The 975,274-nt window shown below is 54.1% G+C and overlaps 426 protein-coding genes and 5 non-coding genes across 431 annotated transcripts in view; 226 read left to right on the forward strand and 205 right to left on the reverse strand.

Moving 5' to 3' along the window:
• V1518DRAFT_424959 (uncharacterized protein) overlaps positions 1 to 180 on the reverse strand; it is a gene marked incomplete at both ends in the record, with an annotated part of 1,521 nt that extends 1,341 nt beyond the window's left edge. The window contains one exon of the mRNA XM_066905892.1: positions 1 to 180. This exon is cut by the window's left edge and continues 747 nt beyond it. Within this exon, the coding sequence (XP_066762397.1) occupies positions 1 to 180 (180 nt within the window).
• Positions 181 to 240: 60 nt separating this feature from the next.
• On the reverse strand, positions 241 to 3,157 carry V1518DRAFT_410104 (N-acetyltransferase B complex non catalytic subunit-domain-containing protein). The gene is made up of 3 exons (XM_066902522.1): positions 2,764 to 3,157; positions 577 to 2,705; positions 241 to 522 (listed from the first exon to the last, which is right to left on the reverse strand). The coding sequence occupies exons 2-3, from the start codon at positions 2,686 to 2,688 to the stop codon at positions 433 to 435; spliced, it is 2,202 nt and encodes a 733-aa protein (XP_066762398.1). The 5' UTR covers positions 2,689 to 2,705; positions 2,764 to 3,157; the 3' UTR covers positions 241 to 432.
• Positions 3,158 to 3,294: 137 nt separating this feature from the next.
• On the reverse strand, positions 3,295 to 4,823 carry V1518DRAFT_379918 (Acetamidase/Formamidase). Its single transcript, XM_066901639.1, has 3 exons — positions 4,754 to 4,823; positions 4,583 to 4,677; positions 3,295 to 4,530 (listed from the first exon to the last, which is right to left on the reverse strand). Exons 1-3 carry the CDS (start codon positions 4,761 to 4,763, stop codon positions 3,388 to 3,390), a joined length of 1,248 nt encoding a protein of 415 aa, XP_066762399.1. The 5' UTR covers positions 4,764 to 4,823; the 3' UTR covers positions 3,295 to 3,387.
• A 177-nt stretch (positions 4,824 to 5,000) lies between these two features.
• V1518DRAFT_410111 (Acetamidase/Formamidase) lies at positions 5,001 to 6,733 on the forward strand. The gene is made up of 2 exons (XM_066902523.1): positions 5,001 to 5,179; positions 5,234 to 6,733. The coding sequence occupies exons 1-2, from the start codon at positions 5,170 to 5,172 to the stop codon at positions 6,472 to 6,474; spliced, it is 1,251 nt and encodes a 416-aa protein (XP_066762400.1). The 5' UTR covers positions 5,001 to 5,169; the 3' UTR covers positions 6,475 to 6,733.
• Positions 6,475 to 7,513, reverse strand: V1518DRAFT_410112 (uncharacterized protein). Its single transcript, XM_066902524.1, has 2 exons — positions 7,401 to 7,513; positions 6,475 to 7,349 (listed from the first exon to the last, which is right to left on the reverse strand). The coding sequence occupies exons 1-2, from the start codon at positions 7,471 to 7,473 to the stop codon at positions 6,610 to 6,612; spliced, it is 813 nt and encodes a 270-aa protein (XP_066762401.1). The 5' UTR covers positions 7,474 to 7,513; the 3' UTR covers positions 6,475 to 6,609.
• A 121-nt stretch (positions 7,514 to 7,634) lies between these two features.
• V1518DRAFT_410115 (adaptin N terminal region-domain-containing protein) lies at positions 7,635 to 11,080 on the reverse strand. The gene is made up of 3 exons (XM_066902525.1): positions 10,855 to 11,080; positions 10,085 to 10,784; positions 7,635 to 10,035 (listed from the first exon to the last, which is right to left on the reverse strand). Exons 1-3 carry the CDS (start codon positions 10,881 to 10,883, stop codon positions 7,855 to 7,857), a joined length of 2,910 nt encoding a protein of 969 aa, XP_066762402.1. The 5' UTR covers positions 10,884 to 11,080; the 3' UTR covers positions 7,635 to 7,854.
• A 149-nt stretch (positions 11,081 to 11,229) lies between these two features.
• Positions 11,230 to 12,304, reverse strand: V1518DRAFT_410116 (trimeric LpxA-like protein). Its single transcript, XM_066902526.1, has 3 exons — positions 11,981 to 12,304; positions 11,678 to 11,911; positions 11,230 to 11,619 (listed from the first exon to the last, which is right to left on the reverse strand). Exons 1-3 carry the CDS (start codon positions 12,079 to 12,081, stop codon positions 11,304 to 11,306), a joined length of 651 nt encoding a protein of 216 aa, XP_066762403.1. The 5' UTR covers positions 12,082 to 12,304; the 3' UTR covers positions 11,230 to 11,303.
• A 361-nt stretch (positions 12,305 to 12,665) lies between these two features.
• On the reverse strand, positions 12,666 to 15,578 carry V1518DRAFT_410119 (uncharacterized protein). Its single transcript, XM_066902527.1, has 2 exons — positions 14,896 to 15,578; positions 12,666 to 14,831 (listed from the first exon to the last, which is right to left on the reverse strand). The coding sequence occupies exons 1-2, from the start codon at positions 15,541 to 15,543 to the stop codon at positions 12,792 to 12,794; spliced, it is 2,688 nt and encodes an 895-aa protein (XP_066762404.1). The 5' UTR covers positions 15,544 to 15,578; the 3' UTR covers positions 12,666 to 12,791.
• A 233-nt stretch (positions 15,579 to 15,811) lies between these two features.
• V1518DRAFT_410121 (glycosyl hydrolase family 76-domain-containing protein) lies at positions 15,812 to 17,910 on the reverse strand. Its single transcript, XM_066902528.1, has 2 exons — positions 17,377 to 17,910; positions 15,812 to 17,309 (listed from the first exon to the last, which is right to left on the reverse strand). The coding sequence occupies exons 1-2, from the start codon at positions 17,480 to 17,482 to the stop codon at positions 16,039 to 16,041; spliced, it is 1,377 nt and encodes a 458-aa protein (XP_066762405.1). The 5' UTR covers positions 17,483 to 17,910; the 3' UTR covers positions 15,812 to 16,038.
• A 1,180-nt stretch (positions 17,911 to 19,090) lies between these two features.
• Positions 19,091 to 20,976, reverse strand: V1518DRAFT_410123 (major facilitator superfamily domain-containing protein). The gene is made up of 2 exons (XM_066902529.1): positions 20,649 to 20,976; positions 19,091 to 20,594 (listed from the first exon to the last, which is right to left on the reverse strand). The coding sequence occupies exons 1-2, from the start codon at positions 20,809 to 20,811 to the stop codon at positions 19,255 to 19,257; spliced, it is 1,503 nt and encodes a 500-aa protein (XP_066762406.1). The 5' UTR covers positions 20,812 to 20,976; the 3' UTR covers positions 19,091 to 19,254.
• Positions 20,977 to 27,678: 6,702 nt separating this feature from the next.
• Positions 27,679 to 29,595, forward strand: V1518DRAFT_410138 (bacterial low temperature requirement A protein-domain-containing protein). The gene is made up of 4 exons (XM_066902530.1): positions 27,679 to 28,113; positions 28,165 to 28,268; positions 28,334 to 29,212; positions 29,268 to 29,595. Exons 1-4 carry the CDS (start codon positions 27,984 to 27,986, stop codon positions 29,478 to 29,480), a joined length of 1,326 nt encoding a protein of 441 aa, XP_066762407.1. The 5' UTR covers positions 27,679 to 27,983; the 3' UTR covers positions 29,481 to 29,595.
• A 188-nt stretch (positions 29,596 to 29,783) lies between these two features.
• On the forward strand, positions 29,784 to 31,458 carry V1518DRAFT_410140 (uncharacterized protein). The gene is made up of 3 exons (XM_066902531.1): positions 29,784 to 30,235; positions 30,301 to 30,378; positions 30,442 to 31,458. Exons 1-3 carry the CDS (start codon positions 29,905 to 29,907, stop codon positions 30,990 to 30,992), a joined length of 960 nt encoding a protein of 319 aa, XP_066762408.1. The 5' UTR covers positions 29,784 to 29,904; the 3' UTR covers positions 30,993 to 31,458.
• A 3,878-nt stretch (positions 31,459 to 35,336) lies between these two features.
• V1518DRAFT_410148 (OPT oligopeptide transporter protein-domain-containing protein) lies at positions 35,337 to 38,324 on the forward strand. Its single transcript, XM_066902532.1, has one exon. It carries the CDS (start codon positions 35,555 to 35,557, stop codon positions 38,177 to 38,179), a length of 2,625 nt encoding a protein of 874 aa, XP_066762409.1. The 5' UTR covers positions 35,337 to 35,554; the 3' UTR covers positions 38,180 to 38,324.
• V1518DRAFT_379940 (uncharacterized protein) lies at positions 38,293 to 40,509 on the forward strand. Its single transcript, XM_066901640.1, has 2 exons — positions 38,293 to 38,715; positions 38,771 to 40,509. The coding sequence occupies exons 1-2, from the start codon at positions 38,650 to 38,652 to the stop codon at positions 40,298 to 40,300; spliced, it is 1,596 nt and encodes a 531-aa protein (XP_066762410.1). The 5' UTR covers positions 38,293 to 38,649; the 3' UTR covers positions 40,301 to 40,509.
• Positions 40,369 to 42,986, reverse strand: V1518DRAFT_410151 (glycoside hydrolase superfamily). Its single transcript, XM_066902533.1, has 5 exons — positions 42,163 to 42,986; positions 41,985 to 42,114; positions 41,515 to 41,932; positions 41,118 to 41,459; positions 40,369 to 41,061 (listed from the first exon to the last, which is right to left on the reverse strand). Exons 1-5 carry the CDS (start codon positions 42,505 to 42,507, stop codon positions 40,557 to 40,559), a joined length of 1,740 nt encoding a protein of 579 aa, XP_066762411.1. The 5' UTR covers positions 42,508 to 42,986; the 3' UTR covers positions 40,369 to 40,556.
• A 440-nt stretch (positions 42,987 to 43,426) lies between these two features.
• On the forward strand, positions 43,427 to 45,034 carry V1518DRAFT_369340 (general substrate transporter; the record flags this gene model as incomplete). The annotated part of the gene is made up of 1 exon (XM_066901271.1): positions 43,427 to 45,034. The coding sequence occupies one exon, from the start codon at positions 43,427 to 43,429 to the stop codon at positions 45,032 to 45,034; it is 1,608 nt and encodes a 535-aa protein (XP_066762412.1).
• A 582-nt stretch (positions 45,035 to 45,616) lies between these two features.
• On the reverse strand, positions 45,617 to 46,597 carry V1518DRAFT_46812 (uncharacterized protein). The gene has a single exon (XM_066906588.1). It carries the CDS (start codon positions 46,445 to 46,447, stop codon positions 45,761 to 45,763), a length of 687 nt encoding a protein of 228 aa, XP_066762413.1. The 5' UTR covers positions 46,448 to 46,597; the 3' UTR covers positions 45,617 to 45,760.
• A 1,547-nt stretch (positions 46,598 to 48,144) lies between these two features.
• Positions 48,145 to 49,020, forward strand: V1518DRAFT_361697 (Isoprenylcysteine carboxyl methyltransferase family-domain-containing protein; the record flags this gene model as incomplete). Its single annotated transcript, XM_066901214.1, has 4 exons — positions 48,145 to 48,361; positions 48,413 to 48,680; positions 48,743 to 48,873; positions 48,932 to 49,020. Coding segments are annotated over 4 exons (705 nt in total), but the record flags the coding sequence as incomplete, so codon positions are not given.
• A 753-nt stretch (positions 49,021 to 49,773) lies between these two features.
• Positions 49,774 to 51,312, reverse strand: V1518DRAFT_363836 (uncharacterized protein; the record flags this gene model as incomplete). The annotated part of the gene is made up of 2 exons (XM_066901222.1): positions 49,774 to 50,487; positions 50,710 to 51,312. Coding segments are annotated over 2 exons (1,317 nt in total), but the record flags the coding sequence as incomplete, so codon positions are not given.
• On the reverse strand, positions 51,280 to 54,003 carry V1518DRAFT_46940 (uncharacterized protein). The gene is made up of 3 exons (XM_066906589.1): positions 53,851 to 54,003; positions 53,595 to 53,773; positions 51,280 to 53,546 (listed from the first exon to the last, which is right to left on the reverse strand). The coding sequence occupies exon 3, from the start codon at positions 53,535 to 53,537 to the stop codon at positions 51,729 to 51,731; it is 1,809 nt and encodes a 602-aa protein (XP_066762416.1). The 5' UTR covers positions 53,538 to 53,546; positions 53,595 to 53,773; positions 53,851 to 54,003; the 3' UTR covers positions 51,280 to 51,728.
• Positions 53,974 to 55,299, forward strand: V1518DRAFT_410162 (nucleophile aminohydrolase). Its single transcript, XM_066902534.1, has 7 exons — positions 53,974 to 54,147; positions 54,283 to 54,445; positions 54,500 to 54,607; positions 54,663 to 54,749; positions 54,807 to 54,897; positions 54,960 to 55,054; positions 55,108 to 55,299. The coding sequence occupies exons 1-7, from the start codon at positions 54,123 to 54,125 to the stop codon at positions 55,154 to 55,156; spliced, it is 618 nt and encodes a 205-aa protein (XP_066762417.1). The 5' UTR covers positions 53,974 to 54,122; the 3' UTR covers positions 55,157 to 55,299.
• A 96-nt stretch (positions 55,300 to 55,395) lies between these two features.
• On the forward strand, positions 55,396 to 55,478 carry V1518DRAFT_t4. The gene has a single exon. It is a non-coding gene; the product is annotated as a tRNA-Leu (tRNA).
• Positions 55,479 to 55,642: 164 nt separating this feature from the next.
• On the forward strand, positions 55,643 to 58,966 carry V1518DRAFT_410168 (uncharacterized protein). The gene is made up of 2 exons (XM_066902535.1): positions 55,643 to 55,957; positions 56,025 to 58,966. The coding sequence occupies exons 1-2, from the start codon at positions 55,840 to 55,842 to the stop codon at positions 58,838 to 58,840; spliced, it is 2,934 nt and encodes a 977-aa protein (XP_066762418.1). The 5' UTR covers positions 55,643 to 55,839; the 3' UTR covers positions 58,841 to 58,966.
• A 27-nt stretch (positions 58,967 to 58,993) lies between these two features.
• Positions 58,994 to 60,418, forward strand: V1518DRAFT_410169 (uncharacterized protein). The gene is made up of 4 exons (XM_066902536.1): positions 58,994 to 59,421; positions 59,506 to 59,928; positions 60,003 to 60,113; positions 60,185 to 60,418. The coding sequence occupies exons 1-4, from the start codon at positions 59,163 to 59,165 to the stop codon at positions 60,241 to 60,243; spliced, it is 852 nt and encodes a 283-aa protein (XP_066762419.1). The 5' UTR covers positions 58,994 to 59,162; the 3' UTR covers positions 60,244 to 60,418.
• A 191-nt stretch (positions 60,419 to 60,609) lies between these two features.
• Positions 60,610 to 61,945, forward strand: V1518DRAFT_410172 (PRELI-like family-domain-containing protein). The gene is made up of 2 exons (XM_066902537.1): positions 60,610 to 60,888; positions 60,995 to 61,945. The coding sequence occupies exons 1-2, from the start codon at positions 60,841 to 60,843 to the stop codon at positions 61,505 to 61,507; spliced, it is 561 nt and encodes a 186-aa protein (XP_066762420.1). The 5' UTR covers positions 60,610 to 60,840; the 3' UTR covers positions 61,508 to 61,945.
• A 225-nt stretch (positions 61,946 to 62,170) lies between these two features.
• V1518DRAFT_410174 (uncharacterized protein) lies at positions 62,171 to 63,713 on the forward strand. The gene is made up of 2 exons (XM_066902538.1): positions 62,171 to 63,464; positions 63,526 to 63,713. Exons 1-2 carry the CDS (start codon positions 62,512 to 62,514, stop codon positions 63,548 to 63,550), a joined length of 978 nt encoding a protein of 325 aa, XP_066762421.1. The 5' UTR covers positions 62,171 to 62,511; the 3' UTR covers positions 63,551 to 63,713.
• Positions 63,714 to 63,926: 213 nt separating this feature from the next.
• Positions 63,927 to 67,141, forward strand: V1518DRAFT_410176 (uncharacterized protein). The gene is made up of 2 exons (XM_066902539.1): positions 63,927 to 65,073; positions 65,150 to 67,141. The coding sequence occupies exons 1-2, from the start codon at positions 64,052 to 64,054 to the stop codon at positions 66,783 to 66,785; spliced, it is 2,658 nt and encodes an 885-aa protein (XP_066762422.1). The 5' UTR covers positions 63,927 to 64,051; the 3' UTR covers positions 66,786 to 67,141.
• A 400-nt stretch (positions 67,142 to 67,541) lies between these two features.
• V1518DRAFT_424981 (FAD dependent oxidoreductase) lies at positions 67,542 to 69,095 on the forward strand (the record flags this gene model as incomplete). Its single annotated transcript, XM_066905893.1, has 2 exons — positions 67,542 to 68,113; positions 68,168 to 69,095. The coding sequence occupies 2 exons, from the start codon at positions 67,542 to 67,544 to the stop codon at positions 69,093 to 69,095; spliced, it is 1,500 nt and encodes a 499-aa protein (XP_066762423.1).
• Positions 69,096 to 70,453: 1,358 nt separating this feature from the next.
• Positions 70,454 to 71,833, forward strand: V1518DRAFT_47752 (uncharacterized protein). Its single transcript, XM_066906590.1, has 3 exons — positions 70,454 to 70,762; positions 70,916 to 70,932; positions 70,994 to 71,833. The coding sequence occupies exons 1-3, from the start codon at positions 70,652 to 70,654 to the stop codon at positions 71,676 to 71,678; spliced, it is 813 nt and encodes a 270-aa protein (XP_066762424.1). The 5' UTR covers positions 70,454 to 70,651; the 3' UTR covers positions 71,679 to 71,833.
• A 134-nt stretch (positions 71,834 to 71,967) lies between these two features.
• V1518DRAFT_410184 (uncharacterized protein) lies at positions 71,968 to 73,350 on the forward strand. Its single transcript, XM_066902540.1, has 3 exons — positions 71,968 to 72,550; positions 72,605 to 72,948; positions 73,040 to 73,350. The coding sequence occupies exons 1-3, from the start codon at positions 72,302 to 72,304 to the stop codon at positions 73,170 to 73,172; spliced, it is 726 nt and encodes a 241-aa protein (XP_066762425.1). The 5' UTR covers positions 71,968 to 72,301; the 3' UTR covers positions 73,173 to 73,350.
• On the reverse strand, positions 73,205 to 77,418 carry V1518DRAFT_410189 (armadillo-type protein). The gene is made up of 14 exons (XM_066902541.1): positions 76,766 to 77,418; positions 76,626 to 76,717; positions 76,355 to 76,570; positions 75,982 to 76,302; positions 75,833 to 75,931; positions 75,692 to 75,774; positions 75,515 to 75,642; positions 74,916 to 75,460; positions 74,729 to 74,857; positions 74,492 to 74,677; positions 74,352 to 74,441; positions 73,770 to 74,298; positions 73,589 to 73,698; positions 73,205 to 73,521 (listed from the first exon to the last, which is right to left on the reverse strand). Exons 1-14 carry the CDS (start codon positions 77,223 to 77,225, stop codon positions 73,390 to 73,392), a joined length of 3,120 nt encoding a protein of 1,039 aa, XP_066762426.1. The 5' UTR covers positions 77,226 to 77,418; the 3' UTR covers positions 73,205 to 73,389.
• V1518DRAFT_430921 (DNA-binding protein) lies at positions 77,415 to 78,426 on the forward strand. Its single transcript, XM_066906184.1, has 3 exons — positions 77,415 to 77,808; positions 77,865 to 77,980; positions 78,031 to 78,426. The coding sequence occupies exons 1-3, from the start codon at positions 77,578 to 77,580 to the stop codon at positions 78,347 to 78,349; spliced, it is 666 nt and encodes a 221-aa protein (XP_066762427.1). The 5' UTR covers positions 77,415 to 77,577; the 3' UTR covers positions 78,350 to 78,426.
• Positions 78,334 to 80,598, reverse strand: V1518DRAFT_410200 (mitochondrial carrier domain-containing protein). Its single transcript, XM_066902542.1, has 8 exons — positions 80,225 to 80,598; positions 80,087 to 80,157; positions 79,813 to 80,005; positions 79,533 to 79,746; positions 79,306 to 79,479; positions 79,068 to 79,256; positions 78,639 to 79,017; positions 78,334 to 78,584 (listed from the first exon to the last, which is right to left on the reverse strand). Exons 1-8 carry the CDS (start codon positions 80,355 to 80,357, stop codon positions 78,444 to 78,446), a joined length of 1,494 nt encoding a protein of 497 aa, XP_066762428.1. The 5' UTR covers positions 80,358 to 80,598; the 3' UTR covers positions 78,334 to 78,443.
• A 321-nt stretch (positions 80,599 to 80,919) lies between these two features.
• On the forward strand, positions 80,920 to 83,083 carry V1518DRAFT_410201 (uncharacterized protein). Its single transcript, XM_066902543.1, has 2 exons — positions 80,920 to 81,183; positions 81,240 to 83,083. Exons 1-2 carry the CDS (start codon positions 81,087 to 81,089, stop codon positions 82,643 to 82,645), a joined length of 1,503 nt encoding a protein of 500 aa, XP_066762429.1. The 5' UTR covers positions 80,920 to 81,086; the 3' UTR covers positions 82,646 to 83,083.
• V1518DRAFT_410204 (P-loop containing nucleoside triphosphate hydrolase protein) lies at positions 83,084 to 85,874 on the forward strand. The gene is made up of 2 exons (XM_066902544.1): positions 83,084 to 84,702; positions 84,760 to 85,874. Exons 1-2 carry the CDS (start codon positions 83,149 to 83,151, stop codon positions 85,708 to 85,710), a joined length of 2,505 nt encoding a protein of 834 aa, XP_066762430.1. The 5' UTR covers positions 83,084 to 83,148; the 3' UTR covers positions 85,711 to 85,874.
• On the reverse strand, positions 85,632 to 87,735 carry V1518DRAFT_48231 (major facilitator superfamily domain-containing protein). The gene is made up of 2 exons (XM_066906592.1): positions 87,177 to 87,735; positions 85,632 to 87,126 (listed from the first exon to the last, which is right to left on the reverse strand). Exons 1-2 carry the CDS (start codon positions 87,416 to 87,418, stop codon positions 85,863 to 85,865), a joined length of 1,506 nt encoding a protein of 501 aa, XP_066762431.1. The 5' UTR covers positions 87,419 to 87,735; the 3' UTR covers positions 85,632 to 85,862.
• Positions 87,736 to 89,792: 2,057 nt separating this feature from the next.
• Positions 89,793 to 93,611, forward strand: V1518DRAFT_410210 (armadillo-type protein). Its single transcript, XM_066902545.1, has 2 exons — positions 89,793 to 92,162; positions 92,342 to 93,611. The coding sequence occupies exons 1-2, from the start codon at positions 89,914 to 89,916 to the stop codon at positions 93,279 to 93,281; spliced, it is 3,189 nt and encodes a 1,062-aa protein (XP_066762432.1). The 5' UTR covers positions 89,793 to 89,913; the 3' UTR covers positions 93,282 to 93,611.
• A 137-nt stretch (positions 93,612 to 93,748) lies between these two features.
• On the forward strand, positions 93,749 to 95,084 carry V1518DRAFT_410213 (uncharacterized protein). The gene has a single exon (XM_066902546.1). It carries the CDS (start codon positions 93,800 to 93,802, stop codon positions 94,922 to 94,924), a length of 1,125 nt encoding a protein of 374 aa, XP_066762433.1. The 5' UTR covers positions 93,749 to 93,799; the 3' UTR covers positions 94,925 to 95,084.
• Positions 95,085 to 95,657: 573 nt separating this feature from the next.
• On the forward strand, positions 95,658 to 99,041 carry V1518DRAFT_47911 (uncharacterized protein). The gene is made up of 2 exons (XM_066906591.1): positions 95,658 to 95,958; positions 96,017 to 99,041. The coding sequence occupies exons 1-2, from the start codon at positions 95,827 to 95,829 to the stop codon at positions 98,918 to 98,920; spliced, it is 3,036 nt and encodes a 1,011-aa protein (XP_066762434.1). The 5' UTR covers positions 95,658 to 95,826; the 3' UTR covers positions 98,921 to 99,041.
• Positions 98,948 to 101,113, reverse strand: V1518DRAFT_410216 (uncharacterized protein). The gene is made up of 4 exons (XM_066902547.1): positions 100,883 to 101,113; positions 100,362 to 100,818; positions 99,577 to 100,312; positions 98,948 to 99,518 (listed from the first exon to the last, which is right to left on the reverse strand). Exons 1-4 carry the CDS (start codon positions 100,905 to 100,907, stop codon positions 99,162 to 99,164), a joined length of 1,575 nt encoding a protein of 524 aa, XP_066762435.1. The 5' UTR covers positions 100,908 to 101,113; the 3' UTR covers positions 98,948 to 99,161.
• V1518DRAFT_410221 (40S ribosomal protein eS24) lies at positions 101,114 to 101,935 on the reverse strand. Its single transcript, XM_066902548.1, has 4 exons — positions 101,852 to 101,935; positions 101,739 to 101,767; positions 101,323 to 101,630; positions 101,114 to 101,267 (listed from the first exon to the last, which is right to left on the reverse strand). The coding sequence occupies exons 1-4, from the start codon at positions 101,852 to 101,854 to the stop codon at positions 101,215 to 101,217; spliced, it is 393 nt and encodes a 130-aa protein (XP_066762436.1). The 5' UTR covers positions 101,855 to 101,935; the 3' UTR covers positions 101,114 to 101,214.
• Positions 101,936 to 102,624: 689 nt separating this feature from the next.
• On the forward strand, positions 102,625 to 104,504 carry V1518DRAFT_410224 (hydroxymethylglutaryl-coenzyme A synthase C terminal-domain-containing protein). Its single transcript, XM_066902549.1, has 3 exons — positions 102,625 to 102,952; positions 103,009 to 103,111; positions 103,162 to 104,504. The coding sequence occupies exons 1-3, from the start codon at positions 102,896 to 102,898 to the stop codon at positions 104,346 to 104,348; spliced, it is 1,347 nt and encodes a 448-aa protein (XP_066762437.1). The 5' UTR covers positions 102,625 to 102,895; the 3' UTR covers positions 104,349 to 104,504.
• Positions 104,473 to 105,748, reverse strand: V1518DRAFT_410226 (uncharacterized protein). The gene has a single exon (XM_066902550.1). The coding sequence runs from the start codon at positions 105,463 to 105,465 to the stop codon at positions 104,506 to 104,508; it is 960 nt and encodes a 319-aa protein (XP_066762438.1). The 5' UTR covers positions 105,466 to 105,748; the 3' UTR covers positions 104,473 to 104,505.
• V1518DRAFT_410227 (homoserine dehydrogenase-domain-containing protein) lies at positions 105,495 to 107,045 on the forward strand. The gene is made up of 2 exons (XM_066902551.1): positions 105,495 to 105,650; positions 105,704 to 107,045. Exons 1-2 carry the CDS (start codon positions 105,620 to 105,622, stop codon positions 106,804 to 106,806), a joined length of 1,134 nt encoding a protein of 377 aa, XP_066762439.1. The 5' UTR covers positions 105,495 to 105,619; the 3' UTR covers positions 106,807 to 107,045.
• V1518DRAFT_410228 (uncharacterized protein) lies at positions 106,824 to 108,639 on the reverse strand. Its single transcript, XM_066902552.1, has one exon. It carries the CDS (start codon positions 108,451 to 108,453, stop codon positions 106,891 to 106,893), a length of 1,563 nt encoding a protein of 520 aa, XP_066762440.1. The 5' UTR covers positions 108,454 to 108,639; the 3' UTR covers positions 106,824 to 106,890.
• Positions 108,640 to 108,797: 158 nt separating this feature from the next.
• V1518DRAFT_48431 (uncharacterized protein) lies at positions 108,798 to 111,034 on the reverse strand (the record flags this gene model as incomplete). The annotated part of the gene is made up of 2 exons (XM_066906593.1): positions 108,798 to 110,576; positions 110,695 to 111,034. Coding segments are annotated over 2 exons (1,845 nt in total), but the record flags the coding sequence as incomplete, so codon positions are not given.
• Positions 111,035 to 111,353: 319 nt separating this feature from the next.
• V1518DRAFT_379977 (uncharacterized protein) lies at positions 111,354 to 113,757 on the forward strand (the record flags this gene model as incomplete). The annotated part of the gene is made up of 2 exons (XM_066901641.1): positions 111,354 to 112,502; positions 112,608 to 113,757. Coding segments are annotated over exons 1-2 (2,277 nt in total), but the record flags the coding sequence as incomplete, so codon positions are not given.
• Positions 113,758 to 115,210: 1,453 nt separating this feature from the next.
• On the reverse strand, positions 115,211 to 115,894 carry V1518DRAFT_425001 (uncharacterized protein; the record flags this gene model as incomplete). The annotated part of the gene is made up of 2 exons (XM_066905894.1): positions 115,211 to 115,774; positions 115,832 to 115,894. The coding sequence occupies 2 exons, from the start codon at positions 115,892 to 115,894 to the stop codon at positions 115,211 to 115,213; spliced, it is 627 nt and encodes a 208-aa protein (XP_066762443.1).
• A 178-nt stretch (positions 115,895 to 116,072) lies between these two features.
• On the forward strand, positions 116,073 to 116,853 carry V1518DRAFT_436468 (dihydrofolate reductase-like domain-containing protein; the record flags this gene model as incomplete). Its single annotated transcript, XM_066906295.1, has 2 exons — positions 116,073 to 116,323; positions 116,376 to 116,853. The coding sequence occupies 2 exons, from the start codon at positions 116,073 to 116,075 to the stop codon at positions 116,851 to 116,853; spliced, it is 729 nt and encodes a 242-aa protein (XP_066762444.1).
• Positions 116,854 to 117,534: 681 nt separating this feature from the next.
• V1518DRAFT_410237 (uncharacterized protein) lies at positions 117,535 to 121,504 on the forward strand. The gene is made up of 7 exons (XM_066902553.1): positions 117,535 to 118,516; positions 118,567 to 118,625; positions 118,680 to 118,708; positions 118,758 to 118,882; positions 118,933 to 119,154; positions 119,206 to 119,847; positions 119,898 to 121,504. Exons 1-7 carry the CDS (start codon positions 117,712 to 117,714, stop codon positions 121,328 to 121,330), a joined length of 3,315 nt encoding a protein of 1,104 aa, XP_066762445.1. The 5' UTR covers positions 117,535 to 117,711; the 3' UTR covers positions 121,331 to 121,504.
• Positions 121,424 to 123,486, reverse strand: V1518DRAFT_410239 (uncharacterized protein). Its single transcript, XM_066902554.1, has 3 exons — positions 123,392 to 123,486; positions 123,095 to 123,167; positions 121,424 to 123,024 (listed from the first exon to the last, which is right to left on the reverse strand). The coding sequence occupies exons 2-3, from the start codon at positions 123,141 to 123,143 to the stop codon at positions 121,805 to 121,807; spliced, it is 1,269 nt and encodes a 422-aa protein (XP_066762446.1). The 5' UTR covers positions 123,144 to 123,167; positions 123,392 to 123,486; the 3' UTR covers positions 121,424 to 121,804.
• Positions 123,487 to 123,634: 148 nt separating this feature from the next.
• On the forward strand, positions 123,635 to 124,837 carry V1518DRAFT_403380 (uncharacterized protein; the record flags this gene model as incomplete). The annotated part of the gene is made up of 1 exon (XM_066901867.1): positions 123,635 to 124,837. One exon carries the CDS (start codon positions 123,635 to 123,637, stop codon positions 124,835 to 124,837), a length of 1,203 nt encoding a protein of 400 aa, XP_066762447.1.
• Positions 124,838 to 125,882: 1,045 nt separating this feature from the next.
• V1518DRAFT_48630 (histidinol dehydrogenase-domain-containing protein) lies at positions 125,883 to 128,788 on the forward strand. Its single transcript, XM_066906594.1, has one exon. The coding sequence runs from the start codon at positions 126,150 to 126,152 to the stop codon at positions 128,739 to 128,741; it is 2,592 nt and encodes an 863-aa protein (XP_066762448.1). The 5' UTR covers positions 125,883 to 126,149; the 3' UTR covers positions 128,742 to 128,788.
• On the reverse strand, positions 128,788 to 129,708 carry V1518DRAFT_48633 (EAP30/Vps36 family-domain-containing protein). The gene has a single exon (XM_066906595.1). It carries the CDS (start codon positions 129,600 to 129,602, stop codon positions 128,835 to 128,837), a length of 768 nt encoding a protein of 255 aa, XP_066762449.1. The 5' UTR covers positions 129,603 to 129,708; the 3' UTR covers positions 128,788 to 128,834.
• A 65-nt stretch (positions 129,709 to 129,773) lies between these two features.
• V1518DRAFT_410245 (chaperonin 10-like protein) lies at positions 129,774 to 131,452 on the forward strand. Its single transcript, XM_066902555.1, has 2 exons — positions 129,774 to 130,073; positions 130,129 to 131,452. The coding sequence occupies exons 1-2, from the start codon at positions 129,876 to 129,878 to the stop codon at positions 131,185 to 131,187; spliced, it is 1,257 nt and encodes a 418-aa protein (XP_066762450.1). The 5' UTR covers positions 129,774 to 129,875; the 3' UTR covers positions 131,188 to 131,452.
• A 2,615-nt stretch (positions 131,453 to 134,067) lies between these two features.
• Positions 134,068 to 135,416, forward strand: V1518DRAFT_410251 (uncharacterized protein). Its single transcript, XM_066902556.1, has 3 exons — positions 134,068 to 134,165; positions 134,235 to 134,735; positions 134,789 to 135,416. Exons 1-3 carry the CDS (start codon positions 134,114 to 134,116, stop codon positions 135,163 to 135,165), a joined length of 930 nt encoding a protein of 309 aa, XP_066762451.1. The 5' UTR covers positions 134,068 to 134,113; the 3' UTR covers positions 135,166 to 135,416.
• V1518DRAFT_410257 (uncharacterized protein) lies at positions 135,174 to 136,750 on the reverse strand. The gene is made up of 6 exons (XM_066902557.1): positions 136,628 to 136,750; positions 136,487 to 136,514; positions 136,368 to 136,393; positions 136,118 to 136,277; positions 135,265 to 136,052; positions 135,174 to 135,210 (listed from the first exon to the last, which is right to left on the reverse strand). The coding sequence occupies exons 1-5, from the start codon at positions 136,688 to 136,690 to the stop codon at positions 135,433 to 135,435; spliced, it is 897 nt and encodes a 298-aa protein (XP_066762452.1). The 5' UTR covers positions 136,691 to 136,750; the 3' UTR covers positions 135,174 to 135,210; positions 135,265 to 135,432.
• A 53-nt stretch (positions 136,751 to 136,803) lies between these two features.
• On the forward strand, positions 136,804 to 137,954 carry V1518DRAFT_410259 (uncharacterized protein). Its single transcript, XM_066902558.1, has one exon. It carries the CDS (start codon positions 137,139 to 137,141, stop codon positions 137,826 to 137,828), a length of 690 nt encoding a protein of 229 aa, XP_066762453.1. The 5' UTR covers positions 136,804 to 137,138; the 3' UTR covers positions 137,829 to 137,954.
• Positions 137,923 to 140,241, reverse strand: V1518DRAFT_453722 (major facilitator superfamily domain-containing protein; the record flags this gene model as incomplete). The annotated part of the gene is made up of 7 exons (XM_066906533.1): positions 137,923 to 138,313; positions 138,365 to 138,650; positions 138,710 to 139,017; positions 139,072 to 139,262; positions 139,314 to 139,428; positions 139,477 to 139,970; positions 140,031 to 140,241. 7 exons carry the CDS (start codon positions 140,239 to 140,241, stop codon positions 137,969 to 137,971), a joined length of 1,950 nt encoding a protein of 649 aa, XP_066762454.1. The 3' UTR covers positions 137,923 to 137,968.
• Positions 140,242 to 140,649: 408 nt separating this feature from the next.
• On the forward strand, positions 140,650 to 143,232 carry V1518DRAFT_49370 (uncharacterized protein). The gene has a single exon (XM_066906598.1). It carries the CDS (start codon positions 141,059 to 141,061, stop codon positions 143,036 to 143,038), a length of 1,980 nt encoding a protein of 659 aa, XP_066762455.1. The 5' UTR covers positions 140,650 to 141,058; the 3' UTR covers positions 143,039 to 143,232.
• Positions 143,084 to 145,259, reverse strand: V1518DRAFT_410267 (histidine phosphatase superfamily). Its single transcript, XM_066902559.1, has one exon. The coding sequence runs from the start codon at positions 145,198 to 145,200 to the stop codon at positions 143,428 to 143,430; it is 1,773 nt and encodes a 590-aa protein (XP_066762456.1). The 5' UTR covers positions 145,201 to 145,259; the 3' UTR covers positions 143,084 to 143,427.
• Positions 145,260 to 145,394: 135 nt separating this feature from the next.
• On the reverse strand, positions 145,395 to 146,570 carry V1518DRAFT_369759 (uncharacterized protein; the record flags this gene model as incomplete). The annotated part of the gene is made up of 1 exon (XM_066901294.1): positions 145,395 to 146,570. The coding sequence occupies one exon, from the start codon at positions 146,568 to 146,570 to the stop codon at positions 145,395 to 145,397; it is 1,176 nt and encodes a 391-aa protein (XP_066762457.1).
• Positions 146,571 to 146,991: 421 nt separating this feature from the next.
• Positions 146,992 to 149,148, reverse strand: V1518DRAFT_369932 (uncharacterized protein; the record flags this gene model as incomplete). The annotated part of the gene is made up of 2 exons (XM_066901302.1): positions 146,992 to 148,095; positions 148,240 to 149,148. 2 exons carry the CDS (start codon positions 149,146 to 149,148, stop codon positions 146,992 to 146,994), a joined length of 2,013 nt encoding a protein of 670 aa, XP_066762458.1.
• Positions 149,149 to 149,309: 161 nt separating this feature from the next.
• V1518DRAFT_444541 (glutathione S-transferase) lies at positions 149,310 to 150,825 on the reverse strand (the record flags this gene model as incomplete). Its single annotated transcript, XM_066906449.1, has 5 exons — positions 149,310 to 150,331; positions 150,385 to 150,444; positions 150,497 to 150,591; positions 150,648 to 150,719; positions 150,787 to 150,825. 5 exons carry the CDS (start codon positions 150,823 to 150,825, stop codon positions 149,596 to 149,598), a joined length of 1,002 nt encoding a protein of 333 aa, XP_066762459.1. The 3' UTR covers positions 149,310 to 149,595.
• A 1,633-nt stretch (positions 150,826 to 152,458) lies between these two features.
• On the reverse strand, positions 152,459 to 155,455 carry V1518DRAFT_403393 (uncharacterized protein; the record flags this gene model as incomplete). Its single annotated transcript, XM_066901868.1, has 1 exon — positions 152,459 to 155,455. The coding sequence occupies one exon, from the start codon at positions 155,453 to 155,455 to the stop codon at positions 152,459 to 152,461; it is 2,997 nt and encodes a 998-aa protein (XP_066762460.1).
• A 111-nt stretch (positions 155,456 to 155,566) lies between these two features.
• Positions 155,567 to 156,858, reverse strand: V1518DRAFT_48904 (ribonuclease H-like domain-containing protein). The gene is made up of 2 exons (XM_066906596.1): positions 156,098 to 156,858; positions 155,567 to 156,033 (listed from the first exon to the last, which is right to left on the reverse strand). The coding sequence occupies exons 1-2, from the start codon at positions 156,714 to 156,716 to the stop codon at positions 155,678 to 155,680; spliced, it is 975 nt and encodes a 324-aa protein (XP_066762461.1). The 5' UTR covers positions 156,717 to 156,858; the 3' UTR covers positions 155,567 to 155,677.
• Positions 156,859 to 156,966: 108 nt separating this feature from the next.
• On the reverse strand, positions 156,967 to 158,144 carry V1518DRAFT_49204 (uncharacterized protein). Its single transcript, XM_066906597.1, has 4 exons — positions 158,004 to 158,144; positions 157,726 to 157,945; positions 157,571 to 157,670; positions 156,967 to 157,508 (listed from the first exon to the last, which is right to left on the reverse strand). Exons 1-4 carry the CDS (start codon positions 158,048 to 158,050, stop codon positions 157,165 to 157,167), a joined length of 711 nt encoding a protein of 236 aa, XP_066762462.1. The 5' UTR covers positions 158,051 to 158,144; the 3' UTR covers positions 156,967 to 157,164.
• Positions 157,872 to 159,275, forward strand: V1518DRAFT_410281 (putative tyrosine protein phosphatase). Its single transcript, XM_066902560.1, has 4 exons — positions 157,872 to 157,944; positions 158,004 to 158,892; positions 158,942 to 159,008; positions 159,069 to 159,275. The coding sequence occupies exons 2-4, from the start codon at positions 158,234 to 158,236 to the stop codon at positions 159,126 to 159,128; spliced, it is 786 nt and encodes a 261-aa protein (XP_066762463.1). The 5' UTR covers positions 157,872 to 157,944; positions 158,004 to 158,233; the 3' UTR covers positions 159,129 to 159,275.
• V1518DRAFT_410283 (P-loop containing nucleoside triphosphate hydrolase protein) lies at positions 159,263 to 161,775 on the reverse strand. The gene is made up of 3 exons (XM_066902561.1): positions 161,602 to 161,775; positions 161,361 to 161,549; positions 159,263 to 161,312 (listed from the first exon to the last, which is right to left on the reverse strand). The coding sequence occupies exons 1-3, from the start codon at positions 161,710 to 161,712 to the stop codon at positions 159,303 to 159,305; spliced, it is 2,310 nt and encodes a 769-aa protein (XP_066762464.1). The 5' UTR covers positions 161,713 to 161,775; the 3' UTR covers positions 159,263 to 159,302.
• A 3,082-nt stretch (positions 161,776 to 164,857) lies between these two features.
• Positions 164,858 to 166,335, forward strand: V1518DRAFT_410291 (uncharacterized protein). The gene has a single exon (XM_066902562.1). It carries the CDS (start codon positions 164,871 to 164,873, stop codon positions 166,266 to 166,268), a length of 1,398 nt encoding a protein of 465 aa, XP_066762465.1. The 5' UTR covers positions 164,858 to 164,870; the 3' UTR covers positions 166,269 to 166,335.
• V1518DRAFT_410292 (ubiquinone biosynthesis protein COQ7-domain-containing protein) lies at positions 166,292 to 167,433 on the reverse strand. Its single transcript, XM_066902563.1, has one exon. The coding sequence runs from the start codon at positions 167,075 to 167,077 to the stop codon at positions 166,343 to 166,345; it is 735 nt and encodes a 244-aa protein (XP_066762466.1). The 5' UTR covers positions 167,078 to 167,433; the 3' UTR covers positions 166,292 to 166,342.
• V1518DRAFT_410293 (uncharacterized protein) lies at positions 167,203 to 169,191 on the forward strand. The gene has a single exon (XM_066902564.1). It carries the CDS (start codon positions 167,261 to 167,263, stop codon positions 169,163 to 169,165), a length of 1,905 nt encoding a protein of 634 aa, XP_066762467.1. The 5' UTR covers positions 167,203 to 167,260; the 3' UTR covers positions 169,166 to 169,191.
• Positions 168,996 to 171,995, reverse strand: V1518DRAFT_49779 (uncharacterized protein). The gene has a single exon (XM_066906599.1). It carries the CDS (start codon positions 171,828 to 171,830, stop codon positions 169,215 to 169,217), a length of 2,616 nt encoding a protein of 871 aa, XP_066762468.1. The 5' UTR covers positions 171,831 to 171,995; the 3' UTR covers positions 168,996 to 169,214.
• Positions 171,996 to 176,918: 4,923 nt separating this feature from the next.
• Positions 176,919 to 177,458, forward strand: V1518DRAFT_403403 (uncharacterized protein; the record flags this gene model as incomplete). Its single annotated transcript, XM_066901869.1, has 1 exon — positions 176,919 to 177,458. The coding sequence occupies one exon, from the start codon at positions 176,919 to 176,921 to the stop codon at positions 177,456 to 177,458; it is 540 nt and encodes a 179-aa protein (XP_066762469.1).
• Positions 177,459 to 178,645: 1,187 nt separating this feature from the next.
• Positions 178,646 to 181,624, reverse strand: V1518DRAFT_410306 (fungal-specific transcription factor domain-containing protein). Its single transcript, XM_066902565.1, has 2 exons — positions 179,024 to 181,624; positions 178,646 to 178,970 (listed from the first exon to the last, which is right to left on the reverse strand). The coding sequence occupies exons 1-2, from the start codon at positions 181,567 to 181,569 to the stop codon at positions 178,733 to 178,735; spliced, it is 2,784 nt and encodes a 927-aa protein (XP_066762470.1). The 5' UTR covers positions 181,570 to 181,624; the 3' UTR covers positions 178,646 to 178,732.
• Positions 181,625 to 181,720: 96 nt separating this feature from the next.
• V1518DRAFT_49842 (uncharacterized protein) lies at positions 181,721 to 182,976 on the forward strand. The gene has a single exon (XM_066906600.1). It carries the CDS (start codon positions 181,797 to 181,799, stop codon positions 182,748 to 182,750), a length of 954 nt encoding a protein of 317 aa, XP_066762471.1. The 5' UTR covers positions 181,721 to 181,796; the 3' UTR covers positions 182,751 to 182,976.
• Positions 182,977 to 184,135: 1,159 nt separating this feature from the next.
• Positions 184,136 to 186,538, reverse strand: V1518DRAFT_410310 (uncharacterized protein). The gene is made up of 3 exons (XM_066902566.1): positions 186,211 to 186,538; positions 186,108 to 186,155; positions 184,136 to 186,050 (listed from the first exon to the last, which is right to left on the reverse strand). Exons 1-3 carry the CDS (start codon positions 186,352 to 186,354, stop codon positions 184,260 to 184,262), a joined length of 1,983 nt encoding a protein of 660 aa, XP_066762472.1. The 5' UTR covers positions 186,355 to 186,538; the 3' UTR covers positions 184,136 to 184,259.
• Positions 186,539 to 186,571: 33 nt separating this feature from the next.
• Positions 186,572 to 191,571, reverse strand: V1518DRAFT_410312 (uncharacterized protein). Its single transcript, XM_066902567.1, has one exon. The coding sequence runs from the start codon at positions 191,381 to 191,383 to the stop codon at positions 186,683 to 186,685; it is 4,701 nt and encodes a 1,566-aa protein (XP_066762473.1). The 5' UTR covers positions 191,384 to 191,571; the 3' UTR covers positions 186,572 to 186,682.
• A 687-nt stretch (positions 191,572 to 192,258) lies between these two features.
• On the reverse strand, positions 192,259 to 193,871 carry V1518DRAFT_410314 (mitochondrial carrier domain-containing protein). The gene is made up of 5 exons (XM_066902568.1): positions 193,306 to 193,871; positions 193,096 to 193,251; positions 192,823 to 193,045; positions 192,436 to 192,776; positions 192,259 to 192,373 (listed from the first exon to the last, which is right to left on the reverse strand). Exons 1-5 carry the CDS (start codon positions 193,416 to 193,418, stop codon positions 192,307 to 192,309), a joined length of 900 nt encoding a protein of 299 aa, XP_066762474.1. The 5' UTR covers positions 193,419 to 193,871; the 3' UTR covers positions 192,259 to 192,306.
• On the forward strand, positions 193,429 to 195,670 carry V1518DRAFT_410316 (major facilitator superfamily domain-containing protein). Its single transcript, XM_066902569.1, has 5 exons — positions 193,429 to 193,687; positions 193,734 to 193,845; positions 193,898 to 194,046; positions 194,099 to 194,214; positions 194,265 to 195,670. The coding sequence occupies exons 1-5, from the start codon at positions 193,630 to 193,632 to the stop codon at positions 195,483 to 195,485; spliced, it is 1,656 nt and encodes a 551-aa protein (XP_066762475.1). The 5' UTR covers positions 193,429 to 193,629; the 3' UTR covers positions 195,486 to 195,670.
• Positions 195,671 to 195,724: 54 nt separating this feature from the next.
• Positions 195,725 to 197,946, forward strand: V1518DRAFT_380019 (Metallo-dependent phosphatase-like protein). Its single transcript, XM_066901642.1, has 2 exons — positions 195,725 to 196,606; positions 196,653 to 197,946. The coding sequence occupies exons 1-2, from the start codon at positions 196,054 to 196,056 to the stop codon at positions 197,762 to 197,764; spliced, it is 1,665 nt and encodes a 554-aa protein (XP_066762476.1). The 5' UTR covers positions 195,725 to 196,053; the 3' UTR covers positions 197,765 to 197,946.
• Positions 197,658 to 203,063, reverse strand: V1518DRAFT_410318 (uncharacterized protein). Its single transcript, XM_066902570.1, has 5 exons — positions 202,731 to 203,063; positions 202,163 to 202,635; positions 201,899 to 202,114; positions 201,746 to 201,846; positions 197,658 to 201,693 (listed from the first exon to the last, which is right to left on the reverse strand). The coding sequence occupies exons 2-5, from the start codon at positions 202,629 to 202,631 to the stop codon at positions 198,076 to 198,078; spliced, it is 4,404 nt and encodes a 1,467-aa protein (XP_066762477.1). The 5' UTR covers positions 202,632 to 202,635; positions 202,731 to 203,063; the 3' UTR covers positions 197,658 to 198,075.
• Positions 203,064 to 203,226: 163 nt separating this feature from the next.
• V1518DRAFT_410322 (ATP synthase subunit F, mitochondrial) lies at positions 203,227 to 204,104 on the reverse strand. The gene is made up of 7 exons (XM_066902571.1): positions 203,955 to 204,104; positions 203,933 to 203,934; positions 203,791 to 203,895; positions 203,679 to 203,730; positions 203,596 to 203,622; positions 203,482 to 203,512; positions 203,227 to 203,418 (listed from the first exon to the last, which is right to left on the reverse strand). The coding sequence occupies exons 1-7, from the start codon at positions 204,015 to 204,017 to the stop codon at positions 203,381 to 203,383; spliced, it is 318 nt and encodes a 105-aa protein (XP_066762478.1). The 5' UTR covers positions 204,018 to 204,104; the 3' UTR covers positions 203,227 to 203,380.
• Positions 204,105 to 204,237: 133 nt separating this feature from the next.
• V1518DRAFT_410324 (ETC complex I subunit conserved region-domain-containing protein) lies at positions 204,238 to 204,888 on the forward strand. Its single transcript, XM_066902572.1, has one exon. The coding sequence runs from the start codon at positions 204,276 to 204,278 to the stop codon at positions 204,798 to 204,800; it is 525 nt and encodes a 174-aa protein (XP_066762479.1). The 5' UTR covers positions 204,238 to 204,275; the 3' UTR covers positions 204,801 to 204,888.
• On the reverse strand, positions 204,679 to 206,399 carry V1518DRAFT_410326 (uridine kinase family-domain-containing protein). The gene is made up of 3 exons (XM_066902573.1): positions 206,165 to 206,399; positions 206,035 to 206,114; positions 204,679 to 205,987 (listed from the first exon to the last, which is right to left on the reverse strand). Exons 1-3 carry the CDS (start codon positions 206,306 to 206,308, stop codon positions 204,829 to 204,831), a joined length of 1,383 nt encoding a protein of 460 aa, XP_066762480.1. The 5' UTR covers positions 206,309 to 206,399; the 3' UTR covers positions 204,679 to 204,828.
• Positions 206,165 to 207,266, reverse strand: V1518DRAFT_444565 (mitochondrial 54S ribosomal protein uL23m). Its single transcript, XM_066906450.1, has 2 exons — positions 206,742 to 207,266; positions 206,165 to 206,692 (listed from the first exon to the last, which is right to left on the reverse strand). The coding sequence occupies exons 1-2, from the start codon at positions 207,197 to 207,199 to the stop codon at positions 206,464 to 206,466; spliced, it is 687 nt and encodes a 228-aa protein (XP_066762481.1). The 5' UTR covers positions 207,200 to 207,266; the 3' UTR covers positions 206,165 to 206,463.
• Positions 207,267 to 207,466: 200 nt separating this feature from the next.
• Positions 207,467 to 207,996, forward strand: V1518DRAFT_410329 (dehydroquinase class II). The gene has a single exon (XM_066902574.1). It carries the CDS (start codon positions 207,503 to 207,505, stop codon positions 207,950 to 207,952), a length of 450 nt encoding a protein of 149 aa, XP_066762482.1. The 5' UTR covers positions 207,467 to 207,502; the 3' UTR covers positions 207,953 to 207,996.
• On the reverse strand, positions 207,961 to 209,174 carry V1518DRAFT_410330 (oxidoreductase). The gene has a single exon (XM_066902576.1). It carries the CDS (start codon positions 209,085 to 209,087, stop codon positions 208,017 to 208,019), a length of 1,071 nt encoding a protein of 356 aa, XP_066762483.1. The 5' UTR covers positions 209,088 to 209,174; the 3' UTR covers positions 207,961 to 208,016.
• On the forward strand, positions 209,117 to 211,797 carry V1518DRAFT_410332 (uncharacterized protein). Its single transcript, XM_066902577.1, has 3 exons — positions 209,117 to 209,425; positions 209,478 to 209,532; positions 209,584 to 211,797. The coding sequence occupies exons 1-3, from the start codon at positions 209,314 to 209,316 to the stop codon at positions 211,613 to 211,615; spliced, it is 2,199 nt and encodes a 732-aa protein (XP_066762484.1). The 5' UTR covers positions 209,117 to 209,313; the 3' UTR covers positions 211,616 to 211,797.
• A 585-nt stretch (positions 211,798 to 212,382) lies between these two features.
• V1518DRAFT_50348 (uncharacterized protein) lies at positions 212,383 to 212,970 on the forward strand. The gene is made up of 4 exons (XM_066906604.1): positions 212,383 to 212,526; positions 212,579 to 212,614; positions 212,684 to 212,895; positions 212,951 to 212,970. Exons 1-3 carry the CDS (start codon positions 212,485 to 212,487, stop codon positions 212,822 to 212,824), a joined length of 219 nt encoding a protein of 72 aa, XP_066762485.1. The 5' UTR covers positions 212,383 to 212,484; the 3' UTR covers positions 212,825 to 212,895; positions 212,951 to 212,970.
• V1518DRAFT_50140 (uncharacterized protein) lies at positions 212,751 to 214,755 on the forward strand. The gene is made up of 2 exons (XM_066906602.1): positions 212,751 to 212,788; positions 212,848 to 214,755. Exon 2 carries the CDS (start codon positions 213,062 to 213,064, stop codon positions 214,538 to 214,540), a length of 1,479 nt encoding a protein of 492 aa, XP_066762486.1. The 5' UTR covers positions 212,751 to 212,788; positions 212,848 to 213,061; the 3' UTR covers positions 214,541 to 214,755.
• A 2,273-nt stretch (positions 214,756 to 217,028) lies between these two features.
• Positions 217,029 to 220,088, reverse strand: V1518DRAFT_369661 (Cse1-domain-containing protein; the record flags this gene model as incomplete). Its single annotated transcript, XM_066901287.1, has 3 exons — positions 217,029 to 219,755; positions 219,816 to 219,958; positions 220,016 to 220,088. The coding sequence occupies 3 exons, from the start codon at positions 220,086 to 220,088 to the stop codon at positions 217,029 to 217,031; spliced, it is 2,943 nt and encodes a 980-aa protein (XP_066762487.1).
• Positions 220,089 to 220,211: 123 nt separating this feature from the next.
• On the reverse strand, positions 220,212 to 221,606 carry V1518DRAFT_50181 (eukaryotic porin-domain-containing protein). The gene has a single exon (XM_066906603.1). The coding sequence runs from the start codon at positions 221,499 to 221,501 to the stop codon at positions 220,335 to 220,337; it is 1,167 nt and encodes a 388-aa protein (XP_066762488.1). The 5' UTR covers positions 221,502 to 221,606; the 3' UTR covers positions 220,212 to 220,334.
• Positions 221,607 to 221,648: 42 nt separating this feature from the next.
• V1518DRAFT_410344 (uncharacterized protein) lies at positions 221,649 to 223,247 on the reverse strand. Its single transcript, XM_066902578.1, has one exon. It carries the CDS (start codon positions 222,963 to 222,965, stop codon positions 222,000 to 222,002), a length of 966 nt encoding a protein of 321 aa, XP_066762489.1. The 5' UTR covers positions 222,966 to 223,247; the 3' UTR covers positions 221,649 to 221,999.
• Positions 223,248 to 223,309: 62 nt separating this feature from the next.
• On the reverse strand, positions 223,310 to 224,537 carry V1518DRAFT_390131 (uncharacterized protein). The gene is made up of 2 exons (XM_066901746.1): positions 223,969 to 224,537; positions 223,310 to 223,924 (listed from the first exon to the last, which is right to left on the reverse strand). The coding sequence occupies exons 1-2, from the start codon at positions 224,468 to 224,470 to the stop codon at positions 223,506 to 223,508; spliced, it is 921 nt and encodes a 306-aa protein (XP_066762490.1). The 5' UTR covers positions 224,471 to 224,537; the 3' UTR covers positions 223,310 to 223,505.
• Positions 224,538 to 224,600: 63 nt separating this feature from the next.
• Positions 224,601 to 225,560, forward strand: V1518DRAFT_368893 (uncharacterized protein; the record flags this gene model as incomplete). Its single annotated transcript, XM_066901249.1, has 2 exons — positions 224,601 to 224,810; positions 224,889 to 225,560. The coding sequence occupies 2 exons, from the start codon at positions 224,601 to 224,603 to the stop codon at positions 225,558 to 225,560; spliced, it is 882 nt and encodes a 293-aa protein (XP_066762491.1).
• A 55-nt stretch (positions 225,561 to 225,615) lies between these two features.
• V1518DRAFT_366046 (P-loop containing nucleoside triphosphate hydrolase protein) lies at positions 225,616 to 227,622 on the reverse strand (the record flags this gene model as incomplete). Its single annotated transcript, XM_066901229.1, has 1 exon — positions 225,616 to 227,622. A coding segment is annotated over one exon (2,007 nt), but the record flags the coding sequence as incomplete, so codon positions are not given.
• Positions 227,526 to 230,229, reverse strand: V1518DRAFT_50488 (uncharacterized protein). The gene is made up of 4 exons (XM_066906605.1): positions 230,041 to 230,229; positions 229,881 to 229,951; positions 227,773 to 229,823; positions 227,526 to 227,692 (listed from the first exon to the last, which is right to left on the reverse strand). The coding sequence occupies exons 1-4, from the start codon at positions 230,122 to 230,124 to the stop codon at positions 227,658 to 227,660; spliced, it is 2,241 nt and encodes a 746-aa protein (XP_066762493.1). The 5' UTR covers positions 230,125 to 230,229; the 3' UTR covers positions 227,526 to 227,657.
• Positions 230,230 to 230,245: 16 nt separating this feature from the next.
• On the reverse strand, positions 230,246 to 231,480 carry V1518DRAFT_410353 (beta-lactamase-like protein). Its single transcript, XM_066902579.1, has 2 exons — positions 231,392 to 231,480; positions 230,246 to 231,322 (listed from the first exon to the last, which is right to left on the reverse strand). Exon 2 carries the CDS (start codon positions 231,304 to 231,306, stop codon positions 230,353 to 230,355), a length of 954 nt encoding a protein of 317 aa, XP_066762494.1. The 5' UTR covers positions 231,307 to 231,322; positions 231,392 to 231,480; the 3' UTR covers positions 230,246 to 230,352.
• Positions 231,481 to 231,641: 161 nt separating this feature from the next.
• On the reverse strand, positions 231,642 to 234,253 carry V1518DRAFT_410356 (6-phosphofructo-2-kinase-domain-containing protein). The gene has a single exon (XM_066902580.1). It carries the CDS (start codon positions 233,947 to 233,949, stop codon positions 231,733 to 231,735), a length of 2,217 nt encoding a protein of 738 aa, XP_066762495.1. The 5' UTR covers positions 233,950 to 234,253; the 3' UTR covers positions 231,642 to 231,732.
• Positions 234,254 to 234,329: 76 nt separating this feature from the next.
• On the reverse strand, positions 234,330 to 236,487 carry V1518DRAFT_410359 (uncharacterized protein). Its single transcript, XM_066902581.1, has 4 exons — positions 236,319 to 236,487; positions 236,032 to 236,269; positions 235,897 to 235,980; positions 234,330 to 235,842 (listed from the first exon to the last, which is right to left on the reverse strand). The coding sequence occupies exons 1-4, from the start codon at positions 236,337 to 236,339 to the stop codon at positions 234,392 to 234,394; spliced, it is 1,794 nt and encodes a 597-aa protein (XP_066762496.1). The 5' UTR covers positions 236,340 to 236,487; the 3' UTR covers positions 234,330 to 234,391.
• Positions 236,488 to 237,636, reverse strand: V1518DRAFT_410363 (uncharacterized protein). Its single transcript, XM_066902582.1, has 3 exons — positions 237,199 to 237,636; positions 237,047 to 237,143; positions 236,488 to 236,992 (listed from the first exon to the last, which is right to left on the reverse strand). Exons 1-3 carry the CDS (start codon positions 237,548 to 237,550, stop codon positions 236,833 to 236,835), a joined length of 609 nt encoding a protein of 202 aa, XP_066762497.1. The 5' UTR covers positions 237,551 to 237,636; the 3' UTR covers positions 236,488 to 236,832.
• A 515-nt stretch (positions 237,637 to 238,151) lies between these two features.
• Positions 238,152 to 240,538, reverse strand: V1518DRAFT_410367 (P-loop containing nucleoside triphosphate hydrolase protein). The gene is made up of 2 exons (XM_066902583.1): positions 240,222 to 240,538; positions 238,152 to 240,153 (listed from the first exon to the last, which is right to left on the reverse strand). The coding sequence occupies exon 2, from the start codon at positions 240,133 to 240,135 to the stop codon at positions 238,522 to 238,524; it is 1,614 nt and encodes a 537-aa protein (XP_066762498.1). The 5' UTR covers positions 240,136 to 240,153; positions 240,222 to 240,538; the 3' UTR covers positions 238,152 to 238,521.
• A 37-nt stretch (positions 240,539 to 240,575) lies between these two features.
• Positions 240,576 to 242,290, forward strand: V1518DRAFT_410369 (uncharacterized protein). Its single transcript, XM_066902584.1, has 4 exons — positions 240,576 to 241,026; positions 241,076 to 241,144; positions 241,199 to 241,539; positions 241,589 to 242,290. Exons 1-4 carry the CDS (start codon positions 240,661 to 240,663, stop codon positions 242,145 to 242,147), a joined length of 1,335 nt encoding a protein of 444 aa, XP_066762499.1. The 5' UTR covers positions 240,576 to 240,660; the 3' UTR covers positions 242,148 to 242,290.
• V1518DRAFT_410372 (uncharacterized protein) lies at positions 242,175 to 243,138 on the reverse strand. Its single transcript, XM_066902585.1, has 3 exons — positions 242,825 to 243,138; positions 242,471 to 242,750; positions 242,175 to 242,412 (listed from the first exon to the last, which is right to left on the reverse strand). Exons 1-3 carry the CDS (start codon positions 242,965 to 242,967, stop codon positions 242,290 to 242,292), a joined length of 546 nt encoding a protein of 181 aa, XP_066762500.1. The 5' UTR covers positions 242,968 to 243,138; the 3' UTR covers positions 242,175 to 242,289.
• Positions 243,011 to 244,969, forward strand: V1518DRAFT_410374 (tRNA pseudouridine synthase). Its single transcript, XM_066902586.1, has 2 exons — positions 243,011 to 243,393; positions 243,471 to 244,969. The coding sequence occupies exons 1-2, from the start codon at positions 243,194 to 243,196 to the stop codon at positions 244,927 to 244,929; spliced, it is 1,659 nt and encodes a 552-aa protein (XP_066762501.1). The 5' UTR covers positions 243,011 to 243,193; the 3' UTR covers positions 244,930 to 244,969.
• V1518DRAFT_440057 (PQ loop repeat-domain-containing protein) lies at positions 244,927 to 246,516 on the reverse strand (the record flags this gene model as incomplete). The annotated part of the gene is made up of 3 exons (XM_066906408.1): positions 244,927 to 246,122; positions 246,173 to 246,335; positions 246,377 to 246,516. 3 exons carry the CDS (start codon positions 246,514 to 246,516, stop codon positions 245,259 to 245,261), a joined length of 1,167 nt encoding a protein of 388 aa, XP_066762502.1. The 3' UTR covers positions 244,927 to 245,258.
• Positions 246,517 to 246,838: 322 nt separating this feature from the next.
• Positions 246,839 to 248,389, reverse strand: V1518DRAFT_410381 (uncharacterized protein). The gene is made up of 2 exons (XM_066902587.1): positions 248,069 to 248,389; positions 246,839 to 248,004 (listed from the first exon to the last, which is right to left on the reverse strand). The coding sequence occupies exons 1-2, from the start codon at positions 248,120 to 248,122 to the stop codon at positions 247,003 to 247,005; spliced, it is 1,056 nt and encodes a 351-aa protein (XP_066762503.1). The 5' UTR covers positions 248,123 to 248,389; the 3' UTR covers positions 246,839 to 247,002.
• A 1,312-nt stretch (positions 248,390 to 249,701) lies between these two features.
• Positions 249,702 to 251,855, forward strand: V1518DRAFT_50916 (velvet factor-domain-containing protein). Its single transcript, XM_066906606.1, has one exon. The coding sequence runs from the start codon at positions 249,796 to 249,798 to the stop codon at positions 251,647 to 251,649; it is 1,854 nt and encodes a 617-aa protein (XP_066762504.1). The 5' UTR covers positions 249,702 to 249,795; the 3' UTR covers positions 251,650 to 251,855.
• A 6,659-nt stretch (positions 251,856 to 258,514) lies between these two features.
• Positions 258,515 to 261,141, forward strand: V1518DRAFT_369090 (OPT oligopeptide transporter protein-domain-containing protein; the record flags this gene model as incomplete). Its single annotated transcript, XM_066901261.1, has 2 exons — positions 258,515 to 259,687; positions 259,744 to 261,141. 2 exons carry the CDS (start codon positions 258,515 to 258,517, stop codon positions 261,139 to 261,141), a joined length of 2,571 nt encoding a protein of 856 aa, XP_066762505.1.
• A 1,624-nt stretch (positions 261,142 to 262,765) lies between these two features.
• V1518DRAFT_410395 (OPT oligopeptide transporter protein-domain-containing protein) lies at positions 262,766 to 266,009 on the forward strand. Its single transcript, XM_066902588.1, has one exon. It carries the CDS (start codon positions 263,070 to 263,072, stop codon positions 265,638 to 265,640), a length of 2,571 nt encoding a protein of 856 aa, XP_066762506.1. The 5' UTR covers positions 262,766 to 263,069; the 3' UTR covers positions 265,641 to 266,009.
• Positions 266,010 to 267,845: 1,836 nt separating this feature from the next.
• V1518DRAFT_50969 (OPT oligopeptide transporter protein-domain-containing protein) lies at positions 267,846 to 271,088 on the forward strand. The gene has a single exon (XM_066906607.1). It carries the CDS (start codon positions 268,061 to 268,063, stop codon positions 270,632 to 270,634), a length of 2,574 nt encoding a protein of 857 aa, XP_066762507.1. The 5' UTR covers positions 267,846 to 268,060; the 3' UTR covers positions 270,635 to 271,088.
• A 135-nt stretch (positions 271,089 to 271,223) lies between these two features.
• Positions 271,224 to 272,802, reverse strand: V1518DRAFT_360155 (general substrate transporter; the record flags this gene model as incomplete). The annotated part of the gene is made up of 3 exons (XM_066901205.1): positions 271,224 to 271,515; positions 271,566 to 272,376; positions 272,436 to 272,802. Coding segments are annotated over 3 exons (1,470 nt in total), but the record flags the coding sequence as incomplete, so codon positions are not given.
• Positions 272,803 to 273,671: 869 nt separating this feature from the next.
• V1518DRAFT_390159 (uncharacterized protein) lies at positions 273,672 to 276,649 on the reverse strand (the record flags this gene model as incomplete). Its single annotated transcript, XM_066901747.1, has 5 exons — positions 276,237 to 276,649; positions 276,000 to 276,163; positions 275,886 to 275,938; positions 274,652 to 275,830; positions 273,672 to 274,483 (listed from the first exon to the last, which is right to left on the reverse strand). The coding sequence occupies exons 1-5, from the start codon at positions 276,399 to 276,401 to the stop codon at positions 273,672 to 273,674; spliced, it is 2,373 nt and encodes a 790-aa protein (XP_066762509.1). The 5' UTR covers positions 276,402 to 276,649.
• A 2,028-nt stretch (positions 276,650 to 278,677) lies between these two features.
• V1518DRAFT_367874 (uncharacterized protein) lies at positions 278,678 to 279,409 on the reverse strand (the record flags this gene model as incomplete). The annotated part of the gene is made up of 1 exon (XM_066901241.1): positions 278,678 to 279,409. A coding segment is annotated over one exon (732 nt), but the record flags the coding sequence as incomplete, so codon positions are not given.
• A 776-nt stretch (positions 279,410 to 280,185) lies between these two features.
• Positions 280,186 to 281,311, forward strand: V1518DRAFT_410404 (type 2A phosphatase). The gene is made up of 2 exons (XM_066902589.1): positions 280,186 to 280,648; positions 280,697 to 281,311. The coding sequence occupies exons 1-2, from the start codon at positions 280,233 to 280,235 to the stop codon at positions 281,211 to 281,213; spliced, it is 933 nt and encodes a 310-aa protein (XP_066762511.1). The 5' UTR covers positions 280,186 to 280,232; the 3' UTR covers positions 281,214 to 281,311.
• Positions 281,207 to 282,268, reverse strand: V1518DRAFT_410406 (uncharacterized protein). Its single transcript, XM_066902590.1, has one exon. It carries the CDS (start codon positions 282,145 to 282,147, stop codon positions 281,248 to 281,250), a length of 900 nt encoding a protein of 299 aa, XP_066762512.1. The 5' UTR covers positions 282,148 to 282,268; the 3' UTR covers positions 281,207 to 281,247.
• Positions 282,269 to 282,290: 22 nt separating this feature from the next.
• On the forward strand, positions 282,291 to 283,349 carry V1518DRAFT_410407 (uncharacterized protein). The gene has a single exon (XM_066902591.1). The coding sequence runs from the start codon at positions 282,341 to 282,343 to the stop codon at positions 283,238 to 283,240; it is 900 nt and encodes a 299-aa protein (XP_066762513.1). The 5' UTR covers positions 282,291 to 282,340; the 3' UTR covers positions 283,241 to 283,349.
• V1518DRAFT_410408 (uncharacterized protein) lies at positions 283,301 to 284,067 on the reverse strand. The gene has a single exon (XM_066902592.1). It carries the CDS (start codon positions 283,977 to 283,979, stop codon positions 283,332 to 283,334), a length of 648 nt encoding a protein of 215 aa, XP_066762514.1. The 5' UTR covers positions 283,980 to 284,067; the 3' UTR covers positions 283,301 to 283,331.
• On the forward strand, positions 284,018 to 285,031 carry V1518DRAFT_410409 (uncharacterized protein). The gene is made up of 2 exons (XM_066902593.1): positions 284,018 to 284,584; positions 284,635 to 285,031. The coding sequence occupies exons 1-2, from the start codon at positions 284,023 to 284,025 to the stop codon at positions 284,778 to 284,780; spliced, it is 708 nt and encodes a 235-aa protein (XP_066762515.1). The 5' UTR covers positions 284,018 to 284,022; the 3' UTR covers positions 284,781 to 285,031.
• On the reverse strand, positions 284,740 to 286,561 carry V1518DRAFT_410411 (uncharacterized protein). Its single transcript, XM_066902594.1, has 2 exons — positions 286,006 to 286,561; positions 284,740 to 285,956 (listed from the first exon to the last, which is right to left on the reverse strand). The coding sequence occupies exons 1-2, from the start codon at positions 286,137 to 286,139 to the stop codon at positions 284,822 to 284,824; spliced, it is 1,269 nt and encodes a 422-aa protein (XP_066762516.1). The 5' UTR covers positions 286,140 to 286,561; the 3' UTR covers positions 284,740 to 284,821.
• Positions 286,562 to 286,676: 115 nt separating this feature from the next.
• Positions 286,677 to 288,536, forward strand: V1518DRAFT_410413 (WD40-repeat-containing domain protein). The gene has a single exon (XM_066902595.1). It carries the CDS (start codon positions 286,702 to 286,704, stop codon positions 288,361 to 288,363), a length of 1,662 nt encoding a protein of 553 aa, XP_066762517.1. The 5' UTR covers positions 286,677 to 286,701; the 3' UTR covers positions 288,364 to 288,536.
• V1518DRAFT_410414 (Alpha/Beta hydrolase protein) lies at positions 288,197 to 290,182 on the reverse strand. The gene is made up of 2 exons (XM_066902596.1): positions 289,951 to 290,182; positions 288,197 to 289,892 (listed from the first exon to the last, which is right to left on the reverse strand). Exons 1-2 carry the CDS (start codon positions 290,127 to 290,129, stop codon positions 288,533 to 288,535), a joined length of 1,539 nt encoding a protein of 512 aa, XP_066762518.1. The 5' UTR covers positions 290,130 to 290,182; the 3' UTR covers positions 288,197 to 288,532.
• A 1,373-nt stretch (positions 290,183 to 291,555) lies between these two features.
• Positions 291,556 to 293,272, forward strand: V1518DRAFT_369654 (uncharacterized protein; the record flags this gene model as incomplete). The annotated part of the gene is made up of 2 exons (XM_066901284.1): positions 291,556 to 291,900; positions 291,953 to 293,272. 2 exons carry the CDS (start codon positions 291,556 to 291,558, stop codon positions 293,270 to 293,272), a joined length of 1,665 nt encoding a protein of 554 aa, XP_066762519.1.
• Positions 293,273 to 293,481: 209 nt separating this feature from the next.
• Positions 293,482 to 295,132, forward strand: V1518DRAFT_410418 (GRASP55/65 PDZ-like domain-containing protein). The gene is made up of 2 exons (XM_066902597.1): positions 293,482 to 293,908; positions 293,969 to 295,132. Exons 1-2 carry the CDS (start codon positions 293,726 to 293,728, stop codon positions 295,064 to 295,066), a joined length of 1,281 nt encoding a protein of 426 aa, XP_066762520.1. The 5' UTR covers positions 293,482 to 293,725; the 3' UTR covers positions 295,067 to 295,132.
• On the forward strand, positions 295,133 to 296,699 carry V1518DRAFT_410421 (RNA cap guanine-N2 methyltransferase-domain-containing protein). Its single transcript, XM_066902598.1, has 5 exons — positions 295,133 to 295,626; positions 295,682 to 295,780; positions 295,837 to 296,166; positions 296,228 to 296,390; positions 296,443 to 296,699. The coding sequence occupies exons 1-5, from the start codon at positions 295,592 to 295,594 to the stop codon at positions 296,515 to 296,517; spliced, it is 702 nt and encodes a 233-aa protein (XP_066762521.1). The 5' UTR covers positions 295,133 to 295,591; the 3' UTR covers positions 296,518 to 296,699.
• V1518DRAFT_410424 (Alpha/Beta hydrolase protein) lies at positions 296,579 to 298,626 on the reverse strand. Its single transcript, XM_066902599.1, has one exon. The coding sequence runs from the start codon at positions 298,399 to 298,401 to the stop codon at positions 296,710 to 296,712; it is 1,692 nt and encodes a 563-aa protein (XP_066762522.1). The 5' UTR covers positions 298,402 to 298,626; the 3' UTR covers positions 296,579 to 296,709.
• On the forward strand, positions 298,545 to 300,658 carry V1518DRAFT_410425 (uncharacterized protein). The gene has a single exon (XM_066902600.1). It carries the CDS (start codon positions 298,873 to 298,875, stop codon positions 300,394 to 300,396), a length of 1,524 nt encoding a protein of 507 aa, XP_066762523.1. The 5' UTR covers positions 298,545 to 298,872; the 3' UTR covers positions 300,397 to 300,658.
• Positions 300,659 to 300,787: 129 nt separating this feature from the next.
• V1518DRAFT_425079 (cation efflux protein) lies at positions 300,788 to 302,185 on the reverse strand (the record flags this gene model as incomplete). The annotated part of the gene is made up of 2 exons (XM_066905895.1): positions 300,788 to 301,029; positions 301,108 to 302,185. The coding sequence occupies 2 exons, from the start codon at positions 302,183 to 302,185 to the stop codon at positions 300,788 to 300,790; spliced, it is 1,320 nt and encodes a 439-aa protein (XP_066762524.1).
• A 1,144-nt stretch (positions 302,186 to 303,329) lies between these two features.
• Positions 303,330 to 303,768, reverse strand: V1518DRAFT_425080 (uncharacterized protein; the record flags this gene model as incomplete). The annotated part of the gene is made up of 2 exons (XM_066905896.1): positions 303,330 to 303,484; positions 303,540 to 303,768. 2 exons carry the CDS (start codon positions 303,766 to 303,768, stop codon positions 303,330 to 303,332), a joined length of 384 nt encoding a protein of 127 aa, XP_066762525.1.
• Positions 303,769 to 304,299: 531 nt separating this feature from the next.
• On the reverse strand, positions 304,300 to 306,520 carry V1518DRAFT_410433 (major facilitator superfamily domain-containing protein). Its single transcript, XM_066902601.1, has 2 exons — positions 305,339 to 306,520; positions 304,300 to 305,287 (listed from the first exon to the last, which is right to left on the reverse strand). The coding sequence occupies exons 1-2, from the start codon at positions 306,183 to 306,185 to the stop codon at positions 304,365 to 304,367; spliced, it is 1,770 nt and encodes a 589-aa protein (XP_066762526.1). The 5' UTR covers positions 306,186 to 306,520; the 3' UTR covers positions 304,300 to 304,364.
• A 208-nt stretch (positions 306,521 to 306,728) lies between these two features.
• On the forward strand, positions 306,729 to 308,547 carry V1518DRAFT_410434 (WD40-repeat-containing domain protein). Its single transcript, XM_066902602.1, has 3 exons — positions 306,729 to 307,103; positions 307,161 to 307,248; positions 307,301 to 308,547. The coding sequence occupies exons 1-3, from the start codon at positions 306,794 to 306,796 to the stop codon at positions 308,214 to 308,216; spliced, it is 1,314 nt and encodes a 437-aa protein (XP_066762527.1). The 5' UTR covers positions 306,729 to 306,793; the 3' UTR covers positions 308,217 to 308,547.
• Positions 308,548 to 311,153: 2,606 nt separating this feature from the next.
• V1518DRAFT_51318 (phosphate transporter) lies at positions 311,154 to 313,350 on the forward strand. Its single transcript, XM_066906609.1, has 2 exons — positions 311,154 to 311,530; positions 311,585 to 313,350. The coding sequence occupies exons 1-2, from the start codon at positions 311,436 to 311,438 to the stop codon at positions 313,236 to 313,238; spliced, it is 1,749 nt and encodes a 582-aa protein (XP_066762528.1). The 5' UTR covers positions 311,154 to 311,435; the 3' UTR covers positions 313,239 to 313,350.
• Positions 313,351 to 314,015: 665 nt separating this feature from the next.
• Positions 314,016 to 315,314, forward strand: V1518DRAFT_410443 (uncharacterized protein). Its single transcript, XM_066902603.1, has 3 exons — positions 314,016 to 314,584; positions 314,640 to 314,901; positions 314,970 to 315,314. Exons 1-3 carry the CDS (start codon positions 314,250 to 314,252, stop codon positions 315,135 to 315,137), a joined length of 765 nt encoding a protein of 254 aa, XP_066762529.1. The 5' UTR covers positions 314,016 to 314,249; the 3' UTR covers positions 315,138 to 315,314.
• Positions 315,315 to 315,944: 630 nt separating this feature from the next.
• V1518DRAFT_51421 (fungal-specific transcription factor domain-containing protein) lies at positions 315,945 to 319,173 on the forward strand. Its single transcript, XM_066906612.1, has 3 exons — positions 315,945 to 316,117; positions 316,174 to 316,359; positions 316,414 to 319,173. Exons 2-3 carry the CDS (start codon positions 316,223 to 316,225, stop codon positions 319,055 to 319,057), a joined length of 2,781 nt encoding a protein of 926 aa, XP_066762530.1. The 5' UTR covers positions 315,945 to 316,117; positions 316,174 to 316,222; the 3' UTR covers positions 319,058 to 319,173.
• A 579-nt stretch (positions 319,174 to 319,752) lies between these two features.
• On the forward strand, positions 319,753 to 321,821 carry V1518DRAFT_51336 (cytochrome P450). The gene is made up of 2 exons (XM_066906610.1): positions 319,753 to 320,383; positions 320,440 to 321,821. Exons 1-2 carry the CDS (start codon positions 320,015 to 320,017, stop codon positions 321,640 to 321,642), a joined length of 1,572 nt encoding a protein of 523 aa, XP_066762531.1. The 5' UTR covers positions 319,753 to 320,014; the 3' UTR covers positions 321,643 to 321,821.
• A 447-nt stretch (positions 321,822 to 322,268) lies between these two features.
• On the forward strand, positions 322,269 to 324,334 carry V1518DRAFT_51378 (Homogentisate 1,2-dioxygenase). Its single transcript, XM_066906611.1, has 3 exons — positions 322,269 to 322,638; positions 322,697 to 322,822; positions 322,877 to 324,334. Exons 1-3 carry the CDS (start codon positions 322,571 to 322,573, stop codon positions 324,090 to 324,092), a joined length of 1,410 nt encoding a protein of 469 aa, XP_066762532.1. The 5' UTR covers positions 322,269 to 322,570; the 3' UTR covers positions 324,093 to 324,334.
• A 116-nt stretch (positions 324,335 to 324,450) lies between these two features.
• Positions 324,451 to 326,072, forward strand: V1518DRAFT_410452 (uncharacterized protein). The gene is made up of 3 exons (XM_066902604.1): positions 324,451 to 325,318; positions 325,375 to 325,593; positions 325,646 to 326,072. The coding sequence occupies exons 1-3, from the start codon at positions 324,577 to 324,579 to the stop codon at positions 325,984 to 325,986; spliced, it is 1,302 nt and encodes a 433-aa protein (XP_066762533.1). The 5' UTR covers positions 324,451 to 324,576; the 3' UTR covers positions 325,987 to 326,072.
• An 837-nt stretch (positions 326,073 to 326,909) lies between these two features.
• On the forward strand, positions 326,910 to 330,874 carry V1518DRAFT_410455 (uncharacterized protein). The gene has a single exon (XM_066902605.1). The coding sequence runs from the start codon at positions 327,048 to 327,050 to the stop codon at positions 330,720 to 330,722; it is 3,675 nt and encodes a 1,224-aa protein (XP_066762534.1). The 5' UTR covers positions 326,910 to 327,047; the 3' UTR covers positions 330,723 to 330,874.
• A 2-nt stretch (positions 330,875 to 330,876) lies between these two features.
• On the reverse strand, positions 330,877 to 331,848 carry V1518DRAFT_369819 (uncharacterized protein; the record flags this gene model as incomplete). Its single annotated transcript, XM_066901297.1, has 3 exons — positions 330,877 to 331,206; positions 331,243 to 331,453; positions 331,526 to 331,848. The coding sequence occupies 3 exons, from the start codon at positions 331,846 to 331,848 to the stop codon at positions 330,877 to 330,879; spliced, it is 864 nt and encodes a 287-aa protein (XP_066762535.1).
• Positions 331,849 to 333,265: 1,417 nt separating this feature from the next.
• Positions 333,266 to 334,219, reverse strand: V1518DRAFT_436519 (nucleotide-diphospho-sugar transferase; the record flags this gene model as incomplete). Its single annotated transcript, XM_066906296.1, has 1 exon — positions 333,266 to 334,219. The coding sequence occupies one exon, from the start codon at positions 334,217 to 334,219 to the stop codon at positions 333,266 to 333,268; it is 954 nt and encodes a 317-aa protein (XP_066762536.1).
• Positions 334,220 to 334,471: 252 nt separating this feature from the next.
• On the reverse strand, positions 334,472 to 335,362 carry V1518DRAFT_370235 (Triosephosphate isomerase; the record flags this gene model as incomplete). The annotated part of the gene is made up of 2 exons (XM_066901316.1): positions 334,472 to 334,828; positions 334,889 to 335,362. 2 exons carry the CDS (start codon positions 335,360 to 335,362, stop codon positions 334,472 to 334,474), a joined length of 831 nt encoding a protein of 276 aa, XP_066762537.1.
• A 145-nt stretch (positions 335,363 to 335,507) lies between these two features.
• Positions 335,508 to 337,556, reverse strand: V1518DRAFT_410461 (uncharacterized protein). The gene has a single exon (XM_066902606.1). The coding sequence runs from the start codon at positions 337,374 to 337,376 to the stop codon at positions 335,775 to 335,777; it is 1,602 nt and encodes a 533-aa protein (XP_066762538.1). The 5' UTR covers positions 337,377 to 337,556; the 3' UTR covers positions 335,508 to 335,774.
• A 1,847-nt stretch (positions 337,557 to 339,403) lies between these two features.
• Positions 339,404 to 340,312, forward strand: V1518DRAFT_410465 (Rox3 mediator complex subunit-domain-containing protein). Its single transcript, XM_066902607.1, has one exon. The coding sequence runs from the start codon at positions 339,531 to 339,533 to the stop codon at positions 340,227 to 340,229; it is 699 nt and encodes a 232-aa protein (XP_066762539.1). The 5' UTR covers positions 339,404 to 339,530; the 3' UTR covers positions 340,230 to 340,312.
• Positions 340,313 to 340,424: 112 nt separating this feature from the next.
• V1518DRAFT_425095 (60S ribosomal protein eL32) lies at positions 340,425 to 340,881 on the reverse strand (the record flags this gene model as incomplete). The annotated part of the gene is made up of 2 exons (XM_066905897.1): positions 340,425 to 340,683; positions 340,745 to 340,881. The coding sequence occupies 2 exons, from the start codon at positions 340,879 to 340,881 to the stop codon at positions 340,425 to 340,427; spliced, it is 396 nt and encodes a 131-aa protein (XP_066762540.1).
• Positions 340,882 to 341,134: 253 nt separating this feature from the next.
• V1518DRAFT_410469 (class I glutamine amidotransferase-like protein) lies at positions 341,135 to 342,181 on the forward strand. The gene is made up of 2 exons (XM_066902608.1): positions 341,135 to 341,500; positions 341,558 to 342,181. Exons 1-2 carry the CDS (start codon positions 341,212 to 341,214, stop codon positions 342,094 to 342,096), a joined length of 828 nt encoding a protein of 275 aa, XP_066762541.1. The 5' UTR covers positions 341,135 to 341,211; the 3' UTR covers positions 342,097 to 342,181.
• Positions 342,182 to 342,213: 32 nt separating this feature from the next.
• V1518DRAFT_410471 (uncharacterized protein) lies at positions 342,214 to 343,218 on the forward strand. The gene is made up of 2 exons (XM_066902609.1): positions 342,214 to 342,684; positions 342,742 to 343,218. Exons 1-2 carry the CDS (start codon positions 342,266 to 342,268, stop codon positions 343,004 to 343,006), a joined length of 684 nt encoding a protein of 227 aa, XP_066762542.1. The 5' UTR covers positions 342,214 to 342,265; the 3' UTR covers positions 343,007 to 343,218.
• On the reverse strand, positions 342,672 to 344,349 carry V1518DRAFT_410473 (uncharacterized protein). Its single transcript, XM_066902610.1, has 2 exons — positions 344,208 to 344,349; positions 342,672 to 344,155 (listed from the first exon to the last, which is right to left on the reverse strand). Exons 1-2 carry the CDS (start codon positions 344,286 to 344,288, stop codon positions 343,034 to 343,036), a joined length of 1,203 nt encoding a protein of 400 aa, XP_066762543.1. The 5' UTR covers positions 344,289 to 344,349; the 3' UTR covers positions 342,672 to 343,033.
• A 138-nt stretch (positions 344,350 to 344,487) lies between these two features.
• On the reverse strand, positions 344,488 to 345,862 carry V1518DRAFT_51641 (S-adenosyl-L-methionine-dependent methyltransferase). Its single transcript, XM_066906614.1, has one exon. It carries the CDS (start codon positions 345,550 to 345,552, stop codon positions 344,626 to 344,628), a length of 927 nt encoding a protein of 308 aa, XP_066762544.1. The 5' UTR covers positions 345,553 to 345,862; the 3' UTR covers positions 344,488 to 344,625.
• Positions 345,863 to 347,021: 1,159 nt separating this feature from the next.
• On the forward strand, positions 347,022 to 354,131 carry V1518DRAFT_410478 (transcription factor/nuclear export subunit protein 2-domain-containing protein). The gene is made up of 4 exons (XM_066902611.1): positions 347,022 to 347,389; positions 347,458 to 349,475; positions 349,523 to 350,682; positions 350,736 to 354,131. The coding sequence occupies exons 1-4, from the start codon at positions 347,130 to 347,132 to the stop codon at positions 353,874 to 353,876; spliced, it is 6,579 nt and encodes a 2,192-aa protein (XP_066762545.1). The 5' UTR covers positions 347,022 to 347,129; the 3' UTR covers positions 353,877 to 354,131.
• A 3,782-nt stretch (positions 354,132 to 357,913) lies between these two features.
• Positions 357,914 to 359,480, reverse strand: V1518DRAFT_410483 (isoflavone reductase). Its single transcript, XM_066902612.1, has 2 exons — positions 359,227 to 359,480; positions 357,914 to 359,172 (listed from the first exon to the last, which is right to left on the reverse strand). Exons 1-2 carry the CDS (start codon positions 359,293 to 359,295, stop codon positions 358,228 to 358,230), a joined length of 1,014 nt encoding a protein of 337 aa, XP_066762546.1. The 5' UTR covers positions 359,296 to 359,480; the 3' UTR covers positions 357,914 to 358,227.
• A 664-nt stretch (positions 359,481 to 360,144) lies between these two features.
• On the forward strand, positions 360,145 to 361,365 carry V1518DRAFT_444630 (uncharacterized protein; the record flags this gene model as incomplete). Its single annotated transcript, XM_066906451.1, has 2 exons — positions 360,145 to 360,506; positions 360,562 to 361,365. 2 exons carry the CDS (start codon positions 360,145 to 360,147, stop codon positions 361,022 to 361,024), a joined length of 825 nt encoding a protein of 274 aa, XP_066762547.1. The 3' UTR covers positions 361,025 to 361,365.
• V1518DRAFT_51587 (zn 2cys6 transcription factor) lies at positions 361,145 to 363,384 on the reverse strand. The gene is made up of 2 exons (XM_066906613.1): positions 363,354 to 363,384; positions 361,145 to 363,239 (listed from the first exon to the last, which is right to left on the reverse strand). The coding sequence occupies exon 2, from the start codon at positions 363,180 to 363,182 to the stop codon at positions 361,308 to 361,310; it is 1,875 nt and encodes a 624-aa protein (XP_066762548.1). The 5' UTR covers positions 363,183 to 363,239; positions 363,354 to 363,384; the 3' UTR covers positions 361,145 to 361,307.
• Positions 363,385 to 363,847: 463 nt separating this feature from the next.
• V1518DRAFT_368916 (golgi-body localization protein domain-containing protein) lies at positions 363,848 to 373,129 on the reverse strand (the record flags this gene model as incomplete). Its single annotated transcript, XM_066901250.1, has 6 exons — positions 363,848 to 364,086; positions 364,140 to 365,442; positions 366,322 to 367,128; positions 367,184 to 367,323; positions 367,378 to 370,117; positions 370,181 to 373,129. The coding sequence occupies 6 exons, from the start codon at positions 373,127 to 373,129 to the stop codon at positions 363,848 to 363,850; spliced, it is 8,178 nt and encodes a 2,725-aa protein (XP_066762549.1).
• Positions 373,130 to 374,077: 948 nt separating this feature from the next.
• On the reverse strand, positions 374,078 to 376,475 carry V1518DRAFT_410495 (uncharacterized protein). The gene is made up of 3 exons (XM_066902613.1): positions 376,123 to 376,475; positions 375,789 to 376,024; positions 374,078 to 375,729 (listed from the first exon to the last, which is right to left on the reverse strand). The coding sequence occupies exons 1-3, from the start codon at positions 376,303 to 376,305 to the stop codon at positions 374,151 to 374,153; spliced, it is 1,998 nt and encodes a 665-aa protein (XP_066762550.1). The 5' UTR covers positions 376,306 to 376,475; the 3' UTR covers positions 374,078 to 374,150.
• Positions 376,476 to 377,083: 608 nt separating this feature from the next.
• On the forward strand, positions 377,084 to 378,399 carry V1518DRAFT_52313 (tyrosine phosphatase family-domain-containing protein). Its single transcript, XM_066906616.1, has 4 exons — positions 377,084 to 377,219; positions 377,275 to 377,408; positions 377,469 to 377,596; positions 377,656 to 378,399. Exons 1-4 carry the CDS (start codon positions 377,174 to 377,176, stop codon positions 378,110 to 378,112), a joined length of 765 nt encoding a protein of 254 aa, XP_066762551.1. The 5' UTR covers positions 377,084 to 377,173; the 3' UTR covers positions 378,113 to 378,399.
• A 1,562-nt stretch (positions 378,400 to 379,961) lies between these two features.
• Positions 379,962 to 381,910, forward strand: V1518DRAFT_52244 (phytase B precursor). Its single transcript, XM_066906615.1, has 2 exons — positions 379,962 to 380,535; positions 380,597 to 381,910. Exons 1-2 carry the CDS (start codon positions 380,181 to 380,183, stop codon positions 381,655 to 381,657), a joined length of 1,416 nt encoding a protein of 471 aa, XP_066762552.1. The 5' UTR covers positions 379,962 to 380,180; the 3' UTR covers positions 381,658 to 381,910.
• A 21-nt stretch (positions 381,911 to 381,931) lies between these two features.
• V1518DRAFT_410504 (uncharacterized protein) lies at positions 381,932 to 383,398 on the forward strand. The gene is made up of 3 exons (XM_066902614.1): positions 381,932 to 382,712; positions 382,769 to 382,888; positions 382,945 to 383,398. The coding sequence occupies exons 1-3, from the start codon at positions 382,163 to 382,165 to the stop codon at positions 383,289 to 383,291; spliced, it is 1,017 nt and encodes a 338-aa protein (XP_066762553.1). The 5' UTR covers positions 381,932 to 382,162; the 3' UTR covers positions 383,292 to 383,398.
• Positions 383,399 to 383,428: 30 nt separating this feature from the next.
• On the forward strand, positions 383,429 to 385,187 carry V1518DRAFT_410506 (cyclophilin-like domain-containing protein). The gene has a single exon (XM_066902615.1). It carries the CDS (start codon positions 383,553 to 383,555, stop codon positions 385,017 to 385,019), a length of 1,467 nt encoding a protein of 488 aa, XP_066762554.1. The 5' UTR covers positions 383,429 to 383,552; the 3' UTR covers positions 385,020 to 385,187.
• Positions 384,699 to 385,839, reverse strand: V1518DRAFT_410507 (inorganic phosphate transporter Pho88). Its single transcript, XM_066902616.1, has one exon. It carries the CDS (start codon positions 385,755 to 385,757, stop codon positions 385,185 to 385,187), a length of 573 nt encoding a protein of 190 aa, XP_066762555.1. The 5' UTR covers positions 385,758 to 385,839; the 3' UTR covers positions 384,699 to 385,184.
• Positions 385,840 to 385,904: 65 nt separating this feature from the next.
• On the forward strand, positions 385,905 to 387,509 carry V1518DRAFT_410510 (Striatin family-domain-containing protein). Its single transcript, XM_066902617.1, has 6 exons — positions 385,905 to 386,114; positions 386,177 to 386,363; positions 386,423 to 386,487; positions 386,546 to 386,812; positions 386,866 to 387,317; positions 387,381 to 387,509. The coding sequence occupies exons 1-5, from the start codon at positions 385,952 to 385,954 to the stop codon at positions 387,126 to 387,128; spliced, it is 945 nt and encodes a 314-aa protein (XP_066762556.1). The 5' UTR covers positions 385,905 to 385,951; the 3' UTR covers positions 387,129 to 387,317; positions 387,381 to 387,509.
• Positions 387,179 to 388,045, reverse strand: V1518DRAFT_403483 (PIG-P-domain-containing protein; the record flags this gene model as incomplete). The annotated part of the gene is made up of 2 exons (XM_066901870.1): positions 387,179 to 387,901; positions 387,968 to 388,045. 2 exons carry the CDS (start codon positions 388,043 to 388,045, stop codon positions 387,179 to 387,181), a joined length of 801 nt encoding a protein of 266 aa, XP_066762557.1.
• A 150-nt stretch (positions 388,046 to 388,195) lies between these two features.
• V1518DRAFT_410514 (uncharacterized protein) lies at positions 388,196 to 390,383 on the forward strand. Its single transcript, XM_066902618.1, has one exon. The coding sequence runs from the start codon at positions 388,257 to 388,259 to the stop codon at positions 390,198 to 390,200; it is 1,944 nt and encodes a 647-aa protein (XP_066762558.1). The 5' UTR covers positions 388,196 to 388,256; the 3' UTR covers positions 390,201 to 390,383.
• V1518DRAFT_410516 (P-loop containing nucleoside triphosphate hydrolase protein) lies at positions 390,296 to 391,782 on the reverse strand. Its single transcript, XM_066902619.1, has 4 exons — positions 391,516 to 391,782; positions 391,390 to 391,454; positions 391,049 to 391,336; positions 390,296 to 390,998 (listed from the first exon to the last, which is right to left on the reverse strand). Exons 1-4 carry the CDS (start codon positions 391,770 to 391,772, stop codon positions 390,343 to 390,345), a joined length of 1,266 nt encoding a protein of 421 aa, XP_066762559.1. The 5' UTR covers positions 391,773 to 391,782; the 3' UTR covers positions 390,296 to 390,342.
• On the forward strand, positions 391,626 to 393,193 carry V1518DRAFT_410517 (FMN-dependent alpha-hydroxy acid dehydrogenase). Its single transcript, XM_066902620.1, has one exon. It carries the CDS (start codon positions 391,779 to 391,781, stop codon positions 393,123 to 393,125), a length of 1,347 nt encoding a protein of 448 aa, XP_066762560.1. The 5' UTR covers positions 391,626 to 391,778; the 3' UTR covers positions 393,126 to 393,193.
• Positions 393,191 to 394,646, forward strand: V1518DRAFT_410518 (P-loop containing nucleoside triphosphate hydrolase protein). The gene has a single exon (XM_066902621.1). The coding sequence runs from the start codon at positions 393,251 to 393,253 to the stop codon at positions 394,622 to 394,624; it is 1,374 nt and encodes a 457-aa protein (XP_066762561.1). The 5' UTR covers positions 393,191 to 393,250; the 3' UTR covers positions 394,625 to 394,646.
• V1518DRAFT_52831 (uncharacterized protein) lies at positions 394,206 to 396,941 on the forward strand. Its single transcript, XM_066906618.1, has 2 exons — positions 394,206 to 394,920; positions 394,975 to 396,941. The coding sequence occupies exons 1-2, from the start codon at positions 394,699 to 394,701 to the stop codon at positions 396,709 to 396,711; spliced, it is 1,959 nt and encodes a 652-aa protein (XP_066762562.1). The 5' UTR covers positions 394,206 to 394,698; the 3' UTR covers positions 396,712 to 396,941.
• On the reverse strand, positions 396,757 to 397,586 carry V1518DRAFT_410521 (uncharacterized protein). The gene has a single exon (XM_066902622.1). It carries the CDS (start codon positions 397,527 to 397,529, stop codon positions 396,822 to 396,824), a length of 708 nt encoding a protein of 235 aa, XP_066762563.1. The 5' UTR covers positions 397,530 to 397,586; the 3' UTR covers positions 396,757 to 396,821.
• Positions 397,587 to 397,781: 195 nt separating this feature from the next.
• On the forward strand, positions 397,782 to 403,702 carry V1518DRAFT_431053 (uncharacterized protein). Its single transcript, XM_066906185.1, has 2 exons — positions 397,782 to 401,763; positions 401,815 to 403,702. Exons 1-2 carry the CDS (start codon positions 397,804 to 397,806, stop codon positions 403,468 to 403,470), a joined length of 5,616 nt encoding a protein of 1,871 aa, XP_066762564.1. The 5' UTR covers positions 397,782 to 397,803; the 3' UTR covers positions 403,471 to 403,702.
• V1518DRAFT_410523 (Flavinator of succinate dehydrogenase-domain-containing protein) lies at positions 403,703 to 404,400 on the forward strand. The gene has a single exon (XM_066902623.1). The coding sequence runs from the start codon at positions 403,780 to 403,782 to the stop codon at positions 404,278 to 404,280; it is 501 nt and encodes a 166-aa protein (XP_066762565.1). The 5' UTR covers positions 403,703 to 403,779; the 3' UTR covers positions 404,281 to 404,400.
• Positions 404,278 to 405,036, reverse strand: V1518DRAFT_410524 (chaperonin 10-like protein). Its single transcript, XM_066902624.1, has 2 exons — positions 404,868 to 405,036; positions 404,278 to 404,809 (listed from the first exon to the last, which is right to left on the reverse strand). The coding sequence occupies exons 1-2, from the start codon at positions 404,868 to 404,870 to the stop codon at positions 404,495 to 404,497; spliced, it is 318 nt and encodes a 105-aa protein (XP_066762566.1). The 5' UTR covers positions 404,871 to 405,036; the 3' UTR covers positions 404,278 to 404,494.
• Positions 405,037 to 405,101: 65 nt separating this feature from the next.
• Positions 405,102 to 406,330, forward strand: V1518DRAFT_410527 (emp24/gp25L/p24 family/GOLD-domain-containing protein). Its single transcript, XM_066902625.1, has 5 exons — positions 405,102 to 405,384; positions 405,470 to 405,508; positions 405,575 to 405,659; positions 405,729 to 406,029; positions 406,086 to 406,330. Exons 1-5 carry the CDS (start codon positions 405,160 to 405,162, stop codon positions 406,102 to 406,104), a joined length of 669 nt encoding a protein of 222 aa, XP_066762567.1. The 5' UTR covers positions 405,102 to 405,159; the 3' UTR covers positions 406,105 to 406,330.
• V1518DRAFT_410532 (uncharacterized protein) lies at positions 406,331 to 408,982 on the forward strand. Its single transcript, XM_066902626.1, has 5 exons — positions 406,331 to 406,559; positions 406,620 to 406,862; positions 406,922 to 407,007; positions 407,065 to 407,205; positions 407,261 to 408,982. The coding sequence occupies exons 1-5, from the start codon at positions 406,364 to 406,366 to the stop codon at positions 408,635 to 408,637; spliced, it is 2,043 nt and encodes a 680-aa protein (XP_066762568.1). The 5' UTR covers positions 406,331 to 406,363; the 3' UTR covers positions 408,638 to 408,982.
• On the reverse strand, positions 408,920 to 409,798 carry V1518DRAFT_369589 (uncharacterized protein; the record flags this gene model as incomplete). The annotated part of the gene is made up of 1 exon (XM_066901281.1): positions 408,920 to 409,798. The coding sequence occupies one exon, from the start codon at positions 409,796 to 409,798 to the stop codon at positions 408,920 to 408,922; it is 879 nt and encodes a 292-aa protein (XP_066762569.1).
• A 1,734-nt stretch (positions 409,799 to 411,532) lies between these two features.
• On the forward strand, positions 411,533 to 413,100 carry V1518DRAFT_444663 (uncharacterized protein; the record flags this gene model as incomplete). The annotated part of the gene is made up of 7 exons (XM_066906452.1): positions 411,533 to 411,582; positions 411,651 to 411,852; positions 411,914 to 411,999; positions 412,059 to 412,314; positions 412,364 to 412,554; positions 412,620 to 412,666; positions 412,723 to 413,100. 7 exons carry the CDS (start codon positions 411,533 to 411,535, stop codon positions 413,031 to 413,033), a joined length of 1,143 nt encoding a protein of 380 aa, XP_066762570.1. The 3' UTR covers positions 413,034 to 413,100.
• V1518DRAFT_53046 (PIG-X) lies at positions 413,101 to 415,273 on the reverse strand. Its single transcript, XM_066906619.1, has 4 exons — positions 414,822 to 415,273; positions 414,621 to 414,760; positions 414,143 to 414,558; positions 413,101 to 414,078 (listed from the first exon to the last, which is right to left on the reverse strand). The coding sequence occupies exons 1-4, from the start codon at positions 414,978 to 414,980 to the stop codon at positions 413,168 to 413,170; spliced, it is 1,626 nt and encodes a 541-aa protein (XP_066762571.1). The 5' UTR covers positions 414,981 to 415,273; the 3' UTR covers positions 413,101 to 413,167.
• On the forward strand, positions 415,274 to 418,530 carry V1518DRAFT_444673 (uncharacterized protein; the record flags this gene model as incomplete). The annotated part of the gene is made up of 2 exons (XM_066906453.1): positions 415,274 to 415,897; positions 415,950 to 418,530. The coding sequence occupies exons 1-2, from the start codon at positions 415,761 to 415,763 to the stop codon at positions 418,528 to 418,530; spliced, it is 2,718 nt and encodes a 905-aa protein (XP_066762572.1). The 5' UTR covers positions 415,274 to 415,760.
• Positions 418,531 to 419,661: 1,131 nt separating this feature from the next.
• On the forward strand, positions 419,662 to 420,730 carry V1518DRAFT_410545 (zinc-finger of the MIZ type in Nse subunit-domain-containing protein). Its single transcript, XM_066902627.1, has one exon. The coding sequence runs from the start codon at positions 419,722 to 419,724 to the stop codon at positions 420,652 to 420,654; it is 933 nt and encodes a 310-aa protein (XP_066762573.1). The 5' UTR covers positions 419,662 to 419,721; the 3' UTR covers positions 420,655 to 420,730.
• A 184-nt stretch (positions 420,731 to 420,914) lies between these two features.
• V1518DRAFT_t5 lies at positions 420,915 to 420,988 on the forward strand. Its single transcript has one exon. It is a non-coding gene; the product is annotated as a tRNA-Asn (tRNA).
• Positions 420,989 to 421,477: 489 nt separating this feature from the next.
• V1518DRAFT_410547 (ribosomal protein S5 domain 2-type protein) lies at positions 421,478 to 423,159 on the forward strand. Its single transcript, XM_066902628.1, has one exon. It carries the CDS (start codon positions 421,622 to 421,624, stop codon positions 422,939 to 422,941), a length of 1,320 nt encoding a protein of 439 aa, XP_066762574.1. The 5' UTR covers positions 421,478 to 421,621; the 3' UTR covers positions 422,942 to 423,159.
• On the reverse strand, positions 423,101 to 424,499 carry V1518DRAFT_444677 (Tricarboxylate/iron carrier; the record flags this gene model as incomplete). Its single annotated transcript, XM_066906454.1, has 4 exons — positions 423,101 to 423,968; positions 424,032 to 424,126; positions 424,204 to 424,337; positions 424,396 to 424,499. The coding sequence occupies 4 exons, from the start codon at positions 424,497 to 424,499 to the stop codon at positions 423,318 to 423,320; spliced, it is 984 nt and encodes a 327-aa protein (XP_066762575.1). The 3' UTR covers positions 423,101 to 423,317.
• Positions 424,500 to 424,691: 192 nt separating this feature from the next.
• On the forward strand, positions 424,692 to 426,035 carry V1518DRAFT_410556 (uncharacterized protein). The gene is made up of 5 exons (XM_066902629.1): positions 424,692 to 424,993; positions 425,066 to 425,170; positions 425,220 to 425,495; positions 425,546 to 425,608; positions 425,661 to 426,035. Exons 1-5 carry the CDS (start codon positions 424,776 to 424,778, stop codon positions 425,926 to 425,928), a joined length of 930 nt encoding a protein of 309 aa, XP_066762576.1. The 5' UTR covers positions 424,692 to 424,775; the 3' UTR covers positions 425,929 to 426,035.
• Positions 425,979 to 427,563, reverse strand: V1518DRAFT_53338 (tryptophan synthase beta subunit-like PLP-dependent enzyme). Its single transcript, XM_066906620.1, has 4 exons — positions 427,238 to 427,563; positions 427,090 to 427,143; positions 426,145 to 427,028; positions 425,979 to 426,085 (listed from the first exon to the last, which is right to left on the reverse strand). Exons 1-4 carry the CDS (start codon positions 427,399 to 427,401, stop codon positions 426,030 to 426,032), a joined length of 1,158 nt encoding a protein of 385 aa, XP_066762577.1. The 5' UTR covers positions 427,402 to 427,563; the 3' UTR covers positions 425,979 to 426,029.
• A 2,532-nt stretch (positions 427,564 to 430,095) lies between these two features.
• Positions 430,096 to 435,707, reverse strand: V1518DRAFT_410563 (Golgi CORVET complex core vacuolar protein 8-domain-containing protein). The gene is made up of 4 exons (XM_066902630.1): positions 435,063 to 435,707; positions 434,151 to 435,010; positions 433,866 to 434,099; positions 430,096 to 433,812 (listed from the first exon to the last, which is right to left on the reverse strand). The coding sequence occupies exons 1-4, from the start codon at positions 435,463 to 435,465 to the stop codon at positions 430,525 to 430,527; spliced, it is 4,785 nt and encodes a 1,594-aa protein (XP_066762578.1). The 5' UTR covers positions 435,466 to 435,707; the 3' UTR covers positions 430,096 to 430,524.
• Positions 435,708 to 435,980: 273 nt separating this feature from the next.
• On the forward strand, positions 435,981 to 437,233 carry V1518DRAFT_410564 (uncharacterized protein). The gene is made up of 4 exons (XM_066902631.1): positions 435,981 to 436,144; positions 436,198 to 436,472; positions 436,526 to 436,897; positions 436,951 to 437,233. The coding sequence occupies exons 1-4, from the start codon at positions 436,138 to 436,140 to the stop codon at positions 437,167 to 437,169; spliced, it is 873 nt and encodes a 290-aa protein (XP_066762579.1). The 5' UTR covers positions 435,981 to 436,137; the 3' UTR covers positions 437,170 to 437,233.
• A 154-nt stretch (positions 437,234 to 437,387) lies between these two features.
• On the forward strand, positions 437,388 to 438,639 carry V1518DRAFT_410567 (uncharacterized protein). Its single transcript, XM_066902632.1, has 5 exons — positions 437,388 to 437,496; positions 437,569 to 437,607; positions 437,668 to 437,773; positions 437,824 to 437,961; positions 438,011 to 438,639. Exons 1-5 carry the CDS (start codon positions 437,468 to 437,470, stop codon positions 438,338 to 438,340), a joined length of 642 nt encoding a protein of 213 aa, XP_066762580.1. The 5' UTR covers positions 437,388 to 437,467; the 3' UTR covers positions 438,341 to 438,639.
• A 22-nt stretch (positions 438,640 to 438,661) lies between these two features.
• V1518DRAFT_436543 (uncharacterized protein) lies at positions 438,662 to 439,433 on the reverse strand (the record flags this gene model as incomplete). The annotated part of the gene is made up of 2 exons (XM_066906297.1): positions 438,662 to 439,242; positions 439,295 to 439,433. 2 exons carry the CDS (start codon positions 439,431 to 439,433, stop codon positions 438,662 to 438,664), a joined length of 720 nt encoding a protein of 239 aa, XP_066762581.1.
• A 679-nt stretch (positions 439,434 to 440,112) lies between these two features.
• Positions 440,113 to 443,515, forward strand: V1518DRAFT_410573 (tRNA synthetases class II (A)-domain-containing protein). Its single transcript, XM_066902633.1, has 5 exons — positions 440,113 to 440,431; positions 440,493 to 440,581; positions 440,637 to 440,664; positions 440,721 to 440,774; positions 440,830 to 443,515. The coding sequence occupies exons 1-5, from the start codon at positions 440,269 to 440,271 to the stop codon at positions 443,397 to 443,399; spliced, it is 2,904 nt and encodes a 967-aa protein (XP_066762582.1). The 5' UTR covers positions 440,113 to 440,268; the 3' UTR covers positions 443,400 to 443,515.
• Positions 443,516 to 447,486: 3,971 nt separating this feature from the next.
• V1518DRAFT_410580 (uncharacterized protein) lies at positions 447,487 to 449,852 on the forward strand. The gene has a single exon (XM_066902634.1). It carries the CDS (start codon positions 447,513 to 447,515, stop codon positions 449,613 to 449,615), a length of 2,103 nt encoding a protein of 700 aa, XP_066762583.1. The 5' UTR covers positions 447,487 to 447,512; the 3' UTR covers positions 449,616 to 449,852.
• Positions 449,853 to 449,996: 144 nt separating this feature from the next.
• V1518DRAFT_410581 (rab-GTPase-TBC domain-containing protein) lies at positions 449,997 to 451,642 on the forward strand. Its single transcript, XM_066902635.1, has one exon. It carries the CDS (start codon positions 450,141 to 450,143, stop codon positions 451,593 to 451,595), a length of 1,455 nt encoding a protein of 484 aa, XP_066762584.1. The 5' UTR covers positions 449,997 to 450,140; the 3' UTR covers positions 451,596 to 451,642.
• On the reverse strand, positions 451,554 to 453,114 carry V1518DRAFT_410582 (proteasome regulatory particle base subunit RPT3). Its single transcript, XM_066902636.1, has one exon. The coding sequence runs from the start codon at positions 452,962 to 452,964 to the stop codon at positions 451,690 to 451,692; it is 1,275 nt and encodes a 424-aa protein (XP_066762585.1). The 5' UTR covers positions 452,965 to 453,114; the 3' UTR covers positions 451,554 to 451,689.
• Positions 453,115 to 455,863, reverse strand: V1518DRAFT_410584 (kinase-like domain-containing protein). The gene is made up of 2 exons (XM_066902637.1): positions 455,412 to 455,863; positions 453,115 to 455,360 (listed from the first exon to the last, which is right to left on the reverse strand). The coding sequence occupies exons 1-2, from the start codon at positions 455,688 to 455,690 to the stop codon at positions 453,180 to 453,182; spliced, it is 2,460 nt and encodes an 819-aa protein (XP_066762586.1). The 5' UTR covers positions 455,691 to 455,863; the 3' UTR covers positions 453,115 to 453,179.
• On the forward strand, positions 455,851 to 457,741 carry V1518DRAFT_410587 (actin-domain-containing protein). Its single transcript, XM_066902638.1, has 3 exons — positions 455,851 to 456,405; positions 456,459 to 456,566; positions 456,619 to 457,741. Exons 1-3 carry the CDS (start codon positions 455,887 to 455,889, stop codon positions 457,477 to 457,479), a joined length of 1,488 nt encoding a protein of 495 aa, XP_066762587.1. The 5' UTR covers positions 455,851 to 455,886; the 3' UTR covers positions 457,480 to 457,741.
• Positions 457,742 to 458,097: 356 nt separating this feature from the next.
• On the reverse strand, positions 458,098 to 461,730 carry V1518DRAFT_53889 (uncharacterized protein). Its single transcript, XM_066906621.1, has one exon. It carries the CDS (start codon positions 461,378 to 461,380, stop codon positions 458,195 to 458,197), a length of 3,186 nt encoding a protein of 1,061 aa, XP_066762588.1. The 5' UTR covers positions 461,381 to 461,730; the 3' UTR covers positions 458,098 to 458,194.
• Positions 461,731 to 461,946: 216 nt separating this feature from the next.
• On the forward strand, positions 461,947 to 462,417 carry V1518DRAFT_425142 (40S ribosomal protein eS30; the record flags this gene model as incomplete). The annotated part of the gene is made up of 4 exons (XM_066905898.1): positions 461,947 to 461,949; positions 462,013 to 462,070; positions 462,221 to 462,283; positions 462,350 to 462,417. The coding sequence occupies 4 exons, from the start codon at positions 461,947 to 461,949 to the stop codon at positions 462,415 to 462,417; spliced, it is 192 nt and encodes a 63-aa protein (XP_066762589.1).
• Positions 462,418 to 462,771: 354 nt separating this feature from the next.
• V1518DRAFT_410591 (uncharacterized protein) lies at positions 462,772 to 464,206 on the forward strand. The gene is made up of 3 exons (XM_066902639.1): positions 462,772 to 463,644; positions 463,702 to 463,759; positions 463,812 to 464,206. Exons 1-3 carry the CDS (start codon positions 463,039 to 463,041, stop codon positions 463,859 to 463,861), a joined length of 714 nt encoding a protein of 237 aa, XP_066762590.1. The 5' UTR covers positions 462,772 to 463,038; the 3' UTR covers positions 463,862 to 464,206.
• On the reverse strand, positions 463,947 to 466,862 carry V1518DRAFT_410596 (ribonucleases P/MRP protein subunit POP1-domain-containing protein). The gene is made up of 5 exons (XM_066902640.1): positions 466,589 to 466,862; positions 466,431 to 466,521; positions 465,418 to 466,378; positions 465,268 to 465,356; positions 463,947 to 465,215 (listed from the first exon to the last, which is right to left on the reverse strand). Exons 1-5 carry the CDS (start codon positions 466,767 to 466,769, stop codon positions 464,054 to 464,056), a joined length of 2,484 nt encoding a protein of 827 aa, XP_066762591.1. The 5' UTR covers positions 466,770 to 466,862; the 3' UTR covers positions 463,947 to 464,053.
• A 30-nt stretch (positions 466,863 to 466,892) lies between these two features.
• Positions 466,893 to 469,700, reverse strand: V1518DRAFT_410597 (uncharacterized protein). Its single transcript, XM_066902641.1, has 2 exons — positions 469,245 to 469,700; positions 466,893 to 469,183 (listed from the first exon to the last, which is right to left on the reverse strand). The coding sequence occupies exons 1-2, from the start codon at positions 469,452 to 469,454 to the stop codon at positions 467,126 to 467,128; spliced, it is 2,268 nt and encodes a 755-aa protein (XP_066762592.1). The 5' UTR covers positions 469,455 to 469,700; the 3' UTR covers positions 466,893 to 467,125.
• A 1,942-nt stretch (positions 469,701 to 471,642) lies between these two features.
• Positions 471,643 to 474,747, reverse strand: V1518DRAFT_410605 (uncharacterized protein). Its single transcript, XM_066902642.1, has 5 exons — positions 474,703 to 474,747; positions 474,038 to 474,528; positions 473,898 to 473,980; positions 472,448 to 473,844; positions 471,643 to 472,393 (listed from the first exon to the last, which is right to left on the reverse strand). Exons 1-5 carry the CDS (start codon positions 474,703 to 474,705, stop codon positions 471,779 to 471,781), a joined length of 2,589 nt encoding a protein of 862 aa, XP_066762593.1. The 5' UTR covers positions 474,706 to 474,747; the 3' UTR covers positions 471,643 to 471,778.
• Positions 474,748 to 474,867: 120 nt separating this feature from the next.
• On the forward strand, positions 474,868 to 476,296 carry V1518DRAFT_410608 (uncharacterized protein). Its single transcript, XM_066902643.1, has one exon. The coding sequence runs from the start codon at positions 474,985 to 474,987 to the stop codon at positions 476,050 to 476,052; it is 1,068 nt and encodes a 355-aa protein (XP_066762594.1). The 5' UTR covers positions 474,868 to 474,984; the 3' UTR covers positions 476,053 to 476,296.
• A 139-nt stretch (positions 476,297 to 476,435) lies between these two features.
• On the forward strand, positions 476,436 to 478,895 carry V1518DRAFT_410610 (Nup53/35/40-type RNA recognition motif-domain-containing protein). The gene is made up of 2 exons (XM_066902644.1): positions 476,436 to 476,516; positions 476,569 to 478,895. The coding sequence occupies exon 2, from the start codon at positions 476,579 to 476,581 to the stop codon at positions 478,697 to 478,699; it is 2,121 nt and encodes a 706-aa protein (XP_066762595.1). The 5' UTR covers positions 476,436 to 476,516; positions 476,569 to 476,578; the 3' UTR covers positions 478,700 to 478,895.
• A 3,093-nt stretch (positions 478,896 to 481,988) lies between these two features.
• On the reverse strand, positions 481,989 to 483,894 carry V1518DRAFT_410615 (uncharacterized protein). The gene has a single exon (XM_066902645.1). It carries the CDS (start codon positions 483,565 to 483,567, stop codon positions 482,365 to 482,367), a length of 1,203 nt encoding a protein of 400 aa, XP_066762596.1. The 5' UTR covers positions 483,568 to 483,894; the 3' UTR covers positions 481,989 to 482,364.
• A 3,452-nt stretch (positions 483,895 to 487,346) lies between these two features.
• V1518DRAFT_425150 (uncharacterized protein) lies at positions 487,347 to 487,757 on the reverse strand (the record flags this gene model as incomplete). Its single annotated transcript, XM_066905899.1, has 1 exon — positions 487,347 to 487,757. The coding sequence occupies one exon, from the start codon at positions 487,755 to 487,757 to the stop codon at positions 487,347 to 487,349; it is 411 nt and encodes a 136-aa protein (XP_066762597.1).
• Positions 487,758 to 488,736: 979 nt separating this feature from the next.
• Positions 488,737 to 490,044, forward strand: V1518DRAFT_410621 (uncharacterized protein; the record flags this gene model as incomplete). The annotated part of the gene is made up of 1 exon (XM_066902646.1): positions 488,737 to 490,044. A coding segment is annotated over exon 1 (725 nt), but the record flags the coding sequence as incomplete, so codon positions are not given.
• Positions 490,045 to 492,944: 2,900 nt separating this feature from the next.
• On the forward strand, positions 492,945 to 496,718 carry V1518DRAFT_410625 (SNF2 family N-terminal domain-containing protein). The gene is made up of 8 exons (XM_066902647.1): positions 492,945 to 493,707; positions 493,764 to 494,754; positions 494,814 to 494,897; positions 494,955 to 495,027; positions 495,088 to 495,266; positions 495,322 to 495,626; positions 495,682 to 495,819; positions 495,883 to 496,718. The coding sequence occupies exons 1-8, from the start codon at positions 493,061 to 493,063 to the stop codon at positions 496,487 to 496,489; spliced, it is 3,024 nt and encodes a 1,007-aa protein (XP_066762599.1). The 5' UTR covers positions 492,945 to 493,060; the 3' UTR covers positions 496,490 to 496,718.
• Positions 496,719 to 496,817: 99 nt separating this feature from the next.
• On the forward strand, positions 496,818 to 499,187 carry V1518DRAFT_410630 (uncharacterized protein). The gene is made up of 2 exons (XM_066902648.1): positions 496,818 to 498,575; positions 498,627 to 499,187. The coding sequence occupies exons 1-2, from the start codon at positions 496,953 to 496,955 to the stop codon at positions 499,056 to 499,058; spliced, it is 2,055 nt and encodes a 684-aa protein (XP_066762600.1). The 5' UTR covers positions 496,818 to 496,952; the 3' UTR covers positions 499,059 to 499,187.
• Positions 499,008 to 500,664, reverse strand: V1518DRAFT_54918 (uncharacterized protein). The gene is made up of 2 exons (XM_066906623.1): positions 500,226 to 500,664; positions 499,008 to 500,125 (listed from the first exon to the last, which is right to left on the reverse strand). Exons 1-2 carry the CDS (start codon positions 500,396 to 500,398, stop codon positions 499,390 to 499,392), a joined length of 909 nt encoding a protein of 302 aa, XP_066762601.1. The 5' UTR covers positions 500,399 to 500,664; the 3' UTR covers positions 499,008 to 499,389.
• Positions 500,661 to 502,230, reverse strand: V1518DRAFT_444757 (uncharacterized protein; the record flags this gene model as incomplete). Its single annotated transcript, XM_066906455.1, has 4 exons — positions 500,661 to 501,137; positions 501,187 to 501,315; positions 501,387 to 501,491; positions 501,589 to 502,230. 4 exons carry the CDS (start codon positions 502,228 to 502,230, stop codon positions 500,895 to 500,897), a joined length of 1,119 nt encoding a protein of 372 aa, XP_066762602.1. The 3' UTR covers positions 500,661 to 500,894.
• Positions 502,154 to 504,599, reverse strand: V1518DRAFT_54915 (uncharacterized protein). The gene is made up of 4 exons (XM_066906622.1): positions 504,405 to 504,599; positions 504,068 to 504,355; positions 503,904 to 504,013; positions 502,154 to 503,851 (listed from the first exon to the last, which is right to left on the reverse strand). Exons 1-4 carry the CDS (start codon positions 504,555 to 504,557, stop codon positions 502,411 to 502,413), a joined length of 1,992 nt encoding a protein of 663 aa, XP_066762603.1. The 5' UTR covers positions 504,558 to 504,599; the 3' UTR covers positions 502,154 to 502,410.
• Positions 504,600 to 504,742: 143 nt separating this feature from the next.
• On the forward strand, positions 504,743 to 508,088 carry V1518DRAFT_55100 (rab-GTPase-TBC domain-containing protein). The gene is made up of 3 exons (XM_066906624.1): positions 504,743 to 505,496; positions 505,547 to 505,807; positions 505,863 to 508,088. Exons 1-3 carry the CDS (start codon positions 505,221 to 505,223, stop codon positions 507,969 to 507,971), a joined length of 2,646 nt encoding a protein of 881 aa, XP_066762604.1. The 5' UTR covers positions 504,743 to 505,220; the 3' UTR covers positions 507,972 to 508,088.
• Positions 508,089 to 510,362: 2,274 nt separating this feature from the next.
• Positions 510,363 to 511,879, forward strand: V1518DRAFT_410642 (RIO1 family-domain-containing protein; the record flags this gene model as incomplete). Its single annotated transcript, XM_066902649.1, has 2 exons — positions 510,363 to 510,734; positions 510,797 to 511,879. Coding segments are annotated over exons 1-2 (1,409 nt in total), but the record flags the coding sequence as incomplete, so codon positions are not given.
• A 64-nt stretch (positions 511,880 to 511,943) lies between these two features.
• Positions 511,944 to 513,644, reverse strand: V1518DRAFT_390258 (autophagy-related protein 17; the record flags this gene model as incomplete). Its single annotated transcript, XM_066901748.1, has 2 exons — positions 511,944 to 513,089; positions 513,210 to 513,644. 2 exons carry the CDS (start codon positions 513,642 to 513,644, stop codon positions 512,160 to 512,162), a joined length of 1,365 nt encoding a protein of 454 aa, XP_066762606.1. The 3' UTR covers positions 511,944 to 512,159.
• Positions 513,645 to 514,038: 394 nt separating this feature from the next.
• On the forward strand, positions 514,039 to 516,472 carry V1518DRAFT_410646 (quinon protein alcohol dehydrogenase-like superfamily). Its single transcript, XM_066902650.1, has 2 exons — positions 514,039 to 514,318; positions 514,400 to 516,472. The coding sequence occupies exons 1-2, from the start codon at positions 514,076 to 514,078 to the stop codon at positions 516,296 to 516,298; spliced, it is 2,142 nt and encodes a 713-aa protein (XP_066762607.1). The 5' UTR covers positions 514,039 to 514,075; the 3' UTR covers positions 516,299 to 516,472.
• Positions 516,473 to 516,861: 389 nt separating this feature from the next.
• On the forward strand, positions 516,862 to 518,536 carry V1518DRAFT_369209 (inhibitor of growth proteins N-terminal histone-binding-domain-containing protein; the record flags this gene model as incomplete). The annotated part of the gene is made up of 5 exons (XM_066901263.1): positions 516,862 to 516,907; positions 517,001 to 517,248; positions 517,307 to 517,528; positions 517,682 to 517,934; positions 518,085 to 518,536. The coding sequence occupies 5 exons, from the start codon at positions 516,862 to 516,864 to the stop codon at positions 518,534 to 518,536; spliced, it is 1,221 nt and encodes a 406-aa protein (XP_066762608.1).
• A 64-nt stretch (positions 518,537 to 518,600) lies between these two features.
• On the forward strand, positions 518,601 to 520,737 carry V1518DRAFT_410649 (pyridoxal phosphate-dependent transferase). Its single transcript, XM_066902651.1, has one exon. It carries the CDS (start codon positions 518,717 to 518,719, stop codon positions 520,484 to 520,486), a length of 1,770 nt encoding a protein of 589 aa, XP_066762609.1. The 5' UTR covers positions 518,601 to 518,716; the 3' UTR covers positions 520,487 to 520,737.
• A 111-nt stretch (positions 520,738 to 520,848) lies between these two features.
• V1518DRAFT_369720 (major facilitator superfamily domain-containing protein) lies at positions 520,849 to 522,596 on the reverse strand (the record flags this gene model as incomplete). The annotated part of the gene is made up of 3 exons (XM_066901291.1): positions 520,849 to 521,640; positions 521,677 to 522,426; positions 522,504 to 522,596. 3 exons carry the CDS (start codon positions 522,594 to 522,596, stop codon positions 520,849 to 520,851), a joined length of 1,635 nt encoding a protein of 544 aa, XP_066762610.1.
• Positions 522,597 to 522,660: 64 nt separating this feature from the next.
• V1518DRAFT_55245 (uncharacterized protein) lies at positions 522,661 to 524,696 on the reverse strand. Its single transcript, XM_066906625.1, has 3 exons — positions 523,918 to 524,696; positions 523,493 to 523,868; positions 522,661 to 523,445 (listed from the first exon to the last, which is right to left on the reverse strand). The coding sequence occupies exons 1-3, from the start codon at positions 524,611 to 524,613 to the stop codon at positions 522,766 to 522,768; spliced, it is 1,752 nt and encodes a 583-aa protein (XP_066762611.1). The 5' UTR covers positions 524,614 to 524,696; the 3' UTR covers positions 522,661 to 522,765.
• A 172-nt stretch (positions 524,697 to 524,868) lies between these two features.
• Positions 524,869 to 526,033, forward strand: V1518DRAFT_410654 (RPAP1-like protein). The gene has a single exon (XM_066902652.1). The coding sequence runs from the start codon at positions 524,880 to 524,882 to the stop codon at positions 525,954 to 525,956; it is 1,077 nt and encodes a 358-aa protein (XP_066762612.1). The 5' UTR covers positions 524,869 to 524,879; the 3' UTR covers positions 525,957 to 526,033.
• Positions 525,956 to 526,438, reverse strand: V1518DRAFT_410656 (uncharacterized protein). Its single transcript, XM_066902653.1, has 2 exons — positions 526,177 to 526,438; positions 525,956 to 526,128 (listed from the first exon to the last, which is right to left on the reverse strand). The coding sequence occupies exons 1-2, from the start codon at positions 526,399 to 526,401 to the stop codon at positions 525,997 to 525,999; spliced, it is 357 nt and encodes a 118-aa protein (XP_066762613.1). The 5' UTR covers positions 526,402 to 526,438; the 3' UTR covers positions 525,956 to 525,996.
• Positions 526,439 to 526,468: 30 nt separating this feature from the next.
• On the forward strand, positions 526,469 to 528,004 carry V1518DRAFT_410657 (uncharacterized protein). Its single transcript, XM_066902654.1, has one exon. It carries the CDS (start codon positions 526,576 to 526,578, stop codon positions 527,815 to 527,817), a length of 1,242 nt encoding a protein of 413 aa, XP_066762614.1. The 5' UTR covers positions 526,469 to 526,575; the 3' UTR covers positions 527,818 to 528,004.
• V1518DRAFT_410659 (uncharacterized protein) lies at positions 527,907 to 529,325 on the reverse strand (the record flags this gene model as incomplete). The annotated part of the gene is made up of 3 exons (XM_066902655.1): positions 529,205 to 529,325; positions 528,371 to 529,137; positions 527,907 to 528,321 (listed from the first exon to the last, which is right to left on the reverse strand). Coding segments are annotated over exons 1-3 (1,079 nt in total), but the record flags the coding sequence as incomplete, so codon positions are not given.
• Positions 529,326 to 529,408: 83 nt separating this feature from the next.
• On the reverse strand, positions 529,409 to 530,374 carry V1518DRAFT_410660 (uncharacterized protein). Its single transcript, XM_066902656.1, has 3 exons — positions 529,940 to 530,374; positions 529,763 to 529,882; positions 529,409 to 529,711 (listed from the first exon to the last, which is right to left on the reverse strand). The coding sequence occupies exons 1-3, from the start codon at positions 530,142 to 530,144 to the stop codon at positions 529,467 to 529,469; spliced, it is 570 nt and encodes a 189-aa protein (XP_066762616.1). The 5' UTR covers positions 530,145 to 530,374; the 3' UTR covers positions 529,409 to 529,466.
• Positions 530,375 to 530,602: 228 nt separating this feature from the next.
• Positions 530,603 to 535,226, forward strand: V1518DRAFT_410664 (uncharacterized protein). The gene is made up of 5 exons (XM_066902657.1): positions 530,603 to 531,724; positions 531,773 to 531,887; positions 531,934 to 532,066; positions 532,116 to 532,903; positions 532,958 to 535,226. Exons 1-5 carry the CDS (start codon positions 530,864 to 530,866, stop codon positions 534,970 to 534,972), a joined length of 3,912 nt encoding a protein of 1,303 aa, XP_066762617.1. The 5' UTR covers positions 530,603 to 530,863; the 3' UTR covers positions 534,973 to 535,226.
• On the reverse strand, positions 535,008 to 536,667 carry V1518DRAFT_410665 (Golgi phosphoprotein 3-domain-containing protein). The gene has a single exon (XM_066902658.1). The coding sequence runs from the start codon at positions 536,497 to 536,499 to the stop codon at positions 535,387 to 535,389; it is 1,113 nt and encodes a 370-aa protein (XP_066762618.1). The 5' UTR covers positions 536,500 to 536,667; the 3' UTR covers positions 535,008 to 535,386.
• Positions 536,655 to 538,510, reverse strand: V1518DRAFT_410669 (uncharacterized protein). The gene is made up of 3 exons (XM_066902659.1): positions 538,156 to 538,510; positions 538,017 to 538,088; positions 536,655 to 537,955 (listed from the first exon to the last, which is right to left on the reverse strand). Exons 1-3 carry the CDS (start codon positions 538,475 to 538,477, stop codon positions 536,868 to 536,870), a joined length of 1,482 nt encoding a protein of 493 aa, XP_066762619.1. The 5' UTR covers positions 538,478 to 538,510; the 3' UTR covers positions 536,655 to 536,867.
• A 24-nt stretch (positions 538,511 to 538,534) lies between these two features.
• V1518DRAFT_436564 (uncharacterized protein) lies at positions 538,535 to 539,264 on the forward strand (the record flags this gene model as incomplete). Its single annotated transcript, XM_066906298.1, has 5 exons — positions 538,535 to 538,539; positions 538,788 to 538,953; positions 539,010 to 539,088; positions 539,144 to 539,185; positions 539,245 to 539,264. The coding sequence occupies 5 exons, from the start codon at positions 538,535 to 538,537 to the stop codon at positions 539,262 to 539,264; spliced, it is 312 nt and encodes a 103-aa protein (XP_066762620.1).
• Positions 539,265 to 539,572: 308 nt separating this feature from the next.
• V1518DRAFT_444775 (uncharacterized protein) lies at positions 539,573 to 540,743 on the forward strand (the record flags this gene model as incomplete). The annotated part of the gene is made up of 5 exons (XM_066906456.1): positions 539,573 to 539,700; positions 539,751 to 539,768; positions 539,815 to 539,908; positions 539,951 to 540,587; positions 540,673 to 540,743. The coding sequence occupies 5 exons, from the start codon at positions 539,573 to 539,575 to the stop codon at positions 540,702 to 540,704; spliced, it is 909 nt and encodes a 302-aa protein (XP_066762621.1). The 3' UTR covers positions 540,705 to 540,743.
• Positions 540,322 to 541,564, reverse strand: V1518DRAFT_410676 (DUF2407 C-terminal domain-containing protein). Its single transcript, XM_066902660.1, has one exon. It carries the CDS (start codon positions 541,541 to 541,543, stop codon positions 540,782 to 540,784), a length of 762 nt encoding a protein of 253 aa, XP_066762622.1. The 5' UTR covers positions 541,544 to 541,564; the 3' UTR covers positions 540,322 to 540,781.
• Positions 541,565 to 541,984: 420 nt separating this feature from the next.
• V1518DRAFT_410678 (pyruvate dehydrogenase kinase) lies at positions 541,985 to 543,769 on the forward strand. The gene is made up of 3 exons (XM_066902661.1): positions 541,985 to 542,254; positions 542,457 to 542,484; positions 542,537 to 543,769. Exons 1-3 carry the CDS (start codon positions 542,168 to 542,170, stop codon positions 543,721 to 543,723), a joined length of 1,302 nt encoding a protein of 433 aa, XP_066762623.1. The 5' UTR covers positions 541,985 to 542,167; the 3' UTR covers positions 543,724 to 543,769.
• Positions 543,770 to 544,263: 494 nt separating this feature from the next.
• On the forward strand, positions 544,264 to 548,337 carry V1518DRAFT_453867 (RecF/RecN/SMC). Its single transcript, XM_066906534.1, has 7 exons — positions 544,264 to 544,346; positions 544,406 to 544,481; positions 544,530 to 544,568; positions 544,622 to 544,761; positions 544,810 to 544,889; positions 544,948 to 545,026; positions 545,078 to 548,337. The coding sequence occupies exons 1-7, from the start codon at positions 544,332 to 544,334 to the stop codon at positions 548,261 to 548,263; spliced, it is 3,615 nt and encodes a 1,204-aa protein (XP_066762624.1). The 5' UTR covers positions 544,264 to 544,331; the 3' UTR covers positions 548,264 to 548,337.
• A 128-nt stretch (positions 548,338 to 548,465) lies between these two features.
• V1518DRAFT_410681 (Uroporphyrinogen decarboxylase) lies at positions 548,466 to 550,029 on the forward strand. Its single transcript, XM_066902662.1, has 4 exons — positions 548,466 to 548,679; positions 548,742 to 548,776; positions 548,830 to 548,854; positions 548,917 to 550,029. Exons 1-4 carry the CDS (start codon positions 548,628 to 548,630, stop codon positions 549,891 to 549,893), a joined length of 1,089 nt encoding a protein of 362 aa, XP_066762625.1. The 5' UTR covers positions 548,466 to 548,627; the 3' UTR covers positions 549,894 to 550,029.
• On the reverse strand, positions 549,862 to 551,540 carry V1518DRAFT_410683 (uncharacterized protein). The gene is made up of 4 exons (XM_066902663.1): positions 551,090 to 551,540; positions 550,699 to 551,034; positions 550,393 to 550,641; positions 549,862 to 550,341 (listed from the first exon to the last, which is right to left on the reverse strand). Exons 1-4 carry the CDS (start codon positions 551,398 to 551,400, stop codon positions 550,029 to 550,031), a joined length of 1,209 nt encoding a protein of 402 aa, XP_066762626.1. The 5' UTR covers positions 551,401 to 551,540; the 3' UTR covers positions 549,862 to 550,028.
• On the forward strand, positions 551,452 to 554,110 carry V1518DRAFT_410687 (uncharacterized protein). The gene is made up of 8 exons (XM_066902664.1): positions 551,452 to 551,606; positions 551,658 to 551,914; positions 551,971 to 552,372; positions 552,430 to 553,188; positions 553,239 to 553,390; positions 553,439 to 553,702; positions 553,752 to 553,837; positions 553,893 to 554,110. Exons 1-8 carry the CDS (start codon positions 551,536 to 551,538, stop codon positions 554,047 to 554,049), a joined length of 2,148 nt encoding a protein of 715 aa, XP_066762627.1. The 5' UTR covers positions 551,452 to 551,535; the 3' UTR covers positions 554,050 to 554,110.
• A 205-nt stretch (positions 554,111 to 554,315) lies between these two features.
• On the forward strand, positions 554,316 to 557,594 carry V1518DRAFT_369966 (uncharacterized protein; the record flags this gene model as incomplete). Its single annotated transcript, XM_066901304.1, has 5 exons — positions 554,316 to 554,928; positions 554,985 to 555,453; positions 555,515 to 555,592; positions 555,650 to 555,877; positions 555,935 to 557,594. The coding sequence occupies 5 exons, from the start codon at positions 554,316 to 554,318 to the stop codon at positions 557,592 to 557,594; spliced, it is 3,048 nt and encodes a 1,015-aa protein (XP_066762628.1).
• Positions 557,595 to 558,156: 562 nt separating this feature from the next.
• Positions 558,157 to 561,925, forward strand: V1518DRAFT_55793 (glycosyl hydrolases family 38 N-terminal domain-containing protein). The gene is made up of 3 exons (XM_066906626.1): positions 558,157 to 558,428; positions 558,486 to 559,213; positions 559,269 to 561,925. The coding sequence occupies exons 1-3, from the start codon at positions 558,307 to 558,309 to the stop codon at positions 561,743 to 561,745; spliced, it is 3,327 nt and encodes a 1,108-aa protein (XP_066762629.1). The 5' UTR covers positions 558,157 to 558,306; the 3' UTR covers positions 561,746 to 561,925.
• Positions 561,926 to 561,966: 41 nt separating this feature from the next.
• Positions 561,967 to 562,967, reverse strand: V1518DRAFT_410692 (Fcf1-domain-containing protein). Its single transcript, XM_066902665.1, has 3 exons — positions 562,742 to 562,967; positions 562,592 to 562,681; positions 561,967 to 562,530 (listed from the first exon to the last, which is right to left on the reverse strand). Exons 1-3 carry the CDS (start codon positions 562,827 to 562,829, stop codon positions 562,169 to 562,171), a joined length of 540 nt encoding a protein of 179 aa, XP_066762630.1. The 5' UTR covers positions 562,830 to 562,967; the 3' UTR covers positions 561,967 to 562,168.
• Positions 562,968 to 562,982: 15 nt separating this feature from the next.
• Positions 562,983 to 565,776, forward strand: V1518DRAFT_440131 (nucleolar protein 14). The gene is made up of 2 exons (XM_066906409.1): positions 562,983 to 564,441; positions 564,500 to 565,776. The coding sequence occupies exons 1-2, from the start codon at positions 563,014 to 563,016 to the stop codon at positions 565,658 to 565,660; spliced, it is 2,589 nt and encodes an 862-aa protein (XP_066762631.1). The 5' UTR covers positions 562,983 to 563,013; the 3' UTR covers positions 565,661 to 565,776.
• A 104-nt stretch (positions 565,777 to 565,880) lies between these two features.
• On the reverse strand, positions 565,881 to 566,253 carry V1518DRAFT_369021 (bola protein; the record flags this gene model as incomplete). Its single annotated transcript, XM_066901255.1, has 3 exons — positions 565,881 to 565,925; positions 565,989 to 566,119; positions 566,172 to 566,253. 3 exons carry the CDS (start codon positions 566,251 to 566,253, stop codon positions 565,881 to 565,883), a joined length of 258 nt encoding a protein of 85 aa, XP_066762632.1.
• A 197-nt stretch (positions 566,254 to 566,450) lies between these two features.
• On the forward strand, positions 566,451 to 567,814 carry V1518DRAFT_410699 (GTP cyclohydrolase 1 type 2/Nif3). The gene is made up of 5 exons (XM_066902666.1): positions 566,451 to 566,652; positions 566,721 to 566,903; positions 566,981 to 567,313; positions 567,366 to 567,548; positions 567,600 to 567,814. Exons 1-5 carry the CDS (start codon positions 566,523 to 566,525, stop codon positions 567,764 to 567,766), a joined length of 996 nt encoding a protein of 331 aa, XP_066762633.1. The 5' UTR covers positions 566,451 to 566,522; the 3' UTR covers positions 567,767 to 567,814.
• V1518DRAFT_410702 (uncharacterized protein) lies at positions 567,684 to 570,016 on the reverse strand. Its single transcript, XM_066902667.1, has one exon. It carries the CDS (start codon positions 569,649 to 569,651, stop codon positions 567,996 to 567,998), a length of 1,656 nt encoding a protein of 551 aa, XP_066762634.1. The 5' UTR covers positions 569,652 to 570,016; the 3' UTR covers positions 567,684 to 567,995.
• A 434-nt stretch (positions 570,017 to 570,450) lies between these two features.
• On the forward strand, positions 570,451 to 571,603 carry V1518DRAFT_410703 (Ser-Thr-rich glycosyl-phosphatidyl-inositol-anchored membrane family-domain-containing protein). The gene is made up of 4 exons (XM_066902668.1): positions 570,451 to 570,626; positions 570,676 to 570,800; positions 570,856 to 570,955; positions 571,031 to 571,603. The coding sequence occupies exons 1-4, from the start codon at positions 570,517 to 570,519 to the stop codon at positions 571,419 to 571,421; spliced, it is 726 nt and encodes a 241-aa protein (XP_066762635.1). The 5' UTR covers positions 570,451 to 570,516; the 3' UTR covers positions 571,422 to 571,603.
• V1518DRAFT_410707 (uncharacterized protein) lies at positions 571,282 to 572,949 on the reverse strand. Its single transcript, XM_066902669.1, has 3 exons — positions 572,743 to 572,949; positions 572,319 to 572,690; positions 571,282 to 572,262 (listed from the first exon to the last, which is right to left on the reverse strand). Exons 1-3 carry the CDS (start codon positions 572,896 to 572,898, stop codon positions 571,609 to 571,611), a joined length of 1,182 nt encoding a protein of 393 aa, XP_066762636.1. The 5' UTR covers positions 572,899 to 572,949; the 3' UTR covers positions 571,282 to 571,608.
• Positions 572,950 to 573,011: 62 nt separating this feature from the next.
• Positions 573,012 to 574,387, forward strand: V1518DRAFT_410709 (nuclear fragile X mental retardation-interacting protein 1-domain-containing protein). Its single transcript, XM_066902670.1, has one exon. It carries the CDS (start codon positions 573,087 to 573,089, stop codon positions 574,248 to 574,250), a length of 1,164 nt encoding a protein of 387 aa, XP_066762637.1. The 5' UTR covers positions 573,012 to 573,086; the 3' UTR covers positions 574,251 to 574,387.
• V1518DRAFT_410710 (uncharacterized protein) lies at positions 574,205 to 576,097 on the reverse strand. The gene is made up of 2 exons (XM_066902671.1): positions 575,773 to 576,097; positions 574,205 to 575,721 (listed from the first exon to the last, which is right to left on the reverse strand). The coding sequence occupies exons 1-2, from the start codon at positions 575,957 to 575,959 to the stop codon at positions 574,349 to 574,351; spliced, it is 1,560 nt and encodes a 519-aa protein (XP_066762638.1). The 5' UTR covers positions 575,960 to 576,097; the 3' UTR covers positions 574,205 to 574,348.
• Positions 576,098 to 577,452: 1,355 nt separating this feature from the next.
• On the reverse strand, positions 577,453 to 579,199 carry V1518DRAFT_444819 (NADP-dependent oxidoreductase domain-containing protein; the record flags this gene model as incomplete). Its single annotated transcript, XM_066906457.1, has 4 exons — positions 577,453 to 578,803; positions 578,858 to 578,940; positions 579,004 to 579,062; positions 579,177 to 579,199. The coding sequence occupies 4 exons, from the start codon at positions 579,197 to 579,199 to the stop codon at positions 577,937 to 577,939; spliced, it is 1,032 nt and encodes a 343-aa protein (XP_066762639.1). The 3' UTR covers positions 577,453 to 577,936.
• A 585-nt stretch (positions 579,200 to 579,784) lies between these two features.
• On the forward strand, positions 579,785 to 581,153 carry V1518DRAFT_410719 (NADP-dependent oxidoreductase domain-containing protein). The gene is made up of 4 exons (XM_066902672.1): positions 579,785 to 579,898; positions 579,960 to 580,018; positions 580,075 to 580,157; positions 580,210 to 581,153. Exons 1-4 carry the CDS (start codon positions 579,879 to 579,881, stop codon positions 581,071 to 581,073), a joined length of 1,026 nt encoding a protein of 341 aa, XP_066762640.1. The 5' UTR covers positions 579,785 to 579,878; the 3' UTR covers positions 581,074 to 581,153.
• V1518DRAFT_410720 (NADP-dependent oxidoreductase domain-containing protein) lies at positions 581,024 to 582,480 on the reverse strand. The gene is made up of 4 exons (XM_066902673.1): positions 582,359 to 582,480; positions 582,232 to 582,290; positions 582,093 to 582,175; positions 581,024 to 582,039 (listed from the first exon to the last, which is right to left on the reverse strand). The coding sequence occupies exons 1-4, from the start codon at positions 582,385 to 582,387 to the stop codon at positions 581,173 to 581,175; spliced, it is 1,038 nt and encodes a 345-aa protein (XP_066762641.1). The 5' UTR covers positions 582,388 to 582,480; the 3' UTR covers positions 581,024 to 581,172.
• A 463-nt stretch (positions 582,481 to 582,943) lies between these two features.
• On the forward strand, positions 582,944 to 584,843 carry V1518DRAFT_431127 (uncharacterized protein). The gene is made up of 3 exons (XM_066906186.1): positions 582,944 to 583,994; positions 584,048 to 584,176; positions 584,221 to 584,843. Exons 1-3 carry the CDS (start codon positions 583,226 to 583,228, stop codon positions 584,799 to 584,801), a joined length of 1,479 nt encoding a protein of 492 aa, XP_066762642.1. The 5' UTR covers positions 582,944 to 583,225; the 3' UTR covers positions 584,802 to 584,843.
• A 91-nt stretch (positions 584,844 to 584,934) lies between these two features.
• On the forward strand, positions 584,935 to 586,248 carry V1518DRAFT_410728 (ubiquitin-conjugating enzyme/RWD-like protein). Its single transcript, XM_066902674.1, has 6 exons — positions 584,935 to 585,360; positions 585,410 to 585,416; positions 585,472 to 585,559; positions 585,611 to 585,763; positions 585,813 to 585,850; positions 585,906 to 586,248. The coding sequence occupies exons 1-6, from the start codon at positions 585,184 to 585,186 to the stop codon at positions 586,103 to 586,105; spliced, it is 663 nt and encodes a 220-aa protein (XP_066762643.1). The 5' UTR covers positions 584,935 to 585,183; the 3' UTR covers positions 586,106 to 586,248.
• A 111-nt stretch (positions 586,249 to 586,359) lies between these two features.
• V1518DRAFT_410736 (P-loop containing nucleoside triphosphate hydrolase protein) lies at positions 586,360 to 588,006 on the forward strand. The gene is made up of 4 exons (XM_066902675.1): positions 586,360 to 586,463; positions 586,522 to 586,587; positions 586,639 to 586,648; positions 586,705 to 588,006. Exons 1-4 carry the CDS (start codon positions 586,461 to 586,463, stop codon positions 587,955 to 587,957), a joined length of 1,332 nt encoding a protein of 443 aa, XP_066762644.1. The 5' UTR covers positions 586,360 to 586,460; the 3' UTR covers positions 587,958 to 588,006.
• Positions 588,007 to 588,229: 223 nt separating this feature from the next.
• On the forward strand, positions 588,230 to 590,016 carry V1518DRAFT_410738 (citrate synthase-like protein). The gene is made up of 2 exons (XM_066902676.1): positions 588,230 to 588,395; positions 588,450 to 590,016. Exons 1-2 carry the CDS (start codon positions 588,373 to 588,375, stop codon positions 589,873 to 589,875), a joined length of 1,449 nt encoding a protein of 482 aa, XP_066762645.1. The 5' UTR covers positions 588,230 to 588,372; the 3' UTR covers positions 589,876 to 590,016.
• Positions 590,017 to 590,217: 201 nt separating this feature from the next.
• V1518DRAFT_410740 (uncharacterized protein) lies at positions 590,218 to 591,356 on the reverse strand. The gene has a single exon (XM_066902677.1). It carries the CDS (start codon positions 591,236 to 591,238, stop codon positions 590,405 to 590,407), a length of 834 nt encoding a protein of 277 aa, XP_066762646.1. The 5' UTR covers positions 591,239 to 591,356; the 3' UTR covers positions 590,218 to 590,404.
• Positions 591,357 to 591,363: 7 nt separating this feature from the next.
• Positions 591,364 to 593,185, reverse strand: V1518DRAFT_57109 (glutathione synthase). The gene is made up of 2 exons (XM_066906628.1): positions 592,760 to 593,185; positions 591,364 to 592,704 (listed from the first exon to the last, which is right to left on the reverse strand). Exons 1-2 carry the CDS (start codon positions 593,053 to 593,055, stop codon positions 591,489 to 591,491), a joined length of 1,512 nt encoding a protein of 503 aa, XP_066762647.1. The 5' UTR covers positions 593,056 to 593,185; the 3' UTR covers positions 591,364 to 591,488.
• On the reverse strand, positions 593,134 to 595,883 carry V1518DRAFT_410742 (copper amine oxidase). Its single transcript, XM_066902678.1, has one exon. The coding sequence runs from the start codon at positions 595,422 to 595,424 to the stop codon at positions 593,316 to 593,318; it is 2,109 nt and encodes a 702-aa protein (XP_066762648.1). The 5' UTR covers positions 595,425 to 595,883; the 3' UTR covers positions 593,134 to 593,315.
• Positions 595,884 to 596,039: 156 nt separating this feature from the next.
• On the reverse strand, positions 596,040 to 599,805 carry V1518DRAFT_410745 (uncharacterized protein). The gene is made up of 4 exons (XM_066902679.1): positions 599,376 to 599,805; positions 599,187 to 599,313; positions 597,766 to 599,132; positions 596,040 to 597,717 (listed from the first exon to the last, which is right to left on the reverse strand). Exons 1-4 carry the CDS (start codon positions 599,455 to 599,457, stop codon positions 596,345 to 596,347), a joined length of 2,949 nt encoding a protein of 982 aa, XP_066762649.1. The 5' UTR covers positions 599,458 to 599,805; the 3' UTR covers positions 596,040 to 596,344.
• Positions 599,806 to 599,880: 75 nt separating this feature from the next.
• V1518DRAFT_410747 (Butirosin biosynthesis, BtrG-like protein) lies at positions 599,881 to 600,674 on the forward strand. The gene is made up of 3 exons (XM_066902680.1): positions 599,881 to 599,982; positions 600,039 to 600,407; positions 600,464 to 600,674. The coding sequence occupies exons 1-3, from the start codon at positions 599,957 to 599,959 to the stop codon at positions 600,507 to 600,509; spliced, it is 441 nt and encodes a 146-aa protein (XP_066762650.1). The 5' UTR covers positions 599,881 to 599,956; the 3' UTR covers positions 600,510 to 600,674.
• On the reverse strand, positions 600,503 to 603,705 carry V1518DRAFT_410750 (uncharacterized protein). The gene is made up of 4 exons (XM_066902681.1): positions 603,146 to 603,705; positions 602,935 to 603,088; positions 602,471 to 602,879; positions 600,503 to 602,411 (listed from the first exon to the last, which is right to left on the reverse strand). The coding sequence occupies exons 1-4, from the start codon at positions 603,573 to 603,575 to the stop codon at positions 600,675 to 600,677; spliced, it is 2,730 nt and encodes a 909-aa protein (XP_066762651.1). The 5' UTR covers positions 603,576 to 603,705; the 3' UTR covers positions 600,503 to 600,674.
• A 1,855-nt stretch (positions 603,706 to 605,560) lies between these two features.
• On the forward strand, positions 605,561 to 606,391 carry V1518DRAFT_403562 (uncharacterized protein; the record flags this gene model as incomplete). Its single annotated transcript, XM_066901871.1, has 1 exon — positions 605,561 to 606,391. One exon carries the CDS (start codon positions 605,561 to 605,563, stop codon positions 606,389 to 606,391), a length of 831 nt encoding a protein of 276 aa, XP_066762652.1.
• A 7-nt stretch (positions 606,392 to 606,398) lies between these two features.
• V1518DRAFT_410755 (branched-chain alpha-ketoacid dehydrogenase kinase) lies at positions 606,399 to 607,937 on the reverse strand. Its single transcript, XM_066902682.1, has one exon. It carries the CDS (start codon positions 607,870 to 607,872, stop codon positions 606,553 to 606,555), a length of 1,320 nt encoding a protein of 439 aa, XP_066762653.1. The 5' UTR covers positions 607,873 to 607,937; the 3' UTR covers positions 606,399 to 606,552.
• Positions 607,938 to 608,079: 142 nt separating this feature from the next.
• Positions 608,080 to 608,871, reverse strand: V1518DRAFT_410756 (uncharacterized protein). Its single transcript, XM_066902683.1, has 2 exons — positions 608,521 to 608,871; positions 608,080 to 608,471 (listed from the first exon to the last, which is right to left on the reverse strand). Exons 1-2 carry the CDS (start codon positions 608,785 to 608,787, stop codon positions 608,163 to 608,165), a joined length of 576 nt encoding a protein of 191 aa, XP_066762654.1. The 5' UTR covers positions 608,788 to 608,871; the 3' UTR covers positions 608,080 to 608,162.
• Positions 608,872 to 609,746, reverse strand: V1518DRAFT_410758 (Oxo-4-hydroxy-4-carboxy-5-ureidoimidazoline decarboxylase). The gene is made up of 2 exons (XM_066902684.1): positions 609,169 to 609,746; positions 608,872 to 609,109 (listed from the first exon to the last, which is right to left on the reverse strand). The coding sequence occupies exons 1-2, from the start codon at positions 609,646 to 609,648 to the stop codon at positions 609,056 to 609,058; spliced, it is 534 nt and encodes a 177-aa protein (XP_066762655.1). The 5' UTR covers positions 609,649 to 609,746; the 3' UTR covers positions 608,872 to 609,055.
• A 116-nt stretch (positions 609,747 to 609,862) lies between these two features.
• Positions 609,863 to 611,415, forward strand: V1518DRAFT_410760 (DNA/pantothenate metabolism flavoprotein). Its single transcript, XM_066902685.1, has 3 exons — positions 609,863 to 610,111; positions 610,161 to 610,383; positions 610,436 to 611,415. Exons 1-3 carry the CDS (start codon positions 609,890 to 609,892, stop codon positions 611,038 to 611,040), a joined length of 1,050 nt encoding a protein of 349 aa, XP_066762656.1. The 5' UTR covers positions 609,863 to 609,889; the 3' UTR covers positions 611,041 to 611,415.
• V1518DRAFT_431140 (ubiquitin-conjugating enzyme and catalytic subunit of SCF ubiquitin-protein ligase) lies at positions 611,107 to 612,876 on the reverse strand. The gene is made up of 6 exons (XM_066906187.1): positions 612,468 to 612,876; positions 612,375 to 612,400; positions 612,257 to 612,314; positions 612,041 to 612,193; positions 611,829 to 611,976; positions 611,107 to 611,773 (listed from the first exon to the last, which is right to left on the reverse strand). Exons 1-6 carry the CDS (start codon positions 612,555 to 612,557, stop codon positions 611,532 to 611,534), a joined length of 717 nt encoding a protein of 238 aa, XP_066762657.1. The 5' UTR covers positions 612,558 to 612,876; the 3' UTR covers positions 611,107 to 611,531.
• On the forward strand, positions 612,864 to 614,015 carry V1518DRAFT_410766 (U1 zinc finger-domain-containing protein). The gene is made up of 4 exons (XM_066902686.1): positions 612,864 to 612,901; positions 612,968 to 612,987; positions 613,040 to 613,128; positions 613,188 to 614,015. The coding sequence occupies exons 1-4, from the start codon at positions 612,893 to 612,895 to the stop codon at positions 613,868 to 613,870; spliced, it is 801 nt and encodes a 266-aa protein (XP_066762658.1). The 5' UTR covers positions 612,864 to 612,892; the 3' UTR covers positions 613,871 to 614,015.
• On the reverse strand, positions 613,920 to 617,446 carry V1518DRAFT_431142 (uncharacterized protein). Its single transcript, XM_066906188.1, has 2 exons — positions 615,098 to 617,446; positions 613,920 to 615,042 (listed from the first exon to the last, which is right to left on the reverse strand). The coding sequence occupies exons 1-2, from the start codon at positions 617,219 to 617,221 to the stop codon at positions 614,167 to 614,169; spliced, it is 3,000 nt and encodes a 999-aa protein (XP_066762659.1). The 5' UTR covers positions 617,222 to 617,446; the 3' UTR covers positions 613,920 to 614,166.
• A 126-nt stretch (positions 617,447 to 617,572) lies between these two features.
• V1518DRAFT_410769 (uncharacterized protein) lies at positions 617,573 to 619,464 on the forward strand. The gene is made up of 2 exons (XM_066902687.1): positions 617,573 to 617,727; positions 617,792 to 619,464. The coding sequence occupies exons 1-2, from the start codon at positions 617,712 to 617,714 to the stop codon at positions 619,198 to 619,200; spliced, it is 1,425 nt and encodes a 474-aa protein (XP_066762660.1). The 5' UTR covers positions 617,573 to 617,711; the 3' UTR covers positions 619,201 to 619,464.
• V1518DRAFT_410770 (N2227-like protein-domain-containing protein) lies at positions 619,352 to 621,066 on the reverse strand. The gene is made up of 5 exons (XM_066902688.1): positions 620,872 to 621,066; positions 620,443 to 620,817; positions 620,321 to 620,388; positions 620,197 to 620,263; positions 619,352 to 620,143 (listed from the first exon to the last, which is right to left on the reverse strand). Exons 1-5 carry the CDS (start codon positions 620,958 to 620,960, stop codon positions 619,531 to 619,533), a joined length of 1,212 nt encoding a protein of 403 aa, XP_066762661.1. The 5' UTR covers positions 620,961 to 621,066; the 3' UTR covers positions 619,352 to 619,530.
• Positions 621,027 to 623,275, forward strand: V1518DRAFT_410774 (P-loop containing nucleoside triphosphate hydrolase protein). The gene is made up of 5 exons (XM_066902689.1): positions 621,027 to 621,886; positions 621,941 to 622,107; positions 622,158 to 622,533; positions 622,586 to 622,854; positions 622,902 to 623,275. The coding sequence occupies exons 1-5, from the start codon at positions 621,194 to 621,196 to the stop codon at positions 623,218 to 623,220; spliced, it is 1,824 nt and encodes a 607-aa protein (XP_066762662.1). The 5' UTR covers positions 621,027 to 621,193; the 3' UTR covers positions 623,221 to 623,275.
• Positions 623,276 to 623,766: 491 nt separating this feature from the next.
• V1518DRAFT_436589 (60S ribosomal protein uL30) lies at positions 623,767 to 625,131 on the forward strand (the record flags this gene model as incomplete). The annotated part of the gene is made up of 3 exons (XM_066906299.1): positions 623,767 to 623,777; positions 624,222 to 624,333; positions 624,502 to 625,131. The coding sequence occupies 3 exons, from the start codon at positions 623,767 to 623,769 to the stop codon at positions 625,129 to 625,131; spliced, it is 753 nt and encodes a 250-aa protein (XP_066762663.1).
• A 300-nt stretch (positions 625,132 to 625,431) lies between these two features.
• Positions 625,432 to 628,295, forward strand: V1518DRAFT_425215 (uncharacterized protein; the record flags this gene model as incomplete). The annotated part of the gene is made up of 4 exons (XM_066905900.1): positions 625,432 to 626,387; positions 626,442 to 626,944; positions 626,998 to 627,188; positions 627,243 to 628,295. 4 exons carry the CDS (start codon positions 625,432 to 625,434, stop codon positions 628,293 to 628,295), a joined length of 2,703 nt encoding a protein of 900 aa, XP_066762664.1.
• A 1,415-nt stretch (positions 628,296 to 629,710) lies between these two features.
• On the forward strand, positions 629,711 to 631,500 carry V1518DRAFT_410783 (tRNA A64-2'-O-ribosylphosphate transferase). Its single transcript, XM_066902690.1, has 4 exons — positions 629,711 to 630,020; positions 630,078 to 630,228; positions 630,301 to 630,505; positions 630,558 to 631,500. Exons 1-4 carry the CDS (start codon positions 629,855 to 629,857, stop codon positions 631,392 to 631,394), a joined length of 1,359 nt encoding a protein of 452 aa, XP_066762665.1. The 5' UTR covers positions 629,711 to 629,854; the 3' UTR covers positions 631,395 to 631,500.
• On the reverse strand, positions 631,397 to 632,464 carry V1518DRAFT_410786 (uncharacterized protein). Its single transcript, XM_066902691.1, has 4 exons — positions 632,345 to 632,464; positions 632,000 to 632,130; positions 631,899 to 631,938; positions 631,397 to 631,847 (listed from the first exon to the last, which is right to left on the reverse strand). Exons 1-4 carry the CDS (start codon positions 632,360 to 632,362, stop codon positions 631,779 to 631,781), a joined length of 258 nt encoding a protein of 85 aa, XP_066762666.1. The 5' UTR covers positions 632,363 to 632,464; the 3' UTR covers positions 631,397 to 631,778.
• A 1,537-nt stretch (positions 632,465 to 634,001) lies between these two features.
• V1518DRAFT_58052 (STE like transcription factor-domain-containing protein) lies at positions 634,002 to 636,812 on the forward strand. The gene is made up of 4 exons (XM_066906629.1): positions 634,002 to 634,307; positions 634,361 to 634,460; positions 634,520 to 636,549; positions 636,618 to 636,812. The coding sequence occupies exons 1-4, from the start codon at positions 634,124 to 634,126 to the stop codon at positions 636,638 to 636,640; spliced, it is 2,337 nt and encodes a 778-aa protein (XP_066762667.1). The 5' UTR covers positions 634,002 to 634,123; the 3' UTR covers positions 636,641 to 636,812.
• A 172-nt stretch (positions 636,813 to 636,984) lies between these two features.
• Positions 636,985 to 638,009, reverse strand: V1518DRAFT_369474 (transcriptional regulator TACO1-like protein; the record flags this gene model as incomplete). The annotated part of the gene is made up of 2 exons (XM_066901274.1): positions 636,985 to 637,679; positions 637,751 to 638,009. The coding sequence occupies 2 exons, from the start codon at positions 638,007 to 638,009 to the stop codon at positions 636,985 to 636,987; spliced, it is 954 nt and encodes a 317-aa protein (XP_066762668.1).
• Positions 638,010 to 638,246: 237 nt separating this feature from the next.
• V1518DRAFT_410794 (uncharacterized protein) lies at positions 638,247 to 638,984 on the forward strand. The gene has a single exon (XM_066902692.1). The coding sequence runs from the start codon at positions 638,425 to 638,427 to the stop codon at positions 638,638 to 638,640; it is 216 nt and encodes a 71-aa protein (XP_066762669.1). The 5' UTR covers positions 638,247 to 638,424; the 3' UTR covers positions 638,641 to 638,984.
• Positions 638,777 to 640,634, reverse strand: V1518DRAFT_369075 (P-loop containing nucleoside triphosphate hydrolase protein; the record flags this gene model as incomplete). The annotated part of the gene is made up of 6 exons (XM_066901260.1): positions 638,777 to 638,980; positions 639,027 to 639,470; positions 639,531 to 639,578; positions 639,634 to 639,752; positions 639,808 to 640,046; positions 640,096 to 640,634. 6 exons carry the CDS (start codon positions 640,632 to 640,634, stop codon positions 638,777 to 638,779), a joined length of 1,593 nt encoding a protein of 530 aa, XP_066762670.1.
• Positions 640,635 to 641,043: 409 nt separating this feature from the next.
• Positions 641,044 to 643,814, forward strand: V1518DRAFT_410803 (uncharacterized protein). Its single transcript, XM_066902693.1, has one exon. It carries the CDS (start codon positions 641,217 to 641,219, stop codon positions 643,587 to 643,589), a length of 2,373 nt encoding a protein of 790 aa, XP_066762671.1. The 5' UTR covers positions 641,044 to 641,216; the 3' UTR covers positions 643,590 to 643,814.
• A 1,004-nt stretch (positions 643,815 to 644,818) lies between these two features.
• V1518DRAFT_410805 (uncharacterized protein) lies at positions 644,819 to 647,921 on the forward strand. Its single transcript, XM_066902694.1, has one exon. The coding sequence runs from the start codon at positions 645,288 to 645,290 to the stop codon at positions 647,577 to 647,579; it is 2,292 nt and encodes a 763-aa protein (XP_066762672.1). The 5' UTR covers positions 644,819 to 645,287; the 3' UTR covers positions 647,580 to 647,921.
• A 1,342-nt stretch (positions 647,922 to 649,263) lies between these two features.
• Positions 649,264 to 651,267, forward strand: V1518DRAFT_425222 (uncharacterized protein; the record flags this gene model as incomplete). The annotated part of the gene is made up of 1 exon (XM_066905901.1): positions 649,264 to 651,267. The coding sequence occupies one exon, from the start codon at positions 649,264 to 649,266 to the stop codon at positions 651,265 to 651,267; it is 2,004 nt and encodes a 667-aa protein (XP_066762673.1).
• Positions 651,268 to 651,444: 177 nt separating this feature from the next.
• V1518DRAFT_410808 (uncharacterized protein) lies at positions 651,445 to 653,249 on the forward strand. The gene is made up of 2 exons (XM_066902695.1): positions 651,445 to 651,898; positions 651,954 to 653,249. Exons 1-2 carry the CDS (start codon positions 651,875 to 651,877, stop codon positions 652,974 to 652,976), a joined length of 1,047 nt encoding a protein of 348 aa, XP_066762674.1. The 5' UTR covers positions 651,445 to 651,874; the 3' UTR covers positions 652,977 to 653,249.
• A 732-nt stretch (positions 653,250 to 653,981) lies between these two features.
• V1518DRAFT_58186 (major facilitator superfamily domain-containing protein) lies at positions 653,982 to 656,075 on the forward strand. Its single transcript, XM_066906630.1, has 4 exons — positions 653,982 to 654,221; positions 654,282 to 654,343; positions 654,398 to 654,448; positions 654,501 to 656,075. Exons 1-4 carry the CDS (start codon positions 654,076 to 654,078, stop codon positions 655,799 to 655,801), a joined length of 1,560 nt encoding a protein of 519 aa, XP_066762675.1. The 5' UTR covers positions 653,982 to 654,075; the 3' UTR covers positions 655,802 to 656,075.
• A 9-nt stretch (positions 656,076 to 656,084) lies between these two features.
• On the forward strand, positions 656,085 to 657,703 carry V1518DRAFT_410817 (uncharacterized protein). The gene is made up of 2 exons (XM_066902696.1): positions 656,085 to 656,483; positions 656,538 to 657,703. Exons 1-2 carry the CDS (start codon positions 656,125 to 656,127, stop codon positions 657,562 to 657,564), a joined length of 1,386 nt encoding a protein of 461 aa, XP_066762676.1. The 5' UTR covers positions 656,085 to 656,124; the 3' UTR covers positions 657,565 to 657,703.
• V1518DRAFT_410818 (ATPase) lies at positions 657,593 to 658,499 on the reverse strand. The gene is made up of 4 exons (XM_066902697.1): positions 658,226 to 658,499; positions 658,104 to 658,133; positions 657,944 to 658,032; positions 657,593 to 657,889 (listed from the first exon to the last, which is right to left on the reverse strand). Exons 1-4 carry the CDS (start codon positions 658,355 to 658,357, stop codon positions 657,865 to 657,867), a joined length of 276 nt encoding a protein of 91 aa, XP_066762677.1. The 5' UTR covers positions 658,358 to 658,499; the 3' UTR covers positions 657,593 to 657,864.
• Positions 658,500 to 659,446: 947 nt separating this feature from the next.
• On the forward strand, positions 659,447 to 660,282 carry V1518DRAFT_436597 (14-3-3 protein; the record flags this gene model as incomplete). Its single annotated transcript, XM_066906300.1, has 2 exons — positions 659,447 to 659,510; positions 659,564 to 660,282. 2 exons carry the CDS (start codon positions 659,447 to 659,449, stop codon positions 660,280 to 660,282), a joined length of 783 nt encoding a protein of 260 aa, XP_066762678.1.
• Positions 660,283 to 660,964: 682 nt separating this feature from the next.
• On the forward strand, positions 660,965 to 661,308 carry V1518DRAFT_425228 (CTAG/Pcc1 family; the record flags this gene model as incomplete). The annotated part of the gene is made up of 2 exons (XM_066905902.1): positions 660,965 to 660,990; positions 661,050 to 661,308. The coding sequence occupies 2 exons, from the start codon at positions 660,965 to 660,967 to the stop codon at positions 661,306 to 661,308; spliced, it is 285 nt and encodes a 94-aa protein (XP_066762679.1).
• A 4,196-nt stretch (positions 661,309 to 665,504) lies between these two features.
• V1518DRAFT_58642 (zinc knuckle protein) lies at positions 665,505 to 666,907 on the forward strand. The gene is made up of 6 exons (XM_066906631.1): positions 665,505 to 665,673; positions 665,737 to 665,810; positions 665,863 to 665,904; positions 665,955 to 666,403; positions 666,468 to 666,551; positions 666,610 to 666,907. The coding sequence occupies exons 1-6, from the start codon at positions 665,642 to 665,644 to the stop codon at positions 666,778 to 666,780; spliced, it is 852 nt and encodes a 283-aa protein (XP_066762680.1). The 5' UTR covers positions 665,505 to 665,641; the 3' UTR covers positions 666,781 to 666,907.
• Positions 666,908 to 667,243: 336 nt separating this feature from the next.
• Positions 667,244 to 670,874, reverse strand: V1518DRAFT_410832 (Metalloenzyme, LuxS/M16 peptidase-like protein). Its single transcript, XM_066902698.1, has one exon. It carries the CDS (start codon positions 670,592 to 670,594, stop codon positions 667,415 to 667,417), a length of 3,180 nt encoding a protein of 1,059 aa, XP_066762681.1. The 5' UTR covers positions 670,595 to 670,874; the 3' UTR covers positions 667,244 to 667,414.
• On the forward strand, positions 670,837 to 672,360 carry V1518DRAFT_390347 (transcriptional activator of glycolytic enzymes-domain-containing protein; the record flags this gene model as incomplete). The annotated part of the gene is made up of 2 exons (XM_066901749.1): positions 670,837 to 671,676; positions 671,956 to 672,360. Exons 1-2 carry the CDS (start codon positions 670,927 to 670,929, stop codon positions 672,358 to 672,360), a joined length of 1,155 nt encoding a protein of 384 aa, XP_066762682.1. The 5' UTR covers positions 670,837 to 670,926.
• A 55-nt stretch (positions 672,361 to 672,415) lies between these two features.
• On the reverse strand, positions 672,416 to 674,346 carry V1518DRAFT_410834 (uncharacterized protein). Its single transcript, XM_066902699.1, has one exon. It carries the CDS (start codon positions 674,292 to 674,294, stop codon positions 672,669 to 672,671), a length of 1,626 nt encoding a protein of 541 aa, XP_066762683.1. The 5' UTR covers positions 674,295 to 674,346; the 3' UTR covers positions 672,416 to 672,668.
• A 106-nt stretch (positions 674,347 to 674,452) lies between these two features.
• On the forward strand, positions 674,453 to 675,590 carry V1518DRAFT_369409 (HAD-like domain-containing protein; the record flags this gene model as incomplete). The annotated part of the gene is made up of 10 exons (XM_066901273.1): positions 674,453 to 674,492; positions 674,543 to 674,664; positions 674,722 to 674,749; positions 674,800 to 674,817; positions 674,879 to 674,941; positions 674,989 to 675,076; positions 675,129 to 675,169; positions 675,220 to 675,288; positions 675,335 to 675,394; positions 675,442 to 675,590. 10 exons carry the CDS (start codon positions 674,453 to 674,455, stop codon positions 675,588 to 675,590), a joined length of 678 nt encoding a protein of 225 aa, XP_066762684.1.
• On the reverse strand, positions 675,588 to 676,535 carry V1518DRAFT_410840 (60S ribosomal protein uL2). Its single transcript, XM_066902700.1, has 2 exons — positions 676,481 to 676,535; positions 675,588 to 676,428 (listed from the first exon to the last, which is right to left on the reverse strand). The coding sequence occupies exons 1-2, from the start codon at positions 676,482 to 676,484 to the stop codon at positions 675,668 to 675,670; spliced, it is 765 nt and encodes a 254-aa protein (XP_066762685.1). The 5' UTR covers positions 676,485 to 676,535; the 3' UTR covers positions 675,588 to 675,667.
• Positions 676,536 to 676,752: 217 nt separating this feature from the next.
• On the forward strand, positions 676,753 to 678,121 carry V1518DRAFT_410843 (HotDog domain-containing protein). The gene has a single exon (XM_066902701.1). It carries the CDS (start codon positions 677,037 to 677,039, stop codon positions 678,012 to 678,014), a length of 978 nt encoding a protein of 325 aa, XP_066762686.1. The 5' UTR covers positions 676,753 to 677,036; the 3' UTR covers positions 678,015 to 678,121.
• Positions 678,000 to 681,082, reverse strand: V1518DRAFT_410844 (CBF/Mak21 family-domain-containing protein). Its single transcript, XM_066902702.1, has one exon. The coding sequence runs from the start codon at positions 680,993 to 680,995 to the stop codon at positions 678,101 to 678,103; it is 2,895 nt and encodes a 964-aa protein (XP_066762687.1). The 5' UTR covers positions 680,996 to 681,082; the 3' UTR covers positions 678,000 to 678,100.
• Positions 681,083 to 681,210: 128 nt separating this feature from the next.
• Positions 681,211 to 682,674, forward strand: V1518DRAFT_410845 (WD40-repeat-containing domain protein). Its single transcript, XM_066902703.1, has 2 exons — positions 681,211 to 682,288; positions 682,338 to 682,674. The coding sequence occupies exons 1-2, from the start codon at positions 681,273 to 681,275 to the stop codon at positions 682,426 to 682,428; spliced, it is 1,107 nt and encodes a 368-aa protein (XP_066762688.1). The 5' UTR covers positions 681,211 to 681,272; the 3' UTR covers positions 682,429 to 682,674.
• V1518DRAFT_410847 (uncharacterized protein) lies at positions 682,315 to 683,947 on the reverse strand. Its single transcript, XM_066902704.1, has one exon. It carries the CDS (start codon positions 683,635 to 683,637, stop codon positions 682,513 to 682,515), a length of 1,125 nt encoding a protein of 374 aa, XP_066762689.1. The 5' UTR covers positions 683,638 to 683,947; the 3' UTR covers positions 682,315 to 682,512.
• A 69-nt stretch (positions 683,948 to 684,016) lies between these two features.
• V1518DRAFT_410850 (RNA polymerase II-associated) lies at positions 684,017 to 685,367 on the forward strand. Its single transcript, XM_066902705.1, has 3 exons — positions 684,017 to 684,308; positions 684,360 to 684,772; positions 684,823 to 685,367. Exons 1-3 carry the CDS (start codon positions 684,068 to 684,070, stop codon positions 685,297 to 685,299), a joined length of 1,131 nt encoding a protein of 376 aa, XP_066762690.1. The 5' UTR covers positions 684,017 to 684,067; the 3' UTR covers positions 685,300 to 685,367.
• On the reverse strand, positions 685,322 to 685,961 carry V1518DRAFT_410852 (mitochondrial 54S ribosomal protein bL34m). The gene is made up of 2 exons (XM_066902706.1): positions 685,814 to 685,961; positions 685,322 to 685,741 (listed from the first exon to the last, which is right to left on the reverse strand). The coding sequence occupies exons 1-2, from the start codon at positions 685,915 to 685,917 to the stop codon at positions 685,384 to 685,386; spliced, it is 462 nt and encodes a 153-aa protein (XP_066762691.1). The 5' UTR covers positions 685,918 to 685,961; the 3' UTR covers positions 685,322 to 685,383.
• Positions 685,962 to 686,032: 71 nt separating this feature from the next.
• Positions 686,033 to 687,047, forward strand: V1518DRAFT_410854 (uncharacterized protein). The gene has a single exon (XM_066902707.1). It carries the CDS (start codon positions 686,142 to 686,144, stop codon positions 686,676 to 686,678), a length of 537 nt encoding a protein of 178 aa, XP_066762692.1. The 5' UTR covers positions 686,033 to 686,141; the 3' UTR covers positions 686,679 to 687,047.
• Positions 687,048 to 687,903: 856 nt separating this feature from the next.
• On the reverse strand, positions 687,904 to 688,984 carry V1518DRAFT_369707 (G protein-coupled glucose receptor regulating Gpa2-domain-containing protein; the record flags this gene model as incomplete). The annotated part of the gene is made up of 2 exons (XM_066901289.1): positions 687,904 to 688,786; positions 688,842 to 688,984. Coding segments are annotated over 2 exons (1,026 nt in total), but the record flags the coding sequence as incomplete, so codon positions are not given.
• An 806-nt stretch (positions 688,985 to 689,790) lies between these two features.
• Positions 689,791 to 692,412, forward strand: V1518DRAFT_58907 (uncharacterized protein). Its single transcript, XM_066906632.1, has 2 exons — positions 689,791 to 690,255; positions 690,301 to 692,412. Exons 1-2 carry the CDS (start codon positions 689,965 to 689,967, stop codon positions 692,230 to 692,232), a joined length of 2,223 nt encoding a protein of 740 aa, XP_066762694.1. The 5' UTR covers positions 689,791 to 689,964; the 3' UTR covers positions 692,233 to 692,412.
• A 26-nt stretch (positions 692,413 to 692,438) lies between these two features.
• On the reverse strand, positions 692,439 to 694,683 carry V1518DRAFT_410861 (uncharacterized protein). Its single transcript, XM_066902708.1, has one exon. The coding sequence runs from the start codon at positions 694,306 to 694,308 to the stop codon at positions 692,593 to 692,595; it is 1,716 nt and encodes a 571-aa protein (XP_066762695.1). The 5' UTR covers positions 694,309 to 694,683; the 3' UTR covers positions 692,439 to 692,592.
• A 289-nt stretch (positions 694,684 to 694,972) lies between these two features.
• Positions 694,973 to 696,389, forward strand: V1518DRAFT_369568 (CrcB-like protein-domain-containing protein; the record flags this gene model as incomplete). Its single annotated transcript, XM_066901280.1, has 2 exons — positions 694,973 to 695,541; positions 695,594 to 696,389. 2 exons carry the CDS (start codon positions 694,973 to 694,975, stop codon positions 696,387 to 696,389), a joined length of 1,365 nt encoding a protein of 454 aa, XP_066762696.1.
• Positions 696,390 to 696,810: 421 nt separating this feature from the next.
• On the forward strand, positions 696,811 to 699,386 carry V1518DRAFT_425246 (uncharacterized protein; the record flags this gene model as incomplete). Its single annotated transcript, XM_066905903.1, has 6 exons — positions 696,811 to 697,335; positions 697,393 to 697,462; positions 697,516 to 697,682; positions 697,733 to 697,793; positions 697,843 to 698,600; positions 698,646 to 699,386. 6 exons carry the CDS (start codon positions 696,811 to 696,813, stop codon positions 699,384 to 699,386), a joined length of 2,322 nt encoding a protein of 773 aa, XP_066762697.1.
• On the reverse strand, positions 699,383 to 700,759 carry V1518DRAFT_390368 (60S ribosomal protein uL3). The gene is made up of 2 exons (XM_066901750.1): positions 700,533 to 700,759; positions 699,383 to 700,472 (listed from the first exon to the last, which is right to left on the reverse strand). The coding sequence occupies exons 1-2, from the start codon at positions 700,680 to 700,682 to the stop codon at positions 699,456 to 699,458; spliced, it is 1,167 nt and encodes a 388-aa protein (XP_066762698.1). The 5' UTR covers positions 700,683 to 700,759; the 3' UTR covers positions 699,383 to 699,455.
• A 143-nt stretch (positions 700,760 to 700,902) lies between these two features.
• On the forward strand, positions 700,903 to 703,710 carry V1518DRAFT_410868 (uncharacterized protein). Its single transcript, XM_066902709.1, has 2 exons — positions 700,903 to 701,317; positions 701,365 to 703,710. Exons 1-2 carry the CDS (start codon positions 701,040 to 701,042, stop codon positions 703,580 to 703,582), a joined length of 2,496 nt encoding a protein of 831 aa, XP_066762699.1. The 5' UTR covers positions 700,903 to 701,039; the 3' UTR covers positions 703,583 to 703,710.
• V1518DRAFT_410872 (GDPD-domain-containing protein) lies at positions 703,661 to 707,695 on the reverse strand. The gene is made up of 5 exons (XM_066902710.1): positions 707,396 to 707,695; positions 707,316 to 707,345; positions 707,124 to 707,233; positions 706,823 to 707,025; positions 703,661 to 706,773 (listed from the first exon to the last, which is right to left on the reverse strand). The coding sequence occupies exons 1-5, from the start codon at positions 707,410 to 707,412 to the stop codon at positions 703,711 to 703,713; spliced, it is 3,423 nt and encodes a 1,140-aa protein (XP_066762700.1). The 5' UTR covers positions 707,413 to 707,695; the 3' UTR covers positions 703,661 to 703,710.
• A 478-nt stretch (positions 707,696 to 708,173) lies between these two features.
• V1518DRAFT_410873 (trypsin-like cysteine/serine peptidase domain-containing protein) lies at positions 708,174 to 709,307 on the reverse strand. The gene is made up of 2 exons (XM_066902711.1): positions 708,290 to 709,307; positions 708,174 to 708,237 (listed from the first exon to the last, which is right to left on the reverse strand). Exon 1 carries the CDS (start codon positions 709,218 to 709,220, stop codon positions 708,591 to 708,593), a length of 630 nt encoding a protein of 209 aa, XP_066762701.1. The 5' UTR covers positions 709,221 to 709,307; the 3' UTR covers positions 708,174 to 708,237; positions 708,290 to 708,590.
• Positions 709,308 to 713,021: 3,714 nt separating this feature from the next.
• Positions 713,022 to 713,934, forward strand: V1518DRAFT_410883 (uncharacterized protein). The gene has a single exon (XM_066902712.1). The coding sequence runs from the start codon at positions 713,114 to 713,116 to the stop codon at positions 713,828 to 713,830; it is 717 nt and encodes a 238-aa protein (XP_066762702.1). The 5' UTR covers positions 713,022 to 713,113; the 3' UTR covers positions 713,831 to 713,934.
• On the reverse strand, positions 713,859 to 715,749 carry V1518DRAFT_410886 (Alpha/Beta hydrolase protein). The gene is made up of 4 exons (XM_066902713.1): positions 715,522 to 715,749; positions 715,252 to 715,459; positions 715,026 to 715,199; positions 713,859 to 714,975 (listed from the first exon to the last, which is right to left on the reverse strand). Exons 1-4 carry the CDS (start codon positions 715,541 to 715,543, stop codon positions 713,928 to 713,930), a joined length of 1,452 nt encoding a protein of 483 aa, XP_066762703.1. The 5' UTR covers positions 715,544 to 715,749; the 3' UTR covers positions 713,859 to 713,927.
• A 61-nt stretch (positions 715,750 to 715,810) lies between these two features.
• On the reverse strand, positions 715,811 to 717,233 carry V1518DRAFT_410888 (chitin deacetylase 2). The gene is made up of 4 exons (XM_066902714.1): positions 716,882 to 717,233; positions 716,762 to 716,816; positions 716,662 to 716,699; positions 715,811 to 716,603 (listed from the first exon to the last, which is right to left on the reverse strand). The coding sequence occupies exons 1-4, from the start codon at positions 717,174 to 717,176 to the stop codon at positions 716,017 to 716,019; spliced, it is 975 nt and encodes a 324-aa protein (XP_066762704.1). The 5' UTR covers positions 717,177 to 717,233; the 3' UTR covers positions 715,811 to 716,016.
• Positions 717,234 to 717,441: 208 nt separating this feature from the next.
• On the reverse strand, positions 717,442 to 721,873 carry V1518DRAFT_410891 (P-loop containing nucleoside triphosphate hydrolase protein). Its single transcript, XM_066902715.1, has 5 exons — positions 721,788 to 721,873; positions 721,718 to 721,733; positions 721,563 to 721,667; positions 718,367 to 721,504; positions 717,442 to 718,309 (listed from the first exon to the last, which is right to left on the reverse strand). Coding segments are annotated over exons 1-5 (3,966 nt in total). The 5' UTR covers positions 721,790 to 721,873; the 3' UTR covers positions 717,442 to 717,604.
• An 807-nt stretch (positions 721,874 to 722,680) lies between these two features.
• V1518DRAFT_436611 (uncharacterized protein) lies at positions 722,681 to 723,661 on the reverse strand (the record flags this gene model as incomplete). Its single annotated transcript, XM_066906301.1, has 1 exon — positions 722,681 to 723,661. The coding sequence occupies one exon, from the start codon at positions 723,659 to 723,661 to the stop codon at positions 722,681 to 722,683; it is 981 nt and encodes a 326-aa protein (XP_066762706.1).
• An 892-nt stretch (positions 723,662 to 724,553) lies between these two features.
• On the reverse strand, positions 724,554 to 725,757 carry V1518DRAFT_390383 (Krr1p). The gene has a single exon (XM_066901751.1). The coding sequence runs from the start codon at positions 725,623 to 725,625 to the stop codon at positions 724,654 to 724,656; it is 972 nt and encodes a 323-aa protein (XP_066762707.1). The 5' UTR covers positions 725,626 to 725,757; the 3' UTR covers positions 724,554 to 724,653.
• A 278-nt stretch (positions 725,758 to 726,035) lies between these two features.
• Positions 726,036 to 727,241, forward strand: V1518DRAFT_403611 (uncharacterized protein; the record flags this gene model as incomplete). The annotated part of the gene is made up of 1 exon (XM_066901872.1): positions 726,036 to 727,241. The coding sequence occupies one exon, from the start codon at positions 726,036 to 726,038 to the stop codon at positions 727,239 to 727,241; it is 1,206 nt and encodes a 401-aa protein (XP_066762708.1).
• Positions 727,242 to 727,787: 546 nt separating this feature from the next.
• V1518DRAFT_410897 (uncharacterized protein) lies at positions 727,788 to 730,284 on the reverse strand. The gene has a single exon (XM_066902716.1). The coding sequence runs from the start codon at positions 730,271 to 730,273 to the stop codon at positions 728,039 to 728,041; it is 2,235 nt and encodes a 744-aa protein (XP_066762709.1). The 5' UTR covers positions 730,274 to 730,284; the 3' UTR covers positions 727,788 to 728,038.
• Positions 730,285 to 730,426: 142 nt separating this feature from the next.
• V1518DRAFT_410898 (INO80 complex subunit Ies4-domain-containing protein) lies at positions 730,427 to 731,516 on the forward strand. Its single transcript, XM_066902717.1, has one exon. The coding sequence runs from the start codon at positions 730,456 to 730,458 to the stop codon at positions 731,317 to 731,319; it is 864 nt and encodes a 287-aa protein (XP_066762710.1). The 5' UTR covers positions 730,427 to 730,455; the 3' UTR covers positions 731,320 to 731,516.
• Positions 731,345 to 732,672, reverse strand: V1518DRAFT_410900 (ubiquitin-conjugating enzyme/RWD-like protein). Its single transcript, XM_066902718.1, has 4 exons — positions 732,263 to 732,672; positions 732,120 to 732,209; positions 731,832 to 732,067; positions 731,345 to 731,779 (listed from the first exon to the last, which is right to left on the reverse strand). The coding sequence occupies exons 1-4, from the start codon at positions 732,389 to 732,391 to the stop codon at positions 731,689 to 731,691; spliced, it is 546 nt and encodes a 181-aa protein (XP_066762711.1). The 5' UTR covers positions 732,392 to 732,672; the 3' UTR covers positions 731,345 to 731,688.
• V1518DRAFT_410901 (uncharacterized protein) lies at positions 732,673 to 734,864 on the reverse strand. Its single transcript, XM_066902719.1, has 3 exons — positions 734,310 to 734,864; positions 733,738 to 734,262; positions 732,673 to 733,687 (listed from the first exon to the last, which is right to left on the reverse strand). The coding sequence occupies exons 1-3, from the start codon at positions 734,833 to 734,835 to the stop codon at positions 732,792 to 732,794; spliced, it is 1,947 nt and encodes a 648-aa protein (XP_066762712.1). The 5' UTR covers positions 734,836 to 734,864; the 3' UTR covers positions 732,673 to 732,791.
• A 159-nt stretch (positions 734,865 to 735,023) lies between these two features.
• On the forward strand, positions 735,024 to 736,985 carry V1518DRAFT_410903 (elongation factor Tu GTP binding domain-containing protein). The gene is made up of 4 exons (XM_066902720.1): positions 735,024 to 735,290; positions 735,349 to 735,397; positions 735,448 to 735,501; positions 735,555 to 736,985. Exons 1-4 carry the CDS (start codon positions 735,049 to 735,051, stop codon positions 736,749 to 736,751), a joined length of 1,542 nt encoding a protein of 513 aa, XP_066762713.1. The 5' UTR covers positions 735,024 to 735,048; the 3' UTR covers positions 736,752 to 736,985.
• A 499-nt stretch (positions 736,986 to 737,484) lies between these two features.
• On the reverse strand, positions 737,485 to 739,564 carry V1518DRAFT_410907 (pre-mRNA splicing factor component-domain-containing protein). Its single transcript, XM_066902721.1, has 5 exons — positions 739,476 to 739,564; positions 739,409 to 739,427; positions 738,988 to 739,356; positions 738,741 to 738,926; positions 737,485 to 738,686 (listed from the first exon to the last, which is right to left on the reverse strand). The coding sequence occupies exons 1-5, from the start codon at positions 739,516 to 739,518 to the stop codon at positions 737,636 to 737,638; spliced, it is 1,668 nt and encodes a 555-aa protein (XP_066762714.1). The 5' UTR covers positions 739,519 to 739,564; the 3' UTR covers positions 737,485 to 737,635.
• A 1,719-nt stretch (positions 739,565 to 741,283) lies between these two features.
• V1518DRAFT_410914 (uncharacterized protein) lies at positions 741,284 to 742,493 on the forward strand. The gene is made up of 3 exons (XM_066902722.1): positions 741,284 to 741,857; positions 741,921 to 742,093; positions 742,158 to 742,493. Exons 1-3 carry the CDS (start codon positions 741,485 to 741,487, stop codon positions 742,323 to 742,325), a joined length of 714 nt encoding a protein of 237 aa, XP_066762715.1. The 5' UTR covers positions 741,284 to 741,484; the 3' UTR covers positions 742,326 to 742,493.
• V1518DRAFT_410915 (uncharacterized protein) lies at positions 742,352 to 743,142 on the reverse strand. The gene has a single exon (XM_066902723.1). It carries the CDS (start codon positions 743,081 to 743,083, stop codon positions 742,511 to 742,513), a length of 573 nt encoding a protein of 190 aa, XP_066762716.1. The 5' UTR covers positions 743,084 to 743,142; the 3' UTR covers positions 742,352 to 742,510.
• Positions 743,118 to 744,837, forward strand: V1518DRAFT_410917 (nucleophile aminohydrolase). Its single transcript, XM_066902724.1, has 3 exons — positions 743,118 to 743,326; positions 743,378 to 743,524; positions 743,594 to 744,837. Exons 1-3 carry the CDS (start codon positions 743,324 to 743,326, stop codon positions 744,338 to 744,340), a joined length of 897 nt encoding a protein of 298 aa, XP_066762717.1. The 5' UTR covers positions 743,118 to 743,323; the 3' UTR covers positions 744,341 to 744,837.
• V1518DRAFT_410918 (tRNA synthetases class I (M)-domain-containing protein) lies at positions 744,369 to 746,607 on the reverse strand. The gene is made up of 4 exons (XM_066902725.1): positions 746,102 to 746,607; positions 745,892 to 746,050; positions 744,787 to 745,833; positions 744,369 to 744,734 (listed from the first exon to the last, which is right to left on the reverse strand). The coding sequence occupies exons 1-4, from the start codon at positions 746,381 to 746,383 to the stop codon at positions 744,474 to 744,476; spliced, it is 1,749 nt and encodes a 582-aa protein (XP_066762718.1). The 5' UTR covers positions 746,384 to 746,607; the 3' UTR covers positions 744,369 to 744,473.
• V1518DRAFT_410920 (putative methyltransferase-domain-containing protein) lies at positions 746,145 to 747,883 on the forward strand. Its single transcript, XM_066902726.1, has 2 exons — positions 746,145 to 747,231; positions 747,288 to 747,883. The coding sequence occupies exons 1-2, from the start codon at positions 746,579 to 746,581 to the stop codon at positions 747,859 to 747,861; spliced, it is 1,227 nt and encodes a 408-aa protein (XP_066762719.1). The 5' UTR covers positions 746,145 to 746,578; the 3' UTR covers positions 747,862 to 747,883.
• Positions 747,884 to 748,293: 410 nt separating this feature from the next.
• V1518DRAFT_425270 (myosin-like coiled-coil protein-domain-containing protein) lies at positions 748,294 to 750,185 on the forward strand (the record flags this gene model as incomplete). The annotated part of the gene is made up of 4 exons (XM_066905904.1): positions 748,294 to 748,425; positions 748,487 to 748,568; positions 748,630 to 748,904; positions 748,956 to 750,185. 4 exons carry the CDS (start codon positions 748,294 to 748,296, stop codon positions 750,183 to 750,185), a joined length of 1,719 nt encoding a protein of 572 aa, XP_066762720.1.
• Positions 750,186 to 750,569: 384 nt separating this feature from the next.
• On the forward strand, positions 750,570 to 751,911 carry V1518DRAFT_369318 (pyridoxal phosphate-dependent transferase; the record flags this gene model as incomplete). Its single annotated transcript, XM_066901266.1, has 2 exons — positions 750,570 to 750,698; positions 750,757 to 751,911. 2 exons carry the CDS (start codon positions 750,570 to 750,572, stop codon positions 751,909 to 751,911), a joined length of 1,284 nt encoding a protein of 427 aa, XP_066762721.1.
• A 257-nt stretch (positions 751,912 to 752,168) lies between these two features.
• On the reverse strand, positions 752,169 to 754,874 carry V1518DRAFT_410926 (P-loop containing nucleoside triphosphate hydrolase protein). Its single transcript, XM_066902727.1, has 3 exons — positions 753,497 to 754,874; positions 753,277 to 753,443; positions 752,169 to 753,222 (listed from the first exon to the last, which is right to left on the reverse strand). Exons 1-3 carry the CDS (start codon positions 754,645 to 754,647, stop codon positions 752,345 to 752,347), a joined length of 2,196 nt encoding a protein of 731 aa, XP_066762722.1. The 5' UTR covers positions 754,648 to 754,874; the 3' UTR covers positions 752,169 to 752,344.
• A 257-nt stretch (positions 754,875 to 755,131) lies between these two features.
• Positions 755,132 to 759,819, reverse strand: V1518DRAFT_369870 (SNF2 family N-terminal domain-containing protein; the record flags this gene model as incomplete). Its single annotated transcript, XM_066901298.1, has 3 exons — positions 755,132 to 755,723; positions 755,782 to 756,204; positions 756,257 to 759,819. 3 exons carry the CDS (start codon positions 759,817 to 759,819, stop codon positions 755,132 to 755,134), a joined length of 4,578 nt encoding a protein of 1,525 aa, XP_066762723.1.
• A 655-nt stretch (positions 759,820 to 760,474) lies between these two features.
• On the forward strand, positions 760,475 to 761,423 carry V1518DRAFT_425274 (3-oxo-5-alpha-steroid 4-dehydrogenase-domain-containing protein; the record flags this gene model as incomplete). Its single annotated transcript, XM_066905905.1, has 2 exons — positions 760,475 to 760,715; positions 760,768 to 761,423. 2 exons carry the CDS (start codon positions 760,475 to 760,477, stop codon positions 761,421 to 761,423), a joined length of 897 nt encoding a protein of 298 aa, XP_066762724.1.
• A 799-nt stretch (positions 761,424 to 762,222) lies between these two features.
• V1518DRAFT_369201 (Fms-interacting protein-domain-containing protein) lies at positions 762,223 to 763,431 on the forward strand (the record flags this gene model as incomplete). The annotated part of the gene is made up of 4 exons (XM_066901262.1): positions 762,223 to 762,704; positions 762,763 to 762,895; positions 763,163 to 763,339; positions 763,393 to 763,431. The coding sequence occupies 4 exons, from the start codon at positions 762,223 to 762,225 to the stop codon at positions 763,429 to 763,431; spliced, it is 831 nt and encodes a 276-aa protein (XP_066762725.1).
• Positions 763,432 to 763,742: 311 nt separating this feature from the next.
• On the forward strand, positions 763,743 to 764,288 carry V1518DRAFT_410937 (uncharacterized protein). The gene is made up of 3 exons (XM_066902728.1): positions 763,743 to 763,830; positions 763,892 to 764,015; positions 764,094 to 764,288. The coding sequence occupies exons 1-3, from the start codon at positions 763,828 to 763,830 to the stop codon at positions 764,159 to 764,161; spliced, it is 195 nt and encodes a 64-aa protein (XP_066762726.1). The 5' UTR covers positions 763,743 to 763,827; the 3' UTR covers positions 764,162 to 764,288.
• An 800-nt stretch (positions 764,289 to 765,088) lies between these two features.
• V1518DRAFT_410942 (cohesin loading factor) lies at positions 765,089 to 767,638 on the reverse strand. The gene is made up of 9 exons (XM_066902729.1): positions 767,297 to 767,638; positions 767,134 to 767,244; positions 767,062 to 767,079; positions 766,888 to 767,003; positions 766,238 to 766,839; positions 766,013 to 766,173; positions 765,620 to 765,960; positions 765,374 to 765,567; positions 765,089 to 765,316 (listed from the first exon to the last, which is right to left on the reverse strand). The coding sequence occupies exons 1-9, from the start codon at positions 767,531 to 767,533 to the stop codon at positions 765,216 to 765,218; spliced, it is 1,881 nt and encodes a 626-aa protein (XP_066762727.1). The 5' UTR covers positions 767,534 to 767,638; the 3' UTR covers positions 765,089 to 765,215.
• A 52-nt stretch (positions 767,639 to 767,690) lies between these two features.
• V1518DRAFT_390413 (DASH complex subunit Ask1-domain-containing protein) lies at positions 767,691 to 769,634 on the forward strand (the record flags this gene model as incomplete). The annotated part of the gene is made up of 5 exons (XM_066901752.1): positions 767,691 to 767,915; positions 768,006 to 768,260; positions 768,342 to 768,478; positions 768,545 to 769,030; positions 769,169 to 769,634. The coding sequence occupies exons 1-5, from the start codon at positions 767,736 to 767,738 to the stop codon at positions 769,632 to 769,634; spliced, it is 1,524 nt and encodes a 507-aa protein (XP_066762728.1). The 5' UTR covers positions 767,691 to 767,735.
• Positions 769,635 to 769,728: 94 nt separating this feature from the next.
• V1518DRAFT_410951 (transport protein Avl9-domain-containing protein) lies at positions 769,729 to 772,650 on the reverse strand. The gene is made up of 6 exons (XM_066902730.1): positions 772,297 to 772,650; positions 772,142 to 772,241; positions 771,200 to 772,091; positions 770,983 to 771,147; positions 770,755 to 770,926; positions 769,729 to 770,698 (listed from the first exon to the last, which is right to left on the reverse strand). Exons 1-6 carry the CDS (start codon positions 772,365 to 772,367, stop codon positions 769,957 to 769,959), a joined length of 2,142 nt encoding a protein of 713 aa, XP_066762729.1. The 5' UTR covers positions 772,368 to 772,650; the 3' UTR covers positions 769,729 to 769,956.
• A 1,140-nt stretch (positions 772,651 to 773,790) lies between these two features.
• V1518DRAFT_410962 (mitogen-activated protein kinase) lies at positions 773,791 to 775,751 on the forward strand. The gene is made up of 7 exons (XM_066902731.1): positions 773,791 to 774,012; positions 774,073 to 774,246; positions 774,299 to 774,488; positions 774,546 to 774,660; positions 774,712 to 774,863; positions 774,918 to 775,143; positions 775,197 to 775,751. Exons 1-7 carry the CDS (start codon positions 773,990 to 773,992, stop codon positions 775,307 to 775,309), a joined length of 993 nt encoding a protein of 330 aa, XP_066762730.1. The 5' UTR covers positions 773,791 to 773,989; the 3' UTR covers positions 775,310 to 775,751.
• On the forward strand, positions 775,747 to 778,343 carry V1518DRAFT_410966 (Centromere/kinetochore Zw10-domain-containing protein). Its single transcript, XM_066902732.1, has 4 exons — positions 775,747 to 775,967; positions 776,024 to 776,161; positions 776,217 to 777,814; positions 777,874 to 778,343. Exons 1-4 carry the CDS (start codon positions 775,803 to 775,805, stop codon positions 778,121 to 778,123), a joined length of 2,151 nt encoding a protein of 716 aa, XP_066762731.1. The 5' UTR covers positions 775,747 to 775,802; the 3' UTR covers positions 778,124 to 778,343.
• On the reverse strand, positions 778,205 to 779,978 carry V1518DRAFT_410970 (S-adenosyl-L-methionine-dependent methyltransferase). The gene is made up of 3 exons (XM_066902733.1): positions 779,485 to 779,978; positions 779,230 to 779,428; positions 778,205 to 779,175 (listed from the first exon to the last, which is right to left on the reverse strand). The coding sequence occupies exons 1-3, from the start codon at positions 779,920 to 779,922 to the stop codon at positions 778,385 to 778,387; spliced, it is 1,428 nt and encodes a 475-aa protein (XP_066762732.1). The 5' UTR covers positions 779,923 to 779,978; the 3' UTR covers positions 778,205 to 778,384.
• An 88-nt stretch (positions 779,979 to 780,066) lies between these two features.
• Positions 780,067 to 782,129, forward strand: V1518DRAFT_390422 (kinase-like domain-containing protein). The gene is made up of 4 exons (XM_066901753.1): positions 780,067 to 780,663; positions 780,715 to 781,171; positions 781,226 to 781,323; positions 781,380 to 782,129. Exons 1-4 carry the CDS (start codon positions 780,107 to 780,109, stop codon positions 781,786 to 781,788), a joined length of 1,521 nt encoding a protein of 506 aa, XP_066762733.1. The 5' UTR covers positions 780,067 to 780,106; the 3' UTR covers positions 781,789 to 782,129.
• A 1,269-nt stretch (positions 782,130 to 783,398) lies between these two features.
• V1518DRAFT_410977 (uncharacterized protein) lies at positions 783,399 to 784,819 on the reverse strand. Its single transcript, XM_066902734.1, has 5 exons — positions 784,645 to 784,819; positions 784,507 to 784,588; positions 784,284 to 784,440; positions 783,862 to 784,227; positions 783,399 to 783,809 (listed from the first exon to the last, which is right to left on the reverse strand). Exons 1-5 carry the CDS (start codon positions 784,805 to 784,807, stop codon positions 783,660 to 783,662), a joined length of 918 nt encoding a protein of 305 aa, XP_066762734.1. The 5' UTR covers positions 784,808 to 784,819; the 3' UTR covers positions 783,399 to 783,659.
• A 597-nt stretch (positions 784,820 to 785,416) lies between these two features.
• V1518DRAFT_425286 (uncharacterized protein) lies at positions 785,417 to 787,419 on the forward strand (the record flags this gene model as incomplete). The annotated part of the gene is made up of 6 exons (XM_066905906.1): positions 785,417 to 785,446; positions 785,471 to 785,577; positions 785,633 to 786,419; positions 786,470 to 786,574; positions 786,629 to 786,790; positions 786,841 to 787,419. The coding sequence occupies 6 exons, from the start codon at positions 785,417 to 785,419 to the stop codon at positions 787,417 to 787,419; spliced, it is 1,770 nt and encodes a 589-aa protein (XP_066762735.1).
• A 1,220-nt stretch (positions 787,420 to 788,639) lies between these two features.
• V1518DRAFT_410984 (uncharacterized protein) lies at positions 788,640 to 790,782 on the forward strand. Its single transcript, XM_066902735.1, has 3 exons — positions 788,640 to 788,814; positions 789,045 to 789,137; positions 789,631 to 790,782. The coding sequence occupies exons 1-3, from the start codon at positions 788,782 to 788,784 to the stop codon at positions 790,612 to 790,614; spliced, it is 1,110 nt and encodes a 369-aa protein (XP_066762736.1). The 5' UTR covers positions 788,640 to 788,781; the 3' UTR covers positions 790,615 to 790,782.
• Positions 790,783 to 790,877: 95 nt separating this feature from the next.
• On the forward strand, positions 790,878 to 792,281 carry V1518DRAFT_410987 (ubiquitin-conjugating enzyme/RWD-like protein). The gene is made up of 6 exons (XM_066902736.1): positions 790,878 to 791,008; positions 791,148 to 791,262; positions 791,330 to 791,514; positions 791,574 to 791,653; positions 791,706 to 791,773; positions 791,840 to 792,281. The coding sequence occupies exons 1-6, from the start codon at positions 791,006 to 791,008 to the stop codon at positions 791,947 to 791,949; spliced, it is 561 nt and encodes a 186-aa protein (XP_066762737.1). The 5' UTR covers positions 790,878 to 791,005; the 3' UTR covers positions 791,950 to 792,281.
• On the reverse strand, positions 792,227 to 793,748 carry V1518DRAFT_410989 (6-phosphogluconate dehydrogenase). The gene is made up of 2 exons (XM_066902737.1): positions 793,507 to 793,748; positions 792,227 to 793,456 (listed from the first exon to the last, which is right to left on the reverse strand). Exons 1-2 carry the CDS (start codon positions 793,706 to 793,708, stop codon positions 792,450 to 792,452), a joined length of 1,209 nt encoding a protein of 402 aa, XP_066762738.1. The 5' UTR covers positions 793,709 to 793,748; the 3' UTR covers positions 792,227 to 792,449.
• On the reverse strand, positions 793,729 to 795,358 carry V1518DRAFT_410996 (NUDIX hydrolase domain-like protein). The gene is made up of 9 exons (XM_066902738.1): positions 794,932 to 795,358; positions 794,828 to 794,873; positions 794,740 to 794,766; positions 794,638 to 794,674; positions 794,523 to 794,579; positions 794,392 to 794,474; positions 794,200 to 794,335; positions 794,029 to 794,142; positions 793,729 to 793,967 (listed from the first exon to the last, which is right to left on the reverse strand). The coding sequence occupies exons 2-9, from the start codon at positions 794,867 to 794,869 to the stop codon at positions 793,849 to 793,851; spliced, it is 615 nt and encodes a 204-aa protein (XP_066762739.1). The 5' UTR covers positions 794,870 to 794,873; positions 794,932 to 795,358; the 3' UTR covers positions 793,729 to 793,848.
• Positions 795,328 to 797,313, forward strand: V1518DRAFT_411000 (Saccharopine dehydrogenase). The gene is made up of 5 exons (XM_066902739.1): positions 795,328 to 795,494; positions 795,554 to 795,639; positions 795,761 to 795,887; positions 795,940 to 796,053; positions 796,127 to 797,313. Exons 1-5 carry the CDS (start codon positions 795,487 to 795,489, stop codon positions 797,136 to 797,138), a joined length of 1,347 nt encoding a protein of 448 aa, XP_066762740.1. The 5' UTR covers positions 795,328 to 795,486; the 3' UTR covers positions 797,139 to 797,313.
• On the reverse strand, positions 797,205 to 799,216 carry V1518DRAFT_453969 (mediator of RNA polymerase II transcription subunit 1-domain-containing protein). The gene is made up of 3 exons (XM_066906535.1): positions 798,701 to 799,216; positions 798,075 to 798,653; positions 797,205 to 798,027 (listed from the first exon to the last, which is right to left on the reverse strand). Exons 1-3 carry the CDS (start codon positions 799,168 to 799,170, stop codon positions 797,253 to 797,255), a joined length of 1,824 nt encoding a protein of 607 aa, XP_066762741.1. The 5' UTR covers positions 799,171 to 799,216; the 3' UTR covers positions 797,205 to 797,252.
• A 419-nt stretch (positions 799,217 to 799,635) lies between these two features.
• Positions 799,636 to 800,659, forward strand: V1518DRAFT_369883 (ORMDL family-domain-containing protein; the record flags this gene model as incomplete). Its single annotated transcript, XM_066901299.1, has 5 exons — positions 799,636 to 799,771; positions 800,076 to 800,188; positions 800,257 to 800,405; positions 800,457 to 800,553; positions 800,609 to 800,659. The coding sequence occupies 5 exons, from the start codon at positions 799,636 to 799,638 to the stop codon at positions 800,657 to 800,659; spliced, it is 546 nt and encodes a 181-aa protein (XP_066762742.1).
• Positions 800,660 to 801,052: 393 nt separating this feature from the next.
• V1518DRAFT_411011 (armadillo-type protein) lies at positions 801,053 to 802,534 on the reverse strand. Its single transcript, XM_066902740.1, has 3 exons — positions 802,287 to 802,534; positions 802,098 to 802,229; positions 801,053 to 802,041 (listed from the first exon to the last, which is right to left on the reverse strand). Exons 1-3 carry the CDS (start codon positions 802,368 to 802,370, stop codon positions 801,304 to 801,306), a joined length of 954 nt encoding a protein of 317 aa, XP_066762743.1. The 5' UTR covers positions 802,371 to 802,534; the 3' UTR covers positions 801,053 to 801,303.
• Positions 802,535 to 802,916: 382 nt separating this feature from the next.
• Positions 802,917 to 804,345, reverse strand: V1518DRAFT_411013 (thioredoxin-like protein). Its single transcript, XM_066902741.1, has 5 exons — positions 803,984 to 804,345; positions 803,839 to 803,925; positions 803,711 to 803,786; positions 803,444 to 803,654; positions 802,917 to 803,382 (listed from the first exon to the last, which is right to left on the reverse strand). Exons 1-5 carry the CDS (start codon positions 804,169 to 804,171, stop codon positions 803,273 to 803,275), a joined length of 672 nt encoding a protein of 223 aa, XP_066762744.1. The 5' UTR covers positions 804,172 to 804,345; the 3' UTR covers positions 802,917 to 803,272.
• Positions 804,346 to 805,047: 702 nt separating this feature from the next.
• V1518DRAFT_63813 (uncharacterized protein) lies at positions 805,048 to 811,003 on the forward strand. The gene is made up of 8 exons (XM_066906637.1): positions 805,048 to 805,568; positions 805,630 to 807,358; positions 807,412 to 807,631; positions 807,689 to 808,742; positions 808,800 to 808,917; positions 808,978 to 809,115; positions 809,169 to 809,614; positions 809,661 to 811,003. The coding sequence occupies exons 1-8, from the start codon at positions 805,260 to 805,262 to the stop codon at positions 810,963 to 810,965; spliced, it is 5,319 nt and encodes a 1,772-aa protein (XP_066762745.1). The 5' UTR covers positions 805,048 to 805,259; the 3' UTR covers positions 810,966 to 811,003.
• Positions 811,004 to 819,992: 8,989 nt separating this feature from the next.
• V1518DRAFT_411028 (uncharacterized protein) lies at positions 819,993 to 821,008 on the forward strand. The gene has a single exon (XM_066902742.1). It carries the CDS (start codon positions 820,140 to 820,142, stop codon positions 820,839 to 820,841), a length of 702 nt encoding a protein of 233 aa, XP_066762746.1. The 5' UTR covers positions 819,993 to 820,139; the 3' UTR covers positions 820,842 to 821,008.
• Positions 821,009 to 824,157: 3,149 nt separating this feature from the next.
• On the forward strand, positions 824,158 to 826,130 carry V1518DRAFT_63951 (uncharacterized protein). Its single transcript, XM_066906638.1, has 2 exons — positions 824,158 to 824,236; positions 824,302 to 826,130. Exon 2 carries the CDS (start codon positions 824,417 to 824,419, stop codon positions 825,971 to 825,973), a length of 1,557 nt encoding a protein of 518 aa, XP_066762747.1. The 5' UTR covers positions 824,158 to 824,236; positions 824,302 to 824,416; the 3' UTR covers positions 825,974 to 826,130.
• On the reverse strand, positions 826,130 to 828,591 carry V1518DRAFT_63960 (vacuole effluxer Atg22 like-domain-containing protein). Its single transcript, XM_066906639.1, has 3 exons — positions 827,818 to 828,591; positions 827,644 to 827,765; positions 826,130 to 827,594 (listed from the first exon to the last, which is right to left on the reverse strand). The coding sequence occupies exons 1-3, from the start codon at positions 828,494 to 828,496 to the stop codon at positions 826,287 to 826,289; spliced, it is 2,109 nt and encodes a 702-aa protein (XP_066762748.1). The 5' UTR covers positions 828,497 to 828,591; the 3' UTR covers positions 826,130 to 826,286.
• A 741-nt stretch (positions 828,592 to 829,332) lies between these two features.
• V1518DRAFT_411037 (oligosaccharide biosynthesis protein Alg14 like-domain-containing protein) lies at positions 829,333 to 830,413 on the reverse strand. The gene is made up of 4 exons (XM_066902743.1): positions 830,167 to 830,413; positions 829,827 to 830,122; positions 829,719 to 829,778; positions 829,333 to 829,666 (listed from the first exon to the last, which is right to left on the reverse strand). The coding sequence occupies exons 1-4, from the start codon at positions 830,366 to 830,368 to the stop codon at positions 829,496 to 829,498; spliced, it is 729 nt and encodes a 242-aa protein (XP_066762749.1). The 5' UTR covers positions 830,369 to 830,413; the 3' UTR covers positions 829,333 to 829,495.
• A 1,190-nt stretch (positions 830,414 to 831,603) lies between these two features.
• On the forward strand, positions 831,604 to 833,087 carry V1518DRAFT_425301 (uncharacterized protein; the record flags this gene model as incomplete). The annotated part of the gene is made up of 2 exons (XM_066905907.1): positions 831,604 to 831,691; positions 831,745 to 833,087. 2 exons carry the CDS (start codon positions 831,604 to 831,606, stop codon positions 833,085 to 833,087), a joined length of 1,431 nt encoding a protein of 476 aa, XP_066762750.1.
• Positions 833,088 to 833,612: 525 nt separating this feature from the next.
• Positions 833,613 to 835,033, forward strand: V1518DRAFT_425302 (P-loop containing nucleoside triphosphate hydrolase protein; the record flags this gene model as incomplete). Its single annotated transcript, XM_066905908.1, has 6 exons — positions 833,613 to 833,623; positions 833,716 to 833,785; positions 833,845 to 833,950; positions 834,006 to 834,124; positions 834,172 to 834,761; positions 834,826 to 835,033. The coding sequence occupies 6 exons, from the start codon at positions 833,613 to 833,615 to the stop codon at positions 835,031 to 835,033; spliced, it is 1,104 nt and encodes a 367-aa protein (XP_066762751.1).
• Positions 835,034 to 835,084: 51 nt separating this feature from the next.
• V1518DRAFT_411046 (uncharacterized protein) lies at positions 835,085 to 836,252 on the forward strand. Its single transcript, XM_066902744.1, has 2 exons — positions 835,085 to 835,495; positions 835,547 to 836,252. Exons 1-2 carry the CDS (start codon positions 835,164 to 835,166, stop codon positions 835,941 to 835,943), a joined length of 729 nt encoding a protein of 242 aa, XP_066762752.1. The 5' UTR covers positions 835,085 to 835,163; the 3' UTR covers positions 835,944 to 836,252.
• V1518DRAFT_411048 (uncharacterized protein) lies at positions 835,946 to 837,820 on the reverse strand. The gene has a single exon (XM_066902745.1). The coding sequence runs from the start codon at positions 837,623 to 837,625 to the stop codon at positions 836,192 to 836,194; it is 1,434 nt and encodes a 477-aa protein (XP_066762753.1). The 5' UTR covers positions 837,626 to 837,820; the 3' UTR covers positions 835,946 to 836,191.
• A 541-nt stretch (positions 837,821 to 838,361) lies between these two features.
• On the forward strand, positions 838,362 to 843,389 carry V1518DRAFT_64296 (putative death-receptor fusion protein-domain-containing protein). The gene is made up of 2 exons (XM_066906641.1): positions 838,362 to 838,723; positions 838,772 to 843,389. The coding sequence occupies exons 1-2, from the start codon at positions 838,593 to 838,595 to the stop codon at positions 843,357 to 843,359; spliced, it is 4,719 nt and encodes a 1,572-aa protein (XP_066762754.1). The 5' UTR covers positions 838,362 to 838,592; the 3' UTR covers positions 843,360 to 843,389.
• V1518DRAFT_411051 (uncharacterized protein) lies at positions 843,361 to 845,507 on the reverse strand. The gene has a single exon (XM_066902746.1). The coding sequence runs from the start codon at positions 845,501 to 845,503 to the stop codon at positions 843,419 to 843,421; it is 2,085 nt and encodes a 694-aa protein (XP_066762755.1). The 5' UTR covers positions 845,504 to 845,507; the 3' UTR covers positions 843,361 to 843,418.
• A 372-nt stretch (positions 845,508 to 845,879) lies between these two features.
• Positions 845,880 to 847,020, forward strand: V1518DRAFT_411052 (velvet factor-domain-containing protein). Its single transcript, XM_066902747.1, has one exon. The coding sequence runs from the start codon at positions 846,074 to 846,076 to the stop codon at positions 846,866 to 846,868; it is 795 nt and encodes a 264-aa protein (XP_066762756.1). The 5' UTR covers positions 845,880 to 846,073; the 3' UTR covers positions 846,869 to 847,020.
• On the reverse strand, positions 846,905 to 848,665 carry V1518DRAFT_411053 (ELMO/CED-12 family-domain-containing protein). Its single transcript, XM_066902748.1, has one exon. It carries the CDS (start codon positions 848,520 to 848,522, stop codon positions 846,999 to 847,001), a length of 1,524 nt encoding a protein of 507 aa, XP_066762757.1. The 5' UTR covers positions 848,523 to 848,665; the 3' UTR covers positions 846,905 to 846,998.
• V1518DRAFT_411054 (uncharacterized protein) lies at positions 848,607 to 849,830 on the forward strand. Its single transcript, XM_066902749.1, has 2 exons — positions 848,607 to 849,178; positions 849,228 to 849,830. Exons 1-2 carry the CDS (start codon positions 848,646 to 848,648, stop codon positions 849,805 to 849,807), a joined length of 1,113 nt encoding a protein of 370 aa, XP_066762758.1. The 5' UTR covers positions 848,607 to 848,645; the 3' UTR covers positions 849,808 to 849,830.
• A 120-nt stretch (positions 849,831 to 849,950) lies between these two features.
• V1518DRAFT_411057 (hemolysin-III related-domain-containing protein) lies at positions 849,951 to 851,750 on the forward strand. Its single transcript, XM_066902750.1, has 2 exons — positions 849,951 to 850,301; positions 850,359 to 851,750. Exons 1-2 carry the CDS (start codon positions 850,056 to 850,058, stop codon positions 851,592 to 851,594), a joined length of 1,482 nt encoding a protein of 493 aa, XP_066762759.1. The 5' UTR covers positions 849,951 to 850,055; the 3' UTR covers positions 851,595 to 851,750.
• Positions 851,751 to 853,466, forward strand: V1518DRAFT_411058 (pyridoxal-dependent decarboxylase). Its single transcript, XM_066902751.1, has one exon. The coding sequence runs from the start codon at positions 851,896 to 851,898 to the stop codon at positions 853,267 to 853,269; it is 1,374 nt and encodes a 457-aa protein (XP_066762760.1). The 5' UTR covers positions 851,751 to 851,895; the 3' UTR covers positions 853,270 to 853,466.
• Positions 853,294 to 853,925, reverse strand: V1518DRAFT_411060 (60S ribosomal protein eL38). Its single transcript, XM_066902752.1, has 3 exons — positions 853,852 to 853,925; positions 853,606 to 853,789; positions 853,294 to 853,545 (listed from the first exon to the last, which is right to left on the reverse strand). The coding sequence occupies exons 1-3, from the start codon at positions 853,855 to 853,857 to the stop codon at positions 853,511 to 853,513; spliced, it is 225 nt and encodes a 74-aa protein (XP_066762761.1). The 5' UTR covers positions 853,858 to 853,925; the 3' UTR covers positions 853,294 to 853,510.
• A 210-nt stretch (positions 853,926 to 854,135) lies between these two features.
• Positions 854,136 to 857,362, forward strand: V1518DRAFT_411063 (SNF2 family N-terminal domain-containing protein). The gene is made up of 6 exons (XM_066902753.1): positions 854,136 to 854,493; positions 854,551 to 854,577; positions 854,638 to 854,757; positions 854,806 to 856,954; positions 857,002 to 857,206; positions 857,257 to 857,362. The coding sequence occupies exons 1-6, from the start codon at positions 854,193 to 854,195 to the stop codon at positions 857,260 to 857,262; spliced, it is 2,808 nt and encodes a 935-aa protein (XP_066762762.1). The 5' UTR covers positions 854,136 to 854,192; the 3' UTR covers positions 857,263 to 857,362.
• Positions 856,878 to 858,957, reverse strand: V1518DRAFT_431244 (ribonuclease III domain-containing protein). Its single transcript, XM_066906189.1, has 3 exons — positions 858,751 to 858,957; positions 858,330 to 858,698; positions 856,878 to 858,271 (listed from the first exon to the last, which is right to left on the reverse strand). The coding sequence occupies exons 1-3, from the start codon at positions 858,856 to 858,858 to the stop codon at positions 857,354 to 857,356; spliced, it is 1,395 nt and encodes a 464-aa protein (XP_066762763.1). The 5' UTR covers positions 858,859 to 858,957; the 3' UTR covers positions 856,878 to 857,353.
• A 50-nt stretch (positions 858,958 to 859,007) lies between these two features.
• Positions 859,008 to 859,823, forward strand: V1518DRAFT_425315 (uncharacterized protein; the record flags this gene model as incomplete). The annotated part of the gene is made up of 3 exons (XM_066905909.1): positions 859,008 to 859,421; positions 859,476 to 859,584; positions 859,642 to 859,823. The coding sequence occupies 3 exons, from the start codon at positions 859,008 to 859,010 to the stop codon at positions 859,821 to 859,823; spliced, it is 705 nt and encodes a 234-aa protein (XP_066762764.1).
• A 1,223-nt stretch (positions 859,824 to 861,046) lies between these two features.
• On the forward strand, positions 861,047 to 861,120 carry V1518DRAFT_t6. Its single transcript has one exon. It is a non-coding gene; the product is annotated as a tRNA-Met (tRNA).
• Positions 861,121 to 862,115: 995 nt separating this feature from the next.
• Positions 862,116 to 863,634, forward strand: V1518DRAFT_411069 (uncharacterized protein). Its single transcript, XM_066902754.1, has one exon. The coding sequence runs from the start codon at positions 862,352 to 862,354 to the stop codon at positions 863,489 to 863,491; it is 1,140 nt and encodes a 379-aa protein (XP_066762765.1). The 5' UTR covers positions 862,116 to 862,351; the 3' UTR covers positions 863,492 to 863,634.
• On the reverse strand, positions 863,551 to 865,334 carry V1518DRAFT_411071 (uncharacterized protein). The gene is made up of 3 exons (XM_066902755.1): positions 865,110 to 865,334; positions 864,225 to 865,058; positions 863,551 to 863,964 (listed from the first exon to the last, which is right to left on the reverse strand). The coding sequence occupies exons 1-3, from the start codon at positions 865,275 to 865,277 to the stop codon at positions 863,665 to 863,667; spliced, it is 1,302 nt and encodes a 433-aa protein (XP_066762766.1). The 5' UTR covers positions 865,278 to 865,334; the 3' UTR covers positions 863,551 to 863,664.
• A 230-nt stretch (positions 865,335 to 865,564) lies between these two features.
• Positions 865,565 to 867,925, forward strand: V1518DRAFT_64562 (uncharacterized protein). The gene has a single exon (XM_066906642.1). It carries the CDS (start codon positions 865,712 to 865,714, stop codon positions 867,599 to 867,601), a length of 1,890 nt encoding a protein of 629 aa, XP_066762767.1. The 5' UTR covers positions 865,565 to 865,711; the 3' UTR covers positions 867,602 to 867,925.
• Positions 867,926 to 867,936: 11 nt separating this feature from the next.
• V1518DRAFT_411073 (Alpha/Beta hydrolase protein) lies at positions 867,937 to 869,879 on the forward strand. The gene has a single exon (XM_066902756.1). It carries the CDS (start codon positions 867,995 to 867,997, stop codon positions 869,471 to 869,473), a length of 1,479 nt encoding a protein of 492 aa, XP_066762768.1. The 5' UTR covers positions 867,937 to 867,994; the 3' UTR covers positions 869,474 to 869,879.
• On the reverse strand, positions 869,716 to 870,981 carry V1518DRAFT_411074 (Alpha/Beta hydrolase protein). Its single transcript, XM_066902757.1, has 2 exons — positions 870,110 to 870,981; positions 869,716 to 870,056 (listed from the first exon to the last, which is right to left on the reverse strand). Exons 1-2 carry the CDS (start codon positions 870,952 to 870,954, stop codon positions 869,969 to 869,971), a joined length of 933 nt encoding a protein of 310 aa, XP_066762769.1. The 5' UTR covers positions 870,955 to 870,981; the 3' UTR covers positions 869,716 to 869,968.
• A 111-nt stretch (positions 870,982 to 871,092) lies between these two features.
• Positions 871,093 to 872,357, forward strand: V1518DRAFT_411079 (nucleophile aminohydrolase). Its single transcript, XM_066902758.1, has 8 exons — positions 871,093 to 871,174; positions 871,237 to 871,251; positions 871,308 to 871,352; positions 871,412 to 871,444; positions 871,500 to 871,547; positions 871,605 to 871,751; positions 871,808 to 871,998; positions 872,053 to 872,357. Exons 1-8 carry the CDS (start codon positions 871,125 to 871,127, stop codon positions 872,172 to 872,174), a joined length of 651 nt encoding a protein of 216 aa, XP_066762770.1. The 5' UTR covers positions 871,093 to 871,124; the 3' UTR covers positions 872,175 to 872,357.
• Positions 872,358 to 872,445: 88 nt separating this feature from the next.
• Positions 872,446 to 875,515, reverse strand: V1518DRAFT_425323 (P-loop containing nucleoside triphosphate hydrolase protein; the record flags this gene model as incomplete). Its single annotated transcript, XM_066905910.1, has 3 exons — positions 872,446 to 874,173; positions 874,225 to 874,794; positions 874,850 to 875,515. 3 exons carry the CDS (start codon positions 875,513 to 875,515, stop codon positions 872,446 to 872,448), a joined length of 2,964 nt encoding a protein of 987 aa, XP_066762771.1.
• Positions 875,516 to 876,168: 653 nt separating this feature from the next.
• Positions 876,169 to 876,259, reverse strand: V1518DRAFT_t8. The gene has a single exon. It is a non-coding gene; the product is annotated as a tRNA-Phe (tRNA).
• A 933-nt stretch (positions 876,260 to 877,192) lies between these two features.
• On the forward strand, positions 877,193 to 881,281 carry V1518DRAFT_411086 (uncharacterized protein). Its single transcript, XM_066902759.1, has 7 exons — positions 877,193 to 877,709; positions 877,764 to 878,057; positions 878,115 to 878,227; positions 878,279 to 878,374; positions 878,425 to 879,588; positions 879,638 to 880,546; positions 880,603 to 881,281. Exons 1-7 carry the CDS (start codon positions 877,346 to 877,348, stop codon positions 881,140 to 881,142), a joined length of 3,480 nt encoding a protein of 1,159 aa, XP_066762772.1. The 5' UTR covers positions 877,193 to 877,345; the 3' UTR covers positions 881,143 to 881,281.
• V1518DRAFT_425325 (uncharacterized protein) lies at positions 881,275 to 882,346 on the reverse strand (the record flags this gene model as incomplete). Its single annotated transcript, XM_066905911.1, has 2 exons — positions 881,275 to 882,259; positions 882,312 to 882,346. The coding sequence occupies 2 exons, from the start codon at positions 882,344 to 882,346 to the stop codon at positions 881,275 to 881,277; spliced, it is 1,020 nt and encodes a 339-aa protein (XP_066762773.1).
• A 323-nt stretch (positions 882,347 to 882,669) lies between these two features.
• On the forward strand, positions 882,670 to 882,741 carry V1518DRAFT_t7. The gene has a single exon. It is a non-coding gene; the product is annotated as a tRNA-Pro (tRNA).
• Positions 882,742 to 882,817: 76 nt separating this feature from the next.
• Positions 882,818 to 884,903, reverse strand: V1518DRAFT_411088 (uncharacterized protein). The gene has a single exon (XM_066902760.1). The coding sequence runs from the start codon at positions 884,580 to 884,582 to the stop codon at positions 883,296 to 883,298; it is 1,287 nt and encodes a 428-aa protein (XP_066762774.1). The 5' UTR covers positions 884,583 to 884,903; the 3' UTR covers positions 882,818 to 883,295.
• Positions 884,904 to 885,034: 131 nt separating this feature from the next.
• Positions 885,035 to 885,631, forward strand: V1518DRAFT_403671 (RNA polymerase II subunit A; the record flags this gene model as incomplete). Its single annotated transcript, XM_066901873.1, has 1 exon — positions 885,035 to 885,631. One exon carries the CDS (start codon positions 885,035 to 885,037, stop codon positions 885,629 to 885,631), a length of 597 nt encoding a protein of 198 aa, XP_066762775.1.
• A 691-nt stretch (positions 885,632 to 886,322) lies between these two features.
• Positions 886,323 to 887,788, forward strand: V1518DRAFT_411090 (ammonium transporter AmtB-like domain-containing protein). The gene has a single exon (XM_066902761.1). It carries the CDS (start codon positions 886,386 to 886,388, stop codon positions 887,394 to 887,396), a length of 1,011 nt encoding a protein of 336 aa, XP_066762776.1. The 5' UTR covers positions 886,323 to 886,385; the 3' UTR covers positions 887,397 to 887,788.
• V1518DRAFT_411091 (uncharacterized protein) lies at positions 887,539 to 888,489 on the forward strand. Its single transcript, XM_066902762.1, has one exon. The coding sequence runs from the start codon at positions 887,601 to 887,603 to the stop codon at positions 888,438 to 888,440; it is 840 nt and encodes a 279-aa protein (XP_066762777.1). The 5' UTR covers positions 887,539 to 887,600; the 3' UTR covers positions 888,441 to 888,489.
• V1518DRAFT_411093 (ketopantoate reductase PanE/ApbA C terminal-domain-containing protein) lies at positions 888,468 to 889,948 on the forward strand. The gene is made up of 2 exons (XM_066902763.1): positions 888,468 to 888,650; positions 888,708 to 889,948. Exons 1-2 carry the CDS (start codon positions 888,629 to 888,631, stop codon positions 889,832 to 889,834), a joined length of 1,149 nt encoding a protein of 382 aa, XP_066762778.1. The 5' UTR covers positions 888,468 to 888,628; the 3' UTR covers positions 889,835 to 889,948.
• A 7-nt stretch (positions 889,949 to 889,955) lies between these two features.
• On the forward strand, positions 889,956 to 891,915 carry V1518DRAFT_411096 (uncharacterized protein). The gene is made up of 2 exons (XM_066902764.1): positions 889,956 to 890,558; positions 890,610 to 891,915. The coding sequence occupies exons 1-2, from the start codon at positions 890,048 to 890,050 to the stop codon at positions 891,833 to 891,835; spliced, it is 1,737 nt and encodes a 578-aa protein (XP_066762779.1). The 5' UTR covers positions 889,956 to 890,047; the 3' UTR covers positions 891,836 to 891,915.
• V1518DRAFT_411097 (PDCD5-related protein) lies at positions 891,680 to 892,582 on the reverse strand. Its single transcript, XM_066902765.1, has 5 exons — positions 892,439 to 892,582; positions 892,355 to 892,385; positions 892,211 to 892,287; positions 892,022 to 892,151; positions 891,680 to 891,966 (listed from the first exon to the last, which is right to left on the reverse strand). Exons 1-5 carry the CDS (start codon positions 892,561 to 892,563, stop codon positions 891,910 to 891,912), a joined length of 420 nt encoding a protein of 139 aa, XP_066762780.1. The 5' UTR covers positions 892,564 to 892,582; the 3' UTR covers positions 891,680 to 891,909.
• Positions 892,583 to 892,704: 122 nt separating this feature from the next.
• V1518DRAFT_411101 (uncharacterized protein) lies at positions 892,705 to 894,152 on the forward strand. The gene has a single exon (XM_066902766.1). It carries the CDS (start codon positions 892,784 to 892,786, stop codon positions 893,936 to 893,938), a length of 1,155 nt encoding a protein of 384 aa, XP_066762781.1. The 5' UTR covers positions 892,705 to 892,783; the 3' UTR covers positions 893,939 to 894,152.
• Positions 893,995 to 895,039, reverse strand: V1518DRAFT_411103 (ubiquinone biosynthesis protein Coq4). Its single transcript, XM_066902767.1, has 2 exons — positions 894,820 to 895,039; positions 893,995 to 894,770 (listed from the first exon to the last, which is right to left on the reverse strand). The coding sequence occupies exons 1-2, from the start codon at positions 894,995 to 894,997 to the stop codon at positions 894,154 to 894,156; spliced, it is 795 nt and encodes a 264-aa protein (XP_066762782.1). The 5' UTR covers positions 894,998 to 895,039; the 3' UTR covers positions 893,995 to 894,153.
• Positions 894,918 to 896,514, forward strand: V1518DRAFT_411105 (RAVE subunit 2/Rogdi). Its single transcript, XM_066902768.1, has 4 exons — positions 894,918 to 895,200; positions 895,256 to 895,441; positions 895,498 to 895,668; positions 895,720 to 896,514. The coding sequence occupies exons 1-4, from the start codon at positions 895,042 to 895,044 to the stop codon at positions 896,470 to 896,472; spliced, it is 1,269 nt and encodes a 422-aa protein (XP_066762783.1). The 5' UTR covers positions 894,918 to 895,041; the 3' UTR covers positions 896,473 to 896,514.
• Positions 896,438 to 897,055, reverse strand: V1518DRAFT_411109 (DASH complex subunit Spc19). Its single transcript, XM_066902769.1, has 4 exons — positions 896,958 to 897,055; positions 896,824 to 896,901; positions 896,629 to 896,775; positions 896,438 to 896,578 (listed from the first exon to the last, which is right to left on the reverse strand). The coding sequence occupies exons 1-4, from the start codon at positions 897,021 to 897,023 to the stop codon at positions 896,519 to 896,521; spliced, it is 351 nt and encodes a 116-aa protein (XP_066762784.1). The 5' UTR covers positions 897,024 to 897,055; the 3' UTR covers positions 896,438 to 896,518.
• Positions 897,056 to 897,421: 366 nt separating this feature from the next.
• V1518DRAFT_411111 (PCI domain-containing protein) lies at positions 897,422 to 899,177 on the forward strand. The gene is made up of 3 exons (XM_066902770.1): positions 897,422 to 897,584; positions 897,634 to 898,245; positions 898,297 to 899,177. Exons 1-3 carry the CDS (start codon positions 897,540 to 897,542, stop codon positions 899,062 to 899,064), a joined length of 1,425 nt encoding a protein of 474 aa, XP_066762785.1. The 5' UTR covers positions 897,422 to 897,539; the 3' UTR covers positions 899,065 to 899,177.
• A 123-nt stretch (positions 899,178 to 899,300) lies between these two features.
• V1518DRAFT_411115 (glutamate-cysteine ligase-domain-containing protein) lies at positions 899,301 to 902,145 on the forward strand. Its single transcript, XM_066902771.1, has 5 exons — positions 899,301 to 899,698; positions 899,800 to 899,872; positions 899,924 to 899,989; positions 900,039 to 900,172; positions 900,222 to 902,145. Exons 1-5 carry the CDS (start codon positions 899,688 to 899,690, stop codon positions 901,999 to 902,001), a joined length of 2,064 nt encoding a protein of 687 aa, XP_066762786.1. The 5' UTR covers positions 899,301 to 899,687; the 3' UTR covers positions 902,002 to 902,145.
• Positions 902,040 to 902,784, reverse strand: V1518DRAFT_411116 (NADH-ubiquinone oxidoreductase B18 subunit-domain-containing protein). The gene is made up of 3 exons (XM_066902772.1): positions 902,685 to 902,784; positions 902,494 to 902,615; positions 902,040 to 902,440 (listed from the first exon to the last, which is right to left on the reverse strand). The coding sequence occupies exons 1-3, from the start codon at positions 902,725 to 902,727 to the stop codon at positions 902,303 to 902,305; spliced, it is 303 nt and encodes a 100-aa protein (XP_066762787.1). The 5' UTR covers positions 902,728 to 902,784; the 3' UTR covers positions 902,040 to 902,302.
• Positions 902,785 to 903,618: 834 nt separating this feature from the next.
• On the forward strand, positions 903,619 to 906,120 carry V1518DRAFT_370016 (uncharacterized protein; the record flags this gene model as incomplete). Its single annotated transcript, XM_066901307.1, has 3 exons — positions 903,619 to 903,766; positions 903,812 to 904,267; positions 904,334 to 906,120. The coding sequence occupies 3 exons, from the start codon at positions 903,619 to 903,621 to the stop codon at positions 906,118 to 906,120; spliced, it is 2,391 nt and encodes a 796-aa protein (XP_066762788.1).
• V1518DRAFT_65550 (uncharacterized protein) lies at positions 905,974 to 907,655 on the reverse strand. The gene has a single exon (XM_066906643.1). It carries the CDS (start codon positions 907,544 to 907,546, stop codon positions 906,257 to 906,259), a length of 1,290 nt encoding a protein of 429 aa, XP_066762789.1. The 5' UTR covers positions 907,547 to 907,655; the 3' UTR covers positions 905,974 to 906,256.
• Positions 907,656 to 907,765: 110 nt separating this feature from the next.
• V1518DRAFT_425341 (uncharacterized protein) lies at positions 907,766 to 909,214 on the reverse strand (the record flags this gene model as incomplete). The annotated part of the gene is made up of 1 exon (XM_066905912.1): positions 907,766 to 909,214. One exon carries the CDS (start codon positions 909,212 to 909,214, stop codon positions 907,766 to 907,768), a length of 1,449 nt encoding a protein of 482 aa, XP_066762790.1.
• V1518DRAFT_411122 (uncharacterized protein) lies at positions 909,214 to 910,202 on the forward strand. The gene has a single exon (XM_066902773.1). The coding sequence runs from the start codon at positions 909,366 to 909,368 to the stop codon at positions 910,158 to 910,160; it is 795 nt and encodes a 264-aa protein (XP_066762791.1). The 5' UTR covers positions 909,214 to 909,365; the 3' UTR covers positions 910,161 to 910,202.
• V1518DRAFT_431272 (uncharacterized protein) lies at positions 910,186 to 913,080 on the reverse strand. Its single transcript, XM_066906190.1, has 3 exons — positions 912,447 to 913,080; positions 912,345 to 912,398; positions 910,186 to 912,293 (listed from the first exon to the last, which is right to left on the reverse strand). The coding sequence occupies exons 1-3, from the start codon at positions 912,838 to 912,840 to the stop codon at positions 910,270 to 910,272; spliced, it is 2,472 nt and encodes an 823-aa protein (XP_066762792.1). The 5' UTR covers positions 912,841 to 913,080; the 3' UTR covers positions 910,186 to 910,269.
• Positions 913,067 to 914,036, reverse strand: V1518DRAFT_411129 (reactive mitochondrial oxygen species modulator 1-domain-containing protein). Its single transcript, XM_066902774.1, has 5 exons — positions 913,813 to 914,036; positions 913,708 to 913,741; positions 913,549 to 913,639; positions 913,472 to 913,494; positions 913,067 to 913,413 (listed from the first exon to the last, which is right to left on the reverse strand). Exons 1-5 carry the CDS (start codon positions 914,002 to 914,004, stop codon positions 913,286 to 913,288), a joined length of 468 nt encoding a protein of 155 aa, XP_066762793.1. The 5' UTR covers positions 914,005 to 914,036; the 3' UTR covers positions 913,067 to 913,285.
• A 1,700-nt stretch (positions 914,037 to 915,736) lies between these two features.
• Positions 915,737 to 917,098, forward strand: V1518DRAFT_369655 (uncharacterized protein; the record flags this gene model as incomplete). Its single annotated transcript, XM_066901285.1, has 2 exons — positions 915,737 to 916,233; positions 916,297 to 917,098. 2 exons carry the CDS (start codon positions 915,737 to 915,739, stop codon positions 917,096 to 917,098), a joined length of 1,299 nt encoding a protein of 432 aa, XP_066762794.1.
• A 1,437-nt stretch (positions 917,099 to 918,535) lies between these two features.
• On the forward strand, positions 918,536 to 920,592 carry V1518DRAFT_370161 (uncharacterized protein; the record flags this gene model as incomplete). The annotated part of the gene is made up of 2 exons (XM_066901309.1): positions 918,536 to 919,856; positions 919,904 to 920,592. 2 exons carry the CDS (start codon positions 918,536 to 918,538, stop codon positions 920,590 to 920,592), a joined length of 2,010 nt encoding a protein of 669 aa, XP_066762795.1.
• A 228-nt stretch (positions 920,593 to 920,820) lies between these two features.
• Positions 920,821 to 922,190, forward strand: V1518DRAFT_411134 (guanine nucleotide binding protein, alpha subunit). Its single transcript, XM_066902775.1, has one exon. It carries the CDS (start codon positions 920,985 to 920,987, stop codon positions 922,047 to 922,049), a length of 1,065 nt encoding a protein of 354 aa, XP_066762796.1. The 5' UTR covers positions 920,821 to 920,984; the 3' UTR covers positions 922,050 to 922,190.
• Positions 922,159 to 922,708, reverse strand: V1518DRAFT_411137 (uncharacterized protein). Its single transcript, XM_066902776.1, has 3 exons — positions 922,538 to 922,708; positions 922,365 to 922,483; positions 922,159 to 922,308 (listed from the first exon to the last, which is right to left on the reverse strand). Exons 1-3 carry the CDS (start codon positions 922,575 to 922,577, stop codon positions 922,294 to 922,296), a joined length of 174 nt encoding a protein of 57 aa, XP_066762797.1. The 5' UTR covers positions 922,578 to 922,708; the 3' UTR covers positions 922,159 to 922,293.
• Positions 922,709 to 922,814: 106 nt separating this feature from the next.
• Positions 922,815 to 924,502, reverse strand: V1518DRAFT_411139 (uncharacterized protein). Its single transcript, XM_066902777.1, has one exon. The coding sequence runs from the start codon at positions 924,256 to 924,258 to the stop codon at positions 922,891 to 922,893; it is 1,368 nt and encodes a 455-aa protein (XP_066762798.1). The 5' UTR covers positions 924,259 to 924,502; the 3' UTR covers positions 922,815 to 922,890.
• Positions 924,503 to 925,268: 766 nt separating this feature from the next.
• V1518DRAFT_411144 (amino acid permease/ SLC12A domain-containing protein) lies at positions 925,269 to 927,577 on the reverse strand. Its single transcript, XM_066902778.1, has 2 exons — positions 926,808 to 927,577; positions 925,269 to 926,757 (listed from the first exon to the last, which is right to left on the reverse strand). The coding sequence occupies exons 1-2, from the start codon at positions 927,135 to 927,137 to the stop codon at positions 925,378 to 925,380; spliced, it is 1,710 nt and encodes a 569-aa protein (XP_066762799.1). The 5' UTR covers positions 927,138 to 927,577; the 3' UTR covers positions 925,269 to 925,377.
• A 422-nt stretch (positions 927,578 to 927,999) lies between these two features.
• V1518DRAFT_411146 (uncharacterized protein) lies at positions 928,000 to 931,288 on the reverse strand. The gene is made up of 3 exons (XM_066902779.1): positions 930,948 to 931,288; positions 928,950 to 930,890; positions 928,000 to 928,897 (listed from the first exon to the last, which is right to left on the reverse strand). The coding sequence occupies exons 1-3, from the start codon at positions 931,000 to 931,002 to the stop codon at positions 928,302 to 928,304; spliced, it is 2,592 nt and encodes an 863-aa protein (XP_066762800.1). The 5' UTR covers positions 931,003 to 931,288; the 3' UTR covers positions 928,000 to 928,301.
• Positions 931,289 to 933,259: 1,971 nt separating this feature from the next.
• Positions 933,260 to 936,510, forward strand: V1518DRAFT_411151 (uncharacterized protein). The gene is made up of 3 exons (XM_066902780.1): positions 933,260 to 933,603; positions 933,667 to 935,643; positions 935,698 to 936,510. Exons 1-3 carry the CDS (start codon positions 933,549 to 933,551, stop codon positions 936,357 to 936,359), a joined length of 2,694 nt encoding a protein of 897 aa, XP_066762801.1. The 5' UTR covers positions 933,260 to 933,548; the 3' UTR covers positions 936,360 to 936,510.
• V1518DRAFT_411152 (DNA polymerase alpha/epsilon subunit B-domain-containing protein) lies at positions 936,427 to 938,545 on the reverse strand. The gene is made up of 5 exons (XM_066902781.1): positions 938,198 to 938,545; positions 937,894 to 938,146; positions 937,296 to 937,832; positions 936,908 to 937,242; positions 936,427 to 936,852 (listed from the first exon to the last, which is right to left on the reverse strand). Exons 1-5 carry the CDS (start codon positions 938,257 to 938,259, stop codon positions 936,501 to 936,503), a joined length of 1,539 nt encoding a protein of 512 aa, XP_066762802.1. The 5' UTR covers positions 938,260 to 938,545; the 3' UTR covers positions 936,427 to 936,500.
• Positions 938,367 to 939,381, forward strand: V1518DRAFT_411156 (dehydrase and lipid transport-domain-containing protein). Its single transcript, XM_066902782.1, has 3 exons — positions 938,367 to 938,439; positions 938,490 to 938,926; positions 938,977 to 939,381. The coding sequence occupies exons 2-3, from the start codon at positions 938,585 to 938,587 to the stop codon at positions 939,241 to 939,243; spliced, it is 609 nt and encodes a 202-aa protein (XP_066762803.1). The 5' UTR covers positions 938,367 to 938,439; positions 938,490 to 938,584; the 3' UTR covers positions 939,244 to 939,381.
• Positions 938,950 to 942,035, reverse strand: V1518DRAFT_411160 (WD40-repeat-containing domain protein). Its single transcript, XM_066902783.1, has 3 exons — positions 941,734 to 942,035; positions 941,145 to 941,678; positions 938,950 to 941,098 (listed from the first exon to the last, which is right to left on the reverse strand). The coding sequence occupies exons 1-3, from the start codon at positions 941,914 to 941,916 to the stop codon at positions 939,350 to 939,352; spliced, it is 2,466 nt and encodes an 821-aa protein (XP_066762804.1). The 5' UTR covers positions 941,917 to 942,035; the 3' UTR covers positions 938,950 to 939,349.
• Positions 942,036 to 942,041: 6 nt separating this feature from the next.
• Positions 942,042 to 942,967, forward strand: V1518DRAFT_436662 (carbon-nitrogen hydrolase; the record flags this gene model as incomplete). Its single annotated transcript, XM_066906302.1, has 2 exons — positions 942,042 to 942,180; positions 942,237 to 942,967. The coding sequence occupies 2 exons, from the start codon at positions 942,042 to 942,044 to the stop codon at positions 942,965 to 942,967; spliced, it is 870 nt and encodes a 289-aa protein (XP_066762805.1).
• Positions 942,963 to 943,758, reverse strand: V1518DRAFT_411162 (40S ribosomal protein uS13). Its single transcript, XM_066902784.1, has 4 exons — positions 943,693 to 943,758; positions 943,594 to 943,634; positions 943,478 to 943,538; positions 942,963 to 943,425 (listed from the first exon to the last, which is right to left on the reverse strand). Exons 1-4 carry the CDS (start codon positions 943,693 to 943,695, stop codon positions 943,069 to 943,071), a joined length of 462 nt encoding a protein of 153 aa, XP_066762806.1. The 5' UTR covers positions 943,696 to 943,758; the 3' UTR covers positions 942,963 to 943,068.
• A 184-nt stretch (positions 943,759 to 943,942) lies between these two features.
• V1518DRAFT_411164 (uncharacterized protein) lies at positions 943,943 to 945,193 on the forward strand. The gene has a single exon (XM_066902785.1). The coding sequence runs from the start codon at positions 944,004 to 944,006 to the stop codon at positions 945,009 to 945,011; it is 1,008 nt and encodes a 335-aa protein (XP_066762807.1). The 5' UTR covers positions 943,943 to 944,003; the 3' UTR covers positions 945,012 to 945,193.
• On the reverse strand, positions 945,105 to 945,896 carry V1518DRAFT_411165 (Prefoldin subunit-domain-containing protein; the record flags this gene model as incomplete). The annotated part of the gene is made up of 3 exons (XM_066902786.1): positions 945,105 to 945,262; positions 945,325 to 945,608; positions 945,688 to 945,896. Coding segments are annotated over 3 exons (529 nt in total), but the record flags the coding sequence as incomplete, so codon positions are not given.
• V1518DRAFT_411169 (uncharacterized protein) lies at positions 945,670 to 946,490 on the forward strand. Its single transcript, XM_066902787.1, has one exon. The coding sequence runs from the start codon at positions 945,981 to 945,983 to the stop codon at positions 946,344 to 946,346; it is 366 nt and encodes a 121-aa protein (XP_066762809.1). The 5' UTR covers positions 945,670 to 945,980; the 3' UTR covers positions 946,347 to 946,490.
• Positions 946,335 to 949,342, reverse strand: V1518DRAFT_411171 (uncharacterized protein). Its single transcript, XM_066902788.1, has 2 exons — positions 946,642 to 949,342; positions 946,335 to 946,593 (listed from the first exon to the last, which is right to left on the reverse strand). The coding sequence occupies exons 1-2, from the start codon at positions 949,103 to 949,105 to the stop codon at positions 946,400 to 946,402; spliced, it is 2,658 nt and encodes an 885-aa protein (XP_066762810.1). The 5' UTR covers positions 949,106 to 949,342; the 3' UTR covers positions 946,335 to 946,399.
• On the reverse strand, positions 949,343 to 950,535 carry V1518DRAFT_411175 (HRDC-like protein). The gene is made up of 5 exons (XM_066902789.1): positions 949,957 to 950,535; positions 949,762 to 949,895; positions 949,667 to 949,715; positions 949,573 to 949,621; positions 949,343 to 949,525 (listed from the first exon to the last, which is right to left on the reverse strand). Exons 1-5 carry the CDS (start codon positions 950,244 to 950,246, stop codon positions 949,508 to 949,510), a joined length of 540 nt encoding a protein of 179 aa, XP_066762811.1. The 5' UTR covers positions 950,247 to 950,535; the 3' UTR covers positions 949,343 to 949,507.
• Positions 950,536 to 951,012: 477 nt separating this feature from the next.
• V1518DRAFT_67797 (ceramidase) lies at positions 951,013 to 952,433 on the forward strand. Its single transcript, XM_066906647.1, has 3 exons — positions 951,013 to 951,302; positions 951,433 to 951,521; positions 951,583 to 952,433. Exons 1-3 carry the CDS (start codon positions 951,238 to 951,240, stop codon positions 952,299 to 952,301), a joined length of 873 nt encoding a protein of 290 aa, XP_066762812.1. The 5' UTR covers positions 951,013 to 951,237; the 3' UTR covers positions 952,302 to 952,433.
• Positions 952,434 to 953,139: 706 nt separating this feature from the next.
• V1518DRAFT_411179 (uncharacterized protein) lies at positions 953,140 to 956,375 on the reverse strand. The gene is made up of 5 exons (XM_066902790.1): positions 955,554 to 956,375; positions 955,235 to 955,504; positions 954,939 to 955,181; positions 954,435 to 954,887; positions 953,140 to 954,386 (listed from the first exon to the last, which is right to left on the reverse strand). The coding sequence occupies exons 1-5, from the start codon at positions 955,995 to 955,997 to the stop codon at positions 953,631 to 953,633; spliced, it is 2,166 nt and encodes a 721-aa protein (XP_066762813.1). The 5' UTR covers positions 955,998 to 956,375; the 3' UTR covers positions 953,140 to 953,630.
• Positions 956,233 to 957,903, forward strand: V1518DRAFT_411182 (uncharacterized protein). The gene is made up of 2 exons (XM_066902791.1): positions 956,233 to 956,847; positions 956,906 to 957,903. Exons 1-2 carry the CDS (start codon positions 956,686 to 956,688, stop codon positions 957,785 to 957,787), a joined length of 1,044 nt encoding a protein of 347 aa, XP_066762814.1. The 5' UTR covers positions 956,233 to 956,685; the 3' UTR covers positions 957,788 to 957,903.
• On the reverse strand, positions 957,833 to 960,173 carry V1518DRAFT_411184 (uncharacterized protein). The gene is made up of 6 exons (XM_066902792.1): positions 959,968 to 960,173; positions 959,810 to 959,860; positions 959,695 to 959,742; positions 959,631 to 959,639; positions 959,434 to 959,562; positions 957,833 to 959,380 (listed from the first exon to the last, which is right to left on the reverse strand). Exons 1-6 carry the CDS (start codon positions 959,969 to 959,971, stop codon positions 958,005 to 958,007), a joined length of 1,617 nt encoding a protein of 538 aa, XP_066762815.1. The 5' UTR covers positions 959,972 to 960,173; the 3' UTR covers positions 957,833 to 958,004.
• Positions 959,799 to 962,233, reverse strand: V1518DRAFT_67552 (P-loop containing nucleoside triphosphate hydrolase protein). The gene is made up of 2 exons (XM_066906646.1): positions 961,323 to 962,233; positions 959,799 to 961,269 (listed from the first exon to the last, which is right to left on the reverse strand). The coding sequence occupies exons 1-2, from the start codon at positions 961,864 to 961,866 to the stop codon at positions 960,281 to 960,283; spliced, it is 1,533 nt and encodes a 510-aa protein (XP_066762816.1). The 5' UTR covers positions 961,867 to 962,233; the 3' UTR covers positions 959,799 to 960,280.
• Positions 962,234 to 963,476: 1,243 nt separating this feature from the next.
• Positions 963,477 to 963,958, forward strand: V1518DRAFT_68076 (uncharacterized protein). Its single transcript, XM_066906648.1, has one exon. It carries the CDS (start codon positions 963,606 to 963,608, stop codon positions 963,924 to 963,926), a length of 321 nt encoding a protein of 106 aa, XP_066762817.1. The 5' UTR covers positions 963,477 to 963,605; the 3' UTR covers positions 963,927 to 963,958.
• Positions 963,959 to 965,171: 1,213 nt separating this feature from the next.
• V1518DRAFT_369385 (cytochrome P450) lies at positions 965,172 to 966,786 on the reverse strand (the record flags this gene model as incomplete). Its single annotated transcript, XM_066901272.1, has 2 exons — positions 965,172 to 965,231; positions 965,287 to 966,786. 2 exons carry the CDS (start codon positions 966,784 to 966,786, stop codon positions 965,172 to 965,174), a joined length of 1,560 nt encoding a protein of 519 aa, XP_066762818.1.
• Positions 966,787 to 966,918: 132 nt separating this feature from the next.
• V1518DRAFT_411196 (uncharacterized protein) lies at positions 966,919 to 967,953 on the reverse strand. Its single transcript, XM_066902793.1, has 3 exons — positions 967,900 to 967,953; positions 967,655 to 967,798; positions 966,919 to 967,604 (listed from the first exon to the last, which is right to left on the reverse strand). The coding sequence occupies exons 2-3, from the start codon at positions 967,658 to 967,660 to the stop codon at positions 967,176 to 967,178; spliced, it is 435 nt and encodes a 144-aa protein (XP_066762819.1). The 5' UTR covers positions 967,661 to 967,798; positions 967,900 to 967,953; the 3' UTR covers positions 966,919 to 967,175.
• A 99-nt stretch (positions 967,954 to 968,052) lies between these two features.
• On the forward strand, positions 968,053 to 968,972 carry V1518DRAFT_411198 (uncharacterized protein). Its single transcript, XM_066902794.1, has one exon. It carries the CDS (start codon positions 968,068 to 968,070, stop codon positions 968,875 to 968,877), a length of 810 nt encoding a protein of 269 aa, XP_066762820.1. The 5' UTR covers positions 968,053 to 968,067; the 3' UTR covers positions 968,878 to 968,972.
• V1518DRAFT_411200 (histone-fold-containing protein) lies at positions 968,839 to 969,870 on the reverse strand. Its single transcript, XM_066902795.1, has 2 exons — positions 969,460 to 969,870; positions 968,839 to 969,397 (listed from the first exon to the last, which is right to left on the reverse strand). Exons 1-2 carry the CDS (start codon positions 969,548 to 969,550, stop codon positions 969,045 to 969,047), a joined length of 444 nt encoding a protein of 147 aa, XP_066762821.1. The 5' UTR covers positions 969,551 to 969,870; the 3' UTR covers positions 968,839 to 969,044.
• A 1,236-nt stretch (positions 969,871 to 971,106) lies between these two features.
• Positions 971,107 to 973,597, forward strand: V1518DRAFT_411202 (cleft lip and palate transmembrane protein 1-domain-containing protein). Its single transcript, XM_066902796.1, has 6 exons — positions 971,107 to 971,351; positions 971,413 to 971,753; positions 971,806 to 971,920; positions 971,972 to 972,223; positions 972,274 to 972,343; positions 972,396 to 973,597. Exons 1-6 carry the CDS (start codon positions 971,240 to 971,242, stop codon positions 973,465 to 973,467), a joined length of 1,962 nt encoding a protein of 653 aa, XP_066762822.1. The 5' UTR covers positions 971,107 to 971,239; the 3' UTR covers positions 973,468 to 973,597.
• The last annotated feature ends 1,677 nt before the right edge of the window (positions 973,598 to 975,274 follow it).

Consider the following 975,274-nt stretch of genomic DNA (forward strand, 5'->3'; position numbering starts at 1 on the left):
TGCCGTCACACTGGCTGCACCGGACGTGGAAGCACCGCCGAGCGACGCGCCACCAGACTCGAGGAAGAGGTTCACTGCGCGGTCCATATCGCCATCACACACAGCCAGGTACTGGGCCGCACGCTCCACATCTGAATCGGTGATTGCGCAAAAGCTCGCGATCTTCTCTTGGTCATCCATGATAGCGTCGGAATAGGCCCGTATTAAGTCGCTCTCTATGTTCACGAGTCGCGACGATGGTCAACGGCACGGCTACTAATCACGTGACTGGGTTTGCAGTGTACCGACCTGTACGCAAACACATAAGACGTGCTGTTAACGATGACATGAAATTAAGACAAGCGCCGCAGTACAAATATGTGGCTTCATAAATGGCAGCCCAACTAGTTATGCTATGATGAATTTTGCTCTCAAATGCAACATTGTCGTCCGCTACAACTTGACCGCCCGAAGAAGCGTTAGCGCATCATCTTGACTCTTTCCGATGCCCTCCATCAGAGACTCGATATTAATTGTAGATGTCTGTCGATGATCATTAGAACTCACTCCCTTATAGAATACAGAAGTAAGACTTACGTCGAGAGACTTGATAAAGTCGTAAGACTCTATAAGCGTAGAAGCTTCTCGCGCCCATTTATCTCTGCCGAGTTTCAGCTTCTTCGCGTCCTCCTTCGTCGCATCCAAAGCAATCAACAAAATTTTCTTCATTCCTGCACTCAGTGCGGCAATTTTGCCTCCCTTTCCACCAAAAAGAAGATCCAACGAAGTGACAACCGTCTTTGCAGTCTCGAACACTGTAAAACGGTTGTGGAACCACTCCCATGTGACAATCTGTTCTGGCGATGACGTGGGTGTAGTGAATTTTTTGAACCCATCTTCTAGTAGTTCCTGGAGTCGCGCAAAGGCGGTCTGCGTTGTTGTTAACGAGACAGTTGAGGCCAAGTCCGCTAACGCAAGCACGGTCGCAAGCAGCCATCTCTCTGCAGCTGTTGTCTCTTCGTCAATACCGGCTTCCAACAGACTAGTAAGCTCAGACACATATGTGGTCCGTTCATGCTTTGATGCGATAGAATCCAAAATAGCCTCCCGTAGAATAAACGCATTGGTCCACTTCGTGCGTTGAACTGGGCCAATTCTAAACTTCGATTCTAAAGGATCACCGCCTGCTAAATCGTTCTCAACCTTTAAAACTGAAAAGTTGCGGTTGTCGCGCCATGCTGTTTTCCGTAGAGATGGCGAAAATTTCACTTCCTCCATCCTCATATCTAACAGACGCGCTGTCCGCTTTGCCTCAACGCACAAAATACCTTTGCCAACACTGTGTGTCAGCCGCGCAGCAAACTCCGCAATGCCATGAATTTGTGAAAATGCCCCGTTCTCGTATGCAGCTCGAACAAATTTGGGGGTCTGCGTGGCATTCATATCATAGATATCCCGCGTCGCAATCAGTGGCTTCCATGTCGGGAACAAGCTTGCGCAGCGTACCAACAGATGGTGGGAGAGCACATCGAGCTGGATATTTTTGATGGACAAAATGCTGTAATGACCGAAAGCCTGTTGAAAACATCCAAGATTGAGATACAGTCTTACCAGCCACATCCGTATATAGAACTGATGCGTATCGCGACTTGCTGCGGCTTCGAGTAGTACGATGACGGCAAGTATCAGATCGGAAGAAGCAACTGTAGTTGTAGACTTTCTGCCAGACATCATCCATTGCGCCGCTAAAACTAGCAAGTCATCGCCAATGTAATAGTCGGTAGTAGCTTTTGATATCACGGTGTGGAGAAGATCGTTGTAAAGTTGCACGGCTTCCAGAACAAAGTTGGGAGACTCTGGACGCATGACATAGTAGAACTTCTGGCTGTTGACGAGAGTCACAACATCGGCGGGCGTCGCTCTTTTCCTGTCGATAGACTCGGTCTTGGAGTCAAGATATTTCAGCCAAGCATCAGCGTCGAGAAGCTGCACAAAATCTTGCAGATCCTCGTACGCACACTGCTTTGCTCCGAAGCGATCAAAGTACGCCTTTGCAGCGTCAAAAATGAGTGTTCTGTCCTTCACGGAGGCGTAAAATAACTTAGCTAAAGCTCCGTTGCGCGTGTCCATCTTTTTGGTTAGGAGCGCTTCGAACGCAGTCGTCTTGGCGTCGTCGGCTAGCTTGACTACAGCTTCGGCAGCGCGTTTCCAGCTTTCATAGTCATCCTTGTTCTCATCAACAAGAGTATGAACTGCGACAGAATACACGGTGCTCGCGTCGCCCGAAGCAACAGCGGACTCCAGCCGCATCACCGCAAGTTCGAGGTTGTTCCACTTTGCAGTTTCGTCGGCCATGAGAAATATCAATAGGTCTTCGTTGGTCGCACTGCTGGCTTCAGCTACTAACTTCAGTACTCTAGCTTTCAGAACAGCCTCCTCCGCGGTTGCGAGTGGCTCGACCTGCACCATAAATCTCTTCGCCAGACTTGCAAATATCATCTTTTCCTGTGCTGTCGCCGCTGGGGACGAAGCAAGTAAGTAGCAGCTTGCAACGCACCACAATGTATACGGTCGTCGGGCAAATTCCTTGTGCAGCGCCATTGCGGCGCGTTGCTGGCTTCGGACGTCCAAGCCAGTCGCGGTAGCCCAGAACCAGCTCAAAATCAGATCCTCGTCTTTGGGGCGCTTTTTAGCCGCTGTCTCGTACATTGCCGACGCTTCGACGGCTGCGTGTCATAAATTAGACAAGTCCTCATTGTATCGGTGTAATTAGACTGCACTTACGGCCTGAGATGTCGAGAAAGACGCCGTAGAGAATGTCGAGGGTTTCGGAGCTAGATGGCCCAGCCTCGGCTAACTGTCGTGCAATGACCAAAGCTTCATCCTGCTTTCGTTGGAGAGAGAGTGTATACGCCTTCAATGCCTTCAAGGTATTAGTAGGCTTCGAGCGGGCATAAGAATCACGTCACGGTGGTGGACAAACCAGAACGTATTCGTTCTTCGGGTGTCGCTTGAGCTCCTTCGCAATTTGCAAATTCGCCTGCTTGTAGTTCTGGCTCACGATGGCCTCCCAAATGACGTTCGCCCTGCTCATTACCACTGATTTTAACACGAGTAGTGCCGGTAGGTGGTAGTTATTAACGAGCGTGCGAGGGAGGTACTTGTCGAAGTCGGCTGCGGCTTGGTCGAGTCTACCAAGGGCGCGAGGCTCACATCGCACAGCACATTCTACACGACTTTCCTACCAGCATTACCCTCTCTACTTTAAAAAGTTTGGATTAGATAATAATATGAAGCGATAATAGCTTCAAGTTGCACGGATAAAATCATTACGGATTCATTCAATTTACGTGGTCATGGACCAGCTAACCAAAACGAACTAGGTGACAAAACAATCGGAGTATAGATCTACTTTCCAGAGGTGAGAGCGCAGTCAGACTCGATGACCTTTGCGAAGCCACCCTCCTTGGGGAGGACGTCAAACTCGAAGATATCGACAGGGACACCGAGAGTGGTGCAGGCATTGGGGATATCGACGATTGCGGCGAGGTGACCCTGGACGGGAGCGGAGGAGAGGAGGATGTAGAGCTGCTCGCCGGTGTAGCCGAATTTCTTGAAGTACTCGATGAACTGCAGGCAGGTCTGCTTGTAGGCGACGTTGACGTCGAGGTAGTGCTGGGTGCCGTGCTCGTCGACGGAGAGACCTTCGAAGGTGAGGTAGCGCGAGGGGCCATAATGGGGTTCGACAGGGCCGGGAATATACATGGGGTTCTTCATCTTCATGTCGGCAACGCCGTTCTTGATGATGTCGAGCTTGATGGTGATAATGCCGGCCATCTCGATGGCGCCGCAGAAGGAGATCTCGCCATCGCCCTGGGAGAAGTGAAGGTCGCCGATGGAAAGACCAGCGCCCTTGCAGTAGACGGGAAGGTAGGACTTGGAGCCACGGGACAGGTTCTTAATGTCGCAGTTGCCGCCGTGCTCGCGGGGGGGGATAGTGCGGGCACCCTCCTTGGCGACGGTGGCAGCAATGGCGGCGTCAGCGGCGCCGGCGTGGGCGTACTTCTCATTAGGGAGGTTCGCAACGACACCCTTGGTGCCGATGGAGGCGTGGTAGTCGACCAGCTCAGCCTCGCGCTTGTTCCACATGTCGAGCATCTCCTGTGATGGCTTGCAGGCCATGATGCCGGGGTGAATCAGGCCGGGGAAGCGGACGCCGGGGACATGGCGGGAGGAGCAGAAGATACCCTCAAAGTCCCAGATAGCCTTGGCGGCATTGGGGTAATGGGAGTCGAGGAAACCACCGCCGTTGTTCTTGTCGAAGATGGCGCAGTACCCCCACGGTTGCTCGGGGAAGGGCTGAACGTCCTGGATCTCGACGACGAGGACATCACCGGGTTCGGTACCGGGGACCTCAATCGGGCCGGAGAGGTAGTGGATGCGGGAGAGATCGCAGTACTTGATGTCGTCGGCGGAGTCGTTGTTGCCGATCTGGCCACCGGTCCAGTCAAGGCACTCGACCTTGACGACCTCACCAGGTTGGACTGTGCACTGGAGGCTGTTAACGGAGACCGGTCGGTAACAGCAGACAGGGGAGACGCACGGAGAAGGGGATATCGGGGTGCCATCTGTTGTGGAGCTGGGGCTGTTCCCAGGCGGGCTTATGGAGGTCGGCGTGGACGGCGGTGCGGATGGCCTCTGGAGGCAATTAGCGGGTGCGCTAGAGCTGTGCAACGAGCAATTGCCCTCGCAGAGACAGAGAATAATAACATACGCTTGGGCATGGTGAATTGAGAAGGAGACGGGGGTGGCGGGGTGGGTGGTGAAGACGGGGTCGGCGGAGACGAAGAAGGCGGACGCCAGACGAAATCCACCAGACTTAGCCAAAGGGTCTGACCCGTGCGCGCCGCTATCAGCGCCTGACTCGCGTGGGCCCTTGCGCACCGGCGGGTCTGCTCTGAGAGCTGCTATCGGAGCCACATCGCACTTGCGATTGGCCGGACAGCGCTGGAGGGACATACGAATGACCCGCATGTGGACCGCGGGCCAGGTGGCAGCGGGTCAGCGGTCGGAGTCGCGCGGCGCGTCGGGGAACATGGCTTAATCTTCACAACTCCACTCCTCTCACCACCCCGTCCACCCTCACCACCACCTCCTTCCACAGGCTTCTCCGTAATATCCGCAGTCACAATGGGCAAAGGTAAGCCAATTGACTCGTCAGTTCCCTTTCCCTCCCCCCGTTAATTCCCTCCAGAGGCTGTCCGCACCGCCATTCAGATCGACTTCTCCAAGAAGCCCTACGAGCAGCCCGGCGTCCACAACCGATGGCACCCCGACATCCCGTTCGCCGCCTCCGTCAAGCAAGGCGAGGCCTTCCACGTCCAGTGCTTTGACTGGACCGGAAACCAGATCAAGAACGACGACTCGGCCGACGACATCCGCGCTCTAGAGCTTGACGGTGTTCACTTCCTCTCGGGCCCCATCGGCGTCGAAGGCGCCGAGCCAGGCGACGTCCTCGTCGTCGAAATTCAGGACATCCAGCCCTTTGACGACAAGCCATGGGGCTACACCGGCGTTCTCGACATCGCTCAGGGACCCTCCCTCCTCGATGATCTTTATCCTGAGGCCATCAAGGCCGTCTGGGACTTCGAGGGCGTATTCTGCTCCTCCCGCCACATTCCCCACGTCCGCTTTCCCGGTCTCATCCACCCCGGCATCCTCGGCACCATGCCCTCTCCCGAGCTCCTTGCCAAGTGGACTGAGCGTGAGACCAAGCTCTTCGATTACCATGCGTCGATCAACTCCCCACTGCAGATCGCCCGTCTTCCCCAGGAGAAGGGCACCTATGCCGGCTCTTCCATCGAGCCCGAGGCCTATGCAAAGGTCGCCAAGGAGGGTGCCCGCACTATTCCCCCCCGCGAGCACGGCGGCAACTGCGACATTAAGAACCTGTCCCGTGGCTCCAAGGCCTACCTTCCCGTCTACGTCAAGGGCGCTGGTCTTTCTGTCGGTGACCTTCACTTCTCCCAGGGCGATGGTGAGATCTCCTTCTGCGGCGCCATCGAGATGGCCGGCATCATTACTCTCAAGTGCTCCGTCATCAAGAATGGTGTCAAAGATTTCGGCATGAACACCCCCATGTATCTTCCTGGCGCCGTCGAGGCCCACTACGGTCCCTCCCGGTACCTCACGTTTGAGGGCATCTCCGTCGACGAGCACGGCAAGCAGCATTTCCTCGATGCCAAGGTCGCCTTTAAGCAGGCCGTCCTCAATCTCATCGAATACTTCAAGCAGTTTGGCTACACCGGCGAGCAGATCTACCTTCTCCTCTCCGCCGCTCCAGTCCAGGCCCACATCTCCTCAATCGTCGACGTGCCTAACTCCTGCATGTCTCTCAGCATCCCAGCTGATATCTTTGACTTTGACATCATGCCCAAGGAAGGCAAGATGGTCAAGATGGACATGGGTTCCTGCGCTTACCTTACCAAGAAGTAGTTTTTGGTTACTATGATAATTATTCCTGAATCTATTTTGAAGAAAGTATCTCCAGTCTTCACTACCGTAAGCTGACCCAGTGTCCTCACTGCTACTCTATAATTGCCAAACACCTCCCATGAAACACAATGCCGTCTATTCCTTTGACCGTTTTTCCTTTCTTGACGTCTTGACGTCTTTGCTCTTGGACTTGTGTCGTTTGTACTTCTCCGCCGCGATTTCCGCAATGTTGTCTTCGTCCTGATTACTCTCGTTCTCGATAGCGAGCGATTTTTCTTCCTGTTTTCGCTTTTTCTCTTTCTTCTTGTCTCTCTTGAGCCGCTTTGCTTCGTCTTCGGCCTTATCCTTGTCCTCGTCCTCATCGACTTGTTGCTTCCGCTTCCGCCTCTTCTTGTTCTTCTTGTCCTTCGCCTCAGCCTCAATTGCTGCGTCAGCCTCAGCTTGAATCTCCCTCTCCACCTCCTGGACAACTATTTCCACCGCTTCCTCAATCGTCGGCCCAAGACACTCCCCAAACACAAACTTCACCCGAGCACCCCACTTCCCCATCCGCGTATACTCCCGCGCAATCTCCGTTTCCTGCTCCCACATCGACTTTTCCGCCTTTTCCTGCGGCTCCTTCGGAGCCTCCGTCGCAGGCGCGGTGTTGAGTCTGTTTAGCAGCGCCTCAAATGAATCAAGCCCAGGTGCAAACTCCCCGCCGCCCCGTTTCGCAGCAGCGGCACGCGCGGCGGCGGCACCGAGGCCCTCGAAATCGTCTTTCATTGCCACCCGCACGTGTGCGGTGATACTGCTACTTGCGGCACTTAAACCGAGGCCGGTACCGGGCTTCCAACCCATCTTCTCCAGGTGCCGGTGTCCGAAGCGTTCCGTATCTGCACAACCTGGTTAGCACTTGCGAGCAGCTGAAGTCCTCTCCCACGTACCATTCGACCACGCAGTGTTTCGAGGATCTACCGCCATCTTAGTGCGTTTTCGCGGGCCTGCGAGTCCAACCATTTATGTTCGTATCCTTGCGCTTGTTATCGGATTTTGTAATAAAGGTATACAGGCAACCTGGAAAAAATTGAAAATTGGGCCTAAGCTGACTTCATTCCCTAACCCGATGCACCAGGGCAAGGGCTGTCGCTTCCGCCTCAGCCCCTCCAAACTTACAGCGCTGTAGGCGGGAAGGTGACATTACGGATGAAAAGCTAGCACAACCCAGATCCTACAAGCATCCCATACTTAACTTTTCAACTCAATCGCTTCTTCCTTCAGTCACATGTCATACAAAATGCTTGATGTAATAATTACCACTTGATTAACCTTTCATCATCTATGCCAATGAAGAATGCAACTATATTCGTCAACAAAAAAATAAGAACACAAGGGTCATCATCACTCTTCCTTCTTCTCGTCCTCCTCCGTCGTCGCTGGCGGAATGGGTTCAGCAACAGGTTCCACGGCGGGCTCCTTCTCTGACTCCTTTTCGGTCGCGGGCTCAGCTGGGGCGGTGTCAGCTACAACCGTCGATGAAGCGGGCGTCACCGTCTGCGCCTCCTCCTCCTTCTTTTTCGACGACTTCTTCACCTTCTTCACAACCTTGGCTTTCTTCCGCTTTTTGACTGTAATATGCGTCGCCGCGACCGCTTCTTCCGCAGCCTTCTCAGCCAACTTCCGCGCCTGTAAAATATCGGCCTTAAATTTCTCAACCTCAAGCCTGCCCGCCTCATCATCGTCCGGCGTTGCCAGGTCAAGTTCTTCCAGGCCACGTGCGTTTACCCGAAGAATACCCGGACCTTTGGATTGCGCCGTCGCCGCCCGCAGTGCTTTTCGAGCCAGCACCTCGGAATCGACAGCCTTGCCATCCGCGCGCGTCGCCTCGTCGTCCTCGTCACCGAATGTCTCTTCCCTTGCGATCTCGACATGCGCCGGCGCTGATTTCTTCTTCTTGGATTTCTTCGAATCAACCGGCGCCGCTACCGACGCAATCTCAAGTTTCATTATGGGAATAGAGTCGATATCAAGCTCCTCGTTTTTCATTGGGTCGTCGTCATCGGAATCCGATTCGTCCGAGTCCGAAGTAGCCTTTGATTTTTTCTTTCGCGACTTTGACGTAAACTTGTCCGACTCCAAAAGATAAAACGGATCATCTTGTTGGCGTCGCCGCCGCTCTCTCTTCCGGCGCTCTCGCTCTTCCTTTTCTTCCTCATCCTCCGATTCCGATGAAGCAACCGCATCCTTGCTCGCTTTCTTGGCTCTCGACTTCACAACCGACGACTTCACAGCAGAAGCATTGATCGATTTCGCCGACATGAGCTCCTGTTGCTTGAGAACCTGCTGTCGCAACAGCACTTCCTCTTCGTCTTCAGACTCGGAATAATAAACCGGATTGTTGAACTCCTCGTCAAGATCAAGACCATCCGGGATCGGAACCTTCTTCTGAGCCTTGGCTGAAACCGGATTGAGGTCCCACAGCGTAAACATCGATGGTATCGCCTGTGATATTAGTAGCGGCGCGCTAATCACAGAATCATCGGTCGGCCGCTCCTTGATCGCCTCAACAACGACTCTAAACAGCTCAAGAAATTCAACAGCACGTTCCTGAACTTCAACATCCATCGACGTAGAATGCTTCTCCAAAAATGTACAGATGTTTTGAGTAAGAAGCAAAATTTCCTGAGTTCGGAAGCCAGTCCATGGAATTCTCTCATCGCCTGCATAATGGCTGTACACTTTCGGCAGTGCCTGTATGTACACCGCAAGAGTATCACTGCTGACGAGTGACACTTCGGTACTGATCAAAGCTTGGATCAACGGCTCGGTGTTTTCCAAAAAGAGAGAGTACTCGCCAACAACCCAGCCAGCGTACTTGAGAACACCAGGATTTTTCAGCATCACGTCCTTGTCAGTCACCAATCTCGCTGCGGCGCTCACAGCGTAATCACGAACAGCGCGTACACGAACAGCGACGTTCTGCAGCTCCATGCCAATCTCCTGACTGATCTCCTTCATACCTTCTGTGATCTTGACAAGGTCGACCAATACGGCGATGTACCACTCAAAATTTGTAACATTCGCATATGTGTTGTTCGAGCACATGTCGAGAATTCGCCGAACTACAGTCACGCGGTACTGCTCCGGCAAGACACTCTCGCGAGACTGTGCGATCAGCTGAAGCATCAGTCGTTTAACAACTTCAAACAAAGTTTCTGGGTTGACCAAGTATACGACAAGATCCACAGCGCGCTCGCGGATCGATAGGTCGGGGTCGTCCATGCAGTCCATGATGACATCAGCATTCTGAGCAACCAAAATCGGATGACTCAAGACAATCTTATTGTACGCAAGAAGACCAACAAACTTCAAGTTTTGATCTGTCTCCTCGAAGAAAACACGAAGCTTGCTAACGCACATCGCTGCCAACTGATCGTCGTCCTTAGCAAGCATCCCTCCACTGACAATGCAGTTGATGCATTCGTAGAGAAGTGAAAGTGCAGTCGTGGTCTGAATGATATTCGTAATTGGCGGAATCAGCTTTGCCTTAAGCCGGGGCTCGATTGGCGCCAGAGACGCGAACTATCGAGGTTAGTATATAACATCATAGAACCATCTGAAATGAACTCACCAGCTTAATGATTTTGATAAGCATCCAGTTATTTGACGATGAAGTGAGAATATTAAACAGCGGGGGTGCAAGAGGAAGGTAATTTTTGGGATGTTTCTTAGCCAGTTCACAGATGACGTTGACAGTTGCTGAGACGACGCTGACTTCCGGGTCTTCGAGCTTTTCGCGCAGACGAGGAAACGACGTCCTCAAAGCCTCAGGAAACTGCAGAAATATTTTGTACATGACAAGGACAGCTTTCTTCCGCACATATGGCTTCGAATGGTTCATCATCTTGATGAGATCCTCTGACAAGTCACGCGCTAGACCCGGGGACACTATGTTTGCAATGCCGCTAATTGCCAATGCAACGTCAAGGTGATTAGCAGACGCGAGATCCTTCTTTAGCATGTTGGTCGTGAGCATAAGCACGTCCGTATCAGCACCAAAGCTCTGCATTGCCGCCAAATACCCAATCCGCTTCTGCGCGAACTTGGGCGATGACATAACCTCCACAACGTTGAATGACGCCCAACTCATATCATAGCCAAGCATTGTGAGGTATGCGAGCTTCATTATAGCGTTTGACTTAACGTCCATATCCTGGTTTAGCACCTCCTGGCGGCATTCCGAGATGGCATTGCGAATATAGACATCGATGGCCTCTGGATCCTTGCAAGACCGGATGCCTTGGATGAGGTCTTTGAGCGACTTTCTGAATCTGTACAAGACAATGATTAGCTCGAGTAGGGCGACAGTGGTAGCTCTGGAACGACGAAAGAGGACCGTACAGAGTCGTAGTTTTGACTCTCGTAGCCATTGCGGAGCGGGCACCACTCTATAACGCCGAACAGCCGGGACAATGAGGGTATTGGACCAGTCTGGGCGGAATCCAGTACGACGCACGCCGACGCAGGACAAATAGATAGTGGCGAGGGCTGCGAAATGCGAACAAAGTAGTCGAGGCGCGCAATTTAGCAGCAGCAGCAGCTTACTCTCAGAGTGCTTTCTCGAGATCGCGCGGGCTGCGCTTTGGGACGGTCTCGCTCAGTGTGGCCTGTCCACCGTGCGCGCGCATGTCACTCACTTGGAACCATACCTGCCACGCGCATCGACGCTCACGCAATCTGATAATGACGGCTACTCCATCGCGCTGCACTGAGAGGTCTAGTCATGATGTTCTCATTCATAAATCTAGTATCTAAGTGTGTATGTACAAGTACGCACATCCCTCCCCGGCTTATATCTCCGGCACCTCATCCAGCTTTTTCACGACCTTGGCGGGCACTCCCACAGCAACCGAGAACGGGGGAATGTCCCGCGCGACAACAGAGCCGGCACCAATCGTGCAACCCCGGCCAATTGTCACTCCAGGCAACACCGTCACATTGCCGCCCAGCCAGCAGTCGCTTCCAATTGTAATTGGGAGCGCATACTCCACGCCATTGCGTCTGGCTTGCACGTCAGTATCGTGAGTAGCTGACAGAATGCTGACATTGGGCCCAAACAGAACGCGGTCACCGATTGTAACAAGACTGCAATCTAGAATTGTCGCGCTATCATCGTCGTCGCCGTTAGCTCTCCTGCTATACTCATCTCAAAGTAAGCACATACTTGAAGTTCGAGTAGAAGTCGTCCCCGATTGAAATATTGCATCCGTAATCAACAAAAAATGGAGGCTCGACATAAACGTTCTTGCCCGCTTTCCCAAGTATGCCCCTTACTAGTGTTTCTCGCTCAGCTAGGACCGCATCTGCGTCTCCTTCAGGGTAGTAGGTGTTGTAATGTGTAACCAGTCTTCGCGCTCGATTTCGGTCTTCCAGTAAAGGTGCCACAAAGGAATTATATCTAATTGTTTCCGGGATACAATTAACAGCCAGTCGCGATAGCGTATAAAACAACCACATGCACTCTTACCTCATTCCAGAGATCATCTTCTCGTAGTCGTCGCACAGTGGAACATTGTTCAGCGTTTTCGCATATGCAATCAGCTTCTCGTCCTTCTCCAGTCTAGCCATCTTGATCTCCGTTATCTCAGCGACTGTACGGAATACAGGGTAGCCAGTCTAGCCAACACTGACAGCCGCGCGTGCTTGAGAACTAGGGTTCTTTATAGTTTGCCGATCAGGTACGCGTGGTCTTAAAGACGCGGCATTTTCGTGTCGCGACTCGCAACGCCACAGTGTGTGGCGCCTTTGTTTGGAGATTTACACTAAATGAAATCGGCCGGCTAGTGGTTCTGGAGAAAGTTTTAGATTGCCCAGTTGTTTTGGTGGCTTAAGCGTTCTTTTAAGCGTTGACTTGTGTCAATTCGGTCAAATCCTCCGAGCTCTTCTTACCGCAGATGAGAGCTACCGCAAGATGACACGAATCATCTTCATCAGCACATTTGAGGTTGCGAATGCGAGATTCACGGTATCATTCTAATTGCTAATTGCCTTGCCAACGTCCATCTGTTACACCACCTTGACAATTAGAAATTGTTTTCATCGCCGGGACTCGCCAGGATGGAATTGTGAAGCAAGACTTGAACTTTTTTGTCTCTCGTAAAACTTCGAAATTTGGGGTTGCGGAATAAGCTCTAACAAGCTCGACTTGCTCAGTGTAACTACAGATAACAACTTCTGTTTCTATATTCCCGCCAGTTTTTGACAGCGACAAATAAAATACTCAAACTTTGCTTGCACACTCCGTGTTCTGTATGAAGAGAACTTTGAAGCACAATACATTAGTTCCCGGGATTCCCGCGCAACAGAGAATCCCACTTATTGTCCCATCCCTCGACATTCTCCATTTGCGCCGCAAAGTTGAAGAAATCATCGTACTGCTCGGTTCTTGGAAGCTCTGTCACGTTTGCTGTTTCCACGGCAGGAAGACCAGCTCCTTCCGGAAGAGCTTCGACGTTCGATGTAAATGTATTGGCCGTCGTAACATCAACGCCTGTAGGCCGTGGTATGGGTGATAGCGACGAATATGGCGACGATATATGAGACATCAATGTGCCACCGTTCGGTAGGGTCAGCGAAGCAGAGAAGTTCGAGAAAGAAGCCGAATGCGTAGGTGGTGGCGAAAACTGAAAACCTGAGACGTAATCCAGAGGAATGTTCAAGTCCTCTTGTAACGCCGACGCTGACTTAGCACCGTAGTCCTGGGAAACCACCATACTCATATTCATAGTTGTACCTCGCGGAGCCTGTCCAACAAGATTCATATATTCCGGAGCCAATTTCGAAGATACCAGTGGTAAACCGATTGGATTGTTATATCCGATTTTCAAAAACGTACCAGTCCGCAACTTGTTCAGCATCTGCCACATATTACGAACTGCTTCCGAAGTATCCATGATCTTCAAAAAGTGCATTACTTGAAATGTTTGCTCGATGACACGCAGCCTCTCATCTTCAATATTCGCCGCAGCAGGTTTCGGAAGCACAGGCGGATTTATGTACAAGTCCTGTAGTAATATAATGATCGCATGATATGGCTGAATTGTCCTAAAGTACCAGACAAACGGAAGAAAGTCTGGCATTCTCGTAAATCCAAGATAGTAATATAATGTATTTGTTGCTGAGCGAACGACTTTCTCTCGTAATGTTGGCTCGTTAGAAGCCGCCTGTCCCGCCGCTGCATGTGAGTCAACCAGGTCATGGGGATGGTGCAAGTAGGTATATGATTTTTCGTTCACAAGGTGAATGAAGTAAAAAACCCATTCGTTGAATAAAGTATCAGGTGAATCTGGATTTGCATATCTCATTTCCACGATCCTGCGCCACCGTCGTTCCATTTTTGGACGGATTTTCACAATTTCTTCGTCCAGCTTGTTGATTTGTGCCGTGGTGCATTTTTGAATACCATACACAGATAAAAGAATTGTGCAGTTCAGCATCGCCGCCTCGGAAACCGCGTTCATCGCCATAACAGCTGCATCATCCTGATCTTCGTATTCGTGCCCGTCGACTATCACATGCTCTGATGGTAGCTTTACATCGCTTTCCATACTGTGCACAACTGGAGGAAGACCTTGCGACATTGAGATAATGTAATCGAGCTGAATCAATTGCCACCAGACAAGTCGCCGAGTTTGAGCAAGTTCGACATCCATCTGCACTTTGAAATTCAAAGGATCGCGGTGCATGCCCATCATCTGTGCCACGCGAATAAGTCGTGCCACAGTCCCGGTTCCCGCATCACTCGAATGTGCAGCGTTGCAGCTATACAAAAGCGTGCTAGCTAAGAGTCCTTGCAGTGAAGGTTGAGACGGAAACCGGCAAGCTGCCAGTGAAATCTCAACCGCGATCCTGTACTTGTTCTGCTGCGCTCTCTGTTCTGTGATTTTCTGCTCTTGTAAATTTTGCCGCTCCATTGCCTCAACGGCCGTAATGTGTTCATTCGGCGAGCGAAAGATGTCGAACAACACAGTTTCGCAGATTGACAAAGTCGCGGTAAAGTAAACCACAAAGAGCAACGGCAAAAACAATGTATCAACGTCCGACTGAGTACGAGCATTCATCCAAAAGGAGTCGTAAGCCTTGCGAAACCAACACTTGTTCAGCAGCGGAATAGACTGATGCACGGCAGCAAAGTAGCGCTCTACCAAATCATCCGAAATTGATTTTTCTGGCAGTAACGTCAACAGAACAGCCACAGCATCAGATGGAGAAGACGAGTAATAGCTGATCATCATCGCGGTGGCTGATTCATCTTGAGCTATCACGTCTAAGTTGAATGCCTTACTGCGCGAGCTGAGGATGCTGCTCACATCGGCCAACTATGCAATGCCAAGAACACATTAGAAACACACGGGAGAGGGAATTAAGAAAACAGACACGTACCTCCTTAAAGTAAGCTCCCCAAAATACGCCATTAGCGTATCGTGATGCGCCCGTTACGGGATCAATCGCTAAATATCCAGCGTCGACTGGCCGTTCGCTCGAGTCATCCGTACCTGACGATTCAGTATTTATGCGCCGAGTGAGACGACGGTTCGAAGATGACACGCCCACAGAAGAGTTCGTTATGGACACGTTCAAGCTGATGTCGACGGTGTTATTGTTGACAGTCGTTGAGCCGCTGGCGCTAATGCTTCCAAGATCGCCAGCTGCGGCAGGTGCTTTCTCTAACTTCGGTTCTGCTAGTGTTGAAGTTGATGACAAGCTTCGCACTGACTGAACGCTCGTAATATTGCCGTCGTCACTCTGCGTGATATTCTCGTCGGCCGCAGTCGCATCGTAATACTGACAGTCTAGGTCTACTTTCTGGCAATTGGTGCATGAAGGTGTTAACTTGTCGCACTTAACTTTCCGACGTTGGCAGTTCACACATGATTTGATCACTCGCCGCCGTCGCACCATGTGCGGATGGCGCCGTTTCGTCGTAGTTTGCGACGGTGGTATGCGAGGCTCACCGCTCATGTCCTGTCCTGTGGTTGCAGGAACGGTAAACTTGTAAGATGCGCGTTGGGACCGATCATCCCAGCTCATGACGGCGGGAACAGAGAAGTTATCTCGAAGACACGCAAAGAAACCATGGGATCATGAGCTCTCTACAGCGACAAGAAAATCTACGACGCGCAATCAATCAACAGCCGCGCAGATGCAGTAAACGAAGAGTCCATCCGGCCGAAAAACGGCGGTGAAACCGGCGGCTGGAGGTTTCTACTCTGCAGTTCTGCATATCAAAGCGCCACGGCCGTTGCCGATGCACACACTTTCCACAGCTCACTGCACTAAAATGTGAGCGAAAGGACGGATCTCCGCAAAATTAATTACATTAGTTGGTTAGTTAATGACTTTTATAGCAAACTGTCAACCACGTAAGAGCCGATTCTCCTTGTTTGCAACAAGAAGAGCTAACTAGTGGACTTAAAATTTATGTAAGCCATTTGAACCACAACAGCACGACCCAGCCGTAAACCTACGTCTGCGATGACACAACAAAATCAATCAAGAGAAATCCAATCCTGCGCCTAGTTTCCCCTATTGTAACATGAACCATGTAAAGGACACCAACAGCATTAAAATACCCGCTGTAAGAAAGCCTGCAGCGACACGGCCCCCGGTTGTAGCCACAACAGCTCCACCGCCGTCGCCCCCGTACCTTCCACCATTATCTGACGCCGTCTTGTTGGGTGACGATCCGCCAGCGCCTTGAGTATAAGGAGCCGGCACTTGGCTGACAAGAAGATTCTGTACAACCTCCAGAGCAGACATTTCTTGGCCCAGACCCCACGTGCCATCCCATCCCTGCACCAGCCATGTTGTACCGCAAGTCACACCATCGCTTCCTCCAACACAGGACTGTGCTAGTCCATTTGTGACGGTTGTCTGTAGATATCCCATCAGCCTATCGTATGTGAATGGTGCAAGAATAGCTGTTAGTCCCATAAAGCGAGCAAAATAAGCCTTGAACGACCTCTCGTCGGTGTTGCACTGATTATTTCGTTCGCAAGCCACTTCAGTCATGACTCCGTTTGAGAAAAATATGTCCAAACTACTCATGAGTCCCTCTATCCGCTGCTGCCAGATGCTGTCTTCTGTGTGATTGTACATGTAAGCCGATCCGGCCAGAAACATAGCCGCGTTATATGTCCACTGGTAGCCGACTATATCAGTACAATCCGTCACAGTCATGCCATCGTAGACGTAGTAATTCTCCAGATCTAAGAGATTCGTGTCGACAACCCAGTCCCAGACCTTCTCTGCCCAGTCGCCATATGTGGAATTAGCGTCGCCTGTATATCTGGCCAGTCTCGCAGCCAAGAGAAAGAGACCGCCATTAGACACAGTGTTTTTGTAGTTATAGCCATTATTCAGTTCAAAAATTTGCCATCGCAGACCGCCGCCACAGGTGCTGTTATCCCATCGTGCTATCATGCTGTCAAACACCGCCTGAGATAACGCCAGCCATTGTGGCTTGTCAGACGGGGGATTCGTGAAATTTCGTTCAGCTGCGGCCATCGACACAAAGCCCCAGAATGCCTGATCGTCGTTGCCTTCCGTCGTTGTTTCGGTGGTAGGCATGAAATTCCACGATGGCCCAACGTTAGCAAGAACAGCCTCAGACAGCTGCTTGTTGTATGTTTCGTCGCCCGTATACACGTAATAGTCCAAAATGCTACCCCAGGCAGCTCCCGCTTGCCACCAATAATACGGCGAGACAAATTTGCCAATCGTACCGCCCGATGTATTACCATTGTAATAGGACATTACTCCGTGAGAAAACACAAACGCTGCATGCTTGATTGACGCTAAAACAGTGAGTTTTAGTCAGCTTATGTTCTTGTAAATGTAAATGTATGTTCGGAGTATATATACCTGCGTCTGTGATGTCAATATTGATGGCATTAACCTGACTGGTAGACCAAGACAAAATGAGGAAGACAGCAAGGAAGAAATATTCAAGCATTTTTTTGCCTTCCATGTGCGATCAGCAGGAAAGGCTGGCGAGACTGTAACCGAGCAGCAACGAAAAATCGACCAAACCGCGTATCATAAGACAAAGGGCATTAGTCGTAACGAAGCCAATGACGAACCAAGTCTAGGTGGACCAGAAGAGTAGGAAGCTGCAAAACAACGAAGACATGGAAGCAAGAGGTGCGCGGTATACATGGTGGTTGTCATATCGAGATCGATAGTTTAGGCGGCAGCCAGAGCTGGATGAAAACTAGATCTGCCCAGCAAGGGCCGATGAGGGTTGCATGTGACACCTGCCAATCAACCACGCCGCACGCTACGTCATACTTCGATGGAGAGTATACACAGCCCGTAGCCCACCGGCTTAGGGGTCCGAGACTCGGGAGCACGGTGGAGCCGCCTGCCGAGCTCAATATAGATCTTGGCCACATGCCCACCAACGAGATCGACAGATGAGATCAACGGATGACACGGCTGTGAAAATATATTTTATGATCATTGAGTCCGCTAATAATCGGCAATTAAGCTGCCGTAAGATTTGCAGTTCCGCATGTTGCTCGGGGGCCGCGGAGAACAAGCCGCCCTAGCGACGATCTCGATTATGGGACAGCCTAGGCTGCGTCGCAACCACTTGTGACTCTCGGATTTCTGCAATATCACCGTCTGGCTAATTGCAGATAAATCGAAATCGTGAAATACACGTGCCGAAATTCATATGGAAGGTTTAAACCTGTAACAAGACAGTATTATAAATTGAACCAAATAAATTGAAACCAAACAAATAAATGAATTTCTCTAACCTATCGGTAATTATTTCAATAAATAATTGATAGTTAAGTAATAAACGTCATATGTTTGGAAGATCTAGCTCCGTGTTTAGGTAGCTGCCTCGGATCTGTGTGATTTTAATGTCATAAGAGTGAACTGGTCAGAGGATCTGTCGCGAAGTTGCCACCATCAGTCTCACAATTTCGTGTGTCCACTTGTCGCTCGCTTCAAAATGTCCAAAGGCAAGAGGCTCTACCTCCCCAAAGGCTTCATCTTAGAGTGTTGCGTAGAAGAAACTAGAAGCTGGGATTATGCTAGATGAGAGCCACGGTGACTATGGGTCGCCGTCGGGGTCGTTATTTCTCACTAGCTACACTTTTAGTGCCCATAATTTTGTGGATTTGGCGCCGCTACACTCTCGTGCCGTCGCCGGTTCAATTACTGAGCGTTATGTGAAATTACAGTTTCTACTCCTTGCAACACAGCCAGCAGTTGTCATATCTGCTACTTATATGATATCTAAATTCATGGTCAAACAATAATCGTATTGCTTCATCGGCGAGGTAACGCTAAACTTGCACTCAGGGATCTACTCCATGAGTTTCTTACAAGCAGAAGATAAAGAAATAGTAGAAGCAGCAATCTGATGATTTTCGGCGGTCTCCGCGAGTCAGCCCGCTTGCATGACGATGCTCGTGGGCGCGTCAGACACCGCAGTCAAAAAAGTCTACATCGCCACTCGAGGTGCACTTAGCCAAACGCCGCACCTGATTTTCTGGCGCTTACTGACGAAGGTTATCTGAAAATTGGAGAGAAGTAAAAGAACACCGGACTACATATACTGTTTGCCTCCAAAACATTGAAATTGTTCAATAGTAACTTTACAAGATCTTTTTTAAATGTCATAATCAGAAAATTGTATTTTGGTGTACAGAACATGTTTGCAGATATTTCTTCAAACCAAACTCCAAAAAAAATGAAAACAGAAACTCTAAAAATTCATAATGCAGTCTAGACGGACTTAACATTGACAAAGACATCCTCGCCGCCCTTCTTCTCCAAGTCGTAGTCAATAGAGCCATTCTCGCCAATCTCAGCCGCTATTTCCTCGAGACCAACATCGGTAACACTTTCGATAGCTTCCACGCCATACTTTCCGAGACGTCTGTCACGACGCTCCAAGTACAAAGGAAGAGGAATCATTAGAAGTTCAAGAACCGAGATAGTAACCGCAAAAATGTAACCCGCAAAATATCTCGGTGCATCCTTCGTCTGCCACGCGCAAAGAGGAAGCACGAGAGCCAAGATACAGTAGCCTCCGTTAATGACGCCTATGGAAATAGAACGAGCCTCAAGATCGTAAGCAAGAGTCTCTGCCCACCATGCGATAATCAAATTAATTGGCCCATTACAAAAACCAATCGAAATAAAGGCGTAATATTTGGCAGCATTGGATACATCCCACTTCAACAGGATGATATTGCCAACCAAAACAACGAAACCGGCAAACACCATTGAGTCCCAACGCTTCTGTCGCCAGTCAGAGTAGAAAGCGAAAAACATAGCCGAAATAATCGAAATAGCATACGACACCGTAGACATATTGTTGACAAAGGCGTCATCGTTCGGATACTCGACGCCCAGCCACAAAAGGTATGGAGTAGTGGAAGGGTAAGGAGTCTGCCAGAACAAATTTGCCAGAATAGTAAACACCCACGTCTGCCACGCCAAACAAGCACGCTTAAAGGTGGCAAAAGTGAGAGGCTTGGCCTCGGCGAAACCCTCGTTCGTCAAACGAACACGAGCAAGCTCCTTCTCGGCTGGGGTAAGAAAACGTGAATGGATATCCGAAGGAATGTTAGGGTAAAATATGAAGCCGCAAAAAGATATGGGGATGGTAATAACGGTGCACATGATGAACAGCCATCTCCAGCCAGCCAAACCACCTGTGCCATCAAGGTTGATGCACGCGGTCTGCAGGTAGCCCGAGAACATTGAGCCGAGCGGGTAAGTGTTGTAGTAAACAGCATTACGCTTACCGAGCTCACGCTTGCGATACCAAGTGTTGATAACGTGAACGTTTCCAATCCAGCACGGGGTAGAAGTCAATCCAACGAAAAACCGCATGATGATAAGCTGGTTGTAGTTCTGAGCGAAAGCAGTACCAAGAGTGAAGCAACCCCACATAATTTCGCAGATTGGAATATAATAATGTGCGGGAATTTTCATAAGAAGAAGCTGCGACGGAACCTGAAAAGCGGTGGTGGCAGCCCAATAAACTGCGTTGATGTAGGACAGCCGGTTACCAGTGAGACCCAAATCTGTCTCAAGACCAGACTCGTAGGCGTTGTCTGTATGTTGTTAGAAAAATATCAGTAATCTAACCGGGTAGAGACAAGACGCACAAATAGCGTTCACATCGAGATTGCAAGCAAAAGTAGACAAGCAAGCGAACGTCAAAATCAAGAAATCAAGCTTATTGACAAGGACGCGCTCCTCGCGGCTGTACTCTTTCGGGTACCATCCGATCCACTCCGCGAACGGATTCATATAGTAGTCGAACTTCATAGTGACAGACGTGGAGTTCTATACAAATGTCGTACAGGAAAACCAGACAAAGGATCGAAACAGGGACGGCGACGCCGAAGGGAGGAACTGGCGATGAGAAAAGGAAACAGGGGAGGCAAGCCAACTTATATAGAAAGGCGCCGAGGAAGGTACGACGCGAGCTCGAGGAGTGACTAACTCGCTATCGCGGCGTGCGCGGAAAAAAAACACCAGCTGAGTGTGCGCCACAGCGCCACAGACCATGGCTCGAGGAGAGCACGATGCGTGGCGCTAAGGGCGGCGGTGCTGCGATAGGCTATCTAAGACAGCGCTAGTCTAATAAGAGATTAGTGGACTAAGACAAGATATGCGGGCCCCAGGTGACTCGTTCGCGGCGTCCCCAGTCTCCCGACCAAAACTCATCCTGCTGGGAGCCGAAGTGGGACGTGGAGCGCTCCGCCCCTCTGGCTTTTCTGGGGCGATTCACACCGCGCACTTCGCCGTCTGCAAGACGCGGTGAGCGATATAATTTCGCTTGCACCGCTCCTCGCCCGGTCGCAGTCTGCAGAAGACGTGAACGAGGATCACAACACCACAGCAGCGGCGATATTCCGCCACTCTTCGGCACTCAAGACCGACGATCCATTGTTTGCTAGCAGCCAGCGATCGCCAAGTTCGCGTAGATGACAAGAGCGCTCGGAGTGAACTCCCCGGATAATTCATTCATACAAAGTCGCCCTGCCAAGTAGATGCCCTACAAAGTAGAGATGCCCTACACTCTTGGCAGAGAGCCAGAGCACGGCCAGGGATTGCGGCCTGAGGGTCATGAAGCATGGACGGCCAAGCGACGAGGGCAGCAAGCGTGTGCTCGTCGATTGTCGATCACCAATCGCGCTTGCCCTCTCATGATTCCTCCGAGAGACAATACGTTCAGACGTTTATTGTGGCGATAAGAGCGAATAAATTATCAAATCGCTGGTCCTAGTCACTGTCCTAGTCGTCTAGAGTTAGTGAGCAGGAGGCTCGTGAGTAGCGCGTGGAGCTCGATCCTGTTATCTCGCAGCCTCGCCGGCCTGTTCTTCTGACCAAGGCCTATCATCATCTTGTCCCGCACGAGCAGCACTCTGGCCGGCCTCGGCAGCCGTCCAAGGGCCCCTCTTGAATTTGTGCAACGCATAGACCTGCTGCACGCCTGTGCTTCAGTTTCCTGCAGTGATTACAGCAATTTCGACTTCGGTGCTGTGTCTGTGCCTCTAAGGCTAACAACATCTGCGTGCTTATCGCCTACGCAGTATAGCAACGAGGGCGGGCGGCGAGCGACCTACTGCATAAGCGCGGTATCAGGGCAGCGAAAATGGTCTAGCGCTGATTGCATCGGGCATTCTGTGCGCTATGCTCTTTGCGTCGTTGCGGGATTCTCTCAGACGCCCTACGTTTCTTGCGAGTTGCGCGCGCACGGAGGCAGGCAGACTGCTGTTGCATAGAAGACTTCCTGGGGCCTAGCGGTGTTCTCCGATGTCTGACTGACAGGTGCGGCCTGCTAACATCCTTCGCAGCCTTGCGGCGCATCGAGTTCCCCTAGGCACGCCACAAGGGCTCACCTTATTGTGTATGGGGATTTTATGGCTTGTTTACGTTAGGCTAGATGTCTCATGAGGCGTTCAAGAAGAGTAGAACTTGGGGAAGGCTGGAGGAGGAGTCAGTCAAGGTCGCCGCCACTATGGCACGCGCGACCATAGCCGTTTGGCTCAAAGGTAGCAGAGGTCCGGCCGGCAGGCGGCGTTGATATCGCGCGCACACCGGCTCTGCCGTGGCTTGCGCGGATGCGAGCCAGCCACATGTGGCGCATAGTCCAAAGTCTATTATTGCGAGACCTCATTCGATTTCCTGCTGCATGCGATGGGGAGCGGTGCCTGGCTGCTCGAGCGCGGCGAAAGCTTGTCGGCCGGCCAAACTGTTGGGTGCGCGCGCAGGGAACTGGCCATGTGGCTGAGCAGCACTCGCTGCTAGTACCTGCATTCCAAGTCGTATTCGTGACGTTCGCTCATTAATCGCGAAATGGCCGCTCTGCCACTGGCTGCCTATCGGTTGCGCGTCTTGAGTCTCGGCGCGCATCGCCGGCCTCCAAACGCCCCCTAGTTATTCGTGAATCATCCATCCAGCCCTCCCGCAGCTCACGCGGCAGCCCGAGGGCGACTCGCTGAAGGCCGCTGAGCTGCAGCCTCAGCGTTTTCTTCGTCGTCGGCTCGCCAACTAGCAGAAGGCTTCAGCGTCTGCAAAGTCCAGGAAGGAAGTTGCCCTGACACCCCGGCCAAGCCCAAGCACCTGGTGCGTGTGAGGTATGACGATACTTTCCACGTCTGAAGTCTTCCGTGCGCAAATATCTATCTCGAGCTCTGTTATCGAGATTACGCACAGCTGTCACCGTGTGAGGAGCTGTGTGTGTGGAGCAGCTATACGTGTTGGCTGCTGCTCACGCTCGGGGCAGAGCTGCCCTGATTAATTTTGGCTGTAGTCATGCGCCTCGCCACCGCGCTCGGCGGCTCGACCACGAGCTGGACCCCGGGTTCTCAAATCTCTACCGTCCCTCGTTCTAGTGCGAACTTTATGTTCGTTTATCCTGAGCCTGGAGAGTTGAGACTAGGCAGGTAGAGCTGTATGCTGTCTGCGCCTTGAACTGGCAAATACGAACTTGCGAGTCCGGAGATCTCTCTGACGCAAGTGTCAGGTATCCCTTCTACAATTTTGCCGTCCCCTCCGGAGTCCCGACAACAAAGATTTGGGAGTTCGACGAACAAGGCCTGCTATAACTTCTGCATGAAGGGGCGGGTCCCGTGGGTTGGATCAGCAGCACGTTTGAGTACCGGAGCAGAGGCATATCGATTTGTCTGGGCGCTTGTGCAGGTGCGTATCGACTTGAATCATGTTTCGAAACACGTTATTAAAGTTGGCGTGAGTCTGATTCGCCGCCCAAACCTAGAAGCATCGCAAATCTATCTCAGCTCTCTTGAGGTGCGATACGTGTACATATCAAAGTTGTGGCTGAGTGCTGACACGACGCTATCTGTGTGATGTCAGCGGTTGTGTACTCCTACAAGGCTCCTAGCCCAATTTACTGATGGCTTCATCTCTTCTGGAATCTGTTGCATCGTGGTGTAAAATCTCGGTGTCGCCTTACAGCTGCATATTGTCCATTTAGCTGTCACTCTTGCAGAAGAGACTAGTTAGATTCTGCGTACTTTTGGAGGCGGTATCAACGTAGATGTACAAACTCCTTCGCCATTTTTCAACATTTTTGACCAACTTTTTCTGCCTGAGAAGAGAATACTAGTTCACTATTATTGCAACAGGAGGGCATAGGAAAGCATTTAAAATCGTCATTATATTTTTGGAATGCCAAATAAAACTGTGTTCTAAAATCGCTAACTAGTGGACCCGTACTTATGAGTTGGATGACAACCAACTAGCCACATTTCTGCACTTGAACCTAAATATACCACTATAATCTATCTATCAGAAGATACTTATGTTAGTGGTCCGTTAGCGAAACATGAGTGAGTCTACTGCTGAAGATCCGTCGTGCTTATCCGCTGTTCTTGTCGGTCCATGACCACATATATACCGCGCCTGCCGGTGTGCACGTGCAATGGCTACGAGCAAAGATATCTTAAAACTTTTTAGACAGACTCTGTAGAATCGGTCCACGTATAGTGCGCAGTTATATACGATCTTTCGCCGAAGCATGAGCAAGTGTCGTTAAGCCGGGATATAACTCATAGGGCTGTTGCTTGACACCAGAAATGGTACTTGATCGATCATATTGCGTATATGCAGCGCGTGACGGTAAGCTCATGATGTCTCGCGGAAGGCCTTGCCGTGATTCCTCTCTTCAATATCTTATCAATTTCGAGAACGCCACGACAAATGACAGCTTCTGTGTTCGCGAATGGAGACAGCTTTGGAGAGCGAGAGTCATTACCGAATGACAGGTAAAATGCGGGGGAGCCGTAATATCGCCAAGCGCTTCTCCAAGCAAGCTTGTGTCGAGTACGGAATACTCCATGAGGGTTCCTTTAAAGGCTCATCGCTTCAATATAACCTACGCCCACCGGGCCACGAGGGCACGACCGAAGACGATAAGGAAGACTCCGCCAAGCGGCGGTCGTCCGCATAGAAATTATAAGGCCCTAACCCCATGCATGGACGCCCTGGTTGGCGAAGCCTGTTGAATTTTGATTCCTGATTGCAGGCAACTGCGAATTGGCAAATTAAATTGCCCAATTGACGACCGCTGACCGGCCAAGCTCGGCACGAAGTTCGCCACTGTAGCTGACAAGACCACGGTCAGGAGCATTCCCACCGCCAAGACCTACCTGGATTTCATTTGCAAGGTAAAAAAAATTGCCGCAGTGGGTTGCGTGACTATAAGCAATCTGCAAATGTGGGCTGCCAGACGGTGCACGTTAGCCGAGACTCCAGAGCAGTTGCTACTTCGAAGGAGAGTGCCATTACTCGAGAAATGTTCAAATCGCATTAATCTGCAAGTCATGTGTTGCGGCTAAACAAGAAAATTCTTCATATGCAAAGTCTGCACAGTTCAAGGTCGGTCTCGTGGAAGGCCCAATTTGCCGGACTATAATGTCACGCTCGCCTCTTTCCCAATGCCGCTCAGAGAAAAACTATTAGACAACGACATGTTCCTTGTGCGATCGTATAGGCTAATTCATTCGAGTTCCATTTTTGATTAGTATCAGCTGTCTATTACACGCTCAGCAGTGAACTTCAATGTTTCAGAGTAAATTGCACTGACCGCGCAGCCTCGCCCGATAAGAACATAGACTGAAGATTACCATGCCATTACCAAATTAAACACCAGCCGACACTTAGCTTTAGATGAAATTAACCAGAAGTGCTCTTGGTGTATGGGGAATTTTCATCTCAAATCGCTAACAAGGACTGGGGATAGCTTTTGGACCTTGGGACGCTAGACGCTGATAGGAGTATTGTTGTGGCCGATTCCACAATGTACCAGGCTGATTAGCCAGTCGTCATGCATAATCGCCGAGAACTGGTCGTGATAGCGGTATTGATATATTTCCAGACTAGGGATTAATTTTGTACAACACCGGTGCTTGTGAAGACGTGTTGTTGAATCACAGGAGAGAGGCAGCTATATGCGTGCCGTGAATATGGGACAAGGAGACAATTCACTTCCAACTTTTATAAAGGCGACAGGCAATGATATCAAGGATATTAAGACTTTGATAATCAGTTATTCGCATCTTCATCACGCTGGCAGATTCAAGTATTTCGTCGATGCAAATGTCGCAGTCTGCGTACATGAGCTCGAACTGAACATGGCATGTTAGGTGGCTTCAAAAAAGTTTGACGCTGAATCGTACTTGAAAAACTACATGGTTGTCGAAATATTCAATTAGAAGATTTCCATTTCACCGCAGTATAACCTCTTCTTGGGTTCGTTCTTCGCCTATTTCGAGAACATACCGAAGGACCTGTGATTATGCAGCTCAAACTTGCACAAGCTTGAACCCCTATAGGCACGGCGTATATGTTTCACGTTACTGAAAATTTTTGCGTAGACCAACCACAGGGATTGTCAATAAGAAACTTTTTTGAGTGGCATTGCAAATGCGATTTTATCTGCGATCTCATGACGAACACTTCCGCGAAGGTGGTGTTTGACCACCACAGAATCTTGTTTGACTCAGTTCCCCAAGAGTACTCTATACTTGAAAAACTTCATCTTGAATTTAAGAGTTGCTATATGCCCTTCATTGTATATGTCTTTGGTGATAGATAATAGAGGATAGTTCGATTTCAGTTGTGATGATCAAATGCGTGTCCACAGTTGGTCCATTTGGGTATCTCTGAACAGAGCAGAATTAATACTCCATGCTTAATGTAGAATTCGGAATTCAAGTTACTCTCTGAGTTGTCTTTCAAAGGATCATAACTTGCGACTCTACAGAATTGAAGCTGTTGGTCCTCTTATTCAATTAGTTCACCCTCAAGGTCTAAAGGCGCGCAACACACAGGAATATATCTTGTATCCGCCTTGGCGGAATACTTTCAGTGTAATTTGAAATCCCGCTCAATAGTTCTGGCTTTGTCATAAGATTATATGAGCACTGGAACTTTGTAGCCTAAGGAACATCTTGTGACTCCAGAGCCGAGCCGAACTTCCCTTAAATCTCTGAACTTTACATCCCATTGTGCACGTATTCGTCAGTAAGCTTCACCGGACTAACTTTGCTGATCAAAGAAACTATTTCATTAATTGGTGTCGATAAGAGCCTTGGGGACTCCAGTCATCCGGCTTGCATATGACCATGGGGTCCCTGACAACCTCTAATTCTGTCGAACTATGCCACAGGCCTGTGCCATTCTAGCTGATCAAGTTCTATTTCAGCTTCGGGTTCTGAATTATTTATGCTCCAAATCAAAAGTTTGAAACGATACTAGGAATATTCATTGCACGACGATGAGCAGGTTTATGTAATATCCACTGGAATTTTCTCATGCATACATTAAATTACTGCTCTTCAGAAGCAAGAGCTTGGACACTCCGTTGATGGATTTGTGTGTTTGTCGCTGATCCAGTGGAGTCGCTTCGACGAGCCCGACTCGGCGGTTCCGAAGAAGCAGAGAATATGCACAAGCCTATCAGATCTATCAGAAAAACGCTCCTTTACCCGTCATCAAGCTGGCATGCTCTGGTAGGCCGGGTCATCAATTGCAGCGCGATATTTCATGACAAATTTTCCCCTCTCGCAAACTGTTGTCCGCCGCGAGCTAGCCCAAATCAGGTGCGTCTCATGACGCACGGGACACCCCCGCGATGAGGTGCCATCGTAGAATAACGCAAAAAATGAATCCACCGCCAACAGATCAGCGTCCAGGGCAGCGATAACGATCATCTAAAGGACGTGTCTGTCTGTCGTGCAAGCAGGAGAGAACTTTGTGGATTCACGAGAGCAAGCAAAAGTCAGCATTCAGTTTGCCAAGCTTGTCGTTGATTGATCTCGGCCGAGAATGCTGGCTACAATACCCACTGTATCGAACAATATTTTGAGCGGCAGCGTAATTCACCATACTAGTTGTCGTTGTCTTGAAGACTTTTGTTTCTATGATTCCACAGTCGGTCATAAAGCTCTTTCCTCTATAACAACAGTATGAGCGGCGCAGCTGAGTTTGAAACGCTCGAGAAGAAGCATAATCGGTCACTTTTCCGCCAGCCTCTTGCGCTGCAATGGATCGAGAGTGGGCGAGTCGTCAAGCGAAGCGAAGAAGAGAGACAAGCAGGTTAGTGAGAATAGACTCGGCCATATGTGATTCGATATTTATATTATTTAGGACGATTTGAGCTTTTCCTTGATTTGTTATTTGTTGCGATTCTGGCAAATTTTGCAGAAGATCTGGCCGAGGATGTTAGAGGTGCTAATCTCGTCAAGTATATAGTAAGATACTGTGGTCTTGTGACATACTACTTGGAATTTTGCTTAACTATTTTCAATTGCAATAGCTCATTTTCGCACCGACATGGCACATATGGAGCGATCTCAGGGAGTTGATGAATTCATTCTACAACGATGATTTAACTCAGCGATTTCTGATCCTCTGGATTATGGCGCTTCTAGTAATGTATGCTAATAATGCGACACTCGTGGCTGAAGAAATTGGAGCTATGCGAGCAGCTGTCGGTTCTTATCTAGCAGCCAGAGCATCCACGAATTTGATGCACTTATTCTATTCGTTTGCCAGCTACCACCACAGACCGCAGCAGAGACTATGGTGCATTCTTTCTAGCATATGTCTCTGCGTGTATATTCCGTTATTTACAGAATCAGTGTCTTTGAGGGCCAAAATCGCTGTTGCAGCCATCGGTATATCTATGGAAGAAATATGCTGGGTGTTTTGCTATTCGCCAGCTGCAAAGAAGATGTTGAAGGCGAAATATGTCACAGCTGTGGACATATCACACGAAGTCGACAGATTTGCGGCGTTCTATATTATCGTTCTTGGCGAATATTTATATGCTATTGTTGTCGGCTCACCTGCGGCAGTCGGATTTAATCTCAGACTGCTGAGGGCTGTGTGGACTTTGATAATCGCATTCTGTCTCAATTGGTTATATGTCAACAATGACGGTTCAGAAATGTGCACCCATCCTATGAGACATTCAGTAAACGCTGCATTTGCTTGGATCGTTATTCACTTGCCGCTGGCCGCGAGTTTATTGGCGGGAGGCCACGTTGCTGCTCAGAGCTCGACAGAAGACGAGCTATCTAGAGCCGAAACATGGCTACTCTGCGGTGGTATTGGTACCGGTGTTTTCTGTCTCTATTTTCTTGCCTTGTTGAACAAGTCGGAGGATGCAGTTGGCAAATTTATTCTCTCAAAGGTTAGTTTCATTGGACTTTTACTGCTAATCTAGCATGTCTAACATACGTTCGCAGCCTGCTCGACTCGTGGTACGGCCAATTTCCGCTATTATTATCATATTGATTCCATTGGCTCACAGCCTTGAGGTAACTTCTGTTGTGTCTATCATCATGGCTCTGTTAGTATTCTGTGTACTTTGGGAAAGTGTTACTAGTCTTACTCATGATGGACAAATATGGGAGAAGTGGCAGAATACGGATGTACAAAACTCTTGTTATCTTGGTTAAATTCGTGTTGACCTAATATGGCGTGCATGGCGATGCTTTGGTACATTATTTGTCTTTGGATTTGGTCTACTGATTATAATTTTGTCGAGTAATTATAAGATAGCGTGAGTGCCAATTGGAGCGTAAGCTGGAGTCGTCAAGACCTTGTCGCCGTCAACGCGCGCAGGCTGCAATGCCAGAAGACTGAACGCCTGCGGGCTGCACGACCTCGGAGACATGACGAGCGTGAGAAATTAGGGTTAGGCCTATGCGCGCGGAAATGCCACAAGACTAGTTATCGGAAAACGCACAGTCAAGCCCTAAGGAAGTTTCATATAGATAGCAGCCAGTCCCGAAGCCGTCTACTCTTCACGCCGACCAACAGTTCAACAGTATCTCACCGCAAATCGCAATTAATCATCTTGGCGGATTCGAAATCGTCGTGATGTCGAAATTGCCAAGCACTCCGCCATTTGAATCTCTTCCCCTGAAAAGGGATGGCCCTCCCGGAAACGCGTGGGGTCTGTATGGCGAGAACAATCAGCTGGGCATGCTAATTCGACTCACACCGGAAAACACCATCGAAGCAGCAAAATCGATAACCCATGGAATACGCATTTCGTTGGATCTGGCAATGGATCAGCCAAAGTTTCCATACTTTCAGCGGGCCATATTTCACCAAGAGATCAACAGCAAGGCTCCTCGAACGGTGAACGACGATATTTTGACTTTCAATACACAGTCTAGTACGCAATGGGATGGATTCAGACATTACGGTGAGGCAACGCGAATGCCAATACGATAATTATTGCGTTAAATACTGATTGCTCTCTGTCATTAGGATATCAGGAGGAGAAGGTATTCTTCAACGGTGTAACCCAAGAGCAAGTTCACAACACACTGACCCACGGAATTGACGGTAAGTTCATGCTAGTCAGTCTGCTGGAAGTCGAAAGTGCGCTGAACTAATCTCATATGGCAGTGTGGGCTGAGAATGGTGGAATTGTCGGTCGCGGAGTTTTGTTGGATTATGGAGCATGGGCACAATCTCAAGGACTTAGTCTGGATATGTTCAGTTCGACAAAGATCCCATTAAGCGATATATTGAAGGTCGCGGAGGCTCAACATGTGACTTTCAAGCCTGGTGATATTCTATTTATTCGAAGCGGCTATACAAAAGCTCTTACTGGCCTGACGACAGCAGAAGCCGAAGAACTATCAAAGCGCCCTCTGCCTATCCAGGCAATTGGCGTCGAAGCATGCAAAGAAACGTTGAAGTGGATGTGGGATACCGAATTTGCGGCGGTTGCAGGGGACATGTTGTCATTTGAGTCGTATCCGCTAAGCGGACCGTATATGATGCACCAGTGGGCGCTCGCTGGATGGGGCTTACCGCTTGGGGAGCTCTTCGATCTAGAACGACTTGCGTCAGAGTGCAAGAGACTAGACAAGTGGGATTTTTTCTTCTCCAGCGTGCCATTGAAGGTTCCTGGCGGAGTTGCCAGTCCACCATGCAGTGTTGCGATCTTGTAGCATCGCTAAGTTGCACGCGAAGCGTATTTGCCATATGTCGGATGTCCCACAATAACATCTTTGGTCGAATAAAAGTCCCGCTAGAAATTTATTTTATGTGAGACGCGACGATTTCTGACCGACTTCAGTTATGACGCCGACTTATTAGCTAGCTGCTAAATCAGGACATCAACATCCAACCAACTGCATCAGGAAATTCGCTGACAAAGGCCAAACACTTTCATTGAAGAAGTAAACATCAGTTGATTCCAGGGCTGCTTCTATTTGAGACAGGTGTACGATAGGCCCACGACGAGAAAGTGCACCGCGGAGGGGGTATACGTATGCGCGCAGCTGCTAGCTGCTAAGCCACTAGCAGCTCCTATTCTGCGATACTGCGCTATCCCTATTCCGCTACGGCTTTCCTCGACTTATTCTGTCTCGTCCTGGACTTCGTCCTCAATAAAAGCTAGCTAAATACTACTTGTTTCCAATTTGACAGCGGAAGTTAGGGGGCGCAGTGTTAGTGGAGAGACATCTTAGACGGCCGCGACCGAGTGAGTTCTGGATTCCGCCAAAATTTTCACGGACACGGCACCGAAAAACTTCTGGACTGCGATCGAAAGACGTTGTCGAAACGTCGACTTCGTAACTATCACAGAGGAGTTGAAGTTGCGCCAAGCTCGTTCGCCGACCAGTGCTCAGTGCCATCGAAGACAGCTTGCGTGTGTGCGGTGGCCAGTGTGTGCTTTGCGTCACGGACAGACCTCAAACTCTGGACCTCGGGCCGGTTTCGAGTCTGTGCATCTCCACGGCCCCACAGCTTGTGCCTATCGATTTCAAACAGGTGATCAGTGCTGACCTGCTGATAATGCATCTAAGGGGCACAGTCCTCTTGAGGCAATCCACGAGAAAGTTGTTCCACGAGAACTGGCTGCGAAATCGCAGTGTGCGTGCTTGCAGCCTACTGTGGTGTCATCGATTTCTTCAAGCACTGATGAGCTACGGAATCAAAACCAGATTACACCGCAGACATATGATTTCTACAAACAGACACTTCTTGCCTAACTTGAAAACCACCGTACACAGATTTTGCTGGCGGCTCGTAGTCGTGTAAAGGCTTGCGTGTTGTCATTTAGTTTTGACATGAGCTGCCGCAGTGCCGTGCAAGCTGACTGCGAGACAGCGGCCACACGAAGACTGAGAGACTGCGCTCCTGCACAGCGATTGCCGTCTTGGCGCGGAATGTCAGCGTTTCTAAGCCCGAGAACGAAATTGACGGGATTTGCACACGAAAGTCGCGCCAAGGCTCCAAGCTCTATATCTAAAATGCAATTACGGTTTTGTGACTCCTCGCTGCAGGAAATCCATCCGTTCTGCCAAAACTTCCAAGGCTCAGCATCAACTTCAGGGCAGCTCCATGATGGGCTCGGCAGCATACACATAAGCCTCCAAGCAACGCAAGGGCATCGCCTAAGTTATTTAAGGTGCTACTGCACAAGACGATGAATGCCATTTCATTTGCTGTCTGCTCAGGTGGAAGTATAGAGATAGAGGCGCATTGCGCTGCGATATGAGCGCGCTAAATTTTCAACTTAAAACTATATTCCGGAATCTTGTGCTAATCTGTGATCCATTAAATGGCATCCGGGGGCTTGCCGTGTCCGCGGCCCGAGCCGTCGAGACTCACACGACTCAAGACACACTTTCTACCCGGCCACTTTCAAGGGCCAATGGGCGGACGGTATTCTTGGCCTTGACGTGGCAAGGCCATTTATGGCCGCATAACGGTGCGCGTACCTGCTGTTCGCACCATGCTACGAATACGACATGAGCAGAGATGCAGCCTTCTCTCGCCGTCTTTCAGAGGAAGAGCTTCCGGCATGAAAAATTGTCTACTGGCGGAAGACTGACTCGTTTAGCTAGTTCAAATTAACACAACGACATCCCTCTGACTTTCAGGACCCGCTCAAAGCTAATTCAGACGCGTGTCTTTCGGATATGCAGAACATACGCAGGAGCAATGCCGCAAACAAAGAGAGAGACCGAAAGTACATGTGGGGCTGAATAAATTGCATCACAACAGAAGTGCGTGGTCGTGAAAGTATCGTGCCTGCAAGAGCAGAATATGATGAAATTGACACATAGCACAAGTATGATACGGCTCGTCTCATTTCCACCACCAACAATGAATATAAAGGACACACTGTTTAGCACTGCTAGCTTATGCTTATATTTATGGAGTTATGTGTCCGGCTATAGGTGGATTCTTAACACATATTCTTTCGAAGGCGCACCAAGAAGTAGTCAACTTGTAGAAGCAGTCGTCCGTGGTTGGAAAGGTATCATGAAGCTGGTGGCTGGACGTGAGGAGGTTTAGGCTGTCGCCTCGCTCGCGTAGACAGTCTTATGGTTTCCCCTGGTGACCTGAGCTTGCTGCTAGTCGTCTAAAACCGGCCTAGCTTCTACGATAATAACATGCATCAATCATTGCATCATATCTCCTTATCTAACGACGGGAGCTGGGGCCTGACTTCACAAAGAGAGTGTGCACTGCGAGCAAATATGCAAAAACCAAGTTCCGGCTCCGAGCACGAGCTGTGTACTCGGATGTCCGCGAGTCGGGCCTTCGCGGCTCTAAGTCGCGATGAATACTGTTTGGCCATAGCCCCAACGCCGTGGCCGATGGGCAGGCTTGTCCCACGCTAGCGTCAAATTAAATCTCTAGAACGCAAGCCTCCTTTCATCGCGTGGCCGCCTTACGCCAGCAGTTTATCGCATGTCGTTCCTGCCTGCAGTAATTTCGTCGAGCATATGGCGAGGGGGAGAGCCCAACACGGTCTAACTGGATATGGGGTCGCGCTTCAAGTACGCCTGCCCGGTCACGGAGATCCAACAGAACCCAGCTAGAACGAGCTCGAGCTCAAGCGGTTCAAGCTCGTGCTTCAACGCAGGCGCTCAACAAGAGGCAAGGAAGATCAAGCCGAGCACGAGCGCGAGCACAGCACTCCGCAGCCAAATTTCCTAGTCTCATATCCAGACATATAAGATTGGAGTCATCGTGCGGCCAAGCACAAAACTCCACTTACACTTTACTGTTTGTGACCCACGCCACCGACCGTTGAAGACGTGATCAAGGGACCCGGCAGCCGCAGAGTAGTGGGGACTGCAAGACATCTCCCGGCTCTCGCAGGACACAGCCCACTTCCACATTCACTGCTATTTTTGCTTCTGCGCAGCTTCGCAGTCCTTTTGAGCATAAATTTGCGCCGTATTGCGGATACCCGTTAGTTGTCGCCCATTTTTAATATGGCGGAAACCATAAGCAACTGTAAAAGCTGTAGAGCTGACAAGACAAGCGAAGCGCCCCTAACTTTGACCGCTTCCGGGAGAGAATCAATCAGAACTCGGCCCTGATATGACAGGCCTCCAATACGGCCCCCTACACGGAGCAAATATATGCGAATATAGCCAAGCAGAGATAATAATCACTGCTCGAATTTGCATGTGGCAGACCACCACGAATCGCTTGGCTAGTTGCGATGTGCTCGATGAATGCTCCGGATTCGGAATCCGCCGGACCCGGAACCGGGAAGGACTCACGTGCGTGCCTGATATGAAGCACTAGTTACAATAGTTTCTCGCCGCTCACGATCAGTATTGGCAGCTAGCAGTGGCTCAAGAGGCGGGCCGCGCGTAGATCAACGGAAGACGCATAACGCAGCTTGGATAATTTTGCAAGGACCGAGTGCCCTGGCCCTGCTACGTTCTCGGCTATCGGCCAGCAGCTTGGCCCTCTGAACACGGGCAGCGCCAATGCGGACTCCGGATGCCATGACTCTCCTCTCCCGCCGACCCTAGAGAGTCAAGAGACTTAGTCGCCCTCGCCACCGAGGACAGCGCTGCCATGCGAGAGAGTCCGGAGATGAGACGTCTCCGTGGTGTCGCAAAGTTCGTGGAGTCAGCTGCTCTTCGAAAGGCATCATCCTTAATTGGCCGTCTCTCTCCGGCCATGTCAGCTCGAAAGAAGCTAGAGCCAGGGCGCTAGGTCTGTATCTTCCGATACCGTCAGCACTCAGCAGCTGGCCCCGCGCATATCTTCCCATAGCTCACGTCTAAACGCGCGCGGTCTCCCGTGCCCGCTGCATCGTGCTTATCGTTCGAGCTTTGACCCGCTCTCTGATGCATGTATGAATTTTTGTCACAGTATACACATATGATAGCGCTTGACACGTTCTGTTATCTGCTTGTTTGGTACTCGTTTGCGTGTACTTGCATTCGACGTCGGCTGCAGTGAATTTGCCGTAGTTTCAGAAGTGCGCGCCACCTGATAGCGCTCTCTCCTCAACATCTGCGGCTTGCCTGGCCACGGACCGCTCCTGTCATGTCTATATGTTCCCCCATCAGTCCGCCTGTTCTCTGCTTCACCATGCGAAGTTGTGTCGGCTCAGTTGCTGGAACCTTTGACTCGCTTCGCTTTTCCCTCGGTGAGCCTCTTGTTCAAGGCTCGACATACCCCACGACGCGTACGTATATACACTTGAAGTGGAACCGGCCTACCCTTCTGACACTGGTTCAGAGCCATGTCGTCTGATGAAAAGTTCAACAACTTGGTCGCCACAGAGACCGAGAAGGAATACTCTCTCGGAGAAGTTACTTCTGAGAAGGTTATCGACCGGAGCAAGCATGATGCAGATATCACCATCTCCGAGTTAGACGTCCCGGATCTTCGTCGCCGAGCACTTGACCGGTTTAACAGCGAGGTCCACTTGGATCTTAGTGATATTTTGGAGGATACTCACGTTTTGGACTACCTGCTGGATATGCTGCCTACTGTGACTACCAGTGAGGCTATTCAAACTATCACCAGCGCTGCTGAGTATCACTCAGACGATGCCAACTTCCCTGCCGCGTCGCTAGCGAAGGTTCGCCGTCTGTTAGCCGGCGAGGAAGCGTACGGTCAAGACCATGAGACTTACATCCTCGACTTGCTTGTTATGGCTACGGTTCTCAAGTTTCATTCGCCCTATCCGGAAGTACGAGGTGTTTGCGATCCTACTGACGATCCCAGCATTCCAGTTGAGACGTTCCGTGCCTACGTTCTCGGATCTATCTGGGTCGCTATAGGTGCTTTCATTAATCAGCTTTTCACTTTCCGTCAGCCTTCTCTTACCATTGGTGCTACTGCTATTCAAATCCTATTGTTCCCGTGTGGCGAGTTTGCGCAGAGAGTTCTACCTGACTGGGGTATCACAGTCTTTGGCACTCGCCACTCCTTGAATCCTGGACCATGGAACGCCAAGGAGCAGATGCTTGCTACGCTTATGGTTACTCTTGGTTCTTCGGCGTCTAATTTCATGAGTTACGTCGTCGTTATGAAACTGGACATGTTCTTCGCACAGTCGTGGGTCAGCTTCGGTTTCATTTTCTTGATGAACTTCTCTACGCAGTTTTTTGGTTTCGGTTTAGCCGGCTTGTTGCGACGATGGGTTGTTTACCCTTCCAAGGCTATTTGGCCATCTTTGCTTCCCACTCTCATGCTTAACCGAACCCTGCTCGTTCCGGAGTCGAAGCACAGCATTAACGGATGGACCTTGACCCGTTACAGATTTTTCTTCACTGTTCTTGGTTGTATGATGATTTACTACTGGCTTCCTGGTTTCGTCTTCACTGCTTTGAGTACCTTCAACTGGATGACTTGGATTGCGCCTAAGAACAGAGATCTTGCCGTCGTTACTGGTTCTGGTGTTGGTGTTGGTTTCAACCCGATTCCCACGTTCGATTGGGGTGTGATCAGTTACTCCGCGCCTCTTGCTATTCCGTTCTTTTCTCAGGCGAACCAGTATTCTGGCATGTTTGTTGCTGGTCTCATTATGCTCGGTATGTTCTACTCGAACTACAAGTGGATGGGTTATATTCCAATTAACTCGACGTCTTCTTTCGACAATACTGGTGCCAAGTACAATGCTAGTCGCATTATCAACGACGATTTGACGCTGAACCTTGAATCCTACCAGGCTTACTCACCGCCTTTCTTGTCCGCTGGCTACGTTATGATTTACGGATCTGAGTTCGTGATGTTCACTATGGCCGTTGTGTATACCGGTATTGCGGAGTGGAGTCATCTCAAGACCGCTACGATTGGTTTCTACCGAAGTCTGCGTTACAGGAAGTCTAACTTCGAAGCGTACGACGATCCTTTGTGCCGACTGATGGCGAAGTATCCCGAGGTTCCTGATTGGTGGTATGCCATTATCATTTGCATTTCGCTCGCTTTCGTTATCGCTGCTTGCGAGGCTTTCCCAACCAACACGCCTTGGTGGTCTGTCGTCGTTATTGTTATCGTCTGTATCTTCTTGATTCTTCCCAGTGCCATCGTTTACTCCGTAACCGGTTATGAATTGGGCTTCAACGATATTGCTATTATCATCGCTGGCTACATGGTTCCAGAGCACGCTATTTCCAACATGATTTGTCGTGTGTTTGGATGGAACGTCGATGCTCAGGCAGACAGTTTGATCGGTGCTCAGAAGCTGGGCCATTACGCTAAGATCCCCCCGCGTGCTTTCTTGCGATGCCAGTTACTTGCTTCTGTTATTCAGACTTTTGTCACTATTTCGGCGTACAACGTCTTGACTTCCTCGTTTTCCGATCTTTGCTCTTCGACTCAGTCCAACAAGTTCACCTGCCCGTTCCCCAACGCCCTCTACACAGCGACTTTGGTATGGGGTGTTGTTGGTCCCAAGCGCATTTTCACCACGTTGTACCCGGCCGTTAAGTGGGCATTCTTCGTCGGTACTATGATTGGTGCACCGGTTTATTACATTCGCTACTTTGCCATGAAGAAGTTCCCGTTCGTTAAGCACTTCAATCCCGTTATGTTCGTTGCTGGCATGAGTTGGTACAACTCTGGTTATAACCTGTCGTACTTCACGACTGGAATGCAGGTGTCGTTTGTCTTCATGTACTACATTCGTCGTCACTACCTCGCTTGGTGGACTAAGTACAACTTCGTGCTTTCTGCTGCGCTAAGTGCCGGTGTTGCTCTTTGCGCTATCTTGGTGTTCGTTTCGCTCCAGGTTACCAATGTTTCGATCGATTGGTGGGGTAGAAACGTTTCAAGTGCCGGTGTTGATGGTGGCACCTATTCTAGCGTTTTGTACACTGTTGCCGATGGCGAGACATTTGGCCCCGAGAGTTGGGAGTAAAAATGTTTTGCTTTTAGCGTGTTTAGTTTGCAGCTGTCGATTTGATGGCTTGTTTGGTTTTAGAAATCTTTCGCGATTTATATATTGCTTGAAGGTAATCAATATAGTTTTTGGACTAAATCTCTTTTCATATCTTTAAGATAAAGATCGTTACTTTTTTTTTCTGTAGAGGTTTCAATGGGTTGAGTTTTTGCGTTGCGAAGCAAATTCACGCAGTGTGGTGACTTACACGAGCCACGATGACCTCCGATCCTCGCACCAGCTTGCTTCGCCGAAGCGCACAGTAAATTTAAAGCTATACGCCGGGCAGACAGGCACCGACTTTGCACGGTAGAGCCATAACAGAAAATCCGTTTGTATTTTGGGACCGGTTGGGAGCAAAAAGCGGAGGGCACGCTTGTACACTCTCTCCAGATCCCCCGTACAAAGACTCGTGAAATGATACTTTATGACACATAATCGATGTCGCCATGTCAGAGACTCCGCCTACCAGGTATTCAAAGTCATGCGATCAATGCGCGTTCAGAAAGATAAAGGTAAGTACCGCGATGATGATGTTCAGACCTTCGGGGCTGACGTATCGCAACACAGTGTAACAGAGAGCTGCCATGCAAGCGTTGTTCTCAAGCGGAGCTCAGCTGTTCCTATATTAAGCCAGCAAAGCGAAGAGGACCAAAAGGAAAACGCATACAAGCACTTCAGCAGATTTTGCAAACAGAGCACTCGGGCTTGCAGCTTGTTCCTTCTGGGGGTCAGTCTCAATTACCTCCAGTCGTCAAGGACGATTCACCGGTCATTCTGGATGTATTTCAACAAGAACTCCCGCCGACTGAAGCGGACCTTCTAGCCTGCGACGAGATCTTAATTTCGCAATGCTTGCCACCTGAACACGTTAATCTCTCGACGGAAATGTCAATATCCATTCACGCAACAAATCCAAGTAGTTTGTTGACGACCTACGGTCCAGCACAGCCGCTAGTCCAAGCATATATGACGCGAATGGCCAAATTCTACCCACTTCTGGAATCGATCAACTTTCCTTTTCGGTTACAGGCGAACGAGTATAAGTATAATCCGCAGTTTAAGGCTCTCTGCCTTGCAATTGCCGCTCATACCTTAGTTGAGCCTGGGCTCCATCGCGAAAGAGCTTTAGTATTTCAGGCATCAATACCATCCCGACACGAGCTACAGGAACTGTCAAAGAGCTATATAACAGAATCGATTCAATCAAGGGCCAATAATCTCTATTTTTTGGAGCAGCCTACATTCGACACCATGCTCATATCATTCTACATCTTTGCGTCCTTCGAAAATATGGGAATGAGAAACGCGGCATGGTTAAATCTTCGTGAGGCCTCCAGTTTTGCTCAGATTATGGCGGCATTTTCAGGCAAATTGTCTGACCCGGAGAGACATCGGCTTGCATTAGTCTGCCGAATGCTGATGATCACAGAGCGTGGATTTTTAATACAGAGATCGCAACTTGGCGTTTTTAAAGGCGAGCTAACCAGCTGGACGCAGCCATTACGCGAGATTGACAAGGAGCTACAAACTATGGGAGTACACAAATTATGGCGTTTGTTTGATTCGGTACAAGCCGACACTTTGAGCTGTTGGAACAACTCTTGCAATAATGCTCAAGGCGGTTGCAATCGGATGACGAGTCTGAAAGCGATCAGCTTACATTATGAAATTCGGATGTCTTTTGATTTTGAAACCAGAACACAGGGTATTTCTGATCAACAGCTTCCTGACATAGCAATCACCCAGCTCTGGCTACATCTTCGCCTATGGAATATCTGCTACTCTCACGGTCTGCTAAATGAACTAGATTACGATGAGAGCAACGAAATGGGACTTCTCTTTTCCCTAGAACTGGCTAGGAGGGCCATAGGCTATACCAGAATGTTTTCACTGGAATCTATGGAAATTCACGGTTCTGGGTTTGCTGGCAAGCTGCACGACTTTGCTATGACTATCTGCCGCGTCGCAAGTGCAAATCCAACTATTGTTCACATATTACGCCCTGTTGTTAATCAGTATGTTGCTGTATTGTCCTCTCTGTTCAACGGAGAACATGAATATCTTGTGCCAGTAATGCTGGCCGTGTCCAATATATGATTTTCTTGGAGTTGCTAAGCTTGTTTTATGTCCGCGAACTTTGCGATGTATGAGTATATTGTACTGGTCTCGAATTTTTGAATATTTTGTTGGATACACAGGAGTTAGGACATATGGAAACGGTGCGGACAGTTTATTGATGAGTCAAAGTTTGTGTTGATAAGCATATGTAATAACAAATCAGCTGAAATGAAATAGTGTTATTTAGCATCCAGTGCCTATAATGATCTATGATTAAGCGAGAGCTAGCGTGATCTTAGTCCAGCTTGTATACAATAGCCTCAAACGGACGGATCTCAATCTTAGATACCAGAGGTGAGCAGTCGTCATAGTTTGCTAACAACACGTCCGACTTTTCGCCGATATCATAGTGTTTGGGCAATGACCATGAGACGCTCTTAGCGGAGAAGGAAAGAACAACAAGCGCGCGCTGTTCGCGATAAGTACGCTCATACGCAAATATTTCTTCATTCGTCGGATCAATCAACGAAAATGCGCCATACACGAACAAGTCCTTGTGACTCTTCCTGAGCTTGAATACAGAACTCCAATAATTATACACGCTCTTAGGATCTTCGTATTGCGCAGCGGCATTAACAGTGGTGTAATCATCAATAACGCTGATCCATGGCTGTACGGCACTGAATCCAGCGTAATCGGAGGAATTCCACTGAACAGGAGTACGCGAATTGTCTCGTCCTTTTTTGTGCAGCTCGGTTTTGAAAACCTTCAAAGTAGTAAGATCTTGCGCCTTCACGAGCCTATTAATTGCAGTGAGTACTTGTCATCAGGGAGAGAATCGCAAATGTCAACGTACTCATTGTAGACATTGAAAACCCAGAGGTCTCGGAACTGAGAGATATCCCACGTAGTCGGAATGTTGGCCATTCCCAGCTCTTGGCCTTGGTAAACAAACACAGTTCCGCTTTGCAATCCTAAAAACGTTGCGAGCATCTTTGCAGAGATTGATCTGAATTCCGGAAGATCAGAGCCGAACCGGGAAACCGATCGTCCCTGGTCATGATTTTCTAGAAAAAGTGCGTTCCACCCATCATTTTCGTACATGGATGTCTGCCATTTCGTTACTATCTGTTTTAGTTGTGGAAGATTCCAATTCTGCGGAAAGTAGCGGCCCGACGTTCCACAGTCAATATCGACACTGTACTGAGATAGATTAGGCCATGAAAACATAGAAACCAAACAGGGGTACTGACATTTCAAACTGGAATACCATGTTCAGTTCAACGCGACTTTCTGCCACGACATCCAATACGTCTTTGGGATCTTTGAAAGCGCCCATTTCTCCGACACTGAAAGCATTGTAAGACTTCAAAATCTTGCCAATCCCTTGAAGAAATTCATGCATTCTCGGTCCATTGGAATAAAATTGTTTTCCGTCATAATATAATTGATCTGAATCAGTTGCAGCGACATCGGGATATGTAGTGTCCTTGCTGATGTAATTAATGGCATCCAGTCGGAATCCGTCAACTCCCTTGTCGAGCCAATATCGTACAATGCTGTGAACTTCCTCAACAACCTTCGGATTCTCCCAGTTAAGATCCGGCTGCTCGACGGCAAACAGGTGAAGATAATATTCATCGCTAGCAGCATCGTACTCCCACACGGAACCTATTTACTTGTTTAGACGCAACCTGTAATTCGCTGTAGAACTTGACCTTACCAGAAAACTCGCTCATCCAGTTATTGGGAGGCAGCCGTTCCCCGTTGGGTCCAGTCTTGGGTTTCTTCCACACATAATAGTCTCTATATGGGCTGTCTTTCGAAGTCAAGGCAGACTGAAACCACATATGCTGGAATAGGTTAGTGACACTCTTCAGCGCTGGCAAAGTAGGTTGTACCTGATCGGAGGTGTGGTTCACAACCAAGTCCATGAGTAGCTTCATACCACGCTCGTGAAGCTTCTCAATAAGTTCATCAATGTCGGCCAGAGTCCCATAGCGCGGATCAATGTCACGATAGTCTGATATGTCATAACCCATATCAACTTGCGGTGATCTGTAGCAAGGACAGATCCAAATAATGTCGGCTCCTAAACCCTTAATGTGATCCAGTTCGGATATGATGCCTTGAATATCGCCAATTCCGTCACCATTGGTATCCTTAAACGATGATGGATAAATCTGGTAGACGTTCGACTCCTTCCACCAGCTGCGCGTAGGCTCCTTCGCCGCGAAACTTGGCATATTCGAAGTAGGTTCACAGAACTCGTGATGCGTCTGCTGTCCGTGACAGTCCAGGCATGCATAGTGTTATATAAAGGTGATAGGATGCTGTTCAGAGTCAGCAGACGTGTCGATCGCGGCGAGCTCAGACCCGGAGATTTGTCGGAGTAAATAAAATGATTCCGCGATATATTCACGACGTTTCTCCATCGAGAGGGGGCTCGTGAATCCGATAGCCAAAAAAATCTTCCAATTATGATTCGCCCAGTGTATTCCTGTGTTCTATTACCCCACAGCGAAGTTCGGGAAAATTTCGTGAAAGTCTTGGGGACATACGCACTAGAGACAGGGACGCGCGCGGCATCTGATAGAATTTCGGAATAACTATAGTACGACTCGGCTAATTCGCGGCAGCCACTTGTCTATATCCGGCTAGTGTAGCGGGGTTTGGGGTAGCAAGGGCCACCTTTGCGCTCTCCTGACTCTCCACCGAACTTCTGCCCAACAGGCGACGGAGACCGAGATTTTCGCGCACTCTGTGGAGTAGCGAGCTACCCCAGAGTTTCCCCGCAATTCATATCGTCGCGTGATTGGCTTATTCTCAGCTCGTAACGGACATTCTTCGGCATGCCGCGCTGTAGCTTTGAACTTCTCACCCTGTGTTTTCTCCGCTACGAATAGCCAGAACAGACTCGACGCCTACACCGCAAGTATTTACGGAGAAATACCCCACATTCATAATTTCTAGATATCAGCAGATTCATACCCCACGTTCAAATCTTCCGATAGCTAAAAGCTATGACGCCGTATGCTTGATTTAATTAAAAGCACCGCGATTAATGAGGTCTTGGTAGAATTGTTATAAAATCAATCTCGTCCTCGTCCCGTCAGGTTGGCCATCTCGACAGTTAACCCGTTTACACCGTTGAAATTCATGATCATGGAGAAGACGTACGTCGAAAATGAAGGTGACCTCTTTAAGGAGACCAGAGCTGTGCTGGATCAGGCAGCCGAGGCCGTTGAGCGCGAGCATCGAATGTCGTTGCTCGATGCGGTCAGGCTTTACCCCAAGGCAATCATGTGGTCCGTTCTTCTGTCGCTAGCCTTGGTCATGGAAGGTTACGACATTGTTCTTCTCAGTTCATTTTATGCATTTCCGTCGTTTTTAGAGAAGTTTGGAGTCGAGCAAGCTGATGGCACGTTTGTCATTTCTGCCGCCTGGCAATCTGGATTATCCAACGGAGCACTTGTCGGCGAAATAGGAGGTCTTATTATTGGCGGATACGCAGTCGAACGTTTTGGATATCGAAAGACAATGCTTGGCTCTCTGGTAGCGATTTCAGCTTTCATTTTTGTGCAATTTTTCGCATCAGGCATTATTGTTCTTCAAGTAGCTTATATTCTGGTTGGATTTCCTTGGGGAGTTTTTCAGTCTATTACCACCTCTTATGCCGCCGATGTTTGCCCGGTCGCGTTGCGGTGCTATCTTACTACATACGTTAATCTTTGTTGGGTTCTCGGTCAATTTATCGCTTCCGGAGTTTTGAAAGGCATGCTGTCGTGGGAGTCAAAGTGGTCTTGGAGAGTTCCTTATGCGATCCAGTGGTTTTGGCCGATTCCAATCTTTGTATCAGTTTCTCTCGCGCCAGAGTCTCCTTGGTGGCTGGTGAGACACAACAAGATTGATGAAGCGAAGGCCGCCATTCGTCGCTTGGTATCAGATCCGGATTTTGATGTGGACATGCAAGTTGCCATGATAACTCAGACCAACGCCATGGAGGCTCGAGTGTCAGAGGGAACTTCATTTATCGATTGCTTTAAGGGCACGGATCTTCGTCGTACTGAGATTGTTTCAGTCGTCTACTGCGTTCAGTCACTATGCGGATGCTCTTTGATGGGCTATTCCACTTACTTCTATGAGCAAGCTGGTCTTGCAACATCTATGTCATTCACGATGTCGCTGATTCAATATGCAATTGGCGCGGTTGGTACGATATCGTCTTGGTTCCTTCTCCTTCGGTTTGGTCGTCGAACACTGTATCTCTTTGGAATCGGAACGGCATTAGTCCTCATGTTGATCATTGGTATTATCGGTTCCGTTCCGCAAACGACTGGCACTAGTTGGGCTATAGGTTCGATGCTGTTGGTGTTTACAGCTATATATGACTGTACAATTGGACCTCTTTGCTACAGTATCGTCGCCGAAATTCCGTCTACCCGTCTTCGTCCTAAGTCAATTGTCGTTGCGCGAACAGCCTACAACATCGTCAATCTCGTGACTAACATCATCACTCCTTACATGCTCAATCCGACGGCGTGGAATTGGAAGGCCAAGGCTGGTTACTTCTGGGCCGGATACGATATTCTTTTGTTCGCGTGGGCATTTTTTAAACTTCCGGAACCGAAAGGCCTGGCGTACAACGAGATCGATATTTTGTTTGAGAAGGGTGTTAGCGCGCGCAGGTTTCAGTCCGTGCATGTACAAGGATTTGCTGCGGAAGACGACTTATCGGATAAGGCGACAGCTGAATTGGCAGAGCACGCTTGAGCTTGACGATTGTGCTTTGTGGTCGTGCACTCATGATGTATGAATAAGTTATTTGATACGAGATGGTCAGTTGCACCTATTTTTTCACCGAGTAAGAGACTTTAAATGATTGATCTAGTCGTGGGCTTGTAGTGTCGTGAAAATGCCCTTCTTCCATTCAAGTGATCAAGAATGGAGAATAAAGATTCAAGATGGCGTTGGAGGTCGGTGGCGTGTACGTACTGGGCGTTGGGAGTTCAGTAGATTCAGCGTTTCAAGTGTTGCGTACGACAGGGGCACAAGAAGTCGCGTACGCTAATAATGCTGCAGGTTGCGCCCAGCGATCCATATATTATGAGTCAGTTGAATGTAAACCACGTAAGTCAATTATCTAGATCGTTGTTGATTTCCGTCTGCTGTGTTTCTTCAATTGGATCAACAACAAACTGGTGTTTACGCCTGTTTGGACGTGTTGTGACGACGAAAAAATTTGCAGCTAAGCCTCCTGATTCGCCAGCCATTAGCTATAGGATACACTCAGAATTTGCAGCAATGCAAAATTCGCCATACTACTTGTTAAACTGTTTAGAAAACCTTGTTAAAAGTATATAGAATAGCGTAGCTACGTATAGGGCTCATCGGCAGTGTCGCGAGTATCAGCCATATACAACATATATTAGCACATGAGCCCTGCCATAAGCATACAACACCATAATACCTATACAAAGTCCCAACTTCAAACAATGATTACGCGCTTGAATTTTTGACTTGCTCTTTCTTCAGAGGAACATCGCGCTCTGACGAGATTTTTGCATGGTGGATATGAAATGTACGTTCACTAGAAAGCTTGGCATAACCAGGCGGATCACAAGGTAAAATTTCGTCTCGAACAGATGATTCGGGATGTGTAAATGTGCTGTGTGTGGAACTGATATGTTCAACGTTTGAATGTGGTATACTCTGGCTGACAGTGACGGAGGCAGCAGCTGGCGTCGCAGCAGCTGAATCTGAATCTGTGGCCTGAACTGTGGTGATACTCCGCGCCAAACCAGCCAGCCTCGACGCGCCTTCTTTCAATATGCTCTGTTCCTGTATCATGTCTCGTTCTAGCAGCGCGCTATCGTATAAGGAATGATCGATTGCTATGCTGTCCTTCGTCTCCGGCATCTCCCGACCGTCAATCGATTCCGTGCTGTTATCTGACATTGCTCGGCCATTGCCTCCGTCTTGCCGTTTTGACCATCGCAGAGTTCTCAATCGGTTTCTCTCAGCGCATCGAAATCTTTCGACAATTAAAAGCTCCTGGGCAGTGAGCTTCATGCCGCACTTCTGCTTCTGCACCAGTCGTCTCCCCCCTGGCCGTCCATATTTGTTATTGTTTGAAGTTTCAGACGGTGTGCAGTATGCCGATTCTGTAGTTGCTTCCGCGAGCATGATTTCGAAAACGAAAATTGCGGCTGTGAGTGTCGATGGCAGTGGTGGCCGGAGCGTTTGCGATGTGACGTGACGGAGCGGCAGTAATTTATACGGTGTCCTGTACGCACGCGAAGCAAGAGGGCGTACACCACCACCACAAGGCGGAGAGCGGTACTAAACTCAGTTTTACAGCAGATATTTCGTTAAGGTTTCAGGCTAAACGTCTAGCATATGTCGATAAGCCGGAAATATGCAAGCAGTCCCACACCGCCACGACGAGCTGGTCAATCTGCGACTGTATGTCCGGAGACCCAAGCAGCTACTACAGCAGTCAGGGCAGCATCGCAGCACATCACTAGCTCTGTGAGTGCCAGAGAGCCTAATCAGACGAGGAGCATTGTGCTGCCGTTTGTAGAGGGTGCGCCGATCGCCAGCATGTATGCACAAGCGCGCGACAGATATGCCATATGCATGTCGTCATCGTGCCGCCGCTGGCGTCCCACTCCAAGCATTCCCCGTTCCGGTCTGAATCATAGGTCTCAAAGGCCGAAAGTTTCGACGCGCCACGGCCCAACCAGCTAAGAGAGGATACGTAAGATAGCTTCAGCTAGCTGGCAACTTTGAACTGGCTGTTGTTGAAGTCACTGGCACCACAGCAACAGCCATCTTATGTGTAGAATTGCCACAGATATGGAAAGGACAATCCAGTCGACTTACTAAATATATATATACAGTCGTGTCTAACGCAGGGCAGCGAAGTGGCCGTATGATCAGTGTGCGCGTTGAGCTGGCGCCTACATTATCATCATGCTATGCAGCAACCGGTGTATGCCCCAACATGCATATTTAGCGGTCGCAGCCCCGAAACATCTGAACTATTTTGTTGATCGTAGCAATATATACAAATGGAGTGCGAGCACAAGGATATAAGGACCGTTAGAGTGATACCATAGTAATGATACCGTTGCTGAGTACGCCGGGACCACAAGGTAAGCCCAACGATGCTGACCGGACAAAGGTCATCAAAGACTTTCTACGCTATCTTGCAAGCATTCTCTCAGAACTATACAAACATCTTTGTATCTATAAAGTGTGTGATCAATGGCATGCAACATGGTGGCTGTCAGAAAACCGCCCGACGGTAAAAGTGCATGGTTCAAGGGTTGATACGTGGTGTACGTAGTTGCGTACAGCCGCAATCAGCACTACTTCCCCAGATTTATCAGCGTCTGCTTCCGGTGATTTGTCGGTTTACATGTGACAGCTGGTTATATAAGGGTATACAGGGAGAAATTTACAGAAAATGCGTACTTATGTGACAGCCAACTATAAATTCAGACGATCTAACAATACTAAACGGCTACCTCGCTGTCCGGACAGTCGCTAAAATAGGCCGTGGTCGCCGCACGATTCTGCTCACCCGAACAATGATCCCTCATCTTAATATTGTTCCCCTCCGTTTATATCAGAGGCAATAGCGGCCGAAACACGTGAGAGTTCATCTCTCTACATCCTTATTCAAGAATTGTTTTGATCAAGTCCGGCATCACTGGCTCTCTGCGACGCAAGTGTCTAGCAAGATGAACTACACCGCGAGAAGCTCCGCCGCAACCGTATCCGCGCAGACGACGCAACAGCGCGACATGCGTACTCCGGGCGAAATCGCGCCACCATTCACAGCAACGACTTCAAGGCCATCTAGTGCGCACATACCATATCTCTACAATTCGGTGAATCATAATCCCGCGCAGGTCGCTGTTAACTCATTTTGTCTCGGAGCCGCCGCAGTCGCGGCAGCAGTTACGATGGGTGTTTGCATGCACGCAGGACTATTCTGGCAGCTACCGGCGTATATTTTGTCTCTCAGCATATTCCACATGCTCGAGTATACCATCACGGCTGCGTACAATCCTCAGAAGGTTACCATTGACTGTACGTTGTGCTCATGATCTCGACGCATAACCATACTGATCTGTCTAATAGCTTTCTTATTCCGGAATGGGAAGTCATACTTGTATGCACATACTTTCGCAATTGCGGAAGCTATCATCGATTTGGTGCTATTTCCAGTCGGACGCAATCCTATGACACAAAGTGGCACGCCAATTATATCGTGTATCGGTCTCTTCTTTGTTGTCATTGGACAAGTGCTGCGCTCGGCAGCCATGATTGAGGCGTCTTCCAATTTTTCACACATCGTCGCACATCGCAAGGCCGACGCACATGTTCTCGTCAAATCTGGGGTTTATAGGTATGATTCATAGTTACTGCTCGCTTTATAAAGACACAGCAACGTTAACAGGATTGGAATAGCGTGTCTAGACACCCATCATACCTAGGTTACTTTTGGTGGGCTATTGGTACTCAACTCCTCCTTCTCAACCCTCTGTCTACTCTCGTGTTTGCTTGTGTATTGCAACGTTTTTTCAATTCTCGCATCGCAGGTATATTCTCCTTCGTGTTCTGTTCACACCATCGTACACAACTAACAGAAATCATTAGGCGAAGAGAAGTATCTTCAGCAGTTTTTTGGTGCCGAGTACATAGACTACAAGAAAAGCACACCAACTTGGATTCCATTCATTAAATGAGATAGTTAGACAAGCTAATCAACTATTATTAATCAAAAGTAACTTATCCACAGCGCCTTAAAAATTAAAACCTGTCCTGCATCGCGTCAACTAATGTACTGCACTGTACTACCTTACAATAAGTTCAACAAGAGTTAAAGAACAAAAACAACACAAACGAACACACAGCGACACTTGAGCCTGGATAAATTAGACCAAAGCAACCGAAGCCTTCATGGGAGCAGCCAGCGGCTCGGGTGTCACAACAGCCGATCCCACAGTTCGTTGCGCCACACCCCGCGCCTGCACTGTATCAACGTACACATCCAAAGGCGATTCATCTTTGTCGGCAGATTCCGCCTTGTGACGAATAGACGACGTCTCCGATCGCGTCGCGGGCAAGATAGGAACGATCTCTTGCACTGACCGCGACGGCGATGAAAGTTCCGGCTTGTTGATTGTCGAGGCCGACCGACTTACCGAAGGGCGAGTCGAAATACTGGAGGACCTCATCGCTGCCGGCCGTATTTCCTGAATCATTCCCGGCGCCGCAGGCACAATCGGTGCAGTCACGTTAACAGCGCCGACAGGCGCAGGCGGCACGGACGGCGCAGCAGCAGCAGTCGTCGATGGCACCGCGCTGCCCCCAGACGATCCTGAGAGATGTAATGCTCGCTTTCGCGACGCACTGCTCTTAATTCGAGTCAAAAGCCCGGAAAATCCCTCGTCGTCTTGCTCAAGCTCGCGCATATCCTTGGCATGGACCAGCTCTCCCTTCAGGCGCATCTTGTCATCCTGCTTTCGTGCCTTCTCCGCTTCCTTCCGCATCTTCTTGTCCGCCTTCTCTTCCTTTTTCCGCGCTTTCTCATCCATCTTGATAGCATGCAAACGTGCTTTTTCTTCCGCTTTTTCGGCCAGCTTTCTTTCCTTTTCAATTCGCGCGTTCTCATCCTTTTCGCGCTGCTCCATAGCCTTCTCGTGGAGTTCGTCAAGAACAGGTTGCACGTGCTTCTTTGCAATTTCCTGCACTTCTTCGGCAGTCATAAAGCGACCACCGCCGATGTCAATCTTTCCGGAATTCTGCGAGCGGGCTCCATGAATTTCTTGTTCAGCGATAGCGAGCGCAATTGCATTGTATTCCTTGTTTCCCCAAACGGTATTCTCGCGAATATTCTTGTCGATCTTACCCATCTCTTTGTTCACGTTATTCTGGGCCGCCGCAAGCAATATCTCATAACGAGAGACTGCATCATAGCGACTCTCCTTGTTATGAACAAGTCTTTCATGTTCGAGCTGCATATCGTGCATAATCTGCAAGCGCCTTGACGCTGATTCAGCACCACTCTGGGCAGTCACAGAATCCGATGCAACACGCCTAGATCCAGTAGACACTAAAGTAGGTGAAACAGCGTAGATTTGCGAGGTACGCTTGCCCGTAGTGCGCTTGGGCGTCTCCTCGAGTGCGGGAAGACTTCCGAGATTGCTTTCCTTAACCGACAATGAACGTGTAGACTGCACAGCCGATGGAGCAATGATCTTGGAGCTGCGTCGGCTCGCAGTGCGTCCTGCGGAGTCTTCAAGAGCGGCCGGGTTGGCAACCTGAGTCTCTGCTTGTGCCGCATTTATTGCGTGTGTAGAAAGACCGATCTGGGAGATGCGCTTGCTTGCATTACGTTGCGCAGCATCTTGGAGCGCCGCCATACTGATGACCTTGGTCTCTGGTAAGCCCGTCGAACCGGCAAAAGGCTGCCTTGATGGCTTTGTCTGTGACGAAGATGCGAGGGACGGAGACTCAAGCTCAGACGGCGGGGTTGGCGGTGCCCCATGTTTGCGTCGGTGAGCCTGCGGTGGCGCAAGAAAATCTCCAGAAACGGCAGCAGCACGAGGAGAGAGAGGCGGTGTAGCAGCCCTCGCCTGACGGCTGTGTTGAATAGACACAGACCTAGGCTTTGCGCCAGTCGCAGAAACTTTGATCGATGGCGGCCGAGAATGAGTCGAAGCGGTAGAAGAGGAAATACAATTGTATTTCGGGTCCTTGGAAAGAATAGCAGAGAGCTCAGCGGAAGTGGACGGATCTGGACGCCAGAACTCCTTGTACTGAGGTCCGTTCGCGGCAGCAAGAGTAGCAGCCGACGATGCGGTATGACTGATACCAGAAGGCTGCCACATGGGCTTCACGTTCTCAGGCGCATTGCGCGCGAGCAGCGCGGCCGAGTTCGACTCGCTCATGGCGATGCCGACTGAGGGGTGGCTGGGTAGATCAGTTGCATTGGCGTAGCGAAACGGCCTCGACGTAGTGGTTGAGGCAGACGAGTGGCGCACATGAGCCGACGCACGACCAGCAGAGACGACTGACGGAGCCGGGGACGCAGAAGTGGACGAAAAGCCAGCCGACGAGGAGCAGGTCGAAGCCGCGGCGAGGGCCGCCGTGTGCGCGCTAGCGTGGGCGTCCCAGGCAGCACGGTGCTGCTGGGAGGATGACAGGTTCGAAGACACGATCATCGCAGACGAGCCAAGGAGAGTGCGAGGATGCTGAGAATGGAAGACTGCGAGGAGGAAAAGGAGGTGGGGGTGACCTCGACGAAGGAGGGGGGACAGGGATGGCGCTGCGAGGGCGCGATGACAACGGGACAACGGGACCGCTGGGACTTTTGGAGTGCGAGCGACGGCGGCAAGAGGCCGGAGACTCGGAGTATATATGCGGCGCGTCACGCGCCGCTCAGATGACGTCAGTGCCGAGGATCGGCGCCAGCCGCCGCCCGCGGCCTTCCATTCTCCCAACTGCATCCTTCGACGGTCCTCGCGACCCCGACGACCACGTCGTCGCCGTCGGCGCCCTCGACTGCACAGATGCCTGTGTCCTCGTAGTCTCCCGCGTGTCCGTCCACTCCGTCACCACGCGTCGAAATTCCTTGCGTCCGTAATCGCGCCAGCCCGCGTGCGCTCACGTCGGGGCACGTATCCGCGACCACAATCCGCACGCGCCGTCCCATTCGCGAGAGCATGCGCAGCCCGCGATCCGACACGCTCGTGCCCGATACGTCCACGTGCTCCAGCCACTCCAGCTCTGCGAGTGCCACAAGATCTCCGTCGCTCACCGATCTGTTCTTGCTTACCTTAAGACATCGCAGCCCTGGACATGCCTGAACGACTCGCTCCATTAGTTCGGACCAATACTTGCCAAACTCGAGGCGTAGACACGACTGTAGCACTAATGTATGGAGGCGCCTTGGATTGCACAGTCCCAATATCCCCAAAAGCGCATTATTTGTCAAAACAGCCCCTAAATTCGACAGATCAAGCATCTCAAGACCCTGGTATTGTTCCTGCACGCTTGATAGACTTGCGATGGGACGCGGACCAAGGCCCAAGCCAATATGGATCTCAGAACCCAGCCGTAGCCCCGCCACAGCAGCATTAGGTAGATCGTCAGTACCGTTAAGCATGCTGTTCGACAAGTCAACTGCACCAATTCCCGCACCACGCAAGATCAATCGGCGGCAGTTTGGATTCACAAACGGCATAATCCAGGCTTTGGTATAGGATAAGTCAAGCTCCACTATATGCTTCGCCTGTCTCATGTCAATCCGATGCACGTATTCTCGTCGTCGTGGATATCTGCATGGTCGTATATTCACACCCCGGCATTGCAATATCTTCAGCTTCGGCATCCACTGAGGCACAATGTCAAGGCAGTCTTGATCCAAATCTTGCTCTCGCTCTCTCCCCATCGGAATGCCGCCTATAGAAAATTCCTGGAGCTCCGGAAATGCCACGAGATCAGGAGCAAGAGCTTCACCATCGAGCCAGTGTGGCACACCTAATCGGCTGCGAGCTTCATAGTCCTCGGTACAGCGTAGAATACGCAATTGTGGTAGTAAAGGGTCCTTCCTCTTCGTACGAATAAATGCAAATAACATCGGTAGTGCATGTGCAGAAATGTGCAGCTCTTCAAGTCGGTACAGGGCAGAAGTGTCGTTGATGCCAGACTCATTCCATTGCCGGATGACGAAATAAAGATTGTCAATTGCCAGACCTGTTAGAAACGATAAGTTTCCCGCTTGTGATGCCACTAATGCACTTTGATAAGACGTTCCGATTACCGATGGCATAGGTAGGTCGCCAGTTTCCGCAAGTCGTTGAAGCTGCCGACGGAGCATAAGTGTCTTCAACCGTATGTATGACCGCTCGGACAGTGTATTATGAAGAAATATCATGGCCCTCAATGTACCATAGTGCGCATTCTTCGTTGAATGACAGGCATACAGCACTGACGTTGTCATGCCTCGTGATTTTTGAATGCACCTCAGTAGCACTTCCGGCGTCACTAAGTCCAAGTCATACTGTCGAAAGTCGAGATGCGTATACGCACACGGATTTGTCTCCACAAACTCCGTAACATAGTTCCTCCAATCTCGAGACACCGACGTTAAGCTCAAAACAGTCGGATATGTTACAAATTCCAAGATCATATCGAATATTTCTCGCGGGAGGTAGTTCGCGGGGTCAAGCCGACGCTGCCTGTCCGCTGTAGTCATGATCGAAATCTATAAAACCATCAGCACTGCTGGCTTCATTCCACAAGGAATACTAACAATATGCCTCTGTTGAAAATAAGTTTGATTTTGAGATCATAGAGCTCCGAGCACAAAGGAGAGACCCTGCCAGTGGGTGTACGCGTGCTTACTCCCAGCCTTCACCGGATTCAAGTCTGGCGCGAGCTTTGGGAGGGCGAGACCCCGCAATGTTCCACACACGTGACGGTCTAAATCTCCTTACGACGCAGGCAAAATTATAGTTATAACTCCATCTCTCAAAAACAGGGTCTAGTTTCAATATTTCTTGACTTACAGATAGAGCGCAGATACCTGATGTTCATTTTAATTCCGGTGGAGGTGGTTAGACTGTTCCGCTCCGTTAGCTAGTTTGAAACCCTCATTTTGTCATTTAAGCTCACATTGGGCTGTGCGGCTGAGCCATCGGCATAATCGTGAACGACCATGTGCGCTTATGCGACTCTGTCGATTCCTTCCATCACGGTCTACCTTCCACACAGACGATAGAACTCGCTGCTTATCGTCACCGATCTTGCTTCGAAATTCATACCACAGTCTGTCTATATCATGTCTAATCCATCAGAAATCAATGGTATGTGCACTTGTGTTTAGTGCGCTCTGTCGATGTCGGGAGTTCCACCTGTTCGTCGTCGCGTCGTCCCCCCTCATCGTCAGCATGTCGCATTGGTATCTCATGTGATCCTGCATCTAACTGTACTATACATAGGCGGCTCCGTAGTTGCCATGGTGGGCAAGGATTGCGTTGCTATTGGCTGCGATCTTCGTCTAGGCATGCAGTCTCTTACGATTTCCTACGACTTCCCGAAAGTCTTTCAATTCAACAACACATTTCTCGGCCTCACTGGACTCGCGACCGACGTCGTCACTTTGTATGCTAATCATACGTGATGTTGCCACATGGGATCATCGTTAATTTTATCTAGGTCGGAAGTGTTTCGATACAAGGTGAACCTGTACAACCTGCGAGAGGAACGAGACATTCAGCCGGAGACCTTTGCCAATCTAGTGTCCTCCACACTGTACGAGAAAAGGTAAGATTAACGGTGCAATTCATGTGTCTTTCAATACTCATATTTCCTTACCCAGATTCGGCCCTTACTTCGTGGGTCCAGTGGTCGCAGGAATCAACGCGAACACAGGCGTTCCATTTATCGCTGGATTCGACTTGATTGGGTAAGATAATACGTAACTTCCCATAACTGTTGGATAGTTCTAATATTTGCTATATAGCTGCATAAATTATGCCAAGGATTTTGTTGTTGGCGGTACATCAAGTGATCAGCTGTTTGGAATGTGCGAGAGTCTATGGGAACCGAATTTGGTACGTTGACCCTAAGCCCACTAATTATGGTCCGACACTGTGCTTATCAATTGATTTATAAGGAACCTGATGATCTATTTGAAACAATATCGCAGGCCCTGCTTAACGCTCAGGACCGAGATGCGATCAGTGGTTGTGGCGCCTTGATCTATATCATGTACGTACTATGTATGCATATCCTTGGTGACCAACAAATCTAACTTTTCTCAGAACGAAGGACAAAATAGTAAAGAGACTATTGAAGACTCGACAGGATTAAACTTGCATTGTATCATAGCCTTTATTGAATAGAGGAGTCTGTTCACAACTATTTCATAACATACACATGACGTTTGGCATAATTCACCGACCAGCTGTACGGAAAAAAGAAAATATGATAGGACTAGATACACAATATACTACTACTAATTGTAATTTTACAACTTCAAGATTACCCGGCTTTATACTCATTTGAACTTTCGAAGATGAGCCCCAGTGCCAATTAATGAGATATCGAAAGGCAATCTGGCCGAGTTGGTCTAAGGCGTAAGATTAAGGTTCTTATCTCTTCGGAGGCCTGGGTTCGAATCCCAGGGTTGTCAATATTTTTTAACTTGTCTACCACTTCTAAAGTTTGGCTTAAGGTTTTTAGAAAATTTTAGTGAAATCCTCCAAATTCTTGCGAGTTCTTTGGTATACGTTTCCTCGAGCAAGCCGGGTAATCTAATTTTTAAGCTAACCAGGACTTCTGCTAACCATTTCAGAATGCTAGTATGGCGGCTGCTGAGGCTTTATTACATTGAACTGGCAATTTCTTTCTGACCGTTATATCCTTTTGCTACTCTTGTTTGGGATATACTGTCCTCGTGGACTACACGGAATAGCTTTAAGGACACAATTCGCTTCTCCATTCTTGATAGGTCCCGATAGAGCTACTACTCTTCCCTGCAAATTTCGGAGAACATGGAGGACGCATATGTGCGGTCGGTCGAGGATGTTACCAAGATACTGGGTACTGATCTCGAGAGTGGTCTTAACGACAATCAGGTAGCTAGTTTAAGGAGCAAGTACGGAGATAATTGTGAGCTACATGTAAATGCGTTGTTATCGGATAAGATCATTGACTGACTGATTGTTCGACTAAATAGCACTTCCAGAAGATCCACCAACTCCGTTATGGAAGCTTGTTCTCGAGCAGTTTAAAGACCAACTTGTTATAATATTATTAGGGTCGGCAGCTATCTCTCTAGTCCTGGCTTTCCTTGACGAAAGCGACGACTACACAGCCTTCGTTGATCCGGCCGTTATTCTTATCATTCTCATTCTCAATTCGGTGGTTGGCGTTCAGCAGGAGACAAGCGCCGAGAAAGCTATTGCTGCTTTGAGCGAATATTCCCCCGAGGAAGCCAAGGTTGTTCGCAATGGCAAACTGATTCGTATTCGCGCCGAGGAATTGGTTCCCGGTGATATCGTCGACGTATCTATTGGAGATCGTGTTCCGGCTGATTGTCGCGTTGTAACAATTTACAGCAATGCCTTCCGTGTCGACCAGGCATTGCTTACCGGTGAAAGTGAGAGCGTTGGCAAGGAAGTGACTCCAATTTCAGATCCTCGGGCGGTTAAGCAGGATCAGGTGAACATGCTCTTTAGTGGAACAACTATTACCGTTGGACACGGTCGTGCAGTCGTTGCCCTGACCGGCTCTAGCACTGCAATTGGCGACATTCACACCAGTATTGTTTCTCAGATTAGCGAGCCGACACCTCTGAAGCAAAAACTTGACGACTTCGGTGAGGTTCTTGCCAAGGTTATTATGGTAATTTGTATTCTGGTCTGGGCTATCAACATCCGCAATTTCAACGATCCTGCGCACAAGGGCTGGCTGAAGGGGGCCATCTATTATTTTAAGATTGCGGTCGCGCTCGCTGTCGCTGCAATTCCGGAAGGTCTGGCTGTTGTTATTACTACATGTTTGGCACTCGGAACTCGGAAGATGGCTCAGAAAAATGCGATTGTTCGGAGCTTGCCTAGTGTCGAGACGCTTGGCTCTACGAGTGTGATTTGCTCCGACAAGACAGGCACTTTGACTACCAACCAGATGAGCGTTCAGAAAGCTGTTTACTTTGGAATGTCACTTAGCGAGCTATCAATTGAAGGCACAAGCTTTTCGCCTATTGGTGCCGTCCGTGATGAGGCAGGGACGCTCCTTACGACTCCAGTGGATTCCTCGCCCGCTCTTTTGCGCATGGCGGAGGTTGCGAGCATGTGCAACGACTCATCTCTAGCTTTTGACGAAAAGACGGGTGGATACTCTCATATTGGCGAGCCTACCGAAGCTGCGCTGAAAGTTCTGGCGCGAAAGTTTGGATTCCAAGAGAATATCTACTGTGAGACGCATTCGCGAACTGCGACCTATGAATTCTCGCGTGATCGCAAGAGTATGTCCGTTTTGGTCAAGGACAAGACATCAGGTAGCGCGGACCTTCTTGTTAAGGGAGCTCCGGAGTCTATCATCGATAGATGCGCGAATGTCTATTCGGAAAGCGGCAAGATTCCTATGACCGACGTCGTTGTTGCTCAATTGCGAGACAAAGTCGATGCCTATGGCAAGCTTGGACTCCGCGTTATTGCGCTTGCTGTCAAGGAAGATGTGGGCAATAACCCTCTCCTTGCGAGCGCAAAGTCTTCGACTGATTATATTACGCTGGAGCAAGGGATGACGTTTATCGGTCTTGCTGGCATGCTTGATCCACCACGGCCTGAGGTGCGACGAGCAATCCAGCAGTGCTACGATGCTGGTATTCGCGTTGTAGTTATTACCGGAGACAACAAGCAGACGGCAGAGACCATTTGCAGACAGATTGGAGTTTTTGGCGCTGATGAAGATCTCACGGGAAAGAGCTATACAGGACGTCAGTTTGATGAGTTGTCGGATGTGGATAAGCTTAAGGCGGCAACGACAGCGAGCTTGTTCTCGCGCGCAGAGCCGTCGCACAAAATTCAGCTCGTGGATTTGCTGCAGAGCACTGGTGCGGTTGTCGCGATGACAGGAGACGGCGTTAATGATGCGCCGGCGCTGAAGAAAGCGGATATCGGTATCGCTATGGGATCTGGTACTGATGTGGCCAAGCTTGCGGCTGACATGGTTCTTGCGGATGATAACTTTGCTACAATTGAGATTGCAATTGAGGAGGGCCGCTCGATTTACAATAACACGCAACAATTTATTCGATACTTGATTTCGTCCAATATCGGTGAAGTTGTGTCAATTTTCTTGACCGTGCTGTTGAGCATGCCGGAAGCACTAATTCCTGTTCAGCTGTTATGGGTTAATCTCGTGACGGATGGCTTGCCTGCGACTGCTCTTGGATTTAACCCACCAGACAACGACGTGATGAAGCGGACTCCGCGTGCAAGAGACGAGCCTCTCGTTGGAAAGTGGCTGTTTTTTCGATACATGGTCGTGGGCACATACGTCGGCTGTGCTACTGTATTTGGATACGCCTGGTGGTTTATGTTCAGCACAGAAGGACCGCAGATTTCGTTTTCGCATCTGTCACACTTTCATAGCTGCCCGGTGGACTTCCCGGAGATCGGCTGCGACATGTTCACGAACAATATGGCAGTCCGAGCGACAACCGTGTCGTTATCGATTCTTGTCGTGATTGAGATGTTCAACGCCATGAACGGTTTGTCATCGACCGACAGTTTGCTAACGCGGCCATTATGGAAAAACATGACGCTGGTGCAAGCAATCGTGCTTTCGATGATTCTTCATGTCATGATTCTCTATGTTCCGTTTTTCCAGACGCTGTTTTCGGTATCCGCGCTGTCGATGAACGAATGGACTGCGGTTTTTGCAATAAGTTTCCCCGTGATCATTATCGACGAGATACTGAAGTGGGCGGAAAGGACGTTTGTTGCGGCTAAGCCTGGCAGCAGAAACGCAAAGAAGGATGTGTAACAGTGGAGAGAATAGAATTACTAAGGCGACTAGAGAGCGCTTAGAGATATGGTATTCGTTTGCACGGAGTCGTATACGCAAACATGTAGAATAGTGTTTTATACAGTTTAGTGATTTCGGAACAAATGAGCTGTTGATTAAGGCGGAGATGTGGTGTGGCACGGCTTTGGCTGATTCTTTGGACCCGGGTCACATGATGACGCCCCGTCAGCGAACACGCCGAAGGTGAGAGCCGAGTCGGAAGCACCATAGGGAACTTAGGCGTCGAGCAATTATTGACACGGTCTAAACGAAGGCTGCTGCACAGAATACGACGAAGACTATGAGTATCAGATCCATCATTCTGCCGCGGATAATGAAGAGCAGCGGAGCTGCAATGTCGTGGATGCTGGTGGCGCGTCCACGAAGCGCCGCTACAACGAGGCCGACGACGACAGTGTTACGTACGTTCGCATCAAAGCCGGCAGGACTGCCACAGCATTTCACGAATCCAGATTCTCCACCTCCAGAGCAATATAATGCTGCATCGCCGCGATCATCAGCATCATCATTGTCGTCGTCGACTGGATCGACCAATGCTGGTGAGTTTTACAGACTACTGTGAGGCGAAGTGGCCAGACTTGAAAGGAGCGGTGTACTAACGAGTGTAAATTTATTTGTGGCAGGTACGACGGCATCATTTTATCCGTCTCTACCGAAAACGAATTTCCTGACTTCGCCGTCGACAGTGCCTGAAGCGAGATCGAACGGCGCAGGCACAGGGTTCATGAACAACAGCAGTAACACAGTTTCGTCGTCATCGGGCTCGATACGCGATGCGGCGCTGTTGATGGCAGTTGCGGCGATGCTAGTTCTGGGCTACCAGTCAGTTCAGGAACGGAAGGCCTATGAGCAGAAGATCAAGACAATATTCAACTGGGGTCGTGCAAACCAGCAAAAGGTGCAACAGGAGCTGGACGCCAAGATACAGTCATTGGAGTCGGCTGTTAATGATCACGTTTCTATTGAGAACCGCAACTATGTGCTGCTATGGACCCACATCGCAATGCTGCGACAACAGCTCGTGGAGCAGGCGGGTGTGGAGCCGGGTAAGCGGAGAGCACTTCTGCATATTGAAGCTGTTGATTTCGCGCCATGAGCTACAGCTAACGGGAGGATGCAGCCTCGGTGGATGAAGTTCTTGAGAAGTTTGAGGAACTAGCGCAGACACGGTATGTCAAGACGGGAAAGGACCATAAGCAGTCGGTGCGATCGTACGTCGTGAAGGAGTCAGGTATGTTTGGCCGCTTAGTGAAAGTAGACGAGAGGAGAGCCTGTAGTTAGTGTTGACCGTTGTTCTTGCAGAACTTGACCCGTACTGGCCGGACATGGACGAGTACACGCGCAACTTCACAAAGAAGTAGTTGCTCAGTAGGATCGCGAATGCAGAAGATGCGGGCACGCGGAGACGAAGGTCACTGCTATAGGCGGCGGATGCAAATAGAAGCTGCGGATTGCATGCATGTGTTGTACCACAGAGACCTAATAGAGAGAGCGCGCTTCGCGCCGAGCAAGACGATGAAGCGCGCGTGGCTTTCACATGCGCGCGTGCGCCGCACGCAGGCGCGCCGGCCGGCGTGCGGCGTGGCTGGAGAGGGTCAGGGCGCGGGGGGGCCCGGAAGCGCTAGGCCGGAACGAGCAGCAAGCCGCGTGATCTGTGGCACAAGTGCGACGCGGCGTGCGCAGTTGTGGCGGCAAGCGCGGCGAAGTGGCGACGTGCGCCACCGGGCGGAAGGGCGCGTCCCGGCGTCGGGAAACGGCCAATAACCAGTCGCGCGGGAGCAAAACTCTGCTGCGTCGGTTGTTATCTTTGTTCGCCTTCACGCGCCTCTTTGCCTCTCCCATCCGCCCTTATACAGCTGTGTCTGCTGCCGACTCCGCGTCCGTCTTGCTTCGCATAGATTCGCCGGCTCCGCCTTAATTGTCGCATCGATTCTCAACATCACACTCCGTCGCGCATCATGAAGGTTTTCTCGTCTCAGCACTCGTTCGACTACCCGTGGCAGCATGTATGTCTCCAACGGTGTCCGGCCGGCCCGCGTCAGGTTCTTGTAGAGCCAATGCGCGTGTCGCGTTTTGCGACTGCCTGCCGTCAAGTACTAAAGAGTCTCTTAGGTGTCATCGTCCGCGTGGCAAAAGTACCCCAACGAGATGTCGTCGCACGTCGTCGCCGTCGACGTCTTGCGGAGGGAATTCAATCACGAGACCGGCATTCTGACGACAGAGCGCCTTATCACCGTCAAGCAGCCCGTGCCGCGCTGGCTGCTCGCTATCGTTGGCGGTCGTGACACCTCCTACGTGCGCGAGGTCTCTGAGGTCGACCCAATCCAGAAGACCTTCACACTGCGGTCTCAGAACCTAACAATGAACAACCTCCTCTCCGTTCAGGAAACCGTGTCCTACTTCCCGGACCCCAACAACACGAACAAGACCGTCTTTGATCAGACCGCCCGCATTGAGGCCTATGCATCTATCCAGCGCCTGTGCAATAAGATAGAGGACTGGTCTGTGGAGCGCTTCCGACAGAATGCCGCGCTCGGTCGCCAGGGGTTTGAATCCGTGCTCAAGAAACTAGCAAGCACGGTTCCTGATGGCATGTTTGCAAAGGATCTCGCCGCGGCGCAGTAGACGCGCCTTTGGTTTGTTTGTCAGCATCGCGACTGCTGACTATTGTTAAACTCCGTTTACACGTTCGGGTCAATTGCGGTGTATTCTATACATTCACTCAGCGCAGCGTGTTCGGCTGCACACCTCTTTGACTGTCTTCTCCATTCCACCTCTCATATTTGGCATTTTCGTTCACCTGGCGCTCGACGGTTTCTAAAAATTTTCCTTTTTCTCATATGACGACTGTTTCCGTGCTTATCTGTCCTGCTTCATGCAAGTGCTACTTAACTGTCCTATAGGGTTTTTTTGTGTATGATATGAGTTACATCGGTCTCGGACTGCAAAAATCGCTCCTCATTTTCGACAATATATCAGATATTCCGCTTTGTTGCATAGTTTCGTTTGCATCCCCTGCTCTATAGACCTCGCTCTTTTCAATAGATACACTATGATTCAAAAGTTTTTTCTAATCTTGTAGCCTGAACATTTGCTCGCAGGTTTCCAATCTGTTACGTTGCGACTTGCCAATGACGGTTTACATTCCAGGGGCTCTTCAGGTACCGGGTCTTCCATCCAAGGGCGTTCTAGAAATCGTCCTATGCACATATTTTGTGCCGAGACTGAGAGCCTGTTTTACGGTCTTGTAGAGTAATCCACCGCATCCAGTTGATGGTGTCCCTGCAAGGCTCACTGACCTGGATCCTTCTGTTGCCGACCAAGAGACTGAACTTCTGCGGCGACGCGTAGAGGACGGAAGAATTGTGGCTTTGACCGGCGCTTTTCTCCCAACCGCAGGTTGTTGAAACTTTATCCAACCAAGGATTTCACTGCCGCAGTACACACTCACGCGCGCGTTTCAGTCAGCGTCTTCTCGTCTACTATCTTTTCTACGACCGACTCTATTATATTCCTGTGACCGCGGCTACATTTTTCTGATGCTGATCGGTGTCATAGCTTAACGGAAGGACAATCGGTGGAAAACAACATAACCCTCGGGACGACGCGTGGTATACTCAGCAGGTGCGATGGACGTGCTATCCTTGGAGCTACCAGCTACAGAAACTACATTACCGTCAGACGAAAGTCTAATCGAGAATGATTCTATTTCCGAAGAGGTGCGCATTGACGAGACGGAGGAGCAGGATCATGTTGCGGTTCTGGAGTCAATACTTCGCTCCGGAGAGCTAGACAAGCTGGAATTCAACGGCGCCATGCTTGATGAACTACTTCCCGGGCTGATGACTGGATCGACTGCTAAACGGAAGCATGATGCTGTGGATGCGGAAGATAGCGGTACTACGCACGAGGATGCGCGGTACCGACCTGAGTACGATGGACCTGACGCCGGCGAGATTGCAGCCAGCGGCGCGTTAGCAGACATTGAGAAAGACGTGGAAGATCTATTTGCGGACGAGAAGTGCATCGAGAAAGATATCATACCCCAGAAAGATTTGGACGAGTCTTCAATGCCTTTACAGGATGAGTCTATCGCAGAAGCTGCGGTTAGCAATATGCTGTCTCCATCTCCTAGACACAATTTTCGCGTACTCCACGCGGCCAACTATCCTCTTGTTTTTGCTTTGGAACCAATGCTTCCCACGCCTTCCCCGAGTCCGAGTATAGAGTCCGATACGCAGTCAGTGGAGTTGACTAAAGTTTTGAAAAACATTACCGAGCTGAAGTCGCGCATTCTGTCGACACATTCTGCCGTAACTACATATGCGGCTATAAAGTCTGCATATGCACAAGTATGCGATTACAGTGCAAGTCAGGCGCAGTTGCTGGCGCAGGAACGCCAGAAAGTTGCCGAACTGGAGCACCGAAATGGCATACTGGCACATAAGCTGCGTGCCGCAAATATCAAAGTAACCCAGCTACAGAAAGTTACTCAACTGATCCCGAATCCTGGGGTAATTCTTCGAAAGATTGCATCATTGCAGGACGAGCTTGCTGCCAAGAACCGATTAATTGAGCAGTTGTAAGTGTCGCCGGGCTTTTTTTGCCCATTTACAGCAATATATACTGACTATGATTTACAGGCAAAAGGGAGTTAATTGCGAGTAAAACGCCACTATGGTTACGAAGTTTTTGGCATTATGTATTCTGCGACGAGCTTGTTGAATGGTGACGACTGACAGTGTAGAATGAGGATCAAAAGTACCGGTTTTTGTTTGTGTATCATTATGCATTAGTGGCTATGTATATATTTATATATTTTATGCGTCCGTAAATCAGTCTGCCGGTTGTTCTTCTCTGTGGTTTGGATGCTCTCTCTGTGGCTCTGGCTGCTGCAGCTGCTAGACGCAGTTGGGAGTGAAGTTGGGAGTTTCAGGAGGAAGGTGGAACCCCGCGCCAGAGGTGGCGTGCTGAGATTTACTGCGGTGGTTCCAAATATGCGCTGCCGCGCATCGAAATTTTTATGGCCAACTTCCCATTGCCTCCTCCCGCTGCCCTCCCCTCGTCGCGTACCTCCCGACTCGCGTACATGAGTATTTTACTCCATACGCTCCACGCGCACTTCCGGCAGACATTTCCCTCGTCTCCTGGCACAGCAGCTGGCAGTAGATGACGTCATCGCCGGGTGCATATCGCTCGGCACTGGCGTCGTTGTCGCTGCATTCCGGGTTTTCTGAATTTGGCGAGGACGGCGTTGGACCGACGACGTACGATAGCAACAACAACAACAATAGCGGCAGCAAAGATCTCGAAGGCGAACACAATGATGCGCTCGTACTCGGCAAACGCAGCGATGGTCAATTAGACGCAAATTTTGCATTTGCTGCTGTGGCTTCCGGCGACATCATTGCGTCTCCGACCGCCATCATCCCGTCTGGGCTAGAAGAGGTAATTTCCTCGAGCGACGCTGCGTCAATCTCCCTACTGGCGTCGGCGAACTCAACGATGTCACCGCACCTCTCAATGCCGACGGCGCCTATAGATCACGAATTCCACCAAGACATAGAGCATATTGCTCACCACAATAGTCTCACTTCTGAGCCTTTGCGGCCGGCTGGGTCCTTCTTCAGCGACCATGACGATGAAATGATGCACGACATCAAGTTTGAGAACATGCCATCTGGCTCATTTGCAGACGACTATTCTGTCCCGGCTATCGAGCCTACAAGTCCCGGCTCTCTTCCGCCTGAGCCTCTACACCGCATGCACCAAGAGATCCACCTCCAGGAGCAGACAACGGCGAACACAGAATCGCGGATATCCGCGTACGCCCGTCTCGACTTCACCTCATTCACATTCTACGTTCAGACGCTGCAAGTGGTCATGGGTCGGCGCGTCGAAAGTCTGCACGGTGGCCCAGGCATGTCATCCGGCGCTGCTACTCCCGCGCGAGCACATACGCCATCGTCAAAGCCTCATGATGGTTCCGTAAAGCCCGGTGCGGGTGGTGGTGGCGGTAACGGTTCTATTGATGTGCATCTCGGTACTGCAAAGGCCATATCGCGGAGGCATGCAAAGATCTTTTATAACTTTGCAAACCAGCGATTCGAGTTTTCGGTGCTTGGTCGAAATGGCGCGTTCGTTGACGACGTGTTTGTGGAGAAAGGCGCGACCGTGTCGTTGACACATGGGTAAGTAGTCCTGTTGATTTCTTGATAATTGTGCTGCACCAGTTTTTTGACACTGCCGCTCGCCGGCGTGCTACAGAAGTCGAGTTCAGATTGGGCAAATCGGGTTCACGTTCCTACTGCCGAGCTCGTCGAATTTTGAGTCCGGATCTACAACGCCGACGCAGACGATCAAGCCGGCAGATGCCATCTCTATGAGAGACTCCAATAGTTTGCTGGAGTCGGTGCGAATACCCGCCGAATTGATGCCTCGAAAGGGAAAATTACCTTTGCCGGTCGCGGAGCACAATGTCCTGCAAGAAATGCCGGAGCAGAGAGCGTTTGAGCAGATCTTTGAGGACTCTAATTTTCCAGGTGTGCTGCCAGAGGAAGTTGTGCATGCAGAGGCCGTCGGCGATCGTCACCTCCATCAACAGCCACGGCCACAGCATGAAGAACAGCACTCCGAGGAAAGTTTGCATAATCAGCCATTACACGAGTCTGATCTGCGGATGATTGAGGCACTCACTGGGAGCTCCGTTATGGCAAGGAGTGACTCCATATCTGGCGTTACTGATCCTGCGCTACTTTCGCCTGCACATGAGATACCTCAGTCGAAAAAGCTTGGTTCGTCCAAACGATCAGACAAGCGGTATCCAGATCCGCCGTCACCGTCGTCGATCCCACCCGAATATCGCGAGAAGCCAGCAAATTCGTACTCCAGTCTGATTGAAATCTCTCTGAGGACATCAATGACGGATCGCGGGATGTCACTGTCCGACATTTATCAGTCTATTCAGGATCTGTTTCCTTACTATCGGTTCGCGCCATATGGCTGGCAGAACTCCGTACGGCATAACTTGTCTTTGAACAAGCTGTTCGTGAAAATTGCCAAGGAAGGTAAGGGATGGCTGTGGGGATTGGACGAAGAGCTTTACAAAGAAAAGGAAGCGAAGAAAAATCGGCCTCTGGCGCGCGAGCGCAAGGAACAAGAACGCAAGGAGAGGCGAGAGCGTGAGAGAAAGGAGAAGGAGGAGCGTGATCGCAAGGCCCGTGAAGAAAAGGAACGGCTAGAGCGCGAGAAGAAGGAGCGCGAGCGGCTGGAGAAGGAGCGCAAGGAGAAGGAGCTCGCAGAGAAGAAGAAGGCGCTGGCATCGCTTGCGCAAGCTGCCGCCGCCAAGAACATGTCGGCGACGCCATCACGGCCACCGTCGACACCTGTGCGCCCTGCGACGAAGACTGCCAAGCCGGCAGCACTTAGCGCTGTCATTGACTCTGCGTCTGTTTCGAAGCCGCACACGCCAAAGCCGCCGATCAATCGGGAGACACTGAAGGCGCTGCAGCTACTACAGCAGACAATCTCGGCGCAGCTACAAAGCGGAGGAAGCAGTACGCCAGCTAAGAGCGCGGCAACGCCGTCAATTTCAAGACCAGGAACGCCGATGTCTACAAGTCTGGCTGCATCGTCACCGACGCCGAGCGGTCTCGGCACGCCATCGTCTCTGGCTACGCCGACGAGGCGACCTGGCGCAGTCTCTGGAGCACAGCAGAATGCCAAAGCCGCGGCACTCGCAAAGGCGCTGGTGATGTCTCTCGCGCAGACAATGGCGAAGCCAGGCAGCGCCGCCGGTGGGAATGCCGGCGCCGGTAACAAGCCGGAAAGCAATACCGGAAACAACAATACTAGCAACAGTGCGGGACGCAGTACTGGGAGCAACAACAGTAAAGGAGTTTAGCAACCTCCGCACGTTTGCATATATATCACCTTCTTGACGAAGGTGGGTGTGCGGGGATGGGGTTTTAAACAAAAAGTTTTTTCTCTGTTCTTGATGCGTTCTTTTTTATATTATCTTCAATCTTTGGGTCGGTGTTCGCTGGACAATTGGTTTATTTGTGTATCTGTTTGCTTGGCATCGCGTGTGGCTTGAGGGAGGAGTGGCGAGCGGTTGTAGTGCGGGATTATACGCGGCATGCTCTGTTAATGGCGTGGTCCTTCCGCGAGTCAGACGTTGCAGCCGCTCACGGCGGGATCTGTATGAATAGGAGACGGCGGAGGGTAGCTAGAAGTAGCATAGAACCATCTCCGATGCGATCTAACTGGGAGAGGGACGACCGACACTGGGCAGGTGCGCGCAAGGAGGCTGTGCGGCTCAGGTGACGCTTGCCGGCCGGCGCTGGCCCTGTCCGAGTGCCCGATACTCCGGCATAAGCGAAACGCTAAAACGCGGGGGCCGGACCCGGATCAGCCTACACAAATTAATGCGCTACCGCCTCGACAGCTTTTTACCCACCGGCCCGCCCCAGGAAAACCACGATTGCCGCACCGTTCTCCACTCGCTTGCGCCCTGCCCCCCCTGTTCTCGCTGTCTTTGCGCCGTGGCCCCCCCTCCCTCCCCGATCTTCGCTCCGCCTCCGCTCCCGCGTAGTCTGTATCCACATGCTCGTCGCTTAGCTCGTATCTCCACTCTCGACTTCTGCTGGAGAGCACCGCCATGTCTGATAGACCCACCGCCACCGCGCCGCCGTCGACACCGTCAACCACCACCATCATTGTCGGTGGTGGCATCATTGGCCTCTCGACCGCGTTCTACCTCGCCACCACCACGCGCATGCTCGGCGACCCCGACCCCGCGCGCCATCGCATCATCGTCGTCGACACGTCCCGCCGGCTCTTCACCTGCGCCTCCGGTCGCGCGGCCGGTTTTATCAGTCGCTCCTGGTTCTCGAGCGCGACCGCAAGTCTCGCGGAGCTCTCGTTCGTGTTGCACACCGAGCTTGCCGAGATTTTCGACGGCGCGACAAAGTGGGGGTATCGGCCGTCGCAGGCCTGGAGCGTGGCCATGACAGGCGACAGGCTCACCGACGACGACTATTTCCGGCTCAAGGAGGAGCGCCTGCGGTCACGGCAAACCATGGCTGACGATACCGGAACGCATAGAGAGACGTACGACTCGCTGAATGAGGAGCAGAAGGTGTTTGCAAAGGAGCCGGATCCGCCTGATTGGCTCTTCTGCGACAGAGAAGACACCTTCCAGATCTCAGATTCTGGCGACTGTGCACAAATGTGGGTGTCATCCTTTGTGACTTGCGCGCACCGCTGCTGACACTTCGTTTCCAGAAATCCATACTCGCTGTGCCACTTCCTACTCGACCAATGCAAGGAACATGGCGTGGAAATCTACAATCCGTTTCAGCTACAGAAAGTTAATATCGAGCGTGACGGCAAAATATCCACCGCAGTCTTGTGCGACATGTACACGGATGATCTCCACGTCATCCCCAACGTCGACAACATCGTCATCGCCGCGGGTGCGTGGTCGCCAAATGTATTCCGCACTGTATTTCCTGGCACGAAATACCTTCCTGCCATCACCTCGCTAGCGGGGTTTTCCATGACGCTTGCGTCCCCGCTGTCGCCGTACAACGGGCCGGCATATGGCGAAGTCGCGGTGCTGGATTCACCCGGTTCGAGCAATTCGGATATCAATGTTGACATGTACGGCAACGGAAACACGACGAACCCGTTTGTTGCACAGCAAAACTACAGTAGAACCAGAGACGCGTTATTTGTGCGGTCATCTATCACGAATAGGTGGTCGCCGGAAATCTTCTCCCGGAGCAATGGAGAGATATACATCGCCGGTCTGAACGAGCAAGGATATCACCCATCGCTTTCTAGCATGGCACCAAAATCATACGCCAACGACTCCTCATCTACAGACGACAGCGACACTGAAGGCCAACCGCAGACTCGGCCCTACATGGACAACTTTGCCGTGCTCAAGAACATGGCCATGTCGGTTCTTGGCCCTGAGCTGAAAGTCATTCGCAAATCCGTCTGTCTACGGCCCGTCACTCCGCGCGGCGATCCTATCATCGGCCATGTCCCTCCCGAAGCAATTTGCGGCGCAAGAGGCGTCTACATCTCCTCAGGACATGGGCCATGGGGTATCAGCTTGTGCTTGGGAAGCGGAAAGGTCATCGCGGAGCTTCTGTCTGAAGGGTCGGTTCGCAGCGCGGATATATCACGACTTGCACCGCTATGAACCTACATATGTCTATTCACGCCAAAGCTTATGATCAGGCACGCATTTTCAATAGTCCGCCACTCAGCGAGGTAGAATCATTGTCTCAAGTAATTGTATCCCTGGGCTTACTCGGAGACTTCGATATACCCCATCTATAAAGTTCCGATAAGTGCATTGGACCGTCTTATTTTATCATATCATCCTCGGAGTTGTGTACTTGTGAACAAAGTGCATTTTTGGGTAGTTTTTAGTTCTCATGCGTGCTTTACACGTAACATGGAAACGGTTAGAAACGGTTACTTATCTACGATTAATTTGAGAAGGTCACCAGAGATATACGATAGCGTCGGCATTTTAAATGTGTATGTGTGTAAGTAGGTTAGATAGGTTATTCGCAATCCTGCAGCGGCTTGTTTTACTGTAATTCATACGCTTCATCTTTCGAGTATCCAGCCAAATGCGTAGCAGCGCAAATTGCTCGCATGAATTCATGCAAAATCTCGTTCAATGGCTCAATGCCAGCATTCTATGTTGATTCTTAGTCTGGGCCTCAGTGAGACACTTCGTGCACACAGAATTCGGTGCAGCACCGAAAGTCCGATTCGCCGGTCATGACGTACGCTTCTGTTCACATCTGGTTAGGGCAGCAAATTCAATGAATGTCGAAGCAAAAAGTCACATCGCTGACCCAGCGTGATCCCACGTTCGAGGAGATTTGCTGTCCTAATTACAAAGCTGCCAAGAAATTATCTTTTGAAGTCGGCATATACGGGACCATAGGTGCATGATCTGGATAGCCGGTATTTCACGGTATTCTGCGTCGGGAAATGTCCGGAATGCCCAAGAAGACGACGGTTACAGATAGACAAATTACGTGACTAGCAAGTGAATTCGAAACTGTCAGGCAAGGATCCACTTGTCATGAAGTTTGGAAATTGGTACAAGACATCGACTTGTGCACGCTTCGCCAAACGATTTTATTGGGTGCCGTGAAATGTATGTAGGTGTTGATCACCTTGGTCGAGTCGAAGTGCAAATCAGGGTAAGGGTAACTATGTTAGGTCGCGTCAACGCGAGATATCCCAGCGGTTATCTGTTGGTGTATGCTTCTCAGAGTGAATGCTTGATTATTTTGCGAAGAGTCTCTGCATATCCACACTATCTACCTTGTGGATGAACTACGATGAATTGGATAGGTGGAAGATTGTCAACTACTGCAGCAACTGCGGGCTTCGCGTCAAATCATTGGTCGGCCACGTCTGCTGGCTCTAAACGATTTTCGAATTTGTCCGGCAATGCTGGTATATCTTTACGCAACGACCGAACTTTTGAGAAGTCGAGATGCCGGCGGCAGCAGCGCAATCATTTTGAGAAGGTCGCCAGGTTGAGGAGCAGTGATACGATCGGCACGCCAACAGAAAATTATAAGAAGCGCAGCAATCGCTCTTCACAGTTTGAAGACACTACTTCGAGAAGCTTTAATACGAACAAACGCCAGAGATCTATTGCTTCTGCACAATTTAGCATCAACCAGGACCGGAAAGCTCAATTTGGAGAGACGAACAGTCTGACCGATGACAATCCGCAAAAGCGTGCTGACAACGATGAGGAGGACAACGAGGCATCAGCTTTCGCAGATGCTGATGTTTCGTTTATTCAATCGACGCGCAAGAACACAGAGAATGGTACTGCCAAGTTAGATCGGCCAACAATATCGCCTACGAGGAGGCAGGAACTACTGGAGGAGAGCGACTGGCTTGGTCTCAAACATGTCTTCGTTGCTGTATGAAATTTTTTCTTGATTTATCAAACTGGTACTAATCATATTTATTGTGTAGGAAGCCATATCAGAGAAGTACTACTAAATTCCGGTTACTCCAAATTCTTCTCGACTAATCGCTCTACCGTTGCAGCAGTCAGTTGCGAGGTGCACATGATGCATGCACAGAAACAAGCGAAATCTCAGATACAATCGTTGTTGAAAGAGTAGCGCCGGAAACCCCATTCAGAATGCATTATAGGGCACCGCCGGATTTAGTTTCGCCACACGTAACGCCGTCTAAATCTTTCATCTACTCTGGACGGAGAGCATGTATGCCAGGTCCATCATTTCCTTCAATCGGTCAGAAGAGACATAAAAATGAGAAGGAGGAATCATCTGATACCGACGACAATTTATTTCAAAGTTTGAACGAATTTAATGAATTGGAGTTAGAATGTAATCTAGCATCGGGAAGTCGTTCTTGTCTAGCAAAAGATGAAGCAAGTCGAGTAGGCGCTGACAACATCGCGCCTGTTGACTTGAATTTCATTGCTCAGGATTCGTCTCCATATAGACGTGAGCGCACAGCGTCAGGCGAAATCACCAACGAAGACTTGCTGGACTGGGAAGAATACTTGTACGGTGCTGCAGGACTCGATGATGGCATTAGCTGCGATGACGCTCTGAATAGTACGGATAATCGCCCGGTGTCGTCTCAACATATCAGGCCGCTTTTGCGCGAAACCTCCGCTAACATGTACAACACCCTGTCGTCATCTTCCTGGGATGCATTGCACTCGCCTTGTTTGAAAAAAGTTTCACCAAATCAGAGCTATTGACGATTTTGCAGAAATACTATTCGATTTAGATGGCTGCGAGACTAGCTGTAGTAGCGTCCTTGCGACATTAGCCATATTTTGCATGTTTTTGTTAACTTTATTTTCTAACAGTGAAATATGAAGTTTTTAAGATGTGTTATTGAAATGTAGCAAATAAAGGGTTGCGTTGATGCAGGTGGGCAAGTGGATTGATCGAGCTAGTTGTCGTGACAACCAAAATTGTGAACGGTTGCGTCATTCGTCTCACTCACGAGTGTCGCGCATCTTTAAATCGCGCCACGCACTCTCTGCATTCTCGTCTCCGTCTCACCGCCATCCACCGTGATCCTGATCGCAGCGTGGCAAGATGGAAGGATTCATTGAGAAGACTTACATGTTCCTGGGCAAGGTCAACAATAAGCTGCTTAGCATGATGGAGCAAGCAACATATTTCCTGTTCACAGGAATCACGTACCGCCTGCTTCTCGTGTTCATCTTCCCGTATACCGCCATTCGCACATTTGCGGTGCAATATCCAATTTCGGTGCCTATCCTCTTCTTCTATCTTTATTATACGCCTCGGAGAATCGTTTGAAGAGTTCACGAAGTGCTAACTTGAATGGTTATAGGGTTTCTTGTATTTTATGTTCCACCCAGTGCTCTGGCCATCGTTTTTGAAGATCGTGCTTCCTCTGGTTATTATTTTCGTTATCACTTTCTCGGGATGGTACGTGTTTGTCTATCCGCCGCTGCTGTGCCTGTTTCTGTTCCTGAACGGTCCGATGGGAATTGTGTCGTCGTTCGTCCTGGCCTTTCAGCAGGCTTGCACTATCTATATGCTCGTCGCGCGTACTTTCTTTCTCAAAACTGCTCTCCGTAACACGTTTGACACGGTTTGTTCAGAAACTCCGAATACTTCTTTTGTCGAAACGTACTGACGATCATAGGTTCTGAAAATGCAAGGCTTAGATGATCTCTTGACGGGTGCAAGCGGCGACAATAAAGAGAGTTTTACCGGCGGCGTTTTTCAAAAACTTCTTGATCTCGTTTTATACAAGCTCTTCACTCAATGGCGAAAGTTTACGATCCGCATGACATCCCCATATATGTTCCTTAAACAACTGCTTCTGTTCCCTATTCAATTCATTCCCATTGTTGGCCCGTTCGTTCTGGCGATCCTGAAGAGTGTTGACACTGGAAAAATGGAGCAAGCCCGCTATTTTCAGCTAAAGGGCTTCAATGCTAAGCAGATTCGACACTTCGTTCGGCGCCGCTATGGTGGATATTTCACGTTAGTACATTTTTGTTCCTTGCTTCAAACAGAAGTGGCATTGTTACAGAATTTGTCTGCTTTGTCTTACCTACTGACTCGCGCATTTTAGATTCGGCTTTTGCGCTGGTATCCTTGAAATGATTCCTCTGATTGGCATTTTCTTTAACTTTACAAACACGACAGGAGCCGCGTTGTGGGCTGCTAAGATGGAGAATAAGCTGCGCAAGAAAGCGACCGACTAAACTACACCTGGTTGATGGCGAAAGTAAAATTTGCTTAATTGAGGGCGTTGAATTTGCCGATCAGACCTGTACAGTACATATTTACTTGCTCTAAGATGAGCTGAGTTCGTGCAAGCACGTAACTTTTACAAGTGATTAAATCGTATATAATACAATCGAAATATATGCTATACAGAAACATTTTTACAAGTGCGACCTGATTGAATGAAATGTGCAGTTACGATAAGATTGTCGATTGCCACTTCAACAGCACATCTCTGTCCGAGTCTCTGCAGTAGTTTGTCACAATTCCTTGAAAGGACTCGCGCTCATGTGTGCAAAGTGTCTTGAAGAAATTAATAATCGTGGCCTATGACGATTTTTGGTACGTTAGGTTGAGAAAAGACATCGTAAACAACAATGTGCACGACACATACATTTGCTTCTTCGTCACCGCCTTTCTCTTCAAACAATCCGAGGTCATCAATGTCGTCATCGCTGGCATCACCGTTCCGATGTGATTCCGAACGTGCCATTTTTTTCAATTCTGTCAGTCCAATAAATGGATCATGTCAGCAATGTGATCAACTCGGAAGCATACTTAGATAGAACACTGACCATCCATGGTTAATCCAAATGCAGCGGGATCAAATTCGTCTTCCCATTCATTATCATCTTCACCCATCGTGTCATCATGATCACCGGTCTCGCCGATCTCATTAGATTTCGTTGTTGCTAACGCCGTGTTGCCGCGACTCAAATCCGACTCGTCGGACTCGGCCGAAACTGCGCTGAGTTCCTTGATAAACAGCTTCACTATTTTCACGTTCGCAGGTTCGCTCGTGTACTGAAGGGGCCTGCTTTTCGCTCGCTGGCGCGTGACGATGACGCCAGCAGTTTCGTCCACGATGAGGTCGCCTTGCACTATAACCGACTCTACGCGCGAGTCGTGCAGCATGTATATCTTCGCGAGAGCACCAATGTTCAATCGGATCTCCTTGTAGCCCTTGAACACCTCAAAATTTGCCAGCCACGCCCGCATGACAGTCTCAAGCCCGCTGCCGGAATCGAGCTCTACATCGGCGAGAAAGCCGACGACGCCTTCAGCGTCAACACTTACCATGTGAGCAAACACGAGAAGTAGGTTCTTCACAAAGGGTCAGTTAAATTTGGGCAAGGCGATCAACACTGTCTGCTTACTTGGACAAAGAGCGGGTTCGTGGCCAATGAAAGACGTTGTGCAGTCGCAGTCAGGAGCTGTCCTAACAAATCACCAAGATCACGACCGAACTAAATTTATTAGCCACTAGGCAATATCAACCGACAGCACTGGTACTTGCTTTGTCGACCACGACACTGACAATGTTGCCGACAAACATAGCCGACGACTCGTCCACGCTCGGACTCAACAGCTTCGCTGTCAAGTTCAGCACGACTTCGACTCCGGACTGGCCTTGGACGTTTTGCCAATTGCGTAGTTGATCTGGATCGTGCTCGGTGATGTGTGCAACAAATTCACATCCATACTTGAAAAGTTAGGTAAGCCAGCTAATGATACACAGTCGCACTGAGCATACCTGAAGTAGTTGATTGTCGTCGGTGGCTAGAAGGAGGTTCACAACCTTGGGAAACACGTAGCCAACTACGCCTTGAGGAAGAGGTGATGGAGCGTTATCGATCAGCGTAGATAAGAAACTGACCAGTAGCTGTGTCGCAGTTAGTTTGGTGGTTCTCGAAAGTTGCGATGTCAATAGTTGTACTGACTGTAATATTTGGCAAGGTATCATCTGTCAGAGTGTCATTCAAGTTTTGCATTAGCGACGGTAATGAATCCTCCAGCAGTAAAGAGTAATTTGCTGGACTAATAGTCGTGGCAAGAGTTTCCAATGCTTCAAGGCCATCTGACGTCAGTTGAATGTTTGACGCATCTTTAGTTGTACAATTGAATAGTAATGAAAGAATCTTTGATTCCTTCGCCACAGCCAGATCGGGGCTGATCTTGATCGCAGCTTGGAGTGAATCCACTAACAGAGACGGCGTCTCATCGGCAGCCTCAGACACCATAGACTCTACCACATCAGCGATGGCTTTTTGTGTAGCGCTGTTGCCCTGCCGTGGATACGCAGACAAAAATCTTTGAATGGACAGTAGACAGCATGCGCGAACGATAGAGCTTGTCTCGGACTTCGCAAGTTGCAGGACTGCGTCGAAAGAAGTAGTTGCTAGTTTGGCATTTGGTAGTTCATCCCGCAAGTTGCGGCACAGCGTCGCTAATAGAATGACTGCTCGTGAGCGTAAAAATATACTCTCTAGTCGATAAATGATCAGCTGTGAATACTTGCACAATATCAAGAACACCATACCGGAAGAGATATTCTTGAACACAATTGTCCAAAGACTTTCCATCTTAGGACCCCGAAGCAATCCAACACCAAAGGAACGATCTTGTACTAAGATGGTCTCCAACAAAAACATACTCGACTCGAGCGTTCTAGTAGTCGTTACAATCATAACTGGAAATCTAACTTCGCGATACTTACCGCCAAGATGATTGACCCGCCAGTTGTAAAACCGAGTTTGACAGTTCATTGATAACGTTGTCGAGCATATGTTCACCCAAGTCCTGAGAGTCAAGTCCGATTAGATATATTTTGTGAGTTTAAAATGGTGGCCACTCATACCACTAATAATTCCGATGACGCTGTCCGACACGTGTATTCTGATGATAATGAAAGTTCTTCCGCCACGAATGAATTCTCGTCATCCAGATAGTCTTCCTCCTGCGATCGGTGTTAGTGCGGGCAGCATAAGATCGAGAATAGTAACATACACTTTGGAGAGAAATTTGAGCCATTGCAATGCACAGAGCTACTATCTTCTTCAAATTAATGGCCGAGCCTGAAAAAAACAGTTGAATCTGATGCTTTGATATCGCGGTCCGTAAAAATTCCATTTCTTCCAAAGGCAGCAGCCAAACAAATCTCATTTGACTGTCTGGGTCAACCAAGTCATTGTCGACTCCAGCTTTGGCGCATACTGAAACATAAAGCGTCGAACTAGCTTCGAAGTCGGACCATACCGCTGGAAATAGCTGGCTAACCAAGTAGGGCTGAGTCTCAGACGGAAATACCGAATTCAGCTGTTGCATTGCCTGTAGACGAATAAGTTATATCAACCCGATCACGGACAACAACGCTACATGCCTTCACTGTGTTATGCTTCAGCAGAACAAGATCATATAATCGAAAGGTATCCGGAAACGCAGTAGCCATGATAGACTGGAACACGCTCGACCAGATGTCGACTGCATGGTGTGCAAATCCAGAGAGGTCCTTAGAGTCATCGGCGTCGACTTGGTTGAAAAATGATAGAGCAGCACGAACTGTATCAACTGTTTCCGCCTTCGTGTCCAGACTAATCTGAATCGCAGGAATTAGTGGCGTGAATATGAAAACAGATGCGGATGTGCAATACCTGGTCTGAAACCGAGATGTTATATAGAGCATCGAACACTGGGCTTGCTATTGATGCGAATTGAAGAAATGTGAACCCATCGGCAAGAAGCTCTGCAAGTCGTTAAAACTATCCAGCACACATTTGTCAGGTATATGTACCTTTCAATATAGATAGAGCACCCAAGATACTATCCGCGTGCCCGGCCTGCAGCAAGCCCATCAAGTCTCCGAATAACTCCGGCCACTCGTCTGGAAAATCAGCAGTCGAGATCTTGGATATCAAATTTGCCGCTAGTGACCGTAGTTTTCGTTCTTTTGACTGTAGTATGCGGAATAGCTCGGTTCTAATGACGACCTTGACGTCAAGCGCCAGCGCAGTTCCCGTGAACTCGTCGAACTGCAGACTCCATGTTCGTAATATCATGAATCTCAGAATTACTAATGCTGATTGTCGCACAGCAACGTTGTAGCCATCCGATGCACCAATCCGAATCAACGAAGTTGCCAATGGATTTGGCTGCGCTTTCTCAAGAACGCTGATCTGGTTTTCTGCCGACGTGCGCACGATCTGACTTGAAGACTGGACAGCCTCCAGCAAGCCTAACAGCTCTGATTCCATTCTTAGCTAGTTGCATGAACCAAAAAACAACTGCTATATCCGATTCTACCAGGTGGAAGTGTAAAGCTGTAGGCAATGCTAGTCCTGTCGCATCTCGAGATGAGCTTCACGTGCAAAGCACGCGACGCGTCGGGTGCCCGTGTTAAGGTTCAGGGAGCTACTCGAAGTGGCCGTCGTCACGCGTCGCGTGCGCGCTCGCAGGTCTCGAAGACGAAGACATAAATGGGCATCGCCTACTGGCATGCTCCGTGCATCCACTGACTTTGCTCTGCACTGCCTCAGTTGACAGCAGAGTAAATTCTATGAGAGCAGAGTTCTACTCGACAAGATACCGCGGGGAGATGAACGAACAATGTCTAGATCATCGCCCAGCACGACTTGGTCGTTTTCAGAGTTGCTATCCGCATACGCGGACTTTCTTATAGTGACCATCCACACGATTCTCTATGAACGAGAAATTTATCCCAAGGAATCGTTTATGCTGGCGCGTAAGTATAGCTATCCTGTTCGGCAGTGCCGGCATCCCGAGGTTTGCGAGTGGATTCGAAATGCCATTTCTGCATGTATTGAGCAACTTCGATCGGTAAGGACGTTGCTTCCTAATCAATTCAAGCATGAATCTCACAAATATTTTTGCAGGGAGGTGTTGCGAAAATCTCAGTCGTTATATTGTCTGCACTGAGCGTGCCACTGGAGCGAGTCGTGTTCGACGTTATCTCATTCCCGCGAATATCTTCCCAAGATCATGACTCAGAGTAAGAGATCTTTCACGCATTTCCACATACATGCTGCTGACATATATAAGGGAGAAGATCAATCTCGTACTTAGTGATGTGGAAGAGCAATTCCGTGCGTGTGTTGTGAAACTTACGTACGTCTCGTCAACGTTGGAGAAACTGCCAGAGGGCTGCACATATACGGTCGCAATCGAACTCGTGGATGACGCTGATGCTCCAAATAGCACGGATTCACTATGGGAGCCTGCTGCTAGTCAGTCTCTAGAGCTTGTGAACCGCAACGTACTCCAAGACGAGCCAACAGTTCCAGCAGTGAGGCCGCTGCGAAATATTCAAATGGGACCAGTTACGTTTGACATATGGATCGAGCAAGCATCAGGAAATTGAATAAATTCGAGTAGTTGTTCTATGTATGCAAATGTATTGCAATCATGCGGTTCTATAATACAAAAAATCTAAATGGATTACAATGGGACTGTCCTTAATGCAAACCGAAGAGAGCCTTGCAGTTCTCGTAAACGACGTAGCTGATACTGACGGCGGGAGCCACTTTAGCCAAATTTGGAACCAGTCCACGGAACAGTGCTCTATAGCCTTCGTTCTTGATCGTCTTCGAGAACGCCTGAGATTAGTTAGCATCAGCGAGACTCGTTGCATATCAGCAAAAAATACTTGCATCACGCATTCCAGTGTATGTCTGGGGATGAGCGGTAGTGCCTTGTGCTTGCAATCGCGTTCTGATGAGGTTAATGGGATATACCACCGATGCGCCGACACTGCCGCTGAGAGCCCCCATTGTAAGCACTACCATATTTCCAATTTTAACTTCGCTCTCATCAATATGTTCTCTTGTCGCTGTGGCCTTGATATATGTACGTTTCATCGCCTCGAACGTGCCAAGATCGAGAGCGGCATACGGAAATATACCGCCTATGCCCAATATCAAGCCTCGATAGTACAGTTTGAGGCCACCAGTATTCCACATGTCCTTAGCAACTTTGGCCATAAGAGCATTTCCTCGGAGAGCGCTGGATTCTGCTTCACACTGTATCCGGCTAGAGGATACATTAGCACCAAGGCAGGGAGGCACAGAACAATTACTTACAATTTCAGCGTATCGATAGGATACACGCAGAATTGCGACACTGAACCGCCAATGCCGCCGGCGACAAACGCAGATATACCGGACATCTCGTTAACAGTAGTGCCCTCCAATTGCGCTAGCAGACGCTTCGATGCCTCAAACGCGCTGAATTTCATCGCGGACTCGGGAAACACTTTCAAGACGTTTAGCCTACGACTGTTAGCAACGATCAACGACAGATGACCGCCTGATAAAATACCCGTTTCCAACAAAGAAATTCTTCATGCCTCCATGACGCCAGATCGTTACCGCGGCATCGAGCATGGGATTCTTTATCCGCTGCGCAGCAGTTTTCAGCTCGCCACCAATTTCAGAAGCAACTGCAGTAGGGAGAGACGCAGTGCCAGTCTGAGCAATGAGGAACACCTTTAATCTGAGACAGGAATTAGAACCGGTTTGTGTAATATAAACTGACTTGACTCGTACCTGTCGAAGGGAGCAGTGGCTGTTCGAGATATCGTTCCGGCCAGGCCACCAGAGATGAAGTAGCCTATACCAGCGAGCTGGTCGTCGCTGATAATAACGTCGCCATCGGAGGTGATGGGGAATGTGTCGATAAAGTATCTGTACAGAGCGCGTATGCTCATGTTGTCCACCGGCAGGAACAGGAGGAAGTCTCGCCATTCTTCAAACGATATCACTATTAGAAGTGTCAACGTCAGTCCTGAGGGACCGAGAACAGATCCGCAGGTCGTAGAACATATACCTCCGTCGTTGTCCTTGTCAATGGACTCGAAAAACTGGTCTAGTCTGCCGCTTGGCACGGAGAGGCCCGAGGTCTCGAGAGCTGCGGCCAGCTCAGCTCGGTCGAGATGCCCATTGTGATCCTTATCGACTGACTGAAAGAGCCTCCACAGATGGACTTCCGTGCGCTCGACAAACTCCTTAAATTCTTCAAACTTTGGCACAGCGACAGAAAAGATATTAATAATGGCTTCGTTCCAATTCGGCAACTGCGGCTAGAATTACATAGCACGTACCTCGATTTTGTCGTTGCCCCTACCCATCAGCTCGATCACTTCGGCCGTGATCTTATCCGCGTTCGCCAACGCTGCCGGCTGTAAGCTCCACTGTTCATATGCGGGGTCTTCTGCAGAAGCGCAGGCGATAAGACATACGGTGGTGAGACCGCTGAAAGCCCTCTTGCAAGGACTCTTTGTCGAGATAGCCGGAGCCTTTCGTGTCCAGACTTTCAAACAGACGCCGTATCCGCAGCTCGCGGGCGATGTTCGGCTCCTTCCGATACGGCATGCTTGCCGTGGTGACGCGGGACGGGCGGGGTCAGGGTGAGGGGAGGGCCGCGGGTGAGTAGCTAGTGGGATCGCAGCGCGATGAGCGGCGCGTTAGCCCTGCGCTATGCGGCGGCCCTGAGCCCGCGCTTCAGCGCACGCTTCTACAGGCCCTCCGCCGTGGGGCATATCAGAGCCACAAGTCCCTGCGGCGCTCTGGATCTACGCGTCTCCTCGTGCGTTCCTACCCAAGATGAGGCTCCGCACGGCGCCCGCGACAGATGCTGAAACCGCGGCGCGCTGTCACGCCTTTGGTGCGTCCAAGGGTTTGGGTCTGACATGTGCACGTGCCCGAGCAGCGTGTGCGCCGTTGCCAGGACAACGCACTCGGCGCCGGGCGTCCAGCGCATTCCGCGAGCACGCGTCAGAGTCCACCATGGCGGTAGGCAGGCATGATGCGCGACACCGCGGTAAGTACACAGTGCGTCACGCGGCGAGCGGCGCAGTATTGCATGCTCCGCGGCGACAACGGCGGGGCTGAGAAGAGGCCGTGACGGCCGCGGGCGGAGAGCCACCTGTGACGGCCCCTGAGTGGACAGCTTGTCCGCTTTCGGCATATACTAAACACCGGTTCTCGCTTCGCTGTTCGTCTGTTCTTCGTCCCTTATTTGCCGACCGTTTCCCAAGTCCTCATTCTTGGTCTCCTTTCCTGCATCGCTGGTCCTGGCTGTGCTGGTCCTTGCCCTCACTCATGCCGACCCCACGGTCTGCTGCAGATCTGGCCACCAGGCGCAGCACCAGCGCCTTTATGGACGTCGGCGCGACTGCGGACGCAGCACGATCTATGGGTACTTGCGACCACGACTAGTTGCTGGCGTTCATGCAGCGCTAACATTGTTCTTAGGGAGCTTCCAGCGGACTTCCAGGGCTTTCCGCCACTCCTTGACCGAGAACCGCTTCATCACGAACCATCCCATTCCTCCAAATGTATCAGCCGCCGTAAAGAAGGCGTCGTCCGGTCCACATCACAGCAAGGTTCCTACCCCCACAAAGGTCAAGAGAGGAGGAGCTGGTGCCCAAACAGACGACAGGCACAAGTTCTCTCTTGACAAACCGCACCATTGGCAGGCACCCAAGGACAGGAAGTTGAAGCCACAAGCACGCGATGCCTCAGTTGGACCACAGCCGATACCAGCAAAGCCGGCTGCTAGCAAGACTGTCACGTATTCACCGGTACTTGCGTCGATTCTTGCAGAGGGTCTCGTTGCCGAGAAAGCAGATATTGGCTCGTCTGACACACCCAACGGTGTGATTCTGTCAAGAACCTCTACTACTGTGCTTGAGACGTCTCCAACACTTTCGACTTGCGTGGCCTACGACGATCTGGAGACGGAAGAGCTGCAACACTCTATGACATCTTATCATTCAGCAAGGGATCCGGTTTCGAGGCCACACGTTCTGGGGAGACACAGCAAGGCGATCAGCAGATTATCGCGAATTTCATCCGCATCGTCGGGATCTCGAAGCGATGGCCAAACTCTCTCCGCTACTGAGCCGAATTCTTCGCGAAATGTGGCAATTTCCACGGTTGATGTGAACAGAGCTGCAAGTGCGAGCTTGAAATCTTCGTTTAGTCTTCGATCGTCGAGGAGTGCGATGAAATTCCCCGCTCCATCGTTTTATGAAGGGAAAGAATCGAAGCTTCGCGGTATGAACGAGAATACGAATACTAAGGATGCGTCGACAGCGGGAGTCCATACGCTTGTGAAGAAAAGAAGCGCTCTATTCGAACGAGAGCAACTTCTTCGAAAGTCGCTAAGCAATCTTACGTTACGCAACGTATATCATGCTCCAGCTACAGTCACCCCCGCTCCTGATAGCGTGATTCCAGGAGGGATCGGCCAGAGCAGTTTTGCTCTTACTACCACGCCGGTGTTAGACCGAACGAAGCGGACGATGTTGTCGGCTCTACCATTTCGTCGATCCAAGTCCGAGCAGGGCTCTGGGCTTTCATTGAGGTCTATGGATGGGGATAGTCAGAGCTACACGAAAAGCGCTTCGCGAGGAAGATCAGCAAAGCAATCATCGCTTCCGGACAAGAAGCAAACTCAAGTAACGACGATTGAAGCAAGGGTAAGTATTGACGATATTGGTAAACGTCAGGAAGCCCAAGTACAGGCATTACGCGAGAGCGCGCTGTATCAAACTGAAATTCAAGAGCTTGATCAGCTTTTGCATTCTACTTCTTGCTGCAAGGAAAGTGTTGTTACATGTCGGCGTCAGTCCGCTATGCTTCAGGCCCAGCGATAAGGGGATTTTACAGCGTGATTCATATTTTTTAAGAGACTAGGTGTTTCATTTAGAACTTGGATAACTGTGTGCATTGTATTTTAGTTTGGTGTTCACTAGGCAAGTTATACGTACAATTGATGACTAAGTTGAAATTGACCGTGATGGTTGGGAGTTGAGAGATCTCGTCCGCCACATCCTTAAACCATCCATTGTACACCGAAACGCCAAGTGATCAAACGAAACAGTTTCGTATCGTCGAATGACTTGAATGGCGTCCTCCGGAGCACAGACGAAGCAGATAGATCGAAAGTGCCTGTGCTAGTGCTATCGATCAGCTCATGCACGACCGATCCTGTGCTTGGGACGTTTCAAATGCAGTCTCGGGTTGCTCTGCGGATTAGGGCTGACCCTGAATTTTTTTTGCGGCCGGGCGATATTTGGAAGTTCTCTCTCCCTGCGCAGCTGTGCAGAACCACGAACGCGTACGGTTTCAGCTCTGGGCGACTGCAGGAATATTCAAGATGCTTGCTAGCAAGCTTATCACATCTCTGGCGGCTAAGATGAAGTTACCGAATGCTGGATCCGATGAGCCGAAATCTGCAACGGATGCCAGTCTTCGATCGAACAAGCGTCGACGAAAGACCGTCCCGACAACGGAGCACGACCAGCCACGCAAACAGCAAAAGAAGAACAGCGACGACAGCAAGATCGAAGAGGAGAATAACGGCACACTTGATCCGAGCAAGTTGAAGTGGAAGTCGGTGACATTTCCGGAGCGTGTTGGCGACTTGGAAGGCTTGTTTGGGTTCGAGGAAATCGAAGGTGTGGATGTCGAGTACACGAATGTCGGAGGTGGCGAGAGAATCGTGAAGTTCAAGAAGGCGAAGACGACTGAAGTGACTTCAAACACTACTACGGACGACGCGGACACAGATAGCGATGCTGACGGTGGTACTACGTTGTCCAGGAAAGAACGCAAGAAAGCTGCGGCTAAGCAGTACAAACGAGACAAGCAGAAGGAGCGGAAAAAGGCAAGGGCCGCCGCCGCAAGACTTGCGAAAGCTGAAGCAGTTGGTAACAAATTTGCCGCATTGGATGTTGAAGACAAAGAGATTTCGCTTCCGGGCTGGACTAGTGTGTATCCGCTGTCAGAGCCACTGCTTCATGCTCTTAGCGAGCTTGGATTCTCTAGTCCGACGGAGATCCAGGCTCAAGCGATTCCGCTAATCATGGAGGGCAGTGATATCATTGGAAAGGCTTCTACAGGCTCTGGAAAGACTCTTGCCTTTGGACTGCCGATCCTGGAGAAGAGTTTGTCGTCTGCGATTGCTAGCGATGCTACGAGAACATCTCTCACATTCGCCACGGCACCAGCACCTACTGCGCTAATATTTGCGCCAACACGAGAGCTAGTCCATCAAATCAGCGAACACATCACGAAAGCGTCAAAATTCACCTCTGTCAACATCGTGTCCATCACAGGTGGCTTGGCTATTCAGAAGCAGAAACGGCAGCTCGGCTATTTTCCCAACGTTATCGTGGCCACCCCTGGACGAATGCATGAGCTGCTTACCATGGATACTGACGGCTTGTTGAGCTGGATGGCGAAGACGGAAGTTCTCGTGCTTGACGAGGCGGATCGACTGTTGCAGGACGGGCATTTTAAAGAGTTAAATGAGATTTTGGATATGATCGGGTCTTCAGATGCTGCTTCCGGCGACGAGGAAGACGACGACGATGGCGACGTCGAGGAAAGTGACAAGAAGACTAAAGCAACCACTAAGCAGACGAAGCGGAAAGCGCAGCGACAGACGCTTGTGTTCTCGGCTACGTTTGAAAGAGATCTCACAAGGAAACTAGTCACTGCGAACTTACATGCAAAGAGCAGTTCCAAGGGCAAAAAACGACGCGTTTTCACGAACGCCAATATCGAGGGAGAACAAGATACTATGGCGTATTTACTGACGAAGCTCAAGTTCCACGAGCAGAGTCTGAAATATATTGACGCGAATCCCGACGACGCTGTCAAGCGAGAGGTTGTGGAGGCGATGATCATGTGCGAAACGTTTGACAAGGTACGGCCCTTGCGATTTACATTTTCTTTCGTTGATTGGTATGCTCACTTGTTATAGGACGTATATCTCTACCACTTTCTACTAAAATACCCGGGCCGCACTATTGTTTTCGTCAACAGCATAGATACCGTTAAACGTCTTGCACGACTATTGCAAGAACTCGAACTTCCCGCTATCGCGTTCCACTCGCATATGATCCAGAAGCAGCGCCTGCGAACAATCGAGCGTTTCAAATCCAATACGTCGTCGATATTAATCAGCACCGACGTCGCCGCTCGCGGTCTGGATATCCCAAGCGTGCAACATGTCATCCATTACCATCTGCCACGGTCCGCAGATATGTATATCCACAGATCAGGTCGCACAGCGCGCGGTGCGAGCGAGCGCGGCGTGGCACTGACGCTACTTGCGAGAGGCGACTTTTCGCAGCTCAAGACGATGACGCAGAAACTCGGCAAAAACGTCAAAGATCTGAAAAAGTTCGAGGTTAGTCTGAGTGTGATGAAGCAGCTCACGGACCGGGTGGAACTCGCGCGGGAGATTATCAGCGATGAGACACAAGCGCAACAGAGCAGCAAGAGCGGCGACGGCGGTGGCAAGCGCCAGCGCACAGCGAAGAGCGGCGGCGGAGGCGATTCGCTACTGTTGCGCCAGGGCGCGGAAGATCTGGGACTTGATACGGCGGACGTCGACGACATCCTTGCTGGCTCGGATAGCGACAATAACGATGATGCGAGCACCAAGAAGAACACGACGGCCGCGCAAAATGATAAACGCAAGGACGATTCAAAGCTGAATATCCAGGAAATGCGACGAGATTTGCGCGTGATGATATCAAGACCGGTTATTGGCGGTTCTGTTGGGTCACAGAACTACATCACCAGCGGGGTCGTCAATCTTGCACAGCAGATCGTCGACGGAAATAGTCATGCGTCAATTTTGGGCGATAAGAAGTCTACCGCTCTTGATGATATGTCAAAGAGCCGGAAACACACAAGAGTATTGTAACTTTTTATTGACAAAAGATATTTCATCAATTTCATCTGGTGACATATCTCTATAACACATACGCGATGCCTGATTACCCCATGCACAAGAAAACTCCAAGATAGAAAGCAAAGTAGATGACAGACAGCAATAGATCATTCGCCTAGTCTGGTCTAGGGCTTATTGTATCGCGACATTGCACGCAGTCTTGCGCCGTAGATACCGATTAGCCAAGGAACCGGCATGAGTGCGAGAGAAACAAAGGCGTAAAAGCTGGTCGCCCAGTCGATTCCCATCTTTTCGTACATCTGGATCGTGAACAGAGGGAACGCGGCAGCCATAATATAACGCATCATGTTGTTTGCCGCGAGCGCAGATGCGGTGACGAGTGCTGGGTAGCACAGCGCAAAGTACTGCACGACTGTGAAAAACAGCAAAATCAGGCCAAAGCCAAAAGGGATACCGGCACAGACGGGCGCGATCCAGAGTACGCTGGTACGGGACGTCCAGGCGAGCCAGAACAGTCCGATGGGCAACGAAACGGCGCCGACCTTGGCTGGCAGCAGGCGGGACTCCGGCAATGGCGGGGGGGTCCGGAAGATCGCCGGGGTGTACACTAGGCGGTCCATAATGACATAAAAAATCGCACCAAACACAAGGCCAACTCCGATGCCGATAAAGGTAAGACCTATTTCGCCGTTGTTGAAAAGATAGACGTACGTAAACACATAGGGAAATGCCTCGAAGAAGCCGAACAGCACTGCAAAGACAAACGCCATATAAATTGACAGGGAGAGTACGATAGGCTCGGTGAAGAGCATCTCGAACGGCCGAATAAGAGTCACGGTGAAGACTAGTTTCAAAGCCTGAGCCGGTGGCATTTTCGGAGGCAGCTCGATACCTCGCTTGATTGCGCGCTTCTTGAGAATAATTGGCTTATAGGTCTCGTTCAAAGTGAGCATGAGCGGAATGGCAACTCCAGAGAACATGAGCAGGACATACATGGTCCAGTTCCATGGCTTCTTCTCGCTGAGAAAGCCGCCAATGATTGGACCAAGCACCGGGCCAGCGAACGGCGCCAGGCAGAAGCCACACATTGCCAGGCCGAGCATGTGCATATCCCACACATCTTGGATTGTTCCACCTGCAATGGCAAGCACGGGGGATGCAAACAGGCCGGAGAAGAAGCGGCACACGAAAATGGTGCCGATGTTCTTTGCTTGTGATACGCCGACCGTGAAGAGCATGGAGATTGGGATGGAGACGTAGTAGACGGGAAGGCGACCGGAGGATTCGGAGATTGGCGCGCCCATCATGGGGCCGAACGCAAGTCCGATCATATACAGAGAAAGCCCGATAAGTGCGACAGTCCGCGATACGCCCATAGCAAGAGCAATATCCTCGGATCCAGACACGTAGATGGAAGAGCCAAAGGTCCTATAGTCACGTTAGCAACAGAAGACCTCTCCAGAATTGGCTTGGCATACACCACCAAGCACATATAGGCGACGACAAGAGTGCTGTGCCACTTTTTCCACGTTGGCCAATTCTTGGGATTATCTGGGTCTGACGGCCCGTCCCAGTCTAGAACCTGGTATGTCTTCTCGGGGATGATGTCGAGCTGCGAATCAGAAGGAAGCATGCCCTTCTCTTTGTCGTCGTCGCGCAAGGGCTGGCCGCTTTCGATATCGATGATATCGTGCTCATTGTCGGACGAGAACGTAGACATGGTGTGGATAGGATACTAGTGGTCGTAGATAGCAACAGGAAGGGACGACTATCAGAGAGAACGAGACAAGACAGTGCAGACCGCGCGAGACGGCGCGAGGCGGCGCGAGACGGCGACCAAGTGGTTAAGTAGAGGGAGCAGGACAGAACAGAAACAGCAGAGCCGGCAACAGCGAGCATGCCGAGGTTGCGGCGACAGACGTACTGTACACGCATTGCGCGCAAGGGACACCCAAAGTGCGCCAGATGGCGTTAGTGGGACCCGATGGACGGCAGGATGCGGACGATATGCCGTATCGCGGAGGCAAGTACCTAGGCGCGCGTCACTGCTGGACCGCGCCGCCAATGCGTGAGACCCTGCACACCGCAGAGACGCGTTTGCGGCGCAGCCGCAACCCTTATGGCCCTGACAGCGGCACCCAAAGGCGTACCCGGTCGAACCGTGGGCCTCGGTAAGGACTCTGGCGGCTGCAGCCCCTGACGGTACGGCTGCGGCGGTGCTCTGCCGCTGCCAGCTGGCGCGCTGCGCACCTCTCCGCCCTTGCGGCGGCGCCAGCAGAATATTCCCTTGACCAACTGGACCCGGACGGCCTGGCGCAGCACCTGTGGACTGAGGCGAGGCGGACCGCAGGAGAATGGGGACTGTGGATCGCAGGGATAATCACATGCCGGCGGAAGCCCCCGGACGCCAAAATAATTATCACATGCGGCGCCGCTCGCAAACTCCGACGAAACGAGGCACAGGCCAGGCAAGTCGTGCTGCTAATCTGCGCGGCCGACGCGTCGCGCGCTCGCTGCTGCCATACTTAGCTGCCAAGAATAATGCCTTTCAAGGCCGGCAGGCAGAAGCCGGAGGGAGATATATATGCGCCCTGTATTCCACTTCCCTCGTCTGCAATTGCTGCGAGGACCAGACGAGGATCGCGAGATGCTGCGCCGGCTGTGGCTTATATGCCGTACGTACGCAGTTTCGCTGCAGGCAGTCAGCCGCTGGCCCCATAGTCCACATCCCATTTCGTGTTGTACTGGGCCAAAAATTATCTTCTTATTCTCCAGGTGCTTCAGCTGTCGTTGAGTCGATTGGCTAACTCTGAGCAGAAGGGAATGCGAGGTCCTTGTGCTGAATGGCGTCAATATCCCACCGCATATGAGCTAAGTGTATGCTGAACGAGAAGCAGCTGGGGTTCCTGTAAGCGCATCTCAATAGCAATCGCCCGGCTTCTTGAGGCACTATGCCGAAGATCGCGCCGCAAGTCGGATTCAACAAGATAGGTCAGCAGTACGTCGTGTATAAAGTGGTGGCTGCGGCCTTGTTTCAGTAACCTGTGCTTCTGAGCTGGAGATTAACAACGGCAGGCCGACAAAATAATTAACTGCAAGGTTGCGAAGTGGACAAATCGATAATCTCCTGGCAAGTCCTCCGCTTGACGTCTGAAGCAGAATATGCGACTGCGAGACACTATGCCGATATCTCAAAACCACAGTTGTTTTGACAAATGGCAAATGGCCATTGCTGCATTTAACTTAACATCACTGTAGTAGCACGTCCATGTATGTCAACGTGCTCAGCCTGTACTCGTACGAGCTGGTCTCAGTTCTCGCGCAGTCCCGTTCAGGTTTACTTGCCCGAAGATACTCTAAACTTGTCGTCGCGAGTCCAGTCTCGCAGATCCCGCTCATCGGTGCAAGTAACAATAGCTTGACTTCCCATGAATGGACCAGTTGCCGTCTCAGTAATATAACAGTCTCCAGAAAATTCACATATGTAACTACTGCTCCCGTCTTCAGCAGCACTGGAAGACCAGTCACTTTGACCGCTTATATGCATGTCAGTGATACAGTCAATCCGTTGGATATATTGAAACTTTTTCGAAGGTGGCAGCAGTATGAGAATCAAAACTTAGAGTTGCGGGCGTACGTACTTAAGCCGATTTGCTAGGGAAAGCCACAGTATTTGCAATTGCAGGCCCCGCCTCTCTGAAAGATATCATATTTGATGATCGAATCCTGGCGACTAGAGATCAAGCAACATGAATGTTAATCCAAAGTCTGAACGCGCTATCTTTGTGTTAGACACCGGATGGAGTGAAGCAGATGTGGTGGCTGAAAATAATACCATTATTAGATGGGAAGTTACTTGCAAGATGAACACTTTCACGCCATTATAATGTTACGGCAGTGATGGCGCGTATATTACAGACATTGAACAACAGCAGTTGCAACTAGTGGTGACCAGGGACTACTACAACGCGTGCTATTACACGCGCCGGGCTCGCTCAACTCTATCAATCTTAACTGTAGAAAACTGCCCACGCGCTATTTAAGGTTTCAACGTCCCAAGTCGGACTCGAAATATTTTCCCTGAATTTTTGCCCTAACATTTTTCTTTCACTCGTGCATCACCGACGGCAGAGCAGCGAGCTCTCCTACTGCACCCACGCGCATCTAGGTTTGCAACATCAAGACTACGGCCGATTTAGTCTGATCAACACAATCATGGCGGATCCGAAGTTCACGACGGAGCTGGCTAGTCTTCTTGAACAGGTCACCGCGCCGAACAGCGAAATTATCAAGGCCGCCTCGTCGAAGCTGCAAAAGGAATACTATACGGAAGAACAATGCGTGCCAGCTCTGATATCAATTCTCCAACAGAGCCCCTCTCAGCAGATTAGGCAGCTGGCTGCTGTCGAGGTGCGAAAGCGGATTCTTCCTTACTGGGAAACTCTTGATGGCGCTCTACGTTCTCAAATTCGGAGCTCCATTGTTCAGTCTACGCTGAACGAACCTGCAGCTATCGTGCGCCACGCGTCTTCTCGTGTTATATCGGAGATTGCTAAGCTGGATATGCCTAATAACGAGTGGCCAGAACTTCCGGCTTACGTCCATAAGGCTGCCACCTCGACTTCTGCGAACGAACGTGAAATCGGCGTGTACATCCTTTACTCTCTGCTCGAAAATATGGACGCGGCATTTTCCAGCAGGCTGGGCGAACTATTCGCTATCTTTTCTCAGACTATTTCTGATCCCGACAGCCAGGCTGTACGAACCGACACTATGCTGGCTCTCGGCAAAGTAGCTGAAATACTTGACAGTGATGGCGATAGCGACTCGGAGTACATTACAATGTTCCGACAATTTTTACCCGGAATGGTTAATGTGTTGAAACAGCTGATTGAAAATGGCGACTCAAAGGCCCTGGACCAGGCATTCGAGGCTTTTCAATCCCTGCTTTGGGTGAACTCGTCGATTATTGGAAAGAGTCTCGGTGATCTCATGCAATTCATGCTTGAAATTGCGCAAAACTCAAATTTCGACGATTCTGTTCGATCCTTAGCGTTGCAGTTTCTCACGAACGCCGTCCGGTACAAGCGCATGAAAGTCCAGGGGCTTAAGATTGGTCCGTTGCTTACTAGCACAGCCCTTCAACTTGCAGGCGACACTATGGAGGCCATTGACGACGAAGAGGACGAGGATAGCGTGCCTCGCTTGGCTCTCCGTTTTGTTGAGACTCTATCGTCGACATTACCTCCGTCTCAGGTCATGAACACACTTATTGTCGAAATTCCTAAATACCTGTCATCGCCGAATTCAAACTATCGCCGCGCCGGCTTATTGAGTATGAGCGTCGCTGTCGAAGGTGCTCCCGAATACGTGTCGACCCAGATCAAGCTAGTCTTGCCTGTGATCGTTCAGGGTCTGCAGGACCCTGTTCTGGAAGTTCGGGTTGCGGCTCTGCATGCCCTTTCGCAGCTTGCAGACCATTTAGATGATGCTATCAGCAAAGAGCACGAAATACTTCTTCCTCTCGTTTTCAACATGATGGATACTTCAGATTCAAAGGTCGCAAAGGCTTCGTGTACCGCACTGGACGCTATGGTTCAGAACATGGAAGAAGGTGTTATGGCCCAATATCTGCCTACGCTTATGAGCCGATTGCTTAGTCTACTGGCTCAACCAGTTTCCGACGTCTCGGTGAAAGGTCCTATTATCACAGCAATTGGGGCGACTGCTCATTCATCGAAGAAGCAGTTCTTGACCTACTTCAACACGGCGGTTCACTCATTTGAACCGTTTCTGGCCTTTACAGAAGGAGACAAGGAGCTTGACGTAAAGGCTATGGCGTTTGATGCTCTAGGGGCTATGGCTAGTTCCGTTGGTGAGCAGGCATTCACCCCATTTGCTCAGCCGCTGGTTGAAGCCGCCTATGGTTGCTTCCAGATTACTCATAGCCGTCTTCGTGAATCGGTTTACTACTTCTTCGGAATTTTGGCGAAAGTTTATGGCCGCCAATTTGCTCCCTTTTTGCCCAGACTGATGCCTGAGATTTGCAAGTCATTGGAGCAGGATGAAACTGGTTTTGATCAACATGACGACGTGGAAATTGGGGACGTTGATGATGTAGATCCGTGGGAGAATATTCAAGTCAACAGTGCGCTTGCGATCGAAAAGGAGATCGCGACCGATGTGGTTGGCGATCTTGCCGCCGGCACGAAAGAGGATTTTATCCCATACCTGGATGAAGTTTCAAAGATCTTAATTGGTCTGGTTTCGCACTTTTACGAGGACATCCGGAGAGCTGCTGTCGGATCGCTATGGCAGACTGTTGGCGTTGTGTATGAAGCTGCTCATCTTGAGAAGTGGCAGCCAGGATTACCCGTCAAGGTTCCTTTGCCTGACGCTGTCTTACAATATGCTCATTTGGTGCGCTCCGCCACTTTGGAGGCATTTGATGAAGAAGATGATAGGTACGTTTGTTTCCGATTTGATGCTGGTCCAGATCACTACCATGATGAAAAAAAACTCTTTTTAAACTCAGCTCACTCAGAGACACAAGTTGTCAGTGCTGTTATGGTTATTTTCTGAAACGTTGGCTGGACTAGCATTTCGATGACAATGAATTGGAACTGACTTTTCTTTATTACAGGATAGTTGCAATGACGATTTGCGACAACTTGGCCGAGATTATTCGCCTCTGTGGACCTGCTATTATCGCCGATGATACAGAGCCTATTGCTACGCAGGTTCTTGCAATTCTCAAGAAGTCGCATCGATCACAGACTATGGATGACGAGCCCGAGGAAGAAGAGGCTGAGGATGCGGCAGAGTCCGATGTCCAGCTTATTGACTCTGCTATGGACGTCGTTGTGTCGCTGGCAGCCGCGCTGGGACCGGATTTCACAAATTATTTCAAGACTTTCTGCCCGATATTTTTGAAATACTGCTCGAGTTCATCTGACGGAGAGCGGAAGTCCGGTGTTGGGGCGCTGGCAGAAATCGTGAATGGTCTGAAGGGTTCTATCACACCGTGGTCGTCGCAACTACTCAAGTCATTCCTGCACAGACTGCCTGACGAGTCGGTCGAAGTTCGCAGCAATGCGGTTTATGGATTGGGACTCTTGTCCGAGTTCAGTCAGTCTGCCGACGAGATAGTGGCTGTGTACCCAAAAATTTTCCAAAAGCTGCAACAGCTGTTAGTTTCCGACGTTGAAAATTTTAGAAGCGTGGGAAATATCTGCGGCTGCGTGGCGAGAATGACTTATTCACATCCTGAGCGTGTTCCTCTGAGTGACGTTTTACCTCCGCTTGTGTACAGTCTTCCTCTCAAAGACGCGTTTGAGGAGAACGATCCGATCTACCGTCTCATTGTTCAACTCTACAAGAATCAGGACCCGACAGTGCAGGGCCTCACGGAGAGGATTTTGCAAGCGCTGGAGACTGTGTTTGGAAACGAGTCAACGGATAACAAGCAGTTTGAATCGGACGAGATTCGAACGTCAGTTATTGAGTTGCTTCGGTATATCAACCAGAGCAATCCCGGCATGATTCCAGCAGACTCCTCAATTGCTCGCGCTATCAGCGCATAAGGACGAACATATTAACGACTCTCTTTTGCTTAACTTATAGGTCGTCTTAGTTGTGGGCGAAAAAATTGCATTTTTTATTTCCAATACTATTGCGTGGTTTAGTTTGATTCATTGGGTTTGTTGTTTGATAAGTAGTTATGTTCTTGTTAGCTCCGGTGTTTTGCATGCAGTTCTATGCACCTTAATTGGATATATTTCATCGTATCGGCACTTGAGCAGGAAGCCTGGCGAAGTGTGCCGTTTCAGTGGGCTATATAATCTGTAATATACAATCAAGACTTATTCACGCAGCTAGTAATAAAATTAAAAAAGGGTGGTCAGATCCAGAAATGTGTATTTGCTTACAACAGTTCAGGCTCTGATGACGTCGCTGTTGCTGTGCTGGAGGGAGCGTCTGTAATTCTCAAAGATGAACGTACACGCTTCGCGCCGCACGTCTTCTTGAATTGAAATCACGTGTTTCGAGAGTGGCACCAGAAAGCTTGCACTGTGCACAGTTTGTACGGTCCAAGAACGCAATGCGAATACCTGTAAGGAAGTTCCACTGTCGTGCTAATTGGCAGGCGAATGTGCGACCTAGACTTTCCGAGTGCATAATTACACAGAGTCGCAGCTTGAGCGTCACTGCCGCAAGAGATGTACTTCCTAGTCAACGATTTACCGACCATTTAGGCAAGCAGTTTTATCCACAGCTGGGCCACCGCAATCTCGAGCAAGATGTTACTAAGCTTTGCAGAAGTCCCGAGGCTGATAGGAGTGAATTAGAAAAAATGTTTGGCGACGGCCGGAAGCTCATCGCGTATCTTCGAATCCTTGAGAGGGCGAGATTAGAAGACGGGTCGCACAAGCGACAGCTCACGGAGAGCGATGTGGTCGCCGGCACGGAGTTATACAAGTCTATTTATCAAGCAGCCATCAAGTTGCGGAATCAGCTTGCGCTTGCACGGTCATGCGTGCTGGATGTTATGGACAAAGACATGGCACGGCAGACGCGTGGACGCAAGTTGCTGCTACGGCTGCGCGATACGAATTTGCCGGCTGCGTACTACATCTGCGGAAACATGCACGCGAGCGCGAAGCAGTATGACAAGGCGATAGAGCAGTTTATGAATTGCATCCGCGCTGCAAAATCACACGTTGAAGCAAAGCCCAAGGACGACCAGGCGTATTACGACTACGACCGAGAGGTGGACTACAGCTACATGATTCGGAGCCACTTCATGATCGGCGTCGCAGGCGAGCATATGGAAGACATTTTGCTTGCGCGAAAGCACTATATCGAAGCAATCGATCTGCGCGAGATATCGGGTGAATCTCTTCCTCAGCTCGAAATCATGGCGTACAACTTCTTGTCGGTGCTCGCAGAATGGGAACACAATCCACTCGCCATGGAATATTTTGGGCTCAAGAGTGCTCAAGCGGGCAACGTGTACGGCCTTCTTAGCGTCATGCGCGTTGGCAGGCGATACGACGAAGATCCCAAGTGGAGCCAGAAGTGGCAAGAGGTGTTCAGGATTCAGTCGTTGATCGACTCAAATATGCACGTCACTATTCAGTCTCCCAAGTTCGAGCCTGTGTTCATCACGAAAAATACGTCAGAACAGCAGAAGAACATGCTTTCGACACCAATTAGCATGTCTTAAACTTGGCGCACTACTTCGGGTAACTACGGCTAGCCCAGGACAAACGGTTGGCTCCGACTCATTTTAGCGTCCCACTTACCGGTATTAAACCAGTAGGTTGTAAATAGAAAGTGTGATGAGTCGACTTCTACACCATCCGATGTATATAATATGTGGCCCGATTCTTGCCTGAAAAGCCCTAAGTCCCCGGCGGCGGCGCGCTACAAAGATCACAGCAACGCCGAATTTCGCTGCGCGCGAGGCGGGTCGGCAAGCATTGTTGCAAACCTTACTTTGTTGACATGCCGGGTAATTTCTCGCTCAGGGCGCGCTTGAAATCACCGAGAAGAGGTCGGTGCGGTGCGGCGCTGGTGGGGCGCAACCAGATTAGGCGACTCGTCAACAAAAAAAAGCTCATACGGTGCCGGCGCGTGCCCCAGCCAACAACAACAACAGCACGAATCCGGAATAGACGCTTAAGGACTGCAGCAGCTAGCGCAAATTTCCACATATCCCGAGCAGGAGAAAAGAGGCGTTTGCAGAACTTTATTGCCCGTTTCGTCTACGCCGGACCCTGTGCGTAGTTTCTGGTGGTCTGCAAACCGATCCTCGGCGTTCACGCCCGTCGTCTAGTCTGGTTTTTGCTCTGCTCCTGCTTCACCTTTCCGTCGAAGACGAACTGCCTTCTCGGCCCTTCCCCACTGGCAGCATTCGCGGATCACAGAGAGCTGCAGCAGCAACAAGCGCGCACTAGGCCAGCATTCTCTCTTCGTTTGCATCTGGGAGATGTTTCTTGCGGCGGATCATCGTTCTTGAGATTCACCACAACAAATAGTCACTCCACGGACACTTGCTTTTTCTCCTCTGCCTCTGCTCCTTCCTCTCAGTTGCGGCCCACTTGGTAGGTTGCTGTCCCGGGAACAATGTCTGCGACGTCGACGCACGACGAGTATGCGCAGGCCATGATCGACCGTATCAGTCTGCTGGAAAAGAGGGCATCGTTGTTACAGGCAGAGAATGCTGCTGCGTACGAGACGAACCGAGCTCTGTTCAAGGTATGACACTGCTGCGCTACCTTGGAAAACCAAGAACTAATCATGAGTTTCTGCACAGCGTATACAAGAGCTGAATTCCTGCTTGATCGCCTCGGAAAGTCTTGTCACAAAGCTACTCGGCAGCGAGGCATGCGCGAAGACGTTTCATGATTCTCCGACTAAATCTTCGGCCCCAAAGCTGCAGTTCGCGCAAGGTCTCCAGATTTCAACGGACTGTCCGGAAGGACGCATATTGTCCGAAATCAGCAACAACATAGACCACACGCCGCCGTCGTTCTCGCTTCTTTCTACTTCATACTCGTCGACCTCGCGACCTAGTACAGCGGACAGTACTACCTCGATTTCCACCACTTCCACGCGCTTAAGTCGATTCGAGATCTTGTTGGACGAAGTATGTTCAGAGCTTGATGCGTCTGAGGCGGAGTCAGAAGCACGCAGTACGCCTTTCCTGGGAATACCAGTTCTACGGAAAGGTAGTGTTACTAGCAGACCTCGGCGCAGCCAGAGCCATGTCGGAGACGTTACGAAGGACACTCTACCGGTGCATTCTACTGCTGGCGAGGTCGTATCTCCCCAGGCTACAAAACGGACCGTACACAATGTCATCCAACCTACGCTGCCATCACTGTCGACATCATCTTCCTCCTTGCGAGTTTCTCCAAGCAAATCTTGCCGGAAGCTATCACTTCTATCTGCGATCGAGGACAAGAAGAACGTGTCACGGCCTGGCGCACTACCACAGTCTAGCGGGCGGAGACTAAGACTCGATCGTACTCGGTCGCAAATTGATCGCAAGCTATTGCCTTTAGCATTGGTATCTCCAACAACTTTGAACACTAGCGCGTTTCAGTTTCCGATTTGTTCACGCGGTCACCACACAGACGATGACGACGATGATATTCATTCAGGTATCTCTGAAACGGCTTCCGAGGCTGGATCGGTGATTCATCATCACCAGTACCATAACAGCGAAGTGCTGGTAGCCCCTACATGGCGGAAGCAGCACACAAGGCAGGCGTCTTCGTTAGCATCATCGCTCACGGTCGAGGGATTTACCAATGGGTGTAGCAATCATCGGCATGAGCTGTGGAGAAGACCGTCAATCGATGGATATGCTACAGACGCGGACCAGTCAGCGTCGCATCCAACCGAAGAAATACGACATTTCACGCAAAAGACATATCAGGCGCTCAACAACAATTCGTTATCTATTCCCCGGCGAAGTAGCACGACGGCTACGCCTCCGATCTCCACGTCACTACCCACACACCGCAATCTGAGCCACGCGAAATCGACACCGAATCTTCAGAGGAAATCCTCAGCGCTGTCGCTTTTGTCATCACCCGCTGCAGCGGGAACAGAAATTATGAGCAGCGGTACTTGCTTGAGCCCAGTCCATGTGCGTGCAAAATTGGATTTCCAGTACACCTCGCCGCCACCGGATTTCAAGCTTTCAAGCCGTGTCCACAAGGATACAGTTGACAATTCCGTAGTAAGCACTGTGACGTCGACTACGCTATTACGAAATGCGATCAAGCAAGATATTGAGAGTCAGCCCTCGACAACTGAAAGGACTTCCATGGACTGCAACGGCGCTTCTTCCGACACTTCAGCCACTTGCGAAAGTTTGCCGGAGAATACGGAAAACATGAACGAAGGGTCTACAGCAAAGGCGGCTGCTTTGCGGAAACAGAAGTCGACTCCCATTCTAAGATCATCGCCATCACTTCTATGGGGGGCGCTTTGGGGGACTCATTATGAGAAGAAGAAGCGCGTTCGTACTCCAAAAGTACCAGCTTGTGACATACCTGTGGAGGCTGAGTTGGAATCTGCGCAGCTGTTGCCTGGAAGCCAGCAAGCAGAGAGCCAAGCTTCAGAAATCAGCAACAATTCACCGGTTGAAGTATCCAGCGAAGACACATATGAAGTGTGCAAGCATGAAGTCGAATTTTTCCAAGACACAACGGAATCTGCCGATATGGAAGCGGCGGATATGGACCCTAGCACTAGTGGCTATGCTGAGGCAAAATCAGTTGGGCGTACAGTTGGGCAGATCGCGGAAACTGTCGAGCCACAGCAAGAGGAAGATGGTACTATCGCAGAACAAGACACCGAGGAGACAGTGATATCGATGCTGACGCTGGAGGCTACGGAAGAGAGCAGTTTCGCTGACGATGACAGTGGCAGCAGTACTATTTCAGTTTCCGCAGACACAGCGTCACCGCCAGACGAAGTAGAACATAAGGTCTTATTGAGCGATACGACTACAAATCCGATAGAGGAAGCAGTCTGTGCTCCTCCCCACAGACCATCAATCACGAAGCGTGCATCCTGGATTTTCTTGTCGGCGACGTCCTTGACGCCGTCGACGCCAGCAAGCGATGAACCTCAATCCCCGGTCATCGCGTTGACCCCGACAACCTCGACTTCTCTAATGCCCCGGAGCATCAGTTTATCGTGGATGATGAATCCGTTCAAGAAACGTCCCACTTCCGATCTCTATGTCTCGTTTCCCACATTTCTGTCGTCCCGCCATACTGCGTCCACGGGTACTGGCAGTGGCACACAACAGGCCAGTGAGAAGGAGACGCAGCAACAGCACCGCCGCGGCTGGAACTCGTCTATGTCGAGCAACTGGAAAGCTAGCGCGACGAGCTTAGGTAGTACTTTTGGTGGTATTACCGACGAGGCTGCAGAGGGCGGTAAAGCATCGCGACAGCATCGCGTGCCGTCGTCAATACAGCAGGAAGTTGAGGCATACACAACAAACCGGCAGGGAACCGCAGAGACGGCAGCCGTTCCACGCGCTCAACCAATCACTGTTGCACAACGGAAACGGTTCAGCGGGGTGCCGGTGTACCACTCGCCACATCCGGACGACATTATCATCGAAACGAACGTGAGCCGGTCGCTAGTCGACGTTGACTCGTTGCATGAGGCATTGTCATTGGGGTTTAGCTGACCGGTTTTGGCATTCACATACATTCACTTATACATCGATCCGCTATTTATACTATTGATCTAATTTCTTGCTTATACATTGGTTTGGCATGCATATTAGGTGAGGCATATTCTTGTTTGTTTGTTTTGGCATTCACTGGTTATGGCATTATCTTGTTTTATTAAGTGGTGCCCAATACAACACATGCTTTCTGCAATTACAAATACATAATTATGCCGAGAGAAAGGAACTGCACAGCAGTTTACTTTTCGCTGTCGAGGTTATTCGCGTTGGCGTAGTAATTCGGGTTCTGCTGGAACGCAGGTCGCGGGCCGCTGAGAGGCTGTAGTTCGCTTGACATGACCTCGTCGTATGTAGGTAACGCACCGCCGCCAACTGCCGGTGTAGTCGACGAGGATCCTGTCGCGGACGGCGCTATTGAAGGTCCTCCGGGCTTCTGCGTGGGATACTGTGGTGGGGGTGCGGAGGAGCTGTTGGCGAGCTCGGCGGCCGCGGCCGCGGCGTAAGGGTTTGCTCGCTGATTCGCGGCGGCTCGGACGAGACTTTCGGGTGCTTTGATGCCGGATAGCACCGCAATGTCGAAGCCAACGGCGATGGACTGGGGAGAGCGGATTAGTATTGGCACGGAATGAAGAACGAATGAAGAAAAAACATACGTCAGCATCACCGCCTAGGCCGTGCGAGATATCTGCGAATATCTCGAGCGCGTAGGTTCGTGCGATGTTGCACGTCTTAAAGGTCGGCGTGATAGTATTCGGAAGAAGTAGCGATCCGCGCCAGGCAGCGGGATCAAACTCGGCCTCGAACAAACCGTTCTGGCCCTCGACCGGGGTCATCTGGACACACGGCACTTTCAAGTTTGTTAGATTTGCAATCTGTGCCGCATGCGCGTACTTCTGAGAATGTATTTCGGCGGACACGATGGTGATGCAAACGAGGTTGACTTTTAGGGCAAGGAGGTAGACGGGTGGCATCGGGGATGTGAAGCTGTTTGGCGAGGACGTGGTGATGAAGAGGCGCAGCGGCAGCACCTCCGAAATCACCGCGAGCCTGGGTTCTCGAAACCGCGCTTCAAAGTAGAACTGCGGACCTGTCTGTCGCAAGATCGACCACTTGGAATTACGGGAGTTGCTGATGCCGCCATCCATACTCGAACCCAGACGGCGCAGTGACGAAAAGAACCCATGGTTCTTCTGGGGCGCGCGCGTGCTTCCTGATGCGGATCTGCTTGTAACGACAGGTACGTAGTTAAAAGTATGCTTTCGCCGCGAAAAGTAAACTTGGTATTGTTCTGGTCGCGGCGGCTCAATCGGAAGGAATACGAAAAGCCGGGTTTCGCGCATGTTGACTTTCAAGAAGGACGCCTTTCGAACGGTCACCTTGAAGAAGTACCTATGACCGTTAGAAAGATCATGCAGAATCACGCACAACGAGCACATACTTGATTGAGGCTGTCTCGAGATCCGAAAGCGACGGTGGGAGAGTCTCCACGATATGGTGCGTAGTATACGAACTCGTATCCTCGCGCAAGCTCGCTATGATGCCCGTCGGCTTCTGGCACATCGTATTCATGGGGATCCGGAATTCGAACGGGTAGAAGTACTGTCCTGGCTTGAGCGTGTACCCTTTTGTGCTGATCTTTGCGCCATTCACGTTCTGGATATCCTCGGGTGGAAAAACGGTGTTCACTAGATATAGGATCTTGTGGGTTTCTCTTGCAACACCCCGCGAGGTGCGCTCCCGCTTCGCATCGGCTGTGGTTACTTGCACCATCGACTCTGTGATGCCTTCCATTTTGATCTGGATCGTGACAATGGTCTCCTCGGACTGCAGCCTCAAGTTCACCTGTCCGCGGACAATGTCGAGGTTCGTGAACGTGTCGCCGTGTCGCCGGTCCACTAGAAGTTGCGTCGTCCGTCAGCTGCTGGTGGTCGATGATGTCATTAGCACGTGAACACTCACAGTCAATGGCCACAGAACTCGGCATCCTGTCGGTGTAAGTATAGTCTATTAGAGTCTAGATATGAGTGCTCGACGCTGCATCTGGTGAGGGTGACTGCTACAATGACATTGCTGGCGGCCTGCTCAGCCACCCTAGAGTTAGTTACGCGTGTAACGCATCTGGCGATGGGACTCCAGAGTCACGTGTTCGAGGAAGATGAGCACAGAATTCAGATGGACGTTAGGAAGAGATAGGGCGGATCATAAAAATGATACATAACAATTACACGTATGTACTAAATAAATACACCATTTTACTGAAACAGTCCGGAAGAATACACAATGCTTTTTTTCTACTTTTCGCGCTTGGAAACCTTCTTGCCGGTGCCCCGAGTCTTCTTGTCCCCTATGAAGTGTCAGCATACTTTCGATGTAATAACTGAAGTAAAAAGAGTACATACTGTTCTTTCGCTGTTTTCTCTGCTGTCGGCTAGCCCGCTCAGGCTTGGTGCCCTTGCCGATTCTGATAAGGCGATAGAGCGGCTCGAACTTGGCGAGGTCCTCCGCGCTGTCGTAGATCAAAGCGAAGCCAGTGGAACGGCCGCCACCAAACTGGGTACGGAAGCCGAAAACGGAGATGAAGTCTTTCTCGGTCTTATAGAGGGTGGCGAGCTTTTCCCGGATCTCCTCCTTAGACAGGTTGGCCTTGGTCGGGTGCAGCACGTCGACGACCATCTGGCGACGGGCCAGGAGGGCATTTCGAAGGAACCTGGAAGGTAAGGTTAGTACTCTGTTGGTGTCAAGCGCCATGCCGATGGGTATCTCGTGATAGCGCGAAGCGGCAGTCAAGGAGACGTCATCTGGGATGGATGCATACTTTCTGGTGCGAATGGTGACGGAGTCGCTCTGCGCAGTAAGTGTTAGAAATTACTCAACAATACTTGAAAATGACGCTGAATTCGTTCAATATCGAGGACAGTGAAGACATACCATGATTGCGGTGGGTGTAGGTGTTGAACGGACAACGATCAAGAACGTGAAGTCGTCGCGTTGAGCCTGACGGAATTCGAGAGGCCTTTCGGGCAGCACGCTGCGTAAGGTTTGGCGCTCGGGGAGGGTACTAAGCGTGACTGCGTTCTGAGCCCTAACTTCTACTTTCAGCCCTAAATACACAACACCCTTGGACGCTCGCAGTATGTACGAGTACGGGCGAATACGAGATAACTTGTGCTGATCTCGGACTCGTACCGAGCCAGGTCCGCCAAGCGCAGAGCTGTTTCGGAACCCCTGAGCAGCCCACGTTGTCCGGAGAGGGTCCTCGTGCCTGTTTCTAGAATCCGGCGGCGCAGCTCCACTCTGCGGTCGCCAGCTTCTCCACTTGGAGCCGTGCTCGGTCTTATACTGTAGGTGTCCCCAAGCAGCAAATACGCTCGCAAATAGCAGATGATAAATTCGAGTAATGCAGCCGCCAAAGAGTGCTAAACGCGTGTCGTCGTGTATCTGCGAAGTAAACAAATATCCGGGACCAGGCGTCGGTTAAGGGACGCGAGTCGCTACATTGCGGGCGACAGGCAGGCCCTGAGTGGCGGTACTGGGGACTACGCGTGTGGTCTGGGGACTGCGCGTGCTCAACAGTCTGAGAGCTGCGGGTGCCGTAGTTAGCAGCACGGTATGTGCGGCGCGACCCGAACACGGGAAATCCTGCATCACATCGAGCACGCGCTCACTGTGCACGCCTTTCGCACTGTGCAGAACAGCCAGCGAGAGTCAGTCTGCAATGCGTATATGCTGTTCGGCCAATTAATGGAGTCAACTGTTGCGGTTGTAGGAATGGCGGCCGGGCAAGTGGCGGACGCGAACGCGAGGCGGGAGGTTTAGACGCGCCGCACGCGCAGAACCCGAGCGCAGGCGTGTGTCCCTCGCGCCCTCGCTGGCTTAAAACACCGCGAACCCGCCGCCTCGTTCTTCTACGCAACCCTGCTTTCTTACGCCTCTTCCCGTTCTCAGTCTACCACTCCCTCATCCTCTCCAGCAATGTCGCGCCCTACTAACGTCGGCATCAAGGCCATCGAGATCTACTTCCCCGCTCAGGTACGTGCGGCGCCCTTGGGAGTCGGCGATAGCCCGTGCTAACAACACACATCCAGTATGTGGAGCAGTCCGAGATGGAGACTTACGACGGCGTCTCGGCTGGAAAGTACACCATTGGTCTCGGTCAGACAAAGATGGCGTTTCCCAATGACCGCGAAGGTAAGCGACGTGTGGGAGTGTTTGCGCATGGCATGAGTTAACAAGAGCAGACATCTATTCTATGACGCTCACCGTTCTCTCGTCGCTTATTAAGAAGTACAACATTGACACAGCGAACATTGGCCGTCTCGAGGTTGGCACGGAGACGCTGCTTGACAAATCTAAGTCTGTCAAGTCTGTGCTCATGCAGCTGTTCGGCGACAACGCCGACATTGAGGGTATCGACACCGTGAACGCTTGCTACGGTGGCACTAACGCCCTTTTCAACTCTGTCAACTGGATTGAGTCATCGTCCTGGGATGGCCGCGACGCGATTGTCGTCGCCGGTGATATCGCCATCTACGCCAAGGGCTCTGCGCGGCCCACCGGAGGTGCAGGCGCGGTTGCCATGCTGATTGGCCCCGACGCGCCTCTTGTTCTCGACCCTGTCCATGGCAGCTACATGCAGCACGCCTATGACTTCTACAAGCCCGACTTCAACAGCGAATACCCCTACGTCGACGGCCACTTTTCGCTCACGTGCTATTCGCGCGCGCTTGACAGCGCGTACCAGACATACTCGAAGAAAGCGCAGAAGAAGACGTTGTCACAGCTAAACGGCCACGTCCCCACCGGCATCGATCGCTTCTCGTACGCCGTATTCCACTCGCCCACGTGCAAGCTGGTGTCCAAATCTTACGCGCGTCTGTTGTACAATGACTACCTGCTGAACCCGGAGTCTGTAGACTACGAGCTGCCCGAGGAGCTTAAGAGTCTCACGTACGAGCAGTCGCTTACCGACAAGGCGCTGGAGAAGTTCATTCTGACGCAGGCCAAGAAGCGATCCCAAGAGCGTCTGCAGCCATCGATCACCGGCCCGACTATGCTCGGCAACCTTTACACCGGCAGTGTATACTCATCGCTGGTGTCGCTGCTGTCAAACGTTGCGCCCGAGGACCTGCTCAACAAGCGCGTCGCCGCGTTCTCTTACGGTTCCGGTCTCGCGTCGTCGTTCTTTAGCTTTGTGGTTGCTGGCGACACCACCGAGATTAAGGACAAGCTCGACTTTATTGCGAGGCTGGAGGCGCGGAAGAAGCTGTCGCCCAAGCAGTACGAGGAGTACATCGAGCTGCGCGAGAAGGCGCATCTGGCGAAGGGCTTCAAGCCTGAGGGCACGATCGAAGATCTTGTCGCCGGTACGTACTACTTAACCAACGTTGACGACCGATATCGTCGCGAGTATGCTGTGAAGGAGTAAAATGGGTCGGTGTTTTGTGAAAATGTTTACTGCCTGCGCATTTGATTTTCTGTTGCGAGTTTGCACGGCTTCGGTTGGTGTTTGTGTTTCTGCTTGTTGTATAGACGTAGCTTAATTATTTGGCGGTGTGTATGTTAATGTATCATTTGCATTTGAGCTATCTGGTTGAACGTGAAGAAGACCGTCTAGCCTTGCTCGCGGCTTCGGAGGCGCGTTTGCGGTTGGTCGCTGTGCGCCAGGCGTTCTGGAGCCCGGAGACGGACTGGGAGAAGTCTACGTGGACTCTGGAGTCATCAATCAGAGCGTCTTGCATCTTGAAATACGCACGCTCACAGTCGTCTCTGTTCTCGTACTCGATGAAGGCGTACTGAAGGGACTTTCCGGAAACGCGGTCGCGAATGACTTCGCACGAGAGAATAGGCCCGCACTGGGAAAAGAAGGTCTGCAGGTCCTCGGACTCGGTGACGGGGTTAAGTTTCGCGACGAAGAGCACATTCTCCGGCGGTTTGACTTCGGCGTAGGGCAGATCACCGAGGATCTCGAGTGTCAGTGCTTGTGAGCGTGCGTCGCGCTCGCGGCGTTCGCGCTCGGTGCGATCCGCACGCTTGGCATCATTGTCCTCGGCGGCGGCGGCGGCGGCGGCATCCTCGGCGGCTTCGATGTCGTCGTCGGGAACGAGGATTTGGCGCTCAAGTTGAGCGATGTAGGATTTGGGGAGTGACCTGTGGGATGTGGACGTAGAAGAAGAGGTGGACGGTCGGTCGCGTTTGGTGATTCTGCTGGAGGTGGAGTGCCGTGAGTTCGTGTCGTAGTCGTCGATGCGGTGGCGGCGCTCGCGATCTCTGTCACGGTCGCGATCTCGACCGCTTCTGTGCCGGTCGCTGTCTCTACTCCGTCGCTCGCTGTCTCTGCGCTGATCTCTTTCCCTGTCTCGGTCTCTGTCACGATCCCGGCCCTTGTCGCGATCACTAGAATGCCGATGCCTCGAGGACGAGGGTGACGAATGATGCGACGACGGTCGTCGCTCGTATTCACTCCGTCTGTCCTCGCGTCTGTCCTCTTCTCGGCCGTCCTCGCGCCTGCTGCTTGCTCTATATCTATTCGTACTGCTGCTCATCAGCGTGTGTGAGCGGGGTTGGAAAGGCGGGGATGTCGAAGTAGAGCGGGTTAGGGACGCCTTTCTCGACACAAGTTCCACAAATTTTTAGACAACATCGTGAACTCCAACAGCGACTCCCCCGCACTTTCAAGTCTCTGCACACCCCACCACCATGCCTCGTGCAGTCAATGTCGCTATCATCGGTAAGTCACCACGCTCGGATTCCATGTTGCTGCGCCGCTCACACCCAAACCAGGCGCTGGCCTTGTCGGCTCGGCCTTCATCTCGGCGCTCCAAACCGTTCGCTCGCCCGCCATCACCTACAACGTGATCCTCATTGCGCGCTCCACGCGCGCGCTGATCTCAAAGTCGTACGCGCCATTGCCACTCTCCAGCTGGGCAGCCGACGTGGCCGCCGCGCCCGCGGCGCTCTCGCCCGGCGACATTGCCGCGTACCTCGAGAAGAGCCCGTTGCCGGTTATCCTGGTTGACAACACCTCCGACGAGGCGCTCGCGCGCGTGTACCCGCTGTTCCTGCGGCAAGGCGTGTCGATCGCGACGCCGAGCAAGAAGGCGTTTTCGGCGGAGTTGGGCCTGTGGAATGCGATTTTCAACGCGGCGGCGAACGGCCCGCATGCAGAGACAACCGCCAGCACCGCCGGCCTGGTGTACCACGAAGCCAGCTGCGGCGCGGGACTGCCTGTAATCTCGACGCTCAAGGACCTCGTGGCGACCGGCGACGAGGTCGTGAAGATCGAAGGCATCATGTCTGGCACCCTCTCCTACATCTTCAACGAATACTCCTCCACCTCTCCGTCCGCGGCCACGGACTCAAAGTTCTCCGACGTCGTGCTCAAGGCCAAGCAGCTCGGCTACACCGAGCCCGACCCGCGCGACGACCTTAACGGTCTTGATGTCGCGCGCAAGCTTACTATTCTCGCACGCCTTGCCGGTCTGGACGTCGCGTCCGCGACCTCGTTCCCGGTGCGCTCGCTGATCCCTCGCGCGCTGCTCGAGGTCGAGACCGCAGCCGAGTTCCTCGACAAGCTGCCGGCCCACGACGACGAGCCCGCAAAGCTCCGCGCCGAGGCTGCGGCCGAAGGCAAGGTCCTCCGCTACGTCGGCAAGGTAGACTTGACCACGAACGTCAAGAAGGACCAGGTCTCGGTCGATATCCAAAAGTACGACGCTTCGCACGCGTTCGCCGGCTTGTCTGGCTCGGACAATGTGTTTGCGTTCTACACCCGGCGGTACGGCGCGAACCCGCTTATCGTGCAGGGCGCCGGCGCTGGCGCTGAAGTCACTGCGATGGGCGTGCTGGCGGACGTTATTAAGATCGCGGAGCGCGTGGCAAAGTGACTCGACGGACCAAAGAGTAGATTATAATCACATGTAGGACATGACACCCAAGTTCTATTGGATCTAAACAACACGAGAACACACCTACCACGACTCTATTCTCATGGTGCCCTTCTCCTGGAAGTTGATGTGCATCTTGAACGCGTCCTTCAGAATGTGAGGCTCGTGTCCGGAGCCAGTCCGGAGCGCCCAGCTCTCGGCGCGGTCGAGGTACTCAGTAAGAATTGGCTTGTACACGGGGTGCGCGCACTTGTCAATCATAACGCGGGCACGCTCACGCGGAGCCAGACCGCGCAAGTCAGCGAGACCCTGCTCGGTCACGACGACGTCGAGATCATGCTCGGTCTGGTCGATGTGGGTCGCGAAGGGGACGATGCAAGACAGACCATGCGAGTCGACCTTGGTGGGGCGTGCAGAAGGAGTGTGCATGACGGAGAGCTTGGCGTTGCGCAGGAAGTCGGCGGAGCCACCGAGACCGTGCAGCATGCGCGAGCCCATGACATTGGTCGAGTTGGCGTGGGCATAGATGTCGACCTCAACCGGAGTGTTCATGGCGATAACACCGAGACGACGGATAATCTCGGGAGAGTTCGAGACCTGCTGCGAGCGCAGAAGCAGCTTCTTGGAGTAGGAGTCCCAGTTCTTGAAGAAGCGCTCGAAACCCTCTGGGCTGAGGCGGATAGAGGTCGCGGTCGCAAAGTCGAGGTTTCCGGAGTCGAAGAAGTCAAGGAACGAGTCCTGGAGCACCTCAGTCCACACAGTGAGGTTCTTGAAGGACGCATCGGCGAGACCGCCGACGACGGCGTTGGCGATGTTGCCGATGCCGGACTGCAGAGGATGCAGATTCTCGGGGATGCGACCCATCTTGACCTCGTGCTCCAGGAACTCGACGAGGTGGTCGGCGATGGCCTTGGACATGTCGTCCTCGGGGGAGTTGGCGCCGGTCATCTCACTGTAGTCGGACTCGACAATAGCGACGACCTTCTCGGGGTCGATGGGGATGTAGGGCAGACCGTTGCGCTGGTCGACTGTCTCGACAGCGAGGGCCTTGCGGTAAGGGGGAGCGTCGGGAATCATGATGTCGTGCAGGCCCTCGAAGTTGGGGAGCTTGGTGTTCACCTCGATGATGACCTTGTCGGAGCACGCGATGAGCTCCGGGGTCGCGCCGACGGAAGCGCCGGGAACGATGCCACCGTCCTCGGTGATGGCGGAGGCCTCAACCATGGTGATGTCGAGTGTGGGCTTAGTCTCGTTGAGGGTGTAGTAGCCGTACATAAGGTCCTGGGGCCACATGGACAGGTGCTTGTCGAAGAAGAGCATGTGGCCCTTGTTGATGGAGTTGGAGATGCGCTTGCCGACCTGATGCGGCGAGCGCTTGATGATCATGTCGAGCTCCGCCCACTTGCCTTCAATTGGGTCTGGCGCGGACGCGCCGACGTACAGGTTGAACCGCAGCTGGCCCTGCAGGTTGTTCTTCTCGACGTACTCCTGGAGCGCGACGGGGACCGCCTTGGGACCGCCGACGCCGGTGAAGCCGGACATACCGATGTGGTAGCCGGTCTTGAAGAGCGGGATGAGCTCCTCGGGCGTGCGCAGCTTCTCGAGGAACTTCGCATTGCGCACGCGAGACTTGAGGATGGCAGACATGGTGGCGACGACGGCGGGGGATGGGAACGACGACTGCGGTGAGGGACACGCTTCCCCATTTAAGGCGGTCTCCGGTGCGCCCGCGTAGTGCACGTGACCGGATGCCAGCCTGCCCCGCACTTTCTGCTGAGCCCTGCTCACCGCGCTCGCTGGTTGGCTGCCGCCGTTTCTGCTCCGGGTGCCCGGCGCGCCGGCTCCGGTGCGGCGCCGCGCCACCGCGGCGCTGATTGGCCGCCCGGTGTCGGCTCTGTGGCGCGCGCCGGCTCTCTGCAATACGGCGCGCCCGGTCTGCGCTCGTCCGCAGGGCGCACCGCCACAGCGCGCGGTTGCGCTGGCCACTCGCGGCGCGCGGCACTCTACCTCGACGACTGCGCCACAGCTGCCTCGCGCGGCCCCTGCTGCTGCCAAATCGGCGACTCGCCTGCAGCAACCCCGCACAGCCCCTGAAAAATCACGTGGGTGCCGCCGGAGAGTTCGCGCCGGCCCTGCCTTCTGTGGTGCCAGAAGGACCCTCTCGGTGTAGCAGTAGACTGCAAGACGAATTACGGATGACATACGCGCATGAACGCCGAAAAAGCAAAACAACCCGCGCCAACCAATCCTGCCTTGCCGTACGCGTCACGGCGGCAGCGGCACAATTATTTGCATGCTGCGCGGCAACTCCTTCAGCCGTCGCCTCTGCGTCCGCACCTCGTGCCGCCGCCGCCGCTTCTTTTCTGCCACCTCTATCTCGTCCAGCCCGTCCTCCCGCGGAATCCCAAACTCGTCCTCCTGCTCGGACGCCACGCTAAATTCCGAGTCCCGCGACGGCTCCATGAGCGATTGCTTCGGTCGCCCTTCGCAGTGTGCGCGCACGCCCACCTTGCCGTCCACGGCCGGCATGACGCCCTCGACATCCTTCTCGCGCCTCCTGTGTTGGGTCTCCATTGCAGCCAAGAACGCCCATCCCACGACCCCGATGCTCGCGTCGTGAGGCGAGGACCGCACAGGCGGCCGCAAGACAAACGGCGTACTCGGGACCTGATGGAGTAGTCCGACGCGCTCGCGCTCGTTCCGGCTCTGCTGCCGCCGTCGCTTCTGTCCCTCGGACCTGTTGAAGTATTTTGGCGGCGCGGTGTCCGCCAGCTGAAGAGCAGAAGTTATCGGCCGGTGGCATGAGCTCGCGAGTGATAGTGGCGATGGTGTGGTTGGATCGCGCGGCGACGGGCGGGACGCGTTCTTGACGATCGCATTGGCGGTCATCTCTGACCGCTGAACCACGCTCGTGCCGCGTTTCACAACCCTCTGCTTGCACTGTTGCGGTTTTGATGGCAGCTTGATGCGTAGAACGACCGGCTGGGCCTGCGGCGAAGGCTGTGACAGCAGCAGTGGAGAGATTGTGTCGCCCGCGACTGGTTGGCTTCCCGCTGCACTCGGCCGCCGTGACATAAGCAATGATTCGGTGCGCTGCTCCACAGGTGGCCGCACCACGACGCGGAGACGAGGCGCAAGCCCCCGCGAGCCCTCGCGCTCACTGCGGGCGTCGGCGCAGTGGTCGACAGTGTCCACGTCGTCAGCAACGCAGTCGTCTTCCGTCATGTCCATGGCCGACTCGGGCTCGTACAGAAACACGCAGCTGTCGCTGCCCGGCATGAGCGCGCCGAAGTTGGACGAGTCTGCTGTTTTCTTTGCGGCGGCGGCTGCTGCGGCCGAGAGCCGTATCAGTTCTGGATCAACCATGACGTCGCATGCACGTGGTCGTTGCTGTGTATGTTTGTAGTTTGTGGTGTAGGAGTCTGTGAATGCGGAGGCGGTGTACGCAGCGCCGTCGGCGAGGTACGAGCCGGAACGGTATACATCGTAATCAGCCAGAATGTCACTTGCGTGGTCGTCCAGCAGTGATTGCGCCTCGATGTCGGACCCCGGGGTGGCGTATGGTGACGACGAGGGACATAGCGACGGCGTGGCGGTGGTGGACGCGGCCTCGGCTGATCCAGCGGGCGAAGGAAACGGGAACTCGGGGACGGTGTACGCAGCCGAAGAGTAGTAGTAGTCGCTGATGCTGTCGCGCTGCACAACTGATGAGCAGTACATTCTCCACCGGCCGCTGCCGTCATCGGCATCGTCGTCTGGCGGAGTCTCTGCTGCAGACCGGCGTCAGTGAGGGGGGAACGGGGGGGCTGAGCGAGCGCAGACGCGCCGCGTCGCTGGCACATCATGCGCGAACGAATCGCGCGTGCAGGCGGGGGACGGGCTACTAACCTGAATCAAGCTGCATTGCAGGAGACGCGCGCGAGTATGCGACGGATTGCGATGTGCAGCGGCGCGGACGCGAGGTAGGGGAGCTGTGGAGGTGGTGCGATGATGGACAAGAAGAGAGGCCGCCGGCGCGCTTGTGTCGCGGGGCTTTGGGCTGCCGCTCCAGGGCTCGACGTGAGTGCGAACGCCTGTCGCCGCTGTTCGCGCCGCCGCGGCCCATCGCTGCCCGCGACGTTCTCGTGCTTGCAACGCTCTTGCACCCTCTTACGCCCCCCACTACTTCGTGCTCCGTCCTCTGCCCCAGTTTGCGTGCGCACGGGGAAGAGTTCGCGGCGTGGTCCCCGTCGTTGTCAATGGCGGGCAGAGACAGCAAGGGTCGCCAAGGCACGGCGCGCAGCCGCTCGCGCGCAGCTGCGCAGTTGTGGAATAAGTGCGCCGCGGCGTGCGCGATCGCGCCGCAGGGGCAGCGCGGGGGCCGCGATACCGAGTACGGCCTAGCGTGATGGGGCCTGCGCGGGGGCAGCCTGTGCGCCCAAGCGGCAGCGCACATCGCAGGCTGGCCCAGGCGCGCACGCGTCTCGCGCCGCCTCGCGCCTAACCTCCCGCGCCTCCTCATCGCGCCCGCCCCCCGCCCCCCAGCTCGCCCAGCTCCCCCCGCTCCCCGCCACGCCCGCCCGCCCCACCATGGCGTTGGCCCTGTCAGCCCCGCTGGCCCAAGAAGACTCTCCCGTCACCGTCGCCGCGCCCGCCTCCGCAGTGTCCGCCGCCTCTGCTGCCGCTGCCGCTGCCGCCGCCGCTGCTGCCGCGTCCCAGGACCATCGCCGCGCTGATACCCACTTCACCCTCGCGTCCCGCGACTACGACTACGACACGGCAGACCAGCTTCCGCGCCAGCAGCCGGCCCTGGCCGCGGAGTTCCAGCACCTGCTCGAACTCCACCGCGCCTCGTCTCCAGCCGCATCATCGCACTCCCCCAGCAGCACGACCAGCCCCCGTTCGCCGTCATCGCTGCTCTCTCCCCCTGACGCGTACCCTCTCGTGTCTTCTGATCCGCCAGTGTACTCGATCACCGCCGCGCAACTCGCAGCCGCCGTCGCCCATCAAGCGCAGCAGCCTCTTCCCCCCGCAAACCACGTCTTCCCGTGGCTCCACGGCCTCAACCCCCGCAATTCATACCAACTCGCATTTCTCGACCCGTCGGGCGAACATACCCGTGTTGTACCCCGCCTGCTCCGCGCCATCACCCTCGTCAAGCTCGGATCAGGCTCGTCCTGTCGTCTCCATGGCACCGTCTCCCCTCACGAATTCCTTCACGATCCCTCCAAACACGACACAGATACAGACACAGAATCCTCATGCTCTTCCCCCCGCTTCCGTGTTCTCGACCCCAAGCAGGGCGTCGGTCTGCGCAACTTCCACATCCAGGTCGCCAAGATTGCAACAGTCTCCGACTTTGTAGTCTACTCGCGCTCCGGCGTGCTCACCGACGGCCTGCTCAACCTCGCAAAGCGCATCTCTGCCGCGCAGCTCCACCACCGCATGAAGCACCCCGACCTGCCGCACTTTTCTACTTTTGTCGTGCGTGACCCCTTTGAGGTTTTTGAGCATCACTATCCAATGCTGGTCGCCGTCACCTCAACGAACAAGCAGCGAGAGTTTGCACGCGACTTTCTCTACCACGAGCGCCGCGAGATGTGCGCTATGTCGGCTGCAACTCAGATCCTGCCAAACTTCTATCTCGGCAATACCGCGGACGCGCTGCTGGATTCTGACGCTGCCAACGATGACGAGGACTCGGACGACGATACAGAGTCAGACGACGACGAATCCAGTGACAACCGTTCCCGCCGGGACACATCTCGCTCTGCGTCAATCGCACCCACCAGGCCCAGCGTGCAGCACACCGGGAGCACAAGCGAGTCGCGCTGGAACATATTCGTTGACTGCGTCGGCGCGGCGTCGATCCCGACGATCGACTACCTCCAGCGCGTCGACAGCGAGATCTTCGAGGCCGAGGACTCAAACACGACCATGCGACCGCGGCCCTGCATCACACGACTCGAATTCCCCGCGTCTGGCAATATCGCCCTTGGAAACCTGTTCGACGCCGACATCGACGCGATCGTTGACTTTTGCGCATGGCTCCACCGCCACGCGACAGCCGAGGGTCGCCGCGTGCTGTTGTTCTGCCAGGACGGATACACTGAGACTAGCCTGCTTGCGCTAGCATACCTCATCTACGCGACTGGCGTCCCCGCTTCGCAGGCCTACATCGATCTGCACGTGAAGTACCGCCGCGCCTTCTTCACATTCCCTGCCGACGTTTCGCTGCTCAACCATCTCCAAGCGCGGTTGCTCGCGCGCTCACCCGCGCCTGGACCGCACCACATTGGCGTGCCGATCACCACGCCGGCGTGGTTTTCGGCGATCGATGGTAGCTTACCGTCCCGGATTTTTCCGCACATGTACCTCGGAAATCTAGGGCACGCGAATAACCACGGGCTGCTCAAGCAGCTCGGGATCAAGCGCATTCTCAGCGTCGGCGAGGCAATCCAGTGGTACCCCGTTGATGAGGAGCCTGTGGACGAGTTCATGCACTCGGAGTCGAGCAGCGGCGTGGACTCATGGCATCACGACATGGACGACGACGAGCAGCACTCGCTGCAGCCCGTCGCCGGGTTTTCAAAGATCATGTATGTCGACCAGATCCAGGACGATGGGATCGACTCGCTCAGCAAGAGCATCGAGAGCTGCCTCGCGTTCCTCGACGAAGGCTACCGGAAAAACGAGCCAACGCTCGTGCACTGCCGCGTTGGCGTCTCGCGCTCCGCAACAATATGCATTGCCGAGGTCATGCGCCGGGAGCGCATGTCCCTCCCGCGCGCATACTTGTACGTCCGCGCGCGCCGGCTGAATGTTATCATCCAGCCGAACCTGCGGTTCATGTACGAGCTTATGGAGTGGGAGGAGGCCGAGGCGCGCCGGCGCGGCGTGCAATACCACCGCCGCGATATGGAGTGGGCGCAGCTCTGCCGCGAGATCTCGAGCATGAATCTCGTGTATATTGGGTGAAAGCGTGTGGTTTGTGTGTTTTTGTTTATCGCACTTTGCAGGCGTTTGTTCTGTACAACATCCGGGGAAGGGCGCAGCGCAGGTGCGCCGCGGGCAAGGGAGGACAGGGTACGTATTGACGGAGTACTGCGGAAACAAATGATTTGGAGAACATGGCGTCATTTTGCTTGCGGTTTAGTTACATGTTCGTTGCTAATTTTTTTACTTTACGTGTTATGTATGACGACATCTGTTTGTGTGTTTGGAAAACGTGCATTACGTGGGTTTGTTCTCTGTCGTCTTTACTTGTTTGCTTATTGCTCTCTTTGTGTTTGTTTTCCTGGTGTTGTCTATTCGGTTATAACAGAGGCCGGTCACCACGACTTTGTTTTGTACAGCTATTTTGCTCACTCATTTACTTCGGCTTGCTTTGTGTTTGCGCTGCTTGAGAACAGAGACAGCGGTACATATGCATCCAGTACATATATCTACAGATATTCACATAATAATAACACCGACAATAAGTACGCAGAATCAGCTAGTCCGTCACATGACCGCACATAGAATGCGCAGCTTGGCCGATAAGCGAGCGGGCTGTACGGAGATATATGTCTTGGCCCGGTGGAGACGGCGGTGACGAGCGGGAGTTTTGAAGCGAGCGCGCAAAAAGTCAAATCGATGAAGGCGGCGCCGGCGGGGCCCGCATAAAGGGGCCAAGCCGGCATCGAGCGGCGGCGCTATGATCACGCCAGATCGGCGAGCCCGCCCGTATACGATACGCACAGCAGGTCGTAGTGGACTGGAGGTTGGAACCCGAGTGGTGATGGACCTGGACCACCGCTGAGACAGTTCACTTGTAACAACAGACGCATACAATGGCGGGATTTTTCTACAACAATGCCATTGCTAGCGTCGCCGCCGCGCTGGCTCTTGGCAAGATATTCAGATAAACACAGTCTATCTAATTGTAGTCAATTACCGCCATATCATAAGCTATATTCTATCCCGAAGGTTGTTTTAACATAAACTTGCGCCAGAAGAAACCCACAGTGTACCCGAAGAGAAACACACACACAGTACTCTTGGCCATTCCCGTTTCACAGCTGATCGGCATCCCGATATCCAAACGAGACAACCATAAAACATAAACCGGGAGCACCGCGACGTATAATACGTTGTACAAGAACACATCACACAACATAACAAAAGCCAGGCCAAAGCACGCAAATACCGCAAAGACACGCATTAATAGTAATCACACTACGCCGTTGCCGCTGTTTCGTTCGGTTTGAAACTGCATCGTACGACAAGAAAAAGAAGTAACAGCGAAGCACACGCAATACGCCAGAATTGTAATGTTACATGCCGAAAATCACAGTTATGTGAAGTAGAACCGGCCCAGTCGCGACATAAGCCGTGTAAAAAAATATGACAACAAAAAGCAAAGTACAGGAAAAGGTGCAGCGAGTTAGGACGGCGTCGTTACGAGTGTCTGTGTCTCTATATCTGGTACGGTTCTGCTGTGTAGCGCGGGTGCGAAGAGTGTTCGCGCAGCGCCAGATGTAACCGCCGAAGACACTGCTGAAGGCTGCTGCTGAGTAGACAGCGCTTGCGGCTGTGGTGGCGGTATGTGACGACGGAGAAGCAGCAGTCGTTCACAAAATAGCGCAAGCCGCGACGGCATACTTGTGCGTCTACTCTCCTGCTGTTGTTGGGATGGGAGTGCGACGTCAGCGGGAGAAGACGTAGACGCAGTGGTGCTATTGGACGCTATAGCGATGGCTCCGGTTTCTGGAAGCGCCGGCAGTGCGGAATCAGTTAGCGAGGCTGGTTCCGCTGGCGTGCATGGCGGCGACGCCAGCGGTGACGGTGATGGCGACGGACGAGATGACGACGCAGGGGACGGCGAGAGGAGGACAACAGAGCCAGCACCATGGCGCGCGCTGCTGGCAAGCACGCGGACGATATACACCGCAAGATCGTACGCTATCAGCACGAGCGAGGGCCCGATGCAGATGGCGGCGAGCGTGAGCTGGAGCGAGTGTGAGTGTGAGAGATCTGCGGGTGGAGAGAGAGAGCAGGAACGTACGAAAATGCGGGAGATCCAGAGCTCAACGACGCTTAAGATGTCGAGGAGGACTGAGGGCGCCATTGTGAGCAGCGGGAGTCGAAGGGAACGGCGGGGGGGGGCTCCTAAGGAGGAAGGAGTTGTGGGGATTTTCTTGGAGGCGAGGTTCAGCGTCGCACGCGGCGCACAATTTATCAACCAGCATCGAATGCACCCACGCCGACTCGATCTGTCTCGGCCGCCGTCAACGCCAACACGCACAATGACGGATCTCCCGTTCCCACCGCTCACTCTTGTCGTCGCTGCCACGCACGTCTCCCTCGGCATCGGCCGCGCCGGCAGGCTGCCGTGGCGCTTGCCCACCGACATGGCTTTCTTCCGCCTACTCACCTCCGCAGGCACGAAGCCCGCCGTCGTCATGGGCCGCAAGTCCTGGGAGAGCATTCCCACCCGGTTTCGCCCGCTCAAGGATCGCGTCAACATCGTGCTGTCGCGGAATACAGCCGACTTTGGGTACGTCTGCTCTGCCACTTGCTGCGTCCTTGGTGCTGATTTTTGCACGCAGTCCTGGCACACTCACGTTCGCGTCGCTGCCACACGCGCTCACGGCGCTGAGCACTCCAGCCTCGACCCCCGATAGCACACCACCGGTATCAGCAGTCTACATCATCGGTGGCGCCGAGATCTACCGCGACGCGCTCGCGCACCCCGCCACGACCCGCGTCATCCTTACCACCATCTACCCGCCCTCAGCTCCTACTTCCAACGCCACACCGTCCGTCGACCCATCAAATGACAACTGCACACACTGTGATCAACTCGCGACGACCCTCGGCTGCGACACATTCCTCCCCGACTTCCGCACTGATTCAGAATGGCACCGACAGCCGCCGACGCGCCTGCGCGCACTGCTCACGGAAATGAACTGTCTTGAAGCGCTCGCGCTGGTGCCGCCAGACGGCGAACGGGTGGCCGAAAACGGGTTCGAGTACGAGTTTGCGTTATGGGAGCGTAGCAGGCCGACCGGCAGCGACCGGTCTTGACGCGTCGTATATTAAATGCCAACACTGTCCTTATAAGACTCCGTGTCCAAACACAAGAGTCGCCGTTAACAAGTTCACGAGCGCCGCACGCGCACAGACCGCACCTGCACGCTCAGGGGAACTTTCCCTGGCTCTGGGAATTCAGAACCTCATCGAGCACCGCTTGAACACACACGCACAGAGAGCTGATACTGCGTCGATGTGCCGTGAATGCAACGACGTGCGATGAGAGAGTGCGGTAAGAGTGCATGTGCGCGAGAGAAGTGCGGCCTGTTGCGGCACGGTTAGGCGACTCGTCTAGGCCAGTTTGACCGGATATTCACTCTCGGCGAGGAGATACTTGATCACACGCAGAGCTCCATCTATCGAGAAAAGGTATGCTCAACATAGTGGCTGAGAGCCGAGAAAGAAGTAATCCAGGAACTGGCCCTGAAGCCAGGCACGTTCTGCGCTCTTCGCACGTACACTTCGACATCAGTCCGGCAGCTTCTCCAGTCGTAGCACCGCACAGTATACAGACCAGTTTATGACCTGACAACCATCGCTGCCACTGCTGCTGCTGCTGCTGCTGCTGCTGCTACTGTGGAGGCCCGAGAAGTCCGTACTTGCGTCGTGTCGCGTTTCACCTATTCAAACCTGAAAAACTACACGCGCAAGCCGCAGCTCCCACGTGCATCGCCAGCCTCACCGTCGCTCCTCACGGTTCCCGGTCCTGTTGATCACTACTCCCTCCCATTCCTCCTCCGTTGACTCCATGCGCCCCGGCGTCTCTCGCTTTGCATCTACTCCCGCCCTCATGGCATAGCTCTGCGCAGGAATAGCACAACTTGCCGGTTTTGAATCACAGTCCTCGAACAAATGCCGGCCTCCCCGGTCGCCGCTACCGCGCACTGCGACGACGATGACGAGGAGAAACAGCAGCACCAACACACTTTCTCGACCACTACCGTGGCAGCAGAAATGGATACCCACCCTGATGCCATGCAAGCCACGGCGCCGCTGCAGAGGTCCATCTCCCCGCACTCGGTTCCTGTCGTCTACGACTCGGTCGCGCACCCGGAGCCGCCGCGCGTCGATGTGCCGTTTTGGCAACAGATGGCGTATATCACACCTATGCAGACGCGTGTTGGCGGGGTGGGCGACAATGCAGCGTCGTTATACAGCGCGAACTCAGAGTCGCGGACGAGTTTGCTCACCGCGGTCTTGCAACAGCAGCAGCTGCAACAGCAAGCCGCTCAAAATCAGCAGTACCGAGAACCTAGTGACAGGACGACTACGCCGTCGCATAGCATTCCCACCATAACTCAGAGCGCGCCAACAATGGTCGTCGGTCCAAGTCCAAGTCCCATCCCTCGCTCGTCTACACCTACCCCCTCCATTACTGGGGTACGCCCGCCTTCCCCCAACATCGATCCCGCCGCACCTAACGGTCATGCAACTGCCGGCACGACCACGGCGACAGCAGCAGCTACGTCGCGCTCGCGGCTGCGAAACCGCAACCAGTTGCTTCGCCGCGAATGGCGTGACTGGGGCCGCAAGCGAAACTACAAGCAGCCCGCGACGGAGCACGGCGAGGTAGGCTGGGAACCTGGCATCGATGTACGGAATACAGAGGTTGTGCTTGGGGATACGTCGACCGTTACAATTGTCGACTACAACTCGGGTGGGTCATTGTTGATGCATTGAAACGTGGAGTGCTAACTAGCGTGATAGACCGGTATCGCGTGGTTAACAAGATCGACAAGCACTCAATTGACGCATTTTTGAAAGATGTAGGTTAAGCCGCTCTTTTACTAATCGGCACACCAGAACTGACACAGCTACAGAAACAAGATTGGGCTACAGTTCGGTGGATGTAATTATTCCTTCATTTTCCCAGTTCTGGTCCATACTGACCCTGACAGCAATGTCAACGGCCTGTCATGGGAAGTTCTTCGCAGTATTTCCGCGTTTTACAATCTGCATCCACTTGCCGTCGAAGATATGGTGGATATACCGAAGCGCGCGAAAGCCGATCACTACAAAAATCGTCAGTATATTACCCCGTTGAAGTCACACATTTGCTGATGTTATGTACAGAAACCTTCTGCACGCTTCCGTTGCATAAGCTCGTCAACACCTCGCTTGTAGACTCGTACTTTGAGAACCTGTCACATCATTCGGAGTTGCTAAGACTGTTTACGTCGAAGAAGCGGAAAGATCCGCGGCTGTCGAATATCAATCTCGCAAAAGCTATGGCTGAGCAGAAGATGATGACTATGCAGGAGTGGAATAATCCAACCCTGGGCGCCGAGTTTCTAGGTACGTCTCTCCCACGCTCCGACGTGTGTGTTGCTAACGATATTATGACAGGTCGCAAACGAAGCTTACAACGATATCACGAAGTCGTTGCGGTGGAGCAAGTTTCCATTTTCCTAATCGAGGACAACACAGTGATATCCTTTTTTGAGAACTCTGCCGAAGACGTTGAAGGCCCGCTGCTCGCGCGCATTACGAGTCCAAGCACGTTACTGCGGGAGTATCCCGAGCCGTCCCTACTCCTGCAAGCCATTCTAGACGGCATCGTTGACATTGCTCTGCGTATTATTTCGGAGTATCAAAAGTACATCGTCGAATTGCAGAACGAGGTGCTCACGAATCCAAAGGTGTCGCACACACGCGATCTGCATATCCTCTCCGAAGAGCTATCGATGCTACGAAGCACGCTAATGCCGATCTATGGACTCGTGCAAGCACTGCGGGATCATGCGAGCATGACGACGAATTATCTTACTGCGGCCGCGGCAGCGGCTGCTGGGCCGTCAGTGGCAGGGCCAGCGGGGATCGGAAGGACTACCACTGCGGCGGCTCCGCCGGGGCAGGCTGGGGCGGGAAATGGAACTAGCGGGAGTCGGGCGGTATATCATACGCCGGGATCGATTGTACTTGCCGGCGGGCAGATATCAGAGTTTGCAAAGCTGTACCTGTCTGACGTTGCTGACCATGTCATGGCATGTAAGTATTATTTCCTGTGGAGTGTGCGGATGGATACTTATATGTTGCAGTCACCGATAACATTGATCTCATGAGACACACGACCGAAAACATGATCAACCTGATCTTCAATACCATGTCTGTTCAAGAAAACGAAGCTATGCGGCAACTCACTCTCGTCACGATCCTCTTCCTCCCGCTCACCTTCTTGACTGGTTTCTTCGGCATGAACTTCACCAAATTCAAGGCGCTTGAGCACACGACAGTATATTTCTGGGTGATCGCGATTCCCGTCACCGTGTTCATGTGTCTGCTTATCCTGTGGCCATGGACCAAAACCCAATTCGCCCGCGTGCGGCGGTACTACGCGAAGCGCGCGGCGCAGCGCAAGCACGAGGAGCACAGGAATATCCTGCATCAGCTGCAGGAGGAGCAGAAGCGGAATCTGGCGATGGCGGATGCGGTGGCGGACATGCAGCAGCAGCAGCAGCAGCCATTGGCGCCGCCGCCACAGTATCGTGCAGGCCCATCGCCGTCGTCGTTGGACGCGAGCGACTCAAGTGGGTTGAGTTCCGGACAGACGATGGTGGATAAGTTGCCGGTCGCACAAGCAGCGCTGCCTTCTTCTGCTCCTACTCCACAGCAGCAACAGCAGCCGCAACAGCTACAACCAGTCGCCCTCCCCAATGCACAGTACTTCGGTGCTCCACTCCTCCGCTCATCTACGCCTCTCCGTCAACACGTCCTCCAACCAACCAACCCTCTTCCACCCCCTACCGGCATGGCATACGCATCTAGTTCGCCGTCAATCGAACACCTAGCATCCCCACAATCTCCACCGCTGCAACAACAGCAACTCGGCCTTACAGTCGTCCAATCCGAGCCCCTGGCCCCGACATCCACATATACCCACCACCACCTCTTGCAGCATCACCTTGAGTACTTCCACAACCACCACAGCGGCAGCGGTTTCGTCGTCTCCGCACCATCAGCCGCCACCGCATCAACAGCCTCGCTGCCTTCGCCCACAGCGTCATTTTTCGACGCAAACGCAACCCACCACTACACGCCATTTCACAGCCCTCCAGCATCAGCCGCGGTTGCTCGAGACAGCGCTGCCGCCCTCGCGCCTGCAGCTCGTGCACGTGCGCGCTCGCCCTCGCCGACGCAATTCAGGGTACAAAACCTCCCCCCGCCTTCGCCAGCGACCACCACCGGCGGCGGCAGCGCCACCATCGCTTATGCTCCTCCAATGTCCGGTTCCGCATCAACACCGACTCTCACTGCGTCTTCGACATCAGCCGCGCCGCCACCCGCCACAGCTACTGTCATCTCACCGTCGCCGCTGCACGTCGTCTCACCCGCTATCTATAACGGCCACCAAGAGAACAATAGCATTAACGACAACGACGACGCGCGTACTATCAGGAGCGGGCGCACTGGGCGGAGTGCTAGTAGTAGTCCGCGGCATATTGATCTCGAGAAGTACGCCGGGAGGAACTGATCTTCACTGGACGCATAAACTACGCGGATGTAGCTTGGCAGTAGAATGTCAAGACAGCCGTGGTTTACTCATCCGCTTCTGTATAGACAGTAGTTAACGTGAATTAAACTTGATTACTGCGATAGTTACATGGAAAGGAGAGAATAGGTGTGAACAAGAGCAAAAAAACCAAAGGCTTCAGTGACAAAATCTACAAGCGTCGTAAGAGGACAAAAAATACAAGTGTAATCATAAGAATGCTTGAGTTCCGCGATTACAATTCACGCGCAAAAAGAGTGAGACAATACATGAGCCAAGCTATCTGATTTGCGATGCCAATTAATAATAATACTAGTAGTAACAACCAACAACCCCGTCAACTCTAATAATTTTTATATTTTAAGAGCCAGCTCACTTCTCGCACGTGAACACCAGAGCACCAAAAACGTACAAATAACCATACCATAATTATCTAAGAATCCTCTAGTCAATGACTTAGAAGATACCGAAGAACAGGGCGGTAAGGAAACCGGTGAAAACATAGCCGGACGTGCTGATGGCAATGTTGGCGGCGCCAGCCGTGGAGGTGGAAGTAGCAGTAGACGCAGACGAACCAGAAGTAGAGGAAGCGCTGGAGGAGGTGGTGGTCTTGGAGGCCTTGGTGGTCGTGGCCTCAGCAGAGGAACCGGAGGTGGAGGTAGCAACAGCGGTGTTCGCCACAGAGGTGGAGGAAGAAGCAGCATCGCACTTGTAGTCGTTACCACGGATGCCGTTGTCCTCGTCAAGGGCGTTGAAGTCGCTGCAGTCGAAGTCCTCGTCAGACTCGATAGTGACAGCGCCACGGACGAGGGTAAGCTCGGGGAAGGTGGCGTTGGTGAACGAGCCCTCGAGAATGATGGCACCGCTGACAGTGGTGAGCTTGGGGAAGCCGCTCAAGTTTTCGAGGTCTGTGTTGTTGGCGATGTCAAGACCGGCGGTACCGATGGTCACGAGCTCAGGGAAGGAGATGCTGGTAACGTCATCGTTATCGGTGATGGTAAGACCGCCGACAGAGGTGAGGTTGCTCGCGGTGAGCGACGTGAAGACGTTGCTGATGAGCAGGTAGGAGCCGTTGACGGTAGTAAGAGACGGGGTGCTGACAGAAGCAACATCCTGGAAGGTCAGGTTGTTGGACCACTTGAGATCGGGGAACGAGACATCGGTGTTGCCGTTGTAGGAAACATCGATCTGGTCAGTGGCGTACTCGAGGGGAATGTCGACAGTATCGAGATTCAAGTTGTTGTTGATCTCGAACTTAGTCGCAACAGTGGGGGAAATGCCATCCAAACTGGTGAGATCAGTGTCGGAGATGTAGATGGACGGGCAATCAGTGACACCGGTCGTGAAGGTTAGGGTAGACAGAGCCGGGAGAGTGACCCAGTAAATGCTGCCCACGCTGGCCAGACGGGGGAAGTTGAGGCTGGTCAACAAGGTGAGCTCGGACAGCGTGAAAGCACCGCCAATGGAGTCGAGCGCCGGCGCAGAGATGGTGTTGATCTGCGAGTTGTTCGACACGGTGAGGGAGCCACCAATGGAAGAGATACCGTCGATGGCGGCGGAGGTGAGGGTGTCGCTGATAACGAGCGAGCCAGAGAGGCTGCCGCAGCTGGCAATGGCATCGAGATCAGACTGCGAGGTCGCAGTGTAGGTAGTCTGGTTGCAGACCGAGGTCGCAGCTGAAGGAACGGTGTCAGCAGAAATACCTCAACACCGCTCGGCGGTCGGAAAAGTGGGATGATTACGCACCCTGGGCAGCAGCGACGAGAGCCGCGAGCGAGAGAACGGATCGGAACATTGCGAGTAGCGAGAGGACGGAGGGCTGGGGCGAAGGTGTTAGCAGAAGAAAGAGATGAGAAGGCGGCCTGCAGGGCGAACGCAGGTTTGCGGTTGTTGCCAGTGGGCGCGGGGGGGGGGGCCAGGCCGATTTACAATCGGAACACGGAAAAAAAAAAGTTGCAGGTCTCGAACCGCAGTGAACAGAACCAGGCACCCGCAGACGCCGCCGGCAACAACAGCTAAGGACGCAGAACAGGCAGCACACACCTTGGAGAAGCGAGCAGTGGACAGGGCGAGAGACGACGGAGGAGCAGAGCTGGGGAAGAAAAGAGAGAAGAGAGAGGGAGACGGGCGAGGCAAGGGGATAAATTAGTGAGGGAAAGGGGCGGCGGACTCGGCGGGTGCAGAGTTCGAGCTTGGCCGCGCCCCGGGTCCGACTCCCGCTGCGCCCTGTTGACGCCCTGCCCCTCCGGGCCTAGCGCCGCCGACCCGCGCGATCAGACGGGGCTCATGCGGCACGTGCACACCCCGCGCCGCACTGCACTCAGGGCCCCTTGCGGCTGGTTACCCGGCCGGGGCCGCGCGCCGGCGCGGAAACAGCCCGCTTGCGGTGCGCGCTACGACTGCGGCCGCAGGCTGCGCGGACGGCGCTGCAGAGCGCGCTGGAGGCCTGCCGGCCGGGAAGATCGAGCGGCGCGTGGCGGTTGGCGCGGCGGAGCGCGTCTGCGCGCCCCGAGTCGTGCAGCGCCGTCGTGCTCGACGCCGCCCTGCAGCCACGACGACCGCGCTGCCCGCGACCGCGACGGCGGCGGCGGCGACGAGACGCACCTCTGTGGTCGGCCAGGCAACCGCGCAGCGGTGCGCCCGGCACGCGACTCCGCAGCAGCCTTCACCAAACAGCGCGCCATCCGCGCTTTCCGCGTACTCACAACACGGGCGCGTACTGGCGTGTGCTGCAGGCAGATTGCCAAGGCAACCCGGCACCGTGTTTGGCTCTTGCCGGATCGACGCTCGTCGTGCTTGTTTACACACGCACCGCCCGAGCGAGACGGCGTGCGCGCTGTGTTTGTCGCCATCACCGCTGCCGTCGCCAGCGCAACGGTGCCCCAAAAGCCGTGTCAGCATCGCCCAACGCCTGTCCCGTCTCCACGCTACCAGCCCGGTCCCCGCAGGCTGAAGTCCTGCCAGTGCCATGCCAGACGCGCCGCGCCCTTGGCTCGCGTTCGTCGCCCCTCGCCTCCTTTTCCACGTCCTCAAAGCGTAGCGACATTCCGCGCGCCCGCTCCGGTCGCGGCCACGCACTGCGCCGGGTGCCAATTCGTCGCTGCGCACTCAGCGCGGCAGGCGGCGCATGGCGTGGAGTCAGTCGCAAGGGTGCTACACAAATTAGAGCCCAAACGGACCGCGCAACCCGCCCCTCACGCTCGAGCCTGCGGAGCATTCAGAGACCCGGTCGCACGCGCCGACCCAGCGCGGGCGATTGCGCGTCGCGACTTGCTCTGGCGTTCCTCGCGCATTGCGGTCGCATTTATCGCCAGGCCGCGAGCCGGCCACGGCGTCTGCCCTGCCCGTGCCCACAGCTGGCGTGGTCCTCTCGCTGCGCCCTTGTGCTCACTCGCCACGGCGCCAGTCGCCACTCGCGCGCCGACGTCAACAGTAACGCCGGGGCTGGTCTGCATTGACTGTGCGGCGCGTGCGACCCGGAGCCCCTGACTCGCGCTGTCGTTACTAAAATTAACCACAGTTCGACTCCGCGCGCCAAGGGCGCCCGGCCTGCGGGACGCGCTTTCTCCCGCGCTGCCTCGCTCGCTCGCTCGTCCGATCACCAGCACCGTCCCCCACGCGCGCCCGACGTGCTGCCTGCTCGCCGCACCGTCGAGCTGCGAGCACGCCGTCCGTGTCCGGCGCGTCGGCCGGCGCGCGCAGACAAAAGCCCGCGCGTCTCGCGTGCTCAAAATTCCCGCGCCTGCAGGTCTATAATTTCCGCTTCCGGCACACCACGTCCTCGTGCGCCCGCCGCGCGCCAATCAGCAGCAGCGCACGCGTCGCCAGTGTAAATTGCCCTCTCCGCGCATTTATGGTTTGCACTTGTCGTCCGGCCACGCCGCCCGACATGTCGACACTCGGACTCACGGGACCCTTCAAACCTTCCCCTACGCGCCTACGAAAGCCAGTGCGGCAGTCCGGGGTTAGGTCATGCACGTACTGCGCTGATTTCAGCCTTGCAGGCGTCGAGAGTGCGGAGTCCCTTGTGTGGCGTCGCAGGCAGGGATTAGGGTAGCATCCGTGGGGAGGCAGCATCGCAGCTCGCACATCAGCATGGCATGCTCGCCGGAGACACGACAGCAGCGTGAGCTCTGTCTGTAGGACGATGTCGTCAACACGCCTCCGGGGACATGTGCCCCGACGCAGGAGCACGCGATTCGCATGTGCCGGGCCAGCGCGACGCGACTGTTCGATCGCGATCGCGATCGCGACACGACGCGACATGGATCATCATATCGTCAACAGAACGGCAGTAGCGTCAGACTATTTAATTTCCCGGCATTATGAAGGGCAGAGGAAAGTCGCCCTGGCGCCAAAGGGGCTGCCGCCTGCTGCGGTCGTGCGTTGGCTGGCTGCTATGTCCCCGACGCGTTCCAGGTATGGAACGATCGCAGCAGTGCATTCTTCGCACTGCGTTCGACACGCCGCGCGCGCCGACTCGTCCGCCACAGGCTCTACTCTCCGCAGAAGTCGCCACGGCGACCTTCATATAGGACGCGCCTTGCGCGCCCATTCCGCATCGTCTTGGGTGTGTAGACGCGTCGCTCGCTCTGCTTGCATGCCTCGGCGGCTGCCCAACACGAACGAAACCCTTGCTGCCTGTGCCTGTCCTATACCCTTACCCCATGTTCGTGCTTGCTCCGAAAAAAATCAACGTGATAACCTCCACGGTGGAGTCTCTCCAAGAGTCATCTAGCTGCCGTGCTGGCTTTCACCTAGAATCTGTTCTCTGTACATTTTCGCGAGCACAGCTCTCATCATGACCTTTCCTCTGCTGCCACTGTACAGCTCGGCTGCGCTTCCTGCGATTTTGGAGTCGCCTCTCGCGGTCCTCGGGTCGGTCCTCGTCACGGTCGTTCCAGCGACCGCCGGCGCCGTCGCTGCATTCGTCTCGGAATACTTTGGCTTGGTGGACTTCAACGCCAAGGTGGACGAGTCGGTCTCAGTCGACAGCGCCATCGCACTTCTCGATGCCGGCGTGGACTTGCTTTTCCTCGACAGCGAGAGTCTCGCCGCCGCGCTCGTCGCCGCCGGCGTGCCTCCTGCTAGAATCGTCCTCACCACCGACGACGGCAAGACGAGCGGCGTGATGGTGCACTACGCCGGCAGCACCGCCGCGCTTTCAAAGGCCGCGCTCGATCTCGCGCAGACCGTTCTTCCCGACGGCGGCAACCGCACTCTGTACGTCGCGTTCGACAGCATACCCTCGCTCGAGACTGTCTCTGAGATCGTCCGTCTGCCCGCAGTCCCTGTGATGTCGTCTACCTGGCTTTCCACCTCTGTCGAGCCTACTCCGGGAACTGTTCCCGTTGCTGGCGTTCTGGTGTCATCCCTGACGAGCGATCGGGCCGACGGCCTCTTCACTACTCTCGTCGTCAACACCCACGATTCCGCTCTCGGCTTGGTGTATTCTTCCGCCGAGTCTCTGGCCCATGCCATCGCGACCCAGTCCGGCGTCTACCAGTCTCGCAAGCGCGGGCTGTGGTTCAAGGGCGCCACTTCTGGCGCCGTGCAGGCGCTGAAGCGGATATCCGTTGACTGCGACGGCGACTGCCTTCGCTTCGTCGTCTCGCAGACCGGTCCCGGGTTCTGCCACAACAATACCGCCTCGTGCTTTGGTGTGGCCAACGGGTTGGCCGGACTCGAGCGCACGCTCAAGTCGCGACTCGAGACCGCGCCGGAAGGATCTTATACGCGGAGATTGTTCACCGACGAGAAGCTGCTTGCCGCGAAGATTCTGGAGGAAGCCGAGGAACTTACCACCGCAAAGACCAAGAAGGACGTTGCGTGGGAGGCCGCCGATCTCGCGTATTTTGCGCTCGCAAAGGTCGTCCAGAGCGGTCTGTCCTTGTCCGATGTCGAGATCCAGCTCGACCAGAAGGCGCGGAAAATCTCGAGACGAAAGGGCGACGCAAAGCCCAAGTTCACAGCTATGGTTGACAAGCAAGTGGAGGAGCCGACCAAGCCTGCCCCTGCCCCCGCTCCTGCAGCAGCAGCGGCTAAGAACGGCGGCTCCGAGAGAATTGCGCTCACGCGCGTCAACATCGAGAACGCGACCGAGGCAGAGCTTCGTGAGGTGCTCAAACGCCCCGCGCAGCGCAACGCCAACATCAACAATCTCGTGACTCCGATCGTCGAGGCCGTGCGCCAGCGCGGCGATGCCGCGCTGCTCGAGCTCACCGCGAAGTTCGACAAGGCCAAGCTCTCATCGCCCGTGTTGAAGGCGCCGTTTCCGCCGGAGCTGATGAAGCTCGACCAGGCCACAATTGACGCTATCGACATGTCGTTTGAGAACGTGCGACGATTCCATGCCGGCCAGCTCGAGGAAAAGCCTCTTGTGGTTGAAACCCGGCCCGGTGTCGTGTGCTCGCGTTTTGCGCGACCAATCGAGAGTGTTGGACTGTACGTTCCCGGCGGTACCGCGATCTTACCATCCACGGCCATGATGCTTGGTGTTCCTGCGATGGTTGCCGGATGCAAGAACATCATCTTTGCGTCGCCGCCGCTGCCTGACGGTACTCTGACGCCGGAGGTAGTGTACGTTGCGCACAAGGTCGGCGCGCAGGCTATCGTTCTTGCCGGCGGCGCTCAGGCCGTCGCAGCCATGGCGTACGGTACCGAGAGTGTGCCGAAGGTCAACAAGATCTTGGGCCCGGGCAATCAGTTCGTTACTGCCGCGAAAATGTTGGTGCAGAACGACACGTCAGCGCTGATCAGCATCGACATGCCCGCTGGCCCGTCTGAGGTTCTCGTAATTGCTGACAAGACGTCGAACCCCGCATTCGTCGCGTCGGATTTGCTGTCGCAGGCCGAACACGGCGTGGACTCGCAGGTCATTCTGATTGGTGTTGACCTTTCGTCAGAGGAGCTGCAAGCGATCGAGGACGAGGTCCACCAGCAGGCGATGAGACTGCCCCGTGTCGATATTGTTCGTGGCGCCATCAAGTCATCCCGTACGTTCGAGGTGAAGACCATTGAAGATGCCGTCGCGTTGAGCAACAAGTACGCTCCAGAGCACTTGATCATGCAGGTCGCGGACGCTGCCAAGTACGTCGACCTCGTGCAGCACGCGGGTTCAGTCTTTGTCGGCCCGTGGAGTCCCGAGTCGTGCGGCGACTACTCCAGTGGCACGAACCACACGCTGCCGACCTACGGCTATGCGACAGTGTACTCCGGTGTCAATACCGGCAGTTTCATGAAGCACTTGACAAGCCAGGAGCTCACGCCTGAGGGCCTGAAGATTATTGGACCCGCTGTGGTGCAGCTGGCGGATGTTGAGGGCCTGGATGCGCACGGAAATGCGGTCAGAGTCCGCTTGGATTACTTGAAGAAGACTGCTACTGCGTCGTAAGACGATGTTCCTGAAGTTTGGACAATTTATGAAACAATAACCTAGAGAACCATAGACACAAAGAAACGCCCATACATGCACAAAACAACCCAACTACCTAATCCAAGCTGGCGTCCAATACTCCCTCGGCCGGGCCTGTTCATCCACCCAGACCAGCCCTGCAGCGACCATGTCATCGAGCAAGGCAATACACCGCGCGGTCTCCCAGTTCAGGTTATCTCTCAAGATGGGCACGGTGATGTATCCCAGCGCCTGCATGGCCTCGATCGCGACGGCCTGGTCGCGCGATAGCTCTTGGGGAACGCTGCGGATATATTCCTTGTTTGCAAGGCGTACGATGCCGAAGCCCTCACCCAGCGGCGCAAGCGTGTTCACGGCGCGGACAATGTCTTCGTGCGAAACCGACGGCGCGCGCTGGCCCTGCGTAGCGCCCGTGCCGGCAGCGGTGTTAATCCGATCGCGGACGTCCTCGACCAGCATCAGCCCGCCATTCTCGTCCCGCGTGCGTCGACAAATCTCAATAATCCGCACGGCAAGGTCAAAGAAGAAGTCATTCACATCCGACCCCAACAGCTCCGCCCAAAACGACCCGCCCTTCCTACTTCCCGCCGAGCTTGCAAGCGGGTCCACACCAATGGTTGAGCACATCTTGACAAACTCGGAGCGGAACACAGGGTCCGACCGGATCTCGTCTGCATGAGACTCGGCGAACTTGCGCAGGGCGGCTTGGAACACGCGTAATTGCTCGGTCAGCTCGGCGATGTGGGTCGACAGGATGGTCGAGCCGAGGTCGGAGTACTGCTGTGCAGTACGCTGACGGTTGTCAAAGGCGGCGAGGCCGACGCCGCGACGCATGGACATCGTGGGCGGTGTATGTGTGGGCGTGTGTGAGGGACGGACTGGGCGTGGGCGTGGGAGCAGGGCTGTCAGGAAGCTTATGATTTTCGCAGAAACTGTTTATCCGATCATCACGTGCTGCGGCTGCGCCGCGTTTGCTTCCGGCTTTGGCAGCAGGACTACCCTTCGGCGTGCGGACGGAGGCAGGGTTGACCGAGAAAAATACGCAGAGTTTGTAGAGTGGAGATTCTCATGCGGACGGCGTAGCATTTTGCACGATGTCTGGCACAGTAATGCATGCTTCCGCGGGAGGACGGGTGGTTTGTGGGGGCAGCCCGCTCTGGCCGCTGTCTGCGTTTGTGTGGGGGAGCCCTCTCGCCGCCGGATTCAACGTATATATATTCTCTCCGCCTTCCGCGCCTCGCCTCTTTTGATCCCGCGATATTCCCAACCTATCAACCGGTCACGACACTCACAATGAGTCTATCTGGAATTGTATGTTCGCCACGTTCTCTTCCCACCAGAGATCCGCCGCTAATGCACGACGCAGAACACTTCGTTCGTCCTGCAGAAGGTAAACGAAGTCAGCTTCGAAGAGCGGCCGATCCCGGCGCTCACCTCCCCGCGCGATGTGCGCATCGAGATCAAGCAGACCGGCATCTGCGGCTCGGACGTGCACTACTATACCCACGGTAGCATTGGATCCTTTGTCGTCAAGGCGCCGATGGTGCTCGGTCACGAGTCTGCCGGCGTCGTTGTCGAGACCGGCAGCGACGTCACCACGCTCGCTGTCGGCGACCGCGTTGCGCTCGAGCCGGGTATCCCGTGCAGATATTGTGACAACTGCAAAGCCGGCGCCTATAACCTCTGCCCCGATATGAAGTTTGCCGCCACCCCGCCCTACGACGGCACACTCTGCCGATACTATGTTCTCCCCGAAGATTTCTGCGTCAAGCTACCCGACTCTGTCTCCTTTGAGGAAGGCGCGCTCGTCGAGCCCCTTTCCGTCGCCGTCCACGTCTCCCGCCTTGCCCAAATCACACCAGGCTCCTCTGTCATCGTCTTCGGCGCAGGTCCCATTGGCCTCCTCTGCTGCGCCGTCGCCAGTGCTTTCGGTGCAACCACGATCACCGCCGTCGACCTCGTCCAGTCCCGCCTCGACCTCGCTCTCGAGGTCGGCGCAACCAACACGTTCATCCCCACAAAGGGCGACTCAGCTGCAGAGTCCGCAAGCAAAATCAAAGCTATGCTAGGCGGCGTCGCACCAAAGTTCGCCCTCGAGTGCTCCGGCGCCGGCGCATCCATCAACACTGCGATCCACGTTCTCGCCCAGGGCAGCCGCTACGTCCAGGTCGGCATGGGCGCCTCCGACATCATGTTTCCCATATCGGAGTTCACTGTTAAGGAGACGACAGCCTTTGGTAGCTTCCGCTACGGCCCCGGCGACTATAAGCTTGCTGTGGAGATGATTGCCAGTGGTAAGGTTGACGTCAAGAAGCTCATCACCCACCGCGTCAAGTTTGAGGAGGCTGAGGCTGCGTTCAAGCTCGTCATGGGGGGTAAGGGTGTCAAGATCCTCATCGAGGGCCCTCCACCACTTGCCGCCTGATTTGACTCGCCGTATTCCTCGCTGTGTTGAAACATGTATATGCTATATGAAATGGCGTTTGTAATCTTCACTTTCTGTACCTAATGCTCTGGAAAAATCTCGCATGTGATTTTGGTAGCTCTGTTAAATGAAACCTTATTCGATGATCATCACACCTGCGCAATTGTCTTCTGGTCTCGCTCTATGCTAAGACATGTGTACCATGCTGGCTGTTTGTTATCAATACTCATTGTATGGTCTCGGCGCTCATCTTAAGGGCATGAGAAAAGATCATGATTGGATGGAAGTGAGGCACGGACTGAAATTCACACAGCCCGACGCGCAGCCGGACCAAATATTCGAAATTGCAACTACCTTCAGAAATATGAATTATGATACCATGTCTGTCTAGTCATTAACAGTGTCAAAATATGATACAAGTAGTGATCTCATCCAAATTCCATCATATCTCGTTCATTCCCCCTGTTATGTTTCTCAGCTCATGTACACAAGTTGTTCTCCTTGATCGTCGCTACTTTCCCAATCCATCACAACAAATAGCATTTGAAAACAAACGGGTATCCGCATCAGAATTCCAAAGGCTAATTGGGTATCATCAGTCAAATAATTATCATGTCATCCGCTCTTCTGATTGTGCCTGCTTCAAGGGTCCAGCGGGCGTCGCATGCGTCATTGTCATGTACATTACGCTATGCCATATGCCACTAGGTGCGTGAACCAATGCGCTAGGTGATGTGCCAGTGTAATAGTTCGCATAATAGTTGATGTCATATGATGTAACTGACACATAGCAAAGGCTGTGGATAGATACAAGGTGATGTAGTATCGATGGTCTAGCGTGATCCATATAGGAAGGCGGGCAGGAAAGCACAGGCAAGCGAGCAGAGGTGTCATCGGCCTGCAACGTTAGCATCCAGAATAAGTGCCAACAAAAGGGAACATACAGCAGAGCGGGGATGAAAGCTAACGCCGCGTGTCGAACCGTGACGCGCGTGTCCGTTTCAAGCACTGGGACGAATCGTGTCAAGCCGTCAGGTATAAGGGGCCGATAGACTGGGAGCAGATATGATCCATGTAGGTGTATAGAGCATTCCATGTGCCATCAGATGTAAATATTCATCGATGTGGTGAAGCGCGTGGTGAAACGCGGTGCCCCAAGTGAAGTCATGCGCGGAGCTTGCTGTGTGGTGCTCAGAGACAGGGCAAGTGAAGCGATGGCAAGTGCAGAGAGAGGGGGGGGGGGACGGCTATTTATGTTGTTGGTCTGCGGGCAAGATCTGTCCACTTCCGCGGTTGGCCGCGCGGAGGAAGGGGGAAGGAAGAGGAGCAAAAAAGCGGGGTTAAGAAGTTTGAAACCAGCCTGAGACGCTCGCTGCCCCACGCAGAGCGCACTGCCTTGCACTTCTAGCAACCATTTCTAGGCGAGTCCCGCTGTAAAACCCATCCCCTGTCCTCACAATTGAATAGCGAGTGATGAGCAGTCCAAATAGATACCAATAAGTCCACCGAACAAGCAAAAATTGAGAGCAAAAAGCGTGATTTGCAAGCAGCCCGGTCTGACGCGTGTTTCGAGTAAAGCGCGCCAACGTCGTACAAGCGCAGCGGGGCTGCCCAGCGCCTCATTCTGCGTGCATTGCCGCTTGCGCAGTTCGGTGTACGATTTCAGCAGTACGACTTCGCAGTGCTTGCACATCTGATCACGGTGCATGCAGAGTCACGCTCGCGACATGCACGGCACCTCTTGACTGCCAACTGCCTATTAATGCGCACTCGACATCAGCCATGGAGCGTCACCTGTGTGCGTGCTGGTCGATTGCATTATCGCGAGCTGAGGGATAGACAATCGAAGATGTAGAGCGAAGAGTGCAGGATATGAATGTCCTAAGGTGACATTGCAGCAAGGCATCTACACTAACGCATTGTTTCTTCCTTTCCTTGCAGTCACTCGTCAGTCGCACACAGCGGTACTTATATCGAGCCCTGCGCCGATGCGATGCCACGGCGTGCATGTCGCAAGCTGCAGAATAGAGCAATGCCTCCTAGAGTAAACCAGCCAAAGCTCTCACACAGTGCGACACATGCTCCTCCGACAGTATGACTGTACCACGCGAAGACAGCCCCTCAGCATCAAGTAATCAAACCAGTGGTCTATCAGCAAGTACTCAGCAAGCCAGCAAAAGGGCTCTAGTGACGCACTATCAGTAGTGACGCACTATCAGTATGGCATCGCAAATGGCAGCCCGTGAACAAGATTAGTACAGTAACACTTCAAGAAAGGTCATCTCTAACGAGACGATGTGAAATAGAAACACACTCATAGCCGGAGAACAGCGACAAGCAGAGTAGTCACGTCGGCGGTCAAATGATTGATGCTGTTCTGTCGACCGACCGTGAGTATAATTGAAACGAATCTTCTTTCAGGGCGCGTAAACGTGCGCGCACTCAGGGGGCACTCGCGCAATTTGGCCCTGAAGATGACGCGACGCTGTTTGCAGGCGGCACAGAAGAGCATAGCAGCACCATGGTCGTACTTGCAACCTCCAGCGATGGAACGACTCGGCAACGAAAAGCTGGACGCCACAGCGCCGCGTCGAGGCGTTCAGGCCGGGCCGGGGAAGGCAAGAAACCTTAAACGTGTTGTGCGACTGCGAAATGGGAATAGACTGGGCAGGAGGAACCGCGCGAGAACAGCGGGCATGGTGTCGTTCTCGCCATGAATCAGAGAGTCTAGACGCAGATGCACAGAGGGCGTTGTAGATGAGTCGGCGGAATTAGTCAGAGTAGAGAGGCTGACGATGGCCGCTAGAGACCCTCGACCGAGCACGTTGGGCTTGTCGGGGCTTGTGAGGCTCGGTGTGCCTTCCCATAAATTTTCAAGAACGCCGTGAGTCAACCATTCCTCCCCAACACACTCCCTACCCCAGCAATGGACCTCGTCAATCACCTGAATAACCGCCTGCTGTTCGCCGTGCCCAAGAGTGAGTTTGGTTGTTGAGAGAGTGACTGGAGGTGGAGGCGGCGACAGCGAGCTGACGACGATGCGACAGAGGGCCGGCTCAACCAGCAGTGCCTTGACCTGCTCAAGGGCGCAGATATCCAGTTTAACCGGCAAAGTCGTCTTGACCTTGCGCTGTGCACAAACCTGCCCATCGTTCTTGTGTTTCTTCCCGCTGCTGACATTCCCCGGTTCGTGGGCGAGGGCCGCGTCGCCCTGGGCATCACTGGCCAAGACCAAGTCGCGGAGGCGCGCATCGACGTCGACGAAGTCTTGGACCTCGGCTTTGGCAACTGTAAGCTGCAAGTTGAGGTGCCTGCCGACGGTGAGTATACCGACCCGCGGCAGCTGATCGGCAAACACATCGTGACGTCGTTTACGAACCTAACTACGGACTATTTCCGGAGGCTCGAGAGCGAGCAGGACGGTGCGGTTGTGAACGGAAACGGAAACTCGGTGACAAAGCCGCTCAAGACGACCATCAAGTACGTCGGCGGTAGCGTGGAGGCGTCGTGTGCGCTTGGCGTGGGCGACGGCGTGGTTGACCTTGTGGGTAAGTCTGCTCTGCATTCTCACCACGTTGCAGCCACTGACGAATCTTTACAGAATCCGGCGAGACGATGCGCGCAGCTGGCCTGACTGCTATCGACACCATTTTCACTACCACCGCTGTTTTAATCGCCAACAAGCAATATACCCAGCACGAAGAGCTGCGCGACAAAATCGTGAGCCGCATTCGCGGTGTCATCGCGGCATCAAAGTACGTCCTGTGCAACTACAACTGTCCACGGGAGCGCCTCGTCGAGGCCATCAAAGTCTCGCCAGGTCGCCGCGCACCCACAATCTCCGCGCTTGAGGAGGAAGGCTGGGTTTCCGTCAGCTCAATGGTGGAGAAGAAGGTGATTGCGCAGACCATGGACGAGCTTAGAGCTTGCGGCGCGGAGGACATTTTGGTGTTTAATATCTCGAATTCTCGGGTCTGAGTTATTGGGACGGATATTGTTTAATAGTACAGATTTAGGTATGATCTCAAAAGTTGGCAGTTAGTTGTGTGAAGGTGTTTGAATGTGCCATGTACTTACTGCTGGAGGAGGGAAAATTGGACTGGGGATGAATATATATTAGACGATGAACCGAATTCCTCGCTGCAACAGCGCTCATTAGGAGTCTAGTTAATTACTATTAGAGCATGATACGCCAAGTAATAGAAGCAAAACGCCGTTGTTATTGATACGAAAAGTCATCAGGATTTATGGGGCATGCTTGCGGATATGTAACAAAAAGTGGTGGCCGTGGTCCGTCGCGATGGAATTGTCTGAGGCACTCGCGTTTGCAGGGGGTGGCAGTTCTTTGGGCGGCGCAACACTAGTCTCGGCAATTTTGCGGCCGTACTTAGAGATGAGGTCGACGATTGTGTATGATATGAGCTGTCGGCCGTAGACGGGGTCGACGGTGCAGTCCGAGAGTGTCCAGGTCATATCTGGCGGCGCAGGGGTGGCGGCGACATCGGATGCGTTGGTGACGAACGCAGAGGAGCGAACAAGCTTCGCAAGAAGTGCAGACGTGATCATGCATACCATGACGCCGCAGTCTGAACCGTTCGACTGCTGCGGCGTCAATACCGAATATAGCTCGAACCGTAAGATGCCGACGAGTTCCGCTAGCTTATGCGCTACGCGCTCGCCGTTGTGAATATTGCAGTCGTCAAGAGTGTCGTAGTAGTACCCGGCGCGATGCGGCATGTCGATCACAAGCAGCGACCAGTGGCTGCCACCTTCGGCGAAGTCCACATCCTTGTTGTTGTTTATCGGTAGGAAGATGTACTTTGCATGCGCAAGGTCGGGTAGCACGTCGCGGAGATCCCGGGGGTCTAATGAGGTTAATGGGAGTCAGCGTTGTGACGGGATGGCGTGTGACAACAAAAGACGAGCGTACGAGGCGTCTGTGCGAGGAGAAATACCATAGACGGCCGCAGGAGCACGATATCTTCGGTTCGTGGGACCGCAGGTAACACTTCGCAGTGTTCGAGGTACTCATACCAGAACGTGAGGTTGTTGTCGTTGAACCATTCGTCGCGCCGGAGGTTGTCAAAGTCCTGACACCTGTGAGTTAGTAACAGAAATGGCGGGATAGACCGGAGGCGAGGAGTATGGGGCCTGGTCTGCGAGGGACGGGCACTGCGAACCGCTTTGTATACTGAGACGTCGTAGTCTGCACATCATGATGACCCGGTGTCAGTCAGCGCGTCGGAACAGGGGGCAAATCACGCTTGCTGGTGCGGCGTGACGCGTGAAAAAGACGTACACTCGAGGATGATGTCTTGAGAGCGCATCTGCAACTCGGCAATGGGTCAGTCAGTAAAGTGCAGCGACTGCGCTGGTGGCGGGCGGCGCATCGAGTTGTGAACCTGCGCGTGCACGAGGACGGGAAGCGACAAGAACGTACCCGAAGAAGATTAACAAGGGCCCGGAAAGGCTTGAATGTGCGCCTGCTTGCTTGGCGTGTCATGAGAACACATGCGCGGTGCGCAGAGCTGGTGTACGGAGTTTGAGGAAGACGGAGTCGCGGTGAAGCGGCGGGTTCGCGGGACGGGGCTGTTGGGAGTTTTTCCATTTCGGATCACACCCCTTCAGGATGCCCGGCCCTGCCTCACCACCACCCGCAACCGCGCTCTTCTCGCCGCTGCCCGACCATTTCGTGCCACCCCACGATGCAACCTCAACTACTGCCATTCCGTTTACAACTCTGTTGCTTGTCAGTGTGCACGCCGTGACTGGCTGTTGAATGATATCTATATATCCCTAACGCTGTCCTGACTGGCCGTCTCCGGCAAATCTCATTCTCTGCGATCTGACTTACCCATAGCTCTGTGTTTTGGTCTTGCTCTCGCTTGCTGGTTGTTGTGTTGCCCATATCTGCACTCTGTCGTCCGTCTACGTTCTTCCTCTAGATAGCGATGTACGCCGACATGTACTATGTCCCTCACGATATACGTTGCCAGTACGCTCCCCAGCTGCCACCGTATGGCATGCCTTACTACGCCTACGCTTCTGCCTCCGCCTCCATTGGCGCTGTACACACATATCCATTTCCACCTTCGCCTCCAGCACCCGTACCCGTACCCGCACCCGCACCTGCACCGGCACCGGTGCCCGGCCCCGCCGTCCCACCACCCGCGAGTCACATAGGCTCGGTACCACCGTTCTTCGAAACTTCCGACCCCACCGGCGACTTATTTGTCTCTTTCCGTAGGGCCTGGCCCGTCGCGCCTTCATTTGACGTGATCAACGCCGACAAGCAGATCACCGTCCGCGTTAAGCTTCCCGGCGTGCGCAAGGATCACGTCAGCGTCACTTGTCCCGACACTAAGACTGTCAGGATCGCAGGCCATGTAGCGCGAAAGGCCGAATTTTCGAATTGCGGGAACCGTGGTGACAAGGATGAGAAGGATCCGGCGACTGTGGAGACATATTGTTCGTGGGCGCAGCGATTCGACGAGAAGTTCGAGCGCACACTGAAGCTCGCCGAGCCGATCGTCAAGGACTCGGTCTCAACGACAATCACTGACGGAGATCTGGTGGTCACACTCAAAAAGGTAGTCAAAGAAAAATGCATGGCAAAATTCTGCAAGTGGTTTTTCTCATAAATTTTGACTCTTCGTTATAGAACTGGGTTGCGCTTCATAATAATGTGGTCTTTGCATCAGTCTGCGCTTGGATGTATCAGTGTAATATACGGTTTTGGAGGTAGTTAATACATTTACGTCTTAATATGCTACTACATGCTCTATGAAACATCTTCACCCATTTTCGCGCGCCACTCCGGGCCTTTCTTCTTCACGTATACTTGCAACGCGACAAAGAACAGGCCGGTGGCCGTCAAGATGGAGAACAGCACGCCCGCGCCAATCGCATTGAGTAGTGGTACAGTGATAAACGAGGCAACCGCAGCAGTCATGCATCGTATAACTTTGAGTGTTAGCTTTCGAAGAGACGGACAATAGAAGAAATACGTACACGTGTTGATGGAGACAGCTGCACTGCGTCGTTTAGGCATCGAATCCACAAGGAAAGTGAGTGTCGACGTGAATATGATGAGCGAGCCAAATCCAAACATGAAGGAGCCGATGATCTAATGGCTCATTAGCTCAAGAGTTCAACCGCTGTACAGCGAAGCACATACTGGCACTATCCAGATCAGCTTCTTCCATGCGGTCCATCCGAACATGAGCATGCCGCCGCAGACGACTGCGCCCGCAACAAGCGTATTTTCGGCTAACCGAGCCTCCGGTACGAGTACGCCGTTATTCCGCTTGAGCGCGCTCTTCACAATGCGGTCGCTCCACCGGCCACCGACAAGACTGCCAATGAGGTATCCGAAGCCATTTGGTAGGTACAATAATCCAGTGATCAGAGAGGAGTAGTCGTACGGTGCATCTTCAAAGATCTCTGGAAACGTATTGTTCATACTAAAGGAGGGTCAGTATGCTGTATCACCGCTGGGAACAGGTGCTCTAGTTTCTCGTACATGTACAAGCATCCGTAACCAAAGCTGTTATACGTAATGGCGAAAAGAAAGCTGGGGTACTTGAGCAGCCTGAACGAGTAGAACGGTCCCACAAAGAACTCGACTGTCTCGCGTGCGTAGTACGTCTTCACACCGCGCTGCTTGCGTTCCTCGCGCTCCTGTTGCACCTCAGGCAGCACAACCTGCGGCCGCAGTGTTTCAGGCAAAATGAACAACAGCATAAGGAACGTCGAGCCGCCTGTAATTATCAACAAGTACTGCGTCGAACGCCAACCCCACTTGTCCGTCAGCGCGCCGGAGAAGATGGGCTGTAGGAAATGACAGTCAGTTGTTGCTCAATACAGCGCTACGACGACACATACAGCTAACATAGGTCCGCACAAGGGACCAAGGTAAAAATACCCATTAGCGCGACCGCGCTCGGTGGGAACAAAGATGTCGCCAATGGCGCCGGCTCCGACAGTTTGAGAGGACGCGGCCGCGGCGCCGGTCAAAATGCGAAATATGATAAGCATAGTAATACTTTTAGCAAGTGCGCATCCAATGTTAAATACTGCTTAAATTAGTAGATAGTAGGTAGAAGAAATAATACAGTTATACGCACGAGTGAACAGCAAGAAGGACACGACGTAGACACCGCGACGACCGCCAATTTCAGAGAAGTAACTCCACCACAGTGGAAATAAGCCAAGGGAAAACATATAAAAACCAACCGATAACTGACTGAATGTTAGCAAAATTAACAATACATCATGGTGCAGACATACGTTGATAACGCTGAGAGATGTATCAAACTCATCTGCAATGTCGTGCACGGCGGGATAAAACACAGCAGACCCCATGGCAGGCACCATTGCTGCGAACGCGAGAACAAACACGACTAGCCCCTTGACCAGCGAAGGATACTCGTACGGGTTCTCAAGCTCCCGCACAAAGCAAACGCGATGCAGGAACCCTATCGGTACGCGACGCGCAGGTCGCGTGCCTGACGTGGAGTCAGTAGCCGCGCCTTTCTCAACAACATCTGCCTTTTCATCGTCGGCATCGTATATCTTTGAGTCGACGGCGTCGAGAACAAACGACGCAGCGGGCTCAAGGGCAAGTGCGGGTGGCGCGCCGGTTTCGGCGTCGAGCACGGCGTCGCCGGCGTCGCAGCGGAGCGGGGGGGCAAGTTCAGGCGTCGTGTAGTGTGCGCGGTGCGGCGGAGAGATAGCTGGCAATATTTGATTTGCGCGAAGTGGACATGCGCGAGCAGAAGCCACTGAGGTAGATAAGAGCAGGAGAAAAATCTGCTAGAGGGAGGCGGGGTGAATCATCATACCTTGCGAGCAGTTTGCGGGGAGAAGGACTAAGGCAATGGCGGCTCGCCGATATCGGTGCCAGTCAGAATTAGCCATCTTCCAGCCGCACGCACGTGACGCGGCTTGGGACCGATTTCGCAGGACCCCCACCTGCCCCATCCGGAGGTGCTTATCCGACACGACCTTGTGAGTTGTGACTGTGAGTTGTGACTGGGCCTGTGAGGCCGCCATGATGTCATCGCGCACTTTCTTCGCTGATTGCCTGTTTCACGGTCTGCCCGTGCTCCGCCGCTCGGTGGGCCTGCTTCACCGGAGGGCTACTCACGGCCAGCCATTTTGTAATTTGGTTGCCTTGCACTATTTTGCCTGTGTTCCGTTTCCTCGTTCAAAGACGTGTTGTCGTGCGAACGCAGTCGGTTGCGCGAGAGATGGACGCGTCCCGATGCACACGCGCCGATCGATGCTGTGATCATTTTCCTTATACGCCGCGACGGCGCTCAGCTCGCGTTCTGCCACCCGCGATCTTCATCTGACTTTGGAGGAGCCGCGCCTATGATGTAATTGCTCTGGCTCTGACCATTCCCGCCGCGCCGTCCCTGCAGCGCGGACGCTTCGTTTCCCGCCATTCCTCAGTTGCACTGTGAATCCGTCGTCGCGCTCGCGCACCGTACGCCACCGCTGTCATACCATCCCCTGCAATTTGTGTGCGATCTGCATTTGTGATCTAGCACAAGCGCGTGCTCATGTAGATAGCCTCGTTGTCGCGCTGTTCTGGGAGCGATGTGCACCTTTTCGCCGCCCGTCCGATTGCCAATTCTGTTGCCTGCGAACGCCCATTTCATTCGGTGCGTGCCCGCTCGGACACACTACGGCAAATCGAGTTTCATCTCTCATTCTTCTTGCACTTCTCCGACGCTTGGCCACGCAATATATATTCTCAGGTGGCACCCCTCTGGCGATGTTCTGATCTCCTCATCATTTCCGGATAGAATCTGTTCGAACGAACCCTTGCTTGTCATACACTACCCCGCCATTATCTGACTTCACGATGTCGAAGAAGGAGTCCTTCACCCCCACGGCTGCGACCTTTGAAGAACGTCGCTCTATATCCTCATCGCTGTCGACTGGCGAGGAAAACTATGCTGCCATCCCGCTGAAGAACGTGTCGACCACGCCGGGATTGGGAGCGGGCCAGCCGAGCCTGTACCGTCGACGCAGCACACAGACGACACTGCGACCAAAGTCGACTCACGATAAGGACACTGAGGCGAACAACCCACTCAAGCAGCTGTCGCAGGACGAGGTCATCAACGCTGCCACACAATACGCGACCGAACACGGTCTTGCAGAGCATATCGATCTTTTTTGCAAAGGTGCGCTGGTCGCGCGAGATCCGGAGTCGCTCGGCGAGGGGTTGCCGCTGCTGACCGACGCCGACAGGGACGCACTTGAGCATGCGAGCCTGCACAAATGGGCTCAGCCTACTACATTATATGTCCTAGTCATTGCGTGCTCGCTCGCAGCCGCGGTGCAGGGTATGGATGAGACTGTAATCAACGGCGCAAATCTCTTCTTCCCTTCTCAGTTTGGTATTGGCAGTGACTCTGGCCGCGACACATGGCTCGTCGGACTCGTCAACTCTGCACCGTATCTATGCTGCGCTGTGGCTGGCTGCTGGGTATCTGATCCGTTGAATCGATTTTTTGGCCGGCGTGGTACGATCTTCATCTCCTGCTTCATAGCCGCCGCGACCTGTATCTGGAGCGCATGTACAGACACCTGGTGGCACCTCTTCATCGCTCGGTTTTTCCTCGGCTTCGGTATTGGCGCCAAATCTGCTACCGTCCCGGTATACGCTGCCGAGTGCACGCCAGCGCGTATCCGCGGTGCGCTCGTTATGATGTGGCAGATGTGGACTGCCTTCGGTATCATGCTCGGCTATGTCGCCGATGTGGCATTCTACAACGTCCCGGATACTACGCACATCACCGGCATGAATTGGCGGCTGATGCTCGGCTCCGCGATGGCGCCGGCGGTGATCGTGTGCGCGCAGGTGTTCTTCTGTCCCGAGTCGCCGCGGTGGTGCATGTCGCGTGGACGTCACGTCGAAGCGTTCGAAGCGATGTGCAGACTCCGCCAGACTCGTCTCGAAGCCGCGCGGGATTTGTTCTACATGCACGCGTTGCTGGTCGAAGAAGAGGCCGCTAAGCGCGCGCGTACACGAAGCACCGTGATCGAGTTATTCGCTGTTGCACGAAATCGCCGCGCCGCGCTCGCGTCTTGGATCGTCATGTTCATGCAGCAATTCTGCGGCGTCAATGTAATTGCATACTACTCCTCCGTGATATTCACCGATTCCGGATTTAGCGAGATTTCGGCATTGCTGGCGTCGATGGGTTTCGGTATAGTCAACTTCGTGTTTGCCATCCCGGCGGTATATACTATTGATACATTTGGCCGCCGCTTCTTGCTCCTCACGACCTTCCCGCTGATGGCTCTCTTCCTACTTTTCACCGGTTTTTCGTTCTTTATCAGCGCCGACACCGCGCGGATAGCATGCGTCGCGCTCGGCATCTACCTCTTCGGCATAGTCTACTCCCCGGGCGAAGGCCCAGTGCCGTTCACCTATTCTGCCGAGGCATTCCCTCTGTACGTGCGCGATGTCGGTATGTCCTTCGCGACCGCAACAACGTGGTTCTTTAACTTCGTGCTGTCGCTCACCTGGCCCGCGCTCAAGACCGCGTTCACCGTCACCGGCGCGTTTGGCTGGTACGCCGCGTGGAACGTGGCGGGCTTCTTCCTCGTGCTGTTTTTCGTGCCGGAAACGAAGGCGCTCACGCTTGAAGAGTTGGATTCCGTGTTTGGCGTGTCGACTATCACGCACATGAAGTACCAGTACGCCTGTGCGCAGTGGTGGACGCGGAGACATGTGCTGCGCGATGCTGACGCGGTTGAGCCCGTACCACTGTACGCGCATGATATAGTCGCTGAAGCGAAGACAGCACCGGATTCGACAGAGGTTGTATAAATATTGGGATTTGGCATTTTTAGGATTATTTTGTTGCATGATTAGTGCATCAACAAACTAGACGAGTTGGCTTGCTGCAAGAGAAACAGTTAATGCAGTAAATTGATTATTAAATCAACTAGATTTCTTTGCTGGTTTTGAACACCCAAAACACAAATCACGAATATAGAATGTAACACATCACACACAAGACATAGTATAGATAAAAACAAGGCCTAAAGAAACACAGTTGGAGAAGTAGAAAATCGCGAGTTTGTCGCTCACGTGCTGCTGCTGCTGCCACCACTGTAGCTAAATATGTATCACCAGCGCCGTCTATGATAGTCCGTGGCGCTCGTGGATGAGATGCATAGGGAGGGAAGGAGGAGGAATTGGAAAGAGCAGAGCAATTACTCGTCGATGGGATGATGGAACTCAGGCGCATTCTCCCAACCGTAGGGCACGCCGAAGCACGCGTTATCGTAGTCGACGCGCTCGGTCGCGATCTTTAGTGCGTCGATGAAGGTTGTGATCGAGCAGAAACCCTCCTCGTCGGCAGGACAAGCGCCGACGCCAGTGAGCGGGAGCACGCGGTTGTTGAGCTTCAGTCGGATCATTGTCTCCGAGAATTCGGGGCAGTCGATGAGCTCAACGTATAGACGCGCGCCGAAGGGAGTGAGACGCGATGCGACGAAAAGACGCGGCTGTAGAAGCGTCGTTGATGGCAGTTGGCCAAAAGGCAGGCCCAGCGCGGTGAGGATGGCAAGGATAACGGTGTCGTGCGTCATGTCCATGTAGAACGGCTGGTCAAGCGGGAATGTGGACTCGTCGCTGGTGATGGTGGTGTTGATGCTACCGTACGCCTCGGTGAGGAGGTGTCCCTCAAGACGCGCCTTGAGCTCCATGAGCCAGCCCACGCCCTGCGCCGGGCCGACGGCGGAGCCGAGCGAGGCATCGCCCCAGAACTCGAGCGCGTCGCGGTACTCGTAGCCATACCACTCCTTCTCGGTGAACAGCTCACAGAAGCGCGACGAACCGTATGCGGCGGTCTCAAATGCGCACAGCGCCATGATTGAGTAGCAGTCCATGGGCGTGATGGTGATGGACGGCAACAGCTTCGTCAGACGCACCGAAGCGTCCTGCAAAAATACAGCAACCCATTCGCGGTAGATGCGTGAGCCGATGGTGAACCGCTTCGACTGCGAGTTCGGGCAAGAGTAGTACGACGCCAGCGTGTTGTTGACGTACATGGCCTCCTCCATCGCGACCATGGTGTACAGCGTGTCGTTGTCCATCGGCGCGTTGGGCTCGCCCGAGTAGATGCCGAAAAATCCCGCAGCCCATGCGCGCGCTGAGGTCATAATGCGCGACTGATCGGTCGTGCGGAGCACCGGCTTGGGCCGCGCGGTACCGTTCGGGTACACGTTCAGCGAGGGATGGTAGAACATCTCGCCCTTCTTGGTGGCGTTGAAAAGCAATCGGCCGTGCGTCTCCCAGAACATCGAGCCCGAGGTGAACTCAGTCGCGACGCCGGAGGCAAGAAGCAGTTCGTCGTTGAGTGTCATACGCCAGTCTTTCATCCAAGCGACCGACGGCGCGGGATCCTCGGTCATCGAGTACAGCTTCTGCGTGAACTGGTTGATCTTGTCGAACGCACCCCCGGTCGGGTATCGCTCCGCATGGCGGTGCAGCACATGCACTTGGCGGAATGCGCACTGCGCGTTGGGAAGCCCGTAGCTGCCCTTGCCGGCGGTCTCAGAGATACCAGGCCACGCCTTGCCGGTGTCGTAGTACGGCGACAGCGAACCCCAGGACTGCTTCATGTTGAATCCGGACGCGAAGCTGATGCCGGTCGGAGCAGCAATTGGCGACGCATCGCGCGATGGCTTCGACGACAGCGACGACACGAAGAAGAAGATGATTAGCAGCACGACCGCGGGCACGACAAGTAGCACGATTAATCGCTTCAGCGCTGGCTCGGTTCCAGAGCGCGCGCGTCGGAAGTGCGTCGGCGGGACGGTGTTATCGAGTGCAGCGGCAGCCGCGGCCTCGATATCCACTGTGCTGCTATCCTCAGCCGGGGTGGTCGTCTCCGCGCCGGTCGCAGAGGGCTCCTCGGACGAAGGACGCGGGCGAGCGGGCTGGCCGTCGTGCAGCAGCGGGTCGTACACGGCGGACGACATTTTGGGAGAGGGAGGTTGAGGGAGGGCGCGGGGTTACAGCGGGGTGAATTAGGGAGAGGGAAAAAGCCGCGATAACGATTGCGTCGCGGCGGAGTGCTCATCGACACACGTGCGTGCTGCAATCTGCGCACCGCGGTGCCCACATTTACTCACCTATAAACTCCGTCCAGTCGGCAAAAAAAATACAAAGCCGTCTACTCCGTCGTCCGCACACCCCAAAACGCCAGTCTGAACTCCTCCTTGTCACTAGGCATACCAGCCATGTCTCCAACCCTCGCCGCCGCAACGAGATCCGGCACCTTCCCTACACTCACGCCGCCGAGCAACCCGCCCATCTCCCACGCGGCAAGACAGCACGCACGCGCACCCGTCGGCAGCGCCGTCGCTTTAACAACCGCACGCACCGCTGTCGCGCCGCCAACCGCGTAGCATAGGTACCGCGGCACATCACCTGCGTCCTCGAACGTCGCCAGGAACCCCAGCACCGCGCATGCCAGTCCAGAGGCACCACATATCGGCCGCAGCACCATCAAACTGCCCCCCGAGCTGCCGTTCGCCATGCGTGCAAGCACGCGCGGCAGCACTGCCGTCGTAGTCGTCGCGAACACCATGCCCGTGCCTAGCACCGGCATCAGAGCGGCCGGCGAGATGAGATACTCGGTCTCGCGTGCGAGCCACACCAACGCCAGCGTGCTCGCAAGAAAACTGGTCAGCGTGCGGTGCGAGAAATGCGAGAGCAGCACTGATAACCGCGGCGACAGCGTCGACGCGCACGCACGCTGGCTAAACACCGGCAGATTCAGGTACCCGAAGCGCACGAGGGCGGGTCGCACACTGGGAATCATCACCTTTGCCGCGAACAGCGCTGTGCAAACCACTCCGATCGTAGTCGACACCGTGTAGGAATGGCGCTGTCGTCTCGCTCCGCCACTCTGCTCATCGACCGTATCTTCTATCGCCACACGCACCTGCATATGCTCGTCTGCCCACTTGAGAAAAAAAAAGCCCGGCACGGCGATCGCAGCACTGAATCCTGTTGCCACAAGCCCAAGATACGCCGCGTAGCCGTACTTGTATTGCGAAAAGAACCCACGTGCATTCGTGTTGCCTCCATTGCTGCTGCCAGTACCATTGTTCGACGAAGGCGACGGTTTGAGAAAATCAGGCCTATCTGCCTTCTGTCGTGAAATCATGGCGTCGTCCGGCGAAGGATATGTCGCCGGAATGCCTAGATAACTCGGATACCGCCCATCGGCCACCGTGCCAGCGCCTCGGATTGCCAGAACATGAGACCTATTGCGCGCCTGTTGTACTACTGGCTGCACCAGTACTCGCTGACTCACCACTCCCGCAGACGCGGCCGCAGTCATCGCGGCCTCGGTGTTTTTCCGCGTCATATGCACTGGTGGGATAATGTTCGGCTGGAACGTGCCCATGCGTGGCATACGCGGCTGGCGCGCAGACTGCGCTGCGAAAGATCGCAGCACCTGGATCTGCTGTTGCGCGGCAGCAACCGCCGCAGCCGCGCGCGCAGTCGAACGCACGCCGCCGTAGCAGTAGGAGTAGTAGCGGTCCATCTGGAGTGCCTCCACGCGCCGCGAGCGATGGAAGAGGGGCGTGGGATGATGGCCGGCCGGACGCGTTGGGAGTTCTGATTATGCGCCGCTTATCGCTGGGAGTTTGCAAACTCCCAATTGGCGTCCTCCTCTTCTCTGTCCGTCCCATTCTAATTATTCTGCCTTGTATTCAAATGCCTGCTGCATCGTTAAAAGACTAGGTCTCCACGTCTGCTCACTTCTCCTCATCCGGTGCGTCCTCCACTACTACGTGTCGAACAGGACTAGGGGTCCGCGCTTCCTCGACTTTCGGCCGTTCCAGTAGCGCAGACCGAACCTTCTGCTCGTTCTTCTCCTCCTCGTCCAGGAACTCATCCTTCTCCTCCCCAGCATTCCGTTCCAACGTCACATGCCCCGCTGCGTCTTTAACCTCCGGCACAAACGTCTCGTCGCCTTCGCGGTCCGCCGCACGAGAAATCGGACGAGATGACTCGACGATCACAGAGGTGTCATCGCCATCTTCCGCGGTTGCCTCAGGATGCTCCAACACGTCGTAATCCGCATCTTCAGCAGCCGGTGCGGGTGTCTTCTGCGGCGTGGGAATCTCCGACGCAAAAACCGATGTAGATTCGCTGCTGGATGAAGACGATGACGGGCCTCCGCTCGACTCAAACGTAGGAAATGGCTCTGCGATCTTAGATGATCCGCCAAGGTTGGCTTCTGGCTCTGTCGCAAGCTTGTGTTTCGCGTCAATCACTTCATAATCCTCATCGTCCGATTCCGATGGGCTCACCGGCGAGAGGATCTTGTCAATGCGGTCCGCGGCATCCACCGCCAGTGTCGTGAGCTCGTGCTTCTCCACTCTCAGTTCCTGTCGTCTGGCCTGGTCCGTCTCGTCTTCGGTAACGCCGTCCTCAGTCTGCGGCGTCACAAGAATATCATCGAGATCAGAATAGTACTTCTCTAGCTCAAGCTGGATCTCAAGCAGGTCCCGCCGCTTTTTGCTTTCCTCGGCATCGGTAGAAGTTGCCTGCTCAGAGATCATATCGATCTTGGACGACGCGGCCACAATCTTCTCGCGCAGAGTGTCGATCTGAGAGGCAATTGCATCCAACGGCGAAAGCGGAGCTTCGAATGCAGATGCGTCTGGTTGAGACAGCGTGTAATGAAACGGCGGCCGTTGTGACGAACCTGATGGTGGTACAGGCTGGAAATATTGCTCAGCAACCTCAGGCTCCTCATCCACATCACTATCCTGGCCAAATAGTAGCTTCGCGAGTTCGTTATATGTCAGTCCTCTCTCCGAATCAAATGGCGATTTCGTTTCAGTTGTCTTGTCCTTCTCGGGCGCGCTTGCTTCCGGAAGCACTTCAGGCACAGTGTCTTCCGCGACTTCCTTGGCCTTCTCTTCTTCATCGAGCTCTTCCTCAAGTTCCTTCTCGAATTCTACTTGCTCCTCGGACTCCTGCGGCGTCTCGCTCACCGGGGCAAGCTCCTTGGCCTCTTCGTCAGCACCCTCGGATCCGCCGAACAGCGCACTCAGAAAATCCTGCGCAGAGGCATAGTTGACGTCCGGAACAAGCTTTGCACTGGGTGCCGGGCCTTTGGCGTTGTCAGTTGCCGTGACAGTGGGACCTCCAACACGGTAAACTCCGGACGGTACTGATCCTCGGCGTGATCCGCGCTTGCGCGAGTTCGATTCGACAGTGCCGTATGGAGTACCGAATAGTGCATGCGGCTTAAGTCCTTGCTGGCGCAAAAATGCAGTAATTGCTCCGGGACGGAACGGCGTCTCCTCGAGCTCGGAAGCTTCGGAAGGCACGCTGGTTTCCTCGGCAATGCGACTCTGCGCAGATGTGGGGGCAGTATCATCGCGCGACAAGTACTCCTCCAACGCAGAACGCTGCCGAGTCTTCGCTGGTGCCTGCTGCTGTTCCTCCTGCGAAACGGCTTGCACGTACCTGAGCATGCGCTGCAGATCAGCGTCCTGGCGCGCTTGCTCCTCCTGCTGCTTGCGATACACGGCGTATCTCAATCGCTGCCGTCTCGCGATCTGCGCCTCGCGCTCCGCAAGAGCAGCACGCACGGACTCCGCTTCGGCATGCGCCTGTGCCTCAGCGCGCAGTCGTTCCTGCCGACGCTGCTGCTGTACAGCGCGCAGCACGATGTCTTGTTCCTCCGCGATCAGATACGTAAGTTGATCCCGCTTAGCGGCGAGTTGGGCTAGACGGCGCTGAAGAAGCTGCTGCTCTAGCGCGACCTGCTGCTGCTCGCGCTCCAAAGCGGTGAGCTGCGAGACGTAGTGCGAAAGGTGAGCGCGGTGTGCTGCGATCGAGGGCGCGGCCTGCTGCTGGAGCTGTTCCTGGCGCTGCTGCTCCTGCCTTTGCAGCATGGCAGATCGGACGGCGGCGACGTCGGTGGTAGGGAAGTAAAAGACCTGGGACATTGACGTAGATCCAAGACTGGGCGGGTGTTGCAGAGAGAAGATAATGCCAATGGACACGGGACTGGCGGCGCGTCTTTATAGCTGCCGGTGCGCATTGTCCGGTTGCGTGGCTGGGGCGTGGCTGGTGACGGCCGTCGTGGGTTTTTAGGCTCCGCAACGCCGCGCTGCACTGCCCGCTGCGTTAATGCCCCACAGAGCCGCGCCACAGGACTAGCGAGGGTTTTCCAGAACACGCCAGGCGCCGCGAGGCGTCGACAACGTCACTACATTTCACTTCCCACGCAAAGTTCATGACGCGAACCGCGGCGGCGCGCAGACGCCACGAACTCCGAGTCCTCCACCTAATCACAGAAAAAAACTGCATATTCACTCGTAAGCATCTCTCCAACCACCCTACTTCGGCTCAATGTTTGGCAGAGGCCCCACCGGCGTGATCGAGAACGGGTTGATCTGCTTGTGGCTCTTGGTGTAGTGGAACTTGATGTGGTCAAAGTTCGTCGTGTCCTTGAACTCTGGGAAGTCCCAGTACAGGTGCTTGAGCCAGGCGTTCAACTCGGGATAATTGTGCCGGATCGTGCCAATGTTGCACTTGAAGTGCTGCACATACACCGGATCAAACCGGATGATCGTCGTGAACAAGCGAATATCCGCCTCCGTCAGCGTGTTACCAAACAAGTACGGCCCATTTGACTCCTTCAAGATCTTCTCAAGACGGTCGAGCGACGAAAAAACCTTGACCACATTATTCTCGTATGCCTCCTGCGTCGTCGCGAACCCCGACTTGTAGACGCCATTGTTTACGGTGTCGTATACCCACTCATTCAGCGAGTCAATCTCAGCCCTCATGCTCTCCGGGTAATACGTCACGCCCTTGTACTTGTCCGCGACAAACTCGTCAAACTCCTCGTTGAACATGCGGATGATCTCCGACGACTCGTTGTTCACAAGCGTGTCGGTCTTCTTGTCCCATAGCACCGGCACTGTGAAACGCCCTTCGTAGTCAGGGTTCATGCGGAAATAAAGCTCTCGAATATGGGACACGTTGTGCAGATGGTCAATAGTAGCGCCCGGCGTCTCCTCTGGCGGCGAAAACTTCCAACCAAGCGGGCCTAAGAACCAATCTACAACACTGCAAGCGCGTCAGACAAATTGCCACGACATATCATAAACACCACCGCTCACCTCATGCTGATGACACCTTCCAATCCCTTAAGCTGTCTCACGATCGCGGTTCTGTGCGCCCTGTGCACTTAGTTAGTCTAAGCGTGATGAATCCATTCTAGCGTGCACATACCACGGACACGCCCACGAGATATACAAATGATATCTCCCCTTCTCAGGAGGGTAGATTGCACCGACTTCGCGGGAGATAATATTCCGGAACACGGACTGGTTTTCACTTTAGAATCAAGACCGCAACTTATCAAGACAATCAGATCTCATACAGGCTTCCGTCGAAACTCGCCATCCTTGCTTGCCCAAGCCAAGATATCGTCTGTGCGATTCTGATTGCTAGGCTGTACCGTAATCGTCAGCCTATACTCCTCGCACCCTCATATCTAGCTCCGTCCTGATCGCACTCACCGTGGCAGCGGTCAGGGTAACCGTAGTAGTCGAAGACATGGTGCGCGCAAGACAATGCCAATTGAGTAACGGTTTGAATTTGATGATAGACGGAGATCGAGTAGCTGTGATTCTTATATAGCCCCGGTACTGCATTCGTTGGCGAGATCGCGGTTGCAATTGATCGTGGACGGTTTCTCAGAAATTATCAGTACCGAGGATAAGCGACGTTGGAAGCTTGTTCGAAATTTACGTCATCATTTGTCACGCCGGCGTGGTTTGTGGTTCGCCGCCCACCAGTCAAACATCACCAACAGCTTTGTGATTCTGAATAATATTCTAAGGTTTTCGTGTAAATTTCAATCACGCATGGTTCAACATTTCAGACGCTTGGCTAGATGTTCGCAAAATCTTGCCGGTGAGTGCGTGGATGATAGTACACATCTCTTCGGTCGAAGATAACAGTTGAGCATTGGACGTGCTCGATCACGGCCGACTCTCTCGTCTTCCTGTTCTCTTCTATCAACCAAAACCTGGCTAATACTACATCGTTTTCTATGCTCTGGCAACTTGTTACAGATATATGTAGCATTTTTGCGAACTGCGACGACTTTGTGGATTCTCATTTGCAATTTTCTGATCTATGTCTTACTGAGGTAACGAAGTGCACTTCCTGTTATTGCTGTGCCATAGGTCACGTGGCAAATATGTTCCTCTACTGGGATCGTGCTGCTTTCACATTTTGGTCTTCAATTTCTTTCAAGTGGAGTTGCTTTCGATTTGATGGACTTCAGCACTGTCGATTTTGGCGAGACAGTCGAACATTGCGCTGTACGATAGTACGGTGCCCATGAATGGAGACGATTACAGGTTTGCATTCTCTTTGACTATGTATGAGTTGGTTTCAATTTACTATTTAGGCTATGAAATAATAGTACTGTGTATAGCTGAAGTAGAAGTCGTCCTCCTGCTTGGTCAAGGCGTATGCCACGGAATACGGAACTGAACGAACAGTTATATTTTAGTTGTACGCGATGTTTCACAGTCTAGATAAACATGAAAACTTGCGCGCGCATAGTCAAAGAGACTGCTAACGCGGTGCCGTTCCCTAATTACCAACAAGGCACCGTTGTTCGGCCGTTACCTCCGATGAGTTTGCTAAATTCACCAGCGATTAAATCAATTATGGCTGCATGGAGAAGTAGAGTAGAATAAGTGTAGAATCAAACGTGAAAGTAGCTAGCAGAATACCATCAATGTAATGCATCATTGGTCACGGAGAGGAGATTCGCAAGATATTTCAAAAGGTAAAGAAAGGAATTCCCAAAGTGCTAGCCTGATCCAGCATCCACAAATCAGTTTGAAAATAGTAGTGGACTCGCCGCAGTGCAGTGGAAGGGTAGACGATAGCTGGCAGACCAGCAATGGAAGGAAGAGGCCGACCTGATAGACACGCAGTTCAACTGACGTCAACTTCTACTGTGACGGACTTGTATTAGTACTGCATATCCACCTGGCGCGTTTACGCAAACGTATGGCTGCTTGCAGATTTAAATTTACCCACAAGTTTTGCTAGAAGTCATCTAAAATCATTTTTAGCGGTTGTATTACTTAGCAATAGAAAGTTAGATTTTGCTGATGTTCTGCTACTGCCAAATTACGAATTTTCAACGAGTTTCCCTTATCTATTATCTCATGCTTCATCGAATGCAATCATTTTGCAAGCAATCCACAGCCCATCAATTATCATTTGGGTCGTAGACTTTCCATATAATTCATCGTTTGGCGTGCTCAATAGCTCCCGATAACACCTGACATCATTGGTCGCGTATGGCGCGTCAGGCTTCCGGAAGTCATCGCTAACAAACTCTCCATCGTCGTCGTTACGGCTCAAGGACTTGTCGTTATCGAAAATCATATTTCCGACACAATCATTTGACGTAATTACTCCCTGCAACCGGCAATTTGCAAACGTTGGAGATACCAGCCATTGCTTCAAGCGACCCATCAGTACCGCATCATCTGCACATGTCCCAGCAACAACTAAAATAGCTGGCTCTTCAATAGAGGTATTTCCAGATACACGCGGTAAATTCCGCAATGCCGTCATTGCAGCATCGCGCATGATATCCGCGACCGTCTGCATCGGAATTGACACAACATCGTCGATGAGCTGAAGCGCCTGCGTCGTATTATGTGGAGGAACAAGTCCAATTTCGCTTCCTGAGCTCGCCAGATTCGTCCGGTCGCGTAACAAAATATTCACAGTCTTTGGCCTCACGTAAATATGTAATTTATCCTCGTGGTACAAATCGTCAAAATTATACTGGCGCTTTGTATATAGGCTATTGGGAACCTTTGGAGCTGCGAGTTTCGATACCGGAAAAGTACTAAAATAGCTATCATGTCGGCGTCGAGATCTCATTGCTTGCCGAAGCTCTTCAACTGCCGTATGTCTCTGTGCCACACTCAGTCCATTGTCAGATACGTCAGTAAACTTCTGAAATCGGAGCTCGATCTGTCGTGCCAAATCCACTTCCTCTGTCCTGGAAATCGTCTGCGATACCTCAAAGATCCCAAACCGATCTTCTGGACAAAGAGCATACATCCGCTGCGATGCACTGTAATAATTCCATGCAACAGTATGAATCAAGTATTGCTTGTTGTTCATTGCTGCAGAGTCGGAGTTCACAGCAAACAGAGCCTCGCACTTTGTCTCAGGGATAACTTCGACCGCGGAAGTAGTCCATTCTGCAGCATTCAAAGCGTCCAGAAACACTCCGGTCGGTTCGTTCTGATCTGCAACTTCCATTCGCGAAAATAGGCCGTCAGGAAGGCTGAACAAATATCTGATCTTATTGTCTGGATAGTCAGGACGTTTCATGTGAAGGCATATTGCCTTGTAGATCAACGCACGCAATCCTCTCAGGAAATGTGCAATAAAATCCGATGAATAACGCTCCACACCAGAGGAACATTCAGCGAGAAAGTGAACTGCAGTTATTCGACCTCTTCTGAGCGCTATCTCGAGCTTTTGGGTTTCCGATCCAGGCCAAGCTAAAGGCTGGTTGTGACTACCGACGTAAACAATAGATGGTATAGCAAACCGCGTATCTGAAGCCCAGTCGGCATATAACGTCATCTCAGAATCGCCGGGGTATAATATTCCGATCACCGTTGATTCGATGCCCAAGTGTATACCAACAGTTATATCTCCCTCGGGAACAGTCGGTAAGAGATCGTCGACGAGGAGAGTACGCTCGGCTGTTTTGATGATGTCGTTCAAAGATATAGCCCACATTGCGCGACTGTGAATAGTAACGTTCTTGCCTTTGCAGAGCGGACACTCGTTCTTCATGCGCAAACAGGCATTGATTCCTTGCCTTGAAAAATGATGACCGCACGAGAGAGAGACCATATCGTCGGTCTCTTCGAAAGTCACTGGACATACCAAGAGCTGACGCAAATCTTCTAGAAGTGACTTGTTCGTTGCGCTAACTCGCTGTTTGAGAGAATCGTACGCCATTTGCATGTCGCCGTTGGTATTTCCGAGTGCAGATGTGCTGTTAGAAGCGCATGCGCTGTCGGTATGGGCTCGCTCCAATGGGGGCGGCCACATATCATATGCTGTTAAAGTCGAATCGTAAGTCAGTGAATCTGCGTCGAAGGAAAGAGCAGCAATCTCATCGTGGACTCCGTTGGCTGCCAAAACGCGATTGAGTTTCATCACCTCTTCGCGCGCAGCAGCAGGATACGCTCTGGAAGCTGTCTTGATCAAGGCATCGATAATAGCGTACACAAACACCTGGCGTTTGCTGTTGAGAGAAAGAGGCGATCCATCAATAATGTCGGTACTGACGTCGCGCCCTCGCATTGACCGGCTCTTGCCACCTGATTCCCGAATCTCGCCAATCAACGAGATAGTAATTTTGACAAGACCAGTCACAAAGTGATTTGTCGGTGTTCGCAAGGCCTCAGTGACGACAACAAGTTTCTCGGCCCACCTGTCGAGTGTGTATGGCGACTGAAGGTCGCGCAGGAGAGCATCATGATCAAACCCATGCGTGGGATCGCCGACCGCGCCCATAGCTCGTGTGATATAATTCTTGTTTCCGACGCCGCGAGGCCTTGTGGCAATGACAAGTTCGCGAACAACAGCAATTTCAAGCGAATTGAGAAATCTGCTTTCTCCAAACGTGCCAAGTTCTGTATATATTGTCATGCGATCTGATTTTTCTGGCCAGACAGTCACTCCACGGATCAGGGCGAGAGCAAGGATGTCATGCATAGCAACAAAAAACTCGTGGACGGACGCCGAGAATTGATTGCGTGATCTACTGACAAGCTTGAAGAGTGTATCAGCAACATTCTTGATCTGCGATGGTGAGAGCGTATCGCGTGGCTTGTTCTCGGCACGCCAGATGTCGCGAATGTCGCGTGCACTCGCATCGTCAATGATGCTCTGCAGGCGGGCGAGTGCAGCCAAAGAAGACGAATCTGTCGCAATGTTCTCAAGTATAGCAGCCACTCGATGGTCAAGCGTGTCGCGTCCAGATGGTGGAGGTACGAATGCGAATGCCTCAGCAGCAGCGGCGGCCTCGCCGTGAGCAGTGAAGTGCAGCGCGGTCCCTGGCCGCGAGAGCGTAGCAGATCTCCGCAAGAGTGATTGCGGGGCGGCTTCAAAGTTCATTGGAACGACATGTGCTCGCACTCCTGTTCTATCGATAGCAAGAGCGGAGGCGACATGGCGAGTTATAAGGGTGGTGCCTGAAAAGGGTCTTCTGTTTCGTGTGAGCGGCGCAGCAATTCAGGGCGCACAGCCACGCGTTGCTGCGGCGGCGCCGCACACGCTGTGGATAGTGCGGCGCATAGGCATCATTTAGCCTTTTATTGAACCTAGTCCACATCCGGCCTAGCTGTCCACCACAGGGTCTGCTGCGCGTCCTACGCCACTTCGCCGCGCACTGTCCTGCTCAAACGCGTCCTTGTCGCTTCGAAAGAGGAGAATGCATGCGCGCGCATCCTCAACCGATGAGTGCTCTGCACCCTGAATATCCAGGTTCAGTACTGCAGACGCCAGCTTCTTCAGCGATGGCGACCCGCCCTTCACAAGCTTGCGGAATGCCGGATGGCGCGCAGTATCCCGCATCATCTTGCGCGGATGCGATACCTGCAGCACCTTCATGTCGTTTCTCAGCGCATGGCCGACTAGTACGCGACCGTCAATGATCTCGGCAACCCGCGTTTGCACCTCTTTGAATGTCAAAGCTGCAAAGTAGTGTCAGTCACGCTTCTCCTCTCCTCCTCAGTCTCAACGAACAAAAAAACGTACCATTCTTCATGTCAGATGGCCGCACTCCACTAACCCATGTTCTCCAATCCGTAACTTTCTCTTCCGGCCTCACAAATTCGTCCAAAACAGTTGCGCCGTGGTAGTTTACGATCGAAACTCGTGCCAGCGCAGATCGCTTGCCGTCCGGTCCAATACCGACAAATTCACAGTCAAGCGAGACGTACTTGCCGATCTCAGTCTTGCTCTCGTCGATCGTTACCGGCCGTCGAAGACGCTTCATGGCCGCCCGCTCCTCTGCTGCGAGCTTTGCAAAAATTTCCGCAGACCGCGTGCTCGTACTGCTCTCTGACTTGGCGCTGGCCAGCACAGCATCCTTACCGTACGCCTTCTCTAGATCTTCGACTGTGATGTCGTTGTCATCCGCCCACTCTAGTAACCCTTCTTGCTTCCGCTTGTCATTTTTCAAAACCGCCTGTGCTATACCCTCGTCGCTGGGTTGCCCGCTCAGCTGAGCTTGCCGATGCTGGCGAGCGCTGCGGTCCTTCTTGCTCTTCTTTGTGGTGTGCGCGCTCTTCGACACGCTGCTCGCGTCACTGCGCTTTCGCTTTTGCTGTGCTTTTTGAAGCTGCGCCCAGTTCGACGAAAGTACTGCCGCCATCTGGTTCGTAGACTTGCCCGTGCTGTGGTGTTCTGGCTGCTGTGGAAGACTGCGCAGAATTAAGGGAGCAAACTTTTGACTCACGTGCAGCAAGAAAGGTGCATCGCACGTCCAACGCGTTCTCTCTAGCTGGCGCACTGCCTGCAACCGTAGCTCTGACCAGGTTCTCGCATCCGCAATTTTTGTAGCGCTCAAGCTCTTATCTCGGTGAATTGTTGTTCAGCTATTGCTTGTGCCAGCGTCGTGCGTGTGAAGTCAAACGACAAACGCCACAACTCGTCGCAGTCAATTCTCCCAATCACCAGCAACAGGACTCGGGGCAGACTGAAGATCGCACAGCTCTAATATCTTCCGAACAGTCTTTTGTGACCTTCTAAAGAACATACAGTACCGGTACACAAACACACTATAATACAAATAACTACGCAACGAACAACATATAGCACACTTATTTGCGAGCAAATGTGATCCTTGTCTTCTTGTCGCTAAACTCCAGTTCATGTGTTCCTTCCTTCGCAACGACGGCCTCGTCGTCTGCAAAGTATTCCACGAAGGCAATACCTTTCCGACCGGGTACAAGCCGCACTTCAAAAAATCCAGGGAACTTGTCGAATACAGCAGTAAGCTGATCGGATGTGATGTCGTCAGGTAGGTTTTGTAAAAATAGGATCTTGTTGGGAGGGAGAAGCTCGTCGGCTAGAGAAGTAGCCATGCGTTTGGCGTTGCGGCCAGCGACAGCACCAATGCGTTTGCGCTTTTTAGCAAGCGCTTCAAGTTCCAATTTCTTCCGTTCTACGATTTTAGATATTAGTCGTCTAAAAACCAGTGAAGAAAGTCGAGAGTGCTTGACATACCCTTTTCCTCAAGCCTATGCTGCTTGTGATTTTCTAGAGCCGCCTCATCGCCGGTCTGTTTTATAGTAGCGTCGCTCGCTGATTTTGCGTAATGTATTTCCTAGACCACATGTCAGTATATGCGATCTCCGAATACTCCGGAATCTGGTAGTTACCATCGGCTTCTCCTTCTCAAAGAGATCAAACCCTTGCACTTCTTCCATGGCAAGCTCCGACGATTTGAGATTGTCGAAAACGACAAACGCTTGCCCACGCATCCGCAGATTCTTGTGTGCGACAATGTCGAGAATTTTGCCATACTGGCTAAACACAGCTTCTAGCGAGTCCTTTAGAATAGGGATCTTAACAGACTCGTCCAGGTTCCGAATGTAAAGACTATTAGGGCCCGGTCAGATGCGATCCACGTAAAACAATCCCCACAAAGCAAACTCACGATGCCGATGGAGGATTCTCTGGAGCTGTACTCGACTCGGCCGCCATAGTGGAAACTTGTACTAGGTGCTTAGGAGACAAACACACTTGGAGATTGCGGACAGGCGAAATGTGGAGCGGAGCAGATTTCGCTGCGCCAAACTCTAACGCTCATCGCGACGATTCAACTCAGCTGCAAAGCTGGCCGTATCAACGAGTACGCTCGACGCACGATTCTCCTTTACGGCAGCCATGGCGGACGACTTGAACGATGACGACTTTGACTCGAACTCGCCGTCGTCGACCAATTCGTCCACAGCTTCGGAAATGGCTACGCTTCACTACGCACCATTCCAGAAGCTCGTCCCGCCGTTGAACTTCTGCCCGGTTGAGGACCAGCTTTACCGCTCCGGTCAACCCACGCCAATAAATTTTCCATTTCTCAAGGACTTGGCATTGAATTCAGTTGTTTGGCTTGAGATGGAAGACCCGTCCGAGGCATTTGTGCGGTATGCCCGTGAGACCGGCATCAAGATCTTTCACCTTGGCCTTGAAAACGGCGCTGGCGTCGAGGATCAGGATGACGACGATGACGACGGCGCTCCGAAACTTGGATCCACACCTCGCGCGAACGATGGTGCTCTGTCTACAGCAACCTTTTCAAGCCAGGGGACCTTCTTTTCTTCCGCGGCAACCCCTCCACCGGCTGTCGGAGGCGCTGGCAGCGCTCGTCACTCAAAAACCTCTACCAACCCATGGGACCAGCTTCCGGAAGCTGCAATAGTACGTGCTTTGGATATTATCGCGCACAAAGAAAACTATCCCCTTCTTGTGTGCGGTGGCATGGGAAGACACAGAACTGGTACTGTGATTGGATGCCTTCGGCGTGTCCAGCACTGGAATCTTGCGAGGTGAGCTTTTTTCGACTGACAGTTAGTTAGGATGTGCTAATTAGTATAGCGTTTCTGAGGAATATAGACGATTTGCAGGATCGCGTAAGCGGGTGCTGATCGAGCTTCACATAGAGGTATGAAACCTGTCTCCTTCCACCCTGTTTTGTTTTCGTCACTGATTAATCACTGCTTAGGCGTTCAACGTCTATTCAGTACATATCGATCCGACCGCTGCGCCGCCTTTTCTTTTGTGATAGTGCCGTTTATGTCATGTTATATTATGGGATATTGTCTACGGGTTCGGAGTTTCATTTTGGGATAGCGCTATGGCGAGTGGCGGTGCTGCGATTTGCCTATGCAAAAGCATAAATAATAGTTAATTGACGAGTTTTTGAAAATTATATTACATTTTTCTATCACTGCATCAATCAATGATTTGCTGACAGAAGTCTCATAGACAGCGCCTCCAGATCCTCCAAAGTTTTAGGTTGTGCGACTTCGACCACGTTCTGGGTTTTTGCGCGTTTCTGCTTGGCCATACTTTCCGTATCTACTTCGAACCACTTTCTAGCACGCTTGCTCTGTGTCTGTTGTCGCAGTTCATCGTCCTGGCTTTCCTGCTCGTCACTACCAGAATCGTCCTCATCCTGCTCGGCAAACTCTCTCTCCTTCCGCCGCCGGCGCTTTTCCTGTCGCTTGCTTTTTGCAACTTGCTTATCCAGTACGTCTTCATCCTGCATCTTGTCACTCTCCTTGAGTACAAACTCTGCCTTCTGCTCTTCTGGTGCGCCCTGCTGGTGGAAGTCTTCTTCGTTCTGAAATTCGTAAATGGCGTGCGGCTTGCCTTCATCATCGAAAACAAGCTTAGACGAATTCGGCTTGTACTTGAGCATCGACTTTTTAGATAACGCAGCCTTCAGCTGTCGCTTTGACACCGGCGCATTGGGATCAAAGTAAGTATCGTCTGTCTTTGCTTCAAGACCGGCATCGTCTTCATTATCATATAGAGCGTGGTCGCGACGCTTGACAGCCATGAAATCCTCCTCGTCATCATTTGCGGATTGCAATTTCGCAGGCTCTTCATTAATCAAATTCTGATAGTGCGCCGACAAGACGTTCTGATTCTGGCGCTCGAACATCCGATCGTACTTCGTCCGAACAGCTGGTTCTTGCTTAGCACGCGACTTGTCTTCCTGATCTGATTCGCTTTCATCTGAACTATCCTCCTTCTTGACTGCATTTTTGAGCTGATTAGCACGACGAGCGCTGATAAATTTGATGCGAGGAGCGCCAGGAAGACCCAAACTCTCTGCAAATTCTTCCGTAGGGAGTTCGTCAAACTTGAACACTTCTCTGTCTTTCTGAATAAAAATTGACTTGCAGTACGAGACGAACGCTTTCTGCCCAAGGTACTTAATTTCAGGATTCTTGAAGCAAAGTGCTTGCAAATCACTTCGAATGCTTCTCTTTTTTGTTTCCTTTATTGTGATTTTCTCGATCGGCACCTTCTTGCTTTCCAGTCGAGAAAGCATTTCAGTCTCCTCGGATGGAGTAAGAAAGAGAAGAGCACGACCTGCAGCGTCAAAGCGTGCCGTTCGACCAACACGATGAATGTAAGTATCTGCGTCTTCCGGTGCATCAACTTGAATCACCCAGTCCACAGCTGGGAAATCCAAACCACGGGCAACCACATCTGTGCAAAACAAACAAGCATATTTAGACTCGGAAAACCGCTCGGTAACGTCGATTCTCGCAGCTTGTTTTTGCCGACCGTGAATATGCATGAGCGGAATACCGGGGTGAAGCGTCTTAAACGTCTCGAACATGAACCGAACCTGCTTCGACGAGGACACGAAAACCAGGATTTTCGCTTTGAGATGCGTCTTCAAGAAGCTGAATAGCGTATCCAATTTTTCTGGCAGCGGTGTGAGGACATAGTACTGCTGTAAATTTTTCGGCGTGCTCGTGTCGGCCGATTCATGAGCGGAAATATACTCGGACTTAGTTGGCGAGAGACTGAGACGAGCGAGATCGGCGACGGACTTCGTTTGAGTTGCAGAGAACAGCAGAGTCTGGCGCTGCTTTGGTAAGTGTTCGATAATGGCGTCCAGCGTCTTACGAAAACCCATATCCAGAATTCTGTCCGCTTCGTCGAGGATGATCAGCTTGATATTGCCGGTATCAAATCCTGCTGCCTGGTCCATGTGTTGTAGAATGCGGCCTGGTGTACCGACGAGAATGTTTAGTCGAGATATGCGGTCCTGTTCCACTTTCACGTCCTTTCCTCCAATGACGAGACCGGCAGAAAACGAATGCTCGCGGCCTATCTTGCGCAAGACATCAAAGATTTGGATTGCGAGCTCACGAGTCGGGGAAATAATAAGCGCACCAAGACCATCATACTGTGTCCACCGGTTACGGTATAGGCACTCCAGCATCTGTAACTTATTAGTCCATTACACAAGTGTGCACATCGAGTAACGTACGGGAATCAAGAATGCCAAAGTCTTGCCGCTTCCGGTCTTCGCTGCCCCAAGCACATCTCTGCCTTGCAGCGCAGCGGGAATTGACCGTTTTTGAATTTCAGTCAGAGTCGTGAAATGTGACCGCTTCAATCCAAGAGCTGTCTGCTTCGATATAGGCAGGTCGTCAAAAGTCTTCAGATTGTCAGGCGTCTTTTAGTCTTGTCAGCCTAGAACAAGTTCTCCCACAAACGTAAGTACTCACAACACCGCTGATGCGAGTCTCTAGCAGAGCCAGCTCTTCGGCATCGTGAGACCGGCGCGCTTCTTTTTCAGACTTGCGCTTAACCAGTGGCTTTTTGCCCTTGCGAGACATTCTAAAGTCGCGAAATGAGTCCTCACTTGTGCCTGTGCTGCGCGACGCTGTACGCCGACCAATTTTTAAAGCGCTGTTGGGAGGAATCAAATTTGCCGTTAGAGTTTCAACGCGGCGCCTCCTGTTGTGGCAAAGCGGTTTGTACCGGCATTCACAACGACAGCGCTCGCCCATCGTGATGTTCACCATTGTGGGCCGCTAAGTATCCGTAAGTCGCTACTGCCTATAAGCACGACTAACCCAATTTTAGTCGTGTTGTTAAGATAACTGCATAACACTACTCGCTGGCTAGAAATCTCGCTTACATGCTAATCTTGTAGCTGAACAGCTCAGTAGCTTCGCTTCAGCAGCCAATCCCAGTTGCTCTAACATCGCATGGCTAACTGGAGCTTGGCTTCTGCATATCTATGCGATAGGATAGTCTCATGTAGATTCCGCATAGTATGCTGTAGGCGTTTTAGAACGCCGAACGAGTAACGCAAACTGCTTGTAAACTCATATACAGAATGCATCTGCCACCTATAGTATTTAACTAATGAGTATACTGATTGATCTTAAAGAATTTCAATAAAATAAAGTAAAATTGATAGAAGCGATATGGAAGCACTGCAAAGTGCTGACGTCATTTAGCACCAAGGCTCCTTAACGTTTAATTTACGTTTTATCTCCCGACGTGACGGTAGGTAGTGCGGCGTCCTTCGTTCGCGCCACGCTGCGTAGTGAATTAAGGCTGCAAAGTAATTAGGCAATGATTTTGCGCACGCTTGTCGACGTGCACACGTACACTATTTGTGAGTGCTATATGTCTGACATTGTACGTTTGCAGGCCACCGTACTGTATGAATCAGGCGTCGGTGCTTGCCATCTTCCGCAACTGGCATTACCAACGAACGTTGGAAGCTCTCTGCGCTCAGGTAATCTGGCTTCTCACGAAATGGTGTCGATTGACGCTTCACAGCTATCGGCGGAAACGTGAACGTCACGAGATTTGCATTTTATGTCCTCTTATGGTGTCCGATACGCTTGATTTCCATGCTGCTGTGCTGCTCTACAAGCGTGCTGACTACTTTGTAGTCGATATGGATCAAGTCGACCAACTAGTTCCCGATGACTCGAATTCCGCTTCGACTAACGTATCAGTTATAACGCTGATTCACCTGAAGCAGACGTTCAATTCCTTGAGTTTACATAATATCCGCGACAGCTCGCGCGCTGAAAGCGCACTGCGACATGTGCTTTAATGCCGCTTCACAAATTCCTCTTAGGACGCTGCTGGACCTAGCAAAATGGAACCCTACTTAAATATTAGCACCTGTCTTTGACATATTATCTATATTACACGATGTTTTGGCTCACTTACTCATTTACAGACTCCTTATCTGGCCGGAAATAGTGACCGCATGTCGATATTTGTATCCCTGGACGGACTCGAAGACAGCTCTCTCTTGGATTACTTTGGAAACTGCTGTCGTTCGTGAATTAGTCATTGCTACACAATCCGACGCTTTTGGAGACAAGAGCTACGTCACACGTGTAAGCAGAGCTGTTCAAGATTTTGCACAAGTTTTCAATCACGAGACTATCTCGGAAGATTTGGAAGCATGCGCTCGATCGCTAGCAGAAAGTTATTATTGCTACAGAAGCTTTGAGCACTCCTACAGACGCGTTTGTGACTGGGATTATCAAACTTCTCACTACCTTGATTACCTTCCTCCGCGATGTAAAGCTCTTGGGTCGGCCTAGCGAAATATCTAGAGCACTGCTGAATGGGTCTGCGCTCTCTGCCAACAGAAAACATCAGATGTTTACCTATGCTATGCTAGATGCTTTTGTTGATACAGTTTCCGCTGCTTATACCACCCCGCGCGCACAGAAATGTTGAGGCTGATTTTTGTGCTTGAATCTAACGAATTTCATGAAGGCATTACTACAGGTCTGACTGATGCTCTAGAGTCTCTACCGTACGGCATTATACAATGTGGCCTCCTGAATATCAGCAGGCTACTATGGACCACTTGTCTCGACTTCACAACTACCTTGTTGTGCCATTGATCAAGAGACAGAACATGCTTATAAAGCACTTAAGAAAGGAGTTGAAGAACACAAAGAGAATTTTCTGGCTAAACTACGCGATATCTCCAGGTGTCTTATGCTTTATGGAGAGACGCCGGATATGGTGACTATGACCTGCGGCCATTACTTATCAAGAAATGCCACCACTAAATGCCTCAAACAGGAGCAACCGTTGTCCTATGTGCAGAGCAACTCCGCAGAACATAGCGAGAATAGAGAAATTAGACATTACGGCTAGCTTTGCGCTGCACCTGCGAAGTTGTCCGGAGAATCCGAAACAAGCCGAATTCACAATGCTTAAGGAATTGTGACATGCTATAGTATCTAGGCGGAGATATGATCACTAAGCAAACAAGCTTGTAACTTCCAGAGCTTCTTCACGGTCTTCACAAAGGCCATACATTGATAACCAGCCATACCTTGAAGATTTAGACTCTGAAGCCAAATTGCGAGTACGTTTGTGTCCGAAAATCGTGAGGACTCCACGTCAGCAGGTGAATAACCAGTGAGGGGGCCAAACGACAAGACGGCAATGAAACTGTCAGCCAATCGTCTGCACTTTTGGTGCAATATAATACGGAATCTATCATTTCAGATTTGGCGATATGCCAAGCAATTTACAAAGTTGCCTTTAAATCAGCGACAAACTTACATACAGTACTTTAGATGGGCAAGCTTCCAGTGTTGCTACTTGCAGTTGGTACTTTTGCTGATGATACGATCATACATGATATATTGCTTGACTTTGTTGACTCGACCAAACTATCGAGACTGTAGCTGCTCTTTTGCGGATGTGTCAGTGAACAGCGACCTCGAATTCGTGAACGCCCTCAGCAAGAAGTCTAAAACGAACAGTTTTGAGACTGCAAGGGGTGGTCCTTGATCTGGAATCGTGCCTACCAGTATAAATTACTAAAACATATCAGCCGCTGGGAACAGACGCTAAATCCTGATCAGGGCCTTCATTCAGACCGTGATCGACGGACTGTACATGAGTACAACGATGAAGGGTTTTGTAGTTGTAGAAGCTGGGAGACAAGTTGCCGCATCGTAGCTGTACGCTGATTTGATTATCAACTGCCACAATGTCAGATCCGTACACACTTCTCGCAGGATACCTCGAATCTGCGAGATCTGAATCGTTGGATATCCGCGTGTTGCAGCGGTACGTTTCTGCAGTACGGTCTGCCGGCCCTCCAAGCCCTGGGTCGCTGGCCAGGATATGGCCAGGCGTGGTCATTTGCCTCAGTATACCCACGCTTTCGAGCGATATCATCGCGCTGCTGGTAGACGATGTAATATCTCCGCTCATTTCAGCACCGGGAGCGACATCGTGGCAAGAGATCAAGACGGTCGTAGGCGACGCGGAGGCGTTGCTTACGACGGTGATGACGGAGACACACGACAAGATCCGCCAGACTGCGGTCGAGTTTCTCTCTCTGTACGACTTCTCAGCCGGTGGCAACGGCGAACAAGTGATTCGAAACGTTGTGGGACTGGTTCAGAACGAAAAGTTATCCGAAGGCATCATCTCGCGCGTGGAGACCGCTGTTGCGAGGTTCCTGGTTTCCGGCGCACCATTTGCGCGGAGCGTGGTAATCACTAATGCGCTCGAGATCAAGCGGGAAACCCCGGAGACAGCCACCACGACAATGGCGCGTGTGCAGGAACTTGTTCTTCTGATACTACGGCAGAAGAGCAACAGCACCGGCGTCGACGACATTCCACCAGAACTCGTGGTGTTCGCAGTTGCGTCGGACGACATGCTTGCGGAGTTGGTTACGATGCAATTCTACGAGGCACTACTACAATTATATCTGCCACCGTCGATCTTCATGGTCGCAAAGCCCGCATACGTTGAGATAGCGCGGATATACAGTTCCTCATTCGCATCGTCTATATCGCGGGGCGCGGCCGGACGAACACTTGGCCGACTAGGCCAGTTACGGGGCGACGTGTTTGCCCTTATCGATGCGGAGTTCAGTATCGTGAAAAATCTGACGCTGCGCGACGAGGTGGATAGGACCTTGCTTGCGCTGATACCTGGTGACTATGTCGCGCTGCATAACCCGGCAATTGTGCGGAATTATCCGATTAGTAGTGCAAGCCTTGTGGAGGTCCTGTGCAATTGGGTACACTCCAGCGACGCGCGGTCCTTGCTCGCGCTAGACTCCCAGCATCTACTACGACTTCCCGTGCCGGAACTGTTGCGAGTATGCAAGGAGCTAGCTACGACGAGCGACGGTGCATTAGTGCTTGTGTCGATGCCAGCGGTCATGGATGTGATCTTGACGAAGAAAGATAGTTTCGGATATCAAATTGCGCGGTTGCGGGGAGATGTGATTGACGCGCTACAGGAGATTCGGGAGGATGTAATCGGGCCGTATTGGGCTGGGCGGATACGGGAGGCGAAGCTCGAGGGTCCGTGGGGACACGCCGGAAGTAACGAGGCCAGGGTGGATGTCATGGACCGCGCTGCATAGGCTGTGTCCCAACAGCGGCATACTAGCTAGTTGATTGGTGTATTATATGTATATCGATATGCACAGCAGTCTGCTCATACGCGCTCTGCAACCCAAACTGCAGCGCGACAGCCGCCCTTGATGGTCTCCGTGAGAAGCCAATATGGCCGAGCGCCGGCCGCGTCGTTCTGCACAGCGGTATCAAGATGCTCAAGCTCGTCGTCCCGGAACTGGCTAACAGTCTGCGCGAGCTTCTGTAGTTCAGGACTCACATGTCCGCCCGCAACCGTTGCTTCTTGCTCAAGCATACCCGCAAGAGTGCGCAGCTGGTTATTGTAATGCGCACCGATCACGGTCTCCACTGCCTCTGTGCACGCCATCGCGGCCTCCTTTCCCATCGCAGCCGTGCCAACACCAAGCCCGTACGCAGCCACTTTCCACAGGGGAGTGAGAAAGCTCGGACGTATGCGGTGGCGCGTCTGCAGGTGGTCAAAGGTGGCGTGGTGGTGCACTTCCTGTTCCCACATGTGCTTGATCAGAGGTTCGATGGAGGGCATCGTGCGCTTGAGCACTGCGTGCTGCCCTGAGTAAATAAGGTCGGCGGCAAGTTCGCCGGCTTGATCAACGCGAATAAGGCGCGCTAGAAAGGCGCGTGATTCTGCAGAGAGCGGGGGAAGCGAGGTCGAGGATGTTGCTGGAACGACGGTCTCGGGGATGATCGGCTGATGTGCCTGTTCTCCGTGGCTGTGTTTGTCGTGGGCGGAGTATGGTCGGTAACCCGCAGGAACACGTAGCCTAGCGGTACGAACCCGAGCGGCGACGCAAACCATTGCTGAGGATCGCAAGAACGGTGATTGAGGTCTTCAAAACGTGCGAACCTGGAATTGTGAGCTGATGGCGGAGCCACAAGGTGCGCCGCACGTCTCACGGCGCAGCGATGTCGCTCATTAGCCCATGTAGGCCTAAAAAAGCAATTCTCTTCCTCGTCTTTCGCCGCCCACTTCGTCTCTGCCATGCCATCTGTCGTGTTAGACCACCGTGGTCCACCTATCGCTGTTGTTTACCTCTCCGAAACCGGTACCTCCCAGTCCCTCGCTGAGCGCCTCGGCCGACGCCTGCGCCGTCTGCGCTTCCGTGCGGCCGTTCTCGGCGCCGACGACCTCGCCCGCGTCGCTGCCGTATTGTTCGCCGCAAGCAATACGCATCCCAAAACTGCCAACGACGAAGTTCCGATTGTGATTCTCCTATGCGCGACTACCGGCAACGGCGAAATGCCACGGCACGCACGCCGCCTGTGGCGTTTCCTCCTCCGCCGCGCTCTGCCGGCGACCGCCCTAGCCGGTCTGCCGTTCACGACGTTCGGTCTTGGCGATACCTCATATGCGCATTTCAACTTTGCTGCACGGAAAATGCACAAGCGGCTGCTCCAGCTTGGCGCGCACGAGCTGTGTCCACGCGGCGAGGGCGACGAGAGTGCATCCGGCGGAGTTGAGGCTGCGTATGCCGTGTGGGAGCAGGTGCTTGCGAATAGGTTGCAAGACTTGTACGCATGTCCACCCGGGGTTAATGTTTTGTCTGATGATGTGTTGTTAAAGCCCGAGATGCCGGTTACGGTGGAAGACGGGAGCACAGCGATGAAGCAAACAACGAGGGACGACGTAGTGCAGTCGCGTGTTTGTGGCCCTGTGCGTGCTGCGGTCGTCGTCCGCAACGAACGCATTACGCCACCCACGCATTTCCAAGATACGCGCGCGTTCCACATCAAGCTCTCCGCAGACACGCCGGGCATAGTCCCCGGTGCGACGATATTAGTATACCCCGAGAACGATAGCGACGACGTGTCGACACTTATCACGGCGCAAGACTGGACCGCCGTGGCGGATGTGCCGCTGGCGGTGCCTGCCACGGTGCGGAAATGGGCGACCACAACTCCATTAACCCTGCGCACCCTGCTAACATACCACCTTGACATCGGCTGCGTGCCGCGCGCGAGCTTTTTCGAAGTCGCGAGTTTTTTTTCCAGTGGCAACGAACAACAGCGTGAGAAGCTTCGCGAGCTTGGGGATGCGGGGAATGAAGAGTTCACGCAGGACAGATATGACTACGCCGACAGACCTCGGCGGTCGGCCTTGGAATGTCTTCTCGAATTCGATTCAGTAAAGCTACCACTTGAATACATCCTCGATGTGTTCCAGCCGCTACGACCGCGACAATTCTCTGTGGCGCAATACGACGCGGCCACTGCGGAGGTAGGGTTACTCGTTGCGATTGTCAAGTACCGCACGATACTGCGCCGTATTCGACAAGGCGTGGTCACGCGGTTCATGGCACGGCTTGCCGTGGGGAATGCGATTCTCGTCGAGGTTTCCGCACCGCAGACTCCGCCACCGCCGGCGGATAAACCAGTCTTGCTAGTAGGGCCTGGCACAGGTGTTGCGCCATTACATTTCCTGATGGCACAGCGGTTATCGCTGCCTCGAGATGCGGAATCGCCGTCGACACTATTGGTGTTTGGAAACCGTTTGCATGACTCAGATTTCTACTATCACAAAGAATGGCTGCAGCACCCTTCCGCATCCGAATCCCGATCCACAGCAAGCGGAATCAGCGTGCTCACGATCACCCCATCCACGAAGATCCTCGCCTGTTTCTCCCGCGACCACACCGACGACGACACTGCTCCGAGACTCAAATACGTGCAAAGCGCGCTGAAGATAACCTCGGTTGCCCGCGAAGTTGGCGACATGCTTGCACACAACGGCGGGTACGTATGGGTTTGCGGCAGCAAAGGGAAGATGCCGAAAGCAGTGCGCGCGGCCATCCATGACGCGCTTGAGGCCACGCTCGGAAAGGGCGAAGGAATGGCGGCGATCTCTGTGCTGGAGAAGCAGGGACGTTATATCGAGGAAACCTGGTGAGGCAATGTATAATACAAAAGTAAAACAATAACTACGGTGCATCGCGCTGTTATATATGGTCTTCGTAGTACCTCGTGACGCTCTGAGCCACAATACCACGCGCTGCCGGTTTGTTCGTCCACAGCTCGAACTGGAGACATAGCAGCTCGGGAAGGACCATTAATCCGTCAACCGCGATCCACCCGCGATCCTGCACCGCGCGCACGCGTCGGAGGATCGGGCTGTTCAGGTCCGAGTAAAATAACTCAAGCACGACGCCTCCGGTCGGCGATTGCAGCCATGCAGATGGGAAATCGACGTGGACAGGCACGGCAGAGACGATGATAGTCGGCATTTCCAAGCCGGATTCTTTCAGTTGCTCCGGTGCATCGTCGAGGGTGCGCAGAACATGGATGTGAAATCTGCGGGATTTGATAGAACCTTCGGCTGTAGGCGACTGTCGGTGCTGTTGTGGCGGTGAAGGGCTATGCTGCCTTGAGTTGCTCGCTCTGCCAGCAAACGTGCCGGTGTTGACCATACTCAGCAAATCCTGGGACGAGTATGGTCGCATGATCAACGATTGCTTATTAAAATACTCCGCGACCGCGACAGCATGTTCGAGAGTGCGGTTGTAAATTATGATGTTCTCCACACCAAGCTGCACGAGTGCGTACACCGTCGCGCGCGCTGACGCCCCCGCACCAATTACAAGCGCAGTTGTGCGATGTGACACCGCATTCACAGGCGACAGATGTGCGGCTATGCTCTTGTACACGGCGACCCAGTCAGTATTCTCGCCTCGCACTTTCTGCGTCGCGTTCACGCTGTGCTCGGCCACAATCGTGTTGACGGCCCCAATGATCTGCGCCTCGACTGAGAGCGAGTCCACAAGCATTGCCGCCCGTTGCTTATGTGGTGTGGTCACAGCAATGCCACCAAGTCCAATGCTGCGTGCGAGCTGCGCGATGTTGCCAGGGTTGTCGGTTTGGTAGTACATCTGTGCATGCGGAAGGCCCATCGCTTGGAATGCGGAGTTGTGGACGAGGGGCGATATACTCTTTGCGATGTCGTTGCCGAAGATGTAAAACCGCAATGTCGGTAAAGCAAACGCGCTGTGAAGTACCTTTTGCGCACCGTATGCAGAAACTTCGCGCGGTAGGCCAGACAAGGGGACATTTAGCGGATCGAGTAATGTCGAGTCAGCAGCGTAGTGCGCAACAACTGGCGTAAGTATCGGGTTGAAAATTTGTGACAGCCGGCCCGCATGTCCAGTATTGAATGCGCTGAGATGGCACCCGTGTTCTGCGGCGTGGCGAGTGTAGTTCTCGACGAATGCGAGAGCTTGAGAATTGTCTTCGCTGCTTGTGGCTTCCTTGCTGATGCGAGCCACACGGCATTGCAAGCGGATCGCATTCTCGAGAATATGCTTCGGCTCCGTCGACGACCACCACATGTCGGGCTCAATTCCGGGATGCGCGTCTTGATGCCACGAGCCAACTATTTTCGAAACCAGCGAGTGTTCACCATGCCCGTGTATGGCCTCGACTAATCGAGAAGCAAGTGTCGTATCACGAAAACCGTCTTCTCCTTTGGTGAAAAGATGGTTCAAGCTGATGTTGAAGTACTCCGGGGCCAGTCTCCGACCGTAATCGAGCAAAGTTAGATACAAGCTAAAATTACTCTCATCGAGCAGTTCCGTGAGGGGACCGGTGGCGATGGAGTACATGATAGGTAATGTCGTGTACCGGCGCACTGTGCTATAGTACTGCGCAATAGATTCAAGCAGTAGACCACTGTCGCGAAATCGCGGCATGCTGACAACGATCTCGACGCAGTCCGCTCCGAGAACGAGGTCCTCCATGCGAGACTGCGAGTGCACGGTGATGTCCAGCGGGAATCTGAACGAAACCGAGTATGTATACTTGCGCAGCTCTGGTGGCGGTACACGAGAAAGCAAAGTACCGGTCGTATCAAGGCCAAGTACGGTGCGAAGAAAGTGCACAAAATCCCGTTCAGAGTTCTTGAGTAGCAGAAACGGCCTCGGCGCGCGCGCCGATAGCGCACGGCTACTAAGACCAGAGAGCTGCTTGGTCGAGTCTCCAGAGCTCAGTGTTGTCGAAGTAGTTGTGGATCGAGGCTGTGAGTGTTTGCTATAAGGAGACACGGTCGAGACGCGGCCTTCGGACAGTAAATTGAAGAACTCGTAGTTGGCGCAACGTCGAAACACCGCGATGGCGGCTGCGCACATCTGCAGCACCATAGCAACATCGGTCGCGCCACTGTAGTACTCCACGATCCGATTGATGTCGCAGACGACATGCACGACGGGATTCGGTCCAGCGTCGCGGAACTCGCAGATGAGTTGCTGGTTCGGCTTGTGTTCGAGCACGGCTGCACCGACAGCGACAACGCACCGGTTGGCGGGATCCGACGCCTGCGCAAGCAGCGCACGCAGAACTTCATGCTCGCAAGCGCGGTACTCCTGAAGTGAGTGCTCACGGATGTAAGCGAGTGGGCTGGTGCCGAGGGCGGCGTGGACGTGGGCGTCGGTGTCGACGAAACGAGCGGCTAGACATTGTGCGGCGATGAGAGCGAGGGTGGACTTTCCAACACCACGGATGCCAATGAGTAGCACCGATGCAGGCAGTAGCGGCGGTGGCGGTGGGTCGTCGGGCGCGGAGGCCATGGGGAAGCGGGGCAATGGGGCATGGAAAGACCTATGAACGCGGGGAGCGAAAACGCGGAGGGGCAACAAACAGCCGCGCCGCACCCCGCACGCCGCACCGGCAGTGCGTTTATCCGAAGTCTGAGCGAGTCCGCTGTTCGAACAGCACGCATGCAACGATTTTCGAATGTGCGAGACAGTGTGTTGTCGAAGCGGGCAGAAGATTAAGACCAAGGAGATAGAATAAATAGAATAAAAGGGCGCAGGGGGAATGGACAACTCTGCAAAGTTTCAGAAGAGTTGCTACGCCGCGTGTGTTCTAGTGCAGTGGCCGCACGATTCCTCTTTCCCCTCAACTTACTGCAGGCAGCTCACGTCGCCGTTGTTTTGACTCAAAGCGGAAATTCTGTCTCTATACTGCTTGGTTGTAGCTAATAGGATGAAGATTCATAGTGCTACAGTGAGCACAGGGAATAGGGTAAGTAGCCCGAATATGAGGGTCGCGCGATCCGTGAAGACGATCTGGAGACTCAATTTTCGCACCCACTCCCCCGGCCAAATCGACACGCACTGCGCCCATCTCCCAGATGCCTCTCGCTTGTTGACTGTCTCCATGTACCGCTAATTCACAGCTTCTCCTACTAGTCTGTCGCGACTCTGCAATCATGTCGTAAGTCGTCTGGCACGTCGCTTCGCACGCTCTCTATCTTCAAGTCAATTCGCAATCTCTAGACTAGCGAATACTCTAATATCTGTCTCAGGATGACCTTGCAAGAGTGAGTCTTTGTAGCGGCAATGACGACAAGAATAATGAATTCGATTATAACTACATCGACGATGAAAGCTGTGTAATTGACGACTACATAATAACTATCTCTGTAGCCGGGGATCACGAACAACGATGTGCTTTCGAATCGCAAGGACACAAATGGCTTAATACTACTGTCGCGGTCAATAATTCCTGTGCATTTCGGTAGGCACATCCTCAGTCTACAGCCTGAAGTCGCGGAGCTTCAGTTGTGCGTCGAACTGCGGGATCGGCTTCATGAGCTCCAGAACAAGCAGCGTTCCGATTTAAAAACCAATCGTGAGTTCATGAAGGCGGCGATTGAATTTCACGAGACACGAGAAAATATATTAAAGAACCTGGTATCACTGTTCGGCAAAGTTGTAGTGTGCCTGCCAGATCAAGATTCCATCTCGAGCTTGTCTGGCTGCGTTAATGGAAAAGTACCCGATGAAGTTGTGGGACTTAGATATATCACGACATATCTGTGTTAGTCTGCAAAAAAAGTCACACATGTGTGTTGGCCGCTTGGTCTGATACACAGTCATCTTCCATTGATCTTTTGTGCTACCAGAGTGGCAGATATCGTCAGTTTCCAAGATGCTGTACAATTTATGGAAGAGCTTTCCGTCTCAATTTGCTATCTACAAGAACATACGTGATTGGCGCGTGATTTGCCTGTAGTACACTGCTAGTAGTGCGCACGGGCGAGTTGCCGCTTGCCGAGACGCTTCTCCAACTTCTTCAATTTGCAACTAAAGTCATCGGCACAGAGCCCTGCCGCCGCTGGATTTATTTCTTTGTCTTCATTTGGATATGCCGTTAGCTATATCCACGACAGTGAGGGCGGTGAATTACGGCGATAATTTCGTCCGCTACACCTCCAGTGATCGTAGAAGACATCCAGGCAATAGAAACACACACAAATGTCGAACTGGGCAGATGTGCTTGAGTGCACACAGAGAGCTAATTCTGCGTCCCAGGACGATGATTACGCAGAAGAATTAATCAAGACTCATTATAATCCAATTATAAATCCATTTCAAATCTGCCAGCGTGCAATATAGGGTCTCTCTGTACATTGCTGTAGCTGTGGAGACAAGTGAGGAGCGAGATTTATTTCCTTCACTCGTATTGGACACAACGTACGTGCCACTACTCCCTAAAGACTTACTAGGAACTCCAGTTCCCTTGCGGCATCTATCCTGCGCCGCGGCACGCAAACCAGACTTGCTAGAATAGGAATTGGGAAAGCTAACGCAGGCAGGCTCTGGTGCCCGCTAAGCGGTTCGCACGAATAACCAGACCGGGCACAAAGGCAGGGACCATCACCCACTCCTTTACCCCGATCCCCACGGTGTCGAGCTGACACAAGACGACACGAGACATAATGTAGATCATTCACCTTTTGCCGAATCCCTGGGCGCGAGTAAAGACTCGAGCGTCCACCTGGAGATAGGCGTATAAGAAGACCGGGACCCACACTTGGTAAAAAGAGATGAGGGAAAGAAGGAAGAGAGGCGTGAGGCGCAAACTTATGCTTGTGGCGAGAGTTGGCGTTGTTGCTGGAATGATTGTTTACCCTCTGTCCCGTTGCGGGGCAGTGTACCATATCCTCGCCTCAGCTTAATTTCCAAGACATAAAAGAAATCAAAGAGAGTGTCAAGCGAGCGACAGATCTAATAATGTGAGTATGAACACTGGCAGTACACGTACAAGGCCATATGCGCATCTCCTCCAACACACATCACATCGCTCTTCAGACGCAGCACAGTAACTTAAAGTATGTATAAAGTAACTTCCTCAGCTGAAATATCGAATGTGCAATGTACAAATCGCAAGATCTCATTCCACATTATTCCATTAGTTAATTACGCTTGCGTTCTATGTCAGTAATAGCGAATGCTCCATGCCGATGGAAACTTCCGGCGGAGCAAGGTGCGCAAATCAGTTGCTTGCATGGAAGTTGCTGAGTTCAATACCGTAGTGTCGCTGTCTAGCGCGCTGGATATCAAATCAACAGTAGACAAACTTAACAGAGTTTCCAATCTCGCCAAAGAAATCGGGATCGTAATGCCACTTGCTACACCATCGAGGACAAACAAGCCAGAGTTGACCGTAGCAAAGTTAATGTCGGCATTTATTTTGAGTATACCGACAAATGGAACGATCTCAAGTAGAAAGACTGTATGGCACTTGATCAGGCATGGATGATCGAGGGTGCAGCGGGCTTGAAGCACAGATGTCGCAGTTGGCGATTAAAGTCGTGATATGCATGTGAGCGGCGTAGGATTAAACTCCGAGTTGAACATCAAAACGTAACTGCACCAACCGTCCACTATCCTTCCACGCGCCAAGTTTTACTTGCTCATCAGACAAACTTGCACGCGAATGAGTTTGTCAATGCTGGATTAACTGCCAATGAAAAACAAGGTCGTTCTAGAATATCTTGGATCGCTACCAATTCTTGCCATTTCGTGATACATTCATTCTGACATTTTTTGACGTATTAGCTTGTTAATGTGTTAGCCTATTGTCTCTGTCACACAGAGAAGATGTAATCATTTACGACGAGGCCATGCTGATTTTCGCGATCTCGGCTCCACGCACGCGGTTATGACAGACAGCCTTTGATGTGGAAGACTGCAGTGCAGTGGCTATAGATCAAATGCAAAACAAAACAAGATCAGCGTGTTAGAGGATAGTATGACTGGCGTGCGAGAATTATGAGATCTATCTCGTAACCAGTTCGTGAACAGTCGTTAGTAGCTGCAATATCAACAATGATCCTGCTGGTGTGAGTTTGCCAATTCTTATTGACCTGAGTGCTGCCTCCGGATAACCCGACTATTCAGGAAGATCATATGATTGCTTCAACATATCATCAGTTTTAGCAAAGCGAGTCTCAAAGCGTGACCGTAATATGACAGGTGAAACGAGAGAACATGTATCTCGCTTATGAGGAAGGTTTATCTCGAGAATGCGGAGACTACCGACGAGAGGGACGCAAGGCTGCGACAGAATTACGGGCGAAGGCTGGATAATGAACAGTGGCTCATATACTTATCAGAATGACGACAACAAGCGCGCGCACTACTTGCGCGAAGCACGTAACAAGGTAGCAACCGCGAGGTTGTGCAGTGCCATAGTTTCGGCAAGGACCATGGCGTAATAGATTGGCTGTGTTACTAGCTTTCGACTGCGACCGCGCCGCTAACTCTCGCACAAAGCGCTGAAGCGACCAACAGAGAGGAGTCGTAGGGGAGGTGAGCGGGCGGGAAGAGGCCGCTCGCATCCAAAATGCCGAGACTCATCATTTAGCAAACGCTTCGACACACCCACGCCCGCGCTCGCGGTCAGAGTAACTCCCCACACACGTGCCTCAGCACCGTCATATGCTGCGCCGTTATGGCGCCGTCCGTGCTGGCCGCAGCAATGGCATAGTGCGGATATTTGTGCACACATGGCTTCGGCTGCCCGAGGAGGACAATCCCTCGCATCCCCTTGCACCGCGAGCTCCTGCAAGTCATATAATGGAACTGAAAAATCTTGTTCCCTTCCGAGACGCGTTTTCCGTTGACGTCGCGCAGCTCGCGAGCAGCTACCGATGCTGTCGACAGGGACAATGTACGAGCCTGTTAATACGAAACATGTCACAAGATAGGCGGCCGGATTCATTTGAAACATCTCCCAGACGAGATCGACATCAAACAGTAGTGCCAGGGAACGTAACGAGTTTGCGCACGATACATACACTGAATGAGCCGGTACCGCGAACGCTTGATGGTCGCGGATTGAAATGCCGACGCCGGATTAAAGCGTGTTCATCGCCTACACAACGTTGAACTGCCGCAAAACAGCAGCCTGCATCTCGACTGAGAATTGGCTTGTATTGTCGTGGTACGCCGCCAGCATGCGCCTGAATGTGAATGTAATCTGTTAGTTGCGGTGCAGAGTCAAAGTCGCGATGTCGACGATCGTCTGGGCTAAGCGCGCCGCACGAAACGCGGCTGCTCTTGCTAGTCCTTTGCCTCATTGGGCAGAGATGTCCCAAACTTCTCCGGCATCACCATCGTCGCCCTCAGCTTCTACTAGAGAACGGCGTCATGTTCTCCTGCTCCATCTTTAATTCCGACCCCCCCGAGACTAGTCTGGAGGAAAGAGCTGCCCGGCTCATCCCACAGCTCGATGTCGCCGACGCGTATTTCCGTCGCAGTCTCATCACTGTCGTCTGTCTGACCATAGCCCTGCCTCTATTGGCTTTATTTGGTGCTAGCTATGCTCCCATATTTGGATACAGCACGGTCAGTACTTTGCTGACCATGGCAAGCCCCTGCTATGTCGTGGGCTTTCTCTTCCTCGAGGCTGGCGTCATCTGCGGCCTCCTGGGCTTGAGCAAACTTGTCGCCAGCGTCTTGCCTTACTTCTGGGTTTTCATCGGCGCCGGAATGATCGTATATAAGGCGGAATCCGATGTGGGCTACTATATTCGCACCTTTGGCTTCAGGAATCTCGTAACCGAGAGCATCGCTACCACTCTCGCGCGCTATTTTTGCGAGACGTCAGGATTTGATGCCGTGTTTGGTGCACCTAAAATATTTGTGGATATCTTTCCGCGTCTTCTGTTCCTTGCATGCTACGCGGCTCTATTTGTCGTCTCGCTTGCCGTCTGTGTGTACTGCAGTAGAGTGTGTATTTGGAGACTCCGGCTATACCGGATCCAGCGTTTACAGGCTGCTGCAACCGTCATTTCCGCTGAAGAGGGATCGGCTACTGCTTATAGGAACGAAGAGCTTTCCACTAGAGTGGAAAGTGCTCCTGTTTTCGAAGTCAAGGAGCTTTCTGTGAAGACGGCGATCTAGACTGCATCTGCTCTATGCAGCATCCATGGTCGCTCGGTGTGTAGCTATTATCGCAAGCTGGGGCTCTGAGTCGGAGACAGGCTCTTTGGGGTTTTGAGTAGGGATTCGGCGTATACATCTGATTTTGATTTCATGAATACAAGTTTGTTTGCTTTATCCTGACGATTTGCTGTTGACCTCGCCATTAAAATCGCGCAGGCTCATTTGCCGCATCACCTAAATCGGGCTCATTTAGTCGAGAATATGTACCATGATTGGCTCATAATGTTTGACTTGATTTGCTTTTGCTTGTTGTGATCCCATCTACGCTGCGTGAATTTGTTGACAGCATAGCGAGGAAGATGGATATTGGCTGCATTGGACTCGTGAGACATGACCTATGAACACACCATGCCATCAGGAATTATGAACAATTCACAATAGATCGTAGAAGAACATTGGGGCCACCATTGGCAATTGCAAGAAGGAGACTAACGGGAATTACGGGAAGCAAGGGAAGACTATCGTAGATATTTGGAATCAGAAACTTATGAGAAAGAAAGTAATATTTGGGTTCATAAACGTCATCATACTTGTACTATTATCAATTCGCATTTCGAAGTTCTCCTTTAGTCTATTATGAACTGAAATTTTTGAAGTTGAGCCCCATCAAATCTCTGCCATACCACAACTAGAAGTCTGCAGCGAGCACGTGCCTCCTGAATATTGCGCAAGAGCGCAATATTCAAGCTCTACTGCGATCCATAATGAAAGTGCAGCCTAAATTGGTGATAACTATAGATGATAAGATATAGATAAAGTCGGTATTCGCCATCGGCTACCGAACTCGCTATCAGCTATCTGCTCTAGAAAACCCCTTGATCTACCCAGTCGCTATCTCATTGACCTTCATCATTTATTCTATTCGATTAACTCCAGGACCAACTTCGGGCCACTAACTATACCAACACCGCTTCCCCGATATAGTTTCATTCTAGGTCCCACCTAATTAACTAAATTCCTATAACTATTGAATATTGTCCGTGTATCTTGTCTCGGCTTGAGCTTGCGCACCGTTAGTTCAGATATTTCCGGTGCCATGGGAACACCAAGGCCCGGTGCTTCCACACGGAGCGAAGGCTGCCACCAGATGCTGTTGTTGCAGCAGCCATAAGATTGCATATTGGCCATCATACCCAGGTATAATTTCTCGCGTGTTAATCAATATTCAATTATCTAAACTCCACGACTTACTAATGACAGATAACCCAACATTATTCCAAGTAAACTAAACACTAGACTGAAGAACCAACGGCATGCCCTCCACTTGCACCATTTCCATTAAATGAAGTCGTTATCACCCCTGCTGCCGTCGCAGCAACAGCAGAAGAAGCAGCCGCAGCCATGGACGTCGCATCGCGCTGCGGATGTGACACGATGAGAGGGGTCAACGGTAGCGTTCCGTCCGCGTTGACGTCGTTGAAGTAGCCTAGGTTCTGCATAAACTGCTCTAACCGTAGATCATCATCGTCACTGCACCTGTGTTAGTCTCCATAGATGCATGTACAGTATAGATCAACACGTACCCAAACTCTCCCAAATTTAGCATGGAATACGCGCCAAACTCATCACCAAGCTCGCTTGTTTCGGCAGAAGTCGTCATTTTCGTGGGAGCAGTCATCGCAGGAATCGCCTGCGGTGGGACTGCATGAGATCGAGGTAGTGGCAGTTGTCGTGGTAACGTCGACATGGACACGGGGTCGGCGGAACCGCTCATACTGAGGAGGATTGAACTTATGTCGTCGCTGTCGCTGATCAAGGTTGTCGATGCCGGAGCGGGCACTTGAGTGATGGCAGAGCTGAGCGGAGGAAGTATAGTTTTTGAAGCCGTATGGGGTTGAAAGTGTGGTTGCTGTGTGTGAGGCTGTATAAGGAGTCGTGATAGCTGCTGTGGCGGACGAGCCGGCACTGGGAATGTGATTTTTTCAGGTTGTGAATCAACCATCATGCGCACAACTATAGCGGCGCCAGGCCATACTTTTGCGATATTCTGCAATACAGCACAAGTCATCGCGATATCGTTAGAGAAATCATCCGGCACGTTGTCACTGTTGTCGTCACTGCTGGAGATCTGCGACGCAAAAGCGACAGCGCTGCAGACTAAATATTCGCCCATGGGCGGAAGGAGCCATAACAAATGCGATCCGTTTGTGTTCATGATAATTGAGAGGATGTCTTTTGTGCATGCAAAGTAGCGGTCTTGGCGTGTGAGTGCGGATGAAGGGGATGATGTGGATATTTGGAGCAGACAGAGCGCCAGTTGGTAGGACAGGTGCAAGTTGAGCATGTGCGGGCATGGCGGCGTGTCACGAATTGTCGAGACCTGGCAATAGGATGGCAGAGACTTCTCCCAGAATTTCAGCTCTGAGGAAAATGCAGCGTATGTAGCTTCCTCTGATGCAAAGTCTGGCGACTCTGAGACGAGAGGTCGAAACGCGGACGACGAATGTATGAGTCGATTGATGATGCAGACAAGCTTGAGGAGTTGATCGAATACTGAAAGGGAGTGTGCCGGATCACCAGAAGAAGGATAAACAGGCTCGACTATCTCTTCCGGCGGTCGATAGGATTCCCACTCCTCCCATCCACCTTGGTCAACAAGACCCGGCATATTCCAGTAATAGTCCTCGATATTGAGTGTAGGCATCTTGCCGACACGAGCGGCAACGATCGTGTCAACAATGACGCAAGCGCACCATGTTCTGCGCCGTTGTTTTATATCCGCGAGGCTACTTAGAATGTTGGCTTGTGAAACTGCAGCGGAGACAGGCAGGTTTTCGGTGGATATGTATAGATTCATGGCAAGAGCGGACCGGCAGGCTGCGGAGACAAGGTTGTACGCGGATGACCACTTTCCTATGCCAAGATAGTACAGCGCAAGTAGAATCTGCGCCTGCACGGTCGCGGTGTGCGGCGTTGGTGACAACTGCGCGATCGCGGCGTGCGCGTACGCGGCATAGTCCTGTACATGCTGCCCGGCTGAATTGTCAGGAGATGCCTGCTTTGCTGCGATGGTCAGTATGGCCCAAAGCAAGCAGCGCAGAGCAGCGGAGTCCGTTGTCGAAGGCTGCGGAGCAGTGGCTGACGGAAGCGGCGGGGGCTGTGGTTCTAGTAGAGGCTGCAACGGCATAGCGGAGTATGTGTGTACGAACTTGACGAGTAAGTACCTGTCAACAACGGGAAGCCATGAATGCATGGTAGTGAAATAAAAATTAATGAGGCGCATTGTATCCGGCGGGAGAACTGCAGCGGAAGGAAGATCTGGAATATGGGACGACAGAGTGGCCTCGAAGGGATCGTCGGACGCGTGCAGAGACGCAATGACGGATTGCGCGCGGTTAGCAGAGATACCGGTGGAACGACCAATGTAAGCAAGTGCGCCAGTTGCGGGGTGCACGAAGAAGCAGTCGGGGTTAAGTAGCTTTGCTACCTCAGACAAAGATGAGCCTGTAGAAGTGCTGATTGTCGGAGCAGTAACCGGGATACGTGCCGAGGCGATTGACATAGACGGAGCTGGATTCATACTGCGGGCTATGGCAACAGATTCGGCCCTCAGCTGAGCAAAAGAGGTGCCTCTCCGACGAAACGATCCGGACGTAAGATGGGTCTTCACTTTACCGACGACTTCGTCGAATATCGAGGCGACGGAGCTCCCATACCATGGCGCAAAAAAAGACGGCGCCGGGAAGTCAGCGAGGTCGACCTTAGTAACAGAACGTGAATGGAGGATCTCGATAATGGAGTGCTCCAGCGCAGGATTGCCTGCGACTAGCGTACCGAGGACGTGCTCGAATAGCGTCGTGCGCAGCTCCATCTCCTGAGAATGGCCGGTTGGCAGGCCGCGCTTCCGACTGGAATCATAGGGATACGAGCAAGACTGCCCAGCAACAAGACAGGCGGAGCAGGTAGGCATGCGGCCGTCGCACTTTGCCTTGCGGACACGACATGGCGAGCATGCCAGCGTGACGCGGCGGCGCTTTGCGGGTGAGGCAGCTGAGGCAGCTGCGGCACTTGGTACGACGGCAGTAGAGATGATCGATTGTGAGACGGTTGCCGGGGATCTCGAGCCCATTGTGCCGTTCGGAGGTCCGCGTTCGGCGGGGACGCTGTTGGGGACACGGTTGGCGATGGTTCTGGCGTCGCGTTTGTGTTCTGCCGGCAGCGCAGACAGCAGCATGGTTCACGCGCAGCGCTGAGCACGCTGCCCCGCCTTACCCCGCTCGCGCGCTCGCTTCATCACTCCGTCTTCTTCCTTCTGCACCTACAATCTCCTCCCCTTCGCGGCACCCGCAGTCCATCATGCCGGCGCACGCCGTCCGCGCCGCCTCCGCTCTTACGCGCTCCCCGATCGCCTGTACTCGCTGTCACGCTTCTAAGGCCCGCTGCGATTTCGCCGCCCACGGCAGCCCCTGCTCCCGTTGCCAGTCCCGCGGCGAGCACAGCTGCGAGGCCATCGCCTCCCGCCGTGGCAAGTACGACCGCGCCGAGTGGCTTCGGAAGCGCCAGCTCGCGAAGCATCTCAAGCAGACGTCGCAGTTCGTCGCTCCGGTGCAGGTCACCACCGCCACGGCCCCCGCGCAGCCGCAGGACGAGCTGCATGGACGGCTTTTTTCTGGCGCCTACGCGATGTGTGGGAATGCGACTGCTGAGAGTGCTGTTACTGCTACCACCACCACCACCACCACCACCGCTGGCGATGGTGCTGAAGATCTATTCAACCATCGCGACGCGGACCAGCTGGCTGCGTTCTATGACGACTCGCTCGCGAATCCCCCCGTTAAGGATGAGAAAGAGGACGAAGACGGGGATTTTCCCTGCATCATGATTCCTAGTGAACTGCGCGACTCGGACGGCATGCTGGCGTGCCTCCACGACCATTCCCGCTCGCACTCGCTATATCTCGACCTAGACCTCGCTCTCGACGCGACGACCTATGACTCTGATTCCGTCGTACCATTTTCCAATGACATCATCATCCCGTCATCCTCTGACGCCATATCCCCTCTCCTCGCGGCTGGTCCGCACGCAGGATTGACAGGTTTCAATAATGATAATGACCCGTTCTCAATCCCACCACCGCCGTTGACTCCCGCCTGGTCAATGTCCGCCTCCTCCACCGCGTCGTCCTCCGAGTTCTCCTCCGCCTCCTCGTCGCCCACATCTTCCGCGTCCTTGTTTTCGTTCCTTGATGTCGAGCGCTATCTTGCCGACCTTTTCCAGGGTCGCAAGCTCATTGCCGCTGTTGACAAGTGATGCATTACGACCGTCATGGCCGACCTCCGCGCTGTGCGCTCGGGTTTTGCTGCTCACCTATCTCCTATGCATATTATACATAGACACATTATATTGCGGGCGATATCGTATATCTCTGGCTGCTGGTTGGCTGACACTGGTGTTAATGCCATGTAGATTTGTTTGTGGTATTTATAGAGAATGATGAATTATACACTAGAAGAGTTTTGTATGTTCTGTAAAGTGGTGAGAATTAAGTCGAACCATTCCTTTCACGATAGCGGAGATCTTTTAATCTCCCACGTCAAGGTGTAAAGCAAGCCTCATGTGAGGCTGTGACTGATCTCATATGGTCAATATGCTGGTTGCTTGGATTATCAGGGACCACGCGGTCAGTATTCTACAACCGACCAGTTGTTCCGGAGCCATGTATTCTGTGTAAAGTTTTTGTGCCGTGCTCGCATTGGGTAGTATGCCGCCTTTCAATCAGTACGGTCACAGCACCACTACTGCTAGCTTTTTTTGCAGTGTTGCTTCGGCATTGCCGCCCACTGTTTCTTACGCGGGGTTCCCGTCCCAGACTTCCTCATCAGGAGGACTCATTCGTCGACGGCAATATTGTCGAGCCCGCTGTGCACGTGCTCATCTCATCTGATCTCACCGGCCGCCCCTGAGACCCCCTATTATTGTCTTCTTCAAATCAATATACCGTAGCGTTGACCGCTGCACCAGCTGCACATCCTACAAGGCAGCCAACATAACAACACCTGAACCACAAAACCAGCAATAACTGCCTAGGAAATTCACCAAAGTAATATTCTCTAATTGAAGGTCTTGGGAGCCATGCATAGTCTGACAGCGCGGCAAACTGTCAAAACCCAGCGGAGGAGGGGGATTGGTAGTAAATTAATATATAGTAAAGTAAGTAACCAATTTGACAGAAAAAATATCGCAGATCAGTGCGCAATATCTATTCAAAAGTCTCAAACCCTGGCAAAACGTAGGGTATGGGTGTTGGGAATTATTTAGGAGCCCATACATAACAATGTCGCCGCGCTCTACTATTGGTGCTCTTAATTTGGGGTCAAAGCACTTGACAAAACTTGATAATTGGCACATTTGTTAGGGAGCCCTGCTGTCACGCACGTGATTAATGGCTAACTTCACGTCACTTACAAAACACGATTTTGAGACAGGAAAAATATATTCTACAAATTCCCTTACACTCTTGCTTTTTCCTTGCGCCCATCGTGTTCAGTCTGCACTTTTGCAACAAGGCCATTCAGCTCAAGTGCGTTTTTTTACAAGATTGCCCCTACAAGATTGCGCGCTCAATGGCACTGTCGAACGATCTAAGAACGCTGCAGACTGCTTATGAGTCGTGCTCCACCCAGTCTGCGATGTTATTCATGTAGCGAGTACTCTATTGATATATATCATCTAACACCGGTCGTGACTCCGTAATCCAACTTTTCCCCGCAAAACCTGTAACTCCAAAACACAACGACGAAATGCCGACGACTTCCAACCTCAAAATGTATGTTCATCGTCCGGAAAATCTGGAAGCGGCGCAAACGAATGCGAAGTCAACCGCGCAACGTGTCCACTGTACTCGTACCGCCACGCACGGCGTCCCGCGGTCCCATGCCTGTGCCCGTGGCCGCAGTCTAACATACGCCAGTTTTCTTCGCATACAAGAGCTTGATATCTCTCGTATACAGAGCGGACGTACTCCCACATGAAGAAGCAGGTTTGACATCCTTTGTTCCCCGCCGCCAGGTGCGGCGGTAGCTTGTCCGCATGCTCGGTCGTCGTTGTCGTGTGTGCGGTGGGGAACATATATGTGTTGTTCAAATCTGCAAGCAGCACCTGAAACAACCGTGGCGGCAGCATGCGCAAGTATCCATCGATCTCTGCACGATAATGGTCGTGGGGAGCCCACGGTCCGAAAGTGCACTCGAGCCAGCCTTGTTTGGTGAACGCCCGGTCAGGTAGGTATTCCATCGGTTCGCCTGGAGGTAGATAGTGCCCGTGGACCATGAAGTATTCCTCCGACATGATCTCTTCTCGCGTACTGTCGTTCATCCACAGCGCGCCCGTGAAATCTGTTGGCCTAGCTGAAGCGGTGAATTGATCCTGCGACCGGGAAGACGCGGTCACTTGCTTACGAATCTCTTTGGTTGCAGACTCCGTAGTACTCTCGCCATCAATAACAATATCACATTCAGTCGTGTCGCCATCAGAATCAGAGAGTTGTTCGTCATCGCAGATCCCTAACCATTCATCGTCTTCATTATCTGAAAACCACGACCGATTCGACAGACAATCTCTCGGCACCACGATCAGCTCGGCGCGCATAGATGTGTCTTCGTTGTCAGCGTCGTACTCAGCGTCGTACTCTGTGATCTCCGTTGAACGGCTATCTCCAGACTCTGTAGGCGACACTTCAAGCAGATCGTCAGTGACAGCGGCATCGTGCCCAGCTGTAGCGACAACAGGCGCGTTCTTATCAGAATTTGTAGCTGTTAAATCTAGTACCACCACGGTGTTCATCCAACTATCAACATCTTCCTTTGTCTCCCCATTGTCGCATTTAACTTCCAACTTCTCTGTGCCGGCATTGGCAAGCATACCTTCAATAGTGTGTTCTCTTGTGCAGCCCTCGCCATCCAAAACTGTCGCAGAAGCAGCCAAGGAAAATACAGACGATGGTACAGCAGTTATTTCTCTTTCAATCGTTGCATCGCACTCAGATATCAAATCTTCGATAGTATCAGACGAAGACTCCGTTGAGGTAGAGATAACTTCAACAGCAGTATTGCTCAGAGCTGTGGTATTATCCCCGCAATTTTCTTTAATAGCGCCGATGAGACCTGCAGTGGTATTTGCGGCGGCCAATTGTACATCAGAATGCGACTTTGTGCCAGCACCACGCTCTTCAATTGCAGTTGTTGTTATGCCATCGTCACTTGCGTTTACTGTTGTAAACTCAATTTGATCAGCCGAAGCAGTGGCACCAATATCTGCGTCAACTGCTTCAGCATCTGCGGGTCCAGAATCAGTTTTATTCGCCAGCGTGGTGGTGACTTCTGTTGTCCGATCGGCATCAGCATCACCCGGTGGTGATCTGGACAGTCTCCCCTCGGATCCGCACTCGACTTGGTTATTCATGTCGTTGTCCTGCAAAACTTCTTTTTTAGTGTGACATATAGTAACCTGTGTGTTTTCAAGGTGCTGGTCGACGGAGGTTATATCGGTGCCGGTCTGTGTAGCAGTGTCGGCTGCCTTCTCCTCGTCGATGACATCTCCGTTTTTTTGTGTCTAAAACCGCGTACAGAGTTAGATGCGCTCGTCATATCATCATGAATGAAGACATACACTTCCTCGACGGATGAGCTTGGCATATGCAAGTGCAATAAGTCGGCCCTAATTTCTGTCAGTTCTCTATTCTGCGTCTGTCAACAGATCTCCAAATACACACAATGTAAAGTAAGGGCACAAGAAGACTGTCAAAAAGATTGCTCCGTTTCTCGATCTCAATGGCGGCTCCGGCATGTTTCACATCCTCGTTTCTCTGCTCTTCATGTAGAGCGAAAGGTACGAAGCAAGTCTTCGGCGCACGCATCGTCAAATTGCAAAGGCGTATCAGAGCTCAGCAGACTGAGCAGGAGAAAAAATCAGGCTTTACACAAGCACTCTCTGAAGAGATAATAGAATAGATCGTGCGTAATGTGCACATATATCCACATAGTTGTCAGTGCGAGGAGCGGGCTGAATGTAAATATTCTGTTAGAGTGCGATTACCGGCGTCTACATGTTGCTAATGCGACCCCAGCGCGCGGTCATCCCATGAAACTTATGCTTGTGTTTATTTGCGCCAACACATAGAATGCTATATATACAAGTATGCAAAAACGATTCCCCTTCTCTCTCAATCTCTCCATAATAGCTCTTCATACGTCCTCCGACCCAGCGCCATGTTTTGCTCTCGCCTGCTCCGCAAGCTGGTTAACCTTGTCCGCCAACTGCCTGATCTGCCGAATCCGAAATTGCCAGTTTGACATGTACTCTCCTTGCGACTCGTTATTCCAGGTGTATGCAAAAATGTCTGCGTTGAATGCGAGATTACGGACAAACTGCGGGAGAGATTTTTTGCCGATGAGCTTGAGATGCGCGGCAACGGAGAACATAGTGAATTTATTGCTGTCGGGCTTGACGAGTACGCGGACTTTGAAGAATTCGAATCCCGGCGGCGCGATGGACGTCAACGTGGTAGCTTGTGAGTTCTCCAGCAGAATCGACGAAAATGACGACGCTGCACGGGTGTGCGGTGAGATGACGATGTTGACGAAATTGAACTGCGACGGGATCATATCGAATCGGAACGGATGGCCAGACTCGTTCCAATAGATATTTACAAAGTTATTTCCGATATGCCGCTTTTTGTTCGATAAACTCTCGTCATCATACTCTTCCGCCGAACCCGGCTCTGCGTCAGCGCGACGTCTGCTCGGCATTAAGGTCGTGCAGTGGAATATTGCCTGCGTGATTTTGTCAGACCACGCATACGCGTACTCGCCATCCGAGTCGCTTTGGATGTCCAACCCGCCGGTGTAGATCTGCTTGTTGTCTTTCAGCCGTACAAGCTCGCCCATGCCGTCTAGAAATTCAAGATACGGCTTCGATCCGATCGTGTTCGCAAGAACCTCTCGTTCCGTTGTCTGACTCAAGCCCATGTAGATAATGCCAATTCGATGATTCTCAATGACCGGAGCTCTGTCGAAATACTGAATTGCACGCAGAACGGACAGCTCGCGAATGTTTGCAATCAACAGCGGATTCACGACGCCTTGAAACTCGGAAGACACCATCAACTGTGACAACAAATACGGCGGCAAAAACGAAAGCTGCGTCTCCGCAACCGATCGTGGATCGCGCGACGACGCCAGTTCCTTGCTAAAATCTAGAAAATTAAGCTCCGCGCTCCCGGAAATCATCAGCGGGTTACTCCAGTTTGTGAGCATACTGCTGTCGGGAAACACGTTGAACGAGACCGTGCCAGTAGGCCGTCGGATAACAATATGGGACGCGCCGGTCTTTACATGGGTTTCGATCGTGATGATGCTTAGCCCCGCTATCCATGCGTTACTCACGACTTGATCCTTCAGCGCACTATGGTCGGAGGCGAAGCCTGAAAACACGGGATACATTTTCAATGGGATATCCGAGTACTTGAATCGCGTGATTAGATCAACCAGTGCCCAAGTTTGCTCGTCGTGAGGTCCGCAGTCGGGTTCCCATGGATTTCGCGTTCCCTTGCCACCGCCAGTAGACTTTAATAGCCGTTCGATAATGAACGGCGCGAGATCATGTCGATCGTTCATACGCATGATTAAGAACCAAGTTGACAGCACGCCATGAGCAAGAGTGATCAAATACCGCGACAGAATGTTCTGCTGCGCGCTCAGCACCGACGAGGCCGCAGCCATGCTGTTTGCGTGCTCAATGTACACGAACGTCATGGCAAAGATCCGCTTGAACTCATCCTGTGTAAAGTTTGACGTCATCTCCGGAATTCGCGCCAACGCCGACAAAAACTCGAGAACGTGCACACTGTACCCCGGTGTCGTGATTTTTGTCTGCATATGCGAAAACACCTGCGTCAGAACGCGCTTCATGGAATTTGGGAACTCATAGCAACAGATCAGCAAGCAATGAATCGCAGCAGCCGCAACCCGTTCACGTCCGTTCAACTTCTTGACCATCGACACAACGATCGCGTCTTCACTCACACGATCGAAAAAAGCGTGGTACGCAAGGACCGAAGACATAGACCGGATCATGCAGATTTGGATGTCGCTTTTGGTAACGTGGCTTGGCATGTCGTTCTGCGTCACGTTTCTGTCCAGCTGATCACAGAGCAGAGCGCGGAGTTGCTGAACTTCGGTGCGTGACTCCATGAATAGCCGGATGTTCGATGCTTGGGGAGCAATATGAGCGAGAACGTACGAGTACACATCCCAATCAGCGCCCTCTTTGATAATGTCAATGATAATCGCAAGTAGCGCCGATAAGTTCAGATAGGCGATATTCCTTTCCTTGTCCAGGACGTACTCCTCGTACACGTAATCTTCCTTTGTGTTAAATTGCTGTTCCAATCCAGTCTTCGTATCGCTGCCACATATCATTACAACGTAACTCGACCGCTGCGGCGGCACCTTCGAAAAAACCTCAAGTGTCTCCGGGCATGTCCACCACGCAGCCTCAATCTCCTCGGGACTCATCGACGGCTTATGCCGGCCCAACGAATCTGCCAAACCCTCCATGTCGGTCGGATTCAAAATCACAACTCTGCCAGCAGAGTTGACGCGTATCCGAACAAGCAAGCGAAAGATGATGATCAATGTGTATGCGTCCCAGAGTTGCGGAGTGCGGGCCATATTGAGCATCGCCTTATACACCACGGCAGTCTTCTCGCCCGTGTGCTCAAGCCCACTGATGAACATGGTGACGAACGCCTGTGCAATGATGTGTGAGGCACGCACTGTCTTGTCGCGCGGAGGCCGAGATTGCGGAGGATTGGGTGGCGTGATGGGTGGCGAAGTGGTGGATTTCCGATTTGCCTTGATCAATGACGATCGTCGAGACAGCGACGCTTTGGTTACGATAGTTTCCAAGGCATCCTGTTGTCGGGGTATTGGCGACTCGATTTGGCCGCTGCTGACCGACGTCCGCAGAGCTGCTGTCGTTTGCGCCTCGGTAAGGATGCAGGCCATGAAAGTATCGATAAGCTTGTTGAAACTCGGAATTCCAATTAAACGTTCAACACTAACACCAAGGTTAACAATATGTTGGAGCATTTCCATATTTCCCTCTTCGCCAATGGTGTTGAACAGAGCGCTCAGATTGTAATAAATCTTCGGACGATCATAGGTATCGGCCATCCAGTACACTGCTTCCATGTGCTTCAGCACACGTAGACGAAGAGCGTATGGTCGAGACTGATTTTGGAAAAAGCATTTCAACAATGCGTCTGAGTTGCTGCGCCAGAAGTCGTTCGTCGGATGGCATAGCCGTTCCTGTTCGTAATAGTCGATGACAGCAGATGCGGTGTCGTCGTCGATCAGAGCTTCCAGCTTAAGCAGTAGACGTATAAGTTCGCCAGGCGGACCGGTAAATGACTTATCCCTATAAGATGTATACAACTTTGCGATAATTTCGCGTAGTTCCTTGGATATCAGGCCAATATAGACGACGTCGCCTGCGTCCAGATCCACCTGCGGCGTTATAACACGGCGCGCGCACAGAGTGATTGCATCTAGTGGTGACTCTGATGGCAAATAATCCTCGCGTGAAATCGTGGCGTAAGACTCCTCTGTGAGTAGAATCGCAGCCAAGCTCTGGCAGACGGCGAGGTCGAGACTAGGGTTATCGCGCAGAGTCATGACGGCAATGTAAGAAACCATAATGGAAGGTGTCGTCAACACGTAACTGCGGTCGGGATGATTCGAATCAATTAATAGCTTGCGCAAAAAATACACTGCGCCGCGGAGACAGTTGATGGAGGTTGTTGGACCCGAGCTGCTGAGGATACTGTGGAGATTTTGCACCATAGGGTTTCCGAGATGGCCACTTGCGAGTCGCGACATAATGTCATTACATGTGTCGGCGAGATCGTCAAATGATGCATAGGTGCAGCAGACAAACGGGATACTCGGACTGAGGACCGGAAGTGGGAGACCACCATAGGAGATGAGCGCGATGAGCACGTTGCAAACGAGCGCGGCGCCATCGCGGCCCTTGCAAGTGTCAAGAATGATGTTGAAGTAGTCGACTATGCGTTTCTCATCAAAGGCGAAGCGGTTGAACTTGATAAAGTCGACGATGTAGTCACAGAGCGCAGTGAATTGGCGGTCTTTCGTGCGCAGCAGCTCCTGAGCGGTATCTGTAGCAGAGATTTCGCTGCTGTTAGAAACAACTTCACGCGCGGCCTTGACTCCGTCGGAAGCAAGCTCAAGCCATAGATGGAGCCTGCGGGAGAGCTCGCTGTCGAGGATCTCCATGCCTGGCATCTCGCGTGCATCCTTTGTGAGAGCCTTGAGAGCACGGAGCTGGTGATCAAAGTCATCTCCATTTGTAGCTCCGGAGAATAAGATCGCACGGTAGTAGACCTCGCTGTTCAGAGATGGCGAGTCGCCGCTGGCATCGTAGAGGATACAGGCAATGAGCAAATCCCAGGCCGCATGACGGACAGCGGCGGGGTTACCGGGGCTGAGTAGATCGGCTGCAGCGTACCAGATCTTGACAACGGAGAGGGGCACTTGGGAGAGGCGAAGGGCCCCTGCGAGGCGAGAGGCCGCATCTCCGCGGTCCTGAAGGGAGGCGGTTGTGTTCTTGAGGCGCAGGAGCTCGCGGTTGACGGAGGCGCCGGCAGCCTGGCGGGGTGCGACCAGAGAGACTAAGACAGAGGAGGAAGATGCATTCGCGGGCGCGGACATGGCGGCATAGTCGGTGATGGCGGAGGCAGCTTTGAGGCCCTTTGCCCATTTGAAGACGGTGCCAATGCGGGAAGCGGGCGCGACGGCAGAGGGGCTCGTCGCGACATCAGCGCTGGGGCTGGCGCGCTGGCTGGGCAACTGCGGACCCTGGGACATGCCTCATGAAGCAAGGAGCCACAAGAGGGCTGTGGGGGTGCTGCTGTGGACGGTGCGAGACGGCGTGGTGGAGCTATTGGCGGTGAGCGTCATGATACTGGCGTACAGAGCTTGTGACTTGCGTGAATCAGTGACTCGCTGTGACCTGCTCGAGTTGCGGATCCGCCGCAAACCACCTTCACTGCATCTTCACAACAGACACATCTCCCGCCAAAGCCGGCTCCCGTTTGTGGCCGCCGGGGCCGTATATCTCCCGTGCGGCACCGCTGTGGGCTGCTGTGCGCCAGCCCCTCGCGTGCGCCGTCCCTGTCCGCCCTACATCCTCCACTATGTGTAGTGATCTCGTTATAGTCTGCGCCAGCTGCCGTCAGCAGTGCAAGCTCTCGACCGTGCCTTGTGCGAATATTCCGTTCTGTCGCCGCGTAGAACGCGTGCTGGTACGTGATGTCCGCGGTGCGGCCGGTGCGAATCCCTCCCGCCTGCGGCATCTGCATCACTGGCTCGACGCGACGGCCAGTTGTCCGAGTCGTCGCGCTCCCCCCCTCGCCGTGTGCTCGCCGTTCTACTGCTGCGACACCGCCACCTCTTTCGCCGGTCCACGACGGCGCAGGAGCAGTGCCACCACCGAGGACAAATCGAATGCCACCCCACTGCCGCCCTCGCCGACAGTTACAGGCAAAGCTGAGAACATTCAGGACTTCCTCGGTGACGTGCAGTCCTCCAAAGCACTGCAAGTCCTCGGTGTCTCCCCCCGTCGTATCTTACAAGTCGCCGACATGAACGCACGCATCTCGTCGCTCACACGGACCTCGCCGACAAAGCGGTCCACATTTCGACGACGCGCGTCTCACGGACGGTTCCACCAGACTCTTTGAACATTCTATACCTTCTTCCTTCTATGCCATGCTATGCTTTTGACGACATTATATATCCAACGTTCGCAACACGCCCTCGAATACAACAAGTGCCATCGCATTCGTCGGAAATGCACTGCGGTTGTTAGCCTATGGCTCGACGACTGCACATAAGTACATAATGATAATATTGCTTACCGAATCATGCAAGGCGTCAAACCTCTGAAAAAGCCCTTCCACCCGCGCTGATCGTACACGAATCGCGCGGCGCTCATCCATGTCTTGAAGCGCGGATTGGCAACGTTGTCGGTCATGATTACCTGTTTGACGACATCTGGAGGCAGGCCAAAGAGCCAGCCGAACTGCGAACACAGTCCGCCAGCCCAGAAGTTGATTGCAGGAGCACTCAGTGGAGTGTACTTCTGTCCCCACTTTGTCAGAACGTCGTAGCAACCCCAGTAGAAGAAGAAGTGCGTGCGGAACACGAGTGAGGAGACAAAGCCGTGGTACAGTCCGTTGAACAAGCCAGCTTGGCGAATCTGCTCGTTTTAGTAGACGAGCTCAAGCAACAATCCCGTTACTTACTAGTTGAGCACCACAGTCAAGTGGCCCGCTGTATAGTTTGACTGTTGAGTTGTACTGAATTTGAAGCCGACTCTTGACATGTTCAATCGGAGTAGCGACGAGACACACCGTTAGGCCACCCAGGAGACCAGCAGTCGCATGCCCGAGCGTCGGCAGCTCTGCTTCTCCTTCGTAAACATTGTTCTTGAGCAACTTCCTGTATAATTGCAACGACCCGAGTTGTCTGTCAAGCTGTTAGTCCAAGCGCCGACCTCAACGAAGAATTCCGCTTACACCGAGTCCATCATTGACCATCCCACAAGCGGCGCTGCGGCGCCCTTATATAGTGCCAATGGGCCCTCGAGCTTCACTGTTTTTGAGAAACAGTCCCATGTGCCTTTGAATTGATCGGTCGTCGACGTTTGTAATCGCACTTTGATCGTATCGAACCTGCAATGGAGTCGGCGATATGCAGCACAATAAGGGAATAACGAGCGCACTTACGGGTGCCCGACAAGAATCTTCGTCACACCAGAACACATGCCGGCAAGAAAGCCAACATATCCATGCTTCTCCACCGTCGTAGACGCGTGGGCGGCCGTCGTATGTGCATCCATTGTGCGGGGCGTAAATGCAATGATGATCCATGTCGGCGTAAATTATGGCGAATAAGGTTATCAAATACACCGCTATCAAGGTTGGGGGACCGGAACTCCCCGTCAGACTCGCCGCGGTTCCGAGTCGATCTAAGTAGGCGCGGTCTGCGCATACATAGATCGGCATCTCGAGATGTCCCGGCGACATCAGCGTTCTAGAGCATGAACTATCATGAGTCAGGATAGGGTGGTATCGCCAGCGTTGTCGTCTGAAGACGAAGGCGTCGAAGGTATGTTTTGCAATCCGAGGGGACAGACCAGTTGTTGACCAAACAGAACATCAGCGGGCGCCGTCAACAGAGTACGAACCGCTACTCCACAGTCCAAATCTTGGAGACCTAAAATATCAAGACTATGGCGATCTGCAGAGTATACTCAGCGCCGGACCGTACGTTTTTCGTCGCGTGAGGTGTGTATTGTGAATACTAATCTCGACAAAGATCGTCATGGCTTCCTGCGGAGGACCGCCGCGTCGTCATGAAGACAGATCTGCGGATCATGTCATGGGGATGCGTTCTATTTTTTTCTATGCAAATCAACAGGATCAGTATCGAGAATGTGTTGACGACCGATTTTATAAACGACATGGGTTAGCTTCAGGCATAGGGACTACATCAGCGAAGACTACTAACGAGCAATAGGAATGCAACAAAGGGATTATAATCTTGGACAGACAGCGTACTTAATATGCTTCCTATTGTTTGAAATCCCGATTCAGATTATTACGGTAGTGCTTGGTCCGCACCGTGTCATTCCGGTGCGTATCTACCCGTCCTTCGTCTACCACACATCTAACCAACACGACAGACAACAGCAGTGCTTTGGGCTATTGTCGGTTTTTCACAGACATTCATGAAATCCCGCACGACATTTCTGATAACTCGCTCGCTTTTAGGCGCATGCGAAGGCGGCTTTACGTCAGGTCTCGTGTTGTACCTCACCAGCTTCTACAAGTCCTACGAGATGTCGTCGCGCCTCGCGATGGTCTGGGCGACGTTGTATCTCACAAATGTCGTATCCGCTGTGCTGGCGCCGGCGGTCTTTGCGTTGTTTAGGAATACCGCCGGCGGCAACGCGGCGCAGGAGTGGCGAGGGTTATTCTTCGTCGAGGGGATACTTACGATAGTCATAGGGACGGTATCGTTCTATCTACTGCCGGCCATCGACGCGGTGCCGAGGATCTCGCGGGTCTACACTCCGCGCGAAGAGGCAATCCTGCGCGCACGAGTGATCCTTGACGACCCGTCGAAAGCTGTCGCGCTGGCAGGCCGACGCACGAGCACCAGCGCTGCCGGTCGCAGAAACCGTGCGATGCAGAACTTCTCACTACGCCAGATTCTCGAAACACTGTTCAATCCGTATCTATGTGTAGTGTTTGTGCTGGGGTTTACGGGGTTCATTCCCAGCATCGCGAGCTACCACTTTTTCACACTGATACTGCACGGGATGGGGTTCTCTACGACACTGTCGAACGTGCTAGTGATTCCCGGGAACATCATGCTTGTGGTCGGCATGATCATTGTCGCACGGATGTCGGACGCGCGCAAGGTTCACTGGCCGGCGCCGATATTCGCTATGCTGTGGGTGCTACCCTTTCTCATCATTCTTATCGTGCTGCCCGACAACAGCCCCACGTGGCTTCGTGTCGTGGCGCTTACATTCGTAGTCGGCTTTCCGTACTACACACCGGTGCTGGCGTCGTGGGTATCTGCGAACGCGAACGACCAGGGCGTGCGCGGCGTGGCGATCGCCTTGTACAACGTGGCCGTGCAACTAGGCAACATCGCGGCGGTGAATGTGTACCGGACAGCTGACGCGCCGTACTACCGGCGGGGCAACAGCGTGCTGGTTGCGGTAGCCGTTGGCAACATTGCGCTGGCAGCTGCGACCCGGTGGTGGTTTGCGCGCACGAACAGGCGCAGGGAACGCAGGCTGGCGGCGATGACGGACACCGCGGGGACGATGGCAACGACGGCGGCGGGAGTGGTATGTCCGAAGCCGCCAGACACATACTGCCTGTGCCTATAGCTGGTGACGGCGCGCGCACGAGTAGACTCAGCAATGCTGGCGCAGATAAGCGGAGATGAGCGCTGACGGTGCGCAGTTGACATGTCCCGAAGAAGACAGCTTAGCGTAGTTAAAAGATCAGAAACAGAACAGAGAGCGCGATTGGGTGTCATCAGTACCAGGGATGGCGACCAGTGCGGACACGTGTATTGAGAACGCGTTCCTGACGCCTGCGACTTCACGACTTCCCCGGGGAGCGTGCTCCGGCCCCGCCTTTCATACTTCATCGCCCACCGCCCACGTGCAATCTGCTTTTCAAACTCGCGCGTGCCTATTGGCTGATACCCGCTTTCGGCTCCGAATACCTGCTTCTTGGCTTGTGCTTGTTTTGTCTTGGGGCCTTGGTACCTGCACTGGCCATGCTGCCGTCGCCGCGCCGTGCACCGTCGGAGCTCCCAGCATCACCGCCTGCACGCGCCCTCCTCCACCACCACGGCATCTGCTGCCTGCTCTTAAATACCCACCATGTCTGGCCTCCTATAGTGCTGCTCGTCCATCTCTCGCACTCCGAACTGATACCCGGCCCGTCATGCTCTTCCTTCTCCGCCCCTCCCTCGCGGTCGCCGCGTTCGTCGCCGGTATTGCCGCGCAGATCGACATTCCCGGCTCCATTCCCGTCAATAAAGTTGAGCCACTGCAGCACCGTCTCGCCTATGCTGGCACCACCGGCATGACCGTCTCCTGGAGTACCTACGAGGAGATCTCGGACCCTAAGGTTTACTATGGCACCGACATCTGGGACCTTTCTTCCTACGCCGTCGGCTCCTCTGAGACGTACTCTTCCTCCCTCACCTGGGCCAACCACGTCAAGATCACCGGCCTTGAGCCGGCGACCACTTATTACTACGTCGTCTCCAACACCAATTGCTACAACTGCTCCGAGGTTGTTCCCTATACCTTCACCACTGCCCGTCCCGCTGGCGACATTACGCCATATACCGCCGCCGTCGTCATCGACATGGGTGTTATGGGCCCCTATGGCGAGTCCGTTGCTAGCGACTCTCCTCACATCACAGCGCAGGACAGCAACACCATGCAGTCCCTCTCTCGCTACGTCGAGGGATTCGACCTTCTCCTCCACCGTATGTTTTTAATTTTCTGCTCTTGTGAACCTGCTAACCTGTACAGCCGGTGATCTCGCTTATGCCGACACATGGCTGACCGAAGCCCTCAACGGCTACATCGACGTCAACATCTCTATTGATGATTCGTACAAGATCTACAACTTCCTGCTCAACTCCTACTACGACGAGTTGCAGCCTGTCACTTCTCTCAAGCCATACATGGTCGCTCCCGGCAACCACGAGTCCAATTGCGACGAGGGCGGCCAGACCAAGGATAACGTCACCTACACACTTGACCTCTGCGTTGAGGGCCAGCGCAACTTCACCGGCTATATCAACCACTTCCGCATGCCATCTACCGAGTCCGGCGGCGTCGGCAACTTCTGGTACTCTTTCGATCATGGCATGGTCCACTACGTTGCCATCAACACCGAGACCGATCTCGGCAACGGCCTTATCGGCGAGGACGACATCGACGGTCCTGAGGACATGGACTCCGGCCCATTCGGCTCCTACCAGAACGAGCAGATCGACTGGCTCGAGAAGGATCTCGCCGCCGTCAACCGCAGCTTGACGCCTTGGATTATCGTCATGGGCCACCGACCCTGGTATGCCTCAGCGTCCAACGTCTCCAGCACCATCTGCTGGAACTGCAAGAAGGCCTTCGAGCCACTCCTTCTCAAGTACAATGTCGACATGGTCTTCTACGGCCACATCCACATGTACGAACGCAACGCACCGGTCGCCAACGGAATCGCTGACCCTAACGAGCTCAACAACCCCTCTGCTCCCTGGTACATCCTTAACGGCTGCGGTGGCCACTACCACGGCCTCTCCTCCTACACTCTCCCCCTCAACCCCTACTCCCGCTACCTGCAGAACGACACCTTCGGCTGGAGTAAGCTCACCTTCCACAACTGCACCCACGTCACCCACGAGTTCATCGCCTCCGCCAACGGCTCCGTCCTTGACTCCGCCACCCTCTACAAGGACCATCAATGCGGCGTCATCTACCCCAGTTTAAACTCCTCGTCTTTGTCCTCCTCCAACACCAGCTTCGATGCCAACTCCACCGCACCTGTCCAGACTGATCACAACGCTGCTGGCGTTCTGCAGATGCCTACTGCCCTGTTTATGGTTGCCCTAATGGTCTTCGGTCTCGCCATCATGTTGTAGGCTTGAGTGTCAAAAACATTTGCTAGTTAAACTAATATCGCTCTCAGAGCCCATGAATTGCGCCTGAAGACTGGTAGGTATCATTCATTTTACCCTATAGTACTAACAATTGTATGGAAACTCGTCATCTGTCCCTTGTAGTTAACTAGCTCAAAGTATTGTCACGCCGTCGCGTTCTGTTGTCTGTCTTGTCCTGTCCTGTCCTCACTGTCTGTATGGATATGTCTCTGCATATATCTGTGGCTCCTCTTGCTCACGGGTACATCTGTTAAACAAACTCGCGTTCATTCCCCATCCACTGTCCTGTGTCCTCAGTGTCGCGGCGCAACACTTCGCTCCACGCGTCGGGCTTCGCTTCCAGCGCCACCCCGTCTTCGCTCGTGATGATGACTATGGTGATGATGATGCGGGTGTCCATGGTGACTCGCGCCGCCGATCCCATTCTGTCCATCAGCACTCCCACCTCCAATATCACCTGACGCGGCCGCGACCATTGCAGCGACGTTTACAGGCACCAGAATATGCTCTCGCAACCCCGGCACCATGATCTTGTATGCGTTGCTGCCGCCGCCCCTCCGCTGCGGGTTGAACGGATTCGACGCTGGCGACGCCGAAGACACCGCCGACGCGACCGCACCGACAAAGTTTCCAGGAACCTTCTTTGTGAGATGGAATGCATCCAGAATCGAGCGTTTGGATGGCGGCGATGTTAAGACGGAAGTTGGCGAGTGGTGCGATACCAGTGACGACGGACCAGTCGGGATCGAAGTAGCTACTGTAGCGGTGCTCACTGGGGACAGACTGTAGAGCGTGACGTTGGAGTAGTCCGGGAAACTGATCTTGACATCTGTGTCCTTCGGCATTTCAAACAACTCCGCAGTGACCGTCTCCAACATCGATGGCACCGCCGTGGCCGGTGGCAGCGACACCAGCGGCGATCCCGGCGCCGGCCGTCCGATAGGGGCGGGCAGGTTATGTACAAGCTGTGGCTCCGACGGCATCATAGTCATCGTCGCCGTTGATGCCGTTCCCGGATGATGGTGATGGTGCCAGGCGAACGGACTATTTGTCGTTTGCAGTAGTGACGGCGGCAGTTGTTGCTGCTCTGTCGCGCTTGCAGTTTTTAGCGGACTTGTAACAGACGAAGTTGTCACGATGGGAGCACTATTCTCCATGGTCGCCTGATGTTGCTGCGCGCTCATTGACTTGGCAATGCGATTCTGCACGACCTCAATCGAGCCAATGGACGGCAGAAGAGCCTTGCCTCCTCCAATGATCCCGAGATGATTAGCCGTATCATTCACAAACTCATTGCCACCTAGCCTTGAAAGCTTAAACGATTGCGGCGAAAAGCCGCCTGTAACTGGATGCTCGCCTGATACTGTGTAACCGTAACCCAAAACGTTATCATATCGGTCGCCCGCGTCCGGCGACAGCTTTGAGGCATTAGACGCAGCCGCCGTCGATGGCAGATGCACCTTCGGCTTGAGGCTCTTTGATGAATCCTCTGCCAAACTGTGCACAGACTGTGACAGCAAGTAGTTGTCATCCTCGGAAAGAAGAACATCGCCACCAGTATCGTCAATGAACGCTCCAACCATGCTAGTTGTGGCAGACGGCGATCCAACTAGCCCACTACCACCGGATAATCGCGCGACCAGAGCCGTGTCCATGCTGTGCAGCGGGAAAAACCGCGACAATGAGCGCGTCGATGGTGATGGTCCATTTCCAGATAACGACGACGGAACAACTTCCTCAAGCACCGATTTGCTGCCTTCAAACGGTCCGGACCCGGTACCCTTCATAGGTGACGATATCGGCGTGCCTGCCGCATGATGAATGACAGGCTTATTCGCAGAAGTCGTCGTCGCCGTCGTGCTTGTAGTGGCAGTAGGACCTTCAGGCGCGGCCTCAGATGCCACTTCTGCCTGTGACGCGCCCGACGACGTGCCTGCCGCCGTCGATGTCAATGGCTTCTGTGAACTCCCTCCGGTCGCCGCGCTCGCAAACGGCCGCCGCCAGTTATCTGAAAGCTGCGCAGGCGTATTCCCCTGCTTGCGTCCCCAATCCGGGGCACCTCCCTGAGGCGCCCCTTGAGCGGGAGTGGAAGCGGCAGTTGCACCGCCTGTGCTGGCAACAACCATACTCGAGCTCGTTGGATGCCCGGACAAAAATGGATGCCCATCAAGCCCCGTTGAACTGGCTCCGGGAGCGGCCTCGAATGACGCCGAATATCGGCCCTTGCTCCCAACCGGTCCCCAGACGTTGTCACTCGTGTTCATCAGTCCACGGAATTGATTTTGTTGCTGACGCGCAACTTGATGCATGTCCTCAGAGTGACTCCACGGCGCATTGTGTCGCTGTATCGATTCACGCGAACTCTCCCACGCGTTCGTCTGTGCTGGTGGCGACTGCTGCTGTTGCTGTTGCTGCGTCTGTGGCGTCGTCGCCACCTGTCCACCATGCGTGGTGGGTGGCTTTGCCATTTTCGCACGCGTCAGAGGTGGTGACTGGCCCGAAGGCGACTCCGATATGAGAAACTCAATCGCGGCGGTCACGGATGGATTCATGCCCTCAGAGCTGTCAAGCGAAGCAACAGACCCTTTTCGCTTCTTCGCCTGCATCGACACGCTGCTGCTGAGTTTGTGACCACGTTGTGCGGGCATCGAATGTTCCGTCTCTGGCGAGTGTGCAATCTTGCTCTCCGATTTGTCGGTCTGCTGATTCTCAGCTTGCGCGCGAGTTGCCGGTGTAGTCACCACACTCTGTTGCTGCTGCTTCTCTGCTTCTTGCGTCTCCCGCTCCTTGCGCGTCTCGATCTGCTTTTTTCGTACAATCTCCTCCGCACGTTTCCGCGCAGCCTCGAGCCGCTCCTGCTCCTTGCGCTGCTCTTCCTCCTTTCGCTTGCGCGCATTTTCAATCGAGTGCTTCATGACGAGCTCCTGTTGCGCAGTGATGTGTGCGGGTCGCTCGAAGAGCGCGGCCGGATCCGGATTGATTGGTGGTGCCGGAATTGGAGATGGTCGGAAGCCAAGTGGCTTTGGCTCGTGTACATCCCCACCCGCGCCGCCTTCAAGAGCTGACCGCTGCTCTTCGGTGCCGGTTGGACGTGACACCGATAGTCGACGACGGCCGATAGCTGTAGCCGGGGACGCCGATCTTACCCCCTGTTGCCGTTCGGCGACATCATCGATCGTGCTCTCCGACTCGGATTTTCGTGACGACGAACGCGGAATGATCGACGTGACTTTCGGCGACTGTGGAGCACCCGCTGCCGCTGACTGCGGTGGCAGGGGACGCCGCGAATTGAATGATCTCCGCCGCACAGGTTCAAGTTGGCCTGACCGGTCATTAAACAGCTCATTCACGCTACCGGAAGGCCGTAGCCCGTATGATCTGTCAAAATCATCTGAGAACCTGTCGCGGGAAACTACTAGCGGGGGCTGAGATCCACCGTAGGGAGGCATCTCGTGTTGATCGGACGAGAAATGCGAAAATCGATGTGCTTGATCTCCAAACGCTCCGACTGCGCCTCCAAATCTATCATGAGGATGTGTATGATGATTGCCATGGTCTTGCGGGTGTTGGTGAAGCGCCGGGCCATCGGAAGATACATCGGATAACAGCGACGCGGGTTGGACGTGAGGAATTTGCGCCCATGGCGACTGTGTCGGCGCGCGTGCAGGGAACACATTCGGAGCCGCGGCAATCGCGGGATGTGGATCTGCTGAGCTAGGAGCTGGGTGGTGCATTAGCCTCGATGCCGAGGATTGTGTCTCTGGCTCAAGAACTGAAGCCGTAGCTTGCTCTCGCTGTTCATGCGCATCTTTCGATTGTGTCGGTGGAGCCTCAGCTTCGTGAGAAATGACAACTTTTGTGCCGTCGCCAAACTCGATGGTATCACCCCAGTCATCGTCATCATCGTCGTCCTGGAAAGCGCGTGAGAAACCATTTCGAGACACGAGAGAACATGAAACTTACATCGGCCCATTTCGAATCCTTGTGGTCGACAATGCTCTCGGCAAGATGAATGCCGAGCTTCTTGAGTTCCTCCTCGGATAAATCCTTTGGCGCTTTCGGAACTGGTCCATGGGTCAACAATATTCGTGCAGCACATAGACACTCTACACATACCTTGCCGCTTATTCCATACCGGTTGTGCAGCACCACGACCACCGGCGGAGGATGACGATGAATTCGCGCCGTTGCTCCCTGGACGCGGTGATAGTGACATATCCCGCCGCAGCGGCGCGAGAGTGAAGGCACCGGCCGGGGTAGTCATTCGCATGGGAATGCGCAGTTTCGACGCGATAAGACTGCCACGGGAAGCCTGTGGTGTCGGCGAAGTTGCTGTGTGGAGCGGTTAGTGAAGCAGCATAGGGTGAGCACAATACATACGCTTCTCGGTGCTGGGCTTGGCGGTCGCCGTGAGGGACGGGGTCTGGAGCTGCCTGAACTTGCTGTTCAGCGACTGTGGTTTGAATGTCTTTTTGAGGAATAGTTTCGCGGAGGTAGAGGTGGTTGTGGAGGCGGTGTCTGCTGCGTTCGAGGGGGTGGGTGCTGATGTTGGCGGCGGTTCTACCGGAACCACGACGTCGTCGGGAGTAGGTGCGGTGGTTGTCGACGAGTCCGCAGTCGGCGAGGCGGAGTGCGACGCGTCCGCGCCGTCATATTCCATAGCGGGAACGGAAGCGGCAGCTATACCCTGGACGATATTTTGAAACTCGGTGCTGGCGGCGGCGGCGGCGGCGGCAGCATCGAATGATGGCGACCGCTGCTTCGCCGCAGCCTGCTTCGGCTCGGTCTGTGATGACGCATGCTGCTGCTCGTCGACGGTGTGAGTTTCAGAAAACTCATTGCCGTCCATAGTCCTGCGATGGTGTTAGCGATCAGATCCCGCAAGAGCTGAAGCGGGGTTGGGCACTCGGCGCCAATCCGCGCGGACGCCCTAGGGCAGTGCACTCACTGCAGGCGATATGTAGAATACAGCAAGCAGACGGAGCCACGAAGGCGGAAGAGAAGGAGTAGCGCGAGGAGAGACGGCGGCGGTGATCGTGGTGAAGGCTGTGACGCTGCCTTGGAGAGCGAGGACGGCGGTGCTGCGGGTTGCGTGGGTCCAGCGCGCGCCTGCAGAGACCAGAAAAAAGCCTACGGAGCAGCAGCGCACAAGGCGAGTGCTGAATAGGATGCGAGGATCTGTAGGACGACCGCGCGGGAGGGGGACAACAGAGAGCGGAGGTGTGGGAGGGGGGACTTAACGACAGAAGCAAACCTGCGTGGGTTTGGAAAAAACCTTGCGCCTGGCAGCGGAGCCCCGCCGCGACTTGAAAAGAACTCGCGCAATATGGTCAAACAGCAGCTTTTCAGAATACGACTTGTGTGTTGACGAGCTGCTATGTGATACTACGCAGAGGAGGCACGGCGCATGGGCTGAGGGAGGGCGGCGGCGGCGAGGCAAGGTTAGAGGGGAGCAAGCAGCGCTCTACATGTCACTATACACAGTCCATTATATCTCTCTATGCTCCGATGCGTATCTGCCATCCCCTAGCAATCAACACGAGTCCTATCGTCATCGAATCAATACACGCTCCGTGGTGATCGTATAGTGGTGATCGTTTAGTGGTGCTCCTCGGCGCCGGCCTTGTGGTGCTTGACTATAATTCGCGTTGAGTAAGTCATCTTCTGTTAACACACAAATCAAGCTCGTCAAAACGTACGGTGGAACTGGTAGTCGAGGGTGTAGCCGATCTAATGGTTGAAAAGACACGAGTTAGTACAGTAGACGTTGTCGCTTACTCGGACGCAGATGGAACCAGGGGAGCGGGTCATACGAGGAAAGCACCGATGATTAGGTGGACCTAGAGAGTGTAAACATATGTACTCGGCACAATTACAATCACAAAGCAAGACATACCAGAGGCGCGCCGGAAGCGTTTCCGCCTTCGAAGTACTTAGCGGAGTAACGGCTGTTTATGGTCACTTATTAGCAACCCACTCAGCACTTCGCACTCGACACACAAACGCACCCAAAGAACGAGGTCGGCTGGGAGACGGGAGCGGGGCCCCGGGGAAGCGCCTTGTAGAAGTCGACCACGGACGCGAGCCGCTTAGCGCCGGGGGTGGCACCGAGGTTCTGGAGCGGTTGTCAGCAATTGCACGCTGCGGAGGGTTTAGCAACGACAGGACGCACCGCTGCAGAGGCGATTTTCGGGGGGATGAGGGTAGAGAGCTGGCGCTTTACGATGTAGGACATGGCGGTGGTGGAAACGACGGTGAACTTGGTGGAGGAGCGTGACAGGCATTACAAAACTCGGGGCGACGCGGGTTTGCACGGCAGTGCGCCGTGCGCGAAGGTTTTAGGGATTAATCGTCACAGTGGAACTGTATTTACAACACAAACATCACATTCAAGCGCACTTGCGTCAGCCAACCACGTCGCGCTGCGCTTCTCCCAAACGAACACTTCGCGGCCACCATCACCAGTCTTCTCACGAGAGACCCTAACAGCACAATGCCGCTGCCGCCGTTCATCATGGCCCTCTCTGCGACCGCTAGACGTCCGTCAATGGCCACCGCATCCACCATACTTCGCATCGCCACGCGCGCAAACTCCACTGGCGCTCCCGTCCCCTCCGCCGTTCCCGAGACACGCTCCACGCCTGCCGTGCAGCGCTTCGACATCATCAACGGCGCGCCCGCGGAGCTCTCCACCAAGCGCATAGTGCGCATCTATCAGCGCTCCAAGACTGCTATGCAGAGCGGCAACCGCGAGACCAAGGCGTGGCGGCTGGACTGGGACATCGAGGGCAAGTCGCACCGGTGGGAGAACGACGTGATGGGCTGGCACTCCTCCGGCGACTACATGCAGGCCACCGAGGTCAAGTTCAAGTCCAAGGACGACGCTATCCGTTTTGCCACCAACCAGGGCTGGGATTACTACATCCAGGAACCACACAAGCGCGACTTCCGCCCCAAACAGTACGCCACCAACTTCCTCCACAGCTACGGGCCCCTCAAGCACATCCGGACAAAGTAGTCATGTAATAGATCAATGCTCTCTCTAGCTAGGTTCCGAAGTACCGCTTGTCCACAAACCGCCGTCTGATCTGGTCGTCCACCTTGCCCACCACAATTTTTACTGCCGGATACGCCGCGCGTATCCGGCGCAGTGCGACTGCTCGATCCGCGAGATACGTCACGAATGTAATGCTTGCGATAGACACCCCGTGGTCCAGGAGCACGCGGATCGCCATGATAGCCGCCGCGCCTGTTGTCGCCTGCGCGTCCACCAGTAGCACCTGCATATCTGCCACACCTGGCGGCAGCTTCAGATAGTGCAGGTACGGCTCGCCCGTGCGTGCGTCTGACTGGATCAGCAGCTTGCCGATCGCGATTGCGGGCAGGATCCGCCGCAGCGAGGTCTCAAAACACCCTCCCGCACGCATGATCTCCACTGCAGCCGTGGTCGCCGCGCTCTGCAGCGGCGATAGACCCGCGTAGAGCAACCCCGTTGGCGTCGTGACCGTCTTTGGGGCATACGGAACCCCGTTCATGGCGCACTCGATCAGCAAAGTCGCGAGACGGTCAAAGTAGAACACAAAGTCGTCGCGCGTGGTCGCGCGGTTGAGAAGAATCGTATGGATCCCGCGCACCTGGTTCGTCTCCGGCAGCACCACGAGCTTCTCCGAATCCTCCATGATCTCGACTTCTTTCTCAGTTTTGCCGTCGCACAGCTGCCCGAGCTGGACAAGGTGTGCCCGGCTCTTGGCCACCAATGTGCGCTGCACGTGTCGGATCAGCATGTCAATCGCCACTACGTTGTCCAGACCCCGCGGCACGACTATATCCGCCGCGCGCATAGTGGGGCGCACGTAGTACTCAAAATTCGGCTTCACGAACGAAAACCACTGCTTCATGGCGCCGTGCATGTCACGGCCACGGTGCACAATGTCTCGCCGCAATCGTCGCGCCATGCAGATATCGAGATCTGTGTCGACAAACACCTTCAAGTCTAGCAGCTCCACGATGCGCGGGTCGTACAGCGCAAATATGCCTTCCAAAATCACCACATTCGCGCCGTAGATTGTCGTTGTCACGTTCGTGCGATTGTGTTCGCTGAACGAGTACACAGGAATATCGACCTTCTTTCCCTGGTGCAGGTCGCGTAGCACCGACACCAGCAGATCCAAATCAAGAGCCCCAGGTGCATCGAAGTCGTATTCACTACTAGTGTTAGCTCGGTCTCATACGCCCCATCGCAGTGCACGCACTTTCGAAACGCCGTTTCCCTCTGCGCCTCGCTTAAAGGCCGGTAGAAATTGTCAAACGCAAGAATCACCGCCCAGGGTACCTATAATTGTCAGTACTCTTCTGCTCATTGTGTTCCCTTCAGGAGCTCACATTCAGCGCCTTGATGATCTGCGAGGCGACACTGGTCTTGCCGCTACCACTGCTGCCCGCCACGCCGATGACATGCGGCCGGCTCCATGGAGGCAAATATGCGCCGCTGTCCCTTAGGCTCACAAATGACTGCTTTGCCTCCATGAAGACAAAGCGGGTGAATCAGGGGAAGTCAGAGAAAGGACGAAGAACTGCTGCTCGCTGGCGTTTCTATTCGCCGCGCCGCACGCGATAAGCACTGGCCTCAGATCATCTCTATGCGATCCGTTCTAATTACAAACACTAATACTATATACAGGCTACTCTTTCAACTTGAGCGAAGCGTCAGCAAACGCGTCGACCTGCTTGGCCTGCCGAAGCAGCAACTTCGCGGTCTTCCTAGGAACATATGGTTTGATAGTGGGGAATCGTTTCTGCGCGACTCCCTCAAATGCCTTCATAACCTTGTTGTCGATAGTGGACGCACCGTATCTGCGCGCAGTTTCTGCCAGGAAGTTGACGGTCTCGCGAATCTGATCCACGCGCCATCTGCAATTGTTAGTGTTGAACGAGGTAGTGAGAAGTAGCTGCAACTCACGGATACAGGGACTCCGGGTATTTTGGGTACATAAATGGCTCGTCCATCTCGACGGTCATGAACTTTGTCATGGTCCTACTGGCCCTGTCTTCGACAAGGGAGGAGTACACCTTCTTGACAGTGAGTCCGTAGATGTTGTGCAAGTAATCGCGCAGATCAAACTTGTTGAAGTTTGACGGCACGCGGAAGCGCGCGCGGTAAGGATTGTAGTCGCTGGAAAAAGGACGCAAAAGCGTAATGGACGCGGAGGGGAAGTGGATCTCGTTGTGGCCGAGCCGAAAGTACTTTGTGTAGATAGGGTCGAGCTTCGGTCGCTCGGCGAGCTTGCGCAGATTGTATTCATGGTCGAGCTGACGCTTCGCGGGCGCGTGCACAGAGGGACGCTTCGCCTGCTGCTTGTACAGCGTCCGCAGCACCGGTACGGAGGGGATGGGGAGCGGCGGGCCTCTGCGCGGCATGATTGTGGTTGCGGAGGTCGTGCGAGGAGTTCGCGATGTCGAGGTCGACAATTTCTTCACAGCCGGTGTGCCGACACTACGCGGGGCTTGTACCACTGGCTAAAGCATCTGCCGCCGGCAAAGCCGTTCTGGCTTCTTCTAGACGTCTTATTGAGTTCGCCTTGTAAGCGGAAAATGTGTTAGCTATGGTAGAATCCACTGCTCAGACTGGTATATAATCAGGAGCGTGGCGGGGGTGCCGACCGGCGCTGTGTCGTCTACTCCGCCCCCTTCTTCTCCCGCTTCTCCACATCCACCTCAGCAATGGCGCACAACATCCTCCTCATTAACGGTCCCAACCTGAACCTCCTCGGCACGCGCGAGCCGCAGATATACGGGTCCACCACGCTCGCGGACGTTGAGTCTCTTGCACGCGCGCAGGCCGCCGCCGCAGATGGCGTCACTCTGGATACCTTCCAGAGCAACTGGGAGGGTGCTATCGTCGACCGTATCCACCAAGCGCGCCTTGACGGCGTCGAGGTCATCGTGATCAACCCCGGCGCACTGACGCACACGAGCGTGGCGCTGCGCGACGCGCTTCTCGGCGTCGGGATTTCGTTCATTGAGGTGCATATCACGAACGTGCACGCGCGCGAGCCGTTCCGGCACCACTCGTACCTCTCCGACAAGGCCTGGACGACCATCGTCGGCATGGGCACGTACGGATACACCGCGGCAATCAACCATGCTATTTTAAACTATAAGCCAAAGTAACGTGTGTGTTTATAGTATTCAAAATTAAGTATATTCTACTACTACTCTTCTACTACTACTACTACTACTGCTTCTCCTCGCCCATATCTACAGGCACGCCAGTATCCATACTGCGCTGCACGGCGTTTGCCACGACGAGCGCAGACAGACCGTCTCGCACAGTGCATGCCGGCTTCTCCTCTCTGCGCACGACCTTCACAAAGTGCTCAATCTGCAGATCAAACGGGGGAGTATCCAGATCCACTCCCTCTACTTTGCGCACCTGCAGTTGCTCCGTCCACCCTTCTTTGCCTTCTTCATAGCTATGTCGTGTGAGTTCCGGAACGGCAAGTGCCGCGGAGGTGCCGAGGATGCGGTAAAAATTCGCGCCAGTGCGAGGGATCATGGGGTTCTCACCCGTGCCTGCCTCGAAACTGTACGGCGCCGGCACGTTGTCGCAGCACAAAAAAGTGCCGACCGCGCCGTTTGCAAAGCGAAACGTAATGGCCGCGCCTTCGTTCACTGCGAACCCGCGCCTGCTGCGCACTGGCTCCGCGAACACACGTGTGATGGGTCCGACAAGGTAGTGCAGCAAGTCGATGTCGTGGATGAGGTTAATCAGAATCGGTCCGCCACCAGTTGCACTGTCGCGACGCCACATGGCGGGAGAGTCAAAGTACTCTACCGGCTTTTGCAGCGTCCAGATACCGTCAATGGCGACGACCTCGCCGAGTCCGCCGCGCGTGATCTCAGTTTTTGCCGCCACGACATATGGATTGAAACGACGATGGTGTCCGACAAGCACGGGAACTCCTGCAGCATCAGCGTATGCGAGAAGCTCTCGTGCGGCGGACAGAGTGGTCGCGACAGGCTTCTCGACGAGCGGAACGACGCCAGCGTCAATGAGCTCCTTTGCGACGGCAACATGCGTGTGGTTCGGAGTTGCGACAATAGCCCCATCAGGACGCACAATCTTTATAAGCTCAGACACAGAGGAGAAGTGCGGGATGTCCAAATTCGCGGCGACCTCTGCGCCATGGGGAGCAGGATCCACGAGGCCGACAAGGACAATGTCGGGGTGCTTCTTGCAGTGCGCGGCGTGGCGCGGGCCGATGAGTCCACCACCGATGACGGCGATCTTGACGGTAGATGCCATTGAGTATCTGATCAGGCGAAGGCAGTACCGGGGTATTTACGGAGGGAGGGCATGGGAGCGGAAACGGGGAAGAAGACTGGGCCGGCCACGGGCTCTAAAGCGGGGCGGGCAAGGATTTACCCGGACGCTTCCCCGCGCTTCCCCACATTTCCGCCGGCGCCGCTCCGGGATCTTCCTCACCGCAAAACAGCCCATCCGCTCCATCTTCACCACCTTCAACACCGCCATGAAGTCCCTTCCCGCCTCCGCGCGCTCGCGCAAGCTCCGCACCTTTGCCTGCTCCTTCTGCTCGATGGCCTTCAAGCGTGGCGAACACCTCGCCCGCCATGAGCGCTCTCGTCAGTGCTCCGCTGAAACCCCTGGCCGCAAGGTCCTCTAACGTGTCCACAGACAGGGCCGAACGTCCCTTCGATTGCCCGCACTGCGACAACACCTTCGGCCGGAAGTGCGTCCCTATTTGCTTTGCTCTTTGTTTTCCTGTTGCTAATAGCAGCAGGGATATCCTTATCCGCCACACCAGAAACTGTCTCGCCGCCAAAGCCGCCGCTGCTGCTACCGCCGCGGCCGCCGCGGCCGATCCAGCTCTCACCGCGAAGCAACTCCGTGGCCGCGGCGCTCGCAGCAACAAACATACCACCATCCGCCCGGTCCTTGCCGCCGCCAGCACCTGCTCGTCCTCGACCTCCACCGCATTCGCGGCCGCGTTTGCTTCCTTCCCTGCACCTGCCACAGCCACATGCGCTGCAGCAGTACCCTCTATCGCATCCGTCCCCTCCATTGTCATCCCCCACGCCACAAACAGCGAGACTGAAGACGAGTCCGACGGCGAGAGTTGGAGCTCGTTCACTGCCGACTGGTCGCCCACTGCCCTCTGCGGCGCTTACTCCAACCGCTCTGAGTCGGTCTCCTGCTTCTCCTCCCTCTCCTCCTCGTCCTCCACCTACTCATCCGATGGCCACTCCCCCGGCGCCGACTGGACCAGTCTCATTAACGACATCCCTGCCGCGATCATAACATCCGCGACCGTTTCCTCTCGACAAACCCCGTCCGCCCCCCCTGCCCCTGTCGCTATCTTCGAGGATCACCACCGCACCACCCTCGTTTCCGTCCTGATCTGCCTTGGCCAGTCCGACGCAGACTCCCTGCTCCCCAGCACTTCCGTACTGCAATCCTTCCTCAACGCCTACGCCACATCCTTCGCTTGCCGCCACCCTATCCTGCATTCCACCTTCTTCGCCTTCGAGTTCCTCCACGACATCGGTCCCTTTGCATACAGTCCCCCAATCGACTCCATGTCCCAGTCCGTGCTACTTCTCGCCGTGTTCGCTATTGGTGCAATGCAGTGCTCCACCAGTCAAGTTCCCGCACCGACAGTGGTCGCCACGGCGCATATCCTCCGCGGTACGGCCCACCGCTTCGCGCGCTCGCTCGCGCTAGACGGAAACATCAAGTTCATGGAACGCGATTACCTTGCCTTTCTACAGTGCCGCTTTTTATGTGCACTTTTCGATCTCTGGAGCGGCAACAGTCTGCTCTTTAACTCGTTGCTCACCGACCTGCCTTTCTGGCACCGCGTATGCGTCTCTGGCTGTCGCAAGCGCAAGCTTCGCGATGTCTCGTCCTGGCGTAATTGGATCACCCGGCAATCCTACCAGCGGCTGTACTGGGCGTGTTTTAACTTCCTGTCTACCCTCGATATGATCTACGCAGGCGGCGCCGTCGAAGCCGGCGTCGATGTCGTACCAGTATACACACTCGGTCTGGCACTCCCCGACGCAAACGCTCTATGGGCGGCTCCGTCAGAACCACATTGGCGCGACGAACTCGCCGCTATTGGCACCACAGTTCCCACTGATTCCTCCTCGCCATTCGTCGTGTCCATCCTCCTGCACATCGTCGCCGACTATCTTCGCCACCTCCCCGACCGCCGCAGCGGCGCACAGCTCGCACGCACTATCGATGTACTTACCGCAAAGCTCGCACACTTCCCACGCGATGCTATCCCCCGCCGCGCCTGCGACGCGCTCATCGTCACCTGCAAATTCATGCTGCATGGTGTTGTGACACCCCCGGAGCTCGCCGCCGCTATCCATAATCGCTCCATCGTCTCCACCGCTGCATTCGACAGCGCATCGGTAGTTGCGAAATCGACAAATAGCGCTGCGATTGCGGTCGCCCTTGACTATCTCCTCCCCTTCATCGTCAGCAGTCAGCGCCAGGTCGCGAGCATGGCCCAAGTGCATGCGTTGTGGTCCTCCACCATATTCACTGTGCTTTGGATCACTCACACCCGTCACGACATTGCCTCGGGAAAGCTCTCATCAGCGTGTCGCACAGTTCTGGACCGCATCGAAACATCTGTCGTCTCAACTACCACGCCACCAGAAGCTGAAATCATCATCCGCGTTGCTAACTTGTTACAATCGCTGCACACTTGGCCGGTGTGTGAAAAAATGGCCGTCTCATTACTGCAGATGGGCTTAGATATGCAACTCACTCGCATTCATTCTTCAAAAGGACCACTATAACATCATATAATAGAATATAATACGAAATTATGATCCCACTAACGTGATCTTGTCTTCTAAATGCCCTGTACGACGCCGAATGCGGGGCTGAGCAGGAAACTGGCTGGGGACTTGCGCGAATCGATCGTTGGTGGTTAGGGTTTTCACGGCTTCCGCGTCGTCGTATGCCCCAGCTCTGAGTGAAAACGCGACGAACCCGAAGATCTGCAGACTTTTCAAGCAAGAGCATCGTATTTCATTCACTGATTGATTGAAATGCTACGCAGGAAATCAATCGAGCAATTTTGGGGAACGAAGGGAGTCTCTGCGCACGCGGAGCCTGTACAATTCCCGGTACACTGTTTATGCTGCTTGATTTACTGATTCTCCGATTTACGGCTATGAGTATTGAAATTACTACTGCTGATCATCAAATACTTTTGATTCTGCTAGCTGAAAGTCTGGTTGCTGCTTTATTCTGCTGTTGCATCGACTTGTCAGTGCAACTGGTGATATGACGCGGTGCTGTGCATCGCGCTATGTCTCCATGGTGCACTCATCAGCACTCTGCCTGTGCGCACAGCCGTCGCATGAGAGCGGTTGCGAGCAAGCGTTTGTCGAAGGTGGGACTGGAAAACTTTTCGTTAAGGCGGCAGTCTATGTCTCTTCTGTCACTACTGACTGAAGCTGCTTGAACCGGAAATACCACAACAACGTTGATCTGTAAGTTACCCTAGGAACCAAAACGTGCAGAGTTTTCCCGCCACCCAGTTTTCCCTCGTTCTTTGTTTGTTCTATAGCAAGTGCATAGTTGTACAGAGCTGTCACAGCCCTGCAGAGCGCAGCCTTTCTTGCTCTGGAGCTTGATCTTAGCATTTACCAACCATACCATGCGAGCCCAAGAGCTATTGTTTGCGTCATTTCGATTTATGGTATGCATCTTGACCGAAGAAATCAGCGACGTACGTGGCTAACATGCTCCAGGCTCGCGCTTTTGCGCTCGTCTTCACCAGACTCAAGGTATGTCTGATAGTGTATCCAGGCTCAAGGAGATCTGTAAAGGTCTGACTTTCATGCTCCACGATACAGCGTGCCGACGGGAACGTTGCAGACCTAGAGCGAAATGCCGAGGCCGTCGAGATGTCTGCAACCGCACGCGTGTTTGGCCTGATCTGCGCACCTCTGCTTCATATCGTGAGTTTCGTTAAGCGTTGGCTGCCAGTATTTTGAGTAGAATATTAACAGCTAAGTAGGGCCTTTCCTTCGCATACATCTGTGGCAAGATTCGTCATCGGACAGAGGTACGTCTCAGTGGCGCCATGATAGCGAGCAGGTCTCACTTGTTAATGCTTGCAGACTCATGCCGAGAATTGTACACTGGACGAGGAACATATTTGCCAAGCTCCCAGTGCCAGCACTTCAATTGTCGAGCACCAGGTGGATGCCACCGCTGTCATAACACTGCACATGGAGACATCAGTCGTGAACCAGCGCCGGTCTGTCGCAGCGTCCCACGTCGATAGTGAATCCGAGTACTCACATTCTCGCATCACGTCGTCCGACTACGAGACAGATGCTACAACAATGTCGGAGTTCACAGAACCCACCATCGCGGATCAAACACAGTCAAGCGGGGCTACTCAGCACATCGAGAGCGTCGATGATTCTCAGTTTATCAGTGCTCAGGTTAGCGTTGCGACTACTGGCCTTGATGTCATCACGATTCCTATTGAGCACTCCACATACTCCGCTTCAGAGAACGATGTTGTCGAGATTGCTTGCACAGAGCAGAACCATTCACACGTTCGCGCTGTTGATGTCGCGACTGAGAACATCGAAACCCGCGCTCCTGGCTCAGCGGATTTGTACTATCCCGTTGGCGTGGATAATAAGCCAAAGGTCGTCCAAAAGGCCGCCACCATCTTCGGCAACCGCGCTGCCGTGAAGTCTGTGGCAGATGTCAATACCGTCTACACTTCTGCGGATAATCGCATGAATTGGACTACATATGCCAAGTCAACTAATACTGGCGTGACCAACTCTTCCGAAGTGTCGCCGACAGAGTCCGCGAATAGTTGCTCGACTGGGTTGATGGACTACGACAATATCGATCGCGACGACGCCAACCACAGCTCGTCAATTATTGTGCCCAAGGATTGCATACGAAACAGATCGTGGTTTTCGGATAATGAGAAAGATGAATGGGAGGTCGGCGTCACAGACGACGACCCTCATTCTAATTCCATGGCTCAAATATGCAAATATACTAGTGACGCCGATGGTTTGCCAGATACTGAAAGTGAAATCAAGTCTGGAGCGGAGGAGGGTGTTAACGAACAGATCTACGCGCCTGTGATTGTGTCGTCTCCAACATCGGAACCGGACCCCGTGCCCTCCCAAACGGAGCAGGCAAGTCTCCCACTTCTGATGACCGCTGAGACGCGGGATATTATCAAGTCAAAAGCATATTTTATGTGCCATGGTCACTACGTGCCCGTCCATGAGTGGATGGAATACGTGCCCGAGCGCGCGCTCACAGAGCAAGGCTGGACCGAATGCTACTTTGGCCCATGGGCCCCACATGATCGCGACTACTCATGCATCAATCGGCACTTGCGCATGCTTCCGCCGGGACTCGCAAGCGTGATACTCCTGGACTTGAACAACCGGTACATATTCCCCTACGCACACACACCATCAGACATAAATACTGCTAAGTCCGCAACTCCGCAAACGAGAATAGGCTGCCAGACCTGCTTCTACATGACCGAGTACGTCTACTTGGTGTATACTCGGTACCGGCAGTTTTTGTGTGCGGACAGGTGGAGCCTACTCGATGAGGAGGGACCAATTAGAGGACGTGCGCTTCGGTACGAGCATTGCGGACATCTTGCGAGACTTGCAACGCACTCATTTGAGCCATCTCGGCAATTTCCAGATAGTTAAAAACATTATTGAATGATGACTGATGATACTGAGGGATAAATTGTTCAGTTGGTATTTTGGTGCTGGGCTGGTGTTATTGGATTTTGGAGAATTTGTGATTTTCAGAAACTTTGCTGAGGTATCAGCAGAATGGGCAGACGTCAGGGTGATTGATGTTTATGATTATTGATTGCGGTATTCATTATGGTAGACAAAAGTATTCATTGACTTGACAACAAAGTGTAACATCCTGTAGGTGATCAGTACTAAACTTGCAGGGCTGTGCTGAAGTTGAGTGATTTTCGTAGTTCGCAGATGCGTTTGGACGAGTTATTACGTACAACGAGCTTAAGCAAGCCGACTTAACCACTGCAGGACAACAAAATGTAGCTGGGTCCCCATACTTGTTCTTGTACTGTTTCAGACCTTGCAAACATGGAAGATATCGCGCCAAATCAATTTCCAGCAATGAATTGACCATGCCTCCATGAGCCAGCCGCTATCCGCCGGCCGCTATCTATGTGATGCAGCCGTATACTCGTGTACGCTCGTATCTCTGCCTTTGAAAAATCAAGACGCAGGCATCTGAACACAGCACAGATATCAGAGCCTTACATCTTTACCGTGCGAGTAATTATCTTCTGAACGTCTGTTCGCATCAGAACTCGGCCTTGTTCACTTCTGCATTCCCGTACAACGGAATAATAGAAAATAAAATTAAACAATACAAATGAAGCAAATAGAATGCACATGTTCACAGTTACAGCAATGAAAAAGTCATATACCTATCGTTGATTGGCCAGCTACCATACCACTGCTAATCGTAGTTGAAGAGGCTATCGGATTAGTCTACGTGGATAGTCATTACGCCGACGCCAAAAACCGGAAAATAGTGATATTAGGACATAATCAGAAAATATATTACAAACGACAAATCAACCAGAACGAGAAAAAAAAGAGAACGAGAACGGCAAGAGGACAAGAACGCATACAGATCGAGAGAGGACTGAACTTAAATAGAGCAGCAGAACAAGAACTCAAACAGAATCAGAAACATTAGAAACAGCAACGGAAACAGAACGCAACAAGAACAGAACCAAAAACAGAACCAAAGCAAGACAGAAAAAGAAACAGAACAAGTCAAGTTAGAAGAAGCAACAGGACCAACAACAGATACGGTAAAACCGGACACAAAAAAAAAGAACGGAGAGGACAAAACAACAGAACAGGGAACAACAGAAGTCGACCATAGAACCTTCAACAAACACAGAACGCGAGCGCTACAGTAACCAAGACGCAAAGCAAACAACAAAGCAACATATTCGATCAAAATCTCGTGGGAATGGGCGCGGGCGAGTTCTTCCGCCGTGATACCGCCTTGAACACGTTGCTGATGTCGCGTCTCGCCATCGATCCTCACAAGTGTTCGCAATTTTCCAAAGAATACAACGCAAATCATATACTTGCTAACCGGTCTAGAATAGCAGGCCCATCGGTACTGCCGGTGAAACGGGTGACGGATACTATATTGTGCTATGTATGGCTCGCCAGTCCGCTGGGGTTTCTATCCGTCAGCCCGTATACAAATCAGTGATCAGATCCATGAGTACTGCATACGTGATAAGACTGCATCGTTGTGCTATTGATGTACTACCTTAACGATATGATGGATGCAGACCGGGGAAGGTAGAACATTCGGGAAGGGGTGTGCGGGAGCTAATGCGTCGTGATGACTGCTGCTGTTCTGCGCTACGATCTGTCGAGAATCAATGCCTGCACCGCTGTGCATCTAATGCACAAGCGGTACTGAGATTCAACCCTAAAATCAGGGATTGGAACATTTAGAACACGTCGCGTTCCTCAAAACTTAATGACGGGTCTGTCCTCTGCGCCTTCATTTCTTCCATATAGGGGACAAAATTTACCCGCACTCTTGTAGAGAGTCCGTTATAACTGTACTGCGAGTCTCGTAACATTCACTGGAATATTCCGATTTGTTTACCGGTTCTCAGAGCGTTGTTCTGCGGCTGCGCTGGCGTCATACATTATCGGCGCATCCTGCGCCTCGATTTCCCTTTTGCCAATCAGCTCAGCGTCGTCTTCTTTGCTGCTGCGCCAGAGATGTTTGAAATTTGGAGCAACCTCCATGTGCCTGCGATCATGTTCTATCAGTTGTTCGGCAGTCTGGCAAGTCTCGAACAGTGATGACGTCATTTGCCTAAACTTGGTGCGCTCATACAGGGGTGCTTGTTGTCATCGACCGGCGGATCTCAGCCCAGCAGACTACAAAGAACGGGCGTTTGCCATCGATGATATCGCCGCCAGATAATCGTATTACATAATTCATTAATCGTTAGTCATTTCGATGTAGCTAGCTAGACTTATGGTATTAATGCATAATCAGATCTTTACATGCTCATAAACTTTTCTTGTGTGCAACAGTACATTGCTCTAACTTGTTCACCGTGCCTCTTTACAACGCGCCCCAATGCCAATGAGATTGTAAAGTTTATAGCTGCGTATATCCTATCAAGGTACTCCTGACTTCATCTGACAGTTGTGCCTCAAATCCGCTCAGACTGTCTCCGAACCGTTTCACCTCTGCGCCGACGTACTGCTTCAATGTTGTAATTTCGCCAGAACCACCTGCAGCTAGCTCCGGTGCAGGATCCAGCGGCTTGGCCGTGACGGTGCTAAGCCGGGCAAATGTCGCGCCAAACGACACTTCATCTTCAAGATCCATAATTTCGGCAAATACGGCAGACGCGTTCGTTGTGCCATTAGAGTACACATCGACGAGCGAGTCTGATTGCAGCGCCGTCACGAGTGCTGTCGCACCGATGCACCACCGGTTCGAGTACTGACTGCCGAACTTTGCACTTTCGAATAGGATTCGTGCCAGACCAACAACCAGGAGCTTCCTATCGGCCGCGTTCGCGTGGAATTTCGCAGAGCACGGGATCATAAATGTAGAGAAAACCTCGCCGAAGATTCCGGGTTGTGCCTGATCGAGCAGATTGACGGCATAATCTGGTCCCAGATTCTTTTGTGTGTCGGTGATCGCGGAAAGGAAGTAAAGAAGCCTGGTGACGTTAACAATCAGCTTATCCGTTCGCGAAGCTTGCAGCCGCTGCAGAATCAAGAGCGCAATCTGCCGCTTATACGTCTCGAGTTGCTGCATTGGCATGTAGTAGAAAATGCACTCTAACAGTGCAAACCCATGCACGTCACTAACTCTGGATGCCAGCAACTTCTGAAACACACCAAGGACTGCCTCCACTAGGCCCTGATTGACAAACACGAGTGCGTCGCGCGCGAGGATTGATTGCAGCAGGCGAGTGAGCGCGGGCGCATTGCCCTTTGTCTCCCACAACGTCGGCGCAAGAAGCGGGCGCACGAGCTGCAGATACGCAGCTGGGAGGGGGGTTCCCGGAGTCGCGACGTCGAGAAGGACCGACAAAAGCTGGAACACGTATGGGACGAATTCGGTGACATCTTGACCGAGAATCGCAAGAAGACCCGGCATGAGGGTCTCGTCGAAGGTGCCTGGTGGCTTTGAAGGTCCTGCAAAACGAATGACAACGCCAACAGATTCGAAAGTGTAGTGCGTGAATTTCGGATTTGAGGGATTCTTGCTAGTCTCGGAGATTATCCCCGCAAGGTGCTGAATGATTGTGTCGGCGTACGGAACAATCGATTCCTTCGCAGTGATGATGACGCGCATGACGCATTTCATGAGAAACTCGTTCTCCGCAAGCTTCTCGGGCGTCGTACCCTTTTCGATCAGTCGTAAAAGATTCCCAAGTAACTGTTCGGCAACGGGTGCGATATCGTCCTTGTCGAACAGAAGTGCATTCTTCTGGGACGCCTGACGGATGGATAATATCCGCTCAATCGTGATGGCTGCGTAGGTATAGACTACGTATTCCGGAGCCATCAGTAACCCAGAGAGCACCGGGAATGCCTCAGTGAGCTGTTGCTTGGTGAGCTGGTTACGAAAAGTGTGAATGAACTTAATCGCATCGACACGTAATATAGCGTGAGTGTCGTCGCGTAGCAAATCCGGTGCAATGTTCTGAGAGAAGAAACCGACGACGTCGAGAAGTAAGTTAGTAGCCGAGACTCCAGATGCAGTAACCGTTCCCTTGACCGCAACCGACGAAAACAAGTACACCGCAGTATCCTTCGCACTCCAGTTTGCATTTCTGTCGGCAGCGTATTGCTCGAGATAGTGCTGGACATAACTCATAACTACCTCAGTAACCAGCCCCTCAAAGCGTTCCTTCAATTCACGCAGGAAATCCGTAGCAGCGCGGCGCCGTGTATCGCTGTCAGAGCCATCGAGATCTCGGCGTGTGTACTCGATCGGATCGTCCTCAAAAAGCTCTTCGTCGCTTGTGCGCAAAGACATGTTTGGCAGTACGATCTTCTCGACAATCTGCTGCAGGATCTCGCGAGAGCTGAAGACTTGCGCACGATCGGGGGACTTTGCAACTGTGGTCAAGAACGCGAGCGCGCGACTCATAAGCATGTCGTATTTCGGCTCGGTGCCCGTTGTTGTAAGCAGATTCCACGTAGTCTCGACGAAGGACGGGAGCAATGATCCCCACACATCCTCGTAGCGCTGAGAATACAGCTGGATGAGCTCACAGATGGAGGTCTTGACCTCCTCCAGCGGGCCTGCCTCGTCGTCGAAGCCGGTCTCAAGTAGTGGATTGGTGTACTGCAGGTACTTGAGGATCCAACCCATGAGTTCAGTCATGTTATCCTCGAAGAACTCTGGGATGTCTTGACAGTTGAGATCGTAGTAGATCTTGATGATCAACTGAAGATTTTTGAAATTTGCCACGAGGATGTCCTTGTTTTTTGCATTAGCGGCAATTGCGGCGTCAGTTTCGCGGAATACCGCGAGGAACGGCACGCAGAACTTGTCGAGCACAAACTTGATCTCGACAAAGAGCTCGTCAGATCGGTACAGCGGGCGCCAGCGCTTAAAGATGGAATGCGCGACCTGAAGCACGCCGTTGGTGACTGTGGGATTGTGAAAACCGAGACGAGAGATGAGATCATCGAGGAGGCGCTGCCAGCGATCGGGGAAATCACTGTCGGCCATAATACTGATCGCCTCGCCGAGCTGGACCTGCAGCGAGGGGGGCACAGTGATCATGAGGCCGACAATATCGGCTTTAAGCGAGACGACGTCAGACTCGCTGATGAGGTAGTTTCCATCCTCGTTCTAGCGGATCAAGGTTAGTATGATGACTGGTGATGCGCACGGAGTAGCGCAGCCACATACTGTCCATTTTCGGCGGATGAAATTTTTGAAGAAGAGCGCGCTAGCAAGTCGAATGGTCTGAGGGAAGGCGTCTGACGCAACTATCTGCAAAAGTAGAACGGAGAAACCTGGAATTGCCTCTGTAGAGCGCAAGGACTGCTCAGCTGAGCGAAGTGACAGTAAGTAAGGTGTATGATGTTTTGCGCTCTCATTAAACGTACCTTGCTTCGCGGTGGATGGATGTAGCGATGCCTCGAGTAGCGAGGCGATGCTCTGAATATCAACAAGCGACATTCTTCTCTGGATCCGGCACCAGTAAGCTGGTACAGCTGTTGGCGTTGTGGGGATGGTGCTTGCGAAAGTCAAGAATGTGTTTACAGTCGCGAGCGTCGCGGTACGAACGCCTCGCTGTTCCCAGGACAACCAGATTCAACGACGTAGATTCGGTCATACACGAGGAGTGAATACATACAGAGAATAAAACAAAATGTGATGACTCTACCGGGTTTTGTGCAAAAGGCGCTCAATTGGACTCAGCTACTACTGCGGGGAGTTGGCCATGTACTTGCGGGCCTCCTTAGGATCCATCATCTGCAGCGACCGCATCGCGGTCTCCGCGGACTCGCTCGTGCTCTCGATCTGCAGGCCAAAACCAAGTCGGCAGGAGCCAGTCGCCTGGTCGAGCTCGCTGGAGAGGGTGAACTTCATGGTCTCGGCGAGTATCCGCTCCAGCACCAGCATCAGCTTGCCGGTGGAGTCAACCTTTGTGCGGATGACAGAGCCGTCGGGGTAGTCGACCTTAACGCCAACAGTCGTGGTGGTGGCGGAGCCGACGGGCTCGCCGTTCATGCGGGCGGCCATGCCGTAGACGTCGAGGTTGGTGGACACGGCGGCAGTAATCTTGTCGGTCAGCGACTGCGCGAAGGATAGCCCGACAACGCCGAGCGCACTGAGGCTGCCGGAGCCGATGAAGTTCGGGCCAGCGTAGCGTGCGGCCATGTCAAAGCTGGCAGATGCGGGCTGGACAGCGTTTGCGCGCTGCCACATGCCGGCTAGACCGAGGGTGAGTCGGGTGGTGACGCTCTGGGAGAAGTTGAAGCCGAAGACGCCTGTGAGTTTGGTGTCGAGCACGGATGGCGACACCGCGCGCAGACAGAGAAAGGAGTCGGCGAGGGGGATGTCGGTCTCGAGGACGACCTGTGATTGGCGCGCCGAGGCGTGGATCAGGGCCCGCGAGACGGCGGCGGCGCCTAGGGGAGTGACGCGCGCAGCCATGTGTGCGGACACTGTGAGATCGGAGTCGACGGAGCCGCGGAAAAATAACGAGTCCGAGCCCCAGACTGTCGAGAAGTTGTAGCTGCTGTCACGACCGCTGCCGGCGAGGAACGACTGCATGACGTTGAACATGGGCTTGATGTTGAGCGTCTGGTTAACGTCCGCACGCAGGCCTGGTGCGAAGTATAGCGTGGGGAGCACCTCCTTCTCGACCTCCTTTGCAAAGTCCTCGAACTTCACTGGCGTCACAAGCCCGTACGCCGCCCGGCGCTGCGCGACCGCATCATAGAAGCCCAAGACATGCTTCACGCCCGGAGCACTCGAGAGCGTGGCAGCCGCCTTGGCCGCAGATGGCCGCAGGTCCTTGGGAATGCCGAGTGCGGACAGCGAATTTTGCACGTACTCGAGACGGAGTTCTTCGGGCGTCGCCATTGCTGCTGCCTCGTGATGATTGGTGCGTGCGGGGCGTTCTGGACGCGCACAGCATTTGAAAATTATTTCGTCTTCCGCTGTGCCACGTGACCGTGATGGCCAGGCAGTCGCCCTACGAAGAGATCAATGAGATCCGTTTTGCAACGCTTTTTCTTGCGGCGGTGCGAGGAGGTTCGTAAAACCCTCCCTGCGCTGCCAATTTTTTTTTATATTTCTTAAAAACACGAAAACCCACAGAAACGCCCCCAGACGCCACCCGTTCCATCTCGTCCGAAAACACGACAAAACGAACGCTCGCATAGGTCCAGAATAGTCTTTCTCGATATGAATGGACGTAGCAGTACAGACACACCGGAAATACGGAGACCATAACCAACGCATGTACATAGTAAGCAAACCCACCATGGTGTTATGAGAAGAAAGGGGAGGGAGGGACAGGAAACAGTCTTGCAGGACACGAAAGACAACGAAAAAAGCAAATACGTGGTCAAATGAATATCAAACGCGAATCTGCGATGTAGCCGGCACCGCGGATGTTGGAGATCGAGGGGTCGGCGATCGATTCAGGAGTCGATCAAAGTCTCGTGGCTTGCGCGTTGGTGTACGCGGCAACGACGACGAAGAGGCCGCCGCGAAGAGGAAGTCGAAGTCCGCAGGCGCACGGCGCTGCGATGCCGGCGCGGACGATGGCATGTTAGCAGCATGCTCCGCGGGGCTTGATGCCGCTGTCAGTGTAGTTGATGGCTGATTGACAATGTTGGCGCTAAGTGCTTTGCGCCTGGGCCGAAATACAACACTGTCGCCAAATCGGCTGCTGCGCTGCTTCAGTTCCGGATGCGCAGTAGCAGCCTCCAGCCCCAGCGACGACATGGCAGTCTTGTTCTCCGGGAACACAGCCACAGTTGCGCTCTCGATCGGACTCGCCTCCAACATCGGCCCCGCAGTCGGAGTCTCAGTCTCAACGTCATCAACAACGGCAAGAGCTTCATCATCGGGTTCGTCCGAAAGCGATAAACTCGAAATATCCGCGCTACCGCTGACTCGCGCCATGAACTTTGGCATCGGCAATTGCGTAGGCGCCGGCGACGAGTGGAACGTCGGGCCGGCATATCTGTCTGCGCCCATCACGGAGCGCGTGGGGGTCGCAGGCATCATTGCTCCCAGTATGAGCGGTGACGACATCGACATCGTCGGCCAGCTGCGAGGCGACGAGTCGGGGAAAGACTGTGGCTGCAGTGGCGGCTGGCGGTAGTTGTTCTTATTGTTCAGGATCGGGATAGGCGCCGTATTTTCCGATCCCACTGAAAATTGGGGGGTGGCAACGGACGCCACCTTTGCTCCATTGTTACTGTGTTGGCGGCGGCGAGACGACTTGGAAGTGGTGGTTTCATCCCCCGCGGTGGGGTTTCGGCGTCGAGGCGGTGGCTCCACTGTGGAATTTGCGGCGTGAAGATCGCTGGCCATGAGAGATAAAAATATAGTATGGCGTAAAAGATCGAATAAATAGAAATGGCTAAAATTCAACTCCAGAACAATATATGGTGGTGGTGTTGTTTATTTCACGGTGGCGATAGAGGTAGTTAGAGATCTCGAGTAGTGTCAGATATGCGACTCAAAATTCTACCACGATAACCACAAACCTGGGAATAACGAAAGATAAGTAATCGACATATGTAACCGTGATCTATTTGTCATTTCGAGTAGAAGTATTGAAGGATGAGTTGTGTGCACAAAGAAGCGGGAATGCGGAAGCACGGGAAAGTGATAGAAGTGGAGTGGGTGATGTTTATCTCTGGGTTAGGGTAAATTTCACGTATGATCTATTACTAGTTCCTGTATCACATGACTAAATCAGGTTCATTACATGTAGCGCACATAGACTTGCACTGGCAGGTTCATGTGAGAAGATGAGTCCAGAAGAGCCTAATGAGCTAGGCTCAGTAATGATCGTCAGTGAATAACCGCATGAATCGCATCAATCTTGCTCTATATGCAATATCCATTCTATTCACCACCACCACAATCTAGACCAGCCATCTCGATATGCCCTCGCACACACAGCCCTTTGTTCTGCGCAATCCATATACGCAGCACTCCCTTCCGCTTTGTCCGCGAAAATCCCATTGTCGCAGGCCGATTTAGCACAACCACATTCACGCAGTCATACGTGATCTCCTTAATCCTGCCGCCCTCTTTACCAAGCAATACCGCCACACAAGCGTCAAACTGAAGCCAACTCAGAAGTAATATAATCGACAGTGCGCCGGGCAGGACGGCACTGGGAAGCAGCTCCACTTCGCGCGCGTACGTAGAGTCGTAGTGGATCTTATGTGCATTGAAGGTGAGCGCGCAGAAGCGGAAGGACAGCGCTGGTGTCGGCGTGAACGTGTGTTCCAGTTCCGGCTTATACGGAACTAAATAATCTCAGAGTCAGTTGGATGTAGATTAGAACTAGGCAAGAACGTACAGTGCACGGTGCGGATAGATGCAAAGTCTTCAGGCTTGGCGGGCGGGAGATATACGAGCCTGCGCATTTCCTCAACGCAGACTACATCGGGATATATTGAGCTCTTAATCTGTCGTATCGACTCCACGGTCACCTTGCTGATGCGTGCACTATCACGCTCCTTCACTCTCTCCGCGCGATTGTGATACTGAATCTCATTCGTGGCCGGTACCTCAGACATCAACTCTGCCGCCACATCCCCGCGCGGCACCCGTACAGATCCCGCCGTCCACCGCCGCCGCATCCCGCTGACATCAATTCCCGGAACCGCAGCATAGCCGTCGGGAAGGAGCGAAGACTCCAGCGGTGCGGGCGGGAAGAAAACAAAGTGCCAGCCGAATGGCACTGCTGCTCGCGAGCGGGTGAGAAACTCGGGAAGAATGCAGGTCGCAGGTAGATGAGTGCGTAGAGTCTGAGTAAGTAGATAGAGCTGCGTGCGCGCAATCACGTCATGACGCAGCATAATTCGGCGGTGTGATGGTGATAGTTGTGGAGGTTATGTGGACCAGATGTCCCAAAGGGCCGTTCCTGCTTCGAATTAGATTTCGCGATATCGCCCACTACATACTTCCATCCGCATGCTCCACTACCACATGCCGCAATCAACACTCTCTCCCGCGACTGTCACCGCCTGGCGCGAACGCCTGTTCTCTCTCCCCCAAGACACCGAGCTCATCATGACGCCCGCGGAGTACACAGCGTACTTTCCGTTCATGGAAAATGTGTACAAGATCCACGGACGCAGCGCGAACTCGAAAGACGCGGTACGCACGCGGACGATGTATTTCCAGTGCCGCATTGATGTGCATGCGACACGAAGAAGGGGATGTCGCAAGCGGCGCCGTGTAGATGGTCGCTCCGAGGAGCAGGGGGAGCAGAAGGAGCGGATGGAGACACTAGAGCAGAACACACCTATCACCGACACGACTGAACCGACCACCACTGCTGACATCCCGCTCACCGTTGACCCCGCCGTGATCGCAGCCGATGCCTACGTCGCCGCGCTTCTCGTCTCATCTACATCCTCGCCGTCACCTATCCCAGCCGCCACGCCACCACGTACTCGCAAACCGCGCCAGACACACGCATGCCCAGTTAAGATCAAAATCATCTGCTCTCTGGATGCGGCATGGGAACCTACACGATACAGTATCATCCGCACATCTGCTGCAGCTCACTCGCACGACCTTGAGCTATCGGACAAGATTGTCAAGAATCCGCGCCTACTCGAACTTAGCGCTGCGACATCTGTATCCCCGCTGTTCCTCGTCCGCGGCGGCACACAACAGCCAGTAGTTCCCACAGCTATAGCGTCTGTTTCAGCGATTGCCGTTCCACGAGTGCCTGCCCGTGCGCGCCGGAAACTCGACGTCGATCACGTCCTCGACCTCGCGAGGCGACGCTATGAAGAACTCGAGGAGCACCTCCCCTCACAACTACTGGACGACAGAAAACGCGTTGACGCCGCCATGCGGAAGTGGGTCGCCGAGCTCCAGCACACCATCAGCGGCTTTCTCACTATTCCCATCGAGCCACAACAGTACTTTAAATAACTAACATGCATATCATTTTGTTACATTATCACCTAAACTCGTTGATTTATTTGCCATACCCTTCTTCGAGGATGTTATGCTTTGTGACGATATTCAAAAACACCTGCTCCAGGCTCGCCTGTGCGACAGAGTAATGCGATATGCCAATGCGCTCCTTCTCTTCCTCAACCGCTTGCAAAATATTCACGATCGTCAACACCGCGCCGTCCTCTCCACGAGACTCCACCGACACCTTCACGTTACCATGGTACATCTTATCCTCCACCTGCACCGTATGGCCTACGAACCGCTCGCGAGACCACGTCACGACTGCCTGCATCGACTCCTCGGACGCACCAATGCCATCGCGGCACATAAAGTGCACATAAAACGCGTGCCCGTGCCGTTCGCGTAGCCGATCACTTGTACCGACGGCCAGTAACACCTTTGCAAGAATGCCAGCACGCAGGCATAGCGCATCGGCCTCTTCCATCGAGTGTGTGGTCAAAATAATACTCCGGTTGCCCGCCGCGGCGACGCGCTTAATCATTCGCCACATCACGCGCTTGCTCGCCGCGTCCATGCCGGAACTGGGCTCATCGAGGAGCAGCACCGACGGATCCGCCATGAGCGCGATGCCGAGTGACAGCTTGCGCCGATTACCGCCAGACAGGTCACCTGCCAGGCGCGTGCGGAAGCGGGACAATCCCACGCCGGTGATGATGGACTCGACATTATGACCGAGGTCCTCTTTTGGCAACCCGCGCAGTCGCGCATAGAACGATAGCGTCTCGTACACGGTCATTCGATCGATGGCATCAAACTGCGGACATACGCCCAAATGCGTGCGCGCGTGTGCACGATTTTTGGCCACATCAACGTCTTCAACGTAGACGGCGCCGCCAGATGGCACAAGCTCACCGCGCATCATGTTGAACAGCGTGGACTTACCCGCGCCGTTTGGACCAAGTAACGCAAAGCACTCGCCGCGCGCAACGCCGAACGAGACGTCCTCAACTGCCACCATACGCCCGAACCGCTTCGACACGTGCACCGCCCGCAATCCATCGCCACCATCCGGATTCTCAACTCGCGTTACTTCGGCCGTAAGATCTTCGTCTTCTGCTTCAAGCTCACGCTCCGCATCAGATACATGGAATTTCCGCCGCATGCGAATCCGATATTTTCCTGAATCCCACCAGATGAGGCCCCCAAAGAGCAACATGATCTGAATTGAGAGATACAGAATTGGTGCGCCATACGCTCTCATCTCGCCGTAGTATGACACCTCGACAGTGTCCTCGCACAGCGCGTTAAACAAGTTCAAGACCAGGAACATGCTGCGGATCAGATTCGCGATTGGCGCAAACGGTGCAAAGCCGTAGTTGAAGTTGATGAGAACCTGGTCTACTTTTGTCGCGGACACAAATGTATCAATAGACAAGTACGCGAGCAAATAGATCAAGAAGTAGCACGCGTTGAAAGCGGCGGTGAACGCGAAGGCGGCGAGCTGCGACTTCACAATGAGAGAAAACACGTATGACAACAAGATTGAAGCCAAGCCGTATAGCGCGAACACGACGAACAAGTACCCAAGTCCAAACCACTCTGAGTTGATGCCCGAGAAAATGGCGATCGTGATGCCTGATGCGAAAAGAACAACCGAGAAATCAAAACAAATGTGCGAGATCCAGAGAGGCAGCACGCGCAGGCCGTTGGAGTAGTGGAGAGCGCGCACAAGCCGGAGTCGCTCCATTGTGGGATACAGTGAGCACAGGGCAGGGAACACACTCATGGCGAGACAGAAGTAGACGATAAATTGTAGAGAATTGCCTGAAGAAGAGTTAAAGGCGTACTGGAACGGCGAGTAGTACGCAGAGATGGTCACCGACCCGTTGGCTATGAAGTTGTTGTACATGTTCATCATCATAGGTCCGTCGTAAACGTTGGCCTCACCGATATCATCGGGGTCGTCGGCGCGGTAGGCGATTGTGTTCGGCGAGTCCATATAAAGTGCGCCGGGGACGATCGTGGAGTAGTTCGACTCGATGATGCCAGTGAACGCGTCGTAAGAGTTGTCGTATGTGATGTTGGGCAGATGCTCAAACGATTCCAGTGTCAGCTCATCGTACAATCCAATCGCGGCAATGTAGCTCTCAACTCCGGCTGAGTATGTTGTCAACGCTTCATCAGGCGAGAAGACAACGTCGTAGGTTGTCAAAAACACGCGTACCTGCCCCTTCGCCACCAATATACGAGCCCATGCCGTCGCTGTCGTCGAACGTCAAACTTGGTAACAAAAACTCGTCCATGTTCGTCATCTGGTCCAGGAAACTTGTCGGATTCGGCAGGTCAGAAAACATGTCCAGGATCTGGTACTCGTACGGAATCGCGGATACTGGAAGCAGCGCGGGCAGCGACGCGAACTCGAAACCAGTACTGCTAGATGGAGGCGCTTCAAGCGAGCCAGTCGGCAACGTTGTGAGATTGCTGAACGAGACAGGCATTTCAGTGAGACGACTTGCTGGCTCGGAAACTACAGTGTCGGAAGACACAACTGCGCTCGGTAAATTAGGAGCCGTAAGCCGTTCCTCTTTCACAGTTCTGGTTGGCCCATTTGCGACTGCAGTACGAGAATCTCTCTTCTTCTTGTCAGCACTGCTCTTCGTCCGCGTGGCTGCACTCCTCCTCGCTGCGATCGTACCGGTAGGCATCTCCGTCGCCTTCGCCGCCACAGCCTGCGAGACCGCAGCTTCCTGAATAATCCGTACGGCGAAGTCCTCTTCCAGCTTCTTGAACACAGAACGCGCGATCTTGACCATTGCCTCTGCGACCCACCAGGTCTTGGCAAGCTCGCTAAGCACTTGACAGCTCTCCTGCCACCCCAATTTCGCTTCAGGTGAGGGGAAGAGACGAAGATAGACTGTCAAAGTGAGCGATACAGCATATGGAACTGCCGGTAGTGGATGCAGATTTGGCGTTGTCCGCACGATCTTCAATATCTGTGCAGTCGCATGCAACAGCACCGCGGCGTTGACCTCGGGCGATTCCGGTGCGCGTTTATGTGCAAGGATACACGCAACATGTTGCAGCATATGCAATAACTTCGCAAAGGGCGTGTTCTCTTCGCTTCCGTACGTGATTTCAACATCCACCGCCGATGGCAGCGTCGATCCCATTGGCCGATACATCGCAATGACACTGTCCAGTCTGCTGCACACCTCAACTAACCTGCCGAGCCAGCCTTCTTCTTCGATATCTGGTTTGCGAGCTCCGACGTCATCGAGCCGCGAGATCACAGGACGTGCGCAGACGCACGCCGACATGCGATCGAGACACCATAGACACCACCACAGCCGGCGAATCGGAGCTTGCTCAGGCGCATTGTGTCTCTCGTGATGGATTCCCAAAAAATGAGCGTAGTGAAAAGCCAGTTCAAGATCTGCACAAGATTTATCAAGTCCGTCTGCGCCTTCAGAGTGCAGTGACAACAGTGCAAGCACGCGGATCAACGTCATTTTGTCCTTCTCAATGTCAGCAAAGATTAACGCACGTAGTTTGGTGGCCGTCATAGATGCAAAGTGCCGCGGTGAAGAATTCAAAAACGCCTTGGCAGACGGATGCCGACACGCGACAAGAAGCACGGCGTGCAAAAGCAATGTCGGGCACTCATCCCTTGCCTCAGCTTCGCGAAACGTGTCCTCATCGAAAAGCGGTAGCAGCGGCTGAATATACTTGAAGTACACATTCATAAGCCCCTTCCGGTCAAAACGCGAGGGATGCTCGAACGCTCTAAGCGACTCGAGATATGCAAGCAGGAACTTGTTCAGCGACCGTGGCGCGCACTTCACCCACACGCCGCCGTTCGCATCCTTGTGAGCGCTGCGAAATGGCGCAGCAGCATCAGGGGCCGGAAGCGGCGCCGGCGCGATGACGGCCGCGATGGCCGCATCCGTGGTCATCTCGACCGGGGGCTCCGCGAGCACAGTCGCGAGCTCCTCGGACGAAGTCTCATGGGCTGCAGGGGTTGCGTGGTCAAGCAGCGTTGCGGCGGTTGATACGGCAAACTTTGCCACTGCAGCAGCTGCAGCAGCCGCTGCGGACGCGTTGGTGGGCGGAGATGATGAGGTCGAGGACACGGACGAGGTGGAGACGTGGCGTGCGGGTTGCTTGGTCGTACGCTTGCGCAGAGGCGGTACTGGTGCACTGAGTGACACGTCATCAGGTTCTACGCTGGTGCCACTTGGCGGTTGTGACGGTGCTCCCTGAACCGGCGGCGTGAGACTAGAGGGCGTTGCGGAGGTTAGCTCGAGAACCAGGTCTTGACGCGATAAGACGTACCTGCACGCGATGTCTTCTTTCATGCAAGGCAAGCATCGTTCCTGGTTTTTCAGAGGAGGCTCACAGCGTTTCTATAGGCAATAACATGTTCAGTATAAAACTTTTCCTGCAGTCGTGCGCGCATTTCAGAACGCGTCCGAGCGGGGTAGTCTGGACTCACACGACGGCGTTTACACTGCTCGCAGGCCTTGTGTGCGCGCTTGCGCTTGCGATAGCCCTCATCGTTTGCGGGAAACACAAACATGGTGCTAGAGAGACGCGGCAGCGGTCGGGCGGAATCGGAAGAAGCGTACGGGCGACGGGGGGTGGTGAAGCGAAGGGAGCGCGGCTAGCCAGCAGAACGGCGCCGTGGCCGCGCACTCTGGGCCTGTCCCCACACTCTCGCCCAGCCCCGCCGGCTGCGGCGTCTCGCGCTCTCCGCACCACCGTACTCTATCTTGTCATCGCTCTCTATATACACACTCTACTCAAACTACACCTTCGGCGCGGTCGCTGGCAGCGCCGGTACATCCCACTCGAAACCGTAGAATGCCATTGCGGCCCGTAGCTTCGACTCGACACACATAAACCCGACGTTCTTCGTCTCGTTCATATACGTCAGCACATTCAGCCCGCGCATCTCCACCTGGTTCGTCAGCACAGACTTGCCCGCTATTGTGTCCCAGAAGCACTTGATGTGCTCTTGAATCAGTAGTTCGCTGTCCCGGTCATGCGTCATGTGGCCAGCCGCGGTGACGACACGCGGCCCGAATTCGTTCTTCTTGATCACATAGCCGAGGACCTCGTTCATACTCTTGATGTAGTCCATCATGTCCGAAGTCTCGATGATGTAGATCGGCAGCTGCTCATACAGAGAGTCGCCAGCAAACAGAACCTTCTCTTCCGAGTCGTACAACGCAATCTCATCAGGGGTGTGACCCGGAGTGAGCAGAGCCTCCAGCTTCAAGTCCACACCGCGGAACGTGAGGTGTTCGCGGTGCTGCAGCCAGTGGCCAACGTTGAACTTCGGCGTGGGGATGTTAAACGCACAGCACAGGGAGTTGCAACCGAGGTCCTTGAGAATGTACTCCTGCGAGTAACCAGAGATGAAGATCGTCGAGTCGTCGGCAAACTCGAATAACCCGCCGATATGGTCATAGTGTGTATGCGTGATGAACACAAGCCAATGCTTGTTCACGGTCTCACCAGTCCCCGGATCCTTATAGGTAAGCTGGCCGGCCTTGTCGAGGTTCGACTCGAGCCATTTGCGAATCGACGTCTCCTCCACGGCCTCCTCGCGGAAGTGGTTCGGGCCGCAGCCAGTGTCGATCAGCGCAAGCAACGTCGGGTACACCTTCACATAGATGAATGGAAGTTCCCGCAGAATATCATCCTGCACAATCTTGTATGTGCTCTTGTTGAGCGTCTCAAAAGTGAAGCCGACCATCGTGTTCGTGTATAGCCTGCTCATCACACGTTAGTCCATCGTTCCCGTATCTTCCTGCATGGTGCTCTGCTAGATGTTCCCCTACGTTTGATTCAGACTGCAGCCTACACCTACAAACGTAATCAAAACACAAACTGGACCCAGCGCTCTTTTATATCTTGCTCTTCGGCAGCCAGACGGAGCTGAGCAGAGGCCATCTCGCTCGGCGTCGCTGATATCTAGAGCCGCACGCCAACCACTATAGGCAGTTTATTGCGAGGCGCTGCTGCACTCAGGTGTGTCCCCGCTCTCACTTATCCTACGTCCTCACAATCACATTGCTGTATCGCTCATCATTCGTAGTTATATATCTCCTCAACCATTAGTCTATCAACTAATTAATATCTCGTTACTTGCGTCGTAGTTACACAAGTCACAAAAGCGCAATTATTTGTTCCCGTCATCGTCTTCGTCGTCATCGGCCCGCGACAACGACGACGAGGAGGAAGAGGTCATTGCTGCCTTCCGAGCCGGCACCGTAGCAGGCGGCGGCATGATCTCAACCTCGTACTGCAGAAGCGACGACGGTGATGACGGCTGATATCCCTTATTCCGACCGAGCATTACGTTGTGGCTCGCAGCAGCCGCAGCCGCGTTGAGCTGAGATGGCTTTACATCGTCAAGCGATAAATCAGACATGCGCGCCGTGAAGTCATGGACCGGCGACACCGTAATTTGCGGTTGCGGCTGCTGCGAGTGGTGATGGTGGTGTGAGTTGTGGTGTCCAAGATTACGCAGATGATGCTGTGCTGTCCGTGCCGCAGGGTTGCCACCAGTAGCATGCGACTCCGAGTTCTCGACCTTGAAAAACCAATCCCGCGCCTCATCGTATTGATACACCGCCCAGTAGACACCATACGGCTTTGGCTCAAGCACCCACAATGAGTTTAGCGGGACATCAAGATCACTTATCGCCTGCCGACCGAGATTCATAAAGTATGCTAACAGCACACGCGACACGACCCGGTGCCCAATGATCAGCACATGGTCGTGCATTCGCTCGACCTCCACAATCACCGGTCGCAGTCTATTAATCACATCCAAATAGCTCTCGCCGCCAAGTCCAGGGTACCTGTACCCAATCTTGTTGGCCATTCGCGCACCGTATTCCTCCGGGTGCTCCTTGCGGATTTGTTCGTACGTCAGACCGTCATACGCACCAGATCCGAGCTCGTTCAGCATGCGCATCTGCTTGATGTCGTACGTATCCTCGTCGAAGTACTTTGCAGTCTCAATACTCCGCTTCAGCATACTTGTCCAGACGCAAAAGTGCGGGTCTACAGGCTCGCCCTCTGGCGTGGTCGGCTGCGACGTGCGTGACAATCGCGGTTCGAAAGTATGCCTTTCCAGCTGCCGTCGTCGAAACTCCACACGTTGATAATCGATAAATCGCGCAAGTGCGTCTGCATACTTCTTGCCCTTTGGGCTAAGCGATGCGTCGCCGCCGATTTTTCCTTTGAGATTATCCTCACTCTCGCCGTGACGCGTGATCCAGATCTGCCGCTCAGCGAGGTTAAAGTTCAGCAAAAAGAACACTGCTTGACCAGTAAGAAATCCTTGCGTGTTGTACGCGACCAGTTTCCTTCCGACATTGATCATTTTGACGTACTGGAACCCATCGATTTTCTCCTCCTCATCACCGATGGTTTCATAAGTCTTCTCGTAATTCTTCACACGCATGCGGAAATCCTGTAGCGCGACCTCGGGATCCTGCCCGCGATAGTCCGGTCCCGACAGTTTGAGTCTGATGTTCTGTTCAAGAAGTTCCTTGTCGTCGCAGCAACTCTCCAAAAACAGCACTTTTAGCTCCCCGTTCGAGCGCTCGTTCACGCGATTCAGCACTGTCCGGCGGCGCTTGATCGTCGAGTTTGTCGCGTCCAAAATCCCAATACTGCCATTATCCTGCAGCACCCAGTCAAGCAACTCGTCCAGAGTCTGCAGAGCCCAGCTCTCACGCAGCGCTGCTGTCTCGGGGTTGTCAGGCGCGAAGAAGGTGGCGGGATGGCTTGTATTGAGGCCGCCGTCGTTATCCTCATCATGAGGGTGGATGTCGTAATCGGGATCGTCAAAACTGTGAACGACCGACGCGGGACGCGGGCTTAAAACTGGAGAGTCTGGCAGTGGATGGCTTGCGGGCCCAACACGGTGATTCGACGAGCGTCGCGTGTTTCCAACGTTGAAGATTCGTGTCTCGTGCTGTAGCCAGTTCATATAACGCGCAAGCTTTTTCGTAATGTAACTCTTTCCTCGCGCAGGCAAGCCAACCATGACGATTACCAGCTTCGACCCAACGTCCCTCGCCGCGATCGTACCGTCAGGAGACACTCTGCTGCTAGTGAGCCCCGGCACGTCGAGCGTCGTGGCATGGCGCGGGAGTTCCAAATACGATGGTACTCCAATACCACTGCCTACGCCGTCATACGCCTGAAATCGCGGCGAGCTAGCTGTGGAAGCAAGTGGGGTGTCGGTGAGCGCCGAACGGCGGCGGGTAGTGGGGTACGAGTGCGGCGTAGAGGAGGTTGACCGCGCGAGAATCGGGGTTGCCGAAAGCTGCAACGGATGGATGGAGGATGAGGACGAGCTGTTGCTATTTGAGGTGGACATTGCTGCTGTCTATGGTGGAGATGAGGTGGCTTCTAGAAGAATATGTCCTCAGAGGGCGGTACCAGCAAGCAAGATCGTCGACGTGGTTGCGACCACCGCAGGGTAGCAGTCAAGTCGTCGTCGCACAGACAAAAGAGTACCACGAACAAGCAAAGAGATCAGCCGACTCGCAAGCTACCGCCAGCAGAGAGGGAATCAGTAGAGAAGAGAAGGCGTGAACGCAGTGGAGCTGGGCGAGGAGGAGCAGGGCCAGTTCATTGCTCATTGAGGCACGTCCGCACGCGGTGCGGCGCGTGGCGTAGCCAATCACGGCCACACCATCTCGCGTCCACCACAGCGGCTATATCTTCACGGAGGCAGTCCTAGGCCGCCGCCGGTGATGTCATGGTCCGTCACAAGACCGTTAGTGCATTCACTTGCGACATGTAACTGTTTAGCACGCCTATTTCGTCTTCCCGCCGTCCTTTACGTCGATCCACCCCTTCTTCATCCCCCGCCGCTCCAGCAACTCCACCACACTCTTACTATGCTGTCCCTGTATCAGAATCTCCAGCTTTGGCACACCGCCGGCCGCGGCTGACACTCCCTCCGTAGCCTTCGCTACCGCTGTCGAGCTCGCACACTCGCTCCGTAACTCGTTCGCAAGCTCGTGCGTGTCGATCTTGTACGCCTCGAGATGCGAAATCCGTGTCATCTTGTGTCCCTGCTTCATGATCACCTGCACCAGCACTTTTGGTGGGGCGCCTTTCGAAATCTTCGGCTTACCCGTGCCAACCTCGTTCGCGCTGCTATTAGTGATCGTGTAGTACGTCCCGCAGCTTTGCCGCAGGTTGTCGATCAATGTCTCCCGTGTCAGCGTTCGCGATCGCGTCGTCGCGGTGCTGTGTAGTCCTGCGAGCACAGGGTCGATTCTTACTTCGCGCGGGTTGGCTTTGTCGACCAGCTCCTCCTTGTCGATGTACGCAAGTAGCAGTGTGCGAAGCTCCGCCATCGTATAGTACTCGTCCGTACGTTTACCGAGCGCTACAGCAATCAATTTGCTCTTCTCACTTAGTCTATAGAACTCATGTACCTGTACTGTACCGCCGGTCCTTTCCCCCGCGTCCGAGTTATTCCCATTTCGTGATGGCTTCTTCGATCCAACAGTCGTGAATGGCTTGAAGCCCTTTATGTCAACATGATCAAGGCCTGCGATGTTGGTAATCGTAACTTCGCCGCCTTTCTCCTTGACGGTCACCAGCCCTTCCTTCTCCATAGCCTTTAAAAATCGTACGGCCTTCTTCCACGACGTCTGCTTTAATTGGACAGAAGCAAAATATGCGGGAAGGTGCGTCTGCAGGTGTGCGGAGATGAATGTAGATGCCGGTTGTGGTAGTTGTAGTGGCATGGAACTTGTGCGAGAGTGGAAAATGGCGGAAAGAAGGGCTCGTCGGAACGCGTCATCCACTTCTGCTGTCGTGAAGGTGGATTGGTCGTTAGAAAGACGAGGTACAGGAGCCATCTGTGCTGTTTCAAGTTCAGGTTGTGTTGGTGGCTCGCTGGAGACATCTGGTGGCACTTCCCCAATATCAGCCCTTGACGCCTTGGCTTCCATTAGCGTATCACGTTCAGCAGGGGCGCTCTGGACAGCGTCACGCACGACTCTTGAAATCGTAACATCCAGTTGCAACGGCACCGTGACCTTCTCCTTAATCGGCAGCTCGTCTCCGTAGCATTGAACGATCATCACCGCTTTGCCATGAGATCCTTGTACTCTCGACACGGATGCCAGGTTCATATTGCACACGCCAACAGCCAGTGGAACTGTAGGACGCTCACTACTCGCGATTGCAACGACCGATCCAACACTGACTGTAGATGGGAATGGAGGAATCAGCCCAGGAAGCATCATGTCTGCGTGATATTAGTTGGTGCGACTGCGAGCTGAGGTGCTGGGAAGTCACGAACCTGCGCCGTTTCGAAGCTTTTCGATGACTGGGCTCCATGTGCAAAGTATAGGCACAAGATATGGACACTTCCATAATGTAAATACTAAAGTCATCCGTTAAGAAGTCCCTAGCTTCTAGAGGATGGAACTCGTACCTGTTGGAACTATATGCCCGTCATTGAGCTTCAACCACAGCGGCCGATTTCCGCCGACATAAATCGTTCCCGTCTCGCCGGTCGAGTGCGCAATGAACTTGGCGACCTGAATATCGGACGGCACTAACAACTCTTTTTCTTCGAGAGGAAGAGTCTCGCTGTCCACGCTGAACGCCTCGAACACCGCGACGAGCAGTTTACGGCGGTCGGAGCTACGCACCGGCGCGTATGGCTTGATCTGAAGCAAAAATTAGCAAACACAACCAAAACTCGGATATTTATCATACATTCGGCTTCTTTTTGAACATATCTCCAAAGAGTCCAATCACACAGCGCCACACCTGAAGCTACGGAATATCATTAAGCGGCTGCGATGGCCGAGATACGAATTCAAGCTGCACGAATATTCAAGCCGCACGAGTCCCAAAGGGGTCTCAATGACATGTTTCACGTTATCTAGGTCGATCTCTTCAATCACTTGTTCTATATCTATTAACTAGTAGACTGACCAAGAAGTGCGAGGGGAGTAGTTGAAACCGTATTTGTACAAGTCGCTGAGATAAAGACAGCGAGAGAAAATGAGAAAACGTACACGCCCCAAACCGAAAACCCAAACTCTAGCCGCCATACATTAGAGAATTCATTATTACACCGGGCAAACAATGCAAAGAAGGAACACGCAGGTAGGGAGAGTTGTCATGTGTGCTTTTTGGGGGAGAGCAAGAAGAGAGAAGTAAAGGAAGCGAGCGAGAACGTGGAGGGAGACATAGAGAGAGTGTGATTGCTGTAAGGACGTCTACTCTACTTGGACTCCTTGGTGACGGTGTCGCCGTTGATGATCTTTTTCCAGGTGTCGTCCTGGAATCTGTGGGTGGGGGCATCGGATTTCTGCTTGCCGTCGAGCATGGCGAGACCAGCGGAGCCAACGATCAGAAGCAGGGTGAAGCCTTGAGCGTACATTCTGCACAATTGTTAATTATGAAGAGAAACAGTTTAAAAGAGCAGGAATACTGACCGTGCCTGAACGAGCTTCTGGGTAGCGGACATGTACTTGTCACGCGAGACCATATAGCCCGCAGCACTGAGAGAACCGAGCCACGCGCCGAGGAAGACTACAGAGGGAATTAGCAACAAGATCCGTGCCAGCAATGAAAGTATGTGGCGCACCTTTGAATCTGTTCTCGTTCATGTACTCGAGGGCCTCGTCCGTGATGGTCTTAGGCAGCTCCGGCGACGCCTTCATATTCTCGTCGGTAATGTTGTTCACCTTGTTGAAGACCTGACGCTCATACTTCAGCGAGTAAATCTCAGTGGTGGTGACAAACCCCATGAGGAAAGTGCCAATCATCATGAATGTTCGTGCGGAGGTGTTACGGACTGCGGCCTTGGGGAAGCGAGTCTTAAGGTAGTGGTTGGCAAAGACGCCGACGGAGCCGGTAGCGATACCGACGGGAACGGCACGCTTGAGCACATACGGCCAATGACCTTCCTTGAGATCCTCGTGAACGGCGACGGACATGGCAGACTAGAGAATATAACCTAAATAAACAATAGGAAGCACGGGGAGTAGCGGAAAGGCCTAAGGGAGTACCCGCCAACGAAGGATGGCGTTGTCTTCCTTTTAACTGCGCCTCGTTCTTCCGCGCCACGCAATCTGACGTCACGCATTTGCCACATTGATATATTTGACGCGACGGTTGTGCCATATACGCCACGCTGATTGAGCTCCGGATGTTCCCGGGTGGATCCGGAATATCGGCATGCGCCACTGCGGCGTGGGCGTTGTCGTGCGCCACTTTTGTTTGAATTTTGCTCGTTCGAACTTCTTTTCTTCTTGGCCGCTCTCTCCTTTGTTTGCATTTCCCACTCTTCGACAACGTTCTCCTGACCGTCGCACTTGGACAGTAATCGTATCATGCTCGCGCCGAGAACACACCGCCAATTATACCCTCCATAGCTAATTATACTTCGCGATTAGATCTGCAATACATACATCCGCCCCCTTCCTATCACCCAGCACACTTGTCAAATTCCACTTGCTAGCTTCTCCTACTGCCAAGTGAGCCGATGTCAGTGCTGATATCAACCAACCATCGCGCTCCCGTCTAGACCTCGTCTAGGTGGGGATTGCTGCGTGCAGTGTTCACCGTGTATAATTTTCTTATACCATGCGAGGGGTACTCCCTTCATGCGGGGTCCGAATGCTTCTACAACTGTTGTAGAATCTACATGTGTGAGAGTGTCGGAGCAGTCGTAGGACTGACGAACAGGAGTGCACTGAATGCGGATCTGTCAGTTGAACTTGACTTGCCTCATGACCGCGTCCCACTAGAGGACGCGGCGAAGATATACTTGATATGCCGACTTTGTAAAATCCAACAGATATTGCACGTAGTCATCTGCAGATGAAAGTAACATCGGATGAAGGTGTATGCACAAGTTGTGTAGATATATGTACAAGTTTGCTGGAGTGCCATACCCAAAATGTTTCTAAACCAATGCCTGACCGCCGTTAATCGTTGTGCTCAATCCGCGCAACCACGGCTTCAACTCGTTCTTCGCTGCCAATAGAATTACGCGGCCCTTCTTGCCCATCCGCCCTGTTCGCCCCGCGCGGTGGATCAGGTCGATCGAGGAGTACGGCACGTCGTAGAGAATGATTGTGCGCACCTGCTGCATGTCAATACCTCGTGAAAATACGTCCGTGGTAACTAGCACGCGCAGCGTGTGCAGCTCGCCGGTGATGAGGTCGACGACTGGCGCGCTAGCGGCCGCCTTCAATGATGGCGAGGGCCGCACAAACTCGTGCATAACCTCCGCGCGGTCGTCCAGCGTTGAATCCCGCGTCAGACCCGTTGCGGTAATCTTCTGAGTCCGCAAGTATTCAACCACTTCGTTCACGCTCTCGCGCTGGTTCACAAACACAACAATCCGCTTGACCTTTCCCGGTTCGGTTTCGCTGCGGTCAAGGTTGTACAGGGTCTGCACAAGCGCCTTGCGCTTGTCGTTGTAAAACGGCATCGCGGAGGTATCAACTGTCGAAAACCGGATTTGTCGCGGGATCTGATGCAGACGAGGTGCGAGAATGCGCTCCATGTCCGGGTAGGCCAGACGCAGTGTGCGGTCGAACGACCGCGCTATCGTCGCAGTACAAAACACCAACTGTTCGAGTCTCCCTGCCGCATTGATGACTTTCTCAGTCTCGTCCTTGAACGAACGGTCCATAAGACTGTCGGCCTCGTCGACGACGACTCTGCGGCAGTGGTGCAGGAGATCGTCGTTGCCGTTTCGCCCGATCAGTTTCAGAAGCGGCACAGGCGTGCACACGAGAATGTCAACTCGCTTATTCGCAATTTTGTCTGCAGTTCCGCGTGTCGTCTCCTGGGAAAGACCAGCCGACGACAGCTTGATGACATGGCACAGGTCCTTAATAGTCTCTAGCACCTGCCGCACGAGCTCGGCCGTAGGGACCAGCACAACAGCACGAACATAAGGTATGGTTTCAATATTCCATACTGCAGGTGCATTGTGGATCTCCTCCTCCTTGAGCTGGCTCAGTAACGGGATCAGGTACGCCAGCGTCTTGCCCGAGCCGGTCTCGGCAGCAATCAAGTACGTCTTGAGTGGGTTCTTCATCTTTGCCAGATTCTTTCGTAGCTGCCTGCGCTTGTAGTAATCCTCGTCGCTCTCGAGCTCCTCCTCCTCTTTGGTAGCCAGTAACCCGCTCTGCACTAGTCGCACGCTCGGCGGCGGCAGTCGCATTAGCCGCTGTATTGCAAGCGACTGAATTGGGGTCGGTTTTTTCTGCTCCACACCTCCCAGTGAACGCTCATACACCGCATCGCGCACGAGAGCAGGAATGCGCAGCACCTCAAACGTGTCGAGTCTGCTCGCCGTCGCGTTGAGCGGGTTACGTGCCTCAAACGGCACTTGCTTGAGAACGCCGAACTCGCCCGCGTTAGGCGGGCCGAGTAGCGCGGGCGTATTTTGCTGCTGCTGCCGGAAGTTATATACGCGCTGCTTGTGTTGGCGGAAGTCGTCGTGGGAGAAGCGTGAGCGCTGCGCCGGAGAAGGGTCGATCGCCGAGCGCGGAATCAGCTGCATGCGCGCGGGGAGCGCGCTCTTGGTCTTTTTGAGCACCTTGTTCGGAATGTGTAGTTTGCCTTTGCCACCAGCGGCATAGAACTTACGAATTATGCTCTTGCGACTGAGTTGCTTGCCGAAGAACTGCTTGCGCTTCGTGTTCTCGTATTGCGTACGCGGACGTTTCATCTTCTTCGACGGCGCGACGTAGTAGCGACATGGTTGCCGGAATTGGGTAAACGCTGATAACCGTACCAGCGGCACGCCTCCATGAATGTGCTGCCAGGAAACGGGAAGACACTGCGGTAGCAGCCGGAATCGAGGCAGCCAGGACATGTTGGTCTGGCTGCGGTGAAAATGGAATGCCTCGAAAATATTTCAGGGTCGAGTGCTAGTGTGGGTGTCAGGGTACAGCGATGGCGGGAATGTCGGTGTGGCGCCGCTCGTGTACTGACCCCAATACATTCACGCACCGAGACAACCGAGCAGACCTTGACCGAGCACTATCGAACTCAACTAACTTCGAACCCCCACCACACCACCACCATGCCATCTAAAAAAGGGGCCTCGCTCACTGAGCTACTCGACATGCTTTCCGTGAACGTGCAGAATGAAGAGCACGCGAATGTGCTTGACCTCGCCAACAAGATCCTGCGCCAGAATCCCGCGGACAAGAAGGCCATTAGAGCCAAGACCATCGCGCTGATCAAGCTCGAGCGGTACGTGGATGCTCTTGCGGCTGCAACTGGGGGTGGTGCTACTCATGCGACTGAGCTTGCACTGGAGAGGGGATATTGCCACTACCGTGTCGGTCAGCTCGAGGTCGCGAGCGATGTTGTTGCAACCGCACTTGCAAGCAAGGAGTTGGGCGCTATAGAGAGGAGGGGACTTATCCATCTGCAGGCCCAGATTGTGGGTACAATTGTTGCTCCAATTGTGACAGCAAGACTAATTATTTTAGGCATACCGTTTGGAAAACTTCTCTCAGGCGAAAGACCTCTACTCTGCCCTCGGCAATGAATCCGCTCTTGTAAGTCAGCTCACCGCCCATACTCCCTCTGCCTCCTCCTCACACTACCTGCAGGTCGAAGGCGAAACCCATGACATTCTCGTGAACTCTCTTGCAATTGACGCCCAACAAAGTTTTAACACCCCCGGCAGCACCGACTCCGCGCGGCCTGTCACCGCGTTATCCCATGAAGCCGCTTACAACCTCGCGTCGCTACACATCGGCGAGCACAGATACCGCGACGCGCTTGCGCTACTACAGCAGGCAAAGTCCCTTGCTCAGTCAGTCGAGGGATTGTCCGAAGAGGAACTCGAAGATGAACTTAGTCCGATTTTGATACAAGCGGCGTACGTGCATATTCTTCTCGGCGAGAAAGAGGAGGCGACCAACATCCTATGCGGAATCAAGTCAGACGAGTAAGATGTCTCACTTTTTTTGATTTGTGACTGAAGCTAACGATTGTAGCATTGCGCAACCCCTCATTAAAGACCTCATTATCCACAACCTCCTCGCAATTGGCGACGTGCCTGGCTATATCAACGACAACCCACACGTGACCCTTCGCCTCCTCGACTCAGTTGTGCACACCAAGACGTCAAAATCCTCATACGTGCGCTTCCAAAAAAGGCTCCTGCAAAAGAACCGTCTCACGATCGAGTACCAAGCAGGCAAGGAAAAAGCTGTCAAGTCCGGCATTAAACGCCACCTCGCCGAGTATCCCGACGACGAGAGCGTGCGTTTGCTGCAATTTCGGCCTGCAGTCATGGATCCATTTAGCACCGGCGGCAAATATCATGACAAAACTGTGCTCAAGCGCGCGCTGAAGCGATTTGAGAGCGACCCTGGCAACGTCAGTATGGGTTTCGCCATTATTCAACTTCTTGTTCAGCAAAAGAACATCGACCATGCTGCGGAGATCGCGGAAAAGTTGCTGCAGAACGCAAAGACCAAGTCTCCTGGCCTCGTCGCTGTCGTGTCTGAAATTTTCGAGCAGCAGGGCCGCAAGGACAAGTTGGTGGTCTAGGGCTATATCCGCTTTCAATCGCGCATGCTATGCATAATTATTTTGTATTATATATTATGATAATAGAAGCAAAAAGAAACCAAGACGACCTAGAAAAACTTTTCCATTTCTCCCTTCCCCTCTCCTCGAGTTGTGCCCCAGATCATGTAAACAAAGTGTCTTCCTCTCGCAGATATTCGCCAACATCGCTCTGTCTAAATGCAACGATACCCGTCGGATCTAGCCGTCTCGCCTCGGTCGTAGACTTTGCAGTAACTCCAAATCCCTACACCTTGTCAGCATGTTTACATTCTCAAACCACCACTAAGCAAACACAAACTAACCAGTGGAATATCATTCATAGCGAAAACAATGACACCACTATGCTCGGGAATATCGTCACTCATTTTTCCGACATGCGCCTTGAGCACGTTGTTGCCATATAGGTACGACATCTCGCCGTTCGGTTTAATCCACAGCTTGTACCGTGCATGCTGCGCGAGGATGTCGACGGCTGTGACGTGCAGTCTGAACTTGCCGGTCTTCGTGAACTTTCCCAGGCAGACACCGACCGACATGAGTTCGGCCCTACCAACCGATGTGGCAAAGCGCATTACACTCTCACTATTGGGCGGTAGCGTTAGCAGGGAATGCAAACACTAACAATCAGGCGGGGTCGCGGTGATGTGGAGCCATACCTGATATAGTAAACTCTGTCCTTCTGAAGGCGGAAGCAGTGCGGATCGTCAGGCCTGTTAATCAGGTGTGTAATATTCCGCCCAATATAAGTCGCCAGTTTCTCAAACAGCGTCTTCGTCTCTTCTTCTGTTAAAGGCCGCATTTTGTTGTGGTGTTGAGCAGGTTGGTGTACTAAGCCTGCAAAACTTAAAACGGGCAGTTCGTCGTGATAATTTTCGGTGCGGCTCAGGTGCGGCGGCTCAGTGGAATATCAGGTTCTCACGAATTTTTTCAGCGGCGCGGGACATTCAGGCTGTCCACCTTGCCAATTCCTGCTGCCAGACCGTTTACCGTCCTCGAGCACGCCTGTCGACAATCTGCAAGTGCAAATGACAGACGGAAACACCAAAGTGCAAGACAGAGCACCCGCGTGTGATGACACCGCCACTGTTACAGCTGCTGCGCCAGCAGCTCCTGCAGATGTCGACGCAGCTGCGCCAGGTCCTGCTGAGCAAAAACATCCCACTGCCACTCCCGGAAGCAAAAAGCGTGGGCATGAAGGATGGGACGGTAATGAGAAGGTGCGAAGGTGTGACATGCCCACTGTATTGCACGAGCTGAGGAGGAGACTCCAGGACATGTCTGACTAACATCGCCCAACTACAGTGATGTGAAGCGTCAACGACCTCCGGGTCGCGGACGCCGAGAACCTCGAGAAGGAGGTACGGACAGCGACGGCGACGATAAGGAAGCGCGACGCCCAAAACGTAAGGCCGCGTGCCTGATAGGCTACTGCGGTACAGGCTACTACGGTATGCAAATGAACCCACCATTCAAGACCATCGAAGGTGATCTCTTTGCGGCGCTGGTCGGCGCGGGCGCAATCTCGAAAGACAACTCGAATGATCCAAAAAAGACGTCGTTTATGCGCGCCGCACGTACAGATAAGGGCGTACACGCAGCCGGAAACGTGATTTCGGCGAAATTGATCATCGAGGATGCGGACATTGTGAGCAAGATCAACGCGTTGCTGCCTCCCACTGTGCGCGTATGGGGTGTCACGCAAGTCACGAAGCGGTTCGATTGTCGCAAGCACTGTGGTTCGCGGATTTACGAGTACTTGATCCCGTCGTTTTCGTTCCTTTCGCCACGACCGACCTCGGGTTTTGGCAAGCGATTGAAAGAGATGGACGCTTTATACCCCGGGATAACCCGTCCCGACCCCGAAGGTGAGAAATTCTGGGCGGATGTGTACGCGAAGCTCGAGGCTGCCGGGATCGGTAAAGACGACGTGTACGAGGATTACATGGCCATGCTCCGAGAGAAGACGCTTCTGCCCAAGAGCGAGAGCGAAGAGAAGCCGCTACTCATGCCAGAAGAGCAGTGGCTTAAGTTTAAGACAATCAAGGAAATTGAGGATGAGACTCGGCGCTCGTACCGCATCTCGCCCGAGCGCGTGGATGGGATCCGCAAGGCCCTGAAGGTCTTCGAAGGCTCGCACAATTTCCACAACTTCACTCTGAAGAAACGCTACGAAGACCCTTCGTCGCGCAGATTCATGAAGGACTTGTCAGTCTCGGAACCGAAACTCATTGATGGCACGGAATGGCTGTCGATCAAGATCCATGGACAATCGTTTATGCTACATCAGATCCGCAAGATGATCTGCATGGTGACCCAAGTCATCCGCACTGGCGCCCCCCTCACGCGAATCTCAGACGCGTTTGGAAAGACGCGAATCAGCATCCCTAAGGCCCCCGCGTTAGGTTTGTTGCTTGAACAGCCAGTCTACGAGTCGATTAACGACAGGTTACAATCGTTTGGCCGTGAGGGGCTCTCGTTTGAGCCGTACAAAGCCGAGATGGAGGCGTTCAAGAGCACACATATCTATGACAAGATCTATGCCGTCGAAGTGAAGGAGAACACTTTTCACGCGTTTTTCAATTTTATTGACTCCTACAAGGAAGGCAAATCGCTGGATTACTTCACCGCAAAGGGGTTGTCCGACGGCGAGACTGGCGCGGGGAAAGAAGGGGCTACAGCAGACCCGTCTGAGTTTGAGGACGACGAGGATCGCGAGGAACTCAACGAGAAGGTTGACAATGACGCCAACAATGAGGGATAGATAGAAACTCCGCAATGCATTTTTTATGTCACTCGAAGAATTCAAGAAACTAGAAAAGGTCCTAGTTGCTGACGGCATGAGAAAGTCACGTGAAATCAGAGCGAGATGTCACTCTTGGCAAGCAAGCCCCAGCTAAAAATAAACAAAGTCCCTGACCAGCGGCGTACACGGCAGCAGGCATGCACGCATGTCATACACATTGAACAAAGTGACATCCCTGTAGTTGCATTATTACCAAGCTAAACAAAGTTATATACAGTTCCGGTATGAAACAAAAGAAAGGACCAAAACCAAACAATATCATGCTCCGTGCTCATATCATATGTGATCTACTCATGCAAAGTATACGCAGCGCTCCGGACGCTGCTGCTGCTGCTGCTGCTGCTAGCAAACGTGGCAGTAGGCATCTCCTCGCCCTCCGACTCCACGCCAGTATGCCCGCCATCTGATCCTTCTCCCTCGGGAAAAGCTTTACCCTCGCCGTAGTACACCCATTGGCAAAAGATGGTGATGTCAAACCCGACTGTGCCCGCCGAACCGAGCAGATACGGCAATTCCGTCCAAATGAAATCCAGACGGTCGTCTTCAGGCAAGGCCGCGGCACTGCTGAGGATCGACAGCGTGTAAAACGTGTTTCCGCAAAACGCGGCGATGAACAAGAGGATCGAGAGGCCGGAAGTCGATTGCCGCACAAAGTTCTTGTAGATCTGAGGGAGCCGCGAGGTGAGGTAGAGCGTGGTACACGCCCACGCGAAGACGCGTCCGATAAATTGCCGGTCGTTGAGCTTGAACCACCTCCGCAGGCCATTGAAGCCGCCCGCGTCGCCGCCGGTGGCTGTCTGCAGGACATCGACGCCTGTAGAGTACAGATTTGACGCCGCGAGCGTGGCCACTGGCGCCGCGTCGTATGCCGGCGCTGGCGGTACCAGCATAGCGCCAGCGACCGCGACGATGGCTGAGAGCGAGAGCATGATATTTGCGCGCCTCCGTGAGGAGGTACGGATCGTAGCCTGCGACGATGCTGATGAGTCTGAACCGGCGGAGGACACGGAGGACCTCCGTGAAGTTGTGTTTGAAGGTGAGAGAAGAACGTAGTATGTTTGCTGCGAAATGCGAGTGTAGTATACGTATTGGCTGCACAGCGCGACGTCGATGATGAGGTAGTATGTGGCAAGGAGGGTTTGGAAGGCGAGCTGTTTGCCTGTTAGCCGCCAAACGCGAACACGGACGATCGCGCACATACTTGATCTGTCAAAAGACAGCCGACGAAGTTGGCGAAGTCGCCCAGAAACCAATTAAACAGAAACAGCCAGCTGAGACCTTCGACGGAGTGATTTCTGTAATTCGCGATAACCTGGGGCAGTTGTGCCCACAGCCACGAGAACAGCGACATGTACCCTGACACCCTACGTTAGACTCTCGTGCTCATGGGGCAACAAATGAAAACAAAGAGAAAAGCCCACCAAACACCCAGGACGCGCCAGCCGCGAAGCCGTACACGCACGATCCAGTCGCCGCCGCGATCCACATCACGAGGTTCGTTCCCTCATCGTCGGTAAGGCGGCAGTTTCTATACAGATCTGCCATGCTGAACACGTTATATGCTGCTGTGATACAAAATCGGTGTGCTCAACAGGTGCTACCGTCGTTACACGCAGGGTGTGCCGCGGTGGCTCGGTTGGCGATTGGCGCCGATTCGAGTGTTCGATGTGTTGGAGAAAATCGCAATAACGGTCGCGAGTCTCTTTGTTAAGGCCCCACCGTTGTCAGCCGTTCCAGCACGAGCTTGTTCGTCTATGATCTATCACGACTCTAACGGACCAAACGAGCGACAAGTATACAGGCAGAAGAAAATCAGGCTGAAAATGTGAAACTCGGCTTTGTCTCTTCCCTTTGTTTTCCCGCAGTTCGTTTAGTTACGCCCCCGCCGCAGCTAAATTTTTTTTCGGAGTGGCAAAAAAGTATGAACCGGTTGCAAACTATATACAGGCCTAATTGAATTTTATGAGCAGGTTTTCAAGCTCGCCCACCCCAGAAACCCAACCGCCGGATAGAAATCGCTATCCGCGAGAATCACTCGTCAGCGATCTTGATGGAGGCCTTGCCTGAGTTAAGACCCTTGAAGAGAGACATGAACCCCGCAAAGACGTTGTCGATGCCGACGGTGACGTCCTCCTTGAAGATGAACTTGCCGGTGCGAAGGAGTGAGGAGACCTTGTCGTTGAACTCCTGCATGAGGAGCTTGTCGCTCATGTGGTCGACGATAATGAAGCCCTGCCACTTAATGCGCTTGGCAACGATCTGGCCGGTGTTCTTCATGCCGTAGCCCTGCCCGGGAAGCACGTTGTACTGCGAGATCGAGCCGCAGGCGATGAATCGCGCAAAGTTGTTGGCGCTGGCGAAGGCCGCGTCGGTGATTTCGCCACCGACGTTGTCAAAGTAGATGTCGATGCCTTCGGGGATGTGTTTCTTCATGGCCGCGTATGGGTCTTTCTCGGCGTTGTAGTTCCAGGCGTCGTCAAACTTGAGCTCGTCGATGAGGTACTTCACTTTGGCGTCCGAGCCGACGCAGCCCACGACGCGCAGGCCCTCGAGGCGTGCGAGCTGCGCGACGAGCTGGCCGACGGCGCCGGAAGCGGCGGTGACGAGGATTGTCTCGCCCTTCTTGAAGGGGCCGCCGATGTTGTAGAACGAGTAGTACGCCGTCGCGCCGGGCATTCCGAGCACGCCGATGTAGTAGGTCAGAGGGAAGTTGTCCTTGTTGTCGATCTTCTCGTAGTACGCGAGCTGCGGCTGGGTGACTGCCTGGTACTCGGCGAACTGCGTTAGTGGCGAGCGCACGAGGTCGCCCTGCTTGTACAGCGGGGAGTCAGATACCACGACGCGCGCGATGCCGAAGTTGCTCATGGGCTTGCCAAGCTCGAAGGCCTGGTTGTACGACTTCACGGCGGCGGGGCGCATGCGGCCGCGCAGGTACGGGTCGAAAGAGACATAAAGGATTTTGACGAACAAGCCCCCGGCCGGCGCGACAGGAGCGATGGTGCCGGACCGCAGGACCAGGTTTTGCGTGGTCGGCTGGGCGCTAGTTAACGACGACTCGATGGCGCAGTGCCTGCTACAGGACGACCGAATGACGTACCTCGCCGGTAGGGACGGAGTTGAAGATCAGCGCCTTGTTGGAGACGTCAGCCATTGCGGGGTGTTGATCGGTGGATACCAAGTGTACGAGAGTGCGCTGGGAGCAGAAATTTTCAAGGCGCCCGCATAGTTGTTTCGCGGCGACCGTCAGCGGGGCGCGCTTCGGAAGCACGCCGACGCGGCAACATATTAATCATCTGACAAACGCGCCCTGTATGAGTACGCACGACGAAGATTACTAATATATGGCGACACCCGGATCGGCGCAGCACAGCCGTGCAGACCGAGTACACGCCGGCCGCGGGCGGGGCACATGTGGCACAAATAGGGGGCCACGGGGCGGGGTGGCCCTGGGGCCTGGCGCTGTGGACCATGGTAGCGGCCCAGCGGCGGCGGCGAGCGTGCGTTGGCGCTGGGAAATTTCCGCGCACGCGAGACAGCGCTGGAGATCACGCGCAAGAAAAAAGTGAGCTCGGAATGTGGCAAATTATGGGCGGGGGTGGGATTGGACGCGTGGAGGCCCGTGGATCGCGTACCGGCGACGCAGCGGAAGCGGCAGCCCCAACAGCGCGGCAGCGCGCGTTGTGCACTGCGCCGCCAGAAGCCAGCGCAGGTCGCCGTGGTCTGTGCGCACGTGCGTTGCGGCGGCTGAGCTTTGCCCGCAAACTCCGCAGGCGGCGGCCGGGCTAGCGCGTAAATCTGCGCGCAGCCGAGGACGGTGGAGCGCATGCGCGGGCGGAGCGCACGCGCGAGCGCAGCAGGCGATTGGCGGGCGGAGACAAGCGTGCCCGCCGCAACATCCCCTGTATTTTGTTGTGTTTTGCGCTCGCTGAACTGCTGTGGCTGACGCACACGAGCCAAACTCTATCCGGCTGGTGCGCATGGGCCCGCTCGCACGCGGCCGACCGATACTCGCTGGCGCCAAGTGGCGGCGCAGCGACGCGACCTGCGGGCCCCCCCCCGGGCGAAGGCCCAATGTGACCTGCTGCTGGACGTTGCCGCCGGGCATGCGAAGCGCTGCCGGCCGCTAGGCCAGAAGGGCAGTTTCAGCGAATCCGCTGCAGCGGCGGACAGAAATGGAAGGCGCGATCAGCGGCGCGTGTGTTGGTGCCCACGGCGGCTCGCACTGTGGCGCCTTGCAGACTCGTGGCGCCGAGTTGGACAGGCGGCCACCCACGCGGGCAGCTCGTGTGCGCTTAATATGCACCGAGATTATGAAGCCGAGGCCGCGGCCGTGCCGCGTGCGGGGTGGCCGCCAGACCCAGTACCGGCCCTGGCGGGCAGTGCAACGCGCGAAGTGGAAGCGCAGAGCAGAGTCGAGCGGTGGCAGCCGCCTGAGGGGGGCAGCGGCGCGGGAAATGCCGCGCAGTGCAGGGCCTGGCTCAGGCCGGCCGGCAGGTGAGATGTGGCGCGGGCGCGCACGGGCGCGCGGGCGTGCATGGCAGCATGAGGGCGTTGTGCACAGAGCGTGCGTGCGCCAGGCCCAGCGCGGCCTAGCGCTGCCTCGCGGTGCCCTGCTGCGGTGTTTGGCGTCGGCACCAGCCGAGTTGCCCGCGCGGGCGAGCACGACACGAGTGGGCTGCGGCGGTCGCTACCCCAGGGTCTCTCCGCCTTTTCTTTGCTGCCTCCGCCGCCTCTCTTCTCTCCTCCTCTTTCTCCTCCGCCCGCGGCCCCGCTCACCGTCCCGTCCATGGCCCGCGCCTGATACCCGCCCTCGCTCCCGTCCCCATGGCCCACGCCCTCCGCCTCACGCCCACTGCCCTCGCTCCCCACTACCTCGCCCCGCCCCCCCTCCCCGCGCCGTTCGCCTGCGAGTTCCGCCTCGAGATCGCGCAGCAGCCCGTTCAGGCCCGCGCCTCCGGCTGGGGTACCCGCTCCGACACCTGCCGTCCCGTCGACCCGCCGCCCGTCGTCAACTTCTACGTTCTCCAGAACGGCGTCGACATCACCAGCTGCTGCAAGAACTCCTTCATCCTCCATGCCACCCTCCTCAACTGTTCGCCGCCCGCCGCCCCGGTAGTCTCTGCCAGCGCCGCCCTCGCGGCGGCTGCCACGGCCGCCGCCAGCCGCAGTGGCATCACCGACCCCATCTACCCGGCTCAGGCCGGCAACCTCATCGGTGCCACCTCCGCCTCCCTCAACTTCATGCGCCACCCACCTCCCGGCCGCGCCTACTTTCTCTTTCGCGACCTCTCCGTGCGCCAGGAGGGCAGCTACCGCCTTACCTTCTCTCTCTTCGAGATCTGCGAGGACGTCGGTGCCATCTGGCGTGCCGAGACCGTCTCCGACCCTCTCACAGTCTACAGTCCCAAACGGTTTCCCGGCCTCGACGTGTCCAGCGCGCTGACCCGCGAGATCGCGAGCCAGGGTGGCAAGGTCCGCATCAGGCGCGAGGCGCGGCCAAGGACGAAACGCCAAAACTCGAATCCCGCGGTCGCTGTCATTGCTGCCGCGGCTGCGGCCACTGCAGCCTCAAGAGCAGCCTCTGCTGTGGCTGATATATCGCAGTCCCCAGATCGCGCCATGGCCACGGTATCCGATATCATGGGCGCTGCCGAAGAGTACACCATGGTCGACGGCAAGCGGAAGTCGTTGGACGCGACTGCCGATTACGACAGAACCGCTCAGGTTAACTCCATGCGTAGCCAGCAATACTCCGCTCCCCACCATGGCTTTGCCAACCTCTCCGACGGCTACTCGCACTACCCGTATCAGCAGTACTCGCCCGCGTCGTCGCTGACTCCACAGTACTTATATCCTTACCATCCGAACTACCCCGGATTTCACGGGCTAATCCCGCAAGCCGCGCCGGAGACGCTGCTGCAGATGCCGCCTTCACGAGATTCACAAATCTCACAGTCTCAACAGTCCGACTCAGAACTGCAATCACCATCGCATCAGCAGCAGCAGCAGCGGCGGCGGCGGCGGCAGCAGCAAGACCACGATCAACAGCAAGACCCGTCACAACAACCGGAGCAACAGCCGCCCGAGTCCTCCACACAGCAGGATGATATGCACGAAGGTCTGCGCGACCAAACCTTACAGCAATGTCTCAAGCCCGACCAGCAGTACCACCACTTCTCCTATCCCGGATCCCAGGAAACACTCATTCACATGCTGCAATACCCCCAAACACAGCAGATGCTCCCGCCGCCAAGCTACGTGCCGGTATCAACGGCACCGCAATCATCTGTACCACGGCAATACTCGAGCCCGCTCCTGCAGAATACCGGAATGCCGCACTCCTCGATGCAGTATTTGTACTCCTCGCAATCTTACGGGATAGACTCCTCCCCCGCACTGCTACGCATGCCATCATACGGCGACCCAGTACCAGTCGGAAATCGCCACGATCAACCGCAGTCAATGGGCGCCGTGGTCTCGGCCGCAGAGATGCCGACTGCCATGGCCGCTCTTGATCCCGTTGCTGCGTCGGTTTCTATGACCCCGGGACCGAGCGAGCACGCAGTTCCGCTCTCCGGCTCGATCCCTATGACCGGCATTCAAATAATCCCGACCTCCTTAAGCGGCATGGGCCCTATCGGAAACCAGTACATGTATGACGAGGGATTTGAAGAGTGAAAACGAGTTTGAGGTGCAAAATGGACTTTTTTTTTTATTATTACTACTTTCGTGGAGATGTTGGATTTACTGGGGGCGTCTGTCACTTTGACAATCTACTTTTGGAGTTTCTATTGATTTATGGTGGGGTAATTATCGTGTTGAGCGATGCGAGTTTGATGTAAGATACAGTTTCCTAAAGCTAGCAGGACGTTCGCACCAGGGCGGCCCTCGGAATCGCCAAGCTTCAGCCCTTCGAGCTGGCAGGGCGATGTAGAAGAGCTTTAACTGGTGGACCGCGGCTCGTCTAGCGGCATGGTCTCGAGTCGCAGTAGCACGTAGAGCAGCAGCAGCAGCCATCTATCTACGAGCCGGGAGCCCCTGAATTCGCGATGGTCAAAATTATTTCCCGGCAGTAGATGCGCGGCGCAATATGGCGCACGGCGCTCTCGGTCTCGGCTCGCCAGCCCTAGTTGCAACTACAACACGAAAGGTTAACGTCAGGGCTCGGCATGCACGTGGCCGGCGAGGCAGGCAGGCATGCAGGCAGGCAGTCCAAACTGCGCCACTGTTCCACAGTGCGGTCGAATCAGCAGCCAACACGGTCGAGACGGCTCGGGCGGCTCCGGTGGCTCCGCGTATGTTCTCCGTATGTAGTCGATCTCCTTAACATTTAACGTTGTCGCTCCTACTTGGGGCTGCGCCGCGCTGTGTTCCTGCATTGCCAGCTGGCACCTGACCGTTCGTCTTCTTTGTGCTCTGTTGGTGCTATATTTTGCATTATCTAGCTCCAGGCGTGGATCTGCATTTTCAACGCCGAACTGCGCCCGGCACGGGGGCGCCTGGCATGTGCCCGGACTCGCATCCTCGGACTGCCGGACATGCCCTGTTCGAACGTTCCATTTTTTTAGTTAATGATCTGATCCTTCGCGCGCCTCAATTGTTCTTTTAACGTATAACGAAACCGTTTTTTTCCTCCACCTGAACAGGTGGATATGCCGCATTCTAGTTTCCGTCTTCTTGCCGAACTGACGCGTTGCTACCTCGGTGTAATTTTATTTTAGCGCCAGGTTGAAGAGCTGACTGTCGATTTGGTGCCGTTTGCTAATACACGAGCTGTATATCTATCGTGTCGAGTGCACGACGTGTCATAATAATTCATTTACCCAGATTATTATTCCGCGGCCCCATTCTTTGGACTAGGCGTCTACAGAAGAGGTCGGCGCCAGGCCTGATCAGCACGCGTGAGCATACGAGTACTTACGTACGACATACGTGGCAGCCGGCCGAGTACAGCAAAGCAAATGCCTGTGCGTTTGCTGTAGACGCTCTTCTCTCGCGACTAGGATCAGCGTTCAGAATCTGCTTACACTTTGCCTGTCTTGGCTAGTCGCGGATATGTACGCGAGACAGTCTGCGAGACATTTTGCATATCCCCCACACATGTGGCCCATATTCGCGACTGCTATGAAACGACGATCTCCAAGTATTTTCGTAATAGTGATATGTGACATGCTCATTGTCATCTCTTTGATACTATATGAATCGCAGCTACGAAGGCACTTGGATGGCTTAAGTCATATGTTTACAGTCCCCGGCACGATGTGGCCGTCCGGAAATAGAGCGTGTGCCTGTACAGTCTGCAGCCATTCCGCGACAGGTGGACTAAGAACAACGTAGTGCTCACGAAGTCATGTGTTGGTATCCTCGGTTGACATACGTAAAGTGCAATCCATTGAATCTGCACATGCGCTTGCGTAATCTTAGGTTCAAGCAGTGTTTCTGCGGAATACACACGCCGGGCGTTGATTCTTCTCATATATATATGGCTTCTGTAGAAGCCGTTGTAGAGTACCCGGCGATCCAGTGAAGACGAGCGTCACATCGTAGTAGGAGAGTAAACCATTAAGTGGCTTGCTTCGAGCGAGCGAACATTTAGGCGACCTGCTCAGACTGTAAAGATATCCGAGCTTTAAATTTAGTTCGGTGAGGCTAACGAGGCTTCGTAACTTCGAAGCGAAGTTCAAATCCGGATTCAAAAGCGAACGGCACTAGACACGCTGGTTTAAGCGGCAATATGCGACCAAAGAACGCGTCTACGAAGTACATACGCATTGTAGCGCCGCTATATGACTTCTAGTCCTCCAGAAGATGTTCATATAGAAAGCCCTGTGTGGTCTCGGCAGCTATACTACACCAGGAGCTATGATGGATTGGCGGTACTTCTGGGTTCTTTGCAGTTGCATTAAGCGGTATGGACAAGACAAAACTGCAAATCAACGACACACCTAGATTATAGAACTTAGCACGTTTCCATCCTCAGTGGTGTGGTGAAGATGGTTGTATCGCTAGACTGCAGTGTGGCGCTCGAAGTCAAATTCAGAAGCTGCCAATGATTACACGCTGCAATTGCAAAGTAGATAGTCACCGCTGGTATTGCCAACATAACGACTTCTAGTCCCACAGAGACCTTCATCTTTCGGCAGTCATTTAAGTTGTGAAGTTGTGCCTGGTAACGCGGCGTGGTGCTGAAAATGCGAACTCCGGGGGGGAGCCAAGTCTAGATAGCAGATCAACCCGTAGCAGTTCAACTATTTTAAAGCTGGCTGTATGACTTTCTAAACAGTGGATCATGTGGAGGCTTTGCAGTGATCATTATACTTCCATTGTGACAACACACGCCACAGTGATGCGGCTGCAGACTGTCACGCATTGATAGATGTCGGGAAGCAAGGCACGACAACAACGGCGGCGTAGCGCTCCAAACTTCGTGTCTCAGAGCTACACAGCATTGCGCGCGTATTCTAGAAGCAGTGTACTTTCTATCTATTGTCCTGTTTTGACATTTAAAGTTGTTAGATATACACCGGGCTCTCACTTGAGCTCAGACGCGCTCTGGAAACAACTCGATCGGGAGAGAATGCAAGCGTGAAGCAAAGAGTAGAGACCTTTCCGGAAGACCAGTCATAGCTCGACTTCTGCATAATTGAGTAATTTTCTACCTTCTCTTCAAGTTTCAGTTGCTAATATCTTAGTGACAGGAGAAGGAAATCTGAATAGCATCAAACGGATGGCATGAAGAATTCATGATGATGTAGTATCATCAAGAAGATTCATTGCTCTTGTGCATCAAATTTGTATGGCGTAACGTATTTGCTAACATTTCACTACTCGTCATCCGAGGTAACGTCGTCGAGGCTGCCTGTGGCGTTTAGCACACTGTGTTGCGACGCCCCTTGGCATCCCCGCGTTTGACGAGTTCTGCCGGGCTTCTAGTCTTCTAGGCTCTTATTATGTGGACAACGCAGATGTTAGCATGTCATGCCAAGACCCTAGCTTGATGAGTCCGTTGCCAACCTGACACCCCTCGTAGCAGCGAATGCAAGCTGGAGCTTCCAATCATCGGCAGTCGGTCAGACCTGATGACGGTATACTCCCCGTATCGGGCGCGCTCTAGAATTGCACACTGTCCGGCAACAGCGACCGGGCAGGATTCTATCTCAATCGAAATGCGATATAACTTCGCGATAGCCGGATAAATGAAATTGCAACTACTCGTTGTCAGAATTGATCGTATATGAGCTGCGAGGGATTTTTCGTTTCATATCGAATTGCGTCACGGTATCATCCAAATGCTGCAGGAACGGGCGTGGAGTGAGTGCGGAAAGTTCCGTCAACGTGCGCGTCTTCGTTATAGTGTTTGCTGACCATCCTCCGGTGACGATAGGCTAGCGGCAAGAAATGGACCAGATAACTAGGGCTAGCGGTGTGAGTACTATGCGTCTCGCGGAACGGGCATATAATTTTTGTGCAAATTTGATTATCAAAACTTGGTTCTGCGTGTGTTTCAAAGAGCGGAAGAACTGTGAAAAGAGATGTCCGGAACGTCTCAGAGTTGTAATATCAGCCTGGTGGGCGGCCAGTCAGTGAAGCTGGGTGCTCTTTCCGCGCCATCGCAGAACTGCGGACCTTTCCTTCCAGCGCTCAATGCACAATGAAAAGAGGTAGATTTCTTGTCAGTCCAGAAGGACGGATGAAGCAGGACTTGTTCCTTATCCCTTGAACGTCGTTGGCTTCAGAAAGGGAAGACGGGGCCGTCCGGATTGGTGGCGGACAGCAATTTGATTAGACCCCGCCGGTCTGCTGCAGCGCACAAACGCCCGGATTCATCACACGATGTACCCATCCCATACACGCCTCAATTTAATTTAGCTGACCCTTATCAGTTTTAATCCTGCTTCAGACGGGATAAAAGCGAACAAGGTGTTAAAGAAAATCGCTGCGGATTCGTAGTCGTTCTAGAAATATGAGACAGTTCGAAATACTAATTTTTGCAAAATGCGAGCGCTAAGACTGACGCTTGTCGAAAAATCGAAATTTTGATCCGCTCCTTCGCCAATCGATCGTTCGTGCTCCACAGAATCCACCGTCAAACCATTATCCCAATTACGTGAGAACAACCAAAAAATACGGCCGAAAGGTAACATTCTCCCTCTACTCTGCCCGCGGCAGGATTTGGCGGCCGCGAGCCTCGGCCACACCGGAGGTGCCGCCAAGTCTCGCGATAGTGAATGTGAAATTATCTCCGAGCCCCGTGCACGTCTTTCCAGTCGCGATCAGGCCAACCAACCAAGGGCCCCAACGCACGGCAAGCTCCGCCAGCCTCCGCCAGACTCGGTCCACCTTCCCTCGGCCGAGCCAGCGCGTCCGCCCGCACGTCCACCGTCACAGCGTGCTATTTGGACGCTCTGTGGAGGTCGTGCTTTTAGATTGATGTAACGATAGCAATCTCAAAAAGTTTGCAAGGCTCGAAATTAACAATATCTCGATCGCTATTGAACTGACGGACTGCTAAACGGTGATGCAGGCGAGTTGTCTGAGGGTTTGCAAAAGTACCGATGGCAAACACGCATCAGTATGAAAATATGGTGTCAGGATCAGCTTTCCCAACAAGGCTACCAGACGCGGCTCCATTTGTCGCTCAACGACTGGCCGCTCGCCTATATAGTCCCCACAACCGGGGTGTGCGTAGCAAAATAAGAAAAATATCGCAGGCATCAGATAAGACTTGCACTCCGAAAAGCCCGGTCAAAGTCCGAGCGGTGTCTGAGAGTGCGCTGCGGTGCGTAGATATTACCGCTCGGGCTCGAACTAGCACGCACTGACAGCGAGTGGAGCACCAACCATGTGGGGGACGAATTCTTCGAAAAGCAGTCGCGTCGAAGACCAGACGGAGTCAACGGGCTCTGACCTTGCGCATCGTGCAATCGCGACTATCTAGTCACGAGTCGCAAAATTGACGCAGACCCTCATTGTGCGAGAGTCGGCTACTTACGGCGACTAGTTGACCAATAATTAACAAGCCAAATGGCTGATAATTGATACGCAGCCTGACGTTCAGCCTACCTAGCTCTCCAAACTTCAGCTACGCCGACGATCGAAAATGAACTACATCTTGAACATGTGACTCCGATGGAAAAACGAGTAGTTGCTAATAGGTGACTGCAGGTCGAATAGGACGTCATGCCATACGGACGTGGCTTGCATAGCCGTTCCGCTATCAGCAGCTTGCAGTCTTGCTTCTGTCGAGGTGTCTACCGGCGAGAAGAAAGCAACAAAAGTTGACTCGCAGTCGCCGGACGAACGAAGGCGAAGAATCGAACACGGTGATGATGGCCAAGAGGATTTGCGATGGGAGCAGAAATTTGGCATCGTCTTGGTACTACTACCCCTGAGGTCCGCTCCAGCCAGCTCCCGGGCCGGCCCCCTCAGGAAATCGATCCCCGGCGGCGAGCTCTCAGGAGCTCTCTAATTTAGTGCACGCGGCAGACTTCTGAGCGCGCATTCGCGAGTCAAACCCAAGAGTCAAGACGACAGCAAGAACTGAAGGATCGAAAAGACATGGCCGTGACGGTGAGATGATGGCCATTCTATGGCAACCTGAGTGCTGCCGCGCAGGAAGAGACGGGATCTGATCATGCGCGGTTTACCATAATGCGCTTGCAAATGCGTTTTGAGCTGAACGAACATATGAGGACTTCAGGAGTAGGATTGCGAGATTAACCCACAGGACCGCGCATACTTGGCCTTGGCCGTGGTTGGCTCTTGTCCTGGAAAGAGCTTCCGAAACGTTAATCATTGTTTGCGGGCAAAGTCGGATTAGGGCTCGCGCGTAGGAGCATCGCGCGGGCCGTTGTTGCGGGCGCTACGGCGCGCGCCGAGACCAACCACGAGACTGCGGCGCGTGTCAGGTCACGCCGATAAGCACCCTCGTCCGCTCCGCTGCCGCTCCTGCCGCCTGGCTAAACAAAATTCACGCAGGCCTCGCTTGACTTCGCGAGCTGGCAAATACGACCAGAACATTGGTAATTCCGCTGGGAAATTCCTTATGTGCAGCATCTTCGCGAAGATATCGCCGTCGCATTAATCTACGCACGCGGCCAGGGCCGCCAGGAAGCCAAGAGCATCGCTGCTCTCGTCAATGCGCGCCGAGAGCTGATCTTGGCTCTTTCGGTGGTCTTATCTCTCAGCACTTATAAAACTTTAACCACCCCTGCGCACTGAGCAGCAGCAGTAGGAAGCAATAACGCCCGAGCGGAGGCCACTGCTGTCCTGTTGCCCGCTCAGTAAATTTGTGTTTGTGGGTACGTATGACCCGTGCAGCGGGGGAGATACCGATTTTTGATAAGAGAGTGGAGACAAAACGCAGTTTAGGATTTAGCGGACCCTGTCTTGCAGCAAGGTCTCCGTCATATCCACCGTCTCACTGGCGTCCGATGTAGGATATAAGGGGATATGGTGCTCGTTGTGCGTCTGCGGCCTCTTCTGGTGTTTCTGACTGTCGCCGAGCCTGCTATACCCAATACCAGACTAGCATACAGCAGCCATGGGTGATACAGACGAAATCATCAACGAGAAGAGCGCTAAGCAGCTCGGCTCTATCGAGGTCACCTCGACCCCGACCGATGCTGATTCTATCAAGGAGAAGATTTACAACAGACTTGATGAGAAGGAAGCTGCCCGCGGCTTTGGCGCCACCAAGTCCGATGTGTCCAAGGTCATGGACAAGATCCTGGAGATCAGCATGGAAGAGGCCATGGAGATTGTTGACTACGCTATGGATTTCCACCAGCACGACAGCAACTTCCCTCGCCCACTCATGCGCCGTCTGGAGCTCTTGAAGCAGGGCCCCGACGCCTATGGCTCCGATTTCGAGACGTACGAGTACGATCTCAAGACTGAGGCTTGCTTGATTGGTTACTACTCTCCCTATGCCGAAGTTCGCGCTGTCACTAATCTTGAGGACGACCCCAATGAGACATGCGAATCCTTCCGGCAATATCTCGTTGGCTCTATCTGGACCATCGTTGGCACCGGTGTCAACACCTTTTTCTATCCTCGTTTCCCTAACATTCAGCTCTCTGCTGCCGTCGTTCAGGTGTTCATCTACCCATCTGGCAAGATCTGTGAGTGGGTTCTCCCGAAGAAGGTCTTCCACATCGGCAAGTATAGCTTCACCTTGAATCCTGGACCATGGACATACAAGGAGCAAGTTCTCTCAACCATGATGGTCGCCGTCACCATTGCCGGCGCTTACTTCACCCAGTACAATCTTCTCGTACAGAAGCTACCGCGATACTACGACAACGACTACGTCGGTGCTGGATATCAGTTCCTCATGTGCTTTTCGTCTCAGTTTTTTGGTCTCGGTATGGCAGGTGTTATGCGTCGTTTCGTTATCTACCCCGTCAAGCAGATGTGGCCAACAACTCTGCCCACCCTTGCGCTGAACAGAGCGCTCGTCACTCACACTGAGCACGAGGGTTCCATCAACGGTTGGACCATCTCTCGATACCGCTTGTTTATCTTCGCGTTCTGCGGCATGACGATCTACTACTGGCTTCCTGGATACCTCTTTGAAGCTCTCAGTTATTTCAACTGGATGACCTGGATCAAGCCGGACAACTTCAATCTCGCCGTCATTACCGGGTCGGACCTCGGTCTCGGTCTGAATCCGTTCCCTACATTTGACTGGAACGTTGCCAACAACATCTACAGCGTATGTATCATTTGTTTTGCGCATATTATATCCAGATTCGTGCTAACGCTGATTAGAACGTTGTATCCGTTCCATTCTTCTCATACTGCCAGCAGTATATCGGCGCGGTTATCGGCTTTTTCATTATCACTGCCCTGTACTACTCCAACACCTACTACACCGGATACATGGATGTCAATTACAACGGAGCGCTGGACAACACTAACGCTGCCTACAACGTCAGTCGAATTCTTGTCGATCAGGTTTTGGACGAGCAGCTTTATCAGTCGTACTCCCCCCCTTACTATTCTGCTGGTTACATTCTTGTCTATGGCACATCGTGGCTTCTTATTCCACTCTCCTTTTTGTACCCCATCCTGGAGGAGTGGCATACAATGTGGGATGCGTGCAAGAATTTCGTGAAGGCTATTCGTCACCCAAGAACGAGACTTCCCATTCACAAGTACGATACTTTCATGCGCATGATGTCCGTGTACAAGGAAGTGCCTGATTGGTGGTATGTGTCTATCACTGTCATTTCATTCGTTCTTGCTGCCGTTGCGCTTACGGTTTACCCCACCAACACGCCGGTGTGGAGTTTGGTTATCGTTGCGCTTGCGGATGCTGTGTGTTTGCCTCCCCTCGGTATCATTCAAGGTGTCAGTGGTTATCAGATCGGTATTTGGATGTTGCCAGAAATTATTGCTGGTTATCTTTTCCCCGGTAACGGTATCGCAAATTTGATCCTGAAAATGTATGGCGCCAACATCGGCACCCAGGCCGATACGTACGCCAGCAACCAGAAGGTGAGCCATTATGCTCGTATTCCGCCGCGCGCGACCTTCCGCGCGCAGAATATCGCAACAATCTGGCAGGTTCTCGTTGCCCTCGGCATTGTCAACTGGCAGCTCAGCAACATTAAGAATCTTTGCGATACTGATAACGTCGAGAAGTTTACCTGCGAGTGGGTTACTATGATTTTTACCGATACCGTCATGTACGGTGTCATGGGCCCGCGTATTGTCTTCAACTACCTGTATCCAGTCTTCAAGTGGGGTTTCTTGTTCGGCTTCGTACTGACTCTGGTCTGGTTCGGTGCCACCAAGCTCTATCCCAAACTGCGAATTATCAACCCCAACGCGTTTTTCTTTGGCATGTCCTACTTCACCCCGTGGAACTTGTGCTACTGGACTGCTGGTTTCTACGTCAACTTCTTCTTCAACTACTTCCTGCGCACGAGATACCTCGCCTGGTGGCAGAAGTATGCGTACGTGTTGTCGTCCGCACTTTCAGCTGGTCTTGTGCTTTCCGCCGTAATCATCTTCTTCGCAGTTGAGTACAACCCCAAGGACGTCACCTGGTGGGGCAACGATGTCTCCTTCAATGGTGTTGATGGTGGTGTCGGTAGACAGACGTTGTATGAACTTCCAGAGAGAGGCTACTTCGGCTGGGAGAAGGGCAAGTTCCCGACGTAATTTTGCTGTCTTGATTTTTTTCTCTGGAGTGGAGACCGATGCCTGAAACTGTTTCTCACGGTTGAATGTGGCATTGTCAGGAGAAGTGTTTAATATTGCGGAAATGAATTATTGAAGTTCTATGCTTGACCATCGTTGATTCATAAAGTCTATTTATGGACACCTGTGCTGTTGGACTTACAGCTAGCTGTTTGATGAATAGTGATGTGTGTAAGACACGTCCGTAGACTCGTTCAGTTTGACACATGCGGGAGATGATGGGCATATCGGTATGTTCATCCAGTTACAAATTTACTAGCCATAAGGTACAAATGTTATAAACGGTACCAATTTTCTCATAGTGGTTGGGTTGAGTGCGAAGCAGAGTGCGAAGCAGCTGTTGTGGCGCGCGTATCCGGCTGTGCGCATAAATAAGCGCAACGCGTCAGCACGTGATTGGCACGTGCTGACGGCCGCAGTCACTGCGGCGCAACGGCCTAAACCTTGTCGTGATCGCGCGATTGCAATCGAAATTTGGGAGATTGAGGCGCAGCTGGCAGATACTGCTCGCGTGCGGTCTATGTAGATCTGCCACAGCCCACAAGCCACAAAATCAACCGAACAGCAAACGCCAACGGCATAGTCGTTTTAAGAAGGCATTCATCGGCACCCATTATGGGTGACCAGTATTAATAATGGCTGACGCTTGGCACTGACCTACATTGGTGGTTGCAGACTCTGGGATGGCTTTCCCTACGCTTGTCCCTAGGTAATGGTGAATTACTATGAGTTTACCATAGTTTTTTTGCGCTAATTTTGCATCGTTAATGTACTGAATTAGCAGCACGGGCTGTTCTTCAGGTAGACGTCGGTAGGCACACCTGCACTTCGAATTGCTAATCTGACCGTTTTTTCTTCTGAGGTTTCCACGCGTCAGTGGCTTATGCACTATGTCCTACTTGATCGCCCGTCTATTGGGCAGGTATCGCTCATCGTTCACGATGATTATGTGGTGGCAGTTAGACGTTTAATTTCCTCCAACCTGTTCTTATTCCTACATGCTGGAGATCGCAATTTTGCCTCACCTAGACAAGACCGGAGCGTATTGTAGCAGAAAGCCTAAAGTGAAACGAGTATATACCATGCTGGATGAAGGATTGAGGAGTTATCAATTCCTGTTAAGCATTACGTGAAGTAGTTGACGTAGCCAGGAGATATTTTGGCGATATGAGAGATTATCGGTAATTCATTATTTCGCCGGTCTCTGACGAACAACACGTTTTATCAATTACGCGATACAGTGTCAAATGCACGTCAGTTGATAAATTGTATGAATATAAGTGAACTAGACGGAATATGCCAAGACTGGTGGTTGTGGAGGAGGAGTTGTAGCTAGCACGCAATATGTCAAAGCTACTGCAAAATACTTGACTCGCGCTCTCCGGCTAGACGCTTGGACGAATTGGCACTAGCTTGTACTAGCTTATTGCGGCATCGTAAAACCTGCACAGAGGCATTATTCTGATTGATTGGGGAAATCTGGTGGCTGGCTGGCTCATGACAATTTGGTGTCTGCAAGCTCTCATCGATCGCGAAGGTGTTGTCGACCTGCGTGTTCATAGTTTCGCAAAGATCAAACAATGAAGTGGATAATTTATGCTGCTTTTTTGATTGCCCAAACCGCATTCAAAAGTATCTCGCGTCAAAAAGGGACGTGCTACAAACTGGCTGCTGCGCTGATATGCATCACAACACAGCTGGCCCGAGAGCCAGATACGATATCGGTCAGTACACACTGGTCGAACAGACTAGAGAAATTTTTCGCTCAACCACAGAGCGTCTACTGATTTTGATTCTGACTAGAGCTTATAATACCCGCGATGTTTCCTCGTCCTTGAGGAAAGAAAAGCAGACAACCCAGCACTGATTCTCTGTTTACTGCAGCAATCATGTATTCTGAGGAAAAAGGTTATCTTCAGTCGGAGACGGTCTTGGATACCACGACGAGTATTACGGATGACGAGAAGAAGAGCGTGAACGTGTCTACCGAGCATGATGCCGAGACCATTATTGACCGAATTCGTGCCGCTGGTGACATGGATGATATTTTGTCCAGTGGCTACGCTGACTTTTTTGTGGACAAGCTCAGAACTATGTCTGTGGAGGAGGCAATTGAGGTCCTGACATATGCGCTTGCGTATCATAGCCATGATATCAATTTTCCATCGACGACACATGATCGAATCACACTACTTCTTGAGGGCGAAATTGCTTATGATCAGGGTCCAGCTTTGTACAACCTTGATTTGCGATTGGAGGCGGCGCTTATGAAGTATCATTCGCCATATCCGGAAGTCCGCTCCGTCTGTACACCTGTCGATGATCCAACTATGCCAGTGGAGACCTTCAGAGCCTATGCTATCGGAATATTTTGGGTTTGTGTTGCCGGCTTCATCAATCAGTTGATCTATTTCCGACAACCCCACTTCTCGTTGTCCTCTCAAGTCATTCAGATACTTGTTCTTCCTTGCGGTCAATTCGCGGCTCGTTTCCTTCCGAATTGGACTTTCAGAGTGGGCAAGTACTCTTTCGCGTTGAACCCCGGTCCATGGAACTTCAAGGAGCAGATGTTCGCGACCATCATCACTAACGTTGGAGCGGCTAATGCGGTGTGGGGTCAGTACTTCCCAGTTCTTCGTGAGAGTATTTTTTACGGTGCCACCTGGTCCAACTACGGATTCAATTTGCTGTTCAACATCATCTGCCAGTTTTTCGGTCTCGGCTTGTCTGGAATTCTTCGTCGATGGGTTGTGTATCCGAGCAAAGCCGTATGGCCAACGATTTTGCCAACTTTGCAACTTAATCGCACGCTTCTTGTCTCAGAGAAGAAGATGAACATTAGCGGATGGACCATATCTAAATACAAGCTGTTCAACATTTTGTTCGGAGCCAGTTTTGTCTATTTCTTCATTCCCGATTACCTCTTCACCGGACTTTCAATTTTCGCCTGGATCGCTTGGGCAGCACCGAACAACAAGAACGTCGCTTATGTTACAGGCTCATCGATTGGACTAGGATTCAACCCTTTACCAACCTTCGACTGGTCTGTTATCAACTATTCGACTCCGCTAGTTCGTCCTTTTTTCAGCTACATCAACCAGTACATCGGTGCGCTTCTTGGTGGAATAATATTGCTGATAATGTACTACTCGAACTTGAAGTACTCAGCTTACATGCCACCGAACACTTCGACCGTCCATGATCGGTACGGAGACTCATACAATTTGACGCGAGTTCTTGATTCGGACGGGGTCTTGATTCAGTCGGCGTATGAAGCCTATTCGCCTCCGTACATCTCTGCCGGTTATTACATGTATTTGTGCTCAACATTCACGGCCTACACTTTTGCATTCGTCTATATTTTCATCAGCGAGTGGCGCACTTTCAAGGAAGCTGCTATTGGCTTGTACGAGAACGTCAAGTACCGGAAATCGTCCAACTACGACCAATACCGCGATGCTCTGTCAGTCATGATGAAGGAGTACCAGGAAGTTCCCGACTGGTGGTTCCTGTTTTTCTTGGCATTCTCGATCATTATTGCATGCATTACACTTAAGGCGTATCCCACGAACACCCCGGTCTGGTGCGCATGGGCTATCTTCCTCGTCGCCGTTGCGATTCTGATTCCTGTTATGGTTTTGTATGCGACAACCGGTTATTTCCTCAGCACGAACAATTTGGGCACAATTTTGGGCGGATACATGGTCCCGGGCAGTGGCATCGCTTGTCTTCTTATTCGTGCACTGGGATACTGCGTGGAAGATCAGGCTGAGAGTTATGTGAGCGATCAGAAGCTTGCGCATTACGCAAAGCTGCCACCGCGTGCGGTTTTTCGAGGACAATTGCTAGCTACCATCTTTCAGGTCTTTATCACATCAGGCGCAATGGAGCTTGCGCACGGTATAGTTGATTTCTGTAGTTACACTCAGCCGTCGCGATTCTACTGCGCATGGTCTCATTCAATTTATACTGGAACTCTCTTGTTTGGTGCTGTCGGTCCGAAGCGGACATTCGACAATCTCTATCCGTTGATCAAGTGGTGTTTTCTCATTGGCGCTCTCGCCGCGATTCCGATTTATTTCCTGAGATTCAAATTCCCGAGATATCTGCGATACTTCCACCCGGTTGTGTTTATCGGCGGCATTTCAGTTTTTGGCACAGGGTATAACCTTTCATACTACACGGTGGGCGCGTATTTGTCTATTCTTTTCATGTGGTACTTGCGCACGCGAAAGCTCGCCTGGTGGTCCAAGTACACGTACATCATTTCTGCGAGTCTCTCAGCGGGTATTGCGTTCTCTGGAATCCTTATCTTCCTGGCGTTGCAGTATCGGCCAAAGACTCTGTCTTGGTGGGGCAACAACATAACGTCGGCGGGTATTGATGGTGAGAATACGGAGGCGCTGAAAGACATTCCAGCGGTGGGGTATTTTGGACTGGCAGACGGTACCTGGCATTAGCATATTGTTGGTCGAAGTATTCTGCAGTTAATTTTTGTATTGCCACTGAAGAGTTAGACAGAATATCAGAAGCATATGTCTGTCTGTTACACAACTGGTTCCTCACTCGAAGCACTTGATTCGAACTGCTTGAAATCACCGGAGACATACTTCTGCGAAGCACATGTGACAGCAAGTGAGCGAATTAGTTATCTATCGCGGGCTTAGAGAGCATTCAGGCAGGTAGGTTCACAGAACAAGTTAGGCAAAACGGCATGCGACTAGCATTACAAGCTGCTGCATTCAATTTAGAGAAACTTGCTTGCGTATCGTGTCAGCGCCGGAACTCGGTGTGCGTACAGGCCACCGTTTAGTGATAAACTAAGAGGGAATAAGTTATCTAATGCCAAGCAGTAATTGGTAGCATATGTATGCGAGCGCCTGAGTGCACGCACGTAATTATTATTGCGCCTCTGCGCTCGCAGCTACTGAGCACCGGCTGTTCCGACGACTGCCCCCTATATTTTAAGGTTTGGCCTAACCCTGACTATATTTGCCCTAACCGTAGGGGAGCGCATCAGCCATATTCAGCGCGGTCCGTGCGCGTTCAGCTGTGACCCATACTATATCACAAGCACATCCAAGCGAGCCCTAGTCCTTAAACACAAGCACCATGACAAGGCTTGTGAATACATATTCGCCTGAATGTGGATGCAAGAGTGATCTTGATTTACCTTATATGGAGACTGAGCCCTCATAAAAAGAGAGCAAAGCGCGATTAAAAAATTGAGGAGTCAATTCTAGGCTCTGTAATCGAGACGCCGGCGCTGCAGATCCGGATCATCGTGAGCACGCAGCTGAACAGAGCATGGCGACGCTAGGTTAATTTCCTAGTGTTTCAAGAGAAGCTCGCAGATTCACACGGTCGGCCAGCGTGCGAACTGCGGATTAGCAACCTCGCAACTCCCGAATTTTCGCACTACGATCTTGGCTGACTTTCGTGCCTTATCTGCCTCGGCATATAATTTTGTGCCACGACTAACCCCATTCACAAGGCCACTGTTGTCAATCTTGTGGGCACTTTTTCCGCGCTGGAATTCCGATACGACGACCAAGGAGTTGGTTAATTTAGCCGGGTCCCGGCGGGATTCAGAGTGTTGGCTTGTGCCGTGAAGGACGCAGCTCATCCAGCTCGTGCGCTCTACCGGGCCACCCATTCTTCTCATTTTATTGCTAGCAGCGTTCCATACTTATATTTGCCAGCTCTTCAGTCTTTTCCAACGAGTGGGAATAAGGAATCGTATTTTCCCCGCCTGCAGTGCTTGTTATTAACGAAGATAACAGTCCTCTACGAAACTGCGGGCAGCACATACGAGGCTGCAATTCGGGCTTGCACAGCTTGGCCAAACTGTGGGGCTGCCCTACAAGCCACTGAACAAACTCTAACGCTCGATGTCAAGACTTTATGCTTAATTCTGGGCCCCGCCACAACAAAAGGCCGAGGCGCCCAGAGCGTGGCGCCCCGTATCGCTGGCTGCCATAGTCCCGCCACCGATGATTTACTTGACTACGACTTGCCGCCCCCTATTGTCAGCATCAGAGCAGGTAGTCAACTTACAGCTCACCACTGACTAGGACTGACGTCCGCGCGATAACAGTCACACGCACGGGAGATCTTGATGTCTCAGGACCGTCCGCGATCACCTCGCAGCGGTATTAAAATCTTTTTAGTCTCCTCGTGTGCTTTGAGCTCCAAATGCCGTTTCTAGACGATATTGCATTCGACCTGGTCAAAGCTGCGATTAGAGCAACTTATGGTAGTTCGTTTCTGCGTGAACTTGCCGATAGCTTTGCGGTCAGAAGTACCGTGCGCGATCACGGACTCTGCAGGTGCGCCGTACCAAGAAATAACAAAGTTCTGGTCCTTCACTCTTGGAAGTCTTGGAACTGGCACAGCTGCCGCTGTCTGTCCATACATCCTTTATCTACATGCTCCTCTATGCCCTTCTGATTGCTCTCAAGTCTGTGTCACTTTGTGTGTGCGTTAATAATACCAAAAATACCCGCACTCTGCTACAAACTTGCGCTGTGGCCAGAGATCTCGAGTCTCAAATTACGCTAGAGATATGACATACTGATATTAAAATTAGCTGGCCGACTTCACATCAGGGTGCTGTATCAGCTGAAGTGATTAACACAGCCACGCCATTGCGCATGAAAGTGGATTTTCATTGGCAACCGCTCTGATTGCGTGTTCTGCTTATCATGCCAAGCGACAGATTGGACCCCCAAGGAGCAGCACGCAATCCGCGGCATATGACGAGAGTAACGCGCAATTGCTTTAAAGTCGTCGTCTGCATCCCTCTGTTCACGCGATATAACTCTCGAGAAGCGCTGTGTTTCCACCCCCGCGCACTCGCTCGAGCAGCTAACCAACCAACATGTCGTTCAACGAGAAGTACAGCGGCGATGAGAAGTTCGGCAACGAGAAGGTTCAGGAGTCCGAGATCAGCGTGAACGAGCTCAGCGAGGAGACGCTCCGCGCGAAAATCGTGGAACGACTAAACAAGATGAACAAAGTCAGCGAACACAGCGAATCTGATCCTTTGGCGGAGAAGGCATCGATGTTTATTTACGAAAAGATTCTTGAGCTGCCACTGGAGGAAGCTCTAGAGATTCTTCGAGAAGCTTACAGCGAGCACTACGACGACGTCAACTTTGAGAACGAAACGTTGCACAAGATCAAGGCGATCTTATCTGGGCCTGATGCCTATGGCCAGGGCTACGAAAACTATGAGCTCGACGCACGCGCTGAGGCAGCTGTTATCAAATACCACTCGCCATATCCTGAAGTGCGAGCTGTGACTGACCCGTATGACGACACGACTATTGCATGCGAAACTATCCGCGCATATATTCTTGGCAGTATCTGGGTGGCAATCGGCAGTTTCGTCAACGAGTTCTTCTACGAGCGTCAACCGCGTTTGACGCTACAATCTACCGTTCTTCAACTATTCCTGTTCCCCTGCGGCAAGCTAGTGCAGCTGCTTCCGGACTGGGGCTTCAAAGTGTTCGGCAAGCGATACAGCATTAACCCAGGCCCATGGACGCACAAGGAACAGATGTTAGCTACTGTTATGGTCAATGTCGGCTCGCAGATGTCCAACTTTATGTCATTCACCGTCGCCATGCGCTCTGAGAAATTTTTCCACCTAGCTTGGGTCGATTTTGGATTCGTCTTTCTCATGAACTTTGCGAGTCTGTTCTTTGGTTACGGTCTAGCGGGCATGTGCCGCAAGCTCGTTATCTACCCCGTCAAGGCTGTGTTCCCGACTGTGCTTCCCGCGCTCGCGCTCAATCGCGCATTGCTCATTCCTGAGACGAAGACATCTGTTTACGGATGGACTATTTCCCGCCAGAAGCTGTTCTTCTTGACATTCGTCTGCTCGTTCCTCTACTTTTTTGTGCCCAACTACTTGTTCAAGGCTCTGAGTACTTTCAATTGGATGACTTGGATTGCTCCGAAGAATGTGAAGCTTGCGATTATTACTGGATCGTACCTTGGCATGGGCATTAACCCGCTGCCGACTTTCGACTGGTCTGTCATCAACTACGCGACTGTCCTCGTGATACCGTACTTTTCGTTCATGAACAAATTCATCGGCGTTATCTTGAGCGGGATTGTGGTGATGATTTTGTACTTTACGAACCACAAGTACACCGCCTACCTTCCGATCAACGCCAACACTATCTACGACAGCTCCGGCAAGACGTACAACTTGTCGCGGATTCTCGACACTGAAGGGCAGTTTGATCTAGAACAGTATTTGAACTACTCGGTGCCATACATGTCGGCTGGCCATATCATCGGCACTGGCGGTCTATGGGCGCTCTATACCTGCGCATTTGTGTACGTCATGATCACGGAGTACAAGCTTATCATTCACACCATGAAGCTGTTCTACGGCGCCATTCGCCATCCGCTGCGCAACAGTCTCGACGAGTTCAATGACCCGCACAGTATCATGATGCGCAAGTACAAGGAGGTCCCGGATTGGTGGTTCTTGGTCATTTTTTGCATTGGCGTCGCGACTGCGATTACAGCACTGTGTGCATGGCCTACGACCGTGCCAGTATGGACCGTGATTGCGATTTTCTTCTTCAATATCGGCATGTACATTCCCACTGTGATCATTTACTCCATGACCGGCTACGCGATGGGCTTTGGTGCGTTCTCGGTTATCCTCGCTGGTTACATGGACCCTGGCAACGCCGTGACGAACATGATGGTACGCATGTGGGGCTACAATGTGGATGAGCAGGCAGAGAGCTTCATTGCGGATCAGAAAATAGCACATTACGCGAAGCTGCCACAACGGTCGGTTTTCCGCGCGCAGATGCTCGCGACGCTGATCCAGTGCTTTGCGACAATCGGCGCGGTGCAAGCGCTGTTCGACACGGTCAAGGACTTCTGCAGCACCACTCAACCTGACAAGTTCGTATGCCAGTTCCCGCGCACGGTGTACTCGGACGCCATCATGTTCGGCGTGATCAATCCAAACCGTGTACTGACGACGCTATACCCAGCGCTGAAGCACGCGTTCTACATCGGCCCACTCATCGCGATTCCATTCGGCATTCTGAAGCTCAAGTACCCGATGCGCATGAAGGCGATTCACCCCGCGCTCATCGTCTCCGGCGCCGCATTCTGGGGTTCGACATACAATTATACATATTACGTCGGCGGTTTTTACGCGGCCACCGCGTTCATGTTCTACCTCCGCCGCTACCGCACCGCATGGTGGGAGAAGTACAACTACGTGCTCGCATCCGGACTCTCTGCCGGCGTCGCGTTCTCCGGCATAGTGATCTTCCTTTCTCTTCAGTACACACAGACGTCGCTGTCCTGGTGGGGCAACAATGTCATCGCGGCAGGCGTAGATTACGCGCGTACCGCGTCGCTACTCGAGATTCCCGCTGATGGCTTCGGCAAGAAAGTCGGCGAGTTCCACTGATATAGTTGTGTCACTTTCGTGCAAGTTGTTTATGATAGTTCAAACGATAGGTTTTGTTTATCCTCTATTCTGTAGACTGAAGTTCGCCCGAGATCTAAATATCACAGAGCAATGCATATTTGTGTAGTTCCCGGTCTTCCCAAACAAAATGAACTCCAGTTATATAAGTCTCCCATTTTTGATGAATGTATGCCGTCCGCGACAAAAGGGGCATCTTAGATCTCGGCCTTTATATGACTCTATCTTGTTCTATACCAACCGTTAAGAATGCAAAACCCCAGTAAGATACAAAATATGAAAGAAAACGATAGAAATCGCAAAATAAAGAGAAACTAGTTCAAACATATCGGACCATTTATCGCGGCGGATGGAGTAATGGATCGGCCTCGCGCACAACGTCGATGTCGACGCTCTCTGCGTCGCTGTCGAGCGAGTCCAGAACGGAGGACGCGTGATTGGTGCCGCTGATCTCGTGGTCGGTGCCGTTCTTAAAGTCGAGCGTGCCACGACTGAGCGCAAGGCCGTCCATGTTATCGCGATTAAGTGCGAGCAGAATGTCGTCGTCCTGCAGCGCGATGCCAGAGGCCTTGAACTCATTGGAGTGCCACGCGGCTGGCACGGTCGTGTACATCTCGTCGATCTCCTCGAGCGTGAGGCCGCGGGTCTCATAGACGAAGAAGTACACAAACATGGCGCCGCAGAAACTTGAAGTGCCCCAGATGAAAAACACACTCGTACCGAGGTTGAGACTGCCTGGACCGGGATCGACAAGATAGGGCGATGTGATGGAGATGAGGAAGTTGAAGACATAGTCACAGCCGATGGACATTGCGATCGATTTCGCGCGCGTGCGAAGCGGAAAGGTTTCTCCGATAACCACACTGTGGTTTTGTTAGTTATATGCATGCACGGATAACAAACACAAACTTACAGCATTGGTGGTCCGGCGCCGCAGGATTCTACCGCAATATAAAGAATCGTAAATAGCACGAGGGCGCTCTTCGCCAAATCCGAATCTTTATCGAGAATCAGCCCAGTGATGGCGATGATATACTGCGTTGCAAAACACCCGAGCAAGCCGATCGTCAAAAACGGCCGCCGACCCAGCCGCTCGATAAGGTACAGCGACGGCAGCGTCATGGTGAAACTGACCATGTTCGTAGCCATGCTGACCACAAACGAGTTCGTCACGCCGGCCTGCATGAAGAAATCCGTGCCAAAGTATTTGATAAAGTTCACACCCACAAGCTGGCTCATCGCGCCGATGACGAGGCCGATCGTCATGCGGTAGGACTGTTTGTTCGTCGTGCGCTTGAAACAGTCCGCAATCGACACGTCGCCGATAGACTGCTCAAGCTCAATGGTAGCCTGAATCTCATCTAACTCTGCCGTGACCGCCTCATGATCCTCGTCATAACTACGAATCCTCGCCAACGCCTTGCGCGCCGCATCGCGCCGCCCAATTTTCATAAAATATCGCGGCGACTCCGGTAGTACCGCGAAACCAAGCACCAGGATTATGGCCCACAAAAATTGCAGGTAGATGGGCACGAGGTACGACGACCGCCCCTCGCGGTTTTTACTCTCGTTGTCGACGACGGAGGCGATAAGCACACCAAAAGTCTTTGCGGTGTGATAAAACGCAGTCAGCGTACCGCGCAGATGCTTTGGCGCGATCTCGGCTTGGTAGAGAGGGCCAATGGCGGCAATGGAGCCCACACCGCAGCCAGTCAAGAATCGGCCTAGTGTCCTATTAGCACATTTGTCCCCCCACACAGCACCTCCAAGAGTCCTAACGTACCGATGACAAATATATCCACATTTAAAGTAGCAACCTGCATCGCGACGCCAAACATGAACAAGAAGCACGCAAAGATAAGCCCTGGCCGTCGTCCCCTGAAGTCCGCCAGATATCCTGTCGAGAACGCGCCGCAGAACAGCCCTGCAGATAGTGTGGAAACAATGAACGACTTGCGCGACGGCGGTAGATAATACTCTCCGGGCTCACCGAGTGGGTTCAGACTGCCGAAGTCCTTCTTGAACTCCGGCATGGCGAGGATACCCGCAATCAGACCCGTATCGTAGCCGTACAGGATGCCGCCGATGGCGGCGAACGAGCCAATCACGACCGAAGGCAAAATCGACCCTTGTTTCCGCGAGGACGCCATTATGTGTCGCGCGGAGGTGGTGCGGTGGTTGGTGGTACTGGTTGTGATGGAGCGGGCGTATGGCGGTACGCGTGTAGATGAGCGGGTATCCGATGGCCCGGCAATTGCACGGCGTACAGCAGCGGCGGCAGAGGCGGCGACACTGCGGACTGCAGAACTCTCAAGAATTCAGGCGAAGCGCAATGGCCCGGAGACGGTAGAGAGCAGGTGACGACGGCGGTGGCGAGTCGGCGGTGTTGTGAGAGTGCGCGCGTCTCTTATCGTTACGCGCACGGGACGGAGATAAAATCCCGAGGTCGCACTTTCCGCAGCGTACTACGCTTTCCAGCCGCACGCTGGAAGCGCCATCTTAAAGACGGCGATCACGGTTTATCACACCTCGCCACACAACTTCCGCAAATCTACTGCTCGTTCGATCGATGCAACTTCTCAGGATCTAAAAAAACAAACCACGCAAGTGTTCGATAAAACTACAGACAACACACACGCCCAGGCCTTCACCGCTCGCTCTCTATCAAACATCCACGCGCGTTGTTCTTCAATGCGAAAATAAAAGGCACAAATGACTAGTAACACTGGCAACTATCAACCAAATACCCATGCAGACGCTGCATGAGACATCACTTCAAGAAACCTCCCATTCTGACCGTTGAAGTATAGAGGAGAAAAATGATACAAACGTAATTAGATCAACAGGAGAGACGCTCTGAGATGAGAGGGGGAAATGAAAAAGCAACGTTTAGTTGGTATAACAATTAATGATTAAACGTAAAAGCTTCCGAAAAACTTCACATGCAGTTGTATGAATTCATGCCAAAACAAAACAAAAAGGAGGAAGCCAATTAACGGAGAAATGTAGTAGTCGGGCATTACACTAGGATAATCAAAATGCCACCGACGCCCGCGCACACAGTAACAAGAGTAGCGAGGAACACGAGGATCTGATGTAACGCGCCGGGCACACGCCGGCGCCACATGAACGCGACGACGCCTGCAACGGCCATAGCCTCGGCGAAGACGATGCCGATGGAGGCGAGAAGAGAGATGTAGACGGTTCCCGCGTTGCTCTGGCACGCGAGGATAATTGCGTCGAGAATCGCAACGAGCATGAGTGACACGCTAAATGAAACTGCGTAGAACATGGTCAGTGCGCGATCGAGTGCCTCGGCATCACTGGATTTGAAGCCCATCACGGTATTCTCGAGCTGGGCCTCGGGATCTTCTTGCCCGGGTCTACAGTTCGCAGCCGACAACGCAAGTAGATTGTTCTCGTTCATCTCCTCCTCGTCGTCGGAAGACAGTAGTGCCTCACGCTCTTGGTCTCGCGCAGCACGGCGGGAGGGCGACTCGGTGTTTGCAAACTCGTGAATCGACTGCGCCTTCTTCGACACAGCATCCCACAAACCCGAGGACCAATCCACGAACTTTCCCAGCGGTTTCAGTAACGCGTTTGGGCTGACGTCCCGGTCGTCCGCACTGATGTCGATATAGAACGCACCCGACCCGTCACCGTCCTCAGGGTTGTCGAACTCGTTCCAGTATCGGTTCTCGTCGTTCGAGGTCTGCTGCGAAAGCACCAAACGGCGTGAGGCACGTGCGGTGCCACGCGCACGGCCGCGTCGCGCGATGTCGGCGGCTTCCGGCGGGATCTGCTTGCCGAGCTTGTGCGGTTGTTGGGCAGCTAGCGCGTTGTCCACAGCAGCGGGCGCAGTAGCAGCAGCTGCCGGCACAGGCAGATTCACAGACGGCGCGGCAGAGAGCGCTGCTGGCATCGTGGAGAAATTGTTTGCAGACGCAGGCTGCTCAAGCAGCGGCGGAAGTGGTGTCGCAAGCCTTGGTGACTTCTTACCAGACTCCTGAACCGGCTGTTCAAACACTGTATATTCATCCGGTGGCGTCTCGACGCTGCTCCGGCTTTCGATGGTGGGAATGGTAGACGAGGAGGTGGTTGATGGCGGGTTACTGGAGCGAATTGTTGACACGCGCGACTTAATTGGCCGGCGCATATGCTTCTGTTTGGGGACTTTGTGGATATCCTGCGTAAGTAAATCCGCCCACGAGGGCATCGCTGAAAACCCGAGGAATGCAGAGCTGTGAGTGAAGTAGTGGAATCCTGAGACCTCGTACACGGTGTGCGAGTTCCGTAGCTCACGCATCCACTTTGGCTCGCTGCCTTGCCAGCGCAGATCAAGGACCGCGTAGGGGAAAGTGATAGAGGATGCCGAAAGATCAAAGTTCAACCATCCGTTGGTGGCGTCCGCCTTTTGAAACTCGATCTCGTTATCAAGCGACGCCCACACGGTGGACGAGCCTGGCGCGCCGATCTGCTCGAACCGCGTTCGCTTGACACTGACAGCAAACGATGGCTTTGCAGCGTGTGTCTCGACCCAAACCACAGCAGCCTTGCCGATGCTGTCCAGCTGCTGCACTTCGGTCGAGCTTGCCGTGCCGTTGATGATGCTCTCGAGGTACTTCTTCTTACCCGCGAGGATCGCGCCGCTGGGGGTGCATAGAACAGCTTCGGAGGTTTCAGCCTCGACATCGCTGACAATGATGCTGACTTCATCTCGTACGCGTTTGGAATTGTTGGCGTGCGCCGAGACGGTGGGCGAGTTGATGTACAAGATCGAGGTGTCGGAATCAACCGAGTAGTCGGTTTTCTGCAAGATGTTTCTGCGGAAAAAGGACTCGTTGGGCATTATCGAGAGGAACTTGAGCATGAACACCTCGAGCTCGACGAAGTTGTCGGGATGCACCCAGAAGGTAGCCGAGTTGGAGGCGTGGGCAGAGCCGGCCTCGAAATCGAGGTCGCCACTAGCAAGACTGGATCGCGAGGGCTGCTGGAAGAACCGGATCGAAGACTGCACATATCGCCGGACGGCATCGTAGAGGAACGAGAGCTCGACGACGGTGGAGGAGAAGTCGCGGCGGGTGAAGGACTTCGGAGCCTCGAGCAGACTAGCGTACCGGGTGGAGAGGGTGGCGGTATTCGACCATTTGTTGTAGGCTTTGACAAGTTTCCGGAATGCTAAAACAAGTAGGTTAGAGGAAAATCGAAGTGGGTTACTTGAAGCGCGGCATACCAATTTTGTGAGAGCTGACGAAGCGGGCGAGAGATTGGAGTTCCTGATAGATGCTGAATACAGATCGGTCAGTACACGGCGACAGGTGCAAGCACACAAAGAAAAAGGACGTACGCCTCGATCTCGGCCTCTATCTTGAGAATCGGCTGTTGCCGCTGGACGTTGCTGATGGGGTATGTCCGGGCGGCGTCCTGCTTGGTGATGTCGTCGATGGCTTTGTTGCAGTTGCGGATTCGTCGGTCAAGCTCGCCTGCCTTAGAGCGCACGAAGATGTTTATCTGTGAGGGGGGAGAGAGGGTGAGCAAAAGCGCGCACGCGTGCAGAGCAGATAAGCAGATACGGGCCACATACTCGTTGGAACTGCTCCGCGATGGCGGAGAAGGTGACGTCCTCGCCGCCGGCGCCGGCAGCGGGGAGCACGCACTGCTTGATGAGTGACTTGAGCTGGTCATAGTCGACGGCGTACGCCCTCCACTCCGGCACGGCGTACTGTGAGAGAACGGAGCCGTATCGCATAGGAGCCGCGGGCGGGGAGGGGGTGGGCGGTGGACGGCAGATGGGAGATGGGCTGAAAGCGGACTGGGGGCGGAAGGTGCTCTCAGGGAAGACAGAGTGCGCACGAGGCGGGAAGGCCAGGCGTGGAGGCGAGATGGGGCCGGGGATATGGTGATGGCAGAGGAGGAGGCACGGTCTCGCAGGCGCTGCGGAGCAGTGGAGAACGGGAACAGGGACAAGTTGTTTTGGTGGGTTCTCAGCGCGATGTTTGGAGCCGTCGAAAGAGAAACCGAGGCGCGAAACCAAACCCACGCAGATGAGCCTTGCCCAACGCGGCCTGCGCCACTGCACCGCCTCGTCCTAGCGCTCCTTCGATTAAACTTTCCCAGTTAGCCTCTCCGGGTCTGAACCCTCTACGCGCCAGCCCAATTCTTCTTGAGGACGCCTGTCTGCTGCTGCTACTGTGTTGCCCTCTCAGATCGTGGCAGCAGTCACTCACTATACAAGGACAGCGGGAAAATGCGCGCGATGGTGGCTTGTTGTTGTTGTTGTTGTGGGTGTGGCCATGCGTCATGCAGCGTCATGCAAAGTGAGCATGCACACACAAACGTAACCAGATGGGATGCGCTGCCTAAAAAGGGCAAGTGGTCGCCCGTGCGTGTTTCAAACGGGCCTAGTGGTGGCGTATATTAGGTTTGGTGGTTTGAACCTTCGTCCGTTGTTGTGCCGAGCGTCCGCACCTCTCGTGGCGTTCCACTTGCGCGCCCGGCTATTTGGGAGTATATACGGCTTAAGGGCGAGTTCAATGGAGTCTACGGTCCATGCTTGAATCTGTTGATGAGCTGAATGGACATCCCATCGGAGCTACTCTGAATCTCTGCCGCCAGAAAAGGCGACAGTTCTGAAAGTCAGCCATCGGGTGCAGTGCGCCTAAAATTTGCAATCTGGCTCGCGCGAGTGGTCCAGTGCCGGTTCAGACAGCAATTTCGACCGCTGTGCGCGAAAAACGGCTCCGGTTCACGGAATGACATGCTACTAATTGTGGCGCATCTCGCACTACAGGGTAAACGTGGCTATACCTCATACAATACAGAGGTCTCGACCGCGAGCTGTTTACTAACAACGGTTGTGGCGCATCCCGCACTGCCCGCAGGCAAGGTCATCCCGGTTCAAACGCGGGATTCGCTTCGCGATGGTTCCTGTGCTGCGCTTCGCGGAGCCCGAGGCAGCTCGCCTGGGCGGCCGAGAAAGCTCGGGTTGGAGCGCCCACAGGAAGTATCCAGCAACCTGGCAGAAAGCGGTGGCCGGGATGCCGAGCAGTAGACTCTGGGGAACCTGATACGTGACACTCGTGGTAGCGGGGCGACCAGTGCAGCCAACCAGCGTCCGGCGTGCGAGAACGTTGCCTGGCAGCGCAGAACAGAGGGATGACAATTCGCGGCGGCCGAGTCCTCGACGATGAGAAAGCAATCGGAACTGAAACCTTTCTGCCGCGTCGCGAAGAAGTTCAAAGTGCGATCCTGGAGCCCCGATTATCTGATATGTCACATGTGTTTTTAACCCGCTCGAAACTGGGCTGTTGGGAGTTGCAGAATCGCGCCTATCTGATGATCGCGCCGGCGCACGCGTTAGTTGCACGCCTTTCACGCGATTTGGGAGCTCTTTGAACGTGTGGCTCCGCGCACGTTCGGGAGTGAATGAGCTGCGTGCATCTCTCGCCAGAATTCGGCGTGTTGCCTTCTGGATCGTCAGACTTTTTTAAGGATGTTGACCGTCGACGCCTGTTATCATAGCAAGACATACTCTTGATCCGCACTTGTACTACCAATCCAATCCAGTTATTATATACAAAATTCCAAGAGAGCTAATCTGGTATCTGTGTGCCACCTTTACTGTGTGGTAGGAGCGATGTACGTGGCAGCCGGGACCGGGGTAGGCACTTCGGAAGGAGTTGCGACAGGAGCCGCGACGGCCGCAGGCGTCTCCGAAGGAGCCGACACAGGTGCAGACGTCTCAACAGGTGCCGCCGACACAGGTGCAGGCGTCTCGACAGGAGTCGAAACAGGTGCAGACGCCTCGGTCGGAGTCGCGACGGACGCAGGCGCAGGCGCCTGGTAGGATGTCTCGGTAGGCGCCTGGTAGGGCTGAGTAGGTGTCTGCTGGTAAGACTGAGACGAGGCTTGGTATGTTCCCTCGGTAGACGCTTGCGGGGCCGGTGCATCAGCAGGCAACGGGGTCGGACCGCCGCCAGACTCAGTAACCGCCATCTCCTGGTACTTGAGCGCGTCGATGCTGGATCCATTCGGCTTCCCCTCGCGGATATTCGCGAGACGACGGGCCTCGTTGTGCACGTCCGCCACGTTCTTGGACGCGTCTGAGTAAAAGAGCCGCACACGCGCGCCGGTGTCGCTGTCCATGGCCTTGTCAAAGTACTTGTGCAGGATGCCCTGTGTGTGGTGGACGTGCCCGAGGATGTTGTACTTCGAGTCCGCGGTCTGCGCTGACTGCTGCGCGCGTGCAGAGATGTTATATTTCGAGTCGATATCGGTCAGATACCGGCTGAAGCGATTGGAGAATCCGTGGCGCTGGTCAAACTCCTGCGACTTCTGGACCGCTTTGTCCGAGAGCGCGTAGCCGTGCGAGAGCAGCTCCGCGATGACCGCAGCCTTGGGCTTGTCCTCCTGCGGCACGTCGTGCACGATCTCGCCGGTCTCGATCTCGCGCGCGCCGCCGGGAGGGGGGTACTCGCGCTGATACTGTGCGCGCGCATCGACCTCCGGGTGCGACTGCATGTCCTCCGACACCTGGACGTTGCGAGAGCCGAGCAGCGTGTCCGTGAGCAAAAGCGCGGTCTTGCCAGCCTCCTCTTGCACAAAGCGAACGCGTGCGACGAGGATGGGCGCATTGGTGGTGCGGTCGAGCGCCTCGGAGACGTCAAGGGAGTCGATCTTGCCACAGAAGGCGAAGAAGTCGTAGATCTGCTGGCGCGAGATGGAGGAGTCGATGTTTGTGACGACGACGGAGGACATTGTGGCGGTAGTGGGCGGTGCGGTGTGGGGTGGAGATAGAACTGCGAAGATCGACGGGAGGCCGCCGTGGTTATATAGGCCGCCGTGGCGTGCGCGTCTTGCGGCGCAGCCCTGTTGCGTGCGCCGAACGCGCTTCCTCGTTGCGCGTCCTGGACCGCCAACCCCGGCAGCGCCGCACGCCGCACGTGTGACGTCAGCGCCCGGTCTCTGCCGCCCCGCGGCCGTCCCCACGATCTGCTCTGCTTCAGTCCATAGTATCTGTGCAGACGTGCAGTTCGCTGCATGCTCAGATCTATTCAGCGGGCCAGAGGTAAAACGCCGGCGTGGCGCGCGGCCCCGCGCCGCTTGGCTCTGCCGTGGCCCGGGAGCCGGGAAGCGGCGTCCAGGGCTGCGGCTGCACGCTGGCCAGGTTCCCTCGCGCCAGCTCCAGACGCTTTGTCTCCGGCACCCCTCCCTCCGCCGTCCGCGATTTGCGCCGCTTCCAGCGCCCAGTTTATCGCTGTAGCAAGATTAGTGTAGACAGTGGCGAGTCGTCAAGTCCTCGAAGAGGGAAACGGCCGCGGGATCGGGCCGGCGAGGCGGCCGGTGCGAAACGCGGGGCTGTGTTCTAGAAACAGAAGCACGTGTCCAGCGGGCGCGACGTTCTAGTGTGCGGCACACGCGCGACATGCAGTACGACACAGATTCAACACGACACGGCGCTCGACATAATGCGACACGACACGGAGTCGCGGGCCCCCGGCGCACCGCTCCTCAGCAGTAAGCTCGTCGCCGCGCCCTCCACAGACGTTGAGGCCGATCCTCCGCCCTGCTCCACGCACTCATGGCGTCGCACGACCCGCCGCCCGATGCGCCAAACACAGCGCCCGCCACCGCCGATGGTACCACGCAAGCCTACTCGACCTACGCCTTCCCCTCCGCCGACAGCGCCCCGCTCTATGCATACCACACTGCGACCTTCCTCGCCGCGCCTTCCATCGCCGCCGCCCATGGCTGGCATGTGTACGCGCGCAAGGGGGCAATCATGTCCGCGGACGAGATCGACCGCGCGTACGCGCGCTTGCGGATTCCGATCCCTGAGATGATTTTCGGCAAGAATTATGTGGTCATGCAGCACGCGCCGTCGGGGTGGACGTTGGGGTTTAACTCAGTTGATGCGCTGGACAGGGTTGCGAAGCATGGCAATCCGGATGGCGGGCTAGTCAAGGTCGCATATTCGGAGACGTGGATGAAGGATAAGTGCGTTCTCTAGCGCGTGTTGTACAGTCACATTCTCACATTGCGCAGATCAAAATCCCCACATAACCTGCACGACGTCGTGAAGCCGTTCGACTGGACCTACACCACCGACTACCGTGGCACCCTCACCGCACCAACGGCCCTCTCACAATTCACCCCAACAACCGACCGCATTCCGATACACAAACTCCGCCTTCCTGACCCGATCCTCTTCTTCGACGATGTCGTGCTCTTCGAAGACGAGCTCGGCGACAACGGCGTATCGATGTACACCGTCAAACTTCGGGTGATGCCCGCCCGCATGCTCGTGCTCGCGCGCTTTTTCATGCGCGTCGACGATGTGCTCTTCCGCGTACGCGACACGCGGGTTTTCGTAGAGTTTGAGGAAGGCGTCGTGTTGCGCGAGTACACGGTCCGCCAGGCCGATTATGCCGCCGTGCGGCAAAAGATACCAGGCACTGCGAAGGACGTGGGGTTATTCCTGCGGGATTCGAATTGGATCACAGAGAACCTTCCGATCGTCGAGCAATATACCGAGAAAGCCACCGTCCCGACGTCATCATGAACAAGGAATCTATATAAATACTACATATGCAAAACTAGTAAGACTTCAACACGAGTGCCGCGGCCGCAAGATCCTCCGGATGGGCGTCGTTCGTATCCACGATCTTCTGCAATTGACTCCGCGCGAGCTTCGCGAGGTCTTTGTACAACGCATCCTTCTTCTTCGCCGCGACGCTGCTGCCGCCAGTTGCTAGTTGCGTGATGCGCAGGGACGCGATCAGAACGCCGGCCCAGCCGCGTACGTAGTCGTCGCATAGCTCGACTGCACGGAGGAAGAACTTCGTGGCCTCGATCAACTTCTCCTCCGCAGCACCAGCGGTTCCCAGGGTCGCCGCGTATTGCACGCACGTCTCGCCAATAAGCGCGTTGACGTTGTAAGCGAGCGGGAAAATCAACAAAACCTCGTGCAGAGCGAACAATGCCTGCGCAAACAGCCCCGCGTCGGTGTACAACCGCGCGAGCTCCGCCCAGCTCTCAGCGTCGGCCGCAAAGGTATCAACCAGCGTGAGCAGCTGTGCAACAAGCTCGGTGGACTGCGCACTCGGAGACGACTTTAAAATCGCAATCTTGCGCTTGCGCACGAGCAAATCCGCCTCAGTGCCACGCTTGTCGAGGTGCTCGCTCGCGGCAGCTGGAGTCTCCGTAACTTCCAGATAAAGCGCCCGCAACACAACAACCCGCGGCGCGCCGGCGCCAAAGCGGTCGGTCATGCGCTTGAGTATGTACGACGCGTCGCGCTCGTTGCCGCTGATCAGCGCGAGGTAGAAGTGCAGCTCAAAGACAGTGTACATGTCGGTGGGGTTGAGAGTGCGGGACGTTGAGGAGATGATGAATTTGTAAGAGAGGTCGTAGAGCTCCTTGACTGCTGCCGGTGGAAGCGTCATGTACGACGCAGTTTGGTGCGCGGTCCGCAGGAGTTCGAAGGTGGTTGCCATTGTGTGTGGTGATTGTGCGTGGGACGGGAGGTGGGTGGTCCTCGTCAGCTGTGTCGATATAGATGTCGAATCATGAACACAAAACCCAGTGGTGCGTTTGTCTGTATACTGCTGCCCGGTCGAGTCTTCTGTTCATCGCCGCTTCTCACGACATGCATCTACCTTGAGCTTGACATACCCACGGTCCGAAGAAATGTGGTGGTCTCGTACACCGCCACCGCCTTCGCCGGCCTCTACCACTCCACCTCCCTCCCCGCCCACGCTGCCCTTCTTCTCCCTCACGACCCTAGCGCAGTCCTGCGCGCTCACAACCGGCGTGCTTCTCTGCGCGTCGGGCTACTACCGCTACCTCCGTCGCTTCCGCACTGCAGTCGACATCCCCACATCTTACTACACCCGCGGTCGCGTGTTGCGCGGACGCTGCGTATATGTCGGCGATGGGGACAATTTTCGGCTGTACCACACACCCGGCGGCGTGTTTGCTGGGTGGAACTGGCTGCGACGAGTGCCCTACGAACACCACTGGTTCAGGACAAAAGGACGACTGCACAGATTTTTCAACAGGATGTTTCTGCCGTGGGGCGAGACCACCGCGCGCAACGTGTCGCCGCTGCCGCGCTGGCGCTTGCAGCACCCTCACCCACAGAAGAAGAAACTTTCGCTAGAAACGATCCACATCCGCCTCTGCGGCGTGGACGCGCCCGAGTCCGGCGCGTTCGGGCATCCTGCGCAAAAGTACGCGGTGGAAGCCAAAGCGTGGCTCAAACACGTGGTGCTGGGCCGTCGTGTGACCGTGCGCTTGTACTCGCTGGATCAATACCAGCGCGCGGTCGCGAAGGCAACCGTGTGGACGTGGCGCGGGCCGCGGGACGTGTCGCAAGAGATGCTGCGCGCCGGGTGGGCGGTAGTGTACGAGAGTAATGTCAATGTGGCGTTCGGGTCCACGCGGGCAGAGTACCTGAGCTCAGAGGCGCTGGCGAAGCGCAAACACCGCGGCATGTGGCAAGACGACGCACCTGCGGCGCTGGAGTCGCCGGGGGCGTACAAGAAGCGCGTGCGATCCGAAGCGGCGACGGCGGTGAAGGGCAAGTGACGTGGCGTTGGGGTTGGCGTTTGTTTCGCGTGAGTTTGCGTGGGTTTGTATATAGCGACATTGGTTTAGACAGTGGCATTGGATTAGATGGCTACACCTTATGCTCCCCGCTCTCCAAGCGCTCTGCGTCCATCTGCGCGCCGACCTGTCGCGCGCGGTCGATCAGGGCAGTGATGTCCTCGTCCTCCTTGGGTCCTATACGTTCTTTGTACTCGCGATCAAGCCCGTCGTAGAAAACTTGCGGGAGGACGAGCTTTGAATAGTCGATATAAGCGAGCACCCCGAAGAAGCGCGCGATGTACTCGTCGATGCTGCGGCCGTCTTGGAGGAGTGGCAGTACACAAGGAGCGGGTTGGCTTGTTGCGCCGAAGATGGCGGCGAATTCGTCGAGGAACGCGTCAAAGTCGTCCAGAAGTACGTCGGGAGTGTCACTAGTCGGCGGGATAGGCCCAAGTCGGGCGACGGCCCACGCCAGCGCAGGCCCCGACAAAAACATCACAAACGCGCGAACGAGCGTGCGGTCAGTGCATGATGGCGGCGCGGTGAGGAGGAGGTAGTTGCGCATGCGGAAGATGAAGAGTTTGACATTGCGGTGGCCGTGGGAGAAGCGTTCGGGTTGGGGAATGGCGCCAGGCGGAAGGCGGCGTCGGGCCATCGCGTCGTCGGAAGAGGAGGGATGAGAGGTGGTGCCGTCGCCGCCGTGGCGGATCACCCATGGTATTCGTTCTGGTGCCGACATGGGGGACACGGGATGGGTGATGAGGGGGCGCGGGGTTGCAGTGATGTACGGACCCTCGGGAACCTCCCAACGGCGAACTTTACGAAAGTCGCACTCCTATACAGCTACATCTGCGACGATGCCACCAGCACACGAAGAGGCCGCCCCGGCCGCCCCAGCCGTCGCCATCCCAGAGATGGGCACAAGCACAAGCACAAGCACAAGCACAAGCACCCCCACTCCTCTCTTTGCACCACCCTCACAACCCCCCCGCTTTGGCATTCCCCCGTTATTGCGCCTTCCAACCCTGGTTGCGCTCTCCACCATCGTAGCTGTCCCGCTGGGCTGCTACCGCGGTGGCACGCTTGCGAGCCTGCGCTTCCTCGCGGAAAACTCGCACCGGCTGCCGACGACTGTACAGGGGTGGTATTTCTACCACAAGCGCAAGAACTACGTGATCCTGCACGCGGCCATGAAGGAGTCGTTCAAGTTCACGCTGCGCACGACCGGGTTCATTGCGACTATGTTTGGGCTCGAGGCGGGGCTCGACGCGGCGCGGGGGCAGATTGATTTTGTGAACACCATGATCGGCGCGGTCGGTGTCGGGTTTTTGTACGCCGCGAGTCGTAAGTTTCTCCGGAATTGGGAGTGAGTGCGTACAAGTGCTAATGTGCAGAACACATACCACGGTCACAGGTCAAGGCGACGCTGCGGTCAGGCGCTAAGTTCGGGCTCATATACGGGATCGCGCAGGACGGGCTGCGGGCCTACGAGGGCAATCTGTGGTACTATAACCGCTTGCGGAGGGTTTGGGCGGAGTAGACATGCATGCACGTAAAATACCAAACCATTACTACCAAACTTCATGAGTCCCTTTTGTGTGCCGACGATCCTAGTGTGTCGTCCTCGTCGGTGCGCTCGTCGCCGCTGTCGTCAGATATGTCGTCGAGTTCGGGGAACGAAAAGTTAAGGACGGCGGCGATGCCGGTGAACTGGTCGAGCTGCTTGCCGGACTCGTGCAGGGACGAGAACACGAGGACCTCGCCGCCGAGGCCTTTCACCTGGTCGACGAGGGCGACGTAGTACTTGCGGCGGCCAAAGTCCTGACTCCGGAAGAGGCGGTCAGAGATGAGGAGCTGTTTGACGGCGCCGCGCTCGACGGCCGCGGCGACGTGTTTTGGGCCGTAGCAGGCCCTGTCGCCGCCGTCGCTGAGGACCGCGAAGAAGGACTCGAGGGCGGCGGACTCGCGCGCGAACTTTGTGTCTGCGAGGCGCGCAAGCACCTCCTTGGAGCGCAGCACCTCGTTGAGGGCATGCACGTGTCCGGAGGCGCAGTGCACGACAAGAAACTTGGCTTTCGACTTGAGCATGACTTTGCTGGCAGCGGCGGTGGCGCTGCCGGAGTCGACGTCGCGGGCGGCGGCGTCGAGGAGGTGGTGGAGGAGCTGGTCGGCGGCGAAGGCGGGGGACGCGAGGATGATGGCTTTCAGGGCGCCGTAGTCGAAATGGCGGGCCATGGCAGTGGCGACGTTGGCGTAGAAGCGGCCGAGGGCCTTGTCGTGGGCCGCGGCGGAGTCGGCCGCGCGCTTGCGGGGGATGGAGAGCTCCACGCGCTGGCGGAGGAGGGTCATGTGCTCGGTGACGAGGCAGATGTTGGCCAGACCGGGCTGGAGGACGACGGCGCCGACATCAGCGCGAGCGGCGGGGTCGCAGGCCGCGGCGAGCGTCTGCAGGGCGACGGAGTCCCATGGCGCGGAGGTGGGCTTTGAGAGCGTGAATGCGCGGTGGAGCTCGAGATCGAGCGTGTGGAACGCTCCCAGGTGGACATGAGGCGACTGCTCGGCCACCGGGCCGGAGACGTGCAGGGCGGCGGCGGCGGGATCGAAGTCAGTCTTCGCGACGGTGATGGTGAGGACGAGCGCGATGCGCTGCGAGGCGGAGACGCCGGAAGAGGGCAGGGGGGAGGTGAGGTCGCGGGAGTAGTCTTTGGAGACGCGCCTGGGCTGTTAGGGGGGGAGGCGACAGGGGAGGACAGGGCTGACGATACCGGAAGGTCTTTGCGCGGAGGCTGTCACCCGGCGCGATGAGGTTGTAGGCGTGCCAGAGGTCCGCGGGCTCCTCGGGCAGGAGGCGGATGGGGCCGGCGCCGGCGTTGTCGGTGGAGTTGGCGAGGAGCTTCATGGCGGGGGAAATGCGAGCTCACAAAAGACGCAGAGAGTATGGATAGATTGTGCCAGGGGGCGCCGCAGCAGGGGGCGGGAGGGGCCGGCAGAGAAGCGACGCGAGGGGCCGCTCGAAGATGCGATGGGCTGTTCAGAACTGGTGGCAGTCGTGGAGCTGGACGGGCCAGAAGCACCAGAAGCACCGCTGCTGGCAGAACACCCGCGCTGTCGCTGCCGCTGTCGACCACGCGCACTTGTACGCGCCAGATCCTCGTCTTGCGTGCTGTCTGCTGGCATCGTGCTGTCGCCACGCCGTCACCGCCGCACACTCCCGCAGTCGCACCGCCGCTGGCGCTGCCGGATGCGCCAGGGGCACTGCCGTCTTCCAGGGTGACCCCAGACGCCGGTCCGGAAACGGGCAGGCGCACAGGGGTGCGGCCTGGAGCCGAGTCGGCTGCGCATCGCGAGCCGCTGCGCCGCAGTCTATCGCCGCCACGTGACGGCATCGCCGCCCGATATCTACTCCCCGCCGTCCTCATCACCTCCAGTCCGCACACCACTCCCCATGGGCGTCCCCCGCGATGTCCGCCTCGTCCACCGCCACCGCCGCCATGAGCGCCGACTCGCACTCTACGTCGCTTGACTCCGCGTTCGGCCCGTCGTCGCTGTCCACGTCCGCGTCGTCGCTCTCATCTCCGCTGGCCGCGTTCGCCCGGTTCGGCCAGTACTTTTCCGGCGCCTCCGCCTCTCCCGCCGCGTTCTCGCACTCAGTCCTCTCGACGTCCGCGTCGTCCACCACCAGCACGCTCTCGGACTGCGTCGCGGCGTCCATCGTGCACCTGCACGCGGCCGCCGCGGCGCCCAACATCTCCTACACCGCGGACACCGCGCTCACCGCCTTCTCGTCCGACCCTGTGTCCAGCCATGCCGTCGTCGCGGGCCGCGGCTGCATGTGCATTGTCCGTGTCGACCCTGACAGAATCGTGGAGACAGAGGCGTTCCCCAACTTCGCCTCCGACTCCCGTCTTGGCTATGTCTCTGACCTCAAGTGGGCCATCGGCCCCTACTCCCGCACGGTCATCGTGGCCTCGACCAACGGCCGCATCTCCATGCACGACATCGATCGCCCGGCCGCCCCCGTCTCCTTCCTCTCCGGCCACTCCCGCGTCGTGAACTCGCTCTCCATCAACCCCTTCAACCCCAACATGCTCATCTCGGCCGGCTCCGATGCTACCCTCCGCTACTGGGACCTCCGGCTCGGCCGCTGCGTCACCGCCATCCACGGCCCGGACGGCTCCCGCCGTGTCCAGTTCTCAAACGTCGACGGCCACCACTCCCACGCCATCTTCGACACGGGCGTGCTGCACCGCTACGACGCCCGCAACCCCTCCATGCCGGACCGAAACATCATTGCCCACTCCGGCCAGGCTCTCTGTCTCGACTGCCACCACACAAAGGACTACGTCGTCACCGGCGGCCGGGACAAGCAAATCCGCGTCTGGGATCTCTCATCTAGCGACCCCGTGCCTAAATCCGTCTACAGCATCTCCACAGCCGGCGCCATCTCAAATGTCATCTGGCGGCCCCCAAGCTCCACCGACAAGGATTCCCTCGACAATGCCCAGCTTGCGACCTCTTCGTTGAGTGTGGACGACTATCGCATTCAAATCTGGGGTCTGAAGCGGAAGTTCGTGCCCGACCGCGTCATCGACCACCACCGCGGACCGGTGCAGGCCATCGCCTGGGCCCGCGACGGGCCCTACGGCTCCCTCGCCCCTCCCGACGAGCCCGACTCCAGCGACGACCTCGACCTCGACTACGACGCGTCCCGCCGCAACTCCTCCCGGCGGCGGAACCGCGCCTCCCGCCGCCGCGCCGGCGTCATCTGGGCCTGCAGCCGCGACACCACGTTCACCGCCCACGACGTCGCCCGCAGCTGTCCCCGCCGTGCAGTCCGCAACCTCTCGCATCAGGCATTCGCCTGGGGACCCAACGACGAATTCGCCTTTCTGGGCATCGACAGGCGCACCCTTGACCGCGACGGCTTCGTTGTCGACCGCATGCAGCCAAAACACACAGGCAGCCGCATGATGCGCATGCTCACCTTGTCCTCCGCTAAGGACGCCCCTGAAGAGCGCCATGTGCCGTCCCCAAATATTGCCTACGGCGATCTCACATCCCTCTTGGGGAATCCACGGTTTACAAGGCGAGAGTCAGACAGCGAGACGGAATCCTCGCAGTAGTATTTGCTTTTCCGGAGTCTATTAGATTGGTTTGTTTGTGGGTGTTTAATGTATGGTACGGAGGTCGGCGGCAATGGACGGGGCCCGGTGTTTCGTGTAAATATACCCTTTATCATAGTTCATTTTAATCACTGTAAATCATGATTTAGTAATGAAATATTTACGTGTCCTAATCCGTAACGTAGAGGAACCGCTTCGTGATGTTGTACGCGTCGTACTCGTACCGGAACTGGTTGAGAAATGCAAACACGTCCGCCCGGCGCCGCTTCTCAAGCTCGCCCTCCGCGCGCTCGTGCGCGTCTTTGTCCACAAACACGACGTTGGCCACCTCGTGGCCGTCCTCCGCCATGAAATCCCACGGCGCGAGGCCGTAGAAAAAGCGGATCCACCCGGTCTGGTACTTGTCCACGAACACGTCGTATGACGCATCGAACTTGAACGAGTTGAAAAAGTACAGCACGTCGACACCGTGGTGTGCACCGTAGCCGGGGTCGTACGGATTCGGCTGGTCAAACAGGTAGTGGTACGTCTTGAACCCCCCCGCGCGAAGAGATTTCACTGTCATGTCCACCGGCTGGCCGTACGACAGGTCCTCGTACATCTGCATCAATCGCTTCAAGTTCTCTTCGCTATCCTCCGCCGTAATGCCGTACTTGCTGGCGAACACAGGGCCGACAATCGGCACCTCAAGCAAGCGCTGCAAGCGTGTCGCGGCGGGAATGAGCGCCACGCGAGGCTCGTACACAATCGACTCGAAGAACGTGTTGCCGAGCATCACTGCTTCAACCTCCTCGATCGGAAGTTTGTCGATGTACGGACCATTCGCGAGAATGCTTTCCCCGAGATAGCCGCCGTCGTCAACCGGGCCGTACATACCGCCGATAACTCCAACCGCCTCCATCAAATCCTCCACGCTTGCAGCCTTGAACTCCTCGTCGGTGGTGGTCCCCGTCAACCGCTTCGCCTTCGCCGCAAGACCCTTCGCGTCCTCGATGGGAAACGGCGTGCGCGACTCGACAACCGTACTCATCATGCCAATGCGTCTGAATAAGCCCTTCGACAACGGATTCAGCGCATGGTAGTGCGTCCCCAGACTCCCGGCGGACTCGCCCATCAGCGTGATATTCTCCGCGTCGCCGCCGAAATCACCGATATGCGCCTTCACCCACCGCATCGCTTCGAGCTGGTCATAAACCGCGTGATTTGCGCGCCCATCAACGTACACGAACCCGAGCAGCGACAATCGGTAATTGATGTTGACGAATAAAATCGGCAGGTTCTTGCTCGCCGAGCGCGCAACCAACGCCGACGGCTCGTAGGACTTATCCGAGGCCGAGCCAAAGGTGTTTGCGCCGGGGAAAATCCATACTACGACAGGGATCTTAGACCCATCCGCGGGCAGCACGGTCGGTCGTGTGATGTTCAGGTTCAGACACGCTAGCTCGTCTTGCGGCGGCGGTGCTTCCGTGGGTACCTGGTCGCGGGGCAGGAAAGCGGCCATGACGCGGAACGGCTGTGGCGGGCTCGGTCTGCAGTACACGATTAGCACAGAACCTCAATCTCACATGCAAATAGTACAACACGCACCCATATTTGGTGGCATCCACGTCCTCAGTATACGCATCCACACGGGTCGGATAATCGTAGCGCTTCTCAATAGTCGCGTACGTCAATCCGCGGAACTGCACCGTCGTAGGCGCAGTTTCAACGCCAGTGATGGTCACGCCGCCCAGCGACGGCGCGGAAATCTTGATTGTCTTTGCCATTGTACTCGTTTAAATGTCGGGCAATTGTTCGCGATGGAGGCGGTGAAGTGACGTGTGAGCTGGGCCCTTAATCTTATCGCATATCCGCTGTAATTAGCCGAGGCACTACAAACCCCGCTGCAGGCATTCATACGAGCCCCGCTACAGAGTCAGCAGGGCTCCTCGACGACCTTGTGCACGGATCGCACACCTCGCGTTCTCTCAACTGGTCGTCCCTCCGCGACCCCCCTCTACAACACACCCATGGCGCGCGGGGCAGCAGCTCAGCGAGCACAAAAGCAGCGTGCAGTGCCTCCGCCACCTCCGGTTGCTGCTGCTGCTGCCGACGATGATGACGATGACGACGACGATAACGCTGCTACCTCAGATGACGACGCCGGCGGCGACGAGGGCAACGGGGTCAAGGCGATTCTGTCGCAGGAGGCAGCTGATTCGCGTGGCGGGCTGCAGAGCTTGCTTGGGAGCGATTTACTGTTTGGGCTGAGCGGTGACGGGGACACTAAGAAGCAGATTGGCGGCGACGCGCGCGAATTCGTCGCGCATGCGGCGGACGCGGTGGATTATGAAGACGAGGACGAGCTTGCAGAGGATTTATACGAGGAGAATGACGGTGCTCCGCGTAATGACGGAAGCGAGGAAGATGACTGGATGATGGAGCTGAATGAGGATTTGAAGGGCAAGAACCGGAATGATGAGAATCAGCGGTTGGAGGACGATGAGCGCGAGGACGACGACGATGAGTTGGACGATGATGACCTTGACGACGACGATTTGGACGACGCACTTGAGCCTCCATCCTCCGCACCTCTGTTACAGCCCGTCTCCTCGCGTCCCGTCATCGTTCAACCTATCCCGAGCACACAACCCACGCTCTCCCCCGCCGACTTTTACCCGCAGCCGCTCACATCCACCACTGCTACGACTTCATCCCTCACCACTGCACCCCCCAGCGACGCAGATATGCTCTTCGCCCCCGCACTTCCCCTCCCGCAGACCTACAATCCCCCGCTGCGCATCAACTCGATGTTCATGGCCGAACCTGCCAAACCGAACCTACCGAAACCTAACTCGGTCAAACAATGCATCCCCACACGCGTGAACCTCGACGTGGATAAGGACCAACTCAAGCTCTTCCGCAGTCACGTGCGCGCGCGTGGCACAGTGCACGAGCGACCTGGCGTGATCGGTATCCGACACCACGTAAGTGACTCGAAAAAGCGCGCAAAGCATGACAAGTACAACGGCGAGCGTATGGTACTGTCGCAGCTCGAGAAAGATCTTGTGTTTTCCTGCTATGATTGGGAAAGTAAGATTGTCTGGGACGCGGACTCGGATTCCAGTATGGAGGACGTGCTTCGTCGACAGAAGGTGAGCGGTACGCGAAGGTAATTGGTGTTACTACGAGCTAACATGTCAGAAACAAAAAATGCTGCTGAATTCGTTGGACGACGATTTGTATTGGGTTGACGACGACGAGTATGTTTCCGATGTCGACGATAACGCCATCTTGGATGGCAACATCGCGCCGCAGGCCAGCAGAATCGTGCTGGATCTGAATGACCCGGAGCTGCTTGTCGACGCCATGCGGTCATACCGGAGCACGGTTGCGCCGGCAGCGATCGGCGAGGAGATGTTTCGGAAGCGGTATAATGTGTCGAACGATCAAGCGTACGATATGCTTAAAGAGAACTACCAGTCGCGCGTGCGCGCGACAATTGGAAATATGAATATCGATCATTCCATGGTTGCGTACCGTCTGCAGTCTCCATACGTATGTATTCTATGTTCGGGACTGGGGAATAGTGCTAACGGTGCCGCCGCAGTACAAGGTAAAACTCTCAAAGTCGCAAGCGCGCTCGTTCCACCGCCCGAACTTCGTCGTGCGCCCAAATACGGTGATCCATTTCTCCAAAGTGCGGCATCGCAAGAAGAAAAAAGACAAGGGCAAGGAAATCACGCAGATTCTCGCGACTTCAAAAGACCTTTCGCTGGGCGATGGGTCGAACTACGTCATGCTCGAGTACTCTGAAGAATACCCGTGTGTTATGTCAAATTTCGGTATGGGCAGCAAAATCATAAATTACTACCGCAAAAAGGCCAGTGAGGACGAAGCGCGGCCAAAGTTATCGGTCGGCGAGACGTACGTGCTGGGTACGCAAGACCGGAGTCCGTTCTGGAACTTTGGGTTTGTCGACTCCGGCGAGATCGTGCCGACGTTATATAACCGGCTCGTGCGCGCGCCGATATTCAAGCACGAGCCGAATAAGACCGATTTCTTGATGATCCGGACTACTGGAGGCGGCGAGGGCCAGCGGTATTATTTGCGCGACATTCCGCACTTGTTCACGGTCGGCCAGACGTTGCCGGTGACGGAGATACCTTCGCCGCGGTCGCGTCGCGTGACTACCGCGAGTAAGAACCGGTTGAAGATGATTGTGTTCCGGGTGCTGCACAATAGTGACCAGGAGCGAATACTCGTCAAGGGCATATCGTCGCATTTCCCGGACCAGAACGACATGCAGAATCGACAACGACTGAAGGAGTTCATGGAGTACCAGCGCACAGGCGAAGATCAAGGGTATTGGAAGGTAAAGGCGACGGACATGTTACCTGCCGAGGAAGGCATTCGTGCGATGGTGAATCCCGAGGAGATCACGCTACTTGAGACGATGCAGGTCGGCCAGCAATACCTCGAAGACGCGGGGTATGGTGGTAGCAAGGACGACGACGAGCAACACGAGGGGATGAGCACAGAAGAAAAACTCGCGCCATGGATCACTAGTAAGAATTTTATAAACTCGACACAGGGCAAAGCCATGCTCGAGCTACACGGTGATGGCGACCCGTCCGGGTGCGGACTTGCGTTTAGTTTTATCCGAACGTCGATGAAGGGCGGGTTTAAGGCGATAGGGGACGCAGCAGAGGAGAAGGTCGATAAGTCGAAGCTTGGCGGACATAGTTACAATGTCGCGATGCAGCAGCGCGCTTATGAGGACGAGATTAAGCGGATCTGGAAAGCTCAAAAGACAGACCTCACCGCCGTACCGCCTCCTCTTCCGGCCGCAGCATCGACAGTGTCGACAACAGCGCCAGCTATTGGCGCCGCGACAACAAGCACGATGGACATCGCGAGCGGTATATAAAGAACACGGTTTTGTACATTTTTTCATATTGTCATCACGAGAGTTTGTTTTTGGGATCATAGCACCGGGTATAGTTTGCGTTACGCTGTTCTCTGTTTATGCAAGGAATGATTTGTGTGCGGTTTTTCATGTAAAAGTAGGCTGTAAAGTAGTGACCGACTTGATCAGTGCGGGCGATGATGAGTGGGATGTGTGGGTGGGCAAGGGCTGTAGATTGGCGTCCTGCATGTGACGACGACCGGGACCACGAAGACGCAGCAAGCACCCAGCAGCGTCCAGCGTCAGGTACCACCTGCATCAGCATCAACAACATCGCGACGCAATGCATTGGTCGCGTTAGTCCTACGATCTATTACCACATTGCTTAACACCTTATCTCGTCTTCTTTCGCAGTGATCATATACCAACAAATCCACGTTTGTACAGTCCACACGCCAGCTTGATCAAACCACAATGGGCAACGAACAATCCGGCATGGCCGATCCTAGCGGCGGTGGCGTCCGCGCAGGTGACGCACGTCTGCCGCTCACATCGTATGGGTTCCAGGTGCTTCGCGTTGCCGACAAGTCGTTAGCGAAGGACAGCGGACTCGAGCCGTATTTCGATTACATTGTCGGTCTGAACGGGCACAAGATTGTGGGTTTCCGCGAGGCATTGAGGAAGAGAGATGGATGGCTGAGTGCTAATTGTGTGCAGGAGGACGGAAATGCAGAGTTGTTTGCCCAGGAAATTCGCAATTGTGCGGGAGGCAGCGTCAAGTTTGCGGTGTTCAGCGCAAAGGGCCAGGTATTACGCGAGATCTATGTGTCCCTTCCGCCAGCTGAGGAGGCAGCATCTCCGCCAGCAGGGAACGCAGCCGACGAGAAATCGATAGAAGACCGTGAACGTGCGAGCCAGCTGGGGCTATGGCTCCAATGGACGCCGCTTGCCCTGTCCGACGTCATCTTCCATGTGCTCGAAATTATCCCATCGTCCCCGGCGTACCTTGCGGGCTTGCAAGCCAACGCGGACTATATCATCGGCATCGCGGGAGGCAACGGCGTCGACGACGCCCACCACGCACTTGTGTCCGAAACCTCGCTCGCGGACGCGTTGGAGGCAAATCTCGGCCACTCGTTGACGCTGTGGGTGTACAACCAGGACTTCAACACCACTCGGCTCGCAGAGATCGTGCCGGAGCGCGGGTGGGGCGGCGAGGGCGTATTAGGCTGTGGCATCGGGTTTGGGTATCTGCATCGTCTGCCGGAGTGGCGTGCGGGACTGCCAGTACCAGGGGAAACGATCTTTGCGGCGGATGAGGGCGAGGAGGAGGACACGGTGGAGGTCGGCGCCGGCGGGGTGCCTGTGACGCAGACCGAGCTTATGTTCAAGCATCTCCACATCAAAGACTCTGAGTCCGACACCGCTACACCGCCTACTACAGCAGCACCAAATCAACCAACATCGTCAACATTACAACCGCCACCGACCTCTTCGGCTCCGCCAACAGACGGGGCGTCGCCCGCGCCATACGTGCGCCGCAAGCACCACGGCCACACTGCAAGCATTGCGGCTGGCGCACAATTGGACGCGTATTTTGACGAGCAAGAACGGATTAGCAAGGAGACTGATTATCATGCCTCCGGCGGGACGGAGAGTGCGGCGCCACTGCTACCGCCACCTAAAGACTCGGAGATTCGGAGGCAGAGCAGTGTTGTTGAGACGGCGGCTGACACGTCGGTTGAGGCGCCAGTAGCGGAAGAGGCTGAGGATAAGAACGAGGAAGGGAACAATGAGGAGGAAGATGTGGATTAAGCAGGAATTACGAGCTAGTCATGTCCAAGTATATAGTTGCACCACGAATATTGCCTAAGGAAGCCCAGTGGGTGCACTGCAGCGTCGCTGCAACCGGCGGACTTTCGTCAGCGACGCCGCGTTTCATGCGGCGCAAGCGGGTAACCAATTTGTGACGCGCTTCGTTCCCATCTGGGAGCAACTTCCTAGTGAAAGCTCCGCCACGATCAGAGAGCCAAATGAAGCGCAGCAGGGCCTCGTCGGACGCGAGCGGCACTACGGAAGCTACGACAAAGTCATCGTCTGCTGTTTCCGCGTCGTCGTCGTCGTCACCGTCATCGTCGTCGTCAGAGGAGGAAATGGAGGAAGAAGAGGAAGAAGACGACTCGTCTTCAAGCGGCAGCAGCGAGGAACATAGTAGTGCTGATGACGAGAGCGAGTATGGGGACGAGGACGAGAGAATCGATGAGGGTGAAGATGTAGGTGCGACGACGGCGCGACTTAAGGCAAAGGGCTAACACTGTTTAGATTCTAGACCTCGTCACGATGCAAAGCGGCAAGTTTCCACAACATCTAATAAAGTGCGTATAACGCTGGACCCGACTATCCAGGACATTAGAACTAACTCAGGTATAGATACTGGTACCAGCGGAAATTTCTATTTAGCCGTTTCAACGAGGGCATCTGGATGAACGAGGAATCATGGTTCAGCGTAACCCCAGAAGCACTAGCAAAGTACGTTTTTATCTGCCTCCTCGCGTGCTCTACTCACCACGACCACCACCACGCAGAAGCATAGCTGAACATATCTCTCGCACCGCTGCGCCGTCGACTATAATAGACGGCTTCTGCGGCGCGGGCGGTAACACGATCCAGCTCGCCATGATAGCAAACCGTGTGATTGCGATCGAGAAGAACCCCGTTACGTTGCGGTGCGCGCGGCACAACGCGCAAATTTACGGCGTCGCGGACAAAATTACATTCATTGAGGGCGACTTCTTCGAGGTGCTAGCACGTGGAGAGGTCCAGGCGGACGTGCTGTTTATGAGTCCGCCGTGGGGCGGCCCGGAGTATCTCGAGCAGGAGGTGTTTGAGCTGGATCAGATGAAGCCGTATGATTTGTATACTCTCCACTCTTCTTCTGCTCTGTGCAAGGTGTTATCGTAAACTAACGCTCCGCAGATGGGAAATAATGAAGGCCGCACGCCAAGTCACGCCAAACCTTGCGATGTTCCTTCCCCGCAATTCAAATCTCGACCACCTGCGGCAGGAATCAGACGAAGCAGACGAGGCCGACGATCAGACGGTGCTGATTACATATCTACACGCCAACAACAAATGCAAGGTGAGTGCGGCGGTTGCTAAGACGAGCATGCATATATTGACTTGTGAAATAGGCAATATGCGTGTACTACGGCGACTTGGCGGAGCCAGCGTCGGATTACTACGATTTGATACCACCGCTAAGCTGACGATAACTTTCGGCTGCTCGATTCGTCGGGCGCCAAAGCTCTACAGTATATCAGCTTGACCCATATTTGTATTTTACGCCACCGATATTGCATGAAAATGTAAATTTTAAACAACATTGACTCCGACACCAAGGCAAAAAAAGTATCCGATGTAGTGTACAGTGTATAAATCCGAAAAGCAAAACAACCAATCTAACCCTGCAGAGTGTAGCGCACGTACAGCTCGTCCACGAAGTGTGGATGTTTAATCCCCGGCGGCCGTGCGAGCTTAAAGTCCTCGATGGCAACCCGCACGGGCTTATGCATGCGCTGGATCATGTACGCGCAGATGAGGAAGCCGGTGCGATTGAAGCCGTAGTGACAGTGCACTGCGACTATTTTTGAAGTCGTGGTTGCGCCGGACGGGTAAAGGATGGAGTCGACAAGGAGGATAAAGTCGTCGACTTGCGCACGGGTCGGGGGTATTTTGGAAACTGTGGGGAACTTGTGGTATGTGATCCGCGCGAAGGTTTTGGGGTCGTAGGGCGGGATGTCGCGCGAGATGTCGATCACGTCGGTAATGTCCGGATAGTTCTCTTCGAGCGCGTAGGGGTTCTGGACGGAGTCGTCTTGCCGCAACGTCTTCATCGCACGGAATCGCGAGCCGTCGACCGCAGCGGAAACGCCTTGCACGGATCGCCATTTCGCTTCGTTTTTGAGACTCCACTTATCGTCTCCCCGTGCGGCGAGGTCGGCGAGTTGCCAACTGAGCGATAGCCGCTGGTCCACGTGGGAGATAACAAAGTCATTGATAATCCCACACACAACCTCGTGTGTAGCGACAAGACACATATGTCCGGTCCTTGGTATAATAGTCGCCTGCACCTCCTCCGCAGATGAGCTTGCGGGGTCCTGAGCGGCGCGAAACTCGCGCATGCAAGCCGCGGCCGTGAGCGGCACGTCGGGAGGCGTCACTTTATCCTCGCTCGCGCCGACAAAGCACACCGGTATTGATAAGTCTTCCCAATCCTCGTACTTGGGTACGCGGGCACCGGCAGCCATCTTGAGCCACACGTCCGTATCGACTTGCAAATTCCACCGAAGCTGGCGTCGTCGCAACTTCTCGTCGTGCGCGGCGTCGGGCAGGGAGAGAGAGAATGTATTTGGTATATTCGGCGGCGGTCCGAGCATGCGCGAGACGGAGGGAGAGTACAAGCCGCCCTTACGGTCTTCGTAGCGGAAGAGGTCGAATATCCCGGCGGGTAGCGAACCTGCGACGCGCTGCATGAACTGCATGCCGCGCGACATCGGCGGGGGTGGACATATAGCGACAAGCGCGCGGACGGGAAGTAGTCTACCGATTGCGACGGCATGAGCAATCGCAGTGCCGAGCGAATGTCCTACAAGCACGACTTCGCGGTTGGCGCCGAGCGTAGCTCGCGCGGCGGCCGCGACGACAGCGGCGAGGGAGGGAGTCGTGTAGTACTCTCCCGGTAAATGCGACGTGGTCTGCGCACCGCCGCAGCCGGGGAAGTCAAGCGCGAGCACGTCGGCGTAGTACGCGAAGAAGTCAACGAGCGCGTCGAATTGTGCGAGTTGGCCACCAAGACCGTGCACGAGCACGAATGCAGGCAGCGTCGCGGGGTGCGGATTGCGGGAGGAAGAGGCGGAAACGTGGACCACACGCACTGTCACTGGCGTGCTGTCGCCTGCTGCGGAGGAGGTTGCGAACGGGGTGAGGGTGAGAATGTGGCCATCGCGTACGGTCAGCGGCGAGTCCGCGAGCCCAGGATCATCAAGCACGGCACGCTCGAGGGCGGAGAGGGCGCGTGCGCGGCGGAGAAGGACGAGATAGAGACCGCCTGCGCAGAGCGAGAGCGCGAGGGCGGTGGCCAGGCCGCTCATAGTTGGGGGAGTGGGCGAGTGGAGATGGCGATGGTGGAGAACAAAGTGTTGTTGGCAGCGCTTTAGTTCGCGCCCAGACGCTGTTGTCCAAAACACAGGGTCACGTTTTCGGGCGCATCGTCACGGAGGATCGTGCGCGATGAGCAGCGACGGCGGTCGCTTCGCCAGCACCGGCAGCGGTAGCCCATGCGGAGGGCCAACGAGCACATAAGGCCGCAAGTCGCGATGCGTGCGACAGCGTTTATATTGTGTGCCCGCACAGTGGCGTGAAGGCGAGTCGTTGGTGTTGTGAGGCACGCACTTTGTTCCGCACTCCACGCAAAAGTCTGCTGCCGCACCAAGACGCCTATTGCGCCCGCATGCCAACACCGGCGGCCTCACGGGTTCACTTATTGGCAAAACCCGCGCCGATGCATTCCTGCGCAAGCCTACGAGGGTCGCTGACGCGGCCGGTCCATTGTGCGAGGAGTGATGGCCGGGGCTGGAGACGGCGGCGACAACGGTGGCGGACTGGGCTCTGCGGGTTGGGGCTTGCGTTCCCGCAGGAGTCTGGGCGGTCTATCCACAGCTGCACTCTCCGTGTGCGATAACGGGGCCCTGTGTATCTGGTCCAGACGCCATCCATGCTGTGCCTGCAACGACAACAGTTCAGCAGCAACAGCAAATCGCAGCGCCGCCGGGACGCACTGCCACGGGAGGGTGGAGAGCGCGGAACGGAAGAACCAAGACGCGATGCGGCGTGAGGCGGTCCCGGATGTGTTGTCCCGGGGTGCATATCACGGCGCCGCAGCGCGTTTATGTATCGAGTCTGCCGTGCTCTACGCACCACTACAGTGCGGGAGAGCGTCGGACGGCGTCCGCAGAACGCGCGAGCCGAAGACTGCGCTCCGCTCGCAGCTCCGGCTTCACCACCGAGTCCTGTCCCGGACCTTCCTTGTCTACTTCTCCTTCGCCTCGCGCTTTCTCTCGTTCCTATACATGTCGCACACATCTACTATCTTGCTCTCTTGCTCACTGACATCCCCCGCTCGCATGCGCAACGGAATCATGCTATCAGCTACATCCGGCACGCCCTCCGCCCACACGACCTCGTCAGAGTGCTGTTCCGCCTCGTCGAGCGCTGTCGGCACGCCGGGAGAAATGTCTCCCGATGAGGAAATCCTGCAGCAAGTCCTCACGCGGTGTGCCATCATGTCGCGCCTTTCCTCTAGCTCATTCGAACTTGAACTGCGCAGTAGCAGTAGCGGCAAACACCACACAAGTGCAGCGGCCTCGCCTTTGATGCTTGAAGGCGAGGAGTCTGATATGCTATTGCGCATGCAGTCGCAGTCGCAGCAGCAGCAGCAGCAGCAGCAGCAGCAGCAGCAGCAGCAACACCAAGGATGCAGTGACGAGAGCGACGACGAGGTATCCAGGGCACAGAGCAACATCCAACCGTCTCTCGACGTGGCCGCCTTCACGAGCGAGCACGACGCGTCGCTTGCGCTGCTCAAAGACGACGACGCGCGGATACGATACATCTGCGCACACCTAGACCACCCTGCGCACCTCATGTTCGCATCCACTACACTCCAGTCTCCTGCACTCACCAGCACACCGCGCGCCGTCGACCACGCCACTTTCACATCCACCCTCACCACCGTCTTCGGCACGCCCTCTCTGAAACCCCGCCCCGACTCCTCCTCACCCCACACCCCCTACGTGCGCCAGGGTGCCCACGAGTCTGTGCACAGTTATTACACGCGCTTCCTTGACTTCTTCGACTCGGTGGACCCTGCACTACTCGACGTGCAGACCGAGTTCACGAACGGCCTGCGCGACACCCTGCGCAGCAATATCGCACGCATTAAATTCCGCGATCACGCTGTGCCCACATCGACTGCCAACCATGCGGTGCTCTTTCGTGCGTGCAAGACTGCGGAGACCATAGAGACAGCAGACACCTTCATGACAGGATATGGCTTCAAATCCGTAAACCGCGCGGAGGACTGGTAGATCCTATCGCATATTTTGAACGGCTGGCGTTTGGGGTTGGGGCACTCGATTTTCCTATCTAGATTCTGGAACCACAGGTAACTAATGGACAGTAGTAATAACAGCCTGTATATCAGATTCCCCTTCCAGATACACATCCGCCGTCGCGAAAGTGGAGATCGCCACGAGCGAAGTAGTCATCGGCGCCGCACCGGAACAGCTGCATATAAGCGCGCTCAGGGGCTCATCTTCAATTCCGCCAAACTCTCTCCTTCATCTCCCGCTATTGTTCTGGTGAGAGGCCTCTAAGCGATGCACGAACCCCACTGTTTTTATCACAGAAATCACCAACTAGCTACACTAGCACATCAGTCCTCAGTCTATACTCCCCGTCATCAGAAATGCCTGCCTGTTACAACTCTTTTTTCAAGAAGTGCTCGGGCTTGTGCGTAGTCTCGTAGTCTACATGCACATACGCGCGCTCGACGTCCGGCAGCGCTTCAAGCTTAAACTGCAACGCTTCCGCGACATCGTGCGTCTCACGCAACGTCGCGGAGCTGTCCATTACGATATCGACCTCGACCAGCAGTCGCGGTCCAGACGTGTACGCGCGCACTGTCTCGATGGCCATAATTAACGGCGAATGCGTCATAGCTGCACAAGAGGTAAATATCTAGCTCAGCCGGCGACGCAACAAGCACGCCGCCGCACCCAACACAGGCAAGGACTCACATATATAAGTAATCAACTGCTGTATCTTCGGATCCGCAGTCACGCCGATCAGCAACTGAAACTCGCCGTACGCGGAATGCAGCCACAGGGCGCTTACGAGGCACGAGAGCATGATGGCGCCCATGGGATCGATCCACCAGCGCACCTTACTTCCAAGCACCGACGCGGCGAGACCGAGGCCGTTGATGAGCAAGTCGTTGCGGTGATCTTCCCACAGAATGCGGATCTGCGAGACCTGGTTGCGCAGACCGAAGCAGTACATGAAACACACGAACTTGGTCACGAACGCAACACATACCGCGATGGTTGAGGGAAGGTGGAACTGCGCGGTTGTGGTTTCGGAGCCCTCCGTAATCTCGCGGACGGAGAACGCGATGATGATGAATGAAACAGACGTCATCAAAAAGCAAAAGCAAATGTTTCCCGCCGTCTCTAATCTCGCCTTGCCTGCGGGAAATTTGAGCGGATTCACAACATTCAATGCCTTGCTGCACATCAACAGCGTCAAGTTCGACATCGGATCAAATATCGCGTCCGCCATCGTCGTAAACAACGACAACGACCCCGACGACACCGCGCCATACACCTGCACAAAGCATAACAAGATGTTCGCCGCAAAGCTGCCGTACACCGCGATCTGATACTTGACGCTGTTCTCGTTGTTCAGCTCGCGCGCGGCACGCGCATGTTCCTCGACCGGTCTGAGCATGCCCTGGATCGTCTCGTTCTGACTCTCGTAGAAATCTTGCAGCTTGCGCGTCGCGAGCGCTTGCTTTCCGCGCTGCACCATGCCGCCTCCGCCTGCACGAATCTGCACCAATGCACCGCCAATCGCCGTAGAGGACGATGGCGCCCCAGCGCGAGCCTTCAGGCGGCGGATATCCTCATCGGGGATGATCTTAGACGCAAGCTGCAAAGGATCTTCGTCTACAGTATAAAGCGGACCCACTGCAGACGACCCGCGCCCCGCTTCCACGTTACCAACCTCCGCGGGGACCGGCCGCATGGCCATCATCTCGACCTCAAACGCCGTCGTCGTTGCCTGCATCTTTGAGGAGGATCCTGCAACCGTACTCATGATAGTGCTGTCTTGGCCGTGTTTGTCCAAGTGTCTAGACGCAGTCTTAAGAGCGCGGCAGCGCAATGTGCTGACTGCGGTACATTTGATGTGTACGCCAAGGTTGGAGGCTGTGCAATTTACTGTGTCAAGCGCTGCCATCCCCATTCGATAACAGTCTCGTCATGTGACTGTTATCAGCACAGCAAATTTGGTAAGCTTCCAGAAGAACAGGCGAGATCAGGAACACCAGGATTTCTCTTCTGCATTTAATCGTCGCTAATTGTCCATTTGGCGTCAGTTGGGGGCTTCGTCGGCAGTCGGTGCCCCGCAGCCACCGCGCGCGACATAAAGTGCACTCAACATGACGCACAAGTTCTCACGATCTCACGATCTCACATACCCCTGTGTTTACGAGGCCTATGACGCATAGACGTGGACGTGCCCATAATTCTGAAACGCAGTAGAATATAACCCGCGTTCTCTCCCGCGCGATGACAAAATAGTCGGGCGCGTGCTGCTGCAACCACGGGGCCAGCTCGAGAGGTGCGGCCTCAGGGGCAACTTGCGTCGTCGCGTGAGCGCCGGAGCGGTGATCGATCAGCCGTGGTCATGAGCTCGCCCGCGTGATCACAACTGTCGCATCGGCGCACTGTACAATGGAATTTCGTGAGCGGCGCGCGATGCAAATCAACAAATTTGTCCGCCGGAGCACCAGATCATGCAGCGTACATGTTAGACATTACTTGATTATAGCTTTACTGTTACATGGATGCATGGCATCACCGCACGAAAACCAGAGAAAACACCTAAAGAACAAAACGTTCCAGCATGAAACCGGCATGAAACAAACACACACACATATGCACTATTTTGGACAAAAAACCAACACATAAACAAAAAACCTGGATGAGAGCGAAACACATAAAACGAATGAGCGAGAACGTTGAAAGTTGCGCGAAGCAATAAAACACAAAGCTGGCGAGCTCTGCGGCGGGTGTGGCGGCGGCAGGAGACGCATAAACACGCATGCACAATTGTTATACCGAAGGGGAGAAACGGACTCTCGCCGACGAAGCAAGGGTATCAAGAGATTTCAAGTAGACCTGTCGCTGACGACGACGGATTATTGCAAGACGAGAGGGAAAGCACTTATTTTGGCGACTTAGAATGCAGGTACAGGGACCGCAGCTGCGGCGAGGTCGGAGTACATCCTGACAATGTCACCGTTGTTCGCTGCCGAACTACTCGGGGCGCTCTTCTCTGTGTACACCGGGAGCACGACTTTTTTTCCGTGATTCCGCTTCGTCAGAATAATTGCTGTTCGCAGGTCAGTCATACGTGCTCAGACTCCGGACGCAGACAAACAACGCACCTCGGAGAACGACGTACACCGCCGCGAGTACAAGCGCGACGATGAACAAGACGACGAGACAGTCGAGCACGAACCCGACCGCGCCGTGAAGCGCCGCGACGCTGCCGGACTGCGGGCTCGCACTGCTTGAGAACGGTGAGGACGCAATGGAGTTGTAGTCGAACTGGTAGAACCGGTCGCGCAGCAGGTGCTCCTCGAGGATGCGCTCGTCCACTGACTCCGGAACCATTGCGTTCTGAAGAGATGAGTGTAATAAATGGATAAGGAGTGTGCGCGTGCTGGGGGAGGAGTGTGGAGGGACGGCCGGGGTTGATGCGCAAGAGAGGGACACAGAGGAAGGCGGCCGGTATATCTATCGCAGCCAGTGGAACAGCACTAAGCATCGTGGATCAGGGCTGGGCCACGGTACCAGGGTCACACAGCGTGATCCGTGCGACTTTCTGGAGCCGCGCTAACAAGCGGCGCGCTGTGATCCTGTGTTTTTGTTTACTGCTGCTGCGGCAGCAGCCGCATGCAGCCATCGCCAGTTTCTGCCTCTGTGCGGTCGGTGCCGCCCCCGCGGCAACTCTGCATTCCCGTCGCACACACAAGGGTGAGACGTCCTTGGCCTCCTCAGCCTGAATTGCGAATCGCGAACTTGCTGTTCACAAGCCCGCAAAACTCTGTGCCTGAGTCTCGCCGAACTCGGCTCCATCAATTCATACGCCTGGGCCTGCGGACCGTGCGCCAGCCGCGCCTGAATTATGACATCACCAGTCACGTGAAAATAATTCATCAATATGCCAAATGCAGTAACTATTTCAGCAAAACACCGGAACGATCCTCTCATGCCTTCTCTTTCTCCGTATCTACCCCGACACGGTCCTCGCTCGACCGCATCATGCCCTCCGGTATGCTGTCGTTCTCGTGTTCATGCTCCGCCGACTCCACGTCGCTAGGCTTCCCTTCGCCACCATCAGCGCCGCTCTTCTCCTGCTCTCCGCCACGCAGCGCAGCCAGCGCATCCGCCTGTTCCCGCGCTTGCCGCTCCTCGGCGCGTTCCAGTCCCTTGTCCTTCACGAAGAAGCACAGTCCCAGCGCAATCACCATTAGCGGGATGTAGTATATCAGCACCGCGCGGTTTGCAATCATGTAAGCATGGCGTACGTCGTACGTCTGCTGCTCCGTCAATCCAGACAAGTCCGGCACGGAGTATATCGACTTCCGCATCTCTTTCTGCAGCGTCTCTGGGATATTAGCTGGGATGTTCGCGAGCAACACGTTCGACATCAGCGCAGACGCAATTGCCAGTCCGAATGCGCCGCCGAGCGAGCGGACAAGACCACGCACGGAGATGATCACCGCGCGGTCTGCTTTCAGTGAGTTTGCTTGTAACGCGATCAACGGTGGCTGGAAGGTAAACCCGTTGCCGATGCCGCCGAGAATCAGCGGGATGATCATCACCCCCGCCGGCGTCTCGGAGTTGAAGATGCCGCACTGAATCGCGGTGCCGACTGTCAAAAGCACGTAGCCAGTGATGATCACGCGGCCATAGTAACCTGTTCGTGAGATCCACAGGCCTGCATTCACGGACGCGATGGACTGCGAGGCGAACATGGGGACGGTTAGCGCGGCGGAAACAATTCGGCTGTACCCACGCGCGTTCTGATAGAAAATCGGCAGAAACGTAAGTTGTGCGTAGTATACTGCGCCGTTAAACAGAATCTGTGTGAACATCGCCGCGTTCATCTTGTCTTTGAATAGTCGCACTGCAGGTGTTAGTAAGTTATCCACAAGCCGTGGTCATGGCGGCAACTTACACGGCATCATGGGAAGCACCGAGACGCGCCATTGCACGTACACAAACACAAGCACCGCGACGCCGCCGATGCAAAAGAACGTAATAATGAACGCGCTGTTCCAAGCCCACTGTGTACCGCCACTTGAGACAGGTATCAACAGGAAAATAAGTGCAATCGACGACAGCAGAATGCCCAAGAAATCAACCTGCTTCGCCTTCTCACGAATACTGCCGGGTGTGCGACGCATGGGTACAATAGGAAATGCGATGCCAAAGCACACAAGCGCGCTTGGTGCTATAGTCCAGAACAAGACGCGCCAGGATGTGCCGTCGACGATGCCGGCTGCCATGAACGGAGTCGCGGTATTGGACAACCCAATCGCCGTGCCAAGGATGCCTTGGTATTTGCCTCGCTGCTTCAGTGTTACCACGTCGGACACGATGATCATTGTCAGTGCGTTGATACCGGCCATGCCGACACCAGTGAACCCACGAAAGACGTACAGCTGCGTCGACGTCTTTGCGAACCCACATAGCAGCTCTGACGCAAAAAACAGTAGCAGCGCCGATAGATAAATGTACTTTCGCCCAAATATATCCGACAACCGACCGTACAGCACCTGGAACGTCGTGTTTGCAATCATCGTCGACGTCGACGCCCATGACACCGAGTCCTGCGCGCTAAGGTCCTTACCTATCGTCGGCAGCATCACACCCAAGCCAGACTGGTCCATGTACGCAATGAACAGCACCAGCGCCATCGAGCCCACGGCGAGCAGCAGCCGCGACAGCGGCAACTGCGTCGACTGGTCTGCGAGATGGGCTTCAGCCTCCTTTTGTCGCTCCGAGAGATTTTCTTCGACCATATTTCACCGACGCGTAGTCAGCATGCTGAGGATGTCGCGAGAAGCGATGGCAAATTGACGCGTTATAACAGGGCCACGGTCTGCGCGTGCGCGGTGGGCAGGGTCTGCGCCGACATCGGCCGGACTTAAGCACCGTGAGACCCGCCCGAAGGGCAAATGCGCACGCGACCAGCTTCGAGGATGGTGGCGGAAGCCCTGCAGCACATATCCAGTTAATTGCCGTCGCCTGCTCTCGTTTCTGCAACAGTGCTACGACCGTTCCTGCTACGCAGTGTGTCTCTTCGCTTAAACACTAGACGACGTGGAGGCGCTGAAGATCATCGTGTAAGCCAAGCAGACCGCGATGCCCGTAGCCGGAAAACAGCATTGCGCACTTATCCGCTAACTTGGCATGATATTAAAGTTGTGGAAGTGCCGACCGCTAGTCCCTTTCAGGCAGGTTCAGGGCCGTTCTCGAGCCGCACAACGTCATTGCATCATGTGATAGCGACCCCTGACGAGGCTCAAATTTTCGTTCGCGCGAGAATGACTGCGACACCGGCGGAGCTCAAATCCGGAGAAGTACGCAAAGCGTTCCGCTTGGATTTACCTCCATTCGACTTTGCACCATGCCGGTCTCTAAACCAGTGCCTCCGCGCACTGTGTTGCAGTTTAAGGAGACGGTGTTTGCAGCGGCCCCGCATCCTTCGAAGGCAGTGGTCGCCACTGGTCTTGCTAGTGGACACGTCTTTGCGCATCGCTATGCCAAAGACGATATTGAGGACGAGAACTATAGAGAGGATAGTGACGAGGATGATGACGATGTCAGTGCTGGTAGTGTCTCAAAGAGCGCTAATGCTGCCACTGCAACCTTGCTTTGGAAAACCCGCCGACACAAGGGCAGCTGTCGTGCGCTCGCATTCGACGATGATGGCAGATGTACGAGATCTTGTTTTGGTTGATGATTCGCCAGCTTATACTAACATTTTGTTTTAGATCTGTATACTGTCGGCTCAGACTCAGTGATTAAGCAGGCGTCGCCGGAAGACGGTCGCGTTATCGCCAAGAACTCCGTCGATATCAAGTACGTTCCTGTCCAACGCAGCTAATATCGCACGATATCTAACCTTCAACAGAGCTCCTCCGACAGCTCTTGCAGCAACCCCCACACATGCGCTCGTTGGCACCGAATCTGGCAGCCTCCATATTTTCGACCCGCGCACTCTCAAAGTCACCGCAACCTATGACAATCTCCACGACGGCGACTACATTACCAGCATCACGCACCTCGCGCAGTATCAGAGCACGATGCAATTCATTACCACGGGATCTACGACAGTCTCCCGCGTCGACATCCGCAAGGGCGTGGTTTCGACCTCGGAGAATCAGGAAGACGAGCTTCTGTGCTCTTGCGTCGCGTATCCGTCCTATTTCGAATACAACCCCGTAAAACCAGGACAGCGTAATAACGGCCCTCCGCCGAAGCGCGTTCCGGTTACTGCGGTCGTCGGTACGTCCACCGGTGTACTAACATTTTGGACAAGAGACAACTGGGAAGACCAGCAGCAGCGCGCGATCATAAGCGATGACAGCATCGACTGCATAGCGGAGTACCCGGGCGAAAAGATCATCGTCTCAGGCGGCGACAGTGTTGTGCGGCTTATGGACGTGAAGCAAAGAAAGTCTCTGGGTGTTGAGTTTGTCCACGGCGGCGAGGACGGCGTGGTCGCTGTGTGCTGCGATTCCTGGGAGCGCGTTATCAGCGCTGGCGGCGAGACGGTGAAGATTTGGGATGTACCTCAACAACTGAACCAGTCATCAAAGAAGTCAGGCACAGGCAACACTTCGGACTCTGATTCAGACGAGTCCGATAAAGACTACGAGAAAGATGACTCAGATTCAGATAATGAAGATGGCGACGATGACGATAGCGGTGACGACGGTGAGAAGACAAAGCGGAAGAGGAAGAGAAAGAGAAAGAGCAAAATGAAACACAAAATCGCCGCCGCAAAGAAGGCGCCGCCGCGACCGTCATTTGCTGGTCTCGATTAGAGTGGCTATGACTGTTGTATACTGTCTTGTCGACGAATGAAATTTGTATGTCTCTATTGAATTTTTGCCGGTGTCACTGCCAGAACAGGTGGGTGGAGATATTTTGAAGCGCGAATTTAAAGTCGTGCTTAGTGGTCTCGAACAGAAATGCCTGCAAAGTCAAGATTCGTCCACGGGTAATGCAAGGCGTCGTAGCGTGGTCGGTTGAGCTGAAGTCTGCTAGTGAAGAGTTGCTCAGACAGCCATTTGGAGAGCGGCTTCCGGTGCAATCCCTCTCTTCAGATGGTTAGATGAACAACAACGTATCATTCATAAAAACATCTTGTCCGGTATAGACTCGCCTGTATATGGTCTGCAATTTCAGCGGAGTATCGAAAGTCGTACCTCATACGCAGGCTGGAATAGTCGCCATGTTTTGACTGACTGGACTGTTTCGATATTACTTCTACTGAGTGGGATCTTGAAGAAAGAAGCCCGTGTAGACACGGTGAAGTCAGATACAAGTGACGTCTGGGTTGGTTGAGGAACGAACAAGCCGGTGATGTGTTCGCAAGGAGTTCGAACGAGACGTGGCGCAACTGGGCGGAAAGTGCGTACAGACAGGCCATTGGATATGTGAACCAACCCTCCTTTCCCCCACCACGCTATCCGGATACGCAACTCTGTGACGAAAATACTATTCGAGTGTCCATCGCGTTCCTATCTGCCCTTCTCACGTCCTCCGCAGTCTCCCGTATCCAACGTACATTTTGCTCAAACTTTCGGTGTTGCGTATTCTCTTGCCGGCACTGGCTGCGGGCATGTATTGGATTGGTTTCGTATACTACTTGATTTACCCACAGGATGCTAACCAGTATAGGCGTATCGCGAGCAAGGACTATCAGTTACTAGAGCGCTGGAAGAAAGACAAAGCAACAACGAGAGAGAAGATGTGGCAGAGGTTGAAAGAGAGCAGACGGCCGAACTTATGCCATCAAACGAACTTATCACTCGTCTTAGCCAACGTCACCAACGATACAGAGCGATGCATTTTCAGCGACAATAGTGCTTTTTGCTACTTACTTGCTTTCCGTTGAATTTCTTACGTGATATATCTGATCTTCCAGTTCTGCCGTACGTCTGTAGCTTGTACTGCTGATCTGAATCACTTTAGCACAGCGTCATGCTAAAGCTGCGCTTGTGTTAGGTGTTTCTGCGACGACGATGTGTGTCTGCCGCGGATCCGATACGCACCAAAAACTATTGGCATGATTGAAGTTTTTGGTACACAGAGTGCATCGTCGTGTCGTGGAGAGAGTCCGAGATTCGCGTCGTTTCACCCGAACATCCTGGCTTCGGGTTTTGAGAGATCACCCACAGTGTCTGCAACCTGTTGCTGTAAAAAGTTCCAGTTCGGCGTGGTTGACGGATCTCCTCTTTGTCCGTGTTTAATACACTCCGTTTCCCCGCCAATCTTCCTCTTCTCATCCCATCCTTCCTTTCTCACACCCGGCTTTCTATTCCTGCCTCCTTAGAATGTCACGGTTGCAGCTCTCTATGATCCCGCGACAAGCGAACCATATATCTTGTTTTCTCTCATCCTTGATCTGAAACTACCTACTAACTTTCTCAGCATCAATGCTAGCTATCCGTCAGTGCCACGGCTATCAAGGCCTCGACCACATCACTACTACCTCTCTCCTCCACTCTGATCGATCTAGTCCTCTAACATGAATATGAGAGCAAAGCGTGAAGTCGCAGCTACTTGCCATGGGATACCATAGCGCTTGCATACGCGAAAGTTCAGAGTGGCTGAATTGAAGCGTGTTTGTACGGTCGGTACTAGCTTCGTGGCCATCAGTATACTATATGCTAGTCGGCAGTCGGCGTCATAGTCACAGTCTCGATCAGCAGCGCGGTATGGCACTTCAGAGCTGCTACATTGCTTCACTGGGCTTCGTCTGTATGCGACGATTCTATCACGACTTCTGACTTTTTTCGAGCAGATTCTAGTGCGAGAATGAGTGGACTAAATTTCTATAATGGCTTACAATATAAACTGCATCACTTCGCGCCCAAGAAAGCTACTCGACATGATGCTTTTGGCTATGTAGCTAAAACAACATTGCAAGTAACATCCTATAATCAGCACACGCGGTTCCATTTGGCTTGAACTCTTCTGCATTGCCTACAGGGTCTTTCAAGACTGCCATTCATTTCCCGTACATGTGTCGTGTCAATTGTGCCGCGTACATGAACTCAGTATCATACGACAGTAAATCAATGGGCTAGTTTACTCGCCAGCTACTTGCCGGAGCGTGAGCACAAGCACAAGAAATTGCAGGATGCGCCAAGCGGCGGCCAAGCGCTCGTCGCCCAGATTCCCATCCCCATCGCTGCCCAAACCGCCAATCAGATCAGCGTCTGCAAAACGTGCTCTGCACAGGCATTCATATACTCAGTTAGCAACTTCAATCGCGACCCGCTGTCGCGCGACTGTCTTGGGTTTCCAGACTTGGGGCGTCACAATCCCGACGCGCCTCTCCTCGAATGACGAGTACCAAGACCGCCGCGTCCAGTATCATGTGACTCTCAGCCAAACCAGAGTATCACATCGCCTGTATAGTCGGCGTCGCCAGACTTACTACCTTGGCCACTTCTCTGGGCATATATAGCACCTTGGCTGGCTGATAGCTAAGACGAGCGGTACAGCTGGAAACTGTTGAATATTCAGCCAGTCGTTTGGCGGCATGCGCTGCACGTGTTGTACTTGGTCGCCAGAGACAGCTGAGCTCCGATTCTAGTACCATGACGCGAGCAAGCCACTCACCAATTTCGCTGGACGAACAATAAGGATATGCCAACTGTTATACCTTTGTTGACACCGAAATACTTCAAGATACCCTTGTTTATGAGAAATCGAGATAGTTCAGTTCAACCAGCATTCAGGGAAACGTTCGTGGAAGCAACGTGGAGACTCTCTAGTATACCTGCAACTTGGATGCTCGTCGGCCCTTCCTCACTCATTTTGGCGTTCATGTCACTAACAATATCAGCCAAGACTTATGTACTTGCTGATTTCTTGTCCATGACCCTCCCAAGACAATTTGTAGCGCGTAATGCATTTGAGATCGCGCTGGCGTCTCTGTCTTTGTATAAATACTCTATCTCGCTGCCTTGCCGCTGCTGTCCGATTTTTTCTGCACCTCCTGTTTTGTTGCTAGATCACACGGCATCATCATGGCGTTGCATCAGTTTGACTACCTGTTCGCGATTGGTATGATCTTTGCGTTCCTAGACGCATGGAACATCGGTGCTAACGATGTCGCGAACGCGTATGTATATCCTGGTGCGTTTCTATATTTCGAAGCATTCTGACTTTCATAAAGGTTTGCTACATCCGTGTCGTCGCGGTCACTGACATACCCCCAGGCTATGGTGATTGCTGCGTGCTGCGAGTTTCTTGGTGCCGTGCTTCTGGGGTCCCGTGTCGCAGACACTATCCGCAACAAGATCATTTCCGTCTCTCTGTTCCAGCCTTACCCCGCTAGTCTCATGCTTGCGATGGTTTGTGCTGTCATCGGCTCTTCGGTCTGGCTCTCCATCGCGACGAAGATCGGTCTCCCAGTGTCAACTACTCATTCAATCGTTGGCGCCATTATCGGTGCTGGTGTTGCCACATTTGGCGCGGATGGTGTCGTCTGGGGATGGTCGGGATTCTCGCAAATTGTGGCGTCGTGGTTTATTGCTCCCGCAGTTGCTGGATGCTTTGCTGCAATTTTGTTCTTGATCACCAAGTACGCGGTGTTGGAACGTGGCGACAAGGCACTCAGAAACGCGTTCTACTTATTGCCGGCTTACTACTGCTTCACATTTTCCGTCCTTGCCCTGGTTATTGTGTGGAAGGGCGCACCAAATCTCCATATTTCCACTTTGAAACCGCCTTCCATTGCCGCTGCCGTGCTTGGAACCGCAGGCGTAGCGCTACTGCTTTACGTTATCTTCCTATTGCCATATCTGCGACGCAAAGTGATCCTGGGCGACTGGACGCTTAGGTGGTATCACGTTTTTATTGGGCCGTTACTATGGAACCGCGGCGAAGTACCGCCAACGCCTGAGGGAGTTTCTTCGGTTCCAGACTATGCCCGCGGTCACGGCCCGAGGGTAGTGACTCCTGAGACGAGCGCACCTGATGAGATCGAGAAGGTGAAGGATACCGATGTTACGCAGACGGCGGACGCGGAACTGGGTCCCAAGTCGACTGAATCCGAATCCCGTCAATCTATTGTTACACTGAAGAATGAGCCAACATTCCCTCGCCTGTACGAATTTGAGCAGAGTGGCCTCAAAAAGAAGTGGTTCTCGCCTCATGGTCTTGTGGCTCGTATCTGGTATGTATTCACGTATGGTCTTCGTCAGGATGTGATCGCGATGCAGATGGATGGATCGAAGTCTGTTCTCGCTGGAGACCACGTGCGTCGTAACGCAAAGGCTCCAGTTTACGACAACAGAGTCGAGCACATGTACTCGTTTCTTCAGGCGGTCACTGCAGGTACGGCTTCGTTTGCTCACGGTTCGAACGATGTATCAAATGCGGTCGGTCCGCTCGCTACTATTTATATTGTGTGGTCAACGAACGTGGTTGGTTCGAGCAACGCCGTTCCGGTCTGGGTTCTTGTGTATGGTGGCGCTGGTATCGCCATTGGCCTGTGGATGTATGGCTACAACATTATGCGCAACCTCGGCAACCGGCTGACTATGCACTCGCCGTCACGCGGCTTCGCCATGGAGCTCGGTTCCGCCATCACGGTTGTCTTTGCAACTAAGCTCGGATTGCCGATCTCAACGACGCAGTGCATCATTGGCGCGACGATCTTCGTTGGATGGTGCAACAATGACTTGCATGCGGTTAACTACCGTATGGTCGCGTGGTGCTACATGGGCTGGATTGTGACCTTACCGTGTGCGGGACTGTTGTCTGGTATTCTATGCGGCATCATCATCAACGCGCCGCACTTCAAGGAGACGTACATTATGTCGTAATTCAGTCCTGGGTTGTGATTGGTGATGCAGTGATGAATAATTAGTTACTTTTAATATCAGAATAGAATAATGGGAACCAGAGCGAGTGAGCACAGAGTTGGGCCGCGTATTGTGCATGCACTGTTCGTTGATGGTGAAGATAGGGTTTTGCGCCCCGCGTGACGCGATGCAACTTTGACGCGATGTCAACAGCGGGTGACCCATGTCTTGGATCTGTCTGGTCCGCTTGAGTTAAGATCGCATGCGAACTGGCCCGCTCTCTTCCTCGTGTTACCAAGGACTCGCAGATACAATCCTGCTTCCTCGAAATATGGATGATGATGCGATTTCACGACGGATCTGACAACATCGTTGCGGCGACGCGCACGAGAGGAATAGCCGCTGTCCCCTCTCTTTACAATCGACTCATAGGGAAATGCATAGAGACAAAGTGTCTCTCACAGTTGCTGAGGTTGCGGCTTGCAGGAGCAGCCGGGTCCCTTACGAATGGATTAAATGTAGGGCCAGTCCTTCCTCGCCTTGACGGGACCGCCTTGACGGGACCGACTTTGTGGATGGCATCAGCAACATTGATATAGCCTTGCTTCTCTCGACTTCTCAATTTGTAGAACGCCGTGGGTATATGTAACCCTTCAATAACTTCGCTTGATGAGACCACTGCCGTCAGCGATGAGGCGGCAATGCTGTGCGCGCGCCGCAGCAGTGCGGATATCCGCATTGGGAAGCGGAGTGGCGATTCCGCGGTTGAGCCGCAAGGTTGAGCCGCAAGCCGCGCTGAGGCGGGGCAGTCTACCCCGCTCTCCCACAAGAGGCAGAGAGCTTCTGTTGCTAATCGTAGCAATGTGTTCCGCGGCCGGCGATGACTGCAACATATGCCGGAAAAGACGACGCCGCGAGTCGCGTACTTCTTGGTCGGTGCAGCACCAGGTCGACACGGCTGCCTCTTGATCCTCTTCTGCAGCACACAACGCCTCCCACTATCATTCTACGCACCGTTCTACACGTCGTATCATGGTCGTATCACTCTCCGGCAAGGTGGCCCTGGTCACAGGTGGATCGGCTGGCCTTGGGGCCGCTGTTGCGCGACGACTAGCAGGGGAAGGCTGTGCCGTGGCAATTAACTACGCATCCTCGGCCGATCGTGCGCGCGCGCTAGCGGACGAGATTGCTGCAGAGCATGGCGTGCGGACACTTGTTCTTTGCGGCGATGTCGCGTCAGAGGCAGTCTGCCGTGATCTCGTTGAGCGTACGGTTGCAGAGCTGGGTAGACTCGATTTGGTTGTGTCCAACGCGGGGTGGACACGGATTGTCAATTTCGCCGATCTTGACGGAGTAACTGAGCATGAGTACGTGAGTTATGCAGGATTTGGGTGCAAAGACTCTGACAACTTCCTTGATTAGCTTCGACAAGTGTTACGCGCTCAATGTGAAGTCGCACTTTTGGCTCTTCCGCGCTGCAAAGCCACATCTCGCAAGTGGCGACGAGGAGTTTGGCGGCTCATTTCTTGTTACATCATCAGTTGCGGGACTGAAGCCTGCGGGCTCTTCAATTCCATATGCGATCACGAAGTCTGCAGCCGTGCATCTCGTCAAGGTACTCGCCAAGGCACATGGCCCAAATATACGTGTTAACGCTATCTGTCCAAGCTTACTTCTCACTGAGGTATGTATAGTTCGTGAGCTACTTGCTCGATATTGCTCGATATTGTATTAACAGATTCGCTCTGTCAGTGGGGCAAGAGCTTCGGACCGGAGCGCATTAAGGCGGTCACCGCCAGTCTGCCGCTGAAGCGGCTGCCGTCGTTGGACGACGCAGCCGACGCCTTCATTAGCACTGCGCGGAACACATCGATCACGGGATCGATCATCGTTGTAGACTCTGGCATGGCGGTTGTGTGATGAAGGCTGAATCGTGTGCATATGTCTGGCCATACGCACAGATGCGCGGATGTGCCTGTGCCTGTTTGCGTAGCCAGTTGATAGCAGATGCGCCGCACTCTTTGCGGCTGTCGGTTGGGATTTCCCCGACCAAATTCATAATGACAGCGTCGATGACGATGGTGCTCATCATCCTGATCTTTCACCCTGCGCACGTACACAAGCTGATCACGGCAGTGTTGTCACAAGCTGTTTTTGGCAGCGCTTGGTCCTCCTACTTCGCTGTGCTTTGGACACAGGGCACAAGAGGGCAGGGGTGTGTCTCACGCTTGATCTCCGTTCGCGCACCAAATGCTACAACAGTATCCACTCGCAGCCAGCTCACACTCCCCCGCTCCGCTCCCGCACATGTCCCAGCTGCTCGGTCCCGACCCCTTTCCGCCTACGTCGACTGCCCCTGTGGCAGCAGCTGCCGCTGCAACCGCTATCGCCGCTGTGCCGGCGCCGTCATCCGCGATTTTGCCGCCCCCTCACGGGCTCTCAGCAACTCCACCGCCGCCCTCGCTCCCCCCACCATCCTCCTCAAACCTCTTGCTCCGTTCTAGTACCGGTCAGCATACACTCCCACCGCCCTCTCTCTCTCCGTCGCCACAGGCACTGCAGTTGATTCCTCCGCAGCCCAGCTATCCGACACAATATCTTCCGCCTTTACAGGCTACTGCAGGATCCGCGGTCACAGTTCCCCCACAGCAGCAACAGGAGCAGGCGCAGAAACATGCGCCCCAGGTTATGGCTATTCAGGAGTCTCAGACTGCTGAGCACAACCCTGAGGAATTGGGGGCTACTAACGATGTCGTGACTGGTGCCGTCGCGAAAGCGGCCCCTTCGGCTACTACTTATGCCGTCCTGCAGCCGCATGACAGAGGAGGCAATACAAGCGACGAGTACCATATTGAGAGCGGCAGGCGGAAGAAAAGGGCAAAATATGTTGCCATAGCATGGTATGCATTGATTCCTCTTGTTGTTTCACAAGTTTACTAACCGTTCTCTGGCACAGCTCTGAATGCAAACGTCGCAAGGTCAAGGTAAGCATAGCATATTGACTCATGTTGAATAAGAATTTAACAGCTGGTCAGTGTAATGGACAGAAAAAATGTGTGCGGTGCACAAAACTAAATCTCGAATGTCTGTACCGAACCGGCGACGAGATATACAGCAGCAGGTCCAGTAGGCCTGCGACGAGGTAAGTTGGCTCTTGATTTTTGGTGTATGTAGTGCTTATTAATTCTACTTGTAGCGCATCAGTCTCCAGCAACGGGATGCCGTCGGCGTATCAGTCTGATGCCATATGGAATGATGCAGGTTCGAAGGCATCGCCTTCAACGTCTCCAATATCACAACCTCCCCCGGGGCTTCACATGACCGAGCCTTCTAGGCCAATGGACAGCGCTGTCATGCCGATCTTGAATACGCAACCCGACTTCGGAGAGCAGCGTCCTCAATACAGACTTCCTATTCCAACCGCGAGCACGCCTCGATCAAGTCATTCCGACGATATGGCACCTGAAATGGTGATGTCACCTCACAAGAACAACGTCGTGGATCATATAATTCATTCGAACAAGTCAACTCCATCGGAGATGTCGGTTGGTGGAGGATACGGTGCCGGCTCCTTGTCGACACTGTCACCAGCCGACTCAGAAGGTATGAATAGCGGTAACTGGCATCAGCACAGCGGCCGTCCGCCGGTGACTTCTGCCGGAAATTCCAGCAGTAAAAGTCGGAGTGCGCTTGCAAAGTCAGAGCGGACGTGGGCTAAGGAGAAAGTGAAGAGTTTTGCTGGGCTTACGTCATCTTTGTTTCCGTTTGAGCAGGAGCCTAAGATACTTAGTGATAATAACGCTAAGGCGTCTGACGAGGATGAATTATCCGAACAAGAGGATGAGGATGAGGACGACTTTTCAGATACATCTTTAGTTCGGGCGGGCGATCCAAATTATCGAAAGAAGAGGAAATTTCTCGGACTCGAATTCGAAGAAGGCCGACGTCTGATACAGGTCTACGAATCCGAGATCAACTCGATGTATCCTATATTTGAAGTCCATGAGTTGAACGCCAAGTACGAAGAATTCTGGGGTTTATACGAAACTTACGGCTATTGTCCAGCGGACGAAAAAGACGTGTCTGTCATCAAACTTGTTCTCGCTATCGCAACAGGTGTGATTGAGAACCATGTCGACATCGGTCGGAAGCTGTACTTGCAAGTCCTTCGGATGACAGAACGCAGAATCGTTGCCGGCACTGCGGACGTATACACGCTTGTTTCTCTATGGCTGATTCACAACTACCAGTTTCATAGCGACTTGGAGTCATTGGCTTATCGCACGATATGTTACGCAGCCGTATTGACATTTGAGCTTGGGTTACATCAGTCAAGTAAGATTGAGATACGATTTCCGCAACCTAAGCAACGCGAACGGTGCCGTGCTCTGTTTTGGTGCGTCTATGTCGTCGATCGTCGGTTAGCATTCAGTACAGGACGACCATTTACGCTTCGAGACGAAGATGTCGACCAGGAGCTGCCAAAGTTGGCGGGCGTTGACACGGTTGCTTCGGAAGATACTCGCATTCGCAGTTTGTATCTGCATGCGATGATCGAGTACAGTCGGTTGTTGGGCCGAGTATATCGCACGGTGACTGCTGTCAAGCCGCCTCAGCAGATCAGCAATGATGATATCGACTACACTGAATTTCTGATTCATAAATGGTACAATTCGCTGCCGCAAGATCTTCGTTTACATCGCGCATCTGAAATCGGCTACACGCAACTGCCGAGACTGTCCCGGAAGCTGCAAACTATCTTGTATCTTCGCTCGAAGTTGATGTTGCTTCATGTCTACAGACCTGTGTTTTTCTCCACAAGTACGATTGCGGCTAAAATGCCATACGCGATACACGCTGTTGAGATTGCGCTCTGCATGATCCGGGAACTTTCGCGGCTGCAGTTTGAGACCGATCTGTACAGGTCATGTCAGCTGCATTACAACTACTTTTTAATTTCAGCTCTCGGAGTTTTGTTCATGGCCATAATTCACGCGCCGGCGGTGTTTGCAGCGCCGTGTAAACGCGAGTTCAATATGGCGTTGGATTTGATCAAGCTGTTTTCGAAAGTTTCGAGTGTTGGTCGGCGATTGTGGGCTACGGTGAAGAAACTGCGAACCGTTACATCGGCGTACCTGCAGAGCAAGCCTACAGAAGACCGCATGCCACACCGTGAGTCGTTAGATTCCGCCGCCTTGACGACGGCACAAGGTCCGAGCAACGACGACACTGTTTATTTCGGCGATGAAGGCTCTTCTAAGGGGCATGCAAAGCAGCTGCCGGTGGGGACAGAGCCAACAGAAGCGATGCCTCAATCAGTGCAAGCAGATAGCGTGCTTACGACGACGACAATCGAACCCACTAGCCATGGCAATGGCCGGCGAAGCACCAAGCGTCGCGGTAGCGTTGGTCGTGAATCGCGAGGCGGTAGGCATAAAGCGAAATCGGACGGTCTTTTTCTTGATGCAGCCGATTTATACACGGAAGTATCAGAGCTGTTTAATCTCATGACCGGCGAGTTGCACGATACGATTGATGAAACATTCAATGCGCCCGACGATCCGCATTCTTTATCTGGTTCCAGAAATGCCTCTACTTCAGGGCCAGTTCATCCTTCACAGCCACAACAACAGCAGCAGCAGCAGCAGCCACAGTGGACGCCGCTAGACATGGAACCAACATTTACAGACAACTTGTCGCAACAGATGGCGCAGCAGCTTTTAGGAGAACACAATCCTCTCGGTATTGAAGCCGCGCAGATGGCGCAGATACTTGCAAATGGGGCTGGGAATAATGAATACGATGACGAGCTGTTTAAAGCTATCGAGAATTTGTTTTAGTTTGATTTGGATACTTGTACACATTGTCGCTATGATTGTTGGGGTTGATGTATAAAATAATTTGAATTGTGCTGTTGAGCTTGGGTGGCGGAAATATGCGATTGACACGCACTTGGTTTTTTGGAGCGCTCAGTTTTGCAAATGAAGGTCTGCTTCGTGATTTTTTTTGACATTTGACGCATCTTATCACGCTGTATGATAAAGGTTGTTAGTCGTGCCGCCTACCGGCTTCTATGTCGTGTCTTCGCATTCAGTAGCTCTATGACCGTACGTTTGGCGGCGGAATCGCCGTGCTAACAATGCGAAGAGACGGGGGGTAGCATTCATAACTATTCCGCGCGGAGGAGTGGATAAGCCTGCGCGGGGAATACGAAAGCTCAGACTGCCGCTAAAATGCGGGGGGTTCCGTCTCACCGATCCAGCAGACCACATGCGCGAACCTGAATTCCGCGATTCCGCTGACCAAACCAGAGCACGATTTTTGTCTTGCACAACGCATTATTAGCTGTGGAACGGTTGTCGGAAATGCACAGAAGCGTAGACGGTTAGGCTTTGCCTCCACCGCGTTTACAATCGGCCTGGGCAGGTTTGAGCTCTATCAAGATAGCGGAGGCACTTTGCCGGAACGGATTGGAACAGCGACTTCTCCAATCTTCCGTGCGGATTTCGTGCGCACGTCTGCGGATACTCAACTCCAGCTTGCAGTGTTGCAGCCTTTCCGCGCTGTGTGTGTGGTCTTCCTTGTGCCGTACCTGATCTGACGTTGTCACCTGTCCCCACGTTCCGCAGCAGCAGCGGCGGCCGTAGGGCGCAAGACGCTGCTGCTTGGTCCCAGGCTTGCTCTGATCATATTTTATATACCCCCCTCCTTGCCGTCTTCAACGACTGGTCATCGCATCTGCGTTCCCTGATTTGTCTCTGCCTTCTCTGCGTCTCTGCCTTCGATAGTCCCTTGCAATGGCTCTCAGCGAATTGACGACGCTGGCCGCGTCCCTCGCTGCAGGACACCCGTATGTGGCGATCTGGCTTATCGTGCCTACTGTGTTTGTGCTCTACGTCATGGCGAACGAGTTCACTCGTGCCAGAGCGCGAGTTTCGGGCTTCGCAGGGCCCACCGGATACCCGCTGTTGGGGAACATCCCGCAGATCAGATTCAACGCGTCCGAGAAATACAGACAGTGGTCGAAGAAATACGGTGCGGTTTTTCAGATCCAATTGGGAAACGTACCGGTGTTGGTCGTGAACTCAGCTGCCGCAGCGCAGAAGGTGTTCATCGCCAACTCGAGCGCGACGATCTCGAGACCTATGTTCTACACATTTCATAAGGTGAGCAGCGAGACAGTCGTCATGTGCTTATGCTTAAATGCTGACGTTGAAATTAGGTCGTGTCTTCTACTGCTGGATTCACCATTGGCACTTCTCCCTACGACGAATCTCTCAAGCGCCGGAGAAAGGCCGCGGCATCTGCGCTCAACCGTCCGGCCGTTCAGAGCTACACCCCACACGTCGACTTGGAAACGAAGGAGTTCATCAAGGACGCGTTTTATGCTGGGCGACAGGGCGTCGAGGCATTGGACCCGCTGCCACTGATTCAGAGACTGAGCTTGAATCTCAGTTTGACGCTCAACTGGGGCACACGAATCGGCAGTGTTCAGGATCCCTTGTTTCAGGAGATTACGGAGGTCGAAGAATATGTTTCTCGATTCAGAAGCACTACCGGAAATCTGCAGGATTACGTGCCGCTGTGGCGTTTGAACCCATTCAGCTCGCAGTCTACGATGGCGAAGGATATGCGTCGACGCCGCGATGTCTACCTCAACTACATGAATCGCGAGCTCGAACGACGCATTGAAGAAAAGAGTTATAAGCCTTGCATCCAGGCGAACGTATTACTTGATCCTGAGGCGAAGCTCAATTCCGCAGAACTGATGTCTATTTCGCTCACCATGGTCTCTGGCGGTCTTGACACGATTACGACGCTTGTTGCCTGGGCACTGCCGCTATTGGCGTCTCGCCCTGACGTGCAGGAGAAGGCATTATCTGCAATTCACGAGTTTTTCGACGAGAGTCAGATCTTGTGCGACGCCTTGGAGGATCAGAAGTGCACGTACGTGGTGGCGCTTGTGCGAGAGTTGCTACGACTTTATTCTCCTCTACGACTTGCTCTGCCGCGTGAGACGATCAAGGATTTCAAATTCGAGGGAAAGACTATCCCCGCTGGCACGGTAGTGTTCCTCAATGCTTGGGCATGCAACAATGACCCCGAGCTGTGGTCAGATCCCGAGGTATTCCGTCCTGAGCGTTTCTTGGAGAAGCCATCTGCCCCGATCTTTACCTATGGCCAGGGAACACGGATGTGTGCTGGCTATTTATTGGGAAACAGGGAATTGTATCTGTTGTTCATGCGCATTATCTCGTCATTCGAGATCGTCGGGGCGCAAGGTGTGGATTCGAACCCGTTGACCGGCCTTGACGATCCCACAAGTCTCGTGTCGACGCCGAAGAAGTACAAAGTATTTTTTAAGCCGCGGAATGCGGAGGGCTTGAGAGATGCGTTGGAGAAGCATGTCCCAGTTACTGTATAAGGAATACGACGTAAGAGTTGGTATGGTTGATACCTGAGTGGCATGATGGGAAGTCTGAGGATTCGCTCATGGATTAGTCGTAGTGTTAGCATTATTGCAATACAGATTGTTCAGTATTTTTAATATCGTCGTGAAGTAGAGCCAGAATGACTTGTACTTGAGAAAGTGGCAGTGATTTGGTAGACCGGAGGGCTACCAAATATCATACTCGAAGGCAGAAGTGACACGCCATCATCTAGTACGTCCTTAGATAATTCAATTGGAACTGGCTCCACAACTATTAGCACGCGTCCAACGCAGGTATACAATTGGAACTGTATCATATTCTGAGCAAGAAGCGAAATCTGATGCCATATATTTAGCCATCCCTCTTATCGACGCCTGCCACGGCCATATCCGCAACACTTTCGTTAGCAAATTTTTTTTCGCTGTCTTTATTTTCGAATCTCGGATTGTGGGCCGAATCTGAGTTCAGCCATGGCGACCGCAACATCAGCAACCGTCCACACTCAAGTGTGCAAGTCTGCAGGTGTACACAAGCACCAGAGCAAGCTGGAACAAGTTTCAGGCAAGCCGACCACATCGGGCTAGGGTATATATTCCGCGTGCGAACGTGCGGCGGTCGGAAGAAAATGTGGGGTCGCACCATAGCAGCCAGGCACCCACTGCGCACCGTTGCGGGGAGACGCGGAACCGCACGGCCGAGCTGCAGGACAACTCTTGTTCCGCTGCCGGAATTCACAGAGGAGAAGGGAAAAAGGTCTCGCATCGTCTCGAGCGAGCTAGGCCGGTTTGGTTGATGAGGGCCAGAAACACGCGTGTTGTATGCGCTTGCCGGCGAAGACAGCCGTGAGGACGATGATATATATTCACTACCGCCATGCCGCCAGCAGGATGAATAAAGGCAGCATCTCGTATTTGTGACATTATGGTGTCTTCCAAGTTTGAGACCGACGATCCCTACACGTATCAGATAGGATTCGGGTCCTACCACGCGTACGTTGACTGCTGAATCCAACATGTTCGAAGACGATCACTAATATAGCGTGCACAGCACCGAGTCGTTGAAAGGCGCACTGCCGGTAGGACAGAACAGTCCACAGAAGCCGCCGTATGGACTCTACGCCGAAAAGCTCTCTGGAACTGCGTTCACTGCTCCGCGCCACGAGAACCAGCAAACGTACGTGGTACTTTCGGTCTGGACTAAGTCTCAATCTATCTAACCGACAAACAGATGGTGCTATCGCATTCTCCCAGCGGCGGCACACCCGAAATTCACTGCTGTCGACGATGAGAACTTCAACTTCAAGGCTCGCGCAGCGAACTTCCACATGATTCCGAATCAAATCCGATGGGACCCGTTTGATCTTGACCAGCAAGCTACGTTTATCACTGGTCTTCGGATGGTGGCCGGTGCAGGCGATATTGTGTCTAAGTCCGGGGTCGGGATATACATCTACGCGGCCGGCAAAGATATGGCGAACGAGGCGTTATATTCGGCCGACGGCGATTTCCTAATTGTGCCGCAGCACGGTGATTTAGACATTCAGACCGAGTTGGGGTATCTGTATGTGCGACCACAAGAGATCGTTGTGATTCCGCGTGGAGTGAGGTTCAAGGTCAAGTGTCCTACCGGTCCAGTGCGAGGATATATTCTTGAGTTGTACAGCAACCATTTCACTCTGCCCGAACTTGGTCCGATTGGATCAAACTGTCTTGCGAATGCACGCGACTTTGAAGCGCCTGTCGCCGCATACGAGAATGTCCAGGAAGAGTTTACTCTGTACGCTAAGTTCGACGGGAGATTGTTTTCTTCGACGATGAATCATTCGCCGTTTGACGTCGTTGCATGGCATGGACTGTACTATCCGTACAAGTACGACCTGGGCAGATTCAATCCAATGGGCTCCATCTCGTTTGATCACCCTGATCCGAGTATTTATACAGTTCTCACAGCACAGAGCGACCATGCTGGTACTGCGATTGCTGATTTCGTCATATTCCCGCCGCGCTGGCTTGTGCAGGAAGACACGTTCCGTCCGCCGTGGTACCATCGCAACACGATGTCCGAGTTCATGGGTCTAATCTGTGGCAGCTATGATGCCAAGGAAGGCGGCGGGTTTCAACCTGCCGGTGCCTCTCTGCACAATGTCATGTCTGCACATGGTCCCGACGCGTCCACGCATGACAAGGCATCCAATATCGAACTTACGCCGCATAAGGTTGGAACCGGGTCGATCGCATTCATGTTTGAGAGCTGCATGATGATTGGGCTCACGGATTGGGGATTGGAGGAATGCTTGAAAGTTCAGAAGACGTATAACAAGGATAGCTGGGAACCGTTGAAGGTGCACTTTACTGGCCCGAAATATGGCAGTGCCGGTGAGATTGTGAAGAGTGGACATAATGGGGTATTGAAGGACACGACGAATGGACGTACAAGTGATTGATTATTGGTCTATTACTAGTGAGTTTTACGAATATTTTGCAACAATTGACTATCTTTCATGTACCTTGTGTTTGCCTTCTAAAAAAACACCCCCGCAAAATATCGCTTGTAGTAAAACGTAAAAACTGCTCGAGCCAGCGATGCGTCGCTGTCCGGCTCTCCGGCGCGTCTCAATGCCCACGTATCCAGCTAAATGCATGACACAAAAAGGTAGATATTTCTAAGTAACACCTACAGTGACCGCTTCTCGAAAACTAGTATACTAAACATACGCTGCAATTCCGCGCTCCTTCCGCGATGACGTCATTGGTTCCCACTTTGACGAGCATTTCCCCCACAAAGCAGCCCCTCCCAACATTATCGCAATCGTCTCCACGCGGCTTGCGACGTTCCGCACCTGTACTCGCGACTGAATGAGGCCCGCTACTTGCGGTACATAATGGACAACAACAGCAACTTCTTTGTTTTTGCCAGCGGTAGGCATCATGACCATTCCTGCTCAGTCATGGGTCGAAGTGGCTGCGACGTCGCATTTCTCACTACGGAACATCCCGTTCGGAATCATCTCGACTACACGTAATAGCACGCCACGTCCAGCAACCGTGATTGGGGACTATGCTTTTGATCTGTTTGAATTCTCACGTGGTGGCGGATTTGTCCGCTCTGAGTTCAAGGACACGCAAGTGTTTGAGCAGCCGACGTTGAATGCGTTCGCAGCACTAGGTCGACAAGCGCAGCGTACGGTGCGTTCGTATTTGCAAAAGGTTCTCACACGCGATGGATTGTATGCGGACATTCTCGAGCACAACTCGGCGCTGCGTGCGGGCGTGCTTGTTAATCTTGCGGCAGTTAAAATGCACCTGCCATTTCAGATCGGAGACTACACCGACTTCTTCGTCGGACGCAACCATGCGTACAACTGCGGTGTTATTTTCCGTGGCCCGGAGAATGCACTGAATCCGAATTATTATCATGTCCCGGTTGGCTACCACGGTCGCGCTAGCTCGATTGTGGTCTCGGGAACTGATCTAAAGAGGCCGTGTGGGCAGATTCTTGAGGATCCGACAGCGAAGGTCAAGAGGCCGGTGTTCCAACCCAGCAAAAAACTCGATTACGAGCTGGAGTTTGCGGCGTTCATTGGGAAGGAGAATAGGCTGGGCGAGCGAGTTCCAATCGACGAAGCTGAAGAGTACATATTCGGGTTTGTCGTTATGAACGATTGGAGTGGTATGCCTTTTGCGTCTAGTGTCACTGTCTTTCATATTTCTAACCTCCTCCTACAGCGCGAGATATTCAGGCATGGGAATATGTCCCGCTAGGTCCTTTCACGGCCAAGAATTTTGGAACTTCAATTTCTGCATGGGTCGTCACACCGGATGCGCTTGAAGCATTCCGAACTAAGCCAATTGTACGGCCTCCGGAAGCTGGCGATGTGATGCCGTACCTGAGCGAGAAACGGGAGGACTCGGTCTACGACGTCAAGCTGGAAATCGACTACATGAGTATGTACTACTGGTTGTCACTTACAAACGGACCTGCTAATGTTGGCTGCAGCAGCTGAAGGCGACGAAGCCCTGATATCGACGTCATCGACAAAACACCTACTCTTCTCGTTTCCGCAGCTGATTGCACACCATACCGTCAGTGGATGCAATCTGCGAGTCGGCGATCTACTTGCGTCCGGCACGATTTCAGGCGAGGATCTGTCCTCTGTGGGCTCGCTTTTGGAGAAGTCTCAGGCTGGAAAGAAAGATATCGTGATTGGTAACAGTGCGCGCAAGTTTCTGCAGGACGGGGACGGCGTTAAATTCAGGGCCTGTGCGGACGACGGCTTGGGCCTTGGGTTGGTGGGATTTGGTGAAGTTAGTGGAAGAATCTTGAAAGCCGAGTTCTAGAAGACTCCGTGCGTGATTACAAGATCAAATATGTCACAGTTGCAGTCAACACATGCTTGCCCAAATACAGAAACGCCGGAGCAAGATACGCATTTTGCACTATCTCGCTGTCTGCTCCGCGTAGACGGTGCGGACAGCAGCGGCACTTCTTGCCGCTGCCTGTTGGCCGCGCAATCGGTCGAGAGAGTTTCAGAGACATGGCATGCAGGAACAGGCTACCGAGGGTTAGCTGGGAGGTTGCGACGAAGTGGTGTTCGCAATGAGGTCCCAGCCATGACGATCAGCAGGGTTGTAGTTCACGGGCTGGGAAGAAGCAAAGATCAAGGGAAGCGATCGACGCGTCAAGACTTGCGTCCGCGGCGCAATATGCGCTTGCGGCAAGCCTGGGCCTGCCCGTGGATCGATCCGACATCGTGCTCAGAGGCGCCAGCCAGCTGGCAGTGCAGCGCCTCAAGCCACTGGGAGGCCACGTCGGCGGACAAGAGCTTTTGGGCTGGGGATGCGGCCGCGAGGTGCTACCTCGCGTCGCGGATCAACAGAGCGCGTTCGTCCGCCGCGGTTGCGGTGCCAACTGCGCAGGCCGCGTGCGCACCGCGTTTGTTGGGTGGTGCGTACAAGTCCCTGCACTGCTGCGGCGACGCACTATGCGGGTCAGGCCAGCACATCGCCCGCACCAGCACCGGCGCCGGCCAGAGTAGTGCTGCTGCTGCTGCTGCTGCTGCTGCTGCTGCTGCTTGGACGGCGGCCAGTTCGTAGACCTCGGACCTGCTACTGCGCAGCGTATTGGCGCGTAGACGCGTTGGGTGGCGTCGTGCCAGTGCGACAGTTTGCGTCAGCAGCCAGGGGCTTGTGGGAAGCAGCAAATCTTCGACGTATTCGCAGTCGTCGTGCCCCGCAACATTCGCGCAAAAATCGCCGTCCACGCGCGTCGCTCGTCGTTCGTCGTCCTTCTCCGCCACGCCCTCCCACACCCCTTCCGCGCCCGCACCCGCCTCCTCTCCTGCTCGCATCCGCTTCCAACTCCTTGGCTCACCGCCTTAAGCGCAGCGTCTCTGCCGCCCATGGATGCGCTTCAGGACGACGCGCACTCCCCGTTCTCCGTGTTCGGTCTTGGCGCGGACGACGAGTACTTTGCCTTCCATGAACTCGATAACAACGACACTGCCATTGGCGCCGCGGCAACCCTGCAGATGCATCCGCAGGGCTTTGACCTAGCAGCAGTGTCTCTGCCCGGCGCCCCGGCGGCCGGGACCGGTGCGTCTGTTGACGCTGCTTCGCCCGACTCGTCGAATGCCACACCGGTCCTCACGCACGATATGGAGGACGCAGAGGACGACGACGACGAGCGCTACATGTCTGAGCACTTCGACTTTGAGTCCGCTGCGGCAACCCAGCGAATCGTGCACAACGTCGACGACCCCGCCGCTACGAGCATCAGCATTCGAGCGACCGACTCTGACTCCTCGTCTGTCAGCTCGAACACACGACAGCCTGGCTTCTCCTACCCGCCATCGCCAAAGTCGCTATCGTCGCAGAGCTCCGCTATACCGGCCAGCGTAATACCCATCGACCGGCAGCTAAGTGCGAGCTACTTCGATCTGCCTTCGATGGATGGCGTCGTGCGGGCGTCTGAGGCCGACTCGCTCGCCACTGGTTTCACCACCGCCACAACAGATGCTGTTAGTAACAGCGAGAACGACAATGTCGATGAAGAAAACCCTTCTGTTTACGCCAAGCCCGCAGATTGGGTCCCGCCGGTCATGATGCCAGACTTCAATCCGGAGGACTGGCGCAAGGACAGCTGTCCGGTCAAGCTCAGCGTGACCACTGACACGCTGAAGTCTAGAGTTGAGACGCAAATCAAGGCTCTGCTCACTTTCTCGCCTGCTCCGTCGGAGGTCTATATGCATCTACCGGCGTCGACCATCGCCAAGCCTCGACAGCAGCTGCGCAAGACCTTTGAGCCTGAACCCAAAACACTAGAGCTCGATGCTATCGTCGTTTGTGATCACAACCGGTATCGCTACATTAACGTCTGTTCTGGTTGCATGAATCGCGAACGCAAGCGTGCATCTCGCAAGAAGCTACCGTCAGTCGACGACACGCACTGGCTTGAATCGCAGGACAATCGCGGTATCATGTTCAACTGCGCCGAGCTTCTCGAAATCACTGATCCCGCTGTGTCCGAGAACCCGCGACTACAGCAGAAAACCGTCGAGATTCCGATTCGGGTTCCATGCTACTGTCGCCACCATTCCGAGAAGATTGGATTCAGGGTATACTTTGTCGTCAAGGATTACACTGGTGCTGTCGTCGCGCGCGCGTTCACACAGCCGATCATGATCACCGACGATCACAAGACGTCTAATGCCAACGCTCGCCGGAAGACCGCTGCGTCCATGAACTCGCAAGCTGCGTCTGCGAATGTGTCAGATAATTCGCTCTCGGGGTCACCTACGAACGAGTATGGATTCACGGAGTCTATGAATCCGCGCAAGCGGAAAATGTCTCCGGCGTACTCGCGGACTCCATCTTCGATTTCGTTACCACAGCAGGCCGCGACAGCGATGCTCCCCGGCGACCTCCGCACTCAGTCATCACAAACGCAGCTACGGGCACTACCACAGACAACGGTGCAGCATGCAGTTCCATTCCGAGGATACGACGAGTCGAGCTTCAACACCCGATCGCACACTATCGAGAGCTTTGGCTTCCCGGCGTACAGCAGCAGTGACCCGATGCATGCGCAGATGCAGTTCGCCGCATCACCACACGCCAGTACACCGGCTTCACACGCTAGCCCGCCATCCAGTGCAAGCACACCTGAATCAAGCGTGTCGATGCCATCGCGGCGGACGGCTACCAAGGTGGCGACTGCCGGTCCTACACCGCCTGCGGCGTCTCTAGAGGCGCCTGCGCTGCAGCGACTGATTCCAACTGAGGGGCCGATCCGCGGCGGCATCGAGGTCACACTCTTGGGAACCGGATTCTATCACGGACTCACTGTACTCTTTGGCGACCAACCTGCGATTAAGGCACACATTTGGAATGACAGCACAATTGTTGCAATTCTGCCACCAGCGTCGGCGCCAGGACCTGTTGTTGTTCGACTGCGCAGCTCAACAGAGATTATCAGCGACAATCTGAAGCTATTTACATACATCGACGATACAGACAGACAACTTATGGAGCTCGCGCTACAGGTTATTGGACTGAAGATGACTGGAAGACTAGAAGATGCTCGACAGATTGCGATGCGCATTGTTAGTCAGACTGGAGGAAACGATAGCGGGAACGGTAAAGCGAATATTATGGCCGCGACTACAGCAAATAATCTGGAAAAGACTCTGCTCAAATGTTTGGATTTGATTGATTACAATGAGTCACCACGCAAAGCTCAATGGCAGCATCAGAATGGGGCAGGTCAGGCTATGATTCATCTCGCCGTTATTTTGGGATTCCACCGGTTGGTGGCTGCACTTCTTGCTCGCGGCGCGTCGTACAAGCTGAAGGATCTGTCTGGATACACGCCGCTACACTTTGCGGCGAAGATGGGACACAAGGAGATTGTGCAGCGGCTTCTGAACTGCAGTGCAGATCCTCTATCCACTACGGTGCAGGGATACACTACCATTGATCTCGCGAAGACTGACGAAATTCGGGTGTTGCTCACAAGCCATATTAAGCCTTCGATGGAGTATGGCGGACAGCGCTTGCGACAGGCGACTATTAACAACGATTTTCCGGATTGGCCGACTTCTTCAGGGCCATCATCTCCCGCGGACTCGATGTCGGACGACTACGGGGAATCACCTGGGGAAGATGATCTGTCGGACGCACTCTGCGAAGCGGAGGAAACGAAGGCTGTGGCTGCTGCCGCAGCTGTTGCTGCCGCTGCCGCGACGACAACGCGTACTCGCGGTGCAGAAACAAAGAAGAGCGAGAAGAAGTCGCGGAGACGACGACTTTTCGAACGCGGGCATCCACGAGAAGATCCGGCCGACAATGAGGTGGGCGGGCAGAAGCTCTGGCAGATGCGGGTATCCGATTATCTCTCTTCCCTGCAGGAACAAGCGTTCTTCAATCGGATGCAGCGACCGAACTGGGAGTCCGCGAACCACTTTATGCACGCAGTTACGTCGTTCAAGCCTGCTCTGGCGAATCTTGCAAATAATATCCCTGCGCAGAGCCGACGTGCCAACGAGAAGATGCAGGCTGCGTTTGAAAATTCATGGTTGGGTGATTACTTCATGAACGGATGGGCGCAACGCGCAGCGGGAACGAAGACGGCCGAGCAGCCGCCTAGCTACTACGAGATTTTCCCAGAGGGCAGTGGCCCCTCGTCATCGTCGCGAAGGCCGCGGTCGGCAGCGTACGCGGAACGATACGGAAACGGCGACGTGAAGGTCGCACCGGACGCTGCAGACAACAATGCTGTGGTTGGGGAAATCCTCGCGTACGATGATGAGGACGACGAAGCACGGCGTGCGTCGGCACGGGAGCAGGAGCTGCTGCTGAAGTTCTGGCAGAGCAAAAAGAAGAAGCAGATTCGCAATGATCTGATGTTGTTTGCGTTCTGGCTGCCTGTGCTTCTGGTGATTGTTGTGTATGGCGCGATGAGCTTTTTGGGGATTCAAGTGACGGAGTACGTTCCAGAGAAGCTTGTGGAGTTTTTCGCGGCGCGACAGCGCAGTTTGCAGGTGTCGTCGACGGAGAGGATTGAAGTTCTCGCATGAGTGGGGGAGGTGGATAATAAACAGGCTTGGGCAATCATTTTTTCTTCATTTTTACAGCAATCTAGGATTGGGGTTTTTGTGGCATTGAGCATGGAAGTTGCGGGATAGCAAATAATAAACCAAACTAATTAACTACTCTCTATCGAACAACTGTTTAATCTTTGTTTTCCAATTCGATGGCGGTGTCAAGCGACTCGAGGTTGCTAGGACGCCGCTGCTGGCTGCTGTCAAACTTCTCTAGTAGAACACCGCAAACGACATAGATAATGATGATGGCGAACTCCATGATGACACCCATGCCTAGGTAGATCTGCCAGGAACCGGTAATGTTGTTGAACTTGCTTCCGCCGGAGCCAAAGTAGCCACCGGTGGCAACCGAGAGTGTGAAGGCGGAGAGGAGGGAGTAGATGATACGGACGAGCAAGAACGGCAAGGAGAGGGCGATGGCGTGGAGCAACATGGTCGGGGTTGTGGTGGTGGGCGCCTGCAGTGACTGGCCGGGCAATAATGTTGCGGCGACGCTGTAGGGGCTGAAGATGAGCAAGCCGGTGACGATGACGATGACGCCGTAGACGCCGGTAAGCAGGCACACAGCGACATGGGAGAGCATGATGGCGGAGCTGACCTTGGAGTCGTCGGTGTAGTTGCTCATCTGGGAGCCGGCCACTATGCTGAGGATAATGGAGGCCAGCAGGATGAGCGAGAGCACACGAATCGCGATGTCGTGGAGTCTCACGTCCGAGGAGGTAGTGAGGAAGGAGAACAAGCTCCGTAGAGGAGAAAATCCGGAATAGGACGACGACGACGAGCCAGAGCTTTCGGGGACGTAGAACCGGAAGGCGCGAATAAGGAAGATCAATGTCGCGGATATCAACGGCGTCAAGGCGATGGACGAGATTGTGACCTCCGCGATGTAGAGACTGACATTGTCTGACGATGTTTGCTGGATGACCACGACGAGAATCGAGCCGACGAAACGCATGAGGGCAAACAATGTGATCAGAAGCCATCCCTGCTTGCGGGAGAAACCGTGGCGGATGTTGTTCAGCACACAGAAGCAGAGCGCGATGGCGTAGAATGCGATTTCGGCAGCGGCGATGTCGCCGCGCTGGTCGAGGCTAGTCATGATGTATGAAGAAGAGTGTGAGATGAAGAGAGGGTATGAACAGTTGGTGGGGGCGGGTATTTATCAACTGCAGGAGACGATTAGACAAGACGCGTACGAGTGACGGACGCGGCGCCGCGCTGCGGAGATGCGAGAACAAAGAAGCGAGCAAGACAAGAGATTGATCCGACGCACGAGGCACCCAAAACGCCCCTTCGCCGAGACGCCGACACAGCCCACGGCTGACATCCTGCGGTGCGCACAGGGCGATGGCTGAGGCGAAGCCCACCAACTTGCAGGTCCTCCACCCCGCGCGCACGACCGCACAGCACCACCCTGCGCTACCTTTGAGGATTTCCAAAAGCCGCCTCAGAAATTTGCTGACAGACCTGCGTTCGAACAGGCCTACGGCAGGAAAAGGTACAAGGAGTTTGGTCACACCGCGCACAAGCAAATTAGACGCGGCTGCGCGATCAAGCCCGCGACGGCGCCGCCGCCGCCGAAGGTTTGCTATGCTTTTTTGCTGCGGCGCGGTGACCTCGCGTATAAGCTTGCAATGACGCACCAGTCAAATAAAATTGCACAGCCAAGCTCTATAAGTCCGGCCGGGCAGGTTTCGGATATTTTTCGAGGGTGGTGGCTGGGGGGTGTGAGCAGCCCGAGCGGGGAGCAGGAAACGTGGGCAAACTGCGAAATGCGGGAGAAATGCAACGAGCCTCGCATCAACGACGTCATCGTCGCCGTCGCAATGATTTCCAAGCGCGGTTTAGCGCTGGCCTGTTGCAGAGGAATCCGACCGACACAACGCGCGCAGGGACCAGCGCCAGCATTGCCTACGTCTGTTCTTTTGCTCTCCGTTAAGATTGTTCTCAGAACAGATTCTTGAAAATAATAATGACGTTCCAATTTGCAGAGGTTGTTCGATATGTTGGTCATCCAGTGAAACTGACGTTGGGCGCTCGCTTGCGGGGTCCAAAGCCACACGCGATGAGAGTTCTAAGCACGTAACGTCGTGGACCTGTACACCGGAGGACGTCTAGGATCCACGTGAATAGCCGCAGCACAGAGCAATTCAAAACCACTCAATTCAGGGCAAGGCTCAGAAGATGCGACACGCGCCCGGGGGCGGAGGGGGGAGCGGCCGGCGCGCAGCCGGGCCGGCAGACCCTTACTCACGTGCAGAGCGCAACTGGCAAGCAGAGCACATTCCGCGGCGGCCCGGACACCTCTTCTCCACACAGTTGCGCAACAACCAATTCAGTTTTCGTATGTTACTCAAAAAACAGGAAACAAAAACTATCCAAAGCCACACGTAAGTCATGAATGCAGAGAGCGAAAACCGCCTACACTAAGCAAGAAAACAAAGAAACGCCGAACACAAAGGTCGATGATGATGTACATGCGAAGAGTGGAAGAGGGGGGATGAGCAGTCAAAACGTTATGCCTGAAGTTGCTTATAGTACTTGACCTGCTTGCTGCGGTACCGGCGGACGGCGAGATAGGAGGAGAGGCCGACTACCGCGGCGAGGACAAAGCCGATGATGGTGAAGAAGAGCCAGTGCAGACCGAGATACATGATCCACTTTGCGTCATCCTCGTGCCAGGACGAGCCGTGGAGGTCGTTGAAGTACGCCGCGCCGGGGACCGCAGGCATGAGGATCCAGAGCTGCTCTGCGTCGGAGGTGGCCCATCGCTTGAACTGCTTCCAGACGACTGACAAGTAAAGGGGGCCGGTGGCGTACATGACGGTTATGTAGGGGACGCCCCAATTGAAGTTGTAGTTCTTGAGCTCGAGCATGACGCGGAGGAAGAAGGGGTGGTTGGGAGTCGAGCCCATGACTGAGTTCGAGATGCCAGTGGGATCGGCCTTCCGCACCCACGCGGGATACGTGAGCAAGGGGTCGAGGCGTGACTGGCAGCCCTCGTCGAGATCGATGTAAATGCCGCCGTAATGCGCGAGCACAAAGTACCGGATTGCGTCTGCGCGCATGATGGGGAACGGGTACGAGTCGTAGGTCTCCAGGAACCACGGGTACTGCGTGGAGATGAACTCCCGCGCGGAGGCGTCCGTCCAGAGCATGTACTCAAAATCGGGGTGCATTGCGGTGCACGTGGCCTGCGCGGCCTTCCACTTCTCGGGCACAGTCTCGTTCTTCCATGTCTGGTGGATGATCTTGGGGATCAGCTGCGGCTGCGCAGTGGAGTACGTGTGGGTGGCCTCGTCGAACGTCGGTACTTCGAAAGTGATGGCGTTGTCGGTCGCCGGGTCGAAAAGCAGCGTGATATAGTCGAACGTGGCGACCACTCCCAAGAGCACTAGCACGCCGAGCACACAGAGGGCGAAGGTCCCGGGCCGCCGCAATGGATACGCAAGCTGGCGCTGGAGCTGCATCTGCAGGGGACGCAGGCGAGGCGAGTGAGGTGGAGAAACGTAGTGGGCCGGCATCGAGATGGACTGCTGCGCAGCGGTGAGGCGAGAGAGCGCACAGCGGCGGCCCCAGACGCAGTCTTAAGAACTCCCGAAGAACGCGCGTATCGGCGTGCCTGTGGCGTATCGCGTGGCGCAGCCGCGGCCTAGTGCCTGCTGCGCCCCGGCATTTGTACTGCTGTCAGCGCAGCGGTGCTTGTACCATACAAACCCCCTCTATTCTACTCCACCGCCTTGCACAAGCTTCCCCGCGACATCGCGCACCATCTGGGCGAGCTGTGCGCCAACGTGACCCGCACGCGCGACCAGCAGGCCGTCCACACTGCGACCGTCGAGCTCGCCAAACATTCCCTCCCCTGCCGACCCGCCGTACAGCACCCGCGCGCTACTCTGCCTCCCCGCGGCATCCAGCGCGCCGCGGATCGCGCGACACACCGTGTTGATGTGCGCGGTCGGTGCTGGATGCCGCTGCCCAATCGCCCACACCGGCTCGTACGCGATCACCACCGGCGCCGCAGGGCTCACGTCCGCCAACGCGGCCGCGAGCTGCGCGCGCACGACGCCTACCGCGTGCTTCGTTGCGGCGTGCTCCTCGTTGTCGCTGGTCTCGGCGAGCGCGGCATCGCCCTCCACGTCGCCGCCGTCCCCGTCACCGCCGCGCTTGCGCTCACCAACGCACACCACCGGAACAAGCCCGTTCCGCGCGGCAGCAGCCGTCTTCAAGCCCACCGCCGCGTCGCTCTCGCCAAACACGCGCCGCCGTTCCGCGTGGCCCACAAGCACGTAGCGCGCCCCCACCGCCGCCACCGTCCGCGGCGACACCTCGCCGGTGTACGCGCCGGCGTCCTCGTAGAAGCAGTCCTGCGCGCCAACTGCTGCGCTGGGCTCGCCTGCCCCGCCTGCAGGGTCGCCGCCGAACGCATCGCGCACCGCGCCGCAGGTCGCCGACAGCGACACAAAATCCGGGATCACTATAGTGCTCACGCCGAGATCAATCGCCGAGCGCGCAACCGGAATGTACGCCGACTCCACGTACGCTGCCGTCTCCGCCGGCGTAAAGTACATCTTCAGGGACACTCCGATGAGCGGCGTGCGAGCGGCGGGCATTTCTGTTGACAATCTGGACGGGCGCAATGCGCAGAATGTAGTCTGCCGGTGGTCTATGGGCGGAGGAGATGTCGCCGCTTTAGACTCTCCGCCGGAGACATCCGCAGCTGCCGGACCCCGAAGACCCAACCGAGACATCTGAAGTCACTTAATTAACGAACTCCAACAATACATTCATCTCATAGCTAATGCGATATCGTAAATAATTACTCGCGACCGTGTCTACGTCATCTCGCGTCTCTACGGCTTTGCACAAAAAGAGCCAGCAATTTTCCCCTTCAATGCAAATATAAATATAGAAGAATAAGCTACATTCTAGATAACACCAGCCCGTTTAGATGAACACCGTATTAATAAAAAAAAAAAGAAGAATATGTAAATAGAAAAGAAAAAGCGTGGCATGCAACTTCGTTTACCAACCGAACGACTCAGCATGGAAATCGACGTTGTACGACTCCCAGAGCATGTCCGAGCACGCGTTGCGGGTGTCCCGGACAACGAGACCAGGGCCGCACACGCCCACACCGACAGCGACGTTCTTGTCGTCGTTGCACGAAGCAATGCACTCACGAATACTGTCCCGGACGTACGCGCGAATGTCGGGACGGCCCTTCTCCCGCGTGCACCACAGCTTGAAGTTAACACCGTACTTCTCCGAATCAAGGTCAACCCACGAGGCGAACGACATGTCAGGAACAACCCAGAGGAAGTCAATCTCAGGAGCAATCTCGCCAATAGCCTCGTGCGAACGGACAATCTCAACAGCCTCAGTGAAGGTATAGGTGACACCAGCGCCACCGGCAATGAGAACGACCTTGCGGCAGCCATCCCAGTTGTGCTGGTTGCCGTACGGGCCATGAACCGAGACAAGGTGCTCACCCTCGCTGTTGAACAGAGCCCGGGAGAAACCCTTGCGAGCACGGATAACAAGGTCGAGGGTGTCAGCACCAGGGGGGGAGGCAATGGTGAAGGGGTGGTACTGCCAGCGGGCAAGGTTGGCGATCGAGATGTAGACGTACTGGCCAGTGGTCCAGTGGATCTCGTTGAAGGACGACTTGACATTCATCGCGAGCTTGACGGTATCACCAGAGAGGTTGGTGGAGACGCCGACAAGGTGGTGAATGTTGCGGAAACGGGTGAAACGGTCCCAAGCGAAGATAGCAGCGCAAGTGATGACGTAGGCACGGGTACGGATCCAGTGGAAGAAAAGGAAGGGCAGGGGCAGGACAAGGAACCAAACGTGGAAGTACAGGAACGCTTCGTAAGCCTTGTTGCGGAGGGGAGCAAGCGAGGTAGCAAGAATGATGCCGAAGCAGGTAGTCGCGATCAGACCAACGATAGCCTCGTTGTTGATCAGGACACGGGTGGAGATGGGGATGACCGCGCAGTACGCAAACACGTGGATGATGGCGGTGATGCAAACAACACGGCCAACGTGCTTGTGGAGGATGATGTAGCCCTCATGCGACCAGCCGGTCCAGTCGACAAGGAGACCGGTCTTCGAGCCGAGCAGGAAGAGAATGGGCATGTTGACGATGGAAACGAGACCAGTGCGGTTGGCGAAGATCTGCGTTGAGGAAGCACCACCGTGGACGAAGACGTAGAGGATGTTCAGGGCGAGGTAGAGCGTGATGATGAGCATCGTGCCGCAAGACTCAGCGTAACGACCTTTAGGCTGGTAGATAAGAACGGAGGTGAGTCTGCGGAAGAACGATGTCATCGCAGTAACGGGCTTGGCCGCGCCGGTGTTGGCGGGAATAAGAGGCGTCTTCTCACCGGCCTGGCGACGGACGGTCTTCTTGAACTGGACGTTGTAAAAGTGGGCGAGGACGGCGGCGACGAAGAACGCAACCACGATGATGTTGTACGAGAGGTAGAACTTGCGGGACCACTCGCGTCCACGCTCGTCGAACTCCTCCTGCTGGATAGCAGCCCACTCGGCGGGCGAGTAGGTCATGTTGGTGTAGGTGTCGGTGTAAGTGTTGGTGGCTGAGTCGTAATACGCGGTCGACATGATGGCGGAGGGGGAGGGAGGGAGGAGGGAGGAGAGGGGGGGTAGTCGAGTCGGGTCGTGAGACGTGGAGTCGATTGGGTGGTCGATGGGGGGGGGTGCTGCAGTCGTGGGCTGGAAGGAGAAGAAGTCGCGGAGGGCGGACGCACAGAAGAAAAGGCAGCAGCGACGGCCAAGCCGGCCCGGGATATACGCGCACTACGCACCACTCAGCACGGCGATACGCGCAAGCCACACCTGATACTCGTTGCTGTGCCACCTGCTCACACCACCGCCTACGACCTTATCGTGCTTTCTAGCTCCTCTTCCCTGACCGCCGCCTCCCTCCTGCCACTCCGCTCCACGATCCAATTGCCCGCACGCGCCGCTACGTGGCCGTCGCCTTGCCACTGCGACCTGCATTGGTACTCTTTGTGCGACATGGCTGCGTGTGCGGGGGGCCTGCGGGCCGCGCCGTGGCGTTCGCTACCCGGTGACACACCTAGAGCCGTGTGGCGCACCGCCCCTTCCGGTTCGCGCTTTTCCATGCCCGGTTTCACGAACTGCGACACTGTTCGGCCATTCCGACGCCAAACCGGCGCCTTCCCTCCGCTTCCTCGTGCCTTCCTTTAACTCCTCCTTCCCGCGCCCGCGTCCGGCGCGAGTCACGACTCACGCGTCGAATAGTCGTCCGCGTTCCTTCCCGCGAGCGCCACGCTGGCTGCCTGGCAGAGGCCGACACGACATGGCTGGCGCTGCCCGGCATGGCCCTGTGGCGCGGCACGCAACCAGTTCCATGCCAGTTGCAGGGTCGCCATATCTTATCGTATCGCGTGGTCATGGCCACGCCCTGCGCGCACCGCGCCCCGTCGGCATTTGCAGCGCATCTGCCTCATGCCACATGCATTCGCACCTTATTCTTCGCACTGCACAAGACATATGCGTGCGGTCGCGTGATTGCTAGGATTGGCCATAAATCACGACGTCCACAAGTAACTGGCCTGCTTTATAGCTCCATTCAGCACGCTGTCCAGAACTGCGCCGCTTTCCCTTCCAGCGTGAGCTGATGACGATCTTCCGCGTTGCCTTCCACGCGCCATCCTCGCACGCGCTGGCGCGATGCCAACGAGGGCAACCCAGCACTGCGCCGGCGACCTCTCCAACGCCTGCCAAACCCTTCTATCATCGGTCCCCGTAGCCATGTCGCTCCTGTCGCCGACTAGATCAGCCTTGTTCCGTAGCGTCCGCATATATCTCACAAGCCAAATCCCGGCGGAGGCCACAGTAGTGTGGCGCACATGGTGGTTCCACGCCGGAGATCGAGGTCCAGGCCGGCTCTCGAGCTCTAGCGTGGCGTATGCTCGGGCATTCGTTTGCCGTTTGCGGCAGCTCGGCGCAAGCGCCATAAGGTACGCCGCCCTTGCCGCTGACACCATGCGACACAGCCACTCGCGGCGCGCAAACGTGAAAACGTGCCGCACCTTATCGCCCATTGGCCGACGCGCGCGATTTCTGTGTATATACAAAACACGCGTTGTTGTTTTATATCTTCACGCGTCTCCCGCGTTTCGTTTTTGCGCCGACTGTTGTGTCGTCCCACTGCTAGTTTTCAATTCTTGTCAGACACCTTCTATCGCGCCCTCCGCGATAGCGACGGCGGAGTGCCTTCTCGCTCCTTCCCCGCTCTGTATCTGGCCGTTGCACCATTAGCAACGCTCCTGTCACCATTTGCCACGCGCGCTATCGTCGGCAAACACCTATCTCCATTCTTCACGTGCGTACACACGCTCGTGATGACACCAAGCACGAGCGCAGGGCTAGGCTGATAATTAACCGCCTCCCAGCATGTGCAAATCGTAAAGCATACCTCCATTCTGTAAGTCCGCTCTGGCTGAAGAGTGCCTGTCAAGTTGGAAGGATCAATTTAGCGGCCCGGTAGTTGCCAATCTTGGAGAGGCTGACGGCAGTTTGTCTACGTGGCATGTGACCATGACGATGACGGCGGAGAGAACATCAACGCCGCAGCGCGCGACAGCTTCCCAATTCTAGGACGCATCTGGCTCCATCAATTCTCCACACTTCTTCCCTACGTCATCCTTCCTGTCTCCTGCCGCAGCACCCCGCGTCAGTAGTGACTGGCCTGCGGCTACGGTCGCATCCTGCTGCACCTCTCACAAAATGGCCCCCCTCCATCTCGCTCCCTGCACGCACTACGACACACCCACCCCCTCTGCCTCTGCAAACCTGATCCCGCTCTTCGGTCTCTCCGCCATCGCCGCCTCCGTTGCCCGCCAAGACCCCGTCACCGGCGCAAAGCGCAAGCTCCGCAAGTCATACAAGGGCCACATTGCCGAGTTCCCTGGCAAGAACGAGATACCAACCGAGCACTACCTCCTGCGCCTCATATATGCGCCAACGGCAAACGACCCTCCGCCACCACTAGGCGTTGCACCGGGGGGTACGTCTGCCGCACCTCCTGTACCAGAGCTGCATTTGGACAAGCAACTGCTGGACTCGATTTTTGCGATGGAGAAGACGCCATACTCTGGCATTCCAGGCTTCGATCCCGCGGCTCTGGGCATCGTCGCGCCGCTGTCACCACCACCTGCGCCTGCGTCCGCATACCACTCTGCCAGCGGTGGTGGCAACGCCAGTACGCGGAACAGATCTGACAGGTTTCGCGATTCGGCGGCTGCGAACTCTACAAACGCGGAGTCATCAGCTGGCGAAGATCGCGTTGGCCGCGGACGAACTGGTGGCCGTCGCGGCAAGCGGAAGGGCGCAACTGCCGCTGCTGCCACATCCCCCGACGAAGCCAGTGACATTGGCCTGTCCACCGACGGTGGGTCTCGGAAGCGGAGGAAAGCAAACCGGTAGTCCGTTGTACGTTAATGAAAACTACCACAACTAGAAATGTTGATATGCTCCTGTACATCTGTAGTTATTTTATTTTTCGGCAGCTATGCGGTTCACGACATCGTCTGTCGCCCTAAAACACAATATACAATAATATGCCGACCAACGTCGCTCTCCAACAAAGCCACCCTCACTCCCTCTCCGCATTTTGGCTGTTCAACCCTCGAGTCTCAGTCTGGCGGTGGGGTTGGTGACCTTGACGCCGAGCTGCTTGGCCTTCTCAAGGATGGAGATGCGCTTGCGGGAGGACACGTTGTGGGCGATCTCGGCGGCGTAAGTCTTAGGGTGCATGAGCAGGATCTCGACATCGGAAACGTTCGACACGAGGAACGCCTTGTGGCCGGAGGGCATCATGTGGCGAGTCTTCTTGTTCGATCCGTAACCGATCTTAGGCATAGCCGATGTTCCCTTAAAGCTGATTCCATGTCTTAGTACGCTGTTGCTGTATGATACTCGACACACCTGGAGGTACTCACCGACGACGGATGCGCGAGTCAATACCCTTGGGTTTCCGCCACGACTCCTTCACACCGATGACAACATCAGACTGCCATCTCTTGAACTTAGTCGTTTTCTTCTTAACGATCTTCGGGTGTGGTGCTGCGGCGGCCATGGCGACTGTGGTGGATGCTCTGGTGTCGACGTGGACGTGTGGATGGGAGCGAAGAGGTTTTGGACTTTCGTGACCACCGTCGCACTCTCCAGCCGCGCAGCCCAGGAGAATTACAACGCCTGCAGTTAAGCGTGACTGCGTTCTGCCTCATTTAGGTCTGTACCCTAATTTGCCCCCTGAGAGCTGACAATTAGGTGAAGACTTTGGCAAGCGATTTGTACTATGGGAACTCCAACCTCCCAACCGTCGTTATCGTCAGGGGTCCTCCAGCAAGACAGCACGACTTCACCACGCTCTGGCGAATAGCTGCAGAGCGCACAACATACAGTAATGGCATCGCCGACAAACGTCGATATACGTTCGACATCCGCATATCCCTCTCCACCTCTTTCCACATCAGCTGACCGCCGCAACCTGCGCGTCGCGATCCTCGAGACCGAGCCGTATCTTGTGACCGCTGGTGGCACCTTCGCCGAGCTCTTCGAACGCCTCTTCACAAAAGCGACCGAGGACGCAGAAGCACATGCGGCGAGGGATGTTGTTATCAGCAATTTCAATGTTGTCGACGGGGTGTATCCCGTTGCTGACGAATTTGATGGGCTATTGATCACTGGTTCACGTATGCTTCGCCTCACATGCAACGTTCTGTCCGTGGGGTAAATTCTAACAACAACAGTCGCCGACGCGTACGACACGGATACAGAGTGGATCAACACGCTATCGGACTATCTTGCAGAAGCCCATGCCACAAGTCAAGCCAAACTCGTGGGCATATGCTTCGGCCACCAAATCCTCGCGCGCGCGCTCGGCGGCGAAGTCGTTCAGAACCCGAAAGGCTGGGAACTTGCCGTCACCTCTCTCCCTTTGACCCCAGCCTCCGCCGCAACTAAGCTATTCCCCGAAGTAGCCGATGGCGCGCTGCGACTACAGGAAATGCACCGCGACCATGTTTCTCGCGCCCCAGTCGGGGTGGAGGTTTTCGCGTCTTCGGAAACTTCGCCGGTGCAGGGTATGTACGTGCCCGACAAACTGTTGACGTTCCAGGGACACCCGGAGTTTGACGAAGCTATTGTGTCGACCATGGTCGCGGAGATGCGTAGGCGCGGCGCGGTGAACAATGAGGATGCTGTGGATGCACTTGCGCGGGCGGCGGAAGCGAATCATAGCGACATGGTTGGGAGAGCTGTGGTCCGGTTTTTGGCTGGGGAGGTGTAGATTTTTTTTTTGGTTTGGAGTTATGTGTGTAGATGCGTGTGCGATAGAGTTAGAAATGCATTTGGAAGAGACGTGATAATGGAAAGTGCGTTCAGGCAGCGCCACAGCATGGCTGCGAAACTCCCAAATACTCCGATCTCAGGCATCACCACAAGACCATATTCACGTTATGGTCTCCCCAAGGACAGGAAAAGCATCTACCCATGAACTACAAAATACAGCCGCTGCTGTCAGCGAGATGCAGATCCAGTTGAGCGCACTTGCAGAATCGCTTGAATCAGGGTTCGCAAAGACGAATCGGCGGCTCGACGAGGTCTCATGTAACGTCGACTCTTTGCTGTTGCAGATCGGGGGTACCACCGCGGGAGGAATAGTCCAGGAGACGGCGACCGAGGACGTGATGGATGTAAGCGATATTAACGAAGACTCGACTAAAGAGTCACGAGCAGCAACGCATGTGGTTGTGGGGAACGATGGCGCTTACTGTCTTCCACCGGATATACTGATCAACGCGACACGAGACAACTCAGTTCTTCCCGCTGCCGTCTCCGCATGCCTACAAGGTCTAAACCGCATAAACGATGAACTGTACGTTACTATCTGATAACGACATCATGTATGTATTCATATTTAACTCTGCACAAGAACCCAATTGTCAACCTACATCTCCTCCGCACGCGCACAATTCGCGTCCTCGACTACGAAAACCACACAGGTACACGCGCCGATACTGGAAGGTCTTGGGGAATACTGTTGGACGTCTGCGACAGTGCACGAGGAAACGCCGATGAAAGTCGATATCGGCAAGGGAGTGTACCTCGAGATGTCGCATGCGGACGCACAGGCGTACGCGATCGCCGCGCGCATAGCGGTAGGTGCGCGGATAGACCAGCTTCGGCAGTCATTATGACCAGGAGATTTGCCGTGAATAATAATACTAGCGCTCGTCGTCGTTTGGCGCAGATGCGGTGGCTGCCGCGGCCGCCGCGTTGGCCGCTGCGCGCTTGGTTCGCGCGGTTTCCTCGAGATCAAGCCACTTCTTCTTCAGCCGCCCGTTTGAGATCTTGAGCTTCTCGTTTTCGGCCTCAAGTCGCTCGAGCTTGCTTTCGTATTCGCGTGAGCGGCGGGATTCTCTCGCACGCATCTCGACTTTGAGTTTCGTGACGCTGCTCATCAGCATGTCGCGCTGCCGTTTGAGAGCTGCTTCGTTTGCCTTTAAGCTGTCGTAGAGATGCGTCGCGGCATTTGCGACGTCGTCCCCTGCGGATAGCCGGTCGGTGTGCCCATCGGACGAGAGACGCGGCCGCAACAGCTTGCGCGTATCCGCGTCGTCAAATCCGCGCTCCCAATTCGCGCCACGACGCACATCAGGCACCATAAAGAAGGAATCCATGACACCGCCGCCAAACGCCATCGGCTGCTCGAACGCCGGTAAAGCTTGCAATGATGCTGCGCTTGCACCTTCGTGGAGTAGCTGTCGTTGCAGCCCGTCGTACGCAGCGCGCACGTTGGCCGCGGACTGAAAGAGCTTGTTGAGGCTTGCGTCGAGAGAAGTTTTATGCGCGTTGATCAGGTCGTCAAAGCCCTTCGAGACAGGGGCGGATGGTGTGCGTGTAGAGGTAGCGGGAGAGGAGGGAGAGGATGAAGCGGCGGTGGTGGTTGGAGATGATGAGGGAATGCCGCGGGCTGCGGCGAGGGAGGAAGCGAGAGAGGAAGCCCATCCGATCGCGGTGGTGGCGGTCGCGGCAGCAGCAGCTGCGGCAGATGCTGTCGGCGACGAAACCGTCGTAGAGTTCGCAGTCGGTCCGGGTGCGGTGGACGCATCTGTTCCCGTCGACGCGAACAGCTCTCCAGGGTGGATCTGCAACTGTAGCGCCAACTGCGTGGCGATGCGCAGATACTTGAGCTGCAATAACTCAAGCATCCGCTTCGCCTCGGCATCGTGAGTCGCTTCCCTGAGTTCGCCAAAGGCGGCTGACGCGCTTGCGTAGAGCTGGGCCGCTTCTTGAGGACGGTCGCTGAGGATCGCGGAGTCTGCTTGTTTTGCCTTCGCGTGTGCCTGATGCGCGAACATTAGTGAGATGGCGCATAGAATGCGGCGGCGTACGCACTTGCTCTAATAGAGAGGTATCAAGCGCCCCAACAGGCGATAGTGTCGCTGAAGCCCCAGCGGCAATAGACGCTGAGGGCATGGCAGCTGCTGAGGGTGTGGACTCGCAGTAGACTCGCGGTGTGCTGTGAAGCCAGTGCCCCGTTCGGTTGAGAGGAGCAGTTTCGCCAGTTGCCAGCCGGCTTCGGGTTTGGGCTAATGGTGAACTTGCGCCGAACACAGCAGCCTTCCAGAACGTGCAGAAGCAGCGCAGAAGCAGGGCGCGAGAAGCACGAAACGCGCATTGTGCAAAGCGGCAGACGCATCTATAATAATCGATACTGTACAGGTGACTATAAAAATGCAGACAAAACACTATATATGACACAGTTTGGAACACAGTTTGGAACACCGGAAAGGAAAGAAATAATGCTAATAGACTACGCTCCGTTGCGGGCGACGGCGACGGACGGATCGGCTTGCAAGCTGCTGTCCTTGCACGCAACGACGTACTCGACGATGCCCCACTCTCGGTTCGGCTCGGAGAGATACCGGTCGACCTCTTCGTAGTATGGCCTGCGGGCTTCCGGAGAGATGGCTGCGCGTTCGCCGAGCTCGTCGACGAGGGCACGCATGGAATCTTGCATGCACGAAAGCATCATGGAGCCGATGCGGTCAGCGTCACTGTCGGCGCCGAGCGTGCCTAGCTGGAATGGGAAGGACTGCGCCTGGCACACATGAAGGCCTGCCACTCGCGCAGCATCGACAACACCAGTGCCGGCGTAGATATTGAGACCGGTGCCGCCGAAACGACTCGCGATGAGCAAGTCGTACATGAGCGGCAGGTCCTGCTGCGAGATGGGCTGGATGACAGGCTCGATGAGGTGGATGTAGCCCGTTGGCTTGAGCACTCGTTTCAGTTCGCGCAGGTAGTCGTCCCAGTTTGTGACCGCGAGACACACCGTGCGCGAGTGCACGATGTCAAAAGTGTCGTCGTCGAATGGCAGCGGCTCATTAACGTCGGCGACGAGAAATTCGGCGTTGGGAACATGGTGTTCGACCCTAGTCGCGCGGATGTCAAACCCTACGACGTGCGCGAGGGGCATGACGCATGCGATGTCGGTCGTCCATGCGCCGGAGCCGCAGCAGCAGTCGAGGATCTCGACCTTGCGGTTCTCGAGGTGGTCGACCGAGGGCAGGAAGCGACCGCCGAGAATCTGGCTGGTGACGACAGAGAAGAACTCGATGCGCTCAAAATCGGCGTCGGTGTCCGCGAACGGATAGGGGACATCGCGCGAGGCATGCGAAGCGCCGGACACGGAGGCGGCGGAGAGAGAAGCAGCGGAGGGAGAGGCGCCTGGTGGCATGTTGTGTGTGTACGAGAGAACGGTGAAGGACACAGAGAGGACGAAGGAGGCAAAGAGAAAGTCTGACGGGTGGAGGCAAGATGATGACGAAGCGGCGTGGCGCGAAAGCGTGTACGTGCGCCTGCGCGTGCTTCGGCCGATGCGGCTTCAGTGATAATAAGACCAAGGACGCGAGGGCGGAGCAGCGAGCAGAGCGCCCAAGGTCATTGGTGGCCGGCTCGTAGGCAGCCGCAGCGGTGGACGAGGGGCAGAGGCAGAACAGGTCGCGGACGCGCAGACGCGCATAGGAGGCTTGCGAGCGAACGATGCTGCCGAGTGGGCAACGGCGGCGACGGAGGGAGCGGAGCACACGCAGATAAGGGGGCCAGCGCCGTCGTTGGGCGTTCTGCGGATGCCGAGGGCGGTTTGGCGAAGCAGGACTCCTCCGACAGCCGCAGCTTACACGGGCTGCGGGGTGTGCGGCGCATTAAGGAGTCTGTACCGGCCGCGAAGCGACGCAGCGTTCCCTAAGCGAGCCTCGTTCCTGCCGCGGCTTCATTGCCGCCATCGCCGCGCCGGTCCCCGATGTCACCGGCCTTGCCTCTTGTGTCTGTGGCCAGTAGAGGCCCGTCGGCAGTAATCAAGGTCCGGTACCATTGATGCTGCAGCCGCGTGCTCTGCGTGGAGCGCGGCGAAAGAGGAAGCATCTAGCGTGAGCTGGCGGACGACAGCGGCGCAGTTCGTGTGATGTCCGCCTCGGGACATATGACAATGCGGTCATCGCGCGTCTCGCACCATGTGACGACCGCGTCCGCGTTCCAGTCCGTGACCAAACACCTCGCATTTTCGCGATCGCGGCTCTCTCGCGCGCACGGTGGCCGCGGCCTATAGTCTCGGCTACCGCCGTCAAATATCGCTGCATCCCGCGTCGGCCCTCGGGGATTCGCCTTGCCGGGGACGCTTCTGTCTATGCGACATTCTTCCATTCATTCTGTATCCTGGGACTCTGATGACACCGCCGCATCGCCCGCCCACCGCCCGCTATAAATCCACTCCGGTTTCACAGCTTGCCCACTCATCCAAAGCTTCCTTCACTTCTGGTCATCACACGTGCATGCCCTCCGCCGACAGCCCTGGATTCCCCTTGTCGTTGTGCTGTTCTAGGCACTATTGCCGCCGAGTGCCGGCTGTATAGTGGAACCGTAGTGACTGCGGAACCGATAGCAGCTGCTTGTGGACCCGGACAGTCCGTACGTATTGCCGCCTTGAGTACAGCGTAGAACTCCGCATGAACAGCCCACCAACGCACAGATTTTTCGTCTCAAGGCTCGCTTCAAATCAGCACTAAAACTTCAGTCTCTGTCTGTCGACTCTTAGCACCATCAGGCGCGATCTATGGCGATCTGCGGCGCTGCTCCGCCAGGCACATCGCGACTTGTGTCGGACTAGGATTAGCTCGCGCCGCATCAGCTCACGTGACACTGCAGAACTGTGTCGCCGCGCAATTGAGCAGCGGGTAAGCCAGCAACGATCGAAGCGAACAGCACGCCCGCTCTTTCTGTATCCCTTCTCGTCGGCACATCTCCGACTCTCTGGTGATGAACGAGGCGTCTGCAGATGGCCTGTTACCGCCCAAGCCCGACGCTGGCGTCAGTGTTGCATTCGCGTCGCTCAGTCCTATGCCAGACATAACTACTACCTCGACCGCGGTCGCGTCTCCGGATACGCCAGCAGCCACGGTACCGATGAGTGAGGACGCTCCCGCGGGTTTATCTATCAAGGATCTGACGTCGACGTCATGGCTCATTGTCGACGACAGCCTCGTGGAGGCTTTGAAAGCTGGAGACATTGCGCAAGGGTCAGTACTCGTTCACCATATCGTACGTCTCGTCGCCACTTCGTATACTCATTGCCCACCCTACGCAGAACCAACATCTTGGACAATTTGATAGCGGAGAACGACATCAACCGAATCATGGTTTGTTGCTCCGAGCTTATATCGTGTGTCATGATCAATCGCATTGCTGTGGATAACGTCGCCGCGGTTTTCAACCATTTTCTGACCGTCGAACAATCATCGTCGGCATGCTTCGAATCGCTTCTCATCGACACCCTCTCGATATTTGACTACTCCCCAGCCTTTAACTCCCTCATACATAGCCTCAACATCAAATCCTCGCTCTTTCAACTCCGGCTCGAGCCCAGCGTCCTGACACCTACAGATTACAACATCCCGAACTTTGAGCGTCGCATTGTGCGCGCAAATACTGCCGCATTATACAAGCAGAAACGATTCAACTTGCTTCGCGAAGAGTCCGAGGGCTATGCAAAGCTCATAGTCGAGATCCACTCCGCCGCTTATGCTCCCAACAACACGTCCATCATCGACGACACCATCAACAACATCATCTCCATAGTCGGCTACTTTGATCTCGACCCGAATCGTGCTCTCGACATCTTCCTCGATATTTTCTCGATGCATATAGTAGCTCACTGCCAGTTTTTCTTGGCCGTGCTCAAGAGGTCGCCTTGGTGGCCTCCTGTTCCTGCGGTTGCTAATTCGATCGAAGATCTCGCAATAGGCGGTAGCTCGCACGCTGCTGCGCTTTTGGGGTTCAAAGTTCTAGCGTACGCTAAGCAAGCTGAGTCGGTTCCAGAGAATCTGATGATGACCATCGCTGTGCTCATCAAGGAACAGTTCATCTGTCTCGCGGATATCTATCCATACCTGTCACCCACCGATGACGATCTTAACGAAGAGAAGCAAAGGTGGATTACAAATTTGGAGAGCGCCGCGTCCGTCGCTACAGCCTCTGCACTTGCACTCGCCGCACCTCTCGACGATGAAATGCCGGGTTCATCCTCATTCTCATCAGGCGAGACCAAACAACAAACCGAGGAGCAGAAACGGGAGGAAGAAGAACAGGAGAATGCAAAGCGTGCTGCACTACTGCAAAAACCGCAACTCTTGGCCGCGCTACTCACCGTCGGCGCAGTCTGGCCCGCGCAGTTTATTTTGACCAAGTTTCCATTTCTTCCAGGTCCATTCACTGACATTGCTGATACTATTAATGTCCTTATGTCTCACGCGCTATCTTCATTTTATCAGTCTTTGGTATCTCCAGTTTCTCTCTTTGGTCAGAGCGACAACGTCAAGAAGATCCCGTCAGACAACGCAAGAACATTCTTGCTTGTAACGCCCAAGCCCATTGCTTCTCGTCGGGTGCTAAATCATCTGAAGCGCTCGGAACGCGCTGATACGACTTATCGGGTGTTCTACGACTCCTGGGCGAGCGGAATCACTCCAATTGAGAGCATAGAGGATTTGATGCTCTATTCTGACATATTTCTCAAGTTTAACGGACCCCAGCTAAGTCGTGACAAGACGTTGTTTACAAGACTTTGCCGCGTTGTGACACACTTCCTGGATCAACTGAAGCCCGACGTGAAAATGCAGTACAACAAGACTTTTTGGCTACAGTATTTCCGGACTTACTTACTTCCGGCAATATCCCTTATAGAGCACAACCCGGGAGTCATGGACGTTGTTGCAAAACTCCTGTTTCACTACGACTACGAGACTCGGTATTCGGTTTACGGCGAATGGCATTCTGGCCTCATGAAGCGCATTCCAGAATTACGTGTTGCAGCTTCGGTCACGGCGAAGGAGACCAAGAACATTCTCAAGCGATTGTCTCAGTCGACTGCCTTGGAAATGCAACGCCAGCTTGCCGTCATCTCATACTCTGATCCGATTACATGTCTTGTCGCACTTGTTAGCCAGGTGGAGAGCTACGACAATTTTGGCGATAATGTCGCTAACGCGATAAAGTATTTCAACAGACTAGGCTGGGATGCAGTTCCGTTTGCAATTATGATGCAGCTGTTGTCCGGTAGGAGTACGATTCAGGCCGATGGACTGACCGAGCGAAAATGGCTACAGTGTGAGTTTTGTTGCTGTTCGCGTAGTGTTTTCAGCTAATTCTCCTAGCACTTGCGTCATTCACGGGAACATTGTGCACGCAGTACGAGTATATGGATCCGGTTCCACTTCTGCAGTACATTCAACGCCGTCTCCATGATTCGAACACGTCAGATATTATCATACTTCAAGAGATCATCGAGGGTATGTCCGGTATTGTCAAACTATCCACTTTGACGGAAGCCCAGGTGGAGGGTCTCAGCTGTGGTCCGCGAATTCGTTCCGAAATGTTTCGACAAATCGGGGATACGCGAATGATCAAGCAAAAATCCGCCGCCCGATTACTTTCCTGCCTAGCGAGTCTCAACATTGTGTCGGAGTTGTTCGTTCTTCTTGCGCAGCAGCTGCAGATGTGCGTGTTCAACGTCCCGGATTACCAAGCACACACTAAAATCCTCGGCACGCGTTACGATGACATGTCTGTGATTCTAAGCCAGTATATCGAGTTTCTGAATTATTCTCTCTTAGAGAGTGGAGAGTTTACACGATTTGACGGGGCCGTGCTTGATGTGGTTACCCTGATTGACGAGTTTTCGGTAGATCCTATGATTGCATTCAGCTTGTGGCGCTTGCGGCTCGGGAATGAAGTCAGAGTGCACGATCAAGTGAATTGGTCGAATAGAGAGACGTCGACTGCAGCGATGCGGAAATCGGTATCAGCAGCGCCGGCGACGGTTGGTGTACCGCGGGAGGAATCCAATGCTGTAATTTCCGAAATTGTTGAAGGCTCCGTTGAGCCGCCCAAGGAGCAAAGCCCCGAAACTGCGGAACAATCAATCGAGCAGCCGCAGGAGGAGAGACTCGGAGCCGCGAAACCGATCCAAGCATCACAGGATGAGAGATCCGACATTGTTACAGGGCAGCCCGCCGAAGCAGGCGCAGCGGAGAGCAAGGATACTGCTGTCGAAATCGAGATGACCGATGCAGCTGAGCCGGATGCGGCTGCAACGTCGGAGACAGAGAAGCCTGATGACAAAGATATCGAGATGACTGATTCTGAGCCGACTACCGAAGAGGCTGAGAATCCACGAGAAATAGCACAAAAGGCCGAGAGTGCCGATGCGGAGATGACGGACGCTGCGAATGAATCCTCCAAGAAGGAAATGTCGAATCCGGAATTCACTATCACGGCGGAATGCAATGCCAAATCGGAAGTCACTGATACTGATGTAAGTTTTTGCACGGCGCTCCTATCCTTATTAATTCAACTAACATTTCACAGGCTGTTTGGCACCCGGTGCTACGCAAAATCGTGCATGACCTATCGTTCGTCGCACACCCCGGCATCTGGGACTACGTCTCCAAGGGTCTCTTCGTCACCTTTTTCCAACTTTCGGTCTACGACATCTATTATCCGATTAAACGGTACCAAGACGAGCTTGAAAAGTTACGCAAGGAAATCCGCGCGCTGGAATCCGATATCGACGACTCACGAAAGGTTACAACCGCGTCGATGCGTGAATCTCGCGAAACCCTGGTTCGTCAACACTCACAGCTGCAAGCAGATAATGGCGCGCATATGGGTCATTTTGAGCGTACTCGTCATCGCTTGCTGATTGAGAAAGATCAGTGGTTTGCCTATTCCGTTGCGAGTCGCGCGGCGATTAACTCGTTTTCGTCAGACGACCAGCGCAAGAAGCAGGAATCCGCTATCCAAGTCCGCCAGATCACCGAGTTTGTGATGCGCTGTGTTATCCCTCGAGCGCTGTTTTCTGCTGCGGATGCCGTGTTTTGCGTGAAGTTTCTGAAACAGCTGCATATGCTCGCCACACCGCATTTTATCACTGTGGCGGCAGTTGATGACATTTTCAACGCGGAAAAGTTTTTCCGGAGATTGGTCAGCTGCACGCCGTCCGAAGTGGAGAATCTCGGCCGGTTCACCTGCGAATTGCTCAAGGATCTTTCGCGATGGCATACGAGCGAGGCAATATACTATAAAGAGGGCCTTGGCCGTGTAGTCGAAAATGGCGTTATTTCATATTTGCCGGGGATGAGATTATCGCTCGACCGGATGATTTTCCCCAATGACGATTTGGAAGAGGAAGCTAAGGATTCGCATATGCTTGAGTATGGACGATTCAAGAAGATTGTTTTCAAGTGGCACACGTTGCTGAAGCAATCTGTTATCGACTGTCTTGATAGCACGGACTACATCTACAGGAGGAATGCAATAATCTTATTGAAGAACATTGTTTCCGTGTTTCCCGTGGTATCGAGTATCGGCAAGAGCATACTTGACAAAATTAGCCAAATTTCGAAGACCGAAGAACGCGAGGACCTCAAACTTTCTGCAACCGCGCTGCACAGTTTACTAAAGCGCCAATCAAACCACTGGGTCGAACCGTCGGTATTCCGATACACCGAACGCGAACTCAAAGCTACTCGCGAGGAGCAAGCCTCCAAGGCCGAAGCCGAAGCATCTGCAGCGGCCGAGGCTGAAGCAGCCGCGAAAGCTGCGGAGGCCGCAGCAAAGGCCATTGCGCAGGCTGCGCTCGCGAAGAAGCAGGCAGCGATGGAGGAGGAGGCGGAAGCTGCACGAGCAGCAGCTGAGGTGGAGGCTGCGGCAGCAGCCGCTAAGGCTGAGGCTGAGGCTGAGGCTGCGCCGAACCAGGAGACGGCAGAACCTCCTGCCGATTCATCGGAACAACCAGAAGGTCCCTCGAAATCAGCACTGAATCCTGCAGCAGAACCGTTTGTTCAAGGCTCGACGACTGAGCAACATACTGAGCAAAGCTGGGACACTGATGCGCAGCCTGAGCATACTACACCAGTAGCGGCAGAAACCGACAAGGGGATGGAGTCCGTCGTGCTCAAGGTCGTGATGCGCGAAGACTCACGGATCAAGACGGAGGAAGATTCGTATAATCAACAGGTTCAGAGCAGCAGAGCAGAAATTTCTCCATCTTATCAAAGCGAGTCTAGCCGTGGCCGTGATACCGCCATCGCAGGCACGCCTCTCTCTTCGATGCCAGCGCGAGATAACATGCGTGGGCCGCCGCCGTCAGGGCCGCAGAGACAGGGAAGTAGCGGTGGACAGTCATCAATGCGCGATATATATCGCCAGTTGAATCCGCGGTTCGAGAGTGCCACGATGGAAGAGCGGAGGAACAATACGGAAAACAGCAACTTCACAGCGCCTGCACAGTCGCGTGCGTCGTCGAGCATGAACTGGCGCGAAACCGATACATCAAGGCGATTTTCTAACGGTACCCGTACGCCTTCAGGTCCCCAAGACTACAACAAAGGCGGTGCCAGCCAGGGCTGGGGTAGTAACGACCGGCAGGGCCAGAAAACTCCGAACTCGTCTTCGCAGTGGAGCACCGACAGAGCACCATCAAACCCAGCGACATCGTGGGGAAGCCACGATAAAGTGTCGTCTGGAAGCGTGAACTCATGGGGCAACAATGACAGACCCTCACCCGCAGGCCCGGCGACCCCAAAGTGGGGAAGCAACGACAGGCCACAGTCACAACCGCCATTATCGCGAGCTACGCCGGCACAGGACTCGTTCAGACAGCCGCCGCCGATGGAAAGCAACGGGCGGTATAGCAACGGTTCTGGCGGAAATTTAACAAATCAGTATCAGACGCCGACACAGCCGACACAGCCGAGAACGCTATCACTCGCTGCACGCATTGGCGGATCTGGCGTCGGCAGGGCGGGCTCGTCGTCATCGCAGAATAACTCGGACAATGATATGCGACCAGATGATGGACGGCGAAGGAACGGATCTGATTTGGGCCGTAATAGCAGCGTGCCAGCAACGGCATCCTCGAATCCAGTCCCGGCGGTTGACTACGAACGGGAGCGCGAGCGCAGTAATCTAGAACGACGCACAAATTACGAGCGCGAGCGCGAACGTGAGCGTGAGCGCAATGGTTCATCGAAAGATTATGTCGACGACAAAGATCGACGTGGAGGCAGCTCCAGTGCGATCGCGTCGTCCTCTTCCAACAGCGCGCGAAATAATGGCGACTCATCGTCGTCTCATTCCCGCCACAGATCGGAGCGCGAGCACCGTGAACACCGTACTAGCAGCAGCAGCCACCGGGACAGGGATTCGCCAGCGGCTGGACCTATTGCCGGCGGTAGTGGAGCTGCGGGTAGTGGTAGCAGCAGCAGCAGCCGGCGCGAGCGCGACCGCTCTCTACGCACGCGCGAACGCGAACGGGAGCGTGAGCGTCCTCGTAGTGGCGCAGGCAACGAGAACGCTGGTGGTGGAAGTAACGAGGGTGGTAGCAGTGGGCGGAGGAGCAGTTCACGGGATCGCCGGCGCGAGCGTGGGGGTTCTTCGCGTAAGCATGATCGTTCAGAAGATCTCTCCGGGCGGGTGGACGATAAACGCAGACGCACGGATCTGTAAAAGGCGGGGTTGTATTTATATGCTGTACTTTATGATTAATCTGCTCAAAAGTCGGTTATGGGTAATAATGTATCGAAAATATGATAAGGCCAAGAGTTGGCGTAACCCTCGCTTAAGTGAGATGAAAAAATACCTGCTGCTTAAATTTTATACACAAGAATATTGAAGTTGTCGAATCTTTTTCTTTGCAATATCACCACTACTTGATGATTTATTAATATTAGTATTAATACTAGTAACAACTAGTACTATCACGTATAAATACTAGTAACCACTAATACTAATAAATAATAGTTTACTAGTTTCCTAACCTTATCTATAGGCGCGTATTAAAGCGAATCTGCCTTCGTTGTCTTAATTCAACCTTAGCTGAATCCATTCGCAGGCATATACATCCTTGCTGTAAGAAAACTTTTCTTGTCAATATAACAACAGCCGCTATAGTTAGCATGATTGGCTGAAAAATAAAAATGTTCCATTACTATTACTCGACACGTTCTTCGGTTCAGCCACGTAGACAAAACTTTAACTACAGCTTACAAGTTAAAACACCCCTGTTTACTTGTGTCTTTTGCCCGCCTGGCGCTTAGTGATCCCGGCTGCTGCGGACTTCGCCGTGCGGCGACCGTTCTGACTGTTTTTGTGCTCCATACTCGAGATGTAATGCCAGCAGGGTCTACCGATTGGAGACTAAAACACCAGACCATAGTTCGAATTCTGCGTCTAGTATACGGCATGTCGAGACATATAAAGCTCACAATTGCTGAGAAGTGTATTGGCGTCTGAAGTATAGGAGCGTGTTCATATAATCAAAAACAACAATGGTCGCGGCCACATGATGTTGCAAATCTGACCGGCCTTGGCTTGGCTAACAAAATATTACTCCACATACTTGGTGAGAGGCAGCCAGGAATACTGACTAAATAGAAACCATAATTAGGCTGCAGAAAAAAATTCGCACCATTGCCAAAACTCATCTCATCTTCCAAATTTACCACACAATTACTAAACCGTAATGGAAAACAAAAGAGGGGGAACAAAGAGCAAATACCGGACCAGAGTTGGGTTTATATTTCGAAATTCCGCCGACTAGCAGCTGGTGCCTCACAAGCACGGTGATTTTGTTAATCAGAATCTTAGGGAGTGGCGAAGCAGTGCTGAATTGTCTAGATCAATTTTGTCGACTTCCCTGGTAACTTCCTGAGTAGCACCTTAACCCAGCGGGCCAACGGAGGTGTGAGTTAAGAAAGCCCATTGTCTAGTAAGAGGCCATCCCAATGCAAGGACACATTCCGTCCTGGGGGGTCAAGAGCCTGGCTTGAACAGTGATTCTGAACAGTCGGTCGTGTCGGATTCCAGAACGAGGAGGTAACAGCAGCGGGTGTTATGCATCGTTTATTCAAGAAAGCGGTGGGAGATGGAACGGAATTTAGTAGGCGGTGAGTTAACATGTACAATAGAGGAAAGCGGCGAGGGATTTCATGCCTTACGACTGTGCATGGACACGCGGGACAGCAAACAAATTGGAGGCGCAGCCTGCCAAACTCGACAATGTGGCACGCCAAATCCGGCAGGCAATGCACGCGAAGGAAGATCCTGGGGAGTAACCACAGAAGGGTGGGGAGCAAAAATTTGGAGACTTGAGGTCTAGCGCTGTGTTTTACCAAGTGTGTTATGATTTTCGTGTTATTTAGCCTGCTGTCTCAGCCTGGGAGCCCCTGAGGCTAAAACTGAAGGGTCCACCATTTAAGTTAGGTAGTTCCCACATCATCAGTGAGCCAAAAAAAGATTAACAGTCCATCCATTCCCGCTTCCCAGACTTCCGGATTTACCTAGCTCTTCTGCTTCTTCTACGGTTAAAATTTTCTCTCACCGCAATAGACACGATATGCGGTAGCTGCCTGTTAGGTTGTTAACGTCCTGTCGCTACCATATTGTCCCTCCGCATAGAAATGACATTATGACACCTGTTCGCGACGAATACTATTTTTCCCACTGATGTTTTCAGTGCCGGTTCCCTCTTTGAGGAGGAGCCAGACGTCATGGTTCGTACGTGTGAAAGATAGCCGTGCGGGGGAAAGAATTTCATCTCATCCGTGTTCTGGTCGTCCAAACGCTCTACTTTGCTACAAGCGACCTCTGGCGGCATTATCAATTCCATGCTTACATCACCCATCACCTTCACTCTCAACTTCCAACACACACTCGATCCCGGCTTCAGTCGGGTCAGTCTACTGTCAGAGAAGGAACAGCGGCCCAAGGACTGCCACTCGGCATATGGCCTTCACAAGTACTGTCTCGAGGCGGCAGATATGGATACGAATGCGGTGATGTCCATTTAAGCTCGCTGGGCACGGTTTCCCACCCTTGCCGTATCTGGACAAGAGTCGCCTTCAACAGAATCTCTCAGAACTGGTAGAGGTTCTTTCTGCAACCATACTCAAACCATCACTCCCAGCCGAGATCTGGGCTCTTATATGTGACCACATGATAACCATATATGCTTGGGCCGAGACGCTCAAGCTCTTTTGGCCGGTGAGGCAGAACAGGCACTCTGACTTCTTTGACGGAGTATAGCCGCCCTGGCAGGATCGACCTAGACAAGAATATCTGGGTACATTATCTCAAGATCCTGGGCGTGCCATACTTGTCCCACCTGACGAACACACTAGATTCCCTGATGAGCCTCGATTCGTACCGTGAAGGAACCATTCCGGTCTTTGTCAAGTGATGGACGAGAAACATGCAGCGCTACAAAAAGTTCTCCATGTTCTCGAATATCATCTGGGTATCCGTGGAGTGATCTGTTCTGATTCGCAAGACACTGTGCCGCAGTCCATCGCGAGATTGGATACTGAATTGGACACAGCTGGTGAAAATTTCTCGTTGTGGTGGCGGACGACTTAAATTCCCATATCGCCGGGCTGCGTATCAGTGATGCGATGTGCGTTTGCGGACTGACTTGCATTTGCTTTCAAGTTTTGGAATGTGAGCTAACTAATTGTTTTTCGCATCTCCACTCCTCCAAGCTATCAAAGTACGCAATATTTGCGCTGTGAGTCGCATCAGTCACGAGAGGCTACTCTGGCCAATGCCTATGCCACCACCTATACTACGGTCCCTTTCTGTCTTGATTCCGACTGAGGCAACCAGTATCAATGGGAGCGGAATAAGAACCGGATAACCTTGTTTGTTGCCAATAGGAAAAATACAACAGGCTACTCGGATTTCTTCCACAATGGCAGTTCTCAAGGTGCTGGCACACAAGACAGACGAGGCTGCGTCCGCTTTGTCGTCGTTGTACTAGGAATTCAGTGCGACATTGCCAGGCCCGGGCTGTTGGGTTTACTGCCGCATGCCGCATGAAGAATGCCTCGCGGACATGTACTTGCGTTCTCCTGAGCTCCCCGGATTGGGCCTCACCCTTGCTACCGGCATCCACAGCATGATTCCCATTGCGACTGTTGAATTTAATGCACAGTACTGCGATGAATTATACCGGTTTGTTTCTGTGTGCACTCTGAATCCATATGGTGCACGGGCACGGATCTATGATAACCTGTCGCAAAACGGTGCCAGCGTCGATGTCATAGAAGGAGTTCTGGAAATGCCATCTGGTAAATTTTGGAAAGCAAGCAGAGTGAGCGAACCTAAGTACGACAAGTGGACTGAACCACGTCGTTTTGTTGAGGCGAGCCTAGAAAGATGCGACTCAGATCACGCCATACATCCGGTCGTATCTCTTGTTGAGAAAGGGACGTGGAGGTCACCACCGGGTTCCGCATAGACTACAAACACTAGGATGCGGCCCTTTTCTTGGCGAGTATTGCATGGACAACAGGGCAGCGAAATCGATCGATATCAGGAACGCGAAGGCCATCCATTTCGGCTTCCGCGGCGAAGAGGAAGGCAACTTTTTTCTGGAGACCATTGTGGTGGATTATACCATGAAAAAGTACACACTGGACTTGACGATCATGCTTGTGAGAATAAGCATTTAAATGTGATTATGTGGTCGGTACTCAGGTGTCTATCATGTGGAAGCAGAAGACTAGTGACATCAATTTTTTGGATACGCTTTGAGATTCCTTGACTGTTGAATCGACAGTGGCGAGTCTATGCTATAACAAATCTCTCACATACAGACTACTGACAAGTCTGTTACCTTGACCTATCAGGCGTTGGGCTCTTCCTTACAGAACTGTCAACAGAGGCACATTGCTGAAAGAAGATTATACAGAAATTTAAAAAAATAATTCAGCGAATATTTAATCGAGTGAAAAGGCAAGCAATCTACATTGTCGAAAAAAAAATGAGGGGAGATATAGGTTACTAGGTTACATTGCGCCATCTAGTTTGCCATGCGCTCGGCGCGGCCTTTGAGGACCTCGACCAGGTCGACACCCTTCTTGGTGGCCTCGTCCAGGCTCTCCTCCGGCAGGTCGAGAAGCTTGTTCTGGGCCTTGGCGGAAAGGTTGCCGGGGTCCTCGGGATAGAAGGCGCGGGCGTACAGCAGCTTGCTGAAGCCGGCCATATTGCCAGCCTTGACCTGGGCGAGGCCTTGGGCGTAGCGCTGCTTGGACGGCTCGGAGGTGATGGTCCAGTCGGCGTCGGTGGTGCCGGTGACACGCTTGACGCTGGCAAACATGTCGTTTTGGCTCAGGACAAAGCTGGTCACGTAGACGGGGCGGTTCCAGAACTGCGAGATGGTCAGACTGGTGTCCGCCTCATCCTCGGGCAGCTCTTTGAGGCTCAGCAGCCTGGCAACGGTGCGGCCGACCTGGTCCAGGGTCGTGACCGAGTTCTTGGTGTTGCCGTCGTCGTAGAGGGTGAGGGCACGCTTGTCAAAGTCGAAACCGAACCGGGCGGAGCCACCGGCCAAGCTGTAGTCGTACCAGAAGCCGCAGCAGACGTTGACCCAGCGCATGCCGAGCTGCTCGATCTCGTCGCGCTGGGCCTTGGCCGCGGGGCCCATCAGCGTATCCTGGCCGAACTGGACCTGCTCGACGTCGCCGGCGTAGCCGTTGGGCATGACATACGGCACTCCAGCCTTTGCCGCAGCCTGGACCAGCTTGCTGTGGGTGTTGCGCGGCGCGGTGGGCGCTATGGTGATGATGAAGAACTGCTGGTCCTTGAGAGCGGCGACTAAACTGGCCGGGTCGTTGTAGTCGATCGGCGCTGCAATCACGCCTGCTGGCAACTTGGTCTTGCTGTCTCTACGGGTGAGAGCCTTGACGGTGTGCTTACCCGTCCCGAGGAGAGCAGCGGTGATGTGGGATCCAACAGTGCCTCCGGCCTGGTCTGTTAGTGGTGTTCTATATGAGTTTCTGTTGACCAAAAATATACTTACCCCGACAATGGCGACCCGCTCAATGGCGTTCTTGAAACCCAAAGGCTGGGTTTTAGCGTAACGAAGCATTTTGACTTTTTTGTGTGAGGTTTCTTGCGAGATGAGCAAGTTCTTCCTGGTCAATGACGATCAAAGAGGTCCCAGGATTTGTCCGTCTTCTCTATATTTATGCATTTCCGGCTCGATATTCAAAGGCAGCCAAATTAAGCACGACACAATGAAATGACGATTATCCCCTGTACGGCGGGCAAGACGTAAGCTTACAGCTTGGTCATCGCCGCAGTAGCCGCGGCACTGGCCGCACCAGCCGCGGCTACTGCGGCGATGACAAGCAAGGAAACAACATGAAAACGACTGTCTTGACTCTTGAGTAATGTAGACGTGCAAGGTAGATTTATTATAAATTGGATGTAAATAAAGATAAATATTCGAGCTTTCAAGTCGTTCCTTTCCATTACAACCAACCTCCCCCGGACAATGGCTTTGGAAAGAGAAACTACGACACTCGTTGATAGCTCCCCTTACATCGACAACATCGACACCACCCCGCATGCTCATGTGCACAACCTCTCGCGCAGCGGCGAAGCCCTCTTTGCGACCGTCATCTGTGCGGCACAGCTCCTGGCGCAGGCCGGGCTGCCCATGAGCATTATGCTCAGCACATCATTGCCCAGTCGTTTGGCATCGAGAACGAGCTGGCCAAGGTAAGCTGGTTCTCAGGCGTGTACTCGCCCGCCGTGAGCACGTGCATTTTGATGGCCGGCTGGCTTTGACGACAAGCGGTTTTTCGTCGGTGGCTTCGTCTGGTTTGCGCTCTTGTCCGTCCGGACCGGCGTGGCCGTATACAGCGGCCCGGCCTGGTTCGCTTTCTTTCGCGCCATGCAAAGCATCGGCCCGGCACTGCTGCTGTCCAACGCCATGGCCCTGGTCGGGCTGTGCTACGAGCCGGGCAAACTGCGGCAGAACCTGTTGTTCAGCTTGTTTAGCACCACAGCGCTAATCGGATTTCTACCGGGACCCTTATTTAGCGGCCTGCTGTCGGATCTGGCCTGGTGGTCATGGCCGTACTTAGTGATGGCCGCTGCCCGCATCTTGCTGTCCGTCATGGACGACGTCGTCTTTCCAGAGCCGCACGAGCATGACAGGGGACCCGGAAGAGATGGGTACAAATCCAGCACCTGGCAGAGTGTCGACATCTTTGGGTCTGCCACCGGCGTCAAAGCTTTGGTGCTCCTCAATTTTGCCCGGAACCAGGGAACTGTGGTGGGCTGGCCGACGCCGTATGTCATGCTGATCATGGGCGTTTTCGCGTGTCGCCTCTGTCGTCATCGAGAGGCGCGTGCAACATCCCCTGGTTCCCTTTGGCGCTGCGCAGGTTGACACCCTGTTCACGCTCTCCTGCGTCAGTGCTGGCTGGTCGAGCTTTCGCATTTTTGTCCACTACATGCGGAACGCACTCGTGGTGCTGCGCGGCCAGAGTATTCTCACGTCGTCAGCCCAGCTCATGCCAATCTCGATCTGCGGCATCCTAGCCGCGCTCACGACAGGCCTCTCGCTCTGCCACTTCCGGGCTTTGACCGTCACGGTGTTTACTATGCTGACCTTTCTGGTTGGTGGTATCCTCTTTGCCACCATGCAGCTGCACCAGACGTACGGGGCGCAGACCCTTGTCGGCATCGTGCTCTTTCCCTGGAACATGGACATTTCTTGTCCGGCCGCCACCATTGTGCTGAGCCAGGCGATGCTGCGGCACATTCAGGGCCCCACCGGGTCGCTGGTCACCACCTTTGTCAACTAATCCATTTCCATCGGCTGGAGTTCACCGGCACGGTCGAATCATAGGTCAACGATGGCGGCCGCAACGTCCTGCGCGGCTGCCGGGCGCGTTTTACATGGGTTTCGGCCGAACTGGTCTGGCGGTGATGATGGCGCTGCTCTTTTGTTTTCTCAAGCGCTGGTAATAGTCCGACATGCCGAAGGAAAGCCAAGAGGAAATCGAGGAGGCCGATGAGTCTAGGCCTATCTTAGCTTGAGAAGATTTACCCTCACATGTATAATAATCTGCAAGCCAGGAAACTCAGTCACGACTCAAACATCGATCGATAGGGCTCGATGAGGAATTGCTCCCAGTTGAGTAGGTCCCAATCGACTTCTGGTTCCGCCGCCGCAGCCGCATTGGTGTCTGCATTGATGTCAGCGTCAAGGTCTGCTGGCATCTGCACTACCACCGGTTGGTAAGTTGCCTCGACGGCCTCCAGCACGGCCAGTTCTCTCCGCTTCTTGGCCATGCTGAGGCTGAGCAGGTGGCGGGCCATCGACAGGGCCTCGCGCGTCAGCCGCGTGTCGACGGCCATGGTGAGGCGCTCTAGGCACGCGAAAGCGGTCGCAATGTGCGCCGACGCGACCGGCGTGTCCATGGCCAGCAGCACGCAGATGTACTGGAAGGCGCTGCCAATGATGTTCCAGAACAGACGGCCCTGGCCAACGAGCTGCAGCGCCGCCACCCCCGCTGCGTTTCCAGCATCTACAACAAGCTGCAGAATATTTTTGTTGTCGCTGTTGTTGGCGTCAGAAATGCCCAACTGGTGGAGACGCCGGTAGAAGCAGAAGGCAAGGTCGGCCTTGGTCACGACCAGGAACGGATCTGTGAACGGCAGCTGAGCCAGCGCGCGCAAACGCCCACACAGCTCCTCGCGCAGCGACAATGACTCACCCTCGCGCAGACGGAACGGCGAGTTCGGCGCCGGGATGATCTGCGCCATCTGCACGAACTGGTCGGCCACTGACCCGTTGGCGGGGCGAATGGCCTGGCACGTGACCGATCGAAACGCCACGGCCGAGAGGTCATACTCGTAGGCCATGATGTGGTGGCCGGCCCACGTGACCCAGAAGATGCGCCGCAGCCGGTCTTGGTCGAGGTCAAGGTCGAGATCAGGGTTGGCAGACACAAGCTTCTGGATGTTTTCCTCCTCGTGTAGCCCTAACATCTCGCACAGATGCATCATCGTGCACGAAGCCATCCACACGTTGTCGGGCAGGCTGGTGGCGCGCAGGTACGACACGTGCAGCGCCCAGGCGACAATGTGGTCAATGCCGAGAACACGCACCGAGGCCGGGTTGTCCAGAATGGCTTTGGAATATCGTACCAGCACCTCCTCCTGCGGGTGTCCGACGGGCGACAGAAACGAACCGAACGCGGCCACGCCGGCAGCGATGGCCCCGAAGACGACATTACCAGAAAAAGAAGAGGAAGAGGATGAAGAATCGCGGTAGTAGTTGCTGCACCGTTGGGAGTAGACGCGCTGGTCCAGCACGTCGCAGATCGGGGCCCCCGAAGCAAAGTACACGTCTGAATAATAGCGCAGGTCCTCCTCCGAGATGAGCGTCCCCAGCGCCACGGGCGGTGCGCTGGCACTTGTCGCCGCGGCTGCCTCGGGTCGTCTGCCAAAGCTGTAGGCCAGCGAGTGCAGCTTCGGCGCGCTGTTGGAGCCCAGAAGTCCGCCCAGAATGTGCGGGAACGCCATCACCGCCGACGCTCCGGCGTACTTGGCCTTGTGCGCGTCGAACACGCCAGGTGGTGTGGCCGTGGACGGGCTCCTGATAGAAGACGACAATCCGTCCCCTTCTCGAGGACCGGAAGCCGCTGGCGAAGGAACACCAACGCTGCGCGATGTGGCAGTCGGTCGACTTGTCGCGCCCTTCTCGCTATCCAGTCTGACCCGCTTAACTGGAAGCTGGACATGTGTTGTATTGGTTGCGATGCTGGCCGCTGTGCTGGCCACAGTGCTAGTTGCGATGCTAGCAACATCTTCATTGTCATCATCACTGTAGCTGCATCTGTACTCATAGGTCGTGCAGGTGCCGCACGGAAACTCGCTGTTGCATTTCCGCTTGCGCTGGTGGCAGGGTACGCAAGCTTTCCTCGCTCGTTTGCGCCCGCTTGCTCTCGCCGACATAGCAGCTATAACGTTGCCGATGCAGTCGGCTTATCCGACAGCATTATAGGACTTAAACTGCACACGTTAGCATCGAGAGCATGGGCTTTGGTTGAACTGAACTTAACACGTGATTGTTGGCACGTGACGTTCTCAGCCAGGGCTCGACGGACCATCGCTGGTCATACTTACATTGCTATATACTGCCTAATGAAAGTTTCGGATTTTTACTGATTGTAGCTGAATATTATATTGCTTTCCACAATTGGTCAATGTTTCATTGTTAAAACGGGTTGTGGAATTCGAATCTTAACTTACTCAGCTCAACTCTCACCGACTCCAGTTGAAATCCGTGAGCCCATCAGTTGTGTTGTGATCCGTCGGCTACCACTGTGTCACAATGTGGTCCAATGAAAACAATTGTCTTACAGCTAGCGTAATCGACATTGTCACCGGCTCTTCTATTATCTTACACCTTAAAGTACCCTCAGGTTTCACATCGAACAAGTAAATCGTACAGCGAAGAAGAGAATTTTTTGGCATATCCTACACATATCTTACAATAATAGATTCCGCACCCGATGGATAAAATAACATGTAACACTCCGTAAACTAATATACACGCAAATGAGCCTTAACTTCATATAAATAAGAACAAATTAGTACACAAGTTAGTACAAAACAGCTTATCGCTTGCCGCTACTGGTACTGCTCTTCTTGTCATGAGTAGACGATGAACCACTTCCTGCAGTGTGCGTCCGCGATGTGCGCGTCTCACTGAGATCCGCTAGTGAAGTGAATGAAGCGTAAGTTGTAATCTGTCGGATGAGCGGCTGTTGCTTTCGCTTCTTTGAGCTCGGACCTCCATGCTTGATTTTGTTTTCGATAATCGCACCAGCGTGTGAAATCAAGGTCTTGACGACATCTGGAGAGAACTTAGTATAAACAATATACAAGAACACAGCTCAAGGAACTCACCCTTCTTCAATCTCATTGCAAGATCGAGATTCGACCAAGTCTTGTTTTGATACTCAATGGTCGGCATCCTGAAAACGAATTCGTTTACGTCCTCGATGTTCCTCGTCGATTTGCCCTTGTAGCTAATGCACAACACGACAGACGGAATAGTGACATATACAAAAGTCATGTAACTAGCTGCTCGATGCACCATTTCGGTCAAGTCGTCGTCCTTCATGATGTGCGACTCAAAACCGTTTGGACGTGGTAACCCAACAGCCAAATGCAGTCTCGAGTTGTCGCTATTGCCAGAAACAAACGACTTAATTGATGCCGTATCCCCAATCCTTGACTTCGATGGAACTCGTCTCAATGAGTTGATGTTCGGACGCAAGGATGACTCAGTTCCACTCCGGACACGACGGCCCCATGATGTGAGATTCAATGAGCTCCTGTCTTTGCTACCGCTGTCGCGGCGGTTGCCAAACGGAAAGCCCTTGGTCTGTGTTTGCGGTGAACCTTCCTGGTACTCACTAGAATCGGAGCTGTTGTCAGAATCAGAAAGAATAGGAGAAGCAGCATCAGATCCCGGTCGCAAATTGTTAATAGATGCCGAGCTTGCATTTGGCTTCGCAGTATCCGTTCCACGCACAACTTGGAATGGTGACTGTTTATCGCCAGGGAAGATATACTGGAACAATTTTTGACCGATATCATACTCCAATTGAATCTTCATCGGAATCAAGTTGACTTCAAAATGATCCATCACAGGGATACCACCGATAGCCTCAAGAAGATACCAGTAAATCCGAACAGCCTTGCGATTCTTATCCGCCTCATCCATAGCTTCAAAATAAGGCGATAAAAGCTCAGGATATAGTGCGTCCTTCAAGAGATTAACGCCTTGCAGCATTCCAATCGACAAAGTATTGTTATTTGACCCATCGGAATTTTCAATGCGCCTGAAAGTTCCATTAGCAAGCGCAATATCGACGAACGGAGTTCGATCTTCTTGCAGTAAATGTGCAATAATCTGACGACCAGCTATATGCCATTGTAAGACCCCGGTAGACTCGGAGTCCTTATCATAATGTCTTCGTTGTCCAGTTGTTATCGCCTTCATGATAAAAAACAGCTCCTCACGCGCATTCTTAAGCTCTAGAGTCACATTTCTTAAATCGCGCCAACTCTGTTCATCCAAATCGCTTGAATAAATATGGAACTGCAAACGAATCTCTTCCAATTGCATGATTTCCCGTTGCAAACTTTCAACCATTTCAGGAGCGCCTGAGAGATCGCTAAAATCAGTCGCCAACAAAATCTTCTCCAAGCGCTCGTTAGACCGCTTAGAATGTGGTTCCGAGTAAATCAGCAGATCCATAATGATAATATAGACCGCATAGTACTGTAGGGAATCAACAAATGCGACAATTTTCGGAAAATTGACACTAAGTTGGTCGACCTGTCGCGTCAAAGATCCAATTACAGATTTGGCCGTCATTACTCTCTCGCCATACTTCAGACGCAGAGAGTTGTGCTTATCAAAAAACAGAGATGCTGACGTCTCTTCAGCAATCTGCGATTCCCGAAGCGAACTGCCATCGTAAATACTCTCCAGCGGAACCCATGGCGGCCAAATAGCTGAATTGATATCAACATCGGCTGCAGTTGTACTAAAACCCGCCTGATGGAACGGCACGTATCCTGAAGTAAGCCTCTTGCTTCCGTAGGTGTTGCTAGAAAACAGCCATTGCGACTGTCGTAGCATCTTATCTTTATGAAACACGAAAAACTGAGCGTTGTCCAAATTGGCGGAGTAACGCGATTGAACGACACCACTGACGTCATCGTCCAACTCGTCCTTATCCATAATCGCAATGATCTTAAGCTCGATGTTCTGCGATGTTACCAGTAACGTCGAATCAGGATTAGAGTCGCTCTGCAGTTGAATCTGCGGACCCAACAGCCGGATGATGTAATTTCCGCGACCAACATATTGATCCGCCAGGTTCTGAAGCATCGCATCATCCGTAACTTCGTTATCACTATCGTCCAATTCGCTTCCATCCGAGTCGCCATCTTCTTCAGAATCTGAACTGCTCGGCTCGTCATTGGAAGTAAATTCATCGCCTTGCTTGCTTCCGCCATCGCTCGTGCTCGTCTTGTGGCTGCTAGCACTCCGTTGCCCTAGAGTGTTACTAACGGACGAATGCAATGATTCCGATTCATTGACTTCCTCGATAGTAACAGACCGAGAGCTGTTATCAACTGTTGTCTTTGTTGTTTCAGAGGACTTGGGCCTCGATAATGGCGGCCGCGATTGCTGATGCAACCTGTGTCTAGCCTGCCGCCGATTTGCCTGGCCTGCATCAGCAGACACCACGAAATTCGCTGCCGAATCATTTAGCAGTTGATCGATCATTGCTTGTGTCGCATCCTTCTCTCTTTCCTCCACAGACTTTGTCGGCAACAACTTGCTATACGCTCGCTCTTCTATCTCCTCGAGGTCGCTCTTCTCAGCACCAGCTTCTTCAAACTCCTTGGAGGTATCTGGTTTGGAGACATTGACGGATTCTGGCACAATTTCTTTGCTTGCCTGTTGCTCCTTGACCAAGTCTTCGATAAACTTCACAGCTCGTTGTGACATGTAATAAATCAAGCCCCGTCGCTGTCCAACTTGATGAGTATATCTCAAAAATGTATTCCGAACGGAGTTCGTCCATTTTATCTGCACGCTATGAAAAATAAACCGATTATTGAACGCAAATGAGGTATCCGTTCCTAGATCGCGAAGCGTTTGCAAATGTACGGTGACGTCTTGAGTATCCTTCGCAAATAGATTCTCTTCAACCGAGCACGGCTGTGGATGGCCCTCGTTCTGAGCTTGCTGATGGTTGTAGATATCTTCCATCGAAATCTGTCCGCTTGACTCCAGGAGTGACAGCCATAACTGATGCAAAGTATGATGCTTGAGTTGTAAGATTTCCGCGTCCTTTTTGGCACTCATGAACTATAATCGGATTAGTCGACACTCCGGTTGCTCCGATGACCAACGAAAAGCTTACCTTCTGCCGAGCAACGTTGTTTTCTGTAAACAATCTTGCCGTACGCTGTAAATCGTCCACCAAGGCAGTATTAGCAGCAATTTGCTTTTCCAATTCGCGCGCTCTTGAAGCGATAAGCTCCGTCTGAAACTTCATCGTATCTACAACCAGTTAGCATCTCGCTAATAGATAAGATCTTGGCACATCAATTATACCGGTCTGGCCCATCAGGCAAACATGAGACGGCTCATTCCCGAAAGGAAGACTAGCCAAGGAAGCAGCTGGCTTCGGGATATCATCCTTCTGCTGGTGCTCCGTCTGTCTGTAGTAGGTAAATCGCGGCGTATACAGCAATGGCAAAATTTTTACGGATATCAAGTTGTTGATTCCGACAAACGATGACATCTCCGTATAGTCGTCAATATCCAACCATGTAGTATCGTTGTTGGGTATCCTAAATGTTCCTAGAAGCGGAGGACTGAAAGCCGACCCATCCGTTCGTGATTCCGAATCCGAGTCAGCACCAGACTGATCGCCGCTGATCTGCGACACCAGCTCCTCCGGAGATCGCTCCTTAAATGTAGCTGTCATAGCTCGGATATCGGCAGAATGAAAATCGACTTCTGCAACATTGATCTTCATCTTCCTACGTACAGACGAAGTGTTCAGAACCTTATCGGTAAAAGTAATCGTTTCGCGGCGTTGATGAATATCCATCATAAAGCTATTCGTCCTGACTTTCAAACCAATCGACTTAAGTTGCGCTTTGATCCAGTCCTCATCTCGTCTGTGGAGATATGTGTGACATATAGACAACGGAGAAAGCACAAACTGGTACTTGATCGTCGCAAGATGCCTGCCAAACTTCTTCGAAACAGAGGATAGCGGAAAAAGGTTTCCTGTTCTGATAGGCAATGCCATTTCACCAGAGAACAAATTCCACCACTTGAAGAAATGTGTAAATCCGAGCGGCGATAGATGGATCGAATTCGTGCTTGACGACTCAGTCGTCTTGAACGCGTCCCACTGCTGATCTGCAGGCGATAGTACAGACAACGCTAAGTGAATGTAATTACTCCTAAACCCGGCGTAGGAATCATACGGCTTCGATAAATCGATAGCATCCGGGCGACGAAGCTGCACATGATAGTGCGGAATGAAATCAAAAGAACGTCGCCCGTCTTCAATATCCCGTTCAAATAGCATTCCAGCTTTCCATCGGACGTGCCCAGATAACTTCATGATGATCTTCTGGAAGTTTGAGCTCGACTGATATTCCATAGCAGAAGACGTAGAACTTCGAGTCTCATCTCCTGGCTCGTAATTCTGGTCCATCTGGCGGACATAGTATTCGAAATCCGGAATTGCCAGTATGAAACTCTGACTATCGACTATCATAAAATCTCTCTGATCTCCGTTCGAATTGATATTCCAAATGACGTTATTTTCCCAGCACATTGCGAAACCAGAACCTTCACCGGTGACTCGGTAAGGATCGCGAGAGCCTTTGAGCAGCAGATGAACAGCGCCTTGATTCCATGTGAATCGCATCTTTGAATGAAATATCAATCTGATCTTGTCCCAGAAACCAACTTTTTCTGATGGATCCATCGGCGGTTTGGTAAATGTATCGAAGATCATCATTGCCTGCTGAACAGCAGGCTGGAAAGACGGAGCCCAAGTAATGCGAGTCGGATCGGAGGTTGCTATCGAAATGTCTAGTTTTGAGTACATCTTGATGGGCGATACTGTTCGCGTCACCTTAATCGTATAGTCCTCGTCAGCATTTCCATCTGTGGATTGGACAATGGGAACGTAAGCATATCGCCATGATGACTCGTCAAACATTTCTTCAGCAATTACCAGGTCACCCCGTAACGACCAAGATGGCATAGTTATGTTCTGCACAGCTTCGACAGGCGGGACATGGAAAAATGGAAGCGGATAATCTCGCAGTAAAATCTTCGCCTCGCTCATGTTCCATTGAAAGAAAAACGGAAGCAAGAGCGTATATTCCGTGGACTTCGGGATTCCTTTTCCGATTGTAAATAAAAACTTGCTCAGCTCTTCCATGGGGAAGGTCGGTTTATCAACGAGAATATTCGAGTCTGAAAATAAGCAGTGAAATAATGGATGGGAATCCGGAATAGATATGATTCTCTCGTGTGCCGCAATCTCCGCCTCAACCTCGTCGACACCTGCAAGTTTGACCCTTTGTGCTTCGTTCGCCGCTGTGCGTGATCGACGCGCTTTCGTAATACGACGAATCCACGACTGCGAATGCAGCTCTTGTAACTTGATATAAGCAGCCTCCATAGAAATCTTAGCGGAGTCAGACGGCACACCGGCTTCAGTAGGAGCATATCTGATCGGTTCTGGTACTCGACTCCGCTTTCCGCGTCGTTGCTTCCCACTGCGCATGGCCTTGAACGCGCCTCGCTTCCGTGTCGGATTTTTCAAAGGCTGCTCGATGCCCTCCACGCCTTGAGTCTGTTCATCAGTCACCGGGGCCTCGCTTTCGTCCTCGCCGTTCTCGTGTCCGACCGATGACTGCTGCTCCTTTCGCTTAGCCGCCGCGGCTTCAAGCGCTTGAACTTTGGCTTCAAATGCGGCTTCTCGCGCAATTCGTGAATTCATCTCAATCAGACCTGTTCGGAAAATGATACCCAGCCTAGCTTCAAATGGATCGTCGTCAAGCCACATTTCTAATAATCTGGAACGCACACGCACACGTGGGAACTTCTTCGGCTTTTCAACCTGCGGACTCAATATGTACTCATCGGTGTCGTACTTGTACTGATGATGCAATTGCTTGAGTGCCTTGATCGAACTGATAATACCTTCCAACAGCTGATAAGGCAATAGACCGTAAGGAACCGAAATAGACATCGTATCAGCATCAAAAATGATGTCATCTTCGACCCGCGCTGCGCTCGACGTGTTGCCGGACTTCGGCTGCCAGTCGTCCGCGATTGCCTCAGAAATCACCTTTCCCAGCGACTTATTCTCAAATTCGACGTGGGGGTGGTGTCTCTTGAACTCGACTCGTAAATGTCGTAGTACAATCAGACGCTCCCAGGCGTCGAAGACAGAAGGGGATTCGACAAATAATCTCAAATATTTTGCCCGCATGAGTGGAATTCCTGTAGTACGTTGTGAAAACTCAAGGCCGACCGTCTCCAGCATGAGTGTAGGCGCACCGGGTAGTCGTATCTTCGCACAAATTTGCTGAGTCCGGACGTCCACATATACTATATGTTTACTATTGGAGTCTAATCTGGCAGGATGAATCTGCTGATATCGCTGATACTGGTCAGGCCACCATCTGCTGAAAGTCTGTGTGATGGTCTTTAACGAGAGAAGCATGGAATAATGATGAAGAATCGAATAATTAACCGTCATCTTCTTGAGAAGCACATTAAACTCCGTTACCGGCACGAAGTCATCGAAATATGAGGCGACCGCCAATTCGATGTCCGGCATCGATATCAATGGAGTTGCGCGGTCCACAACTCCATCCAAATCCATCGTACAAATTTCAACGCCTCTAACAGCGAGAGCCAGTCTCCGCCTATCTCGAGGGTAATTTGACCACGAAGATGCATCGGCATCCGGAGAGCGTGGCGATTTTGGACTATCCTGCGGCGACCTTGTTTGTCGTCTGTTGGACTTCCGCGAGTGGTGCATCGGAACATGCGGTTTGTATTCGATAATCCAGGATTCCAGCTGATTAGAAGTACCGCCGCCGCAGTGTGCCGTGTCGGCATGGTTGTCGACTATCGAGGTTGACAGCGTGATATCGGCACCTTCGATACGCATATGAGAAAGCCATGATGGTACTCGACTCAACAGATTCTGCTCCGAGTGAGCAACGCGATATTGGTTATCGCTCGAAGAGTCATACTCCTTTTCAACTTCAGAAGCAGTCTCTTGCACCATAGAATGAAGCGATTTGACTTCAAATCGCACATGGGCTAGTAAATCCTTCAGACTGCTGATAATTTCCGGACGAGTAAGAGATAGCCCGAATGAACCGATATATCCGGTGACGGACACATCCAGATTTGGACTCGTCTCCGCAGCAAGCTTAAATAGCAGTGTTTCTGCCTTGAGAAGATCATATCTTGGACCAGTAGGACTCCGCAACCAGGTTCTCAGGTCTGACAATCGAAATGACATTGTTGCGCCATAGTGCGAGTACGGTGTAGAGGTGTGGGACGACTCAAACTGGCAAGAGATCAAGGAACAAGATGATGCCAAGAGCCGATCGTTGTCATTCTCGAGTTTGCCGTCCTCATCGATCCCATGTACCAGTTCGACTTCGGCTTCCGATACCTTTATACGAGCAGCTGGTTCCTCGATTGTAAGCTTGATTATAGTCCTGGGTAGCAGAGCAACGAGTCCGATTGCTTGCTGCGCCGCCAGGACAGTCGAATTCCTTCGTAACGGATATTGTTTCTTATTGCGATCGCTCCTTGTCTTCGAAGCTGATATCATCGCGACAAACAGCGGAAGATGACGAGCACGAACATCAACGGCTGGAGAGGTGATGGTAAGACTGCCTTTCAACAACGACGAATTTTGGTCTTTCTCAGCACGGGTATAAATATCCAACGATTTCCGAAGGAAATTTGTCGTAGATGTCATGGTGATCATCGGTACGTACACCAGTTCGTCGTAAACGCCGGTACGGGTATCATGTAAGCCAACTGTGACTGAAATCGCCGTAAGAATAGCCTGGTGCGAGACATCTGCGTAGTCAAAAAACATGCGATGTCCCGGACTGTTCGAACTGAGTCGCCGCAAGTCGATTGTAAAGTCTTTGGCGGTGATATTGAAGTTTATCGGGTGGGCTTTTGTCAATTCCAGGTGCTCGAACGCAGTAGGAGGCGAGAACTTATAAATACCTAACTTTGCCGCATGAATTCGTATTTCACCGACTATGTCGATCAGCTTATAGGCAGCCTGGAAAAATTCGGGCGGCAAATTCGCCGCAGATTGTGCGACTACTCGCGGCGATCTCTGAGACGCTGGCGTTCGAGCCAAAGCACGCGCTCGACGAAGCTTCATCCGAGAGTGCATAATAAGAAAAGAATCATACGGCATGTTCAGGTTGCCCACGCGAACATTGACATATAAATTTCGCGTCTTGAAAGAACTCCGGAAGAAAGTCTCATGAAGGTCGATTTGAAACACGTCGAGAATCTCCTCGGCGTGCGAACGATCAGGAATGTAAAAAACATCCTTGAGCCCAAATCGCCAAGTCACTGCTGCCAGCTCGCCGCTCTTTAGCTCGTCAGCCTCGCATGCAGCCGAAAAGTAGTGAGGAAGCTTTGACTCCGGATTGACTTGGTCTGCGTTAAACGAGATACTGCGGATGTTGATTGTACCTATGTCTTCCGTGATCAATGAGATATTCCGAACGTTCAAGTCGACAAGGCGAATAAACTTGAGCAGTCGATGTATTGTGATCACTGCGGACGTGAAGCGCTTGATTAGAGTCCTGATGGCGTTGTCGCGTTCAATCGTCGGCGTGCCGGACGCAGAGGCGATGTGCGACATAAGAGTATGTGCCGCATCTAATGTCGCCGAGGTTTTTATTGCCGCGGCGAGATTAGAGGTCGAGGAAAAATGGAATGACGCTGACGAGCTCAATATTCCTGCGCTGGCGACATACTCGTCGAGGGAATCGAAATATAGGGATATATCGGAAACCGTGAGCGAGATCCATGACGGCCGGGAGAAAGCCGGTCTGTGAAAGTCGATTTTGGCGCGGCCGATGTCGACAACGATGCCAGACCGCAGAGAAAACGAGATGTGTCGGAGCGAGAGGTATCCAAGGCGGTTTATAGAGACACCAGTGACGATGCGAATAAAGCCAAAGACGACAAACGCAAGCAAGTGAGCCAAGAAAAAAGCCGCCCCCAGCTCAACGAGCATGAGAGAAATGCCCTCGGGGCGCTGCATCGTTCACTCGAGAGACTATATGAACTGGATCAGGTCAGTCAGCGACAACAGAGATGACGTCGTGCAACCTCCGTCAACGTGATTCGCGCACCATTTGTCGTGTGGTTCAGTAGAAGAGGCAATGCGGAATCAAGTCGTGCGGCCTGTTGATGTAGCTTCACGTGGAAAGCAGAACCGGTAGCACTGATAATGGATCAGTGGCAAGTGCGCTCGTTCGCGATGCTGCTGGATCTCTTGGTGATCATATCGGCCGTTGGGGGCTGCGCTTGGCACTAACCAGGGGCACTTCGTACAGAGCGCGACACAGCGGCTCGACTGACCCTGATGTGGCATAATCCCCATAACAACAGCCTTGCCCCGGACTCGTCTATCGCTGCCGCGACAGCTTTAAGGTTCGCAACGGCTATGAATTAACACCGGGATCCGCCCGATCCGATAGCACGCGGTCGCGCGGTGCAGGCCGCGGAGCACGCAGAAGTGCGCATCAGATGCCCGGGCTTACACATCTAGCATGCGTCCTGCCGTGCAGACACTCGCGCCAAGTTTAGGGACAATGCGCTGGGGCGTGTCTAGGAACTTTCGCCGTCTCATCTGCTGCCGAGATTTCTGTGTCAGTGTGGTAAAATAGGGTCCACGTGAGCAGCACGGTCTGCTCGTCTCGGGTTGTATGCTCTCAAGCCACGTTAAGTATGATGGCAACAGTATTCTCGAGTTTCGAAGATCAGTTTTCAGCTGACTTGAACCCGGCTGATCCGTAGGTGTGTTCAGCTCCAACTGTGGATTCAAGTCACACCGTATTCAGAGCCCAAGCTGTCAAGGGCATGCCTTCGACAGTTCAAGTCCCATTGTAGCCGCACGCGGCTCAGCGCATATGCTTCACACGTGACCAAATAATGGCGGCTCCGAACTCTTGCGCTCTGTATGTGCCAGCAAGAGCCGGTAGTTCGATTTCTCTGGCTTCAAAACTTATACCTTGATGACTAGCTAAATGCCCTTAAAATGCTCAAGTATCATGTGGATATCAGCTGGAGAACCTCGGAGCTTCGCGCCAAAGTCGCGTTTTCCAGGACACCAACTTGTTATGCAGCTGCAACAATTTCTCCTTTTTTGTTTCATATGCCATTGAGGTCCCAGATCCGGATCGTGGAATCTTCAATGCGGTGCGCTTCTCTTCTGCGTCCTTCTCGTATTGCCGCACCTCTGCGAACAACGTTCGATATTCCTCATACGATGATTTGAACCGAATTGCCAGCTTTAGTAGCTCCGTCTTTTCAGCATTCGCGTCCTTGGCGCTCGCCACGGATGTGGCCCTGCGAGATTCCGATGCCAACGAAGCAGCCGATACTGGGGATACAGTACCCAGAGGAGATGGCTTCCGCGGCGACTTGTCTCCTGACGATGATGAGCTTGGCGAACGTGATCGGTCTCTGGACTCTGCTGGCTGCGGCGGTGCTACCTTTCTCTTCTTCGCTGCCCTATCGTTTGAATCATCCCGATCATTATGTTTTCCAAGTTGCGACGGGCTGGTTTTGTCTGAGTCGAAATTGCCTTCCGCAGCTGGTCGCTTTACCGGCTTAACGCTGGCGCCTAATGACGGGGACACCCGTGCGGTCCTGGAGGATACTGACAGCGACCCGGAATCGTCTTTGCTTGAGCTTGGTCTTTTCTCTTTCGCATCCGCCTTTGATGAAGGAGCTTCCTTAGGGTGTCTAATCAGCAGGCCATTTGGTTTGGAATTAGAACGCGCCGTCGTAGTAGCTGGAGACTGTGAGCGCTGTGCTTTGGCAGATTTGTCTGGTTTGTATTTCGTATCGTCAGCCGCAGACTGAGATGATGACATCAACGGCGAAGAATTTCCGTCTCTTGAGGTTTTCGGCTTCTTTGCGGACGAAGTGAGTAGTCCACCGCCTACTCGTTTCGTGCCTTGAGCAACACGATTACTCTGCGAATCTGCAACAAAGTCCCGCTCTGTTGTAGATGACGGCTCTGGCATAATCGCAGCAGGAAGAGGAGTGTCATTGAGCTTGAGAGCCGGTACGATGAGATCTGCCTGGTTCGGTCGCGCCACGTCATCAATTTTTTCTCCCGGGCTGGTGCGAAGTCGAGGCTCGACTAGTCCCATTCGTAGAGGATCTTCCTTCGAAACGCCCAGTCTGTTGAACGCCTCTGTGGCGCGGGAGATGACGCTTTCTCTTTCTGAAGGGCCGTACGCTCGCCATTCCCAAACTTTTAGTTCCTTATACGCGGGATCCAAAAGTTCGTATTTCGTATTTTCCCCCGCCTCGGCTCCGAACGGCGTTGCGAATTCCTTCAAGAGTACTTTGACTTCGTCTGCACTCGATTTAGTCCGTTTCACAATGCTATCGACAGTGCATGGCTGCTCAACAGCCAGTAAATGCAGAGTGCGCATCTGAAGTGATCTCATCAGATTGCTTGCCTTTGGCGAGGATGGAGCCAGCGCAGGTCTAGACTTCAATAAACTGCTCCCGCCAATAGCTGATAAATGCGGCGAGGAAGGAGCGAGCCTCGGGGATGGGGTAGAGATCGCCTTTTGTGCATGTCGAGAACCCGGTCGATGAATGGGGTCAATTAGAGTAGTTCTAGATGGTCGTTAGTCGGCGATGCCCGCAGAATACAGCCGTCTCCCAAGAGGTCCTACCTCATTGCCTCTTTCTCGCGCAGAGCTGCTTCATGTTGCGATTTCAACTTCACAGACGCATCTTCAATAGTCTTGTTCTCAACAGTGGCACGGTGCGAGACGCTGCCCACGAGCTCGAACTTCGGGTCAGAGGTCCCGGACGACTGGCCGCCGCGACGGTACGTGTAGACATCAACCAAAGCAGCCTCGCTCAATAGTGTAATGGGGTGGAAGCCAGAGGCTCCGATGTTGATGCCCTGCTGAGTGTTAGATGTTCCTGTCGGAGGGTCCCACCCGAGCAAGTCCGAACGCGGGTCTCGGCACTTTGACACAGAAACTGATCACACAAACTTACCGGACTGCTGCCCAGTTGGAGGGACAAAGATTTGGAGTCGGACTTTGCAGAAGCAATGAGGTCCGCCAAAGCAGTTTCCGAGAAGCGGACGTGTAAAACCTGTCGGGAGCCGCCCGAAGCAGTCTGGTTCGCCGGAGTCAGTTGTACCCCCGCCGGTGGCAACTCTAGTGACGAGAGCGACATGTCGGCTCGGCGCACGGAGCCGGAAGGCGCAATGTGTAGCAAAAGAACAGCGACGCGTGTCCCGGAGGCAAGAGCAGAGCAGATGACCTTGGGGATTCGAGAGAAGCGCGCAGTCACAGAGGCAATGCCCGCTGCCAGCAAGACCCGGGCAATCCTACAAATTGGCGGAGTCGCGAATCAACTGTGGGCGAAAGCACGGACGCTCAAAGCCCTAGAAGCAAGGGCTAGGGCCTGGTGCGGCTGGGCTGGGTGCGCGGGTGTTACAAGTCCCGCAACTTGCGTACGCGCACGTGCACCCCCTGAATCACTGTCGCCGCTCACCCGCGCGGCCAGACGCACTGCACGTCTGTGGATGCATATCGAGGGCAGTGGACGAGTCGACACTGATGGTCTGCGGTTGTGCGCAGCAGACGCGCGAAGGCGAAGTCTGCAGATCGGTGGTAAATGACGAAATGAGCGCCCAGTTAAGCGAGGCCTGTCATCACGTGTTCGGCAAGCCTCCCATGTCCGGGAAAACTTTGTGCGTTCCGGGAGCCGCGGACGCGTTCAAGCGCGCGCTGGGAGCGTCGACTCCAGCACACAGGTTCAGCTCAAGCGCCGTACGGAAACTCGTCGCAGCCTACATTCTGGCTCACTGCCAGGTTTGCGAGTAGACGTACAGCATACAGTACCCTTCAGTATCTGTGAAATATTACCTCAGAGACTCTGGATTGCGTGGCATGTTGGTCGTGCAGTGGCCCTCGCCTGCATACCTAACCCTCTCTCCCAATCGCCGGCGGCTGCTGAAAAATGTGAACGGGGACCGAGAGTGAGCTCCACGTCCAGTAGCAGCCAGAAGCTGATCGATTGAAGACGACCGTGTCACTCCATGCTCGCACCACCAGAGCTTTTTGGTATTGTTGAGGAAGGGATTTGTGAGTTGATCTCTGGTTTTTGTATAATTTGGACGGCGTGCTAATCGGCAGCAAGACCGGTGTACCGAAATCGATCCGTTGAATTTTCCCTTCCTCCAAACGCTGTCTCTGAACACGATTCTGCTGATCAGTCGGCAGAAGCCGTCTCCAGCGGTGGAGCTATTTGCTACAGAGAATGAAATCAGCATTGTAAGGTCATTTCGTCTATTGTCATAAGGCTGCCTTCAATCGCTTACACTCGGTGTCCAGGCGCACATGCAGTTGCCGCAATGGCAGATGTCGGAGGAGGACTGGAAGCTTCTGCCCGATAACATCGTTCAGAACTGCCTGGCTTATGTTTTGAATATGACGCACTATCCTATTCTAATCATTGACCTGTATGTACGGCCGTTGTGCTTGCAGTCGGACTTTAGTGGAAGATTAATCGTGTCTCTAGCTCGTGCACCTTCATTGGTGTTTTGCGGAAGTTGCAACACTGGAATCTTTCGTCAATTATAAACGAGTATCGCGAAATGTCGTTTGACAGATCTCAGTATCTGTACCAGGTGTATATTGAGATGGTCGACTTGAAGACGTTCTCGATACCCAAGGTGAAGCTGATTCGCTCGAATGTGGCTGGAAGCGAAGAATCATATTTGAAGTCATCCGAAACATCGAAGGATCTATATTACAAGGGCTGGAAGATAGAAATCGAAGAGGCTAAAGACTTCGCTGTGTGTCCAAGCTTAATCAAGTCCGCCAACGACGGCAGCTCTTTTTTTCTTCGTCTCACCACGCAGTCTAGATCTCGCATTCACATCACGACTCTGCCGATGTGGTTTATAACCTACGAATGCATGTGGTACGAAGACAAGCTCGCATTCGCTGGAGAGAAGCGAACCAACAAGGTATAAGTCTGCTCAAGGTATATCTGATTCGCATCTTGGCGGAACTTTTAACTTCCGATCTTACCCTTGCATTCTGTTCACCGCGCCTCCTAGTGAGCCATTGCACAGAGCGACATAACGCAGACCTTGTGTTATGTCCACGACATGGAATTGCGATGTTGACCGGCCTCGACACTCTTGCTGCCGGGTGGATACTCGTCCAAGCAATTTTTTGAGCTATATATGGATGTTCGAAGACTGAACTTCTCAGACGGACCAGTAATTTGCCGGATGCGGATCACACATGTCAAAACGTCAAATTTGGCATTATCCGCGCGTTTCCCCGGGTTATCACATGCATGTATATAATTCGGGTGTGCTGACTTGTCATATAACTGAGACAAGACATGATTTGCCGGGAATTCACAAATAGAATTGAAGCTCTACAAACGTGCCTGTTCGACGCCATTGCTGAATGCGAAAACAAGTGTACGTCACCGCGACCATGATCCAGAGCTGTCATAGCGCTCTCGCGCATTAGCGGTTTTTTTGTGCGCTGCCGAATGTCTATGCCCTTGTAGCTGCTAGTCGACGAAGTGAATGCATAGTTTGAGAAGGCCGGATATGAGCGATGGGATGAATATGTTATCTGCGGCGTGCTGCATCAGGCCCACTGGTCGGTGCAGCTTTGCCGCTCTGGACTCTCACGGCCACCAAGCAATTCCTTTGCCTGCACAATCCGTGATCTGTACCAGTCATCTCTCGCCGCTGATCAGGTCACCGAGGCGGTCGTTTTCAAAAGGGAAATCAAAGCTGAAGACATCTGGGCTATGCTGGTCGAGTCGGCTCTCCAAAGTCTCTGCAGAGACCAATGACTGCTCCAGTTAGGTCAGCTCGTAGCGATCACACAAGTGAAACGACGAACACGGTTCGAGCAGGTAGTTGATGTCGATCCTCCAAAAATGACCAGCTCACCGTCAAAAGCCGCGGACGTGCAGCCCAAAGCAGTCTAGAGGAAAAATACGCGGCAATTAGGACCTATTTCGGGATCTGGATCAAGCGTAAGTGCGAGCTGACAATCGGGCAAGTCACCAGTGTGCTCCGCAATAGGCTAATGCCGCGCAATGCACCGCGCAACAACCTCGCTGGGAGTCTGTCTACTGGACCACGTAGAATCGCTCCCCGCATGAAACTTCACGCGCGAAACAGCGCGCGACTTCCCCAGTGCCAACTTGTCGCTGCCATGCCAGTCGAAGAGTTGGAGCCGAATGCTGCCGGCACAAACCAGGGCCTCACAAGCACTCATACCCAGGCTTGGAGCCGCTTGGCCAGCCAATATCCTCGATCTGATAAGAACGCCGAGGAGTGCTTGTGCACGTGGCTCAGGGCTCCGGCGGCTCAAGCGTCCGGGCTGCGCGGCCGCGAAGTCTGGATGAGCTCAGTCTCGACCACTGTCTGTCGAAACACACGTCAGCGTCCTTCTCCGTCCGGGCCTCTCCTCCATTTACTTAACCCACGTGTCCCCGTCGCTGTTCTCTCCGCCGCTATCTGCTTACCGCTTTCCACCCCCGCCTGCGCTGTTGGCAACCCGCGTGCGCGCGATCTCTCTTACTTGGAGGAACTAGCGCCCGCCGAGCGATTAATTAATTTCGATTAGTTACCCTGGGGCGCAGCTATGGCGTAACCGGCTTCCTCGAGCTCCGGGCGACGGCGTCGACGGCAGGACCGAATCGCTGACCGCTGCACTCCACCGCGCACACGTGCGCCAGAATACTGTCGTTCACTGGCTTTCTGTTTATCTGATCCTGCTCAGAATTTGCAATTTCCGGGGCCGCGAAGCTAGTCCAGCAGCTGGCTCGAGTTTTCTGCGTCTTGCGCGGTGTCCACAGCTGCTTCTGGTGCCGGTGAAGGCCAATACGCGTGTCTAGAGCGTGCACGTAGTCACACCTCGCAGCGAAGACGCCGATCTGAACAGATGTCGATAAATACCCCTTGATATCCCTTGCCTGTTGGAATGTGAACTACTGGAGTAAGGGTCCTGACTATCGAATTCGCCTCACCTCATCCGCACGTGTCTCTCTCTTCTAGCGCCACAATGCTTTTCAACAGCGTCGCCCTTCTTGCAGTTGCTGCCGCGTCAGTTGTCGTGGCCTCTCCCGCTGCCTATGAGGAGATTCCCTACAAGCAGCAGTTCCACGAGCAGTACAGCGTGCTCAAGCACTACGGCGGCAATGGTCCCTACTCCGACAGACGTGGTGTTGGTATTGATCCCGAGACTCCTGCTGCTTGTGCTGTCGACCAGGTCATCTATCTTGGACGTCACGGCGAGCGCTACCCTGATCCCAGCACTGGCGCTTCTCAGGAGGCCGCCTTGAAGGTGGTTTTCGCCAACAACAAGACTTTGACTGGCAGTCTGGCGTTTGCCAACTCGTGGACTTACTTCGTTCCCAGTAAGTGGCCATCTGTATTGCACCCCCTTTCTTGGTACTCATCTAACTAACTTTCATCTAGCCGCTGGCTCGTTTGCCCAGGAGACCACTTCTGGTCCTTACTCCGGTCTCATGTCTGCGCACAAGCGTGGCAGCTACTACCGTGTCAAGTACGGCCATCTCTGGGATGGCAGCTCCATTGTCCCGATCTTCTCTTCCGGCTACGAGCGCATTATCGAGACCGCGCGTTACTTCGGTCTTGGCTTCTTCGGCTACAACTACACCACGAACGCGGCTTTGAACATCATCTCGGAAAACTCTTCCCAGGGCGCCAACAGTCTTACCCCGACTTGCTACACCAACTCCGCCGACGCGAACTGCGAGCTCACCAGCTCTCCTACTCTTGCTATCTTCAACCAGACTGCTGCGCGTCTCAACAAGGAGAACGGTCTTAACCTGACTGCCACCAATGCCTACTACCTCATGCAGCTCGCCGCTTTTGAGCTGAACGCTCGCGGCAGCTCACCCTGGATTGACGTCTTCACGCTTGACGAGTGGTACAGCTACGGCTACACGCAGGATCTCCAGTACTACTACTGCTCCGGCCCCGGCCTGAACACCACTAACTCCATCGGCTCTGTCTTCGCCAACGCCACCATGACTCTACTGAACCAGGGCCCCTCCGCTGGTACTCTCTTCTTCAACTTCGTCCATGACACGAACATCACTCCCGTTCTCTCTGCCATGGGCATTTTGGTTCCCTCTCAGGATCTGCCTCTGGAGTACGTTCCGTTCCCTCACATCTACTCCACTGGCGACATGGTTCCCATGGGTGGCCATCTTGTCTTGGAGCGCATGACTTGCTCGGCTACTGCGACCTCTGATGCTGGTGTCTACGTCCGCGTCAAGCTTAACGAGGCTGTTGTTCCGTTTGAGACTTGCCAAGACGGTCCCGGCTACTCTTGCGGCCTCCAGGATTATACCACTATGCTTCAGGAGATTTTGCCTGACTACACCACCCGTTGCGAGGTTCCGGCCGCCTACTCCCAGTACTTGACCTTCTTCTGGGACTACAACAAGACCACCTCGCTTGACTTCAACTTCAACACCGTCCCGTACCAGGAGAGTTACACTCTCAACTAATCGGTTGATGATAAAGATGGGTTCGTAAAGAAGTCATGATCTGAAAATTGCGGGCGTGCGAAGAGAGATAGTTTGGTAATATTCGAGCTGGCTTTTTTAATTGCGAATTAGAGGGAATAAAATTAATCTATGAGTTTGATCGTTGGAAGTTTCAAATTTGAACATGCAGACGGACCAGTTCGAGATGAAGAGATTACTTGAGCAAGTTCCTATCTGCGGAGATAATATGAAAGAATAAACAACAACACCAAACCAGGACAATTGTTAAGTAGTACGTGATGCCACAAGTCTCTTCCGACGGTAAGTGGAACTAACTGAACTGGCGAGACGGGCAAATTCCAGTATCCCCAGTCGTAGGAACCCTAACTACCTTAGTAATCCTCTATATCAGGCATTGACTCAAATCGGCTGATAAGGCTAAACTTTATCGTCCCTGGCGCCTTCTGAAGGTGTCGTCTCCGCATTTGCGTACATCTACATCGTCAGTTCAACTTCTCTTGTCAAAATGCCGAGTGCCATCCCTGTCAATGCGAGCGCCGGGAGCGTCAACATTCCTATCATCGATATCTCGGGCTTCCTGAACCCGACAGATGCTGCAGAACGCGAGGCGATCGTCGAAGCCGTGCGCTCCGCGTGCACCAATGAGGGCTTCCTCCAGGTGACCGGCCATGGCGTACCCGATGCAGTGATTGATCGGTACTTTATGCAGCTTGCCAAGTTCTTCGAACTGCCATATGAGGAGAAGGACGCAATTAGCTTTGCAAAGTCGGGATGCAACCGCGGCTACGAAAAGAGCGGCGGTCAGAAGCTTGACCAACTTGACCCAAACGCGCAGCCGGATCAGAAGGAGGGCTTTACGGTGCGCGTTGACCGCGCGCCGGTGAAGTTCAACCAGGGATACAACTTGTGGCCGGCAGGCATGCCGGAGTTCCGCACTGCGACGGAGGAATACTACCAGGAGATGCTGAAGCTGTCAAAGAGCATGTTCCGACTGTTGGCTCTTGCGCTGGATTTGGACGAGAATTACTTTGACGAGTACGCCTCAGACCCTGATGGTAATACCGTATTGTCTGAGCCAACGCGATGCAAGTGTACGCTAACATACATACAGGAATCAACAAGCTCCGCGGTCATCATTATCCCCCGACGGTCGGCAACCAGTCCGGCACCGCCCGTGCTATCGGCGCACACACCGATTTTGGCGCCCTGACGCTGCTTAAGCAGGACAACGGTACGCTTGAACCTTGCCGATGCTGGCGAAGTGCGCAAAACTAATTAGTTTGGCAGTCGGTGGTCTCGAGGTTCTTTACAAGCCAACGAACACATGGCACCCGGTCGCTCCTGTCGAGGGCGCGTACGTCGTTAACATCGGTGACCTGTTCCAGCGGTGGACGAACGATGTGTTCAAGTCGACCATGCATCGTGTGCTGAGCACGCCGTCTGGCAAGCACCGCTACAGCGCTGCATTCTTCAACGACGGCAAGCTCGACCAGGTGATTGAGTGCATTCCAACGTGTGTGCTTCCAGGCGAGAGCCCCAAGTACACGCCAGTGACGGTGGAGGAGCATATTCGCATGAGATACGCGGGGAGTTACGCGGCGAACGATTTGAACTTGTCTTACGGCACGAAGTAAGCGCACCCTGAGACTTGGGCCGCTGCGACTTCGAACTTTTTTGCACTTCTTCTTGGTAGGTACATGTAATGATTGAATAGAAATAGAGCTACGAACTAGAACAACGAATACTAGACTGCGCAAAGGATGCACACCTAGCTAGTAGGTCAAGTGAGTCGTGAGGGGTGCGTACCTGCGTGTAGCTCGTCTGCCCCGCAGTGCATCTTCACACGAGTTCCCACGAACGCGGGGTGCGCTCATCCCACGGCCGCCACCACCACCATGTCCTCAGCTCTAGAGCCGCCGCCAACCGCCAAAGTCGTGTTGCACACAACGAGTGGACCTATCGAGCTTGAGCTCTGGGCGCGCGAAACGCCGCGCGCGTGCCGCAACTTCTTGCAACACTGCCTCGACGGCACGTACGACAACACGCTCTTCCACCGCGTGGTTCCGGGATTCATGGTGCAGGCCGGCGATCCCACAGGAACTGGGCATGGAGGCGTGAGCATATACCACGACACGCCGCCGGAGCACGGTTTTCCGAGCGAGTTCAACGCGCGGCTGCGGTTTAACCGCCGCGGCTTGCTGGGCAACGCGGAGGCCGCGGAAGCGAACGAGTCTGGGACGGTGAACGACAATTCGCAATTTTTTATCACACTGGCGGCGACGCCGGAGCTGCAGCGGAAACATACATTGTTTGGGCGCGTCGTTGGGGATACGATATATAACGTACTTAAGATCGGTGACGCCGCTCTCGACAAGGATGATCGGCCGCTGTACCCGACGCGAGTTACGAGTGCTGAGGTCGTATTGAATTATTTTGAGGATATGACGTCGCGGCGGCAACAGAAGACGGAGGGCGACACGCACAAGAAGCTGGTCAAGAAAAAAGGCAAGGCGAAGGCGCGAGTCAAGATTTCGTACGGCGATGACGATGAGGGAGATGGTGAGGGGGACAAGAATGGTGAGGCAGAGGAGAAAGTGCCCGCGTTTAAGATGCGGCCTGCACACGAAATACTACATGACTCGCGGTTGTCTAATACCCCAGCCGCTGCAGAGCCACAAATGGAGTCGGCCGACGCAGCCGAACCTGTGGTAAAGAAGCTGAAGACAGATGCGCGAACGTCTGCTCGCAAAGCTGCAGCTCAACCGCCTAGTGCCGCTACTTCTGTACCACAATCCACCAGCACAAAAGATACTTCACCCCCGGCGCCAGCCCAACCCGTATCAGAATTCGACAAAATCAACGCCGAGATCAGCGCAATGAAAGCCTCTATCAAACGAATCTCAAATCGCGACGATGACGATCAGCAATCAAAGAAGAACAGCAAAAAGCAGTCTGCACTGGCCCAGCAGCGCGAGATGTACCTGCAGAAGAGTAAGAACGCGTCGGCTGCCAGCGACAAGGGACTTTCGCGAAAGCGCCAACGCGAAGTACGCGAGGCGGAGACGCTTGCAATGCTCGCCAAGTTCACGAACAAGCTACACGCCGCCTCGCGCGAGGCGCCGTTGCCGCCACTAAAGCAGAAACGGCGGGACGACGGCATAGAGGTGAAGGAAGACTTGTGCAGTCTGCATAACCTGCCGGACTGCCAATCGTGCATATACTACGATAATCTAAGCGACGGTGAAGATGATATCCAGGAATTCATGGGACATACGTTTGAGGAGGAGAAGAAGAAGCGGCGAAGCACGCGCGAATTCAAGAGCCCTAGTCCTCCGCCGATGCGAAGCGGTGCGAAACGATAGCGCTTATTGGTTGGTGGTGATTGTATATATGATTGTGTCATAGAAAGTGTACAGTTGACAACGTATGCGGGGGAGTCAAAAGGTGCGTGCGAGTGTGTTACATTATGGACATAGCAGGCGGAAACATCATGATGCGGCAACAATTTTACGACAGACTCCTCTGCTCTACTCCTCCTTGGCGCCGCCACGGCCACTGGTCTCGGCCTGAGCGATGGTCTTCTTGTCGGTCTCGACGGCCGGAGCACCCATACCAAAGAGGCCGGCGGCCGCCTTGAAGGGACGCTTGAGATCGTCGACAGGCGCCTTGCCGAGGACGTGGATCTGGATGATTTTCTGCTCGAAAATCGACTTGAGCGGCATGACGGTCTGCATGACAAGCGGATTGGTGTAGCCGAGGCGGAGATGCATAAAGAGCAAGATGGCAATGCCGAAGAGCGACGAGCGCATGGCGGAGACGACCTGCTGCTGATCGTATTCTTTGACGGTTGTCGTCACGAACTTTTTCTCGGCGTTGGAGCCGGCAAGAGGCGACGCTGGCTCAACATACTTGAGCATCGTCAGGTCATTCTTGCGCTTGATCTTGAGCAGGCAGACGACATAGAGCGCGAAGATGAAGATGTTGCTGGCAAGATAGGCCAGCCGCGCGTAGTTGACGACTTTGGGGTCGTCGAAGGGAATGCGCTTCGAGACCTGCATGAGGCCAAACATGAGGACCATCTGACTGACTGCGGCGTTCATTGTAGCGGTAGGAGACAGCGCGGGGGAGGACGAAGAGGGTATAGTCTGGAGGGCGGTTCCTGACGAAGTGGAGATGGAAAGAGGCTAAGTGTCAGAAAGCCCAGAAGCACGAGGAATCGCCGCTGATGCCACGAAACCCGGCACAACTACGCTCGATTGGGGCGGTTGTGTCATGATCATGTGACGTCTGGGCGATGAGCTCGCAAGCTCGGACGCCTGCCATATCAACAACCGCCTCCATCATCGCCAGTTCACCACATCCACCACGTGCTCTAATGTCAGGATTCGCCCCGCAAACACCAGGCCAGACACAAGGCGGGGCAGTGCTGCCGCCAGGACAGGACTACACACTCCAGGGTGCGCACTTGTCCCCGGATCAACTGGGTTACACGTCCGCGAGCTAACTGTCCCAAACACAGGCGTCATGCGCTACCTGCAGACGCAGTGGCAGCGCACTGAGAAGAGCCGAATTCAGTGGGAGATCGAGCGGGCGGAGATGAAGGCGCGGATCGCGCGGCTTGAGGGCGAGAAGCGCGGCACCGAGCACTTGCTCGAGTCCTACGCTAAACGCATTGCGATGCTCGAACATGCGCTGGCGAAAGAGAGGTGTGTTTGGTGATTTATAGTCCTATGAAGTGTGGTGTATTGATCTGTATATCCCACAGGAGCAAGAGCTCACCAGCAAGCGATGCGCCGGCCGCGGAAGCCGGCGCTGCTGCCGTCACTCTGTGTATGTCCGGGACGACCTATAAACTGCGCGACCCCCCTACTAATACCGACTGTGACAGCACCACAGCAACAACCAGAAGAATTCATTCCACAGCCAGCATACATCGATGAGCTTGAGAAGCGCCGAGAAAAGACGCGGCAGTACCTAGAAAAGTGTATGCAGGAGGTTACCTACCTGCTTGTGTTTGCAGACTCTATTCCCGTACCCACAGCCGCGTCAGGCATCAGCAACGGGGGCCCTGCACCACAAGAGTTGAGTTCGATTAATGTTGATAATTCGCGACCCACCCCAGGAATGCGTTTCGCGCAGAGTCCCAACACTACAGGTGTGCAGATTGTTATGAGGAAAGCGGTGCCATGATTCTAACTGAGGATGCAGAAAGTCGGCCACTATTCGCTGGAAGTGAGCGCATGAGCACCCAAGCATCTTTCGGCGCAGCAACGGCGACGACATCAACCGCCGGAATTACAACCAACTCTGACTCCGAGGCGCCCAGCAGCACCGCAATAGCACCACCACCATCGTCGACGATCCAGATTGGGGAGCACATAGTTAGCACCAGTCCCGTCGACGAGCACGACGCCTGGGACTTTAGCGACCAAGGCGAACAGTCTAGCGGCGTGCTGCGGTATATAGAATGACCGATCGGGCGCTCTACAGTGATATGTATCACAATGAAAAGCATCCAGTATTAGTCCTCTACACCGGAGTCGTGGCGTTCCGAGTACAGCACGTAATTGACGGACTCGATCGGCAAGTCCCAAACACCGTCGGTGCTCTTCCACAGATGCGCGTCGTCCTGCGAAATGACGGCGTACTCGTCTGTGAGGGTGCGTAGTTCGTCGAGTCCCGGTGTGAGGATCTCAACGTTGTAGCTCACCAACGCGATATAGATGTAAACAACCAACATGACCGAGAACGACGGAAACGCAAGCGCCCACCACCGCGAGGGGTAGTAGTAGATCTTGAGCCCGTGAAGCACCGATTGTGGCAAGAACGCCCAGAGAATGTAAATAATAAACGCGAAGGTCGAGGACACGTACAGCGCAAAGCCAAAGTACTCGCGCTCCGGTGGCACTGCGTCGCCGCCGACTGTCACGTCAGATTCCTTTGCAAGCTTGTCACCGGTAGGTATGTCCACGTCCGAGTCAGACGCGGTGTCGAGCAGCGGCAGGCGGACGGAGCGCGTTTGATGGTTACTTGAAGACAACGAGGCCGAGATGAGAAATGGCGTGGATGCAGAAGCGCGCGCCCTAGCAGCGGCGGCCGCATCGCCTTCGGACACGGAGCCACCGTTTCTGTCCATCTCGGACAGCGTTGACGCGGACGAGCCAGCGCGACGCATTGACGCGCGTGGAGAGCTGCGGCTGGAGGCAAAAAGTGAAAAGGAACTGCTGGCAGGTTTTCGGAGGGGCTATAGAAAAGTCAGTTCGTACAATTGCTTGCGAGAGAGCCGCCAATGGGACACGAGGGCACACACAGTGGGAGGGTGGTTGTAGAATGGAGGTTGGAACTGCCAGGACTGGTCCTGCATGGAGTCAAGAGCAGGCGAGGACATGTTGCCCCGTGGACGACGACGGAGGGAGTTTGAGGACTTGCTGCGCTTCATTGTGCAGGCGAAAGAGGGGGTATATAAGCGGGTGGTGATTGATTGATGTGGCGGTGGAGATGACGAAGTACTTCGCCAGAGACTTCCTCGGCGGCGCCAACTTCTCCTGCTGTCACCTCCACTACGCCTATCGCAACCCTTCCGACTTCCACACAAACAAATGACCGAAATTGCCACCGCAGCCGACGACGCTGCTGCGGACACAACACAAGTTGCTGCCAGCACATCACCGGTATGTGGCTGGATCGTTAGATATGACGTACGACAGTCTGGAAGCTCACACGGCTTACCACAACAGGGCACGAACGATGCGGATCCGACGAACCCAGCCGACTCAGAAGAGATAGTTAACAGTATAGAGATTTTAGTGAAGAACGTAGATGGTAATGAAGACCACATACTGTCGTCCGCGCCGGCGCTGGCGCCAGAAGCTGACTTGGATGCGCCAAGCAGCACGGCCTCCACGACGACGATGCCAGCACAGTTGATCATTGAAGACGCCGCTTGTGGTACGGGTGCTGCTGAGAAGACAGCCGTTCCGATGGTCGTTGATACTATAGATCCGACGGCGGCAGCTCAGACTACGACATCTGCCGGCAATGCTGCAGGTGTACCGGGAGAGACAGACCAGGCCACGATTGTTGCCACCACACCAGCTCCTCCTACTTCACCGCGACCGGATCTCCGCGAGTCGCTAAAATCGAGTGTTTTCAAGGTCCGCGCGATTACCTGGCACGATCCTCGCGGTGTCTCCCGCACCTCTGCCGTGGTGATGCAGAACAACAACGGCCCATGTCCGCTCCTTGCGCTCGTGAATACCTTGCTCCTCTCGACTCCGCCCAATAAACTCGCCGACTCTGCGCTGTCCCGTGTTTCCCCGCATCGCGGTAATGGCAACATCTCTGCCGCGATGTTGGTTGACATCCTCGCGGATGTGCTACTCTCCTCCACCCTCGCGCCCGCTCCGGACTCGGCCGACACTACACGAGTGTTGTCGCTGTTGCCGAGTCTGCACACGGGAATGAATATCAACCCTCGTTTTGACGGCACGTTTGCACCATCAGACGAACTCGCGCTGTTTCGCGCGTTTGACGTTGACGTCGTCCACGGCTGGGTGTTCGACGACGAAGCATACAGATACATGCGCGATGCAGTTGCTGCCGCAGACTCGTATGAGGGAGCACAGAGTTTGCTAGTCGCTGCCGCAGAAACAACTGCGCGGCTCCAGACCCCGGCTGTGGCGCCAGCGACGGCAGACGAGCTGCAGACGATCGAGTTCGCACGGCTGATTGAAGATTTCCTCTCGCAGACCGCTTCACAGCTCACAGCGTGCGGGCTGAAGTTCTTGGGCGAGTTGCTGGCGCCGGGGAGCATCGCCGTTTTTTTTCGGAATGATCATTTCTCGACGATATACAAACACCCGGATTCGAAGCAGTTGTTCACGCTCGTGACGGACGCCGGTTATAACTCACACGCTAATATAGTATGGGAGTCGCTGAACGACGTGTCGGGGTCGTCGAGTTTATTTTTCGACGGCATGTTCGCGCCCAGCGAATTCACATTCGCCGAACCCGCGGCGATGGAGACGCGAGCAGCGGCAGACGCCGCTACTAGTGACGATAAGTATTCGCTTTTTTCGGCGGATGATGCCTCCGTGATCACAGGAACGACGACAGGTAACACCGGCAGCGTGGACGACGACTACGCGCTCGCGGCGGAGTTGCAGAGACGCGAAGACATGGCGATTGCTCAAATGATGCAAACGCAAATCAACGAGCAGAACGAGCGACGCGCGCAGCCATCATCACTATCGCGGTCGCGGCAGCGTAGTGGACACGACGGCGGTAGCAGCGGTGGCACACCGCATGAGATACGGCAGGAGCATGCGCGGCGACAGCGGCGACAAGAGGCAGCGAGTAATAGTGGACAACCGATAGGGCTGTATTCGCATCACGGACAAGCAGCAGGCGCGTTACTTGGCGAGCTGCAAGCAAGTTCGCGCCGGGTGCAGCCGCCGTCATCGTCGTCATCGAGAAGACCGCAGGCGAGGCCGCTTGCCGCTACGACGGGGTCGTCATCAAAGGAAAAGTGTGTAGTGATGTAGGTATATGTGACATTTTTGGGCCGGCACGGGAGTATAACAGACAACTGGGTATGATGCGAATGGGGAGGGGGAAGGAAAAATTTAGGACTGTTCAAGTTATTATATAGTGTATTTAGGAATTTGCTACGCATAGGCTCATATCTCAAGACGCCTGTACGTCGATGGACGTCTTGACAATCCCGATCATGGCACTGGTCTGCAGACTCTCTGAGCCGCCGCTGGCGAGCCGGTACTCGATTTCGGCGAGCCCGGCGATGAGCTGTGAACGCGCGAGGGGCTTAAAGTCGAGGGTCTCGAGTTCCTCGAAGATACCATGCAGAATGTCGACAAGGGCGAGACCATTGGATTGCTTGAACGAACGCACGGTACGCAGAGCGGAACCCCATTCTGCTGTCATCATGGAGTCGAGGATGAGTCTGATATCCGCCGGTCGTGGGTTACCGACGCATTCGTAGATATCGTCTTCTGTGATCTCTTTCGGCGGCGGCTGTTCCGTGTCACCGCCCCCGCTGTCGGCGTCGTCTTCCTCGTCTTCTTCCTGCACAACGTGGCACGCCTGCAGCACGTTGAGTGCACGACGCATGTCGCCCTTGGACAGTTGTAGTAGCGCAGCAAGTGCTTCTTTCGAAATAGCGACATGCTCGGCCTCAATGACGTACTGTACGCGTTCGCGGATAGCGGCTTGCGCGATCGGTGAGAAGCGGAACCTCGTGCAGCGGGATTGAATTGCTGGTGTGAGCTTATGGATGTAGTTTGCGAGGATGCAGAAGCGAGTATGCGTTGTGTACTTCTCCATGACTAGGGGAATTAGCGACAGATATACACAGGGCGAGTAAGAAAGATCATACTTCGACGAAGCGCATTTTGTGCAGCATTTGTCATGGCATCAGCCTCGTCGAGAATGATGAGCTTGAAACCCGAGGAGAACATCTGACGGGTGCTGGCGAAGGTCTTGATCTGCTCGCGCACGACGTCAATGCCGCGTTCGTCTGACGCATTGAGTTCAAGAACCATTGTCTTGAAGCTCTTGCCGTAGATCTCGCGTGCTACGGCGAGGATTGTGCTGGTCTTGCCGGTGCCAGGTGGGCCATAGAAGAGGAGATGAGGAATGCGGTTCGAGGAGATGAATGTGCGGACTGAGCGGTTAGCAGAAGTTCGAGAAGGATGAACGGAATGGCAAGGAGCATACTTGTGGATATGATGCTCTCGTGACCTGCCACGTCATTGAGCGTGCTGGGTCGGTATTTTTCAACCCTAGAGTAGGGTGTCAGCGTGTGCGGGGGAGCAGGGACAATCTCGACGCGACTCGACTCACCATGGCAGATCGTCGTTGCGCGGATCTGAGGGTGCAAATGGCCGTGATGGAGCGGGGGCTGGTACCTGTGCGGACGGTAGCAGCGATGGCGTGTCTATTTCGACGTCGGACATTGTGTGGAGTAGATGCTGCGAAGAGAGCGAAATGAGGAAGTTTGTGAAGTCGCGTCCGAAACGCGTCGGGTTCCAGTCACGAGTTCTCCGAACCATGCTGTGCAACCACTCCACCGCTAACTTCATCGCCTCATCGCGATCCATGTGACCATGCAAGTTGACCGTCTGACGCACGTGTCTTCATGGGCACAATATCAAATTGACATCTACGCGCGCCTGCTGCCGCCGGCGCTGCCTACTTCATTCGCAGACTGGGAAGCCCGCGCGCGCGCCCGCCTCGGCAACCGCAGCTTCAACTACGTCCACGGCAGTGCCGGGGCCGGCCGCACATGCTGCGCGAATGTGCAGGCATTTGATGCGTATCGGCTTGTACCGCGCATGCTCACAGGTGGCGCGCCAGGAGAGCGGGAGCTCGGGGTTTCTCTATTTGGCAAGTGCTACGCGTCGCCGCTGCTGATTGCGCCAGTCGGGGTTCAGAGTATTGTGCATCGCGACGCGGAGCGCGCGACCGCACGCGCGGCTGCAGCGATGAATGTGCCGTTCGTGCTGTCGACTGCGTCGAGCACGAATCTTGAAGACGTCGCAGCTGCGCACTCCATGGTTGCTGCTGCGAAGGCAACAGAGTATGAGAACAGCAGCAACAAGGTTGCGCCACCGGATAAGTGGTTCCAGCTGTATTGGCCGCTCGACGACAACATCACCGCGTCGTTGCTGCAGCGTGCTGAGAAGGCTGGGTTCTCGGTGCTCGTGGTCACCCTCGACACATTCACGCTGGGCTACCGTCCCGCGGACCTCGACGAGAGCTACCTGCCGTTCATCTGGGGCGAAGGGTGCGCCATCGGGTTAAACGACCCGGTATTTGACGCGATGTACCGCGCGCAGATCGCGAGCCAGCCTGCACCGACCATGTTCGATAAGATCAAGTTGCTGCTTACGCGCTCGCGCGGCTCTCTGTCGCTGCTCCTGGCGCTGCTATTCCTGCACAATCGCATTTTCCGCGCATTAGCATGGATGAACCAGGCATTCTCAGGCACGCATAAGACATGGGAGGATTTGAGCGTGCTGCGCGAGCACTGGCGCGGACCAATTGTGCTCAAGGGCGTGCAGTCTGTCACGGATGTGCACACCGCGATAGCGCACGGTGTGGATGGTGTGATTGTGTCGAACCACGGCGGTCGGCAGGTCGATGGTGCGATTGCGAGTATTGACGCGTTGGCAAAGATTGCTGCAGATGAAAAGGTCAAGGAGTCTGGGATTCGATTACTTTTTGACTCTGGCGTGCGAACTGGGAGCGACGTCGTCAAAGCGCTCGCGCTCGGCGCGCACGCTGTGCTGATCGGGCGGCCGTGTATATATGGGCTTGCGATGGCCGGGCAGCGAGGTGTTGAGCATGTTCTGCGGTGTTTACTGGCGGAGATGGAGATTACGATGGCTAATATCGGGCTCAATCGCGTCGCGGATCTCAGTCGCGATGTGTTGGCGATGCCACGAGCGTAGTGTCTGAAATAGTAACCAATTTACTGAAAGCAGGGCAATTTTTAGACTGCCAGTTATTCTGGTGCACTACGCGCCCTATTTAGTTCTCATCTGCCATCATCCGAGAAGCTCACCTCTCCTCGCCCATGACCGACTTCACACGCGTATGTCCGGACTTGCAGCACACCCCTGCGAACGATGCAGTCTTAGCAACACTGGAATCTGCAAACCTATTGGCGGCGGATATCGCAGTATTTTCAGCGTCCGTTGACGCGCTGGCAACGCGCACGAAGCGCTCGTCGCGTGAGCTCGCGACCTTCCTTGACGCGTTTAATGCTGTGGTACAGCCTGCGCCACCACGCAAAGTACGGGTGAAACGCCGACGATGCGACGATGAAGAGAGTGTGGCTACTACGCCACGATTCATCACGACGGGAGATAAGCGCATCGACGCAAGCTTGTTCGGTGGCCGCGGCGTTCCAACAGGGTGCATCACCGAAGTTGCAGGCAAGTCCGGTGCAGGCAAGTCTAACTTGCTGATGCAGCTTTGCGTTGCGGTGCAACTCTCGCCCGCGTATGGTGGGCTCGGACGCAGGGCCGTGTACATTTCCACCGAGGCAGGTCTCGAGACGCGACGGCTCTACCAGATTCTCACTGGTTTCCGACGGCGTGTTGGACCGCGTGAGGCGGATCTATTGCGCAGCGACAACGTGTTATGCATTACATGCAGCGATTTGGAAGTACAGGATCATATTATAAAGTACCAGCTGCCGGTGCTCATACGATCGCAGAACGTGGGACTTGTTGTGCTAGACTCTATCGCCAGCCACTACCGCGCGGAGTACGAGGGCGGCAGTGGAAGTCGCGGGTCGAACATGTATCGACGCAGCGCAGAGCTGCTGCAGTGCGCATGCATGCTGCGAGATCTGGCACGAAAGTATGACTGTGCGGTGGTTGCCGCGAATCAGGTCAAGGACCAGTTCATCACCCGGGGAATGCTGTCCGCGACTCAGGCGGCGGCAACAGTGGTGCCGGATACTATGATGTCGTGTATGCAGAGTACAATGGCCGAAGTGGTTGTGGCGGACGTGGAGCTGCCAGTATCGGAGGAGCTGCGCGATGAGAATATAGAGATCCTCGCTCTGGATAATCAGTCGCGGTTCTTCTCCGGCTGGAACTGGCTCGACTATACCCCGCTGCTAAGCGATGCGTGGCACTTCTCCGCATCGTCAATCCCCTCTTCCGCAGCGTCAGTAGAGTCGAATGCGTCTTCAACGGGGGAAAGCACGATAGTGTCCACGAGGGAGCATAAGGTGCCAGCGATGGGTCATGTGTGGACGACGTGCGTTGCGCAGCGGGTGGTGTTGAAGAGGGAGGAGGGTGGCGAGGCGCGGCGGTACATGCAGGTTGTGTTTTCGCCTTACTTTGCGGGAGGCGAGGAGGCTGTGGAGTTTGAGATCTGCAGCGACGGGTTGCGGACGGTTGGTGGGGAGGATGGGGAAGTGTATGTAAGGCGGTGAGGAGGGCTAGGTTAGCTGAACAACTTTTGTTCCCAGCGCGTCTGAGAACTTCACCCACGCACAGACGAATCAGCATGTTTGAAGAGACCAACGCCGACAGCCTGAAGGCGTGGCTCATTCGCCGGTTAGAGGACATTTCGGACGCCGATTCGGAGATTCTTTCGGACTATGTGCTTGCGCTGCTGAGGCACGATCAGCCGGCGGTCGAGGTGCGCCAGATGTGCCTTGACCAGCTCGAAGACTTTTTGCACGAGCATACCGTCGAGTTTGTCGATAGTGTGTTTGCAGTTCTACAGGTTAGTGAGAACGTGAAACTGTGCGGTTGTGCGGTTCTGACAAACGCGGTGTAGACCGGAGAGTATCTTGGCAACAATGCGACCCAGATGGACACTGTCATGAAATTTGATGAGGACGAGTACGAACCAGCGAAGCAAGAGCCTCCGTTACAAGACTCCGAGCCATTTTTGCAGCAATTTCCAGGATCTTTTCAGCAAGGGATTGTACCGCCGTTTTCACAACAGCCTCCGCAGCAGCCGCAGAACTTCGTTCCGCCAACTGGTCCGCGAAACCAGCCACCATTTCGCGATAACAGCCTGAATAAGAACAACGGTGGTTTTGTGCGCAAGCGCGGGAAATGCAGGAGCTATGAAGAAAAGGGGTTTTGTATGCGAGGCGATATGTGCCCGTACGAGCATGGCGACGAGCGCATTATTGTGCCTCAGCAAGGCGGCTACGACCCTTTGAACCCATCATCGAGCTACGGCGGTGTGGTTGGGGGCAACGGTCAGCAGCGACAGTTCCGGAATGGCGGGTCGAACCGCGGCGGACGTGGAGGTGGCATCCGACCGCAGCGGCCGCCAAACGCGACATATGTGCAAGGCGCGAGCAAGGATCCTGAGAATAAGACGTTGATCGTGGAGCGGATTCCGCAAGAGAACTTTAACGAGGAGGCACTGCGCGACGCGTTTGCGCCGTTTGGTGAGGTCGTGGAGGTGCAGTTGAACCCTCAGTTCTCGAACGCTGGCGTTGAATTCGCGACACACGAGGCCGCGGTGCAGGCGTGGTCGTCGCCGGCGCCGGTGTTCCAGAACCGGTTTGTCAAGGTGTTTTTCAAACGGACGGATGTTGATAATGGAGGCAACCGGGATAGGCAGCAGTCGCCGAATTATCGGAGTGAGCGTGGCGAGCGCGGTGCGCCGCAGAGCCGAAAGCGGAGCGCGTCGCCGGAGATCGATATGGAGGCGCTGCGGCAGCGGCAGCAGGAGAAACAGCGTCTGTACGAGGAACAGCTTGCGAAGAAGAAAGAGCACGAAGAAAAGCTTGCGGCGATTAGACTGCAAGGCGAAGAGTTGCTGCGGAAGCAAGCACGTGAGCAGGCGCTGCTTGTGGAAAAACTGCGCGAGAGGGAAGAGGCGGAGCGGAAAAAGCGCGGCGAAGCTGGTGAAGGTGGAATGGAAGTTGACGACGGGGGATCAGCGGCGACGAAGGTTGCGTTGAAGGTTAAGCTTGAGCAGCTGCAACGAGAAGCCGAGGCCCTAGGGGTTAGCATGCCGCCGGAGTCAGGATCGTATGGTGGATACCGCGGCCGCGGAGGGTACCGGGGACGAGGATCGTTCCGGGCCGGATACGTGCCGCGCGGTCGAGGAGCCTTGCCGGTGATGAACACAGCGAGGTCGAATCTTGACCTGCGCACTAAGAAGGTTGCGGTGGAGGGCCTCAATGACTTGCGTCTGGAGGACTTTGCGGGCTATCTTCTCGGCGTGGGGGAGTATGAGAGCATCGAGCCATGTCCAGGCAACGAGAGCGTCAAAATCGTCACGTTCAAAGACCGGCCAACGGCAGAGAAATTTTTCTACGCCGGGCCAGGGATCGCCGAGGTGGGTGATGTCAAATACAAGTGGTACAACGCGCCGACAGCCGCGGCTGTGCAGGTGCCGGCGCCGGTTACCGCCTCAGGGGGGCCAATAGACCTGGATATGGCACTGGATGACATTAGCCGGGGCGCGAGTGCGAGCGGGAGCCGGCCGGCGGTGAGCCACGGGAACAGCATGCACGAGGACGAGCTTGCAGACGGAGATGTATACTAGACTGCCGCACGGCGCACGGTTGACGGCAGTGCAATTGAATCCGTGTACCGCAATAAAAATGAAATAATGATTACTAGATACAAAGGGAATAGATGAGAAAACCCAAAAAATCACCAAACACCGGGCACCGCGCCGCCTTCACTTCGCCAGACGTCGTAAAGCCCCTTGCCAAGGGCTGTCCACTTGCGCCAGACGAAGAAGACGAATGAAAAGGAATGGAAGAGAGCTGAGAAGGAAAGCGCAAATGCAATGATAAGCGCGTAAAGAGTGTAGAGCAGCACGCCGCAGAAGCGGAAGAGATATTCGTCGGAAGGGGATGGCGCGGCGGTAGGAATAGTGAATTCATCGCGGAGGACGACGACAAACTTGTCTATGAGGGTCGTGCTCGGCGGGGGATATGTCGACGTCGCGGCGTATAAGGCGGAGGTGGTCGTGTTTGAGGAGGCGGAGCTGACTGGCGCTAGACCGGCGATGGGGAAGAAGAAGAAGAGCGGGGAGTCGGAAGGCGGGAGCTGAAGGTAGAAGAGCAGGGCGAGGCACACCGCGCGGAAACAGACGAAATTGAAGAGAAACCAGAGAGTGAGGCAGATGAGGTACGTCTGCAGTGGTACGTCAAAGTAGAGACGGCGCCGCCGGTTATTATTGTTGTTGTGGAACTCGTTGAGCATGCGCGCCTCTTCTTGCAGCTGCCGGTGGTGGTGCAGGTTGTGCGGGAGGAGCTCGTCAGCAGCGTCATGGTTAATGCCGAGACGGCGGCGCGCGCCCGGCGGACGTCTACGCCGGATGAGCGCGCTGGGGACGCGCAAGACGCGGTCCATTGTGGGTGCTGGGGTGGTGCAGAGGCGGACGGCGATGATGCTGGCGGCGAGTCCCGACGGCCCTGGGCGCAGAGCCCGACTGGCGGCTTCGCTGACCCGGTGATGCGCTGACCCGCTTAGATGCGCCGCATCAAAATGTGCGCAATCTTGAATTGGGTCAGCGCATGCTGTGCCCCGGGCCAGGGTCCGTCTCCGGGTCGGTGTCCGTGTTGGACTCGCTTTGCTTTCTTCATCTTCCCGTTCGCCATTTCTCCCACCAACTCACCCGGTAACCATGCCCCCGCCGGACCCGTCATATCCGGCATCCGCCTCCGCTGCTCAGCATAATCATCCTCCGCTTCACTCGCGGCAGCTCCCTCCCCTCTCTGCGGTGTCCCGCGAGCGCGACCTCTACCAGATGCCGTCATCAGTGTCATCGCCGTCCACCACGTCCTCCTCCGTGCCTGTCTCCGCCACCACTGCCGCGCCACCACCAGCGCTGCCCAGCCGCTGGGAACGCGACACCCGCGAGAGGGATTCATACTCGCGCGATCGGGATAGCCTCATGCGCGACCGGGACAGAGAGCGAGACCGTGAGCGGGACAGAGACCGCGACCGGGAACGAGACCGCGAGCGTGACCGCGACCGCGACCGGCGGCTGTCGGCGTGGGACAGAGACCGAGATAGGGACCGCGACCGAGATCGCGACCGAGATTATTGGGACCGCGACTATCGAGACTACCGTGATCGCGACCGCGACCGCGACCGCGACAGAGAACGAGAACGAGACCGCGACCGAGACCGAGACCGCGACCGAGAGCGTGATAGAGACCGCGAGAGAGACCGCGAGAGAGACCGCGATAGGGACCGTGATAGGGACCGTGATAGAGAACGAGAGCGCGACTACCGGGATCGTGATCGCGACTACCATGACCGACGGCCGCCGCTGCCGCCGCTCCCCCAGGGATCCTCGTCGTACCGCGTGTCGCGGGAGTACGACCGCGACAGAGACGTCGTGATGAGAGATAGGCATCACTTCTACGACTCCCGAGACCGCGACCGCGCCGACGGATGGCCTGCGCGCGATCGCAAACTTATCGCCGCTGATATACCTTCACCGGTAGTGTCCTCTGCCCCGACGATGATCACCGCGGTAATTCCAGGCCATCGGCAATCATCTGCGTCGTCGGCATCCATGCGAAAATCTCCACCTTCAACAACCCCTATGGTCTCTTCGCGCTATTCGCCATCCTTAACTCCGTCTCGCCCAACCTATTCCTCTTCATCAGCCGTGTCAGCACCACGGCGGCCGACAAGACCACCATCTGCAGAACCGCCACGAGCAGGCTCAAAGCTGCCAGCATCCTTAGACCGAAGTCTTATTGACGTCAAGATGGAGCAAAAGGCGTCCCAGGTTACTTCGCCGCTCACTAAGCAGGTGCTCGCCCGTTTGGCCGATATTGACCATCCGACTGCGACGGACACTGCCGTCGTCGCTACTGCCGATACCGCGTCACCGGTTGTGGTCAAGCTAGAAGCGGTCGATCAACTGGTCTGTGAAGTACAGTCTGCGAAGGCGCAAGCATCGCAACCGTCGCAGCATGCTATACTACAAGCGCCACCACCGACTGAGTCGGTGTCGCCAGAGCAGCAACACATCGAGGAGAAACCAGTCGAAGAGTCTGTCCCTCTAGGAGTTCTTCGTGAACCCGCAATTGAAGTGACACCGAAGCCAGAGCCCGCGCCGGAGTATGTGCACCACCTATCACCGTCCCTACCCCAACCTCAGGAGGAAGACGAAGAGGAGGAGGACGACTTGAACGAATCTGACGTTGTTGCGAAAATGGAGAACGTGGATCAGCAAATCGCATCGCTTGAATCTAGACTGTCGAGTCTGCGAGAAATGAAGTCTACTGAGGAGAAGCTGCTACGCCAGCAAGTTCCCACACCGGAACTTACTCCTGAGCCCGAACAATGCCACACTGCCCAGCCAGCAGATGTGCAAGTCAAGTTTGAGGATGGAGTGGTTCCGGATTTTGTCAACGAGGATGAGGCCGACGCGGCCGGTTCTTCATCCAAGCAGTCTCCTCCCACACCGGCTTCCGCTACACTTTCTGATCCTCACTGCTCTCTCGCGGCACCTTCAGATATGGAGGTCAACACCCCGCTAAAGTATTTACTTGATCACCCTATCAAGCAACTGCGAGAGTATAGCTTTTTCACGGCAAATGAGACGTCATTTTCCGTTCTGCGACCCACTCTAATACAGCAAGTCCAGAGTCGGAATCGCTACACTTATCATAAAGGACGCGAGCTACAGGAAGAGTATAAGGACATCTACAACACATGGAAGGAGAAATGCCGTAGTGTTGAGGACGAACTTGCGACAGCAGCTGCGGCTGCTGCTACTGTCGTGCGGAGCAAGGGACGCGGCGATTCTAACCATCCAGAAGCCGGACTCGGTTTTGATGAGGAAGACGTGTCGACGTCGCGGCGTGCGCGCAGAAGTGCCGGGCATAACCCCGACATCGTGCACAGCGAGGCGGAGTTCCAAGAAGTGCTTGCCAAGATTCAGCTGGAAAGTGCGCGCGATCCCAAGAACCGCGCAAGGCTTACGTCTGCACGGATTCCAAACATGATTATCGACGAGGAGGAGCGGAAAACCTTTTTTATCGACTCCAACAATATCGTGAAGGATCCGAGTGTTCCACTGAAGCGGCTGAGCACGGACGGCATCGACGTGTTTACCGAGGAAGAGCACAAGCTGTTCTGCGAGGGTTACAAGATGAACCCGAAGCAGTTTGGTCTGATTGCGAAGCATATGGACTTCATCCGGACTAGCGAGGAATGTGTACTTCACTACTACCGCACGAAGAAGACGGTAGACTACAAAGTCATGGCGTCAACGAAGCGACGACGCGGCGCTGGGGGCCGAAAGGGGCGACGGAAGGCGCGAACGACCACAAAGTCGAAGCAAGCGGTTCTGATAGAGGGTCCGACAGTTGATGGTTCTCTGACCGATATTCTAGAACAGAGCACCGAGGGCACGCCGATGGCGACTCCGACTGGTGGAGAATCCCCAGCTATTCCCGGTCCGCCTGTCAGTGCCCCGCGTCTTGGGAGCTCGCGGCAGAGTTCGCACAAGGACATGCAGATGCGCGACGAGGAGATCGCGGCGTTGTTGGAACTCAAGCGGCCGCCACGACGTGCGGCCGCACCGGTTTTTGGACCAACACAGGGTGATGGTACCATTGCTGGAGAGAAGCGCGAAGGAGCTGAAGTGGCTGGACTTGATCTGCCGAAACAGAAGCGTGCACGCAGTAGTGGTAAGAAGGGGCAAGGAAGGAGTGCAAAAAATGCAGCTGTCCCAGCGACCATTATGACTCCGCAGCAACAACCGGTGACGATACAGCAGGCATCATATTACGCTTCTGAGTCATTGCAGCTGCACCAACAATCGTCTCAGTCGATACCCCAATTCTACGAGCAGCATCCTCAGCGACCACCACAAATGATGCAAATGCAGATACCAAGTTACTCCGAGCGGCAACAATTTACAGAACAATTTGATAGCGCGGCTAAGGATCTCAAGGCTCTCAAAGCAAGCGAGGTCGATGCCATCAGTGCATTGGCTGGGCTGTTTGGCGGGTCAATGGAGTCAACGCCACAGCTTATCTCGCAGGCGGTGCCGCAGGAACGGCAGATGATCCCGCAATCGCAATCGCAACCGCGACTACAGTTCCTGGAGCCCCAGGTTTTAGGGCACAATCTCACGAATATCGAACAGTTCGACGCGCAGCTTACGCTAGAGCAACAACAGTTTCACCGACAAGAACGACAACACCTACTGTACCCGGAGCCCCAAAGTCAGACTCAGCAAGTACAGCCAAGCCAGATCTTATCCAATGTAACCACGAAGGCATATGCAGCTGGTCCACCAATCCAGCAGTCGACGCGAGAGCAGTCAGCAAATGCGCGCTCACAACGCTCACCAGTGGAGAGCGATATGTCGCCGCTTAACTTTTTGTCGTCTGCTGCGGCAATGGTTCCCCAGCAGTCACAGAACGAGGGCGGCGGTGCGGATGCAAACGGTGATATGAAGATGGGCAGTATGGGAAATGCACAGAAACGGAATAACATGATCTCGAGCTATTGGAGTGTTCATGAGATGGACTTGTTTCCGAAGCTGTTGCAGAGCTATGGTACGCAATGGGACGAGGTGTCGAAGCATCTGAAGTCCAAGACGACAACTATGGTATGGGCGAACGATTTCCCTTTTGTGCTAGCGGCTAACTCATGTGGTCAGGTGAAAAACTATTACGCGCGGAACGCGGAGAAGTTCGGCTGGGACCGCGTGACAGCGGAAGCCAACATGTTGATCGCTCGAGGCCATCCTACGCCTGCGCCACCGATGCAGCCGGTGCCGGTACGCAAGCGCTACGAAGCACAGCAACGAATCCGCGATGATGATGAGGGCCGTGAGTCGCCTAGCAGCGGTGTTGTGGACGAGTACCACCGGTTCATCGCGACATCGATGCCGACGCACCACATGACGCCGCAGCCGACGATGCCGTCGATTGTGCCGCCCAGCACTAAGCGCGAACCTGTGTATCGGCCGTCAAGCGAGTCAGGGAGCGGGACTAGCACGCCGACACCGGAGAAGCAGGCAGATGCAGAGGCGGCAAGGACGCTGTCGTCTGTGAGTGGCGCGATTGCGCATATGCAGCACGCACCGGTCACGACAGCCACAACGACGATAACGGCGTCCGTGCCCGTAGCGGTGGTTGCGTCAGCTCCTGCAGCAGCACAAGCGCCAACGAAGGGACCACGGCTGGGATTCTTTGCTGAGCCCGCGCGGCCTGGCGTGTCGTCTGTGAATTCGCCGGAGATCATGACTCAGACGCCGCCGATTCTTGCGAGGGTTGACATTGCTGATATTACAAATCCGAAGGAGTGCGCACCAATTGCTGTATCGTCGCCGTCGGTGAGATCGTTGGTGACGTCCCCTGCGGTGTCTGTGGCGCAGCCACCGCAACTCCAAGCGCAGCCGCTGCAGCAGCAGGCCATGCCCACGCAAGCGTCTATACCAACGTCTTCATTACCGTCGGTGTATTCATATGGGCACGCTAGCACGCCAACGTCGACGAGCGCCTTCGCACAGCCGCGAGCTCCAACGCCAACACCGCAGATCAGGAGGACATCGAATCTGTTCGACCTGCTGAATAACGATACGCCAGAGCCAGTCGGAGCGCAGAAGCACATGCCCTCGCCAGCGCCGGTCAGTGCTGCTCGTTCGCCTATGGCGGCACCGGTGCTGCCTGTAGTTGAACAATCGCGCAAAACGTCGTCATGGCTCAGTACTATTGTGTCACCACACTCGTCACCAGCACCTGTGGGGCAACACCAGAACCAACAACAACAACAACAACAACAACAACAACAACAACAACAAGTGCCGCTTTTGACGACTCCAGCATACGTGCCGCAACCAACGCAACAACAGCCGCTGACGGCGTTTTACCAGCCAGCGTCAGCGAGTCAGCCCCAGCAAATGCAGACAAGGACGGCTGTTCCACCGATGGGATTTTCGTTTGCATTAGGATTGCCGCATCCGCAGCAGCCACAGCCAGTACAAGCACAGCAACAGCAACAGCAACAGTACTCTTCGAGTCAGATGCAGATACCAGGATACTACGGCCCACCACGACAAGGCGGATTCGAGCAAGTCGCAGGGCCGCTATATGGAGGACCGCAGCTGCCCCAGCAGCAGCCGGCGCTTCAGCAGAAGCAGCAGCAGCAGCAGCAGCAGCAGCAGCAGTTGCCACATACGCAGGAGAACACGAGTGGACAGCCGGCACTACCGCCGATGTTGCCGCGGATCTCGTCACTGATCAATAGTCAGCAGATGTACGAACTGCCTGCGCCGTTTAGTAGCCGGGAGAGCAACGAGAGGGGGGTTTAGATGGGGAAATGATTAGAGAGTTGTACAGTATACGCGATTGATGTGTTGCTTTGTTTTCGGATAACCAGGATATGGATTGGGTTTGTTTTTGCGTTTCCAGGATCGCAGAGGGGATGGATGTACGAATAGCGGTTGATATTACGAGTAATGGAACGAATGCACAATAGAGCTGCCAAAGAGGTTCGGCGGGTTAGGGCACGTCGACGTGGGTGCTGTCTTTCGATTTTGGACGACGATCGTCGGCAAACTGGCTACCGTACACTGCTCTTGTCATTAGACAGCTCCCGCAGCACTTCACAGACACGAGCAATGATGATGTCCAGAGCAGTTATGAACCGAAAGGCACTGATAACGGGTCTTATCCGTGGCTCTGCCGCTGGCACGCAAGCTCTGCGGATGTTCGGAACTACTCCGAGCCGACGGAGCGAGGAGGACGACTTTGTCCCCGCGCGGCAGGGCCAGATGACCAAGATCGAGTTCCGGATTGAGCCGCTACCACGGCCAGGGGAGCCAATCGAGACGAAGCGTGCACGACTGCTGTACCAGTCGCGGAAGCGCGGTATTCTCGAGACCGATCTGCTGCTCTCACGGTTCGCCAAAGAGTACCTCGCCGGGTTTGGTGCTCCAGAGCTCGAGGAGTATGACAAGCTGTTGGACGAGTACGACTGGGACATATACTACTGGGTGACTGACGCGAAGCCGTTACCGAAGGAGTGGCAGAACAGCAAGATCTTCGGGATGCTCAAGGCGCAGGTTGCACGGGAGGCGAACGAGGCCACGCGCATGCCCGATCTGTACACAGATAACTAGGAAGTGGAGAGTGGGGTGCTGCTTTTATTTTTGTTGAGTACATACATGCACGGTGGAAGAGAAAGAGACAAATAAGTACAATGAAGATTATAATGCATTAAAGAACAAGTAAGTGTAAACGCCAAAAAAATCGAGTAGCATGATGATAAGTATGGCCGCGTCTCCGGCCGCGAACACCTTATGTCAATGTTTCATTTTGTACAAGAAAAGAGCGCTACTCCTCAGTGAGCTTGGCGAGGATCTCGGAGTCGCGGAAAAGGATGTAGTCCTGATCGCCGACTTTAACGGTGCTACCGCCGAATGGAGGGATGAGAACGCGGTCGCCGGGCGCCACGGAAGGCGTGATGCGCTCACCCTCCTTGGTGAGCAGACCGGGGCCAACAGCAAGAACAGTGGCCTCGCTCAGCTTCTCGACGTTCTTCTCGGGGATGTAGAGACCGGACGCGGTCTTGTTCTCTGCCTTAATGCGCTGAACGAGGATGCGGTCGAGAAGTGGCGCAACGCCGCGGATGCTTCGAAGAGTGGTAGCCTGCACGAGCAGATGTCAGCAGTAGATCATATCGAGCAGAAGCATGCAGTGCACATACCATTGAGTGTATAGAGGATGGTAGGAGAATCTGCCGAGACGTGTAGTTTGAGGCGGTTGCGGAGGTTCACGAATCGTGGGAAAAATATTTATGGGGAGAAGTCAGCGCAAAGGGGTTCGTGTCACAGGGAACTTTCTGGACGCGCCCCGGCCTGTGCGGCTCAGTAGCTGCATCACGTGACCAAGAAGACTTATTTTGACACGACGCATATATCAATAGTTCGAGTCCAGATCCCGGGCCACTATTGAATTTGAACCTCTGCTGATAATCGGCCTCCCCAATCCCCACAACAATGCGCCGATTCCGAATTTCATCAGGGCTGGCGACGCTCCTTGTCGTCTTTACTGTGCTTTCTGCGGCACCTGCTGCTCAGGCGCTAAAGCTCGCGGTCACTGCGCAGACGCACGCGCACGTCGTTCCCCGTTGCATCCGCAATTTTGTCACGCGTGAGGTGCTGGTTGTCGTCAATATCAAGACCGACGGGCGCAAGGGCGATGGACAAGTGCTCAATGTTGCGGTAAGTGCAATTGCAGGGAGTGAAATGAATGTTGGACAGAGTAAGGGGTGAGTGGGAGTATAGACTGACATGGATAACCGCTCAGATTACCGACCTTGAAGGGAATGAGTACGCACGGCCGAAGGTATGCATGCAGTGGCTGATAATCGCTGATATTTTAGTGTGATGGTGAATGCTGATTTAAACACAGGATGTCGTTGGCGATTCCCGCGTCGCGTTCACGTCGCACTCCGACGGTGCGTTCGACGTATGCTTTGAAAACATTCTGCAACCACGTATGTTCAACTTGCTCATACTTTGATGCTGTACGCATCTGTTTTGCTGCTAATCGCTCGATAATGTAGCTCACACGAGCGGTCTGAGTCGCGAAATCGACCTGGACATCGACATTGGCGCGGACGCGCGCGACTGGAACGCGGTCGGACAGACTGAGAAGCTGATGCCCATGGAGCTTGAGCTGCGACGCATTGAGGAGACCGTTGACGAGATTAGCCGACAGATGGAATACCTGCGCGCGCGCGAGCAGCGCATGCGCGATACCAACGAGTCCACCAACGCGCGTGTCAAGTTCTTCGCGATCGGTACCCTGTTTTGTTTGTTTGGGCTGAGTGTCTGGCAGCTTGCGTATCTTAGACAGTATTTCCGGTTAGTAGCCTCGTATCTTTCGTTTCTTTTGCACTGTGATACTAAAGGTTCCGCAGATCAAAGCACCTCATCTAGTCATGTCATATGCATCATTCCCGCTATGTCTATATATTTGTTGTACAATATGCGCTTGGCGCCTTCTTCTTCTTTATTTCTGCACATCCATCACTCGTAGACGGGAATGTGGCGGCGGCAGGCGCTGGAGTGGTTGGGCGACGCGTCCTGGGCAGGCTGTGGGGTCTCGAATCCTCCCAATGTGCTAGCCGGCGAAGCTCAGTCCCTTTTCTTCTTCTTCTCCTCCCCACGCCGTCACATCTTGTATACTATCCACAGAATGGAAGAGCTTGCAGTATTCCAGCGCCCTGACGTGGCCGCTGGTGTGCTCGCGTGGCCGTCAGTGGACCTCGTTAACGTGTCCATCTATGCAAACGCGTCGCTCTCGCTCACAGACATCACCGACGTCGACAATGAGGACGACATCGATAATTACACCGTCGAGGGCGATATTGCCAGCTGCCTCGAGCCAATGCGTGCGTTTTCCTGTGCTTCAGCCATGACGTATTCAATTTCCGGCTGCTAAATGTCTTTAGAACTTGTCGCGGCGCTGCCTCCTGACGCAGATGTCGTCGGATCGCGGATCCGCATTCGCAACGTTCACACCACGATCTTCAAGCGAGTTCACGCAGAGAATGCAGAGAACGCAGAAGAGTACGATCCTCATTTTGAAATGGATTTCCAGGTTCTTGGCGAAGCTGCGTGGTACCACTGTCTCACCCCGAGCTACGAGTATAAGGCCATCTTCAAAGACATCATCGAGAAAACAAAATTCTGGTGTAAGCTGTATAATTGTAATAGCGCACAGCATGGGAGCTTCACTAATGGTTTGTCGCAGCATGGCTAAGTATGCAGATGCAGTATCTTTACTCACTGACCGACGAGCACGAGTTTGCGACCCTCTTTGAAAGTCTCGACAGCTCGGTAAGTCCTTGCGTTGTCACGACCGCCAATGGAGACCACACACTGACCTTATCACAGTACACAAGCGACTACGAAACCTTCCGATTTTTTGGACTGTTACTCAAACACTGTCGATTTATCATTTCTCGGCTCTTGAAAGACCGATTCTGGGACAACGACTTGCTACTTCGAGCCTTCCTCGGACACTCAGAATACAGAGTACGTTGCTCCGCCGATCCTCACTTCCCAATTTGATTTTAATGTTCTTCTCCAGCCGATCGTGTTGGAACTGTCAAAAAAGCTTAGTGACGCAGCGCTGATTATCGACGAAACAAAGTCAGACTACGTAGAGAACAACATCAAGCTGCGCAACGTTGCGTCGCGTAAGCGAAAGCGCGGGTCAGACGATAACTCATTACACTCTGTTTCGTCATCTTCGTCGTCGCTGTCGGATCATCAACAGGCGGATGTCGCGATTCGCATTGAATCTTCTGTATCGCCGCGGTCACGGTCAGCCGCGCACCTATTCGGCGCGTCGCTCGTATCACCCGCGACGCCGTCATCGGTATTATCTTATATCACTCCACGAATACTCGACTTAGTCGAATCTGCTGCACACTACCTCGTCCTTTTCGGTCCGCGCACGCCAGGTCTTGCAGTTATCGGTTCCGACGAGTACCTCGAACTCGCGGTGCGTGAGCTCAAGCGCACCAAAATCCTCACTAATCCTGACTGGAACAAAATGCTTGGAAATGTGTCGTGGCTAGGAGGGTTCTGTGACGAGGTCAGGAAACATCAGAAGTTGCTTCGCGAGAAGAGCGACGAGATTGAGGATCGCGATATGTACGACATGTATGATCGATATATCGAGGATATGTGCATTTATTTCTCTGGAAGGTTGAATGCACTTTGCGAGATCAAGGCGGCAGAAGCGACTGCGGCAGAGGCGGACGAATCAGCAAAAATGGTAGCGGCTGTCACCACACAAGACGACAAAGCTGCCTTGGCAAGTGACGAAGTGATAATCACAAATGAGCAAGAATCTGAGCGCACCCCGGAACATACAGCAGTCCGGCATTCACAAAAGGCGATTTCAAAGCTGAGACCGTTTGGATCACCCGCATTAGCCGCTGATCAAGGTTATGAGGACTTTGATGCCGACGAGGATATGTACGCAGAATTAGCCGTGACAACAACACCAGCCGACGTGGATGAGGTGCAAAATCACGATGGATCAGTTTTAAACTTAGACTCGGAATTGCCCCTCTTTGAATCTGTGGACGTGAACTTCAATTTTGAGTCAACCGACCCGGCACCGTCATCGGCCTTGACGAGTTCTTCCACATCACTATCATCTCTGAACAGCATTAATGACGACATCAGCTCCCCAATCTCCTTAACGGTAGCCAATATACAGAGCCGCCTGATGACCTCTTTCAATCTCGCTCGCGTATCCGACGATGTACTCTGTCACCTAGCGCCGATAACATGGACATGTCCACAGCACGGCTGTGGGACGACTCTGCATAACGCCAACACACGAGACACACATGAGGAGATCCAGAAGCATTTCCAGACGCACGTCCAGCAGTATTTGTCGGCGATGGAGGAGATGCGCGAGATAGGTATTGCGGGAAAGCATGTCGAGTGAGTTGTTCCCTTGTGTCGCCGGCGGACCACGTATTAATAAGATTATTTAGGAACTTGTTGGCAAAGATCGATAGCATGGCGGCCGTGTGGTCACAGGAGCAGGAGAAGTTGGAAATTACGATACGGGAATAACTGTAGTCGAAGCATTTTTGCGTGTTTTGTTGTCTGTCTTAGTGTTCCGCCAGTCTGAGTATCAGACGAGGCGCGGCGTTCAACGGGGCGATTCTGATTTCTTCATTATATAGTTAGCGAATCATTTTGTATTCTACGTTGTCTACAACATTCATTTGCTTTGCACGATAGCCCCAGAAAGCTTCATGACGCGCGCGAATTCTGCAAACTCGACACTGCCGCCATGCGCAGTGCCAGTGGCGACGCGGAGCATCTCCAGTAGCTCTTCGTCGGTGACTGCGTCGTCTCTGGCGATAGTTGCCGCGTTGCGGAGGTCGGCGAGCGTGATGGCAGCTCGCTCCCCTGGTTGGTGGCGGGCAACGAAGAGTGAAAATGCGTGGCTCATTTCGTGGTCTTGACCGTCCACGATGCTCGGGTCAGTGGCCGTTGATGCGGCGACTACAAGGGGCCGATTTGTGGGTCTTCGCTCGTTGTAGAGATACGCCATGATCTCGACAAACAGCTTCTGGTCCACTTCAGTACTGTCACCTTCTCTTCCTTGTCTGCTTCCTCTTGTCGCCACAGTTGCAGCGATATCCGCCATCTCGGCGTCGTTCTGGACTACCTCGTCAAACCCGAGCGCTGATAGCGCGTCGCCGAGGTTTGCAGCATCAAAAATGCCGGAGACGGGGTCACACGCAAGGTCATATATCTCGAGGATCTCGGTGAGGTCTGCAGCGGTGATATTGAGTGTGGCTACGTCAAAAGTAGGCACGGATGTGAGTGGTGCTGAAGCTGTGATTGATTGTGAGCGTGTGAGCGCTGATTGCGATTGTGGTAGCTGTGTTGCTGGTTTCGGCGGTGATGTATTTCGCGCGGGAGTTCGTCGTCGTGAAGGAGATGATGTCGTAGCTTTGGTTGGCGTTGATATCTTCCGAATCCTTGCGCGTTTAGCTGACGGCTCTCGATACTCCTCGTCATCCTCGTCATCTTGCAGATCATCTTGTTGTACTTCTTCGTCGTCCTCGTCGTCGGCCGTTGGCTCGTCCATTGACTCATCCCGCTCTTCCTCTTCTATCTCTGCAGCAGTATCTCCCTCTGTAACAAGCTTCTGCTCATTAACTGGCAGTTCCTTTGCCGGCGGTTCCGCAGTATCCTCAAACGTGACAGCCGCTCTCGGATCTTTGCCTTCGCCGTCGTCATCGTCGGCGTACATATTCTCCGCGTCGCCAAACTCGACCTCCTCGTCATCCTCGTATATGATATCGTCCTCATCAATATCTTCCTCGTTATCTATTTCATTGTATGCATCGCTCATCGGATAGTCCTCTATACCATCGGCGTCGTCATCAATAGAAGAAGAGTCGACCGTGGTCGCGACTGTTGGCGTTTGTATCGTTATCCGGGGAGGCGGCTAGTAGCCGCAAGTCAGCCATTTTCAAAGCTTCAACATACAATAGCAAATAAGTCGTACCATGGTATTATCGTCTTGCTGCTATAAGCCTAATCCAGGCTGACCGACTGCTGCTCAATTGAATGCCGCGATTGCTACCGCGGTTGTTAGTCCCATCTGTGCCCTAACCCGCAATGCCGTGAAGTTTCTTGCAGTGGGTGAGCTTGCTGTAACTCCTGAATTTGCTCCCGGGCCGGCGCTACTTCGCCGGCTCCTGCTCCGTCCCATCCAAGCAGTCTTCATGCTCGCATCAAAAGAATGACGCAGCATTTTGCATGACAGACATGGATGATGAACAACGTAAAGTATGTTGTTAGCGGGATGGCATAACGCCTCCTCTTACCAAAGAATCCGACTGTGACTCTCCTCTTGTCTGACCAACCTACTAATCAAACTCACTTGCAAGCCGCCATTCTTAGGAACATGAGGTAACACAGCTGCCTCTAGTCACTGCGCGTTGCGCACCGGCCCAATCTCAATATACAGTACGAACTCATAGACTCAAAGTGACGGTTTTCTTCGACAAGCCATCAAACCGACTAGTGGCGGTTGTAAATTTGCTTCTGGATCGACCGTTTCGAGATGGCGGGCTGGTGAGGCGGAGTTGGAGGAGTTGGCGCAGTTTTGCGATTTTTCGTAACAGCGACAGACGGATTCTCGAAGTTGAGGAGACTAGTGCTACATCAATTCATTTGAAGATTACAAATTTAGAGAGTCAAGAATAATTCACGTCGCAATTTGATGGAGCAACAATTAACTTTTGGGGCTGATTACACGCAGTCGCGCTCTCGAAGAGGAAGTTTTACCCTAACCACACGTCTATATTGTCTTATTTTGTAGGCTTGGCTGGCAAAGCACACGTCCACTCAGTATATGTGACCGCCACGGGCGTTAGTGCGACGGACTCAGGATTACGGTCGCTCTAACGGCTTGTTATGCTACGTAGTGACCCTGTTCGACGACTCCGCCTGCTAGAGATACAAGTTACAAGGCTTGTACAAGTTCCTTTGTAAGAGTGACAGTCTTGGTTCTGGCTTAGTGCCCCTCTCTCTTGCGGGCAAGACGGTGAACAGACCGTGCGCTTACCTGCTGCACAAAAGCCCTAATCCGCTGTTGCAGAGCACAGCTTTGTGCGCATGAAGGTCTCACAAGTTGTAGGTCTTCGCCCGAAACAAGTAACAAGTAAATACGGGGTCTATCGGTACCCCCGCATCTTCCCCTGAGTACGCAACTTTATCTCCTTGTGCATTTTCTTATGTTGCAGCGGCAAGCGGCATTGCTGAACGATATCCTTATTGTTATGCATTTAAGTCTTCTGAGCTCGCAGCAATGATGGCTACACCTCTAGGTACAGATAAATTCAGCGGCAGTTTCAAGCTTGGGTATGATACCTCGTCGATGTGCCGCCCATGATTCTCTGACTAACCATCGATCCCTTCGATCGTTCTAGCACCTTGAAAATAGTGGAATACGGTCCTGGCTCGATTTCCCGTCTTCCGTCGATTTTTGCGTCGTTTGGCGTTGTTAAACCATTCATCGTGACAGGAAATTCTGTTAGAACCCGCACGCCTATCCTGCAGAGCATATGTGAGGTTCTTGGCTGCCGTGAGACGGATGTGGTTGTGTTCAGCGGGATCAAGGAGCATGCGCCCGTATGTTTTCTGTTTGACGGGAGGAGAATGAAAGAGCTAACATCTTCGTTGCGACGACCAGGTTGCTGACATCAAAGAGGCATTGGTGTTGCTTGCTGGTGCCAGCTGTGATTGCATTCTTGCAGTCGGTGGTGGTAGTCCCATTGAGTACGCTGTTCTTAATTCCTTTCCTCCTCCAATATTCATTCTAATCTCTATTGTGATAGCTCAGCTAAGCTTCTATCACATCACCATTTCAGCGCATCATCTGTGCGTCTGCCGGTAGTGGCCATCCCGACGACATTGTCCGTCGCAGAAACGACTTGCAATGCAGGGTACACGAACGAAGCGGGCGACAAAGTTGCAATTTACGATATCGAAAGCGGAGTCCGCGCGATTATCTACGATGCGGAGTTGTTGAAATATACGCCGGTCCGATTGCTCGTATCAAGCGGGATGCGTGCAGTCGATCACGCAGTGGAGGTGGGATGTTCCGGCCGACTTTTAGATGTCTATGCTAACAGAAATGCAGACGATGTATCGAGAATCGATTGGGGAGTTACCGTATAAACCACTTTCCTTAATCGCGCTCGCCGATTTGTTTAAGTACCTACCGGTGATCAAGGCGGATCCTAGCGACGTGTGCGTCGGTCAGCTGGTGCAGAACGCCGCGTTTCTCAGCTTGTTTCCTCAGTACGCCGCAACGGGGCCCGTTGGTCTCAGGTAAATTCTGTGCTTATTGCAGGTGAAGAAAAAGTAGCTTTGCTGACATTCTTGGTGATACATAGTCATAGTCTTGGACACGCGCTCGGTGCGAAGTATGGCATTCCGCATGGTACGCAGTGCATCGGGTTATACACAGTCCATGTTTAACTAACATGGAACTGTCAGGCATTACATCATGCATTACTCTGGCATCTGCCGTGCGCTATAAAGCAACCACCGATCCTGTCGCGGTTGCGCAGCTCGAGCGAATCATGCCATTCATCGGCCTGACTTCCTCTACGACACCCCAACTGAACGGACTCAAGGTGGCAGATGCAATCGCTGAGCTTGTGGAAACACTCGGGCTGACGACAAAGCTCGTGCAATATAATGTGCCGCCTGAGGACGCGGTCGTGATCGCAAAACACGCGATGAATGGGCATGAGGATCCTGTTGTCCTTGCGCAGCTCACAGCCCTGGTGCAAGGGCTGTACTAGTTGGGTCGCGGTTCACATTGCAATTTCTTCCTGATGCACTTCATCAGCTATTTGTACAGTGAACTTAATTACATAAAACTACAATGGTATGGGATTCCGTTCTATGCCGGAAACATGCATGCTCATGAAATTAACTACTCGACTTTCGAAGCTGTCTTCTTCAGCTTCGCATTATCAGGCTTAACGCCCTGCCGTTTCCGAATTCCGCCGTCACGCTTCAGCCCTTGCAGCGTCTTTCCGATAATCCAAAATGCTCCCAGTAGAATCACTGCAACTGTCCATGGCTGTACATACTTGTACGTGTCGAGCGGGACGACTGGAATATGCAAGTCTGTGACTAGATCGGATGTGGAGTTATCAAGTGGGTTACTGTATGGTTTGTCCGGGACCAGGTAGCTGAACGAGGTTCCCGGAGCGAAAAAAGATTCGTGGCCGTGCCCGTTGCTGTCGAATGGGCCGGTAATCATCTCGGACTCGGATGAACCGTTGCATGCCCAGAAGAAGATGGGCCATGGGATATCGTGTGCGACGGTCGATGTGTTCCATGCTGGGACTTCGTAACGTGAATGCATTGGAACTTCGATGTCAAAGCCCGTTCCGACAGTGGCGGATACAGTTGGACCTTCAGCGACGGCGACATCTGTCAGATCCTCCTCCTGCTGTTGTACTGGTGGTTGCAGCTCAAGCAGCATCGTGCTACCCCATTTATCCACCATCCACACCGGAATCTCGAGGTCTGTCTCACCCCAGATTCCAACGACCCGTTTCACCCCACTGATGGAGGGAAGCTCAGTGAGATCCGAAATTTGGTACTGATCCACGAATAAATAGCTCGGCATCGTGTAGTATCCGTAAAGTCCGCAAGTCACAGCAGAGTTGGCGTCATCGGTGAGAACTTTGGATTTTGTCCGCGGCATGGTGAGATTACCGGTGATGTGAGTAAGGTGTTTGGGGTGTAGGCCGTAGGGTAGGCGGAAGTGGGACGCGTATTGTGCTGGTTCTCGCAGTTTCCGGTGCCGTGGTTCAAAATCGAACAATGTGGGGACTATATATCGGTGTCTTTGTGTTAGTCTAATACGTCCAGCTCATACGTAACAAAGAGTACTTACCAAACTGCTGCGCCTCCCCGACAACAGCTAGAATGCCGCCAAATGCACGATCGCCGTCTGGGTCGTCCGAGATCATCGCCAACAGCCCTGCCTCGATCCGCTTATCGCGCGAGCCAGCGTCAAACGTCTCCGTCCATTCGCGCGGCTGCCAGTACGCCTCGCCCACGACTTTGCCTCGAGTCCGATGATCTTCGCTCTGTTTGTTGAACGACAAGCTGATGTAGTCTGACGACACCAAGTCGTCTGCGTCGGCAGTCGTAGCTAAGTTTGTTGTGGATAGGTAGGTAGAAAGTGTGGCGGTCGAGGTCGAGGTCGAGTAGAGATAATGTCCAAAGGGAAGATCTATAAATGAAATGCGTCCCACACAGGGTGTGTCTGCACTGATGGCCATGTTGATGAAAGTGCAGAATCCATTCCTATTGTCTTCTTGTTAGCTTTGACCAAAGGTCGTCAATATATGCGTTGTAGATGTGCGCACCAGTCGAAGTCGTCGGCATCTGTTGGAGAGACATAGATGTGCGTGCCCCATGCGATCGTCCGGTCAAATGGTGGAACATGGAAGTAATTCTCGCTGGAGACGATCTCGAATCGTACGTTCGTCACCGTCTGTAGTAGTTCCTATGCCACCACAGTCAGAATCTTCTTTCGGATTCGCCCAGATCTGTTGAGTGCGATGTACCTTCTCCATTGCCAGTTCAGGGACAATTACAATCCTGTCTTGCCGCGCTGCGTAGATATCATGCATTGATAGCGACTCCGGGGTCAGCGAAAGCTTCTCGGGCGACGCCGGGAATTGCGACTGCAGGATGAACGTATGCCGCTGCCTGACGGATGCCATTGGTGCTGACAATTGGGGGCGGAGACGGCTGTACTGGTGCTAGATGGAGTGCGGCCGCGCGTCGGCGGAGTGTGCGCTCCCGGGACTGAGCCTGCGTGTGCACAAATAAAGAGCGCTGGGTGAGACAGACAGGTCAATTGGCGGTCTAGAAGTGCCAACCAGTCGTCCACAGGGCCGTAAGCGTGTGCAACAGGCGTCTGGGGCTAGCCAGGGCTGCTGGACTATTCGATGGTCACCGGGTATCGAGGTATCGTGCCGGGGTTGGGGTTTGGCGAAGGACCTGCCACGAGGGCTGCTGTACTATAAGCTTGAGGATAGGCGGAGCGGATTGAGGATGATTCTATGATGAAATGCAAGATCTATGGCAGCGTCTACGGTAGTGCGAGTGCTCGAGGACGCTGGGGTGAACCGTGTGGTGAACCGTGTGGTGATGCAGGAGTGAATGTCGTGAGCCATCCGTAGCATCGTAGCCTTGTTGCACCACTCACGGTCGCTGATCCTCTGATCGAATACACCAGGCAGAAACTCCAGACAGCTGATCGGTCTCCCGCTAATAGATTGCAGTAGAAAGACTGTAGCATCAGTGTATGCGTACGCGAACCGCGCTTCGAACAAGGAAGGGGACCTTAAATTTTACCACACGCGAAACTCGCGAAATAGACAAACGCTGCTTCTCTTCACAATCACCACATCCAACCCCTCATTCCTCATCGTCACTCGTACTACTCCCTCACTCGCCCACACATCCGCATCACTACGTTTGCTACTGCTGCTGTCACAATGTCATCCAACAAGCGACGGCAGCACGTCCAATTCCAGAAGGAGTCTTCTGAGCTCGACATCATGGAAGGCGATGACCGACATGGTCCTGTCGACGTCCCCGAGACCGCATCCAGCTCCGTTCTAGCTACACGCAAGTGAGTGTTTTTTGCTCTCACCAACCAGGTTCGTTTTTGCTAATCTATGCAGAATGGCGGTGCCCAAATCAAGAAGAACACAAGCTAGCGGCGGCATGGATGGAGGTACCCCCATACCACCATCTCCGTCGTCAGCTCCAGCGAACCCGTTCTCGGGATTCGGCACCCCGGTGCAACCAACGACAACTACAGATTCTGCCACCTCGAGCACATCAGGACCCTTCTCTTTTCTGGCGCCATCGTCGTTGACCGCGAGCACGAATACAGCCGCCGCTGCGACTGCAACTTCGAAGCCTTCATCGTTTGGAAGCACATTCTCATTTACGTCGCCCTCTATTTCAAACAACGCGGCTCCGGCGCCGAAGGTGTCCGCTCTCGCATTTTCTCCAGCCGCAGCTTCGGCTCCTCCTGCGCAGCCGTCCTCGACCGCAAATGCATCTGTTTCTACGGCTCCAGATACGAAAGCGGCACCATTTGGCAGCACTTTCTCATTCACCTCGCCCTCTGTGTCCAATACGACGGTATCCGCGCCCAGGGTGGTCTCATCCGCCCCTGATCTCGCTTCCCCCTTAACGGTGTCAGTTAACCCGACAGAATACGTCAAGTTCTTGAAGATTCGAGCACTCAACGACAATCTGAAGCAGCAGATCATCAAAGCGCTCGAGATTGATCCCCTCGCTGACTTAACCGAGATTACCGAGAAATACGTCTCATATTTCGGCGGCATCGCGAGCGAGGCCGTGAAGGCTGCAATAGAGCGCGATGAATTTGCGAATCTACAGGCCGATGAGCCTGCGAAAGCCTCCGCACCACCTGCAGCGAGCATGCCATCATTTTCATTTGGAGCGACTACGAAACCAGCTGCAGCTAGCAGCTCGTTCAGCTTTGGCACTGCGCCCGCACCCACAGAAACGCCAAAGCCTGTGCCCGTGTCTACTATGAAACCAGCTGCACCCAGCAGCTTGTTCAGCTTCAGCGCTGCGCCCACAACCACAGAAACATCAAAGACTGCACAGGTAGCTACATCAGGCAATACGACTGTCGCTATTGACGACTCGGATACGGACTCGGATGACGATATCAAAATCGAGGGTCCAGCATTTGTCGCTGGCGCAGATTTGCTTAAGGAAACTGATTCACCGTTCGTATTTGGACCTGGAAATTCTGCAAACAGCAAGGGGCCGCTTCATGGGCCATCGTTTTCGTTTAGCTCGTCTTCCACTACCACGAAGACTCCATTCAAGTTCAGCACCCCAACACCTGCGGCCCCCATCTCGGCACCGACTGCCTCTACGCCTACTCCTACGACTGATGGCCCGACAAATGCCGCTACCAATTCCGACAAGCCGATGCTACCTTTTCCAGGTATTGACACCAAGCCGCCGACCGCTGAATCGCCTATGAAGTTTTCTGGGTTTGGCACGAAAACAGCACCCTCTGGTGCATCGCCGTTTGGATTTACCGCTCCAGCAAGCGAATCCTCTGCTACCAAGCCTACGTCGCCTTTTAAGTTCAACGTGCAGGGATCACCCTTCTCGTTCTCCGCGCCTTCTACGAGCGACTCGATATCGGCTCCATTCAAATTCAACAGCCCGGCACCTTCGAAGCCAGCCACACCAACTGAATCAACTACTTCTACGCCGGTCCCAGCGCCGGCGCCGGCGCCGGCGTCGGTGCCATCGTTCAACTTTTCGCTGCCGAAACCGATTGCCACGCCATCGTCACCGGGACCAGCGCCAACCTTACCGAGTTTCAACTTTGGCACGTCTGGAGCGAGCAATGTCTGGACTCCAGACAAGCCCATCAAATTTGGATCGCCATCTTCTGCGGCTGATAGCACAGAGAAGTCCACAGAGAGTCCTTCAGTGAAGCCACTAATTTCGCCATTTGGCGGTTTCAACAACCCTCTTGGATCTCTTAAACCCGTAGGTTCGGCATCACAGTCTCTTCCGCCGCCAAGTGTTGGATTTAGCTTTTTGGGTAGCGGGACTAGCACTACTACTACCGGTCCTAGTGCGTTTTCATTATCAGGAGGCTTTTCTGGATCAACTGCTGGCAATTCATCATCCTCAACATCGTCTCTGTTTTCCGCGGCGGCTGCTGGAAAAATTTCTACTCCTACTCCCTCGGTCGCACCTGCGACCGCGGCAGCACCGACAGCTCAAACACCGAGCCAGGAGAGTGTTGCTAATGGTGACGCGATGCCGCTTGAGGCGCAGATTAATTTGTCGGAAGAGAAGGGGCCTGGGGAAGAAGACGAAGATGTGAAATTCAATGGGCGCGCACGCGTATACCAGTACAAGTCGGCTGAGGAGAAGAAAGCGGAAGCACTGAACGACGAAGGAAAGTCTGGCGAGTTTAAGAGCGGGTTTGAGGGAATTGGTGTTGGTCCGCTTCGTATTCTGCACAACCCCAAAACGTCGAAATCACGGATTATAGTACGGTCGGATGGGGTCGGCCGGATTCTGCTGAATGTATGGCTCCGGAAGAACCAGACCTACACTGCGCAAGCCTCCAGTATTCGTATTTTGGACTTTCAGGAGGGCGGAAAGGCGGTTACCTATTCGCTCAAAGTGAAGCAGGATCAGGCCGAGGAGATTGCACGGATTATGAACGAGCAGCGGCCAAAGTAGGATGGACTGACAAGAGGACACAATGTCAGGTAGGGATGTAACAAAAAAGTATGTTTTCTAGAAGCAAAACGGGGATGGGAAACGAAAGAAAGAGCTAGAGAGGAAGAAACTTTCAAAAATGTGCAGGTCGCGTATGAGATTGTGACGTTGGCATGGCAGTTTAGACATTGCTGGCGCGTTCACCTAGGACAGTATATACTAGTCATGTCACGCAGTTCTCTTAGTATGTTGAGCTGATTGAGTCGCTTGTCAATCTTGCATGAAAAAAATAGTATTTTGGTTTTTGCTGACGAGGATCATATACCGAGCACTTACAGTTGGAAAGGGGGGCCGGAATACAAACGAAAAAGGTCTGTACGCAAGCACGCCGTGCACGAACTGTAAACTTGAGTCGCGCATTGACGCGTCAACGCACCTCTGGCTCTTTGTTCCTCTCCATCTCTGCAATCTCACGACCCTGACCAATTACCTCCGTTGCTAACCCACTTGCCAAACTATATTGATTTAATCGTAGAGCCAAATGGGCCACGGCAGAATACGAACCGCACAAGAGATTTCGATCCACCGAAGAGGAGATCATAGAATTAGAACCTCAGAATGACCAACTCTGCTTGTTAATTTATCGACAGAGACGCCGGAGACGCTTATTGCGATTTATATGTTACTTGTTCCTGATGATACTGTATCTTTTGTGAGGACCTGTAGGTACACATACTATGTTGTCGAGGATGAGGTATGATCACATCTACTTTGGGGAAGAAGGCAGCAGCTATCGGAGGGCTGTCAGATCTAAGCATGACCACAAGGATTGGGTTGCGTATGCTGCATGGGCCCAATTTCACTCAGATGGTGTTTTGTGATCTTGGATGCCTGGACAAGCCTTTACATTTACAGTATGTAGTTGGAATTGAGCCTGCTGAACTGATGTAGAAATGTTTTGATAGTTTATATAGCGGCATTCAAAATTGAGATGCGAGCAAAAATGTCAATGAAAGCAAGGAAGTTCTAGATTCTGAAAAATCTTTAGGCCAATTAGTTGTTGGTGGCGAGAAAGCTAGCTAGCGAAGATGTGCTTGGGAGTGAGCGGACGGCCGGTGGGATCTGCGTACGTGACGCGACGCACGCGCGATCGTTCACATTGAAACTCACAACGGATGAAATCACGTTCTACATCTGTCTCGCAACCACACAATGCCTACATCTAGAAGTCAACGACGCGCCAGAGCTGGTCAGGTTACCGCACCCTTGGGTGGCAACATGTCGGACGATAACGACAGCGCTGAAGCCGCTGTGCACGGCGCGGCCGATTCACGGCCTTTGTACTTGCGCGAGGAAGCTATCACCGAGATCTCGCAACTCGCAGTGTCGAACAACTCGAACTTTGTCTTACCTGCGCTGGCTGAATTGATGAAATACATTACGAATATCGGCGGCGATACTGCAAGCCATGGAATGGATTGTGATCAAGCCGAGATGAGCATGTTGAAACTGCTGAACCTCGAGCTAATGGGGAAGCAGCAGCGCCTGTCGATCGGAAAGGCGCTAGAGCGCGAGAACCAAATTGTCGATCCCGCGGTTATTTTCTTAACAACGATCAAAGAGGAATCAAACAATATCGTGAACAAGACTGATCAGGATAAGTTTAAGGATAATCAAAGTCTGCAGCAATTTAGGAAAATGATATGGGACGCAAAGTACGGAGGTGATGGCAACGATGACGATGAAGATGCAGAACTTCCCCCTGTCAAAGATTGGTTCGACGCGGCCGGGCAAATTCTGAGCATCACGGAAATCCGCGAGAAGATGAGAGAAGTCAATGAGGACGACGATATTGTTGTGGCGGGCGAGAAGCGCTCTCTGAATTGTCCGGTCTCCCTCCAGCTATACGAAGATCCCGTCACCTCTACGGTATGTCCACATAGCTTCTCGAAAAACGCGATCATGCAGCTATTTCTTCAAGGGCGGCACCGCATTAACTCAATCGAATGCCCCGTTGCGGGCTGCCACCAGACGTTGACACGGGACAATCTTGCATCCGACGGCGTACTCGCGAGACGAGTAGAGAGATACAAGCAGCGCCACGCGCAGCAGACGGACGAACGCGAGTTCGATGAGCTTGGCTAGGTGGAGACTTATGGTGTTATGTGTACATTAGTTGGAGATAAAATTGAGCATGAACTGGTAATGGGAGTTGCAAGCACAAGGCGCATAGAATATTAGTCCAGTTACGTTGCGCACTAAAAATTTTTTGCGTACAAAGTCCATTGCAGATGGATTTAAATTGCGGACATTTTATGTGGACATGATATGCTGCGCATATCTATTAGCGTCTGTCCATATCTATTAGCGTTTGGTAGATGCGAGACAGACTTTTTTTATAACTTGACTTCGTGGCCAAGTTGGTTAAGGCGTACGACTGTTAATCGTAAGATCGAGAGTTCGACCCTCTCCGAGGTCGCTTTTTTTGTTCGTTCCAGACACTTATGTTAAGTTTGTGTCTGATTGTTCGGTCAGCTCGCATATTTTTCACTTATTTTGATCTGGTTTAACAGAGCTTGATGTCACCTGTCGTTGCACTTTGCGATGGGTCATAAGCCATTGCTATCTGAGTCCAAAAAAGCAGGGGCTGTCTCCTCAGCAGACGAGGGGTTCAGCAAATTCAGGGTTAGCGCCGAAGCTTAACGGGCCATCAAGCAGCTGGGCCCTGACGCGCCGCACGCCCAACAAACGCCCCTTTCTAAGTAGTTTCTAGCATGTGCGCAGATATGGACACGCGAAAGACGCGTCTCGGGAGTCGGAACGCGCGAGGTGCACAGTGAACGCGGGTGCGGGAAGACTCCATGACGGGCAGGCGGACGGGAAGCAAAGCAGTTGAGATTGGGAAGAAGCACCGAGAGCCGGAAGGTTATGGGAGGAGACTGGAAGCGAGAAGCGCACGATAGTGCTCGTATTCGTGTAAAGAGCCGAAGCCGAGCACGAACGCGAGTGCGCGGGGCACATCGCGCGGGTCTTGCTGTGAATAAAAACGGGCACCGCGTCCGCAGTTCACTTTACAGCCGTCCTCGTCGTCCTCTTCACCAGCGTCGCAGTCATGGTCGCTCCTCCCTTCCTCGTCTCTGCTCCTGGAAAGACCATCCTTTTTGGCGAGCACGCCGCAGTTTATGGCAAACCCGCTATTGCAGCTGCTCTCTCGCTGCGGTCCTTCCTTCTTGTCAGTCCCCACACCACCGCGGACGACGCCGGCACCGTTCGTCTCGAGTTTCCCGACATCAATCTCCAGTACGCGTGGAAAATTGATTCGCTACCGTGGTCGCGTGTCCCAAAACACGCGCCAGACTCAATTCGCCCTTCTTCGGAGCTTCACAGTGACCTCATCGAGGCGCTCGAGGCGCCGTTGGCGGAAGTGTATAGTCCGCTCCAACGCACCGCAGCACTCGCTTTTCTGTACCTTTACATGTCGCTTTGCGTCGCCGAGAAGCCTGAGGTGACTTTTTCTGTACGGTCGACTCTGCCCATCGGCGCGGGTCTCGGTTCGTCGGCCTCGATATCTGTCTGCATTTCCGCGGCGCTCTGCTTGCTGAGCGGCGAAGTCGCCCCACCTGAGGGACCCTATGCCAATGGCGGACTCAACACAGTCGACCTGGCCAATATTGAGCTCATCGACGCATGGGCGTTTCTGGGCGAGCGATGTATGCACGGAAACCCCTCCGGCATCGACAACGCTGTCGCGAGTCACGGTGGTGCGGTCATGTTTCAGCGGATGATGAAGGGAAACCCAAACGTTCGGGAAAATATGCGTGACTTTCCCGAGCTGAAGCTGCTTCTCGTTGACACCAAGCAGCCACGGCGAACAGCGGTTCAGGTCGCCAATGTTGCGGCGTTGCACGAGAGTTTCCCCAAGGTTACGGAGCCAATTCTCGAAAGTATCAAGGAACTCACGGACGAAGCTTATGGAATGTTGCGGATGCCAAAGACGAAGTGCGATGAGCCATGGGCTGCGCGCATGCGTGAGCTCGTGCGAATCAACCACGGACTTCTTGTCGCACTCGGCGTGAGCCATCCTAAACTGGAGCTAATTCGATGTGCCACGGATGAACTCGAGATTGGCGAGACTAAGCTTACCGGTGCGGGTGGTGGCGGCTGCGCAATCACGCTTGTAAAGGAGAGCGTCACTGCGGAGAAACTCGTCGAGCTGCGCAAACGTCTCGAAGGCCACGGGTTTGCGCTGTTTGAGACCAGCCTCGGCGGTCCTGGCGCAGGTATTTTGATGCCGTGCAGCGAGAACGCCGCTGAGTGGGAAGATTGGGAGGAGAAGCTGTTCTCAGTGCATCACTTGCTTGCGCTGGAGAGCCGGGAGCATGTGGAGGAGGCAATTGGAGTTAACTCAAACAAGGGATGGGCGTTCTGGTGAGCATAGAGTCAGCATTTGTTTTCTGTTGCGTGTGCGGTTGTTGTTTATATTACCGAGGGTGTGTGCTGTTGCGCGCAGACCTTGCTGCTATCTGCATGGCTTGCGGTATTTTGCTTATCATGTGTAGTTATGGCGATTTTGTAGTTCTATCTGGCCGATTTGTATGATATTAAAACAACAAAATTTCTAATAGAAATAGCTAATTAGCTGTTCAATCCAAATCATTAAAGAACTCACGTCATACATACGACGTCTGTATCTATGTAACAGTCAAAATTTACTGATCAACTAGTAATGATCAAGCTCGAGAACATGTTATGAAGTGTTATACAGTGCCACGCGATAGTGGTTGCGCTCTGGTCAAAGACCAGGTTATTTACATGCCGCGGTTGAACGAGACGCGCTTTACATGCTCACCGTTGCTAGTTCTCATTCTGGCGAACCGCTCTTCAAGTTTGGACACGTCAAACACTTGTCGCTGAGGAAAAAGACCAAGCGCGAATGGCAGCGCAGCAAATGACGTGACGAGGATGAGTCCAAGATTGCTGAGCATTTCAACGCGCTTGCTCATAACGAACCGCCTCTGCAAGCGAACAAGGATAAGCGGCGGAATGGCCATGACGGGTGCGGCATTGACAATACGTGAAATGGCTGTTTCACCAACTGCGTACACAGCCGCAACTTGTGACGTTCCGTCAAGTTGCTCACCGGTCTTATCGTCGAACACGGAGATGCCCTTGCGGATTTCCTCGCCGCGCATCAGGAATACGTTGACAATGCCGGCGGAGACGACAGCTGCAAAGGGTACAAGTCGACCCAGCACAAGGCGTGTGTGTGCTGACAGAGATTTCAGCTTGGGGACAAGGGAGTTAAGACCCAGCGCGACGGAACAGGAGGCAGTGACTGCGAGGGTGTATGAGGTCGCGAGCTGTTTGGTGGTCAGAGGGTGCGATTTGTTGCTGTTTGCGGTGTTGACAGCGACGTTGAGGGATTGATTTGCGATGTGCCAAAATAACACACCGCCGGTCTATAAGAACATGAATTGTTAGCATATGTGGATCCCACTGTTGAGAGGGTAGGTAACTCGTACTCCCATATTTGGTGTCAACATGCCCACCGTGACGACGAGATTTGAAAGCACATAAGACGACATTCGAAAAGGCAGCAACACAGGATTTCCGGTATCTCCAACACCATAATGACTTTGTTAGCAACTAGCAGAGCAGACTACTGTCCTCACATCTCTACCAATGAGCACATACCCGGATGGAGAGTTGAGTCAAGGACTTTCTTCGCGTGCCACAGCTGCGGCGTCATCTTGCTAATCTCGCCATTTTTGTACTTTGACACAAGTGCCGTCGACTCGTCCAGGTCTTTCTTCGTGACCAGAAGCATGCTATACAGAGGGCATGTGAGAGCGTGCACTAGATACATGTAACCGACCACCCACTTACAACGGATCCGACACGCCGGCGCTGTGGCACACGCGGCCCCAGTACGTGTTCAAGTTGTACTGAGAGTCGGGGAGCTCGCGGGGACCTGGAACGGAGGAGGCCATGGTTGGCGATAGTGAGCGTGGATTTATGGGCGGTTGTCGGCAATTCTCAGCAACAAAATCCCCGGATCTGAAATAGAGTTTGCGACCTCGGGAAGACTATGCGGCAGTGCACCCCCTGCGCGTGCACCGCCACATGCGGCGCGAAGCCTACACTATAGCGGGAACAATAATATTCCCCGGACAATAGTTGCACTCTCTCTCTGCGGATCCACCCCCTCTTTCCTTCTCTCCCTGGCCACTGTTGGAGGACCTGTTTCCGTGTTGACGTGGACAGCAATGACAACCTATTTGACGGAATACAACTGGGATGACGTTGTACCAGTGCCGCAAGACGACGGCGGCCCCGACGCTCTCGTGGTCATCGCATACAACGACGATTACCGCACCGCTATGGGGTATCTGCGTGCGATCATGCGAGTCGAGGAGTATTCCGAACGTGCGTTTCAGCTCACTAGCGATATAATTTTCATGAACGCAGCGCATTACACTGTCTGGTATGGTATTCCAACTAATCCTGCTTCGAGCACCTGCTTCGAGCACTTCACACTGACAGCGAATGGTCACAGGACATACCGCACTCGTATTCTGTTTGCGCTTGGCAAAGATTGCGAACAGGAACTCGAATGGCTTGAATATGTGGCTAGCAAGTTTCCCAAGAATTATCAAATCTGGTATGCCTCTCCTCTTTGTCTTGCACTGCCTCCTACTAACACGCTCTAGGAACCACCGGGAGATCATTGTGGAAAAATACAACAGCCCGATCCGTGAGCTCCCGTTCATTGAAGCCATGCTTGCGCTTGACTCAAAGAACTACCACGTGTGGTCCTATAGACAATGGGTTGTCCGCAGATTCAATCTATGGGCAACAGAGCTTGCGTACACTAGCAACATGATCGAGGATGACGTGCGGAATAACTCTGCATGGAATCACCGATATTTTGCGCTGTTTGGCGCCGGTGCGCCAGTGAATGATGGGATTGTCGCTTCGGAAATCGAGTATGTTGATGTGTTGCTGTGTTATATGGATCCGCTACTAATTGTCTTAGGTTTACGAAAGATGCAATTCTGAAGGCTCCCCAGAACGCAAGCGCATGGAACTATTTATCAGGGTATGCGATCTTTGGTTGACAGACAACGGGCATTCAATTAACGAAGTCCCAGTCTCGTCCGAACAAGCAAACGCCCGCTGTCCAGCCTAGAAGACTTCTGTACAAGTCTAGCAAGCTTCCCCATGACGGTCTCAGCCGACAGCCAAGAGATCGTCCAGTCTGCACGCGCACTGGAGGTATTGGCGGACATCTACGCGGAAAAAAGGGATCTAGACAGAGCACTGCAGGCGTGGACGTTGCTGGCGGACAAGTACGACACTATTCGCGTAAACTTTTGGAATTACAAGAAACTGCAGGCGACTAGAACGATCATGGCGTGAAGCGGCGGTTTGTGCCTCTGTTTTTGGAGTTTTTGAAGTGTTTGGAAAGTAGCATGCAGAAATGTTGAAGTTGCAAATAAATTGCAAATATGCAAGGTGATCTAACTACAAAACTGTTCCTTGTACTTCTGCAATGACTCTAGAGTGACAGTGGATCCTAGATACAAGTTAGTAGCTTGCTTGAGATACACTGACACGTAGCAGTAGAAAACTCGCCTCCACATACGACGATCACTATGGTGTCATCGCTCTTAAGTTCGAGTTCTCGCTTCAGCATGCTGATATGCTCCTCGTAGTAACACACCGCCAGGGCTGCCCCACACGCAGGCTCAACTAGCAGCCGGTACTGATCAAGCAACGATAGGCAGGCGCTGACTGCCTGGGCGTCAGTCACCGCGAACGGGATCGTGCGGTTATAGCTGCGCGCGAGTTCAAACGCAGTCTCGGCAACCGCATCTGCGCCCAAGGAGCTTGCAATAGTCGAGATCTTGGGAAGTACAACGCGTTTGCGGTGCTGTAGAGATTGGTATAACTTGCTCGCGCCGACGGTTTCGGACGCAATCACGGCAGGCCCCGGTGTTCCGCTGTTATCGAAGTGACGTTGGAGACCTTCTATGATACCGGCGTACAAGCCACCACCGCCGACAGCACATACAATACCAGCCCAATTCAAAGATGCCAAATCATTGCTGCTGCTGCCGCTCTGTTCTCGAAGTTGTGCAAGCACCTCGTCTACAAGGGTACTATTTCCCCTCCAAATCAACGGATCATCAAACGGCGGACAATACTTGCCAGTCCCGCCACTTTGTATATGCTCCGCAAGTAATCTTCTTGCTTCGTCATCAGCCTGCTTCCACACGTTGCCATGCATCACGACGTGAGCGTCGTACTCATCACGCAGCCGGCTGACGATGTGCGCGCCGGTCGATGTGGGGACAACGACCACGCACGGGCAACCGTAGCGCTGAGACGCCTCTGCGGCCGCACAGCCGGCGTTACCCGCGGAGGAGCAAAATATTGTCGGCCGTTGCGATATGGTAGTAGCGGCCGAAGTTGAGAGCGATGCGAGGTAGGTTTCGTAGACTAGGTTGCCGACACCACTACAGCACGCCGTCAAGTCAGCATGTCGACAGAGAGCTGATCACAGTGCCCTGTACCTACCGGGACTTGAATGATCCCGAAGGCTGTAATAACTCGAGCTTTAAGAGCACATTACTAAAGTCGAACACGGGGAGTCAGCTGCAGCAAAGAATATGCCCGTACAGTCCAAACAACACCAGCGCGATTCAGTGGTGCATCGAAGACATACCATCCAAGAAGCTTAGATAAATGCGGCGAGCGTATCAGTGGAGTCTGGATGTACGGCTTATCGACAGTTGCCATTGCAGCGGTAGTCTTCGCGCTGTGTGCGATGCAGTGCACCACTGGGGAACGCCTTTCCACATGTCTTGAACTGCCGCGATTACTCACCATGTCCCCGCCGCGCGGCGCGATTTGACAATTTGTCGAGACAGCAGTCAGCAAACATGACCTAGGTATGATAAGCGCCCTGAGCTGACGTATTCACACGGCTGAGCGTTTAGTCGGCCTGGCTCGTGCGGTCCTCTAATTCCAGAACATGCCTATCGCCTCACGTCACGATGCCACTCTAATTGTCCGACGCTACACGCGTTCCACTGCATGAGGCTCATCTGTTCGTGCGTACGCGAGGCTGTCATTGCGCCAACGCGGAGACTCCGCAGAACTGCCCTCAATCATATGGAAGCGGCCCTCGCCGGGTCGCGCTTCCGTGATACCTTAGACGCTACTTGGGCCGCACAGGTGATAGTATTGCCCTCTCCAGCTAACGCTAGCGCCGTTGCAGGAACCAGGACCACATACACGGTGTTGCCTTGGTGGAGTGTGCGTGAGGCGCTGCGCGTCCCTGCCTGCCTCTTCGTCTCCTTGTCTACTTCTTTTCCTCCTTTTCACCAATGAATGCTTCCGTCTTGCACGTTCTCTGACTTTGCCTTGCATGTCCTCTCTGCTCCCTCCCCCGCCGCACCCCTGCTCCCCGCGCCGCGTTCCAGAGTCCGCGTCCCCGACCTCCTCCGCTCCACAACACTCACCTCGATCCACTGACCTCCCGCTCATACTGACCCTTCGCAAGTCTGCGGTCTTTTGTTGTGCAGCGTCCTACAGCCTTTGGCACCTTGCTCTGGCACACTTGACCTTCAGATGTGAAGAACTGCAACCGACAGTGGCAAACTCCCACAGTGGTCGCCGACCCCAATATCGCTCCTTCTGATTCCCTGCGAGGCTCGGCCGTCAATCTCCTTGCATTCTGCCACAGCATCTTGCATTTTGATTGCATGTCCAATGTATCGTGTTTCTGCTGAAGCACCGCTTTCACCACGTACCGTTTCCAACCTTACATTGGCACATCGGTATTTGAAGCGCGGTCTCAGTCTCGCATGAGGTGCGGCGACTACAGGGCTGCCTGTGAAACCTACCAAAATGTTCTGATGTCGGGGTTTTCGGCCATCTGCCTACACTGCGCAGACTGCACGCCGATGACACACTTCCTCTGGCTACACTACCGTCAATCAGCCCGCTGGTTATTCGTCCGCGAGCTGTTGGCTTCGACATCGTACGCATAGCGATTTTTGCTGTCCTCTGAATACTTCTGTTACCACTTGCTGAATGGTCTACCAGTCTTTCGTCTTCCACAACTTGAGCAGGTGGAACCTGTTGCCTCAGTTGAAACACGTCATAAGGCCCCTGCTGAGGAGCCTAATGTGCGGCGTCCTGCTGTGGCCTTGGAGCCTATCTATCTTACGTCGTCGTATGAGAGGATAGAGATACCCGTCGAACGACCTCTCGCTATTTGTGCCGATTCCTGGTTGTTGATTCTCCGCTGTCCGGTGTCTTCATTCTTCCTTTAGTTTTCTGGGTTCGTCACCGCTCGCCACAAATTCACAGCACCTGCTTCGATCGTCGCAATGGTCTCTACTGTTCCACCTATTTACTATATTCGACGAAACTATCTCTGAGCAGCTCAACGCACAATTGGCAGAACTCGGACGATGCTTCACCGATATGCGCTCGGATAGGTTACTGAATTCAGCACCTTCAGAGGGTTTGAAGTGTCCTGCGACGCGATAGAAACCTTGTCTTTGCACATGTAATGCAAGTCGCTCAAGGCGTCGAAGATTCTCCGCGACTTTATTTTCTGGGTGTCTGATGTCAACGCTCCCTTCGAGCTCATTGAGAATGTATAGCTGGAGCTGCACATACTGCAGCAGGATATGTCTGCCGCTGATGTTTGCTGTTGGAGTAAGATTGCAATAGAGCTAGGCTAGGAGGAAAGCTTGGCAAGTGGCACAAGAGACTGCGTGATGACAAATACTCTGATCCTCATGAGTTATGTGTGTCGGACAGAGGCAGCGAGGTTTGTGATGGAGTGGCTGTTAAGGCCAGGATGAGTGATACGGGCAATGGGCTGGATGTGGTTATTCCAATTCCAGAATCCATTGGCAGCGTGATCGTGGATCTCTCTTCGGACGCTGCTGTCGTTCATGATCAAACAGCCATCACCCGGAAGACATAGACCAATAATTAATTAGTTCATGTCATTTCCGGGGTTATCCGTGAGGATGGGGAAGGAGGAGTAAGTAGGGGGGGAACGAATGGAGAGGTATTAACTGGAGTTAGCAGGAGTTTATCAGGATATATTGTCTTCCGTGGGATATCTTTAGTGCAGTTTCATAGTTATAGTAGGTTTATAAATTTACAATGCATATTTTATATTTATATAGCCCAAGCTCTTGCAAGAGCGTGGGATATGGCGTGGGATACGGTAGTTAAACACACCTAATTGGAACTCTTGATTGGGAATTGTACTCTTTTCGATCAGCGCTGTATCTGCATTCAATTTACATAGGTATCTGATATACCAGTATATGTATTCTATTAGGCTACCGATATGTCAGCGTGCATGACATAAGGAGTCTAGGAGTGTAATTGGGAACAGCTGGTGAAGATCGCAATCCCAGCAGCACCCGTCCAAATCGAGGCTCTGATTCACAGCCAGGTATCCAATACAAGGATGCGAGCCAAGAGAGGGTGAGCAAATTGAATCCTTCAATCCTTCACTGTGTGTTGGACTATGCTCTCAAATACAAAAATCACCATTTGACGCACAGTCGTGTATTTTTACCCGTGCTCTTCATGGCTTACCTATCCTGCCTCATCGGCTTCTACATATTGCGCACGACAACCTGCAAGTGCCCCTTTCGCAGAGATGCTATTGGCAATGGTATAGCATATCTCTGCATCCCGGCACATTATGAGCACGATAGAACGCGAACAACATGATGCGTTCCAACGCGGTTGATGCATCCTGATTAGAGATCACTCACTAGCGATGTTCTTTTGATAGATACCATACTGTTTGCATGCACCAGTCAGCCATCCGGGCCTAAACCCGATCCTACTCCTATGAAATAACAACCAATCCTCAACAGGATCATAGCTACAAAAAATGCAAATGGCAGCCCTCAAACCTACTTAGGCTACATGATCTCCAACAGACCTCATGATCTCCAACAGACCTCATTAATCTCTCCCTTCCTGCTCCTGACAGATCAGGCACCGGTATCCATCGCCCACTTCTCGCTCGTTCAACAGAAAGCCGTCTGCCGTGCGCGTATCCAAATCTAAATACTTCTCAAGACATTTCCGGTGGTACACGTGCTTGCACTTAAACGTAACAAGAGAGTCTATCTCTGCCTTGACAGTGTTAATCGGCACGGGAATAACTGGTTGCAGGTCAAGTCCTTCTTCGCGCGGAGAAGTTGCAACGGTGACTGCTACTGCCGAAGGTTTATCGTTCAGGATCGGGGTCTGTGAGTCCAAAGCTCCAGTAACCTTGAACCGAAGCTGGCGCTTCCGTTCATTATCACTAAGCTTGCGATCCCATGCGTCGTATACACCGGCTTGCAATACGCTTGTTCCCCAGACACGCTTACTGCAGATTTCGCACGTCGGACTGCTCACCCGCCACCCTTCTTGGCGCAGTGTATACACAGACGCAACATGTACCATCAAATCCTTATTCAGCAACCGATTCGTCAAGGTAAGTAGCTGCCGTTCATAAATATATGCCTCGAAGATATTTGCAAGAACACTTCGCAAATCAACCACGGAAGGCGATGCAGCTGCCGTACGCGTCAAGAATGCTTCAAGAACGCGCAGGAACGATGTGGACATCACGTTAGCACCGGCTCCAAGAGCGCTGATGCCTTTAGCCGCAGCAGTAGATGACGTCGCAGCCAGCAAAGCTGAAAAAACATCCTGCACAAGCCTCCGCAAGAATAAAATCGTCTTCGTCGGAGAGTCGTACGATGAGCTCCGGCTCATGCGCTCAAAAGCTGTGATATCTGGAAACAAGGCCGTCGACACGTGACGCGTGAGACCGACGATTGAGTCAATGAGATCCAACCACACAAGTTCGGAATCCGAAAGCCGTCCGTTGCTTGTAACCGGACCAGCGCTAGGAGAATGCGCTTCAATTGGCTGCTGCTGTGACTGCTGCATCGGAGTCTTTTTGGCACGCTCAGTACATAGCCGGGTTCCCAGAATCACGTAATGTTGCAAGGCACGTTCGACCTCTTCGAGTTTCTTCTCATCCACATGAACCCACTTCCGCGGAGCTCCACGAGTGATAGCGCGCCCCCGAGAAATCGGATCTGGATATAAAAGAAGCAGCGCCTTCTCCAGGTAGTCCAAATGTGACGTGAGACGGTTAATGGCTTCTACGTACTGGCCTTCACTTCGAAGCAGAAAGATTTCGCCGTCGATAACACCCGCTGTCTCTAAAGATGACAAAACCTTTGATATGCGCACGTCACCCTTCTGTAAGTATCGCAAAAATGGAATCACCTTGTTCTTGTCGTACTCGCAAAGTAGGTTGACGTAAGTTTCGCGAGCTTGCTGAGTGTTCCATCTGGCGCGGTTTCGTCGTAATTGTTGGACACCTTCACGCATTTGCCTCAACTCGGGACTGAACAGAGCTTTGAGGTACTTGAACTGTAAGTCGTGCCTATCTGCCAGTTGCTCGTATAGGCTACTACGCAGCTCCGGCATATACTTTTCAACGACCTCCGACGCGCGAGCGGGATCTGTCGACACGAGATTGCGATAATTAGCTGAGATAGCTTGGCGAAATTTGGTACGCTCCTCATCAGATAGCTCAGACTTCGGCGCAAGACACTCGTTGATTGTCGTGAAAACTTCGTCTTGCGATCCGTACGTGACTCCTTGCCGCTCTCCGTCGGCAGCATCCTCAAAATATACCGAAATTAATCGAGAATATTGCTTCTCCGATCGGAAAATCCACTTCAGAACTCTGAAGTACCGAACCTTCACAAATGTCTTGACGAGATCATCTATCTTCTCCGGACGATACGCAGATAGCAGGTATTCCACACTGAGCTGGCAGTCATCCGCGATTTCCGTGGACGGTGGATCACATAACCGAAACATGACTTGACGTAAAAGTTCGTCCGACAACTTAATGAACTGGGGATACTTCGCAGCACTTCGAGCAATGAACATGTCCAAGTAAATAGTTTCCTTTGACGTGAATTCTGTGCCAGAGAGAATCTCAAGAAGAATGTCAATGATGTACTGTCGTGTCAGAGACTGGGCAAAAATGACTTCATCAGGGAGCTCATGTCGGGGACCGGATTCATTGTCAGAATCGTCGTCCTGTCCGTCCAAAAATGTATCTTCAAATGCCTCATTCATGGTAGCGACAAATGACGGCGCGTCAAATTTTAGAAGAAGACGAAGGTAGGGAAACGACCGCGAGTTTTCCTTTTCGTCTTCAGAAACAAGAATTTGAGTACCGTGTTCCTTAGGCCATGTCACGATAGAGCCGAGAAACAGAAAATAATAGAGAGACGACTTGACGGAGACCTCATCATCGGGATCCAGCTCAAGTCCAGTTGGATATACGCGGCTTGTAAAAATATACGACAGGTAGCTGTACACCTTCGAAATATTTCTCCTCAGTTTTTCCAGTGGCGTTTCGTGATGCATGTCGAGACTATCTGCATCATCAGTCGGTTTTTCATTAGCTTCATTCTCGGGCTGCGGTTCTGCAGCGAGAGCAAAATACTTTGGGATCATTCGCATGAAATCTGACATCGGAGATATATAGTCGCCTAGAGCCTGATTCCACACGTAGATCATGGCATCATAAAGCTCATATGTCCGACACAGCATTGTAACTTGATCAATGTCAAGAGTAGTGGTGTCAAGATGGCAGATAATCTCCTCGAGTCTATCATTCAACGCCAGCGATGCATAGATGTTGATCAGCTCCTTTACCACAGCAGGCGGTAGTGATATGATCTTTTCTGCCAAGATGTACGGTTCCAAAGTCTCAAAGTAGATGCCGCGCAAGTTTGCGTTCTCAAAATATTCGTACACTGAGTCAAAGAGAACGTCCAATGCATCCAAAGTGTATAGCGCCTCAAAACTCGCGTCGGCGATTGCTGAAACTTGCCTATACTGCGCGCTCTCATCCGCTTGAGCCTGTTCCTGCCGTTTCGGACTTTCAGGTGTCTCTGTGCTGTTAGATCCAGCAGTCGGTGTACTCCGGCCACTATTGTTTAGCGTGTAGCGCAGAGCCTGTAAAACCATCGTAATCAATCTGTCATGCACAGCCATATGGCGTGCAATTTCATCCTCGGGTAGCCCAATTGTCACTTGCTCTGCCTCACCGTTGTAGTACCGAGTTGCGAGATGAATTGCTTCAGCGAATTTTTCATTTTCCATTAACGACTCAAGCCGCTCTGCCCAGCTAGACAGATGACCAACCGCAAACTCATATGATCCCTATTCGTAGTCAGCGTATAGCACGAATTTAGACAGGCGCGACGAGAACTTACCAACAGGAATATCCGACCTTTGAAGGTCTTGAAGCTGTTGAAAAATGCATCAGGTATAGTTGCATAGTGGTCGCCACCTTCGGAAGTATTGCTGATGACAAGATCGTTAAGTTGTGCCGAAAAATAGTCGTGATGCATGATTTGACGTGGGACCAAGTCTGCTGTATCTGTCACGTGCATGGTATGCTCATTCAGAATCAGCAGCCGCTGTGTAATTGTCACCAGTACGATAATCTTAACGAGTATTAGTACTTGAGACTTTCGTATAGTGACTTGTTAGCGTACCTGAGAATTCAGCCATCGCAATGCGACAATGGCTTCGTCGGCAGTGAACTTTTTGATCGGCGTAAACTCCATATGGTGCGAATTATTCAATTCAGATGACTCCCTTGAGCTTGCATTGCTACTTCTGATGTTCTCCGACGTCATTGATACATCTAGAATTGTCACAACGTTTGACCAACAATATGCCAGCCTCGGGTTTGACGGATGTATGCCATTCGTTGTAAGAGGTATCGGCACCCTCTTTGAGCCTTTCTGGGCCTTGGCTGAAACAGCGGGAAACCAGTCCAGACAGCCGCTCAGGCCCATTGTGTCGGAAATGCTCTTTGGTCTGCCGGTTGTGAATTGCGTATGTGGAGTGGGACTGGTCGACATGATGACTAATATGTGAGGAGTCATAAGAGCAACCAAGCCGCGTGATTCTAGAGGATAAGGAGAGTTCCCGAGAGGCATTGGCGCAAATGCAAGAACAGACGTCGCCTTTCGTTGTCGAAGCTGAGAATTGGCCTCAGGGGGTTGGATAGTCGGTGTTGGATACCGTCCCACTAACTTGATTGACCGGATCTGCTTCGACACAATCTGCTGCGTGCTGGTATGAAAAAATGCCATGCCCTTATCGTCCGCACTGACAATGACGGAATGCCGTTTAGCCATGAAGCCAATGTGTAAAATCTTTGCCGTTGAAACGTGACCCTCATGACGACCGGAATCGATTTTGTTCGTATCAATCGGGGATATATGGATACGAGGTGCAACAGGTCGCTTGATATGCCACACGTAGATGTGACCGTGTTCGTGGCCGGATGCAACGTAGGCATGATCATGCGAAAATGCCACGGATGTAACACAGCCGGCAGCAGCGACTTCTTGAGGTTAGCTTTGAATACATCCAAAGTTCCACAAGATAAAACTTACGTTTAATGTTAGATCCCAAAGCGCAAAGCAAATTCTGACTGTAGTCAAACAGTAAAATGTATCCCTTCGCGGTTCCAATTGCGATTGTGCTCGCTACAGCTATGCACGTCGGCGCGCCGAACTGGTTCTGTCCGTTCTCGGAATAGACCTGAGATGACAACTTGCGTAGCTTTGTCCATCTCACAACTTCCCACGGTAATTTGTTCTGTTCATCAGGAGGAAAACTGTCGAACGGGTCATCGAGGCCCATTGATATGGAGGATATGCGGGACGACTGTGCGGTAGACGGTGAAGGCGATGACGAACGAAGCGAGTATGCCGGAGACTCCATTCGCGTGTGAAAGCGGAGGTCGAACGGCCGAAAGTTTGGCGAGGTCATCAAGAACTCTGAGGCAGACGACATTGCTGCTGTGACACACAAGCAATGTGGATGCTATGCTGGAGGGGATATGTGGGCTGTGTCGCGATAAGTGGCTAGTTAGATCGGAGGCAGGTCGAAGGAAGTCGTTGTCGCGAACAAGATCATGGCGAGGGGTAGAATGCGCCCTAATATCTGCTTCCTGAGATCGCGCTGATGTGCGGAAGCTATAGACAGAAGGATATGCGCAAGCGGATTTGCTCTTAGACAGAGGCCGCGACCAAAATTCATGGTCAATCGGACAGATGCGAGGAGTCCCATGCCCTAGCCCTGCCGCCTGGGCGAAAGCGTTAAGCTTTCCCGGCCGGCCGACCACCACAGCCAGCTATCTTTCTGCTGCACCCGCGCAAGCGGATTTTGTGTATTCTGTACGGTATTCTACTTGCTATTCGGCGAGGATATCTGTCTGACAAGCGCCATTCATTTGACGGCTATCCGCCGAGTTCTCTGCGAACGGCGGAGCGTCAAACCAATTAAGCTCGGGAAATATCAGCCCCTGACTATGGTTAGGGCGCAGTGGTGCGGCGTGCCCTTTGGGAGAATCGCACGTGCATTCGACTTCGGCCATCTCCTTCGTCTTAGTTTTGCTGTTGCCATAGACACAGCATCGGAATCGCCCGCTGTGTGTACTTTGGGTTTGCGCCCGGTTACTCGGAAATGACGAGTATGTTACGTCACAGAATGTCCGATCATCTTTTTTACTGATCTTTTTTCTAGCGGTGAAAGCCGGACCTCCGCTACCGCAGTACATCCTCGATGCTCGAGCGGCGAAGCGGAAGAGCACTGCGGAAGATGCAGCTAGCAAACGTACACGACGAGAAGCTACGTCACAGGATAATTCTGAAGTAGAAATACACTCATCGAGTGTAGCAAACCGCACAGGGCGGACAGCCATCGGGCCTGCGCGTCATCTTTTATCTGCATCCAACGCCAGCGACAGTGACTCTTCAGATGATGAGGTTGGACCAACACTGCCAACCAACCTTGACGAGGTATGTTCCTTTGTTCACATATGCGCACCGTACATTTCTTTGACCTGCATTAGGCTGCGGAAGAAGCGGCGGCACGCCGCCGGTTAGCCGTTGCTGCTGCTACATCGGAACCGGCTGCATTATCATCTAGCTCGTCGAGGCGCGAAGAATGGATGACCGTGCCTCCATCCGAACAAGACTGGGCTCGCTCACAAACCGACCCGACGCACCTGAAAAACAAAAAATTTTTGAGTGGTCGAGCGGCCGCCCATGTCGTACAGCGAGGTGCGGATAAGTCATGGACGGAGACAGAAGCTGATCGGAAGAAGAGAGTGGGAGAAGAGATGATGGGGCTACGACCACGGACAGGAGAAGAGAGACCGCTCCCATCTTCGACCATTATGGCTCGAGACGAGGAGATGGACCGCAAGATCAAGCAGTATAACGTGCGTAGCTTTGCTGTGTAGGAACGCAGTACCGTTTTTAACAACTCATTTAGGATCGCGTTCGTGGGAAGTCGTTATTAGAGCAGCACCAGGACAGAATCGAACAGGGCGAAGGCCGAAACACGGGTCTAGACGATCCTAGCAAACGTCAATTCGACTACGACAAGGACATTGCGTCCGGAGGAAAAATTATGAGCGTTTCGAAACTACAGGACATATCGAAACGTGCAGGCTCGATGGATTCCAGGTTCAGTAAGAGCCGAATGCTATAAGTCCAGTGTAAGAGAAGAATAATATATATATATTGCACGCAAGCGATTGCGAAGTGGTCGCGTGAACTTGTAAATAGCTCGAACACGTCGGGTCTAGAACACAATCGCAAAGAGCACAAAAAGCGCAGACGATACGGGGGGTCGAATATTTTAAAGTTCGCGATAAACGTCGTTTGCTAGCAGTTAAGCTTTCGTCGGTGAAGTCAACTTCGTTTGATCTTGTCATCTTGTCAGACCTGAACTACAGATTTATCTCGAGGAAGAGAACATCAGTAGTTGTTTAAGCATCATCGTCACTATGGGGCTACAAAAGCGGCAGGCTTTCTGGTATGATACGGCGGCTTGAAGGTCTTGTTGTGGGGGTCAGGCGACGTGACTAACGACCAACTCTTATTATAGGTACGGCGGCGGAGTATCTGACTTCGCGACCAAGTGGGGGCAAGTATTATTTCGTCGAGACTATTGGATATTACGTGGTCTAACTAAGACTTCATTCAGAATTTTTGGAGGTATTGTCGCGGGACTGCTGGTTGCGACGTTTTTGGCCTACTTTCATGCACGGTACCGACTAGCCAAGGGACAGGAACCACTACGATATCATACGGTATGTTCCGACAGCTGGTATAAAGACGAACAGGACGCTTATATCCGTAGTGGCTTGTTCAAAACAGACTCAATCATATGGCGGCTCAGAGAGAGCGCGAACGTGAGCGAAATATGTATCGTGAGGAGTTCACAGCATATCCCGCATTTGCGATGAACAACCTTGCACCAAATGATGTTGCAGTTCCGGTATGTCTGCTTGCCAAACAGTTACAGAGCTATCACTAACAGATTATAGCCGCCAGCTTATGATCCACGTTATCCCGCTCCGCCGAAATACGTTCCCGCAACTGACCTCAAGCCGAGTGATAACAATCCATTCTATCAGCCACCCTACAGCCCAAACCCGTTCATGTCGCAAGACGACGGTGCTCCAAGCATTGATCACACAAATAATACGATCGTCAGCTCAAGCCACCGAGATCTACCAAATGATCTATACTCGTACCCAACAGAACAACCAGTGCAAGCGGCGCCACAACTCACCACCACGGCTACCACGACTACCGCTTCTGCTGTACTGCCATACTATGCAGGAGCCACAAATACGACTACTAATCGAGAATAGAGGTGATCGGAAAATCTGCGGGTGTATATGTACGTTGAACAGGGCTGCGGATTGGTAACTGGAGCGGCAAGATGGCGCATGTTTGATTTTTTCTGTTTAACCGCATATTTCGAGTTAGAGCATATTACATGGCCTTAATTTGGAATTATTGGCGACAACAACAGTGAACTGGAGTTTGTATTACGTGGATCCAATTTTTTCCTCTCTAGCAGTTGTATTTTCTGTTATGTCATTTTTTGACAAAGGAAAAGCAATGTACCAAAAAAGAACAAAGAAAATAAAGAAGATTGTAACAGGACTAGTATTGAGAGCAAGATCTATTCATATATCAACATCCATGGACTCGTCGTCGGCGGGTGTATCGTTGCTCTCACTATTGTACGGACTATCATCCATGTCAAGCTCGTCATCGCCCCAATTCTCTTCCTCAGCATAGTTGTCCACAGCGCGTCGCTTGGATACCCGACTTTTGGAGTCTTCGACTTGACGAGCTATGCTCTCGGCTATGATCTGCTCCTTTGGCTTGTAGACCACAAGGCTAGACTCGGGAAGTATATATGGAATCGGCTGCGATATGGCAGGAGACAATGCTTCGTCGCGACGGCGGAGTAGTGAATACGGCAGGTCCATGATTTTGCGTTCGACGTCTGGCGCAAACATGATCTTGGAGTCATTGTTGTCCTCGTCGTAGTCTTCATCGTCTGATGTTGAGTTCAGCGAGGACACAAAGACCGTATGCGCGTCGCCTGTGTCCATGCGCGACTGCATGTCGTCGTCGAGCTCACGGTAGGTCGGCGCGGATTTTGATCTGTCCCAGTAGTCATAGCGAAGGATTGGCTCGGCTCTTTTCTTCCCGGGCGGGGACGGCGAATAGGACTGTGACCGCGAGTTGGCCCGCGAATCTGGTTGAGATTAGCTAACAGGACAGCCCAGATGATCTGCGACTTTGCTCACCAATAGAGAGCTTCGTAAAGGAGTCAAGAAGTCTTCGTTTGGCACGAGACCGAGTGATGCTGGAATCGGAGTCGTACGGTGAACGCGTCCGCTTGTGCGTCGCTGATTTCGACGAAGCAGACGACAACGGTGACGACATGTGGTGATGATGTGTGACGGTTGCAAAAGCAGTCGGGCTAGAGGCACTACTACACGGGGTCGTATACACCAGAAGCATATGTAACCATGGGAACCTACGGTGGTGTCCAAGTGCGCTCTGTATGAAGTGCGCGGGGGCTGGACGGTGCTCGGAAGACGTGGCGGGTAAGCTGCTAAAGTGTTCGAGGTTTCGCGAAGATTCAAGATGTCTGGGTAGAGGAGCACGTGCGTCCTCGTCCACGCAGGGAATGCTGCCACCGCGACCGTCACGATGACCACTCAACACAGACCGCGCTGTGCTCCACGCCGTAGCAGCCATGCTGCCGCCTCTGGCGGCTCCGAAGCACGTAGGCGCGGAAGTGTCGGACGGGGGCTGCCTGGTGATACGTAGGGCCGAGCGGATTGGCGGAGTGCACGTGTCTTGGACAGCCCCTAAATCCAGACGCGCGAGACGTGACTCTTCTTCGGCGGCATTTCTCCAGCGCGTCTTTATGATCCGCAGCATCCTCCTGCCGCGATCAATTTGTCATCCGCGACATCCTCGCAATTGCGTACTGTCAGCGCTCCTAGGTCCCTATGTGACGGTCTGGTCGTGCATTCGTGAGTCCGCAGCCAGCGAGCTCCGTCGCGCCGACTCGGTGCCAAAAAAAACTCCCGACTAATTATTTTGATCCGTACAGTCTGCTTTCTCCACGCCGAACCGCACCGCTCCAACCGCTTGCGAGCTTTCTCTTCCGCCTCAACGCATCCACCTCAATCAAGGATCCCGATCCGTTCAACATGCCGCTGAATCCTGAGGATTGGCCGGCTCCAAAGGTCCGTGATGACTGCACGTGATGGTCGCCACAGGATATGCGTGCCTAGTGCTAACCACTGGAGGTGTATTACAGGTCCGCCAGACATTTTTGGACTACTTCATCGATAAGCGCGATCATACGTTTGTACCGAGTTCGTCTGTCATCCCGTATGATGATCCGACGCTTTTATTTGCCAATGCAGATATGTTGCCACAATTGAAATTCTCAGCTGTGGGAAGGCTGAACTGACATTTCATGTTTACGCATGAATCAGTACAAGGCCATCTTTTTGGGCACGGTTGACCCTGCAAGTGACTTTGCGAAGCTTAATCGCGCGGTCAACTCACAGAAGGTACACTTCTTGTTAAGAGTAATTGTGATGAATTCGGACTTACAAGTGATTCTAGTGTATTCGTGCCGGTGGAAAGCACAATGGTAATGTTTGACTGCTACTTTCACTTTCGTGAATCAATTCTAAAGATAAATCACAGATCTTGAGGATGTTGGCAAAGACAGCTATCATCATACCTTCTTCGAGATGTTAGGTATGTCAATTGCGCTCAATTCCTGAGCCTGTTCGCATGAGTCTAACAGACACAGGAAACTGGTCTTTCGGCGACTACTTCAAGAAAGAGGCTGTCGCATGGTCCTACGAACTCTTGACTGCTGTTTATGGGCTCGACAAAGACCGTCTATACGCGACATACTTCGGCGGTGACGAGAAGACAGGCCTCGATCCTGACTTGGAGACCAAGCAGCTATGGAAAGACATTGGTCTTGCAGAGGACCACATTTTGCCCGGCAACGTCAAAGATAATTTCTGGGAGATGGGCGACCAAGGCCCATGTGGTCCTTGCAGTGAAATCCATTACGACCGCATTGGTGGCCGAAATGCTGCTCATCTGGTGAACATGGATGATCCCAATGTGCTTGAGATCTGGAACAACGTTTTTATCCAATTCAACCGCGAGGCCGATGGCAGTCTGCGGAGCTTGCCTGCAAAGCACGTCGACACTGGTATGGGTTTCGAGCGTCTCGTGTCTGTTCTGCAGAACAAGATGTCAAACTACGACACTGACGTTTTCAGCCCGCTGTTTGCTCGAATTCAGGAGATGACTGGCGCGCGTCCCTATTCTGGCAAATTTGGCGAGGAGGATACCGACGGTATTGATACAGCGTACCGTGTTATTGCTGATCATGTCCGAACCCTTACTATAGCGCTCAGTGACGGTGGTGTGCCCAATAACGACGGTCGTGGCTACGTTCTTCGCCGAATTCTGCGCCGCGGCGCACGATACGCTCGCAAGTATTTCGATGCACCTATCGGCACGTTCTTTTCGCGCCTTGCTCCTACGCTTATCGGGCAGATGAAGGACATTTTCCCTGAGCTTACCAAGCGCACAGATGAAGTCTTTGAGATTCTGAACGAAGAAGAGGAGTCGTTCTCGCGCACACTGGACCGTGGTGAGAAGCTCTTCGAGCACTATGCCGAGAAGGCTCGCGCGGACGGTGTGAAGACACTGAATGGCCGCGATGTGTGGCGGTTATACGATACATATGGTTTCCCGGTTGATTTGACGCGCCTGATGGCGGAGGAGAGTGGTCTTGAGATCGACGAGGCCGGATTCGAAGCCGCGCAGGCCTGGTCTCGCGAGGCGAGCAAGGGCAAGAAGAAGGAGGCGACCGAGGAGGTTGTCAAGCTCGACGTGCACGATCTCGGCCAGCTTGAGTCTGACGGTATTGCCAAGACCGTTGACAAATACAAGCACAACCTTGGAGATATCAAGGCTACTGTGACGGCTATCTACGCCAACAAGAAATTCGTCAGCACTACAGAGGGCCTTGACTCGTCTGTGCAGATTGGTGTAATTTTGGACAAGACAAACTTTTACGCCGAGCAGGGCGGCCAGCAGTACGACACTGGCCGGCTGGTCATCGATGGCAAGACCGAGGTTGATGTGGAGAACGTGCAGTTGTATGGTGGATACGTGTTCCACACTGGTTTTTTGAAATACGGTTCGTTCTCGGTTGGGGACGAGATTGTGGCGGAGTACGATGAGCTGCGACGATGGCCGATCAGAAACAACCACACGGGCACTCACGTTCTCAATTTTGCGCTACGAGCGGTTCTCGGCGACGGCGTTGACCAGCGAGGCTCGCTCGTTGCGCCGGACAGATTGCGATTCGATTTTTCGCACAAGAGCGGCATGAGCCTCGAGGAAGTAAGCAAGACCGAGGACATTGCGACGAAGCAGATCCGCGCGAACCTGACGGTATACGCGAAAGATGTGCCACTTGCAGTCGCTCGGGAGATTGAGGGCGTGCGCGCTGTGTTTGGCGAGACGTACCCTGATCCGGTGCGAGTTGTGTCTGTTGGCGTACCGGTCGAGGTGCTGATTTCGGACTCGAAGAACACGAAGTGGCACGGATACTCGATTGAGTTCTGTGGCGGCACACATGTTAAGTCTACGGGCGACATCAAGGAGATGATTATTACAGAGGAGAGCGGCATCGCGAAGGGCATCCGACGTATTGTGGCAGTCACTGGGAGCGAGGCATACGAGGTGCAGCGGATCGCGGCGGAGTGGGAGAAGAAGCTGGATGCGCTGGAGAACCAGCCCAACGGAGCCGCCAAGGAGGCAGACGCGAAGGCGCTGGGGTACTCGCTGAACCAGCTTACGATCTCAGTTGTGAAGAAGGCGGAGCTCAAGGACCGGTTTACGGGAATCCAGAAGAAGATCGTGGAGGAGAGCAAGGCGCGACAAAAGGCGGAGTCGAAGACGGCAATTGAGTTTGTGTCGACCTACTTTGAGTCATCGGTGACAGAGGGCAAGGAGGCCGCTACGTACTTTGTGGGCAAGATCTCGGGGATCGGCGCGAACGCCAAGGCGATCACTGATGCTGTGAGTTACGTGAAGAAGGAGCTGCCGGGCAAGACGGTGTACCTGTTTGCAGGCGGCGAGGGCGACGACAAGGTCGTGCACGGCGGGTACTTGAGCACTGTGAGCGGTATCGTGGCCAAGGATGTCGGTGCCATGGTGAGCGAGGTCGTGGGCGGCAAGGCCGGCGGCAAGGGCGAGACGGTGCAGGGCGTGGGCAGCGATCTGGAAAAGATCGAGGAGGCGATTGCGGCGGTGGAGAAGCACTTGAAGGAGAACCTGAAATTATAGGTTGAGCCGGAAGAGATTTAGAGGCTTTAGAGAGCCGACGATGGAGGGCTCCGTTGCAGAGTACCACACAGCGATATAAATATAACACATGCTGCTAATAATAATCATACATAAATCAATCGGAGAAGGAGCGTCGGAGAGCCGGGGCGCCGAGGTCACACGAGGGCAGGCAAAGTGCAGGTTGAGACAGGTATAAGGAAAGCATCCGTGACTAGAGTGGAAAGCGCCTGTGCGCGGCGGCGGGGCTTTGTCAGGCGCCAGGAGGTGATGTAGCAACGGAGGCAGCGTGCACATCGCGACTGATAAAACGCGGCAAAGCCGACGACTGTCCAGAGACTACAGCGGATGAACATTGCACTGTCTATCCGCACAGCAATGACGGCGTCCTGCCGCCGTTGCGAGGAAGAGAAGGGCAGAAACAGGAAAGCGGGCACCACGCGGCCGGGCAAGCCGCTGTCGCAGCGACGGCGGGATGCGAATGCAAGAATGAAGTGCTCGCTAACAACGGTGCGCTACAAACTTGAGTGCTGTGTTGTTGAGGTTTAGGGCGACTCCGGTGCTCCAGAACTTCGCTAAACTTGGCAGTATGAGGCTGTCCAAACTTCAGGGCCATCATTGGGCGCCCTTTGAACGGGGATAGTAGTTTGAATACTCAAAACCACGTCCACACAGCGCGAATAAGGCGGATTTCTGATGTCCGCAGCAGAACAAGCGATTTCAGGGAGCGCTCGTTTCCGCAGCCTGGGACGCGCAAGGTACTACGCCTGAGCCGCATACTCCACGAGATCATGTGCAGGCATCATGTGACCGCAGACAAGGCTCTAGAGCCGTCTACGACCATTTAGCACTGCCGGGTGTCTTACCGTCTTACGGCGATGCCATCCTGCACAGCTAAATTGATCACCTATCTCAGTTAATTATTTCCGGCGTGTCGCAGTGTGTTTCTTCTACATGAAATTATGCAACACTTACCCGAGGACTGAGGTTTAGGGCAACTTCGATGCGGCGCCGAATTAGCGTCATATGTGATCATGTGTGACATATGGATCACAGTGTGAGTTGCAGTTAGGGGCTGCGGGGCGGCATGATTGGATATTGTGCTGTTCAATTGCTTATGACGGCGTTGATCTAGCAAACAACTGCAGTTCTGACTAGGCATATATCTGAGCTGTTTCAAACTGTTTACGTATGCCGGAGAGCGAGTGTTCCGCGGCGCCGGAGAATAGACAGGACGGGAAGGGGCCTTTGGACCATATGAGCTCCGCTTGGCCTGTCCCAGTCCTGCGCCAGCCGCATGCACGCGGTATGCCACTGGCAGGCACAGCCCAGAAGCAGCGACCGCGCAGCAGCCGCGGCAGTCGACGTGTACAAGAGGCAGGACCCAAGGACGAGGCGGCTTGGCGAGGACGTGCGAGTCTTCGAGCAGCGAGGGTGCAAGAGTCAAGGACCAGCTAGCCGGGCCCGCCACGCGATGCCCTGAGCAGGTGGTCCTGGTGTCCTGGCTCAGGCGCTGGAGCTTGCCGTTGGCGCAGCAGCCGGCGGGCGTCGGTCGGCGGTGTGGCGTCTGTGATCATCTGCGTTTCTTGCGCCGACTCCCTTTCTCTGACCTGGCCGGGCCGCCCAGCGACCCGCATGCGCTCTGCCGCCGGCCCCGCCCTTGCGGGCGGGGGCCTTGTCGCCGCGGTCTGCGGAATGCCGGCGCGGGGCGGCGATGACGGCGGCGGCGGCGGCGGCGGCGCGCGTGCACGGGGCGGATGGGGCACAAGTGCGGCGCGTGCGCGGCGGCAGGGCTAGGGCGAGGGCTAGGGCGCGGCGGGTCACGTCCGCGTGGGCGCCTAGCGGGCACTCGCCACTCTTCTCCGTTGTTCCCTTCCGCCTCCCGCGTTGTCGTGCTGCTGCTGCGCACAGAAGAAAGAGCGCACGCTTCGTCCACCTCCCGCATCTGGCGCGTCCTAGTCGTGTCCGCCCGCCTCTCCGTCGCGTCCTCCACGCGTCGCCTTTGTTGACGCGTCGCCGCGCCGCCCCCCGGCTCGCGCTCCCCCCGCGTCTCCTCTTCCCTCCTCCTCCTCTCCTCAACCCCGTCCCCTCCCCCCGGCGCACGCCGCCTAGCAGGGCCGCGCCATCCCCGCCTGTCTCGGTAGCCCCGCCGTTACCGCCCTCCTCTCCCCCGCGCGCTGCACGCGTCTCGCGCGTGCGTCGCTCTCCACGGCCCCCCCTCCCGCCAGCCATGTGAGTGTCCCCCTCTGTCTCGCCACGGCGCTCCCCCGCTCCCTGTCTCGCGCGTCACTCGTCGTCTCCTCCCTCTCTGCCTTCCTCTTCCTGTCCCGCTCTCCCTCTCCCTCTCCCTTCCCATCTCTGTTTGTCTCGTCCCTTACACTCTTTTTTCTTCCCCTCTTCGCTCACCTCCCTCTCCCTTGACCATGACGTTGCGACTCTTCACCTCCCTCTTCGTCGTGCGCTCACTAACCTGCGCCCTCCAGAGATGGAACCATGTCGTGGCTCAACGATGGCTTCACCTCCGGCACCTTCGACACCACTTCGATCTTCTCCACAGACCCCTACTCCCAGTCGCTGCTGACCGGCGAGTTCTCCTCCTCCACCGTACCCTCCTCCCAACAGCAGCCTCAGCAGCAGGCCCAGCAGCTGCAGCAGCAGCAGCAGCAGCAACAGTCGCAGCAGGCGCACCTGCTCGCGGCGCAGCAGTCGCAGGCATCGCCGCTCTCGCAGTCGTATGACGCGCTTATGCAGCCGCCCTCCCGCGCGACCTCGCCGCTCTACTCCATCAAGCCAGTAGTTCCCGCAAAGCACCAGCTGGACTCCTCTAACGACATCTTCACGCGTCAGCAACGACCAATGCTCTCGCACGCCCAGGCCCAGGACTCGATGCCGTCGCCGCAGCAGGTCTTCATGCGCATGCAGCAACAACAGCAGCAGCAGCAGCAAGAGAAGCTCAACGGGCACTCATCGAATCTCGCCTCTCCGCCACCACAGCAGCCGCAGACGTCGCAATCGGCATACCCATCTAACTACCCGGTGACGTCGTCTCCCCAAACCGGCAACCCCATGCTCGCAGCGCCCACCCCGGCATCGCTGCAGGCGCTTTACAGCCAGAATCCGGGAGCGCAGTCGCAGATCAACGGCGCCATGGCGAACAAGATCGCGTCCATGTTCATGCAAAAGTCTGGGAACTTTTCGCAGGCACAGGGCCCCGCGCAGGCGCAGCATCCGAACCTGCAGAACCTTCAGTCGCTGCAGTTCACGCCACAGCAGATGCGCTCTTTACAGGCCCAGGCCCAGGCCCAGCTGCAGCAGCAACAGGTTCAGCAGCAGCAGAGTCCACCACAGCAACAGCACTCGCGTTCCTCGCCGTCACCGTCGACCATTCTCGGCTCTCCTGCACTCGGCCAGATGGCGCTGTCGCCGCAGCAGGTCTTGTTCCAGCAACAGCAGCAACAGTCGCAACCACAAGCAGCGCAGTTGCAGCAGACTCTGTCGCAGTCACAGAGCCCGGTCATTGCCCAGCAGCTTCTCCTACAGCAGAACGTGCAGCAGCGGAATGGCCAGCAGTACCAAACTCTGCAGCAGCAGCAGCAGCAACAACAACAACAACAACAACAACAACAGTTTCAACGCATGCAGCAGTTGCAAGAACAGCAACGGAATTCGTCGTCGACATCAAGTCTAAATGGCCAGAGCGCAGCTTCAAGTCCCAGTATATCTTCCCGGCTGCCCTTGCAGAACTCTGTAAACACGCCTACACCTCCGTCAAGCGCTAGCAGCAATCAGCGACCGGCCAACACGCAGGAGCAGTTCATGAAGGCTCTCATGGATTTCATGGCTAAGCGCGGCGAGCCGATCACTGCGTTTCCGGTTGTTTCCAACAAGACTATCTCTTTGCCGATGTTATACCTATGTGTCATGCGGCACGGAGGCTATGCTCAAGTTTCGGCTGGTGGCACCGCTCACCCACAGCGTCAGATGCCTGGCGAAATCATAAAGTCATGGTACGGTGTGGCTGCCTCTCTCGGATTCGACATGAGTTTGGTGCCAGAAGCGCCAAGTCAGATTGCCAATATTTTCGAGCGGTATCTGCTACCTTTTGTTGAGTTCAAGATGCAGCAGCAGCAACAACAACAACAACAACAACAACAACAACAACAACAACAACAACAACAACAACAACAACAACAACAGATGCAATCGATGGTACAGCAGTCGATGCAGAACCAGCAGCCGTCATTACAGCAGCAAGCTATGTCGCCGGCTGCGATACAGATCCAGCAGTCGCCCGTGGGTTCGTCCGCAGGTCCCTCTCCTCATGGCCAGTCGCACATACCCGCCAACCACATTGCATCACAATCGATACCCATGACCAGTGTGAAGTCGGAGATATCTTATGACAGTCAAGGAAGTCCATCTACGCCGATGCCAGGGCGTGGGAGGTTGCAGCAACCGCCGATGACGCTACAGCTGCCACCACAGATTTCTTCGCAACAACTACAGCAGCAGCAGCAGCAGCAACCACAACAACAACAACAGCTATTCCAGCAGTCACCACTGATGCAACCACAGCTCCAACAGCCGCCACTATCATCTGCTCAGCGAAAGCAGAATCGGAAGAACAAGCAGCCATCCTCGACGCGTTCGGTTTCAAATGGCTCCTCCGCCAACGGGCCGACGCCGCCGGGACTAGCTACTCCACAGCAGTCGTCGCTGTCATTACCACCACGCGGGGCGGCTACGCCATCACCTGCTACTCCTACTGTTCCAGCTCGTGCTGCGCCTCCGACGCCGGTCGCGCCTTCAGCAACTGTGGTTCAACAGGAAGTGATTCATTATATCCCGAAGAACCGACGGCTTGATTTACATGGCGGATTCAACGTTAGCATTCTCGCTGGTCTTGGCTCAGAGATCGAGGAACACCGTGGCGACTATCCTCTACTGCACGAGATGGGTGTGATCAATCTTCATGCGGTGATCATGAGCTTGCAGAGTTTAATTCCTGGTGAGGTCAAGGTTGGTCTGGACTCGTTGATCATGATATCTCGCGAGCCGCAGATCAAGTTTCCCATTGGCGGATGCAAGGATCTTGTGGACGCGCTGATCGACGTTGGCGAGGACTCGTTTCATGAGATCACGTTATTGGACGAAAGTCCGGCAGCTAAGAACATGCCGGAAGCGGAAACCAAGATCGACTTGTACGAGATTATGGTTACAGCCACGCGCGATGAGGCTGATTCGATTGTGACACCCCTGATACCGGGAAGCACGAAGTACAGACTCAAGCTGCTAACAGATCGGTTATCGTCCGTACTTGCTATCTTTCGCAATGTGTCGTTTCTTGATGCAAACCAAGAGTTCATGGCACTGTATGAGCCCATTGTCAATTTTTTCATTCCGCTACTTCGCGCACTCGGAAACGGACACGTTCTCACGCGACGGCTGACTGCCGAGTCGCGACTTCTGTTCATTAAGGACTTGATTGTTATCTTCTCCAATATTGCTCAGGAGATGCGGTTAGCTCGACAGACCGACGCGCAGTGGCTGCTTGCGCTTGTGACCGCGTTCGCGCCGCAAGGCGGGATCACGACGGATGAAGCCGGCCAGGTACATGTGCGAGAGGACTGGGCGCCTTACGTACCGGTGAAGCACCGATACATTGCGCTCGCAGTCGACATTCTGGCGAAATTGCTTGCGCGGGAGTCACCGAACTTGGTAATTCTTGAGCGAGAGTTTCTCCCGCAGTCGAGAGATGAGTGTGAGGGCGCGGCGACCAATCTTGCAAACATGCTGTATCTCTGCATGTGCACGTTTCCAAGGCTCGCCGACCCGCAGCTCTTGCCACGGGCATTCGATATCCGCCGACCGGTTTTGGAGCAGAGCATGTTTGCGGCCGAGATCCTGGCGCGTACAGTGAAATCCGCTGACTTGCCGGCACCGTTAGCCGGGCGGACGATCGAAGTTCTGCGAGAAACCTTGAGCGCGATCGACGCAACCGTGAAGCCATTCCTCGTGCGGGCCGCGACAGTATTGCAGCGGTTCATGCCGCCGCAGGCAAATGGGCGGCTGATGTACGGTCAGGAGATGAACCCGTTCGTGCGTGTACTGGTGAAGGCATCCAATGTTGTCACGACATTGCGTGAGGTTGTTGAGGGCGATGCTGTTGCGGGTGTTGCAGACGCACAGCTAGAGCTACTTGCATTAAAAATGATATGATTTGGCGAGTAGCGCATGGACATGCGCTTTCACTATATTATAGAGCTGCTTTGTCTTTCAGTGTGGTTTGGATGCTGGAGAAAAGTGGATAAGACATGTATGGACGAGCAAGGATGTCTTTGTTGTTATGTTTGATGGAGGTTTGTTTATAACCATTGCTCCGAGAGCACAAATCGGGCAACTGGTAATATTGTACTATTAGGGTAGGAGAAGCGAAAGGAAGATCTCTTATAGATACACGCGCGCGCTCTGACGCGGTAAACAACGTGTCAGTGAAGCGATTTGAGTCTGAAATTTGAGTTTAACTTGGGAAAAAAGCAATGAAATAGGTTCCAGACGTGCGGCTCACGGCGGCCGGTGGCCGAGCAAAAACTCCCCGGAATCTCGAGCTATCGCGATATAGGGGCACGTGGACGACTGCCGCTGCGACGGTTTGCGACGTGAGCGGTTTCGACACAGCTGCAGTATAAGTTACGTTTGTCGTATATTCAAGAGTGTGCGAGAGCTGTGTTTTGGAGAGGTTGCATGGAACATATGCAGGTGCTATCACAGCAGCAGCCGCGGCCGTTGGAGAGGATTGAAACGCGACAAGATGGATATATCAGCAGCGGCAACGGCGGACCGATTCTCAAGATGAACGGGAACTGCACGACGAACAGCGAATCGGAATCCACCAGGCAGAAGCCACCAGCACCGAAGCTCGCCGTCTCCACATCCACCTCGGGCAACGGTACTGTGCCAACTAGCAGTCCCAGCGCACCACCGTCGCAGACACTGGCGCCCACCGTGCGCTCAAAGTACGAAGACGTCGCGAACTCGACTGGTCTTCTTGCCGGCGGCACCGAAGACTGGACTGGAGTGACGCCGGCCACGATCGACCGCTTCGGCTTCATCAAAGGTTCCCCAAAGGAAGACTTCAACTCCTCCCGACCACCAGCTAGCTTCGGCGAGCGCTTCGGCCGGGCGTTCCATGAGCTGTTCAAGCCCGTATCTGCGCGGCAGCGCGCTATTCGGGCGCGCGCGGCGCTAGCAACTGGGACACGGAGCGGCAATGATACGAACGCAGTCGCGACGGAGCGGCGGAGAGAGGACAAGTGGCGCGCGATGGCGACTCGGACGACCACGAGCAGCTCCGGAGCGGGGACGGACTACGTCTTCCCCATAACCGACCCGCTTCTCGTAAGTCGCACATTCAAGGGCGTCCCCGACGCCCTACGCGCCGCAGCATGGCGCTCGTTTTTGTTTGACTCCTCACCCGCCGGCATGCGTGCGGTTGAAGCGCGGTACGCAGTCCACCTTGCGCAGTCGTCCACCGCTGACGGACAAATCGATCTCGATGTGCCTCGGACCATTGACCAGCACGTGTTATTTCGGCGACGGTATGGCGGTGGCCAGCGACTGCTCTTTCGCGTACTGCATGCGCTCTCGCTAGAGTTCGAAGATGTGGGCTATGTGCAAGGCATGGCGCCGCTCGCGGCTGCAATGCTCTGTTACTACGATGAAGCGCAAGCTTTTGCGGTGCTGGCGCGAGTTTTCACTGCCCGGGGTGTCGCTGATTTGTACGCAGACTCGTTCGCGGGGCTGTTGGCAGCGCAGCGCGAACTGCAGGTCGCAATCGAAGAACGCGGGCTCGCCGGGAAAAAGGCCGCTGCGGCGTTGATCGAGATGGGACTCGAGCCGGCGTTATACACTACAAAGTGGTATCTCACACTATTCGCCTACGTGGTGCCGTTCGCGACCCAGATGCGGATCTGGGATGTGTTCTTCTTGCTGGGTGGTATAGGCGGTAAAGGCAGGCTTGTTTTGCACGCTGCGGCGCTCGCACTTGTCGCCACGCTCGCGGATAGACTTGTGACCAAAGATATGGAGATCGCGATGGTCGAGCTTACGCGAGGTGTTGACATTAGCGATCCGGATTTGTTCATGACGGTGGTGGAATGGGAGTACAAGCAGCTGCTCAAAACACAGCCGCTGAGCTAATTAATGTCGCTGTTGTACAGTACATACAGTATTATTCTCTGTAACTATATCTCTCTCCACATGCCATGTTCAGACCGAGCTGTACGTAATGTGCTCACTTGTAGAACTCAAACTTGTCGACATCGCTCGAAGTCTTGACCTGGGAGTTGTAGGCTTCCTCGAGATCCGAGTTGAGAATAACGTATCTGTTCTTGCGCACGGCGCGGAGGCCGGCCTCTTGCATGATCGCGGCGATGATGGCGCCGGAAAGAGAGTCGTTGCGTACGATGAGCGAGTCGAGGTCGCACTCTGGCGCGAGAGACATCTTCGCGGCAATAGTGGAGAAAATCAGTCTGCGCTCGCGGCGGTCACGCAGCGAGGGGAATTCGATCTTGCGGTCGAGACGGCCGGGTCGCAGCAACGCAGGGTCGAGCGTGTCGGCGCGGTTTGTGGCCATGATGACTTTCACGTTGGACGTCTGGTCGAAGCCGTCCATCTGGTTGAGCAACTCGAGCAGGATTCGCTGGACCTCTCTGTCGGCGCCAGTTTGCGCGTCGAACCGCTTCGTTGCGATGGCGTCGATCTCGTCGATGAAGATGATAGCGGGCGAGTTCTCGCGCGCGAGCCGGAAAACGTCGCGCACCATGCGCGGCCCTTCGCCGAGGTACTTCTGTACGAACTCTGAGCCGACCACACGGATGAACGATGCAGTCGTGCTGTTCGCGACAGCCTTGACCAGCATCGTCTTGCCCGTGCCTGGTGGGCCGTAGAGCAGTACGCCCCGCGGCGGGTCGATACCGATTTGCTTGTAGAGCTCAAAGTGCGTTAGCGGGAGCTCAACTGCCTCGCGTATCTCCTGCTTCTGCATGTCGAGCCCGCCCACGTCCGCGTATGACACGTCCGGCTTCTCGTCCGCGCCAAGCATCGCGATGCTCGAGTCAGCCTCCGGTGGCAGAATGTCGACGAGCGAGTTCGAGTGCCGGTGCAGCGCGACTGAGCTAGACGGTTTCAGCAGCTCGCGGTCAAGCGTCGACAGGATCCGCACAACGTAGTTCGAGCCCGTCGTCGAGCCCACAATGCCGGTGTGCTGGTCGATCGGCTCGAGGAACTGCCCGATGACGAGTGGCACGCTTTGGATCCGCTTCACCTCCTCCTGCGCGCGCACAAGTTCCCGCTTCAGGTTCCGTTGCTCATCCTTGATATACTCCTCCTGCAGATTGATGTACTCTAGCTCGCGCTCCAAGCTCTTCAGACGACTGTACGGATCCTCTGCCGCTCGTGCACTCGCGAGCTTCGCCTTCTTGATCCCTCCGCCACCATCGCTGCTGCTGTGGTTCTTCTTCGCCTCCGTACCGTCCTTCTTCGGAGCTGTAATTCCAAGCTCCTCCATATGTTCTGATGATGATGCTGAGGAGGCAGGGGCGCGAGTCGTGGATGTTGTGCTTTGTGCGCTGGCGGCTTGGTCAATCCGTCCAGAAGCACCCACGCGATTGCATCACGTGAGACTCATCCACCCCGCCATGACATTTCACCACGCCCTTGCTTCCGTCGCCGTCAAATCTACTAAGGCATTCCACCAGATGCTCTAAATGTGCTTAAAGATATTTACACCCTGAGGCTCTTTGAATGGTCCGCAGACTCCCGTTTTGTCACGCCAGATTCCCTTATTCCTCCCCGGGACACGGCCGGCTCCGCCTCGTCGCCACGCACAATCGTCGGCGGCTCCTTGCGCTTCTTCATGAGACTTTCGTTTGGCTGTACGGTCGTCTCTGTGATCTTCACGTTACCTAGCCGCCATGCTACGCTGCTGCTGCCGCCTTCGCTGCGCGCCATGGCGGCTATCTTCCGTTCCTCAGTCGACGCGCGAAACTCTTCCGGCCGACGTAGCAATGCGCGGAACGAGAGCTTCGAAATGCGCTCGCCTTTCTTCTCCGTAAATAAATCGACGATGTCACCGTCACGGAGCTCGGCTTGCTGGCCGCGGCCGATACGCTGACCGTTGACGCGACACCCGTTCAGCGAAAAGTCACACAGGTAGAAAGTATCTAGCCCATCACAGTCGACCTCGTTACTCTCGTCCATGGCTTCAGCACCGTCAGAATTATCCTTCATGCCAGTTCTTGCGCCCTGCCCGCTGCCATTATTGCGCCTGCGCATCAGCACGCAGTGAATCTTAGACATGCGCGGGTCCGATAGCTCGATTTCGTTCTGCTCTGCGCGGCCCAACCAAGTGCGGTCGTGGTGAATCATCATGTCCTTTGCCGGAATACTGTTAGGCATGGTGCGCATGATAAGCCACGTATTCGGCGGCAACTCCTCAAGGCCAGCGGCGGTTGCATCATTTTCAAAGTCGCGTACGCCAGCCCGGAACTCGCGAATGCTGTAGTCTGCAGCATCGCCGGTTGCAGCGGCATCAGTCCGTAAGTTATCGTTTTCGCCCTCGTTTTCGTCCTCGCCGTCAATCTGCATTCCATCAAACGATACCTCAGAAGGCTGCTGGATCCTTGACGTCATTGCTTCAGCAGCAATATTTCTCACTGGCTGCGAGATAGACAAATTCGCGGTTGCAGCCTGCAGTTCAGCGCTATCCTCAATGTCCGACATATTCTCTGCATCTACTTCCGCGCTGCTATTAGCTATTTCCTCGGCCACTTCGGTGCGAGCCGCAGTAGCTGGCTGCGACATGGCTGGTCCCTCAAGCATCCAGGACAATAGCATAGCAGTCGTAGCACTCGGGCGCTTCGCCACGTCTAGCTCAAGTAGAGCCTTAATAAATGCCTGAGCATCCGGGGTGACATGGCATTCTTTGAGTGGAGCTTTCGCGTAATCGCCAAGTATAATTTGGCTGCATAGTTCCTCCTGCGTCGCGCCGTTGAACGGAATAAAGCCAGTCAGTAGCACAAAAACGAGACACCCCACGCTCCACATATCGACCGCATTCGAGTAATTCGGCTTCTTCTCCTGTGGCTGGCTTGAAGGCTGTGATGGCTGTGACGCGCGCTTTGTCACCTCACGCGTTCTGATGACTTCCGGAGCGAGGTATCCAAGTGTGCCGCAGAATGTCTTCAGCACCGTGCCGGATTCCGCAATTTTCGCAAGACCGAAGTCGGAAACCTTGATCTGAACTGTGTCTGGATGTTGCACACCGGCGTGTACGAGGAGGATGTTATCAGGCTTGATATCGCGGTGCGATATGCCGAGCCCATGCACATAGGCAAGCGCTTGCAGGACTTGTCGAATGACCGCCTTGCCCAAGGCATCGTCAAGTCTGCCGTGTTGCGTAATATAGTCCATGAGATCTCCACCGCTGACGTACTCCATGATCAAATAAATCATCGCTGGGTCCTCGTAGTATTCTCGGAGCTTCACGATGCTCTTGTGGTTGAGCTTCATGAGAATGGAGACCTCCCGCTTGACGGCAAAGCCGACCATTATCCTGCGTCTTGCTATCATCTTGACGGCATACACGTCTCCAGTCTCACGATCGAATGCGCGGCGCACAGTCGCAAACGCACCTTTTCCAAGCTCATTCCGAATATCGTACCTTTTATACACTCCTATCAGGTGCGGTGCGTTTTCACCTGATTGAATGTGCCCAATTCGCACGCTGAACTTGATCTCATCTTTCGCAACGCCGTTTCCGACGCTAATCTCGTCGCGTTTCGTGAGAATCGACGAATGGTTGCGCTGCAGGCGCAAGTCGTTGACGTATGTGCCGTTAGTCGATGTGTCTTCAATCATGATTGTCGGTTGGCTCATCCCCGCGTTACTGTCCGCATTTATGTTCTGCAATACAAATTAGCGCTATGTCTCGCATTATGAGATCACTGACCGTACCGTCCAAATGCAGAAGTGCCGAGTAGAGATCCGCTTGACGTTCTCGCCGATACGCACATCGCAACTGGCGCCCCGGCCAAACCACCACTCTTTTCTGCGGCCACGAGCCGCCGATGCACTGTCAGAGTCACGCGTGCAGCGGTCGCTGTATCGCAAATCGACGTTCTGAGCGTTCCCGGTGAGACAGATCAAGGAGCACACGAGGTCTTCCTCGCTGCTGGCGCTATCGTCACCGCCGGACGTAAAATGAGCTACCGACGGCTGTGTGGCTTCCTCCATAGCGCTGTGTGAGTGTGTGCGCAGTGATGCGAAGGCGCTGGGTGAGTTCAGGTGCGGTGCGACTTGTAAGAGGTGGTTTCACGAGCGCAGCGCGTCGCGTCGAACGCGTAAACAGAAACAAACCGCCGCCGTGAATCGCTTCGCCATATCAGCTCTACCCAAGCCAGCTCACCAGACACCCCCCCCCCTCCCGCCCATGGAGTCAGCAGGCTCAACCCGCGAACTCCGTCGCGGCATCGCAGAGCTCCGGCGGCATCTCTCGTCGTCGTCGTCACCTTCCGCGTCGACTTCATCCTCACCTCAACTCGCGCCCGCGTCGTCGCCCTCGCCATCTCTTACATCTCCCCCCCGCACGCGGTTTTTACCCGCCAGCACTGCGCACCCGCAAACCCGCGAGCCTCCAATTATTCTTGACATTGGAGCGCGTGGTATTCGTGCAGGCATTGCGGGTGCCTCGGCACCAACTTGCCATGTGCCTCTAATACCCGACGCCCGTGGCAGGATCCCAGAGTCGCGACATGCTATGTGGGACCTCGATCTGCGCGGTACACGAGATTCGGATTTGCACAATGTGCTATTAGTGCTGCTACGTGAGGTCTACGACAATCGACTACTGCTGGACGGCAAGACAAGGAAGGTCGTTGTACTTGAGAATCCGTTGATGAGTGTTGTGATCAAACAAGCAATTGCGTTTGTATTGTTTAACTACTTTCAGGTACATAAAAACCTGCTCGTTCTGATTGGTTGCAGCAATTTTGACAGGTTTAGGCCATATCAGTGACTTTCATGTTATCTCCTGTCTGCACTACAATCGCATCAGGCTCACGTACCGCGCTAGTCATTGACATAGGCTGGCATGAAACCACAATTACGCCAGTACGTCCATCATGATCTTTACAAGATTTTGGTTAACTAGTGGATATCTCAGATATTCGAATTTAAGCCTATGCGGCCGTCCATTCGGAGCACCACTCGCGCCGCTCGCCATCTGCATTTTCTTGTGTCTGCCGCGCTCACCTCCGCAACATCTGAAATGCCATCTTTTCACACAGTGGAAGACTTTCTTATACGTGCATGCTATTGCTCGCGGTCGTCATCTTCTGCACGGCCGTCCTCAGCTTCACCACAACAAGCCTTCGCCGTCACTATCGCTGGCGTGACGCATTACGTTCCCAGTCTCGCGACTCGTCATGACCCAGTTTTGCAATGCTTCGTCACGCGTGCAGCTGATGGTGTTGATGATTCGGAGTCATTGCCAGTCCCTGATCTAGTCATTGAAGTTCTTGCGGGTCTACAGATTGATACGCGAGCGAAATTACTCTCACGGATTGTGTTTACCGGGGCGTGCGCGAACATTCCAGGGTTGAAGCTACGGATCATAGATGAAATTAAGGCCGCTCTCATACCTGGAACTACAACCATGGTTGAAACTACCAATTTACAAAAAAATTTTACACCCTGGAAGATGATGGCTTCTGACGCAGGCGCTAAAATCACAGCCATTTCCACCCTCGGCTCCTGGTCTGGTGCGAGCATCTATCTCTCGTGCGAACGTGATTATCTCTTAGATACAGCAAGTATGGTGGCACGAAGGCGAACCGGTGGCGTTGCAACTACTACGTCCGACGCCGTCATGACACGCGTCCGCGACGGCGGCAAGCAACTGCAGCAGTATTCTCACAGTAGCACATATCGAATTCCCGGTGAGATTGAGAGAGACCGGTTTTTATTGGATCCTGTATACGCGCGTAATATCTTTGACTGGACATATATGAGAGATGCACCGTAGTAAATAATATAGCATGAGCATGGCATTACGATTGCAGTTTGGCGCGGGCTTGTTATTTGGGATTCATGGATTGGGAAGATATAACTAAGATGTACAGTACTAACTGGTTAGTAACAGAAAATTTCATCTTACGTTGATGCATTTTCATAACACAGACATAACAAGTCGGTGCATAGACTGGACGTGTTCGCAGCGAATTGCGCGTCCTCATGCGTCATCCGACAAGACTTTATCTTTGACACCGTCATTCTATAACTGAAACTAATTTAACAAAGCTGACCCTAGCGTTCAACTGATAGCAACACGCACAAACGACATCTCCAACTTGTCGCATTATTCTTGTGGCATTTGTTGTAGACCACGAAGCATACTAAACCAAAAACGTAAAGCCAGAACAACTGGAATGAAAGAGCAACCCCATTTCTAAATAAAAATTTGAAGAATAAAGAAATGTAAGTAACTAAAAGTACAGGACAAAAACCCTCCCACAATACGAACTTGACCAAACAGTGAAACATCATACATTAAACAGAGATCCATATATAGTGTAGCAAACCGAACAAAAAAACAAGACGACTCCGCAGCGATATTCCTAGCAAGTCAATCAACCTATCCCGGAAACAAAAAAAAGAACCCAGTAACGACGGACAAACGAAACAACGGAAAGAGAAAACAAATTCTTTTTGTTCAGTCAGGAGACCGACTTCGTTCATCTCTATTCCTCGATCAGTATATCGTCGTAGTCCGTGTATAAATACTCGGAGTCGTAGAGGTAAATCTCTTTCCAGACCTCGACCAGGCCATTTCCGCTCTTCGTGACCGCAACCCACGCAGGACTGTACTGATTTAGTTCGTTCAGAGCAGGAATCATCTCATCCTTCCACTCAGCCCATTGGCAACCGACATAAACCTTCAGCTTGTCAAAGTCGGTAACATCAGCATCCTCCGCTTCTTTCCACATCAGAGAGACGATGAACGGAGAAAACCAGTCAAGCTTGAACATGGAAATCTTGTCAATGCCATCTTCCCATGTCAGCGGCTCCACGTACGTATAGTTTGTGTAGTTCGTGGTCACGCTCACACTGGTGACGACATACTTATCAAACAAAAGCTCTTGTGCGGTCAAAGCATCATCCTCATCGCCGTAGAAGGTGCTGTTATCGTACGTGCTGTTGTACGGACCAAAGCCCGTGAAATTTGTCTTCTCGAATGGCGGCGTGAACTGCATAACGCACGATCTGCTATTGTTCACAAAGATCTTGATCGTAGCGTTGTAGAAAATTGTCTCATCTTCCTCGTCAGCCATAATTATCGCACTCCGCTTCTCAACGGCGACGATGGGCTCAAAGAAAAACCGGGACTCGTCCTTAGCAATTGCGGCGGATGTAGCAGTTGGCATAGCCGTAGACGCGTACGTTGTAGTGGTCATGTACGGAGTGTCGTAATCGTAGGTGAAGTTGTAGGTTGAGTTGTAGGTCGTAACGTTCAGCCACTCATGAGGGTAGCCGTACGAAACGTTCGGGTACAGTCCCGGGTACTGACATCTCTGCACACCGCGCGCTGACGAATCCGTGCAACTAACGTTTCCATAAGAATAGAACTTCACGGACGGAAGGTCTTCGACGACATTGTACACATATGGCGACAGACCGGTCACAGTCACGACAGCACCAGAATCCTTGTTATCCACGTCAACCTGCTGGATAAACGACATCTTAAGAGGATCTTTAGCTGAGAACGGGAATAGAAAGCAAGATGCTATGAAGGTGCCAATAAACGTCAACAACAGAACGAACGGAACGACGGTATGGATCTTGTGTATGAATGGAAGGATCGGGTACATGAGAATGATGAGAAATACAAACAAGCTCAAGTAGACGTTGTAGATCGAAGGACCGCCTTCCTGCAGAGTTTGTCGTACGGCAGCCAGTGCAAGAAATCCAATCTGCGAAGACAGAAATACCGAGAAAGGCACCAGAATCAAAAACTCGTAGAGCCAGACATAGTCCGTGCGCGATTCAAGTTTCTTGGCGAATCCAACATTCTGCTCGCTCACGGTCTCGCCGAGAAGAGGAGCGTCCTCGGACTCTTCGTCTTCCTCATGCTCACTGTGAGGAGAAATGTGATCCGCGTCACCCTCATGCGCTTCCATGTATCGCTGCTCGGATCCAATAACCTCAGCACGGGCCATGAAATACATAGGCGCCGCAGGCTCGAGGTACAGACCGATAATGTCAAACAAAAGTGCAAGAGACACACCGATGAAGTTGAACGTAATCCAGTACAAGCCAGTGCCCGACATGCGGTTCTCCTCAACATTGGCGTAAACAAGCACGACCCACCACAAGAAGTAAAGCTCCAAAAAGACCTTGAATTTCTGATGACGCACGGGATGAACCTTGTGTGCCGAAGCCAGAAAAAAGAAGTTAAGCACAAAGTACAGCGAGAACAGTGATAGGAAGGGCAATCCAGCGTGGCTGTACAGGATCAAGCCATTAGCGTATCGTAGAGCGACAAGAACACCATACAGAATCGCGGTGGAGACGATGATCGAGAGAGGGAAACGACCCCAGCCACGTTTGCCGAGATTCAGCTTGCGTGACTTCTGCAGTCCAAAAAGCAACAAAAACAAAATGATCGGCGTAACAACAAGCATAACAGTGTCGACAATAAAGAAAGTCTGCACCGGCGCAACGAAAAGCGCGGAACCGAACAAGTCAAAGAACACTGCCTTACTCTTAGAGGAATTGTCCAAAGCAGGGTCGTTGGCCATTGAATCGACAGTAGCGATAGAAGTCAAGAGCATATGCTCAACACTCCCGCGAGTAGTTCCCTGGATACTGTCGCCCTCGGTGTGGTACACAGACCGCGGCGTATAGAATGCGACATCCATGCCGCGGAGGCCATGGTTCTCGTAAGCGCGATAATCAGTCTCTGACCGAATGACACCATGCTCAAAGCCATCCTGGAGTAGAGAGTTGGCATGCGGGTTGTAGTGAGACGAATAGTGATCAGCAACACCGTAATCACTCGCGCGGAACAGAACAGCACGGCCACCAGCACCAGTACCCTCCAAGTTGTAAAACGTTGAGGGTAGTTCCGACCAGGGGTGGAAAAAGAACGCCTCCGCGCCGTACAACCCAAACTCCTCGGCGTTGTTGAACAGAATAATAATTGTGCGCAAGGGAGTCTGTTGCGTAGAGGTATAATAGTCCAGAATAGCCAACAGCGTCACAACACCAACACCATCATCGGTGGTTCCGTATGCAGTCGAGACACTGTCAAAGTGCGCGGAAACCAAAACAGCAGGGAGGTTAGGATTGCTACCGGTGATCTTGACAAGGATGTTATTGGACTCGTAGTAGATGACCTTGCCGGAAGGAGCGTTGGGGTCCCAAAGATCGCTCTGACGGAACGTGACATTACGGCCGTAGTCGTCATCAACTTCCACGCTGCCTGGGATCGAGCGATTATATATCTCGTAGGTGCGATTAAGAATGTAGTCGTGCACGTCGGTGTTTGCGTGCGAGTTGTATGGGTGCATACTCTTGGATATTATCTGCAGGTCTGTCCACGCTGCCTCGACGGCGGCATAGTCCGAGTGGGCGGTCGCAATAGCGGCGGCAGACGATGTCTGCGGATTAGCAAACTGGATGACATATGTTGTGATAAGCAGCGCGGCATAAGTGACGACGGCGAGCACAGTGACCGGGACGATGTTGAATCCAAAGAGCGAAATGGCAAAGCGCCTCAAGGCTGCGGGAGACCACCATCGCCGGCGCTTTGATGTAGAAAAAGCGGACGCGTGGTCATCCTGTCGTCGCTGCCAGAATCGGAATGGGCGGTGGACAAACGAGGATGCCGATGAGATGGACGGTGGGGATGTTGCACGGGCAGGCATCAGAACGGCGTGGAAGGGGAGTAGGGGGGACAGCTGTGAACTGCGACAATGGCAGCGTGCGAGCGTGTGTCGCAATTAAATGCACGAGTGTTGCAGCTGTGGGCTTGCCGGCGGAGCGAGTGGCTGTCGGGGTGGTGGTGGTGATGCCGGAGGTGTTGTGGATGGTGAAGAAGAACGAAGACAACGGCTGCGCTGTGTCCGTTGCGGTGGAGACGAATGCGAAGAACCGCGATGCCCGAAACCACCTAACCCAGATCTTCGCTCAGCTTTCGCCCTTGCCCTGAGCCCTAGCCGCATCCGAACAGCGCTAGTCCGCTTCTGCGCGCTGATAAGGGGCACGCGCTGATAGGGTATGAGACTCGAGCCGCATGCTTACAAGGGGCTAGTACTAATAACCCTATATAGCGGAGCCCTACGACACTCTCCCGATTGCTCCCAGAAGAAAAAGCAGTCACGCACACTTACAATGCTGTAACGGTGCGGCTCAGGACCTTCGCCGCTGACGGGACTACTGTCTTTCTTCTTCCCGTCCAAGCAGCCTTCTGTATTTCGTCAACACAGTCAGCATGGTATGCACTACGCTACGTCTGTGTTTCAATCCTGCCAATTTCTCGTGCTAATGAATACTACAGGGCAAAGTTCACGGATCCCTCGCGCGTGCCGGTAAGGTCAAGTCGCAGACCCCAAAAGGTAACTATTTCCGAATCTTTGAATATCTCCAGTATGGCCGCATCACTTCGATATGCACAAAATTGTGGCTGCGTTGCTGCTATGATCTGTGCTCTATATATCCTGTATCTCGTCTGCTTAATGCTGGTAAGATACTAACTTGTATTTTAGTTGAAAAGCAGGAGAAGAAGAAGGTCCCCAAAGGACGTGCCCGCAAGCGCATTCTTTACAACAGTACGTCGACTGATATGGCATCGCATCATTGCCTTCACGGTTTCTAACATTTGTCATTTGTTATAGAGCGCTTCGTTAACGTCGTCCTTGTCAACGGCCGACGAAAGATGAACCCAGCTCCCAACTCCGCTTAAGCAGTACGCCCCCAGCAGTTGCCGCCGCCGTTTGCTCTTTCTCACTGGGACTAGATGTATGACGGCACTATTGGGCAGAGGTTCCTTTGTACTTTATAAATAAAAGGTTCGGGTTTATCTAATATGTCGATATCACAGCTATCGAAGCTGCTCTATTCTGTTAGCTACGGTTGTGTGTGGCTGTCGTTCCATGTCTAGCTGAAGATTGGAGGACGTAGTGATTACTGGTACGGCCTGGTCTTCGCTATGAAGTTGTCGGTGGTTTTTAACCCTAAGCCAGTTGACGTCATCATTATGCTAGCATATGTCGCTTGATTTTCACAAAGCGTGGTTAATCTGAACTTCTACCAGTCACTATGTTCAAGAAGTTGTGAACTAGTTTTCATGAAAATCTTGTAGACTACTGACTTGACCGGCAAGCTTGTCCATGAACTCTGACTTATAAAACATGTTACAATGCGTACCTTCCGATACCAGTTGTGTGCTCTAAATCCCGGGCCGGCCAAGAACCATTGCCAGGCAAAGCGTCTTGGTCTGTCCCGTAGATCCTTATAAAATTATTTTCCTTTCCCTTCTATCTTTCCTTCAAATACCAATCAGTAGTACCTGCACAAGAACGTCATGGGTTTCTCCTCCATCATCCACACGACCGCGATCGCCTCTGCTACAGCCGCGGCCGCCGCGTCGTCGTCGTCCTCCTCCTCGACTCAGCCAACAAGTTCCTCAGGCGATTCAGCCACTAACACGAGACAAGGTCGCTCGCGCCGCACTCACCGCGACAGCAGTCACGGATCTCCTGCAAGAGGAACAACGAAAACAAGTCCGCTGCGCTCGCGCAGTCTCGGAAGCATCATGATGAACATCTCGCCGCCGCCCGGCGAGCTGCCTGCGGATCAGGAAATCGACGCCATTGTCGCGCGGATCACGGCAAAGCACGCGGTATCAGGGTTTATCGTGATCGATCTCGACAACGGCGGTATCGTCAAGTCGTCGATGATTAGTGCTGACGGCGGGATCATTCTTGGGAAGAAGAGGGGCACAAGACGGCAATCGGCAGGCTCAAGTTCGCTGACTTCGTCGCTGCCGTACGCTACCGCGCCTGATCGTTCACAAGCTTCTCCGGTAGCTGAGGAGAGCGCATCTGATTTGGTTTCTTCATACGCTACGACATGTGTTAATTTTGTCAAGGCCGCAAATGAGGTCGCAGACCAATTTTTTGAGGAAGACGTAAGTCAGGATCTCACGCGGTCAAGTCATTTTTCATGTTGACTGACCTACCAATAGGATGGTTTGAAGTTACTACGGTTACGGACAAAGGAACACGAGTTAATGATTGTTCCAGGTAGGTATAGCTTCTCTTATATCTCGTCCTGCTTATGTTCTAATATGCATAGATACGCGATTCATCCTTGCCGTCATAAACGACATTCACAGTAAGCCATGACTGTTAAAGACTCACTTCACAGTATTTTGTATTATTCGACCTCTTCCTGTTACTGGAGTACATTGGGGAACATTATTGTACTATAGGCAAACTTGTTAACTAGCTGTGGAGTTTTTTGTATCATGGTTTTTCAGATTTTTTACATTGTTAATCACGAGCTATATGCAACTATCCAACTTTGCAGCCAGCGAATTATAGAGGCTTATAGAATGCCAGTCGGCCAAACTTCTCACCGACATCGCGCACAACGCAGTATCTGTATGCAAATCCGACCGACTGCTCAAGCTTGTCCCATGAAAAACTCGCAATGCCGCTCCCCTTGCCTTCAATCAAGTTGAATCCACCGCTAGTGACAAAACCAATCAGATTCTCCCTTGTTGGACATCGCGGGTATTCCGGCGAGTCTGGGCCGATTTTGCGGTTTTGTTTTAATTTCATCCATCGCAAGCGATCGTTCTGAGGAATACTGTACACGCGCGCATTGCGAGCCGGCGCGCCCTTGCCGACGAGGTACAGTTTCACCTGGAATAGCGCTTTGGCAAGCTTATCCCCTTTCGATAAATTGCCCTTGTCTTTCAGTGCCGCGGCGAAGTTTGGAATCATCCATGGGTCGTCGTCGACGACCTGTGCTTCTGCTATTGTGCTAGAAGCAGCAGTGTCATTCTCATCAGTTCCTTGTTCCTCCTCGCTCGGAGCCTGAGCTGGTTTCGTCGACGCTCTTGTCTGTTCTGATGTGTTCTTCAGTAGATACTCCCAGTCGCATCCAAACGGATTTCCAAGCTCGCCCCTTTTGTCGCCGTTTCTTAGTTGCAGTGATGCGTAATTGAATCTCTTACTCTTTGGTCGCTTGCTCCAGTCCTTCTCAGCTGCATCGGCCAGTTCCTTCGCCTCAGCCAAACCAGGAGCAGTTCCTGGGAAATCATTGGGGAAGTATGGCAACATTCGCTCAGACATAATCTGGTGGTACTGCTCCAGACCTCCAAAAATCGTGCAGCCTTCGATAACCATCTTTCTGTAAAATATCGAAACCCATTGGTACGGTAGCAGTATCGACAGTGCGCCATTCTTCCGGCGGATCACAAGAGATGGAATCGGGATATCGTCTTCAAATACAATCTGGAATTGCTTTCGCTCATGAGTCTTGATCTCGGATCTCGATCTTCGCTTCTTCAATCGCCGTCTTGCAACCGTGTTGTGTTCAACCTTGGCGTCGCGGCCTTTCTGCGTGAACAAGGCAGATGGCTGCTTCAGCGCACCACTATGGACCATTTCCGCTAGTAACCGATCCTGTTTCACGTTTGGATTCAATGTGTCGAAGTTATTCCAGTATTGGCGGTTCCGAGTTTTCACAGTGCTGTCTCTGTCAATTCTCCGTTGTACAGTCGTTGGTAAAAATCACGGCTTACATTGTTCGCGGATCGAAAAAATTCATCGGAAACACGATTCCGTGCAACATCTGTTTTGGATTACCGGTTCTGCGAGCTACAGTCCATGCCTGCAAGATTCAGTCAGTATATAACGAATCCTGCCAAAAGTCGAGATTACAGCTGATATACCTTTGCTAATGCTAGGTCTGAAAAGCCACGCAATACCGTTCCGACAATGCGAAGTACTTTGGGTCCGAATACATCAATGGATCCAATAGCGTATCTGCAGTCCTGTACTTCTAGACTTTGATCATTTTCCAGTAGTCGAGCCTTCGAACTCAGATCAAGAAGCATCTCCCACACCGTCATGAATATAGACGGGTGCACTCTGATCAGCGCTCGCCTGACATTAGACTCCTCTTCCGTTGCGTTTGGAGAGAGTACGTCGAAGTATATAACCGCGTCGCCGAGCATTCTATCTTCATAAGCCTTTGGTTCAGGTTCCCCCGGGCACATTGGTGCTTTCGGCCAAGTGGAATAAAATATTGGGCCCTCATACGCACGATGCTCGGCTGTATACTGGGCGCCACCGGCCTTTGCTCTGGTGATGGCGTTCAACACACGTATCACGCTATTCTTCTGGCCTTGTAGAATCATGGTACAGAAATAGCTCGTGTCGAAGACTACTCCGGAACCATTTTGACTTTGCCTATGTGTCGGTCTGTAGCATTTGTCGTTTGGGTGATTTGGAATAGCGTAGCCCCATTTCGTAATCATATGTGCTCGTTTCGCATGCCATAAATGTGTTGGCAACCAGTCCTTGTTCTTTTGTCTCTTCTTAAACTTCAGGCCACGAATGGGCCTGACCACTAGCTTGTTTATACCAATCGGACCCATTCTATGTTTCCTATGATAGTGATAAGCTTTCTTACTGCGCGCGAGAACCCGTAGCTTAGCAGCGGTCGCACGGCGAAGGTATATACGGGTATTTCGACGATGAGTCTTTGACGCAGGTGGGGTCGGGTTGTCGCGCATTTCTTCAGCGGCACGCGCTCGAAATCGTGGGGGTAGAAGTTTCACATGGTGACTGGCAGCGCGTCGTCGTAGTGTCCTCGGCACGATCTGAAAGGTCTGCTGCTTCTGTATTGCTCTGCGTGCAAGTAAGTAGCCATACAGACAAGCCATTAGAAAATTGCACATACTTTGACTTCTTCATCGAAGACGTCAACTCCTTGACTTCGAACTCCCTTGCATTCACGAATCGCGAGATGTACAACATGCCGTGAGAGAGACCTAACATACAATTCCAACATCAGTCCACTAGTTCCTCCCATTTTCGTTTGGATAAAATTATGCTTACTCTCCTCTCCCGATTGCGACAGGATCGTCCTTGCGTTTGCGGTCTTCGCTCGTTTGGCCGCTTCTCGACTAGCAATTGCAGCTGCTGCGTCGATGGAAAATTCGGCTGGAGCCGATCGCTTTTTGTTAACCGCATTGCTGCTAGATCTCGCTACGTCTGAATTCTGCGCCTGATCTGGCATCCTGACTGTTTCTTGCTTGAACGAATCCACGTGTCGGCGACTACTGCGTCATTAGGAGAGCGAGAAAGTTGGGAGCGTTGTTCGCGCACAGTTTTTACGCGTCGCGAAATTGTAAAACAAGTCCGTACGTTCATTTTACCATGAAATTCCTCCAATTTTACCCATCACCAACAACTTATTATGCATGACAGGGGCATTCCACGTCCATTAATTATAGAATACGCTGTCTAGTGTATACGATCATCATCTCAAAAAATACCTGCCGACAATAATGCTACAGATTGAGAACGCCGATTACTAATTTGCTATCCAAACGTCCAGCTCTCGGTCTTATCCAATTAACCATCCCCATAAATCTAGTATGCAAACGATATCGTTTCAGGAGTGACCGAAACTCTAGATCCTGCTTTCGTTGTCGTAGTCGAAGTTGGGCGGCCCCAGCCAGCTATCACATTCCGTACCGAGTTATTCGGAATCAACGAATCCAAGTCTTCCTTGTCAGAGGCAGCAGCAGAAACAATGATCTTCTTGCTTCGGACATGCTTCGGCGGTAATAGTAGCTCCATAACGTCCGGCCGCTCCACTGTTGACTTCTTTGGCTTAGGCGGCAAGTCTAGCGGCATTGCTTTCACCTCCGTCTCCTTCACTAGTTCAGGATCTCCATGTGAAAGCGACCGAGTGGTCCTGTAAGTTCGATGAGAAGAAGGAGGTTCCGCAAAAAATTTCATCCGAGACTTAACATCCAAAGTTCCCTTCAGTTCTTCATCGTCGACATCAGGAAACACCGATCTGGATTTGTTATTGGGAGAAACTTTGACCGCCGTCACAGGTAATTTCCACGGTTTTGTTGGTAATACTGGACTCTCGCGCTTGACCTCAGTCAAAGGATATGTGCCAGCATATGATTCATAGCACGACACGAATTTATGCTTCTCCAATTTGGCTGGCTTTGGCGGCGTGTCAGGCGCTTTTGGCTCAGCGCTCTCACTGAGCTCCAAGAGTGCGGAGTGTCCAATGCTTGGCTTTGCCGGTAATATCGCCGAATGTGTAGTAAGGTCGGAGCTTGCTTCACCAAAACTCTTGAAACGGACAACATTTGCAATATCCGGCTTTTTTGGCAGTGTAGGCTTGGGCACGGAAGGAGCGGATGCCGGAGCACTCCTTTTGTGTATCGCAGAATTCTCAAACACACCCTTCACGGACGATACCGGTTGCGCAGTCAAAACAAGCCGCTCTTCTTCGGTCGACGAGACAACCTGCTTCTCAGGCTTCTTCTCGAATTTAGTGGTCCGTCTTTCTGAAACAAATGGGCTTTCAGTAGCGAGAAATGCAGGGTGCAGCGACTTGCGATATACAGGCTTTGATTTAGCCACGACTGCCATCTGCGAAAATGGAAATGCCGATCTCTCTGACTTCTTCGGTTCTGACAAAGCTGAATCAGAGCCAGATTTGGATGCGGCAGGAACCTGTACTTTGGGTGAGTCAATCGTCTTCGTCGAGTCAACAGATACCGAATCAAAGCGAGCCTTTGGTCCCGTAAACATTTTGGACGACGGCTCTGCTTTCTTTTGTTCGACTGATAGCGAATCAGAGCAAAGCTTAGATGTCGTAAAACTTCGAAATTTCGGTGGCTGTTCAGTCTGTTTCGGTTCAACGAACACCGCAGTCAGTCGAGGCTTGACTGTTGTAGAACTTTGTACCTTCGGTTCCCCAGCAACTTGCACCTCCCCGTTGCATAGATCTGGCTGATCTTCGATCCCCAGCGTCTTTGGGTGCGCCGCGTCCGTAATATCAGTGATGGTTGGGAAACCCTCGTCGTCCAGGTGACCACCCAACAACGTACTTTCGTTGACATCGCCTTTAATATAAACGGTCTCAGTTGTACTATTCACAATATTTTCACTTCCGGAGGCAGAGAATTTGCGAGTTTGATGACTCGTGGATACCCAAGACCGCGGCCCAATGCTCTCAGTAAGATTGATTATAGCAAACTGTGGCTTCATGGGCGTTGGTGGCTTTGACTTCTCGGTGTAGCTAACTGGAGCGAATTCCTTCATCAAAGTCCTTGGTCCATTAGGAGAAGATTTGATTGTAGCAATGACCGTAGACCTGGATAGTGTTGGAGATGATGATGCAGTGTTGTCGCTAAAAGCCGCCATTCGCTCTGCGATTAGCGAATTTGGCTTCGAAGACTTGGTCGGATAGCTTATAGACTTCTGCGCGCTTGTCACTGTATTTTGAACCGGCTCTTCCACCTTCTCGCTTGCCGACGTAAATGCAAGCAGGTCCTCGGACAAAGAGCTAGACTTGAATGGCAAACACTTTGGTGGCTTCACCGTCGACTTGTCCTCCGCAAGAGATTGAGCGGACTGTGGCAGTCGCCTCTTCGGCCCTCTCACGCGAGCTTTTGTCATCTGGTTCGTCAATGTTAACACAACAGCTCTTGACTATGCTATTACCAGTGCGCGGTCATACATGCGTCAATTTTGATCCACTTCCAGAGATGTCGTCGTTCACAACGTCCGTAGAACTCGCCATTGATGACGGTAATGTCGCTGCCTTCATCGAGATTGCGGGACCAGGTATACCGGCGTGTCCTATTTTCTGACGCATCATCGCCGCAATGGCAACATTAGCAGCGTTGGCGGCAGCCGCCATGACCTTTGCCGGTTCGGTTTCGCTCATTCTCGCACTAATATGCTCCTATTAAAGACCAATATGACAATGGTCGCACAGATTAACAGTCTTCTAGAGCCCCTGACGCCTCTGTGCTGCATGCAAGAGAAAAAGTTGTATAAGAGTGCAACTAAGAATGGTGCCGCCAGTTTAGGTCTTCGAGCAGCGGTGTGATAACTCCCAACCGCGCGACTACCCACAGGACACGACGACGTACGATGCGATGCAGGTCGTGAACTGACATACGTGTTGATTTGCGCCTCTCAAATCACAGAACTGGAATCCGAGGACCGAATTGAAATGATACGTGAAGGCGCTAACCTATCCGAGTCGTATAAAACTACAAGCTCTTTCGCCTTCGTCTTCGCTCAACGCTGACCGTGAGACACTGACCAGACAATGGACGTAGACGAAGGATATCATCTCGAAAGTGCATGACACATCAGCTAGTATGAAGTCAGAATATTTAGTGCACATCAATGGACAACTTTTTCGGAAGTTCTGTATCGACCATGACCACAACAGAATTCGCGTGATGAACAGGCATAGCAAGGAACTTGTGCAGTGGGTAGTAAGTTGATTCAGACACGATTTCACGGATGTCCGTATATTGACACATGATCTTGCTTAGATTTGAAGAGCCTGCTCTAACTTCTATCATTCTATGTGATTGCAAATCCTGCGCGCGAAGAAGTTGAACTTACATAGATCACAGACTCAACTAGCTGGCTGCATGGAAGACAAGACCTCGTGTTGCTTCGCCAAAGCTGGTGTTTGACCGATGCAACGTTGGAAGCATGGGCGATGCCCATCACAATGGACGTAACTTCACAGCGCGACATCCAGTTCACCTGTGGTACACGGCTCAACAAAAGCCATGGCATAACCGACTGAATTGACAAAGCGGACAGCGATCGTGGACATGCCAATAGACACATCGCCCGCGCGGCTCCACCGATCGATGATCAATCGTGTACCCATAACGGCTCGATTGGAAGACAAATGGGAAAAGAAGATAGTGAAAGTGGGCGACGCTTGCGCAGTACTAACGACGACATCGTCGACAGCCCCAACAGGACTTACAGCGCTTATGACACGATTCCAACAGCGCATGGCTCAACACTGTCCGTCGCGAAACTATAATCTTAAGCTAATAATAAATTGTGGTTGCTCGTCTTGCATTATGTGCAGCATAGTTAAGCAATGCCATCGAGTCGTCGCAAACAGTAGTAAGCCGAACATATACCCGACGCGTCTCCGTCTCTAATCGAATAGTTCTATGATATATAACGCGTGTATCGTTGACACGTCTGCTGTTTTGCACTGCTTGAAGTCAAATTTTGGGCGAACGGGTAACCAGTGGATTCGACGCGTAACACACCTCTCGCACCATTGTTTTCGCGTCGTCGGGCGTCATGAGTGCAAGAATTGCGAGAGTGAGCTACCACAGGAAGCAGATCTATACTGATATTACTGTCTGCCCCTGAAGATGAAGATGCGTCCTTGGTGTTAGAAGATCCTGTGATCTCTGATATAAAAGATCTGCTGATCTCGACAACACGTAATGTTACCATCGCTGATTAACCGCGTATCTGGAGTCTCTTCTATTGCTGTATCTGTAAGTTTTCGCCATCCATCACATTGGACTGTTCATTTGAAAAACATCGTGCATGTACGGACGTTCGCGGTATATTCGACAGCCTCATATTCTCATTTGCTTCCCGTGCGTTTCAAGCTGGATTTTCGGCTCTATCTGGGCAGTTGTGCTTGCTAGGACCGAAAGGCAATAACCAGATTCTCAAATGATTTTCCAGCGTGCAGATCCAGCTCTGATCGCGCCATTAGCTTACTGAAGATATGCCGTTATCTCGCGCGGTAACAAGCCTTCTATTCCCTGAAACTCCTGGCACAATGTTTTGCATTTAGTTGGCCTCTGTTGCCGGTAGTGTACCCGGATTCTCGCACTTGAAGTTGACGACAAATGCGGAGTTATTATGCCAGCACCGTGGTCAGGCGAAGGGCGTTGCGGTTTGAGCTACCATTCAGGGCTAACCTCGAGGTGCGCATTCTCTTGCTGGCTTCATAATTGAAAATTGAATGAACTGGGTGTTCATCACCTGATGTTTGGAAAGTCGTGCGCCTTTTGACATGACATCAAGAACCGCCGTCCAGTTTGACACTCAACAACAATGATGACAACCGTACTTTGACAGATGGTATATTAAACTAGTAGTTATCCAAAATATACGAACACATAATCGAATTTGGGCATAAGACGCCGTTCAAGCAAGTTATGTTAACCAACATAAGCACCTCCGCGCGTTTCGCCAGCTTTAACGGTCCTGGTTTGATTGCTCTGCCTGCTCATCCTCTTCGTTGAAGGAGTTACCAAGTTCATACATTGATGCTTGCTCACGGAGCTCCCGCTGCTTTGGGGAGTTTAGCACAGCTGGTGCAGGCTTCAAGTTAGCCATCGAGAGTCGTTTGGAAAGTACAGTCCCTTCCCGCTTCAACATGGCACTCTGAACGAATCCAAATTTCGTCGGACTCCGCGATCTAATAGGCGACGGTGACCGAGAACTGTCGGCCTGTGAACCAATACTGTCGGTTCTAGCATGCGAATATCCTACGTAGCCCCTCTCGAAGTCGGCTGGCGACGTGGTGCCATCGCTATAAAAATCGGACGATGCGAACGTGCCAACACCAGAATAACGATTGGAGCGAAACGGCGATACGCTTCCGCTTCTAGTTGGAGATTGTGATTGCGGCGATCTGAGAGTAGGTGTTCTTGACGGCGACGTGTTGGCGCTTCGTGTTTGCATCTGGGACTGCGGCGCGCGAAGCGTTGCAGTCCTGGTTAAAGAGTGCGACGAAGACGGGGGATTGCGAACGGGTGATGCAGAGAGCGATCGCGGAGGCGTAGCAGGAGCTGGCACGGGCGATGAGAGCTAGCCACATATTAGCGATATAAAATTTGGCGAATGAAACGTCAACAAACATACCGCATTTGACGGAGAGAGCGTGGGGTAGTTACTGTTAAGTTTATTCTTCTGGTGGATCGACGTCCGCTGACTGCCAGATCTTAAGAACTTCGATAATCTCTCTTCCTCGCGATCTGCCATTTCCCTTTCGCGCAGTTCATACTCCGCCTTCGCCGAGATAGGCTGAGACGAACCTTGGTCTAAAGAATTACTATCACTCGATCGGTCTGCTCCCGGGGATTGACTTGTTTGAGTATACGGACTCAAACTCAGCTTGCCCACGCCAGACGTTAAGCTTTGATATTTGTCAGATCGGCTGAATAACATAGGCTGCTTGTCAGTATAGTTTTCAACGCTTGCACTTGGTGGTTGGCTAGTAGTCTCCCTCGAGCGCGACAGGGAAGCGATGGTTGAAGTAGTATCTTCCTGCTTCACCACATTCTCCGGCCGTAGTCTAGACATCGAAGTCATCTCGGCAAACACGTCATCGCCACTTGCTGGAATTGCTGCAGCAATGTCATCGGTATTAGCGGCAGTTTCCCATTGCTTAATTTTGTTCTGAGCAGTTAATTGAACCGCTTTCGGCGACAAGAGAAATTGAGGAGGCGATGCAAGCTTAGTCGTTGAATAGCTGGGTCGTGCGTCTGTAATCTCTGACGAAAGGCAAGTTGCTGCATTTTCCAAAGACTCCTCGTTAACGTTCGTATTAACATCTGCATCTGCTGTGAGCGACGACAAATTATAACGCGACATGCTCTTACGCATGCCCGATCTAGCCGGCGATGCAGAGAGACTGTCAGTTTTGCCAGATGGAGTTCGCGTCAGTGTATCCAAAATTTCTGAATGGCGTAATCCAGATCGATCCGGCAACGCGTTGACCGTCTCACTTCTACTAGACGGCGATCGAGTCAGCACCTCTGATGTGCTAAGGTTGCGAACTCCAGATCGAGACAGAGACATATTGATACTATCGCTTTTGCCGAACGGTGATCGGGTTCTATTCTCTGTCACATTAAGATTCCAGATTCCAGATCGAGTCGGAGAAGCATCGACACTCTCGCTCTTGCCAGAAGTTGATCGGAAAAGCGCGTCTGTCGTGTTGAGGTTGCGGATTGTTGACCGAATCGGAGAGGGACTGAGATTTTCGCCTCCGCTAGAAGATATAGATTGCGCCAACATCTCAGACTTATTTATATTGTAAACGTCCAAGCTAACCGACGACGCTTTGAGATTGTCGCCCTTGCTGGACAGAGATCGCGCCAGCGTTTCTGATGCACTCGGAATTCTTTGCGGTCCATTGACAGCTCTTTCACGAAGAGGTGACGTCAAAGTAATTGAATCTGTAGCCGATTCCTGAACAATTTCTGTTGATTCGGACTGGCGAGGTGATAACTTCTCGTTTCTGCCACGAGCACGAGCTGCATATAACGGTCAGCAACAGAAGACAGTGTACTCATATAACCCAACGTACCAGCTCGCCGAGCAAGTCGCTGCCGCTTTGCCGCTTCTATCTCTTCCTCCAGTGCTCTTGATCTTCCATTGTCGTTCAGGCTGCTAAATTGCTATTATTAGCTCGAGGTCTTCGAAGGAGATTTCAGGAGCTCAGCATACGTTTGTTGCTTCAGATCATCCAGTCGCCGGAGGAAGCTGGAGATGTCGTAGGAATCATCCTCGCTCCTCGTGCTATTGTTCGGGGTCGTCGAGGAACTCATATTTCGAATCGGAGTCAACGACTGCAGAAAATGGTGTGCTGAAACTTGATCTGCAAGGTTACGTGCGAGCTCGGAGACGAACCAGCCACAATTCAGGTAGAGAGCACAGACACTGCAATGAACTTGCCCGTCGGGTATGCGACAGCACAGTCGTGAGAAAGCGTTCTTGACTTGGGTGAGACGATCGTCGTGAGATGCTTGCGTGATGCGCGTGCCTTGCAAGGTTGGGACATGGATTGAGTCGTCGAAAAGTAAACAAAGTCGGTACGCGAGTGGTCTGGGCGCACTCGCTCCACGCGGCGGCTTCCGGAAGCTCATAAACAATCTTGACGCGATCAGATAATCCTCAATTGCTTCGCTCAGCTTGCAGATTGCTTGAATATTACCGGCCTAGGCATCAATTTTTCAGCGATGTTAAAACAAGACTCGCAGTGGTTGTGTTACTGCTTTTTTTAGGTACTCTTGACGCTTCGGTCCGCGAAGCCATACCGCCCGTAGCACCAACGCCAAATGGACGAGTTTCTAGAATCACAACAATCTACAACAGCTCTATATCCGACATACCATAATCCCGCACCTACTTTTGATGATTTGCTTCGAACTCGTGATATTGCGCTTGGAAATGAAAACTGTGCCGAGCGCAACGCGGGGTTAAAGTTCTGGTTCAAGCCCCTTTGCTGATGATCAGCAGAAATTGCGGCGATGAGATGGCCTCCGGACATCTGGAAGCGCTGACAGAGCCGAGTCCAGACATACGCAAGGCGCCAGCAGATATCCGGATCTTCCAGCAAGTCAAATAACAAAGCATCCTTCTGTTCCGTCGTGACCTACATTTGATCGAGTTACATGGAGACTGTACAACCGTCTGCGATTTCGTCCATTCTCACACCTGCCATCCACATCGTTCCACCAGATCTCACGTCAACACCTAATTCTCGGCCGGAAAGAGAGTTCAATTCTCCATTAGCCGCCAACAACTTGAAGCGAAAGGGTCGGGAGAGTACTGCGGATGAGCTCTCAGAGAGCGATTGTGACCAAGGCGCTGAATCGGACAAGAATTCGGAAGACGAGTTCTCAGAGCACTCAATCGTGAACATTGTGCGGGCCGACATTCTTGCAGAGCGACCTAGGCAATTAGTATTACCACGAGACGGCTTTGCGCTAGCAAAGAAATGGCTCTCTATGGTTAGATCAGATCAGTCCGTTTTAAGTACGATCAAGCAAAGCGGTGACTCCAGAATGTTGCCCCGCCGCAGCGGCGCGGATGCATCGCAATTCAAGCGTCAAAGAAACCATTCAGAGGGCTGTGATAATACACATCAGAGTTTTCAGCCTATTCCCGGGACATATCCGAGTGGGTCATTGCGACCGTCGTCTACGAGTCGAGACAGCAAAGCAGTCTCTACAAGATCAGACGGCGGACGAGCTGGAGAAGCGACAGGATCAAGACAGCGTTATCGACCAGGCGCGTGGCCCACTGAAAACGACGAAGACTTTGACGGCGAAGCTATAGCTGAGGACAGTGGTCTGTCACATGCTGCATGCGAATCGTGCGAAGATCTGATGAATTCTCGCGAACTCGCACTGGATGCTCAAATCATCGCTCCCACGGGATCTGAATATTTCGTGCTCTGTCATAGCGATGATGATCTTGTGCAGAGCATGTCAGACCACTTACACACTGACAGCAACATAATCGAGGGCACAAGCAGCTACATTGTCGAAGACGAATACGAGTATGTCGAGAACTCAGACTTTCGCAAGGATTTAAACGTGTTTTTCGACAGTGGCTCCGGATCGCAGTCTACATCATATCCGGTCGCTGACAATGATACTTCACAAGATTACGACGAATGCTTCCTGGAAAGCGAGTGGGACGGATATCAAATCATCAGCGCGGACGATCGGAAGTAATCTGTCCGGCTCTGCGATTTGCTGATCATGCTTTGATCGTGAGCTATGTTTATTTTATTATCAGTTATTTTCGATATCAGGTTCTGACGGTGTATATATTGTCGTATCAACTGGAGTTTGGGAGCGAATACAGGAAGGAGGTCTGTTGACAACGGCAACAAGCAAACTAATGGCGACTGGTAGGATTTTTGGCCGGAGCTCAGGAAAATGCGGTGTATAAGCTCTCTTATGTCTTTCAATAATGAATATTCTGTATTATACGGAAACGTAAATCTGTAGAACTGAAAAATGTGTCTGCAAGTAGCTGGGGCGAAGCGATTTTTGTCACGTGCCTCGGTATAGAGTTTTTTTGCAAAGAATTGTAAACACACGAGACGTGTGGCATTTGCATCGAGAGAACGGACGTCCACTGGTGAGAGACACTTGCACGTGCCAGGAGAGAAGTTCCTACGAAGACGACCGCTGTATGCCTCTGCCAATGTGCTGATTCTGCTGTTGCTGCTATTGACTATTCAGGATCGCCACAATGTTTGGTGCCGCACAATCGCAACCGAGCACGATCTCGTCGACATTCTCATTTGGAGCGACAGGACAGGGCGCCACTCCGCAGGCCCAGGTCGCTCCAAACACCATGCCTACTGGCACATCTACGGCAGGGATAGTACCATCGCAGTCATTTCAGTTTGGTATGGCAAATCAGGCATCGACACAATCACCAGTGCCTTCATTTGGGCAGTCAACGCAGTCCTCCAGTATGTTATCGACCGCGGCGGGACAGAAGCGCCCAAATTCAAGCGGATCTGTTGAACTTGGACAAAGCCAGCCATTTCAGTCACAGTCGGGTGCCTTTCCATCGTTCGGAGGAACGTTTGGAGCGCAGCAGCCACAGCAGCCACAACAATCGCAGCCACCGGCGCCTGGTTTATATATGCCTAATCGAGCTCTCTTGCACTCGAAGTCTGCGTTTGATCTCGGCAGCTCGTTTCAGCAACAGCCGTCGGACTTCGCACCGCATTTTCCGATGCAGCAACAACAGCAGTTACAGCAATCGCAGCTACAGTCGACAGCTGACTATCTCGTCACATCATCGCCACGTCGTCAGCCTCCGCCCGCACCGTTTTGGGCCACTGCTGAACAGAATCGAAATATCGTTCCTTCGCATTTAACACACATGAGAAGCAAGAATATGGGGTCTCCTTCTGGGCAGTCTTACTATTCGCCCGATCGCGCGACACCATCGTTTCCTGGTTCGCCAAATATCAATGGCATGTCTCCACAATTTCCCACACCATCGCGGACGCCGGGGTCGCTGTCGCAGTCTCGTTCAGGCAAATTCAATGGGCCATCATTTGGCACGCCAAAGCCACGTCATGCTCGATCTAATCTCGCGACGTCTTCGGCAAGCGCTGCTAACCAGACTGGAAATGGGTCGGGCGAGGATGAGCTTCCTCCTATAAGTTCAATCTATGACTCTGGTGCTGCGTCTCCGTTTGCATTTCAGATGCCTATAGTTGCAGCTTCGGCAGGCTTGGCCACGCCAGCTGGCACAGGCATGTCATCTACCGACTACATCAGCGTCGAAGATAGCTCCCAAGGACCGGCATCGCCAACGTCGACTTCATCATTGCAGCCTACTAGCGTTATTGTGTTTGGATTCCCGCCGGAGATGACACATGTTGTTATTGATCACTTTCGGAAATTCGGAACAATCATTGAACACGTGTCTTCATCATCTGATGCTAGTTCCGAGTCCGATATCACGCCACTGGCGGTAGAAACAGGACATAACTGGCTGAAGATCACTTATACTTCGCCTCTGTCAGCAAATCGGGCGAAACAGGAGAACGGGAAACCGCTCGGCATCAACGACTATATAGTGGGATGCGTTGCGTACACGGGCAGAATGCCGGAGGCAGAGACGCCTTTTGGTTCACCAGCACCGGTGAGCAGCTCAACTTTGCCAACAACGACAGGAGGAGGCCGGATACGTCGAGGACTCCGGGGGGTAGGACCTAACTTGAACATTCACGCATTGTTGGAGGGTACGGAGGAGTCACCGAGCTCGGCGACGCCTGGGCACTCGTCGACATATGCCTCCACGGTCTCTTCGAAGCGCCGTGGCGGAGCGAGTGAGCTTGAACACCTATTTACGCCGCGTGCTCAGCAGCCGGCACCAGCAGCCTCATCACCAAGGCAGCAGTCTTTGTATACCCCACCCGTATCGCAGCAGGAGTATATGTCTCCTTCACGAGCAAATTCTACAGGGCTCCCACGCACAACATCCGTACCGGCCGGTCTCGCAAACGGACCAGCCAGCAACAGTAAGCCTGCTACTCATGGAAGCACCGCAAGCTCTGGCCGCCGAATTGACCTGCGCGGTCCAGAAGGCATTTTCAAAGAGAAGGAGCGCAGAGGTGGACTTACAGGCTCAGCGACCTTGCGCGGCATAGCTTCTGTGTTCATGGGCGGCGAAGAGGCAGCGCAGCAGCGTTTGCAACATACCGGCGGCCGCGTCGGAGGTGTCAAGCGCGAGGCCGACGGCGCGCCTACCGGGACGGCGGCAAAGCGACAGCAAGGCGGAGATGGCTGGTTCGGATGGTCAGCCCGGAAGGCGCAAGAGTTCATATTCGGATGGGATGATTTATGAGGAGAGAAATATGACAATTATATGCTGTATTAACTCCGGTGATTTATAGTTTGTTGACGATTACATGTGTACGGTCTGTAAAACGATAGATAAATATGGCGAAGGTTGTTAAGTCTAAGCGGTTTTTGGTTAGACTTCTCTTCTTTGACTAGTTACTTGTACATATATATATATATATATTGCAATTCTGCGGATGTAACGTAAATAGTACACGGAGCACCCAGGTTTGGGCGAAACTACCGATTTCCACAAGCGCCAGCATGCATTGCAGCTGGACAATGGCATCTGATTGCGCGCGAACACGGACGATACGTGGGCGCGGGCTGCTGCTGGGTGCCAGTAAGGCTATTGAAAGCCGAGAATTTTGCGGGTTTCATCTCCACCCGTATCTTCATCTGTCACCCGTCTGCGCGGTGCCGCACTTTTCATTTGCCGGTGAGTGTCGACAGCGCAAGCCTTGTGGGCAGCGTGTGTAGACTCGGTGCAGGCGGAGCAAGAGAAGGGGGAGCAAGAACGATGACATCGTCCGCGTTACATGAGGGTGGGCGGCGGGACAGCGCGGACGATGCCCGAGCGGGGTCCTGGCGGGTGTAGTCAAACGCGCCGAGGTCGATGCTGGAAAGCTAGTCCGTGAACCTGGAGGGACGAGGGGAGAACCAGCAGACGATCATGCGGCTCTTGATCGACTCGCCCGTCCGTGCAATGAGAAAGTGGGGGCGTTTGTCAATTTCGCTAGCGGTTTTGCGTGCTTGGTTAAACCAGCAGCTGGACTGGGGACTGTGCTCCTCGCCCAGGCTTGGTTGGGTCTACGTGTTTACGCCTGGTGTCCACAGCGGCCGTTACGATGGCCGCGTATGGTAGAGTCGTCAGGCCACGCCCGCCTCGGCGAACCCCGTGTCGCACCACATGTGCGCGCAGAAAGCCATGTCGGAGCTTGCGGAGATCGCAGCAGCGTAGAGTTGTATGCACGCTGCGAGAGAAGAAGCGGATCACTTGTGCAGGCGCAAGGTTTTCCGGAACTCAAACCAGATGTGCTCAAATTATCCACGAGAACGGGAGACGCTGCAGGCCGGCATGTTCGAGAGCGATTCAGTATGATCACTGGCGGGTGAATACACTCATACTCGTATTGTACGTGCAGAGCAGCAGGTCTGTCAGGGGGAGCATTCAAGCGTAGCGGGGCAGTGAATGCGGCCCAGAGCGATCGCGGAAGTCGGAGACGTATACCGGTTTGCGCACTCTGTAGCTCTCTCGGCAGACAAATGTCTCGGATGACGGCGATCTAGAAGGATTTCCGCAGCGATTCGCAGCGCGCGCTCTTGTCTTTGTTCTTCTTGTCTCGGCCGCGCTCCTACTCACTTGCTCTCTCTCTCTCTCTCTCTCTCGAAGAGTGGATACCGACCGCCGCAGAAGCGCGCGTACTTTTCGGCAACAGCAGCAGTAGCAGTACCAGCAGCACCTGTGCATCAAGCTTCTGTCCGCCTGCCGCGGTTAAAAAGTGCGGCCTGTCGTGACACTATCAGCCCATCTTATCGTCATCATGCGCGTCTCGCCGCTGCGACCCTACGCTGACAGCCCTACCCTCAATCTCTCTCTGCCAACTAGATTTTTTGATAGGTAACGGAAATTTCGCGAATAAATTTAGGTTTCCACGTTGTGTTCGGTGCATGCACATTTTGATAACTATTAGCAGAGATCCTTATTCTCCTTGTGCGCAGGGAGTTAAGAATAACGAGAGTGGCAACGAGACGAGACGTACTCCGGTCACTAATTCGCGTAAATTTTGATCTCTCAGTTCACTAGAAAATCGGCCGAACAGTTTAGTTCGGTTGGCGAGGTAGTTAGAGTCTGTTAGCGTGAACAAACCTTGCCAGCTAGGTCGAGCTAGTCAGGCAGCTGCTTGAGAGTTTGTTTGACAGCAACCGGGAATCCTAAATTACGAAACCTTGAATATTAAGAGCTGCCCCATGTCGCATCCATGTCGTCTGGAGGGCGAAATCGAGCGGCGGAGTAGTCAAACCGGTCGCAAAAACGAGAGATTACGAGCGCGCTGGCATGTAGCATGCGTCGAGGCTGCAAGCTAGAACGACACGCATGTTGGCGTTCGTACAAGTATTCTGCGAGCGCGGCTAGTCTGCAGCAGGCTGGTACGGAGTCCACCGAGACGGCAAGTTCCACGGCGGGGGCGAGAGCCACACAAGCGACGGACGTGGGGCATGCTGGCATGCAGCTGCAGAGCGAATTTGCGAGTGTGTCAACCCACCCAGACTCTCCTGGCCAGCGTTTCAAATCGCTCCGTCGCCTCCACCTTCCTGCACCTGCTGGCTGAGTTGGGCGCTGTCTAGCAAGTTGAGCAGCACAGCACAGCAACGGCCGTGCTGAGAGTGCTATAAATGCTGTCAGCGGCTGGTTAAACCGTCAATCACGTCGCTCGTGTGCATCAATGAGAGCGAGCCACTCGCTCGTTCATGCACCTCTGCGCGCGGCATCGCCAGTCGGTTGCCGGCGATCGCATCCCGAGCTCCGCTCATGCCCGCACGCAAAACCAACGTGCAGACACGCAGTAAGGCCGTCCGCAGGCCGCACTGGTGCTCGTTTGACGCAGCGCGGGGAAAGCGATATCGCCGCCCGCGAACTGGGGCTTGCAGCTGTTGCAGCTCGCGCAATTGCGTGCCGGGAACTGGGCGCGGCGCCCGGGAATACAGTAAAACCTTCGTCCAAGGTTCAGCCATTTGAGTTAGCACAAACGCGCATCTTCGTTCAGCAGGAAAAAGAAAACCCTATGCGAGAATTCTGTTGTATGAAACTTTCCGACTTTCCCAAGTTCCAAACGCGTCATAAGTCCGCCGAACGCACAGGCAACGGTGTCGGTATGTCAGCCATGGCTGTGGACACCGCTGCGGGAGCACTCTACAACCAGTCTCCACCGCGCTCGCCTAGTCCGACTACGCTAATGTGCTCGTCGCCGTGCTCGCGGGCCACGGCTGGCACTGGTCGCCATCTAGCGCGGCATTCGCGCGCTGACTGATGATAATGGCTTGGCACAGCAGCGAGCTAGCGGAATCGCGCGCGGCAACAGCAGAGGCGCGCGCACCTTGAGCAAGCGAAGCTTCGCGAGGCATGTTTTCGGTCGATTGGCTACTTATCGCGGCCACTAAGCTCTGCACAGTCAGTATCTGAATGGTCTGATAGGTTGAATGGCGCAACATCTTTCGTGCGTCGGATGGCTCGAAGGACCTTCCCGGCGCCATGAATACGAGCTCCTCGTCAACGGGCCGCACCGAAAGTGGCCCATACCTCCGGAACTAGCATTTCATTTCATTTCTAACATAACAAAGATCGTTTTGTATTATTCACATATCAGAGGAAACAACACGTCATAGCCCAGTCCAGTTCCAAATATAAACCCACGTAGGCCAGCGCAAGATAATAGTCGCCATAGAAGTACAAGTCACCATGCACGGTTAGCACAGGGAACAGACATAACGACAGCGAGACTGAACGAAAAAAGCACGTTTAAAACAAAGAGAAAAGAAACTCCTTTTGGTCAAATCATATCCAAAGCAAACTCCTGTAACACGATGTAGGTAAAAGACATCACTAAGTGCGCAGTTCACTCGATACGCCCTCCTATAGTATAACCTGCGATGAAAAACATAAATCCTTCATAGAGAATGACAGCCGCGTTCGTGCCGCTTCATGTTGGACCGTACAGAGAACGCCTTGCCGCATCCGGGCTGGCTGCACACGAACGGCTTTTCGCCGGTGTGTGAGTGGCTGTGGATGCGGAGAGAACTTGGTCGTGAAAAGGCGCGCATACAGACGGTGCACATGTACCGGTCGAACACAGGACCCCCTGCGCCGTTCACAGGCGAAACTGGTGCTTGCGGTGGCAGAGGCGACGCGGAAGGCTGCGGCGACGAAGTCAGCCCGGAGCGATGTGTGAGAATCTTAGGCGGAGGAACGACGTGCTGTTGGCTCGACTGGGCCATGTATGGATCTAATTGCTGACCCGGCATCTGACCATAGACGTCGTGCTGTTGTTGCTGTTGAACTGGGACGTGTGAATGCATGTTGTAGTATGGATCGCCGCCCACATGCGGGCCAGCAATATGATGATGATGCGGGCTCCCTGCAACGGCCGGGTGGTGCGGCTGCTGCTGCTGCTGCTGCTGTTGATGACCAGACATAACTGAAGTAGACGAAAGAGAAGAAGCCGAGCTGGACAGAGCAATCAGCTCTGTCGCGGCCGAGTGCGGCGACGGTGTCTCGTACGGGCGTTGCTGCTCGTACACAGGCGCGGAGACTGGGTGATGGTGACTCAGATACGGCACAGGCGGAGGATGGTGTAGGACTTGCTGAGAAGCCTGTTGTACGGGTGCGCCGTACGCATGCTGGTGGTGGGGTTGCTGCGAGATGGCTGCCGTGTGGTCGTATCGATAACCCGGCGTGGGTACGCTTGCGGCGTAGGCCACAACAGCGGACGCGGTGGCGGGAGAGTCCGCGCGGGCCGGTGGTTCCTCGCGCGGGTAGAGGATAGACGATATCGGTGGCAACGCCAGGTCGCCATGCCGATACGGCACAGGCAGCTGCGAGGTTGCGAATCCCGCGGACGGCGTCCGCGCGGCAGTGTTCGCGGTGGGCGCGGTGGCGGCCGGGTTGCCCGGTAGTGGCGCGAGTGGTGGATGAGAGGAGGAGGAGCGAAGATGGTATGCGTCCAGGGAGGCGGGCGAGTAGGATCGGGGGGCGCAGTTGGGATCTGTGTCGAACTGGCGATTCATGTGAAGCGGCCACGAATGCGGGGAGTGCGCGAAGGAGAGACTGGCGATGGGAGCGTGGCTGAAGGAGAGGGACATCGGTGTGCCCATCAACACGATTCTCTCCAGCAAGGTGCGGACGGCGAAGACAGCACTAGCCGGCGGCGGAGGGCGCAGGCGGGGACGGAGCGGCGGGAGCAGAGCGACAGCGGCAGGCGAGCGAGAGCGGCAGACGGAGGCAGGGAAGAGGAGCAGCGGCGAGAATGCAGGACCATCAGCACGCGCGGGGACGGGACGGGACGGGACGTGGAAGGTGCAGGAGTGGGGGGACCGGCGGAGCAAGAGGACGCGACGGTGGTTGTGTTGACGGGGTAGAGCAGGGTAGGGCGCACGGGCAGGGCAGGGCCGGGCAGGGCAGCAGGGCCCGTGATGGCGGGCGCCAGCGAGCGCGCTGCGCGTTTGGTGTGTGTCACTCTGAACTACGTTGCTCCTACTCAACCCAGGCGAGGCGCTGTGTCGGCTGTGCTGAACCGAACCGGGTGAACCGTATGCACGCTCTGCTGGCCAACCGCTGCGAGACGCCTCCGCCAGCGCGATGCGACACGCGCGCGCGTCCCGGCAGCGGCCTTCTGCGCGTGCTCCGTTGCCACTCCCCACCAGCAAGACAGAGAGGTGCGCTGCTGACGTGCGTGGCGTAGCGCTCGCTGGCGCGACACGGCGCGACACAGCGGCCGCGATGGTCTCGCACCTGCATCGCCAACGGTCGCGCAGTGACGGCATGCTCGACACGCGCGACACGAGGCGGTTTGCAGCACACGTGAGCGCGTCGGTTGCGACAGGGGCTCTGCGGCGCAACGCCATCGCCACCACTTGTCAGAGCAGAACCACGAGTGAGCACGCGACTAAGCGAGCGTGCGCGTGAAACATACGTCATGCTGCCCTGTCCCTTGGCCTGTCCGGTCCGTTCTCGTCCTTCCTCCGCCCCCTTGCGTGCGCCGCCAACGGCGCTCCTCCACGCCCTCGCCAGTCGCCACGCTCTCGTGATTACGCACTGCTGCTGGACCTGCCCGCTGCGCAGAGCGGCGTGTCCCGTGTTTCGGGTCCAGGAAGCCGCGTCCTGCTGTGGTTGTGCCGCTGCCGCTAGCGCAAGGCCGGCGCCGCTAGTGCAAGGGCCTTCTTGTTGTGAGTCTTGCTGTGGGGCGGCGGTCGCAACCCACTGACCCCCGGTGTGGCATACAGCTCCTGCTGCCGCCGCCGCCTCCGCCGCCGCCGCTGCTGCCGCCGCCGCTGGGCAAGGCTGCGGGTCCGGCGAAGCACCGCGGAAGCACAGCCGAGCCGACGAAGGTGCGACCTCAGCAGCAGCTGAAGATGATCTGCTGCAGATCTACACACGCCTAAATTAACTATTTTGCAAAATGCTAAGCGTGCCTGTGGCCAGAGTGCAGTTCCGGCCGGCCTGCTGGCACGACGACATGCACTGCGTTTTTTCTCCACATTTAGGGGGTTTCAAATCATATCCACGCTCGGCCGCAGGAAATTGGCTAGCACAGCCGTTGTGACTGGTGAGCCACGACGCGGGTGTTTACGCTCACAAGTCACGCCGCAATCACGTCTGCATTTAGCATGCACGTGACGGCCGCTGAGGCGTCCCTGTATTCGACTTGTGGAATCTTCAAACAAAAAAGCAATTACATCAAATGAATAATTGTATAATTTGATAGGACAATTATAAATATAATGAGCTCAGAAGTTTCGGGCGTGTCGCTAGTGCATGAACACTACACGGCATATCGACTGACCTGCGTCTGCCCATACAGCGCAATTAGAGAGCACTCGGAGCCGCCCTCCGACCACTGTTACACACAAATTCCAGCAGCAGAGTCGGCAGACACCATGCTTGTCGTACGATAGCCACCTTGGTGGCACATGGCCGCCTGCTTGCCGTATCCTGGCTCTGCCGTAGTGCGTGAAGCTAGAGGAGTCGTGCACGTGACGGAGTTGTGTGAGCGAGAGTCGCGCGTTGCGGGGGTTTCAATTACCAAGTCGCTTCCGCGCTCTGATTGGCTGGAAGACACACGCGTGTGTGATCTCCTATTATTGCGCGCGACACACGCTCGGATTCCTCAGCTAACGAGGACTGCTGATCCGCACCAGGCAGCCCTGCCTGCTGGGGTAAGCGCAGTTTAGCAAATCTCCGCCCTGTGACGCGTCGTGAGCTAGTGTGAGTCGACACGATCCAGCCCCTCGCCCCAATGCCCAGCCGTCCCGCCGCGCCTCTACCCGTGCGGGTTCTCCCGTCGAATGTGCGGTGCAACGCCCGCAGGCGGCCGGATGCACCCTGGCGGCCGTGATCCTCGCACGGTGCACACGCTTCTAGTGTCGTGATGTCGACCGGCGTGTCACTAGTGCAGAGCCGTCGGCTAGAATTCTTCCACGCCGCCCCGAAACGAGCTGCGCCGATCCTCCCGCTCTACCCCTTGGGCTGCGCCCCACGCCCGGCCGCCTCGCCGTCCTGCGCCCGCACTCGTCACAGCCCGCCCTCCGACGGGCGCGGTGTGACGCGATCGCTGCGATCTAATTAGCGGCGGCGGACGGCAATGCAGCACGGCTTGCGCGGCGCACGCCGGAGATTTCGCTCGCTTGCCCTTCCGCGGTGGCAGCAGGCAGCACGGTAGTCGCGCAGGTCGCCAGCTCTTGCCAACGCACACTGTGCGCTGGCTTGGCCCGGACGGGCTGCCCGTTCTCGTCGTCTGCCGGCTATAAACAACCTTTGGGGCGTCGTCGCTAGCAGGCTGCAGGCAGACACGGCCGCGCCCTTGCAGAACGAACTACATCAGGCTCGACGGTTGTTCGTGTGTGTAGTTCACTAAACGTGCTCTTGATCAGCCTCCGCGCGCCAGCTAACCCGTTCCCTCGGACAGCACCCAGTCCGACTTGGCTCAGCGAGCACGGAGTGCGGCCTCCTTCCCGTTCTGTCATAACTAATCTCGCTAGCCAGCTAGTCGGTGGGCGCTGTTTGAAATGAGCCACATTTTCTGGGGATGCTCTTGAATCTGACAACCAGTTCGGTATCCGAAATTTCGAGCTCTGCGGACAGGGATCGCTGTCGTAGCCGCATTCCGCCGCCGCCGAGACCTTACCCTTCCACTCCTCCCTGCTCCCGTCCAGCACGCTCCCCTGCACACCCTGCGTCTTCCCTACTCCTGCGCCTAATGCAATTTGCGGTCGCCTCGGCGTCCTCGTCAGCCCTATCAAATATCCGAATTGCTTGTCTAGCAGTTGCGACGCCCGCATGAGACGCCAGGGGCATTGACGCGCTCGCGACACTTTGAGCTCTTGTGAAATCTGAACTGCGATGGGAAGTCCGAATCTCGGCATCTATGGCGGTGCTGCGATCTCTTGCTTGGCCTGTATGCCGTCCAGCTAGCTGGCTGGCTGGCTGTCCACCTTTCTGTCAGCTTTAGCCGTTTGACTGTGCCCGATTGGCGTGTGAATGCAGGTTCTCCCACGCGCGAGGACCGAGCCCTCTCAGAACTTGTGTTGGCCTGTGGGCTCTACAGCCCTTTGCATATGCTGAGCTGTGCGCGCTGGGATACAGGACCCTTCTAATCAGAATAGGGAGCCGAAACGTCTTCGGCTCCTGCTCAGGAAGGCTTCCCTCTGTAAGCCCCCGGTGTGCTTGTCTTTTAGATCGTCTCGCAGGCCGCAGGACGGCATCCTCGAGAGTTTGATAATTTGACTGAGCGCGTCGCAATTAAACATGGCGACCAAGTCTGGCTAATTTGTACAACTCCGCATTTTGGCATTCAACGCAGCCTGCTCCTATTCTCTTCTTGTCTCGACAGCGATGCTACCACATTGCACCGCGTAACTGTGGAGCTGTCCTCTGGCTACGATACTCTAGTCCCATTAGGCGTGTCGCCATCGACGCTGAGAAGAGAAATCACACCGTCGCCAGCCTTATCGACCCCGAGAACGAGCACCTGACTCTTGATCCCTGCAATCCTGCGTTCTCCCAAGTTCACGGCAGCAACAATCTGCCGTCCCGTCAGCGATTCCGGTGTGTAGTTATGAGTGAGCTGCGCTGACGACGTCTTGACTCCGATTGCGGTGCCGAAATCAATGGTGAGAACATATGCAGGCTTCCGTGCTTTTGCGTTGGGCTTCGCGGAAGTAATCGTGCCAATTCGCAGATCAAGCGCAAAGAACGCACCCGAGTCGAGGTTCGGTAGCGCCTCGAGCGTGCTGCTTGGTGTCGGCTCCGCCACCGACACCGCTGCTGGTGCTGGTGGTGCCGACATGCTTCTTCTCGAGCAGGATACTGCTGCTGGGATCGATCGTGGATGTCCGACAGCACGGTTCAGGTTATCCAGTGCCTGGTACAGCCTTCTCGCCATGAACCGCCTATTCGCCTGCGTTGAAAGCTACCGTTCTGTCTAGCTAGATTGCGCGCTGAACGGGCTTGCTATCCTTCGACTGAGAAGCTTTGGTGTTTCTCACTTCACAATATGCCGCGCCGGCTTTGCCTAATTCTACCCGCTGATTTGTCTCACTAACTACCGCCAGTTCACCAAGTCCATCCGCATCACATCCAGAGAGGAGCCACAAGTCCGTAGGCAGACAAGGAGCCAAAGCTCGATTCCAAGCTCGAGTTGCAACGCTGGCACGTTTCTTGCCTTGCCGATCGATATCGTGCCGCATGTTGCCGCATGTTGACCAACGAGTTAGGTAGCTGCACAGGGCCAAAGCTCCCCTCACCAAGCAACACCGACTCTAGGACAGCGCCCGTCGAGCTTGAAGCCGATATGAGATATGAGTGCGGGACAGCCCAACGCTGCCCCTCTCATGGATGGATTTTGAAGATAGGCATGCGCGGACAAATGCTTGCTTGTCAAGCCGCCAGGGGACCGGCTGGAGTTTGAAATGCCACCTTTCTTCAACTTAAACTGAGAGGCAGAACTAAACAAGATTCGAGATTCTCGAACTAGAATATCATGCTGCTCTGCACCACTCTGCCAGCCCGTCTGGTCTCTGGCCCATCATGCCATAACCTCCGCGAACTGCTCGTCCACATAAATTCCAGAGGAAATTTTATAGCGTGGTGCTAGCTCCTTCCTGCGTCGGGCGGCGGCGCACGAGTCAACTCACATCGACGTGTGTTGCTGCTTGGGCGATGCGATATTTCGGTCCGAGACCGGTTTGTCCGGATTGCGGAACATCAGGCCACCCCGCCGGTTGAGAAGATTTTAATGCGGGCTCGGACCCTTCATCTCGGCCAGCGGACAACTTAAGCGTTTGCTTCTTGTACGCGATACTTCCGACGCAGAAGCGCGGCAACAGCATAAACTGTAATGCGATTTTCCGCAGGAGTTCCAGCTTTGCCAGCCAGAGTCTTCTTTTAACGCATCACACTCAAGCGGCACCGACAAAAGCAACAAGAATGCCGAACACTAGCAGATGCACGATGACGTCGTCTAGCTCACTCGAAAGCTGACAGTCGAACCAAGAGAGTTCGCGCGATGTTGTTGGGGGACTTGCTAGTTGCATGTCTGACTCTCGAAAATTCCCAACCTTCCGTTGTGGCCCGGCACTGAGCCTGCATAAGCGTGCCTGGGACTTCTACCTCTCTGCGCGCCGGCCTGCACAAAAACAAAAATACGACAGATCAAGAAGTGTCGCAGCTACTCCGACTTGCACGAACTGCTCAAAGTCGCGTCGACTTTCTCAAGGTGTGACTAAGACAGCCAACGTCACTCTACGTGATCAACGGACAAACAAACACGACGGCGGCGGGCTGCATTTTTATGATCCCTCATGCGGATTGCGGAATGACGAGACATTTTTAGACAGCCGCGGGGCAGCGAGTCGCGACGCGAGGGCAATCGACAGAGAAGATGCGCGCCTAATAGTCTGGCCATCAGCTCTACCTGGAGATGACAGATCTAAACACATCTCTCCACAGCATGTCCTCTGCGGGACGCCGGAACCGTACAAACACCAGTCATCGCTCCCTGTTTCACTGGCCCTTTGCCTAACGAAACTCGAACTACTTATGGTGCGATTGTCTGCAAATCCGCTCTTCTCGCGCCAGCAGCCTCGGCTATCGATATGGATTTTGGAATTGTTCAAACCATGCACTTCGTGCTCGCTGACTCGCAGGTCGCCGCTGTGTGTGCCGCTCCGCTGTCTGCGCGCGTCCTACAAGACTTGGCAGAGTAGATTGCGTGCGACACAGATGCGCATATTCGCTGAGATTTCATGGTCGGCTAATTAAATGTGTGATCAGCTCTGTGGGCTGGTTGCGGTTTAGCCTGCTAAACCGCGCTGCACGGTCTCGCTTATTTTTATTAGTGTTTCATTCCGTGCTCTACGTTCTATAATCCAGAGGGGCCCAAACTGTACGCGAGGCTGCGAGCAGCCAGTACCGGCGGACGACAAAATGCATATACGAGCGGCCAGGCTGCTCAGGCGCCAAATCTAATAAAAAAAAAAAAAGAAAATTTGCTCGCGCAGCATCATTGAGAGTCAGATTTGGGGTGCTCGTGTAGAATTCTCGCACTGCAGGCGGTCGTGCGTTGTCGAGGGTGGGAGATGTAAACCGGCGATGATCGGCGCGACTCGGTTTGCGAATTGCCCAGAAGTATCGTCATCAGCCAGAGGGCTCCTCTGGTGGCCATAAAATTTTGTACGCGGACAGTGGAGCTCGAGCCAGGTCGTGGCCCGCAGCTCTTGATAACCAACCAAAGCGACAGTCTGTGTCGCCGCCAGCCTGCTTAGCCCTCAGCTGCAGTCTATCTTCTTAATTCTTGCCCGTACCCAGCCAGATCTCCGTCTGGCAGACCGCAGTATCGAAACAGCGAGATCACTGCAGGTAGATGACGTCGCACTACAAAAATCTGGATATCGCCCGCGCTTTCAAGAGCTCCACCAATCGCAAATTCACGGAATGTGTTCGCCGCTGCTTCGTGCGGCGAGAAACTGCTACATATGCGAAGCTAATTGGAAGTAAGTTTACGCTAGCTTGCAGTTCGTCGAATTCAGAAACTTTGTCCCTGTGTGCCCCGGATGTGCTGGCTACGATCGGCAGTAAAAAAAAACGTGGGGATCGTCATCGTGTCGGACTCTGGCACCTGAGAGGCCAATGCCGGGAGCTAATTCTTCCCGAGTCCCACTGTGCGCGTCCGTCGAGAACCCGAATAATATGCGGATAGCAGATAGTCTCGGGCTCTCTTGACATTTGGAAAATTTTAGACCATTTAAATTAATGCAGATTATTGAAGCTCGTTTAGCGGCTTCATTCAACTTAACTCTCTGAAAACTAGGGACGTTGGCCGGTTCTTGCGTCCTCGGCCGAAGAGCTAAGCAGATTTTGCGTGCAGTTTGATCCTGCCGTCACACGCAACAGCTTGCCGAACCTCCGACAGCTCAGCCTTGTGAGGCTTTCATTTTCCTTAGCGCGATTGACAACTAGGCTGCATAAATAAATTTGGGGCTACAAGCTGCTCCACACTCGAGCCGTGAGCGAGATGCCAACCAAAAATTAACAACGCATGCATGACAGTGCTTGGCCGGATGATGGTCCTTCCGCTACGTATGCCCCACTATGCGTAAGAGACCCTCACAAACCCCGACGAATCCGAACTAGATTGCCGTTGAGCGTACCCATCAGCCGCGAGACAAAAACTCTATTGGTCCCATCTCGAACGCCAAACCCTCCTCCGGCACGGCTCTCGTCTTCTGCTGCAGAGGCCCGCGCACAAGTCGTCAGCTAGAGCTGTTCATCGTTTGTCGTTCAAAGGGGCCAAGAGCCGAATGCGACGGCTATCAATTTCGTTCGCACAAAGAGCCGCCTGTTTCGGATGTGGCCCGCCAATGTTCCAGTGTACCGCGAATTTGAAGGTGGGCTTGCAGGATTTAATCACCGAAACTCCGTGTTCAAGTTACAGGGACGGACGCTGCAGTCACCGCAAACAATGGAAACCAAACTCCCTTTAAGCCGTACAATCCAACAGCCTCTTACTCCTCCCGAGTTGCAAAATCGTGCTGTCGACTTAGCCTAGAGGCATCTGGATGATCTCATTCTGCTGCTATGTCTTGTTGCGAGCCTGACCGGGTGGAGCCCTTTGAGATCGTTAATAGATGACATGGAAGTATTTGAAGTGCAAACAAGAGATAGATCCCTTGAATGACCTAGAGAACGAACATGAGCGTCGATTTAATCAATCGATTACGGCGACCGGCAGTGTTATTTAGCAACGTCGCGGTCATAGGTATTCGCAAAGAGTCATAACTTCAGAACACGATGGTGCAGAACAGGCGGCGCCCGACACGAGAATGAGCTGACGATTTGTGCTCGTGGACGTCGCGAGTTTTTGGTGAACAACTAGAGCGGTATCTCGAGAGGGAAGTTCGGCAATCAAACTAGTTGCTACAACGCGACGTCGACACTTGGGCTCTTCACCGCCGCTTAACTGCCGTTAGATCAATGCGATCTGTTGATATCAATATGCTTTACTGATTTCGCTGAGTCTCTTGTCCCTGCTGATGGGATTTGATTGATTAAGACTTCCGCGACATGCTCTGGCAGAAGCAGGAGCACACCAGGATCGGACTCCACCGCCCTCTTCTGCGAAGAAACCGATCTAAACGCAGACGGCAATCATTGACGCTCAAATGTGCAACTAAAACTGACTGCGATTCCAAAACCTGAGGCTATGTGACAGCATGATCTGTCTGGCTGAAGAACTGCGTTAACAGTCCCGCGATTTGATTGTCATTCGCAGGCCATATGATATATGAGACAGGAGCATGGGAACTGCACCAGGCATTGAGCTATTCAGTGACAAATTGGATCAAATTGCGCGTTGTGAAAGCTCGATTTTTGAAAGCGAAAGTCAAGACAGACAGCATCGTCACAGACATTTTTTCGCAAATTTTTGTTGTCAACCAAGTATTGTGCGACACGGATAGTGCGATTATTTTGCGAGACAAGTACAGCAACTGGCAAAGTTGTCTTTAGGTATCTGAGACTGAGTTCATTAAACCGGCATTCTGCCAGATCCGAGGGAGAGCAAGAACGACAACTATAGTGTTGATTGCTTGGCGTAGCATTACCAGCCAGTGGGACATCTGCAACTTGAATCTATCTGTAAGTCTATGAAAACCCATTGGTTTGTAGCTTTGACGAACCATCATGTTCTGTGAAAGTCGCAATGGTCGTGGAACGCTTGCCAACACGACAGCGTTGCGATATCTATTTGCGGGCCTCCTAAGATTTATGTACTGCAGACTGTTGCCAAAGAAACAGCCATTGCACTCGCAAAATCTTCCATATAAATCCAGTAACCAAGAATTTAAAGCGAGAAAGATGACGGCGGGATGACGTAGCGAGAGTCGTTGCAGGAAGTGCTAGCTGGGGGGAGCGTTGGATCACTGCGAGGCCTATTTTGGTACGCGTAGTGGACGCGTTACTTTCGCGACAAAATTATCCACAACTATTTAGCGATCCGCACAGGGGTCGTATCCCCAGCCTGTACGCACTACGATCAGGACACGAACCCGTGCCACTACGCTGACTCTTCTCGCAGAGCACTCTGAGAGAAGTATGTACAGGCCATTCAAGCCGCCTTCGTTTGTTAGAGGCCCACGGGCAGACGGTCAGCCGAGACAAGCACAGCCAGGATCATCGGTCACACCGGCTTTGAAGAATCAATTACGCGCGCCGTCGTCGTCGTCGTCGTTTGCCGCCGCTCTTCACAATGCATCCTCTTCGGACGTACATCGATCTTCGCCATCATCATCCCTCGAAGCGGGACCTACCAAGAGGAAGCGGATCGAGGACGCTAGCCGGCCGTTGAACAGCACCAGTGACGCGGGATCTGACGACTGTAAGGTCATCGAGACAGTCAAGCGACCTCGAAGCACGAACATCGAACTGGAGATAAATTTGGATAGCTTTGTCGACTGCGAAATTGTGCCAAAGTCGTCAGATGTCCGACAAGACAGTGGCCGAAAACCTCTCGCGCCATCGGAACCGTTAAAATCGAAGGTAGCCGGATTCAGACCACTGGAGCCGTCGTCACGCGCAAATGCGATAAGTGGCCAGGATTCAACGAACAAGGACACCGAGCCGGCATATTTTTCCGCGCTATGGCGCAAACCATCAAACAGAAAGAACAAAGGGTGGGACGGAGACGGCACCCTGATTTTGCAAGGCATGACGTGTACGCTGCAAGACAGTACAGGAAGAGTGTAAGTACTTGCTGATATATATTCGGGACTGCAGGAATGCTTAAAAAATATAATAGGATGGGGAAGACGCGATCTTCTCTGGACGCACTCGTGGAACAAGCCATATTTCGGATTGGCTCAATGGAAGCGAAGGCTGATGGCCGACTAAGTAGTCACGATGCACTATCAGCTCGAAGTTTTTATGGCTCGCAAAGGCCAGTGTCACTCAAGAGAATCAACGCGGACGATTTCTACGACGACGACATTCAAGTTATTAATGTCACTGCACCGGTTACCTCAGCTTTCAAGTCACCGTTCATGAAAGATCCACGAATTATGGCGGCACTGGAGAGAAAGTTAGGCGAGCCGGTGCCTTGCCATGATCCGGGAAAGGCGGGCGCTTTGGTGATGCCTGATCCGAAGGAGACTAATGGACGCAAACTTGTCAGTGTCGTGGTGGATCCTCATTTGTCCAACTGCCTGCGACCGCATCAGCGCGAAGGGGTCACGTTTTTGTACGAGTGCGTGATGGGTCTGAAGGACATTCAAGGCAACGGAGCACTGCTGGCTGACGAGATGGGATTGGGAAAGACTCTGACGACTATCACGTTGATCTGGACATTGCTGAAGCAGACGCCATGGTACGGAGAAAAGCCGATCGCGAAAAAGGTGCTGATCGTGTGTCCAGCCACGCTGATAAGCAACTGGAAACGCGAGTTTCGGAAATGGCTAGGCCGCGAGCGAATTTCGGTATTCGCCGTGGACTCGAAAGCGAACTTGAAAGATTTCACGAAAGGAAGAGTGTACCAGGTCATGATTATCGGATACGAGAAGTTGAGATTGGTACAGTCCGAGCTGCAAGATGTGACCTTCGATCTGGTTATTTGCGATGAGGGCCATAGAATTAAGAGCACAAACAATAAGTCAGCGCAGGCGCTAAAGTCAATGCAGACTACGCGTCGTGTGCTGCTTACTGGAACGCCCATCCAGAACGACCTCGGAGAATTTTTCGCCATGGTCGAGTTCATCAATCCAGGGCTCTTTCAATCATACAGCATGTTTAAGAAGGTAGCTCGATTCGCAGCTCGGTATTGACTATGGGAGACTAACGCTAGGCTGTTTGTTAGGAGTTCGAAGTTCCGATCATCAAGTCGCGGCAGCCTGAAGCGCGGAAGAAGGACATCGAACTAGGAAAAGTGAGGTCAGAGCAAGTAAGTACAATCGATGACTTATCTTTCATTGAACCGATGGCTGACTGCAAAATTTAGCTGTCGAACATCACGAAGCAGTTTGTGTTGCGAAGAACGACGGACATTCTGGCACAATTTCTTCCGCCGAAGAGTGAGCTTGGTGACTCGATATTTATTGCCAGGATCGTTGACATTAACAGAATTCATGCAGATGAATTTGTCGTGTTCTGCAAGCCATCGCAGTCGCAGCTGGAGATCAGCAAGGATTTGCTCGGTTCCGCGGCGATGAAGTCTTTGATCGGCAGTAACGACTCTTCTAATCATTTGCGAGCGATCACACTCCTCAAGAAAGTATGCAGCAGTCCGAAGTTACTGCTAAATTCGCCAGAGGTTAGTTCCAATGCCGCGATAGGGAGCGTGGATTAGTGCTGACTAATACATTTAGGGCGAAAACAGACTTACAGAAAGCATCGACAAAGACAAAGCGCGGATGTCGACGAGTGGAAAGTTGATGTTTCTAGAATGCTTTTTGCGACACCTTCGACGCGAAACGAACGAGAAGGTTGTGCTGGTATCGAGCTATACACAGACGTTAGACTTGTTGCAGACAATCATGGCACGGATTCCAGCGACGTACCTACGTCTTGATGGATCGACGCCTACGAAAAAGCGGCAAGAGCTCGTTGACACGTTCAACTATGAGAACTCGAAGCAGAGCTTTGCGTTTCTGCTGAGCGCCAAGAGCGGAGGGTGAGTGGAAGTTTGTCGCGGCAGAGCAGGATCTCGAGTAAAACTAACGGAATAGGGCGGGCATAAACCTCATCGGGGCCTCTCGTTTGATTTTGTTCGACACTGATTGGAATCCTTCGGTTGATCTGCAAGCGATGGCGCGAATTCACCGAGACGGACAGAAGAAGCCCGTGTTCATTTATCGACTGCTGACGTGAGTATTTGTGGCGCGAGAAGTCAAGATGGATGTGTGGACTGACAATTGTGGCGTACATAGGACAGGATGCATGGACGAAAAAATATACCAGCGCCAATTGACGAAGATAGGACTTGCGGATAATTTGGTTGACGGCAAAGCATCATCGTCCGAAAATTCGTTCACAGCAACAGAGCTTAGAGACATCTTCACGATCCACACTGACACATTGTCACACACACACGACTTGTTGGAGTGCAAGTGCGATGGCACTGGCACGATGGAGGAGCACAACGAGCATGTGAAGATCGAGAAGACGGAGGACGATGAGTCTGACTTAGGCTCAGACGAAGAAGGCGGTTGGGTGTCCGCGTCGCAGCTTGTTCAAGGCAAACTTGCAGTTCCCGCGCGACTACAGTCGAAGAACCGGCTGAAGGCGTTGATGGAGTTCAGCCACATTAACCCGGCGCGAGTTGTGCGCAAGCACGTTGACCTCGAGGACGCGTCTGAGGTACTGCATGACGCGGTTCTGCAGAAGGCTTTCGCGACCGACGAAGAAATGGCGTGCGTGTCGTTCGTATTCAGGCGAATGCTGAAACACGTGACGCCGATCGATCTGACTGGGGAGGATGGGGGCAAGGACAATGTAGATGTAGAAGATGATTCTAGCGACCTGGAGGAACTCTAGAGAAGCAGAATATGAGATATCAAGAGACACCTGACAGCGGCAGCCCTTCGACAATCTACGTCAGGTGTGCAGGTAGCGCCTATCATATAGTCTACGATTCCCGCTCTGCAATCTCGTAAGGGCGCTGGCAGACGCCTGGAAGTCAACGACGGAAGCAGAGCACGGCATCTGGAAGCTGAAGAAGAAGGGAGCGGAGTAAATCGGCCGCCTAAGACGGACATGTGCTAAGTAAGGTTCTCATGCGGCACGTGCCACTGCAAACCTTGCGGCGCGGGCACGAAACCCTGCATGTCCGTGCGTGTTTTCGACGCTTCGACGATTAATTCAGCGGCGCTGTCGCCAGCAGACTCAGGCGTCTCTCATCGCGCGAAGAAGCTCCGGCCATTGCGTTCCAGATCCGGTCCTCCTTCCAGCTTTACGACGCTGCCCTCCTTCGCCGCACGACTCACCACACCTGCAGTGTATGGCAGTCCAAGCAAAGCGTGGCAGTCCTCTAGGCTTGTCCGGCATGCCTATCTCCGCGTTCGAGCTCCAGGCTGGCCGCCTGCCCGAGCCCTCCTTCGCACGCGTTTCGGAACACACTGCGCTGCTCCCCACAGAAGATGGCGACCAGATGTTTCCTGATCTCAGCGCGCGCGATGTGAGCACTGTCGCGCTCAAGCTGAAGAATATATTCGATATTCTGATCCCCATCGAGATAAAGGAGACGAAGATTACGCGTCCGGGCGGCGAGTCCGTCATCACACCAGCAGTCCTCGACCTTGCGCTCGAGGCGGCCGACGGAGACAAAAAGGCGTGCCTTATTTTTGGCTTGCTTACATGTAAGCAATGGTTTCATCATCTGTCGCGCCGCGAGCTGTACGACGCGGATTTGAACAACCTCAAGGCTATCGCATGCGAAGTGATGGCCAAGCGCCTTATCGAGCGGGAAGAAGACCAAGAGTTCCTGTTTAAGCAGATGCTTTGCCGGCGGTTTTCTATGGTCGTCAACAAGGACGACATCACGGACCCACGCAATGCGCTCGAGATGGCGGTTGACCTGCACGCGCTCACGGTGATCGGCTCGTCCGGGTACCAGAAGTGCATCTCCTGGCTGTGGCACGGTTGGATCATCCAGAGCCCGTTCAACCCGATAGAGTACATTGGATACAAGAATGTCGCAGTGCCTGACTTCTGGACGCATTTCGATCCCGACAGAATCAAGACTCCTCTGTACCAAAACGGTTTGCAATTGCTGTTCTCCATCGTGTACTTGGCGCTCTACACAGGTGCTGTAAATACTGCGAATCCGGGTGGAGATTTTGACGTGGTCGAGGGCCTTCTTTATATTTTCACTCTCGGTTTCCTATTTGATGAATTTGCGAAATTCTATCATGTCGGCTACCACTACTTCAGCTTTTGGTCCGGATTCAATGACACGCTGTACTCGATCCTCATCCTATCGTTCGTATTCCGCATCATCGCCCTCGCAAGTCCGGAAGGAAGTCACTCGCGTGAAGTTAATGATATTCTCGCATACAGCGTTCTTGCATTCTGCGCTCCGATGATGTGGAGTCGACTGCTGCTGTATCTCGACATGCAGCAATTTTTTGGCGCTATGCTGGTTGTACTAAAGGAGCTCATGAAAGAGAGTGTTGTATTTTTTGTAATGCTTGTGATTATCTACATTGGATTTCTGCAAGCGTTTATCGGGCTGGACTCTGCTGACGGTGCGGTGGACGTCGGTCTCATGCAGTTTGCGTATATGACCCGCTCAGTTCTGCAGTCGCCCGAGTTCGAGCCATACGAGACCTTTTCTCCACCATTTGGCGCACTACTAAATTATATTTTCACATTCGTGGTCTCTGTCCTGCTCCTCAACATTCTGGTCGCGCTGTTCAACTCTGCGTACGAGAAGGTCTACGACAACGCCGTGGATGAGTTTTTGGGACTTTTTGCGCAGAAGACTCTTCGATTTGTGCGTGCGCCTGACGAGAACGTTTTCGTGCCGCCACTTAACTTGATTGAAATATTTGGACTGATTTTGCCGTTTGAGTGGTGGATGACCAAGGAGCGGTATGCCCGGCTCAACGATATCGTCATGACTGTAAGTTTCGGTTTTCATTTGTTCTTCCTGCTCGCTTCTAACACTGCTTAGGTCGTGTATTCCCCTATACTGGTCTTCATCTCATTCTACGAGGTCTACGTGGCACGCAAAATCCTGAAAAATCGTTCACTTGGCGAATCAGACGACGATACGCAGCAGGAATGGGAAGACATCGAAAATGAACTTGACCTCGAACATAGTGGCTGGTCCGATCGCGTGCAAGCTGTTGCGCCGCACGTGGAGGAAGATGAAGTGTTGGAGCTACGAAGGCAAGTGACGGATTTAACAGAGATCGTCAAGGCGCTTCGAGTCGAGATTAGAGGTGGCGTTCTTGCGAAAGTCACGGATGGCGACGTGCAAGGAAAGGTGACGGTGACACAAACAACGACTACATCAACGCATGGCGGGGATACGGAAGGGGAGACGGAAACATTGATTGAGATGCTTACGGCAGGGTCGTCGAGCGATGCATCAGAACACTAAGGCTTGTTAGAGGGATGTATGGAGTGCTATCTCCTGAATCTTACGCGAATGCAGTTTGGCATAAAAGCGATGTGAGAACTTTTTGGGAATATTGGTGTGGAATACAATGGGTTATGAACTTGCTACTATACAATTAGGGCAGCGTAGACATCAAATAATGACACACTAAACAAAAACACAATGAGACAACTTTAGCAAATAGTCACTGCTAAAACGGCGGAAAAAAAGATAACCAAGTGGAAACACTTAAACCAGCATATGCGCCGTCCAAAAACCAAAGCGAAGTAAAACACAAATGCTAACGACTAACTAAACTCAAGACGTAAACTCGTTACATCTGCTGCAGCTGGTTTTGTTGGTAGGCCTGTAGCTTCTGCTGCTGCAACTGGCGGAGGAGACGTTGTTGCCGTTGCTGCTGAAATTGCGCCGCACTTTGTCCAGACTGCGCCGAGGCGGCCTGTTGTTGTGATTGTTGGCCTTGTAGCAATTGCTGCTGTTGCTGCTGCAATTGCGGCAATGGTGGTTGTTGGTTTTGCTGGGGTTGCTGTTGGCTGAGCGGACTCTGCAAAAACAATTGCTGCTGTTGCTGATGCATCTGCTGAAATTGCTGGAGTTGCTGCTGTTGTAGTTGGTTTTGCTGCTGAATCTTTTGCTGCTGCTGTTGCAACTGCTGTTGTAACTGGAGCTGGTACTGCTGCTGCAACTGCTGCGCCTGCGACTGCGGTTGTTGTGATTGCGGCTGCTGCGACTGGGAATGCGCCAGCGCGGGACTGCCATGCAACAGTGATTGTGACGACGCTAGCGCTTGCTGTAGCATCATTTGCGGTTGCTGCTGGTCGGACTGCACCTTTTGTAGCTGCTGCTGCTGCTGTTGCTGCTGTTGACGCAGATGTGCGAGCGCGCTCAGTGCTTCGTGGAAGAGCATCTGTAAGCGTTTATACGGTTCTTGCAAGCTCGCCACGTCGGGCGGGGCGAAGAGGATCGCGGGATGCGACGGTGCCGTGGCCGATTTAGGGTCCGCGGCACCTGCGAGGTATGTCAAATTCGCTTGCAATCGCTTCATGCAGCTGTAGAGTCACCACTAAGTTAGCATCTGTATCATGACATCTCATCTCAACCCAAACTGAATATCCACATAAATCGCGGCAAGATGAAATCAAAACATACTTCATGAAAACAGGATTCTGACGCGCGCGCTCGATATCGCCGTCACTGCTGGTCTGTATCTGTATCGACTCACGAAAGAGTTCGGCGTTGATTTCGAGGACAAGCGAGATTCGTTTCCGGTCGAGCTGTAGCTTTGCCGCGGCCGCAGTTGCAACTGCGGCGGCCTCGGACATGGTGGTGATGACTGTCGTAGTGATGGCGAGGCGGAGGAGTTGTGATGACAAGTGTTGTATGGGCGCGTGTCCGTGTTGCTCGCGCTACTGGCGCAGGTCCGTCACTTGCGATAGCGGAAGATGGAACTCGACAAACAAAAGAACTCGTGGCAAGTAGACACGGGATGGACTGGCATACGCAGACAACGCCCTGCGTGCGTTTGGCGCGGACGTTAGGGTGTGTACGGTCGGGACAAGGACAAAGACGCGACTGCGGCTGGCGATGGCGGTGGGTTTTTTGGCAGCGGATAGTGAAAACTGTGGGCAGCTATTCCCGCCACACAAGTACAGTGCAGGCTGCGGGCCTAAGGGTCATGAGTATGTATGCATCTGTATATTATACTACTGATATGAGGAGGAAGGAGAAAGAGGACCTCCAAGATCGTCGTGCGCGGATGCAAAGGAATGTAGCGCACCCAGAATTTTCAGTCGGCACTGCACTTCTACACCGCAGCGCTTAAACCGCCGTCGTGCGTGAGCGAGCCATGCGAATATGCGGGTGCGCGGCCATGTATTTTTGTCGCTTCCGATATGTCTTGATCTGCTGCTCATCGAGCTTGATCGTCGAGCTCTCGACCTGGATCTCACCCCGAACGATGCCGTTGTGGGACGACATCGGGATGAACTTGAAGTCGTCCCCAATCGAGTACGCTATCGACCGGGTTGTGAATTTGATCACGCCGCTGCTCACCCCGGAGGACTAATTGGACGTCAGCAGTGTCGGAAGAGACGAGACGACGAGGACTTACTGGGCCCGCAGGTGCATCTGGAGTAGCATCTCTGTCCGAGTATCCGGTGACGCTTTCGTTTAACAGCTCTTTAATACTCTCCTCGTCCTGCAATAGTCGTGCTTTTCCGGCAACCGATACCCACTCGGCCTAGAAAACGAGTAAGTCAGATAGTGACTCTTTCTCCGACACTCCCTTCCCCATACCAAAAGTTCACATACCGTTTCACTGTTCTGGAACGACAGATTAATGTGCGGGAAGTCGTCGAGCGCTTCGACTTCGACCGTGCGCGAGTTCGCGTGGAAGACAAAATCGATGCCGTATTCCTAAAAATAGGTTAGTCCGCGCAATCCGGGTTAAAAGTTGCGCGGCCGGGCCACGCGTGCAGGCATGAAACGCCGGACGCGCCAGGAACACACTCACAACCTGGGCAATGACTATAGCGCTCGCGACGAGATATCCCTCGAGATTCCGGATAGTCATCATGCCAATGCGCTGCTTGCGGATGAACTTGATGACCTCGGCGAGGTGCTCGCGCACACGGCGTTCATCGTCGGTTTCCGGGTCTTCCGGGTTGTAGTGCTTTTTGAAAAGCGAGACGTAGCGCGCACCGCTGCTGGATCGCTTGGCAGCAGGCGGCGCCCGCTCTGTTTCGAGGGCGAGCGTGCTCATAGCAGCGTCGAGGCGACTGCGGTCCGGCGACGGCGAGACGGCGCGAAGAGGACTTGGTGACCTTGACGCACCATTGCGGTTGGCAGGGCTAAGACTCCGGCCAAGGCGGCGGGCGGCCCATTCGTATGTCGACTTGCGCGAAGAGAAAGGTGGGCCGGCGGAGGAGGAGGTAGAAGAGGCAGAGGTGGTTGGCTGGAGTGGGGGCGACTCATCGAAGGAGACGTGCCGACTGTGCGCGGGCGAGTTGTGGGATTTGCCGTGCGCGGAGGCGCCGGCAGGGTCTGCCTCGACGATGGCGATCTCAGGGACGGTGGCACGTCGGCGGAGCATGTCGTCGGCGGACGCGCTCGCAGCGGAGGGGAGGACGGCGGAGGGGCCGGAGAGGCCGGCCATAGTGGGTATATATAAAGGAGGATGAAGGAGTATGGGAAAGGGACCTGGGGCGGAGATGAGTTTCGCGAATGACGTTGGCATGCACGCCGCGCGAACAGCCCCCAACCCTAAACGCCCCACGCCTCTGAAGAACATGCGTACACTATCGATAAACAAGCACCCATACGCGCGAGCTGCCCCCTACACGGGCACGCCAAGCACGCCCAGCGCGGTCTTGGCCTCGTCCTCCAGAAACACCACCAGCCGCTCACACTTCGCCAGCAGCGCACGTTCCCCGGTCTCTGCCACGTACTGGATCCACTCCTCGACCGTCTTGCCCAGGTGGCCAGAAGGGATGCTGCCCATGCTCTCCACGTCGAACCCGAGCACCTGCGCCCACAGTGCCGCGTCGTCCTGCTCCGTCACGCCGAACACCGTCTCCTGTAGCCGCTTGGCGGGCGTCCCCATTGCCCCCCAGCGCCGCTGCGGCGGCGTGGAAGGCTCGGCGCGCACACGGATCAGGCCACTTCGCGGCGAAGATACGGGCTTCGTCACCGGCGACTCTGTCATCGCCACAACCTCCATGCTTCGAGACTCGTTCTCCCGCGTTGCTAGCGGCCTGGCGACCCCGTTATCCGCGACTCGCTTCGACGTGGAGCTTGGCGGTTCGCCGAACTTCTCGCGCAGCGCGGCGACATGTGGGGTCGAAGTAGTCACCTGTGCCGGCACGCGGCTATCTGCAGGATTCACCGCCACCGCGGGCGTCACCATCACGCTCGGCACTTTGTTCTCTGTGGTTACAGGCGCAGGCGTTCCCCGTGTGCTCGCCGGCGCCACGCTGATCGATGTTCCCAGCTCCTGCGCGCTCTCGTACACGGTCTCAGAGTAGCTCGCAATCACATCGCTTATCTCGGACCCCACTGACTCGTTCGAGCTTTGCGCGGACGCGAACGATTCGTCTTGCACGCTTCGCGATGAGTCCTCGTCGTCGGCGTCAACGTCAATTGACGACGATTCTCGTGAGCTTCGTCTGCTTGGACAGGAGCTGACTGGTGATAGTGAAACTGACTTCTCAGACGCAGCAGCGACGGGCGACTTTGCGGCAGGAGAGACGGGCATTTCTGGTACGATTCTCTCGTCGTCTTCGCTCGAATTAAACAGCTCAGCAGTAGTATGTGATAAATCCGCCGCCGCCGTAGACTCGTCAACCTGTTCCTTAATCACCGCTGGACTCTGCTTCGCCTGCATCATCGGTCGCGGCCCTCGGGCGCGTTTGGGCTGCATAGGTTGCACTGACCGCGTATCCTCAGTCTTCCGACTGCGAGCACTAACGCGCGTCGAAGCTCTGCGCTGCTGTGGAGAGGGTTCTACCACGGTGCGAGCTACGACTTGCAGCGCCTCAGCTTCTCCTGAATATGTCACGTCGCTGTCTCTGCTCTGCCGTTTAGGCTGTTTGGCCATTTGCTCTATGATCTGGGTATCTAGATAATCCAACGTGGCAAACGAACTGCTACGTTTTCTGGATGTTGTGGTTGCAGCAGTCGATGAGCGCGCTCGCGACTGTCGTTTAGTCGTCTTAGGCGCCACCTCGTGTGTTCGTGTGAAAAAGTAGCATGATTCACATCTTCGACGATGCTCCTCTCTATATGCGAGTTAGTTTAATAGAACGCAACAGAAATTGCGCAAGCACATACATTGGGTTGTCCTTAGGTTCCCATCCGTCCAGCACCATACCACAGTACATACATGCGGCAATATCGTCCCCCGGTATACTGGGGCTATAAAAGAATCCTGCCTGGCTCACCTAAAATATACTAGAATCATAAACCATTTCAGTACAAGAAGCGAGGGAACATACGTTCTGGCTCGTAGGCATCCAGCCACGCTTGCCGTCATGTGGCCACCACGATCCAAAGCTCTCGAGTCGTGCAAGCTGCATCTCCTCGCTGTTGGGGTCGTGGTGTGCATCGGCCGTCCAATTAGTGCCATGGATGATAGCCCACGCGCAATCAGGTGAATGTGTGAGATGTTCGAGATTGGGATCATCCTCCTTCGTCCAGTTGTCAAGGCTCTTGTCGCACAGAAAGCAAGTCGCGTTGTCGGCGGAGTGCGGGAGGGGATTAAATATAAATCCAGCATTTGCCATCTACACAATTAAGCAACATAGATCGCAAAAAGCCACTGAGTAAACTTGCCTGGGCGACAGTAGGCTTCGCATGCGGCCATGCCTTAACGGCAGTTCTCTTCGCGCCACCGGTACTAGTCTTGTGCGCACGAAAGGACGCTACGCGGTCATCAAGAGCTACCAGATTCTTCGGTGCAGCCATTATTGCGGGGGGAGGTGGCATCCAAACGACTGGTGTGCGGTGTCGAGCTCGGCACGCGCGATGCTGCAGCTACGAGAAGGTGTTTGTTTTCACGATGTATAGGTTGCTGGGCCAACGGCACGCCGCTTTCTCCGCGGCTTGGCCCGCGCATCGCGCATTCTTGTTCCCCCTAAAATCGCCGTGCCGTCACACTCACGCTCCCCGCACTAGGCGGACTGCGATGAAACTGCAGTGACGAGGACTCTGTCGCCAGGCAGACTAGACCATGCCACAGTCGCGTCCCTCAGACCCGTAGCAGACCCGCAATAACACTGCGACGGGCAGCGCATGGACGCAGGGGCCGTGCCCACTCGTTTGAAGCCGCAACACAAACGTGCATAACAGCGGCGCTGCGACGCGTCTGCGGCACAATGCTCTCACTTCTGCGCAGATGTGCGGTGCGCGACGCGTCGTGATCCCCCTTTTGTCTCGCGTCGACTGACAAGTCCTTTTCTTTCTTCCCCGCCACGGCCATTCGCAGCCGGCCGTTCGCGTTCCACCCTACTCCTCGCTTCGTCCTGCTGTCCACCACTCCTTTGCTCAGCGGTCCTCCTCCTTCCGCTCGCGCGTGCTCCCGACGCGTGTCGCTCTCTGTTGCTACTGCCTCTCCTTAACCGCACATGAGAACTACCCTCCTCGCCGCTAATGGACTTGCCCACCGAAGACCGTCGTGACTCCCTCGTCACTGTCAACCTTTCCGACGATGCCTCCTCTGTCGACAGCTACCAGCCTGATCATGTATCCGTCTCCTCATCCCCGACCTCCTCTTCGGCGCCGTCATCTGTTCGCACCTCTGACAGCTCCTCCTCTGGCGTCCCTAGCCGCGGTGAGTCGCCGCTGGACTTTATGGACGGTGCAGCGGTCGATTGGAACGAGCTTCAAATCTCAGAAAACGCCGAGTCCCGCCAGTCTAGCGACGAGGTATGCTTGTGGCTCGTCTCCTTGTGAGCTTTGGTGCTAACTACGCGCAGTCAACCACATTCCTGCTCGCGCGTCTGGAACGCGAAAATGTGCGATTTGAACGCGATCCCAAAGCGCTGCGCTCCATTTCCGGCTCGCGTAGACGACCACTGTCGGTCGGCCAGTTGCGCAAGATTGTTGAGGATCAGAGCCCCCTACGCATGTCAATGATCCCCAATCCGCCCCAGCTCACAGATCTGGAGTTTTGGGCCGCTCTCGTTGCCGATTATCCCAAGACAGCTGCGAAGCTTCCATTTCTGCTTTCCAAGAAGGTGCGTTATCTGTGCTTAGATGCTGCCTTTCACCGCTGCTAACTACGAATTGCAGATCAAAAAGGGGGTACCACCTCCACTTAGGGGCCTCGTGTGGCAGAGCATGGCCCGCTCCAGCGACCCGACGCTCGAGTCACTATTCACATCCCTAGTGACCGAGCCATCACCTTACGACAAAGTCATCTTCAGAGATCTCCATCGCACCTTCCCCGAAGTGGATATGTTTCGTGAGCGAGGTGGCCATGGACAGCAGATGCTAGGACAAGTACTTCGCGCCTTCAGTTTGTACGACATGCAGGTTGGATACTGCCAGGGTCTTGCATTTTTGGTTGGTCCCCTTCTCATGCACATGGACGAGCGCAACTCGTTCTGCGTGCTAGTACGACTCATGGAGGAGTACAACCTGCGCACCATGTTTACGGCCGAAATGACTGGGCTTCATCTTAGGATATATCAGTTTACGTTCTTTATGGCTAAATTCGCGCCCTGTGTTAGTGCCCATCTCGAACGTACCGGCGTGCACTCTATATTCGTCACGCAGTGGTTCCTGTCATTCTACGCCGTCACATGTCCGCTGACATTGCTCTTGCGGATATATGATGTTATATTTGCCGAAGGCGCGCTGGAGACGCTCATTCGTGTTGGTGTGGCTATTATGCTTGCCAATGAAGAGAAAATTCTCAATTTGACAGAAGAAGACGAGATTTTGCAATTCCTACTTGGTCGGAATCTGTGGGCTGTGTATGATGGCAATGAAGATGGTCTGATTGCGGATGCCATGTCTCTTACTAGTGTTGCCACGCGTGAAGTGCTCGACAATCTCGAAAAAACTTACAACGACAGCGAGACCGTGTCTCACTCGGCGTCCCACAGCAGACCAGACTCCCCCACGAAAGCCGCTGCCGCACATTCATCAGAGCTGCAGGCAGCCGCAACAAGATTCCTTGGCCGGATATGGTCTAATGTCGGTAATACCAACCAGCTGGCGCCACCACAATCTAGAGGATTGCGACGGTCCGCATCCAGAGGCTCTCTGTCTTCTACCGTGACTGCTCCATCTATCGATGAGAATGGACAGTATGTGCGTACCATCATTGATAGGGGTGCGAATGAGTTACACACGCAGATTGAGGAACTTGTTACTGCGCTAAGTGGCCTTCAGAAGGAACACGCCGTCATGACGGAGGAGTATGAGACCGAGAAGCGCATGCGCGGCGTTGAGAGCAGCAATATGGTGAAGTTCCTTGATTCTCTCGAATCTGCAGATACGACCGAAGTGGAGCGCGCCAATATGATATGCGACATGCGCAAGAAGCTGAATTCCGTCGCAAACGAGCCTCGGCCTCTCACATACAAGGATTTGATCTCGAAATTGGAAGAGGCGCAAGAAGAGACGGATGTCGAGCGTGAACGGGTCAAGCTCCTGCGCCGTGATCTTGACAGCAAGTGCGTTGAAGTCCGGGATCTCAAGGACAAATTATTTGATGTCAAGAGTCGGTACCAGGATGTCGTGCGAGAGAAGGGAAAGCTGGACCGCATGCTAAATGAGGTTCGCCAGCGACAGATCGTGGTGCGAGACGATTCAGACGAATATTACGACGACCCTACGAGCCCTGTTATCGGCAACAGCAGCCCGCAGCCTGTCCTTCCGCGCCCATCGCCAGTTCATGGATTGCGCGAGCTGCGGCTAGGCAAGCAGAATCAAATGGTGCGCGGTCATTTTAGCAAGCGAAGCAGCTCGCTTTTCATCATGGACGACAACACGCCATTCAGCTCATCTCCTGCATCGCCGCGACTACTGCAGACTCCGTCTACACCAGTTCTCCCTTCTACACCCGAGCCAGTATCCTTGGCGCCTGACGTTCCACCACCCTGTCACTCCTGTGAAGCGTTAAAGCTTGAACTGGCCGTAGCCAAAACCGGAGAAGCAATTGCTCGACAAGAGCTCGAGGAGTCGCGCAGCGCGCTAGATCACGTTCGCAAGACCGTCGCCGCATCGCAATCCGTGAGCGCTCTCACCCCGTCGCCAACGCAGCAACAACGCATGGTGTTCCCGCGGCACAACACTTCACCAGCAAGCCTTTCCGGACCAAATGGCAATGGTAACGTCGCTGGTGTTGGCACATGGTCATCTAAGATCAGCAAATTTGGCTGGACTCGATAAAACAACGGTGTGGGTACGAATATTTACGATAAGCATAGATGTTATTTTTGTTTTTGCTGAAGATACACGCATATATTTTTGATCCAGAAATGGGAAGGTGGATGTGATTGCGAAATGGATATATGGTGTGATAATATAGCACATGTACTATAATCAGCTACATTTCATGTGGGTAAACAAATACAACTTGGTAGTATCAGACTTACAGCGGCCGAGTGCGTGTTTCAGCAGACATGTATGACTTGTTGCTACGACAGTTGAGGAAGAGCTCCTACATCTGCTTTGACAGGCAACCAGGTGCTGGGTTTTCAAGTTCAGCTGCTGTGGGGACAGGGTTAATGTGTCAGTCGACGCGACTTTGGCGCGTCGTCAACAGTGCATGGCCTCCGATTGGCAACGCCAGCGCTACGGGTATAATCACCGTCGTCCCATCACTCTCCTCACTTTCATTGGCCCCTCTCTCTCTCCTGCCCCAAATCCACCTTTTTTTGTTAACTATCATCGTCATATAGTTTGTCACTACCGCAGCCGCACGGATATGCATCGTCATTATTAATAATTGCTAGCGGTGAGCTATACCATGTCGTCTCGCCACTTTATTCCATCTCCGATTATCCAGTGTCATGTATGCACCGATGTGGCATTTGGTCTGCTACCGCGAACATATGAAAGGAGGTCGCAGGCTAGTACGCACAAGCAATAGAGCGGATGAATGATACATAAACGCGAACATGCTTGATACCAAGGCGACAGGGTCGGTGATCGCACTGCGAATGGTCTGGGCACCATACGACTTACGATTGGCACTCAACCAGCTCTCTTCCACGCTATGCACTACGGACACGTAGACCTGGCGCGACCTCTCGCGCGCGCTTGATAACGATATCGCATTGAATTCGACACCATCGTCACGACAACACGCGCCAGGGGAATTGGAGCACTTACATCCTGTGCACAACGAGATGTGAGACAATACGCCGAGAAAAGGTGTTTCTCGTTGCTCGTGGGACAGGTAGCTCGCCTTACGGGGCCCTTGGGAATGGGCTGAATCTAGCCTTCATTGCTCGTCGGGTTGACATAGTGGAGTGATAGTAATGCACCGCAATTTACATCAGTCGATATCTTGTTGTAGCATAAATAGTATTTGCCTGCATTGGAACTTCCAAACTAGTACAACCTGGAGCGCGTACGTCGCACAAAACACTCGCCTGTGTGCTCTTTCTCCTCCACAGGAAGGAAGCCTTCTCGTTATCATTCGTCCTCACCACAGCACATAGTGAGTTGGCATTTGTGCACGGAGTCAAGCTGGCGATCTTGGGATGAGGTGTAACTCGACGCGCACGCCTTGCGACTGGTCAGGCGACAACCGCCACCACAATAATGATGGCTTACGCTGCGAAATTGCCGCTCGCATGCATGGCTCAGTTTTGTTCCTTTCTGTTGATCTCTTGCGCTCAAAATATTGAGCAATAATTCAAATTCATGCCCGGCGATCGGAAAAGCTTGGCGATCTCCTCCTGCTGGCAAGTTCACGATGAACGCGGTTCAATTTGTCTCGCCCGATTGAGCCGTCTTTTGCGCCGCATTAAGCGACGTTGTTTACGCTGTATGGAGGTATATAAACTCCATTCGTGGATTCCGTGTCGGTCGAGCGGATACGGGGAATGGAAGGGTTAATTAACGTGTACATGCTCGAATTCTCTAGCTCGTGCATGAGAATCGCCGCGTTATGAAAGGTCAAGGGATATATGATCAACGCGGACACCTCAGAAAGTGCATCATATGAAGTCCCCCACACTTCCCTGGCAATCTGGTACTCCTCGTCGCGGCCTGTGCTGTTGATATTGATAGCCGATCTTCTTCCTAACTATCTTGTTCTTGCATAGCAAGCCATTCCAGACGCAGACAGTTTCGTCGGATTGTGTGTCAGTGAAACCAAGCTACGTGCCAGCAAGTGAGTCCAAAAATAAGGCAAAACAATTTATGATACACATTACTCATGAACAATTGAAATAAATGGACAAGTTAATCCGTAGCAAAATTAACATCGATCAGAGTGAAAGTGGTATAACCAAATGAATGCGATGCTAAATCGACACTTGCACGGCACCGATTTGCGAAATACGGTTATCAAACAGCATTTCTCACTCGCACCGCCTCGCAATACTCAAAGCAAATGTAATAACTAAATATTGGACCAAAATATCAATAATGTGCAACCCCTAGAAAGAGGAAACCTGTCTAGACGGTGGGCTGGTTTCACGGCCTATTTGCGCGCTCGGTGCGCGTGTATGATCCAAGCCGTCAGCGCATTGTATCACGTGCCTCGCACGTGAAAGCGAAACCTCCCAACATTGCGAGCCGCACGACGAAATAATTTCCCAGCGCTTACAAAAAAACTACTACGCGATTCACGCGACAGACAAACGAAGTGGAAATGCCGGCGTATTACGAGCTTGAGATTGCAGGGTTGTTACCGGCGATTGGATCAAATAACTTGGAGATAGGGAGTGGTGCGAGTGACGTGCATGGTGTGAACCGGCGAATGGAGAAATTGGAGGTTGCTAAGAATGGAGAGTACAACGACGAGGATGAGGATGATGAGGATAGCGATATTGATGAAGAGGATGGCGAAATGAGACGAGGAGGAGCTGCAGCAGGTTACGGCGATAGCGGCAAGATGATGAAGGATCCGAATGCTATCCTGGCGAAGTATGCGTCGCGCATAAAGATCGATGAGTTGATACCTACAGTAAAGAACAAGTATGTGCGTTGAGCTGTATGTGCGATAAATGCGCATGATGCTGACATGTGTGTGCGGGAAGAATTACAGACAAATCCGACCGCGCTACAATCGAACAAGTACTCGACCCACGTACCTGCAAGATCCTCGCGAAATTCATCAACAACGGTGAACTCAGCGAAATCAATGGGTGTATAAGCACCGGCAAGGAAGCAAATGTATACCACGCAATCACAGACTCTGGCTCGCACCGCGCGCTCAAGATCTACAAAACCTCAATCCTCGTATTCAAGGACCGCGACCGCTACGTCACGGGAGAGTACCGATTTCGGCACGGCTACAGCCGACACAACCCGCGCAAAATGGTCAAGCTGTGGGCAGAGAAGGAGATGCGGAATCTGAACCGTTTGTATCAGGCGGGTTTGCCGTGTCCAAAGCCGATTGCATTGAAGTTGCATGTGTTGCTGATGGAGTTTATCGGCGACAGCGAAGGTTGGCCGTCTCCGCGCCTACACGACGCGAGCATACCCGAGGCGAGATACGTCGATTTATATCACGAACTTGTCGCGTACATGATCATCATGTACCACAAATGCCATCTTGTCCACGCGGATCTGAGTGAGTACAACATCCTGTACCACCAGGAGCAGTTGGTGCTCATCGACGTCTCGCAGGCGGTGGAGCACGACCACCCACACAGCTTCGAGTTCTTGCGCATGGATATCAAGAATGTGAACGATTTTTTTGCAAAGCACGGCGTGAACTGTTTCTCTGAACGGCAGCTATTTGGAATTATCATGAGTACGACGGAGGATCTTGACGACGTGGCTACTATGAAGCGAGCGTTGGCGGAGATCGAGCCGTTGTCGCAAGTGGGCAGTGCTGAGGACGGTGAAAGTAAAGGTAATGGCATCGCTGGGTCGCAGGGCCCTGGAAGCGACGATACCGTATTCCGGACGATGTACATTCCGCAGACGCTGGAGCAGGTGTATAACATTGAGCGTGACGTGGCGCGGATCGGGAGAGGCGAGGGTCATGACTTGGTGTACAAGGATTTGGTGCATTTAGAGCCAGGCAACGAAAAAGAGGGGGACGAGGAAAGCGGACACGAGGACGAGGACGAGGACGAGGACGAGGACGGGGACGAGGACGGGGATGGAAGTGAGAGCGAGGACGGATCGTTTGAGGAACGCGAGACGGTGCTTCACGGGAAGAAGTACGAAGACAAAGACGAGAAGAAGGTGAGTTATGATTTGCAATTTTCCACGACATGAGCAGTGCTAACTAAAACTAGGAACGGAAAAAGGCAGTTAAGGAGCTCAAGAAGGAGAAGCGCGCGACTAAGATGCCCAAGCACGTGAAGAAGAAGCTCGTGAGCGGATCAAAGCGACGCGGCAAATAGATTATTTTGCATATGAGGAATAATAATTTATGTACAGAAGGATCTATTTCATTGGGGTAGCGATGAAGCGCTGCTTGACCTGGTCTATGAGTGCGCGCGGGAGGTCGGGTAAGGGTGAGGTCTCGCAGGCCAAGATTTCGTAGCCGATCGGTGGGTCTGTGAGGCCTGGCCAGAGATCGGCAGGGAGGAAGTCTGCATGTCGTGAGCGGAATGTCGAGCGGGCTGTCATTTCCTCATTGTAAATGACTTGCAGATGGTCCAAAGCATCATGAACGACTTTTTCCATACGTATTTGTGTATTGTGCCGCCGCACCACTTCCAGCACAAGCGCGTCGTAACTGTGGGCGAACTCGTCGAAATGGCGCACAAGCGCGTCTAGCTGTTCTAGCAGCATATTTCGCTGGGAAAAATACCGCGAGACGTTGTCCGCAAATTCTCGCGAAGCGTGCATGTGCAGTTTGATGGTGCCACTGTACTCGCTGTACTGCTCACACAGCGCGGCAGCTGCGGCATAGTGCGTGCACGCGCTGGCGAAGAAGTTGAAGATGCGCTCGCTTTCGATCAGCATTGCCGAGTGCCGTTCCTCAATCTCAGAGACGACGTCGTCGACTTGTGCCGCGTCGTCACGAAGGACTGCGAGCATGTTGGCGTGCTCGGTAGTGCATGTACTTGGATCAGCGTCGTCATCAGCGTCTTCGCCGGTAGCAGCCTGCGCGCACTGGTCGTAATGGTGTGCAAGTGATTCTAGCAGACTCCCCATGGCCCTAGATTCTGAATCGAGCGCTGAGAAGCATGCGACGAGCGCTTTAGCGGAGGAAGCAGCGGCGGAGTCTGATGCGCCCGGAAGGCCCAAATTTGAGAGTGCGGAGGAGAGATCAGCGATCTCGAGATCGAGGTTTTCGAGGTCATCAAGTGCTGCACGGTGAGATGTTTGGAAAAAGTAGATCGCGTCGCGTAACTGGGCTTTGAGACGCTCAATGCCGGCGTCATCAGTGTAGTCACGGAGAGATTGTGGTGGTGGTGGTGGTGGTGGTGGTGGTGGTGGTGGTGATTGTGATTTGAGAGAGGAGATCGGTGGGGTATCAGCGGCGACGGCGGCAGGAGCCGTGGTGCGCGCGGAAGATGCGGTCGTGATCGCGTCAGTTGTGGTGTCTGTTGTAGCGGTGATGGCGGTAGACGCGTGGTCGCGTGCGTGCTGCGGTTTGAAGGCAGCATCGACGGGCGTGTGTTGCAGCCGCTCGAGCACCTCATTGAGCCGTGCGCCCGCGGCATCGAGCTCAACAAGTGACGCGGAAAAACTTGCAGCGCGATCGTCCGCCGCGATGCGCAGCGCGTCGGCAACCTGGAGCAGTAGCGCGAGTTGCGCGTGCAGCTCGCGCGTGACGAAGAGGCCCTTGGCGTGCAGGGCAAGGGCGGCCTCAAGCGCGGAGCGGGAGATGACGACGAGGTCGTCGGCCGCGGCGCAGATAGGGCGTGCGACTGCTAGGGCGCGGCGGGCGCCGGAGAACCAGTCAGCCTCGGAGCTCATGGTGGAGTGAGCATGGGTGGTGGTGGATATGGAGAGTATCGCTCACGTAGGATCTGGGGAGGAGTAAGTTGGGAGGGTTACGGGTAGGAGCGTTGTATGTGTGATGGTGGAGACGTTGGGACCTAAGAGCATGTGCCACCCGGGGACGAGGCCCCGTGGAGCGGAAGAGCCGAAGGATTTAAGATCTGGAATGCTACCATATGAGTTGATGAGTTGATGAATGCTCTCCTGACTATATTCACAGCGTACAAGCGTGCTCGTGGAGATGAGAAATAGTTTGCGCGAGAGCGCGCAAACCAGGGCCGCGATGGTGTGCTGGCCTCTGCGCCCCCTAACCCTGAATCCCGGCGTCTACAAACAACCGTCGTTCTTTTGTATCGTCGTCTGCCTCCATCGACCCCAGCGCCACCCCCCGTTCCACTCCTCCAGCCATGTCTGCGCCGTCGCTCGACGACGACGAGCCGTGCGCCGCCCATCCCCACGGCCATGCCCACGTCCAGGCGCCGCCCGCCGCGACCACAGCGGCCGCCATGGCGCCCTTCCTTACTCGCCACATCCCCGAGCGGCTGTACCCTGAGAGTCACAAGGAGTCCCGCACCTTCTGCTACCGCCACCATCCCGACTTCAAGTGCAAGCGGCAGGCGGATGAGACCAACATGGAGGATCTTCAGCATGTATGTTGCGCTGCTCCTGCGGCGATCGTGAACGACGGCGCCTTTGCTCGCGTGCCTGTACTGACCCACCGTCCGGTTTAGGAACTCGACCTTCTTCCCAAGGACGACCAGCAAGCCATTTCCCATGTCTGGTCGATATTCTCTGCCGCGCCCGCCAACGAACGCAACCTCATACTCAAGGGCGTGCTTTCCCAATGCTGCTCGCCCCAGCTCTCGTATGTGTCTTCGATGCTTCGTGATCTGATCCGCATAGACTTCGTCTCCGCGCTCCCGTCCGAGATCTCGTTCAAGATACTGTGCTATCTCGATGCATCCTCGCTGTGTCAAGCCGCTCAGGTCTCGCGCAAATGGCGGCAGCTCGCGGACGACGATGTCGTCTGGCATCGCATGTGCGAGCAGCACATTGAGAGAAAGTGCACAAAGTGCGGATGGGGCTTGCCGTTACTGGAACGGCGGCGTCTGCGTCAGAGCAAGAAAGTTATCGAGCAGCGCATCGAGAGTATATCTGCAGCTGCGGCTGCAGCCGTTGCCGATGCCGCTGCTCAGGACGCCTCTGTGGATCCTGAATCGCCTGTGGTCGACGGCGCGGCAGGGTCCCCCTCAGATGCCATCCAAGATGCCGGCATTTCTCCTGTTCTTACGACTGCGCAGTTGTCGGATTCCAGCATCAGTGCGAAGCGATCTGCTAACAGCGCCTCCGACGATGAACAGCTGGCAGAATCATCGTCACTCTCTGCATCTTCGTCATCCAGCACCTCCTCATGTCATCTCTCCAAGCGCGTCCGCCTGACCATGCCTGGCCTTGCCTCCCAGAACGTGCCTACCGGCCGACTCACGCGGCCGTGGAAAGATGTGTACTCTGAGCGCCTGAAAGTTGAGCAGAACTGGCGGCGCGGTCGGTATCAGCTCAAGATCTTCCGTGGCCACACAGACGGAGTGATGTGTCTGCAATTCGATGAGACCACGCTTATTACTGGATCCTATGACACGACCGTACGCGTGTGGGACATTGAGACCGGAAAGTTGCTGCGCATTTTGACGGGTCATGTGCGTGGCGTGCGGGCGCTGCGGTTTGATGACGGCAAGCTGGTCACTGGATCTATGGACTGCACGATCAAGGTCTGGGACTATCGCACCGGCGACTGCGTGTCTACGCTACGCGGTCACACTGACGGTGTGTTGAGTCTGCACTATGACGGGTCGCTGTTGGCATCGGGCTCCGCCGACAAGACGATCCGCGTGTGGAATTTCCAGGACAAGTCTTTTTTTACTCTGCGAGGTCACACAGACTGGGTCAACTCGGTATTCATCCACGGCGCTACGCGCACCTTGTTTTCGGCTTCCGACGACACGACCGCGCGGATGTGGGATCTGGACACGCGGCAGTGCGTACGCGTGTTTGGCAACACCACACCGGGTATGCTCAACGGACAGGGTCATTTCGGGCAGGTACAGTGTGTGATACCTGTTCTGGCTGAGGAAGAGGAAGAAGCTGGCGGTGAGGAGGCTGGTGGCTCGGAGAAGGGCGAGAATTATTACCATCAACCTGTGCCACCGAGCGGCAGTTTCACAGAGGCCGCAACTGGCGCTGGCGCCATCAGCAAGGCGCCCGAGCTGTCGCCGAGTATCACACACGCGACACTCCCCGGGTCGCGGCAGCGACGCATGAAGAGTCTTCCGACCGTGATTACTTCCTCGCTGGACAATACGAGTAAGTTCTGGAACACAAGCACGGGCGAGTGCACGCGCACGCTGTTTGGACACGTCGAGGGCGTGTGGGGCCTGGCGGCGGACACGTTTCGTGTTGTCACTGGTGCGCATGATAGGCTTGTCAAGGTGTGGGATATTCACACCGGCCGGTGTCTGCACACATACAGCGGACACTCCGCGCCTGTTGCGTGTGTGGGCCTGAGCGATTCGCGCCTCGCGTCCGGTAGTGACGACGGCGAGGTTCGCGTGTACTCCTTTGGCGTGGATTAAGTAGAATTGCGGATGGGTAGCATAAAAGTGTTTGTAGTTTGGAATCGGTTCGGTAATGGGGTTCGTTTTATTGCTATTCTGCTTTGACTTGGTTGTGGCGACCGGTATATGTACTATTATATGATTAGGAATCCATTTGTCTTGCTTGTTACTGGAAGTGCAGCCTGTCCGCAAGATGGAGGATCCGAAATTGCGAGTAGGTAGGGGACGTGCGATGGCGCGATGAGACGTGCACGATGAGCAGCGGTGCCGCAGGAGACGAGGCGCGCTGACAAGGGTTGCGTAGCGGATATTGGTCAGCAACCAGTACAAAGCCCGCAGCGTTTGCGTCACGCCGCGTCTCGACCGCGACGGCGGCGGTGATTGGCCGATCAGCCGCGCGGAGTTTTCAGTTTGTCGCGGCCGCCGCTTCTTCCCGCTTCTCCCGTTTCGCCACCCGCGCGATCCGCCCCTCTTCTTCCCACCTTTCTCACTCCTCTTCTTCCTCGCGAAGGCACTATACAGGCAGTGCTGGCGAGTGAGATACTCTGCAGAGCAGCGCGCGCGCAAAGCCCAGTCGGCTGATGTCTGTGGACGCGGCGTATGTGCTGGAGCAGTTCCAGCAGGACCGTGAGTGGGCCCCCTGTTTAATGCCCTTACCCTAGTCAGTGGCTGCCACGGCAACCACGTCACACAAGACCCGCTGCTTACGTTACCCCATAGTCGTCACAGTCCCTGAGGAAGTAGCTCACTACCTCGAGGAAATCAAGGGCAAGGATATAAAATTGTTTGCCCTGCGGAGGCGGATTCTGCACTGCGACAACCAGATCCAGAAGCACATTCGCGCGCACGGCGCGCTTGCGGAGATACCGAAGGAGGCGTCGTATAACGGCAAGATCGTGTCAGATCTCGAGCAGGCGCTGAAACTCCAGGACGAGAAGTGTGAGCTTGCCGGAAAACTGCACGACTTGGTGAGTATATGCGGTGAGGTCGTGGGAGCGAGCTGGTTCAAAATGCTGACGTGTGCAGGTTACGAGACATCTGAAACGGCTGGATGTCGAGATCCGCAAACTGCAAAACGACGGCGTGCTGGCTCCTACGACGGAGCCTGTCGTGCTGCCGGCTATTCAAGCGCTGAGAGTCGCTGCCTCTGCCAGCAATGGCAGCAACAGTGCTGCTGCTGCGGCGGCCAATGTTGCAGCAGCAGCGGCAGCGGCAGCCGCGGCCGCGCAGCACCATCACAATCACCAAGTCGCGGAACACGCCGCAGCAGCGCAAGCTGTTGCACAGGCAGCGATGGTTCAAGCCGCACAACATCACCACTCGCATAACACTTCACTCAAACAGGCCTCGCCAGCCGCGATCCAGCAAGTCGTGAACGCCGCACGGGCGGCGGGCGCGCAGATGCCGATCGACGCGGCCGCGCTGGCGACCCAGATCAGTAGAGGGCAGATCGCCAATGCGAATGCCGCGGCGGCGGTGTTTGCGGCGGCCAACGCTGCCGTGTCGACAAATACTCCAGGTGGCATGGCGCAGCGGCCACCGGCAAAGCGGCAGAAGACGTCGGCGGGGTTTAACGGCATGGACAACGCTGCAGCGGTGCTCGCACTGACGGGCCGGACGGCTGCGAACGGCAGCGCCGCCGGAATTGTTGCGAGTCCACGCATGATGGTGGGTGCTCCAGGGGTCGCGGCGTTGATGCAGAATGGACTTCACCACGGCGGTCAGTTACTGCACGGCGGGGACGGACATGGGCGGTTTGCGCAGCTTGGAGCCGGGGAGCAGGTGCTGGCGAGCAACAACGCAGCCGCAGCGAGCGCGCTTGCGTTCAACATGATGACGGCAGACGGCGCGCGTAGTATACCTGCGAACATCGTGAATCAGATGCGCGCGTCAGGGCTTGTTCCGCGCGGCGTCGTGCCGGTGGGCAACGGGCACGGACAGCAATTAGCGAACAGCACAACAGTAAAGAAGTCACAGAAGATGCAGCAGCAACAACACTCGTCGCGAAGCGGGACGGCGGCGGCGACACCGGCATCAGGGGAGGACGATGAGGACGAGGAGAACAACGACAGCGCGCTGTACTGCTTCTGCCAGCAGGTGTCGTACGGGGACATGGTTGCATGCGACAACCCGGATTGCCAGTACGAGTGGTTCCACTACGGGTGTGTGGGTCTGAAGGCGCCACCATCGGGGGTGTGGTATTGTTCGACGGTGTGCCAGGAGAAAGCGCAGAGCAGCCGGCGGGGGCGGAAGTAAGGTGTTATGTATAACAGTAATGTAAGATAGGGAACCGTTAACGCAAGTGGGATCGTTAGGGTGGGGGCGGGGCAGGTGGCATGGGTTTAGGGTCAGACGCAGCTGTGACGGAGCCAGCGGAAGCGGCCGCCATTATCACCGCCTCCACCTCCACCAAGACTCCCCGGCCCCCCCGCAGCCATGCCCGCGCCCTCTCTCCTCCCCGGCCTCCTCCGCGCCGCGAAGATTCTTCGCATCCACTTACACATCCTGTTTTGGGGCGACTACGGCTCTCCCCTCTTTAAGCTCGGCCGCAACCTCCTCCTCCTTACCGTCGTCTCCCGCGCCGCTCTCGTCGGCTTTCGCGAGCTGCGCGCCCGCGGCGGCGTGTTTGGCACCGCGCGGGATGTCGGCAACTCCGCAGCGCGCAAGTTCTTCAGGGTCCTGCTTGAAATGCCCGGCATCCGCGAGAAAAAGAACGCCGAGCTCGCGAAGAACCTCGCGGCCATGGAGGACAGCATGGTACCCAGCGGTCCTAGCATCACGCGTCACCTCGTACTACCGGAACATGGCTGGACGACAGCGCAGGTTTTGGCGGAGATGCAGGCACTTGCGCAAATGGAGCACTCCGATTGGCTCGACGGCAAGGTCTCCGGCGCGGTGTACCACGGCACGCCGGAGTTGCTGCGCTTACAAGCCGAAGCGTACCAGATGTTTGCCCCTGCGAACCAGTTACATCCGGACGTGTTTCCCGGTGTGCGACAGATGGAAGCGGAGGTTGTGAACATGGTGCTGCGGCTGTATAACGCGCCAGAGGAGACGGGGTGCGGAACCGCGACGTCCGGCGGCACAGAGTCGTTGCTAATGGCGTGTCTGGCAGCGAAGATGTACGGCTACCACGAGCGCGGGATCACCGCGCCGGAGATCGTGGCACCGGTTACCGTGCACGCGGGCTTTGACAAGGCAGCATACTATTTTGGCATGAAGCTGCGCCATGCGCCGATCGACCCTGTCACCTACAAAGTCGACCTGAAGGCAGTGAAGCGGCTGGTCACGGCGAACACTGTGCTGATCGTTGGCTCCGCGCCGAACTTCCCGCACGGAATCATCGACGACATCGAGGGTTTATCCGTCATTGCACTGCACTACGGCGTGCTGCTCCACGTCGACGCATGTCTCGGCTCCTTCGTCTCGCCCTATCTCGACCGTGTCTACTCAGACCTCGATCTGCCCGACGTCAAAGTCCCGCTCTTTGATTTCCGCGTTCCTGGCGTGACCTCCATCTCGTGCGATACCCACAAATACGGGTTCGCACCGAAGGGCTCCTCTGTCATCATGTACCGCACTGCTGCGCTGCGCAAGTGCCAGTACTTCCTCGCCACCGACTGGTCCGGTGGTATCTACGCCTCGCCCACGCTCGCAGGTTCGCGACCTGGCGCACTCATGGCAGGATGCTGGGCGAGTTTAATGTACATGGGCGATGATGGGTACCTCGCCTCTGCGACCAAGATCGTCTGTGCGGCCCGAGCGGTACGTGAGGGTATCGCGAAGCAAGTCCCCGAAGTCTATGTCCTCGGCAACCCTATCAGCTCGGTTGTCGCCTTCTCCTCACACGAACTCAACATTTATGACGTCGCCGATCGCATGACGCGCAGGGGATGGCACCTCTCTGCACTGCAAAACCCTGCCGCGCTGCACATCGCGTGCACACAGTTTACCATCGAATCCTGCAATCAGCTAGTTGCGGACCTGCGCGAAGTCGTCGATTCGTTGCTCGCGGAGTCCGCTGCGCTTGGCGAGGACGACAAGATGAAGGCCATCAAGGCGAAGCAGGGCGACACTGCTATGCTTTACGGTGTTGCGGGCAGCGTAAGCACCGCCGGCGTCGTCGACGAACTCGCCATCGGCTTCCTGGATAACCTTTTCAAGGCTTATCCAACGACGTCGTCTCCGCCAGACAGTATTGCATAGACCACTCACCAACCATAGCCGCATCTCAACACCTCCTTAATGCTTCCAAAAGTTGTTTTGCGCACCATCACTTGTATTTTGTTCTCTTCTTCCCCCCCGTTTGGATTGATTCTATTGAAATCAAGTGCATTTGTATATATTATTCGTCTGCTGTTGGCATGATAAATGTGGCCTTTAAACCGGCAGATTCTATTAGCTGGCCATAACTAAGCAAAAATATTCCAAAACGTAGCTGATGCTTGTAATACGTGTGATCTACCATACATGACTACTCCAACTAAAGAAAGAAAAACTCGCTCGAAAAGGAACAACACAAACGCCGAAACACAATAACCGTAGATAGACTATATATATATGCAAACTTAGTAGACCGAGGAGGTGTACCCCGGCATGCGTAGCGCGGTGGCCTGCTCGGCCTCAAACTCGAGCGCTGACCGCTTGAGTTTCTTGGACTGCTTCGCGACATACCACACAAACACTGTCCCGATCGCAGTCGACAGGGTGACAAGGCCGATGTTGACGGGTCGCGGGTCGCGGTTAAGCACGCGGTGCGTGATGTGATCAAAGCCAGACTGGGTAAAATTGAAGAGGCCGGAGATTGTGGAAATAAGACCGTACACCTGGCCGAACGTCTCGAAGCCAAATACTTTTGCTGAGTAGTCGGACACGGCGGTGTAGAACAATGATCGGTGGATCACGAAGATGACGATGCCGGTGTAGGCGGCTGTGAGAGATGCAAAGTTGCCTAAGATGCCCATCGACGTCCCCATAGCGAGTAACACAGCAAGCGCCGTCGTCATGGAGGTGTTATCCAGCAAGTACCCTGCAATCGGCACAGTGACAATTCCACCAACCGGCAGCGCAATGTCGAAGAACTCGTTAATCACCCTCGCGACCCCAGCGTTGCCAAAAATGAAATCATACTGCGAACGAACACTCGCGACGAAGTAGTTGATACGCACCATCATCACGACCGTAAACATGCATAGGAGCACGAACCACGGCGTGGAGATCTGCTGCAGCACGGTCCGTCCGTGCAACGCGCCCCAGACGCCCGAGATCTTCAGTTTCTTCATCTCCTGCGCGTTATACTCGTACACGTCCTTACCATCGGTCTTCTTGGTTAACAGTGCCGACCGCTCGTTCAACACGGTCTCGTCGTCGAGTTCGAGGCGGCCGCGCAGGCTCACCGCGGGTGTAATTTCGTTTGCGGAGTTTGCGCTGCTAGTAGATGTGGAGCTGATTGTGATATCATTCATGCCGCCACTTGTCCGCGTGTCAATTGCAACACCGTCAATGCTCTGCGCGCCGGTGCCAGCAAACTCGTACTCCTCTTCACCGCCGAATTCGTCCTCATCCAAAAATCTGCCCAGGCTGCCACCATCCTTGTAACTCTCCGCCGGCATCACTGCCCACGTCGCACCGATGATAAACACCGGTACGACGCAGTATAGCAGGAAAAACGCCTTGGGGTGGAATCTGCCTTCGCTCTCATTGTAAATCAGTCTGTACACGAGGTACACAGCGGTCGAAGAGTCGAACGCGCCGGTGAGCACCGCAAGGATGAGGCCGGAGTACTCTGGGAACGCATTAGACAAATGGAAGGAGGAGATGTACACGAAGGGTCCGCCGATGGCGAGCACGATATAGCCCCAAACGTAGAGGTCAAGCAAGAGCACCGAGTCGGCAAACGCGAGCATAATCGCGCCAATAAAAATCAGCACGCCACCAAAGTACTGGCACAGTCGTGGACCGAACTTGTCGAGGATGAGACCGACGAAGACACCGGCGAAGTTGGTCACGACGGATGCGCAGGTAAAGATGAAGTTGATGCGTAGCTCGCGCGTCGAGCACACCACTCCTGCAAAATTTTCCTCTGGCGTGCACCGGTCCGAGTACACGCCTTCGTGCAGCCATACTGTTTTCAGCGCCGCGAAGCCCTGCAAGGGTGCGTCAGTTACTGGAAGGGTGGTGTGCGAAGCTGGTGGAATGGGGTGTCTGGAGCGATGGCACATACAAACACGGGACCAGCGGCGAGCAGACACCACACGACGGCGCAGGCAACCTGAATGAGCCTGCGCGAGACGGGAACATCGAGATAGTGGACCATCGTCGTGGGAGGATGGGGTGTGTTGGGTTGCGCGTGAGGAGCGGCGGCAGTGAGGATTAAGAAGGCTCGGGCTACGGTGCAAATCCCTGCGCCACATCGACGCCACACCGCCAGCCGGCTTATCGCATGTCGACGTCGCCCTCGGTCTTGCCCGGACACTATTGTTCTCTTACACGTCCTCGACCTCCCTGTAGTCGCTGTCATCTTTACTCTCGCTCCGCTGCTGAGCGCGTCGTTGCAAGCGTCCTAGTGCCACCATCCGCACGCTCTCCCGCGGTGTTGTGCCGGCGCTGCTGTCCGGCTCGCTCGCGTCACGCACGATGCCGAGAGAGTGTAGGTGCGTCACGATGCGCTGTTCTTCCGTCTGCACGTCATCGCTTATCCCTTCTTCGTCGTCCTCGTCGTTCTCATCATCCTCCATCTCACCTTCCGCTTCTTCCCCTTCGTAGACCTCCTCCTCCTCAAACTCGATGTGATCTTCATGCTCCTCCTGCGACACAGTCGTCACAGCAGTCGACGAGCTCCCTTCAGCTGTATTCTGCGAGCTCACGTTGTCAAGCTCCTCACCCTCGTCATTACCTGTACTCCGTGCGTCCCGCGCACGCCTGCGCCACGTTCGCCCTGTAAACTGACACTGCTGCTTTCCCTCTCTCCGCCTACGTCGTCTTGGCGTATGCCGCGCAGTCACGTCGCTATCCTCGCCATCATGTCCGCGGCGAAAGAGGTGCATCGGGCTCAATCGCGACATGTCAAATTCGTCGATTTCAGCGAGCACCGCTTCGCGTTTCTTGGAGGAGAAGAACGTAGATGGGTGGCGGATCATCGCGGCCCAGCCTTGAATCAGCAGTGCTGTGTTGTGTTAGTTCTGCAAAAATGTAACCCACATGTGTACATACGGCGAAACTCGGTGATGAAGAGGATAATCGTAAACCACAAAATCACCTCGGACCATCGCACGAAGGTGATCCGACTCAGCGCGTTCTTGTACTTATCCCAACAATACTCTGAACTGCTGTCCTGCAAGCAGTAAAGAAACTCGTACTGGCCCGCAGCATAATTAGTCGCAGCGTTACGACCAAGAAACGCAAAGTACGTGATGGCAAAGAAAGTAATCACGAGCGCTGAGAACTGCGTGTACACAAGCGTGCGCCACGTCAGACTTGCATACTTGCGGAAGCAGCGCACGCAAACAACAGCTTTGCGCGGGTATGAGAGCGGAAGTGTGAGATCGTTGTGTGTGGTGTAGAGGTCGCGTTCGACACGAAAAAGAGTCTTGGACGTCAGCATGTGCACTCAAGGTGTGAACGATGCTCGGACATACCCGAATGATGAAAACGGTCGTGAAAAATTCGATGATGATGGCGGTGAGCGTGCACGTCAGTATTGGAATGAAAACAACGTACAGAATAAAAGGCGGACGCGGTAAGCACACGAGATCAAGCAAAAACTGCACCCAGTACGCGCCCGCGGCAGTGAACACCGACGCGCCAAAAACAGCAGCGCCGATGAAGTAGTACTTTGGTACTCGCTTGTGCCATACTACAATCAGATGTATGTTGAGCGTGCGCACGAGAATCCCAAGTGACACAAGCACATAGCCGAACACGTAGAGTAAGCCCTGCAGCATGCATGCCGCATTCGCGCGGCCCAGCACGGGCGTGATCGAATCCTTGCATGAGTGGTCATGCCGGTCGATAAGAAAGAACGTCAGCGATGAGGTCGTCGCGCACAGCCCCAGCGTCTGCAGCAGGTTGAACTCGGACTTGACCAGCCGCTGTGACAGGATCTGTGAGATCCCTAGAACGAACCCGATCATGAACGACACACAAGCGACGACAGCGAAGGAGACGATGAGTTTCCGCAGCGTGGGGTAGTCATTGATGAGATATCCACAAGGTATGCAGCACCCGTCCACGCACCGCCGGTTGATGTAGTAAAAGTCGTCGAAGCGAGTGCCTGGGAGCGGGACCCATGGTGTGAGCGGCCACGGACAAGTCCCGTTCGGCCAGGAAGACATGGTCGCGACTGTGGAAGACGGGCGACAAAGATCTCAGGAGAATGCTGTAGACATTGTGAGCGAAGAAATCAGCGGTGGAGGGGAGTACAAGCGAGAATAGCACATCGTCGACGTTGACAATGGCGCTTAGCGAGGGCACATTGACCGGGCGGTGGTGGGATCGACGTCAGCACCGCCCCGCACTGTTACCCGGAATACCCCGCCCTTGTGCGACGTGCTCATCGTCCCGTTTTAGCCCTTCCGCCGAGTGCACCACCCACTTCGCCATGGAGTTCGTCCGTGATGTCGTCGAACGACCGCCCTCTTCGCGCCCAGTACCGCCCCGTGCACCAGCAGCTCCGGGTGTCTCCGCAGCGACACAGAAACCGGTGCCCTCGCTGTGGCGCTCGCGGCGCGGACAACCGCCAGCACCGCCGGCCTCATCCTTCGCCTCAAAGCCGTCTCTGAGTCCGCGCACCGCTGCCAGCAGCAGCATAGCATCCGAGGCGACAAAGATTAGCGCGGAAAATGATGAGCGCATAGCGGCGATGTCGCGAGACGAGATTGCTGCGGAGCGAGCAGCGCTCGAGGCTTCGTTGCCACCCGGGTTGATTGAGCGACTCTTACACCGCGACCCCGCTGTCGCGAATGAAGCACTGAAGCAGCCTGACGACGGCAAAGACGACAAAGAGGAAATGGAAGAGGACGCTGACGATGAAGCATGGCGGACGATGGCTGCTGTCACGATGCTAGATGAGCAAGACACAGAGGCGTCGCCAACGGTCCACTTCCCCGCGGCACCGGACCAGGACCTCGACCCCTCCGACCCCGACTTCCAGGAGAAACTGCACACAAAATACTTTGCCGACCTTCCTAAAGACCCCTCCGCGCTGGCGTGGATGCGCCCGGTGACGGTGGAAGAAGACGCCGCGTCCGCGTACAGCCCCGCGCAAGAGACGCTGTTACCAGCCGACATTCGCTTCGACTTCCAGGGCTCCGTCGTCGCGCCCTCGCGCTCCGCTCAGCTGCCCACCACTCTAGGTCTGCACCACCACTCAGACTCCCCAGGCTACGCAGGCTATACCCTCCCCGAGCTTGCGCACCTGTGCCGCAGCGCAGTCCCCGCTCAGCGAGCGATTGCGGTGCAAGTGCTCGGCCGCTTGCTCTACAAACTCGGCCGCAATGCGTACGGCGACTTCATCGGCGATTCGTTGTGGGACATCGTAGAGCACACGCGTGTGCTTGAGTCGCTTCAAGATGCGGCAGATGAGACCAAGACGCGGCATCTGGGCCTCCGCGCGTGCGCAGTCGAGGCGCTTTGGCTGTGGAAGTCGGGCGGCGGTCGTAAGCGCACAACGAACTAGCATGGAGGAGTTTATTTTTGCATAAAATACAATAGATGGCTCATGAGAGAAAGAACATCTTGACACGATCCCATCGCGTGGGCTCGCTTGGGCCGTTTGCAAGCTCCGCGCGCAGCTTGTCATAGTAGTCTGGATGGCCTTGTGGCTTTAGCATTTTGTCTGTGAGCGGGAACTGGGATGGTTAGTTTGAGCTCCGCGAAAAAGCATGTGCATCACAAACCTTCTTGAACGCTTTGTCGTCAAGGAGCTCTTGCATTCCCTGAATCTGCGTGGCAATTGGTGGTAGGTCCCCAGACGCTGACGGCGTGCCGGGGGTGGTGGTCGCAGGTGGCTGTTTGTACTGCTCCAGCTGTTCGCCGAGGACCGCCTTGAAATCAAAGCGCCGGTGTAGCGCGTCCTGCGGCCACGCCTCGATGAGCTTTGCGAGGCGTGCTACTGCGCTCATGTTGGTGCGTGAAGTTGGATGTGTTAAGTGCGGGAAGTGCGCCAGAGTTCTCGTCCATTTCGTACCGCGCCATCGCCAAACTTCATTCCGCCCACTCCCCCCGCGACCCGTCTCCCTCTTCCCGCGGCTGCGGCCCCCACTGCAGCCTCGCGCAAATCCCCCGGTAACGACGCCATGTCTGCCGATAATGCTGCCGTATCGTCGGCCCCATCGTCCTCCGCGAATTCCCTCCAGGCGCTGCTCAACCCCGCCGCGGAGCTGCCGCAAGCAGCTGCAGCGACTCGCCAGCTGAAGCCGTCGCCGGCATCAATGTCGCCCTCCATTGCATCGCTGCTTTCTGCCGACGACGACAATGACTCGCCACCACGTCCGCCGCGGTCACGGACAGACTCAGCCATGAGCACGATACCAGGGACGCCCAGCGCGTCGAGCACAAGCGGCGGCCTCGCGGTAGCGTCGCTGCTCAGCGGACCCGATGTCTCGCCGTCATCACAGCAGCAGGCGACGCCAGCAACACCCAAAACAGCAGACGCATCCACAGCACCACAGACACCGGGCCGCAAGACTGCATCCTCCACGACAACCGCAACCGTCGCTGCAGCCTCCGTCTCCCTCCTATCCATTGCCGGCGGCGGCGATGTCAACCTCTCCGAGGTCCCCGACCCGCCCACCGTCTGCCTACACATCCCGCTCACCGGCAAATCAAATGTCATGCTCGATATGGCGAAGCTCGCCGAGACGAAGTACGGCTGGGCCGCGTTGCACCCGCAGATCGCGGCCACCGCCGCCGACCTTTACGATGACGAAGGGGGCGGCGGCGGAGGAGGCGCTGGTGCGGGCGGCAAGAGCGGTGGCGAGGACTCGGACTCGACTGAAGCCGAGGCCGATGACGATGTGGGCGGCAACAGTGAACCTGCGACCAAGAAAGCAAAGCAACGGCGAACAGATGGCCGCTACGGCCGCTACGACTTCAATGACCCGTTCATTGACGACTCGGAGCTGTTGTTGGAAGAGCAAGCTGCGTCCACAAAAGACGGGTTCTTCGTCTTCTCCGGCCCGCTCATCGCGGAGGCAGACCAAGTCCGCATTGAGCGCGCCGATGGCACAATCAAGCGGCCGGGCCGCGGCAGGGGCGGCAAGTCATCCGGAACTACACGAGGCACAAAGCGCTTATCAGCAGCAGCAGTGGCAGCAGCGGCGAGTGCAGCGACAGAGGCGCCGTTACCCATATCCCCCGCCCCACCACGGGAAGGACACATACACATTCTCCCCGCCCCCGCCAACAGCACCACGACTCCTACAACTGCGCCGGTGGCCCCGAGAAAACGCAAGGCGACCAAAGAACCCCGCGAAATCAAAGAGCGCAAGGAGCATAAAGAGCCGAAAGAGGCTCCAGCAGTTAGCTCTGCTGTGTAGACTTCTCATTCTACGATACCTGTTTATATAGTCACTTGTTATTGCACGGCGCTAGGATTTGTTATTGTTGACGGTGGATGTTATATAGGAACCAAATCAAGATGCTGTTCAATTAGGCAATAGCTCTATTTTACACGCAACTAGGTTGCGCTGGTTGAAAGTAGATAATGTACAAAAAGAAAACTCCAATGATGTCCGTAACTACACAGCAATCCAGATCTATAGTAAAACTCGGCGCCGTTATTAAAATTATTCAGCAGCGGCTTCGGCGGTTTCAAACGCAAACTCGCGCGACAGTGCAGTGCGCTTTATAGCCGTCGACCGCCGCGCGATGACATCCTCATCGGTGACAGTCGCAAGCTCGACAACTTTCTTGTACTCTTTTTCGGTGAACTTGGTATTGGAGTCTTCGTCGAGCGAGGTCCAGTTCGGCGATACGCCAAGGGGGTGACTGAAGTCGTCTATTGACTCCGTGAAAGGGGCTTCGCCTGACATCATTCCGTCCTGTATCTGTCAGTAGGGAAGTAAGATACACGTGTACAGTATAACGCACCTCGCCGCAGAGTAGTTTGGCGATAATAAGATCGTCGCACTTTTCGATGATGCGACCGCCGGTATCTCCGATGATGAGATCAGTATCGGTGGACTCGTGCATGCGGACCTGGTGTGCCTTGTGGATAACTACAACAGAGGTGACAACCCTAGAAAGATAGATTGCACCCTGTACCGGCCCGGCGAAAAGCAGGATCGAATGCGAGCAATCGCTGACCTGCACGCTGTTGATGGCGACGTCGGGGGGTACGTAGATGATAGAGTCCTCGATGTGCGACAGGAGCAGTGCGGAGGAAGTCGGCAGCGACTGCGGCACGGCGACGAACTTGGACTTGACACGGAGCACCTGGTGGACAGGTACGCTAGCGGTGCCGGGAGCGGCGAGGGCGGCAGCGGCGATAGGACCGAGCGGGGGGACGGTGGGGTCGAGCGGGGCGGCGATATCGGCGTGGATCGAGGAACCGTTGGTTCGCCGCCGTGAGAAGGCAAAGCGCGTGCGCGGCGCAATGCGCGCCTTGAGGGTCTCGAAGTCTGCGGAGAGTTGGTCGAGTTGCTGTTGGTGAACTTGGTCAGTCGACAGAGATGTGGAGAGCAGAGAGGACGAGCGGAGACAACGCACGGTAGCATAGACGCGCTGGTCGTAAGGCGCGAGGTAGGCGCATGCCTTCTGGACGTCGCTCTGGAGAGACGCGAGCGAGGTCTCGATGCGCTCGAGGACTTCTGCGGGTGTCGCGGAGTCCGTGCCGGACTCAATGAGCTCTTCGAGGGCTGTTGAAGTGCGTGCGCCGCGCGGTCAGCAGGGAGGAGAAAAAAATGGCGGAGGGGGATCACGCACCCGACTTCACGGTCCGGAAGTGAACAAAGAATGTCTGCTGAGTTTGGTGCAGCTTCGACATGGCAGTGGTCGGCGGCGGGGGGCGGGGACGGAGGTGGAGGAGGGGAAGAGAAGGGTTGCGCAGTCGAGCAAGTCGAGGAAGTTGGAGGGGGCTCGATAGTGGTAGAGGATACCGCGCAACACCGTTTCGGGGGTTTGTACTCATGTAGTTATGCAATTTATATTCCATTCCGTCTACAATGAACACTTCAGAACGCCTCTTCTATTCTTCCTCCGTCGTCGGCTTGGGCACATACAAGCCCCTGCCTTCGCCTAGCTTCGCCAACGTCTCCGACAGCGGCGCGCGGCTACGCACAGCGTAGAACGACGACGACTTGTCCGTGAACGCGGACTCCTCCGGCTCCTCCACAGTGTACTTCGCGCCATAGAGACCACCTGCCCACCGCGCCAGGCCGAGTACAGAGCCCAGCGCAAGCGACGAGAAGATCGTGCTTGTGAATGTTCGCGCTATGCGGTTGTTAGCTCAATTCGTGCCACAATAGTCCCTGTACGACTAACCCTTCAGACCCATGATCGCACCGCCCGCAAGGCCGCCGTAGAAATGGTTCCACGCGTCGTTCTTCTCTCGCAAGTTGGACGCCGCCGACTCGACGAACTGGTACGACATACCTATCGACGCTGTACGGAATTCAGCACTCGCGTCTCCCCTTGTTAACAGCCCACAACCCAACATACCCAAAAACAGCGACGTGGTGCCAATACGGATAACTGAGGTCGCCATTGGCGCCTGGAAGTGCTTAAAACGCTCGAGCGCGGTGGCGTATGCAAGAGAGATGCCGAAGCACGGCAGCGCGACCGAGGAGGTCACCGCGAGGGTGTCGCGTGGCTCGTACTCGGCGTAGTCATGGATGGGGTAGACGACCTTTGGAACGAGAGACATGTTGAATATGTGTGATGTGTGTAGCTGTGAGGAAGTGCGTTCAAGCAGTCGGTACTGTATCGCACCAGTGGTGATTTCAAGTCGGAAGTCGTGTCTGTGTGCTGCTGTCGTCAAAAAAACGTGCCTGTGGATTGTCAGGCGCGCGAAAGACGGGTGCCTCGAAACGGCGTACGTGAGACGGCGGAGCTGTGCGGTGGAAGCCGGGAGGGTGGGTGGGTTGATTGTGATCGCGATCGTGAATTGGCTGGTGAAGTTCTCGACGGTTGCTCGCTGCGATCCGCCAGCCAATCACGCATCCGCAAATTACACTGGGCACGTGATTACGGCATAAATGTCGAGTGTACTGGATGTGACCACAAGGACATAGCCCCTGTTTGTGACTGTGACTAGAGTTGTGACTGTGACTGTGATCCTGTGCCTGGACTCACTTCACCTTCGCAATCGTCATCATCGTTGTTGCCCCATCGCGCTCTCTTCCTCGCCGCGTTCTTCCTCTTCACGGTCACGGCAGGCCTTCCTGCTGCGAAGAGTCGAGTCGCGACTGCGTTTTCGGTCAGACCGTCACGAACTCGCTGCTCGCTCTCCTCCGCGATTCTTGACCGACTAGCGTTGCTGCGCCCCACCAAATGCGACACTCCCGTCGCGCACCGATCCCCGTCCGCCTCTCATAGTGCCCCATATTCTGATCCCCGAGAACACAGATACACATACACACCGCCATGATGCATGCCGCAGCTCCAGGCAAGTCCGCGCCGCTCGTGGTCCGCGAGATCGTCCAGTACCTCCCTGGATCGCGCACAATTGGCTCGGCATATCCCCAGCTGCCTCTCCTCCCTGACGCGGGCATCTCTATCGCAAAGCACACCTCTCTCGCAGATTACCTTGCATACTCTACGAAGCCTGTCGACAACACTGTGCACTTGGCGCGCTGTGCGCACGATCATCACCTCATATCCAGCACCGTACACCGCCCAACAGTGGTGCGTACAACGGACGCGAACAGCGCCACTACACCACCGCCGCAACAGGCAGAAAGCGATTTGGTCACCACAAAATATAACAGTGGTTTACATTTGGTGTGTTCTGTTTGCAGATACCACTTTGACGTACATTTCGAGAAGGGCGTTACCGGAGACTGTGGAACCGCGGCCGACAACTTGCACCACTTCGTACTCATTCCTGCGACAGAACCAGAGCCCGCCATGGCCAATGGTGTCCCGCTTGAGAGTGTATCACTTGGATGCTCTATATGTTTCGGAACTCTCTCCATCTCCGTGCACCCACCGCGTATCACTGACGATATCGTGGCCACTTTCGCCGCAGAACACATTAGAGCCCGTGTCGACACTTTCAACCGGAAGAATGTCGAAGCCGCGCAGGCTGCAAATTCTACTGAACTTCCAAAAATCGTTGCGACGCCGACGGTGTTGATGTGTTACGAGACGCTCAACAGTATCATCACAAAGCTGCTGCAATGCGCGCCGGGAGAGACGCCGCAAAGCGTTAGCGCGACGAGCGTTGCGTTGCACACCAAATTAGATGCTGAAATTTTGACAAAGTTTTTTTTCGTCAAAGATGAGGTAAGTAGTGGATAGTCGTTTTGTTGGATGTTCTGCTAAAAGGTGCAGAGCATAAATCGCTGGGTTCCGCCAAACCTGTCCGACGATACCGACGAAGCACGGAGGAAGCGCCGGGCGTTGGAAGAATCCATCATAGAAATTGCACTTCTGTATAGAACCGCTAGTACGTACTACCGTCCTCGTTTCCGTGCAGTGCTAATCGAATGCAGCAAAAAATCGCGAGAACCCGTTCCAGCTCTCATTGGACAATGAGATCACCGTGCTTAAACGATATCTTTCATGCACGTCGTACTCAACTACCCTAAGTATGTCCAGCTCTGAAGTTACGAATCCTGCTACGTTGTAAGTTTCTGGAACAGAGTTCTATTCGATGAGGTACTAAGAATGGCAGGCGGTGTGCAAGTCTCGGCGCGTTACCAGATTTCAGTGACCGGCTACTATTGCAGTGCTTTGACAGACAAACCGCAGTTGACCCGTCCAACTCGGCGTACTACCTCGAATGCCTCCGTGAGCTTTCTACCTCGCGGTCTTCCGAAGAGCTGCAGATCCGGGTGGTTGAGCTGCAATCTCTCGGCCTTATCACACGCGAAGATCTCAAGAATGCATACAACGAACTCGGTATTGAAACCCCACACGCGTTTTCAGACGACTCGCTCCTTCTGGGGGTGTACAAAGCACGATTACAAGGTTCCCCTCGCACGTCTGCAAAGCTGAAATCCGCACTGAAAATCATTGCTGACGCGCGGGATAGCGATGTGTTAAAGTCGTTCCTGCAGGCCGAAAACCTCGATGAAGAACAGAGCCTGCAGACGCTTGGAGTGTACAAGGACACCGACGACGACATGTTAATTTCGTCGTTTGACCTGAACTTCCAGGAAAACACGGCCAAGCGGGATTTGTACAACAGCGCGCTGGTGGTGATTGCAAAAGCGCGGCGGAGTCCAAAATTACTGTCTTACGCTGAATCGCGGGATCTGACAGGTCCGTTGCCTGAGCTCTCGGAAGCTTACTCGGCGATGGGGATCCAGTCGAGTTTCGAGGATAGTCATTTGCTGACGGTGTTTGACATCCGTGTGAATGACACGCCGGACGAGATTTTGACCATGCGGAACGCGTTGCGCGCAATTGGTCTGGCTCGGAAGAGTGGGATTATCAAGCACTTCTTAGAGACCGGTGAACGTGAGTATATGTTCGAAATAGAGGACGAAAGGCGCGTGTTCTAACCAAACGCAGAGAACTACGAACCCGTGGGAACTGAGACTGAGCCTGTAGGTTTACAGAATATCGGCAACACATGCTACCTCAACTCGTTACTACAGTATTATTTCACCGTCAAGCCACTGCGCAGTTTAATCCTGTCATTTGACGAACTGGGTCTCAAAGACGATATTGCGGAGGCAGCGGAGCGGAGTAAACGGATCGGCGGTCGGAAGGTTACCGCGCGGGAGATCAACCGGTCGATTGAGTTCGTACACGAGCTTGGGGGGCTGTTCCAGAACATGATCACGTCGAGACAAAGTTCAGTTGCGCCGAATCACCGTCTTGCGTATTTGGCGCTTGTGAGTTCGAAAGAGACGATGGACGAAGAGGAGAAGGAAGACACTGCGGTGTCACCGATTAACACAGCACCGGCGGAGCGCGCAGATGTGGAAATGACGGATAACTTGACCGAGGTGGTGACGACCGACTCTGCAACCGACGGCGCTGATACGACCGATACAGAGGCGACGCTTGTGAGCGAGAACTTGCCACCAGTTGAGCACGCTATTGTTGAAATTTCGGACGACGAGATGGAGCATTCCGCGGTGTCGGACAAGGAAAATGTGTCGCCGATGATGCGTACGATGGACGGGAGGAGCCCGACGGAAGAGGTTGTGCAGAGACAAGTGTTGGGCGAGATAAAGTCGTTGAATCCGTCGCCGACGTCTACCATGCGCTCCGAATCTGCAGATACAACGCCGGCTGAGGGGACAACCACGAAGAAGCCGTTGCTGTTGCTGCCGGCGCCAACATCATCGACTGCACCACCCCCCCCACCACGACGGGACTCGAACATGATGTTCGGCAACCAGCAAGACGTGACAGAATGCATTGAGAACGTGCTCTTCCAGATCGAAGCCGCGCTGCGACCGGATTCGGTCGCTGAGGACGGCGAACAGATTGATTTAGTGAAAAAGCTGTTTTTCGGCAGTACAAAGCAGACGCTAGAAGTGCAGGGCGGAGATGACGGCGGAATGACGGTCCGCACGAAGGAAGAACGATTTTCGCATATTATTGTAGACGTCGCGTCAGGACCTCGGGATATTTACGACGCACTCGACGCATGTTTCGATGTGGAAATAGTGGATCTCGACGGCCGGCCGGCTCGACGGTATGTAACAATCGCGGAGCTTCCCCCGATCTTGCAAATCCAAGTCCAACGCGTGCAATACGACCGCGCACTCGGCCGCGCGTTCAAATCTACCGCACCGCTGCGATTCGAGCGGGTCGTATACATGGACCGGTACATGGACACGTTGCCCGCGGCGGATGGGGATTACGATGTCAAAGCGCTGCGGGAGGAGATGTGGGCGTGGAAGGCCGAGCTTGCGGCTCTTGAGAAGCGAAGGACTAAGGTGTCGGGTGTCGGGGACGCACATAACGGCCTCACAACGCGGGAAATGCTGGCGGTATCGTCGCGGTGGCTTGAGCAGGTGCGGGAGGCCGTTGCGAGGATGGACGAAGATGAGGCGGTAGATGCAGATAACACGGTGGCAGCGGTGGGCGTGAACGGCACGGCGTTGATCGGCGATGTGCTCTCCACAATCGACGACGAAGTCGCCAAGCTCGCTGCCGAGGCGCCCGCGCTTGAAGCGCGCATCGCGGAACTCGAGTCCAAAATCGCCGCACAATTCGCTGACCTTCGCACGCTTGCGTACACCGTGCACGCGGTGTTCATCCACCGCGGGCAGGCCACGTACGGACACTACTGGATCTATATCTACGACGTCGCCGCCAACGTGTTTCGGCAATACAACGATGGCCGCGTAAGCGAGTGCTCGGAAGACGAGGTGATGGCAACCGCCGGCGACGCGGGCGCAGTTGCGCGCATGAAGGCCAGTGCAGGAGCGGGTACGGTGTCTGAAGCGACACCGTATTTCCTCGTATTTGTGCGGCAGGATCAGACGCAAGAGCTTGTCGAGGCTGTGTGTCGTCGGTTTGGTGAGATGGCGGCGGCGGCGGCGGCGGCAGGGGGCGGCGTGGCATAGTCATGTTGGATCATTGCATGTTCCCGTTGTAGTTACAGGTTTATAAATTACGACTGGATGAACAACGGAGTTAATATTTATGTAGCTGCAAAGGGTAGTATATCACAAAAGCTGCATAGATACATAACTACAGGGAGGAACTATAGAGTAGATGACACGACGGCCCGGGCGAGCTTGGTTGAAAACGGCGATGACAAAAAGAGAACAATAGACGAAGAGAGAAACACAGTTGAACAAGAATATAGAAAGACGAGAGAAGCAGTGTGGTGACGTATACAATGGAATAAGAAGACGAGAACGCAAGAGGTACTTCTTTTGGGGTTGTGGTGGCGGTTGGGGCAATTGTGAGTGAGGGTGGAGGACTGCGGTGTGGGTGCGTGGTCGGGGATGGGGGGAAGGCGGCTGAGTCCGGTGTTATAAAATGGAATCTAGCCTTGTGAAAACGTTGAGGGCAGCGGCGACGACCTCGACTTGGAGCTCTTTGTCCTTATTTGCGTTCAGCTCGTCCGAGATCTCCTGTGCGAGGTTTACCCCAATGCCTGCGGAGGAAGACGCGTCAGAACCGGCGCCTTGCCGGATGGCGGCCGCGAAGGGCCACTGTGAATAATCGTTTAGGAGCTCGTCGACACGGTTGAAGGCACGGTCGCGACCGTCGTGGGAGAGGTCAGCCAGCGCATTCTCAAGGACGTTGGCAGCGTACGCGGCGCAGACGAGGGCGACGGTGCGCAGATAACGGAAAGGCACGTCCTCGGGGACGAGCGGCGACGCATTGAGCACGACGGTGCGCGCGGTGAGGATCGCAATAGTTCGGCGACGAATCTCGTCTTTGGCTCCCGAGTCGGAGACGGGGTGAGTCGCCATGTCGAAGAGGAGGAAGTTGCGCTTCTCGGTGCGCAGAATGCCCTTGTCGACGAGACCCTTTGCGAGGCGCTCGCGCACCTGCTTGAGCTGGTAGCCGATCTTCATAAGGTTCCAGGTCTCACCGGACATGAGGTCGATCCAGGCGCCGACGGACATCTTCTCGGATGTCTTCATGAGCTTGAGAGCCTCGTCGAGCAAGACCTCGCCGGTGAGCCGGTCGTCGATGACCTCGATGAGCCGGTCGGGCAGGGGAAACCTACGGCGGTTCGGATCCCGCTGCATGGCGATGCGGCCGCGGAATGCGAGCTCGAGAACGATGCACCCGCGCAGCGCGTAGGAGATGTTGTCATTCCAAAACGAGAGGTAGCCCTGCTTGTCCTTCAGGCCCATGAGCAACACCTCCTCCATTAGCGTGAGCCGCGGCTGTCGCGCGCGCTCATCGCCGTCCTGCAGGTCGCGCGGGTCGAACGCGATCTTGTGACCGTTCTCACCGGCGGTTTCCGAGGACGACGCCGCGCCGCTGCCACTGAGCGCGTCCGGGGACGAGCTGCGGTTCGCGCCGGCGGCGGCGCCTGGCGCGGAGGATCCGGGGGCAGGGCTGCCGTAGGCGGAGGAGTCGGACTGAGTGGCGACGCGGCGGCGCTGGAGGCCGGAGGAGGAGGACATTGGGGGAGGGTGGTGAGAGGGAGGTGAATAGAGAGGGGCGGTGGAGGAGTAGCGCAGGAGAGTTGCTGCTGCAGCAGCGTGAAGCGAGACCGCGCGGGCCGCACGCTCACGACCGCGGACTACACTCTAGGACCGCGACCGCAGTCGCTATCGTACAACGACTGTTTTTGGCCGTATATTGTTTGCTATTCTACTCGCCATCGTCAACAATGCCTGGCAGCCGTCGTCAGCGCGGTGGACGCAACGAGGCGCAGCGTCATCCGTATACGGCACGCGACACAGTCACCTGACTGCACAAGCCCCTTTCGCCCACACTCAATGCATAAATGCGTTGTACAACTATCTAACTGTCACGTTTTGTACGGCCCCTACAGCAGCAGCTTCCGCGGGTCCTCGATGTACTCCTTGATCAGCTTCAGGAAGGTCACCGCCTCCCGTCCATCCAGCAGCCGGTGGTCGTACGTCAGCGCGAGGTACATCATCGGCCGAATCTCGACCTTGCCGTTCACCGCGATGGGGCGGTCCTTGACGCCGTGCAGACCGAGCACGGCAGTCTGGGGCATGTTGATGATGGGCGTACCGTAGAGCGAGCCGAAAACTCCGCCATTGGAGATGGTGATGGTGCCACCAGCCATGTCCTCGATAGTCAGCTTGCCGTCCCGCGCCTTCACGCCAAGGTCGTGGATCGCCTTCTCGACGTCCAGCAGAGACATGGTCTCGGCATTGCGCACAACAGGGGTCACAAGACCCTTGGGGGTCGCGACGGCGACGGAGATGTCGACGTAGTCCCGGTACACGATGGTGTCGCCGCCGTTGGGGCCCTCAATGGCGCCGTTGGCGGCGGGGATCTCCTTCGATGCGGCGACGACCGCACGCGAGAAGAACGACATGAAGCCGAGCTTGATGCCGGTCTTCTTGAGAATCTCATCCTTGTACGCCTTCCGGAACTCGATCAGGCTGGTCATATCGCACTCGTTGAAGGTGGTCAGCGACGCAGCGGTGTTCTGCGACTGCTTCAGGCGCTCAGCAATGCGCAACCGCATGCGGTTCATCTTGACACGGCTCTCGCCGCGCGAGCCGAACGCACTGGGGGCAGCGGTCGCGGCAGGGGTGGACGCAGCGGCGGGCGGGGCAGGCTTGGGGGCGGCTGGTGCAGGCTTAGGCGCAGCAGGTGCAGCCGCGGGGGCGGGAGCAGCAGGGGCAGCAGCCGGAGCGGGAGCAGCGGCAGGCTTAGCCTCCTCCTTGGGAGCAGCCGGGGCTGCCGGCGCGGCCGGGGCGCTGCCGGCGGAGGCCGAAGTATCGAGCTTGAAGAGATCCTGGCCGACGGTGACGGTGTCCTCTTCGGCGGCGAGCAGCTCGGTGATGACACCGGCGGCGGGCGCGTTGACGGCGACGTCGATCTTGTCGGTCTCGATGGACGCGACCTCCTCGTCCTGCTCAACAAAGTCGCCGACATCTGCAGTGATTGTTAGACCTGTAGTCACCACGACGAACGCAATTGAGTACAGAGGACTCACTCTTGACCCACTGCTTCAGGGTTCCCTCGGTGATGGACTCGGCCATGGCGGGGACCGGGACGGTCTCGACGGCTGCGGATCGTTAGCAATGAACTCCACCAGTCAAGTCCACCCTTGCAGCAGTCCCGTGAACACCCACCATATCCTCTGTAGGCGAACTGGGCGCCGACCTGGGCAAGCACGGCGGGTCGCGCGGCGGAGGTAGGACGCGCGACGGATGCACGGAGGGCAGCGGGCGCGACTGTGAGTCTGCGGGAGAGGGTGGAGGCGGAACGACGAGCCACGGCGGAGGTGACCGCAGCGGAGCGCAGCGACCTGGCGGAGGCGGCGAAGAGCATTGTGGATGTGGTGGAGGTGGTGAGGAAGCGGGCGGGACGGCGAGGAAGAGAAGGCAGGAGGGAACAAAAGAGGCAGAGCAACAAGCGCAGCCTTCCGGCCTCCGTCCGGCGCCAGCGAACCATGTGCAGTCTTCCGCGTATATCCGCAACTGTGTGCGATGGTTATGCCCTAAACGCCCCATGGCGTCGGATCCGCGCATCCCGCGGCCGCTGATTGGCTGCAGCGTAGACGGCTCTTCTGGGGTAGCTTCCACGAGAAAATGGGGGGCCATGAGGGCAGGGCTCTGCATTTGCTGCCCCAGAAGAGGGTGTAATTGAGCCGGTCAGCACCAAACCCTTGGCCAAACCAACCGCCTGCGTCTTCACCAGGCCGCTCGACATGCGCTGACCATTGCCTTGTCCACGGTTCGTCCACTGCCATAGTCATGTCCAGCACTGCCGCGCCCTACGGCCCCGCGCACGTCGCCTCCATCTACCGCCGCGCGCTCCGCCTCAGCCTTAACTGGACCATCCGCCGCGACATCTGGCGGCAGCAGGCCCTCGCGATCCGCGCCCAGTTCGACGCCAACAAGGGCGTCACCGACCCCCGCATCATTCGCGTACGCGCCCGAGTGTGGAAGAGAGAGAGGATAGAGAGAATGCTAATTCCGGGTAGAACCTCATTGTCGCCGGCGAACGCGAACTCGAGCTCAACCGGCATCCCGACCCTTATATTCCCCCGTCGCGGCCTGGTGGTGCGTGACACAGTTAGGTTCGTTTAAACGACGACGTTCTAACGCGTGATTCTAGGCTCCAAGTACGAGCGAAATGCTCAACCGCCGCTCGACAAACGTACGTATTCACCGCATTCACCTTTCCATGCTCGCGATCGTTCGCTAACGAGCACGCAGCCATCGGAGGAGACTACTAGACACACACCGTCGCATGCATCATCTTCATCACAGGGCTGGCACCGAGGGACAGACTCGCGACGGCCGCAGGTTGCATAATTTATGTACATACCACACTAGCGCCATAATGTAGAGTCAGACCAGTTAAATGTCCTCAGTGGTTTCAGGCCTTTGGGCGTGTAAAAGATGTATTAGAGAGGGTCGCAATTGACTCCAACGCTGCTCGTGGTGCTTCAGTTGCTACGAGTCGCGTGCTGCTGAAGCCAGACCTGCCACCTTTAGGTTTGCACGCATATCGCTTTCTCCGCGTTCGTGCTCATTATCCTCAATGTCCGCCGTCGAACAGACACAGCCGGCACCGGCCGCCAGCGAGATTGCCCTCAAAGATGCTCCACCGCGGGTATACGCAGGCACGCCCACCGCGTTCCTCTGCCTGCTCTCCGAGGTTGTGCGAGTGTACGTCTCTCCTGTCACCTCCCAGTGTATAGTCTGCTAACGTCTATCAGACCAACGCACACATTGTGGTATGTATTGCTTTCAGAACGGCGATGCAATAGCTCACGGTGCTAGTGTCGCGCTGATGTACATCGACGACTACCGCGTGTTCGTGGCCGCAGAATGCGTTGCAGAGCCCGCATGGACGGAGCCGATTCCAGACACCTATGTGCGTGCACTCACCACCATGCGAACTCGCTAACGTGTGCAGAGTCTTGCAATCGCCGCGCTCTCCCTCGCCTGCAAAGCAACCGAATCGCCCCGCCGTCTACGCGAACTTCTCACACCCGCGTATCATCTCTTCCATCGCGGCACCGTCCCGCGCCTCACGTTTCCCTCACACCTCTATGACGCACTCCGCACCGGCGCGGTACACTGCGAACTCGTGCTCCTGCGTGTGCTAGGGTTCTCGCTCACCGCGCGCACCGCATTTTCGTCCGGCGGCGCCGTACTCGAGCGCGCACTTGTTCGCGGCATTGCACATGGGTTTCATGGGATTGGGGATTTAGAGGAGGTTACGTTGAACTCTTTTTGCGATGCCGAGGGCACGGTCTTGGTGCGCGCGAAGAAGGAGCGGGAATTCATGGCGGAATGGGGTGCAGCGCGGTTGATCGATACCACAGTCGGGCGCGCGGCCGAGATGTGGGCGGCGAGATATTACCGCAGCCTGGACACACTCGGACGACATGAACCGTGTGTTGTTGCCGTCGCGGCGGTGTATATGGCTATTACCGACGAGGGATACGAGCATGCGCTTAACCTCAGCGAGTGGGTCAAGACTATGGACATCGCCAAGATAGATCCACACCTGCATGATAGCGAGGAAGACCTGGTTGTTGCCACAACAGGTGAGTACCTCCATTCCGCTTTGCCAGTCAACTCCTGTGGGAATGCACGTCTAACCATTTATGACGTCAACCAAAACGCATACAGATCTCATCGTGAAATTTACAGACATGCGATGACATCGCGCACGAAAATAAAGCAGAACGCCAAACACCACTATGCCCACGCCGTCCCCCGGCTCCTGCCATGCTCTCTCCTAATAGTACACCCGCAGGATCGCGAAGGACACGTTAATGATGATCCCGGCAATGATTGCCATCTGCTGGCGCTTAGAGAAGATACTGCCCTCGCGCAGGAAAAACAGCGCAACGAGCCCAAGAAAGAAGCCAACGATGGTACCGACGAAGAGATCCTCGTAGACACCAACGGGACTGCCATCAGGCAAAGTGTCCGGCGCGGACGCGCCCTCGTCGATCCAGCGCTCTTCCATCTGCCGCGCCGCGTCCGGGTCGCCTGAACTACCGGCACCGCCAGCAACACCATGTAACCGCGAGAACTGCGCGCGCAGCTGTGCGATATCCTGTTCTGAAAACCCCGCCGATCGTAATCGGTCAAACCCCATCGGCTGCGGCAGCGTCGACGGCGCAGGCTGACTTCCCGTATCCGTCTCGTTACTGAGCTCCTCATCCGTCAGCGCATCGCCAACCGAGCAATGCAGCCATATCACCAGCGGCTCCACCGCGTCCTGTCCGCCAGACTGCGCGGGGAACTGCACCTGTCGCGCGGCCAGATCAGCATGCCGTTCAGCTATCGCGCGGGTCGTGTGCGCGAGATCTTCTTTGTCGGCCAGCACGCGGCCGCCGTAGATGAGTCGCAGTCGCCGCCGCGCCGTGTCGTCGGCCCTGTCGCGCCGGATGAGCCGTTTGACGGCAAGCACTGTGAGTGGCGTGCCGGGAGCTGGAAGAGGGAGGACGAGGTCCGGGATGGACGCGCGGGAAAAGCGGATGCCGAGGGACATTTTCGCGTGGAGGTGATGCCGTGGGCGAGTGTACATCTGTGAAGTCACGGCGACGAACGGAGCAAGCAGGGACACGTGAGCCACATCACGTGACGAACACGTGAGAGCGCCGCACGCCGCGCGTGGCGGTGCACTGGGCTGTGTCTGGGGCTGAAGGCAAGGCGCTAAGCTGCAGGGGGCAAGGCGCCGAAGCGTAAGCACCCCTGAGCCCGGACAGGCGGACGACGCGCGAGCTCCGTGGCGAGCACCGCGCAGCGGACGCCGTGACTGACTATGAGGGCCGAACCTGTTTGATACGGGAAAGATAGTATTGGAGTAGTCTGGAGGAGTCGCGATGACAGCGGTGTGGAGGAGGCGCAGCACCCCCGCACTGCGCCGCGTGGCTGGTGGGCCACGAGATCGCTGGGTTCAGCGTCGAGGGCGCCCGCAGAAGCCTGGCCGCCTCGCCGTCTCGCCGTCTCAACCTGCGTTTCGCCCTTTCGCTTTCTTCCTCGTCCCGCCGTGTCGCCAGCTGCCGTGCCCGTGTCCGCTACGCACTGTAGCACTGCACTGCATCTGTGCCTCGCCGCCCGCACCTCGCCCGCCATATTCACCTCTCTACTCCGCCGCGAGGAGGCCGCCAACATGGCATGGCGGCTAACCGACAGGCTCGCCGACAAGATCAACCACTACTCCTCCTTCCCTCCCACCGGCGTGTCCCTCCGGCAAATGGTGCGTGTTTGCTGTACTTTTTACTGTGCTCCTGCACCTGGTTCGCAGCACATGGCCGCTTCCGTCGGCTGTCTGCACGACCGTGGCCTGTCTACTCCGATGGTCCGCACGAGACCACCCTGCTCGCGCGACCATGCGCCTCGGGGATTCCATCTTACCATGCGCTTTACTGAATACAGCTGACTCGTTTTTTCACTATTAGGTCCAATTCGGCCAGCGGCCAAACCCAGGTGCGCTCCGCCATCTTAACCCCGTCGCGCGACCGCTGACATCATCCCACAGGAACTCTCTTCCGCGGCGCGCAGTTCCTCAATGAAGAACTCCCCATCCGCCTCGCGCACCGCGTCAAGGAGCTCAACAATCTCCCCGATGGTCTCTCCGACATGCCCTCCATCCAGAAAGTCCGCAACTGGTACGCCCAGTCCTTCGAGGAGCTCACCGAGCTTCCGCGGCCTAAAGTCCCCAAGGAGCTGCGCGAGCTGCTCATCCGTGCGCAGAAGCGCAACAGCAACGGCGAGCGGCCGGGTCGCACGCAGTTGATGGAGAACACCGAGAACCCCTCGCTCGCAGGCGATGAGTCCTACCGGCCCATCCGCCGGAACAATAAGCTCAACTCCCGCAGGTACTTTGTACTCCTCGACGACGACATAAGGTGGTCCCCCGAGATATACGAGTACAACAAGGCCTTTACCGACTGTCTGAGCGTCATAAAAAAACGTCACGATCCGGTCGTGGCCACTGTCGCACAGGGTATCAATGAGTACAAGCACTCCCGCCAGCGCATGCAGATCGACAGCACCATCCAGTCCTTCCTCGACCGTTTCTACATGTCCCGTATCGGAATCCGCATGCTTATCGGCCAGCACATCGCCATCAACGAGGAGCCCGCCCGCGAAAACTACGTCGGCGTTATCTGCACAAAAACCAACGTGCGAGAGCTCGCCCAGGACGCCATAGAGAACGCGCGGTTCATATGCGAGGATTACTACGGTCTGTTCGACGCTCCAAAAGTCCAGCTCGTGTGCAAGCCCGACCTCAACTTCATGTACGTTCCTGGCCACCTCTCGCACATGCTCTTCGAGACTCTCAAAAACTCCCTGCGTGCCGTCGTCGAGACCCACGGCACCGAGGCCGAGGAGTTCCCCGCCGTCAAGCTCATCGTCGCCGAAGGCAAGGAAGACATCACAATCAAGATCTCCGACGAGGGCGGTGGCATTCCCCGCTCCGCCATTCCCCTCGTCTGGACTTACATGTACACTACTGTTGAGGCCACGCCATCACTTGATCCGGATTTCAGGCAGTCTGACTTCAAGGCGCCCATGGCAGGATTTGGATACGGACTACCGCTCTCGCGCCTCTACGCGCGCTACTTTGGCGGCGACCTCAAGCTCATCAGCATGGAGGGCTACGGCACAGACGTGTACTTGCATCTCAACAGGCTCAGCAGCACTTCCGAACCCCTGCAGTAGCTGCATAATCTGAAGTACATATAAAAACAACACGTCTAATTTGTACATCATTATGTCATGGTATACTGTGACGACTTCGTCAAAGCGTAGAGTAACTTAAGTCTGACTTGTGCCGGTCGCTGCGCGGTGTTAGTAGCCCTAATTCCATAGCATCTGTCCGTGCAACGCACCTCTTGTCCGACGACGGAGCGCACGGCGATGTAATCCCACGACTCGAGGTTCTTGACAATCGCCTCCCGCCGATCGACGACGTCGTAGCTCAGCGGCCGCCGCGCAGAAGACTCCAGGACCGCGCGCATCGCCGTGTGCAATTCCTCTTCTGCTGGAGGCACGGCGGGAATGCTGCCACCTGTCGTGCTATTCGTCGGCGACGCCATGCCTGCGATGGCGAGATATGGAGAAGTGTGCGGCGTAGTGCGAGGAGTGATGAGCCGATGACGATGCCCTCTAGCCGAGACGCGGGACACGCGATTACGGTGATGCGCAGCACGCGTCACGTTAAGCACGCGCTTCTCCCAAACGCGCGACGCGTCGCGGTCGATTGACGACATACACCGTTGTCCTGCCACTTCCCAGCGGCTTTGTGCATTGCGCCTCTTCGTTTCGATATGCATATTAAGCAGGTATGCTCAGCTACTTGCTGATCTGAGAGAAAACAGAATACTGAATGCGGCGCGCGTAGCTCGTGATCCAGGGATTCAAGTCTTACAAGGAACAGACGGTTACTGAACCGTTCAGTCCGAAGCACAATGTCATCGGTAAGTTCTCTTCGTGCTCGATAATTATTGTTGCTGACATCGATATAGTTGGACGAAATGGCTCGGGCAAGAGTAATTTTTTTGCTGGTACGTTCTTCCACACAGGTCACCCGTCGAGTCACTCGCTAACCATATCACAGCGATCCGCTTCGTGCTAAGCGATGCGTACACACACATGTCGCGCGAGGAGCGCCAGGCGTTACTGCATGAGGGCTCCGGCACTGCGGTTATGAGCGCATACGTCGAGGTCGTGTTTGACAACTCCGACAACCGCTTCCCGGTGGGTTTTCCTGTTGTGTAGCAGAGAGACGTGTGCTGATGGTTGCAGACGGGACGTGATGAAGTCGTGTTGCGACGTACGATCGGTTTGAAGAAGGATGAGTACTCGCTTGACAGGAAGAGCGCGAGGTGAGTACACGCGCACTGGAGGCAACTCGCGTTGTGTTATGAGGCTAAATGAGGACAGCAAATCCGACGTAATGAACTTGCTCGAGAGTGCTGGATTTTCCAGATCCAATCCGTACTATATCGTCCCACAGGGTCGGGTGAGTCTCATAACCACCGCCAGCTTCTATTCGCCAGCTAACTCCGCCCAGATCACAGCGCTCACGAACGCCAAGGACGCCGAACGGCTGGCACTCCTCAAAGAAGTCGCTGGCACGCAAGTCTATGAGCAGCGCCGTGCGGAGTCTCTCAAAGTAATGACCGAATCTAGCGGCAAACGCGAGAAAATTGACGAACTCCTGCAATTTCTCGAGGAGCGCTTGAACGTGCTTGACGAGGAGAAGGACGAGCTACGAAAGTACCAGGAACTCGACCGCGAGCGACGATGTCTCGAGTACACACTGCACGACCGCGAGTTAAAGGAGATTAACATGCATCTAGATCAGCTCGAAGACGACCGCGTGCGCAACTCGGCGTCGAGTAGTGACCGCGTTGCGTTGTTTGCGGAGCGGGATCAGGTTATCCAGAACCTTGAGGCCGAGGGTGTGTCGTTGAAGCAGCGGATCGCATTGATTCAGATAGATTACAAACAGGTCGAGGACGAGCGCAAGGAATTGCTTCGCGAGAAGGCGCAGCGCGAGTTGCAGCTTCGCGACGTACGTGAGAACGACGAGGTCATTCAGCGGACGCGGCAGCGCAGAATCGATGAGTTAAAACGGGTTAAGGACTTGATCCAGCAGAAGGAGATGCGGCTCAAGGAACTCACGCCCAAGTTTGAGGACGCGCAGAAGGCTGAGCACGTTGTAAAGAAGGCACTTGCAGAGGCTACGGCTTCGCAGCAGCGGTTATATTCGAAGCAAGGCCGCAACGCAAAGTTCAATTCTAAAGCAGATCGCGATAAGTGGCTGCAGCAGGAAATCGAGGATATCCGTAAGACCATCGACCAGCGGGTTGAAACCCGAAACACCGTGCAAGCGTCGCTCAAAGCTTGGGAAGACGGGCTGCAAACAACCAAGTCAAACGTCGAAGGCTGGCGTCAACAGCTTGCGGAAACGTACGAGACCGTGGACGGACTAGAGAAGAGGCAGCAGGATGGCACGACGCTCCGCGACGAGGCTATGAATCGGCGCAAGGAGTTATGGCGTGAAGAGTCGCAAACCAAGGCGCTGCTTGATACCGCGCGATCGGAACTTGATAGAGCTGAGCGGAATTTCTCGTCGACCATGGACCGCGCACAGAGTGCTGGCCTCAGAGCCGTGCGTCAGATTACGCAGAACATGGGCCTTGGTGGGGTATATGGTCCGTTATGCGACTTGATTGAAGTCGACGACAAGTACAAGACCGCAGTCGAGGTCACAGCTGGCAACAGTTTGTTCCACATCGTGGTGGACAACGACGCGACCGCGTCTACCATCATGGAAATCTTGAACAAGGAACGGTCGGGTCGGGTCACTTTCATGCCACTAAACCGGTTGCATCCGAAGTCCGTGAACTACCCGGAGACCGACGAGGTCATTCCGCTGATTGCGAAGCTCAAGTATACGCGTGAGCACGAGCGCGCGGTGAAGCAAGTTTTCTCAAAGACGATTGTATGCTGGAATCTTGAGTCCTCGTCGCAATACGCGCGCACGCACGGGCTGAATGCGATTACTTTGCAGGGCGATCAGGCTAGTAAGAAGGGCGTGTTGACGGGTGGATACCACGATTCCCGGCGCTCGCGGATTGATGCCGTCAAGGGCATGCACAAGTGGCGCGACGAGTATGAAAAGCTACGCACACGGTCGGTCGAGATCACGCGGGAGATCGAGAAGAAGGACCAGGAAGTCACCGAGATCGTCGGTGACTTGAAGAAAACCGACGCGGAGCGGCAGAAGCTGACGCATTACGTGTGGTCATTGAACGAGAAGCTTCGCGAGGCGACACAAGCGGAGAATTCGACTCTCGACGGTATCGCGACGAAGCGTGTGCTGTTGGACGAGACGGTGGCGGATATCGAGACGTTGAATAAGCAGTTCGAGACGCTGAGAACGGAGTTGCTGTCAGCTTTTGACAGGAATTTGACGGCAGATGAGGTCGCGCAGCTCAGTTCGCTGACGAGCGAAATCCAGAAGCTGCGTGTGCAGGACACGCAGCTATCCAACACTCGCGTCACTCTGGAACAAGAGAAGGTTCTTCTAGACGTTGAGCTCCGGGATAGTTTATACCAGCAACTGGACCAGCTGCAAGCCGAGATGCTTGAGCATCGCATCGAGAACGAGAACCACTCTGCGTCGGTCACGCAGCTGCTTGAGCAAGTCGAGCAGCGCCTTGCAGCTCGCGAGGCACGACTGCAGGAGGTTGAAGGCGAGCGCGACGATCTTGAAGCCGAGCTCGCCGCACACGAGGCTGAGTGTTCAAAGTTGCAAGCTCAGCAACTCGAGGACGCGCGCGCGATCGAGCGCGAGCAGAAGCAGCTCGAGCGCGCCATGTCGAAGCGCGGAATTCTGCTACAACGCAAAGACGAACTCGGTAGGAAAATCCGCGATCTCGGGGCGCTGCCGGAAGAGGCGTTCGACAGCTACGAGCAGATCCAGTCAGATGCAGTGCTGAAGCGACTGCACAAGCTCACCGAAGAGCTCAAGGAGTACAGCCATATCAACAAGAAGGCCTTTGAGCAGTACACGAATTTTACGAGACAGCGAGAAGCGTTGCTGACGCGGCGGGAGGAGCTTGAGAAGTCGCAGGCGTCGATTGAGGAGTTGATTCAGGTCCTCGATCAGCGTAAGGACGAGGCTATTGAGCGCACGTTTAAACAGGTGTCGAAGAGCTTCAGCGAGATCTTTGAGAAGCTCGTCCCGGCGGGATGTGGACGGCTGATCATTCAGAAGCGTATGGATCGGAATCGTGCAGCGCAGTACACGGCTGGTGACGAATCCGAGAGTGACGACGAGGAGGCGGCCGCGCTGCGAAATTCGGTCGAGAACTATGTCGGCGTTGCAATCTCAGTCTCGTTCAATAGCAAATCCGACGAGCAACAGCGTATAGAGCAACTCAGCGGTGGCCAAAAGTCTCTCTGCGCGCTCGCGCTCATCTTTGCAATCCAGCAGTGCGATCCCGCGCCGTTTTACCTGTTTGACGAGATCGACGCGAACCTCGACGCGCAGTACCGCACGTCAGTCGCGTCTATGATCAAGGAGCTCGCGGATAATGGGCAGTTTATTTGCACAACGTTCCGCAATGAAATGATTTATACTGCGGATAAATTCTACGGTGTGCTGTTTAATAACAAGATCTCGTCGATCGCGTCGATTAGTAGAGAGGACGCCTTGTCGTTTGTGGAGGGGCAACAGCCGCGTTAGGAGTCTACTTATTCGCTTTCTATGTACACTAGCGTTTTCTTTAATCTGGATAGAAACGATGTAAACTCTCTGAAGGATAGCCTAGGGTCTAGAAAGCCGTTGATTGATTGCGGCTGGGATCATCGCTAAGACATCGGGTTAGGGCATTACGAGCGGAATCTCGACGAGTATGTCGAATTAGGTTGGTGAGTCGGCTGGCCCACAGCACTAGCACCCTCGCATATTCAGCTATCCGCAACGTAGATTGACTGTTTCAGCGTCTTCCTTTCTCGTATCCATTAGCAGATAGCATTGGTTTTTGGGCTTTGGATATCGGTGCTTTGAATTTCATTACGACTCCGCGGAACACGATAATTATTATATAATGGCTGAGTTTGCACCGCTGAAGAATGACCTCATTTTGCGTGCGGCAAAGGGTATGTACTACGTCTCGTTTACTGAAGGTGATCGTCATTTTTAACATGGTGATGGTACGTAGGCGAGGTTGTCCAGCGGCCACCAGTTTGGGTTATGGTATGTGGATGGCGTGATGGCTGCGAGATGGTCGTTTGCTGACTTCTGAACAGAGACAAGCGGGACGGTACCTTCCCGGTATATAACTTGATTTTGGTGACATCGATAGTTTACGAGATACTGATGATTATTTTATGTAGAATATCACGTCGTGAAGGGAACCAACAACTTCTTCACATGCTGCCGTGATGCCAAACTTGCATCCGCAATCACCATCCAGCCTGTCGACCACTTTGACGGCTACCTCGACGCGGCAATCATTTTCAGCGACATCCTTGTGATCCCCCAAGCAATGGGTATGGCGGTCGAAATTCTCGACAAGGTTGGCCCGTTCTTCCCGGACCCACTGCGGGAGCCAGAGGATCTGAAGACGAAGCTTACGCCGAACCCCGACGTGCTAAAGGAGCTCGCGTGGGCATTCAACTCGATCACCGAAACCCGGAAAAAACTCAACGGACGTGTGCCGTTACTTGGATTCTGTGGTGGACCGTGGACGCTGATGGTGTATATGATCGAGGGTGGCGGAACGAAGCTGTTCCGGTACGCAAAGACGTGGTTGTACCTGTACCCCGAGGCCGCACACGAGCTGCTCTCGCGGATCACGGATGTTGCGATTGAGTTTCTTGCGCAGCAGGTCGTCGCTGGCGCGCAGATGTTGCAGGTGTTCGAATCCTGGGCCGGTGAGCTTGGACCGAAGGAATTCAAGGAATTCTCGCTGCCCTATCTCAAGCGCATTATCACCGGCCTGCGTGCGCGTCTCGCCGAGCTCGGTGTCACGGAGCACATCCCGGTGACCGTGTTCCCCAAGGGGGCAGGGTACTCCCTGGACTGGCTCGCCGACACGGATTACGACGTGTTCTCGCTTGACTGGACTGTCGACCCACGCGAGGCGATCAAGGTTGCAAACGGCCGTATCGTCCTGCAGGGAAATCTCGATCCCGGCATCATGTACGGCTCGGACGAGATCATTTCGAAAAAGGTAAAGGAGATGATTAAGGAATTTGGCGGCGGCAAGCAGGGATACATCATCAACCTTGGCCACGGCACGCAGCCGTTTATGGATCCGGCCAAGGTCGGTTGGTTCATGAAGGAGTGCCACCGCTATGGCAGTCTGTAAATGTTCATATTAGTCCTTTGTTATGTTTGCTATTATCGCTTTCGTTAGAATTATGCATGGGCGATCTTTTTATAATGATGGACGGGATGTATAAATGTGTAATGATGAAGAATGCCAAAAAAAATGAATTTGCGTCTAATGCTCTGCCCGCTTCCGTAGCACGCTGATCGGTTGTAACCACGCGAGCTCGATTGGGGAGACAAGTTCGTAGGATGCCGCGGCGGATATCTTAGACATGATCTCCGAGTCAATTTCGGAAATCTGTCCGGCGGCGGTGATTTTGAACTTCTTGATTAACGATTCGGGGGTTGCCTCCGATCTATTGTCAAGCGAGACAAAGATCTCGCCGTCGATGCCGGTAAGAGCGATGTCCAAGATAGAGATAGAGACTTGGCTTAGGTATTCTAACTTGCCGTCGTCCAGTTTGAATATCAGCAACGTGCTCGTCCTGATCTTGTCAGCACAATAGTGATGATGTCAATCCATGCAAGTGACTTACGATTGATCGTATGCTAGAATAACGTGCAGTTCGGGAACTGGCCATATCCCCAGAATCGCAACCTCGTTCTCAAGCTTCTTCTCGTCATCGTCTTCAGCAGTTGATGGAGGGAATATGAGTTTGCTCTTTATCTCAATTTTCTCGATCAGCTGGCCATTGGTCCAGTCCCAGTGCGCGATGAAGTCGTCACCTCCGCCAGATATAAGTGTGTTTGGTGACCATGCTGGGATGACTAGTTGCGAGACGAATCTATACGATGCAAATCAGTACACAAAATATGTGAGAATGTTTCGAAGGAAATCGTACTGCTCGTGTCCGAAGCAAAAGCGCTCAATAATGTACGACTTCGGATACTGTGTAACTCTGACATGCTCGTCTCTGTCGCTGGAGATAATATGCCTAACACCAGCAGATTCGACGACGATTACATCCACCAACATTGATACGTGACCAAATATTGGCTCGAGTTCGCTACCGCTCTCGGTTTCCGAGGTCGTTGTCTTGGAGAAGCCATTGGCGGATGATGAGATGTCGCCGTTGTCGATGAGAGGGACGGAGTAGACGTCCCCGAATTTGTCGCCGAGGAAGATTGTTGTGCTGTCCTCGGTAATTGCGATTGCTGACGGACGTTTAGGAAATTTGCTGTTGCAGCGTTAGCATGCCGAGTGTCGTCCATTTTACACGGCGGAGCACATACCGAGCACTAACCAAGGTCAGATTCTCCGTAGAAAATACGAGTAACAATTTCTGCTCGTCAGTGCTTCCGATGATGTACTTTCCATTAGGAGAGCAGCATAGTGATCTGAACGCGTTCGTTGCCGGCGATGCCTCGACCTTGGCCTTCTTGCGGGGCGGATCGTTGTCTGCGACCGGAGCCGCTGGTTCCTCAGGTTGCCATTGCCGCCTCAGCGCGCCCGTCGCTGCGTCGAATTCCTGGACCCGCGCGCCAATTGCAAGGAATAGAGCGTCCCCGTTGCCGTAAGCAAGTTTCTGCACCGGGTGCTTCATAGGTTGTGTTGCTGTTTTGTGTTGTGCACGTCAATCAGACTCCGGTGTCCCAAAAAATTTCAGGGAGAGATGAGAATATCACGTGAGTTCGTGTGCGAGTCGCGCGTTCGGTAATTGTCCGCGGCGCGTCTCGCCATGAGCTGCACGCGAGTCGCGACAAGGGACCGCATCTGGCATATGGATCTTCCCGCGTGGTCGTCAATTGTGTAAGAATGTGTGCTACTTTGAAGAGATTTCGCTGGTTAACATAGGCACAGGGATGACGAGGAGGAAGATGTCCGCGAAGCGAAGCGACAGAAATCTAGTCACACATTCGAAGAAATTCCAAATATCAGTCTTGTTGAGACGCAGGTAGACAAGTTTGATGAGCAGTATGCAAGCCAGCAAACTGGGGGGATTGGGTATTTATATCTTGATGCGTTTACAGAGGCGTTGGATACTGTTCTGGAGAATGAAGGCGAGCTATTTATCGCGGAGGAGTTGTCGATCTTCGACACCTTCCGAAAGCTTTCAGGTCAGCATTTCTGTTGTGGATTATATAGACAACAGGATCTGATTATATGTCTGCAGTTGACGCGCAAAAACTATACGTCAGGCTATTCCTCCGCAGACGAAATCAGTGGTTCTGTTCTAATAAGCTTGGTCAATACAGAGAAGTCCACGACATTGAGGCCGCAATGCGTGAACTAGCAAGTGATTCGCGATTTGGAACCCAGATTTCTGACTCAGATGACTGCCTCGACATCGTTCTGTCAATGTTCACCACTGAAGAGCTTAAAAATTTGGCTAAATTGTCAAACTACAACAAGTTCAAGGGAAATAGAGACGACATGATCCGGGAGCTGAAGACAAGGTCGGACAAACAGACGTGTTTAACATTTACGTCTACTGGACTGTCACTGAAATACAATGCGTGCGGAAAGAGGGAGTTTCAAGGATCTAAGCTGATGGCGAACGCGCTCGATATCTTAGGTGTGTGTGCGATCCACATTCAGTCTTCGTGATAGTTGACTAACGATGGCACTACAGGGTTTTGCTTGACATTAAGCACTGAAGCGGTTAAAGTATTTGAGCGCGCACATCTTGTGTTTTATCGATCATCAAGTTATAGCGACATATCATTAGGCAAGCTCATTCTCGCAAAGGTCTCCAAGCGGAACTTTGCCGACTACTGCGTATTCCGTAGCACAGAGGTATTTCGGACGCGCGATGAGCTGCTTAGATATGAGAGCGCGTTACATTTACAAGAGGAAGTGGACAAAATGTTTGATACAAACCTGACAGCACAGCTCGATACAGCGTATACACTTCTTGCACCAGTGTATGATTTATGGCTCGAAAGTCAAGAAATGCAAAATGAGCTGGCTGATGCTGGACGGGATCATTATTTAATTAGATTTACCGCGTCGTGGGTGTACACCCGGCTTGTTTACAAATTTGCGTTCGTACTCTGCAGACTAGCGCGACATGTCGAAGCGCACAAGATGTATGCAGCACTACTGCGCCAGAAAGTCTACAGGCGGGGTAAGCGTGGAGATTGGTACCAGCGCAAAGCGCTGATCGAGAACACATATTTCGCAAAGGACCCAAAAGAGCGGAGACTGTGGAAGCAGACGTCACTGGCAACTTGTGAAATGGGATTGCAGGATCCGGATACTCATTTGATTTATCATTATGATTTGCAAAAACGAATCGTGCGACTAGAACGAGATTTACGCGTGCTGCCGAAGGATAAACATTGTTTTGACCATGTGAAATTGAAGCAACCGACTAAACGTACATTTTACGGTAAGGTGCACAGCTGCTGAGATGAGATGTGGAATACTGACGCACTGGAGGAATTCGGAAGTCGGAGCCGGAGATTGGCAAGAAAACTATTTGGTTGCTCGAAGACCAGACCGAGGGCTCTGTAGAAGATATGTGCTTGTCCAACTACAAAAAGGAGGGATGGAAAGGATATCATACAGAAGGAGGCATTATCAAAACTATGGTAAATGGCACTGTTGCTCCTCGCTATTCCAAGACTAACGGCATCCAGTTTGCATACTTGTTCTGGGATATCATATTTTCTCCGGTGCTGTTCGTGTTTGAAACTCCATTTCAAAACGCACCGCTTGATCTAGGCACCGATGCGTTTTTCCTCAGCAGAGCAAGTCTCATCAACGCGCGCTTGACGGAGATTGCGAACGGTAACGCGAAGAAAATCATCCAGACCGTGTACGACCGCGAGTACGTGCGGAAGACTGAATGCGTTGGACTTGACTGGCGCTTCGACATTGAGGAGATCATAGAAGCGGTCGAGGTGCGTGATTCTCGATCAGGGTGCTACAGAAGCCTTGCTGACAAGACAGTGCATGGGCGGGAACTCATTGTCGCCGATCTGCCGTATGTTCTGCGAAGATTATCAGCACCGATCGTCAGGGATGCCGGATCTCTTGTGAGCAACTAGTGAGGTGCTCGCGAAGTCGAGCTGATGTGCTAACTGTCTGTAGTCTGTGGAACTACGAGAAGAAGGAGTGTCTGTTTGCAGAGATCAAGTCAGAAAACGATCGACTATCTGACACGCAGCGACTGTGGATTGACCTGTTGGTAGGTGCTGGCATCGGAGTAGAGCTGTGTGCAGGGCTGGATGCGGCGACTGTAGCTTGATGGTCGTGATGGCAGAAGTACGAACCCCGTGTTGTGTAACCAGAGGAGGCGCAAAGTCCCAACGCGTTGCTCTTCCTCGTCCACCCCTCTCCTTCTATTCCCCCACGAACCCCGCCTGCTCTACGGCACTTCATCTCCTCGCTGCCCCGCCTCTCGGCACTCCTGTGCCAGTTCGTTGCGCACACGCAACCCGCTTGCAAGATTCAGCAGTATCCAGCGACACGCTTGCCCTCCATCCGACTCCTTCTTGAGTGTGTCTGTGTGTGATGGAGCGCAGCGGCATCGAGACGCTCCTCGAGGCGGCAGCGCTCGACGCCGCGTCGTTTTTCGACGGGCAGAACCCTCTGAGCTCGCGTTCTGCTTCTGGTGCTTTTACCCAGCCGGAGCCTACGATGCCGATGCAGCAGCAACAGCAGTACCGACTGCTGCCACCTCAGGCTCCCCTCTACTCACCTGCGAACTCTCCTGATGTCTCCTACACCACCCAGGCGCCGACATTTCCGAAGCAACAGCAACTGCAACAGCTACCGCAGTTGGAGCAACAGCCATCGCCATACTCGCCGCCCGGTCTGTTTCCTCCGCTGCCGCAGGCCGAACCGGACGTCGCCACAGCTGTCAAAGCCAAGGTCAAGACCGAACTTGCCGCGAAGCCAGTGGAAGCAGCTCGGGCAGTCACTATCTCTTCCTCGCAAGAAGTGTGGGATGCATGCCCGATGTGCACGCCGTCTACCGCACCGCAAGGCCAGGTCGATTGGATTGAGTGTGGCGTATGCGAGAAGTGGTTCCACTACGCCTGCGTCGGGCTCACACCAAAGACTGCGAAGAATGTCGACGAGTACCATTGCCCAGAGTGTACGCGGACTAGCGGACCTTCAACACGTAAGTTTTTCATTTGTTTTAAGTCTCTCGATAATGGGGTCTAATCGTGGAAACAGTATTGCGCAAGTCGAAGCGGAAGCACGCTGCTATCGATTACCTCGCCATGCATCAGGGCGAAAGCGTGCTCACTACGGATCAACACCCTTATTGTCAGATCATTCAGGATCGTCAATTCACGCCAGAGAACTTTGAGCGGATATGCGGCAGCACTTTGACCAAGGAATTTGCTGCTGCCGGACATGTGTCAGAACCGGTTGTGATTCCCGCAGCCAAGAACGCTGGTCTCGACATGGAGATTCCCGCAAATTTGACAGTACGCGAAGTCGCGAACCTTGTGGGAATGGATACCAAAGTCGAGGTTATTGATGTACCGACCCAGCATGAATCACCGAATTGGAATATGCAGCGATGGAGTGACTACTACGAACAAGCGCCGGATTCGAGAGACCGGGTACGGAACGTTATCAGCTTGGAAGTCAGCTTTACTAAGCTTGGAAATGCGATCAAGCGGCCAAAGTTCGTTCGGTACAGAGCCCATTGAGCAGTTAGCAAGCTTATGGTGACATCATTTGCTAACATTATGTAGGGATCTCGACCTTGTGCAGAACTATTGGCCTGATGAATTGAAGAGTAAAGGTCAATGGCCGAAGGTTTCCACTTACTGGTATGTTTTTGATCTTCCGATCGTCGGTCCATTACGCTGTTCTAATATCGACTGTAGTTTAATGTCTGTCGAGAACTCGTACACCGATTTTCACATCGACTTCGGCGGCTCATCTGTGTACTACCATGTCGTGCGCGGATCCAAAGTGTTTCTATTTTCGCCGCCAACGCCAGCAAATTTGTCAAAATATGAACACTGGTGTTTATCGAGCGATCAGAGCAAGACGTTTCTCGGCGACTTAGTAAAGGACTGCTACAAAGTTTGTCTGTCACAGGGCGACACAATGTACGTTGCAATCGGAACTCGAATGTTTGACGAAGATTCTAATACGTGTATGTCTAGGATCATTCCATCTGGATGGATACACGCCGTCTATACCCCGATTGATTCGCTCGTCATTGGTGGAAACTTCTTGACTATGCGAGATCTATCAATGCAATTGAAGGTTACCGACATTGAGAAAAAGACAAAGGTTCCGCGGAAATTCCGGTTTCCTCTCTTTACCAAGCTTATGTGGTTCACCGCATACGAGTTATTGGAGCAAAGCTCACCGAAGTCAGACTTAAAGTACAGCAACACTGAGCATCAAGGTTTTATGGACTTGGCTCTTTATCTTTATACAGAAGCTTTACTGGCTTCAGGGCAAGTAACTGATGCGGCTCCGTTGGATGTTAAGGCTGCGAGGAGTTCGATTCCAAGTGTTATCGAAAATGCGGTGCTGTTCTCTAAGGCGTTTGCAAATTGGACTACATCGGTTAGCCAGATGCCTTCGTTTGAGTGGGCAGCAAGCGATCCAAGCGACAAGGAAGCCAGATGCGTGAAAAAGCGCAAGCGCCCGTTGTCACTGTCGGAGTTGCTCGTCAGCAGCGAAGATGCCGTGCGACCATCCAAAGCAGAAAAACTGTCACCGACAGTGTCATCGCGATTATCGCAGTCGCCGTCGGTCGAAGCTGCGGAGATCCAGAGTGAACTTATCGAGGTGAAATTACCGGGACCGACAAAAGTTGAACAAGTCGAGAAGAATGAAGTTGAGTCGCTGGCAGAGAAGACGGAGATCAAGACCGTTGAGACGAAGCTTCCAACACCGGTGGCTGCTGCTGAACTTGATACCAAGAGTGGAGACGTTGCCATGGAAGATGTTGATGAGACACCAGCTTCGTCGACAGCAGAACCGATCAAGGCTACAATTTCGTCCGATGTGGTAGCCACTGACGTACCCAGCACTGACGTGGAGACAAGCGCTGAGGAGCACGTGAAAGAAGAGAAACTGGTTGCCGCGGAAGATACAGAAATGGCAGATGCCATGCTGCCAAAGGTGACTCCTGACTTCAAAGACGACAGCAGTTATTTATCTGATGTTGGCAGCGAGGTTCTAAGTGAAGCTTCGACTGAGATTGAAGAAGAGACGGCAGCTGCCATCACTAGCGCGGAGGGAAAGCAGAAAAATTTTGCTCTATATCAAGAGCTGATGGATCTGTACACTTCTCGAACGCGACGGCGAATGCAACAAATGAATGGCGTGGACTCGTCGTGTGCTACGAGTAAGAGCAAGTCAAAGTCGCCGAAGAAGATAAGATCGCATTCGGAGTCAGGATTAGCAGCACCTAGCAAAGCTAAGAAGGCGAGCTCTCGACGACGCAGGTCGACTCCTGGAGACAACCACAAGTCTCTGCGTGAGGAAGAAGAGTCTGCTGAAGAGGACGAGTCAGGATTAGATCAGCACAATAGCTCGAGGCGGTCACGGGGACGTCCACGGAGACAGAAGGATTCCAATACTCCAGCTACTGAGGTTTCCGAGTCCAAGGACAAATTTAACATACCGTCTGCGCTTCGAGGGACTAGCGGTAACGCCACGCGGGGAAAGAAATCAGACCGATCTTCGAATGGCAAGCTGACGTCTAGCACCTCTTCGAGCAAGAGCTCATCTAGTCTTGACTTAGAAGATGAAGCTACTCAGCGACTAATTCGTGAAGCGCAATTTGGAATCAGATCCCGACGGTGACCTGCAGGCACACTCCTTTATTTTGCGGCGTCTTATTCGGTGTTATTTTGTTTTAGTTTCCGCTGCTTCAACGCTTGCGCTGTTTATATATGTGTCTACTGGATCAGAGGCACTTGTACTTTTATGGGTATTTTTTTGTTTCGTTGAGCAACGACCATCGTCATGTGCGGAAATATGCGATGATGCTGCGATTATTCATCACAGAACTGTACTATAGTCTAATTTTTTGCGTCTCTTTTGCAATCTAACTACTGGAAACGTGCTTACGAAATTGTGGAACCTGAGAGCTCGGTAGCTGCCGCAATGACATTCATCTCGCATCGCACATCATGCTCTTGCGGAACTGGACGTAGTGTCACTGGGTAGACGGAGCTCTAGTCCCTTTGGCGTACTCTATACCACGCGTGAGTCGATATACAGCAGTTGCACTTACGTCGTCCTTCTGTGCGGACGCGACCGAGCCCGCAGAGATTGCACACGTCAGGCCCTGAAGCGAGAGGCAGAGTTCCAGAGGCAGAGTTCCGGATGCAGAAGTGGGCGCGACGATAAGGATCACGTGACTCTGGGCGAGGGTTTCCTCGGGTGTCGGGCGCGTCGCGCAACGTACAGTCCCCACGCCCTCGAGATCATCCACCTCGCCTGTACGCGCTCTCCGTCAGTACTTCTTGCGCCATCCCACTGTCCATTTCCCTCCGAGGATCCCAGTGCCGCGATGACGACCGAGTACCCCCAGCTCAACAACCGCCCCGTCGCCAAGAAGGTGCGCGATTTGTACAAGGGCCGCTTCGATCAATTCCTCGGTGACGGGCCCTACAAGAGCCTCAACCTCCCTGCGTATGTCCCCAATTGCATCTGAATTGCCGCCGACTGACCTGCTAACGCGTGACGCAGTGTTCGCGATCTTGCTCGTGTAGACGATGACCATCACGTATTGCTGGAGGTCTATTCTGTCCCCGGCCAGTCTCGTCCGCTCTTCAAAGACGCCATCAAGGGACCATTCCGCCCCACAGCAAAGGGCGAGTCCTTCGGACCGTCCTGGACAACGCACTGGTTCCGTATCAGCATTCGTATCCCTCAGGACGGCGTCTGGCTTGACAGCGAGCGGCTGGAGTGGCATTGGGAGTGTCACAACGAAGGTCTCATTTATAATACCGACGGTCTTCCCCTTCAGGGTTTGACCGGTGACAATGAGCGTCCTGTCTGGCCAATTCCCCAGTCCTATCGCGACGGACTGTGGCACACATTCTATCTGGAGGCCGCCTGTAACGGCATGTTTGGTAACGGCGAGGACGACCAGATTAACCCGCCTGACCCAAACCGGTACTTCCAGCTCGACTTTGCGGACATCGTTGCGCCAAACCCCGACGCTCGTGCTCTGGAGCTTGATTTCGGCATTATCCTCGATGCTGTCAACAAGCTTGACCAAGAGTCGTGGCAGAGCTATGTCGCACTTAAGACCTGCAACGATGTCATGAATGCCTTTGACTTGAACGATCTTTCGTCGCTGAAGGAGTGCCGCAAGATCACTAAGAAATTCCTCGGCGAGGGTATCGACTCTCCGGATGTTTACAAGACTCCGAATAGAGATTTCGTGTATGGCATTGGCAACTGCCATATCGGTACGTCTGTCGTTGTCGCACAAGTTGTGGTGCTGCATGGCTGACTTCATCACAGATACTGCTTGGTTGTGGCCGTTCGACGAAACCCGACGCAAGGCTGCTCGCTCATGGGCATCGCAGATTGCTTTGCTGCGCGAATATCCCGAGCTCCGGTTTGCGTGTTCACAGGCGCAGCAATACAAGTGGCTGATGCAAGATTACCCGTTGCTCTTTGAAGAGGTCAAGAAGGAAGTCAGAAATGGCGGCTTCAACCCCATTGGAGGCTCCTGGGTTGAGAGTGACACCAATATGCCCTCTGGTGAGGCGCTTTGCCGCCAGATGCTTATGGGTCAACGATTCTTTGAGAGCCACTTTGGCATCAGATCCAGAACTTACTGGCTTCCTGACACTTTCGGATACAATGCACAGATCCCCCAAATTGCTCGTGGTGCTGGCATGTCTCGATTCTTGACTCAGAAGCTCTCCTGGAACAACATCAACACCTTCCCCAACAGCACCTTCAACTGGGTTGCTCTTGACGGATCTCAGGTTCTCGCGCACATGCCTCCTGCGAACACTTACACGTCTCGCGTCGAGTTCCACGAAATCCAGAATTCGCTACTCAACCACAAGAACTTGGAGCAGGACCAGACTGGTCTTTTGTGCTTCGGTATCGGTGATGGTGGTGGTGGTCCCACTGCTCCTATGCTTGAAAAGCTGCGTCGTTACCGCGGTTTGTCCGACACTGTGGGTCTGCTTCCTCGTGTTAAGATGGGACACACCGCCGACGATTACTTTGACATTCTCGAGAAGAACACGAACGAAGGAAAGGACCTGGTCACTTGGATGGGCGAGTTGTACTTCGAGTTTCATCGTGGTACTTACACTACACAAAGCGACACGAAGCGGGGTAACCGGAAATCAGAAGTACTCATGCACGACATTGAGTATTTGGCAACTCTGGCTACGACGACCAACCCTGACTACAAGTATCCGACCGAGCGCATCGATGACCTCTGGGAAGTTGTTTTGCTTTGCCAGTTCCACGATGTTCTTCCTGGATCTGCTATTGAGATGGTTTACGACGACACGAAAAGGCTATACGCTGATGTTGCCGCGAAGGGCGAGAAGTTGCTTGAGGAGGTCATTGGCGCTCTTGGATTTACTGCAACGGCTTCTCCCAACGCGGAACTGGTCGGGGTCAGCACTCTGTCATGGCCTCGTCTGCAGATCATGGAGCTTCCTACTGCTTCCTTGAACAAGAAAAAGATTGTCGCCCAGAAGACAGATGAGGAGAAGCAGCTTGTTGTTATGCAGACCGGGGAGAACGGCTTACTGAGACCCGTCCAGGGCCTGAAGGTTACTGCTGCTAACTCCGCTTTTGTCGCTGAGGTTGCACCCAACGTGTTCGTGCTCGAGAACCAGGTCCTGAAGGTAACACTTGAGGAAGGTGTTATCACCGGCCTCTTTGATAAATCTGCGAATCGGGAAGTCTTGAGCGAAGGTGGCAAGGCTAACCACTTCATGATTTACGATGATAAGCCACTATACTACCAGGCATGGGATACGGAAGTTTACTCATTGGAGAAGAAGTCGTACCTCGAGAATGGCAAGGTCACCATCAGCGAGACCGGTCCCCTGCGCGCTGCTGTAACGGTTGAGTACACGATCAGCGACAAGAGCTGGCTGAAGTGCACGATCGCTCTGAACGCGTCCATTGATCCATCGTTTGCCGCCAAGGCCGGGGAGACGCCTTCTTCTCTGTCGTACGTCGACATTGAGACCGAGGTTGAGTGGCATGAAAACCATAAGTTTTTAAAGACAGAGTTCGAGGTTGATATTCATAACGATACTGCTTCATACGAGACTCAATTCGGTATCGTGAAGCGTCCGACGCATTTCAATACCTCATGGGATGTCGCCAAGTTCGAGGTCTGCTGCCATAAGTGGGCTGATCTGTCTGAGGCGACCTACGGTGTTACGATCATGAACGATTGCAAGTACGGCTTTGCGACACATGGTAACATCCAGCGACTGAGTTTGCTGAGGTCTCCCAAGGCTCCCGATGGACACGCTGATATGGGTCATCATACCATGAAGTACGCTATCCTGCCACACAAGGGACCTATCAACGTCGATATCATCCGTGAGTCTTACAACTTCAACTACCCCGTGCGGCCGCTGTACATCCAGAGCAAGATTGCGCCCTACGCCGAGAGCCTTCTTGGCTCGATTACGATTGAGAACTCGTCCAACATCATTATCCACAACGTCAAGCGGGGCGAGGATGACGTGGATGTTAGCCGTGGCATGTTGCCTATGAAGGAGGGCAAGAACATTTACTTGCGAGTGTACGATAGTATTGGTGGAAAGTGCACGGGCACAATCACGACCAACCTTCCGATCAAGCGTGTTGCTTACTCGAATCTGTTAGAGGACGAGCTGGAGGAGATTTCGTTTGAGACCATGAAGGTGAACAAGATCGACGTCACTCGAATTCCCATCAAGTTGCGCGCCTTCGAGGTTTCCACCGTGAAGCTTCAGTTGATCTAGATCTGTTCAACAAAAGTTAACGGATAAGGCTGAAGCAAAATAGTTTGTGTTGTTTGTATATGTCGCCACTAAAGTGATGTAGTGGAGCTTGGAAAATAATTTTGGTCAATGTTGACGAGAATACTGCCAGTATATTGGGTGGCGACGTATTGCCAGTGGCGGAGAGAGTAGTTTTGGTTGTTTTAGTTAGTGTATGTTGGTTCGAGCAGTTTCTATGTGTGTGTAACTTGAATTGGTGCTCATCTATGCTTGATCAGAGCGGTCATCGCTGCAAATTCATGTTCTTAATTGGAATGTGGTAACTTTCAGTTGCGTTGTAATCGCGGTGATGATAGACCTTCCTGCAATCCTGTTGTGCAAATGAGCAAGAAACTATTTTCCGTAGACCGTATTATTCCATTGGTTAATACACAAACTCTCTTACTATGTCCTAGACCGAGGATTGTTCAGCCCTGCCTGCAACTTTTCCTCATCAATCCTCCTCTTCGCTTCCTCCGTCGCTCTGCTCATCGGCTCCATGATCATAACACTTCGATTGATGTAAATCATCGGCGTTGCCGGGATATTCCGGAACTGGCCACGTACAGTCTGGTCCTGTGTGGCGACGATGTAGCGATGTCGATTCTTACCCTTGACGTTAACGACGTTTCTGAGACATTCAGCTTGCGACAGCGGGTTTTCAAGGTGGTTGCAGCGACGACGTTCAAATGTTTTAGCAAGAGCTATGGCTTCTTTAGCGTCGTCGCCGCGGTCGTATAGAGATTTTATGCAGCACTGCGTGATCACTAGATGATATCGTAGTTAGTATCAGAGCAACGAGAAGGCAGGGGAATTCGCAGTACGTACTTGGCTTGATTTTGCTCTGAACAACACTTTCTAAAGACTTCACAAGGTTCATCTTGTACTTGGCGGCATCGTAAATTAGATCTCCGTCAACTGATCAGGATTGTTAGAACTTCATTCAACTTCTCCTCATAGCAGGTAACATCACCTCACCTAGAACCTGGTATGGGGGTCGAAAACCAAACGCCAGTGTATACGTGACCATCGCCTTTCGGTACTTTTTCGATCTCTGCTGCCGCATTTGGTCAAAACCGTAGAATCTGTTTTACGTATCTGAAAATCTGAGAGGAATGGAATAATTTTGAATGAAGGTTTGAAACTTGGGAGAACCAGTGCGGCTCAAAGGACGTGCGGCTCAGCGTGAGTTCCCAGAAAGATTTTCCTCTTCGGCTCAGAGCACCGACACGACAGAGCATAAGAACAAGATGAGCAAGTCGCAGTTGAAGCAGCTCAAGGAGCGGCTAAAGGCGAACGGGTTCATTGGCCAGACTAATACTGGCAAGAAGCAAAAGAAGCGACTTCCCGCCTCGACTCGGTCGGACAAAGACCATGCACTTCAGGCTATCCGCGAGGAATTCAATCCGTTTGAGATCAAGACAACACGACTGAAACATGGCGATATTCTCGGTCGAAAAGTTCAAGGGGCGACCGGTAAACCCGGCGTGAGCAAGCAAATCGGCGAGGATAACCGGAAACGGACGCTGCAGCGCGAACTTGAACGCAAGAACAAGGTCGGTGCGGTGGTTGATAGACGATTTGGCGAGAACAACCCGAATATGGCGCCGGAAGAAAAGATGCTGGAGAGATTCACGCGCGAGCGGCAAATGCGGTCAGCACGGTCGGGATCGTCGCTGTTTAACCTTGAAGACGACGACGACGATATCTACGGGGACTCGACGCTCACCCATTTTGGACAGGCGCTGGCGCTAGAGGATGATTATGACGCTGCCGGCGACGAGGAAGAAGAGGGAAGCGACGACGGTGGGGGTTTCACTAGGAAACGGGCACGAGAGAGCGACGACGGCTCTGACGCTGGCGACGATGACCAGGAGCGTAAGAAGAGCAAGAACGAGGTCATGAAGGAAATTATCGCCAAGTCAAAGATGTACAAGCACGAGCGGCAGCAAGCTAAAGACGAGGATCAAGATGTTATCGAATCTCTCGATGGCGATATGAACGATCTCCGGTCACTACTATTTCGCTCAGACGCCGCGTTGAAGAAAGCGAGCGTCGCCGAAGCCGAGCGTGATACTACTTACGATGCCAACGTCCGGGAAATGGTCTTTGACCGCCGCGCAAAACCTTCAGATCGCACGAAGACCGAGGAGGAGCTTGCGGAAGAGAAAGCCACAGAACTCAAGGAGCTTGAAAACCAACGACTTCGCCGGATGCGTGGGGAGGTTGACGACGAAGACGAAGACGACAAGAAGAGGAGCCGCGCAGGTCGTATGCCGCAGGCTGATGATCTTAGCGACGACTTTTTGTCTGATGATGCTGCGGAGTTTGGTTTCGGGAAAGGTCTCGAAAATGATTTCGACGAAGAAGAGGAGGACGATGAGGCAGGCGACGATTTCAATTCCGAGGACGAAGCGGGCGAAGAGAGCACGGAGCAGGAAACCATCACCGTCAAGGCTCGACCAGGGGCAAAGTCATCTGAGAAGCCGTTAAAGGTATTGGAAGTTATTGACAGGCCATCTACCGAGATTGCGTATACCTATAAATGTCCTTCGGATTTGGAGGGACTTCAGGAAATCTTACAGTCGCATTCTCTTGACAACCAATTGGTTATTATTGATCGGATTATCACGCTGCATCATCCGAGTTTAAAAGAAGGCAACAAGGATAAGCTTATGGTGAGTCTATACAATGCAATATGTGTGAAGTGTGTAAGTGTGTCTAACAATCGAACAGAAACTTGGTCCGCTTCTCGTTCAGCATGCAGCGCAATTAGTCGACAATGCGACTGATTTGAGCTATGGGTTCCAGACCGAGGCATTCAATAACCTTGTGAGCAAAATCCACGGCATGGCAAAATCATATCCCGAAGCGATGTCTGCCGGTTTTCGCGACATGCTCCGAGACAGTCGGCAGCGACTACAAGTAGCTATCGACGATCGCGGAACGGCGGAGTACCCGCTACCGTCTGACATGTTTGTGTTTGCGCTGATTGGAAACATCTTCTCCACGTCAGACCACTTTCATTTGGTCGCTACTCCTGCGATGTTGCTTATGGGACAGCATCTTGCACAGTTGACTCCGAAGACGCTGGGCGACCAAGCGTCGTGTACGTTTCTTGCCGCATTGTTTCTAAAGTATCAGGGTTTTTCGAAGCGGTATATTCCGGAAGCGATAAACTGGCTGAATCTCTCGCTTTACGGATTCGTTAAAGCAGGTGTGGACGCCCCGCAAGGATTTCCGCTTCTGGGTGGTACTCACAAGGTCGAGGTCGAGGGCAGCTGTAAGCAAATTGACACCCGAAATTTGACGCTTGCGGATCTGAAGCGCGAACAGGCGTTGATTGGAATCTCGTCTGCAGAGGATAAGCAACTTGCGCTGTCTATTCTAAAGGTGGATTTGGACACGCTGAGAAAGTTTGCGTCGCTATACAAAGGTGCGGAAGCTTACAAAGAGATATTCACGCCGGCGCTTAACCTGCTCGATTTACTGTCATCCGAGATTACGGAGTCAAAGCCGCGGCTATCAGTTCTCTACCCTGTTCTGGCCGACATCACACAAACGCGCGACCTGCTCCAGAAATTGATCAAGTTCCAAACTAGTACTCGCCGGCCACTCGCACTCCAGCAGCACAAACCGATTCCGATCCCCATGAACGTTCCCAAGTTTGAAGAGAACTACTCTGTCGACAGGAAATCCTACGACCCTAACCTGCAACGCCAGGAGATCGGCAAACTCAAGGCGCAGCTCAAGAAGGAGCGTAAGGGCGCGCTACGCGAGTTGCGGAAGGACAATGCGTTCGTCGCGCGGGAGAAGCTCAAGGCCAAGAAGAAGAAAGACGAAGAATATCATGCCACACTTGCGCGGTTGGAGCGGAGTGTTGGAAACGAGCAGTAGAGGTGTGTATGTAAGATAACAAAAGCAAAATGCATAAAGTTGTTCATACTTCGTACAGCTGTTGCGCTTGCATGCACAGTACAGTAATAAATACACGATAGTAGGCGAGTTTACAAAACATGAGGAAAAAAACCGTCCAGAATAACGCCAGCAGACGACAGGAAAAACGCGAGCAATGCTTTGTAGTAAGTACAAGAGAAAATGCAGACCAGGCCCTTGATTATTGCTGTTGCTTTTTAATCCACTCCTCGGGCGTGAAGTCCTTCTGCGCACAAGATATCGTTAGCTCATGCACTATATTCAGGTAGCAACGAGGAAGCAAAAGTACCTGAGTGAACGCGTGTATCTGAGCAATCTCCTCCTTTAGCGCAGCATTCACGAGACGGTGTCGCATGAGCAGGCCTTTTCCGGCGAATGCCGGTGAAACTATGATAACTTCAAACGCTTGACCACAGCCGCCTAGTAAATATTAGCAGAACTGTCATCGCCGTAGGAACAGTTAAATACGCACCGGACACGTCGACGACTTCAACATGCTGCGCCTGCAACCTTTCCCGGATTGCGACGTCGAGGTACTCTGTCTGTACTGGCATGCGTAACGCTGTGTCGCTGCTCCTGTCGTTGCGGTAGGTCGTGAATCCACTGAGCGGCGGTGGGCAGTGGACAAAACTCGAGTGGGGAGAAAAAGATTATCGATCTGATTAGAAAACCGGAACCGATGAGGGGCCACGCGCAGAAGAGAGCCACCAACTTTTGCGGAATTGTGCAGGGGCACCCGAAATGGGGAAGGAATCAAACCTTAAAACTGTCCGACGTCATTTCGATTTTTCGGCCAACGATATAATTCAGTGCACCACGTTTCATGCGCTTAGGGCGAAGCACTACGCACATATATCGACACCAACCGGTCGTGAGTGTGAACAAGATGTCGAAGCCTTCCGCACTCACTATCACGTCTACGACAAAGGCACTGAAAAGTCTAATAGCTACTGGTACGTGCTCGTCGTGCTCTTCGTTCAAATAACGTGTCATTGGTAGACAAACTCACACTGTACACAAGTTCAGCAGTTGTATCCGCCTGGGATAGCAGATAAAACATGGGACAACACGGGCCTACTTCTTGAATCACCAGTGCTGGCCCCGCCGGCAACGAAACATGCGCGCGTGATGTTGACGATCGATTTGACGACCGCGGTCGTGGACGAGGCGTTGACGAAGCGGCCGTTGTTGATTGTGGCCTATCGTGCGTCGTCCTCCACACTTCTCACAGGTCGATTGCAGGCACAGAGAAAAGCTGACTTTGTTTTGTGGGAGCTCTAGACCCGATCATCTTCCGTCCGGTGAAATCACTCACCCAGTCCAACACGCAGCAACGCTCGCTGCTCCGGCTCGCGCAAGCTGGGATCAGCGTGTACTCCCCGCACACAGCTGTTGACGCGCAGGTCGGCGGCATGAATGACTGGCTCGCTGACGTGATCACGGGCACTTCCACCGCAGCGATCAACAACGGCATCAGCACCAAGGTTATCGAGCCCACCGGCGGCGACGAGTACGCGCCTACGGGCTTCGGACGGCTTGTCGCGTCGGAGAAGAGTGCGTTGACTCTTGCCACCGCAATCGCGAATGTCAAAGCTGGACTAGGACTGAAGCACGGTACTGCCTGAACTCTATTGTAACAATGCGGTCCAGCTAACTCGGTTCACAGTCCAAGTCGCTCTAGCAGAGCACCACAAGGATATCAACTCCTCGATAATACACAGCATCGCAATTTGCGCTGGCTCCGGCGCCTCAGTACTCAGCAAGACGCATGCAGATCTCTGGTTCACCGGCGAGTTGAGCCACCACGAGATCCTGGCTCTCGTTGAGCGCGGCACGTCCGCTATTATCTGTACGTCATGTCGGCGAAGAGTAGAATCAAGTGCATCACTAACGTCTGCAGGCGGACACACCAACACCGAGCGCGGCTATCTGACCTCTACATTTGCGCCAAACCTGCTCGCGCAGATCGCCTCGAACGTCAACTCTTTGGACGGTAACTACTACGACGGCTTCACCATAGACGTCGTCGTCAGTGAAGCCGATCGCGATCCAGTCACCACTTTCTAGAATTTCTCATCGTAAAATAATATACAGCGCGTAGAGCCCCTCCATCTATTTACCCCTCTTGCCCTCTAGCTTTTCCCGCGACACAAGAAACTCCGATATGTAGTGTAATTCCTCAACCAACGCGTCAATGGATGCTCTGGAAGCACCCGGGTCCCGTCCCTTCTTCAGTGGAGCTTGGCTTTCAGTCAAATCAGAGTCCGTCTCGTCGTTGTGAAATCTACAATGGCTATTAGATTTGTTGCGACCCAATACCATGAACAAAAACATACTTGGCTTCTTGTCGGAATGTCATCTCAGCAGAGTACTGAATCCACTCTGTCAGTTGTATCGCGTCCTCTTGGCTCTCGATCGAATACCAGTTATCGTTGTCGCCAAGTAATACCTCAGATAGCTCTGATGAGGTCGAAGCATCATCATTGTCTATCGCAGCAGGCTCGTCCGCTGCCATTTTGTTAGTGCTGGGGAATATCAAACTTCCAGTAGGCGACGGCAAGCTTGAAGCTTTGAAACACATAATCCAGGATCCCCATCCGACAAGACTCTTTCCGCGCTCTGCAAAAAGCCAATATTCGTTGCCAAAGATGTCCGTGCCTATGGGTAGGTTTCGATAGACAAGTTTCCGCTTGCGCCGAAAAAATTCTGCCTTAAGGTGCCTCATCTCCTTTTGCCAGCGAACCTGAGCGGCTTCAAATCGCGGATCCCACTCGGCCTGTCGCTGTGGTATCAACATAAGATACTGCGAGCGCAGGGAGTTCAACTCATTCTTCTGAGTCTCTTCAAGTTTCCGAATGTCATCCGCTAGTTTGACGGTACTGCTGCGAAGTAATTCGGCGTCGATCTCAAGAGTCTCGCGGATGTAGTTCCCGGTAAGACACAAGAAAATAAGGTCGCATATATACTTGAGCTTCTGTAGTCGCGAAATATATTCAAACCCGTCCATACCGGGCGTGGCCTTCGAAACTAGACTGTCGGAATTGTCGACGTCAGAGAGGTCAGATAGGCTGCGCGTATCACTGCTGTCGTGTGGATTTACCAGTGTTTGCCGATCGGTCGGTGCTGACTGCCGTTCGAAATCCGGAATAGACGTCTGACTGTGTATGATCTCGACAACAAATGGCCATATTCTCTCCGATGCGGTCTTTTCGACTTCCTTTATTGCCAGTTTGAGCATATCGCCGTCAACGACAGGGTAATTGTCCGCATAGAGAAGTTTGAGCACTGCGAGCGTGACGGCCTTGAAAGTCGTGTCAACCCAATTTCCAGTGACATCATTGACAATATTGATGTGCTTCAGTGATAGTCGGCAGTGCTGTTCGAATCGGAAAACAAATTCGCGGATGAAAAGACGACATCGGATCTCGTCCTCGGTCAAGTCTGTTGTAATAGGGTTGAACGGCGGCGCCGTCACGAATGGAATGGGTGGCAATTTTTGCCGCTTGGCCGGATGCGCGCGGGTGCGCTTTGTGGTTGACTTTGAGATACCATTTTCACTCAGATTCGTCTTGTTTGACTTCGTCATAGTCTTTTTGGCCCTTTTGCCGTTTGTGGTGGTATGTGAAAAGGTGGGCTTCTTGTTGATCGCCTGCTGCATGGTCTTGTTTGCATCCTTGGACAGATTCGCAACGGGTAGGCTGACTCTGAAAGCGGGCATCTTTGCCTGTCGTCGGATCATCGCCTTCACCACAATCGCGCGTTCGTCAGCAGGAGAGCGCGAGATATAGCCGATTGTGGGTGCTTGTGTTGGGGCTCGCGGTCGACTGATGATAACTCTCTCGAGTTCTTCGCTCCGGATAGTTGTTCGGGACAAGTCTTGGCCAGCGGCAGATACAGTGGGAACACGAATCGTGACTGGCAGGACATTAGCGACAGGCGGGGCTGAGGGCATCGCAGGGAGGCAAGAATATGCCCCAGAGACTTGCAGGCAGTGTCGCCGTGGCTGCTAGAAATATAAATGCAGTCCCTTTGAAAAAAAGCAATGATATGCTTGCAACGGCACCGAGAAGTATGTATCGCAAAGATGGGGCGCCAGATGGAAAGGGGAGCGCGTGCAGATCGCGCGGATAGAGGCAGCGGACGCGCTGAGGCTTGCTCTTATCGAAACCAGCGTAGAACTCACAGCGTTCAAGCACGCAGTAGACCGTGGTGTAGAACAGGGCCCCCAAACAGGCTGCTGGACCGGGAGAGACGACAACACGGAACGCGCCACGCGCGAACAAGGTGTAGATACTTTCCAAAGAAGAAAGCGAGCACACAAACGCGCTTCTCAGAAATACCGTTCTCAGCACTCCGCTTACTCCAGCGCACTTCTCAGCATGCGCCCCGGCACGTGATGAGCGCGTCAGCGACGCGTCGCCGTCGCGTTGCGGTCGCGTCGCGAGTCCCGTGACCTGTTGTTGTGCACCCAAGACAAGCGACGCGCGTCTAACGTCATCGGCTCTAACACTGGCGCATGAGCCGTCCCGTTTCAGCCTAGCGCAGGATCGCTTCAAGGTTTTAGGTTGGAAGACAAAGGACTAAGCTTTGGAACCTTCGCTCCACTGCGCCCGAACGGGTAATGGAGCTAGGTCCGAAGCAGCAAGCAGCAAACACAAGGCCAGGGGTCGACGCGCAGAGCCAGGGGTCCGTCCGCCCGCACTGCTAATTTTAGGGGCCAACGCGCGCCTCTTCTTCTCCCTCCTCCCCCTCCCATCTTCACTACCAACTCCACCGCTCTCTCGCCTCTTTTCTTGCACTCCTCACTTCGCGTCACAATGAAGTCCTTTGCCAGCTTGTCGCTCCTTGCGCTCAGCGCGCTCGCCTCCCTTGCAGCTGCTGCCTCTACTAACGCCATTACTACCCCGGCTACGGGCGCCAACCTGACGTACGTCGTCACCCCACTTCTGTCGCAACACCCTCACTGACTACAACAGCACCGGAGAGGCCTATCTCGTGCGGTGGACGCCGTCCGACAATAATACCATCAGTCTCTACCTCCTCGAGGGCTCATCCGACAACCTCCAGGCCGTTTTGACTATTGCGACCAACCTGACCAACTGTGAGCACCTCCACCTACCCGCCCACCCTGCACTTCAATCACTAACCTTCGACAGCTGGCGTGGTTCGCTGGACCCCTCCAACGCGTCTTTACAGTGGCAGCGACTACGCTATCGAAATCTCGGACGACGGCACTGGTGATATCAACTACAGCGGGTACGCGCGTCTCCGATTTTGATTCGGCCTGGCCATCCCTGCCGAGACGCGTAAGCTAACCACCCCTTGCTTTAGATTGTTCACAATCAACGGCAAGGAAGTCGTGTCTTCCTCGTCCGTAGCATCGTCTACTACGACTTCTGCCTCGTCGGCTGCAGCCGCGTCCTCGTCGACTGCCGATGTCTCGTCGTCGGCCGCTACTTCGAGCGCCGCGCCTTCGTCCTCCTCTGCTACGTCGGTCTCATCCTATGGCAACTCGACGACTTCTAGCGCCACCTCTAGAACCTCGGCGACTGCGTCATACGGTAACTCCACCACCGCCACCACCCTTGTCTCATCCACCGTCGCCTCCACGGCGGCTGCCACCAGCACCGCTACTTCAAGTGACAGCGGTGCTGCCTCCCTCATTCTCAGTCAAACTTCTCTGCTCGGCGCGGTTCTCTGCGCCATGCTGTTCTGGGCTTAAGCACCTGGTTTCTCCTCGAGTAGTTTAAAATTATATTTTGTATTCTTACTTTTTGTTCCGTATATATGTTATGTGAAATGTTTGCACATTGGTCCTGTTAAGGAATTTTGCCGCTCAAGTTGGAGTTTTGGCAGTCTCGTTTCGAACTTTACCAATACAAAAGAATTTGATCTTACTTTATAGATATCTACACGTAGGCAATCTCCATAATCACCCGTGTGACGCCGCTTTTGCGACCCTTAATTCGCTTGGCTGTAGACGCGCTCGCACCCAACTCTTCCACAAGCTGCAAAAATTGACGGGCAGTGCCGCCCACGCCGAAATACACCTCTTTCGCCGCGACGAGCGCGCGAGGTGAGGGACTGTCTGGACTGCGCTGCCAATGCGAGACCGAGTCAACTAACAGCGGAGTAAAGGCGTTCGTAGACTCGTCTGAGTAGATAGTCTCAGATGCAAGCACAAGTGAGTAATCCAGTCTTTCGTGGGAATCTGAGTTGTCGTAGCCGAGCAGAGTCGAAAAGCCACTCGAGGACCAGGCACCGGATATCAACTTTATCTGGATATTTTGTCGTCTCATAAATTCCAAAAACTCGGTTATGAGTTCCGGGGTGATTTCCAGATCAAGATCTGTACTAGCAATTGACTCAGCTGAATCAATATGGACGATGTTGTAGTACGACAGCAACATATTCGGCGCAGTCATCAGTCGTAACACAGAGTAATTGTAGTCCGCCAAAATAAAGCACACATTCGCATTGTCACTGCATGGTGGTGAATTGTGTCGTCGTTGTAGGAGTCGTTGAAAGAGATATAAAGACGGCAAGGCGCTGCCACAGCCAAGCTGAATATGTTCTGTTAACAATGCCCTCTTGTCAGGTAGAGTCAAAAATCACGCACCTCCAACACTCCTCCGCCTATATCTATATCCCCATTTCCTGCAATATACTCCGTGAGATCTGTAGCGCCTTCCCAGCTCTTCAGCCCGCCTTCGTATAGCTTTGTCCGCAGATCTTCCGTATTTGACAACAACACCCGCAGCTCCTCGCGTCTGAACTTCTCCCTGGGAGTCAGTGCTATTTGCGGATTGCTGCTGTCTAATTCCGCGTCAAGGTTCGGCAGCACGTCTTCGTCGGCCATGATCTGGACTTTGATGTCAAACACTTCGCGCCGCGGTATCAGGGCTACTTCGACTTTGGCCGAGGTGTTGTCCTCATCTAGAGCAGCTATTGGAAGTAAGGAGTATGATATCCGCGACGGCAAATCTTTCAACTAGGATATGTGTTAACACAGTAGCATATCAACTATGCAGGCCGACGCTCACCAGTTCGCTGATGTCGAACAGCTCAGGTTTTAGTGCCTCATCCACAGCTTCTGACGCGAGACTATCGTCGCCTTTTCGCACTTCCTCGGCAACTTCTGACTCAGGCGTGATATATTCCTCCTCTATGTCGTCTCCCGAAAAGCTAAACTTGAACATTTTGCAGCGTCTGTACCCGTTTAGTTGCGTCGCCGTCGACGTCACTGCGACTTCGTGAAGTTTTGGGAGTAAATTTTCAGGGGCCAATTTTTCTTCCCGCTCCCAAGTCCCAACGTCACAATAGTCTGCTGCAGCTCCTTCACCTCAATTGACAAGAGCACGCACCGGCATGCCCGCAGAGCCACAGCATGAGCGATTACATATTCGGTCCTCCGCCACCTCCACCGCCATCTTCGGGCTCCAATTTCCAGCACGGAGGTCATGGAAGTCCACAGAGAGGCAGCAGCGGGCGCGGCGGTAGAGCGCCGTCTTCGAGCAACGGCAGACGAGCGCGGGAACAGCAACAACATCAGTCGTACAACAATAGTGGACCACGACGGAACCAAGGAAATGGTTACAACGGCGGGATGAATTATGGATCACAGCACCATGGAAGTGTTGGTGGTGCCATGGGGTACTCTGCTCCGTCGATGCCCGCACGGCAGCATAATCTCTCTCCATACGGCTTGACACAACAACAGCAGATTCCGGCACCCCAGGCGAGGTTTAATCTGAACCTGGTAGTCCCACAAGCACAAAGCTATGCACAAGTTCCGATATCTCACACGGCACAGCCTACGGCCTATAACCCATATCAGTCATATCCTCAACTACAGACACCGCAAATGACGTTCCCCAGTGCACCCACAGTCCAAATGCAAGACCTCTACGATGACGATGACCTCTCTTCATATTACAACCGCACCAAATCCTCCGCCCCAGATGGTCTCACAGAAAATGGTCCGGTTCCGGTTTACGGCACAAATATCGTGTTGCAGTCTGACGACGATATTCAGAAATGGATCGAAGAGCGGAAAAAGAAGTGGCCGACTGCTAAACGAATGAAAGAGAAAGAAGATGCGGATAAGGAACGGCGGAAGTTAGTCGAGCAAGAGCGAGCAGATCAAGAAACGCGGAGACGAGAACTGCAACTGAGAGCACAGGAGGACAGCATAAACGACATTTCTTCGCTGGCAACAACACGAGAAGGACAAAGGCCGTGCAAGTATTTTGCAGCTCATGGAAGTTGCAGTCGTGGCGATAAATGCATGTTTCGTCATGACTTACGCTCACCAAATTCACGCAACAAAGAGCCTCCTCCAGCTCGAAATTATAAACTATTCGAGAAGCCCGCTCGTATTCCTTTGTTTCACAGAGTATGTTATCGTTCTTCTGTAACTGTTTATGTTGTCTTTGCTAATATTTTACAATCACAGCTGGCACAGAGTGACTGGGACAGAGATAATGGCAAAATTCTGGATTTCATCTCATTCCTGTTTGACAATGGCGCAGTTCAGAGCAAACCGACGTAAATTTATGACGCATTCGAGCATTTTTGCGTATACTAGCGATTCATTATTTCTCCACAATGAATTGATCTATTAATGTTGTACACTATAAGTCCGATGCCTTACAGTTCGTCGTGATAGTCATCAAACGCTTTTCTGGCGGCTTTTGGGTTGCCGAACAGCTTATGCCGCGCGCTGGACAGTTTATCTAAAAATACAAGCTCCATTCCAGTCGTTGCGGGTGCTTCCTCGTCATCGCCACCTGCTGAAGCTACGGCCAGAGAAGATGAGGAACCCGTAGCTGCCGCCGCGTGCGCTTCTTGTAGTCGTCGACGAATAGTAGCCCTCTCGTCAACCTTCCTAGCGATCCACTGCCGAAACGAATCTTGCACCGGACAATATGATGGATACGACATCTTGATAGCCGACAGTGCGGAAAAGACGCGTTCACGCACTTGAGTGCTCTGGATCAAATCGGAAGACAATGCATCCTGGAAAGCGACGCACCAAAGACCCATTTCTGTCGCGACTTCATTGTCAGATAGTGATGATTTGGACTTGCCCTTCTTGGACTCTGCGGAAGCTTGCGGATCCATCATCTGGTTGACAAATGAGTCCTCGATAAACGTGCCGCACCGGCCTATGTAATCCTCGTCCAAAACCTTCTGTATCGTCTCACTCGTGTCCAAAACGAAGTACTTCCGCAAAATAGCGCCGCCTTTGTGCATCCAAAATTCTCGCTTTCCGAATCGTCCGTGGATCGACGAAGCGAGGGCAAACAATATCCTTGACCTTACTGCAGCCTCGGACTCGTGGTTCAGTGAAATGAGAAGATTCGTGACCACCTTCGCTGGCGCGGCAATCTCGAGTGCCGGGCCGTTGTTGCGAAGTGAGGAGCCGATCACGCGTGCTGCCATGGCGCGTATCGACGGTTCTTTGTGCGTGTCGATGAGCGCGAGAAAGACCGAGACCACCTCAGGAGACGCAAGCTTTATGCCGAAATCGATCTCATGCGAATAGTCTTCAATCGCCTTCAATGCCACGCATAATAACTCGCTATTTATAGCTGCTGATGAGTCGTTGACGACGATGTCGGAAGTTGTAGGTTGCTGTGGTTCGTCCGTCGCCGCGACAGCGGGAGCTCCGTTGCTAACACTTGCGTCCGAGGATTGCGGATTTTCGAGTTCGAATACGGATCGAACGTACTCCAAGTTCGCCTCGAAGTCTTGATGTTCAGTAAACGAAATCCGCGGGTTCGGTTTATGTGAGTAGGCAAACCGGGCCCACGTTTCGCCATCATCGTCCTCCTCCTTGTCTTGTTCTGTATCTGCTGATTCCTCAAGGTTCGCGTCGGCGCTTGCCACGATTTCCCCCTCGTCTTTCGTCACGACAACAACTGCGCCACTCACGTCGTCGGTGGCGATGTCCTTGTCGGCATCCGATAGCAGCTTCGCTTCACGCATGCCGGTCTCAAAGTTCAAACGCACGTGCAGTCCTGCCCAGGTTTAGTTTGACCATTCATTCATGTGGAAGCACAGCGACGTACCTGGCGGGATCTCCTGCCCCAGCAAAACTGGCCGAAACTCCTCGGTGGGCTCAAACAAAACGGGATAACACTCGCCCTCTGTGCCCTGGAGCTCTCCATCCGCACAAGGCACTTGCTCCGCTGCCGAAGCTAGTACTGAGAACAGCGCTATGGCAGCAAGGAAAGCTTGCAGGCTATGCTGTACCATAAAGTGCGTAATCCACAAAAGTATTTGTTTTTTGAATGAGAGTGTAAACGTGACAGGTGAATAGGTGGCCGGCTGATAGAAGGACCCGGAATATATGTGGCTCGAAGTCGCGTCGCGACTTGCGACTGGACACGTTTACACCGAAACTCCCAATAAGCCGCACCCTTGCATGTACATAATCAGACTGTCACATGCTGGAGCAAATGACGTCATGACTCTTCTGAATCGGACTGAGCGCGTTTGCGCACTGCTGTGACAATTGATGGCAAAGTCGTCGAGATCAATGGAGACTGTTGCATTCATAGAATATCTCAAATGTGAGAACAACAGTATATGATTGCTGGCCGGGGTCTGAAGGGCAAGCTGGTGCGCGGTACTTGTTGCCGGTTTGGATGCACAGGCGCAGCTCAACCGCTAACGCAAGAGGAAACACGTAAACAAATCAGAGTACTTTATGGCTACTACGAGAGTCACGTCGTGGAAAACATGCATTATGTAGCGGTAGCTCGCTCACTGAAGCACTGCAAAAGTCCACATTAAATAGAAACATGTCGGGGGGAATAAGCATTTCACTGTTGCTGAGTGACGCAACGTGTGCGAATTTTGTGGTGATGTTGCCGTACGCAGTCCGATTCCCAATATTTAGGATTACATTGGCCACCGCAGCATCGCCCGCTCATCCACTTTCTTCCTTCCGCTCGTTCTTTCTCTCCACGCTTGCATCACCGCTTTCCTTCTCAGTCTGCAAGTCTCTCAATTCGTCTCTCTTCCTTTAACTTGTCCTCAGGCACGTTTCCACGCTCTCACGCTCAGATGTTTCGCGATACCCGTATTAATTCTCCACAGGTCGCAGTGCAGAGCAACCCGCAATAGACGCTATGCATCAGCAACCAGATTCCCGGCATGTTATCCACTCCCACGCTCCCCGTACATCTCAACATACATGCAGAGTATCCATCATCCGTTTATAAGTCCATATTCACGCGTCTGCTACTCTAGAACAGAAGCAACAAGTAGTTATGTCTTCCGTTCTCTTCTTGATTGGATAACCACTAGCAAATGCCAGGATCGGCCATACCTTCACAACGGTATTACCACGAACGAATTCACACGTGTCCAGGAAGACGGCCCGCGTCTGTTGTATTGCTGTTTGCTTTGCGTTCTTGTCTTGTGCTGCGTTGTCGTTTGCTGTGTCTCGTTCCGTTTGCATTGTTGTCATGCTCTTATTCTGCTGCTTCCTTGTTGCCTCTAGCGCTGTTGCTCACTTTCTGTTACTCTCTGTTCTCGTTCTGTGTGCTTCGTCCTTCTGTTCTCGTTCTGTTTGCTATTTCGTTTACTGTCTTACCTCTCTTGTTCTGCTGCCTGTTGCTCTGTTGCTTCTCGTTCTGTTGATTTCTGTTACTGGTCTGTTTGCTCGTGTTGTTTACTTGTCATATTTTGTTCACGGTAGATTTAGTTACTGTCTTCGAGATCTTTGACACTGGAGCTCTGATTAGTCGAACAGATCTAAAATTATGAGCGAGGTATTATCAATGACTATTACCATTTGTGTAATATTCGGCAATTATCAATTGATATATGACTTCCCCGAACCTCAGCAACGTAAACAAACACATTTTCTTTCATTTGTATCCTCTACGTGAGGCAGAGCGAACAGAGGAGAGGATTCATTGGAATGCGCACTTGATATATGGTTAACTGTCCGGAAGTTGTATGTTAGTACTCTCTCGGTGTCTCCTGCTCTATTATTGTCGTAGGCGATCCGTGTTGTCTGTTTGATGCGGGAGATGCAGCTCGCTATGGAGATATTCCGGCGTCTGACAAAGGAGTTGCGATTGCAGTCATGAGCGCGCAAGTAGGGAACGAGGAGTGGCACGGACGGTGGGTAATGGCGCGCGTTGGGACTTGCGATGGCCATATGTTCACCTCTATTAGGACGAGCTACGCACGACTCTATTGATCCGCCAAACTAAGTTTTCAAAAGTGTCCAAAAATTGCCTGAGGCGTGTACGGTGCTTCCAAGTACTTGATCTCATCGTCCGTGAGTGTCTTGCCGTTGATCTCCACAGCCTCTTCGATCCTTGCGATGCTATTCACTCCAACAACCGGTGACACAATCTTTCCAGTCAGCCATACCAATGCCGTGACTGCCATGGACCAACCGCGCTTGGTCGCGATCTCCTCCAGTCGTTTGACGATCTCCGCGCCGCCGGCGTCTAACTCGTATTGTTTGAACACGCCAGCAGAGTTGCTCTTCCGCACGCTGTTGACGATTTGTCCGCATGATCGCGCGAGAATGCCTTGATGCAGAGGACTCCATGATATGAGTCCAACACCAGTGGTATTGCAGAAAGGAATGATCTCACGCTCTTCCTCCCGGTACACGAGATTGTAAATATTCTGCATTGAGACGAACTTCGTCCAGCCTCTAAGCTCGGCTATATGCTGCATCCGCGCGAATTCATACAGCCACATACTACTAGCTCCGATGTAGCGCACTTTACCTGAAATCACGACGTCATGCAATGCTTCCATAACCTCTTCAGGTTCAACAGCCTTGTCATATCGGTGGATCATGAGCAGATCGATGTAATCTGTGCCGAGTCTCTTCAAGCAAGCATCGACTTGCTTGAAAATTGCGCCGCGTGAGAGGCCGAACTGGTTCACAAACTTGGAGTTCTGACGGAAGTCAACGAGAAAAGAGTCACCCATTTTGACGTCAGGAACGGCGTAGTAAATTTTGGTCATGATTGTGAGCTCTTCGCGCGGGATGTTGTATTCCTTCATTGCGCGACCGATGAGCCGTTCAGATTCGCCGGAGGAGTATTCGTTGGCTGTGTCCCACTACTCATTGTTAGCTTCCAACGGATACAGCAACGTGAAGGTATGGGACCATACAGTTGTCACCCCGAGATCATATGCCCGCTTCAGAATTGGCAGTGACTCCTCGGCGTCCAGGACCCACGGCTCCCATTTCGATGCTGTTACGTGTAAGTGTTAACGGCCGATCTTTTCAGTAAATCGAACACAGCAAGAATACCAACATCCCATCGACATCATGCCCAAAATCGGCACGGACACGCGTAGTCCACATTTTCCGATTCTGTGAATCTCAGTTAGCACGCTTGATTAGTCGGACTTGAGGTCAACCGACGAGGAATTATAAATAGTAATGGGCTTCCCAGCGCCTAAACAGCTCAATTGACTCGGTACTCACTTTCGGTATTCTACTTTTGCCATTTCTTGCGATGTTATTGCAATTCAGAGTGTATCCGTTTCACGACGGCAAGGAGATGTTAATTTGGACCTTGGGAGTTTAGGGATGAATGGAGCCGACAGCATCGTTATAATCAACGGCCCTGCGGCTGCCGTTGCTTAGGTTTCAGCGCGGGAGATTTTGATTTCTAGACTGAACAGAGGAAGTAGACTTCTGGGCAGACAAAAGTGCCATCATAACGGAAACAGCAAATGGCATATGGTGGGCACAGACAAATCCGGATCCCTAAAGTCCGTCAGTAGCCTCATTCCCTACAGTCACGTGATTATGAAGCGAGGCGAGGATTGCAAGCCTCGTTGACTGCGGCTCAGTCCCCTCATCTCGTCGACTTGCGCTCGGATAGCAATTCAACTCCTCGCTTTCTTGACTGCCAGTTGCGAGGTTTGGTGCTAAAAAATTGCTTAGTGTGTGTAAAATTTGGTCGTATAGACCATACTTGCGTTAGCGTGACCATCCGTGATTATAACTACGGATGTACGCCGCAGTATATCCGCATCCGAAGTCATGGACCGTGCGCCGCTGCCAAACACTGGCTTATAAATGAATATCGCTGGGTTCCCAGGTGTCAGTATCCAACCTGATCCTCGTATACACACACTCTCTCTGTGATTGTCGTTTGATACCAGTTAATTACACCAAACAATGCCGGTGCAATACAAGAAGTAAATTGGCTCGAGTGTCCACTGTGGCTAGACGAAGACTAACGGGACGGGATGGGTGAAGACTAGGAAATACCGGGCTTAGAGTATCTGTTCCGATTTTGGGATGCATGACCTTTGGATGTATAAGCTTGTCTCTGATTAGGGAAATTGATAGTTGTCTAATGCTTGTACTATAGCGCCTGAATGGGCCGCGTGGGTGCTCAACGAGGAGGATTCGCTTCCTGTCCTGAAGAAGGCATATGACCTTGGAATCACCACTGTGAGTATGCACGTTAAATATCGGGCAAGTGCGTGGCTAAAAGGCGAACTAGTGGGACACCGCGAACATGTACTCAAACGGAATGTCCGAGAAAATCGTGGCAGCGGCTATTAAGAAGTACAACATCCCGCGCGACGAATTAGTCATCATGACAAAGTGCTTCAACCCCGTCGACAAGACCAGCGCAAACCGCGTTGACAGCAGCAATATCGGTCAATCGAAGCACTTCGTCAACCAACATGGTCTTTCCCGCGCCGCGATCTTCAACCAGGTCAACGACTCGCTCGCGCGACTTGAGGTTGATTACATCGACGTGCTCCAGATCCATCGCTATGACAAGAATGTCGAGCCCGAGGAGGTCATGGGCGCGCTGAACGATCTCGTCAAGTCCGGCAAGGTCCGCTATATCGGCGCGAGCAGCATGTGGACGTACGAGTTTGCGCGGCTGCAGCATGTGGCCGAGAAGAATGGCTGGACGAAGTTCGTGGCGATGCAGGACCACTACAACCTGCTGTACCGCGAAGAAGAGCGCGAGATGCATCCATACTGCAGATTGACTGGCGTCGGCATTATTCCCTGGAGTCCGCTCGGCCGCGGCCATCTCGCACATCCGTTGTCTGTCGCCACGGTTCGCAAGGAGTTTATCAAGGGCAGCCCGATCAACGAGCAAGCTACCGACCCTGTGAGCCAGGAGATCATCAACCGCGTCGAAAAGGTCGCAAAAGATAAGGACTGGACCATGGCGGAAGTCGCGCTCGTATGGATTTTGTCTAAGGTCACAAGCCCCATCGTCGGCATCAACAGCATCGCTCGTCTTGAGGATGCCATTAAGATCAACGGCAAGGAACTTACTGATGAGCAAATCCAGTTCCTTGAGGAGCCGTATGTGCCAAGGAAGATTATGGGCCACGTTTAAACGTGGATGACGCTGAGAAGAGAGTAGTTATGTGCCTCAAAGTGTAGACTCGCAATAAATTGATACACTAGTTTTGATTATGGAAGTGCTGTGAGGCGTTTAGAAGTGGCCAATGATAGGTCTGGGAAGGTAAGGCTCTTCGAGGTACTTGAGCTCGTCCTCAGCAAGTTCCTTGCCGTTGATCTTAATGGCATCCTCAAGACGAGCGATGCTGTTGATGCCAACGATGGGGCTTGTGACCTTAGACATGATCCAGACAAGCGCGACCTCGGTCATGGTCCAGCCCTTCTTCTTGGAGATCTCCTCGACGCGGTCGATGATCTCCTTCACCTCGGGCTTCACAGTGGGGGGAGGGGTCTTGAGCGCACCAGTGCCAGTGGTCATGCGAAGGGTGTCGGTGACAGAGGAGGGGCGGGCGAGGAGGCCCTTGAAGAGGGGACTCCAGGGGATGATGCCGACGCCGGTGATGTTGCAGTAGGGATGCATCTCGCGCTCCTCCTCGCGGTACAGCAGACTATAGTGGTCCTGCATGGAGATAAACTTTGTCCAGCCATTCTTCTCGGCCACATGCTGCAGCTGCGTGAACTGATACGCCCACATGCTACTCGCGCCGATATAGCGGACCTTGCCGGACTTGACGAGATCGTTCAGCGCGCCCATGACCTCCTCGGGCTCGACATTCTTGTCATAGCGATGGATCTGGAGCAGATCGATGTAATCGGTCTGCATGCGCTCGAGGCACGCATCGACCTGCTTGAAAATCGCGCCACGGGATAGACCGAGCTGGTTGACGTACTCCGGTCGCTTGGACAGGTCCGTGATAAAGGGCTCGATCTTCTCATTTGCGACCGGGTAGTATATCTTGGTCATGAGAACGAGCTCCTCACGAGGGATGTTGTACTCCTTCATAGCATAGCCGATAAGACGCTCGGACTCGCCCTCGGAGTAGGCATTGGCGGTGTCCCACTGCGCGCGTTAGTAGGACCGATAAACTAGAACATACGAGCGAAGGTGCTTACAGTGGTAACGCCGAGGTCGTAGGCGCGCTTGAGAATGGGCAGACTCTGCTCCTTGTTCAAGCACCAGCTTTGCCAGGTGGGGGCTATATCCAAAGTCAGCAAACCGTTTGCTCCGAGGAAAACACAGAGAGTAACATACAGCCCATGCCCATCATGCCGAGAATCGGCACGGACACACGGAGGCCCGACTTGCCCAGTCTGAAGATGTGAGTTAGTCTTGCAATCCGGTCCGGGTGAATGATGCATAACTGGACATTGACACATACCTTTTATATTCAACCTTAGCAGCGTTCATGATTATCGTAGGCTAGAAATTGCAGCGAAGAACAACACAACCGTGAAGACGAGAAAAGTCTCTGCATGCCGGGGAGGCCGGCTGATATCTATATCGCGTCGTGGCGCTCGAACCCTGCCACACGGACCATCTCTATCGTCGCGGTCCTGCTTATACCGCCCTCCTCCGACTCAGTCATCGCATCCTCGGCGTTCACATAGGCACCTTTGCGGTCGCACCGTAACTACGTCGCTACGACTGGGAGCTACATTACTACTCCATGGCGCGCGGGCGGTGGTGAGCATGTTCGCGATAATTCGCTGAGACAGTCACACTTGCTCCTTCGCAAACGAGCGCTCAGATCACCGCTTCTGGATACCAGAAGTGGTGCGCCGTCTTCTTCGCGGCCTCCACCGCAAGCCGTGCGGCACGACCTTCTCTTCTCAACCTCGGCGCTCGACCACGGCACCGACACATTCATTCTCAGTGCAATACACACTCGTCATTTTGGTTGGTTAACCGGCTCATAATTTTATTATACGCTCTCGCGATCGCAACGCCGAGCTACGTCGACGCAGTGAGGGTGGGTGACGACGTGCGCTGGAACCCTGATTTGCAACCTCTAAACCTTATTGCTGCGAACTGTCGGCGAGTCCACGTCGAGCGCGCTCACGCCGTCGCGTCGAAACTGTTCGCCGATACTCTACGGCATTCCCATCGCCCACGCGACGAGATCGCCATGACGTATTCTCGGGTTGCTGAGCCGCGAACGCGTCTTCCCACGCAACGTGCATGCACTGTAAACTTATATGTAGCCGATCGCCTCGACAGAGGCTGACTGACATATTCCAGCCTAGCCATGTCTCAGCTCATTCGGTACTCTGCAAAGATGCTGTTGATATTGCTATTCCCCGCGTTAATCGTGGTCGTCGCGACGCTGCTTCAAACCGCGACTGCACATCCAGTGGCGCTACCGCAGCTTGTGCCGCCAGGGCCGCCATCACCATTGCCACCTGCTCCGCCTCCGCCGCCTCCACCGCCTCCGCCGCCTCCGCCGACTGCATTGCCTCCGCCGCCTCCGCCGCCTCCTCCGCCTGCGCCACCTCCGCCGCCTGCATCGCCTGTGCCGCCTCCGCCTCCGCCTCCACCTCCAGGTCCGCCATTGAGACGGAGACAAAGTCCATCACCACCACCGCCTCCGCCGCCTGCGCCACCTCCGCCGCCTGCATCGCCTGTGCCGCCTCCGCCTCCGCCTCCAGGTCCGCCATTGAGACGAAGACAAAGTCCATCACCACCACCGCCTCCGCCGCCGCCTCCGCCACCGCCTCCGCCACCTGCGTCGCCTACGCCGCCTCCACCGCCTCCACCGCCTCCGCCGCCTCCGCCTCCAGGCCCTCCATTGAGACGGAGACAAAGTCCATCACCACCGTGGCCACCGCCTGGAGGTTCGCCGCCACTTCCGCCGCTGGAGCTGCCGCGACGCAGACAAACAGTACCAAGTTCAAGCGTCGCATTTCCGGACTGGCTCGCCGATTTGACCTCGCTAACCGCATGGCCGACTTCGAACCCGCCGTTTATAGAAGACGCTGGCGTCGATATCGACGATATCACCTATGGGCCACTATATGGTGCGATGAGGATTGGTGGGAATCGTTATACTGGTATCTAACAAGCGATCTAGATCAAGGCGAGTCGTGCAATTATATGGAAGAATGTCCGGCTGATTGCGGGTATGTGGAGTACAGAAGTAAAATATTCAGATCTGACGAAATCAGCTGCAACGGTCCAGCCGACGTCTTGCATTGCACAAGTAAGTCACTCCCACGTCTATCGGCACTCTTCTAATACACCCAGCTCTCGTGCAAACCTTTGATGACGGGCCCGGCGCATTCACACCGTCCCTCTTGGACCACTTCGCGAGCGTCAACAAGCGCACAAGTTTCTTCGTCGTCGGGGCACAGGTCCTTCAGAACCCCAGTACTCTGCAGCGCGAATATGGGGACGGCCACTTCGTAGGGACACATACGTACTCGCATCCGTACCTGCCGAGCTTATCCACCGAGGAGATAGCGGGGGAAATACAATGGTCCCTGTGGGCACTCAATGTTACTGCGGGTATCAAGCCGCGCTATTTCAGGCCTCCGTACGGGGGTATGGATAACCGCGTGCGCGCTGTGGTCGCCAAGTTCGGATTAACACCGGTGATGTGGGCGTGGGATTCTAACGACTGGGATATATCCAGTGGCAAAAGGACCCAGGCACAAGTGCTTGACGACGTCCGGGGCTGGAAGAACTCGAGCATGACCGGAGTCATACTGGAGCATGATCTTGAGCAGGTTGAGACGAACGTCGGCATCGAGATCGAGAAGATTCTGGGAGCGGGGGTTGTCGGTGCCGCGAACTGTAATCCCGATCGTGGGTCATGGTTCTATTGAGGCAATCGGGAGAGAGTATATCGTAAATAAAGAAGGGGGGTTCTGTTGGTAGTTGGGGAGACACAGCATACAAAGTCGCTTTCGCGGCGGCAGATCAATAGCGTGGCGATCCAAATCTGGAGTACAGCTTTTGGCGTGAAGCTCTAAAGCGGATAACGATTGTCTCTTTCTGCACCGAAACCAGGATATCTTCTGCGTGCTCGTACAACCGAGTTATTCGTTGTCGATCCCCAGTTCTCAGCCGTCGTCTTTTGCGAGCGCAAGTTCGTACGAGCACGTAACGTTCGTTCTCTTCCCAGCACTGTCGGTCGACACACGTTACGCGCCGAGCAACTCACTCTTCCACAACCCCTTCTACACCCCGCACCGCACCACAACCATTATGTCACGCGCACGTAGAATCGGCCGAGAGCTCCAGGATGTGACTGCGGACTCACAAGCTGGCGTCAAGCTCGAGCTGGTCAACGACTCGGACCTGTCGCATCTCAAGGGCTACTTCACCGGCCCGCCTGGCACGCCGTATGCGGGAGGGCAATATAAAGTCGATATCCAGATTCCTGTGCGTACCGAGGAGTATGAGAGGTTAAGATCATTGCTAACACCTGCAGGATGATTGTGAGGTTCACAGGGCGCACAGCGATGCGTGGGATTTGAGGGCTAACCGCTGCAGACCCCTTCAAGCCGCCGGTTATGAAGTTCGACACGAAAGTCTACCACCCCAACATTTCCTCGCAAACCGGCGCGATCTGCCTCGATATGTGCGTACCCCGATTACTCTAGCAAAGTTCTACAAGTTTACTCTATAATAGCCTGAAGGACAAGTGGTCGCCGGTGTTTACGCTGCGGTCGTCGCTGCTATCGCTGCAGTCTTTGCTTTCCACGCCGGAACCCAATGACCCGCAGGATGCGGAGGTTGCGAAGCATTATCTGACGGATCGGAAAGGGTTTGACAATACCGCGAGGTATGTGGTCGTGTGGTACGTGTGATGATCAAGGCTGATCAGTACGCAGATACTGGGCTAAGGTGTACGCAAACGCCGAGTCAGCAGGTACGCCGAGCTTACCCCGAAGGGTTTTGGTTGAGCGATGTATTAACAAATACAGATGGCAGCTTCGCGGCGCCAAAGAAGATCGATGTATTCGAACAGTACGGCATCGATCGGGACTCGGTCAAGTCCTTCGAGAACATGGGCTTCACGCAGGACAAGATTATTGAGGCCATGCGCCAGCTAGGAATTAAGAAGATTGGCGCGGGTGGCCCCGATGGCGCCGAGGACCAGCTGCTGGAACGCCTGCTGCGCTGAGAGATGCGGCGCTTGTACATTTGTTGAGTAGTGGTGGCGGCATATTGGATCGGACTGGACTGGATGGGATGGACTAGCATTTGATTCGTAGTCTACGTTTGACGGAGTCGATAGTGCGAATATTGTAATTTATGCGAATCTTGCTATGTGATGGGGGCACCGGCGGGTTGATCGTTCACAACCAGATCACGTGATCAATCCGTAGAATAGAGTTGGGCGGTTGGAAGACTATGGGTTGTTCGTTGCTACGGACAAGTCCATCGTCGAGTTTCCTCTGGATTCGAGCATACTACAGCGCGGATCCGATCGAGATACACGTACATTTAGAGGGCCTCACACAGAGCGAATAGTCACGATGGTGAGTTGATGGGATTCGAGAAAGAAAGGTGACGCCATGGAATTCTAACCAAGCGCAGGGTCAAGGACAGTCGATGCCCGGCAACAACGGGCCAGATGGCGACAAGAACAAAGATAAGGACAAGGTGCGTCGTGTATTTGACAGATCCTTCTCGGATGGTGCTAACATGATATAGAAGGCCGAGAGTGAGTACCACGGACACGATGTGCGCTGGCCTGGATCGCGTGCTGACACACAATAGAGCCCAAGTACGAGCCGCCACCATCGACGCGAATTGGCAAGAAGAAGCGCAAAGGCCCGGACAGCACGACAAAGCTGCCGACAGTGTATCCGACCACACGATGCAAGTTGAAGTTGTTGAAGATGGAGCGGATCAAAGACCACTTATTGCTAGAGGAGGAGTTCGTGCAGAACCAGGAGCGGCTGAAGCCTACGGACGAGAAGGTCGCTGAGGAGCGCAGCCGTGTTGACGATATGCGAGGCACGCCGATGGGAGTCGGGACGATGGAGGAGATCATCGACGACGACCACGCGATCGTGTCGTCTACGACCGGACCGGAATACTATGTGTCAATCATGAGTTTCGTGGATAAGGACTTGCTTGAGCCGGGTTGCTCCGTGCTACTACACCACAAGGGCGTGAACGTTGTTGGCGTTCTCCAGGACGACACTGATCCCATGGTGTCGGTGATGAAGCTCGACAAGGCGCCGACGGAGTCGTACGCAGATATTGGTGGTCTTGAGTCGCAGATCCAGGAGATCAAGGAGGCAGTCGAGCTGCCGCTTACGCATCCTGAGTTGTACGAGGAGATGGGAATCAAGCCGCCGAAGGGCGTAATTCTGTACGGCGCCCCTGGCACGGGCAAGACGCTGCTCGCCAAGGCGGTGGCGAACCAGACGAGCGCGACATTTTTGCGCATCGTGGGCAGTGAGCTTATCCAGAAGTACCTTGGCGACGGGCCGCGACTGTGCCGTCAGATTTTCCAGGTCGCGGCAGAGCACGCCCCGTCAATTGTTTTTATCGATGAGATCGACGCGATTGGCACCAAACGGTATGACTCTACGTCTGGCGGCGAGAGGGAGATCCAGCGCACTATGCTCGAGCTGCTGAACCAGCTCGATGGGTTTGATGACCGCGGCGACGTGAAAGTCATCATGGCGACAAACAAGATCGAGTCGCTTGACCCTGCGCTGATTCGGCCTGGTCGGATCGACCGGAAGATCCTCTTCGAGAACCCGGACCAGAACACGAAGCGCAAGATTTTCCAGATCCACACAGGGCGGATGTCACTGGGAGAGGACGTGGAACTGGAGGAGTTTGTAGGGGCGAAGGACGACCTGTCTGGGGCGGACATCAAGGCGATTTGCACGGAGGCAGGACTGCTTGCGCTGCGAGAGCGGCGCATGAAGGTGACGGCGCAGGACTTTCGCAGCGCGCGGGAACGCGTGATGAAGAATAAGCAGGAGGAGAACCTGGAGGGCTTGTACTTGTGAGAACGTAGCCTAGCAGTATGACGGCAGAATAGCATGAAGAGTCAGACGGGGAAAAGCCGGTGCGCTGGACGGACGGCGGGACCGGGACCGGGTCGGGCCGTTGCGTAGGAGAGAGCGCTGTGGGGTAGCGGGGGCGTGGGACTGCGGGGAAGCATGTTCGGCGTGAGTCCGGGGCGGGCTCCGGTCACGTGCGCGGCGCCGGGGGTGCGGGGCACGTGCGGCGCTCCGGGGCAGGGCCGAGGAAGAAGCGGGTTCGGCGGCGCAGGCAGCGTCGCCAGCGCTGGCCTCAGCAGCGTCCCCGTCGTCCGCGCTGCGGGGCACGCGCAAAGGCGCGTATATATAAGCAGCTGCTCCTGCTCCTGTTCCTGTCTTCTCGTCTCCGCACCGCGCCACAGTCTCTTCGCATACCGCCGCCATGTCCTCCGAACAAGTTGCCTCGTAAGTTCCTTATCAACCCCCACCGTCCTGTCGCCACTTCGCTGACCTCTGCAGTGTCGCGGTCCCCCGCAACACCCTCACTGTCACCGACAACCGCACCGGCAAGACCGTCGAGATCGATATCTCCCACAACTCTATCCCCGCCTCCGCCTTCGCACAGCTCAAGGCGCCTAAGACTACCGCCGACACCGATGAGGACGACACGCCCTACGGGCTGCGTGTGCTCGACCCGTCATTCTTTAACACCGCCATGATCACCTCGGAGATCACGTATATCGACGGCAACAAGGGCTTTCTCATGCATCGCGGCTATCCCATCGAACAGCTCGCCGAGAAGTCTACCTTCCTCGAGACCGCTTACCTGCTGATGTACGGAGAGCTCCCCTCCAAGTCGCAGTTTGACCTGTGGTCGTGGGAGGTCATGAACCACAACTTCGTCGCCGAGGACTTGCAGCAGATCATCCGCCAGATGCGATATGACACTCACCCTATGAGTGTCTTTATAACCGCCTTCGCCGCCATGTCCGCCTATGCGCCCGAAGCGAACCCCGCGCTGCAGGGCTCGGATCTGTACCTCAACGACAAGCAGCTCATGAACAAGCAGATTGTGCGCATCCTCGGCAAGGCGACAACCGTTGCCGCCATGGCGTATCGCATCCGTATCCACCGTCCCTTCAACCCGCCGCGCTCGGATCTGTCCTACACCGAGAACCTACTCTACATGATGGACCACAACTCCGAGCCTTACTCGTACCGTCCAGACCCGCGTCTCGCTAAGGCGCTCGACATCCTGTTCATCCTCCACGCCGACCACGAGATGAACTGCTCCACCGCTGCCATGGTCCACGTGGGTTCGTCGCTGGTCGACCCCTACTCATGCATTGCCGCGGCCGCGTCCGCGCTGTACGGTCCTCTGCACGGCGGCGCCAACGAGGCTGTCATCCGCATGCTTTCCAAGATTGGCACCGTCGACAACGTGCCCGCGTTCCTCGAAAAGGTCAAGCAGCGCAAAGAGCTACTGTTCGGCTTTGGCCACCGTGTCTACAAGGAGACCGACCCGCGTTCGCGCGTCATCCGCGAGGTCGCCGAGATGGTGTTCGACGTGTGCGGCCGTGAGCCGTTGATCGAGGTGGCCATCGCTCTCAAGGACGCCGCCCTGGCTGACGAGTTCTTCACCTCGCGCAAACTGTTTCCCAACGTCGACTACTGGTCTGGCCTGATCTACAAGTCAATGGGCTTCCCGCTGGATTTCTACCCCGTCTTGTTCGTCGTGCCTCGCGTGGCCGGCTACCTCGCGCACTGGAAGCAGCAGCTTGACTCGGGCAAGAACAAGATCTCGCGGCCACGGCAGGTGTACGTCGGCAAGACGCGCCGGGACTACGTCAATCTCGAGGACCGCGAGGAGCGGACGGTCACGGCCAAGACCGGCTTCACCGACATCCCGCACTACATCAGCCAGCGCCGGCTGACCAAGATCTAAGCACACCGGAGTTTTGTTTTGTTTTGTTTTGTTTTAACGTACATTGGGAGTTTAGCCGTCTGTTTTTGATTTGCCTCTTAGATCTCCAGAGGACTGCATATTTTTGTAGGAATAATTGTTAAGAAACGAGTTCATGTCCACAATTTCGCCTCCGAGGATCCGAGTTGCACAGGAGCGCGCTCCGCGCCGCGCTCCGCGCCGCGCCGTCAGGACGGCGAACAATGCGCTGTGACGTCAGCCCGGAGTTCCCCACTCGCCGCCGGAAGTGTTCGCAACGGGCGCCACATGATCACCGCCGCAGCTATCGCCGCTGTCAGACTGGCTCGCTTGCATATTATGTGTATTACTAATGAGCCCCACCAATCACGTTACAAGTGCAACGGAGCAGGTCCGGTCCGGTGGCGGGCGCGGGCGCTGCGCGACGCGTCCGCAGGACCGAGTCGCCACGTTCTGATCTGCAGTTCGTCGTCGTGCTGTCCCGTTCTGTCCTGCGCTGTGCCCCGCCGCCCCGCTCGTCCGCATCCATGCGTCACTCCTCCCCGCCCTTCTCCGCCATCGTTTCGTGTTCTGCTGCCTTCGTCTCGTCCTTCTTCTCCGCCTCCGAATACACGCACCTGGTAAAGTCCTTGTCGCTGAACAAGTCCCGGCGCACAGTGCCAAGATCGCCGTCGGGGAGGATGTACTCCATCTCCTCCTCCGCTTGCGCACTAGTCACCTGCACGCGCCCGCCTTTCAACGCTGCGATGGCGCCGCCGTCGCCGTCTCCGGTCGATGGCGTGGGGTACCCATCGTCCGTCCATGTTCGGGGGGTACCAACCGACGGCGACAAACGCCGGCGTTTCAGCGCGTTGCAGAAGGCGTCAGCCCACGTGTCGACCGCACGGCCTGTGACGTTGTAATACGCCACGATACACAGCGCTGCCAGACCAAATGCGCCCATGATACTAAGCGGCACGATAACTCGGGCGAGCGCGCTGCGTCGCGTGCGAGACTGGCTGTCGGTGGTCTGCGTGATCGGGAGCAACGCGCTGGTGGCTAGCGTGGCTGTGCTGTTTGCTGCGGTCGCGTTTGCAAAGATGCTGCTTGCATTGAGTGTGATGTTGAGTGGCTCCAACACCGGGAGAGCTGCGATGGCGTGGTGTCCGTGGTCGGCGACGGGGATCCTGCCGGGCTCAATGCCCGTCGGTTCGCTGATGATGTATCGTTTCTCAACGAGCACGCCACCTGCGGAGGACGCGTAGCGTCTTGGTTCGTAGAGGGGGTAGTTCAGATTCACGTTGACGAGCGAAATTAGCAGTACTAGCACCGCGACGCGGCGACAGTGGCTGCGAGCGGTGCTCGCGCCTGCAGTGTCAGGCGGCATCGTAGAACTTGTTCGTAGCTGGACTGGTCGTCGTATGCTTGTTCTACAGTCAATGACGGAGTCGATGGTCTATCTGTCGTTATCTACGATAGGAACTTTGCCCGTTGGTGGCCGTCCGTCGCGATTCGGCCTGCGCGACATCGGACGCGTGTGTTTACTTATTTCCTAATGTGGTAACTATGTTCCACGCCTGCAGTTTGGTTTCACTATCCCGTCATCCGCACATCTATTCATCTCTCCATGCAAGTACTTACACCAAAAGCACGCTATCAATACTTCCAAATCCAGCCGCCACTCCGCCCTCCTCTGACTCGGCAAATTTCGTGCGCAACAACCACCCAGCCTCAAAATTCTCTTTCACCTCATGCGTGCTTGAGTCCCACAGCACACAGCCGAAGATGCCAAGCTCGGAAACAACCGGTCCTGATTTGACATCCCCCGCGCGCATGATGCTGTTCGTCACGTCCGCGGGCGGCTCAATGAGCTCCATGAGGATATATCCCTTCCAGTACGACTCGTCCGGGAGTGACTCGAGGAAGCCCGGGATTTTGTCTTTGTACACGTTGTTACCCCCACCCTCGCGCTGGGGCTTGAGTACATATTTCTGCGGCGCGGCCCGTATTAACTCGCGCGCGCGCACGCCGCCGGGCGAGTCCTTGTCCAACGGGAGTATCTCGGCAAACGTTGCCCGCAGCGCGGTGGCCGTCTCCGGGCTGCTCGTGTACCGTGCGAGCACGCTCTGATCCACAAGAACCTGCTGCACCTTCTTTGCACCCGCAAACTGTGTCGCAAGGGTCGGACACTTGACCGCGTCTGACAACTCCACAATCTTGCGCGCGCGCCATGGGGCGGGGTCGTTGGGCGGGTAGTCCGTCGGCGTGTAGCCTGAGCGGTAGTATGCGACTGATACCGGCGGGTGGTTTTTGTAGTGTAATTTCTTTGTCACCGGGTCCACGGTCGCGTCGGTGTCGATGTCGAACATAGTCGCGCGCACGCTACGGACGGCGTGTGCCTCCAAGAGGTAGTACTCGATCCAGCGCTGATCGAACGCATTACGTTCACCAGGCTGCACTATGAACAGCACAATCGCGTCTGTCCCCTTCACGCCCGCTGCTGCGCAATACGCCTCGTGTGCGCACGCGATACCGCGTGCAATTCCCCGTGCAGACGGATTCTCGGGCATATTGGCTTCTACCAGCACTTCACTTTCCGGATACAGCCCCGCCTTACGCGCGAAAATATGCGCATCTGCCACACGCGAGCTGAGACCGCCAAAAGAAGCGGAGATCGTGTTGAGTTCCACCTGGCGCAGACTCGGCGGCGTGGTCGGCGTCGGGACATGGAGGAGGTAGTCTGAGCGGAACACGCCGAGCGAGAGAGGTTGTGTAGGGATCCCGTTTGTTTCGGCTTGGACTTCTTTGTAGACTTTCCATAGTCCTTCGACGAAATCGTCAACGCCCGCGAGTCTGCATGCGCGCTGTTAGTACTCCATCTCACACGAACAAACAACATGGTACTCACTCTGCCGTGATCTCCTCAATGAACCCAGTATCGTCCGCAACACGTACGTAAAGTTCATTGAACGCTACCATAATTCCCCGTGCCTCGTCAAACAATCGCCGCGGGAATGGCGACGGAAACAGCGTGTGCGGCACGTACAGCGCGCTTTCGTCCGCCAGCGCACCTTGGGATACCGGCGCGCGGATAACCAGTCCGTGGGTCAACGCCCAGTCCCGCAGCGCGGTTGTCAGGGCTTCGCTCGCTTCCGCGTCAAGCGCGGGGGGGTATGGCGTGTCGTTTCCAATTAACGAGGCCATTTTTTATATCACTTGGTGTCGTGAGTGGTGGAGTATGAAATGGTGCTCTCGCGGAACCCCAACTGTCGCGATGTGTAATTAACTTCGCACGAGAACTCAATTCCTGGCGGTCAGTTGTTGCGCCGCTTACTCAACCCCATCCATGCTTTATAAGACATAGCTACTGTTCATTCCATTTCTTATTATGTCGTGTATATATCTCCCCGTTAAATAAACACCAAATCAAAAAGCAACCGTTTTAAATTATCATCGTTTCTGTCCTACTTCGAGCAGCAGCTGCTGCCCTCTGCCGCTGCGGTCTCGCCGAACGCAAGACGCGACACGTTGTCAGTCAACGAGGTCACGTCGTGCTCGCCTGCGACCATGGCCTGCGAGGTGGTCATGATGTAAGACGGCGGCACGTCCAGCGCGGGATTCTGCTGGAAGAAGTTGCGCGGGCGCAGCAGCAAGCTCATCGGCTCCGCGGGCATGATCGGGAAGTCCTCCGGTGCAGGGAAGTGGGTGATGCCGAACGTGTGCCACATAACAACGTCCGTATTCTCAATTGCGCCGCTGCCGTCACCGATCCACTCCGGCAGGCCGCGCGACGGCTCGCCAGAAGTCTGCGGGACATACATGCCCGCCGGGTAGAATTGCCGGTCAACGTACGGCGTGACGTGCATGGTGTGGCGCGCAAAGCCAGCGCGCTTCCACACCAGCGATCCCTCCTTGGGAAGTAGCTGGGGAGTCTCGCGGGAAACAAGCTTGTACGACACGGGCTTGCCGGAGTACGGGTGCTTCTTGTTCGGATTGATGATGTCCCACGTGCGCGAGGTCGCGCCGTTGTAGTCGGTGATCGACTCGCCCACAGTCTTGAACACGGTCGCCTTGGGGTAGAATGCATTCCCGTAGAAGTTCTCTTTCGAGCCGACGGGCGCCTCCGAGCGCATGGCATCCACCATCTGCACCGAGTTGCCCTCGCCATCGAGCATCGGGTGCACGCGCAGGCAGAACAAATGCTGATGGTTGTGCGCGTTTACACCGGGGTAAACGCGAGTACCAAATCCACGCGTGTCCTCACCGTCAGCGAGAATGTAGGTGTTCAGGATTCCAGTAAGCTTGATCTCGAGCTGGATCGTGCCGTCCATATGGAAAGTCCAGTAGATCATGTACTCGTAGTTGGCAGCAGTGAAGATCTGCGAGACGATAAGCTTGACGCCGCGGGCGAGCACAGACGTGGCGTAGTTGTCACGGAAATCGGAGTGCTTGAACAAAATTCCGTCGTCCTCCTCGTGGATGCAGATTGCATTCTTCAAAACAATGCCCTCACCAGAGCGGTCGGGGAACGCGGCGTCCATGTAGTGGATGACGCCCTTGCAGTCGCAGCCGAGTGCAAGCGAGTTGGTCATATAGCCACCGCCATACTCGCCGAGATCGAACGCGTGCTTACGCTGGTGCGGGTGGTCGGGATTGCCGTAGGGGACAACCATCTCCGCCAGCGACATGCGGTAGAACAGCGGACGCACGACACCTTTGTCGGTGTAGCTGATGTTGTTCAGAACGATACCCTCGCGGTAGTTAAATCCCACGTGAAACTTGAAGTTCTGCCACTCGATCTCGCGGCCGGTGATCTTGAACGACACTCCCTCTGGCTGCTCTACAAAGATCGGCTTAACGTTGTCACGGTACCCGCCCATGGCCTCGACGGCCTTGCCGTGGAAGTTAGAGTGAGGCGCCTTGGACAAGGGCCGACGAACGTCGGGTATGTCGATGGCGATGATCTCTGCTGTCTCAGTGTCAAAGATCGGGCAGAAGTCGAGCGGGTGCGAGTATTGAGAGTCGTCTATGTCTGCGCGGTAGAACATGATGGCCTGCTGGAGACGACGCTCGGTGCCGAAGCGCTCGTCATAGCCGATGGTCCACGGGTCGCAGTAGACCTTGTCCATCTCATCGGCGGGGATACCGGAGATGACACACTGCTCAATGACCTTGGGGTCAGTGCGGATGGCTTTCTCGACCTTGATGAGGTCGTCGACGGTCAAGATCGGCTGCACACCGTCGACCTTCTTCCACGAGGCGACGGTGCCAGTGGTGAGATTCACGATGCCCTCCCACACACCGGAGACACCAGCCTCAAGCGCAACGATGTCGACCTCACGTGCAGGCTTAGGCGTGGTCGCCGGCGCGGCCTCCCAGGCAAGGAACTCGGCCTTGCGGGGGTCGGCGAGAGAGATGACGTTAAAGGCCAGGACCTTATCGGGGTAAGTGGCCTTGACGATGGTAGACGCGGCCGCGATCTCCGAGGCAGAGAGCGGGTCAAGCGGGTGCTCGACAGCGGGCGCGGGAGCCGCGCGGGCGTGGGAGGAGATCTGGGAGAGCCGTTCGAGCATAACGGTAGTGGTAGTGGTGAAGAGTGCGGAGGAGAGGAAGGGCGGTGTGCGAGATATAAAGAAAGCGGAGCGGGAAACGCTTGTCCTCTCGCGCTAGCCACTTCGGGCAGCCATGTCCGCACGCTCCTTCACCTTCTTCGCGACCTCACCAAACCTCCAGATCCTCGATCGCACCCCATCCTGGCCTGTAGCGTCAATCGCGTAGAGCTTGTAATCTTTCTGTGTAGTTGTATAACAACCGCAGCCGCCAGCCCGGTCCTCCGCGTGCTTGCAGCGCAGGAGCTGCCAGACTTCCTCCTCGCTGCGAATGCCCCCTTTGGGCAGTCTTTACCAGACCATCCCTCTGTCCGCGCCGGGCGTCCTTTCTGGGACTGCGACGGCGCCCCGCTCATCTCGTGCGATCGTCGTCGCTGGATCGCTCTACTCGAACAGGGCATGCCCTAATGTCTTCTCGATCCGTCTAACAGTGTCTACAAGGCGCACTTCACTGCTGTTCGCTGCTCGCGGCAAAGAACCAGATCACAGAACCAGATCACGACCGGTGTTGGCACGTCAGAGACATGTCTGCCATTACCTGTATCACCATCTCTCGGCCGTCGTGTATTTTTAACCAGCTGAGAATCACTCCGATTTTGACAGAATAATTGCATCTTCTCGACTCCATCAAACAAGTGCAGATTGTGTGGAGAAGTTCCTTCACTCCAGCTCCGCTCGGGCTCGGAGTCAAGGCGATAAAGTCAGGGGTCGCATCGGTTAGCGAGATGTGGTGTTGTCACGAGTCAGGATACGTCTTCCCAATCAGGGCATCCATATCATCTTCCTCTTCTCTTCTTTCCGCGTCCAATAGTTACTTACAATTACATCAACCATTATGTCACATCATTAGCCATCTCACGACATTATTACCCAAAATATGACCGCTAATGCGGCAGATTCTGTTGGCACTGCCACTCCGCAAATATGCACCACGCCGTGCCGCGGTCCGCCATAATCAAACCCCGGTATACGCCCACCTCGTTCACCACGAGCAGTGCCTCCCACGAAATCTTTCCCGTCAAATTTACGTTGTCGCCCCCGTCATCCCGCGCCGTCAGCCTCGTAATCTTTCCCGAGGGCGACTGGATCGCGAACTTGGCTTGCTTGCTCGGCGAAAATACCGGCGACTCCACGTTGTTCGGAAACTGCTTCACGTCAAACATGATCGTGCTCCCCGCAATCAGATCCAAACACTGCGGCTGCACTACGTACACGTCGTACCGCTGGGCCTGTGGTGTCGGGTGCATCTGCACAAAGTTGAACGGCGCGTTCTTACCCTCGTGCGTGATCGGAAGTGCCACGGCGAGAGGGTACACCCTATCGTGCGCTGACTGCATCATGCCCCGTCGGCCCGCGTAGATCTTCAGCACACCAGACTTCTCCCCCGTCGGAAGCACCGCTTTTGTCCGGAACACACGCCGTCCGTGCACCCAGTATGGCTGCGCCAATGCGGGAAGCCGCTGTACCTCCCCTGACTCCATCAAGTCGCCGTCCGCATCAACGCAGTATCCGCGCACCTCCACTTCAGCCACGCAGTCAACGTCCGCCGGCACAAGCATCTCAACCTGCACCACGTCAGTTCCAATCATATGCAGCAGCGACGTGTCGAAGTTTGATAGGTACAGTTGCTGTCGGAACATGCCGGGGCATATCGATGGCAGGTCCAGCAGCACCTGGTGCGCCGCTGGCGGCACCACATGCTCCTGCTCCATGTACTTCGGGATATGCGTAAACAACAACTCGCTCGGCTTTGCCAAAAAGTAGAAGTCCTCCGCCATCATTCCCACAGCCCCGTCATTGGTGTACAGTGACCGCTTTGGATGTGTCGGACTCGCTAACGACGCATCAACCAGTCGCCACTCATTGTCCACGACAACCGCGTTCCATGTGTGGTTCATACGCGCTGACTTCCAATTCACAACTTCGCCCGGCGCACGTAGGTATCCTCGTACTATTTCGCACGGAATTTGCACTAAATTGCACATGGCCTGAAAGCATACCGCCATCTCGTCCGCGTTGGCCTCCTTGGTCTGAAATATCCGCGCTGCGTCATACACAACATCCTCGAACTCGTCATCGATCGCTGACCCATAATGCCAGATGATTCGCTCCGTGCAAAATATATATATTGCCCGCAGACGCTGTATGTCGGATTTGTATGGTCGACATAGAACTGTCTGTGTAAATGACGACAGTGTCGACAAAGACGGTATCGAAATCCCCCGTACTGACTTATCCAACGTCATGAAGTGAAATTCTAAATCTCGTTAGTAAATATACTGTCACGAATGTACGATGCACTTACTCGACACATCCATGCCATCACCAACCGGCTCCCCATCTGCGCCTTCGTCGCCGTCGACACTGTCATACAACACATTCAGCGGGTTTGACACTGTGTAGCCATTTAATTGATGTCTCCGCCGTCTCTCCTCCCGCTCGTTCTGACTCATCGACTTTGCGCGATGCAATCCGGTCTGGGCATGAATCCACGCCGCGCTCATAGGGTCCTTCACATTCGACTGAGCAGGCTGATAGCTGGCGGAGCTGTACGATGTCTGACTAGACAATCCTGCTGAATATCCCTTTGAAGCAGATGACATGGTTGACGCATTTGATAAATTACTTGAAATGTTGCCAAACGACGACTTTACTTTGCTGAAAAAGGCGCTCTTCTTCATCTTCAAGCTCGGTATGCTTGACTTGTAATCGCTAGTGCTGCGCGTTTCTGATGCCGCGTCCGATAGCACAATCGGCTTAGTTGAAGAAACTTCATAGCTTTTTGGAGAGGACACCGGTGCAGATGTTTCGTTGGAAAGTAGCTGATTGATCGCTCTCCGCCGAGCAAGACTGCCGGCAGAAGTGGCGCTGATATCTGTGAGGCCAGTGTTGTTTGTGCTATGACTTGTCACTGACACGCCATTCGAAGCCGTCGACGCGGTCTTCACTGTACTAGACCGCTTCAATGTCCGTAACAGCGCTACGCTCCTGGCTCCGTGCAGGCTATGCGAGTCTGTAGAGTCCGTCCGTAGTAGTTCGTCACGCCCGATGTGAATGCCAAGTGTGCTCTTCGGTCGCAGCAGCGATCTGCGCGTGCGAACACCCTCGGTATGGCTTCTCACAAACGGTGGACGTGGACTCTGATTTTCATCCTCGTCTGAGTCAAGTAGCATAGACCGGCGCGCCGTCTGCCTGCTGTTAGATTCGCGTTCTAACTGCTGTCGTCTGATAGTATGTGCGCTTGATGGCCTGATATGGTGACGTTCGACCGGCAAGTCTTCTGTCCCCATCTTCCGCAGCGCCTCAATGACGTCGTCCATCGCGAGATGAATCGGCGACACTGGGCGGCTCTTGGCGATGTCCTCGTCGTCGTCATACCCAGCTGTCGGCTCCCGCGTTGACCGCATCGAGAGGGACGATTTAGGCCGGTACGCAACTTTGTGTGGTGGCGGTAGCGGCGCCGACGCGTAGTTCCCGTCGTCTTCATGGTCGCTGGACCCATAGTCGAGATTTTGATACACGCCTGTTTTCGTGTCGTAATATCCACTAGACGTGTACGAATCGCGAATGACGTCGTGCTGCGGCGCGGGCGACGTGGATCTTGGCGATTTCTGGGAGGGAGCCGGGGAGACTGATCGCGAGAGTGCGGGTACAGTTGGGCTTGGATCGTCCCTATACGTGGTTAGCATTTGCCCTTGCACACTTGCTTGCGCGAGGTGCACGTACAACAAGGTGACAAAATTGCACGGAAAGTACCCGCGCACGTTGTTACGCCGCAGCTTTCCGAGCCACCATTGTCCATCTCCAAGGTTCAAGCAATCAATGATATCGCCTTCAATAAATCCGAGATCAGCTGTTCAAAACGCGTCCAAGTCAGTAAAGCAAGTGCGAGGGAAGCCTCGAAGAGCGACGTACTATCCTCCTCCCCGGACCATGAGTACAGCGCCTTGCATGGCCATGGGAATCGCTTCGGAGTCGGTTGCGGCGAGCTGGCCATTGCAGCATGCGGGTCAGCGGCGAGTGACGCGTGGGGGTATTATTATTATACGACGTTGGCGCGGAGGCGTAGCCGAGGAAACAGTGGCGCGAGGTGGACGGTGGAGCGCACACGTGCAGAATGAGACGAGCGTGACGACGTCGACGGCGGCGGTGTAGAGCACCACGGACGTGTGTATGTTGGAGTGTATCGTCGCGTCGGTTTTAGAGATCGTAGAGCAGTGGCGTGCAAGTACGAGTGGTGGAATACACAACGGTGTCAAAGAAGAGCTCTTCAAGCAGTAGAGACGACAAAGACACGAAGCCGCCGTTTGCGCTCGTTGCTTTTTGTCGCGCGCCGCCAGCGACGTCCCACGGGACCTGGTCCGGGTAACACCTACAAACAAACGCCAGAGCACGCGTCGCGCTGCCGTCGCGTTGTCAAGGTAACGCACCTTATCGCTCCATCTCGAGTCTGCGTCTCCCAGGGCTCCCCGGCCCACCCCGCTATCGCCACCAGTATGACAACCGTCAACTCTGTTTTCTGGTACGTGCTTGTTCATAATGTAACCCGCTACTATGACGAAATGGTAACCTCCACAGCTACGGCTCCCTTATGGCACCCCAGGTCATCGCGCGCGTGCTCTACGGCCTCGCCGACCTCCCCGCAGCTTCTTCCATTTCTCTCCAGCCCGCCATCCTCCCCAACTTCTCCCGCTCCCGCATTGTCGGTGAGGCATACCCCGCTGCGGTACCCTCTGCGTCGTCCTCGATAGCTGGTGTACTCGTCGAAAACGTATCCGACGTGCATCTAGCCCGGTTAGACGAATTCGAGGGTGATGAGTACGAGCGGCAGGAGGTCAAAGTAGTCGTCGCAGCCGACGGCAGCACCGTCGATGCGCACTGTTATATCTGGATTGACCGGCTTGATAGACTTGAGACCATTGACTGGGATTTCGATGACTTTGTTAAGTAAGTAGGCAATCATCTTCCCCAGAATCATCGTGCTGCAGCTTAATCTGGTTTAGAAACCGTCTGAAAGACTGGATCGAAGGCGAGATGGCCAGTCTGTAACACAAACTATACTAATTTTTATATACCCTAGTTAAGAAATACAGATAACACCCCTTCCGTTTCTACTCTTCACTAAATGTGTAGATTAACCATCGTAAACATGCGCAAGCTAACATTACTTTTGACTCTAATTATAAATAGCAACCCAGTCTGAACACCAGAATCTCATGTCTCGTTGGCAGCAGTGACGACAAGCGATATCTTTGAAATTATACCAACAGCATCGGCCACGTCACTAGCCATATCCGACGCCGTGTCTGCCAGGGAAATCTGTGAAATAGACGCCATGATCGCCTCGAGATTCTCATCCGTTGTGTTCTCAATTTCGTGGATGACAAATGACTTCTCCGAGACAAGTGAGCTCTCTTCAGCAGCATGCACTTCGGCAGCGAGCACTGGTACAGCTTCTTCTGTCTCTTGCTTCTCGCTGTCGGTGCCTTCCAGTAGGCTGAGGAAAGTGCAGTTGCTCGCACTTGCTGCTAGACGACTCTCGTTGCCACACTCTGTCTTCGGCTCTTCCTCTGTTGGCAGTGGAGATATTTCAACAGATTCGTTGTTGTCCATTGCCTGATCCGGCTCTTGGACATCAGCGATCATCAGTGCTTCGACCTCGTCTTTGCAGCTATTAATCTCCTTCGAAACCTCTTTCGACACGACCTCACGATGCTCTTTGTTGACGTTGAACTCCATTAATGCAGATTCCTCCTTGATCGCAGTTGTAATGACTGATTGCTCAGCCTCGATCCTCGCAGCCTCCGCCTTTCTGTGCTTTGAAGACTTCTTCGAGCTTTCCTTAATCGGCGTGCTATCAATAAACTTCTTCTCGCTGAGCTCCATCTGCGCTTCGGCGGTGCTCACCAATGCGTCAAACTTCCCGGATAAGCACACGGGCGGCATCGCTGTGATCCGCGGAATTCGTGCACGATGCGCTGCATCCTTCGCAAATCTCAGATGTCGCCCCTCGCGTTGTTCGGCGTGCGAAACATGGATTCTCTTCGTGCCGATCATCTTACCGTCCAATGACGTTCGCGCCTTTGCTGCACTATCCGCGAATCTGTATAGCACGAATCCGAATCCACGAGACAGCGACGAGTTTGGATACGTGATCAAATTAACCGACTCGATTTCCCCATATTCCTCAAATAGTGCGCGTAAATCGTCAGTCGAAGTAATATATCGTTCGTCAAGATTCTTGATGTAAAGATTTCTCAACTCGTCACCATTTTCCAGCAATGCCGACCGGCTCCGTGTGATAGGACTGGACTTTCCATAACTGTAGCTAAACGGCGTAGTCACGATCGGTCGTCCATCACTGTCAACATCCACTGTGTTTGACCGCATACGTGACAGTACCGGCGCCACGAACTCTTCCAGGGTAGGCGCTTCGTTCACACTGTATTGTTCGTTCAGGGCAAATTGCTCGTTGTTCATCGGAAACTGCTCAATAACCTGCCGCACGTCATTCTGGACTAAATGCTGCAGAGCTTCGCTGCGTGAGCTGTTCGCGTCCCGTAATTCTGCCATCAACATCTGCTGTTGTACGTCCAATGGCACAGATGTAACAGGCGGCAGAGATCCATAACCTGGCTGATCTCCGGCAAAAAATGATGGATCATAGGTCTGCGGCATAGCAGGTGGCGGCCCCTGATACGACACATAACTCCCCGTCGCTGCGTTCCACAGAAGCGGGTACGTTGGCATGTCATATTGCTGCATGGGTATCATAGGCATGGAGGATATCATTCCGTAGCGTTGCGGGCCTACAGCAAATGGTGGAAGAACACCGCCAGCCGACTCGTGAGGCCAGTAGATCATTGGTACATATTGAGCGGGTATCTGTGCCTTGATTCTCACGTCCAGTAGATGTCCCTGCATATCTTCGCCGTGAAAAATCTCACAAACCTGACATATGAATTCGTTAATAGGGTATTTATCAGAAACCGGTGCTCAATCAACATTACCTGACGAGCGCCTGCCATCGTACAAATTACAGCATCCGCATATCGTTTCCCATTTTCATCCGGTTGATCATGAATCAGAACACTAAAGACATTCGCATATTCAGACATAATCTTATACAGCCCCTCCGGCGTCACTTCAAAGGGCAAATTCGACAGCACAACAACAGTCTGCAGAACAGAATTGTTCTCGTATGAATGGTCCTCGTTCTGCGTCGTCGTCTCTGATGCTTGCTCGCTAACAATTGTTGTGTCTTGAACAGACATCTGTCGCGGCGACGGGTCACCACCAATTTGAGGCGACTGGTTTTGCTGCCGTGCAAACATCTGCTGTACAGTTGGTCGCGGGTTATGGTATGGATCCGAGTGGATGCTGTTAGCTGCTAGCCCAAACTGTCGTGTGCGTACGGCGCTATCATGACAAATTAGAACTGAAACACGCACACCGCCAGGATCGGCACACTTACATTCTTTTGCCCCCGAGAAAAGTACCGTCGAGTTCAGATATTGCGGCATATGCGGATTCCGGATCCGTGTAGCGGATGAAAGCGTAAATATTAGGATACATAGGTGATGATCCTGGAGGCATGGACCGACGGCGTGACAAGTCGACGATATTGCCTGAAAAGATGGTATATTAGTATGAAGTATCTTCTCGACAGCACCAAACCTAACAACCGTAAGGACTGAATAACCGATACAGATCGGAGTCTGTCGTGTTTGCACTTAGATGCCCAACGTAGATCACATCCGCCGAGTCTCCAAACAGATCGCCGTCTTTCTGAGATCCAAACGAATCATGCCGCGCATACATTTTGTGCTGCACAGTATTGAATCTGCCAAAATCTTTGCGTCGTGTGTAACTCTGCTTCCGGTAGCTGTTATTCCCACCAAAACTGCTGTTCGCTTGGTATTCCTGCGAAGCATTGTTGCATTTCGTGTCATGCCACGATCGGTGGATCGGTGGTGCATTCCGACCTGACACGCGGTTTCTCCGGATGCTACCATATTGATCGTACCCACCATCTCTGCTGCTATCGCACTGCAGCTGAGAAGCGTCGTCCATAGACTGAAGACTGTTGACTGTACTAGATCGTTGATGGTTCATAATTCCGTTGATCCACAGCTCGTTGAAACCGGAACAAGAAGAGCTGAAGGTCCGTTTGAAAATTGCACGTAAAAAGTACTTTCGTGCCCGTTTCCAACTAGTCCGTGGGATGTTTGGGACTTGCCGCGTTGAGCGGGATCAAGCCCTAGGTTTGTCAAGCTTGATGTATTGAGCAGAAGTGCGCGCCCTAACCCTGAACTGCACGGAGCAAGTTTGGAGCCGACGTCCGACTCGTATTTTTTAGGCGTTCTTCAGCGTGAAAGCTCAGATTCTCGCGCAGAGCATCTCTCGTTCTTTATTGCTTTTCTTCTGCTTTATGCTTATTCTGTTATCTGTTTCAAAAATAAAAAGCGAATTGAATAATAGAGCGAACCAATCCTACAAACTCGATCTCTAGATTACGTCATTCTGCCGCAGAAAATCAGTGAGTCAGGGGGCGTACTCGTTCAGTCTGCCGACGACATGCAAATACACACCATTTACTACGACGGTGAAATGTCTTTGGAGCATCTGAATAGTTAGACAACTACCGCCATTTCGACTGCAAGAGGAACCGATGAATGGACATTGCGGTTTGATTGTACGATTCTGAAGTTTGCAGTTTGGCGCAGCACGTGTCTCATCGCTCGGTTATCTGTTTGGCTCAGCGCACGAGCATTTCTCCGAACCTTGCGGAACCCTGCACCAAATTGAAGCAGCTCGGCGCCTGCAGGACAACCAGAGTGCGGGCATCTCGGGAAGGATTCGGATAACTCATCGTGAATTACGAGACCGTTGGGGTGGCGTATTCGTGATCGAAGAGCTGCTGAGCCCCCGAAGTGTTCTAGTCAAGCCGCATATGGGGAGAAGCGATGCGCGTGGCGTGTGACAGACGAAGAACGAAGACGGGAACGACGTACTTCAAAGATTGGTGACTTACGTTATCATACCGTGGAGATGGGCCGCAGAAAATTTCTTGTCAAGTCATGTCAATCAATGTTACTATTGCACAATTAACCCATAATACTACTATGGGAGCCATTGGTAGCTCATCACATTCCTTTCAAATCAAAGGTATCTCCTTGCAAGCAAGAGTAATCCTTCTTGTCACAGTTGAAATGATCAGCATTGCCATGATTATGCAGTGAATATTAAAAGCGTCATCTAATCCAAAAGTTTACAGGGTTCATAATCACACTAAGCGCTCAAGGTATTTTAGCGGCTTCTTCCGGAATTGGGCGGGAACGTGAGAATGCCTAAAAATCCGTCTCTATTCCCGCGGTCCACCGTCTATCATCTCAATTCGTCTTATCGGATCTTCATACGGCCCCATCACCAGAACCGCAAAACCAAGCACTTCTCCTCATTAACACCATATTTATAGTAATTGCAGAGCGAACTACAACTTGAACGAAAGAATACGCAATGTGATGGGCTTGCTGGGTCGCCCACCATGGTGCGCTGTCACAATAGGGATATAGGGTCGTTGGTCCAGCTGACTCGGTTGTCTCAGCCTTCGTACGGTTTCTCTTCACCGCCGTCACAAATATCTGCTACTGTTGACTTCGCTGAACTAGTCTTCACCTCTTTGCTCTTGCTTCCTCAAGAGCTACTTTCGCTGGCAATATCGGCCTCCGCTGTGGACTTGTTCACGTCTATACTTGCGGCCACTTCCTTTGACTTTCACGAGCTGGTAGTTGACTACTGATCTCGGGATCACTTCCCGTCACCGGTGTCCTTACATTGCTGTATCAGAGCGTCGCGTGGAACGGAATCCGAATCCCCGAATCAGTGCTAAAGACTTGCTACGAAGGCTGAACGTCGGCACGCCTACAACAGAATTAATTGCTACCGGCAATCATCGAAGTAAGGAAGCGGCTAGATAGCAAAATTTCGAAGTCAAACGCCTGATCTGAAATCCCTTACTGTCGAGGTCATTTTCAGTCAGTTGCAACCGTCAAGTGTCGTATCTACCATATCTAGCTACCTCTACTATTCATAGCACAATGAATTCAGCTCTACCATCGTCTCGCCATGAAAGCCACAGGTCCAGGAACGGGACGGGTGCCAGAGGCTTGTTACGCAGACAACGAGCCGGCGGCACGCTTAGTCGCGAGGAATTATCGATTATTTGCAGCTATCGAGATAGCGAGGCAATGCGGCAGCAACGCCGACGCAATCCGGATCGTGAGCCTACTTTGAGACGCACCAGGCGCCTCTCTGTCGTTGGAGCTTTCCGCAACCTTCATGCACGTGCTCCTCAGATGCCTTCCCCTGCTCTTACTCCTCGACAGCAGAGAAATGTACTGCACTCAGACTCTGAGCGGTCGACCTCGCCGTCCTGGAATGGCGCTACTGCGTCCGCCGTTTCTACTGTAATTGACTCTTCATGTTCTCTTGATTTGGACAGCCAATTTAGTTCTCTATCTCAGCCAATCGGATATTTTCCGGAGATCAATGCACTAGATACTCGGGAAAGCCCTCACTCGATTATTTCTGGTGCGGGCGATGATTTCATGCGTGCTCTCATGCAATCTTTAGCAGTGGAGCAGTTTTCGAGTGACAACCCTCCATTGATATTGGTCTCACAAGGTATGACAGCACAGGGGTCGTCCACCAATGCACTCGCGCTTCAATTGGTGATTTCAAATGCGATGAGAAATGCAAGACTACAGTACATCAATAACAACATCGTCCTCAGCAGGGAGGAGGTAGAATCATTGATTGGCAATTGCGTTCGTCAGATGCTTGTTACTGAGGTACATGATATGATCGTCTTACATGGTATGCTATTTGCTGTACTAGGATATTTGTGCTTGTTAGCTGCACCGCTTTGATGGAGTGCTGGAGTGTGGCGACGATTGCGAGTTGTGCAAGTCCTTCGTGACCACTTTAGTACTGGTTTATTGAACATTGTCGTATTCTTCGTAATACTTGGTCATAATTTGGAACATACAATACAATCATGTCCCTTCTGACATCTAATTCGTCTACAGAACTAAAGATGAGCTGCCTCCAAAAACCTGCTCTCAACACCAAGTTTAGACACATGAAGAACAACATCACAGCCATAACCCTCTAATGAGTTCACCGCAATCCTACCACCCCAAAATTCAGCGTACACTTTGCTCATAGGTAATCCCATACCTAGACGCAGATCTGGGGAACGAGTAGTCAGACTAGCAAGACTGCTAACTCGCATCCTATTTCTTAGATTCGCGTCAACTGCCGCTTCCAATTCCTCAATCACAGCCTCGAGAGCCGGGACGGTGGCAAAGTTCCGCAGCCGTGTCATGCTCCTTGGACCCTTCGCAAAACTCCATAGATCATGCATGATTTCGCTAGGAATACCGCCAGCGGTATCCGAGAATCTGAAAATGACATGCTGCGGCGCATTGCAGATCGTGACAAGGAGTGGTTTCGGCTCACTGCCATTGATTTCAAATCTCTCCACAGACGCCTCAAACGCGTTTCGCAAGATCTCTCCAATCATATAGCGAAGATGACTTTCGATGAACTCGAACTGCGTGCTCACATCACCCTCCAAGACTAAAGCAGGAAGTTCGACGTGCGAGTGACCGCTGGACACGAGTTTTCGAGCAAGGTCGTCACAGCGATGTACAACATCCGTAGCGTTGCACTGTAAAAACACCTGTCCAACTTGATCTCGCGAAATATCAGAATTCGGCGCTTTCCGAAACGCGTCTGTCATAGCGATATGCTGTTCCGTGAACACTCGTCTTGAGATTCTGCTAGACAGTAATAAATGCACAAATTCGTCTAACTTCTTATAATCCATGAGATCTGCACTTTCGATAATGCCCATAATTACATGCGGAATGACCGTAGTGTGATGAGTCAACATGTTGTGCATCAGGTCACAGAACCGATGATTGTCCTCCAAAGTCTTGATCACAGGAAACTTTCGCAATGCGTCAAATGACTGATAATAGAGCTCATAAACTCGAGAAATATGCGGATTTTGGACCACGGAATACGGTAGCACCTGCATAGAGTGAATGCGATGCGCAAGTCGTGTAGGCAGTTCCTGGCGCACGAAATTTGCGGACTGGATGATCTTCTCGGCGGTCAACTTCCGTCCAAAAAAAGCAAACTGCTTTAACGATATCGGTCGAGATGCACGCGACGAAAAGTTGAGCAATGCTTCATTTTGGTAGAAGTGTCGTGACGAAATCGTGGAGTTGTAAACTTCTGAATTATGCCGGCGACCGAATTCGCGAGCCGCCAGCAGAGACTGCTGTACTGCGCGAGTAACCAAAATATTGTTACGTCCCACTAATGTAGCCACAGTAATCATGCCGACTGATGATAACCCCCAAGCAAGCGGTGTCGAGTAGTCGTCGGCAAATTCGCGGGGATCAGCAGTGTGCCCACTCAGTTCACACCGAGCCCGGCGTCAGGTGGACTGTGTTGCGGGTTAGGGCACACGCTAGGTGCGGCGACAGTCTTCGCTGCGACTCACCGCGCTCTCAAGGCCGGCTTACGTGCTGTCGAAGGAGAATGCTATTCTCGAAATTCCTTGTTATAGTCTTACAATATAGGCATGGTTTGATTATATACAAAATCGGGCATGAAGCGGTAAAGTGATTAACCTTTTTGCGCGTCATTCTCGTCCGTCGCGTCAAACAACGGCGGATGCCGAGACGTCCGAATTTTCCATACATCCTCACTACTTCCGTGGGCAAGGTCACGAGCGACTTTCTCCTTGTAATATTGCTTTATCCGTTTAGACCGCACAGGCTCCTCGTCCATGGACACTGCCATGCAAAATTTGAACATGTCCCATCGGTCGTTGCAGTCGCGGATTGTGCCGTAGCGGTATATGTTTCGAGCTTGGCCAGCGACGCTGTGGCATTTAACGAGTTCGTCAAACTGTTGTCGGCATGACATTTCACTCTAATCTCATTAGTAGCTAGCTTCTTATATAGAACCAAGGCATGCTCACCGGGAACACATCCGCCGGTGAGAAGTCATCGACAGGCAGCTCCGGCGCAACTTCACCTTCGGGAGCGACAGTAGTCGCGACTTGAGGTGGTGGTGTCACTGGCGATCGTCTCTTGAAAATAGAGAACAATGATGATGCGGGATTGCTTTGGGGTATTGGCAATGTAGTTTGCGCAGTCGGCGGCGCGGTCGCCGACCCGCGGTCGTCATCGAACGAAATGGACCACTCCGCGATAGTTTTGTCAATGTCATCTTCTTCAATCGCCATGATAGGCTAGAACTGATAGGAGATTTGATATTCGGACCGTGCTTGTGGAATTATGACAAGTCCTCGACAACGATGATCACCGCGGGTTCGGAACGCGAGTGGATGGTATTGAACCTTATTTCTTAAACGCTCGCAGTCAAGCTGTAGGTGCTAGCAAGACCATACATGACATTTACGCAAACGAAAATGGAAGGCATGAATGGGTCAACTGATATCATTGATTGCTATATACACAGGTCAGCCCCATAACGATAGGCCGTTGCAAACCTCACAGCTGAGCGCCCAGTTTAGCAGCTCTATCTCTGGCGATCTCACACATTGCCTATTCACAGAAAGATCAGTACGATCGCGAGATATATTGACATGGACAGGTTTACTCACATTCAAAGCCTCCAAAGTCTCTTTTTCATAATCGCCACGTTCGATTCTCTGGCGCATGTTCTCCATAATAACTTCCCGCGGCCGGCCATTGACGAAAACAACATACCGTAGACCTGGAAACTTTTCTTCGTACTCAGTGTTGAGCACTCTCAGTGACTCAGCTTCTCCTTGAAGACTAGCTTGCTCTTGAACAGAGTAGACTGAATCGACCTTCCGAGCACCAAGACGGGGATGTGCTGCTAGGATCTCGAGTAAGTTGGCCTTCGCGGAGGTGTTTGCTCGTGATTCGGCGGTGAGGGTTAGAAGTGCTGTTCTCGCGTGCTCAATCAAATCGCCGTATGATACGGCATTTGCGAATTCTGGATACAGAAGACTCTCAAGCGCCTGCGACCGTTCGAACAGGTGCTCTAGAATCTCGGCGCGGTCCGCCACGGAGAGCGTACGGAACGAGTCGGGTTTGGGAAGAGCATAAGTCGACATTTTAGGGGCTGATAAAACATGAGAAGGGAATCATTTCAGAGCAGACCTTTGAGGGACGGGCGCAGTAGATATATGGCGAACATGACGCTTGCTGGAGATGCCCGACGCTATATGCGCGCCGCATCGGTCCTCTCCGCGTGAGCCGCATGAATCACGTGCACAAGATTCCTCCCAACAAACTGATCAATTCGACGTCTCAGAGCGTACCTGACTCCCCACACTCTGCATCGCGCCCACAATAATGGACTATACCCGTCACCATCTTCCGCCACCGACACGTCGGTTGTCGACAGAAGGTGGTCCTGTCATCGACAGAACTATTCCGTTGCTGCCACCGGCCCTCGAGATCGACGAGCATAATTTCTTTGATAACAGCGATCCGCCGGAGTACCTCGAGGATCTTATCAAGGAGACCGAAGAATTCGTCAAGTTCCACAACGGCCGAAGGATAGCTCTTGTTACGGTATGTGTACGTTAGTATAATGCTTGGACTATTAAACTAAGATACATAGTCTGGAGGCACTACTGTCCCCCTCGAGAATCAAACCGTCAGATTCATCGATAATTTCTCTGCCGGCACTCGAGGCGCCACTTCTGCTGAATACTTTCTCGAGAACAACTATGCCGTGATCTTTCTGCACCGGCAGTTCAGTTTGCAACCGTATTCTCGACATTACAGTCATGCTACGAATTGTTTTTTAGACTACATGGAGGAGCAGGATGGCAAAGTTGTCGGTGTGTTCTACTTTCACTGCGAGATACGGTGCCGAAACTAACACGTGCGCAGTTGGCCCAAAATATCAAGCGGAAATGATTTCAGTGTTGCGCAAGTATCAGGCGGCAAAAGATAAGAACTTACTTCTGTTACTTCCGTTTACGACAATTGTGCAGTACTTGCACACTCTGCGTGCCGTCAGTGAAGCGCTGCAACCTGCAGGCTGTCGCGCCTTGTTCTATCTCGCCGCTGCCGTTTCTGATTTCTTTGTTCCACCAAGTCGAATCTCAGAGCACAAGATCCAGTCAAAAGCCGGAGGAAACCAGCTTAAAATGGATCTAGACCCCGTACCAAAGTTTTTGACCAGATTAGTGGACAAATGGGCACCGAGCGCTATGATTATTTCGTTTAAACTCGAGACCGACTCAACTATACTGCTGTCTAAAGCACACCAGGCTCTGGAGCGGTATTCGCATCAACTTGTTATTGGAAATCTGTTACAGACTAGAAAGTACGAGGTCGTGTTTGTCGAGCCGAATTCTCCAGAGTTCTGGATCCGGTTATCGGATCGGCAAGCCAAGGATCAAGTTGAGGTCGAGAGTTTGATCATACCGGCTGTTATTGAGCGACACAACGCGTGGATTAAAAAGTCAGATGAGATGGCAAAAGACAGTTAGCACAGTGCGGGGGGGAAATTTCGTTGTAATTGCATGGAACACCGAATCCAACTAGACGTATACTTTGCATTAATAAGCTGATTTGAAGACATCAAGCGCCGATTTATTTACATTGATTATTATAGAGCTAAGATAAAGCCAAGCAACCCGAACTAAGCAAGACCAAATAATTATCGCCAGACAAATGCACACACGATAACATATAGACACGATATTACAACGACGGAAAACAGAAACCAAACACCTTGACTATGTCCACTTTGCAGCATCAGCTCGCTCCCCTGTTAGATACTTAGATGGTGAGTAGTTGTCAGATGACAGCGGATAAATTAGTGCGTTCGTGGAGATGCATGTGACAAAGTGCCAATAAACTCGTATAGCTTCATGCTGTTCTATCCCGTTTTAAAGAAGCAACACGTATATGGTCCGACAATGCTTGAATAAGTTAATCCGGGACCCACCAGTGTGACCAGCTCCATGCTGGTTAGATATTAACTAGACTTCTCGTTGACGTCCGAATCTTCTACCAAATCGGAACCTTCCCGGTCACCATCTTCATCCTCTTCGTCATCATCAAGATCTTCATCAAACACATCGTCGTCATCGGCGTCGTCGTACCAGAAGTTTTCATCATCGGCGATATCTTTCTTCTCGGGCGCAGGAACAGCATAGACCTCGGCGTCTGGTATCTTGAAGTCTTCGGGAATATCACTCTTGGAGGCCTCCACGATTCCTGCACAGTTAGGCACAGTTCAGCCGTTTTAATAGCAAGTCATACATCCACATACTCTTGGCGATCATGTTATATTGCTCTCTGTTTGACCTCCACGAGACTGCAGCGTCAACATTCGCTGGCGAATCAGGGTTCGGGTCTTCCAACAGAGACACAATCGAGACAAGCACCGACTCCACACTCTGAGCGGGACTCCAGCGTTCCTATATAACTGGTTTAAGTACGACAAGTTTTAACCTGACTTTGTCGGCGGTTATAGTTGCATACCGAAGGTGCCTCGCCGGATGACTCGTCTTCGCCTGGATGCAGGATTGATATGCAAAGTCGCCCATCCTTATATACATTTGGGTGATAGAACTGCCTCAAAAACCGAAAAGTGGGTGGGCTAAAGGGGTAATCGTGAGGGAACTTCATTTCAGCCTGCACCGAGTCAATGGTAAGTCTGCCGGACAACGCGCCTGTTTGTCATATAACCGTCCTCACCTTGAAATACCCGCCGTGGTAGATCGACTCCTTGTTGAGAACCATGACGGCCACATTCCTGAACTTGTGTTAGAATAGAGAATATCTATACAAGGAAGCAGTGGAGCCGTTCGCGTACCATACGTAGATATTGTCATTTTGCAACTAGACGTGGAATACCTATTAGACAAGCTCTCCCAAACACATAAACACACAAGCACGACATATTTACCTCGATTTGGAACGCAGACATGCCCTTGTTGGGGTCCGTGAGCTCCAGGAACTGCTTTGTGAGTAGCGAAGCGCTGGCCGACTTGGACATGCTGGAGGGGAATGCCGAGAGCGCGAACAGGGTCGGACAGAGGAGTGAAGTGGAGCAAGATGGTGATATCTATGTTTATGAAGAAGATGTGTGCAGTATATACAAGCCCGAACAAGGTGGCGAGGTGCGGGCGCGGAGAGAGCGGTGCGAGGAAGCGCAAGGAAGCGAGGTCCGAGAGCCGGTCCGGGGAGCCAGTCGCGTTCTTGTGACCGCGCAAGAGGCAGATGGACCGAAGCAGAGCGCCGCACGTCGCCACACCGCCAAACCCTGTTTGCGCTCACCAGTTTTTGGCCCTATCTCCTGTACATCTCCACGAGCCCGCGACGGTCCATACAATGCCCAAGATATGTCTCCTGATCTACCCTGCGCTTCGAACATTTTGTCCTGACATTTAGTGTTCTCTTATTTACTATTTCTGCGACTACTGTGATGGTATGTCCTGTCCGTCTCTGATCAGAAAAATCCTCAGCTAACATCTCTCCTGTCTTCCTCACACATGACTCCATCAGCGTCCGGCGCGCCCACAACAGCGGCCGCAACCACATAAAAAATGTTATCGACTACTACCAGCGTATGTCTTGTGCCTCTTTTCTATTTCTTTTTGAATCGGCCCTCTCACAGTGTTCGCAGAAATCAGCCAAGAGCAAGCCCAAGCCATCATCGATTCCATCACGAACCAGTACAACGCCGATGGCAAATTGATTTCAACACCGCGACCTCTACCGTATAAATTCCCCACGAACACAGTGCAATCGGGCTTGTCGGGCATGGCGATCCCACCACCGGCCGGCCTGCAGATGCCCGCTGGCGGCGCCTTTCCCATCCCCCCTCCCGGCATGCTTCCGATTCCACCTTTGCCAATAGGCCGTGGCGCTCCTGGCAGCCAATTTTCTAATCTGGGTTTTGCTATTCCACCGCCTGCTGGACTTCCACTACCTAACAGCATTCCTGGCTTACCCGGCATGCCTGCTGGCTTGCCAGTACTTCCTGGAATGCCGGGATTACCTGGAATGCCACCTATGCCGATGCCAGGTCTGCCTAACATGCTACCGATGAATGCTGGCAATTTCCCTATGCCGGCACCAATTGCGCCAAGTGGATCATTCCCTTCTCCAGCAACTGCGGCCCTTGGCGCGCCTGGAGCAACCGCTCAAGTTTCGGCCGCCCCAGGAGTGGGCCCTGGCGCACCCGGGTTTCCATCAAGGCAAGCGCCACCCGGCATGCCTAGTATGGGCAGCTTCGGAGGTGATCTTCCTGGTATCGGTATTCCCGGTGCTCCTGGCGCGCCGGGTGCCCCAGGATATCGACGATAATTTGTCATCTTCGCATTTTCAAAAAGCTGGCGTTCAGTGGTTTTTTGTACCTCCAGTTACTGTCTTGTACTTTGCGTTATGTTGTAACTATTCGATCATTTGATATTTACTGAATAGCTTGAATTAAATTATTGTGACATCCAAATCATTCCTTCGCCAACGTGAACGGCAATCATGCTAAATTACAGACCTGAGTATAGGACTCCCTCCTAAAAAATACATCTTTCTCTGACCCCCTTCCAACAAAATTTACCTTATATCTTCTACAGTACACACGCCAGCATTGGAAGAAGTCATTATGATGCCGATACATTCCTTGAGCCTTTGAACAGATTCAACAAGTTGACACTCGACTTCCGTATAACTTGGTGTCGTGTGTTCTTTGACTGCTTTGGTAGCATTGGGCTGTTAGTACCCACGACGAAGTTCGGTGCATCGCCGCTTATACCGGTCGCGGTGGGTGTGATATCGCGATCTAGATCACTCCTCGGAGATGAAATGAAGCCTTCCGGCAAAATCGGAGACATGCTAGCAGATCGTACAGACTTCTGATGTGGCGAATAGTTCGGAGCGCTTCCTCCGCTTGAAGATGGTCTAAGTACCGTCGCCAAGCTCGATTGGCTATTGCTCACCAGCTCCGGAGATTTCAGTAGCGTTGACATATTTTCCATAGATTCCTTCTTGTTAAGAGTCATTGGTGGCGACAACGTATCTGCTGGTGAAACATCGGAAGAAGTGGTGGTTGTCTCCGGGAATATGAATGAGGACACTGCCTCCTTCGGCGAGTCCTTGGCCGAATTCGCGCCAATGAGCGCTGCAAGTCCCATACGGCTCATAAAAGACGGTAACTTCCTCAGTTGTTTCGGCTCGTTGTTCGTATCTGTCCTCGATATATCCGACTTGCGTGGCGAAACCTTTCGAAATTTTTCTCCATTATCCCGGATCTGAGGACTTCGTCCTTTGCTCTGTTTCGACTTGAAGCTGTACTTAAAGTTCATACTCGGACTTTGTGCAATTTGTGCCGAGTCTGATGGCACGTCCACGTTCGAAATGGCAAGACCGCGAAACACAGAAGGAGAAGAGAGAAACACATTGCTTGGTGTCCTGGTGTGATTATGCGGCTTCTTACCGATCATATGATGAGGTTGCTGCTCCTGCTGCTGCTGCTGCTGCTGTAAACATGTCAGAACTCCTCCTGGAAGCTTCTCGCAGAGCCATAATACTGACCTTTGCTTTCATGTCGCGAAGTTTGTCCGGCGTCAACGTTAACTTATATGTAATGTCGCTGTTCAGAAGTGTTTCGAAAGTCACGCGTTCGTGTTCTGACTCTATTTTCATGCTCGTAGTGTCGCTAGCCTCGCTTGGTCCCGCTTCGCTCTCGCCCTCAGGCTTCTGATTATTCGATATCCAGACGTATTTCTGCACCCGCTCAATCGGTACGGTAGTCCCGAATCCCGGAATCGTGGTTTTTCCGCCTTTGTATTCCGTTGACGAGGTTGCAGTCGATGGTCGTCGAGTCCCAGAATCAATGCTAGAAGCATCACAAAACTCCGCTGAAATTAGCGGAGCAGATGCCATCAGCATAACAGAAGGCTCTCTACGAGTACTGCTGACAGGCGCCTGCGAGTCATCTGAATGTGAAATTACAGATATTGACCCACCTCGCGGTCTTGGCTCTTCAGCTGGACTCCGTGATGCGACTGTGTCCGCTTGAGCACTAGCTCGTCTTACCGGTTCGTATACGCCTGCTGGTATCATATCTTCCGCAATGTTATCCAGATTTGAAGTGCGAAGCGTCGACCTGGATGACGACAGTTGTGGAATCTCGGGCTCTTCAAACTCGGGCAGGCTTATCGGCTCCGGAGATATTATCGCAAACGTCTCAATTGTTTCCACTATTTTTTCAGTAGTGTCGTCGTCATTGTAAGGCTCGTCTGGAGCCGCCATGTCCGGAAACTTTGGCTGTATAGACTCTAACACGCTGAGTGATATCGGCCTGTCATTTGGTAGGTGCGACAATCGCCAGCGCGCAGCATGTGCAGCAATAGTAGACTCCTGATATTCCTGGTTATCCGAATATGACGTTCCACGTTTGGCTAACATTGCACTTTCGACAAACACAGGCTCCGGCATAGATGCGAAACTTTCGTATAACGACGACCTCTTGTAGCTGTGAATACTGCAGGTTCTAGACTGACGACGGTCTTGTATATGTGAGGGCGATAACGACGTAACTGATTCTCTGTTGGAGACTTGAGAGTGAGGTGTTCTGTTGATTGGGGCTCGGGGAATTGCAGGAGGTGTTCTAGGTTCTTCGAATGCTGGAGGAATTCTAGCTTGTTTCTCGGGTGTCTTCTTAGTAACAAGAATCGGTTGGACAGGTTGTGGTGACTCCTCTGAACTCGCGTTCACGGTAACCGGAGTCACAGGCATAACCGGAGCTCTCTTGGTTGGTGTGGTTGGAGGTAATGAAGGAGTTGGCAGATCCAACCTGCGCGCAAAAGGCTGCAGCTTTGGGCTATGCGCCGAACTCGGAGGTGTCTTAGGTGGTGGACTTAGCGGGCTCTGAGGGTACATCTGTCGGGGACTGCCGAGTTGTGACGGTCCCAGAGGGCTTGAACTGCCAGTTAGCTCTTTCCCGCGCTTCAGCCATTGTCGCCACATTTTTCCAATCTGCGGATCAACCGCCAGCTTGTCGACATCGGCTTCCTCTAGACATATTATTCCAGGGGTAACGAGCTGTCCAGCCGCTATGGCGACGATGTAGCGACTCAAGGCAGCACGACCTGAGACGAGCAGAATATGCTCCGCGACAACTTCCAAAATAGCCGTGAGAAAAATCGTGGTTATTGGCGAGACGTTTGATCTGCTGGTTGGCGAAGACGGGAAGAGACTGTTTTCACCAGGGGTATGTGCTAGAACATCGGACTCTTCGAGATTGCCGAGGGAGGAATAGACCATGCAACGCGCACGGGTAGTTTCCCATGCCGCATGAGCGTGAAATTCATCAGAACTGGATGGTGAAGATATCTGCGCTTCGTCTTCGGGTGTCTTGCCGAGATAAGTGCGCAGTTCGGCCTCGCCTTCATTCACGGCGTCGGTTCCAAGCTGGTTCTTGAACAAATGCAACACTGCTGATCTGAGCGAGCTAATTGTAGCCGAGCGAGCACGGCCAAATATGTGAAAGAGTAAATGATCGAGGAATGCGTTAAGTGCAGCCAAGGCAGCCGGTCGAGGCGGCAGCGCGGTCAAGGCGTGCGCACGAAGAAGGGGGTCGGAGCTGAGCACCGCGAGCGCTGCTGTCGGTGCCACATACAGTGGCACCAGAGCTCGACTGCCGGAGGCAAACATTAGGACCCGCGAATCACCTACTGTCGCGTGCCTGGAGGGCGACAGCGGTGGTGAGGAGGTGTATTTTTGCGAGCAGCTGCAGCGACGCTGGGACAGGTCTCTGGACTGCTGCTAAGATTGGATCTCGGCGGGGGACATGGATGTATGAGATCGAGGAAGGTGCCGTTTCATAGCGCGGGTTTAGATTTTGAACCGGCAGCTGATCTGCGTCGCATATTAACAAACTGAACCCGGGGTCAGTTCGGTTTGCAGTTCGCTGCACGAGCGACGTACGCAGAATGGGTTCGGGTTTTACTAAACTCCCAACGCCCAAACTCCCAACGCGCGGCGCGATCGAAACTCCCGCGGGACATGTACCGCGCGCGACCAGCTCATCAGGAGTATATTCGTTACCGCCTCATCCTCCACATCGCACCATTTGTCCTGTCTCTAGCTAGCACTTATACTGGGTTGCGAACAGCAAATACAAACTGCACTCACTGCTTCAGCCATGGCTTGGCGCTACGGTAGGGCTGCCTACACTGTCCTTCCCGCTCACGATCTGTCTCGCAAGGCTTGCTGACTGCTTAGATGCTCATATTGTTCTGACTCCTCTTCCCTTCGATGCGCTCACCACACCCGTGAATGTGAGCAACAAGCCAATTGCCAAGTCAATTCGCTTCACGCGTCACATCAAGCTGACGGACAACTCCGCGGACGAGTCGTACGTGCTGATCGGCCGATCTTCTCACAATGCTGGCAAAAACTTGAATCCTTCTCGCGAGAACGCATTATTTGATTTGCCAAACGTGTCACGTAATCATGCAACCATTTTTCTTGACTCGACCGAGAACAAGGTTCTCAAAATTCGCGACTGCGGCTCTCTGCATGGCACTTTTCGCAAGGGCGAGCGCGTGTCAAAAATCGGAGTCGAACTTGTGAATAATGATGTGATCACTCTAGGATCATGGATTGACTGTGGTGATGAAGTTGTCCCGGCACAGCGTGTTTCGGTTTTCTTCAAATGGGTTCCGGCTGAAAGGGCCAAGGATGATGAGCCAGTCATACCAATGATTCCAGTCACCACGATCCTACCTCCAGCTCCAGATTTTGAGCTTACAGATGATTCAGAAGACGCCGACGTAACTGTTGTTGGTACTGAGACACGCAAGCCGATCTTGCAAGTTGCCGATATCATTGGCGGTGACTGCTCTCCGAATCAAGCGTCGCCCAATGAATCCTCTATGCCTCAGCTGCGAGCCACAATAGTTCCTAGTCTTGAGATTAGTCCCGTCGCCACTTTGGCGTCTAGCCCCCCACTTTCTGAGTTGAAGACTGGGAGTAACTTGTTCAGGCGATTTAGTTATCCTTTCAAACTTCCCACTCCGCCGCACTCGTCGCCGATTAGTTCATTGTCTCGACGCAATGGAGCGGTGCTGACATCGACTCTCCGAGAAAGGGTTTCAACTGCAGCTCTGAAGCGTATTCCTCTCCTTTCGTTGAAGAGGAAGAGGGATAGTTCCGACGATAACGATCATTCTAATGTGAACAAGCAAGGCGATAATCAAGTGAATAAGTTTGCGACTGCATGCCACGACGCGCTGTCATCAGCTCAAGAGACTGTTGGCGAAAGTGCAGACTCTAACGATAGGATCGTCGCAGCTGCGATGTCTTTATTTGCGGAGTCTCAGAAGGCAACTATTACTTCCGAATCTGGGACTGCGAAACCGTCGATGTCGTTCTCTGCTGCCGAGCCTGTTCCCAAAAGATTTAAACTGTCAGAACACACGCCGCCGAAGCTTTTTATTAAGACAGATCTTGCCAAATCTGGCAAGGCTGGCAACCTTTCATCTGAATCGGACCGATCTTTAGGGTCGTCTCCGCCTACTTCATCTCGCAATGTAGGAGGCTATATCGCAGCAACTACTCTAGGTGTCGTACTTGGAAGTGTTGGAACTTTTGCTGCTCTTCTGTCCAGCGCGGCCGGCTCATTGGAGTAGTTTGGGGTATTGGGTTATTGATGTTCTTTGGCTCGTCGAACTAATAGTGCTGGGTATTTGGCGCGGGCGTGCTAGGTTTCAGGTAGGCGTATATGAGGCGGCATGGATGGATATGATCAATGTTTGACGATTTAGCTTGTGATGGTTCGACTGTTGTTATGTGATGTTTTGCCTTTAAACTCTCCTTTTTCGTCTTTGTAACTCAAGTTACTTGACTTGTAGTGCTAATTAGTTTTAGTGTGAATGAAATGTAATTAGATTAGATTCTCCCAAGATCCGACAGTTATGGAATTGCGATGATGAATGAACTAGTATATTCAAATGTGGCTGCTAGCGAGTCGGTATTTCATCAACAAAACTTGTAAATTCTTCTCCAGGTCTTCGTTTTCGCGCAACCCAAAACACAGAGTCATAAACCCAGCGTCCCAAAGCACGGTCATCCGCCGCGTATGTAGTCTTGATACCTGTCCGTAGTGCTTCAAACACAAAGCCAGAGTCTTCAATGACTTGTACCAATTTATCGAGCGGAAGTTCAATGCTCAGATTTTCCACATCGCTTGGTCCATTTAGCGTCGCCTCGCTTTGCTGATCTTCAAAGTGATACAGCAGTGGTCCAAAGTTGATCCAGTAGCTGGTAGAGTCCTCGCTCAGTGCGTATGATATGGTGTCGATGTAATCCAGCACGTTATGCGCTGTGTCGATGAAGAAAACTGTTGCTATCGCATCCCATTTTTCTTCCACTTCATCGTCCAACATCTCTTTCCGACCATAAACATCCGTGAAGGATCCAGCACAAAACGAGAAATTCTCCGTCGTAGAGATATCGTGTGTCGAAGGGCAAACGTCAGGAATAACAATAGGACGAACTTGATTTGCACCACGACTTGTGTGCGAGAAGTTATGCACGAACGGGTAGATGGTATATTCAGATGTTGTGGTTGTACTGCGGCCGGATTAGCACTCGTCGGCTGCGGTATCCAGAGAAGCGTGACTCACTGGTTGAGAAGAAAATTAGACATGACCAGCATGTGATACGAAAATTCGTTTCCTTGTGAGAAGTAGCCTTTCAAATATGAGCATTGAGCTAATGAGAGACTTAATTCAGATCAAGTGGTGATACCTTCGCATGCGATATCGTATGCCAACCGGCCGAGTCCAGCGCCAGGAACTAGAACGCGTTTGGATCTCCTATACAATTCCTATTAGCTTCAACCTTGCCTTTCTCCTTAATCGTATCCTCGCCTTATATCTGATGAAAACAAGCCATTCAGCGCCTCAATCACAGGGCCGTAGCACACCGCTCGCTCAGGTGCTCCCTCTCGACTCCAATCACGAAATATCTGCTTGATCGTACTTTTCACATGTTCAACCTGTATCCCAGTCGCTCCGTCCCATTCGCTCTTATCTTGTGGAGCTTCAAACTCGTTCGCAGCAATGGTGACGACCATGTTCAGGAACTCCGCGTTCGCATTAAGTGCATTATCTACTGCATTCAGATGATCTGTATAGAATGAAGACAGTAGGCTGCGGTGCCGATCAGAAAGATTTTGATATGCCCGTCGCCGTGACTCGGTAAGATTATATCTTCCCGCTTTGCAATACACAAGAAATGAGTTCCTGAGAGAAATTAGCTTTCAGCATGAATTCAAGTGAATGTACTCGGCAGCATACAGCGTTGAGGTCAGAGCCCGCTGCTCTAAAATACTTTCGTCCAATGGAGCCTCGTCCGCGCCATTTTCGTAGTTCAAGTTCACGTCCATTTAATGCTAGGTATTTCCGTTGGAAATCTTAGTATCTTATCAATTACCGGGTGCCGACGAGCGTGGGGCAGGTGGCAGTCGCGGTTGGTGAGTGGTTCAAGTCGGGGCGTTCAGCGAGACCATCGGGTTAGGGTAATCTATCAATTTTTGAAGAGTCGATCTACCTTACGAACGGCAGCGCCGAGCTTGGCAGTACTTCGTCCACGATCCTTCGTGCGAGGTTTTTGGAGACGATGGAAAATTCAACTGATATGTTTATCGATCAACAGCGTAAACGCCACAAGCACCAGCGTGAGGCGGAAACGACAAAGCGCAAAGTCGACAAGTCCCCAGACGGAGAACCGGCAGTACACTCAAAGAAGTTGGAAGATTCACCTGACAATATTGCGGACCACAAGCGCAAGCGCAGTAGGCACGAGCTAAGTGCGGAGAAGAAAAAGTTCAAAGTCGACAAGTCCGCAGAAGCAGACGAAGCAGAATATGAGAAGCACGTTAATCTTCTAGCGAAGTATCGAACATATGTTCCAGAAGTAGCTCCGGAAATCGAACAGAAAGATGGCACAGACGAGCATGAGATTACCATTAGGGACCAAAAGGCTGTGCAAACAGCTGGACTAGTGCCTTTTCCTCAGCCCCAACAACTCGCACCTATTTCGGCTGTCGTCGCGAAAGACGCATGGATTACGAAGCCGGTATATGTTAAGGCAACAACCACCAGGCCATTCAATACTCTCCATTTATCCAACCAAGTGCTTCAAAATATCCAAGAAATGGGTTTTCAAAAGGCCTTCGCGGTTCAATGTGCGGTCGTTCCTCTATTAATGGCCGATATGGCGCAAATTGGACCTGACCTTAAGCCGTCTCTACTTGTCAATTCGTCCACTGGCAGTGGAAAAACTTTGGCATACGGTATCCCCATAGTCGAGGTATGTGAGACCGGCTCCGAGATTCACCACGCAAATTCACTAATTTACTGTTAGGCACTATTCAAGAGAGTTGTTCCTCGGATACGAGCTGTGGTTGTACTACCGACGAGGCCATTAACTCAACAAGTTCGCAACGTTCTTGAGCTACTTGCACGCGGTACATCGCTCCGTATCATGTCTCTTCGCAGCGATCGAGCAATCAATGAGGAACGACAGCTACTGTGTGTATATCTTGAGTTCATTGCGTGCAGCTCAAACTAACAACTATCAGAGAGAGTTCTACTCCCGATATAATCGTGACCACGCCAGGTCGTTTAGTGGACCACATACAATCCACCAAAGGATTCACATTACAGCATTTGCGATATCTGGTTATCGATGAAGCGGATCGACTCTTGAATCAGTCCTTTCACGAATGGGTAGATTTAGTGATTGGTGCTCTAGATGAGCGCAAACTAGACTTTGATTCGTTGACAGCGTTTTCTTATACAAATCATGTGCAAAAGTTGATTTTCTCCGCGACTTTGACAAACGATGCAGGCAAATGGGCTAGCTTGTATATCAAACAACCGCGACTAATTATAGTTGGTGACAAGTCGAAGGATGTCTCCGACAAGGAAGACTTTGCGGTGCCGTTTACACTTTCTGTGAGTCATATGGGGCTGGTATTACGCGTGTACATAGCTAATTTCGAAACAGGAATATACTGTGGAATACGAGGATTCGGCGTCAAAACCACTTCTCTTACTGAATCTCTTGTGGCATGAAGAGATCTCGGGACAGTGCATTATATTTGCCCGAAGTAACGAGACCGCGGCCAGACTGGCTAAAGTTTTAACTATTCTAGAGAAAGAACTTCGCATTTCGTCGAATGGTGTACCGTACCGTATTGGAATCGCTACAGGCGAAGTGAAGCAAAATATACGACGCCGAACACTGCGTGAACTGGCTTTGGGAGATCTAGATCTGTAAGTGTCCTAATAACTTTCACAATAACTACAACTAACATTTGTAGGCTTATATGCACGGATATCATTGCTCGCGGTATTGACATCGAATCAATCACGCACGTCATTAACTATGACGTCCCAATTGGAGCCAGGGAATACGTTCACAGAGTTGGTCGAACCGCTCGCGCTGGAAAGCCAGGAACTGCACTGTCTCTGATATCGCGACAAGAAGCCAAGTGGTTTAAGCAGACCGTGGCACAAATAAAGCGCGGCAAAGATCAGAAATTGCGGAGACGGAAGGTCGAAGTGCCGGAAGAGCAGTTCTTAGTGTATGAAAGCGCGTTGAGAGAACTTGAAAGAGAAGTGAAGCACGTCCCGACATAGGTAGCAGCGAACATATATAAATTCATAGATTTACAGTACATATTATTCTAATGGTTTCGGCAGTTGCAATACTACGCCGAAGAGGACACAAAACGTGCGTGCCACACAGGCACGCGACGCGTAGAGCAACTTTACAGGGCAAGCATGCACAATCTTTGCACGACATGATACTCTTTACACCGCCTTCCATCGATTCCACTCAAATTAAAGTGACATATCCAAGGTAGAGCAATGACAGCTGTCACCTGCATATATAGCAGAGGTCGAACAGTGCGCGTTGGCGTTGTTCCTTGGATCGAACTGTGCATGACAGCCCAGCCCGCGTGACGTCCAAGTTGGGAGTTGGAGCTGGGAGTTCCCGAATCAATTAGGGCACCTCAGGGGTCAGGGTTGTGGTAGGGTTTACATAGAAAGCAGTCACGCTCGAGCGACTTGGGTTGTGTCCAGCGACCTCCCAACGCTCAGCGAACTTCAGAAGTCTGTCTTCAGCTGCGTGCTACACTACGACCTGTTCTCGTCACGTCCTCGTATCCTACCAACAATACAATGGCCGGAACGTAAGTGCGATATATTATCTAGTCCGTTGGCATACTGCGACGTTTACGGCGATCTGGAATCCTCGCACTTTGTTGGGCTCAACCCAGCAACGAATACTTGTTAGGACTTCCTTGGTGTCTTCGTGGTCGTAGCAAGATGTAACAGTCTACCGCTGCGGCCTATTTCGAAGGTTATGAGATCAAGACGGTCGGTCTCTTCGGACGCGTCTTCTTCTTCAAATGCAATACAGGAGTTATTATATGCAGTAGCTCATGTTTGATTACATGGAAATGTCTACTGTTATTGCTCCTTCTGCGCAGAGTTTTCTCTTGCAGGTTATGTCCTCACTGTTCTTTGTAACAGTCTGGATTAAATACATTTCCAGGCATCTCGATTGACCGCACACCGCATTGCCTGGACGTATCTTGTCTTTCAGAAGGAAGTATCTGACCTAGAATTCCTAGTACTGTCCCCACAGCCGATCAGGTTCTTATCCCCGAGACTCTCTTGAAGAAGAGAAAGGCCCAGGATAAGATTCGCGCGGAGAAGATCGCCGCTGCTACCGCCAAGAAGGCTGTAAGTATAACCTTTCCTTTAGATCGTGAATTGGTGAATGATGATACTCTATCATTACGATGCTAGCCTATGGGCGATGTTGCTTTCGTTATACCATCTTTCGGGACTGATCATCGACTTTCACGATCAGCCATTTATTGTGATTTGATTATTAAGACATTTCTGCAGGCTAGCAAGGAGAAGCGCAAGGTCATCTTCGAGCGTGCTGAGAAGTACGTCAAGGAGTACCGTGAGGATGAGCGTGAGAAGATCCGTCTCGCCCGTCTGGCCAAGACTGAGGGGAACTTCTACGTCCCTGCTCAGGCTAAGCTCGTCTTTGTTATTCGTATCAAGGGTATCAATCACATCGCTCCTAAGCCACGAAAGATCCTCCAACTTCTGCGTCTTCTCCAGATCAACAACGGTGTTTTCGTTAAGTTGACCAAGGCTACCGCTGAGATGCTTCGCATCGTCGAACCCTACGTTGCTTACGGCTACCCCAATCTCGCCTCCGTCCGCTCTTTGATCTACAAGCGTGGATACGGCAAGGTTCTCCGCCAGCGCATCCCGTTATCCGATAATGCTGTCATCGAGGAGGCTCTAGGCAAGTTCGGCATCATCTGTATTGAGGATCTTATCCACGAGATCTACACCGTTGGACCTGCTTTCAAGCAGGCCTCTAATTTCTTGTGGCCGTTCAAGCTTTCCAACCCCTCCGGCGGTTGGGGTGTCCGAAGAAAGTTCAACCACTTCATTGAGGGTGGCTCCATTGGCGATCGGGAGGAGAAGATTAACCAGCTTATCAAGGCGCAGAACTAAGGAATAAATTCTTAGAATGCAATTTGTAAAAGTTTCTGTTGTAAAAAAGAGTAATGTATTTGGTTAGTTATGTGCGAATTCGCTTGATTTTGAGTGTAGAAGTGTATGACGTCTAGTGCGGCTTGCTTAGGTCCGTGTTAACCTTGGCTCGACCACTCCGACTACCCAGCGATTGGTAATTGCGAGCATCTGTACAAGATCTTTTGCTATTTGCGTGCCTTCTTGCTACTTGCTGCGGTTGCGGTTATTTGTGGAGTTGCTTAGATTCGGCTTATTACAATTGGCATTTATTATCGCGTCATGTCGGAAGCCATTGACGTTGCCGCCACGACTGGGGTGCCTATCTCGGCTACTATCGTCGACATGGCGGACGACTCGCCAGATAAGATCTGGGGCGAACCTGGCGTCAATGATGCATCAGCGGTCTCCGATATCACTGCTGATGTGTTTACGCTTGAGGAAAGCACGTCGGATATGGAGCCTATTGTGGACAAACCGTTAGTGGCCGCCGACGATAACGAGAGTGGAGCCGAGGAGAGCCAGGTTATTGAGCCAGAAATGACAATATCCGAACCAGCTGACCAAACGGCAAACGTGACGGCGGAGACTGCGGAATTGACTAGTAGTGAGATACCAGCAGATGATAGTACTCCTGTTGCTGACGTCGCGGAAAGTGCACTCACGGCTACGGAGACCCCGGCCAAGATCGAATCTGTCCAAGAAGTCGCAGCTCCAATATCAACCACGGAGGAAGTACCGGAGATGGTTTTAGAAATTTCTCCGGGAGAGGAGGTTTTAACGAGAGGACTTTCAGAATCCCCGTCTCCAGTTGAAGCAGTTAACGAAGAACCTAAGCCGACCGCCAAGCTCTTTGATGACGATATAGAGCCAGAATCCGAGGAGACTTCGTACGATCTTCTTGGAAGTGAGTCAGCGAAGCCTGTGTCTACGATGAAGGTCGTCACCGGCTGGTCAACGTCGCCGATTAAACCGAAACCTTCGCCTGTCGAGTCTCCAGCGCAGTTGTCGCCACTTCGGGGCTTCCAGCGTATACCCGACAGGACCATATCAACATCAACGACAGCGTCTTCAACCGGGGCAAGTGAGGATGGAAATAATCCACTGATTCCACGTGCTGCGGATACCAAGACTACAGTTGCTGAAAACAACGTGGTGGCTGCTAGCGAGCCGACGACGGATGCGTCGTCGGCCAGATATGCAGAGTTGCCGCCAGAGTTAATCGATATGGCAGACAGGTACGTATCTAGTTTGAGCTTAATTTTTATGTGCTATTCACTAACACATCAAAGATTTGTGGAAAGCGTACACCAATGGATGGTGTCTCGTAGCTTATCGCCAGAGGAATTATCTGAACAATACCAAGGCTTTTACACAACAGTACAAGACAAAACGGCTGCTATTTTGCGACGAAATAACCTTCGCCGGACGTACGAAGTTCAGATGCTTTCCTATGAAGAAATCGCCAAGAAGAAGCGCGAGCGTCGACACAAGGAGGCGCAGAAGCTTGTATTTGAAGAGCTCGTTGAGAAAAAAGTGTGCTATGAAACCTACGATGAAATTTTTGTGTGTCCTGGAAGTGATGATGAGGCCAAAGACGCAACTTTGTCGTCCAAGATTGCGGCGCTCAAGCTTATGAACGTCGGCATGCAGCATTTGGGAGTACCGGAGCTGAAGGACGCGGACATCGCGCCGCTGCTCCTGCCGGCTGAAACTGCTCTAAAGTCGATGGTAGAGAAACGATCGCCAAAGGAGAAACTTGCTTTGCTAATGGCCACGCATAAGCATATCGTTGGTATGTGTTGTTGAGTTTTGTGGGAACAGAGCAATGTCTAACTGCCGTTTCAGACATGCTGTCGCATATGAAGCAAACTACAGGGGCAAAGACGAGCTCATCAGCGGATTTTGTTCTTCCTGTTTTGATCTTCGCGGTGATTCAAGCAGATCCGCCTTGCATTTATTCGAACCTGTCATACATTCAACGGTTCCGGTCGCAGAAAACTAACCAAGGCGAGACGGCGTATTGCTTGACGAACTTTGTATGTTGTATTTGACACGTTGCAAAGTAACAAGAGCTAATATTCGAATTTCAGGCTGCGGTTGTTGCGTTTCTGGAGACCGTTGATCTGACAACACTCAAATTCGATCCCTCGGAACTCGCAAATGTCCCCACGCGCCCGGTGATCACGCAGCCAGTTGTCCCGAACCCCCTGTCTTCGCCACCACCAACTCCATCAGCGCCTTCCAACGCGCCTTCAGCGAATACTGCTACCCGTGGCCAGGTCACATCCTCTTTGTCGCCAGCCACGAGAGCACTGCCGCGCCCGCTCGCAGTGGACACCAGCATTCCGATACCCCCCAACATGGTACGCCCGTTAGGTTCAATGAACAAGCCTATTTTTGTGCAGGCAAGCCAACTGCAATCTCCCTTGTCTGCGACGACGCCCACATCGCAATCACAATTGATGCCGCCGCCTCAGCTATCACCTCCCCGCTCCAACTCCAGCCTCGGTGCCGGCGTATCACGGCGACTTTCGGCACTGTATCCCACTGAGATCGCCTCGTCCGCAGTGAACACGGCAGATCAGGGGTTCAAATCGCTAGGAGGCGCGTTCGAGAACTCGTATAAGTTCCTTTTCGGAGGGAAATCAAATGCCGCGCAAGCGCAGAAGTCTCTCGATCACAAGCCTGTGCAGATGAAGGGCACAGCTAATGCGGCGGATCTTGAGAAACGGACGCAACAGGTGCTGGAGTCAACGACGGCGGTGATCTCGACGTATGCCGAGGGAACAAAGAAGGAGAAATTACTTGCAAACTCGCCATCTCTGACTCCTACCACAAGGCCATCACTATCAAGAACCTCCTCGTCGGCATCCTCGTTGCCGTTCGCGGGCCTCTCCAGATCTCGAGCAACGTCTAATGCAGTATCTGTAGCTGCAGACACTAGCGACGCGTCAGTAACTGCTGCCGATGCTTTAGCAGCCGCGCAATCACCCCAGTTTGCCAAAATTCCTGTAGGACCGGCAGAAAAATTCATGGCTTTTCCAGACACGAAAGATATGAAGGACGAAGATGTCAGCGAGCTGTTGGGCGACTACAAGCGTTTGGTTGACTATCTAAAATCCATTTCAGCATTTGAGGAGTAGTGGGTTTTTTCTTTATTTCATTTCTATTTGCTGTTCGAGTTGTCATGTTTGAGTCTTGGTATGATAATTTCCCCCGATTGTCGGACTGCGTCTGCATATTCATCCCGAATGTATTGTATTGTACATACATTTCAATTAGTAATGTGCTGATACGAGAATTAATGAAACAAACTCGATTTTTCAAGGACGGCTTTCCGTTCTAGATGCGTGTGCAGGTTGCTTAGTTTGGAAGCGAGACATGGTTTCTGGATCATTAATCGTCGAGCACAAGCAGTTGGAATAGAACCTTCAAGCAGGAATGATTATCTAGTAGAGTCATGACAATTGAAAATGTCTTGTGTATACGAAGTTATAATGAATATGCCCTTGACCTCTTAGTGTAGCTGCTGAACGTGAAGATCGAATTGCGCGTCGCGACGCGCAAAAGCTCGGCACTGACGGCGTCCAGGTATCACACAAGATTTGACTTCCTGATCTTGTTTTTCGACCGCACTCTATCGTTGTCCTCGGCCCAAATATCAATCCGCTCGTGGCTAGGTTAACAAGTCATAGTTAATTCAAATACGGTGCTCGATCGCATCCGAGCTGCTTGTTAGACCCCTGTCGCACGTACTTCTTCATGCCGTCGGCGCCTTCTCACTCTCCTCATTTCTACGGCTCACAGTCTTTAGACAATTTGCCGTCATCTCCCTTAGCTCTTCCGCTATCCTCACGCCTATTCTCACCCTCTCGGCCTCAGACCTCCTCGGACGTAGACTTCTTTCAGTAACTCCCATCGGACACCGACTGTGCCCTGGCACTTTCAGAACCTACCAAGAAGAAGCGTCTTTGAAAGCTCGTGGGCCATTTCAAGATGGCACGCGGCGACGACCGCCGTGCCACGTGGGTGTGAGCGGGCGAGAGTGTGGTGGACTATAGGTTGTGTATTCTTTGTATGCAATTTGTTATTGTTTGGGATGGTGTTATTGGAACGACACAGATGGCGAGGTAGTGGCTTCTTGGACGAACGCCCTCATATGACGAGAAATTTGCGTATGGTTCGCGTCCTCAACGTGTCCATGCTGCGTAGAGATTAAGGTATGGAATCTATACGCTGTCGTAAACCGCCTCTAGATACTATGATAATCTTGACGTTACAAATCTGCCCTTGTCGTCACATTATGGGATAACGCACGAGCGATTTTTTTTTACACGAAGGGCCATGCCAACGAGAGAACACAGCTCCCCGTCCTATCAACACCCGTAAACCTTCTTTGAGCCTGTTCAATACTGCAAAGGTGAGCGTGCTGGAATCGTAGGTACTCTTTCTGTTTGGATGTTTTGCTGGGTGAGAGAACAGAAGGTGAAGTGGGGTGCACGCGACGTTTAGCAGGAGTTGTTTGACACGTGAAGTTACCCCGGATTTCAGCAGTTGGTCTACAGTCCCAACCTCAAAATCTTCACAATGCCAGACTGCTGAGCACCCGTGAAACAACAAGACGCTTGAACACCGGGTCCTTGCTGCACCACAGCCGCACACTTCGACAGTAGGCGTACAAAACGGGCGAGCAGGTCCGACAATGAACTATGCCGCGGACCCCGCAATCGCTGACACAAGCCTGTTCAGCGCGTTGTCGAAGTCGTTGCGCAAGGACTCGCGGAGTATACATAACCGACTGAACTCCATTGCGCAGGATTCGCAATTTGTGTGCGAAGTTGCTCAATCGTATGATTTGCCGCTAGTGGGTGTGTGAATGTGCGTGTTAATTCGGGAGGGATGAAAGATGCTGATATGTGATATAGCGAACGAGCGATGCGGCTTGTGGTATATACCCCCAGAACGACTCGCAGATTCGGTGTATTTCAAGAGTACGGACGGGCATACCTCGCAATGGGGATTCAGTCTACGGCGATTGAATCTACATATCCTTGACCTTGTTGTCAGCAGTGGTGGGTACGCTCCCCCCGCCCCCGCCCCCGAGCTCTCCCCTCTAGGGCAATATTGTGTCTAACATTGCAGCAATAGGATCATCATAGTGGACTCAACACGCCGCGGCAAGATAATGCCGGACGCATTATCAAAGACAATACCAATCTGGTGCGCTGTGATTAACCGTGCTGTGTTTGGCGAAGCCCCGACGACTGTGTTTGCGACGTCGCGGGCGGCTGTGCCGGAAAGCGAGCACGTGCAGATTGAGAGTCGGCTTGCGGGGTGGACTGAGGCATTCTGCGTACGTTGCATTCTCACATAGTGCCGAGCACGTACTGACTGGTATACCCCAGAACTCCGGCATCGACATCGACAAACTCAAGTCACTACTACAGAAACCTCTCCGTCCAGTCTGGATCACGCCAAATGACACCCATTGGCTACCGCACACACCGTTACAATACCCAAACTTCTTTCCCATCGTGCTGTGCACGGCGTCGAAGATGGTGCTCGACGGTGTTGAGCGCGGAAGCGGGTATAGCTACGTGCAGGGCGCGGCGGATGATCATGAGGAGTGGTCGCTGAGTATCACACCAGGGTTGTTTTGGGCGAATAAGGAGGTTTTGGTGCATGCGAGTGATGCGGAGATTGAGGAGATGTTGGAGAGAGGTGTGTTATTCGATGTTTCCAGCAGCAAGAAGAAAGAGAGCGGGAGTCTTGAAGTGGCGCAAATCGGAGACACTGGGATACACATCGGGAACAGTCTCAACGCGACTATCCCGCTGGCGGATATTGCAGCATACGGCATCATCGTGAACTTGTCAGCAGCACACGTATCGACTAACACAAGCCAGTATTTGAAAGGATATATGCACATGCCGCTGGCAGCTGGTAAAAAGGGCTCGCGCGAGTTCCGTGTTGAACTTCCTGCGATTCTATTATTTATCAAAACGGAAGGAGTAAGTAAGAAGACGTTGTTCCTGTGTGATACCGGATCCGACTTTGCGGTCGGTGCCGCGCTCGCGATGTTATCGCTATACTTTGACGAGAATGCGAATCTCAGCACCGAGGACGGAGTTCGGGTAGACAAAGACTTGATCCGACGCCGGCTCATCTTCATCATATCCAAGCTGAAAGTCAATCCCAGCCGCGCGACTTTACAAGCCGTCAACGCAGTTCTCATCAAGTAGACTGGCATGGCATCAATCAATTGGCTTTATCATCTATCACAATCAATTAAAAACCCAGTCTAAACCATGTTCACCCCGTGCATACAAAGAGACAGATAAAAATGTGAAAAGTACCCCCAAAATACACCTGCAAAAATGTAAAAATAAATAGAGAACAGCGACACTTGTATTTTCTCTCAATAATAATTTCATATGAAAGGCAAGACCAACAAAGTCGCAGCCTTGATTTCAATACATATCACACCGCTCCTTCTTTTCCCGACAAGTCTACAATGAAAAACAATTATGTAACAAATGAGAACCGACGGGAGTCGCGGTCATCACTCAGATGAGAGAAAAGAAAAGTGATTCGTCAAATGATGATTAGGAGATGGGAGAGGCAATTTATGACAGCTCGATGCGCGCCTGTCGTCGGTGGAGGACAATCTGGAGACCGCAGAAAGCAAGGAAGACCTGGCGACGGTTAGTGTACATTCGATGCCGCGTCGGGTGAATAAAACATACAGCGTAGATGATGGCACCACCAAACAAGTTGACCGCGACGCTGTTAAGATTGTCAGTTTCCATCTCTCTAACTAATTCGCAGTGGATCGTATGGCACTCACGGCTGGCCAGCAGGGGGGTCCTCGGTGCTACCAAGGAAGGCCTCGGCGCCGGACAGGAAGAAACCGGCGATGGCGCAAAGGATAATGATGCCGAAGACCGAGAGGACGGTGCAGCACCAGGCGTAGCCGAGCTAGAGGAGACGATTAGCCCATGGCGATCGACAGGAGACGGATGGACGGCGACGGCGATGACGACGACGACGACAACGACGACCGAATAAGAACGACGCTCATCGGCGACTGGTGGACGCGGTATCGTCGGTACGCCTCTAATGGATATATCGCTGAGGCTATCTTCTGTACTCGTCGCGTCGTGGGAGAATCATGGGAAGTGCGGGGACTTACAGAAACAACGGGCTTCATGATGATATGGGACGATAAGCGATGGAGGGGGAGGGAAGGGAAGGAGGGTACTGAGGCGTTGATGGTGGAAGAGATGGACGAAGGGGAATTTTCGACCAGCTCAGGCGTAGCGAGGCAAGGCCGGGCAGACCTCGCGGTTATCTCCTCTGCACCAACGGCGCGCGATGTGCGCGGTTGTGCCACATACACGGCGAGCATTCGAGATTTAAGCGAGCAGCGGGCGGTGCGGTTATGCCGGAGCCACTCCGTCGCGTTCTCTGCACCTACAGCGTCTGATCTGGGCAGTGCACAGTGACTACTGTGTCGACTGCTGCGTGCCAGAGCTGCAACCACGGCCATCTCTGCTTTGTAGAGGACTGTTGAGGCCTTGGATGCCCGTCGAGGGCGCTTTGCGTGACAGACTTGCGCGCACACAGCGAGCCCCGCCACAGGCACAGCGACACGGGGCGGTGCACCGCGCGATAAGCTGTCGTGTGGCGCAGAGCCAGAGCATGATTGGCTGGAGCCATGTCGCAGGTGCACGCCAGTTGCCGCGCAAGTGCGCAAGCGCTGTGCGCACAGCAACTCACATCTCACAGTGCAGCACGTGGAAGCGTGACCGAGCGTGATCCGCGGTTCAAGCCCCTCGCCGCGACTGCTGGCCCCGGCGCAGGCACTAACACCGCATGAAACTGCCCGCGAGAGAGCGTGTCAGCTGTCGCTGGTGGCTGACAGAGAGAATGGCACGCGCATATGCCGCCTCCCTTCCGGCGGCAGCGCTGGTTAGCCCGAAGGCAAAGCAGCCCGCTCTGGGCGGATCACGGGTCACATGCCAGTCACAGATCACAGCACAGCCGCGGGGAGCGCAGCAAGGAACAAGGTTTGCAGACGGCGCGTACCTGCAGTGCTAGTCAGGAACGCCTCACGCCAAAGCGTGCGGCCATGCCGCTTTGGGCGGCGCGGGCGCAGGCGCCGGGCAGATCCTTGTCGCGTCGTGTTTTGCTCCACTCATTATTTGTCCCTTCTGTGCTGCTAGAAGCGCTGCCTCGCGCTGCTCTGGATCCGGCTGCGCTCTGCAGTGTGTCCGGCCTCCTTTTCGCGCTCACTCCACCGCGATCGCTTCTCCCTTCTTCTTTTTCCTCTCCGCCATCGCCACTCTCTTCCTCGCTACCCACCACCCCATCGCGTCCATTGTCGCCCAATCCCCCTACCACCACGCCCGATCGTCCCACCCATCGCCACCGGCGCCTATGCTGAGAGCCCCTCATTCATCTCTCCCCCGACTCCCATCTACGCCCTCGTCCTCGCCCTCGCCCTCGCCCTCAGGCCCGGCGCCACCGCCCTGCGCCACCCCTATCAGCACCTAAACACCTCCGCCATCATCACCCCCCGCGTCGACCACCCGTGAGCTCGCGTGGCAGCGCAGTGCCCACTGTCGTCCCGCCTCCCTTGCCGCGTCGAACTTTGTTCCGCAAAGCGGCCGTCTGCGCCTTCGCCATCGCCAACCGCTGGCCGCAAACCGCCTCCTCCGCGCCCATCGCCACTACCGCGCGCTTCCCCCCGTCTCACATCCTCTTTCGGCTCGCGATCCTTTCCTAGAGCACCGCGTCTGAGCGTCGCATTAGCCACTGCACCCGCCGCAACCGCCACGCGCTCCCGCGTCCGCTGCCGTTCGCTGCCATCTCGCGTCCTCCGCGTCGCACAAAGCCGCATATCCAACCACACTCCGTGACCGCACCTTGCCGCCCTCTTATATCCGCCCGCCCCATCCTTGATCCCACGATGCTCGCTACTCCCGCCGTCCATCTCCCTGTTGTTGCTCCGTCCCTCGACGTGCTCGCCGCTGCTCCTGTCGCCGCCGTTCCTACTCTTCCAGACACGCGGCCAGAGACATTCATGATGTCTGCCGAAGCACAGGAACTGCTCTCGCCGGAGACCATCACGGCGCTCAAAGAGGTCGACAAGTGTATGTCATCGCGCCATTCTATCTCAGACTGACAAATGCTGACACCCTTCCAGTAAAAATCTTTCTGGCGAGCGCTCCGGCCCAAATGATGCCAAAGGAGGTCTTCAACAGATTCCAACTACCCACACAAGAATTCGTTACCTGCGTTTTGTGGTATGCCGTTATCCCGGGGTGTGTTGCGATGCGCCATCAGCCACGCTAACAATCTACAGGAAGGGCGTGTTCTATATCACCGGCACTGACATCGTCCGATGCCTTACCTTCAGATTCCAGGCTTTTGGACGACCTGTCAAGAATCCTAAAAAATTCGAAGAAGGCATCTTCTCCGATCTCCGTAACCTCAAACCCGGCAACGACGACGCACTACTGGAGGAGCCAAAGTCGCCGTTCTTGGAACTGCTATACAAGAACAACTGCATTCGGACACAAAAGAAGCAGAAGGTATTCAACTGGTTCAGTGTTCCTCATGATCGACTCTTCCTGGATGCTCTTGAGCGGGATTTGAAGCGCGAGAGCATGAACCAGGATACCACCACAGAGGCTGTTTCCGAGCCGGCTCTATCATTCCAGTACGATCCGAACCAGACGCTCTTTGAGCAGCTTATGAAGGCGCTGCAGCAATCTGCGTCATCGTCGATTATCGCAGAGCGGATGCTGGATTCCTACAATGCCGGCGCGTCCACTCCGGGAGGCCAGGTGTGGCAACAGAAGAGCATGATCCCTGTGATCGGTGACGGCCTTGGCACAGAAAGCCTTCTCCCGATGGCCTTGACGAGCAAGCTGAACGCTGATATAAACTCAGCGGCGCTCAAGAGCGATGTGAGTTCGCTTTACAACATCGACACCTCTGTGGCTCCGCAGCATATTCTTCTCAATCACCGCCAGCACTACGAAGCATCACCTGCGCCGTCGTTTGAGTCTTCTATCCTTGACGATTCAGGTGTCGGATTCAGCGCGACGGCTTTCGAACCGATGACCCCGGACACGCAGCACTCGATGTACTCGTCCAAGGATTTTTCCTACGTCGACCCGTATTTCCCGAACGGTGCATACCACGACGTGGACGATGTATCCGGCATCTCGAACTCCTACGCTACCGCTCAGCAAGGTTATAACCCTGCTCATCGCGCTTCCGGCGTTATGCAAGGCGGTCGACAGACCTTTTCCAGCCCGCTCTACCAGTCGAACTTGCTGCGCGGATCGCCGGTGTACAAGCAACGACGACGGAGGTCCTCTGGAAACCCGTATGCTGGACAGCCTGGTGCCAAGGTCCCATTCGACCAGCTGCAGGCGATGCGACGACCACAGATCGGCAGCTCGTCGCGACGGCCAGGTAGTCCTACAGTTTCTGTCACTTCAGAGCCGATGGGCCATCCTGCTGCAGCTTATATGCATCACCATCATCATCATCAGCGACGACCATACGAGCCGTCGGAGGACGAGGAGTACGAGAACGATACAGACTACTCGATGGGCGCATACAGTAGTCAATACATGGACTACAACGCGGCAGAGTTTTTGCAACACCAGTACATTACCCCGGCATCGCAACAGTTCCACTACGCAGCTAATGGCGCACCAATGCAACCTCCATACACTGGCGGCGCGCTGCGAAACAAGAAGTCACACGTCGATATGCGCACGCCGTACTCTGTCAGTCCAACATCTTCGTCCGCGAGCGCTGCCGGTACTCGGAAGACCCATACATGCCCGATCTCGTCGTGTGGGCGAATGTTTACACGGCTTGAGCACCTGAAGCGCCACGTGCGCACGCACACGAAGGAGCGGCCTTATAACTGCAAGATATGCGGCAAAGGATTTTCGCGTTCGGACAATCTTGCACAGCACAAACGGACGCATGAGAAGATGACGGTGCTGAGCGATGAGCAAGTTGCAGCTGCTACGGCAGCTGCCAACGCGCGACAGAGACAGCAGCAGCTTGCTGCACAGCAGCAGCAGCAACAACAGCAACAGCACTACTACCGCTCTGAATACCCCTCAGATCAGCAAGACGACGACCACGAGCTCACGGCGCTGGCGCACAGACGAGATCGTACAGAGGATGATAGAGAAGGTGGCCATCACTCGTCGCGTCTCGTGTCCTCTCGTCGTCCGCACCCGGCGCATCGTATTGCAAATCCGCAGCACCAGGACGCGCAGGCGTTGTATCACCAGCAAATGTATTATGGCACATTACAAGCTTCGCGCGGCGGAGCTCAAGAGTCTGCCAACGAAGACGAGGGCGACGAGGATGATGAGGAGGAGGAGGAGGAAGAGGAAGAAGAGGACGACGTGGACGAGGACGACGAGGGCGACGAGGATGCCGGTGCTGACGACGCCACCGAAGTCGCGTACGGTTCGTATCCCTCCAATGCGCTGTACTAGACTATCCTCGAGAAGCGGAGTTTTTTTTCCAGATTGTGTCATACTATTCAAAACACGGAAAGGATGGAGTTTTATTTTTTTGTGTTCGCGTATCTTGGTTTTCGCAACATTCAGCTCTTTGCTTGTAACTCTAACTTTTCAGAGCAGCTACTGAGGAGGTTTTTGTCAGAGGCAACTGCGAGGTTTTCTTGATTTTGTATCAGTATACATATATAGAAATTTACAAAGATATGACTTTACAAAGAGATGATTTTGCAGGAGTGGTCTTCGCTTATATACATATACAGGGTTGCTACTTTGCGCTGGTGTAGACCTCCTGGACGTCGTCGATCTCGTCCAGCGCGGCCATCAGTTTGCCCATGATCTCGCTCATTTCGGGATCAAGTTCGACGATGATGTCAGGTTTCGGGAGGTACTCGACGCCCATATCTTTGATGTCGTAGCCGTATTCTTCGCGCATCTTTTGAGCGACTTTGGCGGTGTCGGCTGCTTCGGTGGTGATCTGGTATAGTGGAAGTTTGGCAACAGCGGTTGTTCCGGCAGCGCTGACGACGACGTCATCGTCGTCGTTGAAGTCTTCGACAACCTCGATATCCTCCGCGCCGGCATCGATAGCGTGTTCGAAAATCTCATCAAAATCAATCGCCGCCGGTGTCTCGTCCGTCGCGCGTTTGGTAATGCGGATAACACCCTTCCGATCAAACAAATACAAACATGGCCCAACCGCGCATCCGTATTTCGTGAGAACGCTGCGCACCGCGGCAAACGTGCGATTTTTGTTGTCGGTGAGGGCTTCAACGACGAGCGCGGAGCCAGAGGGACCGGCGGCTTCGTATGTTACGCTTTCCAGGGTTTTGCCGTCGGTGGAGGATTGGCCAGCAGCGCGGCGGAGCGCATTTTCGATAGTCTTTTTTGTGACCTGGTTCCGTTTGGCAGACTCGATGGCGTTGAAGAGTGTCGCGTTGTTGTTCGGGTCAGGGCCGCCGACTGGAAGAAGGGTGTTAGAATTTCACACTGACGAGGACAGCGTGGGGAATATTGTGGGAGAGGGAACTAACGTTTAGCGGCGGCAACGATTTGCCGGGAAAACTTCATCGCGAGCGCGTTCTTGATGGAGTCGTTGGCGGCTTTAGTGTGTTTGATGGTTGACCATTTGTTGTGTCCGCTTCGGAGTGTGGTTGTTCCCGTGAAAGTGCGGACATGGTGAGGGACAATGAATGCATGTAGTCGCGTCGTAGATGAGGACGGTGCAAAATAAGGAGGTGTGCACCGGTGTTGTATGCGAATAGAGCACAATGGAAGGGAGAGGGACTTCATGATGTATGAGGGATAAATCTGGGGCATTTGTTAGTTTCTCCGTCGTCACCCTCGGAGTAACTCCACTCACACACTGATCAGTTATGTCATGCAATGGACAATTCGCCGCGTCGTCAGCAAGACGCCCATCAATTGCACTCGTCTCGTCGGCAACTGTAGCTTCGCGGGAGGAAGTCCGGGGTAGATTTTCGGCTGTGGCCTGACGTCGCGCTTCGGCGTCTCGACGTGGGTTAGAGTTTGGAGGTTTGGCGTATTGAGCCCTGAGCGGCGCGTCGGCGCGCTTGTCGCGTGTATTCGCGACATGTCACTTGACAGATGCTGTGTTTAGTCTGAAAGACGTCGCTGTGGCAAATCCGGTGTAGCTGGCTGTCCTTCCATATCTTCGGGATCGTGAAGCAGGAGGCCATATCGGCGCATGGGGACGCACTTACTTCCCGGAGCGGCATTGCATATGGCTACTGCCGCAACTCATGGTGCGTACCTTACTGTGAACTATGCACCTCTGCTGATGAACCTCACGCGCCACACGGCGCATATTATTACTCTCGTCCAGGTTCTTGGATTGTTAGGTTTGGGGCGGAGTACAGTTATACCCGCTGTGTACGCAGGCAGACATTTACGAGTGACTTGAGTCGGTGGCAAGCAGGGTCGCAAAAAGCCCCACCATGTGTCTTGATTCTCTGCAGTAGTGTACTATTTGAATAACCAGGCATCAGGATACATTCGCTATCATCTCGCAAACTAGCACTGAGTTTAACAGTACCAGCTCACGACGCCATCGTCGACGTCGCTTGCCGCAACGACGTCACCCTGCCACCTGCCATATCCGCCGCCATGACGTTGGCATTCCGCTCGTCAGCCACAGTCAACCCCAGCGCCGTGAGAAGCTCAGCGAGACCACATGTCTCGCTCTGGATGTACTTTGCATGAGCTAGAAGGACTAGCCTGCGAAGTGTACGGCCACCAAAGTCCTATGAGATGTTAGACTTTAACATAGAAGAATAAGGGAAATTAAACCTTGCAGTCCTCGCAGATGCGGATTAGAGTAGACGAGTAGCCGTTTGCTTCGGAGTACAGCGTTAACGTAGCCTGGTTGTATGGGGGCAGAAATATGTCTGCTTCAGGCACAGACAGAAACGACTGATGCTCATCATGCGTCGTGGCTGATTCGTGGATATAATCTTCCGACGACGCATGCCCTGAATTATCGTCAGACGATGAGCTCAGAGTGTGTCGGGAATACGCCAGACGAGGACTACTCGCAAGGTTCGCGATAGGGCTATCGGAGGACACCATGTGTAGTGTGTCGACTTCGAGGTCGTCCATGCTAGCGCGTGAAGCGGTGGATGTAATCATGCCGCAACGAACGACTTCGAGAATGCAGGTGCGTAGTATTTCGTAGATGGCTGGGAGGGAAGGTGGCCCGACAAATTGTTTCATGTCTACTCTGTCGAGAAATGCCTGCAAATCACAACGTTAGCGAGATTCACATACAAATCAGAAGGTTGCTCAGGGAAGTACAGAGTCCATCGTATCGACTAAATTCGACGTCGTCAGAATTAAGAGATTCTAAAACACAAATGAGTAACTCGGTCGCCCAACGAGCAAGAACGGCGTGACAAACCGGTGCTGCGCTAAGTTTATCGAGTTCAGTCAACAACACGTTCACGGCACGAAGCGAATCGGTCGGTTCATTCGCAGTGTGTGAACTCTGCCGCGCCGCCGCGAGAGACTCGACCTCATCTGCAAGAAGAAGTTCAGCAATATTTCAGATGGCATGCATAATGTGTTTACAAACCAATCAGTGCGCATATAAATACATTCGGATCGTCCAGCTGGGTTCTAATTTCGTCAAACAGCTTGGCCACGAGCTTGCCACTCTCGCTGAACCATTTGGAAAATAGCGACTGTGCGGATATTTCAATCAACTTGCCGCCGCCATCAAAGCGTTGAGAGAGACGGATTGATATTTTCTGCGCAAGAGCTTTGCAAAGACTTGTTTTGCCCACCCCAGGTGGCCCATGTAGAAGGATAATTCTAGCTTGTCAGCATTTGCAGTAACGTCAGCAGAGAGAGAGGCAAAAACCTATTGAAGGATATGATTTTGGAATTGACATTGTTTTGGGAGAAGAGCATGACTGAGGATATGAAGTGCAGAAGCCGGTGTTTAATGCTGTCTTCAAATACAAGAGACTCCCACAGTCCGTCAAATTGTCGGCATGGCAATGGCGTAATGGTAGCAGCCACTGTCCCGTGCTCGTCAATAGTCAAGAATCGCGCGCTGTCGTCCAGAAGTAAGTTTGACCTCTCCGTTAAGAGATGGTACACAAACATCTCGAGCACACATCCCTCGTTGATTGGGATCACATCGGGACTGAGTCCTAGTCCCCAGACTTGGACAACTGAGATCTTTTCGACAAACTCGGCAAGGTCACTGTCGTCCGCAGCAAGTGGCACGATCGTCCAGTTGAGACGCAACGCAGCGAAGTTGTCCCGAATGTAGCGGGCGACACTGGACTTGATTTGCATGCGACGCCGTGCATTGCAGCTGCGGTTCACCAGAACTTCAAGATACACGGTCGTGGGTTGTGGTGTATTCGCGGGCAGGGGGAGTTTTGGCCGCATTGTTGCGGGCGGGACACACGGAAGACGAGAGTCGCGCGGTTGTTGCCTCTTCGAGGCGATGTGAGTTGCGTGCTGCGGGTCTTGCTGAGGCCGGGTAATCGCGGGATGTCCGTCGCTAGGGTCGCGTATACCCTAGCCCCGAGTGGCCGGGAGACCCGTCTTGAAGTCCCTGAAGCTGTGATTCGTCGTTATCGCAACGCAACCTGCGCGTCTGAACAACCTATGACTGCACGGTCTGCCAGAAGAGAATTGCAAACACCCTTGTAGAGACGACCTGTAAGCAAAAGACTTGACACGCTGTGCGAAGTTCGCTGGCGGTTCCCGAGATATGCTCCAGAGCTGTGATCGGATGTAATCGAGATGTGACCCAGTGGCACGCGAGCGCAGCAGCCATCTGCTCGCGACTTCCAAAATATCATCCACGACATCTAGACCTCCCTGCTCCACGCTGGTCTTCGTCACCACTTCTCCCACTCACTCGGCCCCGGAGTTTGCTCGAACTAGCTTATATTTGCACTTGCCTATAACCACTCTACATCTACTTTTGCAGTTGGCTGCCTTGGCGCGTAAGAAGTCTCAACGATGGATCCTAGCGACCCTAGCACCAACGACCCCAGACGCCGGGCGCCGCTCGTCCTTACGACGCAGCTCGTCATTGCGGCGTCTTTTGGTATTCCCGCGTTTCTTTCATTCTGCTTTCTGCGGACACAATGGGCGGATTTGTATGCAGCGCGCACGCTGCACCACCCGAACCTACCGCCACTTCCGAAATCATTTTTTGGGTGGATACCGGCGCTATATAAAATTACAGAAGATCAGGTTTTAGAACACGCAGGTCTTGATGCGTTTGTGTTTCTTGGATTTTTTAGCATGGCTATCAAGCTGCTTGCCGTGTGCACCTTTTTCGCGGTCACCGTCATCAGCCCAATCCGATGGCACTACACTGGTCTCTACGACGGCGACGGCTCGCTCTCCGTCATCCACCGTACTCGCCTGACCATCATCGGTCATGCCTCGGTCGATGGTGATATGAACTCAAATGACGAGTCGGTTGTGACAGATCCGGAGCAGTACGATACTTATTTGTGGTGCTATGTGATCTTTGCGTGGGTTTTCACCGCCGTTACGGGCTACTTTTTGCTCCGCCAGACTCACCACATTGTTCGCGTTCGTCAGGCGTATCTCGGTAGCCAGAGCTCGATCACGGATCGTACCATCCGACTTTCAGGTGTTCCTGTGGAACTACGATCCGAGGAGGCCTTGAAGGAGCATATTGAGACACTGGGAATCGGCGAAGTTCGGTCAATCACCATCTGCAGGCAGTGGAAGGAGCTTGATAATCTCATGGACCGCCGACGCAAGATGCTTCGCAAGGTAGAGCTTGCGTGGACAGAATACTTCGGCGACGATGGTGTCAAGCGTTCGCCGCGGGCATCTCTCCCTGTGAGCTCCCTGCCGCCATCATCTGCCTTTCAAATGACCGACGACAGCGCGACGCCTCTTCTCAACGGCGAAAATACACACGTTGAACTACCCAATGTTATCAGCGGTACCCCGCCGGTCGGACGACGCCGTCCTCTACTCCGTGCTGGCTTTCTCGGCATATTTGGCAACATCGTCGATAAGATCGATTACTACACAGCGAAGCTTGAGAAGCTTGACCAGCAGATCAAGCTGTCTCGTCACAAGGAGTACAAGGCTACTCCTGTCGCGTTCGTGACTATGGATTCCGTGGCGAGTGCTCAGATGGCCGCCCAAGCTGTGCTTGATCCCCAGGCCTACCACCTCATCGCGCACAATGCACCCGCGCCTCACGACGTTATTTGGCCAAACCTCTACAAGTCCAAGTTTGAGCGTCTTGTCCGACAGTGGTTCGTTACCATCATCATTGCGATCGCGACAGTGCCCTTGGCTTTGTGCGTTAGTTTCCTCGCCGCGTTCCTCGAGAAGGATTCTATTGCAAAGTTTTGGCCAGCACTCTCTAACGTGTTGGAGAAGTCTGATCTTCTTAACGCATTGGTTACTGGTTTCCTGCCAACTTTCTTGTTCACGCTTCTTAACATCCTGGTTCCGTTTATCTTCAACGGTCTTTCAACTATCCAAGGTTATATTTCTCATGGCGATGTTGAACTGTCCGTGGTCGGCAAGAATTTTTTCTACATTTTTGTCAACTTGTTCCTTCTCTTCACGGTTGCCGGTACCGCAAGCAAGCTTTGGGCTATTCTGAAGGACACGACGAGTATTGCGGCCACTCTAGCACAGTCGTTGAAGTCGATGTCGCTGTTCTACGTTGATCTCATCATTCTCCAGGGAATGGGCATGATCCCGTTTCGTCTTCTGGAATTCGGTGTTGTGTTTAAATACCCGTTCAAGAAGTTCTTCTCAAAGACGCCACGAGATTTTTATAACCTCTCGAAGCCGCCGAATTTTAACTACGGTTTCTTCCTTCCTCAGCCGCTGTTAATTTTGATTGTGTGCCTTTCATACAGTTGCATGTCCACGAAGATTCTGACTTTTGGACTCATCTATTTCATTTTGGGATATTTCACGTTCAAGTACCAGCTCCTCTATTCGATGGCGCACACTCAGCACTCGACTGGAAAGTCGTGGCCGATGATCTTCTTCCGTGTTTGCATTGGTTTGATAATCTTCCAAATTACGACAGCGGGCACGCTGGCATTGCAGAAAGCATTTTATCTTTCTCTTCTGCTTGTGCCTTTGCCGATTTTTACGTTGATAATGATGTACAACTTTTACGAGCACTATCTTCCTTTGTCTTACTTCATCGCTCTGCGCTCTATACTGAGCAATGAGATCCGACGACAGGGATCTCGAACCCTCGACGAGGAGCGGGAGCGCAACCAGGTCTACATCAACCCGAATCTCGTCTCTCCGTTAGAAGACCCGTGGATTGCGGACGAGAACGGACGACCTATCAATGTACATTACGACTAAAGGATACATGGACAGATGATTTGTTGAATTTGCTGTTTTTTTTTTTCGAAGGAGGGCGGGGTTGCCCGAGAGAACATATTTGGGCGTTCGCGTACGTCATAATGCGGTTTTGTAAATTTGTTTTGGTGTAGGAAGTGTTTTGTTTATAGAACACTGGAGTTTCTGTCTTGAATTATCATCAGTCTTTGATAGTTTCATTTATAATTACTTTTGAATAACTTATAACATATGGTGTAGTCTTAGGTGGTGCTCGTCTGCATTGCTGCTGGACTGAAAATCGTGTAGTCATGTCGCCCACATATGGATGAGTTCCCATATCGCGTGTTGCATACGAGGGCTCCCATATCTGAGGCAAAGAAATGCATTGCTAGACAGAAGCGGGTAGCACTGTCCAGCAATTGTTCCACTTGCATCAGACTAATTCGAAGGTCGGCACTCATCTGTAGTTTGCTCATAGAAGGCTGCATTTCAGCCCGGATCAAAATCACGAGTCCTATGGAGATCATCACTAACGTGATCTACAAATAGAATCGAAAATTTGAATGAAATGTACGACACCACCAGCTCTCCTGACTTCCCAACGTACAGAAAGGAAGATCCAAACCGCACGGTGTTTGCTGAAGCAGAAATGAGCATTGAGACGGTCGCTGGAGTCGGTTCCAATAGAGCTAACCCCTCTGAAGAAAGGAAAACCCCAAGGACGACGAGAAAATTTTACTCTGACCTGGATATGACATTCACCAGACAGTAAGCATATATAAAAGAAAGATGAACAACACGAAAAAACCAGGTCGCCGCACGAAGAAAAAAAGAAGAAATGAGGCAAAGAAAAGTTGCTTTAAGTACTAGCCCTCCGATGCCATCTACTGCATGCGCGATTATGGTATTAATGTGCGGACATGTACACGTTTACGCCATATTGTAAGCAGAGCATACAAACCCCTCAGGCAGATCAAGCTCCAGCGCTAGTGTGAGTTTGTCTGCGAGAGGGCGGGGTTTCTAAACTTTCAGCGCATTTTATCAACAGTTTCGATCTACGCGGATTACGGAACAGCACGATGATTGTTGCTCATTCCTGTATAAACTCATGAGGAATATTCCTTACTTTGAATATAACGCGTAGACACATGAATAAGTTTGTCCTAGTAGACCCTCCAGTCTGGGCAGAAGAGCGTGGAAAGCCAAGGAGCCAGCTTGCCATGCAAAAAATTCGAGAACCTTGAAGTTGGATTTGTTCTTCGCGTGGCGACAGCGAGCACCAAAAATTTCGAAATCCTCAGTTGTTCGTTGGTACCAGGAAGTACACGACGAGGGACAAACCTCGAACGCAAAAATATCCACCGTCGGACATAGCCAAGCTTTGATTCGTTCGTCCGTACCGCCCAGTTCCTTCGCTCCGCGATTGCCATCTCTCTCGATCTGCCTAGGCTTTGTAATCGTGATCTCTTCGCACAACTGAGAAAGACACAGCGTCTTTTTTCTTCGGCATTCATGCATCGACTACGACCTCAAAGCTAGTTTGATTTCAGTCTCTGAGAGGCTCTATTGGACTTATTTAGTGTTTGCGACGCCACCGATATATTTTGAGGGCGCGTGGGAACAGACAGAGTTCTTTCCCATTCCCCGGTTTGCGCACACAGCTAGCGTGTTAACGGGACACTCTTATTCGCATAATCGATCGTTTTGGTGACGAGTAGTATGTCTGTTGTACAAGAGCCGGCAAAGAAGCCGAAGTCGTCGGCGTCGTCGAAGAAAAAACTGTTGATGCTTCGGCGAAGAAGGTCATCAGCGATCCAACATGATGACGAGAAGACTGACGAGTCTGCCGGTGCTACTTCGTCAGATCTTTCGAGTCCGAGCATATACGCGTCTGAGGAAGAAGATGACGACGACGAAGTCGTCACACCTAATCAGTCTGATCGTGTTGCTACAGCTGAGCAGGCAAGCTCTACCGACTCATCAAGTATCGCTTCACCGCCCGATCAGCCTGAGCGACCACCTGTTATCGTCCAAGGTCACTTAACGCTCGAGAGCCAGTGGGATTCACGTCACGGCAAGAGCGTGCCGGACTATGCCGGCGTCTCGCGTCCGTTATTCCAAGACGCGAGACTATCTGGAAGTCCCCAGTACACTAGTTACGGCCAGGACAGCCATTATGGCCATGACTTTCGTCACACCCAGGACTTTCGCTATAACTCCGACATGCATTACCCCTCGCGACATGCTGGCCAGAGGTACTGGAACAACGAACGCCCGCAGGACCCGCGACGACCTGGGCAATCGCCTCTTTACGGCTATCAAGACCACCGCCACCGAGAACGATGGAACAACGAGAGTCCCAATTATCATGAGTCGAGTTATCATGCATCACGAGGAGCTTATCGACTTTTGCCTAGAAAGGCTGATGGGTTTTTCGAGCGTATATTATTCGACGGGCCGTTATACGTGAAGCTTCCGGGATCTGTGAATTCGACGATTATCAGAGGCTATACGTGCAAAGTTTCGATGGAACCGATGAAGCATAAGCCGTTGCACAAACCGATCAAACTTCATTTACCGTATTCGAGAGCAAAGGTGCTATACCCCCCAAAGCGTGAGACTTCAGAACCTTTATCGGAACCTTTATCGGAGACTCCTGCAGACTCAGAAGAGCCTGCGCTGATTATCCCTGAAATTCACGAGACCGTTAGTGATCCAGTTCTGAGTAAGCCAGAGGTTGTCATCCCAAGGCCACCGTCTGTCCCTGAGCAGTACGATGCTAGTCGGCGACAGAGCAGCTCGCGACGCCCGTTAGCTTCTAATGGGTGGAGCAGGCAGGAGCCGAATTCATTCAACGAGCTCGACATGAAGTATCGGGATGTCCGGCTTATAAATGCAGAGCAGTCACCAGGACCCATAGCAGCCGAGCGAGGCCAGCATGATATCGAGACGCGCTATTCGAGTCCAGAAATGCAGCCGGCAAAGATCCAAGTGCGTTTTCCTGGACAGGTTGAAAACGCTCCGGCTTTCATTCCGGAGGATATTCCCGAGGAATCGGACAGCGCAGAATCAGCACGTTTGTTGTTTGAAGAGCCGAAAGGCGTGACTGCGCCAAAGGTCAATCTTCCTCCGTTATCGGTTTATAAAGTCACGAGGTCGAAGCCTATGGATATCCCGGTGCTTCCATCGCCTCCTGTTGTGTCGTCGCCCATTGGGCCGCAGTCTGACAATGGTTCCGTGCATGGTATACACTCCTATGACCATCAACCGGTCGGATATGTCGGCATCCCAACGGAATACCGGCTTACACCAGAGGTCATGCACCAGCCGCGGCCGACGAAGGTGCTGAGTCTCGCTGACATCGAACCTCCCATACCGATGCACAGCCCTGTCGACGGCATCATGGCGCAGCAAGCACAGTCTCAACCGCAGTACCGGTATGGATTCATGCAGCGACCGAGAGGTAGCTCGACCGGATACCATGGTTCACGACATGATCGTTCCGACAGCATGCACCAGATGCCGCCTTCGCAGTACTACTTCGCATCGCAGCCAATGGACAAGAACATGGCGCGCAACATGGTTCCGCGTGCGTACGCGCAGCAGGGCGGTATGTACTCCAATGGCCTGGAACCCATCGCAACAGGTCCCGCGCCATACGGCGGTGTTCCCGCGATGGTGATGCCAGGCGCGCAGGCAATGCTACCCGTCGCCGTGCCATCGCCAGGTCCGGTCAACAGCATGATCGCGCAGGAGACAAACGGTATGGTGTACTTCTACGACCCATCGCAGTATTATCAGCAGTATTACAGCGAGAACACGCCAACGCCGCCGATTCCAGCACAGGTGGTCATGCCGTCGCCGCTGCCGCATGCGGGACAGCAGGTCGATGGAAATATGTATTATTATCCACCGGTGCCAGCGCCGCCGCCGCAGTCGCAGGCACAGCACCAGCAGGCACAGCCTGTGTCGGGACAGCAACAGCGGGCACAGCCTGCGTATTACAGATAGGCCATTCAATGGCACAACAACAAAATCTATGCTTTCCTATTTTCTCTAAGTTTTGCATATCAACTTAGCCCGTACTAGTTGTATCTCTTATTTTACTCACTCACACATGCTCACAAACGAACAAGAATTGAACGGCTTGAACATAATGACAAACGAATTTGGACAATGCGACATAACTGATCTTTGCGCGATCTTACTACTTACTATCTACCCAGCGAGCTTGCAATATGGTTTTCCAACGCCCTTTGTTTGTCTTTTGTTTGAGTATCCAAGTTTATATGTGAAAACAATAAAACAAGACGCAAATTGCGTTGCATTTATATCTCTGGTTTGGAGGCAAACACGACGGAGGAGCAGACAAATTTTCAATCATCACACTGCCGATAACAGGCCGGCCATTTGCGCCTGGTTGCACGCAGCTCTCCGTCGTAACTGTGGAACATACCAGAACCGGGATGCGCTGATAAGTAATCCATCTGTTACTAGCACGCAACTTAAGCTGTCTGGGATTTTGCGTACAAGCCACGTTAGTTTTGACATGGGGGCACGCGGGGATAAAGTTCGCCAATATGTCACGTGCGTAACTTAGGAACTTTCTTCGCGTCGGAGTTTAGGCTTGATATGATTTAGTTCCGTTGCACCGCAGCCTGCAGTGATATATGCAGTCCTGTGAGTCGTTTGTGAAAATTGGATTTTACAGCTCGCTAGCTGTGGGAAGGATGACAACATGCAGAGATTGATGGTGGATGAGTAATCAGCTGTAGTTGTATGTGCTACTGCTGACTACAAATTCCGTGTTCTCGGTGTTCTTGCAAAACAGGTGCGGATATTGACTGTACAGACGAAGTTAATAAAACAAGCTCAAGTAGCTAGAGCGCACACATTCAATAAAAAGGGATGCACGCAGGGCGGGAGTCCAGAATAATGATTATTATCGCCTCTGCAGGACCCTTAGAGATGGATGTAATAGTCTGGACAGCAGGAACATGAGCCCGCTTGTGACATAACTAAAGGTCTCTGAGGCGATAACCACTGGAAATAATAAAGAAATCGGTTGAGGACTGAGAGAGCAAGTAACTGCGGATATCATTCGCACGAAACTCGAGCATCAGTGGTCGCGTGCCTGGTCAGCCGTGCTTGGTTGGAACAATCGTGGTTTACATTCAATCGATAAGTATTTTGGACACAGCACACGATACTGGACTAAGCATTCAAAACACGAGACTACTCCTGGAATTCAGCATGGGTGTAGTGGAGACTAGAATGGCGTATACCGGGAAGCTGAACTGCATGCTCGGATATGCGCAGTACAGTTCTTAATGTGTAGGTAAGGATTAGTTACAGCAGTCATGGAAGTTCATCGCACAAGCATGATGTCAGCAAGAATCGCAAGAGCCATACCGCATCATACGGCGGCTGATCAGAACTCGAGCGGTGTACTTGTACCCCAGAGAGGCTAATCGAAGGTGTATAGATCGCAGTGGACCATTGGGAGTTCGGGGAGCGGTACGTCACGTACGCGTACGCGGCCTGCGATGTGCGCGCGTAATGGCGTGCGCTATATACTGCGACCCGCTCGCTCGCTCGTCTGTCGCTCTCCTCCCGCCGTCGCTCTCTTGCGCTGTGTCATCAACCACAGCGCACCCCTTATCATCAACTCCATACTGAGAATCCCATCGATTCCATGTCGGACATCACCGCTTTCCCTGTCGCAGCCACAGTTGCCGGCCCCAGCGCGGCCGCCGCGAACGGCCCGGAGCTCGCAAAGCCGAACCGCGATCCTGCACGCCTTATCCTCGTGAAAGTCGTGTACAACGGCGCGACGCGCAGAATTAAACTGCCGCTGTCAGACTTCTATCCAACTGTACTTCCTGCGAAGGTCAAGGCCTCGCTAGGATTGGCAGAGGAGCAGGCGATCACGATGACACGCTACTCGTCAACTATGACAGACTTCGTGGCGCTCGACTCACCTCTGTCGTACCATCGCTGCCGCCACTCGATTTATGCGCGGGATAAGGCGAAGATTGAAGTTTTCGATGCGCCTGCATCTGCTGCTACTACTGAGTCTGCAGTGACGGCGACGGCGTCGGTGTCGTCGGAAGAGTTAGACTCGATGATCGAGCAGAAGATCCAGCGATCGGTGAGCGAGCTCGAGCAGCGTCTCTTTACTGCACTGCGTACCACTGTCGCCCGGGACGTGTCGACTGCTACCGCCGCGCACGATGCCGCTGCTGCACGCTGCACCCCGGAGAAGGTGCACGCGATCTTTGGCATACGCTGTGACATTTGTTCTGCGGACATCGAGAACGCGACGTCATACCACTGTGAGACTTGCAGTGAGGGCGACTTTGACATTTGTGCGACCTGCGTGCGCAGCGGATACCATTGCTTGGACGACAAGCATAAGCTTGTGGAGCGGGTCGTGCGCAACATGGAGCTTCCAGTCGGCGAAGCTGTGTGCCGACGCCGTGGGGTGCGACGGGCGTTCTGCAAGGGCGCTGCTGCTTCTACTGCTGCTGCTACTCCTGTCACTGCAAAGAGCGAGACTGTGCGGGAGGCGGTGCATAATGCGACGTGCGACGGGTGCGAACAGACGATCCGTGGGATGCGGTTCAAGTGCGTGGACTGCCCCGACTTTGACTTCTGTGGTACGTGTTTCGCAAAGGTAGAGACGACGCACCCTGGCCACGCGTTTGTGAAGATCGCGACGCAGGAGGATTATCTGACGCCGATGCGCGCGCCGCTTGCGCGCCACTACGGTATTGTTTGCGACGGCGACGGATGTGTGAACTCGAAGAGATGCATTGTTGGCACGCGCTACAAGTGTGCGATCTGCGAGAACTATGATTTGTGCGAGCGATGCGAGGCGATGCCGCACAACGGGCATGACCAATCGCACCCGATGATCAAGTTGAAGACGCCGGTGAGCCGCTTGAGAGTGACGGCGATGCAGGAGCCGGAGTCGATCAGCTCACGGGATGTCGCGCCAGAGCCGAAGGTCGAGGCTGCTGGGAAGGCGATTGTCGGCGACGTGTTGAGTGCTGTTGTGGTGGAACAGGTTGTGAAGGACAGCCAGGTGTACCGTCCCGAGCAGCTGTTTTTCCAGTCGTGGGTGATCAAGAACGACGGCACGAGCCCATGGCCCGCTGGTGTTACCCCGGTGTTTGTAGGCGGCGAGAAGATGTACGCGGGTAACGCTGGGTCGGCGAACGTGTCAACGAGCGTGTTCAAGGTGGGCGCGGGCGAGACGGCGAGTTTTGCAGTTATGTTGAAGGCGCCGGCCGCGCCGGGCAAGTACACGTCGTTCTGGAAGATGGTGACGGAGGGTGGCGAGCGTTTCGGAGAGAATATGTGGTGCGAGATCACAGTTGAAGAGAAGCCTGCTGCCGCTCCGGTGGCGGCTGCGGAGGAGGAGGACGAGGAGGTTACGAAGAGCCAGTACATGGATGCTACAGAGGCGGTCTCGCCCTCGCCGTCGGCTAGGGTGAGCGCAACGAGCAGCATCTCTGCGGCATCGCAGGCGGACGACGAGACGGAGGCGGACAATGTGTCCGTTGCCGCGTCGGACGCGACTGCGGTGGACGTTTCGGAGGCAGGCGCCGTGGCTGCGATAAGCGACTACGAGAGCAGCCTGGAGGAGGCGTACGCGAGTGAGGACGACTTTGAGCTGGTAGATGAGTCGGAGTAGAGGGCAAAGCGGGGACCGGAGTACAGTGCAGGGTGGTAATTGTGTTCTTTTGATTTGCTGCGTTCGCTGCGAGAAGCTGTTTGCAGGAGAAATATAAGGCAAGATGTATGGTTATGACGTCATGGACCGGGTCGGGATGAGATGCGAGCCGGGTACGGCGGCACAGGCGGGGAAGCTGTGTACCTGGCGGTGTCGCGTGCGGGAGGCAGGAGCCGAGTCGCCGGGACGCCGCGTGGGGCGCAGGCCACGCAGGGGTCGATGGGGCTGGCGCGTCAGGCGACGCGTCGCTCGAGGAGGAGAGGGGGAGAAGGAGAAGGGCAGGACTAGGAGTGAGGGCAGAGCAGAGTGCAGATGACGATGGACGATGGAGGCCGTGGCGCCGCTGAGTCCGCTCTCGTACGCGCTGTGGCGAGGCGGAGCAGGGTCTTTGTTAGACCGTTCGTGCTCATCGTGAGCCCGTGTCCGCGCGACGCGGATCCCCGGAGCCGGCGTCAGCCTATTTTCTTCTGTGCTGCTGCTCCTCTTCCTCTGTCATCCTCGCCGTCGCAGCTTCCCCTCCTCACTCCGCAGACCCCCAGCCAGCGCACCAGGCTACAGCTGCGCTAGCATGACCGCGCCATCCTCGCTCGCCGTGCGTACGCCCGTCTGATCTCTCTCGAGCTGACACCGTGCTGACAACTCCACAGTACCGCGACGTCGAGTCCTGGTCCCGCCAGGTCGTCTCCCCCGTGCCCTCCCTTCCACTCCGGCGCACCGCCACTGCCTCCTCCACATGCTCCGCCTCCTCGGCCGCGGTGGCACTGCACCCGCTCTCCACATCCCGTGGCGGCTGTGCCGACATCGACGGCGTGCCGTCCTCAACACATAGCAGCGCGGTGCCCACGCCGGTCACCGCGACGTCGTCGACGGCAACGCCGTGTTCGCCGCTAACGAGCAACAACACCGGTGGCTCCTCACGATCCTCGCGTTCCTCGCGCTCCCGCTGCGGCGCGGCGACGGAGTACAGCGGGATGACCAGTGTCTCGTCGCCGCGCGGCTCGCTCGATGGGTTGGGCATCAAGTCGCGCGCTGCCGCGGCGGCAGCGCCGGTGTATCCTCGCGGGGAGGGCGACAAGCAGGCCGGGTCGGTGTCGGTTGCGGCGGCCGCGATTTCTGCAATCGCGGCCTACTCGGTAGACGGCAGTGCTGCAGGCCGACGCGGGAGCGACGAGGACACCCCGCCGGTGTCGGCGTATTTCAAGTCGTACCAGCGGCCGTCGCAGCCGCCGGCATCACAAGTGCAGTTGTCGAACGGGCGGCGGTGGCACGGCTACGACGAGCATATGCCGCAGCAACTGTTTCTAGCAAACGTGGAAGAGAACGAGGATGTGTCGAACAGCGACGGAAAGCGGCATAAGCACGAATACTCCGTTCACAGCATGCACTCACGGAGCGGCAGTACTCCTCTAGCGACTCCGATGGCACGCGTGAGTAGTGCTTCACCACAGCGGTCGCCACGCGTGGCAGACGATGCGAACAGCGACGATGATAATACGCAGATAGTGCGCACGTCGCCGATGAATCAGTCGGCAGGCTCGATAATACACGTGCAAATGAACTCATCCGAGTCGTCGCCGTCACGGGGCAACTCGCGCAGGTCGAACGAGAGGGCGACTGCGTCCGCGCAAGAGAAGTCGGAGAAGACGCCGGTGTGCTGCGTGATATGCTGACACATGCACACACGCGGTTGTTTCTATCATATAATGGGCGAGTTGTACATAGTGGCTTGTTCGCGGCAGCTGGATTTTACTTTGCATCGGCAGGGGATATTTTAGTTTTTGGGTAGTTTGGTCGATCGGTTGTTGCATGCTAGTGTTTCATTACTGCGTTGTGCTCTCTTTTGTGTATACTAACTCTGGCTGACAGAGAATAAATCTGGACTGCGCGGTGCCGTAGTCATGCAATGAGATTGATATCATGTTCATCAGATATGGGCGTGCGGCGCGTAAGCAGGAAGAGAGGGCGTAGTCTGGGGAAGATGACAAATTGCGATGCGCGACTCGGACTCGTGCGCACGGTCCGGTGCCCTGCGCTCAGGGTCGGGGGAGTATCGCAGAGCGTGCGCTCGGGCGGGGGGAAGGGGGGATGTTAGTCAGGTCCGAGCTGGAACGCGAACGCGAAGTGTGTGTGCATGCGGCGCCGGCGTTGCGGCGGTCGTGTCGTTAGCGACTCGGCATCGCGTAGTCACGACTCGCGGCGCAGCCATGATTACGATTGATGAGTCGATTCCGCTCATTTGCGAGACGCCGTAGTGCCGGCGGCATTTAATACGCGTGCGTCATCGCAGCGCCGGCGGCGGGTAGGTTCTCGGATTACATGAAGAACCTTCGCTGGTGGCGTATCGCTCTCGGGTTGTATGTCCCAAGACGGCAGGTAGGCGGTATTACGACTCACGACTCCTTGCCCACCGACGCCGCCACCACTGACCGGTCTGCGCGGGCGCCGAGTCCGAGTCCGAGTCCGACGCACAGAAGCGCGTGCACACACACACACGCGCGCGCAGGGACAATGGTATCATCGAGCGCTTGCGAAGACGCGACGCGAAGCGCAAACGGCGCTCGGGTGCAGTTGCCAGATTAGAGTCTGCTGCACTGTCGCCGTGCGCTTTGTTCTCCACAGGCCTCTGCGCAAGCACACTTTGCGTCCTCTTGTCCCGTGTGTATATCTGCAGTCGGCTCCCCGTAACCTTTGATCTGTAGACACTAGACACCTCCATCCCGCACGTCTTTGCTGGGTACGGTTCGCTTTATACTACGCACTACCTCCGCAATGCTCGCCAACGCGTGGTCTACCTTCAAGTGGCTGTTTTACGCCGACTCCGGACGCAAACCATGGATGCTTGAGACGCGTGCGTCCGACGTGTGCATCATATGCACCGTGTCCCTCGCAGTCTTCACTGACATGTTGCTCTACGGGTGAGTTGTGTCCAGTCACAGTTGCGCGAGTGAAGGAGGGGGGGGCCTAACGCTGTGTAGTGTGATTATTCCTGTGATTCCTTACGCACTTGTGTCGCACTTTGGCGTCGCTGAGTCCGACGGTATGTGTTCGTGTTGTGTGATTGTTGCAACTGTACGCTAAAACGGTGTCGCAGTCCAACGATGGAATAGTATCTCCGTCTTTGTCTACGCCGCTGGTCTTCTCTGTACGTCTTCCTTGGTTACATGTAGTGGATCACACGTCTAATATACACACAGTCGCCGGCCCCGTCTTTGGCATTCTCGCCGACCACTACCGCTCCCGGCGCATGTTCATGCTGGTTGGCCTCATCTCGCTCACTATTGCGACCCTCATCATCTGCCTTGCCCACTCTGTCGGCGTCTTCATCTTCGGTCGCCTCATCCAAGGTATCTCCGGTGGCTCGGTGTGGACCGTCGGCCTCGCGCTGCTGAGCGACTCGTTTCCCGATGAGCACATCGGCAAGGTTATGGGCGTGCTCGGCGGCGCGCTCAGCTTGGGCGTATGTCTCGGCCCGTTGCTGGGCGGCGTTGTGTATTCGCGTGCTGGGTACTACGCCGTCTTCGAACTCGTGTTTGGCGTTGTCGGATTTGATATCCTCATGCGTTTGTTCATGCTTGAGAAGAAGGATTTGAGACGTTACCAAGTCGCCGAGGCTACTGATGCAGCGGCGTTGGAGGAAGTTGAGCGAAACGTTGTCGCGGACGAAGAGAAGAACATTGCGGGCCCTGGCGTTATTGCGGAGGAGCCTCCCGTGCCCGAGAAGAAGTTCGAATTGCCAGGAATGTTCCGTCTGCTGTCCAATTGGCGTCTACTGAACGTTCTCTTTCTGACTGTCATCATGGCCTGGATCATGGCCGCGCTCGAGTCCACACTGCCGTACCATGCCGAGCAACTTTTCAATTACTCCAGTCTTGGCGCCGGTCTTTTATTCCTTCCGCTCTCCATCACCTCCCTGACCGGCCCTCTCATCGGGTACTGGATCGACAAGACCAGCCCGCGTTGGCCGCTCTGCGCGGGCTTCATCGTTATGTGCCCGTTCGTCACGCTCATGCGCCTGCCAAACTCAGACGACATTCACCAGATCGTGCTCATGTTCGCACTCCTTGCACTCGTCGGCCTCGCCATCGCCGCGCTGAGTACCGCCACTATGGCGGAGATCTCTGCATGCGTCACTGCCGCCGAGGCTAAGAGGCCGGGCCTGTTTGGCGCTGGCGGCGGTTATGCGCAGGCGTTTGGCTTGTTTAACTTTGCGTACTCCGCCGGCAGTGTAATCGGCCCGCTTGAGGGTGGCTTTGTTGTGGATAGCAGCGGGTGGAACACCATGACCTGGTCGCTCGGCGTGATCGCCGGTGTCACCGCGGTTCCGGCATTGCTGTTTACAAGCGGTTACCTGTTCGGCAAGAAGGGTGCCGTCGACGAGACGGTCGAAGGCGCGGAGAGTAGTGAGACGGCTGATGGCCAGACTAATGAGGCGATTGCGACTGTGGAGACGGTGGAGCTGGCGCCGGTGTCTAGCGCACATGTTATCAAAGCATAGATGGATGGTAGTCGTTCGGGTGCGAGGCGTTTTGTTTGATAATGCGTGGTTGTAGTTAGCATACGGAGTGGCAGTATCTCTGTTTAGTATTCTTCTGTTAATGCATAGGATTGTAAATATGAGACGTGATATTCCGAGACAGCGATTGTCCGCGCGAAGTTGACTTGGTTGCTGTTCGTGCGCAGGCGCGGGGATGCGATTTGAGTTTGGGAGTAGAGTCGGCGCTGGGAGTTCAGCGGCCCCTGAAAAATAAAAAATTCAGGTGCATCAAGCGCCGCGCACGGAAAATTTGTACTCAATCCACACCACGACCGCATCACAGCATGTCCGGCCAAGAACTAGCCGCGCCAATGGTGCTTGACGAGAAGGTGGACGTCAAGAACACTTTGATGTCGCGTGAGTCACCTGTGGCGCTGAAATACATCGCCGCGGGCCGAATAGCCGACGGCGTGCTCAAGTACCTTGTGCGCGAGATCGCGGAGCGACGGATGAGCAATGTGTACGATATCTGTCGGACGGGCGATGCGTTGATTGAACAGGAATGTGCGAAGGTGTTTAAGAATGTGCAGGAGAAGGGGGTTGCGGGACCGACGTGTGTGGATGTGAATAACTGCGTGTGGGGATATGCGCCGAACGAGCGGGAGGGCGCGTATGTGCTTGTGGACGGCGATGTTGCGAAGATGTGAGTACCGAGGGAAGGTTTTCAGAGCGTGGATGGTGTGCTGACGTGCGGTAGTTCTTTTGGAGTGCATATCGATGGGTACACTGTGCTGGTCTCACACACGGTGATTGCATTACCCAATATCATGCCAGTCGACCAACTTGGTCCCAGCATCGGCGGCATCGCGGACGTCATCTGCGCAAGCTACGTTGCCAACCGCGCAGTAACCGGTCTCCTCGGTACGATTCTCTACTCCACCACTTCTGCCACCCCTGTGAACGGGCTGCGGATCAAGGCGCTTGTCGAGTCCGTCGCGAACACGTTCCACGTGAAGATCGTGCCTGGCTCGCAAGTGCGAAGAGTGAAGCGGTTCTTGGTGGGTCAGGATACGGTGTCTGAAGTGGACGTGAAAGGGTATGCGTGGGGGTCGCTGAGCATAGCGGAGGCGACGGACGATCCTGACGAAGGAAACTTGCGGAAACGTATCGATGTCGAGGCGGTCGCCGAGGTGGGCGAAACATGGATTGTTGACATCGCAATGTGCTCTTACGATGCCACGACCGCGTCGGAGGAGATTCTGAACCGAGCAAACGCCGCGCAGATCAGCCGGCGCGCGCTGAAACCGCACAAGGAACTCCGTCCCACGATTTTCACACGCGATTACTCCCTCAACTTGAACATGAAGTCGCGTACGGCACGGGCGGTGCTTTCCGAAATCGACACCGCAAAGTCGGTCTTCCCGTTCCACGTCTCCGCGTTGACCACCCGCGGCGCTGGAATCGGTCTGCTCCCTCTTGTGGACCGCGGCCTTATGTCCGCGACCAACGTGATGATGATCGCCGGTGCGGGTTCACCCCTTGTCGCGCGCGAGCGTTCGACAGTTGCGTTGGTGCCGTCGGTGAAGCATGTGGGTGAGGCTGTTGTGCTGGCGGGAGGGGACGCGAAGTTGTCGTGGGTGCATAGCGAGTTCGAGGTCACGGACGAGGATGTGAAGGGGTTGTTGGGCGAGAAGCCCGCGGGCGTGGTGAGGGTGCATATTGTACATGGACAGGACGTCGTGCCGACGGTTGAGGCGGGGGAGATGGATGTTGAAGAGAGTTAGATGGATCTGTAAGAACAAAAGTTTGATTAATGGATTTACGAATTGGAGAGGGCAACAGAACCATTGCTTAATTTACGGGGTAGAAGATCGAAGACAAGGCAATAGCGTCATGACATCATAACAATTAAACGAACGGCAGTATATTGTACGCTGGACAGGCACAACTTGTCAATTCCGGTATGATCGCATGAAGAAAAGATTATGCAAGACGAGTAGAAGGTGAGGAGGGAAAAAGGATCGTGAGATGTCGTATTTATAGGTTAACTAAGTAAATGCGAAGTGCAGTTTGTGCGCATTAATTTACTTGGTTCCATCCAGGGAGTCGCTGACAAGAGGTTAGTGAAGATCGCGCACGAGATCCGTAAGTTAAATAACGTACAGGTGGGTGGCAAGCTCGTCAAGATGCTCGCGCTGTTTCTTGATGGCCTCCCGCAGGGCCTCGATCTTCTGCTTCTCGACCTGTCGGACCTGGATGGGGATTAGCATTTGGAACTGTGCTGATTGCGACTTGAATCGTGCACGGCGCTGGCTGTACTCACGTAAAAGTCTTCCTGGGCCTTCTCGCGCTTCTGCAGCAATAGAAAAAGTGGTGTCAGTCAGTGTTGCGATGGGTGTGCGCCGGGTCGGAATCACGCGCAGGGCGCAAAGGAGAGCAACTGACTTGGAACGAGTCCGAGGACTTCTCGCCGCCGGGGCGGACCGAGCCAACGGAGCCAGCCTCGGAGTAGAATCGGGAGGCGACGCGGGCGACAGAGACGCGAGCAAGGGAGACACGGGCGATGGAGGAGATCATTGTGAGATTGTGGAGTAAGGGTGGGTGTGGATGGTGCAGACGATGATGTGGTGAGAAGACGGAGTTCGGGACGCGGGAAGGCGCGGTGGTGGTTGGCTGCTCTGAGCTGCGGGGTCACAATGTGATTGTGTGATCCGGTGTGTGATCCGGCACGTGTGGCGTGGGATAAGGCGTAAGTGCGGCATGAAGGTGAGACTTAATGCATACATGCTGCATGTCGTGCCTGACGAGTGCGCCGTCGTCATGCCAAATGCGCTCTGCTCTGCGTGTTCCGTCAAACGCCTCCGCCATCGTCGCACACTCTCTCTCGCTCTCTCCAAAGCCATCGCGATCCCTCCGCTGATCTACCCCAACACAGGTGCGTTCTCCTTCCTCTTTGCTCCTCCCCATCGCGTCTGCTCTTCCTCCCACTCTGGCTGTTCCGTGTCCTCCGCTTCGCCCCCCGTCGCCGCCGCCGTCGCCTCCCCCGCCCGCGCCGCGCAATCGTCGCGCGCTCGTGTATGCAGCGCGTGTCCACCGCCCCACACCGCTCCCCGCTTCCCGCAAGCCGCGTCGCTTCCTCTGCCTCCATCCCTCAGCCATCCTATCGCGAGGGTTCTCACTGCCCCTCCTCCTGCGCCCTACTGCGCGAATTGTCCGCATCCACCGTTGCCGATCCACGCCGTACGTGGGAGCCGTCTGACGCGCCGCTGCTGTGCGCTCACTTTTGTCGTTCGCCGACGGCACGCGATTTCTGCACCGCGCGTCGCCACAACGCGCCACCAACAACGCCTTATTTGCATTTCTATTTTCTGCGCATGCATATGTGTGGTGTGCTTGTTTGGCAATGGTGGACAACTGGACGATCGGAATTTGGGCGGACGTGGATCTAAAAAATTATGGTACGCTCGGCGACGGCCGGCATGGCGCTGCAGATCACGGCGGCAGTCGCCACAACCACTGGCGCTGCCACGGCGCATGCGCGAAATACCCCTTATTCAGAAATGCGGACGGGACGGGACGCGACGGATCGGATGGGAGGAGGATGCAGACATGTGTGTAAATCGGCGGCAGTCGAGCTAACGTGTTGCTTTCAGTATAGGCAGCAATATGACGTCCCGAGAAGATTCCGTGTATCTCGCCAAGCTCGCCGAGCAGGCAGAGCGCTACGAAGGTGCGTTGCAGATTCGATCGCACTGCGGTGCCGAGCTAACAGTCTTGGTGCAGAGATGGTCGACAACATGAAGAAGGTCGCATCCGCGGACGAGGAGCTCAGCGTCGAGGAGCGGAACCTTCTGTCTGTTGCGTTCAAGAACGTGATCGGCGCACGACGTGCGTCCTGGCGGATCGTCTCCTCCATTGAGCAGAAGGAGGAGAGCAAGGGCAACGAGGCCCAGGTCGCACTCATCAAGGAGTATCGCCAGCGGATCGAGGAGGAGCTCGCCAAGATCTGCGAGGACATCCTTGACGTTCTCGACAAGCACCTCATTGCATCTGCCAAGACCGGCGAGTCCAAGGTCTTCTACTACAAGATGAAGGGCGACTACCACCGCTACCTTGCCGAGTTCGCCGTTGGTGACAAGCGAAAGGGCGCGGCCGACGCCTCGCTGGAGGCGTACAAAGCTGCGTCCGAGATTGCGATCGCGGAGCTGCCACCGACCCACCCTATCCGTCTCGGCCTCGCGCTCAACTTCTCTGTTTTCTACTACGAGATCTTAAATTCGCCAGACCGCGCTTGCCACCTCGCCAAGCAGGCGTTCGACGACGCCATCGCCGAGCTCGACACCCTCAGCGAGGAGTCATACAAGGACTCGACGCTCATAATGCAGCTGCTCCGAGATAACCTGACGCTCTGGACTTCCGACATGTCCGAGGTTGCGCCCGCCGAGCCCGAGCCGGAGGCTGCGGCTGCGGCCGCCGCGCCTGCCTCGGAGGAAGCAAAGTAAGAAACGCGCCAACTGCGAAAAAAATGAGGCTGTTGACTACCTTGGCGGAGGAAAGAATTAAGGAAAGAGGAGGACCAGATTCTTAGAGCGGTGCGAGCGCGGGCTATGTAGAATAGTCTTCTTTTCGGCGTTTTTCTTTTTTTTCTTCCTCTCGGAGAGGGGGAGGACCAGTCGTCCTTATTAGTGAGTTTGCTCCTCGAGCTCTTCTTTTGTGTGTGCTTTGTGTTTCTCTTTCTCTTCTCTATAACTTTGTTCTCTTTTCAAAAATATGGAACGTGTTCTCTTGCACCGTTGTCACATATATCTGCGGTTGTGCTCTTGGTAACAATGTATTCGAACTCAAGCTTCCTCTACAATGGTGAGTACATGTGTGTATTTGTGAGTCTTTTGCGCGTTGCGTGTGTAAGAGTTTGTAAGTAGTGCGTGCAGTGTTTTTATTGTCAGGACTCGCCCCCCTCGTCTGTCTATTTGCAAATATTATTAGTAGTCTGTGCTTTTGCTTAGGGTTAGTTATATATATTTGATTAGTACAGAACTGGTGGAGAGAGAGATGAGGCCAGGATGGAAGGGAGAGGTTGGCGGTGAGGTCATCGTTGGGTCTTGGGTGTTAAGCTATAATTTGAGATGCGCAGCTTCATGACTCCGTCGAGAGACCAACGTCACCCTGCGAACACCAACCACGATGTCGACAGACCACAAGCACTACCTGTAAGCACATGCTGGGATACCCTCTCCAATTGCCATTGCTAATACCGGGCACGGTACAGAACACTGACAATACCATTCCCGTCGTGCCGGGAAGCAGAAATCGCGTACAAAGCGATTTCGCCAGATCCGGAGTTGAAGCCGGACCAGTTTACGCAACAGCTGCGGCACGGTCCGGCGGCGGGGGAGGGCGGACGAAGCGGGGAGCTGGTTGCAGAGTTTGCAGCGGCATCGGATCGGGTGTTGCGGGTCGGGGTGAATGGGTTTATGGCGAGTCTTGGAGTGGTGGTTGGGTGTCTTGCCGAGCTTGATGAGATATAGATGCACAGGAAGAGATACCTGGCGAGAGAGCTGCTGAGATGAGGAAAGGAGATGTGGAGCGCGACGTGAGCAGGAACGAGCAACATAAGGCAACGGATCGTGTATGGACGGGATGGCGGACGGATCATATGAGCGCAGCACACGACATGGCATACTGCGCCGTACACAAGCGCGCGAGGCATAGCGTCACGGAGCATGTACATGTTCCCAGCATGAGTTTCTTCGCGCCTTTGTTCGTGGTGCTTCAACAAGTACCATCTGTCTCGTCCCGATATACCTCGCACTACCCGTTATCACCGGACGAACTCCATTCCTGACACGTACGTCAACCACAGGGCGGCACACACAGCGTACATATGCGCCTGCGCACGACGGTTACCCGAGGATTCATAGAAATGGTATACACATATACCCGCCGGAGAGCCAGAGGGCGATGGGTGCTATTTGAAGGTGGCCCCGGTGGTATTTGCGCTTGGGCTGGCTGTGTTTGAAGAGGAATAGAATCCTGCTACATGAAGAAGTAGATCTCGAGAAGAAATGTACTGTCTGGGACGCGACAAGGAGTCAACTTATATCACGACGATGTCAAGGTGTGCGCGAAGTGAAATCTTAAGGCGCAATGACGCTGGTTAATTCGCAATGAGTCGTAGTTACACTGCAATCGGATTACGATTCTGCTGATTTGCTATAGCTGGCACACTACTATACACGGGCCGTATGGTAGATCAAGAACTATTCCCGAGATGCGCTCAGGGGACTTGCTATCCGTTGTCCAAGAATCGAGCTATGCTCGGGCGCACAACCCTCTAGACTGGCCCGCCGGCAACAGGTCATCTGCAAGAGCCTATCCGGACCCGCTGGCGTGGAAGCCGTATCCGCAGGGCACCTCTTCTGGTCTGCGGGACGGTCGCGGCGGGGCAATTCAGGGATGCCGATCGAGGAGAACGGGAGGGGGCGTTTTTCATGGTCACACGGGTCACGTACGGCCTGGCCGGTTTCGCGGCCGGCGGCAAGGCGTTGGTTGCGTCCGGAAGAGGGAATTCCGGTACGGATCGACTTGAGCAGGCGCCATCGACATATCATATGGGGAGCGCTATTAGCAGCAGTACATGTCTGGATGGCATTGGCCCCCAGCGCAGAACTGGTCGAAGTGGTGGTGGCGCTGGATTCGAACTGCGCGATTGCACGCTTACAATTCGTGCGGCTTATGGTCACAGTACATTTCCAATCAGGGGAGGGCGAACGCGTCCAGGACACGCGAAGCGCGACGCATGTTTACAAAACACAGAACACTCCTTTATGCAAGAAGATATAGCTGCGCTTGCACTTGTGCGCGCTCAGCCTCCGAGAGGCCGCACGTGGACATACACGCGATTGCCAGGCGACACGGAGGCGCCAACCGGCGGTAGTAGTTCAAGGCACAGAGTCGGGCGAGCGCCTGGGCGGGATTAATCGGCGCCGCCGCTCGAAACCGGTTGCGGTCGGCATCTCCGACTTTGGAGGCGTGTGTGAGCGGAGGAGGAGGCCGAGGAAGAGGCAGCCGGAGCGGAGGTGAGAGGAGAACGGAGTTGAAGAGCGGCCGGGTTCGTGAGATGGCATTATCTCTCCCGGCGGGTTCAGCTGCGCCGGTTCGAGTCGTATGGCGATTGTCGACTGCGGCCCGTCCGGTTCGCGGATTCCGCCACGACGCGACGCGACGCGACGTGACAACGACGACATAGACTCTCCCGCCAGCGCCCAGCCTCTCTTATTCCGCTGGCATCCAGCGGGCTCGCGGACGTCGAGAACAGCGCCCAAGACCACTCACCCGCCGCTCTTAATAATATGGTCCCGCCCAACGACCGCCGTGCCGCGTGTGCGCGCCCAGGGCTCTCTTATCGCGGTGTGACGAGTCGAGTTTGAACGCTCCGCTTTCGCACCGAGCAGAGTTCTCGCTTGACGCGCTATCCCAACGCAGCTCTGCTTTATGGTTTTGGGTGCTGATGATGATCGCCGCCGCGCGTGAGAAATGGGGCGGCGCGCCGGGAAGTCTAAGCCTAAAAGCGTGCGAGCAGCGGCGGCGTCCTGCTCTTGGTCTATGTGTTTATTTTGCGCCATGCAGCCATACATCGCTGCAGACAGAACAGAGGGTGTGTGGGCAGCGGTTCAAGCTGGTCGGCAGGTTGGAGTCTCGACGATGCTGCGTGCGGTAGTGGTGGAGCTATATAGCGACGCGGTGATCATCATGCCACTTATTTTGTGCCCAGTTATCACGGAGAGAAATGATCGCGGAGCTTCTGGCACGCGCGGCGGCTCGGTCTATCTCGATCGGTGTTCTTAAGGGTCCTGTTTCGCTTGCGGAACGCTATTTGTTTGATGCCGGAGGCCTGCTGCGGCGGTGTGCTCCTGCGCCCGGCTATCTAATTACGCACGCAGTCCGCTCCCCCTTCAGATCTGTTGGCAACAACAAGGGCTTCTGCAGACTGTCGCGGCCTGTCACTGTATCTTCTGGGTCCGAGTCACAGCCCCACCCAGGCAGTGCGCGAGAGCGGCGCGGCGGATCGAGTTAGGCAGGGCACTAACTAATCCGACGATTTAGGTAGCGTTTTAGTTAGTTGCTCGGGCATTTTAGTTAACTAACTGGCCGGTGGCCGCGTTGCTGCCTCGGTGCTGCCCTGTGCCTCTCCAATCAGTCGCGTGCCCTGACGGTGTTAGATACGGCGTTCTGCCGGGGCCGGGCCGCGCGGTCGCGAAGGCTTCTGGAAGAGCTCAGGCTCTTGCAGCCACGCGGTAGTCGAGATGAGCGGGCGAGCCAGAGGGCCGGCGGAGTGGTTGCATGCTGCACGCTGCCAGTTTTGCAAACCGCGGCCGTTCTCTCAGCGACGCCTGCAGATCCGCATAGCTCACTCAGCTGCATGCCGCGGTGTAGCTATGTCCGTATTTCGTCCGCGCATCTCGTTTGCCGAGGTTGACAGGACGTCGCCGCGGACTGGGCCCGCGGACAGGCGAATAATGGAGAAGCATGCATTGGTACGCTCCAGAGACACTGAAAAAAAGTTGACGTTAGATCGTTGGTAAACTAGTGCTGCTTGTCAGTGATTTAGTGCTGACCGGTACAGTTGTGCCCTGCGTTTCGCCCGCGATGCTGCGGTTGGAGGAACCATAATATGCGATATCGTTATCGGCTTGACAGGAACCGGTTGCAGCAGAGCAGATCAGGGACACTGACAGTTTTGAAACCGGGGCCACAACTCCCGGCAATCGGCGGGCTCGTGCGCGCGCGGGCGAGGAGAGAGCGCGAGATGTCTGCGCGTGCACGACAATTATCGCGACGGCGAAGCCGCTGCTTGTTTCTGCTACCGCGGACGGTTGCTGGAGAGACGCCACTGGCCGACGCGTACGCGTGTCGGAGACGCTCGCGCTGCTGCGCGCTACTGGCGTTGTTGTTTCGCGACGGGCGCGTGTCGGTGTCTGCCTTGGACCCTGGGCTCCTCGCCGCCGTCAATATTCGTGCCGTGTGAACAGCGCAGTCTGTGCGTCCCGTCGTTTCGCAAACCTATTCACGGCCAGTTCAGGCTGCGACTCGCCTGCTGCACGAGCCTCATATGGCTGTTCTGTGTCGCTCTCTCGCTCACTTTCCCTTCCGTGCTCCTGTGACCTCTTCTCTGCTCGCTCCGTGATTGTGACATTTCAGACTTTTGTGACAACCCACACGCGACACAAACAAGGCCTTGTGCGCGCGACTCGGCGGCAGCGCCGCCAGCTGGCTTTCGCGCATGCGACCGTAAGCAGGCACTTATGGCATTTCTCTCACATATCTGTGGTTCGCGCTCACACACTCTGCACACAAGCACATGCGCGCCGCGCCGCGCCGCCGCCGCCGCTCGCTCGCACCGTGCGTGCGCGCACGCGACGGTCGACGACGCGAACGGAAAGTGAGAGTAAGGGCGGACGTGCGCCCTGTGGCCGCGTCTCAAATGGCGAACACATATGCTCGTCGTTCGCTATCTTCATCGTCCCGCGCTCCGACGCTTCCTTTCTCTCTTATGGTAGCTTTCTGCTCGTCTCTCTCTCCTTTCCCTCTGTTCCCTCGTGCACCGTTCTGATTCCTGCCGTCGCCTGCTCCCGACTCCCCGACCTCCGCCTGCCCATCGACCCGTCCCACAGGTCCTGCATATCACACATATCGCCCTTCCCCTTGCTTCTCTCCTCGCCGCCCTATCTCACTCGCCGCCTTCGACGTCTTCGCTATCACTAGACTAGACCCCCTCGGCGTCGCCCTCAACACACGCTTCCCCAACGCCATTCGGTACACTTTTCGTCGTGCTTAGCAACCTCTCCATACCGACCGACAATGTCTTCCCTTTCCAAGCGCGCTTGCTACAAGTACGCTTCCCCGCAGTTGCAACAGGCCTTGCTCGTGCGATAAGACTTACGAGCATGTTCTAGGTGCGGCAACATCGGCCACTTCGCCGAGGTGTGCAGCTCACCGGAGCGGCTCTGCTATAACTGCAAGCAGCCAGGTATGTAAATGGCATGCAATTGCCGTGCAAATGGTACTGACGAGAGCTACAGGCCATGAATCCAACGCATGCCCACACCCACGCACAACCGAAAGTGAGTACGCCGTCTTCGCGGGCTGTTTACGAAACTAACCTCCCCTCAAGCCAAGCAATGCTACCACTGCCAGGGCCTCGGCCACGTGCAAGCCGATTGCCCGACGCTACGCATGACCGGCGCACTCATTACGGGCCGCTGCTACTCGTGCGGCCAGCCTGGTCACGTCGCCCGCAACTGCATCAACCTCTCCGCCAACAGCACTTCGCCGGTCGCCAGCGCGGCGTCTAACTTTGCGGCCGCGTACTTGAGCATGCAGAACTCGGCCGCCGCGGCCGCGGCACAGGCCGCCGCGTTTAGAGGCATCCCCGCTATGCGGACAGGGCTCATGCCAATGGCGCGATACATCCCGACAAATACCACCGTGGCGGCTTCCGGGGTCGGCGCGCCCACACAGCGTGCGGCGACCTGCTACAAATGCGGTGGACCGAACCACTACGCGCGGGATTGCCAGGCGCAGGCGATGAAGTGCTACGCATGCGGCAAGCTGGGACATATCGTACGTTCACATCACCGTGCTATCGCGAGGGTTGGGGTTAGATAGAGCTAACGCGCTTGGCCAGAGCCGAGACTGCACTGCACCGAACGGCGGGCCACTCAGCACGGCGGGCAAGACGTGCTACCGATGCGGCGAACAGGGACACATTGTACGTTTTGCTTCTCCTGCTCCTCTTCCCACAGTTATGACTAACCGAGTCCTCCTAGAGCCGAGAATGCCCACAAAACACCACCGCGAGCACGCCGAGCTCGGAGGTCCCTTCGACCGCTGAATCCACGCTCAGCTCGCTCACCGACGCGTCTACGATCTCGGACGACCTGATCGGCACCTCTCCGCCAGTCGTGAGCTCGATCTCGATCATCGATATCCCAGTTTAAGCGAGAAAAACTTACGGATAAATATCACAGTTTCTTTTCTTGGTACGGCGCAAATTCTATCTACCATTATATCTTGCGAATGATCTTTGTCTCTTTTATTCTCTCGATTCTAATGTCCTCATGACTGCGACGTTCAGGCTGCGCTTTTGACTTCATTTCTCAACCTTCTAATATTTCTCCCGACTTCCCTTATCACACTGGTATTTAGGAACAAAAAAGTTATCCATCATTCGCGCGCTCGCCGGCAGGTTTTCATGTTTTACGATTGCGCTTTTCTTCTCCTTATCTCTAGATGCCTCTCTTCATATTGTAAATCACTGGCTCTGTTTCTCTTCTTAACCTATCAACAAGTATTCCATCCATTGGCACTTACGACGGTCCGGGCGTATTGTTATTTCTTCCGTGATACTCATTTTTCTGTCTAATGCTACTAATCTTTGGGTCTCTGTCTCTCTTTGTTTGTGTTTATTGTTAATCTGCTATGTATGCCCAGACGGTTTTTCTTGTAGACGGCCGTGTCTAATATATGATAAATACTCGCAATATTGAGATAAGGAGAGAGTTTTCGTCTGCTATGGTCAAAATCGTCGTAACATTAGCTCTATGTATGATACAAGTACAAAGTGTAGACCGTCTACTTCTCCTTGTCGGAGCTGTCGTCACCTTCGCTTTCATCCTCATCCATGGACGATCCAGACTCATCCTCGTCGTCCTCGTCACTGTCATCATCTTCATTATCCTCGCTCTCCTCACCGTCATCACTCTCAGCCGCTTCCTCCCCGCCAGCCTTATCAAGTGAATGAAACGGGTCCACGACGACCGCATACCCGAACTTTTCAAACCCGCCGCTCAAAACCTCGATCTTGGAAGGATTACACGCAACAAACAAACTGGCAGACTCTGCAGAGAACACCGGCATCAGCAAACGCTGCGTGACCTCCTGCATGTGCGCGGGCGTGACGTCGCGCACACCGGCGAGAAACCGCTCCTGCGCACGCGCGCCGAGCCCGCGGAGCACCTCATGTGCGAACTTGCGCGACGCAGCCGCGTAGGCGTCCGACCCAGCCTCCGCGAGCTCACACACGATCGAACTTACTGCCGATGCGACAAGAAGAGGTTCAAACGGTGTTGTGCCGGCAGCGTAACCAGTGACGATCTCGCGCGCGCGCTGGATGCCGATGACGGCATCTGCAGCGCGGTAGAGCGAGAAGGCGAGCGTGCCATCTTCCGTCGAGCGCGTCATGTGCGCGCCGTACGCAAGACCCGATCCGCGAATACCGCGCCAGAACGGGCCCTCGACAGCTTCGAGGTACGCCGAGACTACGGCCAGAGGGAAGAGGTCCGCGGAGGTAAAGTCAGCGGGACCGTGCGTGATCATGGTCGCATAGCACGACTCAGTCGCAGCCACCGGGAGGATATATGCGTTGCCGCCGAGAGAGGAGCCTTCGGCGCTGTGGTTTGAGATTGTGCGTGGGATAGTGGGCGGCGCGGCGGTCGCCGGGGTCGGTGCTTTCGCGAGGAAAGGAATCCAGCTCTGCACCGGGGCGGCAAGCTGCTTGACATCGGCGCAAACAAACACGCGCATGTTGTCGGGCCGGAAAAAGGTCTTCCTGAACTCCTCGAACCGGGCGATAACAGACTCAGGATCAGTCTTTAGATCCTGAGCAAGTTCAAGCAAAAACACTTCGCTCTCTAGCAGGTCAATCGCGCGCTTGACCGATCGCTTCGTGTACAAAATCCTGTTCATCGCGGATTTCGCAACCATTGACGCCGCGCGTTTCCGCTCCGGTAACGCCATGATCAACTTCTCCAGCACAATCTGCAAGCGCTGCTTGTCAAACTTGCTCTTCCACATCAGCTTTGCAAACCACTCGATCGCCTTTGTGTACTTGTCCGGCGTGATCTGCAGTTCAAACGTCACGGTCTCATGGAACTCGCCGTGGAAACCGATGACATTGCTGGTCGTGATGGTGTCCTGTTGCAGGTCACGGACCACGGTCTCAAAGTCGATTTCGGTGCCGTCGCTGAGGACGAGAGGCACGGCGAAGAAACCCTCGAGGATGACGAGTAAGAGCGGGAGGGATTCGACGGGTACGACGGAAGTTGAGAGGTTGATATTGATGCCGACAAAGTTCGATTGGACGTGCTCAAAATGGAGATAAAGTGGCACCACTGCTCCCGCAGCATCAGCATCGATAAGCGCTTGCGCTTCGCTCTCCTGCACGTCGCCGCCGTTTGCAAACCCGGCGACCGCAGAGACGGTGTTGATGAATTTCACCTTTGCAGGATCCGGCGCAGGAAACTGGGAAATCAAGTCATCAGGAATTTTCTGCTCGTTCGCGTCGTTTGCCATTTTCAGCCGCTTTGACAACTTTTCCAGGCCCTCCTTGCCAAGATCGTGACGTGTCTTGCGCAGACGCTTCTTGGCGTCCTGGTGGATCTTCTTTGCAAGCTCTGCCGACGGCTTCGCGAGTACGGCGATGTACGGTGCGGCGACGAGGACATTGCGCAGAAGTGCGACCCAGTCAGCCTTTGTGAATGCAGCGGCGGCATCGTAATCCGCAAAGGAGCCAAGAGCGGCTTCAAGATTCGTGCCGTCGAGTGGGGCATACTGAAAGTCTGCGATGATGGCGGAGGCGAACGTCGACGGATCGCGCTCGGCGTTGAGCTGATATTGCAGCCGCTCGCGTTGGATGACGTCCGCCATGCGCGCCATGTCGAACTCGTCGTTGTCTATGTGCTGTCGCAGTATCGCAAACACCTTGTCGACGAAGGAAGCGTGCTCGGACATTGGCACATTACGGAAGAGCAGTGCAAAGTCCTCGCGGATGAAGTTCTCGGTGCTGACCTCGACGTCGTTGCAGAGCGGGGTCTCGATCTCGACGAGCGCCTTGCGCAGTAACGAGACATCGCCATCGGTGAGGTATGTCGTGAGCAGCGTGACGAGCGTGCATTTGAGGATGTCAGTAGCTGCGGGGCCCTGGAAGAACAACCACACACTGCCAGCAGACTCGTCCTTGTCGGGGAAAACTACCTCACTGACGACGGTCTCAGAGAGCGCGGGCACCGCGATGGAGTCTACGAATGGCCGGGGGTTGGGTGTCGATGGAAGCGAGGGTAGAGTCTTGTCCAATTCGGCGACGGTGTCGAGCAGCTCAGTCTCGTCCACAGTGCCGATGATGATCAGACACAGGTTGTCAGGCCGGTACATCTGCTTATGAAACTCCCTAATCTGGTCATTCGTGAGCACGCGCAGTGCGCCCATCAGACCGCCGGTCTCGCTGGAGTAGCCCGAGTCGGCAGGGTATAAGATCTTGCGAGCTGCGAGCCGCGCAATCTCGTCAGCTTCGTTCTCAATAGCCTGCATCTCAGAAAACACGACACCCTTCTCGTTGCCCTTGCCGTCCACATGGTAGACCTCTGTGTAGCAGGCCTCGTCGGTGAGCGTGGGGTTGAGCACGTGGTCGAGGTATACCGGGAGCAGCGAGCGGAAGCCCTGCCAACCCGCAGTGGATAGTGTGTAGACAGTCGAATCGGTGTCAGTCCAGGCATTTGTGAAGGAAAAGGCGCGGTTGCCGAGGGTGTCGAGCAAGCCCTTGAACGGGTAGTGCGTCGAGCCCATGAAGATCAAGTGCTCGAGAGTGTGCGGGGCGCCCGAGTCGTCGGGGCACTCTGTCGCGACGGCAAAGAAGCCTTGAACGGTCGGACGCTCGTGGGAGACGAGAACGAGCTGCAGCCCGGTACGGTCAGAGCGCCATTTGGCAATGGAGGCCGGACAGTACGAGGGCGCGAAGCGAACAACCGGGCGGATCATGGTGGTGGAAGACGGGATGTGAAGTATGTGAGAAGTAGATCTTCACCTCCTGCAACAATGACAACAGCTCGCGTATGACAAATCCCAGCAATTGAGCGATCTTAACACTGCTCGCGCGTCCGGCGCTTAAACCGCTGAGCTGGTCGCGATGGCGACAGCGTAGAAGAAGTACCAGTCCCACGCACGTGATCACTGACACGACACGACTCGACTTTGTCGCTTCTGCGACGTGGAGTCGATCCCATCCCGACTCAAGTCGCGTCGCGTCGACCCCGACGCGTCCTCCTCCGCCAGATACCCCAGTACCCCAATATCCTCCTCTCCCCCGCGCCATGCCGCGCGCTGGCGACATGCCGCGCTGGGGCGAAGACCGTATCCTTAACGACCCCGCACCGCCCTCCACTGTGCCCGGCACCATCATCAATGACGACCAGGTGCGCGGCATCCTCTCCGACATACGCGCGGCGATGCAGAGCACCGCAAACATGACCTCCAACGTGATTCTCACTCGCTTTGCCGAGGAGATGCAGTATATCTCCGACAACACGCGTGCCGAGCGCCAGGAGGTGTCTGAGTCTATTAATGCTGTCAATGCGAAGCTCGACGACCTTCTCGGCCAGGTCGCTGTTCTCGCCGACGACATGAAAGCACTAAAGCGCGAGTTTGCAGCCGACGCGGAGCGCACGCGGCACCAGATGCGCGCAGACTACTCAGCCGTCGTCGACGCGATGCATCACGCCGGCAGCGCGCCCGGCAGCGGCAGGTCCATCGGCGAGCTCGACCGCGACCTCGAGCTAATAGACTCCGCGACACGGCGCATGCACGAGCACTTTGCCCGGCTTCGCGAGCCCCCCGCCCGCCAGCAGCAGCAGCAACAGCAACAGCCGTCGCCGCAACGTCTGCCGGCGCCGATTCAGCCGCCACAGATGCATCCACAGCTTGCGCGGCCATCTTCACTTGCGGCACAGCAGCAGCAACCACCACAACCGCAGCCACCGCAGCAACAACAACCGCCGCCGCCACCTCCACAGCAGGTTCACCAACCACTCATGCAGCAACAACCGATTCCTCAATCGCAATCTGTTCACGCACACCAGCAAGCTCAAGCTCAAGCCCAGGCACAGGCTCAAGCACAGGCTCAAGCGCAAGCTCAAGCACAAGCAGCAGCTGCTGCGGCCGCGCAACAACAGGCAACAGCTGTGCAGCTCCAGCAAGTACAGCAACAACAGCGTATGCCACTAGTCAACGTGACCTCCCCTTCTATCCAATCCCACCGCATGGGAGTCCCCATGTCCACCGGCCTGCGCCCACTCTCACAGCAACAACAACAACCGCCGCCTCCACAACCACCGCAGCAACAGCAACAGCCCCCTCCACAACCCCCACAGCCTCCACAACAGCCTCCACAGCATATGCTCGCTGACCGCCGCAGCGAAAGCACTGGACTGCTCTACGTGATGGCCGTCAACGTGCGCAGCGTCAAAGACATGTGGATAGAGTATGCTGTTGGTGTTGCGGGCGGACCATCCATCCGCTCTCTAGAGAACCAGCACGGCACAGCCTGGCGTGGTGGCGCGCGCTCTGCCCAGAGCAGGAAGTTCCAGCGCCAGCGCGCCGTCTACGACGCCGTCGAGAAAGGCATGTCCACCGGTAGATCCGCGGACGAGTGCTGTCACGAGCTTGAGCAGCTTCGTATTCGCCCTGATGGAAAGTGGCATTCCCTCACCTGGTTGCTTCACAACATACCCACCAACATGTTCGAGTAACTTCTTATGATTTTTTGTGTGTAAAATTTGTACTTTAGTCTAATAGACCTGGCCGGCCTTCTTCTTTCTTTTTAAGTGTTGTACATTAGTCTGTATTTGTATTTCGAGAGTCAGTTAAATTCATATTTGATGGCGAGAGTTGTGCGTTTACGCGTTGTGTCTGAACCGACGGTCACGTCGCGCTACCGTATCTCCTCCCGCCAGGCTTGCAATTCCTACAGCACGTCGTAACCGATATTTTAGCATATATACTGTCAGATATCTTATCATCATATTCTATACATTTAGAGCCATATTCACTCTCCCCTCTAATACTGATTCCACCCACCGCTCGCACCTCTCCCCGACGTCTGCGCCGGCGGCTGATACGTTCCATACTGTGGCGTTACCGTCGTCAACGACGCCGTCTGATACCGCCCCGGTTTCGCTGCTGACGGTATATACAACTCATAACCCCGCTGCTGGTCACGGGTATACCCGTCCTCCACGATCACCGGAGCCTGTGATCCGCCGCCCTGTTGTGAATTCTGATGCTGCGATTGCTGTCCGGAGGGCTGCGGGGGTGGCGGCGGTGGCGGCACAACCGAGTGCGGTTGCTGCGACGGTCGTTGGTCGTAGTATTGCGGAATCGGTTGCTGCTGTTGCTGCTGCGGCGGCGGAGGGGGGTACGGACCTTGCGGGTACTGCGGCAGCGGCGGCGGTGGATATCGCGGATCCTGAGGCTGGGGATACGGATACGGACGGCCATACTCATCATAGCGCAGCTGCTGTGGCGGCGGTTGCGGCGGGTAGCCGTAATATGCTGCATACGCGTCTGGCGGTGGTGGAGGCTGTTGTGGTGCGTAAGGGTTTTGGTAGTACGCGGCAGCGGCGGCGGCGGCAGCAGCTGCAGCAGCCGCCGCCGCTGCATGTGGGTCGTATGGCATATCTGCGCGCGGGGGTACCGGGTTTTGTTGAGACGGTCCTGAGAGTTGCGGTGGTTGCTGCGGTGGAGGTGGCTGCTGTTGCTGAGGCGGCGGCCCCTGCACACGAGGATCATCCTGCACGCGTCTCTTCATCCGCTCGTCCTCCTGCTGCTCCCACTCAAACCGTTTCCTCTTCAACTCGTCCGGTGAGTCATACTGCCCGTCCTCCGCCCGAGGCGGATATGGGCCCGGCGTCTGCGTACGTGGAGGAGGGGGTGGCGGAGGAGCACCACCATATGCACGGTAGTATTCTGAGTCGTAGTACGCTTGTAGCGGAGGCTGTTGTGACTGAGATGGAGGCGGTGGTGGGCGCGCTGCGTCTGCAGTGGCCGGAGGAGCAGCCGGTGCCGGGGCTGAGGAGGATGCTGACCATGTAGGCAGCCGCGGCGACACTGACGTCTCCGCAGCAGGCGCAGCAGTGATGATCGATTGAGTCATTTCCGTCGTAGTCTGTGCAGGTGGCGCGGATGCGTTCGGAGCTGGCGGTGGTGCTTGTATTGTGGGTGCAGCCGATTCTGTCATCGAGATCGGAGGTGGCGGAGGCAGCGGGGCCGCGATTGGCGCTGGAACTTGAGCTTGCACAATCGGTATCTCGACTGGTGTGGACACGACCGGCATCGCAGGCGCAACAACTGGTGCTTGCGCTGACGCAATCGTTTGGTTCTCCGCAGTCGGCAGCGGCCACACCGGCTCTGGCGCTGACGGGAGTGACGGAGGCGGTGGCGCCAGTGTTTCCTCACTCAGCTTCAGCTTAATAAACTTCTCATCCTTATTCGTCTCCGGTAACTTCTCAAGCTTCTGTTGTTGCTGCTGCGACTTGCGCTGCTGTGTCTGAGCACCCTGAGAAGGCAACGCAAACTGCGCAAACTCGCCAGCGATCACGCGCTCGCGGAGGTCAAACAGTTTCTGGCACTCCACGACAGGGTCAAAGAGAGCGTGTACATCTCCTGTCGATGCGTCTGTCGACATTGCGCGTTGATCGGTGGTGAGAGGAAGGGGGGGTGTTGAAGAGGAGAAGAGGGTGGAGTTAAAAGCGCGTTTGACGCGACGTGCGGCGCGCAACGACATCAGCTTCGCGAACGTACATGTTCGTCGGTCACTCACCTACACTAAACATCATGGCCGCCATGGAAGAGAAAGCCGTGTTCTTCTTCGATATTGACAACTGTATATCAGCTCCGTTTTAGTGCCCGTTGTCGAATTCTCACACCTCACAGGCCTGTACCCGCGCTCATTGAAGATTCTCGACTTGATGTCGAGCAAGATTGACGACTACTTCAAGTTGAAACTTGACGTATCTGAGGAGGAGGCATTGAGGATCCATACACAGTACATGATGGTATGTTGCTTTGAGGAAGGACGTGTAGCGCCCGGAGTGTTGACGCAAGTTGTATAGGACTACGGACTCGCTATCGAAGGCCTCGGTAAGTGACCACCCGCCATACCCACACGCAATACTAACTTACGCGCTTAGTACGCCACCACAGTATCGGTACGCACCAGATCACCACCTTACACTAAACCATGCTTCTAATACCGTATCCGTCCCCTAGATCCGCTGGACTACAACAGCAAAGTCGACGACTCGATCCCCATCTTCGACATCATCAAGCCAGGTACTACTCAGCTCCCTACACCCGTTCACCGGTCTGACACAATACAGACCCTAAACTACGGAGCTTTCTTGAATCTTTCAATAGATCAAAGGTCAAGCTATGGCTCCTTACTAACGCCTACAAGACGCACGCATCGTGAGTTGTCCTTCTCGGTTCAGACGACTGATTCACCACTAATCATCTACAGACGTGTTATCAAGGCCCTAGATGTCGAGGACTTATTTGAAGGTGCGCATGCTACTTCTAATTTGACAGAGAGTCAGAAGCTCACCTCACAGGCTGCACGTTCTGCGACTACACTGAGCCCGTGCTTGTATGCAAGCCCAAGCCGGAGATGTTCACAAGAGGTAACAACGTCTACTCTCTGTTCTCATCATACACTCACACCTGCAGCCATGCAACAGGCCGGAGTCACAGACAAGAACAAGTGCTACTTCGTGGATGACAGTGCAAGTACGTGTACACCTCACCATGAAATGCACAATGACTCACACCAGCAGAAAACGTCAGAGGTGCAAAGGCTTTTGGGTGGAAACTTGCGGCCCACTTTCTCGAGCCCGAAGACCCTTCTCCGGCGGTCCCAGTCGGCGACTGCGAGGTCCGCGACCTGGCAGAGCTCAAGACAATCGTGCCCGAGTTGTTTGTGTAGAAGGTAGAAAAATGACATTACTTTTTCCATATTGAACAAACAAGTATATAGACACAGAAACACACAAAAACAAAGGTTTAATCCTTGGTCTTCTGCGTACCTCTGAGCAGACCAGTCCGTCTGGCAGCAATGAGACCAGCCTTCTGTCCAGGAACAGCACCTCTGCTGATAGTAGAGGCCTTACCGATGTGCTGGTGGTTACCACCACCGTGGGGATGGTCGACGGGGTTCATAGCCACACCACGAGTCTTGGGCCAAGAGTTGCGCTTGACCTTGTACTTGTGGAAGGCACGACCGGCCTTGAGCAGGGGCTTGTCGACACGGCCACCACCAGCGACGACACCGATGACACCACGGGCGTCGGAGGAGACAATCTTCTTAGCACCCGAAGGCAGCTTTAGGCGGGTCTTGTTCTCGTCGGGGTTGTGTCCAATGACAATGGCGTAGTTGCCGGAAGTTCGCGCGAGTGCACCACGGTCGCCAACCTTCTCCTCAACGTTGCTAACGATAGTACCCTCAGGCATAGAACCAAGGGGGAGGACGTTGCCCACGGTGAGGGCTGCCTTCTTGCCGGCGTAGATGAACTGACCAGTGTAGATGCCCTCATTGGCGATGAAGGTCTCCTCGCGGAGCTTGAACTTGTAAGGGTCGCGGAAGACGACCTTGGCAAGAGGCGCGCCGCGACCAGGGTCGTGGACGATTTCCTTGACGACGCCGCGGATGTAGCCGTGACGCTCCGAGTAGTCGAGTGTGCGGAGCTTGGCTGCGCCCTTACGGAGGCGGGTGTGCGACGTGAAGATCGAGCCCGCGCCCTTTCTCTGATTTCTAATAACGCGACCTGGAGATGTTAGCGTGGGATGGAGACGTGAATGCCGCAGTGGCGGACATACCCATTGCTGCGGTGATGCGGTCAAGGCGGATGGGGATAGAGCGTGGGTGCAAACGACAAGCAGGACGAAGATGACGATGGGCGCAGAGTCTGCGGTATCCCAGATGCGCACTGGGTAGACCTATTTAGGGCTAAACGCAGTCACGCTCCAGTCTGAAGTGTCAGCATCAGGGTTTAACACCGCATCACGTGGCATTCACGTGACGCTACAAACCCCGTGTCTCGGAACTGTGCTGTACGCACTCTGCTCGGCCGTTTTACGCAGACCGACGCCCCGCCCCCGCACTCTTGTACTCTTCGACAGAGCGCCGACTGAAGACGACCTCCACGCCGTAGTCGCGGAGTCTAGCATAGACATAGAGCGATTAAATATGCAGGAGCTACCGTAGACATCGAGCGCTGCTTGGTTGTGAGGCCGCTGCTCCGGTGCTCCGGCGGAAGCCATCCGGCGGCGACCGTTCCCCGCACTGCGCGTTCTCCACCAAGTCTATTGCGATCCTCCACCGGCGTCTTCCACGCATCCCCGCCACAGCGCCCGACTCAGCGCCCCCAACAGCATGTCTTCCCGCAGAATCCTGGCGCGCTCTTTTGCCGCGCAACGCGTCTCCGCGGCCCCACTCTCTTCCCCCCCGCCTGCACGCATCCTCCTTGCTCCGTTTGCCTCTCCTAGTCTCCACCGCTCCTTCTCAGCATCCTCTTCCATTGGCGCTGTTACCGCGGCTCAAATCTCCCCCACAAGCGCTGGCTCAGCCCCTCCACCGCCACCCCCCCCACCAAACTCCTCAAAACCCCGCAAATCTCTCCTCCACGGCGTCCTCCGCATCTCCCTCCTCGCTCTCAAGTATCTCGTCGCCCCGGTCCTCCTCGTAATCGCAGGGTACGCCTCCACCCGCTACGCCATGGCTGCCGTCTCTGCCCCCGCGGCGCTTCACCCCGCCGCTCCCGCTTCTCCGGCCTCCACCGATCCCGCCACACCTCCCGCCCTAGACGTTGACACAGCCCTTCTCGACATCCCCCTCGTCCGCCAGCTCCGCGCTGACCCCGCCTGGATCGAGACCCGCCCGCACGACCGCATCCCCGACGCCTTTCGCGAACATAACCTTACTGCCGGTCCCCTCGCTGGACCCCGCAGGCTCACGGTCGTGCCCATCATGTTCTCGAACGAGACCACAAACGAGACGGTCGGCGTCTTCCACCTCGGCCGCGATCTCTGCGGACACCCGGGAATTGTGCACGGCGGCATGCTCGCGACCATCCTTGATGAGTCTCTCGTCTTCACCGCATTTCCTGTGCTGCCCTCGCATGTCGGCGTCACCGCCTCCCTCTCTATCAACTACAGAGCCCCTGCCTACGCTGACAACTTCTATGCGCTCAAGGGCCACGTCGAGAAGCACGAGGGTCGCAAGGCCTGGGTCCACGGCCATATTGAGACCATTCCTACCGACGGCAAGCCGCCCGTCACCGTCGCCGAGGCGGAACTTCTCGTCGTCGAGCCAAAGTGGGCAAAGTCCCTCCCAAACTTCTTCACCACTTGATCGTCATATACATTGCTACACTAAATTTACAATAGACTCAATCAATGCCAAACTTTTGTACCTTCCCATGCATCATATCATACAGATTACTCGTCATCAGACAGAAGATGTGCGTAGTCGTCCGCTGACGCAAACATCGGCAGCGCCTTCAACTTTCGTCGCTTGCTCGTCTTGCTCTTCTCCGTGCCCGCCCCGTCTTCCGCCGGTGCGTCTTCCTCCTCAACCTTCCGCTTCGCCTTCTTCCCCTTGGCCGCCGGCTCGTTCAGCTCCATGTTCTCGCGCTCAAACATCACGTCGAGATCTTCTTCGTCCTCGTCCTCGTCCTCGTCATCTTCGTCGTCATCGTCACTGCTCTCAAACGCAGCCGCCAGCGCAGCCTCATCAATCGAGTCGTCATCGTCGTCCTCGTGCTCCACCTCAACTTCGCCGCCGCCCTCAGACTCGTCGTCCGCGTCAAGTCCCTCATCTTCCACGTCATCATCCAAACTCTCCTCATCGTCATCGTCGTCGCTGTCGTCGTCATCCTCACTCTCCTCCAAGTCCTTGCGACTCTTCACCATCGCATCCCACACCTCCTCATCGTCCAACTCATCCCCGTCATCATCAATATCCGCCGCGATATCGCCATCGCTATCAATTTCGATCTCCTCAGCGCCTTTCTTGCTCCGGGCTGCCTTTGAACGCACGCCCTTGTTCACAAAGTACTGCGCAAAAAACTGCTCGTCCGGCGCCTGTTTGTTCTGCGTCTGCGCCTTCACCGCAGCCGCAGCCTCCCTGACAACCTTGTTCCAATCCACAAGATTTGCAGTCGGCACGCCTTGTCGCGCGGCCTTGGTAGACAGCAACAACACGCTTTTGTTCATATACGCACTACTGTCCGCCATCGGCTGCATGATACTCCCAGCACCGCTGCCAGCAGTAATGCCGCTCTTGTCCTTGTTCTTCGATTTCGGAACTTTGTAGACAAAGCGGTCCAAAAAATGCGTAAGCGTGTGCAATGCCAGGTCAGGTCGCGTAAGCTCAGACTTTGATCCCGCAAGATAATTCGTCGCGAAATGCGTCACCGTAGGATGGAAATGTCGCGTCAGCGGCAGCAGTTCCCACAAGCACGTCGTTGACGCTTGCGCCTTCAACGGATCTTGCGCCTTCCCGTCGTATAGCTGTGTCGTCGGTGCTTTCGTCTCCACCGCAGCGCTCGTCTTTGTGTCCTCCTCATCTGGCGCGTCCTTGAATATCTCCTCCTCGTCATCCGCGTCCGCCGGTTCCGTGATCAACTTCCGCAGATACGGCGCCGAGTTCTCGGCCTCGCTCAGCAAAAACAGCACACCGGCCGCAAACCCCACGTTCAGTGTCTCCGTAGCGATCTGCATCAACCGCTTCGCGAATGCGCGCACCCGCTCACCATTGGTATCGCTCTTGACCGCTTTGAACACGAGGTTCAGGTATAGCGCCTGCTTCGACGAATTGATCGCGCGCGGATCGAGCAAGCTTTCGTACAGCGTGCGGTAGAACCTGTCCGTCTGCACCTGTCCCGCCGAGGCGATCTGGTACAGAAACATGAGCGCCTGCAGTCGCGTGTTGAAGTTACCAGAGTACGCCACGTCGTAGAGCACCTGTAAGTGTGGCTTAAACTTGTCCTCCTCGAGCGACGTAAACGGGAACGCGCGGTTCAGGCCAGTCAAAATAGCCGACATCAAGCGCATGTTGGCTTCCTCCCGCGCTTCGGACGAGAGGTTGATTGCCTTTTGTTGGTTGCTGGTCTGCTTCTCTTTCTCCTTATTCTTCCACCTTCCCTTTTTTACTGTCTTCTCCGCAAGCTTTTCGTCCTTTTCGTGCTTCGCCTCGGCGATCAAACGCTGGAATATGCTGAAATATATCTCGATCAACACGTTTGCAAGATCCTTATTCTGGTTCGTAACAATAGTCTGGTTGAGCGTGATCATCGAGTAATACCGCGCATGGTAGTCCGCATTTGGTCTAAACAACAGCTCCGAGATCGCGTTCACAATCACACGCTTCATAGCCGGATGCGCTTGCTCAAGCGACAGAATCAGATGTGACGCGCGCGACGCAGTCCGTCTATCAGCATCGCCGAGCTTGTTCACGCCGAGACGAAGTAAATTGACCTCCTGCTCGGGCTTTGAGCGAATCAAGTCTATGATATCCGACAACACGCTCGAGCGCACGTGCACGACGCTATCGTGACTCAGCGTCTCGAGCAGTTGCACGAAGGAAAAGTAGTACGCCTTGAGCCAGTCCTCGAATGCCCAGAGCACCATGTACTGCCGCGCGAGCTTGGCAGTCTTGCCGTCGAATTTCTTGTCGCCGTTCGCAACCGCGCTCAAGAGCTTCAGTGCAGAGACATCTCGAGCAGTGAACCAGACGAGCTTGCGGTCCGGAAGTAGGTTGCCATTCGAGCACAGATCCTTAATCGCTTCAACAGCCTGCAACGCTGCAGAGCGATTTTTCTTCTTCGCGAGGGCAAGTAAACCCGTCAACGAGCGCGTCGCGTGTAGAGGTGACTCTTGAATCAGAAGCGTGAGCGCTGAAATTCTGTCCGACAATGTACCGGCGTTCATGATCTCATTCAGGAACTGCTTCTGGGACGACGCAGCCGCCGCGCCGCCTGCAGCACCGCCGTTGATGTAGTTCTCGGTCTCGATCTCGAGAAGCGTTGTCGCGTGCTTCAACAGCGCTTCCTGCGCCCCGGTGCTGAGCGCTTCTGCTTTCTCGTCGGCGTCATTCGAGGCGGGAAGAGGGTCGAGCAGGTCTGTCGCGTGCCATGTCTGCGTCGGCACAATAAGCATCTGGGCACGCTGCCGTGACGGCGGTTCATTGGAACGAGTTCCAGCTTTCTTTGGCCCTCGCTTGTTGCTTTTGTTGCCATCCCTATGGTCGCGCTTCGAGCGCACTGGTGGCCGCGATACCGAACGCACGATGACCTTTGACGGCGCCGAACCGTTGCTGCCTTTCGCACTCATGACTGCACTTCAAAATTATTCCCGACGGACCAGCTGAAGGCGAATATGGATCAACGACCGGGCCGCTGGGGGGGAGGCACGGCGAAGAGAAGGTTGGTGAAGTCATTTTTTCATCGAGGCGGACTCGCGATGAGTTGTGATCTATGTGAGCTGTTCGTGATCTGTGATTTACTGCGACTTCGAACTGGCTTGTCACTTCCCGAGTCCACGACCTCTGCACCACCATCCTTACAGACAGTAGAGTTGCGCTCCTGTTTGCACCACGCTGATCTCAACCATGCCGCACCAACCGCATAACCTTGGCACCTTGCCAATTGCGGATCACTCCTTCTCCGCCGACCGGGCGCAGCTAGCCGTCGCCCGCGACATATCCGTCGAGCTCTACGATACCACCACGCCAAAGTACTCGTTGCTGACCACGCTCGCCGGCCACGACAAGACTGTGACCTCGGTTGACATTGCGCCCACTTCGGGCCGGATTGTGACGTGCTCGCAGGACCGCAATGCGCTTGTGTGGGAACCCCAGACCGACGGCACGTACAAGCCGATGCTCGTACTGCTGCGCATCAACCGTGCCGCGACGTTCGTGCGCTGGTCTCCGGACGAGAAGAAGTTCGCTGTTGGCTCCGGCGCGCGCGCGATCGCAGTGTGCTATTTTGAGAAGGATGACGATTGGTGGGTGTCCCGCCACATCAAGAAGCCCCTGCGCTCAACCGTGCTGTCCGTCAGCTGGCACCCCAACTCGGTGCTCCTCTCTGCCGGCAGCACCGATTCGCACGCACGCGTGTTTTCCACGTTCCTCCGCGGAGTAGACGAGAAGCCCGAGCCCACGGCATGGGGCGAGCGCATCCCCTTCAACACCGTCTGTGGCGACTTTGTCTCACCCAGCGGTGGCGGCTGGGTGCACGACTCTGCGTTCTCACCCTCCGGCAACGCACTCGCGTTCGTGAGCCACGACTCCTCCGTCACCATCGTATACCCGTCCGCGCCGGATCAGCCGCCGGCCGCGATCGTCAACGTCACGACAACGCTCCTTCCCTTCGTCACGCTTACTTGGTTGTCCGAGAACGAGTTCGTCGCGGCCGGGCATGATTGCCATCCCGTGCTCTTCTCCGGGTCGGGCGAAACTGGATGGGTGTTGGATCACTCGCTTGACGATCCTTCCACTGCAAAGAAGAGCGTGAGCAAGGAGAACACAGCGTTGAACATGTTCAGACAGATGGATTTGAAGGGTACTCCCGCTGCGGCGCTCGACAGCACCTCGTTGCCCACTGTCCACCAGAACACAATCACGTATGTATTTCTTTGCGATTCATTGCTGCTGGAAGCTGACAATATCTAGGAAACTGCGCCCCTACTTGTTGGCAGGTGGCCGCGTGACCAAAATCTCCTCCTCCGGTGTTGACGGCCGCGTCGTCATCTTCGACGCATAATTGCGTACGCGTGTCCGCTGCGACTAGCCTACAGGCGAAGAATAGTAAATTACAATTAAGACACATTTCGGAACAGAACAGAGCCTAAGAAATTTTTTGCATGTAATACACGGCAAATCCGTCCCGCATATCCGTGGACAGCTGTTCCGCAGGGACGTGCCAGATCGCCAAGCCTTTCTCGAGAGCAGTCGTGATAAACTCTTCCTGCACATCGTGCGCACGCATTTGCATGGCGACGAGAATGTGCGTGTCATTACCCGCCAGGAGGGCGAGTGTGTCGACGAAGGGACTGATTAAGAAGTCGTTGTAGACGGTGTCACATGCAATAACGACGTCGAAGTCGGTAGAGGGGGCGGATGGAAAGATGTTGCTTCGGATGTGCTGAATATCCATTCGTGCGTGTTCCCAGTCGAGTTCCATAACCTCTATCCGAGGCCCACTGTCCGTACTGCTCTGACAATGGTGGTGTCCCTTGATGCTATGCTCCTCTCTGCTTGCATGCTTTCCTGCCAGCGTCAACGACACAAAACCGACCTCCTCTCGCTTTCGATGATTTATACGCATAATCGAATCCTGTACGGTGACAATGTTATTTTGCACGTTCTTTCTCAACAACGGCAGAATCTGAAACTGGTCAGTCGCGATATACACCCCCCCAGCATTTCTCCGCGCCAACATAGGCGCGCTCAATGTACATGCCAAAATCCCCGATACTCCTGCACCAATTTCAAGCATCTTGGTATCCGAGCGCGCAAAGAGGTGGTGGAAGACGGAGGTGGGCGTGAGAACCCACTGCGCGAATAGCGGGGAGACTTGCCATAGAACCGCACCGGTGGTGGAGTTGTGGTTGCTTGTGGAGTTGAGAAGTTCAGGTGACTGGTGAATCTCAAATTCCAGCACGCATCTAGTCGTCGTCGCATTCGCGTCTCTTCTCTGACGCGCGTTAATCCTGCGCACGCCGCTGCTGCTACCGGCTACATATCGCGACTCCGCGTTGTACAAGTCGTACTCCGACATGGTCACAGTGACATGTAACGCATGCTCTGTGCGAGATATATACCCGAGATTCTGATTATCATGCGGCTTGTGTGCAGAAAACAGCTCGAAAATGTGCTCGGATACCGTGTCGAGAGTTAGCTGCTCCAGCGAGTCATGGATGTTGCTGTCGGGAGGAGTTGTCGCAGTGCCGTCGGTTCCATGTATTGCCATGCTGAAGACAATAAGCAATATCTGTCCAGCACGATGTAGTATACATGACAGTCTTAAGAGCGAGATGGGCGGTGCACTCTGTTGCGCCGGAGGCGTGCTGGAGGTGGTACTATGTGAGTTCGGAAGTGCTAAGCGAAAGAATGGGGTGTGGACTTAACAAGGCGCACGACACCTCCAACCACCGCTCAAACTATACGTCGACACTACAAGTCTTAGCAGACTATCGCAGGCGCCTGCTGACAAAAATCGCTTAGCTAGAGAAGCTGGTCCACGGCCTAGCAGGCGCTTCGACGCGTCCAAAGAACGTACATGGAGCAGTCAGGGGTTGAAACTACCAACCCCGTTAGCTTACACTCATCCAACTCCGTGGCCCTCATCATCCTCAAGCACACACCGAGACACATCCTCCTCCCACCCACTATCACGCACCATGTCCCGCGCGGTCCGGCAAGACTACATTGCGCGTGTGCGCTATCAAAACGGCCTCCCGCCACCACCATGTCCGCCGAAGCTGCTCGACGTGCCGATTCCGCTGTCTTCATTCACGCACGCGGGGTTCCTCTCTGCTCTCGTGCAGCAGCAGCCACCAAACATCGATATTGACGCCGAGCTTGGCATGCCACTTGATATGACCATGATTAGTGGCGTTTTTGATAAGGGTGACGAATCAAGTATGTCAGTGGTGTATGATGGTTGAAAGAAGTAGTTGTTAACATATACAGAACTGTATCCCGAGCGGGGCGAGATCACACTCCACGACACAGATCGCCTTCTCCTGCGCGATCCCTTCGAAATTGGCGGCTCCTCTAAATCCCAGCCCAGCGTCGCCTTTCTCCGCCGCACAGAATACATCTCCACCGACGCTGTCAAGCAAGCGCGCGCCCTGCGCACGGCTGCAGCAGCCACGAAAGCCGCCGAGCGCGCCGCAAAGGTCAACGATCCGCAACAGCAGCTCGAGGCGATTGAGCAGACGTTTGAGCAGGCGAAGGAGGATATTACCGTGTTTCGGCATCCCACGAAGAAAAACCTTACCGTTGTGGATTCGTGGGATGTGGTGCCTGATATCGAGATGTTTGATCGGCAGTATCTGCTGATGAAGATGGCGGGAAGCGCACCTGGCATGTCTGGGAAGGATGTATGTGCTTTAAAGAACTCCAATTATAGTGCGATGTTAACTGGATGCAGGAAACGTCCGATTCGAGATACGATGTGGCTGTCGCGCGACCGATGGGCACAGAAACACAGACATTCATGTCCATGTTTTTAGCAGACGCTGACACGAGCGAAAAGTTAAAACAAGCAATGTCACTCTCACAATCCGAGGCTGCGGAGGAACTACTCGAGCACGACGACGACAATGACGAATCTGGTGAAATGTACCGGTTCGAATACACGCGCGACTATGAAATCACAAGTCAAGACACAGACGAGATGTTACTCTCCATCGACGACGAAACACAGAAAGCGTATTTCCACCCCATCGGCCGGCGTGTTATCCTCAAGCGTCGGCGAATGCAGAACCTGGATAAAAAGCGACGACCGGAGGAAAATATCACCAACGACGTTGCTGCTATCGAAATCAAGTTCCGCGCGCTGACGGCCGAGGAAAAAGTTAATCGGGACAGCGTGCGGAAGCAAGAATTTGGGTACATGGCCGAGTAACAAGGCTTAGCTATGTATGATGTATAGTAGTATGAGTTTTATATATGGCGAAGGATTTCTCTATGTACAACAGAACAAAGTCGCTTAATGCGAGAGATACCACCGCCCTTTCAACTTTCGCGCGGCTAGGATCCGCCGGCCGGTCCGAGACCTAGCGCGAACGAGGTAGCCGAACCTGCGCTTCCGCTTGAAGGTGCGCGGCTGGTACGTGTTACCGCGGGCTTTCCATCTGCGCTGGGAGAACTGCGGAAAACTGAGAGCGCCAATGCGGGGGAGCAGGCTGAACGCGGTGGAGATTGTGGTGGTCTCGTCCACGACTGCAGCAGAGGCTTCGACGGAGACCGTAGTGGAGACGAGGAGGGAGCGGCTTGAGGGCGGAAGAAGGGAGGCGCGTGCAAGCTGTAGGGTGTTCGAAGATAGAAGTGACGACATCATTCGTCTGCTCGCAAGATGGTCATTAACAATCGTTCTTGCCGTGCTCGTCGCGGAAGACGGGGGTAGGTCCTCATACCTGTTCAACGCCGGCATCGCAGTTCGCATCATCATGTTGGCATTACCTCCAGCACATGGCCGCACAACACTCCGTGTGGCAGTAAAGAGTCTTGTGGAGAAGGCCATTGAAGATTGGTTTGCTCGAGCAGGTCGTGGTTCAATTTGCAAACCCGTGATGCAGTTGTCGGGGGGAAATTGTAAGCTGTCCGGGTTTCGTGTTTCTCCCAATTTGCGATCGTGAACAAAAATCGCATCGTCGACAGCCTCCACCTCTAACCATCTCCCGCACCCCCGCAACTCCCACAGCCCTATACTCCCTAGTTGACGCCGCTGGGGACGGTACAGTCACCATGTCGAATCCCCCACGCTACCACTCCGCCAGCAGCGGCATCACTGTCATCCGCGTTACCGCTCTGCACAAGATCTCTAATGCTGAGGCCGAAGACCTACTCTCCTCCTTCCTCGGACACGTCAGCGACCGTCCTGCATCTGCTGCCGCGACTGTGGTCTCCGCGGTCACCGCCAACACCGTGCCTGCGGCTGTAACCTCGCCGGACACCGCTTCAGCGACGGGGTCGACCGGGAAGGTCGCCGCGCTAAGCACAGCGGTCACACAGCAGCTGCAACGGATTCGACGGGACTTGCTTGGCCTCGGACCCGTGTTTGTCTCACGCAAACGCAAGTTACAGGCTGTTGTTGATGACGAGACTGGAGGCGCCGCCACATATGGCGAGAACGGCGAGGACGCGGCGATGCAGGACGGCGACGTGAGTATATACGCGGCCGACGACGCTGCTGTGAGTAGCAGCGGCATTGACAAGGCCGAGCGCAAGCGGCGGAAGCGCGAGCGGCAGAAGGAAGCGAAGCGCCAGAAAAACACTGCTTAATCGAACATACGCATGCATTCCCTACTTTTCTCGTTTGCATCTCCTCACCTCATACCGCACACGTCGACAGATGCATATATTAATACTGTACTCTCTAACCCCCTACGCCCTTCTCCCTTTTATCACATATTCTCTCTTTACAACCGGAGTCTAATGCATGGGTTTTGTCTTTTGTACTTTGTTCTCGCGCATCTGTAATAGGTCGTTGCCCGCTAGCTTGATTGAATGCAACTGCGCGTGTCATAATTGCTGCCTAGCTATAGTTTGCCGTATCGTGTAAAAAGTTTGTTACGGTTGCTACTTGTATGTGATCTGTATGTATCTCTGTTCCAGACTATATTATTAATCACAACTTATTATACAATTCTATACTATCGCACACGCGCCGATGAAGATGTGAGTATGAAATAAATAGCTCGCTCCGAAGGCTGAGTATTAGTATCATCAAACACACAAAATGGACCCTCCAAAAATGATGCAAATTGAGCTCCGCAATCAGCAAAACCTGCTGTATTACCTTGTATTAGCCGTCTTCTGAACTTTACTTTGGTCGCCGCTCCGAGTCAACGAATTTGTCAAGCTCGGCATCGAATTCGTCATATAGATCCCAAAATGAACTCTTCGTGTGTACTTGAGCATCGTCGATTTTGTTGTCGCTCTGTGCAACTGCTGTGGATGTGGTCTCGGCTGAGGAGGATGATGGCGGTTCCGAGCAGCCGCGATTACGAGTTCTCGTCGGTCTTGTTTTTATGATATCCGCCGGCGTGACGATTGTCGATGGTGACACGGATGAGTATTGTGTGTTTCCAAGATCGAGGTTAATCTGGTACGGATTCCAGCTCATCTGTGCGTCTTGCCGTCCGTCGGCTATTGGTGACCGAACACCTGACAAAAACTCACGAATGCTCAATGGTATGTTAGAGTCGCTTTCATGCGGCATCGGCAGCGGTTGCTCTTTCTCCTGTTCGCCATCTTTGCTCAGCGACTGTTTGCTAAGTTGCCGCGCGAATAAATTGCAGAACGGAAGTGAAGCCTGCCAAGAGCTACGCCGCCAAGCGCGTTGGTTGGTGATTGTCTTATCGCTCTCTCTCCGCGAAGATGCCGCCCTGCCCCATGACTGGCATGCGAGGAGGCCAACAATGCTGCTCCCGACACTTGTTCTGTGCTCGCCTCGCTGCTCAAGTTCGCATTGTTCGCCAAAGGAGTTAGTCCCAGGGCCGTAGCTGCGGCATTGTCGCCACGGCCTTTCGCGGATAGCAAAAATCAACGTGTTCATAAGACCGCTGATTGCGTACGAGAACGCGGAGATGTAACCGAGCCATACGACGGGGTGGTTTAAGAAATCGGACGTGAAGAGCATGCAGGTCTCGACGAACGGAAGTGCCCAGCTGACGACATAGAATATCGGATAGAGAAACAAGTACTTGACTTGGCGCTCGATCATGACGCGTTGCTGGCGGTCCTGGATGGTGCCGTCGAACGAATGCGGGACAACGTCGCCGATGGGAAGTACATCAGTGTCGTTAATACCTGGCGCGGCGTCATGGCGACCTCTGCGTACTGTTGTCATGGCGCGGTCAACTTTACTGAGAACCTTGCGCACGTATATGTATATGCCGACGTATATCACGCAGATGGACATGAAGACAATGTATCTTGGCACCCACGCGAGAACAAGACGGTACCATATTGGGCGCACTGGTAGATAGCACATTGTCGAGATCTGCACGTAGCCGAGGTTGTACAGCTTCTGCTTCTCAGTAGCCTCATCGTAGCGCACGGAGTTAACGAACGGCAGCGAGGCAAACAGAATCGAGAAGCCAGCCCACACAGCGTAGACGTAGTATCGGTACCGATACAGTCCGCCGTAGCGATAAGCTGACAAGCCAGGGCTAGTCATCTGTGGATACATGATGAAGAGCGCGGTGTGGATGGCGATGAGGAGTACAGCGAAGTCGCTGGCCTCAATGCTGAGCGCGGCGAAGAAGCCATCGGCTTGGCACGAGTGCGGGCCAATGGAGTCCTCACCGGTATACCAGAGGCGGATGGGGTACCACATGAGAATGACAGCACGCCAGCAGTCGAAGAAGAGCAACCAGAAAATGAGCCTGCGGTGAGGTTAGCAGCCTCAATAGGAGAACAAACACAACAAAGGACACAAACAGATGCCGGAAGACCTTGCCGCGCATGCGCCAGAGCCAGTAGAACGCGATGAGACAACTAATGATGCTGAGCCAAGAGGCAGTGAAGGAGATGATGCGGATGCCGTGCCGGTCGTGGGCGGAGAAGACGAAAGTCGAGTTCATCTCAGCAGTGACGCCTTTCCGCAGGCGTTCGCGCACTAGTCAGCACCAGTGACCAACGCCTCGGAAGCGAGGGCAGGACCGGGCTGCGACCGGAGCGACAACACGGCGGCAAGGAAGAGGCGCACTGGTGTGCACGAGTAAGACGGTGGTGGTGGATAAAGGGGTGGACGTGGATTGTGACGATTGCAGCTGATGAACGACGCCGCCGCGGGTCAGGGTCTTGGCCCGATCCGGAAAAGCGTCTATACTAGCACTGCCACGCTCAGGGGGAGCAGTAGTGGCAGTGTGCCATAACCCTACGCCGCAGCGTGGCGCAGGGCGGCTTCAAGAAAAACGCAGACCTCTCCGACGACGCCGCTTGATGGACCATCACTACAGCAACCATACACGCCATGGCATCACGGCAACAGTCGAGCGCACCGCGGCTGTCTGCAAAAGGTATGTGTGTTGATACTGCTGTTATACTCTGTCTGATGATTAAGCAGCGTTTCTCGCCGCGCGTAACGGTACGAGAACCACTTCGGCCCCAACACCGCCTCCTCAGGAACAACCATCTCCACAAACGTCATCCTCCAAGTCTGCACCACGGCGAACAAGAAAGCGCCACAGTGAATTACTGTTACGGAGTTTGACGGAAGTCCATACCGCAGTCAACGGAAATTTGGTCGTTGTTCTAGACGACGATGGCGACAAGTCGTCCGAGCCAGCGGCCGCCAACCCGGCGCCGTCGGCTAAGAAAGGGAACGCGAAGGCTGATGGAGCGGTACCTGTGGGCGTGTTCAAGCGTGCAAAGATTGAGGAACATCAGCCACAGTCCGGCGTCGACGTATCGAGTCGGAATAGCGCCGACGTGGTGCTCGATTATGCGCCAATGTCTTCCAGCGAGGACGAGAATCACAACGACGAAGATACTGAGGAAAGTATAGATGAGGACGACACCAATATAGGACACAATTCGAGCCACATAGAATCCGAGAGGAATGAAGATCTCGATCCCAGTGAATTCGACATCGACGGAAACCACGACTCGCCGTCCCTGCCCAACAAACTTGTCGAGATTAACGAGACAATCTGTTCCCTTGGCGACATCAACACTCAAGAGCCGAGAGAGGTCATGTAAGGCCATCTATTTGGGGCAGTGTGTGGTGCCAGATGCTGACGCGAACAGTGACTTGGAAGCTGACTTGAAGATTTCAAGTTTCACACCCACCGTTGCGAATCACTGTAGATCCAAGAGCGGTCTCGAGTTTTTTGGACTTGCACGTAGTGAGGTCAGTGTTTCGTCCCTCGTTTCAGACAGTATATTAACAAGACAGACACTGGTCCTCCTTGGACAATACGAGTTTCGCGTGTACCACGGCTGCATCAGCCTCCTCGGTGGCGTGCTCGCCCCGACCTCCACCTTCCACCGCGTTTACGCACAACTCACCGAATCCCTCCCCGTGCTAACTGGAACTTCTGCACATTTTCCCGCCGCCGTCGCTGCTGTGAAGGGTGTCTCAACGGAGAGTCTGATCGAGCTTCTCAAGGCTGAAGTACCGGTGCGGACCGCAGAGAATCTTGCCCGGAATGATTGTGTTATCGCGGTGCGCTCGGTACGGAGCGGACTCGAAAATTTGGAAAAAGTGTGCTTAAATATGCCTTGTTCGTTCGGAATATCACACGCTGAAGGGTCAAGTTACACGCCATTGTATACACGCGCGGAAGGACAATCGTTCCCCGCACTAACGCGAGAACCAGGGCGTACCTGGGGTAGCGCGATGCATAGCGTTATCAGCACGGTGATCGACAGGGCGACGAAACATTATGGAACGCCGCCGCGCATTGTCGTCTGCGGCCCCAAAAATGCGGGAAAGTCAACGTTTACACGATGTCTTCTCAATGCGATGCTGACGGCGTCGATTGACGATGTCGCGTATCTGGACCTCGATCCTGGTCAGCCTGAATTCGGACTTGCAGGTGTCCTCACACTCGCGCGCATGCGCGCACCAGTGTTTGGTTCCGCGATGTCGCACGCGACGCTGGATGCCGCGACTGTCGTGGCTGCTACACATTTCGGATACCTCACCCCGCGCGACGCACCGACGCAGTACGTGGAACAAGCGCGTGCGCTGTGCTCGCAACAATGGAGTAACGACAGGGAAACATTCCCGGTCGTCGTGAACACCCCTGGCTGGACGAAAGGCGAGGGCGTGCGGGTGTTGAGAGAAGTGTTTCTTATTACACAGGCTGATATCGTGATTTACATCGGCCCGCATTTTGATGAAGCCGAGATGCAGACTTCACAAAACGACTCGGACGCGTACGGTGAGCTACCACGTATGCTCATGTCGTATATCCGCATGACCAGCATCGGGCGGTCGAAGCGCGATCTGCCACGTTTGATTCAGATTACACCGATGGATACCCCCGATTGGACAAAAAGCAGCAAAGAGCAGCAACAGATGGCAAAGTACTCAGCTGCGGATTTACGTGTCGCGCAGACGATGGCATATTTTCATCATACCGCGCCGGGGAGGTGGGATTTTGAAACGCATTTGACACATATGCGGCCGTATGCAGTGCGGTGGGCTGCTGCGGATGATACAGATGCAGAAGAAGAGATTGGGATTGTGGACGCGGTTGATATTCTCGACGACGATGACGGTGTCAGGCACACTCCCGATGTGATCACTGCCATCAACGGCACCATTCTCGCGTTCGTGCTCGTACCAAAAGACACAACCCTGGACATATCCCACACGGCACTAACCAGCACAACCACCATCCCGGTCTTACGCACTTCCTTCTCCACCCCACCTACTAAACTCGCAGGCCTTTGCATCCTCGCGGGGATCGACATCCCGGCACGCACATTCCACATCCTTCTCCCCCCTCCAGCGCGAGAGGCAATCATGGCGGCGGGGGAAAAGCATCATGTCGTGCTTATCCGCGGACGCTTGCCATTGCCGGTGTACGCTGCGTGGGACGGGAGCCAGACCGGCACGGCCGGCGCGGCGTGGCGGGACGTTCCGTATCTTGGGATGGACGAGACGGAGGAAGCGCAGGGCGGCAGTGAGCGTGCTGTGACGACGATGATGACCATGAACAGGAGTACAACGACAACAGGGAATCCAACTACAGCCGCGACGCTGAGCGGTGCGCTTACGGGAGGCGCAGGGGGGGTTATCGGTGGTCAAGAACTTCGTGTACGCAGGAACATGATGCGTCGAGGCCGCGGTCGCCGCGTGGCGCCGCTGCAGCGATAATTTACTTGTTCAACCTGGCGTAGAACAACTGGCTTATTACTTACGCCAGCGAGCAACTTCCAGAGGGGGATGTTGCAGCCCGTACGCAGTGGTACGCAACCCAAGAATAGAGTTTGGCAATACCCACCAAGGCACGCCATTGACGTCAGCAATTGCAATATCCCGCGTTGGCGCGATCTGGCGAACTCATCGCGGTCCTCAAATCATTAGCGTACACCGTGCATATATTCCACAGCTCTATCATATACTCGCCCAATGACGAGAACTAAAAATGAAAACATTAAGAAAAACACCGAAATGCAATGCCTCCCGAATTAAAAATGCTAACAACAGAAAAACCATTCTAAATCATACATGCAGTCATAGCTTCAGCGCAACCCACTTGCGCTGCTTCTTTGTAAGATGTCCGTAATCCGTGCGCGGCGCGAGCACCATGCGCGCTTTGCCGCTGTAGAAATCAGGACTCAATTTTCCGTGCCTCCGCATCTCGAGCTCCATAGCGAGAATGCGTAAAAACTCGCCGTTCATGCGCGGTTCCCGCGGCCGCACGATGGGCAGGCAGTTATGCTGCACGTCGTAGGTGTCCATTGCAATGCAGGTAGCTTCGCCAGCTTCGCCGGCTATTGCCGTCGCATTCAGCGCAGGGGCTTGGCTGCCGGGCACGACAGGAGTGCCGTCAGCAGAGGCGGCAGAAGCAGCTGCCGCAGCAGCCGCGGCGAGAAGCTTCTCAGAGAGTGGTTCCTGCATTGTGAGTGCCCGCGCAGAGGAGCGCGCAGTGACGCCGCCGGAGGAGAGTGACGAGCGCTGGCGCGTCTCGCTTGCGTCAACAGAGGACGCGCGCACCGGAACGCTCTCGGAGCGTAGACGACGAGTCGCCGACTGCGAGCGGGAACGGGAGGATGACGATGAGGTCGTGCTGCGGGATCTGCGCGGCTCCTCCAGCTTCTCGATCTCGTCGCGAGACATGTACTCCTCCTGGTGCCGCGCCATTGAGGTCGCGATCCACTTTAGCGAGCGCAGAGAGGAGTTGATCCTCTCCACCATGCTGTTGCTCTCGTCCTCAACGGAGACTGACACCCGCGGCGACGCCGAGGAGGAGCGTTTGCCGCTGCGCACGCGCATGAGACTAGGGAAAGGGGAGGAAGATGAGGCAGGCGACTGCGGCCGGAAGTTGGCGGGGACGAAGGCGATGGCAGGGATGCAGGCACCGTTCTCGTCTACGGCAACGCAGAGCGGATCGTCGTTGTACATGGTGGTCGATTCGCGATGTTGCTTCCTGTGGCGGGAAGCGGAGGTAGAGGAGACGGGATCGGTGGTGAGAGTGGAGTTCGGGACGATAGTGGATGTGGAGGAGCCTGATCGGATGGAGGGCGAGTCGGAGTCGGAGTCTATGTCGTCAGAAACGACGGCGGGGAAGTACTCTGATCCAAAAGAACCGGGGGTGATGGGTGAGAGGCTAGGCGACGAGTCGGGGGAGGACGACGCGGAGGAGAGAATCGGCGGGGAGGAGAGGGGCGTGCTGAAGGGCGACGTAGCAGGAGTCATAAGGGGAATGCCGATTGGCGACTGTGATAGCGACTTTGCGAGAGTCGTGGCGGCCGCGGCGGCAGCAGCCTCTTCAGAGTGACTACTGCTCGCATCGTCGTCGTCGTCTTCTTCATCATCGACGGTCGGAGGAGTAAGGAGTTCAACGAGCTCAGAGGAGTACTGCTTCTGCTTGCGGTGGGTTCGCCGCCGCGCGCGTGCTTCTTTTAAGGTGGCTGTGGTAGGTGCTGCTATTTCTGCATGCTTGTCGGTCGCGTCCTTCTCGATGGGCTGGGCGCCGGTGGCCCGTGTCGGCGCGGGCGACGTGCTGTGACGGCGCTGCGATTGAACACCAGGAACGGCAAACTCGTCCTTGGACGAGACGCGCCGCCGACGGCCGGACTTGGAGGACTGGCGGGCGGCAGAACGGGGAGGCGGGATGGAGGTGACCGCGAGGAGAGCGGCGACGGCAGGGGGGAGCGAGTCCCGGGGAAGCTTGGCGACGCGGGGGGTGTCGATGCGGCGGACGAGGAGGGCTGTGTCTGCGGCCATGATGGAGAGGATAAAGGAGGCCGGGGCGGGAGGGAGAGGTGGTGGTGGTGGTGAGGAGTCCTGGAGAGGCGAACGAGAAGCGCGGGCGCAGTCAGAAGATGAAGGGCCGGCTCCAGGCACGGCCCTGACCCGCTGACCCGGGTCAAGCCGCCGCCCATCGCGCGGGCTTTCCGACCTGACCCGCGCAAGTGGGAATAGGCGCGCTCCTGTGACGTCAGCGACTCAGCCTGGTCTTGCCTCGACGGGAACGACAGTGCCCGACTGCTTCTCCTCGTCGCCCGCACCAGGGAGCATCTGGTCTGGAGACAGAGCAAAGAGCGGCGAGGATGTCCCGCGATACCGCCTATCGCAGTGTCGCAATCGTGTCGCGTGTGGTCTTTTGCGTGGCCGGTCCACGTTCACCCAAGGGGCCGCGCGCAACGACCAACGCCGACGCTGGCGCGGCTTGCCTGATCGGGCAGGTTGTGCCCCAGTGCGGCATGGCTGTGCGGTTGCGGCATAACTGCGCAACGGTGCGCCCCGATAAGGGCTAGGGCAGATATGTGCCACTATGTCCGCGCCGCGACATTATTAGGCTTATCGCCACTAACGTATCATCCGCGGTTGATCCGCGCCTTGGCTGAACAACCGCCTCATCGCATCACGAACTTACTCGCTCGGTGGTATGCATGCCGCCGCTTATTCCTCCGCACGCGAGGGGGCCACCGAGGACGGCACAGCGCTCCATCACACCCGCTCCACGGAATCTACCCGCGGCATCAGCGAGTACGTCGCGCCCTGCCCCCTCGGCAATGAGCTAGAACGGGAAGCCAGTCTCGAGGATCGTCTCGGCGCCGCATCCCCTCTCGATAACTGGGGCTCCGTCGACAATGATCTCACCCCCGGCCACCCTCCCTCCTCGCGCAAGTCTCTTCGCGGCATCAACGAATTCGCTGCGCCGGAACCATTGCACCCTGAATCAGACCAGACCTACGAGCGTCAGCTGTCAGATCAGACTGAGAAGCAGTCGTCGACCTCGCGCCTGCTGCGAAAACCCTTCCTCGACGACATTTCTGAGATCCTCCTCTGGTTCATCGTCTTCTCCATTTTCGGCGCGCTTGCGCGCATAGGCGTCACTGCGCTCGATGGATATCCTGGTCAAGTCATCTCCGCCCTCGTCTGGGTGCAGTTCATCGGCTGCCTCATCATGGGCCTGCTCTCAGAAAGCAAGGACTTTTTCGTGTTCCGGAGTGGGTTGGATCCCTTTCGCTGTTCTCTCGGCTTGCTTTTCTAACTCCTGATTTAGAACAAACTTGCAACTCTTCGTAGGCCTCTCCACTGGCTTCTGCGGCTCCTTCACGACCTTCTCAGGCTGGATGCGTGAATGTTTCCTCGCCATGGCCAATGCCGCGCCGGAGAGCCCTCGCCCGCGCGGCTACGCCGTGCTCGGTCTCATCGACGCAGTCATTGTCACAGTCTGCATGTCCATCGCCGGCCTCCGCTTCGGCGCACATGTCAGCATCTTCCTTCGCCATCTGTGGACTACCGACTTCAAGAAACCCGACGCCGTTCAGGAGACCCCAAAGCGGCCATTCGGTTTTGGTCTGGTTGGTGGCCGACGTACACTGCCACTCCTCCATATTCTTGCCCTCTTTCTTGGCGTAGGCTGTTGGGTCGGTGTCATTCTGATGAGTGTTTTTATCGCCAGATGGCGCGGCAAGGTGCTTTTTGCCCTCGTCTTTGGGCCCGTCGGCACCATATCCCGCTGGCTCCTCTCGCGCTACCTCAACCCCCTCTTTCCCTCATTCCCCCTTGGTACCTTCACTGCGAACATCATCGGTACTGCACTTCTCGGCATTTTTGCCGTGATCCAACAGCACGTGGAAAGTCGCACATCTTGCCAGATCCTCCAGGGTCTCATGGATGGCTACTGCGGGTGTTTGACGACCGTCTCCACGTTTGTTCTCGAGTTGCAGACTCTGCGGAGAAAGCATTCCTGGCAGTATGCCTCCGCGAGTGTCGTTTGTGGCGTTCTTATCATGTGTCTCACCATCGGTGTAGATCACTGGCGCTTCGGACCGTACGATCAGGTCTCCTGTTGATGCGAAACGTGCGCGATTATTCATTGGAGCTATCGGTCATGTAGACCTCATCTCTAGGACTCTACGCCGATTCCACGTCTGCTTCCACAGACTGCCGTAGGCAGTTGGGGTTTTCGAGCCCGTCAAATCTTGAGAGTCGACGGGATATCCCAATTCCGCCTCCGATCACAGCCCATCCAGTTCTACCTAGCGCTGTTTGTATCAACAGCATCATGAAATGATCAGCTTAGGAGAAATATGAGAGCATGATGGTAATCCATTTGTTTGCGAGATGGCAGTCGCAAAGGTGCAGTTTGTGCCCAGCAGCGTATCGCAAAGTTACCTAGTTAATGCACTCCTGCTCCCAGTCCCAAAGAACGTACCCACACAAACCACCACTTTGCGCTTCCTTTCCTCGCCCTCCACCACCAACCCTCGCAGAATGGCAGGCTCCCGCCACGGCCGCGTCGGCGAAGACGGATACTACCGCAGTGCGCCACCGCCACCGCGCGAATCACTGAGCCAAAGTCCACCACTATCCGCCTCTGGCCGATATCCACCGCGCGATTTGCGGTACTCTGACGACGACGACAGCGACGAGCACCCCCGCGGCTATGGCAACCGGCGTCCGCGTTCACCGTCCCCACCACGGCGCGCACGCTGGATGCGCGGTAGCGATGACAGTTACTACAACGACGACAACAGCTACGACCGGCGCGACATCTACGACCGCGAGGGCAGAGACAGCTACCGGCCAAGGTCGCGCTGGGATACGAGAGACCAAGACGACAATAGGAATAGCAGGCAGCGGCAGCGGTCACGCTCGCGGTCGACATCGCCGAGGCGGCGACCTGAGCAGCGCACTGAGCAGAAGGAAAATAGCAAAGAGAGGCTCGCACACACGCCGGGCGAACCGTCGATTGATGTCATGGTGAAATGGTTCGACGCAGACATCACCGAGAACGACGTATGTTGAACACGCAATTGAACGCTGAATGACTGGTGTAGAGCTGATGATATGTAGCTGCACACGACAATCACTTGCATGGGCTACAAACTCGAGAAGATCACCATCATCCGCGACCGCCTCACTAGTACGTCGACCGCGCCCCTGTCAGGTACCAATTCTAGCTCACAGTCGCAACAGAAGTAAGCCGCGGTTTTGGTTTTGCACGATTTATCACACTTCCAGAAGCAATCCGCTTCGTCGACGACAACTTTGCTGCTGGCGTGATCTGCAAATCAAGCAAAATGCGGATCCTCTACTCTCGTGACATGACAGCCCAAGATGAAGATAACTGGGTTTGCCGAAGTGTATGGACTTTGTTTCAGTATTGGCGACGAGCTTCTATTAATGGATTTAGTGCGACGCCGTCAATTTCCCCCAGAGAAACGAGTGTCATAAGTGCTCCGCTCCGAAGAGAGGTACTCTATCTGACTCTCTTCTATCATATCATACTAACCCATCTTGAAGAGGCAATCTCCGGCACCGCCTCAAGTGCCGCCACCATCCTCCGGCTCGCCCACGCCGCCAAACCACCAAAAAATGACGGTGCAGGCGACGTCAGCACTGTCGCCTCGCAATTTCTGTTACTTCGCGGCATTCCCAAGGCCGTCAACGAGACACAACTCGCGGCTGCTATAACGACGCTTGCGCTCAAACGCGTGTTTCGCCGGATTTTGCTCGCACGGGAGCGAGCGAGTGGGAGGTCGCTTGGCTTCGCGTTCGTGGAATACGCGACTGCCGTGGACGCGACCAAGGCGTTGCAGGAGCTCGTGAAGCGATTTCCGCCAAAGACGCTGGACGATGGGAAAGACGATAATACAGAGGAGACGAAGAAACCGGCGCCGACGACGTCGTTTTCGATTGCTGGAGCGTATATCAGCGCGAGCTATATTCATCCCGGCGTCTTTGTGCCAACATACGTGCCCGCTGTTCCACTCGCCAGCACTGCTACTGAGGGGAAGCAAGATATGGAAACCACAGATTACACTTTTCTAGCTGCAAGCGGAAGCACGCGTCTCTCGTATTGGGATGAGAACGCGTACGTCGGGGTCTTTGTCGAGCCTTCGTCGAGAGAAGATGATGTAACTGCTTTTTTCACGAGTTTGAAGGCTGACGGTGTCGGTGAGATGACCGGGACGGCCGAGGCTACAATCACGACGACCGCTATGACGACGACTGCGACGGACGGGAGGAAGAAGAAATCAGACGCCGCGCCTCCGAAGAAGGTAAGAGGTCTCATGCCGTGATTTAGACATAGCTAACCATCACAGATGGCACCGCAACTACAGAAATGGCAACTCAAACAAGCCGAACTACACGGCACCCCACGTCCCACGGACTCCAGTTTCGCCACCAGCACCGCCACCACTTCCTCCGCACCTGCCCCCACCTCCACATCTAGCTCTGCATCCACCCTATTCCAGGAATCCTTCTCCGATCCTCGCCGCCCCGCATGCCTCCTTTGCCGTCGCAAATTCCCAAGCTTCGACCTCGTTAACAAGCATGAACGCCTGTCGCGCTTGCACGAACATAACCTCGCCGAGACGGAGCTCCGCGAACGCGTGCGCGCACGGTTGGCCGCGGTTAAAACCGCGTTTGGCACCGCGGCATATAGAGATCGCGCAAAGGAGCGCCGGATTGCGCAGAATGTGGAGGGTCCTGCGAAGGACAAAGCTTCAAGCAAGGAGGACGATGCCAGTAAGACGACAGCTGTCGAACCCGCCGTCGACGAAACAGGCTCAGATTCCGACGACGACATGTTCTCGACCATCAGTAAAGGCAGTAAACTACTCGCAAAGATGGGCTGGACCTCCGGGACTGCGTTGGGTGCGTCGAGCAGCGGCATTACGGAAGCAATCGCCCCTGAGATGTACGTTGCAGGCGTCGGGCTCGGCGCGCAGGGCGGCAAGCTTGACGCTTCAAAGGAAGGCAAACCTGCACCGTCCTCCTATAACGAGTTTGTCAAACGCGTACAGGACAGCGCCCGAGCGCGGTTTGAAAAGGGCAGTTAACATTACATCCTTTGTATTTTAACGAAAACAATAATACAACAAAAGAATTTTTAAATGCCGCGCCGTAATTTACTCGAGATCTTTCTTCAGCGTACCGACGAACGCACTCTTCTCGGCCGGGGTCTGGAAACGGCCCTTGCCGAACTTCGACGCAGTGTCAATCCACTTAAGCGACACGTTCTCGAGCGCCCAGCGGGCGGTATGAGTCCGCAACGACTTGCGGAGAGTGATAACGCGCTTCTTGACACCGGGAATAGAACCTTTGACCATGATGAAGTCGTTCTTAATCTCACCGTAGCGGACGAAGCCACCGAGCGGAGTGATGCTCTTCTCAGTGCGGTCAAAGTCGGTTGAGGCATTCGACTTATCATCGCCCTTGCCGATACGGTAGATCTTGTGGTTAACCGATGTACGGTGATGGTATCCGTCCTGACCGGCACGGGCAACGGTCCACTGAACGTGGGCTGGATGCCAGGCACCGATACAAGCGACCTTTCGCAGACCACGATGAGTCTTGCGCGGCAGTCTCTTAGTACCCCATCTGGCGGTAACACCCTCGTAACCGTGACCCTTGGTGACAGCGATAGCATCGATAATCTCGTCCTGCTCGAAGACCGAGGTGACCTCGACCTCCTTCTCAAAGTGCTCCTTGGCCCATTCGACCTTGTCAGAAATAGAACCACCGTTGACTTGGATCTCGAGAAGATGCGCCTTCTTCTGGGAAAGAGGAGTCTTGCGGATCTGAGTATGGGCTAGAACACGAACGACAGTCGCATACTTCTTGATGCGCTCGAGCTCCTTGGAGATGCTGGCACCGTCATCGGCATACTTCTTAGTGTACTTGGTGAACGCTTTCTTCTTGCTGCGGTACCAGTTCTTGTAGAATCGTCGCTTGACCTCTTCGGAGAGATGCTCAGCCCAAACGGTAGTCAGCGACCGCAGACCACGGGGAGATTCGACGTAGCCAACAACGCCAACAATAACGAGAGGTGGGGTCTCCACAATGGTGACGGCCTCGACGATCTCGCGCTTGTGCATCTTAGAGCCGGGACGCTCGAGGTCACGGACAACAGTAGTCATGCCGGCCTGATATACAGTCAGCCACTACTCCTCCATACCTACATTGCATCGGAGAAGAAAACCCACCTTGTAGCCGAGGAAAGCGGTGAGGTGAACGGGCTTGGACTTGTCGTCGGCAGGGAACGACTTGACCTTTCCGCGGTGGCGCGCGGCGCGCTTTCTGGGGAGGAAACCGAGCGAACCGTGTCGGGGCTCTTCGTACTTTCGGTGGGACATGGCGGGCTATTGGGTGTCGTCGGTCGGTGTGTTGTCGAGTCGAGGGGAGCAGCCTAGTGGGAAGGAAGAGGCATTCGTGAAGCACTCGAGGAATCTTTCGCGCGCCGCACGCGCCAGCCCTATGCCAAGCGTGACTGCGTTTAGCCCTAGCTCACGAAGCCCTAGCTTTGAAGCCCTAAGCTGCATGTCTCCGGTTACCCGCTCTTGCATCACATGGCTCGAGCGCGTCGCGCCGGCGGGACACAGAGAAGGAAGGATGTAAACACGTCTCTCACATGTGTCCCATCTCGATCCCGCCAGCAGCATCACCGCCAAGCAAGGAGCTCGCCGCCGCTGCTCCGACGACCACGCGCGGCAATGCCATTAGTTCAGCCGTGCGACGCTCCGCTGTTTCTATTCACCTCGCCCGCGCCGTCGTCGGATCCCCCACTACCGAACCGCGGCGATGACCGTTCTGCATCGCGAATGTCCACGCAGGTTATCGCGATCGAGAACAACACCGATGACGACGAGGATGTGATTTTGCTAGACGAAGACATACCATCGGCACTGCCGAGTATGGCGCGACGGTTTCCCTCGACGCAGAAGACGGGCGCAGATTCCCAGCGATCGTTGTTTCTGGGCGGTGCCACATTGTATGCCAGTCTATAATCTTGTAATCAATTATCTCTAACGCTTGCAGAGCCGATTCTGTCGACCTTGATCTTGTCAAATCTGACGACTCCGATATCAATGTGCTCTTATCAATCACCAAATCGCCAACATCTCCCGATGCTTCCTCGGCGACTGTCATCGAGACACGGACACTACCACGACCACCAAGCAAAATTCTACGAGATGACGTGAGCCTGGACTCTGACTTTAACCTTGACTCTGAGGCGCCATCAAACGTGCAGCAGATCCTCAACTGCATCAGTAATCTCGACTCCATGTCCAAGGCCAAGCACTCATCACCAGCAGTGCATTCCTCATCGCAACCACTTCCTGCGACACGGCCTTTCTCGGCGGCAGACATACCATCTTCGCCAAGACTCATGATCCCCCGCGTGGCGCCGAGCCATCTCGAGCTGTCTTCGCCGCCACGACCGACGCGGCTCCCCTCGTCGTTTTCAAACTACCCAGATCTGGACATTGCAGATTTAACAAGCGACGACACAATCAAACCGCTCGGCTCCCTATCCTGCAACAAACTAACTGAAATCCGCTCTTCATCACAATCTCTTCCCACAGCGCGGCGCACGTTCACAAATGATATCTCATCCTTGCCACACCGAAACCGCCTGTCATTATATCCATCAGCACGTTCATCACCTCCGCCACCGGCACGACTACCAGCTTCGTTTTCTAAATACGGAGATCTCGAAATTGCGGATTTGATAGACAGTTCCTCGTCGCCGCTAGCGCCATCTGCAGACAGAGGCACTGGATCAAAGCAAGCCTTCGGCGGAGGCACCGCATCGTTGACAACAAGGAAGCACGACGACCTTGTCCCGCAGCGGACAGACTCGGTGTTGGAACAGCTTGATTTAAACATTAATGCGAGCGGCAGTTCAGCATCTTCACTGCCGTGCGTAGATGCCTTGCCTGCGACAAAGAAGAAGAAGACGTCAAATGCTAGCCCAGCAGCACGAACAGCTGGCATAGCAGTCGCTCGCCGAGCTGTCTCTGAGCGAGAAAATGCGGTGTCTGCTACTACCGCAAGCCGCGTACGCAAGGCAAACAAGCCGGATGAAGCGGCAATGGCACCAAAACGCGCACGAAACGGCAACTCGAAAGCCGAAGAAGCAAAAGCCGCCCGCGCTGTCGTGCGGGCGGAGAAACAACAACAAAAAGAAATTGCCGCACGTGAGAAAGAGCGCGACAAGGAGCTGTTAGCCATCAATCGGTTGAAGATTAACAAACGAGATATCTGCGCCGAGATGATTGTCGATATCGATGAGGACTTTTCTACAACTACTGGGGGGCAACACATGCAGACATTGCTTAAAGAGCTCGGGATAGAGGTGAGCACGACCTGGCGCAGCCCAACCGGCAACATGATCAAGTTCCGAAGGAAGGTGAAGGCGGAATTCAACGTCGCGCTGTCGCACTTTGTGCCTATCCCGGAGGAAGTTCGCAAGGAGAACATCATTATCGTAGTGTTTACGGCGGTGGAGTTCATTGATATGATCATGCTCCAGAAGCTTGATGACAGCACAACATCTATCAGGAGCTTGTTTCCAGGGATGCAGATTTTGTTTATGATCGAAGGGCTGAACAACATGCAGCGCAAACTGGCGTTACAAACGCGTCGCGAGTTTAGCAACATGGTACATAACTCGCTGAACTACAACAGCAACGACGCGACTACGACGACGAAGCAACGAAGAAGCAAAGTCCAAGATGAGCTCCTTCTACGTGTACAGTCAACATACAATCACGCCGTGCACGCGGATATGATCGAGATGGCCAAAGTGTCGTTGCTAGTCAAGCACGGGGTTCACGCCTTCCACACGACAACCGCACTCGACAGCGCGTCATGGCTGGCCGTCTTGGCACAAGACATCGGCACAATCCCGTACCGCTATGCGCGCTTGGACATCTTCGAAACGATCTGCATGGACGCGGGCCAGATTCCCAGTGGCAAGGATAACAAGGGCATGTTCATGGAAGCGTTCAGCCAAATCAAGGGCATCACGCCGAGCATGGCGAGCAGCATGTACAATAAGTTCAAGTCGCTAAACAACGTGATGGAGGATGTGGACAAGTACGGCAAGAAAGCGTTTCTCGCGCTTGAATCAGATCGCGAGATGACGATAGAGTCAATGACCGGGGGTGCCAAACGGCGGATCGGAGAACGGATGGCGACGCAGTTGCAATTCTTGTTTAGCACCACTGATCCCAATGCAGAAGTGCCATAAGGTAGTTTACTGGGATGGAGTTTGTGGAGTTCTTTGCTTGTCTTAGTCATTGCTTGTCTTAGTCACAAAACAGTTGTATTTCATCTCATTATGCATTTCAAAACCAATCACTTTTGTATTTTCCCTCTCTAAACCTCCTTTATTGTTGCGCTAGCGCCGTCCGCAGCCGTCAAACCCTTTCGCACAGCAAGCACGGAATCCACAATAACCGCATCAACGCCGTAATGCATCTGCAGTCTGCAGTATTCAGGCACATTATTCATCGTGCCGTACGTAAAACACACAAGTCCAGACTCCTTCACGACGCGAATCAGCCGCGGCGAGATGATCAACGGCTCGCAAGCGGACACGAGACCGAGTAGGTTCCAGCGGGAGGCAAAGCGGATCGCTTCCTGCAAGGACGACGCGCGGACGTCGGCCATGGGCGCGGTGCCGGATTCAGTGAGGAAAAGGACCGGGATTGAAGGTTGCTTCAGCGAGAGCATTAAGCATACATCGGGGTGGAAACTCGAAAAAATGATATCACGACCGTGCGCGTGGTCGTACACGCACTTGAGCACGGTGTCGACCCACTGGTTCAGCTCGATGGCAAGGTCATCCATGTTCTCCGCCTGACTCTCGTCAAGCATGGGATATTTGCACTCGATGTTGAACCCGACGTTCTGCGGAAGCGTTTTCAGCACCTCCTCAAGCGTTGTGAAGGGGGCTTGGATACTAATACCGCGCGAATTGCCTTTGAAGCCCTTCTTCTTGAAGTCGGCAGTGTACTTAAGTCGGTCCGAGTAGTCATCCAAATTGGGATCATCCATAATCTCCAATGACATCGAGCGCGGTCGGCGACCAGGATGCATGTCGGAGTCGTCCAGCGAGCGTGCCCCGCTTTGAACACTCCGCTCCGGAGGCGCTCTAGGCGACGAGTTACGACTCCGCGATCGCGGTGTGCGTCGCTCGGAGACGCTCATGAACTGCTCCAACGTCAACGCGTGCATTGGCACGTCAATGCCCGTCTCCGCAACCACGAAATCGTGGTAAATGACAGGCACACGATCGCGTGTGAGCTGCACGTCAAATTCAACGTAGCTTGCGCCCAAATTCGCCGCGGCGATGAAGGACTGCAACGTGTTCTCGCCAAGCTGCAAACTCTTGCGACTAGTCGAGTTCTTTCCGAGACCGCGGTGTCCGATGACACGAGTGTTCGTCAGCGATTTCCAGTACGTTGAAGATTTCGCAATGCTCATGTTTGGATGCTCGAACGGCGTGACCGTCAAAAATTCGAAATTCACTGTACCGAGAATATCTAGAGTCGTGTTCTGGATAATGGGCACTGTCACGGTCTCATGTAAACTCCGCACGGACTGACCAACAGAAGTCCGCACGGTAGACAGCATCGCGACAGCACGACCAAGTATCTGATTGCGGTTACCAGCGTACGTAGGGACAATGTCAAAAAAAACACGCGTCTTGCGTGCGTCGCCGCTGGTCTGGAACACAATCGGCTCAGTGGCCTGACTGTCCTGGATCGGCAGGTCAATCACTGTAGGCTCGCCAATCGCATTCTGGCAGGAAATAACCAACGACAACGCCGTGTCAAGCTGTGTCGAATGTGCGCGCGAGAGCGGGACCTGGTCGAGTTGGACTGGCTCCACGATGGAGCGCGTGTCAGTCGATCCCAGCGTCACAAGGATCATAGTCGTGTTGTTCTTCAAGTACTTGTGTCCGAAGCTCTTAATCGGTTCTCTCGGCACCGGCGTAGCCGATGGAGTCGACACCGATGACGCCTTTGATGAAACTGAGCTGAGCGAGATCAAACTGTCAACCGACGCTGACGCCATGCTGGCGATATCACTTGTCGAAAATGGTGATGGCGGCGGCTGATGAGCAGGCAGAATCTTTGTGACCTCCAGATGTCCGCGCAGCACAGCATGCTCCATTGCGGTCCACCCAGAACCATCAGTTTTGTCGGTATCGCATCCACTAGCCACCAAGGTCTTAACAACGTCGCTATAGCCAAACACGGCCGCGACAAACAACGGTGTCCATCCGTACGTCGTCTCGGCGAGCTCGGTGTCAGCCTCATGCTTAAGCAACACTTGAGCGCTGGCGGCGTGTCCGCACTTTGCGGCCGCGTAAAGTGCTGTCTCGGCTAGCTGGTCGTCAGCGTAATCTACGTCCAGCCCTGCGACGATCAAGATCTCGAGAATGTCGGAGTAATCTGACTTGGCGGCCAAACTGAGCAGCTGCGACGAGTCGCGAGGCGGAATCCCCTTGGTGGCCTCGAGCAGGACCTTCAGAGTCATCGGGTGCTTGCCGATAACTGCGAGATGGAATGGGGTGAGTCCCTCGGCGTCAATCCACTCTGGCGCATCAAGGCCGTTCCCGGCCTCGAACATATTCCACTTCTTTAGGTAGTCGATGATGACTTGGCTAATGAGACGCATGCCGTACTGCGCGGAGTAATGCAGGGGACTGCGGCGATAAGTGTCCCTGGCGGCGAGAGCAGCACGCTGAGGCACGGTGAGATGGTCTAAAATGAAACGTAGCATCGAGGTCTCGTCGGTCGAATTAATGCCGTCGCTGCCGTAGAAAGCAGTGAGCTGCGCAGTCGACACTGGCTGCTCTGCGGGAGTAATGTAGTACCCACGAGCAGTATCAGCATTGGCAGCAGTGCTGGATCGCTGTCGACCAAGGGCCACGATATGACGGTGGATAATGTTGCGGCCGCGCAAATCCGACGGGTCAGAAAGGTCACCCACGTTCTGGAGCAGGTAGTCGATACACTTAAGCGTCTTGAGGTTGATCGCCTTATGCAACGCCGAGAGTAGCGTTTTCTCCTTGATAAAGTCAGGCACATCTGCAAGCGTCGCCTTCAAGGCTTCGAGATCATCGCCAACCAACGCGGCTCGGATAGCATCGCCATTCGGACCTGCCGACTTCGACGCCGTGGTGCCGTTGCTGCTGCTGCCGAACATCTGTGAGGACGAGGGGGATCCGGAGCCTGAAACCTCGTTCGGCGCGAGGTCGGAGAGCCAGCTGTTAATGGTCTCCATGTGGTTGTTGGCCTGGATGCCAGAGGCAAAGGGGAGGATGAGGACTTTGGACTCAAGGTAGCGAGACTGCTCGTTGACGCCGGTGCGCTTGTCGAGTTTCTTGAGGATCTTGATGAATCCTCGCTTGTTCACTTCGGCATACCACTGGCCGGGTTAACTGGCAACGCACAATAATAGCATACGCCAAACTTACCAGGAGCATGCGCAGCTGGCTGCGCAGCTCGAGCAGCGCGCCGACGAGGTCCTCCAGCTCATCGCGGTCAAAGTCGGCAGTCCGCGTCGCATGCGGCGGGAAGCGGTCGAGCAGGACACGCAGTCGGCGCGAGCACTCGGCCAGCCGCTTGTTGTAAAACGAGTCAACCGTCTCCAGGTTGCGATCAAGGGAGTAGAAGAAGGCTGTGCGGGGTGAACATGGTCAGCGAGAGTCTTGGCGAGGATGCCCCTGAACGGCCTGGCGATCGTGCGGGGAAGGGGCGGAGGAGTCATGGACGTACGTGTAAGGTATGTGTCGTTGATCTGGCCCGGCGGATCCCCGCTGGCGGCCGCGCGGGCGACGGCGGTGCGGATATGTTTCTTGAGCGACTTGTAGTTGAGGTAGAAGGCGCTGGAGAGGGCAAGCCGGGGGCGGTTAGTTCCACTATCGTGAGGCGACGATGAGAGCCATTTCTGGAGACGGCGGGGCATACCTCCACTCGGGGACCTGGTTGCGCGGGAGACTGGCAGTTGTTAGCGTCTGCTAGTGGATTATGCTTCTGGCAGTACTCACTTCTTTCCGAACTTCATATTGCAGGGCTGACGGGGTAGAGGTGCAGTGGGATGAGGTTACGAGCACGGACGGAGACTCTGGCGCGCAGACGGCGGCAGGACACGCGGCGAGCGGCGGGCGAGATCAAAGCGGAGCGTACAAAGAGGCGCGTTAGCCATGAAGGTGGTGCAGAATGGCAGGGGTCGTGGGGGTGAAGGCAGCGGAGTGTGGGAGCGCCCACGAGCACGAGGTCGAGGCACAGGCTGTGAAGCGCGTACCGCCCCAAAGAGGAAGCGCAAACACGTCCAACCATAGCTTCCGCCAACCCACATGGTCAGAAGACCGTTCTCGGCTCGCAAGCAATTAGTTACTGGTTTAGGAACTAGGCAGTTATTATACGACACTCTTATTTAATATCTGCTTGAAACAAACAACCAAAACACTGCGCGACATAAAAACTAGCCAAACCCTCACGCTTTTGCACCACCACCTCAATTCGCAGAAATCCTATGAAGACTTCGTATTGATATGTTCCAAAAACAAGTTTAAAGACATTTGAAAGCAGTACCCTGATGGCTCTGGTAAAAGGCAAGAGCCATATAAGAATCGATACTGACTTTCTGTCTTAGGGACGAAAAAAGGAAAAGCGAAGCTAGTGGGCGCGACGGTCTTTTTATACCCGTGCGGCGAGCCTTAGGGCTTGGACAGGTCGTGGAGTTAGGGCTACCGCGCCGCACGCCGCACACGTGCATGGCATCATGTGCAGTTATTTCGAAAGCGCGCTTGCTACCGCAGTACAGAACAGGCAAGGACGCCGCTTCCTCTTGCGTGTATGGTCACTCAGACTGTTGCCGGCGCCCCGGGTATGTCCTACTTTCTTCTGTCATGTTAAGAACCGTTAATAATAGCCCTTAGTGCCGCTTTCTTGATGATGAAAATATTTAAGAAAATGAGGTGTACGTTCTCGTGCGGCCACTGATCACACAGAACAGATATCGGAATAGAAGGTCCTAACGGCGCTGATCTACAACGCGTTACGCAACGACACGAGTGACTATATACTACAATCGTCTGATGATGAATATCACAAAAGCCAAATTTGAGCGTGCATGTTTTTTCCTCGTTTTACACCCGTGGAAACGACAGTGCGTGTATGAGAATCGCAAGAGAGTTGATTTCTGAAGACTTGGCGTTAGATCGTGTGTGTACTGATAAACTACAGCTTAACTTTTTTAGTGTCTTGCGGCACATCCTTGTGTGTGCTCTGCATCGTCCATAGCCGCTTCACTCGCTCACTCGTCTGCACATGTCCCCCACAGAGCACCGCGTCGAGACCCGCGCGGAGCACAGCTGTTGGAATCGCGAAGCCGAGTTGCGGATATATCATCCCCGTACTTTCCACCTTCGCGTTGCTCGTGATCATCCCCACTAGTTTCCCCTCAGGCATCGCAAATAACCCGCCACCAGAAGATCCGTTCCAGCACGCTGCGGAGGTGGCCAACATCATTTGTTCTGCAGGGCTTCCGTCCTCTAACGGAAGCTTGACGACCTGCGTGATAATCCCCCTTGACACCAGCGGCTCGCCATCCAGTGTCCCCACCCCCGTCGCCTGCGACGAGTACAGACCGTATCCAATCGACATTACCTTCGCTCCACCCCTTATCTCCACTTCATGCTCCACTCGTGCAAACATGTCAAAAGGCTCATCCACCCTTAAAAACACGATATCCATCCCCTCCACCGGTCTCGTCGAGGAAACCACTCGTATCGCTTTCGAATTCAGCGAAGTTCGCACTGTGATACAGGCGGCGTCTAGCGGAGCAACGTGCAGGTTCGTCACGACCATATCAGGTGCGATGATGATGCCGCTGCCCCATGTGCGTTTGCTCCGGTTTCCGTGAACAACGTAAATGCAAACTACCGTCTTGCTAACCGCTTTCACGACGTCCTGTGTTCTTGTAGAGACCGCTGAGATCGCCTCCATAGATGTGTCGTTAAGAATCAGCATCGAACTTTTCAGCTCCTGCGCACCTGCGAGATTCTGAAGCTGGGACCCCAGATCTCGGATTATCGCCGTCCACGGGTAAATCACACATAACTCGCCCTCACCGTTCGTTTTCCGTAGCGCACCAGCAACAATCCCCACGCTAGAGGCGTCCTCGTCCGCATCCGCCCGCACCATAACAGCAGCGCCTTCAAGCCCTTCCAGATACCGTACATCAGACAACACCACTCCCGACGATGATGGTTTTTCGACGAAGCTAACCGTCCCCGCGGTTTGGAACCCGAGAAACACTGCTGGCGAATCGACCACGAACGGTGCGCCCTCGACGAGTACCAACGTGCCGGGCGCGACTCCTCCAGAAGTCATAACGGGAGCAAATCTGCGCAGCAGAGCGGGTATTTGTCGTCGTGGACGAAAAACGGCAAGTAAGCCCGGTTCCGCAAGGTCTGTTGATAACGGGTGGAATTGCATCGACGCCACCGAGGTTCGGGAGATGAATGATCGTAGACCTGGAAGGTCGTAGGAGCTGTATGCGTCCGCCGGTGTCCATGATACACTATCTGCAGACCGATGAGTTTCTTTCTACTTTCAATTCCACGACGGCATGTGGCGACATACCGGAAGACACGCTCTCCGCACTGGCCACAAAGAAGCTGCACTGGGGATTCATCCTCACATCCTTACTCGCCAACACCGATGATCTATATCCATGTTAACAGCCTAGTCATACGTCCCCATTCAAACAGCGACACCTTACATGGTAAAGACAAGTCCATTCTCCTCATCATCGCCTTCCACGATATATACCCCCGATACGCCGACTTGCAAGATCTCTTTCCCGACTCCACTTGTATAAACGACTTTCACCGCCACCGGCGCATAGTCAAAGTTCGCCTGCCTCGCCGTCAACGGCTGCACCATTTCGTTTGAAAATCTATTTCATAAACAAGGCCAAAATCTCCCCGGGTTCTGCGCTACTTCTGCTGCTCGATACTCCTGCGTTCAGCATAGGTGGGGTTTGGGAGGTTGCGAATGTACGTACCGCAGTCTCGCGCTCGACCTTACAGCAGATATTTCTCCAATAGCTGCAACACCACAGAAGAGCTCTGCTCGACGTAATTGTAGACACTGAAAGAGGCGCTAGCCGCGATGAGAGGAAGATCTGCTTATTGATTTAGTATGAACAGATAGACTGACTGAGCACTAGATCGTATCAGGTGTGCTAATTTTGAAATGTACGCAGCCGCAAGTTAGATTTCTGGGTTCTCGAGTATATTGTGTCAATGATGGCGCTCCTTCTAGGTGATTTAGCGAATCTATGTTGTAATGGACGCGAGACTTACAACCACTGTGGATAGCGTAAGTTGCCCGTCCCAGCTGGCGCAGTGTCATATTGCGGATCGCGTACGCGCACTTCGCTGACTAAAATTGCACACCAGTCTGTCTGTTTGCCTATGCTAACCTGGCATTCACCTGACACCATGTAGGGGGATTTATATTGCCAAAGTCTAGGACAGTAGTGCGCTTCGGAACGTCTAGCTTCTTCATCAAACTTGCTGATGCATACCTAGTTGAATGAAGAGAGGAATCAACTTTGAATAAACAAGGCTTAGACAAGTACAGGCTTTTCGCTGTTGGTGCCTGCTTAGCCATTGTGTGTGATGTTCGAGCGACGACGCGTCGCGCTGTATCGCGTGACCTTCACGTTGAGATTCAGCGCTGAACACCTCACAGTACCATAACAGACCGATGACCGAATTCCGTTCCTCGACCGTACTCTGTGATTACTTTCCGTTCAAATACGAATCCCGTTGATGCTCCTCCACCATACGCCGGTTCTCGCCCACTCGACCTCGGATAATGGTTGTTTTAAACAGCTCCCACCCGAAACCGACGCTGCCCTGGCACCGTCACGACCAACATAGGGGCAGCGTCTTTGAAAGCTAACGGATATTTTCAAGAAGACCCTGGACGACAACGTCATCACCGCTGCAGTTCCGGCGTATGACAGGAAGCCGAAGTCGAAGGCGATACTACTTATGAAGATGGTCATGACCGGGGAAGTCTCTTGCGAAGCTACATCGCCGCCGTGCAGCGTTCGCTTCTGTGTCGGTCCTGAGGTTTCCGACACCTAAGCGCCTGCATACGACTGCACGTTCGCGGTTTACTACAAGCCTATCAATTTCCATGTACTCCTTGGCGTTGTTCTCACTCTCGTTCTCTACGAGATTACAATTATTCGTCCGTTATCGGCATATCCGACTTCAAGAATATCGATACCGACTGCTCTATCAATGTTCCCGGCGAGAAGCTATCTGATGTGATATCTGATTCTAATGAGACGCTGGAGCTGAGTATTCTTTTCGATGCTCAGATACTATCTTGGGTAGGTTCCGCGCCGGCAGATGTGGCGGCATCGGTCGGTGAACGGATGAAGTATTCTGAAGGTTCTGAGTTCGCATGCCCCATGCCTGTCCAGGGTCCTTTATTTGGCGATTCTGAGTGTGATGATATGTCTGATTGTGCTACATCTCTGGAGGCAGAAACTGCCGTGCGCCAAGCTGATGTTCTATACCCCGTACGTGCAGCCTTCTCTAGTTCTGTGACCAGACTCGGTACACTTGTGCGACTGCGAATCCGCATCCGGCCCACATCCGGCCCAAGACGCCACCAAACGGCAGACCACCACGCGCAACTGCAATGCATACGACGGGACCATGCTTCAACACTAATGTGATCGATGCGAGTACAATGAGAAGTTGTGTGGCGAAAACGGCACGATTGATGTTAACTTCCCCGTACACGCGCATGGCGTGACGCATATGGCAAAGTTCATGTTGCGCAACCTCCCCAAAAGCGAGCTGCCGATGCATCGGTTCTGGGGGCCGAGGCACATGATTTTGGAATACCGGTCGTTTGAGTATTGGCGAGCAGAACACGGTGATGGTTTTTGTGTGCCGGCGTCAGTGAGAGATCGAGCAGTTGGCTATAGATTGTGTAGTTTTTGTACTGCAAGTAAGACAAGCGGACTGGTTTTGACATTGTGTGCTCGAGAAGACTGTGTATTATTAGCTGTCAGTCCACGGTTGAAATTGCTAGATGATGTTTGCAATTAATGATAATACCGATTTCTGGCATTGACACGTAGGGCTTCTCGCGCTTCTGGTCGTCGCGGTATAACGGAGTGAACTTATGTTGTTTGACAGGAAGGGCCATACCAAGGAGAAAGCACAGTTCCCCGTCCGATCAACACTCGTTAACCTTCTTTGGGCCTACTTAGTACTGCAGTGGGAGACCATGCTGGAATCGTAGGTGCTCTTCTTTTTTAATTCGTGCCGCGTGCAGAACTAGGAAGACTGAATCAATTACGGTGGGGTGCCCGCACGACGTTCAGCATACCTTTGGGAGATTGCTGAACGAAGACGTATAGGAGTCATCGCGCTGCACATAACACATACTTACCCCAAGTTTAAAATACAGCTAAGTACCGCGTGAAAAGCTGCTGGTGCGAGAATAGGGATTTGACTATTCATGAGCTTTGAACGGATAGAGCAAACTGCTTGCGTCGAAGCGTTGTCTGCTAAAGGATCCCCCCTGTGTATAAACCCTTACCCGCTACTCTGCACCGCCTCATTTGTCAGCCACACATCTCCGCACTCGCCACTTTCTCTTCCCCAGCTGCACTACTTTCAACGCTTGCCAGGACGGCAACCGACAAGACAACCGTTACAACCATGTCCTCGAGCTCCACAGTCCCATTTTTCAAAAAGCCATCGGCCAAATTTGCAAATATGCGCAAACGCGTGACCAAACCTGCCGCTGCTGCTACAGACGAACAAAAGAAAGTCGTCGCCGACGACACGCCGGCATCCAACTCCTCCAGCGACTCCAGCGACAACGACAGTGACAGCTCCGACAATGGCGCAACCCCAAAAACCTCTCTCGTGCGCAAGCGAAAACGGAATGTTGCGGGAATATCCGACACCATCACAAGTTCTGCGAACGGAAGCTCCAAAATCGGTGTCTCAAAGAACGAAATCACAGGCGGCGTGCACCACCAAACCACCGGCGATGCGTCGGTCTCGAATTCAACGGACATCACCAAAACCAGCGCCTTTTACGACGGCGACGACGGGAATAAGCCGACAACCGCCGATGAGAAGGAGGAATACAAAGAAGGCGTGTATTCCGGTAACGCCAACTACCGCAAATTCACCACGCCGCGCGAATCAATGACGAAGAAAATCGGACCGATGCGCGCGTCGTCGAATATCCGTAGCACTACCGTCACTGATTATCAGCCCGACGTGTGTAAAGATTACAAGCAGACCGGTTTCTGCGGGTACGGCGACTCGTGCAAGTTCCTGCACATTCGGGAGAATTACAAAGCTGGGTGGCAGCTGGATAAGGAATGGGAGGAGGTGCAGCGGAAAAAGAATAAGTCGGGTTAAAAAGGGTTTTGCTTGTTGTACATTATTGTTTGATAGAAATCTTTGCATTTGGCGCCGTATCATACATCCGTTCTGACTACTATAATTAAATGCGAATTTACCACGTCGTGAGATCCTCAACCTCGCCCACGGTGCTGTTATACTTGACATCCTCAAGCTCCTCCGCATCGGAAAGAATTTGCGCACCCTCCCTGCTCATGATATCTGGTAATGTCTCCTCTAAGAAATTCACAATCAGCCGATTCACCTCCGCGAACTCGAGCAAAAACGCATCATGGCCCTCGGGCGAGTTGATCTTCGCCAGCCGCGCATTGGGCATGTATGTAGCAATTTCCTGCTGCTCCGCAAAGGTGAACAAGCCGTCGGATTCGATGCCGATGACGAGCGCGGGCTGCGTGAGCGTAGTGAGGGCATGTCTCACGTCGTCGCCGCGGTCGCGCGAGATGTCGTGTGTGTCGAGCTTGCGCGTGATGGCGATGTAACAGTTCGCGTCGAAGCGCTTCACGAACTTGTCGCCCTGGTACCGCAGGTAGCTCTGCGCGGTGAAGAACGTTTGCGGCCGCCGGTTGCCCTGCAGCGATGAGGAGGACGAGACATGGGTCAGCGGGGATCCCCCTGCCGGCGACGACGACACAGACGATGCCGCTACGGCGGAAGTCGCCTCGCCCGGTGTCGGCGTAGTCTCGCGAGACACCGACGCAAGCTTCTTGCCGTTCTTGAAGCCCTCGTTGTGCACCGCCCAGTTCTCCTCCGACACCGTCTCCGGCGCCCGCTGCGGCGCGTTGATCGTGCGATGCCTACTCGGATCCGGAACGTTGCGCGAGAATTTTGTCTCGAAACTATCCCGCGAGCGGTATGTGAGCAGCGCCGACATGCGCGCCGCGCCTAGCCCGGAGTTCGGCGGGTCGTCGAAGGTGTAGTAACCGTCTGCGTATTTCGGGTCGGAGTAGATGCACTGTCGCTGCGCCTCGCCCCAAGAGATGCACCAAGCGCTGTGCCGCGAGGATGTCGCGAGGGGTACGATGGAGCGCACGTAGCTTGGTCCAAAAAACGCATACTCAAGAACAAGCATGCCACCCATGGATCCGCCGATGCATACCGCGATCTGGGCGATGCCTAAGTCATCGAGGATAAGTTTGTGTATGCTGATCATTGTTAGCCTGCGTTCGTTCAACGATGCGTGGGGTTAACACACTTGACATCATCGCGGACGGTGACCAGCGGGAACTCTGGCCCGTACATCTTCCCCGTCTCCCCATTGAGCGTGCATGGTGATGCAGATCCGTACGGCGATCCTAGCGAGTTCAGACAAATAATGAAAAACCGGGAGATATCAAACGCCTTCCCCGGCCCTATTAGTGGTCCCCACCTGATACTCCCATCAGCACATCTTCACCTTCTCACACCGCGACAAAACATACCAATCACTAACATCCGCCGAGCCCGTCAGCGCATGGCAAATCACCATGACATTGTTGCATTCAGCGTTCAACTTGCCCCACGTCTTGTACGCGACGGGGAAGTTCCGTATGACCATTCCAGACTCGAGCGTGAACTCAGGGATGATTGCCACTTTCTGGCCCTGCACAACACTGAAGAACGGGTTTTCCGGCTCCTCCGTAACTCGCACTGTCTTGAGTTAGCTATTGTCCCTCTGCTTCGCCTCACGTCAATGAGGTGGATGTGCATACCATAGCATGGCGTTGGTGCCATTTCCACTGTCCAAGCACAAACTGACGCAAGAAGTCAATAATCAATTCCAAGTGGGCTAGGTGCCGGATATATATGTAGCAAGCGCACAGAAGTGGCTTGGTGGCAGTCGAACCGTGAGATGGGATTGATGAGTCTACGAAAGATCCTCAAATACGCCGCACCCGCGGCGACGGTAAGAGATGAATGACTCCCAGGCGATTATTGCGATGCCGCGCTCTTCGCGGTTTGGTTATCAACGAACGGGTTAAACTACGATTCATCATATTCGTGATCAATTGCTTTTGATTGTAATTATATTCATACGCTATTCTATCCGAATTGTGTCAAAACCCACAAAAATGCATGTGTCTATCATAGCGATTCCGTGGCACCATTAATATAAGCGCGAACGAGTGAACAGAAGAAACAGAACGTCATGCACGAAAACAGTCCCAACCGAGCAAAGGTATAAAAGAGTCACAGAGCCGGGTATACTACTGATACCACGCAGCGTTCGGATCCTTGCCGCAGCCCGCGGCAACGAAGCTGTCCCCGCCGATGATATTGCTTATCTGAATCCCGGCGCCGACCGTGTGCTGGGTATTATCATGCTCGAGCATGATGCCGGTGATATGCGACGTCTTCCACGCCCGGATCTGATCCAACACCTCGCCTTCCGTGCGGGAGCGATCGTTCAGACGCCAGTCGTTGGTATCCAGATCCCACACAATAACAGTCAATCCCAGCCTGCGCGCGATCTCCCGCACACGGTTATCAACCCCGCCAAAAGGCGGGCGGAAATACTTGGGGATGACTCCCGCGGTCGCGTTCATGGCCCAGATTGACCACTGCAGCTGACCCACGATCTGCTCGTTGGACAGGCTGGGCAGGTGCTTGTGGCCGTAGGTGTGCGACGCGAGAAAATGCCCGTCGCGGCGCATTTCGCGGAAGATTTCGGGGTATACAAGTGTCTGGATGCCAAGGACAAAGAACGATGCCTTGCGGTTGCCAGCGTGGCGGAGGTAGTTGAGGAGCGTGGGAGTGTCAGCGGTGGGGCCGTCGTCGAAGGTCTGCACGAGGTCTGCGGGAAGCAGCAGTTAGCTCTGAGGCGGTGACTAAACGGTAGGCGAGCGGCGTACGATTGCAGTGGCGGATATCATCGGGCCCGACGCAGTGTCTGTGACAAATAATTGTTAGACGTCATCGCGGCGGGGAAGCGCAGAAAAGATGTTCAACAACCCGCAGTCAAAAGAACAGATATGCGGCGCAATCGCTTTCCAGCACGTCGCCTGATCTACCACACTTATTATCAGCGCGTGCCCATTTGTCTGGTGGAGCGAAACACCAATTAAAACTAACCGTATTGCGGGATGTTTGGGATGCCGCGAAAGTCAAAGTCCATGCCCTTGACGTACGGCGCGTCGAGGCCTGGCCACTGGTGCATGCCGGTCTTGTCGCGCAGCCACTGCGGGAAGGGCTCGCGCGTCGGGAAGTAGAACTGGCGTTTGCCGAGGAGCGCACGCGACTCTTGCGGAGGGAGGGGGAACACGGCAGTGAAGGCGTCGTCTACGGCGAGCGGTTCGAGCGCCGCCGCGGCGGTGGAGGAGCCAAGCGCGAGCAGACAGAGCAGCACGGCGCGCATGGCAGGTTTCATTGAGTGCTCCTGACGAGACGTGGAAAGCGAGGCGGAGAACGGGAAGTGACGACAACGCGCAGGGCAGGCGGGGTCAGCGCGTTTGGATTCCGGCCGGCGCGCATTTCACAACAGCGCCGGCCGGGGACACACAGCCCCACGATAGGCACTTTCACACGCACAGCTCGCTGCACACTAAACCGGTGCACATCCCGCGGAAGGGTCAGTGCGGGGTACGGACGGCTTACCCCACACGATTACGTGAGTACAGCTGTGGAGGAATAGCTCCCTCTCTGACTCGCCCTATCTCCAATTTCCATCTCCCCTTCGCCGCACCGCCCCCGCAAATCCTCTGCCCTGGTTTATCCCACATGACCTCGCGCCCGCCGCGCACGCGAGTCCAATATCACTACTTTCTTCGTCACGGATTTTCATTTCAACCCCGTTAGCTACTCGAATACGTCACTCATGCTCTGCCGCTCTATCTGCGACTTTTGGTTCTCGTTTCGCGACACTCGGAAGTAGTACTCGCAGTAGTTCGCCCCGTTCATGAACCTCAGAAACTCCTCGTCGTGTGTAATCACAATCAGCTGGAAATTCCGCTGCGCGCGGCGCGCCTCGATAATATTTCCCAGGCTCCGCGCGAGCGACTTCACGTTTTCGCGATCGAGGTTCGTCGTCGGCTCATCCAGCGCGATGATGCCGCAGTTCACGCCGAAGCACTCCGCGAGGGCAAGCCGGATGATGATGCTCGCGAGCACCTTCTGTCCCGCGCTGCAGCGCCCACGCATGTCGAGTTCAGCGTCCTGCTTTACCATGCATACGCGGTAGTTGTACGAGCGGTTACCCTTGCCGGTCTCGTCATCCGACCGGATCAGAATCGTGTCCACGTCCGTGCCGCTGTAGGTCCGCTTCCACAGCTCGTCGATGATGCGGTTGATTTCCTCCATCTTGAGACTGTGGTATCGCATGATTGCGCTGTCCACGGCTTTGCTGTACTTTGCCAGGTCCTCGTGCGTGGCGGTCTTCACCTTTAACTTCATTAGGTTCTCCTTATATATCTTATGCACCTCGCGAAACTCCGTCCTGAGCTCCAGCTCCGACCGCCGTAGTTGATCGTCCATCTGCTTGATTTCGCCAATCTTGCTTCCGTACTGTACATATTAGCAAGACCCCACCATACCCTCCCCTCCCACAAAAAAAAAACTCACCTCAGCGTTCAACCGCGTGTGGTTATTCCGCAAACGCTGCAAGTTCTGTTCAAACCGCTCCTTCTCATGCTCCGCGTTCTTCGCCTCCAACGCCCTTACCTCCTCTGCCACCGCGCGCATCTTCGCTCGCATCTGCCTCAGCTGCATGTTATCCGAGATCTTGCGCTGCTCCACGCTCATATTCGCAAGTGCCTTATCAAGCTCATTCCGCTTCTCCGTCGCGCTCTCAAGCTCCGCCTCGCACGCGGCGACGCGATTTTCGTACTTCTCCACGCGCGCGCGCGCGCGCTCGAGTTTGTCCGCTCCGTTGTTGGCTTCGAAGGCCGTTATGCTGGCGTGTATTGCGTCAAACTCGGCGAGACTGCTCGCGACCTTGCTCGCGTCGCGCAGCGCGTCTTCCTCCTGCCGCCGATACCGATCCCGCATGCCTGTGTAGTGCTTCACACGCTCCTCGATCGCCGGTACAAGTGCAACAAGCTTCATCTCGAGTCCCTGTATCGTGTGCGCGGTGTCGGCGCGTTCCTTGCTTATCTCGCCCACCCTGTTGATCAACGACTGCTTGTTGTTAAACATGTTCTCGTTTGCGGTTAGCTGCAACTTGCGATCCCGCGCCTGTCCGTCCGCGAGCGCGATCTGCGTGCGTTGCACCTCGCGATCGTCCGCGAGCCTTTGCAGCTCCCGCCGGCACTGCGTCGCGTCGTCGGTTAGTCGTTGTCGCTCGCGCTCGACTTCCTGCAGCGAGCGGACCATCCCAGAGTCGTTGAGCTGGGATTGGTACTCCGCGACCGTCGCGCTGATATCAGCGAGCTCTTTAAGCGCGCGCGTGATGTCGCCGACGGGTTTGCGGAGAGTGTCGAGATCGTTTATGCGCTGGCGCACGCCGGCGACCAAGTCCGTGCACTTCTCGACGTGAACACCCGCGACTTCGAGATCCCCGCCGACCGCCATGACCTGCTTGCTCAGCCCAGGAATCGTGCGCTGCAATTCACGAATGCGGATCACATCCCCGGCGAGCCCCCGCAGCAACGTAAGATCCGTGTTCAACTCCGCCGCTTTTGCTTCGAAAGTTTCTCTCGTCAGCTTCCTGAGCCTGCTGTTCACGCTCTTGATGAATTTCGCGGTGTGCATATGCATCCCGTCGTCGTCGTCTTCTTCTTCTTCCTGGTCGTCGTCGTCGCTATCCGCAAACGGCCGCTCGCACAGCGTGCAACAGCGAAATTCTTCTGCTTTTTGGATCGCGCTCTTGTAATACTTCAGCACGAAATCGAATTGCGCAAGATTCGTTGCGTTGTCTTCGAGCTGTTGCTCAACCTTCTCGACCTCGGAATCGTACTCGTCCACACTGACACCGTCACCCATCTTGTCCTCATACACGCCGAGCAGTCGTCCCAGCGCGGTCTGCTTTGCTTCCAACTCCTGCTTCACAAGCTCATACCGCGTCTCGAGCTGCGATAACTCCCTCGTGCTCATCTCGTGCTGCTTCTGCTCGCGCTGCAACTCGACCTGCAAGTCATCGTACGCGACCTTGAACGCCGCCTCAACCGTGTTCTTGTCAAACTCCACGCCCGTGAGTTGCTTATAGCGCTCGGCATTCACAGACGCGATCGCGTCGATCGTTTTCTCGCGCTTTACCATGTCTTCCTGCATGATACCCAGTTTTGCGCGCATGTCGGATTGCTTGTTCGACATCGCAAGCTCGTTATTGACAGCCTCAAGCTGCGCCTCGACTCCGCGCAACTGCGCCGTTTTCGCCGCCTGCTGCCCCGGAAAATCCATCTGCTCCATGACCGCGCGCGCGGCCTCGAGGCTCTTGATCTTACCCTCGTACTGCGATTTCTCGTACAAGATGTCCGCCTCGTCGATGCTGATGGCGTCAATCTGCGTTTGCAGCCTTCGAATCTCGTCCGCCCGCTTTGCATTCGCGCTTTTGTGCATCGAGACCTGCAGCTCATACTGCGTCTTGTCGCTCTTCACCTCGCTCAACTTTGTCTGTGCGTCGTCGACGTCCAGCTGCCCCTCCCTCTTAATCCGCTTCGCGGCGTCGGCGAATTGGCGCGCGTAGCACTGTAATTTCTCATGAAACTCGGCAATCTTGGCGTCGTCCAGCAACATGTCAAACCCCGCGATATTGTGTTGTCGCGAGATCACCTTTGCGAGCTCCTGCCGCCGCCCGCGCTGGGCATCGTTACTCGCGGCGCGCTCTTCCAGTAGTCCCTCGGTTACCTGTGCCGAAGACCGTTTCTGCTGCGCGACTGCGAGCTCTTCCCTGCGTCGCTCGACAATATCGGTCAGGTTTTCCAGGTCCTGGCGGTGATGCCCTAAGTCCTCGTGGAACGAATCCATGCGCAGCTGTAGCTCGTCATCGGTAAGCTCATCCAGAATCTCAATTGTGTTCGCCAGCTCTTGCTCCCGCTCCTGGAATCCCTTTAAGGTACTCCTGCGCTCGTTCAGATCCGACAGCGTCTGCTGAAACTCCTGGTTCGATTTGAACAGCACCTTGAGCTCCTCCTCGACCGTCTTCATTTCCGCGCTGAGCTGGCTAGCGTCGGCTTTATACCGCTCTCTGTCGGCGCCGAGCTGGACCACGCGCGACTGGATCTTGTCCGCACGGTCTTTGTCGTTTTTGAGGTGATCCACGTCGTTCTGCAACACCTTTGTGTCGACCGCGAGGTCCTTGCGGATGCCTTTGATCGCGTCAAGTGCTTTTGTGTACTTCAGCGCCTCAAAGATCTCGTCGAACCGCTTTTTCAACGCCGCCGGCTCGGAGAGCGGCCACAGACTATCGTCCTGGTGACAAAACACGACGTAATCCAATATCGCCTTCGACACGCCTAAGTACCTCGGCATCTGCAAATCAAGCTCCGCGCAGCGCGACGAGATCGACGAGCGCTTTCCGTCCGCGCCGGTCACCACAAGCTGCCCATCCAGCGTCTTGAACGTGCGCGACGCCTTCTTCACAGACAACTGCATCGACCGCGTGCAGATCATCTGCGCGCCGCTGGTGGAGGTGAAGCCGAGACGCACCTGCGCCATGACTTCCTTGTCGCGTGCGATTTTCGGGTCGTGGATGAATGCGCCGCCTTTGTTGTTGGGCGGGAGGTCGCCGGTGGTGGAGTAGCGCAGGCATTCGATGATTGTCTGCGGTGTCCAGTCGTGTGAGCGGCCGCTCCAGAGGGGGTGCATGAGGGGAACATACGGTCTTGCCAGAGCCGTTATGGCCGACGATGAGCGTGAGCGGAGTGTAGAAGTGGATCGTCTCGCGCTGGTGGTTGTCGAACGAGCGCACGCCTTGGATGGAGAGCTGCGTCCTGGTTAGCGGGCAGACGAGGACAGAGTGCACGCGACTCGCACTTTTTGGATGCTGGCCCTGCGCATCAGTTAGCAGCGGCACAGCGGTGCACACTCTGACAAAGACGCATACATGATTGCGTGCGAACCGCGCAGCGCGTGGGCTGGAGGATGGGTATTCGCCGCGTCGGTGGCTTGCGACGCGTACGCAGCGCTTGATCCGCCTGACGCGCCGCGCTCCTGCTACAAACACGCACAAATATCGCGGTGCGCTGACGCCTGCGGCGCAGCGTGGTGCTCGTACCCTCGCTTGCAGGGCCGCTGGGGCACTCTGGAACACTCTTCCACAGCGCGGACACGCAACCCTGCGGTCTGGAGCAGCAACAGCTGTAGAGGCGACGGGCCAGCTGGCCTCCGTCCACGTCTGTTTCGCGCCCGCTCCTGCGCCGCGCAGTGCTGTGGTCAGACTATTTTACACCGCGTGCCATCTGTGATCCCGCGCTGTGGCTGTGACCTCTGCAGTGTCAGGAGTAGTGTACAGGCACAGCTCGGGAAGAGCAGACTGCTGCGCAGTACATTATCTGCGCCAACTGCGAGGCCGGCCGCCCTCGCCCCAAGTGGCCGCTGTCATGCCACGCGCGCGCTGTTCGCGGCTCCGCGCCGTGTCCTCCCGCCTGTCGCACGTCGCAAGGTCACGCCGGCGGCGTGAAACCGAATATATGGCGAAGCGTCGCAGGCGTATTCTGCCGACGCGACGTCCGCCAGCGACCACGCGACAAACTCAGCTCAAGTCTTGCCACTTCTGCGCGACGTTGGGTGTTAAAATCCCGCGCCCAAACGCGTTCCGCTAATAATCCTGTTTTCGCGCACTTGTTTGTGCGCTTGTCCTTGTCATGTCCGGCGCCGTACCCGCTGCATGTGTGGGCTTAATTACTGGGAGCACGGCCCCGGGCCGCGCACTTACATCATTGCATGAAGATGACTGACTGTTGCTATGACTACTACTGCTGCCACGACTCTCCGCCGTCAGCCCTGGCCGTGCTTGAGCAGCCCCGTCTCTCCCACGGCTGCCGCCGCGTAGAAAATGGAGTCGCGCAACGATACCGCGGCGTCGGGCGGCGCGGGGATCCTGTCGCTCTGCGCGCCGCGGTCCTTGTCCAAGAACTCGTGCATCCGCAGGACCACCTCTCGCTGCAGCGCGGGAATCTTGTACGTGCGCGCGAGGCCCAGCAGGCCCGACAGCACCTCGACATCCCACGACGGGTCGAGCACGTCCGTGTAAAACCACTGCACCAGCGCAGCGACGATCTCGTACCGCTCCGGAATGAACAGCACGCGGCTCCGGCTGTTGTTGCCATCCGCCGGTGCATCCCCGCCGCTGTCGGCGCTCGCGTGGCTGCTGTGCCGCCGCGCCGCGGTGCTCGCGGCCGCGGTGAGCGCGACAAAGTAGTCCCCCCACCGCTTCTCCAAAACCTTGCTGAGAACTCCGATCCGGCGGGTTCGGGTGGTGAAGCTAGCCGAATCCTCGGCGACAGAGGACGCGTCGGACGCGTCGGACTCGAAGTCGTCCTGCCTGCGGCGGTCAAAACATGCGATTTCAATGTCTGCCAGCCCATCCTGCAGCATTGAGATACCTAGGTTTTGGCTCAGCCCAGAGTAGGTTGTGTGTGGGACGATGCCGTAGCCGGCGATGTCCATCTCGAGCAGGCTTGTAAAGTTGATGATGCGGTCATTGTAGTCGGAGAGCAACGACGTGCTGGACGACGACGAGCCAAGAAGCACGTACTTTGCGTGCTCGGCGTTGAAAAAAGAAAAATTCCACGAGGTGTTGCGCGAGTTGAGTTCCGCGTCGTGGTAGTTGAGCTTGCTCCAAACGCGCGCGCGCAGGTTGTAGACGAACACGGCGTACTCTTGCACCTGAGTGGTGAGATACACTCCGCCGATGAAGAGGTTTTCCCAGAGCACGCCCCCGCTGGGGAACCGCAGGAACGGCGGCGCGTTTGTCATCGCAATGTCCACTGGAGCAAACGGGGAGTCGCTTTCGGGGGTCAGCATGTTCAGCGAGATCTCTGAGGGCTGGCCGTTGAAATTCGAGAACAGAAACATCTTTGCGTGTGCTGAGATGAGGGTGGACCGATAAGAACCACACCCGCGAGCGAGAGAGTCGCCGGCGGAGGGCTCCTTGCGGGGACACAGCCAGACGTTATTTTCTAGGTCGAACAGCGCCGTGTTGAGGATATAGTTGTTGTCCGCGTCCTGCCCACCTACGAACGCAAGAATCGTGGCGCACACGCCCGCGCAGTGCGCCCAACGCGCGAAGGAGAGGGGGGGAGCGACGGCATCAGGAGAAGGAGTGGGAAATGGGAGCAGCGTCCACTTTGCGGTGCCGAGGTCGAACTTCCAGAGCTCGCCGGAGGCAATGCCGGCTGCAATCATGCCGCCAAAGACGTAAAGTGCGTCGCCGTAGTAGGTTGCGGTGTGGAAGTAGCGTCCGCAAGGACTGATACCTGCCTCCTCGGTTGCAACTGCGGCTGTGGGAAAGAGCTGCTTCCATGTAGCGCTGCGCAGGTCGAGCAGGTAGAGGGTCTTGCATAGGGAATTCGCGGACGCAAGCTTGCCGCCGTGCACAAAAACGCGGTGGGCATCGATGCAGATGGCGGGGCCGATGAGGCGGGGGGGCACGTCGCCGCGGGCGGTGCGCACGACGAGCTTGTTCTGAGCCCAGAGCATGCCGCGGAACGAGGGGACGCGGAGGTGCAAACTAGCGAGAAAACAAGCGGCGGCAAGGCGGCCGCGGTTGCAGCAGCAGCGGCGGCAGCAGCCGGAGCAAAGAAATCGAGAACCTAAGAGTGCTGAAGTGAGGGTGGAGGTGCCGATGTGATGAGGAGTGAGGGAGAGAGGGAGGGAGGACAAACAGGGGCAAAAGACGGTGCGGCTGAATTGAGCATCGCGCTTACCGTCACTGGCGTGTGATGACGATGATCTTGGTCTGCTCTACTCTAGTCTACACTCTTGCGTTTCCGCTTCTTCGGCTGCTCTTTCTCTGTCGGCTCCACCGGGGCCACAAAGTCTTTCTCGCGCTCGCGCTGGCGCTCGTTCTTCTTGTGCTGGCGCTGGTCGCGCTTGGCCTGGTCCTCGCGGTCGGCCTTGTCGCGCTTCGAGAGGAAGTACTCTCCCGACTCGAGCTGCAAGTCGACGTTGCGCGGCTGCTGTGCGGGCGGGAACGGCGTGTACGTCTTCTTCTCGCGCACCTTGGCCGGCTTGCGGCGGGGCACGTTGCGGGACTTAAAGTGGGGGAGGAAGCGGTCCCAGGACTGGTCTGCGAGCTCAGGGTTCTTTGCGAGCTCGCGCTTGATCATGAGCTGCTTGATGTGGTATATCGGGTGGATGTTGTGCATGCAGTCCTCCACGACGCGGCGCACGTCCTTGAGACCGCGGAAGGGCCCCATAGCCGCGACCGTGTTGCCCTGCACGAGGACATAGCAGCCGGTGAGGAGCTCGAGTGCCTTGAGCGTGTTGCCGGATGGCCCCAGAATGCGCTGGCGGCGCTTGACAAAGCGGTCCTTGTTGCCGACGAGGTTGCCGATTTTTATGATGTCGCAGGCGAGGGTGTCGTCCGAGAGGATCCTTGCGGCCTGGGGGTATGGCACGGAGCGGGCGAGGAGCTTGATGAAGTCGCGGGCGTTGAGGATGGCGGCGGGGTCGAAGGTCTTGCGGGTGGTGCGCACCGTCATGGAGCCCTCGACGAGATCGAGCGTGCACGCGATGCCGAGGGCGTCAAGCGCACGCGTGGCGTCGCCCCAGACCTGGCGGAGGTAGGCCTCGCGGTACTTTGGGAAGAGGGTGGCGAAGGAAGACTCCTCGGCGAACGGGAGGCCCGAGGCGTTGTCCTCCGGGGCGAAGGGGGCGATGGCCCACTTGTCGATGGAGGGCACGTCCCAGGGCTTGTCGCGGTTGTGCGTGGACGGCATTTAGATGTGAGCGAGCGCAGCGAGCGGCCGGTCGCACTGGCCGGGCGGGTGAAAATTCGTTGGGAGGAGCGAGTCCGCCTCAATCACCTGACTGTGCGCCGAGGGTGTCGTACGCCGTTGCCGAGCAGGTAGTGCGGGCTAGTGGTGGCGCTAGGACGGCGCTAGAGCCGGAGCGGGCGCAGTCTGAGCGGCGCGCCCCCAGCAGAGGCGGTACTGCGGCGCACGTGTTTGGCCACCACAGTGCTGCGCGCTAGTCCTAGCACGGAGTAGCGCAGACGCACGGACGGCGCGTGCGGGGCAGTGCGTTTGGAGCGCGGCCTTGAAAAGCGCCGCGTCCGCTGCGCTGCGTGTGTCGTCCCTCTGCCTGATCCGCCCCCAACAGCCCGACTCAACACCCGCCCAACAGAACCATGGAGTCCTGCGACTACTCCGACCTCGCGTCCGCGGCCTTCCTCAGCCTTGGCACCGCAGCCTTCTTCGATGACGCGCTGCTCAAGCCCCGCTCCGCCGACTCGTTCACCCTCCCCGGCGCGCTCCTGCCCCCCGCCTGGGCCTGCGACCTCGCGCTCTCCCCCGCGCCCTTCGCCGACGACGACCTCGCCGCCTACGCGCCCTCCGCGCCGCCCTCCCCCGCCCGCTACCCCGACTCGCCCGTCCTTGCGCCTGCCGCGGACTCCCCCGACACGCCCGCCACCGTGGACTCCCCCTACGCCCCGCTCGACACTCCGCAGCCCTTCCAGCACGTCCTCTCCCCACGCGGGGAGGTGCTGTTTGCGGCCCACACCGTCGAGCGCGTGCTGGGGTACGCGCAGCAGGAGTTCACCGGCAAGTTCCTCCGGTCGTTCGTCGCGCCTGCCGACTGCGACGCCGTCGTGGCCGAGCTCATGCGCGCCGCCGACGCGGCGGACGCGGCGGTCCACATCTTCTGCAGCTATCTCCGCAAGGACGGTGAGCTCGTCCGGGTCGAGCTCTCCGGCTCCGCACACTTCGCCGCCGCGGCGCCTACACCAAACTACGCGCTCTCTTCCTCTTCTGCGGTCCCGTCCCGCACCCTCAAGTGCTTCGTCCTCAACGCCCGGCCCCACTCCCCGTCCACCCCGCGTCCCGCCGCCCCGCTCGCGCTGCCCTTCGACTCCTTCCTCGACAACAGGTTCGAGCACCTCCTTGTCAAGCAGATCGTCGACGCTGCGCCGCCCTCAGCGGCAGTCTATCCGGCTGACCCGCCCACGCCGGCGTCAGCCTCATCCGCCTCCACCTCTCCCGCTGCCTTCCCCTTCGCCGACGCGTCACACATCCGCCGCCACTCCGCCGGCGATGTCCTCCAGCGCCGCCACTCCCCGTCTCTGCTCCCGCTGCCGAGCTCCTCCGCCGCCGTGGCCCCGGCCCAGCCGCCGCGTCACCCGCGCGCACATCACGCCAGCATCAGCGAGCCCAGTGCGCGGCCAACCAAGAAGCAGAAGACTTCTGCAGACGAGAAGGAGTACAAGTGCTCCGAATGCGGCACTCTGGACAGCCCGGAGTGGCGCAAGGGACCCCAGGGCCCCAAGACACTGTGCAACGCCTGCGGCCTGCGATGGTCGAAGTCCCTCAAGAAGCGCCTCGCCATCCAGAAGTAGCGCGCAGCGGACTTGCAGATCAAAATCAAAACGGATACACCCCCCGCAAAATGCTTTATCCTCTGCTGTTCTCCTCTCAATTGCCGTCCCTCAACTCCGCGACCGGCCACTCTCATCGCCGACTCTCACGCACTTCCGATTTAGAGGCGAAGCGGTCTTGACCGGAAGCCTAAGCAGTGCCTAGAGCCGGACAGACACTGCACGGATCCACCGCGACGTATTATCTTACGAGCTATATATATATTGACGATGATGTCCTGTTTTTCTTTGTTTGTGTAAATGGTTTTGGGTCCGGTGGGGTGTTGCGTCTGTTTGTTACATGTCTCTCCTTTGCTGGTTTGTTCTACGTATAGCGATCTTGCTTCATCTTCGGTTAGTTATTGGTGTAAACGGATATTTAGTATGCTCTGCGCGTCATGCGTCTGAATCTAACACGTTTTGCTTGTGACTGGACCCTGGAAGGCAGACAGTGTGAGCGAGTGACACAGCGGACACACGGCAGTGACGCGCGACGCGTGTCAAACCCCGCCCGCACCACCACGTATCTTCGACAATCTACCACTTATGATTTATCATTAACTAACGACTACAGCCCAGTTCGATTACGCACTTAACAATGACTTTCTGAAAACACAAATTACGGGCGCCGCACCGCACAATAACCCAGACAAACACAGATCCCTGCACGACATGTAGAAACAAAAATGAAGCAGATGAGGACGCCGCAACAATACTCGCACGACTGCGCAGAGAAACACACATCCAAAAAGACAACAAACACCATGTATGGACGCGAATCACGGAGGAGCAAGGAAGTCCTGGCCGACGTTGACGAACGCGCTCTGCCCGCCCTTCTCTGCAAGCTCCTGTATCAACACCGAGGTATGCTGAATCAGCCGCTCCAGCGGCGCAATCGAGGATTTCCCCTGGCTCACCAGGATCGCTGAGTTGAGCTCCTCTGCGACGGCAACGCGGCCTTGCTCCTCGAGCAGATGCGCGACTGGCGAGTGTAGTGGGTCTGGGTACGCCATTAGCGCAAATATATCGTTCAGTGCTTGCTGGATGTCGAAGACCGCTGCGGGAGGAGTTGTGGATTCCGGCGGCGACAGCGCGCGCGTGAATGTTGCTTCGCGGTATTCTTCGTGCAATTTCTGCCCATAGAGTAAGGCCTCGCTCAGCAACGCAGCCGAGTCAACCGCCTCCTCCGCCTCGATCTCCTTCATGACCTCCGCGGTGTCCATATCAACGTCTCCGTCTCCATCCTTCGCAATCGCTGCGACCTCCGCAACCTGCGCTACCGCCGCCGTGTCTGCAGCCACGGCAGACGCAAGCGCGCACTTGCGCATCAGCTCCACAAACTTGCGACATTTGAGCTGGAACAGAATCTCAGGATTCTCAGCCAACACACGCGGAAAATACGCCTGCGTTTTCTTCAGCGCCGCGTCAATGTCGCCCTCCAGCACTGCCACCCGGATCTTCTGCCGGTGCACGGCTTCCAGATCTTCTCGCAAATCCTCGCCATCTCCGGACTTGTCCCCGTCAATCGCGCCGCCAAACGAAATCGTTTCCCGACGCACATCCTGCGAAAACGCGTGCACCGAGTCCACATACCCGCTATGCGCCAGGTACGACATTATCAGCCTATGAATCGTCTGCGTGACCGCCGCGTCCGGTGACGCACTCGCCGTCGGCGCCTCTGCCAACATCTCCAGCGGCGGCGTAAACTCGTTTATATGACTGTAAACCTTCGCCTTCTCTTCGCGCATATACGAGTCCACATCAAACATGAACCTGCTCTGCCCAAAGTTCGCGCGCACGCACTCCCCCAGATTCTTCATCCCGATCGCTGGGTACAGCACCGATGCCGGCCGGATATCTCGAAACGGCACCCCCAGCGACATGCCATTCTTTGTGTAAAACGCGGTTCGCGTCACAAGATTGATGCCGCACCCGATTACGTCAGGCGCGGTGAAAAGCGGGCCGTACGGTTTCCCGTTCGTGTGGCACGCAAACGAGTGCCCGTCGTCGCCGTGGTAGGCCCACGAGTCGGCGACCCACCCCAGAATCTTGTTCATTCCTACGTCCGGCCCGCAAAAACCGATTCCAATAGATTCGTTTTTGCCGCGAGACAGCACTTGCACTTCAAAGTAGAAAAACCCGCACTGTGGCGGAATCGGGTAATTCGAGCGCACCGCGGCTGCCACTTCTTGGTCAGCAGGCTTCGTGCCGCTGGGGGGTGCGAATGTGACCTCAAGCTTGTCGCTCGACAGTTTCATGATATTTGAGATGTCCACCGACGACCACGCCGACGGCAGCGGCGGAGGAGGCGACAACAACTTCGCGCCACCATTGCTGCCACCGATGTTACTGCTGCTCCCGCCGCGCGTATACGACTGCGCTGCCTCAAAAAACTCGTCATCTGTCATATGGTACGCCCCTCGCCCTCGTCGCGCAAGCTCGTAGGTGTAGTGCGTTGCCGGCGACGGCGCCGACGAGGGCATGAATAGTTGCTGTTCCGCGCTGCTGCTGTTGCTCAGCGGCGTGCGTTCGTACGAGTACGGGTATGGACTGTGCACATCATCGAAGACAGATCGCAGTGGCTGTGTCGCTGCTGCTGCAGCCCCGCCTGCGATGTCGAGCAACGTCGACGAGGCTGAGGCCGAGGCGGCGGTGTTGGACGTCGATGGCGAAAGGGAGTACGACGCCGCCTGCGATCCCCCGCTCACCGTAGCACCCGCGGCATGATCAAGGAAGTTTGCATACCGATCTGCGTAACACGTCGCGTGTAAATATTCTGGCAACGCAAAACCACCACCGGCACCGTTCGCGCCAGCACCGTTCGCGCCAGCAGGCCCGCCGCCAGCGCCGCTGCCAGCGTTGGCGCCCACGCCAGTCTGCGAGCCGCTGCCGAGCGCACCGTCGCCGTGCTCGCAGTTGAAGAAGCCCGCGCCATGCGTGCTCGGCCACCACTTCACCGTGGAGGACGATGAGGACGAGGACAGCGAGGAGAAGGGGTGCATTGAATATGCCATTGCGCTGAATGGTGGTGGGGATGAGCGCACGATGTGCGCGAAGTCACTGGACTTCGTTGGGAGTTTTGCGCATAATTGCGCAAGCGCGTGGCGTTTGCGTCGTAAACGCGGCGCCGCAATTCTGTGCGTCACCACTTCGCCATACTTGCAGTCCATCTTCATAACCCACCAACTCAACAACAATGCCCTCCCCAGAGCGACCCTCCCGCTCCGTCGTGCTTAGGCTCAATCCGCAACTGCTTCTTCAACAAGAGCAAGGTGCAGCTGCGGCTGCAGCTTCAACCTCAGCGGCAGGCGCAGCACCATCACCAACTCCCGCAGTATCCCACAAGCGCAAGCTCCCGCCGACCTCCTCCGCCACTTCTTCCTCTTCATCTTCCACCGCATCCAAGACTACTTCCTCCTCCTCCTCCTCCACCGCATCCAAGAAGCGAAAACACATCTACGTGCCCCCGACACCGACCCCGTCCTCCCCGCTACTCCCCCCCGCCGACGACGCGTCCACTACCGCTGCATCACCTGCCCCAGAATACCCATCCGGCCCCTCGGGCACCGCGACGCCCGGCGGCGGCACCGGCGCGCCGGGAACACCCGCGCCTGCGTCCACCACTGTATCGCATCACGCGCCACACTCGAAGCTAGGACCCAAAGCGAACCAGGGCTCCATCAATGCACAGCTGCGCGCGCTGGATCGCTCCGGCAAGAAGTGTCGGCGGTGGACGAAAGTGCAGATCGAGTTGAAGAGTTTCACGGGATGGGAGTGGAGTACAAGCACGTGGTATGGCGGGGCAAAGGAGGACGATGACGCTGAGGGTGCTACACATGCAGACGCTGGCACTATGCTCAAGATCAAAGTCGACGACTCGTCATCCGGCAGCAAGACCCCTCTCGTCCTCGCGCCGCCGGCACCACCACCACTCACAATCACAATTCCCTCGCTCGGTGGCTCGTCCTCCAGAAGCAAAGAGTCCAAAGACGGCTCTTCCATACCTGTCCGCTTCCCCGCCATCCTCCTCCGTGAGTCACTCGACGAGTTTGAGGCATAACAGCATTTTGTTCATCATCACGGCATTAGAGAGGTATAATATATTAATGCTGAATCCACAGTAGTACAGCACTGTCAAGCTCACCCTATCCAATCTGTTTTTGTCCTGGTATGCGCCAGATTTCGCATGAGAAAGGAATGTAAATTTTCTGCGCCGTGCCATCATAATAAGCAAATCAAGCACACCACCACCTGTACTAAGGCAAAGAGTACAAAAACAAAACCATGAAGAGTAAAACAAGAGGGCGATGGCGTCACCAATGCACGCAAGCAAAGCAAGCAATCCGCGATTTAAAAAAGTAGTTAAGGCATAGCAATCGTTATCCCAGCAAGCCTCCCCGCTGTATCATACACCACTTTCGTTCGTGACTCAAGCGTCCGGCAGCTCGTCGATCTCCTTGTAGTACACCATCAGCAACCGCTTGTACTCCGCTGGGTTACCGTCCCACAGTTCTGCGGCTCTGCAGAGGGTGTTAGCTATCAATCACCTACACTGTCAGTGATAGTACTCACTGTGCATTCAGCGGCGATGCGTTGTTGGGCTCGCCGAGTAGCGACTGCAGACTCAGCAGGATCGTCTGCACGTTGTATACGGCCGACCACTTTTCTTTCAAGATGTCGAGGCAGATGTGGCCCGCCATGTCGACGTTCGGATGGAACATCGGAGACACGAACTTGATCACCGGTGCGCTGTAGGGGTAGTTGGCCGGAAAGCTCATCGAAATCTTGTACGTCTGGCCTTCGTAGTACTGTCACTGTCAGCTGTGATCACGGGGATCGCCTCAATATAGTGTAACTCACAGTACCACTGGGACCGGCGATGGTGCCCGTCCACTGGCTCAGGTTGGCATCTGACACTGGAAACGCACTGATTCCGGGTACGCTGGACATCTAGACTCTTCGTCAGCCTATGGCCACTCCTTTCTGTTGCTCTCCACACTCACCATGAGCTGCATGAGCTCGCTCTGAAGGCGTTTTGTCACAGAGTGACCGGAGACAGACGAAGCCTGCGCGTCCTGCATTTTCCGAGACGTCGACGAGGGGGCGGTCGAGTTTGTAGCGTGATAGTCCATATATTCCACACACACGCGCTGCTGCTGATGGCGGCGGTCCTCGTTAGGTGTAGGTGTCCTAGTTGTCTATGTGGAGCGCCGGGGTTGTAGTAAGTAGAAAGAAAGATCGCACTGCGGTCTTGGGTTCTGCTCGGCCAGGCGGAATGTATGTCTGAGTCCGCGTCTGTAGGACGTCGAAGCGGGCGGTTGGTAGCAAATAGTAAAGCTGGCCGGGCTGTCTGGTGCTTGTGCAAGTGGTGCCTGGGCGTGTTCGTGCTTGGACTGGACTGGAGCACATCAGCGGGGGCTTGAGGAGGCACTAGCAGCGTGTTGTTGTGCCGTTGCCGCAGAAACAAGGAGCTTAGTCACAAAACCCTCAATTTGCACGCAGATTTAATTAACGCCCTCATGAAGCTCCCCTCTACGCCAGCTCCTGCTTCACGGACTCCTCCTTCTCCTCCGGTTGCATCAACAGTGCCGGGTCCGTTGTGAGCGCGGGATCTACTGTAGATGTAGAAGACACATCCTGGGTCGGCACCACCATCGACGTCGGCTTCGCGGCGGGTGTGGTCTCCGTCGAAGCAGCCGCGCTGCTGCTGGCAATGGCATCGATATTGCCATTGACAATCACCGGCCCTGCGCTGGAACTCTTCTGGCCCTTCGGAACCAACTCCGTAATGTGGTACCACCGCGCAATCCACCTGTTTGCGCGCCGGAACGCCGTCGCAAGCGACCGACTCTCCTCACCAAAGTCGTTGCCGAGATTCGAATCTCGCACGCCAGACAAGCTGCTCATAATGTGGCTGTTAAGCGTATTCATGTCAATATTCTTGCGCTTGTGCGATGACGCAGCAGACGCCATCATCTCTGCGTTCAGCATCGTCTGCTCGTCCTCGGACTGGTCGAACGGGTCGCGAGTTCGGATCTTCTTCCACGTTCGCTTGATCGCGCCCTCGTTGTAGCGCGCGCGCTTGCGACGTCGGTCGGTTATCTTCACTAGGTGTGCGATCTCGACGTCACATAGCTGCTCCCGCGCGGCGGCAAGCTCCTGCGCGGCGGTCTCGGCTTTGGATTGCTTCTTGGCGGGCTTGATGAGGATCTTCGTCGGTACAGGCGACGGTGCTGGCATAGTTGCCGCAGCGATCAAGTTAGCTGTCTCTCTGGCCGACTGCTGCGAATGGTCAGTGTCAGAGCCGTGGCCGTCGATGTCCATGCCATCTTCGTCCTTGACGCGGGTCTTTGATCGCCGTTTCTTCTTCTGGCTGCTCGGGATGTCTTCAGCTCTAAACTCCAAATTGTTCGAGTTTTCCAAGTGTTCTGTCACGCCGTTAGTACACAATCTCACTCGAATGCCTAATTCCACATACTTCTTCTCTCCTCAACCATGCGCTCTGCAAACTCCTTCTCTAGAGGCGTATCCACGTTCTCATCCAACACCTCATGCGGTAGCAGCGGAACGAACGCCGGGATCTTCGTTCCACCCTCTTGTCCATACCCAAACGGGTTCGCACGCAACTGATCCGGACTGAGATCCGACTCGAGATACGCCCACATGAGCCACAGAAACGCCTTCGCGCGCGAGGAGCTCGAAACGTTCGTGTTCATGATGAAATCATAAAACTCGAAAGGCTCGACGAAGAAAACGTCAGTGACACGTCGCGCGTACGTGGCTAGTATGAAAACGAGGTTGATAGGATTTGTACGAGGCAGGCGTGGTTGCAGAAGTAACTGATCAAGCGTGCTCGGCTCGGGACGGTCCTCGCATGCGCCTTTGAGAATACTCTTCAAGCGGGGAGCATCTTGTAGCTGTTTGTACGCGGTGGGATCGGAGTACGTCTGCAACGAGGGGATAGGATGATATGTGCGAAGCTGTGCGCGCATTTCAGGAAAGACTATCCGGTGTTAGTATGAGAACCGTCAGAAGAGGATAAGATCTTACAGTTCAAAGTGGTGTTCATGCGGCCAATGTTGACTAGAAGACAGACCATCGCGATGTTCAGCCCCGCCTGACGATCTCCGAGCAGCTTCTCACGCAGCACTCGCGACGACTTGGACGAGCGCGCCATTGCGTCAATGTAGATCTCCGAGTATGTGTGATTCGGCGTGCCGTCATAGCTATTAGTGAACACCCGCGTCTCGTCGTAGAAGATCGCCTTGAGGAAGTCGAACTGTATATCCTTGCGCCAGAGCGGCTCGCCGTCCTTTTTCTTGATGTGTCTGATCTTGGAATTTATGAGTAGAGTCTGCGATCGTGCACCACCACCGCCACCGTTGGAGCGCGAGGACGTAGTCTTCGAGTTCGGCGTGCTGCTGCTGGTGCCAGTGTGGTGATGGTGATGATGGCGGCTGTGTCGGTTCACACCGTTTGTGTTGTTCCCGCCACGGTGTGTCGTGTAGGACGACAGCTGCGGCGCAGCATGGCTGCCCTGGTAGAACGTCTCAAAGTCGTACTTTCCGCTGGCCATGGCGAGTGCAGAGGGGGGGAGACACCGGCGAGAAACGTATGGTGGAAAGGGTCGCGATGCGCGCGCGCGATTGGCGTTGTGCTAAACATTGCAATGCTGCGCACTTGCGCCACAAACGCAACTGCGCCTGCGCCGCGTCTGAAAAATCTCCTCGTATTCTGTTCATGAACGCGCCTTGTTCTCCGTCCCGCATCCATATCGCCAGTTCCCAAAATGTCGACCGAGAACGGAGTCGCCACCCCGCCGCTCTCTGGGGACGAGGCTGCACCTGTCGCTGTCGCCGCCGCCGCCGCCGCTACCCGGCAACCGAAGTCCGTCAGCTTTGTGGAGCCCGAACAGCCCGAGGCCGAGTCTGATCAGGAGGAGGAGGAAGTCAAGCCCGTGGGCCTGCCGCCACAGCCCGACAACCCAGACTTCTCCAAGCTCAATCCACTCAGCCCCGAGATCATCGCCAGGTGAGTGGTTTGTGAACGTGCTGGGACAGCAGAGGGCAGAAGGCTGACGCGCGTGCAGACAAGCGACGATAAACATCGGTACCATTGGCCATGTTGCTCACGGAAAGGTATGCCTCTTACATCAGCGGAAGAAAGGTATATGCTAACATCTGAATAGAGTACCGTAGTCAAAGCTCTCTCCGGAGTCCAGACTGTCCGATTCAAGAACGAGGTCAGTACGCTCGTCTCCTTACTGTCACGATCGTACAAGCTCACACGCCACAGCTCGAGCGAAATATCACCATCAAGCTAGGCTACGCCAATGCCAAGATCTACAAGTGCGACTCCCCGACCTGCCCCCGTCCCGACTGCTACAGATCATTTCGCTCCGACAAAGAAGTCTCGCCACTCTGCGAGCGTCTCGGCTGCGACGGTCGGTACCAGCTGCTGCGGCACGTCTCCTTCGTCGACTGCCCCGGTCACGACATTCTCATGTCTACTATGTTGTCAGGCGCCGCGGTTATGGACGCCGCGTTGCTGCTGATTGCTGGCAACGAGTCCTGCCCCCAGCCCCAGACCAGTGAGCATCTGGCGGCCATCGAGATCATGAAGCTCAATCACATTATCATCCTGCAGAACAAGGTTGATCTCATGCGGGAGGCGAACGCGAAGGAGCACTATGAGAGCATCCTCAAATTTGTCAAGGGCACAGCTGCCGATAAGGCGCCGATCATTCCTATCTCCGCCCAGCTCAAGTACAATATCGACGCAGTCAACGAGTATATCGTCAAGTCGATCCCTGTACCACCGCGAGACTTTCTTGCCGACCCCAAGCTCATTGTCATTCGATCATTTGATGTCAACAAGCCTGGTTCCGAGGTAGACGACCTCAAGGGAGGTGTCGCTGGTGGCAGTATTCTCAACGGTGTGCTACGGCTCGGCGACGAGATCGAAATCCGACCAGGCATAGTCACCAAGGACAACGAGGGCAAGATCCAGTGCCGTCCTATTTTCAGCCGGATCGTGACGCTGTATGCGGAACACAACGACCTGAAATTCGCCGTTCCTGGCGGCCTCATCGGTGTCGGTACAAAGATCGACCCTACCCTCTGCCGTGCTGATCGGTTGGTCGGCCACGTCCTTGGCTCTAAGGGCAAGCTCCCAGAGATCTACACCGAGATCGAAATCAACTACTTCCTGCTGCGCCGTCTGCTCGGTGTCAAGACCGACGAGAAGAAGCAGGCGCGCGTGCAAAAGCTTGCAAAGAACGAAATTCTTATGGTCAACATCGGCTCGACTGCTACCGGCGCGCGCGTCATCGGCGTCAAGGCCGATCTTGCCAAGCTCCAGCTCACGTCTCCAGCATGCACGGAGATCGGCGAGAAGATTGCATTGTCGCGACGTATCGAGAAGCACTGGCGATTGATTGGTTGGGCCACTATCAAGAAGGGCGTTACGTTGAAGCTGCCAGAGAGCTCTTAGATTTTTAGTCATACCTAGTTAGTCATAACAAATTGTTAGATCACGTTTGCCATGTCATATTTGGCGGATAGATCTGCCGACGCTAGTGGTTTTAGGGAACGCTGGCAGTGACTGCGAAACGCTGTCCCGCGCACAGCATTATGTATTGGCAGTGATGCCTCGAGTGATGATATGTAGTGATCTGCTTCGTTACATTTTGACTAGGCTTAATACAAATGGTTGGTTGTCGTCAAGTGCCTCTCTAGTCCTCCTCGGTCACTTGCTCAGGCCTATTCCCTTCCTTCTCCATCGCCTCCTCTGCCTCCTCCTCGCCCTGTGCATCCTCCGCCTCTTCCTCTTCCTCTCCAAGTCCAGTGCCAACGAAAATATAGTTTTGTGTCGCATATTGCGTATACGCTGCGACTGCCTCCGTCATCTTTGCCGACAGCTGCTTCCTCCGGTTCATGTAGCCGCCGAGTAATATATTGAGTTGTTTCTCCTCTGCATTTGCTGTTTCGGCAAGAGCAAATGTACTGGTAGCGAGGGACTCGAGGATTTCGGCTCGCGAGAGGGGAGAGGTTGTGGCGGTGCTTGTGGCGGATGGACTCGGCTCGTTGGAGACCGCAGTGGATCTGGTTGTAGTCATGACTGTGTTTGTGTGGACTTGAGAAGCTGTAGTAGCTACTCCATGCGTCCCTGAGGCTGTAGACACGAAGTCGAGTGTTGGAAGTGACGATCTCTAGATAGAGAATATGTCATGGTTGCATGTGAAATTGACCCGCTGCAAAACTCCCAACACCTGTGAACGTAAACTTCGCAGACGGCCTCCGAATAGCCATCTACAGAGAGCTGCTGCGATATTAACCTCCTTCTTGCCATCTTTAACCTACAGAACGCGCACTAGACTACAGTCCAGGTAACGTATACTTGACTTCATCCAATCTCGCCATACAGGCCTCCACAAACTCATCATGCCCACCTAATCTAGCGACCTCATCAGCGATCGTCTTGACCGCGCGCTTCTTTGCTGCGTCCTCAAGATCAGGCACCGTCTTGGAGTCCTTAGCATTAAGTAGTCTCCCGTTGGGAATCTTATACTTTAGCGCGTCAGACACAACCAGCGCGCAATATTCTCGTGCAATAGCGGCCTGAATCGGGTCGAGCGTGGCGAGGACGGCAGGGGTTATGAGTTTGGTGGTGTCGATGATAAGCGGCCGTGGAAGATTGCGCTGGAGTACAGTCGACCGACGTAGTAGCGCGCGATATTCCTCTTTCTTGTTGATTTCACGAATTTTTCGCTCACGTTCGCCGGCGTCTTCTTCGAGTTCGGCTTCCTCGAGTTGCGTTTCGAGCGGCACTTCGTCGTCGTCTGCAACGACGGGGGTCTTCGAGGTATTAGTGGTGGGTTCAACATCGTCTTCTTCCGGTGCGACGAGTTCAAAGTCGTTTTTTGGCTTCGGCAGATTGCTGAAACCAGTTTTCAAAAGTTCCGCTATCCCTCCACCGCCGCTCGACGACCCGAAAATATCACCCTCCTCTTCTCCTTCCGCAATCTCCTCCAACTGCGCATCCATCTTACCAATCCGGATAATCTCATCCACCTCCCTGGCCGACACCTGTGGCGCCGGCAATGACAACTTCCTGCGCTTCGAAATCTGCTCCTGCTCCTGCACCTTCTGCAACCGCTCTGCACGGATAATAGCCTGGCGCTCCGCCTCTTCCGCCTCCTTGCCCTCGTCACGTTGCTGCTGCCGCCGCTTGTGCGACGCGTTGGGGTCTTCGGTGTCCTTGCGTCGGGTGCCGTATTCGCGGGTACGCGCATCGAAGCGTGCTTTGTCGGCGCTGTTCTCTGCGAGCTCGCCAGTTGTATCAAAAAAGCCTACCGCCGGTTTGTGTTCAAATGGGATATCGGCGTTGTAGTCCATTTCGTTCCGATTCTTCTTGAACAATTTCACACTGAAACACGAGTTAGCATGTGAATCAACTGACTCAATACTAAGGAATACGCACTTGATACCGGCCTGCTTGAGCTCTCGCCGTTTCTGCAGGATTGCAAGACGGCGACCTTCCTCAAGCAATCGCTCGCGGTCCTTCCGCTTCGCTTTCTTGCCTTGCGTGTTCGCAAGACGAGCTCTGGCTTCAGAAAGCATTTCCTTCTCGTCTTCGTCCATGTCGATAGCATCCGGTCGTGCGGGCCTATAGCATAACTGTCAGTTTATGATATACAAATAAAAGGCAGGCAGTGAAAAATTCGTACTTGGTCTCTGGATCAGGATCAATTTCGCCAGGCCGCAGCTTACGGATCTGGTCCGCAGCATATGCCTCTCCTCCAGGTCCCGACAGACTCAACTCGCCGGACTCGATAGCCTCAGCGTCATCAAGAAGTTTCTGATAACGCTCGAGACACTGCGTAGCGGTACGTCCGACGATAGGCGCAATGGTACGCCATTGCGTCGGCATGAGCTTTGCGAGGTGCAGTAAGCGCTCGTCCTCTTCGCGCGACCATTCGAGCTTCTTGATTGCTGGATCCAGCCATTCATTCCAGCGAGCTTTGACTTGTTTAGCAGTCTTGCGTGCGAGAAGTGACGAGACGCGCGCCCATTGGTTGAGGCCGTATTTGGCGATGCTGGATGTCGGTTAATAATGCTGTTGAAGGGGTAGTGGGATAGAGAGCTTACGCCGCGCGGAGAATTTCGTCTGCAGTAGGTTAGCAACATGTTCGCGACACAAACCAATAATGCTTACCCTCAACGTTGGTCCAGACACCGCCCTTGATATATACCGGCATGATGTGGTCGTGCAACTGATTGTGGCGTGCGGTGAGAGTCGAACTGTGAGCGATGAAGTTGTGGCGGGGCCGGGCAGATCTGTAAACTTTGTTCTCTTTGTGATTAATGCGGTGGACACGATCTTGAGGCACCACCTTTCTACAAAGCCGAGAGGATTGCAGATTAGATCGGTGGGCTGACTGTATTTTTGAGAGAATGTGAAGCTCTATTTTACAGATTGTACGGCGAGAAGGGGGTGATTGGCCGTCAAAGGCCACTAATAGTCGAAGAATATCAACGAACTTCACCGCCATATTGGAAATATACCCATCCGTGATATGATGCTGACCGATGGCCAACAGAGCCATCTACGGCAGTCAGGAATTGACATGTCTGATCATGTGTTTGTATACTGTCGACTGACCATTACGCGCGGGCTGGAGTAGTACTGTACCGCTATCGGTAGCTGTGATGTCTGATGGAAAGCTACGCCAGTCTGCATTCACGGATCCGAGTCACTACAGTAGAGAACCATGCACATATACCACTTCAACTTCAAATTCTGCAGCTACGAGCCTCTTGATTGGAGGAGGAAGTCGCAGGTAGTGATGTCATGCACTTCCGCCAGTCGTTTTTGAGGACCTAGCTGCCGTATTATTGCACGTCAAACACTTGCACAATTGGTCTATTTTTTGTGTGCCCTGGAGCGGAGAAAGGGAAAGAGTATTTACGCGACACACGACGCTTCGACGTGGTGCGAGTGAACAGAACGTCGCGAACCAGCCCGAAATTGTAACTCCAGCCATGTAAAAATCTCTGCCCTCCCCGCCGCCTCCTTCCCCCTTCCACTTTTCTTTTCTTCCCCAATTTCTTTGCAGACCCACGCAAGCGGATATGGCTCGTCTCTACCCGCCCAAACGATTGGGATGTTAAATAGTGAAATCACGTGATCGTTCTCCATTCATTGCTCATGTTCTATAGACGATTGAGTTGAATCGGCGGCCGGAACTCATGGGGGGATGGGGATTGTGGGAGACACCGTGCCCTGTGCTTCACGACTGGGCAATTCTTGCACGGCAATACCAGATTCAGCATGTGGTCGTATCTTGTCCCCATCCAAGCGTTTATCCGTGTCGATTTTGTTGACATATCGCGCAGTACACGGGGTGGTGTTGGGCCCACCCTTCCGAGATAAAGCTGGTTCTGTCCCCTGACGCTCTTTCTCAGTCAAAACCGAAGAATAAAACTAAATATTTGTTCGTACGTTGAACCAGAGAGTCATCTCTTTGCTCCTCACATATCGCATGTTTACCGATAAGCCCCCTCAAACACAGCAGATCCGCCCTTAACACGTTGTATCCATCGAATCAGTCAGACGAGAGATCGCACATAGATCAGCTTAGAAATAACGAGACTGCGAGTGAAGTTGAGCAGCTGTATCGCGTATGAGGTTGCACATGCAAATGGCGAAGACAAGCTGGTGATCATAACAGTGACTTTCTCTAAACACCAATAAATCATGCGGCATGCATCACGCTGGTATTTCTTGAACACTGAGTGTGTTGCAATCAGGTGGAGTCAGTTACGCGGGATGAGCGCAACATACGAATGACCGACCGAAGAATCCAAAATTCGCAATAGTGGTACCCTACTGCAGCAAATATACAACGCTCAAATGAGATAAATGAAGTCAACAATGAGAACAATCAAAAGAGCTGCTAGAGGACTTCCGATCTCGCGAAGTGTCCTGTGACGCGCAGTTCAGTCGCCGCCAAGTACTAAACCCACGCGGATGTGATCGCGGCGAAGCTGGCTCGCGGCCACGAAGGGGTCGAAGACAATGCACGAGAAACCCGACGCGACCGACGACTAAAGAGTAAAAGGTGTTTGGGTGTTGATTCGACTATTGCAATCGCGAGAAGCAGTATCGCTTGCAGAGAGTCCCGCTTGCACTTTCCCGAGACGACGCCGCCGGTACCGAAGACGATGTCAGACACACACTCGTCCCTCGAGGAACAGATACAGGCGAAAATCCGTCGTGTCGAGCAGCAGTCGTCAGCACGGCTGCCACCGCCACCGTCACTAGGTGCTTCGGGTGCACCAGGCACGATTCCTGTTGCTGTTGGTGGCATCTCCGCACGCACGCGGCGGCCTGTTCCGCCGCCACCTGGACTTCCTCCACCACCGCCAGGTTTACCACCACAACGACGTGAGGCGCCTGGGATACTACCGCCACCAGTTGGTTTTGCTGTGCGACGGACAGCAACGAATACTAGTGCGGAGAGCGATTTGAGTGCATATGGGACGCCGTCGCAGACGCTCTATGTGAATAATTTGAATGACAAGATCAAGAAGGACGGTTTGTACACATTTGCGGCGATCATTGGTGAATGCGTGCACGAGCTGACTTTTGATGATCTAGAACTACGGTTATGTCTATACACACTATTTACGACATACGGCAACATTCTCGACGTTGTCGCGCTCAAAAACAAGAAGATGAGAGGACAGGCGCACATTGTGTTTGGCGACGTTGCCAGTGCTACATTTGCGCTACGAGCACTACAAGGTATCAATTTCTTAGGAAAAGAACTGGTACGTACAACATATATTACGGTCGTGCAACTTTGACGGGGAGTTAATGCTCTCTTGTATTTAGCGCATATCGTTCGCAAAATCAAAGTCGAACGCCGTTGCGAAAATGGATGGCACATATCGTCTGCCGCAGAGCGTGGCAAGTGCCGATGACGACGGGCTGCCTGCGTACGACCAACGGAGTTTGAAGCGTACACGGGACGGCAGTGACGACGACGACGAAGACGATTGACACAGAGATTGATTAACTGTTGAGCAGTACACGAATGGCTAAAAGCGTATAGGCGCGAATGATGATATGGCGGCAAGTGCAGTGTGTATCATAGATTATGCTTATAACTATATGTGTACGATAAGAGATGCTGGCAATCTATGACTTGACTAAGATCAAGCTTTGTAATTCTACGATGATAGCAGCTATGGTGCACGCAGAGACAGACCAAGTAAAGGACCCACAATACCCAGCAATATCGGCAGATAATCCTCCGTTGCTATTCCGCCATCGACGTCTTCGTCAATCTCACGTAGCACGTCCGCTGTGCGGCATGGATGTACAAAGAAGCAAACGCGGGAAGGATATATGGGATGATCGCACTGTGAAATTGTACCGCCGGACACGAACTCCTCCGCGTCGTCAGAGGCGGGACAGTGCACGACCTTATGTGCGAGCAGATCCGACAGCAGCGACAGGTATTTGATCGAGTCGTCCTCGTGGTACTGCAGGTACGAGGTGAAATACAAAACAGGCAGTTCGTATACTGGTGAGAGAAGGATGTATATGTGTGTGTAAACTATAGCTTCCTCTTGTTCGTCAGCCAGTCGGATATCTAGTCCGGTGGCAACGTCGTCGTCGGCACTGCTTGAGAGTAGTTTGGCTTCTACCCCAGACGCGTGCAGACGCGGCAGAACCAAAGCACTCGAGGCTGCAAATTCGTGCCGAGTCAGAAAAGGAAACTGCTGCGGCCGGGTAGCAGTGTGTAATAGAGACATTAGCCTGCAGCTGGTCGAGTCCTGTAGCTGGTCATGATCTTAGTGGCGGAGTGTCGAGGTTTTTGCTGAGATCGCCAGGGCGCGCGGCTGAAGCGCTGGCGAAGTCGCGGGTTTTGAACCACGACACAGAACCTTCCAACAACCACGAGGATCGTCAGCGCGAGCACCCCCCCGCCCCGGCCCCGTTCTGCTCTCCATTCCCCTGTCAGAACCCTTGATCCCGCGTCTGAGTTTATCGCAATGGTGTGTATTTACTACTGAGTGTAATGTGCGCTCTTTACTGAACGGTTTAAGTTTCGCAACTCGTACGACAACGACTCCATCACCTACTCGCCCACGGGCCGCCTGTTCCAGGTCGAGTATGCACTCGAGGCTATCAAGCAGGGCAGTGCTGCATTGGGACTCGTCAGCAAAACACATGCAGTCATTGTCGCGCTGAAGGTACGATTACTGCTATGTTGTGGCTGCTGCTGATCCGGATCCACCGATATCTAACCTCTTCAACTATAGCGCAACGCAGAAGAGCTCGGATCGTATCAGAAGAAGATCATCCCCATCGATAAGCATCTAGGCATCGCGCTTGCCGGCCTTGCGCCGGACGCACGCGTGCTCTCAAACTTCATGCGCCAGCAGGCGATGATGTCGCGCATGGTTTACGGTCGGCCCATCCCTGTCTCGCGCATAGTCACGGATATCGGCCAGAAGGCCCAGCGCAACACGCAGACCTATGGCCGGCGCCCGTACGGTGTTGGATTGCTTGTTGCTGGTGTTGACGAGACCGGACCGCATCTGTTTGAGTTTCAGCCCAGCGGCACGGTGTTAGAATACTATGGCGCTGCTATCGGCGCGCGGTCGCAGAGCGCGAGAACATACCTAGAGCGGAACTTCGAGTCCTTCCCGGAGGCGACCGTTGATGAACTTGTCATGCATGGTTTGACTGCGCTACGAGACACACTGCCGCAAGATAAGGAGCTTCTCTCGGCCAACACCAGTATAGGTATTGTTGGCGCTGACATGGAATTTAAATTGTACGATAATGACGAGGTGGCGCCGTGGCTTGAGAAACTGGGCGACGTTGGCAGCACGCGGGGGCGACGAACGAGCGGCGGCAATGATGCTGCGACCGCCGAGACCCCACAAGAGGCGCCGACTGCTGCTGCTGCGACTGACGAGGACATTGCAGTTACGGACGCACCGCCGGTCGATCCAAGCTCGGCCGCGGATGAAGCAGAGCCCATCGAGACCGATGACGCATGAAGGTAGATGGCGATATTTGTTATCTATGTATAAGTGGAACCCATTCGCATCAGCACTGTATTAATCGCGCTTCGTAAGTGTATGTCTCTTTTATATACAGCTATGTACACTATGATCCTTTTTGATCTCACAACTAAATGATTGGCTTAATGAGATGCTTGCCGTCATTTGAGCCCTTGCCATAGTTGTTGTCGACTCCGTACTTCGCGAACTCCGGCGTTCGCCTGCTCTGAAGCACGCGAAGTTGGTCGAGCGCTCCGATAGCGTATTGCGGAAGGAACGCCTGTAGGATGATCGATGTTACACGTAGACACTCAGCCACAGCAAACAGCGCCGGACTCAGATTGCCTCTCTCAGTTTTCCATGGTGTTGCGTCTTCGCAGTACTTGTTTCCCTGTACAGAATTATTAGCAAAACTTCACCTGGATATGTGAAATGGAGCATACCATGTAGAGCAGATGCCATATTTCTGATAACGCGCCAGTAGGATCGTAGTGCTCCATTCTGGTGGTTACTCTCCCCAGAAGCTGGTCAATTGTCTCAATAAATATTCTCTCCTGCTCCAAAAATTCTGCTGATCTCGTTTCGGCGGGGCTATGTCTCTTCTTCCGACTGAGTGACATCATATTTTTAATAGAAACCTCAAGAGAAAACTTTTTCGAACACACACGTCCAAGAAGGTTTCCGTATTTGTTAATAACGTCGACCTGGCGGCGTTTCAGAGCCGATTCGGTGGAGAAATCGCCGTCGATTTCGAGGATGTTCTGGCAGAGCAAGTAGTATCGTACCGAGTCGGCGTCGAGTGTGTTGACTTGATAGTACGGGTCGACCACGTTTCCAACTGATTTTGACATTTTCGTGCCGTTCATTTTCCAGTGCGAGTGCACGAGGATGTGAGACGGCAGGGGCAGGCCGGCAGCGAGGAGAAAGGCAGGCCAGTAGATGCAGTGGAAGCGGGTGATGTCCTTTCCAATGACGTGCACGTCCGCGGGCCACGCCGCCGCATCGTCGGCCCAATTTTTGGCGGCGATGGAGGTCACGAAGGCGTCGTGCGATGGCGCAGTCGCGTAGCCCGCTGCCGTGAGATAGTTTGTTAGCGCGTCTAGCCAGACGTAGATCGTCTGTGTGTCGTCTCCAGGAACGGGAATGCCCCATGTCGACCGCCGTGATGGTCTCGAGATACTCAAATCCGGTAGTCCTTCCTTGACCGCCTCCTTCACTTCGGTGTATCTCGAGTTCGGAATCACAAAGTCCGGGTGTTCCTCATAGTACTTTAATAGCTGGTCCTGCATTTTTGACAGTACAAAGTAATAGTTCTCCTCGGAGGCCCACTCAACTGGTTTCCCGGACTCTTTGGTTATGCGAATTGGCATTCCGGACTTTGGATCTGTGCTTGCCACGGTCTGTGTCTCCGGGTAGAACGCTTCATCGGATATGCAGTACCAGCCTTTGTGCTTGTCTTTGTAGATGAAACCTCGATCTTGAAGAACAGTCTATTGAAAAAAAGCTGTTAGACTCAATCAAGTGTAAAGAAGATAGATGAGTATGCACCCATAGTCGTGTCACTGCGAGTTTGTGGTCCTCGTCTGTTGTTCGAATGAACCGATCATTTGAGATTTGTGCAACCGACACGAGATCGCGAAACTTTTGCGATATCACGTCGCAAAATTCTTTTGGATCTAGACCTTTTTGCTGTGCGACTTGTTGTACCTAGTTGCCTCGTTAGTGACTTCTTGTCGCGCGAACACGTCGAGTGCCTACTTTCATGCCATGCTCGTCTGTTCCAGTAAGCATAAACGATTGTCGGCCAAGCAATTGCTGCCACCTCTTGAGCAAATCAGTCAGCATGATGGAGTATAAATGTCCGATATGGGGCTCCGCGTTGACGTAGAATATTGGTGTCGTGACGTAGTATGGCTTGCTCGAGTTCGCGGTGTGCAGTGCCGCTGTTCGCGAAAGTCCCTTTAATGCGCAGCTCGGCTGCAGCGACCGCAGTCGCGCGAGGGTTCGTGAAATCATCGCGAGCCGGTATGCGCTGGACATACGAATTGAGTCGCTGGCACTGGCGACGTCGTGGTAAAGCGTGCAGTGGTGCCTGCAAGTCGGTGGGTGGTGTACGGTGATTGCCTCTGGAAACCTTCAAAATGTTCGCGCCTCTCTCGGCGACGAGTTCGCGGCCACGGAGAACTGAGTTCACGTCTGCCTTCAGACTAACTAGTCTAGTCAGGTAGGTGAATAATGTACCATGTTAGACTGTTGAAGGTTCCCTATATTGCACCGCCGCCGGCGAAGCAGCAATTCACGAAGAAAGGTCCGGGAGCGAATGATGGCAGCAGCACCAAGAAGTTCATGATAGCTGCAACAACCACCCTGACGACAGAACTCGGCGAATATTACTTCTACGGTACTGCGACTGTCCGCGCGTCAATATTTTTGAAGTGGGAAGAATCTGTACGGCGTCGGAAGAAGCACAAGTTGAAGAAGGACGAGAGCGACAAAGATGTTCCGGTGGCGAGTGGTACTTGGGAGTGGAGACCGGGAATGCGTGCTCTGAAGATGAGTCTGTCGCTACAAACTCGTGCTATTCGGGAAAACTCTCACGAAGGTCGGGGCCCGAAATTCATTTTACGTGTTGAAGTGGTTGACGACGAGCACCTGGTTGACGAAAACGTATTGTACGAAGACGAACATGGAGGGCCCTGGAAGCCTCGTTTTCTGACCATTGAGAGTATGCCATTCGCGATAATATGCGCGGATATCACGCAACCTTTGAATGCCAAAGTGGCATTTGACAGAGAAGACGCTTTATACGTCGTTCGACACGCCGAGATCGCGGGCGACGATTACACGTTCTGTGAAGAGATCGGAGACAGCATGGCAAAGCACCTATGGCATGTTCTGATTTTTTGCGACTGCGTGTGTTGCGCCATACTGATATGTGACTTAGGGATTCTGGCCTTCTACTCGGCGACTTTCTGTCTGCGTCGCAGGATAACAAGGCGGTGTTTGTATCGCAGCTGTTGCGCGATAGCAGGCCGCTGCTGCGGATACTTGAGCTTGGCTGCGGATGCGGCACAGCGGGGCTTATTCTAAGCCGTCAATTCACTGCAAGTACAGTGCTACTAACAGATCTTGAGTCGGCAGCTGACGTGTGCCGGCTCAACATCGCGGTGAACCCGCGGCAGACGTCGGCACATGGCACCATCGAATTCAGTCAATTCGACTGGGTTCTCGAACACAATACCCCCACACAGCTGTCGCGCGTGACCGACACCGTATGGGATGTTGTTGTGGTGTGCGATTGTACGTACAATACGGATAGCTTTGACGCGCTGACGGACGTGTTGTTGAAGACCGTCGACAAGAAGCACGGCACGCGAGTTGTCCTCGTGCACAAGGAACGGCACGGGTCCGAGAACAGGGTGTTTGAGATGCTCAAGCAGAAGAACGCGCTGGAGGTCAGATGGAGGCAGGAGCTAGGTCCCAGTGGCATGCAGGCACGTGTAGATGTACTTGAATAGATCAGAAAGACAGTTTAGTCTATTCAAGGGCCTGATGGAAGCCCGCTTGGGGCGGAAGAGCACAAGTCGCCACGGCGCACCGCACATCGCCACTCAGTTCTGGAGCACAACACAGCAAAACGCAGCGCTAATTAGATCGTAGACGACGCTGTCGACACGCCATACAGCAGTGGGGAGACTTTTGCTCGCGATCGCAAGACGAACGGCAGATTCCAGGTGGAGGGGAAGGGTTCCAGCAAAAGTTTCGTGGCAAAGCCACTCCACGATAACTGCTCGCTACTACGCGTGCCCCCATATCTCCATCACTCCCACCTCCTCGAACCCCCTCACTCTCGTCCGGTTCGCAGGGCAAGACTCATTGCCAGTCAGAGGCCCTGTCTTCTTGCGCACGCAGGCACCAGCGACGCCGCACGAGGTCGTCACACCGTCGCCATGACTGCCGAAGATCTCTCTCAGGACCAGGCATTCATTGATCAGCTCAACGCGTCCGACACCTCGTCCTACGTCTCCTCGCCTTCGAATTCGTCGACTGTACCCACGACGTCTCCAAGCGGCGTGCAGGATGTGAGTGTTTCGCATGCTGTGGTGCTCCTCATACTTGACACAAGATAACTCACATGTGTAGATTTCTCTGCAAATCCAGTCGAAGCTACTTCCGCAGGAACTGGATTTTGCTCTCTACGACAGCGCCGATGCTGTCGCTACCGGTATGTATTCTATTTCACCGACAGTATCCTGTTGTTATCCGTTCCTAATACAACTCCTCAGCCATTGTGGCGCGAAACGGACACAACGAACTCGCAGATATCGTCGGCAGCCACGAGGACTACGTCCATAAAATCACCGCGATCCAGCAGAAGTACTCTGAATTGTTTCAGGAAATGAAGCGTCTTGAGCGTGAGCATATAAAGTCAAAGAAGCGTGCTGAGCTGCTTGAGCGTGAACGCGACCAGGCGCGTGTCGAGGCCAAGAAGAACGGATCCGTCAAGGAGAAGCTCGAGAACCTGTGTCGTGAGCTGCAGAAGGAGAATAAGCGAGTTAAGGTAGTCGTCATTGAAATTATTTAGACTTTCAATTGCTAATGCGAAATATAGGAGGAGAGCAAGAAGCTTGTTCAGGCGGAGCAAGACAAGCGCGAGGAGCTCACATCTCGGCTTGAAGCCAAGGTGTGGCAAATCGAGACGCACCTCGGACAGCAGAATAAGCAGAAATTAAAGGACGCCGCCAACGACTCCGACGTGCTGAAGGAGCGACTAAAGACCTTCTTCGAACAATACGAGCTCCGCGACATGCAATTACAGAAGAGTCTCAGAACGAAGGAGCTTGAGTTGCAGGTATTCATGGGAAGATACGACCGCCAGAGAAAGACTACTGAGGCAGAGGCCGCGCGCTGCAAAATGCTGTTGTCTCAGATTTCGACGTTTACTCAGACGGAGACGGAACTTCGATCGCAGCTAAATGTCTATGTCGAAAAGTTCAAACAGGTGGAGGAAACCTTGAACAATTCGAACGATTTGTTTCTCACATTTCGCAAGGAGATGGAACAGATGACGAAGAAAACGAAGAAACTCGAGAAAGAAAACAAGATGCTGACCAAGAAGGCCGACACCATGAACAAAAACATCATCGAGATGGCGGAGGAAGGAACGAGACAGCAAAAGGATGCGGAAATCAACAAAAAGAGAATGGCAAAATTGGAAAATTTGTGTCGCGCGTTGCAGGCGGAGCGAGTGTCCTTGGAGAACAAGATTTCGAAGCTCGAGGGTGTGTCAGACGAGCCTTACGACGACGCCTATGACGACGACGACGTCGAAGATGAGGAGGAGTACGACAATGAAGAAGAAGAAGACGAGGAAGAGGAGGAAGAGGAGGAGGAGGAGGAGGAGGATGACGCTGAGGAAGTGGACGACATCGACGAAGGTGACCCTGACGTGCTTGCCAAGCAGGATGAAAATAATCAGCAGGACTACGACAAGAGCGTGACTCCACTCGACGAAGCGACAGTCAATGCTGCGAACTTGACAGCAGCCCTTGTTGCGTCCGCTACTGGCATGAGCAGCGATGGCAAGTTCCCATTCTGCCTCGACACTTTTGAACAGCTGCTCCGACGCTACGCCCCGGTCATGGGCACCAGCGAGGCAGAGATCCCGTACCACATGAAGAATCTCGAGCAGAAGGTCAAGCGGTACTCGACGCCTCATTCTAAATCAAGCTGCGACGCGTACTGCCCATTTCATAATGAGAGCATCGCCGCGCAGCAAGGGCTCCTGCGATTTATCCCTGAACTGTGCGAGCGTGCTGAGCAGCTCAAGTCTGCAAAGTGATTTCGTTGCAGGGAAGATAAGATACGCGACTGCGCGTGAGATTGTTGTTATTTGTATCAGGTACGCTGTTTGTGTCGTACATATTACTGTGAAGTTGAATATACTGAGAATGGACTATGTTTGAAGTCACAGGGTTGCAGTTCGCAAATTCGTGCTTTGGTTCGTGGCGCACAAACGCGCTGGCGCAAAACGGCTGTGCAGGGGGCGACGCCGCAGCAGCGCCACGGTCATCGCGTGCCACTTTAGGCTCATCGCGTCACGGAATTTTTGTGCCCAGAGCGTCAGTCACGAGTCACGAGCGCCACAGCAGCCACCGACGTTACCACCTTCCGGTGATCTTCGCCTGGCTTCTCATTTTCTTCTTCCTAGCATTCTGCTTCCACCATGACCAAGAGTATTCACTTGTCTTCCGTCGAGGCGCTGCAGCTCGAGCAGCAGTACTCCGCGCACAACTATCATCCTCTGCCTGTCGTGTTCTCACACGCCGCTGGCGCCCATGTGTGGGATCCCGAAGTGAGCATACGTTTAATCTCCTTTCTTGGAGTGATCTAACTTGATTATGTGCATCCAGGGAAAGGAATACCTCGACTTCTTGTCAGCGTACTCCGCCGTGAACCAGGGTCACTGTCACCCACACATCATCGGGGCTCTAGTCACCCAGGCGCAGAAACTCACGCTCTCCTCCCGCGCCTTCTCGAACGACGTGTTCCCGCGGTACGCCAAGTTTGTGACCGAGTTCTTTGGCTACGACATGGTGCTCCCCATGAACACCGGCGCGGAGGCGGTCGAGACCGCACTCAAGCTCGCGCGCAAGTGGGGGTACAAGACCAAGAGGATCAAGGATGGCGAGGCGATTATCCTGTCCGCGGCGGACAACTTCCACGGCCGCACGTTGGGAATTATTTCAATGTCGACAGATCCTGAGGCGCGTGATAATTACGGTCCGTACCTCGAGAACATCGGGCCGTTTGTGCCGGGCACTGACGACGTGATTCGGTTTAACCATATCGAAGATCTCGAGGCCGCCTTGGAGAAAGTCGGCGATAAGGTCGCTGCGTTCTTGGTCGAGCCGATTCAAGGTGAGGCTGGGGTTGTTGTGCCGTCGGATGACTACTTGCCGGCCGTCGCTGCACTATGCAAGAAGTTCAACGTCTTGCTCATCTGCGACGAGATTCAGACCGGTATCGCGCGAACCGGAAAGATGCTCTGCGTGGACCACTACAACGTCAAGCCCGATATCATTACTCTCGGCAAAGCCATGTCTGGTGGCGTCCTCCCGGTCAGCGCTGTGCTGTCGTCGAAGAAGATTATGCTCACGATTGAACCTGGCACGCACGGCTCGACCTTCGGCGGAAACCCTTTAGCTTGCGCGGTCTCAATTGCAGCTTTGGAGGTGATTCGCGATGAAAGGCTCTGCGAGCGCGCTGCGGCGCTGGGTGAGCGATTTAAAGCTAGTCTGAAGCCACTCGAGGGCGGGATCATCAAGGAAGTACGCGGTCTGGGTTTGTTAACTTCGATTGTGATTGACAACTCGAAAGCGAACGGCCGCACAGCGTGGGATTTGTGCTTGCTTTTGAAGGAGCGGGGTCTCTTGACGAAGCCGACTCACGAGAATATTATTCGCCTTGCGCCTCCGCTTGTGATTTCGGAGAAAGATCTCGATAACGGTGTCGCGATCATAAAGAAGGCACTCGAGGACCTGCCCACTGCGGAAATAAAGGAATGAGACTCCTGCGATTGCCGATTCTTGTGTACTAGTAACTAAACGAGGAAAATTGTAAATTGTAAAGAGATAATGAATAACGACTACTTTTGTGTTTTGCACCACTTTTATAGTACTCTGTCCTTGATTTGAATAATGAAACGATGAGTGATTTGAGTATCTAATTTGATCGCGCTTGAACGCTGAACGCGTCGCGGCTTAGCGCGAGTTGCCATTTTAGTCAACTACGCGACAACAACGAGTTTCGTGTCGCGAAGTCATTCAATCAAATTGTATATTAACTAATCTTTTCTTCCTATGTACTAGCTATCGTTTACCGTACAGACTATTCGTAAATACATGATCTACATACATACATGATTCGTAATAATACTCAGATATACCGAACCTTACAGCTTTGTATAACACACATAATACACAGATATTCACATTCAGATTAGACGAGAAATCGTTTAAGAAGTCCGACATCCTCGATAGCGCGCAACAGATCGATTTCTTGAACCGCAGCCGAGATGCGTCTGTCGCCTGCCGCGCCGGAGCCCGATGCCGTGGCGGATGATGATGAGGAGGAAGAGGACGACGAGCCGCTGGTAGATGAGAGGGTCACAGAGCCACAGGCCTCGAGCGCGTTGACGACGTCTCTGAATTCGCCGATCTTGAGACGGTCGAGAAGTTTGTCCTTGGCGCAGAGCTTGTTGTAGAGCTCGTATACCTCGCTGACGCTCATGCTCTGCTGGTTGCTCTTTGCACCGCCAGCGAAGACCATGGTCGTGAAGTCGGTACGCCGCTGCTTCTCGCCAACGACAACCGCACACAACACTGCCTTCTGCTGCAGATTCAACGCCTTAATGCGTTGCACCGTCGATCCTCCAAACGCGGTCGCACACACTTTCGCAACATGCGCAATCGTCACCCGCGGAATCTCAGTCGCGTCCTCTGGAATCAGCAACGGTCCGCTGCTCGCCATCATCGCCGCCGCCGCCGTTGCCGACTTAGTAGGCGACGAAGAGGTCTCGACTAGTACCGCAGCTGGCGGCACAGCGCTTGACGCAAACTTTCTCCGTGCGTCGTCCTCAGCGAGGTCGAGACACCGCCGACAAATGTCAAACGCCTTGCGCAGGTCGCCGGTGTTGGCAGCAGTCTTGCGCGCACATAGTTGGATCGCGGCAGGGTGGATCAGGGTTCGTGCGAAGGTCTGGTCACGGGGGGAGGTTGTTGTTGAGACCGCAGCGCCAAAGTCAGAGAGACGGGAGGAGATCACCGAGGCGATTTGTTCGGCGGTATACGGTGTGAAACGTAGCAAGCTCGGCGTGACTAGACATTTGTTAGAGGTCTGAACACATACGGAGAAAAAATCGCCAAACGTACAGTTTCGCGCTTTCAGCTTTGGAAGGAACCGTGCTGTGAAGTTCAGAGCGTTCGCGATACCCACAAGCACAAGTTTAGATCCGGGGAGACGAGTCCAATCGAAAATCGTATACAGCATGTCTTGCTCCTTGGTCAACAAATAATCCACCTCATCGAGAACGACGACACTAGAATCATTGTCAGTACCAGTCACGATCACCACACAGTAGAGATAGCGTACTATGACTTTGTGCTGTTGGTGAAGAGCCTTTCCAGTTCCGGCACTACGACGTCGAGAGCCGTGTCCTTGAACAACTCGGCGCCGGTTAACTCCTTAAGAATATTGCACACAACGAGCGTCGGTCGGCGAACGGTCATGCAATTCACTGTCGCTACCTTCACGTTCTCGACATCATTAAATACATCCTCGGAAGACTCGGACGACCAGCTACGGCCGACGCTCGGTCGCTGTACATGGTTGTATTCCGGCACAAGGCCGCGCAGAACCTCGTTCGTCAGTGCGGACTTGCCAGTTCCAGGTGGACCGCTGATGTATAGAGCGCCGCTAGTTCCGTTGTCGAGATGTGCCGTGAGAAATCCAGAGAGCTCCGTTCGCTCCTTGTCGCGGCCGAGCATGCGACGGTCATGTGCGCTACCGTCCGCGGACAACAGATGACTTGACGATGGTGTTGAGCGCTGGAAGATTGCCTTGACACCAGTATATATCGACGAAGACGACGTAGGTGTGACTGGCGTGAGTGGAGTCGACGCGCTGCGTGTCGACTGCAACGACGACGGTGTAGGCGGCAGAATCGCAGGCAGACATTGCTGTCCACAGATAGGGTCAATATTCTCCTTGTTGTGGTCTGAACTAGACTTCTTCACACTCGCTTTGTTGCCGGAGGACTTCGGAGTATCATCATCTCTCTCGCGGCGAGAACCGCGCTTGGTGGGTGTGACCGGCGGCGTAACTGTGATGGTAGACGCACTCAGCTCATCGTCGCTGTCCTCCACACACTCTGCCTTGCGCTTCGCCAAAGACTTTCTCCTATCCAGGAATATTGTCGATTCTGCCGTCCTTGCCTTCACCGTCGTCGGAGTATTCGCTCGTCGTGGCGAAGCCTTCACCGTTGCGTGCATGGGAGACTTCCTGACCGGGACTCGCCCGCTTCCCGCCTGAACAGTCGGCACCACTACCCGAATATTGCTGTGCGGACTACTACCGCCCGTCTTCTGCGTTGTCAGCGCTCCGCTAACGGTAATCTTTACCGGGCCGCAGGTGCTGCCGATAACGTTCATCGTGCTCCGCGTGCGCCGGCCGAGGACGCTCGGCGGGGAAGCTATCGGTGTCGCGGCGGTCCGGCTGCGCGTTGCATAAGGAGTCGCAGACATGTTGATATATGATGCAGATGGTAAGTGATTCAAGTACCGAGAGGTGGTCGTCACTGCGTACCGCGTCCGACCGTGCTAAATATGCAAAGAGTGTACTGATGCCGGTGTGCAATAAAATGAACGTCGAAAATATATCACAGGCAGTTGATAAACCCGTCCTCAAACGCACGTATGTAAAAAAAAGGAAAGACGGTGCAGCGGCGGACGGGGAGGGTGATGGATGAGAGCGCGCCCTGAGAAGAGACAGAGCTAACAGACGGCGCAGGAAGCCCGTTGGTCCCAACGCGTCGCGACGCGTCGCGTTCTTTTGTCCCAACGCCTAACTAGTCGAGCGCGTTTCGAGGCATCAAACCCTAACCTGCATTTGGAGGTATCCGTCGAAGAACCCCATGATTTGCCAGATGATAAGTTTTTCTTTGATATCTAGAGGTACAAACCCACTCGTCTATTCAAACCTGCACCAGCGGCCTAGATTTACATGTTCCTACAACTCCAATGTGCCGCCTTCTACTGCACTCGAAGTATCCCTCGCGCGCTCTTCAGCAGCTTCTGCCGCCGTAAAACGTCTGTACTCCAAGCCGATTGCAACAGACGCGCCGTCAATATTATTACCTTTGCCAAATGGCTGAGTATTGTCCCCTTGCGACGCGGCTTCCAGATACTGTATTTTCTTGTGCGCGTCGACTACCGCCGATTCACCGAAGAACAAATCCCACAGTTCGTCCTGCGGAACGATCTCGCCCTCGCTTGGCTTGCCGAGCATACGTCCTGACACTCTCTGTAATTCCATGGAATTGCTGATATCGAGATTCGCATCTGTAATTGCCGATGATTGCTGTTCCGCAGGTTTCTCGCTATTGTCCGCAGATTGCGGGTTCATTAGCATCAGTCTGTGCTTTGTGCTTAACGACAAGACAGATTCTTCAACGGTTCCGCCAATTGCATACATCCACACTGTCGTTGGGCGTGATTGTCCAATTCGATGAATGCGTGAAATCGCTTGTAGTTCCAACGCTGTGTTGAATAACGGTTCGCAAAGAATAACGTGTGTCGCATTGATTAGCGTCAGTCCGGATCTAAATCAATGAGTTAGTTACATCATTGCCAATCAGCCGGACACAACTAGCAGCGTACGATTGTGACCTCGCATTTAAAAGAAAGCACATGACTTCTGGATTCGACTTGAACTGGTCCATATTCTTCTCAACGCTTGCGTATTTAATGTTATGCCGTAACAACGCCATAGACACGAGACTCAAAAAGTCGCCCCACTGCGAGAAAATGATAACTTGTGCATTCGACTCATTCTCGCGCAGCCAGATCATATGTCGCAATATCATGTCGATCTTGGAACCATATGAACCCAGAAGATCAATAGACTTGATCTTGTTGAGTGATCTTTCGCTCACGTGGGCGTAAATTGCGCTCGCTACAGTCGTGCTTTGTAAGCGCTCTTCTTTGAAATGGATATTAGTCGGTTTATAAGATATGTTGTAAATGTCGCGGTCCTTGAGAGGCTTCTTGCAGATAGGACATGTTCGGTGAAATTTCCACCACCTAGTCGGCGTTAGTTCGCTCCTCCTGCGCAAATCAATTTTGAGGGACTCACTCTAGCATACAGTCTCGGCAGTACTGATGTCCACAAACAGTTAACGAACCAATCTCAAACGCGCTCTGGCAAATAACGCAAATACGCTCGCTCTCCGGCACCGAACCTGTGTTTTCAAGAACCGAGTTTCGTAAATGCTCCAAATAACGAAGTCGCGCGTATCCTTTGTCAATACGAGATCGCAGTTTCTTCTCCTGTTCAGTCGCAGTCTTGACAAACTTCTCGGGCTCCTTCGGCTTAAACTCGGCCACGTCGTCGGAAATCTGCTGAAGCTGCTTATAATATTCGATACGAGCATTGTAAATCGAACGAAAAAAAAGGGATTCCTTATCGAGCTGGTCGATGGCCTTCTTTTGCGAAGATATAACGTTGCGTAAGTAAGTCAATTCATCACCTCCAAGGATATTCTCCATCTCTAGTCGGCGCTGTCGCCGTTCTCCGATAGCATCTTCCGCGTCGTACGATAGCTGCGTTCTTGTCCGTCTCAGCTCATCGTGAATCAGTTTTAGTGATCCCAAGTACGGCGGTGGCTTGACGTTCTTCCGCTCTTCCTGTAGCTTCTTGGCTAGGTCTGTTCTCTCGTCAAGCTGATTTTCGCGATCAATATCAAACTCCACAAGATTATTTCGGATGCCCGTGACTGCCTCATTCCTGTCGGCAATAGTCTGTCGAATCGCTTCCTGATACGAAAACCCCTCTTCTTGCGCATCGAGCGAATTGCCGTACTCCTCGCCATCTGCTTCGGAATCCCGGTCAACAAGAGTCTGACTCAGCAGAGATATTACTTTCTCGCGCCATTCGTCCAAACAATTAGCTTGTTCATTCAAATGTCCGTAGATGTCGTGCGCTCGTTCCACAAGTTTGCGAATCTCCAAGCCTCCTTTGAATTCGTCAACCGCGTCGATGCTTGGAATTTCAACAAACTTCTGCTGCGCCGCCATGGATGCCAGAGTGTCCATCAACTTTTGCGCCTTAGACTGCGTCTCCGATAGCAGCTCCTCCCGCGCAGTCTGTGCCAGATCGTAATACTTGTCTTCAAGCTCCTTGTTCTCCTTTTGAAAATAAATGCTGGCAATAAAGAACAAGCAGCGATGCTCCAGATCCAGAAATAGTCTGACACGTGCACGATCGTGAACAATTTTCGATTTGTTCACGCTCTCTTCTTCCTTTTCAAGCAACTCAGCTATCGCCTTCTCTTCTCTTTGTTCCTCAGTCAATTCATCGTCGGTGTCCTGCACATTATTTTCACTATTGCGTTTTACCTTCTGTTGTATGCTAGCTTGCTTTTGCAGCTCTTCCGCTAGTTGCTTCTTCCGGGCTTCAATAATAGCGCGAACTCCTTCTAGCGCTTGCGTAAACAACTCCAGCGCTTTGTCGGTTTGCTTGCCTTGCTCCAGCAGCTGCGCCCTATGAATCATGGATTCCCAGTACATCCGCTCATCGAGAATAGCCGACGTTTGCGCGCCATCATACATGGCCTCTAAAACATCGCTGACGGTTCGTAACGGCCCACCACCAAGAGCACGACGATTATTCACTCCAATCTGCGCATGACAACATGTCTGTCGGAGTCTGCTAAGCCAGTGGCTCATTTTCGACAGTTCCACAGTGGGGTTCCAGTCATCTCTGGCCGGAGATCCGTCGGCATTAAAGCCACAGTCATCGAGAAACTCTTGGAACAAATGGCGATAATTATTCTCCTCAACGGTAGTAAATGGAATCGTTAATACAATCCTGCGCTGTGGTGGAAGCGCAATACTATCTTTGACCATATCCTTGGTATGCCGAACGCTAATCCGCGAAAAGAAGTTACAAAACTCAGTAGAATCATGGCAAAGTCGGTCAAACACCTTTGAGCGTTGTCCATTAACGAAAGGGTAACGCAAAAACTGCAAAATTCCGGCCAGATCGCTCAAATTGTTCTTGAATGGCGTTCCAGACACGCCCCACGCGTGACATCTGGGGATTGCGCGCGCCACCATCGCAGCATGGCCAGCGCCGCTCTCGACGAGCTGTACCTCGTCCAAAATTACGCGCCAAAACTCCAATTGAACTAGCGGACTCCGGAAAACCTCATACTTCTTGGTGTTCCTCATGCTTCGAGCGGGGATTTGCTGGGTGAAATGTAACTCGCGAGCCATAACTTTATATGTTGTCAGGATAACATCATAGTCTTCGAGCTCTTTCGCAGATACGCGTTCGTCAAGCTGCGTAGAACCAAGGTACACTTTAACCGATAATGAAGGTGCATGCCTCTGTAACTCTTCCAGCCACTGTTTGTGTATTGATGTCGGAGCAACGATAACATTCGTCTTAGCTTTGATCACCGATTCTCCAGAATAAAGATCAATTGTGCGTACTCCGCAGTCGGCTTCAGGCCGTCTGTTTAGAAGCATGAGAGCAATTGTCTCAAGAGACTTTCCGAGTCCCATTTCCTCAGCGAGTAAGCCTTTGGCTCCCGACCGCGCTATCTGTAATTGTTCACTTTGAAATTTCGCGGTCGACTTGCACATGAGGCCGAGCTTTGGCGCAATCCATATTTGATTTCCGTGAGTATCTGCAGTAGTTGTCCAGCCCCAGATAGAGGAGCTCATAGACTTTTCGTCAATATCCCGTAGCGTGCCGTTCTCGGTCATGACCTTGCCTTCCTGGAGGAGGCACCATTGAACAGTTTGCCGTTGAAAGTCAAGTAATGGCGTCATCAAGTCATTTGGCTGAATGATATCCTCAGCCTTGGGAAGTTTATTGCTGCAGAGTGACATGTAAAACTCGACTGACGTAACTTTCGGACCAACTTTTGACAGGGTATTTCCGTCATCATATTGCTTCTGTGATTCTTGTGGCGCTAGCAAGGTCTCCACTTGCTTTTTTGAAAGCGACGGAAACGCACGCTTCATTAGCTTGCCATAGAGAGGAAATACTGTTATCTCGGCGGCTCCAAGGGTTGGATATGAAGAGTCTGGAAGCGCAATGCCAAAGTCGAGATAGGCATCATACTTGCCGTCATGCCGCTCGAAACAGAGCACCGGTGGCGGCGCAACAAGAGGGCTTCCAGCATAGATCAACTTCTTATTTGCCACCACCTGCGTGAATAGGTCAATATCTTCCCGTAACTGAGCGTCATGCAAGGTAATTGTGAGCAGCGTCTTGAATTTCGGGACGAGACTTTGAACGTTCACTCTGTGACGAGGCACGTCCAGCTGAAATTTGCACGAAATACTGAGCAAATTGCAAGCGGAGGCACCGCTGACAGATTCAAAGATGTGCTCCAACGAGCTGGCAAGTAGACCATTTCTATCAGTGAAATCAATAGGTACGTATACCTTGTTGCGAAAGAGAAGCACTTGGTCTTGGTACGCAGCAATTCCACGGTAAATACTAGCAGCTTTCGGTCTTTTGTCATTGAGAGCAGTTTCAACAGCACCATCGCTCAACCGTCGGCGCTTGACTGACGGGCTGTTGTATTCGTCCGGAAATAGTTCGGCATGTAAGGCCTGCTCAATGGTGTTCGGGGAGACGGAAAGCACTAGGTCCCCGGGAAGGTCAATGCTGACGGTGTTCATGTTGCTAGACCGGTATTCACAGCTCTGACCACAGCTCTGACCCAACGAAACTGTTTCGCATTAAACAGTCCCGAACAAGTGAGATGTGCGCTTCGGATGTCCGCGCGATGCACTCAAGAGCTTGGAGGTTCCTCGCCGGCGGCGCTGTACGCAAGGTATGTTGGGAGTTCCCCGATGTGCGAGTCCATCCGTATGGTAAGTACAGAGCGCTGAAATGCTGTTAGAGCGGAAGGAAGCGGATAGGACGCTGCTCCAGCCATTTCTACGCAGACCTTATTGTTTGTTTCTGAGCAATTGCATGTGACTCTATCTTCTCAATGACCCCTGCAAAGCCATAGAGCGTAGTCACGGTGCGTCTGGACACTAACCGTTCTGTCATAGCTCTCAGTCATGAATGCGCTGGCGGAAGCACGAGCAACGAGCCATTGACCGACTAGCAAAGCAAATACAATTGAATAGGCTAGTTTGAATACTTCTAATCAGTGCCGCATGAATGGCACGCACAACGTGTGCTCAGGGCCGCCGAAATAGTAAAGCGACGGGTCCGAGCCCCTCGTCCGTGGGCTGCGTTTGTCTGGACCACGATGCCTATCCACTACGCCGCCCTCCGCACCTCATCATAAGCCCCCCACGCCCCGTCCACAACACCGCCGCAATGGTCACCGTCAATCTGCGCACAAAGTCCCCTAAAGCCAAGGTCGCAGGCATGCCGCGCACCCTCGAGGTCGACACCGCTGGTACCGTCGACTCTCTGGTCGCGGCTCTCGGCAAGGCCACGAAGCTCGGCCCTGAGCGCATCCGGCTCACGCTTGTCGACAACACGCGCCTCGTGCCCGGAACCCCACTCGAGAAGTACGATCTGCAGGAGAAGTCGATCATCTATGTGAAGGATCTCGGTATGTGGTTCTGTGTGTGCTATGGGGATTTGCGCTCACGAGTCTGCGCCAGGTTTACAAATCGCGTGGAGCACAGTATTCTACTTCGAATACGCGGGGCCGATCGTGGTTCATCTGATCGCATACAATGCTTCAAAGTGGTTTTATGGCGTCGACTACGAGTACACGAAGACTCAGACCGCGGTCTACTACATGATGCTGATCCACTTTTTTAAGCGCGAGCTCGAGACCCGGTTCGTCCACCGTTTCTCGAACGCTACCATGCCCATTGCAAACATCTTCCGTAATTCGTTCTACTACACGCTCCTGTCTGGCTTCCTCATTTCCTACGCAGTTTATTCCCCTGTCGCGCGCCCTGATCTGCCTCCCTTCTCCTTCAAGGGTCTAATTTTCTTCTGGACGTGGGCAGAGTTCTCCAACTTCCTCACTCACCTGAACTTGTCCTCCCTGCGACCCGTGGGCACCACCGTGCGTAAGATTCCTGTTGGCTACGGCTTTGATCTCATTTCTTGTCCGAACTACTTCTTCGAGAGCATGGGCTGGTTGGCGATCGCGTTGCTCACGCGAAGCTGGGCCGCCGCCTTGACCTTCGTCTTCTTCACGGCTACGATGTACAACTGGGCGGTCGGCAAGCACCTGCGATACAAGCGGGAGTTCAAGGAGAAGTACCCGAAGAATAGAAAGGCAATGTTTCCTTTCATTGCATAGACGCTTGCGCAGTGGAGGGTCAACAAAATATACAGAACACACCAATTTTCCAAGACTGACTATACAGTACATACAGTTCGTACTTGCAAATACGACAACATCATCTCTGGGCATTGTCGATTTATTCATATGGGTCGTCCACACAAAAAAATAGCTGTGGAGCGATTTGTAGGGTTTGTTGGCGTTCTTGCACAGCAAACAGGGGGGCACCCGGCTTTAATGTTGAGAATGAGCATGATCTGCAGATATTTGGCCCTCGAAGCAATAAAAGTGCTCCTAGAAGTTCGATCACCTGCCGCTCTTATGGTGTTTCTTTAAACGCTTCTGAGCCGCTGTCTTGTTCGTGTTTTCTTCGTCGTCGTCGTCGTCCTCCTGCTCGTCGCCGGAGACGACCTCGGCAGGCTTGTAGGTCGGTAGATTGCTCCCGCCGAAGAAGGTTGCGTAGGAGAATGCGGCCACGACGATGCCAGTGAAGGTGAGCAGCATCGTACCAGAATGCCGCGAGATCGCGCGATCTATGGGCGTGGACGCCGCCATTGCAGCTGACTGGAGTAGCGTGGAGATGGTGGTGAAACAGAACGGCGAAGTGGCCACGAAAGTCCCAGCGCACTTCGCGAATTAGTTCACCACAGGTGTACGCATCTGAACTGTGACCTGCGACGACCACTGTCGAAATCATTGCATCCGAGCTTCTTCAGCACAGCGACAGAGGGAAAACAATTTACTAATTGCAGGCATACTACATCCGCACGGAGAAGCTCTGTTGATTTTCCTTCCAGAACTGCCTCATCAGCCAGCCATGGATGCCACTGCAATCACTGATCCCACGCTTCGTGGTGCCCTGGACCTAACCAAGTCCATGCGCGAATTGAGCGCACGCACTTTCACTTTATTACATGAAATCACAGAAGCCACTCGTGCAGCACAAGCGAGCATTCCCTCCCCGCCGGCGCAGGCCATTGACAACGAAATTGAGAACAAGGACGCAAAGACAGCAGAAGGCGAAGGCCACAGCGAGGACACGACGATGAATACCAAACGCCCGGGTGTGTTCAGTGCGAGCGCAGCTAAGGCGGAGCTCGTATCGACGTATAAGTTCCTCATGGCGATCTCGGTGCGTCTTCGGGGCGTGAATCGGCAAGCACAGATTATCCTGCGAGAATCCAAAGCCAGGACCGCGGAAAAACTGAGCGAGGTGGATAAATTGCAGTTGGAGCTGGAGAATGTTTATTACCGGCAGAGTTACCTACGCAGCGAAATCGAGAAATGCTTGGATTTTCCGTGAGTAGCTCTGTGGGTGTGCATCGTCGCTGTGAATTTTCGTACTGATATCGGATAGTTCATTACATTCACAAGTCAATTTTGTTCCGCTTGAGGAATTTTATGAGGCCCATCCAGAATTTGACCCTGGTAGAATAAAGGAAACATCTACGGTCGAGGATGAGCCAACGACTGCGCCGAATAATGACGACGTCGACATGTTGGACGCTCCGGGGCAGGAGCAAGGGCTTGAACAGCAACAAAAATCCGAGCAGACTGAGCAGATTGAACAGGCCGATGCTGTGATGGGATTAGAGCAGCCAGAGATCGAAGTGACCAAAACGGAACAGCCAGTCACCACACCTGTCACTGTCCAGCCCACTGAGGAGGCCACATCGTTATCACCAACCGAAGCTATGGAGACCGACGAAATTCTCACCGAGTCGCCAATAGTCACCACTCCACAGCCCAAACGGCAGCAGTACGCGGAACACGAAATCATGATGGCTCGTCTACGGGATGAACGCGACCGGCGTCTTGAACTGGAAGCGAAGCGGCGAGAGCTTGTGGCGGTCAAGGCGAATTTGGTGGCCGAAAATAAGAGACGAAAGGACGACTTAGAGGGCCTTGATAAGCAACTGCAACAGTTCATTGAGGTATATTCAATTTCTCAAGATTTTTTGGTTAAGCATACTAACATGCTTTACAGAGCGCATCACCCATTCAGAATGTTCTACATAAATACTAGAGGTAAGTGTATCATAGTCGGATCTGTACCATATCGAATTCTTATAAGAGTTCTCCGTTGATGTCCGCGAGAGATTCGCCCGGCGAGCATGCTATAGAGTATCCCAGGATATGCTCATTTCAAACTCGAAATCATATTCCGCTCCAAAGAGAAGTGTTTTTCGTTAAGACACTGCTCGTGTGATCATGCTCGTGTGATCATGCTCGTGCGATCAATGAACGATAGAAGCGACGTGAAGTCCCTAGATGATGAGCTCTGACGTAACCACTTCTCCCAAATATCTGGGTGATTTCCGTAGAGTTTTGCGACTACGTGGCCGCTCACACTCCCCGGCCGTCGTCGCAAATAGCACTACCAGCACTTTGCGTCTGCACGATTACTGCGCTGCACTGCAAAATGGTTAGTTCTCCACCTGAGTGAATCCACATCGAGAACAGCCTCAATTGATACGGCGCGACAGGTTCAAACGCCGACACAGCGACGGGCGAACGAGAAGTATGCGCGGCGAGAGGAGCGTAAGCACGGAAAAGCAGCCAGCGCCACACACAAGGCCGAGAAGCCTCCAATTTCCAAGATATGGATCTGTAAGTTTGCTGTTGTTTGTGTCAGTCAGATGCAACGTATCTTGAAAAATGATCGTGCTAACGGAAGTACGCCATCAGACATGTTCATCTTCCTTCTCGCGGGCGGTGTGATCCTTGAGGTTATCAACCTCTTCTTCGGACTATAATCAACCGCAAAATGTACATTATTCATGGTCACTATAAAAACAGATTTATAGTTACAGAAGAAGCGTAGGGTTAATAATGCCACTGTGTCTGGTGTTCGTGCCGGTGCGTTATGCGATGAATGCCACGATGGGTCTTATATACAAGTCCTCTCGATCAACGCCCAAGACGGTGCGACGCAGAAAGTCTACGAGATCAAGATATGGCAGCTGCAAAATTGCGCGTTAATTGCGCTGTCATTTAGATCATCGCTACCTCAGCGTGGCCGGCGCGTGCGTGCCCGGCCAGGCTCGCGGTTTCCAAATCTCCCAATAAAACCGTAGTCCTTTAGTAGCTGTCGACCCCGGTCCTATCAGCAACCCCATATGCCCACACCACAATGACTGAGCGAGCGAACACACGGCTCGCGACGGCGTTGCGCTCAGCGGCTCCGTATCGCGTACGAACGAGGACATACACTTCGGTGAGCGTGGTGCTGAGGCTTCGTCCACGCTACGGCGGCATTCCTGGTGCAACCCGCCCAGAACTGCAGCACAGCCGGAGAACTTACACGACTGTTAAGGAACCGCAGCCATTTGTATGGTTTTCAAATTGTGAAGGATGGCCTGGATATTAAATTGACGCCGTGTACAGGGATCATCGCAACTATGGCCCGCAGGCAAAGTATTCCTCTATGGCTCCCTCGTGTATATGCTCATGCACTGGACATGGTGGAAGCTAGAGACCGACGAGGTGAAGGACGACCTTTGTGGTAAATTTTTCTATTGCCCATATTTTCCGTATGTACCACTGACAGAAGAATCAGTCAAGGTTAAAGACCTCGAAGTCGAACTGACGCATCTCGTCGACGCCCGAAACCAGGCAATCAAGCGCCAAGCCGTGTCCGAGGAGCAACGGCAGAATCAGAGTATATGGCGCAAACTATTACCGTGGAAATAATCACGCATTTGGAAGCGCTTTTTTGTATTATAGATGGGGAAGAGCATTGTAAATACCAACACTAAATTACGCAAAGTCATCAGCAGGAGCAAGCAGCAGTGTATTGGTCGATCCTAGCTAAAGCTGATTCAATGTCTGCTCTGCTAACGGCAGATAATGCTCGTTTGTTTCCCGTTGCACTTCGGCGCTGAGCTCCTTCCCTTCTAAACGTAGCATATCTGACAGCCCACAAATTAGACTCTCGATCAGTATCTCTAAACATGACAGTGACACACCTGCAGCAAGTGACCCAGAAACATAGCACCAGAGCGCGTTTTGTGTCCGTTTCGCAGTTGCAAATGCAGCTTGTGATGCCCTGCTCTTCTGCTCGCGGTCCGTGGCAGTCGTTGCGGCGACATGAAGCGCTATTCCCATGAGTTGAGTGTTCGCGAGCTCCTTCATCATGCTCAAGAGCGGCGCAATCGGTGATCTACCAATTGGTCAGTATTACCATGCAGCACATAGTCGCATAGAGGTCTTACGGAGATTTGTGAACTGCGTTCACTAACGCCCAGGTTGCTCGTATCCCATACCGCGGACAGGCAACAACTATCGGTTCAAGCTCCCTCGCTATATCCGCAGCCTGTTGGCCATCATTATACGTATCACCCCGGAAAATGACGACTATAGCCATAGACGCCAGAATCGCAAGCTCGCTACTTGGCATAAGCGACTGCCGAAGCATAGCATATGCCTCGAGCGCGCTACCGAGCTTGCCGGTCGCTTGGAAATACAAGCCACAGATGTAGACGGTTAGTGGCGAAAGTTGTGCTGTAAGGCTCGCGTCAAGTTCAGCTACGGCGTTGACAAGAGCGATCAGAAGCTGGCGAATAAAGCGTCAGTTTAATTTGTAAGACGTGGTTAGTAAGACGTACCTCGCTGTTCCATTCTCCGCGCGTGAAACTCTCAAGACAGAGATAAAATTGTAAATAGGAACGAGCTGTTGACAGGAAATCTGTGCGTTGAGCAGCTTGATGAATCGTCAGAGACGGAAAGTAAGAATCGTCGTTGGCATGTTCCAACAGCTTTCCATGTACTAGAAGAGCATCGGATTAGCATCACCGTCCTTAAACCGGAGGCACAATAAAAGCAAGGCGCACATTCGTAATCGACAACTTTCAACCCCTCGAGAAAGTATTTCTGCGCTTTCCGACTCTCGAACGACGTATTCAGATGCATGCAGCCCGATATTAAATATGCCATTAGGTATACCTCCGCCTGACACCACCACTTAAACTGCAGCGGAATCGCTGTGGTACTCCGCTCTCCACCCGCGGGAAGCAGCACATAGAAAAGCCCTTCGTCAGACCAACCCCGCCACTTTCCTAATTCATGCGGCTGCCCATCCAGTGCCTCATGCACGGCTTTTAATTTTTCCTCGACTACTGAGGTCACCCCACCGCTCATAAGCACCGTCAGTGCATCATAGTACTTCCGCATGACGACGAGCTGCGGGATGTATGTGCGGGTATAGTCAGACTCGCATGACCTAGCTTGCGAGAGGAATCCGGTTGCAGCGGCGAAATTCTGTTGACGCAAGGAGACCAGTGCCGAGGTCATGTATCCGAGATTCCGAACTTCGCTCGAGGTGCAGCCAAGAAGTGGTCTAAGCGATGTAAGTGCGTTGACATAGTCGCCAGCGTTCAGGTGGAGTGTGGAACGGAGATAGATGAAGGTGTATGTCCAGGTGTCGGTGCCGGTGCTGAATGCAAGTTAGCGTAAGTCCGATGGTCGAGCAGACGTAACATACGTTTCAGCCTCGCGTAGACATTGCTGTAGTAGCCGCTGCCCGGCACGTGCGTTTGTGTGCGAGAGCATTCGTATCGAGAGATGCAGCATTGTGAATTTGATGTCGTGTAAATTATTCTGCAACCCGTATTAGCACTCGGCTTTCGCTTCACCAAACAAATGATCCGTATCGTACTCGTCCCGCCAGAGCAATCTATACATGTAGTGAGTTTTGCAATCAGTCATCGCCATCGCAAACACCACGTACAGCTTTGTTCAACACTTCCTCGGCCTCATCAAACCCCTTAGTCCCTTCGGAAAACAACGCCTCGCAGTACCATAGCGCCGCAAGACACTCTACATACGGCATCGTGCGTTCCTAAACACCAGTCAGCTTCATCGCGGCATCCACCACAGGCATCTGCACGCACCTTGAGAACCGCCTCGTAGCACTGCGTCCCCGTAGCAACGAGCTTGTAATACGCCAATACGTCCTCGCGCGAACATAACCGCGTGCTGTATTTATGTGCACGCGCAAAGTAGTCTTGCGCGATGGGGAACATGACGAGGTGGATCGTCGAGAACGCGGTGGTGGCTTGCACGCCGTCGGCGTAGAACTGTTGCTGCACTTGCTCCAGATGCTGCGGGCCCATGTATGGGTTCGCCATGGCTGATGAGGCCAGCAAACAGACAAAATCGTGTACTGCGACAATGCCACCGGTGGTGAGGGCGAATTCGGGGTGTCCGATTGTAGTCCATGGTGCGGCGCGCAGTCGCTGCGTTGGGACTTCGACGCGTCGCCAAACTAGTTGTTTTGATTCTCCACGTTGATCCGCATCGTCTTATTCACCAACACTCTACACTTCCGCCATGGACCGCAGATCGCAGGGCGGCAGCGGCAGTCGTTCGTCATCGCTGTCCCGTCCGTCAATAGCGTACACCCGTGCATCCGTCATCGGTGTCGCCAACGCGCAGCAGCAACGCGCGTCGACTACCGCGTCGTTACGCGCGCCTCCGTCGTCGTCGAGAACGATATCTTCGTCTGCCACAGTGCAAACACCGGTGGGTTCGGAAAATGCCATGGGTTTATCAACATCGTCCTCCATGACATCGTCATTACTTTCAAGCACGACGCCTCAGATGCAATCCACGCCGCGCTCGTTGACCGAGGAACTCGAGAAGCTCGAGCAAACAATCACCCTGACGCTACAAGAAATTGACCACAACTTCAGCACCTCGCATCGAATCATCACAGGTTCTATTCTGCCTATTGTAGAGCAGTACGCCGCGCAGTCGCAGGCCCTGTGGAAGTCGTCCAAATTCTGGAAGGAGTTTTTCGAATCCAGCGCGAACGTGTCGTTGGCGGGTTACGAGGAACTTAACGTGGATGACGCAGTCTCCGATGGTGATGCGCAGACCGAGACGACTTTAAAATGCGGTCTGAAGCAGTCTGAAGATGCTGTCGTCGACGGTGAGGATGAGAACGAGTACAGTCACAGCACGGAGTACTCCGCTACTATGGACTATGACAATAACAACAACAACAACAACAACAACAACAACAACAACAACAACAACAACAACAACAACAACAACCCACAACAACGCTCTGCGTCGCGCGCGCCCGAGATAGTTAGCGATGACAGAATGCGACTACGAAACCGCTATGAGGACAGCAGCAGCAGCATTAACGACCCCAGCCTGCTCTACACCGCGACGCGGAACTTACGCTACGACGACGTCGCCCAACGGCGACAGGAACAACAACACCCGGTCCGCGACTTCTCAAGGTACAAGTTTGATGACGAGGATGATATTGAGACAGAGAGGAGTATTACCGGTGCCGCGCAGTTTATGAAAGCGTTGAATCTAGATGATCAGTCCACCCCGCGTCGAGATATTCTGGTCGACCGGTCGAATACTTTCACTGCTCAATTACAACAGCAACAGCAGCAACTACAGCGACAACAGAACTCGAAGAGTGAAGCGGATCTTGGTCTACGCTGGGCCGACATGGTCTCCCCCTTTGACGAACTGCGCATAGAACTCCAATCCACGGCTGGCACCCAGCGGCCACCACATCACGCAGCTCCAACGCCGTTCGACAACACGGTTTCCTCCGCCATGCCTGAAATCCCACGTACAAACCACCTTTCCGCCGCCGCGTATGTCGACGACGATGAGCTTACCTTGTCGCCGCCGCATACGATCACGCAGTTCGGTGCCGTTTCAGATTCATCCACATCCACTGCCACAGCAGCAGCGTCGAGTATGACAAGTCGACAGCCATCGCTACCGACTAGGTCCATGGATCTGCAAACCCCCGGCCGCGCGGGCGGATACAGACGTCCGGCAAATTCGACCATCGACGAAGAGGAATCCTCTATGGCGTCCATCTTCCGGGCCGCTGACTCCTCGCCGTTCTCGGAGTACGTCGGCTCGACACGCAAGACAAATCCGTATATAATGCATGGACGTCCACCTCAGCAACAGCAGCAGAACGTGCTGCTTCATAGGGTTCTCGACAAGAAATGGGGCGTCCAAGTCACGCCGCGTTCAAAGCCGTCAGCATCGCACTCGGCCGCGACGCTGTCAGTTGCGTCTCGACCAAAATTACCACGTCTAGGCGATGACGAGCTTGCAACCCCGCGGCCGTCGCGCACGACTTTGGCCGATTTTCAGTCCCGCTTCTCGTCGTCTCCTATGGACTCACCGCCTGTTGCACACGGGCTGAATTCCATCATTTTTTCGTCACCAGAGCGTGAGTAAGTGAGGTGGCGTACTTTGTAATTACAATTTTGTTTGGGGGGAGATATGTTAGATACGAGAGTAGTTAGATTGTATGAGTATAGCGACCAGCATGGATGGGTATAGTCCAATATTTGTTGCATTAATTAAGAAAATTACTCTGCCTTCCACCATGCAATAACAGCTACCAATTTTTGAAAATACTGAAAGAGAAGATCGAGGGATCATACCAGTTACCTGGAAAATGAAGTCGTGATTAATCGTTACTAACATTCTAATGTACAAGAAGCTATATAGTCAACAGCTGCGGTAGCGAAAATATTCGATATCGTTTCATTTCGTTTCACGTAGCCATCTCACTCTGCTGATCTCCGCTGTGCTGGTCCCACGGATTGATATCCTTCGTGGAGATGGGCACGTAGCCGAGGTCGGAGTCATCGGAATCGTCATCATCGTCAGGGTCGTTGGTTGGGTAAACGTCATGCATGGGCAGTTCTATGCTGCTTGCAGTAGATGGATTATTGGTGTTGCTGTTTGGATCCTCGAGTGAGATCGTGGTATACGATTCTGGCGTCGGATCGGAGGCGGTCGCATGCGGTCGGGAGGGGAGCGTGGGAGGTTGCGATGATGGTGATGACAATGGCGATGCGGCTGGCGGAGTTGATTTCGAATCAACAGACGGTGGAGAGTCTGAGCCGTGAGAGGTGGATCGTGGCGACGATGGCTTGCGCGACCCGAATCCGCGCAGCCGTCGTTCCTGTGCCCACCGCGTCCAACTCGACACCGGCGACGAATCCGTCGCGAGCGTGATATGATGCTGCCGCCGCGACGATACCGATGAGCCCGAGGATACTGACGATGGCGACGCTTTGGCCGTGTTGAGCTCGTCTGTGCCGGCGACGGACTCCGCGTCGGCATTTTCTTGCCGCATGGCGAATTTCTGCGCATCCCGCCGCGCGCGTTCCTTCTCGCGCATGGCTTCGATTTCGGCCCAGAAATTTCCAAATGCGGTGGTCACCCTTTGAGAGCCGGTGGAGAAGGTTTTTGCAATTGCGTCACGTGCCGGCGCAAGGTTTTGCATTTGTCTAGAGAAGCGTTAGTCGGTCATTCAGCGACAGGCGTGCTGCATGATAGGACGTACTGCGACAGTTTCCGCTGAACTTCCTCAAGCGAGAACGATCCGGTAAACGGATGCTTCGGCATGACAACATCAAAGAGCTCCTCATCCGTGAACTTATGAAATACGCGGTAATTGTTAGTCAATTTCCACCGATTGATCCAGTTCATATTAAAGTCCTCTGCGGGATTGCCATCTTCTAAATGTGAGCTCGCAGGCATAGCTAGATCGACCACAACAGAGAATACTAACCGATGGTCGGTAGCAAATCCTCCGGTGACAGCGGTGGCCCGTACTTTTGCAAATAGCCATCGTACTTGACTGAGGAGAGTAGCGCCATGAGATATTCCTCGAACTTCCATCGAATAAAGTCCTCACTCCCGGTGAAAACTATTGAGCCCGGATCGTTATTATCCTCTAGAGAGATTGTTATACATGGCAACCGTGAACGCTAGGCTGAGAAACTTACCGTCCGACCACGTATCGTCGACGGCATGAGATATTGAGTCTATCCACTTGCGGTCGCATGTCGTAAGCTGCAACGGCGACTCAAACTCGGGATTCAAGATTTCGACGGAGTTGTTGTCGATGTTGACGAGGATATCCGCAAACTTCTCTTTCTGTGAGAGTAACAGTGAATTTGTGGACCCAATGAGATAGAATTTTGTGTCGGCCTTTGTGAGTGTCTCGAGCTGCTGAAGCGGGGTATACGGGTTAAAGAGACCGCCTTTGCCAAACGCCTGCAGAGGCAAACCCATGAACGCCAGTAGGGATTCTCGGTCGCTGCTGCGGAGGCTGGTAGATTTCTTGAGCGTGTCTTCGTAAGAATTCAAAGACGGCGATGCGCAATCTTCTAGGCGTTCGATGAGACCTGGGATGAGCGATACCAGCGAGAATTGACTCGAGCAGAGCAGCTCGGTGTTTGATCCGAAGAAGAGAATGCGGGGCTCAAGAATGAGTGCCTTGAACAGCACCAGCGTCTTATACTTGAAGCGATGGACGAGCTCGCGGAGCGTCATTCCATTGTAGAGATCAGTCTCGGCAATGTCACTGTGGAAGAGCTGGACGAGGTTGTTGTAGAGAGTGATGATGATAGTGCGATCCTGGAAGTTGGCCTGGAGAAAGTAAGCCCGTGTGACGACAGCAAGCTTCTCCCGGATGGGTCCGAAGATGGGCTTCCGCGCAACGACGACGACGGACTTTTGCACTGTCGAGCGGGTGACCTCAGCATCCTTGTAGAGAAGCTTGTCGGCACGGATTTGCCGGTTGCATGAGATGCCGAAGTATGTTGTGGGTTCGGTGGCCACGTCGCCGGGCTGTGGCTCGTAGAGGAGGGTGAAGTATGAGTAGTCTTCCTCGTGCTGGGGTGGGATTAGAAAGAGAGGAAAAGATTAGCGAGCCGGATACTGACCGAATGGCTGCCGTCCGGAAGACTCTGAAAAGGCAGGTTTGGCCAGCGATTGGACATGTCCTCTCCGTTCTCACCAATCCAGAACTCGACCTCCGGGCCGCTGGAATTGAGTTAGCAGCAGAACAAGTAGGCAGAGAGAGCAGAAAGAAGCGCACCGCGTGTGGTGGAAGCCCACGACGCAGACCCCGACGATGAGCGGAGGCGACGCAGTTTCGTCGTCGCTCATGGTGCAATGGTGCGCGGGACGGAGCACACGCGGACGCGAGGACGAAGCAGCGCTTGGAGGCGCAAGGACAGACGAGGCAGGGGAGGCACAGGCTATAGAAGAACTGGCATGCAGAGAAGTGTGGGGACGGTTCGCGGGTAGTGCCAGCACTACGTCGTTGTGCGATTGACGGAGAGGCGAGCTCCCACTCCAAGCCGCGCCCTGGCCCCCGGGGTTTGTACTCCGCTAGCCTCTGCCCTGGCTGCTTGCTGCTCGTATCGCTGAGATCTTGTCTCTACCAGGACTACAAGATATCTAAAGGTGCGAGTCAGATCTCTTCCCGCGCTTTAGTCGTCTACTGCGCCGACTGTCTTCTGCCTGACCTATAGCTGTTTTTTGCCATGCTTAAATTCCGCAGCAGATCATCACTTGAATGGGCATTCAGCCTGATTTGCGGCACGCTTATTGCATTCTTCTTTGATCATCTTAGTACAACGCCCGCCGGATGGCTCTGATCATGATGCGATTGCTCGATTCCGGGTCGAGACTCGCATTCGCATGCACGGTGGCATACTGTGGAGATCATATGGCGATCACTAGACGCCGAAGGTCTGAAGGGCAAATCTACTGAAGAATTTTTTTGAGCTGATGCTGTCTGTTTAACTGGCTGATGATACTTACTGCTCTTCTGTGATCTGCCTGAGGATACTGGTGATGTCGACGGCGGGAATTGCGAAGCGAACTGCTACTGCACGTGCTTTCTTTGCTGACCGCACGCGTTCGTTCACAGAGTACTTCTCCGTGTCTTGTAGCAATAACATGCCCATAATGTTTTTCTATCGAATAATCCCCCGGCTCTACACTGTAGATGGGGTCCAGCGGGAGTCGTTATCAGGACCGAGGGTGTTGTGCGGAGAGCTGCAGAGTGACGTCATCGTATCCACAATGCGCCGCTGTGCTCTGGTCTGCACACAGCGCTGTGGAGCCCTGGCAGAAGGAACTCTAGCACCAGACGCTCTTACTCTCACGACCGCGTTTGGCTTTGTGACGACGCCCAGTACGTGTAGTGGCGACCCACGACGGGTGATCAAGCTAGGAGGAGCGCGGTGACCGCCGCGAACGGGACGGTAAGTGGTGTCGTGGGTTCCAGAGTACGGCATGGCTCACGTAGCTGCCGCCGGTGAACCCTGCAGAGTCGCCCCAGGAGAACGAACTAGCGCGGCCGAAAGCGTCAGAACGGCGCAGCAGCGTCGAGCTTCGCTTTGGTCAACGCCCGCGAGCTCAAGCACTTCCGCATCCAGCCTCCACACCATCCGTACCTCCAGCACTTCCGCCCTCCGCAGCCACCGCGCCCATCTTCTCCAGCGCGGTCCTGCACCCCGACTCCACACACAGCACACGCCTTCCCTCCGCATTCCCGCGCCGCCATGGCCGACTTCATCAGGTGCGCACGCTGCGATCTCTCCGCTCATAGCCGCGCTGCGGTTCATGCTGCTGACACCATCGCTTTCGCCTGCAGAACCCAGATATTCGGCACGTCCTTCGACATCACAAGCAGGTTCGTGGTCTTATACTTCTGCCATGGTCCTCCTCTTTCTCTCGCTGACGCTATTTGCAGATATGCAGATCTCAATCCCGTCGGCATGGGCGCCTTCGGTCTCGTCTGGTTCGATCCTGTTCGTTTAAACCGCCACTCGTCACAGCACTGACAATTCGCCATCTGCAGCTCCGCTCGCGATCAGCTCACCGGCCAGCCCGTTGCCATCAAGAAGATCATGAAGCCCTTCAGCACACCCGTTCTCGCCAAGCGCACCTACCGCGAACTCAAACTACTGAAGCATCTGCGTCACGAGAACGTTATCTCCCTCAGCGACATCTTCATCTCGCCGTCTGAGGACATGTGCGTGCTCTGTTTGATTGTTTAGTTTCAATTACTACTAATGCTCGGCTAGATACTTTGTCACCGAGCTCCTCGGTACAGACCTTCATCGCCTTCTCACCTCGCGCCCACTTGAGAAGCAGTTCATCCAGTACTTCCTCTACCAGATTCTGCGTGGTCTCAAGTATGTCCACTCCGCTGGGGTCATCCATCGCGACCTCAAGCCAAGCAACATCCTCGTCAACGAGAACTGCGATCTCAAGGTACTTGCCCCGCACATTTTGCATACCTGATCGCGCGCTCACTTTCGACATAAATAGATCTGCGACTTTGGCCTTGCCCGTATTCAAGATCCCCAGATGACCGGTTATGTCTCCACCCGTTACTACCGCGCCCCCGAGATCATGCTCACCTGGCAGAAATATGATGTCGAAGGTAAGCGATTATTAATCGATCACTAGTTTGTCAATTCTAAATCTTGCCTAGTCGACATATGGAGTGCGGGCTGTATCTTTGCTGAAATGCTCGACGGCAAGCCGCTCTTTCCTGGCAAGGACCACGTCAACCAGTTTTCCATCATCACAGAACTTCTCGGCACTCCGCCAGATGACGTCATCCATACCATCTGCAGCGAGAACGTATGTTGTTACTCTTTCTTTGTCAAAACCGCTTGCATTGGCTGACTGCCGTAGACGCTGCGATTCGTCAAATCTCTCCCAAAGCGGCAAAGAATACCCCTCTCGCAGAAGTTCAAGAACGCAGACCCAGAAGCGATCGACCTGCTAGAGCGAATGCTCGTGTTTGATCCCCGGAAGCGAATCACTGCGGCCGAAGCGCTGGCGCACCCATATCTTGCACCTTACCATGATCCGGATGATGAGCCCGTTGCAGAGTCGAAGTTCGATTGGTCCTTCAATGGTATGTTCTGATCCGTGTTTATCATGGTTGTGTAGCTACTAAGTTCATTACAGAGGCCGAGCTTCCAGTCGATAGATGGAAGATCATGATGTACTCCGAAATTCTCGATTTTCACAACATCGACGGCGGTGGCCAGGACAACGGCGAGGCTGTCATGGACGGCTAATTCACTCAGTAAATGCAAGCCCTGTCACCGTGACAATCCGCCCCTCCCAGAGACAATCGGCGCAATATTGTATACTATAGCAGCGTTATGGAATTCTACTGCTTTTTGGATAATTGTTTGCTTGGTCCTCTAGATCACGCTCTGTCAGTCAGTCTATTGCACTATTTCTCTTTTGTTATCCTGCTCTCTCAGGTACTCTTCCACATGTCCTAATGCCGTCCTATTTTGTCTTGTTTCGTTTGTTTAGCGTGTCGCCGGAGTGTTCTGTGTATAAGTATGTTTTGTACTGCTCTACTTGCTTTGTAACTTGCTTATTCATGTAATGGCAAGCGGAGAGTGCCGGTTTCAAAATCAATAAAAATGGTCTGTCCTGTGGTTTAGCCGGCGTGGTACAAACACCATCGCCGCCCGTCACATGCGTGCGTGCTCAAAGGCGTCGAGGGCCTCGTCAGTCACCCCTCAGTCGCCCGCCCCCATCTTACGCGCTCCCGTCATGTCGGTGCAGTCCGAGCAGCAGCCCTCCGCTGTACGGGCGGTGCTGCAGTACCTCCAGGCGGGCACGTATCCCAACGAGGCCGAGGCGGGGTTCACGATCTCGGACGGCGACAGCATGGCTCAAATCGCTAGTGCCATTGACTACGAAATTGCAAGCATCAAGGTACGCGTCCGGCAATTGGAACTAGAGATGGCGTATGGAAGCTGACTGCAGTTTAGGCCGATATTGAAGATATCTGTTCAAAGAACGCGCGTGCACTGGAGGCGTATCTGGCGCAGACTACGTCGCTTGTGAACGACATCGAACAGTTGCAGAAGCAGTCCGATGATCTGCAGTACCGCGCCAGCCAACAAAACGTACTTTACTACTTTCTTGCCTACCCGATGTGTGGATTCTAATACGTTCTCACAGAATGCCGACGAAGGTCTCTACAAGCTCTCTGATGAACTCGACAGCCTTCAATACGAACAAAGTCGGACCTCGAACTACATCAGCGCACTAAACCAAATCTGGTTCATCAAAGCGACAATAATCGAACTGCGCTCATGCTTTCAATCACGCCAATACGTACAAACGATCCAGCTTCTCAAGTCGGCCGAAACGAAAATCACAACGTTCCCGGACTGGCAACACATCTCGCTGCTTAGCGCGCTTAACGAGGAGGTCAGCACGATTGATGCGAAGGTATTCCAGGGGCTAGATGCCTTGTGGGCCCGGTTCATTGTAATTGATGCGACGGCGAGCGAGTTGATAGTGTGTAAGCATCTCGAAGGGGACGACAGCGATATGTCACTCGCGAATCTGGCTGACGCGTTGACGCGATATGACTTTACCGGAAAGGTGAAATCATTAACTGGATGGGTTCGAGATACGCTGCTCGTCCGAATCCTCAACGCAGAGTCCCCGGTTATTGTTCAAATCGCAGAATCCGACGAGAAAGCCTCGCTAAGGGTCACACCGGCGTCATCATATTCAATACATAATCTACTCGAATATCTTGCGAACTTTGTGCGTTTTATCAACACAATGCTGCCGGAGCACATATCACACGCGCTTGCGGTTGAGCTCATGTCGGTCTTGAGCACAAAGCTCATCGACGACAACCTGCAAGCGTGCGTTCCGCTCGCGCTCACCGACATCCCACAATTCGAGGGCCTCTTACAGAGTGTGCACCATTTCGATATGTTTTTGCGCAAACAGAAGTGGACGGACTCGTCGTCGTCGGAGTTGGCGCAGTGGGCTAAACGGGTGCCGAGTGTATGGTATAAGAAAATGTGCGACCACGTGCTTATTACCACGCGGAGAATTGTGACCGAGGCGAAGATGAGCGATCGGAAGATTGTGGAAAAGGCGGGAGTTGTTGTCTCGCTTGACGCACTGCATGAGATTGCAGAGCGGAGGAGCGAGGAGCATAATCGACCTCTGAAGATGACGCCCTCGGCTGACGATGCGAAAGATAGCGAGCCTGAGGACTTCGATTGGAATGATAATTGGGATGATGGAGAAGACGACACGTTGGTGATGAAGAACCAGCCACAGGATGATTTGGCGGCTATGGATAATGCCGGCGAAGATGATGATGCCTGGGGATTTAATGAGAGCTTAGATCTTGACGACAGTGGTAACAACGACATTATCGCTGCTAAGACCGATGACACTAAGGCGGTGACTTCAGACCTGGAGGACTGGAACTGGGCCGACGACGCCGACGACGATACCACTGACATAAAATCCGACACCAGACTGACAAACAAACCAAAACAATCTTCGCTTGGTCTCAAGAAAGCCCCGAAACATGCTCAAGTAAAAGTTACACCGCCGCCACCGCTTAAAAAGAAGCTGAAGCCGTTGATTCCGAAGAGCTCGCTGGCAGGTAGTAACGGGAAGAGCGACGGCGCTACAACGGAAAATTCGAGTTTGAAGGAGACCTATGTAGTCACGACCGTGCCACAGCAGATTTTGGGGTTGATCGATTTGCTGATGAAGGATGCCGACGATCTCGCTACTACGTATGTATTTCCTGGTGAAATCCACTTGCTGTGATCGTGCTAGCTGACCACGCCAACAGGTATCGAACATCCTCGATAGCACCGGCAAGTCCAAATCTCCGCTCTCTGGTATCCTGCGTCCTAGGCGCCTTCCGTGCACTCGCACCACTTCACTACGGTGACTCCTTCGATTCGCACTTTTATCTCTCCAATGACTGCCTCTACCTCTCCGAGCAAGTCAGCTTGATGAAGGATCTCGGTGGCGATGCGTATTTGCTGAAGGAGATGTCGACACGGTTCGCGGCCGGCCAGGAGATGATGATGTCGTAACGAGACTATGTATGCGATGATGGTCGCATTGGCGTTTGCATTTTTGATTGATTTCCATTTAATTTCATCTGCATCATCATCGTGGAAACTTAGTCTATTGTAGGATATGACATTTGTTTGTCTGTGTAACATCAAGTATGTAACCAAATGGTACAATAGTAAATGACAATTCATGAATCTTATGAGTGGGTCGCGCGTAGGATATTGGACAATTGCCAACCGGCTCTATGTATTTACAAATATATACAGTTGTGCAGCACTTTATTCGTCGTCGTCGACGCCGCCGCCGAAACCAACGGGAACAGGTGTCCCCTTTGGAGTTAGCGCCATGACTTTGTACACTTTCCCCATCGCACCTCCGGAGCGCTCGGTCAGACGGTAGTACGCCTTTGCGATTCGCTCCTTACCCTCCGGTGTCGACTGCTGATTTGCAAGCATTGTCGCGCGCGCACCGATACCAAGCGCGTGGAGCCAGTCGCCTTGTTCGACAGGACCGTGGACGTCGATGCCGCCTTCGCGTTCGGCGACCTGCTTCAGCGCGCCAAAGTCAACGTCGGCGGACAGATCAGCCTTGCCGGGCTCTTCAAACGGGGAGACGATTTTGTGGCTCTTTATGGCACGGAGAGTGTCCACGGGTACTGTGTCGGCTGGGCCGTAGTCGATAATTAGCGCTGCACCGACGCGGGTGATGTGTTTGCGCGCTTCGTCGAGGTGCTGCACGCGGTTCGAGATATCGAGCGCAACATCCCATGATTCAGGGCTGACTTCGATCTTGGAAAGCACGGGGAGCTTTGAGTATCGTGTTGAGGACGTCGGGATGACTTTGCTGGATGCGGTCGCGAAGTCGGGAATCGTGAGGTGGAACGTCGGCGCGGCGGGTTCTGCTGAAGTGGTGATAGTTTGGTTGGGGAGGATGATGGACGAGGTTTTGGACTTGTCCGGCACGGAGTAGTCGACGAGGAGCTCGCGCCAGCCCTTTTGAGTGTGCTCGAACTGGTGGATAGGGAGTGCGTCGAAGAACTCGTGCGCGATGATGTACGGCGTCAGTTCATCTGCCTGCATTAGACACCAGTTGTATTCACAAGCCAACTTAGCACATAGCTTACCGTTCGCAATGTCTTTCAGATTTTCGTGCCAGTATATCGGCAAGTTATACTTTGTGATACTGGAATACCTGTTTCCTTCGTCGACGAGTGGAGTTTCGCCGCACAGCAGGTTGTGCTGCATCTTTCGCAGCGTCGGACTAGCTTCCACCATGCAAATCTCCCTGATGGTCTGCTTGAATGGCGGAAAGCTTTGAAAAGCCTAGGTATATGACGTTAGTTCCCGGACTTCTCGCTAAAGAAGAGCGCTCGACGCACCTTGACCATATCCGACATCAAAGTGCCCCTACCCGGCCCTAACTCGATAATCCTCGACTCAGGCTGCTTTCCAAGCGCCATCCATTCCGTGAGCACCCAGACGCCAATCAGCTCCCCAAACATCTGCGAGATCTCGGGCGACGTGATGAAATCACCGCCTTGCCCGAACGGGTCTTTGTTGATGTAGTACCCCGCATCCGGGTTAGTCAGGCATTGACGCATGTACGCCGCAATGCTCATGGGACCCGTAGTCTTGATTACCTCGGCGAGAATTTCGCCGAGTTCCTTTTTGGGGTGGCCGGCGGGTGTGAGAGGGAGGGCACTTGCGGTGCCGTTGAAACGCACGGAGGTGCGGGAGGCGAGAGCGACAGCATTAGTGATTCTCGTTGCCCGCCGCAGATCAATATGTAAGTATGTATACCGTCCGAATCTGCTCATTGTGACGTCTGCTGCTGATCCGGTGAGAAAGTAGACTCAGGATATCACAATAAATCCTGGAAATCTGACGTCCCTGGAAGCTCGAGTTTCGTGCGGCTCATGGGCGGTGACCTTAGAGCCTCCCACCGCCATCACGAATATCCAGCCCAATACTAGGTCAACCGCAGTCGTCGAGAACGCAAACATGGAGAAGAAACGCAGTCGTTGGCGGGATGACGACAAAGACGCCGAGATGCTTGAACGGAGACGTTTGGAGAAGGAAAAGAAAAAGAAGGCGAAGTTAGCGAAGAAGTCCACTACATCAACGGCGGCCGGCGAAGTATTGGGAACCGTAGCTGCCACGCCTGTGCCAGCGGTAAATGCGACACAGGACAGGTCGACAGTGTTAGCTACAGATGGGGATACTACGGTATCTATTGACGATGGCATCGTAAATGGCGAAAATGACGCTCAATTGACAGTGAACAACCTCCTCCTCTACCCATCACGCCCGATTCATTCATGTCGCAGCGTTGAAGACTACGAACACATGGGCCATATCGCCGAAGGCTCTTACGGAGTCGTATTCCGCGGTCGAGATTTGCAGACTGACAATGTGTACGCGCTTAAAAAGATCAAATCGGATAAGGATCAAGAAGGTTTTCCGATAACCAGCTTGCGCGAAATACAGACACTGTTTGCAATTCGACATGAGAATGTCGTTGCGATTCGGGAGGTCGTGGTTGGAAGCTCAATGGATCAGTATGTTACATTAATGGTGGATATTGGAATATGCCGCTAATTAGGTATTAGCATTTACATCGTCATGGAACACGTCGACCACGAACTAAGCTCCATCCTGCGCTCATCCACACCAACTTCGCCGCCTTTCCTACATGCAGAGGTCAAAACTTTGCTACGTCAACTCCTCTCCGCGACTGCATGCATGCACGCGAATGGCATAATTCACCGTGATCTCAAGACCTCGAACTTGTTACTCTCCAATTCCGGACAAATAAAAGTCGGCGACTTTGGTCTCGCGAGGTTTTTACCATGCGTTCCTGCACCGTCGTCGTCGCAGGACAGCAAGAACAATGGCAGAATGACGCCGCTTGTTGTGACGCTGTGGTATCGTGCCCCTGAGTTACTGCTCGGCGATAGGACATATTCCACGGAAATTGATATTTGGTCGATTGGATGTATCTTCGCGGAGTTACTGACGACGCGGCCATTGTTTGAAGGACGTAGTGAGATAAATCAGATTCAGAGGGTAAACCTGCATATCACCATGATGGATTCAATGAACAAGCTAACAGAAGTTTAGATTTTTGAATATCTCGGATATCCGACTGAGAAGACATGGCCAGGTTACAGCAAGCTACCGCACGGTCGGACTATTCGACAGCCATCATCCGCCAAACCGTAAGTCGTCCTGCTCCCTATAATCTTTGTTGTATGGCTTATTAACCATCTTGTAGTCCGCAGCCGCTGCATTCGCACTTCCCCTTCCTCACTGCGTCTGGCGTCGACCTTCTCTCCAAGCTTCTTTCCCTCGACCCATCTCAACGTATCTCAGCTGCCGACGCACTGATGCATCCATATTTCACCGACGCCCCGCTTCCCGCCGCACCATCCACATTCCCGAAATTCCCATCCACGGTCGTCGGGTCTCCGTCTGGAAATCAGACGCCGACCGCGCCAGTAGCGCATCATCCTGCGCGAAGGCGCGGTACTGCTGCTGCTACTAGTGAAGGCGGCGACACGAAAGTTACCGGGGATGAATTTGGGAGTGACGATGCTTTGGACACGTTTGAAGGAAACGGCCAACAAGGGCTATTTGTCCCGGAACAAAGGGGCGGCGCGGGGTTTCATCTCAGGCTCGGATGATAAAGCATGTATCGGTATGATATGTTATTATAGATGTACTGTACATAATACTTGGTTAGCAGCCAACAGATCTTCATCCATGATCAAATTGCAAGCAGTAGGCAGTAAATCAATCTGGCGTGCACTTGTCCTACTTCTTGATGTTATTGCTATCATGGGGTGCATCAGAGGCATACGATGAAATCGCTCATATTCTAATTCGCATACAAGCCGAGAATGCCTTTAGACCTGTTAGGATCATCTTCTTCAATGGCCTACTGGGTTACTCGTTTGAAAATGTAAGGTTGCATGTGCTCGTGCGTATGAAATGCAATCGGGGAGGGTTTCAACGAGGTTCCCATTGTGGTTAACGTTTAGCGGATACCTCTTAACACCGCAAAATCATGATAATTCCATCAGCAGGCCGATATGCAAGGTTACAATCACAGGATCGGATTCGATTATGATACGACTTCTGAAGCGCACTGAGACTCACTACAGCTGATTCTGAACTGTGAACTAATCTGTGCCGATATTACGCGTTTGCGGACCTGGCCGCGGAAGATGTGGTATGATCGTGTCTTGTCAGCTCCATACGGCTATTGATTCAATGGTCGCTTGCCGTGGCCGAGGGACTACATGACCGCCTTAAGCATCTGTGACGGTTTATGACGACGGGACTACTATAGTTCGGTGTTACACATATCATGCTCCCGTCGCTAAGCCGCGACCAGACGATATGAATCTGCAAATTAAACGATCACTTTCTTACTCGCATCATTTCTTGTTTCCTTTTCGTTTCTGTAGTACCTATTGGACTTTATCTTTGTCCGTCCACCGTTCAAGGCCCTGTTGCCCGTCACAGCACCATACTGGGCGGTTTCCCTAGGCTGCCGTTCCTGAGCCAAACGGAAGATCTGTAGCCGTTGAAGCCCCTATGATAGCCGGTTGCGACATGTCTGCTATTCGTCCCGCATGTCAAGACTGGGTTAGGAGGGTTGGCATTGTCATAGCAAGTGAGATCTTGGCGAATGGGTTTGTGTACTTTCGAGAGGACTACAGACAACCGACGCTCTCAGAATTTTAGGGCGTGACCTAGCTTGTACAGAACGGAGGCTATGCTGGTAAGAGTGAAAGCGGTATATACAACCTCTGCAGAGATGAACGCGACAATGGCGACAACAGCGACGACAAGGACGATGACGACAGCGAGAATAACGCCGCCGAGGTCGTATCGCCCTCACACGATGACGACGCGGATAATAATGATGGCGAAGATTGCGAAGATGCCAACGGCGACGATACCGTTAAGAGCTAAGAGCCAGTTCTTGCGAAAGTGGCGGTCAAGACGCGTATGCGTGGTACCTGGTTCAGCGTGACCTATGGGTCCCGGCATGTTAATATATTTTCACGACTTCTTAGGTTCTTAAAATGACACGATGAAACACCACATCATGACCAGAGCTCTCGTCAGTAGCAGTATGCGACAGTCAATAGTTACTAGTTATCGCAGCCGGCAGTGCACAGCGCGCGTATTGCCTATATGCACATTTTGCCTAACCTCCCAAATGAGCTCATGTCGAGCGCGTGCACCCGACCACAAATGCCCGCCATCCTACGCAGGAAAAATGAAAGGAAGAGCACCTACGGTTCCAACATAGTCTCCCACTGCAGTACTAAGTAGACCCAAAGAAGCTTAACGTGTGTTATCGGACGGGAAACAGTGCTTTCTCCTTGGTATGGCCCTTCCTGACACTTATTTACGCGTCAGACTTAACCCGTGGAACGCGCGTCTTTATCCATACAATATTGTTGTTGCTCTTTTAGTAGTATTTCTATATTACAAACAAAAACATTCTTCCATCACGTACTGTAGCTGCGGTACTGCATGTCTAAAATGCAAAGACCATGTCCTCAAGCTTCGAAACAGGTCGAGCCTTTTCATAGCCGAGCTCTAAGGTCGACTTCTTCATAGCGCTGATCATAGGGGGCGGGCCACAGAGAAGGATCTTCACGTCAGAAGCAGGGGCAGGACACCAAGCCTATATATTACATTAGCAATATGCATCTATATGCGCAAAATATATGACATACCTTGATCATATCAGCGGTGACGAATCCAACGCCGCCAGTCCAGCCCTCCTTGGGGTTATTCAGCACGTAATGCACGGTAAAGTTGGGATACGCGCCCGACAGTTCGTCGAGGTCCTCCTTGAGCAAGATGTCCTCTTCATTGACGTTGGCAAAGATCAGCGAGATCTCAGTCTTGTCGTCAGGGTTCTTGAGGACCGCCCGGATAATCTGCAGCATCGGGGCGATACCGGTACCGCCGGCGATCATGCCGAACGCGCGCACGAGACCGGGCCGGTAGACCATGGCACCCTTAGGGCCGCGTACGCGGATGGCTTGGCCGATTTGCAGGCCGGCGACGTACTTGGAAATGTTACCAGTAGGGTAGGACTAGATGAAGTTAGATTACGTATCTCCACAACATTGCAAGAGCGAAGTATAGTTACCTTGATTAGGAGATCAAAGTATCCTCTGTCATCGTCCGAGGATAACGGCGTATACGAACGGATGACCTCCTTGCCCTCAATGCTGGCAGCAATTGAGATGTGCTGGCCGATGGGCAGACCGAGGCGGTCGTTGGTGTTGGGGAGATTGAATCGGTAACTGCAGACCAGCGTTAGACTACTATCCTATTCGTCCCGACCGTCCCACGCAGAACCGAACACGTACATCGCGACATTGTGGGACACAATAGTCTTCTCCTTTAGCTCGAACTCCTGAAAGACTTCCGGCTTCAGCACCTTCCGCGGTCCTGTTCAATTGTCAGCATCTAATTGTATGCTACCACACACGCGTTCGTCAACTCACTTCCGCGCCAGACCTTGAGGCCGCCCAACACTAGCGCAAGGATGATCGAGTATGGAACCCAGTCAAACTTGCAAATCGCTGTTCCTAGGACAATCAGGCCCATAGGGATGTACAGCCCGTGCAGGGGCGTCTTGAGAAGCTCGTTCTTGTCGGTCGTGGACATCTTGCCGTGTGACTGAATTGCGTGAGCTCACTGATTAACAACTCAGTCCTCAAAGCCTACAACCCAGCAAGGCGTCGGGTCGAGTCGAGGTCTTAAGAAGAGCGGAAAGGACGAGAATGGGACTTACGTGAAGAGGGTGTGGGTTATGCCGAAGGTGGGGTCTTCGCGACTGTTTTTTCTGGTAGCACCAACGAGCGCCCCAGACGCGCCAACATTGAGCCGGGTAAAGATGCCTCGATTAGGTTACCCATCGCGAAGTTCCGCGCTGCCACAGCGGAAGCAATTTTCTGAACACCTCCGCTTACTTTATTTCGGGAGTTTAGATGGTTGTGGACTCGTAGTTAGTCTGTCGGTCAGAGTATGCTGAAGGCGCTGGAGTGGTGGTAGTTCCGGAGCAACTTCTGTGGTCCACATGCGAGCCTAGCAGCAACGTCTGGCCTCCGTTTTCCTCCAATCCGAAAATTCTCATCAGTCCATAAAACCATAAATATCCAGCTTGATCTGAGCTACAGTGAAAGATCGAAAGCTTGGTAAACAAACCCCAGGTCGTTAAAGTTGAAGGCTGTCAAGCTACGTGCCCCTCGACTCCGGTGGCGGCGCTCAATTTTCATGAATCCGAGGACAACTGCAGAGACCGAGGTAGCAGGAACACCCAGCAGATAGATCCGAGACTTACCCCCCGGTCACCGAGATTGCTGTTTTTCACGGCTCGCAGTCTTTGAATTGCCATCGCAGCGCAGCACGCGGGATCTCAAGCTGGAGACCGAAATGTACGTTGCTATAGCCGCTGTTCGAACGTCACCGCTTCTAACATAGAGGGCACAGTTCACCCCCGAGTTCACCGGACCTAATACGGCCGCTCACCGCGAGCTCGAGCGATTTGCTGCGGCGAATAATACACAACATTGCTGATGACGATAGCGATGACGAGTCCTCCACGGAGCCCGCACGCAAGCGCGCACGCCTGGACAACGGACGCGTCGACAAGGACGACGAGAACGACGCGCAGGATAGCAGGCATGCAGCGCTGAGCGTGGTCAAAATCAATGCGACACCGACACCGACGCCAACGCCGAAACAAGAAGATCATGATGGTGACACTTTTGTGGACGACAAACCAGGGAAGAAGAGGCGGAAAAAGAAGAAGAAAGGGAGGGTGATAACCAACACCGACGGTTCCAGCGCCTCGACACCGATTGAGCTGGAGGACGAAAGGTTGAGAGAGGAGCCTTCAATACCGGCTTCACCCAGATCGTCATTTATAGCAATCAATGACGACAATGAGGGTGCCGAATCAGACTGCAAGGAGCCCGAGCGGTCGTTTGACGTGGAAGAAATGCCCAAAGGCGCTACCCGACCGCCGCGCTTTATGAAATTGGGAATCGTGGACGGCTGCATTACCGTTCTTGATAACCCGTTCAGCGACGAGGAGGAGCCTGAGCCCGAGGTCGAGGAAGAATCCGACACGGAGCCTGGAAGAGAGAAGGACCGAGCGGATCTGCTTGTCAAGCCCGTGTCTAAGAAGCGAAAGCGGGAACTAGAGACTGCGAAGGAACAGGAGGACCGAGATGAGGTCGATGAACAGTCGTATATACAGGAATTAGTCGAAGTGGTGAGTGCGAGAGCCTTGGAGTATTGACACATGTACTGACTTAGTCACAGCGAGGAGATGGCCGCTATTTCGGCAACGGCGATGGCGGTCGTGAGATTTTGTGCATTAATTGTCATAAACCCGGGCATATGGCAAGTGAGTGCCGTGTCATCGTGGTACGTATTCCATGACAGTCATATCGGAGTCGGTTTCGTCGCTAATCTACCTAGTGCTCGACCTGCGGAGAGGTTGGAGACCATCTCACGCGAAACTGCCCGAAGACAAAGCGTTGCTCTAATTGCAACAAGCTGGGTCATACGGCGGCATCTTGCGTAGAGCGGAGGAAGGATATCTACTGCTCGCGCTGCCGGTCCTCGCGGCATGGCCACGAGGTGAGCCACATCTTCTGTTGTGAGAATTTGCTCTGCTAACATTGTTTAAGACGTGTCCGTCAATATGGTGCTACTACACTTTCTCAGGACAGCCGCTGAAGCCGATTGAGCGAATGTACTGCTACAACTGCGGCGAGGAGGGCCATTTCGGTGACGACTGCCCCCGCCCGCCGCCACCGCTGCAGCCGGTACTCGACGGCACCGCATTCAGTGTTTCCAACTTGCCCGAGGGCTACCAGTTCACGCCAGAGCTGAATAAAGTTATTCGCAACCAAGGCGGTCTGTTGGAGAGGCAGCACTCGAACTTGGACTCGTACCGTCCGAGCGAGAACTCGTACCGGTCAGACTCGTACCGAGATAGGGACAATGATAGGGGCAGCCGGAATACTCGGGACTATGATCGTCGCAACGACTACAGGAGCAACGGGAGGTCAGACTACAGGAACGACAGGTCAGACTACAACAAGAACAACGACAGATCTTACCAAGGAAGAGATCGCCTGCAGAACTTCATCAGCGGCGCTGGATACGGCGCGTCGTCCCGGCATAGTAGGCCTCAGCGATACGGCGACTCTGATCGCGACGACTGGACGTCGCGGCATGGACGCAACAATCGCTCTGTAAAGTAGACACTGCTGCACTGACTGTGCTGAGTATATCTAGATTAGCTAGATGCAGTTATGGATTGTACATAAAGTGCAACAACGGCGTTGGAAATGTACCATGGAGTGGCGTGCATTTCACGCACGTTATTTCGGCATACGCTATACCTCGACTTCGGCGCCTTCATGTTTCACTTGCGTGTAGAGTCATCGACGTCTGTGCAGCACAATGCCAGCCAGGGGCATGAAGGTCACAGCGCTCAAAGGGTCTTACGGTGATCGACATACTGTGCACGCGCAAAGCGGACAGCGCGTGGTTCATCTGCATTATGACGATAAGATCGGACGTGTCGACACATCAAACACCGAGAGCGCCGTGTTATAAAGACACCGAAGGCCCTGGGACTCACGAGACGATCAATAGCGCGTGAAAAGATCTTTTTTGGAGAAAGGGAAGAGAAAGGAGGGAAGAGTTTTTGATCGTGTGACAAGCCCAGTATGAGGGGGGAGCAGATTTTGTCCAGGCGCGCAGCCCACCATCGCGACCGTTTACGACGCAAATCCACGAAGCGCACGATGTCGTCAGCTCACCAGCGGAGCAGGCAGCAATACACCACAGGGCCGGTTGACAACCGGCCTGAAAATGTTCATCTCAGGCGTCTTTCCTCAGCTGGTGTGAAGATTTTTCGCTGCGGGCCAGAGGAGGGCGAAGGGCGATATCGCTCGTGTCGCAAGAGATGGCGGACAGGAGATGACTGCGAGACTGGCGCACGATAGACGCCGTGCATGCACGGGACGCTGCCCCATGGGGCGTGTTGGGACACATGCCGGCGCCGCGTGTTGTAGCCGGTGGTCTGAAGCGCCGGCAGCTCTGTGCACTTAACCACTCGACCCTCAGCAGAGGGGAAGAGGCCGCGGGGAAGCGGTGCGGGAAGCAGGCGAGAGTCGAGGCGAGTCGAGTCGTTGCGGAGCTAGCCTCGAGCGCCGAGAGCCAGACGGGGACGACAAGACAGGATCTTCTAGACTTCTCTCGTCTGCTCCTCGCTCACCGTGCACTACTCTGCTCCAGCTCTCTGCATGCGCTGCCTCGTAGACTCCTCTGCAGCCTGTCCTCTAGGACGACACCCATAACAAATCTCCGGGTCGGCTCGACACGTGCGATACGGGCGACACGCGCGACACGCGACAGCAGCGGCGTCTTGGCCGTCGAGTGAGAAGCCCTAGCCCCGGTGGCGCTAGACCGGACACGGCAAGGCGCGGCCCTGTTGTCGTGCATGAGTCGTTGTGCTCCGCCTTTACTTAACGGTTCCCTCCGGGCTTCTCTCTTCTTCTCTCCAGGCCTTCATCCTCCTACTTGCTCCTGCTCCGCCTTTCGCCAAATCCACCACAATGTCTGATACTGTTGTCTCCAAGGCCGCAAACGTGAGTGCCTCTTCCTGTGCTCTGGTCCCGCGCAATTGCGCCGAAGGTGGCTTCGCCGACCCCGAGAGCGCGTGCTCTGCTGCATCTATTCGGGCCAGTGGTTTGCGTTGCCCCGAGTCGATTGGCCGCGCAACTTGCGCTACTGGCCACCGTCCCCGGGCGACCGCAATACCATCGTGAATTGCACCGCGTCCGTTTTTTTCTCAGACGCTAACCTTTATTTTCCGCAGCTGGCCAAGTACCTAGACCTCCCCCAGAAGGGCAAGGTCATTGCCGAGTACGTCTGGATCGACGGCACCAACGGCCTCCGCAGCAAGGGCAAGGTATGTACTTTCTGTATCTTCTCAGCTTCTTCTGTGTTGGTGTTGTGAAGATTTGTCGCGTCTGGTTCTTATCGCGGCCGTCGACTCTGAAACAGCGTCGTCCCGCTTTGCTAGAGCCACACCCCCGCCTGCCAGTCTTTGGTCTGCGCTCTCCGGCATTGCAAGACTCTCTTATTCGCAATCAGCTGAACCAATTTTTCTCAAACTCTTCCATCCTATCGGAAATGGCGCTCTCACTTGGCGGGCGCAATTTTTTCACCCTGGATTCTCGAAGAGGATGAGTGGCCGCGGTTAAGAGGAACTGTGGGCTAGGGTTCCTTAAACTTTTACGCATTTTTAGGTCATCAGGATACCCTTGGATGCTGTCTTCCGTCTATTGGCCAGTCGGCATTTGCCATTATTTCTTTTTCTCGCTTATCCTGCACTAGTACTGGGAGTCCAACACAGAAGAATTTCTTATCGAGCGAGATGTACTAACGCAATTAAATGATAGACCCTCGACAAGAAGCCTGAGTCTATCGATGAGCTCCCCGAGTGGAACTTCGATGGTTCTTCCACCGAGCAGGCCCCCGGCCACAACTCTGATGTCTACTTGAGACCCGTTGCCATGTACGACGACCCCTTCCGACGGGGCGACAACATCATCGTTCTCGCCGAGACCTATAACAGCGACGGTACTCCCAACAAGAAGAACCACCGCTACGCTGCCCAGAAGCTTATGGCTGCCCACGCCGCTGAGGAAATCTGGTTCGGTATCGAGCAGGAGTACACTCTTTTCGATGAGTACAACAACGTCTACGGCTGGCCCAAGGGCGGTTTCCCCGGTCCCCAGGGCCCGTACTACTGCGGTGTCGGCACCGGCAAGGTCTACGCTCGTGACGTTATCGAGGCCCACTATCGTGCCTGTCTTTACGCTGGTGTCAACATCTCTGGCATCAACGCCGAGGTCATGCCTTCTCAGTGGGAGTTCCAGGTCGGCCCGAATCTCGGCATCTCCATGGGCGATGAGCTCTGGATTGCCAGATACATACTCGAGCGTGTCGCTGAGGAGTTCGGCGTCAAGGTCTCCTTCCACCCCAAGCCCCTGCAGGATGGTGACTGGAACGGTGCCGGCTGCCACACCAACGTGTCCACCAAGGACATGCGTGTCCCCGGCGGCATGAAATACATCGAGGATGCCATCGAGAAGCTCTCGCTCCGCCACCTGGAGCACATCTCCGTCTACGGCGAGGACAATGATAAGCGTCTTACCGGCAAGCACGAGACTGCGTCCATCACCCAGTTCTCCTCCGGCGTTGCCAACCGTGGCTGTTCCATCCGCATTCCTCGATCCGTCGGCAAGGACGGCTATGGCTACTTCGAGGACCGCCGCCCCGCATCCAACATCGACCCCTACCTCGTCACCGGCATCATGGTTGAGACCGTCTGTGGCAAGATCGAGGGCGTCGACATGGTCGCCGAGGCTTCCCGGGAGTAAGCTAATTTCTGAGGACGGACCCCACCACGACGATATTGCGAATACGAACACATGATTGAATTCTTCGCGCTGTTACCCCTGTTTTCTTCAGTAATTTATCTTGTATAAGACTGTTCTCGTAACTACGTACAAGCAATGAACTAGTAGTTTTCGACTTGTTCTAGTAGACTACCAACTTTCAAGAGTAGTAGATATGAGAAGACTGTGGAGGCGCCGAGCAGGGGTTGGTACTGATTCTCGACGGCCGGCAGTCGCCTCGTCAAGCACCGATGACCACGCTCCACCCCGGCTTCACACTCCTCTAGCACGCCTGCACGGTGCCGACCGCAGATTCCTCTAAACGCATCCTCCCCTCCACGCATTGAAAGAGCCTCCGCTACACTTCTGCAAAATGGTACGTCTAATCGGCACCTCGGAATGGGCAAGGGCGCGCCACGCGCCAGCGACCCTGGCGCCTGAATCGACGACGGCGGTCTGGGTGGCTGGCTTGCCCTGCCTAATGATGAACAGAATAGTGTTGACATGTTGCGTAGTTGAAAATATGGAGTATGAAGCAGCAGCAGGACAAGGATGCTGCCGCTGCCGCGAGCAGCGGCGACGGCACTGTGAAGAAGAAAGTGACTGCCGCTCAGATCCGCGTGCAGAAAGGTGCGTCTCGACACCTTCCTTAACCTTTCTTCGTTTATTAGTAACGCCAGAGCTGACATGGAGACAGATCTGACGGAGCTAGTGCTGCCGTCGACTATGAAGACGCATTTCCCGAACCCAGACGACCTGCTCAATTTTGAGGTCACGATCGAGCCCGACGAGGGCATGTACCAGGGCGGCCGGTTTCTGTTTTCGTTCAAGATTAATAATAATTTCCCGCACGAACCGCCGAAGGTGAAGTGCATGCAGAAGGTGCGCTGTCTATTAGAGGACGAAGCTGACACGGGCAGAGATTCTAATGTGTTGGACAGATATATCATCCGAATATCGATTTGGAGGGAAACGTGTGCTTGAACATTCTGCGGGAAGATTGGAAGCCCGTGCTGAACTTGTGCGTGTTCGTACAACATTCCCCTCATTTGGATTCTAACATCTTCCTGCAGGAACGCCGTTCTCGTTGGTCTCCAGTTCCTCTTCCTTGAGCCGAACGCCGCGGATCCTCTAAACAAGGGTACGTTCATTACACCTCACCTCTTTCGTCCGATACGCGTAGCACTTGCTAACATCACAAAAACAGAGGCTGCGCTGGACCTGCAACAGAACCGGGACAATTTCCGCAGAAACGTGCGCACATCCATGGCCGGCGGCACCGTCAACCACGAGCGCTTCGACAAGGTCGCCTTATAACGATTTATGTTGTATTCTCCCCTTACATCAGTTTGCATTCGTTGTGCATGCGAGGCTTTCATAATCTAATTAGCACTGTGGCCTGAATTTGACGTCTTTTTGTTGTTCTTGCTCCTGCGTTTCCTCGTTAGTTGGTTATTTCGTTCCGCTGTCATGAGTCGGTGTACTTTGTTTTTGTTTTGTAAGTCTCCCCATATCGAACATGAGTTCATTTACTTTGCTTCCGCACTTCGCAGTTCTCATGTCGAGACAGAATACCAGTTTGTAATTATATGGTAGGCGGGCGCTGACTAGTCGCTTTGAGAAATAATACAGCTGTGAGTCACGATCTACGGGACCAGATTTTGTAGAGTACACATTCTATCGTGTTATATCCATTTTATACAAAAAGACAAGAAAAAAAGGGACATGAACAAAAAGTACTTTTGCACGCATCATTAAAAGTAACAAAAAAAGAAAACGAACTCCAGGTGAAGACTAGCTATGCGACTAGAAATCCCTTACTCTCTGTTCTCGGGTCTGAGCTTTCGCACCTCCTTGCCAGCCTTCCAGATCTCGAGGTCGCGGATGGCCTGAAGCTCGATCTCGAACTTTGCGCGGTAGTCGGGCTGGGAGTTGAACTCGAGGGAACGCTTGGTCTCAGTGCCGTTCTTGACGGAGTCGTAGAGATCGTTGAAGACAGGCTTGAGGGCCGCCTTGAACTTGGGCGACCAGTCAAGGGCGCCTCGTCGCGCAGTGGTGGAGCAAGCGTCGTACATGTAGTCCATGCCGTACTTGCCAATGAGGGGGTAGAGCGACTGGGTAGCCTCCTCGACGGTCTCATTGAAAGCCTCCGAGGGGGTGTGGCCGCGCTCACGGAGGACCTCGTACTGGGCGAGGAACATGCCGTGGATGCCGCCCATGAGGCAGCCGCGCTCGCCGTAGAGGTCGGAGTAGACCTCCTTCTGGAAGGTAGTCTCGTAGAGGTAGCCAGAGCCGATGGCAACGCCGATGGCGGTGGCCTTCTCGTACGCAGTGCCGGTGACGTCCTGGAAGACGGCGAAGGAGGAGTTGATACCGCGACCCTCCTTGAAGAGGGAGCGCACAGTGCGGCCGGATCCCTTGGGCGCGACGAGCACGACGTCGACGTCGGCGGGGCAGTCAACCTTGGTTAGGTCGTTGAAGACGACGGAAAAGCCGTGCGAGAAGTACAGAGTCTTGCCCTTGGTGATCAAAGGCTTCAGCTTGGGCCAGGTCTCGGACTGGGCGGCGTCGGAGAGCAGGTTCATGATGATGTCGCCCTTGACGATGGCCTCCTCTACGTCGAACAAGGTCTCGCCGGGGATCCAGCCGTCCTCCTGCGCGGCCTTCCACGAGGCACCGCCCTTTCGCACACCAATGATGACGTTCATACCGTTGTCGCGCAAGTTCAGGCCCTGGCCGTAGCCTTGGGAACCGTAGCCAATGAGGGCAAAGGTCTGGCCCTTGAAGTACTCAAGGAGCTTCTCGGCGGGCCACTCGCTGCGCTCTGAGTCGTTAGACCTGCCATTGACGGATCTATAACCGGTGTAGACCTACCGTGGACCTTCTCGAGCTGGCCGTTTTGGGCAAAGTCAATCATCTTATAGCCACGGACCTGCTGGGCGACGGCAGGACGCACAGCGGACGCAACGCGCGCGCGGGCGGCGCTGGCAGCGATAGCAACGCCACGACGCTGCACGGCGGGAGTAGCGCGTGCGACGGTAGCGCGGAGAGAGGATGCAAGAGTGCGGGAGGCCATTGCTTCTATGAAGGTGGATGGGGTGACAGAGAAGAAGAAGAGGAACGGGAAGAAATTTTTTTTGGAATTTCGTACGAGTCACCGAAAATTAAGTGCGAGGCCGATGTCGGCCAGGGTTAGGGGCGTTACCCCGCGCTGCTCTACAGGTTGTACTTGCGCGAGACAATCATGCCCTCCGCGATGTTCTGCACCCGGACGTCCAAGATGAAGCCCTCGGCAGCGAAGTCTATCATACGCTCGGGAAACTCTTTGAGTGGAACTGTGAGGGGTTAGCGAGGGGAGGGGAGAGGGAAAAGTGTAGAAAGGAGGCAACGACGCACCTGTGAAGTTTTCAATGAACTCGCCGTCCTCAAGTTGCTGTTCCGGCGTGACGTTGCGCGGGTCTGAGAGGTCAATGGCAACTTGCACGAGCTTCAAGTTTGTGTTGCAGAAACCTGCGGTCGTTAGCTGTCCCTTCAGCCGGCGTACACACTAATTTTGCGACTACCCACCCGGATCGCAGAACAGAATCGGACTGCAGTGGAACGCCTTGCCGATATACCCAGTCTCCTCGAGCAGTTCACGTTCAGCGCACTCCTCGGGGGTTTCGCCGCTATCGAGAAGGCCGGCGGGGAACTCGATCACAATCTGCAAGGCGTCTGTCAATCGGCTGAACGGCAGTTAGCATGTAGATGGATGCGTACTCCGTTGACTGGTGGGCGGAACTGGCGCTGAAGAAGGATCTCCGGACCGGTGGGTTTCTCGAGGATAGCCATGATCGCGACGCCTGGTTGGTTAGTGGAGTCGTCGCATAAGGTGTGAAGACAGAGCGCACCATCGACGTCGCTGCCCTCGACGCGTGTCCGCCGCGAACAGAATTCCCAGTCGCGTGCTATCGATATGTTATAAATGGTCTTGAAGTGCAGTGAACCGCCTTGAAGCTGTCGTACCTTTTCCGTTGGGGTCCTTGTAAAACACCTTCTGGATCTAAAGCAGCAGATCAGCAGCAGAAGTAGATGGATGGAAGCCTATGGCAGACTCAGACCCAATACCTTCACCCACTTTGCGTCCTCGGATTTCTATATTGCAAGATCAGAATCAGCACCATATGAATCATCAGGTCAGGGAATTGGCGCGTACAAGATCCTTGACCACCTCGATCTTCGCATCGGACAGCGGCATTCTGCTGCACAGCAGTTAGTTACACGGCACACGGGAGTGTATGAGGGATTTCTTTTGCATACTTTCTCTATTAGTGGATGTGTTGGTATCTGGGTGTATGAGACGGTGAAGTGGGTTGCGTGTAGGAGGGGCACGGTGCAGCATCTCGATGGCCGCACACCACGCAATTCTAAAGGGGTGCGGTCCGCGAGGCAGGCGCCCCGCACTCTTCGCGTCTAAAAACTGATTCACAAGAGACGCACAGCGCAGAGTCGCGTAGAATAGACTATGACTCTTCTCCCGCATCGCGGAGATATAGAGCGCGACGACCGCGACCTGCAGTCGTCGCAGGCTCACCACCACTATCATGACCATGTTCCGCGTCCGCACGCACGCACTCATCCAGCGCTATCGTGAACCATCGGTTATCTCCAGCTTAAGCCCGCCTGCGCGCGCGCGGAAAAGTCGCGCGGGCCCGTCCGCAGCGGTTGGCAGTGGCCAGTTCGCTGCGCTCCGGCCTCGACGCTGCGGCGTCGCGAGTGACTCGTTTTCCCGCCGCTCCTCGAAGTTTTTGCATATCCACTTCACCTCTGCACCACACGTCCGCATCGCGTCTCGTGCACCAATTGGCATCCGCAATGGTTCAGTATGTGCCCTAGCGGACTATATGATTGTGGGGAACAGCTAACTGACTTGCGTCTACAGGAAAGTCCTTATTCTTGGCTCCGGCTTCGTCGCCAAGCCTGTCGTCGACATCCTCGCAGCACGACCAGACACCGAGGTCACAGTCGGTATGCCCCTCTTTAGTCCTCTTTAACTTGCTTTCTGGCTTGTTGGTGCAACTCACACACTTCGGAAGTGCAATTGAGTTCTCTTCTATGTCCGCTGCGTACTGACACGATCGCTCCACAGCCTGCCGCACCCTCGAAAGCGCTAAGGCTCTTGCCGGCGACGCCTCCAACACTCGTGCCGTCTCGCTCGACGTCTCCGATACCGCCGCACTCGATGCTGCCGTTGCTGCATGTGATCTTGTTATCAGGTTCGCGAAAGACTTGTTCTGGGTACGCATGAGACTGCTAACACGTGAGCAGCTTGATTCCATATACCTTCCACGTCGACGTGATCAAATCGGCCATCAAGACCAAGAAGACCAACGTTTTGACCACCAGCTACCTCTCCCCGGCCATTCGTGCCTTGGACAAGGAGTACGTTTTCTTTTCATTGTCACATTAACATTGATAACAACCCCATTTTATGCACACATCTAACAACCACCAGGATCAAGGACGCTGGCATCATTGTGTGGAATGAGATCGGTGTTGACCCCGGTATCGACCATCTCTACGCCGTCAAGGCCATCGATGAGATCCACAAGGCCGGTGGTGAGGTCACTGAGTTCACCTCCTTCTGTGGCGGCCTGCCCGCCCCTGAGGCTTCGGATAACCCATTGGGCTACAAGTTCTCGTGGTCTCCCCGCGGTGTGCTGCTCGCGCTCCGTAACGACGCGACCTACTACAAGGACGGCGAACTGGTCCGTGTTGCCGGCAAGGATCTCATGAAGAGCGCCAAGCCGTACTTCATCTACCCCGGCTTCTCCTTCTACGGCTACGGCAACCGTGACTCCACCATCTTCAGGGAGCTCTACAAGATTCCCGAGGCTAAGAGCGTCCTCCGCGGTTCGCTGCGCTATCCTGGTTTCACCGAGTTCGTCTCCGCGCTCGTCGCGCTTGGCTTCCTCGACGAGACCCCTAAGGACTTTTTGACCACCGCCATCCCCTGGAAGGAGGCCTTCGCCCAGATCATCGGGGCTCCCTCTTCCTCCGAGGAGGACCTCCTCGCGACCATCGACTCCAAGGTTACCTTCGATACCGCTGAGGAAAAGGAGAAAGTTGTGTCTGGCTTCCGCTGGCTCGGATTCTTCTCCGAGACCCCTATCACTCCCCGTGGCAACCCGCTCGACACCATATGTGCGCTGTTCGAGAAACTCATGGAGTACGCTCCCGAGGAGCGTGACATGGTCGTGCTTCAGCACAAGTTCGGCATCACCTGGAAGGACGGCTCCAAAGGGATTCGCACCTCCACTCTTGTCGACTACGGCGACCCCAACGGCTACAGCTCGATGGCAAAGCTCGTTGGCACTCCCTGTGCGCTTGCTGCGACTTTCATGCTTGATGGAAAGTACACAGAGCCCGGCATCTACGCGCCGTACTCACCGGAGCTTTGCGACCCGTACAGAGAGGTGCTTAAGGACAAGTACGGCATCTTCTTGATCGAGAAGACCGTTCTGTAGATTACAACTTTTGGATTAAAAAGGAGTCATCTGCTAGTTAGCTGTTTAAAAGCGCTGGCTTTTGCTGTTTACTACTCTTATACTGAATTTATACATAATTATACATGGAGTAGGTTATTGAACCTGCTCGCTAAGCCAATGAGCAACGATGCCAAGATCTTCGGCGACATCAATCACATTCTCAAGCGCAGTCATCAGCTGCTGCTTTCCCTCAAACTCCATGTTCTCATTAACCGCGAGATCCCGCAGACTGACTGCCCCGCCCCGGTTGACTTCAACGGAAAAGCTTGTAAGCCGCGGCTGCATGTCGCTGGCAGAGTAGTCGGTGGTGGGAAGCATCACGCCGAGTAGAGGCGGCTGGCCGTACGGCATTGAGAGTTTGATGGTCACGACCGCAGGCGGGCGCAGCGCTGCAATGGTAGCGCCGGCAGAGACGGCGGCAAGGAAAGAGTTTAGGTCGTGGTGGCTCTCAGAGGCGGCGACTTTTGATGCTACTGCGGCGGCTTGGAGTGGTTCTGCGAATGCGCTGTCGAGCAGGGCACGTACACGTATAGCTTGTCGAAGGATCTCGAGCACCTTGATGATCTGCCTAGGATGCGCGATGTATACGCGCTCGAATTTTCTCATTTCCATGGTTTGCGTCATCATGAGTGTGAAATCGTAGTCTACGGGTGTCCCCGTGGAGTCGTATACTGTGCGCTTTGCAGTAAGAAGTTTCTCGGTGGTGTTTGTGAATGTCGAAATTGTCTCGAGTTCAGCTTCGCCTTCGGGATCGAGGATTGCTGCGTCGTAGTATGGAATGGAGACGGGCGGGTCCAGTATGAGCACATAGCTTGTGGGTTGGTCTTCGAGATTGCTGTAGTCTGGCTCTTGCCAGTCGATATCGCCACTACACGTCTTAGTATGTGCGGTGAGAAAAGAAGGAAGTAAACATACGATGAAGTGGCGATGGAGTCGCCTATGAAAGGATTATTCTGCACGATACCCCAACCATTTCCCGAGTGTCCAGACTCGTCGATTTCAACGATGACCCGGTATGCATTGTCAGACGACAGTGGCGCCGACGACGGGATCCGGTGCTTTTCGCGCCAATACCATATTGACAGACCCAGTACGCCCGCATCGTCAACCTTCGGCATTCCATGCCCATCATTCAGCGCATCAATATTCCGCACCGACGTCTCGTACGCGTATATCCGCTGCAGCACGGTTCTGTGCAAACTCTCCAACACCTGAAAATTATCCGTCTCAGTCGACGACAATTTGTCATGCCGTGCAACACGCTCGAGATTACGCGCGAACTTGTCGAGAGTCGGGAATTGCAGATCCGCGAGGAGGATCGCGTCAGATTGCGCCAGTGCTTTGCTATCGCCGCCTGTGATCATGCTGGCTAGAGAGAGCTTAGCTTTGATGACCTTGTTGGATGGTATCATAAGATCGATGTCGATGAGAATGATGCGTCCGCCGAGACTAATACGCTTGCCTCCATCTATGTCTTCGTGGAAAACTTCGAGTCTGAGGGTGTTAGTGAAAGAGCATGTGGAGAAGAGAGATGATCCTACCCATTGCTACGCGCAAGACGTTCTATAGCAAGCTCGGATAAAGCACCAGGCCGGCGACGCAAAAGATCAACAATTTCATCGATATCCCGTTTCCGCGCCGCCTCGCTCTTCGTCCGGCCAAAGACTGGCCGTCGCGGGGTCGCATCAATATCAAGAATCCCATCAACCGCGCCATTGACGCCTATAGATGGCGACGCACTGCTTCCGACATTGAATATATTCCGCAGCGCGGAAGGTGTGCTAGGTGTTGCAGCTGACGGGGGGCCGCTAAAGGTGATTGTGGGGGTTGCGGTGGCAGCGCGCGACTGACCCGAGAAAATGCCATTTGTGTGCAGCGGGTGCGAGAAGGAGGCGGGGGAGAAGGCGGCGGGATCGGGGGAGATGCCTAGGAGGAGGTTGTTGTCGGGCGTTGCAAGCGGCGAGACCTCGGAAGAGGACGGAATCTTGAAGTGGAGGGGCGAGTCCGTCATGGCATGTAAAGTGTTCTGAGGCGCTGCTGCAGTTGAGGACTCTGCGAAGAACGCACTTGAAATTGGCCTCGGTGCGGTTGGCGAAACTCGGATCGGATACGATCCGAATACGAGCACGGCTGAGCACGGGCTTGACAGCCGTCGACAGCCCCTGAACGCGCGTATCACGTGCAATGCTACCGGGCCCTGGCTCGCTCGGTCGCCGTAAATAGCCTGTCACGTGGGCGATGTGGTTGGGGCGTAAGTGTAGAGCAATGTAAACGAATGTGCCGCAAGTGATGCAGCATGTGATCCTGTGCGGTGCCTGTCATCGTCGCCTCCGCTGCGTTCTCTTCTTGTCTTCTCTTCGCCTTACCTCTACGCACCTCGCCACTGCCTACGCTGCCTCTTCACCTCCAGACTCTGCTGCGCCGCGCACAGCTCGATCTGTTGATGCCTGTCCACTCAGCATCGTCTTCGTCCGTCATGGTCACAAACAAGCTGGAAGAACGGCGCCGGCGATCCTCGAGTATAATCTCCCATCTCCAGCCCGAGACCATCGAGGAGCAGTCCGACCAGGCTTCGCTTCCCAACCTCAACGCAAATTGGGTGAATCATAAGGGTGAATTACCTTTTCTTCTTGTATTCTGGTTGTGTTGCAATACTTCGCCATAGCTGAGCGGCCGTCCTCGGTCGGTCGCTGCTATCCTCCGCGCGGCGGTGGGAGTTAGTGCTTCGCTGTCAGCAAGCACAATCACCACCGCACGTCTCCGAACGTGGTCTTCGCCGCTTGCACTGGTCCAGCCGCTTCGGTCGTGTGAGGCGATCTTGCGCCTGTCTCCACTTGCTTGTGTCTGCCTCATCTATCTATCTATTTCCACATACTCCTTTAAGTGCATTCTCTGACTAACGCTCTTCGCCCACAGGCGCCTGGATAATACACTTCGTCCTCATTGCGGGCCTCAAAATTTTCTATGATCTTCTTCCCGGTGTCTCACAGGAGCTGAGTTGGACGCTCACAAACATCTCCTACGTTGTGGTATGTTGCGGGCTAATCCCCCCTTAACCGACTCGACTCGCCGCGATCTTCGCTTACACATCTTCTAGGGATCCTACCTCATGTTCCACTATGTCACCGGCATTCCCTTCGAGTTCAACGCTGGCGCGTACGACAATCTGAACATGTGGGAGCAGATCGATAACGGCGATCAGTACACTCCATCTAAGAAATTTCTGCTCGGTGTACCCATCGGATTGTATGTGCCTCTTTCCCTCTTGAACTTCCCGTACACGGCTAATCTCCACAGGTTTCTCATCTCGACTCACTATACACACTATGATGTTGGAATGTTTATCCTAAACTGCCTGGCCTGTCTTATTGTTGTTATCCCGAAGCTCCCCAGTGTACGTCGTAGCTATCATCTCACATTGGCCGATCCGTTACTGACTCATCTTCCAGAGCCATCGCATGCGACTCACGGTACCAGAGCTGATATCTGCATCCGACTAGGACACGGCAGCGCTTTCATGTTTTTCCTTTGTGTTTTGTGCTCTGTTTCCTAACTCTCCTTGACCACGCCGCGGCAGACTCTTGGATCGAAGTTTATCTCTTTCTTTTTTTGATTTAATGATTACTGTTCTCTATTTTGTTTATGAATGAGTCTGCAGATTTGATAGCACGGCGGGTCTTGTCTTGCTGTTTTTCATTTCTTCTCAAAGATTACGAACTAGCCAGCTTTGCGAGCTGCGAAGAAGAGTTTCAATCATGTCACGGGCCGTTTTTGTTCTGTCCAATCCAAACGCCGAAAGGTCTTATATAAAGAAGTAAACCACCTAAGATATGGCGTTGCTTTGTGTGCCCGTTTTTCCTCTTTTCTTCTCTTGTTGCTGATTTAGTTGTGGGGATTGTGTTATTGTGTTTGTGTTTTCCAGTACATAGCTTTCGTTTGCGGGTTGGTGAAGGATGGTATAACTTGGCGCGATGGATAGCCTTCGTAGGAATTGATGACAGTAGTTATTCACGACGGTTCTTCCTTCCTTACGAACCACTGCTCAGACAGACAGCACTAGTCTAGTTATGGCATTGTTTTCCAGCCCGAACTCGCAAAAGTAAATCTCCAAGCTGATATTTGTATTAATTACGGCCCATCTAGCTCACTGATTGACTACCTGTTCCAGGAGTCTCCATTCGGCAGTTAGCTCTGTATTTGCACCATCCTCCGTCTCCAGCAAATCTTCCTTCTTTGCGCGCGCAAGTCCTTTCCGAATCGATTCCTTCTCGTCATCTGATAAGCCTGTGTCAGACTTTGACAACACAAGCAAGATCTGCACAATCTTCTCGATCGCGCCGTATGATTGCTCGACGTGAAGTAATTCTAGCAGCGACGGCACTCCGGAGAGCGATCGTAGCAGATCGATCTTCGCCTCTAGGGGCTCGGTTGATAGAATTCCTGCCAGCAAGAAAATCGAGCGCCGCCGGATATCCACATCGTTCTCCCACAGATGCCGTTCGTCCTCGGGTGAATTGGCGGGGCGCAACTTACTATTATGGGTCTCCTGGGAGATAATCGCGAGCAACGTCTTCCAGCCGTCCGCGTTCTTGAAAGAATCATACCCTGCCTCGTGATTGCGCACGGCGGAGCTGAGGCAGTACATTGCTTTTAGCCGGGCTTCCTTGGACGGGTCAGACGCAGCGATGTGAAGCAGGTTCGGGATCGCATGCGGGTAGATGAGTAACGCAGCCTGCGACTTGGGGTTGTTTTGCACTGCAGTGCCAATTACCCAGCATGTCATTTTGCGCAGGAGCGGTACTGGGTTGGTAAGCTGCGCGATGAGTGGTTCCCATAGGTTGAGTGGTTCGAGGTTGTTTGCGTTGTCCATGTTCTCAACGAGCTGCCAAAATGTCAGTTACTCTACTGACCGGAGTGACAAGTAAACTGCCTGCATACCATTTCCAGATTGTCAAACGCTGTTTCCTTCGTCTCTATGTCGGCCTCGGGATCAAGAATCACGCCCATGGCCTTCCGCATCAAAGTCGCATCATCCGGCGCGCCAAACAACTGTGCAAGAGCTTCGGGATTCTATTCACGCATGAATCAGCAGACGGTCACAAGCCACAAAATGTGAATAGTACGTACAGGAGCTGCTTGCCGCCTCTCTGTAGCGACGTTTGAATCTGCAGATTGCGCGTTCTCGAGCGACCATTTCAATAGATTCTCCATGACGATGTGTATGTCTGCTATCCTCCGGTGTGTTCAAAAATATCGCAATAAGCCTGCTGTGCAAAATCCCAGTGCCTCGCGTACCCGGTTGTATGAATAATGTCTTTTTAAGTGCTCCGGGCAAAGATTAAAGCGAATTTTAAGTAGGCGACGCGATGCAGCGCTGTCTCTGATGCGCGAAGATTCTACTAGAGTTGGGAAGACTCCTAGACTGCCTTGCGGGTTAGGGTGTGCAGCATCCAAGCGTCAAATTGGTCATGCGATTGCGAAGTCTATTTTCGCTGATCCACGCATAGAACTTCATCGGAGTTATTACTCATCTTCTTCCAGGCAAAATTCTGATCTTTGGGCATGCAACGACCAGAATGGAAAACACAACTCAAATCTATAGAGCGTAGTATGAATTAGTTCTCGCTATTGTTGACTTTGTTAGCGCAGCCTCGAGAAGTAGGGTAACTACGGCGCATCCGCAAATTATTATCTTCTTGCAAACGGCAGTGAAAGCTACAAACTGTCGTAGTGATTACAAGCTAATAGTCAGCCTAATTTTAATTGAAAATAAAGTACTATATTTCGATAGCACAGCTTAGGTCCTTCTTGGAATATACACATGGTTCAAAGCTCTAATTCATACCAACTGACCGTACAGGGCCAGGCTCACGTGAAGTGAAGGAGTGCGGCTCAAGATCCAATCAGTAAGTAAATTTTTCCTAGTCTAACCACTGTATTCGCCGCCTGGAACATCACGACCATTGACTGCATTCCGCGAATTTCGCAAGTCTTAGTCTCGTTTCTTTAGCCGTTATATATATGCGAAACAGCGCTCTTATAGGGCTGCCTGATGACCCGAATAGTTCACTTATGCATCCAGGTACTGTTGATGTAGAAAATGCATGTTTATTTTAATCCCAATCATCGTCACTACCGTCTTCCGAAGCAGCCGATCGGATCTGCAGCGTTTTCCCCAAGATCGGCGTATTTCTAATTTTGCCCAGTTTGCTCGTTATGACTCCTGAACTCGAAATTAGTCATGATTTCGCTTGTTTTGCAGCAGAAGAAGGAGCTCTACTTACCGCTCTGTTGGAGTTGGAATTCCAGCGCGCTCGATGTGAAATTATCACTGTTTCCAAGTGCTTCAAAGCCTACTAAGCGCAGTACTTCCTTTCCGTCGATAAAACAGATCACACAGGGGAGAATTTGGATTTTGAGCTTGACAACGAGAAACGGAGCCGTGTCGACGTTAATGGAAAGGAAGCGGGTCTCCATATGCTTCGCCGTAAGAGACTATAGTTAAATTAGTTAGACGCTAATTATCTTATAAATAGTCCTGTAGATCGTACCTCTAGTCGTTCCTTCATTATAAGGCACCGCCTGAATGTCGGTTGGTAGAAGTGCACAACTGAGTACTTGGCGGCGCTATGATCGCTTAGTCACAGGTCCTGTCTCCACTGAACCGCGATGCACTCACGATGAAATATCCATAAGCTCCTTCTCTGAAGACACGTCCGTTAGTCGGCCGTAGCCGCTATCGTACAACCTCCGCGACGCCTTCATCCTGAGAACCCCCGTTAGTACGAGCCGTCTCTCCCACAGCAGCAAAATAGGAAATGTACTGTGCACTCAGCTCCTGCATTCGCCGTTCTCGCAGTGCATCCAAAACCGCCGTGTCGTCCTCTAACAACTCTAGGAAATCGTCGTCGTCCAACGACTCATTGCCGTCGTCCTCGGCGTTTTTCCGGTCATCCCTTGACAGTAGATTGTCCTTGTAAGAATCAACAACTGCCGCCGTTGCCGCGTCCATGTCGAAGGTTTTCGATAATTATGCGGAGCGCGGGGAGGATATGACATGAATTGATGCGGCCTTGCGATGGACAAGAGCGCGGGTGAGTTGTCGGTAACGCGTCGGAACCCAGAATGAGTTCTACAGGTCGACGCGTCGTGAAACTTTGCACGCGTTTGGACAACGCGTTTAATCTGGCGACAGTAGCCGAGAGCTAATTCCGAATAAGTAACACCAACCAGACAGCGCTTGCAAGGGTTAGGGCACATACAGGCACACCACATTCCCTGAACTTTCTTATTCGATACATTAACATGATCAACCCAGTAGATCTTGGTAATATTATTCAATAACCAATTGCTTATATTCTGCGGTTAACGTATATTTTGTTCTAGCCGATGAACGCTACACAAAAGTCTGAAACAACAAAGCATGATCAATCAAACCAACAAACTACACTCTAATTTGGGGCTGGGAAATTTTAAGTTCTAGCAAGTCACAAAAAGTTCAGTGTCATCCAAGCCCTGAGAGCGCACTACTCATCAGAAGTATTGACTGGCAATTCTGATAAGATATAATTTTTTACAGCTGGAGTGTGAATTTATAGGTGTGAGTGAGATACAGAATCTGAAATGAGTAAGGCTGAAAAGCTTGGAAATTAGAGAGGCAGCAGGTGCTCAACCAAGACAAAGCAGAAGTGAGCTAGAGCAGATTGAGTTATGAAGGGAGGGGTGGTGGTGGGGGTGGAGGAATCAGAGTTTACAGATCACCTGAAATCTGGTGGCTATAAAGTTAAAATGCACAATAAAGTTAATCGTTGGTTGTGGTTAGGGTAGCCATGGACAACTCCACCACATTCCACCATCTTCTATTTTTGTTCTCATATTTGCACAGATCCCTCCTGTATCTGGTGCCCTCCCTCCTCTCCTCTTCCTCTCTTCTTACTCCCTTCACTCTGCAGTGACATCAGCATAAGGGTGAGTTTATGGCACTTCTTCCATAGTGCATTTTGACCTTGTATCTAAGCCCCCCTGACAGCAGAAAGGTTCCAGCCATCAGCACCACATCCCCTCTTGCTTGTGTTGTTTTCACAGCTTTCAGAGGAGCCTATGGATATCGACAAGCCAGATCAGCATATGCTTGATATTATTGATCTATCAAGTAAAGCATCTGACTTGTCAGATATGGATAATTTTGAAGATGCACATTCTGATACCATACCCTCATCTATGTCAGCATCTCACCAAACTGGTCTGATTGGTCCAACTGATGAATTCACTGTTGCAGTTCCTATATCTCATGGCCATTTTAAACAGCCCTACAATCGAGTTAAAGGTCTGGAAAGAGTAGCACATGTGTTACATCAATTCCCGAGTGGCTGGCTTCATGTTGAATTAGCTGGACATACACGCATTTATGTGAGTCAGACATGAGTTTGGCAAGCTTCTTGATTTATTTAACCACTTTTGGTTGTTTTAGATCCGTCCAGCTGAATTGGAACATTTACCAAATGGCCATGAGGCTTTTGTGAAATTCCTGATGAATCTTGCTGGTCCCTGGACTCAACGACAGCCATTCAGAAGAGCCATCCGACATGTGAATTCAGTTCAGCCAGAAAGTATTAGTGAAAGTGAATCAGACACGGAGGATATTCCACTGGTGAAAAGGATCAAAGAGCAATCACTAGCATTGCAATCGGTCCATAAATTTCACAAACGTCATCTCTCTGGTCCCACAAGCAAGATTGCAAGGGATGTGTCGAAGACATCACCACAGATCAAGATTCGAATTCCAACTACTAGAACAGTTTTGGAAAAGACTACAGATAATGAGTACAGTTCTGATGATGTTCCATTGCAAAGACGATCACTTCGGACACAAGGTGCACGACCAAACTACAATGTCTCACAGATATATCAGACAAGTGCAGAACAAGGTCTCTTTTCTTCAGATGATCAAAATGAGCAGAGTGAAGGTGATACTTCTTCGGATGATTCTCTCACATCAAGAAATGGCAAACCACTTCACAAGCATCATTCACAGCATGAAACTACTACTACTGAGGAGCTGATCTCTGATCCAACACTACCAGTTGTCAGAAGAACCATGCAAGGACGAATTATCAAGCCAAGAATACTTGAACCAATAGTTGAACTACCAAAGGAAAAAATTGTCCCAGAAAAGGCTGACAAGACACATTTATATTTTCCTCGTGTGGACTTGGGGTCTGAGTTCTCAAGGCGACACAGTCAGCAGTGCAGTTACTGCTACAATGGGAGTTCTGATTCTGACAAGGGACCACTCCTCTTTTGTCAAGGCTGTTCCTTTTCTTATCATGAAGATTGTTCCAGAGTATTGTCAGCAAAGTATGGAAAGCACAATATAGTGCTGGCAACTGAACATCTGTCTGTACTTCAGTGTCGACATTGCATTGGTATGAAAGGCACTCAGTATGACTATGGTGGTGAGCTTTGCTTTGTTTGTCAGAAACCCGGTCCAAACAGTGAAAAGTTCAAGCCTTTTTATACTCCGCATCCGAGGATATCTGTGGTTTCGTTGGAAAATGCTGACAAAGAGGACAATGATGACCTGCTCAATACTATTGATGACATTTATGAGGAAAAAATCACGGATTCACGACTTTTTAATGCCGATAATGTGATGTTTCGATGTTTGAGATGCTATAGGGCTGCTCATTTTAATCACCTTCCGCGGCTAAAGCTCGATGATGGCAGCGAAGATAGTTCTGATATTGTTTCCCAATATGCTCATTTTATATGCCTTACTTGCGGGAAGTATCAGCGGAAGATTGAGAATATTATCGCTTGGAGACCAGTGTTAAAACCAGGTCAGACCCCGGATGTTCATGCTACATTGGATCGCACTGCCCCACAAGACCGAGAATATCTTGTCAAGTTTGAGCAAGACTCGTATTTTGGAGCGGTCTGGGTTCCAGGAAGTTGGTTCTTATCTTTGATTCATCCGAAGCAGTACGGTGCATTTCAGAAGAAGTTCCCAGAGCCAGTCTATGAGACCAGTTCAGCTATATCAGAAGACCATTATCGCGTTGATATAATCATGGAAGTCATCTACAAGAATAATATGAGCCGCGAAAGCATGGGATTCACCAGTCAGAAGGCCGAATTGAACGCGATCAGCAAGATTGAAAAAATCTATGCCAAGTGGAAGGCGCTGTCTTATGCCGAATGTACGTGATTGCGGATAGCGTGGCTCGACCATTTTGCTCTAACAAGGATCTAGTATACTGGGAGATCCCTCCAAAGGAATCCGAAGCCGGTAGATACGAGGATTTTGAGAGGGCATACAAGACTTATGTCCTTGGATTCTACACTAACCTACCGACAAATTACAAGGGAATTAAAGTCGCCAGACAGACGCGATTTAATACTCTCAAGTTAACAAGGCAACCACGTTCTCTTCAAGGCGGCACTCTTATGTCTTATCAATTGGATGGTGTCAAGTAAGTCTCTCCTTGCCTGTTCGCGCTGTGACAACTGGAAATTTCTAATTTAGACAGCTGGCTATACTACAACTGGATTCTCGGCAAGTCGTGTATTCTGGCCGATGATATGGGCCTCGGCAAGACCATCCAGATTATCTCGTTCTGCTCTGTCCTATTCCATCAGCACGGTGTTTGGCCACTTTTGATTATTGCACCACAGTCAACCATTCCCAACTGGCTCAGAGAATTCGAGAAGTGGGCTCCGGATATGCGCACAGTCGGTTTATATGGATGGGCAGAGCATCGTGCTATTCAAAAAAATTATTTGCTCAACAGAAACGGCGGGCCTAAGAATCTGAACTGCCATGTTATTGTCACGTCCTTCAATACGGCTGTGGAGGAGAGCACCTATTTATCCAAATACTCCTGGCAACTGATGGTTGTTGACGAGGGCCAGAAGCTCAAGAGCGATAAGAACGTTATTTATAAGACGCTTCTGGATATCGGCGCAGCTCACAAGGTCCTTCTTACCGGCACACCGCTTCAGAACAACATTCGCGAGCTTTTTAATCTCTTACAGTTCTTGTCACCGGATATGAACGCCGAAGAGCTGGAATCCCAGTATGCTCAAATGAACGGTACTAATGTTCAAGAGCTGCACGATCTTCTCCGTCCGTATTTCCTGCGGCGAACCAAGGCGGAAGTACTCAAGGACATGATCCCCAACAAGACCGAAATTATTGTACCTATCACTATGTCGTCCTTACAGAAGATGCTGTATAAGAGTATTTTGGCCAAAAATCCGGACTTATTACGCGCCATTGTCTCCACCACTGGACACATTTCACAGAAGGCTTCGAAGAGTAACCTGAACAATTTGCTGCTTCAGCTGCGCAAGTGTCTTTGTCATCCGTTTCTTTACAACGAGTCTATGGACGAGCAACCTACCGATTCCGAAGAGGCGCTGAAGAAGCTTACATCGGCGTGTGGAAAACTGCAATTTCTCTCAGTCATGCTACCGAAGTTGATTGACTCGAAGCACCGCATTCTTATCTTCAGCCAATTTCTTGGGATGCTCGACATTTTCGAGGACTTTCTTTACTGGATGAACATCAAATATGTTCGACTGGTAAGTATACTTGAGAACTGGAGCTCTTGTCGAAGTTGGTGGCTGACACAAGTATAGGACGGAAGTGTCAGTTCTCAGGAGCGGCAGAAGCGAATTGATCGCTTTAACGCGCCTGACTCTGATATTTCGGTATTCATTCTGTCAACAAGAGCGGGTGGTGTTGGTGTGAACTTGGGTATGTTTTATAGTCTCGCTTGCTCTGCAGGAGGGTGCCCGTTAACATCTTGAACAATAGCGACTGCGGACGTTGTGATTATTTATGATCCAGACTTCAATCCCCACCAAGACTTGCAAGCGCTCTCGCGCGCACATCGACTCGGCCAGAAGAACAAGGTGCTGGTGTTCAACTTGGTGACGCGGAACTCGGCAGAAGGTGAGCATTTGAATATGCCTCTATGCAGAAAGGTATACTAACGACTGCATCAGAGAAGATCCTACAAATCGGACAGCGCAAGCTTCTTCTGGATCATCTGGTCATCGAGAACATGCATGGCACCAAGGCAGAGCAAAGCGATCTTCTATCTGTCATGCACAGCGGTGCGCAGGCGCTATTTAAAGGGGACGAGAAGGAGATCAAGTACGATTCCGCGGCGATCGATAAGCTCATCGAGGAAGCTCAGAACATTGAGGAGACAGACGAGAAGGAGAGCTCCGAGCAGGACAACAAGTTTAGTTTTGCGCGAGTATGGGAGAACGAGACTGGCGAACTTGCAACCGACACCGGGGAGTCTGAGCCCGAAGCCAGCGCTGCTGATCCTGAATTCTGGGACAAGATTCTGCAAGAACGCGAAGCGCAGCTGTTGGCAGAGAAGCAGTCTAAAGCCTTGGAGCTCGGACGCGGCAAGCGAACTCGCGAACAGCTGACACAACTGGTAAGTTCACTTAGCGCTTATTTTGACATTGACTAACAACATATAGACATCTGATGGCGTCGACGGCGACGATCGCGGACAAGAGATGAAGCGACGGAAACGTTCCGCTTCTGTGTTGTCCGACACTTCGTTTGAGCTATCATCAGAGCATGAAGCCGCCGAAGTCGATATGGAGCCGAGAGAAGCGCTGGATCCAGACGACGTGTCTGTTATCGCCGCTCAGGGTGCACCTACTGTGCAGACGCCGATTGGTGTTTTGACAACTCCCCAGGACAGCGCTGCACCGGTCGCGAAGAAGCGCAGGCGCAGACGACTGCAAAATAGTGCCGGTGATGAACAATTTGGGCAATTCCAGGCACTTCCTCCTAATAGCACTTCGACGAAAGAGGGCTCGACTAGTCAGCACATGGGGACTAGCGCTGATGGAACGGTCCAGCCGCAACCGGGCGGTCCTGTGTACATGCAGCAAAGCACACCACAAGTGCATTCGGCTTTGCAACATGAAAACGTCAACTATCCTCCTGCGCCTCCGACTGGAGTGCCGCCTCAATTTGTTCAACAGAGAACTGTGTTTCATCCGCACCAACAACCGCCGGGTTCGACCATGGCTCCAAGTGCCCCATCGCAGATGCAGTTTGCCGAGCTCCAGAAAATACGAGCCGATGTCATTGAGCAACTCGGTTGGAAATCACTGATACCTAACACGAAGCCGATGTGCGACGGGAGCCATAGTCAGCATCCTCCTGGTCAGTGCCCTCTGCGAAAATTCGAAGCCTCTGTGTGCCCGTTGTGCGGATTAAAGCACCTGTGGGGCTTCAGCGTGTGTCCTCGACTACAAGAGTTGCGAGAAGTCGACTATTTGATTCAGGCGTTGCAGCGGTCTCCGGAGCCGCTGGCGTTGCGACGACTGGCGTTCCGCGCATTGCAGATGAAGAGAGACTTGCTGGTTTCGCATAGCATTGTCGAAGCGCAGTCTGGTCTGACGTACCACAAGCCGATAGATGCGGAAAAGTTAGCGCCCGTACCGGCCACTGCGCAGATGTTTGCCGCGGCGGGAGTGACGACAACTCAGGTCCCTCCAGCCTCGATTCCTCGAACAATGACGACAGCTCAGCCGTCAGCGCTGGTCCCTGGCCAGACAGCTGAAGTACAGGCACCAGCAACGGTGCTGCAACCCATGACAGCTGTTCAAGCGACGACAAACGCCGCCGTAACACAAATGGCGGCGCAGCACAGTACGCCACAAGCACGAGAGTGGCGAACACCGACTCCGACAACCCTACCGCAACCGATACCACCCGCTCCGCCCACTCAAGGGGCGGCAAATATGGCAAGCCGGTTCAAGCAATAGCGACAGCAGTAGCGGCTATGGAAAGACCGGCTACAACAGTAGTTAATCTGACGGCGCTGCACACGCGCCTCGAATATCAACTGTTGCGGAAATCGTCCAGCAGTGTTCGAGCCCTGACTTGTACAACCACAACAGCTTCAGCTTTGACAGTAGAATGAGCTAAATTGCAAGATCTTGTGTTGTGTGTATTTATATTTGTATTATCAGGTTTGATTAGATTGTTTGCTATCGCAACCAACTTGTGCATTATGATACCACAGTACTCATGATTATCCGCTACATTGCAGAGTAATAGCTATTTATTTACAAGTCGTTTATACTACAAAATTTCTAAGTTCTTATCGCCCAAAAATAGGACAATTGTCGAATGTGCGTTGTGATAATAGCAATGGGGTAGCCCGCTAGCTTGAGCTAGTGCAGGCGGGTTTAGTGCTTCCAAGATGTCGCGACGGCGTGGTGGTACGAAAGTTGGAAACTTGACGGGCACGCTCCCCACCGCCAGAATCACAAGATCACCAACGATTGACTGCCCTGACTGATATAACGACTCTAGAAACTGCAGTGCCAGATCAGCGAAACGATTGATACAGATTTATAGCACTCGACGGTATATGGTGAATTTGATGTACACTGTCATGGTGAAACGTAGCGACTCCTCACGCTGCCGGATCAGCTAGCATTATGGAGCACGACGACGACAGGAATTTTGCTGCAAGTCCGTTTTTAAGCAAACCAGGCTGCACTCCTGCTTCCTTACGCCTCGATCTGTTACAAGGAGAGCATACAAATTAGGCATCCTATAGATTGTGCCCTCTCACGACTTGGACTTCTAGTGGTCCTGTCGGAGACAAATTAGGGGATTTGAGCGCCAGGGCCGATGATCGACAAATCGCTAGCGCGTGGGTGCACAATTCCATTAGAGGACTGCCTCCCCTGCATCGCTTCGACCCTGAGCGGCGCAGAGTCGAGAATCACGACTTTGCTCCCTGCAGCTGGCCATGTGTGCGTGCTTCGACGATTTTCGTCAAGAGAAGCAAGAAGTTGTCATTTCTTAAGTCGGGGTACAATTTATTCCGAGTCAACTTAGAACATTCACGGGACATGTTAATTAGCGAAAACACTCAAAATATTGTAACTATTCACCCGTGTCCTAATGATGAGTCTCGTACGCTGTCGGTTTACTAGATACCTCGTACCTGAAGAAGCGTAGTGTAGCAGCACTACATCAGAATTGTCAGTGTCAGATTTCTCACTCGAAGCCGCCGCGCCGTAAGAGGAGTAGTGACAACCGGTTAGCAGGTCTCAAGTTCTCGCAGTGCCCCGCAATTGGTCAAGCGGTTCAACCGTATGGTACCGCAATATAGACGTAAGACCGCCAATTTCCTATTGCAAACACGCGCATTGTAAACCAGAAACACAAGCAGTATGCGGCCTTCAGCAGCTCAATATCAAATGCCATGCAGGTCTCGAGTTCGCATCAAGGATGACGTACTCACGCACGATGTTCTGAAGAAAGGGCAGTCGCAAGCACCAAAGTTTGATCCCGATATAGTGTTTCTTCGTTATGTGCCTCTTTCCGCCGGTTAAATTTGAAGATGCCCTCTGATTGAGAAAAGGTTTCTCACCCTGGCATCCCGCGGCGACTCGCGAGCATCGCCGCCAGCTTCAAGGTCACAATTTCTCTACACGCACCCTCTAACACGGTTGTCTCACATCTAGCACTCACCCCACCCCACGCTTCGCCGTGCACTAGTTCCTAGCTGCGACCGTTGTGTGACAACTTTAATAGAGCGCAGAAGCGGCAGTTTAGCAGCGAGCACTAGAACAGCTCGCCACGTAAGTTAGATTTGCAACGGCCATTCGGTTTGTTCCGCCGGGGCCGTGGTTGGGGGCGACGGAAAGAGCCGCTAACGATTCTTGGCCAGAAGAGTGATTGCTGCGGCTCCCGGCCGGCTTGCTACAACGTCGTCGTTAAAGCAGAAGCAGTCTTTCGCTGGATTCGCAAACATGAACGTGATGTATGTTGTCGTTTTCACGGCCTTTTACGAGTTCGCGATCTGTTCTGGAGGTAGGTGGAAGTGTACTGTCGCAGTGTGAACGTGATTTGCCCGAGGATACTCAGCTGCAGATGTGATACGCTCCTGTCTTTTGTCTGCACCCGCTACTTTGTGTGGTACACATTTCTCCGCTCCGTATAATTTCCACCGTCAAACTCGGAGTCTGCGGAACAATGATGCTGCCATCTGTGTCACAGAAACCGGCTCTTCATCAAGTCAAACACACAAATCGAAGCTGCGACTGGGGGGTGCACGCCGGTACGCCTCACAGGGTCCACATTGTCAACTACGGGAAATGATTGATTGTCTGCAACAGCCGAAAAACAAAGCAACAGGTTTCGCACACATCATAATTTCGCCGCGACTGGAAAACGCGAAAGACTTTACATTTGCAGTTGAGTGACGTGCAATTCAACCATCGACGTCGACAACCGCCGTATGATACGTGGGAGGTGTACCTATTAAGTCGCACATCATCCGCTATCCGTGCCTCCATCGTGAGACGTGTCAATACCAAACCAAAACCGCGTGCGGAATACGCACTCACGAGTCAATTCTGAATGCTGTCATGACTATTTTAGAAGGTTAAACAGTCAAACGCATGGCATCAAGCATGTTTGACAGACCGTGATCACCCATATCGTATAAAATATTTTTAGAATGTATATTCTGTATTATAGTCACGGTAATTGCGATTTGGAAGGCAGTCCGCCGCTCATACCAGGAAAAGCTGATACAACATCATGTATAAGGAGACAGTATAGACAGCAGGCGAGCCAACAGAACGTATGCAGCAAAACAGCAACTCAGCGATCACGCTGAGCCATCGAGACAGATGACGGCCAGGGATATAGCTATCGTAACCAGCCAGATGCCGTACAGCGCTTGCTCTACCGACCAGGAATCTCTCGCCGTATGCCATAACGAACCCACGTTCAGTACAGCCTCTGATGGCGTCGTCGCGAGATCCGATTCCGCACACGCCCTGCACGCTAATGACGATGCAAGGCAGCAAGTAGAAGCGATACACGAAAACTTCTCCAGCACAGTCATGCAATCAATAATCGAGAACCATCTGCGTCCCGCCCACTCGAGCAAACGGCGGGCCATGATACTTCCGGGGGCGCATGCGAGCACACGTACACAAGCACGAGTCCTTATCCCCGATGATTGTGTCTCTCGATCGGGAAGGCGACCAAGCAAAAAAAGAAGCGCAAAGTACAATCGACGCACGAGCCTCGCCACCGGAAAGAGATCTGTGCTCTGGAAGCCGTATGCCCACGGACGTATCTCCACTGCGCAGTATACTCTCAGCTGCTGTGGTCCTGTCGCAGAATAGCTGTACGGCAGAGTCTACATCCACGCATTGACCGTCAAGTGCTACTCCGACGATTTGACCAATTTCGCATTTCAACCAGCGACAGGGACGTCAACAACCTCAAATTTCACTCTTCGGGTCTTGACTATTTTGCGAACGTGTACGAAATGCGAAATCGTCCCCAGAACTGAAACTGTCATCAATTCTCGCCCGCCGAGAAGATCAACGAAATGTGGAAAACAAGGCGTTCGCCGCAAGATCAGTCCGATCGCCGGCAGGCTTCCTAGCTTCCATGTAATGAGAACACGAAGTGCAACATTGGCCTGCTCTGCGTGGTACGACGATACCGGATTCCGCTCTTTAGCGCTCAAAGACCGCAATACCTGATGTGCCCGTTAGACAGAGTATCCAAGAAGGGAGATCACCGATGCGGGGGCCGAGGCATAAAGGAATAGCCAATAGGATGAAAACAGAGAGCTTTGCCTCGTCGTACATACGTAGTAACGTTCATCTCCCTAAAAGCCCGCGCCTGCTCACGTGATGTGACCACATGCCAGATGTCCGCAAGCTGCTGGTCAACAGTCTTTGGATTGGACGCTACGTTGAATCTTTTTTCTGCGCCTAGTGATAGATAGATTGATAAGCACGTATCCCGGTCGATGATATCGCGAAGAGCGCGATTGCGGTAGTGGGGCCAAGGAAGTGGAACACCGAACAATGGATAAGCAATAGGCGGCGACTCGCGGAACGTCTTTTTCAGGGGAGGAACCGGCGACGATCACTCCAAGTTCTGATGGGCGGAGATTATTCAATTCACAATTCGGCGCCGGCTACTCCAAACTTCGGTGCTGCTCCTGCAAGCACGGCGCTGCAGTACACTGTAGCAGTGATGAGTCCACCCACAAACCGGTAGCTCTTGCCACTGCGAAACGCAGTGGATGCCAACAGCGACCAGCTGCACAAGCTCTGGGTGCCCTTGCTTGTTGTACTACATCGTTCCGCAGCCAATGGATTGTGCCCCGTTGTAAACGCAGATGAGCGCTCGCCCACTCATCGAGCTGTGCTGCAGCGTACGACGGTTGGCTGCCGCACCGTATACCCGTTTGCCACAATAACCAGGATCTCGTTTACGATACGTACAGCACGCCAAAAGTACAGAACCAGTAGTCGCCACTCGAAAATTCCCCTTGGGACGGGTAGTTTGCGAACAGCGCCTTGCAGGCGTCTACGCGTAGAGGGAACTCGGAATGTCCGAGACGTCAGTTGTGTGCGAACTTTTCTAGGAGTAAACTCGTATGCATGATGCTATTTATTGACAGCTCGTGATGCCAGCGGGGACAAGAACTTTTGCCACTGCATGTGCATGTATGTTCTGCCGAAATCGACGAATTCAGTAGTCGGAAGGGACAACCGATGTTCTTTCAGGCAACACAGCTGGTCTCCCTCTACATTGTGCCACAATCCCACAACGACAAAAATCGCAGCCGCCGAACCTGGCTCAACGTGCACTTCCCAATGACAACCTTCAGCACGCCGTGGCACATCGCGAACGGGTCGGTGAGTTCAACGCTGGCGTCTTATAGTTCATCCGCAATTCGACCGCGGTGTATTTCCTCTGCCCTCGGACACGTGTCCATCTTCCAGTGAGTGACTTTTTCCCCCATCATGAAGCCGTTCAGAAAGTATACACAAATCAGCATGAAACTGGTCTCGCCTTTGATGGATCGTAACATGGCGCCGCTGCCAAGGAAATTATTATACAGTGGATGTCTGCATCGCCAGTACGCTGGGTGAAACCTGCAGCGGCCGGCTGTGGCAAACAAGTCGGTGTGGTGTGTGGAGCATTAGAAGAGTATTGCACAGCATACGACCCAAGCTGTGGTGTTGAGCTGTGCGACAACATAATTTTCTCCGTTACCAATACCGATAATTAGTCTCATAACAATTTGACAGCTTCTCTGGGTTGGCTTGTCCCGACTCCAGTGTGCGGTACTGCAGTTTGACCGCAGTCATCTGCCGCCGGTCCGCCAGGCATGCCAAAGAGCTCTGCATCCGGTCAACTCCGCAAAAAAGTCGGATGGCTTAGGGGATCCGAAGAACAGAGTTACACACTAGTCGCCGACTGCTGAGACGCCAGTGTCGGTCCAGAAGTCGAAACTCGGATTGCGGTGGGTGGCGGAAAATATGTTATCCGCCGCGTATGATATGCTACCGAGTCGCAAAGTATATGGCGAACAGTAGTAGTAGTCATAACAGGGAGTAGTTAGCGCTGGAAGGACGGCAAATCCTTTGACAGGCGAACTAATATAAACTTTCAGGGTGGGCTGGTGTCAGGTTCAGCCAGTTCAGGTGTGGAGCGCAGCCCTGCGTATGGAGTAGTAGAGCATGGTCAGGATTGGATGGCTGATTGTTGGTATTTCAGGCGATAGCACGTTAAACGGTGCGGAAACGGTTGTGAGGCGAACGATCAAACCTGCTACATCTCCACTGTGGTGGAAGGTTTAGCACAGAGCTAAATTCCAGGGAAGGGTCTATTCTAGAAACCGCCGCGGCTCTCGACGTTTTCATGCAGCACTCGGGCCGGCGTAATATGATAGGTCCAATGTCTTGGATATATTAGACAGGCATCATGGTACTCGACGAGAACAGCAAATGCCTTGAAGTCTGAAGAAACCTGGCCGACACATGGTTCGGAAAATCCACGACAGCGAGTACGACGACAGCGGAAGGGCACTGTCGTGAAGTTCCGCTTGCGGCCTCACGTGCGGAGGGCCAGAGCGCCACGGCACTATTATTCGCGCGTACGAAGAAACCGTTGAAAGAAGAGTCTTAGTCCGTCCCCCCACACAACCATAGCCACTAGACCGTATGCAGAAACTGGTATACGCATACGCCTTGAGGAGCCTGCGTACCGGATCCGATAGAGTGCGAAGAATGGTGATGGCGCTAGCCGTGTTTGACCTCGCCTCCATGCATGATTGAACCACTCCGCGCTCGCCCACGGTCCCCGCACACATAGGCCTCGGTTGGCAAAAAAAGATTTGTCATTTCTCTCGCAGGCAAAGGTTTTGCACATCCTGTTGGAGAGTGGAGAAAGCACAAAACTTTGATGAGGAGCTCTCCATTGTCCGCTTGACCAAGGCGATGGGTACACAACTGCGTACGGCGAGGTCTTCACTTTCACTTGGCAAGGTGTCTTCCGTTTGCAGAGTCGTCACGATGGAGCGGCGGCCGTGCGGAGGACGACGACGAACACAAATGTGATCGTCGGAGAGAAAGCAGACCGCCACCTCCGACCGTTGCTGTCTTAACACCCTAGGCGCATGCAGAGTAGTTAGACTTATGCAATGGAAATACGAATGAGAATCTGCGCTGCGGGCCATGCAGACGGAACGCGGAAGTATCCGATTCCCTCCTGCGTGACAGAGATGTATTGAAAGAAAATAGTTTTTAGTATGTGTAACAACAGCATGCAGCCAAAGCAGTGCCGGCATGCAGACACAGTCATACGTTGTCGGTGAGATAAACGGTTTAGTGGGCAGCTACAGCGGACTGGCAGAAAGCAGGGCTGCATTGGAAAGCGTGGCCGGCAGCGCAGCCGAGCCCTAGTGCGCTCTCTCGTACGATGTGCGGTTAAAAAGCAGTATGTCTAGCGTCAGCCATGTCGTCATAGGTGTGCGCATGCAGTGCGTACTGACGGTCATACAGATACCACTTTCACGATGTGGTCTTCGAGTACTCAGAGCCGGCCGACACTCGCGCTAGTAGTGCTGGTCCTTCGGTGGAGCGATGGAAGACAACCATCAGGTTGCGTGCCGTCCAGGAACTGACGGATATGTGTAGTGTGTATGTCCGGGTTCTCGAAGAGCCCATGACAGGTCGGCGACGCATGTTGTCGCTACGCGGATGATTCGCTGTCACGTCAGTCAGCAGTGGCGTATGTCGGCAAATATTTTTGCAATACTGCCGGCCACGCGCAACGAAGAGCAGCGGTGGCGGTTGAACGGTTGAGACATGTGCGGATAGAGTCGACAAGGAACTGACAGACCGGCAGCGCTTATATCCGTTACACAAGGACCGCGACGCTTTTTGCCGTCGCGAATTTGAGCGATGCTAAAGTCCCACACTGTATACACCGGTTTGCGGAATCAAAAGATGGAGTGGACGTGGAGAGTTCATTGCTGCAGCTGGAACGGAACCGTTTGCATCACACATGTCCTGACTCCAGATAGCGTACCAAAGCGCCTAAAGCGACCGTTGGACCAGGGGCACTGTGATGGGGAGGCGAGGAACGCTCAGACGCGGGCGAGGGGATTGTAGGGGACACGGAGGCGGCGCGGATATGCGTATGAGTGTGGGATGCAGTGGTGTCGCGAGCGAGACAACGAGAACTAGGGCGCGTGCCCGTTCTGGGCAGACACGGTGGCCAGAGCGCGCAAAGTTCGGACGAAGCGGTGCTGCTAAATCGGTACGCACAGGGCAGCGGAGCCGTACGCCTCCAGCACACTCTGCACCTGCCACCTCACCGTTTGCAGCCTTTCCTTCCGTCCCTGCCTCGCTCGTTCGGGCAACCCCCCGGGTCCCATCCCTGGTTGCCTAAACGGGGCAGGTCGTGGCCCAGTGTGAAGAGCATTACGCCCCGACGAACGCCTCCGGATCTGGGCTGGATTAATATCTCGACCGCCACCAGACAGCACGCACCGGCATGATCGCAGCTCAGCGCGCCCAACTCGGCGCTGGCGAGGAAATGGAGCGGCAGGAGGGGAGAGAGCCAGAACTGTAGTGGCGATGGGGCTACCGCGGACTAGCGTATGAACATCGCACCACCTGGTCGTCCTTCACGCACTCCTCACCGCGACAGACTAAGCGTCAACCTCTACCGGTGGCGTGCCTGGCGGCCCGGCAGTCGCTGGCAGGGGTGACGACCGACGAAAGCGCGCACGCTGTGTCCAGATGTCCAGGCCTCCCGGGCCCCCGTGACGGGCTGCCCGTTAGCCGTCAATTCTGTTTCCTCTGCAGAGCAGGGAGCCCGCGGACAGCCATGCACGGAACCCGTCAGCCGGACGCGCTCGTTGTCACTTCTGCATTCCAACGCGTGCGTTCTCCGGGCTGTCACGCAAAGGGTATGCCGCGGGAGCGTACGGGTTGGCGGTGATATCATGCGGCAGCATATGAATCCATGCGGCGGGGCTCCAGTACGTAGGCTGCAGCGAGTGCTCAAGCGCGTGGGCGGAGTGGAGTGTGACGAGATGCTGCGGTTGCAAGCGGCCAAGGTTAGTGGAATATGGAAACGTGATGACCGCGAACTCTGATGTAGGGGCTAATTGGCCTGCACTCAGCTGCGATACCGAGGAACAGCGGCCCACCGGCACGGGCGATGGCAACGCTCGTCGCCGGTCGCTGGCCGCTGGCATCTAGTCCTCCGCTGCGGACGCACGCCAGCCCTCAGGAGACCGGCTGGGACATCCCCCCCCGAGGCGGAGCAATGCAGGAGCGCGGAGACGCGACGCGACGCGGCGGAATGCGCGGCGACAAGAGCTAGCGCGGTCTAGCGCCGGTTCAGTACAGAGTGGTTCAGAACCAGCCCGCGTCCGCAGTACCGCGCCCGTGCGCAAATGCGTACCAGCGTCAGGCTGCTCCTGGTCACGGCCCAGCCGTCCTCCTTCGCGCCCATCGCAGTCCGCTGCTTTATTTAACTCCCCCGTTGCCCCCTCGTGTGTCGTTCCTGGTCTGTCTGCGCAGTGTCTTCACCACCGTCATCTTTCGGTGTTCTCCTCAGCGCTCTCATCGCACTGCAAGATGTTCCATACCCCCAACTACATCGGCAGCCTCCAGGAGCGCGCCGCATCCCTCACCGAGCAGATCGACCTGGCCACTATGTCCTTCCGCCGCGTCCGCCTTCCCGCCGCCGTCCTTTGTGTTGTGCTACCGGCGTTCGCCTCCCTGGCCGCCTGTTTCCTGCCACTACTCGACTACCGTACCATCGGCGCCTTCTACGCAGAGGCCAGCACACCCGTCGTACTTAGCTTCCTTGGTCTTCAGTTCGGCCTCATACTTGGCGTTATGACGCTCCGCAATCTTGTTGGGGATATTGTTCCGCGGTTCTGGGCGCTTGTCGTCGCCGGCATGGTCGTTCTCACTACCCTTGGTTTTTCCAACGGAGAGGTGTTTTTGTGCTTCTTCAGCAGCAAGGATGTCCTCACCGAGAGTATCGTCGTCTCAGTTATGCGGTTCTTTCACAACGCTTCCGGCGTCGAGTCGGTATTTTACGCTGCTGAGGTCCTTGCGAACATCTTCCCGCGTGTGCTGTTTCTCGCCTGCTATTCTGCGCACCTCGTCGTTTCGGCCGCGATCGCCAGGCATAACCTGCGATTGCTTGTCCTCAAGATCCAGCTGCGCCGGATACAGCATGCCCAGGTTGTCTCGGACGTGCTTTCCGCTGAGGAGGGCACCTTTCGTTCATATAGCGATGAGGTCGTTGCCGAGAAAATCGAGAACTAGCTTGATACAGTTGCGCTGTGGTGCTTTACGACACACTCTGCGGCTTGCATTTATGATCGCCGGGAGTCTAGCAAGAGTCATGAACAGGTTTATTGGAGTTAAGGGGTTTTGATTTATGTCCTATCATCTACTATATAATCGAATATGATCATGAATATTTTCATTATTCCGTTGTGCGTATTCATAAACTCCTGAAACACGTTGCCGTTCATGCGTACGTTTGACGTGCCACGATTACGCGGTTTACGCGCTCTCGCTTGCGCCGCAGATCAGATGACTGCCGCTGTCAGACTGTCATCTCGCAAGTCAGCCGAGCCGTGCCGGCCTTGTTCTCACGGACTCAGTGATATCCACAGCTGCCGGCGGCCGGCCGCGCTGCACTCTGCACTTTGCACTTGCACGAAGGTGCACAGCCGCCGCTCGTGGCGGTGCGCTGCGTCATGGGGCTGGCGCTGCGTCCCCACATCCTTGCCGCTGCGTGCTGAGAATCCACGCCGTGCCTCTCTCTCCACGTTGTGCCAACTGCCAACACAGCCTCGCCAGCAGCTACACGCGCCGGCCTTCCGACCTGCAGCCCCTGGGCACTAAATCCATGTCAATTCATCCTAGGGTCCGACTTTGCGTCTTGCGCCGATATGGCGATGGCTGGCTGCAGGCCTAGCGACGGCGGAAGGGTACCTGAACCAGCACCGGCACGGCGCAGCCATGAAGCACGACTATTCCAGCCAATTCCGCTGCGCGATGCCCGCGGTTGTAATGGGTTTGTTCATATCGGAAGTCCTGTCAACAGCAATCTACGCGCGTCTGTCGCTTACTCGGGGCGGACCACCGCAACCATATACGCGCGCGGTGGGCGACGGGCAATTTTACGCGGCCACGGCCCTTGCTTACTCGTTCCTGGGCACGACGACTGGACTGCCATGTGCAAGGCACGGCGCGCACGGTGTTGATATTGCGTATCAGACGCTCGTTGTCAGGCGTCTAGAAGGTTGCCGTTCGGGTATACTTGCTGCGCTGCGAAACCGCGGCATATTCGATCAACCTGAAACCCCGTCCACACGGCTCTCTGTGAGCTCAATGTGCCGGAACAGCGACACATGGATCGCCGACTAACTACAGGGCACTATTCGAGCATGTATCTTTATACGCGGTGTCCGTTCTTGCCTGGAAGGAGGAAGCTTCTTGCGTCGATGTCTGAAATAGGCATTGAGAATTTCATGCAACGGCAGGCTGTACAGGGCGCGTCGCTTCATGAATGTGAGCAAGTTGAGTGGCTTTGAGCGTGCTAGTAAGATGTGCGAATCAGTATCTTGACGTGCGTGCTTCTGTTGTCGGAAGGCGGGTCCGTTGCTATCCGCGCAGCCATATCAAGCGAGCGCGACGGAGTTCGCGCGGGGTCGCGGTCTAGCACGAGGCGCACGGCACAGGACTTGACGTCGTAGGACGGCACTCTAAGGCCACGCACCGTTCGGAGATGTAGGTTTCGAGATCGCATGTTCCGCGCGCTCTTCTAGGGAAGCTGCAAACGCGGACATACACCACAGCGTGTGGAGCATTCTATAGGTCCAAGCTTGTTCTAGCGAGCGCATGAAGAAGCAGGTCCGGGGCTCGGTTCAGTTTCTCTGCATCCCGCGAATTCATTGGCCTCATTCTATACCGCGCGAGCCGACTTCTTCAGGGCCACGCCGGCGACGACAGCACAGAAGATCAGCTGTTGCTCGCTGTTTCGTCATCTGGAGCGCGACGAGACCGCGTGGTGTGCAAAAGTATAGCGAGACAGAGCTACCGGAAGCCTGCTTGCGTAGTCACTTTCGTCGAGGACGAAGACGAAGCTACACGGAGGTTGTGTTCGAACTTCTCCGACAGACCGCGTGGAACTGATTGATATCCGCAGACGTCGCCGTGGGCACGATAGTATCTGTACACGTATGAAGCACAATAATAGCTGTATCCGAGTGCGTGGTGCAGCAGCGCGGCACGGCCGCCGCGGACATGGTTGGAGAACAGCAGTGGCAACAGGCCCAACGAAGAGAATCCGAGTTTGCGCCTGGTGATCACCGCTTTGAATCTCGCGTTGAGACACGACGGACGTGAGTCAGAAACCGCCCAAGCGCAGGAACGCGGCATTTTCCGCCGCAGTTTCAACCGCATCTTTCGCCGCGCCGCCGTTGCCGGTACCGGCCTTCCTCGCCCCAAGATAAGTGTCATGTGATGCGCACAATTCCCGTACGCGTACTGCAGGTGATCGCAAAAGCGCGTAGCGCACGCGTCGCGGCGCGTCTTGTCGTTGTTGCTCTGGTACCCCTTGCAGCGCTCACACGCTCAGGCTCGCAGACGCCGTCACTCCCGGCGTGCATTATGCACGCACGTACACGTTGCCGCTTTACATACCAGGCCCTGCGCCCTCTGTCCTTCAATTCCCCGGCCTCACAGCCCGTGCTGGCGCGACAGCCATCGCGGCAGGCATCTGCAATCGCATTCCACGCGTCTGCAGCATGCACCCCATCACATTAACTGAACCAGCCAAGACCGCTGCAAGCACAACTGCTGGCATGAACGCATGGTACGTGGGAGGAATTCAGTCAACCGTACCCGCCATTGCTGTGCGGGGCTTTGCCTCTAGCACTCTGGCTCCGAGATCCACCAGTGTTGATCGGTGCGCTCCCCTCACCGGATCTGCACCATGAACACACACCTTCGGTGTGTGATGGCCCATCACGCGCACACGCGTGCTGTGCATGCCGCAGCCAGCTGATACTTCCGCTGCACTCCTGCCGTCTACAGCCTCAACACTTCAGCACAATGTCCACATCCAGTTCTGGCGCCTGCCATCACACACGCCCGCACGCGCCCGCACGCGCCCAACCTGTTGTCTCGTGTTCCAGGGCCACCAGTGGGGCCGCAGCGGAATCCAGTCCTGCGCCGGCGTCCTGCACGCAAGTAGCTGAAACTCCGCAGCCGGGCCGCCAGCAGCGGCGGTGCTGTGTTTTGTGGCCCGCGTGAACGGCGACGCGACAGGTTCTGTGTTCTGAGAGCAGCAGCTGCGTGGGTTGGGGCTTGGGGGTAGTAGCCGCATGCGCTGCGGCTGCCTGCGTCCCGTCGCCCTGTACAGTGGAGTTCATGAACAGCTCCGTCCTCTCGTGACTATCGACGTCTATTCTGATTTCTGTTTAAAAGGCGAGACGGAATGCTGATACCACGTCGGATGCGGATATGGATATCGAAGCTCCAGGGCTAAGTGCGGCGTCGCGCGCGGCGCATTTCCGATTTGCCAGACCGCAGCCTGAAATGAGGCAGTCTCATTGTCTTGCATCTCGCTACACAATATAATACCAAAATCTGCGCCTACCCCCAAAACAACCAAGCAAGTCCTTGTTCATGCCCAGCAGGTCCGAGTTGCGATCCGCAAAGCGTATATCCACTGAGCCGCATTCTGATCGTCAGCCCTGCGAGCGAGTAGACGGCGCTCGTCGTGTGAGTGTGTACTTCGCTAGTCAAGAAGACGTCGCTTCGTCGTGACGACTGTCGTCGCCATTCCTCCTTCTGTTTGTCCGTATTCACCACACTGCTTGATAATGACACTCTCACCGACCGCTGTCTCCCTGCGGATACTCCTCGACGCGCACCATATCACGGTACCCTACAACAGCTCGCCGCCCTCTCGACTGTCCTCTTCGTCCCCCTCCTCTGTCGACAAACATGACACCTCCCCCAAGCTCAAAATCACCGGCACCATCCTCATCGACCCCAGCACCACACGCGTTCACTTCCCATTCGAGCTCAAGCGGCTCGACCTAGACTTCACCTCCCGCGCGTTCTGCGCGAGTATCAACAATCAGGCCGAATGCCATGCCGTCGCGGAAGTGTTCTCGCACACTGTATCTTTACTCCACGAGAATCTCGCGCGGAGTAATAACATTACGATAGCTAAAGACGGACGCACAAGGCTCGCGACGGGTCCCGCGTCCATACGCTTCTGCATCGCAGTCCCCGAATGGCTCCCGCTCACGCTGCACACCCCGCACGCACAAATCATCCACACCCTCTCCGCGACGCTGAAATACACCTCGCATGCTCCTCATGTGACCACGAAGGTGTCATTCCGCTCTCCGCCGCGGTACACTGCGTCCACGACCCTCGAAATTCCCTTCCGCAGCAGCGCCGACACGGTAAGCGGCGGCGGCAGCGGGGGCATCCTCGCGTACTCAAACTCGAAATCAAGCGACACCGAGTTTTGGTGGAAAGCGTGCGCGCCGCGCGCCACGCGCATCGGGGCGAACATATCCTCCGTGCACTTCCGCTACCGCATCACCGCGGTACGTGACGATCGCCGGCTCTGGGTCGAGCGCATCGTGGTTGACCTCGCGCAGGAGCGCACACAGCGCTTTGGCATATCTGAAAATTCGGCGTGGAAGCCCGTCTGTCGCGAACCGCTCACGCAGACTTTGCTCGCGCTTGATTGCTCCAGTAAGCAAACTCACACCGAGTATCCTGTGCCGCATCCGTTCGAGCTCACTTTTCCCCCGCCGCCGCCCGCCGCCGTCGCGGAGGTGAATGACACCGTCATGGAGACGCTGTACTCCTTTCGCATTTGCTACTCCCTCCGCGACGCAATGGACTTGCTGCCTTCCTGCAACACGCCGTTCCTCAAAGTACGTCACAAAGTACGCATCCGCGTATACCTCCGCTGCGCAGTAAATCCCACATACGAGGAAGTATATACTGTGCATATCCCCACCAGCATCACAAACGCTGAGCCATCGCCATCACCCCCATCACCGGCGTCGTCACTTACAGGTCGCCTTCCCACGAGTTCACCACCGCCCCCGACGGCGCTCAGCGACGAGGATACCTTCGCGGAGCTCATCATGCCCAGTCGCGGCGACGACGCCGACGACGACGACGATGCGTTGCCGACATATGACGACGCAATGTACGAGAATCAAATCATCTTTGTCCGCGGGCCTATAAGCCGCGCGACGTCCCCGCGACTGGAACAAAATGACGACGACGACACGACAATATCCGCACCGATCGTCGCTGCTGTACACGGGCCCTGCCCTGCCGCGAGGTCATCTCGAGCGACGAATTTCATGCAGGCCGCAGGAACAGCTATTCAGGTGTGCTCATAAAAAATCGCGATTATCTTGCTGCTTGGCTATGGAATCCCATTTACCATTTTAGAGATATCAATTTATTTTACATAAAAACACGAAGAAATAAAATCGAACCAACCAAGTAAAGTGCAGCAGCTCCGCTAAATCATTGATAGTACCCACTGCAGATAGACCCAACCAAAAATAAAAAACCAAAGAGGCAGGAACAAATCAGAAAAGCCAGATGGATGTTGGAAATATGTAACATAACTGTCCCGATAACTCCAGTAAGATAAATGCGTTTGATAAATGCCTTGGTTCTCGTGGCGCCGTCTCCCTTACTGGCCACTCAAAACGACGAGTACGCGCCTGCATGGTGGACCGGCACATTCTCCTCTTCCTCCTCCGCCTCCTCGTCGCCAAATCTCCGCGCATCGCGCTTTCCCCGCTCGATGTCCATACAATAAAATATCGGGATCGACGTGAGAAGCAGGATAAACAAGAAATAGAACGTGTACCGGATATTATGTGTCCTGTCCGTGATCATCGCGGTGACCGTCGGCCCAACGATCGATGAACCCTTGTCAGTGACCGCATACAGTGAGAAGAAAGTGCTCTCCTTGCCCGGTGGAATGAGCATGGAAAACACAGAACGGCAAACACTGCTCATCCCTCCCAGCGATATGCCGTAGATTGCGGCGAGCACATAGATCTCCCACGCGTGGTGTAGGCCGATCGCATTTGTCATGAACCCAAATAAGCCGTACGCAGGGATGATCGCGGTGATCGCCGCGATCAGCGCGATGATTCGGTTCGGCGGCATGTTGAGATAATGCTGCGCGTAGCGGGAAAACAGAATCGCGCCGACGATCCCGAAGATCATAGTGATGATTCCCACCGCCGCTAACGAAGCTGGGCTCATGTGCAGCTCAGTCCGCGCGAACAGGATCGAAGTCGCGTTGATAGTCGTCGCGCTGTCGGATAGAATAAACCAACCGGTGAGGTACAGTCCCACGTCGCGTAACTTGCGCACTTCCTTGGCGGTATGCCACAGTGTCTTCCACCCGTACGACACGTACCGCACCATCGGACTCTCATGCTCGCCCATGTGTAACTTTGGTCCAGGCCGCGGCCGCATGAACAGCGCGGTGGGCACTGAAAACGCAAGCCACCAAATCCCGATAGCCATCAACACGATCCGGATTGACATCATACTTGACCCCGTCGCTGCCACGAATGCAATGCCGAGGCTCTGCACTACAAACGCAGACATGTACCCGCTCGCCACGCCGAGCCCGCTCAGCCGGCTCGACACCTCGACGGCAACCTCGGACTCTTCGTACTTTGTCTGGTGATCAAAATACGACCGCGCGTCTGGGTCGACCGTGGTCGGCGGGAAGGATTCGAAGGAGTGATGTTGCACCGCACCGTCCTCGACGCCGCCGACTACGGTCAGCTTCGCGGGATGGCTCCCGCTCGTAGGCGACTGCGGCACCGCGAGTGTAGATGCCGTCGATAGCAAATCCGAGCTGTGCGTGGATGTCTCTTCAAGGCTCGACGAGTCGGGGTACATTGTCCCGTCGATAACGTCGGGGTGGTTGCGTACTAGCACCGGAAGGAACGCATTCCCGCACACAGCAACAGCGCCGAATGAGACCTGGATTATTAGCTGATGAAATACTCATTCAAGAACATCTGCAGCTCACATTTCCCACGATCGTTAAGAAAGCGGCAAAGTGGTACGCCTTCGGGATAGCGGCAATAAAGAGGATCGACGATAGCCCACCGACCCCAGCGAATCCCAGTAGCAGCTTCTTCCGGAAATTGCCTGTACACTGAGTCAGCATCAAGCACAAGACGAGAACTTCAGAACAGCCCACCTCTGTCTGCAGCGCCGGACATGGAGATAACCACGATGGCCTGCAAGAAGACGCTGACAGCGAAGGTGTACAGAGCAAAGCTTGCCGGATCGACGTAGAACCACAGCGAGCGCACGACGCACTTCATGCTCCTGTCTTCCGGCTTCTCCGAGTGCCATCGGCACGGCACGCTGTGGTCGCTCGCGAGAACGGCGCTCTCGCGCGCGGACTGCTCGAGCAAGATCGGAAGGTACACGCCGACTGCGGCGACGGCGAACGGCTCCGCCGCGAACGCGAATGACAGCCAGCCTACCACTTCCTTTTTGGACGTCTGCCGCTGATCGAGTTGCGAGAAGTTGGAAAATGAGGTCCTCACGCGGCTCAGGCTGAGTTCAGCGGCTGTGGTGGTGTTACTCATGCCGTCATAGTAATAGTCGTTATCGGCCGCAGCGGCGACGGGGACGGTGGCGAAGCCGGTCGAGGACGGTGACACGGCGGCCGCGTCATCGCCCTGCAGCAGCGAATTGTCGCCGGGCTGGCTGGCGATGGAGATGTACCCGCTCATGAGGCGAAGTTGAGGAGGAGGATTAGTCGAGGGCATCGTCGGGCGCCGGTTCACGAAGACCAAGCCGACCACATTCAGCAATGCGGTTAGGGTTCTGTACAACGTTATCGAATCAAACCCAGCCTCCTCCTCCATCGCAAATCCACGTACTCCGCCTTCAGCTCGCCGTCTGCCTGTCGCGCGAGGGCGATTAGCTTCCAGATGTCATCTGGTAGACTGCCCGGTCCGGCCAGTGCCCGCATCCGCGCCTTTACAGCGCCATTCAGGTCCTCAAAGAACGCGCGGCAGATATCGCCCAGCCCGTCCGCGTGACGCACACATGTTGTCAAATAGTAGTTGACGTACATGTCCAGAGTGTCGTCCGTCGCATCCGCGAGCACATCGTCTGCTTCGCGTCCGGTCCTGCGGAGTTGGTTGTTGCCAGTCGCGTGCACCCCTGCAAACGAGTCCTGCGTGATCCTGCAGCTCGTCCGTTGAGGCTTATAACGCCCTCCAAGCCCTTCCGCCATAGATGCCAGTAGCTCCCGAAACCGCACATCACTCGCATATCCTCCCTCTTCGTAGTCACGACTCCTATCAACTGCGGTGGAGTAATCCTGTCGCATGAGTATCGTCTCCGCAAACGTGCGCGTGTAGTCCCCCGTGTACTTCTCCACGTGCCGGCTCAGCTCAACACCGCTCTCGTCCGCGCGCGCGGTCAGCCAGACGTAGTTTAAGATCTGGTGCATGTTGTCAGAAAAGTCCCGTTGTCCTCCGTTGTAGCACTCGGGCTCGGGGATGCACTGGCGCACAAAGTCGTCGTATGAAGGCGAGCTCGCGGCGTTGCCGCGTTCATGCGCTGCGGCCGCTGCCCATGACGATAAGTCGGACATTAGACGAAGGGCTGCTTGTCGAGTGGTATTGATAATCTGCCGATTTCTTCTGTATAGCACGTCCTCTGTCGGCAGTGGTGACAATACAAGTAAAGTGAAACCGTCTATTCCATAGCTACAAGCCGCGTCGCGCGAAGTCACACATCACCCACACATTTTAACAGCCAGATCTAGTAGCTCGAAACACATATACAATGGAAAATAATATACAGCTAAAGTTCCGCAACTTTTATAGCAGCAAATCTATGATTACTGTGTGTGTCTATGCGAGAATCCCGTAGTACTCTACACCTTTGTACTTCTCCTTCAACTGCGGCCACTGTACAATGAATCTGTCGACCATGCGAAGTAGAAGTTTTCCGGACACGGACAATGTAGATACGCGAGCAAATGACTCGATGTATACCATCCTCGTCTGTTTGATTTGTAGTGCCTGCACTCGTGTTAGTACATGTAGTCAAAAGCAAGAAGAGCACAGCACCTACACGTAGGAAGAGACAAGCAAAGCAGATCATAACGCAGCTTCCCGGTCCATTGCACACGACCTGTAATCTCGTAAATATATCATTTTGCAAACTTGAAGTAATACGTACCACATCCGGGCGCGTTTTGAACACCGTGCCAATGCAGTACGCTCCGCATAGTAACGTCGTGAAGACGCTGGTAATGTACGATTGCCCCACGTTGCGCGCGCGAGGGAGACACACCATCTCAGCTTTTCCCTTCACCGACGTCTTGCTCTCAACAGATTCGAGCATCTTGCTCTGCTCGACTGCCATCGCTCGCACCGGTGACAGCGTGTCTCCCGAGAAATGCACCCAGGTGCGCGTCGGATACAGTGCAAAGTTGAGCGTGGAAACGACACTGAGTAATTCCATCGTATGGCCCCCTATCTCGTCAGCACCATCTACAGTAATACCATAAACAGCATACCCGATCCAAGTACAAACATCACTGACGCGCCCTTCGGATGCTTCTGCGGCCTGAGCTTGAACGACTGCGCAAGCGACAGCCCGAAGAATAGCAAAATCGCAAGCCCCATCACCATGACGGCGGCGAACACCAGCACCGCGACGATGATGTCATACCGATGCTCCGCCATAAAGTCGGCAACATAGTCAGGTACTTCAACCATTACGTGTGCTGATCGTGGGCGTGGGGAGTGGACGGTGAAGGGAGTGGAGGAAGAAGTGTGTCAAGCGGGAGAACGTGGCAATTCGTGGTTGCAGACGAGTCTCGCGCGACGACTTTCACGCTCCGTTTTCCGTTTTTCCTCTCTTCCACACATCTCACACATATGAATATCTCTGTTCCATTCTATATTTCCAGCCAACAAATCCGTCTTCTCCCTGGCCCTTCGTTCAAACTTGCCCTCTAAATTAGTAGACGCTGGACACATCAATGCCCTAATCCGCAGACCTCCAGCACGTGCAAATGCGGCCCTAACCCGAAGTGCGCATCGCTGGTGCTGAGGGAATCATAGCTAGGAACATGACCGGCTAATCAGTCTTCATCTGCTATAGAAAAAGCGGCTACTGGAAAATATTCACCTTAGATTAGACTGTGGCTCTAGTAATTCCTGCGCCTTGACATGCAAACGGCTGAAGATCAGTAACGCTGCTGCACTTGGGTGTGGAGCTCGCAGAATGGTATGCATACAAGTACTCCAGGTTCATTCGGGTTTTGTTGTTAATTCCTTACGGGAGACATCCCATTATAAATAGAAATTCCAGATCTGACGTTTGTCCGTGATTACAACCCAAAATCAGACGCGCCATTTAGCAGACACTTTAATCGACTCAACGGCAAGAGTGCATGAGCTTCAAACAGGGCAGTAAATTTGCTTCTTAAACTTTGCAATATCGAATTCCAGAAAAATTCTTTCTGAGAATCGCAGAGGTAGTTTGATTCAATGGTACAACTGCTGATCTTGCGTGCATTCAAACTTTGAGAAGAAGCTATTTGCCGTGAGCACTGCGCCAACGTAGTGAGCGCTTGACTCCATAACCGTTGCTCAAGAGTAAACGCAACCAATAAACACATCTGATTCTAACAACTGAAAATCGGCATGAAAATAAATGTAGGAACTAAGATTGAACGCGTAGCCATCACAGCAAGGAACAACGTGGAGAATGATGAGTCACGTGATCGACTGTCGTTGCTGTAGCAACGTCTCTTAACACGCACCACGAGCAACCGCTCAGCGAGAACCAGCAACTACAGTCGTCGATGACATCGCGACCACGATCACGACCACGACGACAACTTGATTGCCCTTCACCACGTCCATATTAGTGCAATTGTGGGAAGTGCGTGTTTCTTATACACTCGGCTTGTGTTACGACTTGCTGCGCAGCAACGACGAGCGCGATGATGGACTGGATGTTTGAGATACAGGACGTGAACGAGACAACGATTGACGAAAAGCTTCGCGAGGATGGGATTGATATATCGTCAGGTACATATGTCTTTGTCAATCAATAGCGGCAGCTGGCAATTAATGACAAGCAGATGCGTTTTTCCCCGAAAGTCCTGCGCCGTCGACATGGGCTTTACAAGCACTTCCCTCCTTTTTCACAGGCGCGACACCAATGCCCGCAAAAAAGACGACGCAAATACGCACATTACCGAGGATACAGATGCAGCAGCAGCAGTCGCAGCAGCCACAGCAACGGCAACCGACAATCGAGCCATTAGATGAATATGCAGAGGAACCCGCACCCCCGCCGACATCGCGAAAGCTTGACTACCGCCGCGCTTCGACGAACCACGCGACACAGTCGCTGCGGCAGACCGTGTTGCGAAATCTCGCGGAGCAGCAGCAATCTGGAAAAGAAAATATTAATCCCCAACTACGTGTCAACGCCGCGTCGTTTGGGAGCACACTGAAATCACAATCACGCGACGTGAGCTCCGGAAATGCTATCCCACAAGCATATACGGCAATAGAAACACCAACACGTCGCTCCAAAGACGGACAATTACCCGGCATCCTTCGAACACCGGGCACCGCTACCATCAAAAAGGTAGTGAAATTCGCACATGCGGGGGCATCATCATCCACCGACGATAACACCTCACGCGACGCAACAGTCACGCAGTCGCGGATACGATCTGGATTACCCCGGAATTTTCCAGGCAAGTTTCCAAGTCCATGGACGCCAAAAAGTGTGATCGATCGTTTAGATCTCGCTGAGAGTCCGTCGGTCGTGTATTCAGGAAGAGCTGAACTACGGGACAACGCGTCGAAACAAGGAGAAGAAGTGCCGATGACACGATTTGAGATAAATACGCGCAGCGCAGGCATAATTAATTCGATGGTGCCGCCTGCACGAGAGGATGATGCCGCGCCGTCGACAGGTGCTGCTGAGCCAGCGACGGGAAAAGACAAGTTAAAGCGGATGGAGTTTATAATCAGCGCGGTGAACAGCAACAATGAGCAACTCGAGCGACTTTTCGTACAACAAAAGCTCGGTGCTATCGAGGCCGCCAAGCGCAAATCATTAACACCAGTAACCACCCCGACTACCACCACCGTCTCCACTACCGACGACAATGCCCCCAACGACGCAGCATACTGGCGCGCGAAATACGAAACCGCAGAGCATGAGCGCTTACAACTCGCTGGTCTCCTCGACGACGTGCGGAAGCATATGGACTCGGTCACCAAATTCGCTGAGGACCGCGACCACGCTGTGACCGACCTGACGCGGCAACTCGCAGTCGAAGCGCAGCTCCGCCGCGAGACTACCTATCTCGTCAAGGGTCTCGCTATGGAAATGCGTGATCTTAAAGCCAAAGCCGCAGAGGTCAATGGGCGGCGATTGCGTGCTATGTATCGTAGCCAGCGGTGATGCAGTTCCAAGATGTGAGCTCTTGCATTTGTATAATAGTGTCGTGGTAGTCGTTTTGAAAGGCGTTTGTGTTCAGGGCAAGGATGCGGTTGCAGCTATTGGCATGGAAGACTATATTTTTCCTTCCGTTTGTTTGACTAGGTTGTTTTTAATGTGTACTATCAGAGGACGATCTACACAAGAGGAAGCTCGAGAGAACAGCAAAGGTAACCCTAGCCCGATGCCGCTTAGGAATCGAGGCGGCCGGACTTCACAGAAGAACACAGCCTGCATATCTCGACTACTAGCAACAGCTGACTCATATTCTTTTGCTAGATCAGCCAAGCTGCAGGTCAATGTCCGCTTTTTTCTCAAAGTCGCACAGAAGCGCGCGTGAATCCTGAAACGATATAGGTGTTCTAATTCAGGGTTAGGTCTTCAACCATCTGAAAATCTCATAGTACCAAAACCTCCAACTTCAAGCTCGCGCTTTGGAGACAACGGACGTCGAACCGCATTTGATACCACTTTCTTTTCGTCACAAAAATGGGCATCTTGTACGTTTCCATAATTAAATGCCGTTTCCATAGTTAACTGCCATTGATGCTGTTTACCTATACAAAGAAGCCTAACTAACTCGCTTTAACAGAGAGAAGATCAACGCCATCCAAGAGGAACTCAACCGGACGCAGAAGAACAAAGCCACCGAGTATCATATTGTGCGTTGCCGCTTACTTAACCTCCTTCGTATAACCTGTGCATTCTAACACACCAACAGGGCCTACTAAAAGGCAAGCTCGCGCGCTACCGTGCACAATTGCTGGAACCCACTCCCGGCGGGTCATCTGGTGGCGGACAGGGATTTGAAGTACAGAAGTCGGGTGGTGAGTGCTACTTTGCCATGGAAGAAGAGAGTGAGTGCTGAAAATGTTACTGCAGATGCGCGGATAGCGCTTATTGGGTTCCCGTCGGTGGGTAAATCAAGTTTGCTATCAAAGATCACAAAGACGAAATCCGAGGTCGCGAGTTATGCGTTCACCACACTTACCTCTGTTCCAGTATGTCCATTTTCCCTCTCTAAACGTTAAACATGTTGACTCTCCAGGGCGTGCTCGAATATAACGGCGCGGAGCTCCAAATCCTCGACTTGCCCGGTATCATCCAAGGTGCAAGCGAAGGCAAAGGCCGCGGTCGCCAAGTGATCGCTACGGCAAAGACCTCGGATTTAATCCTCATGATTCTGGATGCGACCAAAGGCGACGACCAACGCAATATCCTCGAGCGCGAGCTCGAAGCCGTCGGCATCCGTCTGAATCGGGAACCGCCGAATATCTACTTCAAAGTGAAGAAAACCGGCGGTTTGAAATTCAATACAACAGCGCCGTTGAAGAACTTGGACGAGAAAATCGTGGCAAGTATTCTGCGGGATTATAAGATCCACAACGCGGAGGTGCTCGTTCGGGACGAAAATGTCACTGTCGAAGACTTCATTGATGTTATTAACGCGCAGCATCGGTCATATATCAAGTGCTTGTACGCGTACAACAAGATCGATGCGGTGTCATTGGAGGAAGTGGATCGGCTTGCGCGGCAGCCTCACACGGTAGTGATCTCGTGCGAGCTGGATCTCGGGCTGGATGATCTTGTCGAGCGGATATGGAGTGACCTCGCTCTGCTGCGAATCTATACGAAACGGTGTGCTCTCTCTTACCCTTTTTTTCTCCCTTTTGGCTTTTTTCCTTGCTCTAACGGTGTGTAGACGCGGCGAGACAGTTAAATTCGACGACCCGATGGTCGTCCGCAAAAACTCGTCTGTAGAGAGCGTGTGCGACTCAATCCATCGTTCGATTAAGGACCAATTCCGCTACGCGCTGGTGTGGGGTGCGAGCGTGAAATACAGTCCGCAGAAGTGTGGGCTGCAGCATATGGTGGCGGACGAGGACGTTGTGTCGATTGTTACGAAGTAGTACTAGAATGCAGTATGGGTGATGTAGCAGGGCGGAGCCGCACATTGAAGTTTTCGCTGCATCGCGAAGAGTTGCGCACTGCACTTCACCATGAGCTGAACCGAGCCACCTTAAGCAAAGGCCATACGTAATGAACTTGCACGAAGCTACTCCTTCCCGCGCCAAGTTCGTGGCTTCAGCCGCGATCGGTAACAGTACGGCTCTGCAAATCGCAGATGACGAACCCTCGCCAAAGCGGCAACGCACTAACGACGCGCATTACACCACCACCACCCACGTATCAGCTGCGGCCGCGGCAGAAAGCTCGAGGGGAAATCCACTGTTTGATCCTGAGCTACGAACGCACGAACAGAAGCGCGTGAAGCGGAATGGCCAGAAGCACACGCACGTGCAGGACAGTGCACCTGAACATAAACGGATGACCGTGAAGATGCCTGATTGGAACTACATCCAAGTGCGCATGTACGTTCTCTCTGAGTGCGGTTCAAGAAGATCCTGGGTCTAACAGCACAGCACGCTTTACCCCGCCGACCGCACCTCCTCCCGCATCACGCTCCCCAGCTCTCTCGACGACCTTACGCTCTACCAAATCATCACCGCGGGGATGACACGCTACCTCGGCGTCGTCGGCAGCGCGATCCCGTTCGACCTGCTGCATACGGACGGCCTCGATGTGATCCTCCGCGTACCGTACAAAGACTACGCTGCTACCTGGGCCGCGCTGTCAGCGTACACAATGCAAACAGCGTCACCGGGGTCTTCGGGGTCCGGCGGGCCGCGCCCAGGTGCTTTGGTCCACGGATGTGCCGAAATCCACGTCGCTGTGCTCCGCGCGAGCAGGTTTCTTAACGGGATTGTACGCCCGGAGCGGGGGTGGACACCGCCAAAACCAAAGTCGCCATTACCATAGAGTAGGATGAGAGTATGTATATTATTAGGCCGAGCTTTTTGCGGGAGTATCAAAAGTGGGTGTACGGAGTTCGTCATAAAAATAGTTCAACATAGATTCCCATATTCTTTAACACTGCGCCGTCTAGTGATTCATGAGGACGTGCCGCAGACAATAGGGCTTATGAGGGCAAGCAATATAAACAAACTAACAAGACATAAACGGCAAGATAGGACACAAACAAAAATATAACAGTGAGAACTGCACACCTACCGTGCACCGACGGCACCGATGACGCCGGTTCGCTTGGGCGGGGGCGGCGGAGCCTTCTTGGAGTTGGCGGGATTTGCGAGCTTGCCGGAGCCGACGATACCGCCGGAGGAAAGCTTCTTCATGCTAGACTGGTAGGACGGCGCGGTGACTGGCTTGGGGCGCTCCTTCTCCTCATCCTTGTCGCTTAAACTTTCGGCGGAGAAAGAGGAGGTCTTGCGAGAGATGGAGGGCTTTGCGGGTTTGGCGGGGCCGTTACTAGTGGCGACGCCTTCCGAGATGACGGTGCAATAGGGGACGGGGAAGAGGCCAGAGCGCTCGCCGCCGGCGAGCTCGCCGATCCACCAGCCAGCGTCAATCTCCTCCTTGACAATAACGATGTCGCCGGGCTCGAGGGAGAGCTCATCCTCGTCCTCGGCCTCGTACCGGAAATTCGCTTTGACCATCTTCTTCTTGGGGCCAAGTGAGGGCCGGGGGCCAGGAAGCACAGGGGGCTCGGTAGTGGAGCGATTTAGGCGAGGCGGGTTGATGACGGCGGAGAACTTGCCGGAGGAGATGGAGCTGGAGCTAAGGCCAATGGGGGTGTCGACGGTGTACTTCGCGCCGGCGCTATCGGAGGAGCTCTGCAGGGAGCGCAGGGTAGGTCGGCGGACGGGGGGCGGGGAGTCGTCGCGGTCGACAAAGGACTTGAGCGAGGTGGAGGCGGAGCGGGAACGGGTGGTCTTGGGCGAGGACGGCACGTCGGTAATCCAGTTCTTCTTGAGAGCGACAAGTATCTCGTTGCAGCGCTCGTAGTATTCGCACTCGCCCTCGAAGAAGTCGACGAGGTCGGCAAGGCAGTCGGTCTCGGCATCGCGGATAGCGTTCATCTTGCGGACGACGTCTTCACCGGCCTCCTCATACTTTATTCTTTGGGCGCGAACTTCCTCCTCGAGTCGGACGTCCTCGCGCTTAAGCTTCTGGACCTTGGAGAGGGCGGTGTCGTACGCCAGACGCCGATACTCGAGCTTCTTGCGGGCAGCCTGGAAGTCCTTAAACTGCGCGATGCTCTTCTCGATGCCCTCTAGGAAGTTGTGCTGGATGCGGTCGACGAACATCTCCTGGGTCTTGGCAAGGCGCTGGTTGGCCGCGCCGAGACGAGAGAGAGCCTGGCCGTAGGTGGACTCCTCAACGAACTCCTCGCCATAGATTGCAAGCGCCTGGCCGAGGATATCGATGGGAGAAGCCTTCTCGAGCTCATCGAGCTCACGGCGCTTGGAGAGGTTGCGCACGTAGAGCACCATGGACTGATGGAGACGCTCGGTGCCCTCGTAGCGCATGGTAATCTCATACTCGAGCTCCTTGAACTCGTCCGACTCTTGGGTCTTGGTCTCCTGGCCGAGCTTCTCGGAGGTCCACTGCTTGAAGCGGTCGATTTTCTTGGACATCATCATGGGCGATTGTCAGCGGCGGGTTGTTGGCACGGGAGCGGCGGGAAGGGCGAGGACGGGCTGTGCTCGGTGCGGGCAGCGGGTGCAGGGGCGTATACGCGCGCGCAAGAGTGGCGAGTACAGGCCGGGAGAGTAGCACCGGCGAGAGGGCGAGACAATGGAGCGAGGGGAATGCTGGGGATGGAGCGACGAGTGAAGTGGGACGCGATGTCGCCGCAGGGGCCGCTGACCACCCGCGCGGTTTGTACCGGCCAACGTACGCGGCGTCTACGCGCGTGTATTTGCGTATGCAAATGCAATTGCATTCTCTTGTATATCCTTGTCTACGATTACGACAGCGGAAGCGAGTGCTGCGGAGCGGAGTGCAGTGATGGTGATGCTGTGTGGAGGTGCCGGTGTTGGGCCGCTGCTATCGCTCTCGGTTTTCACCACCTTCACCACCGCCACCATCCCTCGCCGTCCGGACACGGCCTTGTTCTGCCCTGTGCTATGCGCCTGTCCGAGCCCTCGAGTTCCCCACTCCGCGCCACCGCACACCACGCGTCCGCCTGCCGCTCGCGAAACCTTGCTATGGGCGGCCCTGAGCGATAAGCGAAGCTGTCCTGGGCGCGTGTCCACGGGAACAGCAGGCGATTTTTCTGTGAACGGTCCTGCATTATGTCCCCAGCACATGCTGCAGGGCGAGATAGTGGCTAAAATTGGACGCGCAGCACGTCCGCCGGCACGTCTTCGCGGCTATCATGAGGCCTCTACTCCTCCCCAGCTCCCTCTATGGCCCCGCCACTCCGCCAGCCACCGTGCTGCACTTGCACCGGCCCCTCTTCCCCGGAACTGCCGACGCTTATGTCCGTAGGCCAACCACCCTCATCGCCGCCGACCGCCACGCCCATACGGTGGCTGTCGTGCGCGAACGTTAATCGCTGGCGAAACTTTGAAAATTTCTTGTACGCAATAGTCCTCCATCACGAGCATGGCGGCCATCACCACCCCCTTCACAACTGTCGCAGAGGACATCCCCTCAGCCGCGGAAGTATCCGCTGCGAGGGCCTACATTGTCGCCCACAGACCCGACGAATTCGTCCACCCGGAGTCAGCCCTCGTGTGAGTGCACTAAGCCATCTCTTCCATCTCCCATCTAACCCCCCACAGAACCCTTCCCCAACTCTACCCCCAGCTTCTCACCGCCCTCCTCAACTCGCCCGGTCTCGGCGACTATCGCATTCTCGCCTGCGATGCTCTCTGCGTCTGGCTCCAACGCGCAAGCCAGTGCCGTGCAACTGATCCTGTCTTCACGCTCCCCCTTACCACCGCCGACGCCGACAATGTCTTTGCCTTTGCATGCGAGTACTGGAGCGACGCTGGTCCCGCGCTCTCCAACGCTCTGCGCGAGCTCCTCACAAAGCTGATCGCTCTGCTGCAAAAAGTTGCGTCCGCCGATGACTTCGCCGCCCGCCTCGCGCGCTGGGCTGCTCAACTGCTCGCGTTCCCGCGCACCATGCGCGTCGTCTACTTTGGCGTCGAGATTCTCGCGCGTCAGCTCGGCGGCCGTGCCATCCTCGCGTTAGAGCCACGCCTCCTGCGAGACACGCTCCCGCTCATGCACGGTAACGCGCTTGCAAACCCCGCCGCAAAGATGCTTGCAGCCGCGCTCACCACTGCACGCAAGAGTGACATCGCCGCCCTCGGCAATAGCCCCACCACCGAGCAACTCGCTGCGGCTGAGAGTGCATGGCTTGGCTTGTGGGAAGCCGACGTCGTTGCTGCCCTCGAGGACGAAGCCACCCGTGCACATGTACAGACATATCTCCTCCCCGCGCTCTTCAAAGCGTCCGCCCCCGCTTGCACCGCTCTGCTCACGAATCTCAAGCAGCAACCCAGACAAACCGAAACCACCATCTCGGTGCTCGTTGGCTGCCTCTCCGTGGCCCAAGACCTCGGTATTTTCGACTCCGGTGAGGCCACGGAGTTGCTCGCCACAATGCTGTCCGATCTGCTCCGTCACTCCTCGGAAGACCTGCGCATCGGCGGCCTGCGACTCGCAGTCTCCTCTCCGCAAGCCTCCAAGCCGATACCACCGCGCGTGCTCAACACAATTGCGCAGTCATACGACGATCTCATCCTTGAGCCCGACCCCGAGTTCCGCAACCGCGTGCAGGGACTCATGCGCCAGATGATCTTCCGCATCCGCGACTCGTGCTACGCGATGGTTCGCATGCAGAAGAAGTTCCTCAAAAAGAACGAGGACGAGAAAGCCGAGCTACTTGGCCTCGTCGTACACCAGAACATGACCTTCCTTGAAGGCTACCTCGATCACTTGCAGCAACTCCTCCGTCCTGGATCCTCCTACCAGCGCATGCACATGAGTCTCCGCCTACTCTCCACCCTCATTCGCTCTGGAATGGACTCTCGAGTGGCTTCAAAGTTCCATGAAAAGAACCACCTCGACTTTCCGTTCCACATTCCAATTTTCACCGACGCCACAATCCGCTTGCTTGCGGACGGGCTGATGAACAACTATGAAGATATCCGCGAGATGAGCGCGAGCCTACTCAAAATGGCACCGGTAGAGGCGGTCAGAGCTGCGCCCGAGGTGTATGCTCATAAGGGTATAGAGAGTATCACCGGCTTGCGCGGGCGTGACGGCGACGGAGGTGCACGGATTATCGAGTTTGCATATCACCTATACACGCAATCTGGCGACAGCCAAGAAGACGTGTTTCTTGAAGCCTTTCTCGACAAGCTTGAATCCGCCATTGCGCGCGGTCGCGAAAATCTCATGGTCGCGGTCAAGGCATACCCCCTGCACGGCTATTTCGCCGCGCTTCGCTTGATCTTCGAACACGTCACGTACTGCCCTACCAAAACCGACTACTGGGTACGTCTCCACGCGCGTGCGATCCGCACATGTTTCGCGGTCTGGGAACTCGTCGAAAAAGTACTCTGCCACGACTCGCCCGAAGGCAATCTCCCCGAGGACGCCGTCGACGAGAGCTACCTCGCGAGCATGGAGCATATCTATGGACCCGCCACACAAGTCATTCTCTCCTACGCTTGGCGTGCGATCGCGGAGTCTAGCGGTATGTTGGCAGTGCTCCTCACGCGCCCGTCTGACGCGTTGCTCATGGGCGCATCGTGGACGACGGTGTCCGACCTCGGCGGACTGTTACTAGCCGAACTCGCGACAATCCGGCATCGTGGCGCGTTCTCAAGCATATACCCCGCCTTTGTTGCCTGCTGCATGCGCTGCAATGCATCGGAGTACACGCAGCTCCGTGCGTGTCCAAACAAGTGGCTACGGGACAACATGCAACTGATCGAGGACTTTGCACAGTTAATCACCCGCCGCTCCGGCGGGTTGCCGTACCTCGTCGCGGGCGTGCTCGCGGCAGAAGCAAGCACCTTTCCCAATGGGGGTCCACTCCTCGCACCAACATTGACTACCTTCTTCTCCACAGCCGCGCGGCCTGCTAACCTCGCCGCCGAATCCGACAAAATGGAGCTCCCACAGGTGCACGCGCTCAACTGCATCAAAACCGTCTTTGTTGAAACCCGACTATCGGCCGCTGCCGCGGCGTACACCGACCGTGCGCTCAGCGTCGCCATCGCGGCGTTTGCTAGTAAAGTGTGGTCCGTTCGCAATGCGGGAGTGATGCTCTTCGCGGCGCTGCAGACGCGTCTTTTCGGATCACGCAAGACGACGGCTGACGCGCATGCCACCGTGGGGAAAATGTCTGTGCGGCAGTTTTTTTCAAAGTTTCCGCACACGCAAGACGAGTTGCAGCGCCATCTAGAGACATATGTACACGGAAACAGCGCGGCTGTCGAGACCGTGTACCCTGTGCTCTCCTTGCTCGCGCGGCTACAAGGTACTTCAGGTTACGCCGGCCTCGACGAGGGTTTTCGCCCTCTTATTTTGAGTTGCTTGGCAAGTCCGCTGTGGAAAATCCGCGAAATGGCAGCACGGTCTGTGGTCGCGCTTGTAAGCGGGGAGAATTGGATCGCCATGACGACGGAGCTTGTGGGATTGATTGCGCAGCTTGCGGAAGGCCGGGGACATAACGGCGCGCACGGCGCAGTGCTCGCGGTGGACGCGTTGCTTGATGCGTATGGCCATACCGGTGTCGACGCGGTTGTGTATGCGAATTTGACGTCGGCGTTTGAACTCGCGACAAGCACACGGTGTGAGCCTGTGGTACTTGCTTTTTTGCGGGTATGTGAGGCCGCGTTGACATACCCTGGCGAAAGCACCGAGCGGTGGACACTGCAATCCGCATACGTCGCGCATTTGCGCTTGAGAATTATGCGGGAGTGCACAGCTGCTGGGCCGGATATTGCGCCGGGAACATCACTTCTAAACAGTGCGTTTCCGGGGCTATATATATCCGCAATCACCCGAGGCGCCACTGAATCCCTTTCTGACGGGCTACTTGCGTGTGCGAAGAGCGATGATCCCGCGATGTTGTTATCCACGATGAGCATCCTCTCATCACCACACGACATTCCTGACGCTGCTCAACATACACTCGGCACGCGCGCATTGCACATCTTTTTACACGCAGCATGGCCCCCCTTACGTGCAGCGTCTTTGAACGCGTGCATCGCGCTCGCGGTCTTCACCACAAACTACACCAACACCGACACGACAACCGCACTGGTCACGGTCGTCACGAACGCGTTGCATCACGACGAAGCGAATTCGGTAGGTGAGGCCGCCTTAGTCGCACTCGGTGGGATTAGTGCAGGGAGGAACGTGGCGGGGGTGAGAAAAGTGTGGTATGAGGCTATGGTAGGGTATACCCTTGACGACTCGCCATTTTCAAAGCGCGAGGCGGGGTTACGCAGTGTATGCGCGTACATCAAGCATTCTCCCGCCGCCGCCGCCGTCGCCGCCGCCGACGACGACGACGACGACGACGACGACGACAAGGTGATGTATCTCAAGGTGCTGCTGAAGCTCCATGCGTTCCTGGATGATGACGACTCTGATTTGCGTGAATACGCCGCAGTATTTATATGCACAGACGTCCTGCACCAGCACGACAAGGACGATAAGATGGCGCGCACGACGGTGGTGGCAGCCACTGCAAGGTTGGCGGGGTACATCGTCTCCTTCGCCACGCGCATTCCCCGCGCGCGGAATGAGTTGCTGGAGGTATCATTGCGAACTCTTCTCGATGAGGAGGAAGACACCGCGGACGACGGGGATGAGAAAGACGCGATCGAAGCGCGCGCGATGACATATACTCGTTTAATTGGGGATGATGATACACTCACGACGCGCGAGATCGCGAAAAATCTGGCACGGGCGGATACCTCTGCGACTGCGCTCTTCGTGATCGAACCCGCTAATCTGCACCGCGACGTTCTCGCGCGCGCAAATAGCGCCGCGCATGTGCTTCTTGCAGTACTCCTCGGCCCTCCAGCGCAGGCCTCCACCACCAAGGAACAAGAAAAGATCGAGGTGCGGTTGTCGACTTACCTGGGCACCGCTGTGCGTGCCATTGTCGCAGTTTCTTCTACGAAAGATGAGGAACATGCGGACGGGGTGTTTGGCGGGTGGACATCCCGCGACAGGGTATACCAATTCATGGCGCGCACGCAACTAGTCGCGCACGTTCTCACCGCACTCACACAAGCGTCTGCTGTTGAACAGGAGGAGGACAAAGGCGCTGCATACGCGGAGCAGTTGCGGGTGTTCCTCGAACGCACTGGAGCGCATCCGTTACTTCTACGCTAGGTAGATATGTAAAAATACTGTATATACTAATACCTACTGTACAATTTCGGCGTAGAATTCTACATCCGTTCGACCGGCGTGAGCCCGAGCAAGACCATCCCCCGCCGAAGCACCTCGCGCGCAGAGGAATACAGTGCGAGTCGCGCTGTCGCGAGCTCGTCGGTTTGTCCCGCGACCCAGAGGATGCTATAGCACGACGAGACAATATGTGTAAGTCGGAAGAGATACGAGACCACTGTGGACGGCTCGAGGTTGCGCATAGCCATGATCAGTACGTCGGGGTACTGCGCCAGAGTGCGCATGAGTTCCGACGCGATGGGTTCGGTGAGGAGTGAGTAGTCCGCCGTGAGGAGTTGGTCCCGGGTGAAACCCGCGCGGCGCTCAACCGAGCAGAGACGCGAGTGCGCGTATTGCAGGTATGGGCCGGTGTCGCCTTCGAAGGACAGCATGCGTTGCCAGTCGAATTTGTAGTTGTTGATCCGCTTGGCTTGCATGTCCTGGATCATGACCGCTGAGATGCCCACGAGATCAGCCACTTCGTCCGGATTTTCAACCTGCTCGTACTTTGCGGCGTTCTTCTTCATGACCTCGTGCATAGCGTCCTTTGTGTCTTCCAGAATTGTGTCGAGGAAGACCACCGTGCCCTTGCGTGTGCTCATGCCCTGCACCATTCCGAAGTTCACATGCTGCATGTTCTTTGCGAAAGGAAACTCGCAGAGTTCCATGGTCTTGAATAGCTGTGCGAGGTGAAGATCCTGCTGCGCAGCGACGACATAAATCATCTTGTCAAACTTGTACTTTTCGTACCGCTCGAGCGCGGCGCCAAGGTCGCGCGTTAAGTAGAGCGTCGTGCCATCACTCTTTTGGATAAGCGCCTTACCGAGCTTGGCGTTGAACTTCGAGAAGTTAATGAGCTTCGCACCACGGTCGACGTAGGTGATACCCTTTGCGTCGAGCAGATCGATCACCCGCTGCATACTCGCGTCGGAGACCTGCGACTCACCGGAATACTCGGTGTAGTGTATATTGAGCCGCTCGTAGGTTTTAATGTACTTTTCGATACTAAGCTCGCGGAACCGTGTCCACACGGCGAGTGCTTCTTTGTCACCATCCTCCATGCGCTTGAAGAAGGCCTTGGCCTCGGTGTCGATCGGCCGACCGGCGAAGAAAGATGGGTCGACGTCGTCAGGGATCGGCGCACCGTTGGGATCGAGTTCCCGACGGGCGGCGATGGCGCCGTCGCGGAGGGCGGGTAGGCTCGCCATGAGGGTCGCCAGCTTTGTGGAGAGTTCTGTGGCTTGCTCCGGAGTTTGATCTGCGGGAGGTGTCGCTATGGCTGCGGTGGTCTTTTCAATCTGCTCCAGCGCATCGGCTACCTGGAGTTCTGTCTCCTGAGCTTTGCTCACCGTCACATAGACCCGAAAGAGGTGGTTGATGGGATCGGACAACAGTGCCTCCTCGGAGCCGCATTTGGCAAAAGCGATGGCAAGCAGGCCGAATTGCTTACCCCAGTCGCCTAGGTAGTTGATGCGGATGACGTCATATCCGAGGTGCTCATGGAGTGAGGAGATGAAGCCGCCGATGATAGTGGAGCGAAGGTGGCCAGCATGAAAGGGCTTTGCAATGTTAGGGGATGAGAACTCGACGATGACGCGCTTGCCGGCGCCGATGGAGGGCGTGTCGCCATAGGTGGATGCAGGGGTGAGTATATCGGGGATGGTGAGGCCATAGAGGACGGCGGGGTTGAAAAAGAACTGAAGAAACTCGCCCTTGACGGTGACCTTGGACAGGAGGGGGGAATCGGGGAGCGCGGCCATCCACTCGGCAGCGAGCTCGTCCGGCTTGCGGCCCTTGACACGGAGACGCGGGACGGCGAGAACAAAGTCGCCGCGGTCAGGGACAAGGGTGCCGGTGAGCGCGGGCGCGATGAGCTCTGGCGCGACGCCAGACACCGGGGCGAGAAGAGCGGTGATGTGTGCGCGGAAGAGGTCGAAGGGATTCGAATCGACAGCGAGGGCAGGCAGCGCAGCGAGCGCAGGACGGCCGAAGCCGAGCGCAGCGAGGCGGTCGATGATGGGCGGTGGGGCCATAGAAGAGCAGCGGCGGAGGGAGGCGGCCAGACGCGGGAGGGGGCCTCTGAGCATGCGGTGGGAAGTTTGGGGAGGACTGCGGCGACGCGACGCGAAAATTTGCTGAATTCCGAGTCACAGAACTCAGGGGGGATCACAGATCACACGGCCTGTGCAGAGGCGCACGGCACCGCGGCGGCGTGGCGTGGCGTGCGGCGCTCACCAGCCACGCGGCGCAGCAGCGATAAGCCACTCGTCCTCGTCCTCGACCTTCGCTCGTCGCCGCCGCCGTCCGACGATCCCCCTCCAGCTTCCCCCGCCGTGTCCGCCGCCATGCCGCTCCCGCTCCCGCACGACCCCGTCGCGCTCGCTGCGCCAGTCGCGGGTGCCGCTGCTGCCGCCAGTGCGCTCGCCACCGCGGCCACCGCGGCCACTGCGCCCCCCCCCGCGCCGCCGCTCCCCCCGGCTCAGCCGCTCCCCGCTGCCGCCGCCCCACCCTCCAGCTCCACCCCCCTCCTCCCCGCCGGCGGCCCCGCGCCAACCCGCCGCAGTCGCCATACCGCGCGTACAGCGGTCGCCGCCCCGGGAAAACCCGAGCGCCGTCATCTCCCCGGCACCACCAAGGACACCGCGCTGCCGCTCGCCATGCGCCCAGCCGACATCGATGGGCCCCCAAACTTCCGTTCCTACACCGCGCGCTTCTCCATCGTCCAGCAACCCGACCGCGCGCGCTCCTGCGGCAACGCCGATCGCGACCGCCGCTGTCTCGACCCACCGCCTGTGTTGAAGCTTGAGGTGCGCTCGCTTGCGACCGGTCAGCTCGACCTCGCCTATATGAAGCGCTACTCCTGGATCGTCCAGTGCTTTCTCTACTCCGCCGACACTGCAAACAACGGTCAGGGCGAACAGCTTCCGTTTCACACGGGCGGCCGCATGCTTGTCCGCGGCAACATGGTCGGGAATGCCCAGTACATCGACCTCGAGATCGACGGCCACCGTGGAGAGGGTTGCTACTTCTGTTTCCCGGACCTGTCCTTCTCGACCGCCGGCCTTTACCGCCTCAAGTTCCAGTGGGCCTGGATTGACCAGTCCAACCCCTTCAATGGCATCCAGGTCCGCTCCATGGGCATGATGGGCTACCAGATCTCCAGCGTCTTCCGCGTCTACTCCGCCAAGGACTTTCCTTCCATGCTCCCGATGACCCAGCTCTCCCAGTCCCTCAAGCGGCACGGTCTGTGGATCCGAGGCGGCATCCAGCGTAACCGCAAGGCCCAGCGCGCTGCAGCCATTGCCGCCGCCGCTGCCGCTGCGGCCTCCTCCTCCACCGACGTCCTCGCCCCAGCCGAGGACGAAGACGACGACGACGCTTACGGCGACTACGCCGACGACCCCACGGCCCCTAGGCTACCACCACCGGTCGTTGTCCCCTTTTCCGCCTAGTCGCGTGTATTCATACTCTTGTACTTTTTATGTATTCTCTGGTTCTAATCTTCTTGGATTACTGTGTACTCTGGGCGTTCTGTGTTTGTATATCTGAGTTTAGTAATGATGCTATTCTACTTCCGCGGCACTACTTTTGCCGCAGCCGAGCCAGCTCGTATATCTCCTCCTCTTCATCGTCCTTTTCCTCCTCATTGCTCGCATCGTCGCTCGCCTCCCCCAGCAGCAATTCCTCCGCGCGAGCGGAATCCTCCCGCCGCACGACCTCGAAATACCGCGCAAACTCCGCGGCCCCGTACGGCACGTCCGCAAACGTAAAACCATCAGGCATCAGATACATGTAGCTCTCCAGCCTGTCCACGGCGGCGGCGTACACATCTCCGCTCTGTTTTCTCGCGGTGTACGCGTCCGTCGTGGTGGGCACGCGTATAGTCGGCCATGCCCGCCGCTTGACAAGCAACGTAGTCATCCTGCCGCAAAACTCCGCAAAGCACCGCTCAAAATCCATCACGGTCTTCACTGTCCCTCCAGGAACCCGACACGAATACCGCCAATACGCGTGGAACTGCATCATGATGAACGAGTGCAGCTCCTCCAACAGCACCCAGAGTTCCGCCTCCTCGCTCGTCGGCCCCGTACAAAACAACATCCACTCCCGTAATTGACACCCCCCGCCGGCCGTACACAACCTCGCTAAAAAGGCAGACACATGTATCGATGCCAGTGCGGCGGGATACCACGGCGTTGCGATCGTGTCGATGTGTATATCTGGACTGCGCGACTCTGCTATCACCCTCGCCGCGCGCGACGCGTGTCTCGTGGCAAAGTGCACAAAACACCGCAGCCCAAACTCCCCCGTTCCTCGGAAGTCGTCCGCGGGATCGGCGCCCTGGAACCCCAGCGTGACCCAGTTCCAACCCGCACGCGACTCGCGCGATACCGCGGCCTCGTTCGCGGATGGCGGCCATGTCGCGGCCGCGTGCACCGCGTCCCAAGCCCCCCCGAACTCCAGCGCCGTCGCGCCGTTCCACTCGACCGATGTTCTGCACGCCGCCGCAAGCGCCTCGTTGAACCGCTCGATCAGTAGCACCTGCTGCAGCGCGGCCACCAGGAAAGTATTCGCTGGTCCAGGTACGGGGATGTCCTTCCGCCGGCAAATCGACAGCGCCACGCTGCGCGCCATGGCGGACCGCTCCATCAGTGGCGGGGTCGTCTCCGCGTAGCGCTGGATCGTCGCGCGCTCCTCCGTGAGCTCGTCCGAAAGCGTCAGTTCGCAGTCCACGAGCCACGCCGCCCGTCGCGCGAGCCAGGTGTGTATGTGTCGCGACGCCGCGACGTCGCTGTTTGTCGCGTGCGATGATGACGCACGAAGTGTCGCCACGTAACCCAGCGTGCCCAGGCGCTCCAGCATGCAGCTCCCTAGAAGCGCCTGTAGCACGCGCCTCCACAAAGTATACAGTGGCAGCAGCACCGCTGCAAGCAACACCTGCCACCGCGACGCGGTCGGCGCGGTCTTGCGTGAGCCCGTCACAACCGCCTCGTCGCGTGCGCCGCCGCTCGCGCCCTGCGCCGACGCGATGGCGCGGTGAAGCTCCACAAGCCGACGCAGCAGCGAGTCGCCTGCGGCTTGTAATACAAAAGTAACAAAGCGCATGAGCTCAACGGGGGCACATGGTGGGAAGACAAGAGCGTACGCCACCGTTCTTGTACGTTCTTCCCTCTATACTGCAAGTGCAACGCCGGTCGCATCACAACCTGCTCGCTTCTATTCCCATACATGACCCGTGCGCTGCTCCGCGACGCCATCGGCCCGGTCGACTACGCCGCGCTTCCGCGCGCGCCGCTCACGTCCCGCAGCCCCACGGGCCGGGTTACACCATTACCCAAACACCGCCTACATGCCGCCGAGAATGCGCTGCTAGAGCGCAGCGGCGTGCACCGCAATCGCGCCGCCGCCGCGCTGATACTCCCGCAACACCGCCTCGACTCTGCTGTCGCGTGCATCTGCCTCATTGTGCGCACCGGCTACGTTGCAGCCGCGTGGCCGCTCGCAAACATGCGCGCGCTGCTGCTCACGTACCGCGTGAACGACCCCTCACCGTGGCGGTTCATGGTGCAGTTCTGGACGCTTTCCTCGTGGAGCCAGGTCTACGCAGGCTTGCACGAGTTTTTGCTGGATTTGGTATCGGATCTGTTTGTGCCGCCGAAGATGGTCGGGCTCACTGTGCTCAAGCAGTACAGCGAGAAGCGCTTCGTCAACAGGCTAGGCGCGCAGGCCGTCATGCGGATCAGCGTCTTCGCGGATTTCTTGTGAGTATTGGCTTATCCATGAGTGCTGTGTGTCGTGCTAATTGTCTAGTCTCGGCGCGGCACTGTGCATACTCACCTCCCCCATTCGTGAGCTCGCTGTACTCCACGCGCTCCGCATCATCCCTACCACCACCCGCCTTCCCCCGAATTGGCTCTACACCCGTGCATTCACTCCCAACGCGAGCTTCCTCATCTATAACGGCCGTGTCGCCATCGGTCGCACCACTGCGCACCTGCTTAACTGGTTCGGCTACGCGTCCCTCGTCGGCATGCACGAAATGTATTCAGGCGGCACCTTCCCGGACACCACCCTGCATATGGCCCAAAGCGTCGTACTCGCGGCCGCGTACTGCCGCGGCCTTGCGCGCCAGGTCCTCCTCGCTCCTGGTGCTTCCGACGCTGTGCTGCCCTTGTGGAGTGTAGGTAACTGGCGCGGTGTGCTAATAACGGTAGCGCTGCAGAGTGTGGTCGCGCTCACGTTCGCGGAGGTGCAATGCCAGTTGTGTGCGCTCGCGCTGCGTGTCGCGAGCAGAAGCACGAGTTGGTGGGAGTTGCTCGGAAAAGGAAAGAAGCGGAGGAGCAAAGCGAAGACGAGGAATAGACGTGCCGCACGGCAGAGGGCTGAATGAACCGGTTTGAATATATTAAGGTTAAGCTTCACACAAGGTTTATGGTCCGGTTCACGCAAGAACACGTGGCGGCGGTCTGAGTCCCGCGGTTCGTTCGTCTCGTCTGCAGATTAGAGTTGCGAACCAACCTTATCCGCGCCCGTCGCGAAATATAGCAAGACCCCGTTCAACACCCGGTCTTGCCCGCCTTCTTGCCCGCCTCCTCGCTCTCGTCCTCTCGCATCGTCACGATCCTCCTCCTCCGCGCAATGGGCGCCCGCGACGTAGTCGAGAGCGCCGTCGAAATGATGGAGACCCCCGCCGCCAGCTCCAGCGCGGCAGCTGCCGGTTCGTCGTCGTCCGCTGGGTCCGGAACGGCTGCCGGCACTGACGAGCTTATCGTCAAGGTGGCGACCCTCGCCGGCACGCAAACCGCTGCCGAATCGACAGTGCTTGGCCATACGAAGCGCGGCTCCGCAGATCTTGACTACCTCGAGGAAATTGTTGGGCTCAAGGTGAGTTCGCGGTCCAAAAGTGGCGAGACCATAACCCATGTCTAACTGCAACAACAGCTCGACGTGTTCCTCGAGAAACTCGAGGAGCGCATGGCGGCGCTTGAAGCCTACGGGGCCGAGAAAATCGCTGCGCTGGATGAGCGCCTGGCGCACGCGTACCACACACTCATGGCTGTCAAGGAATGCGGCGCGCGCATCGGCAGTGAGAATCTGCTTGGTGGAAGCTTCCGCCGCGGCGAGGCCGTGGTTGAGATTCTCAAGCGGCGATGCGCCGATGCAATTGCCGAGCGGGCATCGCTGCCCTCCCAGGTCACCTCTGGAATGGAGTTTTTGGAAGAGCGACTGTGCGACCTTGAGAAGCAGTGCCTCGCCACTGTTGTGAGCGTCGAGGAGAAGATTGTTGACGACGCGGTCGCGCTCGCGCGGAGCATTGAGACCGCGCTCAAGGCTGCCCGGGATAGATTGCTTACCTATGACGAGCTGCCAGCGCAGTGGCGCGAGAACCCGTACATTATTCGTGGATACCGGTTTTGCGATCACTACTCGGACTGCGTGCTCAGCATGGGCCAGATGCACAACGAGACGTGCAACATCTGGACTCACGGTTTTGGCTTTTTGATGATGCTCGCGGTTGCGTTGTACTATTACCCCACGACGCCCGTCTTTGCACAGATGACAACTAAAGACAAAGTCGTGTTTGGCATCTTCCTCGTCGCGGCGCTCAAGTGCCTGCTCTCTTCCACTATCTGGCACACCTTCAACAGCATCGGTATTCTCGATCACAAGAACCGCTTTGCGTGCGTCGATTACACCGGCATTTCCGTTCTCATCGCATGCTCCATTCTCACAACCCAGTACGCCTCCTTCTACTGTCAACCCACGACCGCCATGTTCTATATGGCAACGACTTCGGTGTTCGGCGTCGTTGGTGTCATGATGGCATGGAGTCCCTGGTTTGATAAGCCGTCCAGCCGCGGCCTGCGTGTGCTCTTTTTTGTGTGCTTTGCGCTCACAGGGCTCCTCGCACTGCTGCATGCATCCATCACCCGTGGCGCCGTGAACACCCTCTTATTCTACCTACCGGTCATGAAGAGCTTGTTGTGCTACCTTACCGGGATCTTTTTCTACGCTTTGCTCTTTCCCGAGCGCTTCTTCCCGGGTTCCATCTTTGACTGGATCTTCATGTCGCATAACTTTTGGCACATTGCCGTGCTGGGGGGGATTTATTACCATTACACGGCCACGCATAAGCTTTTTGAGAATGCTCGTGAGTTTAGCTGCGCGGCGCATTAATATCAAAAGCACGTGAGTGCGTTAGGTGACAAGAATAGACAGTACAGTATTGGACCAGTAATACAGGTGTTTCCGCCTTATCCCAGATTGGATAGTGTACCGCCACCACTGCCACACAATGCACCGCCATGGCCCAGGCCCGCAGAAAACTCGTCCGCGATTCTCCTCTTCACCATTTCTCCACAACACACCACACCGCCTTTTCACCACCTTCAAGCTCCACCCCTGGCCCGCTCCGCATTTCGCCCGCTGCTGCCTCCTCCCGTATACCCTCCGCGCCCGCCCCGCCTAGCCTACGTCGATGACAGAAGTCGAGCCCAATGCTGTGCGTACCCCGTCCATGACTGTCGATAGCGAAGTCGCTATCGCCGACGTTCTCTATTCCTGTCTCGACGACGCTGTCGCCATGCCTGGCATCTCCGCCTCCGCGGCTACGCTCGCTGCCGCCGCCAACCTTGGTCACACCGTGCACGGCCAGGCGCTGATTTCCCGCGCCCTCCGCAACCGGGTCAACCACGTCGACACCGACTCCTGTGCCCCCGGTGGCGAGGACCCTTTCTTCGTCGCCGACGTTGGCGAGGTCTACCGCCAGCACCTGCGCTGGGGTTTACTTTTACCGCGTGTTCGCCCGTTCTATGCCGTCAAGTGCAACCCCGATCCGAACGTGCTCAAGCTGCTTGCGCGCCTGGGCACCGGCTTCGATTGTGCCTCCAAGAAAGAGATGGACCTCGTGCTCTCCCTTGGCGTCGAGCCTTCGCGCATAGTCTATGCTCATCCGTGTAAGACCGCGTCGTTCGTGCGCTACGCGGCGCAACGCGATGTGCGTCTCATGACCTTTGACAACGCGGAGGAGCTCCACAAGATCAAGCGATTCTTCCCCGAGGCTGAGCTCCTGCTCCGCGTCATCACCGACGACTCCGAGTCGCTCTGCCGCCTTTCGATGAAGTATGGTGCGTCTCTTGCCGATACTCCCGCACTGCTCAAGCTCGCGCAGTACCTCGATCTCAACGTCGTCGGCTGCTCCTTCCACGTTGGCTCCGGTGCGGCCGGCGGCCGTCCGTTCGTCGAGGCCGCCAAAAGCGCGCGCGCGGTATTCGATATCGCCGCGGCGCTCGGCACGACCATGACTGTCCTCGACGTCGGCGGTGGCTTCTCGTTCGATAACTTTGAGAACATCGCCGCGGTGCTGCGCCCCGCGCTTGACGCGCTCTTCCCGCCCTCCGTCCGCATCATCGCTGAGCCCGGCCGCTATTATGTTGCCTCCGCCTTCACCCTCGCGTGCCACGTCATCGCGCGGCGCGAAGTACCTCACCTCGGCAACTACATGTTCTACCTCAACGATGGCGTTTACGGCAACATGAACTGCATTATGTTTGACCACCAACGGCCCGCCGTGCGTGTCCTCACCCATGGCCAGACGTACATGTACGGCCTCCCCGACAACTGCTCCGGACCCGTTACCGCCTCCGTCTGGGGACCCACTTGCGACGGCATCGACTGCATCACCGGCGAATGTCAACTTCCTTATGTACTTGACGTCGGCGACTGGGTGTATTTTGACAACTTTGGCGCCTACACGATCTGCGCGGCATCAGGGTTCAACGGCTTTAACGAGAAATGCGACATTGTCTATGTCTGCTCCGAGGAGAACGCCAAGAAGCTTCTCGCCGCTTAGGAAGGCACTTTCTGGGGGGTTTTGGCTAGCTGTATTTTTCATTTTGTAGCTGCTGCACAAAAGCGATTGGTGTTTTTCATTCAAGAGGACTGCAAGGATTTCGAAAAGTTGGTACTGTTTGTAATCGTTATGGGTGTTACTTAATGATGGATGCAGATGAATGAATGATGATATACACCCAAAAGCAAATCTGTTACACCCGAAGACAACTTTTATTTGATTCGTATATGTACACGAGCGTTTACTTCTTCTTGGAGAGCTCGACAACCGTGAGGCCTGCGGTAATGGTGTTAGTCGTTCACAACTCATCCTATAGTCTAGTCGAGGAACCCATACCGGGATGCAGCGACTGCGTCAGCTTCTGGGCCTTCTCGGGGTCGTTCAGGCTGAGAGTGTACAGATAGCGCGAGCAGCGGAGCTTGAACTTCACAACCTTGCTGCCGTTCTTCTTGATACGAGCGACCTTGGCGTTCTTGCTCCGTGCAAGCTCGAGGAAGAGCTTGATGTCCTTAAGTTCTTTCTGTAGGAATGTTAGTGAATGCACCGAGAAGTAAAGACCGTCTTCTTCGGCGTTCAACGTACAGGCATGGTGAATCTGTGGTGAATGTGCGGAGTTCTGCTGTAGAGACTGGACAATCGTGCTTTCGCCGCCTATGCCAAAGTTCGCGATGGAGGAGCAGCAGTTGCTAGATCGGCGCCGCGTAAAAACGCAGTCACGCGAGAAGTTTATGCTACCTGGGAGTTAGGGTTGTGATGCAGATGTGAGCAGCTCACAGATCAATCTATCACGTGCAGATTGACGCGTGGGCCCAAAACGGCAGCGCGCTAAATGTTCTCCGGTTCCCGTGATCGCCGCGCATCGCCCACCTTATCCGAGTTCAGCTCTCTCCCTCGTTACCATCACCACCTCCACCCCCGCAGCAATGCCTGGTCGCACACGCAAGGCAGCGTCCTCTGCGACGGGGTCGCCGACTACAGGATCCTCGACGACCCTCTCTGCTTCCGCCTCCGCTGCGCCAACTCCGCGGCGCAAGTCCGCGCGCATCTCAACACCGCTCTCATTCTCGCCACTTGCTGCCTCCGCCTCGCGTACGCGCGCAGGCAAGCTTGTCGAGATCCCCGACAGCGACGATGTGTTTGGTGTTCTTGACGACGACGAAGACGATGATGAGGCCATTGTTCTCGACGACGATGACGACGACGACGACGATGAGGAGTTCGAGGGTGGGATGCTACTGCTACCGTTTTGTCCGCGGCATTATCTAACCCCCCCTTCTACAGACGTGCCTCTCATACGCAAGAGAAAAAGTACGATACCTACCCATTCAACTGTATCACACGCAATTGCCTGCTTACTTCCCTTTTCAGGTGCCGTGGTATCCTCAACGCGCGCGGCGAAAGTGCAGCGCGTCGACGTTGTCGCCGACAGCGACGGGGACGAAGAGGCAGACTTCGCTGGTCTCTCATCGGATAGCGACCAACTGGATGGTAGTTTTTTTCCGTTTGTTCTGGTTTCGCCACATGCTGACCTCACAGGTGGCTTCATCGTCGACGACTCCGACGAGTCTGCGGTTGTCAAGATCCCCAAGCGCAATGCTAAATCTACATCTAAAATCACCCACCGCCGCCCAGCAACCCGCAAGGCCTCAGGAGCCTCTCCATCAGCTGGCCCGTCCCGCGCTTCTTCAGGACGCAAGTCCGCCACCCCACGGGTAACGGCTCGCAAGCCTGTGGCAAAGAAGGCCCACACCACCGGCGCATCCACCGGCGAGGATGACAATGCCGCGCTTTCTGATTCGAGCGCCGTGCTGTACGTTCCCAGCGATAGCGAGCTCAGCGTGCTATCTTCTGCCGACGTCTCCGAGGCTGAAGAATCCGACGAGGAAGACGCGTCTGCGCGACCTGCACGCCGAGCGCGCGGGAGTACGCGATCGGCGTTGTCGTACAACCAAAAAACCCGCGAAGCGATGTACCGGAATCACCCTTACCTCGCGACCGTGTTCGACGAGCTCAAGAACACACCAACGCGACCTGTCGAGCTCGCAGAACAGCCGGAGGAGCTCACGATCAAATTGCTTCCTTTCCAGCGTGAAGGCTTGAACTGGCTCGTCGCGCAAGAGCAGTCTGTTTACAAGGGCGGAATTCTGGCCGACGAGATGGGTATGGGCAAAACGATCCAGACCATCGCCTTGCTGTTATCCGAGCCCCGCGGAAAGCCAAATCTTGTGGTCGTGCCCACTGTCGCGATTATGCAATGGCGTAGCGAGATCGAGAGCAACACCGCGGGGAAGCTCACGACGACAATATACCACGGCGCGACGCGCGTCGAGGATCCCGCGAAACTGAAGCACTTCGATGTGATCATCACTTCCTACTCCGTCATGGAATCTGTCTTTCGTAAGGAACATGCAGGTTTTCAGCGCAAAGACGGCGTCTACAAAGCGCGTAGTGCCCTGCACGCGATCAAATTCCACCGCGTGATCTTGGACGAGGCGCACAACATCAAAGACCGGCAATGCAACACTGCGAAGGCCGCGTTTGCACTTAACACTGACCGCAGACTCTGCCTATCTGGCACGCCATTGCAGAACCGCATCGGCGAGCTGTACTCTTTAATTCGCTTCTTGCGAATCGAACCCTGTTGCAATTACTTCTGCAAGCAATGTGACTGCTCGTCCATCGACTGGTCATTCAGCGACAAGCGCACGTGCGACCACTGCGGACATAAGCCGATGCAGCACACAAACTGGTTCAACACCGAGATCCTCAAGCCTATCCAGTCGGCGACGGACCTGGCGCTGCGGAATCAGGGCATGGAGCGATTGAAGAATATTCTTAAGCATGTGCTGCTTCGTAGAACCAAGGTCGAGCGCGCAGATGATCTTGGATTACCCCCGCGGATTGTGGATATCCGGCGCGACAGGTTCAACGAAGAGGAGGAGGATCTGTACCAGAGTATCTACTCCGACTCCAACCGCAGATTCAATTCCTATGTCACGCAGGGCGTTGTTCTCAACAACTACGCCAATATCTTCACACTCATCACACGCATGCGGCAAATGGCGGATCACCCGGATTTGGTCCTCCGCCGACACGGCGCAGCGACGGAAGACGATACTATGCTCGTATGCAAAATCTGCGACGACGAGGCACAGGAAGCGATCCGCTCGCGCTGCCACCACGTGTTTTGCCGATTGTGTGTGAAAGAGTACGTTGAGGGCTTTGATTTGTACGACACCGATGAGGTGCTCGAATGTCCCGTATGCCACGTGCCGCTTGTCATCGACCTTACCGCTCCCGCGCTCGAAGTCGATGAGGAAGTGCTCAAGAAGGGTAGCATCGTTAACCGTATCAACATGGCACACTGGCGCTCGTCCACTAAAATCGAGGCTCTTGTCGAGGAACTCTACAAACTTCGCAGCGACCGGCAGACCATCAAGTCCATCGTGTTTTCGCAGTTTACGAGTATGCTCGATCTTGTCGAGTGGCGATTGAAACGGGCTGGCTTTCAGACGGTGAAGTTGCAAGGCAGCATGACACCAGCACAAAGGGATAACTCGATCAAGTATTTTATGGAGACAGCGTCGGTCGAGGTGTTCCTCGTCTCGCTCAAAGCCGGTGGTGTTGCGCTTAATCTGTGTGAGGCGTCGCAGGTGTTTCTTCTCGATCCATGGTGGAACCCAAGGTACGTTTCCATTTTTTTTCATCTCGGCCTAGTTAACACCGATAAAGTGTGGAATGGCAATCTGGCGACCGCGTGCACCGCATCGGACAACACCGCCCTGTACGCATCACGCGGCTGATCATCGAAGACAGCATCGAGGCGCGGATTATAGAGCTGCAAGAGAAGAAAGCAAATATGATTCGCGCGACTATCGAGGCTGATGACGGCGCCATGAATCGGCTCACGCAGGCGGATTTGCAGTTTTTGTTTATGGTGAGTCCTTGTTGCTGATATGCGAAATGGGCTCGGCTAATGGAATACAGAACTAAACCGCCAACGTTGTGACTTCTAGATGGAAAGGTAGTTACAGATAGATAAAAGCATATGGAGTTTTAGACGCCCTCGCCAAATAATGCAAATTCACTTCTGTTCTGCAGTACCGTAGCTCGCAATCTTGACGCGCCGATACTTGCCCACCACAGTTGGACTATGTAATGCGTCCATGGCAGCCCTGAGCCCTGCGCTCTTCTGCGAACTCGCAAACCCGCGCCCGATCTCCTCCTCGGCCATCATGCACGCGACGACATATCCCTCGGTGTCGTTCCCCGAGAGAAGTTTATATTGCGGTCCGAACTTTGACGTACCAACAAGTTCGTAGAGTTTGTTTTTAGCCGCTGAATCGATTATCGCGACGCGCGCATGCTTGTGTTGATACTTTGCGATCGATGGGCCTGCGAGCCGCCAGAGGAAATTTTCCAGGATCGTAACACCGTTGGTTAAATCGTCGTGCAGCACGCCGGCGATGTATGCTTCAAACACGTCAGCGACGGTTTTCTGGTCCGCGCGTACGTTCGTTGATTTCGCAGCCGACGCAGAGACGACAAGTCGCTTATCGAGGCCGTACATGCGCGACCAACCCGCAAGCGTTGCGTTTGTGATCAGGTGCATGCGGATCGTGGTCATCTGACCCTCATCCGCGTCTGGGAAAGTGAGGTATACGAGCCGCGTCATGATAAAATTCAGCGCAGAATCGCCCAGGAACTCGAGGCGTTCGTAGCTACCCACAGCAATAGCGCCGGTACTGCTCCCATCTGCGGATTGTTGTTGCGGTTGTTGTTGCGCGAGCTGGAGTTGCTCGTTGGAATAGGAGCGGTGATTGAAGACACGGGCGAGGATAGCGGGATTTTTGATTCGCGGGAGGGGCGGTGGCCATGCTGTGGGGGTTGTGGCAGGGGTGGAGCCGTCTGCAGAGGAAATTGTAGGTAGAGATTCCGCGCGGATGTCGGCGAGACGTTGGGTTAGACTCGCGAGACCCGTCAGGGACGCCAGACGATGTTCCTGTCACAAGTTAAAATGTACAGTTACAAAGAGGACACGAAGATAAAGTAGTGCGCACCCATTCGCCATCGCTTTGCTGCGCAGTCAAAGCGTCATCAGAACACCGCAAAACACCGGCCTCTGTCGCAAGTCCGTCAACCCAACCGAGCTCCCCATCTTTATACAACCGCTTCAGCGTAAGCGCAAAATCAATTCGCGCATCGTAGAATCTTGAGGCGGTCGCCACCTTGTCGTCCTCATCATCGTTGTCGCTGAAGTTGACAACGCTGTGTGGAATAGTACTACTATCGTCGGCCAGTATATCGTCAGGATCGACGTCGTAGCGGTCTGGTGTAGCATCGAGTAAATCGCGCAAGGAGCGGAGAAGACGATCGACTTTGATGGTTATACTGGCGTACGTGTCGCGGGCTTCGGAGCGGGTGAGGAGCTGTTGAAGTTAGCATGGAGATGCGCTGGGAAGTCGGTGCAGAATGAACGACCTTAGTTTTCTTGAATGGCAAAGGTGCACCGTCTGCTTTCGCTGGAGTCGCTAAAGTTGGCGAAGGAGCGAGGTCGAGTTTATCTGACTTCCGTTTGCGTCGTGTCATGGTGTTCTTATATTGTGGAGCGGGTGATGGTGGGGTGGTTAGTACAGAGGTTGAATAAGTTGGGAGCAAGGTGCAATCCACTCAAACTGCACAATCCACGATCTCAATATCGTCGTACACTACTATCCCATCCGCTTCGCACCGCTGCAATGTATCTCTTCTCCATAGTCCTCGTTCTCGCTACGCTTTTATTTCGCACTGCATATGCATACACCCTCCGTGGCTACCTAGACGGCACCCTGCCTAACCCGAGTGCCCCACCACTGTCCTTCTCCGCCTCAACCGTTGTACTTCTGCAATCCCTTGCCGAGTCGCACGCAACATACCTCCGCGCACCCGTGGACGCCGCCGAGACACCGTTTGTCTTTGTTAACGTGTCGACTGGATCCTACGCGCTCAGTGTTGTCTCGCCCGAACATATATTCCCGGTGCTTCGGGTTGATGTTGGTGATGCAGATGTGCAGGTGTACATGTCTTCGCGCGCGAGCGAGTTTGCGAGTAAGGGTCCGCGCGTATCGTATCCCATTGAGTTGAAGCCGATCGCTAAGGCGGTATACTACCAAGTGAGTGGGACAATACCTTGAAGCCGAAGTGTGAGTGTGCTGACAGTGGTATAGCCACGACAAGGATTCAACGTTCTGAAGCTGTTCAAGAATCCTATGTTGCTTATCAGTTTAGTGACCATGGTCATCGTGTTTGCTGTGCCTAAGATTATGAATGCTATTGGTACGTCACCTCTGCCGTCCACCCCTCCTCTACTACTCCCTAGCTAACAATACGCAGACCCGGAGACCCTTAAAGAGATCCAAGAGCAGCAAAAACAGAAGGCGGCGAACCAGAAGGCTTTGCCGAACCCGATGAACTTCGACATGGCGGCGTATATTGCGCAAAAGACCGCACCCGCGGCGTCGTCAGGGTCGGCGAGCAGTAGCGGCGGTGGCAATGCACGGTCGCGGAAGCACTGAGTTGGGGGACGTAGATTGACATAGGCAATAATATTCATAGCATGTAGCTTTGGATAGTCTTCTTAGCCGTAGGCCCAGCTTTGTGCAAAGGCCGAAAGAAGAACATGACAGTGTCTCTGAGACGCGTGAAGCACATTCCAACTAACGGGACTCTAACAACAACAATAGCAGCCAACTGCTGCGCTAATCACAGTCGCGGCCATACACCTTCCTCCCTCCTTATCACACAGTATACCCTGGCCCCGTTCTGCGCACGAACGAGCACGTTCACCGCCGATCATGGTGCGGTTTGCAAAGCACGCACTCTCCGCCTCCACGGTGTCTACTTCGTCGACTGCCACCACACGTGAATCCTCCCCGCGACGTAAACAACACGGCCCACCTTCTCCCACGAAGCGCACCGCCGACACTCACGATGACGAGGACGAAGAGCAGGTACGGGATATGATGGACTGGACTGTGCGTCGCTTCGACGTTCTCTATGGTGCCCTCGACGAGTTCCTCGTCACCGACGTTTTTGCCTCCCAGTCGCGTCCAGGATGTGCCACATTCTCCACAAACACCCCGGCATCCTTACCCAGCTCAACCGTGCCGTCGACGTTCTCCTACTCATCTACATCATCGTCGATCGCTGTCGAGTACACACTCCCACAGCTCGCTGTCGACGAGGCGACCGCGACTGTGCGTGCGATCATCAAGCGCGCGGTCATGAAGCAGATCGGGCAGGAGCTTATAGACGCCTCGACGACGCCGCCAGCGCGGCACCATAGTTCATAGCATTCTTGGTAGTGGTGTTTTTGGGGCATGCATATTACTGATTAATGAGTAATGAGCTGCGATGATGAGGGCTGCATGCGAGGTTGAAGTAGAGAAACGAAGTACTGTACGATGCACGTAAATGAGTTTACCTTCGAGCATTGAATTTGTCGCCGAGCAGAATGAAGATACTATTCTATTCTGCATATTATCTCAAAGCTAGCTCTCCTGATATCTACTGAGCATTAGTCCTCCAGCTTTGTCTATATCGCGACTGCGACAAGCTCTAAGGGCACCCTCTCCTCCTTCTCAACGCACTCTGCCACTTGGATATCCTGATATATTCGCCCTTTAAGATTTCTCCCGCATTAACAAATTTGTTACCAGTCATCTCATCATTTACGCGGCAGGGGCAACTATATATTTGTCGAGTATGACTTTCAGCATCCATGCAGTTTTCACAAAATGCCTTGGTGGCTTAGTTGGTTAAAGCGTGAGTCTCATAATCTCAAGGTCGTGGGTTCGACTCCCTCCTAGGGCACATATCCTCTTTCTTTTTTGGTTCGACTATCATTGATGCACGCTTACTGCACCTGCGCAATGCTTCTGCAAGGTTGTTGTGAGACCTTTTTCTAGAGTGCATCTTCAGTCGTAGATTTTGTTGGAAGTAGTGGGACGAGTAGATTATAGTGCAACTAAGAGAAGTAAGTGGTCGCATACCAAGCCATAATGTGGCTGGAGATAAGACTGTGGCTGGTGGTCACCTTTACTTCCCATCGCGCTCGCGCGTCGCATCGGGTACGGGTTGTTCCACAACAGAGAATTGATTAACGCCCGGCTTGTTTCATGCTCTACAGTCTACAATACCTCACAGATAAGCACAATTGATGTGGTAATATGTCTGCTCTAAAACTGCATATTATAATCTTCTTCATAAGGGCTTGTTTTTAGAAGACAGAGAGTGTAATACGCCACGGATGGCTCCGAGTCAGTAGCACGTCATATCATTGTGGCGCCGCACGCGCCTCATCGGCCATCGCGGCGCCTTGCCACCACCGTCGGCATATAGATCACGACCAGGGCGCGGAGATCGGCGCGATAGCCCGGACCGCGGGAGCTCGGAGGTGCCGGTGCTCCTGCGGGCGGCATTGGCAGTAGAGCGCGGGAGCGAGGAAGAGGAATTTGCGGTACAGGTCAGCGACTAGTCACGACGGAGAAGGCCAGGAGCTTGCATAAGTGCGCCGCCGCGCGACGGTTGACGCGCGGGCATCCCCGAGAGCGCCGTGCCGCGGGCCTGTACGCGATGAACTGGCGAGAGAAGAGATGGAAAAGCATCGCCTGTGCGGGAAGAAGGAGGATACGGATACGGTGTAGAAGTGCCGACGCATGGTGATGGTGCGATAACAAGATAAGGGCGGGTTAACTACAATGCGCAGAGCGCGTCGCGACCGACCGCGAAAGGAGGAAAACAGACAGAGGGAAGTGCGACGGAGTGAAGCTGAGGAGAAGAAGAGCACCAGACTACGGCGGCAACGGGAGGCCGAGGGGCGAGAGTCGGAGAGCAGAGAGGGGGTGGCGATAGTCGCAGCGGAGGGGAAGCGAGGAAGCGCGGAAGCGCCGCCGGTCGACATGCTTCGCGGTAGTCTCTGCCACGATCTGATAATCCTCCGCGCTCCTGACGCCGCTGCTGTATATAATACCCTCTGATTCTCCTCCAATACACACTCTCTGTCTTCTGTCTTCACTCCTATCTCCACATCTTCTGATCTACAATGTCTGCCACAGCTACGATCACCACTACCACCCCGGCTGACGTGCTTCGCGTCGAGCCGCTCGCCAACGCGCCCTTTGGCGCACGCATTCTAATGCCATCGTACACCCGCGACCCTGCATACCTCACCGACGCCGACTTCGAGCGTCTCTACAACGCCGTGCACGAGCACCTCGTCGTCGTCCTCCCCGAGCTCGCAGATCTCGCGCCGCAGTCGCAGTACTCGCTCACCAAACGCTTTGATCCCACTTGCGAGGGCGCCTACGGCCACTCCAAGGAGTTCCGTCACGAGAAGTCTGTGCTCCGTCGTGATGGCCATTCCGTACCCGAGCAGCCGCAGGTGCAGATTCTGGGACAAGGACGTTGCGATGGGCACGTCGGTATCGAGTCGCTTGAACTACGACATCCGACACACATGTCATTCCACAATGAGCCTCTGTCTGATGAGGACATGGCTAATGGCTACACCCGTTTCTACCGCTGGCACATCGACTCCGCGCTCTATGGTCTCGCCCCCCCTGTCGTGACTACGCTTCTCGGCATCGACTGCCCCACCACTGACCGCCAGAAGATCCGCTATGAGGACTCAGGCGAGGAGATCGAGACCGCACTTGCCGCCACCGCCTTCGCCTCCGGCGCCATCGCCTTCGATAACCTCTCTGAAGAAGACAAGAAGTTTGCCCTCGGCACCACTGTCGTCTACGCGCCACATCCGTACATCTTCATCTCGCCCGCCAAAGCCACTTCCGACGGCCTCACCATGGTCTCCGACGGCAAGGAACTTCCCCTCGACGAGCTTCCCGAGTGGGAGGAATCCAAGGTCAAGCGCCTCCCTCTCGTCTGGACGAACCCCGTCACCGACAAGCACCATCTCCAAGTTCACGGCTGCTGCATCTATGCACTCGAGACTCCCTCTGGCAAGCAGGAACTCGCCGAGGCCCGCCAAACTATCCACAGACTCATGCGCCCTAACATTTCCCCAGAGAAGATTTACTGCCACGACTGGGACGCTGGGGACCTTGTCATCTTCTTCAACCGCGGTGTCTGGCATTCCGTCACCGGCCAGTTCGACGCTGAGGGCCACCGTCTCATGCACCAGTGCAACATCGCCTCCGGTGTTGACCCTGTCTGCAAAAACTAGTTCGTCTTTCTTTGTGCATTCTCTCCTTTTTCTGGCGTTCGGATCGTAACAGTGGTCGTTTCTAGCTAGATAGTCGCTTATTTGCTGCTCTATTCAAGTTTTACATCCTAGTAACAAATACAAATCGAAATTATTATAGCAACACATTCTTAGGTTACACACTATACTATAAATCACTGGAAATATCCCCTCAGCCCGAGGGCGAGAACAATCCCCGCCATAAACACTAGTGCCCGCAGCTGTCGCACCATCTTCTGCAGCCAATCCACCTTATTTCCGGTGTCCAATGCTGGCGGTGTCCCCACCAACTCGCTCTCGTCCTCCTCCCCAAGATTGCCGTACTCCGCGTCAGCATTCAACAGCTCTGCCGCAGCCTCGATATCCGTCAACGCGGACCCGTCTGCGCTTTCCTCCGCTGGCGTCGGCACTTCAGTCACTTTCTCGCTGTTGTCGTCGCTATAATATCCAGTCTGCTGCATCACAGTTAGCACACCTGTCTTATCCACTATATCGCACACCACACGTTGTGAAAAAATGAGCAGGCAGTATACATTCATTACAAATACATGCGTAAGTCTTGTCAGCTATGAATACAAAATTAATTCACACTCACTCCGTGTGCGCCGTTACAACCAAGAAAGCTCGTTATCCAGGACACCAAATACAAAAGTAAACGCTAAAGCAAGAGTAATGAAACAGCTAGTTAAGCAAGTTACTTGAAAAACTTTCGCACCCGATCGATAAAGCTCTTTGACTTCTTTGAGTCCTTTGGTGTGCGCAGAGTCATCGGCATACCACCGGTCTTGGCGGGCTCGCAAGGGGGAGCATCCGCAGTCGGCTCAGCAGCTGGCTCGACGGCAGCTGGCTCAGAGGTAGTAGGCTCAACAGCAGCCTCAGGCTTGATTTCAGTGACCTCAGCAGCTTCCGGCTCGGCATCGATCGGCGGCAGCGGTGAAGTGGCAGCGGTGGAGGGCTCGTCTGCAGTGGAGTTAGACGTGTCGGCCTGCGCCGTCGGCTGCTGCAACTCCTTGATCTCAGCTGCGTTGACGGGAATTACAGGGCCAGGTGTCGCAAAAAATGCAGCTGCGGGGGCGACAGTAGGCTCAGCAGGATCGGCCTCGGACGTGGGCACTGCAAAGTCGTCCACCTCAGCCTCAGCAGGCGCCTTGCCAGTGGTTCTAACTTCGTACAACTCCTTAATCTGTGACGCGTTCTTAGGAATCACGATTCCGGGAGTCCCAAGGAACGGCGTATGCAAGACGGCCGGCGTCGGCATGACGGTGGCGGAGGGGGCAGGCTCGGCCGCGTTACTCACGACAGGATCGCCGGAGACAGGCTCGCTCACGTCTATTGCGTCTGCTGGCAGTGTGGCGGCAGGCGCGTCCTCGACGGGATGCTCGCTAGATGCAATCGGGGTGATGGGCATAGCGCTCTCGGGGATGAAAGAGGCGCTCTTCGCGGATGCGGTGGCGATGTCCTCTAGATCAAGCACGTTGTTTGCGACGCCGTCAGCGTCGACTTCGATCTTTGCGAATGGATCGGTGAGCCAGACGTCGTTGACGACGTACTAAAGCACATCTTAGCAGCAGTACAAAAGGCAGAAGATGTGAATACTCACCTTGTAAAAGATCTTCTGGTCGGAGGGCAGAGGAATCGAGACGGCCCACGAGCCGTCGACGATTTGAACGAGGGGAGCGGACTTGGACCAGTTGTCGAAGGTACCGGTTACGTAGACCTCGTGGATCGAGGGGTCAGCGGGCCAGGTGAAGGAGTGGGAGAAGCCCATGATGGGGGTGGCGAGGCGCGTCGGAGAGGGAGGCCGGAGAAGACAGTGGAAGGAGGCGGCGTACGAGGACGTGAGCAAGTAAGCGAGCCCCGCGTCGTAGGCGATGAGCGTGACGTCATATTCATGTGATATTCACGTGAATATCACATGACCAAGCTGAACCTACCCGAAGCGGCCGCTGCTGCGGCGCCGTCCCGAAGCGGCGAGCCTCTTCCGAAAGCGGGTCGTGTGCGGCGGTGGCTGCCTAAAAATAGGCTTTCCTGACAACATTCCGCAGCAACGAAAACCGCGCGTTTTGCTGGGCTTCATTTCTCCGTCCTCTCCACCGCCGTCCTCTTCTCCCCCGTCCTCCTCGCCATAGCAATCCTCTCCAGCAGGCCTTCCTTGCCCGGCATTGTATCGTGACTGCTGTTGCTGTGTATATTGTCTTTGCAATGCGCTCTGTCTCTCTCTTCGGCACGGCAATCGCGGCGCTACTCGCACTCGCGCCAGCCGCGTCCGCCACGCGTCTCATCAAGTCCACCTCACTCCAGACCTGTATGGAGGATTCCGACTTCTCTGCATCGCTGTTCAACTTCGTCTTCACCCCCGAGAATCGTACCATCGCCATAGACATCGTCGCGTCCTCCACCATCTCGGGCAACATCACCGCTGAGCTCACCATCGAGGCCTACGGCCTCAAGATCATCACCGAGAGCCTCTCCCCCTGTGACCTCGACATCGACCAGCTCTGCCCCATGAAACCCGGTCAGTTTGATCTCGAAACTAGTGTCACGGTCGACACCGATGTCATCGATAATATTCCTGGTGTCGCATACACCGTGCCCGATATCGACGGCACCGTCACCGTGTCGATCGTCAATTCCAGTGGCATACAGGTCGCATGCGTTGAGGCTAACCTGTCCAACGGCAAGACCGTCGACAGCGAGATCGTGAAGTGGGTCACAGCCGTTATTGCTGGGTTTGCACTTTTCGTGTCTGCCATCGCATCTGGCCTCGGCCACTCCACCACGGCGGCTCATATTGCGGCCAACGCGCTCTCGCTCTACGGCTACTTCCAGAACCTTGCCATCATCGGCATGTGCGCGATGACACTACCCCCCATCACCTCTGCTTGGACGCAGAACTTTGAGTGGTCTATGGGCATCATCAAGGTGCCCTTCATGCAGGACATCTTCGCCTGGTACATCGAGTCCACTGGTGGCACCGCGTCGACCATCCTAGACGACTTGTCTTCAATCTCTGTACTCGTGCAGAAGCGTTCTCTTGAGTACCTGTACCACGCCGGTCGCGCATTCATGAAGCGATCCAACAATGACAGCGACCTCTCGACTATCTCGACGACATACATCTTCTACGGAATCAAGCGCGTGGCTTACAAGGCTGGCATCGAGATAACGTCGCTGTACGTCACTGCGTTTACAATGTTTATTGTGTTCACCATTTTCATCTCGTTGCTGCTCCTGCTCGCGAAACTGTTCCTCGAACTCATCGTGAAGATGAAGCCCTCCGCGGCGGACCGATTTGGCGAATTCCGTACGCGCTGGCTCACAATCATCAAGGGCATGATGTACCGCATGGTGCTGATCGGCTACCCGCAGATGACAGTGCTGTCGCTCTGGGAGCTGGTTGAGCGAGACTCACCTGCGGTGATTGTGCTAGCCGTTGTCATGCTGCTCATGGTCAACGGCCTGTTGGCCTGGGCTGCCTTCAAGGTCGTGCGACTGGCACAGCGCTCGGTGGCGATCCACAAGAATCCGGCGTTCATTCTCTACTCGGATGGCGCGGCGCTCAACCGATGGGGTTTTGTCTACGTGATGTTCCGTGCGACGGCGTACTACTTTATCGTACCGGTGTTGCTCTACACATTCGTGAAGGCTTGCTTCATCGCGTTTGGCCAGAGCGCGAGCACGATGCAAGGCATTGTGCTGATGTGCGTGGAGATCCTCTTCCTTGTGTTGCTGATCGCGGTGAAGCCGTATATGGACCGGCGGACGAATATCTTCAACATCATTATCCAGAGCGTGAACGTCGTGAATAGCATTCTGTTTTTCTTTTTCACTGGCGTCACTAAGGTGCCTTCACTTGCGATCGGTGTCATGGGCGTGGTGTTCTTCGTGCTGAACGCGGCGTTCGCGCTGGTACTGTTGATCATGATTATCGTGTCGTGCGTGATGGCGATGCTGTCGAAGAACCCGGAGCTGCGGTACCAGCCGATGCGGGATGATCGTGTGAGCTTCATCAAGTCGACCAATCAGTTCCCAGAGGTGCAGGAGTTGGAAGCGCTGGGCGCGACCGCGCGCGGCAACGTGCCAAAGTACTAAAGCAGGGAGGAAAAACGAGGGAAGAGCCATGTGGAGTTGTGTACATATAGGGCGTAGGATACAGTGATTGTTTTTGTTTACGGTTGTCATGTTTGCATGCGTTCGAATTTCCTGTTGTTGATTTAGTGATGTCACGAAACGCTTTACGACAGAAGCCAGAGCGGGCTGCTTATCAACCGCGGTGCGTTTATCGGCTGGAACGCGGGCGGATTAGAATTGGGCCCGTACAGAGTGAGGTTCAAACCTTATCGTCTCCGCGTATTGCTGACACTGAGGGGTATTGTGTCGCGGTCTGCGGTTGGCTGCGCCGTTCACGTCGGCGTTCTTCGCTCCACTCTTCACCACCGCACTCTTCATCACCTCCTTTACGTCCCCCTCGCGCCACTGCCCGGCATGCGCTCATATCTCTTCGACCCCGCCCCACTGCCCTCTAAGAAGGGCAGCTCCGCTGGCTCCATCGATGAGGCTGAGGACTATGACTACGCTGACCTTGACGGCGTCGCGAAGGAGTACGCGCCCATGCCGTCGCTCGACGAGAAGGCCGCCATCGATGTGGACGAGAACCCGTTGCGACGCGCTGCGCGCATCGTATGGCGCTCCATTGTCGCTGCAGCGGTTTTTGTCGCGCGCCGCGTGCTCAGCATGTCCCGCAAGCAACAGATTATTCTCCTCGCCTCCACCATTGTCGTAGCGATTGTGCTCGGCTTCACGCTCGGATATCTCACGCCGGACGACGAGGAGACGCCGTATCCTGCGTCATACTATGGCCACACCTACGGACAGATGCCGACGCACTACGAGGTGACCGACAGCAACAGTGACGATGTCGAGGCTGCGGCTTTTGTGGCGGAAATCAATAGCGATGAGCCTACGCCGATGGAGCTCGTGGCCCAGCCTGAGGAGGAGCAGATGGTTTCCACCACCGGCTTCTTTGGCGGCCTATTTGGTCTCGGCTCGGTGTTTGGTTCCGGGCTTGCGTCGACGCATTACACAATCTCAAAGTACCAACTCATGCACTTCCAGGAGCTCTCGCTGGTGAACAATATTGCGTACTGCGTGCCATCGCCCGGCATTATGCCGCCTTTCAACTGTACGCGCGCGTGTGAGTTCTTCCGGCCCGGAGTTGAGATCGTCACCACGTTCACAAACACGGAGGCCGACACCTCCTGTTCAGGCTACATCGCGATCGATCACCGCGAATTCACCAAGCGCATCATGATCGTCTTCCGTGGCACCAACTCGATGACGAACTGGATGACCAACCTCGACACGATCCAGGAGCCTTATCCCGTCGCCGGCGCCATCTCGATCTCGTCCTCCCTACCCCGCTGCGCCGGCTGCTTTGTGCACCGCGGCTTTATGCGCTCCTACATTGAGACGAAGATCTATATTGCGCCGTTCATCCAGAACCTGACCGCGCAATACCCCGAGTACCCGCTCCTCGTTACCGGCCACTCGCTCGGCGGCGCGATCGCGGTTCTTGCCGGCGCAGACCTTATCACGCAGGGATATACCCCTGAGATTCTGACCTACGGCCAGCCACGCGTCGGCAACCGTCACTTTTCAGATTGGTACGACTACATCGTAGCCATTTCTGGTGTGTCCTCGCTGCGCATCACTCACAAGTCCGACCCAGTTCCGCGCGTGCCGCTCGGCATTGAATGGTACCACGCCTCAGGTGAGATCTACATCGCTAAGGGCCCGCTCGAGCCAAGCGCGGAGGACTGCTACATCTGTGATGGTCAGGAGGACTCGATGTGCTCATCCGGCGAGGGCGTGGTTACCACACTTGCGTTCCAGGGCCGCGAGGTCGCGTACCAGGCTCATGTGGAGTACTTCTCTCGCATCGGTCTCTGTCGCTTCCAGCTCTAGGCGCTGTGTCACAGTTGAAGGGTGTTACTCTTTACGATCTGCGACGACGCAACTAGTTTGCCGTCTGTCCACATGTGTGCGTTTATGGGATGTTTTACTTTGGAGTTTTGTCTGCATTTTGTCCGTCTTCCTGTCTGCTTTATGTTTCTCTAATTATTTCTTGTCGCCTTCTCCCCACTTTGTCTTATTTCATCTTCACATGGATGAGTATTTACACCGTGCTCTATTTTCTATACTGTTACAGGTTGTTGTGGTTGCTGTTTATCTACTGGGGGTGGTTTTGGTGTTTTGCTGCTTTTTTGCATGTACGAATTGCTTGTGCGTAATCATGGGGGATGAGACTGATGGGGAGCTATATGATATGGCAAATAAAAACTTGGAGTCTTTTCGTGTGTTATCGTAGTAGCAATAACTAGACAGGATACTATAAAAACTGACCGTGGATGCAAGAATGTCGTTGTGCTAACCCAAACAAAGTACATACTGATGAAGAAATTACTGCTTCTTCTTGTCGATGAAGTCCGTCGTGAAGTCGATTATGGCCGTCCAGTAGCCATCTTTTGCGTACGTGTCGTTGTGTGTTCTAGCTACGCGTCAGTCGGAGAGTTGAGCACAATGTATTAGGAGATCACCTACCCATTGGCAAATTGCCGCCAGATCTTGTGTGGACTTTTACAAGACTCGTACAGCGAGCGCATATGCGTTTGTGGGACGATTTCATCTTTGTCGCCGGAGAGGAAGAGCACAGGTATCGATGTGATCTTTGCGAGCGTCGCCTCAGATGGCCAGATCTGGTGACACAAGAAAGTGAAGTACCGCGCAAGTGGGAGGACGGACGGCACAAGCAATGGGATGCTGCGGAAAGTATTTTCAAGGATCATACCCGCCACTTCGTGCTCGTGCTTCTCGGCAAGGTATATTGCAACCGCTCCGCCGAGACTTTGGCCATATAACACGATATTTGTGTGCTTGAGCACTGGATCGGACTGCACATGTGCGAGCACCGTTTCCGCGTCGATTTTGAGACCGCGTTCACTCGGCGTACCCGTGCTGAGACCGTAGCCGCGGTAGGAAAACAAAATGACGTTATACTGAAGGATCTTGTAGAACGCTGAGGCAATAGGTAACCGGTGTCCCATGTTTCCCGCGTTGGCGCAGCACATAATCACTGTATTCCCCCTCACGGACAAGTCCTCCTGCGCAGCAGCACCGCCCTGTTTCATGACAAATAATTTGATCTTCTCGTCATCTGGGGTATCTAGCGTCACGTCCTCAAAGGGAATGTCGTAACGGTCGGGCGTCTGCACTTCCGTACGCGAGCCGGCTGGGAAACTCGACGGGTAAATCAGCGATGACTGTGCGAAGTAAAGCACCAGCGCAAGCGTGCCGACCGCGGTCACGCCAAGTGTGGACAGAATCTTGATCGTCCGTACAAGAAAACGTATAGACCAATCCGGAGAGCCGGAGGAGACTGCGTCCATTGCTCAGTGATTGCTGGTGCTGATGTGTGAACAAGTGACCAGAAAGTCGCGATAAATTGGGAGAAAGTGAAGAAGTCCGGGTAACTGCGCCGCGAGCTTCCAGCGCACTCCACAGACATCATCGTTCCCATCTTCCCACATCCACCACCGATATTCATCACATCGCAGCTATGAATGGACTCGGCGTCGACATGAACGCCCTAAAGAAGGGCGAGGTTAAGTATGCGCACTTTGGGCACTCGTGATCGCGTCGTGGATTGTCTGCTAACAATGTCATCGCAGCCTTGGAACCTCTATGTACGTCTCGTTGATCCAGCGCGTATGTGCAAACAGAGTGTTTACACGCGTTTTAGTATGGCCGTGACATTTGCAGACGGAGTTATTCTTGGTGCGGACAGGTGCGTCTGTTGTGTGCTTCTCTGTATGTGCTAGATCATCGCTGCTAACGTTATGCTAGTCGAACTACCACCGGTGCATTCATTGCGAACCGGTACGCGTCCTTCTCCGATATCGATACAAACCCTGTCCATCGCTAATGGTAGCAGTGTAACAGATAAGCTCACACAAGTCCACGACACAATATGGTGCTGCCGGTACGCCCTTCCTCATCGCATTTCATCGACACGTTGTCGTGCTTACAACTCCCGCAGATCCGGCTCCGCAGCCGACACCCAAGCCGTTGCTGATATCGTCAAGTACCATCTCCAGATGTACACTGTCATCAATGAGCCACCGACTACCCGTGTCGCGGCGGCCGTGTTCCAGCAGCTTTGCTACTCCAACAAAGACGCCCTCACGTGCGTGCCCCTCGTCTTTCCCATTATTGCGATCACAACTGACTTACATTGCTCAGTGCCGGCATCATTTGCGCAGGCTACGACAGTCGGTACGGCGGCGAAGTTTACAGCATTCCGCTCGGTGGCAGCGTGCACAAGCAACAATACGCGATTGCAGGCAGTGGCTCAAGTTACATCTACGGCTTCTGCAATGTCAACTTCAAGCCACAAATGTCGAAGACCGACACCATCGATTTCGTTAAGGCGGGTGAGTATTTTCTCTCCTATTAACTAATGATGTTGGTGACTAATCATACGACAGCCCTCACGGAAGCGATAAAATGGGACGGCTCCTCCGGCGGCGTTATCCGTATGGTTATTCTCACCAAAGACGGCGTCGAGCGGTTGATCTTCTACCCCGACGAGTACCAAAAACCGTATTAGATCTTAAATTCACACATCCATGTATAATCATAGTTATGTTGTACTAGGCGAAATTGACAATGAAAGTAGCTTCCTTGTATGTAATTTATGCATGTCTGTGTTATAGTGTAGATAAGTGTGTTCTGTACCAAAACCGTGTGTATAACACGACCACAATGAAGTCAACAAAACCACTGTTACAAATAATTAGAACAATCCACAACTCCTTTGTAACACATTTCGCGCAAAGTTAAAATACTTGACGGCTCCAAATTCAGTTGCTGTCGTTTAGTTAGCCATCGAGGAAGCCCTCCTCGGCAGCAAACCCTGCTCTCCACATCGGATCCTCGCCACTATGGCCCTCCGGTATTGGTACGGCATCGCGTGTGCGTTGCGCGTATACGATGCCATGCTCCAGACGTGAGTAATAAAGTGGCACATTGGTCTCGTCCTCGTCCGGCTTCCACCGCAGCTGCGCAGAAGCACCGCCGTCCACTTGGTGCGATGACACGTCGAATAACGAATTGCGGTAGCAATACGACAACAATGCACGCCAATTTACGTCCCGCTCGAGCAGTACGGGATTGCCAATGATAATCATCAGTTCCTTCGCACGCGTGATCGCGACATTGAACCGTTTCGCTTCGTGTACCATGCCCATGCCCTTCCTGTAATCCGCGTCCAAAAACCGCTCCCGCGCGCGCGTAGTGCACACGATCACGACGCGGCGCTCTGCACCCTGGTATGTCTCGATCGGACCGACGTCGATATCCCGTAATCGCTGCTTACGTAGTTTTTTGCGTATTCGGTTGATTTGCTCCCTGAACGGCACCGCCACGATGATATCCGACGGCTTTACCTTCATGTTGTCTACGAGGTCCTTTGCGATTTCGCAGCAAATATTCACTTCGCTCGTGTTGAACCACGAGATTCCGTCCTCGACCATCTCGTCCGCACCGCGGTTGTCGATGAATAGTAAGGGCATGTGAGGGTTCGGTAAGCGGTTCCAATTGCTCAGCTCTGACACGTTCGACGCCTCTGCCATCAGTGTGTCGTAGTAGAACAGCGACGACGGCACTGCAAGCAATGCCGCGTGACTACGATAATTGCGGATCAAGTTCACGAACGCAGCACGAATGTATGGCAGCTTCGCGACTTTGCTGGAGCTTCGTCGCTGCATCTGTCGGCGCGACAGCGGGTGGTTCGAATAGAACGGCAAGTCCATCAATCGCTCAAATAGCGACTTATCAAGCGCCGACTCTTGCTGTCCTCGTGATAATGTGCGTGGGCCAAGCTGCCGATGATCTCCTGCCATCACAACAACCGGCGTCTGTGCGACGTACGACAAATCTGGAAACACGGCATGAAGCGCAATCACCGTTTCCGGCTCCATCCCCTGTCCAGCTTCGTCCAGCAAGAGGGCGTTCCAATGCAACGATCTCTGCTCGCTTAGCCCAAACGCATCCATCATATATCTTTCAAGCTTCATCAGCGCACGGTTGGAGCACCGCGCCTCGATCAGCAACCGCGCTGCCTGGCATGTGCACACGACGATCTTGTAATTCAGTAGTCGTTTGAGATCCGGAAGTGTAAACATATCCTGCCCATCTATGGAGTCAATCGAACAGTAGGAGAGAATCTCAATCGGTGTTTCAGCAAAATTTCGACTGAACTCGTTCAACCGGAACAACTCGCGAATATTCAAATGCGTGCGTAGTCGCAGTGCAAGCGTATCTGCTGCAGCATCACTAGGTGCGCACATGAGCACATGGCATTTCGGATCTCGCGTGACGAGTTGGAGCGCCATCTCGACCATCGTCTTCGTCTTTCCTGTGCCTGGTGGCCCGGATATCAAAAATGGTACGTCCCCATAGCTTCGGCTCACTACCACGTCAATAGCGCGCTGCTGCTCATAATTTAGACCATCGTCAAACCACTCCAGAGAGAATGTGCCGTTCGGAAGTGTCGTCTGCATGACTCCATCATCGTCGGCTGGGAACAACATCTTCCGAAAAAACCCCTATACTTCCGCGTTAGCTAAGTCTCGTTGTTTGAAAGTATTTGCACCCACATTTTCATCGTTCTTCATCTCCGTATGCGCCGCGCAAATTGAAAACAAGTACCATGAATTAATCTTCCTGTCAACAGTAAACTGCGCGTTGTATATATCCGGGAACGCAGGGAGTCCGTCGATTCTAACAAAGATCTCTCCTTGCGCTCTTGCTATGCGCCATATATATCCGATATATTCGAATCCATTAAAAATTTGCCTCAGCTGTCGAAAATATAGCTTATCTCCTATTCTCACTGACGGCGTAAACTCGCGGATTCCCGGGCATCTCAGTTTATATAAATTTGCTTCGTTCGGAACGGGTTCCAGTTGAATGCCGAACATGTTGTATTGTATCAGGTCCTCTTGCTGTGCAATAAGCTCCTCATTCAGCATCTTCACAAACGCGCTACTGTAATTTTGCGCAGTCACGTCTCCGTACGCCGGTATCACATCACTTGGTGGCTCAAAAGAATCGAACGTCTTATACTGTAAAACAGTTCTTCCGGCAAATCCCTCGACATAACTCTGTATATCAAATGTCGGTGGTTCCTTTGAGTCAATGCGGGTTGCTGGAAATTCATTAACGTTCTGTCCCACGTTAGTTTTGTATCACACGACAAGTCACGCAATGGACAAAGCCAACCTTTATCCAAATAGGGGTGAAACTATTGGCATATATATCAGGACGCCAGTCGTCCTCTATAGACTCAGGACTGTTCTGCCCACTACGCTCCTTCTCTGTCTTGAAAGATTCGCCTTCGACTTCGCTAGACGCCCGCGTGATATTCGTGCTCGACATGTACGACTGCTTCATTGATTCTGACGAGCTATCCGAGCTTGACATCGAGGGGTTGCCAGCATCTGCAGTAAAACTTGCATCGCCAGATATAGACACATGTGCAAGTCGTTGGGATGTCGACGCAATGCTAGTCTGTAAATTAGTGGCACCATGTGTGACCGCCGGGAATTTAACTGCTGGATGCCCGATGTTCGAAATATTCAGAGGCATAACACGCTGCGCATTTTGACAAACCGCTTCCAAGTATTGACGATGCTGTAGAATTTGGTTGTACGTCCTTTCGTCAGGGTTTATCATATAAACAGAAATAAGCCGGTAGAGTAGTGTCAATTGATTCTGGAACTCTGCAGGTGTCATATACGCAAAGTTCTCCGGTCGTGGGGTCTCAGGTTGCGGCATCTGCTGCATTAACGTCATATAGAGCGGTGTCGGCTGGTTGAGTGCGACATACTGCATGCCTGCGCCCAGTGGCATCGTATACGGTCTGCCCACCGCGCCACCCATCGTCATCGTCGTGCCATGTGGAATTCCCTGGAATCCTAGACTCAGTCAGGCCATCCGCTCCGTGAATCTGTCTCTGTGAACAGGCTTACCCAGCGAGTGAGCCTGCGGATATCCAATACCAGGCGGCTGTGGAGCAAAAGATTTGTTCGGAACAGCAAGTCCAGGCGGCGCGCTCACGTGTACTGGAACAGAGCCCCTAGGCACTTGCTGCATGTCCTCGTTGAAACTACTGGTGAGCGGGGATGCTGCTGCGCGGACCAGATCCTTGACTTCAAGCGATAAAACGAGCACAACGGAATATGGAAAAGCAATTGACGAGCGAGGTACCAAACTTAGCAATAGCAAACCAATTATACTCTCAAAGCAGCTAAAAGTAAGTGCATCTAGACAGCCCCGCAGAGTCAGTGCGCGTCGCGCAGTCGCGATTCTAGCCTTTTCACACTACACACGCCTGGGCGTATGTACGAAATCTCCCAAGTCCCAACAATGCTCGCAACTCAACCGCACGATGATGTCTACGGTTGCAATCAATGCCAAGACCTCGGATATATTGTGACACTACTATTCCGAATGAATTATTCACATACCAATTGTGCTGTAGCTTTAGAGTATGCTGAAGAAAATTATGTGTTCCTGTTCGCTGTTGAGAAAAAAATTTATGCGATGTCTGTGGATCGAACACAGGACCTTCAGATGTCTTAACCGAAGTTGTACTTCAGTCTGACGCTCTCCCAACTGAGCTAACCCCGCATTTCTTGAAACTGTCAGGAATCAAAGCCTAGGAATCCGCTGATTCTTCTTCCCTGTCCCTCGTCCATTCTTTATATCATAGCTAGCTAAGCAATACAGCAAAGCAGCGCTTACTGCAAGCGCCGCGTCTTCGTTACAAATCATTAGAAGTCATTATCAATCGTCTATCAGCTGTTATCGGCTCAGTGCATCCCTGCTCCGGGTCTTCGTTTGTCATAAGCGCCCAGCCTCATTCTATATAGGCGCCGACGGGTTATCTTCGTTGTCTGGAAGTCAAGTCTAGCAGCGTCGCTTATATTGTCGAGCCGTCCTCCGAGCGGCTCATCAAGTTACCCTGCGTGTCTGCTGACTGTCGGTCCACCGATCCTTCATAGGAACTCACTTAATTCTAGCTCATTATAACGCGCTCACAGCTATATACAGATTGGAACACATATATCACGCATGTATCTGTATACCCTTCCACAATATAGCAGTATTGACTAATACTATTAGAGCTGTATTATGAGGTGGATGTCGGTGTCGAAGAGTGGGTTTGAAAGTAGAGAGGTGATTCGGCAGCAGTGCCACTTCAAACATTGGAAGTTCTAGTTTTATGTCTTGAGCATCCTAAGGGACTTCATATGATCGATATATCAAGAAGCTTAATTTCGCAATATGCAAGGGGTTGCCGAATTGATGCAAATATCTACCGATGGGATGGCTCTGGTAGTTGGCAGTGCGCCGAAGAGGATTGATGCCGCCACAACTTATGTGGAAGGTATTGGATATAAACTAAAGACTCTACCTAATATACAATGACTGTCTCTTAACACGAAATTCTGAAGCGCCAAAAAAACATGGGCTGTTGCTGTGGACAGATGTGTGGTACTGGTAGGGAGGAGGGGGTGCGGCTTCGCGGAGAGTCGCGTCGACGCGTGCATTCCGCGTCTTGTTTAGACCTCGCTTGCTTCTCCCACTCTCCGCGTTGCCCAGCGTCTCGCGTACGCAAACACCACGCCTGACTGTCTTGACAGTACTTCGCGTGCGCAAATTTTTACCGATTCACTATTTGAGGCGACTTTTCAGAACTCTGGCTGCCCTCAAATGCCTTCAGTCACGATGCCTCGAACGCGTCTCCCGAAATCAGTGGCGACAGTCGAATCAGATTCGTCAGCAGATGACTCCGGCAATACTGCGACCAAGAATATCAACAGACCTAAAGGACATTCTAATGATGAGAATTCAAGCGCAGAAGACAGCGACGTGGACAACACCAATGTCGTGGGCAATGTGCTTGATGGCGCGCGTCGCTTTCGTATCAACCGAGCGCAGTCTCAGAAGCAGAAGGAGTTGGGCGCTAAGCAGCCGCGGCGGAAGGCAGCAAAGACCGCTGCGAAGACGGTGAATGCTAAAACTAAGGCGGAAGCTGCTGCTGCAAAAGAAGCTGAGTCGAAGAAGCAAGCTCCGAGTAAGTTCTCTCGTGTGTAGTACATTTACAGTCACGGTTATTAACACGTCTCAGAACGGAAGCGCGCTGCTCCACAGCGCAAGCCGATCGTGAACCCGCCGCCTGAGAGCGATTCCGGAGGCAGCGAGCCTATTTCAGAGTCCGATAGCAGCAACGACAGCTACGATGATCAGGACGCGACACCGCCTTTTAAGCGGCGAGGTCGTATGCCAAAGGCGGCATCAGCCAACACGATGGGTCGTGTCAAAAACTCCAAGTCAACCAATACTATGCGCAAACGCGCGTCCAATGCGACGATTGATTCAAGTGAAACGTCATCCAAGGAGATAACTGAGAATCTGCTGTTTGGTAACTGCCACTGACCCTTTTGTCCCGTTAGTGGCACCCACTAACAGTCGTGCGTAGAGGCTGTGAAGGATCCTGACACCGCACTACCGGATATAGCAATTGACTGGATTCATTCCTACGAGAAGGATAAGACTGCTGCGCTACAAGAGATGGTCAACTTCATCATACAGGTGTGTGCGCCCGGTTACTTGATATATGCTCTCGCTAATGGACACTGTTAGTGTTGTGGCTCTAACCTGACTGTCACCGCTTACGACGTTGAAGATCAAGACTCTGCAGCGCAAACACTCGCCCAGATTCAAGAAGTATTTGGAAAGGTAAATATCCGCGCGTCTCGTTGACGTCACGACGACTAACGAGTGTTCAGACCCAAGGAGCAGAGTACCCACTCGCTAGCAAGAAACCTGAGTTCAAGGGATTTCGCGTCAATCTACTTAAGTTTTTCGGTGAAGTTGTGAGCAAGAGCGCTGATCGCGAGTTGCTTTACAATGATCCGTCTCTGATGGAAAGTTTGCGGATATGGATTACAGCAATGTCTAGTTCGACTCTCCGACCATTTCGGCATACATCAACGACTATCGGTCTGTGCATTTTGACGCGCTTATGTGAAATCGCGGCCAAAATTGCTAAGACGACTGGAAGTGCGACAAAGTTGCTCGAGAAGGAGAACGAGAAAGCACGACCCGTGAAAGACAAGGTCCAGAAGTTACAGGGTACCGTTGACGACTATGCTCAGAAGATGGAAGTCATTGATGAAATCATGCACGACATTTTCGATACAATTTTCGTTCACCGCTATCGCGACATCGACTTCAAGATTCGGACTGAATGCATGCGTGAACTCGGCAAGTGGATGGAGACTTTTCCAGATACTTTCTTTGAAGGGCAATATTTACGTTACATGGGTTGGATGTTGTCCGATGCTCAGGCTGCTACTCGTCTTGCCGTTATCAAAGGCCTGGGCAAACTTTACGGAGACAGTTATTACATTGGCGGTCTTCGGCAGTTTACAGAACGGTTTAGACCACGACTGATTGAAATCGCATTGCAAGATGTTGATCACTCAGTCCGCATTGCTGCCGTTGGACTATTGGAGTCAGTCAGAGCTGTGGGATTTCTGGAGCAAGAAGATATTGACGAAGTTTGCGGTCTTTGCTTTGACACTAACCCGCACGTACGAAAGGCGGCCGCAGGCTTCTTTTTATCAAGTGTTAGAGAAGCATCCTCCGAGATATTGGGAGAGCTTGGTAGTGAGTCTGAAGTCCGTGATCACCTCGCCAGAGATGAAGACGAGATTGAAAACCAAGAAGATTCCGAGGAAAGTCCACGAGAAATTAATTCACACTCCAAAATTCACAAGTCATGGTTTTTGCTCAAGACTATTGTCGAGTCATTTGAGTCGTTTAATGACACGGGCAGCATCGGAAATCCAATCAAGTTGTCGAAGTTAGAAGCCTACATCAGCGGCAGTACCGAATCCCGTTTTTCTATTGCCGCTCAATCGCTGTGGGAACAGCTACCTTCCATGCCAGTATGTTTATGTGATTCTTCTACTTTCGACTCTTGCTAATCGGTAACAGGATTGGACGCAAATTGTCGACTATGCACTTTACGATCACTCAGTGTCGGCGGATTTGGACGACGATTCCATCACTAACCGGATCAGAAAGTGCATCAGCCTGACTACTCAGCAGGAGCATATCATCCTAGAGATCGTGACTGGAGCCGTCAGAGCTGCGATGGCAATTCTTGAGGCGCCTCTAGATCGTCGCATGAAGGTCGTTGCGGCTGAACGCGCCGAACTTGTTGATGAAATGACGGGCAAGTTGATTGCACTGATGCCGCGGCTAATGGCGAAGTTTTCTGCGGATCCAGACACGGCACGTAACGTTATTCGATTACACAACATCATCAATTTGGATGGTTATACTCGGTTGCGACAGAAGATAACATATGAGACTGTTTTGCACAAGTTTGCGGAATACTTTATGACGTTTAATGACGCGGCGCTAATTAGAGAGTTCGCTTATGCTGCAGCTGCGGGACTCAAGTGCGAATATTTGTCGGATACCGTGGATACGGTTACTCATGATCTGCTTGATGATCTTGTGGTGCAATTCCGCCATATCATGAACGACGTACCCGACCTTGACACTGCGTTGCTAAGCGAAGAAACTATTTCAAAGACTTACGTTATTCTCAGCAAACTTGTGCATCTTGCGCCGGTCGTTGATATTTCCGAGCCGGTGGATAATACAACTGCAGAGTCTTGTTGCACATTGCTGGGTCGCTCTTCCCTGAATAGGGAGAGCGAGATCGTCGTTCTAATCGAAGTTACTTCATTGCTGCGATACTACAGCATGTGGACAATAAAAAAATCAATGGACTCGCATATTGCTCTTGATAACGTGAATTTGCTCCACAATATCATTTCCAACTTTTCCGATATTTTGCAGTTGTCGGATGTTAACAAAAATTTGAGACTTATGGTATGTATTGTACTTCGTGTAGTTGATTATCGTGTTACTAACTTGGAGAAATATAGGCTTGTCTAGCCATCATTGATGTCGTCACTTCGCTGAACATTTACGACAGACAAGAAGGCGCGAATGTCGATGGTCTTGCACTCACGCTGTCTGCCGCGAACCAGAAGGCCGTGATGAAGATGTTTGTGACCGACGAGAAAGTCTACGGGAAATTGATTGGCGCAAAGTTGTTGACCAAAGCTCGGAAGCTCAAAGATGGTGGCGCTGATGACGCAGAGGCAGATGCCGAAGAAGGCGGAAGTGACAAGTCGGACGATGACGAGGAGGAGAACGAGGATATGGAAATCAACGAGGAAGAAACCCCTGGCGATGAAGGCGTGGTCGGGCAGGATGTTGTGACGCAGAAAGTTTTGCAGAAGATGAAGGCAGAGCTCGAACTCTGCGAGCTTGCGGGCAAGATCGTTGTTGGCATCATCGGTTCATCTATTGACAAGAAGCATGCTGCTCGTCTGGTACTCAATGCCCGTGCTCTGGGACCAGCGTTGGAACGCATCGTCAAGGAACTAGCTCCTCTTCTCGCTGTGACAGCTACGAAATAGAAGACGTGATGTAAACATGATGCCTCTAGCTTTGTATTTTTAGCTAATTTGCGCATATACAATAGTATGTGTGTCTGTAATTCTATGATACAAGGCAGTTGATTATTTTGTGAACTAATATACAAAGTACTTTTATTTATCTCCAAATCTATCCTGTTGCCGCTTGTCGACAATGCCTCTATACCGGTTTATGACCCGCTCGCGTTCAGCTTCGAGCACCATGCGCTCAGCAAGCGTACCGGACGCCTTTGGCACGTTAATCGTTTTCTTCGTCGGTGCACTCAACACCGGCGGTGCTTCCGCAATCTCACCAAACGCCGGTGGCGGCGGCCGCGTGAGCTTCTTCCATGGATCTGGCGAGCGTGAGCGCTTCGACTTAAGCTCCTGATACCGTCGCTCCTCAGCCTCGTCGTCGCTGTAATCGACGGAGCCGTCGGCGTCAACGTCAGCGTCATTGCCCTTGGATTTTGACGGAAATACTTGGCCGTTCGCGATGGCCTTTTCGCGTTTTCGTTGCTGCCGCACAGCTGCGGCCGAAGGTACACCTGACCGCGCGCGGATTACGGGCAGTTGCGTATCGACGCGGCGTGAGAACTCGGCAAAGGACTCGCCCGGCTGAATACTTAACGATCTCAACTGCTTCTCGCGCTCTAATTTCGCTGCCGCTTCCGCCGCGGCCTTGGTCTGCTGCTTCATCGGCGTCTTCTTCTTTGATTCTGCAGATTCTGTCGCAGAGGAAGTTCGCTTCTTGGTGTCATTATCATTAGCACCGCCGTTAACTGCATCGCCAGCTTGCTGAGCTGGTACCGGCACGCCCATTCGTTGTAGCACGTGCAAGAACGCACGCGGTGTCGTGCCGCCCTTCGTGTCGTCCATAGACTTGCCAACTTTCTTCCTTTGCTTGATCTGAATTGCTCCATCTCTACGGGCTGGCTTTGCTTTCTCTAAAACTGCCGTTGTATTCGTCGACGAGTTAGTACCTGGCTTGCATTTGGAACCCGCATTGAAGTCGTTCTCTTTCGAGCCTGTGATCTCGAGGCTGTATTTCTTCGCGCGTAGCGCTTTCTTGTCGATGACGGGCGGCGAGTGCTGCCTTTCTCTTCGCGAGCCTGGGACTCTAGCCCACGGTTAGACATAAGCAATTCCTCAACTACACTAAAATAGCATACCTTTTCTTCTTGTTCTGAAACCGTTTCAGAGCCATAGTGAGACGGCGAGAGCGAACCAGCGAGGTAGGTTGGTCGCGAACTTGCGCTTGAGCATTTGAAGTTGGGAGGAATTTGCAAACTCCTAAGGCTTCAAAGTGAGATGTCATCACTACTTGGCACAAAACATAATGAAATTTACGCCGACGCGTATAGGCGAGACTCGGGATTCGAGTTCATGAAATACACGCTTCTAATTAGTCTTACTTCAAATAGAAATAGCAACATCATCGCTAAATATGTCAAGCAAATTAGACCACGTGATCTTACCCTTCCTAAATGCTGCAGTATGAAATACTGTACAAGAGATTTTCTTAAAGTTGGCCGTGTGGTCTAGTAGTATGATACTCGCTTTGGGTGCGAGTGGTCCTGGGTTCAATTCCCAGCTCGGCCCGATATTTTTTTGGTCCCTGTATATATGAAAGTTTGTTGCACCAGTTTTTTGATGCCGATAAGTGTGCCTAATTTTGGGAGGACATTTATTTAAATCGCTGCTGATAAAGCTAGTAGAACGACAGAAAGCCCGCCAGCACAGAGCGTAAGTCTCTGTAGACAGCGATTGATTGATGAACAGCATCTACGCAACCAATGGGGAGCAATAGATGCAGCAGGCGGTCTCATATGACGCGCAAGAGTATTAAGAATCTAGGGAAACAATGTGGTAGAGTACATGCAAACGACAAGGACATAATGGATGCAAATTAGAGATAACCCCAAAACACCAACAAACAGTACAATACCAAAAACAGGTCCGTGATTAAGCAACAAAAGAAGATATGTTATATGCTGGTATGAGGTATGATGCATGATCTATGTATGTACAGCTGTGTATGTACATATATGTGTGTGTGCAATGAATGAATGTGAACGAATAATGCGTACTACAGGCGGTGATTGTATATGCATGCATCTGGTATCTGACATGCATGTTTGCATGTCTTTGTAGATTTAGTGAACACCGATGACGGAAAGCTCCAGAGTCCACATTCGCCGCACGTGCACCTTGATTTCCAACTCGGGATCGAAGCCGTCAACTCCCGTTAGAGTTAATTGATCCCACCAGCATTTTCTCGCCGGCTTTCGCCAGAACAGAAGAAGCTTCTGCGCCATGGGGTTAAGAATCTCTTCCTGCGCATGGTCGGTGGCGAGCTCATTGAGTTCAGATCCTGCGGGAACAGGAGCTGGCGTTGTGGCAAGTAGACGAACCAGCGCGAGGGAGCTGATGACCGTCTTGCCAGGCTCGCGTTCTCGGAAACCCCACTCGTCCTTGGGATGAAATCCAGAGGAACACAGCATATCAAGAAGGTGCTTCTCGGCGGTACCAGCGGCTTTGAAATGCTCGGGCGTTTCGCCGTGTGGCAATTCGGTCGTCGTTGGTGAAGAAGAAGCGGTTGTACCAGAGGCGGCGGCGGGCTGGGACGGATGTTCAGCCAATTGGCGAGCACGCTTGAGAGCAGAGAAGATGCCACGCTCGCAGAGTAGTTTCTTGGCGACGCCGATTTTAAGCTGGACCATGTCCGCGAAATTGGGTGACTCGAGGGTGTAGTCGTCCTTGTAGAGCGGATCGTATGCGACGGGGAGATGAACAGGGTGCTCTGCCGAGGGCAGCCGGAACGAGGAGCTGCTGCTGTCGTGGTGGGAATGCGAGTAGTGCAGTATGCGCGAGAGTCGTCGAGAGGAGGATGTGGGGCTCACCGGGGAGGGAGATGAGGGTGACGCAATATGGTGGTAGTGGCGGATTGTGGAAGGAGGGATGATGTAGTAGTCCAGATCCTCCTGCAAGATAATGATGGCGGGCTTGGCAGCGAGGATGGCGGCAGGCGAAGAGGCTGCGGCAGCGGGTCCACCCAGTGGCGACGACAAAGGCGACGCAGTAGGGGATGGCTGCAGAGATTTCGCCGCGGTGCGGAAAGTGTCTAGGACATACTGAAGACATTGAGGCGAGAAGTCTATGGCGAGGACGCTGGCGGAGGAGATGGTGGAGACCATATGACCCTGGCCGTCGACAAAGACGCCGTTCGGGAAGAGTCCGAGCAGGATAGACTCGGGGAGGCTCATGAGTTCCTCGCGGGGGAGGTAGAAGTTGTGGCCGCGGAGATCGAGCGTGATGATGGAGTCGGGAGCGGTGGTCGCTGAGACGAAGCCGGGGAAGAGTGCGGGTGCCTGAGCGTGAACCTGGGTGATGACCGAGGCGGCGGCGTCCGGAGCAGCGGCGCCGAAGGAGGGCGCGGCCATGGCGGCGAGCGCGGGCAACGGGGTGTACGGCGGAGGCGGCGCTGCGGGATCGTCGTCGGCGGAAGCGGCGTATTCGACGATGGGGAAGGATTTCGACTGCACGGTGGGCGGCGGGAAAGGGGGTAGCCGGGATAAGTCGTTATGGAGAGGTGAGGAGCCGTGAAGGTGGAGTGTTTGTTGTGGGGCTCTGTTTATCTTTCATGTGCATGCGCCCTTTGGCCAGCCACCCACCGTGCCATTGATTTACCCAAGTTCCAGCACTAGTCGCCGGGCAATGCCGTTCAGACGACTATCATCCAAGGGAATTGGCCTCGAGCAGCTTCTGGCCGGCAATGGGGGTCGCACTGCGTGACTTGCCCGACAGCACTCATGCAGACGCCCTGAAGGGGTTTGTAGTCATGTTCACAACCAGCAACAGACCTTCACTGTCGTCAAACTCCACCCACACCGCCATGCCTGAGTCCCTACGCTTCTGCACTGTCTGCGCGTCAAACCAGAACCGCTCGATGGAGGCCCACAAGGTTCTTCATGCGGCCGGCTACGACGTCGCCTCTTTCGGAACTGGCTCCGCCGTGCGCCTGCCCGGCCCCTCTATCGACCGCCCCAACATCTACATGTTTGGCACGCCGTACGAAGACATCTACAACGAACTCACCGCCAAAGACCTGCGGCTGTACACGCAAAATGGCGTGCTCTCCATGATCGACCGCAATCGCCACATCAAGCGCGCGCCGGAGCGGTGGCAAGAGCAGCGGGCAACCTTCGACATTGTCGTCACATGCGAGGAGCGCTGCTTTGACGCCGTCTGCGACGACCTGCTCAACCGCGGCCAACGTCTCAACCGTCTCGTGCACGTCATCAACATCGACATCCGCGACAATCAGGATGAGGCCGCTATCGGTGCGAAGGCCATTCTCCGTCTCGCGGATATGCTCACCACCGCCGCTCAGAAAGCCCCCGAGATCGAGACAGTCATGCTTGACGTCCTCACAAAGTGGCAGGTCGAGAACCCCAGCTTTCCTGCACTGCATGCCATCTGTTATTTTTGAATGCTTTAGACTGAGTTCTTGGAGTTTGGGTCGTCTCTTTTGCGCCATAGTGTATATATCGCTTGCACCAATCAAGTTGTCATCACCAGCACTCACCAACCGTGGTCTCTGATCCTGCACATGCTTTTCCTCACTTCTTTTGGCAGACACTTGGTATCGCCGTCGGCAATCCGTGAAAAATTACACGTGCCTGGCCGGGGCAACGACGCCTTCCTTCCACCATCTTCCGTCTCCGGTGGAAGCCACACATATCACCACTGTCCTATGATTTCGTATATCGCCGCGAGATTTGCAGCTTGCCACCCACCGGCTCTGGTATAAGTACCTAATCTCGCCATGATCTCTGCCTCTTTGATCACCCTCTTCCCTACGCCCTTACCAACCCTCCCCGCCGCGCCCGGCCGGGCCTTACACTATGGCTTCCAACACTACCGAGGAAGTGCCGTTGCTTGAATACAACACTGGCGACGTGGCTTACGTCCTAGTGTCCTACTCCGCAGTTTTCACTATGATCCCCGGCCTCGCATGCCTCTACTCCGGTCTAGTTCCACGCAAGTCCTCCACCTCGCTCGTTGTATTGTGTATGGTGGCTGCGGCTGTGTGCATGTTCCAGTGGTATTTTTGGGGCTACTCACTCGCATTCTCGTCTACAGCAACCAACGGATTTATCGGCAATCTTCAGCAATTTGGGCTTCGCAACATTGCATTCAACACGCTCACCAATGGGCCCGAGATCCCGGAGATCCTATTCGTCATGTTTCAGGGCTTGTTTTGTGCCGTCACCGGCGCGATTATCGTCGGCGCGTCCGCCGAGCGCGGACGTCTTATCCCAGTTTTCGCCTTCTGCTTCGTTTGGGCTACATTGGTCTACTGCCCGCTCACGTGCTGGATCTGGAATAGCAACGGATGGGCGGCCAAATTTGGTGTTCTCGACTACGCTGGCGGCGGCCCCGTTGAGATCGGATCTGGCTTCAGCGGACTCGCCTATGCCTGGGTGCTAGGTCCCCGATTGGAGCGCACTCGCGCAAATTCACATCCGCACGACCTCATCCGCGTCGCCATTGGCACCCTCTTTCTTTGGTTCGGCTGGCTTGCGTTCAATGGCGCGTCGTCGCTTGGTGCAAATTTCAAGGCGCTGTACGCGTGCTTCAACTCGAGTTCCACGGCCGTGACCGCGATGCTCTCGTGGTGTCTCATCGACTTCGTCCGCCAATCGCGCGTGCATCCAGTCGCCTTGAGCTCTGGCATCATCTCCGGTCTCGTCGCCGCCACACCTACCTCCGGTATGATCTCTTTCTGGTCCTCAGCCGTGCTCGGACTCGTCACTGGCCCGATCTGCTACCTCGGAACGCAGCCCAGATTCAAGACCTGGCTCCGCATCGACGACTCCATGGACATCCTCGTGGAACATGGCGTCGCCGGCATTATCGGATTACTTTGGAACGCATTTTTTGCCATGGACTCCATCATCGCCTCGGACGGCGCCACCCTCGGAGTGGCCGGTGGCTGGCTGAACCGCAACTGGGTGGTGCTCGGCAAGCAGATTGCATACATTTGTGCGTGCGCTGGATATTCGTTCGTTGTATCGACCATCATTTGCCATGTTATCAATCGGATACCTGGACTTCGCCTGCGCGCGGATGAAAAAGTGGAGATGTGCGGCATGGACTGTGAAGTTGGCCTGGTTGAGCTCGACGTTACCGTCGTCACGGAGGCCATGCCGCGGGAGACGGGCGGAAAGACCGAAGTTCAAGGATTTTGTTAAACTTCTGATTTGACGATAACTTGTATATACCTTTCTTTGTACATTTTAAAATATCTTACGGAATATGCTCCAAAAATACGTTTGCGGTCGAGAAAGTTATAACGAAGGCAGGGTGTGGCGGTGTTGGGCGCCACTTCCATCAGCGCTCCCTCCACAACTTTTTGATTCACACCCACATCTCATCCGTGCCATGGACCAACACCAATGACCCTGCGGCCCGGCCCCCGCCTCACGCACCATGTCGCCGCTGCGATTAAAGAAGTGCGCTGCAACACCAACTCCCAGCGGATACAACTTGGTCCTGCCCAGCATGCACTCCGCGACGATGTCGTCCGGTCCCTTATCGACTTCTGCCGCTCGTCGATCACGCAGCTGATACGAGTGCACAACACAAGCAGCAGCAGCAGCGGCGGCGGCGGCGACGGTGGTACGGTGGATGTTGCCGTCACTGATCCGAAACGGCTGCGGTTCATTCGCACTGCGTCGTTCATTCTCCTCCGCGAAGCGGCAAAGGACCTCAAGAGCTCGCCCGACTTGCGGCTCTGGCTTTCCGAGGACGAGATCGATTGTGTGTTCGACGAAGTACACTTGTTTGAGGAAGCCAAGAGGGCCTTCAAGCTGTCGCCGCTGTCGGGGTCTCAGAATATTGACTTGGAGACTGTGACGGGCACAACTATGCTGGCGGAGCCAGCGCATACAGCGCAGACAGCGCTGGCGGCTATGACGCGGTCTGCGACGGTTTTTCTGGAGGCTGCAGAGAGTTCTATAATGACTTCCGCACCAGTGCTGACTACTCGGCAACAGCAGGTAGCCGCGTTATTACAGGCGGCACGCTTGTCCAGTAGCGGGACAAGGCAAGCATTCCCGTCACAGACCGTACCGGCGCTCAGAAGCAAGCCGGCCCCGACGATATCGGTGATAGATGCAAATTTAGGGGACTCTGCAACGACGTTTGTACGGTTGATGCTGGAGGCGCAGAAGAAGGTTGCATATGAGGGTGACGTAGTATCACCGTCCAGAGGCAGAATGAGAAGAAGGAAATGAGTAGAATGATCTTTGTACATAGCCACTGCATGAATCACACAACTTACGGATTATATTATCAGCAGCTCCTTGTTGAAGCAGCTTGGCAAGCATGATGATACGTTCGGCCAGGTTGTAACGCCCATGATTTCTCTTTAGAATCGCCACCAGTCAGTGCCGGACGCCAATGTCGCGGCATACTCCAACGAATGGACCCGTCCCGTAGAATATGTATATATCACCTCTCCTTGCAACTAGTTCTGCATAGATGCTAACTATGTCGTACAGATGTTCTTGGTCTTGGAAGTATCGGCCGTCTAATTGCCTACGGCCTGCGCACCGCGCCAGACGTGCCCTCGATATCTGTGATACTGCGGAACGAAACGCAGGCCGCCAACTTCACCAGCGCCGGGTCGACTATTGGCGTCATAACTCGCGACGACGCAGGGACTATTCAAACTGACTATGCAAGCGGTTTCGAGGCCATCGCGTTACCACGTTGTCGAGGACGTGATATTCGTGATCTTGTGGTCTGCACGAAGTCGACACAGGTCGTATCGGCACTGAGCGCATTGAAGGAATCCATCTCGGTGCGGTCGAATATATTACTTCTACAGAATGGAATGGGCATACACGGCGAGCTGGCAAAGTTATGGCCGCTGGGGGAGGAGAATGAGAGACCGTCGATATATATCGGGATCAACACGCACGGATGCACAATGCCGCCCGAAAGTGGCGAGTGTCTCGTCGAGCATAGAGGCGTGGGCACCATAGAAATTGCCAAAATGTTATGGGACACTATTACTTCTCAACCGAACGACGAGAAAGGAGACGATGACACCTACATGCTTACCGAACTTACCAAGTCGTCATTGCTACACGCGAACTGCGTTTCCTGCACCGACGTGCTGAAAGCACAAATCGACAAGATGATCGTCAACTGCTGCATCAATCCGCTTACCGCATTCTACAATGTCCCCAACGGGGCCGTCGCGACCTCGCCACAACTGCGTAACGCCTCCGCCCTCGTGATCGCGGAGGCAGTGGCGGTCCTCAGCCAAATCCCCGAGCTGCGAAACCAACTCTCCGACGCGGCGCGAAAGGTGATATTTAACTCCGCGCGATTGCGCGAGGTCGTACTCGCAGTCGCGATGACCACGCGGTTCAATGTGTCCTCGATGCGGGCGGATGTTCTCGCGCAGAGGGGGGTAAGCGAGATTGCAAATTTGAACGGGTATATAAGAGAAGCCGGGGAGAGGCTTGGGATAGATACACCGGCAAATAGCGTGCTCGCAGACGCCATTGAAGTGTTGGCAAGCGGTGAGATGGCGAGCGAGCGGAGGGCAATTGTGGAGAGCGTGCTTGGTATTGACTGTTCTGCGCTAGACAGGGAGCTATATCACGACTGTATATAAGGCATGTAGTGGCATATTGCATTGAATCATAAAGAATGTGTAAACAGGCGTTGTGTCCAATTGGTGGTGGACGAGAAGTCGATATCACGAGGAATCAAATTCAAGTTCGCAATGCGTTCAACGAGGGGCTGAAGATTCCACCATACCACCAACACTTTCACAAACCAGTCCCCAGAGCCACCACTGTAACGGCCTCCCCACTCCAGTGCTTGAATGTACCGTTGGGCGTGGCGTCAACCATGGAGAGCGCTTTCCAGTCTGTCCCCGACGAGCCTGCCAACCAACCTTGATAGCCTTCCGCCGACAACCGTCCACACTTTCGCCCCATGGCTCACCAGCAGCAGACACAACGCCCGTCCGTCACCGCGGGCCCGAATATTCCGCCGCTCTATATCCACGACCGCACCGCGCTGCGACGGACTGTACTCCTGGCGCGAGGAGCTCATGCGCCGTGCGTTCCTCGACGCCGAGCCGACGTATCTGGAGCTGCGTATGGCGGTGCGCGGGTGGAAGCGACAGGTCAAGAAGAAGAGAAAGAGCAGAGTCAAGTACCCAGCGGGCATGCCGAGTCCAAAGAAGCGCCGGTTCTTGATGTTGCAGTCGCTGTACAGTATGTACGAGCATCACTTCCGATACAGACTCGACAAGGACATCGACTCGCAGATACCCAACCGCCTACCTCTACGAACATCGGATATTCTTGCGAGCCGAAGACAACGAACATGTGAGTTATCGGATTTTCATGCGGCGCGCTGTGCTAATGCTGTGTTCATAGACGTCTATGCAGGGAACGACACCGGCATGTTTCTTGCGTTCGGGCTGACCCAGGCGCCGAAGGCGCCGCCAGTCACGTTAGTGACGCGGGACAGACGCCGACTCAATTGGTTCAAGTCTGGAGGCTCAATTCTCACATTACGCGAGAATCGCAGCAATGTAATTGAATCCAGCAAGAAAATACCGTCGCAGGATATACCTCAAACAATGCACGACGGCTCCTCCGCCATACAGAACATCATCATCTGCGGCAACTCCGGCAACATATTACACGTGCTCAAGGCGTTGCGTCACCGAATTAGCGCTCTTACAAATGTCCTCATAATTGACGGAGACCTCGGTGTGCTTGCCGATATCAGAAAGATGTGGTCGTCGCCGGTGTCGCGGCCGACGGTGCTGCTCGGTTTGAGCACGCACAAATGCAGGGCTGTTCGAGAGGGCAAGTACGATGTGGTCGAGTATAAGCGCTCCGGGAGCCTGATGGTAGCAGAAGTGCCGCGGGTAGAGGTTTCAGGCGAAGTCAGTGCAATACGCAGAGTTGGGGTTCTACGGAGACTGAAGAAAGTCAACACCCGGGGCCGTCATTCCAAGACCGAAAGGATGAGGATACATCTGCTGCGACGTGCGCTGGAGAAGATCAACACAGAGGAAGACAGGATGCTGGGACTTCAGCACGAATCGAAGCTAAGGCTCCGCGGCAGGCGCGGGTACACAGAGACGCTGCTCGACAAGCTCGTAAGTGCTCAGGCGCTCGGGACTGTCGAGGTTACATACAAAGAGATCATCACAGAGCAGATCCGACGGATGATAATCCAGAGCTGCATCGGCTCGATCTCGGCGATCGTGAACGCTCCGAAGGGGCGCGTGCCGCTTACAGAGCTGCGCGAAGCGTCGCGCTTGATCATCCGTGAAACGGTCAAAGTACTTCACAAGCTGCCAGAGGTGCAGCAGCACTTTTCACCGTATGAGCTGCAGGCAAACTTCAGCGTGGAGCCGTTACTCGAGAGCGTGCTTGATGTTGCCAGACGAACAGTCGACGACAGTGACGACGCAGAGCACTCGGCGAAGGAAGATAACTACTCGAATATGCGGCATCTGAACAAGTATATCGTTGACTCGGGCCGCGTCATGGACGTGAACACGCCAGTAAATGCAATAATCGTGTCGCTTGTGCGAGATATCGCGCGGCAAAAACGCATTGGGATGGAGGAACGGGCATCACAGTGAGCACCAGGACATGGCCGCACATTCTGGCATACATATAGACTGTATATTTAGGTTGTAAATAACAAGGGACATGGTTATAAGTTGTCGAGGTCATCGTCGGAGTCGTCGAGTTCGTACCGACGCGTTTGGTACTGCCGCTGTTAGTCGCGCACGAATCGAAGAGTAATTCCGAAGAGCAGCACCCACCACAATCTTTGTTTCGTGCGCCTTTGTCTCCTCTTTCGAGATTTGGTCGAGGAGGCTGATGAGCTCGCTTTCGTCGACACGGTTGCGGATTTGGCCGGTGCGCGCCATCTGAATGAGCAGGTCCTCGACGCTGAGGAAAGAGAATTTAGTAGACAGCCCAGTCAAGACAGCAAAAGTAAGAGCACCCACCCCTTGGCCTTCTGCTGCTTGACGATGCGAATGCGCGACAGGCGCTCGCGTGCCGTTGGCGTGAGAATCTGTGCAATCTGTCGTCGCCAAACATCAGCGTCCACTACGTGCTCACCACCCAGGCTCAAAAGTAGTAGCTCGCACCATTGCAGCACGTGCATCGTCCTCGCTGGCTCTACATCACGTCAGCTGAATGAATTTGGTGTGCAAGAACAAAGTAGTACTGACCGCTGCTCGTCGGACGCACCAGCACCGCCGGCACTGTTCTGGGGTGGCCGTGGCGCAGAGCCTTGCCGCCGCTGCAGCTCTGCGAGCCGCGCCTGTCGAATTGCTTGGAGCTCGCTGTCGTCCATAGCGTAGTGCGGGATGAGTGGTTCTGGTGATAGCGAGGACGGCGCGGAGGTGATGGTCATATAAACCGGCGGTTTGAACCGGCGGTTAGAGTACCACCGCTGCCTGCCGACGGAGTCGCCAACCTCCCCAAACTCCACTACCTCCACGGCCATTCTAATCCCACCCGCTCTTTCTCTCTCTTCCGTCATTGCGCTGTCGCGACAGCCTCGTTCCATCGCAATGATGATCTCGCCGCACCATCTCTCACAGCAGCAGCCACAGCCACCCGTCTCGCCCTCCGCAGAGCGCGCGCCAAGTGGCGCCGGCATGCGCACGCTGCTAGCTCGCCTATCGCCCTCCTCCACTACCACCGCTTCTAATGCGTCCTCGTCATACTCATCGCTCTCCTCCATGCCGACACTGCCTACCACTTCTACTACGTCCTCGCTCTTTTCGCCCTCCTCCCCCGCCGCATCTCCGCCTTCAGCCAAGGTTGTATACCTCCCGAAGATCAACACATCCTCCGTCTTCTCCTCCACCTCCGTCCCCGCTGTCACCGCCACTGCAAACACCTCAGACCCTGCACTCGCGTCGCCTGTATCTCCTGCAGTTGCACCAAGCTCGCGTCCACCGTCCCGCGGCTGGGGCGCGGCCATCCGACCAAAGAAAAAATCAAGCCTGTCCGCTCAGGCGTCAAGCATTACCCCAGCCGCCTCCGCGCCTGCCGCCAGCTCATCAGACGCGGAGATCACGCCAATTGCACAGTCTATGTCAATGGGCTCCGTGGTCAACTTCTCCGTCGACCCGCGTGAGGAAATCGACATGCTGTCGCGCGAAGTCGCAGCGCTCTCTACGAAGCTTATCCTCGCGGTAGACCGCCAAGCCGATCTTGAGGACTCGCTCGTGGCGACACAGAGCGATCTTGAGCAGGCGAAGCAGCGTATCAAGGTACTCGAGGAGTCGCAGCGCAAGCACAACGAACTCATGCAGCAAGGGCTACTTATCGACCGCAAGGCAGTGGAGACTGAGACCGATTTGCTGAAGAAGCGTGTGCTCGAGGAGTCACGCGCGCGGATGCAGGCCGAGAGCGACAAGCGGAGTATCGAGCAGGAGCTCGAGGACCTGACTGGCTCGCTGTTCGATGAGGCGAACAAAATGGTCGCGGACGCACGGCGGCAGCAGGACGAGCTTGAGCATCGCAACCACCAGCTCGAGAACAAGCTCACGGAGAAGGAAAGCATCCTGCAATCGCTGCAATTGCAGCTCAAGGCGCTCAAACAGGTTCTGCAAGAAGTCACCGACGTGCAGGATCGCGCGTCCGTGGCCTCCGCGTCGCCAATAACGCAGCAACAGACCTCAAGCGAGGCGTCCGTCTCGACGCACAGCAGCTTATAGTCGGACCATTGGCAGATCTAATTCCGGCGTCTTTGTTATCTTTTTACGCGTGCATCTTTCCTCTGGTTCTTGATCTCGGCTTGTTTGTCGTTATGTACATGAATTTTTTTCCACTTGCCGGCGTTTGAATGCGTTGTTGTAGCTATTTTGTGTTCTGGTTTAGTTCGCGGCGACTTGTGAAATAGAGCATAATAAATGTTCCTGGAACTATCTATCTACAGTCTGCTAATCTTCTGCTTTCGCAGCGTGCGCAAGTCTGGCGGCTTCTCAATGCCCAGCTCATCACGTACCTCCTGCACGTCCCTATCGAGTATCTCCTCCCAGTATACGTTAATTAGCGGCTTCGCGGTGGCCCCGTTCTTGATCGCCCACGGGAAATATATCGTGCGCAGCCGCTCGCGCTGCTTTGGTTTCAATCGCCACGGCGCCAGCACCGCGCCGATGCCCGCCATTGGAATCAATGTGTTCGCAAACTCGAACATTTTTAACGCGATTTCGCCCTCGATGATAATCGGCAATCCCGTGATGGCGTGGTAGAAGTCGTGGCACTCGCGATAGCGCTGCATCACGTATGCGTGCTCATCGTCGTCAATGTAGCGCACCGGCGCGCGCGTGTCGGGGGAAACGCCCTCGCGCTCGAGCCAGTCCGCGTACACGCGACCGATCGTGTTTTCAGGGTAGTTTTTGAGGTATTCGATGTTGAGCGAGGTCGAGGTAATCCGCGGCCGTTCGCGGAGGATGCGGCGGCCGGTTGCGTCAGAGAGCATCACGCGGCGGAGGCGCTCCATAAGGCACGGCGCCGCAGTAGCTTCGCCGAGAGTCGCGATCAGATCTGCACGTCGTTAGCAGAGCAATTGAGTCAACCGTCGACGGTTACAGACCTCCGCGCTTGGGATCAAAGAACGAGTAGATCCCGGAGCCGGCCGCGAGGAACATCTTCTGAAAGATATTGGTCGGCACATGGCCAGGGTACGTTGGCATCTGCACGGCAGGCACTGAGTACGCACGCGTCAACACGTGCGCAGCCCAGCGTGGGAGCGCTGAGTGAGAGGGCCGCATGGGGTTGGAGAGTGTGCGAATAGGCTGATCCGCACGACTTCTCGATGGTGTCGACAGCGGCAGTTGGGAGAAGTGCGGTCGATAAGCCCAGGGCACCATCGCGGCCACCGCACACCACCACCATAGCTAGAGCAGCCATGTCGACAGAGGTGTATCCCACGCAAGACCCCTCCAGTGCGTTGAATGAGGAGCACAAAGTCTCTGTATGTACTTACTTTACCGACATCTCGTCCGCACTGACTGCTTACCACTTCGCAGATACTAGAGCTCGCATGGCTCCTGAGTGACCTCTCGGTCACAGTCCGCTCGCTGTCCTCGGGGTTTCGAGAATGTCTTGCCTTGCTACAACCGGACCAGTCCGGCTCAACGCTTGTGCTCTCGTCAAACCGCTCCGAGGCCCTGAAAGGCTTTGTTGTGCGCGTCGGCAAAAACATCACAAAGGCTGTACGTAGCCGCATCCACTGACCACCCACATCAAGCTATTTTAACCATACAAACAGGAAATCAATCTGAAACTGCAGAGTCTAAATAAGGGCCAAGTATGCAATCTCATGCTCTCCGAGGGTAAAAGCATCCCGCTCGCGCAGTTGAGTGACTGTGCGAATTTCTTAGCGGTGTGCAGTCGGATTGTGGATGAAATGGATTTTGTCGAGCCCGCAGTCGTCTTGTCGGTAAGTTTCTCCTTGTGCTAGAGAATTCAAGCGAAGTACTCACGATTGGAGCAACTCCGCAAGCTCCTGAACAACATCCGCTACGCACACATCTCAATTCGTACTGTCTCGCAGGCTTTCCAATTCCCATACTCATCCATCGACCATACACTCTTCACCCCCGAGATACCTGAATCCGTGGCCATCGACCTGACCATCTCCGAGTCCGGCGTAATTGCAGACATTCGCACGCTGCAGGCCGTTGAACCGCCTGCGGTGAACTCGAGCGGCTCGTCTGCCCGTTCGCGGTTCTCCACCGCGTCGTCGCTTGCCGGGGGTGGTAGTAGTGGCGCCGCATCGATTTTCCGGAGCGGGAGTTCGCAGTCTGTGATGGGCATCGCCGGAGCGCGGCAGGGCAGTATCACACCGCGCAGCATGCCACCAGGCACCTTGTCCGCGCTCACGCAGACATCACAAGCTTCTGCAAACCCGCCACCCGCCTCCGCGTCCTCTTCGTCAGCCTACCCCAGTGAACTAACCCGCACGACCACAAACGTTTCCACTGCAAGTAGCGTCAACAGCACCATGAGCAACATGTCGACAGCCAGTACGAGTAGCTGGATTGGCAGTATCCTTGGGCGGAGAAAGACGGTCGATCCCGCCAACTTATTTTTTTATAAAGGGCAGTATGTGAAAGCGCTGGAGCGGATAACGGTTCAGAGTCTGGATCCGGGGTTGATGGCGCTGATTTCGAAGCTGAACGTGCTGGAGTTGAATATCGGGCAGGTTTTGCGGAAGCTCGAAATTGCGATGAATTGGAAGTAGACATTTAGATCGACCAGATACGCATTATAAACTAACACAACCTCTGCTAAACGTCCCGCGAACCTGACCGCGACGACTGCTGTAATCGTACTTCCTGCAACTGTGCCTGTAGAACCGTCAGTATGTAGAAAATCCATAAGGAAACAAGAAACGTACCTTTGCTACTAGTGACCGCTCGCGCCGCTCGAGTTTCGAGATGGCAGCATCAGCCTGCTTGAGCAGGTCAATGAGCATCGGCTCGATTTCGCCGGCGAGGTTGTCTTTGAGCGCGTTGACGTCGGATTCCGGGACGACTTCGAACACCTGCACAAATTAAAAGCTGTACTTCAACAAGAATTATGGGAGACCTACGCGGTCGGTTTTCAGAACGGTTTTAATCCGTGCCAGGTCGCTCACACCGGAATCGAGGGCGGATATCGAAGATCCAAGCTGCAGAGATCAGCACCAACATACAGTGCACCTGACTCCACAGGTAAGATACGTACCAAATCAACGCTCATCCGAAGTGACGAGACGCAGCCCTGCAGGCTGTACAGATAGTTCGAGTTCATGACACAGAGGCGGCCTGAACGGAACTGACGCGTGAGAGTTTGTTTACGTGGTGACTGGGAGGTTGGGGAGGGACGTGCACACGCGACTGGCAAGGGTTTCGTTAATAACAGCGACATGACTACACACCGCGTGACTTGCAAAAAAAAATGCAAGCGCGGTGGGACGATGAGCTGGGTTTGTTTTGTTTGAAGAGGGATGGAAGAAAGGAAGGGTGGTGGTGGGCGTCAAGTCAAACGGAAGGCTGGCGGATATAACAGCCAGCAGTCAGTACTCACTACGCCAGTAGACATAACCAAGCAACAGAGAGCTGGTTTAATAAATGGAAACCAACGCATACACTGCCTTCAGCAAAAAAGACTAGATCTACGCGTTGTGCTGCTATGGACGGTGACCGATCTGGTGGGAGGCAGTGTGGTTTTTGAGCGGAACAGGGGCCAAAGCCAGCAAGCACACCGCCGCACCGTCCGTAGAACAAGGCACCCAGACTCACCACTTCCTTAGGAGCGCCAGAAAATATGTCAGACGACGACGATTTCATGATGGAGTCGGACGAGGAAAACGTATGATTGACTGGCAGCACGCACCGCGGGAATGTGCTAACGATGACAGTATGACTTTGAGTACGAGGACGATGACATGGCGTCGAACTCGTCGAACGTGGACATCGAGAACAAGTACTACAATGCCAAGGCGCTAAAGGAAGATGATGATATTGAGCCCGCGATTGCAGAATTTTTGAGCGTGGTCGAGCTAGAGCCCGAAAAGGGCGAATGGGGCTTCAAGGCGCTGAAGCAGATCGTGAAGATCCTGTTCCACAGGGGCGAGCACGAGCGAACGCTCAAGTACTACGACCAGCTGCTGACATATACCCGGACGGCTGTGACACGGAACTACTCGGAGAAGAGTCTGAACAACATCCTAGACTACGTATCCGCGGGTACTACCGACATGGCATTCATGGAGCGGTTCTACTCGACCACGCTCACGGCGCTGCAGGAGACGCGAAACGAGCGGCTGTGGCTGAAGACGAATCTGAAGCTGGCGAAGCTTTGGCTGGATCGGGGGGAGTATGGGAGGTTGAGCAAGATTCTTAAAGTGCTGCATCAGGCGTGCCAGATGGACGACGGTGGAGACGATCAGTCCAAGGGCACGTATTTGTTGGAGGTGTACGCCCTGGAGATCCAGATGTACACGGAGACAAAGAACAACAAGAAGCTGAAGGTAGGACTAGGCGTTTGACAGAGTGTAAAGACTGCAGACTAACGATAGTAGGAACTATACAACCGGACGCTGCAGGTGAACTCGGCGATTCCACACCCGCGCATCATGGGAGTGATTCGTGAATGCGGCGGCAAGATGCACATGTCGGAGAAGCAGTGGGAGCTAGCACGCAAAGACTTTTTTGAGTCGTTCCGGAACTACGACGAGGCGGGATCGCTGCAGCGGATACAGGTGCTGAAGTACCTTGTGCTAGCGGTGATGCTGTCTAACACGGACGACATCAACCCGTTCGACTCGCAGGAGACGAAGCCGTACAAGTCGAACCCGCAGATCGCGGCGATGAACAGCCTGGTGGACGCATACCAGCGGTCGGACATCCATGAGTTCCAGCGGATTCTACGGGAGAACGGGAGCTCGATCATGAGCGATGCGTTCATGCAATTCTACATCGAGGACGTGCTTCGACGGATCCGGTCGAAGTTCGTTGTGAGCATGATCGCGCCGTACTCGCGAATCGAGATCGGGCACCTGGCACAGATGCTGAACATCCGTACGGAGGAAATGGAGGACCTGCTAGTGATGCTGATTCTGGACGGGCAGATCCAGGGCAAGATCGACGAGGTGCGGGGCCTGCTGGAGATTCAGGTGGCGCCGGACATCGGGACGGAGGAGGCGGTAGCGGGTACGGAGAAGCGAGAGCAGGAACAGGCGCGGCGGACGGCAGCGGCGCACGATATGTGGTTCGACACGCTGGAGGCGTGGGGCGGGAGTGTGGAACGGCTGTCACGGACAGCGCTGAACACGACGGCGCGAGCGTAGTGTTTGCTATCGCTATCGTAAACATATCGACACATCATACCACCACATCTGATTTGTAATCATCGGCTTTTGCGCCGGTTGCGGTCCGCGCGAATTTGCCCATACAGCCAGAGTTCGTTGGGAAACAATCGCGTCCGAAGATGCGCCCTGCGGCGGCGGGGCTTTGTAAGTGTGCAAACCGGGCGCAAATATCCAACCCTCAGCCCTGGTACGGTTGGGAATTGGCACTGCGCTGAGCTCGCAGCGAACAGCCGGTTTCTGCTCGGGCAAGAGCTCTCCAGATTTCTCCCCTCACCGCCAGAACCCATCCCAACCCCCCTCCACACTCCACCACAACCTACCTCGCGGTAATGCTCCTCGCTCTCTAAGCGCGCGCCGACCTCTCCTTCCCTGCTGCGGTTCCTGTGACTCGGCGACCCCGTTCCCGCACACCCCGCTGCGCGCGCGCTTGACCTCTCACCTTCCGTCCTCAGACTTTCTCACCTTCTTCACTGCGCATCACCCACACCACCCACCACCCCTCCCGCGCCAGTTCGTTGCGTTCTGCACTGTACATAATACCTCCACTCGTCAGAGCGACACCCTCACTTCATTCTCCATTTTAATTGCGCGCGTCTGAGGTCATGGGACTGCTGTGAGTCCACCCTCCTCCCCGCCTCGCACGTCTTCGCCTCAGCCGTGCCTGACCTCTCTGTCCTCCGCCCTCCCGCCATGCTGACTACCTGCTCCACACAGCTCGCTAGGTACACCGCTGCCATGGCACGAGGTCGAGAAATACACCGACCATGTCCGCCAACACGGCATTCAGGTGGGTCACTTTCGCTGCTTGCACATCTGATTTGTAAGCTGATGACCGCAGCAATTTCTATATATCTGGAAGACAAAAAAGGATATCAAGAGCAACAACTTGTTGTGGGGCGATGAGGTATGCTGCGTCTGTGAACGAGGGCAAGTGTGCGTGCTAATATGCGCAGGTCGAGTACATGGTGGTTTCCTGCGACGACGAGCACAAGCGTGCGCTTCTCTCACTTCGCCAGGCAGAGATTCTCAAAGCACTCGAGGAAAACGAACACAAGGAGCGGTTGATTGAAGAGACCAACAACGTCCCGTAAGTCATATATCCACCCTCTGCGGGCTCGCCAACTGACCGTCTCTAGCCTCAACCAGCGCATACCTTCGTTCCACCCTGAATATGGCAGATACATGCTCGAAGCCACCCCCGGCACGCCTTACACCGCATCTCTCGATGAGCTCGTTAACGTCGAAAAGAATATGAATAAGCGGCGTGAGATTGCAAAGGAGCACATGCTCCCCCAAGAAGTCCCTCTCACGCTGGCGTCCTTCCCGCGCCTCGGCGCGCCAGGCCAGTTTACAGACCCCTACTGTCCGCCGACCGGGCCAGCGAGTCGCTCGCTCTTCCTCCCCGATGAGCTGATCAACCCACATGCGCGCTTCCCCACGCTGACCGGCAACATTCGTGAGCGACGAGGTTCAAAAGTTGCCATCAACGTGCCGATCTTCAAGGACACAAACACGCCGAGCCCGTTCATCGACCGCACTATCCCGCTCGACCGCCACATTTTCCCCGAGGATGCGAACGCCCGGGAGGGCGCGGCCAAGCCGGACCATATCTACATGGATAGTATGGGTTTCGGCATGGGCTGCTGCTGTCTGCAGGTCACTTTCCAGTCGACTGACATCGACGAGGCGCGAAGATTGTACGATCAGCTGACACCGCTGTGTCCGATTTTCCTGGCGCTCACAGCGGCGAGTCCAGCGTGGAGGGGATTTCTTAGTGACCAGGACTGCCGGTGGAACGTCATTGCCGGCAGTGTTGACGACAGAACTGAGGAGGAGCGGGGCCTGAAGCCGCTAAAGAACCAGCGCTACGTGATTCCCAAGTCGCGGTATGATTCAGTAGACTGGTACCTTTCGCAGAGTCCTGAGTTCCGACCAGAGTACAATGACGTCGAGTTGGTGATTGACCCGGCTATCAAGAAGACACTGACCGACGCCGGCGTTGACGAGCAGCTGGCGAGCCACTATGCGCACCTGTTCATCCGTGACCCAATTGTCGTGTTTTCTGAGCTGGTCGATCAGGACGACACTAAGTCGTCGGACCACTTTGAAAATATCCAGTCTACGAACTGGCAGACTATGCGGTTCAAACCGCCGCCACCAGACACAGACATCGGCTGGCGGGTTGAGTTTCGTCCGATGGAGATCCAGATCACGGATTTCGAGAATGCCGCGTTCTCGACGTTTATTGTGCTGCTGACTCGTGCGATTCTGTCATTTCGACTCAACTTTTATATCCCGATCTCCAAAGTCGACGAAAACATGGTGCGAGCACAGCGCCGGGATGCGGTGCTGGACGAGAAATTTTATTTCCGGAAGAACATCTTTGCGTCGCCATCGCACATGCATGACGAGGCAATGACGGGTTCGGAGACGTCGAGCGAGGGCTCGAGCGAGTCGTTCGAAAGTGCAGAGACGAACACTTCTTCCCCACGCAAGACCGCGCCCAGTGGGAAGGTGGAGGATGAGTACGCACTGTTCACAATGAACGAGCTCATCAACGGGAAAAAAATACATTACGACGGCGCCGCGGACGACGGCGACAACGACGTGTACGAGTTTCCCGGGCTTGTTCCCCTTGTGCGCAGTTACCTGGACAGCATGGCGGTGGACGTCTCTGTGCGGTGCCGGCTGAACGCGTACCTGGATCTGCTGAGCCGGCGCGCGAGCGGCGAGCTGCAGACCGCGGCGGCGTGGATGCGCGAATTTATCCGCGGACATCCGGACTACAAGTTTGACTCTGTTGTGAGCGAAGAGATCAACTACGATCTCGTGAAGGCGGTCGAGCAGCTCACCAAGGGCGAGGAGTGGGACGGCAAAGGAAGCAAGTTCCTGGGCGGAATCCGTGCTTCATTATAGAAACCAAAATCTTTTGAAATGTGCTGTGATGCTTGCTGTTTTGTGGCCTTTTATCTTGCATTTTGTACACGCATTCAGAATTTATCGAACTAGACATAAAGTCTGTAGAACAGAACCCACAGATGATGCACAACCCACGTCCTAATTGAGATCTATTTATTTAGGTCTGCTGCTATACGTAGTCGGTGATTTTGGAAGCCGTTGTATAGAATGCGGAGTAGCCACTGCTTGATGTAGGCGCTGGTTGTGTATGTCAAGGCGATTGAGGAGGAGAGATGTCAGGGTTGTAGGGTGAGAGAGATCATGGTGAGGCGACAAGTGCGGCGGCAGCCTCTGCAGCAGCAGCAGCCTTCGCGGCCTCTGCCTTCTGCGCTTTGAGCACGTTAACTCGCGACTGGAATTCCATATACTCGCACTTCTCATACGCGTGCCGTTCGTCCTGGCAGAGTCAGTCGGGAGTCCAATGATTTGTGCACTGAGAGGAACACACACCACACACTTCCATGGCAGATATGTGAACTCATGGCGACACTTATTGAGCGGTATTAATAAGCCTGCGCATCGGTCGCGGTATGACAGCGGCAGCTTCGCGTTCTTCATCTCTTGCGCGGTAGCTGTAGGAGTGTTAGCTCGTTCTCGCTCAGTCCTTACGCAGCGCGATCACTGCACGAAAGGGAGCATACCCGGTGCGGGCCAGGCGTAGTCCTCCGGGGTCTCGTGGGCCATGGCGCTATGTACGGAGTGTGGTGGGGGAGTAGTTGAAGGTTGTAGATGCTGAACCACGTTGTCCTTATGAACGTGAACTCGGTGCCAATATGAGGTGCGCGTGATTGGCCAGTCCGCGGCCCCCTGTGCATCGAGCGCAACCGCCAAGTTGTGTGCCGCTTACGCCCTAAGCGCACCACCACGTGACCGCTGCACAGCTGCGCAAACTTTCGGCGCTGCGCTGCGACGCGTCAAATCGCTGCACGAAAGCGGCAACCGCAACGCGCGACAACGCGCGAACCGTCGTCGTTTGCTCCACACTGAAGCGCTCTCCTGTTCCCAGTACATCCTCGGCGTGTTCTCCTCAGCTGCTGAGTCGTTCTGTTATCACGCCTGTCCGGGTGCTGCTGTTTTCATGTGAGTCCGGTCCGTGTTCTTTGCGGCGTCTGGTGCGTATGTTGTGGGTGCAACGCGCGTTGTCCAGTGGGTTGGGTGTCTGTCTTCCGCACATCTGCGCTGCTTCCCTATACGAGATATGCGGAAAGACCGTGATTTGGCTGCTTGTTCGTGCTCCGTACGACTGACCGCAAATCGCTTTTCCTTCGTGGCATCGCACAGATTCAACAGACCCCAGCCGTGGCTGGCGTCCTGCACGAGTGAGGAGTCGCACCGCACCACACTATCACCACACTGTAATTCGCTTTGACACAATACTAACCCGCTTAGCCAGAGAGTGTGAGCCGGAGTAACATGTAACAATGGGCGAGAAATCAAGAGATCAAATCTACAAGGCGACGTATTCAGGAGTAAGTCCGTCTTGAGCTCAACCCCGCCTCCTCCGCCCCTCGAACATGCAACTCACACTCCCACTAGGTCCCTGTCTACGAATTCATCTGTCGCAATGTCGCCGTCATGCGTCGGAGGTCCGATGCGTGGATGAACGCCACGCAGATCCTCAAGGTTGCAAATTTTGACAAGCCCCAGCGGACCCGCATCCTCGAGCGCGAGGTGCAGAAGGGCACGCACGAGAAGATCCAGGGCGGCTACGGGAAGTTTCAGGGTATGTCGACAGTCATCTGCTCATGAGCTCAAGCTGACTTAATAGGAACCTGGGTACCGCTTGACCGTGGCCGCGAAATCGCAATGCAGTACCACGTCGAAGACGTCCTCCGCCCGGTCTTCGAGTTCCAACCAACATCCACCAGTCCCCCGCCTGCACCGAAACACATCACCGCGTCCTCCATCCGCGGTCGTCTCGGCCGGGGCGGCAGTACCGGTCCCGGCGGCGTACCGCGGTCCATGATGTCCACAATCGCCGCTGGCGCGTCCAAAAGAGCCGCTGCCGCTGCCGCAGCTGCAGCGGGACGCGCGGCAGCTATTGGCGGGCGCGGGCGTGGTCGTGGTCGTGGTCGTGGGCGACGCCGCGGGACTTCTACTGGACGCGGCGGCGCGCGGCTTCCTCGTGCGCGTGATGAGGATGAGGAAGACGAGGAGGAGTTCTCGGAGGACGAGGACGAGGAAGAAATAGAAGACGATACGAGCGGGTATGACGACCAAGAAGGTGATGTTATGTTAGTCGACAGCATGAGCAACCATCACGACGTGCATATGGGTGGAATGGATGAAGAAGACGATGACGACGACGACGAATTATCCGAGGAAGAGCATAGAAACGGACAGAATTATCCACAACATCGCCACGCAGATGACGATAGTGTCACGGACGGGTCAGAATCTTTGTCCTCGCACTCATCGTCCGGCAGCGAGAGCGGGTCTGAAGAGACAGAGGCGAATTCTGGCGAAGAAGATTACAGCCGCAGAGGTGTGGATCAGGAGCATCTGGACGAGGCTCTCGGACCTCGCGCACACGTGGGGCTTGCAGAGTCGCAGATCGAGTACTCGAACCGGCTGCTCGACTACTTCATGGCGCCGGACGAGGACCGCATCCCCGAGTTCCTGGTGCGGCCACCGTCCGACTTCGACGTGAACGCAGCGATCGATACGGACGGCCACACCGCGTTCCACTGGGCGTGTGCGATTGGACATCTGCAGATGATCGATATGCTACTGCGTGCAGGTGCGGACATCAAGATCGTCAACAACATGGGCGAAACGCCGCTGGTGCGGTCGATTATGTTCACAAATAACTACGATCGACGCACGTTTCCGCGTGTGGTGAATCTGCTACAAACGACGATTTTCCAGGTGGACAGATATGGCCAAACGGTACTGCATCACATTGCGAATATCACATCCTCGAAATCCAAGCACTCTGCTGCACGGTACTATCTCGAGATCGTGCTTGGCAAGGTCACGGAGACGCAGACGCCGGAGATGTTTATGCAGTTTATATCGCAGCAGGACCAGAACGGAGACACAGCGCTACACATCGCGGCGCGGAACGGGTCGCGCAAGTGCATCAAAGTGTTTTTGGGGTATTCGGCGCCGACAAATATCACCAACAGACAGGGACAGACCGCGGAGGACTATATCTACGGTCTCAATAGCGGCATTATTTCTGGCGGCGAGCTGGCAGCCGCGACTGCCAAGAACCCTACAAAATCCTCGTCCTCACCGTACCCGCCAATGGAGAAAGCTGGCCCCAACGGACGACAAGTACCGCCGAGCCCGACGGAACAGCACCAGACTAACCACGCACTGCGGCGCCACTCGCGCGCGTCCATGGTTGGCAGCCGCATGTCACTCTCGCTCGCGCAGCCTCATGTTTCAGAGGCCGCGATCCAGGCGACGCAGAAAGTGGTCCCGGCGATGGCGGATAGCCTTGAAGCGCTGGCACGCGCGTACGACGCGGAATTGCGGGACAAGGAGGCGGATGTGGAGCAGGCGATGGTGCTGCTTGAGAATATGCGCAAGGAGATACGCGCGTGCGAGATGATGGTGCGCGAGCTGCGGACGGAGTATACCGGCAGCAGCAGTGGTGGTAGTGCGGACGACGGGGGGGGCGAAGCCGACGGCGTTCTTGAGAAGAAGATCACCGAGGAGACGGAGCGCGTGGGCGCGACGGTGGATGAGAAGAAGGCGCAGCTTCGAATAATCGTCGAGCGTACACAGAAAAGGGATTTGCTCAAGCTCGTACGAGAAGAGGAAGTCAAGATCCTGTCCTCTGACACCGAGTACAGCGAGAGCGAAGGCAAATGGCATGGGTCTAAGTTCAACCACGTTGCGGCCGGCGCGGAGGGCAGTAAAGTTGGTCAGGGTCTTGCCAAAGAGCTGTACGTTCTCCAAGCCGAGCGACGGCGTGCGGTGGACGAGATAGTCGAACTATGGATGGGCGCTGGTGTGGGTGAGCGCATGAGTGAGTACCGGAGGCTGCTGTCGCTATCGTGCGGGGTGAAGATAGAAGAGGTTGATGGGCTGTTGGATGGCATCTCACAGGCATTAGGCGAGCAGTAGGGCGGGACAGAACAACGGGCGTGTAAGAATAATGTATGTTTTATTAGATTACGGAAAAGAACGCCAGCCAAGGGACAATGCAGGAACCAGTAGAGAAGCCGTCGTGGACAAAGAACAGAAAGGTCGTGAACACAGACTAGGGCAGCTCGGTGGGCTCCCAGTCGAGGCCGAGGCGGGAAAAGAGCAGGGCCTGTACGTCATGCCAGATCTGCTTCTGCTCAGCGTGTGAGACAAGTTGTGTTGAGGCGGCGAACTGCTCCAACGCTGCTGGAACGGTGGACGTGGAGGAGGAAGAAGAGGAGAAGCACGAGTCAGCGAGGTGCACTGGTAACGGCGCATGTGGGGAGCTTGTCGCAGTCAATGCGGGAGTGGTCGGCAGCGAGGACACGAACGGCGACTGCGCGTTTGCCGCACGAAGTTGGAACAATCCGCCCGTCTTTGCGAGAAACGACGACGTCGCACTTGGCGGGCTCGTCGACGAGGACGCGCGCGTGAGCAGTACGCGCTTCAGCAAATTCCCACGCCGCTGCGCAAGCTGCTGCTCCTGCTTTCTGAGTGCGCGGTACATGATCGCGGTCTGAAAATCCAGCCGCGCTTGCGCGTCGCAGCCAAGTGCGAGGAGGTAGTTATCGAGCACCCTGCGCCACTGCGCGCGCGTGAGCACGCGTGTCGGCGTCGTCGTCGTCGTCGTCATTGTTGTTGTTGCTGTTACTGCTGCCCTCGGCGTCGTCGCCGGTATGCACAGCTCGATTGTTTCCCGCGCAAGACGCAGCTTGTGTGCTTCCGAGAATGCAAACTCGATGTACAAATCTGAGCGTGCGAGGATATGCGCGATTGCGTCGTCATTAGCGTCGTACGGCAATACGACGATCGCATAGCCGTCCTCGCGCAACACGGGAACCTTTCCGGAACTGGAAACCCACGACGGCGGTAGCGCCGGCACAAAGCAGAGCGAGCGCAGATCGTTGCGGTCCCAGTCCACCAGCGCGCGGCGCGTGAACGATGGCCGGCGGGAAAGAATATCGGCGAGACCGTGGCGTGCAAAGACGTTGTCGTCGAGAATGCCGTGCGGAGACTGAGGCGGGAAATGTGAGAGTAGCGGCGCAGGATAGTCGTTCTCGAAGGAGGTTGGCACGACATCAACGAGGGAGAGGACGCGCGGGTATGCCGGATCGATCGGCACAGGAGCGGCAGTCACAGCAAGTTCGCTTGCATCCCCACCACCTGTCGACATTGTTGAGGCCGTGGATCGCGAGGACACCGATGGCGTTCTGGACGTGGTGGTGGTGCTCGCAAGCTGTCCTGGCACGGTCTCCACGTGCTCAAAGTTGGCCTGCGCCTTTGCCCGCCGCCGCTGCTGCTGCTGCTGCTCGTGGCGATGTTGTTGCCGCCGCCGCGGTGCGGTGTCGATCGCTTCAGCGTCCATGGCAGGGCCAGCGGCGGAAAGGTCATCGACGGGTGATGTTGTATAGTTATTTCGCGAGAATCGCGGCGGAAGAAGCCGACTCAACTGCCCCGCATTTTCGCGGGCTCGGCTCGGCCCAGCCCCCGCACGCCGCGTGGCACCGCCATCCCCCTGGCTCCTGTGGCGCAGTCCCGCCGCGCCGGGCCCGCTCGTCCGCCGCCGCGGATTGGCCAACAGACCTCAGCCGCGCCACTCCGCCAGCGTGCGGCGCTCTGTTTGCAGCCGCAGCACGTGACTCCAGCATCCCGTGACAGCGCCTCCACCTCCACCGTCGTCATCACAATGGCCAGCGCCCACCGCCGCCGCAATCGCCGCCATTTGCCGTCCCGCGTCCGCGCCCACGCCCCGTAGCACCCGCGCCAGCATCCGTGCGACTGCCTTGCCGATCCGTGCGTTAGTTTCCGTGCCCGTTCGCACAAACCAGTCCAGCTGCGCGCGCTCTAGCACTGCTGCACGCGAGGTGCTGTTTTCCTCGTCGCACGCCGCCAGCGACGTCGCGCATACTGCTAGTGCCACGGTCGTACGAAACGATGGACCATCACGCGACACTGTGTAGTCCCCTAAATAACTCCGGTGCTCGAGGAACCGCCGTCGCGCGTCGTCTCCTGCGCCGCCTAATAGCGAGGTCATCACCTCGTGCGTGATGTCAAGCTCTGAGTTTATGTTCTTCTCCATCGTGAAACCATACTCGCACAACAGAAATGAGTTCGTGTGTGCACCATAAGATAGTAATATCTCCTCCCCGGTTGCGTAGTCGTGCAGCGTCCAGATCCCAAAATATTTTGTTGTCGTCCCGTCCTCCTTGCATTTGACGTCGTAAACCCCAATCTCGCACGCCGGTGTGTCGCTGTGATTGATGAAATCGATAAACGGCGCAAGCGTCATACAGTCCGCCGGCTTCGTCGCCGTGTCCGGCATCAAGTAGTATAAACAACGCGAGTTCACACACAACCACGCCCATAGAAACCGCTCCACGTCGTCCGCGCCGACAAATACCCTCTGCACCGCCTTTAAATCCGCCCAAAATTGTGCGCTCATCCTTTCTGCATGCTCGCGCGTATTCGTCGGCAAGTACGCAAGCATCTTTTTCTTCTCCTTTGCATCCTGCACAAGCCATGTTAATGGCACGGACTCAAACTGCTCCAGAGTCGGCAGTGCCGCCAGAAACTTCGCCCAGCCCGAGTTCGCGGGATGCTGAGCTTCCGTATACAAAAAATAGGCCAGTATCTGGTGCGAAGTCAATGCGTGTATAGCCGTGTGCTTCCGTGCGCTGATATTCGTTGTCGAGCCTAACCGCACCCTTTTGCCTCTCTTCGCAGTCGTCTTCGCCGCCGTCGTGATGTTCGGCAGGACACTATCTTCCGGCAACATCATGATCCTCCCATTATCAACTCCCTCCACCACGGCCTTGCGCGCGACAATAGGCGTAATCAACGCCGACGACGTTATGGGTATCTGGACAAGTCTCTCGCCTGCACCTATGTTGGCTGTCGCGACCACGCCGATGCCGCGGTCGGCTATCCGACGCGCCTCAATGTACGGCGAAAACAGCACGCCACTCTGCTTTAGCCACTTCGTCAGCGCGGCGATATTCGCGTCGGAAGGGAGTGAGGCGGGTGGTGTTGGCATGGTGCTGGCAGGAGTTCGAGGGCGATGTTCTTCGCGACATGCAACGAAGAAACGCCGCACGGGATCCTCGAAACTCTAATCCCAGGGGCAAGTCTCTTCGCCAGCGCCGGCTTCCTCTAATTCAGGAACTGCCCCTCCACAGACCACCGCCATGTCCCGCCCAGTCCTCCGCCATGTCCACCTTTCCAAACCCGGATCACCTGTATCCTACTCCGATGTTGCGCGTCTGCAAGAACTCCTCGTTCGCGAGCGCCTCGACTTCAAACGCGGCTCCCGCACCCCCACCACCACCAACCATACTCACCCACCACCACCGGTAATCCTCACTATGGAATTCGCACCTGTGTATACCTTTGGCCGTCGCCAATCCCTTGACTCCGATACCGCGCGAATTATCTCAGCCATTTCCCGGGCTGTGCCAGACGCCGTCACCGTATTCGCCGAGCGCGGCGGTCAGACTACCTTCCACGGGCCCGGCCAACTCGTGGCGTACCCTGTGCTCGACCTCGTCCAATTCGCGCTCACACCGCGGTGCTACATCCGCGCGCTTGAAAACGCTGCCATGACGACACTCGCCGAACCACCCTTTGAAATACCCTCAAAGCTCACGGACGACACCGGCGTGTGGTTCGCCGACCTTGACGAGACGCGCAAACGCAAGATCGCATCTGTCGGCGTGCACATGCGTCGCAACGTCACATCCCACGGCATCGCGATCAACTGCGAAACTGACCTCACGTACTTCAACCACATCATCGCCTGCGGCATCCCCGACGCTGAGGCAACTAGCGTCAAGCAGCTCCGCGAGTCCGAATGGGCAGCCTACGGCACCAACGACGACGACGGCGACCGTGTCCACAGCTTCGCCTCGCTCTTCGTACACAACCTCGCAAAACTCCTCAAAGCCGACGTCGTCCGCGCTTCCTTACCAACCCCAGACGCATAGCCCATTTGTAAATAAAAAAAAATAAAGTATCCTCTTGCAATCGCAAAGTATATACACCGCGCCCATGTTCATTTCTATCCCATGTATCTTACACCGCATGTGTCCGCGTTTACTTCACAGCCCGCGTCCACTCATTAATCGCCAGCATCAGACTTATCCCAATCGCGACGATCGTCATAGACGACGCTAGCGGAATCATAAGCGCGCCTTTGGCATCCGCCGTTGTCGCAATCACCCTCCCTCCTCCTTCCTCCTTCACGCACGCCACAACTGTCTTATCTCGTGAGTGTTGCTTTCGCTTGCCATTTGCATGCCGCAGCGACGGCGGTGACAACATCGTCGTTCCGTCGTACTCCCGCGCATGCTTGAACTGACTCGGCGTCAACGTCGGCGACCGCGGAATCGGCTGCTCCTCCGGCGGTACTTCAACCCGCGGCTTTAAACTCAACCCATCGCCATTCCGCTGCTCTCGCGACAACGACGACGATGACGACGATGACGACACAGTCCCGTTCTCGGCCTGCATCTGCCGCAAAAACCGCTCCATCGTCCGCGCTTGGTCCTCCGCCAGATTCTCAGCCTTCACCGCCCGCGCCTTCCACGTCTGCAGCTCGCGCTCCAGCTTTGTCATCGCACGTGCCATCGCTCGTGTTTCGTCTTCCTCACCGCTGCTACTGCTGCCGCCGCTACTTTCGCCAGACATACTGCTTGCCCGACGTCTGCGCTGCAGCTCTTCTTCCTTGTCGATCAGTGCAATTGTATCCGCCGCCGCAGAGTCCTCAATCGCAATCTTCACCTCGTCCTCCTCTTCCGCGCGCAAGTCGCTAATCGCTTCCTCGCGCTCCAGCTCGAGCTCCTTCTGCACTAATGCAAACTTCGACTCGGCCTGCTCCCGCGCCGCGACTTCGGTCTGGAGCTTCCACTCCAAATCCTGAATCATCTGGTTCGCGTCCGCAAGTTGCTGCTCGAGACTTGACAATGACAAGCTCAAAGTCAAGAACTTCTGCTCTACCGCACCCGGCGACGCTTGTACTAGGGGCGACAGCTGCGCTGACGGCATCCGGACAGGCGAGTGCGGTGGGTGTACTTGCACGTGCAACCCGGACTGCGTCGACACGTCCTGCTCCGGCTGCTTCTCGGCATCCGCGGTGCTGTCCACTGAAGTCGCTAACACATCGGCAGCCGCAACAGCAACCTCTGCGCTACTCATCTCCGCCATCTCGCGCTCGCTGGCTTGCACAGCCTCGCTGATCGATGCGGCCTGTGATTTCGCCATTGCCTCAAGCATCTGTGTCGCCCGCTGCAAATCCGCGCCCTGTGCTTTCGCCATCTGCATCTCCTTATTAATCTTCTTGATGATCATATCCAGCGAAATAGGTCCCTTCATCCCTGAGCCGACTGTCGGAATCATTCGTGACACAATCCGTTGCCGCGTTTTTCCTGGACCCTCGAATGTAGACAGTGACGCTGTCGCAAGCACGCCGTCTTCGAACGGATGTAACACTTGACCCCGCGTCAAAAACTTTGAGTTGGGATCGATATCGGCGTAGGACAGACCGACACTGCCACCGTTGCTAATCGGAGTAGACGAGAACATACCACCAGAGCTACCCGCCTGCTGCATCAGCACTGGCGGCGAGTTGCTGAACCCGACCTTTTCAACCTTCGCCGACACCTTATTGTGGAGCACCGTCTTTGAGTCATCATTCGAGATGTCGATACCAAGGTCGATAATATCATCCGGTTTCAATTCAAATGGCTCGCTGTCAACACCTTCGCGCGATAAGCGCGTGCCATTCACAAAGGTACCGTTCGAACTCTTGATATCCCGGATCCACACACTTCCGGACGTGCGATCCGCCCAGATCTCCGCGTGCTGTCGGCTGAGAACGCGCGAGTCAAAGTACCCGTTCTCCGGCGTTGGCACGGTGCGCGAGTTGATCTGGCGTCCTAGCAGCATCGTCGAAGGGTAGAACGGCACTTTGATGCATTTTCGCGTGAACGTGTGGTTCAGTGGGGCGAGGCACAGAAACACAGCGTTGGGCTTCAGCGGCGCGGAGGAGGAAGAGGACAGAGGCTTGAATGCGCCGGAGACACCACTGCGGTGCGTCGCGTTGCGGCCCTCGCGGGCTTCTATCGCATGTTAGTGTTTGTGCACTGCGCGCGTGATCATGGCGTACTCACTCTTCCTGTTCGCGTTATTGTTCTCCTTCTCCGCTTCTGACTGAATTGGCAGGGCTAGAGTTGTTAGACTGGTAACCGCAGAGCAAAACGGGTACCACATACTCTCGGTGACAAAGCCGCCATTGCGTTCGTCAGAGTAGGTAAGCTCGACAATAGCGTCGTTCTGCTTCACGGACGCTGTGCCTCCGTGTTCAACAAGTTCGTCTCCGTCACCGTTCACGAGTGGGTCCGCTGCTGCAGTCTCGCGTGAGACTGTAGTTATCGTGATCTGCGATGGCGGCAGTAGCGAATCAAAGTTCTCGACCACGGTCATGGTGTCGTCGTCCGACTCAGCGCCGCCGTCATTGGTGTCCCCTGCTGGATTTGCCTGGACCGGCACGGTGACGTGATGGTGCTGCTGCTGCGACGGCGACGGAGGCTGGTATTCGTGCAGCCACTGACGATTTTCCGCGTCTACGCCGCTGCCGCTAGTTGGCGCGGCTGCTAACGTCGACATGGCCGACCGTCCGGGGTAGTGCTTTCGCAGAGGTTGACTGATTGAGGTGTTGGATGGATCAGGCACTGCGAGCGGACGCGAAACGCATCAGGGCCGGTGTGGAGAGGTACGCCGTCACGACTGGACGCGCGCAGCTGCTTGCGGCAGGCGATTTACCGGATGGTGGGCGGGATCTGCGAGCGGTGTCGTTGGGGAGTGCTCTATGGGGTGGTGAGAACGGCGCCTGTTTGAGTGTGCGACCGGCGAGGCGAAAAGAAGTGAAGGTTATGCCCTTTCCGCCATTGCGTCATAGCCGATCTCCATAACCAGTGTCTTGAAACTGCTTTATGTACAACAAATTAACTGCTCCCATTATTACATTCGTCTGGATGCTCGTCTACGCCGTTCCACTGTGACAATATCCCCTTGGGACGGCTGTCGGCACTGGTGGTGATAGCAGAGTGCACTACCACTTCCTTGCCGAATCGAAATTCCGAGCGTGAACAGGACGGAAATGCATGTTCTGATGCAGACGCGCCATGGGCGTCTGTGTCTGCATTCTGTACCGCTCGAGACCGTCATCAGATCGAATCACTAGAACACATTAGCCCTGGCGTGACAACAGCCTCCCCAAGACATCTGGAACACAAACCGGATCCGACCGACATGAAGAGCCTAGAACACCCGTAAGCAGACAGAATGCAAAGTAGACCAACATGTCCTATTTACCCAAAAGTAGCGGCAGAACCGAGCATGTACTGGCCGAGTGACCGCATGAATCCGTTCGGGCCGGGTCCGTTTCGGATTAAGGTGAAGCCGCCTGTGTGCAGAGTCAGTTTTCATATCCAACCACTCCGCAACACAAACACACAAACACTGCATTCTCACCAAAAAGAAAGCCAATGACGATACCAACCGAGGTCTATATGCAGCACAGAAACAAGTCAGTCGCCGATGTCCGTCTTCGCTGGCGAACAAATAACGAAAGCATACGCCGGTGATCGCGCCCATCTTGAACTTATCCCACGCCGACGGCGCTTGGCCCGGAAAGTGAGTAGTGGGAACCGGCATTATGAACGAGAAGTAGCGAGCGGTAGCGGCGAACAGATCTGAAGGCGGGGAAGAGCTGCTGTTTAACGAAGTGCGACGGCAAAAACCTATTTGGGTTTGCGATGACGATGCCATCTCCGAGCCGCAGGCACCGCACCCCGCAAACTGCAGGGCTACGGCCATAAACGCTGAGGACGAAGTTTCTGGATGCGCAATATGGGCTGAAATATCTTTGGAAATTGTATTACTAGCACGAAGGCAGCGTGATTATTGCGGGGCCCGACATGCCGGCTGACCAGACATACCCGACTGCCGGGAGTGCTCTATACTGGTGTGGTCGCCAGATCTGTACGACCAGCAGGAACCTGCGCAGAACAATATCAACGATAATGTCTTGCGACTGTGTTAAACACGAATAGCATGGTAATAGTGCTCATCGACCGGGCTGGCCATTGACGTCGTGACTTGTGCATGAACAGCTCACACGAACTCCGCATTAACAGGCATGGCGGCCAACAGATCTTCCACAAGGGAGAGCTATATGAGCGTTTTTGATATGCTGCTACTTTCATATTTGGGAATGGATGCAGCGAATGACGACTAGGCTGGCACACATCGACCAGCATGTGTTAAGACCACCATTGTCGAGGCTGTTGAACTGGTGTGAATACAGCCAACGCGACGACAATGACGAGCTTGCTGAGGCGCTACGCTATCCATCAGATCTCGACGTCTTCATATATCTCGAACTCTCGCGGACGACACCGCAGATATAGAGGAATGCACCCCAAACCGGCGCACGACACAGTAATAGAACACCAGCAGCAGAATGGGGGTATGCAATGCGGCTAACGCGGATGAATGTAGCACACCTGTGTGCAGCTGGGTGAGATCTAAGAGGACGCGTAAGTGCTTGTCCTCATGCGGCTATGGCGGTGCTGAAGCGTTACTGGGGGTGTACGGATATGAAGAAGGCTGGGAGGAAGGGTGTCGCATTTGACGCTGCGATAAGCTTTATAGGGGCCTGCAGAGGCCGCACTGCTCTCTGCGTGCCGGGCGTTACAAACAAGCCACAGGATCATATGCTTACAATACGACACTTACATCACGCGCGGACAACATCAGAGAAACGTGCCTGGCAAACCAGCCATTGCGCTGTGTGTCGCCGACCTATGCTCGGTGATCGTGCGCACATGATCTGCGGGGATCAGCGAGTATTGTGGCGCGCAAAGCAGTTTACAGCCACACGGGGATGTGTATAGCGGTGCGTAGGACGTGTTTACTGTTTACACCCTTGGCGACGGCGAGTGTAGGCGAAGGCGCTAAGCGAGGAATGCGGGGACGGGGGTTTGCACTTTGGAGACGCGATGTCGCAGGATGAGAAGAGGAGGAGGAGGCCAGCATGGCGCAGACGCGGACGTCGCGTTTCAGCAGGCCTTTCTGGCCCTTCAAGGCGAGTCAGACGCGTTTGTGGTGCGTAACTGGGGTCGCAGAGTATATGCTGCCGCGGAAGTGAAGTGGCAACGGCGGGTCGCGTGGAAACCCTAAGCGCAGACGCGTCCACTTCCCTGCCTACACTCACAAATTCACCTCGCCGGTGTCTCTGCGTCCCCTTCCTTTTCTTTTCTTTGGACCCGCATTTCATTCTTTTTGTCGTTTCGCTTCATCGTTTTTGTTTTCTATATTCTTATTCTTCTTTGACGGGGTCACGATCGCGGACGAGCGCGAGCACGACAGCAAAACGGTTTATCTCCACATCTCCATCATTTGCGGCGTTCCATTTGCATCATTTTGAATTGACAAAAGTACTGTTTGATATACTGCATTTTCCATCCATTCATATTCATTCACGATAGCGAGTCACGAGATGGACTCTTCGTCTTCGACCACGCCGTCGCGGCATCGCCCGCCGCCAATCCGCGTGGACAGCGCTGAGAAGCAATCTTCACCAACGGGAAGTACCCAGACGACGCAGGACGTCACTTTCCGCACGGAGTCGCCTGCCCGGCGCGGTGGGCGATCGAACAACAATAACGGCTCGTCCGTCGCATCCAACCTGCGCACATCCCGCTACGAAAACGGCACGTACCCGCGCACGCCGTATCCACCCGGCACGCCGAAGCGCAACCAGTCGCCGTACTACGGGGCTAGCCAGCAACAGCGGGGTGCGAGCCCGTCGCCATACGCGGGCGTGGGTACCGGCGACGACCGGATGGATCCGCAGGTGTACGCCGCGCTGCAGTCGAAGCAGCAGGAGCTGCTGGCCACGAGTATATACATTGCGCAGCAGCAGGAGCGCATCAAGCTTGCCCTGTCGATGCAGCAGCAGCAGCAGCCGGCTGGCGGCGCGCCGGGCTCACCGGGGTTGCCGTCTCTGCCTGCGAGTCCCGGCGGCGCGTACGGGTACCAGCGCCCCACGATGGCCAGCATGCAGACGTATTACTACCGCGACCAGGAAGGCAACGTGTGGGCATATCCCACGAATCCGTACACGTCAACGTACGGCGCACCGCCGTCGCCGTACGGAGGGTATCCGGGTGTGTTGCCGGCGAGCGCGGGAATCGCACCGACAGCGTCGCCCTCGCGGGCGGCGTACGGTCAATTTGTCGCCAACACGCTGGCGGCCGGGCAGGCCGGGCACAGCTTGTACTCGATGGGCAACGGCAGCACGCCGAGCCTTCACACGGTGTCGTCGTCGAGCGGGTCGAGCACGCCGTCCAAGAACGGCAAGCAGCGGACCAACAAGGGCCATAAGAAGGCTATGAGCTTGACGCTGGGCGACCTGACGATGCAGATGCCGCCGGCGAACCCGCACTCGCCGAGTCATTCGCCCGCGCCGGGAGCTACGACTACGACTGCTGCGCCAGCCGGCCCGCCCGGCCCGCAGTTTGACGAGTACAAGGTGACCGTGGGATCCAAATTCACTGGTTCTACCAGCGGCGCGAGTGGCAGCAACTTAAGCAACAGCGGGAGCAGCACGACGAGTACGATGCAGGCGCCGGTGCGGCAGCCGCTAATCCCGGTGACGCTGGAGGAGCTCAAGAAGACGGCTAACACGGGGGTGAACTTCTGGCAGGTGGGCGTGGCGCGGTGGGACGGCGCGGCGGAGGGCCGGCGCGCGCGTGGCGCGGCGGTGGTAGGCAAGAGCGTGGAGGAGGGCGACGCCGGCGCGAGCGCGGTGCTGAAGATGACTTGGACAAGCCAGGGACTGGCGCAGTTGGCGCTTTAGTGCACCAACTGCACAGCAGAGTATTATAGGCGGCCAGGGCCATACCCTTGGTCACACAGACGGCGGAGAATAGGCTAGTTCCAGTTGGAGACGTGGTATCGTGATATAGCACCCCGAATGTGAAGCACCATACCTACAGTGCGTCTACCAGTAATCTGGACACTGATGCACCGGCCGCGCTTTGGGCGCGGAGAAGAATGGCCAGGGGGCGATGGCGCGGCGTGTGGCGCTAGGCCTCTTGGGCGTCGAGGGTCTTCGCGAGCACGGGCGCGTCTCTGAAACGAAACGCGTCACGGCAGCGACGTGCAGTGGATGTGAGCGAGTGGTGGGTGCGAGTGTGAGTAGTGTGCAGAGTGGGCCGAGGGGCAACTCTGCCGGAGGGTCGTGATCTGTGGTGAATGCTGTGCGAGGAGCGACAGCCGGCGACGCGTGACGTCAGAGTGCAGCGGCAGCAGCGATCAGCGGCAGAGCGCCGTGGAGCGCGGCCGCGGCCAATCAGTCGCCGAGTCGCAATGGTCGTGGGCGCTGACGCGGCGGCTTGCAGTACGGGCACGGGGTGCAACTGCGCGGGAAAGTGAGTGCAAGCAGCGCAGCGTCGGGCAGAATTCGCGGCGCGAGCAGGAACGAGAAGGCGCAGGTGTTTTTGCAATTCACGCCCTCCGCGTCAGCATCTTCCGCGTAATCTTCTCTTATATCTCCTCACCGCCCTCTTCATACCACCCTCACCGTCCTCCCAGCGCCATGTCCGACACCCCGCCCAGGCGGTCCGCCCCGCTGCCCCGCGTGTCCACTCAACCCGTGCCGACCCTCGGCGACACTGTTCCCCCGACCCCCGTCGAGGACCCCCAGGAGCCCTCGACCGTGCCCTCACCTCGTCCCCGCCCAGCACCACTCCCGCTGCACTCCTCCATGGCCCCGCGCTCGCGCTCACACTCCCGCGAGCGCGGCATGCCCGCCTCGCCACGCGACCCGCACATGCGCGTGCGCTTTCCCGTCGACAATGATCCGTCCACGGGCACGGTGCTATACCCCCGCGACGACTCATTTTCCGCACCCCGGCCGCGCGGTTTGGCGTCCGCGATCCCCACGTCGTCTGCGGGCTCATCGTCGCCGTCATCGCCGCCTGCACAGCCGCCGTTGGTGGTGACGATGCCACAGAGACCCGCCATGCGAATGCGGTTCCCTTCGCACGAGCGATTGCCAATGCAGTCGAGCCCGCCCAGGTCCGCCGACAGCTCCTTGCTCGGATCGCCGCCGGCAGCAGCCGCCGTTCCCCTCAGCGCCGATGAGATCGAGCTCGCCAACATCAACGCCGCCGACGGCCTCACTGACGCCCTCCACGCCCCCGCCACGCACGCCACCCTCATGGAAGAAGACGAAGAAAAGCAGCCTCGAGAACACGACTACTACGAAGACACCCGACCGGCTGCGTTGCGCATGCACTCCTCGGACGACGACATATCAAAGCCTAGCGGTGACAAGGAAATTACGTCGAAATTCGACCTCGAGAAACTGCATCAGCGCCTCGTCGAGAGCGGCGAGGCGAACCAGATGACCGAGGAAGCACGGCAGCTCGTACGCGCCCACACGTTGACTGCGACACAGGCCGCCGCGGCGTCGAAAGCACACGGCGCCGATGGCTTCATGGTTGAGCCTGAGTTACACTCGGGCCAGCAGACGCCGGTCGAGCGCGAGGACTACGTGCCCGCGCCGTCGCACGTCAAGGGCGGCGTGCTCTCGTCGCTGCTCAAGCTTTACAACGAGGCGCATCCCAGCGCGGCGCAGTCGCGTGTATCTTTTGATCAGTACGGCGGGCCGAGTAATTATGCGCCCAGTGTTGGCAACGGCGATATGTCGCCGGTACCGTCTGGTCGCACAACGCCCACGCGCAAGTGGTACAGTCGGTCTGCGAACGCGTCGACATCCTCCCTCGTAGGACTCATCCCCAACAGCAACGTTCCCGGGACTTCTACCCCGGCGCGGAAGAAGGCAGCGAAGAAGAAGACACGACTTGAGGAGCAAATCCGGATCACTGTTCACATTGCGGAGATTCTACAGCGACAGCGTTTTATTCTCAAGCTGTGCCGCGCACTAATGCTGTACGGCGCGCCGACGCACCGACTCGAAGAGTACATGAAGATGACCTCGCGCGTACTCGAGATCGACGGACAGTTCCTCTACATCCCCGGGTGCATGATCGTCTCGTTCGGCGACGTGACAACACATACATCCGAGATGCAGCTCGTGCGGTGCACGCAGGGTGTGGATCTCGGGAAACTGCACCAGACACATATCATCTACAAAGAAGTCGTCCACGACGTCATCGGCGTCGAGGAGGCTATGCAACGACTCGATGAGGTCATGAAGGCAAAGCCACTGTACCACCGGTACATATGCGTTCTCATTTTTGGTTTCTCCTCCGCGATGGTCGCGCCGTTTGCGTTTGAGGGCCGGTGGATTGATATGCCGATCGCGTTTTTGCTCGGGTGTATTGTTGGGTTCTTACAGCTCATCGTCGCTCCGCGGTCGGATCTGTACTCGAACGTGTTTGAAATTACCGCGTCGGTGATTGTGAGTTTCCTCGGGCGCGCGTTTGGTTCGATTGATGAAGTGAATTTGTTTTGCTTCTCGGCAATCACGCAGGGTTCGCTGGCGCTGATTCTGCCGGGTTATATCATTTTGTCTGGCGCGTTGGAGCTGCAGTCGAAGAACATCGTCGCGGGCTCTGTGCGTATGTTCTACGCGGTTATATATTCATGTGAGTGCGAGTGCGTTTATGCGAACTGAACAGTGCTGACAAGACAGTATTTTTGGTGTTTGGGATCACGCTGGGCGCAGCGATCTATGGGTGGATGGACCACACTGCGACCTCGTCCACGACCTGCTCGAACGAGCTCTCGCCATGGTTCCGCTTCATCTTCGTACCAATGTTTACGCTCGGTCTTGCGCTGGTGAACCAGGCGCACTGGACGCAGCTGCCGGTGATGGTCGCCATTGCTGGCGCGGGCTACGTGGTGTCGTACTTTTCGAATCTGCACTTCTCCGAGGCGTCGGAGCTTGCTTCCGCGATCGCCGCGTTCAGCATAGGGATCATGGGGAACTTGTACTCGCGACTGGGACATGGACTTGCGTTTGCCGCGATGTTGCCTGCGATATTCGTGCAAGTGCCCTCCGGCCTCGCGGCACGGGGATCGCTCATTTCCGGCGTCGCGACAGCAGATTTGCTGGTGTCGAACTCGTCGACGGTGGAAGACACGGTGTACACGACAACAGTGACGGCGAGTGGGACAGTGTACACCGCGCTTGTAACTGCGACAACCACGACCACGGCTGCGGCAACGAGCACTACAACCTCGGACACGCTGTCGTCGGGGATCTGGTCCGTGGGGTTGAACATGATCGACATCAGCGTGGGGATCGTGGTGGGGCTGTTTGTGGCGACGCTGGCGGTGTACCCGTTTGGAAAGAAACGTAGCGGACTGTTTACGTTTTAGAGATAGTGATAAATCATATCATAGATCATAGAGCAGAAAGAAAATGCGGAGAGACGGAGTAAACAAAGAAGATCGGCGCGTCGCGTGTCGATGAGAAGGGCCCAAATGGGGCTGGGAACGGGCCGTGCGAGGCGCAGGGGCCTGTGGCGGTGACAGCTGCTGTGGCTGGCACCGGCCTCAAACCGCCCCGGAAAGCGCAACCCCTGTGCTGCCGGTTGCTCCTCACGAGTCTACTTCTCCTCCTCCTCCGCTGTCGCTCCAGGACGCGGAGGCTTTGCTTTAGCTGGCTGCTCTGCTTTGAGCCACTGCTACTGTTGCTGTTTGCTTTGCTCGACCCGAATTGCTGAACTTCCGCGAATTCTCACTCGAACACCCCACCTGTTACCGCCACAATGGGCTGCGGCATGAGCACAGAAGAGTCCGAGGACAAGCGGCGCAACGATGAGATCGACACACGACTCAAGAACGACCGCCTCCGCAAACGCAGCGAGATCAAAGTGCTCCTTCTCGGCGCTGGCGAGTCCGGCAAGTCCACCATCATCAAGCAGATGAAGCTCATCCACCAGGGCGGCTACACCTCCGCCGAGCGCGCCGAGTTCCGCGAGATTGTATTTTCAAACACCGTGCAGTCCATGAAGGTCATCATAGAGGCCATGTCGGTGCTCGGTATGCCCCTGGCTGACCCCGCGCACAACACCCGAAACGCGCAATTGGTGTACGACCTCCCCATGCAGATATCCGGCGACCTGCCAGCCGGCGCGGGCGACGCCATCCGTGAGCTTTGGCGGGATGCGGGTGTGCAGAGCATGTTTACGCGTTCGCGCGAGTTTCAGCTGAACGACTCCGCCAAGTACTACTTTGACCGCATTGAGGCCATCGCGGACCCGCGGTACACGCCGTCCGACCAGGACGTGCTGCGGTCGCGGGTGAAGACGACCGGCATCTCGGAGACAACCTTCATCATAGGGGACTTAACCTACCGCATGTTCGACGTCGGCGGACAGCGCTCGGAGCGCAAGAAGTGGATCTACTGTTTCGAGGACGTTACGACCATTCTGTTTCTGGTCGCCATCTCGGAGTACGACCAGATGCTGTTCGAGGACGAGAGTGTAAACCGCATGAACGAGGCGCTCACGCTCTTCGAGTCCATCTGCAACTCGCGCTGGTTCCTCCGCACCTCCATCATCCTCTTCCTCAACAAAATCGACATCTTCCGCGACAAGGTCCTCGCGTCTCCGCTGCGCAACTACTTTCCTGACTACGACCGCCCCGACGACGACATCGAGGGCGCAAAGAACTACATTCTCGAGCGCTTTGTGCGCCTTAACCGCTGCGAGGGCAAACAGATCTACACTCACTTCACCTGCGCCACCGACACTATGCAGATCAAATTTGTCATGGCGGCGGTCAACGATATCATCATCCAGGAGAACCTGCGCGACAGCGGCCTCATGTAGCACCTCAGATCCTCACACCCCGCCCCCTGTATACTATCTATCAGCTTGCTCTACCGCTCTTCTTGCTGTGTTTTTTGGACGTCTGTTTGCGCATCTGTTTTGTACCAGATACAGATATAAGGAAATGTTTGATTTGCATAACTGTCAAAGTAAACCACCACGCGCGTCTGTGGCTAGGCTATAAGCAAACAAATTAGAGTACACGAGGCGACACGCGTCCTCCACCGCGGCCCGATCGGCGCGTCTAGTTCTTGAGGATCTGCGTAGACGCTTAGCAACGATTGCGCTGGAAGAACAACGGACGGGAGAACGTACGACATAGAGAGCGTGCAGGATACCGGGGAACCAGCCGAGGATCGTCAGGACGACGTTGATCAGCAGATCGCTGCCGCAGCCAGTCTCAAGGAACACGCCGAGAGGCGGCAAGATGAACGCTGCGCAATCAGTCAGCACGTATCGCGAGTGCAACACATCCAAAAAAAACCTACCAAGAATGATCTTGATGATATCGGACGCGGTGAATGCCATTGCGGATGATTGTTGTGGTGCGGCGGTGAGTGATGGTGGACGAGAGAAAAGTGGAACACGAGGGGCGGCTGCGTCAGTTTATAAACCGTGGTGCCGCTGCGCCGTCCGCTTCCGGCCGCTCGGCCTTTGGGGGGAGTTTAGTCCTGCGGTGGCGTGCGCCGCACACTCTTCTTCCACAAAAGAAGGCGCCGACGTCACCGGATCTACGCTGACGTCACCTGCGCATCTGGCTCATCTCCGTGCACATCCGTTGATCTGTTCTACGTCGACTATCGCCATATATACACTTCGTCTATATACACGCACACGCGTATCACGCGGAGTCCAGCATGAAGTAGCTATGGCACCGGTTCCAGCTTTCTATACTCGTCGGCTCCGTACTCGCGTTAACCACCAACTTCCCCCGCTGCTCTACGCCGCCCGCCGCCCGGTGCAGATACCACAGCATGATATTATCATACACGCTGCTTATCACGCCCTCACGAAAATGCACGCGGTCGGCGTACATGTTCTTGACCCCCATTAACCCGCGCACAATCCGCCCGAACGGCATCATCTCGACGTCCCGCTTGCGGCACGCGTAAGCAAGCGCTTGCTCTAGTTGGTGTATCCCCGCGTTCTCCACGCCGTCGTGCCGCTGCGTCAGCGAGCGGCATACGAGCGGCGTGTCGGGGAATTCTGTCATGACGTCGCTCAGGATCTTGTCCATCCGCCGGATATAGTACCGCAGCTCGCGGTAGTTGAGTGGCAGTGTATGGTCGACCGCCGCAGCTTTCATCGCATTCTTCTGGGCCTGCGTCTTCGCCTCCATGCCCTTTTGCGCGTGTCGTGCAAACATGAACATCAGATGATCCCACAAGCCGGACTGCACGACCACCATATCCGGCCGCACCCGCGCCGTGCCATGTCCCGCATAGTCGCCCTTGACTAGCGAGGGCATGTAAAACTCGCGCCACCGGTCCTCCCACGAAACCAACTTCATCTTCTGCACAATCCACCACTCAGGCCGCGTCTCGTACACGGACGCGACGTGCCATGTTATGATTGTGAAATTCAGAAACGGAATATTGCAGTGCGACGCCGAATGCATGCCTTCCGGCGCCATGTGCAGTTTCCCCCCCAAGCCCCATTGGCACATGTAAAACGACAAGAACCGGTCGGTCGAGTCCCCGATGAACAGTACCGTTCTGTTCCGCATCCATGCCACACGTTGCTCGAGTGCTATCCGCAGCCTGCGGTTCGTGTGCTGCTGATACTGCTGCCGCAGCGCGCGCAGGTCCGCGTACCAGTTATGTGGCGCGCTCGCGTAGGCCACGCTGCTCGGCCGCGGCACGGTATTCCCGCCAAAGTACCTGTGCCCTCCAATCACCTTATCTGGGTCCTCCTCCGCCGCGCCGTCGCGGTCGAGTGTGTAGAACGGAAAGTACTGCGCGGTCGCAAGGTCGTTTGGCGTCTGGAAATACAAAAATCCGTCCTGCGCGTACGGATTCTCGCAGTTATTCTCCCGTGCCGCGATGCGATATCTCGACACATCAACAGGCGCGACGACGTCCTGTGTGGCCCTCAAACCGGACACTACCATCGTGGCTGGCATCAACTCGGGCTGCAGGATGCTGTAGCACACAAACAGCGCTATGGAAGCGGCGACGCCGGTGAGAAACGTGAGCTTGATTCGTGGCATCTATTGCAGAGCTGCAAGGGGGCGGGAGGGAGGAGGACGGCGGCTTCGAGATGTCGCTGAAATGGGAGTTCGCTTCACGACCGCGCACAGCGGCGCACGGGAGCTCCCGCGCCATATGAAGCACGGTTGAGGATTCATCGCATATAGATCCTTCGCTTGATTGGCGCCAGAACTGGAAAATTACCAAGCATCTTCACATTCAACCAACCCCAAAGTAACCCTCCTAAACTGTTCGAGCATGAAATGGGGTGGCTTGCTTCGCTGTTCTCATGCCTTGGCAATTGCGAGTGCGCAGTCACTGCACGCTATGCTACTATTGTAACCCGTTTGTGATTTGGTTCACCCCCTGAAACTGGAATTAACGCGAGCCGCGCGTGCGGCTGCCGAGCCGCACGTTTCCGTTTCGGCCATCGCGAAGTATTTCGCAGACCGCGGGGCGAGAACCCTAGTGTCTACAAAGGACTAGCATGGTCGATAGAACCACGGCAGGCGGTATGGTTGCGAGCTTCCCACAAGGGGATTGTGGTGATACCTGAGACACGTACAAGTTTGTCCTCTGCCTGGGTTTGTTGTGCTCCCAAAGAACGCGAGTACCTGCTGGACCCTCGAAATCGTGCGGTGCATATGGCCAGTCTATCTGACCGTTGCGCGTACCGGATAATACCTGCAAACTTTCGCATTGTGCACACTCTGCAGAGAGACCAAAGACGCCCATTTTGCGTGGTTCTGTCTTGCATGGGATTTCAGCGAATTGTTCCGCAGAGCCAGAGCTGTTTCAGGTTACGACACTTACGCGGTTACCTGCTGCCACAGCGCGTGCTAGCTCTTAGACTTGCACTCACGTTCTGAGGAACTCCCCCCCCCCCCTCCTTCCGGGGGAGTAGCTTAAACGCTGTGGAACATTGAGCGGACTTAAGTCTGTTACGTCCACGCGAGCGGCATGCAGGCACGAGATCACCTAGAGTGGCTGCAATTGCATAATACGGATTATAGATTATCGTAACTTCCGTTGCCATAGACGCAGATTCAAGTATACAGTAGCACCAAACGCCGCGCCAGACAGACGGGCCGGTCGCGCTCGACAAAGCACAAAACAAACGCAAAAATGATGGACAGCGCTCAAAGCAGCCATCTAAAGAACTTGCCCATCTTGGTTGTTGGTGGGTTCGGATCAACATCAACCTCCGGGCCGGGCACGTTCGAAAACATGTCTATCTCTCCCGCCTTCGGGAACGCAGGACGACCGGTGTACAGCCAGTGGCCAAGGAAGAGAATTAAGACGATGGGGATGTTGATGTAGGCGATAAAGAAATCCGAGGTGCTCCAACCGCCCTTCATGAAAACCTGGTAGCCGTTGAAAAACACAACGATGCAGCACCAGAAAATCGCCCAGTATGCAGGCCAGGGCTGGTAGGGGTTGTAAAAATACTTCGACGCCTTACGATCGATGCCGTGGGCCTCAGAGCCGGCCTTGAAGCGCAGGAACGAGACACAGATGGTACCCCAGCAGATGAACGTGGCAATAGAGGTCAAGTTGGAGAGCCAGTTGAGCACGGTGTCGGCGCCGTCGGAGAGCGTCATGTAGGACAGCAGGATGAACAGATTCGACACGATCAGCGCGACAATCGGCAGGCCGTTCTTGAGTGTCTTGGAAAAGATCTTCGGAGCTTGGCCTCGCAGGGAGAGACCGTAGAGCATGCGCGAGGCTGAATACAGAATCGAGTCGGCGGCCGAGAACGCGGAGGTGAGAACGCCCGCGTTGATGACGGAAGGAAGACCCTTGATGCCAGCACGGTTGAACGCGATGACGAACGGCGAGGAGGACGCGTCGTCGCCGCTGCTGTTGAGAAGGTTGGAGTCGTTGTAGGGGACGAGCATGCCGATGATGAAGATGCCGCAGACGTAGAAGAACAGAATACGGTAAAACAGAAGACGGGCCGCCTTGCGCATGTTTGCGCGGGGATTCTGGACTTCAGCAGCGGTCATAGCGATGCCCTCGACACCGCCGAAGGAGAACGCGGCCTGGAGAAGAGTTGTGAACCAGCCGGTGAATTTGCCGACATTGCCAGCCACCGGATATGCTGCGAACGCGCCGGGATCCTTCCAGTATCTGAAGCCAATGCGGTCGTGATCCGGGGAGCCGCCGAGGTCAACGCAGAGACCGGCGATGATCAAGCCGAGGATGAGCAAGATCTTAATGATGGCGAAGAAGAACTCGGCCTCGCCGAACCACCGCGCGCCAAAGTAGTTGATCGCCGAGCACAGAATTGAGAGCGCGGTGAGATAGGCAATCATGTGGCTGCGCGGCACAGAGCCGGTGACGGGGTCGTTGTCCCAGAAGCCGATGATGACGCAGGCAGAGATGATTTCGATTGGAAGTGAGATGACGGCGGAGTACCACTGCATCCAGCCAAGCGTGAAGCCGGCCGACGGGTGTAGGAAGCGGGACGCGTAGAAGATGTAGCCGCCGGAGATGGGAGCGTGGCACAGCATCTCAGCCTGTCCATGTGTTAGATGCGCATTTTCATCGCGGGATCGGAAACACGTACTAGACTCTGAATCATGCCCCAGACGACCGTGCCAACGAGGATGTACGCAATGAGCGCACCCGCAGGACCAGCGTGGCGAATAGCCTTGCCCGAGCCAAGGAAAAGACCGGTACCCAGCGTGCCAGCGAGGGCGATCATCTGCACGTGGCGCTGGTGCATCTTGCGCTGGAGGCCATCGTGGAGCTTGCTGTCGACGTCGATCTTGGTGTCGATGGTGCCCTCGGCGACGTCAACCTCGTACGCGTCGTAGCCGGGGACGACCTTTTCGGCGTCGGCCACCTCGGTCACGGCAGCTGACTTCACCTCCGAGGCTTTGTCGGAGTCGGACATGTTGGCTCAATGGAGAGGCGTGACACTGGACACAGGACAGGAGACAATACAGGGACAGAAGCGATCAGGCAGACAGGAGGAGGGCGACTGGATATATATGCAGAGCGGTGTACTGCGCAGGACAGCAGACAAGCGCATGGCGATGGCGCTGTTAGTGCCGCAGCGGCGAGCAGCTCCGTTTCCAGTCTCAGCTTTTGCGTTGCGGCTGATTCGATCGGCATGAAGACCGCATCGCCTGGGATGCGCACAACGTATGCTATGGCCACCGCACAGGACGGCTTTGCTATCGGCGTACTATACCGCCTATCGTGTCACACACGGCCCGGCACTCGCGGCGGAGCACCGCGCGGACGGGGGGGCGACGGACCACGCCCGCGCGCTGTGCTTCACGTTCACGAGCGCGGGCGGCGTTTGCAGCGGGCAAGTCCGACGCGGTGCCGCGATCTCTCCCCAACGGGCGAAGCAGTCCCGGTCATTGTGCGCTGAGCCACATGCACGCGCTGAGCACGGCGGCGCCGCCCGTGCGCCTCTTGTTTAAGCCAAGGGGTCCCGTGCACCGCACTGGCGCACGCGACGGCGTCCGCGCGCCTTTGTCCCGGCTGCCCAGGCACCACCCAGCACTCGCGCACCGTCCGCGGTCCCAGACCCCCTCCAAGCGCCGCCCCGCCCAGCCCGCCTGCCGGGCCCTGCCTAGAAGCAGTGCACGCAAGCAGTGTGTAAGCAAAGCAGTGCGGTGCTTGGCTCTGGCGCCTGCAGTCTGGATATTCGTGCCTGCGCCCCGCCGCTGCGATGGCAACGTCGGTGGCGCTGATGCTGCCGGCGCCGTGGCCGCATGTCCGCCCGCATCGCCGGTGCCGTGCGCCCCGCTGCAACGGCCCGCGTTTCTCAACTCGCTCGAGTCTCGTGTCAGTGTGGTCGCCAGTGCGAGCCACGGCAAAATCTCTTCGCCTCTGCGCGCGCCGTCGCCTGGGCCTCGCGCGCTGTGACACCACCTCCAATCTCTCCAGCTCATGCCATGCCCCGGCTTGTGTTCGGCCAGCGTTTATGGATGCTATATACCCGTACAGTGTACTTCTCTTGTGATATCGTCTTCCCCGCTTTCAGCCCGCCGTCGCAAGTAACAAAACATGTGTATCCAAAGAGGTCAAAATGGCGAGCAACAGCTCATTCGTCGTCCATCGGCGGGTCGACCAGCTGCACGCCCTGAAACCTTTTGCCCAGCCCCTCCACCGTCGGCGACGACGGCTCGGACGCGCGCTCAGGGGGCGTCGCCCCGATTTGCACCGGGCTCATGCTGCGCGCCGGCTCCGTGCCACTCTCAACCGGCGCAAGATGCTGGTCCTCAACGTAGTGCACGTCCGCGATACTCGTGCTGTAGTTAGCTGCCTCTGCGGCCGTTTCTGGCGACGCGGAACGACTGCCCTGCTCAGATTGTATGATGATGCTTCCGTTCGACGCCGACCGCCGCTTCGATGACGGCGTCAACACGACCTTAAGCACCTGCCCGTTTGCCGCATCCTGCGCCGTTTGCTGCGCAGCAAGTGACCGGCCCTGCGCAATCTGCTGCTGATGGCGCTCCTGCTCGATCTGTTTCCGGCTCTTCTCCTCCGCTTTCCCGCTGCCACTGTTCGCCGTCTGCTGCGTGATCGCCTTGATGATGTCCTTGTAGAAGAAGAAAAAGTCCAAAAATATGAAGTACCCAGAGCTGTTGATAAACGTCTCGCGCGCCTGTAACGAAGCTTGCGGAGGTCGCAGTATTACTGTGTCATGTTAGCTGTGCCTACATAAACCACGCACGCACCAAGCACATACTGCCTGACAGCTCCCTGGCCAGCATCTTCAGCGGACCTGATGGCTTCGTCCACGTCCCGCATGCGTCGTTCTGGTCCTGCGGAAACAGGCGCAAGAAAAAGATCACCAGCGACCGCAATACCATCAAATGGTCCTCGCAGATCGACTTCAATATCTGCGCCAGCGGCGCCACAATCAGCTCTTCGTACTTCGCAAGCGTTTCCGCATCGCCTTTCAGCTGCTTATAGTGCAAGTCTAGCTTCTCTGCAAACCGGGGCTCGACCACGGACTCTGGCAGCTCGATCAAGTACAACTTCAACGCCCCAATAACAACAAGAAGATCGTATTTCGCAAACACTGAATCCGTATTGTACTTCCGCGTTGCCTCGGTCTTCTCGTCCTCTGCAATAAACGGATATCCGTTGTTGATCGCCGTCCGCAGAGCATGAACAGGCTTGAGACGCACGTCTTCTGTCCACAGCCCGACCACTACTTCAAATTTGGCGTGACTGTCTACAGCTGCCACGAACTCCTTGCTCTGCATGATCCGGTTTTGCAAATACTTTAGCGAGACGTTCATATACGACGGTATCCCCGCTGCCTTTGTGATATTTGCAGCCTGCATATAATGTCGCTCGTCCGTCATCCGCGTAAGCAGAGACACGCCAAACAACTGCTTCCCGCTATTACCAACACGCCCGTTGCTGTACGTGTATACCTTCGGCGCGTAAAATCCCGTCTTGCACGAGTTTTGGAAAATCCGAATATCTTCGCTAGTGTCAATCGCCTCGCTGGCTTCTGCCAACAGCGCAAGCACGTCCGCAACAGGCTGCAGTCCTGTAGCGTTCTGCGGTACCGAAAAATTCAATGCCAGCTTCGCCGTCGAGATGCGAGTTGTCTCCAGCCGCACCATGTATACCATCACGGCGTCGATATGATCTTCAAGAGCGCATCGGCGCTGGTCGAGGTAGTCGATTGCCTCGGAATAATCATCCTCCGCAGCCTTCTCGTCCGTCACTGCCTTAAGCAAAGTCGCTTCGTCCACCGGCGCGTTCGCCCTCTTGATCGTCTCCACCCTCCGTATGATACCGTCCAAGAGCCCGACCGGTGCCAGCCCTCTTTCCAGATTGCCGTTCAGCTTGAATGCCAGCCGCGTCCACTGGTAGTTCGCCTCGCCGCTGCATTCGAAGCCCGCCGGTCCACCGAACGCTCCCGTTGGTTGAATAAATCCACACTTTATGAGCTCCTGTCCGATTGCTCTGGCTCGTCCGATGTCTTTAATATTGAATCTTAACATGATCCAATTTGCAATTTCCTCGCCCCTGGATGTGTTCTCGTACTTGATTCCAAACAAGTTAATGTAGTCCGACCTGGGAATATTCACCAACATGTCCCCCAATATCTTAACCACGGTATCCTTTGAGTACGGGAGGCCGCCAATAATGAACTCTCCGGCTGACCTTGTGTCGTATTGCGTTCTTGGTCGCTCGAGTATGGCCGACGATGGGGCTGATTGCGAGGTCTGTATGATTTGCAACTCTTTCCTGAGCGTATTCACGTATTCACGCTGCGAATTGAAAAACTCTTCCGCGCCATGCTTTCGAATAAGAACGGCGTTGAATTCTTTAATCTCGTCCGTCAGTTCCTTCACATTCCTGCCGATTTCTTGCTTATGCTCCGCGGCGAACTCTTTGAAATCGTGAAGAGCACGAGCAAAATTCGAATTCGCAATCGTGATGAATGTCTGTCCTTGCTTTGTCAGTGCCTCCTTTGCGGTAAGAACAGCCGTGTTCAGGGTCGGCTTGGGCCCTCTGCCCGCGGTTCCTGGCAACGACAGATTCTTCACGCGCTGCAGTGTCTCGCCGTAGGCTGTCTCCGCGGCGACGATGGTCTCGAGCAGCTTGATGATCCTGTCGTTCTCACGGCATCCCTCGTACATCCCGTTCGCCAAGTGGTTAATGCCTGTGTGCAGTATCAGCACTACCCCAATCAACACCTGCCCGCGGTCGACGCACTCACCCCTCTCATAGTCCTCCGTCCAGCATGGAATCGCATTCGTTCTGCTAATCGCCATTGCTGAAGTCTCTCCGAGTTTCGATTCGATACAAGAGTGACCGAGGCGTCAAGGTCCAAAGATCGTGCAGGCGTGTGTGCTGGACGAAAGAGGTCGAGAACGCAAGCAGCATAGATGCGGACGCGTCCACCTTGCGCCGAGACGCACGTACGCTTTCGCTATTTCGGACGCGCTGTTACTAGCGGCTGTGCATGCGGGTGGCTGAGCGTAGAGTGTGGCTGTGGTCCCAGAATATTTCAGCCGTACGCCCAGCCAGATTCGCGATGCAAAAATTGCTCGCGTGAGCACGCCGGTGGACAGGAAACAGAGGATTATCATCCACCAACGACATCGTGCTTCTTGTCTCTGCCATATCGTAATTCTTCTTTTTTGTTTGATCTTGTTCACAGTCATTCCCCCTCCGCTTTGTTCTGATGCTGTCTAATAGCAATTGATCATACCCATATGCACCCTGAGCCTGCTTTACTATCACGCTGAATGCACAGAGACGGTGCCTGATAGTACTTCGTTCACATCCGATCGAGCATCAATAGATGCACAAGACAACGTGTGTTACAGCGCTCTTCCCAGTGGCATGACGTGCTTACTTGTCAGCAACACTTTTCGATGTTTCTGCTGTCCTTACTGTTTCATACGAGTCAGTAGCGGTAATACACCATGCATTGCTCAGAGCCATCTGCAATTCCACAAACACGTCGCGCAGACACTGCGCTTGTGCTATCCGGATGAATGATTCAGTGCTGTAGCGCCATCAGGCAGTCTGACCTACATGCAAACTCGAAGCATCTCGCAGACGGTACGGCGTTATCGTACTGCCGAGAGCACTAGAAGTTATATGCGGGCTGGACATCGAAGCGCTGTGTTTGAGCAGCCGCAAGCCCTGAGACGCGAGACTTGCCGGCCCGCGAGCGATCAGGTGGACTTTCGGAGTCCGGGGCGGCCGCCCTCATTAAGCGTCATCGCCAGATCGTAAGCAGCGCGTCCGTCCAAAGTGGCAACTCGCGCCCGTCGCTTAAAGCTCCTCGCTACATCCTTTCGCGCCATTTTCTTCCTTCTCCAATGTCTCTACACGCCCATGCAAGTGGGTATAGCTGGTCTCTACCCACATACAATGTAGAGATGCCGCTGAGTAGTGAAGACGGCTGGTCGATTTGTCTCGTTGCTCGCGCTCTGGAGACGAAATCGAATCAGCGGCCGGCACTCGTAGGGAAAAGATCACGAGGCAGCGTGTCTTTATGCCAAGACTGGACGATTGTCGCAGGATAGTTTTCAGACTAGCATGTGTTTGTGTCATGTTTTTCCTTCCCGAGTTTGCCATGGCGGCTTCGTCGTCATAGCGCACATTACAAGATGCGGTGCTGGGGACTTAGCTGGTCCCGGAGAGACTTCATTGGGTAGTTATATGTGCAGTCTAGCACCACACTTCTAATGTAATCCCGTTTTGTCTCTGCGACTTTAAGCCAAATGTCATTGATATCAGTCCATTATTGCATCATTGATAATTATTTCTCTACGGTTCACAAGGTAGAACGTGATGAGCGCATCCACTTGTTACTGTTCAATATCAGTAGACTCTCGTTACGAGGTGCAATTGCTACCATCAAAACAAAATGTCAAGTAAGTGACTTTGCGGGTATAGCCGGTGACGATGTTGACCGTCGCAGCGTCAAACAAATTAGTGATTGGGACGGTGAACGCAAACTCAATTACGTGGGAGTAGTTTCCAAGTTCCAAGCAGTGTTGTGTACTTTCCCTACACAACTTCCCGATACAAAGTGAAATGATTGGGCTTAGTAACGGTTTGTGAGCTACAGCAGAAAAATCCAGTAAGTTAGTACTAATGAAACTACATTGGCGAGCTGATTATCAGCGTTGTGACATGTGAATTCCGCGGAAGCCGAATTCATGTTAGACAGCACAGTGTACTAGGCGACCTGTAATAGCATTGGCCTGCAATAATTCGTACCTATGTTTGAGCTGAGGTTGCTTTAGCGAACGACAGGGCAGGGCAGAGTATATATGGATACACTTGGCATCGAAAACTTCACAACAGTCTTTGTTTGCGTTCCGGGAGCGAGGCCTCATTCACGCAGCGCATCTGCTGCCAAATCTGTCAATACCTGCATCGCAGCGTCTGTTGGCAAGCAATAGTCGTGTCAATCAGACTTCATGAGCGGACGAACAGTGTATTTGTGTGCGTGTCGTGCGATGCTGCGGCTTAGGCGACGTTCAGTGAGCATATATTCTGACCGCTGTCGCTTCACCTCTGTCGTGTGATAGCTCGTGGTGTAGCGCGTACTGTACGCTGTACGAATCGAGCATTTGGTGATGTTGTAGTCATGCCGTTGGCAAGTCGCGTACAAGACGCGTCGCGCGGTAAGCGTGTTGCAGAGATACGCGCCGCATGAAGCTTAATTCGCATCCCCTACGCTCGCGACGTCTCAGCTCGACCTAGACCTCATCGCGCCTCTCGAACCGCAGCGACACTCAGATCAGACGAAGGACTATTACATGCTTCTGAAGTAAACAGACCTCACACCGACGCCATGACGATCAGCAGAACGCATGCGCTCCAGTTCTGGACGGCCGACTACGAAACAGGTGAGCCAACCAATAGCCCCGAGCCCTGTTCTCCATTACGCCGTGCTAATGTGCTGCATATAGGAATTAGTGCGCTGAACGACCGTATGAGCCGCGGCATCGCGGAAGATTTTGAACTATCTGATGCGATCGCCGGTGCAATTGGCGCCGAGCGCGGGTACAGTGCCGCACTGCTGAAGCTGAATACCACAAGCAGCCGACGCGGCGCGCAGTCAGGCGGACAGACTGTGCTCAGGGCCTTCTCAGACATCAGAGAGCACTTTGCGACGCAGAGTGCGATCCATGCGCATAACGCGGACATCATGGAAACTGTGATTCTCGACAGCTTTGACACGAGCGCGACGAACCACAGGACGGTAGTCGCGGCGAAATACGGCCAGATTTTGGAGCTACTCAAGGCATACAGGAACGAAGTGAAGAAGCTTCAACGGGCAGACGACTATTTTGCACAGAAGCATGAGATGCTCAGGTACATCACTGAGACGCTGCCACCAGAGGCGGAGGTCCTGTACTCCATCGGCAGCCGCAATTACAATCTCGAGGGCATGGGCGAATTACTCTCCGACATGCTCAACAAGATTCCCCGGAAAGATGTGTCCGTTGTTGGCAAATCCCAGGACACATCGTCCGGGCTCGACATCGCCTCGTGGATCATGGGCCATTTCAATATCCGCTACATTGAACCGGCAATCAAAATAGGACAAGACTTTCTCCGATATGGTTTCATCAAGGCGGGATCTCTAGGAAGCCAGGAATTCGATAGTGATAGCCGGACGAGATACCAGTGGACACGAAAAGCGTTCGCGGTTGCTGGAGTTGTCGACGAGCGGATGCTTCCCGGAGTTATGAACGATTTTGTCAACGCCATGGTGAACAGGGTCGGAACGAACCGGGTCTCAGTGGTGGGCAGAGTCAACACTAGCAGTGGCGCAACACCCGACGAGACACCCAAACAACGAGCGATAATAGAAAAGCGAATCGCAGATCTAGTGTACGCGAAACTAGTCGTCAGTGTGGATAAGACGCGATGTGAGCTCGAAGACAGTATAGATCTGTACATTCGGGACATGCTTTACCTGGAAGAGGAGCGCACGAACAGAGTATCAGACACGCTGGTGCTACTGGTCGAAACTGCGCAGAATAGCGCTCACCTGATCTACGACTCGTTCAAGCCGCTTGTGGAGTCGTGCAGGAATATCAACACGGCGGAAGACCTGCAGTATTTCCAGAGAGCGTGCAGCACAGGCCCTTACTCACCACGAACGCGGGTGTACTCGAACCGCGACCTCGGCAACGGGGGTAAACAGACGTTCGGCGTTCCGCTTGAATCGCGGGTGATCGAGGAGCTCACGCTTGATATTCACAAAGAAGTGGATCGACGACTGCCGACGATCATGAGCGCGGTGTATTACTTCATGGAGGAGCAATACGCGAAGCAAGAGAAGCTTGGTATGCGACGGAGCAAGTTGATCGACATGTGGACGCAGGACGTGATGCTACAGAGCGTGCACGAGTTGCGCACTCAGATCAACAACGGCTTGCCGTTCCTGACGCCGGATATGGAGCACGGGTACCATGGCCCGCACAACAAGGTCGTCGTGTTTGACCGATATAGCGCCGCGATCGTGGCTGGTCTATTGAAGCTGTATATTATGGAACTTCCGCGACCTCTGGTCGAGACCACGGTGTTTGAATCACTGACACGCTATTACTCTAATTCGGAAGATGAAGACGGTGACGAACGTATGGAGGAATCCGTTGCTCCTCATGTCATTGTCGACATGAACCAGAGCAGCCAATGGGTCTTAACATCTCTAATCACGGCTACTATTCGGCTCGTATCGGATGAGTCCGGTACTCCAAGTGGGTCTGTTCGCGATATTATTCCCCAGCGTTTAGCGATGATTCTAGAGCGGGGGAACGATTACAGCATATACACTCTGAGCTCACTGGTTGCTCACCTGGTATTAATGGTTGGACCGAATAATATGATGGCGAACAAGGTATATGGTGAGGCGTTGGCATTGGAGCTGGCCACTAGTAAGTTTGCTTTTTATCTATTTCCACTCCAACCGCGAACACTAATAATTGCAGTAATCGTGCGCTCGGTCGACGATTCGAATCGCATTCTCGCGCAGGAGCCAGCACGAGTAGGCTACAGATTACTCATGGACATGTTCAAGCTTGGCGCAGTCCTGGCGAGACAGTACCAGCTCGACCACCGCGACAGCGTCGGCAGCAGTAACAACAACGAGCTCGGCGACACTGCCGCCACAGCAGCTAGTATCGTCGTCGTGGCTGACCCCGTAATGCTCGTACCGTCTAGTCGTGGCGCCACCCCCATCCCGAGCAACGGCAGTAGCACGAGCCTCACAAATGGCATCACAGGCGGCGCGAATATCAAACGCAACCGCCGCGTCAACCCGAGCGCAAACCCCAACAACAGCGCAAATACAAGCACCGCTATCACCGCAACGGCCGCATCCATCACCTCCAACACACCATCGCTAAGCCCGGGACGCCGCGCCCTCGCACGCACATCGCGGTCCCCGCCGTCGCCGCTGCGGCCACATCGCTCGCCGCCGCAGCAGCTGCGCAACGGCGCGAGGAACGAGTCGCTGTCTAGCAGTGTTCATGGCCACCTTCGCGGCGGCAGCTATGGCAGTAGTCAAGGTGGTAGTTTCGGCTGGAATGGGCACGGACATATTGGCGATCAGGGGGCAGGCAGTGAGTCAGACTATAGTGATGTGATCTGAGGGATGATAGAAAATAACGCTGAATGATACGAAACGGGATGGTACACGTGTATATAGGGATGGTATGTTTGGTTTATAAATGATTTCTTGAATTTGTCCTGTGAATATCCCGCTATGTACTATATTAATACTTTCTCACCTTTACTGCCGCACGCGAAACTTGACAAGTTCACATGTCAACGTATCCACATCCAACAAGACAATCTCCGCGGTCTCAGCAAACTTTGGTAGGGCAATCAGCCTTACAACCTGGTTTTCGCTGCCGTGGATCAGCATTGTCTGGAACGACGGCTGACTACCCGCGAAGTAGACATGGGGGGTCTCCTCGAGCAAGAACGGGTCGCGGTCGGCAAAGGGGTAAGTCCACAGGGTATCTGGCGCAGTTGGCGCGCAGTGCTGCCAGCGCAGCGTGTTTTCCATCATTTTTAACCGGTCGGTGTCCTCCACGTATTTGAAGATGTCGTCGATCATTTGTCCGCCAGTGCCTAGAATCCTACAAACCATGTCAATCGCCACACAAAGTCAGCTACACAGATCGAAAGACGTACTTGACATCGCCAAACTTCCACCAACACGGATTCGTGGTGGCCCGAAACGTCGACACGCCACGCGCGCGAGGTAGCAGCAACGGATGCAGCGGCTGCTGCGGTACGGTGGCGTTTGTGGGATCGTGTGCGCCAGGCATGAGGTCCACGGGCACCGAGAACGCAATTTCAGCGAGAATGCTGTCAAGAGTTTCGCCAGGCGCGGGGGTGTATGTTTGTGTGTGCTGTTTGCCGCTGCGTTTAGTGACGAGATCGGGGGTGCCGGCGGAGGTGGAGGTTGAGGCGAATGAGTTGCCGGCGAAAATTACGTGGACTATGTCCTTCGCATGACCGGTGTCCTGTGCGTATGTAAGTACTTCTATAAAACATGAACAGAAGGGGTGGCACTGACGGAGGAGCCTGTCAATTCACCGGTCAGGTACTCGACCAACATATCAGTCTCATACCGCTCATGCTCGTCCCCGCTCACGCTGACTCCGGACACCAACGCGATATACCTTTTTTTGCTATTGCTCTCACGCTGCTGGCCTGTCAAAAGTGGCCGCTGCAGCGACGTCTGCGGCGCCAGATCGGCCACCCGTATATCAACGACCTCAAACTCCCCGTCAGGCGTCTCGCTCCCGAGCACCGCGACCACGCACCCCGTGACCAACGACATATACTGCTGCACACCCGCGCCGCTACTCACACCACCGCTGAAAACAAGCTGAACGCGCCCACTCTCGTCCTCGAGCATCACAGTGTCGCGCGCGGGGTCCGCAAACTTGTCATCCGACACCGGCTTGGTGCTCCAGAACTCCGAGGTCACCTCGTCGAGGATATTTGGCTTCAGCGGCATATCCATGTATATCGTGCCCGTGATCCAGCACAGGTGACCTTGTTGCACGTCCAGAACGCGGGGCACATGGATCACCGTGTGATTCGAGATCTGCGGAGAGCCCGTCAGCACTGGCAAGGTAGACGAACAAATTATTTAACACAAAATGTACCTTCATGCCGTTCCATGCTTCCGCAGCAATTTTCTCTACCCTGGGCTTTAAAATCGCAAGACGCAGGAAGTACACATTTGCGTACTGCAGCTCATACGATTGAGCCGTCTTGTTCACAACGAACTCCTTGTTGTATTTCACAAGCAGCGTGCTATCGTCTGCGGTTTTTACGCGGTCATCGCCGTCGTCAGAGAGAAATGTGGCGATTGTTTGTCGTTGCAGCGGTTGATAATCGTCGTTCGTGGATGTGCTTCTTCAATCATCAGTAGTGAGGACCGGCGAACAGAGGATCAGGCGAACATACGTGAGTGGTTTCAGGAGGTCATTTGGAATAGTAGCTGCAGGAACCGGCGCCATATTTGACATAACTTGCGTCAAATGGACTCGTAACGTATATACAGGCGGGGCGCAGCGCGGGGGGAAGAGATCGAGAAGAAAGTGGCGAACTGCAGATTCGAGACACGAATCCGTCGGTCTACGACGCGTTCCTTCAACGCGGCGCTGTGATCGCGCGCCCAAGATTGTGCAGCTGTCAGCCCGATGCTTGTTGGTACTATTTTGGAAGTCTGTGAACTGAGTCCAGCTAACCTTCTGAGCCGCACCCTCCCGCAGATCTCCAGATTTATCGGACTGAACGTATTGCAGACATTCTACAACTCCGCCTCTGACCGCGGCTGTCGCGACCCCCACAATGCTCCGTCCCTCACCGCTCGTTTTAATTTCCTCACGCCTCACAATTTTCTTACCCATTCGTCGCCATTTCTTCTCCTTCCCGAGAATACCCTCCGCATCCCAATCCCCGCAGACCGTCTCGCTCGCACGCACGCTGCCGCACCCTCCACGTCTTCTCTACTCTGTCGTTTCAGATGTCGATAGTTATTCTGCATTTGTTCCATACTGCGTCACTTCTATTGTCACGCACCGGGATCCAGTGACACAACAACCAGCCAAGGCGACATTGCGGGTCGGATGGAAAGCGTTTGACGAGAGCTTTGAAAGTGTGCTTACTTGCGTCGAGGGCGCCAGCGTTATTGTCAGTGTTTTATTTACTTATTTTCTTGTAGTTGTTGCTAATACTCGCAGGCTGAATCGCACAAACACTCGCTCTTCAAAACCCTCTATACACGCTGGCAAATCTTCCCGCACCCACAACGCACCGACCGCGGCCGCGTTGTACTAGAACTAAAATTCGAGTTTGCGAACCCGCTATACAACGCAGTATCAGCTTCGTTCGCGCCCGCCGTCGCACAAATCATGATTGAAGCATTTGAGAAACGGATTGCCGACGTCGCGCTCGCCGAGGCTGACGCGACAACTTGGAAACAGATCAAGGCAAGGAGTCAAAAGTAGAGTCTGCATATAGACGGAGCATGTAAAAAAAACGCCGGTATTTTGGTCTATTATCCTGTACATAAACACAAGAACTTTTAAATATCTTACAAAAATACCTTATTCATTAGTACTCCTCGTCTTCAATCTTGACCAACACCTCGTCAATCTGCCGCAGCGTGAAATCAATCGCGTAGCTTTGCTCAAGTAATTCATTCATACGCGCTAGATGGCGCTCGCTGTATGGAACAAGCGCGTCGAGTGATTTTTTGATGCCGGACACCTTAACAAGTTGCTCCGGCGGGTACGCAACGAGGACGAGGTGCAGCAAACGTTGCGCAATTGACGCGGTGCGCGCACGTGTGTTCCAGTCGCGCACGCGGCGAAGAAGTGTACCGACCTGATCAAGCGAGAGTGAAGCTAGCACTGCGTCGACTTGGCGTAGTCCCATGATGGAGCCCGGCTCGGCGTTGTCGGTCGCGACGGTCTGAAATAGCGATAATAACCGACCGGGATGATCCAGCGCAAGTGCAAGCAAAATAGCCTCTTTCCACTGTTTCCGAAAGACGTAGTTATCGAGCTCCTGCTGCTTTTCTACGAGCTCGGCCTGCTGCTCAGCCTGCCGCATGAGCTCTTCCTCAGTCACGTCTTCCCACAATGTCACTATAGAATCGCCGCCGCCAGACGCAAAAACTTTATCGTCCTGTCGCTGCGCAAGCGACCAGACCTTGTCCTCGTGGTTATCAAGCGTGGCGTTGCACTCGCCAGTCTTGATATCCCACACTTTAACCAGCCCATCGCCGCCGGCGCTGAAGACTTGCGCACCGGCGGAGATGAAAATCGCCTTGAGCACAGAGTTTGTGTGTCCGTCGAAGGTCTTGACGCATGTATAGTCACGGATGCTCCAGACCTTGACGGTCTGGTCGCCAGAACCAGTCACCACGAGCTTGTCGTAAGCCGAAAACTTGACGCTCCACACGCCGCGCTTGTGGCCGCGCAAGATGCCAATGGTTTCGCCTTCTTCCGCATCCCAGATCTTCACGGTGCGGTCTTGCGACGCGGTGGCGAATAGCTCGTCGTTAGGGGACACATCGACAGAATTGATATCCTTGTCATGTGCCTTTTTCGTGTATAATGGTTTCACCACGTCAATTACAGATGAGGAAAACGACGGCGCAGAAACGCTCCACCGTTTGACAGTAAGATCCTGAGATCCGGAAATCAAAAATGTGGGATGGCCAGCCAACTCAATGAGCCGCGACATAGCCACACCACCAATCGACCCAACGTGACCCTTGAAGGTTGCGTAAAGCTGAAACCCGCCAACGCTCTCCTCGTCATACTCATCCACACTCCACCGCCACAGCCGCGCCATGTTATCTTTTCCGGCACTCGCAAGCCATAACCCGTCATGTGACGCGTCGATGCAGATAACGATGTCAGTGTGCCCTTCCAATATAGTCGAGCCTTGAGTTTCTGTGGATATGATTCTGATCTCTGGCGAATTTGTCGCCAGCGCAAGGTACTTTGACGCGCCGTCCTCTGCAACCGGGCCAACATATGCAAGATCGATGACCTCTCCGTTATTTCCGGACAACCGCCGTGTGATCGGAATATCTGTGGTCGCAAGCGAGTGCTCGATAAGCGTCTGGTCGGAGAGTACAGCGATGAGCTCGTTCCATGTCGAGTAGTATAAAATGTCGGTAATGCCGACTTCCTCGGTGGTGTTGACCTTACCGCGTTCGGGTGTTTCTTCTTCGCCTGAGTCGATGGACCAGAGCTTGACGATGCCTTTTTCGCCGCCGGTGTATATGAGCGGAGTGGCAGTCTCTGGAGCGAGTGTGCCTGGTGCGAGGAAGCCGACAGTTTCCAGTGCCTGGAAATGTTAGTGAGAACAAACACAAGAGAGAAGTTATGCGCACCTCAAACACGAGGATTGTCTTGACGAGTGCAAAAGTCTTTGTGTTCCACACGTTGACGACCTTGTCGCGACCACCGCTAATCAACAGTGTACCGTCGGCGCTGAAATCAAGCCCTCGCACAACGCTAACATGTCCCTCGTCGAACGACGCAACGCACTTTCGCTTGACGAGATCCCAGATTTTTACACTCGCATCATCCGCACCAGACGCGAGTATCCACCTCGTGTCCCCGCGCTGCCCGTAGATTCGCACTGCACTCACAACACCCGTATGCGCGTTGCGGAAAGTGTGTGTGTTGACGCCGCGTGCAAGGTCCCAGACTTTGACAGCACTGTCGGCGGCGCCGGTGGCGACAAGGGTCGAGGTTGCGTCAATATGAAGCACGATCACAGGGCCTTCGTGGCACTTGATGGAGCGCAGGAGGGTGCACTCCTCTCCCCCAAGAGTGTATATGCGCATCTGCAGTGAGCGCGAGCACACGACGAGATACTTGCTGTCTGGCGATATTCCAAGCGCAGTGACTTGCTCTGTGTCCTGTACGGACTATCAGCACATAACACCTGAGAAAGTGGACACACGGTGAACATACGCCGCGAACGGTGCTGATCCGCCGTCCGGTGGAGGGGTCGGTGAGCACGACATGTTCGCCGTACGCTGTCGCCAACACGCTGCGGTCCTGCCCGATGGCGGCGGGCCCACCGGTGAAAAAGGGCTCGATTGCAGAGTGCGCGAAAGTCGTCTTGGCCGCGGTCGGCGCGTCCATGGGCGCCATGGTCGGAGTCGTGGGGTTTCGTCAAGATTGCGATGGAGGGCCCCGTTAAGAAAAATGTTTCGAGATTGGGAGTTTCCCCGGCGGCGCTCACCGCTAGCAAGATCACCACATCCCACACGGTCACAATGCCATTGCTCGATCGCTCGCTCAAGGTTGCACTCGTGCAACTTGCTGCGGGGGCTGACAAGGTGCGCAATCTCACGCGCGCAAAGGAGCATGTCCTTGAAGCCGCGTCTAATGGCGCACAGCTCGTCGTCCTACCGGGTGCGTTCAGCGATCCCAACTTTCCTACGCACTCAGTATGATACTGACCTATACAGAATGCTTCAACTCACCATACTCTGTCGCTGCATTCCCCGAATATGCCGAGCCTATTCCCGGTCAGACAACCACGTTTCTGTCCGCCCTCGCTAAGGACAATTCTATCTACCTCATTGGCGGCTCCATACCCGAGCGCGATGAGTCAGACGGCCGCCTCTACAACACGAGCCTAAGCTTTTCGCCCACTGGCGAGCTCATTGCGAAGCACCGCAAGACGCACCTCTTCGATATTGACATCCCCGGCAAAATCAGGTTTAAGGAATCTGACGTGCTCACTGGCGGCAGCAAAGTCACCGTGTTCGATCTCCCGCCGTACGGCAAGGTCGGCCTCGCGATCTGCTACGACATCCGCTTCCCCGAGCTTGCGTCCATCGCGGCACGCAAGGACGGCGTGTTTGCAATGATTTACCCCGGCGCGTTCAACACGACCACCGGGCCGATGCACTGGGACCTGCTGGGGCGTGCGCGCGCGATTGATAACCAGATCTTCGTGCTGCTGTGCTCGCCCGCGCGGGACATGACCGCAGGTTATCACGCGTACGGACACTCAGTGGTGATCGATCCCAACGCAAGCATCCTTGCAGAAGCAGGCGAGGGCGAGGAGATCGTCTACGCCGAGCTCGAGGCCGGTAAGATCGAAGAGTTCCGCGCCGGCATCCCGGTCACGACGCAGCGTCGCCACGATGTCTACCCCGACCTGTCCGCCATGGTCGAGCCCAGCGCACTGTAGTAATAGTAGTGTAATAGTAGATACAATAATACAGTCGTATTAAATAGATAAAACGATAAAGTGCACCAGATTTTTTGTTCCCATAATACACAGTAGCGCGTCTATTTCTTCTTGCTGACACCGACAGTCTTTCCCTTTCTGCCGGTAGTCTTGGTGTGCTGACCACGGACTCGCAGGCTCCAGTGGTGTCGCATACCTCTGTGCGCGCGAATCTTCTTCAATCGCTCAATGTCGTCACGAAGCTTGCTCTCAAGCTGGTTAGCGAGGACCTGGGTATCCTTGCCATCGACAAAGTCGCGCTGACGGTTAAGGAACCATCCGGGGATCTTGTACTGGGTCGGGTTCTGGACAATGGTGACGATGCGTTCGAGCTCTTCGACGGTGAGCTCACCGGCGCGCTTGTTCAAGTCGACATCAGCCTTCTTGCAGACCAGATTGGAGTAGCGGCGACCGACACCCTGTGCTGTGTGAGACCGATCACACGATAACTATGCCAAATAAAATACACACCTTGATCAAGGTCAGGGCGTACATGATTTTGATTCTGCCATCAACGTTGGTGTTGAGGAGACTGGTGTAGCGTTAGTAAGACTAGTCGAGTGAGGGTGTCGAGAAAGTATACGCACCGAAGGATATGCTGGAAGTTGCCGGCTTCGTTGACGAAAGACTAGAACAATGTAAGCAGGATGACCTCGTAGACATACATTCACGAACGGTAGACATACCATGATGAGAGATGAGGTATGCGACGATGACGGTGCTGAAGCGAAACGGACGACCAGACCAACTTTGCAGCGATTCACGAGACCGCCGGCGTGGATGCGGCGGGTGTGTGGTCCCGCTAGCATAGCCCTATCTTAGGGTCCAGAGCGCAGTCACGATCAACCCTAGCCCTGTAGTGTATGTCACGTGTGTGGGCTAGGGCCAGCCCAAGCCATGGCCGCACCGGCCGGGCCAAAGCGTACTCGTCCGCGCATCTCCACTTCATCACCCCAAAAGCCCGCGCTCCCCCACTCCCCACCCTCACCCCGCCGCCATGCAGACCGTCTGCAGTGCGCACCCGCAGGATCACGCGGACTCCGTGCTTGACGAGAAGGCCGCTCTGCTTGAGGCAGACCGCGCCGCGGCAGCGGCAGCAGCGACCGCCGCCGCCGTGGCCGCTGCCGCTGCTGCTGCCGCGGCAGCCGCAGTCGCGGAGGTCAGCGCGGACACAGCGCCAGAGACCACGGCGACCGCGGCTAGTGCAGATACCACTGTCCGCACCCCGTCAACGACGACGACCACCGTCGGTCCGCAGCCGATGAACACCGACTCTGCCGCCGTCTCCCCTTCACCTGTGCCTCCAGTCCCAGCTGTCGTCATCACACTTCCCGCCACCACAGCCCCCTTCACCGCGCCCTCGCTCATCAACGCCTACCAGCGCCCATACTACCCCGACACCCCGGTTTCCCGCAGTACGCCGCAGCCCACGCGCGCACAGGTCGCCTTGCAGCGCCGGCTCGCGCTCGCGAACCTGCCGCCGATCACCCCCGTCACCACACGCTCGAAAGACCGACGTGCGTCCACCTCCGACGCCGACACCTACTACACCGTGCACGCCGACTCCGACTCCTGTGCTGCGGCTGCTGCTATCGACGACGCTGGCGCGCTCTCTCCCTCCGACGTCACAGACGGACCACTCCCCGCGGTCAACATCGATCTTAACACAAACACAGACTACATCGCGCTGTGCTCGACGCTGGAGCTACTCGCCTGCCAGCGCGAGACCGCGTCCGAAGATATCGCAACTCTGCAGCGGCTTAAGTTCTCTGCGCTCGACGACCCGCACGGGTTCGTGGAGATGCTGAAGAAGGACGGCCGCGTCGATGGCGCGCCGCGCATGCAGGCCATCGTGCGCGCGCCCGTCGTACGGTGGAGTAAATACGGTATCTCGAACCCCTCGCTCGAGAAGGAAATCGAGAAAGGGGTCGTTAACAGGGATCAACGAATCGGCGCGGTCCGCGTATTCGGCGAACCACAAGGCCATCGCAAGGCTAGCGCCTAAGCACATACACAGACTGACATACGATCACATAACTATATGAACTCGCGCATGACATTGTTAAAAAATCTACTAATGGGAGGAGTTTTGTCGGCATTTGTTTGTTTCTCTACTATCTCGCTCTTTCAATTTACTTGTACATAGTTCTCCGGTTCAGGTGTAAAATGTTCATCGTTTTTATTTTATTTGATACTCTGTAGTCCGTCCCGCGCGAGTCATTATGGGCCTTGCACGACCTGCACTTTGTTCTTCTTCTGTAGCCTTGTTAGCATCCGTATCCTAACGCCCCGCCATGTGTCTTCAAGTAGGCACGTACCTGCCAACTGGCCATGTCCTCCTCGGTCTTCTTATACTCTCCCACAAGCTGCTGCAGCACCGTCCGTACGCCGGTTGCGTTCGCCTCGAGTGCGGGTATCACGTCGCCGACAGTGCGCTCGACGAGTACGCCGCCGACCATGCGAAAGCATTTTCGCGTCGTAGGCAAAGGCCGGAGCGTTTCAAGCACAAGCTTATGCTCGTCACCTTCGCTTTCTAGCTCGCCGATTTTCTGCGCGAGCTGTTGCAAGGTGGATTTGTATGTGTTGTACTGAGCTTGCAGGTCTGTTGGGCGCGCGTTCGTTTCATTAGCCAGTTGTCGCGTGATCACCGCGATTGACTCAACGACGAAACTTGTACATACCGGCTTGCTTCTTTGTCGCGGCAATGTTCACCGTAGCCCCAGTTGCTTCAGACATTGTGGCTCTCGTTTGTTGCCTTCTATTCTGCGCGACGTCAATGGCGATGCGAAGAGCATCAAGCCTTGTCACGTGCGCTACGCCAGCGTTGTCCCAACCACATCGCTTCTCGGATGAGCTCGACGACGACGACGTATACGACAACACGTCCATAACACCGCCCCGCTCAAGGTCCAGTAAGTTCCATCTCTGCAGCTACATTTAATATGTGTACTTGCTGATCGTCCCTTTAGCAATCATGCACCCCAACCTCGACGACCCCAACTATATCGACTGCAGTGACCTCATCGCTGCCCTGCACGAGTGTCACACCACGCTCGGCGCGTGGAAATCCCAGTTCGGGTGCAACAATATCAAAGACGACTTAAATCGGTGCCTGCACAACGCGCGCTTGCAGCGCCGACACCAGAACAATGACGAAGGCCGACGGCGCGGCGAGGCGCTGCGCAGGTTCAACGATCGCTCCCTCGACGACATCTATGGACCCCATCTCGCGGAAATGAAGCGGCGGCAGATGTTGCAGCTCGACCGGGATATCACCGACGTGACGGCTGCGAATACGGTGCCCCCATCATCATCCACTGCAACGCCGGCGTCACGGTAATCATTATATCTATTTTTGTTGTGTACATATACAAAACCATCATTACATCTCCCCTACCGTCTGAATAAATGCTTCTTCGCGAGCTCTTTCTCCACCCGCGCCCGATTCTCGGGCGTGTCGTTGTACTTATCTTTCCAGATCCACATATCCCCGACCTCGCTCTTACCCTGTTCGACCGCTTGGCGATAGTACTGTGCGGCCTGGAACTTATTCTTCTGGCACCCGAACCCTTCGAGATAGCACCAAGCTGTGATTGTTAGCTTCATTCGTTCCATATCAAACGCAGATAACATACCCAACTCCCGCAACGCATCAAGATCTCCTAAATTCGCCGCGTTCTCATAATAACTTTTTGCTGCAAACGAATCAACCTCAACACCCCATCCATACCGGAAGCAATTAGCGAGCTCGAACAAGGCAAGTGAGAGCTCGCCCTTCATGCCGCCGGCACCGGACTTCCACGTGCGCTTCGTAACCTTTACATTTGCGCGCAACGCAGCGTCCTCGACCGCTGCAGAAGTCATCAGAGCGTATCGTAGGTACTGGATCGCCCGCTCCGGATTCGCGGGGACGCCCCAGCCGTGACGTAGGGACAGACCGTAGAGTAATTGGGCAATAGGAGATTGTGGTCCATTCGAGTCTGCGATTTTCCCGAATATCGCGGTAGCTTCCGCCAGCTTGTTTTGCTCGTGCAGTTCAATCGCCTTCTGCAGCAACTCCTCCTCCTTCTCTGCCATTCTCTCTTCGTCGACCTCGGACGTAGCAGTAGGCGATGGCAGGGGCAATGGTAACGATGCAGTACTTCTCGGTGCGCTGATCTGCAATTGAGCCATTTCGTTCGTGGCAAGCTTCACCGCGCGCTCTTCCCACTCTCCGCCGTGCTCAATCCGCCGCTGTGTGTTCGCGCGGCCCATCAGTACGCTATTCTTCGCCACCGGCAGATCCTGCGGTACATGCACGCTCGTAAGTTGCTGTGCTGCCGACGGGCTTCGTCGCCTTCCGGAGGCGACGCCATGTGGTGCGGTTAAACTGTTTTCGGACGACATAATCGGGTAGGGTGAATCCGCTGCGGAAATAGCGGGGGAGGAAGGCGAGCGCGAGCGGAAGGTTTCTTTCAGCACTGCTGAGAAACGGGAGCCGCGTGAAGATGAGGTTATGCTACTTGGGCTGGCGACACTCGTGTTGAAGGAAGATACTGCGGGGGATACGCCAGGGGATCCACTGCGGAATGAGGAGAGGCTGTCGCTTTTCTCGTCACCGTCACTGTCGGAGTCAAAGTTTCGCACTGGGGTGACGCGCAAGATGGCATTAAAGTTGGTTCGCGAAGCAGCTGGCGCGGTATCATAAGCGTCGTCATCGCCGTAGAATGAGCGCGTAATTACCGGCGGCGGTGCTAGCGCCAGCGCAGCAGGTGTAGGTGTTGGCGGCGGTGCCATTGCCGGCGGTGGCGGCGGCGGTAGTGGTACAGGTGTAGGCTCAAGTGATGGAAACGACTCTGTTCCCGTCGTGTCCACCTGCAGAATTCGTGGATCATCGCTACCCACCGCTTGCCCCTTCTCACCAGACGCCAATGTCGGCGTCGACACATGCACCGTCTCCGCCGTAGGAAACGAATCCGTCCGCGGTGTAACCAACCGCAAAGTACGTCGCGGCTCTTCATCGCTGTCATCCAGCCCACCCGTCGTCGCAACCACCATTAGCCTCCTCTGTGCGCGCGGCACAGTCTTCTCCTCAAGCGAGCCATTCGAATCCAGCGTGAACGAGCGGTCATACACCGCATGCACCGGCACCGGCGAGTCTGAGTAATCCGAATACGCGTAAAACCCACCGTCGGCGGGAGGCGGGTCGGAGTAACCTGCAGGGCTGTAGTCGTCGTTGTCGCCGGGGACGAGCATGATGGTGGAATCGCGCGGCATGAAGGCTGTGACAGGGGTTGTTTCCTCATCGCAGGGAGAAGGAGTCGGTGCGGACGGCGGCGGAAGGGGAGGCGGACTAGTTGCTGAAGCGGGGACATCCTCTTCATCCTCGCTGTCAGTGAACACGTAGCGATTCTGCGTGCGCGGTTGCGGGGTATGATCTTCCTCGTCCTCATCAAACGAGTCACTGTTGTACGCACCGTCTTGCAATGTGACGCTATTTCCAGTCGGCGCGTTATCCGACACTTCCTCCCGTTGCGAGTGCGTAGCTTCATGACGGGTATCGGCCAAAGAGAACGGATGTAGATATCGATGCTGCGTAGTCAAGGCATCGTCGTCCTGGCGCGCGTTGATAGGCGGCAAAGGGACCCGTGTCATAGCAGATGATACGCACGCTGGCGCCGGAAACTGCTGTTGCTGCGGTTGCACAGTCGGCACCGGCACCTTCGTCACAGGTCGTGGACTCATACCCGACACAGGACTCTGACTTCGCGACGTTCGAGAATGATCCTGGCGACCTGGATTCAGACGCGGCGGCGCGGTAGTTTTATAGTACGGCGAGAGTGGGTGCTGCGGCGAACACTGCAATGGCTGCGGACTAATGCGTTGAGAATTCTCTTGGTTACCACTTGGGGAGAGTGAACGCCCACTACCGCCAAGGGAGGTGCGTATGTCTGCAGTATACGCATTCACCGACAATGTGCTGCTGGATTGCGGCTGATACTGCTGCGGGGGCAGGATATCTTCACGCACGACCTTGTTGGCACTGAGGACTCTAAACGACGGCGAGAGTGCTGCCGACGAGGTATCCGATTTCGCACTGTTCTTGTTGAAGATCGGCATGGCAACAGCAGTGAGTAACTAAGCAGTATTGAGCCGTAGAAAACACAACTAAACACGAATATTATCCCACAGCCGGGCGGATAAGGGGTGTGGACCCAGAGGCCGGCTGGAGCCTGGGGAAAGAGTTGGCGGAGGCGGAGGTGGAGGCTACACATAGTCGAATGAGGCGCGCGGCCGTGGAGAGAGCGTACGCGCGGACGCGTGGCTGACGTGGCGCAGTAGCATTCAGCGCCTGAGTCCACACGCTATGTCAACAGTCAACAAAACAAGATTATGCCCTAAAAGTACAGTTCTATATTTGATTATTTTTGTTTTTGTGGTTGCGCGTACACGCGCGCGGGGCGCGCCAGACGTTGTCCGGCTCGGGAAGGAGCGCCGTCGTTTATCATGGAATGTTCATGCTTAGCCAAAGCGACGGAGCTGCTGTCATTAGTAAAGGCAGAGCCCAGTAAAGAGCAAAAACATACATCATCTAAGAGGTCCTGAAGCTGCTGATCTGTGCGCTTCTTTGCGAGACTAGGAGGTCAGCATATACACTATAGTCGAGGATGGCAGTAGTACCTTGGAATGAGTGTCTTCGCTTCTTCAGCGTCCTCGCATGAGAGGGATCCTAATAAGTCAGTACGTCGTCTGCACGCGATAGTGTGAGCACATACCCAGCTGTGCGATCTCGAACGGATGCAGGTCTGCGTTCTCGGGACTCTTGAGAATGCGCTCGACGGCGCTGACGGTCTCTTCGTCGCGGAAGAGCGCAAACACGGTCAGATACTCCTGTGTCTTGCGCACAATGCTAGCAGATGGTAAGCATTGGTATCACACAACAACAACAATAGCAGCAGGAAAGAACGCACGGGTCGGAGGAGAGATCATCCTCAAAGTCGTCGTCCTGGTTCGACTCATCGACAGACGGTCCTGCAGATACCGCGGCAGTCGCTGCACCGGTGTTGCGCTCGCGGCGCTGGGCCATGAATGCTTTCATGAGCAGACGCGCCTCCGAGAGGTTGAGCGCGATGAGCTGCTCCTCGACGCCGTCGTTGTTGATCTGGCTAACGGCAAACTCAGGCCCCAGCTTGAGGGTCGACGCGTCGACGTCCTCAGTAACACCGTTGATGACGCGGCGAGGACGAGGGCGGGTCGCCATGTCGGGAAGTGGTGGGAGAGTGTGTAGGTGTATGTGTTGTTGGATCTATTCTAATTGCCGGCGACGACGGCACAGCGCGCGGGAGGGTCGCGGCGGGCGTGGCGTGTATGGACTATACCAGACGCGGCACAGATGCGAATGAGTGTAGACACGAGGCGAAGAGGGTATATGTAATGGAGGGTACACAGTGAGACGGGTGGGTGGTCGTGCGCTGCAGTTTTTGAGCGGCGCCGAATCGCGAAGGCGGAGCGCTCAGCAAATGTTCACGTGCTTCAATCACGTGACCGTACAATGCTAGTGGCAATGCAAGCTTTGCCCACGGGAATCGCGCCCAGGCAGGACAGCCAGCTATCACCGCCGCTGCCTCGAAATCGAGACCTAGTACCTAGTACATTTCACAGTTGCACTGCCTCTGCCTCCACCGCTGCCTTGCCAATCAAAACCGCCGTCGCGGCGCTCTGCGTCCTGACAGGGCGACCGCGAGGCGAGCCGGAAGCCAGTGGCGCCGCACGTGGCCGGCAACAGCGATAGTGTGGTGCGCACGGTCCCAGGAGAGCACATACATGCAGTACAGCGTGAGTTGCACAGTCCCGGGGCGAAGTACACGGGGCCCTGCAGTAGCGCGTCGCTTGGACGATCCCAGCGACGGTGGCGGGCGCAGTATCGAGTCCAAGTCCACGGTGACCACGGCAGCAGCACCGCGCCCGGGCGAGAAGAAGCTCTGGAAGCGGAGCAGAGTAGAATAACTGAGGTAGAAGGCAGACCATAAACATGCAGAAGCAGCAGCGGCAGCGCGGCCCGCTGCGCTATCAGCAACCTCCGCGCCGCACCCGCGCCAGCCGCGGTGCTCCGCTGCTCCCGTCCTTGTCCTCCTCCCCGGCCACGTTGCCTGGGACCTTTCCTCTTCTCTCCTCTCTTCTCCACTCTCCTCTTCTCTTCTCTACTCCCCCCACTCCGCCGTCTCCTTTGTCCTGTATCCTTACCCGTTTCAATGGTCCAGCTCCCTTTCGCCCACCCATACCCCGCGCCGCCCGGCAGTGGCTTCTGGGGTCCACGGTACGCTGTCCTGGCCCGTTCCTAAATCGCAGTCGCCTCCGCGAGCCCGCTGGGGATCGCCCTCCTCCCCGCCATCGCTCGCTCGCGGTGTGTGCCTCCCTACCGCCTCTAGGTACTAACGCATCTGCAGGACCTCCACCATCGACTGGTGCGAAGAGAACTACGTTGTCACGCCCTACGTCGCCGAGGCTATCAACACCGTTACAAATGGCGCCTTCGGTATGCTCACTCTCTCCCTCCTTCCCCCCTCCCCCTCCCTGCCTCCTGCTTACATCGGCAGTCGCCCTCGCCGTCTATGCGATCGTCAACGCGGTGCAGCAAAAGCACGAGCGCCGCTTCATCCTCACCGCTTTTGGCTTCGCCCTCGTCGGCGTGGGCTCCTGGCTCTTCCACATGACCCTGCAGTATGAGTACCAGCTCCTCGACGAGCTGCCCATGATCTACGCCACCTGCATCGCGACCTGGTCTGTGTTCTCCTACGCCCGCGCCAAAAAGGACGCCATCCTCCTCGCCATCTACATCTTCCTCGGCGCGGCCATCCTCACCGCCGTCTATCTCTATTTCAAGGATCCCACCATCCATCAGGCGGGTTACGCTGTCCTCACCGGCGCCGTCCTCTTCCGCTCCATGTACCTCACCATCACCAAGATTGACGATCCTGCCGCTCGCCGTAACATGTGGAAGACTGTCATCATCGGCGTCTCGACCTTCCTTTCAGGCTACGGCCTCTGGATGATTGACATTCACTTCTGCTCCTCCCTCCGTGCTGCGCGCCGTGTCGTTGGCATGCCCTACGGCTTCATCCTCGAGGGCCATGGCTGGTGGCACATCCTCACCGGCCTCGGTGTCTACTACTACCTCGTCTTCCTCGAGTACCTCCGCGTCTGCCTCATCGGCAAGGCCGACGATTACGTCTACGTATGGGAGAGAGGCATCTTCCCCCACGTCGATCTCAAGTCCTCCGTCGAGCGCTCAAAGAATGCAAAGAAAAACAATTAGTACCGTCCTTTCCGTGTTTGTCTGTTTTCATCTCCATTTCTTGAGAGATCGTACTTGTTTCCTGTTTGGTTCTCTTCGTTCACGAGTTGACGCCGCCTATACGCCGATGACGATCACATAACGACTCTAGTTTTGCCAGTTTTTTGTCTTTTTGCTGCGTTTTCAGCCCAGGGTCTGATAGAGATCGACGCCGTGTCTTTGATAGATTTGCCTCCTCTCCCTCCTCCTCGCGTCCACTTCTCCATCTCGCCTCACGCTTGTTTGATGAATCACACCCTCCGACCGCGCCCCGCCCGCCTCGCCCGCCGCAGCGTACCAGTCGGTACAACCCCCTGCACCGCACTCACCTTTTGTCACTGCCCTAACCGCCGCAATATTCCCTCCTTTCTTGCGGTTTCTCTTTTGCTTCCACGTCTCTTCTCCTATTGCAGACTATCATGCTTGGTCTTTTTATTGGACGGCAGTATGATACGAATGAGCGTGCCGAAATGCAATACCAGGCTCGTGCATGCGCTGCGCTAGCCGATGCCATCGCCACATTGTCCGTGCTATCTCATTTGTCATTTTTGGCATATATCGATTTTAAGGTTTCATCACCGCGCGGAACTTCCCACGGCTTGTTTGCGCCTACTCCCTAGCCTCAACAACTCTACTCTTTTCCCATAGAGGATGTGCTGGAGGTATTTTTGTGATTTTGTGTTTTCTTGCGCGAGGCTATTTCTTGTTCCATTGTTACTTTCGTGCGCCGAGGGTGTCTCACAAAAGTTGACTACAGTACATAGTTCATCTCCTCTCTGTCTCTTCCGCGTTTCCCTTCCTACAGCTATGAAGAGTCGCTTACAACTATGATGAGCCTTACCTCATTTTTAGTACCGTAGACCGTCTCTCCACCTTTGTTTTGTGATTCATCGTTCGTCGTCGAACAAACAAATAAATCGTTTCACCAAAGCATCTCATTATCTCAATCCTTTTTGCTTGCTATGCTAAATCACACGGTCTCTGAAAATAAGTGATGTGAAGAATAATGACATAAGTAAATAAGTGAAAATAGAAAAGCCAGGGATATCGCCGGAATGTAAAAATCAAACGAAAAAGAAGGAACTCATACAAGAGTAGTGGTTCAAAACAAACATATTCAAAAGTGCTGCTTTCCTTCTCAACTCGTCTTGTAGTGAATTATTCCTTCTTCTTCTCGAGGTATCAGTTGGTTTAAAGCTGCAGTTACCGCACGCATTAAATAAAAGTCATCGTCATAATCGTTGTGACATAGTGGAATACTAAACATGAAAAAATCGTATATACAAAACATCATATAGATGTGCGAGCTGATCACACCCTACGCTCGCGGTCGCGCTCGTGCGAGGGCACATATGAGTCCGTGCTAATGTCGCCACTGCTGGCAGAGTGGTAGTGGCCGCCAGCCGGACCACGTCGGTCTCCGCGATAGTGGTCGCCGCGCTGATCTCCACCGCGATGATCGCCTCGTCTTTGACCGCCATTGCGGCCGACATGGCCGGGGTGAGAGTGGTGATTGTGGCTCTGCATAGCCTGCGGCAGCTGCTGCGGCGGCTGTCCACTACCTGGCACACCCATGCCATGTTCGAGATATCGCACGACCTCGAGAATCTCCTTCTTGGCCGGCTCTAGGTTCTCCTTATTCTTCGACGGGCACCGAACCACCACGTTGTCCACCATTGTGGCGACGCTGCCGCCGCCGTTCGCGACAACAACATCCGTAGCCTGCTCGTAGGCATTCGAGAACTTTACAAACACATTGTACTTCCGCATCAGCGCTTGGATTTGCTGTCCACTGGGTCCGATGATATTGCGGTGGTACACCTCGGGGATATAAAACGAGATCTCTGCTGGCAGTTCTTCCTCGAGCAGTTGCATGCCGTAGAGCGCGGCAGCGTAGTTGGACGCGACGAGGTCCACGAAAAAGTTATATTCCGTGAATGGCTCGAATTTGATCCACACATGGGCGGTGCTCATGATCCGGTTAAGTTTACCATTCTTCTTGCCAGCGATGAACTCGCGTTGGTCTACCGAAAGCTCGAGCCTGAAGCGCACCTGGTGGTGTTCCGACTGCACCAGTTAGCACTCTGTCAGTACAGTAAGAAAGAAAGAACCTACCGGCCAGAATGGCAATCCTCGGATCTGCGAGACCGCTGACTTTGTCGCCTCCGTGTCACCAAGCACATCGAAAGTGCCGCGCAAAAACGACACATCCGTGCCGCTCGTCGACGCAATGCGCTCGAGACTCGTGCGCATCTCCGCAGTTGGTGGCAATGTTTTCGGCTGAATCAGGAACCCGTCATTGTCGGCGCGGCCCTCGTGTATCCAGTACCCGGCCGAGTATATGTCGCAGATCAGCTTCGCAACGGCGCGGATTGTGTTCTCCACAAATATGTGTGACGAGCACTGCACGCGAACAATCGAGCGCGCCGCGCCGAGGTAGGGGAACTGGATGAACGCGCCATTGCGGCGAGAGAAATCTTCGAGCTTGTCTAACGCGTGCAGAAGCAAGTAGTCAATCTTTGCAAACGGCACAACAAAGTCCTTGCTATACACCGGAACCTTCCGCTTCTGCAAACTGTCAGCTGCAATCGACTGCCTACCCGCATCGAACCCACTCACCAACTCCTCGATCGCGTCGCGTGCACGGTCAACATCGGCTTCCAGCCCGGCAATGTAGATCTCGTCGTAGTCCCTGCGGGCGTGGTTCTCGTCGAGCGAAGAGTGCACGCAGGGAAACAGCGTCGGCGTGTACAGCTTTGTGTTTGTGTCCTGCGTGACCTTCTGGAAGCTTATCTGGTCGCGGCCGGCCAGCAACGTATGCAGCGAGAGCGGGACGAGCATGCGGTCAATATGCAGGCCATTCTAGACACATAAGCCACAGTCGCCTCATGGCGGCAACAGAGCATCAAACATACCAGATCGTCAATCAGCAAAGCAAGCCGTGTCTTGGCGAAAGCGATGCTGTCCAGATCACCGTAGGCAAGAATGTGATACGGCTTCCAGATGTCCTCGAGTTCGATCGGACCCGGGTTCTGCGGCCGCAGCGCGGGGTCGAGGACTTTCGTCACAAAGATCGTCACGGAGGTGTACTCCGCGATGGCATCGAGCTGCGCGGCAATGGGAGCGAGCAACTCACCGTGCGCATCGAGAAGCTGGAAGGTGTCGATGCCAACATGATCCACGCCCTAGGAAGAGGTTAGCACTTGATGCGAGGGGTAGACTGGGTGGACGTACGATCTCGTAGTACTGACGGAGCACGCGGCTACGGTCGGTAAGTACCGCGGAGGAGGTTCCGCTGAGGGTGACTGTGATCGCGCGCGCCGTGCGGGGCTCAACTGTCGCCGTGGCAGTGACAAACCCTTCGGTCGCGATCTCGGCGATCGTGCGCTGAATCGCACCGATGTTATCGAATGAACGCGGCGCGGTGAGACCTTGTTGCTGTTGTGTGGTGGGATCGTTCCAAAGCGCGCACGCGTTTTTCGAGCGGAAGACCACGTCCGCGGCGTCGGGCTCAACGAGCACCATGTACGGCAGCGAGAATGCGGTGGTCATGGTGTCGTATGCCGCAAGCTGCTCCACGGGCACGGCGGTGGCTGCGGGCAGCTGCGTGGTGGTCGCCATGGCGGCGGTCGCGGCGGGGGCAGGGGGTGGTGGAGGCGGCGGCGGGAGCGGTAGCATTGCGGAGGAAGAGAAGGAGGAAGAGCGCAAGTGATTGCCGCCGCCGCCGCCCGGGAGGAGGCTGTCGCCGTCGTCCGACTTGAGCTTGACCGGCGCCAGAGTGCGAGCCGGGAGTAGGATGGGTTGAGGGAGGAGGCAGAAGGAGGGGTGAAGATGGAGAGGAAGGGAGAAAGGAGGGCGGCGTGGAGAATATATCGGCGGCGGAGGAATAGAACGCTAGGAACTTCCGGAACCCAGACGCGCCGAGCAGGACGGCCATCGAGGAGGATTCGCTCATTCTAAAAAGGCCGTCCACGCAGCGTCGCCGCCCGCGCCGGCCGCAGTCACCGTGGGCGGTGTCAGCACACGCGGGTCAGCCGGTCGCGTAAGCTGCCGCTGCGGAGCGGAGACGCCGCGATGCTGACGACCGCGGACAACGAGCGATTACTATTCAGCGCCTACGGCATCGCAAGTTGCAAACTAGAACACCATTGCACAGTCGTAAGCGCAGTATGCATCACGCCAATGCAAAAGGATGAAGAATATACACGCCATGCAGACACAACTACATCTCAAAAGCCATAAACCTCGTCTGATCACCTCTGTGGGCTGACCAACCCAAGGGGCTCGTGGCCCGTACGCGTTGACCTTCTCACGACGGATCGCGACAGCCTCATCACAAACCAACCCCGACACCGCTATTGCTTCCATGGCCTGCATCCTCACCACCATTATTTCCGCTGCACAGTCTAGCAAGCTCGTCGCCGCGGCGTCGCTGCTCTGCCTTGCCGTCGGCGCCTTCAAGACCGCCGCTTTTGCGCTCAGTCTGGTGCGGTTCTTCGTGGAGACGTTCGTGCAGTCCGGCATCAGCGTATGTTTGTTCTCTGTCCGGATGCAATTGATCTTGTGTACTCATACCCCGTCCGCAGCTCCGCAAGTATGGCTCAGCCAAGGGCTCCTGGGCCATCGTAACCGGCGCGTCCGACGGCATTGGCAAAGAATACTCTCTCCAGCTCGCACGTGCCGGCTTCAACGTATTCCTTGTCTCGCGCACCGAGTCGAAGCTCGTCGCTCTAGCAACCGAGATCAAGGCCACATACCGCGGTGTCACCACCAAGCAGCTCGCCCTCGACTTCTCCTCCGCCGGTGACGCCGACTATGCTGCATTCGCTGCCGTCGTTGACGAGCTCGGCGTCGACATAGGCGTCCTCGTCAACAACGTAGGGCAGTCGCACTCCATACCCGTTCCTTTCGCCGAAGTCGACATCAAGGAACTCACAGACATCATCACTATCAACGACCTCGCAACCCTCAAGATTACCCGCATCGTCGTGCCCAAACTTCTCCTCCGCAAGAAGGAACGCAAGCTCAAGTCCCTCATCCTCACCATGGGCTCATTTGGCGGCTACTTCCCCACCCCGTATCTCTCCGTCTACTCCGGCTCCAAGGCCTTTCTCCAGCACTGGAGTTCTGCCCTCGCCACCGAGCTCGCCCCCGCTGGTGTCGACGTCGAGCTCGTGCTCTCCTACCTCGTCACCTCAGCCATGTCAAAGATCCGCAAGACCTCCATGCTCATCCCCAACCCCCGCCAATTTGTTCGCGCAACCCTCTCTAGTATCGGCCTTGCCCGCGGCGCCCAGGGCATGACCGCCACTTCCACCCCCTACTGGTCCCACGCCCTCTTTCAGTACGTCGTCTCCTCCACCATCGGCGTATACTCCTCCATTGTCGCTTCTTCAAACCTTAGCATGCACGTCTCCATCCGCAAGCGCGCCCTCCGCAAGGCCGAGCGCGAACAAAAGTCTCAGTAGACACTCTTCGCTTTGCTCCTCCTCCTTCTCCTAGTCCTCACACAGTAATGCGGTGATATAAATACTTTTGATTCGAGCGTCTTGTATAAAAAAATCATATCCTCCTTCAAATCTGCACACAGATGCTGCTATACCAAAACACCAGCAGCCTCGCAACCTCAACTTGTGCTCTTTTTATACATCCCTCCCAGCCTGCTGAGCAATGCTACCCGTCCTTTTACTTTCCATTAGTCGTCCGCTTCGTCTTCGGAACAACAGACCACTCTTCTTCGCCCACGTTGACAATCTCCTGAATTGCCTCCTCCGCTGATGTCGCCTTCTCGCCAATCTCGGCCTCCATCGCCGCCGGCGCAACAACCACACCACTGTCAACAACGGTGCCGGGCTCATCGTCGTCTATATCCGGAATGAAGTCGTCGCCCGCCTCAGTCGTGCGTAGAAGTGAAAACTGCTTCGCCAGCGGTGCGGCAGCCTCCTCCTTCTTCTCCTCCTCAGCCTTGCCGTTGGCCCCGGCCGGCCGCGCTAAGCGCTCACGCGGCTGTCGCGCCTCAGGCATACGTGTACCACGCAGAGCACCACGCACCGGCACAGGTCGCTCCGCAATACGAGTGCGCTCGCCCTCACGCTCATGTCTGCGAGTGGTCTCCCGCAAGACGCGCTTCTGCTCGAGCTCCAGTAGCTTCTTCGCCGTGTCGACGGGGGCGGCACCACCGAAAGGGCTCGCCTTAGTCGACGCCGGTGCTGCAGCAGGAGCAGCGGGTGCAGCACCCTCCACTGGCTGTGTTCGCTTCTGAAGGTTCAGGCGTCTTCGCTCCATAGGTCGCGGCGGCTCGGGTGTCGAGGAACCCTCACGTGAGCGGCTTGGGCCGTCTCTCCGAATAGTGTCAAATGAGCTGCCAGATCTCCAGTTATCGAACGACCGCGTATTCTCAGTCGCGTCCTCACGGCCTTCGCGATCTCCCCCCTCCTTCCACGAACTGAAGGTCGAGCTTCGCTGCTGTCGTCGCTCCTCATTGTGCACAGGCGGCAGCGGGCCGCGACGTTCCCACGAATCAAAGTCGCGGACCTTTCCATCGGATACCGTACGGCGCTCAAGCACCGGCAGAGGCTTTCCCGCACGCCACTCGCCCTGTGTTCTGTCCTCCTTGGGCTCTGCGCGTGCAGAGGCAACGCTCACGCGAACAGGCCGGCCCCGTACTTCTGTCTGTGACTTGTCCAGCGCGCGCTCGAGGCCCTCGCGTTCCTTGAATTCGACATATGCAAAGGGACGCGCCTGTTCAAACCCTCCGCGCTCCTTGATTAGACGAATGCTCTCAATGTCGATTCCGCTGAACAGGTCCTCGATATCGCCTTCTGTGATTTCGGTGGCGAGATTGCCGAGATGCGCGGTATACGGCGGCGCGTCGGGAATAGGCAGCGGCTCACGATACTCACGCTCGCGGTACTCGCTGCTGCGGTACTCGCCACTGCGGTAATCATCGCCGCGCTCGGCCCGGGGCTCGTCGCGAGAGTGGCTTCGCTGGGGATCATATCGCCGCGAAGGCGGCTCCTGTGGCTCCTTGAACAGACTTCCCCGAGTAGATGAGTCGAACACTAAAAGAGGCGTTAGAACCTGTGCAGCACCCCAGCGTCAAGACTAAACTTGCCACGTTCTGGACGCTCCGGGGCTGGTGCACGTTCGCGGTCGCCGTAGCGATCACCACTTCGATCGCCATAGCGGTCACCGCCTCGATCGGAGCGATCAAAAGAAGATCCGGCAAAGGACGACCGATCAGCTAAATAAAGTGTTAGCACGCGTGGACAATGATGAGAGAGAGCTGAGGTGAGAGCGTGGGATTCCTACAGGACACGGCTAGATACGATAGTTAATAAGTGCTACTGAATGTCCAGACTGTGAAATAACATACGAGGAGGAGGAAGGTCTTCCATGTCGTCGGCCCAAGAAGAGGCAAAGTCTGTGAGCATTGTATCAGCCAGGGTCTCTTGACGAAGCGAGCTTAGGAGAATTCGCAATGCAATTACCGCTGGTTTCAATAAAGTCTGTGAGGGACATCTTAGTTCCTTTCTTCGGACCTGAACAGAAAGACGCGTGTTAGAAAAGCATCACACACCCCTGCAATGCGCGTAGTCGCGTGAGCGAGGGAGGGGGGCAGCGAGCAACCCTAGACACAGCAGCTTACCCATGATGCCTAGTAATGCGTCCGGAGGACGGGTGGAACAATTAAGTGGTTCTGTACACCCAGAAGTCAGTGGCCGAGTAGCGGGCAGCGAAAGTAGAGGTCAACGAACTAAGAGGGAAGGGGATTGCAGCGGGAGAGAAGCGCTGACGGACGGCGGACGAAGGCAGGACGCGGACGAGAAAAAAAAGAGAAGTGGCAGGGACTGCATAATCGCCCCGCCGCTGCGAACTTCGCACCACAGCCGCGCAAAGTTTGGTGCTTCTGTCTGCCGTACACGGAGAGCTCTATGTTCCAATATGTCTACAGGATTTCTCTACTCCTCGTACTTCACAAGGCCCAGATCTGGTGCCTGGCCCTTGCCAAACAGTCGGATGTACTTATCACACCGCGGGATTTCGTCCGCGACGTGGCCTATCGCTATCACCGTGCCACCCCAGTCGTCCACAAACTGCTTGCAAAGCAAGATGCTGCGGTCATTCATGCCTGAGAACGCCTCGTCCAGAACGAGGATCTCCGGGTTCTTGACAATCGCGCGCATGAAAAGAACCAGCTTCTGGTCGTTCAGAGACAGGTCAGCAAACACAGTCTCGCCCTTGACGCTAAAATAGTCAAGGAACTGCTGCACGCGCGCTTCCCGCTGCTCCTTCGTCAGAGTGCCCGCAATGTGTGCAGATCCCGATGGCGGCAGGAACGAGCCGATGGTGAAGCCCGTAGCGACAGCCTGCCTTGCCGTCAGCGTCTTAGGGAAGATAGCGTGGATCTCTGGCGATGCGTGGCCGATGACGCGGTTGATGGAGAAGTAGTTCTGCTTGCCGACCTTGCGCGGCTCATCAAAGATCTTGACCTTTGAGTTCCACGACTGCGGATGGTCTGCGGTCAGCATCGACAGCAGTGTGCTCTTGCCGGACCCATTGTTGCCCTGCAGGTGCCACTTCTCGCCCCGGCGCACAACCCACTTCAGGTCCTGGATAACTAGCCGGTCTTGATACTGAATGTTGACGTGGTCCATGTCGATAATCGAAGTTACACCCTTCCGTTCTGGCGGTATCATGCCAGCAGCCTTAAAGTTGAATTTGTTTCGGATGTAGATGGAATTGCGCTTCTCCGTCAGCGCCTTTAGCGTTTCTGCAACCTCCGCCTTGGTTCCAGAGTCCACAAGTCCGGTCTCATCCACAACCGCAACGTGTGTAATCCACTCCGGCATAGGCTCGTGAGCACGCAAGCCGAGAATAACATGGGGGTTCGGTGCAAGCTCGTTCAGCATATCTGACAGCGTCGCCGTCGCCGTGGGGTCGAGTCCGACTGCGCACATGTTAGCCAAACCCACGCACTTGTCAACAAAACAGAAAGCATACGAAATGGTTCGTCTGCAAGCAGCAGTCGTGGGCTCTTGAGCAATCCGCGCGCTATACGCGCACGGCGGTTCTGACCATTGCTGAGCGTAACGACCCACTGTTTTAGCATCCCCTCGAGCCCTAGACGCGTCACGACCGTCTCAAACACTTTCTCCTGACGCGCAACAGCCTCGACGTCGGTCGGACTCGCGTGAAATGCTCGACGCAAGAAAGATTCGAGGTCTGCGTCCTCGACCTCCCGGAAGGACTCGTATCGCGCCGCCAGATACGCGGGCTTAATGTTAGTGTCGAACGCGACAAGCGATGTCACCGTCGCCGGCCACACGCTCTGTTCTAGGAATGGGTACGTCCGTGAGGCGGCCGGCACGGCGGTGAACTGGCCAGCGAGTACCTGCAGCATCACGCTCTTGTGCGTTCCGGTAATGGCCCATTTCTGCGTCGGTAGTAGAGTCAGCGAGAGCGGAGAAGTGAAGATGTCCTTTGCGAAGTGCTGCGGCCGCAGAATCGCTTCCTTGAGAACGACTGTTGGCTTCGCTGCTCCCATGGTGCCACCCTCCTGTTAGTAACACTGTTATTGACGCTGCGATTTTTTTTGACAGCCTCGAACTCGCTGTCGTCGAGCCGCTCCGAGTTCGCGGGGAAAAGGAGCCCCTGTTTGGATCTGCGCTTCTATCACCCACCATCTCACACTTCATGATGTTCTCCACCTTCCAGCGGCATCGTCCGGTGCGCCTTATACTTTCATACTCTTGCGTGTTCATTTTTAATATCGTCTAGACAATACCTGAGGCACAGCAGCGAAGTCCCGCCGTCGTTCACCCGGTCTTCTTGGGTCGCTCGCTCGTCCGGACTCCGCACACCGCAATCCAATGTAACAACGATCCGCGCATTACACACCCAGCATCATGGGGATACCAGCGCGCGTGTGATGTGAAGATCACAGCAGAATGCAGCGTCGACAGCAGCTCCTCCAGCTCTAGTGGTGCCGGAAAGTGCGCGCACTGTCGCAGTCGTTTATAGTATCACAGTGCACCGCGAGGTGAAAGTGAACTGGCCACGGCAAATCATAGCTATCATGACATTCTTGGTATTCTTTGTTATTCATCAGTATTTTCTTTGGCGTTGGGCAGTTGGGGTCTTCAGTGTACTACGATGTATATATGACAGTTCAGCAATAGTTACGATCTTGTGCCATTTCTGAGCTGATCCTTCCAGGATATATGCGTGAATATCTGAGAAGGTGGATTGAGAGTGTTCTAACATCCTCTAAAAGTGCTAATGAAGATCAGGCTAGCAAATTATGATCCAAACACAAGTAAGGCGATAACGGGCAGATCCAACGAGATTGTTTTGAAGCGGCAGGGACAACGAGATATATATCAGAAGTGCGTGGCTAGACTTCACATGCCACAACACAAAGAAGACTCTCGGGACCAGGAAGGTCCCCCAGCACCGCTTCGTGTACGGCGCGCCGTTGACGGCGAAGTCGGCATGGACAAACTCGGGAACGTGAACAATACGACATAAACGCATGCTATTCTAGCAATGAACACAAGAGCATTGCTCAGTGAAGGCACAAAGGCAGGTTGCCTCGCGCGATCCCGTCCCCAGATCGTCGGCCGCTGCTTCACCTCGCCTCCAGAGCGCAAGCAACAGGATAGTCAAAGGCCAGATGCCCTCATTATTTAGCGGCATCATACCTTGCGCATGGGTGGAGATGAACCATGTACTCGCGCGAGCATGCAATGGAGGCCGGGAAGGTAAGAGAAGGAGAAGGGTGGCGACGGTGGGGAGGGCGGTAGTGCATCAACAACTGCAGCGGTGGTAAACGTGGATGTGCGGCCAGATCCTGAAGAGCTACTCGCTTCTGTTTATCTGGGCCCAGCGCTCATTCTCGCGTCGCAGTTCCAGGAAACTCCGACGCGTCGCGTCCAGTTCGTTTTCACATTAGGTTATCAGCAGCACGATGGCGCCCGTCAAACTTGTCACGCCCATCCATCGCGTCTGTGTTCAGACTTGCCTGTGGTTCTGTAGATATATATTGCCGCAGGCGTGTATAGCACGAGCGCAGCGAGCGCGAGGCGCGCGAGTTTAGAGAACCACTCAAGCAGTGAATGTTGTGTTCAAATAATAAAAATGAGAAATTTGACAATAGCAAGACCGAACAGAAAGCAGAGAAGATATAAAACACGTCAATGCCGCGTACAAAGGCGTTGACTTGTGAAGTTAATTGGTGCTTAGCATAGACCAGCATATCCAGAGTCGATTGTTCGGCCACATCGCATGCCCGTCTTCCTTCTCCTCTCTTCCACACGCTTGTGTCTCTGTGCTTTTCTACCTATCGTTTCCGACCTTGTTTCTGTCTCATGCACTTGTCCACGCGTCCGCTGTCCTCTCACAGATCTCAGCCCTGTGATGAACCCCACAGACCAAGCGACAGCAGTAGCTAACACGTCGCCGAGCAGCTCAACGCGTTCTTCAACGGTGAGATTCGTGACCGTTATCTTGCCTTGGCATGAACATACTAACAAGGTTTCGCATGGGCATATCGACAATGGTGAAATCGCGTCAACATACCACGTATGGTATGCGATGTTTATGTGATATCTTCATGCACTAATTGTATCTCACGAACACTTCCATTGACCACGACACATATCATTTCATTCTATTTTGTCTCGCCGTCGCACCGAAGTTGTGTGAGAACGATCCGACCATTGTCTCTTGATGCCGATACGAGATCACTTCTCTTGGTGACGATACGAACTTTTGGATTTTCGTCACGATATGGAGCTCTCTTTGAGGACGATGGAAATTTTGGCCTGTTAGGTGACGATGCGAAACTTGGTTTAGTTGGTAACATCGCGAAGATTTGATGTCGAAGCGAAATTGTTGGAGTGCTTTCGGCGGCGAGTTGACAACTAGTAAGATGATTTCCCGCTTTGGTGGACATGGACTAGTCCTAACGGTTGATTTGTATTATATCATAGCAGAGACAAGAAACAGGACAATCAATGTAAACGAGAACAAGGTATTCAATGATATATGCAAAGAGAATCCACAATCACGCCCACTGATGACCCAGCCACACGAACATCAAAACCACGCAACGTAGCGACACGGTCTCCTTCATCGCATGTCTAATACGCACACTACCAGGAAGCCAAAGAAGTCTCTACAGCAGTTCGCAGCATGGCCGCATGACGGAGTTGAAATAGGAGTGCTAGATCAGAAGTTTCAAGTCAATCGACATGTATCAGAGAAAAAAGCGAATGAAGAAAACCAGAAAGCTGCAAAACAGGTGCAAGTCAATATCAGCTTGCCGAACTGCGGAAGAGACGCACAAAAGAATACCGCCTTACTAGTTCGGCATTTCAGAAAATGCGGCGAGGCACGTGACGCTGAGAACTTCGATGAGGTTTACAAGGCGGTGAGCACGAAGCTGGGAGGCGAAGATGCGCACAAAATTCGTTCCTGAGGACTCCAGTTTTTTTGTAAGACTGTGACCAGGTGATTCTCTTTGAATGTGATATCTCGGCACACTCTTGTCAGATTGCTCTAGCAAGGCTGAGGGCAATCACAGCGAGACAAACAACAGAAGACGACTAAGAGCTTTTGCCGCTCAAAATCTCACGTCGACTAAACACCTGTTCCCTACCTCATCATAAAACTAATGCAAGAATCACCAGACCCCTTCACATTCCATTGTGCAACTAATGTAACAAAAATTAACTCGCGTAAACAATACTCTAACACAAATATCTATCGTTCTACACACCAAATGATGGTTTCCCATCAACATTGGACCACTCCCTCAGACTATCTTGAAGACAGCTGAAATGAAGCTTACTACTTTGTTCTGCGAGTCCAGGTGATGGAGCTGGGCTCACCGGGGAGGGTCACCATACTCTGTTCCGAAGTTAGTGGTCGTACATAAATGACGATGATATATGTGTATACATACCGAGTAGTCAGGAGTAGGAACCTTGGCTCCGCCGTAGATGGTCCACTTGAATTCGCGAATGAACAGCGACATAATGGTTCCAAGCTGGACGTATGCGAACTGCTCTCCAATGCATCTATGTCGTCCAGCGCCAAAGGGCAAGTAGGGTGACCGCGCACCCTTGGAAATAGTGGCCGCATCGCTGGAGTCCGCCAAGTTAATCATGTTCTTAGCCTCAAGCCATCTCTCTGGGTTGAAGGTCCGCGGTTCCTTGAAGTACTGGTTATCGATCATGGGAACGCCGGGAGCCGCAAGAACGTAGTCGCCGCGGGGAACAATATATCGGGTCCCGGCAACCGAGAGGTCGGACATGACCTTGCGCATGAGGGAGTGCAATGGCGGGTGCATGCGTAGCGTCTCGCGGATGACGTTGTTCAGGAGCGACATCTGCTGCAAATCATCATATTGCACATCGCGCAGCTCAGGTCCACAGACATCGATCTGCTCCTGAAGAAGTCGCTCCTGCAGCTCCGGTTCAGCGCCTAGATGCAGAATAGCCCAAGTCGAGGTTGCAGCAGAGGTGTGCTGGCCGCCCATAAGGATACCGATCATAAGGTTCGCAATCTCGCGGTCAGTCATGCGTACGCCATCCTTGTAAACAGCATCGCGCAGGCAGGTGTTCAAGATATCGAGCTCAGACAGATCACCGGTGCGGCGACGTTCATTGATGACCTCCATGTACGTGTCCGAGACCTTCTTCTGAGCAGCATTGCGCTTGAAAGTCGAAGAGATGGGAATGTTCGGGAATACAAAGTGGATAGGCGTGAATCCCCGATCCAGGTCATGATACAGGTCAGCAAAGGATTCGTCAAATTTAGCACGAACGTCCTTCCCCTGGAGAGTGCGGGAGGCAGTGAAGATCGTCATCTCAGGCATGGCCTTCATGAGGCGAGTAGTACCCTTCTGACGGCTAATATCGCCCTCAAAAAACTCAGGGCTCTTAAGCCAGTACTTGCGCACTTCGGCTGCGATAAGCGGAACATATGATCGGAACGCAGGAACAGTGAGAGCGCTCTTCGCAAACTTCTTCTGCTCCATGAGGCGAGCGTTGGGGCAGTCGTAGATAACACCGCGGCCAAAGACAGGCGTCGTAAGGTGTGCATAAGCCTCCTCGGCGGAGACATCGCTGAGCTTCCCGTTCAGAATAAAGTCGTTGCCCTTGGGACCGAGCGCGACGGTCATACGGCGACCGAGCAGCACGAAAGTGAAGACGTCGCCGAACTTCTTCCTGTTATCTTCAAAAAACTTGTAGGGATCCATGCCATAGGATACAGCAGAGCCAAACCATGGCAAGAAGTGGAAGACGACGGGCGGCTGGTTGGGGTTGCGGAACAGGACTTGCTGGAGCACATTGAAGACGACTGAGAGGACGACGAAGACGAGCGTGCCGCCGGCGAGTACATACGACAGTGGCAAACTACCAAACGCGCTGGGAATGACCAGAGGCGCCAGGACAGCCATTGTGGAGGACAAAGAGGAGGAAGGAGAAGGAGAAGGAGAAGCAAAGAAGTCGGAGGAGAGGAGGACGCGGAGATGGTCCGACTTCGTGAGATGTTCGCGTTTGCGGAGGGTGATGGACCCGCCGCAAGCCATTCCCGAGCCGAGCCCCTGCCCTGCACAGATCCGAGCTACGCGAGCGCCACGCCGCACAAATACATGTCGCAGCCGAGAAATCCGAGACCGTGTTCGTCCGTCCTGACGCGCAACCCGAGACGCGCAGTCCAATCATTTCCGCGCCAAAGCATCAGGTCATAAGCAAGATTCCAATTTCCAGCTTCGCAGAAACGCGCCATAATTCATTTCCCATCGTTCATTTTCCTTCGGTCATAATTTACAAATGCATGCTTTTGTCATGGTTCTATGTTGTACTCCGGGTGGACATACAGTATCCTATATCCTGCTGTGCTCACTAGATACCGACCATTCCCCTGGGGCCGCAGAATCAGCGACTCCGAAAATCCACACAGGTTCTTTTTCACGTCATTTCCAATCCGCACCTTGCCCGAGGTTGTCAGCGCGATACTCGGCATGCCGTTGGCCCCGAGTGCGGTTAGCGGATGGCAGTCGAAGCCTGTCACCTCGTGCGCTGTCATCGGCATCTGCGAATATAGTTCTGCGTAGGCGGCACCGCCGACGACCGGATTTCCGTTATAGACTATAGGTGCCGACGGCTCGAACATACTCGCGATATTGTTCCGCCGCGTGTCCAGCGTCCGGTAATATAGCCCTATAAATCTCTCTGCGTTCTGTGCGACACTGTCGAGGATCTGGGTGATGTCCTGGTACGCGTTAAAACTTAGCAGGACTGGAAGTCAAAGAGTGCACGTACCGACATCGTGATTTCTGCCGCTTGTACACAACTAGATCAATCGAAATGACCTGCCGTAAAGGTGTAACAACAGCGGAACTCGTCATGAACTGGGCTTCTTCGCGGCAGCGTCGTTCGTGTGCTGGCGGAATCGGCCACGGTCTGCTAAATGATTTATTAGTTCCACGACAAGCAAACAGACGAATCGCTCGCCGAAAAGTCAAGAAAACTCGGCGAAACAGCGCCGAGCTAGATCAGCTACGTACCGTATTTCCTATCCTGCGTCCGCTTCACGACTCACGAACGAAATTGTTGACAACTAACTAACGTTCACAAAAAATTGAAACTGTTGCGGAGCGGGTTAGGTTTTCAAGCAGTCTCCTGCTGCTCAGGGGCCACGCGATCTGGTGTTCCGATTCTCCGCACTTTACAGAATGCTCCGTCTAGACGGCAAGGTGGCGATCATCGTCGGTCTGGGCCAGAGCCAGCCTGGGGGATGGGGCATTGGTGCGGCGATTGCCGTGCTGCTTGCTCGACAAGGCGCAGTCATTTTCGGCGGCAATCGCACGGTCGCCTCGGCCGCGGAAACGAAGGCGACGATTGAGAAAGAAGGTGGGATATGCGACGTCCTCGCCACGGACGCCACGTCCTCCGAGAGCATGGAGAAACTTGTGAACTCGTGTATGGATAAATACGGCAAAATAGATATTTTGGTCAATAATGTCGGGCGATCAGAACCCGGAGATCCGGCGACTATGGACGAGACCACATGGGATGCACAGGTCGATATCAATCTCAAGAGTGTGTACCTGGCGTGCCATCTCGTTTTGCCTATCATGGCACGTCAGGAAACTGGCGGCGCGGTCGTAAATATTTCGAGCGTTGCGGGATTGCGCTATATTGGCAAACCGCAAGTTGCATACAGCGCAACCAAGGCCGCAGTGATCCAATTCACAAAGGCCACAGCAATCGTGTACGCCGAAAAAAAAGTGCGTCTGAACACTGTTGTACCCGGACTGATGCATACTCCATACACAGATATGATGGCGCAGCGATATGGCAACGGCAGGAGTCTTGAGGACTTTCTGGAGATGCGCAACAAACAGGTGCCAATGGGCAAGATGGGCGACGCATGGGATGTTGCCAATGCGGTATTGTTTCTCGCGTCAAGCGAGGCAAAATATATCACGGGACAGAAGATAGTAGTAGATGGCGGGATCACATCATCAACAGGAAAGGCATAGAAGGTCGTGTGAGGAGGTCAGATCATAATAATGCTTGACGCAGCTCCGATCTTTAACCAGTTTAATAAAATACAAAAATGTAATATACACGGCAATTACCAACAAATTAATTCTGGAGTCCGATACACCGAATACATTAAAAGCAGTCCGAGCCGATTGATTGTAAATTACCCAAGTCCGCCCCACGCTCCTCGTATCCGCCGCGCCAGTTGTATGTCTTTCTGCATAATTGTAACCCGCTTAGCGTGAATGGCACATAGATTTGTGTCTTCAAACAAGTGCACAAGATAAGCTTCGGCGGCTTCTTGTAGTGCCAATATAGCTACCGACTGAAACCGAAACGCACTCTGTCCAGTATCATCACCATACCAGTACTCTGATGCAACTTCACGCACAACGCGCGCAAACGGCAGTTTTCGAATGAGCAGCTCTGTGCCTCGCTGATATTTTCTGATTTCTCGGAGCGCAATTGTCCCAGGCTTATAGCGAATTTTCTTTCTAATCGGAGTGGGATCGCCGGCTGCGTAGAAGGTAAATTAGCAACACAACTAAGCGGACTTGCTAAACAATAAAAGTACTAACGCTGTACATCACTTTCACGTGTACGCGGAAGTGTCTTGGACGATCGCGCAGTGGCCGGTGTGGCAACTGTCTTCTTACTTCGTGGTGGCATGCTGAACTGTGGTAAAGAGGCTGTGATGTCGATGTATGCACTTATGTATTCGCAATGGTCATCCAGTTGTAATCAGACTGCTAACAACCATTCATGGGTATATGTTGCTGTATGGGCCTCGTGAATGGTAAGGTGGTATGCTGTCGTGCTTCCGGGAGGACTTTGGGAATGTAAGACGAGCCGTTGACTTTCGCTGCAGCAGCGAAACACAGTGCCTGATAGCAACGCGCGCCACCTTGTTGCACGAAGCAGCAGGTTACGGTGTCGATAAATGTCGACGCCGATGGGGCTTGCGGGGAAGAAGGAACACGCTAATGAGGTCTTCTCTTCGTGCGAACGACGCGAACTCCCGTGTAAGTTGTTGGTGTTGTGTTGCCGCAGCAACGGAGAGAGGGCAGGGGTTTTACCAGCCGCGCCATTAACGCCAATTAGGTTACCGTTCGGGGTGATGTGCGTACTCTCGACTTCCTCATCATCTTCGATTAAGAGATAAGGCTCAAATCAGAAGATCAGGCGCTATGCCTGCATCATCTCTAGATTGGCGCCGTAAGGTTAATATACGGCGATGTAGAAGTGTAAATCTACTGCAGCTCTCCAGTGCTCTCATGGGTTTAACACAGAACGGCACAGGCACGCAGCTGATACACTGAACCCGTCTTAATGAAGGTAGTAGAGTGTAGAGCAAATGGAGGACTGATTAGCTGATATTCTTCTGAGTAGTTTGGCTAATTTTTAATTTTAAAGGTCTGTAAGCATATTCTTACAGAGATCATACTCCTGTCCACGACGCGACGAATTAGGTTGATGGCGTAGATTTGGCGGCCCACGCATAGACGCAATGTAACAGATTGCTGATGCTCGTTCTAGACTCAGGACCACTTGATATCTGCAACGGCATCGATGCCATTAACATTGCCTTCGGTGCGCTGTCGCAGCTTCCTCCTGCGTAGCAACAGAAATCCGTTTCGCCATCTCGATTCTTCTACTCATTTCTCGGCAATGATGCATGTCGCGTCGCTCACAATAGAAGCCTTCTCATGTTTCGTGTTGCAGAGCGACTTCTTCATTACTGTACGGGGTCTGTTCCATTACAGTCCCTTCTTTCTTCCTCATCGACGCATTCACTGTCCAATCGGTCTCGAGGCTCGCCGATGTCTCCTGTGTCAACGCGTCGTTGACTTCATGTCGCGACTCTAGCTCGCACGTGTTCGACGAATCTATTGCGAGATTCCCCTTGACTGCGGGCGCTTGTGCAAGATTACCTTATATAACTAACCCGCAGTTCGCAAACTTGCTCCCGATGCCTGTGCAACGGAATTATCTTCAAAGATTGGCCTCTATCTTCGTCGAAGAGCTATTCAAAACGATCTATCTTCGGCAACTGAAGACAGACCAGGCAGCAAGTAGCGTCGACACGGCGATATAGATAAGCGAGCACCGGCCGCGTGCACAATGTGCACACTCTGTAGGAGCGGGCCGAGCTGCGGCACGGACTGGGGGCGTGCGCTTAGTGAAGGCGGCCCCGAGCGCAGGGGAAGCTCCGCCGCGCCACAGCACCGCCACGCGCACGCGCCTCGTTTATCTTCGCACTTATCATGACGCCTTAATTGTCCCGGTGGGTTTCTCACTTCCAGGCACTTCCATCTCTGTCTCGACCCCTCAAGTGCACCCGCCTAAGCCTCTATCACCATGCCGCCTCGTGTCCAGAGAGGCGCAAATGGGGCTGCCGTCCTTCCGGGCGGCTCGCTTTTTAGCTGGGTCAAATCCATCGTCACCATGCTCGGTACCCAGTACGCCGTTAGTAAGTTTTTCCTGGGCCACTGCCTCCCCCGCGTCTTTGTTTGCTAACTGCCACTCTTCAGGTACCGTCACGTCAAAAGTCGGAGAGAAGGTGACTGGTGCATTCTCCTCAAACTCAACAAGTAATGCAACCGCGTCGGTCGATATCGAGGGCGCCTCCGCCACTGTCTCCACCATCCTGGCGGAGCCCACGGAGGAAGTGTACATCGACCCGCGCAACCTGGCGCCCACCGCTCTCCTACCATTGTGGCCACTTGGCACGCAGTACGATTTTAGGCTTTTCATCAATGACATGCGGCACTTCGACGACTACGAGGCTGAACCATTCATCCAGGTTTACAATCTCACGCTGGGAGACAAGACATCCCGTGTCACAAAGTCGGGCGAAATAGAAGTGACAGATGTGAGTGGTGTGGTGAACTGATCTTTGGTGAGATGTTCTAACCTTTGGCCAGAATATTCGCGCCGACGGAGCCGTCTACGCTCATGCATATTTGTCTTGGGCGAACTATACGTTCATTCCAACTTCACCGGACTACAACACCACAACTGCGTACAGTCTTCACTTCTGTATGTATCCGCATTGATGCCGTCTTGCTGCCATATTAATAACTGATGCAGTGTTGAACTCGTACGAGCGAAAGCGCTGGGAACCGACGAAGAAACTACTCTTGGACAAGTCCTCCGAAACTGATGATGACGCTCCACCATCGCCAGAAAATTGGCCGGCCGCTTCGTACTGGCATCCCAACATCACTCTTGGTGTGACAGAGTCGGAATCTCTTGATATTTTTAAGATCCCGCCGGCTTTGAGACAGTGGCTGATGGCGGATCCGACGAATGCGCGAGATGCGGAGAACAATGCTTTTTACTGTATGTTTTCCCTAAGCAGCGGATTAGAACAAAGCACTGACTATAGGCAGATCCGGTGTTGTACTACGATCAATTCTGGCAGTTGCGATCCGATATGACCGAAATCAATGCCAAGACTGAGTAAGCCTGACTATGTTTTGTCGTACAAGCTATCTTTCTAACACCGTCTTAGGGTTCTTCCTATCACAGTCGACGTCGTTCCTGTTCCTTACTGGAAATTCAACACGCTAATGAATGTCGACTACAGCCTGCGACAGCAGGCCATGACTAACGGTCCTGGCGCATTCGAGTCGGAGGAAGTCAAGCGCGCTCTCCTGACTAACAGCTACTTCGTTCTTGCGCTCCTCGCTCTTGTTGTGGTCTTGAACAACGTTTACGAAATGTCTGCTTTTAAAAATACCGACGAATACTGGAAGTCCAAGAAGGAAAAGCCCGCGTTGTCGATCTTCTGGGTACTCGGAAATGTTGTTATGAAAGCTGTCACATTTGCATACGTGATTGGAAGTTTTTCGTCTACTAGTTTCATGCTCATGATGGCCCAGTTATCTGGAGTTCTTGTTGAGTCGTGGAAGATTTTTAGAATTGTTGGCTACAAGATCGAGCGCCGCGGCAGTTGGATTCCATTCGCGATCAGATACGTTGACAAGCGGAATCTCTCGGACGAGGATAAACAAACGCTGGCGTACAGCGGCCTTGCATTCAAGAGTCTTATCTCGTACGCTTCCCCGTTGATTGCCGCGCACGCTACCTATCTGCTTCTTTACGTGCCGCAGGTGTCATGGCGGTACTTTGTGATCACAGTGCTTGCAGAATTTGTGTACGTGTACAAGTTCTTCGTCTTAGCATTCCCGGTTTATGAAAACTACATGCTGAAGACCGTTCCATACATGCCCGGCAACACCTTGATCTTCAAGTTTCTCAATGCCCTGCTTGACGACATTCTCGCATTCTTGTTCCGAACCCCGCCGCTCTTCAGACTCTCTTCGCTACAGGATGATGCCCTTTTCGTTGTGCTTTTGATCCAGATGGCAATGTACCCGGTCGACATGTTCCGCAAAAACGAATACTTTCAGGTCGGGGTGCAATCGGTCAAAGAGAAGCCGGCGGGTGTGGTGTTCACCGAACAACTTGTCGTAGTGGAAAAGATTGAAGGCGTGGATGGCGAGGAGGAGGCGTTGGTTGCGGAAGTCACAGTCGTGGACGAGACTGTGGAAGATTCCGAACCTGTAACGAGCGATGAGTGAAGTTACGCTGTCTGTACATTGTGATATATGCATTGTGGTGCATGCATTTTGTACATGCATTTTTGAAAGTATCTTTTGAAATTCACTGTAATTAGTTATTACACAATCTACTGAGTTTAATGACCTGTGATAGGTGAGTTCGGCCCTGTAGGCCGAAGCCGTAAGATATTGGCAGTGCTGCGCATCAGAACCACAGCCAAGTAGTTTGTTGGCAGTTTGACAAGTCTGCGAGCAGGCGCTGCTAATTTGCCAAGTGTGGATATCCTCAGAAGCAGTAGATGGCGCTCGCTGCTACAAATCACGCCCATTGCTATAGCTCACTCCATGTAACCTGCTACATCGTTACATGACAGCAGCTTATAGACATCAACATTCTTATATGCTTATCGCTTACGCGGGGCGTCGGACCCTCTTTCACACTGAGGAACAACATGCTGTCATAATCTACATTAGCGCGCTTGCTAGGTCTCTGTGATCAAAACTTGATCCAGACGCACGCCAGGCTTTGCCTCGCCTTATGAGGCAACACGAGGTGTTATATTCACAGAAGGTTAATTTAATACAGACTCGGTCTATATAGATCGTCAATCCGCCTAACAGACTGATAGTTACACGTACATAGTTATCTGTAAGAGGGGAGGTGCCCGAAGGAATGGAGATGGATCATTGTTCTACTTTGCCCCTATCTATGCTATCATTCAGTTTCTGCAATTGAAGATCTAAGGCATCAATTTTCCCATCAAGAATGGATGTCCCGCTACATCCGATAGTGTGAGGGCCGCCCTCCATGAAGAGCATTATTGACTGTCAATGTATGTTTAAACAGAAATGTAAGGCAAATGGCCACCTGGACTGCTACAAAGCATAACAGTTGCGCAATGACCCAGAGTTGACTTTGATGCAAACTGCTCTCCTGTGGAATTGGCCGAGATCTGATCTTCAAGTGTCAGGAGCAGGCTCAGGGCAACTGTGAAATTTTGAATCTCAAAAATACAAATTCAGCTCTAGCAAAAGAAGGTGTATCATTTTGGAGCCCTCAGCAACCATGTGTGCTGGCTCCCAGATGTGGGTTGAGTGTGGACCTGTGGTAAACACACCATGCTGACTTGAGAGAGTATTGGCAGCTCTCAACACAGAAGCTCGGTTGAGGGATGTGCAGCTGCCTCACTATCCTCTGTTTGTTGGGACTGCATTCAAGTGGCCTTGATACTGTATGAACATTGAAAACAGGGCCTTATAAATAAATGTGTGAGTGGCACTTTAGCAAGCAACTTCACACTGCTACTGTTATATTAGCAAGTGAAGTTTATTATCTTACCCTCAATGTGATGGGTCACATTACCAACTGGTTGATTCCTACCTCATGATTTCATTCACCATCCTGATACCACACTTGGTGCAGTCATTATTGACCAGAGCTTACATTCCCCTCTACACTGCTGCTGACCCTTGACCATCTGCATAGGAATGCCAGCAGCTTAAGGATGAGTCACCACCAATATATTAAAACCATGTCTATGCTTTGCTATCAGATATTGATGTTTCTGATTCACATTGGTTGGCATCTGCCTCCTGTGAGTCCACCTGCCTAATCATGGAGCTGCATGCCACATTGCATAACAACTTCGATGAATGATGGAACACTGCATGCAGTTGCTCAATCCTTACTTCAAGGAGATGAGCCAGTACTCCTTCATCCAAGGCTTAAGTTGTGTTGTAAGGTCACCACCTTCTGGGTAGCCAGGGTGAGGGAGTCCATTGCAAGAGAGCACTGAGATTCACTAGAGAAAGAAGCCAGGACAGAGGG

Source organism: Limtongia smithiae (genome assembly GCF_038497785.1).
Source record: "Limtongia smithiae strain NRRL Y-17922 unplaced genomic scaffold V1518scaffold_1, whole genome shotgun sequence".
NCBI lineage: Eukaryota > Fungi > Ascomycota > Lipomycetes > Lipomycetales > Lipomycetaceae > Limtongia > Limtongia smithiae.

Coding starts and splice junctions, on each gene's coding strand:
- V1518DRAFT_411105 (XM_066902768.1), top strand. CDS start 895,042: ATGGTGTCGACAGCGGCAGTTGGGAGAAGTGCGGTCGATAAGCCCAGG. Junction 895,201..895,255: donor ATGAGGAGCACAAAGTCTCT/GTATGTACTTAC, acceptor ACCACTTCGCAG/ATACTAGAGCTCGCATGGCT. Junction 895,442..895,497: donor GCAAAAACATCACAAAGGCT/GTACGTAGCCGC, acceptor CCATACAAACAG/GAAATCAATCTGAAACTGCA.
- V1518DRAFT_410987 (XM_066902736.1), top strand. Junction 791,654..791,705: donor TGGAAGCCCGTGCTGAACTT/GTGCGTGTTCGT, acceptor ATCTTCCTGCAG/GAACGCCGTTCTCGTTGGTC. Junction 791,774..791,839: donor CGCGGATCCTCTAAACAAGG/GTACGTTCATTA, acceptor TCACAAAAACAG/AGGCTGCGCTGGACCTGCAA.
- V1518DRAFT_410610 (XM_066902644.1), top strand. CDS start 476,579: ATGTTTGGTGCCGCACAATCGCAACCGAGCACGATCTCGTCGACATTC.
- V1518DRAFT_410563 (XM_066902630.1), bottom strand. CDS start 435,465: ATGTCGTCTGCCTCAGAGTTCTTGATGACCTCGCCAAACTTTCGGCCG. Junction 435,011..435,062: donor TTTGGGATCTAACATTAAAC/GTAAGTTTTATC, acceptor AACCTCAAGAAG/TCGCTGCTGCCGGCTGTGTT. Junction 433,813..433,865: donor AAGGTCGGATATTCCTGTTG/GTAAGTTCTCGT, acceptor GACTACGAATAG/GGATCATATGAGTTTGCGGT.
- V1518DRAFT_410547 (XM_066902628.1), top strand. CDS start 421,622: ATGGTCGCTCCTCCCTTCCTCGTCTCTGCTCCTGGAAAGACCATCCTT.
- V1518DRAFT_410527 (XM_066902625.1), top strand. CDS start 405,160: ATGCGCCGATTCCGAATTTCATCAGGGCTGGCGACGCTCCTTGTCGTC. Junction 405,509..405,574: donor ATGAGTACGCACGGCCGAAG/GTATGCATGCAG, acceptor ATTTAAACACAG/GATGTCGTTGGCGATTCCCG. Junction 405,660..405,728: donor TGAAAACATTCTGCAACCAC/GTATGTTCAACT, acceptor TCGATAATGTAG/CTCACACGAGCGGTCTGAGT.
- V1518DRAFT_410915 (XM_066902723.1), bottom strand. CDS start 743,083: ATGTCTCTATTACACACTGCTACCCGGCCGCAGCAGTTTCCTTTTCTG.
- V1518DRAFT_410465 (XM_066902607.1), top strand. CDS start 339,531: ATGGCCCCCCTCCATCTCGCTCCCTGCACGCACTACGACACACCCACC.
- V1518DRAFT_410805 (XM_066902694.1), top strand. CDS start 645,288: ATGTCTGTTGTACAAGAGCCGGCAAAGAAGCCGAAGTCGTCGGCGTCG.
- V1518DRAFT_411103 (XM_066902767.1), bottom strand. CDS start 894,997: ATGCGGCCCTCTCACTCAGCGCTCCCACGCTGGGCTGCGCACGTGTTG. Junction 894,771..894,819: donor CTTTGATCCCAAGCGCGGAG/GTCTGTAACCGT, acceptor AACGACGTGCAG/ATCTGATCGCGACTCTCGGC.
- V1518DRAFT_410115 (XM_066902525.1), bottom strand. CDS start 10,883: ATGGCTACGAGAGTCAAAACTACGACTCT. Junction 10,785..10,854: donor AGAGTCAAAACTACGACTCT/GTACGGTCCTCT, acceptor TGTCTTGTACAG/ATTCAGAAAGTCGCTCAAAG. Junction 10,036..10,084: donor TTATCAAAATCATTAAGCTG/GTGAGTTCATTT, acceptor TAACCTCGATAG/TTCGCGTCTCTGGCGCCAAT.
- V1518DRAFT_410455 (XM_066902605.1), top strand. CDS start 327,048: ATGGATGCGCTTCAGGACGACGCGCACTCCCCGTTCTCCGTGTTCGGT.
- V1518DRAFT_411052 (XM_066902747.1), top strand. CDS start 846,074: ATGCGCCCAGCCGACATCGATGGGCCCCCAAACTTCCGTTCCTACACC.
- V1518DRAFT_410200 (XM_066902542.1), bottom strand. CDS start 80,357: ATGCCGTATCGGAAGGAGCCGAACATCGCCCGCGAGCTGCGGATACGG. Junction 80,158..80,224: donor CTTTCAGCGGTCTCACCACC/GTATGTCTTATC, acceptor TACAGCCGGCAG/CGTTGGCGAACGCGGATAAG. Junction 79,747..79,812: donor TGACAAGGACAACGACGGAG/GTATATGTTCTA, acceptor CACTTCTAATAG/TGATATCGTTTGAAGAATGG.
- V1518DRAFT_411171 (XM_066902788.1), bottom strand. CDS start 949,105: ATGCCGATCTTCAACAAGAACAGTGCGAAATCGGATACCTCGTCGGCA. Junction 946,594..946,641: donor TGATGCGTTGCGGGAGTTGG/GTATGTTATCTG, acceptor TAACAATCACAG/CTTGGTGCTATCTCGAAGGG.
- V1518DRAFT_410356 (XM_066902580.1), bottom strand. CDS start 233,949: ATGTCCACCTCAAATAGCAACAGCTCGTCCTCATCCTCCATCCATCCG.
- V1518DRAFT_440131 (XM_066906409.1), top strand. CDS start 563,014: ATGAGCAAGTCGCAGTTGAAGCAGCTCAAGGAGCGGCTAAAGGCGAAC. Junction 564,442..564,499: donor GCAACAAGGATAAGCTTATG/GTGAGTCTATAC, acceptor ACAATCGAACAG/AAACTTGGTCCGCTTCTCGT.
- V1518DRAFT_410582 (XM_066902636.1), bottom strand. CDS start 452,964: ATGGAGGAGCTTGGAATTACAGCTCCGAAGAAGGACGGTACGGAGGCG.
- V1518DRAFT_410719 (XM_066902672.1), top strand. CDS start 579,879: ATGCCGGTGCAATACAAGAA. Junction 580,019..580,074: donor GGGATGCATGACCTTTGGAT/GTATAAGCTTGT, acceptor CTTGTACTATAG/CGCCTGAATGGGCCGCGTGG. Junction 580,158..580,209: donor ATGACCTTGGAATCACCACT/GTGAGTATGCAC, acceptor AAGGCGAACTAG/TGGGACACCGCGAACATGTA.
- V1518DRAFT_410740 (XM_066902677.1), bottom strand. CDS start 591,238: ATGCCGCCTGACACTGCAGGCGCGAGCACCGCTCGCAGCCACTGTCGC.
- V1518DRAFT_410984 (XM_066902735.1), top strand. CDS start 788,782: ATGTCTGATACTGTTGTCTCCAAGGCCGCAAAC. Junction 788,815..789,044: donor TTGTCTCCAAGGCCGCAAAC/GTGAGTGCCTCT, acceptor TATTTTCCGCAG/CTGGCCAAGTACCTAGACCT. Junction 789,138..789,630: donor GCCTCCGCAGCAAGGGCAAG/GTATGTACTTTC, acceptor ATTAAATGATAG/ACCCTCGACAAGAAGCCTGA.
- V1518DRAFT_410678 (XM_066902661.1), top strand. CDS start 542,168: ATGGCATGGCGGCTAACCGACAGGCTCGCCGACAAGATCAACCACTAC. Junction 542,255..542,456: donor GCGTGTCCCTCCGGCAAATG/GTGCGTGTTTGC, acceptor TTTCACTATTAG/GTCCAATTCGGCCAGCGGCC. Junction 542,485..542,536: donor CGGCCAGCGGCCAAACCCAG/GTGCGCTCCGCC, acceptor ATCATCCCACAG/GAACTCTCTTCCGCGGCGCG.
- V1518DRAFT_410121 (XM_066902528.1), bottom strand. CDS start 17,482: ATGGAAGGCAAAAAAATGCTTGAATATTTCTTCCTTGCTGTCTTCCTC. Junction 17,310..17,376: donor TATTGACATCACAGACGCAG/GTATATATACTC, acceptor TCACTGTTTTAG/CGTCAATCAAGCATGCAGCG.
- V1518DRAFT_410176 (XM_066902539.1), top strand. CDS start 64,052: ATGACGTCATCGCCGGGTGCATATCGCTCGGCACTGGCGTCGTTGTCG. Junction 65,074..65,149: donor ACCGTGTCGTTGACACATGG/GTAAGTAGTCCT, acceptor GGCGTGCTACAG/AAGTCGAGTTCAGATTGGGC.
- V1518DRAFT_49779 (XM_066906599.1), bottom strand. CDS start 171,830: ATGGCCTCCGCGCCCGACGACCCACCGCCACCGCCGCTACTGCCTGCA.
- V1518DRAFT_410758 (XM_066902684.1), bottom strand. CDS start 609,648: ATGTCGACTTATGCTCTTCCCAAACCCGACTCGTTCCGTACGCTCTCC. Junction 609,110..609,168: donor AGACTTTGGAGGCTTTGAAT/GTGAGTAAACCT, acceptor TTCTGTGAATAG/GCAATGTGTGAGATCGCCAG.
- V1518DRAFT_410564 (XM_066902631.1), top strand. Junction 436,473..436,525: donor TGCCAACCAACCTTGACGAG/GTATGTTCCTTT, acceptor GACCTGCATTAG/GCTGCGGAAGAAGCGGCGGC. Junction 436,898..436,950: donor GCAAGATCAAGCAGTATAAC/GTGCGTAGCTTT, acceptor CAACTCATTTAG/GATCGCGTTCGTGGGAAGTC.
- V1518DRAFT_410413 (XM_066902595.1), top strand. CDS start 286,702: ATGTCCGCCTCGTCCACCGCCACCGCCGCCATGAGCGCCGACTCGCAC.
- V1518DRAFT_410221 (XM_066902548.1), bottom strand. Junction 101,631..101,738: donor GTCACCATTCGCACCAGAAA/GTATGCATCCAT, acceptor CTTACCTTCCAG/GTTCCTTCGAAATGCCCTCC. Junction 101,268..101,322: donor GAGAAAACAGCGAAAGAACA/GTATGTACTCTT, acceptor GACACTTCATAG/GGGACAAGAAGACTCGGGGC.
- V1518DRAFT_411109 (XM_066902769.1), bottom strand. CDS start 897,023: ATGAACTCGAACTATCTGTACAGCCTGCAGGGCTGCGTCTCGTCACTT. Junction 896,902..896,957: donor TTCGGATGAGCGTTGATTTG/GTACGTATCTTA, acceptor TGATCTCTGCAG/CTTGGATCTTCGATATCCGC. Junction 896,776..896,823: donor CCGTTCTGAAAACCGACCGC/GTAGGTCTCCCA, acceptor TAATTTGTGCAG/GTGTTCGAAGTCGTCCCGGA.
- V1518DRAFT_58642 (XM_066906631.1), top strand. CDS start 665,642: ATGTCTTCCCTTTCCAAGCGCGCTTGCTACAA. Junction 665,674..665,736: donor TCCAAGCGCGCTTGCTACAA/GTACGCTTCCCC, acceptor AGCATGTTCTAG/GTGCGGCAACATCGGCCACT. Junction 665,905..665,954: donor ACACCCACGCACAACCGAAA/GTGAGTACGCCG, acceptor CCTCCCCTCAAG/CCAAGCAATGCTACCACTGC.
- V1518DRAFT_411097 (XM_066902765.1), bottom strand. CDS start 892,563: ATGGACGACAGCGAGCTCCAAGCAATTCGACAGGCGCGGCTCGCAGAG. Junction 892,152..892,210: donor AAGCAGCAGAAGGCCAAGGG/GTGGGTGCTCTT, acceptor CTCTTTCCTCAG/CGTCGAGGACCTGCTCATTC. Junction 891,967..892,021: donor CGCACGAAACAAAGATTGTG/GTGGGTGCTGCT, acceptor TAACAGCGGCAG/TACCAAACGCGTCGGTACGA.
- V1518DRAFT_410818 (XM_066902697.1), bottom strand. CDS start 658,357: ATGATCTCCTCCATCGCCCGTGTCTCCCTTGCTCGCGTCTCTGTCGCC. Junction 658,134..658,225: donor AGTCCTCGGACTCGTTCCAA/GTCAGTTGCTCT, acceptor CTATTGCTGCAG/AAGCGCGAGAAGGCCCAGGA. Junction 657,890..657,943: donor GACGAGCTTGCCACCCACCT/GTACGTTATTTA, acceptor ACCTCTTGTCAG/CGACTCCCTGGATGGAACCA.
- V1518DRAFT_410808 (XM_066902695.1), top strand. CDS start 651,875: ATGACCGCGCCATCCTCGCTCGCC. Junction 651,899..651,953: donor CCGCGCCATCCTCGCTCGCC/GTGCGTACGCCC, acceptor ACAACTCCACAG/TACCGCGACGTCGAGTCCTG.
- V1518DRAFT_410283 (XM_066902561.1), bottom strand. CDS start 161,712: ATGTCTCGCAAGGGCAAAAAGCCACTGGTTAAGCGCAAGTCTGAAAAA. Junction 161,550..161,601: donor AGACTCGCATCAGCGGTGTT/GTGAGTACTTAC, acceptor CAAGACTAAAAG/ACGCCTGACAATCTGAAGAC. Junction 161,313..161,360: donor CTTTGGCATTCTTGATTCCC/GTACGTTACTCG, acceptor AATAAGTTACAG/ATGCTGGAGTGCCTATACCG.
- V1518DRAFT_411101 (XM_066902766.1), top strand. CDS start 892,784: ATGATGATCTCGCCGCACCATCTCTCACAGCAGCAGCCACAGCCACCC.
- V1518DRAFT_410683 (XM_066902663.1), bottom strand. CDS start 551,400: ATGAAGCACCCGGTGCAGAAACTTGCTTACGGCAACGGGGACGCTCTA. Junction 550,642..550,698: donor TTTTGCTTCGGACACGAGCA/GTACGATTTCCT, acceptor TGCATCGTATAG/ATTCGTCTCGCAACTAGTCA. Junction 550,342..550,392: donor ATTCTAGCATACGATCAATC/GTAAGTCACTTG, acceptor TGACAAGATCAG/GACGAGCACGTTGCTGATAT.
- V1518DRAFT_410745 (XM_066902679.1), bottom strand. CDS start 599,457: ATGGCCAGCTCGCCGCAACCGACTCCGAAGCGATTCCCATGGCCATGC. Junction 599,314..599,375: donor ATGGTCCGGGGAGGAGGATA/GTACGTCGCTCT, acceptor CGTTTTGAACAG/CTGATCTCGGATTTATTGAA. Junction 597,718..597,765: donor TGATGGCATGGATGTGTCGA/GTAAGTGCATCG, acceptor AACGAGATTTAG/AATTTCACTTCATGACGTTG.
- V1518DRAFT_410510 (XM_066902617.1), top strand. CDS start 385,952: ATGAGCTCGCAAGCTCGGACGCCTGCCATATCAACAACCGCCTCCATC. Junction 386,115..386,176: donor ACAGGACTACACACTCCAGG/GTGCGCACTTGT, acceptor TCCCAAACACAG/GCGTCATGCGCTACCTGCAG. Junction 386,364..386,422: donor CATGCGCTGGCGAAAGAGAG/GTGTGTTTGGTG, acceptor TATATCCCACAG/GAGCAAGAGCTCACCAGCAA.
- V1518DRAFT_410330 (XM_066902576.1), bottom strand. CDS start 209,087: ATGGCATCTACCGTCAAGATCGCCGTCATCGGTGGTGGACTCATCGGC.
- V1518DRAFT_410656 (XM_066902653.1), bottom strand. CDS start 526,401: ATGAGCGCAGTAGCACGCCTCGCAAAGCTCATCGAGGCGTGGCCGCAG. Junction 526,129..526,176: donor ACGACAAAGCGTTCAAGAAG/GTTTGTGATGCA, acceptor TAACCATCCCAG/TTCCCGCTCACAGACAAAAT.
- V1518DRAFT_410369 (XM_066902584.1), top strand. CDS start 240,661: ATGCCATCTAAAAAAGGGGCCTCGCTCACTGAGCTACTCGACATGCTT. Junction 241,027..241,075: donor TCCATCTGCAGGCCCAGATT/GTGGGTACAATT, acceptor TAATTATTTTAG/GCATACCGTTTGGAAAACTT. Junction 241,145..241,198: donor TCGGCAATGAATCCGCTCTT/GTAAGTCAGCTC, acceptor CACTACCTGCAG/GTCGAAGGCGAAACCCATGA.
- V1518DRAFT_431142 (XM_066906188.1), bottom strand. CDS start 617,221: ATGTTTGCCTCCGGCAGTCGAGCTCTGGTGCCACTGTATGTGGCACCG. Junction 615,043..615,097: donor TTCGCGACATGAAAGCAAAG/GTCAGTATTATG, acceptor ACATGTTTACAG/CAGCAGCAGCAGCAGCAGGA.
- V1518DRAFT_410897 (XM_066902716.1), bottom strand. CDS start 730,273: ATGGCATATTCAATGCACCCCTTCTCCTCGCTGTCCTCGTCCTCATCG.
- V1518DRAFT_63951 (XM_066906638.1), top strand. CDS start 824,417: ATGACACTCTCACCGACCGCTGTCTCCCTGCGGATACTCCTCGACGCG.
- V1518DRAFT_410760 (XM_066902685.1), top strand. CDS start 609,890: ATGGACTATACCCGTCACCATCTTCCGCCACCGACACGTCGGTTGTCG. Junction 610,112..610,160: donor GAAGGATAGCTCTTGTTACG/GTATGTGTACGT, acceptor TAAGATACATAG/TCTGGAGGCACTACTGTCCC. Junction 610,384..610,435: donor GCAGGATGGCAAAGTTGTCG/GTGTGTTCTACT, acceptor ACACGTGCGCAG/TTGGCCCAAAATATCAAGCG.
- V1518DRAFT_49370 (XM_066906598.1), top strand. CDS start 141,059: ATGTCGAAGAAGGAGTCCTTCACCCCCACGGCTGCGACCTTTGAAGAA.
- V1518DRAFT_411093 (XM_066902763.1), top strand. CDS start 888,629: ATGGACCCGTCCCGTAGAATAT. Junction 888,651..888,707: donor GGACCCGTCCCGTAGAATAT/GTATATATCACC, acceptor TATGTCGTACAG/ATGTTCTTGGTCTTGGAAGT.
- V1518DRAFT_54915 (XM_066906622.1), bottom strand. CDS start 504,557: ATGCCACCTCCCCCCGCAATAATGGCTGCACCGAAGAATCTGGTAGCT. Junction 504,356..504,404: donor CGAAGCCTACTGTCGCCCAG/GCAAGTTTACTC, acceptor TTAATTGTGTAG/ATGGCAAATGCTGGATTTAT. Junction 504,014..504,067: donor GGATGCCTACGAGCCAGAAC/GTATGTTCCCTC, acceptor AGTATATTTTAG/GTGAGCCAGGCAGGATTCTT.
- V1518DRAFT_410567 (XM_066902632.1), top strand. CDS start 437,468: ATGGGGCTACAAAAGCGGCAGGCTTTCTG. Junction 437,497..437,568: donor CAAAAGCGGCAGGCTTTCTG/GTATGATACGGC, acceptor CTCTTATTATAG/GTACGGCGGCGGAGTATCTG. Junction 437,962..438,010: donor CAAATGATGTTGCAGTTCCG/GTATGTCTGCTT, acceptor AACAGATTATAG/CCGCCAGCTTATGATCCACG.
- V1518DRAFT_410850 (XM_066902705.1), top strand. CDS start 684,068: ATGTCCCGCGCGGTCCGGCAAGACTACATTGCGCGTGTGCGCTATCAA. Junction 684,309..684,359: donor TGATAAGGGTGACGAATCAA/GTATGTCAGTGG, acceptor TAACATATACAG/AACTGTATCCCGAGCGGGGC. Junction 684,773..684,822: donor CTGGCATGTCTGGGAAGGAT/GTATGTGCTTTA, acceptor AACTGGATGCAG/GAAACGTCCGATTCGAGATA.
- V1518DRAFT_411146 (XM_066902779.1), bottom strand. CDS start 931,002: ATGGCGATTAGCAGAACGAATGCGATTCCATGCTGGACGGAGGACTAT. Junction 930,891..930,947: donor GACGGAGGACTATGAGAGGG/GTGAGTGCGTCG, acceptor TACTGCACACAG/GCATTAACCACTTGGCGAAC. Junction 928,898..928,949: donor GGCCAGGGAGCTGTCAGGCA/GTATGTGCTTGG, acceptor AACATGACACAG/TAATACTGCGACCTCCGCAA.
- V1518DRAFT_410151 (XM_066902533.1), bottom strand. CDS start 42,507: ATGCCAAGTTTCGCGGCGAAGGAGCCTACGCGCAGCTGGTGGAAGGAG. Junction 42,115..42,162: donor TGAACCACACCTCCGATCAG/GTACAACCTACT, acceptor AACCTATTCCAG/CATATGTGGTTTCAGTCTGC. Junction 41,062..41,117: donor GTTTTCAATGTCTACAATGA/GTACGTTGACAT, acceptor TGCAATTAATAG/GCTCGTGAAGGCGCAAGATC.
- V1518DRAFT_410709 (XM_066902670.1), top strand. CDS start 573,087: ATGAGCGATTACATATTCGGTCCTCCGCCACCTCCACCGCCATCTTCG.
- V1518DRAFT_410886 (XM_066902713.1), bottom strand. CDS start 715,543: ATGGCACCAACGCCATGCTATG. Junction 715,460..715,521: donor GGCACCAACGCCATGCTATG/GTATGCACATCC, acceptor AACTCAAGACAG/TGCGAGTTACGGAGGAGCCG. Junction 715,200..715,251: donor TCGGCGGATGTTAGTGATTG/GTATGTTTTGTC, acceptor TGGGAGTATCAG/GTGGGGACCACTAATAGGGC.
- V1518DRAFT_410710 (XM_066902671.1), bottom strand. CDS start 575,959: ATGGTACAGCATAGCCTGCAAGCTTTCCTTGCTGCCATAGCGCTGTTC. Junction 575,722..575,772: donor GGGGCAGGAGATCCCGCCAG/GTACGTCGCTGT, acceptor AAACCTGGGCAG/GACTGCACGTGCGTTTGAAC.
- V1518DRAFT_431127 (XM_066906186.1), top strand. CDS start 583,226: ATGTCTCAGCTCATTCGGTACTCTGCAAAGATGCTGTTGATATTGCTA. Junction 583,995..584,047: donor CACCTATGGGCCACTATATG/GTGCGATGAGGA, acceptor CAAGCGATCTAG/ATCAAGGCGAGTCGTGCAAT. Junction 584,177..584,220: donor CGACGTCTTGCATTGCACAA/GTAAGTCACTCC, acceptor TAATACACCCAG/CTCTCGTGCAAACCTTTGAT.
- V1518DRAFT_410483 (XM_066902612.1), bottom strand. CDS start 359,295: ATGCTTCGTTACGCTAAAACCCAGCCTTTGGGTTTCAAGAACGCCATT. Junction 359,173..359,226: donor AGCGGGTCGCCATTGTCGGG/GTAAGTATATTT, acceptor CTAACAGACCAG/GCCGGAGGCACTGTTGGATC.
- V1518DRAFT_46812 (XM_066906588.1), bottom strand. CDS start 46,447: ATGCTCGCGGAAGCAACTACAGAATCGGCATACTGCACACCGTCTGAA.
- V1518DRAFT_410587 (XM_066902638.1), top strand. CDS start 455,887: ATGGAGTCAGCAGGCTCAACCCGCGAACTCCGTCGCGGCATCGCAGAG. Junction 456,406..456,458: donor TATTGTTTAACTACTTTCAG/GTACATAAAAAC, acceptor TGACAGGTTTAG/GCCATATCAGTGACTTTCAT. Junction 456,567..456,618: donor ATGAAACCACAATTACGCCA/GTACGTCCATCA, acceptor TGGATATCTCAG/ATATTCGAATTTAAGCCTAT.
- V1518DRAFT_411091 (XM_066902762.1), top strand. CDS start 887,601: ATGACCCTGCGGCCCGGCCCCCGCCTCACGCACCATGTCGCCGCTGCG.
- V1518DRAFT_53046 (XM_066906619.1), bottom strand. CDS start 414,980: ATGGCATCCGTCAGGCAGCGGCATACGTTCATCCTGCAGTCGCAATTC. Junction 414,559..414,620: donor GATGCCGACGACTTCGACTG/GTGCGCACATCT, acceptor AGAAGACAATAG/GAATGGATTCTGCACTTTCA. Junction 414,079..414,142: donor CGGGGAGGCGCAGCAGTTTG/GTAAGTACTCTT, acceptor ACCGATATATAG/TCCCCACATTGTTCGATTTT.
- V1518DRAFT_410116 (XM_066902526.1), bottom strand. CDS start 12,081: ATGGCTAGACTGGAGAAGGACGAGAAGCTGATTGCATATGCGAAAACG. Junction 11,912..11,980: donor AAGATGATCTCTGGAATGAG/GTAAGAGTGCAT, acceptor GGAAACAATTAG/ATATAATTCCTTTGTGGCAC. Junction 11,620..11,677: donor GACTTCTACTCGAACTTCAA/GTATGTGCTTAC, acceptor CGACGATGATAG/CGCGACAATTCTAGATTGCA.
- V1518DRAFT_411200 (XM_066902795.1), bottom strand. CDS start 969,550: ATGCCACCACGAAGTAAGAAGACAGTTGCCACACCGGCCACTGCGCGA. Junction 969,398..969,459: donor ACGTGAAAGTGATGTACAGC/GTTAGTACTTTT, acceptor CCTTCTACGCAG/CCGGCGATCCCACTCCGATT.
- V1518DRAFT_410755 (XM_066902682.1), bottom strand. CDS start 607,872: ATGATTACTGTGGCTACATTAGTGGGACGTAACAATATTTTGGTTACT.
- V1518DRAFT_410951 (XM_066902730.1), bottom strand. CDS start 772,367: ATGAGCGACGACGAAACTGCGTCGCCTCCGCTCATCGTCGGGGTCTGC. Junction 770,927..770,982: donor GGATTTGCTACCGACCATCG/GTTAGTATTCTC, acceptor CACATTTAGAAG/ATGGCAATCCCGCAGAGGAC. Junction 770,699..770,754: donor GTTCAGCGGAAACTGTCGCA/GTACGTCCTATC, acceptor ACGCTTCTCTAG/ACAAATGCAAAACCTTGCGC.
- V1518DRAFT_410312 (XM_066902567.1), bottom strand. CDS start 191,383: ATGTCCCAGGGTCCGCAGTTGCCCAGCCAGCGCGCCAGCCCCAGCGCT.
- V1518DRAFT_410168 (XM_066902535.1), top strand. CDS start 55,840: ATGGAGGACGCATATGTGCGGTCGGTCGAGGATGTTACCAAGATACTG. Junction 55,958..56,024: donor GAGCAAGTACGGAGATAATT/GTGAGCTACATG, acceptor TCGACTAAATAG/CACTTCCAGAAGATCCACCA.
- V1518DRAFT_411184 (XM_066902792.1), bottom strand. Junction 959,743..959,809: donor AGACTTTATTGAAACCAGCG/GTAATTGCATTG, acceptor CAATGCTCACAG/ACTTTGCCTCTTCTTGGGCC. Junction 959,381..959,433: donor CCCGGAGCGTCCAGAACGTG/GCAAGTTTAGTC, acceptor CGCCTCTTTTAG/TGTTCGACTCATCTACTCGG.
- V1518DRAFT_65550 (XM_066906643.1), bottom strand. CDS start 907,546: ATGGACGCTGAAGCGATCGACACCGCACCGCGGCGGCGGCAACAACAT.
- V1518DRAFT_410418 (XM_066902597.1), top strand. CDS start 293,726: ATGGGCAACGAACAATCCGGCATGGCCGATCCTAGCGGCGGTGGCGTC. Junction 293,909..293,968: donor GTCTGAACGGGCACAAGATT/GTGGGTTTCCGC, acceptor AATTGTGTGCAG/GAGGACGGAAATGCAGAGTT.
- V1518DRAFT_410914 (XM_066902722.1), top strand. CDS start 741,485: ATGTCAGACACACACTCGTCCCTCGAGGAACAGATACAGGCGAAAATC. Junction 741,858..741,920: donor TGACAAGATCAAGAAGGACG/GTTTGTACACAT, acceptor TTGATGATCTAG/AACTACGGTTATGTCTATAC. Junction 742,094..742,157: donor ATTTCTTAGGAAAAGAACTG/GTACGTACAACA, acceptor TCTTGTATTTAG/CGCATATCGTTCGCAAAATC.
- V1518DRAFT_410162 (XM_066902534.1), top strand. CDS start 54,123: ATGTCTAATCCATCAGAAATCAATG. Junction 54,446..54,499: donor GCGACCGACGTCGTCACTTT/GTATGCTAATCA, acceptor AATTTTATCTAG/GTCGGAAGTGTTTCGATACA. Junction 55,055..55,107: donor GGCGCCTTGATCTATATCAT/GTACGTACTATG, acceptor AACTTTTCTCAG/AACGAAGGACAAAATAGTAA.
- V1518DRAFT_410597 (XM_066902641.1), bottom strand. CDS start 469,454: ATGAGCGAAACCGAACCGGCAAAGGTCATGGCGGCTGCCGCCAACGCT. Junction 469,184..469,244: donor GTGGATCAAAATTGACGCAT/GTATGACCGCGC, acceptor TTGACGAACCAG/ATGACAAAAGCTCGCGTGAG.
- V1518DRAFT_453969 (XM_066906535.1), bottom strand. CDS start 799,170: ATGACGGACTCGCCCCTCCACTTCAAGATTCCGTCCTCTTCCGAGGTC. Junction 798,654..798,700: donor CGTCTTGCGCGTAGCAATGG/GTAGGATCATCT, acceptor TAACACCCTCAG/ACTCGAAGTTTTCCACGAAG. Junction 798,028..798,074: donor GACTCCATCGCCACTTCATC/GTATGTTTACTT, acceptor TAAGACGTGTAG/TGGCGATATCGACTGGCAAG.
- V1518DRAFT_410495 (XM_066902613.1), bottom strand. CDS start 376,305: ATGTCGCTCTCGTCACTAGAGTTGCCACCGGCGGGGGTACAACTGACT. Junction 376,025..376,122: donor TCCAACTGGGCAGCAGTCCG/GTAAGTTTGTGT, acceptor AACACTCAGCAG/GGCATCAACATCGGAGCCTC. Junction 375,730..375,788: donor CGCGAGAAAGAGGCAATGAG/GTAGGACCTCTT, acceptor ACGACCATCTAG/AACTACTCTAATTGACCCCA.
- V1518DRAFT_55245 (XM_066906625.1), bottom strand. CDS start 524,613: ATGTCTTCCTGGCCGAACGGGACTTGTCCGTGGCCGCTCACACCATGG. Junction 523,869..523,917: donor CGACCGTTTTCATCATTCGG/GTATGTCCGAGC, acceptor CTGACGTCCAAG/ACTCTTTTTCGTGTCGAACG. Junction 523,446..523,492: donor CTTCATCACCGAGTTTCGCC/GTATGTACACAT, acceptor AACACAACACAG/CACTGCTGATTCAAGGCTGG.
- V1518DRAFT_410977 (XM_066902734.1), bottom strand. CDS start 784,807: ATGTCCACGACCGACAAGAACGAGCTTCTCAAGACGCCCCTGCACGGG. Junction 784,589..784,644: donor CCTCAAGGTCTGGCGCGGAA/GTGAGTTGACGA, acceptor ACAATTGAACAG/GACCGCGGAAGGTGCTGAAG. Junction 784,441..784,506: donor GTGTCCCACAATGTCGCGAT/GTACGTGTTCGG, acceptor GCTGGTCTGCAG/TTACCGATTCAATCTCCCCA.
- V1518DRAFT_410326 (XM_066902573.1), bottom strand. CDS start 206,308: ATGGAGGCAAAGCAGTCATTTGTGAGCCTAAGGGACAGCGGCGCATAT. Junction 206,115..206,164: donor AGATCATCAAGGCGCTGAAT/GTGAGCTCCTGA, acceptor TGACAATTATAG/GTACCCTGGGCGGTGATTCT. Junction 205,988..206,034: donor AGGGAAACGGCGTTTCGAAA/GTGCGTGCACTG, acceptor TAACACTAGTAG/TGAATACGACTTCGATGCAC.
- V1518DRAFT_410406 (XM_066902590.1), bottom strand. CDS start 282,147: ATGGCAACCACCTTCGAACTCCTGCGGACCGCGCACCAAACTGCGTCG.
- V1518DRAFT_410843 (XM_066902701.1), top strand. CDS start 677,037: ATGTCTTCCCGCAGAATCCTGGCGCGCTCTTTTGCCGCGCAACGCGTC.
- V1518DRAFT_410213 (XM_066902546.1), top strand. CDS start 93,800: ATGCGAATACCTGTAAGGAAGTTCCACTGTCGTGCTAATTGGCAGGCG.
- V1518DRAFT_410926 (XM_066902727.1), bottom strand. CDS start 754,647: ATGTCTGCGACTCCTTATGCAACGCGCAGCCGGACCGCCGCGACACCG. Junction 753,444..753,496: donor ACCAACAGCACAAAGTCATA/GTACGCTATCTC, acceptor CAATGATTCTAG/TGTCGTCGTTCTCGATGAGG. Junction 753,223..753,276: donor AAAGCTGAAAGCGCGAAACT/GTACGTTTGGCG, acceptor ACAAATGTCTAG/TCACGCCGAGCTTGCTACGT.
- V1518DRAFT_410239 (XM_066902554.1), bottom strand. CDS start 123,143: ATGTTCCGATCCGTTCTCTCGCTCGCGGCTCTCGTCGCTGCTGCCCAG. Junction 123,025..123,094: donor TCTCGTCGCTGCTGCCCAGG/GTGCGTAATCAT, acceptor CCGTTCCTTCAG/CTGCGACCTCGGTCTGCAAC.
- V1518DRAFT_410665 (XM_066902658.1), bottom strand. CDS start 536,499: ATGTCCTCCTCCTCCGGCCTCCAGCGCCGCCGCGTCGCCACTCAGTCC.
- V1518DRAFT_410138 (XM_066902530.1), top strand. CDS start 27,984: ATGAGCGGCGCAGCTGAGTTTGAAACGCTCGAGAAGAAGCATAATCGG. Junction 28,114..28,164: donor CGAAGAAGAGAGACAAGCAG/GTTAGTGAGAAT, acceptor TATATTATTTAG/GACGATTTGAGCTTTTCCTT. Junction 28,269..28,333: donor CTAATCTCGTCAAGTATATA/GTAAGATACTGT, acceptor CAATTGCAATAG/CTCATTTTCGCACCGACATG.
- V1518DRAFT_55793 (XM_066906626.1), top strand. CDS start 558,307: ATGACGACCGAGTACCCCCAGCTCAACAACCGCCCCGTCGCCAAGAAG. Junction 558,429..558,485: donor AAGAGCCTCAACCTCCCTGC/GTATGTCCCCAA, acceptor CGCGTGACGCAG/TGTTCGCGATCTTGCTCGTG. Junction 559,214..559,268: donor CATTGGCAACTGCCATATCG/GTACGTCTGTCG, acceptor ACTTCATCACAG/ATACTGCTTGGTTGTGGCCG.
- V1518DRAFT_64296 (XM_066906641.1), top strand. CDS start 838,593: ATGGCGGCCATCACCACCCCCTTCACAACTGTCGCAGAGGACATCCCC. Junction 838,724..838,771: donor CACCCGGAGTCAGCCCTCGT/GTGAGTGCACTA, acceptor AACCCCCCACAG/AACCCTTCCCCAACTCTACC.
- V1518DRAFT_410664 (XM_066902657.1), top strand. CDS start 530,864: ATGATGCATGCCGCAGCTCCAGGCAAGTCCGCGCCGCTCGTGGTCCGC. Junction 531,725..531,772: donor TTTTTTTCGTCAAAGATGAG/GTAAGTAGTGGA, acceptor TAAAAGGTGCAG/AGCATAAATCGCTGGGTTCC. Junction 532,067..532,115: donor GTTACGAATCCTGCTACGTT/GTAAGTTTCTGG, acceptor TAAGAATGGCAG/GCGGTGTGCAAGTCTCGGCG.
- V1518DRAFT_50969 (XM_066906607.1), top strand. CDS start 268,061: ATGTCGTTCAACGAGAAGTACAGCGGCGATGAGAAGTTCGGCAACGAG.
- V1518DRAFT_410395 (XM_066902588.1), top strand. CDS start 263,070: ATGTATTCTGAGGAAAAAGGTTATCTTCAGTCGGAGACGGTCTTGGAT.
- V1518DRAFT_411152 (XM_066902781.1), bottom strand. CDS start 938,259: ATGTCAAATATGGCGCCGGTTCCTGCAGCTACTATTCCAAATGACCTC. Junction 938,147..938,197: donor GACCTCCTGAAACCACTCAC/GTATGTTCGCCT, acceptor TGATGATTGAAG/AAGCACATCCACGAACGACG. Junction 936,853..936,907: donor TGGAAGTTTGGCGATGTCAA/GTACGTCTTTCG, acceptor CATGGTTTGTAG/GATTCTAGGCACTGGCGGAC.
- V1518DRAFT_410443 (XM_066902603.1), top strand. CDS start 314,250: ATGGTCGTATCACTCTCCGGCAAGGTGGCCCTGGTCACAGGTGGATCG. Junction 314,585..314,639: donor GACGGAGTAACTGAGCATGA/GTACGTGAGTTA, acceptor TTCCTTGATTAG/CTTCGACAAGTGTTACGCGC. Junction 314,902..314,969: donor CAAGCTTACTTCTCACTGAG/GTATGTATAGTT, acceptor TCGCTCTGTCAG/TGGGGCAAGAGCTTCGGACC.
- V1518DRAFT_411160 (XM_066902783.1), bottom strand. CDS start 941,916: ATGGCGCCCATGGACGCGCCGACCGCGGCCAAGACGACTTTCGCGCAC. Junction 941,679..941,733: donor GGATCAGCACCGTTCGCGGC/GTATGTTCACCG, acceptor TAGTCCGTACAG/GACACAGAGCAAGTCACTGC. Junction 941,099..941,144: donor AGACAATCCTCGTGTTTGAG/GTGCGCATAACT, acceptor TAACATTTCCAG/GCACTGGAAACTGTCGGCTT.
- V1518DRAFT_410794 (XM_066902692.1), top strand. CDS start 638,425: ATGGGGACGCACTTACTTCCCGGAGCGGCATTGCATATGGCTACTGCC.
- V1518DRAFT_410228 (XM_066902552.1), bottom strand. CDS start 108,453: ATGTCTGCCATCCTCAAGTCTCGCGTGCGCAATGCGAAGTTCCTCGAG.
- V1518DRAFT_410119 (XM_066902527.1), bottom strand. CDS start 15,543: ATGAGCTGGGATGATCGGTCCCAACGCGCATCTTACAAGTTTACCGTT. Junction 14,832..14,895: donor GGGGAGCTTACTTTAAGGAG/GTACGTGTCTGT, acceptor GGCATTGCATAG/TTGGCCGATGTGAGCAGCAT.
- V1518DRAFT_410883 (XM_066902712.1), top strand. CDS start 713,114: ATGTCCTCGAGCTCCACAGTCCCATTTTTCAAAAAGCCATCGGCCAAA.
- V1518DRAFT_410372 (XM_066902585.1), bottom strand. CDS start 242,967: ATGCGGCCTTTAACAGAAGAAGAGACGAAGACGCTGTTTGAGAAACTG. Junction 242,751..242,824: donor GACAGAGTTTACTATATCAG/GTATGGCTCCAC, acceptor ACCGCCCAATAG/TGAGAGTGTAATGCGCTTTG. Junction 242,413..242,470: donor CTATGAATGATATTCCACTG/GTTAGTTTGTGT, acceptor GACAAGGTGTAG/GGATTTGGAGTTACTGCAAA.
- V1518DRAFT_410699 (XM_066902666.1), top strand. CDS start 566,523: ATGCGCTTAGGGCGAAGCACTACGCACATATATCGACACCAACCGGTC. Junction 566,653..566,720: donor GAAAAGTCTAATAGCTACTG/GTACGTGCTCGT, acceptor ACTGTACACAAG/TTCAGCAGTTGTATCCGCCT. Junction 567,314..567,365: donor TGGACTAGGACTGAAGCACG/GTACTGCCTGAA, acceptor CTCGGTTCACAG/TCCAAGTCGCTCTAGCAGAG.
- V1518DRAFT_411162 (XM_066902784.1), bottom strand. Junction 943,539..943,593: donor AACTTCCAGCATATCCTTCG/GTGCGTATACTT, acceptor ACGCTACACCAG/TCTCCTCAACACCAACGTTG. Junction 943,426..943,477: donor ACGCCCTGACCTTGATCAAG/GTGTGTATTTTA, acceptor CACACAGCACAG/GGTGTCGGTCGCCGCTACTC.
- V1518DRAFT_390131 (XM_066901746.1), bottom strand. CDS start 224,470: ATGCTGCGTCATGACGTGATTGCGCGCACGCAGCTCTATCTACTTACT. Junction 223,925..223,968: donor ATCTATCCGCACCGTGCACT/GTACGTTCTTGC, acceptor ACTGACTCTGAG/ATTATTTAGTTCCGTATAAG.
- V1518DRAFT_411090 (XM_066902761.1), top strand. CDS start 886,386: ATGTTTCAGGGCTTGTTTTGTGCCGTCACCGGCGCGATTATCGTCGGC.
- V1518DRAFT_410937 (XM_066902728.1), top strand. Junction 764,016..764,093: donor AATTTCCAAGATATGGATCT/GTAAGTTTGCTG, acceptor GTACGCCATCAG/ACATGTTCATCTTCCTTCTC.
- V1518DRAFT_410469 (XM_066902608.1), top strand. CDS start 341,212: ATGGCATCGCCGACAAACGTCGATATACGTTCGACATCCGCATATCCC. Junction 341,501..341,557: donor GCTATTGATCACTGGTTCAC/GTATGCTTCGCC, acceptor TAACAACAACAG/TCGCCGACGCGTACGACACG.
- V1518DRAFT_63813 (XM_066906637.1), top strand. CDS start 805,260: ATGGATATCGACAAGCCAGATCAGCATATGCTTGATATTATTGATCTA. Junction 805,569..805,629: donor CTGGACATACACGCATTTAT/GTGAGTCAGACA, acceptor TGGTTGTTTTAG/ATCCGTCCAGCTGAATTGGA. Junction 808,918..808,977: donor TGGTGTTGGTGTGAACTTGG/GTATGTTTTATA, acceptor CTTGAACAATAG/CGACTGCGGACGTTGTGATT.
- V1518DRAFT_410324 (XM_066902572.1), top strand. CDS start 204,276: ATGCCGCTGCCGCCGTTCATCATGGCCCTCTCTGCGACCGCTAGACGT.
- V1518DRAFT_410329 (XM_066902574.1), top strand. CDS start 207,503: ATGGCGCACAACATCCTCCTCATTAACGGTCCCAACCTGAACCTCCTC.
- V1518DRAFT_410523 (XM_066902623.1), top strand. CDS start 403,780: ATGATGATGTCCAGAGCAGTTATGAACCGAAAGGCACTGATAACGGGT.
- V1518DRAFT_410344 (XM_066902578.1), bottom strand. CDS start 222,965: ATGGCCAGCGATCTTCACGCCGCAAATTCCACAGTGGAGCCACCGCCT.
- V1518DRAFT_410189 (XM_066902541.1), bottom strand. CDS start 77,225: ATGGAATCAGAGCTGTTAGGCTTGCTGGAGGCTGTCCAGTCTTCAAGT. Junction 76,571..76,625: donor ACATCTCGGTTTCAGACCAG/GTATTGCACATC, acceptor CCTGCGATTCAG/ATTAGTCTGGACACGAAGGC. Junction 74,678..74,728: donor ACGACAATCAACTACTTCAG/GTATGCTCAGTG, acceptor TAACTTTTCAAG/TATGGATGTGAATTTGTTGC.
- V1518DRAFT_410517 (XM_066902620.1), top strand. CDS start 391,779: ATGCAAGTTGACCGTCTGACGCACGTGTCTTCATGGGCACAATATCAA.
- V1518DRAFT_410657 (XM_066902654.1), top strand. CDS start 526,576: ATGTCTGCCGATAATGCTGCCGTATCGTCGGCCCCATCGTCCTCCGCG.
- V1518DRAFT_410237 (XM_066902553.1), top strand. CDS start 117,712: ATGCCGGCCTCCCCGGTCGCCGCTACCGCGCACTGCGACGACGATGAC. Junction 118,517..118,566: donor AATTGTCGACTACAACTCGG/GTGGGTCATTGT, acceptor CTAGCGTGATAG/ACCGGTATCGCGTGGTTAAC. Junction 119,848..119,897: donor TGCTGACCATGTCATGGCAT/GTAAGTATTATT, acceptor TATATGTTGCAG/TCACCGATAACATTGATCTC.
- V1518DRAFT_58052 (XM_066906629.1), top strand. CDS start 634,124: ATGCTCGCTACTCCCGCCGTCCATCTCCCTGTTGTTGCTCCGTCCCTC. Junction 634,461..634,519: donor TTCGTTACCTGCGTTTTGTG/GTATGCCGTTAT, acceptor AACAATCTACAG/GAAGGGCGTGTTCTATATCA. Junction 636,550..636,617: donor GTCTGCCAACGAAGACGAGG/GCGACGAGGATG, acceptor GAGGACGACGAG/GGCGACGAGGATGCCGGTGC.
- V1518DRAFT_410310 (XM_066902566.1), bottom strand. CDS start 186,354: ATGCGTGCGCCGAAGACTTGCTTCGTACCTTTCGCTCTACATGAAGAG. Junction 186,156..186,210: donor TTGTGCCCTTACTTTACATT/GTGTGTATTTGG, acceptor GACAGAAATTAG/GGCCGACTTATTGCACTTGC. Junction 186,051..186,107: donor AGCTCATCCGTCGAGGAAGT/GTATGTCTTCAT, acceptor ACGCGGTTTTAG/ACACAAAAAAACGGAGATGT.
- V1518DRAFT_411046 (XM_066902744.1), top strand. CDS start 835,164: ATGAACTTGCACGAAGCTACTCCTTCCCGCGCCAAGTTCGTGGCTTCA. Junction 835,496..835,546: donor AACTACATCCAAGTGCGCAT/GTACGTTCTCTC, acceptor CTAACAGCACAG/CACGCTTTACCCCGCCGACC.
- V1518DRAFT_410669 (XM_066902659.1), bottom strand. CDS start 538,477: ATGGTTCGCTGGCGCCGGACGGAGGCCGGAAGGCTGCGCTTGTTGCTC. Junction 538,089..538,155: donor GTTCGCCTACAGAGGATATG/GTGGGTGTTCAC, acceptor AACGATCCGCAG/CCGTCGAGACCGTCCCGGTC. Junction 537,956..538,016: donor CCTGAAGCAGTGGGTCAAGA/GTGAGTCCTCTG, acceptor CAATCACTGCAG/ATGTCGGCGACTTTGTTGAG.
- V1518DRAFT_50140 (XM_066906602.1), top strand. CDS start 213,062: ATGGAGACATCAGTCGTGAACCAGCGCCGGTCTGTCGCAGCGTCCCAC.
- V1518DRAFT_51587 (XM_066906613.1), bottom strand. CDS start 363,182: ATGTCGGCGAGAGCAAGCGGGCGCAAACGAGCGAGGAAAGCTTGCGTA.
- V1518DRAFT_51318 (XM_066906609.1), top strand. CDS start 311,436: ATGGCGTTGCATCAGTTTGACTACCTGTTCGCGATTGGTATGATCTTT. Junction 311,531..311,584: donor GCTAACGATGTCGCGAACGC/GTATGTATATCC, acceptor ACTTTCATAAAG/GTTTGCTACATCCGTGTCGT.
- V1518DRAFT_51378 (XM_066906611.1), top strand. CDS start 322,571: ATGGTGTCTTCCAAGTTTGAGACCGACGATCCCTACACGTATCAGATA. Junction 322,639..322,696: donor GGATTCGGGTCCTACCACGC/GTACGTTGACTG, acceptor TAGCGTGCACAG/CACCGAGTCGTTGAAAGGCG. Junction 322,823..322,876: donor CGCCACGAGAACCAGCAAAC/GTACGTGGTACT, acceptor ACCGACAAACAG/ATGGTGCTATCGCATTCTCC.
- V1518DRAFT_410728 (XM_066902674.1), top strand. CDS start 585,184: ATGTCACGCGCACGTAGAATCGGCCGAGAGCTCCAGGATGTGACTGCG. Junction 585,560..585,610: donor GGCGCGATCTGCCTCGATAT/GTGCGTACCCCG, acceptor ACTCTATAATAG/CCTGAAGGACAAGTGGTCGC. Junction 585,851..585,905: donor CGCAAACGCCGAGTCAGCAG/GTACGCCGAGCT, acceptor TAACAAATACAG/ATGGCAGCTTCGCGGCGCCA.
- V1518DRAFT_64562 (XM_066906642.1), top strand. CDS start 865,712: ATGCGCTCTGTCTCTCTCTTCGGCACGGCAATCGCGGCGCTACTCGCA.
- V1518DRAFT_410316 (XM_066902569.1), top strand. CDS start 193,630: ATGAGTCAGGATAGGGTGGTATCGCCAGCGTTGTCGTCTGAAGACGAA. Junction 193,846..193,897: donor AGTATACTCAGCGCCGGACC/GTACGTTTTTCG, acceptor ATCTCGACAAAG/ATCGTCATGGCTTCCTGCGG. Junction 194,215..194,264: donor GTCCGCACCGTGTCATTCCG/GTGCGTATCTAC, acceptor CCAACACGACAG/ACAACAGCAGTGCTTTGGGC.
- V1518DRAFT_47911 (XM_066906591.1), top strand. CDS start 95,827: ATGTCTGCGACGTCGACGCACGACGAGTATGCGCAGGCCATGATCGAC. Junction 95,959..96,016: donor CGAACCGAGCTCTGTTCAAG/GTATGACACTGC, acceptor GTTTCTGCACAG/CGTATACAAGAGCTGAATTC.
- V1518DRAFT_410306 (XM_066902565.1), bottom strand. CDS start 181,569: ATGGGCTCGAGATCCCCGGCAACCGTCTCACAATCGATCATCTCTACT. Junction 178,971..179,023: donor CTAAATTTGGGAGAGTTTGG/GTACGTGTTGAT, acceptor ACACAGGTGCAG/TGACGATGATGATCTACGGT.
- V1518DRAFT_410989 (XM_066902737.1), bottom strand. CDS start 793,708: ATGGCCTCCCGCACTCTTGCATCCTCTCTCCGCGCTACCGTCGCACGC. Junction 793,457..793,506: donor CCAGCTCGAGAAGGTCCACG/GTAGGTCTACAC, acceptor CTAACGACTCAG/AGCGCAGCGAGTGGCCCGCC.
- V1518DRAFT_410766 (XM_066902686.1), top strand. Junction 612,988..613,039: donor TATTTCTGCGACTACTGTGA/TGGTATGTCCTG, acceptor TAACATCTCTCC/TGTCTTCCTCACACATGACT. Junction 613,129..613,187: donor TGTTATCGACTACTACCAGC/GTATGTCTTGTG, acceptor CAGTGTTCGCAG/AAATCAGCCAAGAGCAAGCC.
- V1518DRAFT_411079 (XM_066902758.1), top strand. CDS start 871,125: ATGAATGGACTCGGCGTCGACATGAACGCCCTAAAGAAGGGCGAGGTT. Junction 871,445..871,499: donor GGTGCATTCATTGCGAACCG/GTACGCGTCCTT, acceptor TAATGGTAGCAG/TGTAACAGATAAGCTCACAC. Junction 871,752..871,807: donor TCCAACAAAGACGCCCTCAC/GTGCGTGCCCCT, acceptor TACATTGCTCAG/TGCCGGCATCATTTGCGCAG.
- V1518DRAFT_379918 (XM_066901639.1), bottom strand. Junction 4,531..4,582: donor ACCCCGATATCCCCTTCTCC/GTGCGTCTCCCC, acceptor AACAGCCTCCAG/TGCACAGTCCAACCTGGTGA.
- V1518DRAFT_410803 (XM_066902693.1), top strand. CDS start 641,217: ATGGATCCTAGCGACCCTAGCACCAACGACCCCAGACGCCGGGCGCCG.
- V1518DRAFT_410962 (XM_066902731.1), top strand. CDS start 773,990: ATGGGCGCCTTCGGTCTCGTCTG. Junction 774,247..774,298: donor ATCTCGCCGTCTGAGGACAT/GTGCGTGCTCTG, acceptor ATGCTCGGCTAG/ATACTTTGTCACCGAGCTCC. Junction 775,144..775,196: donor GTTCGATTGGTCCTTCAATG/GTATGTTCTGAT, acceptor AGTTCATTACAG/AGGCCGAGCTTCCAGTCGAT.
- V1518DRAFT_410374 (XM_066902586.1), top strand. CDS start 243,194: ATGACAGACGGAAACACCAAAGTGCAAGACAGAGCACCCGCGTGTGAT. Junction 243,394..243,470: donor GGTAATGAGAAGGTGCGAAG/GTGTGACATGCC, acceptor GCCCAACTACAG/TGATGTGAAGCGTCAACGAC.
- V1518DRAFT_410381 (XM_066902587.1), bottom strand. CDS start 248,122: ATGGCTGACGTCTCCAACAAGGCGCTGATCTTCAACTCCGTCCCTACC. Junction 248,005..248,068: donor ACTCCGTCCCTACCGGCGAG/GTACGTCATTCG, acceptor ACTAGCGCCCAG/CCGACCACGCAAAACCTGGT.
- V1518DRAFT_410478 (XM_066902611.1), top strand. CDS start 347,130: ATGAACGAGGCGTCTGCAGATGGCCTGTTACCGCCCAAGCCCGACGCT. Junction 349,476..349,522: donor CGAGCGAAAATGGCTACAGT/GTGAGTTTTGTT, acceptor TAATTCTCCTAG/CACTTGCGTCATTCACGGGA. Junction 350,683..350,735: donor CGGAAGTCACTGATACTGAT/GTAAGTTTTTGC, acceptor AACATTTCACAG/GCTGTTTGGCACCCGGTGCT.
- V1518DRAFT_453867 (XM_066906534.1), top strand. Junction 544,482..544,529: donor TCCGAAGCACAATGTCATCG/GTAAGTTCTCTT, acceptor ACATCGATATAG/TTGGACGAAATGGCTCGGGC. Junction 544,569..544,621: donor CAAGAGTAATTTTTTTGCTG/GTACGTTCTTCC, acceptor ACCATATCACAG/CGATCCGCTTCGTGCTAAGC.
- V1518DRAFT_410414 (XM_066902596.1), bottom strand. CDS start 290,129: ATGGCAAAGACAATCAAGATTTCCGCGCCGTCGCTGGGCGGCGTGACC. Junction 289,893..289,950: donor GTGGATGCCACCAAATATGG/GTGCGTGTTGTA, acceptor CGTGTACTGCAG/ACCGAGCCCGCCACAGCCGT.
- V1518DRAFT_410434 (XM_066902602.1), top strand. CDS start 306,794: ATGCCGGTCTCTAAACCAGTGCCTCCGCGCACTGTGTTGCAGTTTAAG. Junction 307,104..307,160: donor ATTCGACGATGATGGCAGAT/GTACGAGATCTT, acceptor ATTTTGTTTTAG/ATCTGTATACTGTCGGCTCA. Junction 307,249..307,300: donor AAGAACTCCGTCGATATCAA/GTACGTTCCTGT, acceptor AACCTTCAACAG/AGCTCCTCCGACAGCTCTTG.
- V1518DRAFT_410452 (XM_066902604.1), top strand. CDS start 324,577: ATGACCATTCCTGCTCAGTCATGGGTCGAAGTGGCTGCGACGTCGCAT. Junction 325,319..325,374: donor CGTTATGAACGATTGGAGTG/GTATGCCTTTTG, acceptor CTCCTCCTACAG/CGCGAGATATTCAGGCATGG. Junction 325,594..325,645: donor GCTGGAAATCGACTACATGA/GTATGTACTACT, acceptor TGTTGGCTGCAG/CAGCTGAAGGCGACGAAGCC.
- V1518DRAFT_410425 (XM_066902600.1), top strand. CDS start 298,873: ATGGCCGGGGCTGGAGACGGCGGCGACAACGGTGGCGGACTGGGCTCT.
- V1518DRAFT_410720 (XM_066902673.1), bottom strand. CDS start 582,387: ATGAACGCTGCTAAGGTTGAATATAAAAG. Junction 582,291..582,358: donor GCTAAGGTTGAATATAAAAG/GTATGTGTCAAT, acceptor TCACATCTTCAG/ACTGGGCAAGTCGGGCCTCC. Junction 582,176..582,231: donor CGGCATGATGGGCATGGGCT/GTATGTTACTCT, acceptor CTTTGGATATAG/CCCCCACCTGGCAAAGCTGG.
- V1518DRAFT_410861 (XM_066902708.1), bottom strand. CDS start 694,308: ATGGCCGCAGACACAGCCCTCCTCGTCCGCCGCATCGACACCCCCCGC.
- V1518DRAFT_410654 (XM_066902652.1), top strand. CDS start 524,880: ATGGAGTTCGTCCGTGATGTCGTCGAACGACCGCCCTCTTCGCGCCCA.
- V1518DRAFT_410868 (XM_066902709.1), top strand. CDS start 701,040: ATGCCATTAGTTCAGCCGTGCGACGCTCCGCTGTTTCTATTCACCTCG. Junction 701,318..701,364: donor TTTCTGGGCGGTGCCACATT/GTATGCCAGTCT, acceptor TAACGCTTGCAG/AGCCGATTCTGTCGACCTTG.
- V1518DRAFT_51641 (XM_066906614.1), bottom strand. CDS start 345,552: ATGCCACCAGGCGCCTCTCCCTCCGCTGCTTCTCTCTCCGCCGCCTCC.
- V1518DRAFT_410293 (XM_066902564.1), top strand. CDS start 167,261: ATGCCATCTGTCGTGTTAGACCACCGTGGTCCACCTATCGCTGTTGTT.
- V1518DRAFT_411013 (XM_066902741.1), bottom strand. CDS start 804,171: ATGGACGCGGCAACGGCGGCAGTTGTTGATTCTTACAAGGACAATCTA. Junction 803,787..803,838: donor GAGCTTATGGATATTTCATC/GTGAGTGCATCG, acceptor AAGCGATCATAG/CGCCGCCAAGTACTCAGTTG. Junction 803,655..803,710: donor TAATGAAGGAACGACTAGAG/GTACGATCTACA, acceptor ATTTAACTATAG/TCTCTTACGGCGAAGCATAT.
- V1518DRAFT_410291 (XM_066902562.1), top strand. CDS start 164,871: ATGTCAGATCCGTACACACTTCTCGCAGGATACCTCGAATCTGCGAGA.
- V1518DRAFT_410770 (XM_066902688.1), bottom strand. CDS start 620,960: ATGGACGTGAACTTGAACTACGAAAATGGCGCGGACGAGGCTCCATTG. Junction 620,264..620,320: donor ATACGATATCGCATGCGAAG/GTATCACCACTT, acceptor CATATTTGAAAG/GCTACTTCTCACAAGGAAAC. Junction 620,144..620,196: donor TCTAATTTTCTTCTCAACCA/GTGAGTCACGCT, acceptor ATCCGGCCGCAG/TACAACCACAACATCTGAAT.
- V1518DRAFT_47752 (XM_066906590.1), top strand. CDS start 70,652: ATGACAATCCGCAAAAGCGTGCTGACAACGATGAGGAGGACAACGAGG.
- V1518DRAFT_410251 (XM_066902556.1), top strand. CDS start 134,114: ATGGACCTCGTCAATCACCTGAATAACCGCCTGCTGTTCGCCGTGCCC. Junction 134,166..134,234: donor GCTGTTCGCCGTGCCCAAGA/GTGAGTTTGGTT, acceptor ACGATGCGACAG/AGGGCCGGCTCAACCAGCAG. Junction 134,736..134,788: donor CGGCGTGGTTGACCTTGTGG/GTAAGTCTGCTC, acceptor GAATCTTTACAG/AATCCGGCGAGACGATGCGC.
- V1518DRAFT_50181 (XM_066906603.1), bottom strand. CDS start 221,501: ATGGCGACGCCCGAAGAACTCCGTCTCGAGTACGTGCAAAATTCGCTG.
- V1518DRAFT_410738 (XM_066902676.1), top strand. CDS start 588,373: ATGTCCTCCGAACAAGTTGCCTC. Junction 588,396..588,449: donor TCCTCCGAACAAGTTGCCTC/GTAAGTTCCTTA, acceptor TGACCTCTGCAG/TGTCGCGGTCCCCCGCAACA.
- V1518DRAFT_390383 (XM_066901751.1), bottom strand. CDS start 725,625: ATGCCGTCCACGCACAACCGCGACAAGCCCTGGGACGTGCCCTCCATC.
- V1518DRAFT_411037 (XM_066902743.1), bottom strand. CDS start 830,368: ATGGTTGAAGTACCTGACTATGTTGCCGACTTTATGGCGGAGCATCGG. Junction 829,779..829,826: donor TCAAAACGCGCCCGGATGTG/GTACGTATTACT, acceptor ACGAGATTACAG/GTCGTGTGCAATGGACCGGG. Junction 829,667..829,718: donor TTGCTTGTCTCTTCCTACGT/GTAGGTGCTGTG, acceptor ACACGAGTGCAG/GCACTACAAATCAAACAGAC.
- V1518DRAFT_410646 (XM_066902650.1), top strand. CDS start 514,076: ATGTCTGCGCCGTCGCTCGACGACGACGAGCCGTGCGCCGCCCATCCC. Junction 514,319..514,399: donor ACATGGAGGATCTTCAGCAT/GTATGTTGCGCT, acceptor CGTCCGGTTTAG/GAACTCGACCTTCTTCCCAA.
- V1518DRAFT_58907 (XM_066906632.1), top strand. CDS start 689,965: ATGAAGATCTCGATCCCAGTGAATTCGACATCGACGGAAACCACGACT. Junction 690,256..690,300: donor TTGGACTTGCACGTAGTGAG/GTCAGTGTTTCG, acceptor TTAACAAGACAG/ACACTGGTCCTCCTTGGACA.
- V1518DRAFT_410461 (XM_066902606.1), bottom strand. CDS start 337,376: ATGTCGACCGCGTATTACGACTCAGCCACCAACACTTACACCGACACC.
- V1518DRAFT_410409 (XM_066902593.1), top strand. CDS start 284,023: ATGTACGGACCCTCGGGAACCTCCCAACGGCGAACTTTACGAAAGTCG. Junction 284,585..284,634: donor GTTTTTGTACGCCGCGAGTC/GTAAGTTTCTCC, acceptor GCTAATGTGCAG/AACACATACCACGGTCACAG.
- V1518DRAFT_431140 (XM_066906187.1), bottom strand. CDS start 612,557: ATGTCCAAGTCGGCCAGCGCTTCGCTACTCACAAAGCAGTTCCTGGAG. Junction 612,315..612,374: donor AATGACAATATCTACGTATG/GTACGCGAACGG, acceptor ACACAAGTTCAG/GAATGTGGCCGTCATGGTTC. Junction 612,194..612,256: donor ACCACGGCGGGTATTTCAAG/GTGAGGACGGTT, acceptor GACTCGGTGCAG/GCTGAAATGAAGTTCCCTCA.
- V1518DRAFT_410473 (XM_066902610.1), bottom strand. CDS start 344,288: ATGCCCTCAGCGTCTATTGCCGCTGGGGCTTCAGCGACACTATCGCCT. Junction 344,156..344,207: donor ATACCTCTCTATTAGAGCAA/GTGCGTACGCCG, acceptor TTCGCGCATCAG/GCACACGCGAAGGCAAAACA.
- V1518DRAFT_49204 (XM_066906597.1), bottom strand. CDS start 158,050: ATGGCGGCCGAGTCGAGTACAGCTCCAGAGAATCCTCCATCGGCATC. Junction 157,946..158,003: donor GAGAATCCTCCATCGGCATC/GTGAGTTTGCTT, acceptor GGGCCCTAATAG/TCTTTACATTCGGAACCTGG. Junction 157,509..157,570: donor GCATAGGCTTGAGGAAAAGG/GTATGTCAAGCA, acceptor CTAAAATCGTAG/AACGGAAGAAATTGGAACTT.
- V1518DRAFT_410852 (XM_066902706.1), bottom strand. CDS start 685,917: ATGGCCTTCTCCACAAGACTCTTTACTGCCACACGGAGTGTTGTGCGG. Junction 685,742..685,813: donor ACTGCGATGCCGGCGTTGAA/CAGGTATGAGGA, acceptor CCATCTTGCGAG/CAGACGAATGATGTCGTCAC.
- V1518DRAFT_410516 (XM_066902619.1), bottom strand. CDS start 391,772: ATGGATCGCGATGAGGCGATGAAGTTAGCGGTGGAGTGGTTGCACAGC. Junction 391,455..391,515: donor CGCAACGACGATCTGCCATG/GTGAGTCGAGTC, acceptor ACCCTACTCTAG/GGTTGAAAAATACCGACCCA. Junction 390,999..391,048: donor ACAAAATGCGCTTCGTCGAA/GTATGATCTTTC, acceptor TAATTCCCCTAG/TCATGGAGAAGTACACAACG.
- V1518DRAFT_411175 (XM_066902789.1), bottom strand. CDS start 950,246: ATGGCGACCCGCCCTCGTCCTCGCCGCGTCATCAACGGTGTTACTGAG. Junction 949,716..949,761: donor GTTCGAGATCGCACAGCTGG/GTATGTGCTCAC, acceptor CTGACTTATTAG/GATCCCTCTCATGCGAGGAC. Junction 949,622..949,666: donor GCGAAGACACTCATTCCAAG/GTACTACTGCCA, acceptor CTGACCTCCTAG/TCTCGCAAAGAAGCGCACAG.
- V1518DRAFT_410903 (XM_066902720.1), top strand. CDS start 735,049: ATGTCGACCGAGAACGGAGTCGCCACCCCGCCGCTCTCTGGGGACGAG. Junction 735,398..735,447: donor GCCATGTTGCTCACGGAAAG/GTATGCCTCTTA, acceptor ACATCTGAATAG/AGTACCGTAGTCAAAGCTCT. Junction 735,502..735,554: donor CTGTCCGATTCAAGAACGAG/GTCAGTACGCTC, acceptor CACACGCCACAG/CTCGAGCGAAATATCACCAT.
- V1518DRAFT_410888 (XM_066902714.1), bottom strand. CDS start 717,176: ATGAAACCTGCCATGCGCGCCGTGCTGCTCTGTCTGCTCGCGCTTGGC. Junction 716,817..716,881: donor CCCAAACATCCCGCAATACG/GTTAGTTTTAAT, acceptor TAAGTGTGGTAG/ATCAGGCGACGTGCTGGAAA. Junction 716,700..716,761: donor ATCTGTTCTTTTGACTGCGG/GTTGTTGAACAT, acceptor TATTTGTCACAG/ACACTGCGTCGGGCCCGATG.
- V1518DRAFT_410832 (XM_066902698.1), bottom strand. CDS start 670,594: ATGATCCGCCCGGTTGTTCGCTTCGCGCCCTCGTACTGTCCGGCCTCC.
- V1518DRAFT_410411 (XM_066902594.1), bottom strand. CDS start 286,139: ATGAAGCTCCTCGCCAACTCCACCGACAACGCCGGCGCCGGCCCCATC. Junction 285,957..286,005: donor CTCCGCGCAAAGACCTTCCG/GTATCGTCAGCC, acceptor CTAACAGCCCAG/GCGCGTCTCCAAAGACTACT.
- V1518DRAFT_390422 (XM_066901753.1), top strand. CDS start 780,107: ATGGAGAAGAAACGCAGTCGTTGGCGGGATGACGACAAAGACGCCGAG. Junction 781,172..781,225: donor AGATAAATCAGATTCAGAGG/GTAAACCTGCAT, acceptor ACAGAAGTTTAG/ATTTTTGAATATCTCGGATA. Junction 781,324..781,379: donor CAGCCATCATCCGCCAAACC/GTAAGTCGTCCT, acceptor ACCATCTTGTAG/TCCGCAGCCGCTGCATTCGC.
- V1518DRAFT_410891 (XM_066902715.1), bottom strand. Junction 721,505..721,562: donor ATAACGGCTCTGGCAAGACC/GTATGTTCCCCT, acceptor TGGACACCGCAG/ACAATCATCGAATGCCTGCG. Junction 718,310..718,366: donor ACACGCGGTTGAACGCTGAG/GTGAGTTTTTTT, acceptor TAATATGTACAG/TACGGAAGCAAGATTGGCGA.
- V1518DRAFT_410514 (XM_066902618.1), top strand. CDS start 388,257: ATGACCGAAATTGCCACCGCAGCCGACGACGCTGCTGCGGACACAACA.
- V1518DRAFT_410970 (XM_066902733.1), bottom strand. CDS start 779,922: ATGAGCAGATTCGGACGGTATACATACTTACATATTGATCTGCGGCGG. Junction 779,429..779,484: donor TGATGTCGGATATGGTCAAG/GTGCGTCGAGCG, acceptor TCATATACCTAG/GCTTTTCAAAGCTTTCCGCC. Junction 779,176..779,229: donor TCTGAAAGACATTGCGAACG/GTAAGCTATGTG, acceptor TAATGCAGGCAG/ATGAACTGACGCCGTACATC.
- V1518DRAFT_410747 (XM_066902680.1), top strand. CDS start 599,957: ATGACAACCGTCAACTCTGTTTTCTG. Junction 599,983..600,038: donor ACCGTCAACTCTGTTTTCTG/GTACGTGCTTGT, acceptor TAACCTCCACAG/CTACGGCTCCCTTATGGCAC. Junction 600,408..600,463: donor GATTTCGATGACTTTGTTAA/GTAAGTAGGCAA, acceptor AATCTGGTTTAG/AAACCGTCTGAAAGACTGGA.
- V1518DRAFT_53889 (XM_066906621.1), bottom strand. CDS start 461,380: ATGCCTGCCCGTGCAACATCCCCACCGTCCATCTCATCGGCATCCTCG.
- V1518DRAFT_410532 (XM_066902626.1), top strand. CDS start 406,364: ATGGAAGAGCTTGCAGTATTCCAGCGCCCTGACGTGGCCGCTGGTGTG. Junction 406,863..406,921: donor CGAGAAAACAAAATTCTGGT/GTAAGCTGTATA, acceptor GGTTTGTCGCAG/CATGGCTAAGTATGCAGATG. Junction 407,008..407,064: donor TTGAAAGTCTCGACAGCTCG/GTAAGTCCTTGC, acceptor ACCTTATCACAG/TACACAAGCGACTACGAAAC.
- V1518DRAFT_411156 (XM_066902782.1), top strand. CDS start 938,585: ATGCTCCGTCCCTCACCGCTCGTTTTAATTTCCTCACGCCTCACAATT. Junction 938,927..938,976: donor TCGAGGGCGCCAGCGTTATT/GTCAGTGTTTTA, acceptor TAATACTCGCAG/GCTGAATCGCACAAACACTC.
- V1518DRAFT_411088 (XM_066902760.1), bottom strand. CDS start 884,582: ATGGCCGCGCCCTCCTTCGGCGCCGCTGCTCCGGACGCCGCCGCCTCG.
- V1518DRAFT_379940 (XM_066901640.1), top strand. CDS start 38,650: ATGTCAGAGACTCCGCCTACCAGGTATTCAAAGTCATGCGATCAATGC. Junction 38,716..38,770: donor GCGCGTTCAGAAAGATAAAG/GTAAGTACCGCG, acceptor ATCGCAACACAG/TGTAACAGAGAGCTGCCATG.
- V1518DRAFT_411071 (XM_066902755.1), bottom strand. CDS start 865,277: ATGGGCTTCTCCCACTCCTTCACCTGGCCCGCTGACCCCTCGATCCAC. Junction 865,059..865,109: donor ACCAGAAGATCTTTTACAAG/GTGAGTATTCAC, acceptor GATGTGCTTTAG/TACGTCGTCAACGACGTCTG. Junction 863,965..864,224: donor CAAAGAGCTTTATCGATCGG/GTGCGAAAGTTT, acceptor ACTGTGATGCAG/CAGACTGGATATTATAGCGA.
- V1518DRAFT_411053 (XM_066902748.1), bottom strand. CDS start 848,522: ATGCGCTTTGTTACTTTTGTATTACAAGCCGCAGGCGACTCGCTGCTG.
- V1518DRAFT_411169 (XM_066902787.1), top strand. CDS start 945,981: ATGCACCCCAACCTCGACGACCCCAACTATATCGACTGCAGTGACCTC.
- V1518DRAFT_410504 (XM_066902614.1), top strand. CDS start 382,163: ATGCCGAGTGCCATCCCTGTCAATGCGAGCGCCGGGAGCGTCAACATT. Junction 382,713..382,768: donor GTACGCCTCAGACCCTGATG/GTAATACCGTAT, acceptor ACATACATACAG/GAATCAACAAGCTCCGCGGT. Junction 382,889..382,944: donor GCTGCTTAAGCAGGACAACG/GTACGCTTGAAC, acceptor TTAGTTTGGCAG/TCGGTGGTCTCGAGGTTCTT.
- V1518DRAFT_410112 (XM_066902524.1), bottom strand. CDS start 7,473: ATGGTTGGACTCGCAGGCCCGCGAAAACGCACTAAGATGGCGGTAGAT. Junction 7,350..7,400: donor AAACACTGCGTGGTCGAATG/GTACGTGGGAGA, acceptor CAGGTTGTGCAG/ATACGGAACGCTTCGGACAC.
- V1518DRAFT_410942 (XM_066902729.1), bottom strand. CDS start 767,533: ATGGCGAACCCATACATGGGCCCGCAGCATCTGGAGCAAGTGCAGCAA. Junction 765,961..766,012: donor GCGGAGAATGGAACAGCGAG/GTACGTCTTACT, acceptor TTTATTCGCCAG/CTTCTGATCGCTCTTGTCAA. Junction 765,317..765,373: donor TTCTGGGTCACTTGCTGCAG/GTGTGTCACTGT, acceptor GTGGGCTGTCAG/ATATGCTACGTTTAGAAGGG.
- V1518DRAFT_55100 (XM_066906624.1), top strand. CDS start 505,221: ATGGACTTGCCCACCGAAGACCGTCGTGACTCCCTCGTCACTGTCAAC. Junction 505,497..505,546: donor CCCGCCAGTCTAGCGACGAG/GTATGCTTGTGG, acceptor AACTACGCGCAG/TCAACCACATTCCTGCTCGC. Junction 505,808..505,862: donor CATTTCTGCTTTCCAAGAAG/GTGCGTTATCTG, acceptor TACGAATTGCAG/ATCAAAAAGGGGGTACCACC.
- V1518DRAFT_410996 (XM_066902738.1), bottom strand. CDS start 794,869: ATGCCGCTGTCCGATGCGAAGATCGAGGTGGTCAAGGATCTT. Junction 794,767..794,827: donor TCGAGGTGGTCAAGGATCTT/GTACGCGCCAAT, acceptor CTTGCAATATAG/AAATCCGAGGACGCAAAGTG. Junction 794,336..794,391: donor TCCGCCCACCAGTCAACGGA/GTACGCATCCAT, acceptor GACGCCTTGCAG/ATTGTGATCGAGTTCCCCGC.
- V1518DRAFT_411151 (XM_066902780.1), top strand. CDS start 933,549: ATGACGATCAGCAGAACGCATGCGCTCCAGTTCTGGACGGCCGACTAC. Junction 933,604..933,666: donor GACGGCCGACTACGAAACAG/GTGAGCCAACCA, acceptor TGCTGCATATAG/GAATTAGTGCGCTGAACGAC. Junction 935,644..935,697: donor GGCATTGGAGCTGGCCACTA/GTAAGTTTGCTT, acceptor TAATAATTGCAG/TAATCGTGCGCTCGGTCGAC.
- V1518DRAFT_411086 (XM_066902759.1), top strand. CDS start 877,346: ATGCCTTCAGTCACGATGCCTCGAACGCGTCTCCCGAAATCAGTGGCG. Junction 878,228..878,278: donor TGGTCAACTTCATCATACAG/GTGTGTGCGCCC, acceptor GGACACTGTTAG/TGTTGTGGCTCTAACCTGAC. Junction 878,375..878,424: donor TTCAAGAAGTATTTGGAAAG/GTAAATATCCGC, acceptor ACGAGTGTTCAG/ACCCAAGGAGCAGAGTACCC.
- V1518DRAFT_410169 (XM_066902536.1), top strand. CDS start 59,163: ATGAGTATCAGATCCATCATTCTGCCGCGGATAATGAAGAGCAGCGGA. Junction 59,929..60,002: donor GCAGGCGGGTGTGGAGCCGG/GTAAGCGGAGAG, acceptor GGGAGGATGCAG/CCTCGGTGGATGAAGTTCTT. Junction 60,114..60,184: donor GTACGTCGTGAAGGAGTCAG/GTATGTTTGGCC, acceptor TTGTTCTTGCAG/AACTTGACCCGTACTGGCCG.
- V1518DRAFT_410292 (XM_066902563.1), bottom strand. CDS start 167,077: ATGGTTTGCGTCGCCGCTCGGGTTCGTACCGCTAGGCTACGTGTTCCT.
- V1518DRAFT_50488 (XM_066906605.1), bottom strand. CDS start 230,124: ATGTTTGTGTTTCCCGCAAACGATGAGGGCTATCGCAAGCGCAAGCGC. Junction 229,824..229,880: donor AAAGAAGACATCGCGTGCAG/GTACGTCTTATC, acceptor AACGCCCTCTAG/TCTCACGCCGCCGGTTCAGG. Junction 227,693..227,772: donor TATTGGTGGCGAAGGGGCAG/GTACGCGTGTTT, acceptor CGGAGTTGAGAG/CTACATTGCCGCGATTGGAT.
- V1518DRAFT_51336 (XM_066906610.1), top strand. CDS start 320,015: ATGGCTCTCAGCGAATTGACGACGCTGGCCGCGTCCCTCGCTGCAGGA. Junction 320,384..320,439: donor TGTTCTACACATTTCATAAG/GTGAGCAGCGAG, acceptor CGTTGAAATTAG/GTCGTGTCTTCTACTGCTGG.
- V1518DRAFT_410681 (XM_066902662.1), top strand. CDS start 548,628: ATGGCTGAGTTTGCACCGCTGAAGAATGACCTCATTTTGCGTGCGGCA. Junction 548,680..548,741: donor CATTTTGCGTGCGGCAAAGG/GTATGTACTACG, acceptor GATGGTACGTAG/GCGAGGTTGTCCAGCGGCCA. Junction 548,777..548,829: donor GGCCACCAGTTTGGGTTATG/GTATGTGGATGG, acceptor ACTTCTGAACAG/AGACAAGCGGGACGGTACCT.
- V1518DRAFT_410245 (XM_066902555.1), top strand. CDS start 129,876: ATGCTTCCGCGGGAGGACGGGTGGTTTGTGGGGGCAGCCCGCTCTGGC. Junction 130,074..130,128: donor CAATGAGTCTATCTGGAATT/GTATGTTCGCCA, acceptor TGCACGACGCAG/AACACTTCGTTCGTCCTGCA.
- V1518DRAFT_411096 (XM_066902764.1), top strand. CDS start 890,048: ATGTACCGTTGGGCGTGGCGTCAACCATGGAGAGCGCTTTCCAGTCTG. Junction 890,559..890,609: donor GAGCCGAAGACAACGAACAT/GTGAGTTATCGG, acceptor CTGTGTTCATAG/ACGTCTATGCAGGGAACGAC.
- V1518DRAFT_430921 (XM_066906184.1), top strand. CDS start 77,578: ATGTCTAGATCATCGCCCAGCACGACTTGGTCGTTTTCAGAGTTGCTA. Junction 77,809..77,864: donor GTATTGAGCAACTTCGATCG/GTAAGGACGTTG, acceptor ATATTTTTGCAG/GGAGGTGTTGCGAAAATCTC. Junction 77,981..78,030: donor TCCCAAGATCATGACTCAGA/GTAAGAGATCTT, acceptor GACATATATAAG/GGAGAAGATCAATCTCGTAC.
- V1518DRAFT_49842 (XM_066906600.1), top strand. CDS start 181,797: ATGCCGGCGCACGCCGTCCGCGCCGCCTCCGCTCTTACGCGCTCCCCG.
- V1518DRAFT_58186 (XM_066906630.1), top strand. CDS start 654,076: ATGCTCGCCAACGCGTGGTCTACCTTCAAGTGGCTGTTTTACGCCGAC. Junction 654,344..654,397: donor TGGCGTCGCTGAGTCCGACG/GTATGTGTTCGT, acceptor ACGGTGTCGCAG/TCCAACGATGGAATAGTATC. Junction 654,449..654,500: donor CTACGCCGCTGGTCTTCTCT/GTACGTCTTCCT, acceptor ATATACACACAG/TCGCCGGCCCCGTCTTTGGC.
- V1518DRAFT_50348 (XM_066906604.1), top strand. CDS start 212,485: ATGCGAGCCCAAGAGCTATTGTTTGCGTCATTTCGATTTATG. Junction 212,527..212,578: donor TTGCGTCATTTCGATTTATG/GTATGCATCTTG, acceptor AACATGCTCCAG/GCTCGCGCTTTTGCGCTCGT. Junction 212,615..212,683: donor TCGTCTTCACCAGACTCAAG/GTATGTCTGATA, acceptor TCCACGATACAG/CGTGCCGACGGGAACGTTGC.
- V1518DRAFT_410917 (XM_066902724.1), top strand. Junction 743,525..743,593: donor CAGTCATTGTCGCGCTGAAG/GTACGATTACTG, acceptor CTTCAACTATAG/CGCAACGCAGAAGAGCTCGG.
- V1518DRAFT_410907 (XM_066902721.1), bottom strand. CDS start 739,518: ATGCCGGTATATATCAAGGGCGGTGTCTGGACCAACGTTGAGG. Junction 738,927..738,987: donor GATCCTGATCCAGAGACCAA/GTACGAATTTTT, acceptor GTTATGCTATAG/GCCCGCACGACCGGATGCTA. Junction 738,687..738,740: donor CTCAAGCAGGCCGGTATCAA/GTGCGTATTCCT, acceptor CTCGTGTTTCAG/TGTGAAATTGTTCAAGAAGA.
- V1518DRAFT_410216 (XM_066902547.1), bottom strand. CDS start 100,907: ATGCCGAGTTCTGTGGCCATTGACT. Junction 100,819..100,882: donor GAGTTCTGTGGCCATTGACT/GTGAGTGTTCAC, acceptor CGCAACTTCTAG/TGGACCGGCGACACGGCGAC. Junction 99,519..99,576: donor GCCTAGGCGGTGATGCTGAC/GTATGTTTTTTC, acceptor CGCTCTCCCCAG/TCCATCGCCGTTGGCTTCGA.
- V1518DRAFT_410433 (XM_066902601.1), bottom strand. CDS start 306,185: ATGGTCGAAGAAAATCTCTCGGAGCGACAAAAGGAGGCTGAAGCCCAT. Junction 305,288..305,338: donor GGTGCTTCCCATGATGCCGT/GTAAGTTGCCGC, acceptor TAACACCTGCAG/TGCGACTATTCAAAGACAAG.
- V1518DRAFT_410257 (XM_066902557.1), bottom strand. CDS start 136,690: ATGACACGCCAAGCAAGCAGGCGCACATTCAAGCCTTTCCGGGCCCTT. Junction 136,394..136,486: donor TCAAGACATCATCCTCGAGT/GTACGTCTTTTT, acceptor CATGATGTGCAG/ACTACGACGTCTCAGTATAC. Junction 136,053..136,117: donor TCTCCTCGCACAGACGCCTC/GTACGCTCGTCT, acceptor TAACCTCATTAG/ACCCCCGGGATCTCCGCGAC.
- V1518DRAFT_410259 (XM_066902558.1), top strand. CDS start 137,139: ATGTACGCCGACATGTACTATGTCCCTCACGATATACGTTGCCAGTAC.
- V1518DRAFT_411144 (XM_066902778.1), bottom strand. CDS start 927,137: ATGTCCGACTCCGACAAAGCCTCGGAGGTGAAGTCAGCTGCCGTGACC. Junction 926,758..926,807: donor GGGGCATGATTCAGAGTCTA/GTACGTGTTTCC, acceptor ACACATGGACAG/GCTGAGATGCTGTGCCACGC.
- V1518DRAFT_411115 (XM_066902771.1), top strand. Junction 899,990..900,038: donor ACTTGTTGTGGGGCGATGAG/GTATGCTGCGTC, acceptor TAATATGCGCAG/GTCGAGTACATGGTGGTTTC. Junction 900,173..900,221: donor GAAGAGACCAACAACGTCCC/GTAAGTCATATA, acceptor GACCGTCTCTAG/CCTCAACCAGCGCATACCTT.
- V1518DRAFT_411202 (XM_066902796.1), top strand. CDS start 971,240: ATGCCGCCTCGTGTCCAGAGAGGCGCAAATGGGGCTGCCGTCCTTCCG. Junction 971,921..971,971: donor TGCGTACAGTCTTCACTTCT/GTATGTATCCGC, acceptor TAACTGATGCAG/TGTTGAACTCGTACGAGCGA. Junction 972,224..972,273: donor GGAGAACAATGCTTTTTACT/GTATGTTTTCCC, acceptor GACTATAGGCAG/ATCCGGTGTTGTACTACGAT.
- V1518DRAFT_410184 (XM_066902540.1), top strand. CDS start 72,302: ATGTTCCACCCAGTGCTCTGGCCATCGTTTTTGAAGATCGTGCTTCCT. Junction 72,551..72,604: donor TCCGTAACACGTTTGACACG/GTTTGTTCAGAA, acceptor TGACGATCATAG/GTTCTGAAAATGCAAGGCTT. Junction 72,949..73,039: donor CGCTATGGTGGATATTTCAC/GTTAGTACATTT, acceptor CGCGCATTTTAG/ATTCGGCTTTTGCGCTGGTA.
- V1518DRAFT_410148 (XM_066902532.1), top strand. CDS start 35,555: ATGTCGTCTGATGAAAAGTTCAACAACTTGGTCGCCACAGAGACCGAG.
- V1518DRAFT_410224 (XM_066902549.1), top strand. CDS start 102,896: ATGTCGCGCCCTACTAACGTCGGCATCAAGGCCATCGAGATCTACTTC. Junction 102,953..103,008: donor AGATCTACTTCCCCGCTCAG/GTACGTGCGGCG, acceptor ACACACATCCAG/TATGTGGAGCAGTCCGAGAT. Junction 103,112..103,161: donor GTTTCCCAATGACCGCGAAG/GTAAGCGACGTG, acceptor TAACAAGAGCAG/ACATCTATTCTATGACGCTC.
- V1518DRAFT_410353 (XM_066902579.1), bottom strand. CDS start 231,306: ATGGTCGGCTTCACTTTTGAGACGCTCAACAAGAGCACATACAAGATT.
- V1518DRAFT_431244 (XM_066906189.1), bottom strand. CDS start 858,858: ATGACACGACGCAAACGGAAGTCAGATAAACTCGACCTCGCTCCTTCG. Junction 858,699..858,750: donor TGCCATTCAAGAAAACTAAG/GTCGTTCATTCT, acceptor TAACTTCAACAG/CTCCTCACCCGCTCCGAAGC. Junction 858,272..858,329: donor AGCAAAGCGATGGCGAATGG/GTGCGCACTACT, acceptor AACTTGTGACAG/GAACATCGTCTGGCGTCCCT.
- V1518DRAFT_410471 (XM_066902609.1), top strand. CDS start 342,266: ATGGTCTCCCCAAGGACAGGAAAAGCATCTACCCATGAACTACAAAAT. Junction 342,685..342,741: donor AACCGCATAAACGATGAACT/GTACGTTACTAT, acceptor ACTCTGCACAAG/AACCCAATTGTCAACCTACA.
- V1518DRAFT_63960 (XM_066906639.1), bottom strand. CDS start 828,496: ATGGAGGAGGAGGCTGGGTTTGATTCGATAACGTTGTACAGAACCCTA. Junction 827,766..827,817: donor GTCCGGCGCTGCAGACAGAG/GTGGGCTGTTCT, acceptor CTCAGTGTACAG/GCAATTTCCGGAAGAAGCTG. Junction 827,595..827,643: donor TCTTAACGATCGTGGGAAAT/GTGAGCTGCAGA, acceptor CTAATAATCCAG/GTCTCATTCGGCGCTGTTGC.
- V1518DRAFT_410573 (XM_066902633.1), top strand. CDS start 440,269: ATGGTCGCCACAGGATATGCGTGCCTAGTGCTAACCACTGGAGGTGTA. Junction 440,665..440,720: donor TGCCGGTGGAAAGCACAATG/GTAATGTTTGAC, acceptor GATAAATCACAG/ATCTTGAGGATGTTGGCAAA. Junction 440,775..440,829: donor TACCTTCTTCGAGATGTTAG/GTATGTCAATTG, acceptor TAACAGACACAG/GAAACTGGTCTTTCGGCGAC.
- V1518DRAFT_410210 (XM_066902545.1), top strand. CDS start 89,914: ATGGCGGATCCGAAGTTCACGACGGAGCTGGCTAGTCTTCTTGAACAG. Junction 92,163..92,341: donor TTTGATGAAGAAGATGATAG/GTACGTTTGTTT, acceptor TCTTTATTACAG/GATAGTTGCAATGACGATTT.
- V1518DRAFT_410918 (XM_066902725.1), bottom strand. CDS start 746,383: ATGTCCAGCGCATACCGGCTCGCGATGATTTCACGAACCCTCGCGCGA. Junction 746,051..746,101: donor CAGACGAGCATGGCATGAAA/GTAGGCACTCGA, acceptor CGAGGCAACTAG/GTACAACAAGTCGCACAGCA. Junction 744,735..744,786: donor TATGGCATCTGCTCTACATG/GTATGCTCCATT, acceptor AATTCTGTACAG/GGAAACAAGTACTGCGAAGA.
- V1518DRAFT_410363 (XM_066902582.1), bottom strand. CDS start 237,550: ATGTCCGTCGCCGTTCACGAGGATCTCAAGGAAGGTCATTGGCCGTAT. Junction 237,144..237,198: donor GAACGAGAACAGATTCAAAG/GTGCGCCACATA, acceptor TTCCCTCTGTAG/TCTTCCTCGGCGCGTGGCTC. Junction 236,993..237,046: donor CAGAAGCTCGTTCAGGCACG/GTCAGTATTCCT, acceptor ACAATTGTGCAG/AATGTACGCTCAAGGCTTCA.
- V1518DRAFT_410507 (XM_066902616.1), bottom strand. CDS start 385,757: ATGAACGCCGCAGTCAGTCAGATGGTCCTCATGTTTGGCCTCATGCAG.
- V1518DRAFT_390368 (XM_066901750.1), bottom strand. CDS start 700,682: ATGTCCCACCGAAAGTACGAAGAGCCCCGACACGGTTCGCTCGGTTTC. Junction 700,473..700,532: donor CCGCTTTCCTCGGCTACAAG/GTGGGTTTTCTT, acceptor ACTGTATATCAG/GCCGGCATGACTACTGTTGT.
- V1518DRAFT_410900 (XM_066902718.1), bottom strand. CDS start 732,391: ATGGACTATCACGCTACAAACTCGACCGCCCCCTCGTCGACGTCTCGG. Junction 732,210..732,262: donor GCGAGCTCATGCAGCTCATG/GTGAGTGTGGAG, acceptor CGAAGAGTCTAG/ATGTCCAGCGTACCCGGAAT. Junction 732,068..732,119: donor TCGCCGGTCCCAGTGGTACT/GTGAGTTACACT, acceptor TGACAGTGACAG/TACTACGAAGGCCAGACGTA.
- V1518DRAFT_410608 (XM_066902643.1), top strand. CDS start 474,985: ATGGAGACTGTACAACCGTCTGCGATTTCGTCCATTCTCACACCTGCC.
- V1518DRAFT_410783 (XM_066902690.1), top strand. CDS start 629,855: ATGAACTATGCCGCGGACCCCGCAATCGCTGACACAAGCCTGTTCAGC. Junction 630,021..630,077: donor GTATGATTTGCCGCTAGTGG/GTGTGTGAATGT, acceptor TATGTGATATAG/CGAACGAGCGATGCGGCTTG. Junction 630,506..630,557: donor GGTGGACTGAGGCATTCTGC/GTACGTTGCATT, acceptor GGTATACCCCAG/AACTCCGGCATCGACATCGA.
- V1518DRAFT_410580 (XM_066902634.1), top strand. CDS start 447,513: ATGCAGCAGCAGCAACAACAACAACAACAACAACAACAACAACAACAA.
- V1518DRAFT_410615 (XM_066902645.1), bottom strand. CDS start 483,567: ATGGGCACACCGATGTCCCTCTCCTTCAGCCACGCTCCCATCGCCAGT.
- V1518DRAFT_410201 (XM_066902543.1), top strand. CDS start 81,087: ATGCCGACCCCACGGTCTGCTGCAGATCTGGCCACCAGGCGCAGCACC. Junction 81,184..81,239: donor GGACGCAGCACGATCTATGG/GTACTTGCGACC, acceptor CATTGTTCTTAG/GGAGCTTCCAGCGGACTTCC.
- V1518DRAFT_410104 (XM_066902522.1), bottom strand. CDS start 2,688: ATGTACGAGACAGCGGCTAAAAAGCGCCCCAAAGACGAGGATCTGATT. Junction 523..576: donor ACTTTATCAAGTCTCTCGAC/GTAAGTCTTACT, acceptor GATCATCGACAG/ACATCTACAATTAATATCGA.
- V1518DRAFT_410676 (XM_066902660.1), bottom strand. CDS start 541,543: ATGTCCCTCGGCATCCGCTTTTCCCGCGCGTCCATCCCGGACCTCGTC.
- V1518DRAFT_50916 (XM_066906606.1), top strand. CDS start 249,796: ATGGCCCACGCCCTCCGCCTCACGCCCACTGCCCTCGCTCCCCACTAC.
- V1518DRAFT_410204 (XM_066902544.1), top strand. CDS start 83,149: ATGCTTGCTAGCAAGCTTATCACATCTCTGGCGGCTAAGATGAAGTTA. Junction 84,703..84,759: donor TGTGCGAAACGTTTGACAAG/GTACGGCCCTTG, acceptor CACTTGTTATAG/GACGTATATCTCTACCACTT.
- V1518DRAFT_411198 (XM_066902794.1), top strand. CDS start 968,068: ATGCTCCGTCTAGACGGCAAGGTGGCGATCATCGTCGGTCTGGGCCAG.
- V1518DRAFT_410584 (XM_066902637.1), bottom strand. CDS start 455,690: ATGGAGGAAGCCACACAGCCGTCGGTAGCTCATTTTACGTCCGGCGGT. Junction 455,361..455,411: donor GGCACTTCTGCATTTGGACG/GTACGGTCAGTG, acceptor TTTGTATTGCAG/AACATAAATGCGGACAGTAA.
- V1518DRAFT_48633 (XM_066906595.1), bottom strand. CDS start 129,602: ATGTCCATGCGTCGCGGCGTCGGCCTCGCCGCCTTTGACAACCGTCAG.
- V1518DRAFT_411129 (XM_066902774.1), bottom strand. CDS start 914,004: ATGGCATCGTCATCGCAAACCCAAATAGGTTTTTGCCGTCGCACTTCG. Junction 913,495..913,548: donor GGTTCTGCCGCTACTTTTGG/GTAAATAGGACA, acceptor CGGGTGTTCTAG/GCTCTTCATGTCGGTCGGAT. Junction 913,414..913,471: donor CTTCATGTCGGTCGGATCCG/GTTTGTGTTCCA, acceptor AATGTGTTCTAG/TGATTCGATCTGATGACGGT.
- V1518DRAFT_410756 (XM_066902683.1), bottom strand. CDS start 608,787: ATGGCGATTGAAGAAGATGACATTGACAAAACTATCGCGGAGTGGTCC. Junction 608,472..608,520: donor CACCGGCGGATGTGTTCCCG/GTGAGCATGCCT, acceptor TAATGAGATTAG/AGTGAAATGTCATGCCGACA.
- V1518DRAFT_410707 (XM_066902669.1), bottom strand. CDS start 572,898: ATGTTCAAGTTTAGCTTTTCGGGAGACGACATAGAGGAGGAATATATC. Junction 572,691..572,742: donor TGTTCGACATCAGCGAACTG/GTGAGCGTCGGC, acceptor CACATATCCTAG/TTGAAAGATTTGCCGTCGCG. Junction 572,263..572,318: donor TAGGCGGAGGAGTGTTGGAG/GTGCGTGATTTT, acceptor GAACATATTCAG/CTTGGCTGTGGCAGCGCCTT.
- V1518DRAFT_410786 (XM_066902691.1), bottom strand. Junction 631,939..631,999: donor GACCCCCCTGCTGGCCAGCC/GTGAGTGCCATA, acceptor CAATCTTAACAG/CGTCGCGGTCAACTTGTTTG. Junction 631,848..631,898: donor GTGGTGCCATCATCTACGCT/GTATGTTTTATT, acceptor AACCGTCGCCAG/GTCTTCCTTGCTTTCTGCGG.
- V1518DRAFT_411058 (XM_066902751.1), top strand. CDS start 851,896: ATGACAGAAGTCGAGCCCAATGCTGTGCGTACCCCGTCCATGACTGTC.
- V1518DRAFT_410750 (XM_066902681.1), bottom strand. CDS start 603,575: ATGAACCATCAACGATCTAGTACAGTCAACAGTCTTCAGTCTATGGAC. Junction 602,880..602,934: donor TTTCTCGGGGGCAAAAGAAT/GTAAGTGTGCCG, acceptor TTGTCATGATAG/CGCCGTACGCACACGACAGT. Junction 602,412..602,470: donor CGATGGCAGGCGCTCGTCAG/GTAATGTTGATT, acceptor TTCATATGTCAG/GTTTGTGAGATTTTTCACGG.
- V1518DRAFT_410702 (XM_066902667.1), bottom strand. CDS start 569,651: ATGCCCTCAGCCCCGCCTGTCGCTAATGTCCTGCCAGTCACGATTCGT.
- V1518DRAFT_410596 (XM_066902640.1), bottom strand. CDS start 466,769: ATGCCAGATCAGGCGCAGAATTCAGACGTAGCGAGATCTAGCAGCAAT. Junction 466,522..466,588: donor GTCGCAATCGGGAGAGGAGA/GTAAGCATAATT, acceptor ATTGTATGTTAG/GTCTCTCTCACGGCATGTTG. Junction 466,379..466,430: donor TCTTCGATGAAGAAGTCAAA/GTATGTGCAATT, acceptor ACTTGCACGCAG/AGCAATACAGAAGCAGCAGA.
- V1518DRAFT_410774 (XM_066902689.1), top strand. CDS start 621,194: ATGGAAAATTCAACTGATATGTTTATCGATCAACAGCGTAAACGCCAC. Junction 622,108..622,157: donor AATGAGGAACGACAGCTACT/GTGTGTATATCT, acceptor AACAACTATCAG/AGAGAGTTCTACTCCCGATA. Junction 622,855..622,901: donor GCTTTGGGAGATCTAGATCT/GTAAGTGTCCTA, acceptor TAACATTTGTAG/GCTTATATGCACGGATATCA.
- V1518DRAFT_411074 (XM_066902757.1), bottom strand. CDS start 870,954: ATGGACGCAGTCTCCTCCGGCTCTCCGGATTGGTCTATACGTTTTCTT. Junction 870,057..870,109: donor TGGCGGCAATTTGCCAATGG/GTAGGTGATCTC, acceptor ACGCGTAGCTAG/AACACACAACGACACGTACG.
- V1518DRAFT_410424 (XM_066902599.1), bottom strand. CDS start 298,401: ATGAGCGGCCTGGCCACCGCCCTCGCGCTCTCGCTCTGCGCAGGCGGT.
- V1518DRAFT_410556 (XM_066902629.1), top strand. CDS start 424,776: ATGACAACCTATTTGACGGAATACAACTGGGATGACGTTGTACCAGTG. Junction 425,171..425,219: donor CCCAAGAATTATCAAATCTG/GTATGCCTCTCC, acceptor AACACGCTCTAG/GAACCACCGGGAGATCATTG. Junction 425,609..425,660: donor GCATGGAACTATTTATCAGG/GTATGCGATCTT, acceptor ACGAAGTCCCAG/TCTCGTCCGAACAAGCAAAC.
- V1518DRAFT_410226 (XM_066902550.1), bottom strand. CDS start 105,465: ATGAGCAGCAGTACGAATAGATATAGAGCAAGCAGCAGGCGCGAGGAC.
- V1518DRAFT_411137 (XM_066902776.1), bottom strand. CDS start 922,577: ATGGCATTCACCGCGTCCGATATCATCAAGATCATTCTTG. Junction 922,484..922,537: donor TATCATCAAGATCATTCTTG/GTAGGTTTTTTT, acceptor CTGATTGCGCAG/CGTTCATCTTGCCGCCTCTC.
- V1518DRAFT_410845 (XM_066902703.1), top strand. CDS start 681,273: ATGCCGCACCAACCGCATAACCTTGGCACCTTGCCAATTGCGGATCAC. Junction 682,289..682,337: donor GTCCACCAGAACACAATCAC/GTATGTATTTCT, acceptor GACAATATCTAG/GAAACTGCGCCCCTACTTGT.
- V1518DRAFT_411028 (XM_066902742.1), top strand. CDS start 820,140: ATGTTCCATACCCCCAACTACATCGGCAGCCTCCAGGAGCGCGCCGCA.
- V1518DRAFT_411060 (XM_066902752.1), bottom strand. Junction 853,546..853,605: donor GACGCAGTCGCTGCATCCCG/GTATGGGTTCCT, acceptor CCATTACCGCAG/GCCTCACGGTTGTCGAGCTC.
- V1518DRAFT_410408 (XM_066902592.1), bottom strand. CDS start 283,979: ATGTCGGCACCAGAACGAATACCATGGGTGATCCGCCACGGCGGCGAC.
- V1518DRAFT_411073 (XM_066902756.1), top strand. CDS start 867,995: ATGCGCTCATATCTCTTCGACCCCGCCCCACTGCCCTCTAAGAAGGGC.
- V1518DRAFT_410227 (XM_066902551.1), top strand. CDS start 105,620: ATGCCTCGTGCAGTCAATGTCGCTATCATCG. Junction 105,651..105,703: donor AGTCAATGTCGCTATCATCG/GTAAGTCACCAC, acceptor CACCCAAACCAG/GCGCTGGCCTTGTCGGCTCG.
- V1518DRAFT_410742 (XM_066902678.1), bottom strand. CDS start 595,424: ATGCTCGAACGGCTCTCCCAGATCTCCTCCCACGCCCGCGCGGCTCCC.
- V1518DRAFT_411000 (XM_066902739.1), top strand. Junction 795,888..795,939: donor GCATGTGATCTTGTTATCAG/GTTCGCGAAAGA, acceptor ACACGTGAGCAG/CTTGATTCCATATACCTTCC. Junction 796,054..796,126: donor ATTCGTGCCTTGGACAAGGA/GTACGTTTTCTT, acceptor AACAACCACCAG/GATCAAGGACGCTGGCATCA.
- V1518DRAFT_410332 (XM_066902577.1), top strand. CDS start 209,314: ATGAAGTCCCTTCCCGCCTCCGCGCGCTCGCGCAAGCTCCGCACCTTT. Junction 209,426..209,477: donor CGCCCGCCATGAGCGCTCTC/GTCAGTGCTCCG, acceptor ACGTGTCCACAG/ACAGGGCCGAACGTCCCTTC. Junction 209,533..209,583: donor GACAACACCTTCGGCCGGAA/GTGCGTCCCTAT, acceptor TAATAGCAGCAG/GGATATCCTTATCCGCCACA.
- V1518DRAFT_52244 (XM_066906615.1), top strand. CDS start 380,181: ATGCTTTTCAACAGCGTCGCCCTTCTTGCAGTTGCTGCCGCGTCAGTT. Junction 380,536..380,596: donor GTGGACTTACTTCGTTCCCA/GTAAGTGGCCAT, acceptor ACTTTCATCTAG/CCGCTGGCTCGTTTGCCCAG.
- V1518DRAFT_410506 (XM_066902615.1), top strand. CDS start 383,553: ATGTCCTCAGCTCTAGAGCCGCCGCCAACCGCCAAAGTCGTGTTGCAC.
- V1518DRAFT_410123 (XM_066902529.1), bottom strand. CDS start 20,811: ATGAAGTTCGACTACTATATGAATCCGTTCGCGGAGTGGATCGGATGG. Junction 20,595..20,648: donor TCTCGATGTGAACGCTATTT/GTGCGTCTTGTC, acceptor AACAACATACAG/ACAACGCCTACGAGTCTGGT.
- V1518DRAFT_410817 (XM_066902696.1), top strand. CDS start 656,125: ATGTCCGGCCAAGAACTAGCCGCGCCAATGGTGCTTGACGAGAAGGTG. Junction 656,484..656,537: donor GACGGCGATGTTGCGAAGAT/GTGAGTACCGAG, acceptor GACGTGCGGTAG/TTCTTTTGGAGTGCATATCG.
- V1518DRAFT_410518 (XM_066902621.1), top strand. CDS start 393,251: ATGACCGACTTCACACGCGTATGTCCGGACTTGCAGCACACCCCTGCG.
- V1518DRAFT_411164 (XM_066902785.1), top strand. CDS start 944,004: ATGCAGACCGTCTGCAGTGCGCACCCGCAGGATCACGCGGACTCCGTG.
- V1518DRAFT_410172 (XM_066902537.1), top strand. CDS start 60,841: ATGAAGGTTTTCTCGTCTCAGCACTCGTTCGACTACCCGTGGCAGCAT. Junction 60,889..60,994: donor TCGACTACCCGTGGCAGCAT/GTATGTCTCCAA, acceptor AGAGTCTCTTAG/GTGTCATCGTCCGCGTGGCA.
- V1518DRAFT_411063 (XM_066902753.1), top strand. CDS start 854,193: ATGCCTGGTCGCACACGCAAGGCAGCGTCCTCTGCGACGGGGTCGCCG. Junction 854,578..854,637: donor TCTCATACGCAAGAGAAAAA/GTACGATACCTA, acceptor TTCCCTTTTCAG/GTGCCGTGGTATCCTCAACG. Junction 856,955..857,001: donor GATCCATGGTGGAACCCAAG/GTACGTTTCCAT, acceptor ACACCGATAAAG/TGTGGAATGGCAATCTGGCG.
- V1518DRAFT_431272 (XM_066906190.1), bottom strand. CDS start 912,840: ATGTCGACGTTAGCAGCCGCGCCAACTAGCGGCAGCGGCGTAGACGCG. Junction 912,399..912,446: donor TGGCGGCTTTGTCACCGAGA/GTATGTGGTACC, acceptor TAACAACTCTAG/CCCTGCCAATTCAGTCAGAA. Junction 912,294..912,344: donor CAATAACGCGAACAGGAAGA/GTGAGTACGCCA, acceptor AACATGCGATAG/AAGCCCGCGAGGGCCGCAAC.
- V1518DRAFT_410692 (XM_066902665.1), bottom strand. CDS start 562,829: ATGCGGCAGCAGAGATCGAAAAAGTACCGAAAGGCGATGGTCACGTAT. Junction 562,682..562,741: donor ACCCCCATACCAGGTTCTAG/GTGAGGTGATGT, acceptor AATCCTGATCAG/TTGACGGAGATCTAATTTAC. Junction 562,531..562,591: donor TCAGAGCAAAATCAAGCCAA/GTACGTACTGCG, acceptor GATATCATCTAG/TGATCACGCAGTGCTGCATA.
- V1518DRAFT_411122 (XM_066902773.1), top strand. CDS start 909,366: ATGTCCCGCCCAGTCCTCCGCCATGTCCACCTTTCCAAACCCGGATCA.
- V1518DRAFT_410834 (XM_066902699.1), bottom strand. CDS start 674,294: ATGTCGACAGACGCATCGACAGGAGATGTACACGCTCTCTTTGACCCT.
- V1518DRAFT_410873 (XM_066902711.1), bottom strand. CDS start 709,220: ATGGTCGTGACGAACCTGCACGTTGCTCCGCTAGACGCCGCCTGTATC.
- V1518DRAFT_410140 (XM_066902531.1), top strand. CDS start 29,905: ATGTCGAAATTGCCAAGCACTCCGCCATTTGAATCTCTTCCCCTGAAA. Junction 30,236..30,300: donor GGATGGATTCAGACATTACG/GTGAGGCAACGC, acceptor CTCTGTCATTAG/GATATCAGGAGGAGAAGGTA. Junction 30,379..30,441: donor ACTGACCCACGGAATTGACG/GTAAGTTCATGC, acceptor CTCATATGGCAG/TGTGGGCTGAGAATGGTGGA.
- V1518DRAFT_411116 (XM_066902772.1), bottom strand. CDS start 902,727: ATGGCCCACGAGACCCCGGAGGACTACGCCTGGCCCGCACCGG. Junction 902,616..902,684: donor CTACGCCTGGCCCGCACCGG/GTATGCTCCCTT, acceptor ACACTCCTACAG/CTACCGCGCAAGAGATGAAG. Junction 902,441..902,493: donor ATCTGCCATGGAAGTGTGTG/GTGTGTGTTCCT, acceptor TGACTCTGCCAG/GACGAACGGCACGCGTATGA.
- V1518DRAFT_410898 (XM_066902717.1), top strand. CDS start 730,456: ATGCCCTCCCCAGAGCGACCCTCCCGCTCCGTCGTGCTTAGGCTCAAT.
- V1518DRAFT_411111 (XM_066902770.1), top strand. CDS start 897,540: ATGTCAGACGACGACGATTTCATGATGGAGTCGGACGAGGAAAAC. Junction 897,585..897,633: donor TGGAGTCGGACGAGGAAAAC/GTATGATTGACT, acceptor TAACGATGACAG/TATGACTTTGAGTACGAGGA. Junction 898,246..898,296: donor AGAACAACAAGAAGCTGAAG/GTAGGACTAGGC, acceptor TAACGATAGTAG/GAACTATACAACCGGACGCT.
- V1518DRAFT_410854 (XM_066902707.1), top strand. CDS start 686,142: ATGTCGAATCCCCCACGCTACCACTCCGCCAGCAGCGGCATCACTGTC.
- V1518DRAFT_410625 (XM_066902647.1), top strand. CDS start 493,061: ATGTACAGGCCATTCAAGCCGCCTTCGTTTGTTAGAGGCCCACGGGCA. Junction 495,028..495,087: donor ACAATTTCTTCCGCCGAAGA/GTGAGCTTGGTG, acceptor GAATTCATGCAG/ATGAATTTGTCGTGTTCTGC. Junction 495,267..495,321: donor TACTGCTAAATTCGCCAGAG/GTTAGTTCCAAT, acceptor TAATACATTTAG/GGCGAAAACAGACTTACAGA.
- V1518DRAFT_67797 (XM_066906647.1), top strand. CDS start 951,238: ATGGTCCAGCTCCCTTTCGCCCACCCATACCCCGCGCCGCCCGGCAGT. Junction 951,303..951,432: donor AGTGGCTTCTGGGGTCCACG/GTACGCTGTCCT, acceptor ACGCATCTGCAG/GACCTCCACCATCGACTGGT. Junction 951,522..951,582: donor CGTTACAAATGGCGCCTTCG/GTATGCTCACTC, acceptor TTACATCGGCAG/TCGCCCTCGCCGTCTATGCG.
- V1518DRAFT_411048 (XM_066902745.1), bottom strand. CDS start 837,625: ATGATGATGTCCAAGAAAATCGACCGCTTCAAGCAGTGGACCTCCGAG.
- V1518DRAFT_411182 (XM_066902791.1), top strand. CDS start 956,686: ATGGCCTGCATCCTCACCACCATTATTTCCGCTGCACAGTCTAGCAAG. Junction 956,848..956,905: donor TCGTGCAGTCCGGCATCAGC/GTATGTTTGTTC, acceptor CCCCGTCCGCAG/CTCCGCAAGTATGGCTCAGC.
- V1518DRAFT_410660 (XM_066902656.1), bottom strand. CDS start 530,144: ATGTCTCTCGTTCCAAAGGTCGTCTACCCCATCCATGACTACGCCGAG. Junction 529,883..529,939: donor CACCACGTCGCTGTTTTTGG/GTATGTTGGGTT, acceptor AATTCCGTACAG/CGTCGATAGGTATGTCGTAC. Junction 529,712..529,762: donor TGCGATCATGGGTCTGAAGG/GTTAGTCGTACA, acceptor ACAACCGCATAG/CGCGAACATTCACAAGCACG.
- V1518DRAFT_51421 (XM_066906612.1), top strand. CDS start 316,223: ATGTTGAATAAGAATTTAACAGCTGGTCAGTGTAATGGACAGAAAAAA. Junction 316,360..316,413: donor TCCAGTAGGCCTGCGACGAG/GTAAGTTGGCTC, acceptor TTCTACTTGTAG/CGCATCAGTCTCCAGCAACG.
- V1518DRAFT_410359 (XM_066902581.1), bottom strand. CDS start 236,339: ATGTTCAAAAAGAAGCCGAAT. Junction 236,270..236,318: donor TGTTCAAAAAGAAGCCGAAT/GTATGATAAATA, acceptor TTTTTGCTTCAG/ATCAAGCCATACGCGCCGGT. Junction 235,981..236,031: donor CGGGCATATAGTTCCAACAG/GTACGAGTTCCA, acceptor GGATGACTTTAG/TATTTACATTATGGAAGTGT.
- V1518DRAFT_410521 (XM_066902622.1), bottom strand. CDS start 397,529: ATGGACCGCGTCTTGCGCGTCCCCAGCGCGCTCATCCGGCGTAGACGT.
- V1518DRAFT_48231 (XM_066906592.1), bottom strand. CDS start 87,418: ATGTCTACGTTCTCGTCCGACAATGAGCACGATATCATCGATATCGAA. Junction 87,127..87,176: donor GCCTATATGTGCTTGGTGGT/GTATGCCAAGCC, acceptor ACGTGACTATAG/GACCTTTGGCTCTTCCATCT.
- V1518DRAFT_410545 (XM_066902627.1), top strand. CDS start 419,722: ATGCCTACATCTAGAAGTCAACGACGCGCCAGAGCTGGTCAGGTTACC.
- V1518DRAFT_52313 (XM_066906616.1), top strand. CDS start 377,174: ATGCTCGCACCACCAGAGCTTTTTGGTATTGTTGAGGAAGGGATTT. Junction 377,220..377,274: donor TATTGTTGAGGAAGGGATTT/GTGAGTTGATCT, acceptor ATCGGCAGCAAG/ACCGGTGTACCGAAATCGAT. Junction 377,597..377,655: donor CCTATTCTAATCATTGACCT/GTATGTACGGCC, acceptor TCGTGTCTCTAG/CTCGTGCACCTTCATTGGTG.
- V1518DRAFT_410404 (XM_066902589.1), top strand. CDS start 280,233: ATGGCGTCGCACGACCCGCCGCCCGATGCGCCAAACACAGCGCCCGCC. Junction 280,649..280,696: donor GAGACGTGGATGAAGGATAA/GTGCGTTCTCTA, acceptor CACATTGCGCAG/ATCAAAATCCCCACATAACC.
- V1518DRAFT_410322 (XM_066902571.1), bottom strand. CDS start 204,017: ATGTCCTACATCGTAAAGCGCCAGCTCTCTACCCTCATCCCCCCGAAA. Junction 203,623..203,678: donor ACGCTTCCGGCGCGCCTCTG/GTATGTCTTGCT, acceptor TACACTCTCTAG/GTCCACCTAATCATCGGTGC. Junction 203,419..203,481: donor CCTCGACTACCAGTTCCACC/GTACGTTTTGAC, acceptor CGCGAATTATAG/TCAAGCACCACAAGGCCGGC.
- V1518DRAFT_410872 (XM_066902710.1), bottom strand. Junction 707,234..707,315: donor AACCAGGTCCCCGAGTGGAG/GTATGCCCCGCC, acceptor TGCCCTCTCCAG/CGCCTTCTACCTCAACTACA. Junction 706,774..706,822: donor GCCAGCTGCGCATGCTCCTG/GTAAGTTTGGCG, acceptor TAACCCGGCCAG/TGGTATGCCGAAGTGAACAA.
- V1518DRAFT_410281 (XM_066902560.1), top strand. CDS start 158,234: ATGGCGGACGACTTGAACGATGACGACTTTGACTCGAACTCGCCGTCG. Junction 158,893..158,941: donor CAGCACTGGAATCTTGCGAG/GTGAGCTTTTTT, acceptor TAATTAGTATAG/CGTTTCTGAGGAATATAGAC. Junction 159,009..159,068: donor TGATCGAGCTTCACATAGAG/GTATGAAACCTG, acceptor ATCACTGCTTAG/GCGTTCAACGTCTATTCAGT.
- V1518DRAFT_46940 (XM_066906589.1), bottom strand. CDS start 53,537: ATGACTACAGCGGACAGGCAGCGTCGGCTTGACCCCGCGAACTACCTC.
- V1518DRAFT_67552 (XM_066906646.1), bottom strand. CDS start 961,866: ATGGGAGCAGCGAAGCCAACAGTCGTTCTCAAGGAAGCGATTCTGCGG. Junction 961,270..961,322: donor GCTTGCAGACGAACCATTTC/GTATGCTTTCTG, acceptor ACATGTGCGCAG/TCGGACTCGACCCCACGGCG.
- V1518DRAFT_410630 (XM_066902648.1), top strand. CDS start 496,953: ATGGCAGTCCAAGCAAAGCGTGGCAGTCCTCTAGGCTTGTCCGGCATG. Junction 498,576..498,626: donor TCAACGATATCGTCATGACT/GTAAGTTTCGGT, acceptor AACACTGCTTAG/GTCGTGTATTCCCCTATACT.
- V1518DRAFT_411139 (XM_066902777.1), bottom strand. CDS start 924,258: ATGCCACGAATCAAGCTCACGTTTCTCACCGGCGTCGCCGCTTCCATA.
- V1518DRAFT_410267 (XM_066902559.1), bottom strand. CDS start 145,200: ATGTCGTCCGCCGTGTACGACCCGCTGCTGCACGACGGCCAGCCCGCT.
- V1518DRAFT_411051 (XM_066902746.1), bottom strand. CDS start 845,503: ATGCTCAGAGGCCCCCTCCCGCGTCTGGCCGCCTCCCTCCGCCGCTGC.
- V1518DRAFT_48630 (XM_066906594.1), top strand. CDS start 126,150: ATGACCTTTCCTCTGCTGCCACTGTACAGCTCGGCTGCGCTTCCTGCG.
- V1518DRAFT_411069 (XM_066902754.1), top strand. CDS start 862,352: ATGTCTGCCACAGCTACGATCACCACTACCACCCCGGCTGACGTGCTT.
- V1518DRAFT_411054 (XM_066902749.1), top strand. CDS start 848,646: ATGACCCGTGCGCTGCTCCGCGACGCCATCGGCCCGGTCGACTACGCC. Junction 849,179..849,227: donor AGCGTCTTCGCGGATTTCTT/GTGAGTATTGGC, acceptor CTAATTGTCTAG/TCTCGGCGCGGCACTGTGCA.
- V1518DRAFT_410605 (XM_066902642.1), bottom strand. Junction 473,845..473,897: donor GCGACTTGCTCGGCGAGCTG/GTACGTTGGGTT, acceptor CGTTATATGCAG/CTCGTGCTCGTGGCAGAAAC. Junction 472,394..472,447: donor CGCTCTCTCCGTCAAATGCG/GTATGTTTGTTG, acceptor ATATGTGGCTAG/CTCTCATCGCCCGTGCCAGC.
- V1518DRAFT_410687 (XM_066902664.1), top strand. CDS start 551,536: ATGAGCTGCACGCGAGTCGCGACAAGGGACCGCATCTGGCATATGGAT. Junction 551,915..551,970: donor CACCTTCCGAAAGCTTTCAG/GTCAGCATTTCT, acceptor ATATGTCTGCAG/TTGACGCGCAAAAACTATAC. Junction 553,391..553,438: donor GAGGCATTATCAAAACTATG/GTAAATGGCACT, acceptor AACGGCATCCAG/TTTGCATACTTGTTCTGGGA.
- V1518DRAFT_410367 (XM_066902583.1), bottom strand. CDS start 240,135: ATGCAGCTGATTCCGCGCTCGGCGATCGACCCTTCTCCGGCGCAGCGC.
- V1518DRAFT_380019 (XM_066901642.1), top strand. CDS start 196,054: ATGCTCTTCCTTCTCCGCCCCTCCCTCGCGGTCGCCGCGTTCGTCGCC. Junction 196,607..196,652: donor ATTCGACCTTCTCCTCCACC/GTATGTTTTTAA, acceptor TAACCTGTACAG/CCGGTGATCTCGCTTATGCC.
- V1518DRAFT_410901 (XM_066902719.1), bottom strand. CDS start 734,835: ATGGCCAGCGGAAAGTACGACTTTGAGACGTTCTACCAGGGCAGCCAT. Junction 734,263..734,309: donor CATGAACACCACTTTGAACT/GTAAGATCTTAT, acceptor AACACCGGATAG/TCTTTCCTGAAATGCGCGCA. Junction 733,688..733,737: donor CATGGTTGAGGAGAGAAGAA/GTATGTGGAATT, acceptor ACGGCGTGACAG/AACACTTGGAAAACTCGAAC.
- V1518DRAFT_48904 (XM_066906596.1), bottom strand. CDS start 156,716: ATGGCGGCAGTACTTTCGTCGAACTGGGCGCAGCTTCAAAAAGCACAG. Junction 156,034..156,097: donor GCCATCTGACATGAAGAATG/GTACGTTTTTTT, acceptor ACTACTTTGCAG/CTTTGACATTCAAAGAGGTG.
- V1518DRAFT_53338 (XM_066906620.1), bottom strand. CDS start 427,401: ATGGTGAGTAATCGCGGCAGTTCAAGACATGTGGAAAGGCGTTCCCCA. Junction 427,029..427,089: donor TCGGGATCATTCAAGTCCCG/GTAGGTACAGGG, acceptor GGCGTGCTGTAG/TGGTGTCGGCAACCTAGTCT. Junction 426,086..426,144: donor AGTGATCGTCGTATGTGGAG/GCGAGTTTTCTA, acceptor ACTTGTATCTAG/GATCCACTGTCACTCTAGAG.
- V1518DRAFT_410407 (XM_066902591.1), top strand. CDS start 282,341: ATGTGGTGGTCTCGTACACCGCCACCGCCTTCGCCGGCCTCTACCACT.
- V1518DRAFT_410920 (XM_066902726.1), top strand. CDS start 746,579: ATGTACCATGTTAGACTGTTGAAGGTTCCCTATATTGCACCGCCGCCG. Junction 747,232..747,287: donor AGCATGGCAAAGCACCTATG/GCATGTTCTGAT, acceptor TATGTGACTTAG/GGATTCTGGCCTTCTACTCG.
- V1518DRAFT_410174 (XM_066902538.1), top strand. CDS start 62,512: ATGGACGTGCTATCCTTGGAGCTACCAGCTACAGAAACTACATTACCG. Junction 63,465..63,525: donor AACCGATTAATTGAGCAGTT/GTAAGTGTCGCC, acceptor TATGATTTACAG/GCAAAAGGGAGTTAATTGCG.
- V1518DRAFT_410703 (XM_066902668.1), top strand. CDS start 570,517: ATGAAGTCCTTTGCCAGCTTGTCGCTCCTTGCGCTCAGCGCGCTCGCC. Junction 570,627..570,675: donor GCTACGGGCGCCAACCTGAC/GTACGTCGTCAC, acceptor TGACTACAACAG/CACCGGAGAGGCCTATCTCG. Junction 570,956..571,030: donor GGTGATATCAACTACAGCGG/GTACGCGCGTCT, acceptor CCCTTGCTTTAG/ATTGTTCACAATCAACGGCA.
- V1518DRAFT_411134 (XM_066902775.1), top strand. CDS start 920,985: ATGGGCTGCGGCATGAGCACAGAAGAGTCCGAGGACAAGCGGCGCAAC.
- V1518DRAFT_410314 (XM_066902568.1), bottom strand. CDS start 193,418: ATGGATGCACATACGACGGCCGCCCACGCGTCTACGACGGTGGAGAAG. Junction 192,777..192,822: donor TTGACTGTGGTGCTCAACTA/GTAAGTAACGGG, acceptor TAAAACGAGCAG/ATTCGCCAAGCTGGCTTGTT. Junction 192,374..192,435: donor TTGACGCCTTGCATGATTCG/GTAAGCAATATT, acceptor TAACAACCGCAG/TGCATTTCCGACGAATGCGA.
- V1518DRAFT_410421 (XM_066902598.1), top strand. CDS start 295,592: ATGCAAAGCGGCAAGTTTCCACAACATCTAATAAA. Junction 295,627..295,681: donor TTTCCACAACATCTAATAAA/GTGCGTATAACG, acceptor ACTCAGGTATAG/ATACTGGTACCAGCGGAAAT. Junction 295,781..295,836: donor ACCCCAGAAGCACTAGCAAA/GTACGTTTTTAT, acceptor ACCACCACGCAG/AAGCATAGCTGAACATATCT.
- V1518DRAFT_410318 (XM_066902570.1), bottom strand. CDS start 202,631: ATGGACGGCAATGAGTTTTCTGAAACTCACACCGTCGACGAGCAGCAG. Junction 202,115..202,162: donor CAAGCCCAGCACCGAGAAGC/GTATGTATTGTG, acceptor CGCTCCACACAG/CAACTTCGCCGACACCACAG. Junction 201,694..201,745: donor AGGATTCGAAATGGGCCGAT/GTAAGTTTCATG, acceptor CGCGCTTTCCAG/GACGACGATGATGACGATGA.
- V1518DRAFT_411179 (XM_066902790.1), bottom strand. CDS start 955,997: ATGCTACCGCTCCCGCCGCCGCCTCCACCACCCCCTGCCCCCGCCGCG. Junction 955,505..955,553: donor TCCGTCAGTACTACGAGATC/GTACGTCCACCC, acceptor ACCTCTTCCTAG/GGCGTGGATCATGTTGGCAT. Junction 955,182..955,234: donor CTTTGCTGATTGACGATCTG/GTATGTTTGATG, acceptor TTATGTGTCTAG/AATGGCCTGCATATTGACCG.
- V1518DRAFT_411057 (XM_066902750.1), top strand. CDS start 850,056: ATGGGCGCCCGCGACGTAGTCGAGAGCGCCGTCGAAATGATGGAGACC. Junction 850,302..850,358: donor AGGAAATTGTTGGGCTCAAG/GTGAGTTCGCGG, acceptor CTGCAACAACAG/CTCGACGTGTTCCTCGAGAA.
- V1518DRAFT_52831 (XM_066906618.1), top strand. CDS start 394,699: ATGTTTGAAGAGACCAACGCCGACAGCCTGAAGGCGTGGCTCATTCGC. Junction 394,921..394,974: donor GTGTGTTTGCAGTTCTACAG/GTTAGTGAGAAC, acceptor AACGCGGTGTAG/ACCGGAGAGTATCTTGGCAA.
- V1518DRAFT_411011 (XM_066902740.1), bottom strand. CDS start 802,370: ATGGAGAATCTATTGAAATGGTCGCTCGAGAACGCGCAATCTGCAGAT. Junction 802,230..802,286: donor AGAGGCGGCAAGCAGCTCCT/GTACGTACTATT, acceptor ATGCGTGAATAG/AATCCCGAAGCTCTTGCACA. Junction 802,042..802,097: donor CGTTTGACAATCTGGAAATG/GTATGCAGGCAG, acceptor ACATTTTGGCAG/CTCGTTGAGAACATGGACAA.
- V1518DRAFT_410847 (XM_066902704.1), bottom strand. CDS start 683,637: ATGGCAATACATGGAACCGACGGCACTGCGACAACTCCTCCCGACAGC.
- V1518DRAFT_410591 (XM_066902639.1), top strand. CDS start 463,039: ATGGGTTTCTCCTCCATCATCCACACGACCGCGATCGCCTCTGCTACA. Junction 463,645..463,701: donor ACCAATTTTTTGAGGAAGAC/GTAAGTCAGGAT, acceptor ACCTACCAATAG/GATGGTTTGAAGTTACTACG. Junction 463,760..463,811: donor CGAGTTAATGATTGTTCCAG/GTAGGTATAGCT, acceptor TAATATGCATAG/ATACGCGATTCATCCTTGCC.
- V1518DRAFT_410581 (XM_066902635.1), top strand. CDS start 450,141: ATGGAACATATGCAGGTGCTATCACAGCAGCAGCCGCGGCCGTTGGAG.
- V1518DRAFT_431053 (XM_066906185.1), top strand. CDS start 397,804: ATGCCCCCGCCGGACCCGTCATATCCGGCATCCGCCTCCGCTGCTCAG. Junction 401,764..401,814: donor AGTCCAAGACGACAACTATG/GTATGGGCGAAC, acceptor TCATGTGGTCAG/GTGAAAAACTATTACGCGCG.
- V1518DRAFT_54918 (XM_066906623.1), bottom strand. CDS start 500,398: ATGTCCGAGGCCGCCGCAGTTGCAACTGCGGCCGCGGCAAAGCTACAG. Junction 500,126..500,225: donor CAGAATCCTGTTTTCATGAA/GTATGTTTTGAT, acceptor GTGACTCTACAG/CTGCATGAAGCGATTGCAAG.
- V1518DRAFT_68076 (XM_066906648.1), top strand. CDS start 963,606: ATGCCCGTCTTCCTTCTCCTCTCTTCCACACGCTTGTGTCTCTGTGCT.
- V1518DRAFT_410966 (XM_066902732.1), top strand. CDS start 775,803: ATGTCGGTGCAGTCCGAGCAGCAGCCCTCCGCTGTACGGGCGGTGCTG. Junction 775,968..776,023: donor ACGAAATTGCAAGCATCAAG/GTACGCGTCCGG, acceptor ACTGCAGTTTAG/GCCGATATTGAAGATATCTG. Junction 776,162..776,216: donor ACCGCGCCAGCCAACAAAAC/GTACTTTACTAC, acceptor ACGTTCTCACAG/AATGCCGACGAAGGTCTCTA.
- V1518DRAFT_57109 (XM_066906628.1), bottom strand. CDS start 593,055: ATGGCCTCGTTAATTGGAAACGACACGCCATACCCCCCCGCGCTTGAC. Junction 592,705..592,759: donor ATTGAGGAGATCACGGCAGA/GTGAGTACCATG, acceptor GCGCGCATGCAG/ACTCGCGGGCGTTGACGATT.
- V1518DRAFT_444565 (XM_066906450.1), bottom strand. CDS start 207,199: ATGCCGCGCAGAGGCCCGCCGCTCCCCATCCCCTCCGTACCGGTGCTG. Junction 206,693..206,741: donor TACCCGGAGTCCCTGTATCC/GTGAGTTGCAGC, acceptor TAACAATTGCAG/ATGGCGCGTGGATCAGATTC.
- V1518DRAFT_410649 (XM_066902651.1), top strand. CDS start 518,717: ATGCCCGCGCCCTCTCTCCTCCCCGGCCTCCTCCGCGCCGCGAAGATT.
- V1518DRAFT_410844 (XM_066902702.1), bottom strand. CDS start 680,995: ATGAGTGCGAAAGGCAGCAACGGTTCGGCGCCGTCAAAGGTCATCGTG.